General features: G+C 43.7%; 1 protein-coding gene across 3 annotated transcripts; it reads right to left on the reverse strand.

Annotated features, from left to right (window-relative positions):
- Window positions 1–42,173: 42,173 nt before the first annotated feature.
- PCSK5 (proprotein convertase subtilisin/kexin type 5) lies at window positions 42,174–790,338 on the reverse strand. 3 transcript variants are annotated; one of them, XM_069763164.1, is made up of 37 exons: window positions 789,531–790,060; window positions 696,248–696,352; window positions 641,817–641,930; window positions 586,584–586,727; window positions 568,760–568,836; window positions 522,424–522,512; window positions 520,444–520,616; window positions 479,447–479,659; window positions 450,712–450,812; window positions 407,929–408,032; window positions 370,276–370,393; window positions 367,839–368,027; window positions 355,222–355,358; window positions 330,249–330,392; window positions 329,828–329,930; window positions 327,938–328,131; window positions 323,987–324,071; window positions 319,923–320,026; window positions 316,877–317,006; window positions 313,155–313,270; window positions 223,341–223,443; window positions 176,892–177,028; window positions 161,622–161,819; window positions 158,783–158,851; window positions 147,568–147,610; window positions 136,932–137,074; window positions 125,768–125,977; window positions 107,295–107,378; window positions 102,701–102,881; window positions 92,155–92,372; window positions 88,673–88,909; window positions 88,355–88,582; window positions 86,099–86,276; window positions 72,937–73,154; window positions 60,703–60,803; window positions 44,377–44,560; window positions 42,174–42,936 (listed from the first exon to the last, which is right to left on the reverse strand). In XM_069763164.1, exons 1-37 carry the CDS (start codon window positions 789,693–789,695, stop codon window positions 42,524–42,526), a joined length of 5,550 nt encoding a protein of 1,849 aa, XP_069619265.1. In that variant the 5' UTR covers window positions 789,696–790,060; the 3' UTR covers window positions 42,174–42,523. The 3 variants fall into 3 exon arrangements, with proteins under 3 accessions (XP_069619265.1, XP_069619273.1, XP_069619283.1); XM_069763172.1 differs by lacking the exons at window positions 42,174–42,936; window positions 44,377–44,560; window positions 60,703–60,803; ... (12 more) ...; window positions 176,892–177,028; window positions 223,341–223,443 and adding an exon at window positions 303,147–303,701 and having other exon boundaries at window positions 789,531–790,338; XM_069763182.1 differs by lacking the exons at window positions 42,174–42,936; window positions 44,377–44,560; window positions 60,703–60,803; ... (12 more) ...; window positions 176,892–177,028; window positions 223,341–223,443 and adding an exon at window positions 303,441–303,692.
- Window positions 790,339–1,153,433: the final 363,095 nt, after the last annotated feature.

Here is a 1,153,433-nt window from a genome sequence, read left to right on the forward strand (position 1 = left end):
GATAATGGAGCCTTCCAGAATAATCACCACTGATGCTAGCTCCTCGGGATGGGGTGCCCACACGGGGGATAATCTAGCACAGGATCACTGAAGTCCTGCAGAATCACTCTATTCTTCCAATTGGAAAGAGTTAAAAGCAGTTGATCATGCTTTAAATCATTTTCTTCCACAGATTCAGGGGACACATGTAAGAATCTTGTCGGACAATTCCACCACAGTGGCATATGTGAACCATCAAGGTGGAACACGATCGGAGAGTCTAATGTCGATAGCAGCAGATATTTTTCAATTGGCAGAAACCCATCTTTCATCCCTAACAGCCCTTCATATCAAAGGAGTAGAAAACCCAAGAGCAGTCTTTCTCAGTCGAAACATGCTGCTCCAGGGAGAGTGGACTCTCAACACCCATATATTAAAAAAAATAGTAAAATTATGGGGTACTCCACAAATAGATCTATTCACCACCACGGAGAACAGACAAGTACAAAGGTTGGCTTCCCTAAAGAAAAAAGACCATCCCGACATGTTGGACTCTCTTCAGTTTCCCTGGAAGTTCGATCTAGCATATGCCTTTCCTCCGATGACGTTAATTCCGCTGGTGCTCAGGAAGATCAGAAGGGAAAAAGCAAGGGTGATCCGTATCGCACCCTTTTGGCCAAAGAGACCATGGTTCTCTTCTCGCCGAGCCATGTCACTATGCGACCCTTGGATTCTTCCATCAGATCCGAAGCTGCTATCTCAAGGCCCGTTCTTCAACCCTCAGGTGAAAAGACTACACTTGATGGCGTGGAATTTGAGAGGCAGCTATTAAAGGAAACCTGTCACCCCCCTCAGGCGTTTGTAACTAAAAGAGCCACCTTGTGCAGCACAAATGGTGCATTCTGACAAGGTGGCTCTTTTAGTTATGATGCCTGCACATGCTGTAATAAATGTTTATAAAATGTGCCCCCTCATACCCTGAAACTGTCCCGGGGGCGTGACTCTCCTTCTTAATCAGACCCAGCACAGCCGTCACTCCGGGCCTGTGCGCGCTGGGCGCCGCCTCCTCTTGCTACATTATCGTCCCCGGCAGCTGTGCTGTAAGTACAAAGGGCAGCGCAACTGCACATGCCCGAAAAAAAACTTAATGCGAAGGCGCCAGGGACGATAATGCTGCAAGAGGAGGCGGCACCCGGCGCGCACAGGCCCCGAGTGACGGCTGTGCTGTGTCTGATTAGGAAGGAGAGTCCCGCCCCCGGGACAGTTTCAGGGTATGAGGAGGCACATTTTATAAACGTTTATTTCAGCGTGTGCAGGCATCATAACTAAAAGAGCCACATTGTCAGAATGCAGCATTTGTGCTGCACAAGGTGGCTGTTTTAGTTACTAATGCCTGAGGGGGGTGACAGGTTCCCTTTAAGTTCAAGAGGTTTCTCTGATGACCTTGCAAATACTCTGTTATTAAGTAGAAAAAAAATCTACAATGTTAATATATAGCAGGGTGTGGAGAAAATTTCTAAACTTTCATACAGAACCTTTTACTAGGCCATCCTAGAATTTTTACAGAAAGGTCGAGAACTGGGGTTATCAGTAAGCACCTTAAAAGTCCAGGTTTCAGCCTTGGGGACCCTGTATGGGTGCAATATAGCAGGAGACAGATGGATCGCAAGATTCATTGGGGCATGTGAGTGAAATAACCGGTCCACATTCCACGTTTACCACCATGGGATTTGAACCTAGTCCTCGATGTCTTAACTAGTTCCCCGTTTGAGCCACTAGAATCTATCCCCTTAAATATCATGTCATATAAGGTAGCTCTACTGGTAGCTTTAACATCAGCCAGAAGGGTCAGTGACATCCAGGCTCTCTCCATAGACCCACCTTTCTTGTTAGTATTCCAAGACCGGAAAATCCTTAAACCAGACCCCTCATACCTTCCTAAGGTCGCATCTAGCTATCATAGGTCACAGGAGATATTTCTTCCTTCCTTATTTGATACTCCATTAAGTCCAGAAGAAGAAAATTTTCATACCTTAGATGTTAAAAGAGCCATCTTGACCCATATGCACAGAAATCAGGCCTGGAAGCAGAGTAGGGCTCTGTTTGTGTCCTTTCAGGACCACAGGAAAGGACGTGGGGTCACAAAAGCTACCTTATCCCGATGGATCAGAGAAGCTATCTGCTTGGCTTATTCGTCAAAAGGCGAAGTTCCTTCGGAAGGCATAAAAGCACATTCTGCACGGGCCATGGCATCCTCCTGGGTGGAAAAAGCAGAAGTGCCAATTGATTTAATATATAAGGCCGCAACTTGGTCAACACCTTCCACTTTCTACAACCATTATAGACTCAATTTATCCACATCTTCTGACTTGGCTTTTGGTAGAGTTGTCCTTAGCACAGTAATCCCACCCAGGTGATGGATCTCTGAAAGTCTCTCATGTGGGTGCTGCCGTGGCGAAGGGTAAAAAGCCAGATTACTTACCGGTAATGCTCTTTTAGAGAGTCCATGACAGCACCCACTCACTACCCTCCCTAGTCATATATGGTTTCTTCCTTTTAACCCTTGTCAGGCTGCATAATTTTACAACCTTAACAGGCTGCATAGGTACAATTGTACCTTCACATATACCTCCACTGTGGGAAGACTTTACTTGGTTTCAGAAACTAAAGTTCATTCAGCTACAAATGTTATGCTGATATCTATTGTTCAGTGTTGTTACTGGTCACTTATGTTGCTGTCAATTAAGTTAATTCAAACTGGGAGTGGCTTCTACTTGTCTTCCTGCCTCCCTCCTCTCATTAGCCATTTTGCTGTTCATCTCATTGCTGTGAGCACACATTTCTAGGCTTGTGAAGTCTTCAATTTCTTGGAAACGAAGGTAGGAAAGTCTCACAGCATCTAACAGCCAGTTATACCTTTATTCTCATTATGTGGGGACAGAACAGTCAAATTGTCTTTCAGCCTGGACTTGGCTTACATATATTTTGTATGAAACTTATCACTATAGGTATAATTTTTATACGAAAAATGGATAATAATTAGTATCTACATATTGTTTTACGATGTTTTATTTATATTCAGCACAAAATACGAAGCCAAAATTCATCTAGCAAGTCATCATGAGTGATAGTAATGCTGGATCTAGTTTCCGCCATAATCCAAGAAAACGTGTTTGCAGGTTAGTATAATTTTGTGAAAAGCCAATAATGTAGTATTTCGGAAAATTATTTATTTTACATTTTTTCATATTTACAGATTTACGTCTGACGAAATAATGCGAATGCTAGAAGAATCTGATTCTGAGCATGAGGATGAACCATATGTTCCATCTGATGATGAAAACTATGTACCACAAGTGGATGTTACTGAAGAAGATTCAGACATTGAACAAGAAATGGTCATAGAGCATGAAAATGAATACGAATCAGACGAAAGTGTTGAGGATGATTCTGTGCCTCAAAGTGCAGGCGACATTTGGACTGCTAAGGATGAAACTCAATGGTGCAGTAATCCACTGCCAAATGCACAAACAAAATCTCGTAATGTCCTACGACAAAGAGGTGGCCCTGCAGCAATCAGCAACCTATATACAGCAAAAGAGCTATTCAAGTCCATCATGACTCCCGAGATGTGTGACATCATATTACGGGAAACGAATCGAAAGGCCAAGAGAGTTTGTGATGCTTACAACAACGAACTGGTACAACGTTTTCCTGATTCTTCCAAACGGCCACCACAAAAAACATTCAAGCAATTTACTGAAACTGAACTTCATGCATTTTTGGGCATACTGATTGCTGCTGGTGTGCACAGAGCCAACAAAGAGAATCTGGAGGAAATGTGGAATGTTGCTGCTCTGCCTCTTATACGTGCAGCCATGTCTCGTGATCGCTTCAAGATGATACTCAGATTTATCAGGTTTGACAACGAAAATACACGTGCAGAACGTGTGCAAACAGATAAAGCTGCACCAATACGGGACATCTGGACAATGCTGAACAGTAATCTGGAGAGAGCCTACAAGCCATATCATTGTATCACCGTCGACGAGCAATTATTTCCATTTAGAGGTCATACTAAATTTACCCAGTATATACCTTCAAAACCAGCTAAATATGGCATAAAGATTTTCTGGGCTTGTGACTCATCAAATGCCTACCCTTTACAAGGTCAGCTCTACACTGGGAAACCAACTGATGGTCCTCGACAAGTAAACATTGGAGAACGAACAGTATTGGACCTAGTGAGCTCGTATAAAGGCTCTGGAAGAAATGTCACCACCGATAACTTCTTTACAACCATGGAACTAGCTAAGGTATTGAACTCCTGGAACATGACACTAGTTGGTACAGTGAGAAAAAACAAAAGGTTCCTACCTAACAACATGCAGCCTGCCAAAGAAAGGCCTGTATACTCGACAAATTTTGCCTACAATCATGATGCAACAGTCTGTTCATATGTACCAAAGAAGAACAAATCAGTCGTGCTTCTATCATCTATGCACATGACGGGAGAAGTTGAAGAGACACTAGCAGCCAAGCCAGAGATAATAAAATACTACAACATAACAAAAGGTGGCGTTGATGTTATGGATAAAATGTTGGGAGAGTACACTGTGAAACGACGAACATCACGTTGGACTTTGGCATTTTTCTACAATATGATTGATGTCAGTGGGTTAGCATCCTACATCATCTACAGAGAACACAATCCAAGCTTCAGGGCAAAGGATCAACGAAGAAAGTTCCTGAAAGATCTCGCAAATCAGCTGTGTATGATTGCAATTGAAGATCGTAGTACAAACAAAATGATAATGAGAAACTATTTTCTTCGAGGTGCAGTAGAAATGGTGCTTGGACGATGCATTGTGGTAGCATCGCAGCCAGCAGCTGGCCCCAAAATACCTCATGGTAGTCGTGGACCCTCCCCTGTTGTTGGTAGTTGCTATGTCTGCAGAGACCTGAGGCAAAAACAACGCAAGACTAGAAAGTCTTGTGTGGTTTGTGTGAAACCCATTTGCGATGAACACTCTGTAGCAAAGCCAACATGCATTACTTGCAAAGAAAATCAATAAAAAAAAGTTTCTTACATTTTCTTTTATAATGTAAATGAACAGTTTTTTACTTGTTTATAATAGTTAAATAGCATTATCATTAAAAAAAAATTTATGCTTTTTCCCTTGCATTATCTTCATTCAAAATATATGAGGTACATTTGTACCTATGCAGCTTGTTATGGATGCAAAAAGATCTCGACCCCTTATCTCGGAAGCGGGTGGAGATATTTTATTGAAATTTGGCCAATATATTCTGGACCAAAAATGTAGAGATGTCACGAAATTTCAGCCCTCTACGTCTTTTCAAAAAAAAGTTATTGCAATTTTAAAACGGAATAGTTACAATTGTACCTATTCAGCCGGATAAGGGTTAAACTGACAAATGGATTGCTGTATAGAGTATTTTAAGGCATTAACATTACCTGATATGAATTGAACTAAATCCTCGCAGTTCCTCTCGTACTCCGAAAACTAAACTGAGGAGGGGGGGAACCACCTCCTTTTATTGTGTAGGTTTCCTGTTCCTATGGGCGTATCCTCTCTCTCATGAGGGTGCTGTCGTGGACTCTCTAAAAGAGCATTACCAGTAAGTAATCCGGCTTTTCTCCCACATTGCTTTCTCGTGGCACACCTGAAGGGTTAATAAACTTCTTGAATGTGGTTTTGCGCACCTTGAGGGGTGCAGTTTTTAGAATGTGAGGTGGTCCCTTAAAAATGGTATTGTAAATTTTGTTGTAAAAATGAGAAATCTCTGGTCAACTTGTAACCCTTATAACATCCTAACAAAAAATTGTTTGCAAAATTGTGCTGATGTAAAGAAGACATGTGGGAAATGTTATTTATTAACTATTTTGTGTGACACCACTCTCTGATTTGAGGACACAAAAATTAAGTTTGAAAATTGCTAAATTTTCAAAATATTTGCCAAATTTCAGTTTTTTTCATAAATAAACGCAAGTTATATAGAAGAAATGTTAACACTATCATGAAGTCCTCTTCTTGTACCGGCATTTTCTGCAAACGTACTGCCCTCTGTAACCATGTCCATACCACATTGAAAGAAATAAAGGACAAAGGTTTTTTAACTATACGGAAAGTTGGAGTGGTGCGGCTTTTTTTCTTTTTTCTTTGGATCTATCATGAAGTGCAATGTGTCATGAAAAAAGCAATCTCAGAATCAGTTGGATCCGTTGAAGCGTTCCAGAGTTATAACCTCATAAATTGACAGTGGTCAGAATTGTAAAAATAGGCTTGGTCATGAAGTACCAAATTGGCTCTATCACTTAGGAGTTAATTAAACCATACTGGCATCATCACCCATTCTTCAGCAGAAGGGGAAAGAGATGAGGGCTCCTACGAATCAGTCCCCTCATCCTCTTTGTCAGAAGGAGACTCTGGCCGTTTCTGTCTGCCCCTGGATTGGGTAGATAAGCTAGTAAAATCATTCAGAGGAATGATGGGCATAGCGAAACATAAACCATAGCTATCCAAACAAGAGATGATGTTCAGTGAGCTGAATCAAAGGAAACGTAGGTCTTTCCCATTGAACGAAAAAATCCAGGAGCTAATTTTCCGGGAATGGAAAAAAACTGAAAAAAAGGGTTCTTTACCACCAGAGCTTAAGCGCAGATACCCCTTCGATGATCTGGCAGTTAACACCTGGGACAAGGCCCCTAAATTGGATGCTGCAGTGGCTGAAGCATCAAGGAAGGCCTCACTACCATTTGAGGATATGGGGACCCTTAAAGATCCCCTTGATAGGAAGGCAGACACCTTCCTTAAGGGTACCTGGGAAATGGCAGCCGGCTCCAAAAGACCAGCGGTAGCAGCAACTTGTATGGCCAGATCCATGATGGTCTGGCTGGATCAGTTGGAGTCCCAGCTAAAAGAAGGGGCTTCCAGAGATATAATTATGAGTGCCTTACCAGTGATTCACGAGGCTGCTGCCTTCCTATCTGATGCTTGAGTTGACTCGGTTAGAATGGTGGCCAGAGCAGCAGGACTCTCTAAGGCTACGTTCACATTTGCGGCTTTGGACGCAGCGTCGTGGACGCAACGCACGACGTACGAAAGACGCAAGTAGAACGCAAGCATTTTTGACGCATGCGTTCAAAACCTTTTTTAATATATAGGGTCTTTTCATTTTCTCTATTTTTAAAGTAAAGAACGCATGCGTCCTACAACGCACAACAACGCAAGCACTTGCGTCTTCTGCGTTGCCAATACACTTCAATGGAGGTTTTGAAGTTTCGGCGACGCAAATACAACGCAAGTGCGACGCAAGCGTTTTTTTAAAATTTTGGACGCAGAAAAAATGCAACATGTTGCGTTTGCAACGCACTGCCAGGTGCGTCGAAAGGATGCATGCGTCGCAAAACGCACCGAAATGCATGAAAACGAACGCACATGCGTCCCCAATGTTAAAGATAGGGAAGCATGACGCGTGCGTTGTTTTGCGGCGACGCCGCTGCGTCCAAAGCCGCAAATGTGAACGTACCCTAATGTGGCTCCTAGAGCCCTGTGGTTGAAATGCTGGTCGGGGGACATCCAAAAGAGGTCAAAACTCTGCGCTATTCCATGCAAAGGGGAGTTTCTGTTTGGTCTGGACCTGGATGAGTTGCTGGAGAAAGCAGGTGGATAAGAAGAGATTCCGTAACTTATCATCCGTGTCCTACCGTCGTCCCTTCAACAGGAAGAGATTTGGTCAGGGAAGAAAGTGCATATTGTCACCCACTAGAGATGGTTTTAGATGGGAGGATAAATGTAGAAGAGGAACGGGCTTTATATTCCGTCTTTCCTCAGGAGAGCGTAGAAAACCAGACCAATGACTAGCGATCCCTGTGGGGGGAGATTGTCGGCCTTCTTTCCAGCATGGTCAAAAATCACAAGTAGTGATTGGGTGCTGAGCATAATATCAGATGGACTCAGACTTGAGTCTAGTCACATTCCACGAGATAATTTTAAATTGACTCCCTTGCACTCTTTTCCCTTTGAACAAACGGCATTGGAAGCAGAAGTTGTGAGCTTGTGTCTTAAAAAAGTCCTTATTGAGGTTCTGGAATCTGAGAGAGGTGAGGATTCTACTCTCCTTTATTCCTTATTCAGAAACCAGACAAGTCATTTAGAACCATTATAAACCTTAAGTCCCTTAATGAGTTTCTGGTCAATCGAACCTTCAAAATGGAATCAATCAGGTCGACAATAAAGATGCTGTTTGAAAACTGTTTCATGGTAGTCGTAGATTTAAAAGACACGTATAATCATGTACCTATCCATGCAGATTTCCAGCAATTCCTAAGGGTGGTGTTTTTTATGGGAGGAGTAGATCACCATTTTCAGTTTAGGGCGCTTTCCTTCGGTCTATCAGCTCCCCAAGGGTATTCACGAAATTAGTTGCCGAGGTCATGGCACATTTACGGGAATCCAATATTCTTATTGTTCCCTATTTAGATGACTTTCTCATAGTGGGGAATTCATCAGATCATTGCCTATCACAAGTAGGAACGGCTGGGGCCAGGCTAGAACACCTAGGCTGGATAATAAATTATGAAAAATCACGGTTACAGCCCCTGAAAGTTCAGAGATTTCTAGGTCTACTGTTAGATTCTGAAGCCCAGCAGTGTAGTCTTCCACCAGACAAGTTAATACACATCCAACAACAGGCATTAAGGACAATTGATAGACTCTCCATGACCCTTAGACAGGCTATGTCCCTGTTAGGGTCTCTGACATCATGTATCCCAGCTGTCAGGTGGGCTCATTTTCACACTAGACCTTTACAGAGAGATGTTCTAGTTAAGGATAGAGCCTTGGGAGGGTCCCTGCAGGGTCAGATAGTATTAAGTCCGTTAACCTTTATGCCTCTTAGATGGTGGCTAAGACAACTTATCTTCAGGAGTTCCCTGGGTAACATACATAACTCGTAATAACCACGGATGCCAGCCCCTCAGGGTGGAGGGTCCATATGAGTGACATCGTGGTTCAGGGAAAATGGGACTCCCAGGTGGGCGCCATATCCAACCAGAGTGAGTTGATGGCAATTGAATTATTGATTAAAAAACTCCTCATATATCTACAGGGTCACCATGTCAAGATCCTTTCAGACAACCAGGTGGCAGTGGCTTATGTCAATCACAAAGGTGGAACACGTTCCGTGGCTCTGATGCAAGTGGCAGATCGCCTATTCCAAACAGCACTTCATATCAGAGGGAAGGAAAATGTAAAGGCAGACATTCTAAGCCGCAATACTCTAAGGGTACCGTCTCACAGTGGCACTTTGGTCGCTACGACGGCACGATCCGTGACGTTCCAGCGATATACTTACGATCTCGCTGTGTCTGACACGCTACTTCGATCAGGGACCCCGCTGAGAATCGTACGTTGTAGCAGATCATTTGAAACTTTCTTTCGTCAAGTGTCGCGCTGTGGCGGCATGATCGCATCGTGTAACAAAGGTGTGCACGATATTGTATACAATGTAATGGGTGGAGGAGCTTGATACGTAGGAGCGCCAAATTCTCCACCTCCTGTGTGCTGATTGGGCGGTACAATACTGTGCGCTCATTCGACAGACGTGGTACTATTGTTCCCGGCCGATAAAACGCGGCTCTTGAGCGCTGTATTCTTTTCTCTCTGGAGCACGTGCTTGAACCAGAACTACATTCCCTGGACTTTAAACTATACAATAACCAATAGCGCTCAGGTGACAATTTTTCCAACCAATGCGCGCACAGTAACCAACGGCCAATCAGCACATTACAGGTGTAGTTAGCTAGCAGCACAACATGCCCCTCGTGAACAACGTCACGCATAGATTATGCAAAATGTGCTCTGAATTGTGAGAGCACCTCCTGTGTGACATGCCCGTACGACTGTCCCGTACGACTTCAACATTGCAAATACGTCATGAAATTATTGCTCCAGCGCCGTGCATTGCAAAGTGTGACCGTAGTCTACGACGCTGGAGCGATAATAGAGCGACGCTGGAGCGTCACGGAGCGTGCCGTCGTAGCAACCAAAGTGCCACTGTGAGACGGTACCCTAAGGCAAGGAGAGTGGTCTCTGGACATAGACATCTTCAGATCAGATTGCCTGCAAATGGGGTCAACCAGAGGTGGACCTCTTTGCCACCAGAGAAAACAGAAAAGCGAGAAAATTCTGTTCCCTAAATCCCAGAGAAAATCCTCTGGTAGTGGACACCTTCTTGATAAAATGGGATTTCTCCTTAGCTTACGCATTCCCACCATTGACCCTGTTACCTCTGGAAGTGAGGAAAATCAGGGAAGATTGGGCAAGAGTCATACTTTTTGCCCCATTTTGGCCCAGGAGGACCTGGTTCGCGTGGCTCAGAACTATGTCGGTATGCGATCCCTGGTTGTTTCCAGACCTTTCGGACCTGCTCTGCCAGGTGCCGATCAACCATCCACAAGTGATGGGACTTCATTTAATGGCATGGAGTTTAAGAGGTCATTGTTGAAAGACAGAGGCTTCTCCCCAAATTTAGTTGATACCCTTCTGAAGAGTAGAAAACAAATTACAACAAAAATCGACTCTAGAACCTGGAGGTAGTTCCTGGCCTCTTCAGATTTTAATATCAAAGAGGGGGTTCCGATACAAAAGATCCTAGAATTTCTGCAGAAGAGTTTGGAGTTAAGTCTTTCCACAAGTACTCTAAAGGTACTGGTCTCAGCCTTGGGTGCCCTGTGCTCTTGTAATATTGCCGATAACTATTGGGTTTCTAGGTTTATTAAGGCTGCTGGTAGAGCTAGACCCATATACAAAAGTAAAAGCATACCATGGGATCCCAACCTAGTCCTTTCTGCTATGACAGAGGCCCCATTTGAACCCCTACAGTCAGCTTCAATAAAAATGCTATCCCTTAACCCCTTAGTGACAAAGCCAATTTGGTACTTCATGACCGAGCCAATTTTTACAATTCTGACAACTGTCACTTTATGAGGTTAAAACTCTGGAACGCTTTAACGGATCCCGCTGATTCTGAGACGGTTTTTTCGGAACATATTGTACTTCATGTTAGTGGTAACATTTCTTCGATATTACTTGCGATTATTTATGAAAAAAACGGAAATATGGTGAAAATTTTTAAAATTTTGCAATTTTCAAACTTTGTATTTTCATGCCCTTAAATCACAGAGATATGTCACGAAAAATAGTTAATAAATAACATTTCCCACATGTCCACTTTACATCAGCACAATTTTGGAAACAACATTTTTTTTGTTAGGGAGTTATAAGGGTTAAAAGTTGACCAGCAATTTCTCATTTTTACAACACCATTTTTTTTTAGGGAGCACATCACATTTGAAGTCATTTTGAGGGGTCTATATGATAGAAAATAACGAAGTGTGACACCATTCTAAAAACTACACCCCTCAAGGTTCTCAAAACCACATTCAAGAAGTTTATTAACCCTTTACGTGCTTCACAGGAACTGAAAAAATGTGGAAGGAAAAAATCAACATTTAACTTTTTTTTGCAAACATCTTAATTCAGAACCATTTTTTTATTTTCACATGTGTAAAAACAGAAATGTAACCATAAATTTTATTATGCAATTTCTCCTGAATACGCCAACACCCCATATGTGGGGGTAAACCACTGTTTGGGCGCACCGCAGAGCTTGGAAGGGAAGGAGTGCCGTTTTACTTTTTCAATGTAGAATTGTCTGGAATTGAGATCGGACGCCATGTTGCGTTTGCAGAGCCCCTGGTGTGCCTAAACAGTGGAAACCCCCACAAGTGACATCATTTTGGAAACTAGACCCCTTAAGGAACTTATCTACATAGTAACATAGTAACATAGTAACATAGTTAGTAAGGCCGAAAAAAGACATTTGTCCATCCAGTTCAGCCTATATTCCATCATAATAAATCCCCAGATCTACGTCCTTCTACAGAACCTAATAATTGTATGATACAATATTGTTCTGCTCCAGGAAGACATCCAGGCCTCTCTTGAACCCCTCGACTGAGTTCGCCATCACCACCTCCTCAGGCAAGCAATTCCAGATTCTCACTGCCCTAACAGTAAAGAATCCTCTTCTATGTTGGTGGAAAAACCTTCTCTCCTCCAGACGCAAAGAATGCCCCCTTGTGCCCGTCACCTTCCTTGGTATAAACAGATCCTCAGCGAGATATTTGTATTGTCCCCTTATATACTTATACATGGTTATTAGATCGCCCCTCAGTCGTCTTTTTTCTAGACTAAATAATCCTAATTTCGCTAATCTATCTGGGTATTGTAGTTCTCCCATCCCCTTTATTAATTTTGTTGCCCTCCTTTGTACTCTCTCTAGTTCCATTATATCCTTCCTGAGCACCGGTGCCCAAAACTGGACACAGTACTCCATGTGCGGTCTAACTAGGGATTTGTACAGAGGCAGTATAATGCTCTCATCATGTGTATCCAGACCTCTTTTAATGCACCCCATGATCCTGTTTGCCTTGGCAGCTGCTGCCTGGCACTGGCTGCTCCAGGTAAGTTTATCATTAACTAGGATCCCCAAGTCCTTCTCCCTGTCAGATTTACCCAGTGGTTTCCCGTTCAGTGTGTAATGGTGATATTGATTCCCTCTTCCCATGTGTATAACCTTACATTTATCATTGTTAAACCTCATCTGCCACCTTTCAGCCCAAGTTTCCAACTTATCCAGATCCATCTGTAGCAGAATACTATCTTCTCTTGTATTAACTGCTTTACATAGTTTTGTATCATCTGCAAATATCGATATTTTACTGTGTAAACCTTCTACCAGATCATTAATGAATATGTTGAAGAGAACAGGTCCCAATACTGACCCCTGCGGTACCCCACTGGTCACAGCGACCCAGTTAGAGACTATACCATTTATAACCACCCTCTGCTTTATATCACTAAGCCAGTTACTAACCCATTTACACACATTTTCCCCCAGACCAAGCATTCTCATTTTGTGTACCAACCTCTTGTGCGGCACGGTATCAAACGCTTTGGAAAAATCGAGATATACCACGTCCAATGACTCACCGTGGTCCAGTCTATAGCTTACCTCTTCATAAAAACTGATTAGATTGGTTTGACAGGAGCGATTTCTCATAAACCCATGCTGATATGGAGTTAAACAGTTATTCTCATTGAGATAATCCAGAATAACATCCCTCAGAAACCCTTCAAATATTTTACCAACAATAGAGGTTAGACTTACTGGCCTATAATTTCCAGGTTCACTTTTAGAGCCCTTTTTGAATATTGGCACCACATTTGCTATGCGCCAGTCCTGCGGAACAGACCCTGTCGCTATAGAGTCACTAAAAATAAGAAATAATGGTTTATCTATTACATTACTTAGTTCTCTTAGTACTCGTGGGTGTATGCCATCCGGACCCGGAGATTTATCTATTTTAATCTTATTTAGCCGGTTTCGCACCTCTTCTTGGGTTAGATTGGTGACTCTTAATATAGGGTTTTCATTGTTTCTTGGGATTTCACCTAGCATTTCATTTTCCACCGTGAATACCGTGGAGAAGAAGGTGTTTAATATGTTAGCTTTTTCCTCGTCATCTACAACCATTCTTTCCTCACTATTTTTTAAGGGGCCTACATTTTCAGTTTTTATTCTTTTACTATTGATATAGTTGAAGAACAGTTTGGGATTAGTTTTACTCTCCTTAGCAATGTGCTTCTCTGTTTCCTTTTTGGCAGCTTTAATTAGTTTTTTAGATAAAGTATTTTTCTCCCTATAGTTTTTTAGAGCTTCAATGGTGCCATCCTGCTTTAGTAGTGCAAATGCTTTCTTTTTACTGTTAATTGCCTGTCTTACTTCTTTGTTTAGCCACATTGGGTTTTTCCTATTTCTAGTCCTTTTATTCCCACAAGGTATAAACCGCTTACACTGCCTATTTAGGATGTTCTTAAACATTTCCCATTTATTATCTGTATTCTCATTTCTGAGGATATTGTCCCAGTCTACCAGATTAAGGGCATCTCTAAGCTGTTCAAACTTTGCCTTCCTAAAGTTCAATGTTTTTGTGACTCCCTGACAAGTCCCCCTAGTGAAAGACAGGTGAAACTGCACAATATTGTGGTCGCTATTTCCTAAATGCCCAACCACCTGCAGATTTGTTATTCTGTCAGGTCTATTAGATAGTATTAGGTCTAAAAGTGCTGCTCCTCTGGTTGGATTCTGCACCAATTGTGAAAGATAATTTTTCTTGGTTATTAGCAGAAACCTATCTAGATGTGTGGTGAGCACTTTGAACCCCCATGTGCTTCACAGACGTTTATAACGTAGAGCCGTGAAAAAAAAATCGCATTTTTTCTACAAAAATGATCTTTTTGCCCCCAAATTTTTATTTTCACAAGGGTAGCAGGAGAAATTAGACCACAAAAGTTGTTGTGCGATTTCTCCTGAGTACGTTGATACCCAATATGTGGGGGTAAACCACTGTTTGGGCGCACCGCAGAGCTTGGTAGAAAAGGAGTGCCGTTTTACTTTTTCAATGTAGAATTGTCTGGAATTGAGATCGGACGCCATGTCGCGTTTGGAGAGCCCCTGATGTGCCTAAACAGTAGAAATCCCCCACAAGTGACCCCATTTTGGAAACTAGACCCCCCATGGAACTTATCTAGATGTGTGGTGAGAACTTTGAATGCCCAAGTGCTTCACAGAAGTTTAGAATGCAGAGTCGTGAAAATAAAAAATATTTTTTTTTTCCACAAAAAAGATTTTTAGCCCCCAAGTTTTTATTTTCACAAGGGTAACAAGAGAAATTGGACCCCAAAAGTTGTTGTCCAATTTGTTCCGAGTATGCTGGTACCCCATATGTGGGGGTAAACCACTGTTGGGCGCACGGCAGAGCTCGGAAGGGAAGGAGCGCCATTTGACTTTTCAATGCAAAATTGACTGGAATTGAGATGGGACGCCATGTTGCGTTTGGAGAGCCACTGATGTGCCTAAACAGTAGAAATCCCCCACAAGTGACCCCATTTTGGAAACTAGACCCCCCAAGGAACTTATCTAGATGTGTGGTGAGAACTTTGAATGCCCAAGTGCTTCACAGAAGTTTAGAATGCAGAGTCGTGAAAATAAAAAATATTTTTTTTTCCACAAAAAAGATATTGTAGCCCCCAAGTTTTTATTTTCACAAGGGCAACAGGAGAAATTGGACCACTAAAGTTGTTGTTCAATTTATCCTGAGTACGCTGATGCCCCATATGTGGGGGTAACCCACTGTTTGGGCGCACGGCAGAGCTCAGAAGGGAGGGAGCACCATTTGACTTTTTGAGCGCAAAATTGGCTGTTGTGTTTGGAGGCCCCCTGATGTACCTAAACAGTGGAAACCCCCCAATTCTAACTCCAACCCTAACCCCAACACACCCCTAACCCTAATCCCAACCCGATCCATAATCCTAATCACTAACCCTAACGATAATCACAACCCTTACCCCAAAACAACCCTAATGTCAACCCTAACCATAACCCTAATCAAAACCAAAAATCCAACACAACCCTAATCCTAATCTCAACCCTAACCTCAAACCTAACCCTAATCCCAATAAACCCCTAATCACAACCCTAACCTTAACCCTAATCCCAAACCTAACCCTAATCCGAAGCGTAACCCTAATGCCAACCCTAACCCTAATCCAAACCTTAACCCTAATCCCAACTCTAACCCTAACTTTAGCCCCAACCCTAGCCCTAACTTTAGCGCCAACCCTAACCCTAGCCCTAAGGCTACTTTCACACTTGCGTCGTTTGGCATCCGTCGCAATCCGTCGTTTTGGACAAGAAACGGATCCTGCAAATGTACCCGCAGGATGCGTTTTTTGCCCATAGACTTGTTTTGCCGACGGATCGTGCGGATGGCCACACGTCGCGTCCGTCGTGCACTGGATCAGTGTTTTGGCGGACCGTCAGCACAAAAAAAGTTCAATGTAACGTTTTTTTGTACATCGCATCCGCCATTTCTAACCGCGCATGCGTGGCCGTAACTCCGCCCCCTCCTCCCCAGGACATAGATTGGGCAGCGGATGCGTTGAAAAACGACATCCGCTGCCCACGTTGTGCACAATTTTCACAATGTGCGTCGGTATGTCGGGCCGATGCATTGTGACGGCCCCGTACCGACGTAAGTGTGAAAGAAGCCTAACCCTAAATTTAGCGCCAACCCTAACCCTAAATTTAGCCCCAACTCTAACCGTAAATTTAGCCCTAACCCTAATCCTAGCCCTAACCCTAGCCCTAACCCTAACTCTAACCCTAGCCCTAACCCTAACCCTAGCCCTAACCCTAACCCTAGCCCTAACCCTAGCCCTAACCCTAACCCTAGCCCTAACCCTAACCCTAGCCCTAGCCCTAACCCTAACCCTAATTTTAGCCCCAACTGCTCTTCTCCTGCCGGCCGGCAGATGGAGACAGATGGCGGGCGCACTGCGCATGTGCCCGCCATTTTCTTTTCCCCGGCGGCCAAGAGGAGCAGCAGGAGGACCCAGGGACACCGGTGAGTATGATATGGTCCCCGAATCCCCCTATTTCTCTGTCCTCTGATGTGCGATCACATCAGAGGACAGAGAATTACACTTTGCTTTTTTTTTTTTTGTGCTGTCGCCGGTAAACAGTTAATTACCGGCGATCGCAAAACAGGGGTCGGTTAAACCGACCCCGATCATGCTCAAAGATTCTCCCGGGGCCGGCCGACGGGCGCACTGCGTATGCGCCCGCCATTTTGAAGATGGCGGCGCCCATCGGGAGCCACGAGGAGCACTGGGGGAGACAGGTGAGTATCGGGGGGGCGATCGGGGACCCCTTTTCTCTGTCCTCTGATGTGCGATTACATCGGAGGACAGAGAAATTAAAAAGAAATCGCGTTTTTTTTTTGCGATCGCCGGTAAACGGTTAATTACCGGCGATCACAAATGCGAGGTCGGTAAAAAAAACCCCGAATCATGTTCTCTGGGGTCTCGGCTACCCCAGGCAGCCGAGACCCCGGAGAAAATCCGACTCTGGGGGGCGCTATTTACGGCGCTGTGGTTTAAGTACCCTTAGCGGCTGCCGTTAAAAGGCGTATCGGCGCTCGCTAAGGGGTTAAAATGGCTTTCCTCGTAGCGATAACATCTGCTCATAGGAGATATCCAGGCACTTTCCAGAATTCCACCTTATACAGAATTCTTGCAGGACAGGGTAGTCCTGAAACCGGACCCAGCCTACTTACCTAAAGTAGCATCCCACTTCCACAGGTCGCAGGAAATAGTCTTGCCATCCTTTCTTCCTAACCCTTCTAACCCTAAGGGAGAAAAACTCTATACATTAGATTTTAAAAGATGCCTTCTAGAATGCATCTCAGCTACTAATACTTGGAAGAAGAGTAATGCATTATTGTTATCCTTTCAAGGTCCTAGGAAAGGGCTTAGAGTATCTAAATGCACGCTAGCCAAATGGATTAGGGAGGCTATCTCTCTGGCAACAGGTGGGGGTCCGGCTCCGCAGAATCTGAGGGCGCATTCCACCCGGGCCATGGCATCGCCCTGGGCAGAAAGATCGGGAGTGTCAATCAACCAGATATGTAAGGCGGCCACATGGTCATCCCCTTCCACCTTTTTCAAACACTATCGGTTGGACTTGGGGTTCTCCTCGGATCTCACCTTCGGGTTAAGGATGCTACAGGCTATAGTCCCTCCCTAAGGTAGCTTACATCTCTGTAAATCGCTCGTGGTGCTGTAATGGGAGTCCGAATAAAGTATTAAGTTGCTTAGCGGTAACAGTGTCTTTCGGAGGCCCATGACGGCACCCTTAGTTCCCTGTTGTGAATTCCGCTCTTGGGCTCCCTCCGGTGGTTGTAAGTGGCACTTTTGTGAGTTCTGCTCTTGGGCTCCCTCTTTTGGTTTCTAGTGGTATGGCTGCTCCTTGGAGTTAGCTGTCAGCAGCTGCCTCCACTGATCGTCTTTTCTGCTCGGCTATTTATGCCTGGCTCTTTCCTTCAGCCAGTGCCACTTGTAAATGGTTCCTGGTTGGATTCACATCTCTTTGGATTTCCCTGTTATCCTGACCAGTTCAGCAAAGCTAAGTTCTTGCTTGCTCTTTTCTGTTCACAGATTGTGGACTTTTCCGTTCTGTGCTTTCTATGTTTGTCCAGTTTATCAGTATGAATTAATTCTGTCTTGCTGGAAGCTCTGGGAAGCAGATTTACCCTCCACACCTCTAGTCAGGTGTGGAGATTTTTTGTAAACTCTGCGTGGATTTTTGTAGTGTTTTATACTGACCGCACAGTATTCCATCCTGTCCTATCTATCAAACTAGACTGGCCACCTGTGCTCATCCTGGTTTCATTCTGTGTATGTCTTTTCCCTCTCCATTCACAGTCATTATTTGTGGGGGGCTAATCTATCCTTTGGGGATTTTCTCTGAGGCAAGATAGTCTTCCTGCTTCTATCTTTAGGGGTAGTTAGCTCTTAGGCTGTGACGAGGTGCCTAGGGAGAGTTAGGAGCATCCCACGGCTACTTCTAGTGTTGTGTTGAGCTTAGGGACTGCAGTCAGTACAGTTACCACTTCCTTCAGAGCTCGTTCCATGTTGCTCCTAAACCACCGCATCATAACAGTACAAGTGGCCGAAAATGAATTAAATGCATCTCAAAAGAAGGAAAAGAAAGTTCTGAACTATTTTTTTTTCTGTGCTCTGGTTTGTCTTTTTTTTCCTCTTGATATCTAGGTGGTTCAGGATATATGCTTTGGCATGGATGTTCAGGGTTTGTTTTCTCGTGTGGATCAACTTGCTGCAAGAGTACACAGTATCCAGGACTATTTTGTCCAGACTCCGGCTTTAGAGCCTAGAATTCCTACCTCCTTTTTGGGGACAGATCCAAGTTTTTGAACTTTAAAAATAACTGCAAATTGTTTTTTGCTTTGAAACCCCGTTCTTCTGGTGATCCCATTCAGCAAGTAAAAATCATCATATCCTTGCTGCGTGGTGACCCTCAAGACTGGGCTTTTTCTCTTGAAACAAGGGATCCGGCATTATTGAATGTAGATGCATTTTTTCAAGCGCTCAGATTGTTGTATGACGAACCTAATTCTGTGGATCATGCAGAAAAAACCCTGTTGGCTTTGTGTCAAGGTCAGGAAGCGGCAGAGTTATACTGCCAGAAATTTAGAAAATGGTCTGTGCTCACTAAATGGAATGAGGAGGCTCTGGCTGCTATTTTCAGAAAAGGTCTTTCTGAAGCCCTTAAAGATGTTATGGTGGGCTTTCCTACGCCTACCGGTTTGAGCGAATCTATGTCTCTAGCCATTCAGATTGATCGGCGTCTGCGCCAGCGCAAAGCTGTGCACCATATGGCAGTGTCCTCTGAGCAAAGTCCTGAACCTATGCAATGTGATAGGATTTTGACTAGAACAGAACGGCAGGAATTCAGACGTCAGAATAGGCTGTGTTTTTACTGTGGTGATTCTGTTCATGTTATCTCTGATTGCCCTAAGCGTACTAAGAGGGTCGCTAGGTCTGTTACCATTAGTACTATACAGCCTAAATTTCTCTTATCTGTGACCCTGATTTGCTCATTGTCATCCTTTTCTGTCATGGCATTTGTGGATTCAGGCGCTGCCCTGAACTTAATGGACTTGGAATTCGCCAGGCGCTGTGGTTTTTCCTTGCAGCCTTTGGAGAGCCCTATTCCTTTGAGGGGTATTGATGCTACACCCTTGGCCAAGGATAAACCTCAGTACTGGACGCAGATGACTATGTACATGGCTCCAGCACATCAGGAAGATTGCTGTTTTCTGGTGTTGCATAACCTGCATGATGTTGTTGTACTGGGTTTTCCATGGTTACAGGAACATAATCCGGTGCTGGATTGGAAAACTATGTCTGTGACTAGTTGGGGTTGTCAAGGGGTACATAGTGACGTTCCTTTGATGTCAATTTCCTCTTCCCCCTCTTCTGGGGTCCCTGAGTTTTTGTCGGATTTCCAGGATGTATTTGATGAGCCCAAGTCCAGTTCCCTTCCTCCACATAGGGACTGTGATTGTGCTATTAACTTGATTCCTGGTTGCAAGTTCCCTAAGGGCCGACTTTTCAATCTGTCTGTGCAAGAGCATGCCGCCATGCGGAGTTATGTTAAGGAGTCTTTGGAGAAGGGGCATATTTGGCCCTCTTCGTCACCATTAGGAGCGGGTTTCTTTTTTGTTGCTAAGAAGGATGGCTCCTTGAGACCCTGTATTGATTATCGTCTTCTTAAAAAGATCACGGTCAAATTCCAATACCCCTTGCCTTTGCTTACTGATTTGTTTGCTCAGATTAAGGGGGCTAGTTGGTTTACTAAGATTGACCTCCGAGGGGCATATAATCTTGTTCGTATTAAACAGGGTGACGAATGGAAAACTGCATTTAATACGCCCGAAGGCCATTTTGAATACCTTGTGATGCCATTTGGGCTCTCTAATGCTCCATCTGTGTTCCAGTCTTTCATGCATGATATTTTCCGCAATTATCTCGATAAATTCATGGTCATATATTTGGATGATATTTTGATTTTTTCCGATGATTGGGAGTCTCATGTGAAGCAGGTCAGGATTGTGTTCCAGATCCTTCGTGATAATGCTTTGTTTGTGAAGGGGTCTAAGTGCCAATTCGGAGTTCAGAAGGTCTCTTTTTTGGGTTTTATTTTTTTCTCCTTCGTCTATAGAAATGGATCCTGTTAAGGTCCAAGCTATTCATGACTGGATGCAACCCACATCTGTGATGGGCCTTCAAAAATTTTTGGGCTTTGCTAATTTCTATCGCCGTTTCATTGCCAACTTTTCCAGTGTGGTTAAGCCCCTTACTGATTTGACGAAGAAAGGCGCTGATGTGACGAATTGGTCCTCTGTGGCTGTTGAGGCCTTTCAGGAGCTTAAACGCCGATTTACTTCTGCCCCTGTGTTGCGTCAGCCGGATGTTTCTCTTCCTTTTCAGGTTGAGGTCGACGCTTCTGAAATTGGGGCAGGGGCCGTTTTGTCTCAGAGGGAGTCTGATGGTTCTTTGATGAAACTGTGTGCTTTTTTTTCCAGAAAGTTTTCGCCTGCAGAACGCAATTATGATGTCGGCAATCGGGAGTTGTTGGCTATGAAGTGGGCGTTTGAGGAGTGGCGACATTGGCTTTAGGTAGCTAAACACCGCGTTGTGGTCCTGACCGATCATAAGAATCTGATTTACCTCGAGTCGGCCAAGCGGCTGAATCCTAGACAGGCTCGATGGTCCCTGTTTTTCTCCCGTTTTGATTTTGTGGTCTCGTATCTTCCGGGATCTAAGAATGTTAAGGCTGATGCCCTCTCTAGGAGTTTTTCGCCTGATTCTCCTGGAGTCCTTGAGCCGGTTGGCATTCTTAAGGAGGGGGTGATTCTTTCTGCTATCTCCCCTGATTTGCGGCGGGTGCTTCAGGAATTTCAGGCTGATAGGCCTGACCGCTATCCAGTGGGGAAGCTGTTTGTTCCTGATAGATGGACAAGTAAGGTAATTTCTGAGGTTCATTGTTCAGTGTTGGCTGGTCATCCTGGGATTTTTGGTACCAGAGACTTGGTTGACAGGTCCTTTTGGTGGCCTTCCTTGTCGCGCGATGTGCGTGCTTTTGTGCAGTCCTGTGGGACTTGCGCCTGGGCCAAGCCTTGCTGTTCCCGCGCTAGTGGGTTGCTTTTGCCTTTGCCGATCCCTGAGAGGCCCTGGACGCATATTTCCATGGATTTTATTTCGGATCTTCCTGTTTCCCAGAAGATGTCTGTTATCTGGGTTGTTTGTGACCGGTTCTCTAAAATGGTCCTTCTGGTACCTTTGCCTAAGTTGCCTTCCTCCTCAGATCTGGTCCCATTATTTTTTCAGCATGTGGTTCGTTTGCATGGCATTCCGGAGAATATTGTATCTGACAGAGGTTCTCAGTTTGTCTCTAGATTTTGGCGGGCCTTTTGTGCTAGGATGGGCATTGATTTGTCTTTTTCTTCGGCGTTTCATCCTCAGACTAATGGCCAAACTGAGCGAACCTATCAGACCTTGGAGACCTATTTGAGATGCTTTGTGTCTGCTGATCAGGATGATTGGGTGTCTTTCTTGCCATTGGCCGAGTTTGCCCTTAATAATCGGGCTAGTTCGGCTACTTTGGTTTCACCTTTCTTTTGTAATTTTGGTTTTCATCCTCGTTTTTCTTCTGGGCAGGTTGTCTTCTGATTGTCCTGGTGTTGATTCTGTGGTGGACAGGCTGCAGCAGATTTGGACTCATGTGGTGGACAATTTGACGTTGTTTCAGGAAAGGGCTCAACATTTTGCTAACCGCCGTCGGTGTGTTGGTCCCCGGCTTCGTGTGGGGGATTTGGTTTGGTTGTCTTCTCGTCATGTTCCTATGAAGGTTTCTTCCCCTAAGTTTAAGCCTCGGTTTATTGGTCCTTATAAAATTTCTGAAATTATTAATCCGGTGTCTTTTCGGTTGGCTCTTCCAGCCTCTTTTGCCATTCATAATGTTTTCCATAGATCTTTGTTGCGGAGATATGTGGTGCCCGTTGTTCCCTCGGTTGACCCTCCTGCCCCGGTGTTGGTTGAGGGAGAGTTGGAATATGAGGTTGAGAAGATTTTGGATTCTCGTTTTTCGAGGCGGAGGCTTCAGTATCTTGTCAAGTGGAAGGGTTATGGCCAGGAGGATAATTCTTGGGTTGTTGCCTCCGATGTCCATGCCACCGATTTGGTTCATGCTTTTCATTTGGCTCGTCCTGATCGGCCTGGGGGCTCTGGTGAGGATTCGGTGACCCCTCCTCAAGGGGGGGGGGGTACTGTTGTGAATTCTGCTCTTGGGCTCCCTCTTGTGGTTTCAAGTGGTATGGCTGCTCCTTGGAGTTAGCTGTCATCAGCTGCCTCCACTTATCGTCTCTTCTGATCGGCTCTTTAAGCCTGGCTCTTTCTTCAGCCAGTGCAACTTGTAAATTGTTCCTGGTTGGATTCACATCTCTTTGGATTACCCTGTTATCCTGACCAGTTCTGCAAAGCTACGTTTTTGCTTGCGCTTTTTTGTTCACAGATTGTGGACTTATCCGTTCAGTGCTTTCTATGTTTGTCCAGCGTTATCAGTATGAATTAATTCTGTCTTGCTGGAAGCTCTGGGAAGCAGATTTACCCTCCACACCTTTAGTCAGGTGTGGAGATTTTTTTGTAAACTCTGCGTGGATTTTTGTAGTGTTTTATACTGACCGCACAGTATTCCATCCTGTCCTATCTATCAAGCTAGACTGGCCTCCTGTGCTCATCCTGGTTTCATTCTGTGTATGTCTTATCCCTCTCCACTCACAGTCATTATTTGTGGGGGGCTAATCTATCCTTTGGGGATTTTCTCTGAGGCAAGATAGTTTTCCTGCTTCTGTCTTTAGGGGTAGTTAGCTCTTAGGCTGTGACGAGATGCCTAGGGAGAGTTAGGAGCATTCCACGGCTACTTCTAGTGTTGTGTTGAGCTTAGGGACTGCGGTCAGTACAGTTACCACTTCCTTCAGAGCTCGTTCCATGTTGCTCCTAGACCACCGCATCATAACATACTTCTAGTGTTGTGTTGAGCTTAGGGACTGCGGTCAGTACAGTTACCACTTCCTTCAGAGCTCGTTCCATGTTGCTCCTAAACCACCGCATCATAACAGTTCCCTTCCTTTTCATGTGGGCAGCTGTACTTCCTAAAAAAAAAAAAGAGAGATTTTTTCACGTGTGATAACTTGTTTACAGTTAAAATAGGATATTTGTATATAATTGTATATAATGTTTATATATGTGTGCCATTAGTGCTCTCAGGCTCTGAAATACAACTGATATGTGGGAGAAGTGCTGCCCTTTTTGTATCTGTAGGTTTCCTGTTCCTGAAGGGTGGATCCACTCTCGTGCTGTCATGGGCCTCCAAAAAACGCTGTTACCGGTAAGAAACTTAATGCTCTTGTATATAACATGGTGGCTTACACCTAGAAATGGTGAGGTAACTTTTCAGTCGCTTCATGGCTTCTGAAGCTGTTAAAGGGAATCTGTCACCTACTTTTTCATATATATGCTGCGGCCACCGCCTTTAGGGGCTTATCTACAGCATTCTGTAATGTTGTAGATAAGCCCCCAATGTAACCTGAAAGATAAGAAAAACAAGTTATATTATACTCACACAGGGGCGGTCCGGTCCGATGGGCGTCACTTTGCGGGTTCGGCGCCTCCCATCTCCATGTGATGACGTCCTCTTCTTTGCTTCCTGTTGCGGTTCCTGCACAGGTGTACTTTATCTGCCCTGTTGATGGCAGCGCAAAGTACTGCAGTGCGCAGGCGCTGGGCTTCTTGGACTTTTCTCGGCACCTGCGCACTGCAGTACTTTGCTCTGCCCTCAACAGGGCAGATAAAGTACGCCTGCGCAGAATCAGCAACAGGAAGCAAGGAAGAGGACGTCATCGCATGAAGATGGGAGGCGCCGGACCATGACGCCCATCGGACCCAGACCGCCCGAGGGTGAGTATAATATAACTTGTTTTTCTTATCTTTCAGGTTACATCGGGGGCTTATCTACAGCATTACAGAATGCTGTAGATAAGCCCCTAATGGCGGTGGCCGCAAAAGTAGGTGACAGATTCCCTTTAAAAGAAGTTACAAAATACAGAAAATATTATGTTCATTCTTTGTGGTGTTTTTCTTAGTGCTGTTCCCGGTGGATTACACCTGAATAAGACATTGGTCAGGATTCAACAAAGTCCAAGAATCCAACACTCAATTTGGTGAATTTATTTACAATGTTAAAATAGTGTACAAAACGTTTTGGTCATTAGTCCTCTTCTTATTTCAAGCATATGTTTGCACCTATGTTTGTGAGCCTATGGCAGCCCATGATGTTGTGACTCCTGTCGCTGCAGTGACTTGTCGGGCGTTAGCCCGCTCAGTACCGTGGTGCACTCCCTGTAGAGGCACTTCTATGGTACTTGAATACTCAGCCACCGGAGATTGTAAGTTTACTCCTGGTTCATTTTCTTTCCCACTCAAGAGCAGCATCAGCATGCCATTCTTCCTCTTTTTCTAAAGCTCCCTTTTTGTAGGACCTTGATACTTCTGTTTGAGGGTCCGGCCTCAGTATATTCTTCTGTTTCAGAGGAGCAAGGTCGAAGCATATACCGATGCAACATCTGAGGTGCTGCGGCGTCATCTCCCTCAGGTCTAACCCCGTAGACAGTGTTATCCAGGTGGATCTTTCTCACTACTCAGTAGGGTACCGCCTCAGAACAGTGACACAGCTTGTTCCACGGTCATTTGGCCTGCACTAGCACATGGTCCTCTGGCTGGAGTTTTCTACCTGACATTGGGGACCGACTTGAATGCTGCACTTCCCAAAACTTCCGTACAACCAACTTCCTTACTGTCTGAAGTTTGTGTCGGTGTTCTCGGATCCAGGCACAAGGACTACTGCTCACACGGGTCCTCCGAATCTATCTCCAGTTCAGTGATCTCTTGTCCGCTTCTCCCAGACAGTAGCATGTAAGGTGTGTAACCGGTAGTCGTATGAACTTGATTGTTATAAACCCATACCAACTCAGACACAAATTTGGGCCAACTCATCTTTTTGACCTTCAGGGTCCTCAACATGTGTAACAGGGTCTGGTTGAAGCGGTCACAGGCCCTTTTACCTTGTGGATCATACAGCATGGTTCGGGACTTATTGATTCCGTAGACATGATACAGCTTGTCCATCAATCGCCCCAGGAAGCAGGCCCCTTGGTCTGAGTGAATTTGCTGCAGGCACCCATATATGTGGCTATGGCTGCAGCTTTGGCTGTCTAATCCTGAGTGGGAGTCACTACTGCAAACTTGGTGAAGTGATCAGTGATTACCAAGCTATACTCATCGCCGTTGTGGGAAGTTCCAATCATCAGTCGATCATCAGTACTTCTAAGGGTGCAGAGGTTCCGGTATCCTAATATTCTGAATAGGAGCTCTTTATTCCGGGAGTTTGTTCAGCTCAAACTAGTGACATCTTTGGCAAACACCTTCAACCTCCTGTCGCAATTGAAGCCAGAAAAGCAGTCAGTGTAACCACATAAAGGCCTTCTCTACACCAAAGTGGAAACCTTTCTTATGGACTTTGTTGAGCCAGCTGCACTACCAGCGCTTCTGGAACCAATACCAACCAGGTGATGTCGAACTCTCGAGGAAGGTGAATCCTTTGACACAGCAGGTCATCTTTCAGGAAAAGCGCCTTTCCCATTGGCCCAGGATCTGCACGCTACTTGGGGGGCTCGGGTTGGTGGGCGTGGGCCACTTCTGCACTGCAGCCACTTTCTCTACGGTGGGATAAACTTCCGCACTAGACATAGTGTGTCCCAGGTATTCAATTTCCCACTTGAATAGATGACACTTAACTTTTAACCAGTGTCTTTGAAGTCGCTCCAGTACTTGCTCCATTTCAGTTAAGGTGATCTTCAAACGTGGTGGAATAAAGGATTATGCCATCTAGATATATCAAAGTGGCTTCGAAATTCAGATAGCCCAAGCATCTTTTCACAAAACGCTGGAATGTATTGGTGCATTTATCAATCCGAAATTCTTCAGGTTGAACTCAAACAGGCCCATAGGGAAGACAAAGGCTATCTTCAGGCGATCTTTCACAGCCACCAGGACTTACCAGTAGCCACTGGCCAAATCGAGGGAGGAGAAATATTTAGCTTTTCTAAATGCAGATAGGGATTCTAGGCAAAGGATAGGAGTACCGTACATTGCACGCATTCAGCATTCGGTAGTGCACACAGAACTTCAGGGTGTCGTCTTTTTTCCAAACTAACTTGATGAGTCACGCTCAGTGACTCTGGCTCTCATGAATCATGCCATAGCCCCAGCATGTGAGCCAGCAGTTCTTTCACTTCCAGGTACATCTGAGTGGGATCAGCCAATACCTCTCTCGAGTGGGAGCAGTAGTTCCTGTAGGGATCTTGTGTTTTCCTGGGTGCACCCAAAGTTGTCATGTCATGGAAACATGCCTACACATATTACTGCAATAATTGTTCAATCTGCCCAATCTTGCCCTGCTTGCCTTGAGGAGAACTCTGTGAGTTTGGCCTCTAATTGTTCCAAGAGGTTATGTTCAGCCAGTGGTTCATTTCTGCCCTCCTGGTGATCAGGTGACACTGTGAAGGTCCATGGATCTTGTTGGGGCATCAAATGTAAACTCAAGATTTTACAATGCATAGGCACTCCATCTTGTCGCATTATGGCCAGGATGCGGGCAACCATTAATCCGGAGATCATTTGTTCTCCCTCTATCGGCTCAATCTGTATGATTGCCCTCTAAGGATACATGGTACATACATAGTGAGTACAGTCGGTCCCACCGGCAGTGTTATCGTGTCTTCGGGTGGTATCAACACTTTGCCAAGATGTTGGGAGACAGCAGGTAACTTCTGAATTTGGCTGACCTGCATGAATTGCTGAAATACTTTCTTACTGGTCGGATCATGAGTGGCATGGGTTCAATTGTTTTTTTCTGGGCCCTCAGCCAGGAATTGTCCCACTTATTTTTGCACGTCAATGCACAGGGTTACAATGGGTTCTCCTCCTCCTGATCCCTTTGTAAGCACATTTCCCTTTTGGCTCAGGTCTCATCCATACACCCAGACAGACAGCCATACTACTCCCACTACTGGGATAAGTAGTTGATTAGCCGCCACCCGTCAGATGGTGTGTTCTTTCCAGAGCGAGCGACCTCGGGAAAGTGACTCTGGAAATGCACATCCGTCATGGTGGTCATCCTGTGTCCATTAAACAGCAGATGCATTGCCCATTGAATTAAGCCAAGATAATCGGTCTCTCAGAGACAAGATCCTCAGAGTTCTCTCTTCTGCCCTCTGAGGCTCGAAACCCCATGGTATGCTCCATGACCATGGGGCGCTTCAGTTTAACGGGCACCCCCATCTCCTCCTTTCTCGACTCAGGGTGTCTCTTGATATATGCCCCCTTCCACCGCAGGTCCAACACTCTAGCTCTGGCTCTCATTCAACTGATGGGCTACGTATGCCACATAGTGGGGCTCAGAAGAAACGACTTTCCCACTCTGACCTTTCACGTGGGGCCATGTGATTAGCTGGAGGGATGGCAGCAGACGTCCCCTTGATACTACACAGCTCACCTCAAATGTCCATTATCTCTTGACGTATGTCCCATACCCAGTTGGGCTTAACATGGGTTGTCTCATGGGTGATCACTTCCTGACTACGGATAGCGCCAGTCAGGTCAGGGGCCTCTCTCTCCAGGACTCTTGCTTTGGCCCCAACCTCAAGAAAGCCCAGGTGGGGATTCAGGCATAGGCAGACCTGCTTTAGAGAGGGATCCCTCAATCCAGCAACTAGTTGGTCCAGCAGCACTTCATCAAATAGACCCAGTCATCGGTGCCCATCTTGGGTCTGCTTTGTGATATGGTTCCTCACTTCATGCAATGCATTAATATACTGAGCTATGGTCTCACTTCCCCCTTGGACCCGCTGGAACAACCACATACGGAGATGCTTTAGGTCCGTGGTGTCACCGTGCATGTCTTCCAAGACTTTTATCACTTTATCTACGGTGTCTCGTCGCTAGGTGGGCAGTACATAACCATCTGCCGGGCCTCCCTATCAAGGGTCAGGAGGGCTAACCCAGCCTGAACAGATGTGATCAGGAGATACATGCATAGCATGCTTATGTCATCTCCCAATATATTAGTATGATTTGAGATACAGTAACAGCTTGGTTGCCTATGACATATTATGTTACCTTCTGTCCCAGACAACAGAAGCTGTTTTGTTTAATAACTGACTTTTTGGCTAGTTGTAGCTATGGGAACACTTGGTTGTGGTTCCTGATTCCTCCTCCCTCCCACTGGATGAGCATATGTGCTGCAGGTTTTGCTCCGGAAACAAGGAGCAATCCTGCGGTACAACAAAATTGGAATATGCGTTCCAAAGGCGGAAGTTATAGACACTCCACACAAAACGTGGGTGTATACACCTTTGGATTCTTGGAGCATGCGTCGGAATGTACAGAAATGAAACACATATAGGCGGTTTGGTATATTGCGTTTGTGCTTTCGCCTTTCCCTCTCATCCCGGTACTGTATATTATCAATGTTTGTAGATTTGCTATCGTATGTTGGTACTGCTACACAATTTGGTGTATTACCACTGTCATGCAATGGTACCGCTACACACTGTTAGGTGTATTACCGTGACTTGTTAAAAAAAATAAATAAATAAATATATATATATATATATATGTATATATATATATATATACAGTACAGACCAAAAGTTTGGACACACCTTCTCATTTAAAGATTTTTCTGTATTTTCATGACTATGAAAGTTGTAAATTCACACTGAAGGCATCAAATCAAAACTATGAATTAACACATGTGGAATTATATACTTAACAAAAAAGTGTGAGACAACTGAAAATATGTCTTATATTCTAGGTTCTTCAAAGTAGCCACCTTTTGCTTTGATGACTGCTTTGCACACTCGTGGCATTCTCTTGATGAGCTTCAAGAGGTAGTCACCGGAAATGGTCTTCCAACAATCTTGAAGGAGTTCCCAGAGATGCTTAGCACTTGTTGGCCCTTTTGCCTTCACTCTACGGTCCAGCTCACCCCAAACCATCAGGTCATTTGGCGTAGCACCCCATCACTCTCCTTCTTGGTCAAATAGCCCTTACACAGCCTGGAGGTGTGTTTGGGGTCATTGTCCTGTTGAAAAATAAATGATGGTTCAATTAAACGCAAACCGGATGGAATAGCATGCCGCTGCAAGATGCTGTGGTAGCCACTATGGTTCAGTATGCCTTCAATTTTGAATAAATCCCCAACAGTGTCACCAGCAAAGCACCCCCACACCATCACACCTCCTCCTCCATGCTTCACGGTGGGAACCAGGCATGTAGAATCCATCCGTTCACCTTTTCTGCGTCGCCCAAAGTCACAGTGGTTGGAACCAAAGATCTCAAATTTGAACTCATCAGACCAAAGCACAGATTTCCACTGGTTTATTGTCCATTCCTTGTGTTCTTTAGCCCAAACAAGTCTCTGCTGCTTGTTGCCTGTCCTTAGCAGTGGTTTCCTAGCAGCTATTTTATCATGAAGGCCTGCTGCACAAAGTGTTCTCTTAACAGTTGTTGTAGAGATGTGTCTGCTGCTAGAACTCTGTGTGGCATTGACCTGGTCTCTAATCTGAGCTGCTGTTAACCTTCAATTTCTGAGGCTGGTGATTCAGATAAACTTATCCTCAGAAGCAGAGGTGACTCTTGGTCTTCCTTTCCTGGGGCGGTCCTCATGTGAGCCAGGTTCTTTGTAGTGCTTGATGGTTTTTGCAACTGCACTTGGGGACACTTTCAAAGTTTTCCGAATTTTTTGGACTGACTGACCTTCATTTCTTAAAGTAATGATGGCCACTCATTTTTCTTTACTTAGCTGCTTTTTTCTTGCCATAATGCAAATTCTACCAGTCTATTCAGAAGGACTATCAGCTGCGTATCCACCAGAGTTCTGCTCAACACAACTGATGGTCCCAACCCCATTTATAAGGCAAGAAATCCTACTTATTAAACCTGACAGGGCACACCTGTGAAGTGAAAACCATGTCTGGTGACTACCTCTTGAAGCTCATCAAGAGAATGCCAAGAGTGTGCAAAGCAGTCATCAAAGCAAAAGGTGGCTACTTTGAAGAACCTAGAATTTAAGACATATTTTCAGTTGTTTCACACTTTTTTGTTAAGCATATAATTCCACATGTGTTATTTCATAGTTTTGATGCCTTCAGTGTGAATTTACAATTTTCATAGTCATGAAAATACGGAAAAATCTTTAAATGAGAAGGTGTGTCCTAACTTTTGGTCTGTACTGTATATATACACTGCTCAAAAATAAAGGGAACACTTAAATCCCACATCCTAGATATCACTGAATAAAATATCCCAGTTGTAAATCTTTATTCATTTTATAGTGGAATGTGTTGAGAACAATAAAACCTAAAAATGATCAATGGAAATCACAACTAATATCCCACGAAGGTCTGGAGTTGGAATGATGCTCAAAATCAAAGTGGAAAATGAAGTTACAGGCTGATCCAACTTCAATGGAAATGCCTCAAGACAAGGAAATGATGCTCAGTAGCGTTTGTGGCCTCCACGTGCTTGTATGACCTCCCTACAATGCCTGGGCATGTTCCTGATGAAGCAGCGAATGGTCTCCTGAGGGATCTCCTCCCAGACCTGGACTAAAGCATCTGCCAACTTCTGGACTGTCTGTGGTGCAACGTGATGTTGGTGAATGGTGGGAGACATGATGTCCCAGATGTGTTCAATCGGACTCAGATCAGGGGAATGGGCAGGCCAGTCCATAGCTTCAATGCCTTCATCTTGCAGGAACTGCTGACACACTCCAGCCACATGAGGTCTGGCATTGTCCAGCATTAGGAGGAACCCAGGGCCAACCGCACCAGCATATTGTCTCACAAGGGGTCTGACGATTTCATCTCGGTACCTTATGGCAGTCAGGCTACCTCTGGCGAGCACATTGAGGGCTGTGCAGCCCTCCAAAGAAATGCCACCCCACACCATTACTGACCCACTGCCAAACCGGTCATGCTGAAGGATGTTGCAGGCAGCAGATCGATCTCCACGGCGTCTCCAGACTCTGTCACATCTGTCAAATGTGCTCAGTGTGAACCTGCTTTCATCTGTGAAGAGCACAGGGCGCCAGTGGCGAATTTGCCAATCCTGGTGTTCTGTGGCAAATGCCAAGTGTCCTGCACGGTGTGAGCACAATCTGTGGATGTCGGGCACTCAAACCATCCTCATGGAGTCGGTTTCTATCCGTTTGTGCAGACATATGCACATTTGTGGCCTGCTGAAGGTTATTTTACAGGGCTCTGGCAGTGCTCTTCCTTTTCCTCCTTGCACAAAGGCTGAGGTAGCGGTCCTGCTTCTGGGTTGTTGCCCTCCTATGGCCCCCTCCATGTCTCCTGGTGTACTGGCATGTCTCCTGCTAGCGTCTCCAGCCTCTGGACACTACGCTGACAGACACAGCAAACCTTCTTGCCACAGCTCGCATTGATGTGCCATCCTGGATGAGCTGCACTACCTGAGCCACTTGTGTGGGTTGTAGAGTCCGTCACATGCTACCACGAGTGTGAAAGCACAACTAACATTCAAAAGTGATCAAAACATCAGTCAGAAAGCATTGGTGCTGAGATGTGGTCTGTGGTCCACACCTGCAGAACCACTCCTATATTGAGTGTGTCTTGATAATTGCCAATAATTTCCATCTGTTGTCTATTACATTTGCACAACAGCATGTTACATTTGATTGTCAAACAGTGCAAACAGTGTTGCTTCCTAAATGGACAGTTTGATTTTACAGAAGTTTGATTTACTTGGAGTTATATTCTGTTGTTTAAGTGTTCCCTTTATGTTTTTGAGCAGTATATATATATATATATATATATATATATATATATACACATATATATCCATCTCTATGTTTTTCAATGGGAAGAGGGTCATGTAACACATCAAACTTATTGAGAATTTTACAAGAAAAACAATGATGTGCTTGGTTTTATCGTAGCTTTATTCTTTCATTAGTTAGTTACAGGTTTATGACCACATATAATATATATTCAAAGTGCTGCCCATTTTGTTGGATTATCAGTGCAACCCTCTTATCCCACTCTTGACACACTGATAGCAACACCGCAAAATAAATGCTAGCACAGGCTTCCAGTATCCATTGTTTCAGATGATGGACATCTCGTATCTTCACAGCATAGACAATTGTCTTCAGATAACCCCAAAGATAAAAGTCTAAGGGGGTCAGATCAGGAGACCTTGGTGGGGCACTATAGTATTTATAGTGTAGTATATGGTTAACTGTAGGAGGGGCTGCTGTGTGGTAAGCTGGGAACTTTTCCCTTAGGGAGTCAAAAGGGCCTAAGCGCCGGAAGCATCCACACGGGCTCTAGGCCCAGGACACTGCAGCAGCCACATAATGTTTCAAGTTTTGAACATAGCCACTCAGTGTCCTATAGGGACAGAAGGACAGTGTACAGCAGCAGAGTTAAAGCAGCTTGGAGTGGGAGAAAGGAAGCAGTCCGGGAAAGTACAGAGTGCAGATGGTTCAAGATGTGGCAGATCATTGCATGGGCAGATACTCTCAAATCTGGTGCGAAACACATGAGGGAAACTGCAGAAATAGTGAGTATGGCCAAGGAGAACGCTGCGGTACTCCCTAAGGCGTTATTACCCCGTAATGTACTGAGGGACTGAGTGCAGGGAAGATGCAAGATGTGTACTGTATGGAGCCTGATGTTTATGCTGATTCTGACAAGAATGTGCGGCAAAGTGTATCAAGTAAAGTTCTTCGTTTTGCATTTGAACCGGACTGTGTCTCAATTCTTGTAAAGTCGATTACAGAAATTCTACAGCACCGCAGAAGAGTCCCTGATGGTATGATGACAAAAGACACAGGTTTGCTGGTGAAAGAATGTTATTTTTCTGTGAGGGGAGGCCAGGAAACAAAGGCCCCGATGTCCTCGGCCATGACTACGGTCCTGGCTGATGTCTAAGATGCTGGATATGGAATTCTTGCATTCTAAGGGGAGTAAGTAGTTTGGATGTCACACCTCCCGGCACACAATTCAAGCGCTAGCCGCTATATGTTTGGAGCATGCGCCTTAATAAGCGGAAATGACGTGCATGGCGTCTGGGACCCAGGCATTTCTTCATAATTTAAAAGGAGCCCCCGAATTAGGTCATACCCAGGAGATGAATGTATGGACCTCCTTTATTAGACTTCCCTAATGAATCCCAGTGAGGGAAGAAACATGTCAGGCGGTGGTCTTTTGTCTTGCTAAGATCTCCTACATTACCTTTAAAAATGGATGCGTAATAGAGACATACATCTGCCTCTGCATCCTGATGGGCCTTGTAAAGGAATACCTTTTAGTTTGGACTCTAACTAAACCTTGGACGAGAAAGATACGTTATTTATGTATATGACTAATTGAATACATACATACAGACAGTGTGAAAATATGGGGCATTATACTCACCTTTAGTTTTATAGTAGCTGCATACCCAATAGTGTTTGATGTAATAGCTACTCATATGGTGCATATCACTCACCTGTTGTTCTTTGATACCTAAACTTGCACACAGCCATAACCTGTATAACTATCCTGGCTCCTTGTGGTCCAATAGATAAATAGTGGGTATCTTTATGGTTCCTTCTCAATGCCTCCTTGGCTGTAGTCACTGTATCAAGCAAGTAACCTTGTTTTAACCACCTGATTCTTGACTTTCGGGTTTGTTATATGTTGTGTGTCTAGTTGTTTAACTTTTACTTTAATTAGCACATTATTTCTATATCTATTTCCTTCCACATTCCATTAATTGATGTAAAGCGCCTGAAGGGTTAATAAACATCATGAATGTGGTCTTGAGCACCTTAATGGTGCAGTTTTTAGAATGGTGTCACTTTTGGGTATTTTCTTTCATATAGACCCCTCAAAGTGACTTCAAATGGGATGTGATCCGTAAAAAAAGGGTTTGTTAATTTTGTGTAAAAATGAGAAATCGCTGATCAACTTTTAACCCTTTAACTTCGTTAACAAAAAAAATTATGTTTCAAAAATTGTGCTGATGTAAAGTATAAAGTGGAAGGCGTGTACAATGTTATTTATCAACTATTTTGTGTGACATAACTCTTTGGTTTAACCCCTTCATGACCCAGCCTATTTTGACCTTAATGACCTGGCCGTTTTTTGCAATTCTGACCAGTGTCCCTTTATGAGGTAATAACTCAGGAACGCTTCAACGGATCCTAGCGGTTCTGAGATTGTTTTTTCGTGAAATATTGGGCTTCATGTTAGTGGTAAATTTAGGTCAATAAATTCTGTGTTTATTTGTGCTAAAAATGGAAATTTGGCGAAAATTTTGAAAATTTCGCAATTTTCGCATTTTGAATTTTTATTCTGTTAAAACCAGAGAGTTATGTGACACAAAATAGATAATAAATAACATTTCCCACATGTATACTTTACATCAGCACAATTTTGGAAACAAAAATTTTTTTTTTGCTAGGAAGTTATAAGGGTTAAAATTTGACCAGCGATTTCTCATTTTTACAACGAAATTTACAAAACCATTTTTTTTAGGGACCACCTCACATTTGAAGTCAGTTTGAGGGGTCTATATGGCTGAAAGTACCCAAAAGTGACACCATTCTAAAAAATGCACCCCTCAAGGTGCTCAAAACCACATTCAAGAAGTTTATTAACCCTTCAGGTGCTTCACAGCAGCAGAAGCAACATGGAAGGAAAAAATGAACATTTAACTTTTTAGTCACAAAAATTATCTTTTAGCAACAATTTTTTTATTTTCCCAATGGTAAAAGGTGAAACTGAACCACGAAAGTTGTTGTCCAATTTGTCCTGAGTACGCTGATACCTCATATGTGGGGGTAAACCACTGTTTGGGCGCACGGCAGGGCTTGGAAGGGAAGGAGCGCCATTTGACTTTTTGAATGAAAAATTGGCTCCACTCTTTAGCGGACACCATGTCACGTTTGCAGAGCCCCCATGTGCCTAAAAATTGGAGCTCCCCCACAAGTGACCACATTTTGGAAACTAGACACCCCAAGGAACTTATCTAAATGCATAGTGAGCACTTTGAACCCCCAGGTGCTTCACAAATTGATCCATAAAAATGAAAAAGTACTTTTTTTTCACAAAAAAATTCTTTTAGCCTCAATTTTTTCATTTTCACATGGGCAACAGGATAAAATGGATCCTAAAATTTGTTGGGCAATTTCTCCTGAGTACACTGATACCTCACATGTGGGGGTAAATCACTGTTTGGGCACATGGTAAGGCTCGGAAGGGAAGGAGCGCCATTTGACTTTTTGAATGAAAAATTATCTCCATCGTTAGCGGACACCATGTCGTGTTTGGAGAGCCCCTGTGTGCCTAAACATTGGAGCTCCCCCACAAGTGACCCCATTTTGGAAACTAGACCCCCCAAGGAACTTATCTAGATGCCTAGTGAGCACTTTAAACCCTCAGGTGCTTCACAAATTGATCTGTAAAAATGAAAAAGTACTTTTTTTTCACAAAAAATTTATTTTCGCCTCAATTTTTATATTTTCACATGGGCAATAGGATAAAATGGATCCTACAATTTGTTGGGCAATTTCTTCCGAGTACGCCGATACCTCATATGTGGGGGTAAACCACTGTTTGGGTGCACGGCAGGGCTTGGAACAGAAGGAGCGCTATTTGACTTTTTGAATGAAAAATTTGCTCCAATCGTTAGCGGACACCATGTCACGTTTGGAGAGCCCCTGTGTGCCTAAACATTGGAGCTCCCCCACAAGTGACCCCATTTTGGAAACTAGACCCCCCAAGAAACTTATCTAGATGCATATTGAGCACTTTAAACCCCCAGGTGCTTCACAGAAGTTTATAACGCAGAGCCATGAAAATAAAAAATCATTTTTCTTTCCTCAAAAATGATATTTTAGCCTGGAATTTCCTATTTTGCCAAGGGCAATAGGAGAAATTGGACCCCAAATGTTGTTGTCCAGTTTGTCCTGACTACGCTGATACCCCATATGTGGGGGTAAACCACTGTTTGGGCGCACGGCAGGGCTCGGAAGGGAAGGCACGCCATTTGGCTTTTTAAATGGAAAATTAGCTCCAATCATTGGCGGACACCATGTCACGTTTGGAGAGCCCCTGTGTGCCTAAACATTGGAGATCCCCCACAAATGACACCATTTTGGAAACTAGACCCCTAAAGGAACTAATCTAGATGTGTGGTGAGGACTTTGAACCCCCACGTGCTTCACAGAAGTTTATAACGCAGAGCCATGAAAATAAAAAAAAAAATTATTTTCTCAAAAATGATTTTTAGCCTGCAATTTTTTATTTTCCCAAGGGTAACAGGAGAAATTTGACCCCAAAAGTTGTTGTCCTTTTTCTCCTGAGTACGCTGTTACCCCATATGTGGGGGTAAAGCACTGTTTGGGCACATGCCGGGGCTCGGAAGTGAAGTAGTGACGTTTTGAAATGCAGACTTTGATGGAATGCTCTGCGGGCATCACGTTGCGTTTGCAGAGCCCCTGATGTGGCTAAACAGTAGAAACCCCCCACAAGTGACCCCATTTTGGAAACTAGACCCCGAAAGGAACTTATCTAGATATGTGGTGAGCACTTTGAACCCCCAAGTGCTTCACAGAAGTTTATAATGCAGAGCCGTGAAAATAATAAATACGTTTCCTTTCCTCAAAAATAATTATTTAGCCCAGAATTTTTTATTTTCCCAAGGGTTACAGGAGAAATTTGACCCCCAAAATTGTTGTCCAGTTTCTCCTGAGTACGCTGATACCCCATGTGTGGGGGTAAACCACTGTTTGGGCACACGTTGGGGCTCAGAAGGGAAGTAGTGACTTTTGAAATGCAGACTTTGATGGAATGGTCTGCTGGCGTCACGTTGCGTTTGCAGAGCCCCTGGTGTGCCTAAACAGTAGAAACCCCCCACAAGTGACCCCATTTTGGAATCTAGACCCCCCAAGGAACTTATCTAGATATGTGGTGAGCACTTTGAACCCCGAAGTGCTTCACAGACGTTTACAACGCAGAGCCGTGAAAATAAAAAATCATTTTTCTTTCCTCAAACATGATGTTTTAGCAAGCATTTTTTTATTTTCACAAGGGTAAAAGGAGAAATTGGACCCCAGTAATTGTTGCGCAGTTTGTCCTGAGTATGCTGGTACCCCATATGTGGGGGTAAACCACTGTTTGGGTGCACGTCGAGGCTCGGAAGTGAGGGAGCACCATTTGACTTTTTGAATACAAGATTGGCTGGAATCAATGGTGGCGCCATGTTGCGTTTGGAGACCCCTGATGTGCCTAAACAGTGGAAACACCTCAATTCTAACTCCAACACTAACCCCCCCACACTCCTAACCCTAATCCCAACTGTAGCCATATCACAACCCTAACCACAACCCTAATTCCAACCCTAACCCTAAGGCTATGTGCCCACGTTGCGGATTCGTGTGAGATTTTTCAGCATCATTTTTGAAAAATCCGCGGGTAATTGGCACTGCGTTTTACCTGCGGATTTACCGCGGATTTCCTGTTTTTTCTGCGGATTTCACCTGCGGATTCCTATTGAGGAACAGGTGTAAAACGCTGCGGAATCCGCACAAAGAATTGACATGCTGCGGAAAATACAACGCAACGTTCCCGCGCGGTATTTTCCGCACCATGGGCATAGCGGATTTGGTTTTCCATAGGTTTACATGATACTGTAAACCTGATGGAACACTGCTGCGAATCCGCAGCGGCCAATCCGCTGCGGATCCGCAGCCAAATCCGCACCGTGTGCACATAGACTAATTCTAAAGGTATGTGCACATGCTGCGGAAAATGCTGCGGATCCGCAGCAGTTTCCCATGAGTTTACAGTTCAATGTAAACCTATGGGAAACAAAAATTGTTGTACACATGCTGCAGAAAAACTGCACGGAAACGCAGGGGTTTACATTCCGCAGCATGTCACTTCTTTCTGCGGATTCCGCAGCGGTTTTACAACTGCTCCAATAGAAAATCGCAGTTGTAAAACTGCAGTGAAATGTGCAGAAAAACCGTGGTAAATCCGCCATAAATCCGCAGTGGTTTAGCACTGCGGATTTATGAAATCCGCAGCGAAAAAAATCAGCAGAGGACCAGAATACGTGTGCACATACCGAAACCCTAATCCTAACCCTAACCCTCGTTCTAACTCCAATTCTTTATTTTTTTATTGCCCCTACCTATTGGGGTGACAAAGGGGGGAGGTCATTTACTATTTTTTTTATTTTGATCACTGTGATAGGTTATATCTCAGTGATCAAAATGCACTTTGGAACGAATCTGCCGGCCGGCAGATTCGGTGGGCGCACTGCGCATGCGCCCGCCATTTTGGAAGATGGCGGCGCCCAGGGAGAAGACGGACGGACCCCGGGAAGAACGGTAAGTATGATGGGGTGGCGGGGAGCATGGAGGGGGGATCGGAGCATGGGGAGGTGGATCGGAGCACGGGGGGGTGGATCGGGCACAGGGGGGTGGATCGGAGCACGGGGGGTGGATTGGAGCACGGGGGGTGGATCGGAGTGCAGGGGGGTTGGATCAGAGCAAAGGGGGGTGATTGGAGCACGGGGGGAGCGGAGCACAGGACGGAGGGGAGCCGGTGCAGTGTACCGGACAGATCGGTGGCTTGGGGGGGCTCATTACTGTTTCCAGCCATGGCCGATGATATTGCAGCATCGGCCATGGCTGGATTGTAATATTTCACCAGTTTTAATAGGTGAAATATTACAAATCGCTCTGATTGGCAGTTTCACTTTCAACAGCCAATCAGAGCGATCGTAGCCACGGGGGGTGAAGCCACTCCCCCTGGGCTAAACTACCACTCCCCCTGTCCCTGCAGATCGGGTGAAATTGGAGTTAACCCTTTCACCCGATCTGCAGGGACGCGATCTTTCCATGATGCCACATAGGCGTCATGGGTCGGATTGGCACCGACTTTCATGACGCCTACGTGGCGTCAAAGGTCGGGCAGGGGTTAAGGGCATAAAAATATAAATTTTTAAAATTGCTAAATTTTCACCAAATTTACAATATTTTCAGAAAGAAATGCAAGTTATATTAAACTAATTTTACCAGTAACATAAAATACAATATGTCATGAATAAACAATCTCAGAATCAGTGGGATACGTTGTAGCGTTCCAGAGTTACTACCTCATAAAGTGACTTTGGTCAGAATTGAAAAAATTGGCCTGGCCACGAAGGTGAAAAAGGCTCTGGCGTGAAAGGGTTAAAGTAGAATCACTAGCCTTCTTGCAAGTTTCTAGTTAGAATCATAGTAGGACTTGGAAAAATAAGTCATATTATATTTTGCTTTTTTAGAATTTTTAACTTGAAAATGTGAACCTGTATACATGGGGAACAGTAAATCTTGCCAGTGCTAGAAGAAGCCAACATGTGGTGGGAATTTTGGCTTCAATTGTATAGGGTGGCAGTAGTCTAGTGTCACTGTGTCTCCTAAAATGGGTGCTGTTTTCACAAGTATGCTGTTTTATTATTCTGTTTTGAGGTTCCAGAGATAAGAGCCTATTTATTTAGACCTAATTTTTATCTTATTTACCATTGAGGAGATGCTCGCAGGGTAATAATGCAGAGCAGCTTAAAGACACAACCCCAGAAAATCCTGTAAACAAAGCAAAACGGTCCGCATTTCTACAACCATATGGCGGAGTTTAAAAAAAACCAGACTATTCGGGAGCAGCAAGAGTAAAATATGAGCAAAAAAACTGGTCACTTTGACCCAATGACAGGTCCTCTTTAATTGGTGTTTATCACTGTTGTATGACCTTTTTTGTTGTAGATAAAAAGAATACAGATCATTGGACTATTTTTTTTATATTACTTTACACTCTGTAACGTGGAGATGTGCCATATGCATTTCACTAATTCAACAAAACCAACAGTTACTTTTTTTCATTTTTCAGAGAGGATTTTTTTCCCAAAATAACCAAGGAATGTTCAAAGAAAATACCACGTGTTTGAAGTCAGAAGTTTACAGAACTTGTCCCATTCTAATAAAGATGGCGTATTACAATAGTTTACATACAAAGCAGCTGTATTTTGCAGACTTCTCCAATCTGAAGAACAAATCTCATTACATAGAGGATTTTACTGGGAAAAAACAAGAAAAAACAAAAAACATACCAAGGACATTTCACATGAGCATAATACAGGCCCAACTGCAGGTCTGATTACTCCACCTAGCAATATCATGTGGATCTATCATGGTATTAGTGTAGGACATAAGACCTATGGCCAGGATCTGCAGCCATTAGTTTAGGACATAAGACCTATGGCCAGGATCTGCAGCCATTAGTTTAGGACATAAGACCTGTGGCCAGGATCTGCAGCCATTAGTTTAGGACATAAGACCTATGGCCAGGATCTGCAGCCATTAGTTTAGGACATAAGACCTATGGCCAGGATCTGCTGCCATTAGTTTAGTACATAAGACCTATGGCCAGGATCTGCAGTCATTAGTTTAGGACATAAGACCTATGGCCAGGATCTGCGGCTATTAGTTTAGGACATAAGACCTATGGCCAGGATCTGCAGTCATTAGTTTAGGACATAAGACCTATGGCCAGGATCTGCAGTCATTAGTTTAGGACATAAGACCTATGGCCAGGATCTGCTGCCATTAGTTTAGGACATAAGACCTATGGCCAGGATCTGTGGCCATTAGTTTAGAACATAAGACATATGGCCAGGATCTGCAGCCATTAGTTTAGGACATAAGACCTATGGCCAGGATCTGCAGCCATTAGTTTAGGACATAAGACCTATGGCCAGGATCTGCAGCCATTAGTTTAGGACATAAGACCTATGGCCAGGATCTGCTGCCATTAGTTTAGTACATAAGACCTATGGCCAGGATCTGCAGTCATTAGTTTAGGACATAAGACCTATGGCCAGGATCTGCGGCTATTAGTTTAGGACATAAGACCTATGGCCAGGATCTGCAGTCATTAGTTTAGGACATAAGACCTATGGCCAGGATCTGCAGTCATTAGTTTAGGACATAAGACCTATGGCCAGGATCTGCTGCCATTAGTTTAGGACATAAGACCTATGGCCAGGATCTGTGGCCATTAGTTTAGAACATAAGACATATGGCCAGGATCTGCAGCCATTAGTTTAGGACATAAGACCTATGGCCAGGATCTGCAGTCATTAGTTTAGGACACAAGACCTATGGCCAGGATCTGTGGCCATTAGTTTAGGACATAAGACCCAGAGCCAGGAATTTGCTTGGGCTATAAGATCCATGGCCGGCCAGGATTTGTGGTTGTACCATTAGAACACAAAATGTGATTGTACTGCGCTCATGTAAAAAGCAGCAGAACAAGAGATATATCTCGCCACTTTGAGATCATGTTTACACAGAGTTTTTTTTGGGGGGGTACTGGCAAAATCTTCTGTTGTTTTCAAGAGAGATCCAAGTCAGTTACATTTTTTTACAAGCTTTTCATTTTTGGGGAGCATTTTTTTTTTTACATTTTTTAATGTAGTCTTTTGACTTCAATGTTAAGTTTGGTGTAGATTCCATGTGTAATCCAAATCAATAAAGTAACGTCTACTCTGTTTGAACAGCAAGATGGATTTCCCATTGAAAGAGGAAATACATTCATTCAAAGAGTATTCAAAGGAGTTTTTAATGGAGATCCTCTATAAAATTGGCATAAAAAGCCTCTGTGTGAACATGCCCTAAGGGAGCAACAAAAATGAATTTAGTTTAATTTGTAATCCAAAGGTATTATATATACCACAATGGAAAATGACTATAATCCCAATTAACATTATTTCAGTGCTAATGCATACATTAATTATCTAAAGGAATAACTTTCATCGTCATATTCTAAATCCTCCTCATCATCATCCTCTAGTAGTCCGTATTTAAATTTCCTGTACACTGTGCCATCCTGACCCATGTAAACAATATCTTCATCGTCATCGTCGTCTTCTTCCTCCTCACGATCATGGTATTCAACCACGTGGTCATGCTGGAAGCTGGAGGTGCTTTCTCGAGTGCTTTTGAATGACTGGAAGGATTTTGTTTGGTCTGGCAGCTTTTCATACCCTCCTTTGTTGACCGGCGAAGCTTTTGCACGGGCACGTCGCCAAAGGAAAATTACAGCTACGGCAGTAAGCACCAGCAGAATTGATATGGCCACAGCCAATGCTGCCCTTTTATGTCCAGATTTTTCTTCCAAAAATCCTGTTATCAGGATACATTCTTCTAAAATATGAGCAGATATGAGAGTGGAATCAAATGACATGAATATTAGGATACGACGTCTGCAATGTAAATTATTGTACAATTAATGCTAGTTATTTTTTGTATTTTCTGAATTTGCAGCCCACATTATTCCTGAAATACAATGTGCACCATATTGCAAAACTGTATTCACAAATCTGAAAATTTCAGAGCTGAATTCTGCTAGGATTACTTGTTGTCTCAATGCTGTGTATTACTCATGTAATATGTATTTTGGAAAGTGTAACATTAACAACAGGCACAGTAAAGTAACTTGTTGGGATAAACAAGCACCATCCAAGTAGGTTTTTACTAGCTTCCCCCCCAGTAAAATAATAAAATAATAACATCTAAACTCTCCACCGATGCCGGTGCCATTCCAACAATTTCAACACTGGCACTCCCGAGGCTCACGTGACAATCGGGGCTGGCTCCACTCTCCTCTCCTTTGGATGGAATTAACATCTGGAGGAGGTGAGAGTTTCGGCTGATGTCTGATAACAATGTCACGCGAGACTCGGAAGAGCCAGTGCCGAAACTGTTGGAACACCGGCACCGGAGTGGAGTATAGCTGTTATTGTTTTACTTGGGCAAAACATAGTGATTGAGAAGGGGTTATCCAAGTAGTAGACAACCCCTTTACTGTTATATGATTCTATAGGTTTAGTGTCCAATTAGATAATTATATGCACTACATCAGTTTATTGACCTGACTGTGGCAGCATTCTCAAGCAATTACATATTGGATTCACTATATTACAATACGCTGTAATGATGCTGACATCTTTTCTTGTGGGGCTCATCATTATTATTTTTCAGGATTTTGTATGACTTAATAATGACTATATTCATATTTACTATTCCAATTCAGATATACTATCCCAAATCAGCCTGAATTATAGCATGTAAACCATTTATTAAGTATTTCAGACAGGTTTAGGATGGCCAAAACTTTACATATTATAGCGCAGGGTTTGAATAGAGTGTGTCTTTATTTAATATTTGCATCACAGAATTCAGTTTTTGTGATTTGATATGTTTTGTTTTTCATATTTTTGGATGGCTTCTTTACAATACATACAGGAAAAATTGCTATGGATAAAAAATGTATAGTAGAGGGTAGTTTCAAAGAATTTTTTCATGTGTTGAAAATACCAAACTCAGCATTTATTCATCCTTTCCCTCCCCCAGCACTGCCTCTCTGATACATTACCGCTGATGCTAGTGATTGGTAGCAGCATTCACACGCACTTTGCTTTTGATGTTATCCCTCCAGCCTCTCAACAAAGAATACAGCCGCAGCTGAGAGGCAGGAGTGGAGTTTGTTATTTTCAACACAAAATATGTATTCACAGGAAAACCCCTTTAAATAAGCAAACAAGAATATATGTAGATTTCACTTTTATTTTGATGAGTTCTCACCCAGCATTTCAGTGCAGTCACAGCATTCCCCTGCACCCTCTGGTTTGGCACTGCAGCAATGCACACACCTTCCTTCATCTACATAAAGTAAGGAGCTTGCTTGACACCCAGTACAATTATGGGGTCCGGGCCCCTTACATTCTACACAGCTTTCATGGCATTTCTCACATATTGCATCAGGATCCTTGAAGAGACAAAACAGAATAAAAATGCACACACACATTAAGGTAGTGAGACATAATGTGACATATTTTCTACAGTAGTGTGCTAATAGTTGAGTGGTATGCTACTATGTATCTTTAGGACTCATTCAGACGTCAGTTTTTCACGTACATTTTCTCTGTTTTTCATAGATAGCACACGTACCCATAGTCTATGTTGCTTCTTGCAGAGTGTTTGTAGAAAAAACTCAAACAACTCAGACACGTTCATTTTTGATTTGTGTCTTGAATCAAACTTGCCAAACGTCTGTGAAAAATTCGGACAGCACTTATTAAGGAAGCTATGGATTTCAAGCAAAACGGGAAAGAAAAAGGATCTCTCTGCTGCCAAAAAGCATCAAGTAGTGCAATACCTTGGGCAAGGATTGAAAACAGTAGATATTTCATGAAAACTTAAATGTGATCATCATACTGTGAAGAGATTTGTGGCTGATACAAAGCACAGATTAGTTTGTGCGGCTAAAGGTATAATAAGGAAGTTTTCTGCCAGACAAATTCATTGGATTAAGAGAGCAGCTGCTAAAATACCATTACAAAGCAGAAAACAAATATTTGAAGTTGCTGGTGCCTCTGAAGTTCAGCTAACCTCAAAGTATAGGATCCTCCAGAGGCTTGCAGTTTTGCATAAAACTACTATTCGTCCATCCCTAAACCGTGCTCACACACAGAAATGGTTACAGTGGGCCCAGACATACATGAAGACTGATTTTAAAACACTATTTATTGATGAGTGCCATGCAACCCTGGATGCTCCTAATGGATGAAGTTGTGGATGGTTGATGGATGGAAACCATTTTCCAACAAGGCTGCAACGTCAGCAAGAAGGTGGCAGAGACATGTTTTGGGCCGTAATCATGGGGAAATAACTGGTAGGCCCTTTTAGGACCCCTGAAGGTGTGAAAATGAGCTTGGCAAAATATCTACTGTAGAGTTTCTCACTGACCAGCTTTCGTGGTATAAAAAGAAGAACCCTGCCATATGTAGCAAAATTATTTTCATGCATGACAAGGCACCATCTCATGCACAAGGAATACATCTGAGCAATTGACTGCTATCAGCATAAAAGGAGAGAAACTCATGGTGTTGCCATCATCCTCCCCTGACCTCAACCCTATTGAGAACCTTTGGAATATACTCAAGAAAAAGATCTACATCCCCTGGCAAAAATTATGGAATCAGCGGCCTTGGAGGATGTTCATTCAGTTGTTTAATTTTGTAGGAAAAAAGCAGATCACAGACATGGCACAAAACTAAAGTCATTTCAAATGGCAACTTTCTGACTTTAAGAAACACTAAAAGAAATCAAGAACAAAAAATGTGGTAGTCAGTAATGGTTACCTTTTTAACCAAGCATAGGGAAAAAATAATGGAATCACTCAATTCTGAGTTGCCATTTGAAATGACTTTAGTTTTGTGCCATGTCTGTGATCTGCTTTTTCTCTACAAAATTAATCAATTGCATGAACATCCTCCAAGGCCGGTGATTCCATAATTTTTGCCAGGGGTTGTATGAGGGTGGGAGGCAGTTCACATCAAAACACCAGCTCTGGGATTATATTCTGATATCAGTAAATTCAATCAGAAATCAGATGACAATGTGTGCAAAATTGTAAAGCACTGCAGAATATGTTAGCACTATATAAAAATAAAGATTATTATTATAGAAAGTATCCAAAAACACAGAAGGGTGATGGATGCAAGAATTGTGAAGGTGATATCAAAGAAGAGGTCCTGTATTAACATATAAATTGGTGTGTAAAGATGTTTTTGATTGAAAAAGCTCTGGATTTCAGTAAATATGACCTCTTAATGCTGCAAATTCAACAATTTTTTTTTCAGTTCTTTACAACCTATGAAATGTTTGGAAACTCTCTTGCACATAATCATTTGGAACTGTCAATTTTTTAGTTTTGAAAAAAAAATACTGTTATCAGAGGGAGGTTTGTCGAATAAAATGTGATTTATACTCGAACATCAAACATGCAAATCAGAGAAAAATAGCATTTCCATAACAATATGGAATGAAGCATATTTGTTTGCCTGGTTCTTAGTGCATGCCAAGTAAAGGTATTTGGGTTAGATCTTAGAACTGTAGCTCCTGATTAGAGTTGAGCAAATTTGTTCGGATTCGGTCGCTGAGTCTGAATTTGCCATATGTGTGCCATTTTGGTACCCTATTCGCGCCGAATATATGTTTGATGATCGGTTCCGAACATATTCGGAAATTTCTGCTCCCATTGACTCTAATGACGTTCGTCTGTGTTTGACTAATGTTGCAAAAACAATATTCGATACCTATCATATTCGGACCCAAATCCGAACAAATTCGCTCATCTCTACTCCTGTAATGAGGCTGTATTGTTCTCTTCTTTTCCTGAAGCATCTTTTGCTGGAAAAACTCAGTGATCATGCCATAGTCAAAAAGAGGCCATGTGCACATAACTTAAGTTATGCGTGCACTTTTTTCGGGTGAGTTTTGGGAGGTGCTGTTTTTGTTTCCTGCAGCATTTTTTGAAGCGGTTTTGAAGAGTTTTTTTGTTTCTGTAATATTTTTTTCAATCTTTTCTCTAGTTTAGAGAAAAATCCATTTGGCTTCTGCTGCAAGTGCTAGGACCCCGGTCATTACTGCCAATCTCACCTCTTTAACCCCTCATATTGCTGTTTTAAGTAGTGAGTTATAGGAAAATGGCGTGCACTCAGTGGAATAATTAGGTAGGTGCTGGCTGAACGTGGAGGTGATACAGTCAAAGTCATGAATCTAAGAAAACAGCCGTACTTAGATATAGGATTTTTGAATGCATAACAAGAGCAAAAAGTTTATTAGAGTCACCACAGTGCATACAAGGACTATATACAAAGGAAACATAATAATGCAAATCAGCCCAAACAGATTTGTTGAAATAGCGTTAGAGTATGGACTAATAATATAGCAAAATACATTTAATATTACGAGAAGGCGAACAGGGGGGCTGGCACCGAACATAAATTCAAAAGGCTGTATGGTAGATGTAAACCAAAGGAATTGGGGAGTGTATATATGACTAACCTTAAAGGAGATGGAGGTAGAAAGACGGAGCTGCAGTGGAGAAGTCTGAAAAATTTCCCAGTAGGGGCTGTAGGAGAGGGCAGTGAAGTAAATGAGAGAAAAAAAAAGACATATATAAGCTCCACAACATGGGGAAGGAAAAGGGAGAACATACCAAAACTGAATACGAATTGGGGTCCGGTACACCACGTAAATAGTATGTCCCTGGGACTGCTGTAGATAACAAGGGTGAGAAAAGGGGGGGGGAGAAAGTTGAAGTGGAGATATAAGAAAAGTGTGGGTAAAACAATGGGCTGGCAAAACTGCGGGGACATACCTGGGAAGGATGTAATGGTACCTGGTGGTGACGTGTGTACACATTGGTAGTCAGTGGATTAATAAAGGCATGGTGCGGGAGTGGGGGAAGGCGTGCGCATGCTATGAGAGGGAGGCTTGGAGCGCTCTCGTCTGCGCGATGTATGGAAGGAGGGAACAACAGTAGCACAGTGGAGGCGGGCGCCTGCGCAGTACATGGATGGAGAAGCACAATATGTGAGAGGAAGCAGCGGTAATGGCCAAATGGTGGCAGGCGCCTGCGCAATGGATAGAGGGGCCGGCGTGTGCGCAATGTATAGGAAGAAGCGATCGTAATGGCCTAATGGCGGCGGGCGCCTGCGCGATGGCCTATTAACTTTTTTTTTCTCTCATTTACTTCACTGTCCTCTCCTACAGACCCTACTGGGAAATTTTTCAGACTTCTCCACTGCAGCTCCGTGCTTCTACCTCCATCTCCTTTAAGGTTAGTCATGTATACACTCCCCAATTCCTTTGGTTTATATCTACCATACAGTCTTTTGAATTTATGTTCGGTGCCAGCCCCCCTGTTCGTCTTCTCGTAATATTAAAGGGAACCTGTCACCTGAATTTGGCGGGACTGGTTTTGGGTCATATGGGCGGAGTTTTCGGGTGTTTGATTCACCCTTTCCTTACCCGCTGGCTGCATGCTGGCTGCAATATTGGATTGAAGTTCATTCTCTGTCCTCCATAGTACACGCCTGCACAAGGCAAGATTGCTTTGCGCAGGCATGTACTATGGAGGACAGAGAATGAACTTCAATCCAATATTGCAGCCAGCATGCAGCCAGCGGGTAAGGAAAGGGTGAATCAAACACCCGAAAACTCCGCCCATATGACCCAAAACCAGTCCCGCCAAATTCAGGTGACAGAATCCCTTTAAATGTCTATTGCTATATTATTAGTCCATACTCTGTAACACTATTTCAACGTATCCGTTTGGGCTGATTTGCATTATTATGTTTCCTTTGTATATAGTCCTTGTATATATTGTATATATTGTCTACATATGTCACAACCCCCACCAAAAAATTTATTTTGTTTTGTCTTTATCTCATCACCCCCATCGCTGGGAGGTGTAAAGCATTTTTTCTGTCTTTTGCACTTACTTTTCCCCTTACTTTGCCTCTAATTGTGTGTATATTTGTCTTCTAGTGAGGTTTGGTAAAGACCCATTTCGTGGTCGAAACGTTACCTACGCCAAAAAAAACTTACTACGAAGATCTTCACTATATTGCTCTAACACTGTGGTGACTCGAATAAACTTTTTGCTCTTGTTATGCATTCAAAAATCCTATATCTGAGTGCGGCTGTTTTCTTAGATTTAAGTAACGACAGTGGCATGTGAGGAATCTGATAAAGAGATCGCTCCCTTCGTCATCCCGTTGGCACCCTACAGCACAATTGCGAGCTGCCAATGGTGGCTATGATGGCAACAGTGGGGCCTGACAAAGGCTTCCCTAGCTGCCATATCTCTCATCCAATCAAATCCTGCTGAGGGCAGGGCATGACTAGCTGTCAATCAAAGACTGACAAGGAAGATAGGCTCTGTAGCACATAAGTACTACAGTGTATTGTCAATGTGATCAAAGGATCGCAGGTCCCCTTATGGTACTAGCAAGTATTGAAAAAGAAAAGTTTTTAAGTGCTGCTGCAAAAAATGTTAAAATAAATCACAGTTTTAATAATTAACATAGTGTATCTGTAAAACAAAACTCAACACTCCGACCGGCTCACACATAAATATCACTTATTTGGTGTCATCACGATCGTAAGAATCATACTAGTAAAATTTTCATCCTATATGATGAAAGCTTTGAAAAAAATTGAAGAACTTTGCTATAGTTACCATATTTGTTAATCTTGTTTCAAAAAAATAAATAAAAAATTATCAAAAAGTCATATGTATCCCAAAATGATAACCATAAAAAAATAGCTCACTTTGCAAAAAACAAGCCCAAATCCAATTTTCTAAAAAGAAAAATGAAATACAAAATATAGCATAATAACAATATAATAACTAAAAAGTATTTTTTTATGTGAAAAAGTATTAAAACATAAAAAGTTATAAATTGGATATCAACGTAATCATATCGGCACCGCAGAATAACATTAGTATGTCAGTCAAATATTAAAAACATATCTAGATTTCATGCTTTTTGTTAATACTACAGCAGAAAAAAGATAAATTAACGTTGTAATTAAAAAGTAGCATGTACTAAAAAATGGTACCAGTAAAAACTACAGCCAGAATTTCTTATTTTTAAAGTAATTTCTTATGCAAAAGTAGCAAAGTATAAAAAATCTTATATTAATTTGGTATTTCCATAATCATAGCAAGCCACAGAATAAACATAACATGATAATTATACCGAATGTTGAATAATGTTTTTAAAAAATTGGCAATTTCTTTGTTTTTTTTGCCTCCCAAAGAGCTAATAAAAAGTCACATGTACCTCAAAATTCCACTAAGGCCAGTCTCACACGTCCAGATAATTCCGGTACCGGAAAAATCGGTACCGGAATTATCTGTGACCGTGTGCCGGTGCGTTTCTGTGGCACATCAGTGTGGCACACGTGGTGCACACGTGTGCCGCCCGTGTGCCCACTGGGTACCACACGCACCGTGCCGGAGACAGCGCTAAAGTTTAGCGCTGTCCCCGGCATCATCCAGGTCCAGGTCATCATCCCCCTCCCACCCCCTGTGCGGCCCCCCCCCCCCCCGCTGTGATTAAAATACTCACCTAGCTTCCGGATCCCTCGCAGCGTCCTGTCCTGGCCGCACCTTGTACTGTATGAGCGGTCACGTGGGGCCGCTCATTTACAGTAATGAATAAGCGGCTCCACCCCTATGGGAGGTGGAGCCGCATATTCATGATTGCAATCGGTGGCCCCACGTGACCGCATACAGGAGAAGACGCGGCCAGGAGAGGAAGCAGCGCCGGCGAGGGAGCGAGCCGGGTGAGTATTTTCAGAACAGCGGGGGGGGGGGGGGCACATAGATCGGTATTTTAAACACACTTATTCATATCTTCTCTACAGCAAACGCTGCTGCAGGGAAGATATGAGTCGCGGCTTCAGCACCAGTGGGGGGGACAGCGCTTAATGTAGCGCTGTCCCCTGCACGGCACACGGACTGCACACGGACAATGTGGGTCCGTGTAATACGTGCGCTCCCACGAACACTAACATGTCTCCGTGTATGGCACACGGAGACACGGTCCACAAAAAATCAATGACATCTGAACAGATGCAGTGATTTTTTTGTGTCTACGCGTGTCAGTGGCTCCGGTACGTGAGGAAACTGTCACCTCACGTACCGGAGCCACTGACGTGTGAAACCGGCCTAACAAAAACTACATATTATCCTGCAAAAATGAGACTTTATACATTTCTGCTGATAGAAAATTGTGAAACTAATGGTTCTCAGAATATGGCAACCCTAAAACAAAGGGTATATTCCTTGTACAAAATTAATAAAAAATTAAACTATATAGTTTCGGCATTGCCATATTCATACTGACCAACAGAATAAAAATAACATTTTATTTATGCAGCAGGGAGAATAGTGTAACATTTTTCAAGTAAAAGAATAGTTGAAGAACTGTTGTTTTATTTATGGTCCTTCCCTTAAATAAATAATAAAAGTTTGTTATTAAGGCTACTTTCACACTAGCGTTTTCTGCAATCTGTCACAATGCGTCGTTTTGCAGAAAAAACGCATCCTGCAAAAGTGCTTGCAGGATGCGTTTTTTCCCCATAGACTTGCATTGACGACGCATTTGCGACGGATTGCCACACGTCGCATCCGTCTAGTGACGGATGCGTCGTGCTTTTGCGGACCGTCGGGAGAAAAAAACGCTACATGTAACGTTTTTTTTTCCTGACGGACCGCTTTTTCCGACTGCGCATGCGCGGCCGGAACTCCGCCCCCACCTCCCTGCACCTTACAATGGGGCAGCGGATGCGCCGGAAAAATGCATCCGCTGCACCCATTGTGCAATGCAGCAAACGCTAGCGTCGGAATCTCTCCCCGACGCATTGCGACGGGGAGATTCCGACGCTAGTGTGAAAGAAGCCTAAGTGCTATGAACCCCCAAATAATAAAATTACGCCACTGAGAAATAAAACTCAACCGAAAAAAAAGTAGGCTGTCGACAATATGACTATGTCGGCAAACATAAAAAAGTTATGGCTCCTGGAACGTGACAATAGAAAAGTGGAAAAAAAGGTTAGACATACAGTAGGGGAAATAAGTATTTGATCCTTTGCTGACTTTGTAAGTTTGCCCACCAGGCATGGACTGGGAGTGAAATTCAGCTCTGGCATTTGAAAGCAGATACGCTCATGTTGATTCTCCCCCTGATGCTACATCTCAACAGCACCTTGAGGATGCTGATACTGTTAACAGCATAGCAGACAATGCGGCCCACAACTGGACCAGCCCATCTGGCATTTGCCAGAATTGCCATACGGCCAGTCCAGCCCTGTTGCCCACTGACAAAGACATGAACAGTCTATAATTTTAACATTGAGAGAATATAAAAGACTCTTGTCCACAGACTCAGTCAGACTTTATACAATGTGATTTTCTGGACAGGCGTCTTTTATAAAGGTGACTATGTAAGATAGCTGTTTTAATGCACATAACGAGTTGATTAGGAGCGTTTAACTGGTCTGTAGGAACCAGAGCGCTTAATGGTTGGTAGGGGATCAAATACTTATTTCTCACTGCAAAATGCAAATAAATGTATATACCGTATATACTCGAGCATAAGCCTAGATTTTCAGCCCATTTTTTTAGGCTCAAAGTGCCCCTCTCAGCTTATACTCAAGTCATTGTCCCAAAGGGTCGGCGGGGGAGCTGCAGCTGTCACATCATACTCACCTGCTCCAGGCGCGTCTCTATATGTCCCTGCTTCTCCATCGCCCACAGCTCTTCCCGTGTTCAGCGGTCACTGGTACTGCTCATTAAAGAAATGAATATGGATGCGACTCCAATCCCATAGGGGTGGAGCAGCATATTCATTACTTTAATGAGCAGTACCAGTGACCGCTGAACACAGGAACAGGCTGCCGACGCCTCAGGCTGTGACGTGTCGTGACGTGTTTAGTGTGCGCGCTGCCCTCTGCCTGAACAGTCACTGCAGAGAGACGAAAGACAGAGCAGCACGCAGCGGTGGAACAGGGACAGGTGAATATCGCAAGAGCCGGTGTCCCTGCCTGCTCAGGACAAGAGGTGAGTGTGGAGAAACGGGGTCAGTGGGTGCTCTCGTCCGCTGGCCTGGCTGTCTTTAGCAAGACTGCATGGACCACGGCTCATACCATTGTACGCCCGCTCTATCTCCCAGTGGGCAATACACTACACAGACAACACAGGGATAAGGTAAAACAGTAATACTTTATTGAACCACAACACACAATAGAAAACAGAACAATCCCACCATGGCTGGAATGGCTTGGCTGCATGGGCGCATATAAAAGATCACGGTGTCTCCACGTATTTCCAGTATGACATGATGTCAGAGCTCCCAGGGTCGCTACTTCATCTGTGGATGCACGCTCAGAGAAGAGGTAATGACGAGCATAGGGAGATGACCAAGAACTGTCCATAGAGTCCATACAAGGTCCAAAGCCAGTTGACACGAGAGTCACCACCTGGCTTATCTGACCATCTCCATGGACCCAGGCGACCAGTGGGTCCCAAACCTGGCTTTCTCCAAACATATCCATGGTTCAGAGATGGTCACTGGGTCAGATCTGTGTCCTTCCAACCGGAGCCGAAAACCCCTAGGTTGTTTCCTATAGAATCATAGATCAGTGTCCCTCGTGATGATGCCATGATGAATTGGCTGCAGTCCTTTCTCTTGTCTGTTGGATGGTTTGAAGAATGTCTGGCTGGTAGCTCTGTGTTATTTCAGTCTCCCGGGATGTGATCTCTGAGTCTTTTATACCCAAGGCATGTAAGCTATTTTTTGAATTACCCAGGGTCCTTCAGTCCAACATCAAGATAAGGTAAACAATGGTGATGGGATTAAGTAGCACTATTAGCATATAAGCACACATCAATAAACAAAGCTTAACACACTCAATGTACAATCACTATTACAGACTTAAGGTACCTTCCCACATAACGATATCGTTAACAATATTGTTGCTTTTTGTGACGTAGCAACGATATCGTTAAGGAAATCGTTATGTGTGACAGCGACCAACGATCAGGCCCCTGCTGGGAGATCGTTGGTCGCTGAACAAAGTCCAGAACTTTATTTCGTCGCTGGATCTCCCGTGGACATTGCTGGATCGGCGTGTGTGACACCGATCCAGCGATGTCTTCACTGGTAACCAGGGTAAACATCGGGTAACTAAGCGCAGGGCTGCGCTTAGTAACCCGATGTTTACCCTGGTTACCAGCGTAAAAGTAAAAAAAACAAACACTACATACTTACCTACCGCTGTCTGTCCCCGGCGCTGTGCTCTGCACTCCTCCTGTACTGGCTGTGAGCGTCGGTCAGCCGGAAAGCAGAGCGGTGACGTCATTTTTACATGGAGCGAGAACGATAAGTGAGTCGCCGTTACGTCACTGGATCGCTCCTGCATTGTTCTGGAGTTGCTGTGTTTGACATCTCTACAGCGACCTAAACAGCGACTCTCCAGCGATCTAGTTTAGGTCGGATCGTTGTCTAGATCGCTGCAGCGTCGCTGAGTGTGACGGTACCTTTACACAGTATGTTAGATAGTATATCAGTGGGCAAGGCTGTCTTCTTGACCCACCAGACATAAACACTTAAATTCACAAGCCAATATACAGATAAAACGCCAGTTCTTTTGGTTTTGCAAAAACATGGTTGTCTGGGATATTAAGATACAATCTGGTTTCTTCACAGTGACTATGTCATTTTTTTTTAATCGCAGCAGCAACATATTTGGCAAATGTTTCTATGGAGCATCTTATGGGGCCATAATCAACCTTTATGCAGCATCATATGGGGCACATTTTCTATGGAGCATCTTATGGGGCCATAATCAACCTTTATGCAGCGTTGTATAGGGCAAATGTATCTATGGAGCATCTTATGGGGCCATAATAAACCTTTGTGCAGCATTATGTGGGGCAAATGTTTCTATGGAGCATCTTATGGGGCCATAATCAACCTTTATGCTGCATTATATGGGGCACATTTTCTATGGAGCATCTTATGGGGCCAAAATCAACCTTTATGCATCATTTTATGGGGCAAATGTTTCTATGGAACATTTTATGGGGCCATAATCAACCTTTGTGCAGCATTATATGGGGCATATTTTTGTATGAAGCATCTTATGGGGCCCATCATAAACTTTATGGAGCATTATATGGAGCATATTTTATTATGGAGCATCTTAAGAGGCCCATCATGAACTTTATGGAGCATTACATGGGGCGCATTTTGTGTGGAGCATCTTAAGGGGCCCATCATGAACTTTATGGAGCATTATATGGGGCTCCTGATTCTAACCCAAGAAGAGGTGCGAAACCGGCTAAATAAGATTAAAATAGATAAATCTCCGGGTCCGGATGGCATACACCCACGAGTACTAAGAGAACTAAGTAATGTAATAGATAAACCATTATTTCTTATTTTTAGGGACTTTATAGCGACGGGGTCTGTTCCACAGGACTGGCGCATAGCAAATGTGGTGCCAATATTCAAAAAGGGCTCTAAAAGTGAACCTGGAAATTATAGGCCAGTAAGTCTAACCTCTATTGTTGGTAAAATATTTGAAGGGTTTCTGAGGGATGTTATTCTGGATTATCTCAATGAGAATAACTGTTTAACTCCATATCAGCATGGGTTTATGAGAAATCGCTCCTGTCAAACCAATCTAATCAGTTTTTATGAAGAGGTAAGCTATAGGCTGGACCACGGTGAGTCATTGGACGTGGTATATCTCGATTTTTCCAAAGCGTTTGATACCGTGCCGCACAAGAGGTTGGTACACAAAATGAGAATGCTTGGTCTGGGGGAAAATGTGTGTAAATGGGTTAGTAACTGGTTTAGTGATAGAAAGCAGAGGGTGGTTATAAATGGTATAGTCTCTAACTGGGTTGCTGTGACCAGTGGGGTACCGCAGGGGTCGGTATTGGGACCTGTTCTCTTCAACATATTCATTAATGATCTGGTAGAAGGTTTACACAGTAAAATATCGATATTTGCAGATGATACAAAACTATGTAAAGCAGTTAATACAGTACAAGAGAAGATAGTATTCTGCTACAGATGGATCTGGATAAGTTGGAAACTTGGGCTGAAAGGTGGCAGATGAGGTTTAACAATGATAAATGTAAGGTTATACACATGGGAAGAAGGAATCAATATCACCATTACACACTGAACGGGAAACCACTGGGTAAATCTGACAGGGAGAAGGACTTGGGGATCCTAGTTAATGATAAACTTACCTGGAGCAGCCAGTGCCAGGCAGCAGCTGCCAAGGCAAACAGGATCATGGGGTGCATTAAAAGAGGTCTGGATACACATGATGAGAGCATTATACTGCCTCTGTACAAATCCCTAGTTAGACCGCACATGGAGTACTGTGTCCAGTTTTGGGCACCGGTGCTCAGGAAGGATATAATGGAACTAGAGAGAGTACAAAGGAGGGCAACAAAATTAATAAAGGGGATGGGAGAACTACAATACCCAGATAGATTAGCGAAATTAGGATTATTTAGTCTAGAAAAAAGACAACTGAGGGGCGATCTAATAACCATGTATAAGTATATAAGGGGACAATACAAATATCTCGCTGAGGATCTGTTTATACCAAGGAAGGTGACGGGCACAAGGGGGCATTCTTTGAGTCTGGAGGAGAGAAGGTTTTTCCACCAACATAGAAGAGGATTCTTTACTGTTAGGGCAGTGAGAATCTGGAATTGCTTGCCTGAGGAGGTGGTGATGGCGAACTCAGTCGAGGGGTTCAAGAGAGGCCTGGATGTCTTCCTGGAGCAGAACAATATTGTATCATACAATTATTAGGTTCTGTAGAAGGACGTAGATCTGGGGATTTATTATGATGGAATATAGGCTGAACTGGATGGACAAATGTCTTTTTTCGGCCTTACTAACTATGTTACTATGTTAATATGGATATTCAAAAACACTTAACCTACTGATGTCTCAATTAATTTTACTTTGATTGGCATCTATTTGTATTTTTGACATCTACCAGTAGCTGCTGCATTTCCCACCCTAGGCTTATACTCGAGTCATTAAGTTTTCCAAGTTTTTTGTGGCAAAATTAGGGGTCTCGGCTTATACTCGAGTATATACGGTAATTTATACAATTGTGATTTTCTGGATTTTATTTTTGATATTCTATCTCTCAATATTAAAAGTATAGACTGTTCATGTCTTTGTCAGTGGGCAAACTTACAAAATCAGCAAGGGATCAAATACTTATTTCCCCTACTGTAAAGGCAAAAACTGGCTATAATGTCAAAGAGATAATACACCAATTTCATTTTTTATTAGAACCCAGATAAGATCTAATGTCAACCTCAGGTATACAGGTGTAGGCCTATACACACTCGTCATCATTCAGCCAACTGATATCTCTCCCAATTCCACTATATAGCCAAGAGCTGAGAGCTCCTGTGATTTCCATGAGAGAGTCACTGCCTGACTCCTACGACAGCAGTTTATTTCTAGAAAGAACAAAAGGTTCGGACATTGAAATTCCTTCCAACATCATCTGTCAGGTGAGAGTCAGGAGGCCTCCATTCACATTAGACTGTCAACCATTCCCACAAATGCAGACCCAGCTGACTTTAGTCTAATGATGTGTATAAGTTCTTGTGTATGTATTTCTAATATGAAAATGTGTATCGTAATGGCACGGATGTCTGTTTCTCACACATTGAGACTATTGTTTTCAGCATGTGGATAATGCAGAACGGCAGCACACTTCTTCGGCAATATAGTCTGAGGATTGCAGTATTAAAGGGACTCTGTCACCTGAATTTGGAGGGAACAATTTTCAGCCATAGGGGCGGGGTTTTCGGGTGTTTGATTCACCCTTTCCTTACCCACTGGCTGCATGCTGGCTGCAATATTGGATTGAAGTTTATTCTCTGACCTCCGTAGTACATGCCTGCACAAGGCAATCTTGCCTTGCGCATGCGTGTACTATGGAGGACAGAGAATGAACTTCAATCCAATATTGCAGCCAGCGGGTAAGGAAAGGGTGAATCAAACACCCGAAAACCCCGCCCCTATGGCTGAAAATTGTTCCCTCCAAATTCAGGTGACAGAGTCCCTTTAAGGCTGCCTCCCTCTTCTCAGATCTCCTCCCTTTTAGTAGAATAGGAGGTAGCAAGCTCAGATTAAACTTTCCACCTCTATTCTCCAAAGTATGATGTATACTCCTACTGTTCCAGCTGGGGACAGCAGCGCTATAGAAGATAAAATACAAAAATATACATTAAAAAAGACAGCAAATATAAAATGTAATAAGTATTTTTAATTAATACTTTTAGAAAATAGTGACCTATTTCCTTTAATTGGATATTCACTGTGCTATGAGACGATATCAAAGGGAAGGCTGAACTTTATTTTGCAGACCAGTATTTCAGAGAAACTCTTTAATCCATTATGGGTATTTTGGTAACTGTACATTCATCGAGAATAATGTTTTAGAATTTCTATCAGGGTTTTTTTTTTAGGAAACACTTCTTTTATGGGGTTTTTTTTTTCTCTTTCCCTGAAGTGTTTCCTGAATAGGTTTTGGAAGATATTTTATTCCTGAAGTGTTCTTTGCAGCCTAGTTTGAAGAGATTTAAAGAAATAACTTGTACTATATTTTCCATAAAGCATTTATAAAACTTTCCAGGAAAAAAGCTAAAAAAAATTTTCAACATAAGAACAGCAAAGTGGATTCCCCCAAGAAATCAGAAGAGTTTTTAAACTGTATTTGAGAAGGATAGAGACAGTCTGCTAAAATAAAAACTCCTAAAAAAACTCTGTCAACATAGCCTAAATCATATACTGTATGAGTGTAGGTGTGGGCTACTTGATTGGCTAAAGAGCTAGACAATCTGTGCCTACAGTAAAGATGGGTTGTTCGAAACTCTTCCACCACAAAGAGCTGGTTTCCTTGGGATGGAAGCTGACACATTAGTGAAATTTGCAATTTCTGAATAGCTCCCATTGAGGGTAAAATGATGGTGTTCGGCTTCCGATATGACTGCTTTCGACAGTAGTGAATTTACCTAAGGCTGGGGTCACACTTTCGAGTGTGATGTGAGAAACTCGCGCGAGTCTCTCGCATCAATCCCCAGCACTGCCGCCGGCACTCAATCTTACTTACCCTTCCGGGCCATGCTGTGAGTTCTGCCCTCTGCCTGCTTCATGCTGTGAACCTCATGTCCCCTGCCTGCTGTTTGCTTACTTCCTGGCTGTGTGCTTAGGGGGCTGCACCGGCACTCCTTGATTCATATAGAGACAATGTGCACCTTCCTAAGGTGTCCCCAGCCAATTGCCAAAAGGCATCAGGTTCTTAAGGCATCTCCACCCTTAGGGAGATGCCTGAGTTGCCAGGTCCTGTCCTCTTTTCTCTGGGGGCTGCATACCCAAACCCAATTCTGAGTGTCTTGTTTTCCGCCTCTCTGGGGGCTGCATACCCAGACCCGATTCTGAGTGTCTTGTTTTCTGCCTCCCTGGGGGCTGCATACCCAAGCCTGAATCCTTTGTCCACTACTTGTTCCCGTGTCCATCCTTATCTGTACTAGTCTGTTTCTTGTACCTGTTTGTATTCTTGTTGGTTTCCTTCCCTCCTCAGCTGTGTGTAGTCTTGTGTCTGCTCTGCTCTCTGCATCCTGTGGCTCTGCTCTTCGCATCCTGCAGCTCTGCTCTGCGCAACCTGCAGCTCTGCTCTGCTCCCTGCATCCTGTGCCTTTGCTCTGCTCCGCTCTCCGCATCCTGCTGCTCTGCTCTCCACATCCAGTGGCTCTGGTCTCCATGTCCTGCGGCTCTGCTCTCCGTGTCCTGCGGTTATGCTCTGCTCTCCGCATCCTGCGGTTTTGCTCTGCTCTCAGCATCATGCAGTTTTGCTCTGCTCTCGCCCCGCACCCATGGCTCTTTGTCCCTCTAATCTGTACTGGTTCCTATCTGTTCCCTTTTCCTACTCGTACCGGCTTGTGTTCCTGCCCTACCTGTTACAGTCCCGATTCCTCCAGTCTGTTCTATGTGCGCCTTCCTGCCAGAGTACTAGCCATGCCTGCCTGCCTGCCAGGGTGCCAGCCATGCCTGCCAGAGTGCCAGCCGTGCCCGCCTGCCTACCAGAGTGCCAGCCAAGCCCACCAGAGTACTAGTCGTGCCCATCTGTACTTGCACACCTGTCCCTAGTGTTGCGTCCCCCAGTGGGATCAGCTGCTACAGCCAGACACCGCTCTGGAGTGGTACCTGTTAGCTACCTGCGGCACAAGCCTGACCAAACCACTAGAGGCTCCAGTGAACACCAAGGTAACTGCTTAGTCATGCCGCTCCAGGGTAGTCTGGTTTGTGGCACAGTGAGGCCACAATCCTCGCTCACGCCACTCAGTCAGGGCACGAGCGTTACAGTGTGCTAACACTTATTTAATAGGGATCTGTTTGGTGAGCAGAGCCAAGTGATCCCAGGTCAACCAAAATAGCCAGACTACCCATCACAAACCAACAGCATTAACAGAAATTTCACTAATCTTACCTGTGTGCGTTTGTACTCTCCAGCCAAACACTCCGAGTGACAGATGCTTCCTGAGAGTTGGTAACTGGCTACACAGGATGTGCAGAAAAGAGCTCCCGATCCTTAATGCAAGTATCAAATATATATATTTGAAATATCAAAGAGACAAACAAATACCAATATTGCTTTGACTATATAATTATTTTGTATAAGAATAATAGAAGTAAGAAAATATATAGTCATTAAACTTATGTATGAAAGAGTAACTACATTTTCTTCCTGATTTTTCATATTTAACGTCACTTGAATTGCTTGAAGAATGGTGAGGCTCCAGATCTTCAAACCTCCACCAGTCATGCGATAAACCCCGAGAGCATGCAGCCCAGCACACAGGAACACACTGTTCCTGTCTGAGTGCACATACAGGCCAGAATAGGTTTTCAATAAAAAGCATAGTCTACAAAGCCTGTTCATTCAATTGAATCTGTGCTAAGATCTGCTTCCACGCTTTGGCAACAACTGTGCTCTCCTGACTGCTGAGAAGCACTCTTCAGGCAGGTCTATTTTCAAGCCTATGTTTTCTATAGAAAACCTGCTCAAGCCTATGTGTGTTATAGAATAAATTACTTGGCACTCAAGAGATAGTCTTTGCAAGATAAAACGTGAACAATTCGTTTATTAGGTGCATCCAGTTCCACATAAATTGAACGTTTTCGGTCTAATCATAAGACCTTCATCAGAAAGGTTATTGAGTACTGGATGATGTGAACAATCTGATAGGGCCCATAAGGTGCCAGCATCAGAGCAGTCCTGGGAGAGGGAGGGCGCCTGTCAGAGGGTATAGAAGGCGAGCGCTGTGGGAGGCGAACTAATCGCAGGAGCAGAAGCGCTGTAACGCCGGAGGACGCCGGCACCGTGCTGTGGAGGCTGCGAGACTCCCAGGGCTGGGAATGGCAGACCAAGATGGCGGGTGAACGCTGAACACACGCGGGTTAACCGTCACCCGGTGTGTACTGTGACGAGCTCTGTTACTTCACAGAACTCCTGTACCACAGTATATAGATATTGCACCCTGTTGGCTGTCACAGGGCACAGTGGAATTTTCGCAAGTGAGGTCACAAGACTCAGCCCCTAGGATGCGGGGGTATGAGTCTATCTAGACCCACTGCGCGCGTGTCGTTGCACTCGCAATGCCTAAACAAAGTGAGTAAATTAGCGCACTGACGGTATGCAGCGTCGCACTTGTGAACGCCACTAACCAAACACTAGTGAATTTAGCGCACAGAGTGCGCGCGGCATCGCACTGGTGTATGCCACTAACAGATGCTGGCTATTGTGTACAGTGCTGGCAATGCACTACTTGGCGCTGTGTTTTGCTCCAATCACCCAGACTCAATCACAACATGAGGGAAGGGGATAATTAGGAGCTTACACCAGATAAAAACATGCTTGCACACACACCACGATTAGGATCCTTTTATAGCCGCAGTATTCTGGGACCTTGCCAAAGGACCAATCCGAGCTGCTTGAGGACCTGGGCATGTGACCTCCGACCACCAATGAGTGGTCATCCCACGGGCATGCTCAGAAGGCAAAAAGCAGGACTTAGTCCGAGGAGTGTCTGCTCGCTGCTGACTAATGCTGGTTGCTATAGCTGGACCTGGTGAGGCAGTAGCAACCAGACGCACAGCATTAGCCTGAGCAAGAGGCTGGGACTGATGTCTCTGCTGAGCAGGATCCTCTGCAGCTGAGGAAGAATGGGTGACCGCAAAAGAGATGGCTTGAGATTCCCCCCTGTGCAGTGGCGGGAACTTGACGCCTAACAGTGTGTGCTCTTGCGTGCTGAGCTGTGCACTCCTGTTTGCAGAGCTGTGGCCTTCTCAGGGATCTATGGCATGATTGGTGGGGTCTGGGTGCAGAGAGCTCCAGGCAATTCAAGTACTTGCTAAATATGAAAAATCATGAAGACACTTTAGTTACTTGTTAGAGTGGACCTGTCACCAGAAAAAAATGCTACTAACCTGCAGATATGGGGTAATCTGCAGGTTAATATTCTTACTTACCTGCCCGGCGCCTGCTCGTAACTGAAGGCTGCAGGGATAAAATTAACTTTATTCCACCTGGCAGCATTCGGTTTCTGTCACGGGGAGCTCTGGTTCAGTCATTGCTTTGATAAATACAGAGCGGCGGTTGTAGCCATGCCCCCAGTCCTGACTGACACTGGCTCTGCATTAGGGTTGGCTGTCAGTCAGGGCTGAGGGTGCGGTTACAGCTACAGCTCTGTATAGTCAGAGTGGTGACTGAATCAGTGCTGGCGCCTCCCCCATGACTGAAATCGAATGCTGCCGGGAAGAATAAACTTAATTTTCTCCCTGCAGCATGCAGGCGTAAGGGGGTGACCAGGACAGTAGAGGAAGGTATCGGTTTACAAGCACACAGCTATAATATAGCTCTGAGATTAAGTTGATCACAGGGATTTTATTCAAGCTTCTTTTCATCACACAGAATCAATTCTCTTCATTCAATGCTCCATCAACATATATGAAAGTCTCTTTAGAGATAAATTCTCTTCACACACAGTGTCTTAACCTAAGCAAAACTGTACCTTGCTCATGCAGTGAGGCGGGGGAGGGGATGAGTCCAATGCTGTAGCTCTCTCACTTCTATCTTGAGGTAATAAAGATGCTCCTGACTGTCCTGAACGCTTCTATGATTACAGCAATCGCTTCCCAGGAAGATCTGGTCTGTACAACTTGTTTGATTTCAGTCTGACAGGAGACTCGCTAACACACACCTTCCTCTTGGATGTCCAGGACATAATAACAACGTTCCCAGTATCCCCGGGGCTGAGCTAACCATTCCCTGTCTGCCAGGGAACCTGTTGTGAATTCCGTTCTTGGGCTCCCTCCGGTGGTTGTAAATGGCACTTTTGTGAATTCTGCCCTTGGGCTCCCTCTGGTGGTTTTGAGTGGAACTGCCGCTCCTTGGGTTTAGCTTTAGCAGCTGCTTTCACTAATCGTCTCTCCTGGCTCTGCTATTTAACCTTGCTCTAGTCTTCAGCCTATGCCACTTGTCAATGTTCTCTGGCTGGATTCACATCTCTGCTTGGATTCTCCTGGTTTCCTGACCAGTTCTGCAAAGATAAGTTCTGGCTTTGCTCATTTCAGTCCACATGTTGTGGACTTATTGTTCTGTGCATTCTATTTTTGTCCAGCTTGTCATTATGGATCTTTTCTGTTAGATGGAAGCTCTGGGAAGCAGATTTAACCTCCACACCTTTAGTCAGGTGTGGAGATTTTGTAAACTCTGTGTGGATTGTTTTGTAGTTTTTATACTGACCGCACAGTATCCTTTCCTGTCCTATCTATCAAGCTAGACTGGCCTCCTATGCTAAAATCTGATTTCATCTCTGCGTATGTTATTTTCCCCTCCTCTCACCGTCAATATTTGTGGGGGGCTATCTTTCCTTTGGGGATTTTCTCTGAGGCAAGATAGGTTTCCTGTTTCCATCTTTAGGGGAAGTTAGATCTTAGGCTGTGCCGAGGGGTCTAGGGAGCGTCAGGTACCCCCCACGGCTATTTCTAGTTGCGCTGCTAGGTTCAGGGTCTGCGGTCAGTAGAGATACCATCTCCTTCAGAGCTTGTCTCATGTTGTTCCTAAACCACCAGATCATAACAGTACAAGTGGCCAAAAATGAATTAAATGTATCTCAAAAGAAGGAAAAGAAAGTTCTGAACCATTTTTTTTTCTGTGCTCTGGTTTGCCTCTTTTTTCCTCTTGATATCTGGGTGGTGCAGGATATATGCTCTGGCATGGATGTTCAGGGTTTGTTTTCTGGTGTGGATCAACTGGCTGCAAGAGTACAGAGTATCCAGGACTATGTTGTCCAGACTCCGGCTTTAGAGCCCAGAATTCCTACTCCAGATTTGTTCTTTGGGGACAGATCCAAGTTTTTGAACTTTAAAAATAACTGCAAATTGTTTTTTGCTTTGAAACCCCGTTCTTCAGGTGATCCCATTCAGCAGGTGAAAATCATCATATCCTTGCTGCGTGGTGATCCGCAAGACTGGGCTTTTTCTCTTGAAACAGGGAATCCGGCATTATTGAATGTAGACGCATTTTTTCAAGCGCTCGGATTATTGTATGACGAACCTAACTCTGTAGAGCATGCTGAGAAAACACTGTTGGCCCTGTGTCAAGGTCAGGAAGCGGCAGAGTTATACTGCCAGAAATTTAGAAAATAGTCTGTGCTCACTAAATGGAATGAAGAGGCTCTGGCTGCTATTTTCAGAAAAGGTCTTTCTGAAACCCTTAAAGATGTTATGGTGGGCTTTCCTACGTCTGCCGGTTTGAACGAATCTATGTCTCTAGCCATTCAGATTGATCGGCGTCTGCGCGAGCGCAAAGCTGTGCACCATATGGCAGTATCCTCTGAGCATAGTCCTGAACCTATGCAATGTGATGGGATTTTGACTAGAATAGAACGGCAGGAATTCAGACGTCAGAATAGGCTGTGTTTTTACTGTGGTGACTCGGCTCATGTTATCTCTGATTGCCCTAAGCGTACTAAAGGCCCCTTCACATTAAGCGACGCTGCAGCGATACCGACAACGATCCGGATCGCTGCAGCGTCGCTGTTTGGTCGCTGGAGAGCTGTCACACAGACCGCTCTCCAGCGACCAACGATGCCGGTAACCAGGGTAAACATCGGGTAACTAAGCGCAGGGCCGCGCTTAGTAACCCGATGTTTACCCTGGTTACCATCCTAAAAGTAAAAAAAAAAAACAGTACATACTTACCTACTGCTGTCTGTCCTCCAGCGCTGTGCTCTGCACTCCTCCTGTACTGTCTGTGAGCACAGCGGCCGGAAAGCAGAGCGGTGACGTCACCGCTCTGCTTTCCGGCTGACCGACGCTCACAGCCAGTACAGGAGGAGAGCAGAGCACAGCGCTGGAGGACAGACAGCGGTAGGTAAGTATGTAGTGTTTGTTTTTTTTACTTTTAGGATGGTAACCAGGGTAAACATCGGGTTACTAAGCGCGGCCCTGCGCTTAGTTACCCGATGTTTACCCTAGTTACCAGTGAAGACATCGCTGGATCGGTGTCACACACGCCGATCCAGCGATGTCAGCAGGAGTCCAGCGACGAAATAAAGTTCTGGACTTTCCTCAGCGACCAACGATCTCCCAGCAGGGGCCTGATCGTTGGTCGCTGTCACACATAACGATTTCATTAACGATATCGTTGCTACGTCACAAAAAGCAACGATATCGTTAACAATATCGTTATGTGTGAAGGTACCTTTAGAGAGTCGCTAGGTCTGTTACCATTAGTACGATACAGCCTAAATTTCTCTTATCTGTGACCCTGATTTGCTCATTGTCGTCCTTTTCTGTCATGGCATTTGTGGATTCAGGCGCTGCCCTGAACTTAATGGACTTAGAATTCGTCAGGCGCTGTGGTTTTTCCTTGCAGCCTTTGCAGAGCCCTATTCCTTTGAGGGGCATTGATGCTACACCCTTGGCTAAGGATAAACCTCAGTACTGGACACAGATGACTATGTACATGGCTCCTGCACATCAGGAAGATTGCCGTTTTCTGGTGTTGCATAACCTGCATGATGTTGTTGTGCTGGGATTTCCATGGTTACAGGAACATAATCCAGTGCTGGATTGGAAAACTATGTCTGTGACTAGTTGGGGTTGTCAAGGGGTACATAGTGACGTTCCTTTGATGTCAATTTCCTCTTCCCCCTCTTCTGAGGTCCCTGAGTTTTTGTCAGATTTCCAGGATGTATTTGATGAGCCCAAGTCCAGTTCCCTTCCTCCACATAGGGACTGTGATTGTGCTATTAACTTGATTCCTGGTTGTAAGTTCCCTAAGGGCCGACTTTTCAATCTGTCTGTGCCAGAGCATGCCGCCATGCGGAGCTATGTTAAGGAATCTTTGGAGAAAGGGCATATTCGGCCCTCTTCGTCACCATTGGGAGCGGGTTTCTTTTTTGTTGCTAAGAAGGATGGCTCCTTGAGACCCTGTATTGATTATCGTCTTCTTAATAAGATCACGGTCAAATTCCAATACCCCTTGCCTTTGCTTACTGATTTGTTTGCTCAGATTAAGGGGGCTAGTTGGTTTACTAAGATTGACCTCCGAGGGGCATATAATCTTGTTCGTATTAAACAGGGTGACGAATGGAAAACTGCATTTAATACGCCCGAAGGCCATTTTGAATACCTTGTGATGCCATTTGGGCTCTCTAATGCTCCATCTGTGTTCCAGTCTTTCATGCATGATATTTTCCGCAATTATCTTGATAAATTCATGGTCGTATATTTGGATGATATTTTGATTTTTTCCAATGATTGGGAGTCTCATGTGAAGCAGGTCAGGATGGTGTTCCAGATCCTTCGTGATAATGCTTTATTTGTGAAAGGGTCTAAGTGCCTATTCGGAGTTCAGAAGGTCTCTTTTTTGGGTTTTGTTTTTTCTCCCTCGTCTATAGAGATGGATCCTGTTAAGGTCCAAGCTATTCATGACTGGATCCAACCCACATCTGTGAAGGGTCTTCAAAAATTTTTGGGCTTTGCTAATTTCTATCGCCGTTTCATTGCCAACTTTTCCAGTGTGGTTAAGCCCCTTACTGATTTGCCGAAGAAGGGCGCTGATGTGACGAATTGGTCCTCTGAGGCTGTTGAGGCCTTTCAAGAGCTTAAACGCCGATTTACTTCTGCCCCTGTGTTGCGTCAACCGGATGTTTCTCTTACTTTTCAGGTTGAGGTCGACGCTTCTGAGATTGGGGCAGGGGCCGTCTTGTCTCAGAGGGAGTCTGATGGTTCTTTGATGAAACCGTGTGCTTTTTTTTCCAGAAAGTTTTCGCCTGCGGAACGCAATTATGATGTCGGCAATCGGGAGTTGTTGGCTATGAAGTGGGCATTTGAGGAGTGGTGACATTGGCTTGAGGGAGCTAAACACCGTGTTGTGGTCCTGACCGATCATAAGAATCTGATTTACCTCGAGTCGGCCAAGCGGCTGAATCCTAGACAGGCTCGATGTTCCCTGTTTTTCTCCCGTTTTGATTTTGTGGTCTCGTATCTTCCGGGATCTAAGAATGTTAAGGCTGATGCCCTCTCTAGGAGTTTTTCGCCTGATTCTCCTGGAGTCCTTGAGCCGGTTGGCATTCTTAAGGAGGGGGTGATTCTTTCTGCTATCTCCCCTGATTTGCGCCGTGTGCTTCAGGAATTTCAGGCTGATAGGCCTGACCGCTGTCCTGTGGGGAAGCTGTTTGTTCCTGATAGATGGACAAGTAAGGTAATTTCTGAGGTTCATTGTTCAGTGTTGGCCGGTCATCCTGGGATTTTTGGTACCAGAGATTTGCTTGCTAGGTCCTTTTGATGGCTTGGATTTTATTTCGGATCTTCCTGTTTCCCAGAAGATGTCTGTTATCTGGGTTGTTTGTGACCGGTTCTCTAAAATGGTCCATTTGGTACCTTTGCCTAAGTTGCCTTCCTCCTCAGATCTGGTTCCATTGTTTTTTCAGCATGTGGTTCGTTTGCATGGCATTCCAGAGAATATTGTGTCTGACAGAGGTTCTCAGTTTGTCTCTAGATTTTGGCGGGCCTTTTGTGCTAGGATGGGCATTGATTTGTCTTTTTCTTCGGCGTTTCATCCTCAGACTAATGGACAAACTGAGCGAACTAATCAGACCTTGGAGACCTATTTGAGATGCTTTGTGTCTGCTGATCAGGATGATTGGGTGTCTTTCTTGCCGTTGGCCGAGTTTGCCCTTAATAATCGGGCTAGTTCGGCTACTTTGGTTTCACCTTTCTTTTGTAATTTTGGTTTTCATCCTCGTTTTTCTTCTGGGCAGGTTGAGCCTTCTGATTGTCCTGGTGTTGATTCTGTGGTAGACAGGCTGCAGCAGATTTGGACTCATGTGGTGGACAATTTGACGTTGTCTCAGGAAAGGGCTCAACGTTTTGCTAACCGCCGTCGGCGTGTTGGTCCCTGGCTTCGTGTGGGGGATTTGGTTTGGTTGTCTTCTCGTCATGTTCCTATGAAGGTTTCTTCTCCTAAGTTTAAGCCTCGGTTTATTGGTCCTTATAAAATTTCTGAAATTATTAATCCGGTCTCTTTTCGTTTGGCTCTTCCAGCCTCTTTTGCCATTCATAATGTTTTCCATAGATCTTTGTTGCGGAGATATGTGGTGCCCGTTGTTCCCTCGGTTGACCCTCCTGCCCCGGTGTTGGTTGAGGGAGAGTTGGAATATGAGGTTGAGAAGATTTTGGATTCTCGTTTTTCGAGGCGGAGGCTCCAGTATCTTGTCAAGTGGAAGGGTTATGGCCAGGAGGATAATTCTTGGGTTGTTGCCTCCGATGTCCATGCTACCGATTTGGTTCGTGCTTTTCACTTGGCTCATCCTGATCGGCCTGGGCGCTCTGGTGAGGGTTCGGTGACCCCTCCTCAAGGGGGGGTAATGTTGTGAATTCCGTTCTTGGGCTCCCTCCGGTGGTTGTAAATGGCACTTTTGTGAATTCTGCCCTTGGGCTCCCTCTGGTGGTTTTGAGTGGAACTGCCGCTCCTTGGGTTTAGCTTTAGCAGCTGCTTTCACTAATCGTCTCTCCTGGCTCTGCTATTTAATCTGGCTCTAGTCTTCAGCCTATGCCACTTGTCAATGCTCTCTGGCTGGATTCACATCTCTGCTTGGATTCTCCTGGTTTTTTGACCAGTTCTGCAAAGATAAGTTCTGGCTTTGCTCATTTCAGCCCACATGTTGTGGACTTATTGTTCTGTGCATTCTATTTTTGTCCAGCTTGTCATTATGGATTTTTTCTGTTAGCTGGAAGCTCTGGGAAGCAGATTTACCCTCCACACCTTTAGTCAGGTGTGGAGATTTTGTAAACTCTGTGTGGATTGTTTTGTAGTTTTTATACTGACCGCACAGTATCCTTTCCTGACCTATCTATCAAGCTAGACTGGCCTCCTATGCTAAAATCTGATTTCATCTCTGCGTATGTTATTTTCCCCTCCTCTCACCGTCAATATTTGTGGGGGGCTATCTTTCCTTTGGGGATTTTCTCTGAGGCAAGATAGGTTTCCTGTTTCCATCTTTAGGGGAAGTTAGATCTTAGGCTGTGCCGAGGGGTCTAGGGAGCGTCAGGTACCCCCCATGGCTATTTCTAGTTGCGCTGCTAGGTTCAGGGTCTGCGGTCAGTACAGATACCCCCTCCTTCAGAGCTTGTCTCATGTTGTTCCTAAACCACCAGATCATAACAGGAACCCCTGTAGTTGCTGTCTACACCAGACACAAGTACATATCGTTCTTGCGGCATGAGGATACACCAGAAGTCTTGCAGAGATCACTGTGAGGTGCGGGGCCTGTGGCCCGGAATGGGCATTGGAACGTTTGTACCATTCTCCTCACTGCGGAAGAGGTCTGACTGGAAAAGGCGAGAGGGAACAGTGATGAGTGTTGGAGAAGTTGCATTGTCGGATGGGGAGTCCCTAGGACCAGCAGAGTGTGTTGTGATAGGGACAGTCCGAGTGGGACAGAGACTGTGTCTCAATATGTTCTGTGTGAACGGAAACACAATTGCAGGCTGCTGTGCCATGTACCGTATAATGCATATTACTACTGTATCTGAACTGACCAGAAAAATGAACTTTGTTGAAAATAATCAAGTGTCTCCTGATGTATGTGTGTGACTGATCCCGGACCCATGGACCTGGAGTTCTTAGGCCTGAACATGAGTACACAGCACAACATAGAGGGAAAGAGGCACTGTATGTTAGTGGGGTGTCAGGGTGAAGATAAGCAGCAGCAGGCCCACAGCACCATCCCTGAGCCTTGCTTCACAGGTGCCGGGCAGGTTATTAACCTCATATCTGCAGGTCAATAGCGTTTTTTCTGGTGACAGGTTCTCTAAGCATTTTTACGATATTTCAAAGGTTATAAATAAGTAAACACGCAAAACATAGATTTATGGGGTTTGTTCAGCCTTAGGGTACAAGTCTGCATTCTAATGTGACTGCAGACTTGTGAATCTTCACAGCATGCACACTGCTCCCTGTTAGGATTCTCCGGTGCTGGCTCTTGGAGGTGACCAAAAGTGTGCGATGTGCATTCATGCGGTCACATGCTGATTAGACAAGCGCAGCCTCGATCAATGCAAGTGTATTGAATGTGGCCAGAAGTAGTTAGATTGTGGCCGGAAGTTTGAAAATTGGTTCTGGCACCAGAGAATCCTCACAGTGCACAGTGAGTGCGCTGTGAGGATTCACTAGTCTGCAGTCACATACAGTGACTGCAGACTTTTACTGACTGCATATTTGTAATGCCATACAACCCCAATAAGCAAAAACGACTCAAGCTGCTCTGGTCCAACATTCAGTCTGGACCTATGATGATAGATGCCATGGAGGAATGGACAGGGTGCCAGTCCAGTGCGGCTGAAATCTTTTTACTTAACCCTGGTAATAAACAGCACATGGAAAATAGTCAAGTGGCTGTCCTGTACTAAATAATTGATGACCTAACCATAGTATTGCTGTCATCTGCAGATTATCTAATACTCACTTGATACCTATTTAGTAGCTGACTTAAAGGGGTATTTCAGTAACAAGAAGTAAATACTTACACACAGGTCCAAAGAGACGCCACCAATTGCTTGAACAGGATAAACACAGAAGCGTGTGAATACACCCTTGTGAGCTAACTTGACTATCTCCGGCATTTGTATAGAAAATGGATGGAGTGGCAGTCAAATATGCGCATTGCTGGTTAGGGAATAGTAGTTCCCAGTTCTGGCAATCAGTGGGTGTCTCAGCGGTCGGACGCCCACTGATATAGAAATTATTATTACTCATCCATTTCTTGCTACCGAAATACCCATTTAAGGACTTGGCTTAGGACTTCATCCATGAGATGATACATTTAGGGATCACTCACACGAGCTTTTTCATCAGACGAGTGCTATCCAATGTTTTATCTAATAGCACTCAGCCCAATGTTATACTATGATCAGTGCAGATCTGCAGGTTTATCTCATACCAATTTAGCATGAGAATGAAATTGCATCACGCTGCGAGTGGCTCTGCAAATTGGACCACGCGCACCCATACAAGTCTATGGGTGCGTGTAAAACATCAGACTGCACTCAGAAGTGCAGTCCAATTTACGTGGACAAAGACAATGGCGAAGATGTAGAAACTAAAGGGAATCTGTCAGCAGATTTGTGTTACCTCATCTGAGAGCATCATGATGTAGGCAAAGAGACCCTGAATCCAATGATGTTTCACTTAGATTACTCGGTGCAACAGTTCTGGCACAATCAGAGTTTTTAGATTTAGTATGAAGCAGAGCTGAAAAAGTTAACCCTGCCCACACTAGGCTCCGTGTATACAATGTCTATAGACAGTAAGCTGCCTATCACAGGAGGGGGAGTGTCGGTCCGGGAAACACCTGCTGCTGTGTCCAAGCAATGATAATCTCCTGGTGCTAAAACACTCACGGCAAGTGAGGACAGGACAGAGGTTGATAAGAGAGGCATCACTTCCGACAAGCCTACAGCCTGCAGTGATCCTCAACCTACTGAACAGCCGCACAGCCAGCTCTTCCCTCTCCTAGTGTATCCTCACCCACCCCCTGCAGACTGTGAGCCCTCGCGGGCAGGGTCCTCCCTCCTTATGTACTCGTGTGCCTTGTTATCTGCTCATGTTTAATGTATTTGTCTATATTTGCCCCGTATTCACATGTAAAGCGCCATGGAATAAATGGCGCTATAAAAATGTATAATAATAATAATAATAAAATAATAATAATAAAATCTGTGTTTTAAGCATGCTGTCTTCAGATTACATAGCAAAATCTGCAGATTCCTTTTAAGTTCTCTGTCTCCTTCTTACCTGTGATACGATTCTTCATGTGAGAGAATCGGATTACAGTAAACTGACACTTTTTCGAACTCTGACCCCAGCCTTAGGCCAGGGTCACACTTGCTCCAGTCCTGAGTGCCGGCGGCAGTGCCGGTCATTGATGCGAGAGACTCGTGCAAGTTTCTCACATCACACTCGCAAGTGTGACCCCGGCCTTAGCGTGAGGAAGAGTGGTGAAACAGTAAATGAGCTCCTCTCTTGATAGATTCGGGTGGGTTACTGTACCGGAGCCTGCCTCTTGGATTCTCACCCAGTGGGCAATACATTTTCCAATTTCCATTTTCCCATGTGAAATCTGAGAATGGGGTTATTGTTATTACTTACGACTGCAGGTCCTGCAGGTTGGATGGCATCGTCCACATTCTCGTTTTACATGGTCCTCATAGTAGAATTCAGGACAGGAGCTAAAACACTGTTTTTTAGCTCTCATAAGGAAAAAGTTGTTGTGGCAGGAGAGACAATCAGAGAAGTTGGGACCGTCACATTCCCTGCACGTCTTGTGACATTTCTGACATGACATAGTGGAGTTATCAGCAAAATATCTGGAAGATAAACACGAAAAATAAAAAGTTACTCCCTACGGCCACAGAAATTAGGTACGTGATGGCAAAGCTTTGCAATTATGGTGCTAAAAATGTAGGTAGATGGTGAATGGAGTATATGCGATTGGTCTTACATTACATTGGGTGGACAACAACCACAATTGTCCATCATAGCTAAGCGATCAGACTCAAAATATGGCATTTACAGAAAAAAAACTCAAAACATTAGTAAATGAGTTGCCATCATTGGCCACATGAAAACGCAAGAATCTAGAAGCAAAACCAAATAGAACTAAGGAAAAAAGTATCAACCCTTTAGTGGCCACCAGCGTACCTGTCACTATGTGGAGCGGGATCAGAAACTGAAGCTGCTACGTGCCGCTTGAAAAGCAATTTTGTTACGTAGCCACCACCCGACAGTAAGTGATGCAATTGCAGCTAGCCACTTACATGCCGCTGATAAGTGTGACAGTGGCACTTAAATTCTTCAAGATAGCAGAATACATTTCCGACTGTTATCAGCCAGTTATTTTGCCATGGTATTACACCTAGAAACCTTGCTGGGATTTATTGGAAATAGTGTACTGTATTGGTGATCAAGAGATCGCCGATTCAAGACTACTAAGGTAACTCATTTAGTAAAATAATATATACCGGTACTTTTTTTTTTTTTTTACAAATTTCCAAATTTATTTACAACACTTAAATAGAAAAAGAAGAGAACAAAAAAGCAGTTTCGTACCAACGCAATCATAATGACAATGTTTCCAGGTGAATTTTACTGCAAAATGAATACCATAAAAAAAAACACACAATCACAGAATTTTTTCTATTCTTTCAGTACAGTACATGGTAAAATGAATGGTATCATTCAGAACTGTAACTTGTCCTGGAAAAAAGGGAGTGAGCAACTGAAAACCAAAGCAGACATGGAGCTTAACCCCTCTGTGACCTTAGACGTACTATCCCGTCGAGGTGCCCTGGGCTTATCTGACCCTGGACGGGATAGTACGTCATAGCCGATCGGCCGCGCTCCCGGGGGGAGCGCGGCCGATCGCGGCCGGGTGTCAGCTGCTTATCGCAGCTGACATCCGGCACTATGTGCCAGGAGCGGTCACGGACCGCCCCCGGCACATTAACCCCTGGCACACCGCGATCAAAGATGATCGCGATGTGCCGGCGGTGCAGGGAAGCACCGCGCAGGGAGGGGGCTCCCTGCGGGCTTCCCTGAGCCCCCCGCAGCAACGCGATGTGATCGCGTTGCTGCGAGGGTCTCCTCACCTCCCTCCCTGCTCGAGCCCCGGATCCAAGATGGCCGCGGATCCGGGTCCTGCAGGGAGGGAGGTGGCTTCACAGAGCCTGCTCAGAGCAGGCACTGTGAAGCCTGCAGCGCTGCATGTCAGATCAGTGATCTGACAGAGTGCTGTGCAAACTGTCAGATCACTGATCTGTGATGTCCCCCCCTGGGACAAAGTAAAAAAGTAAAAAAAAAATTTTCCAAATGTGTAAAAAAAATAAAAAAAAATATTCCAAAATAATGAAAAAAAAAAAAATATTATTCCCATAAATACATTTCTTCATCTAAATAAAAAAAAAAAACCAATAAAAGTACACATATTTAGTATCGCCGCGTCCGTAACGACCCGACCTATAAAACTGTCCCACTAGTTAACCCCTTCAGTAAACACCGTAAGAAAAAAAAAAAAAAACGAGGCAAAAAACAACGCTTTATTATCATACCGCCGAACAAAAAGTGGAATAACACGCGATCAAAAGGACAGATATAAATAACCATGGTACCGCTGAAAGCGTCATATTGTCCCGCAAAAAAAGAGCCGCCATACAGCATCATCAGCAAAAAAATAAAAAAGTTATAGTCCTGAGAATAAAGCGATGCAAAAATAATTATTTTTTCTGTAAAATAGTTTTTATCGTATAAAAGCACCAAACCATAAAAAAATGATATAAATGAGGTATCGCTGTAATCGTACTGACCCGAAGAATAAAACTGCTTTATCAATTTTACCAAACGCGGAACGGTATAAACGCCTCCCCCAATAGAAATTCATGAATAGCTGGCTTTTGGTCATTCTTCCTCACAAAAATCGGAATAAAAAGCGATAAAAAAATGTCACGTGCCCAAAAATGTTTTCAATAAAAACGTCAACTCGTCCCGCAAAAAACAAGACCTCACATGACTCTGTGGACCAAAATATGGAAAAATTATAGCTCTCAAAATGTGGTATTGCAAAAAATATTTTTTGCAATAAAAAGGGTCTTTCAGTGTGTGACGGCTGCCAATCATAAAAATCCGCTAAAAAACTCGCTATAAAAGTAAATCAAACCCCCCTTCATCACCCCCTTAGTTAGGGAAAAATAAAAAAAAATGTATTTATTTCCATTTTCCCATTAGGGCTAGGGTTAGGGCTAGGGTTAGGGCTAGGGCTAGGGTTAGGGCTAGGGTTAGGGCTAGGGTTAGGGCTAGGGCTAGGGCTAGGGTTAGGGCTAGGGTTAGGGCTAGGGTTAGGGCTAGGGTTAGGGCTAGGGCTAGGGTTAGGGCTAGGGTTAGGGCTAGGGTTAGGGCTAGGGTTAGGGTTAGGGTTAGGGCTAGGGTTAGGGCTAGGGTTAGGGTTAGGGCTAGGGTTAGGGTTAGGGCTAGGGTTAGGGCTAGGGTTAGGGCTAGGGTTAGGGTTGGGGCTACAGTTAGGGTTGGGGCTAAAGTTAGGGTTAGGGTTTAGATTACATTTACAGTTGGGAATAGGGTTGGGATTAGGGTTAGGGGTGTGTCAGGGTTAGAGGTGTGGTTAGGGTTACCGTTGGAATTAGGGTTAGGGGTGTGTTTAGATTAGGGTTTCAGTTATAATTGGGGGGTTTCCACTGTTTCGGCACATCAGGGGCTCTCCAAACACGACATGGCGTCCGATCTCAATTCCAGCCAATTCTGCGTTGAAAAAGTAAAACAGTGCTCCTTCCCTTCCGAGCTCTCCTGTGTGCCCAAACAGGGGTTTACCCCAACATATGGGGTATCAGCGTACTCAGGACAAATTGGACAACAACTTTTGTGGACCAATTTCTCCTGTTACCCTTGGGAAAATACAAAACTGGGGGCTAAAAAATAATTTTTGTGGGAAAACAAAAAGATTTTTTATTTTCACGGCTCTGCGTTATAAACTGTAGTGAAACACTTGGGGGTTCAAAGTTCTCACAACACATCTAGATAAGTTCATTGAGGGGTCTAGTTTCCAATATGGGGTCACTTGTGGGGGGTTTCTACTGTTTAGGTACATTAGGGGCTCTGCAAACGCAATGTGACGCCTGCAGACCAATCCATCTAAGTCTGCATTCCAAATGATGCTCCTTCCCTTCCGAGCCCTCCCATGCGCCCAAACGGTGGTTCCCCCCCACATATCGGGTATCAGCGTACTCAGGACAAATTGGACAACAACATTTAGGGTCCAATTTCTCCTGCTAACCTTGGAAAAATACAAAACTGGGGGCTAAAATATAATTTTTGTGGAAAAAAAAATATTTTTTATTTGCATGGCTCTGCGTTATAAACTGTAGTGAAATACTTGGGGGTTCAAAGCTCTCACAACACATCAAGATGAGTTCCTTAGGGGGTCTACTTTCCAAAATGGTGTCACTTGTGGGGGGTTTCTACTGTTTAGGTACATTAGGGGCTCTGCAAACGCAATGTGACGCCTGCAGACCATTCCATCTAAGTCTGCATTCCAAATGGCGCTCCTTCCCTTCCGAACCCTCCCATGCGCCCAAACGGTGGTTCCCCCCCACATATGGGGTATCAGCGTACTCAGGACAAATTGGACAACAACTTTTGGGGTCCAATTTCTCCTGTTACCCTAGGGAAAATACAAAACTGGGGGCTAAAAAATAATTTTTGTGGGAAAAAAATTTTGTTTTATTTTTATGGCTCTGCATTATAAACTTCTGTGAAGCCCTTGGTGGGTCAAAGTGCTCACCACACATCCAGATAAGTTCCTTAGGGGGTCTACTTTCCAAAATGGTGTCACTTGTGGGGGGTTTCAATGTTTAGGCACATCAGTGGCTCTCCAAACGCAACATGGCGTCCCATCTCAATTCCTGTCAATTTTGCATTGAAAAGTCAAACGGCGCTCCTTCCCTTCCGAGCTCTCCCATGCGCCCAAACAGTGGTTTACTGCCACATATGGGGTATCAGCGTACTCGGGACAAATTGGACAACAACTTTTGAGGTCCAATTTCTTCTCTTACCCTTGGAAAAATAAAAAATTGGGGGCAAAAATATAATTTTTGTGAAAAAATATGATTTTTTATTTTTACGGTTCTGCATTATAAACTTCTGTGAAGCACTTGGTGGGTCAAAGTGCTCACCACACCTCTAGATAAGTTCCTTAGGGGGTCTACTTTCCAAAATGGTGTCACTTGTGGGGGGTTTCAATGTTTAGGCACATCAGTGGCTCTCCAAACGCAACATGGCGTCCCATCTCAATTTCTGTCAATTTTGCATTGAAAAGTCAAACTGCGCTCCTTCCTTTCCGAGCTCTCCCATGCGCCCAAACAGTGGTTCACTGCCACATATGGGGTATCAGCGTACTCAGGACAAATTGGACAACAGCTTTTGAGGTCCAATTTCTTCTCTTACCCTTGGAAAAATAAAAAATTGGGGGCAAAAATATAATTTTTGTGAAAAAATATGATTTTTTATTTTTACGGTTCTGCATTATAAACTTCTGTGAAGCACTTGGTGGGTCAAAGTGCTCACCACACCTCTAGATAAGTTCCTTAGGGGGTCTACTTTCCAAAATGGTGTCACTTGTGGGGGGTTTCAATGTTTAGGCACATCAGTGGCTCTCCAAACGCAACATGGCGTCCCATCTCAATTCCTGTCAATTTTGCATTGAAAAGTCAAATAGCGCTCCTTCCCTTCCGAGCTCTCCCATGCGCCCAAACAGTGGTTTACTGCCACATATGGGGTATCAGCGTACTCAGGACAAATTGGACAACAACTTTTTGGGTCCAATTTCTCCTGTTACCCTTGGTAAAATAAAACAAATTGGAGCTGAAGTAAATTTTTTGTGTAAAAAAGTTAAATGTTCATTTTTATTTAAACATTCCAAAAATTCCTATTAAACACCTGAAGGGTTAATAAACTTCTTGAATGTGGTTTTGAGCACCTTGAGGGGTGCAGTTTTTAGAATGGTGTCACACTTGGGCATTTTCTATCATATAGACCCCTCAAAATGACTTCAAATGAGACGTGGTCCCTAAAAAAAAATGGTGTTGTAAAAATGAGAAATTGCTGGTCAACTTTTAACCCTTATAACTCCCTAACAAAAAAAAAAATTGGTTCCAAAATTATGCTGATGTAAAGGAGACATGTGGGAAATGTTACTTATTAAGTATTTTGTGTGACATATCTCTGTGATTTAATTGCATAAAAATTCAAAGTTTGAAAATTGCGAAATTTTCAAAATTTTCGCCAAATTTCCGTTTTTTTCACAAATAAACGCAGGTACTATCAAAGAAATTTTACCACTATCATGAAGTACAATATGTCACGAGAAAACAATGTCAGAATCACCAGGATCCGTTGAAGCGTTTCGGAGTTATAACCTCATAAAGGGACAGTGGTCAGAATTGTAAAAATTGGCCTGGTCATTAACGTGCAAACCACCCTTGGGGGTAAAGGGGTTAAAGGGATGCTGCGGAGTCAAACTAAATTTCATTAATTCTAAATCCTTCTCTATTTAGTGCCGTAATTTAAGCTATCTTCTAATATACTTGCGTTTAAAAAATTCCTAACTACACTATCTAACTGCTATTCTATTTTTTTCCTATTTCCTGTGTTATGGCGCTTTGTTTGAGAATCCCCAGCGGGATACTCAAACCATAATGAGAGCAGAGGGTAGAGGCCAGTGTCACTATTACACCCCCTGCCCCCTTCCCAAAATGAAGCATTATCAGTGACGCTCCTCTCAGGGTCTCTGTTCATCCCTGCTGTGTCTTCCCTGCGAGCTGTACACTGTGTGCTCTGCACAGTGTCAGCGTACTCTTTGTTGTTGGCAAAAATCAGTAGTAATCAGCCGGCAAAAGAGTGGTGGCAAAATTGGTCACTCAGGTTTCATGCCTGTAGAAGTCACATAATTAGTAAATTGAGTCCACCTGTGTGTAAGTTATTCTCAGTATAACTACAGCTGTTCGTAAAAGGCCACAGAGGATTGTTTTAGAACATTTGGAATCAAACAGTATCACAGAAAATACCAAACATATCAGCAATTAAGTTGTTGAGAAGAGCATGGTTAGGTTATAAAAAAAAATAGCCCAAGCTCTGAACATCTCACGAAGCACTGTTCAATCCATCATCCAAAAATGGAAGGAGCATGGCAACTCTGCAAACCTACTAAGACATGACCATCCACCTAAACTGACATCCCAAGCAAGAAGAGCACTAAGTAAAGATGCAGTTAAAAGGCTCATGGTCACACTGATGAGGTGCAGAGATCCACAGCTCAGATGGAGAGAATCTGCCCACAAGACAACTATTAGTCGTATACGCCACAAATCTGGCATTTATGGAAGAGTGGTAAAAAGAAAGCTATTTTTGAAAATAAGCCATAAGAAGTCCCGTTTGCAGTTTTTAAAAAGCCATAAAGGGACAAAGCATGTGGGAGACGGTGCTCTAGTCAGGTAAGACCAAACTAAGACTTTTTGGACTAAACCCAAAACACTATGTGTGGCAGAATACTAACACGACACATCACCCTGAAAACAACATCCCCTCCGTCAAACATGATGGTGGCAGCATCATGCTGTGGGGATACTTTTCTTCAGCAAGGACAGGAAAACTAGTCAGAGTTGATGGGAATATAGATGAGCTAAATACAGGGCTATTCTGTAAGAAAACTTGTTAGAGGCTGTAAAAGATTTGAGAATAAGTTCGCCTTCTAACAGGACAACGACCCTAAACATACTGCCAGAGCTACAATGGAATTAGTTAGATCAGAGCATATTCATGAGTTTTAATGACCTGGTCAAAGTCCAGACCTAAATCCTATTGAGAATCTGTGGCAAGACTTGAAAATTGCTGTTCACAGACGCCTCAATCCAATCTCACCGAGCTGGAACTGGTTTGCAAAGAAGAATAGGCAAAAAATTCAACTTCTAGATGTGAAAAACTGATAAAGACATATCTTAACAGACTTGCAGCATTAATTGCAGCAAAAGGTGGTCCTACAAAGTATTAACTCAGGGGGTCTGAATACAGATGCACGTCACATATTATGCACGTCTTATATTATTTAAATATTTAGAAAACCATGTATCATTTCTTTTATACGTCACAAATACTTGCTGCTTTGTGTTGGTATATCACATAAAATTAAAATGAAAAACATTTAAGTTTGTGGATGTAACAAGGAAAAATTCATGGGGTATGAAAACTTTTTTAAGACACTGTATATTATTCAATTACAAAATACAGTCCCTCCACTTTAACTCCCTATTAATATACTACCTGTCAGGCGCTAGTGCCTAAGTGCAACATGCTGCCGCTAGTTACAATACTTATCTAGGCATGCTAAAAATTGCATAAGAAAAATGTAATATAATTGTCTTCTCTTTATATCAAGGGACTAACGTTAGCGAAGCTCATCAATATCAGTGCAAAATACATCACTCCCACCACTTAGCTGTACTTGGTGCAAGCGGCAAATGACTGTGCTCAGTTCCGAAGTAAAACTACCCAGCTCAGTCAACTGTATATTGGCAGCAGCAGTGACCTGTAGATCCATGTCTAGTCATTTGACTAGTGGTGCATCTGTAGTACCTCACTGTGGCCACAATACATAGTTTTGCAACACAACTGAGCACCGCCAGCACCAAGAACAGCTGATTGGTGGAGATGCCGGGTGTCACACCACAACTGATCTGATATTGACTTATCTTAAGGATAAGCCATCAATATAAAGTATAGGACAGCCCCATTTAATTCCATCTGCTTATGTGTTTTGACAAAGTGCAAAGTATAATGGGGCAGGTTAACCAGTAAAATACGCAATACTCAACTTCCACCTAATAATGGAGTAAGGTTTTATGTTAGGATGACATGTCTGCTATAAGTCCTCTTCAGTGAATTACAGTAGTATGTGCTGTTCTAAAAGAATTGAACACACAGGAGATATCTATATATATAAAAACGAGTGTATGTGTGAATGTGTGTGTGTGTCGATGATGATGTCATAATGGTTGTCATGGTGACGATGATATCATAAAGGTTGCCATGGCGAAGATGATGTCATAATGGTTGCAATGGTGACGGTGATGTCATAAAGGTTGCCATGGTGACAATGATGTCATAATAGGTTGTAATGGTGACGGTTATGTCATAATGGTTGCCATGGTGACGATGATGTCATAATAAGTTGCCATGGCGACGATTATGTCCGAATGGTTTCCATGGCGAAGATGGTGTCATAATGGGTATATGGGCACGGAACTATGGGATGGAGGATGTGTGATAGGTATATGGGCATGGGACTATGGGATGGAGGATGTGTATGATGGGTATATGGGCATGGGACTATGGGATGGAGGATGTGTATGATGGGTATATGGGCACGGGACTATGGGATGGAGGATGTGTATGATGGGTGTATGGGCACGGGACTATTGGATGGAGGATAATCATTATAATTTGTTATAACTAACCACAGTTAGTTGCTATGCCTGGGCAACGTCGGGCTCTTCAGCTAGTATGGGCCATAAAGTTATGGAAGACATTTCAGACACATAATGAAGATGTTTTGTAACACTTATAAGAATATTTTCTCTCTTAGAATGGGGTCAACTTGTGCAAATGCAGAAGAAATAATTAGAATTTCCAGAAATGTAATGTTGTAGCTATCTCCTTACAAAATAAGTGGTGAACTACTCTCTATGACATCTGTTTTGTAAGGACTTGATATGTGTGAGACAAATGAAAACCCCGTGTACAGATACCGATGTCGCAGACATTAGTCTGACACCTAACGTATGATGCAAATGACAAATTTTCAATGGCCTTGTAGGGTGTTGAATGGTAAATTAAAGGGTTTGGACGCTTTGTTTATTTTAACAGATATGTTTGGGACATGAATTTGTGGCAGTTACTAATGTATACATATTACAGGTTCTCCTCCTCAACTTGTTAATACAGACTTCATAACACTCTGCACGGTGCTCCTCAAATTTCTGCTGGTGGAGGAACAGGTGAGGAGGATGATGGACAAGCCTGGTCACATGCGCCTCCATCAGCAGCCGCTTTGTTGAGAACAGAAGAGCACCTCCGTTGAGGTTTGCTGAGTCATGGTATCATGTATCAAGTCAACATTTTGCAAACCTGTATAACAGTAGGACACCATTTTCTCATTGTTTGCATTTGTGGATTAAGATGAAGTAAAATAGAAGAGCACATTTCACTAAGCTGGCAGAAGAAATACTAGGATCATTTACTGATCTGGATCCTACAGCACAGTGATCACAGTAGTGCGAATAATTCATAACGTTTTTAACGATCAAGCCATATATATTTAAAAGGGCTTTGCCAAAATTGACATTTGTCACGAATCAACATGGCAGGCAATAAATGTCTGATAACTGGGACCGGCTTCACTACAGTAAGACTGGGGTTCCAAGCACCCATTCCTTCTTACCGAATGACCACAGTGAGGATGAGTGACTGGGAGGGCGGTAGAGCATGCGCTCAATCCGTAGCTTTCAATTATCAAGTATATTACTCTGGGTACAACACTCGCTTGAATTTGAGCATGAGGAGACCACACTGATTAATCAGGCCGGCGTGAAACGGCCGTCGTTCAAGCTATCACATTCCTTTGTACATACACCCCCGTGCCGTGAAGATTGTTATGCAATTAAGAAATACCTGCTCTGACGATTGGTGAGTGCTGCTGCTTTTCTTCTTTGGTATGATCGATGTCAGCATTTCTTTCCTGGTTCCCGGATCAAGCACCCGAGATCAGCGGGCCAGCTGAAGCCGATTAGCCGGTGTGTTCACAGAGTGCTAGTTTGGTGGTGCGGTCAGCTTTTTTCTATTTTACTTACCATACTGATTAATCTTTGCCTACATGTTTCTGCACAAGAGCATTTATTGCAGCATGCACTAATCTTGTCTTTTTTACATCCCTGGTTCTACAATATGGCAGCTTTCATTTATAGCTGAAAAACCACTTCACCGTGCTCCACAGGCAGCATAATACTTTGTCAGCACTCATGGAAGTGATTTCTCAAAATTGCTATTTACCAGAAAACTACCGTTACTGGATAACCATATAATTGAAAAGCTAAAAAGTGACTAGTAGAGTACTCAGACCAAGCAATTCCTAACATTCTCCTCTTTAACCTTATGAATTAGGAACTATAGTCTCTGGAGAAATGTGGGGGACAACATCAGCCCTAAAAAGAGGAGTGTAACGGGCACTGTTTCAGGGGCATAATTGGGTGGGCTACCACGCAATGTGTTTCAAGTGCTTTATATAAAAGTAGGCCCCAACTATCCACTTTGCCTGAGCTTATAAAATACAGGGTAAGTGCAGTACATTGAATTTTGCCTACGCTGAAAAATAGCCTAGCTGTGGCTTTGTTTTAGGGATACAAATGTCCATTTGTTAAAGCATTGATGACAATATAGGAGAGGTAACAGAAAAATGGTACACCTGATTGTTATTTTATTGTGAATATATGTATTTACTAAAACTGACATGTCAAGAGTTGCTAATAGGTCCATCTTTCATAACTATCAACTTTTGAAAGTTGCTCCAAGTCCTCTATATATGACCACACAGAAATATTGCTCCTAGTGCAGCCAATTAGAGTTTTCACACAGTATGATGGCCACACAGCTTCTCTCTCACAGAATGATAGCCCCAATGTACATTAACCCCCACAGAGTAATGTCCCCACAATACATTTCCCCCAACGCAGCATAAAGCTCTCCAAGACATCTGCACAGTATGCCCCCCACAGCACCCTCAACCCCCAAAACAGTATGATAATCCCAGAGCTCCAACCCAGCATTTTGCTCACACAGCCCCATACATAAAAAATGATGACCCCACAGCCTCCAACACAATTGACTGTGGCAATTTTTATTTTATTCTAAGCCACCTCCCTAACTGCATTTATTTCTTTATATGTGTCTATAAAGAAATATTGCTCCTAGTATAGCCCATTAGTGTTCCCACACAGTACAATATCCTTTCCATGGCTTTTACAGTGCACAACACAGAGTATGATGCCACCTCAGTGCCCATCCCACACGTTGATGCCCCCACAGTGCCCATCACACAAAGTATGATGTCCCCACAGACACCCACACACATCATGTTGTCCCTAGAGATCCGCACACAGTATGATGCCCCTGCATTCCCCTAAAAACAGTATACTCCCCTCACAGATTCCCTACACAGTATGAAGTCCCCTGCAGACCAATCACATGCAGTATGATGCCATAGCATAGTATAATGCCCCACAGCCCGCTGAACCCTTGGAGAATTATGCTTTCTGAGCTCCCCAATACAGTATGATATCTTCACAGTCATCCATTCGCACTATGATGCCTCCACAGCCCCTCATACACTATATTACCTCACTGTTCCCCTACATACAGCATAATACCCTCATAGCCTTCCACATAATGTGATGCCACCCACAGCTTTCCACACACAGTATGATGTCCCAAGACACACTCCCCCGGATAGTATGATGCACCTACAGCCCCTCATACAGTATGATGTCACAGCTTTCCACATACAGTAGGATGCCCCATAGTACACTCACACCATAGAGTGACGCCAGTGTCCCCCAAATACAATATGCAGTAATTCCTGCACACAGGAATAGTATGAAGCATCATATTTGCCTGCATACCTGCTCTTCAGTGACATGTGACCTGAGACTGTTACCTGATGTGAAGGTCCTTCAGTCTCTTCATGGATAAAATGCTGTAGCATGAACCTGAGGGCTCTTAGCTCAACACCTGTGTTCAACTGTGACTGTACAGTGGAAATAGAGACATATCCCCAACCTACCACAGCAATTTTCCAAATTTGGGACTATCTCGCTGAATCTGAGACGGTTGGTAGGTATAATATATGCATCTTGGCTTTATACCCCCTGCCTCTCATCATTTAGGATAGACTTGAATATATTCCTTAGATTTCTCTATCTGGATTATGATGAAAGGGAAATTACACCGAATATTGATAACAAAAGTCACATGTTGGGCAGCATGGTGGCTCAGCAGTAAGCACTGGGGTCATGGGTTACATATCCCACCAAGAACAACATCTGCAAGGCGTTTGTATGTTCTCCCCATGTTTGTGTGGGTTTCCTCCGGGTTCTCCGGTTTCCTCCTTCACTCCATACTGATGGTGAAATTAGATTGTGAGCCCCAATGGGGACAGTGATGATAATGTCTATAAAGTGCTGTGGAATTAACGACGCCATATAAGTGAGAAAAATAAATAACAGACCAGACATCCTGGCAGCTAAAAATGCCAATTTATGGCAACCCATGTAATAATCTGGTAATTCCGTTGAGAAAATATCACAGTGTAGCAGTGGCTCCTGAGTCTGACTGAGATATTTTTGTACAAATAATTTGAAATCATTTATTTTATTCTAGGGCCAAGAATAGTTCTTAGACAAGTCACGTGACTAAAAACCTTTGTACGACTTATCTACGACTTGCATGCCACCATTTTAGACTTTAGATCTGGCTGTAAAAATCAGTCAAAAAGTCAGGCAGTGTTGTATTTTTCAAAATGACAGTGCTAGGTTTAGGATTGCAACACGACTCCATTAACAATCATTAGATGTGATATTACATGAAGTTGCCAACATCTTCATGTTGCCAAGTGGTGGTCCTCACTTATTTCTTGATTTCTTACCCAGTCACACAATGTTGTACACAGCTGTGATGCTGCACATAGGACCCCTCTTTACAAGTCAGGCAGTCCATACTATGCCTCCCGGTGCAAGTCATGCAGCTCCTGTGGCAGAGTTCACAACGCCTTTCATCTTTTTCTGCATAATATCCATCAGGACATGTTTTCACACATGTGGAATCTGAGGAAATGAAAAAAATCGAGACATCAGATCAGGTTTCCAGAATACGTTATCCTATTTAGCTTTAAGCCTGAGGAAATTAAAATAAACCGTTATCGATCTTTTATATTCCTTTGAATATTTTGGGATCATCGTTACATCACTGTCAATAAACTGTTATATAATTCATGTGAATGTTCACAGTGCTGTACCTTCCATAAAAAGCTGGCATGCAATTGTAAAGGGGTCCTCGGTAAGGGCTTATTCACACGTCAGTATTTTTCATCAGTATTTGGAAGCCAAAATAAGGCATGGAACTTACAGAGAAAAACTTTAATTGAAAGACTGACACCTGTTTTGTGTTTTGGAGACTCCAGGTTCGGTTCACACTTGCGTTTGGATAGAGTGCGTAGGGCTGCGTACTTCCTCCCTTAAGCTCCGCCTACTTATGCACTTCTTCCCTTAAGCTCCGCCTACATCTGCATGCATCCTGCGCACCTATCTTTAACATTGGGTACTCAGGGACATGCGTTGTAGTGTAATTGTAAGGGAGTGAAGGATGATCTTCCCTTTTACTTTTCCTCCTTAACAGGTCCGGACGTTGAATATATTACTAAAATGTACATATGTTATTATATTATGGTGCTGCAACACTTATAGTGTATTACCACTGTCTATTCAATTGGTACTGCTACATCACTTGGTGCAATACCATTAGTGTTAAATGTATATTGTTATACACTATATAAGTATAGGGAAAGAGTTGTGTGTAGGATTGGCCACTAGATGGGGGGCATCCTTGTACACACAAATCACAGTTAGTGGATAGAGTTAGCATAGGGTTAATTACGCAGGAGGGGCTGCTGCTTGGTAAGCTAGGGAATAGTTTCTAGAATAAAGTAGTAGGGCGGGAGCGCCCAAAGGGTCCACACAGGCTATAGGCCCAGGAAACATCAGCAGTTCTGTAATGTTGAAAGTGAAGCCTAGACATCTACAGCAGTAGGAAGAGAATACAGCAGGCCTGTACAGCAAAGAACCCTAGGAAGCATCAAGATGGGGCAGCTCTTTGCATGGGCGGACACTCTAAGGACCAAGGCGAAATGGTCGAAGCACTCCGCCAAAGCAGTGAGTACAGATAGAAGAAACTGGGCACCTACACGTAGCGCAGCACAGAAGGGCAGTTTACTCTGCCAGTGGCAACCGTCTCCGGTAATTAATGAACTTGACTCTGGGGCAAAACAGACCGAGGGATGCTTAACCATAGCGGACCTGTACAGAGAGTATTCAGAAAAACCATCAGGGATGGTCCGACCCGGACCTGTGCTATGTAATCGTGAGAGAGGTGCAGGGAAAGACAAGGAGCAATGCACTTTGAAGCCTGTTGTAAATGCTGTAAAGACTCGGATGTGCTAAGTACAGTATCTAGTAAAGATGTTTTCATTCAAATTTCTTTGGACTGTGTCTCAATCAATTCAAGCCCGCGTGCTGAAGGTCTCTCAAAGCAAGGGGAGAGCCCTGAAGGAAGCGGACCTGTAGGCACAGGTATGTTGACTGGCCGGTGTAACTTTCCTGTGAGGGGATGCCAGGACACAGAAGCACAGGTGTCCTCGGCCACGACTACAGTCTTGTCTTACCCCTTCATAATCAGTGTGGCCAGTGCCTGTGTAGGGACACACGCCACCTGTAAGACCATGTTCACACAATCACTATTTGGTATCTGTAAGCCAAAACCAGGAGTGGGTGATAAATACAGAAGTGGTGATATGTTTCTATTATACTTTTCCTCTGACTGCTCCACTCCTGGTTTGGGCTTACAAATACTGAGGTAAAATTTTGACCAAATACTCATTCTGTGACCGTGGCCTACGAGGAATAGTATCACCCGGTGTGAAAGCATTCATTAACTACAAAGGAACAGCACACAGAATGATCCAGAATTGTATTATCATGGGCATACACATCTTTACTAAAGATGTCAAGAGGTTTGAGAAAAATGTTCAATTCCCCTATTAGTGATAGAAATTGTAAAATAAAAAGAAACTGGGCAGGACTCAACCCCCCACCCCGATTCACGAGACTTTTACTGTCCTCAGACTTACTCAGCAGGAAGGAGGTCTCCTTGCAGCTCAGACAGTGTTGTTCTGTGGCCCCCGTGCACCCCGAACATTTCTTATGACACGGCACACAGTCCCCGTAATCGTCGGGATATTCCTGAAGCGTACACACCATGTATGGGACACAGTTGCCCTGTCTGTTTTTAGAAAAACCTTCTTTACATTCATCGCAAATGTCTGAGGTATGACAAGTCTTACAGTAGTTGTCACAGTCTGAAAATATTAAAAGGAGGAAAGGAAAGCAAATCAATAACACAGCATGCCAAAGCCAAACACCGGAGATAGAATTTACATCTGCTGTACCTTGGCAATGTACTTCTCCTGTTGCACTGAAGGTTCCTTGTGGGCATCTACCCAGACATTCACCTTTATAAAGGAAAAACTTAGGACTGGCACATTTCTCACAGTCATCTCTTTCAGGTCCGCTGCATTTTGCACACATGGAATGACAGGTCACACAACTGTCATCTTCCTCATAATATCCATCAGGGCATGAGCTCAGACATTTGTCTTCATGGAGGAAATAAGAAGGCAAGCATGCTGACAAGAGACAAAAGCCAAATGTATTGTTTCTTAGTGTTCTCTTTCCATGTTATTATTCCTATTATTATTTTTTTTACTCTTTACACTCATGCAAACAATAATATCCATGTGTGTGTAGGTGTAGGGGGCATCAATTCAGATAAATAGAGGCTGTATCCAAATGTGTACAGAAGAGAGAGGTGGTAACAGTCTGCTGATATTTTTACTGTTCGGTGTGTGCGGAATAGAAGAACAATGTACTATACTAAAAAAAATAAGAAGAGCACAGTGGTAGCACTTGTTAATTAGAGCTATATATACTGACATTTCCATTACATTACAAGCTTGCTTTGTGAGGTTGCTATTACCAGTAAGCAGAAAGGAGGTAATGTGGTCATCTAGTACAGTTTCCCCTTACAACCGAGGAAGGGTCTCTGGAAAATAAACTGACTAATAGTGTTTCCCTATGCGGATTCACAGCATTCAGATTTAATCTGTAGGAAAACTGCTTCGGAGTCCTTCTACTATCTGCTCGAAGAATACTACAGCAGAGACCTTATCAGTGGCTGCAAGGGGCAGTATATTGTACTTGTACTGCGCTCCCAAAGCCGCTAATACAAGTGCATGTAGCTGCATATGGATTTTGCCCCTGTCTCATGATGCAAAAGGACGCACACCGTTAAGGTGTCTTCGTAAGTCGAGGAACAAGTACAAAGAGAAAAAAAGAGCACAGAATAAACTCCTCCTAGTAGGAAGAACAAAGCAAAAAAAGACAGCAGAGAATAAACTCCTCCTAGTAGGAAGAACAAAGCAAAAAAAGACAGCAGAGAATAAACTCCTCCTAGTAGGAAGAACAAAGCAAAAAAAAGGCAGCAGAGAATAAACTCCTCCTTGTAGGAAGAACAAAGCAAAAAAAAGGCAACAGAGAATAAAGTCCTCCTAGTAGGAAGAACAAAGCAAAAAAAAAGACAACAGAGAATAAACTCCCCCTAGTAGGAAGAATAAAGCTAAAAAGCAGAGAATAAACTCCTCCTAGTAGGAGGAACAAAGCAAAAAAAAAGAGAATAAGGCTAGTTTCACGCTAGCGTTCCCCTGATGTGCGGCGGGCTGTGGACTTCCTCCGTGAAGCCTCGCCCTCAGCCGCACCTCCGCTGCTAGGTCCGCCTACATCCGCATGCGGCCTGCGTACGTATATTTAACATTAGGTATGCAGGTCGTGCGGCTGTATGCGGATGGTGCCGCATGCGTCGTTTTGACGATGCGGAAAAAAAATGCTACATGGCTGCGTCTCCACTGGTCGCCGCATCGTCAAAACGACGCATGCGGCACCATCCACATACAGCCGCACGCCCTGCGTACCTAATGTTAAATATAGGTACGCAGGCCGCATGCGGGCTGCATGCAGATGTAGGCGGAGCTAGCAGCAGAGGTGCGGCTGAGGGCGGGGCTTCACGGAGGAAGTCCGCAGCCTGTCGCACATCAGGGAAACGCTAGTGTGAAACTAGCCTTAATCCAAATAGTAGGAAAAGAAAAGCAAAAAAAGACAGCAAGGAATAAACTCCTCCGAGTAGGAAGAACAAAGCAAAAAGACAGCAAACAATAAACTCCTAGGAGGAAGAACAAAGCAAAAAAGCAGAGAATAAACTCCCCCCACTAGGAGGAACAAAGCAAAAAAAAAAAGACAGGAGAGAATAAATCCTAAAAGTAGGAAGAACAAAGCAAAAATAGACAGCAAGGAATAAACTCCTCCGAGTAGGAAGAACAAAGCAAGAAAGACAGCAAAGAATAAACTCCTGCTAGGAGGAAGAACAAAGCAAAAAAGCAGAGAATAAACTCCCCCTAGTAGGAGGAACAAAGCAAAAAAAAAAAAAAGACAGCAGAGGATAAATCCTAAAAGTAGGAAGAACAAAGCAAAAAAAGACAGCAGAGAATAAACTCCTCCTAGTAGGAAGAACAAAGCAAAAAATATAGCAGAGAATAAACTCCTCCGAGTAGGAAGAACAAAGCAAAAAAGACAGCAGAGAATAAACTCCTCCTAGGAGGAAGAACAAAGCAAAAAGGACAGCAGAGAATAAACTCCTCCTAGTTGGAAGAACAAAGCAAAAAAAGACAGCAGTGAATAAACTCCTCCTAGTAGGAAGAACAAAGCAAAAAAAGACAGCAGAGAATAAACTCCTCCGAGTAGGAGGAACAAAGCAAAAAAGACAGCAGAGAATAAACTCCTAGTAGGAAAAACAAATCAAAAAAGACAGCAGAGAATAAACTCCTCCTAGTAGGAAGAACAAAGCAAAAAAAGACAGCAGAGAATAAACTCCTCCTAGGAGGAAGAACAAAGCAAAAAAAGACAGCAGAGAATAAACTCCTCCTAGTAGGAAGACCAAAGCAAAAAAAGACAGCAGAGAATAAACTCCTCCTAGGAGGAAGAACAAAGCAAAAAAAGACAGCAAAGAATAAACTCCTCCGAGTAGGAAGAGCAAAGCAAAAAAGAAAGCAGAGAATAAACTCCAAGTAGGAGGAACAAAGCAAAAAAAAAAAGACAGCAGAGAATAAAATCCTCATAGTAAGATTTTTGAAGAGAGAAGTTAATTAGTTTGTCATTGAATATTTGAGATGGGCAAAAAATAGTGGGGAAATTGGAATATCTCTTCAAATTGCCTTCATAAGCATAGAATTAAAGGGAGTCTGTCACCAATTGTATGCCTCACAAAACTAAGGACTACATAAAATAGGCTTTAAAGAAGCACTTCCATCAACATTTTTCTCCTCTTAATATATTGCAATCATCACATTATATAGCACTGTGTGCTTACAATTGCTCATTTTGCCTTTTTACCCAGATAATTCTTAATGTTTTCCATTAGGTCTATGACATCACGTGATAACAAACTGAATTCTTTTAAGCCCTTTATAGAAAAATGAGGTCAATTTTCTCTGTATGAGTTATAACTCACTGCAAAATTCCCTGGCAGGGGTTGATGAGGGAGGGGGGAGCAGCTGGGTCTGGAAGTGAAGAGGGGGATGATAAATGCAGGGACAAGAGACTTCCTGTTTCAAGATAGAGCAGAGAAAAAAGAAAAATTAGCTGGGTAGAAAGGCAAAATAATCAATTGTAAGTACACAGTGCTACATAATATGATGACTGCAATATATTAAGAGGACAAAAACTTTGATAGGACTTCTTTAATTTAGGAAGAATAAGGTGTCGTTTGTGTCTAGCAACATATTTTTCATAAAACAGAGGAAGCACAATTCATCTTGAGTACCTGTACAAGTTTCTTCAGCCACGCATGACATACAGTTAGATGGACAGTGTTTGCAGATGCCACCAATGTCTATGAACTTATCAGGGCAGGTTATCATACATGTGGCTTGTTGTAGTACTTTAGGAGCGAGGCATGATAAGCAGTAATCTGCTGTCTTGTCACATGTTCTGCAGTTCTCATCACATTCTGTGCATCCCTGTCCCTGGCCAAAGAAACCTCTGTGTCAAGCATGAAATAAATAAAAAAAATTAAAATCATAGATAAAAAACAGTAATACAATTTATTTTATGTAGTTTACAAAGAGATCCTACATAACTTAATAGTGTAATTGCAATAGGGGAACATTAAAGAATGACATGCAGGGTGTAGACAGCAAGAAGATGCTAAAGTCTACTTGAAGAGTACGGTAATTTTTAATTACTTTTGATGGAATTGTTTCTTGCATTTTGTAAGTCACATGTGACCTGTTTACAGTTAGGCTACTCCTTTACAGCCAAATCACAGCTCTAAAAGTAGTCACAGAACAGCAAATTACAACAATTTGGTTATGAGACTTGTCTGAGAGTTGCCATCGTGTGAAGCCCTACATATACCTGTCAAATCAGGGATGTCAAACTCAAATATACAGAGGGCAAAAATTAAAAGCTTGGACAAAGTTGCTAGCCAACCTTCATATTTATAAAAAAAATGTCAACAATTGAGGAAGGTTTTAATTATAAAATATAACTGTAAACTTTTTCATATGAAAACATAACTAAAGGGGTTGTTCCACGAACAAAGTACTGGTACATTTTAATGAATATATCTTAGAACTAAGTATTGGAAAAATATAATATGTTATGTAAGAGCAGTAAAAAGCATATGGCCCTATGGCCTAATTTACATATGTAATAACAAAGGATAAAAAGCCTTGATTGATACAGATAATAAATATTGATGGAATCAAAAGTGCCCCCCAAACACAGTATAATCCCCCCACAGTGAACTTCACATGCACAGTATGATGATCCTACTGTACCCCTCCTTCATTCCCCCAAAAAAGCATGGGGACCCCATCACAGTTTGATTCTCCAACTGTAATCCCCACACAGCCCTTCATACAGTATAATGGCCACAAGAAGTGCTCCATACAGAATAATTGGTCCCACATAGTACTCCATATGGTATAATGGCCCCACATATTGATATTAGTGAACTTGTTCAGAAAACATTCGCCAATCTCAAATTCGGCACGAATGTAGCACATTCGGATTCGTGTTCGGTTCAACAAAATTCGGTCACAGTCGGTAAATGATCGATTTACTACTAATGCTTTTGTTAGGACTTTGGCTAGGACAGTGCTTCTGTATGATGAGCAACGGGGAAATGTTTTATAAGGGGAAGGTGTTTGTGTATAGGTCAGGCTAGGTTATTTTTTTAATTAACCTAATGTGTGTACATTTCGGCAGCCAGTCAGGGTGCAGAAACCATCCACAATGTCCAGACACAATGGCATCTGTCATTGACTGCCGAAGTCACATGTCCCTCTCCATATAAAAAGCGGATATGTTGTGTTGCTGGCGCCATTTTGTTAGTTGCTGCTGCAAGTCGTCATATAGTTAGATAGGATCCTGTCCTGTGTGAAATCGACCTTCCAGCATCTAACTAGTTTGTGCTAATAGTGTTGTGCGAGCAGAAGTCCAGCTAGGGTAAGCTGATGGGACTACGGTTCCCATCAGCCAACGCCTGCTGCCACTAATAACAATGAGAGCAGGAGTGAATGATGGGAGTATTCATCAGCCAGCTCCTGTGCTATAAAAAAATCTAAAAACAACTGTGTGGGTTCCCCTGTATTTTTAATAACCAGCCAGGCAAAACTCACGGCCGGGGGCTGCAACCCTCAGCTGTCAGCTTCAACAAGGCTGGTTATGAACCAGCCTTGCTCAAGCAGACAGCTTTGGGCTGGTGTCCCTCGGCTGTTAAGGGGCCAGCAGTTCAAATTTATCACAGTAAAATTCTCCCAGCGAACTGCTGTGAACTCACCTTTACACCTTGAGACTTTCTCACGGTGCTAGCGGGAATCTCACCGAGATCACCGCAGTTCAGTCTCGCAGGGAATGCAGCATCAGTGACTGGAGGTAACATCAATGATGTCACCGTTGGTGGCTTCTGCTGCACTCGCGGCAGCTCATTCATCAGTGGTTCTCAGCCTGGATGGTCGCATCTTGGCACCGTCCATGTTGAAAGCTATTAATCCCCAGACATGGATTATGGCGTGTCACAGTACGACGGACAGTTGAGGGATATTGTTGTTTTTTATTTCTATTTTATTACAGGAGACGAGAGATTCAGTGGAATTAGGCGTTAGGTGAGTAAAACTGTGTTTGTTATTTTTAAATAAAAAAGGAAAAGTGTGTTTTGCTTTTATTTCAAATAAGACTTTATTCTGGCTGTGTCTTTATTTACAACTACCTTAGCTGTACCCGGCTACGCGTTGCTGTGGCTCTGTCTGGTTAAATGGAAAAAAAAGAAAAGAGAAAGTGCACATTTCTAACATGTTTAATTTTACAGTGCTTGTGGGTATACAACATTTTTTGTTGTTCCAGTGTCTGTGTAGATATAGAGATTGTCTGGTTTTCTGAATCTAGAACATGCAACATATAATTGTCCATGTAAGAAGCAATCTGTGTCTACTTCTAAGGGCTCCTTTCCACTTGCGAGAAACACGTCCGTGTCTCGCATGTGAAAACCCAGCTCTGGTGCCGGCACTTGGGAGCAGAGCGCGCAGCTCCATGTGTTGCTGTGCGGCCGCACGCTCCGCTCTGGAGTGCCGGCACCAGAGCTTGGTTTTCACATGCGAGACACGGACGTGTTTCTCGCAAGTGGAAAGGCGCCCTCAACCTCAGAATTCTAAAGATTGGCCCTGAGCTTTGTTGATGGTGATTGCAAACGCCAATCGAATTGGGAATTGCAATTTCTTAAATTGAAATGGCATATCCGTTGGAATCATAGGAATGCGAGGAATAAGGACATCTTGACCTCTGAAAGGTCCTGTCAAAATCATTGCTTCTAAGACGTTGCTCATTTTTTTTTACTGCGGGCCGTTGCAAACCTTTAGCTGGTTGATATTTCGCAACATGATAATTGGCATGCCGATTTTCAATTGCAGTACTTGTGGTGGCATCTGCGGCGCCCCAGGGTCCTGGTCGTCACAGTGGTATTGCTTTCCTCTTGAGGAGAGTGATGCTACGTTTGGAGGCAAAGAAGGATAACTGCATCCAGGCATCACACACATGCAACACATTTCACCCTCAAGGCCACAAGGGGGAGCTTCTGTTCCTATTTATTAGGTCACTCCCTATATATATATATAAATATATATATATATATATAAAACTGGTAGTCTGTAGGGAAAGTTGTTGAGTTCCAGACCAGAGTCTGAGGAGGATGGAAGCTTAAACGAGCTGTATATGACCTGAGAGCTGCAGCTCCCAGAAAGAGACAATGAAAGGCAGAATTGTATTGCAGCAAGCGTGAAGGAAGTCGAAGCAAAGGAGAGGATACCAGAAAGGGACCAGCCCTGCTCAAGCAGTCTCCTTCTGAGGCGCAACATCCCGGTAGCTGGAACACCGAGGGAGTAAGGACCTCTACGCCTTATTTCAGAGACCGGCAGGACAGCTAATTGCAGGTTACCTGTCCGCACTTACACCCAGGAGGTACGGTGACACCTACAGAGCCAGGTTATCTAAGAGACCCTATAAATAGGCTCAAGTCACCAGTCATACGGGTATTGTCCTATCCTATATGGGAGACAGAAAGAGTGAAACATATCATTTGTGAGACCCTTATGTGAAGCCATAGGCAGTAAGGGACTACACCACTACAGCGCAAGGGAAGCCTACTGATTTCCACCTGGATAAGGGAACTCTGGACTTGCCTCCAAACCAGCCGGACTCTGCCTGCCCTGTGATCTGGTGCTCTGGACTGTGGATGCTGAAGTCTTCAGTAAAGGTAAAGATACTGCACCCTTGTGTCCTCGTTCTTCACTGTGCCATTCATCATTCACCATCTTCACACCCAGAAGCCCTGGGGACATACTTCACCTGTGGGAAGGTATACCATCTAGCTGCCATAACATCACCCCAGCGGACCCCTTAAAGCAGCGTCGGTCACCTTGACCGAATACCACAGGTGGCATCACAAACATTCCCCTTAAAGACCTTTCCCTTTTACAATGACGTCCCAGGGTCACGGGTCGGGTCAGCCACCGTGACATCCCCTGTGAACTGCAGGACCCGGTACTGAGTATTCCACTGCCCTTGGGGGGCGATCCACATCCCTGGCAGATCGCGTGAATTCCTACATTCTGATGGATAATTAACCACTTCATCTGCTTCCACAATAGTGTCGACGGGCTTGTATTCAAGTGAATGAGGTTCGGGTTCGGATCCGGGTGCTGTTCTGGTACAAACATCCAGGTGTCCGCCCATCTCTAATAACAATGTTTCTGTTCTGGTACAAACATCCAGGTGTCCGCCCATCTCTAATAACAATGTTTCTAAGTTCCGGACTGTCATTGCACAGGCAGGTGCTACGGGAGGGTGGATTACAGCGATCAAGGGGGACTCATGGTACCAGAAAAACTATTACTGAAGGTGCAGGAGCTGATAAAGAAATTGAGGACAAAGAGGAAGGGCATGCAACAGTCAGGAGATGAAGAGGATAATGATCCCCTCTCTGTTGTCCATGGATGGTGGGAAGGGATGGAGGGAGCAACTTTCAGTGTTACTCTGCCACAACACACCATGGACTTGAACTTCATTGAAGCGCCCGACACATGAGCACCTTCTTGCTGCACTATTTGCAACACGATGCCCGCATTGTTAGGTTTAGAAATAGTGCTAACTACTGAGTTGCCACTCTGAGTCAATTTTGCCAGATACCTCCCCTGGAAAAGGACGTGCACATGCTGGAGTATCAAAACACAGGTTTTCCCCAAGACAGCAGTGAGGCACACAGCGTGCCTCGAAGTTGTAGAATTACATCCCTGGGAACGTCCACACAATTTTTAGACCAGCCCGTGCAACAGCACAGCTGAGTACAAGTATGACATATTGTGAACTACTGGAGAGGATGGTGCAGGAGTATCTGGAGCTCAATATCAATGCCATTAGGAGGGAGTTGGACCCTTTTGCATATTGGTCTTCAAAAATAGAAGAATGGCCTGAGCACTTCATTCCATATAATGGCCTGAGCTTGCCTGTCACGCCGTGGAGGTTTTGTCATGCCTGTCAGCCAGCGTTCTCTCAGAACGTGTCTTCACCCCTGCTGGTGGTGTCCTGACGGATAAGCACATTCAGCAGTCCCCTGAAACTGTAGACCACCTAACTTTCATCAAGATGAACAAGTCATAGATCTCCAGTGACTTTTGCACGCCAGTCCCAGACTGGGCAGACTAAGCCATGGTGTTGCTTTTGTCATGCATTGATCTCGCGTTATTGAAGTCTGTGACACCTTTGTCATGGATTCTGTGTCTGCTGTTGCTACTGCTTTAGATCTTACAAAATTTTTGGGAAATGTGGAGACTCCATGTTTTTGGGTTGCCTGTAGTGGAAGGGGTGTCAGAGGCCCATTATACTATTTGTACTCTGGGAAAATTGTTGCTACTGTAGTGGTGATATAGAATGGGAGCTGAGCTGAACTCAGAAAGAGTATGGGAGAATAAGGATAAATCGTATATACCAAGATCCCTGCTCCCAATCATGGCGCAAGCAACACAAGATGCCTTCTGGATCGCTCCTGGTTTCAGTTACGCAGCCGCAAAGCTCGTACAGTCATGCCTCATCTGTGCACAGCACAACCCAGGTAAAATAGTAAAAATCCCTAAGAAAGCGACACCCAGGCCTCTCTACCCGTTTCAGAGACTGCAGACTGGCTACATACAGCTACCCAAGGTAGGAGTGTGTGAAAAATATCCTAGTATGTGTAGATCTCTTCTCTGGTTGGCTGGAAGCCTATCTGGTAAAATGTGCAAATACTAAAGCGACTGCAGACAAACTGATGAAAGAACTGATCTGCAGGGTATGGTGTCCTAGAAACCATAGAGAGCGATAGGGGTACACACTTCACGGGATAAATAATAAGGCAAGCCATGCAGGCCCTGGGAGTACAGCAAGCATATCATGCACCATATAGACCACAAAGTAGTGGGAAAGTGGAGAGACTAAACGGGACACTTAAACTGAAAAATCAAAGGCCACGGCAGACACAGGAAAGAGCGGGGTAGAGTGCTTGTCTCTTGCACTCATGTCAGTCAGACACACTCCAAATAGAAAGACAGGCTTGTGTCCTTTTGAAGTCCTGTTTAGTAGTTTGCCAGAGGCTGGTCTGTACTTCCCACAGGTGCTACAAAAGCAACACGGTGCTATGACAGCCCATGTCCAGGCCTTACAGAAAAGACTTAATGTGGTGCATAAACATGTGTTTTCATCCATTCCAGATACTAATGCCAGTGCAGACGTACATCAGCTGAATCCAGGTGATTGGTGGTCATACACAGACACGTGAGAAGGAGCCTAGATCCACGGTTTGACGGCCCATTCTAAAGTCCAGCTGACCACATTCACCTCAGGGAAACTTGAGGGAAAGCCCACCTGGATCCATGCCAGTCACTGCAAAAAGATCTTTTCACCAGCAGAATGACTGTTGTCCTAATCACCTTGCTGGCAGTGGTAGGATGTCTGCACCTTACAGAGACACTGGATAAACAAACTTATTCAACATCTTGCTTTTCTTATAAAAGACGCAGAAGGACAAAAACTGTTGGACTGTTGGATCCGTATACACAGCCCAGTATCTGCAAGGACTATGCTGTACTTAGCCTTTACCCCTGGAGCCAAGGAAGGTATTAACACCACACTGCATACACAATGAGACTTGGACTCAGATTTTCTTGGTTCCTTAAGGCTCTTAATGAGACTAATACAATATAGAGACTCCTTTTTAAATCCAGCCAATTGGCTTGGCGGCCTAGCGGGATGGATTATTTTTGGTATTTTACAGACTTGTATGCAAATTTTGTTGCTTTGCTTATTGTTTTATGTAGCCGTAAAAGCGCTAATATATATATTACCTAAGCTATGGAATAATGTAGGTGTAGAAAAAAATCTAAGGCTGAACCTACTGTAGTGTATCATAGGCCCCGTGTAGCCACTGCTGACGGGGGAGGTGAGTCTCCACACTGAGGGTGGATGGGCGAAGGAGGTAGGAAGTCCCCTTGTGGGTACTAGACCCATGAGACAGTAGCTCCTTTGTGGACATCAGTTGACCCCGTAGCAGAGGTTATACCATTTACAAAAGGGGGAAATTGATATAGAAGGGTTAATAGTTTGCCTTTAAGTGCCTTTTGCCTTTAATTGTTAGAATTACTAGAATCTGTTGACGCAGTAGTCTGATGGCCTCCTTTCAAGGAGACCATACTTCTTATCAATGTATGTTCTCAATAGTCAGTCACAACATGCTCCGGGTACGTGAGAGAATAAAGGTCAGTATGACCCTGGGTGATGGTGGGGGCTACATGAATTGCATTAAGAGTTACATTTGTTGTAAATGGTATAAAATATTGCCTCTTGCTCTATTACTTCAGATAAAAGTGACTTGCTCACAGGATATGTGTGAGGTGTCTTTTTGTCTCCAAGCGCGCTTGTAAAATGACGGGCGTAACTCCACAATTTGGTCTCACTGGTGATCTGTCAGCTGACATTGGTCAGAACGAAAACAGCTACGACAGTGGTGTGTGGCAATAATTTTTAGAAATGTTTGCACTCCAAGTTGGGTCTCCTTCATGTGTGTTGCCTGTAGCAGTAGGGCTCCCTGACAGGCAGGCCTGCACTTTCAGTCATCTACTCATGTTATTATCCTCAATTTTTTTTTATAACTTTTGTGGTCTACCAAGCTGCTATTTGTGCCACCTGAGTGTGGCTGAGCAAAAAAGCAGTTTTAGCTGTTGTATGAGGAAATGGAGCTCCCAGCAAAGCAGGCCTACACAAGTCCCTCACCCACCTCTACTGTGGGTCAATTGATGCCACTTTTCCTCAGGTCTGCTCCAAATATTTGGACTCCAAATTGAGTCTCCTTCATGTGTGTTGCCTGAATTTGGCAGACCTCTCAGAGCACCAGGCTTACACATATTACTCATCCACCTATTACTGATCAATGTTTCAGCTTTCCAAGACCTGTTCCAGGCCCCGTCCTATCCATCCATGCTGCACAATTATACTATTTGTAGGCTAAGTCAATTGATGCCACTTTTCCTGGTGTCTGCCCCTAATATGAGCTGTTTGGGAAGCTTTTTGGCCTCCCTTAAGGTGTTGTCTATGCATTTGGTTTGCCTCCCATTGAATTCAATAGGGTTCGGGTATGTTCGACGTACCGTTAACCGTAACATTTGCTGATTCGAAGCTTGAAAGGTTCACTCATCTCAATCCACATAGTGGTCCATACAGTATAATCGGTCCACCTAGTGCTCCATACAGTATAATAGGTCCCACATAAAAGAAAAAGAAATACTCACCTCTACTCTTTCCCCCTCTGCTCCAGTCTCTTCATGGTGTCTTCAGATCCTCTGTACATCTTGGTACAGAGGGTGTGAAGTAAGGACGTTATCGCCCCGATTCGCTGAGACATCAGATGTAGAGGGGGGGAATGATGGGAGAGGGAATGTTAGCTGACGCTCAATACTCCATCATTGCTTTCAACTGTATCTCTGATATAGTTGAAAGTGCGATCCTGGGCGTCACTGGCCAAGTATACTCGGGGAACTCGCCCAGTGACACAGAGCAAATATACTCACTCTGTGGGCCAAAGTTTGACATATGTCTGTCAAATAGTCATCCTGCAGGTCTTCTGTGCTACTGCTATTCAGGTATAAACATCTGGGCAGTCCACTTTACTCTGCAGTTACAGTCTAAAACGTTGCTGCATACTAAGTATGTAGAGGGATTTATTTGCAGCTGTGAAAGACAGGCATGGGCTGTCAGACACAGCCAGACTCCTCACAGAGATAGCAATCATGATTTATTATCATGCCTTTCTGTTTGCTGTATATACAACATCACTGTATACAGATTAGAATGCACTGACAGTGCTTCCACCTCCAGACCCAGTGGTCATGTGATTGCTCTGTTGCAGGTCCTGATCTGGATAAAATCAGACAATAATGAATGTACAGATTTGAGCAAAACCATTTGCAGGACCCTGGTCTAGCTGCCAGATCTGGCAGCCGGACTAGAGCACTTTGAACTTTCTACTACCTACCAGCATATTCTGCGGCTCTTCTAATTAGCAGTTCCTGTAATGTCATGATGTCACAGCTTGATGCACGTCATAACATCATGATGCAGGAGAAAATGGCCTGGTTGCCATGGAGTAATGATGTGGTCAATGGACCAGAGTCCAGTGATTCGATTTGCTCAACTCTTAATTTTTTCTCTGCCATTATGTTAGTTACCTTTTTTTTTTTAAGAAAGATTAAATAGATTCATCCATTCTCAACCAGTGTCCCAATAAGTTGTGATCCAATAGATCTGCAAATTTGTTTTTTACAGACACCCTAGTTAACTCATCAGTATTTTGCACCTGTGTTGCCGCCATCTTTACTACATGGGTTTGTTGCTTCTTGAGAGTGCATTAGTATGGGCGTCACTAATAGGGTGTAAGCCAGATACTGTGCATTACCGGTGTGTGACCATTTCTCTATACATGCCTCTTTTGTGCAATGTAATACTAAGCAATCATCCCCTCCATGGACTGGTAGGTTGTGAGTGGTTGTCTCATCAGTATTTTGCACCTCTGTTGCTGCCATCTTTACTACATGGGTTTGTTGCATCCTGAGAGTTCTGAGACCTGGGCAGGTAAATACTGCTGCCCCTTTTTTGGCTGCATTAATTCTTTAATTTTTGAAAGATTTTTAGTCCACTTTTTGTGTGTTTTGCTATTTCATTTAACCTTACAAAATTCCCTGCACCTGCAGACATTCCTGCAACTTCTGGAGTTCGATGATCGATACAGGTGCTATGGAGAGCACCTCAACCACTTCAGTACAGAGGAATAAGGATGTAGAAGCACATGTGGGATAGGTATCAAATAGAGGGAGTACTGTGGATCTGGACTGGAAATCCCTGGGACTGATAGGATCAGTGAGCATAAGGATAGCCCAGGTTGAAAGAAAGGAAAAACTGGAAGTGTACTGCATTATGGATACAGGAAACGGAAAGTTCTGTGCCCTATACTACGTATTTCAATTTGAAGCATACGGAATGTTAAGTAAATGTCTTTGTCATGAATTGAGTTGGGTGTACCCTGATTCATGTGAGCTGGCTCCTGAAACAGAAGACGTGAAGATGGCTGAGGCCTGTGGCCTGCATGTGAGCGTGATGCAACCCACACATGACAGCACACTGGGTCTGGGACACAAATTTCCTGTGGGGTGCTAGGGTGACATGGAGCAGCAGCTCGACCCTGGCTACCACCCTCTGGCACATTACACTAGCAAAAGTAATGATCTTACTCTGGGCATTTCTTGTAACATCTCCCATTATGTAGGTAGTCGCGTGCACACTTGAGACATTCATTGTTTTCAGTGCACATTTCACAATCTTCTGTGCACTTTTCACATCTCCTATCCATTGCATTGCTGAACGTTCCTGTAGGACATGAAGATATGCAATCTTCTTCATGAAGATATGTGCCTGTGTGAATAGGAAGGTATAACAAACAACAAAAAAAGACATAAGTGTTTTTAGTGAAAAGAAAAGAATCAGAAAATGTCATCCTGCTGCTTGATATTCCTTATCCTTCATACAATCATGGCCAAATGTGTTGTCACCCTTAAAATTGTGTGGAGAGATCATAAAATTGCTGTTGGGAGAAGTCACCCTTCAAATATGAGAGACCTGGAGCAGTTTGCAAAAGAAGAGTGGTCCAAACTTTTAGTTCAGAGTGGTAACAAGCTTGTTGATGGTTATAGGAAGCAATCGATTACAGTTATTTATTCCAAAGGGTGTGAAACCAAATATTAAGTTGAGGGTGACAACAATTTTGTTTGGCTAATTTTGAGGTTTAGTTTGAAATGTTGTCCAATTGGCCCTTTTCTCTGTTTTTTTGTGTTGTTGTAATAAACACAAAGGAAATAAATGTGTACAATAAAACTTGTGTAATTGCAATAATTTTCTGGAACAATTCATGGGTGCAAACACTTTCATCCACGACTGTATGTATGTATATATGTATCCATTTATCTGTAGGCTCAGAGCCCAAGAGTGGAATGAACAGTATGATAGGACCCATCAGAGAGATGTCACCTTGTCGTGGTTGATGGGCACACATGAATTGGCCAATTTATGCGCTAAGAACCTTCATTTTTTGTAAGTACATTTTACTGACTACTAACATACTGTAGTTTAAATTTAATGTTTCCAGTGTTTACATATATCTTGGCTCCTACGGAGTCCTGCTGTATTTCTTTTCTACATATAATGCAGTCATTGCAGCTGGCACCTGTTCACAGTTAAGAGGTGCTGGTCATGTTTTCCTTTATATCCATCTATCTAGTCTGAGGACGCTGCAATCTATATGTTTATAATGTTCAACATACTACCTTTCCATGGCAGCTATATTGTGTTAGTGAAAAGTTCAGCTGCTCTTGCTATACTGTATATCTAAATCTAGCAAACGTATACTAAGGACAGTAAAGACAATGCATCACCAGTGCCATTTGTACAAGGTGTTATACACCAGACTTGATCCAAGGCCCACTGGAGTAAAAAGCTCCAAAATCTTTAAGAGGCTGGCACCTTTTAATGAGTTTGATGCATCCTTCTATTCCCCGTGAGCCAGCGTCATAGAATATACTCTTGCCATGGACCGGAGTATAGAACATTTCTGATACAAGTTACTCCACTTTTGTGGCAGACTGCTGCAGACCACGTTCCTCCCCCTAAGCTTCATCCACTAATAAAAATTTTGCAAAGCTGACGTAAAAATGACAAAAGTTGCAAAAATTGGCTACTTTTCAATGACAGAGGGCTTGATGAATTTCCTCCAAATATTGTTTCTTTGTTCCTCTGTAAAAGTTTGGGATTTGCTAGATATTTGTAATTGTATAATAAAAGCATAAGATTCAAACTCTGATAGGAATTTTCAAGGACTAGAAAAACCTGCAAGCTTTTTCCAAAAACAATAGTATAAAAGTTTACCCCGTGCTCCACATAATGTATCAGAAAACCCACCCCTCTATATCACTGTTCCAATGATATCCCAAAAAACAATATCACATGGACATTTTTTTGGTCTATCCTGACCTCTGCAGTTTTCCCGTGACACCTGAGGAAAGTCGGATGCAGCTTTGTGGTTTTAATGCATTTTTGATTATTTTTTCATCATTCTTGGCGATCTAACCACTTTTTTCCTTGGGAACGCCAGTCACCTGCATCTTCTCACCTAATCACGCTCATCCGGAACGCTCCCTGGAGGATTATCCCACAACAACCAGGTTGGCTGCACCTCTTAGGTGTATATGGAGTTATGCACTAGAGGCCTTTTCTTTAATGGTCATATGGTCATATTTTTACTTACAGTGGGGCAAAAAAGTATTTAGTCAGTCAGCAATAGTGCAAGTTCCACCACTTAAAAAGATGAGAGGCGTCTGTAATTTACATCATAGGTAGACCTCAACTATTGGAGACAAACTGAGAAAAAAAAAATCCAGAAAATCACATTGTTTGTTTTTTTATCATTTTATTTGCATATTATGGTGGAAAATAAGTATTTGGTCAGAAACAAACAATCAAGATTTCTGGCTCTCACAGACCTGTAACTTCTTCTTTAAGAGTCTCCTCTTTCCTCCACTCATTACCTGTAGTAATGGCACCTGTTTAAACTTGTTATCAGTATAAAAAGACACCTGTGCACACCCTCAAACAGTCTGACTCCAAACTCCACTATGGTGAAGACCAAAGAGCTGTCAAAGGACACCAGAAACAAAATTGTAGCCCTGCACCAGGCTGGGAAGACTGAATCTGCAATAGCCAACCAGCTTGGAGTGAAGAAATCAACAGTGGGAGCAATAATTAGAAAATGGAAGACATACAAGACCACTGATAATCTCCCTCGATCTGGGGCTCCACACAAAATCCCACCCCGTGGGGTCAGAATGATCACAAGAACTGTGAGCAAAAATCCCAGAACCACGCGGGGGGACCTAGTGAATGAACTGCAGAGAGCTGGGACCAATGTAACAAGGCCTACCATAAGTAACACACTACGCCACCATGGACTCAGATCCTGCAGTGCCAGACGTGTCCCACTGCTTAAGCCAGTACATGTCCGGGCCCGTCTGAAGTTTGCTAGAGAGCATTTGGATGATCCAGAGGAGTTTTGGGAGAATGTCCTATGGTCTAATGAAACCAAACTGGAACTGTTTGGTAGAAACACAACTTGTCGTGTTTGGAGGAAAAAGAATACTGAGTTGCATCCATCAAACACCATACCTACTGTAAAGCATGGTGGTGGAAACCTCATGCTTTGGGGCTGTTTCTCTGCAAATGGGCCAGGACGACTGATCCGGGTATATGAAAGAATGAATGGGGCCATGTATCGTGAGATTTTGAGTGCACACCTCCTTCCATCAGCAAGGGCATTGAAGATGAAACGTGGCTGGGTCTTTCAACATGACAATGATCCAAAGCACACCGCCAGGGCAACGAAGGAGTGGCTTCGTAAGAAGCATTTCAAGGTCCTGGAGTGGCCTAGCCAGTCTCCAGATCTCAACCCTATAGAAAACCTTTGGAGGGAGTTGAAAGTCCGTGTTGCCAAGCGAAAAGCCAAAAACATCACTGCCCTAGAGGAGATCTGCATGGAGGAATGGGCCAACATACCAACATCAGCGTGTGGCAACCTTGTGAAGACTTACAGAAAACGTTTGACCTCTGTCATTGCCAACAAAGGATATATTACAAAGTATTGAGATGAAATTTTGTTTCTGACCAAATACTTATTTTCCACCATAATATGCAAATAAAATGTTAAAAAAACAGACAATGTGATTTTCTGGATTTTTTTTTCTCAGTTTGTCTCCAATAGTTGAGGTCTACCTATGATGTAAATTACAGACACCTCTCATCTTTTTAAGTGGTGGAACTTGCACTATTGCTGACTGACTAAATACTTTTTTGCCCCACTGTATTTACAATGCTCAGAAAAGTGCTATTCTCTCTTTTTTACCGTAAGGGAAAATCCAGTATATATCAGTGAGGCATCAAGAACATTTGTTTGAGGCACGCTGCCGGCTGGGTCGTTCTTACTGCTTGATCTCATCACCGTATTTAACCACCCTCTACCACCTCCGGATTACTTCACCACGACTGACGGACCTCTCTTTTGTGGACTGTGCGCGGGTGTACAGGTTAGTCTAGCAGTACTCTATATGCTGTAGCACTACTAACCCATATATGTTTTCTTGGGATATCACTGGAGCAGTGACATTAATGGGTTGATTACCTGATACATTATGTAGAATGCGAGGCACACACTGCGTCAGTGTAACCTATTGCACTATTGATATTACTTGTTGGGTGAGCAGATACACACTAATTGCTCGCTGCCACCTGGGAGAGTGAGGATTCCTATCACACACTCATACCCAGTATTTCTATTTTTACTAAAAGCACTGGTGTTTTTTATTTTAATTCAATTTTTACAAAAACAGCACCCCTCCTACGCATAGGTTGTATGTGGTATTACATCTCATTCCATTTGCTTAAAGTAATGCAATCCTGTACAACGCCTTTAAACTAAATTAGTTCTAATTCTGTTACTGGCAGCTGATATTAGGCTAAAACTGAATTCACCCTGAATTTACATGTATCCAATAAAGAACAATGGTGTCCTTTTGGCCTCAATATATTTATATACCTTTTTTTCAACTGTATGTAATTCAGTTGACTACTACGCTATTCCATATAAAACTGTACAATAACAAAAAGTTTATCACACGGGGTATACTTTGGGAGGTCTTTTTGTTAAAAGCAGTATGTGTAGAAACCCTAAAAATTATAAATATAAGAAAATCACTAGGAATTCTCTAAGATTCTGTAAGACCATACCTGGATGACACGAAGTGCAGGTAATAGATGATGTATTGCAGGTTTGACAACTGTCATCACAGCGCTCATAGACTCTATTAACTTCTGTAAAAAAATAATATATATATTAATAATGTATGTTTTATATACAATAATAGATATGGATCTCACTAAGGCTAGAGCCAAATGACTGTATTTGCTCTTATGCAACAGAATCGGGCCGATTCTTATGAAAGAGTTTGATCAAAGTGTGACCAATTTTCTGGAATGAGAAAAAGATGGGAAAAAAGTCTCCATCTTCTCCATTTTGTTAGTCTGTGAAAATAGGTCTGGTTTTTCCCACAGACCCATTGACTTGCATGACCAATTGTGATTCAAATATTGGATGCAAATTGTGCAACCTGCAATTTTTTTTCCTCAGACAGAATTTGTCTGAGGAAAACCTTGGAGATGTGCACAGCCCCATAGAATAAGATTGACTAGAGTGAAATCCAATGTTTTGTCAAATTGCACTTGGACCTAAAATATGGTCGGCTGCATGAGCCCTTATACAGAACGAGTAACGAGAAATCAAGCTAGCAAAGTTATCTACAGAGAAACAAATCACCAACAACATTAAAATAAATCCCAACATTTTTTATAAATACATTAATGCCAAAAAGAAAAAAAACAGATGGTATCGCTCCCTTAAAAGATGATAGTAACATCTGCCCACCACTGCCCCCTCTGAGTTCCCTAATCTCTGCCGAGGACTTTGCCATGCACTTCAAAAATAAGATAGACCTAACAAGGCAAGTCTTTGTTGACAAACCATCACAACTCCTTTGTATACCAGACCAATGCCCTAACCCGATAACATCCCTCTCCAAAATGACTGAAGAGGAGCTTGCTCATCTTCTCTCCAAATCACACCTCACCACTTGTGCACTTAACCCATCCCATCCCATCTCCTCCTCAACCTCACCACCACACTAATCCCATCTCTAACCCATGTCTTCAACTTATCACTAACTTCTGGTACCTTCCCCTCTGCTTTCAAACATGCCACAATTACACCTATCCTCAAAAAGCCATCCCTTGACCCAAGCGCTATGCCCAGCTATCACCCCATATCTTTGCTCCCATATGGTTCCAAACTCCTTGAGCAGCACGTCCATGCTGAACTTTCCTCTCACTTTGCATCTAACTCTCTCTTCGACAACCTACAATCTGGCTTCCGTCCCCACCATTCCACTGAGACTGCCTTGACCAAAATTACTAATGACCTACTTACAGCCAAAGCTAACAGACAATTTTCTATACTCCTCCTTCTAGATCTGTCCTCTACCTTCGACACAGTTGACCACTGCCTCCTACTACAGATCCTCTCTTCCTTTGGTGTCAAAGACTTTGCCCTATCTTGGATCTCCTCATACCTTACCAACTGCACATTTAGCGTTTCCTACTCCCATACTACCTCTTCATCTAGCCCCCTCTCTGTTGGTGTCCCTCAAGGCTCTGTCCTAGGACCATTAATCTTCTCAATCTATACATTTGGCCTGGGACAACTCATAAAGTCCTATGGCTTCCAGTACCATTTATATGCTGATAACACTCAGATCTACCTCTCTGGCCCAGATGTCACCTCTCTGCTCTCCACAATCCCAGAGTGTCTATCAGCCATATCCTCCTTCTTCTCCTCTCACTTCCTCAAGCTCAATGTGGATAAATCTGAACTAATTATCTTTCCTCCATCACGCATATCTTCCCTACCTGATCTATCTATCAAAATAAATGAAATTACACTTTCCCCTGTCCCCAAAATCCGCTGCCCCGGGGTAACCCTTGACTCTGCCCTGTCCTTCAAACCGCACATCCAAGCTCTCGCCACCTCCTGTCACCTCCAGCTCAAAAATATTTCCAGAATCCGTCTTTTCCTCAGCCCTCACTCTACCAAAATGCTTGTGCATGCCCTAATCATCTCCGATCTCGACTACTGCAACATCCTCCTCTGTGGCCTACCTTCTAACACTCTCGCACCCCTCCAGTCCATCCTTAACTCTGCTGCCCGACTAATTAATCTCTCTCCTCGCTGCACTCCTGCTTCCCCTCTTTGCAAATCCCTTCACTGGCTCCCAAATTCCCAGAGTATCCAGTTTAAACTACTAACACTGACCTACAAAGCCATCTGTATCCTTTCTCCTCCGTATATTTACAAACTAATCTTTCAATATCTTCCCTCACGTAATCTCCAGTCCTCCCAAGACCTCCTCCTCTCCTCCACGCTTATTTGCTCCTCACCCAATCGCCTCCAAGACTTCTCCCGGATATCCCCCATCCTCTGGAATTCTGTGCCCCAACAAGTCCGGTTACCCATCACAATTGGATCCTTCAAATAAACCTAAAAAAAACACCTCTTCAAGAAAGCTTACAACCTGAAATGACTACACGGCCACCTCAACACCATCGGAGCTACTGCAACCCCCGACCTACTATCTCCTTCCCCATAATCCTGTATAATGTAAGCCTGCAAGGGCAGGGTCCTCTTCCCTCTGTATCAGTCTGTCATTGTTAGTTTGTTTACTGTAAGTGATATTTGTATTTTGATGTAACCCCTTCTCATGTACAACACCATGGAATTCATGGTGCTATATAAATAATAATAATTATAATAACGGGCAGCACGGTGGCACAGTGGTTAGCACAGCAGCCTTGCAGCGCTGGAGTCCTGGGTTCTAATCCCACCCAGAACAACATCTGCAAAGAGTTTGTATGTTCTCTCCGTGTTTGCGTGGGTTTTCTCCAGGCACTCCGGTTTCCTCCCACATTCCCAAGACATACTGATAGGGAATTTACATTGTGAGCCCCATCGGGGACAGCGATGATAATGTGTGCAAACTGTAAAGCGCTGCGGAATATGTTAGCGCTATATAAAAATAAAGATTATTATTATTATTATTATTATAATAATAATAATAATTATAGCGGACAAAAAAAAGGCTGAGATATTAAACAGGCCGTTTTCATCCATGTTCATCCATGAACTCTCTGTTACAGGGATCATTCATCAAGGCAAAAATCAAAGTTCACAACCTGATATAACTACGGTAGTTTAGCACAAAAAGTACATCTACGTCTGAGCAATTTAAACATTGACAAATCCCCCGACCCAGATGGCATTCATCCACAGATACTGAGGGAATTGAGCTCAATAATTGACAGACCACTGTATCTCATATTCTTAGACTCTCTTGTAACAGGGGTGGTGCCACAGGATTGGAATGTGGCTGACATGGTACCAATATTTAAGAAAGATAAGAAGGTGGATCAAGGAAACTACTGTCTGGTAAGTCTGACATCAGTAGTGTGCAAATTTTTTTAGGGCATTATAAGAGATGGCCTGCAGAAATATATTGTAGATAATAATATAATAACTGACAACCAGCATGAATTCATGTAGAATAAGTCATGTCTAACTAACATGTTGGGTTTATATGAGGAGGTAAGTGGAGATACGGGTGTACGTAATGCAGCTGATGTGATTTATCTGGACTTAGCAAAGGCATTAGATACTGTACCACATAACGCCTTATACTAAAGCTACAAAGCAAGAACTGGGGGAAACTATATGCAGATGGGTAAGGAATTGGCTAAATGACCGGAAACAAAGAGTCGTTCTATGTGTACATACTCTAAATGGGAAACAGTCAGTAGTGGGGTACCGCAGGGATCTGTGCTAGGACCAATTCTTTTTAACCTCTTTATTAATGACCTTGTGGATGGGATTCAGAGTAAAATGTCAGTCTTTGCTGACGACACCAAACAATGTAGAATATTAAAATCTGACCTTGACATTACAATATTGCAAAACGATCTGAATAAGATGACTGAATGGGCAAACACATAGCAAATGAGATTTAATGTAGATAAATGTAAAGTAATGCACCTAGGACGGAGTAATCCTCTCGCTGCATATATATTAAACTAGATGGTGGCCAGATTCTAACGTATTGGGTATTCTAGAGTATGTATGTAGTTTATTCATGAAGTTTTCAGAATAATGCAATTTACACACAGGATTCGGCTGGCCACGACCAATTAGCGAAGCGTGGTTCAAATTCTGCGCCAATTCACGGGCGGACTGCGCCTGTCGCTGCTTGTTCGCGGCCGGGTGTGACCAATCAGTAAAGCCAGGGCCGGCTCCAGGTTTTTGAGGGCCCCGGGCAAAAGAGTCTCAGTGGGCCCCCCTCTTTAACACATACCACAATTCATGATGCACAGATACAGCAGAGAAATATAGCACAGCCAAGTAGCGTATAACACAGCCCACGTAGTATATAACACAGCCCATGTAGTATATAGCACAGCCACATAGTATATAGCACAGCCATGTAGTATATAACACAGCAACATAGTATATTACCCAGCCACATAGTATATAGCATAGCCCACATAGTAAATAGCACAGCCACGTAGTATATTGCCCAGCCACGTAGTATATTGCTCAGCCACGTAGTATACAGTTAGGGCCAGAAATATTTGGACAGTGACACAATTTTCGCGAGTTGGGCTCTGCATGCCACCACATTGGATTTGAAATGAAACCTCTACAACAGAATTCAAGTGCAGATTGTAACGTTTAATTTGAAGGGTTGAACAAAAATATCTGATAGAAAATGTAGGAATTGTACACATTTCTTTACAAACACTCCACATTTTAGGAGGTCAAAAGTAATTGGACAAATAAACATAACCCAAACAAAATATTTTTATTTTCAATATTTTGTTGCAAATCCTTTGGAGGCAATCACTGCCTTAAGTCTGGAACCCATGGACATCACCAAACGCTGGGTTTCCTCCTTCTTAATGCTTTGCCAGGCCTTTACAGCCGCAGCCTTCAGGTCTTGCTTGTTTGTGGGTCTTTCCGTCTTAAGTCTGGATTTGAGCAAGTGAAATGCATGCTCAATTGGGTTTAGATCTGGAGATTGACTTGGCCATTGCAGAATGTTCCACTTTTTGGCACTCATGAACCCCTGGGTAGCTTTGGCTGTATGCTTGGGGTCATTGTCCATCTGTACTATGAAGCGCCGTCCAATCAACTTTGCAGCATTTGGCTGAATCTGGGCTGAAAGTATATCCCGGTACACTTCAGAATTCATCCGGCTACTCTTGTCTGCTCTTATGTCATCAATAAACACAAGTGACCCAGTGCCATTGAAAGCCATGCATGCCCATGCCATCACGTTGCCTCCACCATGTTTTACAGAGGATGTGGTGTGCCTTGGATCATGTGCCATTCCCTTTCTTCTCCAAACTTTTTTCTTCCCATCATTCTGGTACAGGTTGATCTTTGTCTCATCTGTCCATAGAATACTTTTCCAGAACTGAGCTGGCTTCTTGAGGTGTTTTTCTGCAAATTTAACTCTGGCCTGTCTATTTTTGATATTGATGAATGGTTTGCATCTAGATGTGAACCCTTTGTATTTACTGTCATGGAGTCTTCTCTTTACTGTTGACTTAGAGACAGATACACCTACTTCACTGAGAGTGTTCTGGACTTCAGTTGATGTTGTGAACGGGTTCTTCTTCACCAAATTAAGTATGCGGCGATCATCCACCACTGTTGTCATCCATGGACGCCCAGGCCTTTTTGAGTTCCCAAGCTCACCAGTCAATTCCTTTTTTCTCAGAATGTACCCAACTGTTGATTTTGCTACTCCAAGCATGTCTGCTATCTCTCTGATGGATTTTTTCTTTTTTTTCAGCCTCAGGATGTTCTGCTTCACCTCAATTGAGAGTTCCTTTGACCGCATGTTGTCTGCTCACAGCAACAGCTTCCAAATGCAAAACCACACACCTGAAATCCACCCCTGACCTTTTAACTACTTAATTGATTACAGGTTAACGAGGGAGACGCCTTCAGAGTTAATTGCAGCCCTTAGAGTCCATTGTCCAATTACTTTTGGTCCCTTGAAAAAGAGGACGCTATGCATTACAGAGCTATGATTCCTAAACCCTTTCTCCGATTTGGATGTGGAAACTATCATATTGCAGCTGGGAGTGTGCACTTTCAGCCCATATTATATATATAATTGTATTTCTGAACATGTTTTTGTAAACAGCTAAAATAACAAAACTTGTGTCACTGTCCAAATATTTCTGGCCCTAACTGTATTACCCAGCCACGTAGTATATTGCTCAGCCACATAGTATATTGCCCAGCCACGTAGTATATTGCTCAGCCACGTAGTATATTGCTGAGCCACGTAATATATTGCACAGCCACGTAATATATTGCACAGCCACGTAGTATTTGGCACAGCCACGTAGTATATAGCACAGTCCATGCAGTATATAACACAGGCCACGTAGTATAGAGCACAGCGATGTAGTATATTGCCCAGCCACGTAATATATACCACAGCCACGTAGTATGTAGCACAGAGACGTAGTATATAATCAATGTCAAGCAGCAGCTGCAAAAGCAACCAAGATTTTAGGATGTATAAAAGCAGAGATAAAATTCTGCGAGTCCAATGTATTTTTATCCCTTTATAAATCACTGGTGAGGTCACATCTAGAATATGAGATCCAGTTTTGGGCTCCACATTTTTAATAGGATACTCAGAAGTTAGAATCAGTTCAAAGACGGGCAACTAGATTATTACAAGGGATTCGTCACATTACAGTGATGAATATGCGGCTCCACCTCCCATAGGGGTGGAGCCACATATTCATCACTGTAATAAGCGGCACCACGTGACCGCTCATACAGGAAGAGCTGCGACGCTGAGAGGATGGAAGCGCCGAGGGAGCTGGGTAAGTATTTTAATGCCAGCGGGCGGGCGCACAGGGGGTGGGAGGGGGGAGATTACCGGGAACTTTATTTTAACAACAAAAATTTAAAAAAAAAAATGATTTTTAATTCCTTCTTTCCAGCGAACGCTCCTGGGAAGAAGGAATGAATTCTGGATTCAGCACCCAAAGCAGGGGACAGCGCTTAACTCTAGCGCTGTCTCCTGCACTGTGCGTGTGGTACCCAGTCGGCACACGGACGGCACATGGCTGCCGCACGTGTGCCACACTGATGTGCCACGTAAGCACACGGACACACGGACACGGAAAACTCCGGTACCGATTTTTCCGGTACCAGAATTATCTGGACGTGTGGGACAGGCCTAAGTAAAACAGGTTACTGCATTTTTCAAAACTAGGCAGTGTAAAAAAACTGACCAAAAACTCATTGTGGGAGCATAGCCTTAGGGTATGCTCACACGTGTTTTTATGCAAATTCTCAGCTGCGTTTTACAGTATTAGCAAAGTCGATGAGATTTTAGAAATCTCAGGAACACACCTTGTTTTTTTTGTCCTCAGTATTTTGTGCTTTGCTTGTTTTTTGCAGAATGTAGCATGCCACTTATTTCGGTGAAAAAAATGCTTAAAAAAACGCAGAAAAAAGCATGTATCAGGTTTCGCTCATTTTTTTGAGCCAAAACCTTATGAGGTAGAATATGATTTTTTTAAAGTCACTAAACATACAGCATACACAAGAAACAAATGTAGCATGACAAAAACCCAGCAAAAATGAACATAACCTTAGCATTCCAGAATTTCTGCACCTATTTGTTATATTAGGTTACTTGTATTTTGTATTGCACATTTTGCCTCTTCTTTGTCATTATTTAACCAAAACAGGTTTGGTTTTGATACTTCCTGGCCTTTGACGTTGACAAATGAATAGTCATGTGTGGATTACATGCAGTTTCCGTGCCTTTCTGCCACAGAAACTCACTAAAAACTCGTGCATTTTTCACGTGTGGATTTTCCACATCTAAGGGCCCCTTTCCATTTGTGAGGAAAACGGACGAGTGCAATCCGATAAAAAATCGGATTGCACTCGGACCAATGTTAATCAATATGTGACACTCCATTTGCGAATTTTTTCCCAGCCGAAATCGGACTGAGAAAAATCTGTGTCGGCTGAGAAAAAAATCGCAGCATGCTGCGTATTGCTGAGATTCTCGGACGAGACTCGCCAATGCAAGTCAATGGGTGCGAGAAAAAAAACGCACAGCACTCGCACCATGCGAGTGCTGTCCGATTTTTATGCACCCGTGTCCTTAGAAAAGCCGGCAATTCAGCGCAGAGTACAGTAAAATCACACTGACAGGTTAGATGAGAGTAGATATATACACATAGAATAGGTATATATACATATATATATGTCAGGGAGACACCTATATATATATATTTATATTTAATGCAGCGTGAGATAGCTTTAAAGCTGGTAATTCAATTACCGGCTTTTGCTTTCTCCTTCACAAACCCGACATGATATGAGACCTGGTTTACATACAGTAAACCATCTCATATCACCATTTTTTTTGCATATTCTACACTACTAATGTTAGTAGTGTGTATATGCAAAATTTGGGCGTTCTAGCTATTATATTTAAGGGTTAAATGGCGGAAAAAATTGGCGTGGGCTCCCGCACAATTTTCTCCGCCAGAGTAGTAAAGCCAGTGACTGAGGGCAGATATTAATAGCCTGGAGAGGGTCCATGGTTATTGGCCCCCCCCTGGCTAAAAATATCTGCCCCCAGCCACCCCAGAAAAGGCACATCTGGAAGATGCGCCTATTCTGGCACTTGGCCACTCTCTTCCCATTCCCGTGTAGCGGTGGGATATGGGGTAATGAAGGGTTAATGGCACCTTGCAATTGTAAGGTGACATTAAGCCTAATTAATAATGGAGAGGCGTCAATTATGACACCTATCCATTATTAATCCAATTGAATGAAAGGGTTAAATAAAACACAAACACATTATTTAAAATTATTTTAATGAAATAAAAACAATGGTTGTTGGAGTATTTTATTCTATGCCCAATCCAATCACTGAAGACCCTCGTTCTGTGAAAGAAAAAACATAATAAACCAACAATATACTTACCCTCCGCAGATCTGTAACGTCCAACGATGTAAATCCTTCTGAAGGGGTTAAAACATTTTGCAGCAAGGAGGTTTGCTAATGCAGGCTGCTCCTCGCTGCAAAACCCCTGGGAATGAGTCTAAATATAGATCAATGAGCTATATTTAGCTTCATTTGCGGTGAGGCGCCCTCTGCTGGCTGTTTATAGATCGTGGGAACTTGCCTAGAAAGCCTGGGAGCTTTCTAGGAAATTTCCCACGATCTATGAACAGCCAGCAGAGGGCGCCTCACCGCAAATGAAGCTAAATATAGCTCATTGATCTATATTTAGACTCATTCCCAGGGGTTTTGCAGCGAGGAGTAGCATTGCGTTAGCAAAGCTCCTGGCTGCAAAATGTTTTAACCCCTTCAGAAGGATTTACATCGTTGGACTTTACAGATCTGTGGAAGGTAAGTATATTGTTGGTTTATTATTTTTTTTTTGTCACAGAACGAGGGTCTTCACTGAGTGGATTTGGCGTTAAATAAAAAATTACAACAACCTTTGTTTTTATTTCATTAAAATAATTTTTAATAATGTGTGTGTGTTTTTTTTTAACCCTTTCTTTCAATTGGATTAATAATGGATAGGTGTCATAATTGACGCCTCTCCATTATTAATTAGGCTTAATGTCACCTTACAATTGCAAGGTGCCATTAACCCTTCATTACCCCATATCCCACCGCTACACGGGAATGGGAAGAGAGTGGCCAAGTGCCAGAATAGGCGCATCTTCCAGATGTGCCTTTTCTGGGGTGGCTGGGGGCAGGTGTTTTTAGCCAGGGGGGGGCCAATAACCGTGGACCCTCTCCAGGCTATTAATGTCTGCCCTCAGTCACTGGCTTTACTACTCTGGCGGATAAAATTGTGCGGGAGCCCACGCCAATTTTTTCCGCCATTTAACCCTTAAATATAATAGCTAGAAAGCCCAAATTTTGCATATACACACTACTAACATTAGTAGTGTGGAATATGCAAAAAGAATGGTGATATGAGATGGTTTACTGTATGTAAACCAGGTCTCATATCATGTCGGGTTTGTGAAGGAGAAAGCAAAAGCCGGTAATTGAATTACCAGCTTTAAAGCTATCTAGCGCTGCATTAAATATAAATATATATATATAGGTGTCTCCCTGACATATATATATGTATATATACCTATTCTATGTGTATATATCTACTCTAATCTAACCTGTCACTGTGATTTTACTGTACTCTGCGCTGAATTACCGGCTTTTCAAAGGAGACCCGTGCGTAAAAATCGGACAGCAATACGGATGTCATACGGATGTTGCGATAAAAAAATCGCATGACACTCGCATGACACTCGCATGGCACTCGCATGGCACTCGCAGACGTTACATCAGTTTTTTCGGTCCGTAAATCGGACCGTTTTTTTCTCACACAAGTGGAAAGGGGCCCTTATGCAAGCAAAACTCAGCGTACTCACAAGGAAAAATTGCCATGTTACTTTTTTATGTGCTGATTTTTTCGTAGCGGAAAAGCATCAAAAACAAACATTTTCCGCTCATGACTGACCATAGCAATTCCTTTTTTTTCAAAGCCAAATACCAAGAAACATAGAAAACAAATCAGCTTTGTTTAATACATGACATAAAGACAAAAAAGGCAGCATCAAAAATATGACAAAAACGCATGTAAAAAAAAGTACTCAAAAACGCAACAAAAAACACAATTAACCTAATTTACTTAATGAGTGCAGAAATTTGGCAACATCAAAAACTCAGCAAATAATCCTCATGGGAACATAGCCTAATGCTCCTCTCCCTACAATTAGGGGTGAATCCAATCCTGTGACTGTGGACTGCTACACCTCATTCATTTCATAGACTACAATGGCTAATTAGTAACTAAATTAAGTTTTTATGCAGTTTTGAATTTCACTTTCATAAGTCATTTCAGCACTTAATTAATAAGCCATCTCTTTATATCAATGAACTGATTGTTGCTGAAAGATCATCATTTAATATTTTCTTGTTTTATTTGGACCGTGCGCAAACACAAGAAATAGAAACATCAAAAGCACAAAAACTGTCAGTGCAACTACTTGTCGGGACACTAGATGGCAGCACAAGATCATATAAAATAAAAGATACGGAATCGATAATCTTGTGTATTTGGCTTCCGGTTTTTAATGCTGATATCAGAAATCTAATTTGTTTCATTATGAAGATTTATGAATATGCAAGAAAAAATAAAATGAAAATAATTAATGGCATTGAATCCTTGAGCCTGAAATTGATGATAATATTAAGTGGAACGTAGCTAAGGCATATAATAGAATAAGCCATGTCTATATCCTCAGGATCAAAATGGGATTAGCTGTGGAGGATATCCACTATATAAAACATAACCTTTAATCAATGTAATTAAAATACTCGGATCCTAACAAACAAATATACAAACACTAAACAACGTGCTCAGGTGCAACAGTGCTCAAGATAAAAAATTGGAACGGTCTTACCAATCAGACGAACATATAGAAGAAATCAATCAAAGTCCGTAAGGGAGGTGGTTCCAAAAATAGTATTCGGGCCGAAGGGTAGGGAAATAATATGGCACCACTGTCTTCCCTGTAAACCCTCCAAAGAGCTCCTGTCCTGACAAGGACAGGCCCCAAGTAGGTCCTGCTATGGACACCCACCAACCAAAAAATGACAAAAAATGTCTCTTTTCTCCCAACGCGTTTCAACTCCGATGGGGGAGAATCATCAGGGGAGTTGTATAAATTGCAAGTAGCGACCAATGGGTCTATTTAGTAGTCCAGAAAAATTCAGTCCATATAGGTACATGTAAGTCCGTGCAGATATGGGTCCTGCAGTGGCAGGGAATCCCAACACAAAGTCCACAGATATCGACTGTGTCCGCAACTTAGAGTAGGTCCCTGCATACTGATCAAAGTACCCTCTTTTTATAACCCCCTGCTTGTCAGCTGTATAGAATAGTCCCCCAATTAAGGGGCTGGCGCTACATACCGGGTCCTAGGTTGCGTCCATTGCATCGCCGGGCAGGGGAATAGTTTCGGCCCCTGAGATGCTCGTTACCGGAAGTTTTGACGCCATATTGAAGGCGTCACTTCTGCCCACCATATTATTGGAGCCCAGCGTTCTCACTGATTGGAGGAAAAACCTCCGTATAATATCCATACTGGTTACTATTGTTACCGGTGGTGGCCCTAGATACCGGATATGGATGTAATAATGCCTAGATACCGCCATATATAGATAGATAGAGACATGCGCCATTTTGTGTGTGTTTATTGTATAGATGGCAAGAACCTGTGGTGTGTAGCCATTATACGTGCGTCAATGTAACCCATAATCGGAGTATCCCCAGATTGTCATTTTGTCCATCATGTTGTCCAGACTCCGCGCGCCCAAAACCCCACTGAGTACCAGTGTGGATATATGTTTTCCACCCACAATTGCACCGGGCCTAATTCAAATAAAAGTGGGGCATTTGCGCAATTGATAAATACATACTAGACAGTGAGGACATCCTGTGTATAGCAGCGCCATTTATATATATAACAACCATTCATAGTAAAAGCCCCCTTATGTACACCCCAAAATAATGGAAAACGGGGAGGGGGGGGGAAGAGGGAAGAAAAATACCCTCTGCAGATATAATTGCCAGATATAGCCCGAATGTGTGCGTCAATAAATCCGCTGCACCCAGGATCTCTGGGCAGACTAATCAGTCATTATCAGACTTATGATGGTCATCGGTAGAGAAAGGGGGACAGACAAACATAGAGGGGTCAGTTTGCAGGGCACACCAAGTAACATAAAAGTTAGGTCCTAAAAGAAAAGACCATTTCAGGGCTTAGATGGGAAGGAAAATCCCTGCTGGGATCCCCATTACATATGGCCACTGAGAGTCATCATAGAAAGGAACAGTGGTTCCATTACTATATAATTGTGGCACCCCTAGGGGTATTTGCCACAAAAATAGTTACTGACACTAAATACAAGTACTAAGATAGCAAAACTGCACTACCACCTCCGGCCAGAAGGGGGAGCTCCAGAGACTCCCCTTGATCCATTCTGGTCTGAGAGAAGAAATGGCAGTTGGGCTAAGGAGCTGAAAGTGAGAGGTCATACAGCTGAATTTCTAACAGCCCTGTGACTGTTTCCAGGCCTAAATCACTGGCCTGAGGAGAAGAGGGACAGAGAAAAAGGACATATGGATATTATACGGAGGTTTTTCCTCCAATCAGTGAGAACGCTGGGCTCCAATAATATGGTGGGTGGAAGTGACGCCTTCAATATGGCGTTGAAACTTCTGGTAATGAGCGTCTCAGCGGCCGGAACTATTCCACCGCCCGGCGATGCAATGGACGCAACCTAGGACCCGGTATGTAGCGCCAGCCCCTTAATTGGGGGACTATTCTATACAGCTGACAAGCAGGGGGTTATAAAAAGAGGGTACTTTGATCAGTATGCAGGGACCTACTCTAAGTTGCGGACACAGTCGATATCTGTGGACTTTGTGTTGGGATTCCCTGCCACTGCAGGACCCATATCTGCACGGACTTACATGTACCTATATGGACTGAATTTTTCTGGACTACTAAATAGACCCATTGGTCGCTACTTGCAATTTATACAACTCCCCTGAAGATTCTCCCCCATCGGAGTTGAAACGCGTTGGGAGAAAAGAGACATTTTTTGTCATTTTTTGGTTGGTGGGTGTCCATAGCAGGACCTACTTGGGGCCTGTCCTTGTCAGGACAGGAGCTCTTTGGAGGGTTTACAGGGAAGACAGTGGTGCCATATTATTTCCCTACCCTTCGGCCCGAATACTATTTTTGGAACCACCTCCCTTACGGAATTTGATTGATATTAAGTGGGTTGCAGCTTTACCTGTTAAGCGGATGTCATATACATTTGTATTTCCACTGGTTTATGAGTCACATAATTCCCACCGCTGAATCAGTGACACATTTTTGCAACTTTGGCATGATGTGGAATAGTATTGCAAAAATCACTTTCCTATATCTGCATGTGGATCAAGACAGTGTTTTTGGAAGAAAGCCATCATGTTTTTATACCTGCAAAACCCCTTTAAGGATTTTTAGGGCGTAGTTATAGATTAGATTTTAACAGAGTCCGTCATTGGACGCCTCCCCCAGTTTGGTGCTGGCTCCGGCGATGAGCACGCACCTTTTTTGGCACATGACAGCTGATCTGATCAGCTGACATGTGCCCGGGACAGCCGCGGGTCGACTCAAGATCCACCAGTGGCTGTTAACATGTTTTAATGCTGCTGTCAAATGCTGACAGCGGCATTTAACATGCACGCGCAGAAAGCATGTCATTACCCTCTCCCATCGGCGGACGTGTCACATGACCGCGAGTCGCCGATGGGTTGGCATGACAACACGGGGTCAGTAGGAGACCCCTATGGTTGTCATAGCCGGATAGCTATGAGCGCCACCCTGTGGTCTAGCTCATAGCAAGAGAGGTATTCTGCTACATGCAGGCGATCTGATAATCGCCTGGATGTAGCAGAGGCGATCACATATTTGGCATCGCCGCATTCACAATCGCCCGATCTATCAATATATAAAAATAATTAATCAAATCGGTAAACAAGAAAAAAATCAAAATGCCAGAAAGACGCTACAGGTCTCGGAAAATGGAAACTTTTTTTTTTTTTTTACAAACTTGGAATTTTTTTTCACCACTTAAATAAAAAAGAACCTAGACATGTTTGGTATCTGTGAACTCGTAATAACCTGGAGAAACATAATATCAGGTCAGATTTAGCATTTAGTGAACCTAGCAAAAAAGCCAAACAAAAAACAAGTTTGGAATAGCACTTTTTTTGCAATGTCACCGCATTTGGATTTTTTTTCCTGTTTCACAGTACATGATATGGTAAAATCAATGGTGCTATTCAAAAGTACAACTCGTTCTACAAAAAACAAGCCGTCATATGGCCATATTGATGGAAAAATAAAAAAGTTATGGCTCTGGGAAGGAGGGGAGTAAAAAATGGAAACGGAAAAATGAAAATAATAATAATATCTTTATTTTTATATAGCGCTAACATATTCCGCAGCGCTTTACAGTTTGCACACATTATCATCGCTGTCCCCGATGGGGCTCACAATCTAGAATCCCTATCAGTATGTCTTTGGAGTGTGGGAGGAAACCGGAGTGCCCGGAGGAAACCCAGGCAAACATGGAGAGAACATACAAACTCTTTGCAGATGTTGTGCAAGGTGGGATTAGAACCCAGGACCCAGCGCTGCAAGGCTGCAGTGCTAACCACCGCGCCACTGGTCTATAAGGGGTTAAAAATGAAAAGTTTGAACAATTTTTCATTTTTAATTTTTTTTGTCAAATATCCAATATTTGCACAAATAATTGCAAACCATATTGAACATTATTTAGCACTAATATGAAGTACAATATGTCACGAGAAAACAATCTCAGAATCACCAGGATCCGTTGAAGCGTTCCAGAGTTATAACCTCATAAAGTGACAGTGGTCAGAATTGTAAAAATTAGCCCTGTCATTAAGGTGAAAACAGGTATGGGGATAAAGGGGTTAATGTAAGGGCAGACCAGTGGTATTGGTGACTTGAAGTAAATGTCTACATTTAGTGACTAGTGAAGCCAGAAACACACATTGCTGTAAAGCTAGTCTGCTTTACTATTTAATTAGATGAGTTCACAATCCAATAAAAAAGTCCTACAGAAATTCTTTAATGGGAATCTGTCATCTTGTGTCTGCCAGCTAGTCTGAAAGAAGCTTTATGTAGAGAAAGAGACACTGATTCCAGTGATCTGTCACTTACTGGGCTGCTTGCTATAATTTTGAAAAAATAAATCACTGTTTTATCAGTAGAAAATTATCACTAGAGGATTAGTAAACCTGCTGCCATAGGGGCAAGCACATTCATGAGCGCTGTATAACTCCGCCATTACAAATACTGATTGGCATTTTCTGCCTATACACAGTGTATACAGAAACCTGTCAGTGGTGTGGTTGGGGTTATACAGAGCTCAAAATTCAGCTAGATCAGTAGCAGATAAAACAGTGATTTTATCAAAACTTCAGCAACCAGCCCAATAAGTGATACATAACTGGAATCAGGGTCTCTGCCCCTACATCATGGGGTAGCAAAAATCTGGTAACAAATTACCCTACATACTCAGTGCTTGCCACCTACATAAACAGTACCAGCATACAGGTCCACAAACAATACAAATCTGCCATTGAAGTCAATGAGAGACGTGTAAACACAGATGCTGAAAGCTCTTCCTATTCAGACATATACTCTCTATGCAGAGAAAAACATATCTGTGCATTACATGGTCTGATAAATGGAGAGTAATGCAAGATGAATGTAGCATTCTACCTCTACTTCAGTAGAATTGCAGGTAAAGTGCCAGGTTAGAAGATAAAATACGCTACTTTAAGATCAATTTATCACTACCAGACAAGAGTGGGTTAAACACATTTACTGCTCATAGAAGCCAGACTTCTAACAAATGGCAAAATGTCATCCGAAGAGTTGGCAATTTAGCGAGGAATGATAATTGTGATGGAGCATAAGCTTTATAGATGGACTCGAATGTAGGCGTCTAAGACCTTACAGACAACGCCGGGATCTGACGCTTTCTGAGATATCGTTTTCTGAGCTGTATCTGAGCAGGCGGATGATTTTTATGAACTTTTTTTTCTAGGATACATAAGGTAACAGTGATAGAAATGTCTCTTGGACCATGTCAGGGGATTATTCTGTTTGGGATTATTAATTGTTTAGTAACCTAGAACCGTAGAATATGCATAAACATTATTTATATATATGTTGTAAGATGGCCGCCAGACCAGTCCTTGAGGGGAGATATGTGTCATTGCGGCTATTAGCTGCGGTGATGTGAGCTCGGAAGCATGTTCCCGCACATATAGTGCTGAGAGAGTTATTCAGGCCATTCCAGGGCCAAGTTATAAGAGATGGGTGGGAATATCCCAACCCCAGGGTCGTGGTTTGGCAGATAAAATGGAGGCAGCGTATCTGATTCAGTGTCTGGAGATGTGTGGATCTCCATTGTGTTGGTCCATGATAAGGCCTAAAGATCCGGACATTATCCTGAGCGGGCGGACCGCTGTGTGTGTTGTGTGGACTTTTACCTTCTGTTTTCACTTTGTGCTGGGCTGTGTTTTTTGTTTTGCCACCCGGAGCGCTTTATGAACTTTGAATAAACTTGCCTGGACGTTGCAGCAATGCCGCCTCCTGTGCCTGCCTCAACTGCAGCTGAGTACAAATATATAGAGAATAACAAGGAAGGATAGAAAAAAGAAAAGCAGTAACCCATCTAACCCCCAAAATCCTAAATAGTTCACTAACATGATAACTACCAGAGCTGGAACATAAATTGCTAACGGACTACCTTTAATGGAAGCTGTAGCATCATTGTGCCCTCATATGCTGCCGCCAATACTGTAACGGTCATGTATTGGTCATCCTTGACATTTGTCTATAGAGCTAGATGCCCCAGTAAATCCCTGGCTTGTAGTCTTGTGGTTGGTACTGGACGTTGGCTCAGTCACAATCCTCCAGACAATAGTCAGGCCTGCTGTAGCGTGAATGATGGACTGAACTGCTTTATTTCACCACCTTCTCCAAGGAAATGCCACACCTGCACACTGGCAGCCAACCTCCCAGGCAAAGCAGACGAGCTGAAAGCTGCTATCAAAGCAACCTGGGCTTCCATAACCCCTCAGCAGTGCCATATGCTGATCTCCTCCATGCCACGCCGCATTGATGCAGTAATTGATGCAAAAGGAGCCCTGACCAAGTATTGACTGCATTTACTGAACATACATTTCAGTAGGCCAACATTTCAGATTTTAAAATCATTTTTCAAGCTGGTGTTATAAAGTGTTCTAATTTACTGAGATAATGACTTTTGGGTTTTTATTGGCTGTAATTCATAATCAACATTAACAGAAATAAACACTTGAAACAGATCACTCTGTAATGACTATATAATATATGAGTTTCACTTTTTGTATTGAAGAACTGAAATAAATTAATTTTTTGATGATATTCTAATTTGTGAGATGCACCTGTATGTCCCAGGCTCAGTTTTGATATGCACATGCTGGAGAAGCTGCTGGTACGCTCTGCGGCTTCCTGCATGCTGTGAGTGAGCAAAGCTATATGAGTGGCGCTCGGTCATGGCATGTAGAAACAGCTAGATTTCCCGCCCTCCGCAGGTCCAGCAATGTCTCGCTACTTCACCTCCCATCTTTGTTGACAGCCAACTACTGGTGATTGGGTGAAGCAGTCATTAGTACTGTAGTCATAACGTCAGCAAAGGCCAGGGGCGGTGGTGGGGAGTCATCGTTGGACCTGCGGAAGGTCAGTCAACTTAGTCTTTACACTGGGGAAAAGTTGTAGTTGATAAAATGCATCCCAGAAAACCCCTTTAAGTGCCAGATAAGGGAAGGCATTAAAGGGAACCTGTCACCAGTTTTTAGTGTGTATTCTTTGCCGGCCTTACCATTCCAGTATGTTCCTGGGAGCATTTCTTCTTTCTCCCCTGATGGATTCACGCATTTTCCACTCTGTAATTGTAGCTTTGGTTTGCAGGTTGCACATTCATCATAGCCTGGTCCGGTACATGTCTCGCATGCTCTATAGCAGGCATCGCATTCTCTCTCCACATCATCAGAATAGAAGCCGAGACCACAGTCACTGACGCACGCCCCCTCTGAAAATGCAGAAGAAAGAAAACATGTAAACCATCTTCCCCATACAGGGTTATCTCATGGCTGCATTTACCCAATTCATCTTAATGATTTTAAGAGGGTGTAAGGTCAGCTCAGCACGGACCTAAGGGTATTGCTACTACGACCACTAAAACTAGAGAAACGGGTCCCCGAGTGTGGACAGCTGTTCTAGGCGCTTTTAGATTATCTCCATGGTGGCCACAAGTGGGTGGATGGTATGTGGTGACCTTGACAATATGCGATCAATCACGCAGACCAGAATCCAATGTAATTCCTTAATAAACTTATAGGAATTTATAGCAGCCACAATACTTTTCAAATATCTCTTCTGTATCATAAACAGACATTGCATCATTACGTGGGTTATGGAGTACTTTCCGAGCTAGCCTGCTCTGGCCTTCACTTCATTATCCACCGCTGTAGCCAGAGGCATATCTAGAGGGGACAGGTGACTCATCCTAATACGGCTCCCCCGGCCGCTGCATTTTACTGCCCCCTAGACTGAGCGTCGGACGTTCTCCGAGCCGGCAGCCAGCTCAGGGAAGGTGCAGCGCTCTGACCACCAGGTCAGTTCGACGTCAGCAATGTTATCAGGTCATGGGATAACGCTGCTTACTTCAGGGCCGGCTCCAGGTTTTAATGGGCCCTGGGCAAAGGAATCTCAGTGGGCCCCTTTTACATACCATAATTCATGATGCACAGATAAGAAATATAGGTATAGTACAATGCCAAAGATTTCATCTACCTCTTACATTACATGAGTGATATCTATTGTAAATTCTACAATAGCTCAGAAATCTGCGAATCCTAGCAGTGCACATTTTAGACCAGACAGTATAGTCCTCTATACACTATTATGGGCACCATATATTGCTCCATATACTATTATGGGCCTCATATATTGTTCCATACAGTATAGTATGTCCCATATATTGCTCTATATAGTATATAATTGCCCCATATAAAGCTCCATATAGTATATAATGGCCTCATTTATTGTTCCATACAGTATAATGGCCCCATATAATGCTCCATATAGTATAGAATGGCCCCATATATTGCTCCATGCAGTATAATGGCCCTATATGATGCTCTATACAGTATAATGGGCTCCATACATAAAAAAATCAAAAACACACTTCTTCTTGTACCCCACAGTCCAGGTCTCTTCAGTGTCTTCTGACTCTCTGCACTACTCAGCAGAGGGCACGCTGTAGTGACGTCATCATGCCCTCTGCCCTAAGACATCACAGAGAGTCAGATGACGCTGAAGATACCAGGGCTGCAAGGAACAAGGAGAGGTGAGTATTTGAGGAGGGCCAGTGCCAGAGCTAGCACCAGGCTCCCCCGATCCACGGGTCCCATAGCGTGTCAGTGTCCCTGATGGTAAGTGGATCCCCCATTCATCCAGGACCCCAGCACTTGCCCAGGGGCGCCGAGTGGTGACGCCAGCCCTGGCTGACATCACTCGCCGGCGCTGCAGAGGCATGAAGGACATTGGTGAAAAGTGCTCCAGTGGAGCTGAAGACACTGAAAGTTTAGTGTAACAGGGGGAGATGTAGTGTGGGGGGGAGAGAAAGGCCATGTGCACACGTTCAGTATTTTTCGCTTTTTTTCACGTTTTTTCGCTATAAAAACGTGATAAAAACGCGAAAAAAACGCTTACATATGCCTCCTATTATTTAAAGTGTATTCTGCATTTCTTGTGTAAATGTTGCTTTTTTTTCCGCGAAAAAATCGCATTGCGGAAAAAAAAGCAACATGTTCATTAAATTTGCGGAATTGCGGGGATTCCACACACCTAGGAATGCATTGATCTGCTTACTTTCCGCATGGGGCTGTGCACACCATGCGGGAAGTAAGCAGATTATGTGCGGTTGGTACCCAGGGTGGAAGAGAGGAGACTCTCCTACACGGACTGGGCACCATATAATTGGTAAAAAAAAAGAATTAAAATAAAAAATCATGATATGCTCACCTTCGATGGCCCCGGAGTCTTCCCGCCTCTCAGCGGTGCACGCTGCCGCTTCCGTTCCTATAGATGGTGTATGTGAAGGAAGGACCTGCGATGACGTTGCCATCTTGTGATTGGTCGCGTGACCGCTCGTGTGACCGCTCACATGACCGCGACGTCATCGAAGGTCCTGCACACACACATCATCTATAGGAACGGACGCCGCTGAGGAGATCGGCTGTTTGCAGGTGAGTATAACCATTTTTTTTTATTTTTTTTATTATTTTTAAACATTCTACCTTTTACTATTGATGCTGCATAGGCAGCATCTATAGTAATAAGTTGGTCACACTTGTCAAACACTATGTTTGACAAGTGTGACCAACCTGTCAGTTTTCCAAGCGATGCTACAGATCGCTTGGAAAACTTTAGCATTCTGCAAGCTAAGTTCACTTGAAAAATGCTAAAAAAAACGCGAAAAAACAGGAAAAAAACGCAAAAAAAAAAATGCGGATTTCTTGCCGAAAATTTCCGGTTTTCTTCAGGAAATTTCTGCAAGAAATCCTGATGTGTGCACATACCCTTAGTGTAATGGTGGGTGGGGATGGGGAAGATTTAATTTAAGGGGGATAATTAGTGTGGGGGTGGGGAAGATTATAGGACACAGTTTAGGAAGCAATGAAGGGAAAGGTATGGACACAATATGGGGAGCGGGATACATTTGAAGACAGTATGAGGAGCAAGGGTTGAGAAGGGGGCTCGTGTGAGGAAACAGCACAGGGGATGAGTGCAGACACAGCATGGTTGATGGGCGTGATGGATGTAGACACACTATAATGAGTGGGGGGATTGGTGATACACAGTATGAGGAGCGAGGGGGGAATGTATGAGGGGGATGGGTGCTGACACAGTATATGAGTGGGGAGATGGGTGCAGACACAGTATGGTGAGTGGGGAGATGGTGCAGACACAGTATGAGAAGCAAGGGTGGAATGTATGAGGAGAGGATGGGTACAGTATGAGGAGCGAGGGTGATGGGATGGGTGTGAACACAGTGTGGGGAGTCGGGAGATGTGTGAAGAGGCAGTATGGAGAACGAGAGGGTAAATATGTGAGGATGCAGTATGGTTTGTAGGGAGGATGTTAAAGGAAACAGTATGAGGAGGGAGGTGGAAATGTGTAAGGAGAATATTGAAGGGAATCATGTGAGTGGGCACAGAATAGAGACTGAATAGTGTGGGGGGTAGAATGGATGGATAGTGTAAGGGCACAGCCAGGAAGGTACAGTATGCCAAAGAGGGGAGTTTGTTGAGGGGGTACAGTATAGAGGCTGTGCTCTATAGGGGGGACACAAAGTGAGAGCACAGTGTGAAGAGTGGGTCCAATATGGAAAGGAGAGGGCAGTGTGGAGGGCATCTACCATAACAGAGACAGTGTATGTGTCATATTTTGTGCAGGGAATATAGTGTGGGGCTATTATTTATTCAGGGACTCAGCTTGGGCAGATACTTTTATTCAGGAGCATTATAATGACATTGCTATTTTTAAGGGTACCGTGTGAGGATGTGCTGCAGAAGACCTGTGGAGATGGGAGTTTGCAGAGGTAAGCTGTGGATGAGAAAAGTCATCATGGAGTCTGGACAAGATGAAAAGGAAAAGAAAGAGAACGACTCCAATCAGAGACAATGTCCTCTATCAGGTATCTGGATGTAAAAAAAAATTGTGACACTGACTATTTGTTATATTTTTATATATGTTAGGCTCATTAAAGGGGTTGTCCAAGTTTGTGATGAGTCTGCACACTGTCAGAATTCTTTGATGCTGCCGATTTGCATACTGCACATGCGGTCACGTACCACCTAGACATGCGTGGCCTCACTCAATGAAAATGAATTGAGCAAGACCGGACACATCTATTCGATATGTGGCCAGAAGTATAAAAATCGCATACTTGTGCTAACATTACCATCCACACTTGGCACCGGCAAGGGAGAATCCTAAGAGTATGCAGTGTATACGCTTTGAGAATTCAGAAGTCTGCAGTGACATAGAGTGACTGCAGACTTTCATCTCAAACCTTTAATTATAAAATGAAGCACTGTAGCAATCCAACAGCATGTAATGTACTCACTGTCAGGATTCCGCTCTGCTTGCAGGTTCCATCAGTCATCACATGGCCACTTCACTCATATGCAATTTTCATACTGACGGTCACGTGACAACTAGCTTTTCTTCCTGCTTCTCTCAGTTTTTCACTAAACATTCATAAAATTTCGGGAGTGCAGCTGGACAGCACGTGACTAAGTGTGCAAATTGCATATATACTTGAGGAGGGGGGCACCAAACTAAATTCTTGCCCCGGGTGTCAGAAAATCTAGATACACCTCTGGCTGTAGTGGTCCCTTGCATCCCCTCCTGGTCAGAATGGGATTAGTCCAATCTTCCAGGGCCAGCTAACACGGTGCCCTGTAGCCCTCTCCTTAGGCCGGGATCACACATGTGAGAAACACGTTCGTGTGTCGCATGTGAAATCCAAGCTCTGGCGCCGGCACTGTGGAGCGGAGCGTGCGGCTCCATGTGTTGCTATGCGGCCGCACGCTCCGCTCCACAGTGCCGGCGCCAGAGCTTGGATTTCACATGCGAGACACGGACGTGTTTCTCGCATGTGTGATCCCGGCCTTACTATCTGCCTTGGGTTCTCTCTTCCTACAGCTTTATTTGCTTCTGGCCGTACTCACTTCACCTGGCAGATTTCTTTTTAGTATTCATTTGATCTCTGTACTGCGGCCGTAAGAGAGACAGTTGCTGACAAATTACTTTGGTCTCGATCTTGCTGTCTTTAATTTCTCTGGAATAATCATACCCTCCATTTGTGGCCTTTTTCTCAAGAGCATTACCCCCCTAATCCTAGAATCTAAAATGTAGAAAAACAGGAACTGAATTCCTAACACCAATTTAACTCCTTCAACCGTGGTTTGGCCCAATAGTTAACACTGTCTGTCGGCTAACTAACTGCCGCAGGACCCAAAGTAGATCAAAGAATATAAAGTGGGGAAAATAATATTTGATACACTGCCGCTTTTGCACATGTTCAGACCTATGAGGGTACGTGCCCGCGATCAGGAAATAGCAGCGCTTTGGACGCAGCATATTTTCGCTTTATCCAAAACGCTATGTTCAGTCATGCAGTTAAATCCATATGTGTTCATTGAACAATGCAGATTTACCCCATTAAATACGTTCTATTGTGGAATTTTCTGTTGCGGAGACTAGTCTCCACAACAGAAATTGACATACTGCGGCTTGTAAACCCGCACCACTGGTGAGTTTGTGCAGCATCAAATAGAAGCACAGTGGGCATGAGATTTGTATAAATCCCATCCACCATATTTGTATTGTAGAACATAAGTGACGCAGGTGAACTCCGTCCAAAACGCTGCTATTCGGGATCATGGGCACATACCCTGAGAGGTCAGTAATTTTTATCATAGGTACACTTCCACTGTGATAGACAGAATCTAAAAATAAAAAAACAGAAAATCACACTGAATGATTTTTAAATAATTAAATTGCATTTTATTTCATGAAATAAGTATTTTATCACATACCAACCAGCAAGAATACTGGATCTCACAGACCTGTTTTTCTTTAAGAAGCCCTCCTACTCTGCACTCATTACCTATATTAATTGCATCTGTTTGAACTCATTACCTGTATAAAAGACGGCACGGTGGCGCAGTGGTTAGCACAGCAGCCTTGCAGCGCTGGAGTCCTGGGTTCTAATCCCACCAAGGACAACATCTGCAAAGAGTTTGTATGTTCTCTCCGTGTTTGCATGGGTTTCCTCCGGGCACTCCGGTTTCCTCCCACATTACAAAGACATACTGATAGGGAATTTAGATTGTGAGCCCCATCGGGGACAGTGATGATAATGTGTGCAAAATGTAAAGCGCTGCGGAATATGTTAGCGCTATATAAAAATAAAGATTATTATTATTATTATTATCAAAAGACACCTGTCCACACAATCAATCACACTCCAACCTCTACACCATGGCCAAGACCAAAGAGTAGTCTAAGAACACCAGGGACAACATTGTAGACCTGCACAAGGCTGGGATGGGCTACAGGACAATAGGCAAGCAGCTTGGTGAGAAGACAACAACTGTTGGAGCAATTATTAGAAAATGGATGAAACACAAGATGACTGTCAATCTTCCTCAGTCTTGGGCTCCGTGCAAAATCTCGACTTGTGGAGTAAGGATGATTCTGAGAAAGGACAAGAATCATACCAGAACTATATGGGAGGACCTGGTCAATGACCTAGTACACTATGCCGTCATGGACTAAAATGCTGCTGGGCGCGCAAGGCCCCCTGTTCATGCCAGCACAGGTCCAGGCCTGTTTGAAGTTCAATAGACCATGCTCCAAGCATAAACCGAACCAATGGAAAGATGACAAGGAATATTTAAAAATATATATGTTTTATTTAATAGCAATAGAGAAAACCATTAAAATATACAAAAATAAAATCATGTAAATATGTATATGTATATTCTACATGTGCACATATCAAGAGAAATATAATGTAATATCCAATTACATATTCCCCCTGATGAAGGAACTGTGATTCCAAAACGCGCGTCGGGGTGCACATTATCAAGCATTTGGCGTCCTGGAACATTCTCCGCTATTTTCATAATAAAGTGGCTTTTTGATAGCATCTGCATATAGCACTTTTTCCTATGCACAATATGCACAGTATGCATCCTTAGAAGCAAGTGGCCTTTGAGAATATTGCACTTAGCACTTTTTGCACTTTTTGCACGTTTCATTGTGTATTTTTGGTATGATATATGTAATTTATTTTATATTTTATACACATGCTTTTTATGGTTTCTTTAACTTCATCACTTTTTATAACATATGCAATACATGGTCCCCCTTCTTTTGATATTTGTTTTGCCTATTGGGGTATATAGTATATAACAGAAATTGACCTGCCTTATGTAATTAGATATTACATTATGAAAAAAACGAAAAGGACACCGCGCTAGCTAGATATGGTAGCAATCAATGGGGACATATAGTCAGAGAAGTGTCCAACGTAAAGAATGGCCGCAGCCATCAGCAGTAATGACAAATAGCACAATAAAGATATGTCAATGGACAAAAAGGTAAATGCTCATAGAGCCAGCAAAGAGTACCTCCTGTAGCCGAAATGAGAGAAATCTGACAAGGGAGATATAAGTGTGTGGCAGGGATAAAATAAAAATGAAATGACCGCACACTTACTAATATGAATGTACCTTCGGCGGAGGTGCTGGCGCTGTCCTGTGGTGAGTGGGAGCGGGATCACCAGTAGCCCGGGGATCCGGAAGTGTGGAGTCCAGGAGCCAAAACAGCGCGGGGCGGCAGAGACACCAGATGGTATAGGGAGCGTCCTCCCTAGTGGGTGCTCAGCCGCCGCGCGCCAGGAGCGCTGGTGACCGGCACACGTGGGCCGGAAGGAAGCCGCTGCAGAGAGCGGTGAAAAAAGGGGGCGTGGTCTGGGTGACGTCACCTAGAAGAGAGGGTAAGGAGCAAAGGACGGGTGCCGCACAGGACCAATTTGCCTACGCGTTTCGAAGGTCTCCGGACCTTCTTCGTCAGGGCTAAAGGTCCCGGCAGTCTCATGCTCCTTATATAGCTCCTGATGCCCCAAAAACCACACACAGGGACCGCGCCTCCATTTTGAGAACTGCGATACTAATGAAAGATGCATAAAGAAAGTGCTTGGGCGTACAAAGTAAAATAAAATAAAACATGCGGAATATGAGCAAAAAATGTGTAAAGGATGTGCCCCTAATTAAAAAACTTTATTGAAATATATTAAAATTATATATAACAACACATAAAAAACATGTAAGAACCGCCGTACATGTTGGGGAATAAAGGAAGGGGGGTGTAAACAAACAGTATAAAATATACAATAATATACACTAATATATAAAGAATGCGTCCCATGCGGACCTTTTTTTTAATTTTTTTTTTATTTTTATTTTTTAAAAGGGGCTAACTAAACAAGGGGTAGGGGCGGGGGAAGAAAAAAAGGGGGGAAGAGAGGGGGGGAAAGGGGGAGAGGAGAGGGGGGGAAGGGAAGAGAAGACAAAAGAGAAAAAAAAAAAAGAGGGAAAAAAGGAAAAAAAGGAAAAAAGGGGGATATAAAAATACTAAAATAAAGAGGGAGCTGTTAAAGGGCATGATCAGAAATTATAAGCCAAAATTTAACTAAAGGCATATAGCTCAACCTCGTGATTCAAGCCTCTAGGGGCTAAACTATCTAACATAAAAATCCACTTGGATTCAGTGCGTGACATTAGTTTGATATAATTGCCTCCCCTCCAGTTACTCTGCACCCCCTGAATACCACAAAAGGTCAATCCTCTCGTTGACCTCCCATGGTGTTCTTTAAAATGTCTTGACAGAGGATGGCCTACGAAGCCTTTTTCTATGTTGTTAAAATGTTCCTTAAGTCGGTCCATGAGTCTACGTTTAGTCCGGCCTACGTAGATTTTATCACAGGGACATTTAATTAAGTAGATAACTCCCGATGACCAGCCCGCGCTGTTTTGACTCCTTGACTCCACACTTCCGGATCCCCGGGCTACTGGTGATCCCGCTCCCACTCACCACAGGACAGCGCCAGCACCTCCGCCGAAGGTACATTCATATTAGTAAGTGTGCGGTCATTTCATTTTTATTTTATCCCTGCCACACACTTATATCTCCCTTGTCAGATTTCTCTCATTTCGGCTACAGGAGGTACTCTTTGCTGGCTCTATGAGCATTTACCTTTTTGTCCATTGACATATCTTTATTGTGCTATTTGTCATTACTGCTGATGGCTGCGGCCATTCTTTACGTTGGACACTCCTCTGACTATATGTCCCCATTGATTGCTACCATATCTAGCTAGCGCGGTGTCCTTTACGTTTTTTTCATTTTTCCTGCTACCACTTGACAGTCTTAGCACAGTAGCTGTCTAGGCACCTGCAGCTTTCTAGTATACCTCCCCCCCCCCCCCCCCCCGGGAGCGCCGGTGTGTTTCTATCTTTTTGTGCTTTCCTGTCTTTTCTGTGCATATACACCTGGGCAGCCCCGATGGCCATTAGGGCACTTAGACACGATAGGGACCATCGTTTGACCTTGATCACTGAGCTGCTGACCTTTAACATCCCTTCTCCCCCTGTGGATGAACAGGTTAGACACTTACTAAGAACACTAGAGAAATTTCTAATCGCTGAGATTAGAGATGTGTGGGAGGTGACCTCACTGGAGAAATATGTACAGGCTAACATCATACCAAAAGGGCTAGTTATCTATAAAACCCTTGCTTGTGACTTTGGGGACCCCCAGGTCCAACAAGAATGGGATGATATGTTCAACAGTTTTTCTAAGAAAACCCTCCAATTCATCATAGATAAACGTAGGGCCAAACTCCCCTGGGAGCGCCGGTGTGTTTCTATCTTTTTGAGATATTACATTATATTTCTCTTGATATGTGCACATGTAGAATATACATATACATATTTACATGATTTTATTTTTGTATATTTTAATGGTTTTCTCTATTGCTATTAAATAAAACATATATATTTTAAAATATTCCTTGTCATCTTTCCATTGGTCCGGTTTATGCTTGGAGCATGGTCTCTTGTTCTCTTTAGTGGTCTCACTATACCTCTGACACATGTGGTGACTCTGGGATTATTAATGGGATTGAATTATAATAACGTTTGGAATAAGTATTGAAGATTCTGTATATATAGTGTCCGGGTGTCATTACTGTGTTCATTTGATTAACATAAATACCGTTTGAAGTTCGCCAATGACATCTGGATGATCCAGAGGAGGCATTTGAGAAGTTCCTGTGGTCAGATGAGACCAAAATAGAACTTTTCGGTGTCAACTCCACTTGCTGTGTTTGGAGGAAGAAGGATGAATACAACCCCAAGAACACCGTCCCAATCATGTGGGACACATCACACTTTGGGGGTGCTTTTCTGCAAAAGGGACAAGACAACTGCACCGTATTGAAGGGGGGGGATTGATGGGGTCATGTATCACAAGATAGATTATTGAAGATGGGTCATGGCTGGGTTTTCCAGCATGACAATGATTCAAAACACACAGCCAAGTCAACTAAGGAGTTGTCTTTGTAAGAGTGGCTTTGTAAGAAGCATTTCAAGGTACTGGAGTGGCCTAGACAGTCCCCAGACCTGAATCCAATAGAAAATCTTTGGAGGGAGCTGAAATTCAATGTTGCCCAATGACAGTCCCGAAACCTGAAAGATCTGGAGGAGATCTGTATGAAGGAGTGGGACAAAATCCGTGCTGCAGTATGTGCAAAGTTGGTGAAGAACTTAAGGAAATGTCTGACCTCTGAAACTGCAAACAAAGGTTTCTGTACCAAATATTAAATTCTGTTTTTCTATTGTATAAAATACTTATTTCATGCGATAAAATGCAAAATAATTATGTAAAAATCGTACAATGTGATTTTCTGAATTTCTTTTACATTCTGTCTTCAACGGTTGAAATGTACCTACGATAAAAATTACAGACCTCTCCGTTCTTTGTAGGTGGGAAAACTTGCAAAATTAGCAGTTTAACAAATACTTTTTTTTCACACTGTGTATAACCAGGTCAATGCATCACATCAATACAAAGGTTTTCAGAAGGGATGCCAACAGCTCTTCCACTCCTTCACAAGGGTTTCATGGTAATTTTATATTGTCTCAAAACTGAGAATCAGGAATTGATTTGCTTGGTGGCTAAAGTTAATACTTTTGCCTTGCAGTCCAGCCTAGGGGAGCTTCTGCATGGAGTTTGTGTGTTGTCCATGTGTTTGTGTGGGCCTCCCTGACATAACTTCCCTATCGGGGACTAGTGACAATCTCTGTACAGAACTGAATATGTAGGTTGTGGTAATTGGTTACCTGTCAGATAGAAACCTTCCTCACAATATATGCACTCATTTTCAGTACAACTGAAGCATGACGGATCACATGGGAAGCATCTCATTATTGAGTCGTTGCTGTATGTGTTATCTGGACAGTTCGAATAACAGAAATTCTGAAACCTGCGAAGAAACATAATGTGGTTATCCATAAAAGAGGTGTACAACAATATTACTCAAGTTCCGTTAAAAAGATTAAATATCTGACAATTTTGTCTGGAAATGTGCTGATAATACCAAGTGCAAAAATGGGAGTTGTTAGCACAAAAAGACTAATGCTGGGCATTGCTGAGCAGTTCAGTACACCTTTCCACCATCTCATTCTTCATCCACTTCTACTCTTCCTTGGCCCCTATAAGGCCTGAGCTGTCAATCAAGGAAGATAGGGGCAAAGATAGATACAAAACAAGTAGATGGGGAGGTGACTGCATGGTTTGGTAACTTAGTGTGCCCCGAGCGCCTGTGCTTGGTTTGAACTGCCATTTTGTGCTGATAGAGTACCTATATAAATGAAAATAAATGTGTCGGCTCATTCACAGATTAGAAAAGTTCTATAATTGGTAATATATTAAAATATGGTAGGGGAAAATTATCGTAACTGAAAACAAAAAGTAGAGCAGTTGTCCTAAGTGACCAATCAGGATCAAGCTTACATTTTTAAAACAGCTGGTGAATAGTGAAAACTTTAAGCCGATTGGTTGTTAAGGACAGCTCCTTCAATTGTTTTCTGCATAAGTCCTGATGAAAGTAGACAGATCTCTTATGAAGTGATTAGCACTAGGGAATCTAACCCAAATTCCACAAGTACGTATGGAGTTAAAGGAGTTGTTCAGGTTTCGAAAAACATGGCTGCCTGCTTGTAAAACTATTAGGCTGGAGTCACACTAAATGTATGAAAAATCAGTCCAAGTCTCCCTACCGAGAGTCACACGAGTGTAATGCGATTACAATCTGATTTTTCACACCTAGCAGCCGATTTACATCCAAATGAAGAGTAATTTTCTAAGTCATTTACACATAGATCTCAAAGGAAAAATTCTTCAAAACACACACACACACACACATATATATATACATATATATATATATATATATATATACCCGTATATACTCGAGTATAAGCTGACCCGAGTATAGGCCGAGACCCCTAATTTTGACACAAAAAAACTGGGAAAACTTAATGACTCGAGTATAAGCCTGGGTAGGAAATGCAGCAGCTACCGGTAAATTTCAAAAATAAAAATAGATACCAATAAAAGTAAAATTCATTGAGACATCAGTTGAATAAATGTTTTTGAATATCCATATTGAATCAGGAGCCCCATATAATACTCCATACAGTATATGATGGGCCCCATAATATGCTCCATACAAAATACGCCCCATATAATTCTCCATAAAGTTTATGATGGGCCCCATAAGATGCTCCATACAAAATATGCCCCATATAATGCTTCATACAGTTTATAATGGGCCCCATAAGATGCTCTATAATAAAATATGCCCCATATAATGCTGCACAAAGGTTAATAATGGCCCCATAAGATGCTCCATAGAAACATTTGCCCCATACAATGCTGCATAAAGGTTAATAATGGCCCATAAGATGCTCCATAGAAACATTTGTCCCATACAATGCTGCATAAAGGCTGATTATGGCCCCATAAGATGCTCCATAGAAACATTTGCCCCATATAATGCTGCATAAAGGTTAATAATGGAACCATAAGATGCTCCATAGAAACATTTGCCCCATATAATGCTGCATAAAGGTTAATAATGGCCCAATAAGATGCTCCATAGAAACATTTGTCCCATACAATGCTGCATAAAGGCTGATTATGGCCCCATAAGATGCTCCATAGAAACATTTGCCCCATATAATGCTGCATAAAGGTTAATAATGGCCCCATAAGATGCTCCATAGAAACATTTGCCCCATATAATGCTGCATAAAGGCTGATTATGGCCCCATAAGATGCTCCACAGAAACATTTGCCCCATACAATGCTGCATAAAGGCTGATTATGGCCCCATAATATGCTCCATAGAAACATTTGCCCCATACAATGCTGCATAAAGGTTAATAATGGCCCTATAAGATGCTCTATAGAAAAATGTGCCCCATACAATGCTGCATAAAGGTTGATTATGGCCCCATAACATGCTCCATGGAAACATTTGCCCCATATAATGCTGCATTAAGGTTGATTATGGCCCCATAAGATGCTCCATAGAAACATTTGCCCCATATAATGCTGCATAAAGGTTTATTATGACCCAATAAGATGCTCCATAGAAACATGTGCCCCATATAATGCGGCATAAATGTTGATTATGGCCCCATAAGATGCTCCATAGAAACATGTGCCCCATATAATGCTGCATAAAGGATGATTATGGCCCCATAAGATGCTCCATAGAAACATGTGCCCCATATAATGCTGCATAAAGGTTGATTAAAAAAAATGGCATACTTACCTCTCGATGCTCAGGCCCCCGACACTTGCGATATTCACCTGTCCCCGTTCCACCGCCGGGCGCCGCTCCGTCTTCTGGGTCTCTCTGCTGTGACTGTTCAGGCAGAGGCCGCCCACTAATCATTTCATCGCGCCCTCTGACCTGAACGTCACGGCCAGAGGACGCAGAAGATGGAGCGGCATCCGGCGGTGCAACAGGGACAGGTGAATATCGCACAATGCTCACCCTCCCCATTATACTCACCTGCTCCCGGCGTGGTCCCTGCTTCTCACTGACAGATGGTCTCGGCGCCGGCAGCTTGTTCCGGTGTTCAGAGTACTGGTACCGCTCATTAAAGTAATGAATATGCGTCCATCACATGACCGCTGAACACAGGTAGAGATGCCGGCACCCGGAGACCATCGGAGATACAGGGAACGCGCCAGGAGCAGGTGAGTATGTGACAGCTGCCGCTCCCCCACGACCCCCTGGGACAATGACTCGAGTATAAGCCAAGAGGTGCACTTTCAGCCTAAAAAAATGTGCTGAAATTCTCGGCTTATACTCGAGTATATACGGTAGATAGAATAAAAGCCGGCAATTCATGTAAAATCACAGTGACAGGTTAGAATAGAATAGATATACCGTATACACATAGAAAACATAGATATATAGATGTCAGTGACACATATATATATACAGCTCTGGCAAAAATTAAGAGACCACTGCAAAATGTTCAGTTTGTCTGATTTTTCTCTTTATAGGTATATTTTTGAGTAAAATGTAAATTGTTCTTTTAGTCTATAAACTTCTGACAACATGTCTCCGAAGTTCCAAGCAGTAAATTTTGTATTTTTTTTTCTGAAACGGAGAAATTTTCAAAAAAACAAACAAACAGTGCTTTCAGACTTCAAATAATGCAAAGAAAACAAGTTCATAATCATTTAGAAACAACAATACTAATGTTTTATCTCAGGAAGAGTTCACAAATCAATATTTTGTGGAATAACCATGATTTTTAATCACAGCTTTTATGCGTCTTGGCATGTTTTCCACCAGACTTTCACACGGCTTCTGGTGCAAACATTTAAGCAGTTCGTCTTTGTTTGATGGCTTGTATCCATCTTCCTCTTGATTACATTCCAGAGGTTTTCAATGGGGTTCAGGTCTGGAGATTGGGCTGCCCATGACAGGGTTTTGATGTGGTGGGCTCTTAATTTTTGCCAGAGCTGTATATACTGTATATATATATATATAAACATTACCGTTCAAAAGTTTAGGGTCACCCAGACAATTTAGTGTTTTCCATGAAACCTCATACTTTTATTAATAAAATGAGTTGCCAAATGAATTGAAGATCTAGTCCAGACATTGACAAGGTTCGAAAAAAAGATTTTTATTTGAAATAATAATTTTCTCCTTCAAACTTTGCTTTCATCAAAAAAGAATGCTCCCATTGCAGCAATTGCAGCATTGCAGACCTTTGGCATTCTAGCAGTTAATTTGCTGAGGTAATCTGGAGAAATGTCACCCAATGATTCCATAAGCCCCTCCCACAAGTTGGTTTGGCTTGATGGGCATTTTTTGCGTACCATACGGTCAAGCTGCTCCCACAACAGGTCAATGGGGTTGAGATCTGGTGACTGCGCTGGGTTATCTATTACAGATAGAATACCAGCTGCCTGCTTCTTCCTAAATAGTCAGTGCATAATTTAGAGGTGTGCTTTGGGTCATTGTCCTGTTGTAGGATGAAATTGTCTCCAATCAAGCTCTGTCCACAGGGTATGGCATGGCGTTGCAAAATGGAGTGATAGACTTCCTTATTCAAAATCCCTTTCACCTTGTACAAATCTCCTACTTTACCAGCACCAAAGAAACCCCAGACCATCACATTACCTCCTCCATGCTTGACAGATGGCGTCAGGCACTCTTCCAGAATCTTTTCAGTTGTTCTGCGTTTTACAAATGTTCTTTTGTGTGATCCAAACACCTCAAACTTGGATTTGTCTCTCCATAACACTTTTTTCCAATCTTCCTCTGTCCAATGTCTGTGTTCTTTTGTCCATATTAATCTTTTCCTTTTATTAGCCAGTCTCAGACATGGCTTTTTCTTTGCCTCTCTGCCCTGAAGGCCAGCATCCTGGAGTCGCCTCTTCACTGTAGACGTTGTCACTGGCGTTTTGCTTGTACTATTTAATGAAGCTTCCAGTTCAAGACCTGTGAGGCGTCGATTTCTCAAACTACAGACTCTAATGTACTTGTCTTGTTGCTCAGTTGTGCAGCGAGGCCTCCCACTTCTCTTTCTCCTCTGGTTAGAACCTGTTTGTGCTCTCCTTTGAATGGATTAGTACACACCATTGTAGGAAATCTTCAGTTTCTTGTCAATTTCTCACATAGAATAGCCTTCATTTCTAAGAACAAGAATAAACTGTCGAGTTTCACATGAAAGTTATTTTTTTCTGGACATTTTGAGAGTTTAATGGAAGCAACAAATGTAATGCTCCAGATTCTCAACTAGCTCAAAGGAAAGTCAGGAAAGCTCAAAGGAAAGTCAGCCAAAGTGTTTTCAGCTGTCCTAACATACTTGCACAAGGGTTTTCAAGGGTATTCTAACCATTCATTAGCCTTCACTGAACACTGAAGTGATGGTTGTTAGAAATGGGCCTCTATACACCTATGAAGATATTGCATTACAAACCAGATGTTTGCAGCTAGAATAGTCATTTACCACCTTAACAATGTATAGAGTGTATTTCTGAATCATTTAATGTTAGCTCTATTGAAAAAACTGCTTTTCTTTCAAAAATAAGAACATTTCTAAGTGACCCTAAACTTTTGAATGGTAGTGTATATACAGTATATATGTGTATATATATATATATATATATATATATATATGTATAATAAACTTTATTTTTATATAGTGCTAACATATTCTGCAGCGCTTTGCACACATTATCATCACTGTCCCCGTTGGGGCTCACAATCTAAATTCCCTATCAGTATGTCTTTGGAATGTGGGAGGAAACCGGAGTACCCGGAGGAAACCCATGCAAACACGGAGAGAACATACAAACTCTTTGCAGATGTTGTCCTTGGTGGGGTTTGAACCCAGGACTCCAGCGCTGCAAGGCTGCTGTGCTAACCACTGCGCCACCGTAATATATATATACTGCTCAAAAAAATAAAGGGAAGACTAAAATACCACATCCTAGATATCTCTGAATGAAATATTCCAGTTTCAAATTTTTATTCATTGCATAGTGGAATGTGTTCAGAACAATAAAACATAACAATTATCAATGTAAAGCAAAATTAATGTCCCATGGAGGTCTGGATTTGGAATGATACTCAAAATCAAAGTGGAAAATCAAATTACAGGCTGACCCAACTTCAGTGGAAATGCCTAATGACAAGGAAAAGATGCTCAGTATTGTGTGTGGCCTCCACATGACTGTATGACCTCCCTACTGTACAACGCCTGGGTATGCTCCTGATGAGGCGGCAGATGTTCTCCTGAGGGATCTCCTTCCAGACCTGGACGAAAGCATCCTCCAACTCCTGGACAGTCTGTGGTGCAACATGACGTTGGTGGATGGAGCGAGACATGATGTCCCAGATGTGCTCAATCGGATTAAGGTCTGGGGAACGGGCGGGCCAGTCCATAGCTTCAATGCCTTCATCTTGCAGGATCTGCTGACACACTCCAGCCACATGAGGTCTGGCATTGTCCTGCATTAGGATGAATCCAGGGCAAACTGCACCAGCATATGGTCTCACAAGGGGTCTGAGGATCTCATCTCAGTACCTAATGGCAGTCAGGCTACCTCTGGCAAGCACATGGAGGGCTGTGCGGCCCTCCAAAGAAATTTCACCCCACACCATTACTGACCCACTGCCCAACCGGTCATGCTGAAGGATGTTGCAGGCAGCAGATCGCTCTCCACGGCATCTCCAGACTCTGTCACATCTGTCACATGTGCTCAGTGTGAACTTTCTTTTGTCTGTGAAGAGCACAGGACGCCAGTGGCGAATTTGGCAATCCTGGTGTTCTGTGACAAATGCCAAGCAACCTGCATGGTGTTGGGCTGTGAGCACAACCCCCATCTGTGGACGTCGGGCAATCAGACCATCCTCATGGAGTCGGTTTCTAACCATTTGTGCAGACACATGCACATTTGTGGTCTGCTGGAGGTCATTTTGCAGGGCTCTGGCAGTGCTCCTCCTGTTCCTCCTTGCACAAAGGCGGAGGTAGCGGTCCTGCTGCTGGGTTGTTGCCCTCCTACGGCCCCCTCCACATTTCCTGGTAGCGCCTCCAGCCTCTGGACACTATGCTGACAGACAGAGCAAACCTTCTTGCCACATCTTACATTGATGTGCCATCCTGGATGAGCTGCAATACCTGAGCCACTTGTGTGGGTTGTAGAGTCCGTCTTATGCTACCACGAGTGTGAAAGCACAACCAACATTCAAAAGTGACCAAAACATCAGTCAGAAAGCTTTGGTACTGAGATGCAGTCTGTGGTCCCCACCTGTAGAACCACTCCTTTATTGAGGGTGTCTTGATAATTGCCAATAATTTCTGTCATCTATTCCATTTGCACAACAGCATGTGAAATTGATCGTCAATCACTGTTGCTTCCTAAGTGAACAGTTTGATTTCACAGAAGTTTGATTTACTTGGAGTTATATTCTGTTGTTTAAGTGTTCCCTTTATTTTTTTGAGCAGTGTGTGTGTATATATATATATATATATATATATATATATATTTATATAGAAAGTGAAAAAGCAGCAACCAAATAGTTACAGGGCATAGAGGCTTCCCAGGCATGTACCAATCCTAGTAAATATAGCCACAAAAAATGGAAGCAGCACACCATAGTAGAGTCAATTCATGTGCAGCTTAATTGCCCATCTGGTGACGCTTTGGTCCCCCCCAAAAAATGGACCCTTTTCAAGCTTCAAAATGTCCATTTTTTTGGGACCAAAGCGTCGCCAGATGGGCAATTAAACTGCACGTGAATTGACTACTATGGTGTGCTGCTTCCATTTTTTGTGGATACATATAATATAGATAAATAAATAGAAGAAAAGCTGGCAATTCAGAAGCTGTGTACTGTAAAATCACAGCAGGAGCCGACAGGATAGAAGAGATGGATTACATACAGTAAATACAAATAGAATAGATAGATATACAGATGTCAGTGACAAATACAATTAGTACAGTGTGTGGCAGCTTACTGTACATGTATTTAATTAATAAAAGATGAAAAATGGCGTGGGCTCCAGCATAATTTTCTTATCCAACAGAGTGGAAGCCGATGGCTGGGGGCCGATGTTTATAGCCTAGGAAGGGGGTAGTACCCATGGAGCTTCCCAAGCAATTAATATCAGCTCACAACTGTATACTTAGCCTTTACTGGGGGACCCTAAAAAAAATGATGTAGGGTACCCCTATAATTAATAACCAGCAAAGGCTATGCAGACAGCTGTGGGCTGATATTAATAGCCTAGGAAGGGGTCATGAATACTGGCCCCCCGAGCTAAAAACATCAGCTCTCAGCTGCCACAGAATAGGTGCATCTCTAAGGTGTGCCAATTCTGGCACTTAGCCTTGCTCTCCCCACTTGCCCTGTAGCGATGGCAAGTGGGGTGATAGTGGGGGTTGTGTCACCTTTGTATTGTCAGGTGACATCAATAATAATAATAATTATAATATTGTATAGAAACACAGACACCCAGAATAAAGTCCCTTAATTGAAAGAATGACTCCTTTAATAAATCTTAATTTAACCATACTTACAATCTCGCCCATTCCAGCAACGTCATTGTCATCTGTAAAAGAGTTAAAAAAACACAAGCAACGATATTCCTTACTTTTCCACAGAGATGATGATAATCCATTTGTCCGATGATGGGTCTAGCTCTGCTACATCTAAATCGCAGGCTGCATGGTTGCATGATGCGACCATACAGCCTGTCATCCAGCAGAGACACTGAGCAGCGTGTGCTGAGTGTTTCCCTGTGAACTCCTATTCCTTGTCTGAGGGCACCGCGAGCATGAGAATGTTCTCCTGCTCGCGGTGCCGTCGGTCAGGTTCTGGGAGTTCACAGCCAATGAACTCACTTCACCTATGTGACGTTAGCATGAGCGCAGTTGGACTAACCTCTCCAACATTCACTTCAGCCAGGAGTAAAAATGTCCTGCATCCAGCACTTTGACCCACATAAGATTTTGTTACCAATATTGCAATTCAGATTGGGCCTTATGAAAAACTTTATAAAGGCAACTGATAAAAATGCAAAAGCATTCAAGTATTTAATTGATACATTCTCAAGGTTCAGTGAAGCAAAGATAAAGGAAGGAGTCTTTATTGGACCTCAGATTCGTAAGCTTCTTCAAGACGAGTAGCTTCTCCTTTTGTCGCAAGGCAAGGAAAAGGCTGCATGGGTAGCAATCGCATTAATGGTAAGCAGTTTTTTGGTAAATTCAAGCGCAGATAACTTTGAAGTGTTGGTGGAAAATTTCCTCAAAACATACAGTGGGGAAAAAAAGTATTTAGCCAGCCAACGATTGTGCAAGTTCTCCCACTTTATAAGATGAGCGAGGCCTGTAGTTGACATCATAAGTAGACCACAACTATGAGAGTCAAAATGAGAAAACAAATCCAGAATATCATCTTGTCTGATTTGGCAAGATTTATTTAGCAATTTATGGTGGAAAATAAGTATTTGGTCATTAACAAAAGTTCATCTCAATATTTTGTTATATTTCACCAAATATTGTGGCTATGGAAACAAGATATCAAGGAAAATGGAATCCATCATTGCTAGCAGATTACTGTTGGACAATTGTAAGGGATGATCCAATGCAGGAGTACAAGAGACAAGCAAAAAAGGATTTGTCACTGAATGTAGAGTACATTTTGTAGTGCAATTGCTGTATCTGTTTATAATTCGCAATAGTGTTTAGACATGTTTCAGTTATTTGAACTGTTGCTAAGTTTCCTCTAAATAAATATTAGAAAATTGTCATAACAAAATATTCTGCATTTTTATATTTGCAAAAATAATAATGTTTCAAAGTGCTGAAACTTTTATGCATTAATTATATTTAGCAATAAAAGGCTTTGATATCATAGAAAGAAGAGCCAACTAAAAATTTTTATTGTCAAATTTGAATTCGGGAGGTCAAAATCATTCAGAAATGGCTAATTTCATAACTGAATCTCACAACTTGTGAAAATATGTAGAATGGTGAAACCGGTCACCTGATTTATCATAGCCAGACCAAGGGCAGCAAGAATCAGAGCTTATCAGGGCATGACTGCATGAATTATATATTTTTCTCTGAAACGCTAAGGCATTTAAAGATCCCAGTGCTTCTGCTGGTCATTGACAGGTCTGTCCCTCATGTTACATATGGAGAGCTATGAAAGGCGTTGACCCATTTTTTAAAATAAATTCTTATGTAGATATTACCTGCCTTTTTGAGACGCACACAGCAGCGCTTTATCACCCCCTTTTTTATAACACTTTTTTTTACATTTTTTTTTGTTTATGTGACTTCCGCCTCAATACTAAAGCATGGGGAGAGTTTGCTAATCTGAAGAGCGGTAATGTCACTCAGAAGAGGAGCAGAACAGCGCTGTATCCCAGAAAAGGGGGCAGTAGGTGAGTTTATTAACACTAGTGATGAGCGAATATACTCGTTACTCGAGATTTCACGAGCACGCTCGGGTGTCCTCCGAGTACTTTTTTAGTGCTTTAGCCAGCATAAGTACATGTGGGGGTTGCCTGGTTGCTAGAGAATCCCCACATGTACTTATACTGGCTAACAGATGTAAATCATTCAGCTGAGGTGATGAAAACTAAATCTCCGAACACTAAAAAATACTCGGAGGACACCCAAACGTGCTCGGGAAATCTCTAGTAACGAGTATATTCGCTCATCACTAATTAACACACATATGCACAGATTTAGTAAAAAAAAAAATCTGAAAAAAACAAACAAGGCAATCCTGTACAGCTCCTTTAAATCTATGCACTCTTGTGAGCTGGTATAATTTAATGTGTGGCCCTAATTTATGTAATACATGTATTTTTGCCTTTACATAAATGAATATGCACTTTATTAATTAAAGGGTAAACTTACATATAATAACGGGTAAAGCAGGAAGAACACAGATCAGGATCATCTAGAATAAAGAGATACATTATTATAACATTTCTGAAGATTCATTACCTAATAGCAGCTAATTGGAAGAGTGTTAGGAAATGCAGATTATGAATTGAGATTAATGTCGGTGCGTTATCATTCCATTTTAACACACTAATGGTAGTTAAAGAAAAGACATAAACTGGATGTGTAGGACAGGTGAAGGCCAATGTCCGCTGCATACTGTGTAAAATAAATGATCGCAGCAGTCTATCCACTCTCATCTGTGGACTTCCAGACATGGACCAAATTAAAGTGATTTATCCATGATTGTTATGGCACAAAGCCCTGCCTATAAATGCCACATTATCAATCAAATGGGACTAATGCACAGAGGTTAAAGGGAAAGTATCATCACTAGTGATGAGCGAGTGTACTAGTCGCTCGGGTATTCCCGAGCACTCTCTCGGGTGATCTCCGAGTATTTGTTAGTGTTTGGAGATTAAGTTTTCATCGCCGCAACTGAATGATTTACAGCTAGTAGCCAGGCTACATGTGGGGGTTGCCTGGTTGCTAGGGAATCCCCACATGTAATCAAGCTGGCTAATAGCTGTAAATCATTCAGCTGTGGCTATGAAAACTTCGAACACTAACAAATACTCGGAGATCACCCGAGCGTGCTTGGGAAAACCCGAGCAACGAGTATACTCGCTCATCACTAATCATCACAAAATGACCTACTGTTTAAATCAGTTTTTGTGTATTTTTAAATAATTTTTGGCATTTTTTGCGATCTTCATTAAAATAATACATTAAATTACTAATCTTGCATTTTTTATTCTCGTCATTGTCATTGTTTGTTTTAGCATCATACTTCATATCCTTTCGAAATTAGTTTTCAGGAGTTTTCTTATGAGAGGCAGGATCACAATGATTGACAAGACAACACCTCAAACCAGCTGATAACAAAGAATCCATCAATCACAATCGAAATACCAGAATTGCTGTTTTATAATTGCTGCAACTTCCACAAAAAATGCAATAAAAGTAATCAAAAGATTGCATGTACCCCAAAATGGTATCAATAAAAATATCAGCTCGCCACACAATTTATGTGTCCTCATTCAGCTCCATCGATGGAAAGTGTTATGCACAATGGTGGATTTGTAGACCCACTGTGCCACTGGGCCAACCTGCCCACCGGGCCAGCCTGTGCAGCTAAGTGGCTTTCTGGTGTTCACTAGAGCTCCTGATGGTGGAGACAGACTGGGATACACGTAGCCACCAGGTACAACTCCTCTGCAAAACCCGGCACTGCAGCTGCTGACCCCAGGGGCAGGTTCGGTGGTACTGTTTAGGGCTTGGTCTCTGTTCAGACTAATAAGTTCTGGCACATCGACAGAACGGTTACTGACACAGATTCGGGCTCGGTTCAGACATGTCTCTAGGATACTAAATCAGGGTTGGACTGCATATGGACCTGGGGACAATGTTCAGGTATTCACTGCACTTGGACCAGGGGACAAGTTTCAGGCACTGACCGCTTCTGGACCAGGGGATGAGGTTCAGGCATGGCCACTCTGGGACCAGAGGATGAGGTTCAGGCACTGGCCGCTCCAGGACAGGGGACGAGGTTCAGGCACTGGCCGCTCTGGGACCAGGAGACGAGGTTCAGGCACTGGCAACTTCGGGACCAGGAGACAAGGTTCAGGCACTGGCCGCTCTGGGACCAGAGGACGAGGTTCAGGTACTGGCCGCTCCGGGACCAGGAGACGAGGTTCAGGCACTGGCCGCTCTGGGACCAGAGGACGAGGTTCAGGTACTGGCCGCTCCAGGACCAGGAGACGAGGTTCAGGCACTGGCCACTTCGGGACCAGGAGACAAGGTTCAGGCACTGGCCACTCCGGGACCAGGAGACGAGGTTCAGACACTGACCACTTCGGGACCAGGGGACAAAGTTCAGGCACTGGTCGCTCCAGGACCAATGTACTTCAGGAACAGGACAGGCTGCTCCGGGACCAGGGGACTATGGATACAGGACTGGCCACACCGGGACCAGGGGACTTCAGGTAAAGGACTGGTCACACCAGGACCAGGGATACAGGTTCAGGACACTGGCTGCACCAGGACCAGGGACCTCACAACTCACTAATAGTGCACCTTACTCACTAATGAATCTACACATTGCTTGGCAAGTCCCTAAGGGAGAGGGAGTCTTTTATATAAGATGCCTACCAGCTATTGACTGGGTGCCATCTTGCAGATGCACTAAATTATACTAAATGCCTCTCATCCACAAGCTGAAGGCATTTACTATATGTGCGCTACCACTTTAAGAGCACACAGAGCAGGAGGCAGGAAGCACATCGGGGACTGCACCGAGGGCTGAGGCGGTGAGTAAGCCAGCGTCCCTGCATGGAGGGAGAAGGAGACACTATGCAGGAACGCTGGACAGATACAAAAGTTGTCATGCTGCTCGTTTTTACCACACAATGAACCAAAAATAAAACCCAAAAATGTCGGAATTGCATCTTTTTGCCATTTCACCGCACTTGGAATTTTTTTTCCCCATTTTCCATTCCATTATTTAGTAAAATAAGCGGTGTAGTTCAAAAGTACAACTTGCCCTGCAATAAACGTGCCTTTATTATAGCTATGTCAATGAAAAAAATAGTGCTGCCAATCACCCACCAGACTATATAGTGGTTATCCTGATGAAGAAGTGTTGTATGCTTCGAAACACGTTGACAGCTAAAAACCGCTTCCAAATACCTTTCACTGTCCTCTCATCGTCTGGTGGGAGATTGGCAGTGCAATTTCAGATCCATCTTTCCATTTGTCCACATTTTATCTGTCTGGATGATCCGGAGTTGTGACTGTCACAACCCCATAAGGTGAGTATAATCCGTTTTTCTGTTTTCTCTCTTTTATACTGGATAAGACCATATTTGCTCTTCATTGTCTCCCCAGCCTATTTTTAATGGAAGTGTGGCTATTGCAGGAAGGGGTTAAATATCTTGTATCTCTAACATTTGCATCTGACCCATAGGTAACCTGTAGAATTTTTCTATCATTGTAATCTTAGTGGCCTTTGGCTCCATAGTTTGGTTTCTCAGAAGCATTTTCGTGTTATTACATGGATTTGACTGGGATTAACAAGGCCATTAGTTTAATGAAGACCCTTGTGACAAAATGACAGTTGTGTCACTCTAACGTTGAAGTGTTGCACATGCCTGGAAATTTAGAACCAAGTAAGCTGAATACAGTCGGCATTATCCTGTTTACTACTTCCCTTAAATGGAAAATTTCGACAGAAAATGACCTATTGATTGTATCAGGTTTTTGCATTAAGTGTATTTTTTTTAATTATTTTTTCATTTATATTTACATAGCACAATCTGTAAAAAAATACAAATTAGTAATCTTGCCATTTTTTACACTGGCCTCTGTTTTTTTTTTTAGACTAATTTAATATTGTTTCAGGAAACAACACATGTACTTAGAATGGTCAGACCTAGCCCTATCTTATATGTTGAAATGAGCCTGTGCAAAGGTCATTGTGAAGGAAGTGGTCGCAGGGTTACCCCTGCTGAATTTAATGACAATCTGTCAGCTCTCCTGACGTGTCTGTTTTAGTAAATAATTTTATTGCCCATGAAGTAACTATTCTGAAACATATTTTCTTAGTCCGGTATTTTTTGCCATTTGGTTTTTTTTTTCCTGGAAATTAAAGAATAAATTGTCAATTGGGTATTAAGATTCTCTTTTTAAAGGATGGTGTCCCTATATAGCCAGGGAATGATTGGATAATGGCAGACTATGCAGGGACAGCTCCCCAACTTTCTAAGACCCAGATGTCAATTTTTGCATATTTTACAGGGGAAAAATACAGAAACAAACAATGTAAAGTTCTAAGAAAAGATGATCCAGAATTGTTATTTATAAGAATAAGGAATAAACATAATTCATAAAAGTAACGTCAGGAAAGCTGGCCATTTCTCTTTGAGCATCCTGTTTAAGCTTCTTGTCTCTTGTGCATGCTGATAAAGTTTAGTGTTCAAAAAAAATTCCTATTCTATAGAATCAGGTTTTGGCGCAAAAAAAGCAGCAAAACCGGATACCTGCGTTTTTCGTGCTTTTGTTTCACCACCCATATTCATTTCAATGGGTGAAAAACATTGAAAGTAGTGGCATGGTCTATGTAAAAAAAAACATGCTTTTTGTAACCCCACCTCCCACCACTGATTTACACATTTCTGTCAATGTCCGGTGTACACAGAAAGCTGCCAATCAATTTTGTGGGCGGGGTTATACAGAGCTCAGCATTCATAGCACTGCTACATCTGCAGCAGAGAAAACCGTGATTGCATCAAAATGACAGCAAGCAGCCTAGTAAGTGATGCATCACTGGAATCAATGTCTCAGCTCCTACATCATGCTGCTCTCAGATCAACCTGCTGACAGTTTTCCTAATGCTCTTTGCTGGCAAGGATAAAGTTTGGGTTCCTATCAATCACAATTGGCCCACACAAAGACAATTTTTTGTTCAGACAAGTTACCTCAATACTGCACGCAGACAACCTGTGAGTTAGGGCAGAGACAGACTGCCTTATAACTCGTGCTAGAATCGCATCACACTGCACGGACTGGCCGGGCACCTCTCCTGACTTGAGCAGGACAGCGTGATGGCTTACTATGCAGCTGTCAAGTCAGGAGAGCCGAAAGCCAGTACCAGGTTTACGATGCGATTCTTGCACGAGAAATATGGCAGTCTGTCTCTGCCCTTACAGAGAGTGTGGCCAGGAGTGCAGTTTGTAAGGCGAAATGAAGGAGACTCTACCAAGCCCTGTGAATTAACCCCTTCATGACCCAGCCTATTTTGACCTTAAAGACCTTGCCGTTTTTTGCAATTCTGACCAGTGTCCCTTTATGAGGTAATAACTCAGGAACGTTTCAACGGATCCTAGCGGTTCTGAGATTGTTTTTTCGTGACATATTGGGCTTCATGTTAGTGGTAAATTTAGGTCAATAAATTCTGCGTTTATTTGTGATAAAAACGGAAATTTGGCGAAAATTTTGAAAATTTTGCAATTTTCACATTTTGAATTTTTATTCTGTTAAACCAGAGAGTTATGTGACACAAAGTAGTTAATAAATAACATTTCCCACATGTTTACTTTACATCAGCACAATTTTGGAAACAAAATTTTTTTTTGCTAGGAAGTTATAAGGGTTAAAATTTGACCAGCGATTTATCATTTTTACAACGAAATTTACAAAACCATTTTTTTTAGGGACCACCTCACATTTGAAGTCAGTTTGAGGGGTCTATATGGCTGAAAATACCCAAAAGTGACACCATTCTAAAAAATGCACCCCTAAAGGTACTCAAAACCACATTCAAGAAGTTTATTAACCCTTCAGGTACTTCACAGCAGCAGAAGCAACATGGAAGGAAAAAATGAACATTTAACTTTTTAGTCACAAAAATTATCTTTTAGCAACAATTTTTTTATTTTCCCAATGGTAAAAGGAGAAACTGAACCATGAAAGTTGTTGTCCAATTTGTCCTGAGTACGCTGATACCTCATATGTAGGGGTAAACCACTGTTTGGGCGCACGGCAGGGCTTGTGTTGTGAATTCTGTGGCAGAGTTCACTCCTGTGGTCACAAGTGGTACTTCGGCTGATTCTCTCTGGGATCTTCCGTTTGTGGAGGAAAGTGGTACTGCAGCTTCTGAGTTTCCTCCCTCAGGTGATCTGGTGAGCTCGTTAGCTTCTTCTCTACTTAACTCCACCTGATGCTTTGATCTATGCTTCCTGTCAATGTTTCAGTGTGGGACTTGTTTTTTTCCCTGGATCATTCCTGTGGCCTGCTGCTCTGCAAAGCTAAGTTTTGCTTATGTTATTTTGTTGCTATTTTTCTGTCCAGCTTGCTTTATTGGAGCTGGAAGCTCTGAGACGCAGAGGGACCACCTCCGTACCGTTAGTCGGTGCGGAGGGTCTTTTTGTCCCCTCTGCGTGGTTTTTTATAGGTTTTTGTGCTGACCGCAAAGTTATCTTCCCTATCCTCGTTCTGTTCAGCTAGTCGGGCCTCACTTTGCTAATTCTGTTTCATTTCTATGTTTGTGTTTTCATCTTACTCACAGTCATTATATGTGGGGGGCTGCCTTTTCCTTTGGGGAATTTCTCTGAGGCAAGGTAGGCTTATTATTCTATCTTCAGGATTAGCTAGTTTCTCAGGCTGTGATGAGGCGCCTAGGTTCTGGTCAGGAGCGCTCCACGGCTACCTTTAGTGTGGTTTGATAGGCTTAGGGATTGCGGTCTGCAGAGTTCCCACGTCTCAGAGCTCGTTCTATTATTTTGGGTTACTGTCAGTTCACTGTATGTGCTCTGACCTCCATGTCCATTGTGATTCTGAATTGCCTTTCACTTCAGGCTTGGAAGGAAAGGAGCGCCATTTGACTTTTTGAATGAAAAATTGGCTCCACTCTTTAGCGGACACCATGTCACGTTTGGAGAGCCCCCGTGTGCCTAAAAATTGGAGCTCCCCCACTAGTGACCCCATTTTGGAAACTAGACGCCCCAAGGAACTTATCTAGATGCATAGTGAGCACTTTGAACCCCCAGGTGCTTCACAAATTGATCCGTAAAAATGAAAAAGTACTTTTTTTTCACAAAAAATTTTTTAGCCTCAATTTTTTCATTTTCACATGGGCAACAGGATAAAATGGATCATAAAATTTGTTGGGCAATTTCTCCTGAGTACACCGATACCTCACATGTGGAGGTAAACCACTGTTTGGGCACATGGTAAGGCTCGGAAGGGAAGGAGCGCCATTTGACTTTTTGAATGAAAAATTATCTCCATCGTTAGCGGACACCATGTCGCGTTTGGAGAGCCCCTGTGTGCCTAAGCATTGGAGCTCCCCCACAAGTGACCCCATTTTGGAAACTAGACCCCCCAAGGAACTTATCTAGATGCCTAGTGAGCACTTTAAACCCTCAGGTGCTTCACAAATTGATCTGTAAAAATGAAAAAGTACTTTTTTTTTCACAAAAAAATTCTTTTCGCCTCAATTTTTTCATTTTCACATGGGCAATAGGATAAAATGGATCCTAAAATTTGTTGGGCAATTTCTCCCGAGTACGCCGATACCTCATATGTGGGGGAAAACCACTGTTTGGGCACACGGCAGGGCTCGGAAGGGAAGGCGCGCCATTTGACTTTTTGAATGGAAAATTAGCTCCAATTGTTAGCGGACACCATGTCGCGTTTGGAGAGCCCCTGTGTGCCTAAACATTGGAGCTCCCCCACAAGTGACCCCATTTTGGAAACTAGACCCCCCAAGGAACTTATCTAGATGCATATTGAGCACTTTAAACCCCCAGGTGCTTCACAGAAGTTTATAACGCAGAGCCATGAAATAAAAAATAATTTTTCTTTCCTCAAAAATGATTTTTTAGCCTGGAATTTCCTATTTTGCCAAGGGTAATAGGAGAAATTGGACCCCAAATTTTGTTGTCCAGTTTGTCCTGAGTACGCTGATACCCCATATGTGGGGGTAAACTACTGTTTGGGCACACGGCAGGGCTCGGAAGGGAAGGCACGTCATTTGGCTTTTTAAATGGAAAATTAGCTCCAATCATTAGCGGACACCATGACGCGTTTGGAGAGCCCCTGTGTGCCTAAACATTGGAGATCCCCCATAAATGACCCAATTTTGGAAACTAGACCCCCAAAGGAACTAATCTAGAAGTGTGGTGAGGACTTTGAACCCCCAAGTGCTTCACAGAAGTTTATAACGCAGAGCCATGAAAATAAAAAAAAAAAATTATTTTCTCAAAAATGATCTTTTAGCCTGCAATTTTTTATTTTCCCAAGGGTAACAGGAGAAATTTGACCCCAAAAGTTGTTGTCCAGTTTCTCCTGAATACGCTGATACCCCATATGTGGGGGTAAACCACTGTTTGGGCACATGCCGGGGCTCGGAAGTGAAGTAGTGACGTTTTGAAATGCAGACTTTGATGGAATGCTCTGCGGGCGTCACGTTGCGTTTGCAGAGCCCCTGATGTGGCTAAACAGTAGATACCCCCCACAAGTGACCCCATTTTGGAAACTAGACCCCCAAAGCAACTAATCTAGATGTGTGGTGAGGACTTTGAACCCCCAAGTGCTTCACAGAAGTTTATAACGCAGAGCCATGAAAATAAAAATAAAAATTTATTTTCTCAAAAATGATCTTTTAGCCTGCAATTTTTTATTTTCCCAAGGGTTACAGGAGAAATTTGACCCCAAAAGTTGTTGTCCAGTTTCTCCTGAGTACGCTGATACCCCATATGTGGGGGTAAACCACTGTTTGGGCACATGCCGGGGCTCGGAAGTGAAGTAGTGACGTTTTGAAATGCAGACTTTGATGGAATGCTCTGCGGGCGTTACGATGCGTTTGCAGAGCCCCTGATGTGGCTAAACAGTAGAAACCCCCCACAAGTGACCCCATTTTGGAAACTAGACACCGAAAGAAACTTATCTAGATGTGTGGTGAGCACTTTGAACCCCCAAGTGCTTCACAGAAGTTTATAATGCAGAGCCGTGAAAATAATAAATACGTTTTCTTTCCTCAAAAATAATTATTTAGCCCAGAATTTTTTATTTTCCCAAGGGTTACAGGAGAAATTGGACCCCAAAAGTTGTTGTCCAGTTTCTCCTGAGTACGATGATACCCCATGTGTGGGGGTAAACCACTGTTTGGGTACACGTCGGGGCTCAGAAGGGAAGTAGTGACTTTTGAAATGCAGACTTTGATGGAATGGTCTGCGGGCGTCGCGTTGCGTTTGCAGAGCCCCTGGTGTGCCTAAACAGTAGAAACCCCCCATAAGTGACCCCATTTTAGAAACTAGACCCCCCAAGAAACTTTTCTAGATATGTGGTGAGCACTTTGAACCCCCAAGTGCTTCACAGACGTTTACAACGCAGAGCCGTGAAAATAAAAAATCATTTTTCTTTCCTCAAAAATGATGTTTTAGCAAGCATTTTTTTATTTTCACAAGGGTAACAGGAGAAATTAGACCCCAGTAATTGTTGCCCAGTTTGTCCTGAGTATGCTGGTACCCCATATGAGGGGGTAAACCACTGTTTGGGCGCACGTCGGGGCTCGGAAGTGAGGGAGCACCATTTGACTTTTTGAATACAAGATTGGCTGGAATCAATGGTGGCGCCATGTTGCGTTTGGAGACCCCTGATGTGCCTAAACAGTGGAAACCCCTCAATTCTACCTCCAACACTAACCCCCCCACACCCCTAACCCTAATCCCAACTGTAGCCATAACCCTAATCACAACCCTAACCACAACCCTAATTCCAACCCTAACCCTAAGGCTATGTGCCCACGTTGCGGATTCGTGTGAGATTTTTCAGCATCATTTTTGAAAAATCCGCGGGTAAAAGGCACTGCGTTTTACCTGCGGATTTACCGCGGATTTCCAGTGTTTTTTGTGCGGATTTCACCTGTGGATTCCTATTGAGGAACAGGTGTAAAACGCTGCGGAATCCGCACAAAGAATTGACATGCTGCGGAAAATACAACGTAGCGTTTCCGCGCGGTATTTTCCGCACCATGGGCACAGCGGATTTGGTTTTCCATAGGTTTACATGGTACTGTAAACCTGATGGAACACTGCTGCGAATCCGCAGCGGCCAATCCGCTGCGGATCCGCAGCCAAATCCGCACTGTGTGCACATAGCCTAATTCTAAAGGTATGTGCACACACTGCGGAAAACGCTGCGGATCCACAGCAGTCTCCCATGAGTTTACAGTTCAATGTAAACCTATGGGAAACAAAAATCGTTGTACACATGCTGCAGAAAAACTGCACGGAAACGCAGCGGTTTACATTCTGCAGCATGTCACTTGTTTCTGCGGATTCCGCAGCGGTTTTACAACTGCTCCAATAGAAAATCGCAGTTGTAAAACCGCAGTGAAATGCGCAGAAAAACCACGGTAAATCCGCCATAAATCCGCAGCGGTTTAACACTGCGGATTTATCAAATCCGCAGCGGAAAAATCCGTAGAGGAACAGAATACGTGTGCACATACTGAAACCCTAACCCTAGCCCTAACCCTAACCCTAACCCTAGCCCTAACCCTAACCCTAACCCTAAACCTTAGTGGAAAAAAAAAATTCTTTATTTTTTTATTGTCCCTACCTATGGGGGTGACAAAGGGGGGGGGGGTCATTTATTATTTTTTTAATTTTGATCACTGTGATAGATTATATCTCAGTGATCAAAATGCACTTTGGAACGAATCTGCCGGCCGGCAGATTCGGCGGGCGCACTGCGCATGCGCCCGCCATTTTGGAAGATGGCAGCGCCCAGGGAGAAGACGGACGGACTCCGGCAGGATGGGTAAGTATGATGGGGTGGGGGGGAGCACGGGGGGGGGGATCGGAGCATGGGGGGTGGGATCGGAGCGCGGGGGGGTGGAACGGAGCACGGGGGGTGGAACGGAGCACGGGGGGGATCGGAGCACGGGGGGGGTGGATGATGGACGGGGGGTGGATCGGAGTGCAGGGGGGTTGGATCGGAGCACGGGGGGTGATTGGAGCATGGGGGGAGTGGACAAGAGCACGGGGGGAGCGGAGTACAGGACGGAGGGGAGCCGGAGCAGTGTACCGGACAGATCAGTGGCTTGGGGGGGCGATCGGTGGGGTGGGGTGGGGGCACATTAGTGTTTCCAGCCATGGCCGATGATATTGCAGCATCGACCATGGCTGGATTGTAATATTTCACCAGTTTTAATAGGTGAAATATTACAAATCGCTCTGATTGGCAGTTTCACTTTCAACAGCCAATCAGAGCGATCGTAGCCACGGGGGGGCTAAACTACCACTCCCCCTGTCCCTGCAGATCGGGTGAAATGGGAGTTAACCCTTTCACCCGATCTGCAGGGACGCGATCTTTCCATGACGCCACATAGGCGTCACAGGTCGGATTGGCACCGACTTTCATGACGCCTACGTGGCGTCAAAGGTCGGGAAGGGGTTAAATATCCCTTCTTGAGCCTCAATTGAGAATATTAATGGGGAGTTTTTATTTAAAGGGGTGTTTCATTTAACTTAAAAATGTGACATTTTATCTACATTTCAATTTGTCAACTGGGTACAACAAATGCTAAATCTATGATGTTGCTTAATTACTTATATGAACCTACCTAAGGAGCATTCCTTGCATCCGTCTGCACAAGGCACACATTCTTCACTGTCTGGATCTTCAACTTCTCCTGCACGGGAAAAATGTTCAAGGTATATTGTGAGATGTAGAAGTTTGATAACACCAGATTATACCTGAGAGAACACTTTGGAGCAGTAACCATATTGTTTGTGGCAAGTTTTATGAACCCTATAAATATGTGTCCCTTTAAGTTTAGCTTCATATTTGTTTCTTTATCATGAAAAAATGTCTTGTTCCTGGAAGAATTCATACTTTATAATCAATGTTACATGACCAGATATATAATATTTCCAATATTATTATATGCACTGCTAAAAAAAATAAAGGGAACACTAAAACCCTACATCCTAGATATCACTGAATGAAATATTCCAGTTGTAAATCTTTATTCATTACATAGTGGAATGTGTTGAGAACAATAAAACCTAAAAATGACCAACGTAAATCATAACTAATATCCCACGGAGGTCTGAAGTTGGAATGATGCTCAAAATCAAAGTGGAAAATGAAGTTACAGGCTGATCCAACTTCAGTGAAATGCCTCAAGACAAGGAAATGATGCTCAGTAGTGCGTGTGACCTCCACGTGCCTCTATGATCTCCCTACAATGCTTGGGCTTGCTCCTGATAAGGTGGTAGATGGTCTCCTGAGGGATCTCCTCCCAGACTTGGACTAAAGCATCCGCCAACTCCTGGACAGTCTCTGGTGCAACGTAACATTGGTGGATGGTGCAAGACTTGATGTCCCAGATGAGTTCAATCAGATTCAGGTCTGGGGAACGGGTGGGCCAGTCCATAGCTTCAATGCCTTCATCTTGGAGGAATTGCAGACACAATCTAGCCACATGAGGTCTCGCATTGTCCTGCATTAGGAGGAACCAAGGGCCAACAGCACCAGCATATGGTCTCACATGGGGTCTGAGGATCTCATCTCGGTACCTAATGGCAGTATAGCTACCTCTGGTGAGCACATGGAGGGCTGTGGGGCCCTCTAAAGAAATGCCACCCCGCACTATTACTGACCCACTGCCAAACCAGTCATACTGAAGGGTGTTGCAGGCAGCAGATCGCTCTCCACGGCGTCTCCAGACTGCCCCGTCTGTCACATGTGCTCAGTGTGCACCTGCTTTCATCTGTGAAGAGCACAGGGCCCCAGTGGCAAATTTGCCAATCCTGGTGTTCTGTGGCAAATACCAAGCATCCTGCACGGTGTTGGGCTGTGAGCACAACCCCCAACTGTGGACGTCGGGCACTCAGACCATCATCATGGAATCGGTTTCTAACCGTTTGTGCAGATACATGCACATTTGTTGCCTGCTGGACGTCATTTTGCAGGGCTCTGGCAGTGCTCCTCCTGTTCCTCCTTGCACAAAGGTGGGGGTCCTGCTGCTGGGTTGTTGGCCTCCTTCGGCCCCCTCCACATCTCCTGGTGTACCGTCCTATCTCCTGGTAGCGCCTCCAACCTCTTTACACTATGCTAACAGACACAGCAAACCTTCTTGCCACAGCTCGCATTGATGTGCCATCCTGGATGAGCTGCACTACCTGAGCCACTTGTGTGGGTTGTAGAGTCCGTCTCATGCTACCACGAGTGTGAAACCACAACCAGCATTCAAAGGTGACCAAAACATCAGCCAGAAAGCATTGGTACTGAGATGTGGTCTGTGGTCCCCACCTGCAGAGCCACTCCTTTATTGAGTGTGTCTTGATAATTGCCAATAATTTCCATCTGTTGTCTATTCCATTTGCACAACAGCATGTGAAATTGATTGTCAATCAGTGTTGCTTCCTAAGTGGACAGTTTGATTTCACAGAAATTTGTTTTACTTGGAGTTATATTCTGTTGTTTAAGTGTTCCCTTTATATTTTTGAGCAGTGTATTTATCCTACAATACTTATTCTGCATATTCTCCATAACTATTTCTTCTTGAATTAAGAATAATCTCATTCCTTGGATTCCTGACTGTTTGCCTTTTCATGCTGAATGCTACAGTGTCTTTTCTTACAATTTTGTGTTGTTCCTCCTGGAAATATATGAATAAATTGACAACTTGGTGTTACCTGTTACCAGTTTCGGCGGGACAAGCAATGTCAGGAAAGACCTGGACAAGCATGTTAAATTTCAATACCAGTTTCTTTTTTTTTTCTCCTAGGACTAGGAAGAAGACACCACCAGTGGTGTCTGGCAGCAGCTTTAAGATGTGAAAAGTCATCTGAATTTATTTCAGTGGCTCAGAAGATTATTTCATTTTTATGGTGGTCCCCCAAATCTCCCCTGACAGATACTGTTGGAATTTCAAAGGCCAATCCTTTTATACTGGGAAAATAGACTTCAGCCAGAAATGGACGGCAGCATGGCTTTATCATGTGTGCTGCCAGCTTCACAAGGGAGAGATATCTGCTGGCAAATAAGTGTTCAACCACCTGCTATCTAAGGCATATGGGCAACTTAAAAAAAAAGTCAAGAGATCTGACTATTTTCTTTTTTTGCAGTTTTTTATTATTTTTATGCATACTTTAATTCTAGGTCTAACAAGTATGATCCTTCAACAGCTGTTTTGCTCAATGGATATTTGCAACACAAACAGTTTTATCCTTTCTTTGGGCGAGGGGTTGATTTGTACTTTGCAGATGTACAGGATTAATACATAACCCATAGATAATCATAAGGACAGATGAAAACTATACAGGAAAGAAAGTTGGCCGAAAAGCAAACCACGTAACATAGTAGGTGCCAGTGTAGGAACAGCTCAGTCTTAACTTCAGAGAGCTAAAAATTCGGAGTGAAGAAAGGGTAAGGGTGAAAACCCTTCTACAAACCTTCGGCACATGTGAGCTCCTGGCAGACCCCATCCACAGAATGGTAACCTTCCAAACATTTGACACATTGCGTGCTGCCTTTACAGGATTGACAGTTTTGAGGGCATGGTGCACATCTGTTGTCCTCAATGTAAAACGCCTCTGGGCAGCTTTCCCTGCATTCCCCTTTATACAGATAGCGTGTTCTTCCAGTGATATCTTTTAAAAGAAAATGAATGATAAAAATCTGCTGTTACCATCTGTCCAAGGTATTTTTTATGTTTCTTTATGTATACAGTGGCTTGCAAAAGTATTCACCCACTTTTACCTATTTTGTCACATTACAACCTGTGTTTAAATATTTTTGTAATCCCATCTGTGTGTGATACATCAGCACTGAATAGGCTAAGTTGGTGAAGTAAAGTGAGAAAAATATAAGCATAAATTAAATTTATGGGCTCAAATAACTAAAAATTGGCATGTACATATGTATTCGTCCCTTTTGCTAGGAAGCTACTAAACATTTCTGGTGCAAGCAATTACCTTCATAAGTTACATATTTAATGAAAGGAAGTCCACCTGTGTGCAATCTAAGAGTCACATGGTCTGTCAGTATATACACACCTTTTCTGAAAGGCCTTAGAGGCCATTAACACCACCATGAAGACCAAGGAGATCTCCAAACAAGTCAGGGGCAAAGTTCTTTAAGTACAAGTCTGGGTTGGGTTATAAAAAATATCTCAATTTCTGATGATCCCCTGGAGCACCATCAAAGACATTTTGATCAAATGGAAAGAACATGATGTTAAGGCTGGCGGAACGCACCGAGTAAATATATGAGTTGTTATAGGTGCGTTCGCAGCCTGGGGTCCACCGTGCAGGAGAGAAGCCTGCTGCTAGAGAAATGGCGGCCCTATATGGCAGTACAATGTCAGATTAGACGCAAGTTCTGTCACTCGGTCAGTATCAGCACGAACCCTGTTGCTGGATGTACCGTTGTAGACACTGATTGTCCGCCATTTACTAGCCAGACCCTGGCGCTAGTATTCTGTTACTGTTGGCGGAAAACACTGAATAAATATATGAGTGCAGCCCGGGGTCCACCGTGCAGGAGAGAGGCCTGCTGCTAGAGAATTGGTGGCCCTATATGGCGGTACAATGTCAGATTAGACGCGAGTTCCGTCACTCGGTCAGTATCAGCATGAACCCTGTTGCTTCACAGAGTCGTGAAATAATTAGTGGGACTAAAACCCTAACTAGGGTTGTGCTTGCTCTGAAACTCTTCTGTGCTAACCGCACACATGAAGGAACCAGATGCTAAGCCAAGCGACTAATTGCCCCCTCTGACGCTAGCTGCCTGCCTATGTGATTTCCCACGGCTAACGGACACTCTTCACGTGTAGCCTGAGTAGCAGAGTATTACTGGTGACAAGCACAAAACACAAATGATACTAGTGCATGGCCGCACAATCCTTTTATAGCTGCAGCAACTTCAGGACCTTCCCAGAGGAACAATGGGAGCTGCTACAGGACCTGAACATGTGACCCCCGACCTCCAATGAGAGGTCCTCCCTTGGGCATGCTCAGAAGGGGAAAAGCAGGACGTCCCAGAGACGTCTGCCCGCCGCTGACCAGTACTGGCTACAATGGCTGAACCTGGAAGAGCAGCAGTAACCAAGTGCAGAGTATCTGCCCTAGCCAGACGCTGGGACCGACGTCTAATAATAATAATAATAATAATCTTTATTTATATAGCGCCAACATATTCCGCAGCGCTTTACATTTTAACAGTTTCACAACACAACAGTCTCCGCTGAGCACACTCCACTGCGGCTGGAGAAGAATGGGGAACCGCAGCGGTGGTGGTTCGAGATTCCCCCTGTGCAGCGGCGGGAACTCAATACCTAACACATGGTACCACAACAAACCTGCCATGAGAGGGTCACCCACCAAACCACTCAGCCCGGGCCAGGAAGGCATTAATCAGAGTGGCAGCAAAGAGACCAATGGTAACCCTGAAGGAGCTGCAGAGTTCACAAGCAAAGACTTGGAGTATCTGTCCATACGACCACAATAAGTCGTACACTCCATAGAGGTTGCTTTAAAAGAAGAGTGGGCAGAAAAAAAGCCTTTGTTTATACACAAAAAATTGGAAGGCTCATTTTGAGTTTGCCAAAAGACATCTGGGAGACTCCACAAATGTATGGAATGTGCTATGGTCAGATGAGATCAAAATTTAACTTTTTAACCACCAAGGTAAAAAGGTAAACACTGTGTCCGGCGCCAAACCAACACAGCCCAAGAACACCATCCCCACAGTGAAACATGGTGGTGGCAGAATCATGCTGTGGTGATGTTTTTTGGCAGCAGACACAGGGAAAATTATCCGAGTAAAGGGGAAGATTGATGGTGCGAAATACAGGATATTCTTGAGCAAAACCTGTTGGGCTGTCAATGATTTGAGACTGAGAGGGAAGACAATGACTAAAAGCATACTGCTAAAGCAACACAGTGGTTTAAGGGGAAATGTGAAAATGTTTTGGAGTGGCCTAGTCAAAGCCCAGACTGTAATCCAATTAAGAATCTGTGGTCAGACTTGATGATTGCTGTTCACCAGACTAAACCATGTAACTTGAAGGTGCTGGAGCAGTTTTGCCTTGAGGAATGGACAAAACTTTCCCAGTGAAAAGATGTGGAAAGCTCATAGAAACTTATCCAAAGTGACTTTCAGCTGTAATTTAATGTAAAAGGAGGCTTGACAAAATACTAATGTTAGGGGGGTGAATAGTTATGCACACTGAGGTTTTCAGTTATTTTGTCCTATTTGTTGTTTGCTTTACAATAAAAGGAAAACAAATGTTCACAATTGTAGGCATGTTCTTTACAGGAGCTGAGGTAGCAAAATACAGAAACTGCCTGAGTGGGGTGGGAGTGAATACTTTTGCAAGCCACTGTATATAAAAAATAATTTGCTTATATTAAGTCACGTCTGGTAAATATCACTGCTTTGGTATAACAATACTAATTAGGTCAATATGTTTACATGTCTCTATTATTATCATCATCTTCTTCATCATCAAAGATCTGCTTTACCAATAAAAGACAGGGCAAAATGACTCATCTAAGAACCGCAAGTAGTAGAATCGTTACCCAAAATACTTATTTCATTCCTGATTGGCAGCATGGTGGCTGACCACCCATAGCTGAAAGAATATTGTACATGTTCTCTACGTGAAAAGAATTCTGTCTCTTTAATTACGTGTCTGTGTGGTCTGTTTCTTTCTTATATAAGATTTCAAGGGTCACATATGGTCCTTATGGCACTAGCTCAACTTCTATAAGGAGCCAACTATTTGTATTATTTTGTGAATTTCTTTTAAACAATTATTTGATACCTGGAACCTTGAAAGATGTATTCAGATGTCATGAAATGTCACTGTTTTTAATGTAGATTCTGCAGTACAATATGTGTGAATGAGGTTTTCACAAATAGTGGTAAAAAAAAATCTATGTAGACAAAAGAGCAGGGCAGAGATCCACAGTTATCTAATATCTACTAAAATTGGAAACTTTGTTTTCTATTCTGTAGTTACACCACAGTCCAGATGGTGGCGCTGTTGTAGCATTACTTACCCAGTAAGCTGCAGATCTGAAAATGCAGTGATAAACTCATTCTACCCTTGTTCCAGCATCCTGTAGGTGCACCAGACCTCCCGGCTCTATATACGTATATCTACGGTATATGCTCTATAATCAGAAGCTAAGTTCTCCTCGTTAATTGTATGGACAAACATCAAAATAATATTAAAGAACCTTTTTTTGCTGTTTTCTTTTCAGTTTACTAAATGAATCCACAAGAATGAGAAAACTTTTTGCACAAGTGTTGCCAATTTCACTTCGGCAGTAACAGAACATTTATCATCTAACGTGCCAGGTTTCTGAACACGAAAAAAACACGACCGTCAGGCTGAGAACTATACTGTGAGATGGAAGACTTTTACATTCCATCTCGTCGATAGATTGTAGTTTACAGCAGCAAAGAAGGAAAGATGTATAGATCCATTGTGTAACATAATGATATGGTGAATGCTGGAAAAGGTTTCTATTAATTACCAATTCACCTTCTCACTTGGTTACTATTGATGCGGTCCACTATATTATGAAGACTTTACTACAAAATCAATTTTCATTGGAAGCATAGTTCGGTCTTCTTGGCTATAGAGATTGCAAGGGCTGCTCTAAACTGTTTGAATCACTGGGTCCAACCACCTTCAGTGCCCTTGCTCCATGCTAAGGTGAAGCTGCCTCTGCTTGAGCATCAGTGAGCACATAGTCTGGACCAATGGCTCTACCGTGCCGCTGGAGTCAACTGTCAGTCATCGGGAGCACACTACTCTCAACAAGCACAATACCAGGAGGCACAGGAGCAGTGTGCTCCTGCAGCTACTACAACCCCTATAAAGGGAGACTGTCTGAACCCATCCACATGTGTGTGTTTACACACTGGAGCTGACTGACTGGACCTAGCACATAATCACTGATGGTATGTGCACAGAATGCGGGGGTTCTCTCGGTGGACACCACTCACTACACCCGGGAATTTGGTGAGCGGTGTCCGCAGAGAGGAGCCAAGGAATAAAATACACCTGGCAGTGTCAGTGTGCATGGGTACACATGATGGCTAAGTTCAGACAGTGCTCCCTCTGGGAAATGAGCAGGGTCAATCAGAATTAGATGAAGGCCCTCAACATGGAAAATGAATAGGCGTCATGGTGGACCGAACTCTTGACCATACCAAGTGTGCACCGAAATTAAAAGTGTTTATCTTATGCCAACAAGGGCTTGTTCACATGTAATGTAGAAAAAATGCAGTATTTTAAAGCAGCAGCAAAATGTATGAGATTTTTTTTCCTTTCATTTTTTTTCATCTTGGGTGCGCTTTTTTTTTTTAGCTGCAGCGTGACAAATCTTTCAGCAAATTTTGATTTGTTTTTTTTACCCATCCAATTTAATGCATAAAAAGTGCATAAAAAAACTGCATTAAAAATGCACATTTTGTATTGTTTTTCACAGCATTTTTCATAGGGAAAAAAACTGCAAAAAAAGCACTGTGCGAACTTCCCCCTAACAAGTATGGTATGGTTTTTATAGGCGCTACTTCCCCTAAACCGCTGTATAAATAATTTAATATTGATTTTGTGGGTGATAGACTCCTTTTAAACTGTCACAATTACAATTAGCACAATTACCTCACTAGGGCCTAGGCCAGTCTCAGAACCCATGTGATATCAGTAGTAGAATTACATCTCAGGAGTATCACCTTAAGCGCCACCCAATAAGTGGGCCACACATACGGCGTCAAGAGGACCATCTGCTGACTACTTGATGATTCTGGAATTCTAGGCTCATGAAATATTCCATTCCAGGCTTTCACAAAAACATTGGTTAGTTAGAAGAATGGATCTGAATATTATTCCAAAGTCAAATCAATGTATGCATCAAAGACCAAAAGACCTCACATTTCATTGAATAATGGATGTTTTTTAATTAATTTCTAGTAAATCTTTTCATAGCAATAAGCTGCTTTTTAATCCTAGTTTGTATATTGTCCTTAGAGTCACTGCTGATCTAACACCTTGCAGTGTTGAACAATAATCAGGGAGGGTTCACATATATTCGCTGGATCAGACTAGCTTAATTATAACTCACCAGGTTACAACTGATGGCAAAACCGATGCAAAAATACCATCAAGCTTTTTTCACCATTTACTCGAGTCCCAGGTATTGATTCTGGGTCGGTTCCCAATATTACATAAAGTGTGATTAGGCTACTGGACTAGTGGCTGCTGCAGTTCAGCAAAAAACTGATGAGCCAGACAGGTGGGAAGGATCTCACTGTTATCAATGGGATTAGTTCCTCCATCAGTTTCCATAAAAAGTTTTTTGCGTTTGTTAAAAGCTGGATGGAAACAATGACGCAGCACTTTCTCAAATGAAAACTCAGCCTTAGTCCAAATTAACATAATACATAGCAACTCACAATGCTTATACTCCCACAATTAAACACATACCAGCCTAATCAATGTTTTGTTAGGATAAGCAATAAATAATTGAATATTGCCTTCTAGCCCAATCATTTTCAATAATCAGGCCACTGGGTGGGTCAGTTTGGCATGCACTTCACATATTTCATGGAAGCGCTCACATGCTTATGACATTAATCATCATGAAAGTACATTAATATTTATATTGAATTTGACAGTATGTCCTGGAGCTATCAGGATATTATGGTAATTAACCAATAAGGTGTGCTTTTCCATGCAAACAACAAGTAAAAGGTCTTCAAAAAATGATTTTAGGGTACAGATCTGTATATATAAAGGTGTTAATCCTTATTGGTGTTTTCTATCTATCATTCAGATGTTTTAGGAGGTCAGATTGGTGCAGGTTCAGGAGCTGGCCCTCCATCAATGTCCTTATGAAAGGGGTACTTTTACTTTTCTAAAGCATCATTAACATCTGTCAGAATGTCGCTTAGATTAGGGTCTGAGAGCTGGTCAGTCCACTAAAAACTGAAAGAAAAGTTCTCTCGACTTTTTTAATACATTGTTTATACTTGTTAGAGGGATACATTAGTGTACGGAGGAGCTGGCATATCCAAAAAAAATCTTCTAAAAAAAGATTTGGGCACGTTTGTAATTCAGAATTCAGACCTGAAGCTGACATTGTCAGAAGCTCTAATTGTAGATCTTGCAGTACCTCCACTAATGTCATAAATGAAGAGGTCCTGGCACTTTTCTAACTTGACAAACAAATTAGCAGAGGCAAAAATAGGAGGGGAAAATTGGACAATTGGCAGGAGTCTTGTCAGGATCCCAAGTGCTCGACCTTTGGTCTTTTGCTCCAGAAAAAGGATAATGCCACCTTTAACTGTTTCCGCTATTATGGTTTTTTCCAGCTATTCTCTTGTCCAAAGGCTGCAGTAGGCCTAAGACCTTTAAGATGTTAGGATTTCACAGAAGCAATGACCTCACTCCATTGTCCACTCATCATGGAATCTGGGTACAATGAGTTGTATTATTGGGGGAGAAAAAGAGCCACTATCTGGTATTAGTGGACATTCTTTGCTATTAGGAACAACTATTCTCTATTCAATGGTCTAGAGGTCGACATTTTTAAAGTGTGGAAGAACAAAGTATGTTGTTTTTAGCTTTTTGGGGGTCAGAAACATTTTTATCTTTTTAACAATAATATTTCCTTTGTGCCTGTAAACAGTGCTAACAACCCTGTTGTGAATTCTGTGGCAGAGTTCACTCCTGTGGTCACAAGTGGTACTTCGGCTGATTCTCTCTGGGAGCTTCCGTTTGAGGAGGAAAGTGGTACTGCAGCTTCTGAGTTTCCTCCCTCAGGTGATCTGGTGAGGTCGTTAGCTGCTTCTCTACTTAACTCCACCTGATGCTTTGATCCATGCTTCCTGTCAATGTTCCAGTGTTGGACTTGTGTTTCTCTGGATCATTCCTGTGGCCTGCTGCTCTGCATAGCTAAGTGCTTCTTTGCTATTTGTTGCTATTTTTTCTGTCCAGCTTGTCTATTTGTTTTGCTGGAAGCTCTGGGACGCAAAGGGTGTACCTCCGTGCCGTTAGTTCGGTACGTAGGGTCTTTTTGCCCCCTTTGCGTGGTTTTCTTTAGGGTTTTGTGTAGACCGCAAAGTTATCTTTCCTATCCTCGTTCTGTCTAGAATATCGGGCCTCACTTTGCTGAATCTATTTCATCCCTACGTTTGTCTTTTCATCTTACTCACAGTCATTATATGTGGGGGGCTGCCTTTTCCTTTGGGGTATTTCTCTGAGGCAAGGTAGGCTTATTTTTCTATCTTCAGGCTAGTTAGTTTCTCAGGCTGTGCCGAGTTGTATAGGGAGCGTTAGGCGCAATCTACAGCTGCCTCTAGTTGTGTTTGGAGAGGATCAGGAATTGAGGTTTACAGAGTTTCCACGTCTCAGAGCTCGTTCTATTATTTTTGGGTTATTGTCAGATCACTGTATGTGCTCTGATCGCTATGTACATTGTGTTACTGAATTGTCTATCACAACAGTACAGGAAGCCAAAGTACTAATGATTCTCAATAGAGGGAAAAAGAAGTTCTGAGACCATTTTTTTTCCTTTGCACTGTGATTTGTCTTTTTTTTCCCCTAGACATTTGGGTGGTTCAGGACACAGGTGTTACAATGGACATTAAAGGTCTGTCTTCATGTGTAGATCAGCTCACGGCAAGAGTTCAAGATATTCAAAATTTTGTGGTTCAGAATTCTTTGTTAGAACCTAGAATTCCTATTCCAGATTTGTTTTTTGGAGATAGAACTACATTTCTGAGTTTCAAGAATAATTGTAAACTGTTTCTGGCTTTGAAACCTCGCTCCTCTGGTGACCCAGCGCAACAGGTTTGGATCGTCATTTTTTTTTTGCGCGGCGACCCTCAGGACTGGGCGTTTTCTCTTGCGTCAGGAGATCCTGCATTGAGTGATATCGATGCGTTTTTCCTGGCGCTTGGATTGCTGTACGATGAGCCTAATTCAGTAGATCAGGCAGAAAAGAATTTGCTGGCTCTTTGTCAGGCTCAGGATGAGATAGAGCTATATTGCCAGAAATTTAGAAAATGGTCCGTGCTCACTCAATGGAATGAATCTGCGCTTGCAGCCATTTTCAGAAAGGGTCTCTCTGAAGCCATTAAGGATGTCATGGTGGGATTTCCTATGCCCGCTGGTTTGAATGAGTCTATGTCTTTGGCCATTCAGATCGGTCGACGCTTGCGTGAGCGTAAATCTGTGCACCATTTGGCGGTATTACCTGATATTAAACCTGAGCCTATGCAGTGCGATAGGACTATGACCAGAGTTGAACGGCAAGAACACAGACGTCTGAATGGGCTGTGTTTCTACTGTGGTGATTCCACTCATGCTATCTCTGATTGTCCTAAGCGCACTAAGCGGTTCGCTAGGTCTGCCACCATTGGTACTGTACAGTCAAAATTTCTTCTGTCCGTTATCTTGATATGCTCCTTGTCGTCGTATTCTGTCATGGCGTTTGTGGATTCAGGCGCTGCCCTGAATTTGATGGACTTGGATTATGCTAAACGTTGTGGGTTTTTATTGGAGCCCTTGCAGTGTCCTATTCCATTGAGAGGAATTGATGCTACACCTTTGGCCAAGAATAAGCCTCAATACTGGACCCAGCTGACCATGTGCATGGCTCCTGCACATCAGGAGGTTATTCGCTTTCTGGTGTTGCATAATCTGCATGATGTGGTCGTGTTGGGGTTGCCATGGCTACAAGCCCATAATCCAGTATTGGATTGGAATTCCATGTTGGTGTCCAGCTGGGGTTGTTAGGGGGTACATGGTGATGTTCCATTTCTGTCAATTTCGTCATCCACCCCTTCTGAGGTTCCAGAGTTCTTATCTGATTACCGGGATGTATTTGATGAGCCCAAGTCCGATGCCCTGCCTCCGCATAGGGATTGTGATTGTGCTATCAATTTGATTCCTGGTAGTAAATTCCCAAAAGGTCGACTGTTTAATTTATCCGTGCCTGAGCACACCGCTATGCGCAGTTATGTGAAGGAATCCCTGGAGAAGGGGCATATTCACCCGTCATCGTCGCCATTAGGAGCAGGGTTCTTTTTTGTAGCCAAGAAGGATGGTTCGCTGAGACCGTGTATAGATTACCGGCTTCTTAATAAGATCACTGTTAAATTTCAGTACCCCTTGCCATTGTTATCTGATTTGTTTGCTCGGATTCAGGGGGGCTAGTTGGTTCACTAAGATAGATCTTCGTGGTGCGTATAATCTGGTGAGAATCAGGCAAGGCGATGAATGGAAAACTGCATTTAATACGCCCGAGGGTTATTTTGAGTATCTAGTGATGCCGTTCGGACTTGCCAATGCTCCATCAGTGTTTCAATCCTTTATGCATGACATCTTCCGTGAGTACCTGGATAAATTCCTGATTGTGTACTTGGATGACATTTTGATCTTCTCGGATGATTGGGAGTCTCATGTGAAGCAGGTCAGAACGGTTTTTCAGGTCCTGCGTGCTAATTCTTTGTTTGTGAAGGGATCAAAGTGTCTCTTTGGTGTGCAGAAGGTTTCATTTTTGGGGTTCATCTTTTCCCCTTCTACTATCGAGATGGATCCGGTTAAGGTCCAAGCCATCCATGATTGGACTCAGCCGACATCTCTGAAAAGTCTGCAAAAGTTCCTGGGCTTTGCTAATTTTTATCGTCGCTTCATCTGCAATTTTTCTAGTGTTGCCAAACCATTGACCGATTTGACCAAGAAGGGTGCTGATTTGGTCAATTGGTCTTCTGCTGCTGTGGAATCTTTTCAAGAGTTGAAGCGTCGTTTTTCTTCTGCCCCTGTGTTGTGTCAACCAGATGTTTCTCTTCCGTTCCAGGTCGAGGTTGATGCTTCTGAGATTGGAGCAGGTGCTGTTTTGTCACAGAGAGGTTCTGGTTGCTCAGTGATGAAACCATGCGCTTTCTTTTCCAGGAAGTTTTCGCCTGCTGAGCGAAATTATGATGTGGGCAACCGAGAGTTGCTGGCCATGAAGTGGGCATTTGAGGAGTGGCGTCATTGGCTTGAAGGAGCTAAGCATCGCGTGGTGGTATTGACTGATCATAAGAACTTGACTTATCTCGAGTCTGCCAAGCGCTTGAATCCTAGACAAGCTCGTTGGTCGTTGTTTTTTGCCCGTTTTGACTTTGTGATTTCGTACCTTCCGGGCTCTAAAAATGTGAAGGCGGATGCTCTGTCTAGGAGTTTTGTGCCCGACTCTCCGGGTTTATCTGAGCCGGCGGGTATCCTCAAGGAAGGAGTAATTGTGTCTGCCATCTCCCCTGATTTGCGGCGGGTGCTGCAAAAATTTCAGGCTAATAAACCTGATCGTTGCCCAGCGGAGAAACTGTTTGTCCCTGATAGGTGGACGAATAGAGTTATCTCTGAACTTCATTGTTCGGTGTTGGCTGGTCATCCTGGAATCTTTGGTACCAGAGAGTTAGTGGCTAGATCCTTTTGGTGGCCCTCTCTGTCGCGGGATGTGCGTACTTTTGTGCAGTCCTGTGGGATTTGTGCTCGGGCTAAGCCCTGCTGTTCTCGTGCCAGTGGGTTGCTTTTGCCCTTGCCGGTCCCGAAGAGGCCTTGGACACATATCTCTATGGATTTTATTTCTGACCTTCCCGTTTCTCAAAAGATGTCAGTCATTTGGGTGGTCTGTGATCGCTTTTCTAAGATGGTCCATCTGGTACCCTTGTCTAAATTGCCTTCCTCCTCTGATTTGGTGCCTTTGTTCTTCCAGCATGTGGTTCGTTTGCATGGCATTCCAGAGAATATTGTTTCTGACAGAGGTTCCCAGTTTGTTTCGAGGTTTTGGCGAGCCTTTTGTGGTAGGATGGGCATTGACTTATCTTTTTCCTCGGCTTTCCATCCTCAGACTAATGGCCAGACCGAACGAACCAATCAGACCTTGGAAACATATCTGAGATGCTTTGTTTGTGCTGATCAGGATGACTGGGTGTCCTTTTTGCCTTTGGCTGAGTTCGCCCTTAATAATCGGGCCAGCTCGGCTACCTTGGTTTCGCCGTTTTTCTGCAATTCTGGGTTCCATCCTCGTTTTTCTTCAGGACAGGTTGAGTCTTCGGACTGTCCTGGTGTGGATACTGTGGTGGACAGGTTGCAGCAGATTTGGACTCAGGTAGTGGACAATTTGACCTTGTCCCAGGAGAAGGCTCAACTTTTCGCTAATCGCAGACGCCGTGTGGGTCCCCGTCCTCGTGTTGGGGATCTGGTTTGGTTATCTTCTCGTCATATTCCTATGAAGGTTTCCTCTCCTAAGTTTAAACCTCATTTTATTGGTCCGTATAGGATTTCTGAGGTTCTTAATCCTGTGTCTTTTCGTCTGACCCTTCCAGATTCTTTATCCATACATAACGTATTCCATAGGTCATTGTTGCGGAGATACGTGGCACCTATGGTCCCATCTGTTGAGCCTCCTGCCCCGGTTTTGGTGGAGGGGGAATTGGAGTATATTGTGGAGAAGATTTTGGATTCTCGTGTTTCAAGACGGAAACTCCAGTATCTGGTTAAATGGAAGGGTTATGCTCAGGAAGATAATTCCTGGGTTTTTGCCTCTGATGTCCATGCTCCCGATCTTGTTCGTGCCTTTCATGTGGCTCATCCTGGTCGGCCTGGGGGCTCTGGTGAGGGTTCGGTGACCCCTCCTCAAGGGGGGGGTACTGTTGTGAATTCTGTGGCAGAGTTCACTCCTGTGGTCACAAGTGGTACTTCGGCTGATTCTCTCTGGGAGCTTCTGTTTGTGGAGGAAAGTGGTACTGCAGCTTCTGAGTTTCCTCCCTCAGGTGATCTGGTGAGGTCGTTAGCTGCTTCTCTACTTAACTCCACCTGATGCTTTGATCCATGCTTCCTGTCAATGTTCCAGTGTTGGACTTGTGTTTCTCTGGATCATTCCTGTGGCCTGCTGCTCTGCATAGCTAAGTGCTTCTTTGCTATTTGTTGCTATTTTTTCTGTCCAGCTTGTCTATTTGTTTTGCTGGAAGCTCTGGGACGCAAAGGGTGTACCTCCGTGCCGTTAGTTCGGTACGGAGGGTCTTTTTGCCCCCTTTGCGTGGTTTTCTTTAGAGTTTTGTGTAGACCGCAAAGTTATATTTCCTATCCTCGTTCTGTCTAGAATATCGGGCCTCACTTTGCTGAATCTATTTCATCCCTACGTTTGTCTTTTCATCTTACTCACAGTCATTATATGTGGGGGGCTGCCTTTTCCTTTGGGGTATTTCTCTGAGGCAAGGTAGGCTTATTTTTCTATCTTCAGGCTAGTTAGTTTCTCAGGCTGTGCCGAGTTGCATAGGGAGCGTTAGGCGCAATCCACAGCTGCCTCTAGTTGTGTTTGGAGAGGATCAGGAATTGAGGTTTACAGAGTTTCCACGTCTCAGAGCTCGTTCTATTATTTTGGGGTTATTGTCAGATCACTGTATGTGCTCTGATCGCTATGTACATTGTGTTACTGAATTGTCTATCACAACACAACCCCACACAATAAAAATGTCAACCTTTATTATTTTTATGAGAGAATTGGGAGAACTATTAATTTGTTTGGTTCCCCAAAGGGTAGTTTTACTATTTAAGTGCACAAATATGTTCATTGTTACTCTGTGGGGCAGAGCACTGAATGGAGTACTAATACTGTATGGAGTCTAGAATGAACAATATTACTGTTTTAGGATATAAAGGTAGGGAATCGATAGGCACCAGCATGCTAACTTCTGTTATTTGCCAGAAACAGCTGATAAGTAAACTTTTTTTCACTTGCGGTGCAATAGCCAACAGTAATCATGTGCAGTCATATGGAAAGTAGAAAGGCAGCACTCACCATTTCCTTGGTGGTTAAAAAGTCCTTTATTTCCACTCAAATTGACATCCATAAAGCGGTATGGCAGCACGTGTGAGGAGACGTGTGGGGAGAAGAAGTGGACGATGGCTGTTTCGCGCTCAGGTGGCGCTTCTGTGGGTCCATTCCAATCGTGTCAATCCTGGATTGGACCCGTATAAGCGTCACCTGAGCACAAAATGGCCATTGTCCACTTCTTCTCCCCACACGTCTCACACCACACGCTGCCATATCGCTTTATTGATGCCCATATGAGTGGAAATAAAGGACTTTTTAACCACCAAGGAAACAGTGATTGCTGTCTTTCTACTTTCCATAGGACTGCATATTTTAGGCAATTGAGGAGCCTAGTGTTACTGTTTGTGGGTATTATTATGTTGTGGGGTGCAAATAAAGACATTACTTTGTGGGGCACAGAAGGGGTACCTTTATTTTACGGTTAACTCTTACCAACTGGGACACCATATGATCACTATATGTTTTGCACTATTGTACTGCAAAATTGAGGATGCAAAGACATCTAGCTACAGAAATTTTCATGACAGTCTTTGCCAAACGGAAAAGATAGTAAAAATAAAACAACTCAAATCAGTGTAGGAACTGTAAAAATAGCATATAGTGTGATGGAAATATATATCATATAGATCTCACTTGTGTATATACTCCTATATAATTATATATACTCATGTATACTCATATATCCACAGCTAATATATACACTATAATCAATGGCTGACATAAACTGATATAAGCCAGACAGACTGTTCGGGGATTTCCAGCCAAAAGCGGAACAGCACCAGATGTAGTGATGATCAGATGTCTCAACTTTGTCCTAGATGCAGACAGCTACACTTTAGTTGCTTAATCAGCATTCATATGTGCATTAATCACAATATTTCATATATATATTTAGATAACCAATAACAGAGGAGATTGACAATATGGTAATTAACTAACCACCCCTAACCACCCCTTTCTATATGCAATTATAAACCCATGTATGTACAATAAATCATCAGTATTGGTGGAATATTATTGTAACAATGGTGTACAGTCTCATTCTTGATGAGCGCTCAAAATACTCTCATTGAGAACGGCCGCAGCACACACAGGGATAGATATACCCAAACCAAATTTCCATAACAACAGTATATAACATCATTTGGAGCCCTACTGTCAATGGATTAAATTGGTAAAGCATGTATTATAGCTGGCATATCAACAAATTTCTTAGGCAATGAGGTTCCAGCAATTTTTAAACCTTCAAAACCGTCAGGAGGTTTTAAGACCTTGAAAGACCATTAAAACCCTCAGAGGTCCGTGAGCCATCACTTCAACCATTGTCCCAAAGCAAGAGGTTGTGGCACCTATGTCAGTAGAAAGATGGATGCATTGTATTGTTACAATATCCACTGTAACATGTTCTGACAATATATTACTGCTCTAACACGTCAGCTCCATTGGGAAGGTCTGAGTAATGGCCTGTATTTCACACTGACAATTCTATTTCATGTGGTTTTAAAGAAAAAAAATCAATACTCCAATTTTACTTCACCAGTCAAGTAGTGCATTGGTGACTTTTTATGTCAACAGCAAAATCTCCCGCTCTGTATTTTTGTGCAGTTTATTTCACTAGCACAATCCCATTGCCCTATAGAGCTTGTAATTCTCCACTGAAGCCAAGACTCAGAAAGCTGATATCATTTGTCTGGAGTCACGAAAGGCTGACATGAAAATTGAAATTCATATTTGGCCCAAGCCATGCTGAAACCTCTCTATTGGGACTTAATTGCTTGTGAAGACGTTTACAATCCTGTTGTGTCCTAGATGCCTTACCAATGCCACAGGATATACAGGTGTCAGGCTCGCTTCCATCACACTCTAGACACGTATGATGACACATATGACATTGTCTGTTGAATTCATATTTGCTGACAGGGCAGGTTAATACACAGTGTCCATCATCCAAGAACCTGGGACAAAAATAAAGAGAAGTTAATGATACCCTTCCTAGGAAATTGTCTTGTAGTAAAGCTTGTATCTATCTATCTATCTATCTATCTATCTATCTATCTATCTATCTATCTAAAAAAGAAAAGATGGAGGCAGCACACCGTTTGTAGTGAAAAAGAGCTTATTTAATCAGCCCTATCTATCTATCTATCTATCTATCTATCTATCTATCTATCTATCTATCTATCTATCTATCTATCCATATCAATCTATTTATCTATCTATCTCAAAAAAACTTTATCTATCTTGATTGAAGCTAGAATTCATAAGGTAGAACAGTAAAATCAGGAATTTGCCACTACATTAAAGGAGTTTTTCCTTTTAATCTGTTTTCTTGGCATTGCCTTCAAAGTGTCTGATTGTTACAATGACTCTTCTCCTTTCGTAGCCCAGTTGCCCTGACACCACCTAGGAACCAACAGTTCTCTGACTTCTACTTGTTTATCTCATACCTCTCCATGTTCATGTTGGAAATGACACCTTTCCAGTGATATTCCGCCTAGATGTGATGAACTACACCTCCATTCAGGTCTTGCTCTCTTCTATTCCACAGGAGCCTCCTCCAGGCTGTATACATTGAAATACAATGTCATTCATGCCAAGGAGAGGCACATCAATGCTGACCTTTCATTAACAGGGTAGTGCTTTTGAGGCACTGCACTATGTGACCTGTCAATGTGACATCAGCAAATTAGGATTGGGAGTCATTTGACTACCAGTCACAGTGGGGGAACCAGAAAATGCCGTTTACAAAGTCACCTGGCCTGCTGATTACAAGGCAGTCAGAGAGATAAAAAGGTGAAAGGGGACAACCCCTTTAAGGATGACCTGAATATATGATGGTACTGACCATATGTAAAATCCTTTTGGATGCAGGTAAAAGCCTTAATTTCAAGGGTTGAGGGAAGGTCTATCCAGTGTAGTCCTAAAGTCTTGTTATTAGGGGATAGACCAGTGGGATCTCCAGTAAAACTTTCTGTCTTATACACTTTATTGTTATGGCAGCTAGAATTCACATAGCTTCAAAGTGCAAATCTATAACTTTCTCAATACAAGTGGTCAAAGATAGAAATCAATAAGATAATGTTATATGAACGGGTTGATGCTACCAAAATTGATCAAATCTTTTTTTGAGTGTATGGAGATCATGGATGGACACACAGCATGACCAAAATTTAAATCAGGCCTTACTTATATCTCCATGATGATTAAAATACCAGGTTATTCTGTTTGTACACTTACCAACTTATTCTAATTCGATAATAATTGGTTATCAGTACTGTTATGACCTGGTGGTAAGGACAATAATGGACCTGGTGGTTAAGAGCACACGGAATGACCTGATAGTTACTAATAATATAGGACGAGCTCTGAGACGTGGGAACTCTGCTGACCGCAATCCCTAATCCTATCACACACACTAGAAATAGCCGTGGATTGCTCCTAACGCTCCCTATGCAACTCGACACAGCCTAAGAAACTAGCTAGCCCTAGAGATAGAAAAATAAAGCCTACCTTGCCTCAGAGAAATTCCCCAAAGGAAAAGGCAGCCCCCCACATATAATGACCGTGAGTAAAGATGAAAATTACAAACACAGAGATGAAATAGATTTAGCAAAGTGAGGCCCGACTTACTGAACAGACAGAGGATAGGAAAGGTAACTTTGCGGTCAGCACAAAAAACTACAAAAAGACCACGCAGAGAGCGCAAAAAGACCCTCCGCACCGACTCACGGTGCGGAGGCGCTCCCTCTGCGTCCCAGAGCTTCCAGCAAGCAAGACAAAAAATCAAAATAGCAAGCTGGACAGAAAAATAGCAAACCAGAGAAAAACAAGCAGGAACTTAGCTTCAGCTGGGAAGACAGGTCACAAGAACGATCCAGGAGAGAACTAGACCAATACTGGAACATTGACAGGTGGCATGGAGCAAAGATCTAAGTGGAGTTAAATAGAGCAGCCAGCTAACGAATTAACCTCGTCACCTGTGGAAGGAAACTCAGAAGCCGCAGCTCCACTCACAACCACCAGAGGAAGCCCATGGACAGAACCAGCCGAAGTACCATTCATGACCACAGGAGGGAGCTTGACAACAGAATTCACAACACAGTACGCTTTTTGTCCCTAACACCGTATGTGCTACATTTGTGTATTCTTACAACATTGCTCATCTTATATTATAATCTATCTTATTTACTTCTTTATTTTGTAACTCGCAACAAAATAAAAATGTACATATTATATTTAGAGCAATATAGTTTGATCTCCTGTGAGGGGATTATATGTTGTTAAATTGTTGAGTTCTTCTTTTCTTTTTTTTTCTCTTTGTGAAAATTAATAAAACATTTTTGAAACTAAAGAAGACCTGAATCTGGCATTTTTTTACTTTTTGTTCCTGCACCTCTCCATTCCTGAGATATGGCCTATTATTGCCTGTATATAACTCACCTTTTTCCAATTGGACATAGTCCTCAAAAAGTCTCCCATGGAGAATGGTCGAGGACCACACCCACTTGGCTATGATCACTGGATTTGTATTTAGAAAAGAGGGAGCTACATTTCAGGAGCCACCAGGTGCAGGTTCAAAAGTAAAACAATGCCAGATTCAGGTGAACAGCAACATTTACACCAGTTAAGATTGCACATTTATGGCAATTGATAGGTCCTCTTCAGAAGGAACGTATCAGGTAAATTATCATGTTTGTAGTCCTACACTATTATTGCCTTCCTTCTGAAACTGGGGGTCCTTTCATCAAGGAAATATGCATGAGACAACACGACTTCCTGTCTTTGGTCGAGAAAAGTGTGGTTGTGTGCACCAGAAAGGGGCTCCATACCTATTTTTGCTTTCTTCATTTAACACAAGTCTACACCTAATGGATTTTGCTACTGCAAATCTATAGAGGATTTTGCTATGTATAATCATCTTTTCCTGAAGATTTCAGCCCGCGTTGTATTAACTTGTGGTGGCATCATAATTACAAAGCCTAATCAGAAACTGACATGCTGCAGATTTCAAAATCAATACCATATATCTTCGTCATGTGGTGAGGCTTGTAAAATCTCAATCAACTAGCCTGGTATGGTAATCTGCTACAAATTCAAAATTTTACAAATCTGCAGGTAAAATCCACAGTAATGCTGTCCCATGTGTACATACCCAAAATGATTGAAAATATGTTTAGACAAGAAGGAGATTTAGGGCTCATGTACATGGCCGTGCTTTCAGCCCGACTGCGATCCCACTAAACATGGGATAGCGCCCTTACCAATTTTATTCAATGGAGCCGTGCACAACTGACGTTTCAAAATCAAAAATTTCTGTGTCTGCAAGTCAAAGGATGAGTGGGAAACATCGGACTGCGCTCGGCATGACATCTTAGTGCAGTCGGATTTCCAAAGATTGACAGAATGGAGAAAATATTTTCTTCATCTTGTCCTCATCAGAGAGAAATGTAGCACACTATGCTCACACTCTGATCAAACTCTGATTAGTGTGATTTGCAAGATCGACCCAATTCTCTTGGACGAGAGTGTGCATGGTCGTCAGCAACAAGATAAATAAATTTATTTATCTCAGGACATCATCTTTGAGAATCCAAAAAGGCATGCAAAATTGTGCAGCAGCATTTGTGGGTTCCTCATGTTATCTTCCCCATTCCCCTACTTGATCACCTAATTCGAGATCCACAAAAATGTTATCCCTTTCCGAAAAAGCTAATACTCTTGCTCTAGAGTAAATCTGCATAACATCATATGAATTAATCCATCCATTTATTTTCTCAATCAGCAGTAGAATAGGGGAAGTTTTAAAAAAACTTTAGTTTGTCAGATCCAAAAATTCCAGTTCAGAGTTAATTCTCCTCGATTTCATTTGGAGCCTGAGAAAAAGGTGTTTCTGGCAGTCTGTAGGACGTGGGCGCTCAGTCATACACCCTATTTCTTTACCCAGGCAACTCTTGTAAAATAAAAACAAAAAACAAAGTGTAACGGAAAAGAATGTGAAATTGATTCTTCCTAGCTCCTGGTAGCTACTGTTTTTTTGTGGTTGATCCTGTATTCCTAGCAGACTCTTGAAGTGTTTGTAGAAGCCAGGTTATATATGGGCACATACATTAACAAGGAAAAAAATGTCATGTAGGTACAGTACGTTTGTTTGTTTTGTTCTCATAGCGGCTGGGAAACCTGGGCCCAGGGATTCTGTGGTTAGGTAGCCGCTTTGATCATATTGACTGGCACCTTTCTGTAAAGGCACGCGTCTGGAGGCAAGAACAAGGGCTCTTGCTCATGGTTTAGGCAATGTTATTGAATCTGAGTGGAAGAAAATACCAACTAATGAAGAGACACATTTTTTTTCATATTGATGGAGCAATGATTAATTAGCTAAAGTTTAACCCCTTCAAGACCCAGCCTATTTTGACCTTAAAGACCTTGCCGTTTTTTGCAATTCTGACCAGTGTCCCTTTATGAGGTAATAACTCAGGAACGCTTCAACGGATCCTAGCGGTTCTGAGATTGTTTTTTCGTGACATATTGGGCTTCATGTTAGTGGTAAATTTAGGTCAATAAATTCTGCATTTATTTGTGATAAACACGGAAATTTGGCGAAAATTTTGAAAATTTCGCAATTTTCACATTTTGAATTTTTATTCTGTTAAACCAGAGAGATATGTGACACAAAATAGTTAATAAATAACATTTCCCACATGTTTACTTTACATCAGCACAATTTTGGAAACAAAATTTTTTTTTGTTAGGAAGTTATAAGGGTTAAAATTCGACCAGCGATTTGTCATTTTTACAACGAAATTTACAAAACCATTTTTTTTAGGGACCACCTCACATTTGAAGTCAGTTTGAGGGGTCTATATGGCTGAAAATACCCAAAAGTGACACCATTCTAAAAACTGCACCCCTCAAGGTACTCAAAACCACATTCAAGAAGTTTATTAACCCTTCAGGTGCTTCACAGCAGCAGAAGCAACATGGAAGGAAAAAATGAACATTTAACTTTTTAGTCACAAAAATTATCTTTTAGCAACAATTTTTTTATTTTCCCAATGGTAAAAGGAGAAACTGAACCACGAACGTTGTTGTCCAATTTGTCCTGAGTACGCTGATACCTCATATGTGGGGGTAAACCACTGTTTTGGCGCACGGCAGGGCTTGGAAGGGAAGGAGCGCCATTTGACTTTTTGAATCAAAAATTGGCTCCACTCTTTAGCGGACACCATGTCACGTTTGGAGAGCCCCCGTGTGCCTAAAAATTGGAGCTCCCCCACAAGTGACCCCATTTTGGAAACTAGACGCCCCAAGGAACTTATCTAGATGCATAGTGAGCACTTTGAACCCCCAGGTGCTTCACAAATTGATCCGTAAAAATGAAAAAGTACTTTTTTTTCACAAAAAAATTCTTTTAGCCTCAATTTTTTCATTTTCACATGGGCAACAGGATAAAATGGATCCTAAAATGTGTTGGGCAATTTCTCCTGAGTACACCAATACCTCACATGTGGAGGTAAACCACTGTTTGGGCACATGGTAAGGCTCGGAAGGGAAGGAGCGCCATTTGACTTTTTGAATGAAAAATTATTTCCATCGTTAGCGGACACCATGTCGCGTTTGGATAGCTCCTGTGTGCCTAAACATTGGCGCTCCCCCACAAGTGACCCCATTTTGGAAACTAGACCCCCCAAGGAACTAATTTAGATGCCTAATGAGCACTTTAAACCCTCAGGTGCTTCACAAATTGATCTGTAAAAATGAAAAAGTAATTTTTTTTCACAAAAAAATTCTTTTCGCCTCAATTTTTTCATTTTCACATGGGCAGTAGGATAAAATGGATCATAAAATTTGTTGGGCAATTTCTCCCGAGTACGCCGATACCTCATAGGTGGGGGTAAAGCACTGTTTGGGCACTCGGCAGGGCTCGGAAGAGAAGGCGCGCCATTTGACTTTTTGAATGGAAAATTAGCTCCAATTGTTAGCGGACACCATGTCGCGTTTGGAGAGCCCCTGTGTGCCTATGCATTGGAGCTCCCCCACAAGTGACCCCATTTTGGAAACTAGACCCCCCAAGGAACTTATCTAGATGCATATTGAGCACTTTAAACCCCCAGGTGCTTCACAGAAGTTTATAACGCAGAGCCATGAAAATAAAAAATAATTTTTCTTTCCTCAAAAATGATTTTTTAGCCTGGAATTTCCTATTTTGCCAAGGATAATAGGAGAAATTGGACCCCAAATATTGTTGTCCAGTTTGTCCTGAGTACGCTGATACCCCATATGTGGGGGTAAACCACTGTTTGGGCGCACGGCAGGGCTCGGAAGGGATGGCACGCCATTTGGCTTTTTAAATGGAAAATTAGCTCCAATCATTAGCGGACACCATGTCACGTTTGGAGAGCCCCTGTGTGCCTAAACATTGGAGATCCCCCAGAAATGACACCATTTTAGAAACTAGACCCCCAAAGGAACTAATCTAGATGTGTGGTGAGGACTTTGAACCCCCAAGTGCTTCACAGAAGTTTATAACGCAGAGCCATGAAAATAAAAAAAAAAATTATTTTCTCAAAAATGATCTTTTAGCCTGCAATTTTTTATTTTCCCAAGGGTAACAGGAGAAATTTGACCCCAAAAGTTGTTGTCCAGTTTCTCCTGAGTACGCTGATACCCCATATGTGGGGGTAAATCACTGTTTGGGCACATGCCGGGGCTCGGAAGTGAAGTAGTGACGTTTTGAAATGCAGACTTTGATGGAATGCTCTGTGGGCGTCACGTTGCGTTTGCAGAGCCCCTGATGTGGCTTAACAGTAGAAACCCCCCACAAGTGACCCCATTTTGGAAACTAGACCCCCAAAGGAACTTATCTAGATGTGTGGTGAGCACTTTGAACCCCCAAGTGCTTCATAGAAGTTTATAATGCAGAGCCGTGAAAATAATAAATACGTTTTCTTTCCTCAAAAATAATTATTTAGCCCAGAATTTTTTATTTTCCCAAGGGTTACAGGAGAAATTGGACCCCAAAAGTTGTTGTCCAGTTTCTCCTGAGTACGCTGATACCCCATATGTGGGGGTAAACCACTGTTTGGGCACACGTCGGGGCTCAGAAGGGAAGTAGTGACTTTTGAAATGCAGACTTTGATGGAATGGTCTGCGGGTGTCACGTTGCGTTTGCAGAGCCCCTGGTGTGCCTAAACAGTAGAAACCCACCACAAGTGACCCCATTTTAGAAACTAGACCCCCCAAGGAACTTATCTAGATATGTGGTGAGCACTTTGAACCCCCAAGTGCTTCACAGACGTTTACAACGCAGAGCCGTGAAAATAAAAAATCATTTTTCTTTCCTCAAAAATTATGTTTTAGCAAGCATTTTTTTAGATTCACAAGGGTAACAGGAGAAATTGGACCCCAGTAATTGTTGCGCAGTTTGTCCTGAGTATGCTGGTACCCCATATGTGGGGGTAAACCACTGTTTGGGCACACGTCAGGGCTCGGAAGTGAGGGAGCACCATTTGACTTTTTGAATACGAGATTGGCTGGAATCAATGGTGGCGCCATGTTGCGTTTGGAGACCCCTGATGTGCCTAAACAGTGGTAACCCCTCAATTCTAACTCCAACACTAACCCCAACACACCCCTAACCCTAATCCCAACTGTAGCCATAATCCTAATCACAACCCTAACCCCAACACACCCCTAACCACAACACTAACCCCAACACACCCCTAACCCTAACCACAACCCTAATTCCAACCCTAACCCTAAGGCTATGTGCCCACGTTGCGGATTCGTGTGAGATATTTCCGCACCATTTTTTAAAAATCTGCGGGTAAAAGGCACTGTGTTTTACCTGCGGATTTTCCGCGGATTTCCAGTGTTTTTTGTGCGGATTTCACCTGCGGATTCCTATTGAGGAACAGGTGTAAAACGCTGCGGAATCCGCACAAAGAATTGACATGCTGCGGAAAATACAACGCAGCGTTCCCGCGCGGTATTTTCCGCACCATGGGCACAGCGGATTTGGTTTTTCATATGTTTACATGGTACTGTAAACCTGATGGAACACTGCTGCGAATCCGCAGCCAAATCCGCACCGTGTGCACATAGCCTAATTCTAAAGGTATGTGCACACGCTGCGGAAAACGCTGCGGATCCGCAGCAGTTTCCCATGAGTGTACAGTTCAATGTAAACCTATGGGAAACAAAAATCGCTGTACACATGCTGCGGAAAAACTGCACGGAAACGCAGCGGTTTACATTCAGCAGCATGTCACTTCTTTGTGCGGATTCCGCAGCGGTTTTACAACTGCTCCAATAGAAAATCGCAATTGTAAAACCGCAGTGAAATGCGCAGAAAAAAACGCGGTAAATCCGCCATAAATCCGCAGCGGTTTAGCACTGCGGATTTATCAAATCCGCAGCGGAAAAATCCGCAGAGGACCAGAATACGTGTGCACATTCCTAACCCTAACCCTAGCCCTAACCCTAGCCCTAACCCTAGCCCTAACCCTAGCCCTAACCCTAACCCTAACCCTACCCCTAGCCCTACCCCTAACCCTACCCCTAACCCTAACCCTACCCCTAACCCTAACCCTATTCTAACATTAGTGGAAAAAAAAAAATTTCTTTATTTTTTTATTGTCCCTACCTATGGGGGTGACAAAGGGGGGGGGGTCATTTATTATTTTTTTTATTTTGATCACTGAGATAGATTATATCTCAGTGATCAAAATGCACTTTGGAATGAATCTGCCGGCCGGCAGATTCGGCGGGCGCACTGCGCATGCGCCCGCCATTTTGGAAGATGGCGGCGCCCGGGAGAAGACGGACGGGACCACGGCTGGATCGGTAAGTATGATAGGGTGGGGGGGGACTACGGGGGGGGGATCGGAGCACGGGGGGGGGAATCGGAGCGCGGGAGGGGTGGAACGGAGCGCGGGGGGCGTGGAACGGAGCACGGGGGGGCTGGAACGGAGCACGGGGGGGTGGAACGGAGCACGGGGGGGTGGATCGGAGTGCAGGGGGGGGTGATTGGAGCACGGGGGGTGATTGGAGCACGGGGGGAGCGGACACGAGCACGGGGGGGAGCGGAGCAGTGGACGGAGGGGAGCCGGAGCAGTGTACCGGCCAGATCGGGGGGGTGGGGGGGCGATCGGAGGGGTGGGGTGGGGGCACACTAGTATTTCCAGCCATGGCCGATGATATTTCAGCATCGGCCATGGCTGGATTGTAATATTTCACCCGTTATAATGGGTGAAATATTACAAATCGCTCTGATTGGCAGTTTCACTTTCAACAGCCAATCAGAGCGATCGTAGCCACGAGGGGGTGAAGCCACCCCCCCTGGGCTAAACTACCACTCCCCCTGTCCCTGCAGATCGGGTGAAATGGGAGTTAACCCTTTCACCCGATCTGCAGGGACGCGATCTTTCCATGACGCCGCATAGGCGTCATGGGTCGGAATGGCACCGACTTTCATGACGCCTACGTGGCGTCATGGGTCGGGAAAGGGTTAAAAAGCAACAACTTAGAGTTGGTCATTTCTGTATAGATTTGGCAATTTATGTTTTACTCCTGCAGTAAATTTGGATTTTTTAAAATAATTTTTGAGACCTATGGAATTATTTGATAAATTCGTGTTTAATTCTTTGTAAAACGAAAATAAATTACTTAAAATGTAAAAAATCCGTTTTGTAATTGACGTAAACTGTAACATTCTTTTACGATTTGTAATAAAAAGATCGCTTTGCCCCATGTGAAAAGACTTTTACTGTTAAAGACTTACGTTAGTTGAGGGCCCTGTTGGAGATTTTGTATTGGGGCCCACAATCTTCAAATTACACCACTATTTTTGGCATATTCTTCATAATATCTACAACTTTTTACTTACATTTTTAGTCATTGCATTTATTCTGCCCTCTAAACTAGAATTATGCAGGGGCATTTCATGCATTTATGGGTCACAACAAAAAGATTGAAATTTTCTTCCGAGTTGCTTGTCAAACAGAGCTATGAAAAACTATTTGTGAGCAGTTCCGGCTCGTCTTCACTATTTCTTGGTTAACATTGACCTGGAGTTAAAAGAAAATGTAATACAAGGGGCACCGGGGTGGTAGTCCGGACCGAGCTCACCCACTAAACACAGTCTGTAGACACCCGGGCCCCTTGTACATGCAGTATGGGATGGATTAGGCTGTTCAACCAAATGAATTTACCTTCTCTCCATTTGTCACAGCAGTTCAGGTGATTAAAAGTCCAGAGATGTGGCTGTGTTCCAACAGGAAAAACATAACTTTTATTGATAACAGGTAGTGAAGAATCGACATCACAGACAATCCAAAACACTGGATTTCCTGTTCTTTCCTTGATATGAGCTGAAGTCACACCCACTACGGCTGCAGCAGCCGAGAATCCCAGTCGCCCAACCCACTGGTGTTTAGGTGCCTGAGACTCCTTCTGCGGAGGCCCCTCTATAGTCCAGAGAGCCTGTATGGATGTCCTCTTTATTCCGTGGCCTTCTTTAGCTCGAAGTAACAGACCTCATCCATCTGGGGGGTCTGGCAGTGCCCGTCTGTCTGACACATCTGCACCTGTCAACGATCCAGACTGAACTGCTTTCTCTGCTGCTGATGACCCAACCCCTCACATTAACCATTTCTTGCCCTAACTCTAATGCATTTAAGGGGAAACAACACAATACATTACATTATAATACAGATAAATTGCAGGGCATAGTACACATATAAGACAGTACAGGAACATAACTTTTGTACATAAGTAGTGCACAGGGGATGACACGACAGAAGGAGAGGGTGCAACTGAGAGGACCGGCCACCTCGTTACACTCCCCCCTCCTTAAACATGGCCATCCCCAGCCATGGCAACCTTTGTATAACACACAAAAACACAGGTTATAAAACACACAGAGTCTTTTATTGGCTGGTCATCCCTTTAAAACGGGCAGCTGCAGTCTTTGAAATGAGCCTCTTTCAGACCTAACAGTCCTTCTCGCTGTAGGGATACACATGACTCTAGTCCTTCTGATGACAATCTCCCCCTCCTTGCGGCTGATCACGGGCCCCTTTTGACAGTGGTGGGCTGCGTTTAAACATGTGGCCAGTCCAAGGGTAAGAATGGGGACAAAGTTCAGGAGCAGGCAGTCTGACAGCCACATCAGGAGTCCATTAACCCAAATGGGGACTTGGTCTCGTAATCCAATAAGGCAGGCACCAATAGGTGCAAGCAAAATTGGGAGGAGGGGAAAACAAATAATTGGGGCCGCATCACGCACCATTGTCCTCCATGTGCTATGCAGGGCTAACTGCCCTCTCGGGGATGCAGAACAGTCCCTTAGAACAGCTGGGGTGCAACTGGCACCTATTAACATCACTTCATTAAAGGGACCACATCAGTCTTGACACGCTGCTGTGTGGCATAGTGGGCCGCATAGGGATCCTGCACCACCACATACACTTGAGATGAGGATCAACTAGAGGAGAGTCTCTGCTATTTATCCAGCTTCGCACTCCCTCCAGTGGTGGTCCTGTGGCCCCTTGAGTCTCTGGCTCTATGGATGCACTTGCGGCAGCTTCTCTGCTCCAAGGCACTGCTTGCTCCTGTGCGTCCGGGGCAACTGCGGCCGCAGTAGCTGTCCATTCCACTGCTGTGGACTGGTTTCAAATTCAGAAGCCATTCTTATGGCCACTGCGTAGGGCACCCAGGGTCCTTCCTTGATGAAGGATATGTAGTATCCCTCCCGGAAAGGACCGCAAAACCTGAGGGACACGACATTCAGGTACACTTTGGCCCCAGTCCCCAGCTCCTGCAGGAAACCATAGCCTCGGTGTCGGTCTAAGTACCGGACAAGGCCACAGGTAATCCAGTCCGCAGTGGTTTCTCCCCCAGGGCGCTGCAGTCCCCCAAGAATGTGGCGCTCCTGCCGCCTTTTCTCCCAGATCACTTTGTAAATCCACTCAACTTCTGAAGGTACACGGGGCTAGTGTGCAGGAGCTGGCTCGGCCAGGGAATGCAGTGGAGTCGGCAGCTGAGACACCTCCGGAGATGACGGCGGAGCCACAAGAGGTGAGTAGGCCAAGGGCAGTGTAGTTGGATGGCTGAACAAAGCTCTTTTACTCCCTGCCGCAGCCATCAGTAGTTCTCTTGCATGGCACCCGATCTCAGCCTTCGCGGCCACCACAATGCTTCGCAGGGCCACCTCCAGGATCTTTTTCTAGCATGTGGCATCTCGTTGGGGTGTCGCCGGTCCTCCATCCTCTGCCGATCATTGGCCTTGGCGCCAACATGGGTGTCGACACTCCAGTTCTTCCGACCACCAGGCCTCGAACCTCAGACCCACCTCCGCGCGAACCTTGGAGTGCCTCCAATCCTGGTGGCCCATACCACCAGGGTAGGACATGCTGTGTCTCTCTTGATCAACAGATAATGGCGCCTCGTCCAACGCCAGGTAGTCTGTCTTTTCTGGGTTCCACCCATTCATAGGTGGGGTCACCCTTTGCGGCTCCATCCGTTTCTCTGAGTTGAGCTGTGGGGGCAGGAGCTCTGTCTTCGCCCGCACCCATTTAAGGATGGCCTACTCGGCTACAGGGTGGTGACTTCTCTCTTCTTGCACCAAATTCTCTGTATGATGCCCATGAAAGGCGTAAATTTCCTGATTTTTCACGCCCACGGCCAGCATCTTCTTCTCCATAGTGGTTGGCGCCATTTGTAAATCACTAACATCCGCCATCTTTACTTCTTTTGCAGCGATCCACTACTCAAAGTCTCTATCATCGGCTTGCAATGCTGTAATGGCGGGCAGCAAAGCACAAGTCCCAAATTCACAGTCATAAATCTCCAAATCACTGTCAGCCAACAGCTCCATTTTTTCCAGCTCAGGCAGCACATCACACATTTCAGATTCACAGTCCCGGTCAGCTGCCATCTCTATTTCCTTTATGACAGACTCTTCAAAATCATGGTCGGCTGCCATCTTTAATTCTATCCCAGCGGACCGCATTTCACAATCACAAGTTTTATATCTTCCATCCATCAGCAAAGTTGCAAGACTGCGGGGGTCCATCCTGCCTTGTCTATGCCAAGTGTAATACAAGGGGCACCGGAGTGGTAGTCCGGACCGAGCTCACCCACTAAACACAGTCTGTAGACACCCTGACACCTTGTACATTCAATATGGGATGGTTTAGACTGTTCCCCCAAATTAAGTTACCTTCTCTCCTTTTGTCACAGCAGTCCAGGTGATTAAAAGTCCAGAGATGTGGCTATGTTCCAATGGGGAAAACATAACTTTTATTGAAAACAGGTAGTGATGAATGGACATTAACGACAATCCCAAACATTGGATTTCCTGTTCTTTCCCTGACAAGAGCAGTTGTTTACAAAAACAAGAGAAAGTCCATATTTCACCTTCAATAACCATAGCAAATTTCTAAGGGCCATTCTCAGATTTTTATGCTATCCATTGGACTTGCACCTCTTGAGAGAAAGGGGCCTTGTCTTGCGTGGCTGTGAATGGAGTGTAGGCTGTGCATCCATGGCACTTTGTTGACATTTTGTGGGAGTTTTCTTAATAGCTGATCTTGCATTGCTAAGCTATTTTCTCATAAATGTGAACAAAGAGAACAAATGGAGTAATGCACACATTTCCACTCCTTTCACAGCCACACAAGACAGGCCCAGGCATTCAAGAAGGTGTGGATCCAAGCTATAGAACATGTGTTATCCACGGAGTATGCCATAAATGTATGAGATGGGAATACCCCATTGGGGGAATTATAATTTGAAATCTGACAAAATGGCCAAAATTGTATTTAAATGTTTACTTTTTTTCCAGAATATTTTTTCCACGCTAGAGTTCATATGAGGTTATGCCAGCAGGGGATGCAGCACTGTAAGTCTAGGTAGCTATGTTCCCCTGCATTCCATTCATTCCCCAGTTTTTACAGGCAGGGGAAGCTGCATTAGCAGGCTCCTGGTTGTAAAATTATTTAACCCCTTTAGATGGATTTACATCGTGGGACATGACTGTACGGTGGATAGGTATGGGATATTGTTGTTTTTTTTATTTCATATTTTTTTCAGAAGACAAGGGTCATCATTTGGATTGAGCGTATAATAAAGCTATTACAACACCATGTGTATTTATTTCATTAAAATACTTTTTTCCTAACGTGTGTGTGTTTTTTTTAACCCTTTATTAATATTGGATTAATAACACTGGGGAACACAATTTTTTAGGAGTTAGGTCAGACAACTGTTCTTAACTAATTTTTGGATGCTGAATCCAGAAATGATCTCAGTTTTTCTCTATCACGTCAAGTTTTTGAGCTATAGGATTTTTGTCTTCTCAAAAATATGTAAACTACTCTACCTAAAAAGTGTTTTTTTTTTAAAAATAGTACAAATAGGCATTTACGACGAGAGGAAGAAGGAGCAGACATGATCTGAAACAAAGGAAATATGTACATATGTAAATAAAACACTGAGATGGAAAGTTACAAGCTTTGAAAACTAACAAAGAAAAAAATCATAAAAGATATATAAATTACAACTAAGCGCCCAATGTAAAGAGAAAAGCTATCACAAATCCTATTTTTTCCTACTATGATAAATTTTTTGTGTAAAGATATTGATAATTATGACGTATTGGGAGCTGCACACACCTCTCACCACACCGTCTCAGTTGTGACTACTCTTACAAGTTGCCACGTAGCTCTATATGAGTCGAATTGTAATCAGATAACAAGTCTTATTACAGATATCAGTGCAATTGTGCTTCTCTGGCAGGTAAGTTGTGGAGGAAAAACTTGACGTGCTAGAAAAAAACTGACTACATTTTTGGAATCAGCATGCCAATTTTAGTATAAATCAGCTCAAAAACCTAACTCAACAGAAACATTTTTTCAAATTGTTCCCCAGTGTAATGGATAGGTATTTTATTTTATTGACAGCTTTCCATTATTAGCCAGGCTTAATGTCACCTTACATTAGCAAGGTGACATTAACCCTTTATTACCCCATATCCCACCGCTACTCGGGATTGGGAAGAGAGAGGCTAAGTGCCAGAATAGGCGCATCTTACAGATGTTCCTTTTCTGGGGTGGCTGGGAGCAGATGTTTTTAGCCAGGTGGGGCCAATAACCCCGGTCGCTCTCTAGGCTATTAATATCTGCCCTCAATCACTGTCTTTCCAACTCTGGCGGAGAAAATTGCGTAGGAGCCCACACCAGTTTTTTCCGTGATTTAACCCTTTATTTTAACACCCAGAGCTCCCAAATTTTACCCACACTACTAACATTGTTAGTGAGGAATATGTATGTAAACCATGTCTCATATCCTGTCAGGTTTGATAAGGAGTAAACGAGAAGCACGACAAATCTCAGCATAATACAGTCATATACGTAATACAACATACCAGATGATGGTACCGATTATATGCTGAGCCCAAAACAAGGGGAGAACTATAACAACAGCAGGATGCCTGCTGGGTCGCGCGTCCGCCGCCTGGCGCCACAGGGCCCTGTGGTAGCCGGGTGGACGGCGCGGTACATGGCGGGCTCCTTGTGGACCGATCATTATGATCGCTGCTGCTCACTTGCCGGCTGATTCTGCACCTTTTGTTTGCGGGGGAAGCAGTGTGTGTGGCCGTTGCCACGGTTACCGGAACTGGTTTCCGGTGTTACCGTGGTCACTTCCGGGTGGATGGACTATTTAAACTTGGGCCTGGCATCTTCCCACTAAGCTCCCTGAAGAAGGTGTGTTGCCGAAACGCGCGTTGGGGAGGGCGCACGGTCCCGGCGGAGGCTACTCTGCTGTGTACACCTGAGGTAAGCGCCGCACCATGGCCTCTATACGTATACTGTCTTAGTTGCGGTGCTGATATCTGGCTAACAGAGTTCTAGTGTATATGCTAGTTTGAGGAGCGTACTAATTCTTCATATGATCTCTGTTTATCCTTAGCACTGTGTGGCATTATTATTAGTAATATGAGCCGTATATGGTTGCGGTAGTCTCCAGCTTTGCTGTAGTTACTGTTTTACACCTAAATGCATATGCTTCCCTTCCCTGGTGCCGTGTGCCTGTGGTGGTTCACGCATCGGTGTAGCGGATGTGTACACCATGCGGTACTCGCCTCCACCTGTCTCTTTGATTGTCCTATACTTTTACTATCTGAATATTAATAAAGTCTTTCTACGTTTATTTATATTGACTGTTTGGTCGTTTTTTCTTAGTCCTTGTGGACCATCTTGCTTGATAAGGAGTTAGCAAAAGCCGGCAATTGAATTACCGGCTTTTCTTCTATCTAGCTCTGTATTAAACATAAATATATATGTATATATATATATATATATATATATATGTGTGTGTGTGTCTCACTGACATACAGTATATATATATATACAGTGGGGCAAAAAAGTATTTAGTCAGTCAGCAATAGTGCAAGTTCCGCCACTTAAAAAGATGAGAAGCGTCTGTAATTTACATCATAGGTAGACCTCAACTATGGGAGACAAACTGAGAAAAAAAAATCCAGAAAATCACATTGTCTGTTTTTTTAACATTTTATTTGCATATTATGGTGGAAAATAAGTATTTGGTCAGAAACAAAATTTCATCTCAATACTTTGTAATATATCCTTTGTTGGCAATGACAGAGGTCAAACATTTTCTGTAAGTCTTCACAAGGTTGCCACACACTGTTGTTGGTATGGTGGCCCATTCCTCCATGCAGATCTCCTCTAGAGCAGTGATGTTTTTGGCTTTTCGCTTGGCAACACGGACTTTCAACTCCCTCCAAAGGTTTTCTATAGGGTTGAGATCTGGAGACTGGCTAGGCCACTCCAGGACCTTGAAATGCTTCTTACGAAGCCACTCCTTCGTTGCCCTGGCGGTGTGCTTTGGATCATTGTCATGTTGAAAGACCCAGCCACGTTTCATCTTCAATGCCCTTGCTGATGGAAGGAGGTTTGCACTCAAAATCTCACGATACATGGCCCCATTCATTCTTTCATGTACCCGAATCAGTCGTCCTGGCCCCTTTGCAGAGAAACAGCCCCAAAGCATGATGTTTCCACCACCATGCTTTACAGTAGGTATGGTGTTTGATGGATGCAACTCAGTATTCTTTTTCCTCCAAACACGACAAGTTGTGTTTCTACCAAACAGTTCCAGTTTGGTTTCATCAGACCATAGGACATTCTCCCAAAACTCCTCTGGATCATCCAAATGCTCTCTAGCAAACTTCAGACGGGCCCGGACATGTACTGGCTTAAGCAGTGGGACATGTCTGGCACTGCAGGATCTGAGTCCATGGTGGCGTAGTGTGTTACTTATGGTAGGCCTTGTTACATTGGTCCCAGCTCTCTGCAGTTCATTCACTAGGTCCCCCCGCGTGGTTCTGGGATTTTTGCTCACCGTTCTTGTGATCATTCTGACCCCACGGGGTGGGATTTTGCATGGAGCCCCAGATCGAGGGAGATTATCAGTGGTCTTGTATGTCTTCCATTTTCTAATTATTGCTCCCACTGTTGATTTCTTCACTCCAAGCTGGTTGGCTATTGCAGATTCAGTCTTCCCAGCCTGGTGCAGGGCTACAATTTTGTTTCTGGTGTCTTTTGACAGCTCTTTGGTCTTCACCATAGTGGAGTTTGGAGTCAGACTGTTTGAGGGTGTGCACAGGTGTCTTTTTATACTGATAACAAGTTTAAACAGGTGCCATTACTACAGGTAATGAGTGGAGGAAAGAGGAGACTCTTAAAGAAGAAGTTACAGGTCTGTGAGAGCCAGAAATCTTGATTGTTTGTTTCTGACCAAATACTTATTTTCCACCATAATATGCAAATAAAATGATAAAAAAACAGACAATGTGATTTTCTGGATTTTTTTTTCTCAGTTTGTCTCCCATAGTTGAGGTCTACCTATGATGTAAATTACAGACGCCTCTCATCTTTTTAAGTGGTGGAACTTGCACTATTGCTGACTGACTAAATACTTTTTTGCCCCACTGTATATATATATATATATATATATATATATATATATATTGTATGTATATATATATATATATATATATATATATATATATCTATACTATGTGTAGACATTTATTTTATCTATTCTATTCTAACCTGTCAGTGTGATTTTACTGTACACCGCACTGAATTCCCGGCTTTTCTATAGAACACCGCTGCGTATTTCTCGCAAGTCACATGCATGGTCCATGTGTAATCCGTATTTTTCTCGCCCCCAGAGACTTTCATTGGTGGATTTTTTGCGCAGTACGCTGACAAACGCAGCATGCTGCGATTTTCTCAGCCCGTAAAATACGGCCGAGAAATATACGGATGATGGAAGCTGCCCCACAGAGAAACATTGGTCAGTGTGCAATGCGTTTATTTTGCGCCCGTATTCCTCTCTAGTGCGACCCCGGCCTTATTCTGTATTTTTCTATACAACCCTTTAGCTACTTAATGCACCACTGTATTATCCAGTATTTGTTATACATAAGAGGATTGGATTTATACTTGTCCTTGTTTTTATTACTGTGATTGCATGATCATATAAAATTACATACCATCCTGCAGTTCTGCGATAACACATGCACATGATAGTGATACTAAAGCCAGTGAATTGTCTTTTATTATATAATTATAGAAATTAATGACTCGTAACTTTCTTGTTAACTCTTCTTTTACCTAACGTCCCTCCTGTACTGTGCATTAGTTGTCATCTATTTGCAACTTTCACTGTCTGGCAACATGCAGACCGTAGTGTTCTCCTTTTGATGACTGATAGCTGTGGACTTTAGTCTTAGTGCTCCATTGGTGATATCTCACCTAGACCCTTCATCTCTTGAGCTGTGCTGTTCCATCTCTACCTACTCTATAAATCACCTTACCCATCTCAGCTGGCCTTTTCTGAACTTATTAATATTACATTGTGAGTACTCCTTAGAACAGAAAGTTCTCTGTGTTAGGAAAAATATTTTACCTAACAGAATTTGAGGTTTCTTAAAAAATTATTGAGTAAGCTAGGCATCTTGAAGGGAATCAGCCAGTAGGACCAACCCTCTCAAGCCATCTATATGGGCATGCAGGTTAAAGGAAGCTGGATACAATTATACCTTGATACCTGCAATACAATGTCTTATTCCAAAGAAATCCACCTTTTTCTTATATGGAAATGAGCTTTTCCCGCATATGGGCCTGGAACTGATCTGCATGAGAATCTGCCTCCAGAGGTTATTTTACATAAAAGGGGACGTTACCAGGGTGATATGTAACTAATACAGGACAGTATAACTGAACTTTGTCATCTTACAAACACATTTGCTGCAGCTCTCACAGCTTTGCTGTATTGCAACCCTGTCTGCCTGTGAGAAGGAAGCTGAAGCTGAGAGGAACCTGCAGATGTGTCAGGTATAATCACACACAGCTCTGCATTGAGATCAGGAGAGCAGAGAACAGCCATTACATATCAGTGGTTACACCTTTTCTATATAGAATAATCTCTGGAGGCAGTTTCTCATGCAGATCAGTGTCCGACCCATACCCTGGAACAGCTCATTCACAGATAAGAAAAAAACGTGGATGGAATAAGACAGTGGATCACAGATAACAAGGTATCATTTTATTCAGCTTCCTCTGACCTGCATACCCACGTACACACGTTGGGAGGGTTGACTCTTCTCACAGATTCCCTTTAAGATACATTATGCAGATGCTTCGAAGCTAAGCATAGATCATTAATGCAAGAGAACTGAAATATGTTATATTACACATATTACAAATCTTAATGATATGGAGAACAGGATGCTATATGTTGAATATTTCTAAAGCTAGGGGACAGTTTCCTTTTTTTGCACAGGGCTTTGTGCTGCCTATATCCACCACATTTCTGAATGTTCAATAGATATATAATGTAGTCGGTATTTTGCAGAGTTTCTTTTTTTACTCCTCTTTTTAGAACACTCAGCCTAATTGATTCACAATCGTACAGATATTGGATAGCAATAGTTTCTACTTTTATACTTGTCCCATAAGTGCTACTGTTAGTCCCTTCATGTACCATCAAAAACAATGACCTGTTGGCTCTAAATACTGTATACATGGAACAATGGTGAGAGATGTCAAGTTTTGCAAAAAAGAAAGTTCTGCCGGGCTCTGTTTGTTATATGTGTCTGTGTGAGACTCAGAAACTGCGGTCATTAGTAAAATGTATAGAAACCTCAGTAATTGTCCCCACTCTTGTGTTAATTATAATATAGTTGTACAATATTTTTCCAGATGGAAATATTTTCTCTTGTTTCCCACAATATCCCTTTTAGTAGGATATAATTCTTGAAGATATTTTTTTTTTGTGGTGGTGGCGAGGACTGAATACAGTGATGTTCAGTAAAAGGAAGTTTAGATTCTACTGGAATTTTAAAGAGTTACAACACATTTCAAGAGCTCTGGTTGGGACAGTAGCACACAGTAGGGCAACACCGCAAGAGAAACAAGAGAGAGTGAAAATGATGGTAGTGCTCACCTTGGGTGGTTGTGTATTAACACAACACCTATTGGAGCCTAAGAATCCGTGACTGCATTCTTCCAGATAGCAATTCACTTTAGTGTAGATATCAAGGGACCTAGTTGCACATGCGGAAACAAAGAATCCTCGATGGTATAAAATTAAAGTTTTTATTACAACATCACATTTCAGCATCAGACTGGCACCTTTTTCAAGAGGAGAAAACAAAACCAGTCTTTATTTTATAGCATCGAGGATTATTCATTTCCGCAGGAGAAGCCCAGGTACTGTGATATCTGCACTAAAGTGAACACATTACATGAAGCATTGTCACAAGTAGATCACATTCTCCTGGGAGAACTGGGGTTTGAAAATCACTATATATTGTGAATTGCAGATCTTCCAATTAGCCAATTTGTTTGTATTTCATATTAAATGGATTGCTTCCTTTAGTGCTGAAGAGTTTAATGACCCTTTCTATGCTGGTTAGAACTTGCAGCTCCATATCACAGCTGTTCCTGACCTGGTCATTTCCTTTCTCTATGAAATCTGGCCAGACCTTCTCTTCCTTGTCAGTGAAAGTTTTCTTCCTAGCTACTTGGAGTCACTGTGCTGATTTGGAGATCGTTGTTGCTGCTGGAGGCTGTAGCATGCTATTTTTGGGTGTATGCTTTCCTCATTGTCCTATTCCCATTTGGTTGTACATTCCTACCCTTTCCTATATACAGAAATTCTAGTGTATAAACACGTAAGACAAACAGGGATAAGAAAAAGCAACTAACATACAAAACACTCACCAAAGGTGTTTGGTGAGTGTTTTGTATGTTAGTTGTATTTTGCTATCCCTGTTTGTCTTACATGTTTATTCACGTGTTTATATACTAGCATTTCTGTCCCAGGCCTCCTGGGGGAGGGGACAGCTTTGGGTACAACAGGAGAACAGTAAGGCTGGTGGCCCAAACCACCTCACTTTTAGAGGTACCTTTGGGAGCAGAGATAGTTAGAGTCCCAGCCCTAGGAACAGTGCACAGCTCTTTTCACCTATTTACGTACAGTCACAGTGTGACAGGCATGGTATTAATATTATTAAACATAATTATGTTCAATGAGATTTTTTTACTTGGTTTATTTGAAAAAAATAAAAATAAAATAAGTTAAACTCATTGATGTGCTCCCTACAATCTAATACTCACCTGCAGCACTGTACAATGCTTGCTTGGTCACCACTGGTCTCTACTTCCTAGTTCCGTCTTGACACATACGGAAATGCCTGCTCAGCCAATCACTGGCTGTAGCTGTGACCCACCATAGGCAGTGATTGGCTAAGCTTGCATTTCCAGCCATTTTCTGATATGTTGAGATGAGCCTAGGAAATAGAGTCTAATGGGAAAAGCATTGAAATGTGAGCTGTAGGTGATTAGTGAGGGCAAGCACTACCTCTTTTAATCTTTCAACTAATGTAAAACCTTTTGAAAATATTTTTTTTCTCTCCTGTAAAATAACTTTAATGCTATTGTTAACTAACTATTGATAAATATATTGTTCAAAGTAATGTGCCCCAGAGTAAGGGTTCATTTACATGAGCAGATAATCTTTTAATCATCTCATCTGATCTGATAAGTGATACTATTTATTTTGAAAAATATTTAGACGTGAGAGTCCTCAGTGGTTGATACCTTTTAATAGCTAACTGAAAAGATGGTAACAAATTGCAAGCTTATTTTGAATACATTAATTCATAAAGTATTGTCCAAACATTTCTGGTGATAATGTACAAAATAAAATATAATCAAATTAGCTCTAAAATGTTCTAATTCACGGTTTTGTACCAACAGTTGCATTTTCATCAATAATAAAGATACTCTTGCAATCACCACAGACACCACAGTACAATCTGCACGTGACCATAGTATCTGAGTCTCATCACTCCATCCCCGGGGGTTAACGTCTGGTGACGAGGGTCTGGATTCTGCGCGGACCCTTCTGCGTCTGGCCCTGGATCCAACATAAAAAAATGTTGGGCATCAGTGCAGATGCTTTCCTCCTCTAGATTCTGGGAATCTTTGGAGCAGACCTCTGAGGCCCATGAAATAGAACTAGATTTCTCCCGGAGATCCCCTCTACTCTGGAACTGTGTACCCCAATATATCATATTCTACCATGGGAACCTTCAAAAGGAACCTGAAGAAATACCTCTTCCGACAAGCCTACAACCCACACTAATTATCACTCTGCCATACTACTGCATAAGCAGCTCTACCCTCGCCTATTGTATCTTCATCCATCCCTTGTAGACTGTGATTCCTTATGGGCAGGGTCCTCTCTCCCCCAGTAGCTGTCAGTGACTTGTATTGTTTAAGATTATTGTACTTGCTTTTATTATCTATAACCCTTTTCACATAAATGGCACTATAAAAATAAATAATAATAATAATACTGCGGTGCGCCTGACAAAGAAAGGGAGTCAAGGAGACGTACAGTAACTGAAGTTTTCAAAAAACTGCGGAATTATAATATTTCTACTCTGTGAAATTGATGACACTTTAGTGGCGTGTGTCAATAATTTTGGGAAATATTTGTACTCCAAGCTGGGTCTCCTTCATGTGGGTTGCCTGAAGCAGTAGGGCTCACAGACTGACAGGCCTGAAATTACTTTCAGTCAACTACCTGTATTACTATCCTTACATTTCTATCACATTTGTGGTATACCAAGCTGATATATGTGCCACCTGAGTGTGGCTGATCAAAATCACATTTAAGCTGTTGCATGGGGTATCAGGGCTCTAAGCACAGGAGGCTTACATCAGTCCGTCACCCACCTCATATTAATTTAAATTTAAATTCAAAGCTGTAAATGCTGGCCCAGAGCCTGATACCTCATGCATGGCCCATGGCTGACTGTTGCTGTGCAATTATCAAATTTGTACTGTGGGTCAATTGATGCCACTTTTCCGGGCATCTGCCCCTAATTGCACTTTTTGAGCAGCTTTTTGCCCCCCCCAAAGGTGTTGTCTATTTGTTTGGTTTTGCCTCCCATTGAATTCAATGAGGTTCAGATATGTTGGACCAACTGTTCGTCGAACACCGGTCCACGTTTGAAAGGTTCGCTCATCTCTACTCCTGATTTCTCACTACAACACAGTTTTATCACAAACGATTTGGATTAGCAAATAGGCTCTCCTGGCTGAACCTCTGTATTAGGCTTAACGATTATTAAGAGGAAATCTGGCCTTCTGATTCCTTACTGCAACACAGTTTTTCCTAAACGATTTTGAATAGCAAATAGGGCTGCCTGTCACTGTAACACAGTTTTAGCAAAATCTGGTTAGATGCTGGAAGGTCGATTTTACACAGGACAGGATCCTATCTAGCTAACTGACGAGTTCACTTTCAGCATCAGCACTGGCAGGAGTGGCTTCTCTGCCCGTGACACTGAGAAAATGATGACAGCAAAACAAAATGTCTGCTTTTTATATGGACAGGGACATGTGACTTCGGCAGCCAATCACAGAAGACCTTGTGTCATGACGTTGTGGATGGTTTCTGTGCCCTTATTGGCTGCCACAATGTAAACACATTAAGTAAAGGAAAAAAAATCATACTCTGCAGCTCCTCTGACCTAGAAATCGCCCATTCCCTCACAAAACATGTCCCCCCGCTCATCATACAGCACCACTATGTTAGACAAAGTAATAACAAAAGCATTGGTGGAGACGCGATCATTTACCGAACTGTGACCGACTTTTGCAGACTTAAAAATGCTTTGGAGATTGAACATAAATCTGAATGTGCTACGTTCATGCTGAATTTGAGATTGATGAACTTTTTCTGAACAAGATCTCTCATCTCAAATCGTTAGTGCTAGAATCTTACGGATTATCGCCCAGTGTAAATGGGCCACCAATTGATTTAGCGGGTTCAAATATATAGCGAGGGTTATCTGGAAGGAGATTGTGTATATACTCTGTAGAAGGTGTCGTACCAATCCTCGTTACAGCTTTATCTACATTTCTGGTGATATATTATGTATGCATGTACACATATATAGCGAAATAATAGAGCATACTTGCCAAGCTAAGTATGGAAGACAGAAGTCATGGTATTACAATGTGTATACTATAGTCTTTTGTAATCTGTTTTATGAAATCTCAGCTTTAGGAAATTGTGACTCTGTGATATAAGTATTGTTATAAAAGTAAGGTCTCTCAGCAAACTATAGAATTTCTAGAAAAGACATCTGAATGCCGGCTGAGTACCTCTGAAGAACTGTCACTCTAGTGAATAGACTGTATATTTGTGATGGTGATGGAGTGGGATGAACTTCTCCATACTTACAAAGGGACAAAGACCACCAGCTTGTTTCACAATGCTCTTTCAATGGCTTTGAGATAACATCATCTTTCAGTCAATACAGGGTTCAGTGTGAGGAAGGGACCCTTGGCCAGAGAGGCCTCCAGCACTATGCCTGTCCAATGAGCCATGACATTTAGAGCAAAAGGGGGCACATTGGAGAGAAAGGAATAGAAAGCAATACAATGGAGAAGAATTGGCGTAATCAGTGGACAGGAACTGAAAATGTGCTGAAAACAATAATGTACTATGACCTTTTACCTGTTGATAAACAACCTTATTATCAGTATTAGTGAATAAAAGTATGCCTGCCTACAATGTAAAACTGTTTATTTTCAGTGATTCTTCTAGATATAAAGGAGAGATACATATAAAAATGCAATATATATATATATATATATATATATACATATATATATGTATATATATATATATATATATATATATACTGCTCAAAAAAATAAAGGGAACACTAAAATGCCACATCCTAGGTGTCACTGAATTAAATATTCCAGTTGTAAATCTTTATTCATTTCATTAAATGTTTGGGACAAGGAATTGATCACACACAAATTATTAAAATCAATATTTTTATTCAAGCCAAAAAGGACAATAAACTTTTTTTTTTAGCAAAAAAAGCCATTCAAAAATACCCAATACCTATTCTACATCTTCATATAATGTGACCAGACTCGATATCTCCAAATGGAGGATTATATTAACACTAATAATCCTGTGTTATATTTAACAAACAGGAAAAATGAGGCATATCCTTATAAATCACTACATAGTCTCCATAAATGCAAGCCAATAACCTTCCCTGGTACACAGTATTCATTGAAGGTGGCATAGTAAAAAATGAAGATTGATAATTACCCAGTATGTGGATAGTTCAGGCGTCCCCTCACCCCGACGCCCTTTTCCCCGCCAGCTTCTTTTTTTGCTAAAAAAAGTTCCTTTATAATTATGTGTTAACAGCAATATACACTTACAAACTGTTTGATAATAAGGCAATTTTGCTTTGGACTATTGTTTATGTGCGGGGAATTTTCTGATTAATATTCTGGCGTCTCCTAGACGGCGTTTTGCTTTTTATTGTTGTTTATTGTCCTTTTTGGCTTGAATGAAATTATTGATTTTAATAATTTGTGTGGGATCTCTTCCTTGTCCCAAACATTTAATGATGTGGGATTTTGTGGTTGCATTTGGATGAAGTGCCCCTAAGTGCCTTTTGGACATATGTTGATTTGAATCTTTATTCATTACATAGTGGAATGTGTGGAGAACAATAAAACCTAAAAATTATAAATGTAAATCACAACGAATATCCCAAGGAGGTCTGGAATTGGAATGATGCTCAAAATCAAAGTGTAAAATGAAGTTACAGGCTGATCCAATTTCAGTGGAAATGCCTCAAGACAAGGAAATGATGCTCAGTAGTGTGTGTCCGCCACGTGCCTGTATGACCTCCCTACAATGCCTGGGCATGCTCCTGATGAGGTGGCGGATGGTCTCCTGAGGGATCTCCTCCCAGACCTGGGCTAAAGCATTCGCCAACTCCTGGACAGTCTGTGGTGCAACATGACGTTGGTGGATGGTGCAAGACATGATGCCCCAGATGTGTTCAATTGGATTCAGGTCTGGGGAACGGATGGGCCAGACCATAGCTTTAATGCCTTCATCTTGCAGGAACTGCTGACACACTCTAGCCACATGAGGTGTGGCATTGTCCTGCATTAGGAGGAACCCAGGGCCAACTGCACCAGCATATGGTCTCACAAGGGGTCTGAGGATCTGATCTCGGTACCTAATGGCAGTCTGGCTACCTCTGGCGAGCACATGGAGGGCTGTATGGCCCTCCAAAGAAATGCCACCCCACACCATTACTGACCCACTGCCAAATCAGTCTTGCTGAAGGATGTTGCAGGCAGCAGATCGCTCTCCATAGCGCCTCCAGACTCTGTCACATCTGTCACGTGTGCTTTCATTTGTGAAGAGCACAGAGTGCCAGTGGCAAATTTGTCAATCCTGGTGTTCTGTGGCAAATGCCAAGTGTCCTGCATGGTATTGGGCTGTGAGTACAACCCTCATCTGTGGATGTCGGGCACTCAGACCATCTTCATGGAGTCGGTTTCTAACCATTTGGGCAGACACATGCACATTTGTGGCCTGCTGGAGGTCATTTTGCAGGGCTCTGGCAGTGCTCCGCCTGTTCCTCCTTACACAAAGGCTGAGGTAGCGGTCCTGCTGCTGGGTTGTTGCCCTCCTATGGCCCCCTCCATGTCTCCTGGTGTACTGGTCTGTCTCCTGGTAGCGCCTTCAGCCTCTGGATACTATGCTGACAGACACAGCAAACCTTCTTGCCACAGCTCGCATTGATGTGCCATCCTGGTTGAGCTGCACTACCTGAGCCACTCGTGTGGGTTGTAGAGTCCGTCTCATGCTACCATGAGTGTGAAAGCACACCAGCATTCAAAACTGACCAAAACATCAGCCAGAAAGCATTGGTACTGAGATGTGGTCTGTGGTTCCCACCTACAGAACCACTCCTTCATTGAGTGTGCCTTGATAATTGCCAATAATTTCCATCTGTTGTCTATTCCATTTGCACAACAGCATGTGAAATTGATTGTCAAACAGTGCTGCCTCCTAAGTGGACAGTTTGATTTCACAGAAGTTTGATATATATATATATATATATATATATATATATATATATATATACACAGCTCTGGCAAAAATTAAGAGACCACTACATCAAAACCCTGTCATGGGCAGCCCAATTTCCCCAATTTCCAGACCCAAACCGCATTGAAAACCTCTGGAATGTAATCAAGGATGGATAGTCACAAGTCATCAAACAAAGTAGAACTGCTTAAATTTTTGCTCTAGAAAGAGAAATCTGCCGAAACGTTGTTGCTAATGGATCAGTAAAGTGTTGTGAGTTCTGTTGTCGGGCTCCCTCCTGTGGTCATGAATGGTACTTCGGCTGGTTCTGTCCATGGACTTTCTCTGGTGGCTGTGGGTGTTTCTGAGTTTCCTTCCTCAGGTGACGAGGTTGATTCGTTAGCTGGCTGCTCTATTTAACTCCACTTAGATCTTTGCTCCAGGCCACCTGTCAATGTTCCAGTATTGGTCTAGTTCACTCCTGGATCGTTCTTGTGACCTGTCTTCCCAGCAGAAGCTAAGTGACTGCTTGTTTTTCTCTGGTTTGCTATTTTTCTGTCCAGCTTGCTATTTCGATTGTTCTTGCTTGCTGGAAGCTCTGGGACGCAGAGGGAGCGCCTCCGCACCGTGAGTCGGTGCGGAGGGTCTTTTTGCGCCCTCTGCGTGGTCTTTTTGTATGTTTTTGTGCTGACCACAAAGTTACCTTTCCTATCCTCGGTCTGTTCAGTAAGTCGGGCCTCACTTTGCTAAATCTATTTCATCTCTGTGTTTGTATTTTCATCTTTACTCACAGTCATTATATGTGGGGGGCTGCCTTTTCCTTTGGGGAATTTCTCTGAGGCAAGGTAGGCTTTATTTTTCTATCTTCAGGGCTAGCTAGTTTCTTAGGCTGTGCCGAGTTGCATAGGGAGCGTTAGGCGCAATCCACGGCTATTTCTAGTGTGGTTGATAGGATTAGGGATTGTGGTCAGCAGAGTTCCCACGTTCCAGAGCTCGTCCTATATTATTAGTAACTATCAGGTCATTCCGTGTGCTCTTAACCACCAGGTCCATTATTGTCCTGACCACCAGGTCATAACAGTACAGGTGGCCCAAAGTACTAATGCATCTCAATAGAGGGATAAGAGAAGTTCTGAGACCATTTTTTTTTCTTTGTAGTGTGTTTTGTCTCTTTTTTCCCCTTTACATCTGGGTGGTTCAGAACACAGGTGTAGACATGGACATTCAAGGTCTGTCCTCTTTGATGGATAATCTCACTATAAGTGTACAAAACATTCAAGATTTTGTGGTTCAGAATCCGATGTCAGAGCCTAGGATTCCAATTCCTGATTTGTTTTTTGGTGATAGATCTAAGTTCAAAAATAATTGTAAATTGTTTCTTGCCTTGAAACCTCGCTCCTCAGGTGACCCTGTTCAACAAGTAAAGATCATTATTTCTTTGTTACGCGGTGACCCTCAAGACTGGGCATTTTCCCTTGCGCCAGGAGATCCGGCATTGCGTGATGTTGATGCGTTTTTCCTGGCGCTTGGATTGCTTTATGACGAACCTAATTCAGTGGATCAGGCAGAGAAAATCTTGCTGGCTCTGTGTCAGGGTCAGGATGAAGCGGAGATATATTGTCAGAAGTTTAGAAAGTGGTCTGTGCTCACTCAGTGGAATGAATGTGCCCTGGCAGCAATCTTCAGAAAGGGTCTCTCTGAAGCCCTTAAGGATGTCATGGTGGGATTTCCCATGCCTGCTGGTCTGAATGAGTCTATGTCTTTGGCCATTCAGATCGATCGATGCTTGCGTGAGCGTAAAGCTGTGCACCATTTGGCGGTACTATCTGAGCATGGACCTGAGCCTATGCAATGTGATAGGACTTTGACCAGAGCTGAACGGCAAGAACACAGACGTCGGAATGGGCTATGTTTTTACTGTGGTGATGCCCTCATGCTATCTCCAATTGTCCTAAGCGCACTAAGCGGTTCGCTAGGTCTGACACCATTGGTACTGTACAGTCTAAATTTCTATTGTCCGTTACTCTGATTTGTTCTTTGTCATCCTATTCTGTTATGGCATTTGTGGATTCAGGCGCTGCCCTGAATTTGATGGACTTGGAGTATGCTAGGCGCTGTGGTTTTTTCTTGGAGCCCTTGCAGTATCCTATTCCATTGAGAGGAAATGATGCTACGCCTTTGGCCAAGAATAAGCCTCAGTACTGGACCCAATTGACCATGTGCATGGCTCCTGCACATCAGGAGGATATCCGCTTTCTGGTGTTGCATAATCTGCATGATGTAGTCGTTTTGGGGTTGCCATGGCTACAGGTTCATAATCCAGTATTGGACTGGAAATCTATGTCTGTGTCCAGCTGGGGTTGCCAGGGGGTACATGGTGATGTTCCATTTTTGTCTATTTCGTTTTCCACTCCTTCTGAAGTTCCAGAGTTTTTGTCGGATTATCGGGATGTATTTGAGGAGCCCAAAGCCAGTGCCCTACCTCCTCATAGGGATTGCGATTGTGCAATTAATTTGATTCCTGGTAGTAAGTTTCCTAAGGGCCGATTGTTCAATTTATCTGTGCCAGAACACGCCGCTATGCGGAGTTATATAAAGGAATCCTTGGAGAAGGGTCATATTCGCCCGTCGTCGTCACCATTGGGAGCAGGGTTCTTTTTTGTGGCCAAGAAGGATGGTTCTTTGAGACCTTGTATTGATTACCGCCTTCTCAATAAAATTACAGTCAAATTTCAGTATCCTTTGCCGTTGCTGTCTGATTTGTTTGCTCGTATTAAAGGGGCTAGTTGGTTCACCAAGATAGATCTTCGAGGGGCGTATAATCTTGTGCGTATTAAACAAGGCGATGAATGGAAAACAGCATTTAATACGCCCGAGGGCCATTTTGAGTACCTGGTTATGCCATTCGGGCTTTCCAATGCTCCATCAGTATTTCAGTCCTTTATGCATGACATCTTCCGAGAGTACCTGGATAAATTCCTGATTGTATATTTGGATGACATTTTGGTCTTTTCGGATGATTGGGAGTCTCATGTGAAGCAGGTCAGAATGGTGTTCCAGGTCCTTCGTGCAAATTCCTTGTTTGTGAAGGGGTCAAAGTGTCTCTTTGGAGTTCAGAAGGTTTCATTTTTGGGGTTCATTTTTTCCCCTTCTACTATCGAGATGGACCCTGTTAAAGTCCAAGCCATTTACGATTGGACTCAGCCGACATCTGTGAAGAGCCTGCAAAAGTTCCTGGGCTTTGCTAATTTTTATCGGCGCTTCATTGCTAATTTTTCTAGTGTTGCTAAACCGTTGACTGATTTGACCAAGAAGGGTGCTGATGTGGTCAATTGGTCTTCTGCAGCTGTAGAGGCTTTTCAGGAGTTGAAGCGTCGTTTTTCTTCTGCCCCTGTGCTGTGCCAGCCAGATTTTTCGATCCCGTTTCAGGTTGAGGTTGATGCTTCTGAGATTGGAGCTGGGGCTGTTTTGTCGCAAAGAAGTTCTGATGGCTCGGTGATGAAGCCATGTGCTTTCTTTTCTAGAAAGTTTTCGCCTGCTGAGCGCAATTATGATGTTGGTAATCGAGAGTTGTTGGCCATGAAGTGGGCATTCGAGGAGTGGCGTCATTGGCTTGAAGGAGCCAAGCATCGCGTGGTGGTCTTGACAGATCACAAGAATTTGACTTATCTTGAGTCTGCCAAACGGTTGAATCCGAGACAGGCTCGATGGTCGTTATTTTTCTCCCGTTCTGATTTTGTGGTTTCGTACCTTCCGGGCTCTAAGAATGTGAAGGCTGATGCCCTGTCAAGGAGTTTTGTGCCGGACTCTCCGGGTGTTCCTGAGCCGGCGGGTATTCTCAAAGAGGGGGTAATTTTGTCTGCCATCTCCCCTGATTTGCGGCGGGTGCTGCAAAAATTTCAGGCTGATAGACCTGACCGTTGCCCAGCAGAGAAACTGTTTGTCCCTGATAGATGGACTAGTAGAGTTATCTCTGAGATTCATTGTTCAGTGTTGGCTGGGCATCCTGGAATCTTTGGTACCAGAGATTTGGTGGCTAGATCCTTTTGGTGGCCGTCTTTGTCACGGGATGTGCGTTCTTTTGTGCAGTCCTGTGGGACTTGTGCTCGGGCTAAGCCCTGCTGTTCTCGTGCCAGTGGGTTGCTTTTGCCCTTGACGGTCCCAAAGAGGCCCTGGACGCATATTTCTATGGATTTTATTTCGGATCTCCCCGTCTCTCAAAAGATGTCGGTCATTTGGGTGGTTTGTGATCGCTTTTCTAAGATGGTCCATTTGGTACCCTTGTCTAAATTGCCTTCCTCCTCTGATTTGGTGCCACTATTTTTCCAGCATGTGGTTCATTTACATGGTATCCCGGAGAACATCGTTTCTGACAGAGGTTCCCAGTTTGTTTCGAGGTTTTGGTGATCTCTTTGTGCTAGGATGGGCATTGATTTGTCTTTTTCCTCGGCTTTCCATCCTCAGACAAATGGCCAAACAGAACGAACTAATCAGACTTTGGAAACATATCTGAGATGCTTTGTTTCTGCTGATCAGGATGATTGGGTGTCCTTTTTGCCGTTGGCTGAGTTCGCCCTTAATAATCAGGCCAGCTCGGCAACTTTGGTTTCGCCGTTTTTCTGCAATTCTGGTTTCCATTCGCGTTTCTCTTCAGGGCAGGTTGAGTCTTCGGACTGTCCTGGAGTAGATACTGTAGTGGATAGGTTGCAGCAGATTTGGACTCATGTGGTGGACAATTTGACATTGTCCCAGGAGAAGGCTCAACGTTTCGCTAACCGCCGGCGTTGTGTGGGTCCCCGACTTCGTGTTGGGGATTTGGTTTGGTTGTCGTCTCGTTATGCTCCTATGAAGGTTTCCTCTCCCAAGTTTAAGCCTCGTTTCATTGGTCCGTATAAGATTTCTGAGGTTATCAATCCTGTGTCATTTCGTTTGGCCCTTCCTGCTTCTTTTGCCATCCATAATGTGTTCCATAGGTCATTGTTGCGGAGATACGTGGCGCCTGTGGTTCCATCCGTTGATCCTCCTGCCCCAGTGTTGGTTGAGGGGGAGTTGGAGTATGTGGTGGAGAAGATTTTGGATTCTCGTATTTCGAGACGGAAACTCCAGTACCTGGTCAGGTGGAAGGGTTATGGTCAGGAAGATAATTCCTGGGTTTTTGCCTCTGATGTTCATGCTGCCGATCTGGTTCGTGCCTTTCATTTGGCTCGTCCTGGTCGGCCTGGGGGCTCTGGTGAGGGTTCGGTGACCCCTCCTCAAGGGGGGGTACTGTTGTGAGTTCTGTTGTCGGGCTCCCTCCTGTGGTCATGAGTGGTACTTCGGCTGGTTCTGTCCATGGACTTTCTCTGGTGGCTGTGGGTGTTTCTGAGTTTCCTTCCTCAGGTGACGAGGTTGATTTGTTAGCTGGCTGCTCTATTTAACTCCACTTAGATCTTTGCTCCAGGCCACCTGTCAATGTTCCAGTATTGGTCTAGTTCACTCCTGGATCGTTCTTGTGACCTGTCTTCCCAGCAGAAGCTAAGTGACTGCTTGTTTTTCTCTAGCTTGCTATTTTTCTGTCCAGCTTGCTATTTCGATTGTTCTTGCTTGCTGGAAGCTCTGGGACGCAGAGGGAGCGCCTCTGCACTGTGAGTCGGTGCGGAGGGTCTTTTTGCGCCCTCTGCGTGGTCTTTTTGTATGTTTTTGTGCTGACCGCAAAGTTACCTTTCCTATCCTCGGTCTGTTCAGTAAGTCGGGCCTCACTTTGCTAAATCTATTTCATCTCTGTGTTTGTATTTTCATCTTTACTCACAGTCATTATATGTGGGGGGCTGCCTTTTCCTTTGGGGAATTTCTCTGAGGCAAGGTAGGCTTTATTTTTCTATCTTCAGGGCTAGCTAGTTTCTTAGGCTGTGCCGAGTTGCATAGGGAGCGTTAGGCGTAATCCACGGCTATTTCTAGTGTGGTTGATAGGATTAGGGATTGCGGTCAGCAGAGTTCCCACGTCCCAGAGCTCGTCCTATATTATTAGTAACTATCAGGTCATTCCGTGTGCTCTTATCCACCAGGTCCATTATTGTCCTGACCACCACGTCATAACAGTAAAGCCATGGTTTTTCACTTTGATTTTCGGAGTGCTGCCTGCTTTTTTCTGATTTTATATTTGTATATAAATACATCCCCATCCACCTCACCTCCTCCTCAAAACTGTTCCTTAACATACAATCCTCTGTCTCCAAACATAGACAGCCCCCTCCTGCCCTCTCTTGCTCCAACCTGCTAACACTTTCTCTGCTCCTTCTCACTGCTGGTGACATCTCTCCAAATCCTGGTCCTCCTCACCACATTCCCACAGTCATTTCTACCTTCAATCCACGCTCTATCACAACCTTCTGTAACATCTCTAACCTTATACCCATTCACTCAACCCCCGCTTCCCCAGTCCCATTAACAGGAGCTCTTTGGAACGCTCGCTCTGTCTGCAACAAGCTTTCCTACATCCATGATCTTTTTGTTACTACCAAACTTTCCTTCCTCGCCATCACTGAAACCAGCTCACCCCTTCGGACACAGCCTCTCCTGCTGCACTTTCGTATGGTGGCTTCCACCTTTCTCACACCCCCCGCCCCAGCAGCAAACATGGCGGAGGAGTTGGTTTTCTCACGTCAGATACCTGCTCCTTCACCCCAATCCCACTGCCACCCTCTGTTACCCTCCCTTCCTTTGAGGTGCACTCGGTGCGCATCTACTCCCCCTCCAACCTCCAACTGGCTGTCATCTACTGCCCCCCAGGGCCAGCCACCACCTTCTTTGACCACTTCACCACCTGGCTACGTAATTTTCTTTCTGCGGACATCCCTACTATCATCATGGGCAACTTCAACATCCCCATTGACACTTCCCTCTCAGCTGCCACTAAACTTCTAGCTCTCACTTCCTCCTTCAGCCTCACTCAATGGTCTTCTACAGCCACCTACAAAGATGGCCACACACTGGACCTCATCTTCACCCACCTCTGCTCCCTGTCTAATCTCTCTAACTCACCTCTTCCTCTCTCTGACCACAACCTTCTCACATTCTCTTCCCTCTCCACTCCATGTCTACAATCCCCACCCCACAAACTTTCACACCCTTGCAGAAATCTTAAACACCTTGACCTACACTCATTCTCTGAATCCTTCCTCCCTCTCACAGATATAAGTTCCTTACACAATGCGGATGACGCTGCCGCTCTATATAACACCACAATAGCTGTAGCTTTGGAATCTGCTGCCCCACTTACACATACCAAAGCTCGCAAAATCAACAGACAGCCCTGGCACACCAGCCTGACCAAAGAACTGAGGCGAGCATCCAGGGCTGCTGAGCACAGTTGGAAAAGATCCCACTCCAACGAGCACTTCATCGCATTCAAACAGTCCCTTACTACTTTCAAGACCACACTCGCTACAGATAAACAAACCTATTTCTCATCTCTCATATCCTCCCTGTCTCACAACCCTAAACAGTTATTCAACACCTTCAATTCTCTCCTCCGTCCCTCAGCACCTCCTCCCTCCCCACTCATATCAGCTGAAGACTTTGCCTCATTTTTCAAGCAGAAGATTGATAACATCAGAGACAGTTTTGGTCAACAACCCCCAGAGCCCTTCCTCCCGACTTCCCAGCCCTCCACCTCCAAAACCAACTTCTCAACCATTACAGAAGATCGACTCTCAACTCTACTCTCAAGATCACATCTCACCACCTGTGCACTTGACCCGATTCCATCCCACTTCATCCCAAACCTCACCACAGTCTTCATCCCAACCCTAACCCATCTCTTCAACCTATCACTAACAACTGGTGTTTTCCACTCAAGCTTTAAACATGCCTCCATCACACCTATCCTGAAAAAGCCCTCTCTTGACCCATCCTCTGTATCTAGCTATCGCCCTATATCACTTCTCCCCTATGCCTCCAAGCTACTGGAACAACACGTCTACCTTGAACTGTCCTCCCATCTCTCTTCTTGCTCCCTCTTCGACCGCTTACAATCTGGCTTCCGGTCACACCACTCCACTGAAACTGCCCTAACTATGGTCACCAATGACCTCCTAACCGCCAAGAGCAAGCGACACTACTCTGTCCTCCTCCTCCTGGACCTGTCGGCTGCCTTTGACACAGTGGGCCATTCCCTATTATTAAAGACCCTCTCATCCCTTGGCATCACAGACTTGGCCCTATCCTGGATCTCATCATACCTAACAGACCAGACATTCAGCATCTCCCACTCACACTCCTCCTCCTCACCTCGCCCCCTATCTGTCGGAGTCCCACAAGGTTCAGTCCTAGGGCCCCTGCTCTTCTCCATTTACACCTTTGGCATGGGACAGCTCATAGAATCTCATGGCTTTCAGTATCATCTCTATGCTGATGACACACATGATATAGAAGGGTTAATAGTTTGCCTTTAAGTGCCTTTTGCCTTTAATAGTTAGAATTACTAGAATCTGTTGACGCAGTAGTTTTCAAGGAGACTACATTTCTTATCATGTATGTTCTCAATAGTCAGTCACAACATGCTCTGGGTGCGATAGAGAATAAAGGTCAGTATGACCCTGGGTGATGGTGGGGGCTACATGAATTGCATTACATTTGTTGTAAATGGTATAAAATATTGCCTCTTGCTCTATTACTTCAGATAAAAGTGACTTGCTCACAGGATATGTGTGAGGTGTCTTTTTGTCTCCAAGCGCGCTTGTAAAATGTAAAATCCCCATAGTTTGTAAGCTTGCGAGCAGGGCCCTCACTCCTCCTGGTATCTGTTTTGAACTGTATTTCTGTTATGCTGTAATGTCTATTGTCTGTACAAGTCCCCTCTATAATTTGTAAAGCGCTGCGGAATATGTTGGCGCTATATAAATAAAAATTATTATTATTATTATTATTAATTTGGCCCTCACTGGTGATCTGTCAGCTGACATTGGTCAGAACGAAAACAGCTACGACACACAGATCTACATCTCTGGACCAGATATCACCTCCCTACTAACCAGAATCCCTCAATGTCTGTCCACTATTTCATCCTTCTTCTCCACTAGATTTCTGAAACTTAACATGGACAAAACAGAATTCATCATCTTTCCCCCATCTCACGTGACCCCCCCAACGAACCTATCCATTACAGTAAATGGCTGCCCACTCTCCCCAGTCCCACAAGCTCGCTGCCTCGGAGTAATCGTTGACGCTGATCTCTCCTTCAAACCACATATCCAAGCCCTTTCCACTTCCTGCCAACTTCAACCCAAAAATATTTCACAAATCCTTTCATTCCTCAACCAAGAATCTGCAAAAACCCTAGTCCATGCCCTCATCATCTCTCGCCTTGACTACTGCAACCTCCTACTCTGTGGCCTCCCCTCGAACACTCTCGCACCCCTCCAATCTATTCTAAACTCTGCTGCCCAACTAATCCACCTGTCCCCCCGCTATTCCCTAGCTTCTCCCCTCTGCCAATCCCTTCACTGGCTCCCCATTGCCCAGAGACTCCAGTACAAAACCCTAACCATGACGTACAAAGCCATCCACAACCTGTCTCCTACATATATCTGTGACCTCGCCTCCCGGTACTTTCCTGCACGCAACCTCCAATCCTCACAAGACCTCCTTCTCTACTCCCCTCTTATCTCCTCTTCCCATAATCGTATACAAGATTTCTCTCGCGCATCACCCCTACTCTGGAACTCTCTACCACAACACATCAGACTCTCGCCTACCAGCGAAATCTTCAAAAAGAGCCTGAAGACCTACCTCTTCCGACAAGCCTACAACCTGCAGTAATCACTGATCGACCAAACCACTGCATGACCAGCTCCACCCTCACCTACTGTATTCTCACCAATCCCTTGTAGATTGTGAGCCTACGCGGGCAGGGTCCTCTTTCCTCCTGTACCAGTTATGACCTGTATTGTTTAAGATTATTGTACTTGTTTTTATTATGTATACCTCTCCTTACATGTAAAGCGCCATGGAATAAATGGCGCTATAACAATAAATAATAATAATAGTAATATATATATATATATATATATATATATATAACACATATACAGTATATATATATATATATATATATATATATATATATATATATATATATATATATATATATATGTGTATATATATCATACATCATTCACCACAACAGAGAGTTCTCGGAATTATGCTAGGGTAATTCAGTGCTAATTCTTGTGCAAGGATAAGGCTAGGGCTTCACAACAACATGTACCATCATTTGAAATATAATGTGTGATGTCCCCTTTAGTAAATTTAAAAAAAAACAGAAATGTGTTTTTATCCACATTTGTTGCACAATTTACCAACATATATTAACCCCTTAACGACCGCCGATACGCCTTTTAACGGCGGCCGCTAAGGGTACTTAAACCACAGCGTCGTTAATTAACGGCGCTGTGGAAAAAGTAAATAGCGCCCCCCAGAGTCGGATTTTCTTCGGGGGTCTCGGCTGCCGGGGGTAGCCAAGACCACAGAGAACATGATTCGGGGTTTTTTTTACCGACCCCGCATTTGCGATCGCCGGTAATTAACCGTTTACCGGCGATCGCAAAAAAAAAACGCGATTTCTTTTTAATTTCTCTGTCCTCCGATGTGATCGCACATCAGAGGACAGAGAAATGGGGTCCCAGGTAGCCCCCCAATACTTACCTGTCTCCCCCAGTGCTCCTCGTGGCTCCCGATGGGCGCCGCCATCTTCAAATCGGCGGGCGCATGCGCAGTGCGCCCGCCAGAAGGCACCGGGAGGATCTTTGGGGTCTCAGCTGCCTGGGGTAGCCGAGACCCCAAAGAACATGATCGGGGTCGGTTTTACCGACCCCTGTTTTGCGATCGCCGGTAATTAACTGTTTACCGGCGACCGCAAAAAAAAAAAAAAAAGCAAAGTGTAATTCTCTGTCCTCTGATGTGATTGCACATCAGAGGACAGAGAAATAGGGGGATTCGGGGACCCTATCATACTCACCAGTGTCCCTGGGTCCTCCTGCTGCTCCTCCTGGCTGCCAGGGAAAAGGGCTAGGGTTGGGGCTAAAGTTAGGGCGAGGGTTGGGGCTAAAGTTAGGGTTAGAGTTGGGATTAGGGTTAGGGTTTGGATTAGGGTTGGTATTAGGGTTAGGGTTGGCATTAGGGTTACGCTTGGGATTAGGGTTAGGTTTGGGATTAGGGTTAAGGTTAGGGTTGTGATTAGGGGTGTATTGGGATTAGGGTTAGGTTTGAGGTTAGGGTTGAGATTAGGATTAGGGGTGTGTTGGATTTAGCGTTTTGATTAGGGTTATGGTTAGGGTTGACATTAAGGTTGTTTTGGGGTAAGGGTTGTGATTATCGTTAGGGTTAGTGATAAGGATTATGGATCGGGTTAGGATTAGGGTTAGGGTTGTGTTGGGGTTAGGGTTGGAGCTAGAATTGGGGGGTTTCCACTGTTTAGGTACATCAGGGGGTCTCCAAACACGACAGCCAATTTTGCGCTCAAAAAGTCAAATGGTGCTCCCTCCCTTCTGAGCTCTGCCGTGCGCCCAAACACTGAGTTACCCCCACATATGGGGCATCAGCGTACTTGGGATAAATTGGACAACAACTTTTGGGGTCCAATTTCTCCTGTTACCCTTGTGAAAATAAAAACTTGGGCTACAAAATCTTTTTTGTGGAAAAAAAAATATTTTTTTATTTTCACGACTCTGCATTCTAAACTTCTGTGAAGCACTTGGGCATTCAAAGTTCTCACCACACATCTAGATAAGTTCCTTGGGGGGTCTAGTTTCCAAAATGGGGTCACTTGTGGGGGGTTGCTACTGTTTAGGTACATCAGGGGCTCTGCAAACGCAACATAACGCCCACAGACCATTCTATCTAAGTCTGCATTCCATAACGGCGCTCCTTCCCTTCCGAGCTCTGCCGTGCGCCCAAACAGTGGTTTACCCCCACATATGGGGAATCAGCGTACTCGGGATAAATTTGTCAACAACTTTAGTGGTCCAATTTCTCTTGTTACTCTTGTAAAAATAAAAACTTGGGGATACAAAATCTTTTTTGTGGAAAAAAAAACATTTTTTTATTTTCACGACTCTGCATTCTAAACTTCTGTGAAGCACTTGGGCATTCAAAGTTCTCACCACACATCTAGATAAGTTCCTTGGGGGGTCTATTTTCCAAAATGGGGTCACTTGTAGGGGGTTACTACTGTTTAGGTACATCAGGGGATCTGCAATCGCAACATAACGCCCACAGACTATTCTATCAAAGTCTGCATTCCAAAACGGCGCTCCTTCCCTTCCGAGCTCTGCCGTGCATCCAAACAGTGGTTTACCCCCACATATGGCACATCAGTGTACTCGGGATAAATTGGACAACAACTATTGCAGTCCAATTTCTCCTGTTACCCTTGTGAAAATAAAAACTTGGGGGCTACAATATCTTTTTTGTGGAAAAAAAAATATTTTTTATTTTCATGACTCTGCATTCTAAACTTCTGTGAAGCACTTGGGCATTCAAAGTTCTCACCACACATCTAGATAAGTTCCTTGGGGGGTCTAGTTTCCAAAATGGGGTCACTTGTAGAGTGTTTCTACTGTTTAGGTACACCAGGGGCTCTGCAAACGCAACATAACGCCAGCAGACCATTCTATCAAAGTCTGCATTCCAAAACGGCGCTCCTTCCTTCCGAGCTCTGCCGTGCGCCCAAACAGTGGTTTACCCCCACATATGGGATACCAGCATACTCAGGACAAATTGGACAACAACTTTTGGGGTCCGATTTCTCTTGTTACCCTTGTGAAAATAAAAACTTGGGGGCTACAAAATCTTTTTTGTGGAAAAAAAATATTTTTTTATTTTCACGACTCTGCATTCTAAACTTCTGTGAAGCACTTGGGCATTCAAAGTTCTCACCACACATCTAGATAAGTTCCTTGGGGGGTCTATTTTCCAAAATGGGGTCACTTGTAGGGGGTTACTACTGTTTAGGTACATCAGGGGCTCTGCAATCGCAACATAACGCCAACAGACTATTCTATCAAAGTCTGTATTCCAAAACGGCGCTCCTTCCCCTCCGAGCTCTGCCGTGCATCCAAACAGTGGTTTACCCCCACATATGGCACATCAGTGTACTCGGGATAAATTGGACAACAACTATTGCAGTCCAATTTCTTCTGTTACTCTTGTGAAAATAAAAACTTGGGGGCTACAATATCTTTTTTGTGGAAAAAAAATATTTTTTATTTTCATGACTCTGCATTCTAAACTTCTGTGAAGCACTTGGGCATTCAAAGTTCTCACCACACATCTAGATAAGTTCCTTGGGGGGTCTAGTTTCCAAAATGGGGTCACTTGTAGAGTGTTTCTACTGTTTAGGTACATCAGGGGCTCTGCAAACGCAACATAACGCCCGCAGACCATTCTATCAAAGTCTGCATTCCAAAACGGTGCTCCTTCCTTCCGAGCTCTGCCGTGCGCCCAAACAGTGGTTTACCCCCACATATGGGATACCAGCATACTCAGGACAAATTGGACAACAACTTTTGGTGTCCGATTTCTCTTGTTACCCTTGTGAAAATAAAAACTTGGGGGCTAAAATATCTTTTTTGTGGAAAAAAAAATATTTTTTATTTTCACGACTCTGCATTCTAAACTTCTGTGAAGCACTTGGGCATCCAAAGTTCTCACCAAACATCTAGATAAGTTCCATGGGGGGGTCTAGTTTCCAAAATGGGGTCACTTGTGGGGGGTTTCCACTGTTTAGGCACATCAGGGGCTCTCCAAACACGACATGGCGTCCGATCTCAATTCCAGACAATTCTACATTGAAAAAGTAAAATGGCACTCCTCTTCCAAGCTCTGCGGTGTGCCCAAGCAGTGGTTTAGCCCCACATATTGGGTATCGACGTACTCAAAAGAAATTGCACTACAACTTTTGTGGTCTAATTTCTCCTGATAGCCTTGTAAAAATAAAAATTTGGGGGCAAAAAGATCATTTTTGTAGAAAAAATGCGATTTTTTATTTTCACGGCTCTACGTTATAAACTTCTGTGAAGCTCTTGGGGGTTCAAAGTGCTCACCACACATCTAGATAAGTTCCTTAAGGGGTCTAGTTTTGTCACTTGTGGGGGGTTTCCACTGTTTAGGCACATCAGGGGCTCTCTAAACGTGACATGGCGTCCGATCTCAATTCCAGCCAATTCTGCATTGAAAAAGTCAAACGGCGCTCCTTCACTTCCAAGTTCTGCGGTGCGCCCAAACAGTGATTTACCCCCACATATGGGGTATTGGCGTATTCAGGAGAAATTGCATAACAAAATTTATGGTTACATTTCTGTTTTTACACTTGTGAAAATAAAAAAAATGGTTCTGAATTAAAATGTTTGCAAAAAAAAGTTAAATGTTCATTTTTTCCTTCCACATTGTTTCAGTTCCTGTGAAGTACGTAAAGGGTTAGTAAACTTCTTGAATGTGATTTTGAGAAGCTTGAGGGGTGTAGTTTTTAGAATGGTGTCACACTTGGTTATTTTCTATCATATAGACCCCTCAAAATGACTTCAAATGTGATGTGGTCCCTAAAAAAAAAAGGTGTTGTAAAAATGAGAAATTGCTGGTCAACTTTTAACCCTTATAACTCCCTAACAAAAAAAAAATTTGTTTCCAAAATTGTGCTGATGTAAAGTAGACATGTGGGAAATGTTGTTTATTAACTATTTTTCATGACATATCTCTCTGATTTAAGGGCATAAAAATATAAAGTTTGAAAATTGCAAAATTTTAAAAATGTTCGCCATATTTCCATTTTTTTCATAAATAATCGCAAGTAATATCGAAGAAATGTTACCACTAACATGAAGTACAATATGTCACGAAAAAACAATCTCAGAATCAGCGGGATCCGTTGAAGCGTTCCAGAGTTATAACCTCATAAAGTGACAGTGGTCAGAATTGCAAAAATTGGCTCGGTCATTAAGTACCAAATTGGCTCTGTCACATAGGCCGGCGTCACACTTGCGAGTTTTACGGACGTAAGAGCGCAGAAACTACGTCCGTAAAACTCGCAAAAAATACGGCACAATTATTCTCTATGCCCCTGCTCCTATCTGCCGTATTAAACTGATCAGTATTATACGGCTTTCTACGGCCGTAGAAAATCGCAGCATGCTGCGTTTGTCACCGTATTGCGCAAATAAAATGTCAATGAAAGTCTATGGAAGCCACAAAAATACGGATTACACACGGACCAGCAGTGTGACTTGCGAGGAATACGCAGCGCTGTTTGAGAGAAAAGCCGGCAATTTAGTGCGGTGTACAGTAAAATCACACTGACAGCTTACAGTAGAATAGGTAGAATAAATGTGTACACATAGAATAGGTATATATATATATGTCATTGAGACACATATATGTATATATATTAATATTTCATCCAGCGCGATATAGCAGAAAGCCGGTAATTCAATTACCGGCTTTTGCTTTCTCCTTCCTAAAACCGACATGATATGAGACATGGTTACATACAGTAAACCATCTCATATCACCATTTTTTTTGCATATTCCACACTACTAATGTTAGTAGTGTGTATATGCAAAATTTGGCCGTTCTAGCTAGTAAATTAAGGGGTTAAATGGCGGAAAATATTGGTGTGGGCTCCCGCACAATTTTCTCCGCCAGAGTGGTAAAGCCAGTGACTGAGGGCAGATATTAATAGCCTGGAGAGGGTCCATGGTTATTGCCCCCCCCTGGCTAAAAACATCTGCCCCCAGCCACCCCAGAAAAGGCACATGTGGAAGATGCGCCTATTCTGGCACTTGGCCACTCTCTTCCCATTCCCGTGTAGCGGTGGGATATGGGGTAATGAAGGGTTAATGCCACCTTGCTATTGTAAGGTGACATTAAGCCAAATTAATAATGGAGAGGCGTCAATTATGACACCTATCCATTATTAATCCAATACTAGTAAAGGGTTAAACAAAAAACACACACACATTATTAAAAATTAATTTAATGAAAAAAACACAAAGGTTGTTGTATTAATTTATTCTACTCTCAATCCACTCACTGAAGACCCTCGATCTGTAAATAAAAAAAAAATAATAAACCAAGAATATACATACCTTCCGAGGATCTGTAAGGTCCAACGATGTAAATCCATCTGAAGGGGTTAAAATATTTTGCAGGCAGGAGTTCTGTTAATGCAGCGCTACTCCTGCCTGCAAAACCCCAGGGAATGAAGGTAAAGTAGGTCAATGACCTATATTTAGCTTCATTTGCGGTGAGGCGCCCTCTGCTGGCTGTTCCTAGATCGTGGGAACTTTCCTAGAAAGCATTACGGCTGCCATACGGATTACATACGGAGGATGCCATGCGCAAAAAACGGTGACACACCCTGCCTACGGAGGAGCTACGGACCACTATTTTCGGGACTTTTCAGCGTATTACGGCCGTAATATACGGACCGTATTTTCATACGCTGTGTGTGACGCCGGCCTAAGGGGTTAATCCATTCTGATCTGATTATATGAAATATATTAATTAAAAGGTTTCAGAAGTTTTATTTAAATACACGTTTATCTGAAGTTGATGTTCCGTTAAACTTAACCGTAATTGGCACACTTAAACCTTTCATGAGCACCTACTTTAAATCAAACATTCAAAGGCAAGAACTAAAGTAATATTCTGACTATTCTAAATTCTCAGGCCTTTGTGGTATTTAATGACTTGTGGTCATTTCTAGGCTAAACATACTTTGACTAGTGTCACTTTGATGTTTGCTGAGGGTAAAGGTGAATAATTTAGGAAGAAATAAGGTGATATGTTGGCTATAAGTGGATTCATAAAATTGGTTTCTTTTTTATTTTTCTTCAGATTATTAGGAAAAATTCTCAAAGTTTAAGTTGGCAAAGAATATCACATTGAACTGTGTTAAAATGATGGAAGAACTATTTTTCCATGGGGCCCCTTTACCTTAAATCTACTTTAGACTCTGCGGCCTCTATCTACAAAGTCTAAATTGAAAAACGTCCCAAATGTGCAAAGTCACTCAGTGAAGGGATTATTTCACCAAACAAATCAAATATGCATACAGTATTTCATGTGCTTTACCTCTATAAATAGAGGTTTTGATCTACGAGGGATGACAGAATATGAAACGTCACTGTGACATACTCGTATATACATAGTTCCAGAGCCTGAAAAATTTCAAAGGTCCTTCAATGGGTTTTCTGCTTATTTTTTTTACATTTCATATAAAAATGTTTTTATATTTTCATGTTTTTTTTGACATGTTAGAATGGTTCATGAACCATCACCAGGATCGCATGTGGCCATCAATTTTCAGGTTCTGTAACAGCCATTAATTTTAATAGATTGATGCAGCGGTGTAACAATTGCAGTTGCAGAGGATGTAATCACAATTGGGTGCGTGCAGAAAGGGGGACCACTGACACCAGCAGCTATTTCAGCTGGAACTGCATCAGAGGATGCACATTCAGCTGAAATAAATTGCGATGCAGAGACCTGCTGGCTCCCTGCACTGCAATATAAACTGCTGGCCAATCAGAGGCTGGCAGCTGACATTGGCATGCTGGACATGGGCGGCGCATGACAGTGACATCATGTGCTGTCCTTTTCTTATACGCTGAAGTGATTTGCCGGCTCCTACGCTGGCTATAGAAGAGGATGTAGAAGAGGTAACAGAACGCAGAGGAGTGGAGGAATATAAGAAGAATATTTTTTTTTATATTTGTTCGAGAACAGACGCAGAACAGGGACATTGTTACTGGAAAGATGGAGTACATTATATCACGATGGGGAATTTTGACCAGGAAGGAGCCCAGGATGAAGAAGGGATCAGAATTGAGGACATTATTACAGGATGGGTAACATTATTACATGGGGGATAAACACTGTTATGATGGTAACTCACATGTGTTTCTGCCGCCGTGCTACTTACTGTGTTTGCCGCTCTGTGTGGCCTTTGCTGAGTCCATGCAGCACCCTCCTCACCTCTGCCCGAGCTTAGGTTGCAGTTTGCTGCTTGCATCTAGTTCCTGCCAAGGTGTTCTTTTGTTTATAACTCCCATTACTGACCCGGCTTGTGTTGTCTTCCTGTCTGTATTCTCCACTCCTAACCTCGGTTTCGTATCCTGAACCTGTGCTGCCTGCCTCGCCCCGAACCATCAGACTACTCTTCTGTCTTGCCTCTCTGTACCTCACATATCTGCTTTGACCCGTGAGTCAGCTTCTACAAGCCATTGCCCTGGAGTGGCACCTGGTGGCTTTCCTGCAACCCAAGCCTTACCTCATCATCACAGGTGCTACTGAACACCAGGTAGCCCCTTAGTCATGGCCCTCCAGGGTAAATCTGGCCCAGTGGTTCAGTGGGTCCACACCCACCAGCATTACAAACACATATGTCTTTACAGGATGTGAAATTCTACAAGGGCCCATACATTTGACAAAACATGCAGGTGGGAGCCTAGGTCCAAATTTTGGACTCTAGTTACGCTACTGGAGTTGTGGTTGCAGATAGCCAGATAGCTCTCCATGAAAGATGTTGGTGAAAAAAAAATCAATTCAAGTCATTTGCAGTAGACCAGTCAGATGACTGTGATAAAACTCCATAGAAGAGATGATATTTTGTGCCAAGAACAGGATTGGACATTGTAAGGACAAAGCCGAGAAAACTTTTTTTTTTTTAATAAAAGCTCATGAAAAGGTCTTACCTGGTAATAGAGCAGCCAATGCATTTATGCCTACCAGGACCAGTGCACCTATCGCAAGAGGCATCACACGGCATGCAGTGTCCAGCTTTTTCAATGTATTCACCTAAAAAGAAGAAAGGTTAAAGTGTACCCTGCACACACTAACAATTCAGTATTGCAAATCAAATCAAAAGGAGACATAAAGAATTTCAGCAACAGATATTTAGTGAATGCTTAATGGATATCAAGAGTGTTGGTGGCAAACAGAAGCTGCGAAAGGAAAAAGTGTGACAAATTAAGAAAATATTTTACATACTATTCCTTAAAGGGTTATTCCATGTTCACCTTTAATCCTTGGAATGCTGTAGTTCCACCTCTGGTGGTCCAAAACTGAACAGAGTCATGAAATACTGAAAAATTGAATAATTATTTTTTTATTTTAGTTTACATCAATTTGGGGTTAGTTTGGTAATCATACTTACTATTGCTCCAGTCCTGCCTTGCTGAAAATTGGATGTACTTATCAGCTATCTTTGGTACAAATGTTGGCATGATTCTACTACGTCCTCTTTAATGTCTCGATTTCCTGGCATGTGCAGGATTGATATTCACCCCTTTCATGGCATATGATGTACATTTATGTAATATCTCGTGTTCCTGCTTCCGAGCCTGCATCTTTACCGGCAGATGATTGCTGATTTAATCAGCCATCATGTGCCTTTAACAGCTGCTGATGGAGCAGAGCTCTCCCTCCATAGCTGTTAACCCGTTAAATGCCGATGTTAATCTCGGACAGTGGCCTTTAACACGTGCCGGCAGGGGAGCGCCTCAGTCCATGTGCCCATCGGTGTGCCCGTGATGTAATCGCAGGGCGCTGATGGGTTGCCATTACAGAAGGATGTCTGTTGAAAACCTTTGTGCTTTTCATGACAATTCTCCTATGAAAGCCAGGTGGTATTCATAGGAGATCATGACTTTAGCTACAGTGCCTTGCGAAAGTATTCGGCTCCCTGGAACTTTTCAACCTTTTCCCACATATCATGCTTCAAACATAAAGATACCAAATGTAAATTTTTGGTGAAGAATCAACGACAAGTGGAACACAATTGTGAAGTTGAATGAAATTTATTGGTTATTTTAAATTTTTGTGGAAATTCAAAAACTGAAAAGTGGGGCGTGCAATATTATATTATATACTAGCTATTGAACCCGTTCTACGCCCGGGTGGCGAGCATTTATATTGGTATATTGTCTCCATCATGGTATGTGCTGCTCCATCCTGCGTCCCCATCCTGTCATGCGCTGCTCCATCCTGCGTCCCCATCCTGTCATGTGCTGCTCCATCCTGCATCCCCATCCTGTCATGCGCTGCTCCATCCTGCGTCCCCATCCTGTCATGTGCTGATCCATCCTGCGTTCCCTTTCCTGTCATGCGCTGCTCCCATCCTGCGTCCCCATCCTGTCATGCGCTGCTCCCATCCTGCGTCCCCATCCTGTGATGCGCTGCTCCCATCCTGTGATGCGCTGCTCCCATCCTGCGTCCCCATCCTGTCATGCGCTGCTCCATCCTGCGTCCCCATCCTGTCATGCGCTGCTCCATCATGCGTCCCCATCCTGTCATGCGCTGCTCCATCCTGCGTCCCCATCCTTATGTGCTGCTGCATCCTGCGTCCCCATCCTTATGTGCTGCTGCATCCTGCGTCCCCATCCTTATGTGCTGCTGCATCCTGCGTCCCCATCCTTATGTGCTGCTCCATCCTGCGTCCCCATCCTTATGTGCTGCTACCATCCTGCGTCCCCATCCTTATGTGCTGCTCCATCCTGCGTCCCCATCCTTATGTGCTGCTGCATCCTGCGTCCCCATCCTTATGTGCTGCTGCATCCTGCGTCCCCATCCTTATGTGCTGCTGCATCCTGCGTCCCCATCCTTATGTGCTGCTGCATCCTGCGTCCCCATCCTTATGTGCTGCTCCATCCTGCGTCCCCATCCTTATGTACTGCTGCATCCTGCGTCCCCATCCTTATGTGCTGCTGCATCCTGCGTCCCCATCCTTATGTTCATGCTGCATCCTGCGTCCCCATCCTTATGTGCTGCTGCATCCTGCGTCCCCATCCTTATGTGCTGCTGCATCCTGCGTCCCCATCCTTATGTGCTGCTCCATCCTGCGTCCCCATCCTTATGTGCTGCTGCATCCTGCGTCCCCATCCTTATGTACTGCTGCCTCCTGCGTCCCCATCCTTATGTGCTGCTGCATCCTGCGTCCCCATCCTTATGTTCATGCTGCATCCTGCGTCCCCATCCTTATGTGCTGCTCCATCCTGCGTCCCCATCCTTATGTGCTGCTCCATCCTGCGTCCCCATCCTTATGTGCTGCTCCATCCTGCGTCCCCATCCTTATGTGCTGCTCCCATCCTGCGTCCCCATCCTTATGTTCATGCTGCATCCTGCGTCCCCATCCTTATGTGCTGCTGCATCCTGCGTCCCCATCCTTATGTGCTGCTCCCATCCTGCGTCCCCATCCTTATGTTCATGCTGCATCCTGCCTCCCCATCCTTATGTGCTGCTGCATCCTGCGTCCCCATCCTTATGTTCATGCTGCATCCTGCGTCCCCATCCTTATGTTCATGCTGCATCCTGCGTCCCCATCCTTATGTTCATGCTGCATCCTGCGTCCCCATCCTTATGTGCTGCTCCATCCTGCGTCCCCATCCTTATGTGCTGCTCCATCCTGCATCCCCATCCTTATGTACTGCTCCCATCCTGCGTCCCCATCCTTATGTGCTGCTCCATCCTGCGTCCCCATCCTGTTATGTGCTGCTCCATCCTGCGTCCCCATCCTTATGTGCGGCTGCATCCTGCGTCCCCATCCTTATGTGCTGCTCCATCCTGCGTCCCCATCCTTATGTGCTGCTCCATCCTGCGTCCCCATACTGTTATGTGCTGCTCCATCCTGCGTCCCCATCCTTATGTGCTGCTGCATCCTGCGTCCCCATCCTTATGTGCTGCTCCATCCTGCGTCCCCATCCTTATGTGCTGCTCCATCCTGCGTCCCCATCCTTATGTGCAGCTCCATCCTGCGTCCCCATCCTGCCATGTGCTGCTCCATCCTGCATCCCCATCCTGTCATGTGCTGCTCCCATCCTGCGTCCCCATCCTTATGTGCTGCTCCATCCTGCGTCCCCATCCTTATGTGCTGCATCCTGCGTCCCCATCCTGTCATGCGCTGTTCCATCCTGCGTCCCCATCCTTATGTGCTGCTGCATCCTGCGTCCCCATACTGTTATGTGCTGCTCCATCCTGCGTCCCCATCCTTATGTGCTGCTGCATCCTGCGTCCCCATCCTTATGTGCTGCTCCATCCTGCGTCCCCATCCTTATGTGCTGCTCCATCCTGCGTCCCCATCCTTATGTGCTGCTCCATCCTGCGTCCCCATCCTTATGTGCTGCTCCATCCTGCGTCCCCATCCTTATGTGCTGCTCCATCCTGCGTCCCCATCCTTATGTGCTGCTCCATCCTACGTCCCCATCCTTATGTGCTGCTCCATCCTGCGTCCCCATCCTTATGTGCTGCTCCATCCTGCGTCCCCATACTGTTATGTGCTGCTCCATCCTGCGTCCCCATCCTTATGTGCTGCTCCATCCTGCGTCCCCATCCTTATGTGATGCTCCATCCTGCGTCCCCATCCTTATGTGCTGCTCCATCCTGCGTCCCCATACTGTTATGTGCTGCTCCATCCTGCGTCCCCATCCTTATGTGCTGCTCCATCCTGCGTCCCCATCCTTATGTGCTGCTCCATCCTCCGTCCCCATACTGCCTCTGACCCGCTCGGCGCCGAGTGCTGGGGGGCCTGAGCAGGCGGGGACACCGGCGCGCTGTGGGGGTCAGGTGCCGGTATCGCCGCCAGCTCAGGCCCCCCCAGCACTTATTATACTCACCTGTCCGCCGTTCCATCGCTGAGCGCCGCCATCTTCCCGGTCTCCTGGCCGTGACTGTTCACTCAGAGGGCGGCGCCGGCGCGCATTAAGCGCGTCATCGCGCCCTCTGAACTGAAGGCCACAGACCGAAGACCGGGAAGATGGCGCCGCTCAGCGATGGAACGGGGACAGGTGAATATAGGCCGATACTCACCCTCCTGGCGGTCCCTGCTTCTGCGGTGGAGATCGCGGTGTGTGTTCAGTGTGAACGCACACCGCGATCTCCCGGGAGCGTCGCTCTGTGAGGCCCAGACAGCGCCGGCGCTTGCGCTTGCGCAGTCTATAGAGGCTTCGGACAGAGTGACGCTCCCAGCGTTATATTATAGATATAGCAGTGCTGTAGAACTGCTATGTAGAGTACAAGCAATCAGATGATCGCAGCTTCAAGTACTTTAAGGAGACTATTAAATACTGTAAAAAGTTACAAAAAAGTATTAAAAAACATAAAAAAAATAAAAACACAAATTCAAATCATCCTCTTTTTGTCTTATTGAAAATAAAACAATTTGAAGAAAATATATGCAGCGCCCCAGAGATCTGGTCGTTGCAGTATGACACTCTGCCACTAAGGGGAGTGATGGTACGTCTGATGGCACTGAAGGAATTCTACTGACCAGGTATCACCAGCACACATTACACTTCACATTCCGGCCACTAGGGGGAGCAAAAGGCTTTATTTATTGGGCCCCTCCTCACACTGGTAAAACTAGGGGTTGGATAGAAAGTTAGTCAGAAGCTGACTGGGTTGGATTTAGGCAACATCCCGTGACAGGGGGTGTTGTAGGGAGAAGACACAGGGGGGTCCCTGTCAGGCGTGGGAATCTGGCAGGCACCTAGCGACCAGAATAGAACGTTACGGAACCATGCCTGCACACCCCGCAGCGGTATCCTAAGAAAGAGACACGAAGCGAAGGATATTGTGAGACAGTGAGAAATGAGATAAAGCACAAAGGAGAGCCAGTAGGAGTCGTGCCGTGAGACCGAGGCAACATCCTACTGAGGCGCGTAGCCGGTGGCCGGAACACCGAGGGAGTAACTGACTCTACGCCTTACTTCAAACTCTGCAGGACAGTTAATTATAGGTTGGCTGTCTCACCTAAACACCTACGAAGACATAGGGGGCAACAGTGGGAGAGGGGCGTCTCTAGGGTCCCGGAAGACCTCCAGGCCTTCCCGTCATACGGGTGCGTCCTAGCCATAATATACCTGGGGGACATTGAACCAGAAACATCTGGAACACATTAGAAAGAACGAATGAACGAGAACAGAAGTTGTGAGGACTATTCCGAATGCTCAGCAGGGTAGCACTACAACACACAGGCGCTATTGGTAGGCAACGATTTCCACCTGCAAAGGGAACTCTGGAAGTGCCCATCGGATCGGCCCGTCTCAGATAGCCCTGTTAGCATGCTCTGGATTGAGGATCCTGAAGTCTTCAGTAAAGAGGTAAAGAGACTGCAACCTTGTGTCCTCGTTATTGCCCGCACCTCACACCATCACCATCCACCTTACTGGGAAGCCCTGGGGACATACTTCACCTGTGGGAAGGTATACCATCCAGCTGCTATTCCATCGCCCCAGCGGACCCCACAGCAGCGTCGGTCACCCTGACTGAACACCACAGGTGGCATCACGAATCCCTGACAGACTGTACCACCTTTATTGGACGCCCCCTTAGCAGGGTCGCGGACCGGGTCTAGCCACCGTGACAGCATCAGAACCGAACCAGAGAGGCCCGGTACCGAGAACGCGTGGCCCTGTGTCTGGGGGCGCTCCATATAGATATTTGGAATCTGTTCATTTGTAAAAGTCCAATCTATCAAAATATAAAGGTGATCAAAACATCGTATCTACCCCAAATTGATATCGATAAAAACGTTAGCTCAAGGCAAAAAAAATAAGCCATGTCACAGTGCTATATTCCAAAAAGCATGTCTCGGAAAATGGCGACACAAGTACACATTTGGTATCTATCTGTGTAATTGTACTGACCCGGAGAATCACATTGCCAGGTCCATTTTACCCTGGCAATATGATTTCCCGCTTTCCAGTGCATCACATGATAAAATGAATGGTGTCATTCAAAAGTACGCTGTTAGATAGCCTCAACATATGGGGGATTTCTTGTTTGTTACCCAATCCCCACATGTGTTCAGTCTGTATAAATCATGCAGCCGCAGGGACTTGAACATAATATACGAGCTCATCCAGATGCTCAGATAACACCCCAGCACGCTCCGATAGGACCTTATCCCAGCTCGTTCGCTCATCACTAGTAGGTACACATTGCACTTATACTAACAAGAATGTTGGCCCGTGGCTTCAGTTTTACATTAGAGACATGCGAATGTGCATTTTAATAATAGGTCTTTCATGATTAAAATAATATTACACTAATAATTCACTGTTATGATTTAAGGAACTACAACTTTTAGAAAAATATGTATTCTCATGTATAATCCCAATCAAACAGCTGTATTAACAAAATAGCTGGAACACCACTTTGCAAATAAACTGTACAGCTCCGGTTAATCCATTCCTCCTGCTTATCACCAAAACGTGTCTAATTTTACTGGTAAAAATCGTTTACAACATAATGAGATTCACGTTACAATGGAAACAAGAAGACCAAGTATTTCATTTTTGAGCTGTAATAAAAAAACAAAATCAATGTCATTAAATCATGTTCAGGATACTGAGCGCTGAGCAACCTTTGTGGGATTAGTAAGTGTTTCAATGGTTTTCTTATCAGAAAGACACCGAGTTGGCAAATTACAATTGATCGACCTTAAATGAAGTCAAGCCGACCCACACATCGAACAGGAGGGAACGAGAGGAGAGTGTGACCTGGACACAATCAGATGACTATGGGCGCCATAAATTATTTCTCACTTTATATTTCTCTGCCACGATTTGGTCAAAGGTTTATTTCCTTCACTGAGTGTGCATTAAAAAATGACTTAATATATTTGATGGGGTTATTTACGACCGGCAGCGCAATGAGATTCAGAAATGAAGATCAGCCAATGTTTTATTTCCATGGAAATTGCAGAGTTATTGATTTTATTGCCCCATTAAATAAACTTTGTGACAATTAAGCTTTGAGTTGTGTCAGCTGAGGCCCCGAAGTGTTATTCATCATAGTAACAGGTCTTAGCTCCGTTAGAATAGTTCATTTTATGCCTACGTAGAGAATTATGCTGTTTAAATGTTTCACTTTATATGTGTATCTTCACACATATTTGTTCTTGAGTTACTTACAATACATTCTCTTCGCCGTTTACAGCCAAAGCTAAATTCAGACTTCTGCTTCTACCACTGAATCCATATATATAGTGGGCAGTTTCATAGCTTTTCACCTCCCAGCTGTAATCGTCATGGTCAATATGAAACACGAGTGCTGGTTTTGGGGGTTGCAAGATAGGTAATTACCCAAGGACCCCATTTTCTAAGGATCTCCCTGGAAATGAAAATGTCAGGAGCAACCTCCCAGTATTATTGTATGATAGCAATATTTGGAAAGTAATATGCAGGGACTGTTGAGGTATGCAACAGCTTCAGGCTTATGCTGTAGAGCCATTGTGTTTAGCAAACAGTAGAAGGCACAATGTGTCTGCAAAAAAAACCCATAGAGACATGTTCATTTTTGAGCATTTTGGATCAAAATTACCTATATGAGTCTGTGGAAACGTAAAACTCACGGACAACGCGCAGATGGCAATCTGTGTGCTATCCATAATTCACATTGTAATGAACAGAAGAAGCTCTGTAATTTATTTATATATTTTTTCACCAGTGAAAAACACTGATAAAACACTAATGGTAAATACTGACCAAACACTGATGAAAATTAGATGAAAAACACTGATGGCACCCAAACTAATTTTTTTTTCATACGTGAGAAATCACTGACGTATGAATGAAGTCTCACAGCAAAGATGTCAAACTCAGACTTCAGGGATAAATCTGGCCCACAGTATAATTCTAGTTGGCCTGCGAGAAAATACCAAATGTCTACCAGAGCTGGCCCGCCGGTAGACAGCGCATGTGCTAATACTAAAAAGCAAGTGTTTTCGGTTCGTCACGCTCCCTGGCTACTAGAGGCTGTTTACATGAAGCTCTGTGGTAACGTGCTCCCCAGCGGTGACACAATTCCTGACCGGAATTCACCCGGGACAGAAATGCCCTCCTCTTCTGCCTACATCAGCACACACACTCCTTGTGCTCTCCCATACATCTCAGAAGACGTAGCGCCTACTGACCTTTATCTCCACCACAAGTTGGCCACAGGTACTGTATTGATCTGGTGTGCTTATGCCATGATTTATTTTATTGATCTGTTTGGTCTTTTTTTGTACATTGTTATCCTTTTCCCATGTATTGAGCTCATAGGCTTTTTGTTTACTCCCAATCTTCCCATTTTTGACTCTGCGAATATGACTGTTTCAGTGCTGTTTATGTACTTCCTTGTATTTCCTTCTGTATGTGAGTCACTACACCCTTTGCCTTCCCCTATATACTGCTATCTACTAGTGATGAGCGAATATACTCGTTACTCGAGATTTCCCGAGCATGTTCGGGGGTCCTCCGAGTATTTTTTAGTGCTCGGAAATTTAGTTTTTCTTGCCACAGCTGAATGATTTACATCTGTTAGCCAGCATAAGTACATGTGGGAGTGGCCTGGTTGCTAGGAAATCCTCACATGTACTTGTTGTTGTAAATCATTCAGCTGCGGCAAGAAAAACTAAATTTCCGAGCACTAAAAAATACTTGGAGGACCCCCGAGCATGCTCGAGAAATCTCGAGTAACGAGTATATTCGCTCATCACTACTATCTACCATCCCTACAACTTTTCCTACATTATTGGGGTTCTCCTTACTTTACTGTGGTGATTAATATTATTCCTCTACATGTCTTCATCACATTTTCTGGAACTTCTCCATGTTTATAGTATTAAGCTTAACCTTTTCCAGATTCAATGTTCAACCAAAAGTTTGTATCCATATGAAAAGGTTCATCATTATATTTGATGAGAAGGAAAAACTTCCCAATTTTTTCAATAAATATGAAGGTCAACCTGCGACTTTATCTATGTATTTAATTTTGCCCCTCTGTGTTTGAGTTTGACATCCCTGCCTTAGAGTGACAAATATATATATATATATATATATATATATATATATATATATATATTTTAGGAGTCACAAGCCAGCTGGTCATCCCTGTAGCGTACACACACCAAGCCAAATTATTTTACTTACTGAATATTTTTTACTGGACTCATCTGAATGGCAGGAAGCATGTGGTATCTTCGTATCTGCAGTCCTGATGCCTATGAGAACTTCGTAATGTGGAATATAATCCAAACAAATGTGTAACATTTTAAAGGTAAAAAAAAACTATCCTATAATGTAAATCAGATTTTTGTACAGTGATCCTTATGAACCGCCATTGGGCTTCAATCAAATTTTTTTTTTGGCATTTATCATTTCTTTTTTCTCTGTATACCAAAATAAAATAGGAGCGCTTGTAATGAGCAATAAAACACGGAATAATTAAAACAATATTCTTGGAAGCTCTTCTTAAGAAATGATGTCATCATTTGAAATCCAAGCAAAGAGAGGATAAGATATAATAGCAGAGTAATGGTACATATGGGTTGTAAAACCTCTCAGATTGAGATTTATGGGAGACTTTTTAGGCAAACCCAAGACTTCTTTGACTTTGCAGAGTGGTCTTCAAGCAAGCATATTGTTGTAGACATTTTGTATGTTCTTTATTGTCCTCTAATTTAACAAGTGCTTCATTTTTATCATTGTATAAGCAGGAAAATTAGACATAAAATTAAACCATTTATTCACAAACATTGAAACAGATATGCATAAAGGTCAGTATTTACATTGCATAGTGGACAGGTTAATGGGAATCTGACAGCAGCATTAAATTGGTGTCGTGGAGAGAACCTGATTCCAGTGATGTGTCACTTGCTAATTTGCATGCTGTCATTCGCATACAATCACTGTTTTCTCTGCTGCAGATCTGACAGAGCTCAGAATGCTGAGCCCTGTATAATCTCACCCACAACACTGATTGGCAGCTTTCTGAATGGTGGGGGTGTGGTTACAAAGCAGGAGGACTAGGAGGCACAAGACACCAAGTCCTGTAGTAATATTCTCCTGCTGATAAACATTGATTTTAGGGAAACAGCAACAGTTTAGTAAGTGACACATCACTGGAATCAGTGTCTCTGCCCCTACATCACACTGATCTCAGAATATATAACAAACACCTGCTGACAGATTCCCTTTAATGCAAAATTTGCTAATTATTTTAAAGTTTTACATAATTTAAATGAGGGTCCTGCTGGTCCCAGGACTTAACATGTGGTTGGCTTTCATACTTTGGATAATTTGGGAAGGATCATTGTAAAAATCAAGGGTGAACATAGTAGTTGTTTGTAGTGATAAAGGCTGAAACCCAACTAGTCAAGCAAAAAAAAAAACCTTTGAGGTGGATTATAATACAATTACAATACACAAACTATATAAGCAATGTATGTATGCTTGTAACATATAGCAGTACCATAGCTTTGTGCTGCATTAGTGGCATTATGCAATATAGTTTGCCCACTGACAAAGACAGGAACAGTCTATAATTTTAAGGGTAGGTTAATTTTAACATTGAGAGTGTGCTGTTAGCTAATCTTTTGCAAAGACTTTCAGCCATTACAGGACCATATATTGCACTAGCTATTGAACCCGTTCTACGCCCGGGTGGCGAGCATCTATATTGGTATATGGTATCCATCCTGCGTCCCCATCCTGTCATGTGCTGCTCCATCCTGCGTCCCCATCCTGTCATGTGCTGCTCCATCCTGCGTCCCCATCCTGTCATGTGCTGCACCCATCCTGCACCCCCATTCTGACATGTGCTGCTCCAATCCTGCACCCCCATTCTGACGTGTGCTGCTCCATCCTGTGTCCCCATCCTGTCACGTGCTGCACCCATCCTGCGCCCCCATCCTGCCATGTGTTGCACCCATCTTGCGCCCCCATTCTGTCATGTGTTGCACCCATCCTGCGCCCCCATTCTGTCATATGCTGCTCCCATCCTGCGCCCCCATTGTGACATGTGCTGCTCCCATCCTGCGCCCCCATTCTGACATGTGCTGCACCCATCCTGCGCCTCCATTCTGTCAATTGCTGCTCCCATCCTGCGTCCCCATCCTGTCATGTGCTGCTCCCATCTTGTGCCCCCGTTCTGTCATGTGCTGCTCCCATCCTGCGCCCGTTCTGTCATGTGCTGCTTCCATCCTGCACCCCCATTCTGTCATGTGCTGCCCTATTGTGTCATGTGCTGCTCCCATCCTGTGCCCCGTTCTGTCATGTGCTGCTCCCATCCTGCGCCCCTGATCTGTCATGTGCTGCTTCCATCCTGTGCCCCTGTTCTGTCATGTGCTGCTCCCATCCTGCGCCCGTTCTGTCATGTGCTGCTCCCATCCTGCGCCCCCGTTCTGTCATGTGCTGCCCTATTCTGTCATGTGCTGCTCCCATCCTGTGCCCCTGTTCTGTCATGTGCTGCTCCCATCCTGCGCCCCCGTTCTGTCATGTGCTGCTCCCATCCTGCGCCCCCGTTCTGTCATGTGCTGCCCTATTCTGTCATGTGCTGCTCCCATCTTGCACCCCCGTTCTGTCATGTGCTGCTCCCATCCTGTGCCACCATTCTTTAATTTGCTTCTCCCATCCATATGCCCCATAAGCTGCTCCATTTTGGTTGATGGCCCCCATAAGATGCTCCATAGCATATGCCCCGTACACTGCTCCATTATGGTTTATGGCCCCCATAAGATGCTCCATAGTGTATGCCCCCCGTACACTGCTCCATAAAAGTTTATGGCCCCCATAAGATGCTCCATAGTGTATGCCCCCCGTATACTACTCCATAAAGGTTGATGGCCCCCATAAGATGCTCCAGTGTGTATGCCCTGTACACTGCTCCATAAAGGTTTATGGCCCCCATAAGACACTCCAGTGTGTATGCCCCCGTACACTGCTCCATAAAGGTTTATGGCCCCCATAAGACACTCCAGTGTGTATGCCCCCGTACACTGCTCCATAAAGGTTTATGGCCCCCATAAGACACTCCAGTGTGTATGCCCCCCGTACACTACTCCATAAAGGTTTATGGCCCCCATAAGATGCTCCATAATTTATGCCCCCGTACACTGCTCCATTATGGTTGATGGCCCCATAAGATGCTCCATTGTATTATATGCCCCCCACAAGATGCTCCATTGTATTATATGCCCCCATAAGATGCTCCATAGTGTTATATGCCCCCCATAAGATGCTCCATAGTGTATGCCCCATATGCTGCTGCCATATATAAAAAAAATAATACCATACTCACCTATAGTCGCTGGGCGCCGAGTGCTGGGGGGCCTAAGCAGGCGGGGACACTGGCACGCTGTGGGGGTCAGGTGCCGGTATCACCGCTAGCTCAGGCCCCCAGCACTTGCTATACTCACCTGTCTGTCCCGTTCCACCGCTGCGCGCCGCCATCTTCCGGCTCCTCTGGCTGTGACTGGTCAGTCAGAGGGCGGCACTGGCGCGCATTAAGCGCGTCATTGCGCCCTCTGAACTGTGAACGTCACAGCAGAGGACCCGGGAATTGGAGCCGCATGCAGCGCTGGAACGGGGAACAGGTGAATATACTCACCCTCCTGGCGGTCCCTGCTATCCGGTGGAGATCGCGGTGTGCGTTCAGTGCTTACGCATACCGCGATCTCCTTGGAGCGTCACTCTGTGGGGGCCAGACTGTGCCGGCGCTTGCGCTTGCGCAGTCTATAATGGCTTCGGACAGAGTGACGCTCCCAGCGTTATATTATAGATTTGTTGTACTTTGCTGCCATCTACTGGTCGTTGTTATTTTAAGTTGTAAATTTACTATTACTGTACTTTACCCATTATACCTTTCTTTCTACAACTCCTCCTCTCTTTATCTCATTTCCTTCTTGTGATCAGTGCCATCTTGGACAACACATGCTTCAGGACTCGAGAAAGGATTCTCTTGTTTCCTCCAACTTCATGCTTCTAATACCAGTTCTAACCTGCAGTAGTAACTTCTACCTCATCTTTATCTCTTCATCTTACCTGATATCTCACCTCATCTCATCAAGGTACTGTGAATAAAACCTGTTGAAATCATCAGTGCATCATTCTTCTAGACTACTCACGTGCAGCTCATCAGGAATAGAGGCAGAAGTTGTCGAGTAACGCTACCTGCCATTGCTTTTACAGAGAACCATGTTCACATCCCTCAGAGACATCTCACCCACATACATCAGTGGCAGAATAGAGAGATAGAATATCAAAAATAAAATTCAGAAAATCATATTGTATAAGTTGTATAAATGTATTTGCATTTTGCAGTGAGAAATAAGTATTTGATCACTCTGGCAAACAAGACTTAATACTTGGTGGAAAAACCCTTGTTGGCAAGCACAGCAGTCAGACTTTTTTTGTAGTTGATGATGAGGTTTGCGCACATGTCAGGAGGAAGTTTGGTCCACTCCTCTTTGCAGATCATCTCAATCATTAAGATTTTGAGGCTGTTGCTTGGCAACTCAGAGCTTCAACTTCCTCCATACGTTTTCTATGGGATTAAGGTCTAGAGACTGGCTGGTCCACTCCATGACCTTAATGTGCTTCTTTTAGTGCCACTCCTGTATTGTCTTGGTTGTATATTTTGGGTCATAGTCTTGCTGGAAACCCCAGCCAATACCCATTTTTAATGTCCTGCCAGAGGGAAGGAGGTTGTCATGCAGGATTCTATGGCACATGGCTTCATCCATTCTCCCATTGATGCGGTGAAGTAGTCCTGCTCCATTAACAGAGAAACACTGAAAATTATGTTTCCACCTCCATGCTTGACAGTGGGGATGTTGTTCTTTGGGTCATAGGCAACATTTCGCTTCCTCCAAACACTGCGAGTTGAGTTAATACATAGTAACATAGTAACATAGTTAGTAAGGCCGAAAAAAGACATTTGTCCATCCAGTTCAGCCTATATTCCATCATAATAAATACCCAGATCTACGTCCTTCTACAGAACCTAATAATTGTATGATACAATATTGTTCTGCTCCAGGAAGACATCCAGGCCTCTCTTGAACCCCTCGACTGAGTTCGCCATCACCACCTCCTCAGGCAAGCAATTCCAGATTCTCACTGCCCTAACAGTAAAGAATCCTCTTCTATGTTGGTGGAAAAACCTTCTCTCCTCCAGACGCAAAGAATGCCCCCTTGTGCCCGTCACCTTCCTTGGTATAAACAGATCCTCAGCGAGATATTTGTATTGTCCCCTTATATACTTATACATGGTTATTAGATCGCCCCTCAGTCGTCTTTTTTCTAGACTAAATAATCCTAATTTCGCTAATCTATCTGGGTATTGTAGTTCTCCCATCCCCTTTATTAATTTTGTTGCCCTCCTTTGTACTCTCTCTAGTTCCATTATATCCTTCCTGAGCACCGGTGCCCAAAACTGGACACAGTACTCCATGTGCGGTCTAACTAGGGATTTGTACAGAGGCAGTATAATGCTCTCATCATGTGTATCCAGACCTCTTTTAATGCACCCCATGATCCTGTTTGCCTTGGCAGCTGCTGCCTGGCACTGGCTGCTCCAGGTAAGTTTATCATTAACTAGGATCCCCAAGTCCTTCTCCCTGTCAGATTTACCCAGTGGTTTCCCGTTCAGTGTGTAATGGTGATATTGATTCCCTCTTCCCATGTGTATAACCTTACATTTATCATTGTTAAACCTCATCTGCCACCTTTCAGCCCAAGTTTCCAACTTATCCAGATCCATCTGTAGCAGAATACTATCTTCTCTTGTATTAACTGCTTTACATAGTTTTGTATCATCTGCAAATATCGATATTTTACTGTGTAAACCTTCTACCAGATCATTAATGAATATGTTGAAGAGAACAGGTCCCAATACTGACCCCTGCGGTACCCCACTGGTCACAGCGACCCAGTTAGAGACTATACCATTTATAACCACCCTCTGCTTTCTATCACTAAGCCAGTTACTAACCCATTTACACACATTTTCCCCCAGACCAAGCATTCTCATTTTGTGTACCAACCTCTTGTGCGGCACGGTATCAAACGCTTTGGAAAAATCGAGATATACCACGTCCAATGACTCACCGTGGTCCAGTCTATAGCTTACCTCTTCATAAAAACTGATTAGATTGGTTTGACAGGAGCGATTTCTCATAAACCCATGCTGATATGGAGTTAAACAGTTATTCTCATTGAGATAATCCAGAATAACATCCCTCAGAAACCCTTCAAATATTTTACCAACAATAGAGGTTAGACTTACTGGCCTATAATTTCCAGGTTCACTTTTAGAGCCCTTTTTGAATATTGGCACCACATTTGCTATGCGCCAGTCCTGCGGAACAGATCCTGTCGCTATAGAGTCCCTAAAAATAAGAAATAATGGTTTATCTATTACATTACTTAGTTCCCTTAGTACTCGTGGGTGTATGCCATCCGGACCCGGAGATTTATCTATTTTAATCTTATTTAGCCGATTTCGCACCTCTTCTTGGGTTAGATTGGTGACCCTTAATATAGGGTTTTCATTGTTTCTTGGGATTTCACCTAGCATTTCATTTTCCACCGTGAATACCGTGGAGAAGAAGGTGTTTAATATGTTAGCTTTTTCCTCGTCATCTACAACCATTCTTTCCTCACTATTTTTTAAGGGGCCTACATTTTCAGTTTTTATTCTTTTACTATTGATATAGTTGAAGAACAGTTTGGGATTAGTTTTACTCTCCTTAGCAATGTGCTTCTCTGTTTCCTTTTTGGCAGCTTTAATTAGTTTTTTAGATAAAGTATTTTTCTCCCTATAGTTTTTTAGAGCTTCAATGGTGCCATCCTGCTTTAGTAGTGCAAATGCTTTCTTTTTACTGTTAATTGCCTGTCTTACTTCTTTGTTTAGCCACATTGGGTTTTTCCTATTTCTAGTCCTTTTATTCCCACAAGGTATAAACCGCTTACACTGCCTATTTAGGATGTTCTTAAACATTTCCCATTTATTATCTGTATTCTCATTTCTGAGGATATTGTCCCAGTCTACCAGATTAAGGGCATCTCTAAGCTGTTCAAACTTTGCCTTCCTAAAGTTCAATGTTTTTGTGACTCCCTGACAAGTCCCCCTAGTGAAAGACAGGTGAAACTGCACAATATTGTGGTCGCTATTTCCTAAATGCCCAACCACCTGCAGATTTGTTATTCTGTCAGGTCTATTAGATAGTATTAGGTCTAAAAGTGCTGCTCCTCTGGTTGGATTCTGCACCAATTGTGAAAGATAATTTGTCTTGGTTATTAGCAGAAACCTGTTGCCTTTATGGGTTTCACAGGTTTCTGTTTCCCAGTTAATATCCGGGTAGTTAAAGTCCCCCATAACCAGGACCTCATTATGGGTTGCAGCTTCATCTATCTGCTTTAGAAGTAGACTTTCCATGCTTTCTGTTATATTTGGGGGTTTGTAACAGACCCCAATGAGAATTTTGTTACCATTTTTCCCTCCATGAATTTCAACCCATATGGACTCGACATCCTCATTCCCTTCGCTAATATCCTCCCTTAAAGTGGACTTTAGACAAGACTTTACATAGAGACAAACCCCATAAACATAGAGTTAATGCTAAAGACCTCAATTTTTGTCTCATTTGACCACAGCACCTTCTCCCAATCACTCACAGAATCATCCAGGTGTTAATTGGCAAACTTCAGACCTGCACCTTGCGGGCACTGACAGGTTTTAAACCTTTACGGTGTAATGTGATACCAGTGGTTTTCTTGGTGACTGTGGTCCCAGCTGCCTTAAGATCATTAACAAGTTCCCCCGTGTAGTTTTGTGCTGATCTCTCACCTTCCACATGATCAAGGATACCCCACGAGGTGAGATTTTGCATGGTGCCCCAGATCGATGTCGATTGACAGTCATTTTGTATTTCTTCTATTTTCTTACTATTGCACCAACAATTGTCTCCTTTTCACCCAGCGTCTTACTTTTGGTTTTGTAGCCCATTCCAGCTTTGTGCAAGTCTATGATCTTGTCCCTGACATCCTTAGAAAGCTCTTTGGTCTTGCCCATGTTGTAGAGGTTAGAGTCTGACTGATTAGTTGAGTCTGTGGACAGGAGACTTTTATAAAGGTCACTATGTATGTCAGATGTCATTAATTCAGGTACCAAGTTGATTAGGAGCGTCTAACTGATCTGTAGGAGCCAGAATCTTAATGGTTGGTAGGGGATCAAATACTTATTTCTCACTGCAAAATGCAAATAAATGTACATCATTTATACAATATGATTTTCTGGATTTTATTTTTGATATTCTATCTCTCAATATTAAAAATAGCCTACCCTTAAAATTATAGACTGTTCATGTCTTTGTCAGCAAACTTACAAAATCAGCAAGGGATTAAATATTTATTTCCCCCATGTATATATATACTAGCTATTGAACCCATTCTACACCCGAGTGGCGAGCATTTATATTGGTATATGGTCTCCATCCTGTCATGTGCTGCTCCATCCTGCCTCCCCATACTGTCATGTGCTGCTCCATCCTGCGTCCCCATCCTGTCATGTGCTGCTCCATCCTGCGCCCCCATTCTGTCATGTGCTGCTCCATCTTGCATCCCCATCCTGTCATGTGCTGCTCCCATCCTGCGTCCCGTTCTGTCATGTGCTGCTCCCATCCTGCGCCCCTGTTCTGTCATGTGCTGCTCCCATCCTGCGCCCCCGTTCTGTCATGTGCTGCTCCCATCCTGCGCCTCCATTCTGTCATTTGCTGCTCCCATCCTGTCATGTGCTGCTCCCATCCTGCGCCCCCGTTCTGTCATGTGCTGCTCCCATCCTGCGCCCCCGTTCTGTCATGTGCTGCTCCCATCCTGCGCCCCCTTTCTGTCATGTGCTGCTCCCATCCTGCGCCCCCTTTCTGTCATGTGCTGCTCCCATCCTGCGCCCCCGTTCTGTCATGTGCTGCTCCCATCCTGCGCCCCCATTCTGTCATGTGCTGCTCCCATCCTGCGCCCCCGTTCTGTCATGTGCTGCTCCCATCCTGCGCCCCCGTTCTGTCATGTGCTGCTCCCATCCTGCGCCCCCGTTCTGTCATGTGCTGCTCCCATCCTGCGCCCCCGTTCTGTCATGAGCTGCTCCCATTCTGCGGCACCGTTCTTTAATTTGCTGCTCCCATCCATATGCTCCATACGCTGCTCCATAAGATGCTCCATAGTATATGCCCCGTATCAGGTGGCGTAAGTAACAAATAGCTGTGGCATGAAGTGCCACAGCCTCATGCCACAGCAATTTGTTACTTGCGCCACCTGATTCCTGTCTGCCGCCATTTTCTTGGTCCTCCTGCTGGCGGAATCGGCGCCTGCGCAGTCCGCGCTTTCCGGCGCCATTTTCTTGAAGACACACTGCAGTGTGTCTTAAAGAAAAAGGCGCCAGAAAGCGCGGACTGCGCAGGCGGCGATTCCGGCAGCAGGACCAAGAAAATGGCGGTGGAAAGGAATCAGGTGGCGTAAATAACAAATTGCTGTGGCATGAAGTGCCTCAGCTTCATGCCACAGCAATTTGTTACTTACGCCATTCCTTTCCGCCCATTTTCTTCGTCCTCCTGCTGCCGGAATCGGCACCTGCGCAGTCCGCGCTTTGCGGCACCATTTTCTTGAAGACACACCTGCAGTGTGTCTTCAAGAAAATGGCGCCGGAAAGCGCGGACTGCACAGGCCCCGATTCCGGCAGCAGGAATCGGCACCTGCGCAGTCCGCGCTTTCCGGCGCCATTTTCTTGAAGACACACTCCGGCTCCTCTGCCTGTGACTGGTAAGTCAGAGGGCGGCGCCGGCGCGCATTAAGCGCGTCATCGCGCCCTCTGAACTGTCACAGCAGAGGACCCGGGAGATGGAGCCGCACGCAGTGCTGGAACGGGGAAAGGTGAATATACTTACCCTCCTGGCGGTCCCTGACTCTCCGGTGGAGATCGCGGTATGCGTTCAGTGCTTACGCATACCGTGATCTCCTGGGAGCGTCACTCTGTGGGGGCCAGACTGCGCCGGCGCTTGCGCTTGCGCAGTCTATAAAGGCTTCAGACAGAGTGACGCTCCCAGCGTTATATTATAGATATGAGAGATAGATACAGAAAGATAGATATAAATATTTGAGTGAGATGTGTAATCAGAGCTTTGTATGTGTAGCTTACTGCACATGTATTTTATTACTAAATAAATTCACTTGGCATGGAAAGTCTACTTCTAAAGCAGATAGATGAAACTGCAACCCATAATGAGGTCCTGGTTATGGGGGACTTTAACTACCCGGATATTAACTGGGAAACAGAAACCTGTGAAACCCATAAAGGCAACAGGTTTCTGCTAATAACCAAGAAAAATTATCTTTCACAATTGGTGCAGAATCCAACCAGAGGAGCAGCACTTTTAGACCTAATACTATCTAATAGACCTGACAGAATAACAAATCTGCAGGTGGTTGGGCATTTAGGAAATAGCGACCACAATATTGTGCAGTTTCACCTGTCTTTCACTAGGGGGACTTGTCAGGGAGTCACAAAAACACTGAACTTTAGGAAGGCAAAGTTTGAACAGCTTAGAGATGCCCTTAATCTGGTAGACTGGGACAATATCCTCAGAAATGAGAATACAGATAATAAATGGGAAATGTTTAAGAACATCCTAAATAGGCAGTGTAAGCAGTTTATACCTTGTGGGAATAAAAGGACTAGAAATAGGAAAAACCCAATGTGGCTAAACAAAGAAGTAAGACAGGCAATTAACAGTAAAAAGAAAGCATTTGCACTACTAAAGCAGGATGGCACCATTGAAGCTCTAAAAAACTATAGGGAGAAAAATACTTTATCTAAAAAACTAATTAAAGCTGCCAAAAAGGAAACAGAGAAGCACATTGCTAAGGAGAGTAAAACTAATCCCAAACTGTTCTTCAACTATATCAATAGTAAAAGAATAAAAACTGAAAATGTAGGCCCCTTAAAAAATAGTGAGGAAAGAATGGTTGTAGATGACGAGGAAAAAGCTAACATATTAAACACCTTCTTCTCCACGGTATTCACGGTGGAAAATGAAATGCTAGGTGAAATCCCAAGAAACAATGAAAACCCTATATTAAGGGTCACCAATCTAACCCAAGAAGAGGTGCGAAACCGGCTAAATAAGATTAACCCCTTTACCCCCAAGGGTGGTTTGCACGTTAATGACCGGGCCAATTTTTACAATTCTGACCACTGTCCCTTTATGAGGTTATAACTCTGGAACGCTTCAACGGATCCCAGTGAATCTGACATTGTTTTCTCGTGACATATTGTACTTCATGACAATGGTAAAAATTCTTTGATAGTACCTGCGTTTATTTGTGAAAAAAACGGAAATTTGGCGAAAATTATGAAAATTTCGCAATTTTCCAACTTTGAATTTTTATGCAATTAAATCACAGATATATGTCACACAAAATACTTAATAAGTAACATTTCCCACATGTCTACTTTACATCAGCACAATTTTGGAACCAAAATTTTTTTTTCTTAGGGAGTTATAAGGGTGAAAATTTGACCAGCAATTTCTCATTTCTACAACACCATTTTTTTTAGGGACCACATCTCATTTGAAGTCATTTTGAGGGGTCTATATGATAGAAAATACCCAAGTGTGACACCATTCTAAAAACTACACCCCTCAAGGTGCTTAAAACCACATTCAAGAAGTTTATTAACCCTTCTGGTGCTTCACAGGAATTTTTTGAATGTTTAAATAAAAATGAACATTTAACTTTTTTTCACAAAAAATTTAATTCAGCTCCAATTTGTTTTATTTTACCAAGGGTAACAGGAGAAAATGGACTGCAATCATTGTTGTACAATTTGTCCTGAGTACGCCAATACCCCACATGTGGGGGTAAACCACTGTTTGGGCGCATGGCACAGCTCGGAAGCGAAGGAGCGCCATTTGACTTTTCAATGCAAAATTGACAGGAATTGAGATGGGACACCATGTTTCGTTTGGAGAGCCCCTGATGTGCCTAAACATTGAAACCCCCCACAAGTGACAACATTTTGGAAAGTAGACCCCCTAAGGAACTTATATAGAGGTGTGGTGAGCTCTTTCACCCACCAAGTGCTTCACAGAAGTTTATAATGTAGAACCGTAAAAATAAAAAATCATATTTTTTCACACAAATTATCTTTTCGCCCCCAATTTTTTATTTTTCCAAGGGTAAGAGAAGAAATTGGACCCCAATAGTTGTTGTACAATTTGTCCTGAGTAAGCTGATATCCCATATGTGGGGGTAAACCACTGTTTGGGCGGATGGGAGAGCTCGGAAGGGAAGGAGCGCCGTTTGACTTTTCAATGCAAAATTGACAGGAATTGAGATGGGATGCCATGTTGCGTTTGGAAAGCCACTGATGTGCCTAAACATTGAAACCCCCCACAAGTGACACCATTTTGGAAAGTAGACCCCCTAAGGAACTTATCTAGAGGTGTGGTGAGCACTTTGACCCACCCAGTGCTTCACAGAAGTTTATAATGCAGAACCGTAAAAATAAAAAAATCATATTTTTTCACAAAAATTATCTTTTCGCCCCCAATTTTTTATTTTTCCAAGGGTAAGAGAAGAAATTGGACCCCAATAGTTGTTGTACAATTTGTCCTGAGTGCGCTGATACCCCATATGTGGGGGTAAACCACTGTTTGGGCGGATGGGAGAGCTCGGAAAGGAAGGAGCGCCGTTTGACTTTTCAATGCAAAATTAACAGGAATTGAGATGAGACGCCATGTTGCGTTTGCAGAGCCCCTAATGTACCTAAATAGTAGAAACCACTCACAAGTGACACCATTTTGGAAAGTAGACCCCCTAAGGAACTTATCTAGATGTGTGGTGAGCGCTTTGACCCACCAAGGGCTTCACAGAGGTTTATAATGGAGAGCCGTAAAAATAAAACAAAAATTTTTTCCCACAAAAATTATTTTTTAGCCCCCAGTTTTGTATTTTCCCGAGGGTAACAGGAGAAATTGGACCCAAAAATGTGTTGTCCAATTTGTCCTGAGTGCGCTGATACCCCATATGTGGGGGGAAACCACTGTTTGGGCGCATGGGAGGGCTCGGAAGGGAAGGAGTGCCATTTGAATGCAGACTTAGATGGAATGGTCTGCAGGCGTCACATTGCGTTTGCAGAGCCCCTAATGTACCTAAACAGTAGAAACCCCCCACAAGTGACACCATTTTGGAAAGTAGACCCCCTAAGGAACTTATCTAGATGTGTGGTGAGCGCTTTGACCCACCAAGGGCTTCACAGAGGTTTATAATGGAGAGCCGTAAAAATAAAACAAAATTTTTTTCCCACAAAAATTATTTTTTAGCCCCCAGTTTTGTATTTTCCCGAGGGTAACAGGAGAAATTGGACCCAAAAATGTGTTGTCCAATTTGTCCTGAGTGCGCTGATACCCCATATGTGGGGGGAAACCACTGTTTGGGCGCATGGGAGGGCTCGGAAGGGAAGGAGTGCCATTTGAATGCAGACTTAGATGGAATGGTCTGCAGGCGTCACATTGCGTTTGCAGAGCCCCTAATGTACCTAAACAGTAGAAACCCCCCACAAGTGACCCCATATTGGAAACTAGACCCCCCCGGGAACTTATCTAGATGTGTTGTGAGAACTTTGAACCCCAAGTGTTTCACTACAGTTTATAACGCAGAGCCGTAAAAATAAAAAATCTTTTTTTTCCCACAAAAATTATTTTTTAGCCCCCAGTTTTGTATTTTCCCAAGGGTAACAGGAGAAATTGGACCCCAACAGTTGTTGTCCTATTTGTCCTGAGTACGCTGATACCCCATATGTTGGGGTAAACCCCTGTTTGGGCACACGGGTGAGCTCGGAAGGAAAGAAGCACTGTTTTACTTTTTCAACGCAGAATTGGCTGGAATTGAGATCGGACGCCATGTCGCTTTTGGAGAGCCCCTGATGTGCCTAAACAGTGGAAACCCCCCAATTATAACTGAAACCCTAATCCAAACACTCCCCTAACCCTAATTCCAACGGTAACCCTAACCACACCTCTAACCCTGACACACCCCTAACCCTAATCCCAACCCTATTCCCAACTGTAAATGTAATCTAAACCCTAACTGTAACTTTAGCCCCAACCCTAACTGTAGCCCTAACCCTAGCCCTAACCCTAGCCCTAACCCTAGCCCCAACCCTAACCCTAGCCCTAACCCTAGCCCTAACCCTAGCCCTAACCCTAGCCCTAACCCTAGCCCTAACCCTAACCCTAGCCCTAACCCTAGCCCTAACCCTAACCCTAGCCCTAACCCTAACCCTAGCCCTAGCCCTAGCCCTAACCCTAGCCCTAACCCTAGCCCTAACCCTAACACTAGCCCTAACCCTAGCCCTAACCCTAGCCCTAACCCTAGCCCTAATGGGAAAATGGAAATAAATACATTTTTTTATTTTTCCCTAACTAAGGGGGTGATGAAGGGGGGTTTGATTTACTTTTATAGCGGGTTTTTTAGCGGATTTTTATGATTGGCAGCCGTCACACACTGAAAGACGCTTTTTATTGCAAAAAATATTTTTTGCGTTACCACATTTTGAGAGCTATAATTTTTCCATATTTTGGTCCACACAGTCATGTGAGGTCTTGTTTTTTACGCGACGAGTTGACGTTTTTATTGGTAACATTTTTGGGCACGTGACATTTTTTGATCGCTTTTTATTCCGATTTTTGTGAGACAGAATGACCAAAAACCAGCTATTCATGAATTTCTTTTGGGGGAGGCGTTTATACCGTTCCGCGTTTGGTAAAATTGATAAAGCAGTTTTATTCTTCGGGTCAGTATGATTACAGCGACATCTCATTTATATCATTTTTTTATGTTTTGGCGCTTTTATACGATAAAAACTATTTTATAGAAAAAATAATTATTTTGGCATCGCTTTATTCTCAGGACTATAACTTTTTCATTTTTTTGCTGATGATGCTGTATGGTGGCTCGTTTTTTGCGGGACAAGATGACGCTTTCAGCGGTACCATGGTTGTTTATATCTGTCTTTTTGATCACGTGTTATTCCACTTTTTGTTCGGCGGTATGATAATAAAGCGTCGTTTTTTGCCTCGTTTTTTTTTTTTTTTCTTACGGTGTTTACTGAAGGGGTTAACTAGTGTGCCAGTTTTATAGGGCGAGTCGATACGGACGCGGCGATACTAAATATGTGTACTTTTATTGTTTTTTTTTTTTTTTATTTAGATGAAGAAATGTATTTATGGGAATATTTTTTTTTTTTTTTCATTATTTAGGAATATTTTTTTTTAATTTTTTTTACACATTTGGAAAATTTTTTTTTTACTTTTTTACTTTGTCCCAGGGAGGGACATCACAGATCAGTGATCTGACAGTTTGCACAGCACTCTGTCAGATCACTGATCTGACATGCAGCAGTGCAGGCTTCACAGTGCCTGCTCTGAGCAGGCTCTGTGAAGCCACCTCCCTCCCTGCAGGACCCGGATCCGCGGCCATCTTGGATCCGGGACCTGGAGCAGGGAGGGAGGGCGGCAAGACCCTCGCAGCAACGCGATTACATCGCGTTGCTGCGGGGGTCTCAGGGAAGCCCGCAGGGAGCCCCCTCCCTGCGCGGTGCTTCCCAGCACCGCCGGCACATCGCGATCATCTTTGATCGCGGTGTGCCGGGGGTTAATGTGCCGGGGGCGGTCCGTGACCGCTCCTGGCACATAGTGCCGGATGTCAGCTGCGATAGGCAGCTGACACCCGGCCGCGATCGGCGCCGCTCCCCCCGTGAGCGCTGCCGATCGCATATGACGTACTATTGCGTCCTTGGGAAGTAGGGCCCACCCCCCATGGACGCAATAGTACGTCTGATGGCAGAAAGGGGTTAAAATAGATAAATCTCCGGGTCCGGATGGCATACACCCACGAGTACTAAGAGAACTAAGTAATGTAATAGATAAACCATTATTTCTTATTTTTAGTGACTCTATAGCGACAGGGTCTGTTCCGCAGGACTGGCGCATAGCAAATGTGGTGCCAATATTCAAAAAGGGCTCTAAAAGTGAACCTGGAAATTATAGGCCAGTAAGTCTAACCTCTATTGTTGGTAAAATATTTGAAGGGTTTCTGAGGGATGTTATTCTGGATTATCTCAATGAGAATAACTGTTTAACTCCATATCAGCATGGGTTTATGAGAAATCGCTCCTGTCAAACCAATCTAATCAGTTTTTATGAAGAGGTAAGCTATAGACTGGACCACGGTGAGTCATTGGACGTGGTATATCTCGATTTTTCCAAAGCGTTTGATACCGTGCCGCACAAGAGGTTGGTACACAAAATGAGAATGCTTGGTCTGGGGGAAAATGTGTGTAAATGGGTTAGTAACTGGCTTAGTGATAGAAAGCAGAGGGTGGTTATAAATGGTATAGTCTCTAACTGGGTCGCTGTGACCAGTGGGGTACCGCAGGGGTCAGTATTGGGACCTGTTCTCTTCAACATATTCATTAATGATCTGGTAGAAGGTTTACACAGTAAAATATCGATATTTGCAGATGATACAAAACTATGTAAAGCAGTTAATACAAGAGAAGATAGTATTTTGCTACAGATGGATCTGGATAAGTTGGAAACTTGGGCTGAAAGGTGGCAGATGAGGTTTAACAATGATAAATGTAAGGTTATACACATGGGAAGAGGGAATCAATATCACCATTACACACTGAACGGGAAACCACTGGGTAAATCTGACAGGGAGAAGGACTTGGGGATCCTAGTTAATGATAAACTTACCTGGAGCAGCCAGTGCCAGGCAGCAGCTGCCAAGGCAAACAGGATCATGGGGTGCATTAAAAGAGGTCTGGATACACATGATGAGAGCATTATACTGCCTCTGTACAAATCCCTAGTTAGACCGCACATGGAGTACTGTGTCCAGTTTTGGGCACCGGTGCTCAGGAAGGATATAATGGAACTAGAGAGAGTACAAAGGAGGGCAACAAAATTAATAAAGGGGATGGGAGAACTACAATACCCAGATAGATTAGCGAAATTAGGATTATTTAGTCTAGAAAAAAGACGACTGAGGGGCGATCTAATAACCATGTATAAGTATATAAGGGGACAATACAAATATCTCGCTGAGGATCTGTTTATACCAAGGAAGGTGACGGGCACAAGGGGGCATTCTTTGCGTCTGGAGGAGAGAAGGTTTTTCCACCAACATAGAAGAGGATTCTTTACTGTTAGGGCAGTGAGAATCTGGAATTGCTTGCCTGAGGAGGTGGTGATGGCGAACTCAGTCGAGGGGTTCAAGAGAGGCCTGGATGTCTTCCTGGAGCAGAACAATATTGTATCATACAATTATTAGGTTCTGTAGAAGGACGTAGATCTAGGGATTTATTATGATGGAATATAGGCTGAACTGGATGGACAAATGTCTTTTTTCGGCCTTACTAACTATGTTACTATGTTACTATGTTACACTTCAGAAAAAAACTGTGGGGTCCCTTGAAATGTTATTAACCTCTTTACCCCCGAAAGTGGTTTGCATGTTCATGACCAGGCCAATTTTTACAATTCCGACCACTGTCAATTTATGTGGTCACAACTCTAGAACGCTTCAATGAATCCCGGTGATTCTGAGATTCTTTTTTTTTTTTTATAAATTGTACTTCATGATAGCGGTAACATTTCTTTGATATGACTTGTGTTTACTTGTGAAAAAAATAGAAATTTGGCAAAAAAGTTTTAAATTTAGCAATTTTCTAATTTTGAATTTTCATAGATATATCACACAAAATAGTTAATAAGTAACATTTCCCACATGTCTACTTTACGTCGGCACAATTTTGGAACAAAAATTTTATTTGTTAGGAAGGAATAAGGGTTAAAAGTTGACCACCGATTTCTCATTTATACAACAAAATTTACAAAACCATTTTTTTTTAGAGACCACATCACATTTGTAGTCACTTTGAGGTGTCAATATGATAGAAGATACCCCAAAGTGACAACATTCTAAAAACTGCACCCCTCAAGGTGCTCAAAACCACATTCAATAAGTTTATTAACTCTTAAAGTGCTTTACAGGAATTTTTGGAATGTGGAAAAAAAAAATGAACATTTAACTTTTTTTCACAAAAAATTACTTCAGATCCAAATTTTTTCATTTTGACAATGGTAACAGGAAAATATGGACCCCAAAATTTGTTGAGTAATTTCTCCTGAGTATGCCAAACCCCATATGAGGGAGAAAACCACTGTTTGGGCGCACGGAAGAGCTCGGAAGGGAAGGAGCGCCATTTGACTTTTTGAATGTAAAATTTTCTGGAACAATTGGGAGCGCCATGACGCATTTGGAGAGCCTCTGTGGTGCCTAAACACTGAAAATACTCTACAAGTGCCACCATTGGAAACTAGACCCCTCAGGGACCTGATCTAGATGTCTGGTGAGCACATTGAACCCCCAGGTGCTTCACAGAAGTTTATAAAATTGAGCCATAAAAATAAAAAAGATCACATTTTCCCCACAAATACTTTTTTAGCACTAAATATTGCATGTCCATAAGGGTAACAGGAGAAATTGCACCATACAATTTGTTGTGCAATTTCTCCCGAGTACGCCGATACCCTACATGAGGGAGAAAACTACTGTTTGGGCACATGGCAGGGCTCGGAAGGGAAGGTTTGTCATTTGACTTTTTGATTGTAAAACATTGAGCTGTGAAAATAATAAAAACACATTTTCTTTGCAAAATGTTATTGTAGTCCAAAATTTTGTATTTTCATAAGGGTAATAGAAGAAATTGCAGTGTACAATTTGTACACTGATACCCAATATGAGGGATAAAGCTACTGTTTGGGTGCTCAGAAGGGAAGGAGCATCATTTGACTTTTTGAATGTAAGGCTTCCTGGAATCATTAGCTGACGTCATGTCCCATTTTCCTAGAACAGTTTGCAGATTAATTATACAGAGCCTCTAATTGCTAGAAGAGCAGAATTCCCCTTCAAGTGACCCCATTTTGGAAACTATACCACTTTGGAAATGTATGTACAGGTGGAGTGCCGATTTTGACCCCATTGGTGTTTTCCAGAAACAAGCAGCAGTTAATGTTGTTGAATGAAAATTCCAAACTGCCATTGTAGTGACCAGTACCTTGCAGTCACCAGTACGTTGCAGTCACCAGGACCTTATGCTTAGCCCGTGCTTCTGGAAATGCAATTATAAGTTAGGCGGGCTCTCATCACTTTAGGAATGCCAAAAGTAGACGATAAATGTGGTTTAGGTACACTGTGGGGCTCAGAAAGGAGAAGGGCGTTTGGATCTGGGAGCGCAGAATTTGCGGAATTTCTTTTGGCAGGTGAGGAGCCATTTCGCTTTACAAGAGCCTTTGTGCTACCAGTCAGATGACATCCACAGTGACTCCATCTGCCTCATTATAGGGAATCTTCTGCCAAGGTGCAAGCGCTCAGCACAAAGAGCAGAATAAATGTGCACAGAGCCTTACTGTGAATTAAAAAATCAACAGCAGGTTAAGAATTTGTTTTATTTATTTTTTTACGCCATTCCTTGTGCGGTTAAAGTGATTAGGCGACTTTGTTTTTCGGGTCGGTGCGATTACAGCGATACCAGATTTATGCCTGGTTTTTATTTTTGGCTTCTGTCACACACTAAAAGACGCTTATTATTGCAAAAAATAGTTTTTGCATCATATTTTGAGAGCCATAATTTTTCCATATTTTGGTCCAGAGTCATGTGAGAGCTTGTTTTTTGCAAGACGAGTTGATGTTTTTATTGGTACAATTTTTAGGCACGTGACATTTTTTGATTGCTCTCTATTCCAATTTTTGGGAGGCAGAAAGAACAAAAAACAGCAATTCAGGAATTTTTTTTGTGGAGGGGTTTATGCCATTCAGTGTGTGGTAAAAATGATAAGCCAGTTTTATTCTTCGGGTCAGTACGATTACAGCGATACCTCATTTATATAGTTTTTTTTATGTTTTGGTGCTTTTACACAATAAAAATTATTTTATAGAAAAAATAATTGTTTTTGCATTTTTTTTATTCTGAGAGCTATACCTTTTTTTATTTTCCCACTGATGGAGTTGTATGTCAGCTTGTATTTTGCAGGACAAGATGATGTTTTCAGCGGTTTCATGTTTATTTTTATGCATCGTTTTGATCGCGTTTTATTCCACTTTTTGTTCAGCGGTATGATGATAAAACATTGTTTTTGTCTTGTTTTTTTATTTTTTATTGTGTTCATTAAAGGGTTTAACAAGTGGAACAGTTTTATAGGTCGGTTCTTGGGGACACCAAACGTGTAGTTATATTGTTTGTATATTTTTTTCATACAAATATTTATTTTTAGATACAATATCTTTTGATTTTATTTGTATTATTTTTTTATATGTTTTAAATATTTTTACAATTATTAAAAAAAATGTTTTAACATTTTTTTTAACTTTTTACTTTGTCCCACTGTTGTGGTGTTATAGAAAGCGGCAGCAGCATCGGCATCGTGTAAGGAACCTATGTCTGCAAGAGAGAGAAGAGACTCAAAATGTGAGTGCAAATCAAGGTGTGTGAGATTTCTGTGAGGTTGTTCACGTTTGTGGAGTGGGATAGGTAAGAGGATGTTAGTAGGTTGTGGTCAAACAGGGGGAGAGTTGAGTTAGAGAGGTTAGATAGGGAACAGAGGTGGGTGATGACGAGGTCCAGTGTTTGGCCATCTTTGTGAGTGGCTGCAGAGGACCATTGAGTGAGACCAAAGGAGGAAGTGAGTGTTAGAAACTTGAAGACAGTTGAGTGGTAAGTGTCAATGTTGATGTTAAAGTCACCCATGATGATAGTGGGGATGTCAGAGGAAAGGAAATTAAGTTGTCAGCTGGTGAAGTGGTCAACAAAAAGTGTTGGCTGACCCTGGGGGGGCGGTAAATGGCAGCCAGTTGGAGCAGGAGTAGATATGGAAAGAGTGCACTTCAAAAGAAGGTAGAGTAATGGAGGGTGGTAGTGGAATTGGGATGAAAGAACAGTTATCTGACAGGAGAAAACCAACTCCTCCACCATGCTTGTTGCTGAGGTGGGTGGGTATGAGAAAGATGGAAATCTACCATAAGAAAGATCAGCTGGAGAGGCTGTGTCAGAGGGGGTGAGACAGGTTTTAGTGATGCAGAGAAAAGAAAGTTTGTTAGTGATGAAAAGAAGATTAAGGCTGCATGAAAGTTTGTTGCAGATAAAGTGAGTGATCCATAGAGCTTCTATTAGAGGGACTGGGGAAATGGGGGCTGGGTGAATGGGTATAAGGTTAGAAAGGTTGCAGAAATTCATGATAGATTGTGGATAGGAGTTAGAAGTGACTGTGGGGAAGTGGTGAGGTGGGCCAGGATTTGGAGAGATATCACAGGCAGTAAGGAGCAGAGACAGTGTTAGATGGGAGCAGGAGAGGGCATGAGGTCGCTGTTTGTGTTTGGACACAAAGGATTTTATGTTAAGGAAACAGATCTGAGGAGGTGGTGAAATGGATGGGGAGGATGGAGGGAGAGAGTGCATTACTAATTGTTGGATGAGGGGGTTAGTAGGAAAAGGAAGACTTTGGGGGTGATAGTGGAAAGAAACAGAAACATTGTTTACAGTGATTATTTATCTAGTTACCTTCAATTCCCTTCTGGTTCAATTCTGGTCTAATTCATTATAGTTCACTTATCACTTATACGATGCACTTAGATAATGCACGAGCAAACTAAAGTCTATGCAGACTTGTTGCTAATAGTGATGAGCGAGTATACTCATTGCTCGGGTTTTCCTGAGCATGTACGGGTGGTCTCCGAGTATTTGTGCTCAGAGATTTAGTTTTTGTTGACACAGCTGCATGATTTGTGGCTGCTAGACAGCTTGAATACATGTGGGGATTCCCTAGCAACCACAGCAACTACCACATGTACTCAGGCTGTCTAGCAGCAGTAAATTATGCAGGTGCTTAGACAAAAACTAAATCTCCGAGCACTCACAAATACTTGGAGACCACCCGAGTGTGCTTGGGGAAAACTCGAGCAACAAGTATACTTGCTCATCACTAGTTGCTAATAATATATTTGCTTAGAAATGCATTCAGGTGTGAAAATGATGGGAGGCACCTGTACTCATCTTAATCAGTTACTCAAAACACCTATGGAGAATTCTGAAGAGACAAGTTGAGCATCACTTTCCATCCAGCATACAGGCTCTAAAAGAGGTCGTTCTTGAAGAATGAAAAATGATAGATGTTGAAATATGTCACCAACTTGTTCATTCCATACCTAGTAGTCTTGGTGGTGTCCTTAAAAATCATTGAGGTATTACAAAATACTACATGTAATAGCTTTTGATGTGGGGTGTATTAATTTTTTGCATCAGCTAATTTGAGTAAAACTGAAGAATTTGTAATGAAACTTAAGTTATATTGTATGGGTTAAAAAATGTTCTTTGGAACTCAGTCTTGTCAAAATTTTTAACATTTATTCTGAGCACTCTATACTGTAATCTCATCAATTTGAGGTTGTCTGGGGCCCAACACCTGACACCCCCACCGATCAGCTGAAAACAGCTCAGGCAACCAATGGACGTAAATACAATGAACAGACAGCTCTGTTTAATGTGTAATGGATGCTGCTGAGTATTGCAGATTAGCACCTACCCCTTTGTACAGATGTACAATGTACTATGCATTTAGATCCAACCAAAGTCGCCATGCTACACCAGCCTACATTTAGCAATGTGGCCCACATCCTAACAGGATTTTTCCAAGTGGCCCTGCACTCCATTTTAGTTTGAGACCCTTGATCTAAATCTTAAATCTTCCTTATATTTCGGAAACAAAAATGAAGTTAAACATTATACAATGTCTGGGTGTGTTTTGTGCTCTAAATAATATTTGCTCAGATTACAAAAACTGTTTAAGAAAACTAAATTTTCCCTAACAAACATGTCAGTCAAAAGGCCAGTAGCAATTTAGGCATTTAGCAATAGTTAAAAGCTTCAAAGTCCATGCAAGATCTATTTCTACAGAAGCTTTTCATTGTAATTAGAACAATTTTCTATGACAAGCTGGGTCTTCTGACACCACGGGTAAGAAAAGATTTTCTGTAATTGTAATGAAAGCCAAAGATGAATACAAAAACATGACACCAAAGCGTAATTAATTTGTACTTTGAAGAAGATAGGAAGTATTGAACTCATTTATAGTTTAGCATTAAGAAAAAATGAAACTCAGCAAACTGGAGATTCAGCGATATCAGTATAAAGAAGCCTCCATTTTTCTTGCTGATCTGCTTCACTTGCCTCTTTGTTGATTGAACGTTATGGCTATTTTCTAAAAGAAGCCAAAAAAGTTAATTATTAAAAAGTCCTATAACTCCTTCCCAATGGGGCCAGTTTCCATTTTTGTGTTTCCGTTTTTCCCCCCTTTTTTTTCCAGAGCCATGACTTATTTAGTTTTCTGTCCACATAGACATATGAGCACTTGTTCTTTGTGGGACGAGTTGCATTTCTGAATAATACCATTAATTTTACCACATAATGTACTGGAAAATGGAAAAAAAATCCAAATGTTGTGAAATAGTGAAAAAAACACAATTCTGACATTGTTTTTTGGGAACTGTTTTTACAGCATACATTATGTGGTAAAAATGACCTTGTAATATGATTCTGCTCATCAGTACAATTAAAGTGATACCAAACATATCCAGTTATTTATTATTTTAGTGATGAAAAAAATTTGACGTTTTCTGAGACCTGCAACATTTTTATTTTTCACTAAACTGAGTTGTGTGATGGCTTATTTTTTGCGGGGCGAGACAATGGTTTTTATTGATTCATTTCGGGATTGATATGACTTTTTGATCGCTTGTTACAGCATTTTATGTTAAATTTAAGTTAACAAAAACAAGTAATTTTGGTGTTTTTGGTTGTTAGTTTACGGTGTTTACCCGATCACATCAGGGGCTCGCCGATGGCCAAACAGAATGAAGCACCCCCATGCTAGCGACTGTGAAATGCCGCTGTCATTTGAGTTTGACAGCGGCATTTAACAGGGGGCAGTTGTTACACACAGTCATGACTTGCAGAGTATTGGATGGGCTCACTCCATACACTCGCTCCTGACTTGTGCCGTAGATGTATGGCGCATGTCGTGAAGGGGTTAAGGACTAGCTCAGTTTTGGATTTTAAGGCAGATTATCCTGTTTTCTCATCGACACATTCCAGGAGCCATAATATATTATATATATATGTGTCCTGTTGTATCTGTCATTTTTGGACACTAATAACTTATCTAACAATTATTAACTCTTTATGGAGAGAGAAAAAAACAGCAATTTTGCTGCTTTTTTTATATTTTACATTTTACAACATTGCTGCACTAATAATATGTTAGGTTTATTCTGTGGTTCAAAATCAGCGATGCGGGATTTCCGTGACAGACAGACAAACAGACAGACAGACAGACAAACAGACGGAAGTGCCCCTTAGACGAGTTTATATAGATTATGTCAAATGGTATTAAGGGCAAAGGTACTGTACCTATATACATTAGGCCTCTTTCACACTTCAGTCTTTTGGCGTCAGTTTGAATCTGCCATTTTCATCAAATAGCGGATCTGCCATTTTTTTGGGCGGATCCGCTATTTTCCCATAGACTTGCATTAGCAAAAGATTGTGGCGGATGGTCGTCTGTTCCATCCGCCATGTGATGGATCCGTTGAAATTTGGCGGACGTCATCTAGACATTGACAGACATTGCAACGTTTTTTGTCTGCGCCGAAATGGCGGCTCGTGACGGATCCGTCACGTCCGCCATTTCCTAGAATGGCCGACTATGGGCGACGGATCCGTCACGACCGTCATTTGGCGGATCCGTCACCCCAATCCGCTTTTTCAATTGAGCGTGCTCCAAAAAGTAGATACTTTTCCCATATAAACGGATGCGTCAAGAACTGGATCCGTTAGAACCGTTTTCTCAACAATTGTGACAGATCCGTCGATCCGTCACGATGTCGGAGCAGACTGATGCCAAACAACTGAAGTGTGAAAGAAGCCTTAGACAGCGATCTTCTTTATTAGCATAATGCTTAGAGGAGAACGATCTTTCCAGACACCTAAGCAGTGGCTTACATCCAATGGGAACGAAAAGGTCAATCTTTGAAATTCACCAGGTGTTATCCTACTTTTGTCTAACATGATCTGCTGTGGAAGAGTCTGTAAGTCCCAATACGTATGAAAACCATGAGTGATTTGGCCCCTTTGATATTGTTCAATCACTTAATCCCTAACAGAGTGATCTATGTCAAGTGTTTATTTCTGTTAATGTTGCATGTTCTTCCCTTTTTTGTGGGGGTTTCCTCTGGGTTCTCCAGTTTCTTCCCACACTCCAAAGACATACTGATAAGGAATTGAGATTGCGAGTCTCCATGGGGAGAGTGATGAAAATGTCTGTAAAACTGCTGTGGAATTATTGGCGCTATATATAGCAGTTAAAATAAGTATTGAACACATCACCAATTTTCTAAGTAAATATATTTCTATAAAGGTGCCATTGATATGAAATTCTCCCCAGATGTCAGTAATAACCCATCCAATCCACACAGGCAAAGAAATCAAACCATACATGTTCATAAATTAAGTTATGTGTAATAATGAGAAATTAAGCAGGGAAAAGGTATTGAATACATGAAGAAATAGGCGCAAAAAGCCATGGAAAGTCATGACACCAGCTGAAATCGATCAGTAATTAGAAAACAACCATGCCACTCAGTGAAAAATAATATCAGCTGGTAACTGATGGCCTATAAAAAAGGTGTCTCATTACCAACCTTATTGTTGCAAATCATACGGATGGCATTGGTTACAGAAGAATTTGTAAGCTACTGAGGGTTCCTAGGAGCACTGTTGGGGTGAGACATTCTTGATAAAAATCTGCTGCCATCTACCATGATGATGATGATGAGACAAGGTGGACATTTCAGGAAGACCATGATCCCAAACATACAGCCAAGAAAACTCTAAATTAGCTTCAGAAACAAAACATAAAGCTGCTAGAACGGCCCAGCCAAACTCATGACCGGAAATCAGTAGAAAATGTATGGAATTAACTAAAACTCAGAGTTCATAGAAGGAGCCAATGGAATCTTCAGTATTTGAAGAGTGTTTGTGAGAAAGCAATGGTCAAAATGACACCTAAGGAAAGCATGGAGCTAGTTTCTCCATACAGGAGGTGTCTTGGAGATAGTTTTGAGAGGTGCCAGCAGCTCCTCAGTGTGATTGATCAGTGATGTACTCAAGTATGTCTTAGACCTTGTCATGCTGCTTGTGAATTATACTTTTGTTTTACTCTTCAATCGCAAGAAATAAAAGAAGCCAGTTGAAGACCAGTACTAGTCAGAAAAAAATGTATATGTTTGTGACAAGCGATAAGCGACTGTTCTGAGCTTTTGCAATTCTTGTGAAAATTATCAAGAACAGAGACATTTCTATGCCACTGTCTACTGCACAAAGTAAACATACTACACAAGTTCGTTTTATTTTTGCACACTTGTTTTACCAGTTAATTTTGACAGCCACACATGCCACACTTATATAGTACAGTGTTGCAGATGCTAGTATTTTGGAAACGTATCTATCCAGCATTTCTTGCTATTTTTCTTTTAGGATAGGTGCTGAATTTTGTTAGAAAAAAATGAGAAAAAAATATATTACATGTTTAACATTTTGCTTACCTGTTAAACTAGTCCATTTTGACAACAATACATGCCACAACATTATGGTGGGCTGTGGTTGCATTGGGTTTTTTGGACGTCACATGTATCTAACTAGCACTAATTGTTCTGTCCTTTTTTCTTAAAAGTTTAATAACTGTAGTTGAACATTTTGTAAACGTTAATTACTTGTATACTTGTGTACAAAATGCATGGTAAAAGAAAAAGTTGCTGGTGTTATCTGTCCGGGCGGTAATACTATCAAATTCATTCAGAATTGCCTCTGACAAACATATTACTAGAGAAGAAATAGAGGATGGAATGCAATAAAGTATATGGTTTATCACTCGTCTCCGTTACAGCAGAATGATGTTACCTCTGACAGCAACACCGTCAATTTAAATGATTGCTCTGCACAGTTCAATTTTTTTTGCCATTGTAACAGTTAATCTTTTACATTGCAGACTTTCAATTCCTTTAATGAAACCTGTATTTGTTCTGCCTCTTAGTTCTCTAAGCTACAGCACTCTGGAGACTAAGGAAGACTTTTACAAATACTTGTTCCATTTAATTTATTGAATGAGATGAACAGTCAGCCTTTGTACTTGGATGACATGAGGACAAAAAAAATCGAAGACACGATTCAAATTCCTTGCAGTGTTGCTGGCTCTGTAAGTCTTGGTGCTAGTGGCACTGGCAGCCAAGGTTGTAGTGGCACTCTTTGTCATGGCAAATCTAGAGGTGGGAATCAGTTGGAATGGCAAGGAGCTCGGGACATTTTTGACACTAAGAAAACTATCCACAAAGTCAGAGAGGATGGTGATGATTGTGTTGACCTGGGAACCAGATCAGGGTGCTGAGGAGACAATGTCATCAGAGGAGGGTAAAAGAACAAAGTTGATATCTGTCCAACACATCATCTAGAGGCAGATCTGTTTCTCCTGGTTTCAGCTGAGTAAATGGCAACATTTTTGCAACATTCAGACTCTGCAAGAGGAGAATAAGTCATTGACATTGAGGCAGTAAAGAGCAAAACAGATGTCCTTCCAAAAGGTCTTCGTGAGGCTTATCTGTACATTCTCTGGTCAGCTCAGCAGTCACAAGTGCTGATAGTGGAGAAAGCACAATTGTGCCCGAAAGCTCAGGTTGTGTTCATGCTGGTGGTTACTCTATAACTTCAGGCATCTTTGGATATCTAACCACCATAAATTCTTGAAGAAAACCATCTGTGCATTATATTGTCACATAAGACAATAAACATGGATAGCGCAGCATGAGAAGCACCAAGGTGGTTTGATTGGGATGTTGCAATGGAAGGGAATGGGGGGATTAGCCTCTCAGTGAACCCCTGCACAACTTCGGTAGCGAACGTCTCTGTGCAATCCTGCTCTGTTGCTCCGGTACTGCTCCTGTGCTGTGCTTCCTGGTCTGGTCATGAGGGCCCAAAATCCAGTCACGTGATGGTTCACAGGTTGTGACTTCACTTCAGGTCCTGTTGCCTGGAGATGAACTCTATGACCCCAAGCTGCTCCAGCCACAATCCCTCAAGGGGAATGTAAACGTTTTCTGGGAAGAAATGTGGTCAATATAAGGAGCGCTATGGCTATAGAGCACACTGCAATAGATTAGTGGTGAACAAACCTTTCATTGAACCACTACGCGATTTGGCAGTGGACTGCTACCTTCCTCCACCTGAGGAAGGTAGCAGTCCGCTCCAGAAATGCGTACTAGTTCAATAAAAGGTTTGTTCACCACTAATCTATTGCAGTGTGCTCTATAGCCATAGCGCTCCTTATATTGACCACATTTTTTCCCACAAAACGTTTATATTGTCACATGACAGAGACTGTGGGCTGCTCCTCAGAATTGACATTGTGCTGTAAGGTACACTCCATTGTCTGCAGCATTTATTATGATTGGATTTTACAAGTCTTTCATGGCTTATTAAGTCAATGATTTGAATGATGGCAATTTACTACTGGCGTACCTATGCTCTTCTCCATGTGCATCTACCTGCCACCAAGAGCAGTAGGGCAGAACTTTGTTTAAAATGTCACACTGGATGGCCCTTCGTCAAATACAGTTGGGTCACATAGTAAATGACAGTGCCAGAAACATCATTGTTGTGCTGCATCTAGCAAAATAACATGTTTGCTGCATGGCACATGTCCTCATAGCCTCATTTTCAAAATGATGGTGTATTTTTCTTGGTGTAAAATCGCCTGGTGGAAACCTGTGCAGGATTGGGTCCCTGTGTTGGTCTTTGTGGGAACATAAATGCTGTTGTAGTGTTATTTTTCATCAGTAATTCACATGGTTGGAGAGGGTAATAAAATGACAAGTTGAACCCCAACTCTATATTTCCTGTGGTCTGGTCACCATAGGAACATAAAGATAGGCACAGAAAAACATACAAAGGACACACTGTCACAAGAAACATTGATTATCATAAAATCCAGGATCTTGTGTGCATCATTTATGCAATGCAAAGTCAATCAGGTTTGGCACGGACCACATGCCTAGGCAGGTGATTTCTTCGTAGGCCACCACAGAGGAAAGTTCATTAGTTCTCCTGGACTTACAGGCAGCATCAGAATTGTATGCCTGATTACAAAGAGGTTAAGGGGGTAATTGTTTTTTTTGTGCACCTCAGAAGTTGTGCAATATTATTGCGACTAGGCTTGAGCGAAACGGATCGGACAAATTCAAAAGTCGACGACTTTTGGCAAAGTCGGGTTTCATGAAACCCGACCCGATCCTAGTGTGGGATCGGCCATGCGGTCGGCGATCTTCGCGCCAAAGTCGCGTTTTCGTAAAAAAGTTAGATTTCCCATTGACTTTGCATTGGGTTTCGTGTTTCGGTCGATCCCCGACTTTTCACCATAATCGGCCGATTTCACTCGACTCGACTTTTGAGATAGTCGGGTTTCGCGAAACCCGACTCGACCCTAAAAAAGTAAAAGTCGCTCAACCCTAATTGCGACGTTTTGCTTTTACACGGCTGCCCCGGCCAGCTATGCCAATACAAGTGTAGCATGAGCGGTATTGAGCGTGGCTACGCCTGCCCATCAAATTCATAGTAAGTTTACTGGTGTAACTTACTCCGGAAATGGTATTAGGCGCATTGTATACCAGCAAGACCTTTAAATAGGATTGGCATGCAAAATGCAAGTCTTAAGAAATCGGTCTCTAGGAGGGATAATTCTTCGGCTGTTTATTAAATTTAAAGAGCATGAAAAGTCTGTGCTGTTATAGAACAGGCTATTGGCTACTATTTATTGTTATGGTAAGGTCATGCTAATCTTTATAAAGCTGTGTTTGCATTAAGAAAAAGCTCAGATACAGTGCTAGAAAACCTCAACGTGTTCCTCACATATTTTCAGGGCAGTTGGAGACCTTGCAATATTTGTAATATGCAGTAAAAAGATTCAAATTTTTGGAAATTTGTATTTCAGTAGGTTTGATCATCTCTACTTATATGTGTTACCTAGCATGAATAGAAGATTAGAGGGCTCCAAGCCCTGAAATCCCACTAGTCTTTGAGACTTGTACACAAAGTGGAGTACGGGCTTATAAGACTTGAGTCGGCTCACTTCACTGTGACTGGGCTCACAGCGTGCTGTAGAACAGAACCTGAAACCCCATATTTAATATATTTTTTAAACAATTGGTACTTTTAAACTTTAACACATGTCAAGAGAGTTTCCTCTGAGTGGTGTAAGTGACAACCAAGAAAGATTTTCATGAGAGTGCTGTACATCTCTTTATACTCTACTGTAATCTGTATCAATGCTGATGATGGCAGCACTCTTCAATTACTTCTACTCTCATCACCTGCATAACAAGTATTGGAGCCTTTGTTCTCAATGGGGTAATGATCGCTAACAGGCTATGGACTATGACCACAACCAGGCGTGGATAAAAGAGGGCTTGTCAAGATCCCAAGACAAACACCACTTTCAACGGTATCTGCTTCCTCCAATACAGTTATGAATGTTTTTTTTTTCCAGTTAAAGTAACTCTAACCAAAATTAATCAGTTCCCTTCTTTGCTATTTCCTCTTTGGTATTCCTAAAGGCTAGTTTTAATGGTTGTCTGTTCATTATAATAGCATACTTTACCTGCATTTATTTTATTTTTATATAGTGAAATCCAGCCTACAGCGCTGTCCTTTATTTGTGAAGAGTCATACCTCTTTGTCTATCATCATTGGTCAAGTTGTGATCTCCATAAGCTGCCAAAGGTTCTTTTAAGATCTATTTATACTGCAAGATTATTGTGAGCCCTCGTTCCTAGGAGCCCTCGTTTCACGATAATGGTGTAGTCTAACTAGACTGCTGATCACCCGATACTGATTAAATAGATACCTATATTTTGGGTACTTAGATTTAGGTGCAGAGGGGTGGGATCATGAGTAGGGTCTTTGGCTCTTGTGCTGGCCCCTACGCCTGCCTCTGGTGTCTGTATTACAGGTCACTGCTTTGTGAGTGACCTGTCTCCTGTTTGAAATTTGCAGTGGCGCTGTATCTGCCGTAGGCGGCAACAGTGCAGACTGATCTCTGGCATTGTTCAATAAACTGGTGTCATGGCAGGGCTTGTGTGATTGACCTCATGGTCTTCAGTAAAATGACACCTGTGGCACATGCGCAGACTGATCTCCGGCATTCTTCAATAAACTGGTGCCATGGCTGGGCTTGTGTGATTGACCTCATGGTCTTCAGTAAAATGACGCCTGTGGCACATGCGCAGACTGATCTCCGGCATTCTTCAATAAACTGGTGCCATGGCTGGGCTTGTGTGCTTGACCTCATGGTCTTCAGTACAATGACGCCTGTGGCACATGCGCAGACTGATCTCTGGTGTTCTTCAATAAAATGGTGCCATGGCAGGGCTTGTGTGATTGACCTCGTGATCTTCAGTAAAATGATGCCTGTGGCACATGCACAGACTGATCTCCATTGTTCTTCAATAAAATGGCGCTGTGGCAGCACTTGCGCAGATTGACTTTCTTCAGGAAAATGGCACCTGTGGTGGCGCATGAGCAGATTGAGATCTCAGCTCAACGACAGTCTTAAGAGCTTTAATTGAGCCAAGATCTCAATCTACGCATTCGTCATCACTGTTTTATTGAAGACCGCAGGAGATCAATCTGTGGCACGTAGCAAAGATGGCGCCTCTACAAATTTTCAAACAGGAGACCTGCCATTCACTCATAAGGCAGTGACCTGTCTCACAGACACCAAAGGCAGGCGGAGGAGCCAGGGCATGAGCTAAATACCCTACCCACAATCATGTCCCAATGGACATAAATCTAATTACGGTACTTCAAATGCAAGAACAACCACAAAGTGGATTTTTTTCACTAATGGTACCAATTTAATCAGTATAACATTGCCATTATAGTCATGTCTTCTAAATCTTGCTGACAGGTTCTATTTACTGCTGTACATCCCACAATGATCCCAGAAATGAACCCCATTACGCTTTTCTTATGCCCTCACTTCTCTTAATTCCCGTTACCATTTCTGCCCTTACACTCTTATTTTCTTCCATTTGTATATGTCCTCATCCAATTCACCAACCTCCAATATTTAAGTGTATTTTTCCCATTAACTATTTATTGTCTTACTTTTTCAATATTTCCTACCTTGCAATGTTCTTTCTACTGCAGGAACGTGGTTTCATCCTGAGATCACAGATCTTCTACTTACCTCCCTTTTCTACCTTGTCTCAATTATAAATGTAGGTGTTGGAATTGTTTATTGTGTGATAAGCCCCATGCTAGCAATTGACATTCTCACTATATGCAAATCTTCTTTTGCATAAAAACGAGGAAAGAATATGGAGAACTCTAGAGGACAATGCCTAAAACAGAAAACTGTTTTAATTACAAACAGTTCAGGAATAATAAAAATGTGACTTTAGAGCTGCTTAGAAATTAATGAATAGAGACCAAAAAGCTGTTATCCACTGCTCTCTATGCCAGAAACATCACAACACGTTAGCTGATATTTCATATACTTTCACTCAACGGAAGTGGAGATGAATAGAAAAATCATAAAGCAGGGCCCATCACTGTTATCTGGTGCCTGCAATACATGACAATTTTGTGATTGATATTATGATGGTGATTCTCTTGGTAGCCATTGATGCCTTTGTATTATTTCACATATTTAATTCATGTTGATATTTATTTTCTCATATTTTTGTTAGTCAAAAATTTACCAAAATTTGAAAATTGTTTTTTTTCCTTGTTCTGTTTGTACCCTAATGCAGTTGGACCAACCAAGAGTAATTATGGTAACGCTACTCTTCATATCCTAAAAAGTGATGACAAATATGTGCACTTTTCCCAACATGTGAAATAACTAGTGTCCAGAAGCAAAAAAGGAAATTTATCGAGACTGGCATTTCATATCTCAGTCATGAAGCTGTAACCGACCGGATTATGGAGCACCAAATTTATTAAAAGCTGCATGTGTTTTAATAGAGTTGATTAAAAAATGAGCTATTGTAGATTTCAGATACAATGTAAATTTGATTGAAAGCCCCCTTTTGTTATGCACTAAATTCTTAAGAAAAGTTTTCGGTCCAGCATAAAAGGATGAAAAGTTGCAAATTCGGGGGGAAATGCTACATGTGCCAAATTTTGAACCTTATTGAATGAAGAAAACTGGCATAACTGGGTGAGATATTTTCCTCAGATTCTCCCAGTTTAGAGGATTTTGTCTTCTTAAAGAGATCCTGTCAGCAGAATTTAGCCCTATAAACTAAAGGTATGGCCATAATGGCAGTGATGCTGATTAATCTGATACCTGATGTGAAGTGGCTGATGAATACTCACCTTGAGAAGTTTTCATAAATCAAGTCTTGTATACCGGTACTTTGGGGCAAGACATGGGGACAGGGCCTTCTTCTTGTTCTCCGCCTCCTCACCAGCCTCCTTTGCTTCTTGTACAGATCACTGATTATTCAGTTATCTGCCTCTTTTTTAAAATTAAAAGAAGTGCCCCTTTTGACTATAGTGATGATTGCCAAGGCTCATGAGTCACCAGTAGCTCTGGGATTTCCTGTACTTAAACCAGCATGTACCAGGGTCCCAAAGTACCAAGTGACATCTAGAATTCTGGTCCCTCCTTACTGTACATTATTATGTGCCCTTCGACCCATTCAGGCACCACTGTCTTGGTGTAAATGCTACTTTCTAGATCCTGGCATTAGGGGCAGACAGACAAGGCATCTGCCAACGGCATCCACTAGCCTAGGGGCCCCAGCCAGTGGCATGCTTTTAACAGGGGCACAACAGGCGGCCTCTATGGGGCCCGTGTGTCAGGAAGGCCCGGTGCCAGAGACCCCCCGCATCACACATTCAACTTATCAGCATTAAATATGACGATACTGTTGAAAGCAATGATGGAGGAGAGAATATCAGATGACTGTTTCCCATCACTCTCCCTCTGATTCTGACGCAGTGGACACGTGATGATATCACTTCATTGGGCGCCATGCTGTGTCAGCAGTGAAGCTGACGATACACAATGCAGAAGCCAGAGCAGAGGGGGAACAAGGAGGAGAGAAAAGTATTGTATCTATTTATTATTTTGTAACTGCAGGATTGTGCGGCAGCATTATACTGAGTGTGTGGACTCTGTGTGTGTGGCCGCATTATACTCTGTGTGTGGGGGCTGCATTATACTGTGTGTCTGCATTATACTGTATGTGTGTGTACTTTTGTGGGGGCTGCATTGCACTCTGTGCATGTGTGTCTGTGTGGTGGCTGCATTATACTTTGTGGGTTGGCTGCAATATACTTTGAGGGGGCTGCATTATGCTTTGAGAGGACTGCATTATACTCTATTGAGGACTATGGGGTGCATTATACTATACGTACTATATGGTGGCTGCATTATACTCTGTCAAGGAGTATGGGGAGTGAATTATACTGTATCAAGGACCATAGGGATTGCAGTATACTATGTGAAGGACTATGGAGAGATTTATACTATGAGGAGTGATTTGTACTATATGGAGGACTATGAGATGCATTATACTATATTGAGGACTATAGGGAGGATATGAGGAGCTTATTATATGGAGGACTATGGGGAGTGTATTATACTTTATGGAGGACTATGGGGAGTGTATTCAAGTATATGGAGGGATATGGGGCACACTATACGATATGAAGGACTATTGGGTATGCATTATACAATATGGAGGATTATGAGGTGCATTATACTGTGTGGAGGACTATTGGGTATATTATACTATGTGGAGGCCTACAGAGTATACTCGCTTATCTTCTGATGTATATGCACAGTTAAACGTCAAAATAGAAGATCATTGCCATTGGATTAAAGGGAATCTGTCACAAAGTTTTTGCTTCTCTATATAAGAGCAGCATGATGTAGAAGCAGAGATGCTGATTCCAGTGATTTGTCACTTACTGTGCTGCTTGCTGTCATTTTGATAAAATCTCTTTTCTATGCTGCAGATCTAGCAGTTCTCTGAATACTCACCTCTGAAAAACACCGCCCACACCACTGATTGGCAGCTTTCTGCCTATGTGCAGTGCTCACTTCTGGTAAGATTCTATGTAGATAGAAAGGAGAGGAGGGAGGAGCTCTGTCTCTAGCTCCTCCCTCCTATCAAAATAGAATCTTATCAGTAGCAGCCGCCACATCTGAGCTCAGTAATGCGAAAGAGTCTGCACTGAATACAAATTTTACCTCAGAATTTAGACTTTTATGAATGAAAGATCTGTCACAGGGGAGAAAAAAGCAGATATCTCTGATAAGATATATTACAAAGTTGCTTGTTTTCATGTGTATTATTGTTTTATGAAATAAAAATTTAAAAGACAGTTACACTTTAAGTACTAATTTCTTTTCCAACACCATGAGGCTCTATTCAAACCACATTTGTGGTGAACATTCTGTGTATAGGAAGGGAAAATCTCTTACAAAAGTATCCATGTGCATGCATATACAGGATCATTACTTGGCATATATGATAAACTTATACCACTACCATGTAGTATGAAAATTACCTTGAAAGTTAATAACATTCCTACAATTGTGATCATAGATTGTAATGTGCTGCTACAGACAAGGGCAGACTTTTACTGGAAGAACAGTATATGCTTGTGGTACTAACTAAAATAGAATAAAGGTGACACTAGTTCATACTGATCGGTGTTAAATCAAAACCTGTTAATGCATGCACTGATAGCAGGCTACCTGCTCGAAACAAAGGCTTATAGTGCTCTGTACGGTGTACACAGCAAAGCAATGCTGTATACTCAGTTACATAATATCTACCCACAACCCAGTTTCCTTAATTTACTGTATAACATCAAATCAGTCTCTCTCCCCTCTCTTCCTCTCTCCTCCCTCTTTCTCTTCTATTCCTCTCCCCTTTCTCCTATCTTCCTTTCCTCTCTCTTCCCTCTTTCTCCTGTTCCTCTCTTCCCTCTTCCTTTCTCCTCTCCCTTCCCTCTTTCTCCTCTCCCTTCCCTCTTTCTCCTCTCCTCTTTCCTCTCTTCCCTTTCTCCTATCTTCCTATCTCCCCTCTCTTCCCCTCTTTCTTTTCTCTTCCTCTCTCCTCTTTTCCTCTCGCTCTTCTCTCGTCCTCCCCCTCTTCCCGTCTTGCATTCATATAATCTTATTTTAGGCAAATATGTTTGCTGATGACGTACAGTTGCACTCAGGATAATTCAACCCCCAGTTTCAAAACAAATGAGAGAGACAATACAGTTCGCTAGTCCCTCCACAACATAAGGCTGCAGTTATTGCATACTCCAACAAATACAACTAATGTAACTAGTGGTTTCTCCAAATACATCACAAAATGTCACTGTTAATGATTACTACAGAGTCAATATTATTTTATGCCTTTATGACAAGTATCTTTAGTACTTAGCAGAATATACTGTCTGATGTGACTTATTGTAAATGTGATGCATAGCCAAACACCAGCTTTTGGAAGTGCTCCTGAGGAATCTTAGACAATTCTTAATGGGCAATGGCACTTCAGAACCTTTTAGAACTTTTTCTGAAACCAAGCCTTGGTGGACTTAAATGTGTATTTTTGATTACTACCGTATAATAAGTTTCCATGACATCCAATCTTCAGCTTCCTCTAAGATGTCATTCTCCGAGGATTTCCTGATACTTAATTGAATCCATCTTGCTGTTTACACTTTTGATTTCTTGTGCCAGTGGAAACAATCAGCTCCATAGCATTAGTGAGCCACTGCCATGCTTTACTGTAGGCGGGGTATTCTTTTTAGCATTTGCTTCATTGTTCCTCCTCAAGACATACCCCTGATCCAGAGGCCCCAAAAGTTACAGTTTTGTCTCACTTCACAGAACAGAATAACAAAATTTCTGTGGGTTATTTATATGCTATTGAGCAAATTGGAACCAACATTTCTTGTGGTCTTGGGTTAGTAGAGGTGTACACCTTGGAGATCAAGCATTTAGCATGCATCTTACTAATGAAACTGAAACATGAATACTCTGCAGCCACTCGATGGCTTTTGACCTCCTCCTCAGGAACCTAGTGGAAGCTGGTGATGGCTTCTTCATTCTGCCACATCTAAGTAATGTTGCCTTTATTATTTAACTTTGAACTCATGACCTATGCTTCCAAGTGTACCTCCAGGAACATTCAATGTATTATGCTAATTTACCTAATTTACAATATGGATTAAATAAATATGATTCCAACTGTACCTTATCATCAGGGTCGGACTGGCATGGCGGGGTACTGGTTAAATTTCTGGTGGGCCCAGAAAGAGAGAGAAGAAAAAATAGTGGCATGGACCCTTTAAAAGCCCATGATAAGTGCTCGAACATGCTCTGATTCTCACCACTTCTTGTCCACACTAACACTTCTGCACAGCTATCCAGGAATGCACCACCTCCAAAACGGCAGCAAAGGTCCTACAAACCCTTGCACCACCCAGCACCATAGAAATAGAACGCTAGAAGCCAGATATTCAATTCACATCTGTATGTGCTTCAGCCCCTTGTCTTAAAAGGAAGTGATTTGAGTTAAACTTCAAATATTCCACCTTCTCTGCTCCCCACTGGCACCATTCCACAGCAGGGTTCTGCAAAACCAAGCGCTACATGTTTGCTCTTATGGTCTGTCTCTCTGCATAATCTATGGTAAGATCCTTTCCTGTAAGTTCCCATCCTATGTGTTTCCCTGACGAAGTCAACAAGCCGAAACGTGCGTTGGGTTGGTACGCCATTCTGGTGTGAAAGGGACTGCACTACTCCTGTAAGCACTTCTTTGATCTTTGTTCTATTATTATTTAATACATTATTCTTATTGTTATTGCGTCCCGATCCTCTCATTATACAGATTTGCCTCCTTCATTATATTAATACACTCTTGACTTTTGCTCAGCAACATGGTTTTGTTGAGGTTTTGTCACAATTAGTAACACATGTTCTTTTGTGGTGCACAAAAAAAGATTTGTTTTTTTCTTTGCAGTATTTATGTGAAACACACTTTGATATCACATTTTCACAACTATTTAATTATTATTATTGTTTTTTTATTCATTTGTTTCACTGTCACATAATTTACATATATCATGAAAGGCAATTTTTCTATATATTCAGTATTGTAATGGATGTGCTGCCTTACAAATTTTCTATTACACTCATTGTCCTTTTTGGCTCCTATTGTTGTTTTTAATATTGTTAGTATTATTTAATAAAGTATTTATTTTCTATTTTTTGCTTTTTGGTCGGTTGGTTCTGTGGTCTACTAGTCCTTATGATATCATTACATAACATACTCTGCTGATTACTTGCTCTGCTAACTGAAAAGATGGTAATAAATTGCAAGCTTTCGAGACTACTTATATTGTGCATAAATATGCGATTCTCCAGAATTTCCTTTAGTCTATGCCTGATGAAGAGACCTGAGTAGTCTCGAAAGCTTGCAATTTGTTACCATCTTTTCAGTTAGCCATTAAAAGGTATCAACCACTGAGGACTCTCAATTCTAAATATTTTTCTATCACTGTTGCTGCACTGCGTGCTGGTGTCTTGTTAACCTGATGTGTTCATCAGCACTGTCACTAACGCTGATACTGCCTAAGTCACCATAAAAGAGCGCCATTGGTCCTGGAAACTCTGTGCTCAGCTTGATGCCGTTAATGTCCTGAGCACCCACACCGGCCACACCGTAGGAAGACTGCTGAACACCACTTCAGAAGAGAAGCTGTGTTCATCACTCTGTGGTAAGCACTCTTTTGTGGTGACGTATCAGGTTAACAAGACACCAGCACACAGTGCAGCAGTGGTGACAGTGCGTGTTGGTGTAGATTCATTACTAAACAGCTGGGATAGGCAGCAGGTGTCAGAAGGGCATTTGCCCTCAGGCCACTCCCTCAGAAGCTGTGCAGGGCCATAAGACTGGCTGCATCCTCTTCGTCCTGGACAGCAATGCACCTTGAAATCTTGTTTGTGTGATGGGTCCATCACAGCTATGGTCCTGTGCGCGTCTGTGTCTGCTAAAGTGACGAGATGCAGTGTGGACTGCACTAACACCTTCCTGCTGGAGAGGAGCTTCAAAGGAGCATGTGGGCCAGACGGGAGTGAAGTTGGGGATGGTTAAAAAAAAACTCCTCTAAAATGTGTATATATATATATATATATATATATATATATATATATATATATATATCTACTATATAAAGCTGAATGTGTGTGTGTGTGTGTGTGTGTATGTCCGGGATTGGCATTTGCACCGTCGCAGCTACAGCCACAAAATTTTGCACAGTCACACGTCTGGACCCCGAGAGCGTCATTGGCTATGTTGTGAGGTGAAATTTTAACTCCGCGCGTTCCAATTCACCAAACAATTTTGCATTGAACGGGCTGCTTTAACGCAGTATGAACCTGGCCAAAAAGATGCTTTTTATTGCAAAAAATAGATTTTCCATCCCACATTTTGAGAGCTTTAATTTTTCCATATTTTGGCCCACAGAGTCATGTGAGGTCTTGTTTTTTGTAGGACAAGTTGATCTTTTTATTGGTACCATTTTCAGGTACATGACATTTTTTGATCGCTTTTTATTACGATTTTTGGGAGGCAGAATGAACAAAAACCAGCAATTCATTAATTTCTTTTGGATGGGGCGTTTATACAGTTCCGTGTGTGGTAAAATTGATAAGGCAGTATTATTCTTCGGGTCAGATTACAGCGATACCTCATTTATATCATTTTTTTTATGTTTTGGCACTTTTATACAATAAAAACTATTTTATATAAAAAATAATTGTTTTTGCATGGCTTTATTCTGAGAGCTATAACTTTTTTATTTTTTCGCTGGTGATGCTATATTGCAGCTCGTTTTTTGCGGGACAAGACGACGTTTTCAGCGGTACCATGGTTATTTATATCCATCTCTTTGATTGCGTGTTATTCCACTTTTTATTCAGCAGTATGATGATAAAGCATTGTTTTTTCTTTGTTTTTTTTTTAAATTTTTTACGGTGTTCACTAAAGGGGTTAACTCGTGGGACAGTTTTATAGGTCGGGTTGTTATGGACATGGCGATACTAAATATGTGTACTTTTATTGTTTTTTATTGCTCAGCACTGTGTTAGATCAGCGATCTGATAGGTAGTGTAGGGGGCTCTCAGCAGGCACCGAGAAGCCACCTCCCTGCAGGACACGAAAGGACCCCAAGGCCATGTTGGATCCGGGGGCCCTTGGAACAATGCAATCACATCGCATTGTTCTGAGGGTCTCAGGGAAGCATGCAGGGAGCCTCCTCACTGCTTGATGCTTCTCTATCGCAGTGTTACAGGGGTTAAAGTGCCGGGAGCAGTCCGTGACTGCTCCTGGCACATAGTACCGGGTGTCACAGCGGACACCTGGCCGCGATCAGTGGCGCTTCCCCCATGAGCGCGGCTGATCGCACGTGACGTACTATTCCGTCCATGGGAATTAAGTCCCAGGTCACTTGGATGGAATAGTACGTCCAATGCCAGAAAGGGGTTAAAGCAGTTTGTCTCTTTCTTTCAATTAAAGGACTTTTTCTGGGTGTGTGTATTTTCTTACAATGGGACTATGGGGTTAGTAATAGGGGCATCTTATTGACGCCTCTCCATTACTAACCTCGAGGCTTGATGTCACCTGACAATACAAAGGTGACATCAACTGCTACAGGGCAAGTGGGGAGAGCGAGGCCAAGTGCCAGAATTGGCGCATCTTAGAGATGCGCCTTTTCTGGGGTGGCTGAGAGCTGATGTTTCAGCTTGCAGGGGGCAGTATCCATGGCCCCTTCCTAGGCTATTAATATTAGCCCACAGCTGTCTGCATAGCCTTTGCTGGTTATTAATTATAGGGGACCCCACATCATTTTTTTGGGGGTCCCCCATTTTAATAGTTAGTAAAGGCTAATTATACAGCTGTGAGCTGATACTAATAGCCAGAGGAGCTCCATGGTTATTACCCCTTTCCCAGGCTATAAACATCGGCCCCCAGCCGTCGTCTTTCCCTCTTCCGGTTACAAAAATTGTGATGGAGCTCATGCCATTTTTTCCTGAAAAATAATCTTAATTAAATACATGTACAGTAAGCTGCACACACTGCACTAATTGTACAGTCATGGCCAAAATTTTTGAGAATGACACCAAAATTCTATTTTAATAGTAATAATAATAATCTTTATTTATATAGCGCCAACATATTCCGCAGCGCTTTACAGTTTAACAGTTTCAAACAAAAAAGTCATAAGTAACAACATTAACAATACAATAATTAAAGCAAAATAAGACGACCCTGCTCGTGAGAGCTTACAATCTACAATGAGGTGGGGGAGATACAAAGCACAGGTGTGTATTTACAATGATGTATTTACAATGATGGTCCAGCCATCTTCAGGGGTTGGGGAATAGATGGGGATAGTGAATGGGCTACACACACACACAAACATGACATAGCTTTGATTAGTGAACGTGATAGGCCGCTCTGAACAAATGTGTTTTGAGCGAGCGCCTAAAACTATGCAAATTATGGATGGTCCTAATATCTTGGGGTAGAGCATTCCAGAGGATTGGCGCAGCACGGGAGAAGTCTTGGAGTCGGGAGTGGGAGGTACGGATTAGTGCAGAGGTTAATCGAAAGTCATTTGCAGAGCGCAGTGGTCTGTTAGGCTGATAGACAGAAATGAGGGAGGAGATGTAAGGGGGTGCCGCACTGTGGAGAGCTTATTAGCTTATTTTCACATGATCTGCTGCCCTCTGGTTTATATTAGTGTTTGTCTGATGTTTATATCACATACAGAAATATAATTGCAATCATATTATGAGTACCAATAGGTTATATTGACAGTTAGAATGAGTTAATGCAGCAAGTCAATATTTGCAGTGTTGACCCTTCTTCTTCAAGACCTCTGCAATTCTGCCTGGCATGCTCTCAATCAACTTCTGGACCAAATCCTGACTGATAGCAGTCCATTCTTGCACAATCAATGCTTGCATTTTGCCAGAATTTGTTGGTTTTTGTTTGTCCACCCGTCTCTTGATGTTTGACCACAAGTTCTCAATGGGATTAAGATCTGGGGAGTTTCCAGGCCATGGACCCAAAATCTCTATGTTTTGTTCCATGAGCCATTTAGTTATCACCTTTGCTTTATGGCAAGGTGCTCCATCATGCTGGAAAAGGCATTGTTGGGCGCCAAACTGCTCTTGGACGGTTGGGAGAAGTTGCTCTTGGAGGACATTCTGGTACCATTCTTTATTCATGGCTGTGTTTTTAGGCAAGACTGTGAGTGAGCCGATTCCCTTGGCTGAGAAGCAACCCCACACATGAATGGTTTCAGGATGCTTTACAGTTGGCATGAGACAAGACTGGTGGTATCGCTCACCTCTTCTTCTCCGAATAAGCTGTTTTCCAGATGTCCCAAACAATCGAAAAGGGGATTCATCAGAGAAAATGACTTTGCCCCAGTCCTCAGCAGTCCACTCCCTGTACCTTTTGCAGAATATCAGTCGGCCCCTGATGTTTTTTCTGGAGAGAAGTGGCTTCTTTGCTGCCCTCCTTGAAACCAGGCCTTGCTCAAAGAGTCTCCGCCTCACAGTGCGTGCAGAAGTACTCACACCAGCCTGCTGCCATTCCTGAGCAAGCTCGGCACTGCTGGTAGTCCGATCCCGCAGCTGAAACAGTTTGAAGATACGGTCCTGGCGCTTGCTGGTCTTTCCTGGGCGCCCTGGAGCCTTTTTGACAACAATGGAAGCTCTCTCCTTGAAGTTCTTGATGATGCGATAGATTGTTGACTGAGGTGCAATCTTTGTAGCTGCGATACTCTTCCCTGTTAGGCCATTTTTGTGCAGTGCAATGATGGCTGCACGTGTTTCTTTAGAGATAACCATGGTTAACTGAAGAGAAACAATGATACCAAGCACCAGCCTCCTTTTAAAGTGTCCAGTGATGTCATTCTTACTTAATCATGACTGATTGATCGCCAGCCCTGTCCTCATCAACACCCACACCTGTGTTAATGGATCAATCACTAAAACGATGTTAGCTGCTCCTTTTAAGGCAGGACTGCAATGATGTTGAAATGTGTTTTGGGGGTTAAAGTTCATTTTCTGGGCAAATATTGACTTTGCAAGTACAGTAATTGCTGTTAAGGTACTGTCACACTAGACGATATCGCTAGCGATCCGTGACGTTGCAGCGTCCTCGCTAGCGATATCGTCCAGTGTGACAGGCAGCAGCGATCAGGCCCCTGCTGGGAGATCGCTGGTCGGGGAAGAAAGTCCAGAACTTTATTTTGTCGCTGGACTCCCCGCAGACATCGCTGAATCGGCGTGTGTGACACCGATTCAGCGATGTCTTCACTGGTAACCAGGGTAAACATCGGGTAACTAAGCGCAGGGCCGCGCTTAGTAACCCGCTGTTTACCCTGGTTACCAGCGTAAAAAAACAAACAGTACATACTTACATTCAGCTGTCTGTCCCTTGCCGTCTGGTTCCTGCCTTGACTGCTGGCCGTAGTGAAAGCAGAGCACAGCCACAGCGGTGAGTCACCGCTGTGTGACTCACCGCTGTGCTGTGCTTTCACTTTCACTTTACGGCCAGCAGTCAGTGCAGGAACCAGACGGCAAGGGACAGACAGCTGAATGTAAGTATGTACTGTTTGTTTTTTTACGCTGGTAACCAGGGTAAACATCGGGTTACTAAGCGCGGCCCTGCGCTTAGTTACCCGATGTTTACCTTGGTTACCGGGGACCTCGGGATCGTTGGTCGCTGGAGAGCTGTCTGTGTGACAGCTCTCCAGCGACCAAACAGCGACGCTGCAGCGATCCGGATCGTTGTCGGTATCGCTGCAGCGTCGCTAAGTGTGACGGTACCTTTAAGCTGATCACTCTGACATTCAGGAGTATATGCAAATTGCCATTAGAAAAAATGAAGCAGTAGACTTTGGAAAAATTAATATTTGTCTCATTCTCAAAATTTTTGTCCATGACTGTATTTGTCATTAACATCTATATACCTACCTATTGTATTTGTATTTACTGTATGTAATCCATCTCTTCTATCCTGCAGTGATTTTACTGTACATGGCAGATAAATTGCCGTCTTTCCTTGTATCTATCTATGCAATAAATACATATATATATATATATATATATGTATATGTGTCACTGACATCTACAGTATATAGCTATGTATTCTATGTTTATATATCTATTCTATCTATTCTAACCTGTCATTGTGATTTTACTGTGTGCGGCACATTAATTGGTGGCTTTGCAAAGGACACTGGTGCGTAAAAATCGGACAGCACTTGCATGGTCCGAGTGCTGTGTGATTTTTTTCTCGCATTTATAGGCTTGTATTGACGAGTCTCGGACGATATACGCATATAATCGCAGCATATTGTGATTTTACACACATGCTGAATACGCCTGAGAAAATAAATGGTGATGTGAGCTGCCCCATAGATTAACACTGGGCCGAGTGCTATGCGATGTTTTCTCGCATAGCACTTGCCTGTATTCTACAGTAGTGTGACGCCGGCCTTAGAGAGAGTCTGGCCATAGATTTATATTTAATTATGAGGTCTGGTGTCTGTATTTGCATTTGTTTAATGAGTCTTATCTGGTATCTATTAATTTAAGGAGTCTATGTTAATTTTAGGCTGTGATGTGAAGTGTTTTATGCATTTTTTGAAATTCAATGACCAAAAAACATAGCAAAACAGCACTTTATATGTCCCACTTCAGAATTTTCCCATACTGTCTCAAACGTTACTAAGTATGATTATACGCAGTTCCATTGAAGTGAATTATATGAGCTAATATGCCTGCAAGTATCCTGTGGACTCTTCATTGTTCTAATAAGGGTCCCTGACCAGAATCAAACATGCTTGTCCTGTCCCAAATGTTTAGGTCCCAAAGAACTATTTAACCCATTCTTGCAAATGAACATACTATAGCGTCTTGAAGGGAACCTGTTACCAGGATATTTAACGTCTAGTTGAAGATATGTGTAAAGGCCCTTTATTGCTTGTTAAATCCTAATGTTACTTGTAGCATTTTGTTTGGAAATTGTAGAGAAATCCAGTCTTGAAGTTTTAATTGCAAATACAGGGGGTGACACTGCATTTCCAGCTCTCCTGCCTGCCTTATCAATTTCTTCACCTGTTAGCAGCTCTCAGTCTTTAATAGACTTGTCACTCTTCTATAAGTGACTTGCCTTCCCTGCCCCTCCATTTTTGTGGTGCCAGCTCAATGGCTCTTGTATTTTGCCTTAAGGTACCTTCACACATAACGATATCGTTAACGATATCGTTGCTTTTTGTGACGTAGCAACGATATTGTTAAGGAAATCGTTATGTGTGACAGCGACCAACGATCAGGCCCCTGCTGGGAGATCGTTGGTCGCTGAACAAAGTCCAGAACTTTATTTCGTCGCTGGATCTCCCGTGGACATCGCTGGATCGGCGTGTGTGACACCGATCCAGCGATGTCTTCACTGGTAACCAGGGTAAACATCGGGTTACTAAGCGCAGGGCCGCGCTTAGTAACCCGATGTTTACCCTGATTACCAGCGTAAAAGTAAAAAAAACCCAAACACTACATACTTACCTACCGCTGTCTGTCCCCGGCGCTGTGCTCTGCACTCCTCCTGTACTGGCTGTGAGCGTCGGTCAGCCGGAAAGCAGAGCGGTGACGTCACCGCTCTGCTTTCCGGCCGCTGTGCTCACAGCCAGTACAGGAGGAGTGCAGAGCACAGCGCCGGGGACAGACAGCGGTAGGTAAGTATGTAGTGTTTTTTTTTTTTTACTTTTACGCTGGTAACCAGGGTAAACATCGGGTTACTAAGCGCGGCCCTGCGCTTAGTAACCCGATGTTTACCCTGGTTACTGGCATCGTTGGTCGCTGGAGAGCTGTCTGTGTGACAGCTCTCCAGCGACCAAACAGCGACGCTGCAGCGATCCGGATCGTTGTCGGTATCGCTGCAGCGTCGCTTAATGTGAAGGGGCCTTTAGACTCTCTGCAGGCCCCATGATTATCCTGGGTTGTCTCATCAGTGGGTACAGTGATTGTGCAGTAAGCTCCTGATCACATTACGACAGATGGACTATCAATCTTACTGTGCACTTCTCCCTCTTATGAGATTAGCCCGGGCAATGATGGCACCTAGCACCGAATCTCGGGCAGGGGAGACAAATCATTGGAAGAACAGCGACCGAAGGCCATCAGTGGGCAAGGAAATAGGGAGAGAGGCTGGAGATCTGGAAGTTAAGTGTCCAACCCTTGTACTTGACCTTAAGCTTCAAGGCCAGATTTCTCTATAATTTCCAGAAGTGGTACTCCAAACAAGGTATGGATTTAATATGTATTAATGGGTCTTTACCCGCATGCCTGTAATTAGTGGTCTAATATATTGCTGACAGGACAAGATGTTCAGCTGCCAGATACAATTTAGAGAACTGAGAGGTGCAAAGATGGCTTATGTGAGGTTTCTTCTCTGCTACATTAACTGTTCTACTGATGAACAAGTTATATAAAGCATCATCTAAGGCTAGGAAACTCTTCAAAATGTGAGGTTTCATACACAGAAAATCCTTGCAGGATAGACGTAGAATCCACAGCGTTCCTCTGTCCAGGGGCCACATCAGAGGCTGAAAGATGTTTTTTTATTAAATGAAATAACCAAAATCAGCCACAATTCTTTCCTAACTTAGTCACATTTATGTATACCTCTTTTCACATTATCCATTGACTATAGTCCTGAAATTCCCTAATTTCCTGGGCACATGTTTAACCCCTTTCTGCCATTGGACGTACTATTCCGTCCATGTGGGGTGGGCCTTAATTCCCAAGGGCGGAATAGTACGTCATAGGCGATCCGCCGCGCTCACGGGGGGAGCGCGGCTGATCGCGGCCGGGTGGCAGCTGCTTATCGCAGCTGACATCCGGCACTATGTGCCAGGAGCGGTCACGGACCGCCCCCAGCACATTAACCCCTGGCACACCGCGATCAAACATGATCGCAATGTGCTGGCGGTGCAGGGAAGCATCGCGCAGGGAGGGGCTCCCTGCGGGCTTCCCTGAGACCCCCGCAGCAACGCGATGTGATCGCGTTGCTGCGAGGGTCTCCTACCTTCCTCCCTGCAGCAAGGCCCGGATCCAATATGGCCGCGGCATCCGGGTCCTGCAGGGAGGGAGGTGGCTTACCAAGTGCCTGCTCAGAGCAGGCACTTGGTAACGCTGCAGCGCTGTTTGACAGATCATAAATAATGAAAAAAAAAATATTATTCCCATAAATACATTTCTTTATCTAAATAAAAAAAACAAACAATAAAAGTACACATATTTAGTATCGCCGCGTCCGTAACGACCCGACCTATAAAGCTGTCCCACTAGTTAACCCCTTCAGTAAACAACGTAAGAAAAAAAAAAAACGAGGCAAAAAACAACGCTTTATTATCATACCACCGAACAAAAAGTGGAATAACACGCGATCAAAAAGACGGATATAAATAACCATGGTACCGCTGAAAGCGTCATCTTGTCCCGCAAAAAACGAGCCGCCATACAGCAACATCAGCAAAAAAATGAAAAAGTTATAGTCCTCAGAACAAAGCGATGCAAAAATAATTATTTTTTCTATAAAATAGTTTTTATCGTATAAAAGTGCCAAAACATAAAAAAATAATATAAATGAGGTGTTGCTCAATTTTACCAAACGCGGAACGGTATAAAAGCCTCCCCCAAAAGAAATTCATGAATAGCTGGTTTTTGGTCATTCTGCCTCACAAAAATCAGAATAAAAAGCGATCAAAAAATGTCACGTTCCCGAAAATGTTACCAATAAATACGTCAACTCGTCCCGCAAAAAACAAGACCTCACATGACTCTGTGGACTCAAATATGGAAAAATTATAGCTCTCAAAATGTGGTAAAGCCAAAAATATTTTTTTGCAATAAAAAGCGTCTTTCAGTGTGTGACGGCTGCCCATCATAAAAATCCGCTAAAAAACCCACTATAAAAGTAAATCAAACCCCCCTTCATCACCCCCTTAGTTAGGGAAAAATTAAAAAATTAAAAAAATGTATTTATTTCCATTTTCCCATTAGGGTTAGGGCTAGAGTTAGGGCTAGGGTTAGGGCTAGGGTTAGGGCTAGGGTTAGGGCTAGGGCTAGGGTTGGGGCTAGTGCTAGGGTTGGGGCTAGGGTTAGGGTTGGGGTTAAGGCTACAGTTAGGGTTGGGGCTAAAGTTAGGGTTAGGGTTTGGATTATATTTGCGGTTGGGATTAGGATTAGGGGTGTGTCTGGGTTAGAGGTGTGGTTAGGGTTACCGTTGGGATTAGGGTTAGGGGTGTGTTTGGATTAGGGTTTCAGTTATAATTGGGGGGTTTCCACTGTTTAGACACATCAGGGGCTCTCCAAACGCGACATGGCGTCCGATCTCAATTCCAGACAATTCTGCGTTGAAAAAGTAAAACAGTGCTCCTTCCCTTCCGAGCTCTCCCGTGTGCCCAAACAGGGGTTTACCCCAACATATGGGGTATCAGCGTACTCAGGACAAATTGGACAACAACTTTTGGGGTCCAATTTCTCCTGTTACCCTTGGGAAAATACAAAACTGGGGGCTAAAAAATAATTTTTGTGGGAAAAAAAGAGATTTTTTATTTTCACGGCTCTGCGTTATAAACTGTAGTGAAACAGTTGGGGGCTCAAAGTTCTCACAACACATCTAGATAAGTTCCTTAGGGGGTCTACTTTTCAAAATGGTGTCACTTGTGGGGGGTTTCAATGTTTAGGCACATCAGTGGCTCTCCAAATGCAACATAGCGTCCCATCTCAATTCCTGTCAATTTTGCATTGAAAGGTCAAACGGCGCTCCTTCCCTTCCGAGCTCTCCCATGCGCCCAAACAGTGGTTTACCCCCATATATGGGGTATCAGAGTACTCAGGACAAATTGTACAACAACTTTTTTGTTCCAATTTCTTCTCTTACCATTGGGAAAATAAAAAATTGGGGGCGAAAAGATAATTTTTGTGAAAAAAAATGATTTTTTATTTTTACGGTTCTGCATTATAAACTTCTGTGAAGCACTTGGTGGATCAAAGTGCTCACCACACCTCTAGATAAGTTCCTTAGGGGGTCTACTTTCCAAAATGGTGTCACTTGTGGGGGGTTTCAATGTTTAGGCACATCAGTGGCTCTCCAAACGCAACATGGCGTCCCATCTCAATTCCTGTAAATTTTGCATTGAAAGGTCAAACGGCGCTCCTTCCCTTCCGAGCTCTCCCATGCGCCCAAACAGTGGTTTACCCCCACAAATAGGGTATCAGAGTAGGGTTGAGCGACCTTGACCTTTTTAGAGTCGAGTCGTGTTTCGCGAAACCCGACTATCTTAGAAGTCGAGTCGAGTGGAATCGGCCGATTATGGCGAAAAGTCGGGTATCGCCCGAAACACGAAACCCAATGCAAGTCAATGGGGGAGCATAGTCGGCAGTGAGTGGAGGCCAAGAAAACACCTACACTGCCCATTTTAATGGCAAAAACATCCATTCTTGTTACAGAAGCCTGTCAATCGTAATTTAGCTTATAATAATTGGAAGGCATTTGAAATTGGGGGTCATTTGGCTAAAGTTGTGGGGGGTAGGGCTGGTTCAAGTAATTAGTGGGCCCAGTAAATCTAGACCACGTCACGGCAGTGGAGCAGGGAGAGGTAAGTATTTCAACTTTGCAAGTGCTGTGATCCTGAGCAAGCAGGGGGGGCCCACTCGTTGGCATTGGCACTGGCACAGGGCCCCTCAAAGTACAGCGGTGTGTTTGCACGGCGGGGGCGCCTCCCACCGGCAGCAACACTTTTGCGTACTATGAGAGGCCCTGTGCCAGTGACGTCGCCAACTAGTATTCCTCCCCCCACCTGATGAAGGAACCTGCACTTTCATCTGCACCTTCCTCTTTGTCCTCGTGTAAGGTGGTATGGTATGCGGGAAGAGGAACCTGACTTTCAGCAGGGTCACAATCTTGCTATGTAGCGTGCACGGGGAATTTTGCGTTATGGGTCAATGTACCAGCAGACTCATCTATCACTGGCTGGGCAATGGGCAGGATGTGGAGGAAACACAGATATAGGCCCAAAGAATAAAGTTGGCTAAAAGCAGTTCAAAATTGGTAACACAGGACTAACCAGGGGGCATTGCAGTGGAGGACAACTGGAATGAGAGGCTGACACAGAGAGTAGGCCCAAATCAGTAAGTAGTCGACATGCAGTTCAAAATTGGCAACCGTAGTAAACAGGCGGCACAGCTTTGTTCAGTGGAGGAGAACAGCAAGGAGTGGCAGACACCGTTAGTAGGCCCCAAACCAACTAGTACGCCAAATGCAGTTGTTCCATTTAACCACAATTTAATGAGAGCCTGAAGATAGAAGCTCAGGAAAGGCAACCTGGAGAACACCTTGGAGTGTAACACACCATCTCTCTACACCCCATACCCAATTTGTAGGCCTAATGCAGTGTAGTTTTCAACAACTACTAAACGAGAGTCGGAAGATCGAAGCAATGTGGACGAAACCTGGGGAACACCTTGGAGTGTAACACACCGTCTCTCTACACCCCATACCCAATTTGTAGGCCTAATGCAGTGTAGTTTCCAACAACTACTAAACGAGAGCATTAAGATCGCAGCAATGGCGAGAAAACCTGGGGAACACCTTGGAGTGGAACACACCATCTCTCTACACCCCATACCCAATTTGTAGGCCTAATGCAGTGTAGTTTCCAACAACTACTAAACGAGAGCATGAAGATCGAAGCAATGGAGAGGAAACCTGGGGAACACCTTGGAGTGGAACACACCATCTCTCTACACCCCATACCCAATTTGTAGGCCTAATGCAGTGTAGTTTCCAACAACTACTAAACGAGAGCATGAAGATCGAAGCAATGGAGAGGAAACCTGGGGAACACCTTGGAGTGGAACACACCATCTCTCTACACCCCATACCCAATTTGTAGGCCTAATGCAGTGTAGTTTCCAACAACTACTAAACGAGAGCATGAAGATCGAAGCAATGGAGAGGAAACCTGGGGAACACCTTTGAGTGGAACACACCATCTCTCTACACCCCATACCCAATTTGTAGGCCTAATGCAGCGTAGTTTCCAACAACTACTAAACGAGAGCCAGAAGATCGAAGCTCAGGAAAGGCAACCTGGAGAACACCTTGGAGTGGAACACACCAACTCTCTACACCCCATACCCAATTTGTAGGCCTAATGCAGTGTAGTTTTCAACAACTACTAAACGAGAGCATTAAGATCGAAGCAATGGCGAGGAAACCTGGGGCACACCTTGGGGAGGCAGACACCGTTAGTAGGCCCTACCAAAGTTGTACCCCCAATGCAGTTTTAAAATTCCTAGAGGCTGAAAACAAGACTATTGACGCTCAGCTTTTTTCAAAGGAACACAGCTGAATTGAGTGGCGCAGACTGACACAGGTAGTAGGACTTAAACCAAAAATGTGGCTCACTGCAGCTTAAAAAAGTTACAGGGGTACACAAGCAGCAGTGCTCTGGGCAGTGGAGGACAATTTCAATAGTGGACCGCAGACAGACTTTGTACGCCTACTATTAAAAAAAGGATGCTCTATGCAATTAAAAATCGGTTCCAGGGGTCCACGGGCAGCAGTGGTGTGGTCAGTGGACGAGTATTGGAAGGAGGGACCGCAGACAGGCGTAGTAGGCCTAACATAACAAAATTAGGCTGTAGACACTGTAAAATTGGTTCCAGAGGTACATGGGCAGCAGTGGTGTGGTCAGCGGAGGAAAATTGGAATTAGGGACTGCAGACAGACTTTGTAGGCTGTCCCCTGTGGACCATGCATCCAACACATTAACCCAGTGCGCCGTAATGGACATGTAACTTTTTGTGGACATGCCTACTGGTCCATGCGTCTCTTGTCAGGTGCACCTTTCTACTGTTTGATTGCCTGAGTGCTATGACAATGCAGACTTTTTCATGCCGCTGGAGGGCTGGGATGGCTTTTCTCGCAAAAGAAATGTCGACTGGGTAGCTTGAACCGTTGCACAGCGTAGTTCATCTGGGCTTTCTAAATATAAAACAAAGAAAAAAAGGAGGCTACATGCACTTTCAGCTGGGTTCCAGGGGTACACAGCCAGCATTGGTCTGGTCAGTGGAGAACTATTGGAAGGAAGGACCGCAGACAGGCTTCGAAGGCCTAACATAATAACAGATGGCTGTAGGCAATTTTAAATTGGTTCCAGGGGTACACGGGCAGCAGTGGTGTGGTCAGTGGAGGCCTAGTGGAAGGAGTGACCGCAGACAGGCATCGAAGGCCTAACATAATAACACATGGCTGTAGGCAATTTTAAATTGGTTCCAGGGGAACACGGGCAGCAGTGGCCTGGTCAGTGTAGTAGTAGTAGAAAGAACGGACCGCAGACAGGCATCGAAGGCCTAAAATAAAAAAATTGGGCTGGCTGTAGGCAATTTTAAATTGGTTCCAGGGGTACACAGGCAGAAGTGGTGTGGTCAGTGGAGGCCTAGTGGAAGGAGGGACCGCAGACAGGCTTCGAAGGCCTAACATAAAAAAAATAGGGCTGTTGGCAATTTAAAATTGGTTCCAGGGGTACACGGGCAGCAGTACAATGGTCAGTGGAGGCCTAGTGGAAGGAGGGACCGCAGACAGGCTTCGAAGGCCTAACATAACAAAAATGTCAATACAATGGTATTGTCAGTGCCAGGCATTGAAGGATGTCAGCGCATAGACTAAACATTGGTGGAGCTGTGAGAGATAATTTTGCAAGTGGTAGAGCACTGTTTGAGCTGGGGGGGGGGAACTGTCTTGTGGCCGGCGGTACAGGCCCAGGGCCCCTCATATTACAACGATGTGTCTGACGTTGGGTGCGCACCACCACCGCCAGAGACACTTTATTGTACTATGAGGGACCCAGTGGCAGTGCCATCGGCCAAAAGCGGGCACACCCACCTCTTCAGACAAACAGCACTCTCACGGGTGCTGGCGCCAAGTGGCGATACCACGGCCCCGTGTGGGGAGTTTGGCCATTTAGGGAGGTGTAAACATGTCGTATGCTGGACAATCAGGTGCAGAAAATTACGAGATTGGAAAAGTCATTCAGAATAGTCCACAGGCAAGACCTTTTCATAGGAAAGCTAGGTGTCAGCCGGGCAAGGTGGGGCAAAAGATTTCGAAATCCAGTTGTGGTTCATTTTAATGAAGGTTAGATCATCTACATTTTGGGTAGCCAGACGAGTCCTTTTTTCTGTTAGTATTGAACCTGCAGCACTGAATACTCTTTCTGATAGGACACTAGCTGCCGGGCAAGCAAGTTCCTGCAATGCATATTCTGCCAATTCTGGCCAGGTGTCTAATTTGGATGCCCAGTAATCAAATGGGAATGACGGTTGAGGGAGAACGTCGATAAGGGATGAAAAATAGTTTGTAACCATACTGGACAAATGTTGTCTCCTGTCACTTTGAATTGATGCTGCAGTACCTATCCTGTCTGCGGTCATAGCAAAATCACTCCACAACCTGGTCAGAAAACCCCTCTGGCCAACGCCACTTCTGATTTCTGCCCCTCTAACACCTCTGGTCTGCTGGCCCCTGCAGCTCGTGTGAGAACGATCACGGGCGCTGTGTGCAGGGAATGCCAGAAGCAAACGGTCAACAAGAGTTGATTGTTTGGTTGCTAATATTATTTCCAAGTTGTCATGTGGCATTATATTTTGCAATTTGCCTTTATAGCGAGGATCAAGGAGGCAGGCCAACCAGTAATCATCATCGTTCATAGTAACATAGTAACATAGTAACATAGTTAGTAAGGCCGAAAAAAGACATTTGTCCATCCAGTTCAGCCTATATTCCGTCATAATAAATCCCCAGATCTACGTCCTTTTACAGAACCTAATAATTGTATGATACAATATTGTTCTGCTCCAGGAAGACATCCAGGCCTCTCTTGAACCCCTCGACTGAGTTCGCCATCACCACCTCCTCAGGCAAGCAATTCCAGATTCTCACTGCCCTAACAGTAAAGAATCCTCTTCTATGTTGGTGGAAAAACCTTCTCTCCTCCAGACGCAAAGAATGCCCCCTTGTGCCCGTCACCTTCCTTGGTATAAACAGATCCTCAGCGAGATATTTGTATTGTCCCCTTATATACTTATACATGGTTATTAGATCGCCCCTCAGTCGTCTTTTTTCTAGACTAAATAATCCTAATTTCGCTAATCTATCTGGGTATTGTAGTTCTCCCATCCCCTTTATTAATTTTGTTGCCCTCCTTTGTACTCTCTCTAGTTCCATTATATCCTTCCTGAGCACCGGTGCCCAAAACTGGACACAGTACTCCATGTGCGGTCTAACTAGGGATTTGTACAGAGGCAGTATAATGCTCTCATCATGTGTATCCAGACCTCTTTTAATGCACCCCATGATCCTGTTTGCCTTGGCAGCTGCTGCCTGGCACTGGCTGCTCCAGGTAAGTTTATCATTAACTAGGATCCCCAAGTCCTTCTCCCTGTCAGATTTACCCAGTGGTTTCCCGTTCAGTGTGTAATGGTGATATTGATTCCCTCTTCCCATGTGTATAACCTTACATTTATCATTGTTAAACCTCATCTGCCACCTTTCAGCCCAAGTTTCCAACTTATCCAGATCCATCTGTAGCAGAATACTATCTTCTCTTGTATTAACTGCTTTACATAGTTTTGTATCATCTGCAAATATCGATATTTTACTGTGTAAACCTTCTACCAGATCATTAATGAATATGTTGAACTGAACAGGTCCCAATACTGACCCCTGCGGTACCCCACTGGTCACAGCGACCCAGTTAGAGACTATACCATTTATAACCACCCTCTGCTTTCTATCACTAAGCCAGTTACTAACCCATTTACACACATTTTCCCCCAGACCAAGCATTCTCATTTTGTGTACCAACCTCTTGTGCGGTACGGTATCAAACGCTTTGGAAAAATCGAGATATACCATGTCCAATGACTCACCGTGGTCCAGTCTATAGCTTACCTCTTCATAAAAACTGATTAGATTGGTTTGACAGGAGCGATTTCTCATAAACCCATGCTGATATGGAGTTAAACAGTTATTCTCATTGAGATAATCCAGAATAACATCCCTCAGAAACCCTTCAAATATTTTACCAACAATAGAGGTTAGACTTACTGGCCTATAATTTCCAGGTTCACTTTTAGAGCCCTTTTTGAATATTGGCACCACATTTGCTATGCGCCAGTCCTGCGGAACAGACCCTGTCGCTATAGAGTCACTAAAAATAAGAAATAATGGTTTATCTATTACATTACTTAGTTCTCTTAGTACTCGTGGGTGTATGCCATCCGGACCCGGAGATTTATCTATTTTAATCTTATTTAGCCGGTTTCGCACCTCTTCTTGGGTTAGATTGGTGACCCTTAATATAGGGTTTTCATTGTTTCTTGGGATTTCACCTAGCATTTCATTTTCCACCGTGAATACCGTGGAGAAGAAGGTGTTTAATATGTTAGCTTTTTCCTCGTCATCTACAACCATTCTTTCCTCACTATTTTTTAAGGGGCCTACATTTTCAGTTTTTATTCTTTTACTATTGATATAGTTGAAGAACAGTTTGGGATTAGTTTTACTCTCCTTAGCAATGTGCTTCTCTGTTTCCTTTTTGGCAGCTTTAATTAGTTTTTTAGATAAAGTATTTTTCTCCCTATAGTTTTTTAGAGCTTCAATGGTGCCATCCTGCTTTAGTAGTGCAAATGCTTTCTTTTTACTGTTAATTGCCTGTCTTACTTCTTTGTTTAGCCACATTGGGTTTTTCCTATTTCTAGTCCTTTTATTCCCACAAGGTATAAACCGCTTACACTGCCTATTTAGGATGTTCTTAAACATTTCCCATTTATTATCTGTATTCTCATTTCTGAGGATATTGTCCCAGTCTACCAGATTAAGGGCATCTCTAAGCTGGTCAAACTTTGCCTTCCTAAAGTTCAGTGTTTTTGTGACTCCCTGACAAGTCCCCCTAGTGAAAGACAGGTGAAACTGTACAATATTGTGGTCGCTATTTCCTAAATGCCCAACCACCTGCAGATTTGTTATTCTGTCAGGTCTATTAGATAGTATTAGGTCTAAAAGTGCTGCTCCTCTGGTTGGATTCTGCACCAATTGTGAAAGATAATTTTTCTTGGTTATTAGCAGAAACCTGTTGCCTTTATGGGTTTCACAGGTTTCTGTTTCCCAGTTAATATCCGGGTAGTTAAAGTCCCCCATAACCAGGACCTCATTATGGGTTGCAGCTTCATCTATCTGCTTTAGAAGTAGACTTTCCATGCTTTCTGTTATATTTGGGGGTTTGTAACAGACCCCAATGAGAATTTTGTTACCATTTTTCCCTCCATGAATTTCAACCCATATGGACTCGACATCTTCATTCCCTTCGCTAATATCCTCCCTTAAAGTGGACTTTAGACGAGACTTTACATAGAGACAAACCCCTCCTCCTCTCCGATTTTTACGATCCTTTCTAAACAGACTGTAACCCTGTAAGTTAACTGCCCAGTCATAGCTTTCATCTAACCATGTCTCGGTTATTCCCACTATGTCAAAGTTACCTGTAGATATTTCTGCTTCTAGTTCTTCCATCTTGTTTGTCAGGCTTCTGGCATTTGCGAGCATGCAGTTTAGAGGATTTTGTTTTGTTCCAATCTCCTCACTGTGGATTGTTTTAGAAATGTTCTTACCTCCCTTCTGAGTATGTTTTCCTGGGTCGTCTTTGTTCGAGTCTAATGTTTTTCTTCCCGTCCCCTCTTCTTCTAGTTTAACGCCCTCCTGATGAGTGTAGCGAGTCTTCTGGCGAATGTGTGTTTCCCAGGTTTGTTGAGGTGTAGTCCGTCTCTGGCGAGGAGTCCATCATACCAGTAATTCACACCGTGGTCCAGGAATCCAAATCCTTGTTGTCTGCACCATCGTCTTAGCCAGTTGTTTGCATCAAGGATCCTGTTCCATCTCCTGGTGCCATGCCCGTCTACTGGAAGGATAGAAGAAAAAACTACCTGTGCATCCAGTTCCTTTACTTTCTTCCCCAACTCTTCAAAGTCCTTGCAGATTGTCGGTAGGTCCTTCCTTGCCGTGTCATTGGTGCCAACATGTATCAGAAGAAATGGGTGGACGTCCTTGGAGCTGAAGAGCTTTGGTATCCTATCGGTCACATCCTTGATCATCGCACCTGGAAGGCAGCATACTTCTCTTGCAGTTATGTCCGGTCTGCAGATGGCTGCTTCTGTGCCTCTCAGTAGTGAGTCTCCCACCACCACCACTCTTCGTTGCTTCTTGGCTGTACTTTTTGCTGTCACTTGTTGCTGTGTGCCCTTTTCTTTTTTGCTTGCTGGTATTGCTTCATTCTTAGGTGTGCCATCTTCATCCTCTACAAAGATTTGATATCGGTTCTTCAGTTGTGTGGTTGGTGATTTCTCCATGGTCTTCTTGCTTCTTTTGGTCACATGCTTCCACTCATCTGCTTTTGGAGGTTCTCTGACACTTTTTGCACCTTCTGTGACCAGTAGAGATGCTTCTGTTCTGTCTAGAAAGTCTTCATTCTCTTTGATGAGTTTCAAAGTTGCTAATCTTTCTTCCAGACCCCGCACCTTTTCTTCTAAAAGGGCCACTAGTCTACACTTCTGACAGGTGAAATTGGATTCTTCTTCTGGTCGATCTGTGAACATGTAGCACATGCTGCAGCTCACCATGTAGGTTGTCACATCTGCCATGTTGCTCCTAGATCCTGCTGACTTGCTGTGTGTTTTCCTTCTTGTGTAATCTACTCAGCCAAGCTCTCTTGCAATAATGTCCTACAGGCAAAAATTCGCGCGCCGTAAGGCTTAGGGAGACTTCGCTTCTCCCAGAAGGCACCTGGAATATGCAAATTAGCCTCCTGAAGCTTGAATCCCTGGTTTTTCATCATTTTAGTAATGCGTGTGTCCCTTTTGAGGATACGTAAGGCATAATCCGCCATGTGGGCCAAAGTTCCAGTTCTCAAATCTGCGGTTGTGCTTGGTTGAGGGGCAGTTTCAGGCAAATCCATGTCACTTGTGTCCCTCCAAAAACCAGAACCCGGCCTTGCCGCGCCAACAATTTCCAGTGGCCCCGGAAAAGCTTCCTCATTAAAAATATAATCATCCCCATCATCCTCCTCGTCCTCCTTCTCCTCTTCGCCCGCTACCTCGTCCTGTACACTGCCCTGGTCAGATAATGGCTGACTGTCATCAAGGCTTTCCTCTTCCTCAGCTGCAGACACCTGATCCTTTATGTGCGTCAAACTTTGCATCAGCAGACGCATTAGGGGGATGCTCATGCTTATTATGGCGTTGTCTGCACTAACCAGCCGTGTGCATTCCTCAAAACACTGAAGGACTTGACACATGTCTTGAATCTTCGACCACTGCACACCTGAAAACTCCATGTCTGCCATCCTACTGCCTGCCCGTGTATGTGTATCCTCCCACAAAAGCATAACAGCCCGCCTCTGTTCGCACAGTCTCTGAAGCATGTGCAGTGTTGAGTTCCACCTTGTTGCAACGTCTATGATTAGGCGATGCTGGGGAAGGTTCAAAGAACGCTGATAGGTCTGCATACGGCTGGAGTGTATGGGCGAACGGTGGATATGTGAGCAAAGTCCACGCACTTTGAGGAGCAGGTCGGATAACCCCGGATAACTTTTCAGGAAACACTGCACCACCAGGTTTAAGGTGTGAGCCAGGCAAGGAATGTGTTTCAGTTGGGAAAGGGAGATGGCAGCCATGAAATTCCTTCCGTTATCACTCACTACCTTGCCTGCCTCAAGATCTACAGTGCCCAGCCACGACTGCGTTTCTTTCTGCAAGAACTCGGACAGAACTTCCGCGGTGTGTCTGTTGTCGCCCAAACACTTCATAGCCAATACAGCCTGCTGACGTTTGCCAGTAGCTGCCCCATAATGGGAGACCTGGTGTGCAACAGTGGCAGCTGCGGATGGAGTGGTTGTGCGACTGCGGTCTGTGGACGAGCTCTCGCTTCTGCAGGAGGACGAGGAGGAGGAGGAGGGGGTGCGAACGGCTACAGCCAACTGTTTCCTAGACCGTGGGCTAGGCAGAACTGTCCCAAAATTGCTGTCCCCTGTGGACCCTGCATCCACAACATTCACCCAGTGTGCCGTGATGGACACGTAATGTCCCTGGCCATGCCTACTGGTCCATGCATCTGTTGTCAGGTGCACCTTTGTGCTCACAGATTGCCTGAGTGCATGGACGATGCGCTCTTTAACATGCTGGTGGAGGGCTGGGATGGCTTTTCTGGAAAAAAAGTGTCGACTGGGTAGCTCGTAGCTTGGTACAGCGTAGTCCATCAGGGCTTTGAAAGCTTCGCTTTCAACTAACCGGTAGGGCATCATCTCTAACGAGATTAGTCTAGCTATGTGGGCGTTCAAACCCTGTGTACGCGGATGCAAGGCTAAGTACTTCCTTTTTCTAACCATAGTCTCATGTAGGGTGAGCTGGACTGGAGAGCTGGAGATCGTGGAACTAGCGGGGGTGCCGGTGGACATGGCAGACTGAGAGACGGTGGGAGATGGTATTGTTGCCGCCGGTGTCCTAGATGCAGTGTTTCCTACTACGAAACTGGTGATTCCCTGACCCTGACTGCTTTGGCCTGGCAAAGAAACCTGCACAGATACTGCAGGTGGTGCGGAAAATGGTGGCCCTACACTGCCGGAAGGGATATTGCGTTGATGACTAGCTTCATTGGCCGAGGGTGCTACAACCTTAAGGGACGTTTGGTAGTTAGTCCAAGCTTGCAAATGCATGGTGGTTAAATGTCTATGCATGCAACTTGTATTGAGACTTTTCAGATTCTGCCCTCTGCTTAAGGTAGTTGAACATTTTTGAAAGATGACTTTGCGCTGATCAATTGGATGTTGTTTAAAAAAATGCCAGACTGCACTCTTTCTAGCATCGGATACCTTTTCAGGCATTGCAGACTGAGCTTTAACCGGATGGCCACGCTGTCCTCCAACAGGTTTTGGCTTTGCCACGCGTTTTGGGCAAGATACGGGCCCGGCAGATGGAACCTGTTGCGATGTTGATGCCTGCTGCGGCCCCTCCTCCTCCGCTTCAGAACTGCTGCTGCCTGTACCCTGTTCCCCCAATGGCTGCCAATCGGGGTCAAGAACTGGGTCATCTATTACCTCTTCTTGTAGCTCGTGTGCAACTTCGTCAGTGTCACCGTGTCGGTCGGTGGTATAGCGTTCGTGATGGGGCAACATAGTCTCATCAGGGTCTGATTCTTGATCATTACCCTGCGAGGGCAATGTTGTGGTCTGAGTCAAAGGACCAGCATAGTAGTCTGGCTGTGGCTGTGCATCAGTGCACTCCATGTCAGATTCAACTTGTAATGGGCATGGACTGTTAACTGCTTCACTTTCTAAGCCAGGGACGGTATGTGTAAAGAGCTCCATGGAGTAACCCGTTGTGTCGCCTGCTGCATTCTTCTCTGTTGTTGTTTTTGCTGAAGAGGACAAGGAAGCGACTTGTCCCTGACCGTGAACATCCACTAACGACGCGCTGCTTTTACATTTACCAGTTTCACGAGAGGAGGCAAAAGAGCTAGAGGCTGAGTCAGCAAGATAAGCCAAAACTTGCTCTTGCTGCTCCGGCTTTAAAAGCGGTTTTCCTACTCCCAGAAAAGGGAGCGTTCGAGGCCTTGTGTAGACAGACGACGAACCTGGCTCCACAGCTCCAGACTTAGGTGCAATATTTTTTTTCCCACGACTACCACTACCCTCATTACCAGCTGACAATGAACGCCCCCGGCCACGACCTCTTCCACCAGACTTCCTCATTGTTTTAAAAACGTAACCAAACTAACGGTATTTGTTGCTGTCACACAACTTACACGGTGAGCTATAACTTCAGTATGATTTAGCTACCCCTTTACAGGTGGGTGAGACCACAACGAAAATCAGGCACAATGTTACACACTCTGTTTTTGGTGGCACCAAATGAGAGAGATGCCACACACGCAGGACTGTCACTGAAGCACAAATGTAAATATTAATCTCCCACTGTTTTTTTTTATTTTATTTTTTTTTTTCAGGGAGACTATAGAAACAAAATAAAATAAAATGATTTTTTTCAGGAAGAATTTAGAAACCAAATAACATAAAATGATTTCTTCAGGGAGAATTTAGAAAACAAATAAAACAAAAAATAGGCTTTCTATGGCCCACTGAGTGAGAGATGACGCACACAGGAGTCAGGAGTGGCACACAAGCCCAGAGGCCAATATTTATCTCCCACTGATTGATTTAGTGATTTTTTCAGGTAGATTTTGGAACCCAAATCAAGCAAAAAAAATAATAGGCTTTCTATGGCCCACAATTGGAGAGAGAGAGAGAGATGGCACACCCAGGAGTCAAGACTGGCACACAAGCAGAAAGGGCAATATTAATCTCCCACTGATTTTTTTTTTGTTTTTCAGGGAGACTTTAGAAAAAAAAATAATAGAATAAAATGATTTTTTCAAGAAGAATTTAGAAACCAAATAAAATAAAATGATTTCTTCAGGGAGCATTTAGAAAACAAATAAAACAAAAAATAGGCTTTCTATGGCCCACTGAGTGAGAGATGACGCACACAGGAGTCAGGAGTGGCACACAAGCCCAGAGGCCAATATTTATCTCCCACTCATTGATTTAGTGATTTTTTCAGGTAGATTTTGGAACCCAAATCAAGCAAAAAAAATAATAGGCTTTCTATGGCCCACAATTGGAGAGAGAGAGAGAGATGGCACACCCAGGAGTCAAGACTGGCACACAAGCAGAAAGGGCAATATTAATCTCCCACTGATTTTTTTTTTTTTTTTCAGGGAGACTTTAGAAAAAAAAAATAATAGAATAAAATGATTTTTTCAGGAAGAATTTAGAAACCAAATAAAATAAAATGATTTCTTCAGGGAGAATTTAGAAAACAAATAAAACAAAAAATAGGCTTTCTATGGCCCACTGAGTGAGAGATGACGCACACAGGAGTCAGGAGTGGCACACAAGCCCAGAGGCCAATATTTATCTCCCACTGATTGATTTAGTGATTTTTTCAGGTAGATTTTGGAACCCAAATCAAGCAAAAAAAATAATAGGCTTTCTATGGCCCACAATTGGAGAGAGAGAGAGAGATGGCACACCCAGGAGTCAAGACTGGCACACAAGCAGAAAGGGCAATATTAATCTCCCACTGATTTTTTTTTTTTTTTTCAGGGAGACTTTAGAAAAAAAAAATAATAGAATAAAATGATTTTTTCAGGAAGAATTTAGAAACCAAATAAAATAAAATGATTTCTTCAGGGAGAATTTAGAAAACAAATAAAACAAAAAATAGGCTTTCTATGGCCCACTGAGTGAGAGATGACGCACACAGGAGTCAGGAGTGGCACACAAGCCCAGAGGCCAATATTTATCTCCCACTGATTGATTTAGTGATTTTTTCAGGTAGATTTTGGAACCCAAATCAAGCAAAAAAAATAATAGGCTTTCTATGGCCCACAATTGGAGAGAGAGAGAGAGATGGCACACCCAGGAGTCAAGACTGGCACACAAGCAGAAAGGGCAATATCAATCTCCCACTGATTTTTTTTTTTCAGGGAGACTTTAGAAAAAAAAAATAATAGAATAAAATGATTTTTTCAGGAAGAATTTAGAAACCAAATAAAATAAAATGATTTCTTCAGGGAGAATTTAGAAAACAAATAAAACAAAAAATAGGCTTTCTATGGCCCACTGAGTGAGAGATGACGCACACAGGAGTCAGGAGTGGCACACAAGCCCAGAGGCCAATATTTATCTCCCACTGATTGATTTAGTGATTTTTTCAGGTAGATTTTGGAACCCAAATCAAGCAAAAAAAATAATAGGCTTTCTATAGCCCACAATTGGAGAGAGAGAGAGAGATGGCACACCCAGGAGTCAAGACTGGCACACAAGCAGAAAGGGCAATATTAATCTCCCACTGATTTTTATTTTTTTTTTCAGGGAGACTTTACAAAAAAAAAATAATAGAATAAAATGATTTTTTCAGGAAGAATTTAGAAACCAAATAAAATAAAATGATTTCTTCAGGGAGAATTTAGAAAACAAATAAAACAAAAAATAGGCTTTCTATGGCCCACTGAGTGAGAGATGACGCACACAGGAGTCAGGAGTGGCACACAAGCCCAGAGGCCAATATTTATCTCCCACTGATTGATTTATTGATTTTTTCAGGTAGAATTTAGAACCCAAATCAACCAAAAAAATAAATAGGCTTTCTATGGCCCACTATTTGTGAGAGAGATGGCACGCTCAGGACTGGCACACAATCCCAGAGGCCAATATTAATCTCCCACTTTTTTTTTTTCAGGGAAAATTTATAAACCCAATAAAAAAAATAATAAATAGGCTTTCTATGGCCCACTATCTGAGAGAGAGAGATGGCACGCTTAGGACTGGCACACAAGCCCAAAGGCCAATATTAATGTCCCTTTTTTTTTTCAGGGAGAATTTATAAAAAAAATAAAAAAAAATAAATAGGCTTTCTATGGCCCACTATTTGTGAGAGAGATGGCACGCTTAGGACTGGCACACAAGCCCAAAGGCCAATATTAATCTCCCACTGATTGATTTATTGATTTTTTCTGGTAGAATTTAGAACCCAAATAAAGCAAAAAAAAAAAAATAGGCTTTCTATGGCCCACTGAGTGAGTGATGATGCACACAGGAGTCAGGAGTGGCCCACAAGCCCTGAGGCCAATATTTTTCTCCCACTGATTGATGTAGTGATTTTTTCAGGTAGATTTTGGAACCCAAATCAAGCAAAAAAATAAATAGGCTTTCTATGGCCCACTGACTGATAGATGGCACACACAGGAGTCAGGAGTGGCACACAAGCCCTGAGGCCAATATTTTTCTCCCACTGATTGATGTAGTGATTTTTTCAGGTAGATTTTAGAACCCAAATCAAGCAAAAAAATAAATAGGCTTTCTATGGCCCACTGAGTGAGAGATGGCACAGACAGGGATGGCACTCTAGCAGAAATGCCAATCTTAATCTCCCACAAAAAAAAAAAAAAAAAAGGAACTGTCCCTCAATTACTATCTCCCTGCAGTAATCTCAGCCAGGTATGGCAGGCAGCAATAAGGAGTGGACTGATGCACAAATTAAATAAAAAGTATGGACAAACAAACAAGATAGCTGTGCAGAAAGGAAGGAACAAGAGGATTTGTGCTTTGAAAAAAGCAGTTGGTTTGCACAGCAGCATACACACAGCAATGCAGCTATCAGGGAGCCTTCTAGGGCAGCCCAATGAGCTACAGCGCTGAGGAAAAAAAAAATGTAGCTTCCACTGTCCCTGCACACCGAAGGTGGTGTTGGACAGTGCAAATCGCTACAGCACAAGCGGTTTGGTGGTTAATGGACCCTGCCTAACGCTATCCCTGCTTCTGACGAAGCGGCAGCAACCTCTCCCTAAGCTCAGATCAGCAGCAGTAAGATGGCGGTCGGCGGGAACGCCCCTTTATAGCCCCTGTGACGCCGCAGACAGCAAGCCAATCACTGCAATGCCCTTCTCTAAGATGGTGGGGACCAGGACCTATGTCATCACGCTGCCCACACTCTGCGTTTACCTTCATTGGCTGAGAAATGGCGCTTTTCGCGTCATTGAAACGCGACTTTGGCACGAAAGTCGCATACCGCATGGCCGACCCCGCACAGGGGTCGGATCGGGTTTCATGAAACCCGACTTTGCCAAAAGTCGGCGACTTTTGAAAATGAACGACCCGTTTCGCTCAACCCTATATCAGAGTACTCAGGACAAATTGTGCAACAACTTTTGTGGTCCAATTTCTTCTCTTACCATTGGGAAAATAAAAAATTGGGGGCGAAAAGATAATTTTTGTGAAAAAAAATGAATTTTTATTTTTACGGTTCTGCATTATAAACTTCTGTGAAGCACTTGGTGGGTCAAAGTGCTCACCACACCTCTAGATAAGTTCCTTAGGGGGTCTACTTTCCAAAATGGTGTCACTTGTGGGGGGTTTCAATGTTTAGGCACATCAGTGGCTCTCCAAACGCAACATGGCGTCCCATCTCAATTCCAGTCAATTTTGCGTTGAAAAGTCAAATGGCGCTCCTTCCCTTCCGAGCTCTGCCATGCGCCCAAACTGTGGTTAACCCCCACATACGGGGTATTGACGTACTCAGGACAAATTGTACAACAACGTTTGGGGTCCATTTTCTCCTGTAACCCTTGGTAAAATAAAACAAATTGGAGCTGAATTAAATTCTTTGTGAAAAAAAGTAAAATGTTAATTTTTATTTAAACATTCCAAAAATTCGTGTGAAGCACCTGAAGGGTTAATAAACTTCTTGAATGTGGTTTTGAGAACCTTGAGGGGTGCAGTTTTTAGAATGGTGTCACACTTGGGTATTTTCTATCATATAGACCCCTCAAAATGACTTCAAATGAGATGTGGTTCCTAAAATAAAATGGTGTTGTAAAAATGAGAAATTGCTGGTCAACTTTTAACCCTTATAACTCCCTAACAAAAAAAAAATTTTGGTTCCAAAGTTGTGCTGATGTAAAGTAGACATGTGGGAAATGTTACTTATTAAGTATTTTATGTGACATATCTCTGTGATTTAATTGCATAAAAATTCAAAGTTGGAAAATTGCGAAATTTTCAAAATTTTCGCCAAATTTCCATTTTTTTCACAAATAAACGCAGGTAATATCAAAGAAATTTTACCACTATCATGAAGTACGATATGTCACGAGAAAACAATGTCAGAATCACCAGGATCCGTTGAAGCGTTCCAGAGTTATAACCTCATAAAGGGACAGTGGTCAGAATTGTAAAAATTGGCCCGGTCCATAATGTGCAAACCACCCTTGGGGGTAAAGGGGTTAACTATTCCATGTAAGTTGTAAATTGTGGACCTCTTATAAACTGTCTGACTGCTATGGGTTCAGGCATAACCTGAAGCTCATGGTCCTCAATGTTAAACGTATATATATCTAAGATCTAACTGGTTACAGCTTTTCCTTTCTTATTGCATGTTATTACAATGTATTGAATAGGAATTATATATCATATTAAAATCCATTATTTGTTTGTATAATTCATTTTCTTGAGTTCTCGTTGAGTAGGGTCAAAATGACAAATTGTATCACTGCTTCCACTATAGCAATGGCACTGGCTATGATCATGGCCCAAATGTGACACCAACAACGCAAAACGTTTATCATTTTTTGAGCTGACTATTCCTTCTGTAATATAACAGTAGGTTTCAAACACATTGTTCACACTGTACAGCACAGAAGGTTACATAGTATTGTAGATAACACCATGGAAAAAAAAAGTATTTTGTAGCAGATGTGTGCCACATGTTCTTCCCTCACATCTAATACATTATTTATGCCACTTTCCGCTTAACAGTTATTTATCCAATACCAAAGGGGAAAGATGCCAGAAAGCAGAATGTGCAACATACTTTTTACACTACGTAACTCTATCATAGCTCTTATGGATGTCTATTAAAGTGACATCTGTTGCTGAGCTATTACATTAGTCTATCTACATTGTATAAAATCTAGTTGAGTACTATATGGAAACAGAAAGATTAATGTACAGATAAAATAACGGATATCCAAGTCCAATCATAACCAAAATGTGGAAAAAATATATTACACAAATATAGGTAAAAAGTAAAAAATGTTAGAAAAAGACTAATACAGGTCTTCAATGAGACGTATTTGTCCGCAAAGGGCATGTGTGCCATATAGACAACCCACACAAATGCTATGGGGTCCTTTATGAGAAGCACCTCAGACCTGCTTCATCACATCCCTTAAAGGGAACCTGTCACCAGAAATAACGCTGTTAACCTGCAGATATGGGGTTATTCTGCAGAGTTATGATGCTGTCTGGCGCCTGCACGCAGCGGGGAGAAAATGCTCTTTATTCTCCTGGCCATTCTCGGTATTCAGTCATGGGGCAGTGCCGGCGCTGGTTCAGTCATTAATCTCTAACCGTGCCCCCGACCCTGACTGACAGTCAGCCGCTGGACAGCATGATAACGCTGTTAACCTGCAGTTTCACCCTATATCTGCAGGTAAACAGTGTAATTTCTGGTGACAAGTTCGCTTTAAGCATGACTCCCTTCTTTAGGTGCTATACACAAATGGGTGAAAAAAATATCGGAGCCACGCGAGTGAATGAATGGGGGGCCAACAACAGACCCTTCTGTCCCAGGGCACAAAACTGGGCACCACAATGGGAGACATTTAAGTTTTTTGCTACATGACCTCACCTCTTTGAAATATGTCCTTAGATTCAGTCTAAAAAAATGACCTATTTTTATGTTTGCTGATATCTTTTGCACAATATAGGACCAAATATTGTTGAACGTCTTCATCCAAACCATCATAAAGAGGTAAGGCACAGCCGTGTATTCAGATTATTTAGTGTACCAAGTATTTCTGGGTTACAATCATATGCTATAGAAATATACTAGCATTGTGTCCTGAAGAAAACTTGTTAGCAGGAATTCACACCCCAAACTATTTATATATGCACGTAGCTCTTGCAAAGACAAGTCCAGCAATATGTTTACATGGCCAGTCTGTACCTCCATTACTGACAAAAACGTGTTTTAATTGATATGCAAATGAGGCAGAAGGACTACCTATAGATTTGAAGCCTCTGTCACTCCAGCTCTATTCTCCTCCCAGCACTGCCTCTTCCTGCTTGACTTGACTGCTCCTTTGCCTAAAGTCACTCATTATAAAGGCTGTCAGTTAAGCATGAGGAGGTGGTGCTGTGTGAGGAATAGAGCTGGAGTGACAGAGGCTTCAGATCTACAAAAAGTTTGTCAGCCTCATTTGCTTATCATTTCAAACGCTAATTTCTCAGTAATGGAGGAATTGACTGATAATGTAAAGGTATTGCTGGATTTGTCTTTGAAAGAGTTACATAGGCATATAAACAGTTTAGGGGGTGAAATCCTGCTGACAGATTGCCTTTAAGACATTGAATGTGTCTAACAAAAGACAGCGCACAATGCACTGTGTGGAAATATTCATGTTGACAACTCATATCTTTGTAATCACCCAAATAATCAGTATAATGCATCAGTAAGCAAGTTCAGGCTCTGCAAATGTTTTACATTTCAGTCTTGAACACATCCCATATCATTAAGAAAAAGATTTTTCTAAAGTTCAAGGGCAACAATTTAAAAACAGATATAATTAATAACAATAATAATAATAAACACTACTGTATGTACAGTGAAAGAAGCAATCAGCAAAGATGGAACATATAAAAAAAAGAAAATACATTGTTTTTACTCTTTTTTTTTGTTTCTATAGCATCCAGCATCCAGGCATTTTTTCCACATTTTCTACTGGGCTGTTCTGGAGTAATGACTGTGCATCGTCTTCATAAATTTACTAGTAACTAGTGTCGCTCTGCTGATAAAATGGATCTGTTCACAAAACACACAGACCTATGTTGCACCATATGTACGGTAGTTAGATTCTGGGTAGGACCAGCACAGCAAATGCAAAAGGACTGGAGAAACCGCTATGATGGCTTCACCAACAGGAACATTCAGGTGCAGTCCCCCAAAAAGGAACCAATATTAGACCAGACTAAACAATGAGTGATCAATGAGTGGAACAGGCTGCCACGAGAGGTGGTGAGTTTTCCTTCAATGGAAGTCTTCAAACAGAGGCTGGACAGATACGGTATCTGTCAGAGATGATTTAGTGAATCCTGCATTGAGCAGGGGGTTGGACACGATGACCCTGGAGGTCCCTTCCAACTCTACCATTCTATGGTTCTATGACCAGGCCATGAACTTTCCTACAGAAAACAATTGTGAATCCTCTTGAAAATGTATAAATGGATCTCCTTAACCAGGATGAAAACATAAATAGTTAAAACTTAAAAAGTTAATGCATACCTTCACTTTGCTTGTACTATTAGCTCGGAGATGCATTCACAATTCTGCTATATGTCACTGGAAATAGCTGACGAGTCTGTTACAAGACACATCCCATATAATGTGTACATCAGATTACGACAGGGCATACTATAAAATTAATATTAACCTGGGAGGAAGTGACCAGATAAGAATCCTGGGAGATTACAGCTCTGTAGTTTGCAGAAGTGTTGGTGAAAGCAATTTTTTTCACAAAGTTGCTTACTTTTCATATAAATTAATTATTTTGTATTTATAGTGTACTCAAAGATGAACATAAGCATTAAAGGGAACCTGTCACCCCCAAAATCGAAGGTGAGCTAAGCCAACCAGCATCAGGGGCTTATATACAGCATTCTGTAATGCTGTAGATAAGCCCCCCATGTATCCTAAAAGATGAGCAAAAGAGGTTAGATTATACTCAAAATATTGAGTGACCATTGCCTAAGCCTACCAACAACTATATAATTCTACAGACAGTATAAATTGAGTGGCGGGATACAAACACGTCTGACATTTGCATTGAATTATATAATTGCATCCTTTCTGAAATGTGTTTATTTATGTATCAAATCAGTAAAACTAACATAAAAGTAGTGAGTTTACGAGAAGACGTACGGTACATATAAATCTTGAAATATGTTGTACCACCTTTGTCTTGTGTAAGCAATAAGCAGATTTTTAAAAAATAAAATAAAAAAACAATATATATATTTTACAGTCAGATAGAACTTTTACAATAACTAAATGATCTGATTTTTTTTATTACAACAGTAATTTGAATGCGGATATATATATATATTCTCTGAAATAAATATTGCTAAAAATAATATGCAAGACTCTTAGCCTTTTTTCTTTCATAATAACTTACAATAGTTTTTATGGTTTCAAACAAGCTAATTCATAATATTAATATAATTATGATCAATGTTAGGTATTTGAAGCAATTCTGACCTTTATAAATTGTACACAGTATGACAAGTGCTTGGTATTTCAAGCACATAAGGTCTAATCTGGCTTTTATATATCTCTGTCTGAAACATGATCAGGTATGAAAATCTGAGAACCTATACAAGTGCTGCCCTTGACACCGGAGCTTCATTTAATTTACGTTGAAGGTTCCCTAAGTGTCCTTCACGATCAAGCCTTGAGTTCTTATTTTCATTGTTATTTCTTTTGATCCATTGGCTGAATACATGAATGTTTTACATCTCGATAAACCCTGAGAATTTTTTCTTGCAGATCTCTACAAGTGTACAACACATAAACACCACTTATAGTAAATATGCCCTGGTGTCATAGTGTCATCAGGTTTGTTCTTCAAAAAGCGATATCCAAGCGAATTTATCAACAGAAAACAAATGAACAAATGAAATAAAAATGTGGATAAATATTTTTTATATTTCACAGAAAAACAAGACATAAATCACTGTATCCCTTCATTAAATGGCAGGTCATCTCAATACTAAATGAGTTAAAACGCATTGTAGCCCATCCTGCCTTGGGGAGGCCAAACAATAAACAAGAAAAAGCAATACCTTGAAGCTGACATCACATCATTAGCTGACTCTTTATTTTGGCATCAATGCTTTGGTCACACAATACTGACTGTGGATCCAGGTGCTTGAAAGTAAACACCCGGTGATAGAAGGTAGGTCTGTTGTAGTTTGTTTGTTTCTTTGAAGTTCCAACAAAACAGTTCACCGATCCCCCCCACCAAAAGGGGGGTGAGGGCAATAGAGAGTGAGAGAAATAAGTGGCTTTTTTATTATATGAAAAATCTAGAAGTCTAATAAGTGGAAGCTTCTGCAGCAGTTCAATCACACCTTGAGTGTACATGTTCTGCAGCAGAGTTGCTGAAGTACTTTCCTTATGCACAGATTGTTCTTTTTAACTAGCATACAGAAGCCACCCTCAGCCCACGCTTCTTCCGTTGCTTTCCCGAGGTTGACAGTAGGAAGGAGCAGAAATGTCAAGATTTTCAAGACGGACATGGAGGAAGGTTTGATTGGTAAGAACAGGAAGATTGGATGGGAGAAACCATTCAGCAGCAGGAAAACATGGCAATTTGGTCCATCAGAGTTAAAATTTCATTCAACACGGTTTCAACAGGTAGGAATATAGGGTCCGTGGATAGTGAGTGATTGACATCCATTGATAAAAGAGAGAAAAATAGAAAAAACAGTAGAAAATTAGAATTTAACATCAAGAAATTATGATAAATATAGCAAAGAATGTCATATTCAATAAAATCATAGAGAAGGAATCAGGTGGCAGGAAACAATGTTTATACAAAATGCATTTAAAGAGGACCTTTTACTAGTTTGGAAAGAAAGAACCTGGCACTCAACTTAATGCTCGTGAGAATAGTTTTAATCGTAGTACCAAAACGTTTCGGTCCTATGTCAGGACCTTCATCAGTTACGTACTAGTCGTGAGTTTATTTATTTATCTCTAATAAACTCACGACTAGTATATAACTGATGAAGGTCCTGACATAGGACCGAAACGTTTTGGTACTACGATTAAAACTATTCTCACGAGCTTTAAGTTGAGTGCCAGGTTCTTTCTTTCTGAGTTTCACATGGTGTGGGAACCTACCTGGGCACCATTCATAAGTAGTGCACACGTCTCTACCTTCCTTTTACTAGTATGAGCATGTTAAACTGCCCACAACATGGAATAGTGGCTGCATTGCCGAATAAAATGTAGCTTTTATGTTTTTAATTTTTCATCTCCATTGTGGAGACATTTATACTATAATTTATGCTTTTATGCTGGTTCTTCTCTGGGGATGTGTACTTTGTCCCCAGTATGAAGCTGTCCTATCATAAGCAAGAGGTGTCATGTAGGAAAAAAGAACATGTCTTCTTCCCAGACTTAATCTCTGCAGCTAATATGTAGCATATATTACAGTTGAGTGTGATGACAAATATTGCCAGATCTCCACTCAAGGTAGTCATTGTGGTGTAGGAGAATATAGTAGAGCTGAGTGTCATTACAAACAGCCTGCAATTAGAGCTCTGTCTCGCAGCTCTTCCTCTTCCCCCTCACTGATATTGTCTTGAGATTGAGATCAGGGAATTGTTGGTAATCATACTCAGCTCTGCTATTTTCTCCCTCCCCGAACACTGTTTTCCTTGAGATAGAATCTAGAAATGTCTGTAACCAGACTCAGCTCTCCTTTATACTACACAGTAGCTGAAGAGATAAGGGCTGAGAGCAGGGCTGTTGGTCATTACATCTTGCAGGAGGAAGCATATTCTTCTGACCTTCTGGGTTGTGTTCTTTTTTCCTCCTGCAAGATGCCTCCTTCTTATGATTGGTCAATATGAAGCAAGAGACAAAGTACATGCCCCCAAGAAAAGAATTTCTGGTAGAGCCCAGTTGGACTTATAATAAATTATAATCACAACTTTACATCGCATATCTCCGCATTGGAAATGAAAAAATAAAAACGACATGTTATTCAGCCATGCAGCCACTATTCCATGATGTGACCAGTATTATATGTTCTAATTGTTGAAAGGTCCTCTTTAAAGTGTCATCCCAATTTGAGTTTACCTGGAAGGTACAGTAAGAGATAGTCAACATGAAAATTGCTATTATCAAGAAAATTGCTAAAAACAAGAAAATTATATATAATTGGAAAATCATGGATATTCTTGACATGCATCATGATTGATAGCCATAGGTAAACAAGCAAATATTTTTATGTAACATATTCCTTTATTATTTAAATCATCTGCAAATGTCACTAACAAATAATGGGAATTTAGCCTTTGAGGCCCACATGCAATCTGAACTGCTAAGAGGGATGTAGGCGCTTACCTGTACTATTACTCACACTGCAACATTATTATTATTATTATTTATATAGCACCATTGAATCCATGGTGCTGTACATGAGAATAGGTTACATACAAATTACAGATATCGCTTACAGTAAGCAAACTAACAATTACAGACTGATACAGAGGGGCGAGGACCCTGCCTTTGCGGGCTTTCATTCTAGAGGATGGTAGGGATGGAGACAATAGGTTGAGGGTTGCAGGAGCTCCGGTGTTGGTGAGGTGGTAGCTTTGGTAGTGGTGAGGGGGCAGCAGTGAATTACATTCAGTAATAAAACTAGTTACCGGTATATGTGGATCGCCTTGCGGATCTAAACTTGAGATCCTAACTTCTAAATACCTGGAAGAGCTGATTTTCCGCAGAATCCCAAAGTGGCTGTCTATTTTAAACACATTTTATACATTTCATTTGACTTGGGAAAGGGTGTTTGTTTTTAATCCTTCTAAATCCTAATCTTTTGGCCAGAGCAGACAGCAGCTTTTTAAAGGAATTTGTCATGCTGAAAATGTACATGTCCCATACATAAAGGGATTGTCCAGGCTTAGGACAGAAATCTGCTTTTTGTGCTCTGTGCAAATAAGGGTTTGACTTCCCTTTTCTCTGAGCTGGACATTACATTCATATAGTTCCCTACGACTGGGTGTCCATTAGCCGAGTCTCAGTCCTTCTCGGCCCTTATTCACATTACATCACTTGACATATGGTAAGGTTTTAATACTAGAGGTTAGGACCGTTCAAAATAGGGTCACCTTGACATGGTGGGATGGCTTTTATTTTTTTTAATCAAAAATTTGTCAACTAAGTAATGTATATTATTTTCATGCACTATTACTGTTTATTTATTTACTGAAGGGCATTTGCTTATTTTGTTTTTATCTTGGGATTTGTCTGTTTAGTGGCCAGTGTAAACATGCACCTACACACTGCATGGACACCAACTTATATTCCAGTTCATCTCTTTAGGTTTTTGTGTTGGGACAGAAGTCTGAAGTTGCTCTATGTGACTGGAGACTGCCAAATCGTAACAGCGTATGCTGTCACTACTCCCCAGTATTTCCGGTGAAAGGGTGTTCATGTGAATGTATGTGAGTGATTTGCATACTTGGGGACACGTGCCGACTAGTCTCATCTGGCTTATTTAAATTCTTTTCTATAGAGAGAACCCGGCACAAGTATGCCAATCACATACATGTAGCCATTAACGGTCCAGTTGCTGGGAACAAAGCGGAATCATGACTGCGTGCAACCCACACATCATCACATAAAGTGACTGCAGACTTTTGTCCCAAGCCTGGACAAATCCTTTAACCGCAAAATAATCTGAGCAGATTTATATGTATTTTTTGTGGGAAAATATTTGAATATTAGAAAATAGTAGAAATAGTAACTTACTCATTTAAATCCTTTCTGATTTCGCGCTTAAGACTATAAAGAGCAGCGCTACTGATGATTGACAGCTATCTGTGTATGCACATTCACAGAGAAGACTGTCAATTATTGAATAAGACAACCCACTGGACTCCTAAGCCCAGAATTAACAGGAATTTCAGTTAATAGAATTCAGCATATACTGAATCTTTTTCCAAAAATACATATCCAGTCAACTCCTCTTGTTCAATACTCAGTATTGCACAAAAATGTTGCAAAGTAATAACTTTTCAAAGTAATTCAAGGCAGAATTCTGGCGTAATCGCTTTAATGATTCTGGGCCTTAGTGCCAGGTGTCCTACAAATTAAAGAGGTGCCCCTTTCTGATCAGCGTACTGATTGGAGATGTTGCTTATATGAACCAGACAACCACTTTAATCACTGTACAATCAAAAGTGATGTATAGTAGCTTTCTAATACCCTTGTCATTTTCTATTACTATATTTAAGATCTCTGCTTGCTGTCATTAAGTGGATATTTTTGTGTTTGCATCCAAAGGTTATTATCTCATGTATGCTGAATACTTCTCAGTTTTTAACCTTTTCATGGCATACATTTAATTCATATGTTTGATGCAAGCTCACACGATGAGCCCGCATCTTTCCTGGCAGATGGTGGTTGATTTAATTCACCATCATGTGCCTTTAACTACCATGCGTAGAGCCGAGCTCCACCCATGGCTGCTAACCTGTTAAATGCCACTGCCAATCTCTGACAAAGGAATTTAAAACGCGCCAGAAGGGGGTGCATCATGCCACGTGCCCATCCAGCTCACATATTTATATATATTTTGACCTGCCTGTAGCACTATATACTGTACTTATATGTCTTTTATGTGCACGTAAGAAAAATATTCTTTGATATAGTTTATACATATACATAGTAATTTTATCTTTATATTTTACTGATCTCTGGCTGTTGCTATACAATAATAAAAGTAATATATTTAAATATTCCCTGTCATCCTTTTCCTTTTTGGTCTAATTCATGTTCGGTGAATGCTTTTTTTTTTTTATAGTACAAGCGATCAAACGAAAGAAGCTTCAAGTCCTCTAAGGAGACTATTAAATACAGTGAAAACTTATATGTTTTTAAAAACATAGAAAAAAAAAACGAAAGTTCAAATCACCCCCAATACAAATAAAACAAATGAACCCCCCCCCACATATTTGGTATCTCTGCATTCATAAAAGTCCTATTTATCAAAATATGAAGTACATTTATCTGATTGGTATATGGCGTAATGAGAAAAAAAAATAGAAATTCCAGATTTACGTTTTTAGCTGACACAACATTGCAGTTAAGAGATGATCAAAACATAGTATCTTCTGAATTTTCCGGCATATAAGACGACTGGGAGTATAAGATGACCCCCAACTTTGTCAGTTAAAATATAAAATCTTCTCAAAAGTTGGGGGTTGTCTTTTACGCCGGGTGTCATCTTATAAGGTGGGTGCAAAGCCATCTGTGGTCGCCACATATGGCGGGGGAAGCGGTCCCGATGACGAGGTAAGGGGGCGCCTCACCAGGAAGGTGTAAATGAAGAAAACTGCAGGCATCCAGGATGCCCAGGGTATGGAAAAAAGAGAGAGAGCGGCGCTGTGCCCAGAAAAACACGCCTCTTTCACCCGTCTGGCCCGCCCTTGTATCATATCACCTCCTTCTCTGCCTCTCAGATCTCGCACATGTGCGCCTGCACCGCTTCGCTGCAGTCCTGGGGGAAATGTATGGCTTTTGAAAGGAGGGGAGGAAAAATCAAAAATGAAAAAAAACAGAACATGCCCCATGAAGGGGTTAACATAACTGCAGAAAAATATAATCGTTCTTCCCTGTACACCTGCTGTCTGCCTTGGTCTCATCAAGCGCCACAAGTGGGAATTACAAGAATGAAAGTCTTTAAACTGTGTCTAGGAAAATTCGAGCATCTACATAAATGACTCTGACAATTACATCTAACACTATCAAGAAAGACAAATGTGACTTTTACACTCTATAAATAAGGCTGGTGTGAAGAGGTTTATGCTGTGAGATGTCTTTCTCCTCTAGCTGTCAATAGACTGAAAACATTTCAAGGAAATTCTGTCATTGGGATAAAAAGGAAAGAAAATCAAATGTGAACTAGAGATGTGAAATGATTGCTCGCTGGGAAAAAACATCTAAACCAAACAATCAAGAAGTATTTCTGAAGATAAGAATAAAAAGATATTGATGTGAGTCAAGCGCAAGCATTAATCTCCAAGCACATGAATATTGCTTTCTGCACCACACGCACGGAAGACAGACACACATAACCTTGGTCAACATATCTGGCCAGAGCTCGAGAAAACATTATGTAGTGGCCTCTGACTTCATAATATCGTCAGAACAACACTTCACGTACAGCCCTCCAAAGGAATATATCACTAGCAGAAACTCAACAGAATCATGACAAGCTAGTGTCCTTTCTGTGACACGCTACAGTGTCCTTTCTGTGAAGCGCTATAGTATCCTTTCTGTGACACGCTACAGTGTCCTTTCTGTGAAGCGGTACAGTGTCCTTTCTGTGACACACTACTGTGTCCTTTCTGTGAAGCGGTACAGTGTCCTTTCTGTGAAGCAGTACAGTGTTCTTTCTGTGAAGCAGTACAGTGTCCTTTCTGTGAAGCAGTACAGTGTTCTTTCTGTGACACACTACAGTGTCCTTTCTGTGAAGCAGTACAGTGTCCTTTCTGTGACACGCTATAGTGTCCTTTCTGTGACACACTACAGTGTCCTTTCTGTGAAGCATTACAGTGTCCTTTCTGTGACGCATTAGTGTCCTTTCTGTGACACACTACAGTGTCCTTTCTGTGAAGCGCTATAGTGTCCTTTCTGTGACACGCTACAGTGTCCTTTCTGTGACACGCTATAGTGTCCTTTCTGTGACACACTACAGTGTCCTTTCTGTGAAGCAGTACAGTGTCCTTTCTGTGACACACTAGTGTCCTTTCTGTGACACACTACAGTGTCCTTTCTGTGAAGCGCTACAGTGTCCTTTCTGTGACACGCTACAGTGACCTTTCTGTGACACGCTACAGTTTCCTTTCTGTGACAAACTACAGTGTCCTTTCTGTGATATGCTACAGTGTCCTTTCTGTGACATGCTACAGTTTCCTTTCTGTGATACGCTACAGTGTCCTTTCTGTGACAAGCTACAGGGTCCTTTCTGTGATGCGCTACAGTGTCCTTTCTGTGACAAGCTACAGGGTCCTTTCTGTGATGCGCTACAGTGTCCTTTCTGCGACAATCTATATTATCCTTTCTGCGATGTGCTACAGTGTAATTTCTGTGAGTTTCCTTTCTGTGGCAAGCTAGTGACCTTTCTGTGACAAGCTACAGTGTCCTATCTGTGACAAACTACAGTGTCCGTTCTGTGACACACTACAGTATCCTTTCTGTGACACGCTAGAGTGTCCTTTCTATGACAAGCTACAGTGTCCTTTCTATGACAAGCTACAGTGTCCTTTCTATGACAAGCTACAGTGTCCTTTCTATGACAAGCTACAGTGTCCTTTCTATGACAAGTTACAGTGTCCTTTCTGTGACACGCTACAGTGTCCGTTCTGTGACACACTACAGTATTCTTTCTGTGACACACTAGAGTGTCCTTTCTGTGACAAGCTAGAGTGTCCTTTATATCACAACCTACAGTGTCCTTTCTGTGACAAGTTACAGTGTCTTTTCTGTGACATGCTACAGTGTCCTTTCTGTGAAACACTACAGTGTCCTTTGTGACACGCTACAGTGTCCTTTCTGTGATAAGCTACTGTGTCATTTCTGTGACATGCTATAGTGTCCTTTCTGTGACAAGCAACAGTGTCATTTCTGTGACATGCTACCGAGTCCTTTCTGTGGCAAGAAACAGTGTCCTTTCTGTGACAAGCTATTGTATCATTTCTATAACATGCTATAGTGTCCTTTCTGTGACACGCTACAGTGTCCTTACTGCGACAAGAAACAGTGTCCTTTCTGTGACACGCTACACTGTACTTTCTGTGACAAGTTACAGTGTCATTTCTATGACAAGCTACAGTGTCCTTTCTGTGACAATTTGTCTTTTAAAGGAAATATGTCATAAGGCTTCTGTTACCCAATCTGAAAGCAGGGGGAAACCCATAAGAAAGCTCTGTTCACAGGAAATGTGAATAATACAGCTTCCCCATACAGATGTTAGCAAGCGTCAAAGCAAAAGTAGTTGGTAAGGTTCATAGCAACAGCCATTAATAAGTCCCATAGCAACAGCCATTTGGTAAGCTTCAAACTAACAGTATTTGGCACAGTCCATAGAAACAGCCATTGATAAGCTTGAAAGCAACAGTGGTTAGTAAAGTCTATAGAAACAGACATTGGTAAGCCCCAAAGTAACAGCCATAGGTTAGCCCTTTAGCAACGGCCATTAGTAAGCCCCATCAGCCATTGGGTAAGCTTTGTAGCAACAGAGATGAACAGTTGACATAGATAGTTGCTCTGGCATTCTCAACCACACATGGTGGTAACTGAAGCTCATCAGGACCAGGCAATGAAAGGGTTTTCATGCAAAGGTTAAGAACTACATTCTCACTTGACCTAAAATAGCCATTACTTGTCTGAACCTTTTCCCATAATAGCTGACCATGTAAAACATGAATGGCTCAGCGTCTATCAGAGCAAAATATATTTATTGTGAGTGATTATCCTCTCCAAAATTAAAAGGGGGTCTCAAGCGGCAGACCCACCTATTACACATCTAAATGCCCTGATAGGGCTTTTGAATGAAGCTGCCTTAATGAGAGACCTCATTAAACCTTAGTTACCCAAAGTGGAATCGGCCATTCATTAACCTTCATGTCAATTGTATAGTATATGGGATCAAGTACCCTTGTCTTTACAAGGCCAGGAAAAATGTATATGCCCACGTAAGAGCTGGTAATTTCCTTAATTTTAATTTAGAAAGTGAGGCAGACATTCAGTCTCACTTGTAGATCGTAATATAGTTGCATTTGCCGTGCATTCCCGATTCCGGCCATAAGTTACCAATCATGCACTATTTGTGGGTTTCCCTAATGGCGGTGGACTGCCAGACGGCATCTATTTATTTGTCTAATTCTTGAAAAACTATCAGGACACATAGAAGGGTAATGATTTAGCAAAGACATTTTACCTTAATAGGTTTTTCATCAAAACACAATAAAGTAATTGGTTATGCTTTATCGCTGGATATCAGTCAACGATCTAGTTAGAGCTGCTTCATTATATTCTCCTCTGTTGCAGATAGGACCAGATGTGAGTGTGGAAAGCCTATACTCTGCTTAGCGTATGTCATCATGGAGACAGCACAGCGAGCAGTACATGGAGAAGATGAAGTCATCGCTTTCAGTATTACCATAAAGTAGTGTAGTCTATGGCATTAACCCGTGAGGCGCCAATCCTGGATAGCATACATGGCAGTTCTGCATGCCTGTTGACAAATGGGTCATGTACATTTCACACAAGCGTGACACCGCTCATCTTATTTCTGATATGTGCTCTATAGTATGAGCTCGGCGGCTTCTGTGGTCGAGTCTATGACATTGCTGGGTGTGTATCGGCCCTAATGTGTTTGGCATTGTAAAACATTAAGGTTTACTGAACCTCTGCCTGTTCGGTGCTCGGTGCTTGTCTATACAAAACAAAAACCTGCTGCTTGTAATGAAAACATTCACTGCGTCAAGTCCCCAGTGCTATGTGCTCAACCTACATTAACATTGAGGTTCTTCATAAGGCTGGCATGAGTGGCTGTAAAAATAAATTGATGTCGGACACTGCAATTTATCTGAAGGGCACAGTGTTTATAAAGGTTGGGTATTCACAGATAAATAAATAGACACCGCAGACTACAATCCACGTCTGAGCAATCCTTCATTCATCCTCCCGTTAGACATGCATTCAGCCCGTTATCAAAGTGCTTATCATAATACGGCGCCACAACCGGAATAGCTAATGGAAACACACTTCTCTACAAAATATTGCTTTTTTTTTTTTACAACAGGTTAAGCCAATAACCTTCACATGTTCTTACCTCCATACTATATAAAAGACTGAATGTATATATCACACTGACGCATGGACTCACCATCTTTACAGACCGTTCCCACCAAACAGGTGCTGCCTTCTAGTAGATAGCCATCCGGACAACTAGTACAGTTCCTGTCTCCGGGCCCAGAACATGATAAACAGCTGCCGTCACATCTGTAATACATCAGTAACATGTTCCATGTAATCTACAGCCGTTATTAAAAGTGCCTGTATATGACAAGTTGGCGCCGGAAAATAATACTTAAAGGGAACCTGTCATGTTGATGCAGGCAGCATATAATAGAAACAGCTATGTAGATTGCTATACACTTTTGTGGGAAAAGTTTCAGTAAAACGTCCATGCCATTCATTGAAATCTCTGGTGTTTGAATGCTTATGAGTCCCGTGGGCGGTCCTTTTCAGCAACTGACTGACTGTGCATGCAGAGATAGCTGTCAGTCACAGAGTAGGACCGCCCACTGGACTCATACAGGTGCAGCAGCTCAGCCCTGTTTAAAAAGGAATTCTCATCTCTAAGGTCCTATCACAATATGCAGTATGTGTAGTAATAATATTAGCAAATACCGCCAATGAGAAATTTAGTATAGTTTTTCTGTGTCGCTATATCTCTTTCCTCATGCGCAGGCATTGCAGGATCTTAGGTATCCATGGTTACAACCACTGATATAGTGATAGCTAGCTAGCTGCTAGTGGTCATAACCATGGATACCTAAGGTCTTGCAATGCCTGCACATGAGGAAAGAGACATAGCAAATCAGAAGAACTATACTGCATTTCTAATTGAAGGTATTTGCTAATATTATTATTACACCTACTACAAATTGGGATAGGATCTTGAAGATGGGAATATCCATTTAAATCAATGCGGCTACGCTGCAATACCAAACACAGCATATGGACAAGAGTGGCACTGTTTCTGGAAAATAAAGCAGCCATATTTTCTATTTTCATACAGTTGGGTGCTTACAGAATGGTATAGATCTAAAGGGTGAAAATATCTAGAGTACTGCACTTACATCCCTGTACAGCAATATAAGCCATTTTTAGAATGCATTGGCATTAATTTAGTATTCATATAATTTCCAGCTAGTTTTAAAATAAATTGGTATATTATATGAAGGACTCGGGTACTGAGGATGTGAACACAATAATGAATTTCTAAAATTGGAAGGAATTTTTTCGAATTATTTTGTTGACAGATAAATCATCTGATATTCAGTAACTAGGTATACAATTACATTTCTTCATTGGTATGCTGGCGATAGCGGCCAGTGACTGACACAGAAGGCGGCAGATTAGGACTTTTCGGCTTCAGGTTAGTATTGAGGACCTCTGATGGAGCAGATAGTATATCTTTGAGTCAGAAGCTGAATGTGTTGACACTTTTTACACCTTGCCAAGAATGATTCCATTCTAATAACACGTATTGCATCTCCATTAATCCCATTTGGAATGAGAACGCACTCACTGGCCACATATCCTTCCACTACGAGCAGCACAGCTGCTCTCATTTTCCGCTATAAAATCAAGTGTCCGTCCTGACTATCAGCACTGAAGCCTTCTGACGCTATGTAATGGGCATTAATGTGCGGAATTGAAAGCAGAATTCCCTGCTTGCACTTGATGTAATTAGCTGTGACAGCCTCTCGCTGTTTTAATCTGATGTGTACGGGGGGCTGAGGGGTTTCATTAGACTGGGAAATCTACATTAATCGCCACATTTTTTGTTCATACATTAAGAAAATCCCCCGCCATAGCTGTCAGTTCCAAACACCGAGCCTTGGGTCTGCTGCTTGTTATTCTGCAGCACAAACACTACAACTCGCTGCTACTTTAACCAGTCACATCACAAGTAGGCTTATTTATTTTCTTCATTTCATAGAGAATATCAGTATGCGTATCCCCTCCCAGGAGATACAACTAAAAGAATCTATGCACCCTTCCCCCACCCATCGGCGAATAATGACATCTTCATCCTAACACAGCAGCTCTCCAAATTATCCATTTATGTTCTTTTCCAGCAGGAGAATCCAATATGCTGCATGCGTCCATGTGTTGGAAAATAGGAACACAGATTCCAGTTTTTAGATCGTTCTAGTCTTAGTATCCATCTCAGAGGTGTTCTGGTTTAAATAAAGGGATGAAATGAAAGTGACACAACTTTCTCATTTACTTTTGTGCTTCAATTCCGCACCATTTCAACGTTTAAAGCTACGTTGAATTGAGGTAGGTTCAATTGAGAATGAAAATCGATCACATAAGTGACACCTACAATGCCTGACAAGCCCCACTGACTACAATGCCTGACAAGCCACCATCAAGTTCCAAAATCGTGTCCATAGTTTTGAAAGTAAAAATAGCTCTGTTTGCTGTGCTCTTCTTGCATCGTATAAGACGGAATTTGCTACTGTTGCTCCAAGCGTCTACCGCAAATGTGAATAGGACCCTCGTTGGCCATCAGTGAATCATTCGTCCGACAGCCATCTCAGCTGACTCTCCCATGCAGAGGAGCGCTCCCGTGTCATTGCTCTCCTGGCAGCTTATCTCCGGGAGAACAGGGCGATCAGCAGTCCGAAATCAGACATGCAGGTTAGACATCTCTCCTGCCCATGAGTTGGTCAGCATCCCTCTACATATTAGATCATCGTCTGAACACTTCGATATCAGCAGGCTTGGCCGACATTAGTGTAACGTGTATGGGGTCTTTAGACCAGCTCTCAGCTGAGGAGCGGAAACAACTGCATCCTAATAATGCATTTAGACCTGACGATTTTGGTCCATATAGTTAATAAGTCGATCTGCCCTCATTTACTGGCCTGTTTTAACATGGATGATGAATAATGACAGCGATAGCATGATCCCTAATATAATTGTTCTCTCCCCGTACAGTAGCATGCTATCAGCAGCAGATCGCCCAGTGTGCTGCTTAGAACAAAGGTGTATGAGGACAGAATAATAATATTAGGGATCATTCTGCCGCTATCATTGTTCATCACCTGTATAAAGCAGCCATTAAACGTGCGCAGAACAACTTGTTATATACCATAGGTTGCTACGAAGCTTTGATGAGGCACATCTACATGCACCATTAATTTGCTACACGTAAGAGTCTGCACTCCAGACTGTTGAGATTACAATTTTGCCAACATAAATGATCCAATGGACCTATGCATGAGCGTTTGGCTTGTTCGTTGGGTGATCGGTAGCATATATACACGAGCTGATACTCGCAAATGAGAGTTGGCTTGTCCGAAAGGACCATAAGGCTGTGTTCACATCTCCTTTTTTGCTTCCATCGGAAAAAAACTTTGAGTATTCCCAATGTATACCTCCAATTGGAATTGAAACTGGCCATAGACTCCCTTTGTAAGAAAAATATTGCCACTCATCATTTATGTATCATACAGTATGTGCAGTTTTGCTCATATGTGGGAAATTACTAAAAAGGACTGAAAATTCACTACAAGATGAGCATGTCTTCTGGTTATATCATATTATAGATATTCTGCAGCTGCATATCCTGTGATATTTCAGGAATGTTTTTCTCTCTGGACTATTTATAGTTGTATATGTTCACTACGCCTTCTGTATCATGTTCTATACATTATTAATGTCACACTTCTAGTTATTCGATCATTATTGCCTGAGGACATACGCTAATGCCGCAATCTAATACTGATGTATTGCATCTAACATCTCACCCTCCAAACAGATTTTCTTCTTCTTAAAGGCACATTCCTGTACATCAGTACTGCTTACCTTTTACAGGTTTTAAACCCATTTGCTTTGGGGGGTGCCATATAAAACTGGGAGCCACATGACATGACGCAACGTCCATCTTCAAAGAACATTTCTTTTGCACAATTTAAACAATTATCTATTCCAGGACCTAGATAAATAAGATATAAGCAAAATATGTAGATTTACATACAATATCCTTACCTACATATGAAAGGTTTAGAATTGACTAGTACGTACATATGATATAGGCAATAATCAGGTCTGCTGAACCAATAATCCACTGGAACTCCGAGTCCTGACCATGGGTCTCCTGACCTAAACTCCACCATCACACAAGCATGTATGAGGCTGTGGAGTTCAGGTCAGGAGACCCATTGTTGGACTGGATATACAGGTCCTTCTCAAAAAATTAGCATATAGTGTTAAATTTCATTATTTACCATAATGTAATGATTACAATTAAACTTTCATATATTATAGATTCATTATCCACCAACTGAAATTTGTCAGGTCTTTTATTGTTTTAATACTGATGATTTTGGCATACAACTCCTGATAACCCAAAAAACCTGTCTCAATAAATTAGCATATTTCACCCATCCAATCAAATAAAAGTGTTTTTTAATAACAAACAAAAAAACCATTAAATAATAATGTTCAGTTATGCACTCAATACTTGGTCGGGAATCCTTTGGCAGAAATGACTGCTTCAATGCGGCTGGCATGGAGGCAATCAGCCTGTGACACTGCTGAGATGTTATGGAGGCCCAGGATGCTTCAATAGCGGCCTTAAGCTCATCCAGAGTGTTGGGTCTTGCGTCTCTCAACTTTCTCTTCACAATATCCCACAGATTCTCTATGGGGTTCAGGTCAGGAGAGTTGGCAGGCCAATTGAGCACAGTAATACCATGGTCAGTAAACCATTTACCAGTGGTTTTGGCACTGTGAGCAGGTGCCAGGTCGTGCTGAAAAATGAAATCTTCATCTCCATAAAGCATTTCAGCCGATGGAAGCATGAAGTGCTCCAAAATCTCCTGATAGCTAGCTGCATTGACCCTGCCCTTGATGAAACACAGTAGACCAACACCAGCAGCTGACATGGCACCCCACACCATCACTGACTGTGGGTACTTGACACTGGACTTCAGGCATTTTGGCATTTCCTTCTCCCCAGTCTTCCTCCAGACTCTGGCACCTTGATTTCCGAATGACATGCAAAATTTGCTTTCATCAGAAAAAAGTACAGCCTCTGCCGCTGTTTATGGTTCAAAAGTGGCTTTACCTGGGGAATGCGGCACCTGTAGCCCATTTCCTGCACACGCCTGTGCACGGTGGCTCTGGATGTTTCCACACCAGACTCAGTCCACTGCTTCCTCAGGTTCCCCAAGGTCTGGAATCGGTCCTTCTCCACAATCTTCCTCAGGGTCCGGTCTCCTCTTCTCGTTGTACAGCGTTTTCTGCCACATTGTTTCCTTCCAACAGACTTACCATTGAGGTGCCTTGATACAGCACTCTGGGAACAGCCTATTTGTTGAGAAATTTCTTTCTGGGTCTTACCCTCTTGCTTGAGGGTGTCAATGATGGCCTTCTTGACATCTGTCAGGTCGCTAGTCTTACCCATGATGGGGGTTTTGAGTAATGAACCAGGCAGGGAGTTTTTAAAAGCCTCAGGTATCTTTTGCATGTGTTTAGAGTTAATTCGTTGATTCAGAAGATTAGGGTAATAGGTCGTTTAGAGAACCTTTTCTTGATATGCTAATTTATTGAGACAGGTTTTTTGGGTTATCAGGAGTTGTATGCCAAAATCATCAGTATTAAAACAATAAAAGACCTGACAAATTTCAGTTGGTGGATAATGAATCTATAATATATGAAAGTTTAATTGTAATCATTACATTATGGTAAATAATGAAATTTAACACTATATGCTAATTTTTTGAGAAGGACCTGTATCTGTCCATAGTCGAGAAGTGAACATAGGACATGTGAAAGGTTATGACATTCCTAGTCTAAATTATAGTGTACGGTAGTGTAACCAGAGTGATGTGGAGTTGGGGAATCTGTAACAGGATCAATCTTCCTAAGCCATCTATATCAACATGTAGGTCATAGGAAGATGAAGAAAATGATTCCTTGCAGCTGCGATCTAATATATTATTCCAGAGAAATCCAAGTTTTACTTATATGTAAATTAGCTGTTAAGATCTATGGACCGGACACTGATAATTAGAATAATCTCTAGAGGCAGATTCTCATACAGATCAGTGTCTGGCCACAAGATCCTGAACAGCTCATTTACATATAAGAAAAACATGGATTTCTCTAGAAAAATATATCAGATTTCAGATATCAAGGTATCATTTTATTCAGCTTCTGATAACAGACACTGATAATTAGAATAATCTCTAGAGGCAGATTCTCATACAGATCAGTGTCTGGCCACAAGATCCTGAACAGCTTATTAACATATAAGAAAAACATGGATTTCTCTAGAAAAATATATCAGATTTCAGATATCAAGGTATCATTTTATTCAGCTTCCTATGACCTACATGTCCATATAAACGGATTAGGAACGTTCATCGGACTGACAGATTCCCTTTAACTATGGGAGAGTTGTGAGAGCATCAGCATTATGAGGACATTTTTCAAGGAAGGAGGGGCAAAACTTGACACGCATGCTATACAGAGATTTTTTTGGTAGTGTTTTTTTATTTACTTATAAAAGACACCAATAATTTTTTTTCATGCATTTGCCTGTCCTATATAAAAAAAACAAAACAAGCCCCATAAAAACAGGAGTGTGCTACTTTTTTAATGAAAAAAATAAGGCTTAAGCCTTTTGAAATCTCCCTTCCAGATATTAAATAAAAGGGATATTACAATCAAAATGTTTTTGGGATACACAAAGTAAATGTAAATTTAGGTCCTTGTTTTATGTAGCTCAATTGACATTCGGACTTATTTTGGTTCTACGAGAATATGATAATTGTTATATAAGCTAACGAGAAAAATTATTGATATATATACAGTAAATATATGTGTGTAATAAGGTGTACTTTACCTGAGCATGTGGCGCAGGATCTGTGACACGGGTCACACTCCTTCTTCATGATGCTGTAGTATTTCCCTTCATCACAACTGATGAGACACCGGGATCCCTGCAAACTAGAGAACAAACATCTCTCAAGGACAGATAAATCAGCACAGTAAGCTGTTTTTTTCTTGGAGCCTTAAACCAGTTTATTTGGTTTATGATCTCATTTACGCCAGATGGTTTGCCGCATGTCTTCGATTCTGACTCTAAATTTTACTTAATCTTATATGTAAACCAGAAGTGGATATTTTTCAATGAGCCTTAATGCATAGGAAAACCGACTTTCGGTCCACAGAGAAGACACTGTATGATTCTGAAAGTGAGAGTGTGGGACATTGGACGAAAATAGAGCAGATAATCAGGCATGATGCCAAATAATCAGCCAAAATAAACAAAAAAACAGTCATTTGAGTGAAGGCTTGTCTGCGTTTAGACTAATAATTCTTACTTAAATACATGTAGTTGGGGATAAAAATAATTTGTACAATTTTGGGGCCTTTACTCTTTCATCCGCAATCACTGTTTGGTTGCAGCAGTCACGTGACATAACAATAATATCCAGCGCTAAAATTGCTGGAATGGTGCTGGAGCTGGAGGTGTGCATAAGCTTCTCTTATCATTCTAGAGGTTTCAGACATTTAAGAAGGGGTTGTCCAAGTAGTGAAAAATCATTTTAAAGAAGTTGGATGATATTAGGAAAAATAGGCTGCTTTTTTATAGAGACCATGCAATTTTTGGCCACGGGGGTATCATTCACATGGCTGTGTTTAAATACCTACATAAAAAAGGGTAGCGGTGTCACAAGTGTTTTGCATCAGTGCACCAGCAGTGTGTCTGTTTTTACCATGAGTGTTTTTGGATCAGTGTGTCATCAATGGTCATCCATGTGTCCATTTTTTACCATCCGTGTCTGATTAGTGGTTTTCACAGATGGATAAAGAAATAAATAAATCACAAAGCTTCTCCTACACTGTGCAATATTAACCACAGACAGCACACGGATGCCATTAATGCCTGTATGTTTTTCACGAACATATAGATTTGTATTGGCCCTTGTCATCCTTGCTACCGGAAAAAAACGGACATGTCTACATATGTGTATGGACGCTCGGTCTGTGAAAAACACAATAAAAGAAAACCCTATAGTGGTGCTTTAAATGAACTGTCAGCATATAATGACTGTTCAAGCTAAGTACAGGGGCTCAGTGCATCATGGCGGGGCCAATACTTCCCACACTTTCCCACCTGCTTGTTTTCCGCATCTAATACAAGTTGGGGAAAATCCGCACATAAAACTCAATGTACCTAAAAAAGAAAATTACATGTTGCGGATTTCAATCACTTATCGCAGGTCAGTTTAAGCTGCGCAAAAAAAAGGCACAGTGGGCGTGAGATTTATATAAATTCCATCCACTTTGCAGGAACTATAATATGCTGCGTTTTTGATGCAGCAAAAACTCAACGTGGGCACACAGCCTAAGGCCCCCTTCACACGTCTAGTTTTTATTCTGTATGCAGCCAGTGTTTTAACAACATCAAAAATGGACATACGCACACCCATTGTATTCAATGGTGTTGCGCACATGTCAGGTTTTTCACACGGACACACAGACATGTCCTCTTTTTGTGCAGCACAGATAAAATGCATGCGGTACAAGTGCACACTGATGACACACGAATGACATCCATGTGTCATCAGTGTGATACATATCGGCGCCTGAGAAAAGCTGTACAGTTTGCACTTTTCCCAGGCGCCGGGTGCTGAAGGCAGCTCTCGTCATTAACGCCTCGTCTCCCTGAGATTAGTGTGACCAGGCGACAATGATGGAAGTTGTATTCAGCACCCGCTGTGAACATCATGTCTAACATTAAGAATTAAATGAAAAAAAGATATTGGATTCTTTTATCACCTGGACTGGATGCTGTTCCTTTTACTTTGAAGACTGCTTATTTCCAATTGGGTCGTTGGACTGGAGCGTGCATCCCACTATCGATGTGCTGTCGGCTGCCTTCCTTTTTTATCATTAAATTAAAAAATTGGCGTGGGCTCCCGCATAATTTTGATAACCAGCAGAGGGAAAACTGATTGCTGGGGGCTGATAATAATTTGGAAAAGGGGACAATATCCCAAAAGGTTCCCAGGCTATTAATAACAGCTCACAGCTGTTTGCTTAGCCTTTACTGGTTAGTTTACAGGAGACCCCAGAAAAAATGAAGTAGGGTAACTCCTATATATTCTAATCAGCAAAGGCTAAACAGATTGCAGTGGGTTGATATTAAAAGCCAGCAAAGGGGCCATGGATACTGGCCCCCTCCCAGGCTTCCAACATCAGCCCTCAGCTAAGTCAGAAATGGCACATCCATAAGATGTGCCAAATCTGGCACTTAGCCTTACCCTTCCCACTTGCCCTGATGCATATCTTTAATACCTAACACTCTTTAATTTATTTTCTGCATTTCATTCCATACATTTCAAACTAACATCACACGGACACGAACAACAGACGCACACACGGATGCCACACAGACGTGACACATGGGCGTAGACAGCAAACGGATACACAGATGTCAGATGGATATCACATACCTACACACAGATGGCACACAAACACGGACCTCACCAGTACTGTTTTTTGCAGTACAGGAATCACCAAGACGTGTGAAGGGGGCAGTCAGATGGCTGTATAAAGCATACCAAGATCTGATCGCAATTCTCAGACTGGCTTTTGAGTTTCCTCTGGTATGTGTGCTTAAAAATTGGGAGGCATATGCATGGTCTGTGTGACGTCTAATTTTTTTTCTCTATCCCATAGACTTGCATTGCCGAGTCTCATCCGATATAAGCAGTCTATCACAGTATGCAATTTTTTCCTCTGTCTGATTACATTGCAGATCAGCACTGACTCCTTTAATAATATTGGTCAGAGTGCAATGCAATGTTTTCTTACATTGCACCCATTAGGTGAATTAGGATACGTGCGTTTTTTTCATTCTGTTTTTGAATACGTTTTTCTTACATGCGTGTTTATTGTGTTTTCTTGTCTCTTGTTGATATGTTATGTGTTCAGTAAAGCTGTTTTGATTTTGATACTTTCTGGTATTTGGCTTTGCCAAAACTTCATGTGCGGATTACATGTTTTTAGTGCAATGCGGAAACGCTCTAAAAACGCATGTGCAATTTTTACCTGCAGATTTTCCGCATCTAACGCAATTCTATTGCAAAAACTTGCATGCAAGACTCAACTCTATAGGGAAAATGGGCTTATAAATCTCAGCGTACAAACAAGAGAAATTCACATGTTGCAGATTTGAAAACACACATCGTAAGTCAGTTTACATTGAGTAAAAAAAATATCACAGTGGGCTTGAGATATCTATAAATCCCAACCACTTTGCTGGAACTATAAGACATTTTGATGCAGCAAAACTATGCAATGTAAAAAATTTACCAAAAACTTATCGTGTTCACAGACGCAGCCAGACGACCGTAAAAGTCAAATGGAGATCGGACCACAAGGCTCGGACTGGACACGTTCTCCTGACCAGAGTTGACAGCTGCATAGAAATGCATGAAGCTGTTACGCTCTGGTTGGGAGAGCTGTGTCCAGTCCGAGCACTGTGGTCCGATCTCCGTCCGATTTATACACCCTGGTAAAATATCTGCTCCCTCCCCATTTGTGAGTTTAGCAGACCATAGATCTAATATTTATGAGACGCTTCTGTTTTATTGACGGAATCTATATGACATTTAATGAAACAGCCTGAGCTTAAAGATCTTACGAGTCATCTGAGGTTGGGAAGCGTGTACTCAGCGGCACATCGCATTAGGATTTCATCACTGCCCTGAGTCTCTTTAAGCATTTATGTTACTATAGAAATTTCACACCTCCTGCTTCACGGAGCTCTTTCATTCACTCCAAATTTTACGACACAAAGAGTGGGACACACTCAGGACCTCCGACACCGCTGATGGTAATATGACTTTGATGTGTGGTTCTGTGGTTAGCTACAGTAATGTAATGATTTCATACCTCAGGCCATGTCTGCATTCCGTACAATTGTCAGCAGAAGTGCACGTCTTACAGTTCTCGTGGCATTTTCGACAGAGGTTTTTATCTGTAAAGGATATTGTGTATTAAATATTTGGCATGTAACAACACAACAATTAAAGGCATAGATGGGATTCTCATCTGAATGTTGGTCCAGTCCGATCACCCCTTGGGCTCAGGAAGGGAATTCTTCCATTTTAATGCAGAGGAGCCCATGCCTCTGGATCAATAAGGAGATGCACATTTCTAGAATAAGGCCGGGGTCATACTAGCGTAGAATATGGACGAGTGCTATGAGAGAAAACATTGCATAGCACTCGGACAAGTGATAATCTATGGGGCAGCTCACATCACCGTATTTTTTCTCAGGCGTATTCAGAGTGCGTGTAAAATCGCAGCATGCTGAGATTGTACGCGTATATCATCCAAGACTCGTCAATGCAAGTCTATGGGTGCGAGAAAAACTTGGACGCCACAAGGACCATTTGTCTAGCTTGCGACAAATATGCACACATTTTCTTCAATTCAGCCCATTGAGCATTTTAATTAAATGGGGAAAATCAGTGAGGAATGTAAAGCCATGCGCATGTCATACGGATGTCATACGGATACGTGGGTGGGAGAAAATCGCATCATTGCATTGCAAACGCATTACACACAGATGACCATATGGAGAACACTCGTGCGACTCTCTGCAGGGAGACTCGGACCTATTTTCCATACGTTTGGTGTGATGCCGACCTTAACCCTTCCCTCTCTTTTATCCTTTCCCTTGTATTTAAAAAATGCCAATACCACCTACGTAAATCTGTACACTGGATTAACCAATGAATATCAGAATTCTCAACTGGATCCTGACAGCTGCAACCTGCTGCCCAATCCATAGCAAGCATATATCACACACTAGGTGCACTATTTCAGCGAGGTATATTTGTGTCAGAAATGCTGTGCCACCGGGGACCGAGACACAGAACACTAATCGGACAGGCAGGTCTATCAGCGGCTTATCCCCACCTGCTCCCCATGGGTGACAGGTTCCCAGCGTGCATGTATGGGATGGGACTTGTCATTCCTGCGGAGCGGGTGGGAAGAAACAACCAGGGACCCGCCTGTCCAACTAGCCAACTTGATTTTTTTTTTCTGAACAGTTTTTAAAAAATCACAGAGAGACAATATTTTTTATGGACACGTTGTAAAAGCATTATAAATCACTACAGCGCTGCCTAATGGAACATTGCAGGGCATAAAATGATATATCTGAGAGCAATGCAAGAGATTGATGGCAAACATTTCAATGTCATCTTTGATATGGCTTTAGGGAATAAGTAAATTAGCAAGGAATAATGTGTGATAAATGACCGTGACTACTGGATGATTGATCAGAATGCACCTGCTATTGCAGCTTACCTTAGATAATTTGGTTTTAGGGTTTATTGTTGACTTTTATAAGACTTTTATTTATATCTTGGAAAATAAATAAAAAAGTAGCAGCAGTACACAATGATTTGACATTTAATTTTCGGCTAGTATTATTCAGTGGCATTTTCAAGCTATAAGCAACCTCATGACACCTTATGAAGAGTTGGGCATAGTGTGGCATAGGTCACACTTGAAGGAACCAGACTTATGACTTTTGCTTTTTTGCAGGATTTGTGACCATTTGATTTTGCAATGGATTGAACTGACCCATAATGGGTCTGTCACACTTCCGCCTTCATTTTTTTTAGCATATTAGACTATCTTGTAGTTTACCAAAAACCAATGAAATCAATAGAGACTTAACCCTTGACTTGTATGAAATATATGCGATCCACGATGTGCTACAAGGAAAGATTGTATACATACTTGTATACAGTATTATGATCTGCTAAGTTACCAACCTCCAAATACATTGATTACTTATTCTTATATGAATGTATTTGGGGCTACACAAAATTCATTCTTTGCAATTGGGTTTCATTAAAAATGTTGCACCTGCTGCCTCTTACAAACTCTCTTGCTTCTCTGCACATTCAGCTTTGATGTGGTCTGTGCTTGTAAATAAGTTGAGAGAAGATCAGACAAAGACATTTAATACATTTCCAAACGCTCTCATTAGACCAGATCACTGACAGATTCTCACATAACTCAAATCAGCAGCCAGAAATAACGTAAGGCCGGGATCACATACGCGAGATACGGCCGAGTCTCGCAGGTGAAAACCAAGCTCTGGCGCCGAAACTCCAGAGCGGAGCGTGTGGCTCCATGTATTGCGGTGCGGCCACACGCTCCGCTCCAAAGTGTCAGCGCCAGAGCTGGGTTTTCACCTGCTAGACTCGGCCATATCTCGCGTATGTGTGATCCCGGCCTAATACAGAGGCTAAAAAATTGCAATATTTTTGTTGAAATCCAATTGGAAATATATTCAATTAGGAAAAAAAAAATACAAGGACGTGTTGTTTTCATGTAAATAGCTATTCTACAAAAAATAAAATTGACTCAGGGGTTAATAGGTATAGGGTAACATAAAGAAACCCCCTATAAAAACATATTTTATTAGGTATGCATTTAAACCATTGGACTACCCAAAATGTGTATAAATACAGGAAGAAACGTAGGGCTAGGAATCCCTGACTTCTGTCCTTAATACCTGATCCTGCCTAGCCTCGGAGGTTGGCACCCTAATATGTAGTGATAATGCTGCCCCCGGTGCTCGACGGCTGCCCCTAATGTTCCCTAAGTAACCCTGACAGCTTAGATCAGTAAAGAATGCATGTTATATAACACCATGCACACTGAGGTTCACAGTACAAAAGGATAAATATAACCAAATAGTACAAATAAAGGGTTAAAATGAGAGACAAATATAATCAGATAGTACAAAAACAGGGCAGAGTAGGGCAAGAATAAAGATAAATACTGATCAGAGCATATCCTTAGAAACAGCCTCGGTGCCACGTTTCACCAAATAGTTAATCAGGAGGGCGATATAAAGTCATGGTAGCAGGATGCCCAATATGATATGTCTGACTAAAGGAAAATGTTTAAATAGTCCACCTTTACTCTTTAGGCACTCCCACAGAAATGATTGATAGACCCTAAGTGTGATAATGGGTATTGAATGTGCCAGACCTGTCTACATATATTGCACATGCCCCTATATTGCGTATGCGCCTGCCTTTGCAAATCCCCTAGAGATAGCCAGTAGTACCCTCACCGGTGCTGACAATACTGCGCACTCTTAAAGCTTCATGTGTGCATAGCTGAAAGAGGAGTGCGTTCCATTCCAGAACGCACTGCAGATGAGCCGCAGCCATATTCCGCATATCTGGAAGACATGTCTGCGTGCCACAAAGCTGATGCGCCTCATCATATGAGGCAACGCTATCTCCATGATGCGGATCCAGGGTATGTATCTCAATGCTTGGGCGCACAAAGAGGGCTGGTTCAAAAAGAAAATTATACTGACTCATTCTTATTTCAAGGAAGGGGAAAAGGACAAAATGTTTAAAGCAATGTGGGGCAAATAAACTGATGAATTAAAACTTTAGTTAATGACACAAGTAATGCATAATTCTAAGTTCCCTACAAGGCAATGTAAAGGTGGGTAATAAAGGATTCCTATATACAGGAACCCCAGTGGCAAGGCAAGTATCGATAAAGGTAGTGTAGTAGGACCAGGAATGTCATAAAACACAGGCAAAGGAAAGATGCTCTTATCCCCTTATTTATGTAGGCAAAACCAAGAGGGAATTCGGAAAACGGGTCAGTGAGCACATGGGTGACATCCGCCATGGTCGACACACTCCACCAGCCAGGTACATAAATACTGTTCACAGACGCAAGTCTAAAGACATCTCTTTTTGTGTTATTGAAGTAGTGAAACCAAAAATGTGAAAGTGGTAATTTCCTTCTCTGTAAAAACCGACCGGTGGTGATGAGAGGAGAACATACTTTCATTCAAGTAGAAGCCATCTGGGCAGTTGCTGATGCAGCTGTTGGTCTCGTCATTTAAGTAGTAGCCCGGTTTACATGCTGTGCACTGGTCGCTACGACTTCCGACACATGTATCACAGTTTGGAAAACATTTTTTACACCTCTTCTTTTCGGCAAAATAGTGCCCTGGGGGGCATTCCGATACACAAATCCTGTAAGCAAACAGACATGCGTAAATGCTTGAAGGCCACCATTATACATGGCAATTATTACAGGATTTAAAGCTGACAAGAAAATGTCTCTGAATTGGAAGTTTGCTAATCTCCAGGCAAATATCACCGTGAACTTGAGAGACAAGAGGGATCCATTAAAAGCTCTATTAGTTTCATGCCTTACATTATGCATTGACTTGCTGGAGAAAACATGCTTTTATATGGCTAAAGCACAATATCATACTTTACTTAATGACCTAGAATAAGTCTTGGCTTTTATTTGTTCAGCCTTTGAAGGCCCATGAATTACATATGTTCACACTAATACGTGAAGTAACATTTTCTACTGCATTCATTATGGAGGAGTTCTGGCCTCAGTTGTTTCTAGCTGTAATTTGGAGCACACAGTCATTGTCAATTCTTTTCAAAGAATTTTGTGATAATTAATTTTTCAGATACTTGTAGCTATATAGTGGCTTTAGATGCGCTCTTTCTTTACCTCTAATTTTTTTCCTTCTTTTTTTAGATCTGTTCCTATCAAACATTTATGGAACAGTAACAACTTTAAAAAAAATATATACTATTAATGGCATATAATACCAGCCACAGCAGGTAATAGGGTGCTTTGAAAGTAAACGAGAGCAATATCTTTCAAGAGAACCTGTCAGTAGTGCTTATGAGGACATATAGGTTGTGATGCATAGGTCACTATTCAAAAATTAAAACTAAAAAAGTATATTGTCCCGATCTGTTACTTTATTGTAGAGAAATCCGTATTTTTATCCACATGTAATTTACACTGAAAGTGCACTTGGTGTTGTAAATGTACTTGCAGTCCATAGCTGTTCTACAGTTCTCCCAGCCTAGCACTGACCCCACCTGCTTGACTGGAGAGAGAGGCTCTTGTCTATAGATAACATCACAGACAACAGCCTCTGTTTCCATTGTCAGTCAAGCAACTGGGGCCACTGCCAGGTAGGGAGAACTGAAAAGCAGTCATGGCCTGCAAGTTCACATGCAATGCCCAGTGCACTTGCATTGAAATTTACATATGGATAAAAGTGAATGTTTCTCTACAATGAACCAATGGATATGGACAATACAGCCACCATTTTAATTATTTAACAGTAACCTACACAATACTACCTCTGCTTGGTCCTATAAAATGCCACTGACAGGTTATAACTGACACGTAGACCAACCTCCCCTAATTATCGAATTTTGCTTTAGACTGTGCAGAGTAACTGATTATATCCTCTTAATATGCTACATTGATAAAGGGTAGACAATAAAACAAGGTGAGGAAAATGAAGAAAGGTGAGGAGAAATGTATATTTAGCTTTTTTTTATGGGGAGAGGTGTAACTTAAAAGGGAAGTTAAATCTTTGGGATTTGAAAAAGGAATTTATATCTGACCATCCATGTTATCTTCATTTGTTCTAAATCTTGGCAAATTTCCTAACATGTTGTATTACCAACAGGAAGTGACAAAAATGTTGCCAATGCAGACAGTTGGTGGTGGTTTTGGTTTGAAGTTTTGTATAGTTTTTACAGAAAACGGTCTTGAATAAGAACTTTAATGCTAACAGTCGCAGGATCATCTGACCTTAGTCATTTTAGTTTATTTTATAAAAAAAGAATTGCATAGTTCTAACCTACATCACGTAGAACTAGAGATAAGATGTAATCGGTTTACCTTGTGTTGTTTTTTGCCTTATAATAATAGTGGAGGCAGTCAGTGCAATGATGAGGTCCTGGACCATCACAGCCCACTTCACTACATTCGGCATCGCATGGGCCTAGAGTAAGATAAAGTTTATATAGTTATTTATATGTGTCATACAAAACATATAACAAGACTACAAATTCAATTCAGCCCGGGAGCATTTTAAAAAGTTGACAGCAATGCCCTAATGTAATGGTGCCAATGGCATTACAAGTAATGGCAGTGTAGCAAACTATGACATTTTCAATATCGCTTCATGTATATAGAGTCTTCACATTAGTAACTTATCAATGGCTTTTTATTGTGTGACGGAATCATAAATACAAGGGGACCCATGCAAATTATAGTAATCATCAATGAAGCAGATGTGTCCATCACCGCTATGTCTCACCTGTGTAGTCATCAATATTGTACTCCTCTGATGGCTCCTCAACAGGGCTGGAGCGTACCCTCTCCACTTTAGGAAGATCATTTCTAGGGGAGTATGGCTGAATAGAGGTACCGTATAATACCAAAGACCATTCCTTCAATTTTCCTTGGAGATAGAAACAACATATTGGCTTGCTATTAATAAATATAATTGTAAGTAGAAGAAAAAAAAGAGAAGTCACACAACCTAACCAACTTCACTCTGTATGAGGAACGTATATAAGAAAATAACGACAAGGTGAGCTGTAGTATCCAGAAGTGTTCAGTGCACCATTCTATATATGACCAAACAAGTAATCCAGGGCGTAGCTGCAGTTACGAGTCTCGACATATCTGATTCACGAGACATACAGTTTGGTTGTAAATGTACAAAATTAATCATTACAATAGTTTTTTTCTAGAAAATATACTTGAAAAACCTAAGTTACCTTTGGAAACTACCTGATGAGAATGAAATGTAAGTACTTGATCAACGAAATTCAGATAATCCGCCCCTTAAACATCCCCCATTTTTAGTTTCTTATTGAAAGTTGTTTCCAAAGTTTTAATTTTAGATTTTTTTCCAGTAATCTATACAATCTAATTCTATCCTACTTCAATATAAGGCAACTCTGTTTCCAATCACATTCTAGCCCAAACTAATAAAAAATGGTTAAATAGTTCAAGATTAAAGGGTATCTCTCCGAAAAAAAGGAATTGAGCAATAGATCCTATCATGCTGTTTATATATCTGGCATACAAACCTATGCTTCTTTATGGGTAGGTTCACAAGGCTGTCTGAAAAATTGTTTGTTTCATCCAGAAACCTTGGCCGTTTTTTTATCACCTGTGATCGGTATGTAGTCTATATATAATCCTCATGCAATGTGTTTTTATAAATAATTTACAAGACCATTTACGGCTTCCAATGTTAAAGAATTGCAATGTATCTGTAAAAATTGGACGCTATATGTATGGCATCCATTTTTTGTGAGTACCCATAGACTTAGATGGATGAGTTTCATTCCATTCATGGAAGAAACTAGTGTGGGCTGCATTTATTCCACAAGCAGAATTGGTCGTGAAAAATTGCATAACACTGGTACAAGTGAGGTCTGTATTTTTCTTTACAGAACTTGGACTGAAAAAAGTTTGTGTAAAGGAGCGCTTAGAGGCAACAAATAACTTCTGCATGCTTCCATTACCAACTACTTCTTGGTGAAATACTGACTATATGTAGGTAATAACTTGGAACACATGGAAGGAAACATGACTGCAGGTAAGTGTAGAGTCACTTGCAGTTTTTCATTTGGCAGTTCTTGGCCTACACAGAATGGGCCTGCTTATAGTTTCATTCGGGTCATTGTAAAACCTGTTATACCTGATAATACTGTCCACACAATCAGGGGATACTGCGTACCTTGCCAGGTAAGGACCTGTTATGGTGGGCCAGCATCACTTGGCACATCTGTCCCTCTTATATTGATTGCTTGGGCTATGTTGTGCAACCACTCCCTTTAAAAATGTTTTTAAAAAAGTTACGCTACTAGGATCAGAATAATTACATTATTTCCTGATACTGAAACTGCTTTTCAAATTGACAATGAACCCATAGATGAATTCTTTCAGGGGTCTACATATTTAAATGGGGTCATTTCTGGGTGTGTTTCATTCCTTTGCTAGGTAAAATTATTCAAGCTGAATTTGTGGACTAAAAAGCCACATAAGTCTTCTTTCTTTTTGAGCCCCACTGTTTGCTCAAGCTACAGATTAGGGAATAAACGGGGATATTTTTGAGGACATGAGAAGTAGCGCTATAAATGTTGGGGTCCATTTCCTCACTTATGTATGAAGAATGAGTCAAAGAATTACACTTTATGTGGAGAACAAAATACATTTTTTCACACTAATTTTGATTTAAATCCTTTAGTAAAATGTGGCCACAATAGACTCATATCACCCACAAATTAGCTCTGTAAAGTGTGCGTTTTAAAAAAATCTGGGGTCCCCTTGTTGAGCAGTACATTATTCTGCGTGCTCATAATCTTTGCAGAAGTGAAGAGGTCCTATAAATCCTTCAAGGTAAATTGATGGCCTAAGAAGCCATACGGTGCTCCTTATCTTTTGTGAACCATTGTTGAACTAGATGATGATGGCCTAAACTGGGGCATTTCTGGGCACGGAGAAAAAGCGCTATCAATGTTGGGGTATGTAGTCTCATATGCATGTGTCTTGCATGAAAAATGTCCAATAATGAAATAATTGTGACAAAAAAATATCAAAATGAAATTTTTTGGACCAATTTTACATTAATTACTAAAAAATGGCGGACCAAAATACTCACTACACCCGCTTTTTAATACATTGAGAGGCATAGTTTTCAAAATTGGGTAATTTAAGGGGGGTCTGAATCAAAATTTACTTAAAATAACTTCTAAATTTGCAAATAAAATTGTAAGCTATGTTAAATATTTACAAATATAAAAAAGTAGACATGGAAATATAAATTTGCGTGTGTGATGTGTGTGATTTTTTTAATACATTCGAGCTGAAATATGAAAACAAAATGAATTACCCGAAGCAGGCTTTGTCTCTAAAGGGTAAAATAAAATGCGTCCAAAAAGTCTTTGCTAATAAGGGCGCCAAGGATACACTTGGCTTTGCTGATATTTTAACCTCATCTCTACAGACATTGGCAGGCAAAGGCCAAATGATACATAATATTCATGTTTTTTCATTTCAGCTAGGGGCCATCTATTGGATAATAATAATAATTTCTTATTTTCCTCATACAGTTACAGCATTAGAATACAGTTGATGGTAGGATATGTATAACCCTACAGTAATGAGGGTAGAGGTTACTTCATGGAGTGAGGCTTGGAGGTCACCACTAGCACATTTCCTACATGATAAGCCGGAAACCAACCTTCCAGTAGCAAGTGGTTTAATTAAAAGAGAAATTAAAATGTCAAAATGAATAATTTGCAAAGCTAGAAACTCTAGTTCAACAATGAGTTTACAAGTTAATTGTATTAGATTAATAAGGATCGGCACTAACTTTAATCTAATCTATGAAAAAAAAAGATTTTGCCTAAAGACAATAGCTTTCCAAGTGGAGGTGAAATGTTCTTTCTAAAGTCAAGTGTGAAGTTATAATGGCATTAAAAGTATACTTGCAAGATAATAAATGCTACCCTCGATTGACTCTTAAAGGAGATTAAATTATCTCTTTCCAACTTCTTGCTCCTTCTTTACCAGTTCTCATGGTGACCTCAGAAGTCTGTGTATAAGTTTCTTCATACTGAGTAATAATAAAGTGACAATCGAAGGTCTGTTTATTTTGTTATTATAATTACGGTATGTCAAATCTCAAAATGAAATATTTATCTGTAAATGTTTGAAAGTTTTACGATTTCTTATTACTTTACACGTTATGTCACTTTCACGCTTTTCGGCTTAATGTGGTTCCGAACTTTCACTCAAAGGTAAACTTGGATCACAAACTTTGGCTCTTTGTGATACAGGGTCTTATTTTGGGAGTCTGTTGCTTTTACATTGGGAGTTGTTTCATTCTATTTCTATTGTGCTTTTATATATTCTTATGAATATAACTAGATGGTGGCCCGATTCTAACGCATCAGGTATTCTACAATATGTATTTATGTATGTATGTATATAGCAGCCACATAGTATATAGCACAGGCCACGTAGTATATAGGAGCCATGTAGTATATAGCAGACAAATACTACGTGGCCTGTGCTATATACATACATATTGTAGAATACCCGATGCGTTAATACAGGCCACACAATATATAACAGTGGCCATGCAGTATATAACACAGCCACGTACTATATAACACAGCCCACGCAGTATATAGCAGCCACGCAGTATATAACACAGGCGACGTAGTATATAACACAGGCCACACAGTATATAACACTGGCCATGTAATATATAGCACAGCCCACGCAGTATATAGCAGCCACGTAGTATATAACACTGCCCACGCAGTATATATCAGCCACGTAGTATATAAGAGCCCACGCAGTATATAGCAGCCACGTAGTATATAACACTGCCCACGCAGTATATAGCAGCCACGTAGTATATAACACAGCCCACGCAGTATATAGCAGTCACGTAGCATATAACACTGCCCACGCAGTATATAGCAGCCACGTAGTATATAACACGGCCCACGCAGTATATAGCAGCCACGTAGTATATAACACAGCCCACGCAGTATATAGCAGCCACGTAGTATATAACACAGCCCATGCAGTATATAGCAGCCACGTAGTATATAACACTGCCCACGCAGTATATAGCAGCCACGTAGTATATAACACTGCCCACGCAGTATATAGCAGCCACGCAGTATATAGCACAGCCCACGCAGTATAGAACACAGCCCACATAGTATATAACACTGCCTATGTAGTATATAGCAGACACGCGGTATCTAACAGCCCACGTACTATACAGCAGTGTGGGCACCATATCCCTGTTAAAAAAATAATTAAAATAAAAAATAGTTATATAGTCACCCCTGGGATCCAGCGAAGCTCCGGCGATATGCGCACGGCTGCCGCCATCTTCCGTTACCAGGATGCATTGTGAAATTACCCAGATGACTTAGCGGTCTCGCCAGACCACTAAGTCTTCTGGGTAATTTCGCAATGCATCGCCGGGAACGGAAGATGGCGGCCGGCTCGGCGGACAACGGAGGGTGAGTATAGCAGGTTTTTTGTTTTTTTATTATTTTTAACATTACATTTTTTTACTATTGATGCCGCATAGGCAGCATCAATAGTAAAAAGTTGGAGACACACAGGGTTAATTGCAGCGGTAACGTTACCCGCGGCATAACGCGGTCCGTTACCACCGGCATTAACCCTGTGTGAGCGGTGACAGGTGGGGAGTATGCGGGCGCCGGGCACTGACTGCGGGAAGTAAGGAGCGGCCATTTTCTTCTGGACTCTGCCCGTCGCTGATTGGTCGTGGCTGTTTTGCCGCGACCAATCAGTGACTTGGATTTCCATGACAGACAGAAGCTGCGACCAATGAATATCCATGACAGAAAGACAGACAGACAGAAAGACAGACAGATGGATGTGACCCATAGACAATTATATAGTAGATGTGAATCGCGATAGTCTCAATAATGATTGTCGTTCTGATAAATTTACTAAATCTTTCTGAAGTGTTTTTTTGCATAGTCAATAACATTCAGCTCCTCTGATTACGTGTTAAGTAAATTTACAATTATACGCCATATCTCTGAATTGTCACATGCAGTTTTTGTGACAGTTTTCTTTTCACATAGTGAAAAACAAAAGAGAGAGAAGCCATGAGTCTTTTTGCGGTTGAATCTATTCCTGCCTTTTAGGCCACGGTCACACTATCAATATTTGGTCAGTATTTCACATCCATATATGTAAGCCAAAACCAGCTGAAGAACAATCAGAGAAAAAGTATAATAGAAACACGTGCACCAATTTCGCATTTATGACCTACTCCTAGTTTTGGCTTACAGATACTTACAAATATTGAGGGAAAATACTGTTGAAATACTGATAGTGTGACCATGGCATAACTCAATACACTTTTACAAAAAATTGAATGTGTGATTGATTCCAGCTTGAGACTCTCAAATTGTCGAATTTTGATTGGTATTTTGCATCAAAAGTTGAAGATCCAAGAGAACTGAAGATATCAAGAACTACTTTTTGTGTTGTTGGCTATATCTGTTTCAATACATATTGTCTATACAGAGAAGTTGCACATATAAGATGTATAAATTAACTTGTATCTAATTTATTTAACTTTTTGATGATCACGCATGGTAGAAATATATACACTATTCCCCTAAAACTCATTATTACGCAGCTGTCCTGGGTATCCCAGGCTCAACTTCTTTCTCCTGGGTTCACTGCCTACTATTGTGCTCCACATCGAGTTTGCAAATTGCCTGGTGTGGATAGATGATGCCCTCTGCCAAGGTCTATTTATGGCTATCTAAGACACACCTGTGTCTTAGGATTAATACTTATGTGTTCAGTTTGTTTGGTGTGCGCCACCTTCAGTTCCTACTGGATTCACGTCGCCAGACCCTGAATTGTCTCTTCCTTGTTGGTCGATCCTCTGCAGTACTTTCCCTGGATTCGCCCCTTGGTTTCAGTAAGCTATTGTGCTGTTGCTGAACACTGATCACATTAAACCTTTGATCCTTTGCTATGCTTGAGATTCCTCTGTCTTATGTGATTGCTACTTCTGACTTGCCTGCATCCTCTCTGTCGCTGTGGTCTCCAGGAGGTGACGGTTCTTCCTCAACATGTGCCTTCCTGCCTGCTGTACTAATGCCCGATGCCCATGTGCCCACCCGGACCTGAGACTTAGGCTCACCTGGTGAGGTGGATCTGCTGACCCTCAGCATGCATAGCAAGAGAAGAAATTGAGCGCAGACATGTCTAACATGTTGAACATGACATTACATTCTGCCCTAATGTGCATGCAGTAGCATGTAAAAATTTGGGCACCCCTAGTCAAAATTAGTGTTATTGTGAACAGTTAAGCAAGTTGAAGATGAAGTGATCTCTAAGAGACCTAAAGTTAAAGATGACACATTTCTTTGTATTTTAGGCAAAAAAAAAAAAAAATATATATATATATATATATATATATATATTCATTTTTTACATTTTAAAAATTATAAAAAGAAAAGTGGGTTGATGCAAAAGTTTGAGCACCTTGCATGGTTAGTACCTAGTAGCACCCCCTTTTGAAAGTATCACAGCTTGTAAATGCCTTTTGCAGCCAGCCATGAATCTTTCAATTCTTGTTTGAGGGATTTTCATCCATTCTTCCTTGGAAAATTCTTCCAGTTCTGTGAGATTCTTGAGTCATCTTGCATACACTGCTATTTTGAGGTCTAGCCACAGATTATCAATGATATTCAGATCAGCGGACTGTGAGGGTCATTGTAAAACCTTCATCTTGAACCTTTTGAGGTAGTCATGAAGGGGTTAATCCATTCTACCCTCTACCCGTGAAATGTTCCCCCATGCCATTGGCTGCAACACAACCCCAAAACACGATTCATCCACGCCCATGCTTAATGGTAGGTGAGATGGTCTTTTCCTGAAATTATGTGCCCTTTTTTCTCCTCACATACCTTTGATCATAGTGGTAAAAGAGTTCTATTTTAACTTACTTGGTCCACAGGACTTGTTTCCAAAATGCATCTTTGTTGTTTTTAGTTCTTTTGCATACTCGTGATGATAAATTTTATGGTGAAGATGAAGGAGAGGTTTTCTTCTGATGACTCTTCCATGAAGACCATATTTGTGCAGGTATCTCTGAACAGTAGAACAATGTACTACAACTCCAGAGTCTGCTAAGTCTTTCTGAAGGTTTTTGTGCAGTCAAACGTGGGTTCTGATTTGCCTCTCTTGCAGTCCTATGAGCAACTCTCACTGAAACTTTGATTGGTCTTCCAAACCTTATCTTGATCTCCACTGTTACTATTAACTTCCATTTCTTAAGTACAATTCAAACTGAAGAAAGGGCAATTATCTTCTTATAGCTTTCTGCTTTGTGGTCCTCCACCTTTTTCATTTTCAGAGTGACAGGCAGCTGCTTACAAGAAACCATGGCTGCTCTTTTCTGGCACAAGGTATGGCTGTATGGTCACATCATGCAACCATGCAGCCTGCCATCTAGATGTAGCAGAGCTAGACCCATCATGGGACAAAAGGATTATCATAGTCTCTGTGGAAAGGTGAGGAATATTGTAGTTTTTAATTTTAACTGAACCCCTTTAATCTTCATTCTTGGTACACCGAAAGCTTGGCATTAAATTTATCTGGTCATGACTGCAGTTATCAACATGACACATAAGGCCGTAAGTTGCTCCTGCTGCTGTGAGCATCCTCAATGACCTAAACACGCAACCATGACCTGCAGTAATTCCGGACCTGTGTCCCATTGTGCACATCTGGATTGTTGTTTGTCAGCAATTGTCAGCAATGGATTTTGATGATTTGTGTGCCCATGAACATTCAGCAGAGTATTCCTCAAGACAACCATTAATAACCTCACTGAGAGAAGCCAAAGTGTGCGTGTTTTTCTACATTTGTTTTGAAAAATCTGTTTCCATTTTTTCATCATTTGCATATCATTAATGTGTATAGATCCTGTGATATCCATAACTCAATTACTCATCCTTCTTGGTGTTGCATTTTCAATGCTGAGGAATATATAGTAGGAAACACACATGCCTGTCTATATCTTACAATTATATGTAGATTTTTCAACTTCAATTAACAGAGGTTTATGTAGTCATGATGAGATCAGAGGACAGGATGTAGAGACTGCCAAATAAATACCGCAGCTTACACAGATAATACTAACTTCATAGCACCCGATTGTACCAAGCTAAATGTTATCCAAACAGTACATATACAAATATAACCTCTCCTCTGGAGACAAAAATGGTTGTAAAAATATTTTATTTTCAGATACTATCAGCCCCAGCTGAATTAGACCTTGTGTATGTAACAATAAAGTATACCAGAAATAAGTAATGAGGCTACATGTGCCCCCGGCCCAGGGGATATTATAATACAGTTCATGTTCAAAATTTATTAGAACAATATCTGTGAACTTTCGGATGCCAAACTGTACATTTTAATAGGACTTTCCATTTACATGATTAGATGAGCTTGGCTGCTACAGAAGACAGTATGTGCATCATATGTAAATAACATGAAATTACTGACGGAAAATAGCTATTAAAGGGAACCTGATAGCTGATACATGCTGTCAGATCCACAGGCAGCATATACCATGCACTGACTGTATGATCTCAGCCAAGCATGTTTAACTCTGAGACGCTGGGGAATTTCAGAGAAAAACACTATAAAAGCTGCTGGGAACTGAGCAGCACAGTTGTTCCCGCCTTCTGCCCTGGAGTGACAGGTCTCCCCTATATGCACACATAGGGAATGACCTATCAATCCAGTGCAATGGGCAGTGAGAAGCCACCGGGCACTCGCCTGTCTGTCTAATTACCAGCGCGACTCGGTCCCCATCGACTTTTACATAAAGTAAGTTTTTCTTTGAAACACCGCTGTGATTCAGAGTCAAGCTTACCTGGCTGAGATCATACAGTCAGTGTCAGATTCATGCTGTCTGTGGATCAAGCTGCATGTATCAGCTGTCAGGGTCTCTTTGTTAGTTATTTTCCATCATATTTCAAGTAAGTACATGCTATTTCCATATTATTATTATTTTAATTGCTATGAGGGGTGCAATTTTTACAATGGGGTGATTTGTCTTGTGCTTCTAATATATTGGCCCTTAAAGGCACAGTGGCTCAGTGGTTAGCACTAGGGTTGAGCGAAACGGGTCGAACATTTTCAAAAGTCGCCGACTTTTGGCTAAGTCGGGGTTTCATGAAACCCGATCCGACCCCTGTGCGGGGTCGGCCATGCGGTACGCGACTTTCGCGCCAAAGTCGCGTTTCAATGACGCGAAAAGCGCCATTTCTCAGCCAATGAAGGTAAACGCAGAGTGTGGGCAGCGTGATGACATAGGTCCTGGTCCCCACCATCTTAGAGAAGGGCATTGCAGTGATTGGCTTGCTGTCTGCGACGTCACAGGGGCTATAAAGAGGCGTTCCCGCCGACCGCCATCTTACTGCTGCTGATCTGAGCTTAGGGAGAGGTTGCTGCCGCTTTGTCAGAAGCAGGGATAGCGTTAGGCAGGGTCCATTAACCACAAAACCGCTTGTGCTGCAGCGATTTGCACTGTCCAACACCACCCTCGGTGTGCAGGGACAGTGGAAGTTTTTTTTTTTTTTTTTTCCCCCTCAGCGCTGTAGCTCATTGGGCTGCCCTAGAAGGCTCCCTGATAGCTGCATTGCTGTGTGTACGCCGCTGTGCAAACCAACTGCTTTTTTCAAAGCACAAATCCTCTTGTTCCTTCCTTTCTGCACAGCTATCTTTTTTGTTTGTCCACACTTTTTATTTCATTTGTGCATCAGTCCACTCCTTATTGCTGCCTGCCATACCTGGCTGAGATTACTGCAGGCAGGGAGATAGTAGCTGCCTGCCATACCTGGCTGAGATTACTGCAGGCAGGGAGATAGTAATTGTAGGACATTCCCTGTTTTTTTTTTTTTTTTTTTTTTGGTGGGAGATTAAGATTGGCAATTTGGCATTTCTGCTAGAGTGCCATCCCTGTGTGTGCCATCTCTCTCACATAGTGGGCCATAGAAAGCCTTTTCATTTTTCTGTATTTTTTTTTGTGGGGTGTATAAATTCTCCCTGATAAAAATACAGTGGGAGATTAATATTGGCCTTTGGGCTTGTGTGCCAGTCCTGAGTGTGCCATCTCTCTCACAAATAGTGGGCCATAGAAAGCCTATTTTATTTTTTTTTGGGTTTTATAAATTCTCCCTGAAAAAAAGGGAGATTAATATTGGCCTCTGGGCTTGTGTGCCAGTCCTGAGCGTGCCATCTGTGCCAGCCCTGAGCGTGCCATCTCTCTCACAAATAGTGGGCCATAGAAAGCCTATTTAATTTTTTTTTTTGTTTTATAAATTCTCCCTGAAAAAAAGGGAGATTAATATTGGCCTCTGGGCTTGTGTGCCAGTTGTGAGCGTGCCATCTGTGCCAGTCCTGAGCGTGCCATCTCTCTCACAAATAGTGGGCCATAGAAAGCCTATTTAATTTTTTTTTTTGTTTTATAAATTTTCCCTGAAAAAAGGGAGATTAATATTGGCCTCTGGGCTTGTGTGCCAGTTGTGAGCGTGCCATCTGTGCCAGTCCTGAGCGTGCCATCTCTCTCACAAATAGTGGGCCATAGAAAGCCTATTTAATTTTTTTTTTGGTTTTATAAATTTTCCCTGAAAAAAGGGAGATTAATATTGGCCTCTGGGCTTGTGTGCCAGTTGTGAGCGTGCCATCTGTGCCAGTCCTGAGCGTGCCATCTCTCTCACAAATAGTGGGCCATAGAAAGCCTATTTAAATATTTTTTTGGTTTTATAAATTCTCCCAGAAAAAAAGGGAGATTAATATTGGCCTCTGGGCTTCTGTGCCAGTCCTGAGCGTGCCATCTGTGCCAGTCCTGAGCGTCCCATCTCTCTCACAAATAGTGGGCCATAGAAAGCCTATTTTTTTTTTTTTTTGGGTTTTAGAAATTCTCCCTGGAAAAAAAAAGGGAGATTAATATTGCCCTTTGGGCTTGTGTGCCAGTACTAAGCGTTCCATCTCTCTCTCTCTCTCAGTCAGTGGGCCATAGAACGCCTATTTTTGGTTTTATTTGTTTTCTAAATTCTCCCTGAAAAAATCATTTTATTTTATTTGGTTTCTAAATTCTTCCTGATAAAATCATATTTTTTTTATTATTTTTTTTTCTAAAGTCTCCCTGAAAAAAAAAAAAAAAAACAAAAAACAGTGGGAGATTAATATTGGCCTTTCCGCTTGTGTGCCAGTCTTGACTCCTGGGTGCGTCATCTCTCAGTCAGTGGGCCATAGAACGCCTATTTTTGTTTTTATTTGTTTTATAAATTCTCCCTGAAAAAATCATTTTATTTTATTTGGTTTCTAAATTCTTCCTGATAAAATCATATTTTTTTTATTATTTTTTTTTCTAAAGTCTCCCTGAAAAAAAAAAAAAAAAAACAACCAAAAAAAACAGTGGGAGATTAATATTGGCCTTTCTGCTTGTGTGCCAGTCTTGACTCCTGGGTGTGCCATCTCTCTCTCTCTCTCTCTCTCTCTCTCTCTCTCCAATTGTGGTCCATAGAAAGCCTATATTTTTTTTCCTTGATTTGGGTTCTAAAATCTACCAGAGAAAATAACTACATCAATCATTGGTAGAAAAATATTGGCCTCTGGGCTTGTGTGCCACTCCTGACTCCTGTGTGCATCATCTCTCAGTCAGTGGGCCATAGAACGCCTATTTTTGTTTTTATTTGTTTTATAAATTCTCCCTGAAAAAATCATTTTATTTTATTTGGTTTCTAAATTCTTCCTGAAAAAATCATTTTATTCTATTATTTTTTTTTCCTAAAGTCTCCCTGAAAAAAAAACAAAAAACAAATCAGTGGGAGATTAATATTGCCCTTTCTGCTTGTGTGCCAGTCTTGACTCCTGGGTGTGCCATCTCTCTCTCTCTCTCCAATTGTGGGCCATAGAAAGCCTATTATTTTTTTAGCTTGATTTGGGTTCCAAAATCTACCTGAAAAAATCACTACATCAATCAGTGGGAGATAAATATTGGCCTCTGGGCTTGTGTGCCACTCCTGACTCCTGTGTGCGTCATCTCTCAGTCAGTGGGCCATAGAACGCCTATTTTTGTTTTTATTTTTTTTATAAATTCTCCCTGAAAAAATCATTTTATTTTATTTGGTTTCTAAATTCTTCCTGATAAAATCATATTTTTTTTATTATTTTTTTTTCTAAAGTCTCCCTGAAAAAAAAAAAAAAAAAACAAACAAAAAAAACAGTGGGAGATTAATATTGGCCTTTCTGCTTGTGTGCCAGTCTTGACTCCTGGGTGTGCCATCTCTCTCTCTCTCTCTCTCTCTCTCTCCAATTGTGGTCCATAGAAAGCCTATATTTTTTTTCCTTGATTTGGGTTCCAAAATCTACCAGAGAAAATAACTCCATCAATCATTGGTAGAAAAATATTGGCCTCTGGGCTTGTGTGCCACTCCTGATTCCTGTGTGCGTCATCTCTCACTCAGTGGCCCATAGAAAGCATATAGTTTGTTACATTTGTTTTCTACATTCTCCCTGCAAAAATCTATTTTTTTTTTTTTTGGGGGTTTCTAAAGTGTTCCTGAAAAAAATAAAAATAAAAAAAAAATAATAGTGTGACATTAATATTAACATTTGTGCTTCAGTGACAGTCCTGCGTGTGGGGCATCTCTCTAATTTGCAGCCACCAAAAAAAGAGTGTGTAACATTGGGCCTGATTTTCGCTGTGGTCTCACCAACCTGTAAAGGGGTAGCTAAATCATACTGAAGTTATAGCTCACCGTGTAAGTTGTGTGACTGCAACAAATAACGTTAGTTTGGTTACGTTTTTAAAACAATGAGGAAGTCTAGTGGAAGAGGTCGTGGCCGGGGGCGTTCATTGTCAGCTGGTAATGAGGGTAGTGGTAGTGGTGGAGCATCAGGTGGTCGTGGGGAAAAAAATATTGCACCTAAGTCTGGAGCTGTGGAGCCAGGTTCGTCGTCCGGCTACACAAGGCCTCGAACGCTCCCTTTTCTGGGATTAGGAAAACCGCTTTTAAAGCCGGAGCAGCAAGAGCAAGTTTTGGCTTATCTTGCTGACTCAGCCTCTAGCTCTTTTGCCTCCTCTCGTGAAACTGGTAAAAGTAAAAGCAGCGCGTCGTTAGTGGATGTTCACGGTCAGGGACAAGTCACTTCCTTGTCCTCTTCAGCAAAAACAACAACAGAGAAGAATGCAGCAGGCGACACAACGGGTTACTCCATGGAGCTCTTTACACATACCGTCCCTGGCTTAGAAAGTGAAGCAGTTAACAGTCCATGCCCATTACAAATTGAATCTGACATGGAGTGCACTGACGCACAGCCACAGCCAGACTACTATGCTGGTCCTTTGACTCAGACCACAACATTGCCCTCGCAGGGTGCTGATCAAGAATCAGACCCTGATGAGACTATGTTGCCCCATCACGAACGCTATACCACCGAACGACACGGTGACACAGACGAAGTTGCGCAGGAGGTACAAGAAGAGTTATTAGATGACCCAGTTCTTGACCCCGATTGGCAGCCATTGGGGGAACAGGGTGCAGGCGGCAGCAGTTCTGAAGCAGAGGAGGAGGAGGGGCCGCAGCAGGCATCAACATCGCCACAGGTTCCATCTGCCGGGCCCGTATCTTGCCCAAAACGCGTGGCAAAGCCAAAACCTGGTGGAGGACAGCGTGGCCATCCGGTTAAAGCTCAGTCTGCAATGCCTGAAAAGGTATCCGATGCTAGAAAGAGTGCAGTCTGGCATTTTTTTAAACAACATCCAATTGATCAGCGCAAAGTCATCTGTCAAAAATGTTCTACTTCCTTAAGCAGAGGTCAGAATCTGAAAAGTCTCAATACTAGTTGCATGCATAGACATTTAACCACCATGCATTTGAAAGCTTGGACTAACTACCAAACGTCCCTTAAGGTTGTTGCACCCTCGGCCAATGAAGCTAGTCATCAACGCAACATCCCTTCCGGCAGTGTAGGACCACCATTTAGCGCACCACCTGCTGTATCTGTGCAGGTATCTTTGCCAGGCCAAAGCAGTCAGGGTCAGGGAATCACCAGTTTCGTAGTAGGAAACACTGCATCTAGGGCACCGGCGGCAACAATACCATCTCCCACCGTCTCTCAGTCTGCCATGTCCACCGGCACCCCCGCTAGTTCCACGATCTCCAGCTCTCCAGTCCAGCTCACCCTACATGAGACTATGGTTAGAAAAAGGAAATACTTAGCCTCGCATCCGCGTACACAGGGTTTGAACGCCCACATAGCTAGACTAATCTCGTTAGAGATGATGCCCTACCGGTTAGTTGAAAGCGAAGCTTTCAAAGACCTGATGGACTACGCTGTACCACGCTACGAGCTACCCAGTCGACACTTTTTTTCCAGAAAAGCCATCCCAGCCCTCCACCAGCATGTTAAAGAGCGCATCGTCCATGCACTCAGGCAATCTGTGAGCACAAAGGTGCACCTGACAACAGATGCATGGACCAGTAGGCATGGCCAGGGACGTTACGTGTCCATCACGGCACACTGGGTAAATGTGGTGGATTCAGGGTCCACAGGGGACAGCAAGTTTGGGACAGTTCTGCCTAGCCCACGGTCTAGTAAACAGTTGTCTGTAGCCGTTCGCACCCCCTCCTCCTCCTCCTCCTCCTCGTCCTCCTGCAGAAGCAAGAGCTCGTCCACAGACCGCAGTCGCACAAACACTCCATCCGCACCTGCCACTGTTGCACACCAGGTCTCCCATTATGGGGCAGCTACTGGCATACGTCAGCAGGCTGTATTGGCTATGAAGTGTTTGGGCGACAATAGACACACCGCGGAAGTTCTGTCCGAGTTCTTGCAGCAAGAAACGCAGTCGTGGCTGGGCACTGTAGATCTTGAGGCAGGCAAGGTAGTGAGTGATAACGGAAGGAATTTCATGGCTGCCATCTCCCTTTCCCAACTGAAACACATTCCTTGCCTGGCTCACACCTTAAACCTGGTGGTGCAGTGCTTCCTGAAAAGTTATCCGGGGTTATCCGACCTGCTCCTCAAAGTGCGTGGACTTTGCGCACATATCCGCCGTTCGCCTGTACACTCCAGCCGTATGCAGACCTATCAGCGTTCTTTGAACCTTCCCCAGCATCGCCTAATCATAGACGTTGCAACAAGGTGGAACTCAACACTGCACATGCTTCAGAGACTGTGCGAACAGAGGCGGGCTGTTATGTTTTTGTGGGAGGATACACATACACGGGCAGGCAGTAGGATGGCAGACATGGAGTTGTCAGGTGTGCAGTGGTCGAAGATTCAAGACATGTGTCAAGTCCTTCAGTGTTTTGAGGAATGCACACGGCTGGTTAGTGCAGACAACGCCATAATAAGCATGAGCATCCCCCTAATGCGTCTGCTGATGCAAAGTTTGACGCACATAAAGGATCAGGCGTCTGCACCAGAGGAAGAGGAAAGCCTTGATGACAGTCAGCGATTGTCTGGTCAGGGCAGTGTACATGACGAGGTACCGGGCGAAGAGGAGGTGGAGGATGAGGAGGATGATGGGGATGAGTATATTTTTAATGAGGAAGCTTTCCCGGGGGCACGGGAAATTGGTGGCGTGGCAAGGCCGGGTTCTGGTTTTTTGAGGGACACAAGTGACGTAGATTTGCCTGCAACTGCCCCTCAACCAAGCACAACCGCAGATTTGACAACGGGAACTTTGGCCCACATGGCGGATTATGCCTTGCGTATCCTCAAAAGGGACACACGCATTACAAAAATGATGAACGATGACGATTACTGGTTGGCCTGCCTCCTTGATCCTCGCTATAAAGGCAAATTGCAAAATATTATGCCACATGAGAACTTGGAACTAATATTAGCAACAAAACAATCAACTCTTGTTGACCGTTTGCTTCTGGCATTCCCTGCACACAGCGCCCGTGATCGTTCTCACACGAGCTCCAGGGGCCAGCAGACCAGAGGTGTTAGAGGGGCAGAAATCAGAAGTGGCGTTGGCCAGAGGGGTTTTCTGACCAGGTTGTGGAGTGATTTTTCTATGACCGCAGACAGGACAGGTACTGCAGCATCAATTCAAAGTGACAGGAGACAACATTTGTCCAGTATGGTTACAAACTATTTTTCATCCCTTATCGACGTTCTCCCTCAACCGTCATTCCCATTTGATTACTGGGCATCCAAATTAGACACCTGGCCAGAATTGGCAGAATATGCATTGCAGGAGCTTGCTTGCCCGGCAGCTAGTGTCCTATCAGAAAGAGTATTCAGTGCTGCAGGTTCAATACTAACAGAAAAAAGGACTCGTCTGGCTACCCAAAATGTAGATGATCTAACCTTCATTAAAATGAACCACAACTGGATTTCAAAATCTTTTGCCCCACCCTGCCCGGCTGACACCTAGCTTTCCTATGAAAAGGTCTTGCCTGTGGACTATTCTGAATGACTTTTCCAATCTCGTAATTTTCTTCACCTGATTGTCCAGCATACGACATGTTTCCACCTCACGAAATGGCCAAACTCCCCACACGGGGCCGTGCTATCGCCACTTTGCGCTTGGACCCTTGAGAGTGCTGTTTGTCTGAAGAGGTGGGTGTGGCCGCTTTTGGTCGACGGCACTGCCACTGGGTCCCTCATAGTACAATAAAGTGTCTCTGGCGGTGGTGGTGCGCACCCAACGTCAAACACACCGTTGTAATATGAGGGGCCCTGTGCCTGTACCGCCGGCCACAAGACAGTTCCCCCCCCCAGCTCAAACAGTGCTCTACCACTAGCAAAATTATCTCTCACAGCTTCACCAATGTGTAGTCTAGGCGCTGACATCCTTCAATGCCTGGCACTGACAATACCATTGTTTTGACATTTTTGTTATGTTAGGCCTTCGAAGCCTGTCTGCGGTCCCTTCTTTCTACAACTACTACACTGACCAGGCCACTGCTGGCCGTGTTACCCTGGAACCAATTTAAAAGTGCCTACAGTCAGCCCAATTTTGTTATGTTAGGCCTTCGAAGACTGTCTGCCGTCACTCCTTCCACTAGACTTCCACTGACCATACACTGCTGCCCATGTACCCCTGGAACCAATTTAAAGTGCCTACAGCCAGCCCAATTTTGTTATGTTAGGCCTTCGAAGCCTGTCTGCGGTCACTCCTTCCACTAGACTTCCACTGACCAGACCACTGCTGCCCGTGTACCCCTGCAACCAATTTAAAAGTGCCTACAGCCAGCCCAAGTTTGTTATGTTAGGCCTTCGAAGCCTGTCTGCGGTCACTCCTTCCACTAGACTTCCACTGACCAGACCACTGCTGCCCGTGTACCCCTGGAACCAATTTAAAAGTGCCTACAGCCCGCCCAAGTTTGTTATGTTAGGCCTTCGAAGCCTGTCTGCGGTCACTCCTTCCACTAGACTTCCACAGACCAGACCACTGCTGCCCGTGTACCCCTGGAACCAATTTAAAAGTGCCTACAGCCAGCCCAAGTTTGTTATGTTAGGCCTTGGAAGCCTGTCTGCGGTCACTCCTTCCACTAGACTTCCACTGACCAGACCACTGCTGCCCGTGTACCCCTGGAACCAATTTAAAAGTGCCTACAGCCAGCCCAAGTTTGTTATGTTAGGCCTTCGAAGCCTGTCTGCGGTCACTCCTTCCACTAGACTTCCACAGACTAGACCACTGCTGCCCGTGTACCCCTGGAACCAATTTAAAAGTGCCTACAGCCAGCCCAAGTTTGTTATGTTAGGCCTTGGAAGCCTGTCTGCGGTCACTCCTTCCACTAGACTTCCACTGACCAGACCACTGCTGCCCGTGTACCCCTGGAACCAATTTAAAAGTGCCTACAGCCAGCCCAAGTTTGTTATGTTAGGCCTTGGAAGCCTGTCTGCGGTCACTCCTTCCACTAGACTTCCACTGACCAGACCACTGCTGCCCGTGTACCCCTGGAACCAATTTAAAAGTGCCTACAGCCAGCCCAAGTTTGTTATGTTAGGCCTTCGAAGCCTGTCTGCGGTCACTCCTTCCACTAGACTTCCACAGACCAGACCACTGCTGCCCGTGTACCCCTGGAACCAATTTAAAAGTGCCTACAGCCAGCCCAAGTTTGTTATGTTAGGCCTTGGAAGCCTGTCTGCGGTCACTCCTTCCACTAGACTTCCACTGACCAGACCACTGCTGCCCGTGTACCCCTGGAACCAATTTAAAAGTGCCTACAGCCAGCCCAAGTTTGTTATGTTAGGCCTTGGAAGCCTGTCTGCGGTCACTCCTTCCACTAGACTTCCACTGACCAGACCACTGCTGCCCGTGTACCCCTGGAACCAATTTAAAAGTGCCTACAGCCAGCCCAAGTTTGTTATGTTAGGCCTTGGAAGCCTGTCTGCGGTCACTCCTTCCACTAGACTTCCACAGACCAGACCACTGCTGCCCGTGTACCCCTGGAACCAATTTAAAAGTGCCTACAGCCAGCCCAAGTTTGTTATGTTAGGCCTTGGAAGCCTGTCTGCGGTCACTCCTTCCACTAGACTTCCACTGACCAGACCACTGCTGCCCGTGTACCCCTGGAACCAATTTAAAAGTGCCTACAGCCAGCCCAAGTTTGTTATGTTAGGCCTTGGAAGCCTGTCTGCGGTCACTCCTTCCACTAGACTTCCACTGACCATACACTGCTGCCCATGTACCCCTGGAACAAATTTAAAAGTGCCTACAGCCAGCCCAAGTTTGTTATGTTAGGCCTTCGAAGCCTGTCTGCGTCCCGTTCTTTCAACTACAACTACACTGACCAGGCCACTGATGGCCGTGTTCCCTTGGAACCAATTTTAACTTGCCTACAGCCAGCCCTATGTTATTATGTTAGGCCTTCGAAGCCTGTCTGCGTCCCGTTCTTTCAACTACAACTACACTGACCAGGCCACTGATGGCCGTGTTCCCCTGGAACCAATTTTAACTTGCCTACAGCCAGCCCAATGTTAGGCCTTTGATGCCTGTCTGCCGTCACTCCTTCCACTAGGCCTCCACTGACCTGTCTATTGCTGCCCGTGTACCCCTTGAACCAACATCATTAAATATAAAAAAAATTAATTTGATTATAAAAAATAAGATCGTGTTGAGATCTCAAATGCAGACATTTTAACAATCAAAACAAACACACAACAAATATCTGGAACTGTACTACAAAGGTCCAACAGCTACAATTTCTTTCTCCTGCAAGAAGTTAACTGAAAGTTTTTTGGAGTTGTTAACACAGATATGGCATCCACCGAGTGTTGTCCTGTCGCGTCTCCTTTAAATTATTTCCAATAAGATGTTAAACTATTAATTTAATAAAATCAATAATTAAAAAAATAATTGAGTAAGTCAAAAGCACATTGCAAATAAACATTAATTACAAATCAAGAAGCATGGCGCGTCCGAGGGTGAGTAGATACCGAATAAGAATATAATCACCCTCGGACGCGCAATGCTTATTTACAACAGCCTTCCTTCCTAAGAATCAGCCCTTCCGTGGTGTAGAGAGAGGTTGTGTTACACTCCAAGGTGTTCCCCAGGTTGCCTTTCCTGAGCTTCGATCTTCCGGCTCTCGTTTAGTAGCTGTTGGAAACTACGCTGCATTAGGCCTACTAATTGTGTATGGGTGAAACAGTGGCGCATCTGCGGTCCCTCCTTCCACTAGGCCTCCACTGACCTGTCTACTGCGGCCCGTGTACCCCTTGAACCAACCTAATAAAATATTTAAAAAATTAATTTGATTATAAAAAATAAGATCGTGTTGAGATCTCAAATGCAGACATTTTAACAATCAAAACAAACACACAACAAATATCTGGAACTGTACTACAAAGGTCCAACAGCTACAATTTCTTTCTCCTGCAAGAAGTTAACTGAAAGTTTTTTGGAGTTGTTAACACAGATATGGCATCCACCGAGTGTTGTCCTGTCGCGTCTCCTTTAAATTATTTCCAATAAGATGTTAAACTATTAATTTAATAAAATCAATAATTAAAAAAATAATTGAGTAAGTCAAAAGCACATTGCAAATAAACATTAATTACAAATCAAGAAGCATGGCGCGTCCGAGGGTGAGTAGATACCGAATAAGAATATAATCACCCTCGGACGCGCAATGCTTATTTACAACAGCCTTCCTTCCTAAGAATCAGCCCTTTCGTGGTGTAGAGAGAGGTTGTGTTACACTCCAAGGTGTTCCCCGGGTTGCCTTTCATGAGCTTCGATCTTCCGGCTCTCGTTTAGTAGTTGGTGGAAACTACGCTGCATTAGGCCTACTAATTGTGTATGGGTGAAACAGTGGCGCATCTGCGGTCCCTCCTTCCACTAGGCCTCCACTGACCTGTCTACTGCGGCCCGTGTACCCCTTGAACCAACCTAATAAAATATTTAAAAAATTAATTTGATTATAAAAAATAAGATCGTGTTGAGATCTCAAATGCAGACATTTTAACAATCAAAACAAACACACAACAAATATCTGGAACTGTACTACAAAGGTCCAACAGCTACAATTTCTTTCTCCTGCAAGAAGTTAACTGAAAGTTTTTTGGAGTTGTTAACACAGATATGGCATCCACCGAGTGTTGTCCTGTCGCGTCTCCTTTAAATTATTTCCAATAAGATGTTAAACTATTAATTTAATAAAATCAATAATTAAAAAAATAATTGAGTAAGTCAAAAGCACATTGCAAATAAACATTAATTACAAATCAAGAAGCATGGCGCGTCCGAGGGTGAGTAGATACCGAATAAGAATATAATCACCCTCGGACGCGCAATGCTTATTTACAACAGCCTTCCTTCCTAAGAATCAGCCCTTTCGTGGTGTAGAGAGAGGTTGTGTTACACTCCAAGGTGTTCCCCGGGTTGCCTTTCATGAGCTTCGATCTTCCGGCTCTCGTTTAGTAGTTGGTGGAAACTACGCTGCATTAGGCCTACAAATTTGGTATGGGGTGTAGAGACAGGTTGTGTTACACTCCAAGGTTTTCACCAGGTTGCCTTTCCTGAGCTTCGATCTTCATGCTCTCGTTTAGTAGGTGTCGGAAAGTAGGCTGCATTAGGCCTACAAATTGGGTATGGGGTGGAGAGAGATGGTGTGTTACACTCCAAGGTGTTCCCCAGGTTTCCTTGCCATTGCTTCGGTCTTCCGACTCTCGTTTAGTAGTTGTAGAAAAGTACACAGCATTAGGCCTACAAAATGGGTATGGGGTGGAGAGAGATGGTGTGTTACACTCCAAGGTGTTCCCCAGGTTGCCTTTCCTGAGCTTCGATCTTCATGCTCTCGTTTAGTAGGTGTCGGAAAGTAGGCTGCATTAGGCCTACAAATTGGGTATGGGGTGGAGAGAGATGGTGTGTTACACTCCAAGGTGTTCCCCAGGTTTCCTTGCCATTGCTTCGGTCTTCCGACTCTCGTTTAGTAGTTGTAGAAAAGTACACAGCATTAGGCCTACAAAATGGGTATGGGGTGGAGAGAGATGGTGTGTTACACTCCAAGGTGTTCCCCAGGTTGCCTTTCCTGAGCTTCGATCTTCATGCTCTCGTTTAGTAGGTGTCGGAAAGTAGGCTGCATTAGGCCTAAAAAATGGGGAATGGGGTGGAGAGAGATGGTGTGTTACACTCCAAGGTGTTCCCCAGGTTTCCTTGCCATTGCTTCGGTCTTCCGACTCTCGTTTAGTAGTTGTAGAAAAGTACACTGCATTAGGCCTAAAAAATGGGTATGGGGTGGAGAGAGATGGTGTGTTACACTCCAAGGTGTTCCCCAGGTTGCCTTTCCTGAGCTTCGATCTTCATGCTCTCGTTTAGTAGGTGTCGGAAAGTAGGCTGCATTAGGCCTACAAATTGGGTATGGGGTGGAGAGAGATGGTGTGTTACACTCCAAGGTGTTCCCCAGGTTTCCTTGCCATTGCTTCGGTCTTCCGACTCTCGTTTAGTAGTTGTAGAAAAGTACACAGCATTAGGCCTACAAAATGGGTATGGGGTGGAGAGAGATGGTGTGTTACACTCCAAGGTGTTCCCCAGGTTGCCTTTCCTGAGCTTCTATCTTCAGGCTCTCATTAAATTGTGGTTAAATGGAACAACTGCATTTGGCGTACTAGTTGGTTTGGGGCCTACTATCGGTGTCTGCCACTCCTTGCTGTTCTCCTGGTTTCCTGTCCTGAAATACCATTTTCAGCCTCTCGTTAAGTAGTTGTTAATGTTAGACTGCATTTGGCCTACTAGTTGGGTTGGGGCCTACTATCGGTGTCTGCCACTCCTTGCTGTTCTCCTCCACTGAACAAAGCTGTGCCGCCTGTTTACTACGGTTGCCAATTTTGAACTGCATTTCGACTACTTACTGATTTGGCCCTACTCTCTGTGTCAGCCTCTCATTCCAGTTGTCCTCCACTGCAATGCCCCCTGGTTATTCCTGTGTTACCAATTTTGAACTGCATTTAGCCCACTTTCTTCTTTGGGCCTATATCTGTGTTTCCACTTCATCGTGCCCATTGCCCAGCCAGTGATAGATGAGTCTGCTGGTACATTGACCCATAACGCAACATTCCCCGTGCACGCTACACAACAACATTGTGACCCTGCTGAAAGTCAGGTTGCTCTTCCCGCATACCATACCACCTTACACGGGGACAAAGAGGAAGGTGCAGATGAAAGTGCAGGTTCCTTCATCAGGTGGGGGGAGGAATACTAGTTGGCGACGTCACTGGCACAGGGCCTCTCATAGTACGCAAAAGTGTTGCTGCCGGTGGGAGGCGCCCCCGCCGTGAAAACACACCGCTGTACTTTGAGGGGCCCTGTGCCAGTGCCAATGCCAACGAGTGGGCCCCCCCTGCTTGCTCAGGTTCACAGCACTTGCAAAGTTGAAATACTTACCTCTCCCTGCTCCACTGCCGTGACGTGGTCCAGATTTCCTGGGCCCACTAATTACTTGAACCAGCCCTACCCCCCACAACTTTAGCCAAATGACCCCCAATTTCAAATGCCTTCCAATTATTATAAGGTAAATTACGCTTGACAAGCTTCATTAAGAAGAATGGATGGTTTTGACATTAAAATGGCCACTCTAGGTGTTTTCCTGGCCCCCACTCACTGCCGACTATGCTGCCCCATTGACTTGCATTGGGTTTCGTGTTTCGGTCGATCCCGACTTTACGTCATAATCGGCCGATTTCACTCGACCCGACTTTGGACATAGTCGGGTTTCGCAAAACCCGGCTCGACTCTAAAAAGGTCAAGGTCGCTCAACTCTAGTTAGCACTGTTGTTTTGCAGCGCTGGGGTCCTGGGTTGAAATCCCACCAAGGACAACATCTGCAAGGAGTTTGTATGTTCTCCCCGTGTTTGTGCAGATTTCCTCCTGGTTCTCCAGTTTCCTCCCACATTCCAAAGAAATACTGATAGGGAATTTAGATTGTGAGCCCCAATGGAGACAGCAATGATAATGTGTGTTAAGCACTATGGAATATGATAGCGTTATATAAGCAACCCATAATAATTAAATAACGGAATCGACTTTCCCCCACAAAAAAATTCTGAAAGTCTTTTTACATTTAAAAAATTCCTGTTAAACATTTAAGTCTAATGTTCCCAAAAAATAAATGGAAGTATTAAAAAATTATGGCATTGTAAAATAGACATATAGGAAATTTTAATTATTAACTATAATCTGTGGTAAGACTGTTTTAATGACAGGTACATTAAGCACTATGGGACACAGACAGAAGAGGCCTCCATGCAGGAACAATATATGGGCCCTTTGCAGTCAAACAGCTCCTCATAATGCACAATTCCATCTGCTTTGGAAGTTGAGCCTCTTGAGCCCCTGTGTGGTTGCACAGGTTGCACAGTATTTTACCTCAGTATTGTGTAAACCAAAACTAGGAGTGGAACAGTCAGAGGAAAAGTATAATAGAAACATATGCACCACTTCTGCATTTATCACCCACTCCTGGTTTTGGCTTACAAATACTGATGTTAAATACTGACCAAATACTGACCGTGTGAATGTGGCCTTACATTAAGTGTTAGAGACTGGTTCCGGCTATGTAATAGAGTTGGTTTTGTTTTTGTACATAATAAATATTGGACAGGAAATAATTTTTAAGGATAATTTCATTTTGGTGATGTAAAAGTAAAAAGTCTGAGTATATGTAGTAAGAGAAAAAATGAAATGTATAAAAGCAATCTAGACTTGGAACTTCGTCAGAGTTGGTGTGTTCTGCCTCGCAGACCAGAAGCAGACATCTTGGAAACAATAAGGCGCTGAAAAAATGCAATATATCAGAAATATGCATCACTTTTAATTATACAATGATTAGGCCTTAGTGTCATAAACAGAAAAAAAATCCTGATGTAGTCAAATGGTTTAACTATTGTGTAGTACAATGTTGTGAACGAAAACTTTTTCTTTGGTTGCTGCCTATATCTCACACTATAAATGAGGAGAAGAGCAAGTGAGCAGGAATGACTCAAACAATCAAATCTAACAACCTAAAATAATCCAAAGCTTAACCTGGAAAATTCTAGGGCATATTACCAAGGTATTGCTAAATATAAAACTGTATAAAATGCCTCAAACCTCTAGACATACGCAGAGATGGCATGGTGTCAGTCTGACATTTTATAGTAAAATATTATGTTTCTTTTGTATCTCCAGAGCTAGTTTTTACACCTAAAGATCTTACCTGGTGTCTTGAAGTTTCTCAGTTGGGATGGGGTATCATAGATCTCCAGTATCCAATCTCCGGAAGCTTTTTCACCCCAACAATGTGTTGTCATAAACTCCCAATTCTTAAATCCTTCCATGGAATGGTCAAATAGCCTAAGGATTATTACAAGAAAATGGTTACTGCTGTACATGTAAAAGTGATTACGTGCAGCACAAGTCAAGAGACAAGCTCCATCATTTCAAATATAAATGTGTGTAGGTACAGGAAGAGACTCGGCAGTAAAGCAATGCCAAGCATGGAAAGCCCGACGCAACTCTTCCCCCGTAACCAGTCCGCATAGACACCTTGTTCTCTTCTCGCTGTTCAAATTATGCTTTCTCTGAAATGCTAATAATTATCAGAGCAAAACATGGATATTTGCAATGATGGAGCCTGCTCCTGATTCATAGTTGCCTTTAAGGCCACGCTCACACGTTCAGTATGTGATCAGTATCTGTAAGCCAAAACCAGGAGTGGAACAATCAGAGGAAAAGTATAATAGAAACATATGCCCCACTTCTGCATTTATCACCCACTCTTGGTTTTGGGTTACAGATACTAATGAATGTGAATGAGGCCTAAAAATTTTTTTTCATATTTATTCTGATGTTCTTATTTCCCAAATCATAAAATCCTACTTATCAGTGATCACTATATATTTAGGTTGTGCTATCTAACACAGAGGTCCCCAACTCCAGTCCTCAAGGCCCACCAACAGGTCATGTTTTCAGGATTTCCTTTGCATTGCACAGGTGATGCAATTATTACCTGGGCAAGACTAAGGAAATCCTGAAAACATGACCTGTTGGTGGGCCTTGAGGACTGGAGTTGGGGACCTCTGATCTAACACACAGAGGAGATCTATTAGTTTGCTTTGCAACAGATTTCCCTGTTCTGCACAACATATTTTACTTTGTTTGATTTTGTGCCTTTCCCATCAACCACAGCACAAGAATTTTACTATAAATTACACCTGAAATTGTTACACTATATGGCTGAAGTCTAAATTTTGCAAGTGACAGAGAGGCCTGCATGCTCACTCAGGCACCAGGACCCCATTGCAACTTGGGCTTGATGGCTCATTTTTAAGTGAGAACTGAATTTTCATTTTTTGCTGGGAGCCCTCAATTAAACTGTAAACTAGGTTTCAGAAACTGCTTACATATCAAATAATTAAATTTGCAATTCCATTTAGCAATAATGCATTTGTTTTTTCAGATATATATTCCCCGGTCTCAATTAAAATTGAGTTTTATATCTCCACTCAGCAGGAGTTTTACTCTAAAGAACAGTGCATGACAAGTAAGATAAATGCCAGAATGCACAATAGATTAACAAAAATTAAATGAATACTCATTTTGTATAAATTACAATGAAGTTTAAGAAAAATTCTAAAACCGCATAAATGCAAAAAAGTATGCTTCCTACACAATAGTGGACATGGGCACTAGGTTCCTTCTACTGTTAATACCATTTCTTATGTGTATCCAGGTAGTAGATCTGGACTCAATGTAGACCCTTTGTATTCAGATTCCTATTAGTTGATAGCTGCAGATACGGCTTGCCCGCGAGTATAACTCTGCGTCATAATCTCAAAATGCGTTGGTCATGTTGGATTTTTTCAGTCAATGATGAAGTCAGTGTTTCCAACATATCCAACTGACCTTCCAATGATAAAAAACATTAATCATCCAATAGTCCAGGCAGTCCTGGACAGCATCCTGTGCCCACCAGTCCAACTAGTCCACAGGCATATGGCCCAATCGGCTGTGGGCACATGGTGGATCATAATTAGGGTCTCAAAGCTTTGCAGATGTTCATCAACCTCTGTGTCGGAATCATTAAAACACTGGCACATCTTTGTAGTGGAAATGATTTCCTTGGGGGTGGGCTATCATGAAGGTAGAGTCCAACGCTGGCAGTAGGGGTATTGGAACTCCCAAAACTCATTCCATAACACAAGCTCTCTCCCCGCTTGAGGCTCACTCAGATGACACTCAAATATCACTCTGATAGAGTTTGATCTGAGTGTCATTAGCATAATTGGCCTAATTCTCTTGCATAAGAGAATATATACCAGTTTGAGCAAACCCTAAGAGAGAAAGTAGTTTGCATTGATTACTGGCCAGTCAGAGCTGCGGTGGAGAAGGACCGGAGTGGCGCTATAAACAGTTGATGGTGTGGTGACCGGTTAGTATTTTACCATATAATCAGAACATATATTACTACTACCTAACCAGTGCTAAAATAAAAATAAAAAAAACACTGTTTCATTAAATTAGGTTTTTGTGTTCTATGTATGTTTTTTTTTAAATTGGCAATGTTTTCAGCAAAGCTTTTTATAATCAAAAACAGGATTACATTGGTAGGTAACACAGGTGACAACACAGGATCCATCAATCACAATATGTGATTTCAAACTGACCTGCTCCCCTTCCCTTCACAATAAACTTGAAGGCTTGTGCAGAGGACAAAACTTCAGATCACTCTGTAACCAATGTTAGACTTTGGGCTGTGCGCATGTCCAATTTTTTTCCTTGGACGTTGGTCCCAGCGTCTTGCTCAGGCTCGTGGTATACGTTTGCTTACTGCTGGCTCTTCAGCCAAGTCTATGGTAATCAGTGATATGCAGGTGCAGCCTTGCGCTCTGGAGTCTAAGTCCAGAGATCACCTTACTGAGCATGTCTCTGATGTAGCATTTTCTTATTGGTGGTCGGACATTAGCTGCGCTGGTGATGTGGCAGCTCCGGATTGGCCAGCGAGCGATGTCTTGACCGACTGGGCATGAGTGTTTGGGGTGGAGCCTAGAGTATAAAAGGCTCTCAGCGACGCATGCGCTAGCATCATTTATGTTTTGGTGAGTGGGTGGTTACTCTACCACTCTGTCTGCATGTTTGTGTGTGCCTGTCTATGCTCAAAGACTGCACACGTTGGCAGGCAGGTAGCACACTTATGCAGTTTCATCCCCATGGCTCTACGCCTGAGTCTCTAGTCTGCTACATGCTAAGGGTGCCGGTCAGGCATAAGTTCGGTAGCGTCAGTACTGGGGTAACTAGCTGCTTGGCTTAGCATCTGTTTCATTCATGTGTGCGATTAGCACAGTTCAATTACAGAGCAAGCTCAACCCTTATGCTTCCTCTTAGTAAAGGTGACAGGGTATTGTACCTAGCGTCATAAGAGTTCCTACTCTTGGCACAGCATCTGCTTCATTCATTTGTGCGGTTAGCACAGCTTAGTTGCAGCAAGCTCACGTGCTAACATCCCTGTGACGTTAACAGGGTATAGTACTTATCATTCTTGATGCAGTACCTCTCTGTGAAGTAACTGAGCTTGGTACTCAGAACGGAGAATTTTTTTCTCCATCTTCTCCTCATCCAAGAGAATTGAATCACACTATAATCACATTTTGATCAGGCTGTGAGCAGAGTTTGATCAGAGTGTGATTTGCATAATCGACCTAATTTTCTCAGATGAGAGAATATTTGGTCGTGTGACCCTAGCCATACACATGATTATTAGACATTTCAATATAAAACCTAGGATTGGGGCCTACCATTTTGGCTCTGTATACTCTGTACATGTGTTGTTTCTTGTTTCTTGAAACTACTGGATATTAAGTGATTAAAAGCTCCAGTGGCCAGAGTGATAATATCAAAATTTCTATTTTTAATTTTTAATACAGTTATATTAAAAAATGCGAAAACACATTTAGCTCAAAAACCAGATTTAAACACTAGATCATTTTCTTACGAAAGCTCCCTTTTAAAAGATTGATTGCCTTTAAATGAATATATAAGTGCTTACTTTGACGTAAAAATATGTATTTCTGTTCTAATAAAATTAATGTATCTGCACTTTGTCCAGGTCATGAATAAGCCCCGGTGAGTATTGCATTTAGCACGCTCCTCACATGCATTGAATTTCAAGCTACTCCACAGGGCATTAGCCTGGAGGCTATGGGAGCCATAATATCAGATCTGCATTTAGCCTGCGTTAGGAACGTGTTTTTGAAAGCACAATTCTGGGCACTACAGATATGGAGTTGCATTAAAAAAATGGTATCAAAAGGGAATAATTAACATGTGAAGCCCGCAGGCAGCTTGATGACGCTTTCACAGAACTACTAATAACACAGGAAAAAAATACTAGCTTCAGAAGAATAAACTTATTTGAGAAGTGCCAGAAAATAGGCACTTGCAACATGATTGATCTCCTTCTGCCAGAATACTTCTGTGCAAATAATGGTTTCCAGCCCATAAAATGAGTGCTCTGTTACATAAGTGGTCTATACACGGGGGTAATGAAAGGAGAGACTTGCACAGGTTATTAACACTACATTTTAATTTGCATTTATAGTTATTGGCTAATCTTGTTTCAATTCCCCTTAACAGCTGTTTTCCTCTGGGCCTCTACTGTGATTCTCTTTAGCTGCTCCAGGTATGTAAGCTCTGTTCTATTGCCTTATATTATATTCTGGAGGATACTAGATTCACTGATGGGCATACGGCTTTATTCAACCCTTGTGCTAGAAAAATGCACACTGGTGAGACTGGTAGCAAAAGAAGTTATAGACATTCCTGGCATCATAATTGTGTTATTTCCCATATTATTATTATAAGAATTAAGCTCATTTTAACTCTTGGTCTTCCCACGTGATGGACCCTACATGAGCACATGGCACTCATACTCGATACTGAATAATTTGAGATGTTTAGAAAATTTTGTTTGCTTTTTTATCATTAGTATATTATTAACATTCCTATCAATTCTGCGATTGCCATAATTTCATGACTTTTCCTTCTTGGTGTTTCAATTTCAATGTTGAGGAGTCTATATAATATGTTCAAAGATCCACTTATTTTCCAATGTCTTTGTTAATATCTTTCAAGATAATTTCTACATGTTTTGTCTTCTTTGGCATTCTATATTGAGTATTCTTGCTCATTCTCACATAATTCTGTACTCCATTTACATCTTCTGCTGATTTGACAATTCCAGTAGATTCATTCTGACTAGTCCTCCAGACTTCAATTGACATGTAGACTCAGGTTGGTTGCATGTTTTTGTTTTTTCAGTGAGAAAAAGGAAATACACGTCTGCCAAACAACCGTATGCCTATTTTGGTATATTGAAATCTAAAACGCCTGAACCTTCTTAGTCTACTTACTGCACATCTAATGCAGCCCAAACACCTTAGCCAGATCTCATGTGAGCACATACAAAAGGATTGGTGGTCTAAACATTCACGTGTTCTCTATGGGTAGAGCAGAATAAGCCATTGAAAGAATCCTCTAGCAACGACTGTTCAACCTACAGAACAATGCAAACTGCATGCTCTATTTCACCAACATAATCTGTGGGGGAGTTGGGAGTCCCCACATATGCCTTAGAAGGTTAGTGGTCCTTCTTCATTCGTCCGTTTCAGCAGACCTTAATCTATAAAAAGCCTCAAGATTATAATGGATGGTAACAGTTTCCAGATGAATTTTGACAGCTGCCACTAATGAAAAAAGTATATGCAAATTTGCTTAATGTTTCATGGAGATTTGAGCTGTGTATTATTTCTAAAATCAGAATTTGAATTTAATGGGAAAGGAAAGGTAAGCACAAAGCAGAAACGGGCATTAGAGGAAGTCCAAACTGAGCAGCTGTTACATGGTCAATGTAACCAAAATCTGCCAAAACTGCAATGCCTCAATCTCTTGAAAAAATAAAAACGAAAAAAAAAAAAAACTTGGTTGCTATAAGCAGTCAGACAGTTTTGTGGGTAAAACAGCTATCCCCAATATATTGCTTGTTATATAATCGTCCACTTCATTTGGCTTTTTTATATGTTGTGCTGCATTTTTTTCTGTACGTTTTTGCCATAGAGATAAAATGCAGCGTTTTACAGCACCAGCAAAGTGAATGAGAATACTAAAATCTCATGCATATGCTACTTCATTTTTTCCTTGCATATTTGAACCTTCAAAGCGTTTTTTCAGATCTGCAACATGTCGATTCGTCTAGCATTTTTGCAGCATTTTTCACCTAATCAAGTGAAATAAAAAAAAAACACAAAGAAGTGACAAAAACGCTTACTTTTGCTAATGAAAAACCTGCTTGTGTAATGTATGCACATACCCCTTCTCTAAACATTATGTCAAATGTAATGTAGAGATCAATTACCGTAATTACAATTTTTCAAACTTTAAAATCATGTATAATTCTATGATTGTAGATTTATTTTAGATGTTTAGTGTAGAGGAACACATGTAAGATAACAAGTAATATGACACTAAAGCTGCCCAAATAAAAGAGGATGTTAAATATAGCACCAAATCACATTTTATGTATGATTCAACTTTAGTTGACAAAACAGATGCTTCTTTTTGATGTAGATGGGATTGGGCAAGGACTGTGAAGATGAACTAATGACTGGTGAACTAATGACTCTTGTTTTCTCCTACATGTAAACATTCCTGAGCTCCAAGGCTAGCGAGTTACAGCACACGCAACACAGAAAATATAGAAATGCAGAACGTTCCCTCAAAAATAGGTATAAAACCCGAGAAGGGCAATTGTGAGAGTTCTGTGCAACAATGGATATTACTGCCGCCAGTAATTTTTTCACTGTGTGACGTAGCATCTGATGGTGTTTGCATATTGCCGGTGGGTACATCTGACAGTCCCATCATAATGAAGAACATATCACAGCTTGCCATGATATGTGGAAATATCTCGTAAAAGGAGTATTATGTCACATGAAGAAACGTAAAGATTATACGGTATGTGCGCTAGTAGCTAATAATAGGGGCACTGGGGAATCCTCACCAGTTAACAGCTCCTGAATGTACAGGAACTCACATTGGTGGAAGACTATTCTTAGACAAACCATATTCGAAGACGTCGATTTTGGCATGGATTCTGCACCAAAAACCACATCAAAACCACTCAAAATATACTTAAAGGGAATCTATCACCCCAAAAATGGCCTCTGGCATCAGGGGCTTAAGGTACCGTCACACTAAGCGACGCTGCAGCAATACCGACAACGATGTTGATCGCTGCAGCGTCGCTGTTTGGTCGCTGGAGAGCTGTCACAAAGACAGCTCTCCAGCGACCAACGATCCCGAGGTCCCCGGTAACCAGGGTAAACATGGGGTTACTAAGCGTAGGGCCGCGCTTAGTAACCCGATGTTTACCCTGGTTACCAGCGTAAACGTTAAAAAAACAAACACTACATACTTACCTTCCGCTGTCTGTCCTCCGGCGCTCTGCTTTCCTCTGCACTGTCAGCGCCGGTCAGCCGGAAAGCAGAGCGGTGACGTCACCGCTGTGCTGTCCGGCTGGCTGGCGCTGACACAGGATGCAGGAGGAGTGCAGAGAAGCAGAGCGCCGGGGACAGACAGCTGAAGGTAAGTATGTAGTGTTTTTTTTTAACGTTTACGCTGGTAACCAGGGTAAACATCGGGTTACTAAGCGCGGCCCTGCGCTCAGTAACCCGATGTTTACCCTGGTTACCAGTGAAGACATCGCTGGATCGGTGTCACACACGCCGATCCAGCGATGTCAGCGGGAAGTCCAGCGATGAAATAAAGTTCTGGACTTTCCTCAGCGACCAACGATCTCCCAGCAGGGGCCTGATCGTTGGTCGCTGTCACACAACGATTTCCTTAACGATATCGTTGCTACGTCACAAAAAGCAACGATATCGTTAACGATATCTTTATGTGTGACGGTACCTTTAGCTACAACATTTTGTAATGCCGTAGATAAGCCCCCGATGAATCCTGAAAGATAAAAACAGGTTAGATTATACTCACCCAGGGGCGGTCCCATCCGATGGGCGTCATGGTCCGGGTCCAGCGCCTCCCATCTTCATACGATGACGTCCTCTTCTTGTCTTCTTGCTGCGGCTCATGCACAGGCGTACTTTGTCTGCCCTGCTGAGGGCAGAGCAAAGTACTGCAGTGCGCAGGCGCAGGGAAAGGTCAGAGAGGTCCAGTGCCTGCGCACTGCAGTACTTTGCTCTGCCCTCAACAGGGCAGATAAAGTACACCTGCGCAGGAAGTAAAGAAGAGGACGTCATCCTACGAAGATTGTAGGCGCTGGACCCGGACCGCAACGGCCATCGGACCCGAACCGCATCGGGACCGCTCCTGGGTGAGTATAATCTAACCTGTTTTTCTTATCTTTCAGGATACATTGGGGGATTATCTGCAGCACTACAGAATGCTGTAGATAAGCCCCTGATTCCGGAGGCCTTAGTTTATAGGCCATTTTTGGGGTGACAGATTCCCTTTAAGCACCAAACTGATTTCAATGGGAATTTGCCTGTAGTGTGCATGGCACATTTATTCAATGTTTTATTTTGTCTAAAGAAAACAGATATCATGTTGATTTGTTTTCTGCATGGAGAGTGCTCCATATATGGCCACTGAATCACTTGAAAGCAAACAAAAAAATGCCTCAGATTTTTCTGCCAAAATATCCTCAATACACAACTCTCTGTGTGAACATGGCATTATAAAAAAAAGCTTTAGAAAACCTCTTAATTAGCAACTTACTGGTCCGAGGGTGTGTTTTTGAGGTTTTTTTTACTCGCAGAATTGGTCCAAAAATGCTAGGGAATCCTTATGCCAGCAAAGTCAATAAGAATCCTGAAGTGTTGTGTAAATGATCAGTATTTTTCCGTTCAGGATTTGCTGTAAGTTTAAATCCGCATAATGTCAATTCTTTGTGTGTTTTTGCTGTGTTTTTCACCAATTGACTTCGGTTGAGTCAGTCAAGTCCGCAATAAAACTGCAGGTATAAAGATGTTTGCGTATTTGCTGAGTTTTTGCTTGCATTCTTACGGACTTGATATTGGGTGTTTCCCACTCTGTCATCCGTGTGACGGTGCGTGAAACACCGGTGCGGCTTTTCTGCTCAGCAGTAACATTACCGCCGGTAAGATCATGACCCTGAAAATGTGACTGACCCACGGTAAAAAGCTTACCACAGGGCATCAGCGTTGGCTGATGAGAGACTACTACTCCCATCATTGTAAAAAAAAAACCAAAAACTGTGGAACTGCACTTTCGTTGCAATTTCACTGCACTTGGAATTTTTCTCCCGTTTTCCAGTACACGATATGTTAAAACCAATGGGGTCGTTCAAAAGTGCAACTTGTCCCACAAAAAACAAGCCCTGGCCATATTGACAGAAAAATAAAAATGTTATGGCTCTTGGAACAAAGGGAGAAAAAAAATGAAAACGTAAAAACGGAAAATGGTCCGGGGGTTAATGTGTGATTGGAAAAGAAACTAAAAATTGTTACTGATGGTAAATTAACTTTCCAGATAACTTGCTGTACAAAATGAACTTCACATCACATGCTGGAGGGTTAAATGGGGTATTCCAGTTGCAAGAAGTCCTCAATTTTAGATGTGTGGGAGTCAGACCGCTGAGACCCCCACGATTGCTGAGCAATGCCCTCGAATATTTCCGGCAGTTCTACTGGAATGGAAGGAGAGGCATACGGGCATGCATACTGACACTCCATTCAGATGGGGGACAACACTAATTATGGTAACCAGAATGCCCCTTAAAATAGTGCAAAGGCATACAATTTTGTAACAATCTTTGTGCATGTTAATTTATTTTACGCATATTTATTTTTCCCAGCCCTTTACATACATCATCGCTGTCCCCACTGGAGCGCACAATCCAGATCCCTATCAGGATTTTTTTCCATAGACAGCACTCAGACGAAAAATATGGTAGTGTGAATGTAGCCTTTGGGTTCTGTAGAAGAATCTTCCAAATTTCTACTACACGTTGATTCCCCCTCCCTTTGCCGGCTTCATCTTAAACCTTACTGCACAGCTGCCTGACAAGAGCGAGCTAATTATTTCCAAGCAGATAACTTCTTGCATCTGTCCACCTTTCCTGAATACCAATCATTCGTAAAACTGAGCTGAATAAGGCACATTTATTAATTCCAGAAAGCCTTTTACCAGCAACCATGTTTGGGAGTTTATTTTTTGTTATGCTTGTTTTCAGTAGGATTGTTAGCATCAAAGGTCCAGATCTTTGGCTTTATTTCTTTTATAAGTAAAGGCACTCAGGTGGAAAGTTTTAGTGTTGAAGGTTGCATTATTAGTTTTGAAGGGAGTACACAGTGGGCATATTAAGTATTGATGGGGTGAGACATCAAAACTAAAAATGAAATTCAAAACTTGTGAAGGGAGTATTTATGGGGTACAAAGAAGGAGGCATTCATAGTTTTGAAGAGGGTACTCACAGGGCATTAATATTATCAAAGTGGGCACTGAAAGAACATTATAGAATTTGAAGGGGACACTCTGTGTATTGTTAGTTTTGAAAGCGACACTCATGGTCAAAGGAGTACATGGTAGATCATTACTTTTAAGGTGTTTATTACTGAGTGCAAAAAGGGGGTCTTATTTCTTTTTTGGTAGCACAGTGAGATAGCATTGCTTTCTTAGGGACATATAGGTGTAATTAATACTGTTTAAGATACACAAAGGGCACTATTACTTTGTGGGGGCACAAAGTGGGTACTATTACTGTGTGGGGGCACAAAAGGGGTACTATTAGTGTGTGAGGCACAAAGGGGGTACTATTACTGTGTGGGGCACAAATGGGGTACTATTACTGTGTAGGGGTACAAAGGGGGTACTATTACTGTGTGGAGCACAAAGGGGGTACTATTACTGTGTGGGGGCACAAAGGGGGTACTATTACTGTGTGGGAGTACAAAAGGGGGTACTATTACTGTGTAGGGGCACAAAAGGGGTACTATTACTGTGTGGGGGCACAAAAGGGGTACTATTACTGTGTGGGGGCACAAAGGGGTACTATTACTGTGTGGGGGCACAAAGGGGTACTATTACTGTGTGGGGGCACAAAGGGCACTATTACTGTGTGGAGGCATAAAGGGGTATTATTACTGTGCAGGGGCATAAAGGGGGTACTATTACTGTGTGGGGGCACAAAGGGGGTACTATTACTGTGTAGGGGCACAAAGGGGGTACTATTACTGTGATGGGTACAAAGGGGGTACTATTACTGTGTGGAGCACAAAGGGGGTACTATTACTGTGTAGGGGCACAAAAGGGGTACTATTACTATGTGGGGGCACAAAAGGGGCACTATTACTGTGTGGGGCACAAAGGGGGTACTATTACTGTGTGGGGGCACAAAGGGCACTATTACTGTGTGGGGGCATAAAGGGGTACTATTACTGTGTAGGGGCATAAACAGGGTACTATTACTGTGTGGGGGCACAAAGGGGGTACTATTACTGTGTGGGGACACAAAGGGGATACCATTCGTGTTTGGGGGCACAAAGGGGGTACTATTACTGTGTAGGGGCATAAAGGGGGTACTATTACTGTGTAGGGGCATAAAGGGGGTACTATTACTGTGTGGGGACACAAAGGGGATACTATTCGTGTTTGGGGGCACAAAGGGGGTACTATTACTGTGTAGGGGCATAAAGGGGATACTATTACTGTGTAGGGGCACAAAGGGGGTACTATTACTGTGTAGGAGCACAAAGGGCACTATTACTGTGTGGGGGCACAAAGGGGGTAGTATTAGTGTGTGGGGGCACACTGTGTGGGGGAGATAAACAAAATTACTATTATTGGGTGGGGCGCAAAAGATGACACTTACTCGTTAGGGTACAAAAGTTGGCACTTATTGTGTGTTGCACTATTACCATCTGCTTGGCACTATTACTAATAGTGGTGCTATCTATCTGGCACTATTATTGTCAGGTGCACTGTCTGTGGCATTTTATTGGGGTGATAGAGTATTGAGGTCACTGGGCCACGTAGTAGGTGCAGGCACAGAATTGAGGGTAGCGGCAGGATGTAAAGTTTGGAATAAGTGGGAATTGTGATGGAAATGTGAAAAGTCAAATATGTCTGTGATGTATACTCTGCAGGTAAAATCTGGAAAAGGTCGTCACGCTGGTCTAGATGAGATGGAAAAGACGTGAAAACTGGACAGAAAGAAACATCAGTTATTTCATATACAGTAATTGTATGTTAATCATTTAAATCATTGTCAGAACTGGAATCTACCACTATTTGGTCACTGTATGGTGGTAATATCAGTCTTTTTAATAGTATTTTTTTTTTAATTCAACAACAAGTTTCTAGTGGTGTAGTTTTCTCCTTATGTAATGACAGGTGTTTACTGGCATTGTCGGTAATATTGGTCTTTGAGCAGTGTGTTTTACTCTACAGTGGTCATGGAGTGGCAGTGTTATTTGAGATTTGTATGGTCACAGTGTTGGTCATATTGGTCATTGTGTAGAGTCAGCAGTGTATCAAATACTTATTTTCCCCACTATATTTCTGTTACGGTAGTTGTTTCTGTGGACAAACCTCTTTCATATGCTCTAAAATTAGAAATATATGAATTTTACTTGCTGACTCTTTCCATAAGCAACCACCAGAATTATGAATGCAGCTCTAGTCTACAATACCGACTGTAGCTCCGGACAAGGTAAGTGATACAATACAGTTAGAATCTTATTATTGCAATACTTGAAATATGGTTAATGCATGCATTTAACTATGATGGTAAGTGCTTACCTGTTAGCTAACAGCTGGGATCTGGTGCCTGAAGGAGAAGTTAGGTAGATAGCCAGGTCTCCTCTGCGTGGGTGCGTAATTGTGATTCTTACCACCACATGTTCCAGATAAATGGCATGGTGGTTGACGTTGTCGGCACATCCTGTTGCTTTATACACGGAGCGTACAACATTATCTGGACGTATGGTCCTATGTAAGATGAAGAATTACAGAAGAGCATGAATATATCACTCAGGCAGCTGTCAAGCATCAAGCGTTAGTGCAGCAGCATGTAGCATCTTTATTTCAGCTGTAAATCTATGTTCCCACGATGAGTATTTGATGAGTTTTTGATGTTGAAGATTTTCTGCACCTATTAAAGGGAACCTGTCACACCCAAAATCGAAGGTGAGCTAAGCCCTCCGGCATCAGGGGCTTATCTACAGCATTCTGGAATGCTGTAGATAAGCCCCCTATGTAACCTGAAAGATGAGAAAAAGGTTAGATTATATTCACCTGGGCGGGCAGTCCGATCCGATGGCCTCTCTGACCTTTCCCGGCGCCTGCACACTGCAGTACTTTGCTTCTGCCCTCAACAGGGCAGACAAAGTACGCCTGCGCCGGTGTCACAGCGTGAAGTCAAGAAGAGGACGTCATCGTAAAAAGAAAAGAGGCCCCGGAATGGACCGTGACGCCCATCGTACCGGGACCGCCCCTGGGTGAGTATAAAATAACCTCTTTTTCTTATCTTTCAGGATACATCGGGGGCTTATCAAAACAGAATGCTGTAGATAAGCCCCTGATGCCGGTGGGCTTAGCTCACCTTCGATTTTGGGGGTGACAGGTTTCTTTTAAGTAAATTAGGTTACTTGCCTTTTTCATTGCGTCATTGAGTGCATTTTTTACACTGTGTTTTTGTATCTTTTAGGTGTTTTATGCTTATAAAGCTGCATTTTTATACTTCCTGGTATTTGGCTTTGACAAAACTTTATTGATGCAGTCACGTGCAAATTACATGCGTTTTGGATGTGTTTCTGGCGTGGAAACACAGTAAAAATGCATGTATGAGTTTACCTGCACATTTTCCATATCGAATTCACGCATAAAACTCATTGTACCCACAAGAGAAATTGACATGTTGCGGATTTGAAATACGCACCACAGGGCAATTTACATTGAGTAAAAAAGAAGTACAGTGGGACTGAGATTTCTAGAAATCCCATCCATTTTGCTGGAACTGTAAGATGCTGCGTCTTTTAAGCAGCAAGTATACATGGCGTCAAAAACTCTCTCATAGTGGGCACACAGCCTTAATGGGATTTTTCATGTTACAAAGCAATAGCATATTGTTAGAATTTATGATTGGTGGGGGTCCGACCTTTGAGAGGTAAACTGATCACAGTGCTACTTGCCCTTTACAGTTTCCCATTACAATTGCGCTCTCACCTATCCATACATGAAATACAGTAGGTCCCATTTCCTTTAGAAGTGCCATGCTGCTGTCCCTGCACAGGTGACTGGAGCGCTGCTATGCTGGAGACAACCGTAATGGGATGCAGTGACAAATAAGTGCTGAAGCCCCTTTACTCCTAACATCAGGGGAGATCCTAGAGTACAGACACCCACAATTATAAAGTGATGGCATATCCTACCGCGGTTGTCAGGTGTTTGATTCAAACTATACATCTGATGCACGTCTTCGGGGAAAAAAACCTACTATTCAGTGTAAAATTGTACAATATAAGTTAAAGGGTTAAATCTGTATGGGGCATATATGACATATACTATACAGATGAGTTAAAATAGTGATAAAAAGAGAATGAAAGCAGCTGAGGATACAATGTATTAATTGGGCGTGCTCAGGATATTTTGTATATATATTTATTTGAGACTTTTACTGTCTACTTAGGATATACCGTAACCAGTATACAGATTGTTTTGTATGCACAGTGATTAACATACTGTACACGCAACAGCGTAACAGCTACACAACAGAAAATGTGTATACCATAGCAATGGTAATATAAAAAGATATAACATTACGCTCAGTGAGTAGTTGAGCAATCATTGCCTACCGATACTGCCCATTCTTTGATCAGCTTGTGTATTCACTGCTGTCACTCACGAGCATTGGAGAGGACACGTCCATTTACTGCCATCATAGCCATCTAATTTACAACAATTTACAGCACTTTCTTCAAAGGATGATGATAGCCTTGTCAAACAGTTTATATCCAGCATCTACATGTCTCTGTCTCACATCTGACATGTTGATTGTACTATACATGGTGACAAGAGCTATAAACACAGTCACATTGGCTGTAATTGAATTATACATCTGTTGGTTGGGAAACTAAATGGTGGTCAGAATAAAATGTTTTGTACAATACAGAGGGTGTAGATGAAAGCTGTCATGTTCACTCTTTAGTAAAGGAATACATAAAATACGACATATTACTTGATCTGGCGGTCTGTGTTTTCGACACAAATGTGTTGTGCAGGGACCGTCGTCCATTTCTCTGCTTCGATCACCATGGCTTCAGCATCCATCAAGCCAAATCCATATAGGTGGCTCACTATTGAGTAGAAGAAGAATGTGGTGTTAATTTGTAAGAATCAAAGTATTACCCCCTCACCCCCAGATATTGCAATGTAATAATACTTTAATATTTGGGAACTGTTAATCGCAAAACAGTATAAACAAAGGCTTTTCGTTGCTCCATCTTAATGTTTTTATAAATGAGAATCAGTTGCCACATAGGGGTTATCCAGTTTTAGAAAATCATTCTACCCTAGTTGTAGTTTATTTTAAAGCTTGTTTCTTCTGGTCCATCGCTGAGTGTCTGCTATGCCACCCAGTGCCTGCTATAGTCTGCAGTACTGACGTCACATCGCCAGCACTAAATACTCTGAGCAGCCTGTGCCATCAACTTGTGCAGAGCTGCTGAGCTAAGTTATTGGTTACTTTGCCATTGATGTGACCTCCGCACAGCAGGCACTACCAGACAGGAGCAGCAGCGAAGACTCTGGCCCCGGGGATGATGGAAAAAGCACAGTTTGTTAGTTTTAAAGATGCACCAATAATATGTCCGCTCCTACCAACCAAAACTACCGCAAATAAGCGGAGTTTTCCAGGACTAAACAGATTATGAGATGTTTGCCATTAACCAAAATAAATCTGGATACAGGACACACTGAGCAAACTTAGACTAGAAAGAGCAACATTAGACTAGACAGTGTGAAAATGCTGAATGATAAATTTGCTCAATCTTAAAGACACTTCTGTCTAACTTTACACCAACTGTTGAGTGATTTACTTTGCAACACATTTATAGTCCATTTTTCTTCCACACCTTTTCTTTTGGAACCATACATTACACCCATTTGCCAAACAAGTGGTTAAATCAAATGTTAAATAGGTCTAAGACTTATTTTGACTTTATGCCCCAAATTTTGCACAGTTTTGCCTCCGTCTGGGCTCAAACACATTAGTAAATCTGCCCCACAGACTTCAAATAATAGCATTGATCTTGGACCTTAACTTATTTTAACAATGAAAATTCTTTCACACAGCTCATAGCGCATCATCTAAGCAAAGAAACAAATGTTTTTTTTTTCTATAGTGTTTAGTCAGATTTTGGATCAGTCGATGTTGGTTCTACATCATAGCACTCCCCTTTGTGATGTACTCACATGCATCTATGACATATGAAAGATCATTTTTCCTTAACAGCCATTAAAATGAGCTGCCATCTGCACACACTTTACTACTATTCCTGAGAGGCCATGTTGTGCTTCATGATGTCAATCAAGATACTAAACCACAAGACATGCACAGAGAGGATTATGCAGCTCACCTCCACCAGTGTCACAGATCAGACACTCTCATAAATACAGAAGAAGACACAATGTATGAAGCAGTACCAAAGTTCTTGGAAGAAAACTTCTTTCTTTTTTCGGAACTTCTATAAAATCCCAAAACGACACCAGCCACCATAAAATAGCACGATTAAGAAGTGTTATCTCATTCAGGTACACGTAAACTAAAGCTTGTTTTTTCATACTGCATGTAATAATCGTGTGCTGTTTTATGGTGTCACTTTTGGATTTTCTTGAAGATTTGCAGAACCAAAGAAGTTTTTTTAATTGGGGCTGGATAACACTGTGTGTACTTGTATTAAAATTTACCATCTCATTTGTATATCATATCCTCATTGAATGCGTAAAAGACAATAATGTATTTGCATTTCAATATTGAGAAAAAATGACCATAATAAACCATTACATGCATTTTAGAATAAACAAGATAAATGTGCAAGCTATTTCCAATCCCAGTAATAAAAATCATGCTAGTATAATTATTTATTCTTATAGTATTAATAGCAATAATGAGTGTTCAAGATGTCTGATCATCCTAATTTAATATTGTCAAAGAAAGAATAGACAAGAGAACAATCTACACAATGAAGAAATCATTTTCTTAAAATATAGACACAAAAAGGTAAAGCACAATACTTCAAGAACAATATAAGAAAAAAAATCATAAAGGATGTCCAGACATGTGCCTACATTACTTCTTAAAAGCTCTGGCCTGCATGCTGAGGTGTGCAGCTGCAGGTATTTAAAGATTGAGACCACCTCAGAGAACAAAAATGTAAAGTGTGCAGCAGTGGGAAGGTGAAAATGACCTTGTAGCATACTTTCATCACTATGTAGACAAAACACTTCCGATGCCCCATGGTCTCAAAGAACTACACTCACACGGCACACATTCTGCCCAAGCTCTGGACACATTATCAGCATCTTTCACAAGAAACAGACAGAAAACCCAAAAGCCAAGAGAAAAATTATCCATAACCATGTTTATTTTTTTATACAGGTGCTTCTCACAAAATTAGAATATTGTGGCACCCCTAGGGGTATTTGCCACAAAAACAGTTACTGACACTAAATACAAATACTAAAATAGCAAGACTGCACTACCACCTCCGGCCAGAAGGGGGAGCTCCAGAGACTCCCCTTGATCCATTCTGGTCTGAGAGAAGAACTGGCAGTTGGGCTAAGGAGCTGAAAGTGAGAGGTCATACAACTGAATTTCTAACAGTCCTATGACGGTTTCCAGGCCCAAATCACCGGCCTGAGGAGAAAAGGGACGGAGAAAAAGGACATTGTGAGAACCGGGTAGCATTAATCACTACCCAGAACAGGCGCAAAGACGGATACCGGATCCGTGGCTGTATTCATTATATATAATACAGCAACCGGAAAAACGTGAGGTGATATCAGCTTCACTAGGGCCGGACGCAGCAACAGACACAGAGTTCAGCGGTACTCCTGGAGGGGGTAAGCCGATAAAAGGACTCGGGTTGCCCGTCGAACCAGGACCCGGAGGGGACAGATTGGGCCGGCAGCCAGTTCACATACAGCAGCAGGGCCACACAGAAACTGCGTACAATAATAGGCGAAGACCCCGGCAGGGTCAAAGTAACTCAGAGTTCCCATACAGACTCCGGTGACAGGACTGGTTGTAAATCCCTTTATGTTGAAGTAAACTGGTTAAACGTTTCAGTGCCTCAGACTTTCATTTGGACAATAGCTATCTATCCAGGATCGGGATCATCACCGCTGAGAGAACCTGCTGCTGATCAAGTAAGTGCCTGTTCCCTCATGATACCCCTTACACTGTGCATTGCCTGAGGCCACAGCACCGGGTCAAGCCACCTGTGACATCCCCCTCAAGAGACAGACCCCATTGGTCCGGTGCTGGGTACCCCGGTCTCCTGGGCGTCACAATATCATCAAAAAGTTGATTTATTTCAGTTCTTCAATACAAAAAGTGAAACTCATGTATTAGATAGTCATTACAGAGTGATCCATATCAAGTGTTTATTTCTGTTAATCTTGATGATTATGGCTTACATCCAATGAAGACCCAAAGTCATTATCTCAGTAAATTGGAATACTTTATAATACCAGCTTGAAAAATTATTTTAAAATCCGAAATGTTGGCCTACTGAAATGTATGTTCAGTAAATGCACTCAATACTTAGTTGGGGCTCCTATTGCTTCAATTACTACATCAATGCGGCGTAGCATGGAGGTGATCAGCCTGTGGCACTGCTGAGATGTTATGGAAGCCCAGGTTGATTTGATAGCAGCCTTCAGCTCACCTGCATTGTTGGGTCTGGTGTCCCTCATCTTCCTCGTGACAATACCCCATAGATTCTCTTTGGGGTTAAGGCCAGGTGAGTTTGATGGCCAATCAAGCACAGTGATACTGTTGTTTTTAAACCAGATATTGGTACTTTGGGCAGTGTGGACAGGTGCCAAGTCCTGCTGGAAAATGAAATTTCCATCTTCAAAAAGCTTGTCGGCAGAAGGAAGTATGAAGTGCCCTAAAATTTTCTGGTAGATGGCTGCGCTGACTTTGGTCTTGATAAAACACAGTGGACCTACACCAGCAGATGACATGGCTCACCAAACCATCACTAATTGTGGAAACTTCACACTAGACCTCAAGCAGCTTGGATTGTGGCCTCTACACTCTTCCTCCAGACCCTGGTACCTTGATTTCCAAATAAAATTCAAAATGTACTTTCATCTGAAAACAACACCTTGGACCACTGAGCAACAGTCCAGTTATTTTTCTTCTTGGCCCTGGTAAGATGCTTCTGGCGTTATCTATTGGTCATGAGTGGCTTGACACAAGGAATACGACACTTGTAGCCCATGTCCTGGATACATCTGTGTGTGATGGCTCTTTCAGCAATGACTCCAGCAGCAGTCCACTGCTTGTGAATCTCCCCAAAATTTTTGAGTGGCCTTTTCTTAACAATCCTTTCAAGGCTGCGGTTATCTCAGTTGCTTATGCACACTTTTTCCTTCCACTCAACTTTCCATTAATATGCTTGGATACGGGACTCTGTGAACAGCCAGCTTCTTTAGCAATGACCTTTTGCGGCTTACCCTCCTTGTGGAGTGTGTTAATGACTGCCTTCTGGACATCTCTCAAGTCAGCAGTCTTCCCTATGATTGTGGAGCCTACTGAAACAGACTAAGGGACCATTTTAAATGCTTAGGAAGCCTTTGCAGGTGTTTTTTGTTAATTATTCTAATTTATTGAGATAATGACTTTTGGGATGTCATTGTCTGTAAGCCATAATCATCAACATTAACAGAAATAAACACTTGAAATAGATCACACTGTTTGCAATGACTCTACATAATATATGAGTTTCACTTTTTGTATTGAAGAAGTGAAATAAATTAACTTTTTGATGATATTTTAGCTTTGTGTGAAGCAACTGTATATCGATTAAAAACCATAATGGACAAAAATGGTTTTGAGAAGGATGCGGCATATCCATATCAGTGGGGGAAAACCACATCCCCTCAAATATCACCAATCATTTAGCGTTTTAACAGGGTTAGTATAAGGTATGGACAGCATATGTAATCAGAGTGGTACACTAATATATTAAAGCTCAATCGACCCCAATATTGCTAGTTAGGAGCACCCAAACAGTCAGTTTAAATAGCATTTGGGCCATGGACTTTAGGAAGGCTCAAAAGTTCCTTTTAGACCTGTGATAATTGGGGATTCTGTTGGAGATTTTGCATTGAGGCTGTTGATCTTCAAGTTATGCCAATGGCTTTGCTCTCAATGGATGTATAGCTGTACAGCAGGACTCCCGAAGCATTTCATGTAATCTGCTTCCTCTTGAAGTCTATTCTATAATTACCTGTGGCACCCATTGGATAATCTGTTATTACTGATATTCCTTGCCTAGTAGCTGGTTTTCTAGCAATTATTGCGGGGGGTCCTTTGTCCGTTATTGCTTACCAAAGCATTACACAGATAAGTTTAACGGTGGGCCAGAGCATAGGATCTGACAAGATACTATTGAGTACAGATTATTAATGCCTTGCAATATGGCATTACAAATCATTGGTTTGTACTCAGCAAAGAACAGAAGACATGCTCTATTTTAATCTTTTATGTTAATGAATAGAATAACATAAGAATTCATACTTGCCTGATATTAAGGTTTAATGATTATAATTATTCACTGACTCAGTGTAACAAACCAATACAGAATTTTTTGCAAATTCTAAAATTTCATGCTCTTCTTTATCACAACCAGGCATTAAAAATGAACAAACATTTTGCATTAAAATCATTAACATTGTTCATTAAAAGGGCTATCATCCAATTTTTCTTTTTGTAATTTTTAAAATGTAAAAGTTGACAATATATGTACTGTATTTTGCCTAACCCTCTAATTTTCTAATATACCGGTACTTGAATTAAAAATTTCTCTATCCTTCCCTAACTACACTAACTTCTTTTTTATTTTTATTTTTCATTTGCAGTAATGAGCCAGCAGCAGAATGCATTGTCAGAATACTCAGCATGCAGAGACCAATGCATCTCCCTCAAGTGATGTCACCCTGCGCGCCAGGTATACTGACAACGTGCAGGGTTCCTGGCTCATTACTGCTGATCTGGGCTAGTCAGAAAGCGCGCTGTCATTGTATACATCACACAATGCACATCGCGCTGGGACTAGACCAGCCCCTGAAACCAGAGTCACTGATGACTCTTTGTTTCAGGGTAGGTGCACACGGTCAGGAATCGGCAGTGCTTTGGATGCAGCACATGTCCGTTGCGTCCAAAGCGCTGCCGGCTATTGAACGCAGGTGATTCTGCATGTGTTCACTGAACTATGCGGAATCACCGTGTCCAATGCATTGTACGGGTGACATTTAAAATTGTGGAGACTCGCTTCTCTGCAAGATAAATAGACCTGCTGAGGTCTGGAAAGACGCGCCACATGTCTGCCTCCGCAGGGAAGCCGCAGGCATCTCTGCACGCATAGTGGAGAAGGGATTTCTTGAAATCTCATCCACTGTGCTGTATTATCTGGGTGCTGCAGGTTGGATGTTGCGGAAATACGCAGCATCCAACCCGCAGTGTTTACTGACTGTGTGCACGTGCCCTTACACTTTGACTATTTCAGCATGCACTGGGGATTCTCAAACAAAGCGCCATCAAAAATCAAGTGAAAAAAAAACACAGTTAAAAAGTGTATTTAGGGATTATTACTATTATTATTATTAATAAGGATAAAGAGTTTTTAATTCAAATAAATTAAAAAATAGTTTATATTATGACACTAAATAGATAGGGCTTTAGGAGGAAAATTACTTTGAACTTTGCACTCCCCGAACAATCAATTGTCTAGGGCTTCCATACACATTAGAATGTCCGAATCCCCATCATTATGGATGAGTTTGGCTGACATTGGTCTAATGCATATGGTGGGGGGGGCTTCAGGATAGGCTATCAATTTTAAAGAACTACATAACCCTTTTTAATGATTGCAATATTAATTGTACCAATCTCCCTGGTTTTGAGCTATGGTAATCTGTACCGTCAACGCCCTTTAGTTTATCAAATTTATTGAATATGCTCCCGGTAGGCACTGATAGCATACATACAACTAGAGTTGAGCGACCTTGACCTTTTTAGAGTCGAGCCGGGTTTTGCGAAACCCGACTATGTCCAAAGTCGGGTCGAGTGAAATCGGCCGATTATGACGTAAAGTCGGGATCGACCGAAACACGAAACCCAATGCAAGTCAATGGGGCAGCATAGTCGGCAGTGAGTGGGGGCCAGGAAAACACCTAGAGTGGCCATTTTAATGTCAAAACCATCCATTCTTCTTAATGAAGCTTGTCAAGCGTAATTTACCTTATAATAATTGGAAGGCATTTGAAATTGGGGGTCATTTGGCTAAAGTTGTGGGGGGTAGGGCTGGTTCAAGTAATTAGTGGGCCCAGGAAATCTGGACCACGTCACGGCAGTGGAGCAGGGAGAGGTAAGTATTTCAACTTTGCAAGTGCTGTGAACCTGAGCAAGCAGGGGGGGCCCACTCGTTGGCATTGGCACTGGCACAGGGCCCCTCAAAGTACAGCGGTGTGTTTGCACGGCGGGGGCGCCTCCCACCGGCAGCAACACTTTTGCGTACTATGAGAGGCCCTGTGCCAGTGACGTCGCCAACTAGTATTCCTCCCCCCACCTGATGAAGGAACCTGCACTTTCATCTGCACCTTCCTCTTTGTCCCCGTGTAAGGTGGTATGGTATGCGGGAAGAGCAACCTGACTTTCAGCAGGGTCACAATGTTGTTGTGTAGCGTGCACGGGGAATGTTGCGTTATGGGTCAATGTACCAGCAGACTCATCTATCACTGGCTGGGCAATGGGCACGATGAAGTGGAAACACAGATATAGGCCCAAAGAAGAAAGTGGGCTAAATGCAGTTCAAAATTGGTAACACAGGAATAACCAGGGGGCATTGCAGTGGAGGACAACTGGAATGAGAGGCTGACACAGAGAGTAGGGCCAAATCAGTAAGTAGTCGAAATGCAGTTCAAAATTGGCAACCGTAGTAAACAGGCGGCACAGCTTTGTTCAGTAGAGGAGAACAGCAAGGAGTGGCAGACACCGATAGTAGGCCCCAACCCAACTAGTAGGCCAAATGCAGTCTAACATTAACAACTACTTAACGAGAGGCTGAAAATGGTATTTCAGGACAGGAAACCAGGAGAACAGCAAGGAGTGGCAGACACCGATAGTAGGCCCCAAACCAACTAGTACGCCAAATGCAGTTGTTCCATTTAACCACAATTTAATGAGAGCCTGAAGATAGAAGCTCAGGAAAGGCAACCTGGGGAACACCTTGGAGTGTAACACACCATCTCTCTCCACCCCATACCCATTTTGTAGGCCTAATGCTGTGTACTTTTCTACAACTACTAAACGAGAGTCGGAAGACCGAAGCAATGGCAAGGAAACCTGGGGAACACCTTGGAGTGTAACACACCATCTCTCTCCACCCCATACCCAATTTGTAGGCCTAATGCAGCCTACTTTCCGACACCTACTAAACGAGAGCATGAAGATTGAAGCTCAGGAAAGGCAACCTGGGGAACACCTTGGAGTGTAACACACCATCTCTCTCCACCCCATACCCATTTTTTAGGCCTAATGCAGTGTACTTTTCTAGAACTGCTAAACGAGAGTCGGAAGACCGAAGCAATGGCAAGGAAACCTGGGGAACACCTTGGAGTGTAACACACCATCTCTCTCCACCCCATTCCCCATTTTTTAGGCCTAATGCAGCCTACTTTCCGACACCTACTAAACGAGAGCATGAAGATCGAAGCTCAGGAAAGGCAACCTGGGGAACACCTTGGAGTGTAACACACCATCTCTCTCCACCCCATACCCATTTTGTAGGCCTAATGCTGTGTACTTTTCTACAACTACTAAACGAGAGTCGGAAGACCGAAGCAATGGCAAGGAAACCTGGGGAACACCTTGGAGTGTAACACACCATCTCTCTCCACCCCATACCCAATTTGTAGGCCTAATGCAGCCTACTTTCCGACACCTACTAAACGAGAGCATGAAGATCGAAGCTCAGGAAAGGCAACCTGGGGAACACCTTGGAGTGTAACACACCATCTCTCTCCACCCCATACCCATTTTGTAGGCCTAATGCTGTGTACTTTTCTACAACTACTAAACGAGAGTCGGAAGACCGAAGCAATGGCAAGGAAACCTGGGGAACACCTTGGAGTGTAACACACCATCTCTCTCCACCCCATACCCAATTTGTAGGCCTAATGCAGCCTACTTTCCGACACCTACTAAACGAGAGCATGAAGATCGAAGCTCAGGAAAGGCAACCTGGTGAAAACCTTGGAGTGTAACACAACCTGTCTCTACACCCCATACCAAATTTGTAGGCCTAATGCAGCGTAGTTTCCACCAACTACTAAACGAGAGCCGGAAGATCGAAGCTCATGAAAGGCAACCCGGGGAACACCTTGGAGTGTAACACAACCTCTCTCTACACCACGAAAGGGCTGATTCTTAGGAAGGAAGGCTGTTGTAAATAAGCATTGCGCGTCCGAGGGTGATTATATTCTTATTCGGTATCTACTCACCCTCGGACGCGCCATGCTTCTTGATTTGTAATTAATGTTTATTTGCAATGTGCTTTTGACTTACTCAATTATTTTTTTAATTATTGATTTTATTAAATTAATAGTTTAACATCTTATTGGAAATAATTTAAAGGAGACGCGACAGGACAACACTCGGTGGATGCCATATCTGTGTTAACAACTCCAAAAAACTTTCAGTTAACTTCTTGCAGGAGAAAGAAATTGTAGCTGTTGGACCTTTGTAGTACAGTTCCAGATATTTGTTGTGTGTTTGTTTTGATTGTTAAAATGTCTGCATTTGAGATCTCAACACGATCTTATTTTTTATAATCAAATTAATTTTTTAAATATTTTATTAGGTTGGTTCAAGGGGTACACGGGCCGCAGTAGACAGGTCAGTGGAGGCCTAGTGGAAGGAGGGACCGCAGATGCGCCACTGTTTCACCCATACACAATTAGTAGGCCTAATGCAGCGTAGTTTCCAACAGCTACTAAACGAGAGCCGGAAGATCGAAGCTCAGGAAAGGCAACCTGGGGAACACCTTGGAGTGTAACACAACCTCTCTCTACACCACGGAAGGGCTGATTCTTAGGAAGGAAGGCTGTTGTAAATAAGCATTGCGCGTCCGAGGGTGATTATATTCTTATTCGGTATCTACTCACCCTCGGACGCGCCATGCTTCTTGATTTGTAATTAATGTTTATTTGCAATGTGCTTTTGACTTACTCAATTATTTTTTTAATTATTGATTTTATTAAATTAATAGTTTAACATCTTATTGGAAATAATTTAAAGGAGACGCGACAGGACAACACTCGGTGGATGCCATATCTGTGTTAACAACTCCAAAAAACTTTCAGTTAACTTCTTGCAGGAGAAAGAAATTGTAGCTGTTGGACCTTTGTAGTACAGTTCCAGATATTTGTTGTGTGTTTGTTTTGATTGTTAAAATGTCTGCATTTGAGATCTCAACACGATCTTATTTTTTATAATCAAATTAATTTTTTTTATATTTAATGATGTTGGTTCAAGGGGTACACGGGCAGCAATAGACAGGTCAGTGGAGGCCTAGTGGAAGGAGTGACGGCAGACAGGCATCAAAGGCCTAACATTGGGCTGGCTGTAGGCAAGTTAAAATTGGTTCCAGGGGAACACGGCCATCAGTGGCCTGGTCAGTGTAGTTGTAGTTGAAAGAACGGGACGCAGACAGGCTTCGAAGGCCTAACATAATAACATAGGGCTGGCTGTAGGCAAGTTAAAATTGGTTCCAAGGGAACACGGCCATCAGTGGCCTGGTCAGTGTAGTTGTAGTTGAAAGAACGGGACGCAGACAGGCTTCGAAGGCCTAACATAACAAACTTGGGCTGGCTGTAGGCACTTTTAAATTTGTTCCAGGGGTACATGGGCAGCAGTGTATGGTCAGTGGAAGTCTAGTGGAAGGAGTGACCGCAGACAGGCTTCCAAGGCCTAACATAACAAACTTGGGCTGGCTGTAGGCACTTTTAAATTGGTTCCAGGGGTACACGGGCAGCAGTGGTCTGGTCAGTGGAAGTCTAGTGGAAGGAGTGACCGCAGACAGGCTTCCAAGGCCTAACATAACAAACTTGGGCTGGCTGTAGGCACTTTTAAATTGGTTCCAGGGGTACACGGGCAGCAGTGGTCTGGTCTGTGGAAGTCTAGTGGAAGGAGTGACCGCAGACAGGCTTCGAAGGCCTAACATAACAAACTTGGGCTGGCTGTAGGCACTTTTAAATTGGTTCCAGGGGTACACGGGCAGCAGTGGTCTGGTCAGTGGAAGTCTAGTGGAAGGAGTGACCGCAGACAGGCTTCCAAGGCCTAACATAACAAACTTGGGCTGGCTGTAGGCACTTTTAAATTGGTTCCAGGGGTACACGGGCAGCAGTGGTCTGGTCAGTGGAAGTCTAGTGGAAGGAGTGACCGCAGACAGGCTTCCAAGGCCTAACATAACAAACTTGGGCTGGCTGTAGGCACTTTTAAATTGGTTCCAGGGGTACACGGGCAGCAGTGGTCTGGTCTGTGGAAGTCTAGTGGAAGGAGTGACCGCAGACAGGCTTCGAAGGCCTAACATAACAAACTTGGGCTGGCTGTAGGCACTTTTAAATTGGTTCCAGGGGTACACGGGCAGCAGTGGTCTGGTCAGTGGAAGTCTAGTGGAAGGAGTGACCGCAGACAGGCTTCCAAGGCCTAACATAACAAACTTGGGCTGGCTGTAGGCACTTTTAAATTGGTTCCAGGGGTACACGGGCAGCAGTGGTCTGGTCAGTGGAAGTCTAGTGGAAGGAGTGACCGCAGACAGGCTTCCAAGGCCTAACATAACAAACTTGGGCTGGCTGTAGGCACTTTTAAATTGGTTCCAGGGGTACACGGGCAGCAGTGGTCTGGTCTGTGGTAGTCTAGTGGAAGGAGTGACCGCAGACAGGCTTCGAAGGCCTAACATAACAAACTTGGGCTGGCTGTAGGCACTTTTAAATTGGTTCCAGGGGTACACGGGCAGCAGTGGTCTGGTCAGTGGAAGTCTAGTGGAAGGAGTGACCGCAGACAGGCTTCCAAGGCCTAACATAACAAACTTGGGCTGGCTGTAGGCACTTTTAAATTGGTTCCAGGGGTACACGGGCAGCAGTGGTCTGGTCTGTGGAAGTCTAGTGGAAGGAGTGACCGCAGACAGGCTTCGAAGGCCTAACATAACAAACTTGGGCTGGCTGTAGGCACTTTTAAATTGGTTCCAGGGGTACACGGGCAGCAGTGGTCTGGTCAGTGGAAGTCTAGTGGAAGGAGTGACCGCAGACAGGCTTCGAAGGCCTAACATAACAAACTTGGGCTGGCTGTAGGCACTTTTAAATTGGTTGCAGGGGTACACGGGCAGCAGTGGTCTGGTCAGTGGAAGTCTAGTGGAAGGAGTGACCGCAGACAGGCTTCGAAGGCCTAACATAACAAAATTGGGCTGGCTGTAGGCACTTTAAATTGGTTCCAGGGGTACATGGGCAGCAGTGTATGGTCAGTGGAAGTCTAGTGGAAGGAGTGACGGCAGACAGTCTTCGAAGGCCTAACATAACAAAATTGGGCTGACTGTAGGCACTTTTAAATTGGTTCCAGGGTAACACGGCCAGCAGTGGCCTGGTCAGTGTAGTAGTTGTAGAAAGAAGGGACCGCAGACAGGCTTCGAAGGCCTAACATAACAAAAATGTCAAAACAATGGTATTGTCAGTGCCAGGCATTGAAGGATGTCAGCGCCTAGACTACACATTGGTGAAGCTGTGAGAGATAATTTTGCTAGTGGTAGAGCACTGTTTGAGCTGGGGGGGGGAACTGTCTTGTGGCCGGCGGTACAGGCACAGGGCCCCTCATATTACAACGGTGTGTTTGACGTTGGGTGCGCACCACCACCGCCAGAGACACTTTATTGTACTATGAGGGACCCAGTGGCAGTGCCGTCGACCAAAAGCGGCCACACCCACCTCTTCAGACAAACAGCACTCTCAAGGGTCCAAGCGCAAAGTGGCGATAGCACGGCCCCGTGTGGGGAGTTTGGCCATTTCGTGAGGTGGAAACATGTCGTATGCTGGACAATCAGGTGAAGAAAATTACGAGATTGGAAAAGTCATTCAGAATAGTCCACAGGCAAGACCTTTTCATAGGAAAGCTAGGTGTCAGCCGGGCAGGGTGGGGCAAAAGATTTTGAAATCCAGTTGTGGTTCATTTTAATGAAGGTTAGATCATCTACATTTTGGGTAGCCAGACGAGTCCTTTTTTCTGTTAGTATTGAACCTGCAGCACTGAATACTCTTTCTGATAGGACACTAGCTGCCGGGCAAGCAAGCTCCTGCAATGCATATTCTGCCAATTCTGGCCAGGTGTCTAATTTGGATGCCCAGTAATCAAATGGGAATGACGGTTGAGGGAGAACGTCGATAAGGGATGAAAAATAGTTTGTAACCATACTGGACAAATGTTGTCTCCTGTCACTTTGAATTGATGCTGCAGTACCTGTCCTGTCTGCGGTCATAGAAAAATCACTCCACAACCTGGTCAGAAAACCCCTCTGGCCAACGCCACTTCTGATTTCTGCCCCTCTAACACCTCTGGTCTGCTGGCCCCTGGAGCTCGTGTGAGAACGATCACGGGCGCTGTGTGCAGGGAATGCCAGAAGCAAACGGTCAACAAGAGTTGATTGTTTTGTTGCTAATATTAGTTCCAAGTTCTCATGTGGCATAATATTTTGCAATTTGCCTTTATAGCGAGGATCAAGGAGGCAGGCCAACCAGTAATCGTCATCGTTCATCATTTTTGTAATGCGTGTGTCCCTTTTGAGGATACGCAAGGCATAATCCGCCATGTGGGCCAAAGTTCCCGTTGTCAAATCTGCGGTTGTGCTTGGTTGAGGGGCAGTTGCAGGCAAATCTACGTCACTTGTGTCCCTCAAAAAACCAGAACCCGGCCTTGCCACGCCACCAATTTCCCGTGCCCCCGGGAAAGCTTCCTCATTAAAAATATACTCATCCCCATCATCCTCCTCATCCTCCACCTCCTCTTCGCCCGGTACCTCGTCATGTACACTGCCCTGACCAGACAATCGCTGACTGTCATCAAGGCTTTCCTCTTCCTCTGATGCAGACGCCTGATCCTTTATGTGCGTCAAACTTTGCATCAGCAGACGCATTAGGGGGATGCTCATGCTTATTATGGCGTTGTCTGCACTAACCAGCCGTGTGCATTCCTCAAAACACTGAAGGACTTGACACATGTCTTGAATCTTCGACCACTGCACACCTGACAACTCCATGTCTGCCATCCTACTGCCTGCCCGTGTATGTGTATCCTCCCACAAAAACATAACAGCCCGCCTCTGTTCGCACAGTCTCTGAAGCATGTGCAGTGTTGAGTTCCACCTTGTTGCAACGTCTATGATTAGGCGATGCTGGGGAAGGTTCAAAGAACGCTGATAGGTCTGCATACGGCTGGAGTGTACAGGCGAACGGCGGATATGTGCGCAAAGTCCACGCACTTTGAGGAGCAGGTCGGATAACCCCGGATAACTTTTCAGGAAGCACTGCACCACCAGGTTTAAGGTGTGAGCCAGGCAAGGAATGTGTTTCAGTTGGGAAAGGGAGATGGCAGCCATGAAATTCCTTCCGTTATCACTCACTACCTTGCCTGCCTCAAGATCTACAGTGCCCAGCCACAACTGCGTTTCTTGCTGCAAGAACTCGGACAGAACTTCCGCGGTGTGTCTATTGTCGCCCAAACACTTCATAGCCAATACAGCCTGCTGACGTATGCCAGTAGCTGCCCCATAATGGGAGACCTGGTGTGCAACAGTGGCAGGTGCGGATGGAGTGTTTGTGCGACTGCGGTCTGTGGACGAGCTCTTGCTTCTGCAGGAGGACGAGGAGGAGGAGGAGGAGGGGGTGCGAACGGCTACAGACAACTGTTTACTAGACCGTGGGCTAGGCAGAACTGTCCCAAACTTGCTGTCCCCTGTGGACCCTGAATCCACCACATTTACCCAGTGTGCCGTGATGGACACGTAACGTCCCTGGCCATGCCTACTGGTCCATGCATCTGTTGTCAGGTGCACCTTTGTGCTCACAGATTGCCTGAGTGCATGGACGATGCGCTCTTTAACATGCTGGTGGAGGGCTGGGATGGCTTTTCTGGAAAAAAAGTGTCGACTGGGTAGCTCGTAGCGTGGTACAGCGTAGTCCATCAGGTCTTTGAAAGCTTCGCTTTCAACTAACCGGTAGGGCATCATCTCTAACGAGATTAGTCTAGCTATGTGGGCGTTCAAACCCTGTGTACGCGGATGCGAGGCTAAGTATTTCCTTTTTCTAACCATAGTCTCATGTAGGGTGAGCTGGACTGGAGAGCTGGAGATCGTGGAACTAGCGGGGGTGCCGGTGGACATGGCAGACTGAGAGACGGTGGGAGATGGTATTGTTGCCGCCGGTGCCCTAGATGCAGTGTTTCCTACTACGAAACTGGTGATTCCCTGACCCTGACTGCTTTGGCCTGGCAAAGATACCTGCACAGATACAGCAGGTGGTGCGCTAAATGGTGGTCCTACACTGCCGGAAGGGATGTTGCGTTGATGACTAGCTTCATTGGCCGAGGGTGCAACAACCTTAAGGGACGTTTGGTAGTTAGTCCAAGCTTTCAAATGCATGGTGGTTAAATGTCTATGCATGCAACTAGTATTGAGACTTTTCAGATTCTGACCTCTGCTTAAGGAAGTAGAACATTTTTGACAGATGACTTTGCGCTGATCAATTGGATGTTGTTTAAAAAAATGCCAGACTGCACTCTTTCTAGCATCGGATACCTTTTCAGGCATTGCAGACTGAGCTTTAACCGGATGGCCACGCTGTCCTCCACCAGGTTTTGGCTTTGCCACGCGTTTTGGGCAAGATACGGGCCCGGCAGATGGAACCTGTGGCGATGTTGATGCCTGCTGCGGCCCCTCCTCCTCCTCTGCTTCAGAACTGCTGCCGCCTGCACCCTGTTCCCCCAATGGCTGCCAATCGGGGTCAAGAACTGGGTCATCTAATAACTCTTCTTGTACCTCCTGCGCAACTTCGTCTGTGTCACCGTGTCGTTCGGTGGTATAGCGTTCGTGATGGGGCAACATAGTCTCATCAGGGTCTGATTCTTGATCAGCACCCTGCGAGGGCAATGTTGTGGTCTGAGTCAAAGGACCAGCATAGTAGTCTGGCTGTGGCTGTGCGTCAGTGCACTCCATGTCAGATTCAATTTGTAATGGGCATGGACTGTTAACTGCTTCACTTTCTAAGCCAGGGACGGTATGTGTAAAGAGCTCCATGGAGTAACCCGTTGTGTCGCCTGCTGCATTCTTCTCTGTTGTTGTTTTTGCTGAAGAGGACAAGGAAGTGACTTGTCCCTGACCGTGAACATCCACTAACGACGCGCTGCTTTTACTTTTACCAGTTTCACGAGAGGAGGCAAAAGAGCTAGAGGCTGAGTCAGCAAGATAAGCCAAAACTTGCTCTTGCTGCTCCGGCTTTAAAAGCGGTTTTCCTAATCCCAGAAAAGGGAGCGTTCGAGGCCTTGTGTAGCCGGACGACGAACCTGGCTCCACAGCTCCAGACTTAGGTGCAATATTTTTTTCCCCACGACCACCTGATGCTCCACCACTACCACTACCCTCATTACCAGCTGACAATGAACGCCCCCGGCCACGACCTCTTCCACTAGACTTCCTCATTGTTTTAAAAACGTAACCAAACTAACGTTATTTGTTGCAGTCACACAACTTACACGGTGAGCTATAACTTCAGTATGATTTAGCTACCCCTTTACAGGTTGGTGAGACCACAGCGAAAATCAGGCCCAATGTTACACACTCTTTTTTTGGTGGCTGCAAATTAGAGAGATGCCCCACACGCAGGACTGTCACTGAAGCACAAATGTTAATATTAATGTCACACTATTATTTTTTTTTTATTTTTATTTTTTTCAGGAACACTTTAGAAACCCCCCCAAAAAAAAAAAATAGATTTTTGCAGGGAGAATTTAGAAAACAAATGTAACAAACTATATGCTTTCTATGGGCCACTGAGTGAGAGATGACGCACACAGGAATCAGGAGTGGCACACAAGCCCAGAGGCCAATATTTTTCTACCAATGATTGATGGAGTTATTTTCTCTGGTAGATTTTGGAACCCAAATCAAGGAAAAAAAATATAGGCTTTCTATGGACCACAATTGGAGAGAGAGAGAGAGAGAGAGAGAGAGAGAGAGATGGCACACCCAGGAGTCAAGACTGGCACACAAGCAGAAAGGCCAATATTAATCTCCCACTGTTTTTTTTGTTTGTTTGTTTTTTTTTTTTTTCAGGGAGACTTTAGAAAAAAAAATAATAAAAAAAATATGATTTTATCAGGAAGAATTTAGAAACCAAATAAAATAAAATGATTTTTTCAGGGAGAATTTATAAAAAAAATAAAAACAAAAATAGGCGTTCTATGGCCCACTGACTGAGAGATGACGCACACAGGAGTCAGGAGTGGCACACAAGCCCAGAGGCCAATATTTTTCTACCAATGATTGATGTAGTTATTTTCTCTGGTAGATTTTGGAACCCAAATCAAGGAAAAAAAATATAGGCTTTCTATGGACCACAATTGGAGAGAGAGAGAGAGAGAGATGGCACACCCAGGAGTCAAGACTGGCACACAAGCAGAAAGGCCAATATTAATCTCCCACTGTTTTTTTTGTTTGTTTTTTTTTTTTTTTTTTCAGGGAGACTTTAGAAAAAAAAATAATACAAAAAATATGATTTTATCAGGAAGAATTTAGAAACCAAATAAAATAAAATGATTTTTTCAGGGAGAATTTATAAAACAAATAAAAACAAAAATAGGCGTTCTATGGCCCACTGACTGAGAGATGACGCACACAGGAGTCAGGAGTGGCACACAAGCCCAGAGGCCAATATTTTTCTACCAATGATTGATGTAGTTATTTTCTCTGGTAGATTTTAGAACCCAAATCAAGGAAAAAAAATATAGGCTTTCTATGGACCACAATTGGAGAGAGAGAGAGAGAGAGAGAGACAGAGAGAGATGGCACACCCAGGAGTCAAGACTGGCACACAAGCAGAAAGGCCAATATTAATCTCCCACTGTTTTTTTTTGTTGTTTTTTTTTTTTTTTTTCAGGGAGACTTTAGAAAAAAAAATAATAAAAAAAATATGATTTTATCAGGAAGAATTTAGAAACCAAATAAAATAAAATGATTTTTTCAGGGAGAATTTATAAAACAAATAAAAACAAAAATAGGCGTTCTATGGCCCACTGACTGAGAGATGACGCACCCAGGAGTCAAGACTGGCACACAAGCAGAAAGGCCAATATTAATCTCCCACTGTTTTTTTTTTTTTTTTTTTTTTTTTCAGGGAGACTTTAGAAAAAAAAATAATAAAAAAAATATGATTTTATCAGGAAGAATTTAGAAACCAAATAAAATAAAATGATTTTTTCAGGGAGAATTTAGAAAACAAATAAAACCAAAAATAGGCGTTCTATGGCCCACTGACTGAGAGAGAGAGAGAGATGGAACGCTTAGTACTGGCACACAAGCCCAAAGGGCAATATTAATCTCCCTTTTTTTTTCCAGGGAGAATTTCTAAAACCCCAAAAAAAAAAAAAATAGGCTTTCTATGGCCCACTATTTGTGAGAGAGATGGGACGCTCAGGACTGGCACAGATGGCACGCTCAGGACTGGCACAGAAGCCCAGAGGCCAATATTAATCTCCCTTTTTTTCTGGGAGAATTTATAAAACCAAAAAAATATTTAAATAGGCTTTCTATGGCCCACTATTTGTGAGAGAGATGGCACGCTCAGGACTGGCACAGATGGCACGCTCACAACTGGCACACAAGCCCAGAGGCCAATATTAATCTCCCTTTTTTCAGGGAAAATTTATAAAACCCAAAAAAAAATTAAATAGGCTTTCTATGGCCCACTATTTGTGAGAGAGATGGCACGCTCAGGACTGGCACAGATGGCACGCTCACAACTGGCACACAAGCCCAGAGGCCAATATTAATCTCCCTTTTTTCAGGGAAAATTTATAAAACAAAAAAAAAAATTAAATAGGCTTTCTATGGCCCACTATTTGTGAGAGAGATGGCACGCTCAGGACTGGCACAGATGGCACGCTCACAACTGGCACACAAGCCCAGAGGCCAATATTAATCTCCCTTTTTTCAGGGAGAATTTATAAAACCAAAAAAAAAATTAAATAGGCTTTCTATGGCCCACTATTTGTGAGAGAGATGGCACGCTCAGGGCTGGCACAGATGGCACGCTCAGGACTGGCACACAAGCCCAGAGGCCAATATTAATCTCCCTTTTTTTCAGGGAGAATTTATAAAACCCAAAAAAAAATAAAATAGGCTTTCTATGGCCCACTATTTGTGAGAGAGATGGCACACTCAGGACTGGCACACAAGCCCAAAGGCCAATATTAATCTCCCACTGTATTTTTATCAGGGAGAATTTATACACCCCACAAAAAAAAATACAGAAAAATGAAAAGGCTTTCTATGGCCCACTATGTGAGAGAGATGGCACACACAGGGATGGCACTCTAGCAGAAATGCCAAATTGCCAATCTTAATCTCCCACCAAAAAAAAAAAAAAAAAAAAAACAGGGAATGTCCTACAATTACTATCTCCCTGCCTGCAGTAATCTCAGCCAGGTATGGCAGGCAGCTACTATCTCCCTGCCTGCAGTAATCTCAGCCAGGTATGGCAGGCAGCAATAAGGAGTGGACTGATGCACAAATGAAATAAAAAGTGTGGACAAACAAAAAAGATAGCTGTGCAGAAAGGAAGGAACAAGAGGATTTGTGCTTTGAAAAAAGCAGTTGGTTTGCACAGCGGCGTACACACAGCAATGCAGCTATCAGGGAGCCTTCTAGGGCAGCCCAATGAGCTACAGCACTGAGGGGAAAAAAAAAAAAAAAAAAACTTCCACTGTCCCTGCACACCGAGGGTGGTGTTGGACAGTGCAAATCGCTGCAGCACAAGCGGTTTTGTGGTTAATGGACCCTGCCTAACGCTATCCCTGCTTCTGACAAAGCGGCAGCAACCTCTCCCTAAGCTCAGATCAGCAGCAGTAAGATGGCGGTCGGCGGGAACGCCTCTTTATAGCCCCTGTGACGTCGCAGACAGCAAGCCAATCACTGCAATGCCCTTCTCTAAGATGGTGGGGACCAGGACCTATGTCATCACGCTGCCCACACTCTGCGTTTACCTTCATTGGCTGAGAAATGGCACTTTTCGCGTCATTGAAACGCGACTTTGGCGCGAAAGTCGCGTAGCGCATGGCCGACCCCGCACAGGGGTCGGATCGGGTTTCATGAAACCCCGACTTAGCCAAAAGTCGGCGACTTTTGAAAATGTTCGACCCGTTTCGCTCAACCCTACATACAACTGTCATCTGAGCATTTATCACTGAAATACATGTTGTCTGACAGTTCTTGCATTTAGTAATAATGAGATATACATCTGTGTGCATAGATCGCCTTATAAACAAGCCAGCAAATCAATCTAAAACATAGTAAAATCGACAGGCAGGCTGAGAATAACTAGCTCCTACTAACTTCACTCACAATGGTCCAGCCGCCATAAACCTCCAACCTTCAGAAATCTATTGATGTCATTTCCATCATGATGCCGTGCTCTGGCAGGGAAAGACAAGCCTGGAACCCTGTAGCCTCATGTTTAATCTTTGCAGTGTTCTTATGATGTACATGACATACGGCAAAACCTTTTTGATTCTTGAGATGTGAGTTTTCGGTTTCCCTGGCAACTGTGAACTTTAATGTTTTTTATCAATATGAAACTATTCATATTTCTTACAAAAGTCTTCTATTTGTAGAGGGTTAGGCATAAATCTCTGAATTAAATAGTGGTAATAGTCAGGTTGTGACCCATTAATGGGCTGCAGACCGCAATATAATACAATGCTATATGTAATTCATGTCAGCAAGAACGCAATAATGTGATTACCATTATATTCACTAAAACTACATTCACATCATGTCACAGCCCTTGCTGTAGATTAAAATGTGGGGACAAAATCATAGTGTATGGTATCGCAGATCTCATTTATATGTATAAATATATGTGTGGTCAATACATTGGACTGACACGTGACTTATTCCTTCCAAGGACCTTACAAGGGACAGGGGAGATTAATTTTGTGTGGAGGAATAACGATTCTGGCAGCTAAATAGGAAAGGATTCTTTACAGTTAGAGCAGTCAGACTGTAGAATGCGTGACCACAAGAGGTAGTAATGGCAGACACTACATCTGAATTTAAAAAAAGGTCTGAATGTTTCTCACAACAAATGGCATTGGAGGATATAGATAACACAGACTGTACAACTGGTGGCGAAAGCTTGAACTTCATGAACATGTGTCTTTTTTCAACCTACATAACTATATACAGTATGTCAAATGTGTCCACCGACCTTATTTTGGACTGTCAGGAGAGTATATATCAGTATACCCAAGGGTGCTGAGGATGCAGTCGCACCCGGACCTTGCAACCTTGTAGGTCATAGTCTTCACTCTGACATGTACACCTCTGCCTTAGATACAATCACAGCCTTCACCTACGATATTTAGAAAACGCTATGCCCATTTTTTCTCTTTAAGCTTTAAAAACAATGACATAATTAGCTCTAACGTTGTACATTATTTTGTGTTGTGTCACCATACATTGCCTTTCCATGGTAGTGTTTTCTAGACTTAGGCAAAACTATGACTCTGGCAGCAATGTCATATGAGGGCAACGAGAGAGTGACTGCCAAACAAAACTGTAACTAGACATTTGCAGTGGTACGTAGCGTTCAATCCGCTTTTCTTTATTTCCCAAGCTTTTGCAAAATGATTTAGTAAGTGGAAAAAAATCTTTTAAATGTGTGTAGAGACCTCACTCAGGGGTCCCTACCCTAGACCAAGGGTGTCAAACTGCATTCCTCGAGGGCTGCAAACAGGTCATGTTTTCAGGATTTCCTTGTACTGCACAGGTGATAATTTAATCACCTAAACAAATAATGAGTTGGTGATTAAATTATCACCTATGCAGTACAAGGAAATCCTGAAAACATGACCTGTTTGCAGCCCTCGAGGAATGCAGTTTGACACCCTGCCCTAGACCATGTCTACGTGTATGAGGGACAGTACAGTCATATAGTTAATGCGCTGGCAAACTTACTGAGTAAACCATTTTTTTCTTTTTAACTAAACAGGAGATAAAAATTAATTTTGTAATATATCCGGTTAGAGAAAACTGCTCCTTTCTCCCCCTGGACTGAACTTTCAGTCTCAAAATTCTTATTTCACAGGTAAAATCTGTCTTCAGTGAATAAAGATTCTCGAGATGAGGTTGGTGCTCATAAAGTTCTATGGAGAACTATACCTGTCGTTTAGGGTGAACTTGCAGGAAAAAGTCTGATTCTGCCTCCAGCTCCTACTGGCCATAAAATGTTAAAAGCAGCAACTCTCGTCTCCTGTCTCAAAAATGTTAAAACCTGTTGTCACTGAATACATTTTGCAGATTTACATGCACGATGACGCTTTATATTCTACGGCAGTGCTTCTCAAACTGTGAAGCTGGCCTTATCCGTGAGGTACCCCCTAGTTGCTGATGTGGTAAAGCTAAACAATCCTTTCTATGGCTGCGACAATTTCTTGTTTTACAACATAATAGATTTATAATAATAATACATACCGTAGTCAATTATTATTTTATTGAGCTCAGAAGACAAAAGAAGGAACATGAGATATTTTTCATTTTAGTTTGGACTCTTACAACACATGGTGAGGCCCAGACATCATTTTTGTCTGTCATTTTTGTTGGAGTTGCAAAAATAACTGAGTACACTTGGAAATAACATAATTGTAATGAAGTTTCTATACTTTTCAAATCCTTGTACCCTTTTCTAGACAGTCCTCATGTATAGTCACCCTACTTAGTACCCTCTGCTTACCTCTTGCGCTATCGTTCACTCAAATTATCATTCCTTTCCTCCTGCTTCCAAGATGGCATTGGTAGGGGATTGTTGTAGTAATAAGTAGAGGTGGTGGCAGCAGGAGGAAAATGGTGGACACCAGGAATAATAAGTATACATGAGAAATGTTTAGACACTTTTAAGTCCCATTGGAGAGGGTCAAGGACGCCCGTGTCGCCCTTAAGAGACACTTTCTATAGATGTCCACCATCCATATGCAAATCATGCCGAAACAGTAACAGAACAAAAATGTATAATTAATTCCCAAGTATCTCTATGGCTACATAGTTTTTCTCTGGGGAACCACAGGGATAATGTCTGCTTTATGTTTCAAGCATAGGCTTCAAAAACAATGCTGCTGGGTGAAGAAACCCAAGGCTAGGAAAGTTAAGATGTTGCCTTCATCACAGGGGGTATGATAGCGCCTCTTACTCATTTCCTGTAGATATGCCTGTGAGGCACAATTCGATGGTATGATAGATACAGACTGCTCCTTTATAGCTTCATACCTTTCGTGAACGTTATCAAGCAGAAATATTGCCTATGGCAGTCACTGCATGACATTACTTCACGTGAGGAAGAAGTCATAAATAATACCTTAATCATAAACACTTTGCACCAGCTAAGAGAAAACCCCTGTGTGTAGGCATCAATCATGCAACAAATATAATTATTTTAGTTGTTTCATTTGAAAACTATGCAGGCATTTATTGAAAATATATTTTAGTGACTATTTGGACCACAGTGCAAAATTCTAGCTGGGCTCCAAACTCTTTGTTTTGACCCCATACCAACATTGAACTCATACTGATGTGTTCTTCCTTTATCTTATTTGATCCACAGCTGTTTCCTTTATTGTATTGTGTATTCGCTTTATATTTTTTTTTACATTTCTTGGGCTATATATTTGTTTCACTATGTGCAATAATTTAACATTGGCCACTATATCCAGGTGCAAAAATAACATTGATGCAACCTATGCAGCCGCACAGGAGCTCAAAAGATAAGGGGGGCCATTACTAACTCTAAAGCAGGTGGAATTGTGCATTACTATTAGTGATGAGCAAGTATGCTCGATACTCAGATTTCTCCGAGCATGCTCGGGTGGTGTCCGAGTATTTCGGCGTGCTCGGAAATTTAGTTTATGTTGACGCAGCTGCATGATTTGCGGCTACTAGACAGCTTAACCCCTTAGCGACCGCCGATACGCCTTTTAACGGCGGCCGCTAAGGGTAGTTAAACCACAGCGCCGTTAATTAACGGCGCTGTGGAAAAAGTCCATAGCGCCCCCCAGAGGCCGATTTTCTCCGGGGTCTCGGCTGCCGAGGGTAGCCGAGACCCCAGAGAACATGATTCGGGGGTTTTTAACCCACCCAGCATTTGCGATCGCCGGTAATTAACCGTTTACCGGCGATCGCAAAAAAAAAACAAAAAACGCGATCTCTTTTTAATTTCTCTGTCCTCCGATGTGATCGCACATCGGAGGACAGAGAAAAGGGGTCCCAGGTGGCCCCCCAATACTCACCTAGCTCCCCCGATGCTCCTCGTATCTCCCGGTGGGCGCCGCCATCTTCAAAATGGCGGGCGCATGCGCAGTGCGCCCGCCGGCCGGCACCGGGAGAATCTTTGGGGTCTCGGCTGCCGGGGGTAGCCGAGACCCCAAAGAGCATGATCGGGGTCGGTATTACCGACCCCTGTTTTGCGATCGCCGGTAATTAACTGTTTACCGGCGACCGCAAAAAAAAAAAAAAAAGTAAAGTGTAATTCTCTGTCCTCTGATGTGATCGTACATCAGAGGACAGAGAAATAGGGGGATTCGGGGACCCTAGCATACTCACCTAGGTCCCTGGATCCTCTTGCTGCTCCTCCTGGCCGCCGGCAGAAGAACATGGCGGACGCATGCCCAGTGCGCCCGCCATCTGTCTCCATCTGCCGGCCGGCAGGAGAACAGCAGTTGGGGCTAAAATTAGGGTTAGGGTTAGGGGTAGGGTTAGGGTTAGGGGCAGGGTTAGGGGTAGGGTTAGGGGTAGGGTTAGGGGTAGCGTTAGGGTTAGGGGTAGGGTTAGGGTTAGGGGTAGGGTTAGGGGTAGGGTTAGGGGTAGGGTTAGGGCTAGGGTTAGGGCTAGGGTTGGGGCTAAATTTAGGGTTAGGGTTGGGGCTAAATTTAGGGTTAGGGTTGGGGCTAAACTTAGGGTTAGGCTTCTTTCACACTTACGTCGGTACGGGGCCGTCGCAATGCGTCGGCCCGACATACCGACGCACGTTGTGAAAATTGTGCACAACGTGGGCAGCAGCTGTAGTTTTTCAATGCATCCGCTGCCCAATCTATGTCCTGGGGAGGAGGGGGCGGAGTTACGGCCACGCATGCGCGGTCAGAAATGGCGGATGCGACGTACAAAAAAACGTTTCATTGAACGTTTTTTTGTGCCGACGCTCCGCCAAAACACAACTGATCCAGTGCACGACGGACGCGACGTGTGGCCATCCGTCACGATCCGTCGGCAATACAAGTCTATGGGCAAAAAACGCATCCTGCGGGCACATTTGCAGGATCCGTTTCTTGTCCAAAACGACGGATTGCGACGGAATGCCAAACGATGCAAGTGTGAAAGTAGCCTTAGGGCTAGGGTTAGGGTTGGGGCTAAAGTTAGGGCTAGGGTTGGTGCTAAAGTTAGGGTTAGAGCTGGGATTAGGGTTAGGGTTTGGATTAGGGTTGGTATTAGGGTTAGGGTTGGCATTAGGGTTAGGGTTTGGATTAGGGTTGGTATTAGGGTTAGGGTTGGCATTAGGGTTACGCTTGGGATTAGGGTTAGGTTTGGGATTAGGGTTAAGGTTAGGGTTGTGATTAGGGGTGTATTGGGATTAGGGTTAGGTTTGAGGTTAGGGTTGAGATTAGGATTAGGGGTGTGTTGGATTTAGGGTTTTGATTAGGGTTATGGTTAGGGTTGACACTAGGGTTGTTTTGGGGTAAGGGTTGTGATTATGGTTAGGGTTAGTGATTAGGATTATGGATCAGGTTGGGATTAGGGTTAGGGGTGTGTTGGGGTTAGGGTTGGAGCTAGAATTGGGGGGTTTCCACTGTTTAGGTACATCAGGGGGTCTCCAAACACGACAGCCAATTTTGCGCTCAAAAAGTCAAATGGTGCTCCCTCCCTTCTGAGCTCTGCCGTGCGCCCAAACAGTGGGTTACCCCCACATATGGGGCATCAGCGTACTCGGGATAAATTGGACAACAACTTTTGGGGTCCAATTTCTCTTGTTACCCTTGTGAAAATAAAAACTTGGGGGCTACAAATCTTTTTTGTGAAAAAAAAAAATATTTTTTATTTTCACGACTCTGCATTCTAAACTTCTGTGAAGCACTTGGGCATTCAAAGTTCTCACCACACATCTAGATAAGTTCCTTGGGGGATCTAGTTTCCAAAATGGGGTCACTTGTGGGGGGTTACTACAGTTTAGGTACATCAGGGGCTCTGCAATCGCAACATAATGCCCACAGACCATTCTATCAAAGTCTGCATTCCAAAAAGGCGCTCCTTCCCTTCCGAGCTCTGCCGTGCGCCCAAACAGTGGTTTACCCCCACATATGGCGCATCAGCGTACTCGGGATAAATTGGACAACAACTATTGCAGTCCAATTTCTCCTGTTACCCTTGTGAAAATAAAAACTTGGGGGCTACAATATCTTTTTTGTGGAAAAAAAAAATATTTTTTATTTTCACGACTCTGCATTCTAAACTTCTGTGAAGCACTTGGGCATTCAAAGTTCTCACCACACATCTAGATAAGTTCCTTGGGGGGTCTAGTTTCCAAAATGGGGTCACTTGTGGAGGGTTTCTACTGGTTAGGTACATCAGGGGCTCTGCAAACGCAACATAATACCCGCAGACCATTCTATCAAAGTCTGCATTCCAAAACGGCGCTCCTTCCTTCCGAGCTCTGCCGTGCGCCCAAACAGTGGTTTACCCCCACATATGGGGTACCAGCATACTCAGGACAAATTGGACAACAACTTTTGTGGTCCAATTTCTCTTGTTACTCTTGTGAAAATAAAAACTTTGGGGCTAAAAAATCTTTTTTGTGGAAAAAAAAAATATTTTTTATTTTCACGGCTCTGCATTATAAACTTCTGTGAAGCACTTGGGCATTCAAGGTTCTCACCACACATCTAGATAAGTTCCATGGGGGGTCTAGTTTCCAAAATGGGGTCACTTGTGGGGGATTTCTACTGTTTAGGCACATCAGGGGCTCTCCAAACGCGACATGGCGTCCAATCTCAATTCCAGCCAATTCTACATTGAAAAAGTAAAACGGCACTCCTTCTCTTCCAAGCTCTGCGGTGCGCCCTAACAGTTGTTTACCCCCACATATTGGGTATCAGCGTACTCAGGAGAAATTGCACAACAACTTTTGTGGTCTAATTTCTCCTGTTACCCTTGTGAAAATAAAAATTTGTGGGCAAAAAGATCATTTTTGTAGAAAAAATGCAATTTTTTTTTTCACGGCTCTACGTTATAACCTTCTGTGAAGCACATGGGGGTTCAAAGTGCTCGCCACACATCTAGATAAGTTCCTTAAGGGGTCTAGTTTCCAAAATGGTGTCACTTGTGGGGGGTTTCCACTGTTTAGGTACATCAGGGGCTCTCCAAACGCGACATGGCATCCAATCTCAATTCCAGCCAATTCAACATTGAAAAAGTAAAACGGCGCTCCTTCACTTCCAAGCTTTGCGGTGCGCCCAAACAGTGGTTTACCCTCACATATGGGGTATCGACGTATTCAGGAGAAATCGCACAACAACTTTAGTGGTCTAATTTCTCCTGTTACCCTTGTGAAAATAAGAATTTGTGGGCGAAAAGATCATTTTTGTGTAAACAAAAGCGATTTTTTATTTTCACGGCTATACGTTATAAACTTCTGTGAAGCACTTGGGGGTTCAAAGTGCTCACCACACATCTAGATAAGTTCCTTAAGGGGTCTAGTTTCCAAAATGGTGTCACTTGTGGGGAGTTTCCACTGTTTAGGCACATCAGGGGCTCTCTAAACGTGACATGGCGTCCGATCTCAATTCCAGCCAATTCTGCATTGAAAAAGTTAAACGGCGCTCCTTCACTTCTAAGTTCTGCGGTGCGCCCTAACAGTGGTTTACCCCCACATATGGGGTATTGGCGTATTCAGGAGAAATTGCATAACAAAATTTATGGTTACATTTCTGTTTTTACACTTGTGAAAATAAAAAAAATGGTTCTGAATTAAGATGTTTGCAAAAAAAAGTTAAATGTTCATTTTTTCCTTCCACATTGTTTCAGTTCCTGTGAAGCACGTAAAGGGTTAATAAACTTCTTGAATGTGGTTTTGAGAACCTTGAGGGGTGTAGTTTTTAGAATGGTGTCACACTTCATTATTTTCTATCATATAGACCCCTCAAAATGACTTCAAATGTGATGTGGTCCCTAAAAAAAAATGGTGTTATAAAAATGAGAAATTGCTGGTCAACTTTTAACCCTTATAACTCCTTAACAAAAAAAAATTTTGTTTCCAAAATTGTGCTGATGTAAAGTAGACATGTGGGAAATGTTATTTATTAACTATTTTTCGTGACATATCTCTCTGATTTAAGGGCATAAAAATACAAAGTTTGAAAATTGCAAAATTTTAAAAATTTTCGCCATATTTCCGTTTTTTTCATAATTAATCGCAAGTAATATCGAAGAAATGTTACCACTAACATGAAGTACAATATGTCATGAAAAAACAATCTCAGAATCAGCGGGATCCGTTGAAGCGTTCCAGAGTTATAACCTCATAAAGTGACAGTGGTCAGAATTGCAAAAATTGGCTCGGTCATTAAGTACCAAATTGGCTCTGTCACTAAGGGGTTAAATACATGTGGGGATTGACTGTTTGTTAAGCAACCCCCACATGTTTTCAAGCTGTGATTATGGTGACTTACTGCGTATAAACTGACTACATTTGTAAAACGTAATGATGGAAATATAAACTATCTTTAAAAAAAAGATATGATGTGTTTTATGTAGTTTTTGTGCAATTGGTGACTTACATACAACATACATTATTACTGTTAAAAGTCCAAAATGTACTAGGGCAGAAACAAACAATAGCAAAGTAGACCAGGACAACCTTCTATAGCCTATCATGTGAAAAGGCCTTCATATACATTAGACTAGAATCGGCCAAACCTGCCGGCCAAAGTTATATTAACTTTGATCTTGTGAATGCGTATGGGACCCTCCCAACTCTCCCCTGACAGATAAGGCATATAGGCATGTCAGAGATAAAAGGGCTGATCCTTTTGCTCCGACAGCCCTGTCATGCAGAACACAGGAACACTTTCCCGAGCTGAGCATTCCGGGTTACAGTTATATGTAAGATTTAGGAGAGATAGCTGCCACCCAAGCGGTTGTTTGACTGACAGCTCTCTGATGTGTGTGGAGGACCAATATCTTCACTCCTTTTGTGCGCCAATTTTCATTTTGTAAGTTTCTAGTTTTCTTTAGAAAATATATTGGTCTTATGTAGTTTAGGGTTGTTATTCTGATACTAAATAATATTGACTAGACATATACTGGCCAATAAATGTCATCCTGGAAAATACGAGCACACGGTGCCAGCTTGCGTCATTACAATGGACATGTCACTACTATGTAAGGTCTAACTGCCACAAGCTCGTTCTCACACAATATATATTCAGCAATTCAAGATGTTATATTTTATTTGATAAAAAAAAATCTTTAGAGCACAATAAAGATAATATTGTTTTACATCTCCCCAGCTAAAATTATATTGAAGATGCAATAAAAACTTTGCTTTTTTATGTGTGTGCAATCAAAGAAAACATAAAACTGCATGACATTTATAATGATAGTTAAAGAATTCATTTGCTTACAGCATTGTTGGGACATAAACTACTTTACTTAACAAAGTTTTATCCATTTTAGAAGAAAAGCTGTTTAGTCATAAAAAAGGCATTATTATGTTCAGGGATATGTACTGTACGTATCTGTACTGCTTTTACTGCATGACATAGATTAGTGCTTCTGAATGTTTCTAACATTTCACCCCAATGATCATGAATACACACTGGCTGGTATCTATTCCCACATTCACACCATCAGTATTTGGTTAGTATTTTACCTCAGTATCTGTAAGCCAAAACCAGGAGTGGGTGATAAATACAGAAGTGGTGCATATGTTTCTATTATACAAAATCATATGAAAAAACCTCAGTCTAAAAAGGTATAATTTTATTAGTAAAAACAAGGCAGACAGACACGCCTACAAAACCCAACACAAAAATATAACCAAAAAACGTGAACAAAAGTGCAACAAATAAATAAAAAACTAATGGGAAATCTAGATCACCCTACCTATGCCACTAGCATGCCCCTGTCTATCTGCGGAGGTAGGCACCCTAGGGGAGAGCGTTATGGCGCCCCCGCTCCTCGATGACTGTCCCTAGGAGCCCTATAAGACCCTACGGCCACTAGTGTACGCCACTACCCACACACTAAAGGGTCCTCTAGCGCTAGACAGAGAGATCCTCTTCTAGGGATGACCTAGTTCCCACTAGTAAAACACTATATACATACACATATATGGCAATCTATAATGGTATAGTAATACACAGCGGCCTCAAGATATTAAACACAGTGTAAATACACTTAAGGATAAATGCAGACAGAACCTCTAGGCATATCAAAATACTGTATTCTCATGAGCTGACATTTCTATAGATGTGGGTGAAGATCATACTAGCCACAATTGGCTCAATGTCATGCATGGGTAGTATCCCTGCTACCTCACTCCAGAATCCCACACTATTTAGACAATGCTAACAGTAGCCCATGCATAGCCCCAAGACAAGGCTATGAATACTCATCTGAGCCGCTGTGTGCCACCGAACGCCATATGAACAGCACGCCTCAACGCGTTTCGCCTCTGCAGGCTCATCAGGAGGCCTGATAACCCGATATGTTGTGTCACATCAAAATTGTGGATAGCTGAATTTTGATGTGACACAACATATCGGGTTATCAGGCCTCCTGATGAGCCTGCAGAGGCGAAACGCGTTGAGGCATGCTGTTCATATGGCGTTCGGTGGCACACAGCGGCTCAGATGAGTATTCATAGCCTTGTCTTGGGGCTATGCATGGGCTACTGTTAGCATTGTCTAAATAGTGTGGGATTCTGGAGTGAGGTAGCAGGGATACTACCCATGCATGACATTGAGCCAATTGTGGCTAGTATGATCTTCACCCACATCTATAGAAATGTCAGCTCATGAGAATATAGTATTTTGATATGCCTAGAGGTTCTGGCTGCATTTATCCTTAAGTGTATTTACACTGTGTTTAATATTTTGAGGCCGCTGTGAATTACTATGCATCTATCTTTAAGTGTATCTACACTGTGTTTAATATCTTGAGGCCGCTGTGTATTACTATACCATTATAGATTGCCATATATGTGTATGTATATAGTGTTTTACTAGTGGGAACTAGGTCATCCCTAGAAGAGGATCTCTCTGTCTAGCGCTAGAGGACCCTTTAGTGTGTGGGTAGTGGCGTACACTAGTGGCCGTAGGGTCTTATAGGGCTCCTAGGGACAGTCATCGAGGAGCGGGGGCGCCATAACGCTCTCCCCTAGGGTGCCTACCTCCGCAGATAGGCAGGGGCATGCTAGTGGCATAGGTAGGGTGATCTAGATTTCCCATTAGTTTTTTATTTATTTGTTGCACTTTTGTTCACGTTTTTTGGTTATATTTTTGTGTTGGGTTTTGTAGGCGTGTCTGTCTGCCTTGTTTTTACTAATAAAATTATACCTTTTTAGACTGAGGTTTCTTCATATGATTTTGAGTATTTCTACCTCGAGCTTTCTGGATCATTTTTTGAGAATTATGTTTCTATTATACTTTTCCTCTGAATGTTCTACTCCTGGTTTTTACTTATAAATACTGAGGTAAAAACTGACCAAATACTGAAAGTGTGAATGTGGCCTAAAACATAAACACTGAACAGAGGCCAGAGTAAATCTGCTGCCTCATTACAGTGAATGGATCCATCGGGGGTTTCATCTGTCATGTCGCTCAGAGATTTAGAAGGAAACCCCGATGTAAGTGCTCAGCGTTGAGTGCCAGATAAATGTGATCATAAATGTTATGTAAAATGCTCCCAATAAAAGCTTCAACTCAGTCCACAAAAAAAGCCATCCCTGGATCAGGTCCGTCATCTGTCAGTGGAAATATAGGGGGCTTCCACATTATGGTAGCACAAAGGCTCTGGAAAAGCTAAATAGCTCCTCGCTCCCAAAAATCAAATTTTTCACTCCCAAATCCAAATGCCCCCCTACATTCTGAGCCTCAGTGTGCCTAAACCACGTTTAACGCCCACATGTTTGGCATTTCTGTAGTGATGAGAGCTCGCCTAATTTATAGGTGCGTGTCTCCAGAAGCATGAGCTGGGCACAATGTACTGCTCACTATAAAAGCAGTTTGCAATTTTCACTCAGCAACATCCATTACTGCTACTTGTTTCTGGAAAACACCCATGGAGTCAAAATCGTCACAACACCTGTAGATAAATTCCCAAAGGGGTATAATTTCCAAAATGGGGTCACTTGAGGTGGGATTCTGCTTTTCTAGCACTTATGGGCTCTGTATATGGAGTTTGCAAGCTGTTGAAGGAAACTCTGCACTCCAGGAGGCAAATAGCGCTCCATCCCTCCCAAGTCTCTCCATATGTGTGGCCTATTTATAATAAAAAAAAAAAAAGGTTCCTCGCATCATGTTCTCATACACTTTATGCAGTATTAGCCCTCTGTGTCTGTACTGCTACATACTTAGGCAGATAACTGGTTCATGCAGCTTTACATGAACACCTGAGCCTTACACTATAGCTGGTCCGAATAACTAAAGCAATTGTTACCATCCACCTCTCGTGTCTCCCCTTTTCCCCATAGTTTGTAAGCTTGCGAGCAGGGCCCTCACTCCTCCTGGTATCTGTTTTGAACTGTATTTCTGTTATGCTGTAATGTCTATTGTCTGTACAAGTCCCCTCTATAATTTGTAAAGCGCTGCGGAATATGTTGGCGCTATATAAATAAAAATTATTATTATTATTATTATTATATGGCTAAGCAGTTCTGTACAGCCACATATGGGGTATAACTACATTCAACAGATATTGTAAGACAATTTTTGGTGTAATTTTTACCATTTTCCCAGTATAAAATGTAAAATCTGGGGCTAACACAATTTTGGTGGTAAAAATGTAAATTATTTTTTCTTCACTGCCCAATGGTATAAACACCTGTGGTGTCAATATGATCACTGCACCCCTAGATGAATTCATTGAGAGGTTTAGTTTGTAAAATGGGGTCACTTGTGGGGGTTCTTCTGTTCTGGAACCTTAGGGGCTCTACCAATGTGACATGGCATCTTCAAATCAATACAGGAAAAACAAAATCCAGCTCACCATACCATCCTTCTCTTTCATCTTCAAATCAATGCAGCAAAATCTGCACTGTAATATGGCACTACTTCCCTACTGAGCTTTGCACTCTGCCTCAAAAGTAGTTTTTTTTACCACGTTTGGGGTATCCGTGAACTCAGGAGAAATTGCAAAACAATTTTTGGGGTTAATTTTCTCCTGTTACCCTTGTGAAAATACAAAATTTGGAGCTAAAAAGATTTTTTTATTTTCATGGCTTAACTTTACAAACTTTTGTGAACCGCTTGGGGGTTCAAGGTGTTCATTACACATATAGATAAGTTCTCACAGGAACCTAGTTTCCAAAATGGTGTCACTTGTGATGGGTTTCCACTGTGTAGGCACATCAGGGGCTCTTCAAACGCAACATGGCATCCGCTAACTACTCCAGCAAATTTTGCATTCAAAAAGTCAAATGGCGCTCCTTCTCTTCTAAGCCCTGATGTGCGCTCAAACAGTGTTTTCCTACACATATTGGGCATATGTGCACTCAGAATAATGGAGCAATTTCCCTTGTTACCCTTATGAAAATGCAAAATTTTGAGTTAAAAAGATTTTTGCGGGAAAATGTGATTTTTTTTTTTAATGTTCACGGCTTAACTTTATAAACTTCTGTGAAGCACCTGGGGGGTTCAAGGTGTTCAAAACACATCTAGATACGTTCCCAAAGGGGTCTAGTTTCCAAAATGGTGTCACTTGAGGGGAATTTCTACAGTTTAGGCACATCAGGGGCTCTGCAAGCGCAACATGGCATCTGCCAATTATTCCAGCAAATTTTACATGCAAAAAGTCACATGGCGCACCTTCCCTTCCAAGCCCTGCCGTGTGCCCAAACAGTAGATTTCCCCCACATATGGGGTATCGACATGATCAGGAGAAATTGCACAACAAATTGTGTGGTCCATTTTCTCCTGTTACTCTTGCAAAAGTAAAAAAAATTAGGTCTAAAGGAAAATTTCCTTCCATATTCCAGAAATTCCTGTGAAGCACCTGAAGGGTTAATAAACTTCTTGAATGTGGTTTTGAGTATCTTGAGGAGTGCAGTTTTTAGAATGGTGTCACTTTTGGGTATTTTGGGTATAGTCCCCTTAAAATCACTTCAAATGTGAGGTGGTCCCTAAAAAAATGGTTTTGCTAATTTTGTTGTGAAAATGAGAAATCGATGGTCAACTTTTAACCCTCATAACTTCCTAACAAAAAAAAAATGTTTCAAAAATTGTGCTGATGTAAAGTAGACATGTGGGAAATGTTATTTTTTAACTATTTTGTGTGTTATGGCTCTCTGATTTAAGGGCATACAAATTAAAAGTTTTAAAATTGTGAACATTTTGTAAAATTTCCGTTTTTTCTTTTCACAAATAAACACAAGTCATACCAAATAAATTTTACCACTATCATAAAGTACAATATGTCATGAGAAGACAGTCTCAGAATCAGTGGAATCCAATTAAGTGTTTCAGAGTTATGACCTCAAAGTGACAGTGATCAGAATTGTAAAAATTGGCCTGGTCAGGAAGGTGAAAACAGGCTTTGGGGTGAAGGGGTTAACATTTTTATACATTTCCATAGGCAAAGCATGCAGTGTAGCACAGTGCCCTTGGCACTTAGCAAGGACCTGTCATCAGGTCAAAAGTGGCCAGTTTTTTCTTTTTTTTTTTTGTTTCCGTTCCTCCCCTGAGGATTCAATTCTTATTTCAATTTATTTTTTTAAGCGCGCCATACTGTTGCAGAGATATGGGCCTTTGTATTTAGTGCTAATTACTATGGTTTTTACAAAGAGGGCACTTCTCACAAGATGCTCTGGGGATGGGTCTTCAGACTGCTTTGCATAATTACAATGTGAGAACCGTCCCTTTGGTAAAACCTCTAAGAATTAGCACTAAAAAGGGTCCATATCTCTGGAACAGATTTAAAAGAAAAAAAAAAAAAACAATACCCAGGGGATCAATAGGAATTAAATAAGAGCAAAAACTAGCCACTTATGGCCTGGTGACAGGTCTACATGAAGGTCATAGATGGTTAAAATGATAGACATTGCAGTTGTGCAGGGGATCTCCTAATACAACACGGCAATGATACAAGCTATTTACTTTATCTGACTATAACAGTTTTTATTTCTTTAGGTGTTGACAGATGTGTGTGATTTTCCAGGAGAGCTGTGATAATCATAGTAAAAGATCGGATAGAATGGGGATACACAGCGTCTGGTACCAATTTGTGAGAATTGAGCTTGTCAGATTGATCTGTGACTGCTTTAATGGGAATGTTGTCATATGGTTTATCTTTTTGGGCAGTATACCTGGATGATTCCAGAAGTGGTGCATATCATGCTCTGCCATTTTTTTACAACCATGAATTGAATTTCTAAAAGTTGCACTGTGTTTGGTTATCCGACGTGCTTCTCATACACAAAAGAAATTTTTAATGACCGTGTCACCTGTTATGAGATTTGTTGTATTTCCTCAAGATTTCAGTTCATAGATGTCATTATATACAATCATGATTCTTGGTAAGTATATTTATTATTTTATTATTTTTGCTCACTTATATAGCGCCATTAATTCCATAACTGACATTATTGGAACTGCCCCCATTGGAGCTCATAATTTACATTCTCTATATACCAGTACCAATATTTATGGACATAAGTGTTTATCACTCATGGTAATTCTGCTTCATGTCATCTGTCTTATCCATGTTTCTTTTCCTGTGATGTGCTGTGCATAAATATGTGAGTCTCCAGAATTTGTTTTAGTCTATGCCTGATGAAGAGACCTGAGTAGTCTCGAAAGCTTGCAGTTTGTTACCATCTTTTCAGTTAGCCATTAAAATGTATCAAACACTGAGGACTCTCAATTCTAAATATTTTTCATTCTCTATCAGTAAAGGCCCCGTCACACATAGCGAGATCGCTAGCGAGATCGCTGCTGAGTCACAAGTTTTGTGACGCAACAGCGATCTCAGTAGCGATCTCGCTATGTGTGACACGTACCAGCGATCAGGCCCCTGCTGTGAGATCGCTGGTCGTGTCGGAATGGCCTGGGCCATTTTTTGATCGTTGAGGTCCCGCTGACATCGCTGAATCGGCGTGTGTGACGCCGATTCAGCGATGTCTTCGCTGGTAACCAGGGTAAACATCGGGTTACTAAGCGCAGGGCCGCGCTTAGTAACCCGATGTTTACCCTGGTTACCATCGTTAAAGTAAAAAAAACAAACGCTACATACTTACCTACCGCTGTCTGTCCTCGGCGCTCTGCTTCTCTGGTCTGGCTGTGAGCACAGCGGCCGGAAAGCAGAGCGGTGACGTCACCTCTCTGCTTTCCGGCTGCCTGCCGCTCACAGCCAGAGCAGAGAAGCAGAGGGCCGGGGACAGACAGCGGTAGGTAAGTATGTAGCGTTTGTTTTTCTTACTTTAACGATGGTAACCAGGGTAAACATCGGGTTACTAAGCGCGGCCCTACGCTTAGTAACCCGATGTTTACCCTGGTTAGCGGGGACCTCGGGATCGTTGGTCACTGGAGAGCTGTCTGTGTGACAGCTCTCCAGCGACCAAACAGCAACGCTGCAGCGATCCGGATCGTTGTTGGTATCGCTGCAGCGTCGCTAAAGTGTGACGGTACCTTAAGTCTATAGAGTGTGGGAGGAAACCGGAGAACCTGGAGGAAACCCACGCAAACTTGGGGAGAACATACCCAATTGTGTCCTTGGTGGGATTTGATCCGAGGACCCCAGTGCTAACCACTGAGCTCTGGTCACCGCTTTCAAACTATTTTTTCCTTATCTCATCACTTTGATGATGCGTCATCATCACAACTCACGCTGGAATTATGTGAAAACTACAAAGTACAGCGCTAATTGTGGTTTGATAAAGCTGAACAGCATGCATTTTGATTGAAAAACATGGTGGGTGTAGGTCTTGTGCACAGAACATGTGCCATAGGAATTTTTAATTGCTTGACCTTTATAGATTCATGTTTTTTTTCATGATTTTGATTTTATATGTGGAAATATCATTAACTTACCTTTGTGGCCTGCAGCATTTGTTTTCCAATCAGGTGCATTTAGGTGTCTTTGGCGAGACGTCCGGACAATTATATGCTGTACATCTCTCCAAGTTAAGAATGGACTGTAAGAAAAAATCACATCAGATACCAATTTAGTAAAAGAAAACTACAGAAATACTAAAATACAACTGATAGTGCAGAACCACATGAAAGGAGTTGTCCAATGTTAGAAATATAGGTTCCCACTGAGGCCCATTGAAATGAGCTGCAATAAGGAACATTGATACACTTTCTGGAAAATAGTATCCGTCATTCAAACATCATAAACCCTTTTTGGTACATGGGAAAAAAAGGTTACAAATAAAAGCAACAAAGTTTTGAAAAGTGCTAGAGAAGTTTTACAATGATGTCAATCGTCTGGGTATAAACCTTTGGATTGTTTCTTAGCTTAGTGATGATGTTCAGAACATTATCACTGATGATGCTGGTACATAGGCCCAAACTAATCAAGACCACCATGAATAACACTGGTCCTGATGACGAGGTGTCAGATGTTCCTTATTCATAAGGGGGCACACAACAGTTAATGAATCAGGGGTGTTTGATGAGTGCCAAATGCCTCCACGTGCCAAGTACTGGAGTAGGATTTCTATCATAAGGAATCCAATAGCTCATCACGAATTAGGTGATCTGTGGCATGAAGCCCCCATTCTGGTAAAGCTGGGCAAATTAGAAAATGCAAAATGATGCAAGATGTTTTGACTTTTCAAACAATTTGTGCCAGAATTCTGATGTAATCACTTTGATGAATCACCACCAATATGGCTAATTGTCAACAGCTAAGGGGCCATACAAAAAAATTTGTTGGACCAACATAGAAATATTGACCAACAGAGCCCTAATATATCACTACAGATAAACCTACAAAAATGATCATGTGGATACAAATAATCTACATTGTGATTCATTATAATTCTAATAATTACAATCTAGTGTTCATACACGTGTAGCCAACGTATACACTGTTAATAAGTAATGAGATACCTCCAGTCACATAACACATGGCATAATTAATCAGAGGGAGAGAATGATTTATATGTTTATAGAAACAAACCATTACTAAATCACCTGATCTATGGGCACGCAGAACTGCTAATGTCTCAAACTGAAATGATTAACTGGATTTTGATAGCTTCCTTATGAAACAGGAAAAGTTAAAAGTTTAGCTTAAAAAGATTAATAGATTGCTGCTCCATCAGCCAGTTCATGTCATTAATCTAGACTGGACTGCACTTTTAATTCACAGTAAGACCTGTTCTGTATAAGTAAATAACTTCCACATGGAAACCTTGGCGGTTCTCTGCTGTCTGGTTGAAAATTGTAGGACAGCAGGTCTTGTAGTTGTTCTTAGCGTTTATGCCTGATATAGTGTTGAAGAACAAGTGTGTGTTATATAAAAATGGTAGTTACATGTGTAATGCAAACATGGCAGTGTTCTTAAACCAGAATTAAAAGACTGACGAGGGATAGTCAACTAGGAGCTTTCTGTTAACATTTTACTGTAGTCTGTTTTACTATAAAACTAAAGTCATATCATACTGCAGTACCTATCATGTTTTATTAAAGCTAATGTCCTTTTTTTAGATATCATTTACATAAAATATAACAGCAATAATTCAAGAAGAAATTGGAAAATTAGCGATATATAACACTTTCAAAAGTATAAAACAGTATATTTTTCTAATGATCATCAGTATAGTACTATCACATGTTCTTCCTCCATTGAAAAACTCTATAAATAATACATGAACTAACTGAAACAATCCCACCCCCATATTTTTTGTCTGTCTGCATTATGACATTTCATTACTTTACAGCAGCGCATAGAATTATCCATCCAGGGCTTATCAGAAAACTCATATCAATCTGAGCAATTAAGCTAGAAAACATTGAACTAGCCAAACAAATTTCTTCTAGTAGAGACCACCCTGAAAGCGTTTAACCATGTCCACGATCTTCTCGATATCCTTTTCTGGCACTTTCAAGCTAACACTCTTACACCCTTATAATCATCAACTGCTCATTGCCTTCAATGGCTACCCTTTGTCAATCAAATACAATATCAATTCTGCTAATGATAAAGAAGGCAGCCCAGAATCTGCTTCCCCATATATTTGTGCTCCTATCTCCTAAAACTTCAGATGCCCCTATATTTTCAATAGCTATTGGCCAAATGTTCAGCACCATCTTTGTTTCCCCAACATCATTTGAAAGAGTCAGGAGGCCCCCATACACATAAGATAAGCTTACTTCTATAAAACCATCAGATTTGGCCAACTTTGCAGTAATGTGAATGGTGTCCTTTCCTTGCTATAATGTAATTTCCAGCCTGTTTTCTTCTTTCAATCATTTCTCAAGATTTCTCCCATACAACCCTATACTCTGGAACTCATTAGCACAACACAGTGTTCCTCAAGTCCGGTCCTCAAGAGCCACCAACAGGTCATGTTTTCAGTATTTCCTTAGTATTGCACAGGAGATAATTGCATCACCTGCACAGGCAATAATTCCATCACCTGTGCAATACTAAGGAAATCCTGAAAACATGACCTGTTGGTGGCTCTTGAGGACCGGAGTTTGGGAACACTGGCCCCAACACATCAGTCTCTCAACAGCCAAACCTTTAAAAGTATCCTGAAAACATAGCTCTTCAAAACAGTTTACACCTTAAAATTGCTAACCTCAATTACTGTCTTTTCTGTGACAGAGTCTAAACTTTCATGGGCAGAATCCTATGTCCATCCTATATACATCTATACCAGTCTATCACTCGGTGTACTAAGCTTAACCACCTTAGTGACCACCAACAATTAGCATTTTTGTTGACCTGAGGAATGAGAGAATAGTGCCCCTTGATGACTGAAAGTGCAGAGAATGCCCGCTACAGTATATGCCATAACTGGTATCCTACTGCATCGGTCAGGATCAATTTTAGCATTGATTGTGGGTGTTTAACCCCTTAGATGTTGCTGTAATTAAAGACAGCGAGGTCTAGTTAGCTAACAGAGGGAAAGGGCTCCCACTTTAACCCTATCACCACCGATCAAGAATGTGTGGGACCCATGGCAATCTGAGGCCAAGTAGTAGCCTGTTAGGATGTTGGCAACAAAAGAGAAAATCTAACTTTTCATTCCATTTAGTCCACATGAATTCCTGTGACGTGAAGGGCTAACATACAGTACAGACCAAAAGTTTGGACACACCTTCTCATTTAAAGATTTTTCTGTATTTTCTTGACTGAGAATTGTACATTCACATTGAAGGCATCAAAACTATGAATTAACACATGTGGAATTATATACTTAACAGAAAAATGTGAAACAACTGAAAATATGCCTTATATTCTAGGTTCTTCAAAGTAGCCACCTTTTGCTTTGATGACTGCTTTGCACACTATTGGCATTCTCTTGATGAGCTTCAAGAGGTAGTAAAAGGAAATGCTCAGCCCAAACCATCACGATTGGGTTCAGGTCTGGTAACTATGGAGGCCAAGTCATATGGCGTAGCACCCCATTACTCTCCTTCTTGGTCAAATAGCCCTTACACAGCCTGAAGGTGTTTTTGGGGTCATTGTCCTGTTGAAAAATAAATGAAGGTACAACTAAACGCAAACCGGATGGAATAGCATGCCGCTGCAAGATGCTGTGGTAGCCATGCTGGTTCAGTATGCCTTCAATTTTGAATAAATCCCCAACAGTGTCACCATGAAAGCACCCCCACACCATCACACCTCCTCCTCCATGCTTCACGGTGGGAACCAGGCATGTAGAGTCCATCCGTTCACCTTTTCTGCATCGCACAAAGACACGGTGGTTGGAACCAAAGATCTCCAATTTGGACTCATCAGACCAAAGCACAGATTTCCACTGGTCTAATGTCCATTCCTTGTGTTCTTTAGCTCAAACAAGTCTCTTCTGCTTGTTGCCTGTCCTTAGCAGTGGTTTCCTAGCAGCTATTTTACCATGAAGGCCTGCTGCACAAAGCCTCCTCTTAACAGTTGTTGTAGCGATGTGTCTGCTGTTAGAACTCTGTGTGGCATTGACCTGGTCTCTAATCTGAGCTGCTGTTAACCTGTGATTTCTGAGGCTGGTGACTATGATAAACTTATCCTCAGAAGCAGAGGTGACTCTTGGTCTTCCTTTCCTGGGGCGGTCCTAATGTGAGCCAGTTTCTTTGTAGTGCTTGATGGTTTTTGCAACTGCACTTGGGGACACTTTCAAAGTTTTCCCAATTTTTCAGACTGACTGACCTTCATTTCTTAAAGTAATGATGGCCCCTTGTTTTTCTTTACTTAGCTGCTTTTTTCTTGCCATAATACAATTTCTAACAATCTATTCAGTAGGACTATCAGCTTTGTATCCACCAAACTTCTGCACAACACAACTGATGGTCCCAAACCCATTTATAAGGCAAGAAATCCCACTTATTAAACCTGACAGGGCACACCTGTGAAGTGAAAACCATTGCCGGTGACTACCACTTGCAGCTCATCAAGAGAATGCCAAGAGTGTGCAAAGCAGTCATCAAAGTAAAAGGTGGTTACTTTGAAGAACCTAGAATATAAGACATATTTTCAGTTGTTTTGATGCCTTCAGTGTGAATGTACAATTTTCATAGTCATGAAAATACAGAAAAATATTTAAATGAGAAGGTGTGTCCAAACTTTTGGTCTGTACTGTACTTCTTAACATCAGTTTTGAATTCCTTAAAGTGTGCTGCTATAAAATAATTTTATTTGTTTTGGTAGGAGGAAGGGGGCTAATCTCCAGTACATAGGACCTCTCAAAATCACTTGAAAAATACAGGTCCTTCTCAAAAAATTAGCATATAGTGTTAAATTTCATTATTTACCATAATGTAATGATTACAATTAAACTTTCATATATTATAGATTCATTATCCACCAACTGAAATTTGTCAGGTCTTTTATTGTTTTAATACTGATGATTTTGGCATACAACTCCTGATAACCCAAAAAACCTGTCTCAATAAATTAGCATATTTCACCCATCCAATCAAATAAAAGTGTTTTTTATAAACAAACAAAAAAACCATCAAATAATAATGTTCAGTTATGCACTCAATACTTGGTCGGGAATCCTTTGGCAGAAATGACTGCTTCAATGCGGCGTGGCATGGAGGCAATCAGCCTGTGACACTGCTGAGATGTTATGGAGGCCCAGGATGCTTCAATAGCGGCCTTAAGCTCATCCAGAGTGTTGGGTCTTGCGTCTCTCAACTTTCTCTTCACAATATCCCACAGATTCTCTATGGGGTTCAGGTCAGGAGAGTTGGCAGGCCAATTGAGCACAGTAATACCATGGTCAGTAAACCATTTACCAGTGGTTTTGGCACTGTGAGCAGGTGCCAGGTCGTGCTGAAAAATGAAATCTTCATCTCCATAAAGCATTTCAGCCGATGGAAGCATGAAGTGCTCCAAAATCTCCTGATAGCTAGCTGCATTGACCCTGCCCTTGATGAAACACAGTGGACCAACACCAGCAGCTGACATGGCACCCCACACCATCACTGACTGTGGGTACTTGACACTGGACTTCAGGCATTTTGGCATTTCCTTCTCCCCAGTCTTCCTCCAGACTCTGGCACCTTGATTTCCGAATGACATGCAAAATTTGCTTTCATCAGAAAAAAGTACTTGGGACCACTTAGCAACAGTCCAGTGCTGCTTCTCTGTAGCCCAGGTCAGGCGCCTCTGCCGCTGTTTATGGTTCAAAAGTGGCTTTACCTGGGGAATGCGGCACCTGTAGCCCATTTCCTGCACACGCCTGTGCACGGTGGCTCTGGATGTTTCCACTTCTCCACAATCTTCCTCAGGGTCCGGTCTCCTCTTCTCGTTGTACAGCGTTTTCTGCCACATTGTTTCCTTCCAACAGACTTACCATTGAGGTGCCTTGATACAGCACTCTGGGAACAGCCTATTTGTTGAGAAATTTCTTTCTGGGTCTTACCCTCTTGCTTGAGGGTGTCAATGATGGCCTTCTTGACATCTGTCAGGTCGCTAGTCTTACCCATGATGGGGGTTTTGAGTAATGAACCAGGCAGGGAGTTTATAAAAGCCTCAGGTATCTTTTGCATGTGTTTAGAGTTAATTAGTTGATTCAGAAGATTAGGGTAATAGGTCGTTTAGAGAACCTTTTCTTGATATGCTAATTTATTGAGACAGGTTTTTTGGGTTATTAGGAGTTGTATGCCAAAATCATCAGTATTAAAACAATAAAAGACCTGACAAATTTCAGTTGGTGGATAATGAATCTATAATATATGAAAGTTTAATTGTAATCATTACATTATGGTAAATAATGAAATTTAACACTATATGCTAATTTTTTGAGAAGGACCTGTAAATAGGTCTTCCAAAAAATAAGTTTTGTGAATTTCCTTGAAAAATTCCTTCAAATTTTTTAACCCTTCTAACATCATATCAAAACAAATGGACATTTGAAAAATGATGCTGATTTAAATTAGACATGTGGTAAATGTTATATATTAACTACTTTCTGTGGTATAACTATGCATAAACAGTGAAAATTGTAATATTGCAAATTTTTCATCAAATTTCCTTTTTTTTTTATAATTAAACCGAAAACATATCAAACTAAATTTACCATAAAGTACAATGTGCCATGAAAAACAATCTCAGAATCACTGGGTTATGTTGAAACATTCCAGAGTTATTAACTCTTTCACTAAGTGGTTAAAAAGAACTGAAGTGCTCACAATCTACAATCACAATGTCACCGTCTTGAATTTGATGCCCACTTGGTCGGATCAGAATCCCTGTAGACCCTCCGTATACATTATTCAAATGATTTACAATAATTTTTCTGTTTTCCCAAAGCTAGGAAGCTCTGCAAATATTCTTGTGAAGCGCATGATATTATACTTCTATTTCAGCTGTAATATATATAACATTTCCTAATTTACATATAAATACATGTTTTTGTAGTAATAGTTTTGCTATAATAGAAATGCAATACACATGAGAAGTAAGATCTATTCCCATTGTGACTTGCTCAAGTAAATATTCATAGCAAATGGTGGATTAGCCAATAAAGCTTGTGATATTATAATTATATCACCATCCCTGCATATGGCCCAATGTGGACTAGTCTGCAAATTGAAGATAATGGGCAGAGAATTATTTATATTATTCACAGTTTTCAACCTCTACAAAATCTATTAATTTCCATGCAGAATCCTAAGACATTCAATGCAAGTCACGACTCGCAGTCCTAGTACACTGACACCCGTAGTCAAGAATGCTGCTCAGCCAGAGGGAATCAAAATCTGTTTTTATGTCCAATTGCTCAAACCAGGCATTTGCCTTTAGGAACAATTAGAAACGACAAGTCACATAAAAGCCTGTTTTATCCAGTAGCACTTTTCAGAACATAATTTATATAGGCAAAATAGTGAATGGTGTCGAGCTAATATATAAAACAACAGGAGCTAATGTGAAGAAAGATTAATCCTATTACTAAAACAGGTTAACCCAAATTTTACACCAATTTCTAGTTTGATTAAAGGATTTGGTCACAACGTTTTTACTGATGGCCTATCCCCATCAATATCTGAATGGTGGGGGTGCGGCACCTGGCACCCCCCTAGATCAGCTGTTCCTCTCACCAGCAAGACGTTTTTGGATGCAGCCAGAAAACAGTAACTCCATCATTCTTATAGTGGCCATTGGCGGGAACTGCAGGTCAACCCCTATACAAATGAATAGAGTGGGTCTGCAGTACCCGGCTTCAACCACTGCAGTTTTGACTGAGCTACTGTGTTTCGGCTGCATCAGTGTTTTGGCACCCAGCAGATATTGATGCCGTATTCTAATGATGGGCCATCAACAGAAATGTTGTGGCCAAACAACAGCATTCTGGAATGCTGTAGATAAGCCCCCGATGTATCCTGAAAGATGAGAAAAAGAGGTTAGATTATACTCACCCATGGGCGGTCCCGCTGCGGTTCTGGTCCGATGGGCGTCGTGGTCTGGGGCCTCCCATATTCATAGGATGACATCCTCTTCTTGTCTTCACGCTGTGGCTCCGGCGCAGGTGTACTTTGCCCTGTTGAGGGCACAGCAAAGTACTGCAGTGCGCAGGTGACGGGAAAGGTCAGAGAGGCCCGGCACCAGCGCCGCAGTGTGAAGACATCATCCTATGATCCGCCCACCCAGGTGAGTATAATCTAACCTCTTTTTCTCATCTTTCAGGATACATCGGGGCTTATCTACAGCATTACAGAATGCTGTAGATTAGCCCCTGATGCCGGTGGGCTTAGCTCACCTTCGATTTTGGGGGTGACAGGTTCCCTTTAACATTTATATATATATGTATATATATATATATATATTAAACTTTAACTTTATAATCAGACTAGCTGAAGAGCCCGGCGTTGCCTGGGCATAGTAAATATCTGTGGTTAGTTATAGCACCTCACTTCTCATATTTTCTCATCACGCCTCTCATTTTCCCCCTCACATCTCTCATTTTCCCCCTTACATCTCTCATTTTCTCACTTACACCTCTTATTTTCCCCCTCACTCCTCTCATTCCCCCCTAACACTTATCATTTCGACCTCACATCTGTCATTTTCCGATCACTCCACTATTTTCCCTCACTCCTCTCATTTTGCACTCACACCTTTTCATTTTCACCTCACACCCCTCATTTTCACCTCATACCTCTCATTTTCCCCTCAGTATATACATGTTTGTCAACTCCCTTATATATAGTATACATCTGTATGTCATCCCCTGTATATAGTATATACCTGTATGTCATCTCCTCCTGTATATAGTATACACCTGTGTGTCATCTCCTGCTGTATATAGTAAATACCTGTGTGTCATCTCCTCCTGTATATAGTATACACCTGTGTGTCATCTCTCCTGTATATAGTATATACCTGTGTGTCATCTCCCCTGTATATAGTATGTACCTGTATGTCATCTCCCCTGCATAGTATATACCAGTGTGTGATCTCCTCCTGTATATAGTATATACCTGTGTGTCATCTACCCTGCATATAGTATATATGTGTGTGTCATCTCCTCCTGTACATAGTATATACCTGTATATCATCTCCTCCTGTATATAGTATATACCTGTGTGTCATCTCCCCTGTATATAGTATATATGTGTGTGTGTCATCTCCCCTGTATATAGTATATACCTGTGTGTCATCTCCTCCTGTATATAGTATATACCTGTGTGTCATCTCCCCTATATATAGTATATACCTGTGTGTCATCTCCCCTGTATATATTATATACCTGTGTGTCATCTCCTCTGTATATAGTATGTACCTGTATGTCGTCTCCCCTGTATATAGTATATACCAGTGTGTCATCTCCTCCTGTATATAGTATATACCTGTATGTCATCTCCTCCTGTATATAGTATATAACTGTGTGTCATCTCCCCTGTATATAGTGTGTGTGTCATCTCCTCCTGTATATAGTATATACCTGTGTGTCATCTCCTCCTGTATATAGTATACACCTGTGTGTCATCTCTCCTGTATATAGTATGTACCTGTATGTCATCTCCTCCTGTATTAGACCACGTTCACACGTTATTTGGTCTGTATTTTTACCTCAGTATTTGTAAGCTAAATTGGCAGCCTGATAAATCCGCAGCCTAAATTTGCATGTGGCGAGTTTTGAGCAGCGACTTTTGTGTTTCGACTTTTATGTGGCGAGGTTGGTGTATGTGTGGTGAAATGTGTGCTGAGGGTGGTATATGTGTTCAAGCACGTGGTAGTGTGTGGCGCATTTTTGTGTGTGTTCATATCCCTTAGCAACTGTACGGTATATACTCTTTGGCGCCATCGCTCTCACTCTTTAAGTCCCCCTTGTTCACATCTGGCAGCTGTCAATTTGCCTCCAACAGTTTTCCTTTCCCCATTATGTAGATAGGGGCAAAATTGTTTGGTGAATTGGAACGCGCAGGGTTAAAATTTCACCTCACAACATAGCCTATGACGCTCTCGGGGTCCAGACGTGTGACTGTGCAAAATTTTGTGGCTGTAGCTGCGACGGTGCAGATGCCAATCCCGGACATACACACATACACACACACACACATTCAGCTTTATATATTAGATGTATACTCGCTCCATGTTACAAGATACATACCACATCCTTAAAGGGAATCTGTCACCAGGATTTTGCTACCATGTCGTAGAGCAGCAAGACCCTGATTTCAGTGATGTATCGCTTACTGGGCTGCTTGCTGTCATGTTGATAAAATCACTGTTTGATCTCTGAAAGCTGAACTCTGTATAACTTCACCCACACCACTGATTGGCATCTCTCTGTGTACCATGTACACAGAAAGCTGCCAATAATTTGTTGTAGGGGCGGGGTTATACAGAGCTTATGAATATGGAAAACTACCTCGCAGCAGGTTTACTAGTCCTCTCATTTTTTCAAAACTATACTAAGAAGCCCAGTAAGTGACAGATCACTGGAATCAGGGTCTTTTTCTCTACGTTATCCTGCTCTCAGATAAGGTGGCAAAAACCTGGTGACAGATTCCTAAATCAAGTGATACTAAATAATGTCCATCCTAAAAACTAAAAGTGGGTAAAGGTGATAAGGACGTATAATATATCATACCTTGGATCTGAAATACTAGTAGAATGAAAACGAGTAATGAGCAGTATAGGGAAACTACATCGTATTGTTAAGAGGTGAGCAAGCTTTTATTTCTATGCAGGCTCAATAAAACATAGTCTTTCCTTATTCTTTTTTTAAAGAAATCCAGTTGCTCCCCCAGTGTATTATTTCATTCACCTATTAATTTGAGAGAAGGGCACTATATCTGTACAGTAGTTAATTCAATTTCGAAGAGCAGAGTTGACAGGATTTAGCAATGGGTTTTGTGGTGTTTTTCCCAGATATTTTTTGGTTTTAAAAGTCTATAATGAAATGATTACATGTCAAAGCTTGGTTTGCGGCGCTTTGTAGCATTTTGGAGGTCAGCAGCATTTCATCAAAACACAGCATGCTCTAGGTATTTCATTTTTAGGTGTATTCCTACAAAGACTTCTATATAGGACATAAAAAAATCGCAGGAAAATGCATGTACCAAAAAACACATTCAAAAATCCCATTAAAAAGTTCTAGTGCCGTTGTCTACATGCATTTACAAAACAGTGTTAAAAACAAGTATGACCTCCTCAACCACTTACATTGTCATGTAGCTCTCTGTAAAGTAATCCAATCTGTACCTTTATTTGAAAACCCTGTCGCTCCGTAATCGAAAAAAAAATCCATAATTTAATCCATGAACATATGAGGCTAAAGTGCTCTGGGTGTGATTGGAGCACTTCTTAAACCTTTGTGTTCCTGGCTGTATTTCCTATCTAGCTCCATCTTCTTCTATTTGATTGTCAGCTCAATGACTTGGCTACACAGCCCTGGGATTTGTCAGTACAGCAGAGGTAAGTTTTGCAAGTGGAGCAATATAGCCATAGAGGAAGAGGTCTCGGAAGTGCTCCGATTACGCCCAGAGCACGTCAGCCTCATTTGCATATCAATTCCAACATGGACTTTTCAACTATGGAGCAGTGAAAATAAAAAAGGCAACAACACGTAATATACTGTATACTACATCTGTGAGAATGCTGAAGCTCTAGTTCACAATTTATCAGTGTGCTTTGCAGATGTAAAGCGGTTAAAGGGATCCTGTCCTGTTGAAAATGCAGAAGCATATTATAGAGCAGGGCCAGCTGTGTAGACATAATTGGATATACGGTACATATTTGTAGGAAAAGAATGAGTATTTTTTTATTTAAACCTTTCCTCTTTCTATATTTAGAGGTCTAGTTGGTGAGTGCCACCAGTCTCTGTATGCATGCTTATACAGGGTGGAGCGCGGTAATTTGCTGATTTGGGAATGAAATAAAAAAATTATGATCATTAGAAAAATTTATTTTATATTTTAATTATACTGAACAGTAATGGAATTTTTAAATTACATGGTTTTAAATAGTGTTTTCTGAAGTTTTCATGAACTCTAACAAGCATGTCCACTGGTATTCTGCCAATTTCAGCTTCAATATTGTTCCTTAGGTCTTCCAAGGTGTTGGGACGGTTGATATACACCTTAGACTTCAGGTAACCCCAAAGGAAAAAATCGCATGGGGCTAAATCTGGTGAGCGTGCTGGCCAGTTCACATCTCCCCTCAAAGAGATAAGCCGTCCAGGAAACATTTGCCTCAAACAATTCATGGTAACCCTCGCTGTGTGTGCAGTGGCACCATCCTGTTGGAACCATGTATCCTCTAGTTCCATTGCCTCAAGAGCCAGCTGAAAATAATCCTGTATCATAGACAAGTACCGTTCGGAGTTCACAGTTATGGCACGACCATTATCCTGAAAAAAATAAGGACCAATGATGCCTACTCGTGATATGGCGCACCACACAGAGACGCGGTCCGAATGCAGAGGTCTCTTGTGAACTTCTCTGGGGTTTGCTTCACTCCAGTAACGCATATTTTGTTTGTTTACACACCCACTGAGGTGAAAATGTGCCTCATCAGAAAAAAACACAATTGCGTCACGGGGTATCGTTGCTAACATGTCTTCACAAGAGGTCCGCCGTGTCAAATAGTCCCATGCTGACAAATGTTGGACCACGCACATTTTATACGGGTGAAAATTCAGTTCATCATGAAGAATCCGGTGGAGAGAACGTCTTGAAATGCCAAGAGCAAATGATTGCTTCCGAGCAGAGCGTTTCGGAGATTGCAGTACTGCTGCTCTAACTCTCTCGATGTTTTGTGGTGTTGTAATCCTTCTCTCAGGTCCCCTTCGTACACATGACACATTCCCTGCTGTTCTGAATGCATTCACCCAATTTACAATTGATTGCCGTCCAGGAACACGTCCGCGTGGAGGAACAGCGAATTGTAAACGAAAAGCACGCTGCACTGCAATGATCGAGTGGGCATTTGAAAAATACGCTTCAACACAAAATGACCTCTCCTCACGTGTCCACTGCATGATGGCAACTGAAAGGCAGAGGAATACAAATCTCCCATCAGCCACTGTAAGCCGCACCCACTCTCCCCTCTCTTCGACCGACAGTGCCGCCACAGCATGCAGTGCAAAAAAGCAAATTACCGCGCTCCACCCTATAAGGAGGGCTGTAATCGCTTAGCAAGATGGCCTACTTCACTCATAAACCTAGAATAAGTGGGGGTTTAAATGAAAAATCTACAAGCTCCTGTGCTTAATTTTGCGGACAGACTCCATTTAAAACCACTTGCAAGTGTACAGTCACATACATTTGGTTTATGCACAAGGATAGCTCCCAACTTTCACCTAAAGTGGCTTTTCATATGTGGGCTACGTTTTATTAACATGGGAGCCTATGGGCAACATAGGCGGTTGTACATCTTCCCAATGGCATACATAAGAGATGGGTGAATAATATATTCACGTGTAATTGAATTCTACTCACATTTTTTAAATATCCGCATTCACCAAAATTCTGATATTTGTAATTCTCTTCCACGCAGATTCAGCAAAAATCGAGGCCACTGTCCATATTTTTCTAAATTGTAAAGGGCCTTTAAAAGGTTTAAAAATAAAAATAATTCTCACCCTTATCTTACTGCTCATATCTGGCCCCTCTGCTCCTCACTGTCACTTGTCCGTCCATTCCTTGCTGGAAAGGCTAAGACTTTTGGCTCTTATGAGATCCAGGACAGTTTTGCGCATACGCCTAAGGTCATGGTGCGCGCCGTTACATCATGACCTTTTGCACACTTTTGCAGGACCTTCCTGGGCCTCACCAGAGCTGGAAGGGATTTCAGCGCAAGAGGCAGCCATCAGAAGATGCTGTGAAAACCATACGGGTGAGGTTCGGAGGGGCTGGAGGTGAATATAAGGATTTTTTTTAAATTCACATCTTACATTTATTATGCACTGGGGTTTGGATAGACAATATATTTTTCCTAGGAAAATCCGTGTGAACAGGCAATCCCAAATTTTGCCTGATTTTTTTTAAATACTATTAAAGGGAACTTGTACATTGACCCGACCTAAGTATAGGAAATAATATATAATATATATCTGCAGTTTAAGTAGTTAAAACTTCACATTTATTCGATTATGCTTATAAAGCGAGTAGAAGTAACAAACATTGTATTCACAGAAGGCACCTGCTCCATGCATTAACAACCCATACAGGCTTCCTAATCACCACACTACAAAGTTTAAGAAGTCAAGTATATGCCGATACTATACAAATACATAGAGTAGCAACAAAATATGTGTATTGCAAGTTATAAAAGGTGTTTATGTTGTAAAAGTCAATATAAATACATAGAATCATTTCTGAATAAATGTATCTTTGTACTGTGTCTGCCAGTATATAGAAAAATACGGTAATAAAAATTGAGAGTTCTCAGCAGAGATGGGTGGACACCTGGATGTTCAGATCCAGCGGGTTCGGCCGAACAGTTAAAAAAAGGTTCACGTTGGGGTACCAGAACAGTACCCGAATCACTTGAATGGGGGGCCCAAGCATCGAGAGTCCATGACAGCGCGGCAAACACCGCTTCTGATCAGTGATAAAATCATTACCGATAGTCTGAGAGCCGCGGTTCCCAAGCTCAAATGATAGCTGTGATCGAAAGTTTAAAGTTTACCTCCGGTCACTGGCATGGGCGGATGGGACTACTGCTCCCATCAGCCTATGGACAGTAACACGGACTTCCTGGTGAAGTCCATGTTCGGTGTCCATGCCTGAACAGTAGGTGTTCGTTACGGACGCCGAACTTTACTGGTCAGGTTCGCTCATCTCTAGTCCTCAGTGGTTGATTCATTTTAATGGCTAACTGAAAAGATGATAACTAGTGATGATGAGCGAATATACTCATTACTCTAGATTTTCCATGCACGCTCGGGGGTCCTCCGAGTATTTTTTAGTGCTCGGAGATTTAGTTTTCAATCACCGCAGCTGAATGATTTACATCTCTTAGCCAGCTTGATTACACATGGAAATCATTCAGCTGCGGCGATGAAAACTAAATCTCCGAGCTCTAAAAAATACTCGGAGGTCACTGAGTCTTGAAAGTTTGCTTAATGCTAACATATTTTCAGTTAGTCATTAAAAAGGTATCAACCACTGTGGACTCTGAACTTTAAGACTTTTTATGAAATTCAGACCTTTTAGAGTGCGAGTATCCAGTATGCAAGTCCTAAAATCCAGTCACCTCCGCTAAGAGAACAGCTGACTATTTCATAGCCATACACAGTTAGCTGAGAGCTATTTTTCTTGCGTCGCTCATGAAAATAATGAGATACACCAATAATTTTGTAAGTGATGAAAACGTGGAAACAATAATTTTCTAAATATTGATTAATGTAGTATGCACCACACATAGAAATACACACACTAACACACATCAGTATGATATCAATATAAATGATTGAAGAATGTTCTGTTAATTGAGTGGGAGGAATGGGGCATTGAGCCCTTGGTCACTCCAAGGGTGCACTAAGAACCTTTAATTAGCATATGTAATAAAACTGTTTTTATGTAAAGGTAAAATAGTGAAATCTACACAACAGGTATGAATTTTTTAGCAGCTAAGTCCCACATAGGACTTTATAAGAGGTTTAGTTTGAGTTGTGGGGGTGACAGACTCTTCACAACAACCTTTCATAGACAGCCAATTGAAAGCAGGTTGATCGCTGCTACTGAAGAAGATGGGAGACAGAAGGTTACCTAGGGTCAAAGCTCTGCTTGCAGTGCACCTCACCAGGGGTCAGTATATTAGGCAGAACCTGTGTTCTGCTTAATTTTAGGGGCAAAGCAATTGTCGCCATGATGTACAGTAGCAGAGAGTATTTTGTGCTCTGTTAGGATGCCATTAATGTAACCCTGGGATCTAAGTCTATATTACTAGTAAAAGTACACTCACTGTTGTAGGATGATTAATCACAACATACACAACGACCTCAGTAGAGGAGGTCACCAGAAAATTAGTTGTTGTTTCTTGGAAAAATGATGCTTAATGGTAAGTTATCTCAGGCATTTGCAACATCCTTTAAAGTACTGAATATTAGGGTTGAGCGAAACGGGTCGAACATTTTCAAAAGTCGCCGACTTTTGGCTAAGTCGGGGTTTCATGAAACCCGATCCGACCCCTGTGCGGGGTCGGCCATGCGGTACGCGACTTTCGCGCCAAAGTCGCGTTTCAATGATGCGAAAAGCGCCATTTCTCAGCCAATGAAGGTAAACGCAGAGTGTGGGCAGCGTGATGACATAGGTCCTGGTCCCCACCATCTTAGAGAAGGGCATTGCAGTGATTGGCTTGCTGTCTGCGACGTCACAGGGGCTATAAAGAGGCGTTCCCGCCGACCGCCATCTTACTGCTGCTGATCTGAGCTTAGGGAGAGGTTGCTGCCGCTTTGTCAGAAGCAGGGATAGCGTTAGGCAGGGTCCATTAACCACAAAACCGCTTGTGCTGCAGCGATTTGCACTGTCCAACACCACCCTCGGTGTGCAGGGACAGTGGAAGTTTTTTTTTTTTTTTTTTTTCCCTCAGCGCTGTAGCTCATTGGGCTGCCCTAGAAGGCTCCCTGATAGCTGCATTGCTGTGTGTACGCCGCTGTGCAAACCAACTGCTTTTTTCAAAGCACAAATCCTCTTGTTCCTTCCTTTCTGCACAGCTATCTTTTTTGTTTGTCCACACTTTTTATTTCATTTGTGCATCAGTCCACTCCTTATTGCTGCCTGCCATACCTGGCTGAGATTACTGCAGGCAGGGAGATAGTAGCTGCCTGCCATACCTGGCTGAGATTACTGCAGGCAGGGAGATAGTAATTGTAGGACATTCCCTGTTTTTTTTTTTGGTGGGAGATTAAGATTGGCAATTTGGCATTTCTGCTAGAGTGCCATCCCTGTGTGTGCCATCTCTCTCACATAGTGGGCCATAGAAAGCCTTTTCATTTTTCTGTATTTTTTTTTGTGGGGTGTATAAATTCTCCCTGATAAAAATACAGTGGGAGATTAATATTGGCCTTTGGGCTTGTGTGCCAGTCCTGAGTGTGCCATCTCTCTCACAAATAGTGGGCCATAGAAAGCCTATTTTATTTTTTTTGGGGTTTTATAAATTCTCCCTGAAAAAAAGGGAGATTAATATTGGCCTCTGGGCTTGTGTGCCAGTCCTGAGCGTGCCATCTGTGCCAGCCCTGAGCGTGCCATCTCTCTCACAAATAGTGGGCCATAGAAAGCCTATTTAATTTTTTTTTTGGTTTTATAAATTCTCCCTGAAAAAAAGGGAGATTAATATTGGCCTCTGGGCTTGTGTGCCAGTTGTGAGCGTGCCATCTGTGCCAGTCCTGAGCGTGCCATCTCTCTCACAAATAGTGGGCCATAGAAAGCCTATTTAATTTTTTTTTTTGTTTTATAAATTTTCCCTGAAAAAAGGGAGATTAATATTGGCCTCTGGGCTTGTGTGCCAGTTGTGAGCGTGCCATCTGTGCCAGTCCTGAGCGTGCCATCTCTCTCACAAATAGTGGGCCATAGAAAGCCTATTTAATTTTTTTTTTGGTTTTATAAATTTTCCCTGAAAAAAGGGAGATTAATATTGGCCTCTGGGCTTGTGTGCCAGTTGTGAGCGTGCCATCTGTGCCAGTCCTGAGCGTGCCATCTCTCTCACAAATAGTGGGCCATAGAAAGCCTATTTAAATATTTTTTTGGTTTTATAAATTCTCCCAGAATAAAAGGGAGATTAATATTGGCCTCTGGGCTTCTGTGCCAGTCCTGAGCGTGCCATCTGTGCCAGTCCTGAGCGTCCCATCTCTCTCACAAATAGTGGGCCATAGAAAGCCTATTTTTTTTTTTTTTTGGGTTTTAGAAATTCTCCCTGGAAAAAAAAAGGGAGATTAATATTGCCCTTTGGGCTTGTGTGCCAGTACTAAGCGTTCCATCTCTCTCTCTCTCTCAGTCAGTGGGCCATAGAACGCCTATTTTTGGTTTTATTTGTTTTCTAAATTCTCCCTGAAAAAATCATTTTATTTTATTTGGTTTCTAAATTCTCCCTGATAAAATCATATTTTTTTTATTATTTTTTTTTCTAAAGTCTCCCTGAAAAAAAAAAAAAAAAAAAAAAAAACAGTGGGAGATTAATATTGGCCTTTCTGCTTGTGTGCCAGTCTTGACTCCTGGGTGCGTCATCTCTCAGTCAGTGCGCCATAGAACGCCTATTTTTGGTTATATTTGTTTTATAAATTCTCCCTGAAAAAATCAGTTTATTTTATTTGGTTTCTAAATTCTTCCTGATAAAATCATATTTTTTTTATTATTTTTTTTTCTAAAGTCTCCCTGAAAAAAAAAAAAAAAAACAACCAAAAAAAACAGTGGGAGATTAATATTGGCCTTTCTGCTTGTGTGCCAGTCTTGACTCCTGGGTGTGCCATCTCTCTCTCTCTCTCTCTCTCTCTCTCTCCAATTGTGGTCCATAGAAAGCCTATATTTTTTTTCCTTGATTTGGGTTCCAAAATCTACCAGAGAAAATAACTACATCAATCATTGGTAGAAAAATATTGGCCTCTGGGCTTGTGTGCCACTCCTGACTCCTGTGTGCGTCATCTCTCAGTCAGTGGGCCATAGAACGCCTATTTTTGTTTTTATTTGTTTTATAAATTCTCCCTGAAAAAATCATTTTATTTTATTTGGTTTCTAAATTCTTCCTGATAAAATCATATTTTTTTTATTATTTTTTTTTCTAAAGTCTCCCTGAAAAAAAAAAAAAAAAAACAACCAAAAAAAACAGTGGGAGATTAATATTGGCCTTTCTGCTTGTGTGCCAGTCTTGACTCCTGGGTGTGCCATCTCTCTCTCTCTCTCTCTCTCTCTCTCTCTCCAATTGTGGTCCATAGAAAGCCTATATTTTTTTCCTTGATTTGGGTTCCAAAATCTACCAGAGAAAATAACTACATCAATCATTGGTAGAAAAATATTGGCCTCTGGGCTTGTGTGCCACTCCTGACTCCTGTGTGCGTCATCTCTCAGTCAGTGGGCCATAGAACGCCTATTTTTGTTTTTATTTTTTTTATAAATTCGCCCTGAAAAAATCATTTTATTTTATTTGGTTTCTAAATTCTTCCTGATAAAATCATATTTTTTTTATTATTTTTTTTTCTAAAGTCTCCCTGAAAAAAAAAAAAAAAAAACAAACAAAAAAAACAGTGGGAGATTAATATTGGCCTTTCTGCTTGTGTGCCAGTCTTGACTCCTGGGTGTGCCCTCTCTCTCTCTCTCTCTCTCTCTCTCCAATTGTGGTCCATAGAAAGCCTATATTTTTTTTCCTTAATTTGGGTTCCAAAATCTACCAGAGAAAATAACTACATCAATCATTGGTAGAAAAATATTGGCCTCTGGGCTTGTGTGCCACTCCTGACTCCTGTGTGCGTCATCTCTCAGTCAGTGGGCCATAGAACGCCTATTTTTGTTTTTATTTGTTTTATAAATTCTCCCTGAAAAAATCATTTTATTTTATTTGGTTTCTAAATTCTTCCTGATAAAATCATATTTTTTTTATTATTTTTTTTTCTAAAGTCTCCCTGAAAAAAAAAAAAAAAAAACAAACAAAAAAAACAGTGGGAGATTAATATTGGCCTTTCTGCTTGTGTGCCAGTCTTGACTCCTGGGTGTGCCCTCTCTCTCTCTCTCTCTCTCTCTCTCTCTCCAATTGTGGTCCATAGAAAGCCTATATTTTTTTTCCTTGATTTGGGTTCCAAAATCTACCAGAGAAAATAACTACATCAATCATTGGTAGAAAAATATTGGCCTCTGGGCTTGTGTGCCACTCCTGACTCCTGTGTGCGTCATCTCTCAGTCAGTGGGCCATAGAACGCCTATTTTTGTTTTTATTTGTTTTATAAATTCTCCCTGAAAAAATAATTTTATTTTATTTGGTTTCTAAATTCTTCCTGATAAAATCATATTTTTTTATTATTTTTTTTTCTAAAGTCTCCCTGAAAAAAAAAAAAAAAAAAAAAAAAAAAACAAACCCCCCAAAAAAATGGGAGATTAATATTGGCCTTTCTGCTTGTGTGCCAGTCTTGACTCCTGGGTGTGCCATCTCTCTCTCTCTCTCTCTCTCTCTCTCTCCAATTGTGGTCCATAGAAAGCCTATATTTTTTTTCCTTGATTTGGGTTCCAAAATCTACCAGAGAAAATAACTCCATCAATCATTGGTAGAAAAATATTGGCCTCTGGGCTTGTGTGCCACTCCTGATTCCTGTGTGCGTCATCTCTCACTCAGTGGCCCATAGAAAGCATATAGTTTGTTACATTTGTTTTCTAAATTCTCCCTGCAAAAATCTATTTTTTTTTTTTTGGGGGGTTTCTAAAGTGTTCCTGAAAAAAATAAAAATAAAAAAAAAATAATAGTGTGACATTAATATTAACATTTGTGCTTCAGTGACAGTCCTGCGTGTGGGGCATCTCTCTAATTTGCAGCCACCAAAAAAAGAGTGTGTAACATTGGGCCTGATTTTCGCTGTGGTCTCACCCACCTGTAAAGGGGTAGCTAAATCATACTGAAGTTATAGCTCACCGTGTAAGTTGTGTGACTGCAACAAATAACGTTAGTTTGGTTACGTTTTTAAAACAATGAGGAAGTCTAGTGGAAGAGGTCGTGGCCGGGGGCGTTCATTGTCAGCTGGTAATGAGGGTAGTGGTAGTGGTGAAGCATCAGGTGGTCGTGGGGAAAAAAATATTGCACCTAAGTCTGGAGCTGTGGAGCCAGGTTCATCGTCCGGCTAAACAAGGCCTCGAACGCTCCCTTTTCTGGGATTAGGAAAACCGCTTTTAAAGCCGGAGCAGCAAGAGCAAGTTTTGGCTTATCTTGCTGACTCAGCCTCTAGCTCTTTTGCCTCCTCTCGTGAAACTGGTAAAAGTAAAAGCAGCGCGTCGTTAGTGGATGTTCACGGTCAGGGACAAGTCACTTCCTTGTCCTCTTCAGCAAAAACAACAACAGAGAAGAATGCAGCAGGCGACACAACGGGTTACTCCATGGAGCTCTTTACACATACCGTCCCTGGCTTAGAAAGTGAAGCAGTTAACAGTCCATGCCCATTACAAATTGAATCTGACATGGAGTGCACTGACGCACAGCCACAGCCAGACTACTATGCTGGTCCTTTGACTCAGACCACAACATTGCCCTCGCAGGGTGCTGATCAAGAATCAGACCCTGATGAGACTATGTTGCCCCATCACGAACGCTATACCACCGAACGACACGGTGACACAGACGAAGTTGCGCAGGAGGTACAAGAAGAGTTATTAGATGACCCAGTTCTTGACCCCGATTGGCAGCCATTGGGGGAACAGGGTGCAGGCGGCAGCAGTTCTGAAGCAGAGGAGGAGGAGGGGCCGCAGCAGGCATCAACATCGCCACAGGTTCCATCTGCCGGGCCCGTATCTTGCCCAAAACGCGTGGCAAAGCCAAAACCTGGTGGAGGACAGCGTGGCCATCCGGTTAAAGCTCAGTCTGCAATGCCTGAAAAGGTATCCGATGCTAGAAAGAGTGCAGTCTGGCATTTTTTTAAACAACATCCAATTGATCAGCGCAAAGTCATCTGTCAAAAATGTTCTACTTCCTTAAGCAGAGGTCAGAATCTGAAAAGTCTCAATACTAGTTGCATGCATAGACATTTAACCACCATGCATTTGAAAGCTTGGACTAACTACCAAACGTCCCTTAAGGTTGTTGCACCCTCGGCCAATGAAGCTAGTCATCAACGCAACATCCCTTCCGGCAGTGTAGGACCACCATTTAGCGCACCACCTGCTGTATCTGTGCAGGTATCTTTGCCAGGCCAAAGCAGTCAGGGTCAGGGAATCACCAGTTTCGTAGTAGGAAACACTGCATCTAGGGCACCGGCGGCAACAATACCATCTCCCACCGTCTCTCAGTCTGCCATGTCCACCGGCACCCCCGCTAGTTCCACGATCTCCATCTCTCCAGTCCAGCTCACCCTACATGAGACTATGGTTAGAAAAAGGAAATACTTAGCCTCGCATCCGCGTACACAGGGTTTGAACGCCCACATAGCTAGACTAATCTCGTTAGAGATGATGCCCTACCGGTTAGTTGAAAGCGAAGCTTTCAAAGACCTGATGGACTACGCTGTACCACGCTACGAGCTACCCAGTCGACACTTTTTTTCCAGAAAAGCCATCCCAGCCCTCCACCAGCATGTTAAAGAGCGCATCGTCCATGCACTCAGGCAATCTGTGAGCACAAAGGTGCACCTGACAACAGATGCATGGACCAGTAGGCATGGCCAGGGACGTTACGTGTCCATCACGGCACACTGGGTAAATGTGGTGGATTCAGGGTCCACAGGGGACAGCAAGTTTGGGACAGTTCTGCCTAGCCCACGGTCTAGTAAACAGTTGTCTGTAGCCGTTCGCACCCCCTCCTCCTCCTCCTCCTCCTCGTCCTCCTGCAGAAGCAAGAGCTCGTCCACAGACCGCAGTCGCACAAACACTCCATCCGCACCTGCCACTGTTGCACACCAGGTCTCCCATTATGGGGCAGCTACTGGCATACGTCAGCAGGCTGTATTGGCTATGAAGTGTTTGGGCGACAATAGACACACCGCGGAAGTTCTGTCCGAGTTCTTGCAGCAAGAAACGCAGTCGTGGCTGGGCACTGTAGATCTTGAGGCAGGCAAGGTAGTGAGTGATAACGGAAGGAATTTCATGGCTGCCATCTCCCTTTCCCAACTGAAACACATTCCTTGCCTGGCTCACACCTTAAACCTGGTGGTGCAGTGCTTCCTGAAAAGTTATCCGGGGTTATCCGACCTGCTCCTCAAAGTGCGTGGACTTTGCGCACATATCCGCCGTTCGCCTGTACACTCCAGCCGTATGCAGACCTATCAGCGTTCTTTGAACCTTCCCCAGCATCGCCTAATCATAGACGTTGCAACAAGGTGGAACTCAACACTGCACATGCTTCAGAGACTGTGCGAACAGAGGCGGGCTGTTATGTTTTTGTGGGAGGATACACATACACGGGCAGGCAGTAGGATGGCAGACATGGAGTTGTCAGGTGTGCAGTGGTCGAAGATTCAAGACATGTGTCAAGTCCTTCAGTGTTTTGAGGAATGCACACGGCTGGTTAGTGCAGACAACGCCATAATAAGCATGAGCATCCCCCTAATGCGTCTGCTGATGCAAAGTTTGACGCACATAAAGGATCAGGCGTCTGCACCAGAGGAAGAGGAAAGCCTTGATGACAGTCAGCGATTGTCTGGTCAGGGCAGTGTACATGACGAGGTACCGGGCGAAGAGGAGGTGGAGGATGAGGAGGATGATGGGGATGAGTATATTTTTAATGAGGAAGCTTTCCCGGGGGCACGGGAAATTGGTGGCGTGGCAAGGCCGGGTTCTGGTTTTTTGAGGGACACAAGTGACGTAGATTTGCCTGCAACTGCCCCTCAACCAAGCACAACCGCAGATTTGACAACGGGAACTTTGGCCCACATGGCGGATTATGCCTTGCGTATCCTCAAAAGGGACACACGCATTACAAAAATGATGAACGATGACGATTACTGGTTGGCCTGCCTCCTTGATCCTCGCTATAAAGGCAAATTGCAAAATATTATGCCACATGAGAACTTGGAACTAATATTAGCAACAAAACAATCAACTCTTGTTGACCGTTTGCTTCTGGCATTCCCTGCACACAGCGCCCGTGATCGTTCTCACACGAGCTCCAGGGGCCAGCAGACCAGAGGTGTTAGAGGGGCAGAAATCAGAAGTGGCGTTGGCCAGAGGGGTTTTCTGACCAGGTTGTGGAGTGATTTTTCTATGACCGCAGACAGGACAGGTACTGCAGCATCAATTCAAAGTGACAGGAGACAACATTTGTCCAGTATGGTTACAAACTATTTTTCATCCCTTATCGACGTTCTCCCTCAACCGTCATTCCCATTTGATTACTGGGCATCCAAATTAGACACCTGGCCAGAATTGGCAGAATATGCATTGCAGGAGCTTGCTTGCCCGGCAGCTAGTGTCCTATCAGAAAGAGTATTCAGTGCTGCAGGTTCAATACTAACAGAAAAAAGGACTCGTCTGGCTACCCAAAATGTAGATGATCTAACCTTCATTAAAATGAACCACAACTGGATTTCAAAATCTTTTGCCCCACCCTGCCCGGCTGACACCTAGCTTTCCTATGAAAAGGTCTTGCCTGTGGACTATTCTGAATGACTTTTCCAATCTCGTAATTTTCTTCACCTGATTGTCCAGCATACGACATGTTTCCACCTCACGAAATGGCCAAACTCCCCACACGGGGCCGTGCTATCGCCACTTTGCGCTTGGACCCTTGAGAGTGCTGTTTGTCTGAAGAGGTGGGTGTGGCCGCTTTTGGTCGACGGCACTGCCACTGGGTCCCTCATAGTACAATAAAGTGTCTCTGGCGGTGGTGGTGCGCACCCAACGTCAGACACACCGTTGTAATATGAGGGGCCCTGTGCCTGTACCGCCGGCCACAAGACAGTTCCCCCCCCCAGCTCAAACAGTGCTCTACCACTAGCAAAATTATCTCTCACAGCTTCACCAATGTGTAGTCTAGGCGCTGACATCCTTCAATGCCTGGCACTGACAATACCATTGTTTTGACATTTTTGTTATGTTAGGCCTTCGAAGCCTGTCTGCGGTCCCTTCTTTCTACAACTACTACACTGACCAGGCCACTGCTGGCCGTGTTACCCTGGAACCAATTTAAAAGTGCCTACAGTCAGCCCAATTTTGTTATGTTAGGCCTTCGAAGACTGTCTGCCGTCACTCCTTCCACTAGACTTCCACTGACCATACACTGCTGCCCATGTACCCCTGGAACCAATTTAAAGTGCCTACAGCCAGCCCAATTTTGTTATGTTAGGCCTTGGAAGCCTGTCTGCGGTCACTCCTTCCACTAGACTTCCACTGACCAGACCACTGCTGCCCGTGTACCCCTGGAACCAATTTAAAAGTGCCTACAGCCAGCCCAAGTTTGTTATGTTAGGCCTTCGAAGCCTGTCTGCGGTCACTCCTTCCACTAGACTTCCACAGACCAGACCACTGCTGCCCGTGTACCCCTGGAACCAATTTAAAAGTGCCTACAGCCAGCCCAAGTTTGTTATGTTAGGCCTTGGAAGCCTGTCTGCGGTCACTCCTTCCACTAGACTTCCACTGACCAGACCACTGCTGCCCGTGTACCCCTGGAACCAATTTAAAAGTGCCTACAGCCAGCCCAAGTTTGTTATGTTAGGCCTTGGAAGCCTGTCTGCGGTCACTCCTTCCACTAGACTTCCACTGACCAGACCACTGCTGCCCGTGTACCCCTGGAACCAATTTAAAAGTGCCTACAGCCAGCCCAAGTTTGTTATGTTAGGCCTTCGAAGCCTGTCTGCGGTCACTCCTTCCACTAGACTTCCACTGACCATACACTGCTGCCCATGTACCCCTGGAACAAATTTAAAAGTGCCTACAGCCAGCCCAAGTTTGTTATGTTAGGCCTTCGAAGCCTGTCTGCGTCCCGTTCTTTCAACTACAACTACACTGACCAGGCCACTGATGGCCGTGTTCCCTTGGAACCAATTTTAACTTGCCTACAGCCAGCCCTATGTTATTATGTTAGGCCTTCGAAGCCTGTCTGCGGTCACTCCTTCCACTAGACTTCCACAGACCAGACCACTGCTGCCCGTGTACCCCTGGAACCAATTTAAAAGTGCCTACAGCCAGCCCAAGTTTGTTATGTTAGGCCTTGGAAGCCTGTCTGCGGTCACTCCTTCCACTAGACTTCCACTGACCAGACCACTGCTGCCCGTGTACCCCTGGAACCAATTTAAAAGTGCCTACAGCCAGCCCAAGTTTGTTATGTTAGGCCTTGGAAGCCTGTCTGCGGTCACTCCTTCCACTAGACTTCCACTGACCAGACCACTGCTGCCCGTGTACCCCTGGAACCAATTTAAAAGTGCCTACAGCCAGCCCAAGTTTGTTATGTTAGGCCTTGGAAGCCTGTCTGCGGTCACTCCTTCCACTAGACTTCCACTGACCAGACCACTGCTGCCCGTGTACCCCTGGAACCAATTTAAAAGTGCCTACAGCCAGCCCAAGTTTGTTATGTTAGGCCTTCGAAGCCTGTCTGCGGTCACTCCTTCCACTAGACTTCCACTGACCATACACTGCTGCCCATGTACCCCTGGAACAAATTTAAAAGTGCCTACAGCCAGCCCAAGTTTGTTATGTTAGGCCTTCGAAGCCTGTCTGCGTCCCGTTCTTTCAACTACAACTACACTGACCAGGCCACTGATGGCCGTGTTCCCTTGGAACCAATTTTAACTTGCCTACAGCCAGCCCTATGTTATTATGTTAGGCCTTCGAAGCCTGTCTGCGGTCACTCCTTCCACTAGACTTCCACAGACCAGACCACTGCTGCCCGTGTACCCCTGGAACCAATTTAAAAGTGCCTACAGCCAGCCCAAGTTTGTTATGTTAGGCCTTGGAAGCCTGTCTGCGGTCACTCCTTCCACTAGACTTCCACTGACCAGACCACTGCTGCCCGTGTACCCCTGGAACCAATTTAAAAGTGCCTACAGCCAGCCCAAGTTTGTTATGTTAGGCCTTGGAAGCCTGTCTGCGGTCACTCCTTCCACTAGACTTCCACTGACCAGACCACTGCTGCCCGTGTACCCCTGGAACAAATTTAAAAGTGCCTACAGCCAGCCCAAGTTTGTTATGTTAGGCCTTCGAAGCCTGTCTGCGTCCCGTTCTTTCAACTACAACTACACTGACCAGGCCACTGATGGCCGTGTTCCCTTGGAACCAATTTTAACTTGCCTACAGCCAGCCCTATGTTATTATGTTAGGCCTTCGAAGCCTGTCTGCGTCCCGTTCTTTCAACTACAACTACACTGACCAGGCCACTGATGGCCGTGTTCCCCTGGAACCAATTTTAACTTGCCTACAGCCAGCCCAATGTTAGGCCTTTGATGCCTGTCTGCCGTCACTCCTTCCACTAGGCCTCCACTGACCTGTCTATTGCTGCCCGTGTACCCCTTGAACCAACATCATTAAATATAAAAAAAATTAATTTGATTATAAAAAATAAGATCGTGTTGAGATCTCAAATGCAGACATTTTAACAATCAAAACAAACACACAACAAATATCTGGAACTGTACTACAAAGGTCCAACAGCTACAATTTCTTTCTCCTGCAAGAAGTTAACTGAAAGTTTTTTGGAGTTGTTAACACAGATATGGCATCCACCGAGTGTTGTCCTGTCGCGTCTCCTTTAAATTATTTCCAATAAGATGTTAAACTATTAATTTAATAAAATCAATAATTAAAAAAATAATTGAGTAAGTCAAAAGCACATTGCAAATAAACATTAATTACAAATCAAGAAGCATGGCGCGTCCGAGGGTGAGTAGATACCGAATAAGAATATAATCACCCTCGGACGCGCAATGCTTATTTACAACAGCCTTCCTTCCTAAGAATCAGCCCTTCCGTGGTGTAGAGAGAGGTTGTGTTACACTCCAAGGTGTTCCCCAGGTTGCCTTTCCTGAGCTTCGATCTTCCGGCTCTCGTTTAGTAGCTGTTGGAAACTACGCTGCATTAGGCCTACTAATTGTGTATGGGTGAAACAGTGGCGCATCTGCGGTCCCTCCTTCCACTAGGCCTCCACTGACCTGTCTACTGCGGCCCGTGTACCCCTTGAACCAACCTAATAAAATATTTAAAAAATTAATTTGATTATAAAAAATAAGATCGTGTTGAGATCTCAAATGCAGACATTTTAACAATCAAAACAAACACACAACAAATATCTGGAACTGTACTACAAAGGTCCAACAGCTAGTAACATAGTAACATAGTTAGTAAGGCCGAAAAAAGACATTTGTCCATCCAGTTCAGCCTATATTCCATCATAATAAATACCCAGATCTACGTCCTTCTACAGAACCTAATAATTGTATGATACAATATTGTTCTGCTCCAGGAAGACATCCAGGCCTCTCTTGAACCCCTCGACTGAGTTCGCCATCACCACCTCCTCAGGCAAGCAATTCCAGATTCTCACTGCCCTAACAGTAAAGAATCCTCTTCTATGTTGGTGGAAAAACCTTCTCTCCTCCAGACGCAAAGAATGCCCCCTTGTGCCCGTCACCTTCCTTGGTATAAACAGATCCTCAGCGAGATATTTGTATTGTCCCCTTATATACTTATACATGGTTATTAGATCGCCCCTCAGTCGTCTTTTTTCTAGACTAAATAATCCTAATTTCGCTAATCTATCTGGGTATTGTAGTTCTCCCATCCCCTTTATTAATTTTGTTGCCCTCCTTTGTACTCTCTCTAGTTCCATTATATCCTTCCTGAGCACCGGTGCCCAAAACTGGACACAGTACTCCATGTGCGGTCTAACTAGGGATTTGTACAGAGGCAGTATAATGCTCTCATCATGTGTATCCAGACCTCTTTTAATGCACCCCATGATCCTGTTTGCCTTGGCAGCTGCTGCCTGGCACTGGCTGCTCCAGGTAAGTTTATCATTAACTAGGATCCCCAAGTCCTTCTCCCTGTCAGATTTACCCAGTGGTTTCCCGTTCAGTGTGTAATGGTGATATTGATTCCCTCTTCCCATGTGTATAACCTTACATTTATCATTGTTAAACCTCATCTGCCACCTTTCAGCCCAAGTTTCCAACTTATCCAGATCCATCTGTAGCAGAATACTATCTTCTCTTGTATTAACTGCTTTACATAGTTTTGTATCATCTGCAAATATCGATATTTTACTGTGTAAACCTTCTACCAGATCATTAATGAATATGTTGAAGAGAACAGGTCCCAATACTGACCCCTGCGGTACCCCACTGGTCACAGCGACCCAGTTAGAGACTATACCATTTATAACCACCCTCTGCTTTCTATCACTAAGCCAGTTACTAACCCATTTACACACATTTTCCCCCAGACCAAGCATTCTCATTTTGTGTACCAACCTCTTGTGCGGCAAGGTATCAAACGCTTTGGAAAAATCGAGATATACCACGTCCAATGACTCACCGTGGTCCAGTCTATAGCTTACCTCTTCATAAAAACTGATTAGATTGGTTTGACAGGAGCGATTTCTCATAAACCCATGCTGATATGGAGTTAAACAGTTATTCTCATTGAGATAATCCAGAATAACATCCCTCAGAAACCCTTCAAATATTTTACCAACAATAGAGGTTAGACTTACTGGCCTATAATTTCCAGGTTCACTTTTAGAGCCCTTTTTGAATATTGGCACCACATTTGCTATGCGCCAGTCCTGCGGAACAGACCCTGTCGCTATAGAGTCACTAAAAATAAGAAATAATGGTTTATCTATTACATTACTTAGTTCTCTTAGTACTCGTGGGTGTATGCCATCCGGACCCGGAGATTTATCTATTTTAATCTTATTTAGCCGGTTTCGCACCTCTTCTTGGGTTAGATTGGTGACCCTTAATATAGGGTTTTCATTGTTTCTTGGGATTTCACCTAGCATTTCATTTTCCACCGTGAATACTGTGGAGAAGAAGGTGTTTAATATGTTAGCTTTTTCCTCGTCATCTACAACCATTCTTTCCTCACTATTTTTTAAGGGGCCTACATTTTCAGTTTTTATTCTTTTACTATTGATATAGTTGAAGAACAGTTTGGGATTAGTTTTACTCTCCTTAGCAATGTGCTTCTCTGTTTCCTTTTTGGCAGCTTTAATTAGTTTTTTAGATAAAGTATTTTTCTCCCTATAGTTTTTTAGAGCTTCAATGGTGCCATCCTGCTTTAGTAGTGCAAATGCTTTCTTTTTACTGTTAATTGCCTGTCTTACTTCTTTGTTTAGCCACATTGGGTTTTTCCTATTTCTAGTCCTTTTATTCCCACAAGGTATAAACCGCTTACACTGCCTATTTAGGATGTTCTTAAACATTTCCCATTTATTATCTGTATTCTCATTTCTGAGGATATTGTCCCAGTCTACCAGATTAAGGGCATCTCTAAGCTGTTCAAACTTTGCCTTCCTAAAGTTCAATGTTTTTGTGACTCCCTGACAAGTCCCCCTAGTGAAAGACAGGTGAAACTGCACAATATTGTGGTCGCTATTTCCTAAATGCCCAACCACCTGCAGATTTGTTATTCTGTCAGGTCTATTAGATAGTATTAGGTCTAAAAGTGCTGCTCCTCTGGTTGGATTCTGCACCAATTGTGAAAGATAATTTTTCTTGGTTATTAGCAGAAACCTGTTGCCTTTATGGGTTTCACAGGTTTCTGTTTCCCAGTTAATATCCGGGTAGTTAAAGTCCCCCATAACCAGGACCTCATTATGGGTTGCAGCTTCATCTATCTGCTTTAGAAGTAGACTTTCCATGCTTTCTGTTATATTTGGGGGTTTGTAACAGACCCCAATGAGAATTTTGTTACCATTTTTCCCTCCATGAATTTCAACCCATATGGACTCGACATCCTCATTCCCTTCGCTAATATCCTCCCTTAAAGTGGACTTTAGACAAGACTTTACATAGAGACAAACCCCTCCTCCTCTCCGATTTTTACGATCCTTTCTAAACAGACTGTAACCCTGTAAGTTAACTGCCCAGTCATAGCTTTCATCTAACCATGTCTCGGTTATTCCCACTATGTCAAAGTTACCTGTAGATATTTCTGCTTCTAGTTCTTCCATCTTGTTTGTCAGGCTTCTGGCGTTTGCGAGCATGCAGTTTAGAGGATTTTGTTTTGTTCCAATCTCCTCACTGTGGATTGTTTTAGAAATGTTCTTACCTCCCTTCTGAGTATGTTTTCCTGGGTCGTCTTTGTTCGAGTCTAATGTTTTTCTTCCCGTCCCCTCTTCTTCTAGTTTAACGCCCTCCTGATGAGTGTAGCGAGTCTTCTGGCGAATGTGTGTTTCCCAGGTTTGTTGAGGTGTAGTCCGTCTCTGGCGAGGAGTCCATCATACCAGTAATTCACACCGTGGTCCAGGAATCCAAATCCTTGTTGTCTGCACCATCGTCTTAGCCAGTTGTTTGCATCAAGGATCCTGTTCCATCTCCTGGTGCCATGCCCGTCTACTGGAAGGATAGAAGAAAAAACTACCTGTGCATCCAGTTCCTTTACTTTCTTCCCCAACTCTTCAAAGTCCTTGCAGATTGTCGGTAGGTCCTTCCTTGCCGTGTCATTGGTGCCAACATGTATCAGAAGAAATGGGTGGACGTCCTTGGAGCTGAAGAGCTTTGGTATCCTATCGGTCACATCCTTGATCATCGCACCTGGAAGGCAGCATACTTCTCTTGCAGTTATGTCCGGTCTGCAGATGGCTGCTTCGGTGCTCTCTCAGTAGTGAGTCTCCCACCACCACCACTCTTCGTTGCTTCTTGGCTGTACTTTTTGCTGTCACTTGTTGCTGTGTGCCCTTTTCTTTTTTGCTTGCTGGTATTGCTTCATTCTTAGGTGTGCCATCTTCATCCTCTACAAAGATTTGATATCGGTTCTTCAGTTGTGTGGTTGGTGATTTCCCCATGGTCTTCTTGCTTCTTTTGGTCACATGCTTCCACTCATCTGCTTTTGGAGGTTCTCTGACACTTTTTGCACCTTCTGTGACCAGTAGAGATGCTTCTGTTCTGTCTAGAAAGTCTTCATTCTCTTTGATGAGTTTCAAAGTTGCTATTCTTTCTTCCAGACCCCGCACCTTTTCTTCTAAAAGGGCCACTAGTCTACACTTCTGACAGGTGAAATTGGATTCTTCTTCTGGTCGATCTGTGAACATGTAGCACATGCTGCAGCTCACCATGTAGGTTGTCACATCTGCCATGTTGCTCCTAGATCCTGCTGACTTGCTGTGTGTTTTCCTTCTTGTGTAATCTACTCAGCCAAGCTCTCTTGCAATAATGTCCTACAGGCAAAAATTTGGTGATGCTTTCGAAGCAGCTGGTCCCGGCTGTACCCAACGATCTTCTAGCTTAGGGAGACTTCGCTTCTCCCAGAAGGCACCTGGAATATGCAAATTAGCCTCCTGAAGCTTGAATCCCTGGTTTGGTGATGCTTTCGAAGCAGCTGGTCCCGGCTGTACCCAACGATCTTCTAGCTTAGGGAGACTTCGCTTCTCCCAGAAGGCACCTGGAATATGCAAATTAGCCTCCTGAAGCTTGAATCCCTGGTTTGGTGATGCTTTCGAAGCAGCTGGTCCCGGCTGTACCCAACGATCTTCTAGCTTAGGGAGACTTCGCTTCTCCCAGAAGGCACCTGGAATATGCAAATTAGCCTCCTGAAGCTTGAATCCCTGGTTAGCTACAATTTCTTTCTCCTGCAAGAAGTTAACTGAAAGTTTTTTGGAGTTGTTAACACAGATATGGCATCCACCGAGTGTTGTCCTGTCGCGTCTCCTTTAAATTATTTCCAATAAGATGTTAAACTATTAATTTAATAAAATCAATAATTAAAAAAATAATTGAGTAAGTCAAAAGCACATTGCAAATAAACATTAATTACAAATCAAGAAGCATGGCGCGTCCGAGGGTGAGTAGATACCGAATAAGAATATAATCACCCTCGGACGCGCAATGCTTATTTACAACAGCCTTCCTTCCTAAGAATCAGCCCTTTCGTGGTGTAGAGAGAGGTTGTGTTACACTCCAAGGTGTTCCCCGGGTTGCCTTTCATGAGCTTCGATCTTCCGGCTCTCGTTTAGTAGTTGGTGGAAACTACGCTGCATTAGGCCTACAAATTTGGTATGGGGTGTAGAGACAGGTTGTGTTACACTCCAAGGTTTTCACCAGGTTGCCTTTCCTGAGCTTCGATCTTCATGCTCTCGTTTAGTAGGTGTCGGAAAGTAGGCTGCATTAGGCCTACAAATTGGGTATGGGGTGGAGAGAGATGGTGTGTTACACTCCAAGGTGTTCCCCAGGTTTCCTTGCCATTGCTTCGGTCTTCCGACTCTCGTTTAGTAGTTGTAGAAAAGTACACAGCATTAGGCCTACAAAATGGGTATGGGGTGGAGAGAGATGGTGTGTTACACTCCAAGGTGTTCCCCAGGTTGCCTTTCCTGAGCTTCGATCTTCATGCTCTCGTTTAGTAGGTGTCGGAAAGTAGGCTGCATTAGGCCTAAAAAATGGGGAATGGGGTGGAGAGAGATGGTGTGTTACACTCCAAGGTGTTCCCCAGGTTTCCTTGCCATTGCTTCGGTCTTCCGACTCTCGTTTAGTAGTTGTAGAAAAGTACACAGCATTAGGCCTACAAAATGGGTATGGGGTGGAGAGAGATGGTGTGTTACACTCCAAGGTGTTCCCCAGGTTGCCTTTCCTGAGCTTCGATCTTCATGCTCTCGTTTAGTAGGTGTCGGAAAGTAGGCTGCATTAGGCCTAAAAAATGGGGAATGGGGTGGAGAGAGATGGTGTGTTACACTCCAAGGTGTTCCCCAGGTTTCCTTGCCATTGCTTCGGTCTTCCGACTCTCGTTTAGTAGTTGTAGAAAAGTACACTGCATTAGGCCTAAAAAATGGGTATGGGGTGGAGAGAGATGGTGTGTTACACTCCAAGGTGTTCCCCAGGTTGCCTTTCCTGAGCTTCGATCTTCATGCTCTCGTTTAGTAGGTGTCGGAAAGTAGGCTGCATTAGGCCTACAAATTGGGTATGGGGTGGAGAGAGATGGTGTGTTACACTCCAAGGTGTTCCCCAGGTTTCCTTGCCATTGCTTCGGTCTTCCGACTCTCGTTTAGTAGTTGTAGAAAAGTACACTGCATTAGGCCTAAAAAATGGGTATGGGGTGGAGAGAGATGGTGTGTTACACTCCAAGGTGTTCCCCAGGTTGCCTTTCCTGAGCTTCGATCTTCATGCTCTCGTTTAGTAGGTGTCGGAAAGTAGGCTGCATTAGGCCTAAAAAATGGGGAATGGGGTGGAGAGAGATGGTGTGTTACACTCCAAGGTGTTCCCCAGGTTTCCTTGCCATTGCTTCGGTCTTCCGACTCTCGTTTAGTAGTTGTAGAAAAGTACACAGCATTAGGCCTACAAAATGGGTATGGGGTGGAGAGAGATGGTGTGTTACACTCCAAGGTGTTCCCCAGGTTGCCTTTCCTGAGCTTCGATCTTCATGCTCTCGTTTAGTAGGTGTCGGAAAGTAGGCTGCATTAGGCCTAAAAAATGGGGAATGGGGTGGAGAGAGATGGTGTGTTACACTCCAAGGTGTTCCCCAGGTTTCCTTGCCATTGCTTCGGTCTTCCGACTCTCGTTTAGTAGTTGTAGAAAAGTACACTGCATTAGGCCTAAAAAATGGGTATGGGGTGGAGAGAGATGGTGTGTTACACTCCAAGGTGTTCCCCAGGTTGCCTTTCCTGAGCTTCGATCTTCATGCTCTCGTTTAGTAGGTGTCGGAAAGTAGGCTACATTAGGCCTACAAATTGGGTATGGGGTGGAGAGAGATGGTGTGTTACACTCCAAGGTGTTCCCCAGGTTTCCTTGCCATTGCTTCGGTCTTCCGACTCTCGTTTAGTAGTTGTAGAAAAGTACACTGCATTAGGCCTAAAAAATGGGTATGGGGTGGAGAGAGATGGTGTGTTACACTCCAAGGTGTTCCCCAGGTTGCCTTTCCTGAGCTTCGATCTTCATGCTCTCGTTTAGTAGGTGTCGGAAAGTAGGCTGCATTAGGCCTACAAATTGGGTATGGGGTGGAGAGAGATGGTGTGTTACACTCCAAGGTGTTCCCCAGGTTTCCTTGCCATTGCTTCGGTCTTCCGACTCTCGTTTAGTAGTTGTAGAAAAGTACACAGCATTAGGCCTACAAAATGGGTATGGGGTGGAGAGAGATGGTGTGTTACACTCCAAGGTGTTCCCCAGGTTGCCTTTCCTGAGCTTCTATCTTCAGGCTCTCATTAAATTGTGGTTAAATGGAACAACTGCATTTGGCGTACTAGTTGGTTTGGGGCCTACTATCGGTGTCTGCCACTCCTTGCTGTTCTCCTCCACTGAACAAAGCTGTGCCGCCTGTTTACTACGGTTGCCAATTTTGAACTGCATTTCGACTACTTACTGATTTGGCCCTACTCTCTGTGTCAGCCTCTCATTCCAGTTGTCCTCCACTGCAATGCCCCCTGGTTATTCCTGTGTTACCAATTTTGAACTGCATTTAGCCCACTTTCTTCTTTGGGCCTATATCTGTGTTTCCACTTCATCGTGCCCATTGCCCAGCCAGTGATAGATGAGTCTGCTGGTACATTGACCCATAACGCAACATTCCCCGTGCACGCTACACAACAACATTGTGACCCTGCTGAAAGTCAGGTTGCTCTTCCCGCATACCATACCACCTTACACGGGGACAAAGAGGAAGGTGCAGATGAAAGTGCAGGTTCCTTCATCAGGTGGGGGGAGGAATACTAGTTGGCGACGTCACTGGCACAGGGCCTCTCATAGTACGCAAAAGTGTTGCTGCCGGTGGGAGGCGCCCCCGCCGTGCAAACACACCGCTGTACTTTGAGGGGCCCTGTGCCAGTGCCAATGCCAACGAGTGGGCCCCCCCTGCTTGCTCAGGTTCACAGCACTTGCAAAGTTGAAATACTTACCTCTCCCTGCTCCACTGCCGTGACGTGGTCCAGATTTCCTGGGCCCACTAATTACTTGAACCAGCCCTACCCCCCACAACTTTAGCCAAATGACCCCCAATTTCAAATGCCTTCCAATTATTATAAGGTAAATTACGCTTGACAAGCTTCATTAAGAAGAATGGATGGTTTTGACATTAAAATGGGCACTCTAGGTGTTTTCCTGGCCCCCACTCACTGCCGACTATGCTGCCCCATTGACTTGCATTGGGTTTCGTGTTTCGGTCGATCCCGACTTTACTTCATAATCGGCCGATTTCACTCGACCCGACTTTGGACATAGTCGGGTTTCGCAAAACCCGGCTCGACTCTAAAAAGGTCAAGGTCGCTCAACTCTACTGAATATGTTTGCTCATACAGTCAGAAAATAAATTAAACCTCTTTCTAAAACTTTATATTTTGCAGTGTTAATTATTGTGGTAGAAATATTAACCACTGTCAGATTTTATGAAGCATTGGAATTTGCTGTCAGAACAGTTGAAGTGTCACTGTTCACATTATAAGGCATCACCTGTGTTTTGCATCTAATAAATCCAACTTCTGATTGTGTTTTCTGCTTGGTTGGAACCAAAATCATTTTTTGGCAAGCTGGATGTACCTGTCACAGTTCTATCAGATGGACTTGCAAGATGGTTCTAGGAAGGCCTCCTTTTTTCCCCACAATTGAAGCACCTTAAGAGCCTGCATATTTACATAGTAACATAGTAACATAGTTAGTAAGGCCGAAAAAAGACATTTGTCCATCCAGTTCAGCCTATATTCCATTATAATAAATACCCAGATCTACGTCCTTCTACAGAACCTAATAATTGTATGATACAATATTGTTCTGCTCCAGGAAGACATCCAGGCCTCTCTTGAACCCCTCGACTGAGTTCGCCATCACCACCTCCTCAGGCAAGCAATTCCAGATTCTCACTGCCCTAACAGTAAAGAATCCTCTTCTATGTTGGTGGAAAAACCTTCTCTCCTCCAGACGCAAAGAATGCCCCCTTGTGCCCGTCACCTTCCTTGGTATAAACAGATCCTCAGCGAGATATTTGTATTGTCCCCTTATATACTTATACATGGTTATTAGATCGCCCCTCAGTCGTCTTTTTTCTAGACTAAATAATCCTAATTTCGCTAATCTATCTGGGTATTGTAGTTCTCCCATCCCCTTTATTAATTTTGTTGCCCTCCTTTGTACTCTCTCTAGTTCCATTATATCCTTCCTGAGCACCGGTGCCCAAAACTGGACACAGTACTCCATGTGCGGTCTAACTAGGGATTTGTACAGAGGCAGTATAATGCTCTCATCATGTGTATCCAGACCTCTTTTAATGCACCCCATGATCCTGTTTGCCTTGGCAGCTGCTGCCTGGCACTGGCTGCTCCAGGTAAGTTTATCATTAACTAGGATCCCCAAGTCCTTCTCCCTGTCAGATTTACCCAGTGGTTTCCCGTTCAGTGTGTAATGGTGATATTGATTCCCTCTTCCCATGTGTATAACCTTACATTTATCATTGTTAAACCTCATCTGCCACCTTTCAGCCCAAGTTTCCAACTTATCCAAATCCATCTGTAGCAGAATACTATCTTCTCTTGTATTAACTGCTTTACATAGTTTTGTATCATCTGCAAATATCGATATTTTACTGTGTAAACCTTCTACCAGATCATTAATGAATATGTTGAAGAGAACAGGTCCCAATACTGACCCCTGCGGTACCCCACTGGTCACAGCGACCCAGTTAGAGACTATACCATTTATAACCACCCTCTGCTTTCTATCACTAAGCCAGTTACTAACCCATTTACACACATTTTCCCCCAGACCAAGCATTCTCATTTTGTGTACCAACCTCTTGTGCGGCACGGTATCAAACGCTTTGGAAAAATCGAGATATACCACGTCCAATGACTCACCGTGGTCCAGCCTATAGCTTACCTCTTCATAAAAACTGATTAGATTGGTTTGACAGGAGCGATTTCTCATAAACCCATGCTGATATGGAGTTAAACAGTTATTCTCATTGAGATAATCCAGAATAACATCCCTCAGAAACCCTTCAAATATTTTACCAACAATAGAGGTTAGACTTACTGGCCTATAATTTCCAGGTTCACTTTTAGAGCCCTTTTTGAATATTGGCACCACATTTGCTATGCGCCAGTCCTGCGGAACAGACCCTGTCGCTATAGAGTCACTAAAAATAAGAAATAATGGTTTATCTATTACATTACTTAGTTCTCTTAGTACTCGTGGGTGTATGCCATCCGGACCCGGAGATTTATCTATTTTAATCTTATTTAGCCGGTTTCGCACCTCTTCTTGGGTTAGATTGGTGACCCTTAATATAGGGTTTTCATTGTTTCTTGGGATTTCACCTAGCATTTCATTTTCCACCGTGAATACCGTGGAGAAGAAGGTGTTTAATATGTTAGCTTTTTCCTCGTCATCTACAACCATTCTTTCCTCACTATTTTTTAAGGGGCCTACATTTTCAGTTTTTATTCTTTTACTATTGATATAGTTGAAGAACAGTTTGGGATTAGTTTTACTCTCCTTAGCAATGTGCTTCTCTGTTTCCTTTTTGGCAGCTTTAATTAGTTTTTTAGATAAAGTATTTTTCTCCCTATAGTTTTTTAGAGCTTCAATGGTGCCATCCTGCTTTAGTAGTGCAAATGCTTTCTTTTTACTGTTAATTGCCTGTCTTACTTCTTTGTTTAGCCACATTGGGTTTTTCCTATTTCTAGTCCTTTTATTCCCACAAGGTATAAACCGCTTACACTGCCTATTTAGGATGTTCTTAAACATTTCCCATTTATTATCTGTATTCTCATTTCTGAGGATATTGTCCCAGTCTACCAGATTAAGGGCATCTCTAAGCTGTTCAAACTTTGCCTTCCTAAAGTTCAATGTTTTTGTGACTCCCTGGCAGAATCAATGCACCTATCTGTTATATTACAATCTAAAGAACTGAAGCTGACAGGCATTTGCATTTTTTTCTTGTCTATTACTGACATTTTGTGTTTTCAATACAAGTTTAGGACAGAGCATCTTTTTCTCTTTAGGCCAGGTGTAGATCATGTTGTTCTCTATTATGTCTCATTGTTTCTGGAATTGTCTCTATGCCTGAACTTGTATTTCCTTGGCTGGATGACTTTCGCAAGTCTTTGGTGTTTTGTACACCTAGCTATATTCATGACACTAAACAATCGCTACAAATTATGGTTAACCTTACCTTATTTTATATGGGTCACTACTGATGGTGTTTTGATACAGTGGGGGAAATAAGTATTTGATCCCTTGCTGATTTTGTAAGTTTGCCCACTGACAAAGACATGAACAGACTATAATTTTAAGGGTTAATATTAACATTGAGAGATAGAATATCAAAAATAAAATCCAGAAAATAACATTGTAAAAATTATATACATTTGCATTTGCAGAGAGAAATAAGTATTTGATCCCTCTGTCAAACAAGACTTAATACTTGATGGCAAAATCCTTGTTGGCAAGCACAGCAGTCAGACATTTTTTTGTAGTTAATGATGAGGTTTGCGCACATGTGAGGAGGAATTTTGGGCCACTCCTCTTTGAAGATCATCTCTAGATCATTAAGATTTTGAGGCTGTCGCCTGGCAACTCGGAGCTTCAACTCCCTCCATAAGTTTTCTATGGGATTAAGGTATGGAGACTGGCTAGGCCACTCCATTACCTTAATGTGCTTCTTTTTGAGCCACTGCTTTATTGCCTAGACTGTGTGTTTTGGTCATTGTCATGCTGGAAGACACAGCCACGACCCATTTTTAATGTCCTAGTCGAGGGATTTTACGGTACAGGGCTCCATCCATTCTACCATTGATGCAGTGAAGTAGTTCTGTGCCCTTAGCAGAGAAACACCCCAAAACATAATGTTTCCACCACCATGCTTGACAGTGGGGATGGTGTTCTTTGGGTAATAGTCAGCATTTCTCTTCCTCCAAACACGACGCGTTGAGTTAATGCCAAAGACCTCAATTTTTTATCTCATCTGACCACAGCACCTTCTCAGAATCATCCAGGTGTTCTTTGGCAGACTTCAGACAGGCCTGCACATGTGCCTTCTTGAGTAGGGGGACCTTACGGGCACTGCAGGATTTTCAACCTTTACAGCGTAATGTGTTACCAATGGTTTTTTTGGTGACTGTGGTCCCAGCTGCCTTGAGGTCATTAACAAGTTCCCCTTGTGTAGTTTGAGGCTGATCTTTCACCTTCTTTATTATCAAGGTTACCTCACGAGGTGAGATTTTGCATGGTGCCCCAGATCGATGTAGATTGACAGTCATTTTTTATTTCTTCCATTTTCTTACTATTGCACCTAATGTCTCCTTCTCACTCAGCGTCTTACTTATGGTATTGTAGCCCATTCCAGCTTTGTGCAGGTCTATGATCTTGTCCATGACATCCTTAGAAAGCACTTTGGTCTTGCCCATGTTGTAGAAGTTACAGTCTGACTCATTAATTGGGTCTGTGGACAGGAGCCTTTTATAAAGATGACTATGTAAGACAGCTGTCTTTAATGCAGGTAAGGAGTTGATTAGGAGCATCTAACTGGTCTGTAGGAGCCAGAACTCTTAATGGTTGGTAGGGGTTCAAATACTTATTTCTCACTGCAAAATGCAAACAAATTTATAAAATTTATACAATGTGATTTTATGGATTTTATTTTTGATATTCTATCTCTTAATGTTATAATAAACCGGCCACTCCAGCTCAGATGCTAAAGTCCGGAAGTGGACGGCAAAATGGCTGACCAAGGATGAGCCCTGTGTCAGTGCCAGCAGTTGGAGAGCTGTATCATGGGTGACTTGAGGTCCCAAAAAGACCTGTTTCAGAGCACTCAGGAACCATGGAGCACTCTGCACCATATGATTGTCATGCTCTCACAGCGGCGTGGCCCACTCCAACGCCCTGTCCAACAGGAGGGATATAATGAATCTCACCTTGGCCTGCTCTGAGGGGAAAAGTGCAGCCAAGAGATCAAGGTGTATAGCACACTGGCTCACAAATCCCCTACATGACTTGCTATCACCAGATAACTTATCTAGCAGCGGGAGGCGGGATAAGTTCGGAACAGGGGTTACAGTGGACAAACTAGCTGCAGCTACACTAGCAGCCTGAACAGCTACTGCAGTAACATCCACAGCTGAGGTTGTGCGTTCGAGAGCCGCCAACCTGCCCTCCAGCTGCTGGATGTACCACTGCAGTCACTGTTCATCCGCCATTACTAGCCAGACCCTGGCACTAGTATAATGTTAGGGGTGGCAGAAAGCACCAAATAATATAAAAGAGGATATAAGGTGAGTTTGCAGTCCGGAGTCCACTGTGCAGATATGACACCTGCTGCTTAGTAATGACGGACAGTATATGGCGGTATAACATAAACACATGCGGGTTAACTTCACCCGGTATGTAGGAGGCGAACCCAGTTGCGTCACCACAGTGCGGCAATAACACAGACTGAACGCTAGTGTTTTGGCCCCAAGGACACGGGGTTCGATTCCCTCTAGACCCACTAGTGGTCACTGCCACAACTGCGGTGCCAGGGAATAACTAACTAAAGATTTATCGCACTATGTGTGTACAGCGACGCTCTGGCGGGAGCCACTAACCACCCTAAGCTTGGGTCAGGAAAGCACACTATTTGCACACGGCGCCGCTCTGACAGACGCTGCTGTAGAAGCAGTACTGTTCTGCCTTGTGCTGAATTGCACAATCTGGCACTAGTTATCTCTAATCACCCACACTCAGTCAACAATGCTAGGGAAGGGGATAATTTAGGAGCTTTCATCAGACTGCATACACACATCCACGATTCTGGATTTACACTAGCGCATGGCAACCTTTTATAGTTGTGTCCTTCCGGGACCTTCCCCGTGGTCCAATCAGGACCGCTTCAATGAGAGGTCGTCCCAAGAGCATGCTCGGCTGACAAAAACAGGACTTATTACCTGGAGCATCTGCTCGCCGCTGATTAATGCTGGTTACAATAGCTGAACCTGGGACGTCAGCAGTAACCAGACACTCAGCATCAGCTTGAGCAAGACGTTGGGACTGACATCTCTGCTGACCAGGCTCCTCTGTGGCTGGGAAAGCATGGTAGACTGCAGAGGACATGATTCGAGATTCCCCCTGTGCAGCGGCGGGAACTCGGCACCTAACACATGGGGACACAATTGCTGTGAACTTTCCTTGGAAACTTACGGGTCTCACTATTCATTTTTACACCATTAAAAAAAAAGTTTTCATATACAGTATTTACTATAAACTGTAATAGTTGTGTAACTGACTGTCACAAGTGTGTCACGCAAACCTGGGAGATCTAGAGGTAGAATATCACTGCATATTGTGAATCACAGATCTTCCATTTAGCCTATGTGTTTGGATCCCATATTAATGTGGTTTCCTTTGGAGCGGAAGAGGTTAGCAACCGTTTCTATGTGGAACAGAAAGACGCAGCTGCTTCTGATCTGGTCATTAACTCTTCCTATAAAACCTGGCCAGACCCTCTCTGTCTTGTCATTGAAATCTCTGCTTCCATGCTCTTAGGATGCTGTGCTCAATAGGCATTCATTATTGCTATTGGAGATTCGTCTTCCTGTGCTGGGTGCTTAAGCTAAATGTTTTGGAGAGAAGTCGTTGTAGAGGTGTTCTGTAGTACGTGTGTCTTTATCTCGTGGTCCCTGTTCCCGTTTAGTTTATTCCTCCCTATTCAGCTTCCTATTGTTGGTTGGTGCTTTTGGATGATAGAGAGTTTCTGTTATCCCTGTTTAGTCTTTTGTGACTTGTTCACATTATATTTCTTTTCCAGGCTCCATGGGGTGTGAGAGGGGACAGTCCAGGGATTAACAGGAGTACAGTGAGTCGGGTCTCTCTACCATTAAGAGTAGCCCAAGGACAGGGATAGTGTCCCAGCTCCAGGGACAGTTTAATGCCCCCTTCCCCATCTCAGGCCATTACAGAGATTGTGAGATTGACATTGTGAGAGTGAGATTGACCCCCAAATTTGGTATCTTATACTTACTTTGCTTCTAGTGCAAGGGCTATTATTCCAGCAGCCATAGGTGCTGATGCCGAGGTTCCAGTGTGACTGTCTGTGCAACGCTGTCGAAGATCTGTAGTGATCTGAAATAAAATGGTACATTATTTATATTACACAAAAAATAAGCTATCATACAGCTCCATTGGAGGAAAAATTTAAATTTTACGGCTCTAGGAAAATAGAAAAACAACAGCAAAATTTTTTTTTTTACAAATTTCTGATTTTTTTTACACCACTAAAATAATGAAAAATCTGGACATGTTTGGTATCGCCATAATCGTATTGATGAGGAAAATTGTATTTCATGGTCATTGTAACACGAAAAAATTATTTCCAAAAAACAAAGTCAGAATTGAGTTGTTTTTTTCACAACTTCACCACACTTGGAATTATCCTCCCATTTTCAAATACACTATGTGGTAAAATGAATGGTGTCATTCAATAGGTCAATTCGTCCCACAAAAAGCAAGCCCTCATATGTCTATGTATACGGAAAAATAAAAGAGTTATGGCTCTGGGAAGAAAGGGAGGAAAAATGGAAACTAAGAAACAAAAATAGGCTGCGGTGTGAAGGGGTTAAAAGATATTTTAGACTTGGAGGAACATGATTAATTTGTACAAGTAAATCAATGGCTCATACAAAAAGTATGGTCAAAAGCTGTTAAATGGAAAACTCACTCAAAAATAAGGGTGTACCCCCTCCAGAACTATTTATTTATCATATAGACCCCCCCAAGAGTTGGACACAGGGGGGAATCGTCAATGGTTTAAAAGATGTAAATAATAAAATACTAATATAAATGTATAAAAAAAATGTTTTATGTTGAAACAGTCAAATCAGCAACTAGGATCAGGTAGGGAAACACTTGCTCTTTAAGGGAAAATTATCTCATACATTATGGTTTTACCGATACTCCTTTCCTTTATCATCTCCTACCCTGAGTTGATTTTGATGAACAAGTGTCTTTTTTCAACCGTACTAACAAGGTACAGTGGGGGAAATAAATATAAGATCCCTTGCTCATTTTGTAAGTTTGCCAAATGACAAAAACTTGAACAGTCTATAATTTTAAGGTAGGTTAATTTTAACATTGATAGACAGAACATCAAAAATAAAATCAAGAAAATCACATTGTATAAATTATATAAATTTATTTGCATTTTGCAGTGAGAAATAAGTATTTGATCCCTATGGCAAACAAGAATCAATGCTTGATGGCAAAACCCTTGTTGGCAAGCACAGCAGTCAGACATTATTTGTAGTTGATGATGAGGTTTGCGCACATGTCAGGAGGAATTTTGGTCCACTCCTTTTTGAAGATCATCTCTAAATCATTAAGATTTTGAGGCTGTCATTTGGCAACCTGGAGCTTCATCTCCCCCCATAAGTTTTCTATGGGATTAAGGTCTGGAGACTGGCTAGGCCACACCATGACCTTAATGTGCTTCTTTTTGAGCCACTCCTTTGTTGCCTTGGATGTATGTTTTGGGTCATTGTCTTGCTGGAAGTCCCAGCCACGACCCATTTTTAATGTCCTGGCAGAGGGAAGGAGGTTGTCACTCAGGGTTTTACGGTATATGGCTCGATCCATTCTCCCATGGATGTGGTGAAGTAGTCCTGTGTCCTTAGCAGAAAAACTCCCCCAAAACATAATGTTTCCACCTCTATGCTTAATAGTAGGAAGTTGTTCTTTGGGTCAATGGCAGCATTTCCCTTCCTCCAAACACAGTGAGTTGAGTTAATGCTAAAGACCTAAATTTTTGTCTCATCTGACCACAGCACCATCTCCTAATCACTCACAGAATCATCCAGGTGTTCACTGGCAAACTTCAGAGAGGCCTGAGCATGTGGCTTCTTTAACAAGGGGACATTGCGGACACTGCAGGATTTTAAACTTTTTACGGCGCAATGTATTACCAATGGGTTACTTGGTGACTGAGGTTCTAGCTGCCTTGAGATCATTAACAAGTTCCCCTTGTGTAGTTTTAGGCTGATCTCTCACCGTCCTCCATGATCAAGGATACCCCACGAGGTGAGATTTTGCATGGTGCCCCAGATCAATGTCGACTGACAGTCATTTTTTATTTCTTCCATTTTCTTACTATTGCACCAACAGTTGTCTCTTTCTCACTCAGCGTCTTAATTATGGTTTTGTAGCCCATTCCAGCTTTGTGCAGGTCTATGATCTTGTCCCTGACATCCTTTAAAGCTCTTTGGTCTTGCCTATGTTGTAGAGGTTAGAGTCTGACTGATTAATTGAGTCTGTGGACAGGAGTCTTTAATTAAGGTGACTATGTAAGACAGCGTTCTTTAATGCAGGTAACGAGTTGATTATCTAACTGGTCTGTAGAGATGGTCTGCAAAGAGGAGTGGACCAAAATTCCTCCTGACATGTGCGCAAACCTCATCATCAACTACAAAAAACATCTGACTGCTGTGCTTGCCAACAAGGGTTTTGCCATCAAGTATTAAGTCTTGTTTGCCAGTGGGATCAAATACTTATTTCTCACTGTAAAACGCAAATAAATTTATATAATTATACAATGTGATTTTCTGGAATTTATTTTTGATATTCTATCTCTCAATGTTAAAATTAACCTACCATTAAAACTACAGACTGTTCAAGTCGTTGTCAGTGGGCAAACTTACAAAATGAGCAAGGGATCAAATACTAATTTCCCCCACTATATCTATCTAATTTATTACAGAAAAAACCTTAGATTAGAATTGGAAGTAACAGCATTATTATTTGTAGTTAGGAATAGTAGTAGTCACGTCATTTCCGAGTAGATAGAACAGGATACTCATTCTGAGTTCTCTAGCGTTCAGCACTGGAAATAATGTGTACTAATGACATATTGTATTACCTCACTGTATATACTGACAGTGTCAAGGAGTTTATCTAAAGACAATAAAATGGTCTCATTCATTGTCTAATTCCTGCAACATTAATTTAAGGTGTCTATCTGTTTAGTTCTTTTTCTATTATTCCATTTTTCATGTATGATATATAGCACAACATTGCTATGTAAAACAAAAGGATCAACTCCCCATCCTCAGTGTCATATCCTTTATTTGGATCCACTAAATCATTTTGAAAGATTACTGTAAAGACTTCTTGAGGATTAAATGGTTTATTTTAAACATTTCATTCTGATATATTCAGATTTCCTGTTAGTGCCAGAACATCTGTATTCAGATAACAGACAACTTTGTACAATCCAATACTAATGCATTTGGAAAAACACATCCATAATTTTATTTTTCATCTGATAAACATGGTAAGAATGTCTGAAAACCCGCTGGCGTCGCATGGGGGCAAAAGTCCCATTTTCATGTAACTGTGTAACTTATTAAACATTTTTCCACACCAAGAATATGCTGTATATATATATATATATATATATATATATATATATATATATATGTGTGTGTGTGTGTGTATACATATAGATATAGATAGACAGATAGATAGATAGATAGATAGATAGATAGATAGATAGATAGATAGATAGATAGATAGATAGACGCACACACAGTGCCTTGCAAAAGTATTCGGCTCCCTGGAACTTTTCAACCTTTTCCCACATATTATGTTTCAAACATAAAGATACCAAATGTAAATTTTTGTTGAAGAGTCAACAACAAGTGGAGCACAATTGTAAAGTTGAACAAAATTTATTGGTTATTTTACATTTTTTGGAAATTCAAAAACTGAAAAGTGGGGCGTGCAATATTATTCGGCCCCTTTACTTTCAGTGCAGCAAACTCACTCCAGAAGTTCATTGTGAATCTCTGAATGATCCAATGTTGTCCTAAATGCCTAATGATGATAAATATCATCCACCTGTGTGTAATCAAGTCTCCGTATGAATGCACCTGCTCTGTGATAGTCTCAGGGTTCTGTTTGAAGCACAGAGAGCATCATGAAGACCAAGGAACACAACAGGCAGGTCCGTGATACTGTTGTGGAGAAGTTGGATTCCTGAAGCTCGCCGCGAGGTAATCTCCCAGGAAGTGAAGGGAATGTTGAGCTTGAGTGTCATTGAGGCGTCAAAGAGCTGCTGATCCAGCCCTACTGTCCTGTTGCCGAAGCCAAATGGAGAGTGGCGGTACTGTAACGATTACAGGAAGCTCAATGATGTGTCCAAATTCAACGGGTATCCAATGCCCTGGTCGATGAGCTTATTGAGAGGCTAGGGTCAGTCAGGTACATCACCACCCTGGACCTAATGTAAGGGTCCTGGCAAATTCTCCTGTCTCCAAGTGGCAAGGAGAAAACTGCCTACTCTACACCTAACAGGGGCTTTCTGTATACCCGGATGGCGTTCAGATTACAAGAAGCCCCAGCTATCTTACAAAGGGCTATGAACAGGATACTAGTCCCACACAAGAAGTATGCTGCTGCTTACTTGGACGACATCATGATCTTCAGCCTGGATTGAGGAGGTCACCTGTATAAGGTCCACGCGGTACTCGATGCACTAAGGAAATAGGGTTTACCAGAAACCCAAAGAAGTGCGCCCTCGGGAAAAAGGAGGCAAAATACTTGGGTTATATCATTGGAAGAGGCGAAATAAAGCCGCAAGTAGACAAAGTGGAGGCAATCCAGAAGTGGCCACAGCCGATCTACAAAAAGCAGGTCAGGGCATTCCTCGGAATTGTAGGATATTATCGGCGATTTATCCTAAACTTCACCAAGATATGTTCCTTCCTGACTGATCTTCTCAAAGGCACAAAGTTGATGATGGTAAAATGGTCTTCTGAAGTACAGATGGCATTCCAGGAGTTAAAGCTTGTCCTGTGCAGACAGACAGTCTTAGTCTCAGGCTTGCCATAAGCAATTGAGCATGCAGGCTGCCAACACAAGTGTTGCAATCAGGCAATGATCATGCAGCCAAATGTGACTCAGCCACAATGTTCCACGCAGTATCACAATCACATGATTACAACCCCTGGCAAAAATTATGGAATCACCGGCCTTGGAGGATGTTCGTTCAGTTGTTTAAATTTGTAGAAAAAAAGCAGATTACAGACATGGCACAAAACTAAAGTAATTTCAAATGGCTACTTTCTGGCTTTAAGAAACACTAAAAGAAATCAAAAACAAAAATGTGGTAGTCAGTAATGGTTACTTTTTTTTTAACCAAGCATAGGGAAAAATTATGGAATCACTCAATTCTGAGGAAAAAATTATGGAATCACCCTGTAAGTTCTCATACCCAAAACTAACACCTGCATCAAATTAGATCTGCTCGTTAGTCTGCATCTCAAAAGGAGTGATCACACCTTGGAGAGCTGTTGCACCAAGTGGACTGACATGAATCATGGCTCCAACATGAGAAATGTTAATTGAAACAAAGATTATCAAACTCTTAAAAGAGGGTAAATCATCACGCAATGTTGCTAAAGATGTTGGTTGTTCACAGTCAGCTGTGTCTAAAATCTGGACCAAATACAAACAACATGGGAAGGTTGTTAAAGGCAAACATACTGGTAGACCAAGGAAGACATCAAAGCGTCAAGACCAGAAACTTAAAGCAATATGTCTCCAAAACAGGAAATGCACAACAAAACAAATAAGGATCGAATGGGTGGAAATTGGAGTCAACGTCTGTGACCAGACTGTAAGAAACCGCCTAAAGGAAATGGGATTTACATACAGAAAAGCTAAAGGAAAGCCATCATTAACACCTAAACAGAAAAAAACAAAGTTACAATGGGCTAAGGAAAAGCAATCGTCGACTGTGGATGACTTCATGAAAGTCATATTCAGTGATGAATCGCGAACCTGCATTGGGCAAGGTGATGATGCTGGAACTTGTTTGGTGCCGTTCCAATGAGATTTATAAAGATGACTGCCTGAAGAGAACATGCAAATTTCCAGTCATTGATGATATGGGGCTGCATGTCAGGTAAAGGCACTGGGGAGATGGCTGTCATTACATCTTCAATAAATGCACAAGTTTATGTTGATATTTTGGACACCTTTATTTTCCTATCAATTGAAAGGATGTTTGGGGATGATGAAATCACTAGCTGTTTCCAGCCAGCTAACGCTCGGCACGCTCATTGCTATCTAATTAACGCTGCTGGTGATTAAGCTAAAGTAAATAATGACGACATTCAATAGCGCTTACGCAGGTGGTAAATTAACCCTCCGTCACATACAACTGATCTGACAGGCGCTTCTCTTTTACTTTCATTTCTCCTTCCTCACCAGATTGTGAGGAAACCCCCTCCCTCCAGGTAGTCTCCTGTCTCTTGAAGGTCTGTGAAACCTGATATCACAGTTGGATTTCAGAGCTTCAGGGGAGAGGATATAGCTGCACAGATCTCTCAGGCTCATTGTATGTGAATACGTCACATTCAGTAAGGTTGGTATTTTATGTTTTTATTCATCACAATAGTATATTTAGCTTGTTTTATGAATGTATAGCACAAAATGTGAGGATATTTCATAGAAATAAGGGAGATTTTATAAAAGAAAGTGTGCTGCTCAGGCATATACAGTAGTTCCCTAACATATTCCTTCTCTTGCTTCAGATTATCTGCTGAAATGGAGAGGAAAATGTACAATTTATCCAAACAACTTGATGTTGAGGAAGTAACAAACATGCTGTTAGATGATAGAGACCTCACACTGAATGAGGATTTAGGAGAGGAAAGTGAGATTGATTCTCATGATGAGGTGGAAGAATGTGTCCTGGATTCTGAAACAGAGCAAGATGGTGACAGTGGTGAGGATGAAGAAGTTGGATCATATTATATTGGAAAAGATAAAAATACTAAATGGAACAAGAAGCCATTCCAGAAAAAACGTAGGGAACCTTTAAACATTATTACTCACCTTCCTGCAGTAATAGGAACTGCACGTAATGCAAAAACTGCAGTTGAATGCTGGAACAGTATATTTACAGATGACATTCTGGACTCTATTGTCACATATACCAACCAATATATAGACATTATAAAGGACAAGTACATCTGCAACAGAACCATCAAGCCCACAGATGAAATAGAACTGCGTGCTTTTTCTGGATTACTGTACCTTGCAGGAGCTTATAGGGCAAATAGACAAAGTTTGGAGGAACTTTGGGGTAAAGATGGGGATGGAGTTGAAAAATTTAGCCTTGTTATGTCCATAAACAGATTCAAGATTCTAATTCGTTGCCTTCGGTTTGACGACAGAACTACCCGAACCGAACGCAAAACACATGACCGACTTGCTCCAATTCGTGATATATTTCAAAGATTTGTTGTAAACTGTAAACAAAGTTATTACCCTGGAGAGAATCTCACTATTGACGAAATGCTCCCTGGTTTTCGTGGTAGATGTGCCTTTCGTCAATATATTCCATCAAAGCCAAACAAATATGGAATAAAAATGTATGCCCTTGTTGATGCCAGTAAGACCTACACTTACAACCTGGAAGTTTATGCAGGAAAACAAGCAGAAGGTCCTTACTGTGTGAGCAACAAACCCATTGATGTTGTAAAAAGACTGGCTGAACCCTTATTTGGATCGGGTCGCAATATTACAGCTGACAATTGGTTTACAAGTTGTGATCTGATTGATTATCTGAAAATTCAGAAGCTGTCATATGTGGGAACTGTAAGAAAAAACAAAAGGGAATTGCCGCCACAGTTTGTAAGTGTGAAAGAGAGACAACAGTACAGCAGTATGTTTGCATTCCATAATGGAAAGGCTTTAGTTTCCTATGTACCACTTGCCAAAAAAATCGTACTTCTTCTATCAACACTTCATGATGATGCTGCCATCGATCCTGGGACTGGGGCAGAAAAAAACCCGGAGATAATTACATTTTACAATGCCACCAAAGGGGGTGTGGATACAGCAGATCAGATGTGCTCCACTTTCAACGTCAGCAGAAACATCAAACGCTGGCCAATGGTCATATTTTTTGCTATGTTGAATTTGGGTGGTATAAATTCACAAGTAATTTATCTTGAAAACAAGCTTGAACCACTCCGTAGACGATTGTATCTGAAAAAATTGGCCCATGAACTAGTACTTGGAGAGCTACGCAGGAGAAGCGTGAAAACAATCGGTATCCCCTCTCGCCTTCAAGTTCAGCTCAAAAGGTTCCGCCCAGAAGATGATGGTGAAAAGTCACCATCTGCACCACCTCACAAAAGAAGGAGATGCACCACCTGCCAAACGGAAAGCGGAACCAGAAGGCTTTCAAATTATGAATGTCTCAAATGTCATAAAGCAATTTGCCTGACACATGCAAAAATGGTGTGTAATTCTTGCTATTTGCTCTGCTAGTGTGACTTTTCTGGGGAAACCTCAGCATCTACTTCTGATTGAATATGTTTTTAATAGTACTTAAGGTACCTTAAAATTAAGTTTGTGTTCAAAAATTTTCTTTGTTCATTTTTTTGAGAGAGTCGAACTGGGGACTATTTGGCGGGAGTTTTGAAAAGTTTGTATTTCATAGTTATTAGTTTTATGTTAAGTAAATGTTTTTTTTTGCAACTGATTATGTGTAGTCTCTTTTATTACATCCCTATGAAGGTCACTGATCACTTTTGGAGCACTGAAATTGCAAACATTAGATATTATAGGTATTTTTCCAGCAGGCGCCTGACAGGCACATTGTATGTGAACTCGTTAGTCCGAATATTGTATGTGACGGAGGGTTAACTTAATGAGGTTAATAACAATAATAATCATTAAAAATCTGAATAATACTAATAATACATTTTATTCACAGTGTAAAATCAAAAACAAACTGGATTCAGTAAGATGTGCGATTCTTATTCATTCCAGCATCTAAACAAATTTCATAACGAAACATAAATTAAGTTACAATTTCTCTGTAAACACAATCACATGTGTGAGGACGGAGCCTCGTGTGGTAATGTGTGGGGACGGAGCCTCGTGTGGTAATGTGTGAGGACGGAAACTCGTGTGGTAATGTGGGGGGTGAAGCCTCGTATGGTAATGTGTGGGGACGGAGCCTCGTGTGGTAATGTGTGGAGACGGAGCCTCGTGTGGTAATGTGTGGGGACGAAGCCTCGTGTGGTAATGTGTGGGGACGGAGCCTCGTGTGGTAATGTGTGAGGATGGAGCCTCGTGTGGTAATGTGGGGGGACGAAGCCTCGTGTGGTAATGTGTGGGGATGGAGCCTCATGTGGTAATGTGTGGGGGCAGAGCCTCGTGTGGTAATGTGTGGGGACGGTGCCTCATGTGGTAATGTGGGGGGACGGAGCATTGTGTGGTAATTTGTGGGGACGGAGCCTCGTGTGGTAATGTGTGGTGACGGAGCCTCGTGTGGTAATGTGTGGGGACGGAGCTTCGTGTGGTAATGTGTGGGGACGGAGCCTCATGTGGTAATGTGTGGGGACGGAGCCTCATGTGGTAAAGTGGGGGGGACGGAGCATTGTGTGGTAATGTGTAGGGATGGAGCCTCGTGTGGTAATGTGTGGGGACGGAGCCTCATGTGGTAATGTGTGGGGATGGAGCCTCGTGTGGTAATGCATGGGGACGGAGCCTCGTGTGGTAATGTGGGGGGACGGAGCATTGTGTGGTAATGCGGGGGGATGGAGCCTCGTGTGGTAATGTGTGGAGACGAAGCCTCGTGTGGTAATGTGTGGGGATGGAGCCTCGTGTGGTAATGTGTGGGGACGGAGCCTCATGTGGTAATATGTGGGGACGGAGCTTCATGTGGTAATGTGTGGGGACGGAGCCTCATGTGGTAATGTGGGGGGGACGGAGCATTGTGTTGTAATGTGTAGGGATGGAGCCTCGTGTGGTAATGTGTGGGGACGGAGCCTCATGTGGTAATGTGTGGGGATGGAGCCTCGTGTGGTAATGTGTGGGAACGGAGCCTCATGTGGTAATATGTGGGGATGGAGCTTCGTGTGGTAATGTGTGGGGACGGAGCCTCATGTGGTAATGGGGGGACGGAGCATTGTGTTGTAATGTGTAGGGATGGAGCCTCGTGTGGTAATGTGTGGGGACGGAGCCTCATGTGGTAATGTGTGGGGATGGAGCCTCGTGTGGTAATGTGTGGGGACGGAGCCTCGTGTGGTAATGTGGGGGGACGGAGCATTGTGTGGTAATGCGGGGGGATGGAGCCTCGTGTGGTAATGTGTGGAGATGAAGCCTCGTGTGGTAATGTGTGGGGATGGAGCCTCGTGTGGTAATGTGGGGGGACGGAGCATTGTGTGGTAATGCGGGGGGATGGAGCCTCGTGTGGTAATGTGTGGAGACGAAGCCTCGTGTGGTAATGTGTGGGGATGGAGCCTCGTGTGGTAATGTGGGGGGGCGGGATTGTGTGGTAATGTGGTGGGGGGGATTATGTGCGGTAATGTGGTGGGGACGGGATTGTGTGTGGTAATGGGGTGGGGGCGGGATTGTGTGTGATGATGTGGTGAGGGGCAGAGCTACTGTGCAGGGGGCCTCTTATATATATAGATTTTTCAACATGATAATGCATCCTGCCATAGAGCAAAAACTGTGAAAACATTCCTTGAAAAAAGACAAATAAGGTCAATGTCATGGCCTGCAAATAGTCCGGATCTCAATCCAATTGAAAATCTTTGGTGGAAGTTGAAGAAAATGATCCATGACAAAGCTCCAACCGCAAAGCTGATCTGGTAACAGCAATCAGAAAAAGTTGGAGCCAGACTGATGAAGAGTAGTGGACACTCATTAAGTCCATGCCTCAGAGACTGCAAGCTTTTATAAAAGCCAGAGGTGCTGCAACAAAATACTAGTGATGTGTTGGAGTGTTTTTTTGTTTGTCTGTTTTTCATGATTCCATAATTTTTTCCTCAGAATTGAGTGATTCCATAATTTTTCCCATATGCTTGGTTAAAAGAAGTAACCATTACTGACTACCACATTTTTTGTTCTTGATTTCTTTTAGTGTTTCTTAAAGCCAGAAAGTTGCCATTTGAAATGACTTTAGTTTTGTGCCATGTCTGTGAGCTGCTTTTTTTCTACAAAATTAAACAACTGAATGAACATCCTCCAAGGCCGGTGATTCCATAATTTTTGCCAGGGGTTGTATATATGACCTTAATCAGATCTACTATATTTAATAGATCAATGGGATCGCATTCTTTATCTTTAGGTAATCGTTATAGACACTGCACAATTGATTTCAGTGGCAAAATAATCAAGAATTGGGTAATAACTTCCTTTCAAAACAGAGGCTCACCGATCCCAACTGAAGGTATCTGCTATTAAAAAAACCCTTTAATGTGTTGGCAATCTCTGTACACCACTGCAAAATATAAGCTACAGAAATACATAAATTATGATTACATTTTTCACTGGCTTCTAAAAGTGTAATAAGAAGTAAAGATAAACTTATTCTGCCTTTTTTCCCTCTAAATATTGTAAAGACTTGATATAGGAAATTAGGAGAATGCCTCCACCAGACTGACTGACATAAGAGATAACTATTTATTAGACTTTGGAGCAGACCAGTAAAACATCTGTGCTGAGCTTTATACTTTTTCTTTCTTGGCTACTGGAGATCAAGTGGATAATACCTAAAGAAAGCTCCCTGACTGAAAAAATCCATCAGGACTCTTTCAAAGGAAAGCTGTTGACAGGAATTGGGGTGTTTAAGCATAATTACCAGAGCTAAATAAAACAAGGCTTTTAGTTATAAAGCATTCACGTTCGCAGAGGACTTCCATCTATCTTAAGAAGCAAATAAGAAGGGCATAAGACCACCAACAGGCAGGAAAACTTCAATAGCTGACATGATGTTCCAAACTCAATACCATGCTGGGACAGGCTCATTAATCACAACATGCTAGAAGGATTGTCGGTATTAGGAAGCTAACATGTGCAGGGCAAGTAATATGCATTACGGCTTGTCAAAAGCTGATATTTACCTTCAGCTCATAAATACAAATCCTACATATATACTCAAGTGATACTTTAAGCTTGCAACCAGAAAAATATAAACAGCCCACGTTACTAGACCGCTTCTGGGATATGTTACATTTCATGATATAAACATGACCTTAGAAACTCGGATATTTTTGTTAAGCCTCATTTATATCACAAGCTGGGTATGTTTCTGCATGAGGAAAGCCTGTTGCCTGATAGTTTGTCACACATTCTCCAGACAATTTGCTATAACAAACTCAGCAAGAAGTTTTCCCTTAAACATTTATCACTAAGGCTATGTGCCCACGTTGCAAAAATGCTGCGGAAATGTCCGCAGCATTTCCGCAACTCCCTGCCGCAGGGTGAAACGCATGTGGAAATCGCATGCATTTTCCCGCAAAACACCAGCGTTTTGCAAGCATTTTTAGCTTGCAGAATGCTTGCGTTTTCTACCCGATTTGAAGCATCACTTGGAAAAGTGATTGACAGGTTGGTCACCCAGGCATAGTGATTGACAAGTGTGACCAACTTTTTACTATTGATGCTGCCTATGCAGCTTCAATAGTAAAAGATAGAATGTTAAAAATAAAAAATATGGTTATTCTCACCTTCCGACGGCCCCCGATCTTCAAAGCGGCGCTCCCGTTACATTCCGTTCCCAAAGATGCTTTGCGCGAAGGACCATTGTGACGTCACGGTCGCGTGACTGCGATGTCATCCCAGGTGATTCACGCAATGCATCCATGGGAACGGAAGCCGCCGCGTGCACCGCTGATAGGCGGGAGGACTCCAGGGGCCATCACAAGTTAAGTATATCCATATTTTTTATTTTCATTATTTTTTTACAGAAATATGGTTCCCAAGGGCCCTCTTCTCCAGACCCGGGTACCATCCGCACATGAAGCGCTCATTTTGCACATGGTGGGCATAGCTAAATGCATAAAGTGAGCGTTTCAATGCAATCCTATGGCTGCGTAATAGCCGCGATTCCGCAGAAATATTGAACATGCTGCGGATTTTACCGCTATGCGGTTCCACAGCGTAAAGATCCGCAGCATGGGCACAGTAACTGCGGAATCCCATAGGATTGCATGGGAATGCGGTTTTTAAGCGTTTTTATGCGTTTCCGTTGCGGCAAGAAAAGCATAAAAAACGCAACGTGGGCACACAACTTATCCATCTATCTATGGGAGTCAGGCTAACAGCAAAGTGAGTGTGTTTTCTGTTGACATAACCTATCTTGTCACTGAAGTCATCTTGAGGAATGGGATCTCAGTAATCAATGTTAGTCACAGAGATGGACCACATATCCTGGATATTTAATAACTTTATTGTTAGATTCAGCTTTAAAGAGTTATTCTGATGCTGCCCACTTCTGCATTTGGAGGTGAGTGGTGATGACGACACATGTACATGTAACTTGCCAGATGGTGTGCACAATTGGCAGATATCGCTCATGTGTAACCGAAGATGAAATAAAGTTATACATTTTGATCTATTGTTCGACTTCCTTGGAACTGGATCTTACATTTCAATTTTGCCTCTATTGCGGTTTGTGGGACCTGACACATGGACCCCTACACCAAGTATATTCAATAATGCATGACCACCAACTTACTATTGGAATGGTAAGCTGATTTTTTCTTTCTGTTTTTTGCTAATTGGTTTGTACATCATCTTTTTGTTTCACGCAATCTTGCGTTGGATGTGAAGTGGGGAGAGGTACTGCTGTATGTTTGCAGAGACAACTGTTCAAAACTTAGCAAGTATCATGTATGAGCCTTACTAATTCTAAAAGGTGAAGTGTAGAATTCTTGCTGGATATCAGACTGCTATGAAGGGGTGGACATATAGCTGGTACAAGGTCCAGAAGGAGGGGGGGCCTCTCAACAAGAAAAGGACCATGCGTTTTGTATATGTCCGGAGGTCTGAATAGCTCACTGGAAGCTGCTGAAGATCCCGATGGACCCTGGAACCAGTCAAAAAGCTCACCTGCAGCTCTGCAATAAGATCCACCCCTCCCCCTGTATGAGCGCAGGGGAGAAGATGGCCGGGGCTCTTTGCTCAGGAGAAGATGGAGGCTGCAGCATCTGCAGCCAATGATAACAACAGGCCTGTAGGATAGGAGGGAAGGGAGAGTGGAGCTGAAGGGACAGCAGGAAGATGGAGGTCCTCCAGCTCCACATCCAGTCCACTGCTCCTGACCAAACAGGACACAGCAGAAGAGGAAGTACAGGGCAAATTTAAGGGGGTCTGCTGTAACGTATGAGGAAACAGAGAGGTAATTATACTAGCGGAATATATTTCCAACGGATGAGAGCGGATCTTGGTGCAATTAACTGGGACGATATCCTGAGACACAAAAATACACAAAGAAAATGGGAGACATTTATTAGCATCCTGGATAGGACCTGTGCACAGTATATACCGTATGGGAATAAACATACTAGAATTAGGAGGAAACCAATATGGCTAAATAGAGATGTAAGGGGCGCAATAAGTGACAAAAAGAAAGCATTTAGAGAATTAAAGGAAGTAGGTAGTGATGAGGCATTAAATAAATACAGAAAATTAAATAAATTCTGTAAAAAGCAAATCAAGGCAGCAAAGATTGAGACAGAGAGACTCATTGCCAGAGAGAGTAAAAATAATCCTAAAATAATCTTTAACTACATAAATAGTAAGAAATTAAAAAATGATAGTGTTGGCCCCCTTAAAAATAGTCTGGGTGAAATGGTGGATGAGGATGAGGAAAAAGCCAATATGCTAAATGACTTTTTTTCATCAGTATTTACACAAGAAAATCCCATGGCAGACAAAATGACTAGTGATAAAAATTCCCAATTAAATGTCACCTGCTTAACCCAGCAGGAAGTGCGGCGGCGTCTAAAAATCACTAAAATTGACAAATCTCCGGGCCCGGATGGGATACACCCTTGAGTACTGCAGGAATTAAGTACAGTCATTAATAGACCATTATTTTTAATCTTTAAAGACTCCATAATAACAGGGTCTGTACCACAGGACTGGCGTATAGCAAATGTGGTGCCAATGTTCAAAAAGGGGACAAAAACTGAACTCGGAAATTATAGGCCAGTAAGCTTAACCTCTACTGTGGGTAAAATCCTGGAGGGCATTCTAAGGGATGCTATGCTGGAGTATCTGAAGAGGAATAACCTCATGACCCAGTATCAGCACGGGTTTACTAGGGACCGTTCATGTCAGACTAATTTGATCAGTTTCTATGAAAAGGTAAGTTCCGGATTGGACCAAGGGAACCCAGTGGATGTAGTGTATATGGACTTTTCAAAAGCTTTTGATATGGTGCCACACAAAAGGTTGATACATAAAATGAGAATAATGGGGATAGGGGAAAATATGTGCAAGTGGGTTGAGAGCTGGCTCAGGGATAGGAAACAAAGGGTGTTTATTAATGGAGCACACTCGGACTGGGTAGCGGTTAGCAGTGGGGTACCACAGGGGTCAGTATTGGGCCCTCTTCTTTTTAACATATTTATTAATGACCTTGTAGGGGGCATTCAGAGTAGAATTTCAATATTTGCAGATGACACTAAACTCTGCAGGGTAATCAATACAGAGGAGGACAATTTTATATTACAGGATGATTTATGTAAACTAGAAGCTTGGGCTGATAAATGGCAAATGAGCTTTAATGGGGATAAATGTAAGGTCATGCACTTGGGTAGAAGTAATAAGATGTATAATTATGTGCTTAATTCTAAAACTCTGGGCAAAACCGTCAATGAAAAAGACCTGGGTGTATGGGTGGATGACAAACTCATGTTCAGTGGCCAGTGTCAGGCAGCTGCTACAAAGGCAAATAAAATAATGGGATGCATTAAAAGAGGCATAGATGCTCATGAGGAGAACATAATTTTACCTCTATACAAGTCACTTGTTCGACCACACTTAGAATACTGTGCACAGTTCTGGTCTCCGGTGTATAAGAAAGACATAGCTGAACTAGAGCGGGTGCAGAGAAGAGCGACCAAAGTTATTAGAAGACTGGGGGGTCTGCAATACCAAGATAGGTTATTACACTTGGGGCTATTTAGTTTGGAAAAACGAAGACTAAGGGGTGATCTTATTTTAATGTATAAATATATGAGGGGATAGTACAAAGACCTTTCTGATGATCCTTTTAATCATAGACCTGAAACCGGGACAAGGGGGCATCCTCTGCGTTTGGAGGAAAAAAGGTTTAAGCATAATAACAGACGCGGATTCTTTACTGTAAGAGCAGTGAGACTATTGAACTCTCTGCCGTATGATGTTGTAATGAGTGATTCATTACTTAAATTTAAGAGGGGACTGGATACCTTTCTGGAAAAGTATAATGTTACAGGGTATATACACTAGATTCCTTGATAGGGCGTTGATCCAGGGAACTAGTCTGATTGCCGTATGTGGAGTCGGGAAGGAATTTTTTTCCCCAATGTGGAGCTTACTCTTTGCCACATGGGTTTTTTTTTGCCTTCCTCTGGATCAACATGTTAGGGCATGTTGGGTTAGGCTATGGGTTGAACTAGATGGACTTATAGTCTTCCTTCAACCTTAATAACTATGTAACTATATATTTCTTTTTACATTCAGCCTGTGCTGCTTCTATTGTATATACAGTGAAGAGCAAAAGGGTAAAAATATTTTGAACTTTTAACTTTCAGGCTCCATAATTCACTGTTCACTTCTGCTTTGAACTTGAGTCTGCCATCACGTTATAGACAATCATCTTGGATATCTCATACTTAAATTTGACTTGCAACTATTTAGCATATGATTAGTTATACAGATTCTTGTCATGTCACTGCATTGGAACTGTTTTGCTCCTAAAAATCTAAATTTAAATTTTTATTATCTTGTTAGTATTTTGCAAATCCACCTTTGGCTTTCAACACTGCCTGAATCCTTCTGGGTATGCTCTCAATCAGATTCAAACATGCGTGGATGTAAATTTGATCTCAAGTCTCTTCTACATGTTCCCAAAGTTATTGCATACTGGTGGACTCACTTGGGTATGCTTAGTTTTTTTTCTTAAATTCTACACAAAAGTGTTTGATTGAGGACTGTGGGGACCATTCCACCACCTTTGCTTCATTGTCATTGAACCATTTCTTCACCAATCTCGATGCATGCTTCGTGTTGTTGTCCTGTTGGAACAGTATGTCGTCCTTTTCATACCCATAGTACTTGAGTATACAAAGTAACTCATCTTGTAGGATACTCACATATAGCTCAGCATTGAGACCACCATCGATTCTGGACACGTATCCAATGCCTTTGGCTGTGAAACAACCTCATATCATCATGCTTCCTCCACCGAACTTGACATTTCCTTCAATTTCTCAAGCTATTATCCTCTTTTTTCCTAGTTTCTCTCAGTCCCATTTCCGCCTTTCAGAGCCTAGACTATTGACTTTTGTGTCATCACTCCAAATCAAATTTACGTATGAGATAGCCAAGATGATTGTCTATAACATCATGGTAGTCTCATGATCAAAGCATTAGTAGATGATGAGATATGGAGCCTGAAAGTCAAAAGTTCAAAAAGCTGTTACCCTTTTGCTCTTCACTGTATGTGTATACTGTATGTGCATATGCTCATTTGTCTATATACAGTAATATGTTTGCGTCTGTGTATATGTAGTATGTGATGTGTGCCTGTGTATATGTGCTTGTGCATATATATGTATATATATATACACACCGTGTTCCAAATTATTATGCAAATTGGATTTAAGTGTCATAAAGATTTAATTCTTTTGTTTTTCAAATAAACTCATGGATGTATTGTGTCTCAGGGCTCAATGGATCACTGAAATCAATGTTAAAGACATGTGATAATTAGTTTCCCAGGTGATTCTAATTAAGGGAAAACTACTTAAAAATGATGTTCCACATTATTAAGCAGGCCACAGTTTTCAAGTAACATGGGAAAGAAAAAGGAACTCTCTGCAGCCAAAACGCATCAAATAGTGCAATACCTTGGTCAAGGGATGAAAACATTAGATATTTCCCGACAACTTAAGTGTGATCATCGTACTGTTAAGAGATTTGTGGCTGCGTCTGAGCACAGATGTGTTTGTGCTGATAAAGGCATAATGAAGGTTTCTCCCAGGCAAGTTCATCGGATTAAGAGAGCAGCTGCTAAAAAGCCATTACAAACCAGCAAACAGATATTTGAAGCTACTGGTGCCTCTGGAGTCCCTCGAGCATCAAGGTGTAGGATCCTTCAAAGGCTTGCTTTGGTTCATAAACCTACTATACAGCCACCCATAAACAGTGTTCACAAGCAGAAACGGTTGCAGTGGGCCCAGACATACATGAAGACTAATTTTCAAACAGTCTTGTTTTCTGATGAGTGTGGAGCAACCGTGGATGGTCCAGATGGATGGAGCAGTGGATGGTTGGTGGATGGCCACCATGTCCCAACAAGGCTGCAACGTCAGCAAGGAGGTGGAGGAGTCATGTTTTGGTCCGGAATCATGGGGAAACAGCTAGTAGAGCCCTTTAAGGTTCCCGAAGGTGTAAAAATGACCTCTGCAAAGTATATAGAGTTTCTGACTGACAAGTTTCTTCCATGGTATAAAAAGCAGAAACGTGCCTTCAGGAGCAAAATCATCTTCACGAAAAAGTTTGGGCACCCCTATTAATCTTAAGCTTAATGTTTTATAAAAATTGTTTTTTTGCAACAGCTATTTCAGTTTCATATATCTAATAACTGTTGGACACAGTAATGTTTCTGCCTTGAAATGAGGTTTATTGTACTAACAGAAAATGTGCAATCTGCATTCAAACAAAATTATAAGCCGAGACATCTAATTTTGCCACACAAAAAACTGGGAAAACGTATTGACTCGAGTATAAGCCTAGGGTAGGAAATGCAGTGCAGCGCCCCAGAGATCTGGTCTTTGCAGTATGACACTCTGCCACTAAGGGGAGTGATGGTACGTCTGATGGCACTGAAGGAATTCTACTGACCAGGTATCACCAGCACACATTACACTTCACACTCCGGCCACTAGGGGGAGAAAAAGGCTTTATTTATTCGGCCACTCCTCACACTGGTAAAACTAGGGGTTGGATAGAAAGTTAGTCAGAAGCTGACTGGGTTGGATTCAGGCAACATTCCGTGGCAGGGGGTGTTGCAGGGAGAAAACACAGGGGGGTCCCTGTCAGGCGTGGGAACCTGGCAGGTGCCTAGCGAACAGAGCAGAACGTAACGGAACCGCGCCAGCACATCCCGCGGCGGTATCCTAAGAGAGAGACACGAAGGGAAGGATATTGTGGAACAGTGAGAAACGAGATCAAGCACAAAGGAGAACCAGTAGGAGTCGTGCCGTGACACCGAGGCAACATTCTACTGAGGCGCGTAGCCGGTGGCCAGAACAACGCGGGAGTAACTGACTCTAGGCCTTACTTTGAACTCCGCAGGACAGTTAATTATAGGTTGGCTGTCTACCTTAAATTTCCTACGAAGACATATAGGGCAACGCGTGGAGAGGGGCGTCTCTAGAGCTATTCCGAATGCTCAGCAGGGTAGCACTACAACACACAGGCGCTAGTGGTAGGCACTGATTTCCACCTGCAAAGGGAACTCTGGATGTGCCCATCGGACCAGCCGGTCTCAGATAGCCCTGTTAAGCGTGCTCTGGATTGAGGATCCTGAAGTCTTCAGTAAAGAGGTAAAGAGACTGCAACCTTGTGTCCACGTTATTGACTGCACCTCACACCATCACCTTCCACCTTACTGGGTAGTCCTGGGGACATACTTCACCTGTGGGAAGGTATACCATCCAGCTGCCTTTCCATCACCCCAGCGGACCCCACAGGAGCGTCGGTCACCCTGACCGAACACCACAGGTGGCGTCACAAAATCTTGACAGACTCCTATCACCTTTTATTGGACGCCCCTTAGCAGGGTCACGGACCGAGTCTAGCCACCGTGACATCCTCAGAACCGAACCAGAGAGGCCCGGTACCGAGAACTCGTGGCCCTGTGTCTGGGGGCGCTCCAGCAGCATCTGCTGGTAAATTTCAAAAATAAAATAGATACCAATAAAAGTAAAATTAATTGAGACATCAGTAGGTTAAGTGTTTTTGAATATCCATATTGAATCAGGAGCCCCATATAATGCTCCATACAGTTTATGATGGGCCCCATAAGATGCTCCATATTAAAATATGCCCCCTATAATGCTGCATAAAAGGTTAATGATGGCCCCATAAGATGCTCCATAGAATATTATACCCCATATAACGCTGCACAAAGGTTGATGGCCCCATAAGATGCTCCATAGGATATTATGCCCCATATAATGCTGCACAAAGGTTGATGGACCCATAAGATGCTATGTATAAAGCAGGATATAATCCAAGAAAATAGAATAGTTAATTAGCAATGGACCTAAAACTTAACTTTTATTAACTCCAAAAATAAAAAAACAACATAAAGTGCTACAACTAAAACCACCAATGTGAAGGACAAAAAAAGTACAATTACAAGACACAAAAGGAAAGGTTAAAAAATAGAGCTGGTCTTAATATGGTCCTATAAAGGGACCTATTAGTATCAGATGGCTTATATCTGTCTGTGCATGTGTATTTAGTTCCACATCTCAGAACCTAGCCTCAAGAAGAGGTGGTAATAGGCTAAATGTATTGGGAATAGCCCCACACTATGCTCAGCTTATTTAAGTCACTACTATGTCAAATAACAATCAGAGATACTCAATAAAGTGCCATCTGTCCCATATATGCAAAATGCCACCAGGGCATCACTCACGTGTATGTATCTTTCAAGTACTGACAAGCATATTATGCCCCAATTGGTATAGCATCCTTTAATTGCATAGGTAGATTTTGATACTAATATATACCAGCATTTAAATATTTGCAGCATAAAGAACAAGAGGCCCGAAACAGGGATAAATCAAGCCGACAAAACCACCAAGTCGCCTTTTGAGGGAAAAAATTATCTATTCCTCCCTATTCATTTGTTTATAGGAAGACCGGCATACTTATTAGGCTGAACATCCCAATCGTGACAGTTATTTTAGCATTTATCCCCGATATTGCGATGATTGTTATTTGACATACTAGTGACTTAAATAAGCTGAGCATAGTGTGGGGCTATTCCCAATACATTTAGCCTATTACCACCTCTTCTTGAGGCTAGGTTCTGAGATCTGGAACTAAATGCACATGCACAGACAGATATAAGCCATCTGATACTAATAGGTCCCTTTATAGGACCATATTGAGACCAGCTCTATTTTTTAACCTTTCCTTTTGTGTCTTCTAATTGTACTTTTTTGTCCTTCATATTGGTGGTTTTAGTTGTAGCACTTTATGTTGTTTTTTTCATTTTTGGAGTTAATAAAAGTTAAGTTTTAGGTCCATTGCTATTTAACTAACCCCATAAGATGCTCCATAGAATAATATGTCCCATATGCTGCTACTGCGATTAAAAAACAAAATAAATTACATACTCCCCTCTCATCACTGGGGGTCTAGTGCCAGTGTCCTGAGCAGGCGGGCACACCAGCACGCTATGGGAGCCAGGTGCGGGAGTCGCCGCTGACTCAAGACACCAGCACTTGCAATATTCACCTGTGCCCATTTGCACCGCTGGGTCATCCGGGTCTCTGCAGTGACTGTTCAAGCACAGGGCACACACTAACCACATCATCGCGGCCTCTGACCTGAATGTCACAGACAACGGATGCGGAAGACAGAGCCTGGCAGTGGAACGGGGACAGGTGAATATCGCATGGTTCACCCTCCCCCATCATACTCACCCCCTCCTGGCATGGTCTCTGCTTCTTAGATGGTCTCCGGCGACGGCAGCTTGTTCCTGTGTTCAGCGGTCACATGGTACCGCTCATTAAAGTAATGAATAAGCGCTCCACGCCTATGAGAGAGAGCTGCAGGTGCCTGAGACCATTGGAGAAGCAAGCAGGGACCGCGCCGGGAGCAGGTGAGTATGATGTGACAGCCGCCACTCCTGCCGCTCGCCCTCCCCCGGCGACCCCCTGTGACAATGACATGAGTAAAAGCCGAGAGGGGCACTTTTAGCCTAAAAAAAGGGCTGAAAATCTTGGCTTATACTCGAGTACATATAGTAAATACTTATTTTCCCCCTGTATGTGGTGTGTGTATGTGCCTGTGACAAATATTCTTAGCAGTGTATCTTATTTATGACGTAGTTTGTGCAGTAATTTTTGTGTACATGTTGTGTGGATTTGTGCTTGTCTGATGTATGTATTCATTGTGTATCCTGCACTCGTGTGATGTTTATGATATGTGCACTTTATGAGATGTGTGTGCTGTGCTTGTGTAACGTATAGAATGTGTGCGCTGTGCTGATGTGACGTGTGTGCAGTGCTCTTTTTACTTACCGTATATGACATGATTTTTTTTGTGTCAAATAATGTTACTTAAAGGGGTTTTCAGTATTAATTCTTTTAATGCCCTAAAGTTTACCATAGGGAAAAATAAAATCAGGGATAGTCATCCACCTTGGGGCCAGCAATTCCTCTTTTCTTCTGCACTTGATTTCAGGTTGCAGCCATGATATCATGCCTCAAACATGTGAGTACTGGAGCTAATCACCAAGCTCAGCAGACATGCCAAAGTACACGGAACAATTTGCTGAGCCCTGTGACTGGCTAAAGTGGCCATGTGTGACATTACCACTGCAACCTATAAACGTAGATGGAGCAGTAGCTATCACTGGAGGAGGTGAAAATGAGTCACTTTAACTTCATTATGTCTTCTTTATTGAAAGCTGATGAGCACAAAAAAAAATTAAAATGGAAGACCCCTTTAATAGGAGGGGCCACATACACAATTCCTGCACAGGGGCCCTTGGCTCTCAGTGTCTGCCCCTACCGCTATGGAAACATAGCAGCATCTTTCTATGCCCATGACATGCTGGCCTGAGCAGTGTGGCATTACACATCTCCTTGAAGATTCCATAGAGAAAAAGAGCAAGAAACGGTGATCGCTCTCCGAGACAACTGACCAAAATTGCATTAAAAATCTGTCTAGGAAATCTGGTCTGGATAAAGAGTGGTCTTTTCAACAAGGCTGTCTTTTTAGGGAGTTTTCAATTTGTGCTGTTTTCTGATGATAAAGGCCAATCGGACAAAATAAATCTAGGTATCTAGGTGTCTAGGTATGAGTTGGCTATTTCTTAAAACTCCTTCTGAAGTATATTGAGCTAAATTAACCTTGCAAGAGAATACTCTTTCTTCTGGATGAATTTAATATGTGTATATTAAACTGAAATATGACCACATAATTTAATGTAATTATAAATTGAGGTGAGTACATTTATTATTATTTCATGCTAAAAATCCATTAAATATGTTGACATATTCACAGAATTTGAGACTGCAGTGGGTAACATAATTAGACTGGAATTATGCCTGCAGATTTTCAATGAGTTTTCAAGTCATACACAAGAGCGGATCAACAATCACCCCCACCCTTCCTTACAAAAAAGTCCTTCATGCCTAAAAATAAATCTAAAACCTACCTTTGTGTACAAACAAATATTTTGCTAAAGGCTAAGCAAAACTAACAAAAGTAAATCCAGAAACTAAATTTTATTAATTTCATTGAAGTAAATTATATTATGTCGTTGTTAGACTATTTGGACTCATTTTTCTGGTGAAATAAATGTGTTTAAAGATAACTGTGGCAAATAATAGGGTGACAGTAGAATAACATTAAGCAGTGCTAATTCCAAATGCAATAAAACTTCAATATAGTTTAATGTTATTAATATTATAAATACACTTCAAATAGGATCTGCCAGGAATCCCAAAATGTCTGTTTTAGAAAGTACCGTACTTACATTCTCTATTTCATAACAATTGTGAATCCAAACTCAGTGTTTTACCGTGTTATTCCTCCTAGACAGCTTTCCATTCCTCGTCAAAGGGGTGGCCCACTCTGACACTGCCAGTACTAATTGCACAATGCCAGACTGTACAGGGAAACACCCCCAAATTGGAAACACCCATTCTTTGATATTAAGAACAGCACATCATTAATAAAGCTGACATATCGGGGATGACACGCCATTTTCAAAGTGTTTGACAATACCATTTCTTAGTATATGCCTTATTGCTTTGTAAATTCACCAACAAAAACCAAATGACTAGCTACAATTACACTTATAAAACAAAAATGTGATGCTTCATAATATGACTGTGGCAAGGGAGTACATAAAAATCATGGGGCTCCATGGCAGAAGTGCTAATTGTGCTACTCCATACAGTATGGTGGCTTTAACAACCCTCCACATTGTATAATGGCCTGCACACATTATAATGGCGCTCACTAGCCTTCCAAATAATATAATAGCCACTGACACAGCCCTTCAAACAGTATAACTGGCCCCAACACAATCTTCCAGACAGTATAATGGCTTCAACACAACTCTCCATACTGTATAATGGCCCCCACAAAAACTCCAAACAGTATAATGGCCTACCATACAGCTCTTCAAACAATATAACTCCCCCCATAGCCCTCCAACAGAATAACAGGCCCCATACAGCAATCCAAACAGTATACATGTACCCCCACAGCAATCTAAATAGTATAATGGCCCCACACTGGTTCCAAACAGTATAAATAGCACAGGAACAGTCCATCAAACAGTATAACTGGCCCCCCACACAGCCCTCCAAACAGTATAAGTGGCCCCCACACACAGCCCTCCAATCAATGTAACTTGCCCTCACATAGCTCTCAAAACAGTATAACTGGCCCACACACAGCTGTTATGTTTGCTAATGACAGGTGTTATGAAGGCAATCCAGAAACACAGTGTGCATAGCGATCAGAGCGCACACAGTGATCTGACAAATACCCAAAAATACAAGAACGAGCTCTGAGACGTGGAAACTCTGTAGACTGCACACCTGATCCTATCCTAAACACAACTAAAAGCGGCTGTGGATTGCGCCTAACAACTACCTAGGCAACTCGGCACAGCCTAAGAAACTAGCTAGCCTGAAGATAGAAAAATAGGCCTGACTTGCCCCAGAGAAATTCCCCAAAGGAAAAGGCAGCCCCCCACATATAATGACTGTGAGTAAGATGAAAAGACAAAACGTAGGGATGAAATAGATTCAGCAAAGTGGGGCCCGATATTCTAGGACAGAGCGAGGACAGTAAAGCGAACTTTGCAGTCTACAAAAAACCCTAAAGCAAAACCACGCAAAGGGGGCAAAAAAAACCCACCGTGCCGAACTAACGGCACGGCGGTACACCCTTTGCGTCTCAGAGCTTCCAGCAAAACAAAAGACAAGCTGGACAGAAAAAAAGCAACAAAAAAGCAAAAAGCACTTAGCTATACAGAGCAGCAGGTCACAGGAACAATCAGGAGAAGCTCAGATCCAACACTGAAACATTGACAAGGAGCAAGGATAGCAGCATCAGGCGGAGTTAAGTAATGAAGCAGTTAACGAGCTCACCAGAACACCTGAGGAAGGAAGCTCAGAAGCTGCAGTACCACTTGTGACCACAGGAGTGAATTCAGCCACAGAATTCACAACACACAGCCATCCAAACAGAATAACTGGCCCCTACCCAGCACAGATAACCGGCCTCTATGCTGTCCTACAAATAATATGATGGCCCCCAAATAGCCCTCCAAATAGTAGGATGGTTTAAGTGTGTGGTCTGATCCTCTGCACTGCCAGGCAAAGTGGGCGCGATGTAGTGACATCAACCTTGTATAAAGATGAAAGTGCAAATTCTGAGTAGGTGGGCCTTCCCCGACTCATGGGAACCATAGCAGCCATATGGTCTGCAACTGGACTGTGCTCTAAAATAAAACTGCTTTTATGTGATGGAATCACTGACTGGGTGGATCAGGGAAATGTGGTAGATTTAGTATATCTCAACTTCAGCAAAGCAATTGATAAAGCATCTAATACAATTCTTATTGAAAAAAAGACAAAGTATGTGTTAGGTGTCGAGTTCTCGCCACTGCACAGGGGTAATCTCAAACCATCTCTGCTGCAGTCTCCCATTCTCCTCCAGCCACAGTGGAGCCTGTTCAGCAGAGACGTCGGTCCCAGCGTCTGGCTCAGGCTGATATTGTGCGGCTGGTTACTGCTGTTCTTCCAGGCTCAGCCATTGTAACCAGTACTGATCAGCGGCGAGCAGGCGTCCCTGGGACTAAGTCCTGCTTTTCTTCTTCTGAGAATGCCCAAGGGACGACCTCTCATTAGAGGTCGGGAGTCACATGCTCAGGTCCTGTAGCAGCTCCTATTGGACAACTAGGAAGGTCCTGGAGAGCTTCCTCTATAAAAGGTTCGCATGGCCATGCGCTAGTATAAACTTCTTAACGTGTGTGTGTGGATGTGTAGCTGTTGATGGATGAAAGCTCCAAATCATTCCCATCCCTATTGTTGCTGACTGTTCGCGAATGGTGGAAGCTACCTAGCGCCTGACAGTGCTATTCCGCACAGCTAGCACACGGTAGAGCGTCTTAATGCAGTGACCGCCAGTGCGGCGCCGTGCGCTAATAGAGTGCTTTTCTGGCCCAAGTCTGGGTGGTTAGTGGTGTTGGCCAGAGTGGCACTGCATGCACTCTTGTGCATTAAATTATTATTTCTGTTAATCTCTGACACCCCAGTAGTAGTGTTGAGTGCAAGAGGTCTGAGTCTTGGGACAGAGTTCTGTGACTGCTTGCGCTCTTTGTGCGGTACCGTGGCCCTGTGACGCAACAGGGTTCGCTTCCTTCATACTGGGTGAAACTATCCCATGTGTGTATCCAAATTATACCGTCATATAGTCCGTCATTACTCAGCAGCAGGTTCCATCTCTGCACAGTAGACTCCGGGCTGCGAATGCACCTTATACCATCCCTCTAATTATTTGGTGCGTTCCGCTAGCCCTAACAGTATGTGACTGGCAAGGCTCCAGTTAGGTGGAGTCATAACTGGCTCAGTGATCGTACTCAAAGAGTGGTAATAAATGATTGCACATTGAATTGGAAAAGTGTTCCAAGTGGGGTACCACAAGGCTTTGTCCTGGCCCCAGTGTTGTTCAACATTTTTATTATTATTATACATTTATATAGCGCCATTTATTCCATGGCGCTTTACATGTGAAAGGGGCAAATATGGACAAGCACAATAAACATGAGCAAAACAAGGCACACACAAGTACAGAAGGAGAGAGGATTTTTATGATAATAAATGATCTAGTTAAGGGAACTGAAGGTAAAGTGATCAAATTTCCAGATGATGCAAAGCTAGGGGGGATAGCTAACACTAAAGACGACCAAGAAATGATTAATAATGATCTAGATAAGGTATTTAAAAGAGAGAAATGCAAGATTCTACATTTAGGCAAGAAAAATAAAAATAACATCTACAGAATGGGAGGAATAAAACTACACATGTGAAAAAGACTTTGGTGCACTAATAGAACACAGACTGCTCATGAGTCAATCGTGTGATGCAGCAACAAAAAAGGCAAACACAGTTCTGGGATGTATTAATAGAAGCATAGAGTCTAGATGAAGTGAAGTAATTATTCCTCTGTATGCCTCCTTTGTCAGGTCTTATCTGAAATATTGTGCATAATTCTGGGCACCACATTTTAAAAAAGACATTGAAAAAATAGTGTCAGAATCCATTTTTCTATGTGTGGCAGCTCTTGTTCCACTATGATTTAAATGTAGCTTTTTTCCTTTCAGGCCAGCAGGGGTTAATGTCAGTTTCCCTTGCTGGTTGTGTAGTGCAATTGCAGAGTTGCAAGGTCAGCTGATGTGGGTGATGACCACTCCCACATCCTTTAAATAGTCACCTGATGCATCAGCTCACTGATAGAGCAATCTATGTTGACCAAGCGCCTACAGTAAGGAGTTTCGTGGAGTTCATGGTCTGGTTGCCTTTCTTCTGTTGTGTGGTGCCTTACAGCAGAGAAGGCTTTTAAGCTAAGTTTGATGTTTTTTCCTCGTCTGACTCATTTTGTCACTGTCCCCTGTGTTGTTCCATCTGCAGTGGTGAGGCTAGTGCCTTTGCTGGCCAGTGCACTAGCAAGAGCAGTGATAGGTGACAGTAAAGGACATTGTTCCTGATGGCGATGGGGGGAAGAACCCACTTAGGGCATTAGGGGAGTGCCGGGACAGGCTCAGGTTGGAAAGGAAGTGTCCATCCCTCATTCCCTATTGGTAGGGCCTTCCTCTCCCCATTTCCATCCTATTGTGTGTGTGTCATGCCATCCACTAACCGAACCCCTGCTGGGTCGGTACATATCATGACAACTAAAGCAAGTTCAAAGAAGAGCTACCAGGATGGTGAGCGGACTGCAAAGTATGTCCTATGAGGAACGATTCAAGAACTGGGAATGTTTAGCTTGTAAAAGAAGGATTAAGAGGAGACTTAATAGCTATATACAAATATCTGAAGGGATGTCACATGTAGAAGGATCATCCTTATTCTTATATGCACATGGAAACAAGAGAAATAATAGAATGAAACTGAAAGGGAGAAGATACAGATTAGATATTAGAAAAAAATTGGTGGTGGGGAGATCTCCTTTCAGGGAAGTCTTCGGATATCTGTCTGAGATAGTTTAGTGAATCCTGCATTGAGCAGGGTGTTGGACACAATGATCCTGAAGATCCCTTCCAACTCTAACATTCTATGATTATATTAGAGACATTAATACCAAAGCTGTACAAAAGGACAGTACTGGTCATATAAGTCTTGCCCAGCTGTGTTCAGAATAATAAGACTCCCCTTAGTCACATCTGTAGCTATAAAGAAGAAGTTACATACCACTTTTCGGTCATATGATTCTCCGCTGCTATATGTTGTAGCCAATGTTGAGGCACATTCTTCTAGATACCATGGCTTCTTGCCACTCTCCGTCGTACTGCTGATTGAGATTGTATAGATACTATTAGTATATCCATCGCATGAACAATGATCTCGACTTCTACCACCATTGCCAGAAGCCCAGACAAAAATCGAGCCATAACCTCTTCTCCCCTAAAAAGAGAAATGCAACAAAATAAAAGATGAAGAAAACACAAAAAGTGATAAATATATGTATATATTTATATGTTTCTTTATTTTTTATATTATTTACAGCATTAATTTTATTTCTTTTTGGAAGTATTAACCCCTTAGTGACAGAACCAAATTGGTACTTACAATTCTGACCACTGTCACTTTATGAGGTTATAGTTCTATAACGCTTCAACGTATCCCACTGATTCTGAGAATGTTTTTCATGACATATTGTACTTTATGTTAGAGGCAAAATTTATTTGATATAACTTGTGTTTATTTATGAAAAAAATGGAAATTTGCAAAATTTGAAAAATTTTGCAATTTTCAAACTTTTAACTTTTGTACCCTTAAATCAAAGCATGGTATCACACAAAATAGTTAATAAATAACATTTTACAAATGTCTACTTTACATCAGCACAATTTTGGAAACATAGTTTTTTTTTTGTTAGGACGTTATAAGATTTAAAAGATGACCAGCGATTTCTCATTTTTCCAACAAAATTTACAAAACCATTTTTTTAGGGACCACCTCACATATGAAGTGAGCTTGAGGGGTCAATATAACAGAAAATACCCAAAAGTGACACCATTCTAAAAACTGCAGCCCTTAAGGTGCGCAAAATCACATTCAAAAAGTTTATTAACTCTTCAGGTGTTTCACGAGAACTAAAGCACTATGGAAGGAAAAAATTAACATTTTACTTTTTTCACAAAAATATACTTTGGAACCAATTTTTTTTTATTTTCCCAAAAGTATCAGGAGAAAATGGACCATAAAATTTGTTGTGTAATTTATCCTTAGTACGCTGATACCCCATATATGGGGGAAAGCCACTGTTTGGGTGCATGGCAGGGCTCAGAAGGGAGGGAGCACCATTAGACTTTTTGAATGTAAAATTGGCTGGAATCAATGGTAGTGCCATGTCGCGTTTGGAGACCCCCGATATACTTAAACAGTGGAACCCCCCTAATTCTAACTCCAACCCTAACCCCAACACACCCCTAACGCTAATCCCAACCCTAACCATAACCCTAACCACCTTAAACAACACACCCCTAACCCTAATCCCAACCATAACCCTAACCATAAACCTAACCCCAACACACCCCTAACCCTAACCCAACCTTAACCATAATCGCAACCATAACCAAAACCCTAACTTTAGCCCAACCCTAACCCCAACCCTAACCCTAGCCCAATCATAACCCTAGCTCAACCCTAACCATAGCCCTACCCTAACTCTAGCCCAACCCTAACCCTAACCTTAGCCCAATTCCAACTTTAGCCCAACTGTAACCCTAATGGAGAAATGAAAATAAATAAAAAAAAATAATTTTATTATTTTTTACCTAAGCGGGTGATAAAGAGGGGTTTGATTTACAATTTTTTTATTTTGATCACTGTGATAGGATCTATCACAGTGATCAAAATGAACCAATAGGAAAAATTTCCTATTGTTGCCGGGTGCTGGCCAGCAGACTTAGCCTGCCATTTTCTCCCAGAAGAAGATGCTGGCGGCCAGGGAGACTTCACTGGGGGTTGAAGGGACTCCAGAGGTACCAGGGTGGGGGATCCTGGGACCCCATCTTTCTCTCTTCTGATGTGCGATCACATCAGAGGAGAGAAATTAAATGGGAAATCTGACTTTTTTTGTTTGGTCGCCGTCATACTGTTAATAACGGCAATCGCAGCACTGGATTTGGTAAAAACCAACCCGAATCATGCTCTCTGGGGTCTCAGCTAAGGGGTAGCAGAGACCCCAGAGAAATTCCGAACCTGGGGGCGCTATACACTTAATTCTCAGCGTCGTTAAAAAGAGGTGCTGAGGCATAAGTATTCTTAACTGTCGTTGTTAAAAGGCGTATCGGTGGTTGTTAAGGGGTTAAAGTTTAAATGAAGCAGTCAGCTGTTAATAAGAAATGACATTCAAAAACATCGGAGCTTTGTTTGACAGAAATTCCATTATGGATGTGATACAAATACAATATATATTGTATATTTGAACTTTTTATGGGAATTGAACTGTATTCTTTTATGCCATTCTTAGCTCACAGCAAAAAATAATGGACACATCAATGATTTGTGAATTGTTAATGCTCAGCTATTTATCTGAAGCCAGCTGCTGAAATCTACTGATGTACATAGAACAGAAGAGATTATCTAAACAGGATACTGAGAAGTGAAAATGAATGAAAGAGAAAGGTGCCAAAAGCAAAATTGGATGGTTTTAATAGCTCAGTGATTAACTTTTTCATTGACTACAACATAGTGGAATTTTCTACTATTAATACAACTGTGTTAAAGGGAATATGTTAGCACAAGCCACCCAATTCCCCCCAAAATGCCGATGTGGGAATGTATCAATTCATTACTGAAAAAAAAAATGTTTTACTCTATATTTAAATTAGACTTAAGTGCTCTGGATGTGACTTGGGCACTTTACAAGCCCCTGCCTCTCCAGCTATATTTCCTGACCCAGCGCTACCTTCTTCTTTGACTCTCTAGGTGTCACTAGGCAGGGAATAGAGCCAAGGAGGTACTGGCTCTGGAAGTGCTCTGACCATGGCTAGAGCTCTTAGAAACCAGAACATTTAAACAGATTCAGCCTTTCAGCCAGTCAGTAGATCTCTGACACATTTAGCTAAACATGCCACTTTTATGTTTATAGATGTAGATACCATCTTGGAGCAACAGAAGGGTTCAGTGAAAAGCTAATGGGATGGGCAGCATACGATATCCACCCTCCTTTACTGAACTAATAGTGTACATATTGTGAGGGGTTGACACGTTTAGCTGCTTCTTCAGGTTGACACAGGAACACTTGGATAGTGAAACACCTGCCGGTTTATTAAAGTCAGCATAGACCAAGGCAGGGTCCACAAAAACAAAAGCAGAGCCTTTCTGGCTTAACGGAAAAACAAAACAAAGTGCACAAGAGTCCTTGCTCTGCAGGTTTCACCTGCAGATACCTAGCAATGATCTCCACTCCTCCTGGAGCCACATGGGAGTGTTCCCTCTCCCAACACACGTGCAGACTGTCTCTCATATCCAGGTATTTAACCAGGACCATGTGATGATCACATGATTATGACATCACCGCAGGTCTTGCTAGTACACATGCCAGTGTCAGCTCTGCAAGAGGGGATACGGTGAGAACCCTCCCACTCCCTCTATGGGTGATTATATGCATAAGAAAAGCAACTGGCAATCAAAAAAATCCTAAAAAAAATGTTTTAAAGATTTTTTTGTTCAGGCAGAAAAGCCTCTAGAATTTGCAAATTGCTCGATTTATCAGGTTGAAAATAACTACGGTAAAATAAACACATAGGTTTTTTGAAGCATTTCCCTATGTTGAAACTGGAACAGAATCCACTCCAAATTCTACATCAAAACACTCAGTGTGAACATACCTTAAAGACAATGGAGGAAATTGTAAGTGTTAACGTAAATTAATTAAATTAACTTGCACAAGTGACACACGGGGCATTTGGGGCATTATATATATATATGTATATATATATATATATACAGTACAGACCAAAAGTTTGGACACATCTCCTCGTTTAAAGATGTTTCTGTATTTTCATGACTATGAAATTTGTACATTCACACTGAAGGAATCAAAACTATGAATAACACATGTGGAAAAATACACTTAACAAAAAAGTGTGAAACAACTGAAATTATGTTTTATGTTTTAGGTTCTTCAAAGTAGCCACCTTTTGCTTTGATGACTGCTTTGCACACTCTTGGCATTCTCTTGATGAGCTTCATGAGGTAGTCACCGGAAATGGTCTTCCAACAATCTTGAAGAAGTTCCCAGAGATGCTTAGCACTTGTTGGCCTTTTTGCCTTCACTCTGCGGTCCAGCTCACCCCAAACCATCTCGATTGGGTTCAGGTCTGGTGACTGTGGAGGCCAGGTCATCTGGCGTAGCACCCCATCACTCTCCTTCTTGGTCAAATAGCCCTTACACAGCCTGGAGGTGTGTTTGGGGTCATTGTCCTGTTGAAAAATAAATGATGGTCCAACTAAACGCAAACCGGATGGAATAGCATGCCGCTGCAAGATGCTGTGGTAGCCATGCTGGTTCAGTATGCCTTCAATTTTGAATAAATCCCTAACAGTGTCACCAGTTAAAGCACCCCCACACCATCACACCTCTTCCTCCATGCTTCACGGTGGGAACCAGGCATGTAGAGTCCATTCGTTCACCTTTTCCTGCGTCGCACAAAGACACGGTGGTTGGAACCAAAGATCTCAAATTTGGACACATCAGACCAAAGCACAGATTTCCACTGGTCTAATGTCCATTCCTTGTGTTCTTTAGCCCAAACAAAGTCTCTTCTGTTGTTGCCTGTCCTTAGCAGTGGTTTCCTAGCAGCTATTTTACCATGAAGGCCTGCTGCACAAAGTCTCCTCTGAACAGATGTTGTAGAGATGTGTCTGCTGCTAGAACTGTGTGTGGCATTGACCTGGTCTCTAATCTGAGCTGCTGTTAACTTGCGATTTCTGAGGCTGGTGACTCAGATAAACTTCTCCTCAGAAGCAGAGGTGACTCTTGGTCTTCCTTTCCTGGGGCGGTCCTCATGTGAGCCAGTTTCTTTGTAGCGCTTGATGGTTTTTGCAACTGCACTTGGGGACACTTTCAAAGTTTTCCCAATTTTTCGGACTGACTGACCTTCATTTCTTAAAGTAATGATGGCCACTCGTTTTTCTTTACTTAGCTGCTTTTTTCTTGCCATAATACAAATTCTAACAGTCTATTCAGTAGGACTATCAGCTGTGTATCCACCAGACTTCTGCACAACACAACTGATGATCCCAACCCCATTTATAAGACAAGAAATCCCACTTATTAAACCTGACAGAGCACACCTGTGAAATGAAAACCATTTCCGGTGACTACCTCTTGAAGCTCATCAAGAGAATGCCAAGAGTGTGCAAAGCAGTCATCAAAGCAAAAGTGGCTTCTTTGAATAACCTAGAATATAAGACATATTTTCAGTTGTTTCACACTTTTTTGCTAAGTATATCACTCCACATGTGTTAATTCATAGTTTTGATGCCTTCAGTGTGAATTTACAATTTTCATAGTCATGAAACTACAGAAAAATCTTTAAATGAGAAGGTGTGTCCAAACGAAACTTTTGGTCTATACTGTGTGTATGTATATATATATATATATATATATATATATATATATATATATATATATATAGTATAGCAAAAAAGGGGTTATAAACCACTCAAAATGAAAAATGGGTGCCCAAAAAAATATAAATACAAAAATAGCAAAGGGAAACCTAAAATATAACGTTTAATAAATACTAATTAAAAAACTATACAACACAACACATAATGACAAACTCGTGCATTGACCACACAGGTCAATCGGACAAGGAACTGATAAACAGTCCAAAGAGGAAAAGTCAGTAGTCAACTTGGTGCCCTACACAGCCTTCAGGGCTTATTATCACAATGTACACCCTGTCAAGTAAAGCAGAGGAACCAAAATTACAAATGTATGCTACTGTCCGACTAACCTCATAGCGGTGAGTCATTGACATGCACACCTTGCACCGGAGCTGTAAACCTTGGATCTGTACTAAGCCACAGTGAGATCCACGCCCCCTTCCCATGTGTATCCCAGGCGTATGGCTGTGACTCACTTTGTTGAGTCATATGTGCGCGCCCAGGCAGAAATGTGTTCGCCGTCACTTGCATTCCAGGCGCTGGGTAGTGACCCACTACGTCGAGTCAGATGCGCACGCTCAGACAGCCTCAACGCCGCTTGCGTTCCAGAGTCTCTGCGCATGTCAATGACTCACCACTATGAGTCAGAGGTGCGCGCTCGTCACTAAAGAACGGAAGTGTACCTGACACATACCTCCGTTGATGTGTATCCCACGTGGAACTCAGGTCGCCGCCATTAACCCTGATTCACCAATGAGGTTAGTCGGACCCCTGAGTGTTGGCTGTAAGCCCAGGACTGATTGGCTGAATCTCAGCTGTTCTGGATGAATAGGCATTACCCCTGATAGGAGTACCATATAAAAGAGACGCCATTCTTTGGTGGATTGATGAGAGGCTCCCTGGAGATTTTTTGTCTCGGTTGAGCACTCCTTCAAATCCTGACCACATACTGACTGCCTTGTCCCCTGATGATTCTTCCCTGAGATGAAACGCGTAGGGAGGTGGTCTTTAACACAGGAGGTGGTCTTGGAGTTCAACGGATCCTAGATGGACGGAATTTGATCCATAGGACTCTTATCCTGACATGGGGAACACATTTCAGTATGCTGCAGCATCACATTTGGGTGAGATTGTTCCAATAGCTCTATGTGTGCCCCCGTGTATTTGAGGCTTCTTATTGGTGATAAATAGTGGTGCTGTCTCTTCACCTTATAGAGAGCCTTAAGTAATACTTCTTTAACAGTAGCATACATTTGTAATTTTGGTTCCTCTGCTTTACTTGACAGGGTGTACATTGTGATAATAAGCCCTGAAGGCTGTGTAGGGCACCAAGTTGACTACTGACTTTTCCTCTTTGGACTGTTTATCAGTTCCTTGTCCGATTGACCTGTGTGGTCAATGCACGAGTTTGTCATTATGTGTTGTGTCGTATAGTTTTTTAATTAGTATTTATTAAACATTATATTTTAGGTTTCCCTATATATATATATATATATATATATATATATATATATATATATACGTATTACAGAAAAATATTAAAGATCGAGAGTCCTCAGTGGCTAATATCTTTTAATGGCTAACTGGAAATATGGTAATAATTAGCAAACTTATGTGGTTACTCAGGTCTCTTCATCACAAATTGTATATTTATGTCTGATGAAGAAACCGGAGTAGTCTTGAACACTTAGTTATCATCTTTTTAGTTAGCAATTAAAATATACAGTATTTATACAGTAAATATATAACTGTATGTAACTCTGAGAACTCTCACTTTTTTCTATCTACTGGCTATCACAGTGAAAGATATATTTTCCTGAAACATATATACAATATACTGTATATTTCCTACATCAAGCATTATTCTTGAAGTAACTGCATGTGCAGCAGCTCATTTCTATCACTATGTCAGGAATAGATCTTAAAGGAATCTCTTTTTTATATGAAATCTTTGTCTTGGTTACAAGATAAGCTGGGGATTAACGCAAGAAATATTTCCGTAAAAGAACCATTCAAGCCCCTCTCCACCATTGAATATCCAAAATAAAATAATACTTTTAATAAATTCAATTGGACGGACAGAGCTGTAAACTATGCTTGAATTGGTGGCATTGGTTAAACAGTACATTCCCTTTTTTGCTCTGAAGAAGAGAAAACCCCAACTGCTAACAGCACTACAGTTTTATTGAAATAAAATATTCTTTGGTAGATCTGAGAACATTTTCAACTATCACTTATTCAGAATAAGCAACTCATTTGGCAATTAAGAGCTCATTAGGTGAATTAATCTAGTTTTGAATATTTTAGAGAATAATAGTCAAATAATTCATTCTTCCGTAGCATCATATGGACTCCATATGCATTCATCGCTAGGCTTTAGTAAACAATTACTAAATTCTACTAGGCTGCATTGACAAAAAAGTGGTTTGACTATGCTCATGTCTAAATATTGCTACATATTGTAACTCACTAAATATTATTAACTTAATTAAATGTTTTATGTCAAAAGATAACCACTCATGAACATGGAGAATATGTAGGGTCAATAAATAAAACGTTGTCAATATTGGATCAAATACAAAACACATGGCATACCATAGTTTGGACCATAAGTCCAAAGAAGTGGCAAGCAATCTATAGATTTATCTTTTTTTTTATTTAGAAGAAATCTTTTCACTAATTTATCCAATGTATGTGTTAAATATACTAATTGAATTAATTGTAGGAAATGTTAAATCTGCTGATAAATTTATTTATTGGAATGCCATATTGAGACTATAGTCCGTGTTAGGAGAGAACACTGGTGATCCAGGTGCACATTCCCGTGACAGTCTAAATATTTATGTAGGGTTATAGTAGTTAATCAATGTTGTGTCTTACTTTTACTGCAGTGAACGTGCTTTATTGTGCCTATTACCACTGTATTTTTGTGCATTTTGGCCATTTTTCTATGACATTGAAAGATTTAAGAATCAATAGGTCATTAAGCAAAATTGGCATTATTAAAAATATATGGCGCCATTCTGTATTACAGAGGAAAAGTTTTGTGCTTTTTAGAAAAATTATTTATTAATATTTTGAATGAACACATGATGCAGGTCACGTATCAGATGTTTTAAGTTTTTCTATTTGGCTATGAAATATCAATATAAATTTACTTCCCATAACAATTTACTTTTAGCCTTAGCATATATAAACAGTTCTACATTTTTCACGTTGGAGTTAAAAACAAAAAGAAAAGCAAATCATTTTTTTTAAATTCGTTGTTCAAAATTGGTTGATAACTGTGGGTCTGGTTGTTAAAAAGCTGGACATACATGAGATAGCTGTTGGGCAAATTTTCATTCAGCAGAAAGTTATCCCTTCTATTCCCCGAACTCTAGGCTCGGTGTTGTATAAATGTGCTTTCAAAGGCTAAAGTGGAGAAAAGAATGGCCACAGAAGTATCTGGCAGTGGCTTATCTCCTTTGAAAACAAAATGATCAGGCATTGAAAATCCAATCGCCCGATCCTTCTCTCCTCCGACATCATCTTTCAGGTGAGAATCAGGAGGGCTCCAAACACATCAGATGGTCAACAAATCCTTGCAAAATTGGCAGGTTTGGACAACTATCATCCGATTACTAAGGAGGCCGTAATGCCTAGTGATCCACTACTATCACCAAGGAATTATATTCAACTGCTCATTGATGCATCCAGTCTTCTATATTGAGAGCTGCTCTTAAAATCAATCCTCTGTTCTACTTCATAGATGGTGATCTCCTCCTACCTAAAGTATAGTCAGGAAACGTTGAGAGCAGTACTGCTCAAATAGTAAAAACAGTAAGCATATATTTTCCAGGACATTCGAGACAACATAAATCATCATGACAAAATGTATACAACAGAGCATATGACAGTTCACATGGTCAGTTTTAGCCAATTGGCAAAGAAATAAATGAAAACAAATATATCTGTTGTCTGCACCTTTAATGTTGCATGGATAACATTTTCAAGAAACAATTCATTTTTATATTGGCTCATTCAATCAATGCCAACACAATGTATAAGGAAAAGAAAAGCTTTTTTTGTGTTGAAGAAAAATATTAAATTCATGTGTTCAAGAAAAGATGAATGGGTCAGCAAAAACTGAATTTTAAGCAGACCAGAAAAGAGCTGAAACAGATATCATACTGTCAGTAGGACTATTCTAAAATCTGTGTCCACTGGAAATGTAACAAGACGCTTTAGGACAAATAAACTGGTAGTTGTTAATTGAGTGATTTCAGGTCTTCAAGGACTATTTCAGATTTTGGAAGGGACACAGGAACAGATCTCATAGCAATTGTGCCGTCATTCTGTGCCAAATTTATTATTAATCTGGTTAAAATCTTTATTTTACTAACATACATAGAGTCAATTATTTCCACAACACTTTACATAGATCCTCAAGATATTGGTCTAAAGTAAGCCAACCAATGTGATAAGTGGTAGAAAAAACTCTAACATGCCTTATAGCTAAAGTTATCACACAGGATGAGCAGCCACTGTGACAAAGTTCTTCCTCCTGCCTGCTCTAGTATTTAAAATGTAATGAGCCTGTTTTTTTTCACCAAAGTACCTGCTTGTGGACTAAAAACCTCAACTGGATTTCTTCTACAGTCTTTGTGTAGGAAAGCACATAGACTGCAGAATAAATTAGCAGTGAATCTGTCAGTGAGTGGAGGGTCTGTAGCATTTTCTCTTTTCCTAAGCGATCTTCAAAGATACATTTTAAAAAAAACAAATTAAAGTTCCACTTTCATCTGGTCATAAATCAGGTTAGAATATTGTTGAGGAGAAAAGAGGTAAGAGCCTCAGACACTGTTATCAGACAAACTCATTGACAGAATTCACTGTTAAAGGGTTGTCCACTACTAGGACAACTCCTACTGATTCTTTATGTTTCCACCCATTAAAATAATAACACTGAAAGCCACCTCTGGTGTCTGCACAGGCTCTCATGACATTGTTATGTTAGGCAATCCCTGTGGCCAACCAGTACTGCCTTCACTCTCCTCTCCTACAACTCTCCGACATCAGCTCTCGCTTCCTCTGGATGTTTTTATTTGTCCGAAGGAGGGGAGAGTGAAGCCACCACTGATTGACCACAGGGATCGCGTGACAATGTCACGGGGCCCAGGGAAAGCCCCTGCCTACCCAACTGGAACGGCGGCTGCATTGGAGTGGAGAATAAGTGCTATTATTTTACTGGGGAGGGAAATATAGGGATTGATAAAGGGTTGTCCGATTAGGGGACGACCCCGTTAACTGTAACTGTCTACAATCATACAAAAAGGCTGTCCTGGAAAAATTCTATTTAGCCCAAGTTTCATCCACTCAGGTAAATTGTCTATACCCTTGAAGCTGTGACATTTTCCATTAGAGCACAGTACTGTATGTACACTATATTGTGCTGCTATGTCCATGTAGCCGTGCACTGATTCCTCTAATAATGCTCTGCTCTAAATAAATATGAAACCGTAATGAAGTCCAGTAATTCCAGGGTGAAGCAAAAGAGCATGGAGTAATTATTCTGGACATAAACAGTGATAGACACAGGTGGAAGGGTCGAATCCCAATACACAAATTAATATAGATAAGAAAATGATTGATTTTTTTATTACTCTTCAAGATATTATATGCAGCCTCTAGGTCAAACAGACGACATTCCAGCATACGACTAGATCAATGAAGGAAAATTGCAAGACTACAGATTTTTAATAACTCTGCCAAAGAAAAATATTTGGCACCTGCAATGAAGAACAGGTTACGACTGTGATAATATGAGTCACATTAATGAAATTCAGAAACACAGCTTTGCCCACAGTATACGTGTGTCAACTGTTATCAATACTGCACACCCATGCTACTACTTTAAGCTCACATCAGCATCCTAAAAAAATTGTTCGATTTTCATGTGTATTGTCATCCATATGCAATCAGTATGGCATCCGTTTTTATACATCAGACGTTATTAAAGTCTCCAAGCCCAAAAACCCTTTCTTAAAAAATTCCAATGTATTAGTAAAGATCGCATATTATACAGTTGATGATACGTATGGAATCCGTTTTATATCTTGCCCATCCACAGACGTGTATGGGCAAGTCTCTTCCGAAATGCAGAAGATTATAGTAAGCTAGGATTTTTTTCAAAAACAGCCCTATTGAAAAACATAGGTCTGAGAGCGGTCAGATTTTTTGGGACGGATAGCATTGGGGACAGAAAATACGGTAATGTGAACCTTGTCTAAGCCCTCATTCACATGTCTGTGTTTAATCACGTATTTGAAAAAATGCTACCGGTGCCAATAAGTGTTGCGCATCAGTGCGCCGATAGTGTGTCCATTTCTACATTTAGTGTGTCATCAGTGTTTTTCATGGATGGATAAAATTAAATAAATGACAAAGCTTCTCCTATCTTTTTCATGGTTAAACGCATACAGCACACGGTTGACACACAGATGCCATCCGTGTGCTGTATGTCTTTTTCAAGGACCCACAGACTTGTATTGATCCTTGACATTAGTGCTGCCGGAAAAAAATGGACATGTCTGTGTGTGTTTTGCACAGACACGCGTTCTGAGGAAGAACAAGGACATGCGAATAGCACCTTAGATTATAACGGGTGCGTGCTGAAAAACAGGTACAAAACGTACCTGCAACACGGACATCTGAATGAGGCCTAAAGTGGTTCTCCTCAATTTGATTTTGTAATTTAAATGTTATTGTTTTAACTTCACCTCTAAATATTTGACTATAACAATAACCTAAGAAACAGTGCGTCCACCACATAAGAAGGACACATTTATATTTCCTGGAAGGAAACAGTGAAGGGTCCTAATGAATTACAGCAGAGAGGTAAGCAAACCTGAACTTAAAAGTTCGTTGTTCGCATAGGACAGTTACGGTCCAGTGCTAAACACCGAACACAAACTTCTCCTGAAAGTCCCTTGCAAAGTCGGGAGATCAGAGAGAGAGAGAATTTTTCGGCTCAAAAGTCTGTGTCGCATTGGGTTCTGGTTCAAGTTCGGGTCCAGTTCTGGTACCCAAATCGAATTTTAGAATAAAGTTTGGGCCAGGTACCAGAACCCAAACTTCCACGGGTCAGCCCATCCCTATTCCAGAAAACTAAAAGAAATGAATGCAAATGTGTATTAGAAAGTTGGATATGTTTTCTTTACATAAAAAAGGCTACTGAAATATCTCATCTTCTTACATGGGTAAAATTGTAAAGTGCTTGTAAATACGAGCTATTTTGCAATTTATCTCTCCTATCAATTCTCAGGAACCAAAGGAATATTTACATTTATAGTTTCCTGCTCATTGCCTCATTTCCCCCGGCCACCTTTGCAGTCTCTCAGCAGTGGCTGATCTCCTAGACATAGAGCGCAGCGCTTGCAAGCACAGCTGTGCTCCTCTGATGCTGCAGGGGATAAGCTGCTTCTGCTTGTACTATCAAAGAATACCCTGCGAGACTGCTGGTCCAAACTATCAATCATCAGGACTGCACTACCAGCCTGCAAGGTAGAATTTAGGAGATTGGGGAGTGGTGCACTTCTGAACATACAAGATAATAATAATAATCTCTATATACATAGCGCCAACATATGCCACAGCACTTTACAGACATTATCATCGCTGTTCTCATTGGGGCTCACAATCTAAATTCCCAATTAGTATGTCTTTGGAATGTGGGAGGAAACCAGAGAACCCGGAGGAAACCCACGCAAAAACGGAGAGAACATACAAACTCCTTGCAGATGTTATCCTTGATGGGATTTGAACCCAGGACTCCAGCGCTGCAAGGCTGCTGTGCTAACCACTGAGCCACCGTGCTACAAGATGCAGCAATCCCTTTAAATCTTAGCAAGTTTCCCTCCCTAGTCTCTGTCCTCATTTAATGAGGTTTACTTTATATAAAGTGTTTTGATCCTATGACTAAATAATAAACTTGGGGCATATATTGTTGAGAGATAAATTGCTATGGAACTGAGCTGTTGTGAATTCTGTGGCCAAGCTCCCTCCTGTGGTCGAGAGTGGTACTTCGGCTGGTTCTGTCTATGAGCTTCCTTTGGTGGATGAGAGTGGTACTGCGGCTTCTGAGTTTCCTTCCTCAGGTGATGAGGTTAAGTCGTTAGGTGCTGCTCTATTTAACTCCACTTGGTGCTTTGATCCTGGCCTCCAGTCAATGTTCTAGTATTGGTCTTGCTTCCTCCTGGATCGTTCCTGTGGCCTGTCTATCCTGCATAAGCTAAGTTTTGCTTGTGTTATTTTTGTTTGCTATTTTTTCTGTCCAGCTTGCTATATTGGTTTTTCTTGCTTGCTGGAAGCTCTGAGACGCAGAGGGAGCACCTCCGTACCGTTAGTCGGTGCGGAGGGTCTTTTTGCCCCTCTGCGTGGTTGTTTGTAGGTTTTTGTGTTGACCGCAAAGCTATCTTTCCTATCCTCGGTCTATTCAGTAAGTCGGGCCTCACTTTGCTAAATCTATTTCATCTCTATGTTTGTATTTTCATCTTACTCACAGTGATTATATGTGGGGGGCTGCCTTTTCCTTTGGGGAATTTCTCTGAGGCAAGGTAAGCTTATTTTTCTATCTTCAGGGCTAGTTAGTTTCTCAGGCTGTGCCGAGTTGCATAGGGAGCGTTAGGCGCAATCCACGGCTACCTCTAGTGTTGTGTGTTAGGATTAGGGATTGCGGTCAGCAGAGTTCCCACGTCTCAGAGCTCGTCCTTGTTTTTGGTAATTGTCAGGTCACTTTGTGTGCTCTGAACTTCTATGTCCATTTTGATTCTGAATTACCTGTTCATAACAGTACTGGAGGCCCAAAGTACTAATGCTTCTCAATAGAGGGAAAAGAGAAGTTCTGAGACCATTTTTTTTCTTTGCACTGTGTTCTGTCTTTCTTTTCCCCTTTACATCAGGGTGGTTCAGAACACAGGTGTGGACATGGACATTCAAGGTCTGTTCTCTTTGATGGATAATCTCGCTATAAATGTACAGAATATTCAAGATTTAGTGGTTCAGAATCCTATGTTAGAACCTAAAAATTCCTATTCCTGAGTTGTTTTCTGGAGATAGAGCTAAGTTTTTGAATTTTAAAAATAATTGTAAACTATTTCTGGCTTTGAAACCCCGCTCCTCTGGTGACCCAGTTCAACAAGTTAAGATCATTATTTCTTTATTACGTGGCGACCCTCAAGACTGGGCATTTTCCCTTGCGCCAGGAGATCCTGCATTATGTAATATTGATGCGTTTTTTCTGGCGCTCGGATTGCTGTACGACGAACCAAATTCAGTGGATCAGGCAGAGAAAAATTTGCTGGCTCTGTGTCAGGGTCAGGATGAGATAGAGATTTATTGTCAGAAGTTTAGAAAGTGGTCCGTGCTCACTCAATGGAATGAATGTGCGCTGGCAGCTATTTTCAGAAAGGGTCTCTCTGAAGCCCTTAAGGATGTCATGGTGGGATTTCCTATGCCTGCTGGTCTGAATGAGTCTATGTCTTTGGCCATTCAGATCGGTCGACGCTTGCGCGATCGTAAATCTGTGCACCATTTGGCGGTATTATCTGAGCATGAACCTGAGCCTATGCAGTGCGATAGGACTTTGACCAGAGCTGAAAGGCAAGAACACAGACGTCAGAATGGGCTGTGTTTCTACTGTGGTGATTCCACTCATGCTATCTCCGATTGTCCTAAGCGCACTAAGCGGTTCGCTAGGTCTGCCACCATTGGTACGGTACAGTCAAAATTTCTTTTGTCCATTACTTTGATCTGCTCTTTGTCTTCCTATTCTGTCATGGCATTTGTGGATTCAGGCGCTGCCCTGAATTTGATGGACTTGGAGTTTGCTAGGCGCTGTGGGTTTGTCTTGGAGCCCTTGCAGTGTCCTATTCCATTGAGAGGAATTGATGCTACGCCTTTGGCCAAGAATAAGCCTCAGTATTGGACCCAGCTGACCATGTGCATGGCTCCTGCGCACCAGGAGGATATTCGCTTTCTGGTGTTGCATAATCTGCATGATGTGGTCGTGTTGGGGTTGCCATGGCTACAAGTCCATAACCCAGTATTAGATTGGAAATCAATGTCTGTGTCCGGTTGGGGTTGTCAGGGGGTACATGGTGATGTTCCATTTCTGTCTATCTCATCATCCACCCCTTCTGAGGTCCCAGAGTTCTTGTCTGATTACCGGGATGTATTCGATGAGCCCAAGTCCAATGCCCTACCTCCGCATAGGGATTGTGATTGTGCTATCGATTTGATTCCTGGTAGTAAGTTTCCTAAGGGTCGACTGTTTATCTGTACCTGAGCACGCCGCTATGCGGAGTTACGTGAAGGAGTCTTTGGAGAAGGGTCATATTCGCCCGTCATCGTCGCCATTGGGAGCGGGGTTCTTTTTTGTGGCCAAGAAGGATGGTTCGCTGAGACCTTGTATTGATTACTGCCTTCTAAATAAAATTACGGTCAAATTTCAGTACCCCTTGCCGCTGCTGTCTGATTTGTTTGCTCGGATTAAGGGGGCTAGTTGGTTCACCAAGATAGATCTTCGTGGTGCGTATAATCTTTTGCGTATTAAACGGGGCGATGAATGGAAAACAGCATTTAATATGCCCGAAGGCCATTTTGAGTACCTGGTTATGCCATTCGGACTTTCTAATGCTACATCAGTGTTTCAGTCCTTTATGCATGACATCTTCCGAGAGTACCTGGATAAATTCCTGATTGTATACTTGGATGATATTTTGGTCTTCTCGGATGATTGGGAGTCTCATGTGAAGCAGGTCAGAATGGTGTTCCAGGTCCTGCGTGCTAATTCTTTATTTGTGAAGGGGTCAAAGTGTCTCTTTGGTGTTCAGAAGATTTCATTTTTGGGGTTCATTTTTTCTCCTTCTACTATCGAGATGGACCCTGTTAAAGTTCAGGCCATTTATGATTGGACTCAGCCAACATCTCTGAAGAGTCTGCAGAAGTTCCTGGGCTTTGCTAATTTTTATCGTCGCTTCATCGCTAATTTTTCTAGCATTGCTAAACCGTTGACTGATTTAACCAAGAAGGGTGCTGATATGGTCAATTGGTCTTCTGCTGCTGTGGAAGCTTTTCAGGAGTTGAAGCGTCGTTTTTCTTCTGCCCCTGTGTTGTGCCAACCAGATGTTTCGCTTCTGTTCCAGGTCGAGGTTGATGCTTCCGAAATTGGAGCAGGGGCTGTTTTGTCGCAGAGAAGTTCTGATTGCTCGGTGATGAAACCATGCGCCTTCTTTTCCAGGAAATTTTCGCCTGCTGAGCGAAATTATGATGTTGGCAATCGAGAGTTGCTAGCCATGAAGTGGGCATTCGAGGAGTGGTGTCATTGGCTTGAAGGAGCTAAGCATCGCGTGGTGGTCTTGACTGATCACAAAAACTTGACTTATCTCGAGTCTGCCAAACGGTTGAATCCTAGACAGGCTCGTTGGTCGCTGTTTTTCTCCCGTTTTGACTTTGTGGTTTCGTACCTTCCGGGCTCTAAAAATGTGAAGGCGGATGCCCTGTCTAGGAGTTTTGTGCCCGATTCTCCGGGTTTGCCTGAGCCGACGGGTATTCTCAAAGAGGGGGTAATTTTGTCTGCCATCTCCCCTGATTTGCAGCGAGTGCTGCAAAAATTTCAGGCTAATAGACCTGACCGTTGCCCAGCTGAGAAACTGTTTGTCCCTGATAGGTGGACGAATAAAGTTATCTCTGAGGTTCATTGTTCGGTGTTGGCTGGTCATCCTGGAATCTTTGGTACCAGAGATTTGGTGGCTAGATCCTTTTGGTGGCCGTCTCTGTCGCGGGATGTGCGTTCTTTTGTGCAGTCCTGTGGGATTTGTGCTCGGGCTAAGCCCTGCTGTTCTCGTGCCAGTGGGTTGCTTTTGCCCTTGCCGGTCCCGAAGAGGCCTTGGACACATATCTCTATGGATTTTATTTCGGATCTTCCGTCTCTCAAAGAATGTCGGTCATTTGGGTGGTTTGTGATCGCTTCTCTAAGATGGTCCATTTGGTGCCCTTGTCTAAATTGCCTTCCTCCTCTGATTTGGTGCCGTTGTTTTTCCAGCATGTGGTTCGTTTACATGGCATTCCAGAGAACATCGTTTCTGACAGAGGTTCTCAGTTTGTTTCGAGGTTTTGGCGAGCCTTTTGAGCTAGGATGGGCATTGATTTGTCTTTTTCCTCGGCTTTCCATCCTCAGACAAATGGCCAGACTGAACGAACCAATCAGACCTTGGAAACATATCTGAGATGTTTTGTTTCTGCTGATCAGGATGATTGGGTGTCCTTTTTGCCGTTGGCTGAGTTCGCCCTTAATAATCGGGCCAGCTCGGCTACTTTGGTTTCGCCGTTTTTCTGCAATTCTGGGTTCCATCCTCGTTTCTCTTCAGGGCAGGTTGAGTCTTCGGACTGTCCTGGTGTGGATACTGTGGTGGATAGGTTGCAGCAGATTTGGACTCATGTAGTGGACAATCTGACTTTGTCCCAGGAGAAGGCTCAACGTTTCGCTAACCGCAGGCGCTGTGTGGGTCCCCGACTTCGTGTTGGGGATTTGGTTTGGTTGTCATCTCGTTATATTCCTATGAAGGTTTCCTCTCCTAAATTTAAGCCTCGTTTCATTGGTCCATATAGGATTTCTGAGGTTCTCTATCCTGTGTCTTTTCGTTTGACTCTTCCAGCTTCTTTTTCCATCCATAACGTGTTCCATAGGTCATTGTTGCGGAGATACGTGGCACCTGTGGCTTCATCTATTGATCCTCCTGCTCCGGTTTTGGTTGAAGGGGAATTGGAGTATATAGTGGAGAAGATTTTGGATTCTCGTGTTTCGAGACGGAAACTCCAGTATCTGGTTAAGTGGAAAGGTTATGGTCAGGAAGATAATTCCTGGGTCTTTGCCTCTGATGTCCATGCTGCCGATCTGGTTCGTGCCTTTCATGTGGCTCATCCTGGTCGGCCTGGGGGCTCTGGTGAGGGTTCGGTGACCCCTCCTCAAGGGGGGGGTACTGTTGTGAATTCTGTGGCCAAGCTCCCTCCTGTGGTCGAGAGTGGTACTTCGGCTGGTTCTGTCTATGAGCTTCCTTTGGTGGATGAGAGTGGTACTGCGGCTTCTGAGTTTCCTTCCTCAGGTGATGAGGTTAAGTCGTTAGGTGCTGCTCTATTTAACTCCACCTGGTGCTTTGATCCTGGCCTCCAGTCAATGTTCTAGTATTGGTCTTGCTTCCTCCTGGATCGTTCCTGTGTCCTGTCTATCCTGCATAAGCTAAGTTTTGCTTGTGTTATTTTTGTTTGCTATTTTTTCTGTCCAGCTTGCTATATTGGTTTTTCTTGCTTGCTGGAAGCTCTGAGACGCAGAGGGAGCACCTCCGTACCGTTAGTCGGTGCGGAGGGTCTTTTTGCCCCTCTGCGTGGTTGTTTGTAGGTTTTTGTGTTGACCGCAAAGCTATCTTTCCTATCCTCGGTCTATTCAGTAAGTCGGGCCTCACTTTGCTAAATCTATTTCATCTCTATGTTTGTATTTTTATCTTACTCACAGTCATTATATGTGAGGGGCTGCCTTTTCCTTTGGGGAATTTCTCTGAGGCAAGGTAGGCTTATTCTTCTATCTTCAGGGCTAGTTAGTTTCTCAGGCTGTGCCGAGTTGCATAGGGAGCGTTAGGCGCAATCCACGGCTACCTCTAGTCTTGTGTGTTAGGATTAGGGATTGCGGTCAGCAGAGTTCCCACGTCTCAGAGCTCGTCCTTGTTTTTGGTAATTGTCAGGTCACTTTGTGTGCTCTGAACTTCTATGTCCATTGTGATTCTGAATTACCTGTTCATAACACTGAGCTGCCCTAGGCTGTACCTAATGTATCTCACTTCCATCATGGGACTTACTACTCTATAGTAATTTTGAAAGTTTTCCTCACTGTTTGTTTCACAGAATGTTATTCTTTATTTGCCTTGTTAGTATATAAATATGTGCACATAGATAAAAAGGCAGGACTGCAGTTGGAATAGATGAGAGAATAGTTTAGAAAAAACGTACAGAATGGTCAGAAAATGGCAGGTGAAAAAAGAAACAAAATAATAATGAAAATAAAATAAATAATAAAAATAATAGTAAAATGTAAATTTACCACAACACAAATCATGCCTTCCTTCTAAGCACATGTGATTTCCTGACAAAGGAAGTCCTGACATATTTTAATAATTGGCTAATAAGATCATAGATTTCCATAGTAACCTCTTTATTGTAAAGCCTTAAAGTGAAGCTATAATTTAATATTCTATAATAGAACATAATATAATTTAATAGATATGCAACATAATGCATTTCCCTTTACAAGAAGCAGCAATTCATATAATACACCTCCAGGGCTGTAGGTAATTGGGTAAAATACCATAATAATATTGTATTAAGACGTTTATCACAAAATAATTCCTTCGAATTTAAAGTATACTTTACTTTGCAGTGTTCCTCTGTTTGTAAGTGACTCTGAATTTTTTTTGTGTTGTTCCCTTGATTAGTGAATTATTTTGGTGCTAAACCCCAATGAATAGAAATATGACAGCCAGAGTTACTTTAGAAAGAGAGAAGAAAAGGGGCTGCCGCGATAGAGGGGAAGTTTCCAGCCGAGTTTGCCCGAAAATGCCTAGCAGCATCACATCTCATCATTAATGTCCATCAAATGCATTGGGATTGGGCAGTCATCCAGTCCTCTACACACAATGGTGCAATGGGAAAAGGATGAAGCCCACCAAGTCCTGTAGAAAGATGTGTTGGCACAGGGCTGCTACATCGGAAGAATTAGTTTTCACTATGTGTCCTGTCCTGATGAAGAAAACGTGCTGTGCTGCTATAAGTCGATATAGAAATGACGCAGGCCAAGCGGCTAGCACATGCCAAGGCTTCTACCATTCATTTTATTTATTTTTTTCAGAAAATCATAAGGCCCAAAAATGTGTAAATGTTCCTGTGACTTTACCAGCTTGATACAACAATGTACATGAAAAGTTACCAGGCCTCTCGCTAGCAAACACTGCATAAGGAGTGAGCGGCACAACACTGTAGACTCTCCATTCCCAGCCATTGGAGAAAGAACCCTAGAACTGTAACATCAGCCATGATGTTGTAGTGGACCACTGGACTTACTGTAGACACAGCTTTAACCCCTTAAGCCCCGAGGGTGGTTTGCACGTTAATGACCAGGCCAATTTTTACATTTCTGACCACTGTCCCTTTATGCGGTTATAACTCTGGAACGCTTCAACGGATCCCGGTGATTCTGACATTGTTTTCTCGAGTCATATTGTACTTCATGGTAGTGGTAACATTTCTTTGATATTACCTGCGTTTATTTGAGAAAAAAATGGAAATTTGGCGAAAATGTAGAAAATTTTGCAATTTTCCAACTTTGAATTTTTATGCAATTAAATCACAGAGATATGTCACACAAAATACTTAATAAGTAACATTTCCCACATGTCTACTTTACATCAGCACAGTTTTGAAACCAACATTTTGTTTGTTAGGGAGTTATAAGGGTTAAAAGTTGACCAGCAATTTCTCATTGTTACAACACCATTTTTTTTTAGGGACCACATCTCATTTGAAGTCATTTTGAGGAGTCTATATGATAGAAAATAACTAAGTGTGACACCATTCTAAAAACTGCACCCCCCAAGGTGCTCAAAAACACATTCAAGAAGTTTATTAATCCTTCAGGTGTTTCACAGGAATTTTTGGAATGTTTAAATAAAAGTGAACATTTAACTTTTCTTTCACAAAAAAATTAATTCAGCTTCGATTTGTTTTATTTTACCAAGGGTAAAAGGAGAAAATGGACCGCAAAAGTTATTGTACATTTTGTCCTGAGTACGCCAATACCCCATATGTGGGGGTAAACCACTGTTTGGGCGCATGGCAGAGCTCGGCAGCGAAGGAGCGCCATTTGACTTTTCAATGGAAAATTGACTGGAATTGAGATGGGAAGCCATGTTGCGTTTGGAGAGCCCGTGATGTGCCTAAACATTGAAACCCCCCACAAGTGACACCATTCTGGAAAGTAGACGCCCTAAGGAACTTATCTAGATGTGTGGTGAGCACTTTGACCCATTAAGTGATTCACAGAAGTTTATAATGCAGAGCCGTAAAAATAAAAAATCATATTTTTTCACAAAAATGATCTTTTCGCCCCCAATTTTTTATTTTCCCAAGGGTAAGAAAAGAAATTGGACCGCAAAAGTTGTTGTACAAATTGTCTTGAGTACGCTGATACCCCATATGTGGGGGTAAACCACTGTTTGGGCGCATGGCAGAGCTCGGAAGGGAAGGAGCGCCATTTGACTATTCAATGCAAAATTTACTGGATTTGAGATGGGACGCCATGTTGCGTTTAGAGAGCCACTGATGTGCCTAAACATTGAACCCCGCCACAAGTGACACCATTTTGGAAAGTAGACCCCCTAAGGAACTCATCTACATGTGTTGAGAGCTTTGAACCCCCAAGTGTTTCACTACAGTTTATAATGCAGAGCAGTGAAAATAAAAATTCTTTTTTTCCCACAAAAATTATTTTTTAGCCCCCAGTTTTATATTTTCCCAAGAGTAACAGGAGAAATTGGACCCAAAAGTTGTTGTCCAATTTGTCCTGTGTACGCTGATACCCCATATGTGGGGGGGGGGACCAAAGTTTGGATGCATGGGAGGGCTCAGAAGGGAAGGAGCACCATTTGGAATGCAGACTTAGATGGAATGGTCTGCAGGCGTCACATTGCGTCTGCAGGCGTCACATTGCGTTTGCAGAGCCCTTAATGTACCTAAACAGTAGAAATCCCCCACAAGTGACCCCATATTGGAAACTAGACCCCCCAAGGAACTTATCTAGATGTGTTGTGAGAATTTTAAACCCCCAAATGTTTCACTACAGTTTATAACGCAGAGCCGTGAAAATAAAAAATCTTTTTTTTTTCCCACAAAAATCATTTTTTACCCCCCAGTGTTAGGGCTAGCGGAACAGACCAAATAATAAGAAAGATAGAGTAAGGTGCGTTCGCAGCCCAGGGTCCACCGTGCAGAGATGGAACCTGCTGCCAAGTAATGACGGACTATATGGCGGTACAATGTGGATACACACACGGGTTAACTTCACCTGTGTGAAGGAAGTGAACCCTGTTGCGTCACAGGGCCGGGGTACCGCACCAAGAGCGCAAGCAAGGAGTCTCAGAACTCAATCCCAAGACACAGGATTTGAGTTCATATAGACCTCTTGCGCTCGACACCACAACTGGGGTGTCAGAGTGACAGAAATAATAATAATAAAGATGCACGAGTGTGCATGCGGTGCCGCACTGGCGGACGCCACTAGCCACCCAGGCTTGGGTCAGGAAAGCGCTGTGAAAGTGCACGGCGCAGCACTGGCGGTCACAGCAATTAGACACTGTTTTGTGTGTTACGTGCTGATAGCTAAGTCGGGTGCTAGGTAGCAATCATCCACCTTACGCGAGCAGTCATACCAAGGGAGGGGATAATTAATGAACGATTTTCACACATCAACACACACACGATTACAAGTTTACACTAGCGCATGGCCGTGCGGTCATACAAACCTTTTATAGGTGCAGCATGTACAGGACCTTCCCAGAAGCACCAATGGGAGGCTGCCACAGAAGTTGAGCACCTTCAGGACCTTCCTGGAGGACCAATGGGATCTGCTGCAGTAACTGAGCATGTGACACTCGATCTCCAACGGGAGATCTTGCCCTGGGCATGCTCAGAAGGGGAAAAGCTGGACTTAGTCCCAAAAGCGTCTGCTCGCCGCTGCCCAACACTGGCTTTAATGGCAGAACCTGGAAAAGCAGCAGTAACCCTATGCACAGAGTTAGACTGAGCAAGACGTTGGGACCGATGTCTCCGCTGAGCAAACTCCACTGCGGCTGGAAAAGAATGGGAGACCACAGCGGAGATGGTTTGAGATTCCCCCTGTGCAGAGGCGGGAACTCGACACCTAACACCCAGTTTTGTATTTTCCCAAGTGTAACAGGAGAAATTGGACCCAAAAGTTGTTGTCCAATGTGTCCTGAGTACGCTGATACCCCATATGTTGGGGTAAACCCCTGTTTGGGCGCACGGGAGAGCTCGGAAGGGAAGGAGCACTGTTTTACTTTTTCAACGCAGAAATGGCTAGAATTGAGATCGGACGCCATGTCGCGTTTGGAGAGCCCCTGATGTGCCTAAACAGTGGAAACCCCCCAAATATAACTGAAACCCTAATCCAAACACACCCCTAACCCTAATCCCAATGGTAACCCTAACCACACTCCTAACCCTGATACACCTCTATCCCTAATCCCAACCCTATTCCCAACCGTAAATGTAATCCAAACCCTAACCCTAACTTTAGCCCCAACCCTAACTCTAACTTTAGCCCCAACCCTAACTGTAGCCTTAACCCTAGCCCCAACCCTAACCCTAGCCCTAACCCTAGCCCTAACCCTAATGGGATAATGGAAATAAATACATTTTTTTAATTTTTTAATTTTTCCCTAACTAAGGGGGTGATGAAGGGGGGTTTGATTTACTTTTGTAGCATTTTTTTAGCGGATTTTTATGATTGGCAGCCGTCACACACTGAAAAACGTTTTTTATTGCAAAATATATTTTTTGCGTTACCACATTTTGAGAGCTATAATTTTTTCATATTTGGATCCATAGAGTCATGTGAGGTCTTGTTTTTTGCAGAACAAGTTGATATTTTTATTGGTAACATTTTCGGGCACATGACATTTTTTGATCGCTTTTTATTCTGATTTTTGTGAGGCAGAATGACCAAAAACCAGCTATTCATGAATTTCTTTTGGGGGATGCGTTTATACCGTTCCATTTTTGGTAAAATGGATAAAGCAGTTTTATTCTTCAGGTCAGTACGATTACAGCGACACCTCATTTATATCATTTTTTTATGTTTTGGCGCTTTTATACGATAAAAACTATTTTATAGAAAAAATATTTATTTTTGCATCGCTTTATTCTGAGGACTATAACTTTTTTCTTTTTTCTTTGATGACCCTGTATGGCAGCTCGTTTTTTGCGGGAAAAGATGACGTTTTCAGCGGTACCATGGTTATTTATATCCATCTTTTTGATCGCGTGTTATTCTACTTTTTGTTTGGTGGTATGATAATAAAGCGTTGTTTTTTTGCCTCTTTTTTTTTTACGGTGTTCACTGAAGGGGATAACTAGTGGAACACTTTTATAGGTTGGGTCGTTACGGACGCGGCGATACTAAATATGTGTACTTTTATTGTTTTTTTATTTAGATAAATAGATGTATTTATAGGAACAATATATATATTTTTTTTTATTTAGGATTTTTTTTCAATTTTTTTTACACATGTGAATATTTTTTTTTTTTTACACTATAACATTGCCCCAGGGGGGCATCATGTTATAGTGTAAGATCGCTGATCTGACACTTTGCTGTGCACTGTGTCAGATCAGCGATTTGACGTGCACTCCTGGAGGCTTTCCGGCGCCTGCTCTGAGCAGGCGCTGTGAAGCCACCTCCCTGCAGGACCCGGATGCAGCTCCTCGGCCATTTTGGATTTGGGCCTGCTGCAGGGAGGAGGAGGTAAGAGATTGTGTTGCTCCGGGGGTTTCAGGGAAGCACGCAGGAAGCCCCCTCCCTGCGCGATGCTTCCCTATACCGCCGAAACACTGCGATCATGTTTGATCGCAGTGTGCCGGGGGTTAATGTGCAGGAGGCGGTCCATGACAGCTCCTGGCACATAGTGCCGGATGTCAGCTGCGATAGTCAGTTGACACCCGGCCGCGATCGGCCGCGCTCCCCCCGTGAGCGCAGCTGATCGCACTGGACGTACTATCCTGTCACTGGGAATTAAGTCCCAGGTCACCTTGACGGGATAGTACGTCCAATGGGATTAAGGGGTTAAAGGGGTTTTGCCCTTCTTGAAAAATATGGCTATAATCAGCTGTAAGAAGCTATAACAAAACAAAACTGAGCATCACTTAGGCTAGGTTCACATTGCGTTAGGGCAGTCCATTTATCGCATAGCAGCGTTCGCGGTCCGTCACTCAAATGACGGCACATCGCTAGCGCACGCCCAATGTGGGTGTGCGCTAGCGATGCGTTCGCCATTACTAGCAATGGCGGCGTTAACGGACTACGTTACACCGCGTTATGCCACGGTGTAATGTAGTCCGTTAAACGGGTTCACATAACGTAATTTGAACCTAGCCTTATTCTCCTTGTTGCTCTCCACCTCTGTCCCTCTCTCTGTTGTTGGCCTGCAGCGCTGAAATCACATTGACAGCGCTGTAGCCAATCGCTGAGCTCAGCTGTTCTGCCCACGGAGACAGCACAATGCACTGAATTCATTGATTAGCTGCAGGGTTACCGACATGACGCAATCGGTGCAGACGACCTTCAGAGACTAGGTGGAAATGGAGGGCCGGCAGATTATAGTCTATAGTTTTCTGAAAGGAGACAACCCATTTAATAGAAAAAAGTCTTAATATGTGGCAGATATTAACAAGTCATTCACATGCACTGATTAATTTTACTTTATGTATTTTTTTTATTGGTGGGGGGGACAAAAAATTGAGCACCATGGTGGCTAAGTGGTTAGCAATGATAATTTGCTGTGTGGGGGTCCTAAATTTAACATGATCTATGGCATCTGTATACAGGCACAGAATAATATTTGCAGCCAGTACCATTATTAAGTAACTGCAGTCGCACATTGATAGGGCAGGGAGGATAACCTTATTATCTCTGGCTTCTTAATCATGTTAATAAGTCTGATGTCTATGAAACACAGTTTGAGAGCGGACCATGATATATAGACTGACCATCAGCTTCCTAACTCAAATGCAACAGCCTCTTAGGCATATCTGAGATATCTGAGCCCCGCGGTCAGTACTCGAAACGTGTTTCACTGACGTCTGAATTCTACCTAGGTACCTATACTAACTACAGTACATCATATGCTTTTAGGAATCATTTTAAAATGCCCACAATAATAGCCGTAAACTTTTTTATACTTAATTGAAATAACTAGTTGCACCAATCGACATTGACTTTGAACTAAACATTAACCCATTACTTGCCAAATTAGCAATTTTTTTTCTTTTTTTTATGACAGATTTTTAACCCCTCTGTGACCTTAGATGTACTATCCCGTCCAGGTGCCCTGGGCCTATCTGACCCTGGACGGGATAGTACATCATAGCGATCGGCAGCGCTCACGGGGGGAGCGCCGCCGATCGCGGCCGGGTGTCAGCTGCTTATCGCAGCTGACATCCGGCACTATGTGCCAGGAGCAGTCACGGACCGCCCCTGGCACATTAACCCCCGGCACACCGCGATCAAAGATGATCGCGATGTGCTGGCGGTGCAGGGAAGCACCGCGCAGGGAGGGGGCCCCCGGCACGCTTCCGTGAGCCCCCCGCAGCAACGCAATGTGATCGCGTTGCTGCGAAGGTCTTACCTCCCTCCCTCCCTGCTCCAGGCCCGGATCCAAGATGGCTGCAGATCCGGGTCCTGCAGGGAGGGACGTGGCTTCACAGAGCCTGCTCAGAGCAGGCACTGTGAAGCCTGCACTGCTCTAAGTGAAATCAGTGATCTGACAGAGTGCTGTGCAAACTGTCAGATCACTGATCTGTGATGTCCCCCCCTGGGACAAAGTAAAAAAGTAAAAAAAAAAATTTCCAAATGTGTAAAAAAAAAATAAAAAAAAATATTCCTAAATAATGAAAAAAATAAAAATATTATTCCCATAAATACATTTCTTCATCTAAATAAAAAAACAAAAACAATAAAAGTACACATATTTAGTATCGCCGCGTCCGTAACGACCCGACCTATAAAACTCTCCCACTAGTTAACCCCTTCAGTAAACACCGTAAGGAAAAAAAAAAAAAAACGAGGCAAAAAACAACGCTTTATTATCATACCGCCGAACAAAAAGTGGAATAACACGCGATCAAAAAGACACATATAAATACCCATGGTACCGCTGAAAACGTCATCTTGTCCCGCAAAAAACGAACTGCCATACAGCATCATTAGCAAAAAAATTAAAAAGTTATAGTCCTGAGAATAAAGCGATGCAAAAATAATTATTTTTTCTGTAAAATAGTTTTTATCGTATAAAAGCGCCAAAACATAAAAAAATGATATAAATGAGGTGTCGCTGTAATCGTACTGACCCGAAGAATAAAACTGCTTTATCAATTTTACCAAACGCGGAACGGTATAAACGCCTCCCCCAAAAGAAATTCATGAATAGCTGGTTTTTGGTCATTCTTCCTCACAAAAATCGGAATAAAAAGCGATCAAAAAATGTCACGTGCCCGAAAATGTTACCAATAAAAACGACAACTCGTCCCACAAAAAACAAGACCTCACATGACTCTGTGGACCAAAATATGGAAAAATTATAGCTCTCAAAATTTGGTAACGCAAAAAATATTTTTTGCAATAAAAAGCGTCTTTCAGTGTGTGACGGCTGCCAATCATAAAAATCCGCTAAAAAACTCGCTATAAAAGTAAATCAAACCCCCCTTCATCACCCGCTTAGTTAGAGGAAAATTAAAAAAATGTATTTATTTCCATTTTCCCATTAGGGCTAGGGTTAGGGCTAGGGTTAGGATTAGGGTTAGGGTTAGGGCTAGGGTTAGGGTTAGGGCTAGGATTAGGGCTAGGGTTAGGGCTAGGGTTAGGATTAGGGCTAGGGTTAGGGCTAGGGTTAGGGCTAGGATTAGGGCTAGGGTTAGGGCTAGGGTTAGGGTTAGGATTAGGGTTAGGGCTAGGGTTAGGGTTAGGATTAGGGCTAGGGTTAGGGCTAGGGTTAGGGCTAGAGTTAGGGCTAGGATTAGGGTTAGGGCTAGGGTTAGGGTTGGGGCTACAGTTAGGGTTAGGGCTAAAGTTAGGGTTAGGGTTTAGATTACATTTACAGTTGGGAATAGGGTTGGGATTAGGGTTAGGGGTGTGTCAGGGTTAGAGGTGTGGTTAGGGTTACCGTTGGGATTAGGGTTAGGGGTGTGTTTGGATTAGGGTTTCAGTTATAATTGGGGGTTTTCCACTGTTTAGGCACATCAGGGGCTCTCCAAACACCACATGGCGTTCGATCTCAATTCCAGCCAATTCTGCGTTGAAAAAGTAAAAAAGTGCTCCTTCCCTTCCGAGCTCTCCCGTGTGCCCAAACAGGGGTTTACCCCAACATATGGGGTATCAGCGTACTCAGGACAAATAGGACAACAACTTTTGGGGTCCAATTTCTCCTGTTACCCTTGGGAAAATACAAAACTGGGGGCTAAAAAATAATTTTTGTGGGAAAACAAAAAGATTTTTTATTTTCACGGCTCTGCGTTATAAACTGTAGTGAAACACTTGGGGGTTCAAAGTTCTCACAACACATCTAGATAAGTTCATTGAGGGGTCTAGTTTCCAATATGGGGTCACTTGTGGGGGGTTTCTACTGTTTAGGTGCATTAGGGGCTCTGCAAAAGCAATGTGACGCCTGCAGACCAATCCATCTAAGTCTGCATTCCAAATGATGCTCCTTCCCTTCCGAGCCCTCCCATGCGCCCAAACGGTGGTTCCCCCCCACATATCGGGTATCAGCGTACTCAGGACAAATTGGACAACAACTTTTGGGGTCCAATTTCTCCTGTTACCCTTGGAAAAATACAAAACTGGGGGCTAAAATATAATTTTTGTGGAAAAAAAATATTTTTTATTTGCACGGCTCTGCGTTATAAACTGTAGTGAAATACTTGGGGGTTCAAAGCTCTCACAACACATCTAGATGAGTTCCTTAGGGGGTCTACTTTCCAAAATGGTGTCACTTGTGGGGGGTTTCTACTGTTTAGGTACATTAGGGGCTCTGCAAACGCAATGTGACGCCTGCAGACCATTCCATCTAAGTCTGCATTCCAAATGGCGCTCTTTCCCTTCCGAGCCCTCCCATGCGCCCAAACGGTGGTTCCCCCCCACATATGGGGTATCAGTGTACTCAGGACAAATTGGACAACAACTTTTGGGGTCCAATTTCTCCTGTTACCCTATGGAAAATACAAAACTGGGGGCTAAAAAATAATTTTTGTGGGAAAAAAATTTTGTTTTATTTTTATGGCTCTGCATTATAAACTTCTGTGAAGCCCTTGGTGGGTCAAAGTGCTCACCATACATCCAGATAAGTTCCTTAGGGGGTCTACTTTCCAAAATGGTGTCACTTGTGCGGGGTTTCAATGTTTAGGCACATCAGTGGCTCCCCAAATGCAACATGGTGTCCCATCTCAATTCCTGTCAATTTTGGCATGAAAAGTCAAACGGTGCTCCTTCCCTTCCGAGCTCTACCATGTGCCCAAACAGTGGTTTACCCCCACATATGGGGTATCAGCGTACTCAGGACAAATTGTACAACAACTTTTGAGGTCCAATTTCTTCTCTTACCCTTGGAAAAATAAAAAATTGGGGGCAAAAATATAATTTTTGTGAAAAAATATGATTTTTTATTTTTACGGTTCTGCATTATAAACTTCTGTGAAGCACTTGGTGGGTCAAAGTGCTCACCACACCTCTAGATAAGTTCCTTATGGGGTCTACTTTCCAAAATGGTGTCACTTGTGGGGGGTTTCAATGTTTAGGCACATCAGTGGCTCTCCAAACGCAACATGGCGTCCCATCTCAATTCCTGTCAATTTTGCATTGAAAAGTCAAACGGCGCTCCTTCCCTTCCGAGCTCTCCCATGCGCCGAAACAGTGGTTTACCGCCACATATGGGGTATCAGCGTACTCAGGACAAATTGGACAACAACTTATGGGGTCCAATTTCTTCTTTTACCCTTCGGAAAATAAAAAATTGGGGGCAAAAAGATAATTTTTGTGAAAAAATATGATTTTTTATTTTTACGGTTCTGCATTATAAACTTCTGTGATGCAATTGGTGGGTCAAAGTGCTCACCACACCTCTAGATAAGTTCCTTAGGGGGTCTACTTTCCAAAATGGTGTCACTTGTGGGGGGTTTCAATGTTTAGGCACATCAGTGGCTCTCCAAACGCAACATGGCGTCCCATCTCAATTCCTGTCAATTTTGCATTGAAAAGTCAAATTGCCCTCCTTCGCTTCCAAGCTCTGTCATGCGCCCAAACTGTGGTTTACCCCCACATATGGGGTATCTGCGTACTCAGGACAAATTGTAGAACAACTTTTGGGGTCCATTTTCTCCTGTTACCCTTGGTAAAATAAAACAAATTGGAGCTGAAGTAAATTTTTTGTGAAAAAAAGTTAAATGTTCATTTTTATTTAAACATTCCAAAAATTCCTATTAAACACCTGAAGGGTTAATAAACTTCTTGAATGTGGTTTTGAGCACCTTGAGATGTGCAGTTTTTAGAATGGTGTCACACTTCGGTATTTTCTATCATATAGACCCCTCAAAATGACTTCAAATGAGATGTGGTCCCTAAAAAAAAAATGGTGTTGTAAAAATGAGAAATTGCTGGTCAACTTTTAACCCTTATAACTCCCTAACAAAAAAAAATTTTCGTTCCAAAATTATGCTGATGTAAAGTAGACATGTGGGAAATGTTACTTATTAAGTATTTTGTGTGACATATCTCTGTGATTTAATTGCATAAAAATTCAAAGTTTGAAAATTGCGAAATTTTCAAAATTTTCGCCAAATTACCGTTTTTTTTCACAAATAAACGCAGGCACTATTAAAGAAATTTTACCACTGTCATGAAGTACAATATGTCACGAGAAAACAGTGTCAGAATCACCAGGATCCGTTGAAGCGTTCCAGAGTTATAAACTCATAAAGGGACAGTGGTCAGAATTGTAAAAAGTGGCCTGGTCATTGACGTGCAAACCACCCTTGGGGGTAAAGGGGTTAATGATTTGGGTCCTAATGAATCAGAAACATAATTAGCAAAATTTTTTCAAGTATGGATTTTTCAGAAAAGGGCATCCCAATATTCAATTAAAAATGACAATGACATGATTTCCTATTTTGAAAACATTCATTTTACAAACACAACACAAAAAATTGGACCTAATTATAAAAATTATAAAATCATAGCTGCTAGTAGCTAAAGATTAGGCGTTCCAAGAAAAGGACATTGGTAGATAATGGGTTAAATTGAATCTGTCAGCATTTTTTGCTTTGGAATCTGATAGCAACATAAGGTAGAGGCAGAGAGCTTGATTCCAGCATTGTATCACTTACTGGACTACTTACACTACCTACACTATGAACTGTCAGCAAGCTGCTAATTAGTGAGGGGGTTGGGTTACATGATTAGTTTTATTTGCCAGTAGTCAGGTCATGATAATCTCCTGCTGATAAAACACTGATTGTACAACAAACAGCCTAATAAGTGACAAGTCCCCGTAATCAAGCTCTCAGCCTTTACATCATGCTGTTCTCAGATTAAATAGCAAAAAATTCTTGAAAGATTCCCTTTGAAGTTCGAAGCCCAATTTGCTAGTAATATGCTTTTGTTCCTCCAGCCAAGATTTTGTAACACCACCTGTTATTATAATATAATAGAAAAATAACCTCTAGCACTCAAAAGTAATTCAACACTTATTTCTTTCTTGAGAAAAATATTATTTATTAATTAATCTTCAATATTCAGCCGATTTTGACATAGACATCAGAAATATCCAACATTTCGGCACATTAGTGCCTTTCTCAAGGAAGTCTACAATATTAGAAAACAACAATGTAAATAGTGGCATATATGATAATCAACAACATAGGTTGAGAGGGGAAAAAGAAAGTAAAAGTCCACCGAGGACGTGAAGAAAAAATAAAAGAAGAAGAAAGGAAAAACAGGTGTATGATAAATGAGAACCCAAAGGACCAAGAGTCCTGATAATACTTATAGAGATAACCGGTGCAAAGAGAAACGTAATCTACACCAACTCAAGCAAGACCCCATCTTATAAACAGCCAGGCGGTGCATCATGTTAGAAAATGTGACTGCGAGGAAACCACATGCAAAACCATGTCATAACCACAACAATGCAGCGGAAAAGCCATATCTACCTATTCCACAGGGATAAGTTGCCAAAAGGAACCACGGAGCCGTCAGGCTCATATATATACTGGCACTACATGGAAGAATAAGGCACCTGTTATTAGTCATGTGATTCTTGAGGCTTAGATATTGATGATTCTGCACTCAGCGCTATAAGGTGAACATGTGTACACAATACAGCTATCTGTTTTGAAGTGGTGCTACAAGGAATCCATATATTCACTGCTTACCAGTATTGTAGATATTGTATAGGGCAGTTATAAGATTCCTTTATGGTTATTAAAGAGGCTGTCCACTACTTGGACAACTTCTTGTCATACCCTTCGCCTTTCCCCAATAATATAATAAAGCCTATACTCCCTTCCCGTGCTTGCGCCGTTCCCGTGATGTCGGCAGACTCTCTCCCGGGCTCCCATGCTGCTGTGACGCCGGCACCCAATCAGCTTACACTCACTTCCTATGCCGTCATTCGCTCTCCACAAGACTCTTGTTCGGTGTTGTGCCCAATCAGCCCTGGTGTTACTGTTCCCGAACAAATCAAACATGAAGAGGAAGTCCGAGATCAGCTGCAGCCTGTTCATGTTTGATTTTTGCAAAGGCAGGGACAGTGACGCCAGTGCTGATTGGGGGCCGGTGTCACGTATCACAACACTAAATGAGAGCCCCGGGGAGAGTGAGTGCCGGCATAGAAGGTTAGTATAAGCTTTATTATTTTATGGGGGGCCAAACATTTTTATCAAGAAGGGGTTGTTCTAGTAGTTAACAACCCTTTAAATCTGGCACTGTGTGGTATTGCGTGGAACTGCTACTAAAAGGGAACCTGTCACCCACCCAGGACCTATTAAGGTAAAAGAGTCACCTTCTGTAGCACCAAGGCTGCATTCTGTGAAGGTGGCTGTTATGTTTTTGATCCCTAATAATGCTGAAATATTCACTTTTATAAATTGCACGCACAGCGCATGCTCGAAAAATGAGAGCACAGCGCAGGCGCCGGTGACATGAGGAAACACAGAGGAGGCGGCGCACAGTGCACTGAGGAGATGATGGACGGCTGCGAGGCGGCTGAGTAAGGGGAAGAAAACGCACCTCCCTGACTCAATACAGGTATGGCGTGCAATTTATAAAAGTGAATATTTCAGCGTTATTAGGAATCAAAAACCTAAGAACCGCCTTCACAAAATGCTGCCTTAGTGCTGCAGAAGGTGGCTATTTTACCTTAAAAGGCCCTTGGGGGCAGGTTCCCTTTAAACACTGCACAATATAATGTTTTTACAGTCTATGGTGGCATCTACACTGAACAAGATTATAATATAGTCAACTGTATAGATGTGTTTGCTTTTTTATTTGGGCACTATACTATATGACCATGTTAATTATCCATTATGTGGTTGAGATATTACGATCTCCAGGTCTCAATCTAACACCCAGCATTTCACGACAACATTGTATGAACATTGGTTTACGGCACCTGTACATTATTCTATATGGAAGCCGGGGACTGACATAACATTTCATCCATGTGCATACAACATAGGAAAATGCATCGGTCACGATTCTCCAGAATGAAGGGACACGGCATTGTCTGACGTGGAACACCTGACTGGCCAGCCAGGTAAAAGATTTGTTTTACCTCCTGCCTTTTTGTCCGACGCGCAGGGTAGGGGTTCAAGTTGGCACCTGGCCCAGCTGTTATTAGGTGGTACTGATTGGGCAGGGGGAGGTCAGGTGGGAACTGAAGACTTCCGGGTAATATAAAAGGGGTTGCCTGAGGCATTTTGGCCTCTTTGAATGGGGATTCACGGAGCTGCCCTCCCTCCCTCCTGTGTGGCTTCCAATTATAATAGTTGCTTATTGGTTGAGTTTGGTATTTGGTTGAAAAGGTTGATAAAAGTTGCAGCGGTTGGCAGAAGAACAAGACGGGTAACATGTGCCAGGAGTCCGGCGGCATATCCCCACAACTTCCAAGTGATTAACTTCCAAGTTATTAACTGAAAGAGAGCTGCGACCTTACCCCTCCAAAGAAAGAAGGGTTGTTATAAAAGAAGAGAATGTACGTTAGATTCTCCAATAAATTTACATGTTTGACTATAATTTAGTCTTATTCTTTGTGTCGGGGAAAAAGGCGAAGGGGGGTTGTGTGTATGGTCTGGGCAGTCTATGACCTCTACGATTAAATGAGAAACTCATCTGCTCTATATTTTTCTGCTACATTTTTAAATTACTTTAATCATTTAATTATGTGCAAAGAAATTAGATCAAATTGATCATAAACATTACAGTAGTGACAGCGGATTGTGATCTAGTAGATGTCAGTGACAAAGGACAGATAATATGCCCAAATTATTAAATCTAAAAGAAAGACCTCTGAATAAAAACTTAGATTTTATTTCATCCTTAAAAAAGCACAGAAACGTTTCGGCCATATCCAGCCCAAATGAAACGAGATAAATACATCCAAAACAGATAGTAATAACATACAGTATTACGACCTCCCTGCTGATTTTTTTTTTTCAAAACTGTAACTGTACCTAGAAGAATTTGATAAAATGCTGTTCTGAAGTCAACAGGTGGTCACAGGAAGTATTTATTTGATTTAGGTTTTTCTTTTGCTCATTCACTTTGCATTTTGTTAAAAGATAAAAATAAACAATACAACTTCTATTGTTGAAAGCATTCTTACTTTACATCATTTTCCCACATCTGTCTAAAACTTTTTCATAGACAGATGATCTGCTAGCAATCAAAGTCGAAGTAAACTTCTTTTATATTTAACCATACATGCAGGACTTTACAATCTTTGATTGTGCAAAAGTGGACTAAATTGTTGGTTCCCTTCAGTAGGAAAAACCCACAATGGTCACTGAAATAACTTGAAACTAACAAAATTAATTTTCAATTTAAATTTAAAGAATATCAACTAATGAAAATCATTGCTTTTGAACTGTGATTCAAAATTTAAAATAACAAACTAATAAAAAATGGCGTGGACAAAAATGATGGTACCCTTAACCTAATATTTTGCTTCATAAACTTTTAAAGCAATCATTGCAAAAAAAACAATTTCTATAACACTCAATGGGACTTCTGCACCTGGGCCACTCTTCATGAGAAAACGGCTCCAGATGTCTCAGATATGAAGGTACCTTCTCCAGACGGCATGTTTCATGTCCCTCCATAGATGCTCAATAGGATTTAGATCAGGGAACATAGAAGATCACTTCAGAATAGTCCAATACTTTGCTCTTAGCTATTCTTGGATGCTTTAGCTTTGTTTTGTGTTATTATCCTATTGGAGGACCCATGACCTGTGACTGAGACCAAGCTTTCTGACACTGGGCAGCACATTTTGCTTCAAAATGTGTTGATGGTCTTGAGATGTCATTATACCCTGTACTGACTCAATAAATATTGTGCCATATGCAGCAGAGCAGCCCCAAAACCTAACAAAGCCTCTTCTACGTTTCACAGTAAGTACAATGTTCTTTTCTTTGTATGCTTCCTTTTTTCGAACATAGAGCTGATGTGCCTTGCCAAAAAGCTCAAATGTTGTCTCATCTGTTCAAAGGGCTTTCTCCCAGAAGCTTTGTACATTGTCAATATGCATTTTGGCAAATTCCCTGTCCCACTTTTTTATGATTGGTTTGCTTCTCTATCGTCTTCCACGAAGTCCACTTTAACCAAGACAGCGACAGATGGACAGAATTGGCAGAATCTGACACTCATCTACCTTTACCATGGAGTTCATCTCTAATCACTTTTGAAGTTGTTCTGTGCTCTTTGGTTAACATGCGCATTAGCCATCTCTTCAACTTGTCATACATTTTCTTGCGGCCATGACCAGTGAGGTTGGTATTGTCCCACAGACCGTAAACTTCTAAATAATATGTGAAACTGTAGTAACCAGAACATCGAGCTTCTTGTAGATGGTCCATAATTTTCTTTCTCTCCTGAGACAACTCTAAATTTATCTTTCTTTGGTATATGTTCAGTGTGGTACACACCATGATACCTAACAGCACAGTAACTGTTTTTCAGACAGACTTAATACAAGTTTATAAACATCTGTGATGGTAATGACATGACACACCTTAATTTAACATGTCCCAATAGAAAAATTATTTTGTTTTTTTACTAGGGGTACCATCAATTTTATCTAGTGCCTTTTCATTAGTTTTATTTAACTTTTCTGCTAAACTACAATTCAAAAGCAATGTCTTATTTTCATTAGTTGATATTCAAGAAATTTAAATTGAAAATTGCATTTGTAAATTTCAAGTTATTTCAATAACCATTGTGGTTGTTTCTTATTTTAGGAAAAGGATACTAATAATTTTGATCACTTTTATGAATATTTTGTCCACTTGTATGTATGCATGTCTGTATTTCCAATACACACAAAGAAAATAAACATGTGTATAACAAAACATGTGTAATTGCAAAATCGGCGAAATACTTCATTTTCTGGAACACTATGTAAATAATTATTAGGCAATTTGCATTTTTTATATTTTATTACGACTACAGTGCTGTCAGTCAAATTTAAAAGGTTAATAAACCTTGTACTTCTGGGCACTCCAGGGAGATTGTTGTTCTGTAATATGACCACACAGGAGGATAAAGGGATCCTGGTCACTTCATGTTTGAATTGTCTCAAATTTTTGCCAGTTAATGTGCATCTTTTTCTCTCAACACATTTTTTGTGACCCTGTGGACTATTTGCAGCAAAACTTTTAGTAGTTTCATGATCACATTCCAATATTTTAGCAATTTCAAAAGTGCTGCATCCCTCGGTAAGATTTAACACTTTTTCACTTTTCAGTCAGTTAAATCTCTTTTTTGGCTGATTTTTACAGAGGAAAACAAGCTGCCTAATAATTCTGCACACCTTGACAAAGGGTGTTGATATCCCTAGGCCACACCGTCCCGCATTATACAAGCACACTCTACCTCATCTGCTTCACCCAATCCTGCATTCATTCTTGGAGTTAGAATGTATACATTAGAATTATGATATTCTCAAAATTCTCACTTGTCAAATAATTGTGCACACAGTGTATGTTTGTATATATACAGTATATATGACTAATGACTATTTCAAACTACATATGACAATGGTGATCATTATGACCTGTTTGGTATAAATGGTTAATGATACACCAGGGTGCATTCCAACAAAATCCCTGACTTTGCGCAAGTTTACTTTGAAGAATTGAAGGCAAAGTGTGGTCCGACAAAATAATGATTTGATTTTGATTTTGTTCTTTCACTTTGCAGTTTGTTAATTAATAAGGATAAACTACTATTAACACTTCTATTTTTTAAAGAATTCTTACTTTTCAGTGCATGCTGTAATGCACTTTGTGAAACCCAAAACAAATGCCTAAATGTAAAATAGGGATTTAAATCCCCTCAGTTCCTGTTTTATACTGTGTTTATAAACCAGCCAGGGAGTTTGGTAGAAGGGAAATGTGCATTTTTCCACCCCATTTAGTCACTCCAGTTTTTGCAGTTAAAGTGGGTAATCTAATCACATGCAAATCCTCAAGTATGGAATAAAAATCAGAGAGTCCACAAGCTGGACTCTCTTCCCTTATTACACATAACTTAATTTATGGTCATCTATGGCATGAGTTCTTTGCCTGTGTGGATTGGATGGGTTGTTACCGACATCTGGTGAGAATTCCATTTCAATAGCACATTTAGAAATATATATTTACTTAAAAAATTGGTTACGTGATCAATACTTATTTCACATGTTGAATATATATATTGTGGAAGGTCGGCTCACTCAGCTCCTCCTCGAGGTAGACACAGGCACACATGAGGAAAGTTTCTGGTTGTTTTTTTGCATGATAAACCAAAAATCCAAAATGGTAACAGAAAAACAGCCTGTCTGGCTCAAAAAAAGTAAACAGTTCATACAAAGTCCAGCCCAGTACTTCTGGGACAACACATTTGGCAGCTCTCTGAGAAGCATCAGTATGGAGAATTCCTTGCCTCCACACAACACAGACAGAGGAAAAAAAACTGTTTGGACATTTATTTCCCCAGCTACATCCTTGAGCTGGAGATATGGTGAGTAGGCATCCGGCCCATCTCTTACCTACTCACCTAAAAACCCACCCATAAAATGGCTGCTAAATTCCTTCAGCACATAGCATGCTGAAAAGAAACTTATTGGTTTCTAGATCACAGAAGAAAGCAATCTCTGTGACACATATCTCCCCTCACATACAGTGCCAGTGACCCTGTCACAATATATGCTAAGACTCTTACTGTCACTCTTATTCATTCCCGTCTGGACTACTGCAACTCTCTTCTGATTGGTCTCCCTCTTACCAAACTTTCTCCTCTCCAATCCATCTTGAATGCGGCAGCCAGGGTCATATTTCTGTCCAGCCGCTTCACCGATGCCTCCATCTTGTGCCAGTCATTACACTGGCTATCCATTCGCTACAGGGTCCAGTATAAACTCATCTCTCTCACCCACAAAGCTCTCCACAGTTCTGCACCGCCTTATATCTCCTCTCTCATCTCTGTCTATCGCCCTACACGTGCCCTCCGTTCTACAAATGACCTAAGACTAATATCCCCTGTAATCCGAACCTCACACCTCCGTCTCCAAGACTTCTCTGGTGCTGCACCAGCTCTCTGGAATGCACTTCCCCAGATGATCAGACTGATACCTAGCCCCGACCTTTTCAAGCGTGCTTTGAAAACCCATCTCTTCAAACAAGCCTACCACATCAACTACTCCGTAAACTAACTTTGTCCTGTTCCCTTCTTCCAAATATTATTCTGAATCTGCACCCTACTATTCATCTGTCTCCACACCCTCCATGCACATGATAACTGCACTTGATACTTGACTATTGCACTTAAACACACGGGCTGATGATCGGATCATGCAGCTTTGTAAGAAAATCCCTATTTATTATAATTGCCAGACCTGAAATAACAAGCACTTTTCACCTATTGTGTCCCCCAATTTCCTTGTAGATTGTAAGCTTGCGAGCAGGGACCTCACCCCTAATGTCACTGTTTAAATTGTCTTAACTCGTACCGAATTTATTGTTTGTACATGTCCCCGATAAATTATAAAGTGCTGCTGTGAAAGACTGGTGGAAAGCATGCCAAGACGCATGAAAGCTGTGATTAAAAATCATGGTTATTCCACAAAATATTGATTTCTGAACTCTTCCTGGGTTAAGACATTAGTATTGTTGTTTCTAAATGATTATGAATTTGTTTTCTTTGCATTATTTGAGGTCTGAAAGCACTGTTTTTTTTATTTTGACCATTTTTCTATGTCAGAAAAAAAAATACTAAATTTTTAGCTTGGAAATTCAGAAACATGTTGTCAGAAGTTTATAAAATAAATAAATAATAAAATAAAAAAATTCTATTTTACTCAAAAATATACCTATAAAGAGAAAAATCACAACAAACTGAACTGCATTGTGTGAATGAGACTTGTTAAAATGTCATCTGTTTTGCTGCTTCTGTAGTAGACCACAGATTATCTGTGAGAAAATCCCGATGGAAAGTCTACAATATATCTGCCACGTGTGAACATGTAAAGATATGGTATCTTATAAAGAACCCAGAGCACAGAACTTGGACCATTACACCTAACATCTCTTTTTTCTCTCTAACAAAAGTCTATGATTGCAAACACATAGGAAGCATTATGGGTCACTTCCTTCTGCGTGCACCACAGGCCACAATCTTCAAGCACCTCAGAAGAAAGGACATCCATGGTATTTTGACCTTTAGCATCAAGATGACCATAATCTGTCACTATCTATTCTGCATCATCAGACCTTAATGAGGGATAATACCAGTGCCACTAACACTTGGTAATCTCCCATAGAGAGACCTATCTGTTCCCACGCACTCATGGCAGATGTGATTTCTGTTGTCTTTGGTCATTATGGACAATACAGGAACTTCCCCCGCTGTGTCAGAGCACAGTGAGATGTCAATGGATGTTACTTTTTTACGTGTTTTTTTCCGATTCCATCATCCTTTGACAATTATAAATGTTACCAACTACTTAAAAAAATAGCATCCATATAAGATTAAGAAATCTCTGTACTGCACCTTTGGTATATCATGTAAAATAATGCAGGTTGTAATAATATAACAAAACATTGCTGATACATGCAGTACATTGAGATGCGTAGTCAGTGTTAGCATTGTTACAGGTTGTGAACATGATACTAACCCAACACTACTCTGAGAACCCTTGTAAATTATGCACGTCTCTCAGCGCACGTGTACACAAACCCTTTATTCATTCCCATTATTAACAACTGATGAAGGGACATATGGAAAGCGGAACAGTGTATTGTACTTATGCTATCAGCTCCATTCCAATGACACAAAGGAGCATCAGATTTCATACAACTACTCAGAAATATGGTCTACAACACTATCTACCCAATATCTATAAACATAGCCTTAGGGTCCTACCTCTATGCACACTTACTGTTCTGATGCCATTCTCAAAGGCATCACGGGCAAGAGGTGCTGGTCCATCCACGGTTTTGCCGTCATCATCTGGACCCCAGCTTGCACTGTAGATATGTACATGCTGTGGATTTAGACTGAGGGATTTAGCTTCTACCATATCTGTTACATCTCCATCCAACATGCGCACACCTGTAGGTACACAAAAAAAGTATAATGTCTCTGATGACATTAACTAATTAAAATCTTTAGTGTTAAAGGGAACCTGTTACCAGAAAAAATGCTATTAACCTGCAGATTTATGGTGTTAATCTGCAGGTTAAAGGGAACCTACACAGTGTCAGGTTGGTGCTGTTATACTGAATAAAATGCTACCTGGGGTGATGAAATCCGTCTCGTGGTTGTTGTTTAATCTTTTATTTTAATAATGTGAGTAACCTGTCCAACGTCCGCACTTACCCGAAAGCTGCAGGGAGAAAATTAACTTTATTACCCCCAGCAGCGTTCTGGTATCAGTCACGGGGGTTGCAGATTAACCCATATCAGGCAAATAGCGTTTTTTCTGGTGACAGGATCCCTATAAATAAAAATATAATACTGACTTAATGTAGAGAATTCAGGGAATACTGGTAAAAGCCTGATATTTTCTACACTACACAGCCACTTATAGAGAAATTCCAATGTAATGTGTATTATTAATGCATTATCTGAAATAAAATTAAATACATCAATCACCTAATCAATAATTAGAAATACCTTAAAATGTTCAAATTTGACTAAATCTAAGTGAACAACTAACTTTATGGCTTGTTTCCTCAATATGTTACAAAAAGCACCTATGGACTTCATGTGTAGTCTTACTACAACACAACAACATGCATTGATATAATTATTGTAAATACATATATTGTAGCAAAGCCAGGCTAAAGCCAGTCTTAAATCTTAGAACTGCAGGTCTTGATTTGACTAAGAACAAGGGCCTGTTTTCACTAGGTGTGTGTCAATGTGCTGGATGAAGCAGAGTTGAATGTGCTGTTGATGAGTGACCAGCGAAAATGTGAGCTAGAGCTGAGAGAGAGGCATGGCAGGGTATCTCTCTGAGTGGAGACTGCATATGTCAGCTAGGAAAGCTGAGCGGCTTATGTTGGAGCTGCAGAGAACTGTGTGGAAGCTGAAGCTAGTGGGATTATGACTCTTCTGTGTATCAAGTTTGCTCTGGGAGAAAGAACTATAATCTGCTAAATGATCTGTTTATTTGCTGTGATAAATTTGCGCACAGAAGAGGCTGTTTTTGGTTATGATTCATTAGTTTTATGATATATATGTATATATATATATATATATATATATATATATATACTCACATGTAAAGCGCCATGGAATAAATGGCGCTATAACAATAAATAATAATATATATATATATATATATACACTGTATATATATTTAATAAATAATAATATTTATATATATATATATATATATATATATATATATATATATATATTTATAAGGCACTCCAAAACAAAAGAAGTGCAGGTGCTTAAGCAAGGGTTCCACCCACTTCAATAAGAAATACTGTGCAGGGAAATAGTCGGCACTCCAAAATAAAAGATGTATATGTTATGAGGCAATCCAAAAAAGGGGTCGGTGATGTTTCAGCTCCAAGACATGGGCCTTTATCAAACACAGATTGTTGATTAAATCTAATAGTCTCCCAGATAACAGCGCTATGAAGAGGCAAACAAGGTTGTGTGGTCACGGTTGCTGGGTGCCCAGCACCACTCAACCTTTTTTCTTACCTTTCTACAGCGCTGTTATCCAAGAGACTTCAGATCTCTTTTTTGGATTGCCTAATAAAATATACATCACGTATTTTGGAGTTACGAGTATCTCACTACACATACAATACAATACACTATATTATATATATATATATATATATATATATATATATATATATATATATATATATATATAATGAGGGGGAAAAACATGTACCTCCAATCCTGGCATTGAAGGCTATTCCAACAGTACAGTGGGAATTATTTGCAGTGGCAGCAACTTCTCCAGCACAGCGAGTTCCATGTCTGAAGACAGTATGAAAACAAAAACTTTAATTTACAAAGGAAAGAAAAGGACAAAAAAAGTGCAAAGCACAACACAATTACAAGAAATTATTATTATCCTATTATTATTACTCTGTTGTCTTGTGTGCAATTCTTCATTATATAGTACCCTTCATGCACATTTTCAGTGTTTTTATTGCTTTAAAAAAATGCCATAAATGTCAAGTGGTTTTTTTTACAAGCATTTACGTTTTTTTTCTTGTTTCAATTTTTACATGCATTTTTACTGGTGTATTTTTTCCAAGTCCTTTGGGTGAGCTTTTGGGTAAAACAGCAAAAAATTTGACTAATCCTAAAAGTGCACCAAAAAAAATCAGAATGCTAAAAACAAACAGAAAAGGCCTTAAAAATTTTGCATTTTTTAAATAAATATGTGTGAACCCAGCCTACATCTCATGAGGCTTTTAAATGAAAGAAAAAGAATGAGTACAGAATGAAAGGACACCCCATACAATATTCATTTGGTTAACAAGTAAAAAAATTGACATCAAAGTCAACAAATGCACAGATTGATGTGAGAAATCAGGATTCATTCTCTCTTGTTTGTCCCCATTTTATGCTATAAATCTATCACTCAACACTTTTACACTGAAACCTCCCTACACATTCCCCGTCCCTGAGATTATGGATCGAATCAGACACTGAGACACAACTATCTCTGAATCTCACAAATCACCAGACTGTGTCACACAAATACTAAATTACCGTAGATTCACTTATCATCCTCAGCATAATATGCAAAATTGATATGACTGCACCCTGGGGTGGTATTCACACATGTCAGTTTGGTTGCATTTTTGGCCAAAATTTTATATTTCATGGCTAGGGATGAGCAAATTTATTCGTGTGGAATTTAATTCTCCTGAATACTTTTTTTTGCATTTTGCTTGGTGCTTATTCAGTAGAATTGCAGCAAGCTGCGGCCATCATTTTACAGAACCATAGAGGGCCAGGCAAACTGTTAAAATAATAAAATAATAATAATACTCACTTCACCGCTTTCCTGTCCTGCCGCCCGCCTTTCGGTCTTCTGTACTTCTTTTTTTCTCATTCCCCCTCCTCTTCAGCCGCTTCACTTCAAGTACTGGCTTCCATCATTAACTATGCCTCTGATGACACTGCCTCTCATGACTCATGTCGTGATAAATTATGACTTTATGATGTGCATTTCCCAAGGCCTAGCCAACGTAGTGAGATCAAAGGTCTAGTCACACTGGAAGCCATGGAATAGAGTGAAGCGGCCAAAGAGGATATGTGCGACAAGGAAAAGTAAAAGAAGAGGAGCATAGGACTCAACAACAGGCTGGGATGATGGACTATGGGGACAGCATGACAGGTGAACAGAGAGATACTCTTTTTTTTTTTACATTCTACTTTGACATAATGAAGAACATTTAAGTTGCAGAGAATAACTTTGCTGCAAATCAAATTTCCCCGTAAAATCTATGTGATTTGCTTTCCACTTGATTTGCAGAATTTGAATCTTTGCAGATTTTCATGGCTAATTTGAAAAAAGAAAATGCAGTAAGTGCTGTCTACATACAATTTTAATTTAAGGACTCATACTGGGTCAGACCATACAACTGTATGTGTATAACAAGAGTGACACATTGAAGTTTCTCCATGTCTGGAAGATCTTCATCATTTTATCGGTTTAGTAATTGCCAATTGTCCTACGCTGTCTTCAGTTGTCCCACGTGTGTACATAGAACAATGGCTTCATGTTTTCCTGCCTTCACATCTATGTATAATGTGCTCGTAAAACATGAAAAAAGCAAAGTGCCTTTACCAAGCGCTAAAACCTCTTAAAAATATCAGCTGTGCTCTGTAAAAGTACAGCTAAAAGATGTCCAAATGTCACCAGTCCCTGACATTTTCCATGAGATGAACATACCCATCATATTGGTGTCCATCACTCAATGGGGGTCAAACACAAAATGAGCCAAAATGTATTTAAAGAAATGTCAAACGGATAATAAACATGTCATCTTTATTTCTTATAGAAGCTACTCATTGTGGAATTTTTCTAACATTTGTACCCGTACATTGTATTTGTTAATAAAAGGATTGTCCATTACTTGGTCAACTTATATTAATGTGCCCAGGGCGGTGCGGTGAAAGAAATGTAAAAAATTGATACTCGTCTTCTGGACCACTGCCATTCCTCAATACTCAGCACTTGTCCCTGTGGTCTACTGGCATCAACATCTGTATGGATTACCATGTGAGTGCTGCAGCTAATGAAAGGCCGATAATTGGCTGCAATGTTCACATTTTATCTGAGTCGGAAGAACATATTTTCCACATGTGTTTTTCACAAAAACATGCATTGTTTATCTAATAGCTATAAGTATAATTTTTCATATAATTTATAGAAGTCCCTTCCAAAAAAACCTAAGGATAGTGCTGGGATTTTGAGCAAAACATAGGTCATGTGGCCAAAGATTGCTATTTGCTGCTGCAGCTACATCACACCAAAAAATACACCCTAAGGGTATGTTTCCACGGGCCGGATTACATCCGGATTAGCTGCGGATTGAATGCTGCATACAGCCGCAGTGTTCAATTCGCAGCGTCCAGATGTTACAGCATAGTGGAGGGGATTTTATGAAATCCCGTCTCCACTATGCATGCGAACACGCATCCGGCAGCCCTGCGTTTAGGGACATGCGGCGTGTCTTTTTAGAACGCAGCATGTCTGTTTACCTTGCGGCGATGCTCCGTCGCCGAAAGGTAAATCACAGTGCCCTATGTATGGGGTGCGGAGATTCCGGATGTGTGCAATGAACACATCCAGAATCACTGTGCGTACAGAAGGGGGGGAGCTTTGGGCGGAGCGGGTATTCTGCTTCGTCCAAAGTGCCGTCATTACGGCCCGTGGACACGCACCCTTATGGTACAGTGACTGCAATAAGCAAATTGTAAAATATCCAACTGGGTATAATTTTTTTCAACTTCCTTGTTACAGCCGCCGAGGGGTCACAATGCCAACCCCATTAACCTGCATTACATTGTAATGTAACACCATCGCACAGTGATCTTTGTCCATGCGACCTGTTTCACGGCCAAAGTCACTGCATTGCCCCACTCTTGCAGAAAGCCATTTTGTATGTTCTTGAAAGTAAAACAGATGAGACCAACGATTTCAGAGAGTTATATGTCTTTCATCAGTGGCGCCTGCAGACTACACAGATTTTATATGAAACTCTATGTGCGGGATACCACTAGCTCTGTGATTTTTCTGAACAGGTGAACATACACATGAAAATTTTCAAGCAGTAAAAGAAGATATCACTGAAAGGTAATTGACTTCCCAACTCCACTCAGAATTCCAGCAGCGTTTAACTCTGCGTGAGCTGTGGCATTTTGAGTAGACTGTTGTTCTTAAATGTCATAGGTCCCCGGAGATGATTGAAAAGTGTCCAGCATACCGCTTTCTAATGAAAAGGTGCATTTTAACGCCACTTCTTATCTTCCATGGCTAAATCCATTTGCAGATAGATAATGATCACAGCAACTTTGCTTTTATGTCTGCATGCGATGACAGTTAGCGATAGGTGGCTATCTAAAATGATCATGATATTGCAGAATACAAAGTTGTCGCTTTCAGATAATCTGTAGTATTGAACTCAATACAAAAAGTGTAATTGCATGGGGAAAGTTAGGGATCATTAACACATCAGTTTTTATGTACTACAAAAATTAACTGAGTTTTAACAATGATTTCATCAGAGTTTCATCAAAAAGTGTGGTCAGAGTTTCATGAGGTTTTTTTCGTGGATGATAAAAAAAAAGTTTCTCCACATTCTATCAATCAGTCAGTGAAAAGCGCACAGCACTTAGATGGCATCTAAATGCTGTCTGATCTTTAAACATTGCCGATTCTGATCCGACGCTCAAATCAATATTAGACGTCTGAATGATTTTGCACAGACCACTCGGGTTGAGGAAAAAATCTAACATGGGATCTGCCTCATAGCGTATCACAGACACAAGGGCTATCAGTGAACATGATGGATCGCTCTCATACATGAAAAACTGAAGTGTGAGTAAGCCCTATCACTTGGCATATTCAGATCATTATTGTGAAGACAAAGACTTAGGATATTTTAGTGCTTGTCAACAAGCAGCAATGGCAGAAGGTATATCAGACGCTTAATAATAAGCCTGTACAGGTGGAAATGAGCACTTATGTTCGTACTCCTGGCCAGTAAAATGCCTGGAAAGGCTTATAGGCTATCATCTTTATATAGTGCACTCACTCTTTCCACCTTAGCAAAAAAATATGATAAATGCCTTAGAATAAAAAACTGTCATTGACCAGGTCCCAGCAAATAATGACTAAAGCTTTTATTAAAAAAAATAGTATTATTCTTTTGGTACAATTTTCCTTCCAAAGCTTTAGCATCAATTTACAGTGGATCAGTGATTAACACTGCAGCTTTGCATTGCTGGGGTCTTGGGTTCAAATACCACCAAGGACAACATATGCAAGTAGTGTTCATGTTCTCCCTGGGTTTGCGAGGGTTTCCTCTGGGTACTCTAGTTTCCTCCCAAACTCAAAAAACATACCGTGGCATGTAAAAGTTTGGGCACCCCGGGTCAAAATTACTGTTCTTGTTAATGGTTAAGCAAATTTAAGATGAAATAATCTCTAAAAGGCCTAAAGTTAAAGATGACACTTTGCCTTTGTATTTTAGGCAAAAACAAAAAAATATATGATTGTCATTTTTTTTCCATTTTAAAAATTACAAAAAGGAAAATGGGCAGATGCAAAAGTTTAGGTTTGCTTGGAGATTTGCGTGCTCACATAACTTTCACCAAGGTTTCAGAATTTAATTAGCCTGTTTGGGTTATGGCTTGTTCATTATCATCGTTAGGAAAAGCCAGGTGATGCAAATTTCCCAGCTTTATAAAACCCAGCCTCCTCTAACCTACTGTGAAAAAACAGCAGCCATGGGTTCTTCTAAGGAGATGCCTAGTAGCTATGAGGGAATATACTCGTTACTCGAGATTTCCCAAGCACGCTCGGGTGTCCTCGAGTATTTTTTAGTGCTCGGAGATTTAGTTTTTATTGCTGCAGCTGAATGATTTACATCTGTTAGCCAGCATAAGTACATGTGGGGGTTGCCTGGTTTCTAGGGAATCCCCACATGTACTTATGCTGGCTAACAGATGTAAATCATTTAGCTGCGACAATAAAAACTAAATCTCCAAGAACTAAAAAATACTCGGAGGTCACCCGAGCATGCTTGGGAAATCTCGAGTAATGAGTATATTCGCTCATCACTATTGCCTAGCACTCTGAAAATTAAAATGGTGGAGACGCACAAAGCAGGAGATGGCTATAAGAAGATAGCAAAGCATTTTCAAGTTGTCCTTTCCTCAGTTTAATACTTAATTAAGAAATGTAATTTAGCAGAAACAGTGGAGGACAAGATAAGGTCTGGAAAACCAAGCTAAAATTTCAGTGGGAGCTGATCGTAGGTTTGCTAACAAGACAATTCAGAACCCCTGCTTGACTGCAAAAGACCTTCAGATAGATTTAGTAGACACTGGAGTTGTGGTACATTGTTCTACTATTCAGAGACACCTGCAGAAATATGGCTTTTGTGGAAAAGTCACCAGAAGAAAACATGTCCTCATCCTCACCATTAAATTCAGAGTCAGAAGTATGCAAAAGAACATCTAAGCCTGACGCATTTTGGAAACAAGTCCTATGGACCGATGAGGTTAAATTAGAATTCTTTGGCCACAAAGATCAAAGTTACGTGTGAAGGAAAAAGGGCACAGGATTTCAGGAAAAGAACATCTCGCCAACCATTAAGCATGGGGGTGGATCAATCATGCTTTGGTGTTGTGTTGCAGCCAATGCCATGGGGAACATTTCATGGGTAGAGGGAAGAATGGATTCAATTAAATTTCAACAAATTCAAAAAATTCAGCGAACATAACACCATATGTAAAAAAGCTGAAGTTGAAAAGAGGATGGCTTCTACAAATGGATAATGATCTTTAAACAAGTGTTAAAATCCACAATAGATTACCTCAAAAGGTGCAAGCTGAAGGCTTTACAATGGCCTTCACAGTCCCTTGATCTGAACATCACTGAAAATGCATGCAAGATGACCCAGGAATCTCACAGAACTGGAAGAATTTTCCAAAGAAAAATGGATGAAAATTCTTCAAACAAGAATTAAAAGAATCTTGGCTGGCTACAAAAAGCATTTACAAGCTGCAATACTTTAAAAAGGGAGTGCTACTAGATACTAACCATGCAGGGTGTCCAAACATTTGCATAGGCCCATTTTCCTTTTTGTAACTTTTAAAATGTACAAAATGACTATATATATATACTAGGCGTGGGGATTCTCCCACTGCACGGGATAGATCCCAAGCCTTATCTGGTACTGTGGACTCCCATTCAAGTCTGGCCGCTGGGATTGCTGCTCAGCACAGAAGTCAGACCCAGCATCTTGCTCAGGCTTGTGGTATACACTTAGGTAGTGCTAGCTCTTCAGCCAAGTCTATGGTAACCAGTGATATGCAGGTGCAGCCTTGCGCTCTGGAGTCTAAGTTCAGAGATCACCTTACTGAGCATGTCTGTGATATGGCGTATTCTCATTGGTGGTTGGGCATTAGCTGCTCTGGTGATGTGGCAGCTCCAGATTGGCCTGAGTGTTTGGGGTGGAGCCTAGCATTTAAAAGGCTCTCAGCGGTGCACGCGCTAGTATAATTTATGTTTGAAGTGTGTGGTTGGCTACTGTACCAGTCTGTCTGTACGTGTGTGTGTCTTTGCTCAGAGACTGTATACGTTGGCAGGCAGGTAACACATTTATGTGGTTTCATACCCTTGGCTCTACACCTGAGTCTCTAGTCTGCAACATGCTAAGGGTGCCGGTCAGGCACAGGTTCAGTAGTGTCAAGACTGGGGTAAGTAGCCGCTTGACTTAGCATCTGTTTCGTACATGTGCATGATTAGCACAGTTTAGTTACAGAGCAAGTTCAACCCTTCTGCTATACTTCTCTACAAAAGCTACAGGGTTTTGTACATAGGGTCATATAAGTTTGCTCTCTTGGCTTAGCATCTGATTCATTCATGTGTGCGGTTAGCACAGTTTAGTTGCAGAATAAGCTCTCTTCACGTGCTATCTTCCCTGTGACATTTAACAGGGTTCAATACTTAGCAAACTCAGAGCTCTACCTCTCTGTGAAGTTAACAGAGCTAGGTATTTTGCGCCCTGTGTGTTTAAGGTAACGCTCCCTGTTTTGTGCCATCATTGTTCACACTAGCAGCACTTTTACATTTCTGCACAGTGGACCCTTGGTTGCGATTACACTTTAAAGGGAACCTGTCACCCCATTTTTTGAGATTGAGATATAAATACTGTTAAATAGGGCCTGCGCTGTGCGTTACTATAGTGTATGTAGTGTACCCTGATTCCCCATGTATGCCGAGAAATACATTACCAAAGTCGGCGTTTTCGCCTGTCAATCAGGCTGGTCTGGTCAGGTGGGCGTGTTCACAGCGTTCTTTTCTTCCCCAGGTTTCCGTTGGTGGCGTAGTGGTGTGCGCATGTCCAAGGTCCGGATTCCCTGTGCCCACGTGAAGACACAGCGCGCGATCTGCGCTGTCATTCCTTTCATTGGTGCGGGCGGCCATCTTCCTGGGGCCGCGCGTGCGCAGATGTAGTGCTCTGCTGCATGGGGCTTCAGGAAAATGGCCGCGGGATGCCGCGCGTGCGCAGAAGAGATCGCGGCGGCCATTTTCCCAAAGCCGAGTTTGCATCTCGGCTTTGGGAAAATGGCCGCCGCGATCTCTTCTGCGCACGCGCGGCATCCCGCGGCCATTTTCCTGAAGCCCCGTGCAGCAGAGCACTACATCTGCGCACGCGCGGCCCCAGGAAGATGGCCGCCCGCACCGATGAAAGGAATGACAGCGCAGATCACGCGCTGTGTCTTCACGTGGGCACAGGGAATCCGGACCTTGGACATGCGCACACCACTACGCCACCAACGGAAACCTGGGGAAGAAAAGAACGCTGTGAACACGCCCACCTGACCAGACCAGCCTGATTGACAGGCGAAAACGCCGACTTTGGTAATGTATTTCTCGGCATACATGGGGAATCAGGGTACACTACATACACCATAGTAACGCACAGCACAGGCCCTATTTAACAGTATTTATATCTCAATCTCAAAAAACGGGGTGACAGGTTCCCTTTAATTTATATTTTATTTAGTGCAATCTGCCAACCCTAACAATATGTATATACAGTATAACCCCTGGCAAAAATTATGCAATCACCAGCCTTGGAGGATGTTCATTCAGTTGCTTAATTTTGTAGAAAAAAAGCAGATCGCAGACATGGCACAAAACTAAAGTCATTTCAAATGGCAACTTTCTGGCTTTAAGAAACACTATAAAAAATCAAGAACAAAAAATGTGGTAGTCAGTAATGGTTACTTTTTTTAACCAAGCATAGGGTAAAAATTATGGAGTCACTCAATTATGAGGGGAAAAAATTATGGAATCATGAAAAACAAACAAAAAAACACTCCAATGCATCACTAGTATTTTATTGCACCACCTCTGGCTTTTATAACAGCTTGCAGTCTCTGAGGCATGGACTTATTGAGTGTCAAACAGTACTCTTCATCAATCTGGCTCTAATTTTCTCTGATTGCTGTTGCCAGATCAGCTTTGCAGGTTGGAGCCTTGTCATGGATGATTTTCTTCAACTTCCACCAAAGATTTTCAATTGGATTGAGATCCGGACTATTTGCAGGCCATGACATTGACCTTATGTGTCTTTTATCAAGGAATGTTTTCACAGTTTTTGCTCTTTGGCAGGATGCATTATCATCTTGAAAAATGATTTCATCATCCCCAAACATCCTTTCAACTGATGGGATAAGAAAAGTGTCCAAAATATGAACATAAACTTGCGCATTTATTGAAGATGTAATGACAGCCATCTCCCCTGTGCCTTTACCTGACATGCAGCCCCATATCATCAATGACTGTGGAAATCTGCATGTTCTCTTCAGGCAGTCATCTTTATAAATCCCATTGGAATGGCACCAAACAAAAGTTCCAGCATCATCATCTTGCCCAATGCAGATTCGCGATTCATCAGTGAATATGACTTTCATGAAGTCATCCACAGTCGACGATTGCTTTTCCTTAGCCCATTGTAACCTTGTTTTTTCCTGTTTAGGTGTTAATGATAGCTTTCGTTTAGCTTTTCTGTATGTAAATCCCATTCCCTTTAGGCGGTTTCTTACAGTTCGGTCACAGACGTTGACTTCAGTTTCTACCCATTCGTTCCTCATTTGTTTTGCTGTGCATTTCCTGTTTTGGAGACATATTGCTTTAAGTTTCCAGTCTTGACGCTTTGATGACTTCCTTGGTCTACCAGTATGTTTGCCTTTAACAACCTTCCCATGTTGTTTGTATTTGGTCCAGATTTTAGACACAGCTGACTGTGAACAACCAACATCCTTGCAACATTGCGTGATGATTTACCCTCTTTTAAGAGTTTGATAATCCTCTCCTTTGTTTCAATTGACATCTCTCTTGTTGAAGCAATGATTCATGTCAGTCCACTTGGTGCAACAGCTGACCAAGGTGTAATCACTACTTTTTAGATGCAGACTAACGATCAGATCTAATTTGATACAAGTGTTAATTTTGGAAATGAAAATTTACAGGGTGATTCCATTATTTTTTCCCTCATAATTGAGTGACTACATAATTTTTACCCTATGCTTGGTTAAAAGTAACCATTACCAACTACCACATTTTTTATTCTTGATTTCTTTTAGTGTTTCATAAAGCCAGAAAGTTGCCATTTGAAATTACTTTAATTTTGTAGAAAAAAAGGGAGATCACAGACATGGCACAAAACTAAAGTCATTTCAAATGGCAACTTTCTGAAACTGAATGGGTTACTTATGTTGCAACAAAGTTTGTCTCCATTCCAGATTCTGTACCTGCCCATTACACTGAGGTATTGGAAGTATTTCCTGCCACTGTCCTGCAGGAAGCCAGAAGAAGAGCAGCAGGATAGAGAGTGCCTAGGATTCACCTGTCTGTGATCCAGCGCTGTGCGGAGTTCTTTGAAACTCAGAAACGCGTCGAATAAAGACCACTTTTAATAATACCTTTGGACTACAAGATTCAACAGCGCAGAATTTGACCAGGTTCTCCTACATTGTATTGTTACTACAGTTGCACATATTATTCAGAAATTTAAGATCCATCGGACTGTAGACAACCTCCCTGGACGTGGCCGCAAGAGGAAAATTGATGACAAATCAAAGAGACGGATAACACGAATGGTACCAAAAGAGCTCAGAAAAACTTCTAAACAGATTAAAGGTGAACTTCAAGCTCAAGGAACATCAGTATCAGATTGCACCATCCGTCGTTGTATGAGCCAAACTGGACTTGATGGGAGACAACGAAGGAGGACACCATTGTTGAAAAAAATCATAAAAACCCAGACTGGAATTTGCCAAAATACATGTTGACAAGCCACAAAGCTTCTGGGAGAATGTCCTTTGGACATAGGAGACAAAATTAATTTTCTGACAAGGCACATCAGCTCTATGTTCACAGACAGAAAAATGAAGCATATCAAGAAAAGAACACTGCCCCTACTGTGAAACATGGAGGAGGTTCTGTTATGTTATGGGGCTGCTTTGCTGAATCTGGCACAGGGTGTCTATAATCTGTGCATTGTACAATGAAATCTCAAGACTATCAAGGGATTCTAGAGAGAAATGTGCTGCCTAGTGTCTCTGGCTCGCTTTTCTTATCTGCATCTCAAAAACATTTCTAGAATTCGCCCTTTTCTTACTTTCGACTCTGCAAAAACTCTTACTGTTTCACTTATTCATTCTCGTCTGGACTATTGTAACTCTCTACTAATCGGCCTCCCTCTTACCAAACTCTCCCCGCTCCAATCTGTCCTGAATGCTGCTGCCAGGATCATATTCCTCACCAACCGTTACTCCAATGCCTCTACCTTGTGCAAGTCATTACACTGGTTACCCATCCACTCAAGAATCCAGTACAAAACTACTACCCTCATCCACAAAGCACTCCATGGCTCAGCACCACCCTACATCTCCTCCCCTGGTCTCAGTCTACCACCCTACCCGTGCCCTCCGCTCCGCTAATGACCTCAGGTTAGCATCCTCAATAATCAGAACCTCCCATTCCCGTCTCCAATCTTTACACGTGCTGTGCCGATTCTTTGGAATGCACTACCTAGGTTACTACGATTAATCCCCAATCCCAACAGTTTTAAGCGTGCCCTAAAAATTCATGTGTTCAGATTGGCCTACCACATCAATGCATTAACCTAACGATCCCTGTGTGGCCCATTAAAAAAAAAAAAACATAATCAGGTTCCTCGCAACATGTTCTCATACACTTTATGCAGTTAATAGCCCTCTGTGTCTGTACTGCTACATACTTAGGCTGATAACCGGTTCATGATGCAGCTTTACATGAACACCTGAGCAATACACAATGGCTGGTCCGAATAACTAAAGCAATTGTTACCATCCACCTCTCGTGTCTCCCCTTTTCCTCATAGATTGTAAGCTTGCGAGCAGGGCCCTCATTCCTCTTGGTATCTATTTTGAACTGTGATTTCTGTTATGCTGTAATGTCTATTGTCTGTACAAGTCCCCTCTATAATTTGAAAAGCGCTGCGGAATATGTTGGCGCTATATAAATAAAATTATTATTATTATTAGTGTCAGAAAGCTTGGATTCAGTCACAGGTCATGGGTCTTGTAACAGTATAATGACCCAAAACACACAGTTAAAAACACTCAAGAATGGCTAAGAGGAAAACATTGGACTATTCTGAAGTGACCTTCAATGAGCCCTGACCTAAATCCTATTGAACCTACAAGAGAAAAAAATGAGCAAACACCCTGCTGTAAATAAGTAAAAAGCAAAAAGTGTATCTAAATAACAGAGTTTTTAGTAATACTGTTTTTGATCAAAAATAGCATAAAAGCCATCCATGGTTGGTTACCTTACTATTGAGCATCTTTGGAAAGAGATGAAGCATGCCGTCTGAACAAGGCAACCTTCAAATACTGGAGCAGTTTGCTCTTGAGGAGTGGGCCAAAATACCTGTCGAGAGGTGCAGAAGTCTCATTGACAGTTACAGGAATCATTTGATTGCAATAATTGCCTCAAAAGGTTGTGCAACAAAATATTAAGTTAAGGGTACCATCATTTGTATCCAGGCCTATTTCATGAGTTTTTTTTTTTTTTTTTAATTCTGTGGAAGCATGGTTGAAAAGCAATGTCTGACTTTCATTTGTTCATTCTCATAGATCTTTTATTTATTAATTTTGTCAGATTCAAGTTATTTCTGTGACCATTGTGGGTTTTTCTGTCATTGAACGAGGGATACCAACAATTTTGACCACATGTGTATAACCTGCAGATGTCATAATAGGGTATTACTAGAAAGGGATGTCCTATTGAGATATGACTTTATTATTTCAATAGGATGATGAGGATTAACAGCGATCAGACATCTTTGGTGCTGCTTATCTTTGGGGTAATTGAAGGATTTGACAAGGAAAAGATCCAACCTGGCATTTTTTTCTTTCGTTTGATGACGCACATCAGTGGATTGTATGGAGGTCTATACTGATGTTAGTTTGCTGTCAGATCTAGCCTTTATGGTCAACCACATTCTTCATTAAAATCCTATGTGTTGCCAGCAGCAAATCTTACAACTGTGGATTAAGACATTATAGCCAAAAGCCATAAAATAGTGCAAAATTCCAGAAGAGGTTGTCACCTCTTCTTGAACCTTAAAATGTGTCGGGTGCTGAGGTGCGTGTGTGAAGGGAGCAGTCTCAACACCTGTCACAAATGTTATATCTGAGCATCTTTTCTTCTTTATGGGCCAATTCAATGTACAAAGGGAAGTTATAAATAAATCAAAAAGCTACTGCAAGGTGGTCGAACCTCGAGAGGAAACATGTTTAAACAACATAAAGAGCCTTTGCCTGAGAAACTCCAAATCGGAGAGCGCGTGCTTGATTTCACTGAAGTTCCTTTATTGTTTATAATGGAGAGGAACAAGTTCCCAGGCTTTTTAAATTACAGTCTAAAGAGACACAGGGCTAAAAGGTTGTGCATTTGTTCTTTGTGTTACTGTCAGGATGATAAAGTAGGCTGAAAGACTGCAGGAAACCTTGGTTACACAAAATGGTGCATTATTACGAAAAGCTTGATGGGCATGCTTATACCTGGGGGAAAATGTATTTTTTGCAATATTGGAAAACCCCAATAGATTGATTCACAAGTGTCCCATCCCATATGTAATAGTACAGAACCAGTAATACTAAGCATTCATAAAAAATATATGCATGGCTACTTGATTAATTTGGGTATTATGCAATGATATCATTTACACATCCGAATTTTGATATGTTGGTTACATTTCCTAATTAGTAAGGTCTTAGGTTGGATTCACATATGGCCTTTGCTGTGTCTTCATTTCCATCCAGTGTTTAAAGGGAACCTGTCACCCCCTTTTTTTCAGTACGAGATAAGGATACTGTTAAATAGGGCCTGAGCTGTGCGTTACTATAGTGTATTTTGTGTACCCTGATTCCCCACCTATGCTGCCGAAATAACTTACCAAAGTTGCTGTTTTCGCCTGTCAATCAGGCTGGTCAGGTCAGATGGGCGTGGCGACATCGCTGTTTCTACCCCCAGATCTTGCATATTTTTCCGTTGGTGGCATAGTGGTTTGCGCATGCCCATCTTCTGAATCCACTGGGCAGGAGAAGAAAAAACGCGTGATCTGCGTTATTTCCCTGGTGATCTGTGGGGGCGGCCATCTTCCTGAGGCCGCGCGTGCGCATATGGAGTCCTCTGCTGCCCTGGGCTTCAGGAAAATGGCCGCGGGATGCCGCGCGTGCGCAGATGGAGATCGTGGTGGCCATTTTCCTGAAGCAGAGTTCGCATCTCGGCTTCAGGAAAATGGCCGCCGCGATCTCCATCTGCGCACGCGCGGCATCCCGTGGCCATTTTCCTGAAGCCCCGGGCAGCAGAGGACTCCATATGCGCACGCGCGGCCTCAGGAAGATGGCCGCCCTCACGGATCACCAGGGAAATAGCGCAGATCGCGCGTTTTTTCTTCTCCTGCCCAGTGGATTCAGAAGTTGGGCATGCGTAAACCACTACGCCACCAACGGAAAGATATGCAAGATCTGGGGGAAGAAACAGCGATGTCGCCACGCCCATCTGACCTGACCAGCCTGATTGACAGGCGAAAACGGCGACTCTGGTAAGTTATTTCGGCAGCATAGGTGGGGAATCAGGGTACACAAAATACACTATAGGCCCTATTTAACAGTATTCTTATCTCGTACTGAAAAAACGGGGTGACAGGTTCCCTTTAACAAAAATGCTGGATGGAAACTGATGGAGGAACTGATCCCATTGTTTTCAATGGCATCACTTCCACCTGTCTGGTGCATGAATTTTTGCTCTGGGCACCTGCAGGTCGACAGAGGAACTTCTTTTCAGGCAATCTTAACTATTTAGTTACTTTTAGGAGCTGTCAAACTTGGACCACACTTCCATGTAGCCTGATAGGCACTCCCTTATACTCTGTGCGCAAAAGGTTATTAAATCTGAAACCTGAATATTTAAGAAAGTAAGATTGAGATATTGTAAAAAAATGTATAAAAAAGCTAAAATTTTTCATATATAACTGAAGCCCCTGACCCCTTAAAAAACATGATTTGTATGTGATGCATTTAAAGGGAACCTGTCACCCCGTTTTTTGAGATTGAGCTATAAATACTGTTAAATAGGGCCTGCGCTGTGTGTTCCTATAGTGTATGTAGTGTACCCCGATTCCCCATGTATGCTGAGAAATAACTTACCAAAGTCGCCGTTTTCGCCTGTCAATCAGGCTGGTCAGGTCGGGAGGGCGTGGTGACATCGCTGGTTCTTCCTCAGCTTTACGTTGGTGGCGTAGTGGCGTAGTGGTGAAGACACAGCGCGCGATCTGCGCTGTCATCCCTTTCGTCGGTGGGGGCGGCCATCTTCCTGGGGCCGCGCGTGCGCAGATCGAGTGCTCTGCTGCACGGGGCTTCAGGAAAATGGCCGCGGGATGCCGCGCGTGCGCATTAGAGATCGCGGCGGCCATTTTCCCAAAGCCGAGTTTGCATCGTTTTGCGACGCGTGCGTCGTTTTTTGACGAAATCGGACGCAAGAAAAATGCAACTTGTAGCGTTTTCTTGCGTCCGACGCTAGCGTCTAAAACGACGCACGTGTCAGAAAACGCGTGCAAAAAGACGCACGCGTCCCCTATGTTAAACATAGGGGCGCGTCGCCGCTGCGTCGCCGCTGCGTCGCCGACGCAACAGCGACGCGACGCTAATGTGAACGTAGCCTATGCTCTTTGCACATTAAAATCTGTAATAGATTATCACCCGCTGTTGGATTTTCCAAAGACATCCGTTTCACAATACTTAAATTGCTTACACTACACCTCCCGCAAAAATAAAACTTCACAGTTCATCTAAAATGAGCGTTATTTTTCAGTTGTAAGTGCAATTTGATGAGCTTAACACTTTTCCTGCCTTTACTGTAGCAGGTAGCTGCCATGGGGCAAATGTCAGTCAGCCAAGCACAGAGCTGTGTTCCTTATCATTCCTGGTCTCTCGTGTCAAAAGACGCTAAGGCCACATTCACACGTTCTGTATTTGGTCAGTATTTTACCTCAGTATTTGTAGCCAAAACCAGGAGTGGAACAATCAGAGGAAAAGTATAATAAAAACATATGCATCACTTCTCTATTTATCACCCACTCCTGGTTTTGGGTCACAGATACTGAGGTAAAATACTGACCAAATACTGAACATGTGAATATGGCCTTACAATCAGTATCTTTGACCCAAAACCAGGAGTGGAACAATCAGAGGAAAAGTATAACAGAAACACGTCACCCCTTCTGTATTTATCACCCACTCCTGGTTTTGGTTTACAGATACTGATGTAAAATTTGACTGATAAGTGATATCTTTGCACCACCTTTGTACTGTGTTATCCGGTAGATCAGACCTGGGCAAGATGCGGCCCGCGGGCCGCATCCGGCCCGCCTGACGGTTGTAAACGGCCCGCCGCCCGCCGCCCCAGGCACCGCTCGGCTCCCCTTCCCTTGCCGCCCGCCGCCCCAGGCACCGCTCGGCTCCCCTTCCCTTGCCGCCCGCCGCCCCAGGCACCGCTCGGCTCCCCTTCCCTTGCCGCCCGAGGCACCGCTCGGCTCCCCTTCCCTTCAGCCACGCCTGCGCCTGTGCGCCCTGCATTCAAACTCCTGTCCGCTGAGAGGCGCTGACCGCCGCTGGCACTTCCGCATCAGGGAAGCGCCAGCAGCAGGTGACGTCCCTCAGCGTGACACATGCTGCTGCTCTGCTCCGTTGCGCCGGTGTTCTGTGTGGCACTGCAGCGCTGTACTGAGGTCACTTGTGGAGTCGGACGGTGCCGGTGGTCGGTGGTAAGGGCTCTGGGTTATCTGCTCCTCAGTACTTGCGCACTGGGTCATCTGCTCCGCTGTACTTGGGCTCTGGGTTATCTGCTCCTCAGTACTTGTGCTCTGGGTTATCTGCTCCTCTGTACTTGTGCTCTGGGTTATCTGCTCCTCTGTACTTGTGCTCTGAGTTATCTGCTCCTCTGTACTTGTGCTCTGGGTTATTATCTGCTCCTCTATACTTGTGCTCTGGGTTATCTGCTCCTCTATACTTGTGCACTGGGTTATTATCTGCACTAATGAAATCTGGACATTATGGGGGCACAAATGAAATCTGGACATTATGGGGGCACAAATGAAATCTGGACATTATGGGGCCTGGATAATCTCTGCATTGTTTAACATACTGTTTGTTCATGAAAATATAGCATATGTATACTACAGTATTGGGAAAAAATTAGTTAATTATATTAGTCCGGCCCTCTAAAACCATCCAAATTTCTCATGCGGCCCCATGGCAAAATTAATTGCCCACCCCTGCGGTAGATAGACAGATAGTATATATACAAATATGTATGTACACACTTTATGGACATTTAAACATATTAAAATATTGATAATTGAAATTAGATTTTCCATTTAGTCTCATTAACACAGATGTATAAAATACGACATGTAGTCAGCCCGTACAAACATCTGAGAAAGAACGGCATTGCCACAATGAGAAAAAGGATTGGGCAGATAGAAGGCAGCACTGAATGGCACTGTAATTGACTTTAGGATTGTCATCGAAAATGTCAGTTTGAGTGAATGTCTTCTTTAGCGTTTCCAGTGGCAAACTTATGCAAAATTATTTGTGATATTCTAGTGATTTTGGATATTAAACAAGTGTACACAGTTAGATTCCTGGATTCCCAGGAGAAACACATCTATGTTGGATACAATTAATTTTGACACGAGGTAAATCCGGCAGTGAACAAATAAAATCAATGTGTGGCTGATGCACGGTAAGACTATAGTAAAGGACAGGACATTTCTTACAGCAATTGCGAGTGTATTCTGTCGTTCCCTATTAAGATTACACATTCATTGTGATGTGCAGTGTCTGGGCGCTGAACGGCAGAGCAGAGCTTATGTCACTTCTCCATGGCTTTTGGATCAATCTAGCCTGACGCGTGGTTCATTCTATAATCAGATCCCTGTGTTTAAGTGGGATGCAAGAAAAACATGTCGAAAACAGAAAAGAAACCTAATAATAATGTCTAAAAAAGAATTCTAACCCTAAAGGTACTTTCACAAGTGACGTTTCTAATTTGACATGGTGTTCCATGCTGATATTGTACCAAAATCTGCATCAAACATTGACTCTATACAATTGCATACATGTGATTGGGGTTTCCTCAAGCACAATACAAGAAAAACTTTCCGGTCAGGTTTTTGGAATAGCCACAAAAAAAGATGAAGTTTTCCCAAAAAGTATGGAGGCTACATTTTTTGTGAAGGAAAGCCAATTTAATGATAATAGGACTAATTTGCATATGGATCTGCTGCACAATGTGGTCGACTCACATTTCGGCTGTGCATACTAAACTGAGTTGCACTGTGTAAGTCCAATATGTGCTAATGTGCCCTAAAATTATGGAGATAGAGGATTTAGTGGATTTAGTCCACGCTGACGATAATGATAAAAAGTCAAGGTGTTCAAATAAAAGTGGTTTAATTCAACGTGTTTCAAGGCTGAAAAGACCTCTTCCTCAGGACATAACCACAAGATATGATTTTATCCTGAGGAAGAGGTCATTTGAACCTTGAAACACATTAAATGAAACCACTTTTATTTGAACACCTTGACATTTTATCATTATCGGCAGCGCGGACTAAATCTACAAAATCCTCTATCTTGCCATATTGATATGGTCTTCTGCGGACCCATGGATCTGCTGCAGCTGGAATCCTCATTGAGATCTATATGCCTTACCAATAGATCTATCAGGTTAGTGCAATTTGAATTAAATGAAATTTGTGTCCATCGGATAAGACCCTATTGCGCTGATCTCTCCTACAGTATTCCTAAAATTATGGAGGAAATAGAGCACATTTCTATAACAAAACATATTACTTTTAAGTGGGTACTATACTGTCTATGCAAGATTAGACTGTACTGGCCATTACTGAGGTAGATCAGTTCTGATCTAAAATACCGAATCACAGCACTTATTTTTTCAGAGCAATATTAATATTATTATTATAATCATTTATATAGCACCATTTATTCCACAGCACTTTACAGACATCACTGTTCCCATTGGGACTCACAATGTAAATTCCCTATGAGTATGTCCATGGAGAGTGGAAAGAAACCGAAGAAATAGGAGGAAATCCATGAAAACATACAAACTCTTGCAGATGTTGACCTTGGTGGGATTTGAACTCAGGACCCCAGTGCTGCAAGCTTACAGTGGTGATCACTGAGCCACAACAGTAATATTTCAAGTGGGCAATGCCCCAACCCTGTACCAGTGTATGCTTCGTATGAAAGAACAGGGAGGGTTTTTGAAGTTGAATTCCACGCTAAATGGAGGTATGCTCCATCAAATGCGATATAAACACAGAAATTAATTCCTTTATTTCTAACCGTTGTAGTCAGCATCCACTGTCTGTGTATAACGCGCATTAAACAAATATTATTTTTTTAAATGGCGTGGGGAACACCTTAATTTTCCAAACCAGCTGAGGGAAAGCAGAGACAGCCATAAAGGTTCCCAACCTATTAATACCAGCTCACAGCTAGCAATGTATCACCTCCTAGGCTTATTAGTGTAGTTTTAATAAAATAAGTGTTTTATCAGAAGGAGATTATCAATAGAGGACTAGTAAGCCTACTGCTGTGTATTCCACCATATTCATGACCTCTGCATAATCCCGCCCCCACCACCAATTGGCAGCTTTCAATGTACATTGCCAAAAACCTGTCACTCATAGAATCATAGGATGTTAGAGTTGGAAGGAGAACTCACCACCTTTTTTTCTAATATGTAATTTGCATGTTCTCCCTTTCAGTTTAATTACATTGCTTCTCATGTTTCCATGTGCAAATGTGAATACACTATGACATCTCTTCAGATATTTGTAGACAGCTAGTAAGTCTCCTCTTTTTTGCAAGCTAAAAAGCTAAACTTTCCCAGATCCTTTAACTGTTCCTTGCAGGACATACTTTGCAGTCCGCTCACCATCTTGGTAGCTCTTCTCTGAACTTGCTCCAGTTTTTCAATGTCTTTTTTAAAATGTGGTGCCCAGAACTGGACACAATATTCCACATATGACCTGACCAAAGAGGAGTAGAGGGAGATAATTATGTCACGTGATCTAGACGCCATGCTTCTCTGTTTGCCTTTTTGCTGCTGCGTCACATTGTTGACTTATATGCTTATGTAGATCCATCTGAATCCTTTGTCTTCTCTAGTGTTATCTATCCCTCATAGCTTTGCACCATCTGCAAATATGATTAGTTTACCTTCAGTTCCCTTATCTAGATCATTTTATAAAAATGTTGAACAACACTGGGGCCAGGACAAAGCCTTGTGGAACCCCACTTGAAACACTTTTCCAATTAGATGTGCAATCATTTATTACTAGTCTTTCAGTATGATCACTGAGCCAGTTATGAATCCACCTAACTGTAGCCTTGTCAACCCCATACTTGGTCATTTTTTCAATAAGGATAGAATGAGATACTTTATCAAATGCTTTGCTGAGGTCAAGATATACTATAGCTACTGCATTTCACTAATCCACCTAGTCAGTGATTCCATCATAGAAGGAAATTAGATTAGTCTGGCATTACTAGTTCGCTATAAACCAATGCTAGCTCTGGTTAATTACTGTATTCTTATCGAAGTACTTACATACATTATAGTTAATAATTTGTTTAACGATCTTTCCTTGTACAGAAGTAAGGCTCACTAGCCTGCAATTTCCTAGCTCCATATTATTTCCTTTTTTGAACATAGGGACAACATTTGCCCTTTTCCAATTTTCTGGGACTTCTCCTGTTCTCTAGGAGTTTTCAAAGATTCTGGCTAGTGGTGTGGCTGGGGTTATACAGAGTTCAGCATTCAGGTAACTACTAAATCTGCAGCATCTACAACAGTGATTTTATCAAAATGACAGCAAGCAGCCCAGCCACATCATTGGATTCAGGGTCTCTTCCTCTATATTATGTTGCTCTCAGATGGGGCAGCAAGAACCTGGTGGCAGATTCTTTATAAGGACAAAATAAGGCCAGTCCTTTAGGGGATAAAGAGACCTCCATCAGATTAAAATGAACAAACAGCAAGTTACTTATTTTAAATGAATGCTCAGGAATTAATTAAAATAGCAAATGTGTAATATGTGAATATACAATTTCTGTGTAGATGGAATGTAAGTTCACAGCATAGTGTTTTTTTTATGTTGGGCCCATGGTACCCCTGATAATATCCAATACTGCCATCACAGCAAGCACACTTGTCCTGTCAGCCAAAACCAATGCTAATATTTTAGAATTTCTGGTAAAAACTGTCAGCATGACAATCCAAAGAATTATAATTGAGATTTAGCTTAATCTTAACACAAACTACTGAAGTGCACCCCATTTATCCTTTTAAACGTCTAGAACGTTTGCTGATGCTGTCTCCATTCTATTCACGTTGCTAAAATTCCAAAACTATTAGCGGCATGACAAGCAAGGGATAGAGAAATGAAACAGTCAGCATAAGACATCGGCAAATGATATCCTCTACTGAAAGAATATATTGGAGTTCCTGATGGCAGCTCGGAATTAGTAAGACACATGTGCGCTCACTTGGGTTGATATCATTTAGAGCTATACATGATTATTGAGGAAAATTAATGTTAACCCCGCAAAGTACATTCCAGATAAAAGAGAAAAGTAATGAGACCCACCATTAAGTACTAATTATGTCAGAAGAATACTGGAATTAAGCAATATAAAACTATACATTCAAATCAGCGTAAGTTCACTTTTGTTGCAAAACCCCCATTACTTTTCATTAGCCGTCCTTTATACAGCCACATAATGGTTCCATACATCCTCAGCTACATATGGTGGCCTCACTCCAATTTCTTAGAGATACATAATCTATTTCAGTTGTACTTTGTTCCATGATATATTATATACAGATTCTTTCCTAGAAGTACTGCTGAAAGGAGGAATTTCCCCATAATAAGCTGCCACATGAAGGCATCGGACGGTGGCATACAGAGTAAGGAGCATCAAAGATTCCATGTTCTTCCTAGAAGACTACTCAAGGCCTTGTTCAGACGCTACATTTTTGCCAGAATTTTTTTTTATTATTATTTTCAAGGTTAAAAACGATGGACTTCACAGCACCGGGAAAGTGAATGCGATTTCTGAACTCTCATGCACATGCTGCTTATTTTTTCCATGCCTATTTGAACCATCAAGCCTTTTTTTTTTTAAATCAGAAAGCGTGTAATTTCGTTCAGAGTTTATGCAGCATTTTTCACGCATTCAAATGAATGAGACAAAAACGCAAATAAAAACACATCAAATGCACACATAAAAACATGCATGTTTTACGCAGTGTTTTCCTTACAACATTATGGAATTTGGAGCAGAAAAATTTGCTGTAAATACTCAACATGTGCACACAGCCTGAGATAAATAGCTTTTTTCCTTGACTAGCGTATACTATATACATTTAGAGCCACTTTTTAATTACATAAGTTGTAAAAGAGATTGTCATGGGCTAATGATGTCCTATACTCTGGGGATAAGTCATCAATATCAGATCTGTGGGGGTTTGATACCTGGCATCCCCAGGATAAACTGATACCTGGGGCGGCAGATACAGTTTTTAAAGCAAGAACACCCTAGCTCCATACACTGTAGTGGCTGTTTTCATGCACTGCAACTGAGATCATATTTATTTCAATAGCAACTGAGTACCTAAGAATGGACACTACACAGTGTTAGGTGTCGAGTTCCCACCGCTGCACAGGGGGAATCTCGAGTCATGTCCTCTGAGGTCTCCCATTCTTCTTCAGCCACAGAGGATCATGCTCAACAGAGACATCAGTCACAGTGGCTTGCTCAGGCTAATGCTGTATGTCTGGTTGATGCTGCCGTCCCAGGTTCAGCTATAGCAACCAGCATTAGTCAGCGGCGAGCAGACGCTCCTGGGACTAAGTACTGCTTTTCTCCATCTGAGCATGCCCATGAGACGACCGCTCATTGGTGGTCAGAGGTCACATGCTCAGGTCCTCAAGCAGCTCAGATTGGGCCATCAGCAAGGTCTCGAAAGACTGCAGCTATAAAAGGATTGCATGGTCGTGCGCTAGTATATCCTATAATCGTGGTGTGTGTGCAAGCGTGTATGTCTCTGGTGAAAGCTCCTAATGATCCCCTACCCTCTGGTTGTGTATGTGAATAGGGTGATTGGAGTTGGGAGAGCGCCAAGTAGTGGCATTGCCTATGCGCCACACTTCACGATAGTTAGCGTCGGTTTATGGCGTACGCCAGTGCGACGCCGTGTGCACTCAGTGGGCTAAATCCTTCAGTTGGTGTTTGTTTGGTGGCATTTCCCAGTGCGGTGCTGTGCACGATCTGTGCGCTAAATTTATCTAACTTCTTTAGGCACCGCAGATGCGATGCTGAGCACATAGTGGGTCTAGATAGACTCCTACCACGCGTGCTAGGGGCTGAGTCTTGTGACCTCATTTGCGCTAATCCTGCTGTGCCCTGTGACTGCCAACAGGGTGCGTTATCTGAATACTGTGGCACAGAGGTTCTGTGGAGTAACAGAGCCCGTCGCAGTAAACACCCGGTGACGGTTAACCCGTGTGTGTTCGGCGTTCACCCGCCATCTTGTTCCGTCATTACTGAACAGCAGTTAACATCTCTGCATGGTGGACCCCAGGCTGCGAACGTACCTTATTACTATCCTTATATTAATTTGGTGCTTTCAGCCAACCCTAACAAACAGTCCCTTTTATTTTCATGATGTATTTGTTTCCGTTTTGTGCCAAACTCTTCAAATGGTGCACGCATTTTGTGAATTTTGCATCAAGTTGAATATGGCCTACATTATTGCCTTCAACCTTTTCAGCGACTTTTTAAACCAAAAAAATGTGTGAAAAACTGATGCATATAAAATCACTTCAGAGGGGACTGGAGTACATTTGTAAAAAATGTGTAACATTTCAAAAAGCTGCAACTGACATGAGGCAAAAACATCTATAAATCCTAAACTCTGGCCAAAGTAGCAAAATAAAAAAGGAGAAAAAATTAAAGCCAACCTAAAAAATAATCGCAAATGCAAAGATGAATAATGAACAACCAAAAAATGCACAAAACACTACAAACGTGACAAAATAATTTTTCTATCTGCAATAATGAATTGGGCCCCATGTGCTGCAGCAGTATTAGCCATCAGATGATTGGTGGGAGTGCTCGGAGTTGGACCCACCGGTTTGATATTGATGACCTATCCTAAGGGGAAATTTTTAAAGGGAATCTGTCACCACATTTGACCTATCTGATCGATTAATATGGCATACGGGTTATAGACTGCAGAAAACAGTCCTCCCTATGTGTCTCATATCAGCTGTGTTGTTGCTGAGAAATCATCTTTTATCACCTTATATAAGTGACCTCTTCCGGGCTCTGGGGCGGATGGTGCCTGGAGATAACTCTGCCTCCAGAGCTTATATTACATATTACCAGTGAGACAAGTAACCAACACAGAACTGGAGAAATAAAATTGGTCTTCTACTCTTCTTGCAAACACATTTTTGATTCTCTATCAGCTCTGCTGTATTGTAACAATATTCCAGCCTTGACTGCCTCTGAGATGGAAACTGAAGCTGAGAGGAACCTGCAGATGTGTCAGGTATAATCACACACAGCTCTGCAGTGAGATCAGGATAGCAGAGAGCGGCCATTACACATCACACTGGTAACCATTACACATCACACTGGTAACAATTATACATCACACTAGTAACTCCCCTTCATGTAAAATAAGCTCTGGAGGAAGAGTTACCTACAGGCACCATCTGCCCCGGAGCCTGTAAGAGGTCATTTTTCATAGTCCACATTTACCCCTTTTTTATATTATCAAATTAGTTATTCATTAATTTTTTAATATTCAAAATATTCAAATCTCTAATTTAGTGGGTATGTTTATTTTGTCCCTTGTGATGTGTCCTATTTTTTCTGGTATTCCCCACCTTTATCGCACTGGTTTATCCTATAATAAAGTCTATTATTCACTTTAATTGCTGGACTTTCGTTTTGTTTTTTTGTTGCTATGTTTACCGATCATGTCCAATGATTGTGTCCATGTAAGCACGTAGCATATTTATATGCCTATAGTGGTTTTAATTTATTTATGATTTACGGCTATGTACCACATGTGCTTTGTACCTTTTAGGTTTTCTTTAAATATATGTTTGTTGAGTCGTTCACCACTGATTATAATAAATGGAGATGGTTCTTGTGCATATGGTAGTGCTTACTACTGGGTGAGATAAATGTATAATCATGGCCCACAATTAATGTGCTTCCTATTATTGGGTGCCGTATATCTTCTTTTGCTTTTTTACTTTACCTTCAGAGAATGTATTTTTAAGAGTTTGGTTCCGTTCAAGGAAATTCACTTAAACTGAAAACTTATTCTAATACCATAATGATTACAGAGTTTCTCAGCGAGCGCTCACCGCTCTCACATATAATGGAAAACTCGGATACTGGAGGGCAAATCTGAACAGTTGTTAAATTCATAGATGATAAGACATGAGAAATGATCCTATCTAAAGGATCAAATCTATGTGACGTGTTATCACATAACTTAGATGAATACAGGAAGAATCTAAGAATGATGTGCAGACAATCTTCCAAGATTTCAGATATTGAAAGTGCTTCCCTGCCCTGAAGTGTTATGGAGCTAACTGTTTTATGTAGACAATTGAATTAGGAAAAGGATCTCCAGAAACAGACCCTCTGGCATTAAGCTGCACACAAATTCACATAAATAGTGTAAAGCTGCAATTGCAGTCACTGTCAATGGATAAAAGTGGTGCGGTTTTTGGAAATAAAAGCAAACCACTTAATTTCTCTTCCCAAACATCCCTTTAAGGATAACAAAGATAATCGTTTTAAGTGGTTTTCTCATCTTTTTAAAAGCTTAAAATTGCAGAATGTTAAGGACCGGCGGAACGCACCAAGTATAGATGGTATGAAACTAGGTGCGTTCGCAGTCCGAGGTCCACCGTGCAGGTAAGGACCCTGCTGCTAGTAAGATGGACTATATGGCGGTACTAAGTATACACACATGGGTTAACCTCACCCTGCGTGAAGGAAGCGATCCTGTTGCGTCACAGGACCGCAGTACCGCACATAGAGCGCGAGCAAGAAGTCAGCGAACTCAACCCCTACTCAGGATTGAAGTCCGCTTAGACACTTGCTGGCACAACACCGCAACTGGGTGTGTAAGGAAACCAATAAATAGAATATATAGGCACGAGAGTGCGTGCGGTGCCGCACTGACGGACGCCACTAACCACCCAGGCTTGGGTAAGGAAAGCGCAGAGGAAGCGCACGGCGCCGTACTGGCGGACACAGCAGCTGGACGCTGTAATGTGTGTTACGTGCAGATGGCTAGTCGGGCGCTAGATAGCTGCCATCATCCGCGAGCAGTCAACAACACTAGGGAGGGATACTTAGGAGCTTTCATCCATCGACATACATCCATCTACACACACACATTATCAAGACAATACTAGCGCATGGCCGTGCGGTCATGCGCAGTTTATATAGTTGCAGCACAGGAAGCTGCTACAGAAGTTTTGCCCTTTCAGGACCTGCCAGGAGGACCAATGGGCTGTGCTGCAGTACCTGAGCATGTGACCCTCGATCTCCAACGGGAGATCTTGCCCTGGGCATGCTCAGTGTGTGCAAATAACGACTTAGTCCCAGAGAAGCTCGCTCGCCGCAGATCAGTGCAGGGTACAACAGGAGAGCCAGAAAAGGCAGCAGTAACCCTCTGCACAGAATCAGTCTCAGCGAGACGCTGGGAACGACGCCTCCGCTGAGCAGAGCCCACTGCGGTCAAAGCAGAATGGGAGACCACAGCAGACACGGATCGAGATTCCCCCTGTGCAGCAGAGGAAACTCGACTCCTAACATTACCCCCCCTCCTAGGGCCCCCCCCTCCTTGGGCCTCGCTACGTTCGAAGGCAGCAATAAGCTGCGGAGCCCGAATGTGCTCAGCAGGCTCCCAGGACCTATCCTCAGGGCCGTAACCCTTCCAGTCCACCCAAAAAAATTTTTGCCACGTACCACCTTGCACCCCAAGATAGCGTTCACCTCGAAATCGTCCGTAGACGAACCCGATGTCCCAGCAGATGACTCAGAAAACCGGGACATGTATACGGGCTTAAGGAGGGACACATGAAAGGTGTCGGTGATACCAAGGCGTGGAGGAAGGGCCAGACGGTAGACCACAGGATTAACCTGTTCAAGGACCTTGAAGGGACCCAAGTAGCGAGGAGCAAATTTAGTGGACTCAACTCGCGGCCTGATGTTACGGGCGGAGAGCCACACCAAGTCGCCAGGAGCAAAGGTCGGGGCGGGGCGCTGATGAGCATCGGCGGAGGACCTCATTCTCTCCTTAGAGGCCCGAATGGCATCCTGAGTGCGGTCCCAAATATCCCGTGCCTCCACAGCCCAGTCTGCCACCCTGGAGTCTGCGGAAGACACGGGCATAGGCACAGGTACCCGTGGATGCTGACCATAGTTGAGGAGGAATGGAGTTTGTCCAGTGGAGTCGGCTACGGCATTGTTCAGCGCAAACTCTGCCCATGATAGCAAGGATGCCCAGTCATCCTGCCTGGCTGAAACAAAATGTCACAGGTATGTGACCAAGGTCTGGTTGGCCCTCTCTACCAACCCATTCGTCTCGGGATGATAAGCGGAAGAGAGATTCAACTCAATACTGAGAAGATGACACAGCTCTCTCCAGAACCGAGACGCAAACTGGGGACCCCGGTCACTGACAATTTTGTCAGGCATACCATGTAGGCGGAAGATGTGCTTAATGAACAACGCAGCCAAGGCCCGTGCAGAAGGTAACCGTGGTAGTGGCACCAAATGCACCATTTTCGAGAAATGATCGGTGATGATCCAAATGATGGTACAGCCGCGAGACTTGGGCAAACCCACGACAAAGTCCATCCCGACCATCTCCCAGGGCCTATCTGCCACCAGCAAGGGATAGAGCAACCCAGCTGGCCTTTGACGCGGAGATTTATTTTTGGCGCAGGAGACACACGCCAGAATATAATCCCTGACATCCCGGACCATATGTGGCCACCAGTACGTCCTCGCTAGTAGCTCAGATGTCCTCTTTGTCCCAAAGTGTCCACCCACCCTGGACGAATGAGCCCAAGAGAGAACCTCCGGTTGCAAATTAATGGGCACAAAAATCTTGCCCGGAGGCACAGACTCCAGCGAAACCGGCACTACGATTCTCAGGCTCTCAGAAGGGACAATAAGCCGAGGCTCCTCTTCCTCCTCTTCAGTTGACATAAGGGAGCGAGAGAGAGCGTCAGCATGAATATTCTTCTCCCCGGCGAGAAAATGAAGAGAAAAGTGGAACCGGGAAAAGAACAAGGACCATCTGGCTTGGCGAGAATTTAGCCGCTGGGCTGTTTGTAAGTAGACCAAATTTTTGTGGTCCGTGTAAACCTGGAAGGGAAACCGCGCACCTTCCAGAAGATGTCTCCACTCTGAAAAGGCCAACTTCATTGCTTAGCAGCTCCCTATCCCCGATGGAGTAGTTTCTCTCCGCTGGTGAGAAGGTCTTAGAGAAGAAGAAGCATGGATGCTTCCGACCTTGAGCATCCTTCTGATAGAGGACTGCTCCAGCACCAACGGATGAGGCATCCACCTCCATTAGGAACGGCTTATCCACATCGGGACGATGTAAGATGGGAGCACTAGCAAAGTGGGACTTAATAGAAGTGAAGGCCTTGGAGATCTCTTCCGACCACAATTTAGGATTCGCTCCCTTCTTGGTGAGGGCCACCAAGGGAGCTACCAGAGTTGAGAAGTAGGGAATGAACTGGCGGTAATAGTTAATGAACCCCATAAAGCGCTGCACCGCTTTAAGAGAATGGGGCTCTTGCCAGTCCATCACAGCCTGTAGTTTGGCAGGATCCATAGCCAATCCCTGGGTGGAGATGATATAGCCCAGGAACGGTAAAGACTCCTGCTCAAACATACACTTCTCCAACTTAGCGTAAAGAGAGTTTGCCCGTAGGAGGTCGAAGACTCTGCCAACATCTCTCCGGTTGGAGTCAATATCTGGAGAAAAGATGAGAATATCATCCAGATAGACTACAACCGAGGTGGAAAGCATATCCCGGAAGATGTCGTTGACAAAATCTTGAAAAACGGCTGGGGCATTACAGAGCCCGAAGGGCATCACCAGATACTCATAGTGCCCATCTCTGGTGTTAAACGCCGTTTTCCATTCGTCCCCCTCACGGATGCGAATCAAGTTGTAAGCACCCCGCAGATCTAGTTTAGTAAACACTCTAGCTCCCCGAAGCCTATCGAAGAGCTCGGATATCAAGGGCAAAGGATACTTGTTCTTAACGGTGATAGCGTTAAGACCCCTGTAGTCTATGCATGGACGTAGTTCCCCATTCTTCTTCTGCACGAAGAAGAACCCTGCCCCAGCAGGTGACACTGACTTCCTGATAAACCCTCTTGCCAGATTCTCTTGAATGTACTGAGACATGGCCTCCGTCTCCGGGAGAGATAATGGATAAACTCGACCCCGGGGAGGCTCCGCACCAGGCAAGAGATCGATAGGACAGTCATAGGGGCGATGGGGCGGAAGGGTCTCCGCCGCCTTTTTGGAGAACACGTCTGCGTAAGACCAATATTGCTTGGGGAGAGAGGATAGATCTGCGGGTACCTCAGTAGTAGCAACCTGAACGCACTCTCGGTGACACCTACCCCCACATGATTCACCCCATCCCAGAATTCTGCCTGAGGACCACTCGATGTGAGGAGAGTGGTACCGTAGCCAAGGTATCCCCAACAGGACCTCATCAATACCCTCAGGAATGATGAGCAGAGAAATAATCTCCTGATGGGATGGCGACATGGACAGAGTAAAAGGGATGGTCTGATGTGTTATCTGTGCGGGGAGTGTCGACCCATTCACCACTCGTACCGTTACTGGTTGAGGTAGAATAACCAGGGGTATTGCGTGACGTTGGGCGAAGGCAGAAGACATAAAATTGCCCTCCGCCCCAGAATCCACGCAGAGGTCTACCGAGTGGGAGGATGAGCCAAAGGTAATTGTCCCCTTAAAGGACAATTTGGAGGCAAACGTCGCAGTGTCTAGTGCACCTCCACCTACTACCACTAGACGCTGATGTTTCCTCGACCGCTGATGACATCTGGTGGCAAGATGTCCTGACTGTTGGCATACATGGCAAACCTGGAGTGCACGAGCGGTCTGGGACTTAGATCCTGCTCGTGACACCACCTTAGGTTCATGGAACTCAGGAGCCTGGACTGGAGATTCCAAAGGTTTGGCGAAGGTGGGAGCCAGCCGAAACCTCTGCCTACACTGGGCTCGCTCTGACCTCCGCTCGTGAAAACGGAGGTCAATGCGAGTAGATACTGTTATTAACTCTTCCAGTGTGGCGGGAATCTCCCTACTGGCCAGAGCATCCTTAACGTGGTCAGCCAGCCCCCTCCAAAATATAGGGATAAGGGCTTTATCCGACCACTCCAGCTCAGATGCTAGAGTGCGGAAGTGGACGGCAAAAAGGCTGACAAAGGACGAGCCCTGAGTCAGTGCCAACAGTTGGAGCGCCGTATCATGGGTGACACGAGGTCCTAGAAAGACCTGTTTCAGAGTGCTCAAGAATAACGGAGCACTCTGCACCACATGATCGCCACGCTCCCACAGCGGCGTATCCCACTGCAACGCCCTGTCCGACAATAAGGAAATTATAAAGCCCACCTTAGCCCGCTCTGTAGGGAAACGAGAGGCCAGAAGCTCGAGATGTATTGAGCACTGACTCACGAAACCCCTACAGGACTTACTGTCACCAGAAAATTTCTCTGGTAGCGGGAGGCGAGATAGCGTCGGTACAGGGGCGGCAGTGGACAAGGTAGCTGCAGCCACACTTGCAGCCTGAACAGCGACAGTAGTAACATCCACAGCTGAGGTTGAACGCTCTAGAGCCGCCAACCTTCCCTCCAGCTGCTGGATGTACCGCTGTAGACGCTGATCGTCCGTCATTACTAGCCAGACCTTGGCGCTAGTATTATGTTAAGGACCGGCGGAACGCACCAAGTATAGATGGTATGAAACTAGGTGCGTTCGCAGTCCGAGGTCCACCGTGCAGGTAAGGACCCTGCTGCTAGTAAGACGGACTATATGGCGGTACTAAGTATACACACATGGGTTAACCTCACCCTGCCTGAAGGAAGCGATCCTGTTGCGTCACAGGACCGCAGTACCGCACATAGAGCGCGAGCAAGAAGTCAGCGAACTCAACCCCTACTCAGGATTGAAGTCCGATTAGACACTTGCTGGCACAACACCGCAACTGGGTGTGTAAGGAAACCAATAAATAGAATATAAAGGCACGAGAGTGCGTGCGGTGCCGCACTGACGGACGCCACTAACCACCCAGGCTTGGGTAAGGAAAGCGCAGAGGAAGCGCACGGCGCCGTACTGGCGGACACAGCAACTGGACGCTGTAATGTGTGTTACGTGCAGATGGCTAGTCGGGCGCTAGATAGCTGCCATCATCCGCGAGCAGTCAACAACACTAGGGAGGGATACTTAGGAGCTTTCATCCATCGACATACATCCATCTACACACACACATTATCAAGACAATACTAGCGCATGGCCGTGCGGTCATGCGCAGTTTATATAGTTGCAGCACAGGAAGCTGCTACAGAAGTTTTGCCCTTTCAGGACCTGCCAGGAGGACCAATGGGCTGTGCTGCAGTACCTGAGCATGTGACCCTCGATCTCCAACGGTAGATCTTGCCCTGGGCATGCTCAGTGTGTGCAAATAAGGACTTAGTCCCAGAGAAGCTCGCTCGCCGCAGATCAGTGCAGGGTACAACAGGAGAGCCAGAAAAGGCAGCAGTAACCCTCTGCACAGAATCAGTCTCAGCGAGACGCTGGGAACGACGCCTCCGCTGAGCAGAGCCCACTGCGGCCAAAGCAGAATGGGAGACCACAGCAGACACGGATCGAGATTCCCCCTGTGCAGCAGAGGAAACTCGACTCCTAACACAGAATGCCTGTAAAAACAAGAAACTGTGCAATTTCTTGTTAAAAATCCTCTGCGTTCTCAGGAATTAATTCTGTGTACAAATCATTGCCAAGGTGACCGACCACCTCAGAAAAGAATGGTCTCCTAGTCAAAGAGCACACACTTACAAACTGCGCTGATTGACAGATCTGGCAGATTCAGTGCCCCTGCTCTTCTTCCTTGCTGACAGAGGCAATGTTGCCTCTGTCAGCAGCATGGGAGAACGCACAGTTCGAGACAGTGGTTCAGCCATGAACAATCTGCCAATCTTCAGGAGCGAACAACTACCTGCCAAGCAGGAAGGCAGGAGATAGGGGAGCACAGTGCTCCTGTAGATAGAAACATGAGACGACAACCCCTTCATAACATCATGGAAGCAATGGTATGCCAAAAAGAAATAATAATAGTAAGTATCTAATGTTTTGTTATGTGAAGTGGATGAAGGACAATGATTTTTAAATGGGAAGCAGATTACGGTCTACACCCAACACACAAGGAAGCTGGGGGCTATGGTAAGCCACCAAATTGTCCTGCTGTAAATTCTGATCTCTACCAACAGGAACAAATCTGCTAATTCAGCCACGGTTGTGTTCCGTGTGTCTGCATGTACTGTGTAGGGAATTGTCGTATATGCAGTTTCTTTATAAGTCGTGTAGACGTAATAGAATGAATTTATTTAAGCCTGCACATAAATGTGCTGTCTCCCACTCCATAATCTAAGTATGTACCCCAGGAATCACTGTGTGTAGCTCGGCAAAATGTGTTCAGTTTTACAAGATGTTTTGCCTAAATAATTAAAAGTACAACAAGACCAGCAGAAAATGTATGGCATATTGATTGGCTATGCAATGACTTTATTATTATTGAGATCTTCATCAATCCTGAGGAAGAAAACACTTCATGAACTGGGCTGATGGAATACTCCTTCATAGAAGTTGCAGCAAAAATATTAGTCTGCACATGTTGCACCAATGATACGTCCATCCCTGGTCCTAGGGGTACTGTATATATGAATTATTTGACCACTAATTTACATTAAGGATAATAGAAAAAATTGGAGTCTGGCTCAACAGGACTGGATTTTCCTTTTCTTTTTCTTTTTCAAAAGAAATTATAGTACATACAAAAGAAAAATGTACATGGGCGTCATAAGTAAGACTGCTTAGTGCAGTCGAAACGCATCGACTGGGTCATGTTGACCATGTACATTTTCCTTTTGTATGCACTATAATTTGTTTTGAAAAAGAAAAGGAAAATCCAGTCCTGTTGAGCCGGACTCCAATTTGTTCTATTTTCCTTGATGTGAGACCAGGGCGACGCCGATATCTGAGCGCCAGGTGTATGAGCATAGAGCAACTGGGTGAGCTGGCATAAAGTTTTTATAAATACTAATTTACATTATCTGATCTCTTGGGTCAGCCATGTAAGCAGCATTGAATGTACGGAGCACAAAATCCCAGCGCAGTATAGCAGCAGTTATATTTCGTGCAGCCAACTAATTGGATGCACAATCATGTCTCCCTATGTGCGCACAAGTGGTGAGACCTCCGTAAGGCCCCTATTACCATCTACACACTAAAAAAGTCAACAAGAGATATTACTTCCATGCTCAGATACGTCACAGTTTTGTGATTGATAAAAAACAAGTTTCACATTTTCAATAAAAACATCTTACAGGATGAATGTTTCGCGTTGCCGACCTGTATTGTGCCATACCATTTTACTACATTACTACTTACAACCTCTGAGTCATTTCTGCAGAATGAAATATTCATCTAATGGCCCAGATGATGTTACAGATCGAGCAGGCCCTTCTCCTTTAGCATGCCAAGATATAATGTGTATTCTTGCCATCTGTGCATTCCACACATCTATAGCTAATATGATGAAAACACTTTGTGAGAAAGAAAAAATAAAGACAAAACAAACAGCAATCGAAACATTACACCACAATAGATAACAGTTGTTGCGAAATTCAAGAGGGAATGATTTGTGCTTAAAGGCAGATAAAAAAAAAAGAAACCACATGAAGAAGTTCAGGAAACTCAGCTAGGGTCAATTCCAGAAAACTCTGCCTTCCATATGTGATGTGAAATACTAGCGTTAATGAGAAGCAGAGGTTTCACAAAAAGCGCACTTTACTGGCCCTGCCAAAACCACAAATAAGGGATTACTAGCCATGGTCAGCCTTACATATCGAGCAGCACAAAGGCTAAATGCTTCACATAGCAGGGATGACTTCATCCACAGCTGACTGCTGTCTCCAGTCGAGGAGAGTAAAATTCCAGTATTTGCCTGTACCACTGACAAGGGCTGCGCTTCTGCCAAGTTGTAGGAAATTAGAGTAAACTTTTGGCTTTGCAGTGAAATACCGTAGTAGAAATCATTGTCACACCCAGGATTAGAGCACATGTCCCAGAGTGACTTACTGCTGGTAGAGAACACTATTCTAGGAACACTTTTATCCCGCAGGTTTCGTTTGCGTACATCAATAAGCAACAATATATTTACATCCACATTAATAACGGCAATCAATCAATTCAAAGGGTATATTTTTATTCACATTCTTCTACAGAAAACTCTGTGCAACTGGGACCTCCGATAACTGTCAGAATTAAAGGTCTCTTCCATGTGCCATGCTCCTTTTGCACATAGGTTGGAAAGTTCTGAATCGCACAGCTAGCTTGGACTCTATGAAGTTTAAAGGGAATCTGTCAGTAGGATCAACCCTCCTAAGCCGTCCGCATAGGCATGCAGGTCATAAGAAGCTGAATCAAGTGATACCTTGAAATCTGTAATCTAACGTCTCATTCCAGAGATATTCTTTTTCTTAATATGTAAATGAGCTGTTAAGATCCAAGCACGCAGTGTCCAGATGTTACAGCATACTGGAGGGGATTTCATGAAATCCCGTCTCCACTATGCGGTAAAACACGCAGTCGGCAGACCCGCGTAAACGGACATGCGGCGTGTCTTTTCAGAACACAGTTTGTTTACAAAGCGGTGACGCTTCGTCGCCACCCCGTAAATTTACCATAGACTATCATTAGATGCGTCAAAAACACAATAAAAACGCAGGTGACCTGCCAGTGACCTCAGGTGCAGATTTGGTGCAGCTTTTACCTGCATCAAATCCTGATGCAATCCTGAACGTGGACACATACTCTTATAGTCTGAAAAATACGGTACATGTTTATTTTTTCTTTAGGGAAAATTCACAGATAAAATTCAGCGTAATCACAAGAGAAATTGATATATTGCCAAGTTCCAACATACACCGCAGATCCGTTTACAGTGAGTAAAAAAAAATAAGCACAGTGGGCATGAGATTTCTATAAATCCCATCCACTTTGCTGGAACTGTAAGGCACAGCCAGAATTTTCAGCATCAAAAACTCACCAAACGTTAATCACGGAATCTTAACCTCGTGGATAAATTTTGCACACATGGCCAAAAATCTAACTTCTGGAATTCTTTATAAAGTGAAGTTAAATAATAGGCAGGTCAGTCTTCCATGCAGGCCACTAAGGCCAGGTTCTCATATATCCAGGCCATCCGTATCAATTTGTTTGTGTCTCAACTGACGATAACTGATGTCAAAATGCTTTTGCACAAGTTTTTACTGTACACGGATGAGTTAGATGAAATAGATGCAACATGTAGCACTTTCTGATACGGATCTTTGAAGGGGCCAGCACATCAACAGATGCTTCAGCCAAATGTGATGTGTTCTTGTATCAGTTTCATTGTCACACGAGATAGAAAAAAAAGCAGGATGGCCAGACATGTGGAAACCCAAACTAAGCCATGGACAAGCTGTAGTTTACAGAAGAGGTGCATTTCACGATCCAACGGGACATCTCTGATGTGCAAGGACCAGTAAATATCGCTATGGTTATCTTTGCGAAAATAGTGTCGTAAAGCCATACGTTGTAGCCTTGCAATGCAAATGGTGAACTCCATAGGTCATCAGCAGATACATTTGACATGCTGCATGTTTTACATTTGCAAAACTGCTCAATATTCTCGGCAGCATGTGCATGAGATGTTTTAAAACACGTAGACATGTTTTTGATCTGAGCCATGTAACAAACTCGCCAATGAACTCTGATGCCATCTGCGTGTTGTCCATTTTTCACGGACTGTTTGATAGGAGAAGCCTGAGAAACCACCATCAGTTTTTTCTTTCACACAAGAAAAACTGATGAAACTGATGGTAAAAACTGACCATATGCTGATAAAATTCTGACTCAAAACAGTGATGAAAATCAATACAAGAAAAAATACTGAAAGCAACACTCCAGCTTTTTTTGTTTTCATTTTACTGCTGGAGTGGGCCTACTAATGTAAGCTCCATGCCCCTAGTCTTATGCTTACCATCCCTTGTCGTCTGCTGTTATCCGCGCTGCTCCAGTCGGTCTTCAGCACTTTGTGACCTGCCAGATTGCTTCAGTGTTTCCTGGAGCAAGCCGGAGGTCATTTTTCAGTACATGTCTATAGACTTACACTGTAAGCTTGTGACCGTTACTATTGACCAGTCTGTCATGAGCTGTGGTCAGAAGATGGTGGCGCAGGGCCGCTGCAACCCAGGAAGAGCTGAAGACGGTGGACGGTGAGTAAAGCATTAGGTGCAGGGATTTCATGTTAGTGGCACCACTTCAGCGCTACAATTAAAAAGACGCCGGAGTGGTCTGACTGAGCCCTAAGGCCAAGCAAAGGCATGTTGTAGCTATCTTCTTTTAGCCAGAGCACATGTTCAGTGTGCTGCCCCTAGATCTGAATATCAATACCATAACAAATCAAAGTGGTTTGTTGGAGCCTACCCAGTACAAAGTATTTGGGCCATATGCCTCAGGAGCCCCCTATTCTCCCCAGCTACACCCTTGGATTTACTTGACTAGATTTGTAACTACATTTTGGAATGAAGACAAGTGACATATTGGTTGTGCAGCTAATTTTGACCAGGTTTATTGCCTATATGTTCTGGGAACACATCACTAATGTCCCACATCATTAGGCAAGCACGACATTCAATATATAAGCTAACTTTACATTAGCAGGTGGCCAGTTCCTAAATAATAAGGACGACAGCGATGCATAATTGAGTGTTTATAGGTCACATGAGGCTGAGGACATTTATATGTGGATTAATGGTATAGAGCAAGAGACGTGCCATAACTAACACAGCCTCTTACAAAATTCACAATTATGTTTACAATAAATGGATAGATGTAAAGAAAGAAAAAACAGACAATAGTGTTTTTTTGCCATAACACATATAACAAAGTATAAATTCCTTATGCAATGCAATATTTTAATATATGTCTGCCCTCACACTACCTTGATCACAATGACAGAAAAATACTGCATACATCACAATAAATTAAATTGAAAGCTGTGGCTTGCTGCTGACTTCCTCTTCCTTACTTATATGTCTGAAGACAGTGAACGTGACGCCAGAGCTGATTGGGTGAGGGGTTCACGCATCATAACAAACATTCTAGAACCCCGGGAACTCAGGTGTCGACACCGTTGGAACAGCGCTGGTACAGGAGTTGAGTATAAGTGTTTTTATTTTAACGGGGGAAAATATTCAGATTGACAATTGGTTGTCCTACACTCCCTAACAGAAGTTATGTCGCTTATCCATGTTAGGCCGGGATCACACATGCGAGAAACACGTCCGTGTCTCGCATGTGAAATCCAAGCTCTGGCGCCGGCACTCCAGAGCACAGCGTGCGGCTCCATGGGTTGCTATGCGGCCGAACGCTCCGCTCTGGAGTGCCAGCGCCAGAGCTCGGATTTCACGTGCGAGACACGGACGTGTTTCTCGCATGTGTGATCCCGGCCTTATGTAAATAAAAGCTTATAACCTGAAATTAAATTCATCCGTTGGTTGTATAAATTATTCTGTGTCCATTAACTGATCAATATTTCTGCATTGATGCCAATTTATTTTCTTAACCTAAACCGCATTTTGGAGGGTTTCAGTTTTCAAAAGAATAATAATAATAACTTCTGTCAGGGAGTGTAGTAGTGGATATTTAATTTCCAAAAATGTGTATAACACAAACAAAATATCAAAAAGCAAATATTTGACAGGTGGTTTATGCTGTGGTTATAGACAGTCATGCAATTTTTTACATATAATACTAAAATTATAGAAAGAATCGACAAATGTGAACATGACCTAACGGTGCTGGGCACGTCCTCGCACAATACATAGCAGACCATTAACTATATTCTAAAATATCGCCTCTCCACTTCTTAGGAGGAGGGATTGACCTGTGCAAGGGAATGGATCAATTCTCTGTAACCTAAATTACTAGTCTTATTTCTAAAGCCTAAAACCTTTGAGGATTTATCAAGAACACATTTCCAGCACTGTATTGACTTTGCTGGTTAAAAACATATTTCAAATACATTTTTCAGGGTGTTCATCACATAGCGGCATTAGAGACTGGTGATCAAACCCAGACAGATTGTTTTGATTTTGCTGATAATAACATAGGAAGGCAGCATGAATCATTATGAGAAAGACCACGTTTGACACTTCAAAGCTCCTGGAAATTAACATTGTCTCACAGGCACACAGCCATAAGTACAATTAAAGACTCACGCTGTCTGATGTTCAAATAAAAAATAAACTTGATGCGATTGATGAATACGTTTAATGTCTGCACAACAGAATTAAAACCCAATTCTAAACATTAACACTTGGCTCACAATTACTTGCCAAAAGGGGGAATTTACTATTTATTACCACTTACCGTACATAAGTAACCTGTAAATTACAATCCTTTCCACTGTCCTCTTATAAAAGTAGTTTACCGCTGCGTTCTCGACACGTGCCATTTTTTTTTGTGTTTTTAAGCTGTGAATTGATGATGACCCAGTAACTCTATTCAGTCATTTCATCCACATATCTGTTTGTGACAAGCACCAAAGCCATCATTAGAGCTTCTATGAAGGATGTCACACAGTAGTTTTACTCCTCAATAAAAAAAATATCTGCAGTAATGAAGAACCTGCAGATAGCTTCTTCATAGAGAAATAGTGCCACCTTTTTTTCATTTAGTTTCTCAAGATGGCCTCTAAAGGGACATGCACACGAATACTTGGAGCTTCAACAAACGCCTTAAAATAATGCTTGAAAGACTTATACAATTAATTTTGAATGTAAAACCACGTTGTTATTCTTGTCTTCAGTGTTTTGAGCATTTTGTCCACTTCAGGTTTTAAAAAAACACTTGGTTGGAAAAATGGGGCAGCACGGTGACTCAGTGGTTAGCACCACATATGGTGGCTCAGTGGTTAGCATTGCAGCTCTGGGGTGCTGGGATCAAATCCCACCAAGGACAACATCTGCAAGGAATTTGCATGTGCTGTGTTTGCGAGGGTTGTGAGTCAAATAACAGAAAAAGCGTGTTACTTCTTTGAAGCAGCTTCTAATGAAATTCACTCCAAATTAGGCCCTGTCCAATCAGTAGGATGCAAATAACTCTTAAAAAATGCTTCAGAAAATAAAAACCTCTATCAAAAAGTGGTTTACAGTAGAAAACTCACTGTTTTTCAACGTCTCAAAAAAACTCGACCCATACTCTGAGGGAGCAATCATACACTATGTCATGGATACTCAATATTTTTGAAAAGAATTTTAAAGCGTTTCCACTCAACTTTCGTTCCACCATGAGGGTATTTTCACAATGTCATATTCTATCATTTTTTGAGCTTTTCTACTCTAAGAAAAAAAAAAAACCACACCGGAAAAAGTGTTCACAAAATGCTCAACTGTCCTAATCATTTCTATGAAAAAAATTACTTGTGTTCAAGCTTTTCAGTATCCTTTTTATTTCTAGGTTTTTCAGGCGACTTTCGAGGCGAGAGCATTCTGAAAAAGATCTTGTGTCCACACAGCCATCAAAACCAAAATTGAAAGCCGATAAAAAAAATTCAAAAGAATGAACATATACATCTCTATGTAAAAACAACTTCCTGTGTATATTTTAGGCATTTTGAACATCTTATAACCAGGTTTAAAGTGGTTAAAAGAAGTGACATGTCCTTTCTTTTGTTGTTTTCTGTTAGGCCGGAGTCACAATAGAGAGGAATACGGACGAGTGCTACACAAGAAAAAACATCTCATAGCACTCGGACCAAAGTTATTCTATGGGGCATTCTATGGGGGTGAAGCATCACCATTTTTTTTTCTCGGCCGTATTATACATGCGGGTGAAATCGCAACCATGCTGCGATTTGCACAGTATATCGGTCGAGACTCGCCAATGCAAGCTAATGGGACCGTCCCGGCTGTAAACTACTGGGGAATGAATGAGAAGCTGCCAGCACCAGTGACGCCAGCGCAGTCTCCCAGCCGGACCCGAGGTGAACTCTTGAGCTGGCGCAGAAAATTGCGCGGGAGCCCACGTCAGTTTTTTCAGTGAAAACATTCTTTTAGTAAATACATACAGGTCCCAAATTTTACACACATAAAACTAACAGTATTAGCGAGGAACATATAAAAATCTAACTGTTCTGCGATGGTATACTCTCTGTAAACCACGTGTCATATCCTGTAAGGTGCTGCAATTATTTCACAGAAGCCGACAAATGAATTACTGGCTATTCTGCTATCTAGCTCTCTATGAAATATAAATATATAAATGGGGTCAGCCAGTATTACCTAAGCTGCGAAACAATTATATGTGTTGTTTCCTAGTCCTGCTATGCGCACAGATATTTGCTGTTTTTACTTTGCCATCAATATTCAATAAAGGCATCTTATAATCTATTCCTGTGTGTTGCTTCCCTGGTAATCCACAGATTGGTTGTTTGAGCTGTTTCTCCTGGTTTTGTGTTTTTAACACACATATATAAATATATATGTTTATATATATGTTATATATATATAACTTTCCAGGAAAGTTCCCACGCTCGAGGTCATATTAGGACATCCAGGAGAGGGCGCATCACCGCGAATGAAGGTAACTATAGGATATTGACCTACATTACCTTCATTCCCCGGGGTTTACAGGCACGAACACAGCTGCATTATAGCAGAGCTCCTGCCTGTAAAATATTTTAACCCCTTCAGATGGATTTACATCGTGTGACGTTACAGATCAACGGAAGATATGTATATTGTTGGTTTATTATTTTTCCTTTGTTACAGAGCGAGGGTCTTCAGGTGGATTGAGAGAGAAATAAAATATTAAAACAACCTGTGTGTTTATTTCATTAAAATACTTTTTAATAATGTGTGTGTGTTTTTAACCCTTTCATACAATTCGATTAATAATGGATAGGTGTCAGAATTCACGCCTCTCCATTATTAATCTGGCTTAATGTCACCTTACAATAGCAAGGTGACATTAACCCTTCATTACCCCATATCCCACTGCTACACAGGAATGGGAAGAGAGTGGCCAAGTGCCAGAATAGGCACATCTTACAGATGTGCCTTTTCTGGGGTGGCTGGGGGCAGATGTTTTTAGCCGGGGGGGGGGGGGGCAATAACCATGGACCCTCTCCAGGCTATTAATATCTGCCCTCTGTCACTGGCTTTACTACTCTGGCGGAGAAAATTGCACGGGAGCCCACGCCAATTTTTTCCGCCATTTAACCCTTTAATTTAATAGCTTGAGTGCCCAAATTTTGCACATACACACTACTAACATTAGTAGTGTGGAATATGCAAAAAAAATGGGGATAGGAGATGGTTTACTGTATGTTAACCATGTCTCATATCATGTCGGGTTTAGGAAGGAGAAAGCAAAAGCCGGCAATTGAATTACCGGCTTTAAAGCTATCTAACGCTGTATGAAATATTAATATATATACATATATGTGTCTCAATGACATACATATACAGTGGGGCAAAAAAGTATTTAGTCAGTCAGCAATAGTGCAAGTTCCACCACTTAAAAAGATGAGAGGCGTCTGTAATTTACATCATAGGTAGACCTCAACTATGGGAGACAAACTGAGAAAAAAAAATCCAGAAAATCACATTGTCTGTTTTTTTAACATTTTATTTGCATATTATGGTGGAAAATAAGTATTTGGTCAGAAACAAAATTTCATCTCAATACTTTGTAATATATCCTTTGTTGGCAATGACAGAGGTCAAACGTTTTCTGTAAGTCTTCACAAGGTTGCCACACACTGTTGTTGGTATGTTGGCCCATTCATCCATGCAGATCTCCTCTAGAGCAGTGATGTTTTTGGCTTTTCGCTTGGCAACACGGACTTTCAACTCCCTCCAAAGGTTTTCTATAGGGTTGAGATCTGGAGACTGGCTAGGCCACTCCAGGACCTTGAAATGCTTCTTACGAAGCCACTCCTTCGTTGCCCTGTCGGTGTGCTTTGGATCATTGTCATGTTGAAAGACCCAGCCACGTTTCATCTTCAATGCCCTTGCTGATGGAAGGAGGTTTGCACTCAAAATCTCACGATACATGGCCCCATTCATTCTTTCATGTACCCGGATCAGTCGTCCTGGCCCCTTTGCAGAGAAACAGCCCCAAAGCATGATGTTTCCACCACCATGCTTTACAATAGGTATGGTGTTTGATGGATGCAACTCAGTATTCTTTTTCCTCCAAACACGACAAGTTGTGTTTCTACCAAACAGTTCCAGTTTGGTTTCATCAGACCATAGGACATTCTCCCAAAACTCCTCTGGATCATCCAAATGCTCTCTAGCAAACTTCAGACGGGCCCGGACATGTACTGGCTTAAGCATTGGGACACGTCTGGCACTGCAGGATCTGAGTCCATGGTGGCGTAGTGTGTTACTTATGGTAGGCCTTGTTACATTGGTCCCAGCTCTCTGCAGTTCATTCACTAGGTCCCCCCGCGTGGTTCTGGGATTTTTGCTCACCGTTCTTGTGATCATTCTGACCCCACGGGGTGGGATTTTGCGTGGAGCCCCAGATCGAGGGAGATTATCAGTGGTCTTGTATGTCTTCCATTTTCTAATTATTGCTCCCACTGTTGATTTCTTCACTCCAAGCTGGTTGGCTATTGCAGATTCAGTCTTCCCAGCCTGGTGCAGGGCTACAATTTTGTTTCTGGTGTCCTTTGACAGCTCTTTGGTCTTCACCATAGTGGAGTTTGGAGTCAGACTGTTTGAGGGTGTGCACAGGTGTCTTTTTATACTGATAACAAGTTTAAACAGGTGCCATTACTACAGGTAATGAGTGGAGGAAAGAGGAGACTCTTAAAGAAGAAGTTACAGGTCTGTGAGAGCCAGAAATCTTGATTGTTTGTTTCTGACCAAATACTTATTTTCCACCATAATATGCAAAAAAAATTATAAAAAAACAGACAATGTGATTTTCTGGATTTTTTTTCTCAGTTTGTCTCCCATAGTTGAGGTCTACCTATGATGTAAATTACAGACGCCTCTCATCTTTTTAAGTGGTGGAACTTGCACTATTGCTGACTGACTAAATACTTTTTTGCCCCACTGTATATATATATATGTATATATATATATATACCTATTCTATGTGTACACATTTACTCTATTGTAAGCTGTCAGTGTGATTTTACTGTACACCGCGCTGAATTGCCGGCTTTTCTCTCTAACACCGCTGCGTATTTTTCTTGCCCTCATAGACTTTCATTGGCGGATTTTTTGCGCAATACGGTGACAATCGCAGCATGCTGCGATTTTCTACGGCCGTAGAAGACCGTATAATACGGATCAGTAAAATACGGCAGATAGGAGCTGGGGCATAGAGAAGCATTGTACCGTATGCAATCCGTATTCTCAGCACCTCTCTTAGGTCACACGGTAGTGTGAGGCCGGCCTTATATTGTAAAGTACAGAATATCTTCCTAATGCTGGAGTCACACTTACCGTATAAAAAATCAGTCCAAGAATCGCACAAATGTTCCCTGAACAGTGATCTGTATGTAATTCGTTTGCAGTGTGAGGATGCAATATCCTCGCATCTAGTAACAGTGTGACATCCGTATGGCATCCGTATGCAATGCGATTTTAACATGAGCTTTTACATACAGCAGTTCTCTCCATGTAAAAGCTCATGTTATAGTGACCAGTATGTTGTAGTGCCCGTACGTTGCGCCCAGCTCATGCACCTGTAAATTAGGCGGGCTTACATTACTACAGAAATGCCAAACATGTGGATGCTATATGTAGTTCAGGCACACTGGGGCTCAGAAGGGAGGGTGGAATTAGGATTTGGGAGCATAGAATTTGCTGAATTTCTTCTTTTTTTTGGGGGGGGGGGGAGAGGTAGCCATTTTGCTTTTCCAGAGTCTTTGTGCTCTGGAAAACTCCCTATATTTTAGTTAACAAATGACAGTGGGAACATTTTACATAACAATTTTGATCACATTTATCCCACGTGCTCTATGATGAGCACTTACATCGGGGTTTCCCTTTAAATCTTCGAGTGACGTGATTCAGATCAAACTCCCGAGGGTGGCACTCACTATAATGAGGCAGCAGAATTACTCTGGACTCCGTCTGGCCTCTATTTAGTGGTGTCCTACTTTTCACAGGTGCAGAGAACTGTGGAAAGGGTATTTTTCTGCACTCCTAATAAAAATACGGACAACGCCGGACCACAGACCAGACGACGTCCACAATGCCTCCATCTGCCTCACTGTAGGGAATCTTCCACCGTGGGGTTCCATCTGAATCACGTATTTCAGAGATTTTCACGGAAACCCCGGTGTAAGCATTCAGCACAGAATGAATGTGCGCTGAGCCTTACTGCGATATTTGGGAGGCAGAATAAAAAAATCGAAAGCAGGTGAAGAATTGATTTTATTTATTTTTTACGCCATTCCTCGTGCAGTAAAGTGATTAGGTGACTTCGGCGATCACCAGCGTACAGCGCTCTGTGCGTGGGCAATCGCCATGACGTACATGTACTGCATTGGTCGGGAAGCTCTTCCCAATCATGATGTACATGTACCATAAATGTCAGGAAGGAGTTAATGTTTGTACTAAGCCTCCTTCACATGTCCATTTTTGTGTCCATATGCGGTCCATTTTTTAAGGACTACAAATACGGACAGGACACAGGCACACCCATTGTATCTAATGGTGGTGCGCACACGTTAGGTCCGTGTGAAAAACCAGCAGACATGTCCTTTTTTTGCGCAGCACGGACAAAATGTGTGCGGCGCACGTGCACACTGATGACACACGGATAACATCTGTGTTTCATCCGTGTGACACATACTGGCGCCTCGGAAAAAGCGGTACAATTTACGTTGATCCCAGGCGCCGGGTGATGAAGGCAGGTGTCATCTTCACCTGGTCTCCCTGAGATCATTTCGACAATGATGGGAGTTGTATTCAGCACCCTCTGTGTACATCGTGTGTAAATTTAAGAATTAAATGAAAGAAATGGCATGGGCTCCTGCATAATTTCCATACCCAGCAGAGAAAAAGCCCATGACTGGGGGACTGATATTACTAATTTAGGAAAACGGACAATATCCCACAGGGTTCCCAGGCTATTAATAACAGCTTATTTGCTTAGCCTGTACTTGTGAGTTTATGGGGGACATCAGAAAAAGAATTACGTAGGTTTCCCCTACAAATTCTAACCAGCAAAGGCTTGTGAGGCAGTGACTGGTGTTACATGTGAGGGTCACTGTATGTTTCCCCCAGGATGCACACATATGGCGTATTGAGGCCATGAGAGTGCATTGCAGCCACAGGCGTAGCTGTGGTTTCAATGCAGACTAAAGTGAGTATAGGTCTTGAAAATGCTGGTTTTCCAAGGCAGATTTAGGGAAAACCTGCTCTGGGCTTTTGTGTTGAAACAGACTACAGGATGGTAGTGGTGCAGTCCGTTTCATTCCTGGTCAGGTTTTCCATGTGGCTGAAGGACACAGATTTAAGTTAAAAACCCATGACAGCAAACGAATACATGGATGTCACATACAGATGGATGGCACACAAACACGGACCACGGATCTCACCAGTACTGGTTTTTCCAGTACATGAATCTCCTGTGTGAAGGGGGCCTTATGGATACAACTCCAAGACCCCTCTTGATCCTGCTAAGTTTAGTGTTCAATGGTACTCTTCTGTTCAGTAAATCTGTAGGTGATGGTGCTGGGGGTTGTTGTGGCTCATCATAGCTGTCTGAAACTGTCCTAATGCAATTTTAGCTGTGACGGAGATGAGAGGATTAATATAGACTTGATACCTAGTAACAATATTTTTCTCCACTACACATATGATTCCATAGGATAAGGCAAGAAATGGACTAAGTGGTGGTTGTCAATTCTTACTTGTTTTCATTGCTTGCATCATAGCGAGGCATAGGATCATAGTCATTGCCATTGATATCAGTGCTGGCCAAAGGATCCTACATCCAAAAAAAGAAAAAAGTATGAATAAGTCATGGGATCATTATTAAGCTGTCATCTCACTTGGCTCATACATATATAATAAGGCTCCACTGGGCATGTAATTAGGTTAGTGACTGTCCCTGTGCAGTAATGACAATTCCATGGCTTGGCTTGTAGGTGATTATGTACAGAAGATAAGGATGATATAGTTAGTTCCTATGAAATGTAATCTATGAAAGAAATGAGCGAACATGATTCTAATTCAGTTTCTGCATCATTCTGCAGGAGTCAACTAAAATATATACTTTGTGTTACTGCCCTGTGTGCAAGGTGTTTTACCTCTGTAGTTAATCAAGACTAGGATAATGGGCGTGCTATAATATTGCATGGAAAAGCTGCTGATTAGCCCCATTGAATGACAATGGGACTTATGCTCATATGGTCAGCATCAGATAGTTACTGTGGATTGCTTGACAGATACATGTCAGATCTGCTGTGTGAACAGAGCCTGAATCTGCCCACAGGTTCGAGCATCTTACAAATGTTCATGTCAATGTAATGGGAGAGACCACTGATGTCAGGGGGAAAAGAATAGTTCTGTACTAGTATTTCCAATAGAGAATGCATAACGTGCATTTTCAGCCAAGCTAAGCCCTTATGTTAATAGCAGAGTGGTAACTATCTAAAGTCTATAGTCAGATTATCCCTATGATATACTCCTGGCATCATTATCGATCCATTCAGACTTATCAGGCTGACCAGACATGGAGTTTCACTTCCAGTCTTCAGCATATTTTGGTACATATTTTCGAGTTCTAGTTACTAAGTCAGTGATAACTCCTGGATGATTCTTCTATGCTTCCTCCATCATACCTATTCTAGATTTACGGTAGCTAATGCCTTCTGTATGAGGCATTTTTCATCCTGTGATATGAGCAGCTTGTGAAAATACCTCATAGTAATAAAAGCAAAGTAAGAACACAATTTATAAGATTTAATTATAATAGTTCCACAGCTGGAGTCTCTGGGTACCTGTCAATGCTGCACCATTGCTGATTATGTATTTAGTGGACGTACTAATACATAGCACAAGACAAGTATGTTAGGGCCCCAAAAAAGGGTATATGAAAGAGCTAATAACAAGCCAGAGGGTACACCTGCACCTTGTGGTCAAGTCTTCCTGAAGTCTTTGGCTAAGGTCACATGATCATTTTTCTCTCATCCCAGAAAATTGAGACAATTATGCTATTCACACTCTAGTCAGAGTTTGATCAGAGGGTGATCTGATTTTATTGGAGGTGGAAAAAAAAGTTTATCCACCTTCCGAATCATTCAGTCTACCCATGAAAATTGGATTGCAGTTGGAGCACTGAAAAAAGCATGATCCTTGTTTTTCTTACATGTTTGCTTGAAGGTCCAGTCCATTCATAGATTGATACAGCTCCTGAATACACCTGAACAGAAGCCACAATTTACTGGACCTCAATTGTTCGCCTGACAGCTATCTCAACTGACTCCAACATACACAGGAACACTCGTCATGGTCGAACAAAATCACCACCTGCTGAAGTTCAAGAGGCCGGATCTTCTCTCCCAACATCATCTGTCAGGAGACAAATTGGGAAGCCCAAATCCTGCTGAAATGGGTGGGTTTAGATGACTTTTATTCAAAGTTTATGGGGCCTTAGGACTTTTACAGGTATGTTTCTGAAGGAACTGTTGAATAATGCTACACAGTAAAGAAAGAAATGTTACCAGGATAAAGAAGTAGAAAGCACAATGGGCCTGATTCAGTATTGCATTTGCGTCTATTTTATTGAGTTTTTTTTGTTCATCTTTTTATTTGAGCCTTTTTTGAAGTTTATTTTATATGTGTTTATTTTTTTTAGCTCACCACTGAGGGTGGAGTTGAGGGTTTCCAGCTTTTGTCACCTGATTCATCATTTGCCACTCTTCAAAAAGTGACAACTGTTGCCACAATTAAACTCCAGTTCTCCCCTCCTGGAGTGATTTTATGCACACCAGATATTTTGAACCAATGTTTGCACCCTTTTGTGAAGTGTTCAATATTTTAACCTAAATAGTTGAAAAAAGAGTTAAAGCCAAAAATATGGGCATTTTTTACCTTGCACAAAATTAATTGAACACATGCACAATTTTGAAAAATTGAGCACTAAATGTTAGGGCTAGCGGAACGCACCAAATAATAAGACTGATAGTGTACGGTGCGTTCGTAGCCCGGGGTTCACCGTGCAGAGATGGAACCTGCTGCTGAGTAATGACAGACTATATGGCGGTACTCATAAGTATACTCGCGTGGGTTAAACTTCACCCAACGTGAAGGAAGCGATCCTGTTGCGTCACAGGATCGCGGTACCGCACATAGAAGGCGAGCAAGCAGTCAGCGAACTTAACCCCAACTAGGATTGAAGTCCGATTAGACCACTTGCTGACACAACACCGCAACAGGGTGTGTTAGGCAACTCTTATAATTAGAGCACCGAAGTGCGAACTGTGCCGTGCTGGCAGGCACCACTAAGCACCCAGACGTGGGTCAGGAAGCGCACTACTGGCGCGTGGCGCCGCACTGGCGGTCACAGCAATAGACGCTGATACGTGTGTGACACGTTGAGTGATTTGTCGGGCGCTAGATAGCAGCCATACTCCATACGCGAACAGTCATACAAAAGGGTAGGGGTATTTAATGAACGACTTGCACTCACAACAAACACGTATTCAATTGTACACTAGCGCATGGCCGTGCGGTCATGCGCAGTTTATATAATTGCAGGACAGGAAGTGGCCACAGAAACTTTGCCCTTCCAGGGCCTGCCAAGAGGACCAATGGAATGCGGTGCAGAGCCAGAGCACATGACCCTCGATCTCCAACGGGAGATCTTGCTCTGGGCATGCTCAGTGTGTGCAAACAAGGACTTAGTCCCAGGGAAGTCCGCTCGCCGCTGACCAGCACTGACTTTAATGGCAGGAGCTGAAGAAGCAGCAGTAACTCTCTGTACAGAGTGAGAGCGAGCAAAACACTGGGAGCGACGTCCCTGCTGAGCAGACTCCACTGCGGCTGGAGTAGAATGGGAGACCGCAGCGGAGACGGATCGAGATTCCCCCTGTGCAGCAGAGGAAACTCGACTCCTAACATTACCCCCCCTCCTAGGGCCCCCCCCTCCTTGGGCCTCGCTACACTCGAAGGCAGCAATGAGCTGTGGGGCCCGAATGTTTTCAGCAGGCTCCCAAGACCTGTCCTCTGGACCATAACCCTTCCAATCCACCAAATAAAACTTTTTGCCGCGTACCACCTTGCACCCCAAAATAGCGTTCACCTCGTAATCGTCCGTAGACGAACCCGATGTCCCGGCAGATGACTCGGAAAACCGGGACATGTATGCGGGTTTAAAGAGGGACACATGAAAGGTGTCGGTGATACCCAAGCGTGGAGGAAGAGCCAGGCGGTAGACCACAGGATTAACCTGTTCGAGAACCTTGAAGGGACCCAAGTAGCGAGGAGCAAACTTAGTGGACTCAACTCGCAGCCTGATGTTACGGGCGGAGAGCCACACTAAGTCGCCAGGGGCAAAAGTCAGAGCGGGGCGCCGATGAACATCGGCGGAGGACCTCATTCTCTCCTTGGAGGCCCGAACGGTATCCTGCGTGCGATCCCAAATGTCCCGTGCCTCCACAGCCCAGTCTGCCACCCTGGGATCAGCGGAAGACACAGGCATGGGCACAGGAACACGCGGATGCTGGCCGTAATTTAAGAGGAATGGAGTCTGACCGGTAGAGTCGGCTACGGCATTGTTAAGTGCAAACTCTGCCCACGGTAGCAAGGATGCCCAGTCATCCTGTCTGGCAGAAACAAAATGTCGCAGATATGTGACCAAGGTCTGGTTGGCCCTTTCTACCAACCCATTCGTCTCGGGATGATATGCCGAAGAGAGATTTAACTCAATACTGAGTAGACGACATAGCTCCCTCCAGAATCGAGACGCAAACTGGGGACCCCGGTCACTAACAATTTTGTCTGGCATACCGTGTAAGCGAAAGATATGCTTGATAAACAAGACAGCCAATGCCCGTGCAGATGGTAGCCGTGGAAGAGGCACCAAATGCACCATTTTGGAAAAATGATCGGTGATCACCCAGATAATGGTGCAATTACGAGACTTGGGTAAGCCAACCACAAAGTCCATCCCGACCATCTCCCAGGGCCTGTCAGCCACGGGCAGAGGATAAAGCAACCCAGCTGGCCGTTGCCGAGGAGTCTTGTTCCTGGCGCAAGAGACACACGCCCGAACGTACTCCGCGACATCACGAGCCATATGCGGCCACCAGTATGTCCTCGCCAGTAACTCTGATGTCCTTTTAGTACCAAAATGTCCACCCACCCTGGACGAGTGCGCCCAAGAGAGAACCTCCGGTCGCAAACTAGATGGAACAAAAGTCTTGCCCGGGGGCACAGACTCCAGCGAAACTGGGGCCACGGTTCTCAAACTCTCGGTGGGGACAATAAGCCGAGGCTCCTCCTCCTCCTCCGCAGATGACACAACGGAGCGAGAGAGAGCGTCGGCCCGAATGTTCTCCTCCCCAGAAAGGAAATGGAGGGTGAAATGAAACCGGGAGAAGAACAAGGACCATCTGGCCTGGCGAGAATTCAACCGCTGAGCTGTCTGCAGATACACCAAATTTTTGTGATCTGTGAAGACTTGGAAGGGAAAACGTGCTCCCTCCAAGAGATGTCTCCACTCCGAGAAAGCCAACTTCATGGCTAGCAACTCCCTGTCCCCGATGGAATAATTCCTCTCTGCTGGTGCGAAGGTCTTGGAGAAAAAGAAGCAAGGATGCTTCCGACCTTGAGCATCCTTTTGGAAGAGGACTGCTCCAGCACCAACAGAAGAGGCATCCACCTCCATGATAAATGGCTTATCAACATCGGGGCGATGAAGAATGGGAGCGCTAGCGAAGTGTGACTTTATAGAGATAAAAGCCTTGGAGACCTCCTCAGACCACAATTTGGGATTCGCCCCCTTCTTGGTGAGGGCAACCAAGGGAGCTACCAAAGTTGAGAAATGCGGGATGAACTGGCGATAATAATTGATGAACCCCATAAAGCGCTGCACCGCTTTAAGAGAATGGGGTTCCTGCCAGTCCATCACAGCCTGTAGTTTGGCAGGATCCATAGCCAATCCCTGGGCTGAGATGATGTAGCCTAGGAAAGGTAAGGACTCCTGCTCAAACATACACTTCTCCAACTTGGCATAGAGGGAGTTTGCCCGTAGGAGGTCGAAGACTTTGCAAACATCTCTCCGGTGGGAGTCAATATCTGGAGAGTAGATGAGAATATCATCCAGATAGACTACGACCGAGATGGAAAGCATATCCCGGAAGATATCGTTCACAAAGTCTTGGAAAACGGCTGGGGCATTACAGAGCCCAAAGGGCATCACCAGATATTCATAGTGCCCATCCCTGGTGTTAAAAGCCGTCTTCCATTCGTCCCCCTCACGGATGCGAATCAGGTTGTAAGCACCCCGCAGATCTAATTTAGTAAATACCCTTGCTCCCCGAAGCCTATCGAACAGTTCAGATATCAAAGGCAAAGGGTATTTATTCTTAACGGTGATGGCGTTAAGACCCCTGTAGTCGATGCATGGACGCAATTCCCCACTCTTCTTCTGCACGAAGAAGAACCCTGCCCCAGCAGGTGACACTGACTTCCTGATGAACCCTCTTGCCAGATTTTCCTGGATGTACTGTGACATTGCCTCTGTCTCCGGGAGAGATAGCGGATAGACTCGACCCCGGAGAGGCTCAGCACCAGGCAAGAGGTCAATAGGACAGTCATAGGGGCGATGGGGCGATGGGGCGATGGGGCGGAAGGGTCTCCGCCGCCTTTTTGGAGAATACGTCTGCATACGACCAATACTGCTTGGGGAGAGAGGAAAGATCTGCGGGTACCTCAGTTGTAGCTACCTGAACGCACTCCCTCTGACACCTACCCCCACAAGATTCACCCCATCCCAGAATTCTGCCTGAGGACCACTCATACATAGTAACATAGTAACATAGTTAGTAAGGCCGAAAAAGACATTTGTCCATCCAGTTCAGCCTATATTCCATCATAATAAATCCCCAGATCTACATCCTTCTACAGAACCTAATAATTGTATGATACAATATTGTTCTGCTCCAGGAAGACATCAAGGCCTCTCTTGAACCCCTCGACTGAGTTCGCCATCACCACCTCCTCAGGCAAGCAATTCCAGATTCTCACTGCCCTAACAGTAAAGAATCCTCTTCTATGTTGGTGGAAAAACCTTCTCTCCTCCAGACGCAAAGAATGCCCCCTTGTGCCCGTCACCTTCCTTGGTATAAACAGATCCTCAGCGAGATATTTGTATTGTCCCCTTATATACTTATACATGGTTATTAGATCGCCCCTCAGTCGTCTTTTTTCTAGACTAAATAATCCTAATTTCGCTAATCTATCTGGGTATTGTAGTTCTCCCATCCCCTTTATTAATTTTGTTGCCCTCCTTTGTACTCTCTCGAGTTCCATTATATCCTTCATGAGCACCGGTGCCCAAAACTGGACACAGTACTCCATGTGCGGTCTAACTAGGGATTTGTACAGAGGCAGTATAATGCTCTCATCATGTGTATCCAGACCTCTTTTAATGCACCCCATGATCCTGTTTGCCTTGGCAGCTGCTGCCTGGCACTGGCTGCTCCAGGTAAGTTTATCATTAACTAGGATCCCCAAGTCCTTCTCCCTGTCAGATTTACCCAGTGGTTTCCCATTCAGTGTGTAATGGTGATATTGATTCCTTCTTCCCATGTGTATAACCTTACATTTATCATTGTTAAACCTCATCTGCCACCTTTCAGCCCAAGTTTCCAACTTATCCAGATCCATCTGTAGCAGAATACTATCTTCTCTTGTATTAACTGCTTTACATAGTTTTGTATCATCTGCAAATATCGATATTTTACTGTGTAAACCTTCTACCAGATCATTAATGAATATGTTGAAGAGAACAGGTCCCAATACTGACCCCTGCGGTACCCCACTGGTCACAGCGACCCAGTTAGAGACTATACCATTTATAACCACCCTCTGCTTTCTATCACTAAGCCAGTTACTAACCCATTTACACACATTTTCCCCCAGACCAAGCATTCTCATTTTGTGTACCAACCTCTTGTGCGGCACAGTATCAAACGCTTTGGAAAAATCGAGATATACCACGTCCAATGACTCACCGTGGTCCAGCCTATAGCTTACCTCTTCATAAAAACTGATTAGATTGGTTTGACAGGAGCGATTTCTCATAAACCCATGCTGATATGGAGTTAAACAGTTATTCTCATTGAGATAATCCAGAATAACATCCCTCAGAAACCCTTCAAATATTTTACCAACAATAGAGGTTAGACTTACTGGCCTATAATTTCCAGGTTCACTTTTAGAGCCCTTTTTGAATATTGGCACCACATTTGCTATGCGCCAGTCCTGCGGAACAGATCCTGTCGCTATAGAGTCCCTAAAAATAAGAAATAATGGTTTATCTATTACATTACTTAGTTCCCTTAGCACTCGTGGGTGTATGCCATCCGGACCAGGAGATTTATCTATTTTAATCTTATTTAGCCGATTTCGCACCTCTTCTTGGGTTAGATTGGTGACCCTTAACCCCTTTACCCCCAAGGGTGGTTTGCACGTCAATGACCAGGCCAATTTTTACAATTCTGACCACTGTCCCTTTATGAGGTTATAACTCTGAAACGCTTCAACGGATCCTGGTGATTCTGACATTGTTTTCTCGTGACATATTGTACTTCATGATAGTGGTAAAATTTCTTTGATAGTACCTGCGTTTATTTGTGAAAAAAACGGAAATTTGGCGAAAATTTTGAAAATTTCGCAATTTTCAAACTTTGAATTTTTATGCAATTAAATCACAGAGATATGTCACACAAAATACTTAATAAGTAACATTTCCCACATGTCTCCTTTACATCAGCATAATTTTGGAACCAATTTTTTTTTTTGTTAGGGAGTTATAAGGGTTAAAAGTTGACCAGCAATTTCTCATTTTTACAACACCATTTTTTTTTAGGGACCACGTCTCATTTGAAGTCATTTTGAGGGGTCTATATGATAGAAAATGCCCAAGTGTGACACCATTCTAAAAACTGCACCCCTCAAGGTGCTCAAAACCACATTCAAGAAGTTTATTAACCCTTCAGGTGTTTAATAGGAATTTTTGGAATGTTTAAATAAAAATGAACATTTAACTTTTTTACACAAAAAATTTACTTCAGCTCCAATTTGTTTTATTTTACCAAGGGTAACAGGAGAAATTGGACCCAAAACGTTGTTGTCCAATTTGTCCTGAGTACGCTGATACCCCATATGTGGCAGTAAACCACTGTTTGGGCGCATGGGAGAGCTCGGAAGGGAAGGAGCGCTATTTGACTTTTCAATGCAAAATTGACAGGAATTGAGATGGGACGCCATGTTGCGTTTGGAGAGCCACTGATGTGCCTAAACATTGAAACCCCCCACAAGTGACACCATTTTGGAAAGTAGACCCCCTAAGGAACTTATCTAGATGTGTGGTGAGCACTTTGACCCACCAAGTGCTTCACAGAAGTTTATAATGCAGAACCGTAAAAATAAAAAATCATATTTTTTCACAAAAATTATATTTTTGCCCCCAATTTTTTATTTTTCCAAGGGTAAGAGAAGAAATTGGACCTCAAAAGTTGTTGTCCAATTTGTCCTGAGTACGCTGATACCCCATATGTGGCAGTAAACCACTGTTTGGGCGCATGGGAGAGCTCGGAAGGGAAGGAGCGCCGTTTGACTTTTCAATGCAAAATTGACAGGAATTGAGATGGGACGCCATGTTGCGTTTGGAGAGCCACTGATGTGCCTAAACATTGAAACCCCCCACAAGTGACACCATTTTGGAAAGTAGACCCCCTAAGGAACTTATCTAGAGGTGTGGTGAGCACTTTGACCCACCAAGTGCTTCACAGAAGTTTATAATGCAGAACCGTAAAAATAAAAAATCATATTTTTTCACAAAAATTATATTTTTGCCCCAATTTTTTATTTTTCCAAGGGTAAGAGAAGAAATTGGACCTCAAAAGTTGTTGTCCAATTTGTCCTGAGTACGCTGATACCCCATATGTGGCAGTAAACCACTGTTTGGGCGCATGGGAGAGCTCGGAAGGGAAGGAGCGCCGTTTGACTTTTCAATGCAAAATTGACAGGAATTGAGATGGGACGCCATGTTGCGTTTGGAGAGCCACTGATGTGCCTAAACATTGAAACCCCCCACAAGTGACACCATTTTGGAAAGTAGACCCCCTAAGGAACTTATCTGGATGTGTGGTGAGCACTTTGACCCACCAAGGGCTTCACAGAAGTTTATAATGCAGAGCCATAAAAATAAAACAAAATTTTTTTCCCACAAAAATTATTTTTTAGCCCCCAGTTTTGTATTTTCCCTAGGGTAACAGGAGAAATTGGACCCCAAAAGTTGTTGTCCAATTTGTCCTGAGTACGCTGATACCCCATATGTGGGGGGGAACCACCGTTTGGGCGCATGGGAGGGCTCGGAATGGAAGGAGAACCATTTGGAATGCAGACTTAGATGGAATGGTCTGCAGGCGTCACATTGCGTTTGCAGAGCCCCTAATGTACCTAAACAGTAGAAACCCCCCACAAATGACACCATTTTGGAAAGTAGACCCCCTAAGGAACTCATCTTGATGTGTTGTGAGAGCTTTGAACCCCCAAGTATTTCACTACAGTTTATAACGCAGAGCCATGCAAATAAAAAATATTTTTTTTCCACAAAAATTATATTTTAGCCCCCAGTTTTGTATTTTTCCAAGGTTAGCAGGAGAAATTGGACCCTAAATGTTGTTGTCCAATTTGTCCTGAGTACGCTGATACCCGATATGTGGGGGGGAACCACCGTTTGGGCGCATGGGAGGGCTCGGAAGGGATGGAGCATCATTTGGAATGCAGACTTAGATGGATTGGTCTGCAGGCGTCACATTGCGTTTGCAGAGCCCCTAATGTACCTAAACAGTAGAAACCCCCCACAAGTGACCCCATATTGGAAACTAGACCCCTCAATGAACTTATCTAGATGTGTTGTGAGAACTTTGAACCCCCAAGTGTTTCACTACAGTTTATAACGCAGAGCCGTGAAAATAAAAAATCTTTTTGTTTTCCCACAAAAATTATTTTTTAGCCCCCAGTTTTGTATTTTCCCAAGGGTAACAGGAGAAATTGGTCCACAAAAGTTGTTGTCCAATTTGTCCTGAGTACGCTGATACCCCATATGTTGGGGTAAACCCCTGTTTGGGCACACAGGAGAGCTCGGAAGGGAAGGAGCACTGTTTTACTTTTTCAACGCAGAATTGGCTGGAATTGAGATTGGACGCCATGTCGTGTTTGGAGAGCCCCTGATGTGCCGAAACAGTAGAAACCCCCCAATTATAACTGAAACCCTAATCTAAACACACCCCTAACCCTAATTCCAACGGTAACCCTAACCACACCTCTAACCCTGACACACCCCTAACCCTAATCCCAACCCTATTCCCAACTGTAAATGTAATCTAAACCCTAACCCTAACTGTAGCCCCAACCCTAACCCTAACCCTAGCCCTAACCCTAGCCCTAAACCTAGCCCTAACCCTAACCCTAGCCCTAACCCTAGCCCTAACCCTAACCCTAACCCTAGCCCTAACCCTAACCCTAGCCCTAACCCTAACCCTAACCCTAGCCCTAGCCCTAGCCCTAACCCTAGCCCTAACCCTAGCCCTAGCCCTAGCCCTAACCCTAGCCCTAACCCTAGCCCTAACCCTAGCCCTAACCCTAGCCCTAATGGGAAAATGGAAATAAATACTTTTTTTTTTATTTTTCCCTAACTAAGGGGGTGATGAAGGGGGGTTTGATTTACTTTTATAGCGAGTTTTTTAGCGGATTTTTATGATTGGCAGCCGTCACACACTGAAAGACCCTTTTTATTGCAAAAAATATTTTTTGCAATACCACATTTTGAGAGCTATAATTTTTCCATATTTTGGTCCACAGAGTCATGTGGGGTCTTGTTTTTTGCGGGACGAGTTGACGTTTTTATTGAAAACATTTTTGGGCACGTGACATTTTTTGATCGCTTTTTATTCCGATTTTTGTGAGGAAGAATGACCAAAAGCCAGCTATTCATGAATTTCTATTGGGGGAGGCGTTTATACCGTTCCGCGTTTGGTAAAATTGATAAATCAGTTTTATTCTTCGGGTCAGTACGATTACAGCGATACCTCATTTATATCATTTTTTTATGGTTTGGCGCTTTTATACGATAAAAACTATTTTACAGAAAAAATAATTATTTTTGCATCGCTTTATTCTCAGGACTATAACTTTTTTATTTTTTTGCTGATGATGCTGTATGGCGGCTCTTTTTTTGCGGGACAATATGACGCTTTCAGCGGTACTATGGTTATTTATATCTGTCATTTTGATCGCGTGTTATTCCACTTTTTGTTCGGCAGTATGATAATAAAGCGTTGTTTTTTGCCTCGTTTTTTTTTTTTTTCTTACGGTGTTTACTGAAGGGGTTAACTAGTGGGACAGTTTTATAGGTCGGGTCGTTACGGATGCGGCGATACTAAATATGTGTACTTTTATTGGGTTTTTTTTTTATTTAGATGAAGAAATGTATTTATGGGAATAATATATATATTTTTTTTTCATTATTTTGGAATATTTTTTTTACACATTTGGAAAATTTTTTTTTTACTTTTTTACTTTGTCCCGGGGGGGACATCACAGATCAGTGATCTGACAGTTTGCACAGCACTCTGTCAGATCACTGATCTGATATGCAGCGCTGCAGGCTTCACAGTGCCTACTCTGAGCAGGCTCTGTGAAGCCACCTCCCTCCCTGCAGGACCCGGATCCGCGGCCATCTTGGATCCGGGCCTGGAGGGAGCAGGGAGGGAGGTGAGACCCTCGCAGCAATGCGATCACATCGCGTTGCTCCGGGGGTCTCAGGGAAGCCCGCAGGGAGCCCCCTCCCTGCGCGGTGCTTCCCTGCACCGCCGGCACATCGCGATCATCTTTGATCGCGGTGTGCCAGGGGTTAATGTGCCGGGGGCGGTCCGTGACCGCTCCTGGCACATAGTGCCGGATGTCAGCTGCGATAAGCAGCTGACACCCGGCCGCGATCGGCCGCGCTCCCCCCGTGAGCGCGGCCGATCGGCTATGACGTACTATCCCGTCCAGGGTCAGATAAGCCCAGGGCACCTCGACGGGATAGTACGTCTAAGGTCACAGAGGGGTTAATATAGGGTTTTCATTGTTTCTTGGGATTTCACCTAGCATTTCATTTTCCACCGTGAATACCGTGGAGAAGAAGGTGTTTAATATGTTAGCTTTTTCCTCGTCATCTACAACCATTCTTTCCTCACTATTTTTTAAGGGGCCTACATTTTCAGTTTTTATTCTTTTACTATTGATATAGTTGAAGAACAGTTTGGGATTAGTTTTACTCTCCTTAGCAATGTGCTTCTCTGTTTCCTTTTTGGCAGCTTTAATTAGTTTTTTAGATAAAGTATTTTTCTCCCTATAGTTTTTTAGAGCTTCAATGGTGCCATCCTGCTTTAGTAGTGCAAATGCTTTCTTTTTACTGTTAATTGCCTGTCTTTCTTCTTTGTTTAGCCACATTGGGTTTTTCCTATTTCTAGTCCTTTTATTCCCACAAGGTATAAACCGCTTACACTGCCTATTTAGGATGTTCTTAAACATTTCCCATTTATTATCTGTATTCTTATTTCTGAGGATATTGTCCCAGTCTACCAGATTAAGGGCATCTCTAAGCTGGTCAAACTTTGCCTTCCTAAAGTTCAGTGTTTTTGTGACTCCCTGACAAGTGCCCCTAGTGAAAGACAGGTGAAACTGTACAATATTATGGTCGCTATTTCCTAGATGCCCAACCACCTGCAGATTTGTTATTCTGTCAGGTCTATTAGATAGTATTAGGTCTAAAAGTGCTGCTCCTCTGGTTGGATTCTGCACCAATTGTGAAAGATAATTTTTCTTGGTTATTAGCAGAAACCTGTTGCCTTTATGGGTTTCACAGGTTTCACTTTCCCAGTTAATATCCGGGTAGTTAAAGTCCCCCATAACCAGGACCTCATTATGGGTTGCAGCTTCATCTATCTGCTTTAGAAGTAGACTTTCCATGGTTTCTGTTATATTTGGGGGTTTGTAACAGACCCCAATGAGAATTTTGTTACCATTTTTCCCTCCATGAATTTCGACCCATATGGACTCGACTGAGGATATGAGGAGATATGAGGAGAGTGGTACCGTAGCCAAGGTATTCCCAACAGGACTTCATCAATTCCCTCTGGAATGACGAGCAGAGAAATAATCTCCTGATGAGATGGCGACATGGACAGAGTAAAAGGGATGGTCTGGTGAGTTATCTGTGAGGGCAGAGTCGACCCATTCACCACTCGTACCGTTACAGGTTGAGCTAGCATAACCAGAGGTATTGCGTGGCGTTGGGCGAAGGCAGAAGACATAAAATTGCCCTCCGCCTCAGAATCCACGCAGAGCTCTACCGAGTGGGAGAATGAGCCTATAGTAATTGTCCCCTTAAAGGACAATTTAGAGGCAAACGTCGCCGTGTCTAGTGTACCTCCACCTACGACCACTAGACGCTGACGTTTCCTCGACCGCTGAGGACATCTGGTCGCTAAATGTCCAGACTGCTGGCAAACATGACAGACCCTGAGTGCACAAGCGGTCCGGGACTTAGGTCCCGCTTGTGACACTTCCCTGGCCTCATGTGACTCAGGAACCAGGATCGGAGATTCCAGAGGTTTGGCGAAAGTAGGAGCCAGCCGAAACCTCTGCCTACACTGGGCTCGCTCTAACCTCCGCTCGTTAAAACGGAGGTCAATTCGAGTGGAGACTGTTATTAACTCCTCCAGTGTGGCAGGAATCTCCCTAGTGGCCAGAGCGTCTTTTACATGGTCAGCCAAGCCCCTCCAAAATATGGGGATAAGAGCTTTATCCGACCATTCCAGCTCAGATGCTAAAGTGCGGAATTGGACGGCAAAATGACTGACCAAGGACTCACCCTGAGTTAATGCCAGCAGTTGGAGCGCAGTGTTATGGGTGACTTGAGGTCCTAAAAAGACCTGTTTTAAAGTGCTCAAAAATAGAGGAGCACTCTGCACCACATGATCGCCACGCTCCCACAGCGGCGTAGCCCATTCCAACGCCCTGTCCGACAATAGAGACACAATAAATCCCACCTTAGCCCGCTCCGTGGGGAAACGTGCAGCCAGAAGCTCGAGATGAATAGAGCACTGACTCACGAATCCCCTACAAAATTTGCTATTACCAGAAAATTTTTCTGGCAGCGGGAGGCGAGAAAATGTCGGAACAGGGGTGGCAATGGACAAAGTTGCTGCAGCCACGCTGGCAGCCTGTACAGCAACTGCGGTAACATCCACATCTGAGGTTGCGCTCTCGAGAGCCGCCAACCTACCCTCCAGCTGCTGTATATACCGCAGGGATTGCTGTTTGTCCGTCATCACTAGCCAGACCCTGGCGCTAGTGTAATGTTAGGGCTAGCGGAACGCACCAAATAATAAGACTGATAGTGTACGGTGCGTTCGTAGCCCGGGGTCCACCGTGCAGAGATGGAACCTGCTGCTGAGTAATGATGGACTATATGGCGGTACTCATAAGTATACTCGCGTGGGTTAAACTTCACCCAACGTGAAGGAAGCGATCCTGTTGCGTCACAGGATCGCGGTACCGCACATAGAAGGCGAGCAAGCAGTCAGCGAACTTAACGCCAACTAGGATTGAAGTCCGATTAGACCACTTGCTGACACAACACCGCAACAGGGTGTGTTAGGCAACTCTTATAATTAGAGCACCGAAGTGCGAACTGTGCCGTGCTGGCAGGCACCACTAAGCACCCAGACGTGGGTCAGGAAGCGCACTACTGGCGCGTGGCGCCGCACTGGCGGTCACAGCAATAGACGCTGATACGTGTGTGACACGTTGAGTGATTTGTCGGGCGCTAGATAGCAGCCATACTCCATACGCGAACAGTCATACAAAAGGGTAGGGGTATTTAATGAACGACTTGCACTCACAACAAACACACGTATTCAATTGTACACTAGCGCATGGCCGTGCGGTCATGCGCAGTTTATATAATTGCAGGACAGGAAGTGGCCACAGAAACTTTGCCCTTCCAGGTCCTGCCAAGAGGACCAATGGAATGCGGTGCAGAGCCAGAGCACATGACCCTCAATCTCCAATGGGAGATCTTGCTCTGGGCATGCTCAGTGTGCGCAAACAAGGACTTAGTCCCAGGGAAGTCCGCTCGCCGCTGACCAGCACTGACTTTAATGACAGGAGCTGAAGAAGCAGCAGTAACTCTCTGTACAGAGTGAGAGCGATCAAGACACTGGGAGCGACGTCCCTGCTGAGCTGACTCCACTGCGGCTGGAGGAGAATGGGAGACCGCAGCGGAGACGGATCGAGATTCCCCCTGTGCAGCAGAGGAAACTCGACTCCTAACACTAAAAGCATCAACGACTGCCATGGGACAAAAAATAAAAGAACAGTGACTAAAAAAAATGCAAATGATGAATCAGGCCCAATTTGTTAGTACTGTCTCTTTCTCTCAGTCAGATATATCATTAAATCCAGCATATAGTTTTCTTTTATCCATACGGAAATGTAAATACTGAACATTTCAGAAGAATGAAAAATGCCCTTTAATACATTTTAAGTGGGTCACTCAAATACAACAAATTAGATATGTCTGTATAGATTTATAGAACTTAACAATTTCCCAAATCTGTGAATTATTCTAATCCTGTATTCATATTTCCACAGCATTTTGCCACCCGAAGTTGACACAGTTCATTTGCAAGTCAAGCCAAAATTGTTCCGTAATTACTCACAATCTCTCTATTCCCATATGGATGTGAGCTCAAATGAAATAATTCTCCCTCATGTTAAAGCAGCATTCTCAATTACAAGGCAACTTTCCGGAGAAGTGCGTAGAAAATAGCTGACACATTTACTGCGGCCAACATCTGCATAGCTTCATAGGAAATCTCACAAGGGCAATCCATCCCAGGTTCACTGAAGTGGAAGCACTTTCTCATCAGAAATGATACCTGAGATTTTTTTTATTTTCTAACCTTATGCGACTGTGGTTGTATAGTTAACAGTAGTCGTCGGCAATTTGACCAAACATTCTACATGCTTAGATATATCGAAAAGAAACCCTGTCATATTTTACAACTAATATTGGATAAAAAACGTTTGTACCTAATGCCCAATTGTATCATTCTCTACCTCTATTGAGGGCACTCATGAATTTGATCCCATTATGGCATGTTGACCTCAGATTATTCTTTAAAATATCAACTATTTTTCCCTCAAAGACAACCACTATAGCCCTCATACACATTTGGCTAATGTTGGCCAGACCCTCTTATCTATGGGTTCAGCCGACAGTCTATAATGTATGAGAGCCTTGTACAACTTATTATCAAGGAAATTATTGATCTAGCATGTCTCCCAGAGACATACCACTGCCAGACATGTTCTCTCATAGAGAACACAGGAGCATTTAGCCAAACAAGAGCTCTTGTATATGGGAGAGTCAGCTGAGATGGTTGTCGGCTGAATGATAGACTGAACCATCATTCGTCCAACAGACATCTTATGTCTTTGGTGGCATTATGATGGACAAGATGGAAGACCTCAGGAGGGTAGATCTAAAGGGTAATAAGCCAGAGGTTATGTTCCAAACACCTGCATTGGAATTCATATGATGGACTGAAAGTCAAACTTAGTAAATGATCTAATGTTGTATACCATGTTGGGACTGGCCCACCAGAAGACCATGATATTCTTTGGAGTTTTGAGATGACAGTGTGATTTGACACGTGTAGAGATTTGGTCCTTTTTTGTAGCCTGACTTTAATGTGGTCGCTGGCATCTTTAGACCTGCATCTTCTGGGCGTCTCTGTAGCTTCTTAAGACGTGCATCATTATGATATGAGGTCTAGTCAAAGTTCTAGGAAGCGACAAAGGAGTCCAAGGGAAGCCAGCCACAGAAGTGATCTCCAGCTGCAACAGAGGACTGGACCATAGGTTGGAACTGGGTACTGTGAATATTATTGCTCATTTGGAGAGCTAAAGCCATGTGTATGGTGACAAAATCACAGTATAGTATATGATTATAAGAAGACATGCACTTGTTCTTTATAGTTGGGCTATGGACCATCAGAATAGCTTCTTCACGTGGGCATGATACTGTTCAAGGCCATAATGTGTTTATATTCAATTGGCTGGTGATGATATAGACATGAAACTTCATGTGCTAATGTATACAGAAGAGGTCTTCTTCGTGATAATACCACTTCTGATAACTTTGGAGATTTTCCTGGGGACTGTTGCAGTATATGGATATGAATGTGCAAATTCACACATTCTGTATCTGTAGCTTCTTATGATATCAATCATATAAGCATTAAACATAGACATTATTATGGCTGGACAATCACCTGCTACATCCACATCACTGCTTATGACAAGTGGACGGCACAGATTTTTCTTGCAATTATTTTTCTGCCACATGTTTTCTGGGTAAAATCATATTTATGAACTTACATAATTCTGCATCAGGTCAGGATGATTTCTTTCAATGCCATCATCTAGAATAGTCACTACAACATTTTTTCCAGTGTATCCTCGTTTCCAAGCTCCTACGATGTTCATGTCTGATTGACAATGGTGAGCATTCTCGCTGCAGTGCTGCGGGGAAAACATGAACAGCTTGTCACAATATTACCAGCTACACGTAAGACTGCAAACATATTATTTCAGTCTACAATGAAATCTATTCAGACGTAGAGCATAACAGATATATGTTACAAAGCAAATTTGAAACTGTAGAATGGGATGGTAACTACACAGAAAAAAAAATGAGAAGCTGTATCTTTTATGTCATGAAATCTGCTAGATATATCCAAAAACATAAAAGCTTTGTTACATATCTGGCTTTTAGGAAAGGACACAATACATAAGCACAATGGATGAAGACAAACAATAATATATTACTATAATCCAGTTATGTAAAAAAAACCATATATATTGGAACAATGCTATTCGCTTGGGAGCGATGTGAGGTATCACAGGAACCATTTTTATTTAAAAGTCCGAATGATTTATTTCAGTCCTCATAAACCACCTCACAGGAAACATAAATACAGCCCTTGCCGGCTCAGAGTGCAATATAAAGTAAAACGTCCATACAATAGTGCTGGTTAACTCACCCGGCTTAGAGTCCAGCTTTTTAGTGCTTTGGCAAAGGCACTCAATCCAGGAGATCTCAACACCTCGAAACACACGACAAGTGTGAGACAAACAGGTCTCAATTTACAAAGTGAACCACACGCAGGGGTGGAGATATGGTGAGCAGCCATCTCTCCCAGCTCTTCTGCTGCTCACAATCAAACAGTCATGGCCGATTAACTCCCTTTTATTAATTACATGTCATTTTGTTACATGTAAAAATATATTAAATCGGTGTCCTCATCAGACAAACTCTTTAATATGTTAGCAACTGAAAGATAGCCAAGAATCATCTTACATTGCAAATGGTGTTACTTCTACAGAGCAAAAGCTGGCCATACACATAAGGCCATGTACACATGTTCAGTACTTTTGCCAGTGTTTCACATCAGTATCTGTAAGCCAAAACCACGAGTGGTGAAAAATGCAGAAGTGGTGACGTGTTTCTATTATACTTTTCCTCTGATTCTTCCATTTCCGATTTTGGCTTACAAATACTGATGTAAAATTCTGAACATGTGAAAGTGGTCTTAGATGGATGTCGATCGAACATTGTTTCAGGCAATCATATGGCGGACAGCCATCTCAGCTGAATCTCTCATATGCAGGGATGCTCATTTAGTCAAGCGGTCCTGTGTTCTCTATGAGATATTGGCCGATGGCTTATTTCTGGGAGAACAAAGCGTTCAGCAGTCCGAAACTGGATACGCACAATCGCCATTTCTCCCAACCATCAATTGGCTGGCGCTCCACACACATTGGACCATTGGCCAAACCCGTTGATATTGGCGAGTTCTGCCGACATTATAGACTAATAATATGGGGGCATTTACTTTGACTCATGCAAAGCTTATTTGGTCATCTCTTTTTTTTCTGAAACGCTACTTAAGTTTTGAGAATACTGAAGAAAAATCAAACTATGGAAATAGGATATAAAGTAGAAAAACTTTCATACACAGATATATACTACATCTTTATAACTATACAGTACAATAACATACATAAAAAGAAATAGACATTTTCTGCTATAAGTCTGAGATGAAACAGGCAATTTAAGGTATCTTTAACATAGTTGGTTGTATAATATTAGTGAGTAGTTATGGATATCCTTATTCAGATGTTATACTTTTCCTAGACCTGTGTTGCAGATTGATTAATGTGTTTACCCTAGTTTTCAAATGGAAATACTGTGATAAGTGACAAATTATTTTTCCAACTGTGCTTGATTAAAATAATTTTGTATCATTTGCCCTCTATAGCCTCTTTGTTGCACTGGTTGTAGAGTGGGCTGAATGGGTTGTTTGGAAAAAACAAAACAAATTATTACTTATACACAGGATAAGTGATCATTTATTGATCAGTGGTGGTCCAAAAGCTGAGAATCGTACTTTTTGGCAGAATGGGACACTTTTGTACACGTTAGAATTTAGTGACACTGAACATGCCCAACCATTGCTCCATTAACTATGGGGCTGACAAGCACTGCACTTTTTCCAGCAGCCCCATAGAGAATGAATGGAAGGCGGTTGGGCATCCAACCTGCAGCTCCATTGTAACTGGGTTAAAGGTGCCCTATTGAGAATAAAAAGTTTTGTTGATCAGTGTGTCCCTTCTATCAACAATGTATCACCTATCTGGAGCGAACTTGTTTTCACTGGACAACCCCTTTAACTAATAATCCACCTGTCTGCATGTTCTTGCAAAGTTTGTAACACTCTTTTCTTTTTTTACTGAGATTCTATCAACTGATTTATGATCACATAAAAGTCCAGCTCTCTTATAATGTGATTTGTGTCCATTGATCAGCTGAGAAGAGATAAAAGAGCTACACACTCCTCATCAAAAGGAGCTCGCTTAAGGGTTCTTAGTTAAAGGGTTTGTTTGGGCTTGGGACAAATGTCTGCACTCATTCTTATGTGACTGCAGACTGATGAATCACATGCCATCACCATTCCTTGGTATTCACGGTACAAACGAGTGGTCAGTCAGTCTGACAGCATGTATGTGATTTGCTGCCTGCAGACACATCCACGTAGACTCGTTCAACTTTCGAAACATGACTGCAAGTATCCAAATCACATATGTTGTCACATGAGTACCCCCTCACAGGGGGAATACTGGGAATCACGAAAGCATGCACACCCCATGTTGCCACGATGCATCAGTCTATAGTCACATAGAGTGCGCACTTTTGTCTCAATATTAAATAACCCCTTTAATCTAATTCTGCAGCCAGTAACGTGCAGGGAAACACACAGCCTTAAAAGCCAAATGGTGCAAAATGTTTCATGGCACCCAATAGTAAAAATTATTCTTAGCACAAAATACTTGCATTTAAGTGCCCTGAAAGTGTCCATATCCTTTAAATCCTTGCCGTATTCACCAAAATAGGATGTGCCTTGTTGAGAAAACCATAACAAATCTAATCCAAACTGCTACAGTTGTTCGTTCTAAATTCTCTCAGTCTTAAAGAAACAAAAACTAAACAGTTTTCACGATCACCATTGTCTTTCCCTTCTGAATCAAATTTACAAATGAATGTACTTGAGATATTTTTACTCTAGAAATAATCTTATAAAGAGGCTTAGTACATCCCATGGCCATAATTCACCCTTGTTCTGGCAATGTTTTATGCTTCTGCGTTATGTATTTCTCACGCCAGCAAAGTCATTTGTCCAGCACTGAGTAAGCATCATTAAGCTCAGTATCATAAAGGCCGATCAGAGTACCAGAGAATGTTGATGGACTTGATGGGCTCATGAGGTTCTACAGAAGGTCCTACTCTACCTACACATTTATACCTGCCGACCGTGGCCGTTAAATGAAAACCAATCCGCTACATATAAGCTGGTCTGCAGTTGTTTTAAGATCTTTTAAGATATGTCAATTATGTTCTTTGCACATAGCATGATTGTTAATATGATTACAGCAAGCAGTTGGCAGTGTACTGCTAGTAATAATTATTTTATTAGTGGCATGAATGATCCAATTTCTTGATGATCCTGCATTTTGCTTGTTCGACGGATGATAACTGTTGTGTTGACACAGGCTGATAATTGTCTCGTCTAAATGGGCTTTAAATCTGTCTGTGGTCAATCTGAAGCAGGTCATAATCTGCTATAGTCTATGCTTTCACTGTATCATCTACATCCTTTTAGACTCTAATGATGACATAGCCTCTGTGTGCTATAGCAGAATTATTCATCATGTACATGGAGATGCAAATATTATCTATTGTTGTAGGATGGGAATCATTTTTCTGACAACTTAAGTTCTTCCCACAGCTATTTCTCCTGATTCCACTATTCCGCTTGGTTTGTCTGACAGCTACTTTTCCTAAAAAAAAAAAATTAAAACAACAACCTAGGTGAGACAAGCTCACTATAATGTAACAACATTAATTTAGAATATTCACAGAAAGCAATAATGAACCTACTCAAAAAAGTTTATAGACCAAAAGGAAACAAAAATAAAATATATAAAGTTTTAGTGAATCATATTATTACAAACATGTAAAATAGGGGGAGACCAGAAAACAGCATCAAAAACCATAGTACAGGGTCAATCATTAGTGGGAATACTAAACAAATAACATGACTGAATATAATAAGAATCCCATATAAATAAACTAAATAGTGCAAAAATCTATTATACAAACACGTCTAGAAGTAAAGTGCATAAAAAACATAAAGAAAAAGGGCTATAATAGATTAATATCTACCAGTAGTCAGTAACTCATGGCTCCTGTAACTCCAAAGCTACTTTTCCTAACCTAAGAACCTAAGCATAGGGATACACACTCAATTCACCCGATTGTCCATGTAATTGCAATGGGGAATGGGGAGTAGTCACGGCCAAACGCTTGTATGGTGGCTTATCACCAACCGAGAACAAATGACTATCTAAAGGCCCCATACACATTATAAGCAGGAATTGCTGAGACTGACCGACAGTCAAAAGTGTATAGTGGCTTCCCAATTGTCCCCAAAAGATGATATCTGGGGAGATAAGGATCCTGTATGTCTGACTTTTGCTATTCTACAGATAAATTGCTGTCATAGGAATCTCATAGAGAACACAGGAGCACTCGTCTGAGTGCTCTTGTGCACGGGAGGCTCAGGAGCGATAGCTGTCAGCCAACATTGTACAGGGGCCTTTAGGCCAAAGGACATTTGCTTAAGACAGCCAACTACAATTTGTGCTGGGAAAAGAGGCAGAATAAATACAAGCTTGTTTTATCCACATCTATTCTTGAACAACCCATCTAAACATTACTCAACAAGTACGTTGTATAGACTTTACGGTAATAATTGCTTTCACTTACTAAACTGCTCCAATGTCTTTGCCTGATGAAGAGACCTGTGTAGTCTCAAAAGCTTGCAATTTGTTACCATCTTTTCAGTTAGCCATTAAAAGGTCTCAACCACTGAGGACTCTCAATTCTAAATATTTTTCTATCTACTGACTAACACGGTACCAAGATATATTTCTTTCCTGTATTAAACTGCTCCATAAATTTACTAGACATTGCTGTGAGCTAAACCATCACTTCATTAGGTTCTCTCTTTACTCCCTGTACATATAAAATATGAGACTTTTTATAAAGGCAATCGTCTCATTATCACATAAACAGGAAATGATAAATCTTGTGCACTAAGCTCAACTACTCCGCTATGCTCTTACATGGAGACAAATACATTCAATTTAGTACATTTTCTTCGAATGGTCTATGTCGCAATGACGCAATTTAAACCAATGCAAACAAAGTGCTTGGATTTTATCTAGGTATATTTATTTCTTCTACTTTGTGCTTGCCAATTGTATCCACGGCAGAAACATGTTGCTTGCTTCATTTCTCTTGTCAATGTAAAAAAGTGACCATAAAGAATTCACCTTAGAGATGTACATGAGCATAAATAAGTGCACTGCTTTTATTTGTGTCTCCAATATGGACTCTTTATAAAACTAAATGGACATACTGGTAAATCTATAGCTATGGCAGAATTGGCTGGTCCTTTCTGTACAATTTTAAGAGCCACAACATTTATTTCCTATGGAAAACTGTTACAGAAATTAAATGAAATCTGTCCACAAATTGTTACAGTATCTAATGTTACAATGTTCTTCTGTAAAAAGAGGTACAGTTGAGTGTATGGAACTTCATCACCTACAAGTATCTTACTGGTGAATTAGGACACCTTCCTTTCATTATGCCACCCTGATCCACCCCTTCCGTGTTGGCAGCAGTTCAGATAACTTCTTAGTTCTTAGTCACCATAAAAGAAAACATAGGAAAGAGGCATATATTCAGCAGCAGTTTCTCTGAGTGATACTGGGAGACAGCATGAGGAGTGACAGCTGATGGATTATATACGGTTGTGTGAAAAAGTGTTTGCCCCTTCCGGATTTCCTATTCTTTTGAATGTTTGTCACACTAACATGCTTCAGATCATCAAACAAAATTAAATATTAACCCCTTCATGACCCAGCCTATTTTGACCTTAAAGACCTTGCTGTTTTTTGCAATTCTGACCAGTGTCCCTTTATGAGGTAATAACTCAGGAACGCTTCAACGGATCCTAGCGGTTCTGAGATTGTTTTTTCGTGACATATTGGGCTTCATGTTAGTGGTAAATTTAGTGTTAAGGACCGGCGGAACGCACCAAGTATAGATGATATGACACTAGGTGCGTTCGCAGTCCGAGGTCCACCGTGCAGGTAAAAGACCCTGCTGCTTGTAAGATGGACTATATGGCGGTACCAAGAATACACACATGGGTTAACTTCACCCTGCGTGAAGGAAGCGATCCTGTTGCGTCACAGGAGCGCAGTACCGCACATAGAGCGCGAGCAAGAAGTCAGCGGACTCAACCCCTACACAGGATTGAAGTCCGATTAGACACTTGCTGGCACAACACCGCAACTGGGTGTGTAAGGAAACTTATAAAATAGAATCAATAGGCACGAGAGTGCGTGCGGTGCCGCACTGACGGACGCCACTAACCACCCAGGCTTGGGTAAGGAAAGCGCAGAGGAAGCGCACGGCGCCGTACTGGCGGACACAGCAACAGGACGCTGTGATGTGTGTTACGTGCAGATGGTTAGTCGGGCGCTAGATAGCTACCATCATCCGCGAGCAGTCAACAACTCTAGGGAGGGATACTTAGGAGCTTTCATCCATCGACATACATCCATCTACACACACACATAATATCAAGACAATACTAGCGCATGGCCGTGCGGTCATGCGCAGTTTATATAGTTGCAGCACAGGAAGCTGCTACTGAAGTTTTTGCCCTTTCAGGACCTTCCAGAAGGACCAATGGAAAGTGCTGCAGTACCTGAGCATGTTTTGCCCTTTCAGGACCTTCCAGAAGGACCAATGGAATGTACTGCAGCACCTGAGCATGTGAGCGAACATGTGGCCCTCGACCTCCAATGGGAGACCCTGCCCTGGGCATGCTCAGACAGAGAAAAGCAGGACTTAGATCCAGAAACATCCACTCGCCGCTGCCCAGCACTGGCTTCAATGGCAGAAGCAGGAGAAGCAGCAGTAACTCTTCGCACAGAGTCAGACTGAGCGAGACGCTGGGATCGACGTCCCTGCTGAGCAGACTCCACTGCGGCTGGAGAAGAATGGGAGACCGCAGCGGAGACAGGTCGAGATTCCCCCTGTGCAGCAGAGGAAACTCGACTCCTAACATTACCCCCCCTCCTTGGGCCTCGCTACGTTCGAAGGCAGCAATGAGCTGCGGGGCCCGAATGTGCTCAACAGGCTCCCAGGACCTGTCCTCGGGGCCATAACCCTTCCAGTCTACCAAATAAAATTTTTTGCCACGTACCACCTTGAACCCCAAAATAGCGTTCACCTCATAATCGTCCGTAGACGAACCCGATGTCCCAGCAGATGACTCGGAAAATCGGGACATATACCCATTCGTCTCGGGATGATATGCGGAAGAGAGATTTAACTCAATGCTGAGAAGACGACAAAGCTCTCTCCAAAACCGAGACGCAAACTGGGGACCCCGGTCACTGACAATTTTGTCTGGCATGCCGTGTAGGCGGAAGACGTGTCTTATGAACAACGCTGCCAAGGCCCGTGCAGAAGGTAACCGTGGGAGCGGCACCAAATGCACCATTTTCGAGAAATGATCGGTAACGACCCAAATGACGGTACAGCCGCGAGACTTGGGCAAACCCACCACAAAGTCCATCCCGACCATCTCCCAGGGCCTGTCTGCGACGGCAAGGGATAGAGTAACCCAGAACGTAATCTCTGACATCTCGGAGCATATGCGGCCACCAGTACGTCCTCACCAGCAGCTCAGATGTCCTTTTTGTCCCAAAGTGTCCACCCACCCTGGAGGAATGAGCCCAAGAGAGAACCTCCGGTCGCAAATTTATGGGCACAAAGGTCTTGCCCGGAGGCACAGACTCAAGCGACACCGGAGCCACGGTTCTCAAGCTCTCAGAAGGAACAATAAGCCGAGGCTCTCCTTCCTCCTCCTCAGATGACACAACAGAGCGAGAAAGAGCATCAGCTCGAAAGTTCTTCTCCCCAGCGAGATAATGGAGGGTGAAGTGGAATCGGGAGAAGAATAAGGACCATCTGGCCTGGCGAGAATTTAGCCGCTGGGCTGTTTGCAAATATAGCAAATTTTTGTGGTCTGTAAAAACTTGAAAGGGAAAACGAGCCCCCTCCAAGAGATGTCTCCACTCTGAGAAAGCCAATTTCATCGCTAGCAACTCCCTGTCCCCGATGGAATAATTCCTCTCCGCTGGTGTGAAGGTCTTGGAGAAGAAGAAGCACGGATGCTTCCGACCTTGAGCATCCTTTTGGAAGAGGACTGCTCCAGCACCAACGGAAGAGGCATCCACCTCCATTATAAACGGCTTATCGACATCGGGACGATGTAGGATGGGAGCGCTAGCAAAATGAGACTTAGTAGAAGAAAAGGCCCTGGAGACCTCTTCAGACCACACTTTGGGATTTGCTCCCTTCTTGGTGAGGGCTACCAAGGGAGCTACCAAAGTTGAGAAATGGGGAATGAACTGGCGGTAATAATTAATGAACCCCATAAAGCGCTGCACCGCTTTAAGTGAATGGGGTTCTTGCCAGTCCATCACAGCCTGTAGTTTGACAGGATCCATAGCCAATCCCTGGGCAGAGATGATATAGCCCAGGAAAGGTAAAGACTCCTGCTCAAACACACACTTCTCCAACTTTGCGTAAAGAGAGTTTGCCCGTAAGAGGTCGAAGACTCTGCCAACATCTCTCCGGTGGGAGTCAATATCTGGAGAGAAGATGAGAATATCATCCAGATAGACTACAACCGAGGTGGAAAGCATATCCCGGAAGATGTCGTTGACAAAGTCTTGGAAAACGGCTGGGGCATTACAGAGCCCGAAGGGCATCACCAGATACTCATAGTGCCCATCTCTGGTGTTAAACGCCGTCTTCCATTCGTCCCCCTCACGGATGCGAATCAGGTTATAAGCTCCCCGCAGGTCTAATTTGGTAAATACCTTAGCTCCCCGTAGCCTATCTAAAAGCTCAGAAATCAGGGGCAGCGGGTACTTATTCTTAACGGTGATGGCGTTAAGACCCCTGTAGTCTATGCAAGGACGCAACTCTCCATTCTTCTTCTGTACGAAGAAGAACCCTGCCCCTGCTGGTGACACTGACTTCCTAATAAACCCTCTTGCCAAATTCTCCTGGATGTACTGGGACATAGCCTCCGTTTCCGGGAGAGAGAGGGGATAGACACGTCCCCGAGGAGGTTCTGCTCCAGGCAAGAGATCTATAGGACAGTCATAGGGACGGTGAGGCGGAAGGGTTTCCGCGGCCTTTTTGGAGAAGACGTCTGCATAAGACCAATAGTATTTGGGGAGAGTAGAGAGATATGCGGGCATCTCAGTGGTGGAAACCTGAACGCACTCTTTCACACATCTGCCCTTACAGGATTCACTCCAACCCAATATCCTCCCAGAGGTCCACTCAATATGTGGGGAGTGGAAACGGAGCCAGGGTATTCCCAGCAGAATCTCATCCATTCCCTCGGGAAGGACAAGAAGGGAAATAATCTCCTGGTGGGATGGGCACATGGCTAACGTGAAAGGGACAGTCTGATGTGTTATCTGTAACGGAAGTGTCGACCCATTCACCACTCTAACGGTTACTGGTTTGGCAAGCATAACCAGAGGTATTGCGTGGCGCAGAGCAAAAGCAGAAGACATAAAATTTTCTTCTGCTCCTGAATCCACACAAAGCTCTACTGTAAGAGTGGATGTGCCTAACAGGATTGTCCCTTTAAAGGACAATTTGGAGGAAAATGCCGCTGTGTCCAGTGAACCTCCTCCAATGGACACTGGACGCGACCGTTTTCCCGACCGCCGTGGACACTTATTAGCGTAATGTCCCGGTTGCTGGCAATTTTTACACACCACAGGTACTCGAGCGGTCTGAGACCTAGGTCCCGCTCGAGAAACCTCCAAGGCCTCAAGGGAGTCGGACGCCATTACAGGAGATTCTAGAGGTTTGGCAAAGGTGGGAGCCAGCCGAAACCTCTGCCTACACTGGGTCCGCTCCAACCTCCGTTCGTTAAAACGGAGATCGATGCGGGTAGCAATAGTAATAAGCTCCTCCAGTGTGGCGGGAATCTCCCTGGTGGCCAAGGCGTCCTTTACATGATCTGCCAGTCCTTTCCAGAACACCGGAATAAGAACTTTATCCGGCCATTCCAGCTCAGAAGCTAGAGTCCGGAATAGGATGGCGAACTGGCTGACCATGGACGAAGCCTGAGTAATTGCCAACAATTGGAGCGCGGTATCGTGGGTGACACGGGGTCCCAAAAAGACCTGCCTCAGAGCGTCCAGGAAGATAGGAGCACTCTGTACCACACGATCACCACGTTCCCAAAGCGGCGTTGCCCACTCCAACGCCCTGCCCGACAAAAGAGATAAAATGAATCCCACTTTCGCCCGTTCCGTAGGAAAACGTGCAGCCAGCAGCTCGAGATGTATGGAGCACTGGCTCACGAATCCCCGACATAGCTTACTGTCACCAGCAAACTTGTCTGGAAGCGGGAGATGGGATAAGGTCGGAGCAGGGGTGGCAGTGGACAAACTGGCTGCAGCTGCACTAGCAGCCTGAACAGCGACAGCAGTAACGTCCACAGCTGACGTTGCACGCTCTAGAGCCGCCAACCTACCCTCCAACTGCTGGATGTACCGCTGTAGATGCTGACCGTCCGCCATTTACAAGCCAGACCTTGGCGCTAGTATTATGTTAAGGACCGGCGGAACGCACCAAGTATAGATGATATGACACTAGGTGCGTTCGCAGTCCGAGGTCCACCGTGCAGGTAAAAGACCCTGCTGCTTGTAAGACGGACTATATGGCGGTACCAAGAATACACACATGGGTTAACTTCACCCTGCGTGAAGGAAGCGATCCTGTTGCGTCACAGGAGCACAGTACCGCACATAGAGCGCGAGCAAGAAGTCAGCGGACTCAACCCCTACACAGGATTGAAGTCCGATTAGACACTTGCTGGCACAACACCGCAACTGGGTGTGTAAGGAAACTTATAAAATAGAATCAATAGGCACGAGAGTGCGTGCGGTGCCGCACTGACGGACGCCACTAACCACCCAGGCTTGGGTAAGGAAAGCGCAGAGGAAGCGCACGGCGCCGTACTGGCGGACACAGCAACAGGACGCTGTGATGTGTGTTACGTGCAGATGGTTAGTCGGGCGCTAGATAGCTACCATCATCCGCGAGCAGTCAACAACTCTAGGGAGGGATACTTAGGAGCTTTCATCCATCGACATACATCCATCTACACACACACATAATATCAAGACAATACTAGCGCATGGCCGTGCGGTCATGCGCAGTTTATATAGTTGCAGCACAGGAAGCTGCTACTGAAGTTTTTGCCCTTTCAGGACCTTCCAGAAGGACCAATGGAAAGTGCTGCAGTACCTGAGCATGTTTTGCCCTTTCAGGACCTTCCAGAAGGACCAATGGAATGTACTGCAGCACCTGAGCATGTGAGCGAACATGTGGCCCTCGACCTCCAATGGGAGACCCTGCCCTGGGCATGCTCAGACAGAGAAAAGCAGGACTTAGATCCAGAAATGTCCACTCGCCGCTGCCCAGCACTGGCTTCAATGGCAGAAGCAGGAGAAGCAGCAGTAACTCTTCGCACAGAGTCAGACTGAGCGAGACGCTGGGATCAACGTCCCTGCTGAGCAGACTCCACTGCGGCTGGAGAAGAATGGGAGACTGCAGCGGAGACAGATCGAGATTCCCCCTGTGCAGCAGAGGAAACTCGACTCCTAACATTTAGGTCAATAAATTATGAGTTTATTTGTGATGAAAATTTTGAAAATTTCGCAATTTTCACATTTTGAATTTTTATTCTGTTAAAGCAGAGAGTTATGTGACACAAAATAGTTAATAAATAAGATTTCCCACATGTTTACTTTACATCAGCACAATTTTGGAAACAAAATTTTTTTTTGCTACGAAGTTATAAGGGTTAAAATTTGACCAGCGATTTCTCATTTTTACAACGAAATTTACAAAACCATTTTTTTAGGGACCACCTCACATTTGAAGTCAGTTTGAGGGGTCTATATGGCTGAAAATACCCAAAAGTGACACCATTCTAAAAACTGCACCCCTCAAGGTACTCAAAACCACATTCCAGAAGTTTATTAACCCTTCAGGTGCTTCACAGCAGCAGAAGCAACATGGAAGGAAAAAATGAACATTTAACTTTTTAGTCACAAAAATTATCTTTTAGCAACAATTTTTTTATTTTCCCAATGGTAAAAGGAGAAACTGAACCACGTAAGTTGTTGTCCAATTTGTCCTGAGTACGCTGATACCTCATATGTGGGGGTAAACCACTGTTTGGGCGCACGGCAGGGCTTGGAAGGGAAGGAGCGCCATTTGACTTTTTGAATCAAAAATTGGCTCCACTCTTTAGCGGACACCATGTCACGTTTGGAGAGCCCCCGTGTGCCTAAAAATTGGAGCTCCCCCACAAGTGACCCCATTTTGGAAACTAGACGACCCAGGGAACTTATCTAGATGCATAGTGAGCACTTTGAACCCCCAGGTGCTTCACAAATTGATCCGTAAAAATGAAAAAGTACTTTTTTTTTTCACAAAAAAATTCTTTAGCCTCAATTTTTTCATTTTCACATGGGCAACAGGATAAAATGGATCCTAAACTTTGTTGGGCAATTTGTCCTGAGTACACCAATACCTCACATGTGGGGGTAAACCACTGTTTGGGCACATGGTAAGGCTCGGAAGGGAAGGAGCGCCATTTGACTTTTTGAATGAAAAATTATCTCCATCGTTAGCGGACACCATGTCGCGTTTGGAAAGCTCCTGTGTGCCTAAACATTGGCACTCCCCCACAAGTGACCCCATTTTGGAAACTAGACCCCCCAAGGAACTTATTTAGATGCCTAGTGAGCACTTTAAACCCTCAGGTGCTTCACAAATTGATCTGTAAAAATGATAAAGTACTTTTTTTTCACAAAAAAATTCTTTTCGCCTCAATTTTTTCATTATCACATGGGCAATAGGATAAAATGGATCATAAAATTTGTTGGGCAATTTCTCCCGAGTACGCCGATACCTTATATGTGGGGGTAAACCACTGTTTGGGCACTCGGCAGGGCTCGGAAGGGAAGGCGCACCATTTGACTTTTTGAATGGAAAATTAGCTCCAATTGTTAGCGGACACCATGTCGCGTTTGGAGAGCCCCTGTGTGCCTAAACATTGGAGCTCCCCCACAAGTGACCCCGTTTTGGAAACTAGACCCCCCAAGGAACTTATCTAGATGCATATTGAGCACTTTAAACCCCCAGGTGCTTCACAGAAGTTTATAACGCAGAGCCATGAAAATAAAAAATAATTTTTCTTTCCTCAAAAATGATTTTTTTAGCCTGGAATTTCCTATTTTGCCAAGGGTAATAGGAGAAATTGGACCCCAAATGTTGTTGTCCAGTTTGTCCTGAGTACGCTGATACCCCATATGTGGGGGTAAACCACTGTTTGGGCGCACGGCAGGGCTCGGAAGGGAAGGCACACCATTTGGCTTTTTAAATGGAAAATTAGCTCCAATCATTAGCGGACACCATGTCACGTTTGGAGAGCCCCTGTGTGCCTAAACATTGGAGATCCCCCAGAAATGACCCCATTTTGGAAACTAGTCCACCAAAGGAACTAATCTAGATGTGTGGTGAGGACTTTGAACCCCCAAGTGCTTCACAGAAGTTTATAACGCAGAGCCATGAAAATAAAAAATAAAAATTATTTTCTCAAAAATGATCTTTTAGCCTGCAATTTTTTATTTTCCCAAGGGTATCAGGAGAAATTTGACCCCAAAATTTGTTGTCCAGTTTCTCCTGAGTACGCTGATACCCCATATGTGGGGGTAAACCACTGTTTGGGCACATGCCGGGGCTCGGAAGTGAAGTAGTGATGTTTTGAAATGCAGACTTTGATGGAATGCTCTGTGGGCGTCACGTTGCGTTTGCAGAGCCCCTGATGTGGCTTAACAGTAGAAACCCCCCCACAAGTGACCCCATTTTGGAAACTAGACCCCGAAAGGAACTTATCTAGATGTGTGGTGAGCACTTTGAACCCCCAAGTGCTTCACAGAAGTTTATAATGCAGAGCCGTGAAAATAATAAATACGTTTTCTTTCCTCAAAAATAATCATTTAGCCCAGAATTTTTTAATTTTCCCAAGGGTAACAGGAGAAATTTGACCCCAATATTGGTTGTCCAGTTTCTCCTGAGTACGGTGATACCCCATATGTGGGGGTAAACTACTGTTTGGGCACATGCCGGGGCTCGGAATTGAAGTAGTGATGTTTTGAAATGCAGACTTTGATGGAATGCTCTGCGGGCGTCACGTTGCGTTTGCAGAGCCCCTGATGTGGCTAAACAGTAGTAACCCCCCACAAGTGACCCCATTTTGGAAACTAGACCCCGAAAGGAACTTATCTAGATGTGTGGTGAGCACTTTGAACCCCCAAGTGCTTCATAGAAGTATATAATGCAGAGCCGTGAAAATAATAAATACGTTTTCTTTCCTCAAAAATAATTATTTAGCCCAGAATTTTTTATTTTCCCAAGGGTTACAGGAGAAATTGGACCCCAAAAGTTGTTGTTCAGTTTCTCCTGAGTACGCTGATACCCCATGTGTGGAGGTAAACCACTGTTTGGGCACACGTCGGGGCTCAGAAGGGAAGTAGTGACTTTTGAAATGCAGACTTTGATGGAATGGTCTGCGGGCGTCTCGTTGCGTTTGCAGAGCCCCTGGTGTGCCTAAACAGTAGAAGCCCCCCACAAGTGACCCCATTTTAGAAACTAGACCCCCCAAGGAACTTATCTAGATATGTGGTGAGCACTTTGAACCCCCAAGTGCTTCACAGACGTTTACAACGTAGAGCCGTGAAAATAATAAATCATTTTTCTTTCCTCAAAAATGATGTTTTAGCAAGCATTTTTTTATTTTCACAAGGGTAACAGGAGAAATTGGACCCCAGCAATTGATGCGCAGTTTATCCTGAGTATGCTGGTACCCCATATGTGGGGGTAAACCACTGTTTGGGCGCACTTCGGGGCTCGGAAGTGAGGGAGCACCATTTGACTTTTTGAATACGAGATTGGCTGGAATCAATGGTGGCGCCATGTTGCGTTTGGAGACCCCTGATGTGCCTAAACAGTGGTAACCCCTCAATTCTACCTCCAACACTAACCCCAACACACCCCTAACCCTAATCCCAACTGTAGCCATAACCCTAATCACAACCCTAACCCCAACACACCCCTAACCACAACCCTAACCCCAACACACCCCTAACCCTAACCACAACCCTAATTCCAACCCTAACCCTAACCCTAACCAAAACCCTAATTCCAACTGTAGCCATAACCCTAATCACAGCCCTAACCCTAACCCCAACACATCCCTAACCCTAATCCCAACTGTAGCCATAACCCTAATCACAGCCCTAACCCTAACCCCAACACACCCCTAACCCTAATCCTAACTGTAGCCATAACCCTAATCACAACCCTAACCACAACCCTAATTCCAACCCTAACCCTAAGGTTATGTGCCCACGTTGCGGATTCGTGTGAGATTTTTCAGCATCATTTTTTAAAAATCCGCAGGTAAAAGGCACTGCGTTTTACCTGCGGATTTTCCGCGGATTTCCAGTGTTTTTTGTGCGGATTTCACCTGCGGATTCCTATTGAGGAACAGGTGTAAAACGCTGCGGAATCCGCACAAAGAATTGACATGCTGCGGAAAATACAACGCAGCGTTTCCGCGCGGTATTTTCCGCACCATGGGCACAGCGGATTTGGTTTCCATATGTTTACATGGTACTGTACACCTGATGGAACACTGCTGCGAATCCGCAGCGGCCAATCCACTGCGGATCCGCAGCCAAATCCGCACCGTGTGCACATGGCATAATTCTAAAGGTATGTGCACACGCTGCGGAAAACGCTGCGGATCCGCAGCAGTTTCCCATGAGTTTACAGTTCAATGTAAACCTATGGGAAACAAAAATCGCTGTACACACGCTGCGGAAAAACTGCACGGAAACGCAGCGGTTTACATTCCGCAGCATGTCACTTCATTGTGCGGATTCCGCAGCGGTTTTACAACTGCTCAAATAGAAAATCGCAGTTGTAAAACCGCAGTGTAATGCGCAGAAAAAACGCGGTAAATCCGCCATAAATCCGCAGCGGTTTAGCACTGCGGATTTATCAAATCTGCAGCGGAAAAATCCGCAGAGGACCAGAATACGTGTGCACATACCGAAACCCTAACCCTAACCCTACCCCTACCCCTAACCCTACCCCTAACCCTACCCCTACCCCTAACCCTACCCCTAACCCTAGCCCTAACCCTAGCCCTAACCATAGCCCTAACCCTACCCCTAACCCTACCCCTAACCCTAACCCTACCCCTAACCCTACCCCTAACCCTACCCCTAACCCTAACCCTACCCCTAACCCTACCCCTCACCCTAACCCTATTCTAACATTAGTGGAAAAAAAAAATTCTTTATTTTTTTTATTGTCCCTACCTATGGGGGTGACAAAGGGGGGGGGGGGGTCATTTATTATTTTTTTTATTTTGATCACTGAGATAGATTATATCTCAGTGATCAAAATGCACTTTGGAACGAATCTGCCGGCCGGCAGATTCGGCGGGCGCACTGCGCATGCGCCCGCCATTTTGGAAGATGGCAGCGCCCGGGGAGAAGACTGACGGACCCCGGCAGGATCGGTAAGTATGATAGGGTGGGGGGGAGCACGGGGGGGGGATCGGAGCATGGGGGGTGAATCGGAGCGCGGGAGGGGTGGAACAGAGCACGGGGGGGTAGAACGGAGCACAGGGGGGGTGGAACGGAGCACGGGGGGTGGAACGGAGCACGGAGGGGGGTGGATCGGAGTGCAGGGGGGGTGATCGGAGCACGGGGGGGTGATTGAAGCACGGGGGGAGCGGACAAGAGCACGGGGGGGAGCGGAGCACAGGACAGAGGGGAGCCGGAGCAGTGTACCGGACAGATCGGGGGGCTGGGGGGGCGATCGGTGGGGTGGGGTGGGGGCACATTAGTATTTCCAGCCATGGCCGATGATATTGCAGCATCGGCCATGGCTGGATTGTAATATTTCACCCGTTATAATAGGTGAAATATTACAAATCGCTCTGATTGGCAGTTTCACTTTCAACAGCCAATCAGAGCGATCGTAGCCACGAGGGGGTGAAGCCACCCCCCCTGGGCTAAACTACCACTCCCCCTGTCCCTGCAGATCGGGTGAAATGGGAGTTAACCCTTTCACCCGATCTGCAGGGACGCGATCTTTCCATGACGCCACATAGGCGTCATGGGTCGGATTGGCACCGACTTTCATGACGCCTACGTGGCGTCAAAGGTCGGGAAGGGGTTAAACAAAGATAACACTAGTAAACACAAAAAGCAGTTTTTATATGAAGGTCTTTATCCATCAGTCTGCCACCAATATATGTTACCGTTGGTATGATGTTCCTTTTCTGAAATGCTGTGTTACTTCTATGCCAGATATAATGGAACATACACCTTCCAAAAAGTTCAACTTTTGTCTTGTTAGTCCACAAAGTAATCTCCCAAAAGTCTTGGGGATCATAAAGATGTTTTCTGGGAAAACTGAGATGAGCCATTATGTCCTTATTGGTTTTCATCTTGGAACTCTGCCATGCTGGACTTTTTTGCCCAGTCTCTTTCTCATGGTGGAGTCATGAACATCGGCCTTAATAGAAGCAAAAGAGACTTGCAGATCTTTGGATGTTGTTATGGGGTCTTTTGTGACCTCTTGGATGAGTCATCGCTGCGCTCTTGGGGTAATTTTGGTGGGACAATCACTACTGGGAAGGTTCACCACTGTTCCATGTTTTTGCCATTTGGGGATAATGGTTCTCACTGTGACTTTCTGGAGTACAAAAACTTAAGAAATGGCTTTATAACCTTTTCCAGACTGAAATATCTTAATTACTTTGTTTCTCATTTGTTCCAGAATTTCTTTGGATTGCAGCATGATGATTAGCTTTTGATTATCTTTTGGTCTACTTCCCTTTGTCAGACAGGTCCTAATAAGTGATTTCTTGATTGGTAACAGGTGTGGCAGTAATCAGGCCTGGGTGTGTCTCGGGAATCTGAACTCATCTTCCCAAACATGTGATAAACCACAGTTAATTTATGTTTTACGTTGAATAGGGGGCAATGACTTTTTCACACACGGCCCTGTAGATTTGGATTGCTTTTCCCTTAATAATTAAGACCTTCATTTAAAAACTGCATTTTGTTCTTACGTATGTTATCTTTATCTAATATTTAAATTTGTTTGTGATCTGAAACATTTAAGTGTGACAAACTTGCAAAAGAATAGTAAATCAGGAAGAGGGAAAATAGTTTTTCACACAACTGTAGCTCAGCTCTTAACATGATCCAGTAAGCTGGTATATGCTGCCCAATCTAAGGACAGCATGTATCAGGCACTAGATGCACAATCTCAGCCAGGCATGTTTGTCTCTGAAATGCTGCGGTGTTTCAGAGACAAAAATACTTTAATAGCTGATGGGGACAGAGACTGCACTATAGGCTTGTTGGACAGGTGGGCCTCTGGTGGCTACACTACACCTGCTGCCCTGGATTGACAGGTCTCTGCCTACGTCCATGTATAGGCAGAGACCTGTCAATCCAGGGCAGGACATGGAGATATGCAGCTAGAAACCCAACCATCCCACTAGTCTACAGTGCAGCCAAATCCCTGGAGGCTTTTAAGCCCTTCCTGACCTATGATGTATAAGTACATAGGTCACCTCCACCTGTTTCATGCGGACTCCAGGACTCAGCCTGCATGTTTTTAGGCAGATGAGAAAAATAACCACCAGATGTAAATATGAAATTCCATTTGCAGATTTTGCAAAAGATGAGGAATTAAATAATAATATAATTTGTAAAAAAGAAAGACTTTATACCATGACTAAATTATATTAACATAAAACAAGTACATTTAATCTGATCAGCTGTCATGTGCCCCACGGCTGTTAACATGTTCAAAGCAGTTGTCAATCTCTGACAGCGGCATTTAACTGGAAGTGCGTAACTAGCTCAGCCCATCAGTGCTCCATCACATGATCATGGGGCACCGATGGGTTGGCATGACAACCCGAGGTTTGAAGGAGACCGCTGTGGTTGTCATAGCTGATCTGCTATGAGCACTGCCCTGTGGCGAGCGTTCATAGCAGATGAATTTCTGTACACATAGCAGGCTATGTGTAGCACAAGCGATCAGAAGATTGCAGCTTCAAGTCTCCTATGGAGACTAATGAAGCAAGTAAAAAGTTTTCAAATATATAAACAAATAAAAAGCTTAAATCACCCCCCTTTTGCCCTATTCAAAATAAAATAAAAAACATATACACTGCTCAAAAAAATAAAGGGAACACTAAAATCCCACATCCTAGATATCACTGAATTAAATATTCCAATTGCAAATCTGTATTCATTACATAGTGGAATGCGTTAAGAAGAATAAAACATAACAATTATCAATGAAATCAAAATTAATATCCCATGGAGGTCTAAATTTGGAATGATACTCAAAATCAAAGTGGAAAATCAAATTACAGGGTGATCCAACTTCAGTGGAAAATGCCTCAAGACAAGGAAATGATGCTCAGTAGTATGTGTGGCCTCCCTACAATGCCTGAAGAGGCGGCGGATGGTCTCCTGAGGGATCTCCTTCTCTGCCAACTCCTGGACAGTCTGTGGTGCAATGTGACATTGGTGGATGGTGCGAGACATGATGTCCCAGATGTGTTCAATCAGATTCAGGATTGGGGAATGGGCAGGCCAGTCCATAGCTTCAATGCCTTCATCTTGCAGGAACTGCTGACACACTCCAGCCACATGAGGTCTCGCATTGTCCTGCATTAGGGGAAACCCAGGGCCAACCACACCATCATATGGTCCACAAGGGGTCTGAGGATCTCATTTCAGTACCTAATGGCAGTCAAGCTACCTATGGCAAGCACATGAAGGGCTGTGCGGCCCTCCAAAGAAATGCCACCCCACACCCATTACTGACGCACTGCCAAACCGGTCATGCTGAAGGATGTTGCAGGCAGCAGATCGCTCTCCATGGCGTCTCCAGATTCAGTCACGTCTGTCACATGTGCTCAGTGTGAACCTGCTTTCATCTGTGAAGAGCACAGGGCACCAGTGGTGAATTTGCCAATCCTGGTGTTCTGTGGCAAATGGCTAGCATCCTGCACGGAGTTGCGCTGTGAGCACAACCCCCACCTGTGGACGTTGAGTACTCAGACCATCCTCATGGAGTCGGTTTCTAACCATTTGTGCAGACACATGCACATTGTTGGCCTGCTGGAGGTCATTTTGCAGGGCTCTGGCAGTGCTACTCCTGTTCCTCTTTGCACAAAGGCTGAGGTAGTGGTCCTGCTGCTGGGTTGTTGCCCTTCTATGGCCCCCTTCACGTCTCCTGGTGCACTGGCCTGTCTCCTGGTAGCAACTCTAGCCTCTGGACACTACGATGACATACACAGCAAACCTTCTTGCCACAGCTTGCATTTATGTGCCATCCTGGATGAGCTGCACTACCTGAGCCACTTGTGTGGGTTGTAGAGTCCGTCTCATGTTATTACGAGTGTGAAAGCACAACCAATATTCAAAAGTGACCAAAACATCAGACAGAAAGCATTGGTACTGAGATGTGGTCTGTGGTCCCCACCTGCAGAACCACTCCTTTATTGAGTGTATCTTGATAATTGCCAATAAGTTCCATCTGTTCACTATTCCATTTGCACAACAGCATGTGAAATTGATTGACAAACAGTGTTGCTTCCTAAGTGGACAGTTTGATTTCACAGAAGTTTGATTTACTTGGAGTTATATGCTGTTGTTTAAGTGTTCCCTTTATTTTTTTGAGCAGTGTATATACATATTTGATATCGCCGAGTTCAGAAACACCCGATCTATCAAACTATAAAAAGAATTAATCAGATCGGTAAACGGCGTAATGAGGAAAAATGAGGAAAAATGACATCAAGGTATACCTTGATGATTGGTGGAGCAGCTTAGTATACATATTTTTGCATAAAAAGTATCAACTAAGTACCCAGTTTTTTTCCATCTTTTGACTAGCACTTGCTTATTACTGTGATTTTTTTACAACAGAGTTTTTTTTACCTCACTGTGCTCTTTAGTGTCTTCATGTGGGGAATGTTATTTATTAACTATTTTGATTGACGTAAAGCTCCGATTTAAGGGTATAATAATTAAACGTTTGAAAATTGTGATATTTTGAAAATTTTGGTCAAATTTTCGTTTTTTTTTTCACAAATAAACGTGTCATATTGAAGAAATTTTATCACTATCATGAAGTACAATATGTCGCGAAAAAACAGTCTCAGAATCAGTGGGACACGTTGAGGTCTTCCAGAATTATAACCTAATAAGTGACACTGATGAGAAAAAGGAGATGTGTTCCAGCTTCTTTAAATCCAAACATTTATTAGAAAATGCTTCTTAAAAACAATGGCAATGGAAAAGTTCACAAGGCAAGATATAGTTATGCGTTTCAAACGCTCAAGGCGTCCTTTATCTGGCCATGTGAATATTGCCATTGCCATGTTTTTTTTTAAGAAGCATTTTCTAATAAATTTTTGGATTCAAAGGACCTCCTTTTTCTCATTAGTACTACACGGGTGACCGCACGAGTTCCGTGCTTCAGCAAGCCGTATGACGCTGTGGCTGAGCTGGTTCATTCTTTTTTCTTTGTTTCACTATAAAGTGACACTGGTCAGAATTCTAAAATTTGGCTTGGTCATTAAGGGGCTAAAATACTCTTGACTTCCCTGTTATTGTATTATAACAATGCATTTATACAATATCTTAAATGTACTTGTTTTATGTTAATATAATATAATCATGGTATAAAGCCTTTTTTTTTTACAAATTGTAAAATTATTCAATTCCTCATCTTTTGCAAAATCTTCAAATGGAATTTCATGTTTACATCTGGTGGTTATTTTTCTCACAGCTCAGAGGAGAATAATCCTGTGTGCTAAACAGTCAGGTCTCAAGGATTATACAATTGGCTTTCACTGACATACAGTATTGTTACAAACTATCCTGAAAAAGATGAGTGACTAGAAAACGGAATATCAGAAATTAGAAGCTTTTGTTATAGCATTATTATGCTTTATTTAGATTAAATGGTATACCCCTTTCTTATATCGTATATAGTTAGTTTTCGGTATAACTAAGCATCATAGTAATCTTATGATAAGAAGTAGAATCTCAAAATCCAACATACAGGGTGTGGGCAAGATGTATATACACAAGACTATTCATTAATGAATAAAAAGCAAATTCTTCAGAGAGATGGAAGGGAAGTGTGAAAGGCTAGCGTGAAGGCATGTGGACAAAGTACTGCTGTGAGATGTTTCAATAAAGCCAAATAATTCCTAATTTACTATTAGAAGGCTAAGGTACAGAGAGCGTAGCATTCAGGAGCCCATTAGGAAGTAACAGGCAGTGCTTTGTTTTGTCTCTATGTACAGGCCACTTACACATCGGGCTAGACTTTCTTTCTGAGCAGCACAAAAAGCCTGTATAGTCATTTCAAAGCATCCAGGTTAACAATGTGGCAATGCTGAATAAGCAGCATACGGTTGTGCAAACATTCTATTAGACATGGTAACGCTACATGGAGTGTAGCAAAGTCTTGTTACCCATGTCATTGGGAGCGTATTGCAGGGAAACAAACATTTTTAAGATACGTTGAAAGAATCTGGATTTTTTTTTAAAAATAAAACCATTTTCTGCAGAATACTGTAAAGAAATACAAGACTGTGGTCTGATGTATTCTGAAAGCTTGGGATGCTAGCTAACTATTCCAAAGCAGATGAGAGAATGTAGCTACTGGCTCCAGAATTCTGTGCTTTGCACTTTTATGTAATTACATTGCCTGGAACGTTGTTTTTTTTTTCTGCAACAAGGTCCAATGCCGATTCCTCACATACACAGCCATAGGGTTAAAGGGTAATTGCCATCTTGCTCATTAATGGGATAGCTAGAGGATAGATGGAATTCACACTGCTGGAACCCAAATTCTGAATCCATCTTGAAAACAAGCTCCTATTCTTCGCCCCGGTCATTTGAGAGGTGGCTCATAACAATGGCCTGTGGGGACTGCATGGAAGCTAAAGTACCGGCTCTTCTTTTGATCAGCTGGCCTGGCATGACATCATCGTTGCAGGGTGACTCACATGTGATGTTGCACCAGGCCAGCTAATCAAAAGAAGAGCGGCGGATGTTAGCAGGTAATGGCTGTACTCCTGCTCCCACAGTTGTGACCAATAGAGATGGATGTGAGAATCGATTCGCACCAACACTAGTAGATATATCATATGTACAAGGTGGAAATAACTAAACTCTGCGTTCACTTTCAGAAAACTTCACATGTGACTTGGAGAGATTTCAGAACTTTTATTGGTTAGGGGAAATCTGGGTCAAGACTAAAACACATTGTCCTCCCTGGCAAGGAAGAGTTAAAGTTATACAATAGACTATAATGCAAACCTAATGGAGGATTTCAGCTTTCTAGAGTATAGCAAGCAGAATCTAACAGTGGTCACACTTCATATGAGCATATAATAAGTCATGACACAGACCCGGTATAGCCAGTGGGTCAATGCACGTGGTTGATTTTACGCATGGACCAATGGTCAACATGCAAAAATATCACAGCATGCAATATTCTGGTTTGTTTTGAACCAGAATAATAAATGCAGCTGAGAAATGTAGTTCTTTAAAGGGAACCTGTCACCTGAATTTGGCGGGACTGGTTTTCGGTCATATGGGCGGAGTTTTTGGGTTTGATTCATCCTTTCCTTACCCGCAATCTTGCCTTGCGCAGGCGTGTACTACGGAGGACATAGAATGAACTTCAATCCAATATTGCGGCCAGCATGCAGCCAGCGGGTAAGGAAAGGGTGAATCAAACACCCGAAAACTCCGCCCATATGACCGAAAATCGGTCCCGCCAAATTCAGGTGACAGGTTCACTTTAACAAACAAAACAAAATGCCTGGTGGTTATGCCCAAATGCTCCGAGTACAAGTTTGTGCCTCGTATATATAATTAAACTCATTTGTCCCAAGAAGGAGATCTCGGAGAATCATATAAATTCAGAAAATGTAATATTCGGTTCAACTAACTTTATTCAGAGATAAAAACTCACTTTAAAAAGGGTTAGACTTTCCTAAGTATTAGTTCACACGTTCAGTATTTGGTCAGTAATTGACCTCAGTATTTGTAAGCCAAAATCAGGAGTGGGTGAAAAGCTCACACAAGCGTATAACTCGAAATCTATGTTTTATCGGAAATCACTTGGACCAATGTTACATTATGGGGCAGTGCAGATCTGCGTTTTTTGTTCCTCACGCCAATTCGGTCTGTAGAAAAAAATTGCACCATGATGCAAGTGTTTCCTCGAATCGGATGTCATCCAAGTGCAGTGCAATTACCGTGGACACAGGTAATGGAGGAAATGGAGCAATTAAGTTCTCTGTCTTCTCCTCACCTGTGATACAATTCTTCATGTGAGAGAATTTGATCATAGCAAACTGACACTCAGCGCCAAGTGTCATTGCCTTAGACTATCAGATTCTCTTGGAAGAGAGAATCATTACTCATGTGATCTAGGCCTAATTCATAAAATGGCTACTATCTTATTACACTGATAGAACCCTGTACAGCAGTGTTCCCCAAGTCCGGTCCTCAAGAGCCACCAACAGGTCATGTTTTCAGGATTTCCTTAGTATTGCACAGGTGATTGAATGCTTGCCTGTCCAGGTGATGCAATTATCACCTGTGCAATACTAAGGAAATGCTGAAAACATGGCCTGTTGGTGGCTCTTGAGGACCGGACTTGGGGAACACTGCTGTACAGCAATGGCACTAGAACAGGTGTTGGTCAAAAATGTTTCCCTGGCTGAGGGCATTCTATGTAGTTTATGTAGCTGGCTCACTCATCTGCATATGACACGATAATAAATGGACATAAAATTGAGTTCCCTAGTATGTGACCAGTCATGAACAGACCACCCAGGGTCGGAGTAGTTACTATTTACTGCTGGTAAACCTACACTATTTTCCAGCACATAAGATGTAATCACTGGCGGTTACACTGCCGTGTTATTAAGTAGCTGTTGTCCACACAAAGGTCAATCTGGAGAGGAGACAGAGATAAGCTATCAGCTCCCGCGCCATAATTTCACCACACACTGCTGTATGAAGGATGGGGCATGAGAGGAGAAGAAATAAGCAGCAATCAGTCTTCAGATCTAATCAGACATTTAATGGTGTACATAAACACAAAACTCCATCTGCATGAAAACAGCTCATCCCTGTATGACAAACACTTCACAGTATGGGGAGGTCCTGTGCCAGCGCTAGTGTTTGCTTGGCACAAATTGTCTTGATTATCTCCCTTTACATAGATATAATCTAAGCGGGGCCTCCTGTAGTTTCTATTTTCTAATAATGTTATTTGCATCTTGCCATGAAATCTTAAAACGAGCAATGTCTGTGAATTCTTTTGTGTGTTTCATGATGATTTTTGAGCAGAGAGACTAAAGAGTAGGATAGTCTACTTTTAGAAAGTAACTGTATTTGGAAAAATATCTTTTGCCATATTATAGAGGAATCAGATGTTTTGATTGGTGAGGAACCGGATGTGCAGAACCTCAACAATGACTAAATGAGGGAGCTGAGCAATGCTGTTCTCCAACACTGAGGACAAACTCCATTGACTTTTTCATAGAACCCGAGTTCAGTGTAGAAGGACAACATGGAAAGCTGTAGCTCCTTCATTTTAGCGATCCCTTGAGCCGCACAAGACTTCTATCATTAGTATGGCATATCAACATTTTTTTTTCTTAAAGAACTGTTACACTTTAAGGCCGGTTTCACACGTCTGTTTGTTTCCGGTACCAAAGATGACAGTGTCCGTGTGTGAAATACTTGCGGAACACATATGGCAACCGTGTGCTGCATCAGTACTACACGGACAAGCGCCAGGGAAGCAGCGGTACAGTAAGCGCTGTTTTCCTGTGCTGGGTGCTGAAGAAGCATCTCATCATTCTCCCCTGCTCTGCCAATCATTGCGAGCAGGGGAGAATGATGAGAGTTATATTCAAGTGTGAGCAATGACAGCAGATGGCAGCTGATGGGACTATTACTCCCATCAGCCTACACCTGCTGCCGCTAATAACAGTGACAGCAGGAGCAGCTGATGGGAGTCTTCATCAGACGGCTCCTGCACTTTAAATAAATAAATGAAAAAACTGCTTTTGTTCCCCTGTATTTTCTATAACCAGCCAGGCAAAACTCACAGCTGGGCGCTGCAACCCTTTGTTAGATTTTTTTCATGGTGATCTGCTGTGAAGACACTGAACTTGACCTGCGGTGACCTCATCACTGACTTTTTCCCACGATACTGAGGTCACTGCAGTTTAGCCCAGCTGAGAATACAGACTCACTGACCGGCGGTAACCACGATGAGGTCACTGCTCGTCAATGATTCTGTGCCCACAGCAGCTCATTCACCAGTGGTTCTCAGCCTTGATGGTCACATCTTGGCTCCGTCCAGGTTGAAAACTATTAATCCCCAGACATGGATTATGGCGTGGGACAGAGCGTCAGACAGGTGAGAGACATTGTTGTTTTTTTATTTTAGTTTTTATTTATTTTAGTTTTATTACAGGAGAACGAGGGCTTGTTATTTTTAAATAAAAATGAAAATTGTGTTTTGCTTTATTTCTAATAACATAGTTTATTCTGGCTGTGTCTTTACTCACCACATACCTATAGGATTAGTAATGGAGAGGTGTCTTATAGATGCTTCTCCATTACTAAGCCGTGGGCTTGATGTCACTAGGCAATACAAGGGTGACATTATCCCCACAATATGAACCCCACTTGTCACCACTACAGGGCAAGTGGGAAGAGCCGGGCAAAGCACCAGAATTGGTGCATCTAATACATGTGCCTTTTCTGGGCAGCTGCGGGCTGCTATTTTTAGGCTGAGGGGGCTTATGTCAATGGACCTTTACCAGCCTGAGAATACCAGCCCCCAACTGTCAGCTTCAGCAAGGTTGGTTATCAAAAATGGGGGGACCCCACATCATTTTTTAAATTATTGATTTAAATAATTACAAAAACAGCGGGGGGACCCCTCTATTCTTGATAACCAGTGTTGCTGAAGCTGACAGCTGAGGGTTGCAGCCCCCAGCTGTGAGTTATGCCTGGTTGGTTATAGAAAATACAGGGGAACCCACGACATTTTTCAAATTAGTTATTTACAGAGCAGGAGCTGGCTGATGAATACCCTCAACAGCCGCTCCAGCTGTTACTGTTATTAGCAGCAGCAGCTGTAGTTTTAGAGTTTGAATATAACTATTATCATTCTCCCCAGGTCGCACTGATCGATGGCAAAGCAGGGGAGCCGACTTCAGCACCCGGCACCAGGGAACAACACTTATTGTACCGCTGCTTCTCAGGCGCCAGGACGTGTCACATGGATGACATCCCAGTGTATCATCCGTGTGCAAATCTGCTGACATTTTTCGGCCCGTGCTGCCGGTAAAAAATGGACTACATGTGAGTCACATGGACAAAGTCCGTAGAAACACACTGACGTGCACAGCAACATAGATTTCAATGTGTCTATGTGTGCCAGTGTCTCAGGTATGTGTGAAAACTGTCAACACATGTACTGGAGACATGGATGTGTGAAAGAGCCCTTAAGCACATTTTTATCTTGCTATTATTTAAACCCTTCACGCCATGGCAATTTTCCATTTTTTTTCCTCCCCTTTTCCAAATGCTATAAGTTTTTTATTTTTCCATCAATATAGCAGAATGAGGGCTTGTTTATTGCGAGATGAGTTTTACTTTTGAATGACTCTATTGCTTTTACCGTAGAGTGTAAAAAAATTCCAAGTGCGGTGAAACTGCAAAAAAGTGCAATTCCACAATTGACTTTTGCTTGTTTTTTATTTATTATGCTCACTATATAGTCAAACTGACCTGGCCGTTTGATTCTCCATGTCAGTACGAGTACGCAGACATCAAACTTGTATAGTTTATTTTTTATTTAAGTTTGTGAAAAAAATTCGGAAATTTGCATGAAAAAGTTTTTGCGTTTGTTGCGATTTTCCATTTTTTTGGATCTCGGGCTGGGTGAGGGCTTATTTTTTGCACCCCTAAGCTGTCGCTTATACTGATACCATTTTGTGGTAGTTACGATGTGATGATAACCTGTTATTGCAATGTTGCAGTGGCCGGAAAATGTAATTCTGAATTTTTTTTCTCATTACTCTATTTACGGACCAAATTATCGTAATTATTTTGATAGATCAGACATTTCTGAATGCAGCGATACCAAATATGTGTATTTTCTTTTTATTGTTTGAATTTCAATGGGGCAAAAGAAGGGTGATTTGAACTTTTGTGGGTTTTTTATATTTTTAAAAACTTTTTTTTCACTTTTGACTGCATTTTAAAGTCCCATTAGGAGACTTGAATCTGTAACCGTCCGATCACCTGTGCTATACATTCTGGTAATACAAGTGCTTCGTACTAAATTAGAATATCATCAAACAGTTAATTTATTTCAGTTCAATTCAAAAAGTGAAACTCATATGTTAGGCCGGTGTCACACGTCAGTGGCTCCGGTACGTGAGGTGACAGTTTCCTCACGTACCAGAGCCACTGACACACGTAGACACATTAAAATCAATGCATCTGTGCAGATGTCATTGATTTTTTGCGGACCGTGTCTCCGTGTGCCAAACACGGAGACATGTCAGTGTTCGTGGGAGCGCACGGATTACACGGACCCATTAAAGTCAATGGGTCCGTGTAAAACACGTACCGCACACGGACGTTGTCCGTGTGCAGTCCGTGTGCCGTGCAGGAGACAGTGCTACATTGAGCGCTGTCCCCCCCACTAGTGCTGAAGCCACCAGTCATATCTTCTCTCCAGCAGCGTTTGCTGTAGAGAAGATATGAATATTAGTGTGAAATAAGGAATTTCCAGGTCATCAGCCCCATCCCACCCCTTGTGCGCCCCCCCCCCCCCCCGCTGTGATTAAAATACTCACCTAGCTTCCGGATCCCTCGCAGCGTCCTGTCCTGGCCGCACCATGTACTGTATGAGCGGTCACGTGGGGCCGCCGATTACAATCATGAATATGCGGCTCCACCTCCCAAAGGGGTGGAGCCGCATATTCATTACTGTAAATGAGCGGCCCCACGTGACCACTCATACAGTACATGGTGCGGCCAGGACAGGACGCTGCGAGGGATCCGGAAGCTAGGTGAGTATTTTAATCACAGCGGGGGGGGGGGCGCACAGGGGGTGGGAGGGGGCTGATGACCTGGATCTGCATTTTACACACTAATATTCATATCTTCTCTACAGCAAACGCTGCTGCAGGGAAGATATGAATGGGGCTTCAGCACGATGCCGGGGACAGTGCTAAACTTTAGCGCTGTCTCCGGCACGGTGCGTGTGGTACCCAGTGGGCACACGGGCGGCCCACATGTGCCGCACGTGTGCCACACTGATGTGCCACAGAAACGCACCAGCACACGGATAATTCCGGTACCGATTTTTCCGGTACCGGAATTATCTGGATGTGTGAGACTGGCCTAATATAGAGTCATTACAAACAGAGTGATCTATTTCAAGTGTTTATGTCTGTTAATGTTGATGATTATGGCTTACAGCCAATTAAAACCCAAAAGTAATTATCTCAGTAAATTAGAATACTTTATAACACCAGCTTGAGAAATGATTTTAAAATCTGAAATGTTGGCCTACTGAAATTTATGTTCAGTAAATGCACTCAATAATTAGTTGAGGCTCCTTTTGCATCAATCACTGCATCAATGCAGCGTGGCATGGAGGCGATCAGCCTGTGGCACTACTGAGATGTTATGGAAGCCCAGCTTGCTTTGATGGCAGCCTTTAGGTAGTCTGCATTGTTGGGGCTGGTGTCTATCATCTTCCTCTTGACATAGATTCTCTATAAGGTTAAGTTCAGGTGAGATTGCTGGCCAATCAAGCACAGTGATACTGTTGTTTTTACACCAGCTATTTGTACTTTTGGGAGTATGGAGAGGTGCCAAGTCCTGCTAGAGAATGAAATTTCCATCTCCAAAAAGCTTGTCGGCAGAGGGAAACATGAAGTGCTAAAATTTCCTGGTAGATGGCTGCGCTGACTTTGGACTTGATAAAACACAGTGGACCTACACCAGTAGATGACATGGCTCCACAATCCATCACTGATTGTGGAAACTTCACACTAGACCTCAAGCAGCTTGGATTGTGGCCTCTCCACTCTTCCTCCAGACTCTGGGACTTTGATTTCCAAATGAAATGCAAAATTTACTTTCTTCTGAAAACAACACCTTGGACCACTGAGCAGCAGTCCAGTTCTTTGTCTCCTTGGCCCAGGTAAGACGCTTCTGGCGTTATCTATTGGTCATAAGTGACTTGACACAAAGAATGCGACACCTGTAGCCCATGTCCTGGATACGTCTGTGTGTGGTGTTTCTTGAAACAATGACTCCAGCAGCAGTACACTCCTTGTGAATCTCCCCCAAATTTTTCCTTCCACTCAACTTTCCATCAATATGCTTGGATACAGCACTCTGTGAACAGCCAGATTCTTTAGCAATGACTTTTTGTGGCTTACCTTCCTTGTGGAGTGTATCAATAACTGCCTTCTGGACATCTGTCAAATCAGCAGTCTTTCCCCATGATTGTGGAGCCTACTGAAACAGACTAAGGGACCATTTAAACGCTTAGGAAGCCTTTGCATGTGTTTTTTGTTAATCTAATGTACTGAGATAATTACGTTTGGGTTTTCATAGGCTGTAAGCCATAATCAACATTAACAGAAATAAACACTTGAAATAGATAACTCTGTTTGTAATGACTCTGTATAATATAAGAGTTTCACTTTTTGTATTGAAGAACTGAAATAAATTAACTTTTTGATGATATTCCAATTTAGTGAGAAGCACTTGTACATGGACATCTATAGTTTATTGTATTTGTCTATTTGTAGATGTATTTGCCTATGTAAATTGGAAGGGTTGTTACTGACATCTGGTGAAAATTTCACGTCAAAAGCAGCTTTAGAAATATATTTACTTAGAAAATTGGTGGCGTGTTCAATAGATATTACATCTGCTGTATATGAGGACTTTGCAGATCTGTATATGAGGACTTGGCAGATGTGGGCTGTCACATAAGTGCAATTAAAGGGGTTGTCTAATGAAGAGATATACTAGGTTCTATGCTTTGGACCCTCCTCTATGAGCCAGAACACCGAGTCTCTATGCGACTCTCATTCTGGTGATGTCAAGTTGTTCTTCATTCATCTGAATGGCAGCCATGGTATACTACATATTCCTAGCAAAAGTATCTGAATGGACAATGACTGATTGGCTAAGGCATTCCCTGGGAAAATCAGGCAGAAGTGCAATGTGAGGCCATGGGGGTCCCTGGGCTCCTTGTAAAAGAGACAAACCCATTTACACATACAATTTAATTGTGAGTCAAACATTTGGAGGCCAAGTTGGCTGGTGATTGCTGATTCATGCTCCTATCAGCTTCCTTTGAAAATGCCATATGTGCCAGTTATAAAACTTCAGCTATTTATGAAACTGGTGGTTCAGGCTGTACAGTGCCATATATCCAGTCAAAAGAGGAAACATTTAGTATGATGCAGCCAAGCATGGAAATACTGGACAAATTTAAATGCCAAAATATATATCTTTGTAATATAATGTGCAATTTCAATCAGTAAGAAATGTCACAATGGCTGTACTCTGGAGGGCATTTCAGTACGTTGTAAAGTCTCGTTTACTCTGATTGTCAATATCAACGTTTACACATCAGCACTGATGGAATAGGGGTCATGTGTACCTGATGCATTTAAAGGTGCTGCCCATTTTGACTCAGAATGGTACAATCAGATCTTTGCATATTGCATCCCGTATATGGTATGTTCTCAGAATAATATAAGAATGACGCAAATTTGTGTTTGCCAGGGAATTGGGGGAGCAATGAGGCCAAACTGTTGCCAATCCAGTGATGCATAAATAAAGAATAAGCTTCAGCTCTACAGACATTTCTAATTTAGCATATATTTGTATTGCCGGTGGCATGGTACATTTGTAGAGCTTCTTATAGCACCAATCTTCCATTATTCTTCCTGGAAATCTTTCAAAAAATGATAGACAAAATATTGATCTGCATCATGATAAATGCACTGGTTATTCATATTAATGCTAGCTAGAGATCATGTCTGCAGAATTTTCTGGATGTCAATGGCAACAGCATGGTCGGTTACTTGGTGTAAAGTCTATTACCCGGATGATCATGTGCGGTAGTTATCATAATATTCCCATTAGTGCCAAACATACGATTACAAAGTTCATCCCTCTGTTTTTGTTTAAGTCACTCCAGACTAAAATATTTCTGCTGTAAACTTCGTGTTCACATCCAAACAGTAGCATCAACTTGCCTGAGCGCAAAACCAAACGTTGAGATAAAAGTCTCAAGATTCGGAACGTATTTTCAACGAATCCTCCTACAAGACAAATTCCATTTTACATCCCAGATTTGGGTATAGAAGGAGGTGGGATAGAAGAAACAGAAATGGGTTTTTTTTCAACTTTTTTTTTATAGTACACATGAAAATAAGAATCGTATTTCCATATGTAATCCACTTGTTTCTCCTCCTGGGCTTAGACTTCATTCTCAGTCCTCTCAATTCCTCTCCTAGGAAGTGTCTGCTGTCTGCTACCATCTACACAGTTATGTGCCAGGACCTACCTATTTTGTGACATATTTTGTGGCACTCACTTTAGTGACCTGTATGAGACACTATACTGTATATCTCTACCATCACTTTTTCTCTTTCAGATCCCTGTTACCCAATGTATATATGCAGTGTCTTCACTGAATACAGGTTTCACTTATTCCATATTGTAACATTTACTTACTGATTAAAAGTGCACAATTTAAAAAATATATCTATTTTGCCATTTAAATTCTTCTAGTTCCTAACTACCTGCCTGTTCGTCTTCCAGTCTGCTCTCTAAACATGGTGTCACTGCCGATGTCATGCTGATTGAAAGTCAACTCACCATAGTTAGCAGAGAGCCTGCCGTCAATCAGCATGACATCGGCGGTGACGCCTCGTTTACAGAGCAGAGTGGAAGAGAAAAAGCTGTGTAGACATGACGTCACAGGAAGCTGCAGAATCGCCGGCAGAAGCAGTTCATCCGTAGAGATCATTGCCATGCAGAACAAGCAGGTAATAAGAAACTGCCTGCCAGTAAGTTCTTAGCCCCATAAGGAAAAATAAGCAAAGTCACAGAGAACCCAATAAACTATGAAATGAGAGTGAAAGTCCAATTCAGAAGGAGAGAGAAGAAAAGTTATTTTATAATAAATATTACAAACTTGCTAATTTTCATGTGTACTATTGATTTATTCAATAAAAATGAAATTGACGGTCACTCTTTATGTTATCCTACTGCTGCTTTGGTCTTTTATGAACTGGAATGATATTTTTTAACATTTCATTTTAAACATTTTGCATGTATGCACTATTTGCAGTAATGGGTGGAGTCTTCTTTTTTTAAGGGGTTATTTTCTGTTTCATAATAGATGTGATAGGCCACTAGTATGAGATTGGTTGGGGCCTAACTAGGCATTCCCATAATCATCTATTTGGAGGGGCACAGCTTTACTCTCAGTAGTGATGGTGCACATGTTTGCAGCGCTGTCCCATTCACTCGAATGCCTTACATACAGCCATCTTAAGTGGGCACAGCATGTACAGTCTATAGCACGGACCTCAGAAATATGATGTCACAATGGAAAAAGCTGCATTTAAAGCCCAGCTGTTACACACATTCCCAGGAACGCTGTCTATACTATACTATACTGTCACTGGCTTCAGTACTAAATGCCTTGAAATCAGCCTTTTACAACTTGTCATAAGTCATAGAGTAAACTTGAAATGGTGCTGCTGGTTGTGGGCCAAATATAAAACTGTGACTAAATTACGGGGTCATTCCTTCCCATGCAAATTTATTAACAGAGCAAAGTTATACGTGGGAATATACCATTTATATATAGAAAACAATATTCTTATGTCGGCACCTCTTGCTAGGGCAGGCTTTATACAGTACATAGGTACAGTATTTTAAAAGTAGTTTGTCACCTCAAAAACACTAACTACACGGTCAAATAGTGGACTTAGTTGATACAAAAACCATTTCTTTGGTGCATTAAACATTACCTTTCATGTGCATTTAAAGGTTTGTCTCATATGAAAAGCAGTGTGTTTGGTGGCCCTTGGTGTGGCCACAAGCGCTCAGTGGGCTATCACGCCTCTCAATTACCCTGGTGTGGACTGACAGCGCTCACTTTGAAACAGTGAGTGTTCTCTGAAAACAGAGTTACTGAAGCAGCGAGTGCAGCACTTTCTCATCTCTTTGTCACGGCTGCTTGCTACTCTGACTAGCGCAATGTTTATTACACTAAAGGCATGATTTTTGTAGGGGCTAAGTGCCCTATATGACTGTGTAGTTCGTTTAAATAGTAATTGTGGGATGACACTCCCTTTAAGGATAGGAGCAGCCTATTCTCCAGACGGTACCTTTTCCATTGCTTGAGAGAACAAAGATTACTGTGATCATACCTTACCTTGTCTTTTAGTATTCAAATATTCAATTGTTCCCAGGATAATATAATTATAAATTACAAATTCTTAATAAGTTCAAAAAGGTATTTATTTTACCAACATAAACTGGGTCCAGTACAGCTATAACCACAACAGTACTCCTAATAGATACAGGCAGATCTGTCCCCAGGTCTCTAGGCACCATAGATATCCAGGCTAGCTATGAAAAATGGGCATCTGCTCATAAATACATGTGAAAATGTAACAGTTGCCATTAAGAGCCTTACAATATGCATACTGTGTGCAGACTGTCAGTAATTTGCCTTTCAGCACTGGACAGTGCCTCTGGGTAGTCCGATTGCACTTTACAATGTTCTTTGCTCTAAGGTGCTGAAAGTCTTAACTTTATGTTGTGTTTGTATTCTTGCCTGAAGAAGGAGCTTCTGTGCTCTGAAAGCTTGCAAACATAATTCTTCTGGTTAGCCAATAAAGGTATCACTAATAGAATATTTTTGTCATTTTTGGGCATAAAAGTATGTCCATAATACAAAATCTAGCCAGCCACCTGAAATCAACTTAAAGCTGACATCACAGATGAAGATTTGCGGTTGGAAAAAAAATTGCACCTGATTACCGCAGAGGGCACTAGCAGAAATTGCCTGGAAATTCCCTAAATTGACTAGGCCATGATAAGAGGGATTATATAGCTACTAGATGGTGGCCCGATTCTAACGCATCGGGTATTCTAGAATATGCATGTCCACGTAGTATATTGCCCAGCCACATAGTATATTGCCCAGGCACGTACTATATTGCCCAGTCACATAGTATATTGCCCAGCCACGTAGTATTTTGCACAGTCACGTACTATATTGCCCAGTCACGTACTATATTGCCCATCCACATAGTATATTGCCCAGCCACGTAGTATATTGCCCAGTCACGTAGTATAGTGCCCAGCCACATAGTATATTGCACAGCCCGTGTAGTATATTGCCCAGCCCGCGTAGTATATTGCCCAGTCCGCGTAGTATATTGCCCAGCCCGCGTAGTATATTGCACAGCCCGCGTAGTATATTGCACAGCCCACGTAGTATATGGCACAGCCCACGTAGTATATTGCCCAGCCCGCGTAATATATTGCCCAGCCCGCGTAGTATATTGCACAGCCCGCGTAGTATATTGCACAGCCCACGTAGTATATTTCACAGCCCACGTAGTATATTGCACAGCCCATGTAGTATATTGCCCAGCCCGTGTAGTATATTGCCCAGCCCGCGTAGTATATTGCACAGCCCACGTAGTATATTGCACAGCCCGCGTAGTATATTGCCCAGCCCGCGTAGTATATTGCCCAGCCCGCGTAGTGTATTACACAGCCCACGTAGTATATTGCACAGCCCACGTAGTATGTTGCACAGCCCGCGTAGTATATTGCCCAGCCCACGTAGTATATTGCCCAGCCCGCGTAGTATATTGCTCAGCCTACGTAGTATATTACACAGCCCACGTAGTATATAGCAATGTGGGCATCATATCCCTGTTAAAAAAATAAATAAAATAAAAAATAGTTATATACTCACCTTCCGTTGGCCCCTGGATCCAGGAAGCGTTTACCGTCTCTCCTCGCGCACTCCGGTCTCAAGAGTGCATTGCGGTCTTGCGAGATGATGACATAGCGATCTCGCAAGACTGCTATGTCATCATCGCGTGATATCGCAATGCATGGACTGGTCAACGAAGCATCGCGAGGAGCGGGATAGGCGCCGGAAGGTGAGTATATGATGACTTTTTATTTTTTTATTATTTTTACCATTAGATCTTTTTACTATTGATGCTGCATACACTGCATCAATAGTAAAAAAGTTGGTCACACAGGGTTAATAGCAGCGTTAATGGAGTGCGTTACACCGCGGCATAATGCGGTCCGTTAGTGCTGCGATTAACCCTGTGTAATCGCTGACTGGAGGGGAGTATGGAGCGGGCACTGACTGCGGGAGGAAGGAGCGGCCATGTTGCCGCCGGACTGCGCCCGTCGCTGATTGGTCGTGGCAATGGTCGTGGGCGTTTTGCCACGACCAATCAGCGACTTGGATTTCCATGACAGACAGAGGCCGCGACCAATGAATATCCGTGACAGAAAGACAGACAGACGGACAGAAAGACGGAAGTGACCCTTAGACAATTATATAGAAGATGTAGTATAAATAACATAGATATGGGCTCATTCAAACTTCTGTTATTTTCATGTGCAAGAAAAACGATCCTAGTTTCGTCAGTGATTTTGTTCAGATTTTTATTAGATTCATCCGAGTTTCATCTGAGTTTGGGCCAAGTTTTATCAGTTATTCTTGGATGAGAAAAAAAGCTGTTTCTCTTCCTTCTCCTATGTAGCAGTCCTTCAAACATATGCGACAACAAGCTGTGATGAAGGAAACTGATTTTTGTGTTATGATGGTGTCCATTCATTCTTGCTCTGACTGATTGTGTTGTGCGGCCAACATATTGGGAGGCTGCAGATTTCACTTGTGGGTTTTCAAAAGTTGTCTCCAAAAATTCATCTCCGGGCATCTACAAATATGGATCCAGGAATTGCTACACATGCAACATCTTACATCATCTAGTACGAGTGAGGTCTTTGAGATTAAGCAACATCTGTCTTGCAACAGCGACTATGTTGTTTACGTAATCACGTGTTGCTGCAGCCTAAAATATGTTGGCCGCACAACACAAACAGTAAGAGCAAGAATGAATGGACTCCGTCATAACACAAAAATCTGTTTCCTTCAGCACAGCTTATCACAACACATGTTACTGTAACATAATAAAAAATTCCAAATAACAGTTACACCAGTAGAAACTATACCTTCTCGAGTGTTGAATCGCAATCAAATATTAAACATGAAGGAATCTTTTGGGATGTTTCAGTTACAAACCCTGTACCCGAATGGTTTGAACGATATGATCGAGAAGGTTTAGAGATATTATACCTATTAACATAGCGATCAGGTTTATTGTATTTTATGGGAAAAAAAAAAAACTTCGAAAAAATTTTAAGAACGGAAAAAAAAGAAAGTCATTTTTTTTTTCTCTTTATAATATATGATTATCTTTCACTAGAGTATAACTTTTAAAGATATGTGGGTCACATTTACATATAAATTCTTTTTGCCTCTTAGCAAATTATATCTTTTATCCACCTGTGCTAAAGAGTTAAACTAACTAAGAGGAGGAAGCAAATAAAGTGGAGCATTGGTGCTAGCAACAAACACCCCTCCCTCTTCACTTTGTAAAAAGGGTTCATAAAGACACAGTGTTATTGTTCCTGTATGGATGTATATTTTACCTGATGAAGGCTTTTTTCAAGCCGAAACGCGTTGTTTTTACTTGATACATTTAGAATAAAAACATTTTTTAAATGAGCCTATCACATGTTACCATTTTCAGGATCGCCGGCAACAGACTGGATTTCTGTTTCTTTTCACATTTCAACTGCGGAGGATTGAGGATCGCCTCATTGACCAGGAACCGTGCAGCAGACCGAGCAACTAGGATCTTGGTTGGGATAATCCCCCAGGATCAATACGTTGTTCCTCCAACCTCAGTTTGGTGAGTGCATCAGCTCTGCACTTTTTAGATCCTGCGCGGTGCTCTCCCTTTTATATTCCCTATCCTCAGGGTACTATATGAAAGCTGTGTTTGATGTTAGAGGGGGCAATACATGGTATTAAGAAATGGGGTATGTGAACTTTTGATCAGGGTCCTTTGGATGTTTTGGGTTGTCATTATGATTTAAAAACAGAAAACACAGTAGTTTGACAATAAATGGCTTCACCCAACCATTAACCATGAGTGGAGAAAAAGTTTTGGTGTTATCATTCATATTCTCTGAAGATTGGCCAAGAAAGCAAAATTCTGCCGGGAATGTAAACTTTTGAGCACAACTGTAATATTGTTATTTTTTTAGGAAAGACATTTCCTTTTAGAATTTCTCCCATGACGCAGTGGTAAAATAAATTAGCCACTTTAGTGAAGATGAAACATTTAGCAGGAAGAACAACTTCATATCCATAATTCGAATGTTCTGCAAAGTGAAAAAAATCATGAAGGAATATTTTTAGAAGAACAACAAACATCCATCCATCCACCTAAATATTGCCTGAAATGAAGCTGGTTTTCACATAAAGTCCCTCATAGGACAGAAACTACTCTTTTATGTGACATGATCAAAAAAGCATTTGATGTGAAGCTACAAATTAAAAAGAGAGATTTGCAAATCTTTAATTGGCTGAGAAAACGCTGATTTTGAGTATTATCACCGTAAATTATGCTATGTGTACGCATCTACCATAGTATAGGAATTACATCACACTGGGCTCCAAAGACAACATGCACCATTTATTAGCTGGAGGGGAGAGCGGCAACACACAACCTCGCTCTCTGGAGGTCCTAGTATGCCAATGATTATGGAAATAGCTATTTAATTTCAATGAATATTATCTGATACTACATTTTCCCAATGTTAATACTACCGGAGAACAGAATACTTGCTGCCTGTTTTCCCGATGTAACAGATCGAGAGGGGTGCCTGCTCTCACACAACCTATGATGGACTCATAGACAAGGAACACTTCTGGTAAAAAAGTGAATGTAAAGGGGAACAATACCCTTTAAGCTGGTCTATTCATTCTGTCAACATTCGGCAATCTAATCTAATCTAATACTATTTTTCCATATAGTAAATGGTGCCACTGCTAGCTATTAAAATGGATTAAGAACTGGAAAAGGAAATAGTCAAAACTTCAGATATATTTACTATTGCAAATCTATTAAATTTCCCCAATACTGGCCTCCTGGGTCCCCTATCACTCTTCTATGGAATGACAACATCAGATTCATGGTGACACTGCATCGGAGTAGCACTACAACAGGCTATGGATGTTGTGAGACAAGACCCCAATATGAAGGAAGCATTGTTATAACCGTTAGCTAATGGTCACTGACAGGTCATCCCTCCAGAACCTAAATACCAATTCCAGGGGGGATCAAATGAGAGCCGCAACCAGAAACCAAAGCAGAGTTTCTTACGATAGGTACAGGTGATGTTTAATTGGTGATCTAAATATTGTCAGTGACTCCAAAATTGTCACACATGTACTCCATAAGACACTCTTAAATTCAAACCCAGGGGTTTTCAAGGGTTGGCGCCATGAAACGTATTGAAAAATACCTTTATTTTTATTTATTTAATTATTTTACTCATTTATATAGCGCCATTAATTCCACAGCGCTTTACAGACATTATCATCAGTGTCCCCGTTGGGGCTAACAATCTAAATTCCCTATCAGTATGTCTTTGGAGTGTGGAAGGAAACCGGAGAACCCAGAGGAAACCCACGCAAACACGGGGAGAACATACAAACTCCTTGCAGATATTGTCCTTTGTGGGATTTGAACCCTGGACCCCAGTGCTGCAAAGTTGCAGTGCTAACCACTGAGCCACCGTGCTTTAAAGGGATATTTGTTTTACCATTATGATTTGTAGTAGTTCAAACTATGTGATGTTTGTCAATCAGGAGAAAAAAGGGATTGAGGTCAGATAAGCAGATTGCATAGATAGCGCCCATCCAGTCTACTTGGTGTGTAGAAAATGAGAAAATTGCAATACAGCCCCACTCAAGTTCTTGGACCTATGTTGTAGAGGGTATCTGGTCAAGGAGTTATCGATAAGGATCAGCAGCTCTTAAAAGGGGTAGCCAAGATAAAAAATACATATTTTTTGTAGGCATAAGATGTTATAAAATAAGAATCCAGCACAGGTTTCTACACTGGTTGGCTTTGGAAGCTGAGCAGTAAAGTGACTGGAACAGCATGTAATTTTAAGTTTCTCTGAAGATGTGCTGTTCACGTCATTTGACAGCAGTAACCAATCACAGAGGTCCTGTGACATATGGTGACACAGTCATCAATCTGCTGCTGACATGACCCCCAGAATGGCCTGTGCAGGACAGGAGATGAGTAGACCTCAGCACGGTGGCTCAGTGGATAGCACTGCAGCCTTGCAGCGCTGGAGTCCTGGGTTCTAATCCCACCTTGGAAGCCATCTGCAAGGAGTTTGTATGTTCTCCCCGTGTTTGCGTGGGTTTCCTCCGGGCACTCCGAGTTCCTCCCACGTTCCAAAGACATACTGATAGGGAATTTAGATTGTGAGCCCCATCAGGGACAGTGATGATAATGTGCGCAAAACTGTAACTGTAAAGGTTAGCGCTATATAAAAATAAAGATTATTATTATGTGTTATTTTATAACATCTTTGGCCTTAAAAACAAGGGGTTTTTTTAGCTACAAACAGCCCCTTTAACTAGCAATGTGGCTACTATTTACAAAGATATATTACACGTGGCAGTAGTCAGACACCAGCAGTCAGTAAGAGTGGTAACAAAGTGGAAACATGCTAGCTTTACTATATCTACATCATTTGGCAAGTTGTCTTTCTCGCAATTTGGCCACTATATATAACACTTCACATACTCTTTGTATATGTCTTCCCTTTGTATGTATGTTGCACAGAAAATATAAAAAATGACATTGTGACAATTCCAGTGTTTGCTGCTGTGTCAGTTCTTGAGATTCATCCAGCTTTGCATTCCAGATGGAGACAGAACTGATGATTTATGTGTGCGTGGCGCTCAATCCAAACAGTATTTACACGTTTCTGCCATAGGGTATTTTTCAACTAGACATTTTACTGAAAACTAGAATGTCCCATTAATCATAAGGAACCCCTACCAATATTAGGTTAATGACTACAGCATTTGATAGATACATCAATGTTAGCACTGTAACTGCAGGTAACTGCACATTTTCTTACGACAGCGGACTGACGTTGCATGCTTGTTTATTGCACGAAGATCAGATTAAGCACTTGCTTATCCCCAACCAGACCGGTAAAACACGACACTGGTTTAAAGGAACTTAAATGACAAGGTAATCAAAATTATTTACCCTGAGGAAATTGTTTCAATTATTCTACATATTAAAAAAACAGCTGATGAAATGGTATATTACGCTCTCTTTCTATATATATTTTAGTTTAATTTGTAATTTAAGCTTACAGTTGTGCTCAAATGTTTACATATCCCTTTAGAATGTTTGCTTTCTTTGCCTTTTATCAGAGAATAAGAATGATAACACCAAAACTTTTTCTCTACTCATGGTTAGTGGTTGGGTGAAAGTCCTGTTGGTCTACCTGACCGTGGTTTTGTTTTGACAGAGCCCCTGATTTTCCATTTGTTAATCACAGGTTGACCGCTGCTGACTGGAATTATCAATTCCTTGGATTTCCTTTTTGTTTTACTTTCCTGTTTTATACAGTTCAACTACCTTTTCCCATAGATTCGTTGACAATTCTTTTGCTTTCCCCATGACTCACAATCCAGAAATGTCAGTGGCTGGATGACAGATGCAATAGACTGTCTGGATCCCAGAAACTCACTCAGCTTTTATGCATACACACTGATTACAAGCAAACAGGTCACAGGTGAGGATGTTACCTTTAGTAACCATTCAAACCCATTTGTGTCAACTTCTGTGCATGTTATCAGACCAAAATCACCAGGGTATGTGAACTTTTGATCAGGGTCATTTGGATATTTTGGGTTGTCATTATAATTTAAAAAGAGAAAACACAGTAGTTTGACAATAAATGGCTTCACCCAACCACTAACCATGAGTGGAGGAAAAGTTTTGTTGTTATCATTTATATTCTCTGAAAAAGGTCAAGAAAGCAAGAATTCTGCCGGGGTATGTAAATTTTTGAGCACAACTGTATTTTGGGCTTCTATGTCTAATGGGTGGAGTATTTCTGTCTGCAAACTGATAGAGAGAAGGCTGTACATTGTGAGTAAGAGCATCCACCAGACGGCCCTGTGTATGTAAATAATTACCAAAATCATATTTCACAAACTGCTCAGCTCCTCCTATTCTTTAACATGCTACCTGCAAATCAGACTTCTAGTTTAAGGTGACAGGGTCCATTCCATGATATTTGACAAACTGACCTTTTATTTGTCTTTATATCTATGGAATAGATGCTCAATATTTTATGGTGTAGAAAATTTGTGCTATAATTTTACACTTTTTATGCCCCAGAAATGTTGAATATGTGGTCAGGTTTAGGAAGGGGCAGGTGTCCTAACGACCGATAGATTTACCATTTCAATTTAAGACTGACCAATAAAAAAAATGTTCACTATTAAACTGATTTTTTGCCATTTAAGATAACAGTATGAAACAAAAAAAGCCTTGCCTTTTACATGGATAAATGTGCAATATTACGTGTAAATATAACAAACCAGCACATTCATTGTCAATGGTCAAATATCTAAAAGTACAGCACATAAGGCAAATATTTCATGTGTGATTCATGCAGCACTGATAACAGGATTTAGGTGACTATATACTGTATATCAAGGAAGCAATATTTCTAAGTAGTGAGTAATAATTCAAACAATTATTAACAAACTAAACACATGACATTATCCTAAAGTAAAAAAGAAATAATGAGTGGAAAAGGGGAAAAAGAGAGGGGATGGGTACAGGGATATAGAGGCATCCCCACACACCTCCCCACAACTCCAGGCATGAAAGTCAAACATTTTTATGATACCCACTGTGGGATTTTTCCAATCGTTTTAAATTGTGGCTAGTCCAGAAACAATGACCAACTGACCCTGGCATTAGAAAACTGATAGAAAAAGTCGTGGTCAGTTGCCACTTCCCGAGTACAATTTCTGACATTTAAACACTCTATAAACTCACGTTTGGAAGGAATTATGGATTTCCAAAGTTCCCTCAACTTCTAGAATTAACATACCCAATTTAACCAACATTTTCTAGATTTAGTAATACTACAGTTGTTAAGCTACAGCCGAGGTTGGACTTCGGGGTCATACAGTTTCATAATCATGTTAAGAGAGTAGGACTCAAATATGTAAAGGCGAACTTTTCTGGGGCAGGTTCATAGCAATATATCAAATATGAATACATAGTAGTTATTAACTATCACTGATTACACCACAAATCAAGGTCCAATTATGGATCTAATAAATGGAATAAAAAGCATTGCAGAGATCAGAGGCTGGACAGACATCTGTCTGAGATGGTTTAGTGAATCCTGCATTGAGCAGGGGGTTGGACACGATGACCCTGGAGGTCCCTTCAAACTCTAACATTCTATGATCTATTATACTACTACCTCATGGTTATGAAATAATATATGTTAGATCAAAGTTTGTGGCGATACATGCCCAAAAATGAACCTGGGAACCTCAAAAAAGTAAATGAGGAACATTTTATTAAGGTACTGCCATCTGTGTATTTTATTCATATGTTCTGGAAAACAGCTCCAAACCTAAACAGATGCCTTATGTATTATGTAGCTGACATCTACCTCTATTAGTGGGGCTTCCATCGATCATTCCTGTTAACCTCTTAAGTTCCGCCACCAATCACTGACAGTGGCAGTAAAGCGCCGCTATCCAGCCCAAACATTAGTTGCAGGGAACTGATGAGTTACTAATAGCCGGGGAACTGGTTGAATGTTCTCTTGCCTGGCTCTTGTGGCTCTTTGGCGATCTCTTGTGGCTCATGTGGCTAGACGTCATAGAAAACTCTGATTTTCACTATAGATGATAATCACAGGTTCAAGTGCCTTAAGGAGACTTAGGTCTAAGGGGTAACGTTTCTCTTATGGAGAGTGACATACCAGCTGGCTTGTCAAGGTAAGGAGGCTTATTCGCCGTGCAAAGCTCCTCTGGGAAATTAAATAAGCAAATTGCTTCTCATGAGAAAAAGAGGACCTAAGTCATATTACTCGACTCGTTAAAGGGTTGGTTGTGATTTGTAATATCGCTACTTCCAACAGGTGGCGCTATAGAGTTTAAGTCCTCTTTTTCTCATAAGAGGCAATTTGCATTAAGGAGACTTAGAAATTAATTAAAAATAGAAAAAAAATTAAAATAAAGAAAGAAAATGTACATAAATGTATAATAATAGTAAAGCAAATGTAATAAAACAATTAGGCATCATGCTCAAAAAGTCTGACCTACGAAAATTAATTAAACCGATTGGTAAACGAGAAAAGGAATCAAAATGATTCTGTAACTACAATAACACTAAAAAATTGCAGTGAAAAATGATCAAAGCATAAAATACGCTCCAAAATTGCATAAATTAAAACATTAGCTTGCAATGCAAAAAAAAAACAAGCTCCCATATAGATTAATAAGCTATTTTTTTATACATTTTTTTTTAAATCCAATAAATAGTAAAGAAAAAAGTGTTATTATTTGGTAACTTTAATTTTATTGAACTGCAGAACAATTTTTTTAGGTCATTTTTGCTATATAATTAACACCATAAAAATAAAACCCAAAAAGCGCACTTGGAATTTTATTGCCACTTTCCCTTAATCTATATGCTAATATGAATGGTGTCTTTGGAAACTACTACCCGTTCTGCCCAAATCAAGCCATCATATGTCTATGTGCAAAAAAATAGCTATGGCTTTTTAAATAGGGAGAGGAAAAAATAAAAATGCATAAATCTAATTGGCTGAGGAGGGAAATAGTTAATACTAAGATTTTATCATATTTCACATTATGAAGAGAATTATCTTAATTAGAGAACCTATTGCACTGGCTACAACTACTGACATGGAGTCTTGATTCACAAGAAAAAATATTCCTGCCCTATGAAGTTCCCACTATACAGCAATGGATAAAAGATTTTTTTTTTTTGTTACTGGTTAAAATGCCAGAAAAGTTAATAAGTGAATACTGAATGACTAAACAAATCGTATTTCCCAAAGTATATGCTGTGGACGTGTGAGAATGAGACATGATGGCACAATGTATCAGTTGTAAAATTCTCTATAGTATTGAAGTGTGTACTATTTGTCCACCTGTGAAAACCTATCAAGATAACAGTATGAAACCCCGAATGAAGGATGAAAGAAACCACTGAAGGGGAAAGATTCTTCTTCCTACATGCTGCAAAAATCATTTAAAGAAACAATGCTTTACAACGGATTATTTTAACAAAATCCTTCCTATCACTCAATGTGGCTCAACTGTGTACCATTAGAGACTGTCACTAGCCATAACATGCTGATCACTAGTCAAAAGCAATCCCGACACACTAACTCTAAAGAATATATTCTACTAATTGCCCATCATTCCGCACTGCACAGTGATCACACAAAGGTCCGTAAAAAATATGATGGCGCTATACAAACATTATTAAGTGGTTGTGTGATATATTGAAGAATACTAACTTCTAACAAGTTAGTAACATTGCAGGTCTGTAAGACTGCTCTACCAGAGATGTGTAAAAAAGACGGGAAGCCACATGTGTTCACACTTATTGATACACTGCTCAAAAAAATAAAGGGAACACTAAAATCCCACATCCTAGATATCACCGAATGAAATATTCCAGTTGTAAATCTTTATTCATTACATAGTGGAATGTGTTGAGAACAATAAAACCTAAAAATTATCAATGTAAATCACAACTAATATCCCACGGAGGTCTGGAGTTGGAATGATGCTCAAAATCAAAGTGGAAAATGAAGTTACAGGCTGATCCAACTTCAGTGGAAATGCCTCAAGACAAGGAAATGATGCTCAGTAGTGTGTGTGACCTCCACATGCCTGTATGATCTCCCTACAATGCCTGGGCATGCTCCTGATGAGGCGACAGATGGTCTCCTGAGGGATCTCCGCCCAGAACTGGACTAAAGCATCCGTCAACTCCTGGACAGTCTGAGGTGCAATGTGCCATTGGTGGATGGTGCGAGACATGGTGTCACAGATGTGTTCAATTGGATTCAGGTCTGGTGAATGGGCGGGACAGTCCATAGCTTCAATGCCTTCATCTTGCAGGAACTGCTGAGGCTTTCCAGCCACACGAGGTCTGGCATTGTCCTGCATTAGGAAGAACCCAGAGCCAACCGCACCAGCATATGATCTCACAAGGGGTCTGAGGATCTCATCTCAGTACCTAATGACAGCCAGGCTACCTCTGGCGAGCACATGGAGGGCTGTGCGGCCCTTCAAAGAAATGCCACCCACACCATTACTGACCCACTGCCAAACCGGTCATGCTAAAGGATGTTGCAGGCAGCAGATCGCTCTCCACGGCATCTCCAGACTCTGTCATGTCTGTCACATATGCTTAGTGTGAACCTGCTTTCATCTATGAAGAGCACAGGGCACTAGTGGCGAGTTTGCCAATCCTGGTGTTCTGTGGCAAATGCCAAGCGTCATGCAGGGTGTTGTGCTGTGAGCACAACCCCCATCTGTGGACGTCGGGCACTCAGACCATCCTCATGGAGACGGTTTCTAACCGATTGTGCAGACACATGCACATTTGTGGCCTGCTGGAGGTCATTTTGCAGGGCTCTGGCAGTGCTCCTCCTGTTCCTCCTTGCTCTAAGGCTGAGGTAGTGGTCCTGCTGCTGGGTTGTTGACCTCCTACGGCCCCCTCCATGTCTCCTGGTGTACTGGCCTGTCTCTTGGTAGCACCTCCAGCCTCTGGACACTATGCTGACAGACACAGCAAACCTTCTTGCCAAAGCTCACATTCATGTGCCATCCTGGATGAACTGCACTACCTGAGCCACTTGTGTTAGTTGTAGAGTCCGTCTCATGCTACAACGAGTGAGAAAGCACAACCAACATTCAAAAGTGACCAAAACATCAGCCAGAAAGCATTGGTACTGAGATGTGGTCTGTGGTCCCCACCTGCAGAACCACTCCTTTATTGAGTGTCTTGATAATTGCCAATAATTTCCATCTGTTGTCTATTCCATTTGCACAACAGCATGTGAAATTGATTGTCAATCACTGTTGCTTCTTAAGTGGACAGTTTGATTTCACAGAAGTTTGATTTATTTGGAGTCATATTCTGTTGTTTAAGTGTTCCCTTTATTTTTTCGAGAAGTGTATATTAAATGGAACCTATGATGTCCCGAAACACTATTAACCTGCAGATATGGGGTTAATCTCCAGGTTAATGGTCTTTTAAGCTGTGCAGATGGAGCTCTGAAAGCCCGGCAACTGAGAGAAAATGAACGTTATTTCTTTTGGCAGCCTCTGGCTTTCAGTTTTAGAGGCGCGGCTTTAGTCACTGCTCAGTACATAGTGAGCGACAGCTGTAACCATGCCCCAGCACTAACTGACAGCCGGCTCAGTTGTATGGGTTGATGCTATTTGCTGATTTTTTATGGTTATTTTTAGAAAGTGTATTTAAATGGGCTTTCCAGGTTTTTGACAAATTTATAGTCATTATGAGTATATATATACTCTTCAGATTCCACTGTATTCTCAGCATGATTGGGTGATCACATGACCACGTATAATTTGCATAATTGTGGTCACATGACAACTAGATTCTCATCCATTTTTGTCAACAGCACATTGAGAAACCTGGATGAGAATCTTGTCGGGACTTAATCACAAATATTCAGATTACATACTTAGGGTACCGTCACACAGTGCAATTTTGATCGCTACGACGGCACGATTCGTGACGTTCGAGCGATATAGTTACGAGAGCGCAGTGTCTGACACGCTCCTGCGATCAGGGACCCCGCTGAGAATCGTACGTCGTAGCAGATCGTTTGAAACTTTCTTTCGTCGTCTAGTGTCCCGCTGTGGCGGCATGATTGCATGGTGTAACATATATCGTATACGATGTGCGCATAGTAACCAACGGCTTCTACATCGCACATACGTCATGAAATTATCGCTCCAGCGTCGTAGATTGCAAAGTGTGACAGCAGTCTACGACGCTGGAGCGATATTGTTACGACGCTGGAGCGTCACGGATCGTACCGTCGTAGCGATGAAAATTGCACTGTGTGACGGTACCCTAACAGTCACGTGACCTCCTACTCGCACAGGGAATGCAATGAAATCATGACAGAGTGCACATAGAGTGACTGCAAATATTTGTCCAAAGCCTAAAAAACTCCTTTAAAATGTGATTATTGTAATTGTTTTTCAGTTTTTCTGTTTAGAGAAAAACGGCATTTCTGATTATGATTTTGCTCCTAATGTACAGGTGTATATGGATGTACCAGTATATAGAGATACATCTCTGTATATTAATACATTATAGCTGTAATGTAGAAGAATATCATTCAGAGCTCTAGGGCTCGCACTCATCGTAAATAAAATCACTCTGATTTTGAGCCACAAAAGTAGGCTACTTAAGGCTCCCTTCTAAGTCTACCATGCTGGAGGTTCCTTTTTGATTTCAATGGAAGACCACACTTCAAGAAATGCAAATTCCTTATTAACTAGATATAAAGGCATCTAATTAGCAGAGACATATTCTGGTGGCCCTTTTCCCAACATCCTGAGCTGTCAGTGGAGAGAGGGCCCATGCACCAATGTCACGAGTTGAAGAAGGAAAGAAGATAAAACACACTGGACCCCTGTCCCCCATGGGTCCCCGTGAAGCTAAATAGGCTGCACATGCGCTATGTCTACCCCTGCTCTGGGCAGTACTTTTCCTCCTTTGGAAACTTTGACATCATACATGCTCATTCAGAGGGATGAGTCAATAACTGTGTGTTGGCAGGGAAAGTAAAACTCCATTCTCATTAAAACTGAAAATATAGCAACGTTTCCCATAAGCAATGACATGCTTTTGTAAAAGTCTAGAAATATATTTTTTCACATCTATCAGATGCAAAACCTTTTCTGTGCTCCTTCATAGATTTCAGAATACAACTTGTCATGGACCCACACCTTTTACAACTCTATAAAACTTTCACATAATGGGAGAATGCTAATGTAAGACAATGCACACAGTGAAATGTGCTGGAAGAGGAAATCATTTAACGCCTGCCTGCTGATCCTCTCGACATTTGTCATGCGCTACGATAAACGATATGTCTACCTTTTGTTCAATAGCGTTACATCTGTATTTATTCATTCCAAAGCAATCGACTGCCATAGTCCTGTGATAGTCTGGCCCGAGATACAAAGCACAGCGTCTCTATTGTCACAGAAATGTCTCTCCTCTCAGACTAGATTGCACCGTCCTGACATCTCTGATAGAATTCATCAAGGTTAGTAAAAAAACTCGAATTGTGAAACCGATGTGTGACAGCGTAACACCAAGTGATCACTGTCTAATGCATGCAGACATGCCATTTATATGAAAATGTAAAATACACTTCTGTGTCTGCTTCAGTTCTACTTGCTGATTGAAAGCTGAGATAGGAATATGACAAGGGCACCGCAGTCTTTCTACCTTCCAGAAATGACTGACGCCATGATGTTCTGGCTGCTTACAGATTATACGCGCCAATCACGTTTTATCTTCTATGTGCCCCCATTGGCTCCAAGCTTAAATTAATGAATTCATATAGATTCACAATGTCAACCATTTCTCTATGTCAGACATTTTTCTATAACTTACAATATGACACTTTTCAACAATGAAATTTAAATTAAATATTGCTTTACAAAGTATTTTTTTACCAGAGTAGAAATTGGCAAATACTAATATATGATAAGAACGCATCCAGAGTCAGCGTTACTGCTAAATAATTCTACACACCGTGCAACGTTCCTAAGGAATATATCATGCTTCTTGTGATAAGTGAGAAGGTCCTGTGCTCCGTAGTCACAATTAAGCAAGTAACTTTGGAAAGAGCACTAAAGTTTAACTGTAAAAACTTTTATTAATCACAGTTCACAATTATGAATGACAAATTAATCTGTAACTGGAGACTGCATGTAGAGAGAAAAATAGAGGAGGTAGTAGCCAAATAGTTCCAGTTTCTAATGAAACTCAATGGTAAAAAACTAGTTTTAGCTAAATAAATAACTAAACAAATTGCCAGCAAAGATGTTCATATCCTTTACAGGGAAGCTAGCATCTGAAAAATCAGAAAATTACCTATTGTGTAATTCAGGTTTTGATTTTACACATATTTTTAAATAATTTTTGTTGTTGTTTTTTTATAACATCATGTTTATAAAAAAACAAAAAAAACAAATAGTAGTTTTCCAATTTTCACACTGACCACAGGGGCATTTTTAGACCCATAATTCCTGTGGTTTCAGAAAGAATTTTCAGCAAAGATCCATAACATCGGAGATAATATATCAATGACAGGTAACACTTCTATACACTGACTATAACACATAATCCACCAATCACAGTGGATGATTTTTGTTATGGTCTGGTGATTATGGAGCGACATGAGACTAGCTCTGAGCAGGTGGTATCTATACTGACCGCAGACCCTAAGCTCAACACACAACTAGAAGCAGCCGTAGATTGCTCCTAACGCTCCCTAGGCAACTCGTCACAGCCTAAGAGCTAACTACCCCTAAAGATAGAAGCAGGAAAACTATCTTGCCTCAGAGAAAATCCCCAAAGGAAAGACAGCCCCCCACATGTAATGACTGTGAGAGGAGAAGGAAATGACATACGTAGTATGAAACAAGATTGAGCACAGGAGGCCACTTCTAGCTAAAAAGGAAAGTACAGAAAAGAGCTCTAAAACTAGAAAAAGTCCACCGCAGAGAAATGCAAAAATCTCCACACCTACTAAAGGTGTGGAGGGCAAACTCTGCTGCCCAGAGCTTCCAGTTTAGCTAAATAGATCCATACTGATAAACTGGACAAATGAGCAAAAAACAAGACAGTACAAAACAACAAGTCCACAATAAGTGAACTGCAAAGGACATGGAAAGACTTAGCTTTGCAGAACTTGGTCAGAGTGTCAGGACAATCCAAAGAGCAATGACTCCAGGCAGAGACAATTGACAACTGGCATTGAATGAGGGCTAAGGCCAGACTAATATAGCCGAGCCCAAAAGACAATCAAAGGAAACAGCTGACAAGCTAAATCCAAGAAGCAGTCATACCACTAAAGACCACAGGAGGAGCCCAAGAGCAGAACTCACAAAAATACTACTTACAACCAAGAACGGAATTCACAACAGATTTTGGAGTTTCACCCTGCTCCCCCTCCCTTCACAATAACCTTTGCATGGGCTCATAAGCCAGCTCAACAAAAAAGATAGTGATGAATGTACATGCGTTGTTTCCTGAAACAACAGGAAGTTAGAGTTTAAAAAGCCCCAAAGGCCAATGTGTAAATTGCAAGATTAATATATTTTTTATTTTTAATACAGATTGTGATGTTAAAAAAAGACAAAAAATGTTAACTACTTTCAGACTTCCCATAGACTTTAAACTTCTGCAACTCAGCAGTGATGTTCTAAAATGGCATTGCATAGTAGAGCCTACACAACATCTTGCAGCAGCGGGAGTGTGCGGTCAGCTGTCAAACACGGCTGAGCTCCCATAGGAAAGTCAGGGACTGCTTACTAGCCTCTTTGCCTTTACAATTGCTGCACTGTATACACTGTGCTGAACACGCACTTTGAATTTTGTAATAGGAAGTACTAATCACACTTCCTTTCCTGACACAGCAATCATCTGATCACTTGGCCTAGGGACAGAGCAAGAGCTGCCGGGTCCTTGGAAAAAAAAAAAATAAAAAATACAGTATGTAAAAAAAAAGCCACTGCCAATCCAAATTGTTGTTACTAGCTGTGCCCCCATAGAAAAAAATGTACTGATATATAAAAATAATTGTTACAGAAAGGGGAAGAAATTTCATAATGTATTTTTATGGTTCTTTATCATTATAAAAAAATGTAAAATCTAATTAACAGACACACATTACTATTATTTTCCCACTGATAGTCAAAATAAATAAAAAGAGTATAAAAATAATCTAAAAATGAAGTGTTAGGTCTCGAGTTCCCGCTTCTGCACAGGGGGAATCTCGAGCCATCTCCGCTGCGGTCTCCCATTCTTATCTAGCCGCAGTGGAGTCTGCTCAGCAGGGACGTCGGTCCCAGCGTCTTGCTCAGGCTCACTCTGTACAGAGAGTTACTGCTGCTTCTTCAGCTTCTGCCATTAAAGCCAGTGCTGGTCAGCAGCGAGCGGACTTCTCTGGGACTAAGTCCTTGTCTGCACACACTGAGCATGCCCAGGGCAAGATCTCCCGTTGGAGATCGAGGGTCATGTGCTCAGGCCCTGCAGCACATTCCATTGGTCCTCTTGGCAGGTCTTGGAAGGGCAAAGTTTCTGTGGCCACTTCCTGTGCTGCAACTATATAAACTGCGCATGACCGCACGGCCATGCACTAGTGTACATTTGCATATGTGTGTTTGTTGTGAGTGCAAGTCGTCCTTGGATACCCCTACCCTATTGAATGTCTGTTCTCGGAAGGTGTATGGTTGCTATCTAGCGCCCGACTTATCCTACAGCACGAATCACACATTTCAGCGTCCAGTTGCTGTGACCGCCAGTACGGCGCCGTGCATTTCCTCTGTGCTTTCCTTACCCAAGCCTGGGTGGTTAGTTGCGTTCGTCAGTGCGGCACCGCATTCACTCTTGTGCCCTAATATTGTTATTCAGCTTCCTTACACACCCAGTTGCGGTGTTGTGCCAGCAAGGGTCTAATCGGACTTCAATCCTAGTTGGGGTTGAGTTTGCTGACTACTTGCTCGCGCTCTATGTGCGGTACCGCGATCCTGTGACGCAACAGGATCGCTTTCTTCACGCTGGGTGAAGTTTAACCCACGTGTGTATACTTATGAGTACCGCCATATAGTCCGTCATTACTTGGCAGCAGTTTCCATCTCTGCACGGTGGACCCCGGGCTGCGAACGCACCATACTCTATCTGTCTTTGTATTTGGTGCGTTCCGCTAGCCCTAACATGAAGCCCAATGCATCATGAAATAAAAGTAAAAAATATTATTTTAATTCTGAGCGACAAAAAAAAATATATCTCTTTAGACAGAATACATGGAAAAACACAAATAATTGTCTGGTCAGGAATGGAAGTAAATGGCCCAGTTTTGAACTGGTTAAAAGTTTAAGTTTAAAAGTTTAAAATAAAAACCTTAATTTAAATAATGGGCCATTTTCTGATGATACCTTCCCTTTAAAACACAAAATGTGCTTGCGAGTATCAGCAACGAGGATTATTTATTACGGTTATACAGACTATTTTTTTCTTTAAGTCATATTTTTTTGCATGACGAAAGATGCTACAGAAAGAAAAGGCAAAGAGTGAAGCATATGTTGAAACCTTTTCCTAATCATTTTTTTTTAATTAAGACACAAATATGGCAGTTTAGCACTTTTTTTTACAGCTCCGTCACGGTGTTGCTTTTTTAAGGTATTATCATACTTTAACCAGAAATACGTTTAAAGGGAACCTGTTACCCCGAAAATCGCGGGTGAGGTAAGCCCACCGGCATCAGGGGCTTATCTACAGCATTCTGTAATGCTGTAGATAAGCCCCCGATGTTAACTGAAACAGGAGAAAAAGACGTTATATTATACTCACCCAGAGGCGGTCCCGCTGCTGGTCAGGTCGGATGGGTGTCTCTGGTCCACTGCGGCGCCTCCCATCTTCATTCCAAGATGTCCTCTGCTGATCTTCAGCCACGGCTTCGGCGCAGGCGTACTTGGTCTGCCCTGTTGAGGGCAGAGCAAAGTAGTGCAGTGCGCAGGCGCTGGAAAGGTCAGAGAGGCCCGGCGCCTGCGCACTGCAGTACTTTGCTCTGCCCTCAACAGGGCACAAAAAGTATGCCTGCACCAGAGCCGTGGCTGAAGATCAGAAGAGGACGTCTTGGAATGAAGATGGGAGGCGCCGCAGCGGACCAGAGACACCCATCCGACCGGACCAGCAGCGGGACCGCCCATGGGTGAGTATAATCTAACGTCTTTTTCTCCTCTTTCAGGTAACATCGGGGGCTTATCTACAGCATTACAGAATGCTGTAGATAAGCCCCTGATGTTGGTGGGCTTACCTCACCCGCGATTTTCGGGGTGACAGGTTTCCTTTAACTTCAGGAATTTCCAAGAGATAAATTTGCAGGCCAATCACTCATTTTTATGCTTAGCAGCAAATTAATAAAGCATAATATTACTACATAAAATACGTGTTTCTGTAAATTCTCACAGCAGTAATTAGCAGTGTCATACATTTTATATTAAGAAAGGTAATTTTTTTTTCCTGAAATACTTACAATGTACCACATGCTTGGCCACTTGGGATCGTTGAAATAGGCAGAATGAATATTACTAACTTTATAATCCCTTTTCGTCCTTCGTTTAACAATCTGCTGTTCTATCCACTCCACCTGCCAAGAAAAGAGAGCCATTCATTTAATCTAAAGAAATTGTGCATAAAATAGTGAATATTGCACTCCATGTTGGATTCATTCATTCATTCATTCATTTATGGTAGTTAGTTTAATACTTTTAACTACATATAACATTACTAAGTTGACCCTTTACAGCAAGGACACTACAAGCCCTCTGAAGGAGTCCTGTGGTATCTAGCACCAAGACGTTAGCAGTAAATCCTTTAAATTCTATAAGATGTGAAATAGGGCTTCCATAGCTAAGACTTATTTTAACAGTACAATCTATAGGGGCTTATTTAAATTCAGATCTGGGGAATATGGAAGTGAAGGTCAGCACCTTGAATTCTTTGTATTCTTTGAACTCTTTTTCACGTTCCTCAAACCATTCTTGAACAATTTGTGCAGCGCTAGGTTGCTAGGTTATCCTATTGAAAAATGCCACTGCCATTAGAGATTAAAATTGCAATGAAATGAGTGGTTTAATAGATCTCATACTATCTTTAGGTAGGTGGTACCCGAAAGTATCATCCAAATAAAAGCCATGACCAATGGTTTCCCAGCATATTGCCCAGAGTAACATCATGCCCCAAAAGTTGTTGTCCAATTTGTCCTGAGTATGATGATACCCCATATGTGGGGGTAAACCACTGTTTGGGTGCACAGCAGAGCTCGGAAGGGAAGGAGCACCATTTTACTTTTTCAATGCAGAATTGTATGAATTGAGATTGGACATCATGTTGCGTTTGCAGAGCCCCTGGTGTGCCTAAACAGTGGAAACCTCCCAATTCTAACTCCAACCCTAACCTCAACACACTCCTAACCCTAATCCCAACCCTAACCACACCCCTAACCTGAACACACCCCTAACCCTAATCCCAACCCCAACACACCCCTATCCTTATTCCCAACCCTAACCATACCCCTAACCCTGACACACCCCTAATCCAACCGTAAACGTAATCCAAACCCTAACCCCAACTCTAGCCCCAACCCTAACTTTAGCCCCAACCCTAACCCTAACTTTAGCCTCAACACTAACCCTAACTTTAGCCCCAACCCTAACTTTAGCCCCAACCCTAACCCTAATGAGAAAATGGAAATAAATACATTTTTTTATTTTATTATTTTTCTCTAACTAAGGCGGTGATAAAGGGGGGGTTGATTTACTATTCATAGCGGGTTTTTATGTTTGCCAGCTGTCACACACTAAAAGACACTTTTTATTGCAAAAAAATATTTTTTTGCATTACCACATTCTGAGAGCTATAATTTTTCCATATTTTGGTCCACAGAGTCATGTGAGGTCTTGTTTTTTGCAGGACGGGTTGACGTTTTTCTTGGTACCATTTTCGGGCACATTAAATTTTATTATCGCTTTTTATTCCGATTTTTGTTAGGCAGAATGAACAAAAACCAGCAATTCGTGAATTTCTTTTGGGGGGGTTTATACCGTTCAGCGTTGGGTAAAATTGATAAAGCAGTTTTATTCTTCGGTTCAGTACGATTACAGCGATACCTCATTTATATCTTTTTTATGTTTTGGCGCTTTTATACAATAAAACTATTTTATAGAAAAAATAATTATTTTTGCATCGCTTTATTTTGATTACTATAACTTTTTAATTTTTTTGCTGATGATGCTGTGTGGTGGCTTGTTTTTTGATGGACAAGATTACATTTTAGGCGGTACCATGTTTATTCATATCTGTCTTTTTAATCGCGTGTTATTCCACTTTTTGTTCGGCGGTATGATGATAAAGCATTGTTTTTCGCCTTGTTTTTTATTTTCATTTTTTACGGTCTTCACTGAAGGGGTTATCTAGTGGGACACTTATAGGTCGGGTCGTAATGGACACAGCGATACTAAATGTGTGTACTTTTATTGTTTTTTTATGTACATAAAGAAATGTATTTATTGGAGCAATATATACATTTTTTTTTTATTTATGATTTTTTTTTTTTACACATGTACAGTAAATATTTTCTTTTTTTACTTTTTTTATTTTGTCCCAGGGTGGGACATCATGCTATAGTCTCAGATCGCTGATCTGACACTTTGCACAGCACTGTGTCAGATCAGCGATCTGACAGGAAGTGCTGCAGGCTTGCAAGCCACCTCCCTGCAGGATCCGGAAGGAGCCCCACGGCCATTTTGGATCTGGGGCCTGCAGGGAGGAGATGCTCGGAACAACAAGAGCACATTGCGTTGTTCCGAGAGTCTCAGGGAAGCCTGCAGGGAGCCCCGTCCTTGCGCGATGCTTCCCTATGCTGCCGGAACGCTGCAATCATGTTTGATCGCAGTGTTCCGGGGGTTAATGTGCCCGGAGCGGTCCGTGACCTCTCCTGGCACATAGTGCCAGATGTCAGCTGACACCCGGCCGCGATCGACCGCGCTCCCCCCAAGAGCGCGGCTGATTGGTTATGACGTACTACCCTGTCAGTGGTCATAGGGGCCAAGACGACCTTGATGGGATAGTACATCCAAAAGTCAGAAAGGGGTTAAGGGGAAGAAGTTTTCAGTTATTTTGTCCTATTTGTTACTTGCTTCAAAATAAAAAATAAAACCAAATGTCCAGGGCTGCAGTCATGTTCTTTACATGAACCTTTAAAAAAACATTAAAATTTCATTTTGTGAGGTAACCTGAAAATGCCAAGGGGGTGAATACTTTTGCAAGCATCTGTAAATTTGTAAATGCCACATCAATACAGTACCTTGTTGCAGGTACCGTACTAATTTTTTGAACATGTATCTACCTAGCATATCTTATGTTATTTTCAGGAAGGACGTTGAATTTTGTTAACAAAACAAAATAAAAATGTTTAAAAAAATGTAGACATTTAAGTTTACATATCTGTTTTGCACACCTATTTTACTAGTCCAATTTGACAAATGTACACACCACACCTATACTGTGGCCTACTGCCACATTTTGCTCTCTTTATGTGCAACAACCTAGCATTTGGTACATACTATTTGGCAAATCGATAGTAAAAAAAAAAAAGTGAATCCAGCTTTGAAAATCCCATGTAAAATGTAGAAAAAGTATTGAAATAGTATTAAAAGAGAATTGAACAACAGCTGTTATTCAATTCTTTTTTAATATTATTTCAATACATTTTCTACATTTTACATGGGATGTCTGAAGCTGGATTCACTTTTTTCTACTATCGATTAGTTTTCTTCCTGCGGCACTGCTGGTCTCTCGTTCTCCGGACTCCTTAATGGGTGAACTGACACAACCTTTCTTTTTTATTCATTTATACGATTTGACAAGGCTTCACATTGACCTCTGCACTTGCTCATTGAATGCTTCAATACAAAAAAATAGGGTCTGAGTTGGTCTATTACTGCTAATATTCATGTGAATTTCCTAGACGAACAGGAAATAGAAGTCTAAAAAAAAATTGCCAAAAATTAAAAAAAAAAAAAAAAAGAATAAATTATTCACTAATACTTTGATTTAAACAAACGGTCATTATTTAAGAGATTTTAAGTCAAAATATTGCATTAAGCACTTTATACTGCTGATACTGGGGAGTCAAGGAGCAAATAACTTTAAAGATGAGAACACAGATTAAAGGGTTTTTTCAATAAATATATATTTTATAGCTATGTGATAGATGCATGATTGCTGGGGATCTGACCACTGGGCCCCCATTATCCTGAAGAATGCAGGTGGCCTCTCCACTCCTCCATACACTTCTATAGGACTAATGAAGCTAGAGAAACTGTTGCTCCCATAGACGTCAATGGAGATGTGGCCACTTTATTCACACAGGGAACTTTTCAGCAATGGTTGTCTTCAAGTGGGGTCAAACCCCCAGTGATCATACATTATTACCAATTCTGTAGATAGGTAATAATTACAGTATATGTAATAGGAAAACCTCTTCAATAAAATAAAGCAGTTCTGCAATAATCCAAAAAATAGCAAATATGTATTCATCTGTAGAATAACTGGTAGCTGCTATCTCAGGGAAATAGTTAACTCTCTGTCACAGCCTGAAACTAATTTCAAAGAGCAAATTCACAGAGGACAGACCAAAAGGAAACATAATAATTCAAAGCCGTGTGATTATTTGTCATGATTCACTCAATTAAGCTTTCAGACACAGCATTGTCAGAATAAAAGTATTTTTCAGAGCATAAAGAGCATGCACACCAGGGTACAGAACTCCAAGCTAATGTCTTTAAAGAAGTCTACAATAATGGAAACGCTAAATCTATAGGTCAAACGCACTTCTGAAAACGTGTTTCTGCTCAAGGACTCAATTAGCAATGTGTACAGGCAAAGAAAAATACAAGCTCCAACCCCAGTTCACATGACCTCTCTCCTTCATAAAACATATCATTATTCCATTCAAGAGGCTTTGTTGCAGTCACTTATTTAGTCACTTTTTGTAAAGAAACCAGCAGCTAATATTGAAGCAAATTACATACAGGCCCAAGGAGATAAATGTAAATGTTGTAATCGGTATGTTCAGTCAACAGTTTATTTTAGGGACTATTTTCCTAACCTCCCAACTCCCACACCAGTGTATAAAAAGGTTATTTTTAATTAAATATATTATACTGTTTATTAAATATATTTAATTATATATATATTAATTAAATAAACTGGCTATAAATGACAAAAAAAATAATGCTCAAAAAAATCTTTATACTATGATTGAAACAGCTCTCTTTTCCCAACGTGCCCAACATGAGATTTTCACACAAGTCCTAAAAGTAGAGAAAGAGAACCAAATCAAACAATTAGTCAAAAATGTTAGACTGTTATTTTTTTAAATAAAGAAAATGATCCAATATCACATGACTATGTTTGGCAAAAGTATAGAAACTTTTAGGATTACAGGTAATTTGAAGGTGAAATTAGAGTGTTGTGTTTTCACTCAATGGGATGACAAAGGCTGCCTCGGGCAGATTTGGCACAAGCCACTCCGTCTTGCAGGCTCCAGAGAAATCCTAATACCCTTTAAACCCTGTAAAGATATTTGGTTTTACAATAGGACCCAGGGGAATGCTACCATGGAAGGGCTGCTTTCCAGAGGTAGGAATGATCGCCAGACAGGATCAGAGTCGAAAGGTCAGGTCAAGGACAAAATCAGGATCAGTAAGAATAGTCAAAAACAAGACAGGGTCAAAACAAGAATATACCCGAGCAACGAGTATACTCGCTCATCATTAGTGGAGATGTGACAGTGGGTGACCTGTTTCATTTAATGAACAGGGTTGTATTGAAGGCTTGTGGAAGTGTATCATGGTATACACAAAAGAGATTTCTGAGAACCTCAAAAGAAGAGTTGTTGATGCTGCTCATCATTATAGTATATTCAGAGAAGAGAAAACACTGCATTACAGCATACAAAAACTAATGCAATTTGTAAGCACAGTGGTGGTAGAGTAGGATTATATTTTGGGTGGCTTGGGCCTGTTTTGCTACATCTGGGATAGGACACCTTACCATCACTGATAGAACAGTTAGTTCTGAATGATACCAGCAAATTCTAAAGGAGAATGTCAGGACATCTGTCCATGAGATGAATCTCAAGAGAACATGGATCATGCAGTATGACAACGATGAAAAGCACGAGTCATTCTAAAAAAGAATGATTAAAGAAGAGTAAGTTAAAGTTCTGAAATGGCCAAGTCGAAGTCTTGGCCTAAATATCTTAAGCACCGAGCCACTTCGCATGTTAATGACGAGCCGCATTTTTTAAATCTGACTTGCATCACTTTTTGTGTAATAACTCTGGAACACTACAACATATCCCAGAGATTCCGAGACTGTTTGGGTCGTAATTATTCGTGGTTATCTAGGAAAATATCAAACATTTTCCCCAAAATTTGAAAATTTAGTAATTTTCAAACTTTAAATTTTTATGTCCTTAAATCAGATAGTTATACCACACAAAATTGTTAACATTTCCTATATATCTACTTCATCTACTTCACATTAGCATTATTTTTGAAACAATTTTTTTGCTAGGACGTTAGAAGGGTTAAAAGTTTAACAGCAATCTTCCATCAAAATTTACAAAACCAATTTAGACCACAGTACAGTTGAAGTAAATTTGAGGGGCTATGTGACAGATAATATCCAATAATGCCACCATTTTAAAAACTAAACCCTCAAGGTGCTCAAAACCACATTCAAGACGTTTATTTAGCGTTTAGATGCCTCAATGTGGAAGGAAAAAAATGAACGTTTTACTTGTTCCAAAAAAAAAGTTGCATTAGCTCTAAATTTTTCATTTTCACAAGGGTAACACGATGAAGTGGACCATACAATTTGTTGACCAATGTCTCCTGAGTACATCGATACCTAATGTGGTGAAAACTACTGTTTGGGCACACGGCAGAGGTCGGAAGGGAAGGGGCACAATTTAACTTTTGGAGCGCAAAATTGGCTGGAATAGATAGCGGACCCCATGTTGCGATTGGAGAGCCCCTAATGCGCCTAAACAATGGAAACTACCCTCAAGAAATGTATCTAGAGGTGTGGTGAGCACCTTGAACCCACAAATATGGTGGAGGTTCAAAGATGTTTTGGGATTGTTTTGCTGCCTCTGGCACGGGTGTTTTGACTTTGTGCAAGACATCATAAAATCTGATGATTACCAAAGGACTTTGGGTCACAATTTAGTGCCCAGTGTAAAAAAGCTGGGTTTGTATCCTAGGTCATGGGTCTTCCAGCAGGACAATGACCTCAAACATACTTCAAGAAGCACCTAGAAATGTTAAGAAACAACGCGCTGGAGAGTTCTGAAGTGGCCAGCAATTAATCTGGATCTAAATACCATTATAATAATAATTTTATTTATATAGCGCCAACAAATTCCGCAGCACTTTACAATTAAGCGTGTGGAGAGATCTTAAAATTGCTTTTGGGAGAAGGCACCCTTCAAATATGAGAGACCTGGAGCAGTTAGCAAAAGAAGAGTGGTCCAATTTCCAGTTGAGATGTGTAAGAAGCAACCCTTGACGGGGGTTGCAAGTTCGAATACTTTGGCCAAAATATCGACTAATACCTTACATATTTTTATGTGTATTTTTCTGCACTTTAATTTCAGGATGCAGCTAGGCCCATTTGGTCTTGTAAACTGTTGTGCCTGTTCACATGGGATGCAATTGAATAGCGCTGGGCAGCCCGCCTGATCTATTAGTATGGGTGGCACTTAATAGGCTGTTAACCTGGATGCTGTGCATTACCATTGTGTGAACAGTGAAGCATACAAGTCTTCATTGTGCAATAACATACTAAGCAGCTACCCCCTCCATGGATTGGTAGGTTGTGAGTGGTTGCTTCATCAGTATCTTTGCACCTGTGTTACCGCCATCTTAACTATGTGGTCCTGCTGCACCCAGAGAGTGCATTTATCTGGAGGCCTAGGCAGGCAAAACATCACTGCTTTCTTTCTGCTGTTTTTTTTATTTTTGTAGGATTTTTAATCCTCTTTTTGTTGCTGTTTAGTGATGGTTATAGGAAGTCTTTGATTGCAGTTATTTATTCCAAAGGGTGTGCAAATATTAAGTTGAGGGTGCCAACAATTTTGTCCTGTCCATTTTTGAGGTTTTGTGTGAAATGATGTCCTTATTGATGAGCCCATCCAGTGCTATTATGCAATATGTTTTAGGATTTCTATACATTGTGAAATAACAAATAACTGTTATATACAATAAGAAAGCTCTGTGTTATGTAACCACAGCATTGTGAAATTGGCAGAAAAAATCATTAGATTTCCATTCGGCCTTATATTGCAGTGTTTTTAGGTAAGAGGGAGCCTGTAGGTCACTAGGATGTATGGGTGCTATGTGTATGGTCATGTAGCTGAAAATTATGCCTTTGTATGTGCTGGATTATATTTTCAGTGTACATACATAGATATGAGAGGTATCAGTGGTCAATTGGTTGCATGGCGCTTCAACACAGTTTGTGACTTGGGAAGATGCCATTGTAACTTTCCATCGTTTGACTATTATAATTCAGATTAATAAGGTTTTGGTTGCAATTTCTCTAGATAATTCCAAAATGAAGCCTGACATTCAAAACCACCAAACCAGAAGTAATAAATGAAACATTTAAATACAATGTTAATTATTTCATGCCACTGGGAGGTCCAAATTTGTTCAGCTGGGAAATGTCCATAAACCGTTGTCCATTACACTTTTATTTTTCATAAATGGCCTCCGGCAACACAATACTGGTATAAGATAATGCTCTGAAAGGCATTTGTAAGAATTGTGAATGAAGTTGAAAAAAAATACCCTGATTGCCCTGTTAGTAAAACCAGATCATTCAAATATATGATGGAGAAACAAACACGCACTGTCGTATTTGACGTTATTAGTAACCTCTTTACTAGAAATATGCTTCTGTATAGAGACAGATCAGAGTTAACAAATATGGAAATATACAAAAAACTCTGATAAGAATAAGTGTCCCAGTCACACAGTCGCTCAGGAAAGGAAAGGACACATTTACTTCTGACACAGAACTATGAACTATGACCGCTACTGAAATATGCATTACGGACTATAATGTGTCAGGGTAAATACGTCAATTAGTATCATTGGACAGGCTAATGCTGTGTTTACTAGGAAACATATTACCCTGAACTAACTGACTCCATCTATCTGCATTATCAGCACACTGAATAGAAGATAAATGAGCTCTCGGGTATTTGGGACTCACTGATACATAAATGATTAAACGAATTGTGTTAAATGACCAAATCCCTTCCCTAGTAATGAAAAAAACAAATGTGCCATTAACACCATAAACACAAGTGCCTGCTCACCGAGTCAGGATTTCGTAGACCTTCCTTTCTGCCAGGTCCCAATAAAACAAGGCGGGGGAAGAGGCATTGGAGTGAAAAATGTTTTATTGATGGATGTTAAGAGCTATTGAAATGCTACAGGAAAAATAACGCTGACTCAAAACATAGTTTTTGTTTAAATGGGAATCTGTCACCAAGTTTTTGCTATGTAATCCGAGAGCAGAAGGGTGTTAGGGCACAGACCCCGATTCCAGTGATGTGTCACTTATCGGGCTGCCTGCTGAAGTTTTCATTAAATCACGCTGCAGAGATAGCAGTTCTCTGAATGCTGAGCTCTGTGTCACACCACTGATTGGCAGATTTCTGTCACTGTGCAGTGTACACAGAAAACTGTGAAAAAGTAATACACAGAAGGAGGACTATATGGCATGAGACATCTAGTCCTGAAGTAATAATCCCATGCTGATAAAACAGAGATTTTATTGAAACTGCAGTACTCAGGAAAGTGATACACCAATACAATTATGGTCTCTGCCCCTACATCATGTTGCTCTCAGATTAAATAGCAAAAACCTGCTGACAGGTTCGATTTAAACCCAACAAGCGCTATCATCTTAGCTTGGTCAAAAATTTTCAAGACATGGATATACCTGTTCTTCTGCTTACCACATTGGCAATATCAACATACAGACTCCAATTTGTAAGCATTAAGATATTACTGAGGCAGTCACATAATATGTTCAGAAATGGGTAGAAAAGATAATAATATTTATATAGCGCTAACATATTCCGCAGCGCTTTACAGGTTGCACACATTATCATCGCTGTCCCCGATGGGGCTCACAATCTACATTCCCTATCAGTATGTCTTTGGAATGTGGGAGGAAACCGGAGTACCCGGAGGAAACCCACGCAAACACGGAGAGAACATACAAACTCCTTGCAGATGTTGTCCTTGGTGGGATTGAACCCAGGACCCAGCGCTGCAAGGCTATCCACTGAGCCACCAAGCTGCCCAAGATCAAATGAGACCATTTTCTTTCGATAAATAGAATGCGTAGTTATGTAATCAGCAAACAGTGACCAGGAGTGGACTTCATGAACCAGAGTGATGCAAAGTTCAAAAACACTTTTTATTTCCGAAGCACAGCATTCTTTTCTGTTACTGTAGCAGTGGTGGGGGCTGATGGATTGTTCCCTGACCCTCCAAGGGTTAAATGCATTTGATGTTCATGTATGTTGTGAAAGGATGATAACTACTGGGGCTGCAGTTAGCTGAAACAGGGTTAGCTGTAATGGCCGACCCAATTTGGGAGGGGGAGCTGAGAGTTTATAGCAGGTCCAGGAAGCGACAGGCCCAGTCAGTGTGTGGAGAGCAGTGTGAGAAGCAGCAGGTCTAGGTCAGAGGCTGCTAGGGACAGCGTGACCCTAATACTAGGGGCAGTAGATTGCCGATAATACCCGTGTGATTCCGTCTAATGACCTGGGGTAACCACGAGATGGACGCCTGTGAAGCTACAGGGAAAGATGGACTCAGAGTACATGGGGCGGAAGGTGTTGCAATTTGAATATACAGCTAGTGGTGGAGAAGACTCCCTAGGACTAGGAAAGCCAGTGAGAGGGACATTCTACTGATATTGAGAACCAGGGCTGAAGTTGTATCTGGTACCTGTGGGAAAGATGAAAACCCGTTGGGCCTTATCCTGTATATCTGCCTGTAGATACTGCTATTCACCAAATAAACCTTGGGTTGTTTTTTAATCCTGGATTATTTGCTGCCCTGGTTCCAGAAGAGGGATTCCTGGACTCAGAAGAGGAGACCTGCAGCCCTAAAGTAAGTGTGATGCTCCTCGCACAAAGCAGGACATGAGATGTTTGTATAATGGGAACAAAAGCTTGCCCACGACTACCTCGCTTGGGCTTCTTAAATTTTGCACAGCCGGCAGGATGCATGTGTGTCACATTAAGAAAGCCGGGAAGATATCGCTCATGGCGCAGACGGAAGAGCGCCTGAATACATGAGGCCCAAGATGGCAGACTTGCAGCTTGGTTTTTCCAGGATGAAATGTAAATTTCAATGAGACCATTCATTTCATGTCAAAATTCTGAATTCGGAGGTAAAATCTGTATACAGTGCAGACACTTTCCCATTACTGAGATAGATGACAGTTGCTTTGTAGGAGGAAGGAGCTAGAGACAAAGCTCCTTCCTCCTCTCCTTTCTATATACATAGAATTGTATCCATAGAAGCCGCCACTTCCGATCTCAGCAATGGGAAAGTCTGTCTGCACTGAAAACAGATTTTACCTCACAATTGAGAATTTTGATAACGACTGATCCATTTTGGCAGAGAAAGAAGCAGATTTTTCTGATAAGATATATTACAGAGTTGCTTATTTTCATATGTACTATTGATTTATGAAATAAAAATTTAAATTACTGTTACGCTTTAAAACGGTAGAAAAAAATCCAAATGGCGTGATATAGAGAAAAATGTAATTGTTTTCTGTTTCATTTTTTAGCATACATACTGCAGCAAAAATTGCCTGGTAACATGATTCCTCAGCTCAGTATGATTATAACTATAGCAAATTTGCTTAGTTTTGTTCTTATGTTACTGGATCAAAAATGTAATTTGTTTGTGTTGCCATTGTAACTTTTTATGTTCCTATTGATGGACCTGTAAGAGATTGGATTTTGCGTGCCCAACTGATATTTTTATTTATACAATTTTGAGGTAATCAGAATAGTGTGATTGTCTTTATTGCTTTTTTAGGGGGAGGTGCATCAACCAAAAAAATTGGAAATTATGTTTTCATTTTTTTCTCCTTAACCCTTTCATGACCCCAGCTTTTTTCGGTTTTCATTTTTCACTCCTCTCCTTCCCAGAGCCATAACTTTTTTATTTTTCCGTCAATATGGCCATGTGAGGGCTAATTTTTTGCGGGACAAGTTGTACTTTTGAATGACATCATTGGTTTTAGCATGTCTTGTACTAGAAAATGTGAAAAAAATTCCAAGTTTGGTGAAATTGCAAAAAAAGTGCAATCTCACACTTGTTTTTTATTTGGCTTTTTCGCTAGGTTCACTAAATGCTAAAACTGACCAGCCATTTTGATTCTCCAGGTTATTACGAGTTCCTAGACACCATGTCTAGGTTATTTTTTATCTAAGTGGTAAAAAAAAATTCCAAACATTGCTAAAAAGAAAAAAAAAATATGCAATTTTCCTATACCCGTAGCGTCTCCATTTTTCGTGATCTGGGGTTTGGTGAGGGCTTATTTTTGCATGCCGAGCTGATGTTTTTAATGATATCATTTTGGTGCAGATATGTTCTTTTAATCGCTCGTTATTGCATATTAATGCAATGTCGAGGCGACCAAAAAAATTGTAATTCTGGCGTTTCAAATTTTTTTCTCGCTACGGCATTTAGCGATCAGGTTAATCCTTTTTCTATTGATAGTTTGGGCGATTCTGAAAGCGGCGATACCAATGTGTGTACGTTTGATTTTTGATTTTTATTTTGAATGGGGCGAAAGGGGGGTGATTTAAACTTACATTTTTTTATTTTCTTCATATTTTTAAAAACATTTTTTTTTTACTTTTGTCATGCTTCAATAGCCTTCATGGGATCCTAGAAGTTGGCACAACTCGATCGGCTCTGCTACATTGGAGCGATGCATAGATCGCTACTATGTAGTAGATTTACTTCATTGCTATGAGCGCAGACCACAGGGTGGTGCTTATAGAAATCCGGCATCAACAACCATAGAGGTCTCAAGGAGACTTCTGGTTGTCATGCTGACGCATCGCTGACCCCCGATCACGTGACGGGGTCAGCGATGCTCTCATTTCCGGCCCGATGGCCTGAAGCACTAGTTAAGTGCCGCTGTCAGTGTTTGACAGCGGCATTTAACTAGTTAATAGCAGCAGGTGGATAGCAATTCCACCCGCCGCTATTTCGGGCACATGTCAGCTGTACAAAACAACTGACATGTCCCGGCTTTGATGCGGGCTCACCGCTGGAGCCCGCATCAAAGCGGGGGTTCTGACCTTGGACGTACTTTCCCTTCCGAGGTCAGACAGGGGAAAAAGGGTTGTCCACTACTAGCACAACCCCTTCTTAATGAAAATGTTTGTCCTCGATAAAATAAAAAAGCATATACTCACTTCCCATGCCGATGCTGTTTCCGTGGTGTCTGCACTCGCTCTCCCTGGGGCTCTCATGCGGTGTTGTGACACCGGCTGCCCAATCAGTGCTGACGTCACTGTCTCCGCCTTCTGTTGAGTTGAACATGAAGAGGAAGTCCGGGCTGCAGTTGAACTCTGACTTCCTCTTCCTGCTCAATTCATACAAAGGCGGGTACAGTGACATCAGTGCTGATTGGGTGCTGGGCTCACGTGTCACAGCAACACCACAGAAGCCCTGAGGAGAGCGACTGCTGACACCACGAGAATGGCGCCAGCCAGGTAGTGGACAACGTCTAATGTGTTAAATATTTGTATAGATTGGTTTATATTTTTTTTAGATTTGACCCTATATAGTGTCTTATATAGCTTCTATAGAGCTCAGCCATAGTGCCTAGGGCTGAGTCTTCACAGTAGTTACATGGAAGGTGTTACGCCCGCAGGTAACGCATGTGGTTTGTGGATCCACTGCGCCACAGGGCCGGACTTGCCTATGAGGAGCATAGATAAGTGGCTACCTAGTGTTCTCTGGTTATCCTGATGGTACAGTCATGCTTGAGCTGCAGGTAGCAGCCAGGTACCTCTCCTAGGCAGTTCCCGGTACTGTAGCTGCTGACCCCAGGGGTTAGGTATAGAGACACGGATAGGACTCAGGCACCGTTCAGACTACTAGGTTCAGGATCCTCTGCAAAAGATTACTGACACTGAGTCTCAGACAGGGCTGATTTGGAGACTGATAGGATAGTCCGGATAAGCAGAACACTCGGATAGCAAACATTCAGACACACGGGTCTCTAATACTGATTCAGGTACTAGCCATACAGTGACCGGGGAACGAGACTAAGGCACTGACTGCACACAGACCAAGAGACAAGATTCAGGCACTGGCCACATATGGACCAGGGGACAAGGTTCACTGGCCGCACTAGGACCAGGGACTACAGGTTCAGGACACTGACCACATCATGACCAGAGGATCTAACAACTCACTAGTTGCACTACTAACAAACAAATGAAACTCATTGCTTTGGCACCTACTAATTGGTGAGAGTGTTTTTAATCAAGTTGCCTCACAGCTATTGGCTGAGGGCATGTTAGCAGGTGAGTGAGCTGGTCTATTAAGAACAGGGCAGTGAGTGCACTGGGCATGCTGCCGAGAAACCAGAGAACCAGGAAGAAGGCAGCATGCAGGGGCAGGGGCGCCGGCATTAATGTTCCAGCAGGAGATAAGTTAACTCCTAAATTCTCAGTCAAAATCCAATATTTTTGCTTTTTTATTTCTGTATTTTTGAACTGGGAAAAAAGATTTTTTTTTCAAACTAATTTTTTAAAATATAATTTTATATTTTCACTATATTTTTGAGTAAGTGTCTTAGGGACTTGAACCTTTTATCGTTTGATAAATTGTTCTATTTACTGCGATACAACAGTAATGCAGAATATAGTGAATACTATGATCATTTATGAATCTCAGCCTTTGCGGTGACAAGAGCAACCTGTAGGCACATGGCTGCCATGGCAACCCATTGACACCCCATGATCACACTGTGCGAGGGGCAAATGGGCGCTGTAATGGTTCCATGATTTCATAGTTCTATAGAAATGCTGCTATCAGCAGAACTTAAAGCAAACCTGCCCTTATAGCACCACATAAAGCCCTACCCACAGGCCCACCCTGAAGCGCGAGAATCTTATTAACTAAAAACTACAAATACTTATTAAACAACAACCAAAAGATGAATTTCATCAACCAAGATATTATTTTAATCAGTGTAACGGCGCCGACCTGACACTGTGTGTAGTTCACAATCCTGCTGACAGGTTCGCTCTAAGGACTTATTTTCAGATTGTCTGTTGAACAGCTCACAACATTACTTCCTAGTTTCTGGTGGGGCAGACACTTCTCTTTGAGTGACAGCTTTGTTGCATAGCAGAACTATAATATTAATTAATATTAATAGAACTATACAGCAAAGCTTAGCACAAGTTTTGCTGTAACACATTCAGCTATCAATGATAGCGCTGCAGGCTATTGAACCGTGCGGATTCACCGTATACAATACATTGTATGGGTGAAATTTATCTTGTGGAGGCTCGCATCTACGCAAGATAAATAGACATGCTGCGGTCTGGAAAGACACGCCGCATGTCCGTCTTCACGGGCTATATGCAGGTTTTGGTACACGCATAGTGGACATGGGATTTTTTGAAATCCTATTCACCATGCTGTAACATCTGGATGCTTGGACGCATGGGTAAGTACACAGTGTCTAACCTGCAGTGTTTACTGACCATGTGCACATGCCCATAAAGGTTAACCCCTTAGGCTACGTTCACATTTGCGTTGCGTCGGGCGCAGGTTCGGCGACGCATAGCGACGCATGCATCATGCGCCCCTATATTTAACATGGGGGCGCATGGACATGCGTTGTCTTGCGTTTTGTGACGCATGCGTCATTTTTGGCGCAAGCGTCAGGGCGCAGAGGACGCAGCAAGTTGCATTTTTTTTGTGTCCAAAATCATGCCAAAAAAGGACGCATGCGTCACAAAACAATGCGTTTTGCATGCGTTCTTGTTTGTGTTGTGCGTTGCGTCGCCGACACAGCGGCAAACTACTAAGAAGAGGGCACCATCCAATATTTTAGTAGTAGTGCTCAACCTGCTGCATGTTTAAACACAAGACACATGAACCAAATGAAAAGAAACATGCAAATACGCAGGGATCACAAAGATATAACAAAGTTTATTGATAACAAGTCCTAGACCACATATATAAATTTAAAAGCATTTAAAAAAATAAACACAAACACAGATACAAAAATACAAGTTAACCCAAGAAAAACCACAAAGGATTGCCAGCCCCCACCTCCCTCCCCCCCTAGTGCAAAAGTCCTCTCTGCTGATAATGGAGCGAAAAATACCACCAAGCACTGTCTGACCCTAATATACCTATAGCCACTGATCATATATTTATCCACAAATACACAGATGGACAAAACCCTCCAATATACAGAGGGATACTAATAGGGCAAATGGAGACAAAGCTGATACAAAGAAAGAGCCAAAAGGGGAATATAGATGCCGCAATACAAGATACTAAATCCCAATGATTATAATACACCCTTAATGGACAGGCTCATATTCAATGGTCAGTCTTCAACCATACCGCTCAGGAGGAAATGCAAGAAGGAGGGAGCCGGTTCCCATGTGGTCAACCCGACGCGTGTCGTCACAACAGTGACTTCATCAGGGGTAACAAGGATAATGTGGCTAGCATATCCTGGATTATATAGTACTTACTCGATTATTGATCACATACAGCTGCAGGAAGATTGCTCCAAAGCATCCGACATCCCCACTCGGTCTCAAGCAGACAGCGTCCCAGAAATCCTAACTGCGCATGTCCGGCGGTCACCTAGGTAACGTGACAACACCGTACAAAACGCACATATGAACCCAACACCATAGAAATCTATCTCCCAAATATGCAACAATATCTATCATATTCCTTTGTCCGGAACCCCCGCGCCACTACAACTGTGCCGCCCCCGAGTGTTACCAGTCGAAAAAACCCGGGCATACATTTCCATTGCGCATGACCGGAAGTGGCCCAAGTCCCCGTAGTGAAGGGGAATGGTTCCCTTGGTAACACATCAACAAACCGCTAGTGCGCACACTGCAGCCCGACAACGCAGACCCAGCGCCCCAGCTCACGGCATGCAAGTATATAGAAAAGGGAACAAACGCCGGGACGATGCGCCGCTGCCGACGGGCCCCATCGCGCATGCGCACCGCCCACAATTAGTCCAAATTCACATACTGCAACTGTATAAACATCGCTGGATTCAAGTAGCATAGGCTCCTCCTATCGGACTCTTTAAGCCCCCAAACAATGGCAAGTATACGTCCCAAAAACAAAATAAATTAAAGGTGGATCAAAATGAGCAAACAATGAATCACAACTCCTGTAATCCCTTTTTAATGTTCTTCCAACAACCAGAGAGTAAATATGGATAGATGTTCAAAGGTCCATCATACTTGGTTCAATTGCCTCACTACATCCCCATAATCGACCGGACCTAGCTGTCATAAAGTGTAGATGCCGGTCCTTAAAGGAGAAGACCCTGCATGATAAAGTATACGCAGCAAAACCCACAGAGTTATTTTACTTTTGTACAGCCTACCGGACAGGGGTGCCAGAAAACCGATATACTATCACATATTACTGGCTAATCCGCTCAAATACAAAATAATATCTAGGCGGCAGAAGATGAAATTAACATAAATTCCTTCCCCAGCTATATCATTTACCATGAGTTTTTACTGCAATACATCCATGCCCAACCATGTCATACAGGGTTTTGTCGCGATACTGCTGTTCACACCGAATCTTAAACGTCAAACAGTACATACATGAAGTGACAGTGCGAAGGAGACAAATACATCTTAAAGTTGTTTGTAGAATCCCGTAAATAAAAGTTCCTCATTAAGTCCTCTCGGTGCGAGACTCTTCAATCTGTAGATCCATTTAGATTCCCCCAGCGCCCCAGCTCACGGCATGCAAGATTTGATGGTTCCGGAGGGTACCCTGTTGGTCGGTTTGGATGTTGAATCCTTGTATACGAGCATAGCCCACGATCTTGGCATTCAAGCAGTCTCGTTCTATCTGAATAAACATCATGGGAACGGTGAGCATAATTTCTTTCTATTGGAATTGTTGCACTTTGTCCTGGATAAGAACTACTTCATCTTTGATAGAAAATATTATAGACAAATTTCCGGGACCGCGATGGGGGCGCGGTGTGCGCCCTCTTATGCGAACCTCTTTTTGGGGTGGTGGGAGGAGACTGTGGTGTACCAACATGTAATGTTTTCGAGCAATATTGCCACCTGGCGACGTTATATAGATGACGTGGTGTTTTTGTGGACAGGGCCACAATCTGCATGTGAGGAGTTTATTCAGGATCTTAACTCCAATATGCTCAATATTAAACTGACGTCTGTTATCTCCCCACGCACCATAGACTTTTTGGACATCAAGCTCACCATAGAAGGAAACCGTGTCTCCTCCTGCCTATATCGGAAATCAACAGCTACAAATAACCTTCTTCATTATTCCAGCTTTCATCCGATACATCTGAAGAATGGCATACCAAAAGGTCAGTTTTTGAGACTCCGCAGGAACTGTAGTTCAACTGATGACTTTTTAAGACTGGCGGGAGACCTAACCACACGTTTTACCAGCAGGCAATATCCGCAGAAAATTGTATCTCGGGGCTTCCAGGCGGCAAAACAAAGAGACAGGTCCAGCCTCTTTGGTCGACAGGAGCGTGAACCAACTCAACCACTGTGTTTGATCACCACTTATAACAACCAGTGGTCTGATGTATATAGAGTTTTGAATAAAAACTGGAATATCCTCCTTAGTGAGCCTAAATTGGCATCACACATTGCACCGTCCCCTAAAATAGTGGCAAGAAGAGCCACTAATTTGAAAGATCAATTGTGCCATAGTCACTATCAACGCCCCAAGAGTAGATTAAAGATGGGTCAGAAAATTAGGGGCACTTTTCCTTGTGGGGGGTGCAATGTGTGCCAGTTCATGATTGCACGAGAGGAAATCTCGATTGATGTATTACCATCTCCGCTTAAGTGTAACTTTTATTTCAACTGCAGGTCGACCAATCTCGTGTACGTGCTAATATGTGATTGCCCTAAACTCTATGTGGGCCAGACATCCCAACAATTGAGGAGAAGGTGTCAGCAGCACATCTCAAATATCAATATGGGCAGACAGGACCTCTTAAAGGGGAAGAAACTGACATCAGTGGCGAGACATTTTTTGGAAGTACACGGTGGTAACTTTAGAGGCCTCAAAGTGATGGGACTTGAGAACGTTAATGCCACTATTAGAGGAGGTAATCTGACCAACAAATTGTTACAATGCGAATCTAAATGGATCTACAGATTGAAGAGTCTCGCACCGAGAGGACTTAATGAGGAACTTTTATTTACGGGATTCTACAAACAACTTTAAGATGTATTTGTCTCCTTCGCACTGTCACTTCATGTATGTACTGTTTGACGTTTAAGATTCGGTTTGAACAGCAGTATCGCGACAAAACCCTGTATGACATGGTTGGGCATGGATGTATTGCAGTAAAAACTCATGGTAAATGATATAGCTGGGGAAGGAATTTATGTTAATTTCATCTTCTGCCGCCTAGATATTATTTTGTATTTGAGCGGATTAGCCAGTAATATGTGATAGTATATCGGTTTTCTGGCACCCCTGTCCGGTAGGCTGTACAAAAGTAAAATAACTCTGTGGGTTTTGCTGCGTATACTTTATCATGCAGGGTCTCCTCCTTTAACCCCTCTGTGACCTTAGACGTACTATCCCGTCGAGGTGCCCTGGGCTTATCTGACCCTGGACGGGATAGTATGTCATAGCCGATCGGCCGCGCTCACGGGGGGAGCGCGGCCGATCGCGGCCGGGTGTCAGCTGCTTATCGCAGCTGACATCCGGCACTATGTGCCAGGAGCGGTCACGGACCGCCCCCGGCACATTAACCCCTGGCACACCGCGATCAAAGATGATCGCGATGTGCCGGCGGTGCAGGGAAGCACCGCGCAGGGAGGGGGCTCCCTGCGGGCTTCCCTGAGCCCCCCGCAGCAACGCGATGTGATCGCGTTGCTGCGAGGGTCTCACCTCCCTCCCTGCTCCCTCCAGCCCCGGATCCAAGATGGCCGCGGATCCGGGTCCTGCAGGGAGGGAGGTGGCTTCACAGAGCCTGCTCAGAGCAGGCACTGTGAAGCCTGCAGCGCTGCATGTCAGATCAGTGATCTGACAGAGTGCTGTGCAAACTGTCAGATCACTGATCTGTGATGTCCCCCCCTGGGACAAAGTAAAAAAGTAAAAAAAAAATTTTCCAAATGTGTAAAAAAAATAAAAAAAAATATTCCAAAATAATGAAAAAAAAAAAAAAATATTATTCCCATAAATACATTTCTTCATCTAAATAAAAAAAATAAAAAAATAAAAGTACACATATTTAGTATCGCCGCGTCCGTAACGACCCGACCTATAAAACTGTCCCACTAGTTAACCCCTTCAGTAAACACCGTAAGAAAAAAAAAAAAAAACGAGGCAAAAAACAACGCTTTATTATCATACCGCCGAACAAAAAGTGGAATAACACGCGATCAAAAGGACAGATATAAATAACCATGGTACCACTGAAAGCGTCATATTGTCCTGCAAAAAAAGAGCCACCATACAGCATCATCAGCAAAAAAATAAAAAAGTTATAGTCCTGAGAATAAAGCGATGCAAAAATAATTATTTTTTCTGTAAAATAGTTTTTATCGTATAAAAGCGCCAAACCATAAAAAAATGATATAAATGAGGTATCGCTGTAATCGTACTGACACGAAGAATAAAACTGATTTATCAATTTTACCAAACGCGGAACGGTATAAACGCCTCCCCCAATAAAAATTCATGAATAGCTGGCTTTTGGTCATTCTTCCTCACAAAAATCGGAATAAAAAGCGATCAAAAAATGTCACGTGCCCAAAAATGTTTTCAATAAAAACGTCAACTCGTCCCGCAAAAAACAAGACCTCACATGACTCTGTGGACCAAAATATGGAAAAATTATAGCTCTCAAAATGTGGTATTGCAAAAAATATTTTTTGCAATAAAAAGGGTCTTTCAGTGTGTGACGGCTGCCAATCATAAAAATCCGCTAAAAAACTCGCTATAAAAGTAAATCAAACTCCCCTTCATCACCCCCTTAGTTAGGGAAAAATAAAAAAAAATGTATTTATTTCCATTTTCCCATTAGGGCTAGGGTTAGGGCTAGGGTTAGGGCTAGGGCTAGGGTTAGGGCTAGGGTTAAGGCTAGGGCTAGGGTTAGGGTTAGGGCTAGGGTTAGGGCTAGGGTTAGGGCTAGGGCTAGGGTTAGGGTTAGGGCTAGGGTTAGGGCTAGGGTTAGGGCTAGGGTTAGGGCTAGGGTTAGGGTTAGGGCTAGGGTTAGGGCTAGGGTTAGGGCTAGGGTTAGGGTTAGGGTTAGGGTTGGGGCTACAGTTAGGGTTGGGGCTAAAGTTAGGGTTAGGGTTTAGATTACATTTACAGTTGGGAATAGGGTTGGGATTAGGGTTAGGGGTGTGTCAGGGTTAGAGGTGTGGTTAGGGTTACCGTTGGAATTAGGGTTAGGGGTGTGTTTAGATTAGGGTTTCAGTTATAATTGGGGGGTTTCCACTGTTTCGGCACATCAGGGGCTCTCCAAACACGACATGGCGTCCGATCTCAATTCCAGCCAATTCTGCGTTGAAAAAGTAAAACAGTGCTCCTTCCCTTCCGAGCTCTCCTGTGTGCCCAAACAGGGGTTTACCCCAACATATGGGGTATCAGCGTACTCAGGACAAATTGGACAACAACTTTTGTGGACCAATTTCTCCTGTTACCCTTGGGAAAATACAAAACTGGGGGCTAAAAAATAATTTTTGTGGGAAAACAAAAAGATTTTTTATTTTCACGGCTCTGCGTTATAAACTGTAGTGAAACACTTGGGGGTTTAAAGTTCTCACAACACATCTAGATAAGTTCATTGAGGGGTCTAGTTTCCAATATGGGGTCACTTGTGGGGGGTTTCTACTGTTTAGGTACATTAGGGGCTCTGCAAACGCAATGTGACGCCTGCAGACCAATCCATCTAAGTCTGCATTCCAAATGATGCTCCTTCCCTTCCGAGCCCTCCCATGCGCCCAAACGGTGGTTCCCCCCCACATATCGGGTATCAGCGTACTCAGGACAAATTGGACAACAACATTTAGGGTCCAATTTCTCCTGTTACCCTTGGGAAAATACAAAACTGGGGGCTAAAAAATAATTTTTGTGGGAAAACAAAAAGATTTTTTATTTTCACGGCTCTGCGTTATAAACTGTAGTGAAACACTTGGGGGTTTAAAGTTCTCACAACACATCTAGATAAGTTCATTGAGGGGTCTAGTTTCCAATATGGGGTCACTTGTGGGGGGTTTCTACTGTTTAGGTACATTAGGGGCTCTGCAAACACAATGTGACGCCTGCAGACCAATCCATCTAAGTCTGCATTCCAAATGATGCTCCTTCCCTTCCGAGCCCTCCCATGCGCCCAAACGGTGGTTCCCCCCCACATATCGGGTATCAGCGTACTCAGGACAAATTGGACAACAACATTTAGGGTCCAATTTCTCCTGCTAACCTTGGAAAAATACAAAACTGGGGGCTAAAATATAATTTTTGTGGAAAAAAAAAATATTTTTTATTTGCATGGCTCTGCGTTATAAACTGTAGTGAAATACTTGGGGGTTCAAAGCTCTCACAACACATCAAGATGAGTTCCTTAGGGGGTCTACTTTCCAAAATGGTGTCAATTGTGGGGGGTTTCTACTGTTTAGGTACATTAGGGGCTCTGCAAACGCAATGTGACGCCTGCAGACCATTCCATCTAAGTCTGCTTTCCAAATGGCGCTCCTTCCCTTCCGAGCCCTCCCATGCGCCCAAACGGTGGTTCCCCCCCACATATGGGGTATCAGCGTACTCAGGACAAATTGGACAACAACTTTTGGGGTCCAATTTCTCCTGTTACCCTAGGGAAAATACAAAACTGGGGGCTAAAAATAATTTTTGTGGGAAAAAAATTTTGTTTTATTTTTATGGCTCTGCATTATAAACTTCTGTGAAGCCCTTGGTGGGTCAAAGTGCTCACCACACATCCAGATAAGTTCCTTAGGGGGTCTACATTCCAAAATGGTGTCACTTGTGGGGGGTTTCAATGTTTAGGCACATCAGTGGCTCTCCAAACGCAACATGGCGTCCCATCTCAATTCCTGTCAATTTTGCATTGAAAAGTCAAACGGCGCTCCTTCCCTTCCGAGCTCTCCCATGCGCCCAAACAGTGGTTTACTGCCACATATGGGGTATCAGCATACTCGGGACAAATTGGACAACAACTTTTGAGGTCCAATTTCTTCTCTTACCCTTGGAAAAATAAAAAATTGGGGGCAAAAATATAATTTTTGTGAAAAAATATGATTTTTTATTTTTACGGTTCTGCATTATAAACTTCTGTGAAGCACTTTATTGGGTCAAAGTGCTCACCACACCTCTAGATAAGTTCCTTAGGGGGTCTACTTTCCAAAATGGTGTCACTTGTGGGGGGTTTCAATGTTTAGGCACATCAGTGGCTCTCCAAACGCAACATGGCGTCCCATCTCAATTTCTGTCAATTTTGCATTGAAAAGTCAAACTGCGCTCCTTCCCTTCCGAGCTCTCCCATGCGCCCAAACAGTGGTTTACTGCCACATATGGGGTATCAGCGTACTCAGGACAAATTGGACAACAACTTTTGAGGTCCAATTTCTTCTCTTACCCTTGGAAAAATAAAAAATTGGGGGCAAAAATATAATTTTTGTGAAAAAATATGATTTTTTATTTTTACGGTTCTGCATTATAAACTTCTGTGAAGCACTTAGTGGGTCAAAGTGCTCACCACACATCCAGATAAGTTCCTTAGGGGGTCTACTTTCCAAAATGGTGTCACTTGTGGGGGGTTTCAATGTTTAGGCACATCAGTGGCTCTCCAAACGCAACATGGCGTCCCATCTCAATTCCTGTCAATTTTGCATTGAAAAGTCAAATAGCGCTCCTTCCCTTCCGAGCTCTCCCATGCGCCCAAACAGTGGTTTACTGCCACATATGGGGTATCAGCGTACTCAGGACAAATTGGACAACAACTTTTTGGGTCCAATTTCTCCTGTTACCCTTGATAAAATAAAACAAATTGGAGCTGAAGTAAATTTTTTGTGTAAAAAAGTTAAATGTTCATTTTTATTTAAACATTCCAAAAATTCCTATTAAACACCTGAAGGGTTAATAAACATCTTGAATGTGGTTTTGAGCACCTTGAGGGGTGCAGTTTTTAGAATGGTGTCACACTTGGGCATTTTCTATCATATAGACCCCTCAAAATGACTTCAAATGAGACGTGGTCCCTAAAAAAAAATGGTGTTGTAAAAATGAGAAATTGCTGGTCAACTTTTAACCCTTATAACTCCCTAACAAAAAAAAAATTGGTTCCAAAATTATGCTGATGTAAAGGAGACATGTGGGAAATGTTACTTATTAAGTATTTTGTGTGACATATCTCTGTGATTTAATTGCATAAGAATTCAAAGTTTGAAAATTGCGAAATTTTCAAAATTTTCGCCAAATTTCCGTTTTTTTCACAAATAAACGCAGGTACTATCAAAGAAATTTTACCACTATCATGAAGTACAATATGTCACGAGAAAACAATGTCAGAATCACCAGGATCCGTTGAAGCGTTTCGGAGTTATAACCTCATAAAGGGACAGTGGTCAGAATTGTAAAAATTGGCCTGGTCATTGACGTGCAAACCACCCTTGGGGGTAAAGGGGTTAAGGACCGGCATCTACACTTTATGACAGCTAGGTCCGGTCGATTATGGGGATGTAGTGAGGCAATTGAACCAAGAATGATGGACCTTTGAACATCTATCCATATTTACTCTCTGGTTGTTGGAAGAACATTAAAAAGGGATTACAGGAGTTGTGATTCATTGTTTGCTCATTTTGATCCACCTTTAATTTATTTTGTTTTTGGGACGTATACTTGCCATTGTTTGGGGGCTTAAAGAGTCTGATAGGAGGAGCCTATGCTACTTGAATCCAGCGATGTTTATACAGTTGCAGTATGTGAATTTGGACTAATTGTGGGCGGTGCGCATGCGCGATGGGGCCCGTCGCAGCGGCGCATCGTCCCGGTGTTTGTTCCCTTTTCTATATACTTGCATGCCGTGAGCTGGGGTGCTGGGTCTGCGTTGTCGGGCTGCAGTGTGCGCACTAGCGGTTTGTTGATGTGTTACCAAGGGAACCATTCCCCTTCACTACGGGGACTTGGGCCACTTCCGGTCATGCGCAATGGAAATGTATGCCCGGGTTTTTTCGACTGGTAACACTCGGGGGCGGCACAGTTGTAGTGGCGCGGGGGTTCCGGACAAAGGAATATGATAGATATTGTTGCATATTTGGGAGATAGTTTTCTATGGTGTTGGGTTCATATGTGCGTTTTGTACGGTGTTGTCACGTTACCTAGGTGACCGCCGGACATGCGCAGTTAGGATTTCCGGGATGCTGTCTGCTTGAGACCGAGTGGGGATGTCGGGTGCTTTGGAGCAATCTTCCTGCAGCTGTATGTGATCAATAATCGAGTAAGTACTATATAATCCAGGATATGCTAGCCACATTATCCTTGTTACCCCTGATGAAGTCACTGTTGTGACGACACGCGTCGGGTTGACCACATGGGAATCGGCTCCCTCCTTCTTGCATTTCCTCCTGAGCGGTATGGTTGAAGACTGACCATTGAATATGAGCCTGTCCATTAAGGGTGTATTATAATCATTGGGATTTAGTATCTTGTATTGCGGCATCTATATTCCCCTTTTGGCTCTTTCTTTGTATCAGCTTTGTCTCCATTTGCTCTATTAGTATCCCTCTGTATATTGGAGGGTTTTGTCCATCTGTGTATTTGTGGATAAATATATGATCAGTGGCTATAGGTATATTAGGGTCAGACAGTGCTTGGTGGTATTTTTCGCTCCATTATCAGCAGAGAGGACTTTTGCACTAGGGGGGGAGGGAGGTGGGGGCTGGCAATCCTTTGTGGTTTTTCTTGGGTTAACTTGTATTTTTGTATCTGTGTTTGTGTTTATTTTTTTAAATGCTTTTAAATTTATATATGTGGTCTAGGACTTGTTATCAATAAACTTTGTTATATCTTTGTGATCCTGCGTATTTGCATGTTTCTTTTCTTTTGGTTCATGTGTCTTGTGTTTAAACATGCAGCAGGTTGAGCACTACTACTAAAATATTGGATGGTGCCCTCTTCTTAGTAGTTTGCCAGTGTATCGTTTTGGGGTGGTTTTTGTGACCCCCGTTTCTTGAGTGTTGGCACATCCGTACTATACTATTTGTGTAGCTATTGTTATTAAATAGAACTATAAGATGGATCTGACAGCTAGGGAGGATGCTTGGGGCCAGCAGGCACATGGTATTTTCTCAGCACCCAGTGATGGGGTGATGGCGTCTAGCAGTAACCCAGGTTTTCAAACGGTTTCTATGGAGATTACTAATCTGCATAAGACTTTGACCCGTGTATGGTGGAATGTGAGGAGCCTCAGTGAATATAAGAAAACAGGTCTAGTACCGAGGGGATTGCGGGTGCAGATCTTTCTGGCCTGGGAGGTTACGGGGTCTTTTAAAAAGGTCTGGGAGACAGGGCTTTTGCAGTGTTCTGGGATCTTAATGGACATGCTCATTGAACATGATCAAATGCTCCTTACAAAAATAAAGGAGGATATAAAAATTAGTGAAAGTAAGCTTGAAGCTTTTGATAAGGAAACGCTGGTCAACCCCTTCCTTGCAAAATTGAAGAAAACACTAGATGAGTTTGAGAAAAATATTATCAATGGGAAGAGAAATAAATTCCATAGGGATAAAATGGACTTTAGCAAAAATCAAGCTTTCAAGTGGGTACATCATGGTAACAGACGGTACACCACCAGGACCCAAATGGGCCCTGGTGGTAATGTATCTATGCAACCGCCCAGATGTGAATTGTCTTCCAGTGATTTTTTGTCCTCGGACATGAGCGACCCGGAGGGAGCCGTAGGCGGCGTAGGAGGAGGAGAGGGAGACGGAGGTCAAGGACCCATACGACAAAAAGGCAAGAATCGTCGCAATTGGTCGCCAATACACAAGAGAGAGACGAGATTCAATCGGAGGCGGTAGCCTTGGAAAATACATCAAGTTATTCAAAGTCTGAAGAACTACAAATTATCAATCTCTCTTCTTATGTTTTGTCGGACGTAGAAAAATCTGTGTTGATGAAAGGTCTATCGTTTTCACCTACGAATCCCTTGGATAAATTCACGCTAGTAAAAGACTTGTATATGTTTTGTCGGAAGATGACGTTTAAACTTTTGTACCATAAACCTTCTCTGGTGAACTCACTTCCTGAAGATGAGAGACAGATCTTTAGGGATCTCCTGGAACTGCTACAGGAGAATGAGAGCACACCAGACCGGACCAGGTTTACCAGAAGGTCTCCGTCACAGGCGACACCATCGCTCTCACTCTTTCCAGCTGTACAGATTTTCTTTGAGAGTGTCTGCAGAGACATTGAAGACCTAAAACTGGACAACTTTAAACATAACAACTTAAGTGCCGGAGAAAGGAGAGCCTTGAAGGAGCTGTGTAACAACACAGAATTCCTGGTACGTGAAGCAGATAAGGGAGGGAATGTTGTTCTTTGGCCTCACGAAATGTATTCTACTGAAGTATTGCGTCAATTGAACAATACTAGCAATTATCATGTCCTTCCCTCAGACCCTACGTGGGTATTTAAGGGCAAATTGGATCATCTCATAAAAGAGGCCACTAGAGAAGGTATTTTGAATAAAAAGGAAGCGGATTTTCTTGTCACTCATCATCCGGTGGTTCCCACGTTTTACGTATTGCCGAAAGTGCACAAGTCACTAGACAGGCCTCCGGGGAGACCGATAGTATCCGGCATTGGTGGCATTATGGAAAGACCCTGTATTTACCTAGACCACTTCCTGCAACCTCTGTCCCTCTCCTTGGACTCTTATATAAGGGACTCAGCACACCTAATGACACATCTTGAAGATTTGATGGTTCCGGAGGGTACCCTGTTGGTCGGTTTGGATGTTGAATCCTTGTATACGAGCATAGCCCACGATCTTGGCATTCAAGCAGTCTCGTTCTATCTGAATAAACATCATGGGAACGGTGAGCATAATTTCTTTCTATTGGAATTGTTGCACTTTGTCCTGGATAAGAACTACTTCATCTTTGATAGAAAATATTAGAGACAAATTTCCGGGACCACGATGGGGGCGCGGTGTGCGCCCTCTTATGCGAACCTCTTTTTGGGGTGGTGGGAGGAGACTGTGGTGTACCAACATGTAATGTTTTCGAGCAATATTGCCACCTGGCGACGTTATATAGATGACGTGGTGTTTTTGTGGACAGGGCCACAATCTGCATGTGAGGAGTTTATTCAGGATCTTAACTCCAATATGCTCAATATTAAACTGACGTCTGTTATCTCCCCACGCACCATAGACTTTTTGGACATCAAGCTCACCATAGAAGGAAACCGTGTCTCCTCCTGCCTATATCGGAAATCAACAGCTACAAATAACCTTCTTCATTATTCCAGCTTTCATCCGATACATCTGAAGAATGGCATCCCAAAAGGTCAGTTTTTGAGACTCCGCAGGAACTGTAGTTCAACTGATGACTTTTTAAGACTGGCGGGAGACCTAACCACACGTTTTACCAGCAGGCAATATCCGCGGAAAATTGTATCTCGGGGCTTCCAGGCGGCAAAACAAAGAGACAGGTCCAGCCTCTTTGGTCGACAGGAGCGTGAACCAACTCAACCACTGTGTTTGATCACCACTTATAACAACCAGTGGTCTGATGTATATAGAGTTTTGAATAAAAACTGGAATATCCTCCTTAGTGAGCCTAAATTGGCATCACACATTGCACCGTCCCCTAAAATAGTGGCAAGAAGAGCCACTAATTTGAAAGATCAATTGTGCCATAGTCACTATCAACGCCCCAAGAGTAGATTAAAGATGGGTCAGAAAATTAGGGGCACTTTTCCTTGTGGGGGGTGCAATGTGTGCCAGTTCATGATTGCACGAGAGGAAATCTCGATTGATGTATTACCATCTCCGCTTAAGTGTAACTTTTATTTCAACTGCAGGTCGACCAATCTCGTGTACGTGCTAATATGTGATTGCCCTAAACTCTATGTGGGCCAGACATCCCAACAATTGAGGAGGAGGTGTCAGCAGCACATCTCAAATATCAATATGGCCAGACAGGACCTCTTAAAGGGGAAGAAACTGACATCAGTGGCGAGACATTTTTTGGAAGTACACGGTGGTAACTTTAGAGGCCTCAAAGTGATGGGACTTGAGAACGTTAATGCCACTATTAGAGGAGGTAATCTGACCAACAAATTGTTACAATGCGAATCTAAATGGATCTACAGATTGAAGAGTCTCGCACCGAGAGGACTTAATGAGGAACTTTTATTTACGGGATTCTACAAACAACTTTAAGATGTATTTGTCTCCTTCGCACTGTCACTTCATGTATGTACTGTTTGACGTTTAAGATTCGGTTTGAACAGCAGTATCGCGACAAAACCCTGTATGACATGGTTGGGCATGGATGTATTGCAGTAAAAACTCATGGTAAATGATATAGCTGGGGAAGGAATTTATGTTAATTTCATCTTCTGCCGCCTAGATATTATTTTGTATTTGAGCGGATTAGCCAGTAATATGTGATAGTATATCGGTTTTCTGGCACCCCTGTCCGGTAGGCTGTACAAAAGTAAAATAACTCTGTGGGTTTTGCTGCGTATACTTTATCATGCAGGGTCTCCTCCTTTAAGGACCGGCATCTACACTTTATGACAGCTAGGTCCGGTCGATTATGGGGATGTAGTGAGGCAATTGAACCAAGTATGATGGACCTTTGAACATCTATCCATATTTACTCTCTGGTTATTGGAAGAACATTAAAAAGGGATTACAGGAGTTGTGATTCATTGTTTGCTCATTTTGATCCACCTTTAATTTATTTTGTTTTTGGGAAGTATACTTGCCATTGTTTGGGGGCTTAAAGAGTCTGATAGGAGGAGCCTATGCTACTTGAATCCAGCGATGTTTATACAGTTGCAGTATGTGAATTTGGACTAATTGTGGGCGGTGCGCATGCGCGATGGGGCCCGTCGCAGCGGCGCATCGTCCCGGCGTTTGTTCCCTTTTCTATATACTTGCATGCCGTGAGCTGGGGCGCTGGGTCTGCGTTGTCGGGCTGCAGTGTGCGCACCAGCGGTTTGTTGATGTGTTACCAAGGGAACCATTCCCCTTCACTACGGGGACTTGGGCCACTTCCGGTCATGCGCAATGGAAATGTATGCCCGGGTTTTTTCGACTGGTAACACTCGGGGGCGGCACAGTTGTAGTGGCGTGGGGGTTCCGGACAAAGGAATATGATAGATATTGTTGCATATTTGGGAGATAGATTTCTATGGTGTTGGGTTCATATGTGCGTTTTGTACGGTGTTGTCACGTTACCTAGGTGACCGCCGGACATGCGCAGTTAGGATTTCCGGGACGCTGTCTGCTTGAGACCGAGTGGGGATGTCGGGTGCTTTGGAGCAATCTTCCTGCAGCTGTATGTGATCAATAATCGAGTAAGTACTATATAATCCAGGATATGCTAGCCACATTATCCTTGTTACCCCTGATGAAGTCACTGTTGTGACGACACGCGTCGGGTTGACCACATGGGAACCGGCTCCCTCCTTCTTGCATTTCCTCCTGAGCGGTATGATTGAAGACTGACCATTGAATATGAGCCTGTCCATTAAGGGTGTATTATAATCATTGGGATTTAGTATCTTGTATTGCGGCATCTATATTCCCCTTTTGGCTCTTTCTTTGTATCAGCTTTGTCTCCATTTGCCCTATTAGTATCCCTCTGTATATTGGAGGGTTTTGTATATCTGTGTATTTGTGGATAATTATATGATCAGTGGCTATAGGTATATTAGGGTCAGACAGTGCTTGGTGGTATTTTTCGCTCCATTATCAGCAGAGAGGACTTTTGCACTAGGGGGGGAGGGAAGTGGGGGCTGGCAATCCTTTGTGGTTTTTCTTGGGTTAACTTGTATTTTTGTATCTGTGTTTGTGTTTATTTTTTTAAATGCTTTTAAATTTATATATGTGGTCTAGGACTTGTTATCAATAAACTTTGTTATATCTTTGTGATCCCTGCGTATTTGCATGTTTCTTTTCTTTTGGATCATGCGTCGCCGACACAGCACCGCACAACGCAAATGTGAACGTAGCCTTAATGACCGCCAATACATTTTTTTTACTGACCCGAGATGTAAGAGAATAGCATCCTCTTACAGGTGACAATCTAGCAGCTATCGGATGTACACTATAGCTGTCAACTTGCTGTATCAGCCACGATCAGTGTTGGCATTGTCTATATCTGTTTAACCCCTTAGATGCTGCTGTCAATAGTGACTACATCATTTAAATGGCTACCAGAGTGTGGGGGCTCCCTCTTTAACCCCATCGGCACCCTGAGATCATGATTCTGTGGTCCTGACATTTGCCATGGCAAGTCACAGCCAAATAACGGCCTTAAGGTACCGTTACACTAAATGACTTACCAACGATCACGACCAGCGATACGGCCCGGCCGTGATCGTTGGTAAGTCGTTGTGTGGTCACTGGAGAGCTGACACACAGACAGTTCTCTCCAGCGACCAACGATCAGGGGAACGACTTCGGCATCGTTGAAACTGTTTTCAACTATGCCGAAGTCCCCGGGTAACCAGGGTAAACATCGGGTTACTAAGTGCAGGGCCGCGCTTAGTAACCCGATATTTACCCTGGTTACCATTTTAAAAGTAAAAAAAAAAACACTACATACTCACATTCCAATGTCTGTCACGTCCCCCGCCGTCAGCTTACCACACTGACTGTGTCAGCGCCGGCCGTAAAGCAGAGCACAGCGGTGACGTCACCGCTGTGCTCTGCTTTACGGCCGGCGCTGACAGTCAGTGCAGGGAAGCTGACGGCGGGGGACGTGACAGACATCGGAATGTGAGTATGTACTGGTTTTTTTTAACTTTTACAATGATAACCAGGGTAAATATTGGGTTGCTAAGCGCGGCCCTGCGCTTAGTAACCCGATATTTACCCTGGTTACAAGTGAACACATCGCTGGATCGGCGTCACACACGCCGATCCAGCGATGACAGCGGGTGATCAGCGACCAAAAAAAGGTCCTGATCATTCCCCAGTGACCCACGATCTCCCAGCAGGGGCCTGATCGTTGGTCGCTGTCACACATAACGAGATCGTTAGCGGGATCGTTGCTATGTAACAAAAAGCATGACGTTGCAACAATATCGTTAAGGAAATCGTTATGTGTGTGAAGGTACCTTTAGAGTCTGCCGGCTACAGTGACCTGTTCAGAAGTCCGCAAGATTTATAGTGGGGGAAAAAGTATTTAGTCAGCGGCCAATTGTGCAAGTTCTCCCACTTAAAAACATGAGAGGCCTGTAATTGACATCGTAGGTAGACAACAACTATGAGAGTCAAAATGAGAAAATAAATCCAGAAAATCACCTTGTCTGATTTGGCAAGATTTATTTTGCAAATTATGGTGGACAATCAGTATTTGGTTATTAACAAAAGTTCATCTCAATATTTTGTTATATATCCTTTGTTGGCAATGATAGTGGTCAAACGTTTTCTGTAAGTGTTCACAAAGTTGGAAAACACTGTTGGTGGTATTTTGGCACATTCCTCCAAGGAGATCTCCTCTAGAGCAGTGATGTTTTGGGTCTGTCGCTGGGCAACACGGACTTTCATCTCCCTCCAAAGGTTTTCTATGGGGTTGAGATCTGGTGGGTGTTTCTATGCGTTTCTAAGGTTCTATGGGGTGCCGTAATTCACTCGACAACTTTTGCTTCATTTGCTGTTGTTTTGTAACAAACAAACAAAAAAGGAACATTACTGGCTTCCTTAGAAAAGTATTATTCATACTCTGGCGTAAAACTAGGTGATCAGGACAAGCTGTGGGCTCCACATGTAGTGTGTTCTGTTTGTGTAGAAGAACTACAACAGTGGTCTAAAGGGAAGAATGAGAGCTTTCATTTGGCGTGCCTATGATCTGGAGGAAACTGCAAAATCATAGCTATGGCTGCCAGTTTTGTACGTGCAATGTGGAGGAATTCAACCTTAAGAATAATAAGGAAATTATATAACCGGACCTCCCGTCAGCGAATTGCCCTGTGCCTCAAGGTCCAGGAATACATGTTCCTTCACCTCTGGAGAAACTTGAAGGTACACCTGATTCAGAAAATTCAGAACAAGAAGCGCTAGATTCTAATGAAGACTTTCATGCCAGTACCAAAGAGCCACAGCTTTTTTCACAGCTAAAGGAAAAGAGCCTAGTAGCTCCTGGTACCTGTTTTTCATGGTACACATGCAGAGAAAATGAATTCCTTCCTTCCATACTTTTCTCATGCTCTAGTGTATTGCAGTGATGTTCCTTGGACTTATGGAAAAATGGAACACAGAGTTCGATGTGATGGAGTGGAGACTCTTTATTGATTCATCAAACAAAAAGTCTGAAAGCTGAGCTACTGCACAATGGCAGCAAGTATGCTTCAATGCATGTAGTGCATTCTGTGGACTTGGAGGAAAGCTATGAGAATTTAGACTTTATTCCCAGAAAACTTAACTACGAGGATCAAGAATGGTCAATATGTGGTGATCTGAAAGTTCTCACTTTGCTCTTTGGGCAGTAAGGAGGATATACGAATGACTCATGCTTTTTGTGTGAATAGAACAGTCAAGGCTCATCACTGGAACCAAAAAAGTTGACGAACAGGAATATCTTTACAACTTGGACTCAAGAATATAGTTGCGGAAAGTTTACTTGATCCCACTAAAGTTCTCCTGCCACCACTCCACAGTAAGATTGGACTGATGAAGCAGTTTGTGAAAGCTCTACCTAAAAAAGGAGACTTTTAAGTAGGCGTGTTCCAAGTTTCAGAGACTATCCAAAGCAAAATTGAAGGAAGGCGTTTTTATGGGTCCAAATATTAGTAAATTCATGAAGGGCGTTTACGAAATAAAAATAAAAGCTCTAGAGAAAAGGGCTTGGGATTCTTTGAAAGAAGTCATGAATACATTTCTAGTTAACAACAAAGATCCAAAATTTATGTCCATTGTGTTAAACACAATCGACGCAAACTTAAACGTTTCAAAGCCTTGGGTTGTCTCATGAATTTGAGGTTACATTTTTTACATTCCCATCTGGACTACTCTCCTGAAAACCCTGGTGCTGTTAGCAAAGAGAAAGGAGAAAGATTTCATCAGGACATCAAGGAGATGATTGACAATACCAAGGTAGATGGAAAGTGAATACAATAGGAGACTACTGCTGGATGCTTCACAAAGAATATCGGCAGGCCTTCTACAGTAGGGGAAATAAGTATTTGATCCCTTGTTGATTTTAAAAGTTTGCCCACTGACAAAGACCTGAACAGTCTATAATTTTAAGGGCAGGTTAATTTTAACCTTGAGAGATACAGTGCCTACAAGTAGTATTCAACCCCCTGCAGATTTAGCAGGTTTACACATTTGGAATTAACTTGGCATTGTGACATTTGGACTGTAGATCAGCCTGGAAGTGTGAAATGCACTGCAGCAAAAAAGAATGTTATTTCTTTGTTAATTTTTTTTTTAAATTGTGAAAAGTCTTTTCAGAGGGTCATTTATTATTCAACCCCTCAACCCACCAGAATTCAGTTTGGTTCCCCTAAAGTATTAAGAAGTAGTTCAGGCACAAAGAACAATGAGCTTCACATGTTTGGATTAATTATCTCTTTTTCCAGCCTTTTCTGACTATTTAAGACCCTCCCCAAACTTGTGAACAGCACTCATACATGGTCAACATGGGAAAGACAAAGGAGCATTCCAAGGCCATCAGAGACAAGATCGTGGAGGGTCACAAGGCTGGCAAGGGGTACAAAACCCTTTCCAAGGAGTTGGGCCTACCTGTCTCCACTGTTGGGAGCATCATCCGGAAGAGGAAGGCTTATGGAACTACTGTTAGCCTTCCATGGCCTGGACAGCCTTTGAAAGTTTCCTCCCGTGCCGAGGCCAGGCTTGTCCGAAGAGTCAAGGCTAACCCAAGGATAACAAGGAAGGAGCTCCGGGAAGATCTCATGGCAGTGGGGACATTGGTTTCAGTCAATACTATAAGTAACGTACTCCACAGCAATGGTCTCCGTTCCAGACGAGCCCGTAAGGTACCTTTACTTTCAAAGCGTCATGTCAAGGCTCGTCTACAGTTTGCTCATGATCACTTGGAGGACTCTGAGACTGACTGGTTCAAGGTTCTCTGGTCTGATGAGACCAAGATCGAGATCTTTGGTGCCAACCACACACGTGACGTTTGGAGACTGGATGGCACTGCATACGACCCCAAGAATACCATCCCTACAGTCAAGCATGGTGGTGGCAGCATCATGCTGTGGGGCTGTTTCTCAGCCAAGGGGCCTGGCCATCTGGTCCGCATCCATGGGAAGATGGATAGCACGGCCTACCTGGGGATTTTGGCCAAGAACCTCCGCTCTTCCATCAAGGATCTTAAGATGGGTCATCATTTCATCTTCCAACAAGACAACGACCCAAAGCACACAGCCAAGAAAACCAAGGCCTGGTTCAAGAGGCAAAAAATCAAGGTGTTGCAGTGGCCTAGTCAGTCTCCTGACCTTAATCCAATTGAAAACTTGTGGAAGGAGCTCAAGATTAAAGTCCACATGAGACACCCAAGGAACCTAGATAACTTGGAGAAGATCTGCATGGAGGAGTGGGCCAAGATAACTCCAGAGACCTGTGCCGGCCTGATCAGGTCTTATAAAAGACGATTATTAGCTGTAATTGCAAACAAAGGTTATTCCACAAAATATTAAACCTAGGGGTTGAATAATAATTGACCCACACTTTTATGTTTAAAATTTATAAAAATTTAACTGAGCAACAAAACTTTTTGGTTTGTAAGATTTATGCATCTGTTAATAAATCCTGCTCTTGTTTGAAGTTTGAAGGCTCTAACTTATTTGCATCTTATTAAACCTGCTAAATCTGCAGGGAGTTGAATACTACTTGTAGGCACTGTAGAATATCAAAAATAAAATCCAGATAATCACATTGTATAAATTATATAAATTTATTTGCATTTTTCAGTGAGAAATAAGTATTTGATCCCCTAACAACCATTAAGAGTTCTGGCTCCTACAGACCAGCTAGACATTCCTAATCAACTCGTTACCTACATTAAAGACAGCTGTCTTGCTTACCTTTATAAAAGACTCCTGTCCACAGAATCAGTCAGACTCTAACCTCAACAACAAGGGCAAGATCAAAGAGCTTAATGAGGATGTCAGAGACAAGATCATAGACCTTCACAAAGCTGGAATGGGCTACAAAACTATAAGTAAGACGCTGGGTGAGAAGGATACAACTGTTGGTGCAATAGTAAGAAAATGGATGAAATATAAAATGACAGTCAATCGACATCGATCTGGGGCACCATGCAAAATCTCACCTTGTGGGCTATCCTTGATCATGAGGAAGGTGAGAGATAAGCCTAAAACTACACGGGGAAGGAGGGGGGGGACTTGTTAATGATCTGAAGGCAGCTGGGACTACAGTCACCAAGAAAACCATTGGTAACACATTATGCCATAAAGGTTTAAAATCCTGCTCAAGAAGGCACATGTGCAGGCCCATCTGAAGTTTGACAATGAATATTCAACTGGCCGTGTTTGGAGGAAGATAAATGCTGCCTATGACCCAAAGAACACGGTCCCCACTGTCAAGCATGGAGGTGGAAACATTATGTGTTGGGAGTGTTTTTCTGAAAAGAGCACAGAACTACTTCACCGTATCAATGAGAAAATGGATGGAGCCATGTACGGTAAAATCCTGAGTGACAACCTCATACCCTCTGCCAGAACATTAAAAATGGGTCGTGGCTGGGTCTTCCAGCAAGACAATGACCCAAAACATACAGCCAAGGCAACAAAGGAGTGGCTCAAAAAGAAGCACATTAAAGTCATGGAGAGGTCTAACCAGTCTCCAGACCTGGAGGGAGTTGAAGCTCCAAGTTGCCAAGCGACAGCCTCAAAATCTTAATGATTTGGAGATGATCTGCAAAGAAAAGTGGACCAAAATTCCTCCTGACATGTGCGCAAACCTCCTCATCAACTACAAAAAAGTCTGACTGCTGTGCTTGCCAACAAGGGTTTTGCCACCAAGTATTACGGTAAGTCTTGTTTGCCAGAGGGATCAAATAATTATTTCTCAATGCAAAATGCAAATAAATTTATACAATGTGATTTTCTGGATTTTTATTTTTTATACTCTATCTCTGTGTTTAAAATTAACCTACCCTTAAAGTTATAAACTGTTCATGTCTTTGTCAGTGGGCAAAGTTACAAAATCAGCAAGGGAACAAATACTTATTTGCCAACTATATAAAGCTAGGTTCACATTGCGTTAACAGCAGCCCGTTTATCACATGCTTTAACGGGCTGCTGTTAACGCAAGTGCCGACATTCCGTCGCACTAGCGCAGATAGAGCTAGCAGATGCTCTATCTGCGCTAGCGGTGACTACCCGGAAACGCTGCAGCCCGCGTCCCAGGGTCCGTCACTCAATGACGGCACATGACTAGCACACGCCCATTGTGGTGCGCTAGTGATGGGTCCGACATAGGGCATAATGGCGGCGTTAACGGACTGTTACACCGCGTTATGCCGCGGTCTAACGTAGTCCATCTAACGGATGCCACAGACGCAGTGTGAACCCAGCCTAAGAGAAAAAGTATAATGAGAAGCTTTGAAGAAAAAAAATGCGCATGAATTAATTTCCAATAAAGTTGTAGTTCAATACAGTTTTGTATATATTGTGTTTTATTTCTTTAATCAGGGCATAACAAAACATAGCAAACCAAATTTTGCATACCTGTGAATTATTTCTAGTGCTTACAAACTCTTCTTAACATGTGTAAGGAGTTAAAGGAAATATTAGCAGGGAAACTTGCAATGCAGTGTCCCATCTACAGAATTTTCTCAGATGGGAACCTTTCTAAACACTATGGTCCATATGTAATTTGGTGTATATCTACCGTTGGTGCCTTAGTACAGGCTGGGGATCTATTGACTCTAACATTGTGGATATACAATGTCAGCAGCATAAAGATATATGGAAGGAATATATACAGTGGGGCAAAAAAGTATTTAGTCAGTCAGCAATAGTGCAAGTTCCACCACTTAAAAAGATGAGAGGCGTCTGTAATTTACATCATAGGTAGACCTCAACTATGGGAGACAAACTGAGAAAAAAAAATCCAGAAAATCACATTGTCTGTTTTTTTAACATTTTATTTGCATATTATGGTGGAAAATAAGTATTTGGTCAGAAACAAAATTTCATCTCAATACTTTGTAATATATCCTTTGTTGGCAATGACAGAGGTCAAACGTTTTCTGTAAGTCTTCACAAGGTTGCCACACACTGTTGTTGGTATGTTGGCCCATTCCTCCATGCAGATCTCCTCTAGAGCAGTGATGCTTTTGGCTTTTCGCTTGGCAACACGGACTTTCAACTCCCTCCAAAGGTTTTCTATAGGGTTGAGATCTGGAGACTGGCTAGGCCACTCCAGGACCTTGAAATGCTTCTTACGAAGCCACTCCTTCGTTGCCCTGGCGGTGTGCTTTGGATCATTGTCATGTTGAAAGACCCAGCCACGTTTCATCTTCAATGCCCTTGCTGATGGAAGGAGGTTTGCACTCAAAATCTCACGATACATGGCCCCATTCATTCTTTCATGTACCCGGATCAGTCGTCTTGGCCCCTTTGCAGAGAAACAGCCCCAAAGCATGATGTTTCCACCACCATGCCTTACAGTAGGTATGGTGTTTGATGGATGCAACTCAGTATTCTTTTTCCTCCAAACACGACAAGTTGTGTTTCTACCAAACAGTTCCAGTTTGGTTTCATCAGACCATAGGACATTCTCCCAAAACTCCTCTGGATCATCCAAATGCTCTCTAGCAAACTTCAGACGGGCCCGGACATGTACTGGCTTAAGCAGTGGGACACGTCTGGCACTGCAGGATCTGAGTCCATGGTGGCGTAGTGTGTTACTTATGGTAGGCCTTGTTACATTGGTCCCAGCTCTCTGCAGTTCATTCACTAGGTCCCTCCGCGTGGTTCTGGGATTTTTGCTCACCGTTCTTGTGATCATTCTGACCCCAGGGGGTGGGATTTTGCGTGGAGCCCCAGATCGAGGGAGATTATCAGTGGTCTTGTATGTCTTCCATTTTCTAATTATTGCTCCCACTGTTGATTTCTTCACTCCAAGCTGGTTGGCTCTTGCAGATTCAGTCTTCCCAGCCTGGTGCAGGGCTACAATTTTGTTTCTGGTGTCCTTTGACAGCTCTTTGGTCTTCACCATAGTGGAGTTTGGAGTCAGACTGTTTGAGGGTGTGCACAGGTGTCTTTTTATACTGATAACAAGTTTAAACAGGTGCCATTACTACAGGTAATGAGTGGAGGAAAGAGGAGACTCTTAAAGAAGAAGTTACAGGTCTGTGAGAGCCAGAAATCTTGATTGTTTGTTTCTGACCAAATACTTATTTTCCACCATAATATGCAAAAAGAATGATAAAAAAACAGACAATGTGATTTTCTGGATTTTTTTTTCTCAGTTTGTCTCCCATAGTTGAGGTCTACCTATGATGTAAATTACAGACGCCTCTCATCTTTTTAAGTGGTGGAACTTGCACTATTGCTGACTGACTAAATACTTTTTTGCCCCACTGTATATATATATATTGTATTCACCTGAGGAAAACAACACATGACACAGACGGTGTTTTATTGATATTACTGTGCTTTTATTTTACTGTAAGGTAAAGGCGTTGTGCAGTACAAAAAAAACTTAAATGTGCATAAAAACAAGTTATACAACTTACTAATATGCTTTAGTTAACAAAGTTGTCCAGATCTAAAAATATTCCCTTTAGTTATGGTGAGTCTGTTTCCAGTTTCTACTTGATATAGAATAGTTCCTATTTCAGCACCTCATCAGTGCCATGTGTGAAGGGGGCTGGATGAATTGTTTCAGAAGTTGCAGTGGCATTTAAAAGTTTGGGAACCCTTGGTGAAAGTTACTCTTATTGTGAACAGTTAAGCAAGTTGTAGGTGAAATGATCTATAAAGAGACTAAAATTAAAGATACTAGATCAAAGGAAAAAGTGTCTGAATCTGCGCTGCTGAAGAATCCTGGATAATGACTCTATCTTGAAAAGTTTCATTTGTTTTAAAAGTCAACGCGTTTCAAATTCACAAAGGACCTCTTCCTCAGGACAAAACCCAATGTATGTTATATCAGATCCATCTGACACACATTGGGTTTTGTCCTGAGGAAGAGGTCCTGTGTGACTGCCAAACAAGTTGACTTTTAACCCCTTTCCGACATCGGGTGTATATTTATGCCGATGTCGGACTCCCTCCCTTTGATGTGGACTCTGGTGCTGAGCCCACATTTTTCCCAGTACATGTTAGATGTTTTGAACAGCTGACATGTGCCTCTAACAGCTGCAGGTGGAAGCGCGATTCACTCGCAGCTATTAACCCGTGAAATGCCATTGTCAAACGCTGACAGCGACATTTAAAATGCATTTCCAGCAATAGTGCAGGAAATCCACCCATTGGTGACCCCCGTCAAGTGATAGGTTGGCATGACAACATGAAAACATACACATATTTGGTATCGCCGCATTCAGAATCGCCCGATCTATCAATAAAAAAAGGATTAACCTGATCATTAAATGGTGTATCGAGAAAAAAAGTCAAAACGCCATAATTACGTTTAATGGTGTCATTAAAAATGTCAGCTCGGCACGCAAAAAATAAGCCCTCATCCAACCTGAGATCACGAAAAATGGAGAATTTTTTTAAACAAATTTTTTTATAAAAAAGAACCTAGACATGTTTGGTGCCTATGAACTCGGGATGGGGGCAGTGTTCTGGAATCACTGCGTTGAGAAACACGTGATGGTGTCTCCGAGGTGTTGGATGTTTTGGTCTCCCCGAGGCCAATCATCTGTGCCTTTATGAACTCGTAATGACCTGGAGAATCATAGTGGCAGGTCAGTTTTAGGGAACCTAGTAAAAAGGCAAAACAAAAAACAAGTGTGGGATTGCACTTTTTCTGGCAATTTAACCGCACTTGGAATTTTTTTCCGTTTTTGCGTGCATGATATAGTAAAATCAATGATGTCGTTCAAAAGTACAACTCGTCATGCAAAAAACAAGGCCGCACATGGCCATTTTGACCAAAAAATAAAAAAGTTATGACTCTGGGAAGAAGGGGAATAAAAAATTAAAATGCAGAAACAAAAATACCTCTGGTCGTTAAGGGGTTAAAATCCATCTCAAATAACATTTTTCAAGATACAGTTGTTATCCTGGATTCTTCAACAGCGCATATTCAACATTTTTTTCCTTTGATCAAGTATCCTCTCTGGTCTGCTGACTCCTGTGCTGCTGCTGCATCTGGTTTAAAGGTACCTTCACACTAAACGACGCTGCAGCGATCCAGACAACGATCCGGATCGCTGCAGCGTCGCTGTTTGGTCGCTGGAGAGCTGTCACATAGACAGCTCTCCAGCGACCAACGATGCCGGTAACCAGGGTTACCAGGGCCGCGCTTAGTAACCCAATGTTTACCCTGGTTACCAGCGTAAACGTAAAAAAAAACACACTACATACTTACATTCCGGTGTCTGTCCCCCAGCGCTGTGCTTCTCTGCACTGACTGTGAGCGCCAGCTGGAAAGCACAGCGGTGACGTCACCGCTGTTCTCTGCTTTCCAGCCGGTGCTTACACAGTGCAGAGAAGCACAGCGCCGGGGGACAGACACCGGAATGTAAGTATGTAGTGTCTTTTTTTTTTACGTTTACGCTGGAAACCAGGATAAAAATTGGGTTACTAAGCACGGCCCTGCGCTTAGTAACCCGATGTTTACCCTGGTTACCAGTTAAGACATCGCTGAATCGGCGTCACACACCCCAGCGACGAAATAAAGTTCTGGACTTTCTGTGCCGACCAACGATGGCACAGCAGGATCCTGATAGCTGCTGCCTGTAAAACTCAACGATATCGCTAGCCAGGACGCTGCAACGTCACGGATCGCTAGCGATATCATTCAGTGTGAAGGTACCTTTAGTGCTGGAATTGGTGCATCTTCTACCATGCATATATCTAAGCACTAGGCTATCTTCGGCTGAAGATAAGGGCTTTTTTTTTTTTTTTTCTCCCTGCAGCTATATATGTTTTTGTGCCTTGCCATTTTTGTGTATTTACACATCTGTGTCTGATCATTATCAGGCTGGGATTTAATATTAGGGCTTCCCAGGGCCAGTCGTCGCTGAGTGGGGGCGCCATTCCGCTGACCAGTAGGGTGCCAACCTCCACAGCTAGGCAGGCTGCACAGCAGTAGGGTACAGAGGTAGCGAGGCCTAGTTTTAATACACGAGCACTTTTTTGTTATGCACATTGTTGGTCTTTAGTCCGTGTATCTCACCCTGTCACAAACCTAGTTTATATATATGATTATTCATAAATATATATATATACAATCAGCCAGTTAGTCTGCCTATCTTTTTCCTGCCTAGTGTAAGTGCTGGTCTGTATGTGACACCTATATTAGGATCCATACTAGGAGACATAGGGACAGCCGACGGTGAGTGGGGGCGCCAATCTCGTATCTGTGTTTAGGGTGCCAACCTCCACTGATAGGTAGGCAGTACTAAGAGGTATTGTTTGGCAGGGTTATCCCAGAGTGCACGGTTGTGTGTTTTATGTGTTTATCTGGTTGTATTTGTGGCATGGTTTTAATTGGTATATTAATTAAAAGCTATATTTTATCTGTGTTATCTTTAGTACATAAAGGGTTCCTATTGGTATAATATAGATTGTCGTTGACCTTTTAGTAGCTGCTAAGACAGCTCCAAGTGGTGTTGATTTTTAATAAACATTTCTGCTACTTTTTATTTTGCAATGGTATTTTCTCAGAATATTGGCAGTGCCTCGCTTTTGGTCTTTATTTTATTATTTACATCAACCAATTGAGTTTGAAGGTTTCCATAAATGAAAAGCTTGTGGCTGAGATTTATTCCTTGCATTTCCCATTTCATTTTTTTTATCTCCACAAACTAAATGACCAATAAACAAATGAAGAACAGATTGGGACCCAGGAATTCAATGACAATGAATGCCTGGCTTCATTTAAAGTCTCTGTCTAAGTTGCTTTCTTGAATTCTTGCAACACATTTGACCTCTGTAAAGATACGATAACCAAATGTATTTACATTTATGCAAATGGCTTCATTTGTGACTTCACAGATTGCAATTTATGATAAAGTCTGTGACTGTGAAGCCAGCTAACAGTCTGTAATGGAAAACGTTAAAACATATTTGGCGAAATATTGTGTTTGATGGACGCAAATTAAAAGTGAATGATATGGTGTCCTTTAAAATCCTCTAGCATTAGCCCTGTGAAAGTCGGGAATTGCAATAGCTATAACCTTAATATATTCAAAATTGTTCTCGCACACCCCACAACACAGAAAATCTAAATGACAAGTATATAATCTACTCACACATGACAGCCCACATTCAGAGCCAGTAACTGAAACTCTACCTAGGACTTGCATTTTGTTTCAATGGAAGCAGTAATCAGTCAAAAACAGCTGATGTATAATGACACAGTAAGAACCCCAATTCTTTAACCCCTTCCCGACCTTTGACGCCACGTAGGCGTCATGAAAGTCGGTGCCAATCCGACCCATGACGCCTATGCGGCGTCATGGAAAGATCGCGTCCCTGCAGATCGGGTGAAAGGGTTAACTCCCATTTCACCCGATCTGCAGGGACAGGGGGAGTGGTAGTTTAGCCCAGGGGGGGTGGCTTCACCCCCTCGTGGCTACGATCGCTCTGATTGGCTGTTGAAAGTGAAACTGCCAATCAGAGCGATTTGTAATATTTCACCCATTATAACGGGTGAAATATTACAATCCAGCCATGGCCGATGCTGAAATATCATCGGCCATGGCTGGAAATACTAGTGTGCCCCCACCCCACCCCTCCGATCGCCCCCCCACCCCCCCGATCTGGCCGGTACACTGCTCCGGCTCCCCTCCGCCCTGTGCTCCGCTCCCCCCCGTGCTCGTGTCCGCTCCCCCCGTGCTCCAATCACCCCCCCGTGCTCCAATCACCCCCCCTGCACTCCGATCCACCCCCCCCGTGCTCCGTTCCACCCCCCCGTGCTCCATTCCAGCCCCCCCGTGCTCCGTTCCACGCCCCCCGCGCTCCGTTCCACCCCTCCCGCGCTCCGATTCCCCCCCCCGTGCTCCGATCCCCCCCCCCGTGCTCCGATCCCCCCCCCCGTGGTCCCCCCCCACCCTATCATACTTACCGATCCAGCCGTGGTCCCGTCCGTCTTCTCCCGGGCGCCGCCATCTTCCAAAATGGCGGGCGCATGTGCAGTGCGCCCGCCGAATCTGCCGGCCGGCAGATTCGTTCCAAAGTGCATTTTGATCACTGAGATATAATCTATCTCAGTGATCAAAATAAAAAAAATAATAAATGACCCCCCCCCTTTGTCACCCCCATAGGTAGGGACAATAAAAAAATAAAGAAATTTTTTTTTTTCCACTAATGTTAGAATAGGGTTAGGGTTAGGGTTAGGGTTAGGGTTAGGGGTAGGGTTAGGGGTAGGGTTAGGGTTAGGGGTAGGGTTAGGGGTAGGGGTAGGGTTAGGGGTAGGGTTAGGGTTAGGGCTAGGGTTAGGGGTAGGGTTAGGGGTAGGGTTAGGGTTAGGAATGTGCACACGTATTCTGGTCCTCTGCGGATTTTTCCGCTGCGGATTTGATAAATCCGCAGTGCTAAACCGCTGCGGATTTATGGCGGATTTACCGCGTTTTTTTCTGCGCATTTCACTGCGGTTTTACAATTGCGATTTTCTATTGGAGCAGTTGTAAAACCGCTGCGGAATCCGCACAAAGAAGTGACATGCTGCGGAATGTAAACCGCTGCGTTTCCGTGCAGTTTTTCCGCAGCATGTGTACAGCGATTTTTGTTTCCCATAGGTTTACATTGAACTGTACACTCATGGGAAACTGCTGCGGATCCGCAGCGTTTTCCGCAGCGTGTGCACATACCTTTAGAATTAGGCTATGTGCACACGGTGCGGATTTGGCTGCGGATTCGCAGCAGTGTTCCATCAGGTTTACAGTACCATGTAAACATATGAAAAACCAAATCCGCTGTGCCCGTGATGCGGAAAATACCGCGCGGGAACGCTGCGTTGTATTTTCCGCAGCATGTGAATTCTTTGTGCGGATTCCGCAGCGTTTTACACCTGTTCCTCAATAGGAATCCGCAGGTGAAATCCGCACAAAAAACACTGGAAATCCGCGGAAAATCCGCAGGTAAAACACAGTGCCTTTTACCCGCAGATTTTTCAAAAATGGTGCGGAAATATCTCACACGAATCCGCAACGTGGGCACATAGCCTTAGGGTTAGGGTTGGAATTAGTGTTGTGGTTAGGGGTGTGTTGGGGTTAGGGTTGTGATTAGGATTATGGCTACAGTTGGGATTAGGGTTAGGGGTGTGTTGGGGTTAGTGTTGGAGTTAGAATTGAGGGGTTACCACTGTTTAGGCACATCAGGGGTCTCCAAACGCAACATGGCGCCACCATTGATTCCAGCCAATCTCGTATTCAAAAAGTCAAATGGTGCTCCCTCACTTCCGAGCCCTGACGTGTGCCCAAACAGTGGTTTACCCCCACATATGGGGTACCAGCATACTCAGGACAAACTGCGCAACAATTACTGGGGTCCAATTTCTCCTGTTACCCTTGTGAATCTAAAAAAATGCTTGCTAAAACATAATTTTTGAGGAAAGAAAAATGATTTTTTATTTTCACGGATCTGTGTTGTAAACGTCTGTGAAGCACTTGGGGGTTCAAAGTGCTCACCACATATCTAGATAAGTTCCTTGGGGGGTCTAGTTTCTAAAATGGGGTCACTTGTGGGGGGTTTCTACTGTTTAGGCACACCAGGGGCTCTGCAAACGCAACGTGACACCCGCAGACCATTCCATCAAAGTCTGCATTTCAAAAGTCACTACTTCCCTTCTGAGCCCCGACGTGTGCCCAAACAGTGGTTTACCCCCACATATGGGGTATCAGCGTACTCAGGAGAAACTGGACAACAACTTTTGGGGTCCAATTTCTCCTGTAACCCTTGGGAAAATAAAAAATTCTGGGCTAAATAATTATTTTTGAGGAAAGAAAACGTATTTATTATTTTCACGGCTCTGCATTATAAACTTCTATGAAGCACTTGGGGGTTCAAAGTGCTCACCACACATCTAGATAAGTTCCTTTCAGGGTCTAGTTTCCAAAATGGGGTCACTTGTGGGGGGTTTCTACTGTTTAGGCACATCAGGGGCTCTGCAAACGCAACGTGACGCCCGCAGAGCATTCCATCAAAGTCTGCATTTCAAAACGTCACTACTTCAATTCCAAGCCCCGGCATGTGCCCAAACAGTAGTTTACCCCCACATATGGGGTATCACCGTACTCCGGAGAAACTGGACAACAAATATTGGGGTCAAATTTCTCCTGTTACCCTTGGGAAAAATAAAAAACTCTGGGCTAAATAATTATTTTTGAGGAAAGAAAACGTATTTATTATTTTCACGGCTCTGCATTATAAACTTCTATGAAGCACTTGGGGGTTCAAAGTGCTCACCACACATCTAGATAAGTTCCTTTGGGGGTCTAGTTTCCAAAATGGGGTCACTTGTGGGGGGTTTCTACTGTTAAGCCACATCAGGGGCTCTGCAAACGCAACGTGACGCCCACAGAGCATTCCATCAAAGTCTGCATTTCAAAACGTCACTACTTCACTTCCGAGCCCCGGCATGTGCCCAAACAGTGATTTACCCCCACATATGGGGTATCAGCGTACTCAGGAGAAACTGGACAACAACTTTTGGGGTCAAATTTCTCCTGTTACCCTTGGGAAAATAAAAAATTGCAGGCTAAAAGATCATTTTTGAGAAAATAATTTTTTTTTTTTTTCATGGCTCTGCGTTATAAACTTCTGTGAAGCACTTGGGGGTTCAAAGTCCTCACCACACATCTAGATTAGTTCCTTTGGGGGTCTAGTTTCTAAAATGGTGTCATTTCTGGGGGATCTCCAATGTTTAGGCACACAGGGGCTCTCCAAACGTGACATGGTGTCCGCTAATGATTGGAGCTAATTTTCCATTTAAAAAGCCAAATGGCGTGCCATCCCTTCCGAGCCCTGCCGTGCGCCCAAACAGTGGTTTACCCCCACATATGGGGTATCAGCGTACTCAGGACAAACTGGACAACAATATTTGGGGTCCAATTTCTCCTATTATCCTTGGCAAAATAGGAAATTCCAGGCTAAAAAATCATTTTTGAGGAAAGAAAAATTATTTTTTATTTTCATGGCTCTGCGTTATAAACTTCTGTGAAGCACCTGGGGGTTTAAAGTGCTCAATATGCATCTAGATAAGTTCCTTGGGGGGTCTAGTTTCCAAAATGGGGTCACTTGTGCGGGAGCTCCAATGTTTAGGCACACAGGGGCTCTCCAAACGCGACATGGTGTCCGCTAACAATTGGAGCTAATTTTCCATTCAAAAAGTCAAATGGCGCGCCTTCTCTTCCGAGCCCTGCCGAGTGCCCAAACAGTGGTTTACCCCCACATATGAGGTATCGGCGTACTCGGGAGAAATTGCCCAACAAATTTTATGATCCATTTTATCCTACTGCCCATGTGAAAATGAAAAAATTGAGGCGAAAAGAATTTTTTTGTGAAAAAAAAGTACTTTTTCATTTTTACAGATCAATTTGTGAAGCACCTGAGGGTTTAAAGTGCTCACTAGGCATCTAAATTAGTTCCTTGGGGGGTCTAGTTTCCAAAATGGGGTCACTTGTGGGGGAGCGCCAATGTTTAGGCACACAGGAGCTATCCAAACGCGACATGGTGTCCGCTAACGATGGAAATAATTTTTCATTCAAAAAGTCAAATGGCGCTCCTTCCCTTCCGAGCCTTACCATGTGCCCAAACAGTGGTTTACCTCCACATGTGAGGTATTGGTGTACTCAGGAGAAATTGCCCAACACATTTTAGGATCCATTTTATCCTGTTGCCCATGTGAAAATGAAAAAATTGAGGCTAAAAGAATTTTTTTGTGAAAAAAAAGTACTTTTTCATTTTTACGGATCAATTTGTGAAGCACCTGGGGGTTCAAAGTGCTCACTATGCATCTAGATAAGTTCCTTGGGGCGTCTAGTTTCCAAAATGGGGTCACTTGTGGGGGAGCTCCAATTTTTAGGCACACGGGGGCTCTCCAAACGTGACATGGTGTCCGCTAAAGAGTGGAGCCAATTTTTGATTCAAAAAGTCAAATGGCGCTCCTTCCCTTCCAAGCCCTGCCGTGCGCCAAAACAGTGGTTTACCCCCACATATGAGGTATCAGCGTACTCAGGACAAATTGGACAACAACTTTCGTGGTTCAGTTTCTCCTTTTACCATTGGGAAAATAAAAAAATTGTTGCTAAAAGATAATTTTTGTGACTAAAAAGTTAAATGTTCATTTTTTCCTTCCATGTTGCTTCTGCTGCTGTGAAGCACCTGAAGGGTTAATAAACTTCTTGAATGTGGTTTTGAGTACCTTGAGGGGTGCAGTTTTTAGAATGGTGTCACTTTTGGGTATTTTCAGCCATATAGACCCCTCAAACTGACTTCAAATGTGAGGTGGTCCCTAAAAAAAATGGTTTTGTAAATTTCGTTGTAAAAATGACAAATCGCTGGTCGAATTTTAACCCTTATAACTTCCTAACAAAAAAAAATTTTGTTTCCAAAATTGTGCTGATGTAAAGTAAACATGTGGGAAATGTTATTTATTAACTATTTTGTGTCACATATCTCTCTGGTTTAACAGAATAAAAATTCAAAATGTGAAAATTGCGAAATTTTCAAAATTTTCGCCAAATTTCCGTGTTTATCACAAATAAATGCAGAATTTATTGACCTAAATTTACCACTAACATGAAGCCCAATATGTCACGAAAAAACAATCTCAGAACCGCTAGGATCCGTTGAAGCGTTCCTGAGTTATTACCTCATAAAGGGACACTGGTCAGAATTGCAAAAAACGGCAAGGTCTTTAAGGTCAAAATAGGCTGGGTCTTGAAGGGGTTAAAAAAAGTGCCAAAAAATATTTGGAATTGCTCTTTGTAATATTAGCTAAAAAAGTGAAGTAATGAAAAATGAGCCTACATAAATCTAGGAAAATGTAAGTGTATACCTTTAATATAGATACACAGAATATAAACATAAGCACAAAATCTACACAATTTATGCAACTTAAGAGAAAATTTAAATTTTTACATCGTTTTGCCCAGCATTGAAAGTTATGAAACTTTTCAAGTCAAATTATTAACTTTATCTACTTTTTGACTAGTGGCCCGCTGACAAACTGATTAACTAGTGTCCTGCTGCTAGCAATTATTTTCATTTCACCACAGGGTCACACCATTTTCCACAGAAATTAATGCACAGTAAACAAGGTCTTCTTACATGTAAGACGCACTTTCTACAGTCTTTTCATACTGTTTAATAAATGAGGCTCCTAAAAGGTACATCCACCTCTATTAATTCAGAATTCTTTAATATTACCTTTGGTATTTGGGTTTTCTAAACCAGACAGCATCTTTTAAGCGGGTTTCTCTGGGACTTGTCCATACACATTAGATACAGTACGTCCATATAGTTTGTATGGGGGTGTTATGACTTTTCCCTGATGGCAGGTGGTGGGGGGAAGAATTGGACATGTCAAATTTTACCATGCACTATCCTTAGTTTCTATGGGAGACAAGCTGCTTGCAGATTGATCTACTCTCTCTCCATTGACATAAACATGCATGCTCAGTCAAGCTTGCCTGTTTTTGGTGTCAGAAGAGTGTGGAGAAACAGCTGTTGGTCCCACAAGCAGTTATTTGATGAATATGACCAGTGTTAGATTTCCTTGAAATAGGCCATTAATGACTGATTTCTGTGACTTAGACATTGCGATGTATAAAAACAAGGTAACTATCAGGGGTGTAACTACAACAGGTGCAGGGGTTGCAATCGCACCAGGGCCCTGGAGCCTAGGGGGCCCTAAAAGTCCCTTTGGTCTATAGAAAAAGACTATTGCTATTAAAGATTTAAAATATTTGGGGGCCCCGTTGGAGCTTTCGCATCGGGGCCCATGGGTTTCAAGTCACGCCACTGGTAACAATGCCTTATTAAGTGTAACATACAAATACAATTCTTGTGATCCCATTTCCCCCTTTGTATTTACCTACTTGTTCACTTCGCAAATGTTTCCTTAAATAATACCTTCACTATTTTTGACAATTGAGATTAGAGCTCATATAAGTTACAGTAGACTAAGTCATCCATGAAATTTGGTATGGAGGATAAAGCTAATATATGCATGGATTCCGGTCCACATTCACATTGTATTCATATTTCATTTATCTTGTCTGTTTCATTCTTGTACAATGTCCTGCGTGATAGAGCATCCAGTGAGTTTGGTGGCATGGCACATGGGTTTCATTAATTTAGAAGATATGAATCTGCTCCAACAAAGCAAGCATGTTTTATTCCAAAAGAAAAGATTTTATCCCCACTCAAGATCTTTGCAGATAGTTAAGGTCATGCTTATGTGTTTTAATAATCTTTTACATTATTTCTCTCTGCCATTTTGCTGCATGTACACAGCGTTCCAAATTATTAATCAAATTGGATTTAGGGGTCATAAAGCTGTTATGTTTTTCAAAACTCTCATGGTATTCCAAGGCTCTTTGGATCAATAATATCAATCTCAAGCACCTGTGATGATTAGTTTGCCAGGTGAGCCCAATTAAAGGAAAACTACTTAAGGAGGATATTCCACATTATTAAGCAGGGCAAAGATTTCAGGCATTATGGGAAAGAAAAAGGATCTTTGCTGCTGAAAAGGGTCAAATAGTGCAATGCCTTGAACAAGGTATTAAAACATTAGATATTTCATAAAAACTTAAATCATCGTACAGTGAAGAGATTTGTGGCTTTTACAGAGCACAGATAGGTTTGTGCAGATGAAGGCATAATGAGGATGGTTTCAGCCAGACAAACTCAGAAACAGTTGCAGTGGGCCCAGACATACATGAAGAATAATTTTAAAAGTCTGGTTTACTGATGAGTGTTGTGTAACCCTGGATAGTCATGGTGAATTGAGTAGCAGATGGCCATCATGTTCCAACAAGACTGTGACATCAGCAAAGAGGTCACGGATTCATGTTTTGGGCCGAAATGATAGGAAGAAATCTGGTAGGCCGCTTTAGATTCCCTAAAGGTGTGATCAGTACCTCAGCAAACTGTATATAGAGTTTCTGACCGATCATTTTGTTTCATGCTCCTAAAAAAAAAACGTGCCATCCGTAGCAAAATCATCTTCATGCATGACAATGCATGCTACAAAGAATACCTCTGAGTTATTGGCTGCTATGGGCATAAAACTAGAGAAACTCGTGGAGTGGTCACCATCCTCCCCTTACCTGAACCCTATTGGAAAGTTGGATTTTACACAAAAAAAAGATCTATGAGGGTGGGAGGCAGTTCACATCAAAACAGGAGCTCTGGGAAGATATTCTGACATCCTGTAAAGAAATTCAAGCACAAACTCTCCAAAAACTCACAAGTTAGTGGATGCAAGAACTGTGAAGGTGATATCAAAGAAGGATTCATATGTTAACATGTATTTTGGCCTCTTAAGATGTTTTTTGACTGGAAAAGCTTTAGATTTCAGTAAGTGTGACCTCTTAATGCTGTAAATTCAACAAATGTTCTTTTTCAGTTATTTACAACCCTCAAAATGTTTGGAAACTCTGTTGTGCATAATCATTTGGAACCTTACATTGTGAGTTTTTGTTTAGTTTTGAAAAACATAATGTTATCATAGGGAGGTTTGTCCAATAAAATGTGATTTCTACTCTAACGGTTCATAATTTGAATATTTTACTGACTCATTCGCATCGACCATTTAGGAAAATCAGCGAAAAATAGCATTTCCATAATAATTTGGAACGCGGTGTATATTTGCCTTTTCAGATTTAGCAAAGCGGCATGGCATTATTCAGTATTTCTACGTCCATATATAACAATATATGAAATGTAGAACCGGTGCAGCAATTTTTGAGGTTGCAATTTGGCACAACCAATGTGTTATGAGAAGCTTTGCCATAGGAGTGCCAGTAGCCCAACTCTTTGACTTATCACCTTATACTAAACTCTGTTCTATTTGTACCTGGGCATGGACAATTACAATATATGTCATTAACCTATGTAGATTAAGTTCTGGTCTATTTGCCACTACTTTTTCAGCAGTTCTCCATTCCACATAGTGTTTGTCCGGCGGTAGTCATAATTTCCAGTCTACCACCTCCCTCCAGTGGCAGCATGGGATAGTGGTAGTACAATACTTTCAGGACTCATGCACGGAGACCTTTTTTCCAGATTTTTTTTTACTTGTCTAAAAGCACCATAAATGACCGGTATTTTTTAATTGCGTTTTTAGAAGTGTTTTGCTTGCAGTTTTTACATTTATTATATTTGTTAGCTACCTCTTATTTTTAGTGCTTTTATGTCCTGGAAAGATACATATTACAAAATATTGCAAGTAAAAATGCCATACTGATAGAGTATACATAAAAAATGGGGCAATTTCTCCCCATTATGAATCATTTAATAAAACTGCCTAAAAGAAAACATTCTTACTCCCATAGCAAGCAATACAAGTGCATCTTTATTTTTGTTTAAAGTTTGGCAAAATAAAACCTCTGCTGTGTTTAGTTGCAAAAGATAACAAAAGCAGCTTTCCTTTTAGTTTTTCCTTTAGATTCTTAAACATCTGCCCCAACTTGGGCAAAACCCTTGGTGTGGATTCACATGTAGTAGATTTGCTGCAGAAATATCTGTGACAATCGGTCTCATTCATTCTCAGTAAGGCTTGCATATGCCTGTCGTCAGAACTCTTGGGCATCGATTCATCAATGCGATTATGCGTAAAGCACTTTATAAAGTCTTTAATTTTTTGGTCGATTTTTGGCATCTTCAAACCAGTTTTCTCAGCTCTGCCAAAATGCACAATTCGGTGAGGGAAAGGGGCATGCTGGGGTGTGACGCCACTGTTTGCCTAATTCATGACGACCAGAAATCTTACTCCAATCACAGCCTGAAGCAGGATTTATCAGGCGGTGCTTAGAGGAGCTTGCTACTTGTTAGACACTTCTTATTTTATATAAAATTGCCCACACTGAGTCAAACTGCTTGGACACAGAACTAAACTTATTAGTACAAATGCATGAAGGAAGAACTGAATGCTCATAGAGTCTAATCCTAAAAAATGTAACTTTATTATAACATTTTTAAAAATTAATGGTTAAAATACAGAGGCTGCTGAGCTCCATTGGGGGACCTGACAGACTGACTAAATAAATTGAAAAGTGCATAACAGGATATTAATTTGTGCAAAGTATCACAATAACTCTGTCATACAAAATACTTGGAACAAACCAAGAGCAAGAAAAACACACTATGAATACAAAGCAGGAACACAAGTGCAAGAAAATATCACCATATATCCAGGCTTGACAACAAAGAGGTTGACTAAAGCCAAAGGTGTAGTATGTGATGAATAACAACACTTATAGCTATAGCCATAGCTTTTAAAGAAGTAGAGCAGTATTGCACATATATATGGAGAGGAGCTGCCTCCTGATGAAGTAGCAACGAAACGTGCGTTGGGGCGCCGGGGTTCATACTGACTGACATTAATCTGTAAGTATTTTATATACTCTCCATATACTGTATATATATATATATGCGCAATACTGCTCTACTTTATTAAAAGCTATAGCAGACTAAGTGTTGTTATTCACCACAGACTACAACCACAGAATATGAGGAAAATACATAATCTTAATGACTTTATGTACTGGAAGTCTCTGACACACATATGCACCTTTATAAACATAGTGTTGTGTGCCTGCAGTACGTTATTTGTCCTCAAATGTGTCCTGAAAGTCGTGTGACTGCGGCAGACGACCACCAATTAGTTTTATGTGCTATTTAATAGACATGAACATAATAAAACAGGCTGCTATTTTTCCCTTATATTACTTCCCATTAAACACACGATTATCCGTTGCTTACTTTAGCCAAGGTTACAATGTCTCCTAAAGTAAGCAACCATTCATTGCACATTCCCGCTTTGTCTGGCTTTTGACAGGCATTGACGGAGGTGATGTATCAGTTCCACAGTACTCAAATGGCTTGTGAGCATCTTTTTCTGGTGTGACATTACCAATTAATAATGCAAGACCCTTGGCTGTAGACATGGAGGGGATCTGCTTACCTTTGGTTCCATTGAGATGAAATTGTGTGCTCCTTGGCTTGATAAAACCGACCTCTTGATCGTTTTACTGTGATAAAAGTGATAGTAGTCCAGGAGTGACCCAATCTGTAGTGGGGAAAAATAGAAATTGTAAGTTTTATGATGAAAAAAATTATAAAATGTATTTTTTTTGTTTCGGCAAATAGTATAAATGTATAAATTATGCAAGCTGCCGCTGTGCTAAAATGTTACTTGAGCCCAATGATCATCTTTCAAAAGGAGGATATGTGATACGAAATGGATGTGGGTGTCCTTCAGGCACTAACCGCATAAGCAAAGATTATAATTGAGCTGCTAAGACAGACCGTGTCTACCTTTTAATGTTTAATTTATATGCAGCGTTTTATATCAATGCACGTCCACACTGACACATTACAAACTGCTTAGAAAAAGCTGGGCCAAATGACTGGCACCATTAAAAAGCATTGTGTTGAGTTTGCTACAAGAAACACAGTTTAGAATGGGCATTGGCTCTTTTAAAATTTTGAAAGTCTTTTGGAACCTTGTCCATTTACTACATATAATGTCTGTGAGGCCTCACTCAGATGCACATTTTTCCCATACATCGTTGATCCATCTTTTCTTACTCACAGATACAAAATGGACCTATAGTCTACGGATATGTTCACATGTTCATGTTTTTTTGGGGACCCTAAATCCACAAAGACAAAACAAAACCAAACTGTTTGATTCAATCTCGCCAATGTAAGATAATAAATCCAAGTACAGTTTTTAGTATTTAATAAGTAAAAGAAGTTTGGGATTTTTTGTTACACTTTTTATTGCATAAGGGCAAAACAGAAGCCACACTGATGGTTAATATTAACACGGGCCAAAAATTGATGAAAATCAAATCCAAAACACTGATAAAAAAAACACCTTTGTTCTCACATGCACTAAAAACAGAAAATTAAGCCTTCTTTAATTATCTGACAAGGGGACGGTTTTCCTATCTGGTCAAATTTGGGAACCTTTTCTTAGATCTTAATATGCTCAAATGAGGATATCACAATTCATTGCTGCAAACGGAAGACTCCTCCATCTTTGGTACCTTCATTTACTTTTCTTTTCCTTCTGATTGATGGGAAGATTTTGTTACATACCCTTTATGGATTGTCCTTTAGTTAAATGGATGATGTAAAAGTGCAGAAAAGCAGCAACCCAAGAGAAGTTCGAAATAAGGTGCAGGTGCAAACCCCCCCTGAAGAAGTAGGTAAAACTCAGATCCTCTTAGGCTACTTTCACACTAGCGTCGGAATCTCCCCGTCGCAATGCGTCGGGCAGAGATTCCGACGCTAGCGTTTAACGCACTGCACAATGGAGGCAGTGGATGCATTTCTCCGGCGCATCCGCTGCCCCATTGTGAGGTGCGGGGAGGTGGGGGCGGAGTTCCGGCCGCACATGCGCGGTCGGAAAAAGCGGTCCGTCAGGAGCAAAAAACGTTACATGTAGCGTTTTTTGCTCCTGACGGTCCGCCAAAGCACGACGCATGCGTCGCACGACGGATGCGACGTGTGGCAATCCGTCGCAATGCGTTGTCAATACAAGTCTATGGGGAAAAAACGCATTATGCAAGCACTTTTGCAGGATGCGTTTTTTCTGCAAAACGACGCATTGTGACGGATTGCAGTTAACGCTAGTGTGAAAGTAGCCTTAGCTGGCTTTTACACAAACGTTACAGAGAGCATCCGCTTGGCAAGCTTGCATTTACTATGGCATTTTCGTTGGGTAAAAAATGGTTCCTAAACTAATCAACTCATCAGTCCGAGAGGATTTACGGATACCTAGGGCCCAGACACTGATGTATGTAATATGCAGGACATTAGTAAAAAATAATATTGAAACCTGTGCATTCAATACTGCATAGAAAACGGTATCTTTTATGATGGAAATGTAACTTTTACAAGGACACTGTGACTGCTCCGAGAGGTCACTGTGGCTGACACTATTATGATAGTTGTGCAATAATGGAGGCAGCGTCACTGTCATGAGGCCACTATTATAAGTGTATGCTCACTGTCACCTTGACTTTTGCAACATGGTGACTATCTCTTTTTTTTGTTATAGTAGCTGTCTTTGTTATTGTCATTATTATGGGCTGACGTATTTACAAATGTCTTGTACAACTTTATGCCAATAATCTAATAATTGCAGGTTCAAGTCCCCTGATGGGATGAAATAAAAAGCTAAAGAATGTTATTATTTTACTCACTTATATAGCCCTATTAATTCAATAGCTCTTTACAGCTTACAGACATTATCACCACTTCTCCCCATTGGGGTTCACAATCTACATTCCCTATCAGTATGTCTATGGAATGTGGGAGGAAACTAGAGAACCCGTAGGAAACCCACACAATCATGGGAAGAATATACAAACTCCTTGCACATGTTGTCCTTGGTGGGATGTCAACTCAGGACCCCAGCAATGCAAAGCAACAGTGCTAACCACTGAGCCATTTTCAAAATATTAAACATGCCTCAAACCATAACAATGTACAGATTTTACCATTTTTCTTATATATCCAAACAATCAAAAATGAACAGATTTGGTTTCACCAAATTCGTAAACTTCTTAACAATTAAATGCATGGTAAATGCTTTACAACAATTAAATAAAAATGCCAGATTGACTGATTTTTGGTGATCTTGATTCCCAAAACAGGAATAAAAAATGATCAAAAAGTCATATGTATACCAAAATGGAGGAATTCAAATCTACAGCTTTTCCTTCAAAAACAAGCCTTCATGCTGGTCCATGAGGTAAGTATTATTATTATTATTATTTATTGTTATAGCGCCATTTATTCCATGGTGCTTTACATGTAAGGAGGGGTATACATAATAAAAACAAGTACAATAATCTTAAACAATACAAGTCACAACTGGTACAGGAGGAGAGAGGACCCTGCCCGCGAAGGCTCACAATCTACAAGGGATGGGTGAGAATACAGTAGGTGAGGATAGAGCTGGTCATGCAGCGGTTTGGTCGATCAGTGGTTACTGCAGGTTATAGGCTTGCCGGAAGAGGTAGGTCTTCAGGCTCTTTTTGAAGGTTTCGATGGTAGGCGAGAGTCTGATGTGTTGTGGTAGAGGGTTCCAGAGTAGGGGTGATACGCGAGAGAAATCTTGTATACGATTGTGGGAAGAGGAGACAAGAGGGGAGTAGGGGAGTAGAGAAGGAGATCTTGTGAGGATTGGAGGTTGTGTGTAGGTAAGTACCGGGAGACGAGGTCACAGATGTATGGAGGAGACAGGTTGTGGATGGCTTTGTACGTCATGGTTAGGGTTTTGTACTGGAGTCTCTGGGCAATGGGGAGTCAGTGAAGGGATTGACAGAGGGGAGAAGCTGGGGAATAGCGGGGGGACAGGTGGATTAGTCGGGCAGCAGAGTTTAGAATAGATTGGAGGGGTGTGAGAGTGTTCAAGGGGAGGCCACAGAGCAGGAGGTTGCAGTACTCAAGGCGAGAGATGATGAGGGCATGGACTAGGGTTTTTGCAGATTCTTGGTTGAGGAATGAACGGATTTGTGAAATACTTTGTATGAAGTGTTTTGATTTTATGATGGGCAGTTATTAAGTTATTAGGAAGAGTGTGGCTCAGTACTAAAAAACTGAAACCTGCTTTACTAAATATACTATTTTATTTCTATTAAAAACAAAATTTTGTTTCTTAAAGTCTTGGTCAGTGAATAAGAAAATAAAGTCCCTGCACTTACAGAAGAGACTGCACACTTATCTGCTGTCATCTTCTCTGAGCATGCTTTACTTCGACCAATAGAATATATGACGGAAATGTGAGAGCAGCAGTAGTCATCAGAACGATTTGTTATCCACTGTCAACTTCAATAAAGTCAAGGAAAATAATATAGCTTTTGTCCATATTTGTCATCTTTATCTCCTCTCTGATGCCGCTGTTTTATTGCATTTCTCAAGCGTTTTCCAGAATCTGGCAATCCCAACCTATGCTACGAACAAGATATGCGCACAGTTCACTACGTACCATAATACAAGTTCATTCACATTTAGGAGATCATATCATTTTGATAAAACAAAAATGAGAAATCCATTTTCCATAAGTTTCTGATCACTGAGATCTAATGTTTATTTTAATATATAAAATGTCCATGTTTGTATTTTGGGGTTTGTTTTATTTTTACTTTATACATTTTCAGCCAGTTGGGTCTGAAAGTTGTGTATAAAACTATCAGCAGTGTGATACTTGGTAGGCACTGCTGCCCTGTGTCTTCTTAAGACCCCCATAGGCATCAGACTACCACTGTCCAAACCTGCCAATTTGAGCGGGATTAGCTGACATCGTAAGCTGTATGGGTGCATCTTGACTCTTCCCCTGACAGATGACATATTAGGAGAGAAAAGGATCTATTATGATCCATCTGTTCTCGGCAAGATAAGCTGCCAAAGGAGTCTGACAGCGACTCTCAAATAGAAAATAGAAGTGTTCAATAGAGCAAGTACTCCTGTGTACAGGAAAGACTCAGAAGAGACAGCTGCTGGCCAAATGATTAGCTGAACCATCGTTCAACAGTTATTGTGTATAAGGTTCTTCAAACCCAGTAACTTTTCATTCATAATGGAATCCCAATCATTTTGGGCAAAAATATCAGAAAAATAATGCAGGAAGCCACAACTTAGGCTACCTTTTTAACTATTTGATAGAGGAGGTAACAATTTATGTATATACAGCTCTGACAAAAATTAAGAGACCACCACATCAAAACCCTGTCATGGGCAGCCCAATCTCCAGACCTGAACCCCATTGAAAACCTCTGGAATGTAACCAAGAGGATGATGGATAGTCACAAGCCATCAAACAAAGAAGAACTGCTTACATTTTTGCACCAGAAGCAGTGTGAAAGACTGGTGGAAAGCATGCCAAGACATATGAAAGCTGTGATTAAAAATCATGGTTATGCCAAAATATATTGATTTCTGAACTCTTCCTGAGTTAATACATTAGTATTGTTGTTTCTAAATGATTATGAACTTGTTTTCTTTGCATTATTTGAAGTCTGAAAGCACTGGGTTTTTTTTTTATTTTGACCATTTCTCCTTTTCAGAAAAAAAAAATATAAAATTTATTGCTTGGAACTTTGGAGACCTAAAAGTGGACGACCATGGAAAACTTCCTCCAAATTTGAATACATTATTAATAAAAAGTCAGTATCTGATGTCCATAAAGTGCTGTACAGGTTTTGCACAAAAAGAATTAAGAATAACGGGTCAAAGTGAGTCGGTGCGATGGTTAAGAGCAGTAGGGTTTGAATGCACAAGTTCCAGTCAAGAAGTCTTTTATCTTTGGAAAGAACCAGAAGGTCTGACTTGAGTTTGCCAATGGAAAAAGTCAGATTAGTCTAAGGTGTTGTGGTTGGATGAATCCAAGTTCAATGTCATGGTTAGGGGCTGCTTCTCTGCATCTAGCATTGTCTCTCTGCATAGAATGGATGGAAATTTGAATGCTGTCATGTACAAGGATATAATGGAGAGTGCAATGCTGCCACATGGTAAAACCAAAGTAGGCAGGGACTAGAAATTTCAGCAAGACAATGATCCTAAGCACACATCCAATTTAGTAAAAAATTGGTAAGCAAACAAAAATGTTCACCTGTTGCAATGGCCAAGTTAATCACCTGATTTAAACCCTATAGAGCACCTTTGGGATGAGTTAAGGAGACGAGTTGGGGTCTGTACCCATAGCAATAAAGAAGTACTGTTTGCAGATTTGCAAATGGAATGGAGCAACATCCCTCAGGATGTCTTGAATACCAAAGTGGCTTCAATGCCAAATGTTTTGCAGTAATTAACCCCTTAGTGACAGAGCCAATTTGGTACTTAATGACCGAGCCAATTTTTGCAATTCTGACCACTGTCACTTTATGAGGTTATAACTCTGGAACGCTTCAACGGATCCCGCTGATTCTGAGACTGTTTTTTCGTGACATATTGTACTTCATGTTAGTGGTAACATTTCTTCGATATTACTTGCGATTATTTATGAAAAAAACGGAAATATGGCGAAAATTTTTAAAATTTTGCAATTTTCAAACTTTGTATTTTTATGCCCTTAAATCAGAGAGATATGTCACGAAAAATAGTTAATAAATAACATTTCCCACATGTCTACTTTACATCAGCACAATTTTGGAAACAAAATTTTTTTTTGTTAGGGAGTTATAAGGGTTAAAAGCTGACCAGCAATTTCTCATTTTTACAACACCATTTTTTTTAGGGACCACATCACATTTGAAGTCATTTTGAGGGGTCTATATGATAGAAAATAATGAAGTGTGACACCATTCTAAAAACTACACCCCTCAAGGTTCTCAAAACCACATTCAAGAAGTTTATTAACCCTTTACGTGCTTCACAGGAACTGAAACAATGTGGAAGGAAAAAATGAACATTTAACTTTTTTTTGCAAACATCTTAATTCAGAACCATTTTTTTATTTTCACAAGTGTAAAAACAGAAATGTAACCATAAATTTTGTTATGCAATTTCTCCTGAATATGCCAATACCCCACATGTGGAGGTAAACCACTTTTTGGGCGCACCGCAGAACTTAGAAGTGAAGGAGCGCCGTTTGACTTTTTCAATGCAGAATTGGCTGGAATTGAGATCGGACACCATGTCACTTTTAGAGAGCCCCTGATGTGCCTAGACAGTTGAAACTCCCCACAAGTGACACCATTTTAGAAACTAGACACCTTAAGGAACTTATCTAGATGTGTGGTGAGCACTTTGAACCCCCAAGTGCTTCACAGAAGTTTATAACGTAGAGCCGTGAAAATAAAAAATCGCTTTTGTTTACACAAAAATGATCTTTTCGCCCACAAATTCTTATTTTCACAAGGGTAACAGGAGAAATTAGACCACAAAAGTTGTTGTGCGATTTCTCCTGAATACGTCGATACCCCATATGTGAGGGTAAACCACTGTTTGGGCGCACCGCAGAGCTTGGAAGTGAAGGAGCGCCGTTTTACTTTTTCAATGTAGAATTGGCTGGAATTGAGATTGGACGCCATGTCGCGTTTGGAGAGCCTCTGATGTGCCTAAACAGTGGAAACCCCCCACAAGTGACCCCATTTTGGAAACTAGACCCCTTAAGGAACATAGCTAGATGTGTGGTGAGCACTTTGAACCCCCATGTGCTTCACAAAAGTTTATAATGTAGAGCCGTGAAAAAAAAAATCGCATTTTTTCTACAAAAATGATCTTTTTGCCCACAAATTTTTATTTTCACAAGAGTAACAGGAGAAATTAGACCACTAAAGTTGTTGTGCAATTTCTCCTGAGTACGTCGATACCCAATATGTGGGGGTAAACCACTGTTTGGGCGCACCGCAGAGCTTGGAAGAGAAAGAGTGCCGTTTTACTTTTTCAATGTAGAATTGGCTGGAATTGAGATCGGACGCCATGTCGCGTTTGGAGAGCCCCTGATGTGCCTAAACAGTAGAAATCCCCCACAAGTGACCCCATTTTGGAAACTAGACCCCCCATGGAACTTATCTAGATGTGTGGTGAGAACCTTGAATGCCCAAGTGCTTCACAGAAGTTTATAATGCAGAGCCGTGAAAATAAAAAATATTTTTTTTTCCACAAAAAAGATTTTTTAGCCCCCAAGTTTTTATTTTCACAAGGGTAACAAGAGAAATTGGACCCCAAAAGTTGTTGTCCAATTTGTCCTGAGTATGCTGGTACCCCATATGTGGGGGTAAACCACTGTTTGGGCGCACGGCAGAGCTCGGAAGGAAGGAGCGCCGTTTTGGAATGCAGACTTTGATAGAATGGTCTGCAGGTATTATGTTGCGTTTGCAGAGCCCCTGATGTACCTAACCAGTAGAAACCCTCCACAAGTGACCCCATTTTGGAAACTAGACCCCCCAAGGAAATTATCTAGATGTGTGGTGAGAACTTTGAATGCCCAAGTGCTTCACAGAAGTTTAGAATGCAGAGTCGTGAAAATAAAAAATATTTTTTTTTTCACAAAAAAGATATTGTAGCCCCCAAGTTTTTATTTTCACAAGGGTAACAAGAGAAATTGGACCCCAAAAGTTGTTGTCCAATTTATCCCGAGTACGCTGATGCCCCATATGTGGGGGTAACCCACTGTTTGGGCGCACGGCAGAGCTCAGAAGGGAGGGAGCACCATTTGACTTTTTGAGCGCAAAATTGGCTGTCGTGTTTGGAGACCCCCTGATGTACCTAAACAGTGGAAATCCCCCAATTCTAGCTCCAACCCTAACCCCAACACACCCCTAACCCTAATCCCAACCTGATCCATAATCCTAATCACTAACCCTAACCATAATCACAACCCTTACCCCAAAACAACCCTAATGTCAACCCTAACCATAACCCTAATCAAAACCCTAAATCCAACACACCCCTAATCCTAATCTCAACCCTAACCTCAAACCTAACCCTAATCCCAATACACCCCTAATCACAACCCTAACCTTAACCCTAATCCCAAACCTAACCCTAATCCCAAGCGTAACCCTAATGCCAACCCTAACCCTAATACCAACCCTAATCCAAACCCTAACCCTAATCCCAGCTCTAACCCTAACTTTAGCCCCAACCCTAGCCCTAACTTTAGCCCCAACCCTAACCCTAGCCCTAAGGCTACTTTCACACTTGCGTCGTTTGGCATCCGTTGCAATCCGTCGTTTTGGACAAGAAACGGATCCTGCAAATGTGCCCGCAGGATTCGTTTTTTGCCCATAGACTTGTATTGCCGACGGATCGTGACGGATGGCCACACGTCGCGTCCGTCGTGCACTGGATCAGTTGTGTTTTGGTGGACCGTCGGCACAAAAAAAGTTCAATGAAACGTTTTTTTGTACGTCGCATCCGCCATTTCTGACCGCGCATGCGTGGCCGTAACTCCGCCCCCTCCTCCCCAGGACATAGATTGGGCAGCGGATGCGTTGAAAAACTACAGCTGCTGCCCACGTTGTGCACAATTTTCACAACGTGCGTCGGTATGTCGGGCCGACGCATTGCGACGGCCCCGTACCGACGTAAGTGTGAAAGAAGCCTAACCCTAAATTTAGCCCCAACCCTAACCCTAAATTTAGCCCCAACCCTAACCCTAAATTTAGCCCCAACCCTAGCCCTAGCCCTAACCCTAGCCCTAACCCTAACCCTAGCCCTACCCCTAACCCTACCCCTAACCCTAACCCTACCCCTAACTCAACCCCTACCCCTAACCCTACCCCTACCCCTAACCCTAATCCTACCCCTAACCCTAACCCTACCCCTAACCCTACCCCTAACCCTACCCCTAACCCTAACCCTAATTTTAGCCCCAACTGCTCTTCTCCTGCCGGCCGGCAGATGGAGACAGATGGCGGGCGCACTGCGCATGCGCCCGCCATTTTCTTCTGCCGGCGGCCAGGAGGAGCAGCAAGAGGATCCAGGGACACAGGTGAGTATTGTAGGGTCCCCGAATCCCCCTATTTCTCTGTCCTCTGATGTGCGATCACATCAGAGGACAGAGAATTACACTTTACTTTTTTTTTTTTTTTGCGGTCGCCGGTAAACAGATAATTACCGGCGATCGCAAAACAGGGGTCGGTAAAACCGACCCCGATCATGCTCTTTGGGGTCTCGGCTACCCCCGGCAGTCAAGACCCCAAAGATTCTCGCGGGGCCGGCCGGCGGGCGCACTGCGCATGCGCCCGCCATTTTGAGGATGGCGGCGCCCACCGGGAGACACGAGGAGCATCGGGGGAGATAGGTGAGTATTGGGGGGCCACCTGGGACCCCTTTTCTCTGTCCTCCGATGTGCGATCACATCGGACGACAGAGAAATTAAAAAGAGATTGCGTTTTTTTTTTTTTTTTTTGCGATCGCCGGTAAACGGTTAATTACCGGCAATCGCAAATGCGGGGTGGGTTAAAAAACCCCCGAATCATGTTCTCTGGGGTCTCGGCTACCCCCGGCAGCCGAGACCCCGGAGAAAATCGGCCTCTGGGGGGCGCTATTCACTTTTTCCACAGCGCCGTTAATTAACGGCGCTGTGGTTTAAGTACCCTTAGCGGCCGCCGTTAAAAGGCGTATCAGCGGTCGCTAAGGGGTTAAAGCAAGAGGTTATGCCACAAAATATCAAGTTATGGCATTGTAAACAATGATTTACACTCTATGTTGTTGTGAGCAATAAATAGTATATGCAAAACTTTTAGCACTTAGCTTTCTTTCAATAAATGACCATACCTATATTCTAAAGCATTTTGGTAAAAATTAAGGTCTTGCATGATGAAAACTTCACGCACTTTCAATTCATCACCAGGAAAATGTCATCACAACAATCAGACAAAAGTAATCACACTTTTAAGAAAAAGTTACACTTTTGGCCGCTTCTGTATGTTCATATATTTATAGGTTTCATGTTATCTTCTGTGTAGTAAAAAAGACAGATAACAAGAATCACCACAATTTCCCAATAGCCAATGTAATAATCTCTTGACTAATGACTACGGGGAAATCCTGGACTGTTTCCTAGGGTCGATTTTCATGTACTTTGTGCCTGGATCTTCAATCAGCATTTTAGTTTTTATAGAATTCAGGAAAATCAAAGAAAATTTGTTTAGCTGTGTAATCATTTAGCTTTTTAGCTGCACAACCATTCCATCTATGGTTAAAATATCAGAGAGTGTGTGGTAAAGTTGTGTCACGTATTTCTCAAAGTAATGATTCACCTATAGTGGTGTGTGACTAGCTGGTTATTTGAATTAATCAATACCTCTCATGCTAAGGTCTTATTCACACATTCAGTATTTGGTCAGTATTTTACATCAGTATTAATAAGCCAAAACCAGGAGTGGAACAATTAGAGGAAAAGTATAATGGAAACACATCGCGACTTCTTAATTTTTCACCCACTCCTACTTACAAATACTGAGCCCATGAACATGGCCTAAAGGTACCGTCACATTAAGCGACGCTGCAGCGATAAAGACAACGATGCCGATCGCTGCAGCGTCGCTGTGTGGTCGCTGGAGAGCTGTCACACAGACAGCTCTCCAGCGACCAACGATGCCGAAGTCCCCTGGTAACCAGGATAAACATCGGGTTACTAAGCGCAGGGCCGCGCTTAGTAACCCGATGTTTACCCTGGTTACCATTGTAAATGTAAAAAAAAAAAAAAACACTACATACTTGCATTCCAGTGTCTGTCGCGTCCCTTTCCTGCACTGTGTAAGCGCCAGCCGTAAAGCAGAGCGGTGACGTCATCGCTGTGCTCTGTTTTACGGCCAGCCGACGCTGACAGTGCAGGGAAGCAGAACGCCGGGGGACGCGACAGACATCGGAATGTAAGTATGTAGTGTTTGGTTTTTTTTACATTTACACTGGTAACCAGGGTAAACATCGGGTTACTAAGCGCGGCCCTGCGCTTAGTAACCCGATGTTTACCCTGGTTACCAGTGAAGACATCGCTGAATCGGCGTCACACACGCCGATTCAGCGATGACAGCGGGTGATCCAGCGACGAAATAAAGTTCTGGCCTTCTAGCTCCGACCAACGATATCACAGCAGGATCCTGATCGCTGCTGCGTGTCAAACACAATGATATCGCTATCCAGGACGCTGCAACGTCACGGATCGTTATCGTTCTAAAGTCGCTCAGTGTGAAGGTACCTTAAGTGGCGGAAAATCTGCATGTAAAAAACACAAGTAGCTTACGGTACTTTAGTTAATCGGTGCAGAAATGGTTCAGATAATTTGCAACAGCAAAAATTCACCAAAAGCCCATTGTGGGACAGTAGCCTAGAAAGACAGCAGTAATATTAATGGCACCAGATGAATGCAGACCCTGTAGGGTACTGGAAGCTTCAACTTATAAATCTAATGGAGGGAAACTTTAGATGTCAATTACCGGTATTTCCATGGGGTACAAACTGTTAGGGGTCGAGTTCCCACCTCTGCACAGGGGGAAACTCGAGCCATCTCCTCTGCGGTCTCCCATTCCTCTCCAGCCGCAGTGGAGCCTGCTCAGCGGAGACATCGGTCCCAGCATCTGGCTCAGCCTGATACTGTGCGGATGGTTTCCGCTGCTTTCCCAGGCTCAGCCATTGTACCCAGTACTGGTCAGCGGTGAGCAGACATCTCTGGGACGAAGTCCTGCTTTTTCCCTTCAGAGCATGCCCAAGGTAAGACCTCTCATTGCAGGTCAGGGGTCACATGCTCAGGTGCTGCTGCAGCTCCCATTGGTCCTCTAGGAAGGTCCTGAAGTTGCTCTGGTATTGTGGCAGCTTCCATTGGTCCTCTAGGAAGGTCCTGAAGCTGCTGCAGCTATAAAAGGTTTGCATGGCCGCACGTATCACTTCATGTTATGAGCATGCTAATTGTGGTCATGCCTGTATGATTGTATTCAGGGACCTGGCTGAAATAAGCCCCTAGAATACCAGCACCTCCGGTGAGGAGTTTTTGTGTGCTTCTCTGTGTGCGTGACCACTGACTGCCATCAGCTCATCAGTTAGCTGTGTTCCCCTGTAACGCTAACAGGGCACAGCATGTTCTTTTCTGTGTGACTGAGTTTACTTATACCGCCATATAGTACCGTCATTTTGTAGTAGCAGGTTGTCTCCTGCACGGTGAACCCCAGGCTGCGAATGCACCAATTATAACATCCATATTAACTCGGTACTTTCCGCCAGTCTTCACACAAACTATGCAACAATGCACAAGTGTACAACATTTTGTATTGAATCTGTTAACGTTCAACAAATCTGTCTTAGAGTACTGAAAATACAATATAGACCAAAAAGCAGAAAGTGGAGTAAGTCATCACTTTATATATTAGTCACCCTATCGGTTTGGATCTCTTGAGCAAAAAATAGAAATATCATACAGGAAAAATGGAAGTCCAAACTTAGCATGTGAATACCAGACAGGTAGTACATCTAAGATAATGCTGACAAAGGAGAGAGGTGTGCTACAAATCAAATACTATTCTAGAAGGAAAGTATCTCATTTTTCAAACTACATTTTCTAGGTTACATGTCCTGCGAAAGATTATCTCTATTTGTACTGCTCTTCAGTGTTAAAGGTAATGTTCGGTTTTCCAGAACATCACTTCATTATGTCAGTCAGGTTCTCATGCAGTTCAGGGCCATTTTGTAATCAGCAGCTCAGTTTTCCCATATGACGCTGAGAATGCTGCAAACATGCATCATTTCTAAAAAAGTAGACAAAACAGCTATTTCAAGGTTGTAGAGGAAAACCTGCCAAACCTATTGTGGTAAAAATTGACAGATCTGTGGGCTGGCATCTGTCCCACTAGGCTTCTGTGCATACAGTAGAGAATCTTGTGAACGTATACAGTGAATATTATACTGTACAGTAGCTGAAATTTTTACTAATTCTGTATAAAGTGCCTAAGGGAACAAGCAAACATTCCATGTTACACACAGGACTGAATTCTTCCACATACAGTAATTGCACAGACTGTGTCCAAAAGTTTTAACTTGTAAAACGTATTTATGAATATCAGCCAATTTTCGCCTATTAATCCAAAATTGTATCCTGAAAGCTCCAATTTAAATTGGTAAAGTGACACCCCCTCTTCCCCATCGCCTTAGCAGAGATGAGGGGAAAAAAAAACCATTTAACACTGGCCATTTTTGCCAAGAACTATAAGGCTCTGTTCACACTGGCACGATGGATATGTTATAATCAAATAATGGATACTTTATCAACTATACTGTAATGGATCCATACCAATTACTGTGGAGGCGGCCTTTACAAATCATTGAATTTAGATTTTCATTCAACCCCATTACCACGGATGTATAAAATCCAGCATCTAGCCATGAAGTCTGCCCGTACAAATATTGGAGAAAGAATGGGTCATTCTAAAGAGATCACTGAATTTGAGCATGGTCCTGTAATAAGGTGTTGCAATAAGTCAGTTTATTATATTTTTCTTCTATTATATTATCTACGATCAATTGTGAGTAGAATTATTACGATTAAAAGCATTCTGCAAACTATAAATGACAGCGGAGAAGGAGCGGAGAAATGCTCTGGGGTTGAATTTCAAGGGTTGGCTTTGCCTACTTAGATCCAGTGAGGAAAAATCAAGATATTTGAGACAATTGTATGCTTTTAGTTTTGTGAGCACAGTTTGTGGATGGCTCTTTTCTTGATGTGGAAGAAACTACATTTTTATCATACCAAAAAGTACCGCAAGCTATGGAATATTTTGATATTTACTATGACAGAAATACGTAAAACTCATTACAATCAATGGGGTTTGTCAATATCGGAAAAAACAGGATTCCTAATGTGAATAGAGCCATATACAGTCAACCAATATTTGCATGTTGACCTGTTGACTAATCCATCAACGTACATTTTATGTATAAAATGGGATTTTTGTTTCATTAATGCACTGTCTCATTTCCTACTATTCCATAATAGTACTATTCTTAATACTATTCTACTATTCCGGATTTTCGAAATCAGCTCTATCATGAATTTCCTTGGTGATGTATGATTAGTTGAGAGACATTTCTAATGACTAGTGATAAGAGAGCAGTGAACTGCCCGAGTGCTCAGTACTCCAATTGAGTGCTTTGCAATGCTTGGGTGCTCGATTCAAGTGCTGAGTATAATGTGCATCAATGAAGAAGTCAAGTATTTTTACCGCAGACCCTTACTCGATGGCCAAGGGGTCGGAGGAGAGAGAGGTTTTCCCGGCCTCAGTGCTGCGCGGGTAAGGGACCCGAGCACTCGATCACCATGTGATACTCGGCACTGCTCAGTACTCAATCAACCACCCAAATGCTACATTGAGTATCGAACAGTGGCGAGCACACTTGCCAATCACTAATAATAACGTTTTCAATCCAACTATCATTACAAAATTGCTGTACAGATATGTACCGCAAGTATTTTGCCTGTTATGGCCATGAATATAGCACACTTCCATTATGATTCCGCCTCAAATAAAACATAATAAGTACATGTCACTTGCACAAATTACTGTACTAAAATAGTTACCAAGAGGAGACAAACAGTAGAAAACAGCTTTTATTTAAATTTAATGGGGTATTTCTTAAAGGGAATCTGTCAGTAGGTCAACCCTCCTAATTCATCTATATGGGTAAGCAAGTTATAGGAAGCTGAATAACATAATACCTTGATATCTAAATTTGATACTGCATTCCAGAGAAATATATGTTTTTCTTATATGTAAATGAGCTGCTAAGAACCCTGGGTCGGACACTGATCTACCTCCAAATGAAAGTGCGTTACCAATGTGAAACATGTAACTAATACAGAACAGGAGAACTGAATTTTGTCTCCCTAGGCTATGTGCACACATTCAGTATAAGGCTAGCGTCTCCGCAAGATAAATTGACATGCTGCACTCTGGAAAGACACGCCGCACATTCGTCTCCACAGGGAAGCCGGTGCACGCATAGTTGCCATGGGATTTTTTAAAATCCTATTCACTATGCTGTAATATCTGACCGCTGTGGGATGAATGTTGCAGATGTATGCACCGTCCAACCCGCAGTGTTTACTGACCGTGGGAATATAGCCTTGCTGCAGCTCTCACAGCTCTGCTGTATTGCAACACAGGCTGACTCCATCTAATAACTCCAACCTCCGAACCTGCCTAGTTTTTCAAGGCAAAGACACTTCAGGGTATGCCAGTTTTTTTTATGATGAGCCTTTTTTAAGCATTTATTGCTCATTTCCTGAGTGTTTTATCAATGTTTTTGACAGTTAGCAAATTTTTTAGCATTTTTAAACTTTTTGTGGCATAATTTTTTCTGGTGTTTTCTGGTGATACTTGGCTATGTACCTAAGGAAGTGGACAGGACGTCCACGAAACATGTAGTTTTATAGCCCAGAATAAAGTATGCAACTCTTCTGAACTCTGTGATTCCCTTGCCTCATTTTGGAGGAGCACGGAATTGTTGGCATCTTGAATATCCTATCCAGAATTTCTGGTGATATTTGTAACTCCATTTAGCAATAAGGAATCCACTGTGAGTTTTTGAAGCAAAAACGTTGAAAAACCCTTAAAGAGATGCCCAGGTGTCTTCCTATTGTCATTTGAGCCTTTCCATTGACTTTTATTATAAAAAATAGACTATCTCCATAGTGGAAAATGTCAGTCCACTTCTTTTAACTGCTTAATGATTTTGGAAACCTGAAGCACATAAAAGCCACTCAAACTGAACAGCAAGTCATTTTTACACAGAATTGCATATATTCATTAGTTTGAGTGTTTAGTTTGAGCTTTTTCAGGCAGATTTCAGATCTGGAATACTCCTGAAAAAGATGTCATGTGCACAAACCTAAATTACGGAGGCTGTAGAGAGTAGTTGAGCTATGCTGTTTCTGAAAGTCCCATAAAAATGAATCAAAGTTCTGGAAACACGATAGTTCACTTTGCTGCACTATTTCTGCGATGACCACTAATTTTTTGGGAGTTATGGAAGCATTTCTTAGCAATATCCATAGCGCCACCTCCAGTGTTTAGAGACTGGGCAGTGTAATTACTATTTCAGCCACAGAAGGCAGTGCAAGGGCAAATCTAAACTCTCAGGATAGGTTAAGGAATCCTGCCGTCCTATGACATTACTTATTCTGGAGAAGAAAAAACCCACTAAAAATGTTAGGTGCAGGTAGTAGATCTGTTGGCTACTTCTGTTATGTATTCTGGCAATTTTTTATTATCTTAGTCATCATCACTTCCAACTCCCAAGGAACATTCCTTGGTACTTGTCATCAAAAAGTATACTATCTAACACAACCAGAATTCAAAAGATTTATAAAGTGGATACATGAAATCCCAATGGTTTAAAGTGGTTGTCAACTACTCAGGCGACTGCTTCTTAATTACTATATTCCCCCTTATAAAATAACAACAACCTCTACTCACCTCCAGTGCTGATACATTACAGCATTGAGAGCACTGGCTCTGCCAGGGCCTGTGTGACGTTGTTATGTTAGGCGAGTCCTGCAGGAAACCATTGTCTGCTTCACTCTCACTTGGAAGAAGTAAGAGCTGCTGCTGTTCTCCGACTTTCACCAAATGTCAGCTACGGCAGAATGAAGTGAGAATGAAGCGGCCGCTGATTGGCTGCAGGGCTCATATGACATAGTAAGGCCACGCTAGCCCAAGGAGAACCAGTGCCCTCATCGCTGGAAGGCATCAGCACTGGAAGCAAGCATAGGATGTTATTTTATTAGGGGGACTTTAGCAATTGAGAAGGGGTGGTCCAAGTAGTGGACAACTCCATTAAGCTTGCAATACACTAGTGATTCTAGATGACCACATGCTTATGGACAAGCCAGGTTAGTCAATAAAGGTGCATAATAAACATTATGTGAAAGTCATCTGACATTGATAATTTTGTCAGGAGAGTATATATTTGGAAGCCATAACAAGACTAAACACTTTTTTGTTCCCCAAAACTGGCCCCAGATATCTAAGATGTATAGCTACCTCATATTGGATGACAACTCTAAAAATTCTAATGATGAAACACCTCAGACAGGCAGAACAATATCTGCTTTGACACTTTTGTTCTAAGAGTATTTAATTGACACCACCTTTCCCATTACTTGATGACTAGACCTCCCTCGGCCATGACACAGCCAGTGCTGTGATGAACATCTATCGATCATCACAAACAACTTAGGCTGGTTTCACATTTGCGGTTGTGTCCGCAGCATTTCTACCGCATATATCCGCATGCGTTGTGTATTCCTATATTTAACCTTAGGGACGCATGCGTTTTTAATTGTTCGTGTTTTGCCGCGTTTGACGTCGCATGCATCGTTTCGTTGTTTGCGGCTTGGCGCGGAATTGCAACATGTAGTAATTTTTAGAGGCGTCAATTTGCTGCCTGAAAACTCATGCGGTATATTGCGCAAGGTTTGCGACAAAAAAACGCATTGCTGTCTATATGAACGCATGCATTCACAAGCACATGCGTTTGGTTGCGTTCGTGAACGCCTGCGTTTCAATTGAAAAAAACATGTCTAGACATTGATAAGCCACCCCCCCACAAAGTAGGTGATAAAGGGAGGTAGTGGACATTTGCAGGTCACTACTCAGCAGACACTGAAGCAGACGAGACACAGGCTACATATTGGAGGAAAACAAGACACTGAACAATGTGAGTATATCCTAGCCAATGCCTTTATTTTCTATTTTCTGTCTCTACATGTCCTAATTTCTTGCATTTCTTTCTTTCTACATGCATCAGAATGTCTTTTTCTTCTGATGAGGAGCAACGCCCTGGCATGGCCTTCCGTACCACCACCACGATGCAGCAGGACCCTGGCATGGCATTCCGTACCGCCACCACCACGATGCAGCAGGACCCTGGCATGGCCTTCCGTACCGCCACCACCACGATGCAGCAGGACCCTGGCATGGCCTTCCTTTCTATGAGCGCTATGGACTCTGGCATGGCTGCCCAATCTACGAGCACAATGGACCCTGGCATGGCCTTCCGCTTTATGAGCACTATGGACTGTGATATGGCTGCCCGCTCTATGGGCACAATGGACCCTGGCATGGCCTTCTGCTCTACAAGCACTATGGACTCTGGCATGGCTGCATGCTCTACAAGCGCTATGGACTCTGGCATGGCTGCACACTCTACGAGCACTATGGACTCTGGCATGGCTGCACGCTCTACAAGCACTATGGACTCTGGCATGGCTGCACGCTCTACGAGCGCTATGGAATCTGGCATGGCTGCACACTCTATGAGCACAATGGACCCTGGCATGGCCTTCTGCTCTACAAGCACTATGGACTGTGATATGGCTGCCCGCTCTATGAGCACAATGGACCCTGGCATGGCCTTCCGCTCTACAAGCACTATGGACTCTGGCATGGCTGCACACTCTACAAGCGCTATGGACTCTGGCATGGCTGCAAACTCTATGAGCACTATGGACTCTGGCATGGCTGCACGCTCTACGAGCGCTATGGACTCTGGCATGGCTACCCACTCTATGAGCACAATGGACCCTGGCATGGCCTTCCGCTTTACGAGCACTATGGACTGTGATATGGCTGCCCACTCTATGAGCACAATGGACCCTGGCATAGCCTTCCACTCTACAAGCACTATGGACTCTGGCATGGCTGTACACTCTACGAGCACTATGGACTCTGGCATGGCTGCACGCTCTACAAGCACTATGGACTCTGGCATGGCTGCACGCTCTACGAGCGCTATGGAATCTGGCATGGCTGCACACTCTATGAGCACAATGGACCCTGGTATGGCCTTCCGCTCTACAAACACTATGGACTGTGATATGGCTGCCCGCTCTATGAGCACAATGGACCCTGGCATGGCCTTCCGCTCTACAAGCACTATGGACTCTGGCATGGCTGCACGCTCTACAAGCGCTATGGACTCTGGCATGGCTGCACACTCTATGAGCACTATGGACTCTGGCATGGCTGCACGCTCTATGAGCGCTATGGACTCTGGCATGGCTGCACACTCTACGAGCACTATGGACTCTGGCATGACTGCACGCTTTACGAGCGCTATGGAATCTGGCATGGCTGCACACTCTACGAGCACTATGGACTCTGGCATGGCTGCACGCTCTACGAGCACTATGGACTCTGGCATGGCTGCACACTCTACGAGCACTATGGACTCTGGCATGGCTGCACGCTCTACGAGCACTATGGACTGACACAGTGCAGCCGGATCCTGACAGGTCACCCACCACCATGCCATATGAGCCCACCAAGGCTTCCCAAAACACGGCAAACCCCCCCACCCAAAAAAAACTGAGGACTCTTAGTATTCCTCCCCCTTCACCTCCCAATGTGTCTGTAATGTCAGGTTTGTCTCACCCTCCCAGTGCGTCTCAAGCCTCTCATGTGTCAAGCCCCATCCCCGAACTTCCAGGCCCCACTAGTTTCATTGCCCCTTCTCCTGTCACCTCTGTGTCGTCCACGGTTAGCCAGGCCTCAGTGCTTCACACCCTCCGTTTACATCACTCTACCCCAAGCCGGCGCAGTTAAATACATTTTTTGGTTGTTAAAAAATAAATACAATTTGATTTGCCCCAATTATGTTTGGTTTATTGTGTCTATCGCCGCCGGCAACACACACCGTGCGCCAAATAAGAAACTTCGTCACACACTTAATTTTTGGCCACATCATATCTCCAGTAGTTATAAAAAAAAGACTGCAGCTTTGTGTGTCTGAAGTATAAAGATATGAGGTGGCCCAAAAAATAATAGATGTATTATCTCCATAATCTCTTCTTTCTGCTTAGTCTGTGACTAGTGTTGCAGTCTGAAGAGAAAATGGTGGAAATACAGTGCAGAACTCTACTGAACAGGTCAGGTGTCAAAAAACTCATTAGTTAGGACACCTGACCTGGTGAGTAGAGAACTGCCTTGTATAACCTCCATTTTCTCTTCTGTGTATATAATCTATTACACACAAATTGAAGGGACGATGGTGGTCACACACGGCATATCTATGCTCACCTGCACAGGTGTAAGAAATAGTGAATTCATGAGGTTGTTATATGTGCATCATGAATTCATTATTTCTGACACGCTTAAATCCAGGTTGAAATAAAAGCTCTCCATGCGAAGATCCATCATGACACAGGATACAGGAGCAAAATCTGAAGATTACAGCTGTTCAGGGGTCTATATAAAGAAATACCATAATACACGCCCTCTGTAGTCCCATTGGCGGTGTCTGGTTATCTTGATTTTTCTCTTGTGAAATTTCTCATCATGCACACCAAAAACGCAAACGCAGAAAAAACGCATACAAAGCGTATAGACGCGGCGTTTTTTAAACCGCATGCGTTACCACATGTGTCTAAAAAAACGCAGCGTTTGTACGCGTTTATATGCGTTTTTTCCACCACTTGCGGATGTGGATTAAACGCTGCGGTTTTAAACGCAAATGTGAAACTAGCCTTATCTATTATATCAATAACTGGTCTTTATGGACATCCAAAATCACTTAAATAAAACAACTTTAGGCTGGTGTTCTTTAAAAAATGTTTTTGTATATATTGTAGTCATAATTATGATGTATAATAAAATCTTTGGACATTATAACAATTTGAACTGAATACAAGCCATATTATTTTCTCATTAACATGCATATACTGTATATATGTTGGCACACACAAATAATCATTTTGGTAAAAGTAGAGCTTTATTTTAGTACAAGAGGAACATTTATTAATCTAAAATTATTTCCAATCTATTTCCAAATAGTAACAAATCAGGATAATGATTTCAGTGTGACCAAAATTCTGAATGTATACAGGTCTACATTAGGAAAGGATTAATACTAGTGATTAGCGAATATACTCGTTACTCGAGATTTCTTGAGCATGCTCAGGGGTCCTCCGAGTATTTTTTAGTGCTCGGAGATTTAGTTTTTCTTGCCGCAGCTGAATGATTTACATCTGTTAGCCAGCATAAGTACATGTGGAGGTTGCCTGGTTGCTAGCGAATCCCCACATGTTCTTATGCTGGCTAACAGATGTAAATCATGCAGCTGCGGCAAGAAAAACTAAATCTCCGAGCACTAAAATATACTCGGAGGACCCCCGAGCGTGCTCGAGAAATCTCGAGTAACGAGTATATATTCGCTCATCACTAATTAATACAAGGCATCTAGACAACAGGATAAAATTGCTTGCTTCATGTTTTCTGAACACTTGGGTGAACTAGCTATAAACCGCCGTGGTTATTTCGTCAACTGAAAGGTCAAGAGCCCACAGTACATGACTTCAAATGCTACGTTTAGAAAACAGAGAAAAATATTTACCCGTGTCTAGGTGTTACATTAAATGTACAATACTTTGGACTTTTCCAGCACATACGTCAATATCATTGAATTATGATGTATATGATTCCACATTCAGATCCAAGAAGTATCATTTCTCCTTGCGGAGAGTGACATGATAAGCATGTCGAGGTGAAGAGACTTAAAGCTGCAATGCTCCTCTGGGAAATTTCCCAGAGGAGCATTGCGCCTTTAAAGGGACACTGTCACCTGAATTTGGAGGGAACAATCTTCAGCCATGGAGGCGGGGTTTTGGGGTTTTTGATTCACCCTTTCCTTACCCGCTGGCTGCATGCTGGCTGCAATATTGGATTGAAGTTCATTCTCTGTTCTCCGTAGTACACGCCTGCGCAAGGTAATCTTGCCTTGCGCAGGCGTGTACTATGGAGGACAGAGAATGAACTTCAATCCAATATTGCAGCCAGCATGCAGCCAGCGGGTAAGGAAAGGGGGAATCAAAAACCCCAAAACCCCGCCTCCATGGCTGAAGATTGTTCCCTCCAAATTCAGGTGACATTGTCCCTTTAAGTCTCCCCACCTCGACATGCTTATCATGTCACTCTCCGCAAGGAGAAACGATACTTCTTGGATCCCAGTCAGACGCCTCTCAATCAGCCAGGCCAGATCTCCACTTTGCATTGACGAGGGGCAGTACCCTGAAACACAGTGTCTGCAAATTGAGATTCTGGTTTGGCTATTATCCCAAGTCATGTGACAAGGCTCATTAAAGAGTCGACATTGACTGTTAGGATTGCTACTTCCAATAGGTGGCACTAGAGTTCTAGTCCTCTTCCTCTCTGAAGAGACAATTTCCACATTCAGAGAAACTGAAAAAGGTAGCTTGTGAATTCAAAGAATAATCTTTATAGGACGTGTTAGAAGCTAAATCATATGGAAATGATTAGTAAATGGTATATGGAGAGGTTGACAATGAACGTAGATCTAAAGGACAAAGGTAAATAACCATAGAATGCTCAATATGGCATTTACAATAAATCCTGTATTGTACCCGAGCATAAGAACACTAGGAAAGGAAAACAAAAAGTTAAACCGTAACCTAATTTTAGACACCTTTGACTGTGGAAGTATTTAACTATTACCATGTGTATTGTAGTATGAAGAAAACAAAAGTTGACTGTCTACATGGGTGCTGCCATGTGCTTTACACTGAGTGCAGAATTATTAGGCAAGCTGTTTTTTGGATCACATGATACTTTTTAAACATGTTGTCCTACTCCAAGCTGTTCAGGCTTGAGAGCCAACTACCAATTAAGTAAATCATGTGATGTGCATCTCTGTAATGAGGGGTGTTGTCTAATGACATCAACACCCTATATAAGGTGTGCGTAATTAGGCAACTTCCTTCTCTTTGGCAAAATAGGTCAGAAGAGAGATTTGACGGGCTCTGAAAAGTCCAAAATTATGAGCTGTCTTGCAGAGGGATGCAGCAGTGTTGAAATTGCCAAACATTTGAAGCGCAATCACCGAACAATCAAGCGTTTCAAGGCAAATAGCCAACAGGATCGCAAGAAGCGTGTTGGGCAAAAAAGGCGCAAAATAACTGCCCATGAATTGAGGAAAATCAAGCGTGAAGCTGCCATGATGCCATTTGCCACCAGTTTTGCCATATTTCAGAGCTGCAACGTTACTGGAGTAACAAAAAGCACAAGGTGTGCAATACTCGGGGACATGACCAAGGTAAGGAAGGCTGAAAAATGACCAGCTTAGAACAAGAAACATAAAACGTCAAGACTGGGCCAAGAAATATCTTAAGACTGACTTTTCAAAGGTTTTATGGCCTGATGAAATGAGAGTGACTCTTGATGGGCCAGATGGATGGGCCAGAGGCTGGATCAGTTAAGGGCAGAGAGCTCTACTCCGACTCAAGCAAGGTGGAGGTGGGGTACTGGTATTGGCTGGTATCATCAAAGATGAACGTGTGGGACCTTTTCGGGTTGAGGATGGAGTGAAGCTCAACTCCCAGACCTACTGCCAGTTTCTGGAAGACAATTTCTTCAAGCAGTGGTACAGGAAGAAGTTGGTATCATTCAAGAAAAACATGATTTTCATGCAGGACAATGCTCCATCACATGCCTCCAACTACTCCACAGCGTGGCTGGCCAGTCTCAAAGAAGAAAACATAATGACATGGCCCCCTTGTTCACCTGATCTGAGCCCCATAGAGAACCTGTGGTCCCTCATAAAATGTGAGATCTACAGGGAGTGAAAACAGTACACCTCTCGGAACAGTGTCTGGGAGGCTGTGGTGGCTGCTGCACGCAATGTTGATTGTAAACAGATCAAGCAACTGACAGAATCTATGGATGGAAGGCTGCTGAGTGTCATCATAAAGAAAGGTGGCTATATCGGTCACTATTTTGGGGGGGTTTTGTTTTTGCATGTCAGAAATGTTTATTTCTAAATTTTGTGCAGTTATATTGGTTTACCTGGTGAAAATAAACAAGTGAGATGAGATTATATTTGGTTTTAATTAAGTGGCCTAATAATTCTGCACAGTAATAGTTACCTGCACAAACAGATATCCTCCTAAGATAGCCAAATAAAAAAAAACCCACTCCAACTTCCAAAAATATTAAGCTTTGATATTTCTGAGTCTTTTGGGTTGATTGAGAATATAGTTGTTGATCAATAATAAAAATAATCCTCTAACATACAACTTGCCTAATAATTCTGTACACAGTGTATAGAGGTTGGTATTCTATTTAGGTCCACTGCACCTAAATTGGAGTTTTTTTCAAATTTACATTTTTTGAGGATCAAATAAATACATTCTTGTGATGTTGAAAACTAAATTGGATAAAGCCACAGCCACAATATAGCAAGAGGTCAATGCTGGCAGCTGATGCTTACAGCTTGCTACACAGTAAATCTGAAAGCAAATAATGTTATTTTATGTATTTTTTTTACTGAAAAGAAAACCTTACTTTGACACGATCTCTTGCTTTCTTTAATAGCTCTAAGCATTGTATATTTCAAGTATTTTTTCAGAATAAGCTGCCCTGTGTGTGTACATGAAAAAAAGACTATTTCTTTTCCCCTGCTGTGTACTGTGTAATGACCATACAAGAGCATGGTCCGACGATACCACATACCTGTCCGTATATTCCCTCACCCATCCAGAAGCTGTGACCATTTTCCTGGATGGTCAGACACAGCCATTACACAGTACACAGCAGGGGCACATTTACAAGATTATCTCAGCGCAAGAATATTTTATTTACACACATCCAATTGTGGAAATTATTATTATTTCAAGATCTATTGATTAAAATGTACTTTGTTCATGGGAAAACCCCTCTAAGGGATCGTTCTCACTTGCGATGTAAACTGACGAGTGCAATCCAATAAAAAAATCGGATTGTACTTGGCTGAATTTTATCCTATGGGGCATCTCATATCGCAGACCTGTGATGTGAGCTGCCCCATAGGTTAACATTCATCCGAGTGCAATCTTATGTTTTTATTGGATTGCACTTGTTGGATTACATGGCAAAGTGGGAACGAGCACTAAGTGTGATTTTAAAAGCTTCAAAAATACTGTGGGTACAATTCACCAATATCTCCTGTGAAGAAACTATAGGATTTGCCTTTACATGTGATTTTCTGGTATTTTTACAAAGTCAAAATTGTAGTTACAATCATCATTTTGTATTGTATTGTATGGTTTTGGCTGGCCAGAGACTTCTATTTACAAGATCGAGTCATTGCATTTACACATTTATGATAAAACATGTTCACCCTACTGAAGAGATGCGATCCGCTGCTCGACTACCTCAATTACTTCCCTGATAGCATCATAATCAACTGGTGCAATTAGCGAGAAGACGCTTCTTCCTTCCAGAGTCACCAATGTCTGTGACATTTCTAAGATATCGAACCTATTCGTGAGTAAAGGGAATGCTGGTCCGAATACTTGCAGAATCATATAAATCACACTGTGATATCATCTGGTGTTTTTGCATTGGTCATTAAAGACACCAACTCATGTTACAGGAAATTTCTATGACTGGTTTAAAGGATCACGACACATCTAAATAAAAGATTAAAAATGTATCAGTAAACCACTTACTTGCTGACCATGCTCATTTGAGGCCTGATTTATTAAAAGTATGTGCTCTCATTAAGTATTTGCTGTGATTTTGTCACATATCATGAAATAAAATGAATAAGATTCCTGAAGTCTCACGCATGTTTCTTATTTTTTCCTAGCAGATTTGAAGCAGTTTCAAATCTGCAGTGTTTCAATTATTTCAGCATTTTTGCAGCATTTTTCCCTTATTCTAATGAATGTGGAAAAAACGCCTACAAAATTAATGAAAAAACCTCGTCAGAAATGTTGTGTTTTTCCTGCCAACACTTAGGGTACGTGCACACGGTCAGAAAACATTGCAGGTTTGACGCTGCGTACATCCGCAGCATCCAGATCTTACAGCATAGTGGATGGGATTTCAAGAGATCCCATGTCCACTATGTGTGCAGAGATGCCTGCAATCACCGGCAGAGACGGACATGTGGCGCGTCTTTCCAGACCGCAGCATATCTATTTATCTTGTGGAGACACGAGTCTTTGCAAGAGAAATCTCACCTGTACAATGTATTGGATACAGTGATTCCGCATGGTGCAATGAACACATGCGAAATCACCTGCGTTAAAAATCTGGCAGCACTTTGGACTCAGCGGACAGGTTCTGCGTCCAAAGCACTGCCAATTACTGACCGTGTGTAGCTACCCATAAAGAAGCACTTCTCCCATCAAACTTTTTTCATCTTAATACTGTATATTGCAATCATCATATTATATAGTATTATGCACTTACAATTGCTCATTTTGATCTTCTACCCAGTTAATTATTCTGTTTTCTCTATGTAGAAACAGGAATTCTTTTGTCCCTGCATTTTTCGTCCCACTCTTCAACTCCCTGGTACAGCTTCACATTGCGAAAAAATTTAGCAAAATCTGTAGTAAATAATTAAATGTATTGGACCATTTGGTGTCTGAAAACTGCACGACGATATAAGCAAGATGGGAAAAGCCTCAGAAATCTCTATCGTTTTATTTAATAAAAATCTTCCTGTAAAGGCCGAAGAGCAGTAAAGGATCCCCACAGAGGTAACGTCAACAAACACAATGTAAGTAAAAAAAAAAAAGTGAAAACATGAGTCCAGATGTCGTTGGCTGAAACCTTTTATCTGATAAACCTATACGTTAGTGTATATGCTATATTGTTCTCTTACTTGGGTAACAGATGCAGCGTGACAACTACTAATAGAAGTCATTTTGACCAGAAAGAAGAATCAATAAAAAAGCAGAATGCTGTGCTATTTTTCCCTGCTCTCTCCAGTTTTCTAAATCTTCCAGCTCAGAAAAAATGTTGGACCATTTGAAACTATAGCTAGATGTGGAGCTTTTCCTGAGATGTTTTGCCCCATTACAGTCAATGTATGAAACATTGCACACAAGAGATAACCTTGGTGACATAGCTAATTTGGTACTTAATGACGAGGCCAATTTTTACAATTCTGACCACTGTCATTTTATGAGGTTATAACTCTAGAACGCTTCAACGGATCCCACTGATTCTGAGAATGTTTTTTCATGACATATTGTACTTCATGTTAGTGGTAACATTTCTTCTATATATCTTACGTTTATTTATGAAAAAAATGGAAATTTAGCCAAAATTTTGAAAATTTTTCAATTTTCAAACTTTCAATTTTTGTACCCATAAATCAGAGAGATATGTCACAAAAATAGATAATAAATAACATTTCCCACATGTATACTAGTGATGAGCGAATATACTCGTTACTCGAGATTTCTCGAGCACGCTCGGGGGTCCTCCGAGTATTTTTTAGTGCTCAGAGATTTAGCTTTCATCGCCGCAGCTGAATGATTTATATCTGTTAGCCACCATAAGTACATGTGGGAGTGGCCTGGTTGCTAGGGAATACCCACATGTAATCAAGCTGGCTAAGAGATGTAAATCATTCAGCTGAGGTGAGGAAAACTAAATCTCTGAGCACTAAAAAATACTCGGAGCATGCTCGAGAAATCTCGAGTAACGAGTATATTCGCTCATCACTAATGTATACTTTACATCAGAACAATTTTGGAAACATAATTTTTTTTTGTTAAGATGTTATAAGGGTTAAAAGTTGACCCGCAATTTCTCATTTTTCCAACAAAATTTACAAAATCATTTTTTGGGGACAACATCACATTTGAAGCTAGCGTGTGGGGATCAATATAACAGAAAATATCCAAAAGTGACACCATTCTAAAAAACTGCACCCCGCAAGGTACTCAAAACCACATTCAAGACGTTTATCAACCCTTCAGGTGCTTCACGAGAACTAAAGCAATGTGGAAGGAAAAAATGAACATTTTTACTTTTTTCACAAAAAATTACTTTCGAAACAATTTTTTTTATTTTCACAAGGGTATCAGGGGAAAATAAGAAGTTTATAACACTGAGCTGTGAAAATAAAAAAAATCAAATTTTTCCACAAAAATGTATTTTAGCCCCAATTCTAAAAAAACTGCACCCCTCAAGGTACTCAAAACCACATTCAAGACGTTTATCAACCCTTCAGGTGCTTCACGAGAACTAAAGCAATGTGGAAGGAAAAAATGAACATTTTTACTTTTTTCACAAAAAATTACTTTCGAAACAATTTTTTTTATTTTCACAAGGGTATCAGGGGAAAATAAGAAGTTTATAACACTGAGCTGTGAAAATAAAAAAAATCAAATTTTTCCACAAAAATGTATTTTAGCCCCAATTCTAAAAAACTGCACCCCTCAAGGTACTCAAAACCACATTCAAGACGTTTATCAACCCTTCAGGTGCTTCACGAGAACTAAAGCAATGTGGAAGGAAAAAATGAACATTTTTACTTTTTTCACAAAAAATTACTTTCGAAACAATTTTTTTTATTTTCACAAGGGTATCAGGGGAAAATAAGAAGTTTATAACACTGAGCTGTGAAAATAAAAAAATCAAATTTTTCCACAAAAATGTATTTTAGCCCCAATTCTAAAAAACTGCACTCCTCAAGGTACTCAAAACCACATTCAAGACGTTTATCAACCCTTCAGGTGCTTCACGAGAACTAAAGCAATGTGGAAGGAAAAAATGAACATTTTTACTTTTTTCACAAAAAATTACTTTCGAAACAATTTTTTTTATTTTCACAAGGGTATCAGGGGAAAATAAGAAGTTTATAACACTGAGCTGTGAAAATAAAAAGAATCAAATTTTTCCACAAAAATGTATTTTAGCCCCAATTTTTGCATTTTCACAAGGATAACATTAGAGATTGACCCATACAATTTGTTGTGCAATTTCTCCTGAGTACGCCGATACCCAGTATGTGGGGGAAAGCCACTGTTTGGGCACATGGCAGGGCTCAGAAGGGAGGGAGCACCATTTGACTTTTTGAACGCAAAATTGGCTGGAATCAATGGTGTGCGCCATGTCGTGTTTGGACACCCCCTGATGTACCTCAACAGTGGAACTTCCTCAAATTCTAACTCCAACCCTAATCCCAACTCACGCCTAGCCCTAATCCCAACCCTAACCATAACCCTAATCACAACCCTAACCCCAACACACCCCTAACCCTAGGCAAACCTAACCCTAGCTCTAGCCCCAACCCTAACCCTAGCCCCAACCCTAGCCCTTGCCCTAGCCCAACCCTAAACCTAATGGAAAAATGGAAATAAATACAATTTTTTATTTTATTATTTTTACCTAAGGGGGTGATAAAGGGAGGGGGGGTGATTTACTCTTTTTTTAAATTTTTATTGTGATCACTGTGATAGGGTCTATCACAGTGATCAAAATGAACCAATAGGAAAAATGTCCTATTGTTGCCGGGTGTCGGCTGGCAGATCTCGGCGGGTGCACTGCGCATGCTCCCACCATTTTCTTCCAGGAAGAAGATGCTGACGGCCGGGGGACAGGACTGGGGGATGCAGAAGGGTCCAGGGACACCGGAAGTACAGGGGGGCTCGGGGGACCTCATTTCTCTCTCCACTGATGAGTTAGATCATATCAGAGGAGAGAGACTTTAAATAAAATGGGAAATCAGACTTTTTTTTTTGCGGCCACCATTATTTAGTGAATAATGGTGATTGCAACACTGGGGTCGGAAGAAACTGACCCGAATCATGTTTTCCGGGGTCTCAGCTACCCCCGGTAGCTGAGACCCCGGAGAATTGCTGACGCTGAGGGACGCTATAACCTTATTTCTCAGTGCCGTTAAAAAGCAGTGCTGAGGAATTGGCGGTCATTAAGGGGTTAAAGTAGATCTATCACCAGATTCCACAATACATCCTGCTCAGAGTATTAAATAGATATTTATGACCCCATAAAGCTGGTGTTATTACTTTTTAAAATCCATGTCAGAGTTGCTTTATAATTTTGGTATTGAGATAAGCATTTTAATATTAAGTAAAAAAAATCTTTCAAAAAGGATTTTACATCCATGCAAGCATGTATTATCATAGTAATTACACCAGTCTCATTAAGTCAACATTTTTTTAATAATATATGACATTTATATTTTGAAATTTGGTGACAGATCCTCTTTAATCAATCATTCAATTTGAAAAATGTGACTATAGTATTGCATTTTTTTACTACATGAATAAATTGCTAAAACAATCAAAACCCATTGGATCCACTGAGTGCAGATTATTTTCATTAGGCCAGGTTCACATGACTATATAAAAAAATAGTCTGAGTTTTCAAACAGAAAATTTGGAAATTATTCTCACTTCTCATCCGTGTGTAGTCCGTAAACAATCCTTTTTTCTACAGCACCAGTTATAAATAATTTATAAGACCATTTACAGTTTCTAATGTTACAGAATTGCAATGTATCCGTAGTATCGGATGCTACATGTATGGCAGCCAATATTTTTAGCACACCCACAGACTTGAATGGGTGAGTCTCAGATTTACAGAAGAAACTAGCGCATGCTGCAATTATTTTCACAAAAATCACTCATCTGCACTGCCCCATTGAATAACATTGGTCTGAGTCCTGTCCGCTTTTTACAGACAGCACTTAGACTGAAAATATGGCCATGTGAACGAGCCTTAAGAGAGTATATCAGGGATGTGAAAAACCGTGCCACGTCTGTGCATAGTAAGAGCTGATATGCAACCAGACACAACCCCTGAATAAGTTTTGCTAAGCGTAGGATCACCAGAGACTGTGGACACAGACGGTCATCTCCAGCGTGGGTTACCTAGCCACTGCAGGCCCCACAATTTAGACGGACTTACATCTCTGTGCCCGTTGGCACTTTTTTCCATATGACTCCCCTGATGATTCTCCATGACCGGAGTTGAAACGCGTAGGGAGGAAGATTCTACGTTTCAAGAGGTTTTGGGACTCTGCCTTTACACATATTGGGTGGGCTGGTCCCTTAGAGCAAGGTCCATTTGGGGCCTGTCCTTGTCAGGACAGGAGTTACAGAGGGGTTACAGGGTAGACATACTACTTCAGCCCTGCCCCTCCTCATCTAATTGGATCTCTACTGTGTCGTACGGAAGTATACAGTGTCCGGCAGCTTGGGTGAGATCCAACCATTCTTTTTTATTGAGCACTGGTTCACCTGAGCACTTTGTATGTTTTTTTCGTTTGTGTCCTGTTGGATGTGCAGTTTTTAGCATTTAATATTAAAAGTTATGTTTTATTAGTGGATATCCTCCACAGCTGATTCTGTCTTGAGCCAGGGGGTATATATATGGTGTGTTTTTTGCACACTATTGCTTTTTAAGCGTAGGATCACACCACCGTTTTCTACACATCCGAGAAAAAGAAACTGATTACTCTGGTCAGAACTTGGTCGGAGTGGCATCAGTTTATCTCAGACAAGAGGAGAACAAACAAAAGTTTCTTCACCCTTTCCATTCTGTCAATTTGTAAAAATTGATCTGCATTCGATCCACTTTTTTTCAAGGACCCAGATTTGCATTATCGATTTTAATTTGACACTCGGATCAAAATCAGATACGTCTCCTATTTTTCCCTTGGACCATTCTGTCTGAAGAAAATATTGTGCACAGGCCTATAGAATATCGTAGTGTTATCTGTGAAAACTATAGATTACACTCGCACGAGAAAATCAATCATGTGCACAAGCCCTAATCGTGGAAAAACCACACAAGGTGCCCACACCTAGAGGCAGGACAGTTCCTTCTCCATGTCTATGCCATATTATATTATAATTCAGCTGATAATAGAGGTTCCTTAGTGAATCTTGCTTCTTTCCTAAAGGCCCAGGAATTTTGATCATATACATACAAGATGTAAATCCGGAACTTAGGGCCAGAGCTTTAACAAGGTAAGAATTCGAAGGATAGGCCTTCTAAACAATGTGTTGACGGGAGATCATATGAAAAAAACATTCTCATTCTGACATGTAGCAGCCACAGCTCTCTTCATTGTACGTATGGAATCTATAAGACCTGCACAACATTCCCTATGGCTTCTATATAGACAGAGTTGAGGTCATACATTAGAACCATCTTAGCCGTGTGCTGATTAAGTGCACTGTTTGATCTTCAAACACATAACATACTAGGACCATGTGCTTTTCAAAGATAACCATGACTACGTTTTCCAAGTGTTTCATTATTAGCTGGCCAACCATTCAAAGGAATTGTGTGGGCAATCATCAGATGTTTGACTAAGCCTGCTGTGTTTGTTCCGAAATGAGGTAATGAAGGAGCAGGCATTCACTCTGTGTCCACTCAAGGTAATAGGAGGCACACGTAGTGAATGATGGCAGTAGCATGTCTTGCAATTATTTCTTCTCCCAAGAGTGTTTATTCAGGTAGTGCAGGTGCCCCGATGCACACGCCAATATTACATCGTGTCTCTCAACACCAGACAGATTTCATTATACTGCACAACAAAGAGAGATACATGAGATGTTCCTCACTAGAAAAACAAAAGTAGGTTATGAAACAACCAACTACGATGTCAAAGAAATGAAGGATCAAAAGGAATATTCAGCCTTCCATCCATGTGGAGACGGAGCAGAATTACATTGGGCATACTCCAATCTTGGTAGCAAATTATTGTTTTCACAAATAATTGGGACATTTCAAAGTCAACTTTTTGCAGCTCAGATACACTTGATACACAATGCTGTATAATGTACTTTTATTAAAAAAAATATTATCAGTGGATGTCTATATACAGTATTACCTTCAGACTTAGGGTACCGTCACACAGTGCCATTTTGACGGCAAGGGACTGACACCGGAATGTAAGTATGTAGTGTTTGGTTTTTTTTACGCTGGTAACCAGGGTAAACATCGGGTTACTAAGCGCGGCCCTGCGCTTAGTAACCCGATGTTTACCCTGGTTACCCGGGGACCTCGGCATCGTTGGTCGCTGGAGAGCTGTCTGTGTGGCAGCTCTCCAGCGACCACACAACGACTTACCAACGATCACGGCCAGGTCGTATCGCTGGTCGTGATCGTTGGTAAATCGCATAGTGTAACGGTACCCTTGAAGTTACTGTACATTAAAGGGGTTATCATATGGGGAGAAAAGTTAAACAATCACCTTCTTGAGATACTTGAATGTCAAACATGGGGGCTAATTTGATCTAATTTAAAGGGGCTTCAGCATTGTCCAAGCATATTAGATTAATGACCTATGCACAGTGTATGTGATCAATATCACAGTTGCTAAGTGGTTAGCACTGTCGCTTTACAGCAAGGGTCCTGGGCAAGCTGCATGTTGTAGGAACATGTTCTAAAGCAGTGCTCCCCAACTCCGGTCCTCAAGAGCAACGAACAGGTCATGTATTCAGGATTTCCTTAGTATGGCACAGGTGATGGAATTCTTGACTTTCCAGGTAATGCAATGATCACCTGGGCAATACTAAGGAAATCCTGAAAACATGACCTGTTGGTGGCTCTTCAGGACCGGAGTTGGGGAGCACTGTTCTAGAGCATGGTGCATGCTTGTATGCTCTCCATATGTTTGCATGGGATTCTTGTGGGTACTTTGGTTTCCTCCAGGTTCTCCCTTTTCCTCCCACGCTTTAAAGACATACTAATAGGGATTCTAGATTGTGAGCCCCAATGGGGACAGTGATGATAACGTCTTTAAAGTGCTGTGAAATATGTTGGCTTTACAGCTCTGCCAAAATGAAGAGAGCACCACATCAAAACCCTGTCATGGGCAGCCCAATATCCAGACCTGAACCCCATTGAAAACCTCTGGAATGTAATCAAGAGGATGATGGATAGTCACAAGCCATCAAACAGAGAAGAACTGCTTACATTTTTGCGCCAGAAGCAGTGTGAAAGACTGGTGGAAAGCATGCCAAGACGTATGAAAGCTGTGATTAAAAATCATGGTTATTCCACAAAATATTGATTTGTGAACTCTTCCAGAGTTAAAACATTAGTATTGTTGTTAATAAATGATTATGAACTTGTTTCCTTTGCATTATTTGAGGTCTGAAAGCAATGGAGTTTTTTTTAAATTTTGACCATTTTTCTTTGTCAGAAAAAAATACAAAATGTAATGCTTGGAAATTCGGAGACATGTTGTCAGAAGTTTATAGAATAAAAGAACAATTTATATTGTACTCAAAAATATACCTATAAAGAGAAAAATCAGACAAACTGAACATTTTGCAGTGGTCTCTTAATTTTTGCCAGAGCTGTATATGAGCAAGCATAATAAATATCAGATCAGTGAAGGTCTGACACCCCACACTTCCACTGATCAGCTTTTATAACTTCTGCCAGGGAGGGGGATGTAAACATTTTGAATAGAGCAGTGCAGCTCTATTTTATGTGTAATGGCTGCACAGAGACAGCAGCACAGCTCCTATTTGAATATAAAATGGCAAACAACCCCTTTAAAGCCCTGTGCTTAAATACAGAGAAGTGAGGCGGACCACAGGCTTACTTGAATTCAATGCATATATTTTTAATCAGCACATGGTGTTTTCCATAAAGAGCTACATGAGTGTAGCAATGTTTTGTTGTCCTTCACCAGTTAGACTAACTCAAAGGATCACATTGTGAATCTATGCATGGTTGTTTGAGCAGTATGGGGTAGAACTAAGTAATTATTCATGAGCATTTGAATGACACGTATGCGAATAATAATGATAGAATCATGTCACAGGTGTGTAAACATTTCATTAAATATCACAATAGTGATACAAGTCTATGCAAACTAACCAGTTCATTGTAGCAAATGGGAGGAGATCCAGAATAACAAATGAATAGAGAAGAGTGATGGATCTTCAGTTTAATACAAGAGTTTCTTTTGGATAAAATGTCCACAGACGATGAGGTTGCACCACTAGATTCAGTCACTCACAATTCATTTTAACATCTTTTCTCAGTTTTTATTCCTCCTATCATATAAGGTCTCTGTACTACATTTAGCAAAACTTAGTGTTTTGCATTGATGCCGTAATTAAGGGGACCGACTCACTGATAAGCTAAAAGGTCTTTAGGTGCACTTATTGTTAGACCATAAGCAGAAAAGCGTTGGTGGTTCTTATGGACAATTTGTGGATGTGATATTCTGGCTACGCCTTGTTTTTTAATGATTTTCAAATAAACACTGAAGATTTTAACCTCCTTGTTAGCTGATATACTCTTTTGGATTCCTTAGGGTACGTTCCCACGTTCAGGAATTGATGCGGTTTTGACGCTGTGTATTTATGCAGCATCAAAACCACAGAGGACAGATGTCACAGCATAGTGAATGACATTTCTAGAAATCCCAAGTCCACTATGCAACTATGTTCACCTGTGGAAAATGACATGCGGACTTTCAGGACTGCAGCATGTCAACTTCTTTTGCGGAGATACTAGTCTCCGCAACAGAAATGTAAACAATAGAATGTGTTGAACATGGTAAATCCGCATGGTTCAGTGAACATATCAGGATTTACCCTCGATCAATAGAAGTCAGCATTTCGGACGTAGCGAAAATACTCTGCGCCCAAAGAGCAGCTCATTCTGGATCATGGGAACGTAGCCTTTCAGTTTCACCAATGACAATGGTGAGCTGGTTTCTTTTCGAAAGGGTGATTCACTCACTACTTTACACAGAAAATTTTTTGTAGCTTCTAAAAGAGCAGGTCAACCGTACTGAAATTTTGACTGTACATACTTTGGTTCATGAGAAGAGTACAATGAACTTCAGCGATAGTGATGAGAAACACCCTCGCGCTGAGTTATTTCACCTACTTGTCGCTCCGACGGTCTTCTCCACTACGATAGTCTTGCTACATGCCTTTCTGCGTATCGGTAGTTTATGTGTGGTGCTTGCATTTTACTCATGCTGAATCCTTCTTCATTTATTAACAATGTACAAATACAGTTTGGAGGAGTATATTTTCATTGTGACAACTTACTGGAAAACTGAGTCCTTAAGGAGGTGTCAAAGTGAGTGTCTAAAAAAGTTTGAAGATCGAAGTCCGTCATCCAAACCGTGTATTGAATCCTTCGTTGATAACAGAGTAATCTCCAAGTAATCTCCAAGGGACTATGGCCACCAAAATCGCCTGATTTAACACTGCTGGATTTTGAAGGGTCAGGTGTACAGTAACAAGCAGCGAAATTTGCAGGCACTCCAAGAGAACATACAGCGAGAAATTCAGGCTATGGCCCCACATATCCTGCGGAATACTTTCAACAATATGGAATGGCGTGTGCAGGTGTGCTTGGATGTGAATGTTGTACATTTTCAACAACTGTTTTATAACATCACTTTCTCATGAACCAATGTATGTACAGTCCAAATTTAAGTACGATAGATCGTCACTTTTAGAAGTTACAGTAAACACACAGCACTTCAGTGAAATTCGACCATCACAGTGTATCGGTGCCCTATGCTTGATTTCTGATGTTCCCCATTCTTACAGTATGAGCACACGTTCAGTATTTGAAGAAAAAAAGCCTGTTGCAAATCTGCTGCAAATACTGGAAAGTTGGCAAGAAAATACTGTCTAAAATACACTCGTTTTGCGTGCTTTTGATGCATTTTTTTCCATTCATTTGAATTGGAGAAAAAGGCTACAAAAACACTGAAATAATTGACATGCTACACAATTGATACTGGTTCAAATCTGAATGGAAAAAATAAGGAGAATGTGTATGAGATTTCAGAAATCACATTCACTTTGGTGGGACAGTAAAACGTTCCTTTTTTCCGTAGCAAAAATGTGTGAAAAAATGCAGGTAAAAATGAAACGTGTGAACATACTCTTAAGACTCCTTCCTAGATGTTTCTAAATCTGCTGCACACATATAAGCCAACTTTAGGGGCTTTATGGTCTGCCAAGTTAAATTTATTGCATAATGGCCATATCCTCATTGCTTTTATTCCAAACTTGCAAAAATGCCAGCTCACTCAATAGAAGTTTTCAAAAGAGCAGCAGTGTTTTGCTAATTCTGCAAAGCTTAATAAGCATTTATTGAGAAAACAAGATTATAATTTCATCATCCAAAAACACTTGTTGACCTTACAGTTTCCAGAGCTAATGCAATTGTACTAAGACTCTACTGTAAAGCAATAAGAAGCAGCTGTATGATTTGCTGCTTATGCCACTTCTACCCACTGACTGAATATATCAAGGGTTACCCACTCTTCTGCCTATAACGGTTTACTTTATAGATATAAACCTTGGTATTAGCCAATGCATAAAATCAAATATGAGTTACCAAGTAGTTTAGAATATACAGTACATTCATTCTACAGCATCCATGAGCTACAGTATATACTTAAGTTAGGTAAAGGCTGTGATCCTGAGAGATCCTCTACTAAAACCTTGGTTCTAAGTGTCAGCCTGCAGCACATAACATACTTATGAGACATAACATACTTATCATTTCCATCATAAGGGTATGTTCCCACAGTCAGTAAAACGCTGTGGGTTGGATGCTGCTTACATCCGCAGCGGCCAGATGTTACAGCATAGTGGATGGGATTTCAAGAAATCCCATGTGCACTATGCGAGCATCGTCGGCACCCGCGGCTTCCCTGCGGAGACTGACATGCGGTGCATCTTTCCAGACTGCAGCATGTCTATTTATCTTGCAGAGAATCGAGTCTCCGCAAGATAAATGTCACCTGTACAATGCATTGGGAATGGTGATTCCGCACAGTTCAATGAACACATGCGTATTTACCTGCGTTCAAAAGCCAGCAGCGCTTTGGATGCTGCGGACATGTGCTGCGTCCAAAGCGCTGCCTAATACTGAATGTGTGGATATACCCTAAAAGCTATTTGGACTGGTCAATAACAAAAACTTTACACTGGTACACTTCTGACACCAGATGACAGTGAGAGAATTGATTATACTAAATCTCTATTTCTAGAAAGAAATAGTTTGTATAGCATAGAAGGGGTGCACAATTCACTGCATATTATACAAGCCACTTCGTCTACTCCAGAAGAAGCCATGATGGACATGACATGTCTGTTATCATTATCAACTGTTATAATGGTAATTCATGTTTCCATTTCATTTACTGCACAAAAAGAACATGTCACGTCATTTGATGAGTACTAGAGTATGCTATAAATTGCGGTTAATGCATAGGAATGTTCTTTTAGGACAGAAAACCCAACCTATCACCTAGTGCCAAACTAACTATGTGTAAGCATAACTAATAATAATAATTTTATTTATATAGGGCTAACATATTCCGCAGCACTCTACAATTAATTGAGGACATATACAGACAATAAAGACACTATAAAGTAACACATACTGTATATACTCATCTGTAAGGTAACAATCACATTAGCGTTTCCCGACGCAGCATCGGGAAACGCTGCGGCGACGCATGCGTCATGCGCCCCTATATTTAACATGGGGGACGCATGGACATGCGTTGTGCTGTGTTGTGCGACGCATGCGTTTTTTTGCCGCAAGCGTTGGGCGCAGAAACTGCAACAAGTTGCATTTTTTTTGCGTCCAAATTTCGGCAAAAAAGGATGCATGCGTTGCAAAACGCAGCGTTTTTGCGTGCGTTTTGGTGCGTTTTTATTTGCGTTGTGCGTTGCGTCGCCGACGCAGCGGCGCACAACGCAAAAGTGAACGTAGCCTAAGCTGAGTTTTTCAACGCATTTTTTATGTTAAAAAAGCCCTCCTCAGCTTATACTCGAGTTAGAGTCCCACTTACAGTATTTTCGGACTATAACATAGAGGGAGAGCTGCAGCAGAGGGTCACAGGAGGCAAGAGCCGACTGCTTTGCTAACACCTGTGCCCGCTGCTAAAGTGAAATGAATATTCACTGCTCTGCAAGCCCATGGGAGTGGAGAGCAGTGAATATTAATTTCTTTAATAGCGGACACACTGTTAGCTGCAGCAGCTGGCTTCCAGCAGCTACTGGGCTCTGAAGTGTGCACACTACTTAAGGGAATGAATATTCACTGCTCTCCACTCCTATGGATGTGGAGAGCAGTGAATATTCATTCCCTTTAGTAGTGGGCACACGTGATCACCCGGCCGCTGCAGCAAGCCAGCAGCTGAGGTTACTGTGCCCACTATGAAAGATCAATGAATATTTACTGCTTCACATGCTCATAATCACAGCATGGAGAGCAGTGAGTATTCAGGCAGCTGTATTCAGGCACCACTGTCATGGTGCTGCTTCCAAGCATAAATCAGCTACTGGCATCATAACAAGACGCTGCGAGGAAGCACATGGAAGGTAAGTAGGATGGTTTGTTTTTAAATGCTTTTCTGATGGGGTGCCATGCATACCAGGATAGGGATGAAGGATCCATGCATACCAGGATGGGGATGAGGCCATGCATACCAGGATCGGGATGAGGAGGCCATGCCTACCAAGCAATGATTGGGTGGTGGGGAGAGTGCAATGCTAGAGATGGTGGAGTGGGCAATGATGGAGGTGGTGGTGGAGAAGGCAATGATGGGGTGGTGGGGGAGATGACAATGATGGAGGTGGTGGGGGAGAGGGCAATGATGGAGGTGGTGAGGGGAGGGCAATGAAGGGGTGGTGGGGGAGAGGGCAATGATGAGGGTGGTGGTGGAGAGGGCAATTGATCGAGATGTTGGACAGGGCAATAATGGAGGTGGTTTTCGAGGGCAATATTGGATGTGGTGGGGGAGAGGGCAATGATGGAGATGGTGGAGAGGGCAATGATGGGGGTGGTGGGGGAGAGAGTACTGATGATGGTGATGGCAGAGCGCAATGATGAGGATGGTGATGGAGAGGGCAATGATGGAGATGTTGAAGAAGGCAATGTTTAGGATGGTGGAGAGGGCAATGATCGAGGTGGTGAGGGAGAGGGCAATGATGGAGGTAGTGAGGGACAGGGCAATGATGGAGATGGTGGAGAGCAATAATTAAGGTTGTGATGGAGAGGGTAATGATGGAGGTGGTAGGGGAGAGAGCAATGATGAGAGTGGTGTGGAAGAAGGCAATGATGGCGGTGTGGTGGAAAGGGCAATGATTGAGTTGGTGGTGTGGGTCATGATTGACTTGGTGGAGAGGGCAATGATAGAGATGGTGGGTGAGAGGGCAATGATTGGGATGGTGAAGGAGAAATGATTGAGGTGGTGGAGAGAGCAATAATAGAGGTGGTAGGGGATAGGGCAATGATGGAGATGGTGGAGAGGGCAATGACAAAGGTGGTGCAGAGAGCAATGATGGAGGTGGTGAGGAAGAGGGCAATGATGGAGGTGGTGGGGAAGAAGGCAATAATGCGGGTGGTGGAAAGGGCAATGATTGGGATGGTGTAGAGGGCAATGATTGAGGTGGTGGAGTGTCATGATCCCAATGGCAGGGGATCACAAAAGGACAAGCACAAAAAACAAAACAAGCTCTAGGGTGATGGAAACTGAGCTGACCGCGATCCTGAACCTCAACACACAACTAGCTGTAGCCGGGGAACGTGCCTACGATGATTCTAGACGTCTCGCGCCAGCTGAAGAACTAACTTTCCCTATTAGAAGAAACACAGACCTCTCTTGCCTCCAGAGAAACACCCCACAGAAATAGCAGCCCCCCACATGTAATGACGGTGAAATGAGAGGAAAGCACATACGTAGTTATGAAAACAGATTCAGCAAAATGAGGCCCGCTAAAGCTAGATAGCAGAGGATACAAAAGTGAACTGCGCGGTCAGCGAAAAACCCTACAAAAAACCATCCTGAAATTACTTGAACTCATGTTCCAACTCATGGAACATGAGGAGTAATATCAGCCCACTAGAGCAACCAGCAAAAAGGAATCACATATCTGCAAGCTGGACTAAGACAAAAATTAAGCAAAACGTGGAACAGGAAAATCAAAAACTTAGCTTGTCCTGAAGAATACAGAAGCGGGAAGCAGAGGTAACAAGACACACTGATTACATTGATAGCCGGCGAGGAAATGACAAGAAAGCCAGGTTAAATAGGAAACTCCCATATCCTGATAGAACAGGTGGACACCAGAGACTGCAGAGAACACAAGTCACCCAGTACCATCTGTAACCACCAGAGGGAGCCCAAAAACAGAATCCACAACAGTACCCCCCCTTGAGGAGGGGTCACCGAACCCTCACGAGAACCACCAGGGCGACCAGGATGAGCCCTATGAAATGCACGGACCAAATCAGCAGCATGAACATCAGAGGCAACCACCCAAGAATTATCCTCCTGACCATAACCCTTTCACTTGACCAAATATTGGAGTTTCCGTCTGGAAACACGAGAATCCAAGATCTTCTCCACAACATACTCCAATTCTCCCTCCACCAGCACCGGAGCAGGAGGCTGTTGTGAATTCTGTGGCTGAATTCACTCCTGTGGTCACAAGTGGTACTGCAGCTTCTGAGCTTCCTTCCTCAGGTGTTCTGGTGAGCTCATTAGCTGCTTCGTTACTTAACTCCACCTGATGCTGCTATCCTTGCTCCTAGTCAATGTTCCAGTGTTGGATCTGAGCTTCTCCTGATTGTTCCTGTGACCTGCTGCTCTGTATAGCTAAGTGCTTTTTTGCTATTTTGTTGCCTTTTTTCTGTCCAGCTTGTCTTTTGTTTTGCTGGAAGCTCTGAGACGCAAAGGGTGTACCGCCGTGCCGTTAGTCCGGCATGGTGGGTCTTTTTTGCCCCTTTGCGTGGGTTTTGCTTTAGGGTTTTTTGTAGACTGCAAAGTTCACTTTACTGTCCTCGCTCTGTTTAAGAATATCGGGCCCCACTTTGCTGAATCTATTTCATCCCTACGTTTTGCCTTTTCATCTTACTCACAGTCATTATATGTGGGGGGCTGCCTTTTCCTTTGCGGTATTTCTCTGGGGGCAAGTCAGGCCTATTTTTCTATCTTCAGGCTAGCTAGTTTCTTAGGCTGTGCCGAGTTGCATAGGTAGTGGTTAGGCGCAATCCACAGCCACTTTTAGTTGTGTTTAGGATAGGATCAGGTGTGCAGTCTACAGAGTTTCCACGTCTCGAGCTCGTTCTTTTGTTTTTGGGTATTTGTCAGATCACTGTGTGCGCTCTGATCGCTAGGCACACTGTGTCTCTGGATTGCCTTCATTACACCTTTCATTAGCAGACATAACAGTACTAGGAGCCAACTAATGATTCTCAATAGAGGGAAAGAAAAAGTTCTGACATCATTTTTTTTTTTTTTCCCCTAGACATTTGGGTGTTTCTGGACACAGGTGTGGACATGCATTTTCAGGGTCTGTGCTCTTCAATGGATAATCTCGTTATAAATGTACAAAAGATTCAAGATACTATTGATCAGAAATCTATGTTAGAACCAAGAATTCCTATTCCTGATTTGTTTTTTGGAGATAGAACTAAGTTTCCAAGTTTCAAAAATAATTGTAAGCTATTTCTGGCCTTGAAACCTCATTCTTCTGGTAATCCTATTCAACAGGTTTTGATTATTATTTCTTTTTTGCGCGGCGACCCTCAAGACTGGGCATTTTCTCTTGCGCCAGGAGACCCTGCATTGAGTAGTGTCGATGCGTTTTTCCTGGCACTCGGATTACTGTACGATGAGCCTAATTCAGTGGATCAGGCTGAGAAAAATTTGCTGGCTTTGTGCCAGGGTCAGGATGATATAGAACTATATTGTCAGAAATTTAGGAAATGGTCAGTACTCACTCAGTGGAATGAATCTGCGCTGGCAGCTTTGTTCAGAAAGGGTCTCTCTGAGGCTCTTAAGGATGTCATGGTGGGATTTCCTATGCCTGCTGGTTTGAATGAGTCTTTGTCTTTAGCCATTCAGATCGGTAGATGCTTGCGCGAGCGTAAATCTGTGCACCATTTGGCGGTATTGCCTGAGGTTAAACCTGAGCCTATGCAGTGCGATAGGACTATGACCAGAGTGGAACGGCAGGAATACAGACGTCTGAATGGGCTATGTTTCTACTGTGGTGATTCCACTCATGCTATTTCTGATTGTCCTAAGCGCACTAAGCGGTCCGCTAGGTCTGCCGTCATTGGTACTGTACAGTCCAAATTCCTTCTGTCCATTACCTTGATATGCTCTTTGTCGTCGTTTTCTGTCATGGCGTTTGTGGATTCAGGCGCTGCCCTAAATCTGATGGATTTGGATTATGCTAAACGTTGTGGGTTTTTCTTGGAGCCTTTGCGGTGTCCTATTCCATTGAGAGGAATTGATGCTACACCTTTGGCCAAGAATAAACCTCAGTACTGGGCCCAGCTGACCATGCGCATGGCTCCTGCACATCAGGAAGTTATTCGCTTTCTGGTGTTGCATAATCTGCATCATGTGGTCGTGTTGGGGTTGCCATGGCTACAAACCCATAATCCAGTATTGGATTGGAATTCCATGTTGGTATCCAGCTGGGGTTGTCAGGGGGTATATGGTGATGTTCCATTTTTGTCGATTTCGTCATCCATCCCTTCTGAGGTCCCAGAGTTCTTGTCTGATTATCAGGATGTATTTGAAGAGCCCAAGTCCGATGCCCTACCTCCGCACAGGGATTGTGATTGTGCTATCAATTTGATTCCTGGTAGTAAATTCCCTGAAGGTCGATTATTTAATTTATCCGTGCCCGAACACGCCGCTATGCGCAGTTATGTGAAGGAATCCCTAGAGAAGGGACATATTCGCCCATCGTCATCACCACTGGGAGCAGGGTTCTTCTTTGTAGCTAAGAAGGATGGTTCGCTGAGACCGTGTATTGATTACCGCCTTCTTAATAAGATCACTGTTAAATTTCAGTATCCCTTGCCATTGTTATCTGACTTGTTTGCTCGGATTAAGGGGGCTAGTTGGTTCACTAAGATAGATCTTCGTGGTGCGTATAATCTGGTGAGAATCAGGCAAGGAGATGAATGGAAAACTGCATTCAATACGCCAGAGGGTTATTTTGAGTATCTAGTGATGCCGTTCGGACTTGCCAATGCTCCATCAGTGTTTCAATCCTTTATGCATGACATCTTCCGTGAGTACCTGGATAAATTCCTGATTGTTTACTTGGATGACATTTTGATCTTCTCAGATGATTGGGAGTCTCATGTGAAGCAGGTCAGAATGGTTTTTCAGGTCCTGCGTGCTAACTCTTTGTTTGTGAAGGGATCAAAGTGTCTCTTTGGTGTGCAGAAAGTTTCATTTTTGGGATTCATCTTTTCCCCTTCTACTATCGAGATGGATCCAGTTAAGGTCCAAGCCATCCAGGATTGGATTCAGCCGACATCTCTGAAAAGTCTGCAAAAGTTCCTGGGCTTTGCTAATTTTTATCGTCGCTTCATCTGTAATTTTTCTAGCATTGCCAAACCATTGACCGATTTGACCAAGAAGGGTGCTGATTTGGTCAATTGGTCTTCTGCTGCTGTGGAAGCTTTTCAGGAGTTGAAGCGTCGTTTTTGTTCTGCCCCTGTGTTGTGTCAGCCAGATGTTTCTCTTCCGTTCCAGGTCGAGGTTGATGCTTCTGAGATTGGAGCAGGGGCGGTTTTGTCACAGAGAGGTTCTGATTGCTCAGTGATGAAACCATGTGCTTTCTTTTCCAGGAAGTTTTCGCCCGCTGAGCGTAATTATGATGTGGGCAACCGAGAGTTGCTGGCCATGAAGTGGGCATTCGAGGAGTGGCGTCATTGGCTTGAAGGAGCTAAGCATCGCGTGGTGGTATTGACTGATCATAAGAACTTGACTTATCTCGAGTCTGCCAAGCGCTTGAATCCTAGACAGGCCCGTTGGTCGTTATTTTTTGCCCGCTTCGACTTTGTGATTTCGTACCTTCCGGGCTCTAAAAATGTGAAGGCGGATGCTCTGTCTAGGAGTTTTGTGCCCGACTCTCCGGGTTTATCTGAGCCAGCGGGTATCCTCAAGGAAGGAGTCATTGTGTCTGCCATCTCCCCTGATTTGCGGCGGGTGCTGCAAAAATTTCAGGCGAATAAACCTGATCGTTGTCCAGCGGAGAAACTGTTCGTCCCTGATAGGTGGACTAATAAACTTATCTCTGAACTTCATTGTTCGGTGTTGGCTGGTCATCCTGGAATCTTTGGTACCAGAGAGTTAGTGGCTAGATCCTTCTGGTGGCCATCTCTGTCACGGGATGTACGTACTTTTGTGCAGTCCTGTGGGATTTGTGCTAGGGCTAAGCCCTCCTGTTCTCGTGCCAGTGGGTTGCTTTTGCCCTTGCCGGTCCCAAAGAGGCCTTGGACACATATTTCGATGGATTTCATTTCTGACCTTCCCGTTTCTCAAAAGATGTCAGCCATTTGGGTGGTCTGTGATCGCTTTTCTAAAATGGTCCATCTGGTGCCCTTGGCTAAATTGCCTTCCTCCTCTGATTTGGTACCTTTGTTCTTTCAGCATGTGGTTCGGTTGCATGGCATTCCTGAGAATATTGTTTCTGACAGAGGTTCCCAGTTTGTTTCAAGGTTCTGGCGAGCCTTTTGTGGTAGGATGGGCATTGACCTATCCTTTTCCTCGGCTTTCCATCCTCAGACTAATGGCCAGACCGAACGAACCAATCAGACCTTGGAAACATATCTGAGATGTTTTGTTTCTGCAGACCAGGATGATTGGGTGTCCTTTTTGCCGTTGGCTGAGTTCGCCCTTAATAATCGGGCCAGCTCGGCTACCTTGGTTTCTCCATTTTTCTGCAATTCTGGGTTCCATCCTCGTTTCTCTTCAGGACAGGTTGAGTCTTTGGACTGTCCTGGTGTGGATTCTGTGGTGGACAGGTTGCAGCAGATCTGGACTCAGGTAGTGGACAATTTGACCTTGTCCCAGGAGAAGGCTCAACTTTTCGCTAATCGCAGACGCCGTGTGGGTCCCCGACTTCGTGTTGGGAATCTGGTTTGGTTATCTTCTCGCCATATTCCTATGAAGGTTTCCTCTCCTAAATTTAAACCTCGTTTTATTGGTCCGTATAGGATTTCTGAGGTTCTCAATCCTGTGTCTTTTCGTCTGACCCTCCCAGACTCCTTTTCCATACATAATGTATTCCATAGGTCATTGTTGCGGAGATACGTGGCACCTATGGTTCCATCTGTTGAGCCTCCTGCCCCGGTTTTGGTGGAGGGGGAATTGGAGTATATTGTGGAGAAGATTTTGGATTCTCGTGTTTCTAGACGGAAACTCCAGTATCTGGTTAAATGGAAGGGTTATGCTCAGGAAGATAATTCCTGGGTTTTTGCCTCTGATGTTCATGCTCCCGATCTTGTTCGTGCCTTTCATGCGGCTCATCCTGGTAGGCCTGGGGGCTCTGGTGAGGGTTCGGTGACCCCTCCTCAAGGGGGGGGTACTGTTGTGAATTCTGTGGCTGAATTCACTCCTGTGGTCACAAGTGGTACTGCAGCTTCTGAGCTTCCTTCCTCAGGTGTTCTGGTGAGCTCATTAGCTGCTTCGTTACTTAACTCCACCTGATGCTGCTATCCTTGCTCCTAGTCAATGTTCCAGTGTTGGATCTGAGCTTCTCCTGATTGTTCCTGTGACCTGCTGCTCTGTATAGCTAAGTGCTTTTTTGCTATTTTGTTGCCTTTTTTCTGTCCAGCTTGTCTTTTGTTTTGCTGGAAGCTCTGAGACGCAAAGGGTGTACCGCCGTGCCGTTAGTCCGGCACGGTGGGTCTTTTTTGCCCCTTTGCGTGGGTTTTGCTTTAGGGTTTTTTGTAGACTGCAAAGTTCGCTTTACTGTCCTCGCTCTGTCTAAGAATATAGGGCCCCACTTTGCTGAATCTATTTCATCCCTACGTTTTGTCCTTTCATCTTACTCACAGTCATTATATGTGGGGGGCTGCCTTTTCCTTTGGGGTATTTCTCTGGGGGCAAGTCAGGCCTATTTTTCTATCTTCAGGCTAGCTAGTTTCTTAGGCTGTGCCGAGTTGCATAGGTAGTGGTTAGGCGCAATCCACAGCCACTTTTAGTTGTGTTTAGGATAGGATCAGGTGTGCAGTCTACAGAGTTTCCACGTCTCAGAGCTCGTTCTTTTGTTTTTGGGTATTTGTCAGATCACTGTGTGCGCTCTGATCGCTAGGCACACTGTGTCTCTGGATTGCCTTCATTACACCTTTCATTAGCAGACATAACAGGAGGCTCAAGCGAAGGAACAACAGTTACCTTATACTTCCGCAACAAGGACCGATGGAACACATTATGAATAGCAAACGATGCCGGGAGATCCAAACGAAACGACACAGGGTTAAGAATTTCCAAGATCCTATAGGAACCGATGAACCGAGGCTTGAACTTAGGAGAAGAGACCTTCATAGGAACAAAACGAGAAGACAACCACACCAAGTCCCCAACACGAAGTCGAAGACCCACGCGGCGACGGCGATTAGCAAACTGCTGAGCCCTCTCCTGGGACAACTTCAAATTGTCCACCACATGACTCCAAATCTGATGCAACCTATCCACCACCATGTCCACTCCAGGACAATCAGAAGGCTCCACCTGACCAGAGGAAAAACGAGGATGAAACCCCGAATTACAAAAGAAAGGAGAAACCAAGGTAGCAGAACTAGCCCGATTATTAAGGGCAAATTCGGCAAGCGGCAAAAAGGTAACCCAGTTATCTTGATCAGCAGAAACAAAACACCTTAAATAAGTTTCCAAGGTCTGATTAGTTCGTTCCGTCTGGCCATTCGTCTGAGGATGGAATGCAGACGAAAAGGACAAATCAATGCCCATCTTAGCACAGAACGTCCGCCAAAATCTAGACACAAACTGGGATCCCCTGTCAGAAACGATGTTCTCCGGAATCCCATGCAAACGAACCACGTTCTGAAAAAACAGAGGGACCAACTCAGAGGAGGAAGGCAACTTAGGCAAGGGTACCAGATGAACCATCTTAGAAAAGCGGTCACACACAACCCAGATGACGGACATTTTTTGAGAGACAGGGAGATCCGAAATAAAGTCCATGGAAATGTGCGTCCAAGTCCTCTTCGGAATAGGCAAAGGTGACAACAATCCACTGGCCCGAGAACAGCAAGGCTTAGCCCAAGCGCAAACTTCACAAGACTGCACAAAAGAACGCACATCCCTCGACAAGGAAGGCCACCAAAAAGACCTGGCCACCAAGTCTCTAGTACCAAATATTCCAGGATGACCTGCCAACGCAGAAGAATGGACCTCGGAGATGACTCTACTGGTCCAATTATCCGGAACAAACAGTCTTTCAGGCGGACAACGATCAGGTTTATCCGCCTGAAACTCCTGCAAAGCACGTCGCAAGTCTGGGGAGACAGCCGACAAAATCACCCCATCCCTAAGGATACCAGTGGGCTCAGAATTTCCAGGGGAGTCAGGCACAAAACTCCTAGAAAGAGCATCCGCCTTCACATTCTTTGAACCTGGCAGGTATGAAACCACTAAATCGAAACGGGAGAAAAACAGTGACCAACGAGCCTGTCTAGGATTCAGACGCTTGGCAGACTCAAGGTAAATCAGATTTTTGTGATCAGTCAAGACCACCACACGATGTCTAGCACCCTCAAGCCAATGACGCCACTCCTCAAATGCCCACTTCATGGCCAAAAGCTCCCGATTACCAACATCATAATTCCGCTCAGTGGGCAAAAACTTTCTAGAAAAGAACGCACATGGCTTCATCACTGAGCAATCGGAGCTTCTCTGTGACAAAACCGCCCCCGCTCCAATCTCGGAAGCATCAACCTCAACCTGAAAAGGAAGCGATACATCTGGCTGACGCAACACAGGAGCAGAAGAAAACCGGCGCTTAAGTTCCTGAAAGGCTTCCACAGCCGCAGGAGACCAATCAGCAACATCAGCACCCTTCTTAGTCAAATCCGTCAAAGGCTTAACAACACTAGAAAAATTAGTTATGAAACGACGATAAAAATTAGCAAAGCCCAAGAACTTCTGTAGACTCTTAAGAGATGTAGGCTGCGTCCAGTCACAAATAGCCTGAACCTTGACGGGATCCATCTCAATAGTAGATGGGGAAAAAATATACCCCAAAAAAGAAATCTTCTGAACTCCAAAGAGTCACTTTGAACCTTTTACAAACAAAGAATTGGCCCGCAGGACCTGAAACACCTTCCTGACCTGCTGAACATGGGACTCCCAGTCATCCGAAAAAACCAAAACATCATCCAAATACACAATCATAAATTTATCCAGATATTCACGGAAAATATCGTGCATAAAGGACTGGAAGACAGAAGGAGCATTAGAAAGTCCAAAAGGCATCACCAAATACTCAAAATGGCCCTCAGGCGTATTAAATGCGGTTTTCCACTCATCACCCTGCTTTATCCGCACAAGATTATACGCACCCCGAAGATCAATCTTAGTGAACCATTTAGCCCCCTTAATGCGAGCGAACAAATCAGTCAACAATGGCAAAGGATACTGATATTTAACTGTAATCTTATTCAAAAGACGGTAATCTATACAAGGCCTCAAGGAACCATCTTTTTTGGCCACAAAGAAAAAACCTGATGGACGGATATGTCCCTTTTCCAAGGACTCCTTAACATAATCCCGCATAGCAGTATGCTCTGGCACTGACAGATTGAACAAACGACCTTTAGGAAATTTACTGCCAGGAATCAAATCTATAGCACAATCGCAATCCCTGTGAGGAGGAAGCGAATTGAGCTTAGGCTCCTCAAAAACATCCCGATAATCAGACAAAAATACCGGAACCTCAGAAGGAGTAGATGAAGCGATAGAAATCGGAGGTGCATCATCATGAACCCCCTGACATCCCCAGCTTAACACAGACATCGTTTTCCAGTCCAAGACTGGGTTATGAGTTTGTAACCATGGCAGACCAAGCACTAAGACATCATGTAAATTATACAGTACCAGGAAGCGAATCACCTCCTGATGAACGGGAGTCATACGCATGGTCACTTGTGTCCAGTACTGAGGTTTATTCATAGCCAAAGGTGTAGAGTCAATTCCTTTCAAAGGAATAGGGACTTCCAGAGGCTCCGGAATAAACCCACAGCGGTTGGCAAATGACCAATCCATAAGACTCAGGGCAGCGCCTGAATCCACATAGGCATCGACGGAAATGGCTGATAATGAACAAATCAGAGTCACAGACAGAATGAACTTAGACTGTAAAGTACTAATGGCAACAGACTTATCAACCTTTTTTGTGCGTTTAGAGCATGCTGATATAACATGAGCTGAATCACCACAATAAAAACACAACCCATTTTTCCGCCTATAGTTTTGCCGTTCACTTCTGGACTGAATTCTATCACATTGCATTGTCTCAAGTGCCTGTTCAGAAGACACCGCCAAATGGTGCACAGGTTTGCGCTCCCGTAAACGCCGATCAATCTGAATAGCCATAGTCATAGACTCATTCAGACCTGTAGGCGCAGGGAACCCCACCATGACATCTTTAATGGCCTCAGAAAGGCCATCTCTGAATCTTGCAGCCAGGGCGCACTCATTCCACTGAGTAAGCACCGACCATTTCCGAAATTTCTGACAATATATTTCTGCTTCATCTTGCCCCTGAGAGAGAGCCAATAAAGCTTTTTCAGCCTGAATCTCTAGGTTAGGTTCCTCATAGAGCAAACCCAATGCCAGAAAAAACGCATCCACATTGAGCAACGCAGGATCCCCTGGTGCCAATGCAAATGCCCAATTCTGAGGGTCACTCCGCAGGAAAGATATAACAATCTTGACTTGCTGAGCAGGGTCTCCAGAAGAGCGAGATTTCAAAGAAAGAAACAACTTGCAATTGTTCCTAAAATTCAGAAAACTAGATCTATCTCCAGAAAAAAACTCTGGGATAGGAATTCTAGGTTCAGACATAGGAGCATGTACAACAAAATCTTGTATATTTTGAACCTTAGCAGCAAGATTATTCAGGCTGGAAGCCAAACTCTGGACGTCCATGATAAACAGCTGAGGTCAGAGCCATTCAAGGATTAAGAGGAGGTAAGACGCAGCCAGGCTGCAATTAAGGCTATGCAGCAAACTCTGAGGGGAAAAAAACAAAAAAAAACTTCCTCAGACTACTTTTCCACCTACTTCAGCCAATACGATTACCACTTTTTGGCCGGCTATACTGTCATGATCCCAATGGCAGGGGATCACAAAAGGACAAGCACAAAAAACAAAACAAGCTCTAGGGTGATGGAAACTGAGCTGACCGCGATCCTGAACCTCAACACACAACTAGCTGTAGCCGGGGAACGTGCCTACGATGATTCTAGACGTCTCGCGCCAGCCGAAGAACTAACTTTCCCTATTAGAAGAAACACAGACCTCTCTTGCCTCCAGAGAAACACCCCACAGAAATAGCAGCCCCCCACATGTAATGACGGTGAAATGAGAGGAAAGCACATACGTAGTTATGAAAACAGATTCAGCAAAATGAGGCCCGCTAAAGCTAGATAGCAGAGGATACAAAAGTGAACTGCGCGGTCAGCGAAAAACCCTACAAAAAACCATCCTGAAATTACTTGAACTCATGTTCCAACTCATGGAACATGAGGAGTAATATCAGCCCACTAGAGCAACCAGCAAAAAGGAATCACATATCTGCAAGCTGGACTAAGACAAAAATTAAGCAAAACGTGGAACAGGAAAATCAAAAACTTAGCTTGTCCTGAAGAATACAGAAGCGGGAAGCAGAGGTAACAAGACACACTGATTACATTGATAGCCGGCGAGGAAATGACAAGAAAGCCAGGTTAAATAGGAAACTCCCATATCCTGATAGAACAGGTGGACACCAGAGACCGCAGAGAACACAAGTCACCCAGTACCATCTGTAACCACCAGAGGGAGCCCAAAAACAGAATCCACAACAGTGGAGAGGGCAATGATGGAGATGGTGGAGAGAGCAATGACAAAGGTGGTGGAGAGGGCAATGATTGGGATGTGAAAGAGAAATGATTGGGTTGGTGGAGAGGGCAATGATGGAGATGGTGGGTGAGAGGGCAATGATTGGGATGGTGAAGGAGCAATGATTGAGGTGGTGGAGAGGGCAATGATGGAGGTGATGGGGATAAGGCAATGATGGAGGTGGTGGGGGAGAGGGCAATGATGGGGTGGTGGAAAGGGCAATGATGGAGATGTTGGAGAGGGCAATAATGAAGGTGGAGGTGGAGAGGGCAATGATGAAGGTGGTTGGAGAGAGGGCAATGATGGAGATGGCAATGACGGGGTGGAGATGGCAATGATAGAGAAGGTGGTGAAGAGGGCAATGATGGGGGTGGCGGTGGAGGGGGCAATGATGGAGATGGTGGAGGGGGCAATGATGGAGATGGTGGAGAGAGCAATGAGGAAAGTGGTGGTGGAGAGAGCAATGATGGAGGTGGTGAGGGAGAGGGCAATGATGGAGGTAGTGAGGGACAGGGCAATGATGGAGATGGTGGAGAGAGCAATAATTAAGGTGGTAAAGGAGAGGGCAATGATGGAGGTGGTAGGGGAGAGGGCAATGATGAGAGTGGTGTGGGAGAAGGCAATGATGGTGGTGTGGTGAAGAGGGCAATGATTGGGATGGTGGAAGGGGCAATGATTGAGTTGGTGGTGAGGGTCATGATTGAGTTGGTGGAGAGGGCAATGATTGGGATGGTGAAGGAGCAATGATTGAGGTGGTGGAGAGGGCAATGATGGAGGTGATGGGGACAGGGCAATGATGGAGATGGTGGAGAGGGCAATGACAAAGGCGGTGGAGAGGGCAATGATGGAGGTGGTGAGGGAGAGGGCAATGATAGTGGTGGTGGGGAAGAAGGCAATAATGCGGGTGATGGAATGGGAAATGATTGGGATGGTGTAGAGGGCAATGAGTGAGGTGGTGGAGAGGACAATGATGGGGTGGGGGAGTGGACAATGATGGGATGTGGGGGGAGGACAATTAGAGGTTGTGGGGGATTGGGATGGAAGGTAGGGGGGCTTATAATGGACTTATGAACAGGGGAGGGGAGGAGGACATTATATATGGATGTAAAACAAATTGGGTGGTGGAAGAGGGTGCTAAGCCTCTGATAGTGTACTCCTCTATCTCACAATTCATTGTGATGCTATTGGGGGCTTAAAATTTATTGGGGATTGGGAGAGGAGGTGGTAAGCTGCAAACAACACTATATAATGAACTGAAAGGTGGGAGAAGTTGCTGTCAGGGACTTGTAATGAATTGGGAGGTGGAGGATGCTCAGTACCTGATAATGTCTTCCCCACCCCAAATTCATTATGATGCTATCAAGTACTTATAGTGAATGGGGGAGGGGGGAAACAAGACAGGGACTAAGGCTAAGTACACACGCTCAGGATTTAAAGGAGAAAATTCTGCCGCATGTCCTAATATGTTGGCAGAAAGAACGCAGCGTAAAACACATTTATTTTTTTGCAATGCTTTTGACATGGTTTTGTTATTTCCCCCACTCATTAGCCTTGGTGAAATATGCTGCAAGAACTGACATTATGCAAATTTTAAACTCCTGCAAATCTGCAAGGAAAAAATAAGCAACGTGTGCATGAGACTTCAGGGATCTCATTTACTGTATGTCTGCTGTTAAACCTTGCACATTTTCCAGTGGCACATAGACTTACAGTTAATTGGGGAGAGTCACAAGACGGAATAATTTATATTATTGGGCGGTAGAAAATATAGTTAATGTTGGGCAGAGTGCTGCTTATAACTTTATATTTTTAATGGTGGGGTACGTATCTGTATTTGGAGGAGAGACACAAGTATGTATACAATATACAGTACCTTGCGAAAGTATTTGGCTCCCTGGAACTTTTCAACCTTTCCCCACATCTCATGCTTCAAACATAAAGTTCCCAAATGTAAATTTTTGGTGAAGAATCAACAACAAGTGGAACACAATTGTGAAGTTGAACAAAATGTATTGGTTATTTCAAATTTTTGTGGAAAATCAAAAACTGAAAAGTGGGGCGTGCAATATTATTCGGCCCCTTTACTTTCAGTGCAGCAAACTCACTCCAGAAGTTCATTATGGATCTTTGAATGATCCAATGTTGTCCTAAATGCCTAATGATCCACCTGTGTGTAATCAAGTCTCCGTATAAATACACCTGCTCTGTGATAGTCTCAGGGTTCTGTTTGAAGCACAGAGAGCATCATGAAGACCAAGGAACACAACAGGCAGGTCTGTGATACTATTGTGGAAAAGTTTAAAGCCAGATTATGAGCATTTTTGAGTAAAATGTAAACTGTTCTTTTATTCTATAAACTTCTAACAACATGTCTCCGAATTTCCAAGCAATAAATTTTGTATTTTTTTCTGAAAAGGAGAAATTGTCAAATTTAAAAAGAAAACCCAGTGCTTTCAGACCTCAAATAATGCAAATAAAACAAATTAATAATCATTTAGAAACAACAATACTAATGTTTTAACTCAGAAAGAGTTCAGAAATCAATATTTTGTGGAATAACCATGATTTTTAATCACAGCTTTCATGCATCTTGGCATGCTTTCCACCAGTCTTTCACACTGCGTCTGGTGCAAAAATGTAAGCAGTTCTTGTTTGATGGATTGTGATTATCCATCATCCCCTTGATTACATTCCAGAGGTTTTCAATGGGGTTCAGGTCTGGAGATTGGGTTGCCCATGACAGGGTTTGATGTGGTGGTCTCTCAATTTTTCCAGAGCTGTATATATATTGTACCCTTAAATAAATATTTTTGTGGAAAATAAGACAAAAAAAAGAACTGTCCCGCCAGTTAACTCCTTCAGGAAACACCACAAAAAATGAGGCAAAAAATGATGCTTTATCATCATACAGCCGAACAAAAAGTGTAATAAAACGCGATCAAAAAGATGAGTGTAAATAAAAATAGTATAGCTGAAAAGATCTTGTCACCCAAAAAACAAGCTGCCATACAGCTCCATTAGTGGAAAAACAAAATAGTTATAGCTCTCAGGATAAAGCGATGCAAGAATAATATTTTTTTCTATAAACTAGTTTTTATTGTGTAAAAGCCACCAAACATAAAAAAATAAATGTGGTATCGCTGTAATCGTACTGACCCAAAGAATAAAGAAGCCTTATGAGTTTTACTATATGCGAAACGGAAAAATTCTTAAAAACAATTCCTGCATTGCTGGGGTTTGTTCATTCTGCCTTCCAAAAATTTAAATAGAAAGCAATTAAAAAATGTCATGTGCCGAAAATTATATCAATAAAAATGTCAACTCGTCCTGCAAAAAATCAAGCCGTTACATGACTGTCGGTAGAAATGTGGAAAAATTATAGCTCTCAAAACTTGTTTTTGCAAAAAAAAGTGTCCTTTAGAGGTGACAGCAGCCAAACATAAACAACCAATATAAATCTGGTATTGCTGTAATCACACTGACCCGAAGAATAAAGTCGTCTAATCACTTATACCGCACGAGGAACAACGTAAAAAATAAATAAAACCAATTCTTCACCTGCGGCTGATTTGTTCATTCCGTCTCCCACAGATCGCAGTAAGACTTGGCTCACATTTATCCTGCGCTATATGCTGAGCACTTACACCGAGGTGTCTATGTAAATGCCTAAAATACAGGATTCAGATGGAACCCCAGGCAGAAGAACCCCTATAATGAGGCAGATGGAGGCACTGTGTACACCATCTGGCCTACGATCCAGTGGTGTCCATCTTGGGGTTGTTTTGCTGCTTCTGGCCCTGTGTGCCTTGACTGTGTGCGAGGCATCATTAAAGGGAACCTGTCACCCAGAAAATCGCGGGTGAGGTAAGCCCACCGGCATCAGGGGCTTATCTACAGCATTCTGCAATTCTGTAGATAAGCCCCCGATGTTACCTGAAAGAGGAGAAAAAGATGTTAGATTATACTCACCCAGGGGTGGTCCCGCTGCTGGTCCGGTGGGATGGGTGTCTCTGGTCCGCTGCGGCGCCTCCCATCTTCATTCCAAGACGTCCTCTTCTGATCTTCAGCCACGGCTCCGGCGCAGGCGTACTTTGTCTGCCCTGTTGAGGGCAGAGCAAAGTACTGCAATGCGCAGGCGCCGGGCCTCTCTGTCCTTTCTGGCGCCTGCGCACTGCAGTACTTTGTTCTGCCCTCAACAGGGTTTTTCGGGGTGACAGGTTCCCTTTAAATCTGAATATTACTAAAGGATTTTGGGTCACAGTGTAGTGTCCAGTGTCAGAAAGCTGGGTTTATGTCCCAGTTCATGGGTCTTCCAGCAGGACAAGACCCCAAACACACTTCAAAAAGCACACAGAAATAGATGGAAACAAAGCATTGTATCCCATTGAACACCTGTGTAGAGATTGTAAAATTGATGTTGGAAGAAGGCACCCTTCAAATATGAGACCTGGAGCAGTTTTCAAGAGAAAAGTCACCCAAAATACTAGTTGAGAGGTGTAAGAAGCTTGTTAATGGTTATAGGGAATGACTGATTGACTGTAAATTATGAAGCGAGTGGTGGACGGGGACTGCAAGTGATGAAGTGAGGGGAGGAGGACTGCAAATGATGAAGTAGGGGGAGAGGGATTGCAAATGATGAAGTGAGTGGGGGAAGGGGACTTCAAATAATGAAGTGAGGTGGACTGCAAATGATGAAGTGAGTGGGAGGACGGGGACTTCCAATTGATGAAGCTCATGGGGGGAGGGGGGACTGCAAATGAAGAAATGAACAGGGAGGGTACTTCAAATGATGAAGTGGGGACAGCAAATGATGATGAATTGGGGATGAGGCAGCAAATAATGATAAATTGAGGGTGGGGAACAGTAAATGATGTATTGAATGCAGTGGAGAGATGTTGATAATGAATAATGGGTAGGGGTGGGAGAGAGAGGACATGGCATAATAAATTGGGGCGAAAGGGGCAAGAAAATGTAATAAATCAGGGGGAGGTACATAGTTGGGCATTGAGGATGCAGACTGGTACTGAATTGGGAGAAAGAGTACAGGTGCTAATTAATTTATATATTTATTAGGTGGGGAAAGTAGCTATTTATAGTTGGGGGCACAGTGGTGGATTACAATTTATCTTTGGAACAGTGTGCTGCATAATAACTAATCATGTATTAATGATGGATGCACGTCTGTATTCAGCTGCGCAGTGTAGAAGAAAGTGAAAATATGGGTAATGTGCTCTGGAAGCAGTGCTTTAAGTAACTATGTGTTATTTTATGCAGAGACGAGCCCTGGCTGGAAGAAGCAATGGCGGTCTTTGCTGGATGAAAAAGAGAAGCAAAGATGAAGGACTTCAGCTAGAGATGTCACTGGTGAGCCAGTGTGTTACCTGTACACTATACACTGTAAACTATGTACAGATCTTCTGTGTATAATGTGACTGGTGATCACTGTATTACCTTCACACTGACACTATATACAGGCTCCTATGTATAATGTCACCGGTGATCACTGCATTACCTGTACACTGACACTATATACAGAGCTCTATGTATAATGTCACCGGTGATCACTATATTATCTGTACACTGACACTATATACAGAGCTCCTGTGTATAATGTCACCGGTGATCACTGTATTATACACTGACACTATATGGAGCTTCTGTGTATAATGTCACTGGTGATCACTGTATTATACACTGATACTATATACAGAGCTCCTATGTATAATGGAACTGGTGGTAATATGTGGTCTGGTCATGGCGTGGCAGTATTTGTCCCTTGTATGTGGTATTATGCTGTCAATATGTGGTGGTAATATGTGGTCTTGTCAAGGTGTGGCGGTATTTTTCCTTCGTATATGGTATTAATGGTCATTTAAAAAAATGTATGTGACTCATTCCCTTAAAGAAAAAGAAAAATATACCTAAAAAGAGTTTTAGGTATTTAAGACAAAATGTTCAATAGATTAGAGTAGAGTAGGGCCCGACCAAAAGACTCTACCTTTTTGTGGTAGCAGCTTAAAAATCTTTTGGGAAAAACAAAAGCTGCTGGTTATAAGTGTGATCTGGTGTTCGATGAGAACTATTAATGTGTGATTGGTGAGAACATGGTGCAGAAGTGGAGTTTTTCCAAGAGTGGGTGGCGGGACTATGGAAGGTTTGTGAGGTGGAGGCGGAGCTGGGGTGGAGCCTAGGCGGAGTCTCAAGAGGGCCTGAAAATTTTTCCTGCATGGGGCCCTGAAATTCCTAGTGGCAGCCCTGCAAGTGAATATCATAAACAGTCCTTCCTTCAGCCAAGATGAAACAAAGTAAGTATAGCAACCTCACCAATCTTGGTATTCCAGGCAGTAGTAGCTCTAGCAGTTTAAACGCATATATCTGACAAACTCACCTCCAGCCCAAACTCCACGCTGCTGAGCTAAAACAGCTGCTTTAATTAGGTATGAAAGCAGGCTGGATTATAAGAACAAATTTTTCCACCAAGACTCTTTTGGTTGCACCTAAATCCTGGACCCAAAATCTAGTCAAATTAAAACTCTGTAGCCTAGTGTTACTGGTAAAGACATTACAATACCGAGGCCAACCACCTCAGTGATGCATATCTGTCATTCAGGACCATACCTCCTGCTTTCTTACAGCAGCTGTATCAGTGGCAACGTATTACAGTACAGGATCCATGTATTTAAATATAAAAATATAAAATGTCTTCCATTTGCTTCATTTTCAGCTGCTATCCATTATGTCTGTTAATGGATCAGATTTTTAGCACTGCACATGACCAGAACACTAGTCGTATACAGAGATACCACTAATAAAAATGAATCATTTATTATTATTATTATTTATTGTTATAGCGCCATTTATTCCATGGCACTTTATATGTGAGGAGGGGTATACATAATAAAAAAGTACAATAATCTTAAACAATACAAGTCACAACTGGTACAGGAGGAGAGCGGACCCTGCCCGCGAGGGCTCACAATCTACAAGGGATGGGTGAGAATACAGTAGGTGAGGGTAGAACTGGTCGTGCAGCGGTTTGGTCGATCGGTGGTTACTGCAGGTTGTAGGCTTGTCTGAAGAGGTGGGTCTTCAGGTTCTTTTTGAAGGTTTCGATGGTAGGCGAGAGTCTGATGTGTTGTGGTAGAGGGTTCCAGAGTAGGGGTGATACGCGAGAGAAATCTTGTCCATTTGAAAATGGACTAAATACAAATGAAAAATGGAAACCAAGATGTCAATATAAACAGATTCCTTTTTCTTTTTACAGGTTCCAGTTTTCATCAGTTTTTGCTCCATTTGTAACAGACCCAGTTGATTTTTAATATGGAGTCCATTACAAACGGATGGCAACTGGGCATGTGAACAGAGCCTAAATCTGGTGAGTGAAACACCAGAGACATCCTGCTAACCACCAGTCTTGATAACGAAAGAAGTTTATTTTAAGTTTATTCTCTTTCCTTACTATATCACATATTTATTACTACTGGTAATGAACACACACCGACACGTTGTCTCTATAAAATAAATGACGGGTTATGGATCTCTTACTCTTTCAGCTCTTTCCCTTGTTACATTGCTAGGGAAACTGAAATTTGGTGTCATGCTGTGTCGGTAATTGCTGAAAGGCACTTGCATTATTTTGTTCCCTACAGAAATATTGCATTTATAAATAATGAAATTGAGTCCTGGTAATATTTAATTACAACCAATGCTGTGTGGCTGAAGTGCTGTGGATGATACGTTAGTGCGAAGCTTTACTCTTCCGTATAAGCAATTTATAAAAACAATATTTATATGAAGAGAACGTTCAGCTTTTATATAGAAAACGTGGAGCGGCAACATTCCCTCCTATAGGATTCCACACAATTTAGCATGAATGCATTTACCACACTCATGAATGAATATAGTTTGTGACGATTTGTAACGTTTTTGTAATGCTGGAAAGAGTGAACTCTCTATTTACATAAATCAGGTGACTATAAGAGCCTGTATAGAACTCTCTAACCCAGGGGTCTCCAACTCCAGGCCTCCAGGCCAGTATTGCATCGGTGGTAATGTGATCATCTGCACAGGTGATGATTCCAACCTCTGTGCAATACTAAGGAAATCCTGAAAACCTGCACTGTTGGCGGCCCTCGAGGCCTGGAGTTGGGGACCACTGCTCTAACCCATCTTAGGCCCCATTCAGACATTATGCGGTTTTGGGTACCGGAAAACCAGTACTGCTTTCACCGCTCATCACAGCCTCCAAATGTAGCCAAACCGAGGATCGTCGCGAGACACCAATCTGGATTACGGCATACCTGTGGGGGTGTTTTTTGGGAAAAGAGTAAAAAAGGGTGTCTAAATTTTATTTTATAATAAAGGACTCTTCTGCTTGTGTGTTTAATGATTTTTACTTAGAGGGATAGTGATATGATTGTCTGACTGACATCTCTCCATTAGTAACCTCAGGGCTTGATGGCAGCTGTGATTTTGGTCAAATCACATCAGTCATCAAACCTATACAGTGGAATGTAAAAGTTTGGGCACCCCTGGTCAAAGTTATTGTTATTTTGAACAGTTAGGCTATGTGCACATGTTGCAGAATTGCTAACGCAATTCTGCAACTCCCTGCCATGGGTATAACGCATGCAGAATTGGCGTGCGTTTTCCCGCTAAACACTAGCGTTTCACAAGCGTAATTAGCTTGCAGAATGCTAGCGTTTTCCAAGCGATCTGTAGCATCGCTTGGAAAACTGATTGACAGGTTGGTCACACTTATCAAGCATAGTGCTTGACAAATGTGATCAACTTTTTACTATTGATGCTGCCTATTGCTAGCGTTTTCCAAGCGATCTGTAGCATCGCTTGGAAAACTGATTGACAGGTTGGTCACACTTATCAAGCATAGTGCTTGACAAATGTGATCAACTTTTTACTATTGATGCTGCCTATTGCTAGCGTTTTCCAAGCGATCTGTAGCATCGCTTGGAAAACTGATTGACAGGTTGGTCACACTTATCAAGCATAGTGCTTGACAAATGTGATCAACTTTTTACTATTGATGCTGCCTATGCAACATCAATAGTAAAAGATAGAATGTTAAAAATAATTTTTAAAAAATTTAAAAAAATGGTTATTCTCACCTTCCGACGGCCCCCGATCTCCTCAGCGGCGCTCCCGGCTTCTTCCATTCCCAGGGATGCATTGCGCGAAGGACCGTTGTGACGTCACGGAAACGTGACCGCGACATCATCCCAGGTCCTTCACGCAATGCATCTCTGGGAACGGAAGCCGCCGCGTGCATCGTTGAGAGGTGGGAGGACTCCAGGGGCCATCCAGGGTAAGTATATCAATATTTTTTTTATTTTAATTCTTTTTTTTTTTAAACAGAAATATGGTTCCCAAGAGCCTGGAGGAGAGTCTCCTCTCCTCCACACCCGGGTACCACCGCACATGATCCTCTTACATCCCGCATGGTGGGCATAGCCCCATGCGAGAAGTAAGCAGATCAATGCATTCCTACGTGTGCGGAATTGCCATGATTCCGCACAAAGAATGAGCATGCTGCGTATTTTTCCACGATGCGATTCCGCCACGGAAAAATGCGCAGCATTAGCACAGCATTACGGAATCCCATTGAATTCAATGGGCGGTGTTGTGTATGCATTTTTGCATATTCAGTATTTGGTCAGCTAAGCTAAACCCAGGAGTGGGTGATAAATACAGAAGTGGTGACGTGTTTGTATTATACTTTTCCTCCGATTGTTCCACTCCTGTTTTTTTCTCACAAATACTGAGGTAAAAACTTCATCAAATTCTCAGGCTATGTTCACACCTAGGAAGGGGGCTACGGGTTCTCCCGAGGGTTTTCCCGCAGCGGATTTGATAAATCTGCAGGGCAAACCCGCTGCGGTTATCCCTGCAGATTTATCGCGGTTTGTGTTGCGGGTTCCGCTGCGGGATTTACTATTGATGCTGCACATGCAGCAATATGCAGCATCAATAGTAATGTTAAAAATAATAAAAATGATATATTCACCCTCTGACGTCCCGATCTCCTCGGCGCTGCAGGCGGCGGTCCGGTTCCAAAGATGCTGTGCGAGAAGGACCTTCTTGACGTCACGGTCATGTGACTGTGACGTCACCGCAGGTCCTGGTCGCATAGCAAACCTGAGACCGGACGGCCGCGTGCAGCGCTGAGAATAGCATTATTTTTTATTTTAATTCTTTTTTTTTACCCACAAATATGGTTCCCTGGGCCTGGAGGAGAGTCTCCTCTCCTCCACCCCGGGTACCACCCGCACATTATCCGCTTACTTCCCGCATGGTAGGCACAGCATGCATTCCTATGGGTGCAGAATCGCTGCGATTCTGCACAAAGAAGTGACATGCTGCGGGTTGTAAACCGCTGCGTTCCCGCGCGTTTTTTCCCGCAGCATGTGCACAGCGGTTTGCGGTTTCCATAGGGTTTACAGGTTACTGTAAACGCTATGGAAACTGCTGCAGACCCGCAGCTGCAAAATCGCCGCGGTAAAAACCGCAAAGTGTGATCTTGGTCTCAATGTTAGCATGTAGCTTTAAAGTTTTGGTCCTTTACCAAAAACAGTTAGGTGGAGCTCTTGTGTGTTCTAGCTTTGTCTTTGAAGCTGCAGTTCTGGCTGTTATGTTATTTTTTTTAGACTTTAAGTGTATTTTTAAAATTAGCATGGCAGATGAATGCAGCAATTGTTTGGAAAAGATGACGATTATGGCATGTAAAGAATTTGTATAATGACAATATAATAATAACTACACTATAGACAGGGAAAGCTGACATTAAAGGGAACCTGTCACCCCCAAAATCGAAGGTGAGCTAAGCCCACCGGCATCAGGGGCTTATCTACAGCATTCTGTAATGCTGTAGATAAGCCCCCGATGTATCCTAAAAGATGAGAAAAAGAGGTTAGATTATACTCACCAAGGGGCGGTCCCGGTACGATGGGCGTCGCGGTCCGGTCCGGGGCCTCCCATCATCCTATGATGACGTCCTTTTCTTGTCTTCACGCTGCGGCTCCAGCGCAGGCGTACTTTGTCTGCCCAGTTTGAGCAAAGTACTGCAGTGAGCAGGCGCCGGGAAAGGTCAGAGAGGCCCGGCACCTGCGCACTGCAGTACTGTGCTCTGCCCTCATCAGGGCAGACAAAGTACGCCTGCGCCGGAGCCATAGCGTGAAGACAAGAAGAGGACGTCATCTGATGAAGATGGCGAAGCCCTGGACCGGACCGCTACACCCATCGGACTGGACTGGGAACGCCCCTGGGTGAGTATAATCTAACCTCTTTTTCTCATCTTTCAGGTGACATCGGGGGCTTATCTACAGCATTACAGAATGCTGTAGATAAGCCCCTGATGCCGGTGGGCTAAGCTCATCTTCAATTTTGGGGGTGACAGATTCCCTTTAACATGTCCTCAGTAAACCTCAAAGTGACACTGACCCCAACACACAGTCTCAGCATTTTTTGGGTGATCAGAAACAGTTTTTCTTAATTGTGTGGTTCAAAAGGCGAATTATTACTTTGTGGGCACTACAGAGTAGTACACGTTAAAGGTGTCACTTATTACTTCTCAGAATCATTATAATAACATTGTATTACAGACTAGAAATGATCGTTTTCTGGTAAAGTCTTAAGTTCTAAAATAATATATTTAGCAGATGAAACTTTTTAAAATCTTAATACACAGCCATGAACTGGATTGAACATCTATTATCATTATTAATCGATCGCTCTCTAAAAAAAAAGTCCTACCAATGGGACCCCCAGAGATCGCAATATCTGCGCTCTGCAGTGCCCCGTCTTGAATGGAGTGGAGTTGTACATGCTTGGTATCTACTGCATTCATTCTCTATAGGCCTGCCAGTGAAAGCTGAGTACAGTGCTCACCACTTCCATCAGTCCCAGAGTATGCCTACCTCTGCTCCATTCAAAATGTGGAAGAACAGCCCCCTTCTCAAGTTTGCAGAGCCTAAATCTTAAAATCCCTGGAGGTCCCAGTAATCAGAAAGTTATTCCCTGTCCTATGGATAGTGGTTATCCTATTTTGGGAACATATAAATATATAACGTATAAAGGGGCCTATGTGGTGTGCCTATTAGTATCTAGTCATTACACTGTTTATTTGCACTTTGCCTTTTATAATAGTACAGAAAAGTCTAGCATTCCCATCCTCAGCTTCCGTTGAATACATCGCATACAGTTTACTGAAATGCATTTAATCATCAGTGTGTCCAATATAAATGTATGGACCTGTCAGACAAGACAACTCCCTCAACACTTACAATTATCCATAAAAATGAATGCCGACTATGGGCTAATGCCCACACATGGCAGATGCTGTTAATTCTGAGTCTTCTTTCATTTCTGTGTGTCACTAAGCAAGTCATTAACCCTGAATTTATTGTCCCATTGATTATCCAAGAAGGAGGTAATATATGAAGAAATGACAAAAGAGGATCAATAATTCTATGAACTGCCAAAAAGAACAAGTTCTCAGGAGATGTCATAGATCACTTTCAATTACAATCATTTATAGATATCTGTGTTGCTAGGGCTACGAATGGGGTGCTACATCTTCACAACTTCACACCCTGTTGTACGGCATAAGTTGTCTGGCATTATCCAAGAAACACATTTGTCATAGAAAACACCTCTGGCCAGGTCCGACAACTTTAGAGGCTCATGTACAGTACAGAACAAAAGTTTGGACACACCTTCTCATTTAAAGATTTTTCTGTATTTTCATGACTATGAAAATCGTACATTCACACTGAAGGCATCAAAAGTATGACTTAACACATGTGGAATTATATACTTAACAAAAAAGTGTGAAACGACTGAAAATATGTCTTATATTCTAGGCTCTTCAAAGTAGCCACCTTTTGCGCTGATGACTGCTTTGCACACTCTTGGCATTCTCTTGATGAGCTTCAAGAGGTAGTCACCGGAAATGGTTTTCACTTCCCAGGTGTGCCCTGTCAGGTTTAATAAGTGAGATTTCTTGCCTTATAAATGGGGTTGGGACCATCAGTTGTGTTGAGCAGAAGTCTGGTGGATACACAGCTGATAGTCCTACTGAATAGACTGTTAGAATTTGTATTATGGCAAGAAAAAAGCAGCTAAGTAAAGAGAAACAAGTGGCCATCATTACTTTAAGAAATGAAGGTCAGTCAGTCTGAAAAATTGGGAAAACTTTGAAAGCGTCCCAAGTGCAGTTGCAAAAATCATCAAGCACTACAAAGAAACTGGCTCACATGAGGACTGCCCCAGGAAAGGAAGACCAAGAGTCACCTCTGCTTCTGAGGATAAGTTTATCCGAGTCACCAGCCTCAGAAATCGCAGGTTAACAGCAGCTCAGATTAGAGACCAGGTCAATGCCACACAGAGATCTAGCAGCAGTCACATCTCTACAACAACTGTTAAGAGGAGACTTTGTGCAGCAGGCCTTCATGGTAAAATAGATGCTAGGAAACCACTGCTAAGGACAGGCAACAAGCAGAAGAGACTTGTTTGGGCTAAAAAACACAAGGAATGGACATTAGACCTGTGGAAATCTGTGCTTTGGTCTGATGAGTCCAAATTTGAGATTTTGGTTCCAACCACCATGTCTTTGTGCGATGCAGAAAAGGTGAACGGATGGACTCTACATGCCTGGTTCCCACCGTGAAGCATGGAGGAGGAGGTGTGATGGTGTGGGGGTGCTTTGCTGGTGACACTGTTGGGGATTTATTCAAAAATTGAAGGCATACTGAACCAGCATGGCTACCAGAGCATCTTGCAGCGGCATGCTATTCCATCCGGTTTGCGTTTTGTTGAACCATCATTTATTTTTCAACAGGACAATGACCCCAAACACACCTCCAAGCTGTGTAAGGGCTATTTGACCAAGAAGGAGAGTGATGGGGTGCTACGCCAGATGACCTGGCCTCCACAGTCACCAGACCTGAACCCAATCGAGATGATTTGGGGTGAGCTGGACCGCAGAGTGAAGGCAAAAGGGCCAACAAGTGCTAAGCATCTCTGGGAACTCCTTCAAGAACATTGGAAGACCATTTCCGGTGACTACCTCTTGAAGCTCAAGAGAATGCCAAGAGTGTGCAAAGCAGTCATTAAAGCAAAAGGTGGCTACTTTAAAGAACCTAGAATATAAGACACATTTTCAGTTGTTTCACACTTTTTTGTTTAGTATATGATTCCACATGTGTTAATTCATAGTTTTGATGCCTTCAGTGTGAATTTACAATTTTCATAGTCATGAAAATACAGAAAAATCTTTAAATGAGAAGGTGTGCCCAAACTTTTGGTCTGTACTGTATGTGTATTATGTCCCACTGTTCTACAGCTTGGTAAGATAGCGCCCACACGGCGATCGATTCTCTCATGCCAGAGAATCTGGAAAATTATGCTAATGACACTTGGTTCAAACTCTGTCAGAGTGTCATCTTAAACTATATGTACATGTTGCAGATTGTATGTGTTTTTGCCACTTTTTTTCGCCATGAAAACGCATACACAAAACAACCCATTGAATTCAAAAGGATTCTGCAATGCTGTGCTAATGCTGCGTATTTTTCCGCGGCGAAATTGCATCGCAGAAATATATGCATGTTCATTCTTTGTGTGGAATCGCAGTGATTCCGCACACATAGGAATGCTTTGATCCGCTTACTTCCCGCATGGGGCTATGCCCACCATGCGGGAAGTAAGCGGATCATCTGCTGATGGTACCCGAGTGGAGGAGAGGAGACTCTCCTCCAGGCCCTGGGTACCATATTGTTCAAAAAAAGAATTAAAATACAAAATAGTTATATTCTCACCTTACGGCGGCCCCCGCAGCCTTCCCACTCCTCGAGACGCTCCTGTTCCCAATAATGCATTGCGAGAATGACCTGTGATAACGTGCGGTCTCGCGTGATGTTACATCATCTGGGGTCATTGTCGCAAAGCATCACTGGGAACAGGAGCATCACAAGGGGCGGGAACGCTGTGGGGGACACTGGAAGGTGAGAAACTCATGATTTTTTATTTTTTAAATTATTTTTAACATTATATCTTTTAACTATTGATGCTGCATAGGCAGGATCAATAGTAAAAAGTTGGTCACACTTGTCAAACACTATGTTTGACAAGTATGACCAACCTGTCAATCAGTTTTCCAAGCGATGCTACAGATCGCTTGGAAAGCGCTAGCATTCTGCAAGCTAATTACACTTGTAAAACGCTAGTGTTTAGCGGGAAAACGCATGCCAATTCTGCATGCGTTATACCCGCGGCAGGGAGTTGCAGAATTTCCACGGATATTTCCGCAGTAATTCTGCAACGTGTGCACATCGCCTTACAGTCATCTTACTGTGCTGCGATTCTCTCGCATGAGAACCGCAGCATAGGTGTGAGAACTTAATTTTTCCGTCTTCTCCATTGTCTCTGTGTCATCCGAGCGGAGTCTGACATGTCACACACTCACAGATTTGAATGGGTGAGTGCGATCCAATTATCGGATGCACTCGCAGCATGTTACAATTGTTTTCTCATAACAATTAGGCATAAGAAAAAAATCACGGCTCTGCACTGCCCCATAGTATAACATCGGGCCAAGTGCTATCTGATAAAATATTGGATGGAACTCGGACATATTATACGCTCGTGTGAGCTAGCCCTACTACTGAGGCCCCATACTGCACTCTGATATGGCTTCAAATTGATATGAGTCAGGTAGATCCGACTGCGCCATCTTCTATGACATGCTGTATCACCGAGATAAAGAATTTCATCTAGGGAAGACATGCTGCCTTATGTACATATATTCACTATGTAAACTAGGGGAGAGGTTACTGAGGGATTAGTGACCTATCAGCAGTCTGCATTATGAATAGCTAATCAGCGCACCACATGAACACCCCCACCTCCAGGCCCTTCCCGGAGCATGGGTACATCATTAACTGAAAACTGAAAATAAGGATTAAAAAACAACCATAAGACGGATTTCATCAACCAAGGTATCTTTGTAATCAGTATAACGGCGCCGACCTGACACTGTGCGTAGGTTACTGTGCCCAATCCTGATGACAGGTTCCCTTTAAGCACATCTCACCAAGGTGAGCAGTTCAGCTTACTTTTTACCCAATACGTCTACATTACGGAGCACCACTTTTCTGTCTTTTTCTTTTAGATTCAGAATCTCAAATCTTTACAAGATACATGCTTAACAATAAAATGGATGACTGAAGCTACAATCTTATCTACTAGTTGTAAGCCATCTTTCACAAGTGGATATCAATGAGAAATAACATTAGAATTTTACCATGTGGACTGTAGACACTTGTAATATTAGGGGATTATTTTGAATCTAATGATATTCATATGATTTTACAGCCAAGAAACTGGAACCTAGAGATCATTACTGAAGACAGAGAACAATGATAAATACATGAAGGTAAGAATAATATCAGCTAACATGTTTGTAGCAAATAAGAATGAGATGTTACCTGATCCTGCAGATAGTTGGGATATTTGATAAATTGTGTATTTGAGTTTTGTCCATTTCTTTAATCCAAATACAAATAATAAATCCAATTCTTTACAGTGTGAATTACTTGATATTGCAAGAAACTGTAATGAATCATTTACCAAGGTATTAAAATAACTTTTCCTGGTAAATAACAGTTAATGGCTGATCCGAAAGTACAGCCCACTTACGGTATTTACAGGTCACTTACACATAGGCACATATGACGCTACTAGATGGTGGCCCGATTCTAACGCATCGGGTATTCTAGAATATGCATGTCCACGTAGTAAATTGCCCAGCCACGTAGTAAATTGCCCAGCCACGTAGTAAATTGCCCAGCCACGTAGTAAATTGCCCAGCGACATAGTATATTGCCCAGTGACGTAGTATATAGCACAGAGCCACGTAGTATATTGCCCAGTTACATAGTATACAGCACAGAGCCACGTAGTATATTGCCCAGCTACATAGTATATTGCCCAGCCACGTATGTCACAGGTTAAAAAATAAAAAATAAACATATACTCACCTTCCGATCCGAGGGCCCCTTGTAGTTCTGTCGCCTGTGTGCAGTGCACACGGCAGCTTCCGGTCCCAGGGTGTGATGACGTCACGGTCACATTACCGTGACGTCATGGCAGGTCCTTCTCGCGCAGGCGCACAGGAGCTGTGATGACATCGTGGTCACATGACCGTGACGTCATGGCAGGTCCTTCTCGCACAGGCGCGCAGGAGCTGTGATGACGTCGCGGTCACATGACCATGACATCATGGCAGGTCCTTGTCGCATACCATCCTTAGCACCGGAACCTGCCGCTTGCATGGAGGGGTCACCGGAGCGTCGCAAAAGGTGAGTATATAATGATTTTTAATTTTTTTTATTATTTTTAACATTAGATCTTTTTACTATTGACGCTGCATAAGCAGCATCAATAGTAAAAATTTGGTCACACAGGGTAATAGCGGCGGTAAAGGAGTGAGTTACCCGCGGCATAACACTGTCCGTTACCGCTGGCATTAACCCTGTGTGAGCCGTGACTGCGGGGAGTATGGAGCGGCGCCGGGCACTGACTGCAGGGGAGTAGGGAGGGACTAATCGGACTGTGGCCATCGCTGATTGGTTGCGGCAGCCATGACAGGCAGCTGGCGAGACCAATCAGCGACATGGATTCCATGACAGACAGAGGCCGCGACCAATGAATATCCGTAACAGAAGAACAGACAGACAGAAAGACGGAAGTGGCCTTTAGACTATTATATAGTAGATAAGTTCAGGTCGGTAGGCCCCGTGGTCAGGCCGGGAATTGCAGACAGTAAACAGGCTGTGAAATACGCCCATCTGAACCCAGACTGAGTGTTAGGGAAATAAATAGCTGTAAATGAGGAGACATAGTTAATACCCTCATGTGGTCATGAAATCAGCTGCATATTATGAAATCTACAAGCAATGGGGAAAACATTTTACGGGGGAATGAGGTATTTTACCTCATCTTGTGAATGCATTTATGACTTATTAAAATACATTATTACAGTGTGGTATTAATGTCAAACTAACACATTTTTCACTAGTGTAGTATATTTCTTCATGAAAGTGTTGAAAATCTTAGGCCTCAGAGACTACAGACCTCGACTGGCTACCATTATTTACTCTCATCTAGAGAATAGTATTAATCAATGAGTTGTACATGTTCCCTGTGTACAAAGTGTATCCATGCACATTTACATACCGGTAGACATAAGCACAAGTCTTGACTGCAGTCACTATGTAAAAGAGAGAGCCCCCACTAGATTCTTCTGGCTGCAGCTTATCTCTGCCTTGAAAACAAAGGAAGTCATTGAAACTGTACAGACTGGATCCTTCTGTCCCCTCACCTCATTTGTCAAAGGTGAGTGAGTCGGGAGACCTACAAAACATATCAGACTGTTGAATGATCTAGAGGGGTGTTCCCCAATTCCAGTCCTCAAGAGCCACCAACAGGTCATGTTTCCAGGATTTCCTTCGTATTGACCAGGTGATGGAATTCTTGCCTGTCCGGTTGATGCAAATATTACCTGGGCAATACGAAGAAAATCCTGAAAACATGACTTGTTGGTGACTCTCAAGGACTGAAATTGGGGAACACTGTTCCAGATATCTGCAGGTTCGGACAACATTAATGTGTTTGGGGTCCACAACGTCCTCTTCATAGCATAGTAATGGCCTCCATGGTAGAGGTGTACAGCTTATCAGCTTATCCTACCATACATTCAGTAAGATAAGTTACCCATAATGCTTAATTGCAAAAAAAATACAGTATTCAGGAAACATGTTTAACCTGTAGAATGTAAGCCTGCAAGGGCAGGGTCCTCTTCCCTCTGTACCAGTCTGTAACTATTAGTTTGCTTTCTGTAAGTGATATCTGTATTTTGATGTAACCCCTTCTCATGTACAGCACCATGGAATTAATGGTGCTATATAAATAATAATAATAACTTGAAACTGTTGGATGGAATAGTGTTGTCCTCCACACTAATCCACGCCTTTTGAGTGGTATAGTAGCATATACCAACCTAACAGTGGACATAAGGACACTATTTTGGCCACTTTAGGTACACAGTACCCAATAGGAAAACTATGTCCTTAGCTTTTCCCAGAAAACACTAAAGACCATTAACATTATGTGAACACTGTCTGATCTAGGAATTTGTTTCTTAATTTGTGGCATGTATGGCTTACAACCTAAACAGCACAGGTCTAGGTGGTATATGTTATGCCCTAAAGATATGCTTCTCTCGAAAATGTTTTCCTACTGCTGCTGAAAGGTTCTTGTATGGTGCATAGCACAAGCATAGTACCTTATCTAGTAACACTGATATAGGCAATACTTGTGTATTATGAATTTATAGTGCTCACGCAGGCTTTTCCTAAAGGTGGCCTACCCAGTTGGGTGGTCTTTGTTCACATGACATTAAACCCTGTATATAAAGCAAAAAAATAAATAAGTAAGGGATTCTTGCCAACCTCTTCTGCTGCTACTTCCTCCTGGAGCAAAGCAGACACATTAGTATAGAGGATCTGCTGACAGCATATTTGTATTACAGCTGTAGAGTCCCTTTAAGCGGACGAATACTGTGCCATAGAAACCTACTGAGAAAAATGTCTTAAGCAAAACAAATACTCCTCTGCTCTTGGAAATCACAAGTCCTGATTTGCCTTTAATAGAAGATAACGTAAGGTGATCTCAGCATACCTATTTCACAAGTAAGCTCCTTATCCATGAGCAATATACATGGATTGCTATCCGTCATAGTGGAATAGTGATAAGCAGACACTGAACTTATACGATGTTATGAAGCAAGGCTGTTTATAGACTTTGATCTAGGTTAAAGTCTGAGAGCGTCATTCGGAAATGTTTAATGATGCTGCGTTGGCACTGGGCGATCAGATTAACGTGCAATGTAGTTGAGAGGAGATACATGCTTCGTCATGTCTCCAAGCATGACTGGGACATTACAGATCCTGAACATAATGTCCTGATGTAAGTCACACACAAACTCAGAAATGTTGCAATCTGACCTGGCAAATGCTTCAAATCATCCTTCTATTGGTTTATTCTGTAATGATACTTTAATGAATTGTCTAGGACTTATATATTGATGACCTATTTTCAGGATAGGTCATCAATATGAGATTGATGGGGATCCGACACAACGTTAATATCAGATCCAGTAGCGGCTGCATGTAAACAATTTTAGGAAATCACCGAGAAATGAAATTTATTTGAAAAACAATGGAATAGGAGATAAATGGGAGTTTTCAGCAGTGGGTACTTGAATGGAAGATAAAGTAAAGCAGTCACATGAATATACTGATTTGTGGTGTCTTGACTTTGTACATTGCCTACATGCTGCTGCTGTTGCAGCAGAAATTATATGATCGTTAGGGGTACTGGGCGATGGATCCCCACAAACTCATTTTGATGACATATCCTACAGGTATTCATAACCTATCATACAGAGATGATGTCAATATGTTAGTCCTGGACACTGGCATCTATATTACAAAAGAAACATAGGGGACTGGTGTCTTACTGCAGTAGAAGGCGTCAAATTGATTGACGTACCTGTCCAGAATTGAAACTGCAGTCAGTGTTATCACTTTTGAAGAATTTGACGGACGAGTGTGGCCATGCCCTCATCCCACCCCGGCACCTCCCTAGTGGATTGAAACTGACGTGAAAACGCCAAAAGGTGCACAATTTTTACCCAACTCCCCAATGCGCAACAACAAAAAAAAGCTTTTCCAAATTTTTATGCTAGTTTTTTTTGGAGTAAAAGTTTTGATGAAATGACCCCATTGGGTATATTTTGAATCCAGTTAGGTCAAATCGATCACAAAGCAGACACTTGTGCATCTAACCATCCTATTTTTGTTATGATCAATTTTCAGAATACTAACCTGCTAACCAAATGATACTGGCACTTAAAATGAAAGGGTTGTTCCGCCCAAAACAAGTTATTCCCTGCCTTTGAGGTGCAATCAAACCCATTTTGATTGTTGATATAGGATACTCTGTCCTTTATGAAATATCTCTGCAAAGTTTCAGAGAATTATTTGGAGCCTGGTAACTTAGTATATGCTTTCTATTTATAATTTCTCAAATTTTAGATTCGATGATATGTGTCTGTTCCAGATTTTTAACTCATTAATGTTATTCTCATTTGAGGAGATCCCATATTATTATCTTTCTAGAGTTTCCATAAATATATATCAACAGTTTTATGTCAACATGTTGGCAATGAAAAAGCTAAAGCTATACAACAGACCTGCTATGTTTTTACCATATCTGTTATATTATTTGAACTGTGACTGTAATACGCAGAAAAATACAAAAAATGTGCTGAAAAGTGCCAGGGTGAAATTGTGAATCCAGGCAGGAGTATATGGGTGTGGGTCATCTTAAAGGGAGTCTGTCAGCAGTTTTGAGGGCCCTATTTCCATTAGCCTTACAGTTCTAGCAGAGTGGATGGGATTTATTGCACATGCCCACTGTGCTTCTTTTTAATGTTGGATAATCTTACCCTGCGGTGGGTTTTTCAAATCCAAAGTATTGTTAATTTCTCTTTCGGGTATGCTGAGCTTTCTGTGAGGACCTTCCCCATAGATTTACATTAGATGTGGAAAATTTGAAGTAAAAAACGTACAAGCGTTTTTAGTGCGTTTCCCTTGCGGGAACGCATAAAAACCGCATGTAATTCACACCTAAAAATATTAGGGAACGGAGCCTAAAGTGACACACGTTGAGTATTTGGTCAGTTTTTTACCTCAATATTTGTAAGTCAAAACCAGGAGTGGGTGATAAACGCAGAAGTGGTGCATATGTTTCTATTATACTTTTCCTCTATTTGTTCCACTCCTGGCTTTGACTTACAAATACTGATGTAGAAAACTCACCAAATACTCGTATGCACATGGCCTTTAATCTTCATGACATTGCTAGACAGAAGGTATAGAGGATCTCACACATACTTGTTTCCAGGACCCATCGGGTCTGTGCACGGTAATATATGCTGACCTTGGGCGCATGTCAGTGACATAATGAGCTCTCGTCGCTTGCAGCTACTGGCTTCAGCAGAGGACGCCACAGGGCGGGGAGTGGATGGGAGGTGAGTTTTTTTTATTTAATCAGTGAGTACACTATGGGCTGTGCATTATACTACAGTACATGGATGGCTATGGGCTGTGCATTATACTACGTGGATGACTATGGGCTGCGCATTATACTACATGGGTGATTATGGGCTGTGCATTATACTACATGGATGACTATGGGCTGTGCATTATACTATAGGAAGGACTATGGGCTGAGCAATATACTACATGGATGACTATGGGCTGTGCATTATACTACATGGGTGATTATAGGCTGTGCATTATACTACATGGATGACTATGAGCTGTGTGTTATACTATAGGAAGGAATATGGGCTGATCATTATACTACATGGATGACTATGGGGTGGACATTATATATGGAGGTGGATTATATTACATGAAGGATTATGGGTCATGCATTATACGGTATTATATGAAGGATATGGGCTGTGTATTATACTAATTTCGAGGACTATAGGCTGTGCATTATATACAGAAAACTGGGCTGTGCATTATACTATATGAAGGAGAATGGGCTGTGCATTATATTTTATGGAAAAATATGGAGGACTATGAGGGGTGCATTATATTATATGGAGGACTATGGGCTGTGCACTATACTACATGGATGACTATGGGCTGTGCATTATACTATAAGGAGGACTATGGAATGCATTATACTATAGGTATGGTATTGTAGAGTTTACAATAGATATCACTAATGTAATGTAAGACATAAGTGAAATCTTTCGCATTGTACTATAACTATATTTCTCTGCTGTATCTGTGCATCATGAATCGTGCTATGTGTTAAAGGGGTCAAAAGACTCTTTCGCTTGGGGCCCACGAAAACCTGGAGCCGTTTCTGCATATTTGTACTGTTTTACCTGCAACCTGAATGATGTGTGCAGGTCCCAAAAATGCTCTTTAAGTGCTGAAATACTGTCTGGGTTATGGAACTCACAACCGTTCCAACTATATGCCCATTAAAGCCATTAATCAAGAGAGTTGGGGAGTGGTTGTGGAAACCTTATTGAGCGAGCCACAGTACTAAGGGACTGCCTTAAGAGCACTTGAGCTATTAAAACATGCCAAATAAGACTTCCATTTTGCACTTACTGTATTTTCCAGATAAAACAGTACAAACAGGGATGGTTAATCACCCCTACACCACTCATATCCAGACCTTTCTCATCAAACAGGTTTGCAAAAGTTGTATGAGAAAGATGCAGCACGCTGTGGCAAATAGGAGGCTCTCTATGCCCTTGGTTCTTCTGCAGTAATAAGTACAATGCTATTATGTAATTATCAGGGAACAAGGAGGATCTGCCAGAGTGAGAGTTGGCAAGGGGCAAGGAAGTGCATACAGTCCTGATTTGCTGCCACTATATAAGCCAAAAAATTAATTCGGAAAGAGATGATTCCCTTTTCCAACACTTGAAAACTAAATACCCAGATCATTAACTTCAGTTTGACCTGATGATCAGACAGATTTAACCTTCTGGTTTTTATATTCTCCCAGATTCTGTCCATTAAATGTTGGAGGAAAGCCTGAAACCGGGAATCACCTCTGAATACACAGCTTTGTGCAGCATGTTCTTTCATGGGATTACTCTGCCTGTGTTAAACCAAAACACACCAACGCTAAAGACGAAACTCCTATCAACATATTGTACCTACACAAAGGCTGTAAGATTTGGTTTTACTTTTAGAATATGCTATATCATTGTCCTGGTATCTTTTCCCATTATAATTGTGTTAAAGAAAGTCCATCAGAGTCCCGCAATGGGACCATATGTAGCAACAAATGCACAAGTGCACTAATGATATTTGTGTGTTTGCGAAATGGAGGACAATGGACAAGCTTCTTTAATAACTACCACACCATGCCTTTGAGGAGAGCGAGTATTGCATAAAGTCAGGTATTTTTGCTGTTTGCATATCACCCGATTCATTAAACAGATTAGATCAGAATTCTGGCTTAAATTGATTTGAAGTGTTGCAAAATTTTTGCATAACACGGAGATGTGCAAAAGTGTTGCAGCTTTTGATGTTTCCATGCCAGTTTTATCGAGCTCTGACAAAATGGGCACAGTATAGGCAGGACGCGGCATGACGCCACAGCTAATCTCATTAATGATGTGCTGTGGTGTTCCTTACTCCAGTAATGTTACTCCAGTCACTGACTAGAGTAAGGCTGGTCTTACATTTTTGTTGGGCAGAGATGCGGAGGGCTGCGTACTTCCTCCGTTAAGCCCCGCCCACTGCTGCACCTCTTCCATTCAGCTCCACCTACCTCTGCATGCGTCCTGCGTACTTATCTTTAACATTGGGTACGCAGGCCATGATGCGCTGAACTGCGTCGAACGCAACATGTTGGATTTTGTTGTGGTCGATGTAGCGTCAATACGAATCATGCGGACACATCAGCATAGATCCGCATGGCCTTCTTACCCAATGTTAAAGATAGGTACGCAGGACGCATGCAGACGTAAACGGAGCAGAATGGAAGAGGTGTGGCAGTGGGCGGGGCTTAATGGAGGAAGTACGCAGCCCTCCGAAGCTCTGCCCAATCCAAATGTGAAACCAGCCTAAGAATCAGGAGTGTCTGATTCCAACACGCCATCTTATCAGGACTGATATGAACATCTTTCCTCTTGTTGAATTGGTGCCAAAGAGCTTTAGCAAGTTGGTATCTCAATCGCTATATACACCCTAATTAAATAAAAACAGCTTATACTCCGCTCCAAAGCCGCTGCCATTCCATGCCATGTCTGCATCTGGTCTCCTGAGGCTGGATTGATGTTGTTATGCCAGATGATCCCAGTAGCCAAGCAGCAACATTTGCTTCTGTTTTTGATTTATAAGGGGGAACCTAGTGATTGAGAATGGGTTATTTTGAGTTGTGGACATCCCCTTTAAGATTTGCAGTCGTCATATTAAATTACAAGTTGATAATTTTATGAAAGATTATCATAGATAAAAAGATATTGCATCTTTGAATATTCAGTACCAGTTTACCGCTGGAGTTGTATCACTGATGTTCACTGCCACTAGTTATATGCCCACGAGCCACGATTTTCCTCTGTTCTTGATGCCGCTGCGGTCAGTCTTCTACAGGTTGCGACCTGCTGGATTTCTCCATTGTTGCCAGAAGACTGTCATAGACTTACATTGGGAGTTTGTGAGCATTAGCTGTGACTCCTGGTCAGTCAGAAGCTGTGGTCACAATAATGCAGATCGGAAACAGAGCGGTGTTGGAAACAGTTGAAGACGGCGGCTGGTGGGTATAAGGCTAGGGTCAGGGAACATGGAATAGTGCTACTACTCCAGCACTGATATAAAAAAACCCTCTGGAGTGGCGCTTTAAACTTGCAAGCTATGCAGTGTAACAGCACCCTAGTGTCTTGTTCAGGCATCCATTTTCACGTGTACCTGAAAAAAAGACGGATTTTCATCAGAGTTTTGAATGAGATTTTCATCAGTGCTTGGTCTGTGTCTAAGTTTTTACCATCAGTGTTTCATCAGTATTTTTGACATATGTGTACTGTCTATGTCTTTTAAGGACCCTCACATTTGTATGGGTAATTTTGATCCATAACAAAATTGGACTTAAAGTGAACCTGTCACCAGTTTGGCCGATAAGAGATACGGCCATCACATTTCAGGGTTTATCTACAGCATTCTATATTCTGTATATAAGCCCCCAACCAGACCTGTAAGAGAAGAAAAACATATTTTAATATACTCACCTGCGCGGTGGTCCGATGGGCATCGCTGGTCTTGGTCCTGCGCCTCCCATCTTCTTATGAGCCCCGTCCTCCTGCTTGCTTCAACACACTCTTCACGGCACAGAGCTCCTGTGCAGGCGTACTTCTCTGCCCTGTCGAGGGCAGAGCAAAGTACTGCAGTGCACAAGCGCAGGGGCTCTTTGACCTTTCCTGGCACCTGCGCACTGCTGTACTTTGCTCTGCCCTCAACAGGGCAGAAAAGTGCATGTGTAAAGGAGCGCAGTGCAGCTTCCCTGCACTGACTGTCAGCGCCGGCAGTAACAGCGGTGACGTCACCGCTGTGCTCTGCTTGACGGCCGGCACTGACAGTCAGTGCAGGAAAGTTCTCGGCCGGAGCGCGTGCATTAGCAGCGCTCCTGCCGAAAGCAGTTTTAACCCTGTGGACGCCGGGGGACGTGACAGACATCAGAATGTGAGTATGTACAGTTTTTTTTTTTTACTTTTACAATGGTAACCAGGGTAAATATCGGGTTACTAAGCGCGGCCCTGCGCTTAGTAACCCGATATTTACCCTGGTTACAAGTGAACACATCACTGGATCGGCATCACACACGCCGATCCAGCGATGACACCGGGTGATCAGCAACCAAAAAAGGTCCTGATCATTCCCCAGCGACCAACGATCTCCCAGCAGGGGCCTGATCGTTGGTCGCTGTCACACATAACGAGATCTGTTATGATCAGGTGGCCTTGCAGCAGCATGAAATGACCTTCGCTGGAGCAGTGGTAACTTTACTCACCGCAAACCCTGATCCTATCACCGCAACTAGAAGTAGCCGTGGGGTGTGCCTAACCAGACCTAGACACCTCGACACAGCCGGAGAACTAAATATCCCTAAAGATGGAAATAGGAAAACTCTCTTGCCTCAGAGTAGACCCCCAAAGGATAGGTAGCCCCCCACAAATAATGACTGTGAGTAGGAGAGGAAAAGACACACGCAGACAGAAAACAGGGATAAGCAAAGGAGGCCACTTCTACCTAGATAGGAAAGGATAGTACAGGATACTATGCGGTCAGCATTAAACACTACAAAATATCCACAGCAGAAAAATACAAAAACTCCACCACCTAACTAAAGATGTGGAGAGTATATCTGCGACTCCAGCGAATCCAACTAGACTGAGAAAAACATCAGGCACAGTCTAGCAGGAACAAAATAGAAACAAGATCAGCACAGAAAATAAACACACAGCAGTGTGTGTAAAAAAAATGAAGCCAGACACTTATCTTTGCTGAATTGGCAGCAAGCAGGAGAGGCCAGGCAGAGGACCAACACTTCCAAAGGAACATTGACTACTGGCAAGGACTAATGAGTCCTGCACAGCTAAATACCCCAGTCAGAATTGCAATTAGCAGAAACACCTGTCCAAGACTGCTGCTCAGGAATAACTGCATTACCATCAACAACCACCGGAGGAAGCCCAAGAGCAGAATTCACAACAGAGATCGTTAGCGGGATCGTTGCTACGGCCCTAAAAAGCGTGACGTTGCAACGATATCCTTAACGATATCGTTATGTGTGAAGTTACCTTAAGGGTAAAGTAATCAAGTGCATTGACTCCTACTGTGATTGACTTAATCCTGTGATTTAAATAAAGCTGTGGCCATTTTGACAATTTTGTGTATTTTTTTCCAGTGCTTAGGTTCACTATAGTTATGGTTGTTTTAAGATTGAGTGGGGCTCCATCCCATATCCAAAAGTCATGAGTAAGTACATGAAGTGCAGCACAGATTCATCTCAATTAAAAGCCTAGATGCTTAGATCAGGAATAGAATAGAAATTTATAGGACATTTCATAACTTTCCCAAATTATTGAGAAAAAATTTACAGCACATCCTGCATTGTACTACTGTACCTAAATTATTATCTATCTTAAGAGACGGAGTCTGTCCATTTTATACCGACTCCACTCTTACGCCACCAAAATGGATACCAATTCCACAACTCCGCCGACTCCACGGCCCTGAGCAAAACTGGGGCAAAAAATAGACATAATGCACAGGAATGTCAAAATGACATTGCTGTGCACATATTCTGGCTTATGTCACTTCTTTTAAGCACTTCATAGTTCAGAAATCCTGGAGATGGTAAAAGAAGTAACTTGTTTATACTGTTCACTATTAAAATATAGGAAGAAGTGGTGGCTGTGGAGCCGCGACGAAAACAACCCCAAAATTGCCGGTGGAGCCGTCTCAGAAAAAAGGCTTATTCCTGAATCATCTTTAGGATTGAAAACTCCAGCAAATCAACCGTTGTATTACAAACATCCACATATGCTCAAGTATGTAATCTTGGACTTCAAATCAGTATTCCCATCTCAGTGAGGCCTCACTCAGACATCTGTGATTTTTCTTTCTTGTAAAAAATGGCTAGAATATCATTTCATCAGTGTGTTTGATCAGATTTTCATCATTTTTTTTTTTTGTCAGTGTCAGTTTTTACTATGAGTTTCATCAGTTTAGGCCATCAATATGTTCATGAAAAACGGTTGCCATACAAATGGCATCCGAGTGCTGCCTGATTTTTTCAAGGAATGATAGACTTTCATTTTCGACATTGAGCCAAGAGTCAGGTGGATATGACTCTGATTTGTGTGAGCCACTAGGTTTGCAATGTGAACAGCCCCATAGACTACATGTTCTGTCCATTAAAAACATGAATAGAGCTTATAAGAGAAGCACTGACATCTGAATGAGGCCTTAGTGATTCCCACTCACCAATCAAGTCAATTTGGCCAACTGCTATGCAGTGAAAAACTGTAAACCGAAAATATCTGTGCCCCCATCATTCTCAGTATTGCTGGAGGATTTGTAGTTCGGATCTCCAATGATTATTAATGCTATGTTCCCATAATGAGTATTAATGAGTTTGATGAGGTTTTTTATGTTGCAGATTTTCTGCAGCATTTTGGCACCTATTAGATTACTTTTGGTGGGTTTTTCAGTGCGATTTTGAATGCGGTTTTTGCATGCCTTTTTATTGTGGAAGAGTTTTTAAATGCATTTTTAAATGCATATATTCCACATTTAATACAAATTTATTGGAAACATCAGCCCCTAAAACGGCATACTCACAAGAGAAATTGACATGTTGCAGATTTTAAACGCTGAGTAAAAAAAATGAAGCACAGTGGGCATGAGATTTCTATAAATCCCATCAATCTCCTGGAATTGTAAGAAGCTGCGTTTTTGATGCAGTGAATATATGCAATGTCAAAAAATTAATCATAAGCACAGAACCTAAGGTAGGTGGGGAACCACAGGCCCGTGGGCCATTTACGGCCCTGAATTACATTTTCTACAGCCCCGGGTAGATTCCTGGAGATCACAGTGCTTGGGCTGGCAGCTGTGTTTTGATGGCCACTGGCCTTTCAGTTTCTTCTTGATCTGTGAGTATGTGCACGTAGTGATCACTAATGAACGCTAAGGTACGTGCAATGAAAGATTATGTCCAGACACCAGTGCCAGGCTCATGATGTACTTTGTGACTAGAGCTAGTGCATGATTTATACGACCCTCAATAGATGGTATAAATATCAAAATGGCCCTTGGCGGAAAAAATGTTCCTCACCCTTGACCTAAGGGCTCACTCACACTGGTACAGATTCTTTCATGCGAGAGAATCAGGCCGACTATGCTGATGTCACTCACTCACTCATCTCACTCCGAGTGTCATCAAAGTGTGGTCCGATTTTCTTGCATCACAGAATTGCATCACAAGTGCGGAGAAGATGGAAAATGTAATTTCTTCATCTCCATTTTTCTGTGTGTGTACATTGGACTGCACTCTGATGAGTCTGGAAACGGCTTATGTCAGGGACAACATAAGGATTGTCAGTCCAAAATCAAACATGTTTGATCCTTTACTCCCCCACCAATCATCATTAAGCTGGCGTCACACACTTGCGAGTGCAATCACACACTTACGAGTGCAATGCGATAAACTTGCACGAGTCTCTCGCATCAATAATCGGTACGGCCGCTGGCACTCGGGACCGGAGTGTGCGGCTGTGTGTAGTTCTATGCTGCTGAACGCTCTGTCTCGAGTGCCGGCGGCAGTGCGGGTATTGATGCGCAAGTGTGACCCCGGCCTTAGACTGTTAACTAAACTTGTAGATATTGCTGGTTCAGATAACATTAGTCTAATATATATGGGGGCCTTTAGTTATTTTGAAATTTGCTTTGTGCTACTTAAAATGCTGTCCAATGTTCTTCCCATATAAGGATACTAAGGATCTGACAGTGTTCAACCTTTCACACATCAGGTTTTTTTGTCAGGCAGGATTTGTTAAATTTGTAAAAGGAGGATACGCTGCAAATTGTGAAAAACTGAGCGGATCCATTTTTTTTGCTGGATACGTTTTTTTGTTTTTTTTTTAAATGAACCCGGGGATAGAGTTTGGACTTCCTGTTCCGCGGAAAAGGAGAGAGAGAGACCCCAGAACGGAAATTTTGCATGATTGTATGGAGAATGCAGGGAAAACCGGAATCGGAGGCCGGATTCATCATTTCACGTGTCAGTTTCATCCGTTTATCGCTGGAACCGTCGCTTGGCGTTTTTGTTTTTTTTTGCTGGACAGAAAAAAATGTTCCTATGAACGTTTTCTCCAGCCGCCGGAAAACTAATTCCGCCAAAAAACAGATGAAACATATGGCTATCAGGTGCAATCCGGCGCTAATACAACTCTATGAGAAAAAAACGGATCCGGTGGAAAAAAAACGGATCCATTTTTTTCAAAACTCGCCGGATTGTGCCTGACGGCAAAAACCTGATGTGTGAAAGTAGCCTAAGCCATCTATATGTGCATGCAGGTCACAGAAAGTTGGAATACAAAAATACCTTGATATCTGCATATCTGGTGTCTTATTCCAGAGAAACCAACGTTCTTAATAAGTAAATGTTAAAATCTATGGGCAAGACCTATATATCCCGGAGAATCTTCCTCTAGAGATAATTTTAAAAGAAAGAGGGCTCTGCAGTGAAATAAGGAGAGTGGACTGTCAGTCATTACATGTCTCACACTGGTACCGATTAGTGATGAGCGAGTGTGCTCGTTACTTGAGTTTTCCGAGCATGCTCGAGTCTCAACCGAGTAATGCCGGTGCTCGGATGCGATGTTCGGATCCCTGCCCCGCGTGTTTCGTGGCTGTAATACAGCCAATAAACATGGTTACAGCTTAACTGTGTATGGCAAGCAGTCCCTGCATCTTTCTTTAAGCCACTCAACATGTGGGGCGGGGATCTGAGCATCGCATTCGGGCACGGCAAAACTTGGTTCAGACTCGAGGCTTGCTTAGATAACTCGAGTAACGAGCACACTCGCTCATCACTAGTACCGACCCTCTCATTTAAGATAAGCTCTGGAGGCAGTTTGTCAGGCAGCTCAGTGTCCGACCCATAGATCTTAACAGCTCATTTACATAGTTAGAAAAACGTGAATTTTTCTGTAATAAAACATCGGATTACAGGTATCAAAATATCACGTTATTCAGCTTTCTGTGTCACACATACCCATATACAAGGCTTAGGAAAGTTGATCTGACTGACAGATTCCCTTTAAATGGTGTGATAAGAATGAAGACTGATTCCATTCTTTGCAAAGACTGCATAGCTCAGCATTAGACAAAATGATGCCATGCTCCATCTGTTTTGGAACAAGTACCCCAGGCCTCCCAGGCTGCAGGATCTTGCAGCTGACTATTGTAACAATATGGCACACAGAGCTCAGAGACTGAGGTTATAATGAGAGATGCAACATGACTGGAATGTTGGAGGAGAAGTTCTTGCTACATGCAACACTTACATCATTAGTAGAACAAAAGGTACTCTGGGCTTTGTATTGATTATTAAAAACATATTTTGCTGGCGGATTCAGATATGTTACTGATTTTCACATTACATCTCAGTATCTGAGTGCAAAACATTGTAAACATAATCAACATTAAGATAACCATTAAGAGAACCAGAGCACACAAAAACATACACAGGGAACACCCAGAAAACCATTCCTAATCTATCGGATACATTTTGAGCCATGTCAGTGCATATATATGTAAATGACAATGATTTCTGTGAGCGAATTTTAGACAGAATCTGAAAGTCTGGAAAAAGTAAGCTTCATTCAGAGGTGTTACAGAAGAGTCCGCAGACCTGTAAGACTCTGGATTATTATGATGATGATAAACTGAAATATACTTATGAACTAAAGAAAAGTCCCAAAACATTTACCAATACTGTAAATCGCTGATAAAGCAAATTATTCTACATGCAATATGACAGAATGCAACAGTTATCTGTGCATCACGGCATACAATATTAGTAACCTGAATATCAGTAGATACACTGGTAATAACCTGGATATCACTATAAGTAATAACAGTAGCCTGGAGACCGGCAAATACACTGACAATAACCTGGATGTCAGCACATACACTAATATAACCTGGCTATCAGTATATACACTAATGACCTGGTTATCACGTACGCATGTAATATTACTAAGCTGGAGATCAGCACATACGCTGAATAATAACCTGGCTATCATTGCATAGAATCATAGAATGGTAGAGTTGGAAGGGACCTCCATGGTCCTCTTGTTCATCCACTTGCTCAATGTAGGATTCACTAAACCATCCCAGACAGATGTCTGACCAGTCTGTTTGAAGACTTCCATGGAAGGAGAACTCACCACCTCTCCTGGCAGCCAACAACAGTATCTTCTATATCATTATGTATGTAATAATAGTAGCATTAATACCATCACATACACTAATAATGACCTAGACATCAGTACATAAACTATTAATAACTTGGATATCAAGGCATTTAATAACAATGACCTGGAGATCAGCACATAAACTAGTAATAACTTTTATAGTAGCAAATAAAATGTCACTGGATATCACAGCATGTAATAACAGTAACCTGGAGATTCGCACATACGCTGATTATAACATGGATATCACTGCATATCATAATAGTAAACTGTAGATCAGCAGCTACATTGATAATAACCTTTAAATTAATACATACACTAATAATAACCTGGATATCCCTGCAAGTAATAATAGTAATCTGGTGATCGGCACATACGAGTACAATGCTAATAACCTGGATATCACTGCAGCTAATAACAATAACCTGGATATCAGCGCATAGTTTAATGATAATCTCGATATCACTGCAAGTAATAATAGTAACCTGGATATCAGAACATGCACAAATAATAACCTGTATATCACTGCATACAATAATAATAACTTGGAGATCAGCACATACACTAATAATAACCTGGATAAGAGTACTTAAACTATTAAGAACCCGGATATCAAGGCATTAAATAACAATAACCTAGAGATGAGCACATATACTAATAAGTTCCGGTATATCACTGCATGTAATAACAGTATCCTGAATGTAAGCACATACCCTGATAATGGTCTCGATATGACTGCATGTATTAATAGTAACCTTGAGATTGGGACATGCACTGATAACCTGGATATCATTGCATGTAATAAAAGTGACCTTCAGATCGGGACATACACTGATAATAATCCGGATATCACTGCATGTAATAATAGTAACTTAAGATCGGCACATACACTGATAGCCTGGATATCACTGCATATAATAATAGTAACCTAATATCACTGTATGTAATAACAGTAACCTGGATATCACTGTATGTAATAATAGTGACCTGGATATTACTGCTTATAATAAAAGTAACATTGATATCACTGCATGTAATAACAGTAACCTGGATATCACTGCATGTAATAATATTAACCTGGATATCGCTGCATACAATAACAGTAACCTGGATATCACTGCATGTAATAACAGTAACCTGGATATGACCACACATAATAACAGTAACCTTGATATCACTGCATATAATACAGTAACCTGGATAGCACTGCATGTAATAACAGTAACCTAAATATCACTGTGTACAATAATAGTAACCTTGATATCGCTGCATACAATAACAGTAACCTGGATATCACTGCATGTAATAAAAGTCACCTGGATATCACCGCATAAAATAACAGTAACCTTGATATCATTGCATGTAATACAGTAACCTGGATATCACTGCATGTAATAACAGTAACCTGGATATCTGTATAATAATAGTAACCTTGACAGTAACCTGGATATCTGCACAATAATAGTAACCTTGTTATCACTGCATACAATAACAGTAACCTGGATATCACTGTATGTATTAATAGTGACCTGGATATCACTGCATGTAATAATAGTCACCTGGATATCACTGCATATAATAACAGTAATTTTGATATCACTGAATGTAACAGTAACCTGGATATCACTGCATGTAATAAAAGTAACATTGATATCACTGCATATAATAATAGTAACCTGGATACCACTGCATATAATAACAGTAACCTTGATATCACTGCATGTAATAACAGTAACCTTGATATCACTTCACGTAATAACAGTAACCTGGATATCACTGCATACAATAACAGTAACCTTGATATCACTGCATGTAATAACAGTAACCTTGATATCACTTCACGTAATAACAGTAACCTGGATATCACTGCATACAATAATAGTAACCTGAATATCACTGCATGTAATAATAGTAACTTGGATATTACTGCATACAACAACAGTAACCTTGATATCACTACATGTAATAACAGTAACCTGGATATCACTTAATGTAATAACAGTAACCCGGCTATCACTGCATACAATAAAAGTAACCTGGATATCACTGCATGTAATAATAGTAACCTGGATATCACTGCATACAATAACAGTAACCTTGATATCACTGCATGTAATAACAGTAACCTTGATATCACTTCACGTAATAACAGTAACCTGGATATCACTGCATACAATAATAGTAACCTGGATAGCACTGCATGTAATAATAGTCACTTGGATATCACTGCATATAATAACAGTAATCTTGATATCACTGCATGTAACAGTAAGCTGGACATCACTGTATGTAATAATAGTGACCTCGATATCACAGCATATAATAACAGTAACCTTGATATCACTGTATGTAATAACAGTAACCTGGATATGACTGCATATAATAACAGTAACCTGGATATCACTGTATGTAATAATAGTGACCTGGATATTACTGCATGTAATAATAGTAACCTGGATATCACTGTATGTTATAATAGTAACCTGGATATCACTGCATATAATAACAATAACCTTGATATCGCTGCATGTAACAGTAAGCTGGACATCACTGTTCGTAATAATAGTGACCTCGATATCATGGCATATAAAAGTAACCTTGATATCACTGAATGTAATAACAGTAACCTGGATATGACTGCATATAATAACAGTAACCTGGATATCACTGTATGTAATAATAGTGACCTGGATATCACTGCATGTAATAATAGTAACCTGGATATCACTGTATGTTATAATAGTAACCTGGATATCACTGCATACAATAACAGTAACCTTGATATCACTATATGCACGTACGGACTGGGGCTGAAATTCACCCCTGGCATTTGAAATCACACAGGTCCATGCCGACCCTGCCCACAAGCACTAGGTGGGATACATTACTAATATTACTCTGGATTGAGGAAAGCAAGATTTTCTACAAGACCAATATTTCTAATGATACCCGTGGCCTGCTGGGGTAAGTGATGGAGTCAGCGACTTTGTGGTCCATTACAACTCTTAAAGGGAACCTGTCACCCCCAAAAATCGATGGTGAGGTAAGCTCACCGTCATCAGGGGCTTATCTACAGCATTCTGTAATGCTGTAGATAAGCCCATGTTGTAACCTGAAAGAGGAGAAAAAGAGGTTAGATTATACTCACCCAGGGGCGGTCCCGCTGCTGTCCAGTCAAATGGGTGACTCAGGTCCGCTCTGGCGCCTCCTATCTTCATTCTATGACGTCCTCTTCTGGTCTTCACGCCGCGGGCGTCTCTGACCTTTCCGGCGCCTGCGCACTGCAGTACTTTGCTCTGCCCTCAACAGGGCAGACAAAATACGCCTGCGCCGGAGCCACGGCATGAAGACCAGAAGAGGACTTCATGGAATGAAGATAGGAGGCGCTGTTCGGGACCTGAGACACCCATCGGAGCAGGACCCTGGGTGAGTATAATCTAACCTCTTTTTCTCCTCTTTCAGGTAACATCGGCGGCTTATCTACAGCATTGCAGAATGCTGTAGATAAGCCCCTGATGACGGTGAGCTTACCTCACCATCGATTTTGGGGGTGACAGGTTCCCTTTAACTAGTGATGAGCGAGTATGCTCGTTACTCAACTTTTCCCGAGCATGCTCGGGTGTTCACCGAGTGTTTGGGCGTGCTCAGAGATTTCGTTTTTATTGCCGTAGCTGCAAGATTTGCGGCTGCAAGACAGCCTGAACACATGCAGGGATTGCCTGTTTGTTAGGGAATCCTCACATGTATTCAGGCTGTCTAGCAGCAGCAAATCATGCAGCTAGGGCTACTAAAACTAAATTTCTGAGCACGCCCAAATACTCAGAGACCACCAGAGCAAGCTTGGGAAAACTCAAGTAACGAGCATACTCGCTCATCACTACTCTTAACAGTATGAGTGTCTTGAGAACACCGATTCTGTTAACAAAGTAGCAGCCATGGCAGCCCACAACCAGACAGGCCCTTCTGGCATTTGCCAGAATTGCCAGATGGCAAGTCTGGCCCTGACTACATGTAATAGCGGTTCACTGTGCAAGTAGCCCATGTATTTTTGGTTATGTAATAGCAGTAACCTGGATATCAATGCATGTAATAACAGTAACCTATCACTACATAAAATAATAGTAGGAATACAAGGGTAGACGTTCCAGCTCCTAAAGGCTTTGACAAAGATCCATTGTAAGATCGAAACGCGTTGCTGGACTGTCAGTGCCTGCTGTGCACATTCACATCCACTGGGGATTCTGCCTATCACCATGTTTAAGGCTGTGCACACACAAAACGCGAAAAAACGCATACATTATGCATCTCATCATTTAAAATGCATTCTGCAATTTTTGTGCACATGATGCGTTTTTTTCCGCGAAAAAAATGCATTGCGGTAAAAAACGCAGCATGTTCATTAATTTTGCAGTTTTTTTGCAGATATCCCACTATATTATTGCGTTGGGAACCTCCGGAAAAATCCGCAAAAAAAATGCACCAAAAACTCGGTAAAAACGCATGCGGATTTCTTGCAGAAAATGTCCTGTTTTGCTCAGGAAATTTCTGCAAGAAATCCTGAACGTGTGCACATAGCCTTAATCGCTGAAGAATTTGTTTTAGAAGCTGGAACGACTACCATTGTATTCCTGTTGATTCACGTCATGTCCTGACGGAGTTCTGAGCACCTGTGGCAGTTGGTGAGCTGGCTAGGGCTTATAGCCCACATTTTCTCTCTATACAATAATTGTAACCTGGGTATCACTGCATACAATATTAGTAACTTGGATATCGCTGCATACACTAACAGTAATCTTGATATCACTGCATATAATAACAGTAATCTAGATATCATTGCATACTACTGCATAAGGCTATGGTAACACATTGCGTTTTTGCTGCTTTTTGTTTGCAAATTTTAAGCTTTTAAGATTTTAGACATCTCATGCACACACAATGGTTCTATTTTCCTGACTGTTTTGGAAAACTGCTGCATTTTTTTTAAAACTGCAGCGTGTCACTTCTTTCAGCATTTTTGCAGCATTATTTCATCCATTGGAAACAATGGATAAGTGCAAAAACGCAGGTATCAGGTTTTGCTACATTATTGATGCAAAAACCTTAAGGAAGTTGCATCATGATTTTATGGGGGGGCACCAAGCAACCTGAGACATCATTACGTGCAATGGTGGTAACATGGACATCACTTAACTACATAATAGTAACTTCTATCGCTGCTAGACACTGCTGCATACAAATATGATTCCATAATACTGTTCAATAAAGGGGTTGTCCACTCCTGGACTATTATTTCTTTAATGATAAAGTGGCCCCTATAAAAAAAAAAAAAAATCATAAACTCATCACCCAAATGGGGGTCGTAACAGTGATGTTAATTCCTTTTCTCCAGACAGTCATGTGACATTGACATTATGTCATGTGAGTACTGCAGCCAATCAGTAGCCGCAGATTGTCTTAGGCCGGCGTCACACTGGCGTTTTAAACGGCCGAGTGCAATGCGATAAAAAATTGCATTGCACTCAGACCAATGTTAAGCTATGGGGCAGCTCCCACCAGTCGACTTTTTGTCGACCGTTTTCCTTGGTCCGAGACAATTGCAGCGTGCTGGGATTGTCTCGGACCGAGGAAAACTCTCGGCTCACTCGCACCCATATAAGCCTATGGGTGCGAGTGAGACAGCGCACACCACTCGGATAGTGATGTGCGCTATAAGCGGACCCCAGCAATGGAGGACATGGAGAAATTAATTTCTCCACCTCCTCCGCAGCTGTGCTCCGATCCATCCTGTGCAAGAGAATCGGAGCACAGACGCATGACACTCGACTCCTGCTCTGCTGCGAGCAAGAGCCGAGTGTCATTAGCATATCGCATCTGATGCTCTCGCATCGGATGCAATACGCCAGTGTGACGCCGGCCTTAAGGTACCTTCACACTGAACAACTTAACAACGATATCGTTAGCGATCCGTGACGTTGCAGCGTCCTGGCTAGCAATATCGTTGTGTTTGACACGCAGCAGCGATGAGGATCCTGCTGTGACATCATTGGTCGGAGCAGAAAGGCCAGAACTTTATTTCGTCGTTGGCTCTCCCGCAGACATCGCTGAATCGGCGTGTGTGACGCCGATTCAGCGATGTCTTCACTGGTAACCAGGGTAAACATCGGGTTACTAAGCGCAGGGCCGCGCTTAGTAACCCGATGTTTACCCTGGTTACCAGTGTAAATGTAAAAAAAACAAACACCACATACTTACATTCCGGTGTCTGTCGCGTCCCCCAGCGTTCTGCTTCCCTGCACTCTGTCAGCGCCGGCTGGTCGTAAAGCACAGCGGTGACGTCACCGCTCTGCTTTACGGCCGGCCCTCACAGTCAGTGCGGGAAGCTGACGCCGGGGGACGCGACAGACACCGGAATGTAAGTATGTAGTGTTTGTTTGTTTTTTACATTTACACTGGTAGCCAGGGTAAACATCGGGTTACTAAGCGCGGCCCTGCGCTTAGTAACCCGATGTTTACCTTGGTTACCCGGAGACTTCAGCATCGTTGGTCGCTGGAGAGCTGTCTGTGTGACAGCTCCCCAGCGACCACACAGCGACGCTGAAACGATCGGCATCATTGTCTAGATCGCTGCAGCATCGCTAAATGTGACGGTGCCTTTAAGCCTTCGCACTTCCGTAAAACATAACTGCTCTGCTTGATGAAAGTGTGAAGGTTTCAGCTAATCAGATCTCCCTGATAGGCTGCAGTGCTCACGTGACATAATATATCACATATCCACCAGGCGACACAGCGCCCATATCGTTAGAATGGCACAGGTTCAGGATGTGAGTACCGTATATGTTTTTCTATTTTGATGGGGTCACATTTGCACATAAATAGGGTTCTTCTTCTTCATACAGAACAGCGACTGAGATAAAATGACCCAATCTGCTTCCATGGCGTATTCTTGGATTCCGCCACTGTCACTTGCTTCTGATTCAGTCCACGAGATCATTAGGGATTTGTCGTTTATGCAATTTCTTAAAATGAACTGTCAGCTTCTTCTATATTTTGAAATGTTAACACTTCCTCCCCTATTTTCATGTATGAAGCACAAAAGTTTATCACTTGATTAAAGTTTGCTGAAATGAGATTTTTCCCTCTACAATCACTAACATCCCTCACCACAGAGTGTGACATACTGAAACGTGTCAGGTTCCAGCTGGGAAGTCTAAAAAAATGACCACAAAAATAGCAATCAATTGTGCAGGAATAGCGGATCTTGGTAGATGGTTCATTACAAATCTACAGTAACATCTGGAAAGTCATCATCAATAATTGAATCTATTCCATACTGTACAGCTTCAGTAAAAGAAAATCCTGGTGTTTACGAAACGAGCATATATAAGGAAACATTGTACTGATTTGTTTATCATTTGTAACCAAACTTGTGTTCAGAAGAATTTCTCAGATGACCCTCTTGTTTTCCCCTAAACGCCCACCCTCCCCCTTCAAGTACAAGGCTGAAAGGGTTAGCTTTTATCACAGAGGTATCAAAGTCCACACTGAGCTCTCTCATTGCCTGCACTGAAGCTAAGCAAACTTCCCAGAGAATGTCCACCTAGGGAATCTGTCATGTACTAGACACAATCCTGCACATTTCTCAGTGGAGGGCTGCGCTTCATAATGAAAAGAAGCTTGGCTTTCAATGCTATGCACTAAATAAAGCCAAACTAGTGTATTAGGACCTAATGTGGGAACCTGTCACAGACTCTTGGAGCACCAGGAAAGTGTCACCACCACCTGCAGTCCATGCCTCTGGTGCTAGACACTACCTCTCCTGCAGCCACTACTTTATAGTGATGTACAATGTATATGCTTCTTGTATTTCCATACCATTATTATATATGGACACAGAATTACCTGTCTGCAACTATGGCGGCTGATACCTTGTACCCAAGACAGGTAATATCACAAGTTTCACCACCATTATGAATAAGGTGAAATTCCCCAACACTCTCAGCTCCACTATACACAAACTCATGAACTAAGTTGTGCAGAGTATTATTGCTCCAGACATTATCAGTGCAGGGTGGGATGCCACATCCATGTGTTGACCCCACATGTTCAGCTTGCATTGTAATCTATATTGGGGTACAGGCAGGATCCCCTGATAAGCTTATGACTACTCATTATGCCAGCTGTGGTAGAGGAGATGCTGAGACTTCTAGTTCTGCAATCATTACAACATGACTAGCTGGTCCAGATGGCCAAACCTCTGTGTAACCTGTGGCTCGTCCTGCTCAGCACAGAACATGGGGGCCTTGCACAGTAATGACCCCCCAGACAGCATATTACATCACAGGGTCAGCCCCACATGGGGGTAGAAAAGTTCTGGGAATGCAGATGAAACAAGCAGTGACATTACCTCTCCCATGTTGATGTAGCCATACTTGCTAGCTATCCTGTCGGCTTCCTGAGCTCCCCCTTTTATCCTCACAGCCCAGTGGTTGGTGTATATACGAGCCCAGCATGTAGGTACAAGAATCCCCAGCAGCACAGTCAGGACGAAGAGCAGCAATTGACAAGCCATGATCTGCCCTGCTGTCCCTGCTCCTCAGAGAGGGGCGAACACTCAGGACAGGTGAGGGCGCACTCCAGCACTGCACACTCCAGGATCAGCCCAGCAGATAGTGGAGAAAAGTTCCCAGGCACTTGGATGGCCCCCTGCTCGTCTCCTCACTTTGGGATTACCCTGCACTGGGACTCTGGGCTCCTGCTGCCAAGTGCTAATCTGGATGGCCTCCTTCTTGAGAGCTTCCTTTCCAGTGCTGGGGCTACACTATGCCAGGGTGCCAATTCAGTGCCCTCCTCGCACGCTCCTGGCACCTTAGCTGTGACTGTGGGCTATGAGTGTAGACAGCAGTTCTCTCCGTCTCTCTCACTGCATAAATGACTGCCCCCCTTCTGCTCTCCTCCCGTCCGAAACCAACAGTACCCAGATGGAAGGGAGAGGCGGAGGCTGCAGGCTCAGTGTCCCTCCTACTCCTACTATCCCACCCTCCCCTGCCACTCAGTGCACGGAGATGCCCTCACCTAGCTGTGAGGTACAAGGGGCACTGAGGGTGGTTATTACCTCACAGGCACAGTGTCCCTCCTACTCCTACTATCCCACCCTCCCCTGCCACTCAGTGCACGGAGATGCCCTCACCTAGCTGTGAGGTACAAGGGGCACTGAGGGTGGTTACCTCACAGGCACAGTGTCCCTCCTACTCCTACTATCCCACCCTCCCCTGCCACTCAGTGCACGGAGATGCCCTCACCTAGCTGTGAGGTACAAGGGGCACTGAGGGTGGTTACCTCACAGGCTCAGTGTCCCTCCTACTCCTACTATCCCACCCTCCCCTGCCACTCAGTGCACGGTGATGCCCTCACCTAGCTGTGAGGTACAAGGGGCACTGAGGGTGGTTATTACCTCACAGGCACAGTGTCCCTCCTACTCCTACTATCCCACCCTCCCCTGCCACTCAGTGCACGGAGATGCCCTCACCTAGCTGTGAGGTACAAGGGGCACTGAGGGTGGTTACCTCACAGGCACAGTGTCCCTCCTACTCCTACTATCCCACCCTCCCCTGCCACTCAGTGCACGGAGAGCCCTCACCTAGCTGTGAGGTACAAGGGGCACTGAGGGTGGTTATTACCTCACAGGCTCAGTGTCGCTCCTATTCCTACTATCCCACCCACCCCTGCCACTCACACTCAGTGCACGGAGATGCCCTCACCTAGCTGTGAGGTACAAGGGGCACTAAGGGTGATTATTACCTCACAGGCTCAGTGTCCCTCCTACTCCTACTATCCCATCCTCCCCTGCCACTCACACTCAGTGCACGTAGATGCCCTCACCTAGCTGTGAGGTACAAGGGGCACTAAGGGTGGTTATTACCTCACAGGCTCAGTGTCCCTCCTACTCCTTCTAGCCCACCCACCCCTGCCACTCACACAGTGCACGGAGATGCCCTCACCTAGCTGTGAGGTACAAGGGGCACTGAGGGTGGTTATTACCTCACAGGCTCAGTGTCCCTCCTATTCCTACTATCCCACCCACCCCTGCCACTCACACTCAGTGCACGGAGATGCCCTCACCTAGCTGTGAGGTACAAGGGGCACTAAGGGTGATTATTACCTCACAGGCTCAGTGTCCCTCCTACTCCTACTATCCCATCCTCCCCTGCCACTTACAGTGCACGGAGATGCCCTCACCTAGCTGTGAGGTACAAGGGGCACTAAGGGTGATTATTACCTCACAGGCTCAATGTCCCTCCTACTCCTACTATCCCACCCTCCCCTGCCACTCACAGTGCACGGAGATGCCCTCACCTAGCTGTGAGGTACAAGGGGCACTAAGGGTGATTATTACCTCACAGGCTCAATGTCCCTCCTACTCCTACTATCCCACCCTCCCCTGCCACTCACAGTGCACGGAGATGCCCTCACCTAGCTGTGAGGTACAAGGGGCACTGAGGGTGGTTACCTCACAGGCACAGTGTCCCTCCCACTCCTACTATCCCACCCACCCCTGCCACTCAGTGCACGGAGATGCCCTCACCTAGCTGTGAGGTACAAGGGGCACTGAGGGTGGTTATTACCTCACAGGCTCAGTGTCCCTCCTACTCCTTCTAGCCCACCCACCCCTGCCACTCACACAGTGCACGGAGATGCCCTCACCTAGCTGTGAGGTACAAGGGGCACTGAGGGTGGTTATTACCTCACAGGCTCAGTGTCGCTCCTATTCCTACTATCCCACCCACCCCTGCCACTCACACTCAGTGCACGGAGATGCCCTCACCTAGCTGTGAGGTACAAGGGGCACTAAGGGTGATTATTACCTCACAGGCTCAGTGTCCCTCCTACTCCTACTATCCCATCCTCCCCTGCCACTCACACTCAGTGCACGTAGATGCCCTCACCTAGCTGTGAGGTACAAGGGGCACTAAGGGTGATTATTACCTCACAGGCTCAGTGTCCCTCCTACTCCTTCTAGCCCACCCACCCCTGCCACTCACACAGTGCACGGAGATGCCCTCACCTAGCTGTGAGGTACAAGGGGCACTGAGGGTGGTTATTACCTCACAGGCTCAGTGTCCCTCCTATTCCTACTATCCCACCCACCCCTGCCACTCACACTCAGTGCACGGAGATGCCCTCACCTAGCTGTGAGGTACAAGGGGCACTAAGGGTGATTATTACCTCACAGGCTCAGTGTCCCTCCTACTCCTACTATCCCATCCTCCCCTGCCACTTACAGTGCACGGAGATGCCCTCACCTAGCTGTGAGGTACAAGGGGCACTAAGGGTGATTATTACCTCACAGGCTCAATGTCCCTCCTACTCCTACTATCCCACCCTCCCCTGCCACTCACAGTGCACGGAGATGCCCTCACCTAGCTGTGAGGTACAAGGGGCACTGAGGGTGGTTATTACCTCACATGCACAGTGTCCCTCCTACTCCTTCTAGCCCACCCTCCCCTGCCACTCATACTCAGTGCACGGAGATGCCCTCACCTAGCTGTGAGGTACAAGGGGCACTGAGGGTGGTTATTACCTCACAGGCTCAGTGTCCCTCCTATTCCTACTATCCCACCCACCCCTGCCACTCACACTCAGTGCACGGAGATGCCCTCACCTAGCTGTGAGGTACAAGGGGCACTAAGGGTGATTATTACCTCACAGGCTCAGTGTCCCTCCTACTCCTACTATCCCATCCTCCCCTGCCACTTACAGTGCACGGAGATGCCCTCACCTAGCTGTGAGGTACAAGGGGCACTGAGGGTGGTTATTACCTCACAGGCACAGTGTCCCTCCTATTCCTACTATCCCACCCACCCCTGCCACTCACACTCAGTGCACGGAGATGCCCTCACCTAGCTGTGAGGTACAAGGGGCACTAAGGGTGATTATTACCTCACAGGCTCAGTGTCCCTCCTACTCCTACTATCCCACCCTCCCCTGCCACTCACAGTGCACGGAGATGCCCTCACCTAGCTGTGAGGTACAAGGGGCACTGAGGGTGGTTACCTCACAGGCACAGTGTCCCTCCTACTCCTACTATCCCACCCTCCCCTGCCACTCAGTGCACGGAGATGCCCTCACCTAGCTGTGAGGTACAAGGGGCACTGAGGGTGGTTACCTCACAGGCACAGTGTCCCTCCCACTCCTACTATCCCACCCACCCCTGCCACTCAGTGCACGGAGATGCCCTCACCTAGCTGTGAGGTACAAGGGGCACTGAGGGTGGTTATTACCTCACAGGCTCAGTGTCCCTCCTACTCCTTCTAGCCCACCCACCCCTGCCACTCACACTCAGTGCACGGAGATGCCCTCACCTAGCTGTGAGGTACAAGGGGCACTGAGGGTGGTTATTACCTCACAGGCTCAGTGTCGCTCCTATTCCTACTATCCCACCCACCCCTGCCACTCACACTCAGTGCACGGAGATGCCCTCACCTAGCTGTGAGGTACAAGGGGCACTAAGGGTGATTATTACCTCACAGGCTCAGTGTCCCTCCTACTCCTACTATCCCATCCTCCCCTGCCACTCACACTCAGTGCACGTAGATGCCCTCACCTAGCTGTGAGGTACAAGGGGCACTAAGGGTGATTATTACCTCACAGGCTCAGTGTCCCTCCTACTCCTTCTAGCCCACCCACCCCTGCCACTCACACAGTGCACGGAGATGCCCTCACCTAGCTGTGAGGTACAAGGGGCACTGAGGGTGGTTATTACCTCACAGGCTCAGTGTCCCTCCTATTCCTACTATCCCACCCACCCCTGCCACTCACACTCAGTGCACGGAGATGCCCTCACCTAGCTGTGAGGTACAAGGGGCACTAAGGGTGATTATTACCTCACAGGCTCAGTGTCCCTCCTACTCCTACTATCCCATCCTCCCCTGCCACTTACAGTGCACGGAGATGCCCTCACCTAGCTGTGAGGTACAAGGGGCACTAAGGGTGATTATTACCTCACAGGCTCAATGTCCCTCCTACTCCTACTATCCCACCCTCCCCTGCCACTCACAGTGCACGGAGATGCCCTCACCTAGCTGTGAGGTACAAGGGGCACTAAGGGTGATTATTACCTCACAGGCTCAATGTCCCTCCTACTCCTACTATCCCACCCTCCCCTGCCACTCACAGTGCACGGAGATGCCCTCACCTAGCTGTGAGGTACAAGGGGCACTGAGGGTGGTTACCTCACAGGCACAGTGTCCCTCCCACTCCTACTATCCCACCCACCCCTGCCACTCAGTGCACGGAGGTGCCCTCACCTAGCTGTGAGGTACAAGGGGCACTGATTGTGGTTATTACCTCACAGGCTCAGTGTCCCTCCTACTCCTTCTAGCCCACCCACCCCTGCCACTCACACAGTGCACGGAGATGCCCTCACCTAGCTGTGAGGTACAAGGGGCACTGAGGGTGGTTATTACCTCACAGGCTCAGTGTCGCTCCTATTCCTACTATCCCACCCACCCCTGCCACTCACACTCAGTGCACGGAGATGCCCTCACCTAGCTGTGAGGTACAAGGGGCACTAAGGGTGATTATTACCTCACAGGCTCAGTGTCCCTCCTACTCCTACTATCCCATCCTCCCCTGCCACTCACACTCAGTGCACGTAGATGCCCTCACCTAGCTGTGAGGTACAAGGGGCACTAAGGGTGATTATTACCTCACAGGCTCAGTGTCCCTCCTACTCCTTCTAGCCCACCCACCCCTGCCACTCACACAGTGCACGGAGATGCCCTCACCTAGCTGTGAGGTACAAGGGGCACTGAGGGTGGTTATTACCTCACAGGCTCAGTGTCCCTCCTATTCCTACTATCCCACCCACCCCTGCCACTCACACTCAGTGCACGGAGATGCCCTCACCTAGCTGTGAGGTACAAGGGGCACTAAGGGTGATTATTACCTCACAGGCTCAGTGTCCCTCCTACTCCTACTATCCCATCCTCCCCTGCCACTTACAGTGCACGGAGATGCCCTCACCTAGCTGTGAGGTACAAGGGGCACTAAGGGTGATTATTACCTCACAGGCTCAATGTCCCTCCTACTCCTACTATCCCACCCTCCCCTGCCACTCACAGTGCACGGAGATGCCCTCACCTAGCTGTGAGGTACAAGGGGCACTGAGGGTGGTTATTACCTCACATGCACAGTGTCCCTCCTACTCCTTCTAGCCCACCCTCCCCTGCCACTCATACTCAGTGCACGGAGATGCCCTCACCTAGCTGTGAGGTACAAGGGGCACTGAGGGTGGTTATTACCTCACAGGCTCAGTGTCCCTCCTATTCCTACTATCCCACCCACCCCTGCCACTCACACTCAGTGCACGGAGATGCCCTCACCTAGCTGTGAGGTACAAGGGGCACTAAGGGTGATTATTACCTCACAGGCTCAGTGTCCCTCCTACTCCTACTATCCCATCCTCCCCTGCCACTTACAGTGCACGGAGATGCCCTCACCTAGCTGTGAGGTACAAGGGGCACTGAGGGTGGTTATTACCTCACAGGCACAGTGTCCCTCCTATTCCTACTATCCCACCCACCCCTGCCACTCACACTCAGTGCACGGAGATGCCCTCACCTAGCTGTGAGGTACAAGGGGCACTAAGGGTGATTATTACCTCACAGGCTCAGTGTCCCTCCTACTCCTACTATCCCACCCTCCCCTGCCACTCACAGTGCACGGAGATGCCCTCACCTAGCTGTGAGGTACAAGGGGCACTGAGGGTGGTTACCTCACAGGCACAGTGTCCCTCCTACTCCTACTATCCCACCCACCCCTGCCACTCACACAGTGCACGGAGATGCCCTCACCTAGCTGTGAGGTACAAGGGGCACTGAGGGTGGTTATTACCTCACAGGCACAGTGTCCCTCCTACTCCTTCTAGCCCACCCTCCCCTGCCACTCATACTCAGTGCACGGAGATGCCCTCACCTAGCTGTGAGGTACAAGGGGCACTGAGGGTGGTTATTACCTCACAGGCTCAGTGTCCCTCCTATTCCTACTATCCCACCCACCCCTGCCACTCACACTCAGTGCACGGAGATGCCCTCACCTAGCTGTGAGGTACAAGGGGCACTAAGGGTGATTATTACCTCACAGGCTCAGTGTCCCTCCTACTCCTACTATCCCATCCTCCCCTGCCACTTACAGTGCACGGAGATGCCCTCACCTAGCTGTGAGGTACAAGGGGCACTGAGGGTGGTTATTACCTCACAGGCACAGTGTCCCTCCTATTCCTACTATCCCACCCACCCCTGCCACTCACACTCAGTGCACGGAGATGCCCTCACCTAGCTGTGAGGTACAAGGGGCACTAAGGGTGATTATTACCTCACAGGCTCAGTGTCCCTCCTACTCCTACTATCCCACCCTCCCCTGCCACTCACAGTGCACGGAGATGCCCTCACCTAGCTGTGAGGTACAAGGGGCACTGAGGGTGGTTACCTCACAGGCACAGTGTCCCTCCTACTCCTACTATCCCACCCACCCCTGCCACTCACACAGTGCACGGAGATGCCCTCACCTAGCTGTGAGGTACAAGGGGCACTGAGGGTGGTTATTACCTCACAGGCACAGTGTCCCTCCTACTCCTTCTAGCCCACCCTCCCCTGCCACTCATACTCAGTGCACGGAGATGCCCTCACCTAGCTGTGAGGTACAAGGGGCACTGAGGGTGGTTATTACCTCACAGGCTCAGTGTCCCTCCTATTCCTACTATCCCACCCACCCCTGCCACTCACACTCAGTGCACGGAGATGCCCTCACCTAGCTGTGAGGTACAAGGGGCACTAAGGGTGATTATTACCTCACAGGCTCAGTGTCCCTCCTACTCCTACTATCCCATCCTCCCCTGCCACTTACAGTGCACGGAGATGCCCTCACCTAGCTGTGAGGTACAAGGGGCACTGAGGGTGGTTATTACCTCACAGGCACAGTGTCCCTCCTATTCCTACTATCCCACCCACCCCTGCCACTCACACTCAGTGCACGGAGATGCCCTCACCTAGCTGTGAGGTACAAGGGGCACTAAGGGTGATTATTACCTCACAGGCTCAGTGTCCCTCCTACTCCTACTATCCTACCCTCCCCTGCCACTCACAGTGCACGGAGATGCCCTCACCTAGCTGTGAGGTACAAGGGGCACTGAGGGTGGTTACCTCACAGGCACAGTGTCCCTCCTACTCCTACTATCCCACCCACCCCTGCCACTCACACAGTGCACGGAGATGCCCTCACCTAGCTGTGAGGTACAAGGGGCACTGAGGGTGGTTATTACCTCACAGGCACAGTGTCCCTCCTACTCCTTCTAGCCCACCCTCCCCTGCCACTCTTACTCAGTGCACGGAGATGCCCTCACCTAGCTGTGAGGTACAAGGGGCACTGAGGGTGGTTATTACCTCACAGGCTCAGTGTCCCTCCTACTCCTACTATCCCATCCTCCCCTGCCACTTACAGTGCACGGAGATGCCCTCACCTAGCTGTGAGGTACAAGGGGCACTGAGGGTGGTTATTACCTCACAGGCACAGTGTCCCTCCTATTCCTACTATCCCACCCTCCCCTGCCACTCACACTCAGTGCACGGAGATGCCCTCACCTAGCTGTGAGGTACAAGGGGCACTGAGGGTGGTTATTACCTCACAGGCTCAGTGTCCCTCCTACTCCTACTATCCCACCCACCCCTGCCACTCACACTCGGTGCACGGAGATGCCCTCACCTAGCTGTGAGGTACAAGGGGCACTAAGGGTGATTATTACCTCACAGGCTCAGTGTCCCTCCTACTCCTACTATCCCATCCTCCCCTGCCACTTACAGTGCACGGAGATGCCCTCACCTAGCTGTGAGGTACAAGGGGCACTGAGGGTGGTTATTACCTCACAGGCACAGTGTCCCTCCTATTCCTACTATCCCACCCACCCCTGCCACTCACACTCAGTGCACGGAGATGCCCTCACCTAGCTGTGAGGTACAAGGGGCACTAAGGGTGATTATTACCTCACAGGCTCAGTGTCCCTCCTACTCCTACTATCCCACCCTCCCCTGCCACTCACAGTGCACGGAGATGCCCTCACCTAGCTGTGAGGTACAAGGGGCACTGAGGGTGGTTACCTCACAGGCACAGTGTCCCTCCTACTCCTACTATCCCACCCACCCCTGCCACTCACACAGTGCACGGAGATGCCCTCACCTAGCTGTGAGGTACAAGGGGCACTGAGGGTGGTTATTACCTCACAGGCACAGTGTCCCTCCTATTCCTACTATCCCACCCACCCCTGCCACTCACACTCGGTGCACGGAGATGCCCTCACCTAGCTGTGAGGTACAAGGGGCACTAAGGGTGATTATTACCTCACAGGCACAGTGTCCCTCCTATTCCTACTATCCCACCCACCCCTGCCACTCACACTCGGTGCACGGAGATGCCCTCACCTAGCTGTGAGGTACAAGGGGCACTAAGGGTGATTATTACCTCACAGGCACAGTGTCCCTCCTATTCCTACTATCCCACCCACCCCTGCCACTCACACTCGGTGCACGGAGATGCCCTCACCTAGCTGTGAGGTACAAGGGGCACTAAGGGTGATTATTACCTCACAGGCTCAGTGTCCCTCCTACTCCTACTATCCCACCCTCCCCTGCCACTCACTCAGTGCACGGAAATGCCCTCACCTAGCTGTGAGGTACAAGGAGCACTGAGGGTGGTTATTACCTCACAGGCTCAGTGTCCCTCCTACTCCTACTATCCCACCCTCCCCTGCCACTCACTCAGTGCACGGAGATGCCCTCACCTAGCTGTGAGGTACAAGTGGCACTGAGGGTGATTACCTCACAGGCACAGTGTCCCTCCTACTCCTACTATGCCACCCTCCCCTGCCACTCACAGTGCACGGAGATGCCCTCACCTAGCAGTGAGGTACAAGGGGCACTGAGGGTGGTTACCTCACAGGCACAGTGTCCCTCCTACTCCTACTATCCCACCCTCCCCTGCCACTCACAGTGCACAGAGATGCCCTCACCTAGCTGTGAGGTACAAGGGGCACTGAGGGTGGTTATTACCTCACAGGCACAGCGTCCCTCCTACTCCTACTATCCCACCCACCCCTGCCACTCACACAGTGCACGGAGACGCCCTCACCTAGCTGTGAGGTACAAGGGGCACTGAGGGTGGTTATTACCTCACAGGCACAGTGTCCCTCCTACTCCTTCTAGCCCACCCTCCCCTGCCACTCACACTCAGTGCACGGAGATGCCCTCACCTAGCTGTGAGGTACAAGGGGCACTGAGGGTGGTTATTACCTCACAGGCTCAGTGTCGCTCCTATTCCTACTATCCCACCCACCCCTGCCACTCACACTCAGTGCACGGAGATGCCCTCACCTAGCTGTGAGGTACAAGGGGCACTAAGGGTGATTATTACCTCACAGGCTCAGTGTCCCTCCTACTCCTACTATCCCATCCTCCCCTGCCACTCACACTCAGTGCACGTAGATGCCCTCACCTAGCTGTGAGGTACAAGGGGCACTAAGGGTGATTATTACCTCACAGGCTCAGTGTCCCTCCTACTCCTACTATCCCATCCTCCCCTGCCACTCACAGTGCACGGAGATGCCCTCACCTAGCTGTGAGGTACAAGGGGCACTGAGGGTGGTTATTACCTCACAGGCACAGTGTCCCTCCTATTCCTACTATCCCACCCTCCCCTGCCACTCACACTCAGTGCACGGAGATGCCCTCACCTAGCTGTGAGGTACAAGGGTCACTAAGGGTGATTATTACCTCACAGGCACAGTGTCCCTCCTATTCCTACTATCCCACCCACCCCTGCCACTCACACTCGGTGCACGGAGATGCCCTCACCTAGCTGTGAGGTACAAGGGGCACTAAGGGTGATTATTACCTCACAGGCTCAGTGTCCCTCCTACTCCTACTATCCCACCCTCCCTTGCCACTCACACAGTGCACGGAGATGCCCTCACCTAGATGTGAGTTACAAGGGGCACTGAGGGTGGTTATTACCTCACAGGCACAGTGTCCCTCCTACTCCTTCTAGCCCACCCTCCCCTGCCACTCACACTCAGTGCACGGAGATGCCCTCACCTAGCTGTGAGGTACAAGGGGCACTGAGGGTGGTTATTACCTCACAGGCTCAGTGTCCCTCCTACTCCTACTATCCCATCCTCCCCTGCCACTCACAGTGCACGGAGATGCCCTCACCTAGCTGTGAGGTACAAGGGGCACTGAGGGTGGTTATTACCTCACAGGCACAGTGTCCCTCCTATTCCTACTATCCCACCCTCCCCTGCCACTCACACTCAGTGCACGGAGATGCCCTCACCTAGCTGTGAGGTACAAGGGTCACTAAGGGTGATTATTACTTCACAGGCACAGTGTCCCTCCTATTCCTACTATCCCACCCACCGCTGCCACTCACACTCGGTGCACGGAGATGCCCTCACCTAGCTGTGAGGTACAAGGGGCACTGAGGGTGATTATTACCTCACAGGGTCAGTGTCCCTCCTACTCCTACTATCCCACCCTCCCTTGCCACTCACTCAGTGCACGGAGATGCCCTCACCTAGCTGTGAGGTACAAGGGGCACTGAGGGTGGTTATTACCTCACAGGCTCAGTGTCCCTCCTACTCCTACTATCCCACCCACCCCTGCCACTCACACAGTGCACGAAGATGCCCTCACCTAGCTGTGAGGTACAAGGGGCACTGAGGGTGGTTATTACCTCACAGGCACAGTGTCCCTCCTACTCCTTCTAGCCCACCCTCCCCTGCCACTCACACTCAGTGCACGGAGATGCCCTCACCTAGCTGTGAGGTACAAGGGGCACTGAGGGTGGTTATTACCTCACAGGCTCAGTGTCCCTCCTACTCCTACTATCCCATCCTCCCCTGCCACTCACAGTGCACGGAGATGCCCTCACCTAGCTGTGAGGTACAAGGGGCACTGAGGGTGGTTATTACCTCACAGGCTCAGTGTCCCTCCTATTCCTACTATCCCACCCTCCCCTGCCACTCACACTCAGTGCACGGAGATGCCCTCACCTAGCTGTGAGGTACAAGAGTCACTAAGGGTGATTATTACCTCACAGGCACAGTGTCCCTCCTATTCCTACTATCCCACCCACCCCTGCCACTCACACTCGGTGCACGGAGATGCCCTCACCTAGCTGTGAGGTACTAGGGGCACTAAGGGTGATTATTACCTCACAGGCACAGTGTCCCTCCTATTCCTACTATCCCACCCACCCCTGCCACTCACACTCAGTGCACGGAGATGCCCTCACCTAGCTGTGAGGTACAAGGGGCACTAAGGGCGATTATTACCTCACAGGCTCAGTGTCCCTCCTACTCCTACTATCCCACCCTCCCATGCCACTCACTCAGTGCACGGAGATGCCCTCACCTAGCTGTGAGGTACAAGGAGCACTGAGGGTGGTTATTACCTCACAGGCTCAGTGTCCCTCCTACTCCTACTATCCCACCCTCCCCTGCCACTCACTCAGTGCACGGAGATGCCCTCACCTAGCTGTGAGGTACAAGGGGCACTGAGGGTGGTTACCTCACAGGCACAGTGTCCCTCCTACTCCTACTATCCCACCCACCCCTGCCACTCACACAGTGCACGGAGATGCCCTCACCTAGCTGTGAGGTACAAGGGGCACTGAGGGTGGTTATTACCTCACAGGCTCAGTGTCCCTCCTATTCCTACTATCCCACCCACCCCTGCCACTCACACTCAGTGCACGGAGATGCCCTCACCTAGCTGTGAGGTACAAGGGGCACTAAGGGTGATTATTACCTCACAGGCACAGTGTCCCTCCTACTCCTTCTAGCCCACCCTCCCCTGCCACTCACACTCAGTGCACGGAGATGCCCTCACCTAGCTGTGAGGTACAAGGGGCACTGAGGGTGGTTATTACCTCACAGGCTCAGTGTCCCTCCTACTCCTACTATCCCATCCTCCCCTGCCACTCACAGTGCACGGAGATGCCCTCACCTAGCTGTGAGGTACAAGGGGCACTGAGGGTGGTTACCTCACAGGCACAGTGTCCCTCCTACTCCTACTATCCCACCCACCCCTGCCACTCACACAGTGCACGGAGATGCCCTCACCTAGCTGTGAGGTACAAGGGGCACTGAGGGTGGTTATTACCTCACAGGCACAGTGTCCCTCCTACTCCTTCTAGCCCACCCTCCCCTGCCACTCACACTCAGTGCACGGAGATGCCCTCACCTAGCTGTGAGGTACAAGGGGCACTGAGGGTGGTTATTACCTCACAGGCTCAGTGTCCCTCCTACTCCTACTATCCCATCCTCCCCTGCCACTCACAGTGCACGGAGATGCCCTCACCTAGCTGTGAGGTACAAGGGGCACTGAGGGTGGTTATTACCTCACAGGCTCAGTGTCCCTCCTATTCCTACTATCCCACCCTCCCCTGCCACTCACACTCAGTGCACGGAGATGCCCTCACCTAGCTGTGAGGTACAAGGGTCACTAAGGGTGATTATTACCTCACAGGCACAGTGTCCCTCCTATTCCTACTATCCCACCCACCCCTGCCACTCACACTCGGTGCACGGAGATGCCCTCACCTAGCTGTGAGGTACTAGGGGCACTAAGGGTGATTATTACCTCACAGGCACAGTGTCCCTCCTATTCCTACTATCCCACCCACCCCTGCCACTCACACTCAGTGCACGGAGATGCCCTCACCTAGCTGTGAGGTACAAGGGGCACTAAGGGTGATTATTACCTCACAGGCTCAGTGTCCCTCCTACTCCTACTATCCCACCCTCCCATGCCACTCACTCAGTGCACGGAGATGCCCTCACCTAGCTGTGAGGTACAAGGAGCACTGAGGGTGGTTATTACCTCACAGGCTCAGTGTCCCTCCTACTCCTACTATCCCACCCTCCCCTGCCACTCACTCAGTGCACGGAGATGCCCTCACCTAGCTGTGAGGTACAAGGGGCACTGAGGGTGATTACCTCACAGGCACAGTGTCCCTCCTACTCCTACTATCCCACCCTCCCCTGCCACTCACAGTGCACGGAGATGCCCTCACCTAGCTGTGAGGTACAAAGGGCACTAAGGGTGATTATTACCTCACAGGCACAGTGTCCCTCCTATTCCTACTATCCCACCCACCCCTGTCACTCACACTCGGTGCACGGAGATGCCCTCACCTAGCTGTGAGGTACAAGGGGCACTAAGGGTGATTATTACCTCACAGGCACAGTGTCCCTCCTATTCCTACTATCCCACCCACCCCTGCCACTCACACTCAGTGCACGTAGATGCCCTCACCCAGCGTCGGACTGGAGCACCTTGGGCCCACCAGAGAAAATCATTCTTGGGGCCCACTATGTAGCTACATAGAAATAGATACAAGACCACCAATTGTGCGGTAAAAAGCGCTAATATCAGGGTATAATATAAGGTAGTTCACGTCTTATTAATGTAGCAAGGGTTGGGGTAGCCCCCTCACAGAATATAATGTAGCCCCCTCATAAAATATAATGCAGTCCCTTCTCATAGAATATAATGCAGCACCCCACAAAATATAATGCAACCCTCTCAGGTATGACGCAGTCCCCACCATAGAATATAATGTAGCACCCCATAGGGTATAATGCAGCCCCCTCATATAGTATCATGCCACCCACCACAGAATATAATGTAGTCCCCTGAGAGAATGCAGTTCCACCACAGAATATAATGCAGCCCCCCCCATAGAGTATACTGTAGCCCACTCATATAGTATGATGTAGACCCCATAATATTATGTAGTCCCCTGAGAGAATAATGCAGCCCCACCACAGAATATAATGCAGCCCCCCATAGAGTATACTGTAACCCCTCATATAGTATGATGTAGCCCCCCATAATATAATATAGTACCTTGAGTATAATGCAGTCCCCCCACAGAATATAATGTAGCCCCCCAGGGCCGTATTTAGAGTTTCTGCTGCCCTAGGCACTTTTAGCGCTGCCTCCCCTTTTGGTGAGTATGACACTATCTGCAGTGACTTTGGCAAGAATCGCTGATGTGAAAGTTGCCTTTTGCAGCAGATCCGGCAGTTTTTCTGCATCTGCCGTGTAACGGATCACTTACAGCAACATTGCATTCGGCCTCATTCATTCCCTATGGGATTTGCGGCACTTGCCGTGATCTGGCAGATGCGGTACCGTACGTTAAGTTTGCGGCGCGCGTAGTGAGCCGCGGCAAAATTTAGGCCACGCCTCTGACCAGACCCATTTCACAACTAGTCACACCCATATCCACGTCCCAACCGCAGCCATTTAGCGCTGCTGATCACACTGTTTTATATACAATAATTCTAAGCAAACAAAAATATGGCCACACAGTGCTCCATACTGTATAATGGCCACACACGATGCTCAATACTGTATAATGACCCCCCTCCTGTATGCATGGCTCATCTCCCTCCTATCCCATATACATAGCTCATATCCCCCCCCCCTGTATGCATGGCTCATATCCCCCCCCCCCTGTATGCATGGCTTATATTCCCCCCTGTATGCATGGCTCATATTCCGCCCCTGTATGCATGGCTCATATTCCCCCCTGCATGGCTTATATTCCCCCCTGTATGCAGGCTTATCTCTCTGCACCCGCACCCGCTCCTGCTCGGCGAGCCGGCTTATGTCCTCCTTCATCCCCCCCGTTCCCCCGTCCCTCATACTCACCTGTCCCACTGCACGGCCGTGCCGACATCCCTCGCGCTCTGTCCCGACTCCAGGCGGCGGCGCCGGCGCAGCACCTTCTTCCTGCTTGAGCGGTCATGTGACACCGTTCATTAAGATCATGAATATGCGCATATTCATGATCTTAATGAGCGGTGTCACGTGACAGCTCGTTCAGGACGAGCTGCAGTGCAGACGCCGAGACCATCGCTGGAGCAGGCAGGGTGAGTATTCAAGGCGGGCGGGGGGGGGAGGGGGCCCTGGAGCGGGGGGAGGCCCTGCCAGCAGGTGTCAGTGCCAGGGCCCACCGGAGGATCCTCCGGTTCCCCGGTGGGCCAGTCCGAGCCTGCCCTCACCTAGCTGTGAGGTACAAGGGGCACTGAGGGTGGATATTACCTCACAGGCACAGTGTCCCTCCTATTCCTACTATCCCACCCACCCCTGCCACTCACACTCGGTGCACGGAGATGCCCTCACCTAGCTGTGAGGTACAAGGGGCACTGAGGGTGATTATTACCTCACAGGCACAGTGTCCCTCCTATTCCTACTATCCCACCCTCCCCTGCCACTCACAGTGCACGGAGATGCCCTCACCTAGCTGTGAGGTACAAGGAGCACTGAGGGTGGTTATCTCACAGGCACAGTGTCCCTCCTATTCGTACTATCCCACCCTATCCACTCACACTCAGTGCAGGGAGATGCCCTTGGAACGCCCTACCAGGGCCGTGGGTTACTCGGTACCGGGTCCGGTACTTAAAGGGGATGTCACGGTGGCTGCGACCCGGTCCATGGCCCTGGGCTCCCAATTAAAGGGAAAGGTCTTTAAGGGGATTTGTAATGTCTATGTTCATGACGCCACCAGTGGTTTTCGGTCAGTAGGGACCGACACTGCTTAAAGGGGTCCTCTGGGGTGATATTAATCAGCAAGATGGTGACGCTTCCCACAGGTGAAGCAGGGTCCCCAGGACTCCCAAGGTATAAGGCACAGATGGTGTGGTGGATGGTATAGTAAGGAACCAGGATACAGGTTTGCAGTGTTTACCTGGTTTACTGATGGTAGCAGTCAGCCTCAGTCCAGGGTACCAAGTGCAGGGGTAGCTGTGGTCCAGCCGGCTGGGAGGCAATAGAGGGTCCCTCTCTCAGGTGAGGTCCGTAAGCCTTTCCTATTTGCGCTAGTTGGCGAGGTCCCTGCTGGTTGTAGCTGGCTGGCAAGGTCCCCTCTCTCCTGTCCTGAGACAGATGTCTGTACGATAGGCAGTGCGAGCCCTTTTATAGGGTCTCTATCATTACCCGGCTCTCAGGTTACTGCTTCACCTCAGACTTGGTGTGGGCAATTAACATACAGTCCTATGCCCTCCGTTTCTGCCGTGCGTCCTGGAGAACAACACGACCTCAGGCTCCCGGTACCTGGTTTCTGCGCTCTGGCTCTGAGGGTGTCCAGCTACCGTTCCCCTCTGAGCCCCTTCTCTTCCACTGTGCTCCTTTCCTCTCAAGCTCCTCTGCATTCCAGCCCTTCAGGTTTACTTCATTCCCTGGAGCTGCAGCTCAGTCCTGGCTGCCAGCTCCGCTGTCTGCTCTCTGACTTCCTTCTCTCTTCAGTGTCTCTCAACAACTGCCTAGCTCCTCCTCCATACCAGAAAACATATAGCTGGGGGACGCTCCCCTGAATCCGGGTTCAGAACTCCCCCTTCTGGCCTGGATTTGGAATGTGTTGCATGCAGGTGCTTACCAGGTAAAGAGAATCCTCCTTGCCTCCAAGCATGATATCACCCTCCCCGAAAGGAAGGCAATATCACTGTAACAACCGGTTACCTGGGGTGTTACACCCTCACCTAGCTGTGAGGTACAAGGGGCACTGAGGGTGGTTACCTCACAAACACAATGTCCCTCCTATTCCTACTATCCCACCCTCCCCTGCCACTCACACAGTGCACGGAGATGCCCTCACCTAGCTGTGAGGTACAAGGGGCACTGAGGGTGGTTATTACCTCACAGGCACAGTGTCCCTCCTATTCCTACTATCCCACCCACCCCTTCCACTCACACTCAGTGCACAGAGATGCCCTCACCTAGCTGTGAGGTACAAGGGGCACTGAGGGTGGTTACCTCACAAGCTCAGTGTCCCTCCTACTCCTACTATCCCACCCTCCCCTGCCACTTACACTCAGTGCACGGAGATGCCCTCACCTAGCTGTGAGGTGCAAGGGGCACTGAGGGTGGTTACCTCACAAGCTCAGTGTCCCTCCTACTCCTACCCTCCCCTGCCACTCACACTCAGTGCACGGAGATGCTCTCACCTAGCTGTGAGGTATAAGGAGCACTGAGAGTGGTTACCTCACAGGCACAGTGTCCCTCCTATTCCTACTATCCCACCCTCCCCTGCCACTCACACTCAGTGCACGGAGATGCCCTCACCTAGCTGTGAGGTATAAGGAGCACTGAGGGTGGTTACCTCACAGGCACAGTGTCCCTCCTATTCCTGCTATCCCACCCTCCCCTGCCACTCACACTCAGTGCACGGAGATGCCCTCACCTAGCAGTGAGGTACAAGGGGCACTGAGGGTGGTCATTACCTCACAGGCACAGTGTTCCTCATATTCCTACTATCCCACCCTCCCCTGCCACTCACACTCAGTGCACGGAGATGCCCTCACCTAGCTGTGAGGTGCAAGGGGCACTGAGGGTGGTTACCTCACAAGCTCAGTGTCCCTCCTACTCCTACCCTCCCCTGCCACTCACACTCAGTGCACGGAGATGCCCTCACCTAGCTGTGAGGTATAAGGAGCACTGAGGGTGGTTACCTCACAGGCACAGTGTCCCTCCTATTCCTACTATCCCACCCTCCCCTGCCACTCACACTCAGTGCACGGAGATGCCCTCACCTAGCTGTGAGGTACAAGGGGCACTGAGGGTCGTTATTACCTCACAGGCTCAGGCTACTACAAAATGACAATTCTGCACTCAGCGTCAAGATATATATATATATTTCTAAAGCCGCTATTGATCTGAAATTCTCACAAGATATCGGTAACAACCCTTTTAACCCCTTCCCGACCTTTGACGCATACGCTGCGTCATGAAAGTCGGTGCCATTCCGACCCATGACGCAGCATATGCGTCATGGAAAGATCGCGTCCCTGCAGGCCGGGTGAAAGGGTTAACTCCCATTTCACCCGATCTGCAGGGACAGGGGGAGTGGTAGTTTAGCCCAGGGGGGGTGGCTTCACCCCCTCGTGGCTACGATCGCTCTGATTGGCTGTTGAAAGTGAAACTGCCAATCAGAGCGATTTGTAATATTTCACCTAAAAAACTGGTGAAATATTACAATCCAGCCATGGCCGATGCTGCAGTATCATCGGCCATGGCTGGAAACACTTATGTGCACCCACCCCACTCCTCCGATCGCCCCCCCAGCCCCCCGATCTGTGGTCCGCTCCCCTCCGTCCTGTGCTCCGCTCCCCCGTCCTCCTGTCCGCTTCCCCGTGCACCAATCACACCCCCTGTGCTGCAATCAAACCCCCCCGCACTCCGATCCCCCCCCCGCACACAGCGACCCCCCCCCCCGTGCTCCGATCCACCCCCCCCGCACAGCGATCCCTCACCCCGTGCTCCAATCCTTCCCCGTGCTCCAATCCTCCCTCCCGTGTTCCGATCCACCCCCCCCCATGATCCGATCCACCCCCCCGTGCTCCGACGCCCCCCCCGTGCCCTGATCTCCCCCCCCTTATACTTACCTGGCCGCCCGAGGTCCGTCCGTCTTCTTTCCTGGGCGCCGCCATCTTCCAAAATGGCGGGCGCATGTGCAGTGCGCCCGCCGAATCTGCCGGCCGGCAGATTCGTTCCAGAGTGAATTTTGATCACTGAGATATATCCTATCTCAGTGATCAAAATAAAAAAAATAGTAAATGCCCCCCCCCTTTGTCACCCCCATAGATAGGGACAATAAAAAAAATAAAGAATTTTTTTTTTTTTCACTAAGGTTGGGGTAAGAACTAGGGTTAGGGTTAGGGGTAGGGTTAGGGGTAGGGTTAGGGGTAGGGTTAGGGTTAGGGGTAGGGTTAGGGGTAGGGTTAGGGGTAGGGGTAGGGTTAGGGCTAGGGGTAGGGGTAGGGTTAGGGCTAGGGTTAGGGTTAGGGGTAGGGTTAGGGCTAGGGTTAGGGTTTCGGTATGTGCACACGTATTCTGGTCCTATGCGGATTTTTCCGCAGCGGATTTGAAAAATCCACAGTGCTAAACCGCTGCCGATTTATCGTGGATTTACCGCGGTTTTTCTGCGCATTTCACTGCGGTTTTACAACTGCGATTTTCTATTGGAGCAGTTCTAAAACCGCTGCGGAATCCGCAGAAAGAAGTGACATGCTGCGGAATGTAAACCGCTGCGTTTCCGTGCAGTTTTTCCGCAGCATGTGTACAGCGATTTTTGGTTCCCATAGGTTCACATTGAACTGTACACTCATGGGAAACTGCTGCGGATCCGCAGCGTTTTCCGCAGCGTGTGCACATACCTTTAGAATTAGGCTATGTGCACACGGTGCGGATTGGCCGCTGCGGATCCGCAGCAGTGTTCCATCGGGTTTACAGTACCATGTAAACATATGGAAAACCAAATCCGCTGTGCCCATGGTGCAGAAAATACCGCGCGGGAACGCTGCGTTGTATTTTCCGCAGCATGCCAATTCTTTGTGCGGATTCCGCAGCGTTTTACACCTGTTCCTCAATAGGAATCCACAGGTGAAATCCGCACAAAAAACACTGGAAATCCACGGTAAATCCACAGGTAAAACGCAGTGCCTTTTACCCGCGGATTTTTCAAAAATGATGCTGAAAAATCTCATACGAATCCGCAACGTTGGCACATAGCCTTAGAGTTGGGTTGGAATTAGGGTTGTGGTTAGGGTTAGGGGTGTGTTGGGGTTAGGGTTGTGGTTAGGGGTGTGTTGGGGTTAGGGTTGTGATTAGGGTTACGGCTACAGTTGGGATAAGGGTTAGGGGTGTGTTGGAGGTAGAATTGAGGGGTTTCCACTGTTTAGGCACTTCAGGGGGTCTCCAAACGCAACATGGCGCCACCATTGATTCCAGCCAATCTTGTATTCAAAAATTCAAATGGTGCTCCCTCACTTCCGAACCCCGACGTGTGCCCAAACAGTGGTTTACCCCCACATATGGGGTACCAGCATACTCAGGACAAACTGCGCAACAATTACTGGGGTCCAATTTCTTCTGTTACCCTTGAGAAAATAAAAAATTGCTTGCTAAAACATCATTTTTGAGGAAAGAAAAATGATTTTTTATTTTCACGGCTCTGCGTTGTAAACGTCTGTGAAGCACTTGGGGGTTCAAAGTGCTCACCACATATCTAGATAAGTTCCTTGGGGGGTCTAGTTTCCAAAATGGGGTCACTTGTGGGGGGTTTCTACTGTTTAGGCACACCAGGGGCTCTGCAAACGCAACGTGACGCCCGCAGACCATTCCATCAAAGTCTGCATTTCAAAAGTCACTACTTCCCTTCTGAGCCCCCACGTGTGCCCAAACAGTGGTTTACCCCCACACATGGGGCATCAGCGTACTCAGGAGAAACTGGACAACAACTTTTGTGGTCCAATTTCTCCTGTAACCCTTGGGAAAATAAAAAATTCTGGGCTAAAAAATTATTTTTGAGGAAAGAAAACGTATTTATTATTTTCACGGCTCTGCGTTATAAACTTCTGTAAAGCACTTGGGGGTTGAAAGTGCTCACCACACATCTAGATAAGTTCCTTTGGGGGTCTAGTTTCCAAAATGGGGTCACTTGTGGGGGGTTTCTACTGTTTAGGCACACCAGGGGCTCTGCAAACGCAATGTGACGCCCGCAGACCATTCCATCAAAGTCTGCATTTCAAAAGTCACTACTTCCCTTCTGAGCCCCCACGTGTGCCCAAACAGTGGTTTACCCCCACACATGGGGTATCAGCGTACTCAGGAGAAACTGGACAACAACTTTTGTGGTCCAATTTCTCCTGTAACCCTTGGGAAAATAAAAAATTCTGGGCTAAAAAATTATTTTTGAGGAAAGAAAACGTATTTATTATTTTCACTGCTCTGTGTTATGAACTTCTGTGAAGCACTTGGGGGTTCAAAGTGCTCACCTCACATCTAGATAAGTTCCTTTCGGGGTCTAGTTTCCAAAATGGGGTCACTTGTGGGGGGTTTCTACTGTTTAGCCACATCAGGGGCTCTGCAAACGCAACGTGACGCCCGCAGAGCATTCCATCAAAGTCTGCATTTCAAAACGTCACTACTTCACTTCCGAGCCCCAGCATGTGCCTAAACAGTGGTTTACCCCCACATATGGGGTATCAGCGTACTCAGGAGAAACTGGACAACAACTTTTGGGGTCAAATTTCTCCTGTTACCCTTGGGAAAATAAAAAATTGCGGGCTAAAATTCATTTTTGAGAAAATAATTTTTTTTTTTTATTTTCATGGCTCTGCGTTATAAACTTCTGTGAAGCACTTGAGGGTTCAAAGTGCTCACTACACATCTAGATTAGTTCCTTTGGGGGTCTAGTTTCCAAAATGGGGTAATTTGTGGGGGATCTCCAATGTTTAGGCACACAGGGGCTCTCCAAACGCGACATGGTGTCCGCTAATGATTGGAGATAATTTTCCATTTAAAAAGCCAAATGGCGTGCCTTCCCTTCTGAGCCCTGCCGTGCGCCCAAACAGTGGTTTACCCCCACATATGGGGTATCTGCATACTCAGGACAAACTGGACAACAACATTTGTGGTCCAATTTCTCCTATTACCATTGGCAAAATAGGAAATTCCAGGCTAAAAAATCATTTTTGAGAAAAGAAAAATTATTTTTTATTTTCATGGCTCTGCATTATAAACTTCTGTGAAGCACCTGGGGGTTTAAAGTGCTCAGTATGCATCTAGATAAGTTCCTTGGGGGGTCTAGTTTCCAAAATGGGGTCACTTGTGGGGGAGCTCCATTGCATAGGCACACAGGGGCTCTCCAAATGCGACATGGTGTCCGCTAACAATTGGAGCTAATTTTCCATTCAAAAAGTTAAAAGGCGCGCCTTCCCTTCCGAGCCCTGCCGTGTGCCCAAACAGTGGTTTACCCCCACATATGAGGTATCGGCGTACTCGGGAGAAATTGCTCAACAAATTTTAGGATCCATTTTATCCTATTGCCCATGTGAAAATGAAAAAATTGAGGCGAAAATAAATTTTTTGTGAAAAAAAAGTACTTTTTCATTTTTACGGATCAATTTGTGAAGCACCTGAGGGTTTAAAGTGCTCACTAGGCATCTAGATAAGTTCCTTGGGGGGTCCAGTTTCCAAAATGGGGTCACTTGTGGGGGAGCTCCAATGTTTAAGCACACAGGGTCTCTCCAAACGCGACATGGTGTCCGCTATCGATGGAGATAATTTTTCATTCAAAAAGTCAAATGGCGCTCCTTCCCTTCCGAGCCTTACCATGTGCCCAAACAGTGGTTTACCCCCACATGTGAAGTATCGGTGTACTCAGGAGAAATTGCCAAACAAATTTTAGGATCCATTTTATCCTGTTGTCCATGTGAAAATGAAAAAATTGAGGCTAAAAGAATTTTTTTGTGAAAAAAAAGGACTTTTTCATTTTTACGGATCAATTTGTGAAGCACCTGGGGGTTTAAAGGGCTCACTATGCATCTAGATAAGTTCCTTGGGGCGTCTAGTTTCCAAAATGGGGTCACTTGTGGGGGAGCTCCAATTTTTAGGCACACGGGGGCTCTCCAAATGTGACATGGTGTCCGCTAAAGAGTGCAGCCAATTTTTCATTCAAAAAGTCAAATGGCGCTCCTTCCCTTCCAAGCCCTGCCGTGCGCCCAAACAGTGGTTTACCCCCACATATGAGGTATCAGCGTACTCAGGACAAATTGGACAACAACGTACGTGGTTCAGTTTCTCCTTTTACCATTGGGAAAATAAAAAAATTGTTGCTGAAAAATCATTTTTGTGACTAAAAAGTTAAATGTTCATTTTTTCCTTCCATGTTGCTTCTGCTGCTGTGAAGCACCTGAAGGGTTAATAAACTTCTTGAATGTGGTTTTGTGCACCTTGAGGGGTGCAGTTTTTAGAATGGTGTCACTTTTGGGTATTTTCAGCCATATAGACCCCTCAAACTGACTTCAAATGTGAGGTGGTCCCTAAAAAAAATGGTTTTGTAAATTTCGTTGTAAAAATGAGAAATCGCTGGTCAAATTTTAACCCTTATAACTTCCTAGCAAAAAAAAATTTTGTTTCCAAAATTGTGCTGATGTAAAGTAGACGTGTGGGAAATGTTATTTATTAACTATTTTGTGTCACATAACTCTCTGGTTTAACAGAATAAAAATTCAAAATGTGAAAATTGCGAAATTTTCAAAATTTTCGCCAAATTTCCGTTTTTATCACAAATAAACACAGAATTTATTGACCTAAATTTACCACTAACATGAAGCCCAATATGTCACGAAAAAACAATCTCAGAACCGCTAGGATCCATTGAAGCGTTCCTGAGTTATTACCTCATGAAGGGACACTGGTCAGAATTGCAAAAAACGGCAAGGTCTTTAAGGTCAAAATAGGCTGGGTCATGAAGGGGTTAATACACACAGGTAAAGAAATCAAACCATAGTTGTCCATCAATTAATAAATTATGTGTAATAATAAGAAATAACACAGGGTAAATGTATTGAACACGTGAAGAAAGGTGCATTACCAAGGTGCCACGCAAGAAACATCTCATGATGGGTAAAACCAGTGAGATGACTGAAGATCTCCGCAGCCTTACTGTTGCAAAACAAACTGATGGAATTGGTTACAGAAGAATTTCTAAACTACTGAAGGTTCCAGTGAGCACTGTTGGAGCTATTACCTGGAATTGGAATCCAAGAAGTGTCGTTTCTCCTTGCGGAGATCGACATGCTAAGCATGTCAAGATGAGGAGACTTAAAGCCGCAATGCTCCTCTGGTAATATGCTAATTATGCAAATTGTCTCTTCAGAGAGGAAGAGAACTAGAACTCTAGTGTCACCTATTGGAAGGTAGCAATCCTACAAGTCAATGTTGACCGTTTAACGAGCCTTGTCACATGAGTTAGGATAATAACCAAACCAGAATCTCAATTTGGAGACACTGTGTTTCGGGATACTGCCCCTCATCAGTGCAAAGCGGAGATATGGTTTGGCTGTGTGAGAGGCTTCAGACCGTTGTCCAAGAAGTGTTGTTTCTCCTTGCGGAAATCGACATGCTAAGCATGCCGAGATGAGGAGACTTAAAGCTGCAATGCTCCTCTGGGTAATATGCTAATTATGCAAATTGTCTCTTCAGAAAGGAAGAGAGCTTGAACTCTAGTGCCACCTATTGGAAGGTAGCAATCCTACAAGTCAATTTTGACGCTGGAAGTGGAAAGAACATAATTTCACCAAAAACCACCACAAACGTTGTTCCCTGCAAGATTTAAGACAGGGGAGTGAAAACAATTAGCAGAAGACTTGTCCAAGAGCCAAGGACTACCTGTGGACAGCTGCAGAAAGACCTGAAATCATCAGGTACAATTGTTTCAAAGAACACAATAAGGAATGCACTCAACCTCTAAGACCTGTATGTACACTCGCCATGCTAAACTCCATTCCTGAACTAAAAGCACATTCAAGCGTGTTTAAAGTTTGCTCAACAACATTTAGACAAGCTTGTGAAATGCTGTAAGAATATTTTCTAATCAGATGAGACCAAAATTTGGTTGCCACAACACACCCCATGTTTGGAGGCCATATCTCCCCAAACACACAATACTAAGAGTTTAAGTTTGGAGCTGGAAACATCATGATGTGGGGCTGTTTTTCAGCATAACGCACTGACAAACTTAATATCATTGATGGAAGGATGAATGGACAAATGTACCGAGACATTCTAGATTAAAACCTACTGCCATCTACAGCGATGATGAAGATGAAACAAGGGTGGACAATTCAGCTAGGCATTGATCCTAAGCACACAGCCAAGGAAACTCTCAATTGGTTTCTGAGAAAGCAAATATAGTTGCTAGAATGGCCCAGCCAATCACCTGACCTGAATTCAAGAGAAGATATATGGAAGAAACTAAAGCTCAGAGTCCATAGAAGAAACCCACAGAACCTTCAGAATTTGAAGAATGTGTGAAAGATTGGGCCAAAATCACACCTGAGCAATGCACTTAACTAGTTTTTCCATACAGGAGGTGTTTTGAGGTTGTCATCACCAGCAGAGGCTTTTGTACAGAGTATTAAATAAATTTCAGTAAGGCCTCTTTCACACGTGCGTCGGTACGGGTCCGTCGCTATGCATCGGGCCGACGTACCGACGCATGTTGTGAAATTACTGCAGTCCTGGGAGGAGGGAGCGGCGTTTCGTCCGCGCATGCGCGGTAGAAAATTGCGGACACGGCGCACAAAAAAACGTTACATTGAACTTTTTGTGACGACGGTCCGCCAAAACACGACGGATCTGTCGCACGACGGACGCGATGTGTGGCCATCCGTCGCAATCCGTCGCTAATAAAAGTCTATGAGCAAAAAACGCATCCTGCGAGCACATTTGCAGGATCTGTTTTTTGCCCAAAACGACGGATTGCAACGGAGGCCCCACGACGGAAGTGTGAAAGAGGCCTAAGCGTGTCCAATACTTTTCCCTGTGTCACTTCTCATTATTACACATAACTTAAAGAAGTTGTCCACTATTATAACTTTTTTTTCTTTCATAAATCTTGCTATTATGTGCCACTGAAAACATCCACTGTGTTTATTTTAGCAATATTACCTTTTATCATGCTGTAGCAGCACATCTTTAGTGCTGGATCCAGCTCTCATGGGGGTAATCGCCAACTTCCTTTCTCCTGACTTATTGTGCTCTAATACTACAAGTTCCATGATGCTTTGCACTGCCTCTAAGCCCGAACCTAACACACCCACTCCAAAACACACCCAAACCCCTCTCTCCTCTCCCTCCTCTATCTTCAAAAAGATTTGTGATGTAATTTATGTCCAACCTCCTCTTTTACATTTGTCCAACCCACACTCCATTACACACAGATAGATAGATAGATAGATAGATAGATAGATAGATAGATAGATAGATATGGGATGGATAGATAGATACATACAGATCTACTATATAATTGTCTAAGGGTCACTTCCGTCTGTCTGTCTTTCTGTCTGTCACGGATATTCATTGGTCGCGGCCTCTGTCATGGAAATGCAAGTCGCTGATTGGTCTCGCCAGCTGCCTGTCATCGCTGCCGCGACCAATCAGCGACGGCCACAGTCTGATTAGTCCCTCCCTACTCCCCTGCAGTCAGTGCCCGGTACCCGCTCCATACTCCCCACAGTCAATGCCCGCTTCATACTTCCCTCCAGTCACCGCTCACAGTGGGTTAATGCCAGTGGTAACGGACCTCATTATGCCGCGGGTAACTCATTCCGTTACCGCCGCTTTTAACCCTGTGTGACCAAGTTTTTACTATTGATGCTGCCTATGCAGCATCAATAGTAAAAAGAGCTAATGTTAAAAATAATTAAAATAAACAAAAAACCTGCTATTCTCACCTCCCGTAGTCCGACGATGCGCTCGCGCCTGCCGCCAGCTTCCATTCCCAGAGATGCATTGTGAAATTACCCAGAAAACTTAGCGGTCTCGCGAGACCGCTAAGTGATCTGGGTAATTTCGCAATGCATCCTGGGAACGAAAGATGGCGGCAGCCTCGTGCGCATCGCCAGAGGTTCGCTGGATCTACGCTGGATCCCGGCGGGTGAGTATATAACTACGGTATTTTTTATTTAAATTTTTTTTTTTTAACAGGGATATGGTGCCCACACTGCTTAATACTACGTGGGCTGTGTTAGATACCGCGCAGCTGCTATATACTACCTGGCCAGTGTTAGATACTATACTGCGTGGGCTGCGTTATATACTACATGGCTGCTATATACTACATGGGCAGTGTTATACGTGGCTGTGTTCTATACTGCGTGCTATATACTACATGGCCACTATTAGATACTATGTGGGCTGTGCTATATATTACATGGGCTGTGTTATATATTACGTGGCCAGTGTTACATACTACGTGGGCTGTGTTATATACTGCGTGGCTGCTATATACTGCGTGGCTCCTATATACTGTGTGGGCTGTGTTATATACTACGTCGGCTGTGTTATTTACTGCGTGGCCTATATTAACGCATCGGGTATTCTAGAATATGTATGTATGCATATAGCAGCCACATGGTATATACCACAGGCCACGTAGTACTCCTATATACTACGTGGCCTGTGCTATATACTATGTGGCTGCTACATACATACATACATATTCTAGAATACCCGATGCGTTAGAATCGGACCAACATCTAATATATCTATATATCTATGTCTATTTCCATAGATATGTCCATATCCATGTTTCTAAACCCCTTCACTCCTGGAGCTTTTTTCGTTTTCGTTTATCGCTCCCCTTCTTTCCAGAGCCATAATTTTTCCATGTGAGGGCTTATATTTTGCGGGACAAGTTCTACTTTTGAACGACACCATTGGTTTTAGCATGTCGTGTAACAGAAAATGTGAAAAAAATTCAAAGTGCGATGAAATTGCAAAAAAGTGCAATCCCACACTTGTTTTTTGCTTGGCTTTTTTGCTAGGTTCACTAAATTGCTAAGGCTGTGTGCACACGTTGCGGATTTGATTACAGATCCGCAGCTTTTTTGCTGCACGGAATTGCATCAAATCCGCAGTGTAGTGCACAACCAATGTAAGACTTTGGGAGCCGCAGACTTGTTGTGCACATGCTGCAGAAAAGGCCGCACCGAAGCGCAGCTTTTTTTTCCACAGCATGTCACTTTTTTTGTGCGGAACTGCAGCGTTTCTGCACCCATAGACTTGCATTGATTCGGGCACATCCGCAGCAAAGCTGCAGATGTAAAAAAGATCTGCAGTTTTGCTGCGGATGTGGGTCCGAGAAACGCTGCAGTTTGGGAGGAGGGAATTGTGTGGGCGGTGACTGTGTGGGTGTATGTGTGTGCAGGACTGTTTGGGCGTGTGCGTGGCTGTCAGTGTGTTTGCGGGACTGTTCGGGTGTGTGCGGGGCTGTCAGGGTGTGTGCGGGTCTGTGCTGGGGGTCTTTGGAGGGGTGTGCGTGTGTGCAGGCATCATCCGATGGGACTACAAGTACGCAGCATCCAATCTGCAGCTAATCCAGATGTAATCCGGACAGTGGACGCGCACCCTACACTATCCATACATCTATCAATTGATATATCTATCCATAGATATATCTATCCAGATATGTCTATAGATAGATATATGAATAGATAGATGTATGCATCTATAGATCTATCTATATGTAGATCTATCTATATATCTCATCCATCTATCTATCTGTGTGTGTAATGGAGTGTGGGGACAAATGTAAAAGAGGATGTTGGACAATAATGACATCACAAATCTTTTTTTTTGTTCAATAATACATCTTCATTTAGCTTTCAAAAACGCATACAAAAAAGCATTCAAAAACGCATAAAAACCGCACCAAAAACTGCATCAAAACTGCACCAAAAAAATGAATAAAAAACTGCACCAAAAACGCATCAAAACCGCCAAAAAACTGCATCAAAAATGCATCAAAACTGCACCAAAAGCTGAATTAAAAACCCATCAAAACTGCACCAAAAACTGCATAAAAACCGCACCAAAAACTGCATCAAAAAACGAATCTAAACCGCCAAAAAACTGCATCAAAAACGCATCAAAACTGCACCAAAAGCTGAAACACATCAAAACTGAATCAAAACCGCACCAAAAAATCAGTAATCAGTAACCCTTTAAATAACATTGGTCCCAGCGCTATCCAATAAAAAATGGGATAGCACTCATCTGATGTATGCCGTGGTGTGATCGAGCCCATAATCTGTACAATTCAATTGGAAAACAAACTGAAATCTTTTCAGGTAGAAAAAGATAAATAAAGAACGAAAATAATGTGGTTGCATAAATATACAGACCCTTAAACTAATGCTTTGTTAAAGTACCCTGTGAATTTATGACTTAATTCAGTATTTTTGGGTAGGATTGCATCAGCAGATTTAGAGTTAGCATCCTTTCCCCACTCTTTCACGCAATAGTGCTCCAAATAGCAGAGGCCCGAAGAGTTTGCTGCAAAATTGACTAACAGTTGGAGCTGTTCATAATTCCCTCCACCATGACTATATTTATATGCTCTCAGGGGTGCTAAAAGGCTATTAATATTTGTGGAGGGCTCAGGTAGCTTCATTACTTTTAATGGGGCATTAACAATGTTCAGGGGGCATTATTACTTTCTATGGGGCATTGAAGGAACATGATTATTCTTTGGAGCACTAGGGCATTATTAATTGATACCAAATTATTATTTTGTTGGGTACCCGTACCATCCAAACACCCACAAATGTGGCATTATTACTATGTGGGTACAAAGAGGAGTACTGTTGCCGCATAAAAAAGTAGATGCAGCGCTATGGAGAAAACATTGCAGCAACAGGCTCAGCAATGGGTATCAGCAAGATGGAGAGTTTATGTAGGTTGGGAATAGGTAGGGATAGTGCTGGAAATGTGAGAAGTGAAATAAGTCTGTTTTCTAAAACTCTCCAGCAGGGCTGATTTTAGACAGGAGACAAAAGTTTAAAGTGGGACCCAAAATGCTAACATTTTTCACCATCACAAAGAAACATTTGGTTGCATTTATATGCGCTGAGTTCAGACTGTTAAATGAGCTTGATCGGCAATATTAAAATGATTCGGCGCTTGTTCCAGCCTCTTTAAGCCGGTTTCACATTAGCGCTACGGACGGCTGCAGACTTCCTCCGTGAAGCCCCGCCCACGGCCGCACCTCCACCGCTAGCTCCGCCTACTTCTGCATGCGGCCTGCGTACCTATCTTTAACATTAGGTACGCAGGTCGTGCTGATGTATGCGGATGCTTCCACATGCGTCGTTTTGACGATGTGGCGACCAGAGTAGGACGCAGCTTGTAGCAATTTTTTTTCTCCGCATCGTCAAAACGACGCATGTGGAAGCATCCACATACAGCGGCACGACCTGCGTACCTAATGTTAAAGATAGGTATGCAGGCCGCATGCACGCCGCATGCAGAAGTAGGTGGAGCTAGCGGCGGAGGTGCGGCCGAGGACGGGGCTTCACGGAGGAAGTCCGCAGCCCTCCGCAGCTCCTCAAAACGCTAGTGTGAAACTAGCCTTACACAGTCTGACAAAGAATAATGGGCACAGAACTATCACTAGTAAATCAATCTGTCCCCAGGTATCATGTTATCAGCAGCACATCTGCAGTTTACTCCAGGTGATATGCTGCTGAGAGCAATGATTTTTGTTCCAGTGAGAACAATCTAATCAACTAATGAATAAGCAGCATTTTGCTCTTTTGTTGGGTGATGTTTACGCCTATGATGAACTCTCATCTACACTGACAAGATTTATGAATGTATATACTACATACACATTATGTGACACAAACTTATGTTACACATACACATATGTAGATACCTATAGCACACATACATAGTGAATATATACATACAGTCACATGCACACACAAACAGATACATGCATATACGCAGCCAGGGTCGCCATCAGGGCATTACTGCCCTTACTGGTGTATGGGGCCCAGCTTCAGTAACTGATCACGCGCCTTCAGAAGCACGTTCAGTTAAAATCTGTTGCCATGCGGGAGTCCTTCTGCACAGCAACAGTTAACAGCCGCCAGCCAATCATGGGCTGGCAGCTGACGTCAGCACGCACGTCGCCGGCGTATGACGTCACTGTCATATGCCGGAACGAAGGTCCATGCCTCAGATGAATCTTAGTAGAGGACACGGCTGGACCTCGGCCTGGTAAGGAGAAACTTTTTTTTGTAGGCTATGTGCACATGTTGCTGAATTGCTGCAGAAATTTCCGTGGCAATTCCGCAACTCCATTCAGCGGGTAAAATGCATGCGGAATTGGCATGCATTTTCCCGCTAAACACTAGTGTTTTGCAAGCGTAATTAGCTTGCAAAGCGCTAGGGTTTTCCAAGCAATCTGTAGCATAGCTTGGAAAACTGGTTGACAGGTTGGTCACACTTGTAAAACATAGTGTTTGACAAGTGTGACCAACTTTTTACTATTGATGCTGCCTATGCAGCATCAATAGTAAAAAGATATAATCTTATAAATAATTTAAAAAAATAAAAAATCGTGATATTCTCACCTTCCAGCGGCCCCCCACCCTTCCCAATCCTCGCGATGCTCCCGGCAACTCCCGTTCCCAGTGATGCCTCGAGACAATGACCCCAGATGATGTAGCATTACGCGAGACTGCTACGTCATCACTAGTGTTGAGCGATACCTTCCGATATCGGAAAGTATCGGTATCGGATAGGATCGGCCGATATTCAAAAAATATCGGATATCGCCGATACCGATACCCGATCCCAATGCAAGTCAATGGGACCAAAATATCGGAATTAAAATAAACCCTTTCTTGCCTTGTAGGTTCATTCTACATGAAGGAAAACAACTAAGAATAATGCCGGATGTATTTGGGGAGGTGGCGGAGACATTAAAGTCATAGAGGTTTATCCCAATCAAATAGAATAGCATGTTTTTTGTTTTTTTTTAAGACGTTCGGAGTGACAAAGATATTGACTATGTAAATTTTTTTTTTATTTTGTCAGATATTGATGTTTCACTATTCCACGCCCTTCCCCTTCTTTTTTTTCTTTTTTTTTTTTTCTTTTCCCACACTTTCATCTTCATCATCATCAGCATCTTTGACATCAACTTCTTCTTCACCTTATTCATCTTCTTCTTCATCCTTTACCTTTTTTTTTTTTTTTTATTACATTCTTCATATTCATTTTATTCAACTATTATTATTCTTCCTATTCTACATATTCTTTTCATTCCACTGTTATTATTCTTCCTATTCTACTTCTTCATCATATTCTCATTTGTGACAGGCATTCCCGTAGTTGTTATCTATAAAAGTTGGAAGATTACACCTTCCGTTCTGCCAGTCACAAAAGTTACATTTGTCCGCGTTCAGTTTGGCCTGCAGCATCAGGCTTTATCCAGGGGCACCACGAGGAGGAACGGACTCACCCCCATACACTGCTTAGTCTTCTTCTGCATATAATTTAGATAATATCTTTTGCTCTGATATTAAGCCTTATGCTTAATGTTCTTCTGCTCTTTGTTCTGCAGCCTCTTGTTCTTCTGCTTCTCGGTCTTCCATGTCGTCGTCTCCAGGGTCGTCGTCTCCAGTGTCGTCATCTCCGCCGTCGTCGTCTCAGCCGTCGTCGTCTCCGCCGTCGTCGTCTCCGCCGTCATCGTCGTCGTCATCGGGGTGGTCTTCCGGGTCGTCGTCGTCGTCATCGGGGTGGTCTTCCGGGTCGTCGACTTTAGGGTCTTCAACTTGGAAATGTAGCAGAAGGTACAAGAAGGCTGAGAAAATGCCAAGAACCAGCTGATGGAACTGGAACTCGGATGGCTACCCGAAGGTTCAAGAGCCTATGGAACTACCGAGGACCAGCTGACGTTACTGGAACCCGGTTACTAAGCAGGAGGTACCCGTGCTAAAAAGCACTACCAAGGACCGCCTGACGTTGGCGGAACTCGGATACCCAGAAGGAGGCACCTAAGCCAAAGGCTCTGCCCGGAACCAGCTGACGGTACTGGAACCAGGATGGGGAGCAGAAGGTACAAGAGCAAAAGACACTGCCGAGAACCAGCTGACGGTACTGGAACCCGGATGGGTAGCCGAAGGTCCAAGAGCCAATGGAACTACCGAGGACCAGCTGACGTTACTGGAACCCGGTTACTAAGCAGGAGGTACCCGTGCCCGAAAGCACTACCAAGGACCACCTGACGTTGGTGGAACTTGGATACCCAGAAGGAGGCACCTAAGCCAAAGGCTCTGCCCGGAACCAGCTGACGGTACTGGAACCAGGATGGGGAGCAGAAGGTACAAGAGCAAAAGACACTGCCGAGAACCAGCTGACGGTGCTGGAACCAGGTGGTGGACCTGAAGGTCCACAGGAGAGGAGAGAACAGCTAGGCCGCGAGGCAGCCGCAGTTACCGAACCCCAACAGTCCTACAGGGGGAGCTGGGCCTACTGGCACTACAGAACCAGCCTTGACTACCAGTTCACGCAGCCCACATAGGAAGCTCCTAAACTGGAGGCACCCTGGAGTTGGCTAACCCGACCGCACCACGACGGGGCAAGCATAGGTGTCTCAGTGAGCTTGACACAACCCGGAAACAGCTGACGGTGCTGAAACCTGGCTTGGCACGAGGGAGTACCTGTGTCAAGAGCACTGCCGAGAACCAGCTGGCGGTGCTGGAACCCAGATGCGTTGCCCCAGTGTGCAAGAGCCAATGGCACGACCGAGGACCAGCTGGCGGTGCTGGAACCCGGTTACTAAGCTGTAGGTGCCCGCGCTTAAAAGCACTACTAAGGACCGCCTGACGTTGGCGGAACTCGGATACCCAGGAGGAGGCACCTAAGCCAAAGGCTCGGCCTGGAACCAGCTGACGGTGCTGGAACCAGGTGGTGGACCCCAAGGCCCACAGGAGAGGAGAGAACAGCTAGGCCGCGAGGCAGCCGCAGTTACCGAACCCCAACAGTCCTACAGGGGGAGCTGGGCCTACTGGCACTACAGAACCAGCCTTGACTGCCAGTTCACGCAGCCCACATAGGAAGCACCTAAATTGGAGGCACCCTGGAGTTGGCTAACCCGACCGCACCACGACGGGGCAAGCATAGGCGTCTCAGTGAGCTTGACACAACCCGGAAACAGCTGGCGGTGCTGAAACCAGGCTTGGCACGAGGGAGTACCTGTGTCAAGAACACTGCCGAGAACCAGCTGGCGGTGCTGGAACCCAGATGCGTTGCCCCAGTGTGCAAGAGCCAATGGCACGACCGAGGACCAGCTGGCGGTGCTGGAACCCGGTTACTAAGCTGTAGGTGCCCGCGCTTAAAAGCACTACCAAGGACCGCCTGACGTTGGCGGAACTCGGATACCCAGGAGGAGGCACCTAAGCCAAAGGCTCGGCCTGGAACCAGCTGAAGGTGCTGGAACCAGGTGGTGGACCCCAAGGCCCACAGGAGAGGAGAGAACAGCTAGGCCGCGAGGCAGCCGCAGTTACCGAACCCCAACAGTCCTACAGGGGGAGCTGGGCCTACTGGCACTACAGAACCAGCCTTGACTACCAGTTCACGCAGCCCACATAGGAAGCTCCTAAACTGGAGGCACCCTGGAGTTGGCTAACCCGACCGCACCACGACGGGGCAAGCATAGGCGTCTCAGTGAGCTTGACACAACCCGGAAACAGCTGACGGTGCTGAAACCAGGCATGGCACGAGGGAGTACCTGTGTCAAGAACACTGCCGAGAACCAGCTGGCGGTGCTGGAACCCAGATGCGTTGCCCCAGTGTGCAAGAGCCAATGGCACGACCGAGGACCAGCTGGCGGTGCTGGAACCCGGTTACTAAGCTGTAGGTGCCCGCGCTTAAAAGCACTACCAAGGACCGCCTGACGTTGGCGGAACTCGGATACCCAGGAGGAGGCACCTAAGCCAAAGGCTCGGCCTGGAACCAGCTGACGGTGCTGGAACCAAGTGGTGGATCCCCAAGGCCCACAGGAGAGGAGAGAAAAGCTAGGCCGCGAGGCAGCCGCAGTTACCGAACCCCAACAGTCCTACAGGGGGAGCTGGGCCTACTGGCACTACAGAACCAGCCTTGACTACCAGTTCACGCAGCCCACATAGGAAGCTCCTAAACTGGAGGCACCCTGGAGTTGGCTAACCCGACCGCACCACGATGGGGCAAGCATAGGAGTCTCAGTGAGCTTGACACAACCCGGAAACAGCTGACGGTGCTGAAACCAGGCTTGGCACGAGGGAGTACCTGTGTCAAGAACACTGCCGAGAACCAGCTGGCGGTGTTGGAACCCAGATGCGTTGCCCCAGTGTGCAAGAGCCAATGGCACGACCGAGGACCAGCTGGCGGTGCTGGAACCCGGTTACTAAGCTGTAGGTGCCCGCGCTTAAAAGCACTACCAAGGACCGCCTGACGTTGGCGGAACTCGGATACCCAGGAGGAGGCACCTAAGCCAAAGGCTCGGCCTGGAACCAGCTGACGGTGCTGGAACCAGGTGGTGGACCCGAAGGCCCACAGGAGAGGAGAGAACAGCTAGGCAGCGAGGCAGCCGCAGTTACCGGACCCCAACAGTCCTACAGGGGGAGCTGGGCCTACTGGCACTACAGAACCAGCCTTGACTGCCAGTTCATGCAGCCCACATAGGAAGCTCCTAAACTGGAGGCACCCTGGAGTTGGCTAACCCGACCGCACCACGACGGGGCAAGCATAGGCGTCTCAGTGAGCTTGACACAACCCGGAAACAGCTGGCGGTGCTGAAACCAGGCTTGGCACGAGGGAGTACCTGTGTCAAGAACACTGCCGAGAACCAGCTGGCGGTGCTGGAACCCAGATGCGTTGCCCCAGTGTGCAAGAGCCAATGGCACGACCGAGGACCAGCTGGCGGTGCTGGAACCCGGTTACTAAGCTGTAGGTGCCCGCGCTTAAAAGCACTACCAAGAACCGCCTGACGTTGGCGGAACTCGGATACCCAGGAGGAGGCACCTAAGCCAAAGGCTCGGCCTGGAACCAGCTGACGGTGCTGGAACCAGGTGGTGGACCCCAAGGCCCACAGGAGAGGAGAGAACAGCTAGGCCGCGAGGCAGCCACAGTTACCGAACCGCAACAGTCCTACAGGGGGAGCTGGGCCTACTGGCACTACAGAACCAGCCTTGACTGCCAGTTCACGCAGCCCACATAGGAAGCTCCTAAACTGGAGGCACCCTGGAGTTGGCTAACCCGACCGCACCACGACGGGGCAAGCATAGGCGTCTCAGTGAGCTTGACACAACCCGGAAACAGCTGACGGTGCTGAAACCAGGCTTGGCACGAGGGAGTACCTGTGTCAAGAACACTGCCGAGAACCAGCTGGCGGTGCTGGAACCCAGATGCGTTGCCCCAGTGTGCAAGAGCCAATGGCACGACCGAGGACCACTGGCGGTGCTGGAACCCGGTTACTAAGCTGTAGGTGCCCGCGCTTAAAAGCACTACCAAGGACCGCCTGACGTTGGCGGAACTCGGATACCCAGGAGGAGGCACCTAAGCCAAAGGCTCGGCCTGGAACCAGCTGACGGTGCTGGAACCAGGTGGTGGACCCGAAGGCCCACAGGAGAGGAGAGAACAGCTAGGCCGCGAGGCAGCCGCAGTTACCGAACCCCAACAGTCCTACAGGGGGAGCTGGGCCTACTGGCACTACAGAACCAGCCTTGACTACCAATTCATGCAGCCCACATAGGAAGCTCCTAAACTGGAGGCACCCTGGAGTTGGCTAACCCGACCGCAACACGACGGGGCAAGCATAGGCGTCTCAGCGAGTTTGACACAACCCGGAAACAGCTGACGGTGCTGAAACCAGGTTTGGCACGAGGGAGTACCTGTGACAAAAACACTGCCGAGAACCAGCTGGCGGTGCTGGAACCCAGATGCGTTGCCTATTAAAGATTGTCTTCCTAGAGCCCCAACTAGCGGTGCTGGAGCAAAGGGTAAGCAGGGGGAGCAGAGTGTAGGCCGAAGCCTGCACTGGAGGCAGCTTTGTGTCAGCGTTGCGTTTGCAGGACACTTTGCCGGCTACACAGTGTGGGAACAGCTGGCGTTGCTGAACCCCACTAACACAATGGCGGGTGTTTTTCTCTGTGCAGCTAGCACTTGCGGGCAAAAACTAGCGATGTTAGAGCCCGTGGTGAAGCAGGAGGAGGAGGAGAGGAGCAGAGTGTAGGCCGAAGCCTAGTTGAACCAATTTCAAAGGAAACCTTTAAAATTTCAGGTGTTACAAAGTACAAGAGACACACCTTGTGCAGTATTAATGCTGCACAAGTGAAAGGTTGCTCTATTAATTTGTCTACTTGCACACGCTGAATGAAAGACGTACACAATTTAGCCCATTCTACAGTCAAACTGTAGTGGATGCGTGACTTGGCTTTTTAAGGAGACGCAGCACAGGTGTCCCAAATAACGCCTTGGTGCTTGGCGCAGCTTCCTGAGCGTTGTTATTTGCTGTACAGGAGTCTGCACTCTTGTGTTATCCCTTGGCAATGCCCTGTTAGAGCTGCCCGTCTTATGACCTCATTTCATGTTGGCCGGTGCGGTTAACGATGGCCATAAATCCCAGACCCACAGTGCCTTTTCATAAAGTCACACTGCGGTGCTGGGATTCTTGGCCTTGAGCAGTAAATATTTTGGCCGCTCACACACGTCCTTACACCTGCTTCAGACTGGGCGGCCTCTGCTGATCCCTTCTCGCATGCCGCGGCCATGAGGCTGCACAGTCTGAAGAAGGCGGAAGGAGATGAGTTAAGACAGGCGAAGATATGCACTGCTCGTGCCCATCAATCACACCCTCGCAGTCAAAATAAGTAAGACAACGAGGAGCATTGTTTCAGGCAGGGCGGACGCACAGGCGCAACAAGCCAACCAATGATGTCAGAAGACGGGAAGCGCTACCAAGGGGGGTGCTGCATATCATTAGAAAGGAAAGTCACACCTCAGGGACAGTGGAATGGTCTCAATGAGACACATTTTGTACGTGTTGAGTTCCACGTGGGCAAGGAGAAAAAGTCAGCCACCTTGTACAAATGCAACAGTACTGCTGTACAAGGTGGCTGTTATACATAGAAACACCTGGGGGTGGGGGGCAGGCTCACTTCAATTTCAGTTCATGTGCCTGCGTGGCGTTTGCAGGTCACGTTGCCGGCTACACAGCAGGGGAACAGCTGGCGGTGCTGAACCTCACTAACACATTGGCTGGTGTTTTTCTCTGTGCAGCTAGCAATTCCGGGCAAAAACTAGCGTTGTTAGAGCCCAGGGTCAGCAGGAGGAGGAGAGGAGCAGAGTGTAGGCCGAAGCCAGCACTGGTGGCAGCTTTTGGTCAGTTGTGCCAGCGTGGCTTGTGCTGGACACGATGCAGGCTACACAGCAGGGGAACAGCTGGCGGTGCTGAACCCCACTAACACATTGGCTGGTGTTTTTCTCTGTGCAGCTAGCACTTCCGGGCAGAAACTGGAGGTGTTTGAGCCCAGGGTCAGCAGGAGGAGGAGAGGAGCAGAGTGTAGGCCGAAGCCTGCACTGGTGGCAGCTTTTGGTCAGTTGTGCCAGCGTGGCTTGTGCTGGACACGATGCCGGCTACACAGCGGGGGAACAGCCGGCGGTGCTGAACCCCACTGACACAATGGTGGGTGTTTTTCTCTGTGCAGCTAGCATGTCCGGGCAGAAACTGGCGGTGTTTGAGCCCAGGGTCAGCAGGAGGAGGAGAGGAGCAGAGTGTAGGCCGAAGCCTGCACTGGAGGCAGCTTTGTGTCAGCGTTGCGTTTGCAGGACACTTTGCCGGCTACACAGTGTGCTGAACCCCACTAACACATTGGCTGGTGTTTTTCTCTGTGCAGCTAGCACTTCCAGGCTACAACTGGCGGTGTTATAGCCCAGGGTCAGCAGGAGGAGGAGAGGAGCAGAGTGTAGGCCGAAGCCTAGTTGAACCAATTTCAAAGGTAACCTTTAACCCCCCCTCAGGTGTTGCAAGGTACAAGAGCCACACCTTGAACTGCATTAATGATGCACAAGTCAAAGGTTGCTCTCTTAATTTTGCTCCTTGCACACGCTGAATAAAACACGTACACTATTTAGCCCATTATACTGTCAAACAGTAGTGGAGGCGTGACTTGTCTTTTTAAGGAGACGCAGCACAGGTGTACAAATTTACACCTAGGTGCTGGGCGCAGATTCCTTACCGTTGTTATTTGCAGTACAGGAAACTGCGCTCTTGTGTTATCCCTTGGCAATACCCTGTTAGTGCAGGCCGTCTCATGACCTCATTTCATGTTGGCCGGTGCGGTTAACGATGGCCATAAATCCCAGACCCACAGTGCCTTTTCCTAAAGTCACACTGCGGTGCTGGGATTCGTGGCCTTGTGCAGTAAATATGTTCGCCGCTCACACATGTCCTTACACCTGCTTCAGACTGGGCGGCCTCAGCTGATCCCTTATCGCATGCCGCGGCCATGAGGCCGCACAGTCAGAAGAAGGCGGAAGGAGGGGAGTGAAGACAGGGGAACATATGCACTGCTCGTGCCCATCAATCACACCCTCGCAGTCAAAATATATGAGGTAACGAGGGGCGTTGTGTCGGGCAGGGCGGACGCACAGGCACAGCCAGCCAACCAATGATGTCAGAAGACGGGCAGCGCTAACAATGGGGGTGCTGCGTGTCATTAGAAAGGAAAGTCACACCTCAGGGACAGTGGAATGGTCTCTAATGAGACACATTTTGTACGTGTTGAGTTCCACGTGGGCAAGGAGAAAAAGTCAGCCACCTTGTACAAATGCAGCAGTACTGCTGTACAAGGTGGCTGTTATACATAGAAACACCTGGGGGTGGGGGGCAGGCTCCCTTCAATTTCAGTTCATGTGCCTGCGTGGCGTTTGCAGGACACGTTGCCGGCTACACAGCAGGGGAACAGCTGGCGGTGCTGAACCCCACTAACACATTGGCTGGTGTTTTTCTCTGTGCAGCTAGCACTTCCGGGCAGAAACTGGAGGTGTTTGAGCCCAGGGTCAGCAGGAGGAGGAGAGGAGCAGAGTGTAGGCCGAAGCCTGCACTGGTGGCAGCTTTTGGTCAGTTGTGCCAGCGTGGCTTGTGCTGGACACGATGCCGGCTACACAGCGGGGGAACAGCTGGCGGTGCTGAACCCCACTGACACAATGGTGGGTGTTTTTCTCTGTGCAGCTAGCATGTCCGGGCAGAAACTGGCGGTGTTTGAGCCCAGGGTCAGCAGGAGGAGGAGAGGAGCAGAGTGTAGGCCGAAGCCTGCACTGGTGGCAGCTTTTGGTCAGTTGTGCCAGCGTGGCTTGTGCTGGACACGATGCCGACTACACAGCAGGGGAACAGCTGGCGGTGCTGAACCCCACTAACACATTGACTGGTGTTTTTCTCTGTGCAGCTAGCAGTTCCGGGCAAAAACTAGCGGTGTTTGAGCCCAGGGTCAGCAGGAGAGGAGCAGAGTGTAGGCCGAAGCCTAGCTGAACCAATTTCAAAGGTTACCTTTAACCCCCCCTCAGGTGTTGCAAGGTACAAGAGCCACACCTTGTGCAGCATTAATGCTGCACAAGTAAAAGGTTGCTCTATTTAATTTGCTCCTTGCACACGCTGAATAAAACACGTACACTATTTAGCCCACTATACTGTCAAACAGTAGTGGAGGCGTGACTTGTCTTTTTAAGGAGATGTAGCACAGGTGTCAAAATTTACACCTAGGTGCTGGGCACAGATTCCTGAGCGTTGTTATTTGCTGTACAGGAGTCTGCGCTATTGTGATCCCTTGGTCATGCGCTGTGAGCGCTTCCTGTCTTCTGACCTCATTTCATGTCGGCCGTTGCGGTTAGCGATGGACATGAATCCCAGACCCACAGTGTGTTTTCAAAAAATCACACTGCGTGGCTGGGATTCGTGGCCTTGTGCAGTAAATATGTTTGACACTCACACATGTCCTTACACCTGCTTCAGACTGGGCGGCCTCATCTGATCCCTTATCGCCTGCCGTGGCCATAAGGACACCCAGTCTGAAGAAGGCGGAAGGAGATGAGTGAACACAGGCAAACATATGCACTGCACATGCCCATCAATCACACCCTCGCTGTCCAAAAAAATAAGACACCGAGGGGCGTTGTTTCGAGCAGGGCAGACGCACAGGCGCAGCTAGCTAACCAATGATGTCAAAAGACGGGCAGCGCTAACAAGGGTGGTGCTGCGTATCATTAGAAAGGAAAGTCACACCTCAGGGACAGTGGAATGGTCTCTAATGAGACACATTTTGTACGTGTTGAGTTCCACGTGGGCAAGGAGAAAAAGTCAGCCACCTTGTACAAATGCAGCAGTACTGCTGTACAAGGTGGCTGTTATACATAGAAACACCTGGGGGTGGGGGGCAGGCTCACTTCAATTTCAGTTCATGTGCCTGCGTGGCGTTTGCAGGTCACGTTACAAGCTACACAGCAGGGGAACAGCTGGCGTTGCTGAACCCCACTGACACATTGACTGGTGTTTTTCTCTGTGCAGCTCGCATGTCCGGGCAAAAACTGGCGATGTTAGAGCCCAGGGTCAGCAGGAGGAGGAGAGGAGCAATGTGTAGGCCGAAGCCTGCACTGGTGGAAGCTTTTGGTCGGTTGTGCCAGCGTGGCTTGTGCTGGACACGATGCAAGCTACACAGCAGGGGAACAGCTGGCGTTGCTGAACCCCACTGACACATTGACTGGTGTTTTTCTCTGTGCAGCTCGCATGTCCGGGCAAAGACTGGCGGCGTTAGAGCCCAGGGTCAGCAGGAGGAGGAGAGGAGCAATGTGTAGGCCGAAGCCTGCACTGGTGGCAGCTTTTGGTCGGTTGTGCCAGCGTGGCTTGTGCTGGACACGATGCAAGCTACACAGCAGGGGAACAGCTGGCGTTGCTGAACCCCACTGACACATTGACTGGTGTTTTTCTCTGTGCAGATCGCATGTCCGGGCAAAAACTGGCGGTGTTAGAGCCCAGGGTCAGCAGGAGGAGGAGAGGAGCAGAGTGTAGGCCGAAGCCTAGTTGAACCAATTTCAAAGGTTACCTTTAACCCCCCCTCAGGTGTTGCAAGGTACAAGAGCCACACCTTGTGCAGCATTAATGCTGCACAAGTAAAAGGTTGCTCTATTTAGTTTGCTCCTTGCACACGCTGAATAAAACACGTGCACTATTTAGCCCATTATACTGTCAAACAGTTGTGGAGGCGTGACTTGTCTTTTTAAGGAGACGCAGCACAGGTGTCAAAATTTGCACCTAGGTACTGGGCGCAGATTCCTGAGCATTGTTATTTGCTGTACAGGAGTCTGCGCTATTGTGATCCCTTGGCCATGCGCTGTGAGCGCTTCCTGTCTTCTGACCTCATTTCATGTCGGCCGTTGCGGTTAGCGATGGACATGAATCCCAGACCCACAGTGTTTTCAAAAAATCGCACTGCGTGGCTGGGATTCATGGCCTTGTGCAGTAAATAGGTTTGCCGCTCACACATGTCCTTACACATGCTTCAGACTGGGCGGCCTCAGCTGATCCCTTATCGCCTACCACGGCCAGGAGGCCGCACAGTCTGAAGAAGGCGGAAGGAGATGAGTTAAGACAGGCGAACATATGCACTGCTCGTGCCCATAAACCACACCCTCGATGACAAAATAAATATGACAACGAGGGGCGTTGTTTCTAGCAGGGCGGATGCACAGGCGCAGCCAGCTAACCATGATGACAAAAGACGGGAAACGCTACCAAGGGGGGTGCTGCGTATCATTAGAAAGGAAAGTCACACCTCAGGGACAGTGGAATGGTCTCAATGAGACACATTTTGTACGTGTTGAGTTCCACGTGGGCAAGGACAAAAAGTCAGCCACCTTGTACAAATGCAGCAGTACTGCTGTACTAGGTGGCTGTTATACATAGAAACACCTGGGGGGGTGAGGCCAGGTTCCCTTTAATTTCAGTTCATGTGCCTGCGTGGCGTTTGCAGGTCACGTTGCCGGCTACACAGCAGGGGAACAGCTGGCGTTGCTGAACCCCACTAACACATTGGCTGGTGTTTTTCTCTGTGCAGCTAGCACTTCCGGGCAGAAACTGGAGGTGTTTGAGCCCAGGGTCAGCAGGAGGAGGAGAGGAGCAGAGTGTAGGCCGAAGCCTGCACTGGTGGCAGGTTTTGTTCTGTTGTGCCAGCGTGGCTTGTGCTGGACACGTTGCCGACTACACAGCAGGGGAACAGCTGGCGGTGCTGAACCCCACTGACACATCACCTAGTGTTTTTTCTGTGTAGACAACACTTCCAGGTGGCAACTGACAGTGTTGAAACCCAGGGAATCAAAGAGGAGCAGAGTGTAGGCCGAAGCCTGCAGTGGAGCAAGTTGAAAGGGAACCTTTAACCCCCCCCCCCAGGCATTTGTTGCTGAAAGAGCCATCTTGTACAGCAGTAATACTGCACATGGAAAATGGTGGCTCCGAAAATTATGCTCCTTGCAAACGCTGAAGTACACACTCATATAATGTGTCCCCTCACACCGTCAAACCATCCCGGAAGTGGGACTTTCCTTTGTAATGTGACACAGCACAGCCGTCATTCCAACCCCCTTGGTGCCGGGCGCCACCTCCTCAACATTGTTTGGTTCTGTCACGGAGCCTGCGCTGTAATGTTATCCCTTGGCCATGCACAGTTAGCGGTGCCCGTCTTCTGACATCATGTAGGTGTCAGGCTGGCAGTGCCTGTGCGTCCAAGCTGCCCGAGATCCAACCTTGCAGTGTCATCTAATGTAGTCCCACTGCGGGCCAGGGATCCATGGGCATGCGCAGTGCATATCATCGCCTCTCACTCACCTCCTTCCTGCATCTTCAGACTGTGCGGCGTCACGGCCGTGGCATGCTATTAGGGATCAGCTGACGCCGCCTAGTCTGAAGAAGCGTGAAGAAGGGGAGTGAGAGGCTAGTATATGCACTGCGCATGGCCATGGATACCAGGCCCACTGTGGGATCACATTAGACGACACTTCGAGGTGTGATTTCGGGCAGCGTGGACGCACAGGCGCAGCCAGGACGACAACAAATGATGTCAGAGGACGGGCAGCGCAAACTGTGCATGGCCAAGGGATAACATAACAGCGCAGGGTCCATGACGGAATCAAACAACGCTAAGGAGGCAGCGCACGGTGCCAAGGGGGTAGCAATGATGGCTGTGCTGCGTCACATTACAAAGGAAAGTCCCACCTCCGGGACGGTTGGACGGTGTGAGGGGACACATTACATGAGTGTGTAGTTCAGCGTTTGCAAGGAGCATAATTTCAAGAGCGACCTTTCCCTTGTGCAGTATTAGTGCTGCACATGGTGGCTCTTTCAGTAACAAACGCCTGGGGGGGGGGGGGGACAGGTCCCCTTACATTTTAGTTGTGCCAGCGTGGCGGTCGCATGACACGTTGCCGGATACACAGCTGGGGATCAGCTGACGTTACTGAACCCCAATAACAGAGGAGCGACTGTTGACTGTGCACACAGCACTTCCAGGCACCAACTTGCGGTGTTAGAGCCCAGGGACAGCAGGAGGAGCAGATTGGAGGTATTGCCGCACACACAGCTGGGGATCAGCTGACGTTACTGAACCCCAATAACAGAGGAGCGACTGTTGACTGTGCAGACAGCACTTCCAGGCACCAACTGTCGGTGTTAGAGCCCAGGGACAGCAGGAGGAGCAGATTGGAGGTATTGCCGCACACACAGCTGGGGATCAGCTGACGTTACTGAACCCCAATAACAGAGGAGCGACTGTTGACTGTGCACACAGCACTTCCAGGCACCAACTGGCGGTGTTAGAGCCCAGGGACAGCAGGAGGAGCAGATTGGAGGTATTGCCGCACACACAGCTGGGGATCAGCTGACGTTACTGAACCCCAATAACAGAGGAGCGACTGTTGACTGTGCAGACAGCACTTCCAGGCACCAACTGGCGGTGTTAGAGCCCAGGGACAGCAGGAGGAGCAGAGGAACAGAGTGTAGGCCGAAGCCTGATTGGAGCAAGTTGAAAGGGAACCTTTAACCTCCCCCCCAAGACGTTTGTAGCTGAAAGAGCCATCTTGTGCAGCCCTAACGATGCAAAAGGAAAAGGTGGTTCTTTTAATTATGCTCCTTGCAAACACCGAAGTAAACACTAAAAATGTGTCCCCTTATACCGTTAAACCGTCCCGGAGGTGCGAATTTCCTTCGTAAAGGGACACAGCACAGCTGTCATTCCTATCCCCTTGGTGCCGTGCGCTGCCTACTCAGCGTTGTTTTAAGCTGTCACGGAGCCTGCGCTGTTCTGTTAGCCCTTGGCCATGCCCAATTAGCGCTGCCTGTCTTCTGACATAATTTGGTGTCAGGCTGTCACTGCCTGTGCGTCCACGCTGCTCCAGATCCCACCTCGCAGTCTCGTCCAACGTAATCCCACTGCGGGCCTTGGAACCATGGACATGCACAGTGCATATCCTTGACTCTCACTCCCCTCCTTCCCTCTTCTTCAGACTGTGCGGTGTCACGGCCGTGGCATGCTATTAGGGATCAGCTGACGGCGCACAGTCTAAAGAAGGCGGAGGGAAATGAGCGAGAGCCCGAGGGGAAGATATGCACTGCGCATGCCCATGGATCCCAGGCCCGCAGTGTGACTCAATCAGAAGACACAGCGAGGCGGGATCTCGGGCAGCGCGGCCGCACAGGCGCAGCCAGCCTGACACCAAATTATGTCAGAAGACAGGCAGCGCAAATAGGGCATGCCCAAGGGATAACAGAACAGCGCAGGCTCCGTGACAGCTTAAAACAACGCTGAGGAGGCAGCGCATGGCACCAAGGGGGTAGGAATGACGGCTGTGCTGCGTCACATTGCGAAGGAAAGTCCCAGCTCCGGGACAGTATAACGGTATCAGTGAACACATTTTATAAGTGTTAAGTTCTGCGTGTGCAAGGAGCTAAAAAAAAAGAGCTACCTTTTCCTTGTGCAGCATTACTGCTGCACAAGATGGCTCTTTCAGTAACAAACGACGGGGGGGGGGAGACAGGTTCCCTTACATTTAGGTTGTTGTGCCAGCGTGGCGGTCGCAGGACACATTGCCGGCTACACAGCTGGGGATCAGCTGACGTTACTGAAACCCAATAACACTGGGTCGTATGTTTTTACTGTGCAGCCTGCACTTCTGAGCCGCAACTGGCGGTGTTGGAGCCCAGGAATAGCAGTTCAGGTGGTAGAAAGATGAACACAGCAGGAGACCTGGATGACACCCAATTACTTAATCAGGCAGAGGAGTGGCAAATTCCTGCGAGATCCAGGCATGGTTCATTTTCAGGAAAGTAAGCCGGTCAACGTTATCGGAGGATAGTCGCATGCGACGGTCTGTTAGTACACCACCTGCGGCACTAAAGACACGTTCCGATAAGACACTAGCCGCAGGGCAAGCCAGCACCTCCAATGCATACTGGCTTAGCTCTAGCCATGTATCCAGCTTAGAGACCCAAAACTTGAACGGGGAAGAGCCGTCTGGGAGTACAGTAAGAGGGCAAGCCATGTAGTCTGTCACCATCTGACGGAACCGTTGCCTCCTGCTGACTGGAGCCGCCGGTGATGGTGTAGACATTTGGGGCGGGCACACAAAAGTGTGCCAGAGTTGTGCCATACTGGGCTTGCCTTGGGCAGAGGCACTGCTTCTGCTCCCTCTTTGGGCAGAGCCTCCCCCACTGCCTCGACGCACTGAGCTGCTTTGTAAAGCACTAGCAGCACTCCTCTCAGTTGGACAGGAGAAGATGATGGAATTCACCAGTGTGTCGTGGTACTCCCGCAATTTACGCTCCCGGGTCAACGCAGGGATGAGGTTTTGGACGTTGTCCCGGTAGCGAGGATCGAGGAGGGTGAACACCCAATAATCAGGCATGTTGAGAATGTGGTCGATGCGGCGGTCGTTTCTCAGGCACTGCAGCATGAAATCCACCATGTGCTGCAGAGTGCCAACTGGCCCAGAAACGCTGTCCCCTGCTTGAGACATGATCTCTGCCCGCTCGTCATCACCCCACCCTCGCTGTACACACTGACCACTGGACAATTGTGTCGCTCCCTCCTCTGGACGGAGCTCTTCCTCCTCCATTGACTCCTCCTCATCCTCCTCACAAATTGGCCCCTGCGTACCCCTTTGTGAGGAACCACGTGGCGCTGACTCTCCAGATGCTGATGGAAAAGGTGACTCCTCATCCTCCACCTCTTCCACAACATCATCCCTTAACCCTTGCAAAGTTTGCTGAAGCAGGCAGATAAGGGGGACAGTCATGCTGACTAGTGCATCATCTGCACTTGCCATCCGCGTGGAATAATCAAAAGGACGCAAAACCTGGCAGACGTCCTTCATAGTGGCCCACTCTGTGGTTGTGAAGTCTGATCGGCGCTGACTGCGACTTCTTTGCGCCTGATGCAGCTGGTACTCCATAACTGCTTGCTGCTGCTCACACAACGGCTCCAACATATGTAACGTGGAATTCCACCGGGTAGGTAGGTCACATATGATGCGGTGTTCCGGAAGGCGGAATCGGCGCTGCAGAGCAGCAATGCGGGATCTGGCCAAGCTGGAACGCCGCAAGTGAGCACACTCTAGGCGGACCTTGTGCAGCAGGGCATCAAGATCCGGATAGTCCCTCAGAAAACTCTGCACAACCAAATTGAGCACATGTGCCAGACATGGGATGTGAGTGAGGTTGCCAAGGGCCAAAGCTGCCACCAGATTTCGGCCATTGTCACACACTACCATGCCTGGCTGGAGATTCGCTGGCAGTAACCACACATCGCTCTCCTGCTTGATGGCATTCCAGAGCTCCTGCGCTGTGTGGCTTCGATGCCCCAATGAAACTAGTTTCAAGACGGCCTGCTGACGTTTGGCCACGGCTGTGCTCATGTCGGTCATAGGTAAACGTTCACGGGTCCATGTGGAGGTGGACTGTGACGGATCCTGCAGAGAGGAATCTGAGGAACTGGTGTAAGAGGAGGAGTCGATGTGTACAGACTGGATTCCTGCAATCCTTGGAGTGGGCAGGACACGTCCTGCGCCACTCGCACGATCTGTACCTGGCTCAACAACATTAACCCAATGGACAGTGAGGGAAACATATCGCCCCTGTCCATGCTGACTGGTCCACGCATCGGTGGTGAGGTGGACCTTGCTACTGACGGCGTTCAGTAGCGCATGTTTTATGTTTGCCTCAACATGCCTGTGCAGGGCAGGGACAGCCTGCCTGCTGAAGTAAAAGCGGCTGGGCACCTTGTACTGTGGGACTGCCAATGCCATCAAGTCACGGAAGCTGTCAGTCTCCACCAGCCTGAACGAGAGCATTTCCAGGGACAACAGTTTGGCAATGCCTGCATTCAGAGCCTGTGCTCGGGGGTGGTTGGCCGAGAATGCCCGCCTTTTCTCCCATGCCTGTACTACCGATGGCTGTAGAGTAGACTGGGAGTGTGAGGATGACTGGGAAGGTGGTGCTGTGGGTGGAATTACACTAGGTCTCTGGACAACAGTGGAGGAAGAGGCAACACGAGATGAAGAGGTGGTAGCTGCCGCTGTTGGTTGGCCTACGTCTTCACTGTGTTTCTGTAACTCCACCGCGTGCCTGGTCCGCACATGTTTCCACATATTTGTGGTATTGAGGTTGCTGACACTTTTACCTCTTTTTACTTTCTGATGACACAGCTTGCATTTGACAAAACAAATGTCATCTGCAACTGTGTCAAAAAAGGACCAGGCACTGCAAGTCTTGGGAGCGCCCTTTTTGGCTTTGGAAAGAGACAGGCTCCTAACGGGTGCCAAAGTGGAGGCTACAGGCTCCGCAGTCTTCCCCCTCCCTCTCCCTCTTTGGCCCGTAAGGGGAAGCTCTTCCTCAGAGCTGCTCCCACCACCTTCCTGTTCCTCACGCCACGATGGGTCAAGGACCTCATCATCTCCACTACCCTCTGCCACCAACTGCTCCTCCTGGGTAGTCTCGGCAGCACAGTACGCATCAGAAAGCGGCACCTGAGTTTCATCATCAGATGCGTACTGCGCTGTGGTCACCGGAGGCACTGGCCCACCTGCCTCTTCAGAGTCAGAGAGAAAAAGCTGTTGGGCATCACTGCACACTGCCTCTTCTTCCCTTTCTCCAATTCTGCTTGGCTGGCCCCCTGTTTCCAAGCCAAGAGATTCAGAGAACAGAAGTAGAGACGGCTCCTGTCCTGGGCTCTCTGACTGCCTGGCCAATTTGGCAGGTGGTGAAGAGACAGATGGCTGCTCTCCAGTGCTCTGTGCCTGAGAGGATGTGGCACTAACTGAAGTCGATGCCGAGGCGTTAGCTGCCATCCACCCGACAACGGCTTCAATTTGGTCTTCATGCAGCAGCGGTGCACGGCGCTCTCCAACAAAGCTGCGCATGAAGGACTGTTCCCTGCTGAAACTGAGTGACGACGAGTCACCGGCGCCCGCAGCAGGCACAGAATCACCACGTCCTCTCCCTGCTCCTCTCCCTGCTCCGCGCCCACGCCCACGTGCCTTACTCCCTGCCCTCTTCATCTTGGTTGACAGATAAAGATAAGCAGAAAAGTACTAGGGCCTTAGCGTGCTTATTCCTGAAATGCTCCTCCTAACAGGTGTAAGAAACACTAATGTTGTAAAGTGTGGACTAAACTTTATTATTTTTCAAATGTGGCCTACACAAGTGTTAAGTTGTGTTTGGTGAACTTTACTTTTTTTTTGTGCAGATCGGGCTACAGAGCTAGTTTAACCCCTTACCGGCATCGGACGTACTATACCGTCCGATGCCGGCTCCCCTGCTTTGATGCAGGGCTCCGCGGTGAGCCCGCACCAAAGCCGGGACATGTCAGCTGTTTTGAACAGCTGACATGTGCCCGTAATAGGCGCGGGCAGAATCGCGATCTGCCCGCACCTATTAACTAGTTAAATGCCGCTGTCAAACGCAGACAGCGGCATTTAACTACCGCTTCCGGCCGGGCGGCCGGAAATGACGTCATCGCCGACCCCCGTCACATGTCCGGGGGTCGGCGATGCGTCTCCATTGTAGCCATAGAGGTCCTTGAGACCTCTATGGTTACTGATTGCCCGTCGCTGTGAGCGCCACCCTGTGGTCGGCGCTCACAGCACACGTGCAATTCTGCTACATAGCAGCGATCAGCAGATCGCTGCTATGTAGCAGAGCCGATCGTGCTGTCCCTGCTTCTAGCCTCCCATGGAGGCTATTGAAGCATGGCAAAAGTTTAAAAAAAAAGTTTAAAAAAATGTGAAAAAAATAAAAAAAACATAAAAGTTTAAATCACCCCCCTTTCGCCCCAATCAAAATAAATCAATAAAAAAAATATCAAATCTACGCATATTTGGTATCGCCGCGCTCAGAATTGCCCGATCTATCAAATAAAAAAAAGTATTAACCTGATCGCTAAACAGCGTAGCGGGAAAAAAACTCGAAACGCCAGAATTACGTTTCTTTGGTCGCCGCGACATTGCATTAAAATGCAATAACGGGCGATCAAAAGAACGTATCTGCACCGAAATGCTATCATTAAAAACGTCATCTCGGCACGCAAAAAATAAGCCCTCAACCGACCCCAGATCACGAAAAATGGAGACGCTACGAGTATCGGAAAATGGCGCAATTTTTTTTTTTTTTTTTTAGCAAAGTTTGGAATTTTTTTTCACCACTTAGATAAAAAATAACCTAGTCATGTTTGGTGTCTATGAACTCGTAATGACCTGGAGAATCATAATGGCAGGTCATTTTTAGCATTTAGTGAACCTAGCAAAAAAGCCAAACAAAAAACCAATGTGGGATTGCACTTTTTTTGCAATTTCACCGCACTTGGAATTTTTTTCCCGTTTTCTAGTACACGACATGCTAAAACCAATGATGTCGTTCAAAAGTACAACTCGTCCCGCAAAAAATAAGCCCTCACATGGCCAAATTGACGGAAAAATAAAAAAGTTATGGCTCTGGGAAGGAGGGGAGCGAAAAACGAACACGGAAAAACGAAAAATCCCCTGGTCATGAAGGGGTTAAATCACACGGAGACCGTGCAGACAGCCGTAAACGGCGCTGCAAGGCCAAAAAACCCTCCTCTAGGTTATCCTATGTAGTGTTTTTCCACTATTTAGCTGGAGACGGGTGGAAAGACACTAATAGGAATTTTTTTTTTTAAATTTTAAACAGGCTGCACTATTTGAAAAAAAGGAAATTGTTTTTCAAGGTATGAGGCAGTAACGCACCCTGAGCTGAATCCAACCGGCTATAGCTGCACACAGACTACAGGGCGAGCTGCGCTCACACAGAGACCGTGCAGACAGGCGTAAACGGCACTGCAAGGCCAAAAAACCCTCCTCTAGGTTATCCTATGTAGTGTTTTTCCACTATTTAGCTGGAGACGGGTGGAAAGACACTAATAGGAATTTTTTTTAAAAATTTTTAAACAGGCTGCACTATTTGAAAAAAAGGAAATTGTTTTTCAAGGTATGAGGCAGTAACGCACCCTGAGCTGAATCCAACCGGCTATAGCTGCACACAGACTACAGGGCGAGCTGCGCTCACACAGAGACCGTGCAGACAGCCGTAAACGGCGCTGCAAGGCCCAATAAACCCCCTCTAGGTTATCCTATGTAGTGTTTTTCCACTATTTAGCTGGAGACGGGTGGAAAAACACTAATAGGGAATTTTATTAAAATTTTTTAAACAGGCTGCACTATTTGAAAAAAAGGAAAATTTTTCTCAAGGTATGAGCCAGTAACGAACCCTGAGCTGAATCCAACCGGCTATGGCTGCACACAGACTACAGGGCGAGCTGGGCTCACACGGAGACCGTGCAGACAGCCGTAAACGGCGCTGCAAGGCCCAAAAACCCCCCTCTAGGTTATCCTATGTAGTGTTTTTCCACAATTTAGCTGGAGACGGGTGGAAAAACACTAATAGGGAATTTTTTTTTAAATTTTTAAACAGGCTGCACTATTTGAAAGAAAGGAAAATTTTTCTCAAGGTATGAGCCAGTAACGAACCCTGAGCTGAATCCAACCGGCTATGGCTGCACACAGACTACAGGGCGAGCTGGGCTCACACGGAGACCGTGCAGACAGCCGTAAACGGCGCTGCAAGGCCCAAAAACCCCCCTCTAGGTTATCCTATGTAGTGTTTTTCCACAATTTAGCTGGAGACGGGTGGAAAAACACTAATAGGGAATTTTTTTTAAAATTTTTAAACAGGCTGCACTATTTGAAAGAAAGGAAAATTTTTCTCAAGGTATGAGCCAGTAACGAACCCTGAGCTGAATCCAACCGGCTATGGCTGCACACAGACTACAGGGCGAGCTGGGCTCACACGGAGACCGTGCAGACAGCCGTAAACGGCGCTGCAAGGCCCAAAAACCCCCCTCTAGGTTATCCTATGTAGTGTTTTTCCACAATTTAGCTGGAGACGGGTGGAAAAACACTAATAGGAAATTTGAGAAAAAATGTGCAGCAGGCTGCACTATGAGCAAAAAAGGACAACTGTGTGAGGCAGTGTGAACCCCCCCTGAGCTGAATACAACCGGGTATATGGCTGCACACAGACTACAGAGTGAGCTGCACACACACACACACACACAGAGACCTTGCAGAACGCTGTTAAAACAGCGCTGCAAGGCAAGAGCAAGGTGAACAGTGAAGAACACACAGCGTTTTGCTAAATTAGCCTTTGGAAAGGAAAATAAAGCAATTAGCTAGCTCAACTGGCCCTCAGTTAGAACACAGCGTCCTGTCCCTAACTGAAATCACAGCAGAGTGAGCGCAAAATGGTGGCAGCGTTTTTTATAGTGCAGAGTGACATCATTTCAGCAGCCAATCACAGCCTTGCCAGTACTTACATGCCCACCATGCTAAACAGGATGTGCCCACACTTTCAATCATTCCTCATTGGCTGCTGCGTTCTGTTTGAATTCTGGGAACTTCCGATTCCGGTATACGATACGCGGGAAGTATCGGAATTCGGTATCGGAATTCCGATACCGCAAATATCGGCCGATACCCGATACTTGCGGTATCAGAATGCTCAACACTAGTCATCACAGGTCATTGTCGCAAGGCATCACTGAGAACGGGAGCTGCCGGGAGGCCTGGACTGGTTCCGGGGGCCGCCATAAGGTGAATATATAACTATTTTTTTTTTTTATTTTTTTTTAACAGGGTATGGTACCCAGGGCCTGGATGAGAGTCTCTTCTCCTCCACACCCGGGTACTATCCGCACATCCGCTCTTACTTTGCGCATGGTGGGCATAGCCCCATGTGGGAAGTAAGCGGATCAATGCATTCCTATGTGTGCTTAATCGCCGCGATTCCGCACAAAGAATGAGCATGCTGCGTATTTTTCCGCGATGCGATTCCGCTGCGGAAAAATGTGCAGCAATAACACAGCATTGCGGAATCCCATTGAATTCAATGGGCTGTGTTGTGCATGCGTTTTTGCAGTGTTTTCGCCGCGATTTCACGGGGAAAAACCACGGCAAAAACGCATACAATCCACAACGTGTGCACATAGCTGTAAATCCGCAGTATGGGGTGCATAATACTACTATGGGGGTGCATTATACAACTATGTGGGGGTGTTATACTACTATGTGGTGCATTATACTACTATGGGGATGCATTATACTGCTATAGGGGTGCATTATACTGCTATGGGGGTTAATATACTGCTATGGGGGTGCATTATACTACTAAGGGGTGCATTATACTATGGGGGTGCATTATATTGCTATGGGGTGCATTATACTACTATGGGGTGCATTATACTATATATGACTATGGGGTGCATTATAATACTATGGGGGTACAATGCACAATTATATATGACTATGGGGGTGCATTATACTACTATATATGACTATGGGACTCATTATACTATTATGGATAACTATGAGGGCAATATGGAGAGTCATGAGGCAGAATGGGAGGACACATGGGGTTCAGAATGGGAAGACACGTGGGGTCCAGAATGTGGATATTATTACTAAAGGGGCTAATTAAAGGATATTAATTTTGAGTATACTGTTTTCAGTGTGGGGAGGGGAGGTCCTTTTACTGTGCAGGGCGACATGGTCACTTTTTTTCTTCATCTTTCATAGTGCAGAGGTTGGGGAAAAATTGGTGTATGTGCTCCAGATAACTGTGCTATTTTCTGCAGAGACGAGTCCTGGCTGGAAGAAGTGATGGTAGTGTGCGCTGGATGAAGATGAACAGCGAAGATGAAGGACTTCAACTAAAGATGTCATCGGTGAATCAGTATGTTTCCTGTACACTGACACTGTACACTGTATACTATATACAGAGCTCCTGTGTATAATGTGACCAGTGAACACTGTATTATCTGTGCAGTGACACAATATACAGAGCTCCTGTGTATAATGTCACTGGTGATCACTGTATACTACCTGTACATCAACACTATATAAAGAGCTCCTATGTATAATGTCACTTGTGATTGCTGTATTACCTGTACACTGACACTATATACAGAGCTCCTGTGTATAATGTCATTGGTGATCACTGTATTATCTGTACACTGACACTATATGCAGAGTTCCTGTGTATAATGACACTGGTGATCACTGTATTACCTGTACACTGACAATATATACAGAGCTCCTGTGTATAATGTCACTGGTGATCTCTGTATTACGTGTACATTGACACTACACTGTCCATCCATATACAGGGGGCATTCATTAAAGATTTCCCCTGCACATGTGTAATGATATTTCTCTATAGGTTACGTGCCAATTTGCAACTCAGAAGTGATAACGGTCTTGATTTTACAGGTACTGAAGTGGTGTGAGGTTTGGTAATGGACCCAGTGGAATACAGAGCAGTCATCAAGTTTCTTTACTTGAAAAGCCGCACACCAAAGGAGACGTTCGATGAGATGCAAGAAGATAATGATGATGATTCCCCATCATATGATGTAGTCAAGAACTGGCATCGTCAATTCAAATGTGGTCGGACTTCGGTGCAAACAGCTCCAATTCCAGGGTGACCCCACACTACTATTGATGAACACACCATCCAGCAAGTGGAGGTTGCCATTTTGGAAAATCGCCGCATAACCATTCGCCACCTAGCCAAAAATGTCAAGATTATTGTGGGGTCCGTGGAAAAAAATCATCCAAGACCATCTTCACATGCATAAGGTATCCACTCGCTGGGTTCCCCGGCTGTTCACATCTTTCCAGAAGCAGGAACGAGTCCATGGATGCCAGGAGGACGTTTTCAACAGATTGATCACACAGGATGAAAGCTGGCTCCATCACTATGATCCTGACACTAAAGTCCACTCGATGCAATGGAAGCATCATAACTCACTGCCTCCAAAGAAGGCACATGCCCAACCGTCAGCAGGCAAGGTCATGCTCACAATATTTTGTGACCAGCACAGAGTAGTATTGATGGATTTACTAGCAAAGGGTACCATGGTCACTGGGGCATACTATGCTTCACTGCTGCGGAAATTGCGGGAGGCCATCAAAACCAAGAGACGTGGCATGCTCACCAAAGTTGTCCGGCTTCTGGAAGACAATGCAGCAGTTCACAACTCACATGTTGCCCAAATGGAAGCATGCTTCTATGGCTTTGAAATTTTACCGCATCCCCCTTATTCACCCGACCTCGCACCATCGGACTTCCACGTCTTTCCAACAATGAAGTTATTTTTGAAGGGCAAGCATTTTCCAGATGATGAGACTCTGATTTCTGAAGTCACAACATGGCTTTTGGAGCAACCTTCAACAAGGGAGTTACAGTTGCTTAAACAGATAAGAGAAGTGTGTGTCCCTAGGTGGCACCTATGTAGCGAAGGACTAATAACTGTGCCAAGTTTCATTGCTCTCAGTCCACAGGAAGTGGGTCAGGGGAAATCTTTAATGAACGCACCTTGTACAGTGCGTGCAACAAAATGGCATCACTCCAGGCATAGAATAGTGAAAATAACATACCAATGTATGTGTGAGGAATCAGCTCTTCAAACTGAGAGCCTTTCTCAAATATATATATATATATATATATATATATATATATAATTGGAGCGCCCCCAGACACAGGGCCACAGGTTACTCGGTACCGGTCCTCTCTGTCTCAGTTCTGGGGTTGTCACAGTGGCTGGACCCGGTCCGTGACCCTGCTAAGGAGCGTTCAATAAAAGGGGTGATGATAGTTTGTCAAGGTTTCGTGACGCCACCTGTGGTATTCGGTCAGGGTGACCGACGCTGCTTGGGGTCCGCTGGGGTGATGTGATGGCAGCTAGATGGTGAACCTTCCCACAGGTGAAGTATGTCCCCAGGGCTTCCCAGTAAGGTGGATGGTGATGGTGAGAGGTGCAGATAATAACGAGGACTGAGTTGCAGTCTCTTTACCTCTTTACTGAAGACTTCAGGATCCTCAATCCAGAGCACGGTTAACAGGGCTGTCTGAGACCGGCTGGTCCGATGGCACATCCAGAGTTCCCTTTGCAGGTGGAAATCGTCGCCTACCAATAGCGCCTGTGTGTTGTAGTGCTACTCTGCTGAGCATTCAGAATAGTCCTCACAACTTCTGTTCTCGTTTGTTCATTCTTTCTAGTTCTTTCTAATTCTTTCTCTTTCGTTCCAGATGTTTCTAGTTTCTCGTCCCCCAGGTATGTTATGGCTAGGACGCACCCGTATGACGGGAAGGCTCGGAGCTCTTCCGGGACCCTAGAGACGCCCTTCTCCACGCGTTGCCCCCTATGTCTGCATAGGAAATTTAAGGTAGACAACCAACCTATAATTAACTGTCATGCGGAGTTTGAAGTAAGGCATAGAGTCAGTTACTTCCTCGGTGTTCCGGCCACCGGCTACGCGCCTCAGTAGGATGTTGCCGTTCTCGGGGCACGACTCCTACTGGCTCTCCTTTGTGCTTGATCTTGTTTCTCACTGTTCCACAATATCCTTCACTTCGTGTCTCTTTTTTAGGATACCGCCACGGGGTGTGCAGGCGCGGTTCCGTAACGTTCTGTTCGCTAGGTACCTGCCAGGTTCCCACGCCTGACAGGGACCCCCCTGAATCTTCTCCCTGCAACACCCCCTGCCACGTGATGTTGCCTGAATCGAACCCAGTCAGCTTCTGACTAACTTCCTATCCAACCCCTAGTTTTACCAGTGTGAGGAGTGGCCCAATAAATAAAGCCTTTTTCTCTCCCTAGTGGCCGGAGTGTGAAGTGTAATGTGTGCTGGTGATACCTGGTCAGAAGAAGTCCTTTAGTGCCATCAGACGTACCATCACTCCCCAGCAGAGCGTCATACTGCAACGACCAGGTCTCTGGGGCGCTGCACTATGACTGCAGAATTCATTGATAAGTCAGGATATAAAGAGCATTCTAGCATTCTATAGGTAAAAATCATGTATTGGATTGTCATTACTCACAAAGTAAACTGCATTGTAGTTAATAAAGGAGAATATGATTGATCATGGCACTCTTAGTAGCATGAACGCACTACTGATTCGAATATAACCCATGTGCTTTGGTCCTTAGAAAATTCTGACCTGTTGATCCTTCTGCTACATTAATATGCCCCCTGCATAAACACATTGGTGGCAATTACTCTGATTAAATCTTTTGCTTTACTTGGAGGTTGTCACTTTGTTTTCAGATTTCAGATAAGCAAGCATGTAGCATCAGCCTTATTGTATTTAGATTCCTCACTATTTTCCTATAGAGATGGCATGCGTCATAAGTATACAAGCCCTGGGGAATGCTACTAGCATTTATTCTATTGAAAATGCCCTTATTAGAATTCCATCTCTGTGCTTTTATTCCACTGAATTGTCTAAGAAATGTGCCTGACACCTTATGTGCAGCCAGCTGTGAGGCCTTGTCCCCAGCTTATCATTAGTGGATACCGTCCTTCCCTCATATATGAGAAAAAGCAAAACACTGTTCTAATTGCATGAAGACTTTCCAACAAGTTTCTGCCACACATATAGACAAATTCTTGTGCGATTTCTAGATAAAAAAAACAAGAAATGTCAAACATTACATTGATTATTGATGTAGAGTAATCTGTCTTGCTCCATACAGACTCATTTATATCCTGTAGAGCAAAGGGTGGGCAATTGTTTTTATCATGGGGCCCTTCTAGAGTCTGACTGTTATGGAGGGCCGAATCAACCAGTCAAACTTAATTCTGCTCATTATTATTATTATTTTATATTAATTGTTATCATTTAATTGAGCAGAATTAAACCTGAGGACTAGTTGCTGCTGCTAACCCTGCTGTTTTGTTTGCATTTACTATACACTTGTAGTGTTCCGGGTGACTATGACCCGGCTTATTAAACCTTGATTTTAGACACTCTAACTCCTTTTTTTTTTTTAATACTTTTTGCTTACTAGACTGTTTGTGAACATGTTTGGTAGTAAAAAAAAAAGAAAAATGAACTAGAAATCTTTTTTTTGTTGTTTTTATTCTGAAAAAAACAGATCCATCCAATGAGCAAAACGAAAATAGAAAACTACACATATTTTGTAAAAAAAAAACAAAAAAACAATCAAATCAAACGTTTTGTGATAAAAAAAAATAAAGATAATAAACATTACAATGTGAATATATTTACATGATCATATAAATTTACGGATTCTTGCATGAAAAACAATACACATGATTTTTGCCTAGAAATGTTTTACAGCCAGAACATGTTATACTCGTCTTGTTGTCACAAGTAGAAGGGCAATAGCTGCATCTTTTTCTTTTGATGCCGGAAGAGGCCATGGGGGTAGAAGCACACAGCTGCTCTCCAAAGAAATTGAAAGGTAACATGTCTGGGCTAGCATATGTGTACTGATAAGAGCAGAGAAGATAAGAACCCTTCTGAAAACAAGCAGATAAGCCAGGAAGACAGACTTACTTAGCAAAAAAAAATTATTTGCAAGACTTTACAGCTCAGCTTTACAAAAAAGAAACCTCTTAGACAGCGCGTTCTGAGCAGTCCGTGCTGCGCATAATATACACGTGTAGTGCACACCTAGTGATCTCTCCGGATGTACTCTACATTTTAGAATAGACTGCGCACCAAAAAGAATCAATATAAAGCCATTTTTATGGTGCGCAGATCTCAATGCATACCCCCGGTAGAGCGCGTGTACGACCCCATTGAAATAATTTAGGAAATAAATCAATTGATATACAATAGTAGATGCAATAAATAGACCCAACTGAGGTTATAACTCCTTTATTTCACTGAAAATATGGCCTCACAGCTGTAAAAAACGATGTCGGGTCACTATGACCCGAACACAACAAGTGTAACTTTTTGTGTGTAGCAAAAAGTAAACGAAAAAAAACAAAAAACAAAATACTCATAGGTAGGTCCCCCCAAATGAGGAAAAGTCAAGGAGTCTCAAGTTTTAGAGACTTACAGAAAAAAATCTACAGGGCCGCAAAAAGTCTGTTCGGGTCACTATGACCCGAACAGAACAGCAGGGTTAATACTTTACATGTTAGGGCAGGGCTTATTGTAAGATGTATTCTTACATGTAGCAGCTAATTAACACCATGTCATTTACTGATTTTATAAAGTTTATAAAAAACAGTAAATCAAATTACTCTTGTTATTAAGCCATTGAACCTTGATTAGAAGCTCCCAACACAATATTATGCCCCCACAGTCCCTAACCCTACACATAGTATGATGTCTCCAAACAGCCTCTCAAACAGTATGATGTCCCCTCAAAAAATTGTCACAGAGCCCCCCACATAAATAATGTCCCCATACAGCCCCCTTGCACAGTATTATGTCCCTACACAACCCCATCACATAGTATCTTCACACAGCCCTCCATAAAAATATCTTTAAATAGCCCCTCACACCGTATGCAACCCCTTCGAACAGTAAGTTTGCCCCTCATACAGCCCCCCTTGCAGAGTATTATGTCCCCACACATTCCCTTGCACAGTATTATATCTCAACACATCCCCCCTTTAGGCAGATTTGACGCTGCGGATCTGCTGCAGTTTTCCATGAGTTTACAGTACCATGTAAACCTATGGAAAACGAAATCCGCAGTGCACATGCGGAAAAAAAACTCACGGAAATGCAGCAGTTTATATTCCGCAGTATGTCAATTCTTTTTGCGGATTCCGCAGCGGTTTACACCTGCTCCTCAATAGGAATCCGCAGGTGTTAAACCGCAGGTGGAATCCGCACAAAAAACGTGGTAAATCTGGTAATTCTGTGGTAAATCCGCAGTCAGTTTACCTGTGGATTTACCAAATCAGTGCGGAAAAATCTGCACACCAATTCGCAGCGCGTGCATGAAGTGATGGCCGGGGGACCACCACGGTGCAGGAGACTACTGTACACAAAATGAGGTGCGAACAGCAAAAGGTGGATTTAGAAGGCAAGGAATGAAGTGGATGAGGAAGATGCAAACAGGGGTATGCAATGGCAAAAGATAATTTACAAGAGTTATAATCTTTAGCTTGTCCATAAAATAGCACGGTGCTCCAACTGTTACAGACTCAATATATGTTACACAAGTAAATGCAAACAATAAACAAAGAATTATGCTACTCTAAGTATAACCTCCCTGGCCTTTACGGCTGCCGTGTTCTGACTATTGAAGCCTACACTAGGCCCTGACATGTGCACAAAATAGGAACAAACTCACAATGATGTTGGGGACTCAGATCCAGTCCCGGGGGGCCCCAGCAGTCTAGTATGGTGGTACGCACGGCTCTCTGCCAGCTCCGTGAAACGTGGTCTTCTCCTTGCTTCTGGGTCCTGGAGGTGCTCCTGGAAACTGTAAATCCCTTTCTCGGTATCTTCGTGGCTCCTCGAACTAACACAGGACAACCACCCTCTCTGCACCTGGAAATGTCTGTCAAATCTCACAAGCCCACTCCGTTACAGGCTTGGGGTTCTCTCTTGCAGCTATATCAGGACACAGTTCTCCTCTCTTGCAGCTATCAGCACAAAGTCCTCTCTGCAGCAGCCTCAGCTCACACACACAGTTCAGGCTCCAACCCTGCCATCTGCACAGTCCACTCCATTCATACAGTCTATTGCAGGGGAGAAGCAGAACATTCCATCATGCCATTCAAGGGGGTGCAGTCTCTTAAAGTGACAGCGTGTTCCTTACTGTCCATAACAGCACCACCCTCTTAAATGCACATACCCTTACACAGTACTATATCCCCACACAGCCCTCAATGCAGAATTATTTCACCACGTAGCTGCCTTTCACAGTATTACAGCATTATTTTTCCACACAACCCCCTTGCACAGTGTTCTTCCCCACACAGCTCCTTTGCACATTATTAGGTCCCCCCCAATCAGAATGATGCCCCCACACAGCCCCTTAGATATTATTTTATCTCCACAAAACCTCCAAGCAGAATGATTTCCCCACAAAGCCCCTTTGCACAGTAACATGTGTTCACACTACCCCCTTTCACAGTATTATGCCCCCACACAGCCCCTTTGCACAGTATTATGTTCCCACATAACGCCCTTACATAGTATTATATCCCCACACAGCTTTCCATGCAGTATGTCTCCTCACAAAGCTTGTTTTTGCACATTATTATACCCCCACATAGCCCCTTACCTAGTATTATATTTATACACAGCCCCCCACTTACAATGATGTCTCCACATAGCCCCCCATGCAGTATGCTGTCTCAACACAGCCCCACAAACAGTACTATGTCCCCTCACATAGCCCCCTTGCACAGTGTTATGTCCACATACAGCCCCCTTGCACAATATTATGTTCCAAAACAGTCCACTTTTAGAGTATTATGTTTTCCACAATGAACTGTCAATTAAAATTAAACTAAAGCTACCCCCCCTTCCACCACTTTTCTGGTCCGTGCTGTGTATTGAGGCATAGCTAGCTCAATGTAATGCCTGCTGCACTCTTAGACGCGCAGGCTCAAAGAAAGAAGAGGGCCTGTTCTATCATTGTATTCACCAGATAATGAAAATCCAGGTGAAAGTGAGACACTAGGCGCAAGAGGTAGATATTATGGTAAGGATGCAAAAAATGGAACCTTTAAATTGCTATTTATGATATGCACTAGCTAGTAAGGATGTCTAAGCATGGACCAATATCAGGCAAACTCAACAATATTGATGATGCAAAAACTATCAATGGTCGCTAGGTGATCAGAAGGATCAGGCATGTTGTATTTCAATATATTATCAGTTTCTTTTTGGGGGATTAGCTGAGCTGTGGCGTCACGCCCTTGTAACACATCAGCTCTACCCATTTCAGGCCGAGCTGGGCAAAAATTCCAAAACTCGCAACTATTTTGTGCAACTTCAATTGCTAAAAAAATATGATTTTTTTTCAAAGCTTTTTATGCAAATTTTCAAGCATAAAAGCTTTGATGGATCCGGGCAGTAGGTTTTTTTTTTATGTATGGAATGTGTTCACCAAACAAGTATGGTATTTAGCCAACAGTTATTGAAGGTATACGAACACCTTGAATAGAATGTATCATCCATTTTTTATTTTACTAATTAAAACCAGATAGTGTTCATTATTTTTTTCAAATCTGATTTTTTTACTCTATTCTGTAAATGATTGTGGGGGCAGCTTTCATGCCTGAGCTGCTGTTGACAGCATTTAGAGATTTGCATTACAGAAGGCACATTGGCATAGGATGCTGTAGTCAGATTCTGACTTACTGACTCCTTTTGGATAGTTTCCTTTTCTAGACATGCTCTGTGACCTGTATGGAGGCCTTTGTGCAGGGTGAAGGGGGGATCTCGTGTCCATCACTTATTGTATGTCGTGGATCTTGGGTTATCAGTCTGTATATGGCCATGTTCACATGCTCAGTATTTGGTCAATATTTTACCTCAGTATTTGTAAGCCAAAACCAGGAGTGAGTGATATATACAGAAGTGGTGCATATGTTTCTATTATACTTTTCCTCTAATTGTTCCACTCCTGGTTTTGGCTTACAAATGCTGATGTAAAATACTGACGAAATACTGCTAGTGTGAATGTGGCCATAGTATAGATGATAGATTTCAGTGCAATCCTGCCTGTGGCAATAACAAGATGTTTTCTGAAACATGATTTCTACGGACTCATGATGTCACAGTACACAGTTTGAGAGAAAAAAATATAAATATTAATATACATGAAAGTGTGGATCTTTTGATGTGTCTTATTTTTCCTTGTCGTATAGGATATACAATTAGGCCTAAAGTGTATGCAGTCTATGTATAAATGATTGAAAATGTAACAAGGGCTGATAATGCCCTTAGAATGCAAATGGGCTGATAATTGTTGAACAAATGTTCATTGTAATGCTTATTTCTGACTACCAGCTTGTCTAACAAGGCAAACACCCGACAAATTAGCAAGACATTCATTTGTCTAATGTGATGGTATTTAAGCAGGCTTAAAAATCACTGTTCTCTGCGGTACATTTCCCCAAGTAAAGGTACCGTCACATTTAGCGACGCTGCAGCGATCTAGACAACGATCCCGATCGCTGCAGCGTCGCTGTGTGGTCGCTGGAGAGCTGTCACACAGAAAGCTCTCCAGCGACCAACTATGCAAAGTCCCCAGGTAACCAGGGTAAACATCGGGTTACTAAGCGCAGGGCCATGCTTAGTAACCCGATGTGTACCCTGGTTACCAGCGTTAACGTTAAAAAAAAAAAACACTATATACTTACATTCCGGTGTCTGTTTCCCGGCGCTGTGCTTCTCTGCACTGACTCTGAGCGCCAGCCGCTGTGCTCTGCTTTCCAGCTGGCGCTTACACAGTGCAGAGAAGCACAGCGCCGGGGGACAGACACCGGAATGTAAGTATGTAGTTTTTTTTTTACGTTAATGCTGGTAACCAGGGTAAACATCGGGTTACTAAGCGCGGCCCTGTTTACCCTGATGTTTTCTCCTGTTACCCTTGGTAAAATAAAACAAATTGGAGCTGAAGTAAAAAATTTTTGAAAAAAAGTTAAATGTTCATTTTTATTTAAACATTCCAAAAATTCCTGTGAAACACCTGAAGGGTTAATAAACTTCTTGAATGTGGTTTTGAGCACCATGAGGGGTGCAGTTTTTAGAATGGTGTCACACTTGGGTATATTCTGTCATATAGACCCCTCAAAATGACTTCAAATGAGATGTGGTCCCTAAATAAAAATGGTGTTGTAAAAATGAGAAATTGCTGGTCAACTTTTAACCCTTATAACTCCCTAACAAAAAAAAATTTGGTTCCAAAATTGTGCTGATGTAAAGTAGACATGTGGGAAATGTTACTTATTAAGTATTTTGTGTGAAATATCTCTGTGATTTAATTGCATAAAAATTCAAATTTGGAAAATTGTGAAATTTTCATAATTTTCGCCAAATTTCCGTTTTTTTCACAAACAAACGCAGGTAATATCAAAGAAATGTTACCACTTTCATGAAGTACAATATGTCATGAGAAAACAATGTCAGAATCACTGGGATCCGTTGAAGCGTTCCAGAGTTATAACCTCATAAAGGGACAGTGGTCAGAATTGTAAAAATTGGCCTGGTCATTAACGTGCAAACCACCCTTGGGGGTAAGGGGGTTAAAGCATGACATACCGAAAAGAGACAAAACCGAAGGGTCAAAAATGGGATAAAAGCACATGATAAAAAACTGCACACAATAGCACATTAAAAAGACGCAAGTAACCTAATTTAAATAATAGATGCTGAAATGGTGCAGAAATTCTGCAACATCAAAAACTCCACAAAATCTCATCTTGGGAATGTAGTCTAAGTAGTGTTGAGCGATACCGTCCGATATTTGAAAGTATCGGTATCGGATGGTATCGGCCGATATCCGAAAAATAACAAGTCAATGGGACACAAATATCGGAAGGTATCCTGTAATGGATCCCAGGGTCTGAAGGAGAGGAAACTCTCCTTCAGGCCCTGGGATCCATATTCATGTGTAAAATAAAGAATAAAAATAAAAAATATTGATATACTCACCCTCTGACGCGCCCTGGTCATCACCGCTGCAACCGCCTTGCTTTCGTTCCGAAGAATGAGCGTGTTAAGGGCCTTCGATGACGTCGCGGCTTGTGATTGGTCACTGAGCAGTCATGTCTTAGGAATGAGCGCGTTAATGACATTCGATGACCGCTCAGCGACCAATCACAAGCCGCGACGTCATCGAAGGCCCTTAACGCGCTCATTCTTCGGAACGAAAGCAAGGCGGTTGCAGCGGTGACGACCAGGGCGCGTCAGAGGGTGAGTATATCAATATTTTTTATTTTTATTCTTTATTTTACACATTAATCTTAATCCCGATACCGATTCCCGATATCACAAAAATATCGGAACTCGGTATCGGAATTCCGATATCGCAAATATCGGCCGATACCCGATACTTGCGGTATCGGAAAGCTCAACACTAAGTCTAAGCGGATTTTTCCACTCAGTTTTTGACAAATCCGCAGGTAAAAAGGAACTGCATTTTACCTGCGGATTACCCACAAATTTACCGCGTTTTTTTGTTCGGATTTCACCTGCGTTTTAACACCTGCGGATTCCTATTAATTTCCTTGCGGTATTTTCCGCAGCATGTGCACTGTGGATTTTGTTTTCCATAGGTTTACATGGTACTGTAAACCGGATGGAAGACTGCTGAGAATCCGCAGCGTCAAATCGGCTGCGGATTCGCAGGAAAATCCGTAACGTGTGCACAGACCCTGAGGGTATGTGCCCACTATCAGGAACAGCAGTGTTTTGGAAGCAGCACACTTGCGCTGCGTCCAAACCGCTGTGTTCTATGATACAAGCACAGTGGATGGGATTTATAGAAATCCCTTGCCTATTATGCTTCTATTTGACGCATTGTAAACTCACCCGCGCTGCGGGTTTACATGCTGCAGCAGGAATTTCTACAATAGATATGTGTCGGATGCAGTAAATCCGCATTGTTCAGTGAACAGATGCGGATTTACCTGCGTGATTAGAGCGCAGCGCTTTGGACGCAGTGAAAATATGTAGTCTAATAGATTGTTCTGTGCGCCTAGATTATCAGAACAATGGTCTTTTAGGCAAACCAAAAGATAATTTCTCCTGCCGAATGAGCTTTTTGCTTTTGATCGCAGCCTGTTTACACTGAATGATTATAGGAAACAAGGGTTCCTAGGAATGTACTTTCCTCATAATCCTGCAGTGTGACTACAATTTAAGGATTGTATTTAAGGATTCATGTAGCAGACTATATACAGAGCCTCCAGCCGGATTTCCCTCATAAGTTTGCTGACAATTACATGGTTTTTTTTTTAAAATTAAATGGAGACCTATTAAAATCAAATAGCTATCCTCCCTCATTGGATTCATAGGAGCTACAAGGTAGCCAATATACCGTAGTTTATATGGCCCTTTGAAAAAATAACATTGACATGGCAAACAAAAGCTGTTATCAGTTCACGTGATTATTAACAACCCATCTAATTATACACATACAGTTATCTGTTGTTAATCAGTGTGACAATAGAATTTGTACAATTGACCTCTGCTACATCCCGAGTAATTTGCCCTTTATTCTATTCTTTATCTCTTTTCTTTTCACTATTCATCTATTGCAAATCTTTATTTTGTTTAAATCTATCTGGAAACCTTATTTCCGGAAAGAAAGTTTTTTTGTTTGCTCCAGAATTAGTGTAGCCACATGACCTTCAGGGTTTATATGAATTAATCAATAGGTTTGCATATTGCCTGAGATTGAACCGAGGCTCTGATTTATCATTTGCCTGTTTTTTCAAGTCACTTTTCTTTTTTGGTCTTGAGGTAATGGCTGATATTTATTATTTATTCATCAAAATGGTGCACTCGGTTCATGAATATGGTGCAAACTCAAAAAAGAGCTTCTTACCTGTCATTAAACAGTTTTGAGCAAAACGTTGCATCTTTTTGAAAAATGTTGCAAAAGATGCAACTCTGTAACATCCGGTAAACTCTGCCCACAAAGTTGAAAAAAACAAGCAAACATTTTCCAAATTGACTTATAAAAGACGCAAATAGAATTGGATGTATCACGACTCTGTTGTCGGGTGTTGTGGGATCAGGGGCTTTTTCCCTGTCCCTAACGAAATAGGCACCCTAGCTCACCCTGTTCCCCTGATTACTTCTGATGGTGAAGACCCCAGAGCCGTGCGCCTTGTCTTAGCTCCTGAATCGGCCCTCAGTCAGTACCCTTCCCCCACTCAGGGAAGAGGGGAGTAGTATACCATAGTACACCAAACCAGACTAACAAGGTAGTACAAACAGGGATAACGAAAAATACCAAACATACAAATATTCTCACTCATATGACAGAAGAATGCACCGGGGAGTTAAACCAAAGCAGGAGATGTAAGGGAATTATCACAAACACAAAACCTAGCAACAGTCTCAAATAAATCCACCAAATGCCTTCTCAAACAACAACCACAAACCACCATCTCCTAACCATGCAGCATAAGGCTAGCTCTGGCAATGAGTGTGAGTCGCCCGCCAGGGACGTGGGGTACCCGATACTGGGTCCGGTGTTCACAGGGGGATGTCACAGTGGCGACCCAATCCGTGGCCCTGTGTGCCCATGTAAAAGGGAAATGAAATAAAGTTTGTTTGTGACGCCAAATGTGATATTCAGTCAGTGGGGACCGACGCTGCTTTAAGGGGTCCTCTGGGGTGATGTTATGGCAGCTAGATGGTATAACGTCCCACAGGTGAAGTGTATCCCCAGGGCTTCCGGTGTGTAGATGGAAGATGGTGAATGGTGCAGTAAAGAAGGAGGACACAGGTTTGCAGTCTCTTTTCCTGGTTTACTGAAGACTTCAGGCAGCCACAGTCCAGGGCACCAGATCATAGGACAGGCAGGGTCGGTCCGTCTTGGAAGCGAATCCAGACTCCCCTTTAGCAGGTGGAATTAAAAGCCTTCCTCAAAGCGCGATGGTGTTGTAGTTCCTTACTGCCTATGGCTTCTGATAAGGTCCTCACAATTCTCTCTGTCCTCCATAAAGGTGGGACATAAACCCGTATGGCAGGTGACTTGAGCCTTTTTACAGGATCTCTATCATGACCAGGGCTCTATGTGTCACTGTGCCTCCTGGGTATTAGGGTGGACAGGTGATGTGTAATCCAGCTGTCCTGCCGGCTTCTGCTGTCAGTCTTAGAGTCCCTCACAACCTCGGTGTTCCGGCTACCGGTAATCTGCGCCAGCCAGGGAGGTAGCTAATTCACTGCTCTGCTCCACTGGTATTACTCTTCTGTGTTTCGCTCTCCCATATGCTCACTGCAATCTGTTCGGCTTTCAGTATTATCTCTTTCCAGAAGCTGCAGCACTTTCTTGTGGCTGCACGACTCCTCATACATTCTTCCTGCCTCAGACTGCTCCAGTCTGCTCTCCGGCACTATCTGACTAACTTTACCTCCAAACCACAATATATCTCTGTATGCAGGGGACTCACGTAGAAAAAGGATCAAAAGCTCCCCCTTGTGGCCTGGAGTGTGAACATGTTGCATGTTTGTGTTAGCTGGTGAGAGTTATTCTTCATCGCTTCCAAGCGTGACATCACTCTCCCCGTGAGGAAAGCAATGCCACTGTGACGACCAGGACCCTGGGGCATCACAAGTGCTTGCGAGAGCCCAGATTATATAAGACATGGGAGTGGCTAACAGTGCACAGCTGAGAGCCTTAATGCAGGAAAGCTTCCAAGAACTCTCAACTGAGCAGATTAACCCCTGCACTGCTAAAAGAAACCTGCACCTTTTAATATGAAGGTAAAGTGTTTCTAATTAGACATGAGCGAATATCGTTGGATCCCTTCTTACTCAGCTCGCTAATAGAGCTTACCAAATAGCTGCAGCGGGAACCCGGATACCTGGAGCGCTCCTGATAATCAGGTGTCCGGCATTACAGCTGCATGTGTTGTAGCTGTGTAACAGTTACAGCACATGCATGGAGAGCCTGTGGTGTTGTGAATGTCATACAGCCGCGACACATGCAGCTGTGATGCCGGACACCTGATTATCAGGAGCGCTCCAGGTATCCGGGTTCCCGCTGCAGCTATTCGGTAAGCTCTATTAGCGATCTGAATAAGGAGGGAGCCTACGATATTTGCTTATGTCTATTTCTAACCAGTGAAGTAGTAGGAGAAATCAGACACTGCGGTCTTCTGGCTCCTCTTTGTCACGGTAAACCCGTGACAGGATGCAAATTAAAAAAGGTGCAAAACACCCAAAACTGGACAAAGGCAAAGGCGATAATGAATTGGGGCCCAAGTGTTAAGGTACCATCACACATAACGATTTCTTTAACGATATCGTTGCTTTTTGTGATGTAGCAACGATATCATTAACTAAATCGTTATGTGTGACAGCGACCAACGATCAGGCCCCTGCTGGGAGATTGTTGGTCGCTGGGAGTGATCAGGACCTTTTTTTTGGTCGCTGATCACCCGCTGTCATCGCTGAATCGGCGTGTGTGACGCCGATCCAGCGATGTGTTCACTAGTAACCAGGGTAAATATCGGGTTACTAAGCGCAGGGCCGTGCTGGCGCTCACAGTCAGTGCAGGAAGCTGATGGCGAGGGACGTGACAGACACCGGAATGTGAGTATGTAGTGGTTTTTTTTTTTTACATTTACAATGGTAACCAGGGTAAACATCGGGTTACTAAGCGCGGCCCTGCGCTTAGTAACCCGATGTTTGCCCTGGTTACCCGGGGACTTCGGCATCGTTGGTCGCTGGAGAGCTGTCTGTGTGACAGCTCTCCAGCGACCACACAACGACTTACCAACGATCACGGCCAGGTCGTATCGCTGGTCGTGATCGTTGGTAAATCGTTAAGTGTAACGGTACCTTTAGACGCACTTACTATGGCCAATAACAAGGAACGTTTGCTTCCCAATAATCGGTCTGTCTAAACATGCTGCCAGTCACCCAATGAATGAGCAAGACACTTGTTAATGGGTGAAATGATTTATAAGGCTTATTTATACCGGCCATTAAACACTACATGATCAGTGGTCCTTTAATAGTCTTGTTAGACTTCCAAAGTGCACAGAACAACTGTTAATAGATCATTCTGTGCGTATAGACTGTCATTGTTCTCAGCAGCACATATTTGCACAGGTTAAAGTCCTGCCGACAACAGTGGTTTTTTTTAGCAATCTTAAAAATCATTTTGTTTTACAAGCAAGCATTTTGCTCATTCTTTTGGGTGATTGGCGGTCTTTTTTACAATACTTGATAATCGAAAAAACCTTCATCCACAATAACCGGCCAATGTAAATGCACCCTTAAAGAGTGCACATTCTAGAAAGGATCCAGCTTCGGTAAAAAAAGTTTTACTTCTTTATTAGAGTCATTAAAATGAAGGCAATAGTTGTGACATCTTAGTAGTACAGTGGGGTACGGAAGGTGCGAGTGAGAAAACTGGACGCATTTCGAACTCTTGGAGTGTTTTAAGGGTGCGTGTCCACAGTCCGTAATGATGGTGCTTTGGACGGAGTGGAAGATCAGCTCCACCCAAAGCGCCGCCCCCTTCTGTACATGCGGTGATTCCGGATCTGTTCATTGCACACATCCGGGATCTTCGCACCCCATACATAGGGCCCTGTGATTTACCTTGCAGTGTTCAATCCGCAGCTAATCCGGATGTAATCTGGCCCATGGAAACATACCTTTAAACTCAGTTTGGGAAGTGGGGAACATAGGAAAGGAGAAATTAAAGGGTTTGAAACAATAATTTGCATAATAGCATGATTATGCTGCAGGTCTATGAACACATTAAAACCAACACATGTTAAGTAAAAAGAGAAAAAAACAGAAGCTGGATCCTTTCTACCACATGCACCTTGCTCCTACGTCTGGCAGAGACGTGATCCTATGCTTCCTCCCGTGGAATCCAATTGGGAATTACCAAGGGTGAGCTGAAAAACCTTTATTAAAAGGCTGATAATTAATCTAAAGAAAAGCAATCATATAATAAATTTACAGTTTTTACAGGACAGGATAAAATAGACATAGACTCCGGCAGTCTGTGACCTGCTGGATCACTCCAATGTTTCATGGAATGAGACGCTCACAACTCAATACTTCTCTGAGACCCTCATTCTGGCCCCTTTCTGGATCTCATAGACTTGCATTGAGCGATTGTGACATAACTTCTGACTTCCGGCCACTCAGAAGTTGTGTTCACAAGATAGCGTCACGGGACCGGAGCGGCACCCAAAAAAGGTGAAGACGCCAGAGGGTGAGTATAAGGCCGGGGGCTGGGACCTTACATTAGAAGCACCACTGCAGCCCTGAAAAAACCAACAGCTCTGGAGTGGGGCTTTAACCCCTTCATGACCTTGGGATTATTCGTTTTTCCGTGTTCGTTTTTCACACCCCTCCTTCCCAGAGCCATATCTTTTTAATTTTTCCATCAATTTGGCCATGTGAGGGCTTATTTTTTGCGGGACGAGTTGTACTTTTGAACGACATCATTGGTTTTAGCATGTCATGTACTAGAAAATGGGAAAAAAATTCCAAGTGCGGTGAAATTGCAAAAAAAGTGCAGTCCCACACTTGTTTTTTGTTTGGCTTTTTTGCTAGGTTCACTAAATGCTAAAACTGACCTGACATTATGATTTTCCAGGTCAGTACAAGTTCATAGACTCCTAACATGACTAGATTATTTTTTACCTAAGTGGTGAAAAAAAATTCCAAACTTTGCTAAAAAAAAAAAAAATTGCGCCATTTTCCGATACTCGTAGCGTCTCCATTTTTCATGATCTGGGGTCATTTGAGGGCTTATTTTTTGTGTGCCGAGCTGGCGTTTTTAATGATAGCATTTTGGTGCAGACACGTTCTTTTGATCGCCCGTTATTGCATTTTAATTCAATGTTACGGCAACCAAAAGATTGTAATTCTGGCATTTCGAATTTTTTTCTCGCTACGCCGTTTAGCGATCAGGTTAATGCTTTTTTTTAATTGATAGAGTGTGCGATTCTGAATGCGGCGATACCAAATATGTGTAGATTTGATTTTTTTTTATTGATTTATTTTGATTGGGGTGAAAGGGGGGTGATTTAAACTTTTATTTTTTTTTTATTTTTTTCACATTTTTTCAACTTTCTTTTTTTACTTTTGCCATGCTTCAATAGCCTCCATGGGAGGCTAGAAGCAGGCACAGCACGATCGGCTCTGCTACATAGCAGCGATCTGCTGATCGCTGCTATGTAGCAGAAATGGAGGTGTGCTGTGAGCGCCGACCACAGGGTGGCGCTCACAGCCACCGGTCATCAGTAACCATAGAGGTCTCAAGGACCTCCATGGTTACAATGTACAAGCATCGCCGACCTCCGATCATGTGACGGGAGTCGGCGATGCCGTCATTTTCGGCCGCCCGGCCAGATGCGGTAGTTAAATGCCGCTGTCTGTGTTTGACAGCGGCATTTAACTAGTTAATAGGTGCGGGCAGATCGCGATTCTGCCCGCGCCTATTACGGGCACATGTCAGCTGTTCAAAACAGACATGTCCCGGCTTTGATGCGGGCTCACCGCCGGAGCCCACATCAAAGCGGGGCTTCTGACCTCGGACGTACTATCCCGTCCGAGGTCAGAAAGGGGTTAATCATTGTTCAGTGTGAAGGGAAGTGTGGTTGCCTGGTCTTAACAGACTATAAAACGACTGCTGATTGGCTTCCATGTAGCCGATCGCTCGGCATTTACCTACTGCGACCGAGCTGCTAAAGTGCAGCCTTATTCCTGTAAATTTTCAGATTCAGCTCAGCATTAATAAGTGTGATGTATAAATCTACAATCTTCAACGTTGAAATTGCAATACCAAGAAGGAAAAGTCGTAATTTAGAAAAATCACAGGATTGATAGACATGTTAAATGTATGCAAATGGCAAAAAATAGGCACCAAAATCATCAAAATCCTCTGCTATCAGCTCTATTTATATTTAAAGACCAATGATGTCCCAGATTAGATCGAATGGACACAAGTCCGGAGATGCTGTAGGCCATGGTATCATGTTTAAGCCACGCAGGCTGCTCATAGGAATATGAGCACCATGCGTTCTCTTGAAAAATAATGCAGTCATTTACAAATCTGTACATCAAGTTTTCCTCAAATGCAAAAAAATATTATATTACATGATGCGTTTCTGCTACATCTGTCACTTTTTCAAGCATGATAGAGATCTAAAAATCTGTATCAAGTTTTAAAAGCCCCAGGTAGAGCCAAAACGCGTCACATTATATATATTTTTTATTTGAATAAGATATCCATAGTTTTGAAGAGTAAGTACCAGTCATCTTTTTATTTTTTATACTTGAGGGATATGTGTGTCCCTAGACACGAGCACCACAAGACTTCGCGTGTCAACTGATTTCTTCATTATGGTCAGTCTCTGTGTTCACCATGTAAGACATAGTAATGTGCACTCAATGAGAAAGATACTGAACAGGGGACAAGTGTTATTTGGGCAGTCGGTTTTTGTGTCTCTGTTACTTATTCCTCCTTCCCAGGATAGTATGCGTTTCCTTTGGCAAATTTTGAACACATCTCTTTTGTCAGTGGACACCTCATGCTAACACACTTTGTTTAGTTTTCACAAGTGTAGCCATCTATTGGCAATGAATGAAGTTTGGAGAATAATGGACCCAGAGCTCCAAGGCGTATTCAGCCTATGACTGTGCTCAGTGGCTTGTGGCCAGAAGACCTTATTTCATATGAATGCTGCTTAACTCATTGTACGTGAAGAATGTAAATGCCTGGTGAATATGTATACGTGCCTTAAAGTGGCACATACATATGTAATGAAGTACTTTGTTTATCTAACCATGGAATATGCAAATCTTAGGTTAAGGCAAAATGGAATGGCAATTTAAGCCATAGGCACATCTATAAACATATTTTTGGGGAAGAAAATGGATTTATCTAATGGGATATGAATCTGACCTGTATGCATATTAATCTATATATCTTAATTGAGGATCAAAATAATTATATTAGCTTCATAATGAAATGTTATAAACATAATTGGAGTTCCTGTGTAAATACAGGATATTATTCTTACATCAATTACTAACTTAGAATTAAACTATAATTATTTGGAGACACTCAGTGAATAATTTTCATTATTTGCATTATATCTTCATCATTTCAATAACAGTTTTATATTCTCGATATGTTCTTGTCTTCAATAGATAAGGAGAATTGTTATTATTCTGTGGTTAGCATCAATGGTCATTATTGCTTTTATTGATGAACGTCCTCAAAAAAACTTACTGATAGGTAATTGGGTTTCAGAGAAATTGGCCTTAAAGTGCATGTATTTAAAAGATATGGGAGTTAGGTTACAAGGCCAAGGTATACTGATAGATATTACAGTCTGTGTACAGCACTGTTGAATGTGTCGGAGCTATCCCGGCTATACTATTAGATAGTTTTATACTTTCTTTCAAAAGTTGAGTAGAGCATGCTATATCATGCCTTCAGCCAGGAGACACTAATAGAATAGCACCACCTAGTGGCCAATACTCATTGAAGGCGCATGTATTTGATTTGCACACTTGCGGTGACCTATTGACTAGATGCGTTCGAGATTTTTCAATACAACTGAATTTAGAGAAGCCAGATGAGTCTATTTGGATACCACAAGTGTTAAAATAGCATACATGCAGTCTCGTGACTGTCAACTAGCATGGATAATACCAGGGAATCGTGTCAGCATTGAGATGGGTCTGTCCGCTTTCATTGTAATTGTAAAATGTGTATATATATACAGCTCTGACGCAATCTCCAGACCTGAACCCCATTGTAAACCTCTGGAATGTAATGAAGAGGATGACGGATAATCACAAGCCATCAAACACAGGAGAACTGCTTACAGTTAGGTCCATATATATTTGGACAGAGACAACATTTTTCTAATTTTGGTTATAGACATTACCACAATGAATTTTAAACAAAACAATTCAGATGCAGTTGAAGTTCAGACTTTCAGCTTTCATTTGAGGGTATCCACATTAAAATTGGATGAAGGGTTTAGGAGTTTCAGCTCCTTAACATGTGCCACCCTGTTTTTAAAGGGACCAAAAGTAATTGGACAGATTCGATAATTTTAAATAAAATGTTCATTTTTAGTACTTGGTTGAAAACCCTTTGTTGGCAATGACTGCCTGAAGTCTTGAACTCATGGACATCTCCAGACGCTGTGTTTCCTCCTTTTTGATGCTCTGCCAGGCCTTCACTGTGGTGGTTTTCAGTTGCTGTTTGTTTGTGGGCCTTTCTGTCTGAAGTTTAGTCTTTAACAAGTGAAATGCATGCTCAATGTGGTTGAGATCAGGTGAATGACTTGGCCTTTCAAGAATATTCCACTACTTTGCTTTAATAAACTCCTGGGTTGCTTTGGCGTTATGTTTTGGGTCATTGTCCATCTGTAGTATGAAACGACGACCAATCAGTTTGGCTGCATTTGGCTGGATCTGAGCACACAGTATGGCTCTGAATACCTCAGAATTCATTTGGCTGCTTCTGTCCTGTGTCACATCATCAATAAACACTAGTGACCCAGTGCCATTGGCAGCCATGCATGCCCAAGCCATCACACTGCCTCCGCCGTGTTTTACAGATGATGTGGTATGCTTTGGATCATGAGCTGCACCACGCCTTTGCCATACTTTTCTCTTTCCATCATTCTGGTAGAGGTTGATCTTGGTTTCATCTGTCCAAAGAATGTTCTTCCAGAACTGTGCTGGCTTTTTTAGATGTTTATTAGCAAAGTCCAGTCTCGCCTTTTTATTCTTGATGCTTATGAGTAACTTGCACCGTGCAGTGAACCCTCTGTATTTACTTTCATGCAGTCTTCTCTTTATGGTAGATTTGGATATTGATACGCCGACCTCCTGGAGAGTGTTGTTCACTTGGTTGGCTGTTGTGAAGGGGTTTCTCTTCACCATGGAGATTATTCTGCAATCATCCACCACTGTTGTCTTCCGTGGGTGCCTAGGTCTTTTTGCATTGATGAGTTCACCAGGGCTTTCTTTCTTTCTTTCTCAGGATGTACCAAACTGTAGATTTTGCCACTCCTAATATTGTAACAATTTCTCGGATGGGCTTTTTCTGTTTTCGCAGCTTAAGGATGGCTTGTTTCACCTGCATGGAGAGCTCCTTTGACCGCATGTTTACTTCACAGCAAAACCTTCCGAATGCAAGCACCACACCTCAAATCAACTCCAGGCCTTTTATCTGCTTAATTGAGAATGACATAATGAAGGGATTGCCCACACCTGTCCATAAAATAGCCTTGGAGTCAATTGTCCAATTACTTTTTTTCCCTTTCTAAAACAGGGTGGCACATGTTAAGGAGCTGAAACTCCTAAACCCTTCATCCAATTTTAATGTGGATACCCTCAAATGAAAGCTGAAAGTCTGAACTTCAACTGCATCTGAATTGTTTTGCTTAAAATTCATTGTGGTAATGTCTATAACCAAAATTAGAAAAATGTTATCTCTGTCCAAATATATATGGACCTAACTGTACAGTTTTGTGCCAGAAGCACTGTGAAAGACTGGTGGAAAGCATGCCAAGACACATGAAAGCTGTGACTAAAAATCATGGTTATTCCACAAAATATCGATTTCTGAACCCTTCCTGAGTTAAAACATTAGTATTGTTGTTTCTAAATGATTCTGAACTTGTTTTCTTTGCATTATTTGAGGTCTGAAAGTACCGTTTTTTTTGTTTTTTTTTAATTTTGACCATTTTTCTTTGTCAGAAAAAAAAATAAAAAAATTATTGCTTGGAAATCCGGAGACATGTTGTCAGAAGTTTATAGAATAAAAGAACAATTTACATTTTACTCAAAAATATACCTATAAAGAGAAAAATATATATTTATATATATTTATACACATATACAGTATTGAGATATATATATATAGAGAGAGAGAGAGAAATAAAAAAAGGAAAGCAGCACAAAAATAAAAGAAAAACGGGCTTTAATGCCTGAACGGCGTGGCAACGTTTCGGATATAGTATCCTTTCTCAAGCTTGAGAAAGGATACTATATCCGAAATGTTGCCACGCCATTCAGGCATTAAAGCCCGTTTTTCTTTAATTTTTGTGCTGTTTTCCTTTTTTTATTTCTATTATTGGAAGCCATTTGAACATTGGTTGGGAAAGTGCTGCACGACAATTGCGGTAATACGTGATGCTGTTACAATTTTGACTCATATATATATATATCTACTAGCTAATTGTCTAAGGGTTACTTCCATCTTTCTGCATGTCTGTCTTTCTGTCTGTCTTTCTGTCTGTCACGGAAATCCCGTCGCTGATTGGTCGCAGCAAAACAGCCACAACCAATCAGCGACGGGCACAGTCCGGTGGAAAAATGGCCGCTCCTTCCTCCCCGCAGTCAGTGCTCCCTCCATACTCCAGTCCCCTCCAGTCATCGCTCACACAGGGTTAATGGCAGCATTATGGGACCGCATTATGCCGCGGTGTAACACACTTCATTAACGCTGCTATTTTACCCCGTGTGACCAACTTTTTACTATTGATGCTGCCTATGCGGCATCAATAGTAAAAAGATATAATGTTAAAAATAATTAAAAAAAAATAAAAAATCATTATATACTCACCTTCCTGATCCAGCCCAGGCCTTTCCCGCTCCTCGCAACGCTTCGGTGACCGGTCCATGCATTGCGGTCTTGCGAGATGATGATGCAGCAGCCTCACGAGACCACAAGTCAACATCTCGCGAGACCGCAATGCACTCTTGGGAGCGACGGGCCACAGTCTGGCCGCTCCCTACTCCCCTGCAGTCAGTGCCCCCTCTATACTACTCCCCCAGACATTTAAATCCCGCTTCGCTGATTGGTTGCGCCCAGCCGGCATGAACAATCAGCGACATTGACATGGGATTTAAATCCTGCGCGACCAATCAGTGACATTGGCGCAGGATTTAAATCCCGCTTCGCTGATCGCTCGCGCCCAGCCGGCGCGACCAATCAGCGACATTGGTGCGGGATTTAAATCCCGCTTCTTAATAAAAAGAGAAAAAAACGTGGACGCACTCACCAAATGCAGTAAACAAGTATCCTTTATTTCAGTGCCAGCCGGCACATTCTTCACGGCACGAGGGAGAGGGTAACATACAGGGAGAGTGCAACAGGTGAGACGACTGCCGTTTCGCGCTACGCAAGAGCGCTTCTACGGGTCCCGTCGTCTCACCTGTTGCACTCTCCCTGTATGTTACCCTCTCCCCCGTGCCGTGAAGAATGTGCCGGCTGGCACTGAAATAAAGGATACTTGTTTACTGCATTTGGTGAGTGCGTCCACGTTTTTTTCTCTTTTTATTAAGACTTTTTGGACTGTTTTCCTGCGGACAGCACCACCATTTCCATGTTATAGACTGCAATACACAGTATTTGTGTGCCACCTGATTTCCTGGATTATAAGAGCTGTGCCACTCTCTTTTTTCTGCTGCTTTTTTAAATCCTGCTTCGCTGATTGCTCACGCCCAGCCGGCGCGACCAATCAGCCAAATTGGATTTAATGCTAAAAATAATAGAAAATCATTATATACTCACCTTCCGGATCCAGCCCAGGCCTTTCCCACTCCTCGCGACACTCCAGTGGCTGGTCCATGCATTGCGGTCTTGCGAGATGATGACGTAGCGGTCTCGCAAGACTGCGATGTCATCATCTCACGAGACCACCACGTCATCATCTCGCGAGACCGCAATGCACTCTTGAGACCGGAGCGTGCAAGGAGCATCGGTAAACGCTTCGCTTGGATCCAGGGGCCGACGGAAGGGGAGTATATAACTATTTTTTATTTTAATTCTTTTTTTTTAACAGTGATATGATGCCCACATTGCTATATACTACCTGGGCTGTGCAATATACTGCGTGGGCTGTGCAATATACTACGTGGGCTGTGCTATATACTACATGGGCTGTGCTATAAACTGCGTGGGCTGTGCTATATACTGCGTGGGCTGTGCAATATACTATGTGGACTGTGCTATATACTGCGTGGGCTGTGCAATATACTACATGGCTGTGCTATTTACTATGTGGGCTGTTATATACTACGTGGCTGTGCTATATACTACGTGGCCGGCCACAAACAATCAGCGACAGGTGCAGTCCGGCCGCGAATTGGCACAGGATTATTATTATTATTATTATTTATTGTTATAGCGCCATTTATTCCATGGCGCTGTACATGTGAGGAGGGGTATACATAAAAACAAGTACAATAATCTTAAACAATACAAGTCATAACTGGTACAGGAGGAATGAGGACCCTGCCCGCGAAGGCTCACAATCTACAAGGGATGGGTGAGAATACAGTAGGTGAGGGTAGAGATGGTCAGGCAGCGGTTTGGTCGATCGGTGGTTACTGCAGGTTGTAGGCTTGTCGGAAGAGGTGGGTCATCAGGTTCTTTTTGAAGGTTTCAATGGTAGGCGAGAGTCTGATGTGCTGTGGTAGAGGGTTCCAGAGTAGGGGTGATACGCGAGAGAAATCTTGTATACGATTGTGGGAAGAGGAGATAAGAGGGGAGTAGAGTAGGGAGTAGGATTTGAACCACGCTTCGCTAATTGGTCGCGGCCAGACGAATCCTGTGTATTCAATGTATTATTCTAAAATCTTCATAAATAAACTACATACATATTGTAGAATACCCGATGCGTTAGAATCGGGCCACCATCTAGTATATATATACTGTATAATCTTTTGTAATATTGGCAGAAGCAAAAGAGTGAGATGTCCGCAGTTCCTGCTGCAGGAGCTATGTTGCAATCCATCTATTCTGCTAACAGCCCTGGTCATAATTCATGTGGATCACAAAGGTCTATCATTCACTTATGAAATATCAAAGCAATTCTATTAGGACTCATGCTGCTGACAGTGCGACAGCACACGGAGTCCGTCGCTGTATAGTTCTGTAATGCTTCTAGGTGAGAATATCTCAAAGCATCCTTTATAACATGCCACTATGGGGTTAGAGCACAGGAGTGCTGGCCTATCTACATCTATGGGTAATGACCGCTACTTTTGATGCATATATGTATGTGTTTACCAACTCTCACTAGAATATTTACTGTTGTTACTATATGCTGTGGCAGACATTGTCCCATCTCTTTTGGTGTGGACATCAACATAAGTGTGCAGTAGCAGTTGAAGTCATATTTATATTACTACTGTACAGTCCATTCTTGAATAACACACTTGAACGATATGCATACTATTATTCTAGATTATTAAAGAGACAGTTACAATATTCTCTGTGCGGACATTACTCTATGGGCTATTTATGCATATAGCACTCCTTGCCCTATTCACTTTGGTTCTAGTGTCACTGGTCTCACCTCTTGTTACTTTTTTTGCTCCATTTTCTATGTGTATGTGTTTATTTTGTTTTCTGCTTTTAACATTTTTCTAATAAAATGTAAACAATTTTATTACTATAGCACGTACTTGTTCTCGCTATGTTTAATACTCCTTATACTGTAGGTCTCCACATTTCCTGCAGTCTGCAATTCCTATGCTGTTGTGTGAAATTAACTCCTTGGTTAGTGATCTCTATGTTAGTTTCCCTGACATACAAATGTTGCCATGTTAGATTAATTTCAGTTGCAACCGCAAAGATTAGGTCATAATGACGGTTTCAGATTATTTTCACATTGCAATTATAGCAAAATGTGGCCAGAATTAATAAAATACATGCAAAATAATAGCCTGTAAACCCAGGCTTATTAATTCAAATGTTTCTGTGCATTTTTTGTCATAGCAGAATTATTGGAGCAAATAAATCAAGAGTGCTGGTTTAATGTATGTGTGAATTCTTTATCCACTCTTAGCTCCTTTTCTAAGAGAACCAAACAGAATTTTTTAACAAAATTCCAGGGATTCATTAATCCACAACCATTTGACTTACTTATGCTGCATTTGTTGGATTCCTAGAAAAACGTTTTTGTAACGGGATAACTATTGCAAGTTTCTAAAACTATAGTTCTATGTGATGTGAAATCATTGGTTGTCTTTCTATGATAAAATTGTGTTTACTGTTGTAACTGCTGATAAATTCGTTTTTTTCTATAATCCTGTCCTTCTTCGCTTCTGACAAAATTATTTAAGTTCCTTAAGTATCATACATCAGGGACTTTTAAGGATTAGTCAGATGCATGAGTAACCAATTACACCAACAGATGATAATCAGAGCCATATGGAGGGGGCTAAGTATGGAAAGGAGGCAGCATAAAGTACAGGGGGGGGGGGGGGGGGGCACAGTATGGATAGTGATTCTGTTGCTACATTCATGTACAGATTAAGGTTCTGATGGTATACTCATGTACTGATGATGGTTCTGGTGCTGTGTTCATGTATTGATGGTGGTTCTGGTGCTATATTTATGTATTGATGGTGGTTGTATGCATGTACTCATGGTGGTTATGATGATGTATTCATTTACAGATAATGGTACTGTTTTGTATTCCTGTTCTGATGGTGGCCCTGGTGCTGTATTAGTGTAGATGTGGTAATCCTCAATTCGTCAGACTTGACAATAGATCATTATAAGGTCAGTGTGCTGTCAATTGCACACATAGTTCACACAATACAGCTTCATGAACGAGGCCTTTTATGTTAGTCAAACCAGGGTATGACCAAAGCCCCCATACACTTTAGATAGCTGTTGGACACAAGATGGTTCGGTTGATCATTTAACCAGCAACTCTTTTGCCCAACACTACTATACACAGAAGCACTTTCTCTGTCAAGCACTCCTCTGTTCTCTATGAGAGATCTACTGCCAGACATCTATGGTGTTTAACTTTTACAGAAGAAAAGGATATCCGGGCCAAAATTGGATTTGCCAGATACTTATCTTCATCAACAATCATCTGTCAGGGGATCCAGCACACAGTTGACTGTCCGTTGAACCCATCAATATCTGCATGTTTGTATGACTTTACTCTAAAGGTACCGTCACATTAAGCGACACTGCAGAGATATAGACAGCAAGCCGATCTCTGCAGCATCGCTGTTTAGGTCGCTAGGAGACGTCAAACACCGGCAACAGCTGAGCGATGCAGGAGCGATCCAGTGACGTACTTATCGTTCTCGCTGGTTGTTCGCTCCATGAAAAACCATTGCAGGCATTGTTGCTTTTGCTGTCAAACATGACGAATCACGCCGACCTGACGACCAAATAATGTTCCGGACTTCTAGCTACGACCAGCGATGTCACAGCAGGATCCTGATCGCTGCTACATGTCAAGCACAACGAGATCGCTAACCAGGACGCTGCAATGTCACGGATCGCTGTCGTTCTCGTTGGAAAGTTGCTCAGTGTGAAGGTACCTTTAGCGTATGGGCTCTTTTAGTCTATCTTAATAATAGGGGGTGTAACCACTTAGACTGTGGTGATAATGATCATCATTTTCATATGTATATATAGTTACATAGTTACATAGTTATTAAGGTTGAAGGAAGACAATATGTCCATCTAGTTCAACCCATAGCCTAACCTAACATGTTGATCCAGAGGAAGGCAAAAAAAACCCATGTGCAAAGAGTAAGCTCCACATTGGGGAAAAAAATTCCTTCCCGACTCCACATACGGCAATCAGACTAGTTCCCTGGATCAACGCCCTATCAAGGAATCTAGTGTATATACCCTGTAACATTATACTTTTCCAGAAAGGTATCCAGTCCCCTCTTAAATTTAAGTAATGAATCCCTCATTACAACATCATACGGCAGAGAGTTCCATAGTCTCACTGCTCTTACAGTAAAGAATCCGCGTCTGTTATTATGCTTAAACCTTTTTTCCTCCAACCGCAGAGGATGCCCCCTTGTCCCTGTTTCAGGTCTATGATTAAAAAGATCATCAGAAAGGTCTTTGTACTGTCCCCTCATATATTTATACATTAAAATAAGATCACCCCTTAGTCTTCGTTTTTCCAAACTAAATAGCCCCAAGTGTAATAACCTATCTTGGTATTGCAGACCCCCCAGTCCTCTAATAACCTTGGTCGCTCTTCTCTGCACCCGCTCTAGTTCAGCTATGTCTTTCTTAAACACCGGAGACCAGAACTGTGCACAGTATTCTAAGTGTGGTCGAACTAGTGACTTGTATAGAGGTAAAATTATGTTCTCCTCATGAGCATCTATGCCTCTTTTAATGCATCCCATTATTTTATTTGCCTTTGTAGCAGCTGCCTGACACTGGCCACTGAATTTAAGTTTGTCATCCACCCATACACCCAGGTCTTTTTCATTGACGGTTTTGCCCAGAGTTTTAGAATTAAGCACATAATTATACATCTTATTACTTCTACCCAAGTGCATGACCTTACATTTATCCCCATTAAAGCTCATTTGCCATTTATCAGCCCAAGCTTCTAGTTTACATAAATCATCCTGTAATATAAAATTGTCCTCCTCTGTATTGATTACCCTGCAGAGTTTAGTGTCATCTGCAAATATTGAAATTCTACTCTGAATACCCCCTACAAGGTCATTAATAAATATGTTAACCCTTATCCGGCTGAATAGGTACAATTGTAACTATTCCGTTTTAAAATTGCAATAACTTTTTTTTGAAAAGACGTAGAGGGCTGAAATTTCGTGACATCTCTACATTTTTGGTCCAGAATATATTGGCCAAATTTCAATAAAATATCTCCACCCGCTTCCGAGATAAGGGGTCGAGATCTTTTTGCATCCATAACAAGCTGCATAGGTACAAATGTACCTCATATATTTTGAATGAAGATAATGCAAGGGAAAAAGCATAAATTTTTTTTTAATGATAATGCTATTTAACTATTATAAACAAGTAAAAAACTGTTCATTTACATTATAAAAGAAAATGTAAGAAACTTTTTTTTATTGATTTTCTTTGCAAGTAATGCATGTTGGCTTTGCTACAGAGTGTTCATCGCAAATGGGTTTCACACAAACCACACAAGACTTTCTAGTCTTGCGTTGTTTTCGCCTCAGGTCTCTGCAGACATAGCAACTACCAACAACAGGGGAGGGTCCACGACTACCATGAGGTATTTTGGGGCCAGCTGCTGGCTGCGATGCTACCACAATGCATCGTCCAAGCACCATTTCTACTGCACCTCGAAGAAAATGGTTTCTCATTATCATTTTGTTTGTACTACGATCTTCAATTGCAATCATACACAGCTGATTTGCGAGATCTTTCAGGAACTTTCTTCGTTGATCCTTTGCCCTGAAGCTTGGATTGTGTTCTCTGTAGATGATGTAGGATGCTAACCCACTGACATCAATCATATTGTAGAAAAATGCCAAAGTCCAACGTGATGTTCGTCGTTTCACAGTGTACTCTCCCAACATTTTATCCATAACATCAACGCCACCTTTTGTTATGTTGTAGTATTTTATTATCTCTGGCTTGGCTGCTAGTGTCTCTTCAACTTCTCCCGTCATGTGCATAGATGATAGAAGCACGACTGATTTGTTCTTCTTTGGTACATATGAACAGACTGTTGCATCATGATTGTAGGCAAAATTTGTCGAGTATACAGGCCTTTCTTTGGCAGGCTGCATGTTGTTAGGTAGGAACCTTTTGTTTTTTCTCACTGTACCAACTAGTGTCATGTTCCAGGAGTTCAATACCTTAGCTAGTTCCATGGTTGTAAAGAAGTTATCGGTGGTGACATTTCTTCCAGAGCCTTTATACGAGCTCACTAGGTCCAATACTGTTCGTTCTCCAATGTTTACTTGTCGAGGACCATCAGTTGGTTTCCCAGTGTAGAGCTGACCTTGTAAAGGGTAGGCATTTGATGAGTCACAAGCCCAGAAAATCTTTATGCCATATTTAGCTGGTTTTGAAGGTATATACTGGGTAAATTTAGTATGACCTCTAAATGGAAATAATTGCTCGTCGACGGTGATACAATGATATGGCTTGTAGGCTCTCTCCAGATAACTGTTCAGCATTGTCCAGATGTCCCGTATTGGTGCAGCTTTATCTGTTTGCACACGTTCTGCACGTGTATTTTCGTTGTCAAACCTGATAAATCTGAGTATCATCTTGAAGCGGTCACGAGACATGGCTGCACGTATAAGAGGCAGAGCAGCAACATTCCACATTTCCTCCAGATTCTCTTTGTTGGCTCTGTGCACACCAGCAGCAATCAGTATGCCCAAAAATGCATGAAGTTCAGTTTCAGTAAATTGCTTGAATGTTTTTTGTGGTGGCCGTTTGGAAGAATCAGGAAAACGTTGTACCAGTTCGTTGTTGTAAGCATCACAAACTCTCTTGGCCTTTCGATTCGTTTCCCGTAATATGATGTCACACATCTCGGGAGTCATGATGGACTTGAATAGCTCTTTTGCTGTATATAGGTTGCTGATTGCTGCAGGGCCACCTCTTTGTCGTAGGACATTACGAGATTTTGTTTGTGCATTTGGCAGTGGATTACTGCACCATTGAGTTTCATCCTTAGCAGTCCAAATGTCGCCTGCACTTTGAGGCACAGAATCATCCTCAACACTTTCGTCTGATTCGTATTCATTTTCATGCTCTATGACCATTTCTTGTTCAATGTCTGAATCTTCTTCATTAACATCCACTTGTGGTACATAGTTTTCATCATCAGATGGAACATATGGTTCATCCTCATGCTCAGAATCAGATTCTTCTAGCATTCGCATTATTTCGTCAGACGTAAATCTGTAAATATGAAAAAATGTAAAATAAATAATTTTCCGAAATACTACATTATTGGCTTTTCACAAAATTATACTAACCTGCAAACACGTTTTCTTGGATTATGGCGGAAACTAGATCCAGCATTACTATCACTCATGATGACTTGCTAGATGAATTTTGGCTTCGTATTTTGTGCTGAATATAAATAAAACATCGTAAAACAATATGTAGATACTAATTATTATCCATTTTTCGTATAAAAATTATACCTATAGTGATAAGTTTCATACAAAATATATGTAAGCCAAGTCCAGGCTGAAAGACAATTTGACTGTTCTGTCCCCACATAATGAGAATAAAGGTATAACTGGCTGTTAGATGCTGTGAGACTTTCCTACCTTCGTTTCCAAGAAATTGAAGACTTCACAAGCCTAGAAATGTGTGCTCACAGCAATGAGATGAACAGCAAAATGGCTAATGAGAGGAGGGAGGCAGGAAGACAAGTAGAAGCCACTCCCAGTTTGAATTAACTTAATTGACAGCAACATAAGTGACCAGTAACAACACTGAACAATAGATATCAGCATAACATTTGTAGCTGAATGAACTTTAGTTTCTGAAACCAAGTAAAGTCTTCCCACAGTGGAGGTATATGTGAAGGTACAATTGTACCTATGCAGCCTGTTAAGGTTGTAAAATTATGCAGCCTGACAAGGGTTAAAAAGAAGAGGGCCCAATACTGACCCCTGTGGTACCCCACTGCTAACCGCTACCCAGTCCGAGTGTGCTCCATTAATAACCACCCTTTGTTTCCTATCCCTGAGCCAGCTCTCAACCCACTTGCACATATTTTCCCCTATCCCCATTATTCTCATTTTATGTATCAACCTTTTGTGTGGCACCGTATCAAAAGCTTTTGAAAAGTCCATATACACTACATCCACTGGGTTCCCTTGGTCCAATCTGGAACTTACCTCTTCATAGAAACTGATCAAATTAGTCTGACATGAACGGTCCCTAGTAAACCCGTGCTGATACTGGGTCATGAGGTTATTCCTCTTCAGATACTCCAGTATAGCATCCCTTAGAATGCCCTCCAGTATTTTACCCACAGTAGAGGTTAAGCTTACTGGCCTATAATTTCCGAGTTCAGTTTTTGTCCCCTTTTTGAATATTGGCACCACATTTGCTATACGCCAGTCCTGTGGCACAGACCCTGTTATTATGGAGTCTTTAAAGATTAAAAGTAATGGTCTATCAATGACTGTACTTAATTCCTGCAGTACTCGAGGGTGTATCCCATCCGGGCATATGTATATTGAAATACATTCATTAACTGAACCAGAAACAACTTTGTAGCTTGCATAAAACTGGGTGAGGATAAACAAATTTTTCTACTAAGATGAGGTTATGGAAGACAGTTTCATGTCACAGGCAGGGGTGAACCTAGCCTCCGTGCTGCCTGAGGCGAAGTGCAGAACGGCACCCCCCCACATAGTAAATTTGTTTAAATTGGTAGGAATAAATCTGGTTCATACATATTTATATTTATACTGTGAAAATGAGGACAATAGTGAACATTTTAATTTAGAGAAATAGAAAAAAGATGTCCAAACAGATCACGCCTCCAATCACAAGCGCCGCACACGGGGCTGTACGGAGCTAATAGCAGGGGCTTTCCTATTGGGTTGAGTAAGGGATGTGAGAGTGGGAAGGGTAGCGAGCACAACCGACGCTCAGGAGAAACATGGCTGAATGCCTGTATGTACCGAGGGGCAGCATTGGACATGGTGTGTAAGTTATGGGCCATCAGTCCTCCAGCAGAGATGTTTGTGAAAAGGACAATGTATCCTGCACCAGGGCGTACAAAGAGATCATTGGGCCCCAAACCACAAGCTCTTATTGCTCCCCCATCCCCCCCAAAAAAAGAATTTGTCTGGATCACATAGGTACATACATATCTCACAACTTTGCTGCCGTTATAAAGTAATTTTCCTCCTATTGAAGCCCCCAGATTCCTCTTTCATTGCCCCATAAAGTATGATGCCAACACAGGTGCCCCGCAAACACTATGATCCCCCACAATGATTCCTCCACACGCACAGTATGATAACCTTACTGTACCCCCTCAACTATCCCGCCACAGTATGATCCCCAGCTGTGAGCCCCATACAGCCCTCCATAATGTATAAAGGAACTACATACAGTATAATCGTCCCCAAAACAGCCCTCCATAAAGTATAAAGGCTTCCTCATAGCCCGTCAAGTACTATCATGCCCCCACACAGAGCCCTCCAAATATTATAAATACTTCCATATATATAATTGGCTTCATATAGTCCTCCATATATTATAATACACCATCTATCGTCTTCTATATAGTATAATGCCCCCATAGTCTTCCATATAGTAAAATGCGCCCCATAGTCCTCCATATAGTATAATGCACCCCCCATATGCCTACATATAGTATAATGCACCCCCCATAGTCCTCCATATAGTATAATGCACCCCATAGTTATCAATATATTATAATGCATCCCCCATAGTCCTCCACATATTATATTGCCAGTGTGCGAGATTGTATCAAAGGCAAGGATACAACCTTTGACGTATATGAACTTCAAAGGTGGTGAAGGGGTTAAATTACATTATATACAGCACACATGTACTGGACAACACATGCTCATTACATACACATCATACAGTCACAGACACACACATCATACATGTCCTTAGTACACACATGCTAACAGATGCACAGCAGGTACACATCATATACACAGAACATGCATGCAGGACAAGTGTATATACATACACACCTCAGTATTCTCACAAGATATCTAAACACACAAACATACACAGCCCCCCCCACACACACAGAGATACAACACATACACACGCAGACACAACCCACAGTCAACACAGAGACAAAACCCACACTGACACACAACAGACACACCACATAGACAGACACAACCCACACACCATAGAGACACAATCCACACACACAGGCAAACACACCACAGACACAACCCACAAACAGAAACAACCCACACACCACAGAGACACAAACTACACACACACAGACACACGCAACCCACACACACGCAGACACACATAGACACACACAGACACAACACACAGAAAGACAGAGACACAACCGACACGCAGCCCACACACAGACACGCAACCCACACACCACAAAGAAAGACACAACCTACACACAAACAACCCACACAGACACACAACCCACACAAGCAGACACCCAACCCACACACAGACACACACAGAGATGCAACCCATACACAGACAAGCAACCCACACAGACCACACACACACGCAGACACACACATAGACGCAACCCACACACCACAGAGACACGACCTACAGACACGCAACCCACACAGACACACGCAACCCACATACACAGACACACAGACACGCAACCCACACAGACATGCAATCCACACAGACACATGCATACAAACACAGACACACACACGCAACCCCAGACAGATCATACACAGACACAACCCACACACACACGCAACCCACACAAAGACACGCAAACCGCAGACAGACCATACACAGACACACACAACCCACACACCACACAGAAATATACAACCCACACACACAGACACTACTCACGCACCACACAGAAAGACACAACGACAGAGAGACAACCCACACACGACACAATCACCCACCCCACACACACACTCTCCTTTGTGCTAAGCGGTGGGGGCTGGTGTACATGTGCAGCTTCCCCTGCTCACAGCAGCTGAGCCCCACACCCACTCTCTCTGCCGGGATTGCCCAGCAGAGGATCTGTCACCTTGTGGATTGGAGCTGCTTCTCCTGTATCTTCAAGCACAGGTGGCTCCTCTCTGATCTTATTTCCTGGTTCTCAGTTCTTCCCTTCAAAGACGTGCCATGCAGGAGGACAGGAACACTGGCCAATCCGCTCTTCCTGTCAGTGATGTGAGAGCTTACATTGGCCAGTGTTCTTCTCCTGTAGGACGCCTCCCCTCTCTAAGTTGCTGAACCCAGAGCGTAAAAGCCACCCCACACCAAAGTGCATATTCCCCCAGTATGAAGCAGGAGATAACAGGATGTCAGGGAGACAAGAGCAGCCAAATGCAGGCACAAGCCGGCATCTGAAAGAACGCTCCCCGCAGATGCCGCCCCCCTTTTTATCAGCAGGTGGCGCCGCCTGAAGCAACCAACTCAAGTGGCCTCATGATAGCGACGCCCCTGGTCACAGGCCATATACCATGGCAAAATTAAGCACTGCAACAAGACACAAGGTAAATATACTGCATTAGCAAGGTCTCTCCAAGGCAAAGATTACAAGGCAGACTGGAGTTTCAAAATGTGCCGTTCAAGCTCTTTTGAAACACAACCAAAAAATTGACAATGTTGAGGACCGTTGACGTAGTAGTCAGCCAAGAATCTTAGTTCAGATCATGCTTACTTTTCTTCAAAATCAGAACATGCCCGGCTCAGAACTGCCTCAACCAGTGAAACCCTATAACAACCATCTGCTGTTTTCAAAAGTTTGTCATGGAAGAATTGCGGGTAAAAATCCATACCTCTGACATGGAAACAACTTCAAGCGAATCGTTAAGAACAATAACATTGAAAGTGGTGTGCAGAAAAATGGCACCAGGTACTTTGGGATGATGAGTCAAAATTAGACATATGGTGGCACGTAAAAGTTTGAGCACTCATTGTCAAGATTGTGAACAGACACACTCAATAAAGGAGTGGTGCTGCAGGTGGGGACCACAGACCATGTCTTAGTACCAATCAGGGGTGGATTAAGGGTAGCCAAGGCCCCGGGCTGTTCAGACACTGTGGGCCCCCCCCGGTCATGTGACGGGGGTCATGTGACGGGGGTCATGTGACAGGGGTCATGTGACGGGGGTCATGTGACGGGGGTCATGTGACGGGGGTCATGATATACCCGAACCAGATTCTTCCAGAAAAATGGCCGGGCCCTACTCTACTGTAACCTATTAAATATTTGGTAGAATCTGCAATACAATTTAGGTATATTTTGAAAAATAATATCACATACAAGGAACAAATACCACCGCAACATGACCAGACCACAAATTACAACCACAGTGATCGAATAATATCACATACAAGGAACAAATACCACCGCACCATGTCAAGACCACATATTACCACCACTTGGTGACCAAATATCACATACAAGGGACAAATACCACAACACCATTTCCAGACCAAATATTACCACCACATAGTGACTGAATACTACAATACTGATCAGTAAAAAACAACAACACAATACTATCACCATAAGTGCCAGTATTCACAGGAGATCTGTACTTAGTATGCAGTGTCTGTGTAGAGGTAATACAGAGATCACTGGTGACATTATACACAGGACCTCTATATAGTATACAGTGTATAGTGTCAGTGTATAGGTAACACTAACTCACCAGTGACGTCTCTAGGTGAAGTCCTTCATCTTTCATCCAGCACAGACCGCCATCATTTCTTCCAGCCAGGACTCGTTTCTGCAGGAAATAACACAGTTATCTCGAGCTCCGCTTGTAGAACACATTACTTAATTTTTCACAACTTCTACATTACACCACATGAAGAAAAAAAGGCGATATAGTGTCACTCTGCACAGTAACAGGACCGACCCCCATTTAAAACAGTATACTCAAAAAATAAAATAAATACATCACTGCAGTAATAATATCCCTTAATTAGCCCCTATGGTAATAATATTCCACATCCTGGCCCCGTGTGTCTCATTCCTGGCTCCAGCCATATGTTCTCGCATCCTGCCCTCATGAGTATCCATTCTACCCCATATGATCTCCACATCCTGCCCCATATGTCTCCATCGTATCCATCCTGCCCCATGATCCAATCCTGCCCCATGTCTTTCATTCTGCCCCGTGTCTCCAATCATGCCCCGTGTCTACATTCTGCCCATGCCTCCAGTCCTGCCCCCAGTGTGTCCAGCAATCTGCCCCAGTATGTCCAGCATATTGCCCCAGTGTCCAGCAATCTGCCCCAGTGTCTCCAGCATATTGCCCCCAGTGTGTCCAGCATTGCCCCAGACAGTGTGTCCAGCAATCTGCCCCAGTGTGTCCAGCAATCTGCCCCAGTATGTCCAGCATAGTGCCCCAGTGTGTCCAGCATATTGCCTCCAGACAGTGTGTCCAGCAATCTGCCCTAGTGCGTCCAGCATTGCCCCCAGACAGTGTGTCCAGAATATTACCAACCGTGTGTCCAGCAATCTGCCCCAGTATGTCCAGCATTTCCCCCAGTGTCTCCAGCATTGCCCCAGTGTCTCCAGCAATCTGCCCCAGTGTCTCCAGCAATCTGCCCCAGTGTCCTCCAGCCATCTGCCCCAGTGTCCTCCAGCCATCTGCCCCAGTGTCCTCCAGCCATCTGCCCCAGTGTCCTCCAGCAATCTGCCCCAGTGTCCTCCAGCATTGCCCCAGTGTCCTCCAGCATTGCCCCAGTGTCCTCCAGCATTGCCCCAGTGTCATCCAGCATTGCTCCAGTGTCCTCCAGCAATCTGCCCCAGTGTCCTCCAGCAATCTGCCCCAGTGTCCTCCAGCAATCTGCCCCAGTGTCCTCCAGCATTGCTCGTGTCCTCCAGCAATCTGCCCCAGTGTCCTCCAGCAATCTGCCCCAGTGTCCTCCAGCCATCTGCCCCAGTGTCCTCCAGCAATCTGCCCCAGTGTCCTCCAGCAATCTGCCCCAGTGTCCTCCAGCAATCTGCCCCAGTGTCCTCCAGCAATCTGCCTCAGTGTCCTCCAGCAATCTGCCCCAGTGTCCTCCAGCAATCTGCCCCAGTGTCCTCCAGCATTGCCCCAGTGTCCTCCAGCCATCTGCCCCAGTGTCCTCCAGCCATCTGCCCCAGTGTCCTCCAGCCATCTGCCCCAGTGTCCTCCAGCCATCTGCCCTAGTGTCCTCCAGCCATCTGCCCCAGTGTCCTCCAGCCATCTGCCCCAGTGTCCTCCAGCAATCTGCCCCAGTGTCCTCCAGCAATCTGCCCCAGTGTCCTCCAGCAATCTGCCTCAGTGTCCTCCAGCAATCTGCCCCAGTGTCCTCCAGCAATCTGCCCCAGTGTCCTCCAGCATTGCCCCAGTGTCCTCCAGCCATCTGCCCCAGTGTCCTCCAGCCATCTGCCCCAGTGTCCTCCAGCCATCTGCCCCAGTGTCCTCCAGCCATCTGCCCCAGTGTCCTCCAGCCATCTGCCCCAGTGTCCTCCAGCCATCTGCCCCAGTGTCCTCCAGCAATCTGCCCCAGTGTCCTCCAGCAATCTGCCCCAGTGTCCTCCAGCAATCTGCCCCAGTGTCCTCCAGCATTGCCCCAGTGTCCTCCAGCCATCTGCCCCAGTGTCCTCCAGCCATCTGCCCCAGTGTCCTCCAGCATTGCCCCAGTGTCCTCCAGCATTGCCCTCAGTGTGTCCACCGTTATAAAAAAAAACAAAAAAAACAAAAAAACAAGCAGTCTCCTCACCTGTCCGCGCTCGAGGCGGCGAGCTCCCTGCAGCAGAGCACACTCGCCGGCGACTGACAATGACGTCAGACGCCGGCGACGTGTGCGCCTGCGGCCGACATCAGCCGCCAGCCTCCAACTGGCTGGCGGCTGTTGTTAACTATTGACGTGCGGGAGGGCGCCCGCACATCAATAGGAAACCGCCACAGCGCTGCAAGGGGCCCGGTGAGCAGATGAGAAGGGGCCCGATGCGGGCCCCCTCTCTCTGCCCACCGGTTACGGCGGGGGGGGGCACATAAATGCCGGCGGCGGCCGCCGGCATTCACAGATGATTATCAGAGGGTCAATCTGTGCGGTAGCCCAGGGCCCCCCCAGACCACTGGGCCCTGGGCTACCGCCAATATTGACCCTCTGATAATCCGCCCCTGGTACCAATGGTTTCTGGCTAATGTTTTGGTCACTTTTGAATGTTGGTTGTGCTTTCACACTGGTGGTAGCATGAGACGGACTCTACAACCCACATAAGTGGCTCAGGTAGTGCAGCTCATCCAGGATAGCACATCAATGCGAGCTGTGGCAAGAAGGTTTGCTGTGTCTGTCAGCGTGGTGTCCAGAGGCTGGAGGCTCTACCAGGAGACAGGCCAGAACACCAGGAGACGTGTAGGGGGCTGTAGGAGGGCAACAACCCAGCAGCAGGACCGCTACCTCAGCCTTTGTGCAAGGTGGAACAGGAGGAGCACTGCCAGAGCCCTGCAAAATGACCTCCAGCAGGCCACAAATGTGCATGTGTCTGCACAAACGGTTACAAACCGACTCCATAAGGATGGTCTGGGTGCCCGACATCCACAGATGGGGGTTGTGCTCACAACCCAACACCGTGGAGGTCTATTGGCATTTGCCACAGAACACCAGGATTGGCAAATTCGCCACTGGCGCCCTATGCTCTTTACAGATGAAAGCAGGTCCACACTGAGCACATGTGACAGACGTGACAGAGACTGGAGACACCCTAGAGAGCAATCTGCTGCCTGCAACATTTTTCATCATGACCGGTTTGGCTGTGGGTCAGTAATGGTGTGGAGTGGCATTTCTTTGGAGGGCCACACAGCCCTCCATGTGCTCGCCAGAGGTAGCCTGACTGCCATTAGGTACCCAGATGAGATCCTCAGACCCCTTGTGAGACCATATGCTGGTGTGGTTAGCCATGGGTTCCTCCTAATGCAGGACAATGCCAGACCTCATGAGGCTGGAGTGTGTCAGCAGTTCCTGCAAGATGAAGGCATTGAAGCTATGGACTAGCCCGCCCATTCCCAGACCTGAATCAGATTGAACACATCTGGGACATCATGTCTCGCACCATCCACAAACGTCACGTTGCACCACAGACTGTACAGGAGTTAACGGATGCTGAAATATTTCATTCAGTGATATCTAGGATGTGGTATTTTAGTGTTCCCTTTATTTTTTTGAGCAGTGTATATTCATCTTTTACATTTTAAAAATTACAGAAAGTAAAATTGGATGATGCAAATGTTTGGGCACCCCCTATGGTTAGTACCTAGTAGCACCCTCTTTAGAAAGTATCACAGCTTGTTAACACCTTTTGCAGCCAGGCAAGAGTCGGTCAATTCATGTTTGAGGGATTTTCATCCATTCTTCCTTGGAAAATTCTTCCAGTTCTAGGAGAGTCCAGGGTCACCTTGCATAGTAACATAGTAACATAGTAACATAGTTAGTAAGGCCGAAAAAAGACATTTGTCCATCCAGTTCAGCCTATATTCCATCATAATAAATAAATACCCAAATCTACGTCCTTCTACAGAACCTAATAATTGTATGATACAATATTGTTCTGCTCCAGGAAGACATCCAGGCCTCTCTTGAACCCCTCGACTGAGTTCACCATCACCACCTCCTCAGGCAAGCAATTCCAGATTCTCACTGCCCTAACAGTAAAGAATCCTCTTCTATGTTGGTGGAAAAACCTTCTCTCCTCCAGACGCAAAGAATGCCCCCTTGTGCCCGTCACCTTCCTTGGTATAAACAGATCCTCAGCGAGATATTTGTATTGTCCCCTTATATACTTATGCACTGCATGCACTGCTATTGGAGGTCTAGCCACAGATTTTCAATAATGTGCAGATCAGAGGACTGTGAGGGCCATTGATAAACCTTCACCTTGAGCTTTTTGAGGTAGTCCATGGTGGATGGTTTAGGATCATTGTGCATTTGAAGAAGCCATCCTCTTTTCAACGTCAGCTTTTTTACAAATGGTGTTATGTTTGCGTCAAGACTTTGTTGAAATTTCATTTAATCCATTATTCCTTCAACAAGTGAAATGTTTCCCGTGCCATTGGCTGCAACACAACCCTAAAGCATGATGAAACCACCTCCATGCTTAACCCCTTTACCCCCAAGGGTGGTTTGCATGTTAATGACCAGGCCAATTTTTACAATTCTGACCACTGTCTTTTATGAGATTATAACTCTGGAACGCTTCAACGGATCCTGGTAATTTTGACAATGTTTTCTCATGACATATTGTACTTCATGAGAGTGGTAAAAATTTCTTTGATATGACTTGGGTTTATTTGTGAAAAAAATGGAACTTTGGCAGAAATTTTTTAAAATTTTGCAATTTTTCCAAATTTGATTTTTCATGCCCTTAAATCACATAGATATGTCACACAAAATACTTAATAAGTATAATTTCCCGCATGTCTACTTTACATCAGCACAATTTTGGAACCAATTTTTTTTGCTAGGGAATTATGAGGCTGTGTGCACACGTTGCGTTTTTTTCGCGTTTTTTCCCGATAAAAATGCTATAAAACCGCAAAAAAACCGCATACAATAAGCATCCCATCATTTAGAATGAATTCCGCATGTTTTGTGCACATGATGCGTTTTTTTCCGCGAAAAAAACGCATCGTGGCAAAAAACGCAGCATGTTCATTAATTTTCCGTTCCGTTCCCAAAATGCATTGGGAAGTGTCCGGAAAAAAACGCGTCAAAAACGCGTCAAAACCGCGTCAAAATCGCGGCAAAAACGCATGCGGTTTTCTTGCGGATTTCTTGCAGAAAATGTCCGGAATTCTCAGGAATTTTCTGCAAGAAATCCTGAACGTGTGCACATAGCCTAAGGGTTAAAATTTGACCAGCGATTTCTCATTTTTGCAACACCATTTTTTTAAAGACCACATCACATTTGAAGTCACTTTTAGGGTATGTGCACACGTCAGGATTTTTGGCGTTTTTTTTGCGGAATTTCGCTATAAAAACGCTATAATTCCGCATTAAAAACGCTAAAATTATGCATCCTATCATTTAGAATGCATTCCGGATTTTTTGTGCAGATGTAAGCGTTTTTTTCCGCAAAAAAAAAACGCTTACCGCTAACAATCCGGACATGCTCTATCTTTTTCCGGAATTTTTGCGGATTTCTAAGCCAAAATGACATCCCGGAAAAAAAAAAAAAATCTGCAAAAATTCCGCAAAAAACGCGCAATTTCCGCAAGAAATCCGCGCAAAAAAAAAACGCGGATTTCTGGCAGAAATCTTAGGATTTTGTCAGGAAAAAATCCTGACGTGTGCACATACCCTTAGGGGTCTATATGATAGAAAATACCCAAAAGTGACACCATTCTAAAATCTGCACCCCTCAAGGTGCTCAAAACCACATTCAAGAAGTTTGTTAACCCTTCAGGTGCTTCACAGGAATTTTTGGAATTTTTTAAAAAAATTAACATTTACCTTTTTTTCACAAACAATTTACTTCAGATCCAATTTGTTTTATTTTACCAAAGTTAACAGGAGAAATTGGACCGCAAACGTTGTTGTGCAATTTGTCCTAAGTACGCTGATAGCCCATATTTGGAGGTATACCACTGTTTGGGCGCATGGCAGAGCTCGGAAAGGAAGGAGCGTCGTTTGACTTTTCAATGCAAAATTGGCTCGAATTGAGATCATACGCCATGTCGCGTTTGGAGAGCCCCTGATGTGCCTAAACAGTGGAAACACTCCACAAGTGACACCATTTTGGAAAGTAGACCCCTTAAGGAACTTATCTAGATGTATGGTGAGGACTTTGAACCCCCCAAGTGCTTCACAGAAGTTTAAAATGTAGAGACATAAAAATAAAAAGTCATATTTTTTTCACAAAAACGATTTTTTCACCCCCTATTTTTTATTTTCCCAAGGGTAACAGGAGAAAGTGGAACCCAAAAGTTATTGTGCAATTTGTCCTGAGTAGGCTGAGATCCCATATGTTGGGGTAAACCACTGTTTGGGCGCATGGCAGAGCTCGGCAGGGCCGCCATCAGGGCATTACAGCCGTGACTGGCGTATGGGGCCCGGTGAGCAGAGGGGGCCCACATTGGGCCCCGTCTTATCTGCTCACCGGGCCCCTACCGGCAGCCGCAGGCTGAACCGGGCCCTTAGCGGCGGCCGGCGCTGCAGCTGTTTAACGCTATTGACGTGCGGGCCCGCGCCCGCACGGCAATAGTTAACAGCCGCCAGGCAATCTGAGGCTGGCAGCTGACGTCAGCTGCAGAGTGCACGCTTCAGCTGCGTGGAGAGAGCAGGAGAGCGGCAGGTAAGCAGAACTTGTTTTTTTTTATTGAGAGCGGCGATCCGGGGGGGCCCAGGGCAGTAAAGCTGGACACAGGGAGGGCAGAAAGCTGGACACGGGGGGGGGGGGCAGTAAAGCTGGACACAGGGAGGGCAGAAAGCTGGACACGGGGGGGGGGGGGGCAGAAAGCTGGACACAGGGGGGGGCAGAAAGCTGGGCACAGGGGTGGCAGAAAGCTGGGCACAGGGGGGGCAGAAAGCTGGGCACAGGGGCAGAAAGCTGGACACGGGCAGAACGCTGGACACGGGCAGAAAGCTGGACACAGGGGCAGAAAGCTGGGCACAGGGGCAGAAAGCTGGGCACAGGGGCAGAAAGCTGGGCACAGGGGCAGATTGCTGGGCACAGGGGCAAATTGCTGGACAGGGGCAGATTGCTGGACACAGAGGCAGATTGCTGGACACAGGGGCAGAATGGAGAAACGGGGCATGATTGGAGACACGGGGCAGGATGACAGACATGGCGGCATGACTGGAGACACTGGGGCATGACTGGAGGCAGATGGGGCAGGATTGGAAACAGATGGAGCAGAATTGAGACACAGGGGGCATGATTGGAGAAGGGGCAGAATGGTGATACGGGCATGATTGGAGACACTGGAGGCAGGATTGGAGACAGATGGGGCAGGATCATGGGGCAGGATGGATACGATGGAGACAGATGGGGCAGGATGGGGAGATCATATGGGGCAGGATGGATACTCATTAGGGCAGGATGGGAGAACATATGGCTGACACCAGGAATGAGACACACGGGGGCTAGGATGGTGAATATTATTACCATAGGGGCTAATTAAGGTATATTATTACTGCAGTGATGTATTTATTTTATTTTTTGAGTATACTGTTCTAAATGGGGGGGGGGTGGTCCTATTACTGTGTAGAGTGATACTATGTTGCCTTCTTCATGTGGTGTAATGTAGAAGTTGGGAAAATTAAGTAATGTGTTCTGCAAGTGGAACTCGAGATGACGGTGTTATTTCCTGCAGAGATGAGTCCTGGCTGGATGAAGTGATGGCGGTCTGTGCTGGATGAAAGATAAAGGACTTCACCTAGAGATGTCACTGGTGAGTCAGTGTGTTACCTATACACTGACACTATACACTGTATACTATATGCAGAGGTCCTGTGTATAATGTCACCAGTGATCACTGGATTACCTATACACTATATACAGAGCTCCTGTGTATAATGTCACTGGTGATCACTGTATTACCTGTACACAGACACTGCATACTAAGTACAGATCTTGTGTGTATAATGGCACTGATGGTGATAGTATTGTGTTTTTTTTTTATTATTGATCAGTATTGTAGTATTCAGTCACTATGTGGTGGTAATATGTGGTCTGGTCATGATGTTGTGGTATTTGTTCCTTGTATTTGATATTATTCGATCACTGTGGTGGTAATATGTCATCTGTTCATGGTGTGGTGGTATTTGTGCCTTGTAGATAGTATTAAAGGTCACTGTGGTGATATGGTGTCTGGTCATGGTGCTGTGGTATTTGTTCCTTGTATGTGGTATTATAGGTCATTTTAAAAATTGAAAAATAAATAAAAATATACCTAAATTGTATTGCATATTTTAACAAATATTTAATAGGTTACAGTAGAGTAGGGCCTGGCCAAAAGTGTCTACCTTGTCATTTTGGTGGCTTAAAAAATCTTTTGGCCAAAACAAAAGCTGCAAGCTATATGTGTGATCTGGTGATGGGAACTGTTAATGTGTGATAGGTGAGAAGTGGAGTTTTTCCAAGAAAGAGTGGTGGGACTGTGGACAGTTTGAGGGGTGGAGCGTGGAGGCGGGGCTCGGGTTGAGCCTGGGCGGAGTCTCAAGGGGGCCCCGGAAATTTTGCCAGTATGGGGCCCTGAAATTTCTAGTGGCAGCCTTGGAGCTCGGAAAGGAAGGAGCGCCGTTTGACTTTTAAATGAAAAATTGGCTCGAATTGAGATCGGACACCATGTTGCGTTTGGAGAGCTCCTGGTGTGCCTAAATAGTGGAAACCCCCCCACAAGTGACACCATTTTGGAAAGTAGACCCCCTAAGGAACTTATCTAGATGTGTGGTGAGCACTTTGAACACCCAAGTGCTTCACAGAAGTATATAATGTAGAGCTGTAAAAATAAAAAATCATATTTTTTTTCACAAAAATGATCTTTTTGCCCCCAATTTTTAATTTTCCCAAAGATAACATGAGAAATTGGACCACAAAAGTTGTTGTGCAATTTGTCCTGAGTATGACGATACCCCATATGTTGGAGTAAACCACTGGGAGCATGGCAGAGCTCGGAAAGGGAAGGAGCACCTTTTGACTTTTTCAGCGCAGAATTGGCTGGAATTGAGATCAGACGCCATATCACGTGTGGAGAGCCCCTGATGTGCCTAAACAGTGGAAACCCCCCCACAAGTGACCCCATTTTCGAAACTAGACCACCAAAGGAACTTATCTACATGTGAGTACTTTGAACCCCCAATTGTTTCACAGAAGTATATAGAGCCTTGAAAATAAAAAAATATTATTTTTCCACAAAAATCTTTTAGCCCACAATTTTTTATTTTCCCAAGGGTAACAGGAGAAATTGGATACCAAAAGTTGATGTGCAATTTGTCCTGAGTATGCTGATACCCCATATGTGGGAGAAAACTACTGTTTGGGCACACGTCGTGGCTCGGAAGGGAGTATTGACGTTTTGGAATGCAGACTTTCATGGAATGATCTGCGGGAGTCATGTAGCGTTTGCAGAGGCACTGATGTGCCTAAACAGTAGAAACCCTCCCCAAGTGACATCATTTTGGAAACTAGACCCCCCAAGTAACTTATCTAGATGTGTTGTGAGAACTTTAAACCCCCAAGTAACATATAGTAACATAGCTAGTAAGGCCGAAAAAAGACATTTGTCCATCCAGTTCAGCCTATATTCCATCATAATAAATCCCCAGATCTACGTCCTTCTACAGAACCTAATAATTGTATGATACAATATTGTTCTGCTCCAGGAAGACATCCAGGCCTCTCTTGAACCCCTCGACTGAGTTCGCCATCACCACCTCCTCAGGCAAGCAATTCCAGATTCTCACTGCCCTAACAGTAAAGAATCCTCTTCTATGTTGGTGGAAAAACCTTCTCTCCTCCAGACGCAAAGAATGCCCCCTTGTGCCCGTCACCTTCCTTGGTATAAACAGATCCTCAGCGAGATATTTGTATTGTCCCCTTATATACTTATACATGGTTATTAGATCGCCCCTCAGTCGTCTTTTTTCTAGACTAAATAATCCTAATTTCGCTAATCTATCTGGGTATTGTAGTTCTCCCATCCCCTTTATTAATTTTGTTGCCCTCCTTTGTACTCTCTCTAGTTCCATTATATCCTTCCTGAGCACCGGTGCCCAAAACTGGACACAGTACTCCATGTGCGGTCTAACTAGGGATTTGTACAGAGGCAGTATAATGCTCTCATCATGTGTATCCAGACCTCTTTCAATGCACCCCATGATCCTGTTTGCCTTGGCAGCTGCTGCCTGGCACTGGCGGCTCCATGTAAGTTTATCATTAACTAGGATCCCCAAGTCCTTCTCCCTGTCAGATTTACCCAGTGGTTTCCCATTCAGTGTGTAATGGTGATATTGATTCCTTCTTCCCATGTGTATAACCTTACATTTATCATTGTTAAACCTCATCTGCCACCTTTCAGCCCAAGTTTCCAACTTATCCAGATCCATCTGTAGCAGAATACTATCTTCTCTTGTATTAACTGCTTTACATAGTTTTGTATCATCTGCAAATATCGATATTTTACTGTGTAAACCTTCTACCAGATCATTAATGAATATGTTGAAGAGAACAGGTCCCAATACTGACCCCTGCGGTACCCCACTGGTCACAGCGACCCAGTTAGAGACTATACCATTTATAACCACCCTCTGCTTTCTATCACTAAGCCAGTTACTAACCCATTTACACACATTTTCCCCCAGACCAAGCATTCTCATTTTGTGTACCAACCTCTTGTGCGGCACGGTATCAAACGCTTTGGAAAAATCGAGATATACCACGTTTAGTGTTTCACTAAATTTATAACGCAGAGCCTTGAAAATAAAAAATAATTTTTTCCCCACAAAAATGATTTTTTAGCCCCCTCAAAACTTTTATTTTCACAAGGGTAACAAGAGAAATTGGACCACAAAAGTTGTTGTCCAATTCGTCCTGAGTACGCTGATACCCCATATGTGGGGGTAAACCACTCTTTGGGCGCATGGCAGAGCTCGGAAGGGAAGGAGCACCGTTTGACTTTTTCAATGCAGAATTGGCTGGAATTGAGCTTGGACACCATGTTGCATTTGGAGAGCCCCTGATGTGCCTAAACAGAAACCTCCCAATTATAACTCCAACCATAACCCCAACATACCACTAACCCTAATCCCAACCCTAGCCATAACCATACCCCTAACCCGAACACCCCTCTAACCCCAATCACGACCCTATCCACAACCTTAAGCCCAACACACCCCTAACCCCAACACACCCCTAACCCTAATCCCAACCCTAACCATAACCCTAACCACAGCCCTAACCCTGACACACCCCTAACCTTAGTCCCAACCCTAACCCTAGTCCCAACCGTAAACGTAATCCCAACTCTAACCCTAATCCAAACCCTAACTTTAGCCCCAACCCTAACCCTAACTTTAGCCCCAACCCTAACCCTAACTTTAGCCCCAACCCTATCCATAAGGTTAGCCCCAACCCTAACTTTAGCCCCAACCATAACCCTAACTTTAGCCTAACCCTAATGGGAAAATGGAAATAAATACATTTTTTTAATTTTATTATTTTTTGCTAACTAAGGGTTGATAAAGGGGGTTTGATTTACTATTTATAGTGGGTTTTTATATTGGGCTTTTATGTTTGGCAGCTATCACACACTAAAAGACGATTTTTATTGCAAAAAATAGTTTTTGCATCACCAAATTTTGAGAGCTATAATTTTTCCATATTTTGGCCCACAGAGTTATGTGAGGTCTTGTTTTTTGCGGGACAGTTTGACATTTTTATTGGTACAATTTTCGGGCACATGACATTTTTTGATCGCTTTTTATTCAGATTTTTGTTAGGCAGAATGAACAAAAACCAGCAATTCATGAATTTCTTTTGGGGGGTGTCTATACCGTTCTACGTTTTGTAAAATTGATAAGCCAGTTTTATTCTTCGGGTCAGTACGATGACAGCGATACCTTATTTATAAAATTTTGTTTATGTTTTGGCGCATTTATACAATAAAAACTTTTACATAAAAAAATTATTGTTTTTGCATCGCTTTATTCTGAGAGCTATGACTTTTTTATTTTTCTCTGATGACGCTGTTTGGCAGCTCATTTTTTGCAGGACAAGATGATGTTTTCAGCGGTACCATGTTTATATGTCTTTGTGATCGCGTGTTATTCTACTTTTTGTTCGGCAGTATGATGATAAAGCATTGTTTTTTGCGTTTTTTTACAGTGTTTACTGAATGGGTTAACTAGTGGGACAGTTTTATAGGTCAGGTCATTGCGGATGTGGCGATACTAAATATGTGTACTTTTATTTTTTTTTTATTTACATAAAGAAATGTATTTATTGGAACAATATTTATTTTTTTCTTTATTTAGGAATTAATATATATATATTTTTACACAGTATAATATTTTTTTTAAACTTTTTTACATTGTCCCAGTGTGGGACATCACTGTATAAAATCAGATAGCTGATCTGACACTTTGCACAGCATTGTGTCAGATCAACAATCTCACAGGCAGGAGGCTTCTCATGTCCTGCTCTCAGCAGGCACTGAGAGGCCACCTCCCTGCAGGACCTGGAAGGACCCTGCAGCCATCTTGGATCTGGGGGTCAGCAGGTTGGGAGAACCTCAGAACGTGATCACATCGCGTTGTTCTGAGGGTCTGAGGGAAGCACGTAGGGAGCCCACTCCCTGCACGATGCTTCTCTATGCCACCGGAACGCAGTGATCTTATTTGATCGCAGTGTTGCGGGGGGTTACAGTCCCGGGAGCAGTCTGTGACCACTTCTGGCACTTACTGCCGAGTGTTAGCTGTGAGAATCAGCTGACACCCGGCCCAGATCGGCCGCACACACCCCGTGTGCGCGGCCGATTGGCTTCGATGTACTATCCCATCCATGGTCATATGGGCCCAGCCCACATGGACGGGTTAGTAGGTCGGATGTCAGAAACTGGTTAATGGTTGGCAAGATGTTATTTTCCTGACATTCTGTGCCATTTTTTCTCCATACATGCCTTTGATCATTGTGGCCAAAGAGTTTTATTTTAACCTCATCAGTCCACAGAACTTGTTTCCAAAACGCATCAGTCTTGTTTAGATGTTATTTTGCATACCGCTGATGTATAATTTTATGGTGAGGACGCAGGAGAGGTTTTCTTCTGATGACTCTTCCAGGAAGGCCATATTTGTTCAGGTGTCTCTGAACAGTAGAACAATGTACCACAACTCTAGAGTCTGCTAAATCTTTCTGAAGATCTTTTGCAGTCAAATGTTGGTTCTGATTTCCCACTCTAGCAATCCTATGAGCAGTTCTCACTGAAATTTTTCTTGGTCTTTCACCATTTTTATTTTTAGAGTCCTAGGCAGCTGCTTAGAAGAACTCATGGTTGCTGTTTTTGGCACTAGGTTAGAGGAGGCTTGGTTTTTAAAAAGCTGGGAAACTTGCATCACCTGGCCTTTCCTAACGATGATAGTGAACAAGCGATAACCTTAACAGGCTAATTAAGGTCTGAAACCTTGGTCAAAGTTATCAGAGTATGCAAATCTTCAAGAGTGCACAAACATTTGCATCAGCCCATTTTCATTTCGGTCATTTTTAAAATGAAAATAGAAAAACAACAATATATTTGTTTTTGCATTTCAAAATGGAGTTAGAAATTTGGTCAGGATTAATGGTGTCCGCAATACTAAGAAATACAAGGAGATACTTATCTATCGTGCATCTGATAGGCTGTAATGTATCAAGCAGAACTATATTCAGTGTAAGGTATAACAAGGAATCCTTTCAAAAGTACTGAAAGTGATATGGAGCCAACAGAGACCTGATCTCAATATCATCAAATCTCCCTGGGATTTCATGAAGACATAGAAGGATTTGCACAAGCCTACATACACAGAAGATCTGGGGTTAGTGCTTCAAGATGTTTTGAACAACCTCCCTCCAAAATTCTTTTAAAAACTGTGTGCAAATATACCAAGAGAAATTAATGCTTTAATGTTATTTTTAAGGCAAATGGCAGTCACACGAAATATTGATTTGATTTAGATCTCTCTTTTGTTCATTTACTTTGCATATTGTTAATTGATAAAAATAAACTAATAAACTATTTAGGGTACCGTCACACAGTGGCACTTTGATGGCTAGGACGGCACGATCCGTGACGTTCCAGCGATATCGTTACGATCTCGCTGTGTCTGACACGCTTCTGCGATCAGGGACCCCGCTGAGAATCGTACGTCGTAGCAGATCGTCTGAAACTTTATTTCGTCGCTGGATCTCCCGCTGACATCGCTGAATCGGCGTGTGTGACGCCGATTCAGCGATGTCTTCACTGGTAACCAGGGTAAACATCGGGTTACTAAGCGCAGGGCCACGCTTAGTAACCCGATGTTTACCCTGGTTACCAGCGTAAACGTAAAAAACAAACACTACATACTTACCTTCAGCTGTCTGTCCCCGGCGCTCTGCTTCTCTGCACTCCTCCTGCATCCTGTGTCAGTGCCGGTCAGCCGGAAAGCACAGCGGTGACGTCACCGCTCTGCTTTACGGCTGACCGGCGCTGACAGTGCAGAGGAGAGCACAGCGCCGGAGGACAGACACGGAATGTAAGTATGTAATGTTTGTTTTTTTACGTTTATGCTGCGCTTACTAACCCGATGTTTACCCTGGTTACCGGGGACTTCGGGATCGTTGGTCGCTGGAGAGCTGTCTGTGTGACAGCTCAACAGCGACCAAACAGCGACGCTGCAGCGATCGACATCGTTGTCGTATCGCTGCAGCGTCGTTTCAGTGTGACGGTACCCTAACACTCCTACTTTAAAAGCATTCTTCCTCTGCAGCATTTGTTTTTCGTCACCTAAAATGTTTTCACAGTACCGTGGATCTTTTATATGTACTGTGTGTATATATATATAGTAATGTTCACATCATTCTCCATATTTTTTAACAGGTTACCTTTTATTAACAGCCCTCCCAAGGCAGCAGGGGAGAAGTGAGCGAAAGAAGTTGTCAGGCATTGTCATCATACCTTCTCTAGTGTTGGCCGGAGTGAATGCTGGGATATTGCGAGATGGAATGAAAATGTAAAAATTACCACCAAAAACTTGGGACACAATGTTATCCTAATAATGACAAAAAATGATTAAACACTCATCACAACAGTATAGTAACAAAATGCTTTATTTGACTATTCAATTTAATGATATACAGTAGATAGAAAAAATACATGAAAAAGAACATGGAGAAACTAGAACATGAAAACTATCAGTCAGCCATGGCGACACTCACATCTCTTATCAGATCATTCTACAACATATAAGCAATGAATAATACAGGTAGCGAGAAATATGAAGATAGAAAAAAATCCACCGTGTGATAGAAAAACAAAAGCCAGGGACAGCATAATCCAATAACTATATATAAAGCGCAGGGATCAGTCACATGAAATGTTACCAATATAAAGTGCTAAGGGCATCAAGATCACAGAGCTACAAAACTATAGTAAAGTAGCGATGTGAAAACATACCATTGGCCAAAGCCCCTCACCCCTCCATCTGTTATCATTGTCTAGCCTATCCATTGTATACAAAAAAATAATTATAATAAAAAAGTACAAAGTGGAATCCTTATACATATTGCAGATGATTGTATAGCCTGTGGTACCATGTTTCACCCCTGCCAGCAACAAATATTCTCCCCAGATTCCAGTCCGACATCAACCTCTTCTGATGAAGCTGAAGAGTAACTTGGTCTTCTGAGAAGAAAAACCCTTTTTAAAATATTTTAGCCATATAGTTTATGTACATAGACTGCCATAACATAGGATTATCTATCTCTTGAAATGAATCTATATAGAAAAGTGTGTAGCTCTGTTCTGCGTCAATCATTAAATAGGAGTTCATTTATGATAATAGGTGTTGTAGTAGTGTTGGTTAATGTGGATTGCACTGACTAATGGAAAAGCAGCAGAAAAGACAGATACGCCCTCTAGTGACCATATTGTTATGCCAGTCAGTAAATGGAAATATAGTGTTCAAAATTGGAAAAGAAACACAAAAGCCCATTTATAAACTTCAGGAGCAGTTGAGAGAATAAGGAAAAAGAGATGATGAAGCATGGATTATGGGCAGATATGAGATATATTCTTATTTCAAAAAGCTTTACACTATATAGACTGTGAGCCCCACAGCCCCCACTGGGGATAATGCCTGTAAAGCGCTGCAGAATTAAAGGCACTACACAAGGTTTCACATTTGCGGTTGTGTCCGCAGCGTTTCATCCGCATGCGTCTTGATTTCATATCTTTTACACTATGGATGCAGGTACATGCATTTGCATTCGTTCGCCTGCTTCAGCTTACGCATGCATCATTTTGCGATGTGCGGTGGGGCGGGGCTAACGTACCATGTTGCAATTTTTTAGGTGGCAAGTTTCCGTCAAATATGCGCAGGCATGCGCATGCATATGAGTGCTTTAAAAAACACATTACTGTCTATAGGAAAGCATGCATACGCAAGGACACACATACGATGGCGTTTTTATGAGTAAACATGTCCAGGAACTGGTTTTAATCCACCCCCTAAACAAAGCTTTTAAAAGAGGGTACTCGCCAGACTGTCTGCAAATGGAAGCAAGCTGATTCTGAGGGAAGACTCTGCTATTCTTAACAAAATGTGAGTATACACGCTAATGTCTGACTTTTTTTGTTTCTCCAAGCAGTCTGTACTCATTTCTGTCTCTTTCTTGCAGCATTCATCGTATCACCATGTACTCAAGTCCAGAGCACAGCGAACACACTGGACAGGAGAGTGAAGTAAGTACATTTGGTAGTGATTGGTAAGTATTCACTTCACTATATGTGGCAAAATCATATATTTTCTTTTACAGAACACTTCAACAAGTGCAGAGGAGCAGAAGCAGCAGATTTGGGCCCAAGTTGCGGTCGCAAGACGGCATGTAAGTATTCTTGACTGTTTGTATTTATTCTTGACTGTTTTCTTCTTGACTGTCTTTTGTTTCTCTTTTTTTCATTTTTTTTTTAAATGTTTTATCTTTCTTTCATTTCTAGGTTCCCAACGGGATGGAGATGTCATCGACAATGAACTACTCATACCGTTGGTGCAAGAGAGAGTTCCGTTGTGGGACAACCGGGATCAGCAGCACTCTGTGGTGCTCTGTGGTGGACACTGTGGTGATTCGGCGGCTGTGTAATGAGGTGGTCCAAGCGCTCATGGATGACTGGCACAACGCCACGCCACGAGTCAGAAAGGAATTTCGAAAGTATTGCAATGTGGTCTGATGTGGCAGTGATCACACAACCGTGTGATGCGATAAACTCCTGCAAGTTTCTCGCATCACACACGGTTGTGTGATCCTGGCCTAAAGTGCATTGTTTAACAATTTTTTTTATCCCTATTCACAGTGATCAAAGTCAAAACCCATTGACGTTCGATTAAAGATCACTTCAACAAGGACCTGAGACAGGAGATCCAAGTTCGCAGTGGTGCTGCAGCAAGGATCTGGAAATACAGTATAAATACCACCAGGTGCTGGATTTCCTGAGGCCAGTCCTTGCTCAGAGAACGTAAGTATTTTTGTGTTGTATTCCATTGTGTTGTATTCCCTAATCTGAATTTTTCTATTCCACAGAAGTTGGCACTTTTACAATTCTTATTTTTTGGTAGTAATGTTTTACTTTTCTTTTCACAGAACCTGGAGCAGCACCCTCGAACCTGGATCGTCCTCTGGAGCGGTTCTTCATCGAACAGCCACGGACCAGTCCCAGCCATCCACCAGCGAAGCAGCAAGTGGGCCGTCGTCACAGTCTGGAGAACAGGCAGCTGATCCTTCAGGTGTTCCCCTGTCCCAGTCCTCTCCCTCTTTTTGGGGGGGCTCTTCCCGCCAGCGGTAGAAGGCCTGGAACAGGTCACTTATGCCCGAGTTTCTTCACTTGAGCTCGGTCTTCCAGAATGGCCTGAAAGCACTGGGAGATAGACTGGAAAGTGGTCTGACCCATATTAACACACTTTTCTAGGATGTCAACCAACGCCTTATCTGTCTGGAAGCCGACCTCCAGAGACCAGCACACCATTTTTTAAATTAAATTAGATAGAGCGGGGCATGTTGGAACACCTTACGCCTGAACTCCAGCTCAATGTGCTGCAGGCCTGCAATGCTGCTTACGTTCAGGCTATGCAGCAGACTCGGTACTTAAAGCAACCACAGGTGGTATTTCCACCTGTGCCACCAATTACACACTTTACCTCAATACTGAGTTGTGCAGCATGCCACTGTACGGCCACCACCATGCCCAGTCCTGCCACACACCACTACAGCGCCACCACCATGCCAGGTCCAGATCCTGCACGGCTGTCCACCACCACCACCAATAGGCTGGCTCCAGATCCTGCATGGCTGTCCACCACCACCAACAGGCCACCTCCAGATCCTGCACGGCTGACCACCACCACCACAAGGCCGCGTCCAGATCCTGCATGCCCTGCTGACCCCACCACTCCCACCTTCCCAAGGAGACACAAAAAAAGAAGGCAGCCGCCTAAGATGGGACAGAAATCTAAAAAGAGTCGTGCACCAAAACTGTCCAAAGACATCCACCTTCACCTCCCATTGTGTCTGTGTTGTCTAGTTTGTCTCTCCCTTCCAATGTGTCTCTCCCGTCACCTGCTTCCACTCCTAATGTGTCCACTTCCATCCTTGACCTCCCAGACCCCACACGTTTAGTAAGCTCTTCACCTGGAACCCCTTAATCATCCACACCTAGCCAATCCTCCCACCTGCACACCCCCCATGTTCATATTATCATTGTCTCATCAAAAATAATTATTTTTTGTTAAATAAATTTGTGTTGTTTTTCCCCTATCACTGCTTGTTCTTTGTCTCTTTCATCGCCGCCAACACACACCGTGCACCGTCAACACTACACACACTGTGTTTTTACCACCTCATATCTCCATGACGCACAATCTGCTGCCCCACTTCTTTATTTGCTTTACACTGCAGCTTTGCTTCTTGTGTCTATGATGGATCTATGAGGTGGCACAAACACAAAGAGGACTGAAAATCCTCCAAAAATATATATTAATACAGCACAAAGGGTCAGGGGTCAGCAATGCTCACCTGCCCAGGTGTCAGCACTAGTGCACTCAGGATGCTGGGTTTTCTGCATCCTGGGTGCACTAGTTCTGACACACAGGCAGGTGAGTAAAGAAATGAGGTGGATTAGCTTCATCATCTCTTCAGTCTGCATTAGTCTATTGGACTATAGAAATGCAGACTGAAGGGATGATGGAGCTAATCCAAGGTCACCTACCATAGCACTGACCTCAGAGAAAATAGGTATAGTGTAAAGCATGGGTGCCATAATCCAATTTGTTTATAATCTAATCCCTGTCTCATGCAATCTGTATGAGACAGGGAGTGGAATTTATAAAGACTGTAGTTGTCAACTGGTGATCACCTTATTAAACTTTTTTTTTTAAATATTGTAATATTGAGGGCACTTGGAACAGGTGTTTCAATAGAGGTGTTTTATTGTCAGCAAACATTAAAGGTACATTGTAATAATTCCAAGTACATAACATTACAAAAACAATTTACTAAACCATTTAATCTTGCCAGGACACACATTCACTCTCAGAAACAAAGTAGGATGCAAATGTATCCCTCATTTGGGCAACTTCAACGGTTTTCCTGAGAGGGTGATGATGGTAATCTGGCAATGGGTTACAAACAGGTTCATCAAGTTCAACGTTGGGTCGTTCTTTAGCCATTATGTAGTTGTGCAGAACCACACATGCCTTGACCACCTCATTGACAGTCTCAAATTTTGAGATTAATGGCTGTCCCTAAAATGTGCCATTTCAAGACAAGCATACCAAAAGGCACACTCAACTGTTCTTCGTGCCCTGGTCAGTCGGAAATTAAAAATCCTTTGTGTATGTCAAGTCCTGAATGGAGTATGGTTTAAGGAGGTTTCCACACTTATGAAAGTCCTCATCCCCAACCACAACAAATGGCATTGGCTGGCCTTGAGTGTTGGGAAGAGGTTATGGCAGGGGGAAATTGAAATGATTGCCATACAACTGTTGGCCCCTGTCTGAGTTTTTAAATATCTGGGAGTCATTACCCCGGCCCAAAGATCCAATGTCCACAGCGACAAAGCTAGTCCACAGCTGCAATTGCCATGAGCACTATGGAAAAATATTTTTTTATAATTAAAGTACTCGGATCCAGTTCCAGCCGATTTGGTAATTCTAATACGTTTTCCATCCACTGCTCCCAAACTGTTAGGGAAATTACAAACTTCCAAGAATTTCACTGCAGTTTCCTGCCAGATTTCTGTGGCGGGTAGGGGGATAAATTCCTCGCGGATAACATCCCACAAAGCCCAGCAGGTGTCTGCAACAATCCCAGATAGTGTGGAAATTCCAATCCGGAACTGGAAATGGAGCGATGATAGGCTCTCTACGGTAGACAGGAATCTGCCGAACAGAGAAAGAAAAAAAATTCAGAACAATAATATTTATGACTGGTTTTGCAAAACAGAGAAAGAAAAAAAAAGGACAAAGACATAGCTTTTAGAACAATAATATTTAGGACAGTTGTTTAGCAAAACAGAAAAAGGAAAAAAAATAAGTACATTGCAGAACAATAATAATTATGACAGGCGTTTATTTTTAAATATTACGTACCTTAGTGTCAGCAGCAGATGTTCCTCAGCAGGAATCGCTCTACGGAGTTGGGTGTCCTGTCTGCTGATGGCTCCTTGTACACAGACCAGCAATTCCATGAAGTTGTCTTGAGACATCCTCGTGTACTCAAAATATTTCTCCGGGTTTTCACAGAGCTCACTGAATAAGGAGTGGTTGCCTCCACGGCTCTGTCGGAGTTCAACCTGGGGGTGTTGCCAAAATCTCCAACGCCGTCTTCTCTGTCTTTCTCTTTTCTATTTTTGCTCACAAGCAAATGCAAAGGCAAGTAACAAGTTGACATCCAAATCTAGATTCCGATAGAAACTCTCCATGCGAAGATCCAACTTGATGCAGGATACAGGAGCAAAATCTGAGGATTTCATCTGTACAAGGGTTTATAAACTGTAGGGATTGGCTCAGGTGAGCAGTGGTAGGGCCGCAGTAATGAGGCAACACACAGGCTTCCAGTCCAAACTTCAGTGGTTTATTGACACTTTAAACAGTCCGTGACAGAAAGTAAGAGAAAAAAAACAAACATACTCCAGCTTGGAGAACCACTGGTCTCAGACTCACCCTTACATGGAACAGGCTTAACTAAGCGGCTGCCAGGCCAGCGGCTTCCGCCAGGTGCCATTCCCAGGGTTGCTAACAGTTATGTCACCAACCTTTGTGACATGTGTGGCAGAGAAAACAGTTCAGGCTCATTCCAGCCTAGCTCCAAACCCAGAATAACATGTGCCAAACAAAAGAAACTCCATTACATAGTCTATAGCCACACCCACAGGTGAGGCACCCATCACATGGGCTGATCACATGATCGTGACATCAGTGCAGGTCCTCAAACTTAGGAAAATAACAGGCCAAAACTTTTCCTGCTGGGAGAAATATATCTTTCATCCAGCACTACACCTTTTACTGCACCACAATACATACAGAAATCCCATGAGACACGTCCATTTGGCGTGGTTTTTGTCAAGGAAATTCTCCTGGAAAATCTTTTTCCTATCAAACGCATGCGCATAAAAACCGCAAACGCATGCAAAAATGCTTGCAAACGCATTCAAACGCAGTGTGGTTTTTTTCATGCGGAAGCGGATTGCGGCTAAAATACGCTTTGTTAGCATGCTTTTGCGGTTGCGGACGAAACACTGCGGACTCAACTGCAAATGTGAAACTAGCCTAAGTAATGCATGGACAGAGTGGATCCGACTAAGCAGGATGCACTTTTTGTTAGGAGCTCTTTACCCTGGCTAATACAGTGGCTTACAAGTGATAGACACTCTTCTCTGATATCCATTTGTCCTAAATGTACAAAGAAATGTATTGTCTTCAAATTGGAAGGGAAAATGTTTACATAAAGTTTTCATTTTCATATTTTCCACAAAGTTCGTGTTTTGTTTTATTTACTTTTCCATATTACTATCTATACTTTAAAAAAATCCTAAAATGTTGCATTTTTTTTACTCTGGCCATTAAGCTCAATATTAGGCTCATACTTCCTATACATATCACTTCTCAGTAACCATCTCAATATTATCGAAGACAATATTACAACATTTATTTATAGATATTATAGGAATTTGAGCATATATTATTGAAGTGGATGCATTTTTTTTAACCCCAGCAAGAGACGGGCCTTGTAAAGTTACAGAGCGAGTTGGCAATGCTCAACTGACTCAGTAATTGACTCAACAATTGCAGCGTTACAAACCTCTCGTGGCATTTACATAAGCAAAATACTGTGTACTGAATCTTCATCCTTCATGTCATTGATTATTGCTGGCTGAACAACTGCGTGCAAGCCTTACATCACCAAGCACAATACTAAGCTTCACACACACACTGTTCTAAAGATCACTGACCTTAAAGCTATAGAAACATAATCTGTGGAGAGACAAATCACTGTAATCTATCAGCCAGGCTGATAATAACCAAGTTTAGGCTTGGTAATTGCGAGTAAAGGTAACGTTACACTAAACGACTTACCAACGATCACGACCAGCGATACGACCTGGCCGTGATCGTTGGTAAGTCGTTGTGTGGTCACTGGGGAGCTGTCACACAGACAGCTCTCTCCAGCGACCAACGATCAGGGGAATGACCTCGGCATCGTTGAAACTGTCTTCAATGATGCCGAAGTCCCCGGGTAACCAGGGTAAACATCGGGTTACTAAGTGCAGGGCCGTGCTTAGTAACCCGATATTTACCCTGGTTACCATTGTAAAAGTAAAAAAAAAAAAACACACATTCCGATGTCTGTCACGTCCCCCGCCGTCAGCTTCCCGCACTTTCTGTGTCAGCGCTGGCAGTAACAGCGGTGACGTCACCGCTGTGCTCTGCTTTACGGCCGGCGCTGACACATCAGTGCAGGGAAGCTGATGGCGGGGGACGTGACAGACATCAGAATGTGAGTATGTAGTGTTTTTTTTTTACTTTTACAATGGTAACCAGGGTAAATATCGGGTTACTAAGCCCGGCCCTGCACTTAGTAACCCGATATTTACCCTGGTTACAAGTGAACACATCGCTGGATCAGCGTCACACACGCCGATCCAGCGATGACAGCGGGTGATCAGCGACCAAAAAAAGGTCCTGATCATTCCCCAACGACCAACGATCTCCCAGCAGGGGCCTTATCGTTGGTCGCTGTCACACATAACGAGATCGTTAGCGGGATCATTGCTATGTCACAAAAAGCATGACGTTGCAACGATATCGTTAACAATATCGTCATGTGTGAAGGTACCTTAACCCCTTAGCGACCGCCGATACGCCTTTTAACGGCGGCAGCTAAGGGTACTTAAACAAAAGCGCCGTTAATTAACGGCGCTGTGGAAAAAGTAAATAGCGCCCCCCAGAGCCGGATTTTCTCCGGGGTCTCGGCTGCCGGGGGTAGCCGAGACCCCAGAGAACATGATTCGGGGGGTTTTTAACCCACCCCGCATTTGTGATCGCCGGTAATTAACCGTTTACCGGCGATCGCAAAAAAAAACAAAAACGCGATCTCTTTTTAATTTCTCTGTCCTCCGATGTGATCGCACATCGGAGGACAGAGAAAGGGGGTCCCAGGTAGCCCCCCAATACTCACCTATCTCCCCCGATGCTCCTCGTGTCTCCCGGTGGGCGCCGCCATCTTCAAAATGGCGGGCGCATGCGCAGTGCGCCCGCCAGCCGGCCCCGCGAGAATCTTTGGGGTCTCGGCTGCCGGGGGTAGCCGAGACCCCAAAGAGCATGATCGGGGTCGGTTTTACCGACCCCTGTTTTGCGATCGCCGGTAATTAACTGTTTACCGGCGACCGCAAAAAAAAAAAAAAGTCAAAGTGTAATTCTCTGTCCTCTGATGTGATCGCACATCAGAGGACAGAGAAATAGGGGGATTCGGGGACCCTATCATACTCACCTATGTCCCTGGGTCCTCCTGCTGCTCTTCCTGGCCGCCGGCAAAAGAAAATGGCGGGCGCATGCGCAGTGCGCCCGCCATCTGTCTCCATCTGCCGGCGGGCAGGAGAAGAGCAGTTGGGGCTAAAATTAGGGTTAGGGTTAGTGTTAGGGGTAGGGTTAGGGGTAGGGTTAGGGGTAGGGTTAGGGGTAGGGTTAGGGTTAGGGGTAGGGTTAGGGCTAGGGTTAGGGCTAGGGTTAGGGCTAGGGTTAGGGTTAGGGCTAGGGGTAGGGTTAGGGGTAGGGTTAGGGGTAGGGTTAGGTGTAGGGTTAGGGTTAGGGGTAGGGTTAGGGGTAGGGCTACGGTTAGGGGTAGGGTTAGGGCTAGGGGTAGGGTTAGGGCTAGGGTTAGGGTTAGGGCTAGGGTTAGGGCTAGGGGTAGGGTTAGGGGTAGGGTTAGGGCTAGGATTAGGGTTAGGGTTAGGGCTAAATTTAGGGTTAGGGTTGGGGCTAAATTTAGGGTTAGGGTTGGGGCTAAATTTAGAGTTAGGGTTGGGGCTAAATTTAGGGTTAGGCTTCTTTCACACTTACGTCGGTACGGGGCCGTCGCAATGCATCGGCCCGACATACCGACGCACGTTGTGAAAATTGTGCACAACGTGGGCAGCGGATGTTGTTTTTCAACGCATCCGCTGCCCAATCTATGTCCTGGGGAGGAGGGGGCGGAGTTACCGCCACGCATGTGCGGTCAGAAATGGCGGATGCGACGTACAAAAAAACGTTACATTGAACGTTTTTTGTGCCGACGGTCCGCCAAAACACTGATCCAGTGCACGACGGACGCGACGTGTGGCCATCCGTCACGATCCGTCGGCAATACAAGTCTATGGGCAAAAAACGCATCCTGCAGGCACATTTGCAAGATCCGTTTCTTGTCCAAAACGACGGATTGCGACGGATGCCAAACAACGCAAGTGTGAAAGTAGCCTTAGGGCTAGGGTTAGGGTTGGGGCTAAAGTTAGGGCTAGGGTTGAGGCTAAAGTTAGGGTTAGAGTTGGGATTAGGGTTAGGGTTTGGATTAGGGTTGGTATTAGGGTTAGGGTTGGCATTAGGGTTACGCTTGGGATTAGGGTTAGGTTTGGGATTAGGTTTAAGGTTAGGGTTGTGATTAGGGGTGTATTGGGATTAGGGTTAGGTTTGAGGTTAGGGTTGAGATTAGGATTAGGGGTATGTTGGATTTAGGGTTTTGATTAGGGTTATGGTTAGGGTTGTTTTGGCGTAAGGGTTGTGATTATGGTTAGGGTTAGTGATTAGGATTATGGATTGGGTTGGGATTAGGGTTAGGGGTGTGTTGGGGTTAGGATTCGAGCTAGAATTAGGGGGTTTCCACTGATTAGGTACATAAGGTGGTCTCCAAACACGATAGCCAATTTTGCGCTCAAAAAGTCAAATGGTGCTCCCTCTCTTCTGAGCTCTGCCGTGCGCCCAAACAGTGGGTTACCCCCACATATGGGGCATCAGCATACTCGGGATAAATTGGACAACAACTTCTGGGGTCCAATTTCTCTTGTTACCCTTGTGAAAATAAAAACTTGGGGGCTACAAAATCCTTTTTGTGGAAAAATATATATATATATATTTTTTTTATGACTCTGCATTATAAACTTCTGTGAAGTTTGGTGAGAACTTGGGCATTCAAAGTTCTCACCAAACATCTATATAAGTTCCTTGTGGTGTCTAGTTTCCAAAATGGGGTCACTTGTGGGGGGTTACTACAGTTTAGGTACATCAGGGGCTCTGCAATCGCAACATAATGCCCACAGACCATTCTATCAAAGTCTGCATTCCAAAAAGGCGCTCCTTCCCTTCCGAGCTCTGCCGTGCGCCCAAACAGTGGTTTACCCCCACATATGGCACATCAGCGTACTCGGGATAAATTGGACAACAACTATTGCAGTCCAATTTCTCCTGTTCCCCTTGTGAAAATAAAAACTTGGGGGCTACAATATCTTTTCTGTGAAAAAAAAATATTTTTTATTTTCACGACTCTGCATTCTAAACTTCTGTGAAGCACTTGGGCATTAAAAGTTCTCACCACACATCTAGATAAGTTCCTTGGGGGGTCTAGTTTCCAAAATGGGGTCACTTGTGGGGGGTTACTACAGTTTAGGTACATCAGGGGCTCTGCAATCGCAACATAATGCCCACAGACCATTCTATCAAAGTCTGCATTCCAAAAAGGCGCTCCTTCCCTTCCGAGCTCTGCCGTGCGCCCAAACAGTGGTTTATCCCCACATATGGCGCATCAGCATACTCGGGACAAATTTTACAACAACTTTTGGGGTCCAATTTCTCTTTTTACCCTTGTGAAAATAAAAGCTTGGGGGCTAAAAAATCTTTTTTGTGAAAAAAAAAAATATTTTTTATTTTCACGACTCTGCATTATAAACTTCTGTGAAGCACTTGGGCATTCAAAGTTCTCACCACACATCTAGATAAGTTCCATGAGGGGTCTAGTTTCCAAAATGGGGTCACTTGTGGGGGATTTCTACTGTTTAGGCACATCAGGGGCTCTCCAAACGCGACATGGCGTCCGATCTCAATTCCAGCCAATTCTACTTTTAAAAAGTAAAACGGCGCTCCTTCACTTCCAAGCTCTGCGGTGCGCCCAAACAGTGGTTTACCCTCACATATGGGGTATCGACGTATTCAAGAGAAATCGCACAACAACTTTTGTGGTCTAATTTCTCCTATTACCCTTGTGAAAATAAGAATTTGTGGGCGAAAAGATCATTTTTGTGTAAACAAAAGCGATTTTTTTATTTTCACGGCTCTACGTTATAAACTTCTGTGAAGCACTTGGGGGTTCAAAGTGCTCACCACACATCTAGATAAGTTCCTTAATGGGTCTAGTTTCCATAATGGTGTCACTTGTGGGGAGTTTCCACTGTTTAGGCACATCAGGGGCTCTCTAAACGTGACATGGCGTCCGATCTCAATTCCAGCCAATTCTGCATTGAAAAAGTCAAACGGCGCTCCTTCACTTCTAAGTTCTGCGGTGCGCCCAAAAAGTGGTTTACCCCCACATATGGGGTATTGGCGTATTCAGGAGAAATTGCATAACAAAATTTATGGTTACATTTCTGTTTTTACTCTTGTGAAAATAAAAAAAATGGTTCTGAATTAAGATGTTTGCAAAAAAAAGTTAAATGTTCATTTTTTCCTTCCACATTGTTTCAGTTCCTGTGAAGCACGTAAAGGTTTAATAAACTTCTTGAATGTGGTTTTGAGAACCTTGAGGGGTGTAGTTTTTAGAATGGTGTCACACTTCATTATTTTCTATCATATAGACCCTTCAAAATGACTTCAAATGTGATGTGGTCCCTAAAAAAAAATGGTGTTGTAAAAATGAGAAATTGCTGGTCAACTTTTAACCCTTATAACTCCCTAACAAAAAAAAATTTTGGTTCCAAAATTGTGCTGATGTAAAGTAGACATGTGGGAAATGTTATTTATTAACTATTTTTTATGACACATCTCTCTGATTTAAGGGCATAAAAATACAAAGATTGAAAATTGCAAAATTTTAAAAATTTTCGCCATATTTTCGTTTTTTCATAAATAATCGCAAGTAATATCGAAGAAATGTTACCACTAACATGAAGTACAATATGTCACGAAAAAACAATCTCAGAATCAGCGGGATCCGTTGAAGCGTTCCAGAGTTATAACCTCATAAAGTGACAGTGGTCAGAGTTGCAAAAATTGGCTCGGTCATTAAGTACCAAATTGGCTCTGTCACTAAGGGGTTAAAACTTTACATGCCTGCAATGGTGTAACTAAAGTAAGAAAGGCCCCAGAGCAAAATTTCGACCTAAGGCCCCCAACCTGCATCTTCATCAGCTGTATAGGCCTTGTAGTATTCCAGATCCTGTTAAGACATATGTATTTGTCCCATTATGTATTAATATTCCCTGTCCTCTAATAATGTCCCTGATCCTAGCCCCTTCCTGAAATGAGGGCTTCCATCCTGGGCCCCTTTTTGTGATAATTCCCCCCATCCTGGATCCTTTCTGTAATAAAGTCCTACACCCTGGCCTCTCCCTGCAATAATGTTTCCCTCCTGGGCCCCTTTTAGTACTAATTTCCCACATTCTAGGCCCCTTCCAGGTATAGTGTCTCCCATGCTTGGCCTCTTTCTAGTATAATATTCCCATTCTGGCCCTTTTCCTTGTATAATGTTCCCCATACTGGGCCCCTTCCAGTAATAATGTAACATATCCTGGCCCCTTTCAAGTAATAGTGTCCCCTATCATCTTAGTATAATGTCCTACATCCTGAGATCCTTTATGGTTTAAAGTATCCCTTTCCTGGTATAATGTCCCACACCCTGGTATAATGTCCTCCGTTCTGAGGCTCTTTTTTAACAAATGTAAAAAAAAAAATATATTCTTACCTTCCTTCACTCCCATGACGTGCCGTGTCCTCTTCTATACTTGGTTCGGACGCCATCAAATTACTTTAGCGTGGAAGTGACAGGCAGAGCATGACGTCACTGCCATGCGGCACCCGTGACTAGCTGAAATAGCCGTTGACAAAGTCTGGCCCAATCGTGGTTGCACCCTTTGTGACCATGATCTTTACACCCCTGCCTGCGTGATTGCATTATGCCAACTGTAAAGTTTGCTGAAGGAGCAATAATGCTATAGGGCTTTTTTGGAGGGTTGGCTTGAGCCTCTTGTTCCAGTGAAGAGAAATCTTATTGTTTCAGAATACCAAGAAACCTTCAACAATGGAATCCTTCCAATTTTGCAGGAGCAGGTTAGTGAAGACCCTTTTTGTTGGCAGTCTCACTGTTCCCCAGTGCATAGAGCAAGGTCCATAAATGCATGGCTGGGGAGTTTGGTGTGCAAAAACACTCACAACCAATCCCTTGTATAACACTTGTGGCACTAGAGTCGGCATTGAACATGTACCAAGGTATGTATCTAACTGAATAAGAATAAAATTTGCAATAACACATGGCTTGCAGCACACATCAGTGACAACTAAGTATAATAAATCACATCGAGGAACATATAACAGCACATTTGAGTATTGTATGACATCCACACTGCAATAAGGCACCTTAAGTAACCATGTAGTGTCTCCATCCAACTCAACATGCTCAACGTCAAACCAGCAAGTGATAATACAATCCCGGATAATTCTGAACAGTTAGCATATAGCAGTGGGATGCAGGTGACAAAAGTTCTCAATAATTGTAAGATCGTCAATAATTGTAAGATCGAGGCATATGTATGTTCAACCTTCTTTCCATCCCAACAGCAGTTACTATATTATGTCACTTTAAGCATTAGAGAGAAAGCAATTCTATATCTTACAATGTTACAAAGCTATTATAAAACAAATTGCAGAAAAATTTATTGCTGTCTATAATAAAAATCAGGGCTGTGGAGCCGGTAAGCCAAACCTCCGACTCCAACTCCTCAATTTCCATGACACTGACTCTGACTCCACCAAAATGGGCTCCAACTCCGACTCCACAACTTCACAGCCCTGATGGAAATGCGTCAGAAGAACACAGTCCACTGTGGCTTGCTGTATATTGGAGCTAGAGACCAGTGACAGTGCCATTTCCAGTGCCTAAACTAATGACAATGGTCATGTGAACATCACAACTGGACCCTAGAGAGAAGGAAGAAGGTGAACTGGTCTAATGAATGATGCTTTATTTGGCATCATACAGACAGCCACATGCATGTGGACCATTTACATGAGGAAAAAATGGTGCAATGATTTACAAAGGAACAGAATGGAATACAGAATACTGGCAAAAGCAGTGTGCTGCCTCTGGGTCTTGGCATTCATATGGATGAAACTTTGACCAATTCCACCTAACTGAACATTGTACAGACAAAGTACATCTCTTCACGGCAATTGTATTCCCCAATGACAGTGACCGCTTGATGTGACTGAGCCCTAACACTTACACAGGGATGAACAAACCAGGGAAGAAGTTAAAACGTGCACACCACAGATTATTATACAGACTAGGTCATCCCTAAAGTGCTCCGGATTTGTCCCTGCTTGACCGTGGCACCTGGCACCCAACGTCGGCTATCCCTGAGTGTCTTTAACTGCACCCTCAACTATACCTAAAACCAAACAACAGAAAGCAGTGCCCACAGACAGAGGGTGAGACACAGGGCTAAAAACGTGTTCACACTGTCAAAAATGAAAGACAGAAGGGAAAGAAAGGAATTGAAAAAGACCTTTGTGAAAAACCCCAGACCCTGAATGTAATAAAATGGGAAAAGAGCTGAGAGGGAGAATATGCAAACAAACAGCAGAAGACGCAATAGAGGAAACCTCAGCAAGATAATTCTTCACTGAGGAGCTGGGACTCCAAACATCCATCTGACTTGGAATATAGCCAGCAAAGACTGCATGTGCCAGGAGAGTATAGACCCAAGAAGTGATAGGACAAACCAAAACCAAGAAGTGAAAACACCTGCATAGAAGCAACACAGCAAAGCAAAGTCAAGAGCGCTATCAGCAGCTGGACACAGACAACACAGGCTGGGTACAAACACAGAGGGAAACCGACCTACAGCCTGATGTCACAGGATCGACTCCCGGAGTCGAGCCATAACACACTTTCACAGAATAATGTTTCTCGCTGCATTGCAAAAATGTCCAAGAATGGTTTGAGGAACATTACATTGTTCAAATTATTCATTTGGATTCTTTAACCCCCCCTAGATTTCAGTCTGATCAAGCATCTGTGTATTGCACTGGAAAAAAGTTTTCTGCTAAGGCTACTTTCACACTAGCGTCGTACGACGCACGTCGCAATGCGTCGTTTTGGAGAAAAAAAAGCATCCTGCAAAGTTGTCTGCAGGATACGTTTTTTCCCCGTAGACTAACATTAGCGACGCCGGAACTCCACCCCCTCCTTCCCGCAACTCACAATGGGGCAGTGGATGCGTTGTAAAACTGCATCCGCTGCCCCCGTTGTGCTGCGTTGTCACAGGATGCATCGGTATGTCGGCCCGACGCACTGCGACAGGCCGATGCTAGTGTGAAAGTAGCCTAAGAACTTGGTGCCAGATTCCATGGGACACAGTGGTCTTGTAGAGTCGCAGAGTTATGTCTTGGTAGGTAACAACTTTTTTGGTAGCACAAGAGGACATAAATAATATATTAAATGTTACATCTGATCACTGTAATTGTGATATTTATGTAATATTTTTTAGCAGGTTTGGACTGGCCCATAAGGGAACAGGTGAATCCCTTGGTGAGCCTCTGTGCAGAAGTGGGACCCCACATGAGCAATGTTTGGCACAGTTCGCTTAATGCATTATTTACAGACCGCAGCAGCATCTCATCCTTCATTTAACAAAACTATCTAATTTATTGTATAGAAGTGGAAAAGTGACATGGCCAGTTTATGAAGAGGGTCAGGTAATATTGTATGTAGCTGAACAGAATCAATGTTACCATTGTGCTGCTGGCATCCCAGTCTGACACTGTACCTTGATCTTTATATAGTCAGTAGATTCCATATCATAAACATTAGGGCACCCGCATACCACAAATATACATACAACACAGACTACATTTGGGGGAAATAAGTATTTGATCCCTTGCTGATTTTGTAAGTTTGCCCACTGACAAAGACATGAACAGTCTATAATTTTAAAGGTAGGTATTTTTAACATTGAGAGATAGAATATCAAAAATAAAATCCTGAAAATCACATTGTATACATTACATAAATTTATTTGCATTTTGCAGTGAGAAATAAGTATTTGGTCCCCTACCAACCATTAAGAGTTCTGGCTCCTACAGACCAGGTAGATGTTTCTAATCAACTCGTTATCTGCATTAAAGACAGTTGTCTTACGTTTATAAAAGACTCTTGCCCACAGACTCAATGAATCAGTCAGACTCTAACCTCTAGAACATGGGCAAAACCAAAGAAATTTATAAGGATGTCAGGTACAAGATCATAGACCTGCACAAAAAGCTGGAATGGGCTACAAAACCATAAATAAGATGCTGGGTGATAAGGAAACAACTGTTGGTGCAATAATAAGAAAATGGAATAAATGCAAAATGACTGTCAATCAACATCAATCAGGGGTACCATGCAAAATGCTGCCTATAACCCAAAGAACATCTTCCCCACTGTCAAGCACGGAGGTGGAAACATTATGTTTTTGGGGTTTTTCTCTGCTAAGGGCACAGGACTACTTCACCGCATCAATGGGAGAAAGGATGGACAGTAAAATCTTGAGTGACAACCTCCTTCCCTCTGCCAGGACATTAAAAATGGGTCATGGCTGGGTCTTCCAGCAAGACAATGACCCAAAACATACAGCCAAGGCAACAAAGGAGTGTCTCAAAAAGAAGCACATTCAGGTCATGGAATGGCCTAGCCAGTCTCCTGACCTTAATCCCATAGAAAACTAATGGAGGGAGACTGGAGCTCTGAGTAGCCAAGCGACAGCCTCAAAATGTTAATGATTTAGAGCTGATCTGCAAAGAGGAGTGGACCAAAATTCCTCCTAACATGTGCGCAAACCTCATCATCAACTAGGTTTTGCCACCAAGTATTAAGTCTTGTTTACAAGAGGGATCAAATACTTATTTCTCACTGCGAAATGGAAATAAATTTATATAATTTATACAATGTGATTTTCTGGATTTTATTTTTGATATTCTATCAATGTTAAAATTAAACTACCCTTAAAATTATAGACTTTTCATGTCTTTGTCAGTGGCCAAACCTACAAAATCAGCAAGGGATCAAATACTTATTTCTTCCACTGTATGTGGTGGGCCATACTGTATATAGAGGGATGTCAGCATACTTACTGTAATTTTGCTCAATATTAAGTCACCATTATTAACCCCTTCACCCTGAAGCCTGTTTTCACCTTCCTGACCAGGCCAATTTTTACAATTCTGACCATTGATTCTGTGAATGTTTTCTAATGACATATTGTACTTCATGACAGGGGTAAACTTTCTTTGACATGACTTGCGTTTGATTGTGAAAAAAACGGAAATTGGTGAAAATTTTGAAAATTTCGGAATTTTCAAGCTTTTAATTTGTATGCCCTTAAATCAGAGAGTCATATTCCCAATATAATAAATAAATAACATTTCCCACATGTCTACTTTATGTCAACAACATTTTTTTTTAACAACATTTTTTGTTAGGAAGTTATAAGGGTTAACAAATTTTGCAAAACCTTTTTTTATGGATGACCTCACATTTTAAGTGACTTTGAGGGGCCTATATGACAGAAAATACCCAAAAGTGACACTATTCTAAAAACTGCACCCCTCAAGGTACTCAAAATCACATTCAAGAATTTTATTGTCCCTTCAGGTGCTTCACAGGAATTTTTGGAATGTGGCAGGAAAAAATAAACATTTACTTTTCTTGCAGAATTATTTTCCTTTAGACCTAGTTTTTTTTACTTTCTCAAGGGAAACAGGAGAAAATGGACCATTCAATTTGTTGTGCAATTTCTCCTGAGCATGCCGATACCCCATATGTGGGGGAAATCTACTGTTTGGGCACACGGCAGGGCTGGGATAGAAAGAAGCGCCATTTAACTTTTTGAATGTACAATAAAATTTGCTGGCATAATTAGCGGATGCCATGTCATGTTTGGAAAGCCCCTGATGTGCCTAAACAGTGGAAACCCCAACAAATGACAACATTTTGGAAACTAGACCCTTTAGCGAACTTATCAAGATGTACATTGGGCACCTTGAATCCACAGATGCTTCACAGAAGTTTATAACATAGAGACGTGAAAATAAAAAAACACATTTTTCCCAGATCTTTTTTAGCTCCAAATTTTGCACTTTCATAAGTGTAACAGGAGAAATTGCTCAATACAGGTTGTTGGGCAATTTCTCCTGAGTACGCCGATACTCAATATGTGGAGAACAACACCTGATTGGGTGCACGGCAAGGCTTGGAAGGAAATGAGTCAATTTGACTTTTTGAATGCAAAATTTGCTTGAATAATTAGCTAATACCATGTCACGTTTGAAGAGTTCCTGATGTGCCTAAACAGTGGAAAACCACAAGTGACAACATTTTAGAAATTATACCCCTTAGGAAACTTATAGAATCATAGAATGGTAGAGTTGGAAAGGACCTCTTTGGTCATCTGGTCCAACCCCCTGCTCAAAGCAGGATTCACTAAATCATCCCAGACAGATGTCTGTCTAGCCTCTGTTTGAAGACTTCCATGGAAGGAGAACTCACCACCTCTGGTGGCAGCCTGTTCCACTCATTGATCACCTTAACTGTCAAAAAGATTTTTCTAATATCTAACCTGTTTCTCCTCCCATTCAGTTTCATTCCATTATCTAGATGTACATTGAACACCAAGATGCTCCACATAAGTTTATAACGTTAAGCTGTGAAAATAAAAAAATAACATTTTTTCCGCAAAAATCTTTTTTAGCTCCAAATTTTGTCTTTTCACAAGGGTAAGAGGAGAAAATGGATCCCAAAATTTGTTGTGCAACTTCTCCTGAGTTTACCGATACCCTGAATGTCTTCATAAACTACTTTGAGGAACAGTAAAAAGCTCAGAAGTGAAGAAACTCCATACTGTAGTGCAGATTTTTCTGCACTTGTTTGAGCGTGCCATGTTACATTAGCAGAGCCTCTGAAATGGCAACACAGCAGAACCTCCCATAAGTGACCCCATTTTACAAACTAAACCTCTCTCAATGAATTAATCTATGGGTGCAGTGATTATATTAACATGACAGGTGTGTCACAGATTTTTATACCAATCGGCAGTGAAGATAAAATTATTTTTGCCACCAAGATTGTGTGTTAGCCCAAAGTTTTACATTTTCATACTGGGAAATGGGTAAAAATGGCACCAAAATTTGGATGTTTTCCAGAAACAAGCAGCAGTGGATGTTATAGATACTTGATTCCAGCTCACCCAGTTGCTCTATGCTCATCCACCTGGGGCTCAGACACCGGTCTCTCCCTGGTCTCACATCAAGGAAAATAGAAAAAATTGAAGTCCGGCTCAACAGGACTGGATTTTCCTTTTCTTTTTATTTTTCAAAGGAAAATATAGTGCAAGCAAAAAAAAATTTACATGGTCGACATGACCCAGTTGATGCGTTTCGACTGCACTAGGCAGTCTTACTCATGACTCATGAGTAAGACTGCCTAGTGCAGTCGAAACGCGTCGACTGGGTCATGTTTGCCATGTAAATTTTTTATTTTGCTTGCACTATATTTTCTTTTGAAAAAGAAAAAGAAAAGGAAAGTCCAGTCCTGCTGAGCAGTGGATGTTGCTGAGTGAAAATTGCAAACTGCCATTGTAGTGACCAGTACATTATGTCCAGCTCATGTTTCTGGAAACACGCACCAGTAAATTAGGCGGGCTCTAATCACTACAGAAATGCCTGACATGTGGGTGCTAAATGTTGTTTAGGATAGTCCAAAGAAAAGTAGATATCACTCACCGGTCTTTTGTAGAAATTCCGCTCTTTATTTGTAGTAAAAATCATATTGGCCAGGGGAGTGAGGACGGGAGTGGGCAGAAGCTTGACGGCGGCTGTTTCGTGCCTACTAGCGCTTCCGCGGGTCAATGTGGTTTAGGTACACTGTGGGGCTGAGAAGGGAGGGGGGCATTTGGATTTGGGAGTGGAGAATGTGCTGAATTTCTTTTGGGGGGCTAGGAGCCACTTTGCTTTTCCAGAGCTACCAGTAACGTGGAAACCCTCTATATTGACGTTAACAGATGACAGACCTGAGAGCTTGCTTTTTTTGTGGATTGAGTTGAAGCTTTTATTGGGAACATTTTACATAACATTTATGATCACATTTATCCGGCGCTCTACGCTGAGCACTTACATCGGGGTTTCCATCTAAATCTCTGAGTGATGTGACAGATGAAACCCCTGATGGATCCATTCACTATAATGAGGCAGCAGAGCTGGATTCCATCTGGTCTCTGTTCAGTGGTGTCCTACTTTTCAGAAGTGCACAAAACTGAGGTTGACTTCACTTTTATGAAATCCTAGAAAGACGGACACCGCCGGATCACAGGTCCTATGGCATCAACAGTGCCTCCATCTGCCTCATTATAGGGAATCTTCCTACAGTGTTTCTGTCTGAATCACGTAATTCAGAGATTTACATGGAAACCTGGGGTAAGCACTCAGCGTAGAGCGCAAGATAAATATGCACCGAGCCTTACTTTGATCTTTGGGAGGCAGAATGAAAAAATCAACAGCATGTGAAGAATTGGTTTTATTTATTTTTTACGCCATTTCTCATGCGGTATAAGTGATAAGGCAACTTTATTCTTCGGGTCGGTGCGATTACAGCGATGCCAGATTTATATCGGATTTTTAATTATGTTTAGCTGCTGTCACACAAAGACGCTTTTTATTGTGAAAACTAGTCTTGGCATCACCACATTTTGAGAGCTATAATTTTTCCATGTTTCAGCCAACAGAGTTATGTTATGGCTTATTTTTTGCTGGACGAGCTGACATTTTTATTGGTACGATTTTTGGGCACATGACATTTTTTGATCGCTTTCTATTTCGATGTTTGGGAGACAGAATGAACAAAAACCAGCAATTCAGGGATTTTTTTTTTATACCATTCTGTGTGTGGTAAAATTGATACCCAAATTGCAGTTTATTTTTTTTATGTTTTGGTGCTTTTACACAATAAAAACTATTTTATAGAAAAAATAATTATTTTTGCATCGCTTTATTGTGAGAGCTATAACTTTTTTATTTTTCTGCTGATGGAGCTGTGTAGTGGCTTTTTTTTGCAGGACGAGATGATGTTTTCAGTGGTACCATTTTTTTTATTATCTTTTTTTATCACATTTTATTGCACTTTTTGTTCGGCGCTATGATGACAGAGCATTGTTTTTTCCTAATTTTTTTACGGTGTTCACTGGAGGGTTTAACTAGTGGGACAGTTTTATACAAGGGGACGTTACGGATGCAGCAATACCAAATATGTGTACTTTTTAAATCTTTTTTACATTGTCCCAAGCTGGGACATGATTGTATAGCATCATATCGCTGCTCAGATACTCTGCAATGCTTCTGCATTGCAGAGCATCAGAGCAGCATCTGACAGGAAGGGAAAGAGGCATGTCAGCGCCTGCTATCACCTTCCCTGCAGGACTCTGAAGGACCCCACGGCCATTTTGCGACCGGAGGTCTCCATGGAGACCAACAGGACAACACGATCACATCTATGTCGCTGTCACTACTGACAGCGGCATCAGAGGAGTTAAATGCCTGCAATTGGTGCTAGCACCGATTGTGGCGTTGCTGCGGGGTGTTAGCTTTCACACAGAGCTGATACCCGCACCCGATCCCCGCGGCACAGTGTGAGGCTGCCCAATCGTGCCACCATTCATATACTGCTGTTTGCAGGAACGCAGCTCCCGCAGAGTCGTATATGTGTGGCGCATGTCAGGAAGGTGTTGATAATAATTTTTTTTATATTATATTAATATTGAGCAGAATTAATTTCAGCCTATTGGTTCGGCCTCCACAATAGTCACAGTCTGTCATGTTTCTTGGGAAAATTAATCTCCCACCCCTGCTCTATTTTGTATAGTGCTATATTACTTGTAGTGATGTGCATAAGGGAAAAATTTTCTTGGCGTTTTCTAACGTTTTCCGTTTGTGGATGTACCCCTGTGTCTTACTCACGTGACCTATTGGGGGATGATTCGGATCCACCCCTACTTGGCACTCATAATGTGAGAAAATAATTATAATTGCAATCCACAGTGGAATCTCACTGCAGGTATGGCGCCTATGCAAGTCAGGCTGACTTACATAGGCGCCATGCCTGCAGTGAGATTCTGCTACTACCTCTCGTTGTACTTTATACAAGTTTTCAGCATCTTATTGTGTCACCTACTCTATGGGTAATCTGTTAGTTTGAAGAAGGTCTACAACCGACCGAAACTTCATATATTTTACAGTGGATTGCAATTAAAATTAAAATTATTCTCTCGCATTATGCTTGAATGTCAAGTTCTTCATATTTTGGATTACGGATTTGGCCTCTACTGGTACACCTTATTTCAGGAGTGCCTTGTTCTACAATACATGTAGATTAAAAGCTGACTGCCCGCTGCCTAACCACACTTTATAATTAAAAGCACAAAAGGTTCAATTTCATATTCCTTACCGATAACACTGGTCAACACAAAAAAATCATCAGCAAAGGTAATATGTCTGTTTTATGGAGTTTGATGTGCTGATTCAAAAAATATGCTTAGTTTTGCTCTATCACATAAAGTTTCTGAGATAGATGTATGTTTGTTATTACTTTATTTCTGCATTTTCAATGTATGTGGTTTTTCCTATGTAATATTTCTTATTTTCTATTTCTTTGCTTGTCTTACTTAATTGTGAATTTTCTTACAGGGACACCAGTAAAGGTTTTAATGAGTTTTATGGGAAGGAGTATAGACAGTGCAGTCAACCAATGACTGCTTTTCGGAAAGACACATGTTATGTGGAGGAGCTAACTGTAAGATTTGAGTCAGTCAGAAAAGGATGGTGATGGCAGCAAGGACTGGTATGTGAGACTCTGACAGGAGACAGGCCTCTATACGGATTTTAGCCCTGCCACAGAGAGATAGAAGGGAAAGTAGCAGACAGCTGCCATTGTGAGAGGATTTTCACTGCATTTCTGGGAGGGCAAGTCACCTCAGAGGAAAGAAAACAGCTCAGCCACTGAGGTGTAATTGAGTGAAGGTCTCCACAGAGAGAGAACCTGAATGCAGCCAATATCACACTAAGAAACTGCCTGTCTGCAAATGTTCATCTGTAAGGAATAGGCTGGCCTGTTTACCTCACAACTGTTTATACGTAGATATCTACCAGATTACCTCCAGTAAAATCAGTTCTAAATACAAGGTGTCTCTGTCATCTCTGGGGAAATATCTACATATAGTCGGTCGGCTCATCACATTTTTTTTTAGTTTGTCACCACCATTAAACTGAACTTACTCTACTGTTTCATCTGACTTAAAGTAGAAAAAATGCCCTGACAGTGTATAAATCATTTAAACAGATTCTGTATGTGTGCGGTTCTTTTACACTAAAAGGTCAAGTATGTTCAATCAGTCATGATAATATAAAGATGTACCTTAAGTGTCCACTTGGTGATCAATACAAAAGCTGGGCCCCTCATATGATATGCTCAAGTTGTTCAAATGGTCTTGGTGACTGGTTGAATATGAGAAAAGTGGCTATGCCATTTGCTGCTCCCATGATTTGGAGAGAACCCAAAAATCATAGTGATGACTGCTACTTTTGTTTTGTCAAACTGAAGGGCTTTTCTCCAAAGAACAAACATAAGATTAATTACCCTGAACTTGAATCTGAGATTAGGCCAGTTCCACATGATGGTACCTTGCCAGTTCCTGTACCACTGTTGTCTGGACTGGATGAAAGATAAGTAGAATATGAAGACTATGGAGCAGAAGCTACTGGCGAAGACATGGAGACTTCAAGTCAAGATGAGTATGTACCTGGTGGAGCAGCCTAGCAGCCAGAATGCTTTACTCAACATGAATTAAATGATCTCATCAGAGACCTTTCATTGATTGTCAAAAGAAAAATCTGAACTTGCATCTCGGTTAAAACAGAAGAATCTTCTTCATGATGATGTCAAAGTGTGTTTGGCAGTGCAGCATCCCGCATACGCACAGTATAATGCAGCCCCCCACTCACAGTATAATGCAGCCCCCACACACATAGTATAATGCAGAGACACACAGACTATAATGCAGACACACACACAGTGTAGTGTAGCCCACACAGTACACACATATACAGACACACAAACGATACTCACCTCTCCTCCTTGTTCCCCGTGCTGCTGGAGGCTCAGCTCCAGTCTCAGCAGCTCCACTCTTGGCACAGTGTGGCACACGATGATGTGACGTCATCGCGCTCCCGCTGAGTCACAAGCAGAGCAGGAGTGATGGAAGAGGAAGCATCATCTGACGCTCTCTCCTCCATCACTGCTTCCAACTGTATCGACTTCTATCATGCCGATAAGTTGAATGTACAATGGGGGTGGCACCGGGCCCCTCTTATGGGCCCCATAATGGCCACATGGTGTGCGCCTATGTGCTGTCACCACCTGCCTCCCAGATAGCTACTCTGAAAAGTTGGCAAGCATTAAGCAGTATTATGAATACTAGAGACTCATCCTTAAATGGATATTGTTGGGAAGTTGAAGCTTGACTAATGTATTTTGTATTTCTGATTATATTTTGTCATACACACATACAATGACATTACATACACAATCTACATGCATATTTCAGCTAATTTTACTGCATCGCATGAGTTTGGAAAGCCCTAAGCCAATTATCTAGTAATTAATGTTTGGACGAAGTCTACTGAGGTTTTTAAACATCTGTTAGACAAACTCTGACCTTGAAGGCTGAATGAATATTTTATATCCTTGTGTTATATGTATAAGTATTTTCAAGATCAATTTAAAAATACCCTTTTGTAAAACTTTTTAAATTAGCTAAGTCCCTTGTGAGACAAGGTTTGTGAACTATGTTACAATGTGACATGTTTATTAAGACCTATGAATAAGAACTAATATTAATTGAAAGCTATTTATCTAAGGGCCCATGTACAACTTTGCCATATGTTTGGCACCGTAAGACATTGTAAAGAGGGCCTACAGATCTCAATTAAAAAAAACATTGGTTCTTCACCCATTCTGCTGCTGAGAGGAACTTTTTTTCTATAGTTAAATAAGCACCCCCATCAAAGTGAGTCCTAATATATTGCAATCATCATATTATAGAACACTCTGTACTTACAATTGCTCACTTTGCCTTTCTACCCAGCTAGTTTGTCTCTTTTTTTGCTCTATGTAGAAATATAGTCTCTTGTCCCTGCATTTATCATCCTCCTGTTTCTACATAGAGCTTAGGAGAATTCAACTGGTCAGTTTTTAATCATGTGATGTCATAGACTTAATGGAACATAGAAAAATCATCTGGGTAGAAAGGCAAAATGAGCAATTGTAAGTGCTGTATAATATGATGATTGTGATATACAGTATTAAGAGGATAACAAATTTGATTGGGAATGCTTCTCTAATGATTCTAATACAGAATAATACATTTTACGTGTGAACCAGTTACCATTGGAAAAGGTGCCAAGACCAATAGATAGGGCTTCTTAACTGGTTAATCCATGTCACGAGGATGTTTTCTCAATCATCACCAACTGTCATGGCATCGTCAGGATCTGTGGATTCCACAGATTCTTGCATTCCTCCTTTTAAGGCCATGTTCACGCATTTAGTATTTGGTCAGTATTGCATATCAGTATTTGAAAGCCAAAACCAGGAGTAGATGATATATGCAGAAGTGGTGATGTGTTTCTATTATACTTTTCCTCTGATTGTTCCACTCCTGATTTTGGCTTTCAAATACTGATGAAAAACACTGACCAAATACTAAACGTGTGAACGTAGCCTAACTCCATTGATAGCAATGACTCAGCCTAGACAGTGTAACACAAGTTAATCTTTGCTGTGCTGAGGTTGATTGATTGTTTTTGGTCAAATGCTGCATAAGAACCAGTCATGTCTGCGCTTTCCCTATTTAAGCTGGCTTTGCTTTGCAGGTTATGCCAGCAATAATTTCTCTATCCTAGTTTGGAGAGTTAGACACATCCTGGTTATTAGTGGTTATAATCAAAGTTGTTGGGAGTGGTGTTTGAGTATCCCTTTCCTTTTTTCCAAGGTGTCTCTATAGTATTTTGTTGACTCTCAGGCTTTACACTTTATATTCCTTTGTGTATTTCCCTTAGAAAGTGCTGAGTGATTGTGCTTGTGTTTTACCTTGCCTGTCTAGTTTGTATTCCCTCCATACACTGAACAGACTAGTGCTACTTAGGACTAGAGATGAGCGAACCTTTCAAGGTTTGGTTTGGTTCAGTTCGATCCACCGTACGTTTACACGTTCGCCAAACATGTTCGACGAACGTACCCGAACGCCATTAGGTTCAATGGAAGGCCAACACAAACGCATATACAACACCTTAAGGGGTGACAAAAGACTTCCCAAAGAGCTAAAATTAGGGGCAGACACCAAGAAAAGTGGCATCAATTGACCCACAGTAGAAATTTGAAAATGGCTCAGCATTTACAGCTTGGAATTGAAGTTTCAATGAGGACCTGGTGGTTAAAGTAACGGTGTAAGCCTTAGCTGGGAGACCTGATACCTCATGCAACACCTCCAATTTATTTTTATTATTATTCCAGCCACACTCAGATGGCACAAACATCATTTTCATTCAGTAATATTGGAATAAAAATATAAGGAATGTAACACAGGTAGTTGATAGAAGGTAACTGCAGGCCTGTCTGTCTGAGAGCCCTACTTACACAGGCAACCCACTACATGGAGACCCAACTTGGAATCTCCACCTTTTAAAATATAATTGTCACAAACCACTAAATTGGCATCAATTTCCACAGAGTAGAAACAGTGTAATAGGCCTCCGAGATATCTTCCACCACAAGCAACCCATCAGATGGAAACCCAACTTGGAGTCTCCACATTTCAAAAAAAAAATTGTCACACACCACTAAAGTGGCATCAATTTCTACAGAGTAGAAACAGTATAATAGGCCTCTGACACACCTTCTACTACAGGCAACCCATGAGATTGAGACCCAACTTGGATTCTCCACATTTCAAAAAATAATTGTCACATGCCACTAAAGTGGCATCAATTTCCACAAAGTAGAAACTGCATAATAGGCCTCTGACACACCTTTCACCAAAGCAACCCACCAGATGGAGACCCAACTTGGAGTCTTCACATTTCAAAAAATAATTGTCATACACCACTAATGTGGCATAAATTTCCACAAAATAGAAACAGTATAAAAGGCCTCTGACACATCGTCCACCACAGGCAACCCATCAGATGGAGGCCCAACTTGGAGTCGCCGCATTTCAAAGAATATTTGTCATACTCCTCTTAAGTGGCATCAATTTCCACCGAGTATAGGCCTCTGACACAGTTTCTACTACAGGCAACCTACCAGATGGAGGCTCAACTTGGAGTCTCCAAATCTAAAAAAATTATTTGTAACATCAGCAGCAGTAGCAACAGCAGTCACAGAAGAAACCACAGAGATGGCACAGATTGCAATAACGCGAGATCAATGCATGACACTAAAAATGACACCATCGCCTAGTGTGTCCAGTCTGCAACTGGGGTGCAAAAGTAATTAGAAATCCATGACTTGTTCATTTTCATGAAAGTTAGGTGATTTACACTTTCAGGGGACAGCCGCATGTGTTTATCCATTAGGATACCACCACCAGCAGCGCTGAAGACACGTTCTGAGAGTGTTGTGAATTCTGTGGCTGAGTTCACTTCTGTGGTCACAAGTGGTATTGCAGTCTCTGGGCTTCCTCCCTCAGGTGTTTTGGTGAGCTCGTTGGCTGCCTTGCTATTTAGCTCCACCTGAGTCTGTCTTCCTTGCTCCTTGTCAATGTTCCAGTGTTGGATCTGAGCTACTGCATCTTTCCTTGGGCCTGCTGCTCTGCTAGATAAGTGCTTCTAGTTTGTTTTCTGTTTTTTCTGTCCAGCTTGCTATTAACTTTTGCTGGAAGCTCTGAGAAGCAAAGGGGTGCACCGCCGTGCTGTTAGTTCGGCACGGTGGGTCTTTTTGCCCCTTTGCGTGGTTTTCGTTTTAGGGTTTTTTGTAGACTGCATAGTTCTCTTTGCTATCCTCGCTCTGTCTAGAATATCGGGCCTCACTTTGCTGAATCTATTTCATTCCTACGTTTGTCTTTTCATCTTGCTAACAGTCATTATATGTGGGGGGCTGCCTATTCCTTTGGGGTATTTCTCTGAGGTAAGTCAGGCTTGTATTTCTATCTTCAGGCTAGTCAGCTCCTCAGGCAGTGCCGAGTTGCATAGGTAGTTGTTAGGCGCAATCCACTGCTGCTTACAGTTGTGTGAGGATAGTTCAGGTACTGCAGTCTACAGAGATTCCACGTCTCAGAGCTCGTCCTATTGTTTTTGGTTATTGCCAGATCTCTGTATGTGCGCTGATTACTGCACGCTGTGTTGCCTGATTGCCGGCCATAACAGTACAAGGAGCCAACCAATGATTTCCAATAGAGGGAAAAAAGAAATCCTGACATCATTTTTTTTTCTTAGCTCTGTCTTCAGTCTTTTTTTTCCCCTAGACATTAGAGTGCTTCAGGACACAGCTGTGGACATGGATATTCAGGCTCTGTGCTCCTCAATGGATAATCTCGTTGTAAATGTACAAAAGATTCAAGATACTATTGATCAGAAATCGATGCCAGAACCAAGAATTCCGATTCCTGATTTGTTTTTTGGTGACAGAACTAAGTTCCTGAGCTTCAGAAATAATTGTAAGCTATTTTTGGCCTTGAAACCTCATTCTTCTGGTAATCCTATTCAACAGGTTTTGATTATTATTTCTTTTTTGCGCGGCGACCCACAGGACTGGGCGTTTTCTCTTGCACCAGGAGATTCTGCATTGAGTAATGTTGATGCATTTTTCCAGGCGCTGGGATTGCTTTACGATGAGCCTAATTCAGTGGATCAAGCTGAGAAAAATCTGCTGGCTTTATGCCAGGGTCAGGATGATGTAGAAGTATATTGCCAGAAATTTAGGAAATGGTCAGTACTCACTCTGTGGAATGAATCTGCACTAGCGGCTTTGTTCAGAAAGGGTCTCTCTGAAGCTCTTAAGGATGTAATGGTGGGATTTCCTATGCCTGCTGGTTTGAATGAGTCTATGTCCTTGGCCATTCAGATCGGTCGTCGCTTGCGCGAGCGTAAATCTGTGCACCATCTGGCGGTATTGTCTGAGAGTAAGCCTGAGCCTATGCAGTGCGACAGGACTATGACTAAAGTAGAACGGCACGAACACAGACGTCTGAACAGACTGTGTTTCTATTGTGGTGATTCTACTCATGCTATTTCTAATTGTCCTAAACGCACTAGGCGGTTCGATAGCTCTGCCGTTATTGGTACTGTACAGTCCAAATTCCTTTTGTCCATTACCTTAATGTGCTCTTTGTCATCATATTCTGTCATGGCGTTTGTGGATTCAGGCGCTGCCCTGAATCTGATGGATTTGGATTATGCTAAACGTTGTGGATTTTTCTTGGAGCCTTTGCGGTGTCCTATTCCGTTGAGAGGAATTGATGCTACACCTTTGGCCAAGAATAAGCCTCAGTACTGGGCCCAGCTGACCATGTGCATGGCTCCTGCACATCAGGAAGTTATTCGCTTTTTGGTACTGCATAATTTGCATGATGTGGTCGTGTTGGGGTTGCCATGGCTACAAACCCATAATCCAGTATTGGATTGGAACTCTATGTCGGTAACCAGCTGGGGTTGTCAGGGAGTACATGGTGATGTTCCATTTTTGTCTATTTCGTCATCCATTCCTTCTGACATCCCAGAGTTCTTGTCGGACTTTCAGGATGTATTTGAAGAGTCCAAGTCTGATGCCCTACCTCCGCATAGGAATTGTGATTGTGCTATCGATTTGATTCCTGGTAGTAAATTCCCTAAGGGTCGTTTATTTAATTTGTCCGTACCTGAACACACCGCTATGCGCAGTTATGTGAAGGAGTCCCTGGAGAAGGGACATATTCGCCCATCGTCGTCACCATTGGGAGCAGGGTTCTTTTTTGTAGCCAAGAAGGATGGTTCGCTAAGACCGTGTATTGATTACCGCCTTCTTAATAAGATCACTGTTAAGTTTCAGTATCCCTTGCCATTGATTTCTGACTTGTTTGCTCGGATTAAGGGGGCTAGTTGGTTTACTAAGATTGATCTTCGTGGTGCGTATAATCTGGTGAGAATCAGGCAGGGAGATGAATGGAAAACGGCATTTAATACGCCCGAGGGTCATTTTGAGTATCTGGTGATGCCGTTCGGACTTGCCAATGCTCCATCTGTTTTTCAGTCTTTTATGCATGACATTTTCCGTGAGTATCTGGATAAATTCTTGATTGTTTACTTGGATGACATTTTGATCTTCTCAGATGATTGGGAGTCTCATGTGAAGCAAGTCAGAATGGTTTTCCAGGTACTGCGTGCTAATTCCTTGTTCGTGAAGGGATCAAAGTGTCTCTTCGGTGTGCAGAAAGTTTCATTTTTGGGGTTCATCTTTTCCCCTTCTACTATCAAGATGGATCCGGTTAAGGTTCAGGCCATCCAGGATTGGACTCAGCCGACATCTCTAAAAAGTTTGCAGAAATTCCTGGGCTTTGCTAATTTTTATCGTCGCTTCATCTGTAATTTTTCTAGCATTGCCAGACCATTGACCGATTTGACCAAGAAGGGTGCTGATTTGGTTAATTGGTCTTCTGCTGCCGTGGAAGCTTTTCAGGAGTTGAAGCGTCGTTTTTGCTGTGCCCCTGTGTTGTGTCAACCTGATGTTTCTCTTCCGTTCCAGGTCGAGGTTGATGCTTCTGAGATTGGTGCAGGGGCGGTTTTGTCACAGAGAGGTTCTGGTTGCTCAGTGTTCAAACCATGTGCTTTCTTTTCCAGGAAATTTTCTGCTGCTGAGCGTAATTATGATATGGGCAACCGAGAGTTGCTGGCCATGAAGTGGGCATTCGAGGAGTGGCGTCATTGGCTTGAGGGTGCTAAGCATCGCGTGGTGGTTTTGACTGATCATAAGAACCTTACTTATCTTGAGTCTGCCAAGCGCTTGAAACCTAGACAGGCCCGTTGGTCGTTATTTTTTGCTCGTTTTGATTTTGTGATTTCATACCTTCCGGGCTCTAAAAATGTGAAGGCGGATGCTCTGTCTAGGAGTTTTGTGCCCGACTCTCCGGGGTTATCTGAGCCGGCGAGTATCCTCAAGGAAGGAGTCATTGTGTCTGCCATCTCCCCTGATTTGCGGAGAGTGTTGCAGAAATTTCAGGCTAATAAACCTGATCGTTGTCCGGCCGAGAAACTGTTCGTCCCTGATAGGTGGACTAGTAGAGTTATCTCTGAACTTCATTGTTCGGTGCTGGCCGGTCATCCAGGAATCTTTGGTACCAGGGAGTTGGTTGCTAGATCCTTCTGGTGGCCATCTCTGTCACGGGATGTGCGTGCTTTTGTGCAGTCCTGTGGAATTTGTGCTAGGGCTAAGCCCTGCTGTTCACGTGCCAGTGGGTTGCTTTTGCCCTTGCCGGTCCCGAAGAGGCCTTGGACACATATTTCGATGGATTTCATTTCTGACCTTCCCGTTTCTCAAAAAATGTCGGTCATTTGGGTCGTCTGTGATCGCTTTTCTAAAATGGTCCATCTGGTGCCCTTGGTTAAATTGCCTTCCTCCTCTGATTTGGTGCCTTTGTTCTTCCAGCATGTGGTTCGTTTACATGGCATTCCTGAGAATATTGTTTCTGACAGAGGTTCCCAGTTTGTCTCGAGGTTCTGGCGAGCCTTTTGTGGTAGGATGGGCATTGACCTATCTTTTTCCTCGGCCTTCCATCCTCAGACTAATGGCCAGACCGAACGAACCAATCAGACCTTGGAAACATATCTGAGATGTTTTGTTTCCGCTGACCAGGATGATTGGGTGTCATTTTTGCCGTTGGCTGAGTTCGCCCTTAATAATCGGGCCAGCTCGGCTACCTTGGTCTCTCCATTTTTCTGCAATTCTGGGTTCCATCCTCGTTTCTCTTCAGGACAGGTTGAGTCTTCGGACTGTCCTGGTGTGGATTATGTGGTGGACAGGTTGCAGCAGATCTGGACTCAGGTAGTGGACAATTTGACCTTGTCCCAGGAGAAGGCTCAGCTTTTCGCTAATCGCAGACGCCGTGTGGGACCCCGACTTCGTGTTGGGGATCTGGTTTGGTTATCTTCTCGTCATATACCTATGAAGGTTTCCTCTCCTAAATTTAAACCTCGTTTTATTGGTCCGTATAGGATTTCTGAGATTCTCAATCCGGTGTCTTTTCGTCTGACCCTCCCAGACTCCTTTTCCATACATAATGTATTCCATAGGTCGTTGTTGAGGAGATACGTGGCACCTATGGTTCCATCTGTGGAGCCTCCTGCCCCTGTTTTGGTGGAGGGGGAGTTGGAGTATATTGTGGAGAAGATTTTGGATTCTCGTGTCTCTAGACGGAAACTCCAGTATCTGGTCAAATGGAAGGGTTATGCTCAGGAAGATAATTCCTGGGTTTTTGCCTCTGATGTCCATGCCCCAGATCTTGTTCGTGCCTTTCATGTGGCTCATCCTGGTCGGCCTGGGGGTTCTGGTGAGGGTTCGGTGACCCCTCCTCAAGGGGGGGGTACTGTTGTGAATTCTGTGGCTGAGTTCACTTCTGTGGTCACAAGTGGTATTGCAGTCTCTGGGCTTCCTCCCTCAGGTGTTTTGGTGAGCTCGTTGGCTGCCTTGCTATTTAGCTCCACCTGAGTCTGTCTTCCTTGCTCCTTGTCAATGTTCCAGTGTTGGATCTGAGCTACTGCATCTTTCCTTGGGCCTGCTGCTCTGCTAGATAAGTGCTTCTAGTTTGTTTTCTGTTTTTTCTGTCCAGCTTGCTATTAACTTTTGCTGGAAGCTCTGAGAAGCAAAGGGGTGCACCGCCGTGCTGTTAGTTCGGCACGGTGGGTCTTTTTGCCCCTTTGCGTGGTTTTCGTTTTAGGGTTTTTTGTAGACTGCATAGTTCTCTTTGCTATCCTCGCTCTGTCTAGAATATCGGGCCTCACTTTGCTGAATCTATTTCATTCCTACGTTTGTCTTTTCATCTTGCTAACAGTCATTATATGTGGGGGGCTGCCTATTCCTTTGGGGTATTTCTCTGAGGTAAGTCAGGCTTGTATTTCTATCTTCAGGCTAGTCAGCTCCTCAGGCAGTGCCGAGTTGCATAGGTAGTTGTTAGGCGCAATCCACTGCTGCTTACAGTTGTGTGAGGATAGTTCAGGTACTGCAGTCTACAGAGATTCCACGTCTCAGAGCTCGTCCTATTGTTTTTGGTTATTGCCAGATCTCTGTATGTGCGCTGATTACTGCACGCTGTGTTGCCTGATTGCCGGCCATAACAGAGAGAAAGCGGGCTGCCAAGCATGACAAAACCTCCAAGGCGTGACAGGCAAGCTCAGGCCACTCTTCCATTTTTGAAGACAAAAATACAAAAGGGTCCAACTACCCCTGATGGCATTGATATTGAGCTCCAGATACTCCTGCACCTTCTGTGCTCACTCAGCAAGCATGCTTTGCATCACGTCCAGACTGCATTGGCCCAGGCTATGCAAAAGGATATACTGTACCATGGCAGGTCGCTGGTGCCACAGTTGCTGCAACATGTGCAATGTGGAATTCCGCTCTGTCAGCACATGGCAAATCAAACAGTTAACCAGTAGGCCGAAAGACCCCTGGCAAGGCCTCTTGCAAGTTGATGGCCTGTGGGGTGCGATTGTCAGAAGTGAGCACAGAGTGACCGTGCTTTCTGTAGCAACGCATCCATGCTGGGATAGAGGTATAGAAATTGCTGTTGAGGATGTGAGCAATGCAAGGCATAGGGCTGCCACATGGTTTGCATCTTTATCACATATGGTTTGCATCTTTATCACATATGGCTTTCCCTGGCTCCTGGTTCAGTGGAGAAAGGCATCCCTCTAACTTGGCCTGGATAGCTGTTCACAACTCTTGAGCTGTGTGACTGCGATCCTCAAGGCATATTAATTGAATGCTGCCTTATTGCGTTGAACTATGACTGTGCAGTATGGAGTTGGGGGTATTCTATCTGCAATGTGGGAATATATGTCGGATTAAGGGAGAGGTTGAGGGCACAGGTGGAGGCCCTAGAGGAGGTGGAGGAGCTAGAAGCAGTGGAGGAACTGTTAGATACAGAGGTTTGTCCCATAAGCCTTGGAAATTCAAAGATTTGTGGAGAAGCCCCTTGACTGCCTGCCCCCACAGCCACAAGAGTCATCCAGTGCCCAGTCAGTAAGAGTTAATGCCCTTTGCCCATGTTTGCTCATCCAAGTGTTAGTGGTGAAATGCACCCTGGTAGACATAGATTTTTTCAGGGAAAGAGTGATGTTGTCGGTGACATGCTCATGTAGCACAGATCCAGCTTTCTTAGAAAAGAAATAGCAACTGGGCATCTATTACTGGGGGACTGTGACGGCCATCAACTTTCTGAAACCATCTGTATCCACCAGGAGGAAAAGCAGCATTATAAGGGCCAGCAGATTGGAGATGATGGATTGAATCTCATAGTTTTGGCATGTGTAGGAGGAAACATTCTTTTACATGACCACAACTGCAGAACCGAGGGATGGCTGCTGAGAGAGGGTGGAGTACTGTGAACAAGACAAACTGCTTGACTGTGAGTGAAGTGCAGGTGGAAATATTATGGTAGTTTAGCACTAGAGGCTCTATTTACCACTGAATACGGTTGAGCCCTCCACACTGGCTACTTGACTACCACTGGGGGATCCAACTGTAGGATATGCTGATCCACAACACTCTGAGATGACTCAACCTGAACATTGGATGTCTGTCTAATGTTACATTTGTCAGCGTCTCGGCGAGATCACTGTAATACATTTCTTGCTTTACTGAAATTTTTCTTTGATATGTATTAATATGCAATGGTCTCAATAGTCCCAGCTTGATTATCACTAGGTGCTGATAAGACTGTTTATCAGTGTATTCCTAGTGCACTCTATTATTTGGCATAAAACATTTATATTGTCTGGCCTGTATTGTTTAAGAGGCTATTGTTGTCCTTTTTATTGTTTTGTATCCTTTTATCTAGCAATTTTACCATATTACGGTAATAAATGCTAAGTTTTAACATCCCTAATTTGCTTATATCACAGTATGGAGGCTCATACTGTGTATAGGGAGTTATGTGGGGGATCATATTGTGTATAGCAGGCCATGTGTGGGCTCATACTGTACATAGGAGACATTGGGAGGGCTCATGCTGTATATAGGAGGCTATATGGGGCTCATATTATATATAGGAGGCTATGTGTTGTATTTGTCTATATTTGCCCCGTATTCACATGTAAAGCGCCATGGAATAAATGGCGCTATAAAAATGTATAATAATAATGTGGAGGCACATAGGCTAATAATTTATATATAGGGAGCTATGTGAGGGGTCATACTGTATATAGGAGGCTATGTGAGGGCTATATCACTACATTAATGCGGCGTGGCATGGAGGCGATCATCCTGTGGCACTGGTGAGGTATTATGAAAGCCCAGGTTGCGATGATAGCAGCCTCCAGCTCATCTGCATTATTGCATCTGGTGTCTCTCATCTTCCTATTGACAATAAGGAAGAGTCAGGTGAGTTTGCTGACCAATCAAGCATGGTGATGCTGTAGCAGGTATTGGTACTTTTGGCAGTGTGTACAGGTGCCAAGTCCTGCTGGAGAATGAAATTTCCATCTCCAAAAAGCTTGTCGGCAGAGGGAAGTATGAAATGCTCTAAAATTTTCTGGTAGATGGCTGCACTAAGTTTGGTCTTGATAAAATACAGTGGACCTACACCAGCAGATGACATTGCTCCCCAACCATCACTGATTGTGGAAACTTCACACTAGACCTCAAACAGCTTGGATTGTGTGCCTCTCCTCTCTTCCTCCAGACTCTGGGACTTTGATTTTCAAATGAAATGCAAAATTTATTTTAATTTGAAAACAACACCTTGGCCACTGAGCAACAGTCCAGTTCTTTTTCTTCTTGGCCCAGGTAAGACGCTTATGGCATTGTCTATTTGTCAGGAGTGGCTTGACACAAGGAATGCGACACTTCTAGCCCATGTTCTGTACACGTCTGTGTGTGGCTCTTGAAGCTATGACTCCAGCCGTGGTCCACTCCTTGTGAATCTCCCCTAAATTTTTGAATGGCCTTTTCTTAACAATCCTTTCAAGGCTGCGGTTATCCTGCTTGCTTGTGCACCTTTTCTACCACACTTTTTCCTTCCACTCAACTTTCCATTAATATGCTTGGATACAGCAATCTGTGAACAGCCAGCTTCTTTAGTAATGACCTTTTGTGGCTTACCCTCCTTGTGGGGTGTGTCAATGACTGCCTTCTGGACATCTGACAAGTCAGCAGTCTTCCCCATGATTGTGGAGCCTACTGAAACAGACTAAGGAACCTTTTTAAATCCTTAAGAAGCCTTTGCAGGTGTTTTTGTTAATTATTCTAATTTACTGAGATAATGACTTTTGGGTTTTCATTGACTGTAAGCCATAATCATCAACAGTAACAGAAATAAACACTTGAAATAGATCACTCTGTTTGTATTGAGGAACTGAAATTAATTAACTTTTTGATGATATTCTAATTTTTTGAGATGCACCTGTAGGTAATCAATGTCCATAGAAACGTGACTATGATGTCTACGGGTTTTTAAACTAACTAAATAAAGAGAGAATTTATTAAGGGTTTTTCTTCTTATTGTTTACATGTATGTTTGTTTATTGAGGAGGCTATGTGGGGGCTCATATTGTATGTAGAGGGCTATGTGGTGTCTCATACTGTATATAGGGGGATGTCAACATACTTAATTCTTCTCAATATTAAGTCATACAATTAATATAAAAAAATTTAATATATTAATTTTAATATTGAGTAGAATTAATTTCATCCTATTGGAGCGGCCTCCACAACCATCACGTCTCTCATGTGGCCCTTTGGTAAAATCAATCTTCCACATCTGCTGTATTATGAGGCACTATGTTATGAATAGTGCTGTGTATAAGGGAAAATTTTGCTCAGCAGTCAGATATCTCTGTCATTTTCCATCTACAGATATCAGAGGACCTGTGTGTTACTTCCATGACCTATCACATGATCTATCAAAGGGGTTCATGTAACATGTCTTGTGATACATTGGGTTCCTCGGGGGGCGCACACCTTCTTTACTGCCCGGGATCCTGGCTACTCTAATTCAGCCCTTGAAGCTGTCAATCACTGCACAGACAGCTCAGCACTGAGCAGTGAAATCGTTACATCAGCTGTCTTCCAGGAGGCAGCATTTTGTTGCCGCTCAGAGTGGGATTTGTCCTTTCTCTGACCTGGCTATTAAACCGATAGCTGGCTTGGACAACTTGCTTTTAATTGTACTCATATCTCTCAGACATGAGTACAATTGAAGCTCTGACTGCTGTACTTTTGGGGTCAAGGCAATGTACAACAGTGTGATCAAATCAAGATAGGTGACTATAACCTCAGATGAACAGCGACATATGACAAATTACAACATGTCATCATTTATTCAATTAAAGCATTGCTGCTTGCATAGAAATTAAGAGGGTAAGAAATCTCATGCCTTAGATCAATTGTTTATCAGCAAGTATGACCACCTCTAGAAAACCATACGTTTAGGCACATTGGTGGTCTGGAACATTCAGCTGTATGTTAACACAATATCAAGAAGGAAATTCGTCAGCAATAACATTAGAGAAGTACATGTTGCTGCACGTCAATCTGTGATTGCAGATAAGGCCATATTAAAAGAATTTGGAATCCATCATTCTACAGTGAGAAACATTATACACAAATGGAAAACATTCAAAATAGTTGTCAATTTTCCCAGGAGTGGATGATCTTGCAAATCTGCAGATCTTGCAAAGGGAAGCAATCTGTTTAGAAAATGGTGCTGTCCTTACAGTACGCTGTATCTTCCAGCACGGAACATGGGTTCTAGGCCAAAACCTGCTTTTATCAAGTTCCAGTCACTACCACCTATCTCCCTTGGTAACTGCAGATAGGAGTTAGAAAATCAGATTCCAAAATATTAATACCAACGCTTTTCTGCACCGTACCCCCGCCTTTATCAAGGAATAAAAACCTTGGTCTTGGTTCTTATACCTTGAGAAAGGGGCCATAGCGGTGCAGAAACACGTTGGTATTACTGCAAAAGTTTTGAAATTCCAAGGCTCCTAATTCCTTATGTTTATACCCCTAGTGACATAGCTCGCATGCAGAAGCGCTGAGCCTCCATACCGACAAGCAGCGCATACCTTTGGCGACTACCTGTCGCACCCCACGGACACACAGTCCAATTATACAAACGGAACCTGAGCACGAGGCACCTTAATTCTCACTCTGAGGCATCAGTTTGAGGAGATACAATCAACAGTACTGAACCAGATTGTTCTGATGAAGGTCCGGTTTGGACCGAAAACGTTCAACAAGATTTTTATTGTATGGATGCATATTAAATGAACAAACCATTTTCAAAATAGTCTTTGAGTGCCAAGTCATTTTAAACATTTGATACAACGGGCTGGACACCCTACTTGGGCACCTATATTTGTACAACACAGATGCCCAATACCCATTTGGACCAGGCTAACGGGACCTGGTTTTCATGCGGTGTATCACTATCTGTGTATTCTACGTGTGAGATCAGTGGCCCAAAGTCATTTAACCCCTTAAAAACATCAGTTACTTATTCAAATCTGTGAAAATGGGCTGTTTGCACACTTTGATGCCAGTTCTGATGCCCAGAACCCAGTTGGGTCAGGGTGGAGGGACCTGGGTTTGATACAGGGCATCACTCTCTATGTATTCCTAGTGTGAAATCAGTGCCCCAAAGTCATTTAACCCCTTAAAAACATCAGTTACTTATTCAAATCTGTGAAAATGGGCTGTTTGCACACTTTGATGCCAGTTCTGATGCCCATAACCCATTTGGGTCAGGCTATAGGGACCTGGGTTTGATGTGGGGCATCACTATCTGTGTATTATTAGTGTGAGATCAGTGGCTCAAAGTCATTTAACCCCTTAAAAACATCAGTTACTTATTCAAATCTGTGAAAATGGGCTGTTTGCCCACTTTGATGCCAGTTCTGATGCCCAGAACCCATTTGAGCCAGGCTAACGGGACCTGGGTTTGATGCAGGGCATCACTATCTGTGTATTATTAGTGTGAGATTAGTGGCCCAAAGTCATTTAACTCCTTAAAAAGGTCAGTAACTTATTCAAATCTGTGAAAATGGGCTGTTTGCCCAATTTGATGCCAGTTCTGATGCCCATAATTGCCCATAATTGTCCCAGGCTGAAGAGACCTGGATTTGATGTGTGCACTTCTATATGTCTGCACTGTGCTATCAGTGGACCAACGTCATTTAACCCCTTAACAACATCAGTTACTTATTCAAATCTGTGAAAATGGGCTGTTTGCCCACTTTGATGCCAACTCTGAGGCACAGAACCCATTTAGGCCAGGCTAACGGGACCTGGGTTTGATTTAGGGCATCACTATCTGTGAATTGTGTGTATCTTAGTGTGAGATCAATGGCCCAAAGTCATTTGACCCCTTAAAAACATCAGTTTCTGATGCCCAGAACCCATTTGGGCCAGGCTGGAGGGATATGTTTTTGATGCGAGGCATCACTATCTGTGTATTCTTAGTGTGAGATCAGTGGCACAAAGTCATTTAACCCCTTAAAAATGCCTGTTACTTATTCAAATGGCCAAAATCGACTGTCTGCCCACTTTGATGCCAGTTCTGATGCCCAGAACCCATTTGGGCCAGGCTGGAGGGATATGGTTTTGATGCAAGGCATCACTATCTGTGTATTCTAAGTATGAGATCAGTGGCCCAAAGTCATTTAACCCCTTAAAACAGTTACTTATTAAAATCTGTGAAAATGGGCTGTTTCCTAACTTTGATGCCAATTCTGATGCCCAGAACCAATTTGGGGCAGGCTAGAGGGACCTGGATTTGTTGCAGGGCCTTTCAGCCACAGGTGTTTTTAATCCCAACAGGACCACTACCCCTCCACAGAGGTCTAGAGTTTAATCTAACAGAGGATTTATGTTCCCAATGTGACACAACAGTCTGGGATCGCCTTTGCTGGGGTCAAAGGCCACGTGGTTTGTGCATTGAATCTGAGGCGTACAGCAGGTTTCTGAGCAAGCTGACCTCAGGTCAGATTTATTAACGTGAAAGCAACATAGAAAAACAAAACATAAAAATAAATCCTAGCCTGTCCGGCGCTAACTAAACCAACACGTTGCTATCTCAACAGCTGAGGGGGCTTCTCCCACCCAGCTAACATTACACAATTCTTGAACATAGCTCTCACTCACGTTTGTCTCACACAGGCAGGCAATCTGTGTGCCCCAGGCTGACGCTGGAAACCCCCAGCTGGTCATCTTTTATTCCTGCACTTATTAACCCATTAGCACCCTGAAGATACTGAGTGGCCTAATTCACATAGGACAAACACCTGGGCGAGATATACCTGCCTCCAACTACCACACCAGCATGAGTCTTACACCATACAGATGAAGACTTTATTCTAAGCGAGGAAAGGCATTGCAAGGTCCTTTAAACGAGACATGCCTTAACATGGCCTCCAGGTACACATGAATTGGCCAATTTATTCAAAAAGTGTCAGACTTGTACTCTGTTCTGCTGGTGCACGTACTGATCTGACAAATGTGTGAAATTACTCACAGAAGTTGCTTATGCCACTTACACTGCTGCTGCTAATTTATTTGCGATGACGCTTTGACATTCCTGGGGTTGGAAGTCTAGAACTGTGATGCACCCTGCGTGACTCACTGCTGTCTTGGAGAAAACCACTCTTAAGATTGTTCACAAGTGTGTTTCAATACTCCAGCATGCGCACGTCCCTTTCCAGGGAGGGAAGCATCTTGCAAAATGTACTCTTGTACCGTGGATTTAAATTAGTGGCAACCAAGTAATCATAACTATTTCTAACCCTAAGAATAAAGGCATCATGCTGAAGATAGTGCAGCAAGAAGGCAGTCATGTGTGGGGTGCATCCATGAGGTCCAATTCCATGGTGTGTTGATGGCGGGGTAACACTCAAGCTTGCTTCCTCCATCTCCTCCCGCCAACCATGGACAACAGAGAGGGGATCATTATTGTCACGCCGTTAACGGCGATAAAGGGGCAGGACAGTGTACTGGGACCCGCACCTGTCCCTGCCACTGTAATGGGACTCTGGCTTTCCCTTATCTCAGGGGTACCTATGATGGTTAGGAGACCTGAGCCGCCAGCATATTCCTGTCTCCTGCGCAGACCCTATCAGTGGCCCCCTCTCTCCCCAAGGGAGGATGACTGCACCAGTGTATAAATACAACAACTAACAGGGTATACAGACAAGGTAATTAAAAGTCTCAAACTCACCAAATGCTCACACAACCACAGAGGAAACACAGAGAAGGGAAGAGAAGGAAAAAACTAGGAAGGAAAACAGGTTTAACATGCAACCAAAACAGCAGACACCAATCTCTATAAATAAACCTCCAACTCCAACACTACGCTCCTTCAACCTCCAAGCCAGGCAGTAGAACTGATCACTGACAATAGCTGAAGTCAGGACTGGGTCTATATAGAGGATCAGATTACAAAATCCACTTCAGCTGAGAGACCCAGCTCTCAACAACTCAGCAATAAGGTTAACTCCTGCACTGCTGGCACAAAGCAGCCAGGTCAAAATACAGGAGAAGAGCTTCTGTTCACTGTGTGTGAACGAGGCACAGAGCGCTGCGGTTCTCTGGAACCTCTCTGTCGCGGTAGCCCCGTGACAATTATCATCTTCATCTCCTGACTGTTGCGCGCCCATCACCTCTTCCTCCTCATCTTCCTCCATTTGTTCCTCAGCTCCTGCACCTTCACTAACAGTTTGTCTCATGCTATAACCTCCCCTTGATTGCTGTAATCCACCTTCCCATGGCGCCCACCTGTGCGACGACAGTCCTTAAATTAGAGATATTGTTAACCCTTCTGCGTACTTCCCTGCTTTTCACCTCTTCCTCTGGGACCTCCGCCTACTCCTGCAGACTATTCAAAGTATGATCTAGCATGTAGATGACTGTAATAGTGATGCTGTTGAGATCATCATCAGTGCTAACTATCTTAGTAGCCATTTCAAAACTGTGCGGAAGGGTGCAGAGATCCTTCATCTTTGCTAACTCCGCAAGCGTGATTTGCACCACATCTGTAATACATTGACCCAAGCTATCAAAAAGAGCATACAGCACCAGGGCTCATTGCTTCTGCAACAGTCACTGAAACATGTTCAGAATGGAATTCCACCATGTTGGTACATCACATATCAAATGGTTAACTGGTAGACCTAAAGACCTCTATAGCAATGCAAGTCGATGACCTGTGGGGTGTAATCTGTGAACGTGAGCACACAGCGATCATGCTTTCTGCAGCAGCACATCCAGGCTGGGATAGTGGCGCAGAAATTGCGTTACCACCTGGTTGAGGATGTGCGCAATGCAAGGCACATATGTGCGGTTGCCCCGATGTAGAGCCGCCACCAGGTTCGCTCTGTTATTGCACACAGCCTTCCCCGGCTCCAGGTTAAGTGGGTAGACAGTAACTGCTCTAACTTGGCCTGGATAGCTGTCCACAACTCTTGAGCTGTGTGACTACGATCACCAAGTTATATTCATTTAAACACTGCCTGATTGCGGTGAGCACTGGCTGTACAGTATGGAGGTGGGTGGGATTCTCTCTGCACTGTTGGAACACACAGTGAGAGTTTGAGGATGCAGATGGAGGCCCTAGAAGAGATGGAGGAGCCAGAAGCAGTGGAGGAAATGTTAGAATCAGAGTTTTGTCCTATAAGCCTTGGGAATTCCAAGACTTGTGGAGCAGTCCCTTGACTGCCTCCCCCCACAGCCACCAGAGTCACCCAGTGTCCAGTCAGTGAGATGTAACATTCCTGCATAGATTTTTTCAGCGAACGGATGATGTTCTTTGCGACATGCTGGTGTAACGCAGGCGCAGCTTTCTTGGAAACGTTATGGCGACTGGGCAACTGGCACTGGTCAGAAACAGTCTCTATCCACCAGGTGGAAAGGCAACATTTCTGTGGCCAACAAATGGTGGAGTTCAAACTCTTAGCTTTGGCAAGTGTAGTAGGAAACATTCTTTTATGTGACCACAATGGTGGGACCAAAGGCTGGCTGCTGTGCTGAGAGGGTAGAGTATGGTGAACATGACAAACTGCTGGACTGTGAGTGAGGTGCAGGTGGAGATATTATGATGGATTGAGAAAGATGTGTTGAAACAAAAACAGCAGGCATCTCCACTTCCGTAGCAGCTGACAGGCTGTCACTCACCCAGATTGTACGTGGTAAATAAGTGGAGGTTCTGCTGATGGAGACCTGGGTGAGAACACTTGGCATGGTGATGAAGGAGAAAGAAGCAGCAGATGCGGTTGATGGGATGGTCGGTGGTTGGAGAGACCTGCTAGTCTGCATTTTAGCACAGTGTGATTTCCAGACTATGACATGTTGATTGCCACCCCAGCGAACTGCAGACTTGCGACCGGTGCTGGCCAGAGTCACAATTGTGGCTGAGAATGCAGTGTTTGTCACAGTTGCATGACTCTTTGTCATAGCCTCATCTTCCTCCCCCTTCCACCTCCTTTGCTGAGCTACTCAGATGTGTGCCTCTGGGTACACTCCAAGTGGGATGTACAACCTCATTGTCATCCTCTCTGTTCTCCCACTCCTCACATTGAGAGTTCACACCCTTTTTTTCCTGCACTGACAGCACAATACAGTTCGATTGCACCTCTGGTATGTGAGTCTCATCAGTGTCACCTCCACCCCTGGGGTTAACATCTGGTGAGGAGGGTCTGGATTCTGCTTGGACTCTACTTCTTCCGGCCCTGGATTCAACAGGAAAAAAATTTAGGCATCGGAGCAGATGCTTTCTGCCTCTGAATTCTGTGATTCTTCGGAGCAGACCACTGATGCCCATGGAATAGAATGTGTGAACAGATCTTCAGAATGGCTCGTCTGTGGTCCCCCACAGTCAGTTGGGAATCTGTAAATTTTTGACTCAGGGAAACAAGGTGATTGCGATGCCACCTCTGAGGATTGTACTGTGTGTGGAGGAAGAGGGCGAGAGGCCAATTGATGCAGCGCTTGCTATCCACTGGAGCACATGATCTTTCTGTGCCTCATCTACAGGGCATACTGCTGTGCGGCTGTCAAAGAAAGGAAGTCAAATAGCCCATCCAGCAACAGATGTTGTCAGTTGTCTTTGGATAGGACGAGACGGTGTTTGTTCAGTTCAGCTTTCAGTAACATTAAAACCTAACCCACATTCCCGATGAACATCAAGCCTATTCCCCTTTTCACCACAACCTCGCTTTTTCTCACTCATGTACCCTTCCCCTCTTTTAACCAGTTGCTTCACAACCTTAGATCCAGACCTGTTTGTCACCTGTCACTAAATGAATAATCACTATTTATCTCCTTAGACAGTGTGCCTAAATAACAACATTAGCCCTAACAATTTTAAATAACAGATGGAGCCTCCTGGCTGAACTCCAATATTAGGCCTAACGATTTTATTAGCAAATAGGGCCTCCTGATTCCTGACTGACATTCCTGACAATTTTGAGTAGGAAATGTGGACTCTTGCCTACATAACACTATTAGATGGTGGAAGATCGATTTCGCACAGGACAGGATCCTATCGAACTAAATAACAAGTTCAGCAGCAACAGGAGGGTCTTCTCTGAGCTGTTACACTGAGAAAATGGTGCCAGCAAAACAAGATGTCCACTTTTTATATGGAAAAGGACCAGTGACTTCGGCAGCCAATTACAGAAGCCCTTGTGCCATGACGTTGTGAAAGGTTTCTGTGCCCTGATTGGTTGATGGAATGTACACACATTAAGTTATTAAATAAAATTACACTCCATCGCTCCTCTGGCCTAGACATACCTCCTCTGCTCCTAAAACACATACTCCCCTGCTTATCATGCAGCACCACTATCCTAGACAAGCTAAAAACAAAACCATTAGTGGAAATGCTATCATTTACCAACTTTTGATGAAATTTTGACAACTTTGAGGAAAAATGCTCGGGAAATTGAACACGAATCCGACTGTGCTACTTTCGTGCTGAATTTGAGATTGGCAGACGTTTTACAAACAAGTTTGCTCACTTCTAATGAAAAGTAAAACCGTACAGTGGAAAGAGAGTGTACTTAGTTTTTGTCATGACTTTATATGCCTATGTATATACTGTATATTTGTAGAATGATGATTTTTTTGTGCATCTTTAACTATAATCATAAGAAAAAATAGAAATAAACATGTAAGAAAAAATATGTGGCTGAATCAGCAGTAAAACAGAGATAGGGCATTATGATAGAGCTCATCCATGTACTCATCACTAGTGTTGAGCGATACCGTCCGATACTTGAAAGTATCGGTATCGGATAGTATCGGCCGATACCCGAAAAATATCGGATATCGCCGATACCGATATCCGATACCAATACAAGTCAATGGGACATCAAGTATCGGAAGGTATTCTCATGGTTCCCAGGGTCTGAAGGAGAGGAAACTCTCCTTCAGGCCCTGGGATCCATAGGGATGTGTAAAATAAAGAATTCAAATAAAAAATATTGATATATTTACCTCTCCGGCGGCCCCTGAACTCAGCGCGGGTAACCGGCAGGCTTCTTTGTTCAAAATCAGCGCTTTTAGGACCTGAGAATCACGTCCCGGCTTCTGATTGGTCGCGGGCCGCCCATGTGACCGCCACGCGACCAATCCAGTCCAGGGGCCGCCGGAGAGGTAAATATATCAATATTTTTTATTTTAATTCTTTATTTTACACATCTCTATGTATCTGATACCGATACCCGATACCACAAAAGTATCGGATCTCGGTATCGGAATTCCGATACCGCAAGTATCGGCCGATACCCGATACTTGCGGTATCGGAATGCTCAACACTACTCATCACACTAATCTCAGAATTATACCAAAACAGATTTTATTTGCAGATATACAGTAACCATGCAACCCCATGCCAAAGTGTTCTGAAATATACACAGTGCTCTTTGACATGAAAACTCCAGAAGATTTTTTGCAAGTGTTTTAATAATAATGTACAAACAAAAAAGAAAAAAATAGACGGCATTGCTGCACATTTGTGACCATAAGCCGATACAGTCCACGGGTGATACAATCAACCTGAACTGTTGAATGCTATACCAAAAGATCACGGCTGCTCTTGGAATCAACAGCTCCTGTTTTCACTCTCCCGGCCATGAATTTTTTAAAGAAGTTTCAATAAAGCAAAATATTTAGAATTGAGAGTCCTCAGTGGTTGATACCTATTAATGGCTAACTGAAAAGATGGTAACAAATTGCAAGTTTTCGAGACTACACAGGTCTTTTCATCAGGCAAAGACTAAAACAAATTCTGAAGAATCACATATTTATGCACAAAATGGCATAGAAAAAAAGAAAAGAAAAAAGGAAAAAACATGGATAAGACAGGTGACATGAAGCAGAATTACCATGGGTGATATACAGTTACGTCCATATATATTGGGCCAATTCTTAGATAAGGATTGTTTTATTGTCCTGTGATTAGGGTCTCTGTTGTGATGACCCCACATGGTCTGAGGTGCAAGTTCCTTAGTTGATGTAAAAAGACATAAATCCATGCGACACATTCATTCCTGCAGTGTGAGTGTCAAAGGTCGTCATCAGTTTAAATTCCCAGACTCTTCTGTCTCTCTGGGATTTGAAGCTACCCTTTAACACAAGTAATTTCATGTCCATAATGTTATGATTTGGGAGACAGAAATGTGTAGCTTCAAATCCCAGAGAGACAGAAGAGTCTGGGAATATAAACTGATGACGACCTTTGACACTCACACTGCAGGAATGAATGTGTCGCATGGATTCATGTCTTTTTACATCAACTAAGGAACTTGCCCCTCAGACCATGTGGGGTCATCACAGCAGAGACCCTAATCACAGGACAATAAAACAATCCTTATCTAAGAATTGGCCCAATATTTATGGACGTAACTGTTTATCACCCATGGTAATTCTGCTTCATGTCACCTGGCTTATCCATGGTTTTTCCTTTTTTTTTTTTCTATGCCATGTTGTGCATAAATATGTGATTCTTCAGAATTTGTTTTAGTCTTTGCCTGATGAAGAGACCTGTGTAGTCTCGAAAGCTTGCAATTTGTTACCATCTTTTCAGTTAGCCATTAAAAGGTATCAACCACTGAGGACTCTCAATTCTACATATTTTTCTATCAATTGGCTAACACGGTACCAAGATATATTTCTTTCCTGTATCAATAAAGCAAGAAAGTTTTAGATCGGTGAGTGCCTTCCTCTTTTTTCTTATGCAAGTGTTTTAATAATAATCTTTATTTTTATATAGCGCTAACATATTCCGCAGCGCTTTACAGTTTTGCACACATTATCATCACTGTCCCCGATGGAGCTCACAATCTAAATTCCCTATCAGTATGTCTTGGAATGTAGGAGGAAACCGGAGTGCCCGGAGGAAACCCACGCAAACACGGGGAGAACATACAAACTCCTTGCAGATGTTGTCCAAGGTGGGAAGAGAACTCAGGACTCCAGCGCTGCAAGGCTGCAGTGCTAACCACTGAGCCACCGTGCTGTCCGCCTGCCTGTTTTCACTAGAGCAGCATATTTAATGAAGAATGTGGACCAAAGACCAACAAAAGCCTAAATAAGATCAAGAGCGGTTTATTTTAGTGCAAGTTCTAATTAACATTAAAGATAAATTAGTAAATCTGCCACAGAAATGTGTCACATCTCCACCTGAGCCTACTCCAGCAATTTGTGGTTCTGTCTTCAGGCACCGCTGTCTTCACTCTGATGGCAGCGCTGTTGATAGAGGATATGTCAAAACTAGAAGCTCTGGATGGCGTGCTCTGTCCAGCCACTAAGGTTAGAGTGGCTGGGATCTGCAGTGCTGTACAATCTGGCAGTATGAGTGTGTGCTTCCAGCTGAAGTTATCAGCTCCCTGCTCCAGCCAATTGGAGAATGTGATGGTGTGATATGCTATATGGGTATCATTTTTGTGTATATTTCTATTTTACATACTTTCATGGTGTTCTCTTGTAGAAGGAGTTATTTGCTAATTGATGAATGGCTGCTGCTACCATCTGATATCAGCCCCCACAGCACTGTGTTGTTTGCTTATATGCTAATGACATGTTGACCTAGCTTGTTGAAACAATGAGCCCCTGAGACCTTCCCCATCCTGACCTGTGAATGAGGAGGGAGAATTAAAATATGAGGGAGTTGAGACACAAGTCAGTCCTGTGTGGAATTATGATGTGTTCACAGCACCTCAGAGAGAAAGAAGAGTATATGGACTATGATATCCTCTGTCTGCTGGACTGTTAGAGTTTTATCCTGTTACTGAACTGCACTCATGTTCTGGACTATTTTATCCTTTGTGTGGTGGATCGTATATGGACATTTCGTATTTTTGCCTAAATAAAGGTCTTGGGATTGTTCACTCTTCGCTGGACTTTGTTGATTGTGTGGTACCAGAGAAAGACCCCATGAAAACTGGTGGCAAGCAGCGGGATCAACAGAGTGTAACCTAAGGGAGAACCACACACAGAATGAGTACAGAAATTGGACTGTATCCAGTTTACAGGAGAGAGCCAGAGACCTGGGCCTGAACTACCAGGGACTGACTAAAGAGGCCTTAATTGACCTACTGGTGGGTGCTACCCAGACCACCTACTCCCATATGTCTGAAGGACAAGCCCAGAAGACGAGGACCCCCACCCCAAAAAGCCAGTGGGTGGTGTGGAACAAAGAATAGATGGCGGTTCTGGGCCCAGGCGTCTCTCAGGAGTACAAGGAGGAGGCTGCCTGCCGGGCACAGCAGAGACAAGAAGCAACGGAGCTTGAAAGAGGGAGTAACGCAATGTGGAATGTAAACCCAACGATCCGGGAGCCTGTACGGATCTCCCGGACAGAGTTTAAGCCATTTGATGAGGCTTCTGGAGATGTGGAGGGGCTCTTCAAGGACTTTGAGAAGCAGTGTGCTGTGATGGAGGCGCTCCACTCTGGCTGGATGCGTTTGTTAGTGGGACTCCTGAATGGTAGCCTGGCAGAGGCTTACCAAACCATTGACTCACAGCGGAATCGGGATTATAACATTGTAAAGCAGACTATCCTGGATTACCATGCTATCACCCCAGACTCATATAGGGCCAAGTTCTGAGACCTCCTATGCACTACGGGGGGATCATTTAGGATGTATGCACATAAGATGTCCCAGGCATGTCGGAGATGGCTGGAAGCAGAAAACGCCTTTACTGTGGAAGATGTTAAACAGGCATTCCTTATACAACAATTTCTTGCCAAGTGCCCCGCAGAGGTGCGGGAATGGATTATTTTCATGGTGTTCTCTTGTAGAAGGAGTTATTTGCTAATTGATGAATGGCTGTTGCTGCCATCTGATATCGGCCCCACAAAACTGTATTGTTTGCTAATATGCTAATGACATGTTGACCTAGCTTGTTGAAACATTGAGCCCCTGAGACCTTCCCCCTCTTGACCTGTGAATGAGGAGGGAGACTTAAAATATCAGGGATGTGAGAGACAGATCAGTCCTGTGAGGAATGATGATGTGTTCACAGCACCTCAGAGAGAAAGAAAAGTATATGGACTATGTTATCCCCTGTCTGCTGGATTGTTGGACTTTTATCCTGTTACTGAACTACATTCATGTTCTGGACTATTTTATCCTCTGTGTGGTGGATCGTATATGGACCTTTCATATTTTTGACTAAATAAAGGTCTTGGGATTGTTCACTCTTCGCTGGCTCTGTTGATTGTGTGGTACCGGAGAAGGGTCCCGTGACAGAGAGCATTGCACCCTACTAAAGCTTTCAACTGGAAGCTGCCAGATATAGCTTTGTACTTCCCTGGTTAGGTGTGTGTCTCCCGCTCCTGTTTAGTTTTAGCATTTTCACTGCCTGGTTTGAAGAAGACTCAGCTCCTGACACTGCTTCATATTTTGCTAAGCGACTTATGATGAAAATGTACACATAGGTAACCAGTTAATCATACTTCTTACAGTAACATGCATAGTAATGCAGTCCACAGCAAATATTAAAGCATAAAAACAATACAGATCTAAACCTAAAGAGTACTTGTCACCAAGTAAAAAGTGGCCAGTTATTGCTCTTAAATTGTTCCCATCTCTCACATGAGTATTCTGTTTCCTGTTATCATTTTTTAATTTTAAATTTGTCATAAGGTTCCAGAGATATGGGTTATTATGAAATATTATTTAGTGCTGCTTTTTATGGTCTTTACCAACTGAACACTGCTCATAGGCTGATAATACAGAGCAGCCTAAAGACACGATAGAAGAGTATGCTGAGAGCAATGCCCTCTTGGTAAAGTCTAAAGACTAAGACTAAAGAATAGAACTAAATGAAAAAGCTCATATCTCTGGAACCATATGACAGATTTAAAAAATATTTCATACTATAAAGTTTGCGCTAGAAATACCCTTTCAAGCAATAGAAAAGAGAGACATACTTATTAGAAGTACAATTAACCCCTTACCGGCATCGGACGTACTATACCGTCCGATGCCGGCTCCCCTGCTTTGATGCAGGGCTCCGCGGTGAGCCCGCACCAAAGCCGGGACATGTCAGCTGTTTTGAACAGCTTACATGTGCCCGTAATAGGCGCGGGCAGAATCGCGATCTGCCCGCACCTATTAACTAGTTAAATGCCGCTGTCAAACGCAGACAGCGGCATTTAACTACCGCTTCCGGCCGGGCGGCCGGAAATGACGTCATCGCCGACCCCCGTCACATGTCCGGGGGTCGGCGATGCGTCTCCATTGTAGCCATAGAGGTCCTTGAGACCTCTATGGTTACTGATTGCCCGTCGCTGTGAGCGCCACCCTGTGGTCGGCGCTCACAGCACACGTGCAATTCTGCTACATAGCAGCGATCAGCAGATCGCTGCTATGTAGCAGAGCCGATCGTGCTGTCCCTGCTTCTAGCCTCCCATGGAGGCTATTGAAGCATGGCAAAAGTTAAAAAAAAAAGTTTAAAAAAATGTGAAAAAAATAAAAAAAACATAAAAGTTTAAATCACCCCCCTTTCGCCCCAATCAAAATAAATCAATAAAAAAAATATCAAATCTACGCATATTTGGTATCGCCGCGCTCAGAATTGCCCGATCTATCAAATAAAAAAAAGTATTAACCTGATCGCTAAACAGCGTAGCGGGAAAAAAACTCGAAACGCCAGAATTACGTTTTTTTGGTCGCCGCGACATTGCATTAAAATGCAATAACGGGCGATCAAAAGAACGTATCTGCACCGAAATGCTATCATTAAAAACGTCATCTCGGCACGCAAAAAATAAGCCCTCAAACGACCCCAGATCACGAAAAATGGAGACGCTACGAGTATCGGAAAATGGCGCAATTTTTTTTTTTTTTTTTTTAGCAAAGTTTGGAATTTTTTTTCACCACTTAGATAAAAAATAACCTAGTCATGTTTGGTGTCCATGAACTCGTAATGACCTGGAGAATCATAATGGCAGGTCATTTTTAGCATTTAGTGAACCTAGCAAAAAAGCCAAACAAAAAACCAATGTGGGATTGCACTTTTTTTGCAATTTCACCGCACTTGGAATTTTTTTCCCGTTTTCTAGTACACGACATGCTAAAACCAATGATGTCGTTCAAAAGTACAACTCGTCCCGCAAAAAATAAGCCCTCACATGGCCAAATTGACGGAAAAATAAAAAAGTTATGGCTCTGGGAAGGAGGGGAGCGAAAAACGAACACGGAAAAACGAAAAATCCCCTGGTCATGAAGGGGTTAAAATCTATATCCAATCGATCAATTGTTCTAAGATATCAAGATAAAATATATGAAATCAAATTACCGTATATACTCGAGTATAAGCCGACCCGAGTATAAGCCGACCCCCCTAATTTTGCCACAAAAAACTGGGAAAACTTATTGACTCGAGTATAAGCCTAGGGTAGAAAATGCAGCATTTACCGGTGAATTTCAAAAATAAAAATAGATGCTCTATACCGTTCATTATTGCCCCAAAGGAGGTTCCATATAAAGCTGTGCCATATATAATGCTCCATACCATTGATTATTGCCCCATAGATGCTCCATATAAAGCTGTGCCATATAGAATGCTCTGCACCGTTCATTATGGCCCTTTAGATGCTCCTTATAAAGCTGTGCCATATATAATGCTCTGCACTGTTCATTATGGCCCCATAGATGCTCCATATAAAGCTGTGCCATATAGAATGCTCTGCACCGTTCATTATGGCCCCATAGATGCTCCTTATAAAGCTGTGCCATATATAATGCTCTGCACCGTTCATTATGGCCCCATAGATGCTCCATATAAAGCTGTGCCATATAGAATGCTCTGCACCGTTCATTATGGCCCCATAGATGCTCCATATAAAGCTGTGCCACATATATAATGCTCTGCACCGTTCATTATTGCCCCATAGATGCTCCATATACAACTGTGCTATATAGAATGCTCTGCACCGTTGATTATGGCCCCATAGGTGCTCCTTATAATGCTGTGCCATATATGCTCTGCACCTTTGATTATGGCCCCATAAATGCTCCTTATAATGCTGTGCCCCATATATGCTCTGCACCTTTATGGCCCCATAGGTGCTCCTTATAATGCTGTGCCCCATATATGCTCTGCACCTTTATGGCCCCATAGGTGCTCCTTATAATGCTGTGCCCCATATATGCTCTGCACCTTTATGGCCCCATAGGTGCTCCTTATAATGCTGTGCCCCTTATATGCTCTGCACCTTTATGGCCCCATAGATGCTCCTTAGAATGCTGCTGGTGCTGCCATAAAAAAAAAAAAAAATCACATACTCACCTCTCTTCTGAGGACGCCAGCGCTTTCAATAATTACCTGCTCCTCTGCGGCTCCGTCTCCAGCACTGACGCTCAGCAGAGGGCGCGCACTGACTACGTCACAGCGCCCTCTAACCTGAGCGTCATTGCTAGAGGACGCTGCAGACGGAGCTGGAGCGAGGAGCAGGTAATTATAGCGCTGCGCTCCCCTTACCTGCTGCGGCGCGGTCCCTGCAGTCCCTGGCTTCTCCGGCGCTGCAGCTTCTTCCTGTAATTGAGCGGTCACATGGCATCGATCATTTACAGCAATGAATATGCGGCTCCTCCCCTATGGGGGTGGAGCTGCCTATTCATTTCTGTAATGAGCGGTGCCATGTGACCGCTCAGTGCAGGAAGAATCTGCAGCGCCGGAGAAGCCAGGGACTGCAGGGACCGCGCTGGGAGCAGGTAAGTATGATTACACAGCCCCCGCTCCCCCTCCCCTGCTGACACCCGGGTATATGACTCGAGTATAAGCCGAGAAGGGGACTTTCAGCCCCAAAAAATGGGCTGAAAATCTCGGCTTATACTCGAGTATATACGGTAGTCCAAATATTGTCCTGAATACACAGTTAATTTAGTCCAGACTAGACCAGAGCAGAGCCTGAAGCAGCAATGAGGAGAGGTAAGTAGTTTGTGTGCGTCTGGATTAATATGTGTATGAGGGGATGCATTATACTGTGTGTGTAGTGGGGAGCTGCATTATAGTATATATATGTGGTGGGGGGCTGCCTTATACTGTGTTTGGGGGAGGATGCATTATACTGTGTCTGTGTGGGGGGCTGCATTATACTGTGTGTGTGTGACAGGCTGCATTATACTGTGTGTGTGGAGGGCTGCAGTATACTGTGTGTGTGGGGGCTGCATTATACTGTGTGTGGGGGTGGATGCATTATACTGTGTGTGTTTGTGATGGGGGCTGCATTATACTGTGTGTGTAGTGGGGGTGGCTGCATTATACTGTATGTGTATATGTGATGGGGCTGCATTATGCTGTGTGTGTGTGGGGGGCTGCATTATACTGTATGTGTAGTGGGGGCTGCATTATAGTGTATGTGTGTGGTGGGGGGCTGCATTATACCGTGTGTGTGTGTGTGGGTAGCTGCATTATACTGTGTGTGTATGTGGTGTGGGGCTGCATTATACTGTGTGCGTGGTGAGAGGCTGCATTATATTGTGTGTCTGTGGGGGTGGATGCATTACACCATGTTCCAAATTATTAAGCAAATTACATTTTTCTCGGATTTTCCTAAATGGTCGGTGCAAATGACAGTCATTCTAATAAGGTTCTCTATAGGGTTGAGGTCAGGGGAATATGGTGGCCACACCATGAGTTTATCTCCTTTTATGCCCATAGCAGCCAATGACTCAAAAGTATTCTTTGCAGCATGAGATGGTGCATTGTCATGCATAAAGATGATTTTGCTCCTAAAGGCACGTTTCTACTTTTTATATCATGGAAGAAAGTTGTCAGTCAGAAACTCTATATACTTTGAAGAGATCATTTTCACACCTTCAGGAACCTTAAAGGGCCCTACCAGCTATTTCCCCATGATTCCGGCTCAAAACATGACTCCTCCACCTCTTTGCTGACGTCGCAGCCTTGTTGGGACATGGTGGCCATCCACCAATCTTCCACTACTCCATCCATCTGGACCATACAGGGTTGCTCGACACTCATCAGTAAACAAGACAGTTTGAAAATTAGTCTTCATGTATGTCTAGGACCACTGCAACCGTTTCTGCTTGTGAACACTGTTTAGGGGTGGCCGAATAGTAAGTTTATGCACCACAGCAAGTCTTTGAAGGATCCTACACCTTGAGGTTCGAGGGACTCCAGAGGTACCAGCAGCTTCAAATAACTGTTTGCTGCTTTGTAATGTTATTTTGGCAGCTGCTCTCTTAATCCAATGAATTTGTCTGGCAGAAACCTTCCTCTTTATGCCTTTATCTGTATGAACTCTGTCTGTGCTCTGTTTCAGTCACAAATATCTTCACAGTATGATGATCACTGTTAAGTTTTCGTGAAATATTTAACCCCATTCTGACATTAGACATACTATCCCATCGAGGTGGGGTGGGCCTGTATGCCCACCGACGGGATAGTACATCATTTGCGATCGGCCACACTCACGGGGGAAGCGCGGCCGATCACGGCCAGGTGTCAGCTGACTATCGCAGCTGACATCCGACACTATGTGCCAGGAGCGGTCAGGGACCACCCCCCGACACATTAACCCCTGGCACACTGCGATCAAACATGATCACAGTGTTCCGGTGGTATAGGGAAGCATCCCTGCGTGCTTCCCTGAGATCCCCAGAGCAACGGGATGTGATCGTGTTGCTGCGAGGGTCTCTTACCTCCTCCCTGCAGCAGGCCCGGATCCAAAATAGCCATGGGCCTGAATCCGGGTCCTGCAGGGAGGTGGCTTACCAGCGCCTGCTCAGAGCAAGCGCTGGTAAGCCTGAAGGAGTGCACGTCAGATTGCTGATCTGACACAGTGCACAGCAAAGTGTCAGATCAGCGAGATCTTACACTATAACATGATGCCCCCCCCCCCCCCGGGGCAATGTTATAGTGTAAAAAAAAAAATTTTAACATGTGTAAGATTTTTTTTTTTTAATTCCTAATATATATATATATATATATATATATTTAAATATATATATATATTGTTCCTATAAATACACTTCTTTATCTAAATTAAAAAAAACAATAAAAGTACACATATTTAGTATCGCCGCATCCGTAACGACCCAACCTATAAAACTGTCCTACTAGTTAACCCCTTCAGTGAACACCGTAAAAAAAAAAACGAGGCAAAAAACAACGCTTTATTATCATACCGCCTAACATACATTGGAATAACACGCGATCTAAAAGATGGATATAAATAACCATGGTTCCGCTGAAAACATCATCTTGTCCCGCAAAAAACGAGCTGCAATACAGCGTCATCAAAGAAAAAATAAAAAAGTTATAGTCCTCAGAATAAAGCGATGGAAAAATAATTATTTTTTCTATAAAATAGTTTTTATCGTATAAAAGTGCCAAAACATAAAAAAATGATATAAATGAGGTATCACTGTAATCGTACTGACCCAAAGAATAAAACTGCTTTATCCATTTTACCAAACGGGGAACAGTATAAACGCCTCCACCAAAAGAAATTCTTGAATAGCTTGTTTTTGGTCATTCTGCCTCACCAAAATCGGAATAAAAAGCGATCAAAAAATGTCACGTGCCCGAAAATGTTATCAATATGTTACATCAACTCGTCCCGCAAAAAACAAGAACTCACATGACTCTGTGGACCCAAATATGGACAAATTATAGCTCTCAAAATGTTGTAACGCAATAAATATTTTTTGCAATAAAAAGCATCTATAAGTGTGTGACAGCTGCCAATCATAAAAATCCGCTAAACAACCCGCTATAAAAGTAAATCAAACCCCCTTTCATCACCCCCTTAGTTAGGGAAAAATTAAAAAAATTAATAAAAGTATTTATTTCCATTTTCCCATTAGGGCTAGGGTTAGGGCTAAGGTTAGGGCTCGGGTTAGGGTTAGGGCTAGTGTTAGAGTGAGGGCTAGGGTTAGGGCTAAGGTTATGGTTAGGGCTAGGGTTAGGGTTAGGGTTAAGGCTACAGTTAGGGTTGGGGATAAAGTCAGGGTTTGGTTTGGGGCTAAATTTATGGTTAGGGTTTGGATTACATTTACGTTTGGGAATAGGGTTGAGATTAGGGCTAGGGGTGTGTCAGGGTTAGGGGTGTGGTTAGGGTTACCGTTGGGATTAGGGTTAGGGGTGTGTTTGGATTAGGGTTTCAGTTATAATTAGGGGGTTTCCAGTCTTTAGGCACATCAGGGGCTCTCCAAACGTGACATGGTGTCCGATCTCAATTCCAGCCAATTCTGCGTTGAAAAGTAAAACAGTGCTCCTTCCCTTCCGAGCTCTCCCTGATGCCCAAACAGGGGTTTACCCCAACATACGGGGTATCAGCATACTCAGGACACATTGGACAACAATTTTTCGGGTCCAATTTCAACGGTTTCCCTTGGAAAAATACAAAACTGGGGGTTAAAAAATAATTTTTGTGGAAAAAAAAAGATTTTTTATTTTCCCGGCACTGCATTATAAACTGTAGTGAAACACTTGGGGGTTCAAAGTTCTCACAACACATCTAGATAAGTTCCTTGGGGGGCCTAGATTTAAATATGGAGTCACTTGTGGGGGGTTTCCATTGTTTAGGCACATCAGGGGCTCTCCAAACGCGACATGGTGTCCGATCTCAATTCCTGTCAATTTTGCATTGAAGTCAAATGGCGCTCCTTCCCTTCTGAGCTCTCCCATGCGCCCAAACAGTGGTTTACCCCCACATATGGGGTATCAGCGTACTCACGACAAATTGTACTACTTTTGGGGTCCAATATCTTTTTTACCCATGGGAAAATAAAAAATTGGGGGCAAAAAGATCATTTTTGTGAAAAAAATATGATTATTTATTTTTAACGGCTCTGCATTATAAACGTCTGTGAATCACTTAATGGGTCAAAGTGCTCACCACACATCTAGATAAGTTCTTTAGGGGGTCTACTTTCCAAAATGGTGTCACTTGTGGGGGAGTTTCAATGTTTAGGCACATCAGGGGCTCTCCAAACGCAACATGTTGTCCCATCTCAATTCCAGTCAATTTTGCATTGAAAAATCAAATGGCGCTCCTTCGCTTCCGAGCTCTGCCATGCACCCAAACAGTGGTTTACCCCCACATATTGGGTATCGGCAAACTCAGGACAAATTGTACAACAACTTTTGGGGTCCATTTTCTCCTGTTACCCTTGGTAAAATAAAACAATTTGGAGCTGAAGTAAATTTTTTGTGAAAAAAAATTAAATGTTAATTTTTTTAAACATTCCAAAAATTCCTGTGAAACACCTGAAGGGTTAATAAACTTCTTAAATGTGGTTTTGAGCACCTTGAGGGGTGCAGTTTTTAGAATGGTGTCACACTTGGTTATTTTCTATCATATAGACCCCTCAAAATGACTTCAAATGAGATGTGGTCCCTAAAAAAAATGGTGTTGTAAAAATGAGAAATTGCTGGTCAACTTTTAACCCTTATAACTCCCTAACAAAAAAAAAATTTTGGTTCCAAAATTGTGCTGATGTAAAGTAGACATATGGGAAATGTTACTTATTAAGTATTTTGTGTGACATATCTCTGTGATTTAATTGCATAAAAATTCAAAGTTGGAAAATTGCTAAATGTTTTCATCCTTTGACCAAGGCATTGCACTATTTGATGCCTTTCGGCAGCAGAGAGATCCTTTTTATTTCCCATATTGCTTGAATCTTTCTGCCTGCTTAATAATGTGGAACATCATTTTTAAGTAGTTTTCCTTTTATTAGATTCACCTGGAAAACTAATTATCACATGTGTTTAAGATTGAGTTCAGAGATCCATTGAGCCCTGAGACACAATACCATTCACAAGTTTATTTGAAAAACAAAACAATTAAATCTTTATGACACTTAAATCCAAGTTGCATAATAATTTGGAACACAGTGTATACTGTGTGCGGGTGCCAGGTGGATGCATTATACTGTGTGTATTTGTGGTAGGTGACTGCATTATACTGTGTGTGTAGTGGGGGGCTGTATTATACTGTGTGTGGGGGAGGATGCATTATACTGTGTCTGTGTGGGAGGCTGCATTATACTGTGTGTGTGGCAGGCTGCATTATACTGTGTGTGGGGGGCTGCATTATACTGTGTGTGTGGGGTTGCATTATACTGTGTTGGGGCTGCATTGTACTGTGTGGGGGTAGGGGGCTGCATTGTACTCTTAGGGGGCTGCATTATACTCTGGGGGATGCATTATACTGTGTGTGTGGGGGGGCAGCATTACACTCTGAGGGGGCTGCATTATACTCTGAGGGGGCTGCATTATACTCTGAGGTGTCAGCATTATACTCTGAGGGGGCTGCATTATAGCCTGAGTGGCAGCATTATATTCTGGGGGGCTGCATTATACTGTGTGTGTGGGGTATTCATTGTATACTGAGGGGGCTGCACTATACTCTGGGGGGCTGCATTGTACTCTAAGGGGGCGGTATTATACTCTGAGGTGGCTGCATTATGCTTTAGTAGAGGACTATATTATACTCTATGAGGGTGCTGCATTATACTCTACGAGGGGGCTGCATTACACTCTATGGGGGCTGCATTATACTCTGAGGGGGCTAGAGTATACTCTGAAGGGTTCCTGCAGTATACTCTGAGGGGGGTTGCAGTATACTCTATCAAGGACCATGGGGAGTGCATTATCTATATGTACTATATGGGACCTGCATTATATTGTATCGAGGACTATCTCTCCCCATCATTCTTCCTCAGCCAGTGTAAAGAAACTCAGGAACAAGCGTTGAACGTCTTCAGTATTGTTGATCACGTTCATTTAAAGGGCCACTGTCACCCCCCTCCAGCCGTTATAAACTAAAAGAGCCACCTTGTGCAGCAGTAATGCTGCATTCTAACAAGGTGGCTCTTTTAGTTTTAGGTTCATGTATACCCCAAATAAAGCGTTTTTATACTTAGCCACAATTCCTGTCTCTAGCCAGGGAGGCAGGTCCTCACTCCCCAGCTCTAACCGCTCCTCTGCCGTCACTCCAATCTTCCTGCGCTTTCGGTGCCGCCCCCTCAGCGCTGTGTACGTTTCAAAACCGGCACCTGCGCTGTGTACTACTGTGCTGCGCAGACGCAGTAAGCTCTAGCCGTCTGACGTCCCAGCTAGGCTTGCAGACTGCGCCTGCGCGGGCATTGCGGCTAGCCACCTTTGGAATCCCCGCCCCGCACTGTGTTATGCATTATGCACAGTGCGGGGCGGGGATTCCAAAGGTGGCTGGCCGCAATGCCAGCGCAGGCGCAGTCTGCAAGCCTGGCTGGGACGTCAGACGGCCAGAGCTTACTGCGTCTGCGCAGCACAGTAGTACACAGCGCAGGCGCCGGTTTTGAAATGTATACAGCGCTGATGGGGCAGAAGATTGGAGTGACGGCAGAGGAGCGGTTAGAGCTGGGGAGTGAGGACCCGCCTCCCTGGCTAGAGACAGGAATTGTGGCTAAGTATGAAAACGCTTTATTTGGGGTATACTTGAACCTAAAACTAAAAGAGCCACCTTGTTAGAATGCAGCATTACTGCTGCACAAGGTGGCTCTTTTAGTTTATAACGGCTGGAGGGGGGTGACCGTGGCCCTTTAACAGTCTGAAATCAGCGCGTGTAAATGCAAACAAAATGTTTTTGTGTGATGGTGCAATATGTAAGCATTTGGGACCCCACTTTAAACTTTTGCACAGGGCCCCACTTTGTTTAAAACCAGCTCTGCAAAGGAGTATTGTTGAAATAATAAGAGCAAAAATTGTCGATATTTGCCCTAGTGATTGGTCTTTATTTGCTCATCTGAATTGTATATACAAAGGCATTTTTAAAACTGCTCATATTAGGTGAGTTTCTCTCCTACAAGAATATCTTAACAATCTACAATGAGACTGCATGCATAGCAATATACAGTACATGGTGCCCTTATAGCGGTGTGCGAAGTCCCAATGTTTCGGTATTAGAGGAATTTTATATGCCTCTGCGCGGCACCACATTAAAGCATGGAAATGGGCATGCCACAATTCATACTGAAAAAATCCACCTGTAAAAAAACCTCTATGCCTCTAAGTAAAATCAGAGGCATGCAAAAGTACAATTTGGCGTTATATATTATTAGACGTGCTGTGTTACTGCTCTGTACAACATGGAGGTGGAATCGAGTCTTAATGCAGATTTATTACTGGCATTTTTACAGTTGAAAACCCATTTCATACACATAAATGGACTTGTTTCTGCATCACGTGCATTTTTTGCTAGTTCAAAATTAATGTCACAGTCTCAGAAATTCCTTTAACATATCTATCATGTGTGACTGTATCCTGGTGACTCTCTTGGCACCCTTCATGTAAATGAAGCCAATAGAATTTGTTTAACATATATGACTATAGTTTATCAGTCAAAGCTCAGATGCAATATGCACTGAGCCTAAGAAATACATAGCATTGAATATTACTTTGGCCTTTTGAAATATGTATGTCTTGTACCTGTAAGGCTAGGTTCATATTGCGTTAGTGCAACCCGTTTAGTGCTAGCGGGTTGCGCTAACGCAATGTTTTTAATGGGGCCGCGTCCCGGGGTTGCGGTAACGTCCCCGCTCTCGCAGATCCCCGATCTGCGAGAGCGGGGAACGGACCGCGGGCGCGCCTCGGACGCTGCAAGCAGCGTCCGCGGCGCGCCAGGAAACACCTGCGCGTCGCATAGCGCGTGCCGAACATGGCACGCGCTAGTGCTGCGCGTTCCCATTGCTGTGAATGGGCGCGCTAACAGACGCATTGCACGGCGTTAATTTCGCCGTGCAACGCTGTCCGTTAGCGCTTTCCCATTAACGCAATGTGAACCCAGCCTAAGGGAGCAGAATGGATGTCACTGTGCCCTATGTAGTAAGTACCGAGAATGCACTGGCTCCCTGACAAAAAAAACAAACATATAGGAAGAGTCAGAATGGCTTTACATTCATCCAGTCTGGAGGTACTTGTATTAATAATAATAATTTTATTTATATAGCGCCAACATATTCCGCAGTGTTTTACAAATTATAGTGGGGACTTGTACAGACAATAGACATTACAGCATAACAGAAATCACAGTTCACTATAGATTCCAGGAGGAATGAGGGCCCTGCTCGCAAGCTTACAAACTATGAGGAAAAGGGGAGACACGAGAGGTGGAACATTTAATATTTCAAGGCAGCAGAATGAGTGGCATTTCATCCTCCCCTGTCCAGTGTATCAATTTCTGCAGTTTCTGAAGATGCAGCTATAGTTCACATCTTCCGTGCCCCGTCACGCTACATTAAAAATGGGGGTCCTTCAAACCTTCAGATTCAACTCTGCCACAATATGAGTGACTCCGGACACCCCTTTAACCCCTCTGTGACCTTAGACGTACTATCCCGTCGAGGTGCCCTGGGCTTATCTGACCCTGGACGGGATAGTACGTTATAGCCGATCGGCCGCGCTCACGGGGGGAGCGCGGCCGATCGCGGCCGGGTGTCAGCTGCTTATCGCAGCTGACATCCGGCACTATGTGCCAGGAGCGGTCACGGACCGCCCCCGGCACATTAACCCCTGGCACACCGCGATCAAAGATGATCGCGATGTGCCGGCGGTGCAGGGAAGCACCGCGCAGGGAGGGGGCTCCCTGCGGGCTTCCCTGAGCCCCCCGCAGCAACGCGATGTGATCGCGTTGCTGCGAGGGTCTCACCTCCCTCCCTGCTCCCTCCAGCCCCGGATCCAAGATGGCCGCGGATCCGGGTCCTGCAGGGAGGGAGGTGGCTTCACAGAGCCTGCTCAGAGCAGGCACTGTGAAGCCTGCACTGCTCTAAGTGAGATCAGTGATCTGACAGAGTGCTGTGCAAACTGTCAGATCACTGATCTGTGATGTCCCCCCCTGGGACAAAGTAAAAAATTAAAAAATAAATTTTCCAAATGTGTAAAAAAAATAAAAAAAAATATTCCAAAATAATGAAAAAAAAAAAAATATTATTCCCATAAATACATTTCTTCATCTAAATAAAAAAAAAAACCAATAAAAGTACACATATTTAGTATCGCCGCGTCCGTAACGACCCGACCTATAAAACTGTCCCACTAGTTAACCCCTTCAGTAAACACCGTAAGAAAAAAAAAAACGAGGCAAAAAACAACGCTTTATTATCATACCGCCGAACAAAAAGTGGAATAACACGCGATCAAAAGGACAGATATAAATAACCATGGTACCGCTGAAAGCGTCATATTGTCCCGCAAGAAAAGAGCCGCCATACAGCATCATCAGCAAAAAAATAAAAAAGTTATAGTCCTGAGAATAAAGCGATGCAAAAATAATTATTTTTTCTGTAAAATAGTTTTTATCGTATAAAAGCGCCAAACCATAAAAAAATGATATAAATGAGGTATCGCTGTAATCGTACTGACCCGAAGAATAAAACTGATTTATCAATTTTACCAAACGCGGAACGGTATAAACGCCTCCCCCAATAGAAATTCATGAATAGCTGGCTTTTGGTCATTCTTCCTCACAAAAATCGGAATAAAAAGCGATCAAAAAATGTCACGTGCCCAAAAATGTTTTCAATAAAAACGTCAACTCGTCCCGCAAAAAACAAGACCTCACATGACTCTGTGGACCAAAATATGGAAAAATTATAGCTCTCAAAATGTGGTATTGCAAAAAATATTTTTTGCAATAAAAAGGGTTTCAGTGTGTGACGGCTGCCAATCATAAAAATCCGCTAAAAAACTCGCTATAAAAGTAAATCAAACCCCCCTTCATCACCCCCTTAGTTAGGGAAAAATAAAAAAAAATGTATTTATTTCCATTTTCCCATTAGGGCTAGGGTTAGGGCTAGGGTTAGGGTTCGGGCTAGGGTTAGGGCTAGGGTTAGGGCTAGGGTTAGGGCTAGGGCTAGGGTTAGGGCTAGGGTTAGGGCTAGGGCTAGGGTTAGGGCTAGGGTTAGGGCTAGGGTTAGGGCTAGGGCTAGGGTTAGGGCTAGGGTTAGGGTTAGGCTTAGGGCTAGGGTTAGGGTTAGGGTTAGGGCTAGGGTTAGGGCTAGGGTTAGGGTTAGGGCTAGGGTTAGGGCTAGGGTTAGGGCTAGGGTTAGGGTTAGGGTTGGGGCTACAGTTAGGGTTGGGGCTAAAGTTAGGGTTAGGGTTTATATTACATTTACAGTTGGGAATAGGGTTGGGATTAGGGTTAGGGGTGTGTCAGGGTTAGAGGTGTGGTTAGGGTTACCGTTGGAATTAGGGTTAGGGGTGTGTTTAGATTAGGGTTTCAGTTATAATTGGGGGGCTTCCACTGTTTCGGCACATCAGGGGCTCTCCAAACACGACATGGCGTCCGATCTCAATTCCAGCCAATTCTGCGTTGAAAAAGTAAAACAGTGCTCCTTCCCTTCCGAGCTCTCCTGTGTGCCCAAACAGGGGTTTACCCCAACATATGGGGTATCAGCGTACTCAGGACAAATTGGACAACAACTTTTGTGGACCAATTTCTCCTGTTACCCTTGGGAAAATACAAAACTGGGGGCTAAAAAATAATTTTTGTGGGAAAACAAAAAGATTTTTTATTTTCACGGCTCTGCGTTATAAACTGTAGTGAAACACTTGGGGGTTCAAAGTTCTCACAACACATCTAGATAAGTTCATTGAGGGGTCTAGTTTCCAATATGGGGTCACTTGTGGGGGGTTTCTACTGTTTAGGTACATTAGGGGCTCTGCAAACGCAATGTGACGCCTGCAGACCAATCCATCTAAGTCTGCATTCCAAATGATGCTCCTTCCCTTCCGAGCCCTCCCATGCGCCCAAACGGTGGTTCCCCCCCACATATCGGGTATCAGCGTACTCAGGACAAATTGGACAACAACATTTAGGGTCCAATTTCTCCTGCTAACCTTGGAAAAATACAAAACTGGGGGCTAAAATATAATTTTTGTGGAAAAAAAAATATTTTTTATTTGCATGGCTCTGCGTTATAAACTGTAGTGAAATACTTGGGGGTTCAAAGCTCTCACAACACATCAAGATGAGTTCCTTAGGGGGTCTACTTTCCAAAATGGTGTCACTTGTGGGGGGTTTCTACTGTTTAGGTACATTAGGGGCTCTGCAAACGCAATGTGACGCCTGCAGACCATTCCATCTAAGTCTGCATTCCAAATGGCGCTCATTCCCTTCCGAGCCCTCCCATGCGCCCAAACGGTGGTTCCCCCCCACATATGGGGTATCAGCGTACTCAGGACAAATTGGACAACAACTTTTGGGGTCCAATTTCTCCTGTTACCCTAGGGAAAATACAAAACTGGGGGCTAAAAAATAATTTTTGTGGGAAAAAAATTTTGTTTTATTTTTATGGCTCTGCATTATAAACTTCTGTGAAGCCCTTGGTGGGTCAAAGTGCTCACCACACATCCAGATAAGTTCCTTAGGGGGTCTACTTTCCAAAATGGTGTCACTTGTGGGGGGTTTCAATGTTTAGGCACATCAGTGGCTCTCCAAACGCAACATGGCGTCCCATCTCAATTCCTGTCAATTTTGCATTGAAAAGTCAAACGGCGCTCCTTCCCTTCCAAGCTCTCCCATGCGCCCAAACAGTGGTTTACTGCCACATATTGGGTATCAGCATACTCGGGACAAATTGGACAACAACTTTTGAGGTCCAATTTCTTCTCTTACCCTTGGAAAAATAAAAAATTGGGGGCAAAAATATAATTTTTGTGAAAAAATATGATTTTTTATTTTTACGGTTCTGCATTATAAACTTCTGTGAAGCACTTGGTGGGTCAAAGTGCTCACCACACCTCTAGATAAGTTCCTTAGGGGGTCTACTTTCCAAAATGGTGTCACTTGTGGGGGGTTTCAATGTTTAGGCACATCAGTGGCTCTCCAAACGCAACATGGCGTCCCATCTCAATTTCTGTCAATTTTGCATTGAAAAGTCAAACTGCGCTCCTTCCCTTCCGAGCTCTCCCATGCGCCCAAACAGTGGTTTACTGCCACATATGGGGTATCAGCGTACTCAGGACAAATTGGACAACAACTTTTGAGGTCCAATTTCTTCTCTTACCCTTGGAAAAATAAAAAATTGGGGGCAAAAATATAATTTTTGTGAAAAAATATGATTTTTTATTTTTACGGTTCTGCATTATAAACTTCTGTGAAGCACTTGGTGGGTCAAAGTGCTCACCACACATCCAGATAAGTTCCTTAGGGGGTCTACTTTCCAAAATGGTGTCACTTGTGGGGGGTTTCAATGTTTAGGCACATCAGTGGCTCTCCAAACGCAACATGGCGTCCCATCTCAATTCCTGTCAATTTTGCATTGAAAAGTCAAATAGCGCTCCTTCCCTTCCGAGCTCTCCCATGCGCCCAAACAGTGGTTTACTGCCACATATGGGGTATCAGCGTACTCAGGACAAATTGGACAACAACTTTTTGGGTCTAATTTCTCCTGTTACCCTTGGTAAAATAAAACAAATTGGAGCTGAAGAAAATTTTTTGTGTAAAAAAGTTAAATGTTCATTTTTATTTAAACATTCCAAAAATTCCTATTAAACACCTGAAGGGTTAATAAACTTCTTGAATTTGGTTTTGAGCACCTTGAGGGGTGCAGTTTTTAGAATGGTGTCACACTTGGGCATTTTCTATCATATAGACCCCTCAAAATGACTTCAAATGAGACGTGGTCCCTAAAAAAAAAATGGTGTTGTAAAAATGAGAAATTGCTGGTCAACTTTTAACCCTTATAACTCCCTAACAAAAAAAAAAATTGGTTCCAAAATTATGCTGATGTAAAGGAGACATGTGGGAAATGTTACTTATTAAGTATTTTGTGTGACATATCTCTGTGATTTAATTGCATAAAAATTCAAAGTTTGAAAATTGCGAAATTTTCAAAATTTTCGCCAAATTTCCGTTTTTTTCACAAATAAACGCAGGTACTATCAAAGAAATTTTACCACTATCATGAAGTACAATATGTCACGAGAAAACAATGTCAGAATCACCAGGATCCGTTGAAGCATTTCGGAGTTATAACCTCATAAAGGGACAGTGGTCAGAATTGTAAAAATTGGCCTGGTCATTGACGTGCAAACCACCCTTGGGGGTAAAGGGGTTAAACCCACATTAAAGTTTGTAAAAATTTAGTCCTTTTTACTGGCAATACAAATTATGTACAGAGGGTAATAAGAATAAAGCTTGCTGTGTACTTCTGCAAAATGCACAATAATTATGTTGAACGTTACAGATAAACAGCAGGGCAAATTGGGTAACTCCATCTTCCTGGAACAGGGAAACATGGGTCAATGTGTTTCCTGTGACCACTGCACCCTAGCTGGCTCTGACAAAACAGTGCAGGGAAGCTCTCACTAGCTACCACCTTGCTAACCTGCCACCGAATGGCTGACTCTGCCATCCTTCACAGCTGATCCCCAAGGCTGGATAACACCCCTTATTCCTTTATCTTTTTCAGTGCTTAAGTGCCCCAGACTTGCCTGCTATGGGAAACTGCCACCACTGTGGAATTCTTGCTGAGACTTGTTCCCTTTCCTAGTCTTGGCTGCCACACACACCCAGTGATGATAACCTTCCTCTGAGGGTGTCCTTCCTTGTCTCTTGCTCACTAATTACTCACTCCAAAACAGGCACTAACACACAGATCCCAATTACTGCTCCTCCCCCAACTATGGGCTGACCCTACAGTTAAACCGGTCACCCCTGACAAACAGGAACTTCAACCTCAGGAGGATAAAACATACAATATAGGACATTTTCATATATTTAAAACAACAAGGGTCTTCAGAAAGGTGTTATCTTATGCCATCATATTCACCTTCGCAAACATAATGGTGGAATAGAGTGCCATTGGCTCTCAGGTCCATCAGTCAGCCTGTGAGTCTGATTCTCAGCTCATCAGGGGTTGTCTAAGCTCAGACCACCTCTTTAACTCTTAAACTGCTGCAGCATTAGCTTGACTCCTTGTAAACAGGTACGCAGATGCAACAGCATAGAGGATGAGGGCACAGTGATAACTGTTATAACAGAGATTGTCCCTCTGAACCCAACAGAAGAAACGAAAGCACAAATTACCTAAATCGGTCATACAGTTAGGTCCATATATATTTGGACAGAGACAACATTTTTCTAATTTTGGTTGTAGACATTACCACAATGAATTTTAAACAAAACAATTCAGATGCAGTTGAAGTTCAGACTTTCAGCTTTCATTTGAGGGTATCCACATTAAAATTGGAAGAAGGGTTTAGGAGTTTTTAAAGGGACCAAAAGTAATTGGACAATTGACTCCAAGGCTATTTCATGGACAAGTGTGGGCAATCCCTTCATTATGTCATTCTCAATTAAGCAGGTCAAAGGCCTGGAGTTGATTTGAGGTGTGGTGCTTGCATTTGGAAGGTTTTGCTGTGAAGTAAGCATGCGGTCAAAGGAGCTCTCCATGCAGGTGAAACAAGCCATCCTTAAGCTGCGAAAACAGAAAAAACCCATCCGAGAAATTGCTACAATATTAGGAGTGGCAAAATCTACAGTTTGGTACATCCTGAGAAAGAAAGAAAGCACTGGTGAACTCATCAATGCAAAAAGACCTGGGCGCCCATGGAAGACAACAGTGGTGGATGATCGGAGAATAATGTCCATGGTGAAGAGAAACCCCTTCACAACAGACAACCAAGTGACCAACACTCTCCAGGAGGTCGGCGTATCAATATCCAAATCTACCATAAAGAGAAGACTGCATGAAAGTAAATACAGAAGGTTCACTGCACGGTGCAAGCCACTCATAAGCATCAAGAAGGAAAAGGCTAGACTGGACTTGGCTAAAAACATCTAAAAAAGCCAGCACAGTTCTGGAAGAACATTCTTTGGACAGATGAAACCAAGATCAACCTCTACCAGAATGATGGAAAGAGAAAAGTATGGGGAAGGCGTGGTACAGCTCATGATCCAAAGCATACCACATCATCTGTAAAACACGGCGGAGGCAGTGTGATGGCTTGGGCATGCATAGCTGCCAGTGGCACTGGGTCACTAGTGTTTATTGATGATGTGACACAGGACAGAAGCAGCCGAATGAATTCTGAGGTATTCAGAGCCATACTGTGTGCTCAGATCCAGCCAAATGCAGCCAAACTGATTGGTCGTCATTTCATACTACAGATGGACAATGACCCAAAGCATAAAGCCAAAGCAACCCAGGAGTTTATTAAAGCAAAGAAGTGGAATATTCGTGAATGGCCAAGTCAGTCACCTGATCTCAACCCAATTGAGCAGCATTTCACTTGTTAAAGACTAAACTTCAGACAGAAAGGCCCACAAACAAACAGCAACTGAAAACCACCGCAGTGAAGGCCTGGCAGAGCATCAAAAAGGAGGAAACCCAGGGTCTGGTGATGTCCATGAGTTCAAGACTTCAGGCAGTCATTGTCAACAAAGTGTTTTCAACCAAGTACTAAAAATGAACATTTTATTTAAAATTATTGAATCTGTCCAATTACTTTTGGTCCCTTTAAAAACAGGGTGGCACATGTTAAGGAGCTGAAACTCCTAAACCCTTCATCCAATTTTAATGTGGATACCCTCAAATGAAAGCTGAAAGTCTGAACTTCAACTGCATCTGAATTGTTTTGTTTAAAATTCATTGTGGTAACGTCTAACCAAAATTAGAAAAATGTTGTCTCTGTCCAAATATATATGGACCTAACTGTATATCTTTGCATGTCCTCTGGAATCTTGATAACTTTATCTACAGTATCACAGTCTCTTGGCTATGTGAACATGACTGTCTGTAGGGTTTCTCCGTCGAAGGTCAGCTAGGCTATTTCTGTAGGGCGGGCATCATAGGGTGTATTCGTAACATACTCTTTAGATATTTAGCCCAGTCACACATCAGTAAATTGTCACCGGTAAACTTTGAAATGTTGTTGAGCATAGCTCTGAGGGGAAGGCTGCCCCCTGTGGTCTCAGTTACCAAGTTAACCACCATCTCTGTGCTTGAGTATTGCACCTTGCCGACAAAGCTAAATGTAAACAGGCACACGGATGCAACAGCACAGAGCACAGAGGACACAGTGATAACTTAACCAACAGATATTTATTTGATTAACACAAATATAAGTGATGCCTAGGACACAATATGAAGAGTGGAGCAAACAGTGGAAGCATTGTGAGTTATTGTAAAATAGAATACAAAATATTGTCGTCAGTGATGTCTTGGTAGCAATTTCTTAACTTGAGGTGTGTCACCATCACTATAGGGCTTGTTACCTCCGCCTCTGTGTCACTCTAGGCAAGTCCCTTATCGATAAGTCACTTTACACACCCATTATGCTGGCTGCTTTTGTTGCCTGAAGCATGGCTCTGGTCCTCTGTGTACAGTACATCTACACCGGAAGTTACAGCTAACATAAACGTCCCTCTTCAATGGCCTGGTTGTCTCTCTCGGCTCTGGCTCTAATCCCTCAGCTCTGATCTCTTAGCTTTGGTCTCAGGTAAGTGTCTGTTAGGCTGGAAACCAGCTTGTCCCTTAATATTTCATCTCTCTCTGATGATCCCTCTGCCACTCTCTAGGCAATACAGGCTGTAATATAGGCCCTCATGGAGTCATGTGATATCACACCTTAAGGCAGCAAGTCTTTTATTGATGAGTCACTTTGCACACCTGTTACACTAGCCGCTTTCATCCCCTGGATCATGGACCTGGTCTCCTGTGCACAGTATGTCTACACCGGAGGTTACAGCTAACATGAACATACTTTTTCAATGGCCTTGTCGTCTCTCTCTCAGCTCTGGTCCTGCTCCATTACCTCAGATCTCTACCTCTGGTGTCTCATCTCCAGTTCTGGCTACCCAGCTTTGGTGTCTTGACCCCGATTTTGGTTACTCACTTCTTCTCTTGGTTTGGGTGCTGATTTGGTCACTCGGTTTCTCACTTGGATCTGGTCACTCGATTCCTCACTAAAGTCTGGTCACTCAATTCTTCATCCCAGTCTGATCACTCAATTACTCGCTCAGGTCACTCATAATAGCAGCTATAAGCCAACCTCACTTCACTGTACGTTCGTCCTGTTACAGGCTCAAGCACTGACTCCTCACCTTCAATGCTTTGCCCTGGGCCTTTTATCTCCTCAGATCTCTTCCCCTCAGGAATCTGGAGCTTCCTTATGCAGTTCCTGCTGATGCAACTTTTTATTGTCCTACAACTTTTGGCCAGTAGATGGCGTCACTGACCTGTGGGCATCCTGTTATACATCAGTACTTTGCTTCAATATTTGCAAGTCAAGATCAGGAGTGGGACAATCAAAGGAAAAGTATAACCTCTTTACCCCCTAAGCCTGTTTGCGCCTTCATGACTAGGTCAAAATTTACAATTCTAACCAATGTCAATTTATGAGGTAATAACTCTGGTACGCTTCACCGGATCCCACTGATACTGAGAAAGTTTTTTCGTCACACATTGTACTCATGATAGGAGTACAATTTCTTTGACATGTCTTTGCCTTTATTTGTGAAAAAATGTGAATTTGGAAAAAATGTTGAAAATTTTGCAATTTTCAAACTTTTAATTTTTATGCCCTTAAATCAGAGAATTAGGTCACACAATATATTGCCTAAATAACATTTCCCACATGTCTAGTTTACAACCGCACAATTTTTGAAACATAATTTTTTTGTTAGGAAATTATAAGGGTTAAAAGTTGATCAGCGATTTCTCATTTTTTCACCAAAAATTTTCAACGCCATTTTTTTTTACATTTGCAGTGACTTTGAGGGCCTATATGACAGGAAATACCCAAAAGTGACACCATTCTAAACTTCTTAGGCCGGCGTCACACTAGGCGTATGAAAATACGGTCCATTTTTTATGGCAGAAATAATCCAGAAATAGTGTTCCGTATGTAATCTGTTGGCAAGGTGTGGCCGCGTATTTTGCGCATGTAATGTTGAGTATGTAATCCATATGACATCCATACTGCGTTTTTTCCACGCAACCTGACAAAATGGACATTTAACGGTTTTGTAGCCTGAAATTAATTTAAATCAGCATCAGCAACCCTATTTAAGGCATATACAACAGGTGGCACCCTCCCATATGGCCATTTTGTGGTTGTGCATCTGTTTGTGTGTTGTGGTAACGTTTGCACCATGTCTGACCTACTGCACTTCACCCCAACTCAGCGGGTCTTATTTAACTGGGTCTTGTCGCGTCGGTTTGGGCAGCCATACCCTGTGATTGTTGATCCGCGAAGGAGGAGAAGAAGATTGTGAGTGCATCCTCTTTTGACCCAACGCCTCACTAAAGGCCATTTTCAGAGGCTCTATACAGCTCTGCGTGCACATCCTGATAAGTTCTACCTATACTGTGGAATGACAATACCAACATTTGGTATCTTGTTGGAGACAGTACGTCCAGGACTCACGTATCAGGAGACCAGGATGCGAAAAAGCATATCCGCAGAGGAGCGTCTTCTCCTTACCTTACGGTATGTATTCAACATCTTCACATACTGTTTGTTGATGATGTTTTTTTAAGGGTTGTTTGCTAGCAGCTATTTTAAAATATCTGTGTAAATTATGGCAAAAGCACATTCAAAATATGTATTTGTAATGTTCTACTTATGTACCTAGGTAAATATAGATTAATTTCATTGATATTCCTGTGTTTTTGAATCTACAACATACTTGTGCTTTTTCATGTTTTGTGTAAACTATTGTTACCTACCTAATATTATTTTTTCTGTCCTTTCAGCTTCCTGTCAACTTGATTGTCTTATGCAGGACTACACCTGGAGTTTCTCATTGGGCGGTCCACGATTTCTGGCATTGTGCGCTCAACATGTAGTGAAATATGGGCTAAACTCCAGGAACTTTACATGCCTAGGCCAAAACTGGATGATTGGCTCAAAATAGCCCGTGGATTCAATGACACTTGTGACTTCCCACACTGCATTGGAGTCCTGGATGGGAAACATATCAGGGTGCGTAAGCCGCCGAACTCTGGCTTCCAATTCTACAATTATAAGCAGTTTTTCTCTGTAGTTCTGTTAGCTGTAGTTGGCAGTAACTACAGGTTTATAATTGTAGACATTGGGGCCTATGGGCGAACAGGAGACTCAAGGGTCTTCAATTCGTCCATTATGGGTTGGCGGCTACGTAGACCTCCCACCACCACAACAACTCCTAGGCTAAAATGCTGAAGCCGTGCCATATGTTCTTGTGGGAGATGAGGCCTTCCAATTGACAAGGCATGTCATGACTCATGAGGCCTTATCCCAGGCGCAACCTGGACCACCGGTGGCGTGTATTTAATTTGAGGCTTTCCAGGGCGCGTAGACTGGTGGAGTGTGCCTTTGGGATTCTGTGTGCCAAATGGCGTGTCCTCCAGTCTGCCATTCAGCTGAGTGAGGCTACTATTAATGAAGTAATTAATTTTACTAGACTTCATGATTGCTCCTCAGCTGCTATTGGTGAAGAAATGTTGCCCAATGTGAGTAGGCCTACACCACATGGCCCTCCTCCACGCCGTCCCGTTTCTGGACGAAAAGTGAGAGATATTTTCACAAATTATTTTGTTTCTCCTCAGGGTGCTACTCCCTGGCAAGATTATGCTGTTTCTCAGTTGTGATTTCTTAACTTTATAACTATATTATCTGCAAAAAAAATTTAATTTTTCTTTAAATACTGAACTCTGTGTGTTGTATTTACTTAATTACCAGATGGTTATGAACAGATCATATGTGTGTGATATATAAATGATTGTCCCACAAACGTCAATTGGCTTTTGACTATATATTTTAAATATAGCAAAAGCCTTTTGTTGTTAACGTTAAACCATATTTTTTTCATATGGCTTTTTATCCCCCAATTTTTTTTTTTGGGGGGGGGGTTTATGAACAACATAACAAAGTGCTATTTTAGCACAAAGTAAACAAAAAGATGGTTATGCAGCAAAAAGCCAAACACAATAAAAGAGTTTTTACAGATTTCTGTATGTTGGTGGAGGTGATGGCGGAAGCTCAGGGTCCTGCTCAGGTGGCCTTTGTTGGGCCAATTGTCCTTCACCCTGTGTGGATGCTGTGTGTGGTGGATCAAAATACAGGCCTTAATCATATTGGCCAGTTGGATATTGCCCATAAGGGATTTGACTCTGGCCCTCATGCTTCTGTAAATATGGCCTAGACTCATAGCCACCCCCAATATGGCCATGTCGTCCAAACCCAGGTTGGGACCAGCCTTCAGCACTGGGTCTGGAAAAGTGGCCATATTGGGAAGGTTGATGGTAGGCTGGTATATGGTACTGAGGTTGCCTTGGTGGGTTTTGGGTGGGAAGGGGTTGAGGGGTAGGCACATGTGGAGAAGGTGCTTCAAATCCTTGTTGAGCATGCATCTGTTGAGATCTTGACAGCCACAGGACGTTATGTGATGAGAGCTGCCACCTCTCAATAAACTCACACAACACATATGGGTAGGGGACGTAGGTACTGGGCCAGGCTCCTTTCAAATGACTCCTCCCCCTCATCCTGAGCAGCCTTTGCAAGATAGTTAAGGACCCCAGCATCCACATTCCTCTGACTTTCTTGGAGATCTCTCCTTGGGCGGCCACGCCTTGAAATGACAGCAGCCTGTGGGGAGGTCTCCAGTGGCACAGTAGGGCTGCTGCTGTTTCCAGGATCATCCTGGCTTCCTTGTCCTGCTGCTGTGGGTGGTGGGGCCTCATCTTGGGCAGTTGCTACTGCAGCTTGATGGCCAGATGAAGAGGATCCTGGAGGGATGGACCTTGAAGGAGCAGAAGATGGGCCAGCCACCTGTTCTCCTTCCCCAACTGGATCAATCTCAGAGTCTGATCCTGTCTTCCTCTCAGTGAGGTTGGACTGTGTTCTGTTATGAAAGTATGGGAAGTAAAAAAAAATTAATGTCTGACCATTGAAAACATATGTGTAATGTGTTGTGAGTAGTGTTGAGCATTCCGATACCGCAAGTATCGGGTATCGGCCAATATTTGCGGTATCGGAATTCCGATACTGAATTCCGATACTTCCCGCGTATCGGATACCGGAATCGGAAGTTCCCAGAATTCAAATTGAACGCAGCAGCCAATGAGGAATGAATGAAAGTGTGGGCACATCCTGTTTAGCATGGTGGGCATGTAAGTACTGGCAAGGCTTGGATTGGCTGCTGAAATGATGTCACTCTGCACTATAAAAAAGCGCTGCCGCCATTTTGCGCTCACTCTGCTGTGATTTCAGTTAGGGACAGGACGCTGTGTTCTAACTGAGGGCCAGTTGAGCTAGCTAATTGCTTTATTTTCCTTTCCAAAGGCTAATTTAGCAAAACGCTGTGTGTTCTTCACTGTTCACCTTGCTCTTGCCTTGCAGCGCTGTTTTAACAGCGTTCTGCAAGGTCTCTGTGTGTGTGTGTGTGTGTGTGCAGCTCACTCTGTAGTCTGTGTGCAGCCATATACCCGGTTGTATTCAGCTCAGGGGGGGTTCACACTGCCTCACACAGTTGTTCTTTTTTGCTCTTAGTGCAGCCTGCTGCACATTTTTTCTCAAATTTCCTATTAGTGTTTTTCCACCAGTCTCCAGCTCTATTGTGGAAAAACACTACATAGGATAACCTAGAGGGGGGTTTTTGGGCCTTGCAGCGCCGTTTACGGCTGTCTGCACGGTCTCCGTGTGAGCCCAGCTCGCCCTGTAGTCTGTGTGCAGCCATAGCCGGTTGGATTCAGCTCAGGGTTCGTTACTGGCTCATACCTTGAGAAAAATTTTCCTTTTTTTCAAATAGTGCAGCCTGTTTAAAATTTGAAAAAAAAAATTCCTATTAGTGTCTTTCCACTCGTATCCAGCTAAATAGTGGAAAAACACTATATAGGATAACCTAGAGGAGGGTTTTTTGGCCTTGCAGCGCCGTTTACGGCTGTCTGCACGGTCTCTGTGTGAGCGCAGCTCGCCCTGTAGTCTGTGTGCAGCCATAGCCGGTTGGATTCAGCTCAGGGTGCGTTACTGCCTCATACCTTGAAAAACAATTTCCTTTTTTTCAAATAGGTCAGCCAGTTTAAAATTTGAAAAAAAAAATTCCTATTAGTGTCTTTCCACTTGTATCCAGCTAAATAGTGGAAAAACACTATATAGGATAACCTAGAGGAGGGTTTCTTGGCCTTGCAGCGCCGTTTACGGCTGTCTGCACGGTCTCCGTGTGATTTAAACTAGCTCTGTAGCCCGATCTGCACCAAAAAAAAGGTTAAGTTCACCAAACACAACTTACACTTGTGTAGGCCACATTTGAAAAATAATAAAGTTTAGTCCACAATTTACAACATTAGTGTTTCTTACACCTGTTAGGAGGAGCATTACAGGAATAAGCACACTAAGGCCTTAGTACTTTTCTGCTTATCTTTATCTGTCAACCAAGATGAAGAGGGCAGGGAGTAAGGCACGTGGGCGTGGGCGCAGAGCAGGGAGAGGAGCAGGGAGAGGACGTGGTGATTCTGTGCCTGCTGCGGGCGCCGGTGACTCGTCGTCACTCAGTTTCAGCAGGGAACAGTCCTTCATGCGCAGCTTTGTCGGAGAGCGCCGTGCACCGCTGCTGCGTGAAGACCAAATTGAAGCCGTTGTCGGGTGGATGGCAGCTAACGCCTCGGCATCGACTTCAGTTAGTGCCACATCCTCTCAGGCACAGAGCACTGGAGAGCAGCCATCTGTCTCTTCACCACCTGCCAAATTGGCCAGGCAGTCAGAGAGCCCAGGACAGGAGCCGTCTCTACTTCTGTTCTCTGAATCTCTTGGCTTGGAAACAGGGGGCCAGCCAAGCAGCATTGGAGAAATGGAAGAAGAGGCAGTGTGCAGTGATGCCCAACACCTTTTTCTCTCTGACTCTGAAGAGGCAGGTGGGCCAGTGCCTCCGGTGACCACAGCGCAGTACGCATCTGATGATGAAACTCAGGTGCCGCTTTCTCGTGCGTACTGTGCTGCTGAGACTACCCAGGAGGAGCAGTTGGTGGCAGAGGGTAGTGGAGATGATGAGGTCCTTGACCCATCGTGGCGTGAGGAACAGGAAGGTGGTGGGAGCAGCTCAGAGGAAGAGCTTCCTCTTACGGGCCAAAGAGGGAGAGGGAGGGGGAAGACTGCGGAGCCTGTAGCCTCCACTTTGGCACCCGTTAGGAGCCTGTCTCTTTCCAAAGCCAAAAAGGGCGCTCCCAAGACTTGCAGTGCCTGGTCCTTTTTTGACACAGTTGCAGATGACATTTGTTTTGTCAAATGCAAGCTGTGTCATCATAAAGTAAAAAGAGGGAAAAATGTCAGCAACCTCAATACCACAAATATGTGGAAACATGTGCGGACCAGGCACGCGGTGGAGTTACAGAAACACACTGAAGATGTAGGCCAACCAACAGCGGCAGCTACCACCTCTTCAGCTCGTGTTGCCTCTTCCTCCAGCTCACGCACAGCTGGTTTGGCTTCCTCCCAGAGACCTTGTGTAATTCCACCCACAGCACCACCTTCCCAGTCATCCTCACACTCCCAGTCTACTCTACAGCCATCGGTAGTACAGGCATGGGAGAAAAGGCGGGCATTCTCGGCCAACCACCCCCGAGCACAGGCTCTGAATGCAGGCATTGCCAAACTGTTGTCCCTGGAAATGCTCTCGTTCAGGCTGGTGGAGACTGACAGCTTCCGTGACTTGATGGCATTGGCAGTCCCACAGTACAAGGTGCCCAGCCGCTTTTACTTCAGCAGGCAGGCTGTCCCTGCCCTGCACAGGCATGTTGAGGCAAACATAAAACATGCGCTACTGAACGCCGTCAGTAGCAAGGTCCACCTCACCACCGATGCGTGGACCAGTCAGCATGGACAGGGGCGATATGTTTCCCTCACTGCCCATTGGGTTAATGTTGTTGAGCCAGGTACAGATCGTGCGAGTGGCGCAGGACGTGTCCTGCCCACTCCAAGGATTGCAGGAATCCAGTCTGTACGCATCGACTCCTCCTCTTACACCAGTTCCTCTGATTCCTCTCTGCAGGATCCGTCACAGTCCACCCCCACATGGACCCGTGAACGTTTACCTATGACCGACATGAGCACAGCCGTGGCCAAACGTCAGCAGGCCGTCTTGAAACTAGTTTCATTGGGGCATCGAAGCCACACAGCGCAGGAGCTCTGGAATGCCATAAAGCAGGAGAGCGATGTGTGGTTACTGCCAGCGAATCTCCAGCCAGGCATGGTAGTGTGTGACAATGGCCGAAATCTGGTGGCAGCTTTGGCCCTTGGCAACCTCACTCACATCCCATGTCTGGCACATGTGCTCAATTTGGTTGTGCAGAGTTTTCTGAGGGACTATCCGGATCTTGATGCCCTGCTGCACAAGGTCCGCCTAGAGTGTGCTCACTTGCGGCGTTCCAGCTTGGCCAGATCCCGCATTGCTGCTCTGCAGCGCCGATTCCGCCTTCCGGAACACCGCATCATATGTGACCTACCTACCCGGTGGAATTCCACGTTACATATGTTGGAGCGGTTGTGTGAGCAGCAGCAAGCAGTTATGGAGTACCAGCTGCATCAGGCGCAAAGAAGTCGCAGTCAGCGCCGATCAGACTTCACAACCACAGAGTGGGCCACTATGAAGGACGTCTGCCAGGTTTTGCGTCCTTTTGATTATTCCACGCGGATGGCAAGTGCAGATGATGCACTAGTCAGCATGACTGTCCCCCTTATCTGCCTGCTTCAGCAAACTTTGCAAGGGTTAAGGGATGATGTGGTGGAAGAGGTGGAGGATGAGGAGTCACCTTTTCCATCAGCTTCTGGAGAGTCAGCGCCACGTGGTTCCTCACAAAGGGGTACGCAGGGGCCAATTTGTGAGGAGGATGAGGAGGAGTCAATGGAGGAGGAAGAGCTCCGTCCAGAGGAGGGAGCGACACAATTGTCCAGTGGTCAGTGTGTACAGCGAGGGTGGGGTGATGACGAGCGGGCAGAGATCATGTCTCAAGCAGGGGACAGCGTTTCTGGGCCGGTTGGCACTCTGCAGCACATGGTGGATTTCATGCTGCAGTGCCTGAGAAACGACCGCCGCATCGACCACATTCTCAACATGCCTGATTATTGGGTGTTCACCCTCCTCGATCCTCGCTACCGGGACAACGTCCAAAACCTCATCCCTGCGTTGACCCGGGAGCGTAAATTGCGGGAGTACCACGACACACTGGTGAATTCCATCATCTTCTCCTGTCCAACTGAGAGGAGTGCTGCTAGTGCTTTACAAAGCAGCTCAGTGCGTCGAGGCAGTGGGGGAGGCTCTGCCCAAAGAGGGAGCAGAAGCAGTGCCTCTGCCCAAGGCAAGCCCAGTATGGCACAACTCTGGCACACTTTTGTGTGCCCGCCCCAAATGTCTACACCATCACCGGCGGCTCCAGTCAGCAGGAGGCAACGGTTCCGTCAGATGGTGACAGACTACATGGCTTGCCCTCTTACTGTACTCCCAGACGGCTCTTCCCCGTTCAAGTTTTGGGTCTCTAAGCTGGATACATGGCCAGAGCTAAGCCAGTATGCATTGGAGGTGCTGGCTTGCCCTGCGGCTAGTGTCTTATCGGAACGTGTCTTTAGTGCCGCAGGTGGTGTACTAACAGACCGTCGCATGCGACTATCCTCCGATAACGTTGACCGGCTTACTTTCCTGAAAATGAACCAGGCCTGGATCTCGCAGGAATTTGCCACTCCTCTGCCTGATTAAGTAATTGGGTGTCATCCAGGTCTCCTGCTGTGTTCATCTTTCTACCACCTGAACTGCTATTCCTGGGCTCCAACACCGCCAGTTGCGGCTCAGAAGTGCAGGCTGCACAGTAAAAACATACGACCCAGTGTTATTGGGTTTCAGTAACGTCAGCTGATCCCCAGCTGTGTAGCCGGCAATGTGTCCTGCGACCGCCACGCTGGCACAACAACCTAAATGTAAGGGAACCTGTCCCCCCCCCCCCCCCCCGTCGTTTGTTACTGAAAGAGCCATCTTGTGCAGCAGTAATGCTGCACAAGGAAAAGGTAGCTCTTTTTTTTTAGCTCTTTGCACACGCAGAACTTAACACTTATAAAATGTGTTCACTGATACCGTTATACCGTCCCGGAGCTGGGACTTTCCTTCGTAATGTGACGCAGCACAGCCGTCATTCCTACCCCCTTGGTGCCATGCGCTGCCTCCTCAGCGTTGTTTTAAGCTGTCACGGAGCCTGCGCTGTTCTGTTATCCCTTGGGCATGCCCTATTTGCGCTGCCTGTCTTCTGACATAATTTGGTGTCAGGCTGGCTGCGCCTGTGCGGCCGCGGTGCCCGAGATCCCGCCTCGCAGTGTCTTCTGATTGAGTCACACTGCGGGCCTGGGATCCATGGGCATGCGCAGTGCATATCTTCCCCTCGGGCTCTCGCTCATTTCCCTCCGCCTTCTTTAGACTGTGCGCCGTCAGCTGATCCCTAGCATGCCACGGCCGTGACACCGCACAGTCTGAAGAAGAGGGAAGGAGGGGAGTGAGAGTCGAGGTTATGCACTGTGCATGCCCATGGTTCCAAGGCCCGCAGTGGGATTACGTTAGATGAGACTGCGAGGTGGGATCTGGAGCAGCGTGGACGCACAGGCACTGACAGCCTGACACCAAATTATGTCAGAAGACAGGCAGCGCTAATTGGGCATGGCCAAGGGCTAACAGAACAGCGCAGGCTCCGTGGCAGCTTAAAACAACGCTGAGGAGGCAGCGCACGGCATCAAGGGGATAGGAATGACAGCTGTGCTGTGTCCCATTACGAAGGAAATTCGCACCTCCGGAACGGTTTAACGGTATAAAGGGACACATTTTTAGTGTTTACTTCGGTGTTTGCAAGGAGCATAATTAAAAGAGCAACCTTTTCCTTTTGCATCCTTAGTGCTGCACAACATGGCTCTTTCAGCTACAAACGTCTTGGGGGGGGGGGTTAAAGGTTTCCTTTCAACTTGCTCCAATCAGGCTTCGGCCTACACTCTGTTCCTCTGCTCCTCCTGCTGTCCCTGGGCTCTAACACCGCCAGTTGGTGCCTGGAAGTGCTGTGTGCACAGTCAACAGTCGCTCCTCTGTTATTGGGGTTCAGTAACGTCAGCTGATCCCCAGCTGTGTGTGCGGCAATACCTCCAATCTGCTCCTCCTGCTGTCCCTGGGCTCTAACACCGCCAGTTGGTGCCTGGAAGTGCTGTGTGCACAGTCAACAGTCGCTCCTCTGTTATTGGGGTTCAGTAACGTCAGCTGATCCCCAGCTGTGTGTGCGGCAATACCTCCAATCTGCTCCTCCTGCTGTCCCTGGGCTCTAACACCGCCAGTTGGTGCCTGGAAGTGCTGTGTGCACAGTCAACAGTCGCTCCTCTGTTATTGGGGTTCAGTAACGTCAGCTGATCCCCAGCTGTGTATCCGGCAACGTGTCATGCGACCGCCACGCTGGCACAACTAAAATGTAAGGGGACCTGTCCCCCCCCCCCCCTAGGCGTTTGTTACTGAAAGAGCCACCATGTGCAGCACTAATACTGCACAAGGGAAAGGTCGCTCTTGAAATTATGCTCCTTGCAAACGCTGAACTACACACTCATGTAATGTGTCCCCTCACACCGTCCAACCGTCCCGGAGGTGGGACTTTCCTTTGTAATGTGACGCAGCACAGCCGTCATTGCTACCCCCTTGGCACCGTGCGCTGCCTCCTTAGCGTTGTTTGATTCCGTCATGGACCCTGCGCTGTTATGTTATCCCTTGGCCATGCACAGTTTGCGCTGCCCGTCCTCTGACATCATTTGTTGTCGTCCTGGCTGCGCCTGTGCGTCCACGCTGCCCGAAATCACACCTCGCAGTGTCGTCTAATGTGATCCCACAGTGGGCCTGGTATCCATGGCCATGCGCAGTGCATATACTAGCCTCTCACTCCCCTTCTTCACGCTTCTTCAGACTAGGCGGCGTCAGCTGATCCCTAATAGCATGCCACGGCCGTGACGCCGCACAGTCTGAAGAAGCAGGAAGGAGGTGAGTGAGAGGCGATGATATGCACTGCGCATGCCCATGGATCCCTGGCCCGCAGTGGGACTACATTAGATTACACTGCAAGGTTGGATCTCGGGCAGCTTGGACGCACAGGCACTGCCAGCCTGACACCTACATGATGTCAGAAGACGGGCACCGCTAACTGTGCATGGCCAAGGGATAACATTACAGTGCGGGCTCCGTGACAGAACCAAACAACGTTGAGGAGGTGGTGCCCGGCACCAAGGGGGTTGGAATGACGGCTGTGCTGTGTCACATTACAAAGGAAAGTCCCACTTCCGGGATGGTTTGACGGTGTGAGGGGACACATTATATGAGTGTGTACTTCAGCGTTTGCAAGGAGCATAATTTTCGGAGCCACCATTTTCCATGTGCAGTATTACTGCTGTACAAGATGGCTCTTTCAGCAACAAATGCCTGGGGGGGGGGTTAAAGGTTCCCTTTCAACTTGCTCCACTGCAGGCTTCGGCCTACACTCTGCTCCTCTTTGATTCCCTGGGTTTCAACACTGTCAGTTGCCACCTGGAAGTGTTGTCTACACAGAAAAAAACACTAGGTGATGTGTCAGTGGGGTTCAGCACCGCCAGCTGTTCCCCTGCTGTGTAGTCGGCAACGTGTCCAGCACAAGCCACGCTGGCACAACAGAACAAAAGCTGCCACCAGTGCAGGCTTCGGCCTACACTCTGCTCCTCTCCTCCTCCTGCTGACCCTGGGCTCAAACACCGCTAGTTTTTGCCCGGAAGTGCTAGCTGCACAGAGAAAAACACCAGCCAATGTGTTAGTGGGGTTCAGCAACGCCAGCTGTTCCCCTGCTGTGTAGCCGGCAACGTGACCTGCAAACGCCATGCAGGCACAGGAACTGAAATTAAAAGGGAACCTGGCCCCACCCCCCCAGGTGTTTCTATGTATAACAGCCACCTAGTACAGCAGTACTGCTGCATTTGTACAAGGTGGCTGACTTTTTCTCCTTGCCCACGTGGAACTCAACACGTACAAAATGTGTCTCATTGAGACCATTCCACTGTCCCTGAGGTGTGACTTTCCTTTGTAATGATACGCAGCACCCCCCTTGGTAGCGTTTCCCGTCTTTTGTCATCATGGTTAGCTGGCTGCGCCTGTGCATCCGCCCTGCTAGAAACAACGCCCCTCGTTGTCATATTTATTTTGTCAGCGAGGGTGTGGTTTATGGGCACGAGCAGTGCATATGTTCGCCTGTCTTAACTCATCTCCTTCCGCCTTCTTCAGACTGTGCGGCCTCCTGGCCGTGGTAGGCGATAAGGGATCAGCTGAGGCCGCCCAGTCTGGAGCAGGTGTAAGGACATGTGTAAGCGGCAAACCTATTTACTGCACAAGGCCACGAATCCCAGCCACGCAGTGTGATTTTTTGAAAACACACTGTGGGTCTGGGATTCATGTCCATCGCTAACCGCAACGGCCGACATGAAATGAGGTCAGAAGACAGGAAGCGCTCACAGCGCATGGCCAAGGGATCACAATAGCGCAGACTCCTGTACAGCAAATAACAACGCTCAGGAATCTGCGCCCAGTACCTAGGTGCAAATTTTGACACCTGTGCTGCGTCTCGTTAAAAAGACAAGTCACGCCTCCACAACTGTTTGACAGTATAATGGGGTAAATAGTGTACGTGTTTTAGTCAGCGTGTGCAAGGAGCAAAACAAATAGAGCAACCTTTTACTTGTGCAGCATTAATGCTGCACAAGGTGTGGCTCTTGTACCTTGCAACACCTGAGGGGGGGGTTAAAGGTAACCTTTGAAATTGGTTCAACTAGGCTTCGGCCTACACTCTGCTCCTCTACTCCTCCTGCTGACCCTGGGCTCATACACCGCTAGTTTTTGCCCGGAAATGCTAGCTGCACAGAGAAAAACACCAGCCAATGTGTTAGTGGGGTTCAGCACCGCCAGCTGTTCCCCTGCTGTGTAGTCGGCAACGTGTCCAGCACAAGCCACGCTGGCACAACAGAACAAAAGCTGCCACCAGTGCAGGCTTCGGCCTACACTTTGCTCCTCTCCTCCTCCTGCTGACCCTGGGCTCAAACAACGCCAGTTTCTGCCCGGACATGCTAGCTGCACAGAGAAAAACACCAGCCAATGTGTTAGTGGGGTTCAGCACCGCCTGCTGTTCCCCCGCTGTGTAGCCGGCATCGTGTCCAGCACAAGCCACGCTGGCACAACCGACCAAAAGCTGCCACCAGTGCAGGCTTCGGCCTACACTTTGCTCCTCTCCTCCTCCTCCTGCTGACCCTGGGCTCTAACACCGCTAGTTTTTTCCCGGACATGCAATCTGCACAGAGAAAAACACCAGTCAATGTGTCAGTGGGGTTCAGCAACGCCAGCTGTTCCCCTGCTGTGTAGCATGCAACGTGACCTGCAAACGCCACGCAGGCACATGAACTGAAATTGAAGGGAGCCTGCCCCCCACCCCCCCAGGTGTTTCTATGTATAACAGCCACCTTGTACAGCAGTACTGCTGCATTTGTACAAGGTGGCTGACTTTTTCTCCTTGCACACGTGGAACTCAACAAGTACAAAATGTGTCTCATTACAGACCATTACAATGTCCCTGAGGTGTGACTTTCCTTTTTAATGACACGCAGCACCCCCATTGTTAGCGCTGCCCGTCTCCTGACATCATTGGTTGGCTGGCTGTGCCTGTGCGTCCCCCCTGCCCGACACAACGCCCCCCGTTGTCTCATATATTTTGACTGCGAGGGTGTGATTGATGGGCACGAGCAGTGCATATGTTCCCCTGTTTTCACTCCCCTCCTTCCGCCTTCTTCTGACTGTGCGGCCTCATGGCCGCGGCATGCGATAAGGGATCAGCTGAGGCCGCCCACTCTGAAGCAGGTGTAAGGACATGTGTGAGCGGCGAACATATTTACTGCACAAGGCCACGAATCCCAGCACCGCAGTGTGACTTTAGGAAAAGCCACTGTGGGTCTGGGATTTATGGCCATCGTTAACCGCACCGGCCAACATGAAATGAGGTCATGAGACGGCCTGCACTAACAGGGTATTGCCAAGGGATAACACAAGAGCGCAGTTTCCTGTACTGCAAATAACAACGGTAAGGAATCTGCGCACAGCACCTAGGTGTAAATTTGTACACCTGTGCTGCGTCTCCTTAAAAAGACTAGTAGTCACGCCTCCACTACTGTTTGACAGTATAATGGGCTAAATAGTGTACGTGTTTAATTCAGCGTGTGCAAGGAGCAAAATTAAATAGAGCAACCTTTGACTTGTGCATCATTAATGCTGTTCAAGGTGTGGCTCTTGTACCTTGCAACACCTGAGGGGGGGGTTAAAGGTAACCTTTGAAATTGGTTCAACTAGGCTTCGGCCTACACTCTGCTCCTCTACTCCTCCTGCTGACCCTGGGCTCAAACACCGCTAGTTTTTGCCCGGAAATGCTAGCTGCACAGAGAAAAACACCAGCCAATGTGTTAGTGGGGTTCAGCACCGCCAGCTGTTCCCCTGCTGTGTAGTCGGCAACGTGTCCAGCACAAGCCACGCTGGCACAACAGAACAAAAGCTGCCACCAGTGCAGGCTTCGGCCTACACTTTGCTCCTCTCCTCCTCCTGCTGACCCTGGGCTCAAACAACGCCAGTTTCTGCCCGGACATGCTAGCTGCACAGAGAAAAACACCAGCCAATGTGTTAGTGGGGTTCAGCACCGCCTGCTGTTCCCCCGCTGTGTAGCCGGCATCGTGTCCAGCACAAGCCACGCTGGCACAACCGACCAAAAGCTGCCACCAGTGCAGGCTTCGTCCTACACTTTGCTCCTCTCCTCCTCCTCCTGCTGACCCTGGGCTCTAACACCGCTAGTTTTTGCCCGGACATGCAATCTGCACAGAGAAAAACACCAGTCAATGTGTCAGTGGGGTTCAGCAACGCCAGCTGTTCCCCTGCTGTGTAGCTTGCAACGTGACCTGCAAACGCCACGCAGGCACATGAACTGAAATTGAAGGGAGCCTGCCCCCCACCCCCCCAGGTGTTTCTATGTATAACAGCCACCTTGTACAGCAGTACTGCTGCATTTGTACAAGGTGGCTGACTTTTTCTCCTTGCACACGTGGAACTCAACAAGTACAAAATGTGTCTCATTACAGACCATTACAATGTCCCTGAGGTGTGACTTTCCTTTTTAATGACACGCAGCACCCCCATTGTTAGCGCTGCCCGTCTCCTGACATCATTGGTTGGCTGGCTGTGCCTGTGCGTCCCCCCTGCCCGACACAACGCCCCCCGTTGTCTCATATATTTTGACTGCGAGGGTGTGATTGATGGGCACGAGCAGTGCATATGTTCCCCTGTTTTCACTCCCCTCCTTCCGCCTTCTTCTGACTGTGCGGCCTCATGGCCGCGGCATGCGATAAGGGATCAGCTGAGGCCGCCCAGTCTGAAGCAGGTGTAAGGACATGTGTGAGCGGCGAACATATTTACTGCACAAGGCCACGAATCCCAGCACCGCAGTGTGACTTTAGGAAAAGCCACTGTGGGTCTGGGATTTATGGCCATCGTTAACCGCACCGGCCAACATGAAATGAGGTCATGAGACGGCCTGCACTAACAGGGTATTGCCAAGGGATAACACAAGAGCGCAGTTTCCTGTACTGCAAATAACAACGGTAAGGAATCTGCGCACAGCACCTAGGTGTAAATTTGTACACCTGTGCTGCGTCTCCTTAAAAAGACTAGTAGTCACGCCTCCACTACTGTTTGACAGTATAATGGGCTAAATAGTGTACGTGTTTAATTCAGCGTGTGCAAGGAGCAAAATTAAATAGAGCAACCTTTGACTTGTGCATCATTAATGCTGTTCAAGGTGTGGCTCTTGTACCTTGCAACACCTGAGGGGGGGGTTAAAGGTAACCTTTGAAATTGGTTCAACTAGGCTTCGGCCTACACTCTGCTCCTCTACTCCTCCTGCTGACCCTGGGCTCAAACACCGCTAGTTTTTGCCCGGAAATGCTAGCTGCACAGAGAAAAACACCAGCCAATGTGTTAGTGGGGTTCAGCACCGCCAGCTGTTCCCCTGCTGTGTAGTCGGCAACGTGTCCAGCACAAGCCACGCTGGCACAACAGAACAAAAGCTGCCACCAGTGCAGGCTTCGGCCTACACTTTGCTCCTCTCCTCCTCCTGCTGACCCTGGGCTCAAACAACGCCAGTTTCTGCCCGGACATGCTAGCTGCACAGAGAAAAACACCAGCCAATGTGTTAGTGGGGTTCAGCACCGCCTGCTGTTCCCCCGCTGTGTAGCCGGCATCGTGTCCAGCACAAGCCACGCTGGCACAACCGACCAAAAGCTGCCACCAGTGCAGGCTTCGGCCTACACTTTGCTCCTCTCCTCCTCCTTCTGCTGACCCTGGGCTCTAACACCGCTAGTTTTTGCCCGGACATGCAATCTGCACAGAGAAAAACACCAGTCAATGTGTCAGTGGGGTTCAGCAACGCCAGCTGTTCCCCTGCTGTGTAGCTTGCAACGTGACCTGCAAACGCCACGCAGGCACATGAACTGAAATTGAAGGGAGCCTGCCCCCCACCCCCCCAGGTGTTTCTATGTATAACAGCCACCTTGTACAGCAGTACTGCTGCATTTGTACAAGGTGGCTGACTTTTTCTCCTTGCACACGTGGAACTCAACAAGTACAAAATGTGTCTCATTACAGACCATTACAATGTCCCTGAGGTGTGACTTTCCTTTTTAATGACACGCAGCACCCCCATTGTTAGCGCTGCCCGTCTCCTGACATCATTGGTTGGCTGGCTGTGCCTGTGCGTCCCCCCTGCCCGACACAACGCCCCCCGTTGTCTCATATATTTTGACTGCGAGGGTGTGATTGATGGGCACGAGCAGTGCATATGTTCCCCTGTTTTCACTCCCCTCCTTCCGCCTTCTTCTGACTGTGCGGCCTCATGGCCGCGGCATGCGATAAGGGATCAGCTGAGGCCGCCCAGTCTGAAGCAGGTGTAAGGACATGTGTGAGCGGCGAACATATTTACTGCACAAGGCCACGAATCCCAGCACCGCAGTGTGACTTTAGGAAAAGCCACTGTGGGTCTGGGATTTATGGCCATCGTTAACCGCACCGGCCAACATGAAATGAGGTCATGAGACGGCCTGCACTAACAGGGTATTGCCAAGGGATAACACAAGAGCGCAGTTTCCTGTACTGCAAATAACAACGGTAAGGAATCTGCGCACAGCACCTAGGTGTAAATTTGTACACCTGTGCTGCGTCTCCTTAAAAAGACTAGTAGTCACGCCTCCACTACTGTTTGACAGTATAATGGGCTAAATAGTGTACGTGTTTAATTCAGCGTGTGCAAGGAGCAAAATTAAATAGAGCAACCTTTGACTTGTGCATCATTAATGCTGTTCAAGGTGTGGCTCTTGTACCTTGCAACACCTGAGGGGGGGGTTAAAGGTAACCTTTGAAATTGGTTCAACTAGGCTTCGGCCTACACTCTGCTCCTCTACTCCTCCTGCTGACCCTGGGCTCAAACACCGCTAGTTTTTGCCCGGAAATGCTAGCTGCACAGAGAAAAACACCAGCCAATGTGTTAGTGGGGTTCAGCACCGCCAGCTGTTCCCCTGCTGTGTAGTCGGCAACGTGTCCAGCACAAGCCACGCTGGCACAACAGAACAAAAGCTGCCACCAGTGCAGGCTTCGGCCTACACTTTGCTCCTCTCCTCCTCCTGCTGACCCTGGGCTCAAACAACGCCAGTTTCTGCCCGGACATGCTAGCTGCACAGAGAAAAACACCAGCCAATGTGTTAGTGGGGTTCAGCACCGCCTGCTGTTCCCCCGCTGTGTAGCCGGCATCGTGTCCAGCACAAGCCACGCTGGCACAACCGACCAAAAGCTGCCACCAGTGCAGGCTTCGTCCTACACTTTGCTCCTCTCCTCCTCCTCCTGCTGACCCTGGGCTCTAACACCGCTAGTTTTTGCCCGGACATGCAATCTGCACAGAGAAAAACACCAGTCAATGTGTCAGTGGGGTTCAGCAACGCCAGCTGTTCCCCTGCTGTGTAGCTTGCAACGTGACCTGCAAACGCCACGCAGGCACATGAACTGAAATTGAAGGGAGCCTGCCCCCCACCCCCCCAGGTGTTTCTATGTATAACAGCCACCTTGTACAGCAGTACTGCTGCATTTGTACAAGGTGGCTGACTTTTTCTCCTTGCACACGTGGAACTCAACAAGTACAAAATGTGTCTCATTACAGACCATTACAATGTCCCTGAGGTGTGACTTTCCTTTTTAATGACACGCAGCACCCCCATTGTTAGCGCTGCCCGTCTCCTGACATCATTGGTTGGCTGGCTGTGCCTGTGCGTCCCCCCTGCCCGACACAACGCCCCCCGTTGTCTCATATATTTTGACTGCGAGGGTGTGATTGATGGGCACGAGCAGTGCATATGTTCCCCTGTTTTCACTCCCCTCCTTCCGCCTTCTTCTGACTGTGCGGCCTCATGGCCGCGGCATGCGATAAGGGATCAGCTGAGGCCGCCCAGTCTGAAGCAGGTGTAAGGACATGTGTGAGCGGCGAACATATTTACTGCACAAGGCCACGAATCCCAGCACCGCAGTGTGACTTTAGGAAAAGCCACTGTGGGTCTGGGATTTATGGCCATCGTTAACCGCACCGGCCAACATGAAATGAGGTCATGAGACGGCCTGCACTAACAGGGTATTGCCAAGGGATAACACAAGAGCGCAGTTTCCTGTACTGCAAATAACAACGGTAAGGAATCTGCGCACAGCACCTAGGTGTAAATTTGTACACCTGTGCTGCGTCTCCTTAAAAAGACTAGTAGTCACGCCTCCACTACTGTTTGACAGTATAATGGGCTAAATAGTGTACGTGTTTAATTCAGCGTGTGCAAGGAGCAAAATTAAATAGAGCAACCTTTGACTTGTGCATCATTAATGCTGTTCAAGGTGTGGCTCTTGTACCTTGCAACACCTGAGGGGGGGGTTAAAGGTAACCTTTGAAATTGGTTCAACTAGGCTTCGGCCTACACTCTGCTCCTCTACTCCTCCTGCTGACCCTGGGCTCAAACACCGCTAGTTTTTGCCCGGAAATGCTAGCTGCACAGAGAAAAACACCAGCCAATGTGTTAGTGGGGTTCAGCACCGCCAGCTGTTCCCCTGCTGTGTAGTCGGCAACGTGTCCAGCACAAGCCACGCTGGCACAACAGAACAAAAGCTGCCACCAGTGCAGGCTTCGGCCTACACTTTGCTCCTCTCCTCCTCCTGCTGACCCTGGGCTCAAACAACGCCAGTTTCTGCCCGGACATGCTAGCTGCACAGAGAAAAACACCAGCCAATGTGTTAGTGGGGTTCAGCACCGCCTGCTGTTCCCCTGCTGTGCAGCTTGCAACGTGACCTGCAAACGCCACGCAGGCACATGAACTGAAATTGAAGGGAGCCTGGCCCCCACCCCCAGGTGTTTCTATGTATAACAGCCACCTTGTACAGCAGTACTGCTGCATTTGTACAAGGTGGCTGATGTTTTCTCCTTGCCCACGTGGAACTCAACACGTACAAAATGTGTCTCTTTGAGACCATTCCACTGTCCCTGAGGTGTGACTTTCCTTTCTAATGATACGCAGCACCCCCCTTGGTAGCGCTTCCTGTCTTCTGACATCATTGGTTGGCTACTTGCGCCTGTTCGTCCGCCCTGCCTGAATAAAATGCTCCTCGTTGTCTTAATTATTTTGACTGCGAGGGTGTGATTGATGGGCACGAGCAGTGCATATCTTCGCCTGTCTTAACTCATCTCCTTCCGCCTTCTTCAGACTGTGCAGCCTCATGGCCGCGGCATGCGAGAAGGGATCAGCAGAGGCCGCCCAGTCTGAAGCAGGTGGAAGGACGTGTGTGAGCGGCCAAAATATTTACTGCTCAAGGCCACGAATCCCAGCACCGCAGTGTGGCTTTATGAAAAGACACTGTGGGTCTGGGATTTATGGCCATCGTTAACCGCACCGGCCAACATGAAATGAGGTCATAAGATGGGCAGCGCTAACAGGGCATTGCCAAGGGATAACACAAGAGCGCAGACTCCTGTACAGCAAATAACAACGCTCAGGAAGCTGCGCCAAGCACCAAGGCGTTATTTTGGACACCTGTGCTGCGTCTCATCAAAAAACCAAGTCACGCATCCACTACAGTTTGACTGTAGAATGGGGTAAATTGTGTATGTCTTTCATTCAGCGTGTGCAAGTAGACAAATTAATAGAGCAACCTTTCACTTGTGCAGCATTAATACTGCACAAGGTGTGTCTCTTGTACTTTGTAACACCTGAGGGGGGGGTTAAAGGTTTCCTTTGAAATTGGTTCAACTAGGCTTCGGCCTACACTCTGCTCCTCTCCTCCTCCTCCTGCTTCAACACGGGCTCTAACATCGCTAGTTTTTGCCCGCAAGTGCTAGCTGCACAGATAAAAACACACGCCATTGTGTTAGTGGGGTTCAGCAACGCCAGCTGTTCCCCCAGTGTGTAGCCGGCAAAGTGTCCTGCAAACGCAACGCAGACACAAAGCTGCCTCCAGTGCAGGCTTCGGCCTACACTCATCTCCCCCTGCTTACCCTTTGCTCCAACACCGCTAGTTGGGGCTCTAGGAAGACAATCTTTAATAGGCAAGGCAACGCATCCGGGTTCCAGCACCGCCAGCTGGTTCTCGGCAGTGTTCTTGTCACAGGTACTCCCTCGTGCCAAGCCTGGTTTCAGCACCGTCAGCTGTTTCCGGGTTGTGTCAACTTCACTGAGACGCCTATGCTTGCCCCGTCGTGGGGCGGTCGAGTTAGCCAACTCCAGGGTGCCTCCAGTTTAGGAGCTTCCTATGTGGGCTGCGTGAACTGGTAGTCAAGGCTGGTTCTGTAGTGCCAGTAGGCCCAGCTCCCCCTGTAGGACTGTTGGGGTTCGGTAACTGCGGCTGCCTCGCGGCCTAGCTGTTCTCTCCTCTCCTGTGGGCCTTGGGGTCCACCACCTGGTTCCAGCACCGTCAGCTGGTTCCGGGCCGAGCCTTTGGCTTAGGTGCCTCCTCCTGGGTATCCGAGTTCCGCCAACGCCAGGCGGTCCTTGGTAGTGCTTTTAAGCGCGGGCACCTACAGCTTAGCAACCGGGTTCCAGCACCGTCAGCTGGTCCTCGGTCGTGCCATTGGCTCTTGCACACTGGGGCAACGCATCCGGGTTCCAGCACCGCCAGCTGGTTCTCGGCAGTGTTCTTGTCACAGGTACTCCCTCGTGCCAAGCCCGGTTTCAGCACCGTCAGCTGTTTCCGGGTTGTGTCAACTTCACTGAGACGCCTATGCTTGCCCCGTCGTGGGGCGGTCGACTTAGCCAACTCCAGGGTGCCTCCAGTTTAGGAGCTTCCTATGTGGGCTGCGTGAACTGGTAGTCAAGGCTGGTTCTGTAGTGCCAGTAGGCCCAGCTCCCCCTGTAGGACTGTTGGGGTTCGGTAACTGCGGCTGCCTCGCGGCCTAGCTGTTCTCTCCTCTCCTGTGGGCCTTGGGGTCCACCACCTGGTTCCAGCACCGTCAGCTGGTTCCGGGCCGAGCCTTTGGCTTAGGTGCCTCCTCCTGGGTATCCGAGTTCCGCCAACGCCAGGCGGTCCTTGGTAGTGCTTTTAAGCGCGGGCACCTACAGCTTAGCAACCGGGTTCCAGCACCGTCAGCTGGTCCTCGGTCGTGCCATTGGCTCTTGCACACTGGGGCAACGCATCCGGGTTCCAGCACCGCCAGCTGGTTCTCGGCAGTGTTCTTGTCACAGGTACTCCCTCGTGCCAAGCCTGGTTTCAGCACCGTCAGCTGTTTCCGGGTTGTGTCAACTTCACTGAGACGCCTATGCTTGCCCCGTCGTGGGGCGGTCGAGTTAGCCAACTCCAGGGTGCCTCCAGTTTAGGAGCTTCCTATGTGGGCTGCGTGAACTGGTAGTCAAGGCTGGTTCTGTAGTGCCAGTAGGCCCAGCTCCCCCTGTAGGACTGTTGGGGTTCGGTAACTGCGGCTGCCTCGCGGCCTAGCTGTTCTCTCCTCTCCTGTGGGCCTTGGGGTCCACCACCTGGTTCCAGCACCGTCAGCTGGTTCCGGGCCGAGCCTTTGGCTTAGGTGCCTCCTCCTGGGTATCCGTGTTCCGCCAACGCCAGGCGGTCCTTGGTAGTGCTTTTAAGCGCGGGCACCTACAGCTTAGCAACCGGGTTCCAGCACCGTCAGCTGGTCCTCGGTCGTGCCATTGGCTCTTGCACACTGGGGCAACGCATCCGGGTTCCAGCACCGCCAGCTGGTTCTCGGCAGTGTTCTTGTCACAGGTACTCCCTCGTGCCAAGCCTGGTTTCAGCACCGTCAGCTGTTTCCGGGTTGTGTCAACTTCACTGAGACGCCTATGCTTGCCCCGTCGTGGGGCGGTCGAGTTAGCCAACTCCAGGGTGCCTCCAGTTTAGGAGCTTCCTATGTGGGCTGCGTGAACTGGTAGTCAAGGCTGGTTCTGTAGTGCCAGTAGGCCCAGCTCCCCCTGTAGGACTGTTGGGGTTCGGTAACTGCGGCTGCCTCGCGGCCTAGCTGTTCTCTCCTCTCCTGTGGGCCTTGGGGTCCACCACCTGGTTCCAGCACCGTCAGCTGGTTCCGGGCCGAGCCTTTGGCTTAGGTGCCTCCTCCTGGGTATCCGAGTTCCGCCAACGCCAGGCGGTCCTTGGTAGTGCTTTTAAGCGCGGGCACCTACAGCTTAGTAACCGGGTTCCAGCACCGTCAGCTGGTCCTCGGTCGTGCCATTGGCTCTTGCACACTGGGGCAACGCATCCGGGTTCCAGCACCGCCAGCTGGTTCTCGGCAGTGTTCTTGTCACAGGTACTCCCTCGTGCCAAGCCTGGTTTCAGCACCGTCAGCTGTTTCCGGGTTGTGTCAACTTCACTGAGACGCCTATGCTTGCCCCGTCGTGGGGCGGTCGAGTTAGCCAACTCCAGGGTGCCTCCAGTTTAGGAGCTTCCTATGTGGGCTGCGTGAACTGGTAGTCAAGGCTGGTTCTGTAGTGCCAGTAGGCCCAGCTCCCCCTGTAGGACTGTTGGGGTTCGGTAACTGCGGCTGCCTCGCGGCCTAGCTGTTCTCTCCTCTCCTGTGGGCCTTGGGGTCCACCACCTGGTTCCAGCACCGTCAGCTGGTTCCGGGCCGAGCCTTTGGCTTAGGTGCCTCCTCCTGGGTATCCGTGTTCCGCCAACGCCAGGCGGTCCTTGGTAGTGCTTTTAAGCGCGGGCACCTACAGCTTAGCAACCGGGTTCCAGCACCGTCAGCTGGTCCTCGGTCGTGCCATTGGCTCTTGCACACTGGGGCAACGCATCCGGGTTCCAGCACCGCCAGCTGGTTCTCGGCAGTGTTCTTGTCACAGGTACTCCCTCGTGCCAAGCCTGGTTTCAGCACCGTCAGCTGTTTCCGGGTTGTGTCAACTTCACTGAGACGCCTATGCTTGCCCCGTCGTGGGGCGGTCGAGTTAGCCAACTCCAAGGTGCCTCCAGTTTAGGAGCTTCCTATGTGGGCTGCGTGAACTGGTAGTCAAGGCTGGTTCTGTAGTGCCAGTAGGCCCAGCTCCCCCTGTAGGACTGTTGGGGTTCGGTAACTGCGGCTGCCTCGCGGCCTAGCTGTTCTCTCCTCTCCTGTGGGCCTTGGGGTCCACCACCTGGTTCCAGCACCGTCAGCTGGTTCCGGGCCGAGCCTTTGGCTTAGGTGCCTCCTCCTGGGTATCCGTGTTCCGCCAACGCCAGGCGGTCCTTGGTAGTGCTTTTAAGCGCGGGCACCTACAGCTTAGCAACCGGGTTCCAGCACCGTCAGCTGGTCCTCGGTCGTGCCATTGGCTCTTGCACACTGGGGCAACGCATCCGGGTTCCAGCACCGCCAGCTGGTTCTCGGCAGTGTTCTTGTCACAGGTACTCCCTCGTGCCAAGCCTGGTTTCAGCACCGTCAGCTGTTTCCGGGTTGTGTCAACTTCACTGAGACGCCTATGCTTGCCCCGTCGTGGGGCGGTCGAGTTAGCCAACTCCAGGGTGCCTCCAGTTTAGGAGCTTCCTATGTGGGCTGCGTGAACTGGTAGTCAAGGCTGGTTCTGTAGTGCCAGTAGGCCCAGCTCCCCCTGTAGGACTGTTGGGGTTCGGTAACTGCGGCTGCCTCGCGGCCTAGCTGTTCTCTCCTCTCCTGTGGGCCTTGGGGTCCACCACCTGGTTCCAGCACCGTCAGCTGGTTCCGGGCCGAGCCTTTGGCTTAGGTGCCTCCTCCTGGGTATCCGAGTTCCGCCAACGCCAGGCGGTCCTTGGTAGTGCTTTTAAGCGCGGGCACCTACAGCTTAGTAACCGGGTTCCAGCACCGTCAGCTGGTCCTCGGTCGTGCCATTGGCTCTTGCACACTGGGGCAACGCATCCGGGTTCCAGCACCGCCAGCTGGTTCTCGGCAGTGTTCTTGTCACAGGTACTCCCTCGTGCCAAGCCTGGTTTCAGCACCGTCAGCTGTTTCCGGGTTGTGTCAACTTCACTGAGACGCCTATGCTTGCCCCGTCGTGGGGCGGTCGAGTTAGCCAACTCCAGGGTGCCTCCAGTTTAGGAGCTTCCTATGTGGGCTGCGTGAACTGGTAGTCAAGGCTGGTTCTGTAGTGCCAGTAGGCCCAGCTCCCCCTGTAGGACTGTTGGGGTTCGGTAACTGCGGCTGCCTCGCGGCCTAGCTGTTCTCTCCTCTCCTGTGGGCCTTGGGGTCCACCACCTGGTTCCAGCACCGTCAGCTGGTTCCGGGCCGAGCCTTTGGCTTAGGTGCCTCCTCCTGGGTATCCGTGTTCCGCCAACGCCAGGCGGTCCTTGGTAGTGCTTTTAAGCGCGGGCACCTACAGCTTAGCAACCGGGTTCCAGCACCGTCAGCTGGTCCTCGGTCGTGCCATTGGCTCTTGCACACTGGGGCAACGCATCCGGGTTCCAGCACCGCCAGCTGGTTCTCGGCAGTGTTCTTGTCACAGGTACTCCCTCGTGCCAAGCCTGGTTTCAGCACCGTCAGCTGTTTCCGGGTTGTGTCAACTTCACTGAGACGCCTATGCTTGCCCCGTCGTGGGGCGGTCGAGTTAGCCAACTCCAGGGTGCCTCCAGTTTAGGAGCTTCCTATGTGGGCTGCGTGAACTGGTAGTCAAGGCTGGTTCTGTAGTGCCAGTAGGCCCAGCTCCCCCTGTAGGACTGTTGGGGTTCGGTAACTGCGGCTGCCTCGCGGCCTAGCTGTTCTCTCCTCTCCTGTGGGCCTTGGGGTCCACCACCTGGTTCCAGCACCGTCAGCTGGTTCCGGGCCGAGCCTTTGGCTTAGGTGCCTCCTCCTGGGTATCCGAGTTCCGCCAACGCCAGGCGGTCCTTGGTAGTGCTTTTAAGCGCGGGCACCTACAGCTTAGTAACCGGGTTCCAGCACCGTCAGCTGGTCCTCGGTCGTGCCATTGGCTCTTGCACACTGGGGCAACGCATCCGGGTTCCAGCACCGCCAGCTGGTTCTCGGCAGTGTTCTTGTCACAGGTACTCCCTCGTGCCAAGCCTGGTTTCAGCACCGTCAGCTGTTTCCGGGTTGTGTCAACTTCACTGAGACGCCTATGCTTGCCCCGTCGTGGGGCGGTCGAGTTAGCCAACTCCAGGGTGCCTCCAGTTTAGGAGCTTCCTATGTGGGCTGCGTGAACTGGTAGTCAAGGCTGGTTCTGTAGTGCCAGTAGGCCCAGCTCCCCCTGTAGGACTGTTGGGGTTCGGTAACTGCGGCTGCCTCGCGGCCTAGCTGTTCTCTCCTCTCCTGTGGGCCTTGGGGTCCACCACCTGGTTCCAGCACCGTCAGCTGGTTCTCGGCAGTGTCTTTTGCTCTTGTACCTTCTGCTCCCCATCCTGGTTCCAGTACCGTCAGCTGGTTCCGGGCAGAGCCTTTGGCTTAGGTGCCTCCTTCTGGGTATCCAAGTTCCACCAATGTCAGGTGGTCCTTGGTAGTGCTTTCAGGCACGGGTACCTCCTGCTTAGTAACCGGGTTCCAGTAACGTCAGCTGGTCCTTGGTAGTTCCATTGGCTCTTGGACATTCGGCTACCCATCCGGGTTCCAGTACCGTCAGCTGGTTCTCGGCAGTGTCTTTTGCTCTTGTACCTTCTGCTCCCCATCCTGGTTCCAGTAACGTCATCTGGTTCCGGGCAGAGCCTTTGGCTTAGGTGCCTCCTTCTGGGTATCCGAGTTCCGCCAACGTCAGGCGGTCCTTGGTAGTGCTTTTTAGCACGGGTACCTCCTGCTTAGTAACCGGGTTCCAGTAACGTCAGCTGGTCCTCGGTAGTTCCATAGGCTCTTGAACCTTCGGGTAGCCATCCGAGTTCCAGTTCCATCAGCTGGTTCTTGGCATTTTCTCAGCCTTCTTGTACCTTCTGCTACATTTCCAAGTTGAAGACCCTAACGTCGACAACCCGGAAGACCACCCCGATGACGACGACCCGGAAGACCACCCCGATGACGACGACGACGACGACGGCGGAGACGACGACGGCTGAGACGACGACGGCGGAGATGACGACACTGGAGACGAAGACCCTGGAGACGACAACATGGAAGACCGAGAAGCAGAAGAACAAGAGGCTGCAGAACAAAGAGCAGAAGAACATTAAGCATAAGACTTAATATCAGAGCAAAAGATATTATCTAAATTATATGCAGAAGAAGACTAAGCAGTGTATGGGGGTGAGTCCGTTCCTCCTCGTGGTGCCCCTGGATAAAGCCTGATGCTGCAGGCCAAACTGAACGCGGACAAATGTAACTTTTGTGACTGGCAGAACGGAAGGTGTAATCTTCCAACTTTTATAGATAACAACTACGGGAATGCCTGTCACAAATGAGAATATGATGAAGAAGTAGAATAGGAAGAATAATAACAGTGGAATAAAAAGAATATGTAGAATAGGAAGAATAATAATAGTTGAAGAAAATGAATATGAAGAATGTAATAAAAAAAAAAAATAGGTAGAAGATGAAGAAGAAGATGAATAAGGTGAAGAAGTTGATGTCAAGGATGCTGATGATGATGAAGATGAAAGTGTGGGAAAAGAAAAAAAAAAAAGAAAAAAAAGAAGGGGAAGGGCGTGGAATAGTGAAACATCAATATCTGACAAAATAAAAAAAATTTACATACTCAATATCTTTTTCAATCCGAACGTCTTTAAAAAAAAAAAAAAAACATGCTATTCTATTTGATTGGACTAATCCTCATTGCCTTTAATGTCTCCGCCACCTCCCCCATACATCCTACATTATTCTTAGTTGTTTTCCTTCAGGTAGAATGAACCTACAAGGAAAGAAAGGGTTTATTTTAATTCCGATATTTTGGTCCCATTGACTTGCATTGGGATCGGGTATCGGTATCGGCGATATCCGATATTTTTTGAATATCGGCCGATCCAAACCGATACCGATACTTTCCGATATCGGAAGGTATCGCTCAACACTAGTTGTGAGGTGTGTACTTACGGTCTGAGATCCATACTGGGATCCAAAAACGAGAGTCTGTCATAATATATATATTTTTTGTTTTTTTGGCCGGAGCTGCTGCCCCACTCCTAGCCCGCTGCTGCCTTTCCCTCCTATACTGATCTCTTATGCTCCGCCATCTTGTCATAACATCTTCCACTGCAAGGAAAGAGAGTACAATAATGTATTAGGCCATTGTGCACAGTGTTAACACAAGGTGTAATTGCTGACACAGATTGTAGTGTGGCTTAGGAAGCTGCATTTGTGTAATCTAAACGCTGAAAAACTAACAACAAGGGGATCATCAGAGAATGCAAGGCCACAAGGACAGAGTCCTCTCCCCTCTATACCAGTATGACATTTTTCAGTTGTTTACTGTTAGGGACATCTATAATAACCCTGTATGTAACCCGTTTCTCATGGCCAGCACCATGGAATTAATGGTGCTATATAAATAAATAACTAGAATAATAAACAACATATTTAAATGTGATAAAAATTACTTAGGTAATGCAGTTTCACATAAAAATTAATGTAGAAACATGAGTGTAGTTACTTATTTGCCTCTGGACCTCACAAGGCCGCTGATCACAATTTGGGAATAGGGACCCACAATTGCTCCTCCATGCAGCCTCTTTTCTTGCCCAGTTAGCATAGTTTGCATACCTTTGGTCCCAAATTTAGGGCCTTTCCTGGACCAGGATGATAAGCATGTCCACATTTATGATGTGTGCCATGCTGCTTCAGACTCTGTGAAGGCATGCGGCAGACTTCCGGGATGTCTGTCTGGCTTTTTCAGCTAATTAGCATGTCTAAGCTTCCTGATTGAGGCCATGGCACATTTCCTGTCACCTGCCAAAGTCTAGCGTATTACTCGCAAGTCACACGCATGTTCAGTGTGCATTCCGTATTTTTATCGCCCCCATTGACTTTCATTGGCGTATTTTTTTGCACAATACGCTGACAAACGCAGCATGCTGTGATTTTCTATGGTCGTACAATACCGTATAATACGGATGCGTAAAATATGGCAGATAGGAGCTGCCTCTTAGAAAATCATTGGTCCGTGTGCAATGCGTATTTTCTGCGCCTCTCAGACGTCCGTAAAACTCGCTAGTGTGACGCTGGCCTCAAGGTGCTCAAAAACACATTCAAGAAGTTTTTTTATTTTCACAGCGGTAACAGGAAAAAATGGACCCCATTATTTGTTGTGCAATTTTTCCTGACTGAGCATGCTGATACCCCATTTGAGGGAGAAAACCACTGTTTGGGTGAATGGCATGGCTCAGAAGGGAAGGAGCGCCATTTGAAGCTGTCACATACAGCTGACACCCGCACGTGATTGCCGTGGTGCTCACAGTGAGACCGCACGATCGTGCCGCCGCACTAGTATTGCGGTTTGATGGAACGCAGTTCCCGCAGAGCAGTACTAGTACGGGGCATGTCAGGAAGGGGTTAACACCTAATCACCTTAAGCCATTGTCTTCTGTAAACAAACAAAAATAAAAAATAACAATATTCCTCACCTGAAAATGTACCTCCGGTCACATGCATCGGCTGATGGGACTATTAGGCTGCCGTCACACGTTCAGTATTTGGTCAGTATTTTACATCAGTATTTGTAAGCCAAAACCAGGAGTGGGTGATAATACAGAAGTGGTGACTAGGGTTGAGCGACCTTGACCTTTTTAGAGTCGAGCCGTGTTTCGCGAAACCCGACTATCTTAGAAGTCGAGTCGAGTGGAATCGGCCGATTATCGCGAAAAGTCGGGTATCGAAACCCAATGCAAGTCAATGGGGGAGCATAGTCGGCAGTGAGTGGAGGCAAGGAAAACACCTACACTGCCCATTTTAATGGCAAAAACATCCATTCTTGTTAAAGAAGCTTGTCAATCGTAATTTACCTTATAATAATTGGAAGGCATTTGAAATTGGGGGTCATTTGGCTAAAGTTGTGGGGGGTAGGGCTGGTTCAAGAAATTAGTGGGCCCAGTAAATCTGGACCACGTCACGGCAGTGGAGCAGGGAGAGGTAAGTATTTAAACTTTGCAAGTGCTGTGATCCTGAGCAAGCAGGGGGGGCCCACTAGTTGGCATTGGCACTGGCACAGGGCCCCTCAAAGTACAGCGGTGTGTTTGCATGGCGGGGGCGCCTCCCACCGGCAGCAACACTTTTGCGTACTATGAGAAGCCCTGTGCCAGTGACGTCGCCAACTAGTATTCCTCCCCCCACCTGATGAAGGAACCTGCACTTTCATCTGCACCTTCCTCTTTGTCCCCGTGTAAGGTGGTATGGTATACGGGAAGAGGAACCTGACCTTCAGCAGGGTCACAATCTTGCTGTGTAGCGTGCACGGGGAATTTTGCGTTATGGGTCAATGTACCAGCAGACTCATCTATCACTGGCTGGGCAATGGGCAGGATGAGGAGGAAACACAGATATAGGCCCAAAGAATAAAGTGGGCTAAATGCAGTTCAAAATTGGTAACACAGGACTAACCAGGGGGCATTGCAGTGGAGGACAACTGGAATGAGAGGCTGACACAGAGAGTAGGCCCAAATCAGTAAGTAGTCGACATGCAGTTCAAAATTGGCAACCGTAGTAAACAGGCGGCCCAGCTTTGTTCAGTTGAGGAGAACAGCAAGGAGTGGCAGACACCGATAGTAGGCCCCAACCCAACTAGTAGGCCAAATGCAGTCTAACATTAACAACTACTGAACAAGAGCCTGAAAATGGAATTTCAGGACAGGAAACCAGGAGAACAGCAAGGAGTGGCAGACACCGATAGTAGGCCCCAAACCAACTAGTACGCCAAATGCAGTTGTTCCATTTAACTACAATTTAATGAGAGCCTGAAGATAGAAGTTCAGGAAAGGCAACCTGGAGAACACCTTGGAGTGGAACACACCATCTCTCTACACCCCATACCCAATTTGTAGGCCTAATGCAGTGTAGTTTTCAACAACTACTAAACGAGAGTCGGAAGATCGAAGCAATGTGGACGAAACCTGGGGAACACCTTGGAGTGTAACACACCGTCTCTCTACACCCCATACCCAATTTGTAGGCCTAATGCAGTGTAGTTTTCTACAACTACTAAACGAGAGTCGGAAGACCGAAGCAATGTGGACGAAACCTGGGGAACACCTTGGAGTGGAACACACCATCTCTCTACACCCCATACCCAATTTGTAGGCCTAATGCAGTGTAGTTTTCTACAACTACTAAACGAGAGCATGAAGATCGAAGCAATGGAGAGGAAACCTGGGGAACACCTTGGAGTGGAACACACCATCTCTCTACACCCCATACCCAATTTGTAGGCCTAATGCAGCGTAGTTTCCAACAACTACTAAACGAGAGCATGAAGATCGAAGCTCAGGAAAGGCAACCTGGAGAACACCTTGGAGTGGAACACACCATCTCTCTACACCCCATACCCAATTTGTAGGCCGAATGCAGCGTAGTTTCCAACAACTACTAAACGAGAGCATGAAGATTGAAGCTCAGGAAAGGCAACCTGGAGAACACCTTGGAGTGGAACACACCATCTCTCTACACCCCATACCCAATTTGTAGGCATAATGCAGCGTAGTTTCCAACAACTACTAAACGAGAGCATGAAGATTGAAGCTCAGGAAAGGCAACCTGGAGAACACCTTGGAGTGGAACACACCATCTCTCTACACCCCATACCCAATTTGTAGGCCTAATGCAGCGTAGTTTCCAACAACTACTAAACGAGAGCATGAAGATCGAAGCAATGGAGAGGAAACCTGGGGAACACCTTGGAGTGGAACACACCATCTCTCTACACCCCATACCCAATTTGTAGGCCTAATGCAGCGTAGTTTCCAACAACTACTAAACGAGAGCATGAAGATCGAAGCAATGGCGATGAAACCTGGGGAACACCTTGGAGTGGAACACACCATCTCTCTACACCCCATACCCAATTTGTAGGCCTAATGCAGCGTAGTTTCCAACAACTACTAAACGAGAGCATGAAGATTGAAGCTCAGGAAAGGCAACCTGGAGAACACCTTGGAGTGGAACACACCATCTCTCTACACCCCATACCCAATTTGTAGGCCTAATGCAGCGTAGTTTCCAACAACTACTAAACGAGAGCATGAAGATTGAAGCTCAGGAAAGGCAACCTGGAGAACACCTTGGAGTGGAACACACCATCTCTCTACACCCCATACCCAATTTGTAGGCCTAATGCAGCGTAGTTTCCAACAACTACTAAATGAGAGCATGAAGATCGAAGCAATGGAGAGGAAACCTGGGGAACACCTTGGAGTGGAACATACCATCTCTCTACACCCCATACCCAATTTGTAGGCCTAATGCAGCGTAGTTTCCAACAACTACTAAACGAGAGCATGAAGATCGAACCAATGGCGATGAAACCTGGGGAACACCTTGGAGTGGAACACACCATCTCTCTACACCCCATACCCAATTTGTAGGCCTAATGCAGCGTAGTTTCCAACAACTACTAAACGAGAGCATGAAGATCGAACCAATGGCGATGAAACCTGGGGAACACCTTGGAGTGGAACACACCATCTCTCTACACCCCATACCCAATTTGTAGGCCTAATGCAGCGTAGCTTCCAACAACTACTAAACGAGAGCATGAAGATTGAAGCTCAGGAAAGGCAACCTGGAGAACACCTTGGAGTGGAACACACCATCTCTCTCCACCCCATACCCAATTTGTAGGCCTAATGCAGCGTAGTTTCCAACAACTACTAAACGAGAGCATGAAGATTGAAGCAATGGAGAGGAAACCTGGGGAACACCTTGGGGAGGCAGACACCGTTAGTAGGCCCTACCAAAGTTGTACACCCAATGCAGTTTTAAAATTCCTAGAGGCTGAAAACAAGACTATTGACGCTCAGCTTTTTTCAAAGGAACACAGCTGAATTGAGTGGCGCAGACAGACACAGGTAGTAGGACTCAAACCAAAAATGTGGCTCACTGCAGCAGAAAAAAGTTACAGGGGTACACAAGCTGCAGTGCTCTGGGCAGTGGAGGACAATTTCAATAGTGAACCGCAGACAGACTTTGTACGCCTACTATTAAAAAAAGGATGCTCTATGCAATTATAAATAGGTTCCAGGGGTACACGGGCAGCAGTGGTGTGGTCAGTGGAGGCCTAGTGGAAGGAGTGACCGCAGACAGGCATCGAAGGCCTAAAATAATAACACATGGCTGTAGGCAATTTTAAATTGGTTCCAGGGGTACACGGGCAGCAGTGGCCTGGTCAGTGTAGTAGTAGTAGAAAGAACGGACCGCAGACAGGCATCGAAGGCCTAAAATAAAAAAATTGGGCTGGCTGTAGGCAATTTTAAATTGGTTCCAGGGGTACACGGGCAGCAGTGATGTGGTCAGTGGAGGCCTAGTGGAAGGAGTGACCGCAGACAGGCATCGAAGGCCTAAAATAAAAAAATTGGGCTGGCTGTAGGCAATTTTAAATTGGTTCCAGGGGTACACGGGCAGCAGTGGTGTGGTCAGTGGAGGCCTAGTGGAAGGAGTGACCGCAGACAGGCATCGAAGGCCTAAAATAATAACACATGGCTGTAGGCAATTTTAAATTGGTTCCAGGGGTACACGGGCAGCAGTGGCCTGGTCAGTGTAGTAGTAGTAGAAAGAACGGACCGCAGACAGGCATCGAAGGCCTAAAATAAAAAAATTGGGCTGGCTGTAGGCAATTTTAAATTGGTTCCAGGGGTACACGGGCAGCAGTGGTGTGGTCAGTGGAGGCATATTGTAAGGAGTGACCGCAGACAGGCATCGAAGGCCTAAAATAATAACAAATGGCTGTAGGCAATTTTAAATTGGTTCCAGGGGTACACGGGCAGCAGTGGTGTGGTCAGTGGAGGCCTAGTGGAAGGAGTGACCGCAGACAGGCATCGAAGGCCTAAAATAAAAAAATTGGGCTGGCTGTAGGCAATTTTAAATTGGTTCCAGGGGTACACGGGCAGCAGTGGTGTGGTCAGTGGAGGCATAGTGGAAGGAGTGACCGCAGACAGGCTTCGAAGGCCTAACATAACAAAAATGTCAATACAATGGTATTGTCAGTGGCAGGCATTGAAGGATGTCAGCGCATAGACTAAACATTGGTGGAGCTGTGAGATAATTTTGCAAGTGGTAGAGCACTGTTTGAGCTGGGGGGGGAACTGTCTTGTGGCCGGCGGTACAGGCCCAGGGCCCCTCATATTACAACGGTGTGTCTGACGTTGGGTGCGCACCACCACCGCCAGAGACACTTTATTGTACTAGGAGGGACCCAGTGGCAGTGCCGTCGACCAAAAGCGGGCACACCCACCTCTTCAGACAAACAGCACTCTCACGGGTGCTGTCGCCAAGTGTCGATACCACGGCCCCGTGTGGGGAGTTTGGCCATTTAGTGAGGTGTAAATATGTCGTATGCTGGACAATCAGGTGCAGAAAATTACGAGATTGGAAAAGGCATTCAGAATAGTCCACAGGCAAGACCTTTTCATAGGAAAGCTAGGTGTCAGCCGGGCAAGGTGGGGCAAAAGATTTCGAAATCCAGTTGTGGTTCATTTTAATGAAGGTTAGATCATCTACATTTTGGGTAGCCAGACGAGTCCTTTTTTCTGTTAGTATTGAACCTGCAGCACTGAATACTCTTTCTGATAGGACACTAGCTGCCGGGCAAGCAAGCTCCTGCAATGCATATTCTGCCAATTCTGGCCAGGTGTCTAATTTTGATGCCCAGTAATCAAATGGGAATGACGGTTGAGGGAGAACATCGATAAGGGATGAAAAATAGTTTGTAACCATACTGGACAAATGTTGTCTCCTGTCACTTTGAATTGATGCTGCAGTACCTGTCCTGTCTGCGGTCATAGCAAAATCACTCCACAACCTGGTCAGAAAACCCCTCTGGCCAACGCCACTTCTGATTTCTGCCCCTCTAACTCCTCTGGTCTGCTGGCCCCTGCAGCTCGTGTGAGAACGATCACGGGCGCTGTGTGCAGGGAATGCCAGAAGCAAACGGTCAACAAGAGTTGATTGTTTGGTTGCTAATATTAGTTCCAAGTTCTCATGTGGCATTATATTTTGCAATTCGTCTTTATAGCGAGGATCAAGGAGCAGGCCAACCAGTAATCGTCATCGTTCATCATTTTAGTTATGCGTGTGTCCCTTTTGAGGATACGTAAGGCATAATCCGCCATGTGGGCCAAAGTTCCAGTTCTCAAATCTGCGGTTGTGCTTGGTTGAGGGGCAGTTTCAGGCAAATCCACGTCACTTGTGTCCCTCCAAAAACCAGAACCCGGCCTTGCCGCGCCACCAATTTTCAGTGGCCCCGGAAAAGCTTCCTCATTAAAAATATAATCATCCCCATCATCCTCCTCATCCTCCTCCTCCTCTTCGCCCGCTAACTCGTCCTGTACACTGCCCTGGCCAGACAATGGCTGACTGTCATCAAGGCTTTCCTCTTCCTCAGCTGCAGACGCCTGATCCTTTATGTGCGTCAAACTTTGCATCAGCAGACGCATTAGGGGGATGCTCATGCTTATTATGGCGTTGTCTGCACTAACCAGCCGTGTGCATTCCTCAAAACACTGAAGGACTTGACACATGTCTTGAATCTTCGACCACTGCACACCTGACAACTCCATGTCTGCCATCCTACTGCCTGCCCGTGTATGTGTATCCTCCCACAAAAACATAACAGCCCGCCTCTGTTTGCACAGTCTCTGAAGCATGTGCAGTGTTGAGTTCCACCTTGTTGCAACGTCTATGATTAGGCGATGCTGGGGAAGGTTCAAAGAACGCTGATAGGTCTGCATACGGCTGGAGTGTACAGGCGAACGGCGGATATGTGAGCAAAGTCCACGCACTTTGAGGAGCAGGTCGGATAACCCCGGATAACTTTTCAGGAAGCACTGCACCACCAGGTTTAAGGTGTGAGCCAGGCAAGGAATGTGTTTCAGTTGGGAAAGGGAGATGGCAGCCATGAAATTCCTTCCGTTATCACTCACTACCTTGCCTGCCTCAAGATCTACAGTGCCCAGCCACGACTGCGTTTCTTTCTGCAAGAACTCGGACAGAACTTCCGCGGTGTGTCTGTTGTCGCCCAAACACTTCATAGCCAATACAGCCTGCTGACGCTTGCCAGTAGCTGGCCCATAATGGGAGACCTGGTGTGCAACAGTGGCAGCTGCGGATGGAGTGGTTGTGCGACTGCGGTCTGTGGACGAGCTCTCGCTTCTGCAGGAGGACGAAGAGGAGGAGGAGGGGGTGCGAACGGCTACAGCCAACTGTTTCCTAGACCGTGGGCTAGGCAGAACTGTCCCAAACTTGCTGTCCCCTGTGGACCCTGCATCCACAACATTCACCCAGTGTGCCGTGATGGACACGTAACGTCCCTGGCCATGCCTACTGGTCCATGCATCTGTTGTCAGGTGCACCTTTGTGCTCACAGATTGCCTGAGTGCATGGACGATGCGCTCTTTAACATGCTGGTGGAGGGCTGGGATGGCTTTTCTGGAAAAAAGTGTCGACTGGGTAGCTCGTAGCGTGGTACAGCGTAGTCCATCAGGGCTTTGAAAGCTTTGCTTTCAACTAACCGGTAGGGCATCATCTCTAACGAGATTAGTCTAGCTATGTGGGCGTTCAAACCCTGTGTACGCGGATGCGAGGCTAAGTACTTCCTTTTTCTAACCATAGTGTCATGTAGGGTGAGCTGGACTGGAGAGCTGGAGATCGTGGAACTAGCGGGGGTGCCGGTGGACATGGCAGACTGAGAGACGGTGGGAGATGGTATTGTTGCCGCCGGTGCCCTAGATGCAGTGTTTCCTACTACGAAACTGGTGATTCCCTGACCCTGACTGCTTTGGCTTGGCAAAGAAACCTGCACAGATACTGCAGGTGGTGCGGAAAATGGTGGCCCTACACTGCCAGAAGGGATGTTGCGTTGCTGACTAGCTTCATTGGCCGAGGGTGCTACAACCTTAAGGGACGTTTGGTAGTTAGTCCAGGCTTGCAAATGCATGGTGGTTAAATGTCTATGCATGCAACTTGTATTGAGACTTTTCAGATTCTGTCCTCTGCTTAAGGTAGTTGAACATTTTTGACAGATGACTTTGCGCTGATCAATTGGATGTTGTTTAAAAAAATGCCACACTGCACTCTTTCTAGCATCGGATACCTTTTCAGGCATTGCAGACTGAGCTTTAACCGGATGGCCACGCTGTCCTCCAACAGGTTTTGGCTTTGCCACGCGTTTTGGGCAAGATACGGGCCCGGCAGATGGAACCTGTTGCGATGTTGATGCCTGCTGCGGCCCCTCCTCCTCCGCTTCAGAACTGCTGCCGCCTGCACCCTGTTCCCCCAATGGCTGCCAATCGGGGTCAAGAACTGGGTCATCTATTACCTCTTCTTGTAGCTCGTGTGCAACTTCGTCTGTGTCACCGTGTCGGTCGGTGGTATAGCGTTCGTGATGGGGCAACATAGTCTCATCAGGGTCTGATTCTTGATCATTACCCTGCGAGGGCAATGTTGTGGTCTGAGTCAAAGGACCAGCATAGTAGTCTGGCTGTGGCTTTGCATCAGTGCACTCCATGTCAGATTCAACTTGTAATGGGCATGGACTGTTAACTGCTTCACTTTCTAAGCCAGGGACGGTATGTGTAAAGAGCTCCATGGAGTAACCCGTTGTGTCGCCTGCTGCATTCTTCTCTGTTGTTGTTTTTGCTGAAGAGGACAAGGAAGCAACTTGTCCCTGACCGTGAACATCCACTAACGACGCGCTGCTTTGACATTTACCAGTTTCACGAGAGGAGGCAATAGAGCTAGAGGCTGAGTCAGCAAGATAAGCCAAAACTTGCTCTTGCTGCTCCGGCTTTAAAAGCGGTTTTCCTACTCCCAGAAAAGGGAGCGTTCGAGGCCTTGTGTAGCCAGACGACGAACCTGGCTCCACAGCTCCAGACTTAGGTGCAATATTTTTTTTCCCACGACCAGCTGATGCTCCACCACTACCACTACCCTCATTACCAGCTGACAATGAACGCCCCTGGCCACGACCTCTTCCACCAGACTTCCTCATTGTTTTAAAAACGTAACCAAACTAACGGTATTTGTTGCTGTCACACAACTTACACGGTGAGCTATAACTTCAGTATGATTTAGCTACCCCTTTACAGGTGAGTGAGACCACAACGAAAATCAGGCACAATGTTACACACTCTGTTGTTGGTGGCAACAAATGAGAGAGATGCCACACACGCAGGACTGTCACTGAAGCACAAATGTAAATATTAATCTCCCACTGATTTGATTTTTTTTTTTTTTTCAGGGAGACTTTAGGAAAAAAAAAAAAAAGAATAAAATGATTTTTTCAGGAAGAATTTAGAAACCAAATAAAATAAAATGATTTTTTCAGGGAGAATTTAGAAAACAAATAAAACAAAAAAAGGTTTTCTATGGCCCACTGAGTGAGAGATGACGCACACAGGAGTCAGGAGTGGCACACAAGCCCAGAGGCCAATATTTATCTCCCACTGATTGATGTAGTGATTTTTTCAGGTAGATTTTGGAACCCAAATCAAGCTAAAAAAATAATAGGCTTTCTATGGCCCACAATTGGAGAGAGAGAGATAGATGGCACACCCAGGAGTCAAGACTGGCACACAAGCAGAAAGGGCAATATTAATCTCCCACTGATTTGATTTTTTTTTTTTTTTTCAGGGAGACTTTAGGAAAAAAAAATAATAGAATAAAATGATTTTTTCAGGAAGAATTTAGAAACCAAATAAAATAAAATGATTTTTTCAGGGAGAATTTAGAAAACAAATAAAACAAAAAAAGGCTTTCTATGGCCCACTGAGTGAGAGATGACGCACACAGGAGTCAGGAGTGGCACACAAGCCCAGAGGCCAATATTTATCTCCCACTGATTGATGTAGTGATTTTTTCAGGTAGATTTTGGAACCCAAATCAAGCTAAAAAAATAATAGGCTTTCTATGGCCCACAATTGGAGAGAGAGAGAGAGATGGCACACCCAGGAGTCAAGACTGGCACACAAGCAGAAAGGGCAATATTAATCTCCCACTGATTTGATTTTTTTTTTTTTTCAGGGAGACTTTAGGAAAAAAAAATAATAGAATAAAATGATTTTTTCAGGAAGAATTTAGAAACCAAATAAAATAAAATGATTTTTTCAGGGAGAATTTAGAAAACAAATAAAACAAAAAAAGGCTTTCTATGGCCCACTGAGTGAGAGATGACGCACACAGGAGTCAGGAGTGGCACACAAGCCCAGAGGCCAATATTTACCTCCCACTGATTGATGTAGTGATTTTTTCAGGTAGATTTTGGAACCCAAATCAAGCTAAAAAAAATAATAGGCTTTCTATGGCCCACAATTGGAGAGAGAGAGAGAGATGGCACACCCAGGAGTCAAGACTGGCACACAAGCAGAAAGGGCAATATTAATCTCCCACTGATTTGATTTTTTTTTTTTTTTCAGGGAGACTTTAGGAAAAAAAATAATAGAATAAAATGATTTTTTCAGGAAGAATTTAGAAACCAAATAAAATAAAATGATTTTTTCAGGGAGAATTTAGAAAACAAATAAAAGAAAAAATAGGCTTTCTATGGCCCACGGAGTGACAGATGACGCACACAGGAGTCAGGAGTGGCACACAAGCCCAGAGGCCAATATTGTTCTCCCAATGATTGATGTAGTGATTTTTTCAGGTAGATTTTGGAACCTAAATCAAGCTAAAAAAATAATAGGCTTTCTATGGCCCACAATTGGAGAGAGAGAGAAAGAGATGGCACACCCAGGATTCAAGACTGGCACACAAGCAGAAAGGGCAATATTAATCTCCCACTGATTTGATTTTTTTTTTTTTTTCCAGGGAGACTTTAGAAAAAAAAAATAATAAAAAAAAAAATGATTTTTTCAGGAAGAATTCAGAAACCAAATAAAATAAAAATGATTTTTTCAGGGAGAATTTATAAAACAAATAAAACAAAAAATAGGCTTTCTATGGCCCACTGAGTGAGAGATGACGCACACAGGAGTCAGGAGTGGCACACAAGCCCAGAGGCCAATATTTATCTCCCACTGATTGATTTATTGATTTTTTCAGGTAGAATTTAGAACCCAAATCAACCAAAAAAATAAATAGGCTTTCTATGGCCCACTATTTGTGAGAGAGATGGCACGCTCAGGACTGGCACACAAGCCCAGAGGCCAATATTAATCTCCCACTTTTTTTTTTTTTTCAGGGAAAATTTATAAACCCAATAAAAAAAATAATAAATAGGCTTTCTATGGCCCACTATCTGAGAGAGAGAGATGGCACGCTTAGGACTGGCACACAAGCCCAAAGGCCAATATTAATCTCCCTTTTTTTTTTCAGGGAGAATTTATAAAACCAAAAAAAATAAATAAATAGGCTTTCTATGGCCCACTATTTGTGAGAGAGATGGCACGCTCAGGACTGGCACACAAGCCCAGAGGCCAATATTAATCTCCCACTTTTTTTTTTTTGTTCCAGGGAAAATTTATAAACCCAATAAAAAAAATAATAAATAGGCTTTCTATGGCCCACTATCTGAGAGAGAGAGATGGCACGCTTAGGACTGGCACACAAGCCCAAAGGCCAATATTAATCTCCCACTGATTGATTTATTGATGTTTTCAGGTAGAATTTAGAACCCAAATAAAGCAAAAAAAAAAAAAATAGGCTTTCTATGGCCCACTGAGTGAGTGATGATGCACACAGGAGTTAGGAGTGGCACACAAGCCCTGAGGCCAATATTTTTCTCCCACTGATTGATGTAGTGATTTTTTCAGGTAGATTTTAGAACCCAAATCAAGCAAAAAAATAAATAGGCTTTCTATGGCCCACTGACTGAGAGATGGCACACACAGGAGTCAAGAGTGGCACACAAGCCCTGAGGCCAATATTTTTCTCCCACTGATTGATGTAGTGATTTTTTCAGGTAGATTTTATAACCCAAATCAAGCAAAAAAATAAATAGGCTTTCTATGGCCCACTGAGTGAGAGATGGCACAGACAGGGATGGCACTCTAGCAGAAATGTCAATCTTAATCTCCCACAAAAAAAAAAAAACAAAAAAAAAAAAAACAGGGAGTGTCCAACAATTACTATCTCCCTGCAGTAATCTCAGCCAGGTATGGCAGGCAGCAATAAGGAGTGGACTGATGCACAAATTAAATAAAAAGTGTGGACAAACAAAAAAGATAGCTGTGCAGAAAGGAAGGAACAAGAGGATTTGTGCTTTGAAAAAAGCAGTTGGTTTGCACAGCGGCGTACACACAGCAATGCAGCTATCAGGGAGCCTTCTAGGGCAGCCCAATGAGCTACAGCGCTGAGGGGAAAAAAAAAAAATGTAGCTTCCACTGTCCCTGCACACCGAAGGTGGTGTTGGGCAGTGGAAATCGCTACAGCACAAGCGGTTTGGTGGTTAATGGACCCTGCCTAACGCTATCCCTGCTTCTGACGAAGCGGCAGCAACCTCTCCCTAAGCTCAGATCAGCAGCAGTAACATGGCGGTCGGCGGGAACGCCCCTTTATAGCCCCTGTGACGCCGCAGACAGCAAGCCAATCACTGCAATGCCCTTCTCTAAGATGGTGGGGACCAGGACCTATGTCATCACGCTGCCCACACTCTGCGTTTACCTTCATTGGCTGAGAAATGGCGCTTTTCGCGTCATTGAAACGCGACTTTGGCGCGAAAGTCGCGTACCGCATGGCCGACCCCGCACAGGGGTCGGATCGGGTTTCATGACTTTGCCAAAAGTCGGCGACTTTTGAAAATGAACGACCCGTTTCGCTCAACCCTAGTGGTGACGTGTTTCTATTATACTTTTCCTCTAATTGTTCCACTCCTGGTTTTGGTTTACAAATACTGATGTAAAATACTGACCAAATACTGCTAGTGTGACGGCAGCCTTACTTCCATCTGCCTACACCTGCTGTTGCTGATAAGAGCAAGAGTAGGCGGCGGCTGACAGGAGTATTCATCAGCCGACGAGTGTGTTATAAATAAAGAAAGAAAGAAAAAAATGACATTGGTTCCCCTGTATTTTTGCTAACCAGCCACGCAAAACTGACAGCTTCAGGCTGCACCCTCAGCTGTGAGCTTTAGCAAGGCTGGTTATCAAAAATAGAGGGTTCCCCATTCTTTTTTTAAAATTTATTTAAATAAGTAATGTAAAAAAAGAGCTTGGGGTCTCCCCATTTTTGACAGCCAGACAAAAAATTCTCATGGTGAACTGCGGTAAACTCACTGAACTCAGCGCTGCGCTGTAAGACTTTTTGAGGTCACGGCAGTTCATCGCGAGGCTCAATCTCACTTCAGCGAGTCATTCTCCTCAGCTCTTCAGCGTGAGCGGTCGCTGCTCATGCTGATGAGGAAATATCACGCAGAAGGATTACGGCGTGGGACACTATGGATTCTTTCAACTTCGGAAGGATGAGGGATATTGTTTTTTAGTTTTGTTTGTTTACAGGGGACTTCAGGGTATTAGGTGTTAAGGTGAGTATAATGTGATTTTTTACTTTAGGCTGCCGTCACACGTTCAGTATTTGGTCAGTATGTTACATCAGTATTTGTAAGCCAAAACCAGGAGTGGAACAATCAGCGGAAACGTATAATAGAAACACGTTACCACTTCTGCATTTATCACCCACTCCTGGTTTTGGCTTACAAATACTGATGTAAAATACTGACCAAATACTGCTAGTCTGACGGCAGCCTCATGCTGATTACAGGCAGAGCAGGGGACAATGATGAGAGCTATCCTCAGCAACTGGCATCTGAGAACAGCGAGAACTGTGCCTGCTTTTTTCAGGCACCGGTACGTGTGATACTGATGTGCCACATGGGTGTGCAAATGGCTGCCACACATATGCCACATGTATGAAACACATGTACACATGGACACATGGACACACAGACACCGATATCTCCGGTACTGTTTTTTTCAGTACACGGAAATATCAGGACATGTGAAAGAGCCCTCATAGTTTATGGGGCATCAAAACTTATTATTATTAGAGCTCAAAATATAGATGGCTGTACACATATAGGCACTCACTGGACATAGAACTGTCGCCGTGCTGATACTGAACATACTAATGCTAAAATAATATTGTCAATTAAAGAAAAAATCTTGGGTTTGTTTCAATTAATTTTACAAAGACTGAAGATCTGGTTGTTCCTGCTAACTGAATTTTTTTTTACTTGTCCCTAAACTGAAGAAAACATCACTGACCTATAAATTATCAGCGTTTTATGAGTAAACTGTCAGAGCACAGCCAAGAACACAAACTACACAGATGTGATAAGGCAGTCAATCAAGGACATTATGCTGCTAAACATATAATGGTCTGCACTTCAGCTTGGTGGAATTATGCCTTTTGAGCCACAATTGATACTTAGTTTTTTAAGCAAGATCGCTAGCAACATAATTACCAGCAAGCCAAGTTATAACGAAAAGGTGCTAAGCTTTATTGATAACACTGAACAATGTTCTTTGATTGTACTTTGTCTATAAATATTTTCAAGTCTTCATAAAATTTTCACTTTTGTTATGAAAGTGTGTTAAAGCAAATTCAACGATATCTACAATAAATATGTTGTAATATCTTTGGTATACTTAGGGCAGTCCCACACGTCCAGATAATTCCGGTACCGGAAAAATCGGTACCGGAATTATCCGTGTCCGTGTGCCCCTGCGTTTGTGGCACATCAGTGTGGCACACGAGCGGCACATGTGTGCCGCCCGTGTGCCCACTGGGTACCACACGCACCGTGCAGGAGACAGCGCTAAAGTTTAGCACTGTCCCCTGCATCGTGCTGAAGCCGCGATTCATATCTTCTGTGCAGCAGCGTTTGCTGTAAAGAAGATATGAATAATCCATTTTTTGTGGTTTTTCGTGTATAAAATAAAGGTCCATGTCCCCACCTCCTGTGCGCCCCCCCCCCCCCCGCTGTTCTGAAAATACTCACCCAGCTCCCTCGTTGGCTGTCGCTGCTTCCTGTCCTGGCCGCACCTTCTCCTGTATGCGGTCACGTGGGGCCGCTCATTTACAGTAATGAATATGTGCCTCCACCCCTATGGGAGGTGGAGCTGCATATTCATGACTGTAATCGGTGGCCCCACGTGACCGCATACAGAAGAAGGTGCGGCCAGGACAGGAAGCAGCGACAGCCAACGAGGGAGCTGGGTGAGTATTTTCAGAACAGCGGGGGGGGGCGCACAGGGGGTGGGGACATGGACCTTTATTTTATACATGAAAAACCACAAAAAAATGGATTATTCATATCTTCTTTACAGCAAACGCTGCTGCACAGAAGATATGAATCGCGGCTTCAGCACCAGTGGGGGGGACAGCGCTTACTGGAGCGCTATCTCCTGCACGGCACACGGTCTACACACGGACAACGTCCGTGTGCGGTACGTGTTTTACACGGACCCATTGACTTTAATGGGTCTGTGTAATACGTGCGCTCCCACGAACACTGACATGTCTCCGTGTTTGGCACACGGAGACACGGTCCGCAAAAAATCAATGACATCTGCACAGATGCATTGATTTTAATGCGGCTATGTGTGTCAGTGGCTCCGGTACGTGAGGAAACTGTCACCTCACGTACCGGAGCCACTAACGTGTGAAACCGGCCTTAAAGAGGTTTCTCCCTATATTAACCAAATCATAGCCTTGCAGTTTTCCATTTTTGCTCTTTATTTTTTTCCTCCCCTTATTCCAAGAGCCATAACTTTTTTCTCCATAGCTATATGAGGGCTTGTTTTTTTTGCGGGATGAGCTGTATTTTTGAATGGCACCATTCAATTTATCATGACTGCGTATTCCAAGATGGGACCTCCGAGATACCAGGCCTCTCTTACCACATTGATCCTTATACCCCCCAGAACTAATTAATGCCCCTTAAATTAAAACACAACAATTAATTTCTTTTGGATAATTTGGCCACAGCGGCCAATTTATTAAATAACAAACATAACAACCATTTATACATTTGTATAAAACTTGAGGGGAGGGTTCTTGGAGCTAATAAATCTGGCACCTAATAGGCAAAGCCCAAAACCAACATGGAAAACCCCTTCTTTACCCTCAGCCGTACCCACCAGCTCGAGGGCACCATGTAACCCGTTTACCGGGCAAACCAACCCCAAAGCTCCCGAGGTCAAATCCCCGTCCAGAGCCAGTAAACCAAAGCCAGATCAGCCCCATGAAACCAACTCCAAGAACCCCGCCCCCGCCAACCAGCCACTGTGACAACAATGCAATATCAACCCTTACAAAAAACAAATTTAACACCTAAATCCCCAACTATTCCCTCATTACGGACCAAAACAAGGGAGGGTGGGTGGGCTTCTCAGGTCAGATATTCCAGCAGTAATGGCCCCTTTCCCGCACTTTTCCCATGACCTGCCCCCCCCACTAGACCACCCCTCTACTCCTCCCCATCCCCTGATCCATTCCCTTCTCCCTGCATTAATATTTAAAAATTGCTCCCCTGTGTTCCCTTGGCAACGCAGTCATGGGGGGCTTACCTTAACTCCGTTCCTACAGCCCCCTTCTTGACTGCGTATTCCAAGATGGGACCTCCGAGATACCAGGCCTCTCTTACCACATTGATCCTTATACCCCCCAGAACTAATTAATGCCCCTTAAATTAAAACACAACAATTAATTTCTTTTGGATAATTTGGCCACAGCGGCCATTTTATTAAATAACAAACATAACAACCATTTACACATTTGTATAAAACTTGAGGGGAGGGTTCTTGGAGCTAATAAATCTGGCACCTAATAGGCAAAGCCCAAAACCAACATGGAAAACCCCTTCTTTACCCTCAGCCGTAACCACCAGCTCGAGGGCACCATGTAACCCGTTTACTGGGCAAACCAACCCCAAAGCTCCCGAGGTCAAATCCCCGTCCAGAGCCAGTAAACCAAAGCCAGATCAGCCCCATGAAACCAACTCCAAGAACCCCGCCCCCCGCCAACCACGAGCAGCACTGAACACCTCAGGCTCGCGAGTGCCCCACCACCGCCATGGCCCTTTCCACCCCTTCTTGTATTGCCAACATCCACAAATCCAAACCAATATCGTTCAAATAAACGCCATCGCTCCTCCAGTAATTTCCAACACCAGCTTCCAACTCAAAGTGGCGAACCGCCATCCCCCCGTTACGAGAAACAAAACTCGCCACAGCCCTATTTAGCTTAACCCGGGCCCTATTGATACCCTTCATAGAGCGAGCTGCCCTCCACGTTTTCCTGGGCACAATGTCGGACCACACCGTAACCATCCCTGGAAAGGATACCCACAATCGCAAAAGATCATACCGTATATCTCGAATTAATTCTCTCACCGGCTTAGACCCCAAATCGTTACCACCCAAATGTACAACAACGATATCCGGGGAACGATCCAAACTAACCGATCGGGAAAATTCGGTCAAAAACCCGCGCCATGACATGCCCCGAAAACCCAACCAACGGACCACCACCGCCTCCCTCTGAAATCCCAATTGCCTACCATCTTGTCTAACATCGGCACGAATCGCCCCCCAATGCACGAAAGAATGTCCGAAAATCCACGCCAGAAGTGGGGTCCGTCCTGCAAAATACAATGATGATTAATACCCCCACTAAACAAGTAACAAATCAATTACGCACATAAGATAAATAACGATTCGACGACCACCTGCCAATACGACGAATAACCTCCGGACCCAGCCCCAAACCAGCAGCCTCAGATGCTGCCCCAATTCGAAATGAATGCGTCCCAAATGACAACGGATCCAGGCCTAAAATTGTCAACGCTTGTCTCAAAACTGCCGTGAACTGGAACCGCGATAAAAATTCACCCTGACGGTGCCGCAAAAGTGGGCCAGACCTATCTGGATCCAAACCCCAATAATCTTCCAAACACATATGAGGGCACATCGCCCCCTCAATCACTTTTCCTAAAACCACACGCCTTCCTTTTCCCAACTGATCAGTCTTCGACCGCCGAATCCAAAAAGCAACCCCACCTGACCAAAATTCAATATCCTCCGCCAACAAACCCCCAGCTGTGAACCTGCTAGGGGAAACCAGCTCCCCTATTCTCAAGGCCCCGAAAAAGGCTAGCGAAAACACCAGTCGAAACAGAACAGCCTCATAATCAGAACTACAAACTTCCCCCAAAGCTACCCCCAAACGCTCCAACATCCCGAAAGATATGGGCCGCCGAGTATCGCAAGTTGAAAAACCCCTTCTAAAACCTTTTAATGCCTGCCGAATCAAGAAATCCTTAGTAACATCAACAGAACCCTGGAGCTTAAAACCAAAAGCAACACCAGCTATAAATTTATTCAATTTCGACACGGACCAACCCCATTCCTCCGCCGATCCAATTAAAAGCAACAACGCCATCACCCTGTCACCATCCGATTCGACTGAACCCAACTGTTCCAACCACCCTTTCCACAAATGCCATGACGCCTCATAACCTGACCACGTCCTTCCAGACACTGATGACTGTATCAGCAGACCTCCTCGTCCGCAACAATCTGCCACAAATGAAAAGGGCATGTCGTTCCTGCATCTTCCGCTTCTGGAGCCAACTCCCGAAAACGTTCCCACTGAAAACGAGACAGAGCATCGGCTATAGAGTTTTGCACGCCGGGAACATGTACAGCTGAAATCCATGTATTCAACTCCAAGCACCGCAAAACTAACTCCCGAACCAATTTAATTACCGGAGGGGATGAAGAAGACAGACTATTGATCACCGACACCACACTCGAATTGTCGCAATGGAAACGTATCCGCCTATCCTTAAAAGTACTGCCCCAAATGAACACCGAAACCACAATTGGAAACAACTCCAACAACGCTAAATTTTTTGTAAACCCCGCTTCGCGCCACCAATCCGGCCAACCCCGAACGCTCCACTTTCCAGCACAATAAGCCCCGTATCCAACACTACCAGCCGCGTCCATAAAAATTTCACAATCAAAATCGTTCAAATCCTCCTGTTGGATCAGGGCCCTACCATTATAGTTGTCCAAAAAACGCCTCCAAACCGCCAAATCCTCCCTGTGTTCTTTGTTCAAGCATACAAAATGATGCGCAGACCGCACTCCGGCCGTCGCTCTCGACAATCTCCTACAAAATATTCTGCCCATCGGCATAATACGGCACGCAAAGTTCAACCGCCCCAACAGTGACTGAAGCTCTTTCAACATAACCTTGCGCAGCTTCTCGCATCTCATTACCTCTTGCCATAAGGCCAAGAGCTTCTCCTCAGGCAAGCGACACTCCATCTTCTCTGAATCTATGAGAATTCCTAAAAAACTCAACACCGTGACAGGTCCCTCCGTTTTATCACGCGCTAAGGGTACCCCAAACTGACCTGCTACCCACTCCATCGTAGCCAACAAATTACCACACAACAAAGAATCCGGGGGGCCAACAAACAAAAAATCGTCTAAGTAATGAATAACCGACGGAACCTGAGAAACATCCCGAACGACCCACTCCAGAAAAGTACTAAAGGCTTCAAACAGCGAGCAGGAAATCGAACAACCCATCGGCAAACACCTATCCAAATAGAACCCCCCATTCCAAAAACGTCCCAATAGCGGGATACTATCGGGGTGAACCGGAAGCAGACGAAAAGCCGATTCAACATCTGTCTTAGGCATTAGCGCACCTGTGCCATACCTACGCACCCATTGCACCGCAGCATCAAAAGAGGTATAAACCACAGAGCAGAGATCATCCGCTATCCCGTCATTAACTGACTGGCCCTTCGGATAAGACAAATGCTGAATAAGGCGAAACTTGTTGGGCTCTTTTTTAGGGACAACCCCAAGCGGCGAAACAACCACCCCCTCTACAGGTAAATCACTAAACGGCCCCGCCATGCGCCCCAGCTCAACCTCCTTTGCCAATTTTGCCGTAACCACATCCGGCTGCAGGTTAGCCGACCTCAGGTTCTTTTTTGAAAAGGGGATAGCATGAGCCGGATGAGGAATTCTAAAACCCTCAGAAAAACCATCCCACAACAACCTAGCCTTTTCCCTATCCGGATACCTACTTAGATAAGGGGCCATCCTTAGAACCTTCACCGGTGTCACCCCCATGACCGCCTCCCACTCCTGGTTTACCCCTCGCTTCTTTAAAACACTTGGCAACTCCATGTGAGGCCCCTCCACAGTGGGAACAGACATGCTTGAACTTGCATGTGCTGCCATATTTGCATTGGCCATCATTGAACTGCCAACACGTCCCTGTTTTGTCCTTAGCCCCTTGTGACCCCTGTCCTCCACTTCCTTGTCCTGACTGCTGACCGCTACTCCCTCCACCCCCAAGAAAGGACTGCCCAAACCTCGTCGGAGCCATCACCTTCAACCACAAACCTATGTCTTTTTGTTCCCACTTTATCTCGGGTCTAATCGCCTTCCTTTGCCGAAACTGCTCGTCATAGCGTAACCACGCCTGGCCCCTATACGCCCTGTATGCTTCCCCTATCGCATCGACATAGCAGAACAAACCTGTACAGTTCTCCGGAAACTTCTCGCCTATAACTCCTGCCAAAATAAAAAACGCCTGTTGCCAATTCGCAAACGTCTGCGGTATCAATCGCCAACGCCTCTTCTCCTCCTCCTCCTTTTTACTATCCTCTTTCTTACCCTTATCCAGATTAAACTTCTCCAGGGGCAACAGGGAAAAAATCTCTACATATTCGTCCTTCCATATTTTTTCCTTAACCTCTTTCTTTAAATGAGCCCCCAACGGCCCCTCAAAACACACATAAACCTCCCCTTTGCTCTATCATCCAACTTGATTCTATCCCCTTTTTCCTTGTCAGTCTGTACCGACACCGACACCCCCGCCGATGACGCCTGTTCAACACCACTCGCCCTACCGGACCCGACTCCCACTCCCGAACCCGTACCAGAAACCGGCAACCAAGCCCCTAACGGAGACGACCACACACTATCCCGGCCCTCCCCATCCAATCTCCTCAAAATCTGGGACATACCCGCCAAAAGCACTCTGACCCCCGGGACCCCCGCGGTGCTGGGCCCCCCACTCCCCGCCAAATCGACCCCACCATACCAACTATCCCCAACCCGAGCACCCCTATCCCACCCCGCAACAGAATCATTTTCATACTCACCAAGCTGCGCGGGTGCTGTGTCCCCGCCAGCCGTGCGATCACCGAACTCCCGCGGGTCGCTCCTGGAACCGGAATCCTCTGCGCCACTGTTTTGCTCCAGGCCCACGCCCCTGGCCTCCACGTCACCAGGGGGGACCGGAGCAGGAGAACTGGAACTTTCCCTGGACCTTCTGGGTGACCTGGACCTGGCCGCCGCCAGCCCGACTCCGGACCTGTCTTCTTGCTGGGCTCTCCCACGAGCCCCAGCAGCTGCCAACGTTCTTCCCCGCCGTGCTGGGCCAGGCTGTGGGGTTGAGGTGCGCCTGCCCGTCGCTCTGCCTCTTGCCGCGCCGCCTCTGCCAGGCACCCGGGGTGATCCAAACCCCGAGGTACCCGCCGCCACTCCACTGCTGCTCACTTGTTCCACCGCTCCCTGCGTTCTGCTCCTCGTCGCCGGTGACGTCGCCGGCGCCGCAGACACCGCCGCTGCTCGCCGGGTACCGCTCCTGCTGGGCGCCGCCATATTGGAGCCGCGACCCGGAAGTCCTCCAGGCACTTCCGGTGCGGCCTGTGCTCCTCTCTGGGCCTGCGACGCCGCTGCTCCCGACCGCCGTCCAGCGCCCGCAACGCCGGCCTGTGGATGCCTGCTGGAGGACGGGCCGGAGGAAGTAGGTGACCGCCGGCCCGCACGCTCCGCAGGGTCCCGAGATGAGCTCCGTGGCCGGCGGTTGCCACGCCCTCCGATCTCCGGCGACAGTCGCTCTGGAGGACGGGTCCTCCTGGATCTGGTCCCCTGGGCTCCCGGACTGCCCAGCAACGACGCCAGCTGGTCCTCCAGCCAGCCTCCCCGCCGCGACCTCGCCATCTCCCGCAGCTGCCCCAGGATTTCGTCGACGGAGGCCATCCTGCACGTCTTCTCAGGTCAGATATTCCAGCAGTAATGGCCCCTTTCCCGCACTTTTCCCATGACCCGCCCCCCCCACTAGACCACCCCTCTACTCCTCCCCATCCCCTGAACCAATCCCTTCTCCCTGCATTAATATTTAAAAATTGCTCCCCTGCGTTCCCTTGGCAACGCAGTCATGGGGGGCTTTCCTTAACTCCGTTCCTACAGCCCCCTTCTTGTGATGCACTGGACAGCGGGAAAAAAATCTGAGTGTATTGAAATGATAAAAAAGTGCAATTCCACAATAGTTTCTCTTTTTTTTATTTACCATGTTCACTATATGGTAAAGCTGACTGGGTGATATGATCCTCCAGGTCAGTATGGGTATGCAGATAAAAACATGTATAGTTTAAGAGGTGTAAAAAAAGTCTGAAATTTGTAAGACTTTTTTTCTTACGTTGCCATTTTCCAAGACCCATAATGTTTTCATTTTTCGGGATCTGGGGCTGGGTGAGGGCTTAATTTTTGTGCCCTGAGGTGATGTTTTTATTGGTATTATTTTGGGGTAGATACAATGTTTTGATAATCTCTCATTGCATTTTATTGCAACATTACAGCTGCCAAAAAATGTAATTCTAGCGTTTTGATTTTCTTCTGGTTAAGCTGTTTACCCATCAGATTAAATTATTTTATATTTTGATAGATTGGACCTTTAGAAATGCAGCAAAAGGGGGCTGATTTGAACTTGTGTTTTTTTATTTTTTTCATATTTTTGAAAACTTTTTTCTCACTTTTTACTGTATTGAATAGTCTCTTTAGGGGAGCTGAAGCTGTAATCCTCTGATCACTTGTGCTATATATTGAAGTGCATCAGCACTGCTATGTATTGTAGAAATCAAGATATCCTATGAACGCCGGCCACATGACTTGTGCACCGATGGATGAATGACGCTTTTCTGAATGGCGTGTGTTTAATCCCATTGTCAGTAATTGACAGAGGGATTTAACTTTTTAATTGCTGTGGGCAGAGCACCGCTCCACTCATGGCTGTTAAAGGCACATGATGGATGATTAAATTAGCCATCATGTGCTGGGAAAGATATGGGCTCTATGTGTGAGCCCAGATTAAAAGCAGGGACACGATCTTTGACGTCAAAATACATCAAAGGTCGTGAAGGGGTTAAAAACTAATAGAAATGGGCAAAGGTAGGGTAATAAATAAAAATACTGAAACTTCCCTACCAGATCAGCACCTCTCCTCTTTGCTCCTCATCAGGCCATCCAGTGTCTACAACCATTTAGCAGTTGCTGATCAGGTGCAGCCATCACAATATGTCCAAATGGAAGAAGCTCTATAGAAAAAGAAGGCCACATAGCATATTTGTAAATGTCAATATTCCTCATCCACATGTACATGTATGTTACTGTAATACTCTGTGGATATTACCTACATAAATCTACAGGCAAAATCCACTGCAATTTTGGTATGTGTACACTTTACTCTTTCAATGTATGAATCAATATCTAAGCTAAGTTTCATTGCTCCACGAAGAGCTATTCTACTCCTACATTGTTATATTTTATAAAGCAGTAGATGCCACAGAATTCCTAAATGAGGGCAATATGTGATGAAAGGTTCTTAGGTACTATTAGACTGGTAGTGTCGAATTATCAGTTTTGAAGTATATTTGCAGACGGCGAGGCGGGGTCAGAGATCAGGCCGAGTCATACACTGTAGGGAACGGGTCGAATACAAATAAGGGAAGTCAGAGGCAGAAGGAACACCAGGGTATATGGGTCAGCTGCGCTAGCCAGGAAGCATGAACTATCACTGACGCCGACCAGCAGACTACAGAGGACTTAAAAAGCCCAGCCAGCTCCAAAATGAGGCTGAGGGGCTCCTGCATGACCAGTCCAGAGAGGGAACAGCAGACAACAAACTCCGAACTGAATAATGACACAAGATACAAGGAGGATTATGGAACAGAGCAAAGGGATTAAACTGGTGGATGGTCAGAATGAGGTCCAAGGTAAGGCAGCCATAGAGCAATAAGAAAAATACAAGGCACAGAGTAAACAAACCACACTTTGCTGAAGCTACGGCTGACAGCAATCTGGGACTGCCAGCTCCGTTAAATAGCTGAGACATAATGGGAACAGGGAGCACCTGAGGAGAGCTCAGCCTAGCACCTCCCAGTCTCAGATTGGACAAACGATCTGGCAATGAAAACACAGACAGTTCAGCACGCCCCTGCACCAGACCTGCCAACTGAGCTGTCAATCAAAACACAGACAGCTCAGCATGCCCCTGGCCAACTGACCTGTCAATCACTGCACAGACAGCTCAGCACTGAGGGGTGGAATCGCTACAGGGGTTGTTAACACTGCCAGGCATGAAGAGGTTCACAGGCATTGATCGTCTTGGTTGCTGAACCTTGTCCTGCACATCTTTTTGCTGAACTCCACTGTAGATACATTAACCACATAGGCACATTACACACATTCCTGCATATTACACAAATATTTAGAATATTTAGAATTGAGAGTCCTCAGTGGTTGATAACTTTTAATGGCTAACTGAAAAGATGGTAACAAATTGCAAGCTTTTGAGACTACTCAGGTCCCTTCATTGGGCAGCCTGATGAAGAGACCTGAGTAGTCTCGAAAGCTTGCAATTTGTTACCATCTTTTTAGTTAGACTACTTTCACACTAGCGTCGGATTCGGCCCGTCGCATTGCGTCGGGCCGAGATTCCGACGCTAGCGTTTGATGCGCCGCACAACGGGTGCAGCAGATGCATTTCTCCGGCACATCCGCTGCCCCATTGTGAGGTGCGGGGAGGTGGGGGCGGAGTTTGACCGCGCATGCGTGGTCGGAAAAAGCAGTCCGTCGGCAGCAAAAAACATTACGTTTAACATTTTTTGCTCCCGGCGGTCTGCCACAACACGGCGCAACTGTCGGTAATGTTACTCTATGGGGCAAAAACGCATCCTGCAAACAACTTTGCAGGATGCGTTTTTTCCCCTAAATGACGCATTGCGACGTATTCAAAGAAACGCCAGTGTGAAAGTAGCCTTAGCCATTAAAAGGTATCAACCACTGACGACTCTCAATTCTAAATATTTTTCTATCTACTAGCTAACACAGTACCAAGATATACATTTTTTCTATATGCATATTACACATACACAGATACACATTGCACACAGACATGCATTAGATAACCAGGGGCGTAGCTAGAGCTTTTGCCGCCCGGGGCTGCTCCCGAGTTTGGCGCCCCCCCCTCGGCTCAATACACACAAAGGTTACCAAAAATAGGGCAACACACATGATAGGGTCTGCAAAAAAAAAAAACAAGTTCTGCTTACCTGACCGCGCTCCTGCTCTCTCCACGCAGCTGAAGCGTGCACTCGCCGGCGACTGACAATGACGTCAGAAGCCGTCGACGTGTGCGCTGCGGCCGACTTCAGCTGCCAGCCTCCAAATGGCTGGTGGCTGTTGTTAACTATTGACGTACGGGCGCGGGCCCGCACGTCAATAGCGTTAAACAGCTGCAGCGCCGGCCGCGGTTTTAGAGGGCCCCGGGCGAAAGAGTCTCAGTGGGCCCCCCCTTTAACACATAGCATGATTCATGATGCAGATACAGCAGAGAAATATAGCATAGCCACATAGCATATAACACAGCCCACGTAGCATATAGCACAGCCACGTAGTGTATAACACAGCCCACGCAGTATATAGCACAGCCCACATAGCGTATAGCACAGCCACGTAGTATATAACACAGCCACGTAGTATATAACACAGCCATGTAGTATATTGCACAGCCCACGTAGCATATTGCCCAGCCACGTAGTATATAACACAGCCATGTAGTATATTGCCCAGCCACGTAGTATATTGCCCAGCCACGTAGTATATTGCCCAGTCACGTAGTATATTGCCCAGCCACGTAGTATATTGCCCAGTGATGGAGTATACAGCACAGAGCCATGTAGTATACAGACTTAAAATAAAAAATAAACATATACTCACCCTCCGATGAATTCTGGCCCTGTATCGCACGAGGCAGCTTCCAGTCCCAGGGTTGGTATGAGCGCAGGACCTGTGATGACGTTGCGGTCACATGACCGTGACGTCATAGCAGGTCCTTCTCACATACCATCCTTGGCACCGGAAGCTGCCGCTTGCATGGAGCGGGCACTGGAGCGTTGCGAGGAGCGGGAAAGGTGATGGAGGGTGAGTATAGCAGGTTTTTTCATTTTTTTATTATTTTTAACATGACATATTTTTACTATTGATGCTGCATAGGCAGCATCAATAGTAAATAGTTGGGGACACACAGGGTTAATAGCAGCGGTAACGGAGTGCGTTACACCGCGGCCCGTTACCGCTGCTATTAACCCTGTGTGAGTGGTGACTGGAGGGGATTATGGAGCGGGCGCTGATTGTGGGGAGTATAGAGCAGGCGCCGGGCACTGACTGCAGCGGAGGGACTAATCGGACTGTGCCCGTCGCTGATTGGTCGCGGCAGCCATGACAGGCAGCTGCCGAGACCAATCAGCGACGACAGACAGAGGCCGCGACCAATGAATATCCGTGAAAGAAAGAAAGACAGAAGGACAGACAGAAAGACGGAAGTATGACCCTTAGACAATGATGTAATATATATATATATATATATACATATATACTTCTCACCTGTGTCTTGCCTCTCTGTTATTTTCTGTCTCTGTTCTCACATCTTTTCTGTCTCCCGCTCTGATTTTCATATTTCCTTCTGCCTCTTCTTCCTGCTTGTCCGTGGCTCCGCCCCTGACATTTAGCCCCGCCCCTCCATGGCTCTTCACATTGTGAGAGCTGTGACGCTGCTGGAGGGGCGGGATCGGAGCTTCTGCTGCTGACTGCAGGTGCGGGGGTGAGTCACAGCGTGTGTGACTGTGTGCCCCTGCTACACTGCAGCCAGCAACTCTGCACGGCCACACGCACTGCCAGCGCTCTGCTCCAGTCCTCATAATGCTGGGAGGAAGGAGCAGAGAATGAGTGCGCGCAGCCGTGCTGATAGCCGCCCCCACATTGTGCCGCCCGGGGCGGCCCGCCCCCCCCCGCACCCCCCTTCCTACGCCACTGTAGATAACTGTATACATTACACAGATATATACACTTTCTCACTATACAACCAAGAGCCAAGTGTGATTGAAGCCTGATCCCCTCTTTTGTTACAATCATCATGGATTGTTTTGCTATGGTTTTAAAGTTTTTTGACATATAATGCTACATGGCTAATTTGAAAAAAATAAATCTTATTCTTGGCTACAATTTTAAGATTTCATATATGTCAGGAAACAGAAATTATATATTATTAGCCAAAATGGAAGTATTATTCCTAATATTAAGCCTTGTGCGCATGAGCTATCCATATGTTATTTTCTCATTACCACATGGTTCTGTATTATGGAGCCAGGTTCTCTCGAATAGAAGCAATGCTTCTAGGTTTTACAACCATAATGTTGAAATACAATTTTCATCAGCCATACAGAGATTTACTATGGACCCATATATTTCTCCGAGCATTATCTGTGCTATGAATGTGTGCACAAGGGCTTGAATTGACAAAAACCCAACTGAGTGCTCTCTACATTGCACAATTTACATTTTCTACTATTCCTTTCTCACACTTATTTGATGACGGTAGATAATTGGCATACAATCACATTTCCAGAATAAAATGAAACATCTCCACTTCCTGCTTACATCGCTCTGCTGAAACGCTCTGTGCTGTATTCTGTGTCTGATCAGTTGGACTTGGACCTGAAAACATGATAAATATAAAATAATAATAAAAAAGACTGCTCATAAAAGAGACGTATTTTCATTAGTAAGGCTACTTTCACACTAGCGTCGGAATCTCCCCGTCGCAATGCGTCGAGCAGAGATTCCGACGCTAGCGTTTAACGCACTGCACAACGGAGGCAGCGGATGCATTTCTCCCGCGCACCCGCTGCCCCATTGTGAGGTGCGGGGAGGTGGGGGCGGAGTTCCGGCCACGCATGCGCGGTCGGAAAAAGCGGTCCGTCAGGAGCAAAAAACGTTACATGTAGCGTTTTTTGCTCCCGACGGTCCGCCAAAGCACGACGCATCCGTTGCACGACGGATGCGAAGTGTGGCAATTCGTCGCAATGCGTCGTCAATACAAGTCTATGGGGAAAAAACGCATCCTGCAAGCACTTTTGCAGGATGCGTTTTTTCTGCAAAACGACGCATTGTGACGGATTGCAGTTAACGCTAGTGTGAAAGTAGCCTAATTGGCTCATTTGAACGCCAGTCTCTCCACAAAGACAAAGTTACAATATTAATAAAAAATGCAAATACATCATTGCAATAAAAGAACATTTTGAATGCTGCAAAGAATAGCGCAGTCATCTCTTTATACAACTATTGTAGAACAGTTGTGGTCTGCGGTAGATGAAGAAAACATGAGCTAGTCAGGCCATTAAATGGAGTCATGCTGTGCTGGTTTCCACGTGAACACAGTCACACGCCACAACAGCATGGAGACTTATACTTGCAGGCTGATTGGGTAAAAATCCGAAAAGAAGACCAAGATAATTATTGTAAATATAAGTATTAAAAAAAAAAACATTTTCCGGAAATTCACTGTTCAATTTATAACTAAACACATTTTATGAGGTTTGGAAATAACAACAGAAAACTGGGCTGGAGTTCAATAAACACTCAGTCAGCCGTGTCGTCTGCTATTTCCATTTGCAGCCTTACAATTCTGTTACGTTGGTTTCTTTATTTAATCTAATGCCCTTTATTATGAGCAGAATTTCTATGGTATTTGAAGTTAATTTGATTTCAAGACCAACAAGGTAAAACAGTAGGATCTATATATTTGATATGTGCCTACACTGACTATTGTGTAGTTTAAATCATTACTATTTTTTTAACTGTTCACTGTTCAGACTTCACGTGTAACATGTTACATGCCATATAATTATTATTATTATTAGGATTTTATTCTATTGCTATTAACTTCTGGTAAGAGCAGGGTTCCAACCTAATATTGTATACAGTACATTATAAGGCCAAAAAGACAGTATAACAGCATTATTTTGCGGTAACAGATAAGAGAAGACCCTATTTAGCCAGTAATGTCTGAACACTGTCATATACTCCAAAGTCTCATGTTTATCTATATGTCCATGAAAGAAAGAACAACCTAGCTAGCAACATCAAGTATTGAAACATATAACATTCTGAATAATAAACTTCACGTTCTTCACATATACCAGAACGACAATCACAGTAATCAGCCACTATCCCATACTCGTGTTTGCAGTTGCAGTGCTAAACTTATACTTAAAGAGTACTTGTCACATTGTACATGCAGCCTGATTTCCAAGATCATATCCCAGTATAGAGTAGGGGTAATAATAATAATAATATTAGCAAATACCTCCAATTTAGAAATGTAGTATAGTTCTTCTGATTCGCTTTGTCTCTTTTCTGATGTGCAGGCATTGAAGGACCTCAGGTATCCATGGTTACAATCACTAGCGACTAGCTAACTAATTGTCACTATATCAGTGGTGGTAATCAGTGGCCCTGCAATGCCTGCACATGAGGAAAGAGACATAGTGACTCAGAAAAACTATACTGCATTTCTAATTGGAAATATTTGCTAATATTATTATTATTATTATTATTACACCTACTACATATTGGTATAGGCGTATAGGATCTTTAACCCCTTTCCGACATATTTACGCTGATGTCGGACTCCCTCCCTTTGATGGGCTCCGGCGGTAAACAGCTGACATGTGCCGGGAACAGTCATGGGTGGAATTGCGATCCACCTTCAGCTATTAACCTGTTAAATGCTGCTGCCAAACACTGACAGCAGCATTTAACAAGCGCTTCTGGCAATCGCGCCGGCAATCCGGCCACTGGTGACCCCCATCACGTGATCGCGGGTCACCAGTGGGTTGGCATGACAACCTGAGGTTTCCTGGAGATCTCTACGGTTGTCACTGCCAGCTTGCTGTGAGCGCCGCCCAGTGGTCGGTGCTCATAGCAAGTGAGTAATTCAGCTGATTGGGTTTTGGAAGCTTCTAGTCTCCCATGGAGACTATTGAAGCATCACAAAAGTTTAAAAAAAAATGTTTTTAAAAATATAAAAAAATGTCTAATATATAAAGCTGAATGTGTGTGTGTGTGTGTCCAGGATTGGCATCTGCACCGTCGCAGCTACAGCCACAAAATTTTGCACAGTCTCACTTCTGGACCCCGAGAGCGTCATAGGCTATGTTGTGAGGCGAAATTTTAACCCCACACATTCCAATTCACCAAACAATTTTGCCTCTATCTACATAATGGGGAAAAAGTGAAAGGAAAAGTGTTGGAGGCAAATTGACAGCTGCCAGATGTGAACAAGGGGGACTTTAAAGAAAGAGAGCGATGGCGCCAAAGAGTATATACCGCACAGTTGCTAAGGTGGGGCCCCAACATGGGATACTCACCACACACGAGGATATGAACACACGCACAAAATGCGCCACACACTACCACGTGCTTGAACACATATACCACCCTCAGCATACATTTCACCACACATATACCAACCTTGCCACATAAAAGTTGAAACACAAAAGTTGCCATTCAAAACTCGCCACGCGCAAAATTTGCCACATGCAAAACTTTCCACATGCAAAACTAGGCTCACGCAAAACTAGCCACATGTGCAAAACTCACCTCATGGAAAACTCGCCACACGCAAAACTTGCACACGCGGAAAAATTGCCACATGCACAAAAGTTGCAACACATGCAAAAGTTGCCTCACACAAAACTTGCTCATACTCAAAACGCAATGCACATAAAACTCGCCACACGCAAAACTCTCCATGCGCAAAACTTGCTGCACACAACTTGCTACACTAGCCTGTCACATGCAACTTGACACACAAAAGTTGCTACACGCATGTCGCCACACAAAACTCATCTCACAAAAATCGCTACATGCATGTCACCACACGCAACTCAACATATACAACTTGACACATGAAACTCACTCTAAAGCACACACGAGTCTGGTATTATCCTTCAAAAATAAAAATCTGATTAATAAGCAGACAAACTACAAGAGCCACAAATGTACCATATAGGAAATACGGCAGCTGTCAGTCACAGGACCTGTCTATTATATGTATGTGTGAGCTAATATATACTGCCAGGGGGAGGGCTTCTTGTTGGCTGGGGATTTATCAGGCTGCCAATAGCAACCAATCACAGCTCAGCTTCTATTTTGCTACAGTTAATTAATTTGAGCTTTGATTAGTTAATATAGGCAACAAAGGACATTCTCAGTATAACACAGCTAATATATGTTGTGAAATGCTTCTATTAGCTTAGATTTTGCCTTTTAATCATTACATTTCGATCTATTTGTTTTGTAGCTTTCGTGTGCAGAATAAATTTTTGTTAACACATTCTATTTTGCTAACAGCAGTTATTAACCCGGGCAAAGCCGGGTAGTACAGCTAGTATATATATTAAAATTCAAATCACTCCCTTTTGCCCCATTCAAAATAAAACAATAAAAGAACTCAAACATACACATATTTGGCATCGCTGAATTTATAATCGCCTGATCTATCAATATAAAAGAAGGATTAACCTGATCGCTAAACGGCGTAGTGAGAAAAAAGTAAAAACACCAGAATTAAGTTTTTTTAGTCATCGCGACAGTGCATTAAAATGCAATAACGGCAGATCAAAAGATCGTATTTTCACCAAAATATCATTAAAAACGTCAGCTCTGCGTGCAAAAAATAAGCTCTCACCCAACCCCAGATCACGAAAAAGGAGACGCAACGGGTATCGGAAAAAGGCACAATTTTTATTTTAACAAAGTTGGGAATTTTTTTTCACTACTTAGATAAAAAAGAACTTAGACATGTTTCGTGTAAATGAACTCAATGATCTGGAGAATCATAATCGCAGGTCAGTTTTATCATTTAGTGAACCTAGCAAAAAAGCCAAGCAAAAAACAAGAGTGGGATTGCACTTATTTTGCAATTTCACCGCACTTGGAATGTTTTTCCCATTTTCTAGTAGACGACATGGTAAAACCAATGATGTCGTTCAAAAAAACAACTCGTCTTGCAAAATACAAGCCCTCACATGGCCATATTGATGGAAAAATAAAAAAGTTATGGGTCTGGCAAGAGAAGAAGGGGAGTGAAAAATGAAAACACAAAAATGAAAATGCCTCCGGGGTTAAGGGGTTAAAGCCATATGGAACTCTTACTCAATGCTTGAGTATTGTGTCTAGCCCTTAGTCTAGTTCCAGTCTCCAGCTCCTAAGAACTGTCTTACCCATACTGTTCCCACTCCTCTCTGGATTGTTCATACTATTCCTATCGCTACTTCAAAGGACTCTAACTACCACTTCCTTTTACCTGCTCGTGTTCCTCCGGAAACTGAATTCCAGCCATGTTCCACCATTCTCACAACAATTAATAACAAGTATTTTATTAATTGAAATCCCTGTTGTTTGTCTGCATACAGGTCCAATGGACAGTTCTACTAATGATCGACACTAGAAGACTGTCAATCACTGAGCAGGACCACCCTCTGGACTTATATGTATTCAAACACCAGGGTTTTCAATTAATAGGATACAAGTTTGACTGAAACTTTAATCACGGAAATGTCTATAAAAAAATTGATCAGCTCCTCCTGCTCTATAAAATCCTACCTGTAGATCAGATAAAATTTCCAGTATGAGATTCCTTCTAAAGTGGACCAATCTTTATTGTTTGTCTATTCTAGTAGTTAATTGTATGCCCTATGAAATAACTATTCCAAAACATATTGTGATATGCTGTTCCTCTGTTATTCCTCGCAGAAATGTATGAATAAATTGTCAATTGGGAGTTTGCAAGTTCCTTTGTCAAAGGGGCGTATACCTACAGAGTCAGCAGTGATTGGACACCCTCCCAACTGGAAAAACATAGGTTCCAATTTTCTCCAGACATTTTTACTAGAAAATACAGAGGTGCCTCATCATTTTTATAATATAGGGTATACAATTGTTTGTTTCTGAAACACTTACTGTATGAGAGGAGAAGAGAAAAGTCCTCTATAATACTTGAGGTAAAATATACACCATTTGTGTAGTAAAATACAGTACAGACCAAAAGTTTGGACACACCTTCTCATTTAAAGATTTTTCTGTATTTTCATGACTATGAAAATTCTAAATTCACACTGAAGGCATCAAAACTATGAATTAACACATATGGAATTATATACTTAACAAAAAAGTGTGAAACAACTGAAAATATGTCTTATATTCTAGGTTCTTCAAAGTAGCCACCTTTTGCTTTGATGACTGCTTTGTACACTCTTGGCTTTCTCTTGATGAGCTTCAAGAGGTAGTCACCGGAAATGGTTTTCACTTCACAGTTGTGCCCTGTCAGGTTTAATAAGTGGGATTTCTTGCCTTTTAAATGGGGTTGGGACCATCAGTTGTGTTGAGCAGAAGTCTGGTGGATACACAGCTGACAGTCTTACTGAATAGACTATTAGAATTTGTATTATGGCAAGAAAAAAGCAGCTAAGTAAAGAAAAGCGAATGGCCATCATTACTTTAATAAATGAAGGTCAGTCAGTCTGAAAAATTGGGAAAAGTTTGAAAGTGTCCCCAAGTGCAGTTGCAAAAACCATCAAGCGCTACAAAGAAACTGGCTCACATGAGGACCGCCCCAGGAAAGGAAGACCAAGAGTCACCTCTGCTTCTGAGGATAAGTTTATCCAAGTCACCAGCCTCAGAAATCGCAGGTTAACAGCAGCTCAGATTAGAGACCAGGTCAATGCCACACAGAGTTCTAGCAGCAGACACAACAACTGTTAACCCTGCTGTTCTGTTAGGTCTGGGGAGACCTATTTTGAACTTTGGTATTTTTTGGGGTGTTCAAGATGCGGTTCTGAAACTTGTGGTTGATTGACTTAAATGAGGATGGGTCGGTCGACCACGGGTTTCAGAGTCGCATCTTGAATATTTTAAAGAATATTGAAGTTCAAAGTCGGTCATTTTTGACCAACAGAACAGCAGGGTTAAGAGGAGACTTTGTGCAGCAGGCCTTCATGGTAAAATAGCTGATAGGAAACCACTGCTAAGGACAGGCAACAAGCAGAAGAGCCTTGTTTGGGCTAAAGAAGACAAGGAATGGACATTAGACCAGTGGAAATCTGTGCTTTGGTCTGATGAGTCCAAATGTGAGATCTTTGGTTCCAACCACCGTGTCTTTGTGTGATGCAGAAAAGGTGAACGGATGGACTCTACATGCCTGGTTCCCACCGTGAAGCATGGAGGAGGAGGTGTGATGGTGTGGGGGTGCTTTACTGGTGACACTGTTGGGAATTTATTCAAAATTGAAGGCATACTGAACCAGCATGGCTACCACAGCATCTTGCAGCGGCATGCTATTCCATCCGGTTTGTGCTTAGTTGGACCATCATTTATTTTTCAACAGGATAATGACTCCAAACACACCTCCAGGCTGTGTAAGGGCTATTTGACAAAGAAGGAGAGTGATGGGGTGCTATGCCTGATGACCTGTCCTCCACAGTCACCAAACCTGAACCCAATCGAGATGGTTTGGGGTGAGCTGGACTGCAGAGTGAAGGCAAAAAGGCCAACAAGTGCTGAGCATCTCTGGGATCTCCTTCAAGATTGTTGGAAGAACATTTCTGGGGACTACCTCTTGAAGCTCATGAAGAGAATGCCAAGAGTGTGCAAAGCAGTCATTAAAGCAAAAGGTGGCTACTTTGAAGAACTTAGAATATAAGACATATTTTCAGTTGTTTCACACTTTTTTGTTAAGTATATAATTCCACATGTGTTAATTCATAGTTTTGATGCCTTCAGTGTCAATTTACAATTTTCATAGTCATGAAAATACAGAAAAATCTTTAAATGAGAAGGTGTGTCCAAACTTTTTGTCTGTACTGTATATGTTTTTTCTTTGGAAACCCCTAATTTCTAGCAGTTACAGTCTAATTTATCCTAGGTAGTCTTGCAAGTAGTTGATACTGTCCTCTTCACTCTTTCCACATATGTATTTCTGTTGCTGTGTCAATAATTCAATGGCCAATCAAGACCTCTGGCCAGCTTCCATCTCTGTGTCTCCATTGGTTTACTTTAGCCACGACACGTGCAGAGCTGTGTGCATTGTGATGTTTCTGCCATCTAGCAGTTTTTTTCTACTTAGACAGCTGTTTCGACATCTGCCTTCTATCTTATGACTCGGCTTGTTTTAGAATTTTGTGCAGAAGTAGAATGGGGCTGATGTCAAGCTGGACATGAGCTGTTGATTTCCTTCCAGTTAGCTGAAAACATTTCCCATTTGTATCTTGATACAACATACTCATTTAGTTCCAAGAAACATGAAGCCATTACCCATACTGTATTACTTCCTTATGAAACCTGATATAATCTACATCTTCAGATTTTGAGGCTTGTCATCCCACCAGTTGTCTTGTTTTTGGAAATCTGAATTTTTAGCTCTAAAATTAAGTTTATTTTAAGATACTATGATAGATCGGCTCACTCGACTGCACACAGAGGTAGACAGAGGTAAAATAAAACACAACAAATGGCACAGTCCATGTTGCTGTTGGGATTCCCCCTCTCAGGAAACAAACACAGGGTTCAGATTTCTTTAACAAGAGCACAGCTCTGGAGATCTCATCTCTAGAGACACTGTACACTGAAGGGGCAAAAAGGCTGTGTATTTATCCTTTGGACTCCACCTTGGGGTGGAGATATTGTGAACAGCCTCCCACCCACTCTCCAGCTGTTCACTAAACTTATCCCTAAACATGGCCGATCAACTAGCGTGCTGGAGCATTTTCCTAGGTTCATATCACTGAAGCTAACAGTCTCAGTGATACATATCTCCCCTCCAGTACTTTTCCAGTGACTTTGTTAGAATGAATACAAGAAACAAGATGTGTTTACCATGATTGTTTTCCTGTTTTGTATACATACTTGTTATATAGACATAAAGATTATTTATGAGACTAATATATGTTAGCTATAAGCCCAGAACAGAAGTAAGGGATTGTGACTGCAGCATCAAACAATTTATGGTTTGTTTGTAGTCTGTAACCATAGAGGCACATAAAAATGCAAAGACACTGTAAACATTGATACATTTTATTTAACCCCTTTACGACATGCCATACATGTACTGCGGTTAAAAGAGAGAAAATAGCATATGGACGGCACTGCCCCAACTAAATCCATAATCTTCAGGAAAACCGGTACTAGAAAGCTATATCATGTCAGCAACAGCCATGGCAAAAAAGATATCGGGTGCAAAACCATGAAATAACATATGTGTCCCAGGTAGCAAAAGAAAAAAGCAGGATGCACTCACCAATCTTCAAAGTAGCAAATTTTATTGAGTCTTCACAATTAAAACTTCATGGCCGGGGGAGAAGAAAAGGAGCTCGTGCGAGCAGGGGAGACGACGGCCGTTTCGCGCGGTCCTTGCGCTTCAACGGGTCTGCAGACCCGTTGAAGCGCAAGGACCGCGCGAAACGGCAGTCGTCTCCCCTGCTCGCACGAGCTCCTTTTCTTCTCCCCCGGCCATGAAGTTTTAATTGTGAAGACTCAATAAAATTTGCTACTTTGAAGATTGGTGAGTGCATCCTGCTTTTTTCTTTTGCTACCATGTACTGCGGTTGTTAGCTTGTTAAATGCCACTGTCAATCTATGACAGTGGCATTTAATGTGATCGCGCTGGAAGCACGTTACTAGAACTGCCCATCGGCGCACGTGTCACATGACTGCGGGTCACCAATGGGTTGACATGAAAACCTGGGGTCTGCAGCAGACCCTTGTGGTTGTCATTGCCGGATTGCTATCCAGTGGTCGGAGCTCATATCAGGTAAGCATTTCTGCTACACACAGGTGATCTGATTGGTAAATGGCATAGCGAGAAAAAAAAGTCTAACGACAGAAATTGTTTTTTTTTTGTCTCAAAGAAGGTATCCACACCAAAATAGTATCAATAAAAATGTCAGCTCGGCACACAAAAGATAAAGGCCTCACCCACCCCAGATCATGAATAATGGAGTCGCTACAGGCCTCGGAAAATGATGTAATTTTTTTAACGAATCTTGGATATTTTTTCACCCCTTAAATAACAAAGAATCTATACATGTTTGGTACCTACTAACTCATAATGGCCTGGAGAATCATAATGGCAGGTCAGTTTTAGCATTTGATGAACATGGTATAAAAAATTCAAAAAACAGTTGTGGAATTGCACTTTTTTTGCAATTTCACAGCACATGGAATTTTTTTTCCCATTTTCCAGTACATGACATGGTAAAATCAATGGCGTTGTTCAAAAGTACAACTCATCCAGCAAAAAACAAGCCCTCACACGGACATATCGATGGAAAAATAAAAAAGTTATGGCTCTGGGAAGAAGGGGAGCGAAAAACAATCGCAAAAATAAAAAAGGGCTGTGGAGGGAAGGGGTTGAACACTCGTTGCAAAATTGCTTAAGAAATGGAGCATTACAGAAAAATGGTTACAAAGGTGACCTTACTATTAAAGTCCTTTAGACTAGGCTCTGTTAAACCTGTCATCTGATTCAAATGCGGGCAGAAATAATCACAGCCTAGCTGAATGATTGCTCCAGCTTATCAAGGAAAATATGTGTTAAAGATTTGGCCAGGGGCCAAACAAATAGACAAGAGTTGTCTGGCTTGCCCACAGCTGGCTTCTCTTCACACTGCTCCAGGTGAATGACAGATCTCTCCTTATGTGTACACAAGGGAGACCTGTCAATCACCTCTGCAGTTGCTGGGATCTTTAAACCCTTAAGCCCCAAGGGTGGTTTGCACATTAATGACCGGGCCAATTTTTACAATTCTGACCACTGTCCCTTTATGAGGTTATAACTCTGGAACGCTTCAACAGAGCTTGGCGATTCTGACACTGTTTTCTCTTGACATATTGTACCACATGATATTGGTAACATTTATTAGATATAACTTGCGTTTATTTGTGAAAAAAATGGAAATTTGGCAAAAATTTAGAAAATTTTTCAATTTTCCAACTTTGAATTTTTATGCCCTTAAATCACAGAGATATGTCACACAAAATAATTAATAAGTAACATTTCCCACATGTCTACTTTACATCAGCACAATTTTGGAACCAAATTTTTTTTTGTTAGGGAGTTATAAGGGTTAAAACTTGACCAGCAATTTCTCATTGTAACAACACCAATATTTTTTAGGGACCACATCACATTTGAAGTCATTTTGAGGGGTCTATATGATAGAAAATAACTAATTGTGACACCATTCTAAAAACTGCACCCCTAAAGGTGCTCAAAACCACATTCAAGAAGTTTATTAACCCTTCAGGTGTTTTACAGGAATTTTTGGAATGTTTAAAAAAATGAACATTTAACTCTTTTTCACAAAAAATTTACTTCAGCTCCAATTTGTTTTATTTTACCAAGGGTAACAGGAGAAAATGGACCCCAAAAGATGTTGTACAATTTGTTCTGAGTATGCTGATACCCCATATGTGGGGGTAAACCACTGTTTGGGTGCATGGCAGAGCTCGGAAGGGAAGGAGCGCCGTTTGACTTTTCAATGTAAAATTTACTGAAATTGAGATGGGACGCCATGTTGCGTTTGGAGAGCCCCTGATGTGCCTAAACATTGAAACCCCCCACAAGTGACACCATTTTTGAAAGTAGACCCCCTAAGGAACTTATCTAGATGTGTGGTGAGCACTTTGACCTACCAAGTGCTTCACAGAAGTTTATAATGCAGAGCCGTCAAAATAAAAAATCATATTTTTTCACAAATATGATCTTTTTGCCCCTAATTTTTTATTTTCCCAAGAGTAAGAGAAGAAATTGGACCCCAAAAGTTGCTGTGCCATTTGTTCTGAGTATGCCGATACCCTATATGTGAGGGTAAACCACTGTTTGGGCCCATGGCAGAGCTCGGAAGGGAAGGAGCGCCATTCGACTTTTCAATGCAAAATTGACTGGAATTGAGATGGGACGCCGTGTTGCGTTTGGAGAGCCCCTGATGTGCCTAAACATTGAAACCCCCCACAAGTGACACCATTTTGGAAAGTAGACTCCCTAAGGAACTTATCTAGATGTTATTTGACAGCTTTGAAGCCCCAAGTGTTTCACTACAGTTTATAACGCAGAGCCGTGAAAATAAAAATTATTTTTTTTTTACAAAAATTATTTTTTAGCCCCCAGTTTTGTATTTTTCCCAAGGGTAACAGGAGAAATTCGACCATAAAAGTTGTTATCCAATTTGTCTTGACTACGCTGATACCCCATATGTGGGGGGAACCACCGTTTGGGCGCATGGCAGAGCTCGGAAGGGAAGGAGTGCCATTTGGAATGCAGACTTAGAAGGATTGGTCTGCAGGCGTCACGTTGCATTTGCAGAGCCCCTGATGCACCTAAACAGTAGAAACCCCCCACAAGTGACACCATTTTGGAAACTATACCCCCCAAGGAACTTATCTAGATGTGTTGTGAGAACTTTGAACCCTCAAGTGTTTCACTACAGTTTATAACGCAGAGCCGTGAAAATAAAAAATCATTTTTTTTCCACAAAAATTATTTTTTAGCCCCCTGTTTTGTATTTTTCCAAGGGTAACAGGAGAAATTGGACCCCAAAAGTTGTTGTCCAATTTGTCCTGAGTACGCTGATACCCCATATGTGGGGGGGAACCAACGTTTGGGCGCATGGCAAGCTTTAGCCCCAGCCCTAACTTTAGCACCAACCCTAACTGTAGCCCTATCCTAACTGTAGCCCTAACCCTAGCCCTAACCCTAACCCTAGCCCTAACCTTAGCCCTAACCCTAACCCTAGCCCCAACCCTAAACCTAACCCTAACCCTAGCCCTAACCCTAACCCTAACCCTAGCCTGAACCCTAATGGGAAATTGGAAATAAATACATTTTTTAAATTTTTTATGTTTCCCTAACTAAGGGGGTGATGAAGAGGGGGTTTAATTTACTTTTCTAGCGGGTTTTTTAGCGGATTTTTGTGATTGGCAGCTGTCACACTCTAAAAGACGCCTTTTATTGCAAAAAATATTTTTTGCATTACCACATTTTGAGACTTATAATTTTTCCATATTTTGGTCCACAGAGTCATGTGAGGTCTTGTTTTTTGCAGGACAAGTTGACGTTTTATTGGCACCATTTTTGGGCATGTGTCATTTTTTGATTGCTTTTTATTCCGATTTTTGTGAGGCAGAATGACCAAAAACCAGCTATTCATTAAATTCTTTTTTGCGTGGGGGGGTGGGGGGGGTGGGCACTTATACTGTTCCACATTTGGTAAAATGGATAAAGCAATTTTATTCTTTGGGTCAGTATGATTACAGTGATACCTCATTTAGATTTTTTTTATGTTTTGGCGCTTTTATACAATAAAAACTATTTTATAGAAAAAAATATTATTTTTGCATCTCTTTATTCTGAGGAGTATAACTTTTTGTTCTTTTGCTGATGATGCTGTATGTCGGCTCGTTTTTTGCGGGACAAGATAAAGTTTTCAGCGGTACCATGGTTATTTATATCCATCTTTTTGATCGCGTGTTATTCCACTTTTTTGTTCGATGGTATGATAATAAAGCGTTGTTTTTTGCCTCTTTTTTTACGGTGTTCACTGAAGGGGTTAACTAGTGGGCCACTTTCATAGTCGGGTCATTACGGACGCGGCAAAACTAAATATGTGTACTTTTATTGTTTTGTTTTTTTTAATTTAGATAAAGAAATGTATTTATGGGAACAATATATTTTTTTCTCTATTTAGGAATTTTTTTTTCTTTTTTTACACATTTAAAAAAATTACTTTTTTACTTTGTCCCAGGGGGGACATCACTGGATAGTGACAGATCGCTGATCTGACACTTTGCAGAGCAATGTGTCAGATCAGCGATCTGACGTGCACTGCTCCTGGCTTACCAGCGCCTGCTCTGAGCAGGCACTTGGTAAGCCATCTCCCTGCAGGACCCGGAAGTAGCCCCATGGCCATTTTGGATCCGGGGCCTGCAGGGAGCAGATGCTCGGTACAAGGTGAGCACATCGCCTTGTACCAGGGGCGTAGCTAGAGCTTTTGCCGCCCGGGGCTGCTCCCGAGTTTGGCGCCCCCCCACCTCGGCTCAATACACACAAAGGTTACCAAAAATAGGGCAACACACATGATAGGGTCTGCAAAAAAAAAAACAAGTTCTGCTTACCTGACCGCGCTCCTGCTCTCTCCACGCAGCTGAAGCGTGCACTCGCCGGCGACTGACAATGACGTCAGAAGCCGTCGACGTGTGCGCTGCGGCCAACTTCAGCTGCCAGCCTCCAAATGGCTGGTGGCTGTTGTTAACTATTGACGTACGGGCGCGGGCCCGCACGTCAATAGCGTTAAACAGCTGCAGCGCCGGCCGCGGTTTTAGAGGGCCCCGGGCGAAAGAGTCTCAGTGGGCCCCCCCTTTAACACATAGCATGATTCATGATGCAGATACAGCAGAGAAATATAGCATAGCCACATAGCATATAACACAGCCCACGTAGCATATAGCACAGCCACGTAGTGTATAACACAGCCCACGCAGTATATAGCACAGCCCACATAGCGTATAGCACAGCCACGTAGTATATAACACAGCCACGTAGTATATAACACAGCCATGTAGTATATTGCACAGCCCACGTAGCATATTGCCCAGCCACGTAGTATATAACACAGCCATGTAGTATATTGCCCAGTCACGTAGTATATTGCCCAGCCACGTAGTATATTGCCCAGTGATGGAATATACAGCACAGAGCCACGTAGTATACAGACTTAAAATAAAAAATAAACATATACTCACCCTCCGATGAATTCTGGCCCTGTATCGCACGAGGCAGCTTCCAGTCCCAGGGTTGGTATGAGCGCAGGACCTGTGATGACGTTGCGGTCACATGACCGTGACGTCATGGCAGGTCCTTCTCACATACCATCCTTGGCACCGGAAGCTGCCGCTTGCATGGAGCGGGCACTGGAGCGTTGCGAGGAGCGGGAAAGGCGATGGAGGGTGAGTATAGCAGGTTTTTTCATTTTTTTATTATTTTTAACATGACATATTTTTACTATTGATGCTGCATAGGCAGCATCAATAGTAAATAGTTGGGGACACACAGGGTTAATAGCAGCGGTAACGGAGTGCGTTACACCGCGGCCCGTTACCGCTGCTATTAACCCTGTGTGAGTGGTGACTGGAGGGGATTATGGAGCGGGCGCTGATTGTGGGGAGCATAGAGCAGGCGCCGGGCACTGACTGCAGCGGAGGGACTAATCGGACTGTGCCCGTCGCTGATTGGTCGCGGCAGCCATGACAGGCAGCTGCCGAGACCAATCAGCGACGACAGACAGAAGCCGCGACCAATGAATATCCGTGAAAGAAAGAAAGACAGAAGGACAGACAGAAAGACGGAAGTGTGACCCTTAGACAATGATGTAATATATATATATATATATATATATATATACATATATACTTCTCACCTGTGTCTTGCCTCTCTGTTGTTTTCTGTCTCTGTTCTCACATCTTTTCTGTCTCCCGCTCTGATTTTCATATTTCCTTCTGCCTCTTCTTCCTGCTTGTCCGTGGCTCCGCCCCCGACATTTAGCCCCGCCCCTCCATGGCTCTTCACATTGTGAGAGCTGTGACGCTGCTGGAGGGGCGGGATCGGAGCTTCTGCTGCTGACTGCAGGTGCGGGGGTGAGTCACAGCGTGTGTGACTGTGTGCCCCTGCTACACTGCAGCCAGCAACTCTGCACGGCCGCGCGCACTGCCAGCGCTCTGCTCCAGTCCTCATAATGCTGGGAGGAAGGAGCAGAGAATGAGTGCGCGCAGCCGTGCTGATAGCCGCCCCCACATTGTGCCGCCCGGGGCGGGCCGCCCCCCCCCGCACCCCCCTTCCTACGCCACTGCCTTGTACTGATCGTCTCAGGGAAGCACGCAGGGAGCCCCCTCCCTGTGCGATGCTTCCCTGTACTGCCAGAACACTGTAATCATGTTTGATCGCAGTGTGCCAGGGGTTAATGTGCCGGGAGCGGTCTGTGACCGCTCCTGGCACATAATGCCGGATGTCAGCTGCGATAGTCAGCTGACACCTGGCCGCGATCGGCCGCGCTCCCACCCGTGAGCACGGCCGATCGCATATGACGTACTATCCCATCACTGGGAATTAAGTCCCAGGTCACCTTGACGGGATAGTACGTCATATGGAATTAAGGGGTTAAAGAATATTTTTTTCTGAAATACTGGAGCACTTGTGCAACCAGTGTCTGAAAGGGAAAGTGAGTGTTTCAGAGAAAAACATAGCTGACTGCAATCATGCAGCCATGCTCTGATTCACTCTGCCCGTGGTTCGTACAGCATGTATCAGTTGACAGGTTCCCTTCAACAGAGAATATCTTTAATTCACGGGAATCATCGGCATGTGCCATGGTGACGAGGCCAAATTTTTCTAATCTAACGGGTCACTTTATATGGTAACTCTGGAAATGTTTCAACATATCCCAGTGATTTTGAGACTGCTTTCTCGTGACACATTATATTTTTTGATAATGGTTAATTTAGATCGTTATTAGTGATAAGCGAGTGTACTCGTTGCTCGGGTTTTCCCGAGCATGCTCGAGTGGTCTCCGAGTATTTGTAACTGCTCGGAGATTTAGTTTTTGCTGACGTAGCTGCATGATTTATGGCTGCTAGCCAGCCTGAGTACATGTGGGGTTGCCTGGTTGCTAGGGAATCCCTACATGTATTCAAGCTATCAGATGTAAATCATGCAGCTGAGGCAACGAAAACTAAATCTCCGAGCACTTACAAATACTCTGAGAGAACCCGAGCAAAGAGTATACTCGCTCATCACTAATCAATATGTTTTGCATTTGATAAAGTATCTCATACTATCCTTAATATAAAAAAATGACCACGTAAGGGATTGACAAGGCTACAGTTAGGTGGATTCATAACTGGCTCAGTGATCGTACTCAAAGAGTGGTAATAAATGGTTGCACATCCATTTGTAATAGTGTTTCAAGTGAGGTACCACAAGACTCTGTCCTAGCCTCAGTATTGTTCAATATTTTTAAAAATGATCTAGATAAGGGAACTGAAGGTAAACTAATCAAATTTGCAGATGCAAAGCTAGGAGTGATAGTTATCACTAGAGAAGAAAGAGAAAGGATTCTGAAGGATCTAGATAAGCTTGAACAATGGGCAGCAACTAATGGAATGGTATTTAATCCTTTATCTACTAATGTCCTTTTTTTAGGACGACTAATTTTTGCTTCTAGCAACTAAGATTTTATAATTTTTATAATTAGGTCCAATTTTTTGTGTTGTACTTGTAAAATGAATGTGTTCAAAACAGGAAATCATGTCATTGTCATTTTTAATTGAATATTGGGACGCCCTTTTCTGAAAAATCCGTACTTGTAAAAATTTGGCAAATTATGTTTCTGATTCTTTAGGACCCAAAATCATTAAAAATCTGTCATTTAAAAAAAATAAATAATGAAAATTGCTAATTTGGCAAGTAATGGGTTAACAGAGAGAAATGCAAGATTCTACATCTGGGCAGGAAAAATGAAAATTACACTATACTATAGAATGGGAGGAATGGAACTAAGCAACAGCATTTGTAAAAAAACTATTATACTAAGAGATCATAGACTGCACATGTATCAACAGCGTGATGTGGCAGCAAAAAAAAAGGCAAACACAGTCCTAGGATGTATTAAGAGAAGCATAGATTCTATATCACGTGAAGTAATTATCCCCCTTAATCCTTGGTCAGGCCTCAACTGTGATACTGTGTCCAGTTCTGGGCACCACATTTTAAAAAAGACATTGAAAAACTGGAGCAAGTTCAGAGAAGAGCTACCAGGTTGGTGAGCGGACGGCAAAGTATGTCCTACGAGGAATGGTGAGCGTGATCAGAGAGTGGAACAGGCTGCCATGAGAGGTGGTGAGTTGTCCTTCAATGGAGGTCTTTAAACAGAGGCTGGGCAGACATCTGTCTGAGATGTTGTAGTGAATCCTGCATAGAGTAGGGGTTTGGACCAGATGACCCAGGAGGTCCCTTCCAACTGTACCATTCTATGATTTTATGATTCTATGAAAAATATCAGAAATTTGACAAAAATTTCCAAAAATTTGCAATTTTCAAACTTTGAAATGTCTGCCTTACATTAGACATAATATTGTAGCAGTTAGTAACGCAAGTGTGGACTGACTTTCAGTCGGAAGCCGCAGAAGAGATCCAGATTTTTTAAAAAAGGTATTCTTTAAAATATCAACAAACATTACTTAAAACATATCCGAGTGCCCCAACTAGGAAGGACTCTGAAACTGGTTCAATAATATACCCTAGTGGTGATATAGAGCTACTGTGGAGCAAAAGGATCCTTCATATACAAACAAGCACAATATTCCATATATCTATAGGTATCTAAACAATAAGAAAGGCAGTGATGCACAATAAAGAATGTATTACTGTCAAGTGACTTTGCATAATTTTAAAGCAGGCCTAGCCAATACTATAAAAATCTTATTTGGTTATACATATATACATAAAGAATGAAGATCCTTTGTTATTACCCAATTTGTGAAGTGCTCCACAGACCCAGTGGGAGATAAGCGTCCCTCCTCACCCCGACGCACGTTTCGCATCCTCTTCTTCTTGCGGCTTCCCACTGAGAGTCAGTCTGTATTTGGGTTACTAATTGTTAAGGAAGTGCCAGTCTTCTTGGACTAAACTTAGTTATTCATAATATCACAGCAGTATTTTTTATTCTCGCTCTCTGTCTCTCTTGCCACTATATTTGGCATGAACTAGAGCCATTATTTGGCTGTGAATTGCCATGGCAGTCATCAAAACCACACAACCATGAAGAGGGAGCACTTTATTAACGCTTTAGATGCTGTAGTCACTATTGACAGCAGCATCTAAAAAGTTAAATGGAAATGGTTAATACCAACACTGATTGTGGCTGATGCAGCAAGTTGTCAGCTATAGTGTGCAGCTAATAACTGCTGGATTTTCAACTGTCAGGCGATGCTATTCTCTTATATCTCAGGTCAGTAAAAAGACGAATTTGTGGTCACTATGGGGTTCCTTGTCCTTTACCCTCAATATTATTGGAACTAGTGATGAGCGAGCATACTCAGGATTATTCGGCGGGAGCTCGGGTCCCTACCCTGCATGTTTGGCTCTCTGCGCACTGTAATGCCGCAGCCATGTTGGTTGTGGCATTACAGTGATTGGCTGGTCGCACAGCGTCATCAGGTTTATATCAGACCTGGTGCCGCCCTGCTCGGCACAGTCAGCTCTGGAATCACCAGTGTAGGGAGAGTTGCTGCAGCGATAGGGACAGAATAGGTGGGGTATACAGCTACTGTGGGTATACCATAATTGAATACACAAATCCAGCTAAACCAAACAGTCCTTTTAAGGACTGTTTCTGATGGAAAATATGGATTGCAGTGCAAGGTAGGCAAGGAGTGTATGTGGGTATATAGATATCAATAGCAGGCAGACATTGTATGTGGCATACTTCACTGCATACATCAAGAGGGTCCATTCCATTACTGTCTGCTGCTGCCTATTACATATATTGACCATATATGCATAGCCCCCAGTATCATGGGCCAGGAATTTTTTTTTTTTCATCTTAACCTTGTTTATTTAATTCCAAAGCAATCCAGAGCCCATCTTTTTTTTCTCCATTTGGTTGTTGGGACTGCAGAATACAGCCAGATCCTTCTTAAAGTACAGCGTGAAAATCCAGCTATTTTAAACGGGTTTGTCCATCCCAGCGGTCACATCTGAGTGCACATAAATTTCCGCCCTTTTTGTGGTACTGTAAAATTTTTTGGGAGTGTCTTATACAATTTCTTGACACCATTTTATTGCCAAAAAAATATTTAGCTGCCTAAAAAATATTAAGCTACAGGGCAGATATTTTACACTGGGTTTTGTCCCCACACAGATCGCATATCATTGCAGTCAAAATTGTGCCATTTCAGGCCTCCGTAGCATTGATTTTGTTGTGTCTTAGCCAACTTATTGACAAAATTTTGCTGGCCAAATAAAAAATAAAAATACAGTTCAGATATTTTATAGTGTGGTATCTCCATCACACGACTCATTTATCTGTGAGCTAAAAATTGTGGCATTACAGGCCTACAGTGAACTGTTTTTGGTGTGTGCTACCCTAGTTAGTGACACTATTTTCCTGTAAGAAAATAAAATTACAGGCCACATATTTTACAGTCTGGTATCTCCGTCACACGACTCATCTATCTGTGGGCTAAAAATTGTGGCATTTCAGGCCTACATTGAAGTGCTTTTGCTGTGTGTTGCCCTAGTCCTTGACAATATTTTCCTTTAAAAAAAAAATACAGGCCTCATATTTTACAATGTGATATTTCCATCACACGCCTCATCTATCTGTGGGCTAAAAATTGTGGCATTACAGGCCTACATTGAACTGTTTTTGCCTAGTTAGTGACACTATTTTGCTGTAAAAAAAATACAGTCTACATACTTTACAGTGTGGTATCTCCGTCACACGACTCAACTATCAATGCGTTACAAATTGTGGCATTTCAGGTCTACATTGAACTGTTTTTGTGGTGTGCTACCCTTGTTAGAGACACTATTTTGCTGTGAAAAAATAAAAATACAGGCCACATATTTTACAGTGTGGTATTCCCGTCACACGCCTCATCTAACTGTGGGCAAAAAATTGTGGAATTTCAGGTCTCCATTCAACTGTTTTTGCTGTGTGTTACCCTAGTTCTTGACACTATTTTCCTGTAAGAAAATAAAAATACAGGCCACATATTTTACAGTCTGGTATCTCGATCACACGACTCAGCTATCTGTGCGCTAAAAATTGTGGCATTTCAGGTCTACATTGAACTGTTTTTGCTGTGTGCTACCCTTGCTAGAGACACTATTTTGCTGTAAAAAAATAAAAATACAGGCCACAGATTTTACAGTGTGGTATCTCCATCACACGCCTCATCTAACTGTGGGATAAAAATTGTGGAATTTCAGGTCTCCATTCAACTGTTTTTGCTGTGTGTTACCCTAGTTCTTGACACTGTTTTCCTGTAAGAAAATAAAAATACATTCCACATATTTTACAGTCTGGTATCTCCGTCACATGCCTCATCTATCTGTGGGCTAAAAATTGTGGCATTTCAGGCCTTCATTCTACTGTTTTTGCTGTGTGTTACCCTAGTTCTTGACACTATTTTCCTGTAAGAAAATAAAATTACAGGCCACATATTTTACAGTCTGGTATCTTTGTCACACCACTCATCTATCTGTGGGCTAAAAATTGTGGCATTTCAGGCCTCCATTGAAGTGTTTTTGCTGTGTGTTACCCTAGTTCTTGACACTATTTTCCTGTAAAAAAAATAAAAATACAGGCCACATATTTTACAATGTGATATCTCCATCACATGCCTCATCTATCTGTGGGCTAAAAATTGTGGCATTACAGGCCTACATTGAACTGTTTTTGCTGTGTGTGCTACCCTAGTTAGTGACACTATTTTGCTGTAAAAAAAATACAGTCTACATATTTTACAGTGTGGTATCTCCGTTACACGACTCAGCTATCTGTGCGCTAAAAATTGTGGCAATTCAGGTCTACATTGAACTGTTTTTGCTGTGTGCTACCCTTGTTAGAGACACTTTTGCTGTAAAAAATTAAAAATACAGGCCACAGATTTTACAGTGTGGTATCTTCATCACACTCCGCATCTAACTGTGGGCTAAAAGTTGTGGAATTTAAGGTCTCCATTCAACTGTTTTTGCTGTGTGTAACCCTAGTTCTTGACACTATTTTCTTGTAAGAAAATAAAAATACAGGCCACATATTTTACAGTCTGGTATCTCTGTCACACACATTATCCATCTGTGGGCTTAAAAATTGTGGCATTGCAGGCCTCCATTCAATTGTTTTTCCTGTGTCTAGCCTAGTTATTGACACCAGTTTGCTGAAATAAAAAATTGTTAGATACAGGCCAGATAACTGAAGTTTTCCCGCACACGGATCACATATAAGTTCACTCCAAATTCAGCCATTTGTAGTGAACGTGGAAAATATTGTAGTCCATTTAAAATGCGCAAGGTGCGTGGCAAGGTATGGGGAAGTGGACGTGAAGGTGATGGTGCATGCAGAGACTGAGACCGAGGCCGTGGGCAAGCAGAAATTGTGCCACAACAAACACCCACATCTTCTCGCCCAACCTTTCTGTCCAAATTACTAGGGGACCACAGAACACCACTATTGAACCCAGAGCAGTGTCTAATGGTTGTTGGCTAGATAGCGGATAATGCTTCCTGTCACTTTGCCACCACCACCTTGTCTTCCATACGATCTAGTCTGGGTAGCCATGAGTCTGGACTGCATATTACTCGCTCTGATCGTTCTTCCTTCCACCATGCCGAGTGCTCAGAGACAACTGATCCTACACTTGGACACTCTGAAGAGCTGTTCACTTTTCCATGTATAGATTGAGGCTTCTAGCCCCGTCCACTTGAAGCGGAGCAAGATGAGATCGCATGTAGCGATGCCCAAATATTTGTGCAGCCATGGTCACACGAAGGCGATGGTGGGAACGTGTCACAAGAGGTGGACAATGATGAGACACAATTGCCAGAAAGTCAGGAGGAGGACCAGGATGTGGAAGTGGAAGACGAGGTGGTGGATAATATAGTAACTGACCCAACCTGGCAAGAGGACATGCAGAGCAAGGACAGCAGCACACAGGGGGATGGAGGCATAGCACCCCAAAAGGCAGGAAAATGCAGTGTGGTGGCCGCAGACAGAAGGCGGGCATCCGTTCCTCGTAACACCAACATGATGGAAGTTGTCAGCACAACTGTTAGGTCTCCCAAGTCTGGTTGTTTTTTAAAGACTCTGCAAATAACCTCAAACGGGCCATTTGCACCAACTGCCATACCTGCAAAGGCAGGAGAAGCAAAACTAACATGCTGACCACCACCAGCATGATCAGGCACATGGCAGCAAAGAACCCGACTTTGTGGGCAGAACCCCAGGGTCCAGGAACACTGTCTGTGGGTGACACCACTGCTTCTTCCGCTGTTGTGCGTGGAAGCCAATCCCCTGTCCATGGTGCCTGAAAAGATGCCTCCTGCCCTGCACCTGTCATTGCACACACTCAACTACCACAAGAAGCAAGCCCTTGTCCCAGCGCAGAATTCAGTTCAGCCGCCACTATTTCTCCCAGTGTGCTGTCCCAGCATTACACAAGCATGTGTCCCACAACATTAGCCTTGCCCTCAACAGTGCTGTTACTGGGAAAGACCATCTAATCACAGACACATGGACAAGTGCTTGTGGGCAGGGACTGTACATGTCGCTGACGGCACACTGGGTTAAAATAGTAGAAGCCGGGACCCAGTTGGACCTTGGGATGGAACACATCCTCCCGATGCCAAGGATTGCGGGCCCTAGTTCAATCAGGGTTGCCCCCTGTTGTGAATTCTGCTCTTGGGCTCCCTCCGGTGGTTAAGAGTGGTAGTGCTGCTGTCTTTGGATCGCAGCATTTATCAGGTGTGGTCACTTTTTGCAATTTGGACTCAGCTATTTAGTCCTGCTTGATCCTTTAGTCAGTGCCAGTTGTCCATTGTTTTTGGAGGATTCTCATCCCTTACTGGTCTCTCCTGTTTGCTGTGCTTTTCAACAAAGATAAGTCCTGGCTTTGTTTTTGCTGTCCACATGCTGTGGGCCTTATTGTTCAGTACATGTTCATGTTTTGTCTTGTCGAGCTTTGTCTGTGAAAGATTTTTTGCAGCCAAGCTGTGTCTCTGGAGATGCAGATATACCCTCCATGTCTTTAGTCAGATGTGGTGATTTGTATTTTCTGTGGTGGATATTTTCTAGTGTTTTAATACTGACCGCATAGTACTCTGTCCTATTCTTTCTTTTTAGCTAGTATGGCCTCCTATGCTAAATCCTGATTTCATGTCTGCGTATGTTATTTCCCTCTCCTCTCACAGTCAATATTTGTGGGGGGCTGTCTATCCTTTGGGGATTTTCTCTGAGGCAAGATAGTTTTCCCGTTTCTGTCTTTAGGGGAAGTTAGTTTTTAGGCTGTGTCGAGGGGTCTAGGGAGTGTTAGGTACCCCCCACGGCTACTTCTAGTTGCGCTGCTAAGTTCAGGGTTTGTGGTCAGTACAGGTACCACCTTCTCCAGAGTACGTCTCATGCTGCTCCTAGGCCACCAGATCATAACAGCCCCCACAGTCTGCAGCTCCTGCATCTCATCCTACTCCTCCCCTTCCTCGGCCTCCATCTCCAGAAGTAGCACATCAGTCACAAACTGGAAGCACTACAGTACTGCCCCAGCCAAGCGGCAACAGGCTTTGCTGAAGCTAATATGCTTAGGTGACAAACCACACAATGCTGAAGAGTTGTGGACAGTTCTGAAAGAGCAAGCAGATCTGAGGCTAACATCGCTGAACCTACAGCCAGGCATGGTCATGTATGACAATGGCTGGAACCTGGTGGCAGCTCTGAGGCGAGGCGAGCTCACACACATACCATGCCTGGCCCATGTTCTTAACTGTGGCTCAGCAGTTTCTCAAAACCTACCCAGAGCTGCCAGATCTGCTTGTCAAAGTACGTCGCCTGTGTGTTCATTTTAGAAAGTCAGCTACAGCTTCCGCCATCCTTGCCATGTTTCAGCAGCGTTTGCAGCTTCCGGGTAACAGACTGGTTTGTGATGTCCCCACACATTGGAACTCTACACTGCAGATGTTGGGAAGGATTTGTGAGCAGAAGAGGGCAGTTGTTGACTACCAGCATCAACAATGCTGTCGGTATTCAGTTCAGACTCCACACATAAGACCTCAGGAGTGGGCATTGATGTCAGATATATGTACCATCCTCCAAAAGTTTGAAGACTCCACCAAGATGGTGAGCGGCGATGATGCCGTAATTAGCATCACCATCCCGCTTCTCTGTCTTCTGAAACGCTCTCTGCTCACAATCAAAGATGATGCATTGCAGGCGGAGCACGAGGACATGGAGCAAGGAGCCATAAAGGGTGATTTCACAGAGCCCAGCCTCATCTCATCCCAACATGGATTGGGTGTCAATGAGGAAGAGGAGGAAGAACAGGAGCTAGTGTCATGCTCTATAGACGGTGATACCTGCACATCTGACATTCCGTCTGTTCAGCGTGGATGGCCTGAGGACAGGGAGGAGGAGGAGAGCATGGTCAGTCGTCCTCTTGGTGAGGACACGAAAGTCTTGCCTTTTAGCAGTTTGGCATGCATGGCTGAGTTTGTGTTACGCTACCTTGACCGTGACCCTCGCGTTCTCAAAATTTTGAGTGACAATCATTACTGGTTGGTGACACTTCTAGACCCATGGTACGAGGAGAACTTTCTATCTCTTATTCCCAAGGCAGACAGGTCTACTAAAATGGGGCAGTACCAGAAGGTCGTTTTTGTGGAATTATTAAAAAAATTCCCATCTGAAAATGCTGGTGGCAGAGGTCACAGATCAATGGACAACCAAGGAGTACAGGCGAGACAGACACAACTCCAATCCAGCAGAGGCAGGGGAACACTGTCAAAGTTCTGGGAGACTTTTCTCAGACCCTTCCATCACACAGGCCCTGTGCGTGGGGTTCTCTCACAAGGAGTGCAAAGTTTGAGAATATACTGAGGGAGTACCTTGCTGACCGTACCAGCATCCTCCATGATTCATGTGTGCCTTATAATTATTGGGTCTGAAAGCTGGATACATTGCATGAACTGGCTATCTATGTCTTCGAGGTCCTGGCCTGCTCTGCCGCTAGCGTTTTATCAGAGCGCGTTTTTAGTGCCGCTGGTGGAATTATAACTGATAAGCACATCCGCTTGTCAACTGAAAATGCTGACACACTGACTCTTATAAAAATGAACAAGGGCTGGATTGGGTCAGACTTCTCTACACCACCAAATGATAGCAGCGTAACATAAACTCAAATCCAGTGTCTTTTTTTGGAGGTCTATTCCCATTCACCTCTTTACACCCACACCTGGGTATACGCTTCCTGATTTTGGCTATTTTGCTGTTGTCCTTCTTTTCATCATCATCATCATCATCATCATCATCATCATCCACTACCACTAGATTTTTTGAAAGGGTGTTTATGATGCCCGTAACAATTTTTTTTTATACAGTATGTTAATATTATTATTATTTTTTATTATAGCGCCATTAAATCCATAGCACTTTACATGTGAGAAGGGATATACATAATAAAAAACAAGTACAATAATCTTAGTCAATACAAGTCATAACTGGTACATGAGGAGTGAGAACCCTGCCTGCGAGAGCTCACAATCTACAAGGTATGGGTGAGAATACAGTAGGCGATGGTAGAGCTGGTTGTGCAGCGGTTTGGTCTATCGGTGGTTACTACAGGTTGTAGGCTTATCGGAAGAGGTAGTTCTTCAGGTTCTTTTTGAAGGTTTCCTCGGTAGGTGAGAGTCTGATATCTTGTGGTAGAGAGTTCCAGAGTAGGGGGGATGCGTGGGAAAAATCTTGTATGTGATTGTGGGAAGAGGAGACAAGAGGGGAATATAGAAGAAGATCTTGTGAGGATCGGAGGTTGCATGCAGGTAAGTACCAGGAGATGAGGTCACAGATGCATGGAGGAGACAAGTTGTGGATGGCTTTGTATGCCATGGTTAGGGTTTTGAACTGGAGTCCTTAGGTAATGGGGAGCCAGTGCAGGGATTGACAGAGGGGAGAGGCTGTAGAATAGCGGGGGGACAGGTGGATTAGTCTGTCAGCAGAGTTTAGAATAGATTGGAGGGGTGCGAGAGTGTTAGAGGGGAGGCCACAGAGCAGGAGGTTGCAGTAGTTAAGGCGGGAGATGATGAGGGCATGGACTAGGGTTTTTGCAGATTCCTGGTTGAGATACGTATGGAAATATTTTTGAGTTGAAGTCGGCAGGAAGTGGAAAGGGCTTGGATATGTGGTTTGAAGGAGAGATCAGTGTCAAGGATTATACCGAGGCAGCAAGCTTGTGTGACTGGGGAGAGTGGGCAGCCATTTACTTTAATGGATAGATCTGTTGGGGGAGTCAAGTGAGGTGGGGGAAAGATGATGAATTCTATTTTGGCCATATTAAGTTTTAGAAATCTAGCAGAGAAGTAGGAAGAAATAGCAGACAGATATTGTGTTATTCTGGTTAGTAGGGTGGTGATATCTGGTCCAGAGATGTAGATCTGTGTGTCGTCAGCATAGAGATGATACTGAAAGCCGTGAGATTCAATGAGCTGTCCCAGGCCGAAGGTGTAAATGGAGAAGAGCAGGGGCCCTAGGACTGAACCTTGCGGGATTCTGACAGATAGTGGACGAGGTGAGGAGGTGGTGTGTGAGTGGGAGACGCTGAATGTCGGTCTGTTAGGTATGACAAGATACAGGATAGGGTCATATCTGTGAGTCCAAGGGATGAGAGGATCTGTAATAATAGGGAATGGTCCACTGTGTCATAGTAACATAGTAACATAGTTAGTAAGGCCGAAAAAAGACATTTGTCCATCCAGTTCAGCCTATATTCCATCATAATAAATCCCCAGATCTACGTCCTTCTACAGAACCTAATAATTGTATGTTACAATATTGTTCTGCTCCAGGAAGACATCCAGGCCTCTCTTGAACCCCTTGACTAAGTTCGCCATCACCACCTCCTCAGGCAAGCAATTCCAGATTCTCACTGCCCTAACAGTAAAGAATCCTCTTCTATGTTGGTGGAAAAACCTTCTCTCCTCCAGACGCAAAGAATGCCCCCTTGTGCCCGTCACCTTCCTTGGTATAAACAGATCCTCAGCGAGATATTTGTATTGTCCCCTTATATACTTATACATGGTTATTAGATCGCCCCTCAGTCGTCTTTTTTCTAGTCTATATAATCCTAATTTTGCTAATCTATCTGGGTATTGTAGTTCTCCCATCCCCTTTATTAATTTTGCTGCCCTCCTTTGTACTCTCTCTAGTTCCATTATATCCTTCCTGAGCACCAGTGCCCAAAACTGGACACAGTACTCCATGTGCGGTCTAACTAGGGATTTGTACAGAGGCAGTATAATGCCCTCATCATGTGTATCCAGACCTCTTTTAATGCACCCCATGATCCTGTTTGCCTTGGCAGCTGCTGCCTGGCACTGGCTGCTCCAGGTAAGTTTATCATTAAATAGGATCCCCAAGTCCTTCTCACTGTCAGATTTACCCAGTGGTTTCCCGTTCAGTGTGTAATGGTGATATTGATTCCTTCTTCCCATGTGTTTTAGAGGGCCCCGGGCGAAAGAGTCTCAGTGCGCCCCCCCTTTAACACATAGCATGATTCATGATGCAGATACAGCAGAGAAATATAGCATAGCCACATAGCATATAACACAGCCCACGTAGCATATAGCACAGCCACGTAGTGTATAACACAGCCCACGCAGTATATAGCACAGCCCACATAGCGTATAGCACAGCCACGTAGTATATAACACAGCCACGTAGTATATAACACAGCCATGTAGTATATTGCACAGCCCACGTAGCATATTGCCCAGCCACGTAGTATATAACACAGCCATGTAGTATATTGCCCAGTCACGTAGTATATTGCCCAGCCACGTAGTATATTGCCCAGTGATGGAGTATACAGCACAGAGCCACGTAGTATACAGACTTAAAATAAAAAATAAACATATACTCACCCTCCGATGAATTCTGGCCCTGTATCGCACGAGGCAGCTTCCAGTCCCAGGGTTGGTATGAGCGCAGGACCTGTGATGACGTTGCGGTCACATGACCGTGACGTCATGGCAGGTCCTTCTCACATACCATCCTTGGCACCGGAAGCTGCCGCTTGCATGGAGCGGGCACTGGAGCGTTGCGAGGAGCGGGAAAGGCGATGGAGGGTGAGTATAGCAGGTTTTTTCATTTTTTTATTATTTTTAACATGACATATTTTTACTATTGATGCTGCATAGGCAGCATCAATAGTAAATAGTTGGGGACACACAGGGTTAATAGCAGCGGTAACGGAGTGCGTTACACCGCGGCCCGTTACCGCTGCTATTAACCCTGTGTGAGTGGTGACTGGAGGGGATTATGGAGCGGGCGCTGATTGTGGGGAGTATAGAGCAGGCGCCGGGCACTGACTGCAGCGGAGGGACTAATCGGACTGTGCCCGTCGCTGATTGGTCGCGGCAGCCATGACAGGCAGCTGCCGAGACCAATCAGCGACGACAGACAGAGGCCGCGACCAATGAATATCCGTGAAAGAAAGAAAGACAGAAGGACAGACAGAAAGACGGAAGTGTGACCCTTAGACAATGATGTAATATATATATATATATATATATATACATATATACTTCTCACCTGTGTCTTGCCTCTCTGTTGTTTTCTGTCTCTGTTCTCACATCTTTTCTGTCTCCCGCTCTGATTTTCATATTTCCTTCTGCCTCTTCTTCCTGCTTGTCCGTGGCTCCGCCCCCGACATTTAGCCCCGCCCCTCCATGGCTCTTCACATTGTGAGAGCTGTGACGCTGCTGGAGGGGCGGGATCGGAGCTTCTGCTGCTGACTGCAGGTGCGGGGGTGAGTCACAGCGTGTGTGACTGTGTGCCCCTGCTACACTGCAGCCAGCAACTCTGCACGGCCGCGCGCACTGCCAGCGCTCTGCTCCAGTCCTCATAATGCTGGGAGGAATGAGCAGAGAATGAGTGCGCGCAGCCGTGCTGATAGCCGCCCCCACATTGTGCCGCCCGGGGCGGCCCGCCCCCCCCGCACCCCCCTTCCTACGCCACTGCCTTGTACTGATCGTCTCAGGGAAGCACGCAGGGAGCCCCCTCCCTGTGCGATGCTTCCCTGTACTGCCAGAACACTGTAATCATGTTTGATCGCAGTGTGCCAGGGGTTAATGTGCCGGGAGCGGTCTGTGACCGCTCCTGGCACATAATGCCGGATGTCAGCTGCGATAGTCAGCTGACACCTGGCCGCGATCGGCCGCGCTCCCACCCGTGAGCACGGCCGATCGCATATGACGTACTATCCCATCACTGGGAATTAAGTCCCAGGTCACCTTGACGGGATAGTACGTCATATGGAATTAAGGGGTTAAAGAATATTTTTTTCTGAAATACTGGAGCACTTGTGCAACCAGTGTCTGAAAGGGAAAGTGAGTGTTTCAGAGAAAAACATAGCTGACTGCAATCATGCAGCCATGCTCTGATTCACTCTGCCCGTGGTTCGTACAGCATGTATCAGTTGACAGGTTCCCTTCAACAGAGAATATCTTTAATTCACGGGAATCATCGGCATGTGCCATGGTGACGAGGCCAAATTTTTCTAATCTAACGGGTCACTTTATATGGTAACTCTGGAAATGTTTCAACATATCCCAGTGATTTTGAGACTGCTTTCTCGTGACACATTATATTTTTTGATAATGGTTAATTTAGATCGTTATTAGTGATAAGCGAGTGTACTCGTTGCTCGGGTTTTCCCGAGCATGCTCGAGTGGTCTCCGAGTATTTGTAACTGCTCGGAGATTTAGTTTTTGCTGACGTAGCTGCATGATTTATGGCTGCTAGCCAGCCTGAGTACATGTGGGGTTGCCTGGTTGCTAGGGAATCCCTACATGTATTCAAGCTATCAGATGTAAATCATGCAGCTGAGGCAACGAAAACTAAATCTCCGAGCACTTACAAATACTCTGAGAGAACCCGAGCAAAGAGTATACTCGCTCATCACTAATCAATATGTTTTGCATTTGATAAAGTATCTCATACTATCCTTAATATAAAAAAATGACCACGTAAGGGATTGACAAGGCTACAGTTAGGTGGATTCATAACTGGCTCAGTGATCGTACTCAAAGAGTGGTAATAAATGGTTGCACATCCATTTGTAATAGTGTTTCAAGTGAGGTACCACAAGACTCTGTCCTAGCCTCAGTATTGTTCAATATTTTTAAAAATGATCTAGATAAGGGAACTGAAGGTAAACTAATCAAATTTGCAGATGCAAAGCTAGGAGTGATAGTTATCACTAGAGAAGAAAGAGAAAGGATTCTGAAGGATCTAGATAAGCTTGAACAATGGGCAGCAACTAATGGAATGGTATTTAATCCTTTATCTACCAATGTCCTTTTTTAGGACGACTAATTTTTGCTTCTAGCAACTAAGATTTTATAATTTTTATAATTAGGTCCAATTTTTTGTGTTGTACTTGTAAAATGAATGTGTTCAAAACAGGAAATCATGTCATTGTCATTTTTAATTGAATATTGGGACGCCCTTTTCTGAAAAATCCGTACTTGTAAAAATTTGGCAAATTATGTTTCTGATTCTTTAGGACCCAAAATCATTAAAAATCTGTCATTTAAAAAAAATAAATAATGAAAATTGCTAATTTGGCAAGTAATGGGTTAACAGAGAGAAATGCAAGATTCTACATCTGGGCAGGAAAAATGAAAATTACACTATACTATAGAATGGGAGGAATGGAACTAAGCAACAGCATTTGTAAAAAAACTATTATACTAAGAGATCATAGACTGCACATGTATCAACAGCGTGATGTGGCAGCAAAAAAAAGGCAAACACAGTCCTAGGATGTATTAAGAGAAGCATAGATTCTATATCACGTGAAGTAATTATCCCCCTTAATCCTTGGTCAGGCCTCAACTGTGATACTGTGTCCAGTTCTGGGCACCACATTTTAAAAAAGACATTGAAAAACTGGAGCAAGTTCAGAGAAGAGCTACCAGGTTGGTGAGCGGACGGCAAAGTATGTCCTACGAGGAATGGTGAGCGTGATCAGAGAGTGGAACAGGCTGCCATGAGAGGTGGTGAGTTGTCCTTCAATGGAGGTCTTTAAACAGAGGCTGGGCAGACATCTGTCTGAGATGTTGTAGTGAATCCTGCATAGAGTAGGGGTTTGGACCAGATGACCCAGGAGGTCCCTTCCAACTGTACCATTCTATGATTTTATGATTCTATGAAAAATATCAGAAATTTGACAAAAATTTCCAAAAATTTGCAATTTTCAAACTTTGAAATGTCTGCCTTACATTAGACATAATATTGTAGCAGTTAGTAACGCAAGTGTGGACTGACTTTCAGTCGGAAGCCGCAGAAGAGATCCAGATTTTTTAAAAAAGGTATTCTTTAAAATATCAACAAACATTACTTAAAACATACCCGAGTGCCCCAACTAGGAAGGACTCTGAAACTGGTTCAATAATATACCCTAGTGGTGATATAGAGCTACTGTGGAGCAAAAGGATCCTTCATATACAAACAAGCACAATATTCCATATATCTATAGGTATCTAAACAATAAGAAAGGCAGTGATGCACAATAAAGAATGTATTACTGTCAAGTGACTTTGCATAATTTTAAAGCAGGCCTAGCCAATACTATAAAAATCTTATTTGGTTATACATATATACATAAAGAATGAAGATCCTTTGTTATTACCCAATTTGTGAAGTGCTCCACAGACCCAGTGGGAGATAAGCGTCCCTCCTCACCCCGACGCACGTTTCGCATCCTCTTCTTCTTGCGGCTTCCCACTGAGAGTCAGTCTGTATTTGGGTTACTAATTGTTAAGGAAGTGCCAGTCTTCTTGGACTAAACTTAGTTATTCATAATATCACAGCAGTATTTTTTATTCTCGCTCTCTGTCTCTCTTGCCACTATATTTGGCATGAACTAGAGCCATTATTTGGCTGTGAATTGCCATGGCAGTCATCAAAACCACACAACCATGAAGAGGGAGCACTTTATTAACGCTTTAGATGCTGTAGTCACTATTGACAGCAGCATCTAAAAAGTTAAATGGAAATGGTTAATACCAACACTGATTGTGGCTGATGCAGCAAGTTGTCAGCTATAGTGTGCAGCTAATAACTGCTGGATTTTCAACTGTCAGGCGATGCTATTCTCTTATATCTCAGGTCAGTAAAAAGACGAATTTGTGGTCACTATGGGGTTCCTTGTCCTTTACCCTCAATATTATTGGAACTAGTGATGAGCGAGCATACTCAGGATTATTCGGCGGGAGCTCGGGTCCCTACCCTGCATGTTTGGCTCTCTGCGCACTGTAATGCCGCAGCCATGTTGGTTGTGGCATTACAGTGATTGGCTGGTCGCACAGCGTCATCAGGTTTATATCAGACCTGGTGCCGCCCTGCTCGGCACAGTCAGCTCTGGAATCACCAGTGTAGGGAGAGTTGCTGCAGCGATAGGGACAGAATAGGTGGGGTATACAGCTACTGTGGGTATACCATAATTGAATACACAAATCCAGCTAAACCAAACAGTCCTTTTAAGGACTGTTTCTGATGGAAAATATGGATTGCAGTGCAAGGTAGGCAAGGAGTGTATGTGGGTATATAGATATCAATAGCAGGCAGACATTGTATGTGGCATACTTCACTGCATACATCAAGAGGGTCCATTCCATTACTGTCTGCTGCTGCCTATTACATATATTGACCATATATGCATAGCCCCCAGTATCATGGGCCAGGAATTTTTTTTTTTTCATCTTAACCTTGTTTATTTAATTCCAAAGCAATCCAGAGCCCATCTTTTTTTTCTCCATTTGGTTGTTGGGACTGCAGAATACAGCCAGATCCTTCTTAAAGTACAGCGTGAAAATCCAGCTATTTTAAACGGGTTTGTCCATCCCAGCGGTCACATCTGAGTGCACATAAATTTCCGCCCTTTTTGTGGTACTGTAAAATTTTTTGGGAGTGTCTTATACAATTTCTTGACACCATTTTATTGCCAAAAAAATATTTAGCTGCCTAAAAAATATTAAGCTACAGGGCAGATATTTTACACTGGGTTTTGTCCCCACACAGATCGCATATCATTGCAGTCAAAATTGTGCCATTTCAGGCCTCCGTAGCATTGATTTTGTTGTGTCTTAGCCAACTTATTGACAAAATTTTGCTGGCCAAATAAAAAATAAAAATACAGTTCAGATATTTTATAGTGTGGTATCTCCATCACACGACTCATTTATCTGTGAGCTAAAAATTGTGGCATTACAGGCCTACATTGAACTGTTTTTGGTGTGTGCTACCCTAGTTAGTGACACTATTTTCCTGTAAGAAAATAAAATTACAGGCCACATATTTTACAGTCTGGTATCTCCGTCACACGACTCATCTATCTGTGGGCTAAAAATTGTGGCATTTCAGGCCTACATTGAAGTGCTTTTGCTGTGTGTTGCCCTAGTCCTTGACAATATTTTCCTTTAAAAAAAAAATACAGGCCTCATATTTTACAATGTGATATTTCCATCACACGCCTCATCTATCTGTGGGCTAAAAATTGTGGCATTACAGGCCTACATTGAACTGTTTTTGCCTAGTTAGTGACACTATTTTGCTGTAAAAAAAATACAGTCTACATACTTTACAGTGTGGTATCTCCGTTACACGACTCAACTATCAATGCGTTACAAATTGTGGCATTTCAGGTCTACATTGAACTGTTTTTGTGGTGTGCTACCCTTGTTAGAGACACTATTTTGCTGTGAAAAAATAAAAATACAGGCCACATATTTTACAGTGTGGTATTCCCGTCACACGCCTCATCTAACTGTGGGCAAAAAATTGTGGAATTTCAGGTCTCCATTCAACTGTTTTTGCTGTGTGTTACCCTAGTTCTTGACACTATTTTCCTGTAAGAAAATAAAAATACAGGCCACATATTTTACAGTCTGGTATCTCGATCACACGACTCAGCTATCTGTGCGCTAAAAATTGTGGCATTTCAGGTCTACATTGAACTGTTTTTGCTGTGTGCTACCCTTGCTAGAGACACTATTTTGCTGTAAAAAAAAAAAAATACAGGCCACAGATTTTACAGTGTGGTATCTCCATCACACGCCTCATCTAACTGTGGGATAAAAATTGTGGAATTTCAGGTCTCCATTCAACTGTTTTTGCTGTGTGTTACCCTAGTTCTTGACACTGTTTTCCTGTAAGAAAATAAAAATACATTCCACATATTTTACAGTCTGGTATCTCCGTCACATGCCTCATCTATCTGTGGGCTAAAAATTGTGGCATTTCAGGCCTTCATTCTACTGTTTTTGCTGTGTGTTACCCTAGTTCTTGACACTATTTTCCTGTAAGAAAATAAAATTACAGGCCACATATTTTACAGTCTGGTATCTTTGTCACACCACTCATCTATCTGTGGGCTAAAAATTGTGGCATTTCAGGCCTCCATTGAAGTGTTTTTGCTGTGTGTTACCCTAGTTCTTGACACTATTTTCCTGTAAAAAAAATAAAAATACAGGCCACATATTTTACAATGTGATATCTCCATCACATGCCTCATCTATCTGTGGGCTAAAAATTGTGGCATTACAGGCCTACATTGAACTGTTTTTGCTGTGTGTGCTACCCTAGTTAGTGACACTATTTTGCTGTAAAAAAAATACAGTCTACATATTTTACAGTGTGGTATCTCCGTTACACGACTCAGCTATCTGTGCGCTAAAAATTGTGGCAATTCAGGTCTACATTGAACTGTTTTTGCTGTGTGCTACCCTTGTTAGAGACACTTTTGCTGTAAAAAATTAAAAATACAGGCCACAGATTTTACAGTGTGGTATCTTCATCACACGCCGCATCTAACTGTGTGCTAAAAGTTGTGGAATTTAAGGTCTCCATTCAACTGTTTTTGCTGTGTGTAACCCTAGTTCTTGACACTATTTTCTTGTAAGAAAATAAAAATACAGGCCACATATTTTACAGTCTGGTATCTCTGTCACACACCTTATCCATCTGTGGGCTTAAAAATTGTGGCATTTCAGGCCTCCATTCAATTGTTTTTCCTGTGTCTAGCCTAGTTATTGACACCAGTTTGCTGAAATAAAAAATTGTTAGATACAGGCCAGATAACTGAAGTTTTCCCGCACACGGATCACATATAAGTTCACTCCAAATTCAGCCATTTGTAGTGAACGTGGAAAATATTGTAGTCCATTTAAAATGCGCAAGGTGCGTGGCAAGGTATGGGGAAGTGGACGTGAAGGTGATGGTGCATGCAGAGACTGAGACCGAGGCCGTGGGCAAGCAGAAATTGTGCCACAACAAACACCCACATCTTCTCGCCCAACCTTTCTGTCCAAATTACTAGGGGACCACAGAACACCACTATTGAACCCAGAGCAGTGTCTAATGGTTGTTGGCTGGATAGCGGATAATGCTTCCTGTCACTTTGCCACCACCACCTTGTCTTCCATACGATCTAGTCTGGGTAGCCATGAGTCTGGACTGCATATTACTCGCTCTGATCGTTCTTCCTTCCACCATGCCGAGTGCTCAGAGACAACTGATCCTACACTTGGACACTCTGAAGAGCTGTTCACTTTTCCATGTATAGATTGAGGCTTCTAGCCCCGTCCACTTGAAGCGGAGCAAGATGAGATCGCATGTAGCGATGCCCAAATATTTGTGCAGCCATGGTCACACGAAGGCGATGGTGGGAACGTGTCACAAGAGGTGGACAATGATGAGACACAATTGCCAGAAAGTCAGGAGGAGGACCAGGATGTGGAAGTGGAAGACGAGGTGGTGGATAATATAGTAACTGACCCAACCTGGCAAGAGGACATGCAGAGCAAGGACAGCAGCACACAGGGGGATGGAGGCATAGCACCCCAAAAGGCAGGAAAATGCAGTGTGGTGGCCGCAGACAGAAGGCGGGCATCCGTTCCTCGTAACACCAACATGATGGAAGTTGTCAGCACAACTGTTAGGTCTCCCAAGTCTGGTTGTTTTTTAAAGACTCTGCAAATAACCTCAAACAGGCCATTTGCACCAACTGCCATACCTGCAAAGGCAGGAGAAGCAAAACTAACATGCTGACCACCACCAGCATGATCAGGCACATGGCAGCAAAGAACCCGACTTTGTGGGCAGAACCCCAGGGTCCAGGAACACTGTCTGTGGGTGACACCACTGCTTCTTCCGCTGTTGTGCGTGGAAGCCAATCCCCTGTCCATGGTGCCTGAAAAGATGCCTCCTGCCCTGCACCTGTCATTGCACACACTCAACTACCACAAGAAGCAAGCCCTTGTCCCAGCGCAGAATTCAGTTCAGCCGCCACTATTTCTCCCAGTGTGCTGTCCCAGCATTACACAAGCATGTGTCCCACAACATTAGCCTTGCCCTCAACAGTGCTGTTACTGGGAAAGACCATCTAATCACAGACACATGGACAAGTGCTTGTGGGCAGGGACTGTACATGTCGCTGACGGCACACTGGGTTAAAATAGTAGAAGCCGGGACCCAGTTGGACCTTGGGATGGAACACATCCTCCCGATGCCAAGGATTGCGGGCCCTAGTTCAATCAGGGTTGCCCCCTGTTGTGAATTCTGCTCTTGGGCTCCCTCCGGTGGTTAAGAGTGGTAGTGCTGCTGTCTTTGGATCGCAGCATTTATCAGGTGTGGTCACTTTTTGCAATTTGGACTCAGCTATTTAGTCCTGCTTGATCCTTTAGTCAGTGCCAGTTGTCCATTGTTTTTGGAGGATTCTCATCCCTTACTGGTCTCTCCTGTTTGCTGTGCTTTTCAACAAAGATAAGTCCTGGCTTTGTTTTTGCTGTCCACATGCTGTGGGCCTTATTGTTCAGTACATGTTCATGTTTTGTCTTGTCGAGCTTTGTCTGTGAAAGATTTTTTGCAGCCAAGCTGTGTCTCTGGAGATGCAGATATACCCTCCATGTCTTTAGTCAGATGTGGTGATTTGTATTTTCTGTGGTGGATATTTTCTAGTGTTTTAATACTGACCGCATAGTACTCTGTCCTATTCTTTCTTTTTAGCTAGTATGGCCTCCTATGCTAAATCCTGATTTCATGTCTGCGTATGTTATTTCCCTCTCCTCTCACAGTCAATATTTGTGGGGGGCTGTCTATCCTTTGGGGATTTTCTCTGAGGCAAGATAGTTTTCCCGTTTCTGTCTTTAGGGGAAGTTAGTTTTTAGGCTGTGTCGAGGGGTCTAGGGAGTGTTAGGTACCCCCCACGGCTACTTCTAGTTGCGCTGCTAAGTTCAGGGTTTGTGGTCAGTACAGGTACCACCTTCTCCAGAGTACGTCTCATGCTGCTCCTAGGCCACCAGATCATAACAGCCCCCACAGTCTGCAGCTCCTGCATCTCATCCTACTCCTCCCCTTCCTCGGCCTCCATCTCCAGAAGTAGCACATCAGTCACAAACTGGAAGCACTACAGTACTGCCCCAGCCAAGCGGCAACAGGCTTTGCTGAAGCTAATATGCTTAGGTGACAAACCACACAATGCTGAAGAGTTGTGGACAGTTCTGAAAGAGCAAGCAGATCTGAGGCTAACATCGCTGAACCTACAGCCAGGCATGGTCATGTATGACAATGGCTGGAACCTGGTGGCAGCTCTGAGGCGAGGCGAGCTCACACACATACCATGCCTGGCCCATGTTCTTAACTGTGGCTCAGCAGTTTCTCAAAACCTACCCAGAGCTGCCAGATCTGCTTGTCAAAGTACGTCGCCTGTGTGTTCATTTTAGAAAGTCAGCTACAGCTTCCGCCACCCTTGCCATGTTTCAGCAGCGTTTGCAGCTTCCGGGTAACAGACTGGTGTGTGATGTCCCCACACATTGGAACTCTACACTGCAGATGTTGGGAAGGATTTGTGAGCAGAAGAGGGCAGTTGTTGACTACCAGCATCAACAATGCTGTCGGTATTCAGTTCAGACTCCACACATAAGACCTCAGGAGTGGGCATTGATGTCAGATATATGTACCATCCTCCAAAAGTTTGAAGACTCCACCAAGATGGTGAGCGGCGATGATGCCGTAATTAGCATCACCATCCCGCTTCTCTGTCTTCTGAAACGCTCTCTGCTCACAATCAAAGATGATGCATTGCAGGCGGAGCACGAGGACATGGAGCAAGGAGCCATAAAGGGTGATTTCACAGAGCCCAGCCTCATCTCATCCCAACATGGATTGGGTGTCAATGAGGAAGAGGAGGAAGAACAGGAGCTAGTGTCATGCTCTATAGACGGTGATACCTGCACATCTGACATTCCGTCTGTTCAGCGTGGATGGCCTGAGGACAGGGAGGAGGAGGAGAGCATGGTCAGTCGTCCTCTTGGTGAGGACACGAAAGTCTTGCCTTTTAGCAGTTTGGCATGCATGGCTGAGTTTGTGTTACGCTACCTTGACCGTGACCCTCGCGTTCTCAAAATTTTGAGTGACAATCATTACTGGTTGGTGACACTTCTAGACCCATGGTACGAGGAGAACTTTCTATCTCTTATTCCCAAGGCAGACAGGTCTACTAAAATGGGGCAGTACCAGAAGGTCGTTTTTGTGGAATTATTAAAAAAATTCCCATCTGAAAATGCTGGTGGCAGAGGTCACAGATCAATGGACAACCAAGGAGTACAGGCGAGACAGACACAACTCCAATCCAGCAGAGGCAGGGGAACACTGTCAAAGTTCTGGGAGACTTTTCTCAGACCCTTCCATCACACAGGCCCTGTGCGTGGGGTTCTCTCACAAGGAGTGCAAAGTTTGAGAATATACTGAGGGAGTACCTTGCTGACCGTACCAGCATCCTCCATGATTCATGTGTGCCTTATAATTATTGGGTCTGAAAGCTGGATACATTGCATGAACTGGCTATCTATGTCTTCGAGGTCCTGGCCTGCTCTGCCGCTAGCGTTTTATCAGAGCGCGTTTTTAGTGCCGCTGGTGGAATTATAACTGATAAGCACATCCGCTTGTCAACTGAAAATGCTGACACACTGACTCTTATAAAAATGAACAAGGGCTGGATTGGGTCAGACTTCTCTACACCACCAAATGATAGCAGCGTAACATAAACTCAAATCCAGTGTCTTTTTTTGGAGGTCTATTCCCATTCACCTCTTTACACCCACACCTGGGTATACGCTTCCTGATTTTGGCTATTTTGCTGTTGTCCTTCTTTTCATCATCATCATCATCATCATCATCATCATCATCCACTACCACTAGATTTTTTGAAAGGGTGTTTATGATGCCCGTAACAATTTTTTTTTATACAGTATGTTAATATTATTATTATTTTTTATTATAGCGCCATTAAATCCATAGCACTTTACATGTGAGAAGGGATATACATAATAAAAAACAAGTACAATAATCTTAGTCAATACAAGTCATAACTGGTACATGAGGAGTGAGAACCCTGCCTGCGAGAGCTCACAATCTACAAGGTATGGGTGAGAATACAGTAGGCGATGGTAGAGCTGGTTGTGCAGCGGTTTGGTCTATCGGTGGTTACTACAGGTTGTAGGCTTATCGGAAGAGGTAGTTCTTCAGGTTCTTTTTGAAGGTTTCCTCGGTAGGTGAGAGTCTGATATCTTGTGGTAGAGAGTTCCAGAGTAGGGGGGATGCGTGGGAAAAATCTTGTATGTGATTGTGGGAAGAGGAGACAAGAGGGGAATATAGAAGAAGATCTTGTGAGGATCGGAGGTTGCATGCAGGTAAGTACCAGGAGATGAGGTCACAGATGCATGGAGGAGACAAGTTGTGGATGGCTTTGTATGCCATGGTTAGGGTTTTGAACTGGAGTCCTTAGGTAATGGGGAGCCAGTGCAGGGATTGACAGAGGGGAGAGGCTGTAGAATAGCGGGGGGACAGGTGGATTAGTCTGTCAGCAGAGTTTAGAATAGATTGGAGGGGTGCGAGAGTGTTAGAGGGGAGGCCACAGAGCAGGAGGTTGCAGTAGTTAAGGCGGGAGATGATGAGGGCATGGACTAGGGTTTTTGCAGATTCCTGGTTGAGATACGTATGGAAATATTTTTGAGTTGAAGTCGGCAGGAAGTGGAAAGGGCTTGGATATGTGGTTTGAAGGAGAGATCAGTGTCAAGGATTATACCGAGGCAGCAAGCTTGTGTGACTGGGGAGAGTGGGCAGCCATTTACTTTAATGGATAGATCTGTTGGGGGAGTCAAGTGAGGTGGGGGAAAGATGATGAATTCTATTTTGGCCATATTAAGTTTTAGAAATCTAGCAGAGAAGTAGGAAGAAATAGCAGACAGATATTGTGTTATTCTGGTTAGTAGGGTGGTGATATCTGGTCCAGAGATGTAGATCTGTGTGTCGTCAGCATAGAGATGATACTGAAAGCCGTGAGATTCAATGAGCTGTCCCAGGCCGAAGGTGTAAATGGAGAAGAGCAGGGGCCCTAGGACTGAACCTTGCGGGATTCTGACAGATAGTGGACGAGGTGAGGAGGTGGTGTGTGAGTGGGAGACGCTGAATGTCGGTCTGTTAGGTATGACAAGATACAGGATAGGGTCATATCTGTGATTCCAAGGGATGAGAGGATCTGTAATAATAGGGAATGGTCCACTGTGTCATAGTAACATAGTAACATAGTTAGTAAGGCCGAAAAAAGACATTTGTCCATCCAGTTCAGCCTATATTCCATCATAATAAATCCCCAGATCTACGTCCTTCTACAGAACCTAATAATTGTATGTTACAATATTGTTCTGCTCCAGGAAGACATCCAGGCCTCTCTTGAACCCCTTGACTAAGTTCGCCATCACCACCTCCTCAGGCAAGCAATTCCAGATTCTCACTGCCCTAACAGTAAAGAATCCTCTTCTATGTTGGTGGAAAAACCTTCTCTCCTCCAGACGCAAAGAATGCCCCCTTGTGCCCGTCACCTTCCTTGGTATAAACAGATCCTCAGCGAGATATTTGTATTGTCCCTTTATATACTTATACATGGTTATTAGATCGCCCCTCAGTCGTCTTTTTTCTAGTCTATATAATCCTAATTTTGCTAATCTATCTGGGTATTGTAGTTCTCCCATCCCCTTTATTAATTTTGCTGCCCTCCTTTGTACTCTCTCTAGTTCCATTATATCCTTCCTGAGCACCAGTGCCCAAAACTGGACACAGTACTCCATGTGCGGTCTAACTAGGGATTTGTACAGAGGCAGTATAATGCCCTCATCATGTGTATCCAGACCTCTTTTAATGCACCCCATGATCCTGTTTGCCTTGGCAGCTGCTGCCTGGCACTGGCTGCTCCAGGTAAGTTTATCATTAAATAGGATCCCCAAGTCCTTCTCACTGTCAGATTTACCCAGTGGTTTCCCGTTCAGTGTGTAATGGTGATATTGATTCCTTCTTCCCATGTGTATAACCTTACATTTATCATTGTTAAACCTCATCTGCCACCTTTCAGCCCAAGTTTCCAACTTATCCAGATCCATTTTCCATTTATTATCTGTATTCTTATTTCTGAGGATATTGTCCCAGTCTACCAGATTAAGGGCATCTCTAAGCTGGTCAAACTTTGCCTTCCTAAAGTTCAATGTTTTTGTGACTCCCTGAAAAGTCCCCCTAGTGAAAGACAGGTGAATCTGTACAATATTGTGGTCGCTATTTTCTAGATGCCCGACCACCTGCAGATTTGTTATTCTGTCAGGTCTATTAGATAGTATTAGGTCTAAAAGTGCTGCTCCTCTGGTTGGATTCTGCACCAATTGTGAAAGATAATTTTTCTTGGTTATTAGCAGAAACCTGTTGCCTTTATGGGTTTCACAGGTTTCTGTTTCCCAGTTAATATCCGGGTAGTTAAAGTCCCCCATAACCAGGACCTCATTATGGGTTGCAGCTTCATCTATCTGCTTTAGAAGTAGACTTTCCATGGTCTCTGTTATATTTGGGGGTTTGTAACAGACCCCAATGAGAATTTTGTTACCATTGGGGTCAAAGGCAGAGGACAGGTCCAGGAGGAGGAGGACAGAGTAATGTCGCTTGGCTTTGGCAGACAACACTGGTCAACTTTTTCTCGCAAAAGGATTTAAAACATATTTTAAGTCAATTTTGGCTGCTGATTACGAATATGAACTCCGTTTTTGGCTATCACTAGTGTTGAGCGATACCGTCCGATATTTGAAAGTATCGGTATCGGATGGTATCGGACAATATCCGAAAAATATCGGATATTGCCGATACCGATATCCGATACCAATACAAGTCAATGGGACACAAATATCGGAAGGTATCCTCTACGGTTCCCAGGGTCTGAAGGAGAGGAAACTCTCCTTCAGGCCCTGGGATCCATATTCATGTGTAAAATAAAGAATAAAAAAAAAATATATTGATATACTTACCCTCGGACGCGCCCTGGTTGTAACCGCTGCAACCGCCATGATTCCCTTCCTAAGAATGAGCGCGTAAAGGACCTTCGATGACGTCACGGCTTGTGATTGGTCGCGTGACTGCTCATGTGACCGCTCATGCGACCTATCACAAGCCGCGACGTCATCAAAGGTCCTTCACGCGCTCATTCTTAGCAACAGAAGCATGGCGGTTGCAGCGGTTACAACCAGGGCCCGTCCGAGGGTAAGTATATCAATATTTTTTATTTTTATTCTTTATTTTACACATCAATCTTCATCCCGATACCGATTCCCGATATCGCAAAAATATCGGAACTCGGTATCGGAATTCCGATACCGCAAATATCGGCCGATACCCGATACTTGCGGTATCAGAATGCTCAACACTAGCTATCACATCAGGATTTCGAGATATTTTCAATTTTTTATGAAAATTACTCCTAATGTTTTATGATAAAAACACATGATTTTTGGTACTACATTTTGTATATTTTTAATCAAGGAATAACAAAGATTACAAAGTCTATGTACAGCAAATCAAATATACTTACAGAATTAAGCTACAAAATATAAAAACACATATATATGGCACACAGATGAATGACAAATGGCAGTTATTTGAACTTTCTTTTCTTGGCTGATCTGTGATGTACAGCTTCTGAGTTGTCTCTCATCAAGCTCCAGCAATAGTCAGCCATCATATGTGAGTCCCACCGGCCTTGATACCGTTCTTCCATTGTTTTAATGTCCTGATGAAAACGCTCCCCTTGTTCCTTACTCACATCCCCAGGGTTCTCTGGAAAAAAGTCCAAATGGCTGTGTAAATAGTGAATCTTGATACTCATTCTACAGCCAAGATTTCGCAGACTCATTAGTAGCTCTTCCACAATCTCTTCAGAGTTGTCTGCTTTCCCTAGAAAATTCTGCACCACATTACAAAATGCATTCCAAGCTCTTTCTTCTGTCTCATTCATTGCTGTGAAAAAATGTGGGTCTCTCTTAAGTGTTCTTATTTGAGGTTCATCAAATATTCCAGCCTTTTTCTTCTCTTCACTAAGACCATGAAAAGTTGAACATATATAGTTAAAGCATTCTCCACTGTGATTGAGAGCTTTGACGAACTGCTTCATCAATCCAAGTTTTATGTGCAAGGGAGGAAAGACAATGTCCTTCCTATCCACTAGAGGATCATGGATGACATTCTTATCGCCAGATGCCAAACTCTGTCACTGAGGCCATTCAGTTTTCACCCAATGCTCTGCTGTAGCTCTACTGTCCCAGTAGCACAGAAAACAAGTGTGATATCATAACAAATGGGAATTATGCATGTTCAAAGAAAACAAAGATATTCTCACATTTATTGGGAGACTAAATGAAAACTAAATTAACCTTAGTGAACCGTATAAACCGGCACTTTTCATACACTACTTAAATTTATCATGGAATTCATGAAAATGGGCTATATACCTATAGCGCAAAAACGTGATGTCATAGAGAAATTATAAGATCAGATTTGAATTCAGCACCATCAAATTAGTCTAAAACTGTTCTTAAAGTCCATGCCAGAATTTTTTTTTTTTTAGTAGACCAGTATAATAGGTCATTAGTGACATTAGTTGGAGCAATTTCAGTGGAGTGGTATGACCGGAAGCCAGACTGTAAGCGGTCGAGGAGGAAGCAAGAAGAGTGGTGGGAGGACAGTTCAAGATGGACGTGTTGTTCCAGTAGTTTTGAGGCATAGAGGAGAAGTGATATAGGGCGATAGCTAGATACAGACGATGGGTCAAGAGAAGGCTTTTTGAGGATAGGTGTGATTGAGGCATGTTTAAAGCTTGATGGGAAGACACCAGTTGTTAGTGGTAGGTTGAAGAGATGGGTTAGGGTTGGGATGAAGACTGTGGTGAGGTTTCGGATGAAGTGGAATAGGATTGGGTCAAAAGCACAGGTGGTGAGATGCAATCTTGAGAGTAAAGTGGAGAGTCTATCTTCTGTAAGGGTGGAAAAGTTGGTTTTGGAGGACGAGGGCTGGGCAGTTAGGAGAAAGGGCTCTGAGATTGTTGACCAAAACTGTCTCTGATGTTATCAATCTTCTGCTTGAATAATGAGGCAAAGTCTTCAGCTGAGATGAGTGGAGAGTTAGAGGGTGCTGCTGGACAGAGGAGAGAATTGAAGGTGTTGAATAACTGTTTATTGTTGTGAGACAGGGAGGATATGAGAGATGAGAAGTAGGTTTGTTTTGCTGCAGCGAGTGAGGCCTTGAAAGTAGTGAGGGACTGTTTGAATGCGATGAAGTGCTCATTGGAGTGGGATCTTTTCCATCTCCGCTTAGCAGCCCTGGAAGCTCACCTCAGTTCTTTGGTCAGGCTGGTGTGCCAGGGCTGTCTGTTGATTTTGCGAGCTTTGTTATATGTGAGAGGGGCAACCGATTCCAGAGCTACAGCTATTGTAGTGTTATAAAAAGCAGCAGCGGCATCCGCATTGTGTAGTGAACTTATGCCTGTAAGAGGGGGAAGGGATTCAAACAGTGAGTGTAGATTGAGGTGTTTAAGATTTGTGCAAGGGTGTGCAAGTTTGTGGGGTGGGGATTGGGGACAAGGAGTGGAAAGGGAAGAGAATGTGAGTAGGTTGTGGTCAGAAAGAGGGAGAGGTGAGTTAGAGAGATTAGATAGGGAGCAGAGGCGGGTGAAGATGATGTCCAATGTGTGGCCATCTTTGTGATTGGCTGCAGAAGACCATTGAGCGAGGCCAAAGGAGGAAGTGAGAGATAGAAGCTTAGTGGCAGCTGAGAGGGAAGTGTCAAAGGGAATGTTGAAGTCGTCCATGATGATAGTGGGGATGTCCGCAGAAATGAAATTAAGTAGCCAGGTGGTAAAGTGGTCAAAAAAGGTGGTGGCTGACCATGGGGGGGTGGTAAGTGACAGACAGTTGGAGGTTGGAGAAGGAATAGGTGCGCACAGAGTGCACCTCAAAGAAAGGGAGGGTAACAGAGGGTGGAAGTGGGATTTGGGTGAAGGAGCAGTTACCTGACAGGATAAAACCAACTCCTCCACCATGCTTGTTGGGGTGGAGAGGTGGGAAACGTGGAATCGACCATGCGAGAGTGCAGCAGGAGAGGCTGTGTCAGAGGGGGTGAGCCAGGTTTCGGTGATGAAGAGAAAGGAAAGTTTGTGAGTAATGAAAAGATCATGGATGTAGGAAAGTTTGTTGCAGACCGAGAGAGCGTTCCATAGTGGTCCTGTTAGTGGGACTAGGGAAGCGGGGGCTGGGCGAATGGGTATAAGGTTTGAGAGGTTATGGAAAGTTGTGATAGAACATGGATGGGAGGTAGAAATGACTGTGGGAATGTGGTGAGGAGGACCAGGATTTGGAGCAATATCACCAGTAGTGAGGAGGAGCAGGGAAAGTGTTAGCAGGTGGGAGCAGGAGAGAGCATGAGGTGGCTATCTGTGTTTGGAGACAGAGGATTGTATGTTGAGGAACAGTTCAGAGGAGGAGGTGAGGTGGATGGGGAGGATTGAAGAAGAGATGACCAGTTCCTTACTAGGTGTAAAGATTAAGGGGGTAAGTAGAAAGTGAAGGATTATAGGAGTATTGGAGTGGCTCAAAATGTTTGCTAGCCCTTGCATTCACTACATAGGCAAACAGTATGGGAGACCCACTTCCTAATTTTATTGTTTTATGAGGCCCTCATCCACGTCTCTTCCAATGGATATTGTGGTGTGTCCAAATTTGTGGAATTTCTTGCATTCACTGCATAAGTAAACAGTATGGGCACCCACCCCTTTTTGGGCATCCAGCCCCTGTTGAGACACCCTGTATGGAGTGGGCTGCTTTCCCACAGAACCTTCCATCCCCTTTTATCTCTCGAGCAGTCCGACCACTTCATTGGCATTCTGCGGATCACCCTGGGAAACCCAAGTGTGCCCGGGCCTCTGCAGGGAGTGCACAAACCAGTCCATCGCCACCCAGCTGCATCCACTACTGGACTAGGTGCAACAGGTCAAATATTTGGGAGAGCAGTAGTTTGTCCTGATGGTATGCCCAACGGTGAACCCATTGTGCACTGATAGTGACTATTACTCCCAAGCATGCAAGAATCTCCGTTTTTAGCTTGCCATACACTTTAGTATCCTGCAAAGCTAAATCATAGTATGCTATCTAGGGATCCTCTGTCAATTATGGTACCAGTACCTCTGCCCACTGCTCTGGCGGGAGTTTCTCCCTCTCGGCGACCCTTTCAAACACCGTCTGGAAAGCCTCAACATTGCAATTCTCCATTGTAGAATCTTCAGCCTCAACAATGCAGTTCTCCACTGCACGTTGCTCAGCTTCAACAATGCAGTTCTCCACTGCAGGTTCTTCAGCTTCAATATTGCAATTATCCAGTGCAAGTTCTTCAGCCTCAACATTGCAATTCACTGCAGGTTCTTCAGCTTCAATATTGTAATTCTTCAGTGTAGGTTCTTCAGCCTCAAAACTGCAATATGCCAATGCTGGATCTTCAGCCTCAACACTGCAATTCACCAATGCCGGGTCTTCAGACTCAAAATTGTAATTCGCCAATGCCGGGTCTTCAGCCTCAAAATTGCAGTTCGCTAATGCCGAGTCTTCAGCCTCAAATCTGCAATTCTCCATTGTAGGTTCTTCAGCCTCAACACTGCAATTTGCCAATGCCGGGTCTTCAGACTCCAAATTGCAATTCGCCAATGCCGGGTTTTCAGCCTCAAAATTGCAGTTCGCCAATGCCGAATCTTCAGCCTCAAAACTGCAATTCTCCATTGTAGGTTTTTTAGCCTCAACACTACAATTCGCCAATAATAAATAATAATAATTTTATTTTATTATATTTATAGCGCCAACATATTCCACAGCGCTTTACAAATTATAGAGGGGACTTGTACAGACAATAGACATTACAGCATAACAGAAATCACAGTTCAAAATAGATACCAAGAGGAATAAGGGCCCTGCTCACAAGCTTACAAACTATGAGGAAAAGGGGAGACAAGGGGATTAACATAGTAACATAGTTATTAAGGTTGAAGGAAGACTTTAAGTCCATCTAGTTCAACCCATAGCTTAACCTAAAATACCCTAACATGTTGATCCAAAGGAAGGCAAAAAAAACCCATGTGGCAAAGAGTAAGCTCCACATTGGGGAAAAAAATCCCTTCCCGACTTCACATACGGCAATCAGACAAGTTCCCTGGATCAACGCACTATCAAGGAATCTAATATATATAACCTGTAACATTATACTTTTCAAGAAAGGCATCCAGTCCCCTCTTAAATTTAAGTAATGAATCACTCATTACAACATCATAACGGCAGAGAGTTCCTTAGTCTCACTGCTCTTACAGTAAAGAACACGCATCTGTTGTTATGCTTAAACCTTCTTTCCTCCAAACGTAGAGGATGCCCTATTGTCCCTGTCTCAGGTCTATGATTAAAAAGATCATCAGAAAGGTCTTTGTACTGTCCCCTCATATACTTATACATTAAAATAAGATCACCCCTTAGCCTTCGTTTTTCCAAACTAAATAGCCCCAAGTGTAATAACCTATCTTGGTATTGCAGACCCCCCAGTCCCCTAATAACCTTGGTCGCTCTTCTCTGCACCTGCTCTAGTTCAGCTATGTGTTTCTTATACACTGGAGACAAGCACTGTACACAGTATTCTAAGTGTGATCGAACTAGTGACTTGTATAGAGGTAAAATTATGTTCTCCTCATGAGCATCTATGCCTCTTTTAATGCATCCCATTATTTTATTTGCCTTTGCAGCAGCTGCCTTACAATGCCCACTAAATGTGAGTTTGTCATCCACCCATACTCCCAGGTCTTTTTCATTGACGGTTTTGCCCAGAGTTTTAGAATTAAGCACATAGTTATACATCTTATTACTTCTACCCAAGTGCATGACCTTACATTTATCCCCATTAAAGCTCATTTGCCATTTATCAGCCCAAGCTTCTAGTTTACATAAATCATCCTGTAATATGAAATTGTCCTCCTCTGTATTGATTGCCCTGCAGAGTTTAGCGTCATCTGCAAATATTCAAATTCCACTCTGTATGCCCCCTACAAGATCATTAATAAATATGTTAAAAAGAAGAGGGCCCAATACTGGCCCCTGTGGTACCCCACTGCTAACTGTGACCTAGTCCGAGTGTGCTCCATTAATAACCACCCTTTGTTTCCTATCCCTGAGCCAGCTCTTAACCCACTTACACATATTTTCCCCTATCCCCATTATTCTCACTTTATGTATCAACCTTTTGTGTGGCACCGCATCAAAAGCTTTTGAAAAGTCCATATACACTACATCCACTGGGTTCCCTTGGTCCAGTCCGGAACTTACCTCTTCATAGAAATTGATCAGATTAGTCTGACAGGAAAGGTCCCTAGTAAACCCATGCTGATATTGAGTCATGAGGTTATTCCTCTTCAGATACTCCAGCATAGCATCCCTTAGAATGCCCTCCAGGATTTTACCCACAGTAGAGGTTAAGCTTACTGGCCAATAATTTCCGAGTTCAGCTTTTGTCCCCTTTTTGAATATTGACACCACATTTGCTATATGCCAGTCCTGTGGTGCAAACCCTGTTATTATGGAGTCTTTAAAGATTAAAAATAATGGTCTATCAATGACTGTACTTAATTCCTGCAGTACTCGGGGGTGTATCCCATCCGGGCCCAGAGGTTTGTCAATTTTTGTGATTTTTAGATGCCGACGTACTTCCTGCTGGGTTAAGCAGGTGACATTTAATGGGGAATTTTTGTTATCACTGATCATATTGTCTGCCATGGAATTTTCTTGTGTAAATACTGATGGAAAAAAGTCATTTAGCATATTGGCTTTTTCTTCATCCTCATCCACCATTTCACCCAGACTATTTTTAAGGGGGCCAACACTATCATTTTTTACTTTCTTACTATTTACGTAGTTAAAGAATATTTTGGGATTATTTTTACTCTTTCTGGCAATGAGTCTCTCTGTCTCAATTTTTGCTGCTTTGATTTGCTTTTTACAGAATTTATTTAATTTTTTGTATTTATTTAATGCCTCATCACTACCTACTTCCTTTATTTCTCTAAATGCTTTATTTTTGTCACTTATTGCGCCCCTTACATCTCTATTTAGCCATATTGGTTTCCTTCTATTTCTAGTATGTTTATTCCCATACAGTATATAGTGTGCACACGTCCTATCCAGGATGCTAATAAACGTCTCCCATTTTCTTTGTGTATTTTTGTGTCTCAGGATATCGTCCCAGTTAATTGCACCAAGATAATCTCTCATCCATTGGAAATTTGCCCTCCTGAAGTTTAGTGTCCTTGTAACCCCTCTACTACACATCTTATTGAAGGATACATGAAAACTTATTATTTTGTGATCACTATTCCCCAAGTGACATCCAATCCTTATATTTGATATGCGGTCTAGCCTGTTGGTTAATATTAGGTCTAGCAGTGCCTCCCTTCTTTTAGGGTCCTGAATCAGTTATGAAAGGTAATTGTCTCTCATAGTTTTCAAAAACCGATTACCTTTGCTGGAGCTGCAGGTTTCTGTTCCCCAAACTATTTCAGGGTAGTTGAAGTCCCCCATAATAATGACTTCTTCTTGAGTCGCAGCTTCATCTATTTGCTTTATGAGGATATTCTCCATTGCTTTCATTATTTTTGGAGACTTATAACTAACCCCTATCAGTAATTTATTATTTTTTCCCCCTCCCCTTATCCGCACCCACAGGGACTCTACATTTTCATTAGATTCACCTGTATTATCACGTAGAATGGGTTTTAAGGATGATTTTACATATAGACACACACCTCCCCCTCGCTTATCCGTTCGGTCATTTCTGAACAGACTATAGCCCTGCAAGTTAACAGCCCAGTCATGGCTCTCATCCAGCCATGTTTCAGATATCCCCACCATGTCATAATTATGCTCCAACAACATTAATTCTAATTTGTCCATTTTGTTGGCGAGGCTTCTGGCATTAGTATGCATGCACTTTATGTATCTCTCTGTACCTCTATTCTTTCTTAAATTATTAATAGTTCTAACCCCACCCCCCATGCCACCGCCACCCCCAAGTTCCTTATTTGTGCCCAGGTCTTTATCTGCACTGTCTTCCCCTCCTATAAAATGAATACACTCTCCCCATTCCCTAGTTTAAACACTCCTCCAACCTTCTAGCCATTTTCTCCCCCAGCACAGCTGCACCTTCCCCATTGAGATGCAATGCCGAGTCTTCAGCCTCAAAACTGCAATTCGCCAATAATGGGTCTTCAGCCTCAACACTGCAATTCGCCACTGTCAGGTCTTCAGCCTCAACAATGCAATTCGCCAATGCCGGGTCTTCAGCCGCAGGTCCTACTTCCGGTGCGCGCATTTAAGGCACAGCAGCGCCGGTCACGCTACACACTGGCAGCAGGGCGTGGGAGCACCGCTCATTAGCTTGACCTTTAAGGTAATTTCTTCTCCCCTACTCTGCACAGGCCTTGCCACCGCCACTTGACACTTGGATGCCTCTATGAACTATAGGTCCCTTACCTCTCCATACCTTTACTTTTCCACAGACCCCACAACAGGGCAGTCTTTGTGATCTCACATGCACATCAACTTGGCACCTAAGGTACATTACATACCATCCTATCATTATCATCATATCCTCTATGTACCTCCTTTCACTTACGTACTTTTACCATCTTCTCTACAGTGTATGCCTTTATTTCCAAGGATATTTATCCTCACCTCTGTGCACAACAAAGGTAAAAATATTTCTACTGTTCCTTCCATGTAAGCAGTCATATGATCTGGCTCCCTGAGCCTTTGTTTATCCCTGCAATTATGCTTATATCTACGTTCCCCCCCCCCCCTTTTCTTTGCTGATATACGAGGTGTTTCATGTAAAACGCATATCATGATTGTATCACAGTTACTATGTTTTACTCCCTTTATTTTACCCTTTCCTTTGCCTTCTTCATCCAGGTTGGGAACTTTATTATTTGTATTTTTGTTCTATTCATCGATTTTGAATATTGTTTATTGTATATACTGTATACTTATATATTTTGTTTTTTATTTTTTCCATAGCGATTGTATGATAAAGGCTCTGGTAGGGCCGAAACGTCATAATTACCTCTGGTCTCTTTCATGTCACGCAGTTATTTTGTTAATAAATTCTTCACCATTCGCAAAATACATACAGAGTGTGCGGTGTACTATATTCTCTGGGTCTTCAGCCTCAACACTGCAATTTGCCACTGCTGGGTCTTCAGCCTCAACAATGCAATTCGCCATTGCTGGGTCTTCAGCCTCAACACCGCAATTTGCCACTGCCGGGTCTTCAGTCTCAACAATGCAATTCCCCACTGTTGGGTCTTCAGCCTCAACACTGCAATTCGCCACTGCTGGGTCTTCAGCCTCAACACTGCAATTCGCCAATGCCGAGTCTTCAGCCTCAACACTGCAATTCGCTAACGTCTGGTCTTCAGCCTCAAAACTGCAATTGGCCACTGCCGAGTATTTAGCCTCAACACTGCAATTGCCCACTGTTGGGTCTTCAGCCTCAAAAACTGCAATTCGCCAATGCCAGGTCTCCAGCCTCAACACTGCAATTCACCAATGCCGGGTCTTCAGCCTCAACACTGCAATTCAGTGCATAGGCAAACAGTATGGTAGTACCAACTTCCTAATAATGGGAACATTGCTTTCAGGGGGCCATCCTGTACGTCTGTTCAAAGGGTTATTGTGGAGAGTCTAAATTTGGGGCAGGGCAAGCATTGCATTCACTTCATGGTCAAACAGTATGGGAGTACCAACTTCCTAACAATGGGAAGTTTACTTTCAGGGGGCCATCCTGTACATCTGTTCAAAGGGTTATTGTGCTGTGTCCACATATGGGGCAGGTGTTGCATTCACTGTATAGGCAAACAGTGTGGGAGTTCCAACTTCCTAATAAAGGGAACATTGTTTTCAGGTGGCCACGCTGTATGTTTGTTCAAAGGGTTATTCTGGTGCATCTAAGTTTGTGGCAGGGCAGGCCTTGCATTCAGTTCAAGGGCAAACAGTTTGAGAGTACCAATTCCCTAATAATGGGAACATTACTTTCAGGGGGCCATCCTGTACGTCTGTTTAAAGGGTTATTGGAGGGCCTCTAAATTTGGGGCAGGGCAGGCCTTGCATTCCCTTCTTGGGCAAACAGTATGGGAATACCAACTTCCTAATAATGGGAACATTGCATTCAGGGTGCCATACTGTACGTCTGTTCAAAGGTTTATTGTGGTGCATCTAAATTTGGGGCAGGGCAGGCCTTGCATTCCCTTCATGGACAAACAGTGTGGGAGTACCAACTTCCTAATAATGGGAACATTGCTTTCAGGGTGCCATCCTGTACATCTGTTCAAAGGGTTATTGTGTTGTGTCTAAATTTTGGCAGGGCAGGCCTTGCATTCACTTCATGGGCAAACAGTATGGAAGTATCAACTTCTTAATAATGGGAACTTTGCTTTCAAGAGGCCCCCCTGTGAGCCTTTTAAAAGGGGTATTGGGGTGCTTCCAAATTTTAGGCAGCACCGCTACTCACTGCATACACAGTATGGGAGACCCACTATTTAGTAGTGGTAGCAACAAAGATTAGCCGGCTGATGGCTCTCTAAGAATAGTGAGGGCTGACTGCTGGCCCTTTAAGAATAGTAAAGGCCGCCTGATAGCCCTATAAAAAATAGGTCTTGTGACTTTCAGAGTCCCTCCTTCATAATTGAAACAGGATGTGTATGATGATGTGTCACACACTACATGGCCAGATAAGGTTGTAAAATAGTAAAATTACATTTCCCAGTGAATGCATTTGTCTTGGTTGAAAGCAATGCTAAAGTTCAAAAACGCATCCAAAATGCTATGTGTGAACATAGCCCAAGGTGTGGAGGATCATTTTTGTTTTTGGTTTTTTATGTTGCCTGTTATGACCTGGTGGTTAGGAACACCCGGAATGACCTGATAGTTAAACCTCATACAAGACGAGCTCTGGGATGTGGGAGCTCTGCTGACCGCAAGCCCTAATCCTATCACACACACTAGAAATAGCCGTGGAGCGCTCCTGACCAGACCTAGGCGCCTCGTCACAGCCTAAGAACTATCTAGCCCTAGAGATAGAAAATAAAGCCTACCTTGCCTCAGAGAAATTCCCCAAAGGTAAAGGAAGCCCCCCCACATATATTGACTGTGAGTAAAGATGAAAGTCACAAACGCAGAAATGAAACAGGTTTCAGCAAAGGGAGGCCAGACTTACTAAATAGACAGAGGATAGGAAAGGTAACTTTGCGATCAGCACAAAAACCTACAAAAGACTACGCAGAGTGTGCAAAAAAGACCTCCGCACTGACTCACGGTGCAGAGGGGCCACTCTGCATCCCAGAGCTTCCAGCTAGCAAGACAAAATCAAGAAAACCAGCTGGACAAGAAAACAATGAACAAATAATGACTATCAGGAACTTAGCTTCTGCAGGAGAAGGCAGGTCACCAGAGAGATCCAGGAGCGAACTGAACCAATGCAAAAACATTGACAGCTGGCATGGAGTAACGATCTGAGAGGAGTTAAATAGAGCAGTCAACCAAAGGGTAAACCACGTCACCTGTGTAAGGAACCTCAGAAGCAGCAGCTTCACTCACAGCCACCAGAGGGAGCCCATAGACAGAACTCGCCGAAGTACCATTCACGACCACAGGAGGGAGTTCGACAACAGAATTCACAACAGTACCCCCCCTTGAGGAGGGGTCACCGAACCCTCACCAGAGCCCCCAGTCCGATCAGGATGAGCCAAATGAAAGGCACGAACAAGATCGGCAGCATGAACATCAGAGGCAAAAACCCAGGAATTATCTTCCTGACCATAACCCTTCCACTTGACCAGTTACTGGAGTTTCCGTCTCGAAACACGAGAATCCAAAATCTTCTCCACCACATACTCCAACTCCCCCTCGACCAACATCGGGGCAGGAGGATCAACGGAGGGAACCATAGGCGCCACGTATCTCCGCAACAACGACCTATGGAACACATTATGGATGGCAAAAGAAGCTGGAAGATCCAAACGAAATGACACAGGATTAAGAACTTCAGAAATCTTATATGGTCCAATGAAACGAGGCTTAAACTTAGGAGAGGAAACCTTCATAGGAACGTGACGAGATGACAACCAAACCAAATCCCCAACACGAAGTCGGGGACCAACACAACGCCGGCGGTTAGCGAAACGTTGAGCCTTCTCCTGGGACAATGTCAAATTGTCCACCACATGAGTCCAAATCTGCTGCAACCTGTCCACCACCGCATCCACACCAGGACAGTCCGAAGGCTCAACCTGCCCTGAAGAGAAACGAGGATGGAAACCAGAATTACAGAAAAAAGGAGAAACTAAAGTAGCCGAGCTGGCCCGATTATTAAGGGCGAACTCAGCCAAAGGCAAGAAAGACACCCAATCATCCTGATCAGCAGAAACAAAGCATCTCAGATATGTCTCCAAAGTCTGATTAGTTCGTTCGGTTTGTCCATTAGTCTGAGAATGGAAAGCCGAAGAAAAAGACAAATCAATGCCCATCTTAGTGCAAAAGGACCGCCAAAACCTCGAAACAAACTGGGAACCTCTGTCCGAGACGATGTTCTCTGGAATGCCATGCAAACGAACCACATGCTGGAAAAACAATGGCACCAAATCAGAGGAGGAAGGCAGTTTAGATAAGGGTACCAAATGGACCATCTTGGAGAAGCGATCACAAACCACCCAAATGACCGACATCTTTTGAGAAACAGGGAGATCAGAAATAAAATCCATGGAAATATGCGTCCAGGGCCTCTTCGGGATCGGCAAGGGCAAAAGCAACCCACTAGCACGAGAACAGCAGGGCTTAGCCCAAGCACAAATCCCACAGGACTGCACAAAAGAACGCACATCCTGTGACAAAGAAGGCCACCAAAAGGATCTAGCCACCAAATCTCTGGTACCAAAGATTCCAGAATGACCAGCCAATACTGAACAATGAATCTCCGAGATAACTCTACTAGTCCATCTATCAGGGACAAACATTTTCTCAGTAGGACAACGGTCAGGTTTATCAGCCTGAAACTTTTGCAGCACACACCGCAAATCAGGGGAAATGGCAGACAAAATTACCCCTTCTTTAAGAATACCCGCCGGCTCCGGAACACCCGGAGAGTCAGGCACAAAACTCCTTGACAGGGCGTCAGCCTTCACATTCTTAGATCCCAGAAGGTATAAAACCACAAAATCAAAACGGGAGAAAAAGAGCGACCATCGAGCCTGTCTAGGATTCAACCGTTTGGCAGACTCGAGATAAGTTAAATTCTTGTGATCCGTCAAGACCACCACGCGATGTTTAGCTCCTTCAAGCCAATGTCTCCACTCCTCGAATGCCCACTTCATGGCCAACAACTCCCGATTGCCCACATCATAATTGCGCTCAGCAGGTGAGAATTTTCTAGAAAAGAAGGCACAAGGTTTCATCACCGAGCCATCAGAACTTCTTTGCGACAAAACAGCCCCTGCTCCAATTTCAGAAGCATCAACCTCCACCTGAAAAGGGAGCGAAACATCTGGCTGGCACAACACAGGGGCAGAAGCAAAACGACGCTTCAACTCCTGAAAAGCTTCTACAGCCGCAGAGGACCAATTGACCACATCAGCACCTTTCTTGGTCAAATCAGTCAACGGCTTAGCAACACTGGAAAAGTTAGCGATGAAGCGACGATAAAAATTAGCAAAGCCCAGGAACTTCTGCAAGCTCTTCACAGATGTCGGCTGAGTCCAATCGTAAATGGCCTGAACTTTTACAGGGTCCATCTCGATAGTAGAAGGGGAAAAAATGAAACCCAAAAATGAAACCTTCTGAACTCCAAAGAGACACTTAGACCCCTTCACAAACAAGGAATTCGCACGAAGGACCTGGAACACCATTCTGACCTGCTTCACATGAGATTCCCAATCATCAGAAAAGACCAAAATGTCATCCAAATATACAATCATGAATCTATCCAGGTACTCTCGGAAGATGTCATGCATAAAGGACTGAAACACAGATGGAGCATTAGAAAGCCCGAATGGCATAACCAGGTACTCAAAATGGCCCTCGGGCGTATTAAATGCCGTCTTCCATTCATCACCCTGTTTCATTCGCACAAGATTATACGCACCACGAAGATCTATCTTGGTGAACCAACTAGCCCCCTTAATCCGAGCAAATAAATCAGACAGCAGCGGCAAAGGATACTGAAATTTGACTGTGATCTTATTAAGAAGGCGGTAATCAATACAAGGTCTCAAAGAACCATCCTTCTTGGCCACAAAAAAGAACCCTGCTCCCAATGGTGATGATGACGGACGAATATGACCCTTCTCCAAGGATTCCTTTATATAACTCTGCATAGCGGCGTGCTCTGGCACAGATAAATTAAACAGACTGCCCTTAGGAAACTTACTACCAGGAATCAAATCAATAGCACAGTCGCAATCCCTATGAGGAGGTAGGGCACCAGATTTGGGCTCTTCAAATACATCCCGGTAATCTGATAAAAACTCAGGGACTTCAGAAGGAGTGGAAGGTCAAATTGAGAGCAATGGAACATCACCATGTACCCCCTGACAACCCCAGCTGGACACAGACATAGATTTCCAATCCAACACTGGATTATGGACCTGTAGCCATGGCAACCCCAAAACGACAACATCATGCAGATTATGCAACACCAAAAAGCGAATATCCTCCTGATGTGCAGGAGCCATGCACATGGTCAATTGAGTCCAGTACTGAGGCTTATTCTTGGCCAAAGGTGTAGCATCAATTCCTCTCAATGGAATAGGATACTGCAAGGGCTCCAAGAAAAAACCACAGCGCCTGGCAAACTCCAAGTCCATCAAATTCAGGGCAGCGCCTGAATCCACAAATGCCATTACAGAATAGGACGACAGAGAGCAAATCAGAGTAATGGACAAAAGAAATTTAGACTGTACCGTACCAATGGTGGCAGACCTAGCGAACCGCTTAGTGCGCTTAGGACAATCGGAGATAGCATGAGTGGATTCACCACAGTAAAAACACAGCCCATTCTGACGTCTGTGTTCTTGCCGTTCAGCTCTGGTGAAAGTCCTATCACACTGCCTATGCTCAGAGAATACCGCCAGATGGTGCACAGCTTTGCGCTCACGCATGCGCCCATCGATCTGAATGGCCAAAGACATAGACTCATTCAGACCAGCAGGCGTGGGAAATCCCACCATGGCATCCTTAAGGGCTTCAGAAAGACCCTTTCTGAAAATTGCCGCCAGGGCACATTCATTCCACTGAGTAAGCACAGACCACTTTCTAAACTTCTGACAGTACACCTCCGCTTCATCCTGACCCTGACACAAAGCCAGCAAGATTTTCTCTGCCTGATCCACTGAATTTGGTTCATCATAAAGCAATCCAAGCGCCAGAAAAAACACATCAACATCACGCAATGCTGGATCTCCTGGCGCAAGGGAAAATGCCCAGTCTTGAGGGTCACCACGCAACAAAGAAATAATGATTTTTACCTGTTGAACGGGGTCACCAGAGGAGCGGGGTTTCAAAGCTAGAAATAGTTTACAATTATTTTTGAAATTCAAGAACCTAGATCTATCCCCAGAAAATAAGTCAGGAATAGGAATTTTAGGCTCTAATATAGGATTCTGAACCAAAAAATCTTGAATGTTTTGTACCCTTGCATCCATACAAGAGGACAGACCTTGAATGTCCATATCTACACCTGTGTCCTGAACCACCCAAAGGTCTAGGGGAAAAGAAAGACAAAACACAGTGCAAAGAAAAAAAAATGGTCTCAGAAGTTCTCTTATCCCTCTATTGAGATGCATTAATACTTTGAGCCAGCTGTACTGTTATGACCTGGTGGTTAGGATCACCCGGAATGACCTGATAGTTAAACCTCATACAAGACGAACTCTGGGATGTGGGAGCTCTGCTGACCGCAAGCCCTAATCCTATCACACACACTAGAAATAGCCGTGGAGCGCTCCTGACCAGACCTAGGCGCCTCGTCACAGCCTAAGAACTATCTAGCCCTAGAGATAGAAAATAAAGCCTACCTTGCCTCAGAGAAATTCCCCAAAGGTAAAGGAAGCCCCCCACATATATTGACTGTGAGTAAAGATGAAAGTCACAAACGCAGAAATGAAACAGGTTTCAGCAAAGGGAGGCCAGACTTACTAAATAGACAGAGGATAGGAAAGGTAACTTTGCGATCAGCACAAAAACCTACAAAAGACCACGCTGAGTGTGCAAAAAAGACCTCCGCACCGACTCACGGTGCAGAGGGGCCACTCTGCATCCCAGAGCTTCCAGCTAGCAAGACAAAATCAAGAAAACCAGCTGGACAAGAAAACAATGAACAAATAATGACTATCAGGAACTTAGCTTCTGCAGGAGAAGGCAGGTCACCAGAGAGATCCAGGAGCGAACTGAACCAATGCAAAAACATTGACAGCTGGCATGGAGTAACGATCTGAGAGGAGTTAAATAGAGCAGTCAACCAAAGGGTAAACCACGTCACCTGTGTAAGGAACCTCAGAAGCAGCAGCTTCACTCACAGCCACCAGAGGGAGCCCATAGACAGAACTCGCCGAAGTACCATTCACGACCACAGGAGGGAGTTCGACAACAGAATTCACAACAGTTGCCTTATATACAAGTCATTACCCTGGAAAGGATGTTCCTTAACATAATTCCTAGGAAAATCCATTTGTTTTTTGTTTTTGTATTTTTTATTGTGAGTCTGAAAAAGTGGCGTAAGACTCTTGACAACATTGTTCACAGCAGTGACCTGGGAGTCAGAAATGCTTCCATGGGTTTTCCACATGCTGTTCCCATGTCAGTTGAGCACTGTTTCCATCTATTTCTGCAATTTCTAGTCCCTTTAAATACCCTCTGGGGGGAACCGCGGTAAAAATGCTCGAGTTTCCCATAGACTTACATTGGGCAAGTTGCTCGGGTCGAGTACCCGAGCATTACAATATGTTCGACTCGAGCAACAAGCACCCGAGCATTTTTGTGCTCGCCCATCACTAATTTCTATTAAAGGTTATGTTTTAATATTGCTATACCCTTATAATTCAACAGTGAATCGGTTAGTCATTTCATTTTGGTGGAATATTTTGGATTCAAATTTTAGTGAAGTTCTAACAATGAATAATAATCCAGCACCACAGAGATGCAAGGAAATATTCTCATTTTTTTCCGTCATCAGAGGATTATGCAAATACCATTTTATTTCCTTGTTGTGGAGACATGAGGGTCAGCGGGTGCTCTTCTCTGCTGGCCTGGCTGTCTTAAGAAAGACCGCATGGAACAGAGCTCATCCCACTGAATGCCTGCACGCCATTCCCATGGGCAGACAACACTCAGACAACACAGGGTGAGGGAAAAACAGTGTGGCAATAACTTATTGAACCACCAACAGACAATAACATATAGAACAGTCCCAGCAAATACCCAAGATGGTGCAAATTACAGAGTCTCACCTTTTCACTAGCTCCGTGGGATTAGAATATCTGTGACTGCAAGGCTTCCCGAGCCGACTACCCCACCAGTGGCATCCCGCTATTGTTGGCCACCCACAGAGATGAGGTAATGATAAGCTTAGGAAGCTGACCGAGTGCAGTGAGGTATATGGCCAGGTGACCTGATTTTCCCAACCTGGATTTTCCAAATGTCCTTGAGGGTTCAGTGGTGGTCAATGGAGCAGATCTTTATTCCTTCAGCTAGGGCCGTCCCGGTTGGACAGTTTCTGAGGATGCGGCGGATCTGCTCGACTGACCAAAAAATTTGAAACACAGGCCTCTGATTTGAAAAAAAGATTCGAATAGCGCGGCTATAGCCAGAGATGTATAAAATACGGCTATAACAAAGCTAAGTCAGCATCCCGGAACTCATTGTTATATCAGAAGAAAAATAAAAATAAAAAAGATGACAGCATACGTTTTATCTCGGTGTTCAATCACGAGTGGGACAACATGCGTGGCATATTGACCAAATATTGGCCTGTGATTAGTGCCGAACCCTCCCTGAGACCCTTTCTGACCGATAGACCTTTAATGACCCCGCGGCGATCTAAAAATTTGAGTGACCTACTAGTTAAGAGCCACTATGTGGCACCGAGTAGAAACTTTTTTGGTAACACGCAACCCAGAAAAGGATTCTTTAAATGTGGTCATTGTCTGGCATGCAATAATGCTTACAAAACATACACTTTTGCCTCGGTTGACCAAAAACAATTCCAGATTAGGGATTATATTTCTTGTGGGACGAAGAACGTAATCTATTACGCTACCTGTAGTTGCCCCCTTATATATGTAGGACTCACGTCAAGGGAATTGAGGATACGTATTAGGGAACACGTGCGAGACATCTGTGCTGCGGGGTCGATAGAGCACGTGTCATCCCTCAAAACAATACCTAGACATTTTCGAACAGTACACAACTGTAACCCTAAGGACTTCAAAATTAGGGGCATAGAGGTAGTACATGTCGGTATTAGAGGGAGAAATATAAAAAAGTTACTAGCACAACGAGAACTCAAATGGATAGTGACGCTTGGAACCATGAAACCAGCGGGTCTAAATGAATCTTTGAATTTTGCCCCATATTTGTGAAGTCATTTCTCCATATATACCATAAATAATCCCCGTTTTTTCTCCCTTTTTTTCTCCCTTTCCCCCCCCCCCTTCTCCTCTCCCATGCCATCCTGTGTTTTATCATATTTTATATCGTGTGTGTTTTGTGTTTGGTTTTAATTTATTTTTTCTTTGTATAATTTAGGCTTTGTTTCCATTGGGAAAGGGAATACGGCCACAGAGTCGGGGTCCGTTTTATGTGAAATAAGCAGGAATGGTGGACAAATGGTTAATACGGACTACAGAACGGATTCTGCTCATAGATATATGAACTTCTTTCCATCATGGAGCCCTTCACCGAGGAAACAGCCTTTATTGTTTATTTATGTTTTTCATTTCACTGTAAAGGACTGGTACATGTTACATTAAGGGAGTACAGATACCCCAGTCGTGGTGCGCATGCGTGGCCCTTCTCTCCGTGGTCGCCCACTCCCGTCTGGTGGCGTCCTTCTGTGGGTACGATCGGGACCAGCTGGTGCCTGCTCATGTGCATGGCCGGATATGTCCGGGCGGGGGTGGGGGGACTGGGACAGCGGGATGCGCATGCGCCGATAGATACGACACAGGGGCTGGTACTACCATGTGACGATCACATGGGGCGTTACCATGAAGACTTAAGGTCCTGCAAACCAGTCAGACCACACTTTCCCCTTGACAAAGCGAGGCTTACAAGCGGCGAAAGGCGCGTCGGGGTGCGTTCTGAAGGTTACCCTGCATCAGGTGAGACATGCTCGCCTAATGCCCCTACCACAGGACTTTTAGATCTGGCATTTGTATGGTTTAAAGTATACTGACATTAGTGACGGCACTGAACGCTGATGTTTTTCCTGTGATAGGCGGCCACATATTCAACGCCACATACAGGGCAGTATATACATCATGTTATTTCCCTGTTGGGACTGTATATAGGGTTTGGGCATGTCTGCATCGCAGTAATAGTTACTAGGGTTGAGCGAAACGGGTCGTTCATTTTCAAAAGTCGCCGACTTTTGGCAAAGTCGGAATTCATGAAACCCGATCCGACCCTTGTGCAGGGTCGGCCATGCGGTACGCGACTTTCACGCCAAAGTCGCGTTTCAATGACGCGAAAAGCGCCATTTCTCAGCCAATGAAGGTGAACGCAGAGTGTGGGCAGCGTGATGACATAGGTCCTGGTCCCCACCATCTTAGAGAAGGGCATTGCAGTGATTGGATTGCTGTCTGCGGCGTCACAGGGGCTATAAAGGGGCGTTCCCGTCGACCGCCATCTTACTGATGCTGATCTGAGCTTAGGGAGAGGTTGCTGCCGCTTCGTCAGAAGCAGGGATAGCGTTAGGCAGGGTCCATTAACCACCAAACCGCTTGTGCTGTAGCGATTTCCACTGTCCAACACCACCTTCGGTGTGCAGGGACAGTGGAAGCTACTTTTTTTTTTCTCAGCACTGTAGCTCATTGGGCTGCCCTAGAAGGCTCCCTGATAGCTGCATTGCTGTGTGTACGCCGCTGTGCAAACCAACTGCTTTTTTCAAAGCACAAATCCTGTTGTTCCTTCCGTTCTGCACAGCTATCTTTTTTGTTTGTCCACACTTTTTATTTAATTTGTGCATCAGTCCACTCCTTATTGCTGCCTGCCATACCTGGCTGAGATTACTGCAGGGAGATAGTAATTATAGGAAAGTCCCTGTTTTTATTTTTTTTTTGTGGGAGATTAAGATTGGCATTTCTGCTAGAGTGCCATCCCTGTGTGTGCCATCTCTCACTCAGTGGGCCATAGAAAGCCTATTTATTTTTTTGCTTGATTTGGGTTCTAAAATCTACCTGAAAAAATCACTACATCAATCAGTGGGAGAAAAATATTGGCCTCTGGGCTTGTGTGCCACTCCTGACTCCTGTGTGTGCCATCTCTCACTCAGTGGGCCATAAAAAGCCTATTTATTTTTTTGCTTGATTTGGGTTCTAAAATCTACCTGAAAAAATCACTACATCAATCAGTGGGAGAAAAATATTGGCCTCTGGGCTTGTGTGCCACTCTTGACTCCTGTGTGTGCCATCTCTCACTCAGTGGGCCATAGAAAGCCTATTTATTTTTTTGCTTGATTTGGGTTCTAAAATCTACCTGAAAAAATCACTACATCAATCAGTGGGAGAAAAATATTGGCCTCAGGACTTGTGTGCCACTCCTGACTCCTGTGTGTGCCATCTCTCACTCAGTGGGCCATAGAAAGCCTATTTACTTTTTTGCTTGATTTGGGTTCTAAAATCTACCTGAAAAAATCACTACATCAATCAGTGGGAGAAAAATATTGGCCTCTGGGCTTGTGTGCCACTCCTGACTCCTGTGTGTGCCATCTCTCACTCAGTGGGCCATAGAAAGCCTATTTATTTTTTTGCTTGATTTGGGTTCTAAAATCTACCTGAAAAAATCACTACATCAATCAGTGGGAGAAAAATATTGGCCTCAGGGCTTGTGTGCCACTCCTGACTCCTGTGTGTGCCATCTCTCACTCAGTGGGCCATAGAAAGCCTATTTATTTTTTTGCTTGATTTGGGTTCTAAAATCTACCTGAAAAAATCACTACATCAATCAGTGGGAGAAAAATATTGGCCTCAGGGCTTGTGTGCCACTCCTGACTCCTGTGTGTGCCATCTCTCACTCAGTGGGCCATAGAAAGCCTATTTATTTTTTTGCTTGATTTGGGTTCTAAAATCTACCTGAAAAAATCACTACATCAATCAGTGGGAGAAAAATATTGGCCTCTGGGCTTGTGTGCCACTCCTGACTCCTGTGTGTGCCATCTCTCACTCAGTGGGCCATAGAAAGCCTATTTATTTTTTTGCTTGATTTGGGTTCTAAATCCTACCTGAAAAAATCAATAAATCAATCAGTGGGAGAAAAATATTGGCCTCTGGGCCTGTGTGCCACTCCTGACTCCTGTGTGTGCCATCTCTCACTCAGTGGGCCATAGAAAGCCTTTTTTTTTATTTGGTTTCTAAATTGTCCCTGAAAAAATCATTTTATTTTATTTGGTTTCTAAATTCTTCCTGAAAAAATCATTTTATTTTATTTTGTTTCTAAAGTCTCCCTGAAAAAAAAAAAAAAACAGTGGGAGATTAATATTGCCCTTTCTGCTTGTGTGCCACTCTTGACTCCTGGGTGTGCCATCTCTCTCTCTCTCTCAAATTGTGGGCCATAGAAAGCCTATTTATTTTTTTGCTTGATTTGGGTTCCAAAATCTACCTGAAAAAATCACTACATCAATCAGTGGGAGAAAAATATTGGCCTCAGGGCTTGTGTGCCACTCCTGACTCCTGTGTGTGCCATCTCTCACTCAGTGGGCCATAGAAAGCCTATTTATTTTTTTGCTTGATTTGGGTTCTAAAATCTACCTGAAAAAATCACTACATCAATCAGTGGGAGAAAAATATTGGCCTCAGGGCTTGTGTGCCACTCCTGACTCCTGTGTGTGCCATCTCTCACTCAGTGGGCCATAGAAAGCCTATTTATTTTTTTGCTTGATTTGGGTTCTAAAATCTACCTGAAAAAATCACTACATCAATCAGTGGGAGAAAAATATTGGCCTCTGGGCTTGTGTGCCACTCCTGACTCCTGTGTGTGCCATCTCTCACTCAGTGGACCATAGAAAGCCTATTTATTTTTTTTGCTTGATTTGGGTTCTAAATCCTACCTGAAAAAATCAATAAATCAATCAGTGGGAGAAAAATATTGGCCTCTGGGCCTGTGTGCCACTCCTGACTCCTGTGTGTGCCATCTCTCACTCAGTGGGCCATAGAAAGCCTTTTTTTTTTTTTTTTTTTTGGTTTCTAAATTGTCCCTGAAAAAATCATTTTATTTTATTTTTGTTTCTAAATTCTTCCTGAAAAAAATCATTTTATTTTATTTTGTTTCTAAAGTCTCCCTGAAAAAAAAAACAAAAAAAACTGGGAGATTAATATTGCCCTTTCTGCTTGTGTGCCACTCTTGACTCCTGGGTGTGCCATCTCTCTCTCTCTCTCTCAAATTGTGGGCCATAGAAAGCCTATTTATTTTTTTGCTTGATTTGGGTTCCAAAATCTACCTGAAAAAATCACTACATCAATCAGTGGGAGAAAAATATTGGCCTCTGGGCTTGTGTGCCACTCCTGACTCCTGTGTGTGCCATCTCTCACTCAGTGGGCCATAGAAGGCTTTTGTTAGGACTGGCGGAACGCACCAAGTATAAGGTGTAATGGTACTAGGTGCGTTCGCCGTCCGAGGTCCACCGTGCAGGTAAAAGACCCTGCTGCTAGTAAGACGGACTATATGGCGGTACTAAGTATACACACATGGGTTAACTTCACCCTGCGTGAAGGAAGCGATCCTGTTGCGTCACAGGACCGCAGTACCGCATATAAAGCACGAGCAAGAAGTCAGCGGACTCAACCCCTACACAGGATTGAAGTCCGATTAGACACTTGCTGGCACAACACCGCAACTTGGTGTGTCAGAGGAACATAAATAGTAATATAAAGGCACAAGAGTGCGTGCGGTGCCGCACTGACGGACGCCACTAACCACCCAGGCTTGGGTCAGGAAAGCGCAGAGAAAGCGCACGGCGCCGTACTGGCGGACACAGCAACTGGTAGCTGTAATGTGTGTTTCATGCTGTTGGATAAGTCGGGCGCTAGATAGCAAACATACACCTTCCGCGAACAGACATTCAATAGGGAGGGTTATTTAAAGAGCGACTTTCACTCACAACACACACACATATTTACAAGACAATACTAGTGCATGGCCGTGCGGCCATGCGAGGCTTAAATAGCTACAGCATGTTTAGGACCTTCCAAAGAAGGACCAATGGAGTGCTGCAGCACCTGAGCATGTGACCCTGGATCTCCACTGAGAGATCTCGCCCTGGGCATGCTCAGAGTGCAAAGCAGGATTTAGTCTTAGCAGCTACAAGGACCTTAGCTGCAGTATCTGATCATGTGACCCTCGATCTCCACTGAGAGATCTTACTCTGGGCATGCTCAGAATGTAAAAAGCAGGACTTAGCCCCAGAAACGTCCGCTCGCCGCTGCCCAGCACTGACTTCAATGGGAGAAGCAGGAAACGCAGCAGTAACTCTAAGCACAGAGTCAGACTGAGCGAGATGCTGGGATCGACATTTTTGCTGAGCAAGCTCCACTGCGGCAGGAGAAGAATGGGAGACCGCAGCGGAGATGGCCCGAGATTTCCCCTGTACAGAGGCAGGAACTCGACCCCTAACAGCTTTTTTTTTTTTATTTGGTTTCTAAATTGTCCCTGAAAAAATCATTTTATTTTATTTGGTTTCTAAATTCTTCCTGAAAAAATCATTTTATTTTATTTTGTTTCTAAAGTCTCCCTGAAAAAAAAAAATAAAAAACAGTGGGAGATTAATATAGCCCTTTCTGCTTGTGTGCCACTCTTGACTCCTGGGTGTGCCATCTCTCTCTCTCTCTCTCTCTCAAATTGTGGGCCATAGAAAGCCTATTTATTTTTTTGCTTCATTTGGGTTCTAAATTCTACCTGAAAAAATCAATAAATCAATCAGTGGGAGATAAATATTGGCCTCTGGGCTTGTGTGCCACTCCTGACTCCTGTGTGTGCCATCTCTCACTCAGTGGGCCATAGAAAGCCTTTTTTTTTTTATTTGGTTTCTAAATTGTCCCTGAAAAAATCATTTTATTTTATTTGGTTTCTAAATTCTTCCTGAAAAAATCATTTTATTTTATTTTGTTTCTAAAGTCTCTCTGAAAAACAAAACAAAACAAAAACAGTGGGAGATTAATATTGCCCTTTCTGCTTGTGTGCCAGTCTTGACTCCTGGGTGTGCCATCTCTCTCTCTCTCTCTCTCTCTCAAATTGTGGGCCATAGAAAGCCTATTTATTTTTTTGCTTGATTTGGGTTCCAAAATCTACCTGAAAAAATCACTACATCAATCAGTGGGAGAAAAAAATAGGTGGGAGATTAATATTGACATTTGTGCTTGAGTGACAGTCCTGCGTGTGTGGCATCTCTGTGATTTGGTGCCACAGAAAACAGAGTGTGTAACATTGTGCCTGATTTTCCTTGTGGTCTCACCAACCTGTAAAGGGATATTGAAATCATACTGAAGTTATAGCTCACCGTGTAAGTTGTTTGACAGCAACAAATAAAGTTACTTTGGTTAAGTTTTTAAAACAATGAGAAAGTCTGGTGCAAGAGGTCGTGGCCGTGGGCGTTCATTGTCAGCTGGTAATGATGGTAGTGGTAGTGGAGCATCAGGTGGTCGTGGGAAAAAAAATATTCCACCTAAGTCTGGAGCTGTGGAGCCAGGTTCGTCGTCTGGCTACACAAGGCCTCGAACGCTCTCTTTTCTGGGAGTAGGAAAACCGCTTTTAAAGCCGGAGCAGCAACAGCAAGTTTTGGCTTACCTTGCAGACTCAGCCTCTAGCTCTTTTGCCTCCTCTTCTGAAACTGGTAAATGTCAAAGCAGCGCGTCGCTTGTGGATGTTCACGGTCAGGGACAAGTCGCTTCCTTGTCCTCTTCAGCAAAAACAACAACAAGAGAGAAGGATGCAGCAGGCGACACAACGGGTTACTCCATGGAGCTCTTTACACATACCGTCCCTGGCTTAGAAAGTGAAACACTTAACAGGCCATGCCCATTACAAGTAGATTCTGACATGGAGTGCACTGGTGCACAGCCATAGCCAGACTACTATGCTGGTCCTTTGACTCAGACCACAACATTGCCCTCTCAGGGTACTGATCCACAATCAGACCCTGATGAGACTATGTTGCCCCGTCACGAACGCTATACCACCGACCGACACGGTGACACAGACGAAGTTGCACACGAGCTAGAAGAGGAGGTAATAGATGACCCAGTTGTTGACCCCGATTGGCAGCCATTGGGGAAACAGGGTGCAGGCGGCAGTAGTTCAGAAGCGGAGGTGGAGGAGGGGCCGCAGCAGGCATCAACATCGCAACAGGTTCCATCTGCCGGGCCCGTATCTGGCCCAAAACGCGTGGCAAAGCCAAAACCTGTTGGAGGACAGCGTGGCCATCCGGTTAAAGCTCAGTCTGCAATCCCTGAAAAGGGATCCGATGCTAGGAAGAGTGCAGTCTGGCATTTTTTTAAACAACATCCAATTGATCAGCGCAAAGTCATCTGTCAAAAATGTTCAACTAGCTTAAGCAGAGGTCAGAATCTGAAAAGTCTCAATACAAGTTGCATGCATAGACATTTAACCACCATGCATTTTCAAGCCTGGACTAACTACCAAACGTCCCTTAAGGTTGTAGCACCCTCGGCCAATGAAGCTAGTCAGCAACGCAACATCCCTTCCGTCACTGTAAGGCCACCATTTTCCGCACCACCGGCAGTATCTGTGCAGGTTTCTTTGCCAGCCAAAAGCAGTCAGGGTCAGGGAATCACCTGTTTTGTAGGAGGAAATATTGCATCTAGGGCATCGGCGGAAACAATACCGTCTCCAACCGTCTCTCAGTCTGCCATGTCCACCGGCACAGCCGCTAGTTCCACGATCTCCAGCTCTCCAGTCCAGCTCACCCTACATGAGATTCTGGTTAGAAAAAGGAAGTACTTATCCTCGCATCCGCGTACACAGGGTTTTAATGCCCACATAGCTAGACTAATCTCGTTAGAGATGATGCCCTACCGGTTAGTTGAAAGCGAAGCTTTCAAAGCCCTGATGGAGTATGCTGAACCACGCTACGAGCTACCCAGTCGACACTTTTTTTTGCAGAAAAGCCATTCCAGCCCTGCACCAGCATGTTAAACAGCGCATCGTCCATGCACTCAGGCAATCTGTGAGTACAAAGGTGCACCTGACTACAGATGCATGGACCAGTAGGCATGGCCAGGGCCGTTACGTGTCCATCATGGCACACTGGGTGAATTTGGTGGATGCAGGGTCCACAGGGGACATCAATTTTGGGACAGTTGTGCCTAGCCCACGGTCTAGGAAACAGTTGGCTGTAGGCGTTCGCACCCCCTCCTCCTCCTCCTCGTCCTCCTGCAGAAGCGACAGCTCTTCCACAGACCACAGTTGGCCAACCACTCCATCGGCAGCTGACACTGTTGCACACCAGTTGTCCCATTATGGGCCAGCTACTGGCAAGCGTCAGCAGGCTGTATTGGCTATGAAGTGTTTGGGCGACAACAGACACACCGCGGAAGTTCTGTCCGAGTTCTTGCAACAAGAAACGCAGTCGTGGCTGGGCACAGTAGATCTTGAGGCAGGCAAGGTAGTGAGTGATAACGGAAGGAATTTCATGGCTGCCATCTCCCTTTCCCAACTGAAAAACATTCCTTGCCTGGCTCACACCTTAAACCTGGTGGTGCAGTGCTTATTGAAAACTTATCCTGGGTTCTCCGACCTGCTCCTCAAAGTGCGTGGACTTTGCTCACATATCCGACGTTCGCCTGTACACTCCAGCCGTATGCAGGCCTATCAGCGGTCTTTGAACCTTCCCCAGCATCGCCTAATCATAGACGTTGCAACAAGGTGGAACTCAACACTGCACATGCTTCAGAGACTGTGCCAACAGAGGCGGGCTGTTATGTTTTTGTGGGAGGATACACATACACGGGCAGGCAGTAGGATGGCAGACATGGAGTTGTCAGGTGTGCAGTGGTCGAAGATACAAGACATGTGTCAAGTCCTTCAGTGTTTTGAGGAATGCACATGGCTGGTTAGTGCAGACAATGCCATAATAAGCATGAGCATCCCCCTAATGTGTCTGCTGATGCAAAGTTTGACGCACATAAAGGATCAGGCGTCTGCACCAGAGGAAGAGGAAAGCCTTGATGACAGTCAGCCATTGTCTGGTCAGGGCAGTGTACAGGACGAGGTAGCAGGCGAAGAGGAGGTGGAGGACAAGGAGGATGATGGGGATGAGTATATTTTTAATGAGGAAGCTTTCCCGGGGGCACTGGAAATTGGTTGCGTGGCAAGGCCGGGTTCTGGTTTTTTGAGGGACACAAGTGACGTAGATTTGCCTGAAACTGCCCCTCAACCAATCACAACCGCAGATTTGACAACTGGAACCTTGGCCCACATGGCGGATTATGCCTTACGTATCCTCAAAAGGGACATACGCATTACTAAAATGATGAACGATGACGATTACTGGTTGGCCTGCCTCCTTGATCCACGCTATAAAGGCAAATTGCAAAAAAAAATGCCACATGAGAACTTGGAACTAATATTAGCAACCAAACAATCAACTCTTGTTGACCGTTTGCTTCAGGCATTCCCAGCACACAGCGCATGTGATCGTTCTCACACGAGCTCCAGGGGGCAGCAGACCAGGAGTGTTAGGGGTGCACACATCAGAAGTGGCGTTGGACAGAGGGGTTTTCTGACCAGGTTGTGGAGTGATTTTGCTATGACCGCAGACAGGACAGGTACTGCTGCATCAATTGAAAGTGACAGGAGACAACATTTGTCCAGTATGGTAACTAACTATTTTTCATCCCTTATCGATGTTCTACCTCAACCGTCATTCCCATTTGATTACTGGGCATCAAAATTAGACACCTGGCCAGAATTGGCAGAATATGCATTGCAGGACCTTGCTTGCCCGGCAGGTAGTGTCCTATCAGAAAGAGTATTCAGTGCTGCAGGTTCAATATTAACCGAAAAAAGGACTCGTCTGGATACCCAAAATGTTGATGATCTAACATTCATTAAAATGAACCACAACTGGATTTCGAATTCTTTTGCCCCACCTTGCCCGGCAGACACCAAGCTTTCTTATGAAAAGCTCTTGCCTGTGGACTACTGTGAATTACTTTTCTAATGTCTAATTTGCTGCAGCTGATTGTCCAGCATACAACATGTTTACACCTCCCTAAATGGCCAAACTCCCCACACGGGGCCGTGGTATCGCGACTTGGCGCAAGCACCCGTGAGAGTGCTGTTTGTATGAAGAGGTGGGTGTGCCCGCTTTTGGGCGACGGCACTGCCACTGGGTCCCTCATAGTACAATAAAGTGTCTCTGGCGGTGGTGGTGCGCACCCAACGTCAGACACACTGTTGTAACATGAGGGGCCCTGGGCCTGTACCGCCGGCCACAAGAGAGTTCACCCACCCCCAGGTCAAACATTGCTCTACCACTTCCACAGTTATCTCTCACACTTCCACCAATGTTTAGTCTATGCGCTGACATCCTTCCATTCCTGCCACTGACAATACCATTGTGTTGACATGTATGATGGTAGTTAACATAGTCAGGGGCAGTGTCCTCTATTTACCACAGTAAATACTTTGCGCTAAATTAGTAGGTCTGAAACTACGCAGAGGATCCCACCCCTGAACCTAATGATTGCACCCTTTAGTGTTTTCGTTTTGTTTTAATGCGAGACATTCACATTTATTTATTGTTTTGGACTACTAACTGGCAGACACTCATGAAAATCGGCCTCCGCTGACCAGACCACTGCTGCCCGTATACCCCTGGAACCAATTTTAAATTGCCTACAGCCTGTCCAATTTTATTATGTTAGGCCTTCGAAGCCTGTCTGCGGCCCGTTCTTTCAACTACTACTACACTGACCTGTCTACTGCTGCCCGTGTACCCCTGGAACCAATTTTAAATTGCCTACAGCCTTCCAATTTTATTATGTTAGGCCTTCGAAGCCTGTCTGCGGTCCCTCCTTCCACTAGGCCTCCACTGACCTGTCTACTGCTGCCCGTGTACCCCTGGAACCAATTTTAAATTGCCTACAGCCAGCCCATTTTATTATGTTAGGCCTTCGAAGCCTGTCTGCGGTCCCTCCTTCCACTAGGCCTCCACTGACCAGACCACTGCTGCCCGTGTACCCCTGGAACCAATTTTAAATTGCCTACAGCCAGCCCATTTTATTATGTTAGGCCTTCGAAGCCTGTCTGCTGTCCCTCCTTCCACTAGGCCTCCACTGACCAGACCACTGCTGCCCGTGTACCCCTGGAACCAATTTTAAATTGCCTACAGCCAGCCCATTTTATTATGTTAGGCCTTCGAAGCCTATCTGCGGTCCCTCCTTCCACTAGGCCTCCACTGACCTGCCTACTGCTGCCCATGTACCCCTGGAACCAATTTTAAATTGCCTACAGCCAGCCCATTTTATTATGTTAGGCCTTCGAAGCCTGTCTGCAGTCCCTCTTTCCACTAGGCCTCCACTGACCATTCTACTGATGCCCGTGTACTCCTGGAACCAATTATAAAGTGCCTACAGCCTGTCCAATTTTATTATGTTAGGCCTTCGAAGCCTGTCTGCGGTCCCTCCTTCCACTAGGCCTCCACTGACCTGTCTACTGCTGCCCGTGTACCCCTGGAACCAATTTTAAATTGCCTACAGCCAGCCCATTTTATTATGTTAGGCCTTCGAAGCCTGTCTGCGGTCCCTCCTTCCACTAGGCCTCCACTGATCTGTCTACTGCTGCCCGTGTACCCCTGGAACCAATTATAAAGTGCCTACAGCAAGCCCATTTTATTATGTTAGGCCTTCGAAGCCTGTCTGCGGTCCCTCCTTCCACTAGGCCTCCACTGACCTGTCTACTGCTGCCCGTGTACCCCTGGAACCAATTTTAAATTGCCTACAGCCAGCCCATTTTATTATGTTAGGCCTTCGAAACCTGTCTGCTCTCCCTCCTTCCACTAGGCCTCCACTGACCAGACCACTGCTGCCCGTGTACCCCTGGAACCAATTTTAAATTGCCTACAGCCAGCCCATTTTATTATGTTAGGCCTTCGAAGCCTGTCTGCGGTCCCTCCTTCCACTAGGCCTCCAGTGACCAGTCTACTGATGCCCGTGTACTCCTGGAACCAATTATAAAGTGCCTACAGCCTGTCCAATTTTATTATGTTAGGCCTTCGAAGCCTGTCTGCGGTCCCTCCTTCCACTAGGCCTCCACTGACCTGTCTACTGCTGCCCGTGTACCCCTGGAACCAATTTTAAATTGCCTACAGCCAGCCCATTTTATTATGTTAGGCCTTCGAAGCCTGTCTGCGGTCCCTCCTTCCACTAGGCCTCCACTGACCTGTCTACTGCTGCCCGTGTACCCCTGGAACCAATTATAAAGTGCCTACAGCCTTCCAATTTTATTATGTTAGGCCTTCGAAGCCTGTCTGCGGTCCCTCCTTCCACTAGGCCTCCACAGACCTGTCTACTGCTGCCCGTGTACTCCTGGAACCAATTATAAAGTGCCTACAGCCTGTCCAATTTTATTATGTTAGGCCTTCGAAGCCTGTCTGCGGTCCCTCCTTCCACAAGGCCTCCAATGACCTGTCTACTGCTGCCCGTGTACCCCTGGAACCAATTTTAAATTGCCTACAGCCAGCCCATTTTATTATGTTAGGCCTTCGAAGCCTGCCTGCGGTCCCTCCTTCCACTAGGCCTCCACTGACCTGTCTACTGCTGCCCGTGTACCCCTGGAACCAATTTTAAATTGCCTACAGCCAGCCCATTTTATTATGTTAGGCCTTCGAAGCCTGTCTGCGGTCCCTCCTTCCACTGGGCCTCCACTGACCTGTCTACTGCTGCCCGTGTACCCCTGGAACCAATTATAAAGTGCCTACAGCCTTCCAATTTTATTATGTTAGGCCTTCGAAGCCTGTCTGCGGTCCCTCCTTCCACTAGGCCTCCACTGACCTGTCTACTGCTGCCCGTGTATTCCTGGAACCAATTATAAAGTGCCTACAGCCAGCCCATTTTATTATGTTAGGCCTTCGAAGCCTGTCTGCGGTCCCTCCTTCCACTAGGCCTCCACTGACCAGACCACTGCTGCCCGTGTACCCCTGGAACCAATTTTAAATTGCCTACAGCCAGCCCATTTTATTATGTTAGGCCTTCGAAGCCTGTCTGCGGTCCCTCCTTCCACTAGGCCTCCAGTGACCAGTCTACTGATGCCCGTGTACTCCTGGAACCAATTATAAAGTGCCTACAGCCTGTCCAATTTTATTATGTTAGGCCTTCGAAGCCTGTCTGCGGTCCCTCCTTCCACTAGGCCTCCACTGACCTGTCTACTGCTGCCCGTGTACCCCTGGAACCAATTTTAAATTGCCTACAGCCAGCCCATTTTATTATGTTAGGCCTTCGAAGCCTGTCTGCGGTCCCTCCTTCCACTAGGCCTCCACTGACCTGTCTACTGCTGCCCGTGTACCCCTGGAACCAATTATAAAGTGCCTACAGCCTTCCAATTTTATTATGTTAGGCCTTCGAAGCCTGTCTGCGGTCCCTCCTTCCACTAGGCCTCCACAGACCTGTCTACTGCTGCCCGTGTACTCCTGGAACCAATTATAAAGTGCCTACAGCCTGTCCAATTTTATTATGTTAGGCCTTCGAAGCCTGTCTGCGGTCCCTCCTTCCACAAGGCCTCCAATGACCTGTCTACTGCTGCCCGTGTACCCCTGGAACCAATTTTAAATTGCCTACAGCCAGCCCATTTTATTATGTTAGGCCTTCGAAGCCTGCCTGCGGTCCCTCCTTCCACTAGGCCTCCACTGACCTGTCTACTGCTGCCCGTGTACCCCTGGAACCAATTTTAAATTGCCTACAGCCAGCCCATTTTATTATGTTAGGCCTTCGAAGCCTGTCTGCGGTCCCTCCTTCCACTGGGCCTCCACTGACCTGTCTACTGCTGCCCGTGTACCCCTGGAACCAATTATAAAGTGCCTACAGCCTTCCAATTTTATTATGTTAGGCCTTCGAAGCCTGTCTGCGGTCCCTCCTTCCACTAGGCCTCCACTGACCTGTCTACTGCTGCCCGTGTATTCCTGGAACCAATTATAAAGTGCCTACAGCCTGTCCAATTTTATTATGTTAGGCCTTCGAAGCCTGTCTGCGGTCCCTCCTTCCACAAGGCCTCCACTGACCTGTCTACTGCTGCCCGTGTACCCCTGGAACCAATTTTAAATTGCCTACAGCCAGCCCATTTTATTATGTTAGGCCTTCAAAGCCTGTCTGCGGTCCCTCCTTCCACTAGGCCTCCACTGACCTGTCTACTGCTGCCCGTGTACCCCTGGAACCAATTATAAAATGCCTACAGCCTTCCAATTTTATTATGTTAGGTGTTATGATAAGGTAATCAGGTACCACAATGGACATAGAGGTCAGAGCACATACAGTGACCTGACAATAACCCAAAAACATAGAACGAGCTCTGAGACGTGGGAACTCTGCTGACCGCAATCCCTAATCCTCTCCAACCACACTAGAGGCAGCCGTGGATTGCGTCTAACGCTCCCTATGCAACTCGGCGAGCCTGAGAAACTAGCAAGCCTGAAGATAGAAAATAAGCCTACCTTGCCTCAGAGAAATACCCCAAAGGAAAAGGCAGCCCCCACATATAATGACTGTGAGTTAAGATGAAAAGACAAACGTAGAGATGAAATAGATTTAGCAAAGTGAGGCCCGACTTTCTGAACAGAGCGAGGATAGGAAAGGTAACTTTGCGGTCAACACAAAACCCTACAAAAAACCACGCAAAGGGGGCAAAAAGACCCTCCGTACTGAACTAACGGCACGGAGGTACACCCTCTGCGTCCCAGAGCTTCCAGCAAGCAAGAAAAAACAAATAGACAAGCTGGACAGAAAAAAAACAGCAAACAAAATAGCAAAGCGTAACTTAGCTATGCAGAGCAGCAGGCCACAGGAACGATCCAGGAGGAAACAGGTCCAATACTAGAACATTGACTGGAGGCCAGGATCAGAGCACTAGGTGGAGTTAAATAGAGCAGCACCTAACGACTTCCCCACATCACCTGAAGAAGGAAACTCAGAAGCCGCAGTACCACTCTCCTCCACCAACGGAAGCTCACAGAGAGAATCAGCCGAAGTACCACTTGTGACCACAGGAGGGAGCTCTGCCACAGAATTCACAACAGTACCCCCCCCGTTGAGGAGGGGTCACCGAACCCTCACCAGAGCCCCCAGGACGACCAGGATGAGCTATATGAAAAGCACGAACAAGATCGGGAGCATGGACATCAGAGGCAAAGACCCAGGAATTATCTTCCTGAGCATAACCCTTCCACTTAACCAGATACTGGAGTTTCCGTCTTGAAACACGAGAATCCAAAATCTTCTCCACAATATACTCCAACTCCCCCTCCACCAAAACCGGGGCAGGAGGATCAACAGATGGAACCATAGGTGCCACGTATCTCCACAACAATGACCTATGGAATACGTTATGTATGGAAAAAGAATCTGGAAGGGTCAGACGAAAAGACACAGGATTAAGAACCTCAGAAATCCTATACGGATCAATGAAACGAGGTTTAAACTTAGGAGAGGAAACCTTCATAGGAATATGACGAGAAGATAACCAAACCAAATCCCCAACACGAAGTCGGGGACCCACACAGCGTCTGCGATTAGCGAAACGTTGAGCCTTCTCCTGGGACAAGGTCAAATTGTCCACTACATGAGTCCAAATCTGCTGCAACCTGTCCACCACAGTATCCACACCAGGACAGTCCGAAGACTCAACCTGCCCTGAAGAGAAACGAGGATGGAACCCAGAGTTGCAGAAAAACGGCGAAACCAAGGTAGCCGAACTGGCCCGATTATTAAGGGCGAACTCAGCCAAAGGCAAAAAGGACACCCAGTCATCCTGATCAGCAGAAACAAAGCATCTCAGATATGTTTCCAAGGTCTGATTGGTTCGTTCGGTCTGGCCATTAGTCTGAGGATGGAAAGCCGAGGAAAAAGACAAGTCAATGCCCATCCTACCACAAAAGGCTCGCCAAAACCTCGAAACAAACTGGGAACCTCTGTCAGAAACGATATTCTCTGGAATGCCATGTAAACGAACCACATGCTGGAAAAACAATGGCACCAAATCAGAGGAGGAAGGCAATTTAGACAAGGGTACCAAATGGACCATCTTAGAGAAGCGATCACAGACCACCCAAATGACTGACATCTTTTGAGAGACGGGAAGATCTGAAATAAAATCCATAGAGATATGTGTCCAAGGTCTCTTCGGGACCGGCAAGGGCAAAAGCAACCCACTGGCACGAGAACAGCAGGGCTTAGCCCGAGCACAAATCCCACAGGACTGCACAAAAGTACGCACATCCCGCGACAGAGATGGCCACCAAAAGGATCTAGCCACTAACTCTCTGGTACCAAAGATTCCAGGATGACCAGCCAACACCGAACAATGAACCTCAGAGATAACTTTATTCGTCCACCTATCAGGGACAAACAGTTTCTCCACTGGGCAACGATCAGGTTTATCAGCCTGAAATTTTTGTAGCACCCGCCGCAAATCAGGGGAGATAGCAGACACAATTACTCCCTCTTTGAGGATACCCACCGGCTCAGATACACCCGGAGAGTCGGGCACAAAACTCCTAGACAGAGCATCCGCCTTCACATTTTTAGAGCCCGGAAGATATGAAATCACAAAATCAAAACGGGCAAATAAACAACGACCAACGAGCTTGTCTAGGATTCAAGCGCTTGGCGGATTCGAGATAAGTCAAGTTCTTATGATCAGTCAAGACCACCATGCGATGCTTAGCTCCTTCAAGCTAATGACGCCACTCCTCGAATGCCCACTTCATGGCCAGCAACTCTCGATTGCCCACATCATAATTTCGCTCAGCAGGCGAAAACTTCCTGGAAAAGAAGGCGCATGATTTCATCACCGAGCAATCAGAACTTCTCTGCGACAAAACGGCCCCTGCTCCAATCTCAGAAGCATCAACCTCGACCTGGAACGGAAGCGAAACATCTGGTTGACACAACACAGGGGCAGAAGAAAAACGACGCTTCAACTCCTGAAAAGCTTCCACAGCAGCAGAAGACCAATTGACCACATCAGCACCTTTCTTGGTCAAATTGGTCAATGGTTTAGCAATACTAGAAAAATTGCAGATGAAGCGACGATAAAAATTAGCAAAGCCCAGGAACTTTTGCAGACTTTTCAGAGATGTCGGCTGAGTCCAATTATGGATGGCTTGGACCTTAACAGGGTCCATCTCGATAGTAGAAGGGGAAAAGATGAACCCCAAAAATGAAACCTTCTGGACACCAAAGAGACACTTTGATCCCTTCACAAACAAAGAATTAGCACGCAGGACCTGAAACACCGTTCTGACCTGCTTCACATGAGACTCCCAATCATCCGAGAAGATCAAAATGTCATCTAAGTACACAATCAGGAATTTATCCAGGTACTCTCGGAAGATGTCATGCATAAAGGACTGAAACACTGATGGAGCATTGGCAAGTCCGAATGGCATTACAAGATACTCAAAATGGCCCTCGGGCGTATTAAATGCAGTTTTCCACTCATCGCCTCGCTTAATACGCACAAGATTATACGCACCACGAAGATCTATCTTGGTGAACCAACTAGCCCCCTTAATGCGAGCAAACAAATCAGATAATAATGGCAAGGGGTACTGAAATTTAACCGTGATCTTATTTAGAAGGCGGTAATCAATACAAGGTCTCAGCGAACCATCCTTCTTGGCTACAAAAAAGAACCCTGCTCCTAATGGCGACGATGATGGGCGAATATGCCCCTTCTCCAAGGACTCCTTCACATAACTCCGCATAGCGGCGTGCTCTGGCACAGATAAATTAAACAGTCGGCCCTTTGGGAATTTACTACCAGGAATCAAATCGATAGCACAATCACAATCCCTATGCGGTGGTAGGGTATCGGATTTGGGCTCATCAAATACATCCCGGTAATCAGACAAGAACTCTGGAACCTCAGAAGGGGTGGATGACGAAATAGTCAGAAATGGGACATCACCATGTACCCCCTGACAACCCCAGCTGGACACAGACATGGATTTCCAATCTAATACTGGATTATGGACTTGTAGCCATGGCAACCCCAACACGACCACATCATGCAGATTATGCAACACCAGAAAGCGAATAACCTCCTGATGTGCAGGGGCCATGCACATGGTCAGCTGGGTCCAGTACTGAGGCTTATTCTTGGCCAAAGGCGTAGCATCAATTCCTCTCAATGGAATAGGACACTGCAAGGGCTCCAAGAAAAATCCACAACGCCTAGCATACTCCAAGTCCATCAAATTCAGGGCAGCGCCTGAATCCACAAATGCCATGACAGAAAACGATGACAAAGAGCAGATCAAGGTAACGGACAAAAGAAATTTTGACTGTACCGTACCAATGGTGGCAGACCTAGCGAACCGCTTAGTGCGCTTAGGACAATCAGAGATAGCATGAGTGGAATCACCACAGTAGAAACACAGCCCATTCAGACGTCTGTGTTCTTGCCGTTCAACTCTGGTCGAAGTCCTATCGCACTGCATAGGCTCAGGTTTAAGCTCAGGTAATACCGCCAAATGGTGCACAGATTTACGCTCACGCAAGCGTCGACCGATCTGAATGGCCAAAGACATAGACTCATTCAGACCAGCAGGCATAGGAAATCCCACCATGACATCCTTAAGGGCTTCAGAGAGACCCTTTCTGAAAATAGCTGCGAGCGCACCTTCATTCCATTGAGTGAGTATGGACCACTTTCTAAATTTCTGACAATATACCTCTATCTCATCCTGACCCTGACACAGAGCCAGCAAATTTTTCTCTGCCTGATCCACTGAATTAGGTTCATCATACAGCAATCCTAGCGCCAGGAAAAAAGCATCGATATTACTTAATGCAGGATCTCCTGACGCAAGAGAAAATGCCCAGTCCTGAGGGTCGCCACGTAAAAAAGAAATAATGATCCTAACTTGTTGAACTGGGTCACCAGAGGAGCGAGGTTTCAAAGCCAGAAATAGTTTACAATTATTTTTGAAACTCAGAAATTTAGTTCTATCTCCAAAAAACAAATCAGGAATAGGAATTCTCGGTTCTAACATAGAATTCTGAACCACAAAGTCTTGAATATTTTGTACTCTTGCCTTGAGCTGATCCACACATGAAGACAGACCTTTAATGTCCATCGCTACACCTGTGTCCTGAACCACCCAAATGTCTAGGGGAAAAAAAAGGCAAAACACAGTGCAGAGAAAAAAAAAATGGTCTCAGAACTTCTTTTTTCCCTCTATTGAGAATCATTAGTACTTTGGGCCTCCAGTACTGTTATGATAAGGTAATCAGGTACCACAATGGACATAGAGGTCAGAGCACATACAGTGACCTGACAATAACCCAAAAACATAGAACGAGCTCTGAGACGTGGGAACTCTGCTGACCGCAATCCCTAATCCTCTCCAACCACACTAGAGGCAGCCGTGGATTGCGCCTAACGCTCCCTATGCAACTCGACGAGCCTGAGAAACTAGCAAGCCTGAAGATAGAAAATAAGCCCACCTTGCCTCAGAGAAATACCCCAAAGGAAAAGGCAGCCCCCACATATAATGACTGTGAGTTAAGATGAAAAGACAAACGTAGAGATGAAATAGATTTAGCAAAGTGAGGCCCGACTTTCTGAACAGAGCGAGGATAGGAAGGGTAACTTTGCGGTCAACACAAAACCCTACCATAAACCACGCAAAGGGGGCAAAAAGACCCTCCGTACCGAACTAACGGCACGGAGGTACACCCTCTGCGTCCCAGAGCTTCCAGCAAGCAAGAAAAAACAAATAGACAAGCTGGACAGAAAAAAAAACAGCAAACAAAATAGCAAAGCGTAACTTAGCTATGCAGAGCAGCAGGCCACAGGAACGATCCAGGAGGAAACAGGTCCAATACTAGAACATTGACTGGAGGCCAGGATCAGAGCACTAGGTGGAGTTAAATAGAGCAGCACCTAACGACTTCCCCACATCACCTGAGGAAGGAAACCCAGAAGCCGCAGTACCACTCTCCTCCACCAACGGAAGCTCACAGAGAGAATCAGCCGAAGTACCACTTGTGACCACAGGAGGGAGCTCTGCCACAGAATTCACAACAGTTAGGCCTTCGAAGCCTGTCTGCGGTCCCTCCTTCCTCTAGGCCTCCACTGACCTGTCTACTGCTGCCTGTGTACCCCTGGAGCCAATTTTAAATTGCCTACAGCCAGCCCATTTTATTATGCTAAGCCTTTGAAGCCTGTCTGCTGTCCCTCCTTCCACTAGGCCTCCACTGACCAGACCACTGCTGCCCGTGTACCCCTGGAACCAATTTTAAATTGCCTACAGCCAACCCATTTTATTATATTAGGCCTTCGAAGCCTGTCTGCGGTCCCTCCTTCCACTAGGCCTCCACTGACCAGACCACTGCTGCCCATGTACCCCTGGAACCAATTTTAAATTGCCTACAGCCAGCCCATTTTATTATGTTAGGCCTTCGAAGCCTGTCTGCGGCCCGTTCTTTCTACTACTACTACACTGACCAGTCTACTGCTGCCTGTGTACCCCTGGAACCTATTTAAAAGTGCCTACAGCCCAATATTTTTTTATGTTAGGCCTTCGAAGCCTGTCTGCGGCCCGTTCTTTCTACCACTCATACACTGACCAGACCACTGCTGCCCATGTACCCCTGGAACCTATTTTTTATTGCATAGAGCATCCTTTTTTTAATAGTAGGCGTACAAAGTCTGTCTGCGGTCCACTATTGAAATTGTCCTCCGCTGCCCAGAGCAATGCTGCCTGTGTACCCCTGTAACCTTTTTTAAGCTGCAGTGAGCCACATTTTTGGTTTAAGGCCTACTACCTGTGTCTGTCTGCGCCACTCAATTCAGCTGTGTTCCTTTTAAAAAAGCTGAGCGTCAATAGTCTTGTTTTCAGCCTCTAGGAATTTTAAAACTGCATTGGGGGTACAACTTTGGTAGGGCCTATTAACGGTGTCTGCCGCCCCAAGGTGTGCCCCAGGTTTCGTCCACATTGCTTTGATCTTCCTACTCTCGTTTAGTAGTTGGTGAAAACTACACTGCATTAGGCCTACAAATTGGGTATGGGGTGTAGAGACGATGTGTTCCACTCCAAGGTGTTCTCCAGGTTGCCTTTCCTGAGCTTCTATCTTCAGGCTCTCGTTTAGTAGTTGTTGGAAACTACACTGCATTAGGCCTACAAATTGGGTATGGGGTGTAGAGAGATGGTGTGTTACACTCCAAGGTGTTCCCCAGGTTTCGTCCAGATTGCTTCGGTCTTCCGACTCTCGTTTAGTTTTTGTAGAAAACTACACTGCATTAGGCCTACAAATTGGGTATGGGGTGTAGAGACGGTGTGTTCCACTCCAAGGTGTTCCCCAGGTTTCCTCGCCATTGCTTCGATCTTCTGGCTCTCGTTTAGTAGTTGTTGGAAACTACACTGCATTAGGCCTACAAATTGGGTATGGGGTGTAGAGAGATGGTGTGTTACACTCCAAGGTGTTCCCCAGGTTTCCTCGCCATTGCTTCGATCTTAATGCTCTCGTTTAGTAGTTGTTGGAAACTACACTGCATTAGGCCTACAAATTGGGTATGGGGTGTAGAGACGGTGTGTTCCACTCCAAGGTGTTCTCCAGGTTGACTTTCCTGAGCTTCTATCTTCAGGCTCTCGTTTAGTAGTTGTTGGAAACTACACTGCATTAGGCCTACAAATTGGGTATGGGGTGTAGAGACGGTGTGTTCCACTCCAAGGTGTTCTCCAGGTTGCCTTTCCTGAGCTTCTATCTTCAGGCTCTCGTTTAGTAGTTGTTGGAAACTACACTGCATTAGGCCTACAAATTGGGTATGGGGTATAGAGAGATGGTGTGTTACACTCCAAGGTGTTCCCCAGGTTTCGTCCACATTGCTTCGGTCTTCCAACTCTCGTTTAGTAGTTGTAGAAAACTACACTGCATTAGGCCTACAAATTGGGTATGGGGTGTAGAGACGGTGTGTTCCACTCCAAGGTGTTCCCCAGGTTTCCTCGCCATTGTTTTGATCTTCTGGCTCTCGTTTAGTAGTTGTTGGAAACTACACTGCATTAGGCCTACAAATTGGGTATGGGGTGTAGAGAGATGGTGTGTTACACTCCAAGGTGTTCCCCAGGTTTCCTCGCCATTGCTTCGATCTTAATGCTCTCGTTTAGTAGTTGTTGGAAACTACACTGCATTAGGCCTACAAATTTTGTGTGGGGTGTAGAGACGGTGTGTTCCACTCCAAGGTGTTCTCCAGGTTGCCTTTCCTGAGCTTCTATCTTCAGGCTCTCGTTTAGTAGTTGTTGGAAACAACACTGCATTAGGCCTACAAATTGGGTATGGGGTGTAGATAGATGGTGTGTTCCACTCCAAGGTGTTCTCCAGGTTGCCTTTCCTGAGCTTCTATCTTCAGGCTCTCGTTTAGTAGTTGTTGGAAACTACACTGCATTAGGCCTACAAATTGGGTATGGGGTGTAGAGACGGTGTGTTCCACTCCAAGGTGTTCTCCAGGTTGCCTTTCCTGAGCTTCTATCTTCAGGCTCTCATTTAGTAGTTGTTGGAAACTATGTTGCAGATAGATGAAGCTGCAACCCATAATGAGGTCCTGGTTATGGGGGACTTTAACTACCCGGATATTAACTGGGAAACAGAAACCTGTGAAACCCATAAAGGCAACAGGTTTCTGCTAATAACCAAGAAAAATTATCTTTCACAATTGGTGCAGAATCCAACCAGAGGAGCAGCACTTTTAGACCTAATACTATCTAATAGACCTGACAGAATAACAAATCTGCAGGTGGTTGGGCATTTAGGAAATAGCGACCACAATATTGTGCAGTTTCACCTGTCTTTCACTAGGGGGACTTGTCAGGGAGTCACAAAAACATTGAACTTTAGGAAGGCAAAGTTTGAACAGCTTAGAGATGCCCTTAATCTGGTAGACTGGGACAATATCCTCAGAAATGAGAATACAGATAATAAATGGGAAATGTTTAAGAACATCCTAAATAGGCAGTGTAAGCGGTTTATACCTTGTGGGAATAAAAGGACTAGAAATAGGAAAAACCCAATGTGGCTAAACAAAGAAGTAAGACAGGCAATTAACAGTAAAAAGAAAGCATTTGCACTACTAAAGCAGGATGGCACCATTGAAGCTCTAAAAAACTACAGGGAGAAAAATACTTTATCTAAAAAACTAATTAAAGCTGCCAAAAAGGAAACAGAGAAGCACATTGCTAAGGAGAGTAAAACTAATCCCAAACTGTTCTTCAACTATATCAATAGTAAAAGAATAAAAACTGAAAATGTAGGCCCCTTAAAAAATAGTGAGGAAAGAATGGTTGTAGATGACGAGGAAAAAGCTAACATATTAAACACCTTCTTCTCCACGGTATTCACGGTGGAAAATGAAATGCTAGGTGAAATCCCAAGAAACAATGAAAACCCTATATTAAGGGTCACCAATCTAACCCAAGAAGAGGTGCGAAACCGGCTAAATAAGATTAAAATAGATAAATCTCCGGGTCCGGATGGCATACACCCACGAGTACTAAGAGAACTAAGTAATGTAATAGATAAACCATTATTTCTTATTTTTAGTGACTCTATAGCGACAGGGTCTGTTCCGCAGGACTGGCGCATAGCAAATGTGGTGCCAATATTCAAAAAGGGCTCTAAAAGTGAACCTGGAAATTATAGGCCAGTAAGTCTAACCTCTATTGTTGGTAAAATATTTGAAGGGTTTCTGAGGGATGTTATTCTGGATTATCTCAATGAGAATAACTGTTTAACTCCATATCAGCATGGGTTTATGAGAAATCGCTCCTGTCAAACCAATCTAATCAGTTTTTATGAAGAGGTAAGCTATAGACTGGACCACGGTGAGTCATTGGACGTGGTATATCTCGATTTTTCCAAAGCGTTTGATACCGTGCCGCACAAGAGGTTGGTACACAAAATGAGAATGCTTGGTCTGGGGGAAAATGTGTGTAAATGGGTTAGTAACTGGCTTAGTGATAGAAAGCAGAGGGTGGTTATAAATGGTATAGTCTCTAACTGGGTCGCTGTGACCAGTGGGGTACCGCAGGGGTCAGTATTGGGACCTGTTCTCTTCAACATATTCATTAATGATCTGGTAGAAGGTTTACACAGTAAAATATCGATATTTGCAGATGATACAAAACTATGTAAAGCAGTTAATACAAGAGAAGATAGTATTCTGCTACAGATGGATCTGGATAAGTTGGAAACTTGGGCTGAAAGGTGGCAGATGAGGTTTAACAATGATAAATGTAAGGTTATACACATGGGAAGAGGGAATCAATATCACCATTACACACTGAACGGGAAACCACTGGGTAAATCTGACAGGGAGAAGGACTTGGGGATCCTAGTTAATGATAAACTTACCTGGAGCAGCCAGTGCCAGGCAGCAGCTGCCAAGGCAAACAGGATCATGGGGTGCATTAAAAGAGGTCTGGATACACATGATGAGAGCATTATACTGCCTCTGTACAAATCCCTAGTTAGACCGCACATGGAGTACTGTGTCCAGTTTTGGGCACCGGTGCTCAGGAAGGATATAATGGAACTAGAGAGAGTACAAAGGAGGGCAACAAAATTAATAAAGGGGATGGGAGAACTACAATACCCAGATAGATTAGCGAAATTAGGATTATTTAGTCTAGAAAAAAGACGACTGAGGGGCGATCTAATAACCATGTATAAGTATATAAGGGGACAATACAAATATCTCGCTGAGGATCTGTTTATACCAAGGAAGGTGACGGGCACAAGGGGGCATTCTTTGCGTCTGGAGGAGAGAAGGTTTTTCCACCAACATAGAAGAGGATTCTTTACTGTTAGGGCAGTGAGAATCTGGAATTGCTTGCCTGAGGAGGTGGTGATGGCGAACTCAGTCGAGGGGTTCAAGAGAGGCCTGGATGTCTTCCTGGAGCAGAACAATATTGTATCATACAATTATTAGGTTCTGTAGAAGGACGTAGATCTGGGTATTTATTATGATGGAATATAGGCTGAACTGGATGGACAAATGTCTTTTTTCGGCCTTACTAACTATGTTACTATGTTACTATGTTACACTGCATTAGGCCTACAAATTGGGTATGGGGTGTAGATAGATGGTGTGTTACACTCCAAGGTGTTCCCCAGGTTTCGTCCACATTGCTTCGGTCTTCCGACTCTCGTTTAGTAGTTGTAGAAAACTACACTGCATTAGGCCTACAAATTGGGTATGGGGTGTAGAGACGGTGTGTTCCACTCCAAGGTGTTCCCCAGGTTTCCTCGCCATTGCTTCGATCTTCTGGCTCTCGTTTAGTAGTTGTTGGATACTACACTGCATTAGGCCTACAAATTGGGTATGGGGTGTAGAGAGATGGTGTGTTACACTCCAAGGTGTTCCCCAGGTTTCCTCGCCATTGCTTCGATCATAATGCTCTCGTTTAGTAGTTGTTGGAAACTACACTGCATTAGGCCTACAAATTGGGTATGGGGTGTAGAGACGGTGTGTTCCACTCCAAGGTGTTCTCCAGGTTGCCTTTCCTGAGCTTCTATCTTCAGGCTCTCGTTTAGTAGTTGTTGGAAACTACACTGCATTAGGCCTACAAATTGGGTATGGGGTGTAGAGACGGTGTGTTCCACTCCAAGGTGTTCTCCAGGTTGCCTTTCCTGAGCTTCTATCTTCAGGCTCTCGTTTAGTAGTTGTTGGAAACTACACTGCATTAGGCCTACAAATTGGGTATGGGGTATAGAGAGATGGTGTGTTACACTCCAAGGTGTTCCCCAGGTTTCGTCCACATTGCTTCGGTCTTCCAACTCTCGTTTAGTAGTTGTAGAAAACTACACTGCATTAGGCCTACAAATTGGGTATGGGGTGTAGAGACGGTGTGTTCCACTCCAAGGTGTTCCCCAGGTTTCCTCGCCATTGCTTTGATCTTCTGGCTCTCGTTTAGTAGTTGTTGGAAACTACACTGCATTAGGCCTACAAATTGGGTATGGGGTGTAGAGAGATGGTGTGTTACACTCCAAGGTGTTCTCCAGGTTTCCTCGCCATTGCTTCGATCTTAATGCTCTCGTTTAGTAGTTGTTGGAAACTACACTGCATTAGGCCTACAAATTGGGTATGGGGTGTAGAGACGGTGTGTTCCACTCCAAGATGTTCTCCAGGTTGCCTTTCCTGAGCTTCTATATTCAGGCTCTCGTTTAGTAGTTGTTGGATACTACACTGCATTAGGCCTACAAATTGGGTATGGGGTGTAGAGAGATGGTGTGTTACACTCCAAGGTGTTCCCCAGGTTTCGTCCACATTGCTTCGGTCTTCCGACTCTCGTTTAGTAGTTGTAGAAAACTACACTGCATTAGGCCTACAAATTTGGTAAGGGGTGTAGAGACGTTGTGCTCCACTCCAAGGTGTTCCCCAGGTTTCCTCGCCATTAGGGTTGAGCGAAACGGGTCGAACATTTTCAAAAGTCGCCGACTTTTGGCGAAGTCGAGTTTCATGAAACCCGATCCGACCCCTGTGCGTGGTCGGCCATGCGGTACGCGACTTTCGCGCCAAAGTCGCGTTTCAATGACGCGAAAAGCGCCATTTCTCAGCCAATGAAGGTAAACGCAGAGTGTGGGCAGCGTGATGACATAGGTCCTGGTCCCCACCATCTTAGAGAAGGGCATTGCAGTGATTGGTTGCTGTCTGCGGTGTCACAGGGGCTATAAAGGGGAGTTCCCGCCGACCGCCATGTTACTGCTGCTGATCTGAGCTTAGGGAGAGGTTGCTGCCGCTTCGTCAGAAGCAGGGATAGCGTTAGGCAGGGTCCATTAACCACAAAACCGCTTGTGCTGTAGCGATTTCCACTGCCCAACACCACCTTCGGTGTGCAGGGACAGTGGAAGCTCCTTTTTTTTTTTTTTTCCTCAGCGCTGTAGCTCATTGGGCTGCCCTAGAAGGCTCCCTGATAGCTGCATTGCTGTGTGTACGCCGCTGTGCAAACCAACTGCTTTTTTCAAAGCACAAATCCTCTTGTTCCTTCCTTTCTGCACAGCTATCTTGTTTGTTTGTCCACACTTTTTATTTAATTTGTGCATCAGTCCACTCCTTATTGCTGCCTGCCATACCTGGCTGAGATTACTGCAGGGAGATAGTAATTGAAGGACAGTTCCTTTTTTTTTTTCTTTTTTTTTTTTTGTGGGAGATTAAGATTGACATTTCTGCTAGAGTGCCATCTCTGTCTGTGTCATCTCTCACTCAGTGGGCCATAGAAAGCCTATTTATTTTTTTGCTTGATTTGGGTTCCAAAATCTACCAGAAAAAATCACAACATCAATCAGTGGGAGAAAAATATTGGCCTCAGGGCTTGTGTGCCACTCCTTACTCCTGTGTGTGCCATCTCTCACTCAGTGGGCCATAGAAAGCCTATTAATTTTTTTGCTTGATTTGGGTTCTAAATTCTACCTGAAAAAATCAATAAATCAATCAGTGGGAGATTAATATTGGCCTTTGGGCTTGTGTGCCAGTCCTAAGCGTGCCATCTCTCTCTCTCTCAGATAGTGGGCCATAGAAAGCCTATTTTTTTATTATTTTATTGGGTTTATAAATTTTCCCTGGAAAAAAAAAAAAGTGGGAGATTAACCCCTTTACCCCCAAGGGTGGTTTGCACGTTAATGACCAGGCCAATTTTTACAATTCTGACCACTGTCCCTTTATGAGGTTATAACTCCGAAACGCTTCAACGGATCCTGGTGATTCTGACATTGTTTTCTCGTGACATATTGTACTTCATGATAGTGGTAAAATTTCTTTGATAGTACCTGCGTTTATTTGTGAAAAAAACGGAAATTTGGCGAAAATTTTGAAAATTTCGCAATTTTCAAACTTTGAATTTTTATGCAATTAAATCACAGAGATATGTCACACAAAATACTTAATAAGTAACATTTCCCACATGTCTCCTTTACATCAGCATAATTTTGGAACCAATTTTTTTTTTTGTTAGGGAGTTATAAGGGTTAAAAGTTGACCAGCAATTTCTCATTTTTACAACACCATTTTTTTTTAGGGACCACGTCTCATTTGAAGTCATTTTGAGGGGTCTATATGATAGAAAATGCCCAAGTGTGACACCATTCTAAAAACTGCACCCCTCAAGGTGCTCAAAACCACATTCAAGAAGTTTATTAACCCTTCAGGTGTTTAATAGGAATTTTTGGAATGTTTAAATAAAAATGAACATTTAACTTTTTTACACAAAAAATTTACTTCAGCTCCAATTTGTTTTATTTTACCAAGGGTAACAGGAGAAATTGGACCCAAAAAGTTGTTGTCCAATTTGTCCTGAGTACGCTGATACCCCATATGTGGCAGTAAACCACTGTTTGGGCGCATGGGAGAGCTCGGAAGGGAAGGAGCGCTATTTGACTTTTCAATGCAAAATTGACAGGAATTGAGATGGGACGCCATGTTGCGTTTGGAGAGCCACTGATGTGCCTAAACATTGAAACCCCCCACAAGTGACACCATTTTGGAAAGTAGACCCCCTAAGGAACTTATCTGGATGTGTGGTGAGCACTTTGACCCACCAAGTGCTTCACAGAAGTTTATAATGCAGAACCGTAAAAATAAAAAATCATATTTTTTCACAAAAATTATATTTTTGCCCCCAATTTTTTATTTTTCCAAGGGTAAGAGAAGAAATTGGACCTCAAAAGTTGTTGTCCAATTTGTCCTGAGTACGCTGATACCCCATATGTGGCAGTAAACCACTGTTTGGGCGCATGGGAGAGCTCGGAAGGGAAGGAGCGCAGTTTGACTTTTCAATGCAAAATTGACAGAAATTGAGATGGGACGCCATGTTGCGTTTGGAGAGCCACTGATGTGCCTAAACATTGAAACCCCCCACAAGTGACACCATTTTGGAAAGTAGACCCCCTAAGGAACTTATCTAGATGTGTGGTGAGCACTTTGACCCACCAAGTGCTTCACAGAAGTTTATAATGCAGAACCGTAAAAATAAAAAATCATATTTTTTCACAAAAATTATATTTTTGCCCCCAATTTTTTATTTTTCCAAGGGTAAGAGAAGAAATTGGACCTCAAAAGTTGTTGTCCAATTTGTCCCGAGTACGCTGATACCCCATATGTGGCAGTAAACCACTGTTTGGGCGCATGGGAGAGCTCGGAAGGGAAGGAGCGCCGTTTGACTTTTCAATGCAAAATTGACAGGAATTGAGATGGGACGCCATGTTGCGTTTGGAGAGCCACTGATGTGCCTAAACATTGAAACCCCCCACAAGTGACACCATTTTGGAAAGTAGACCCCCTAAGGAACTTATCTGGATGTGTGGTGAGCACTTTGACCCACCAAGGGCTTCACAGAAGTTAATAATGCAGAGCCATAAAAATAAAACAAAATTTTTTTTCCACAAAAATTATATTTTAGCCCCCAGTTTTGTATTTTTCCAAGGTTAGCAGGAGAAATTGGACCCTAAATGTTGTTGTCCAATTTGTCCTGAGTACGCTGATACCCGATATGTGGGGGGGAACCACCGTTTGGGCGCATGGGAGGGCTCGGAAGGGAAGGAGCATCATTTGGAATGCAGACTTAGATGGATTGGTCTGCAGGCGTCACATTGCGTTTGCAGAGCCCCTAATGTACCTAAACAGTAGAAACCCCCCACAAGTGACCCCATATTGGAAACTAGACCCCTCAATGAACTTATCTAGATGTGTTGTGAGAACTTTGAACCCCCAAGTGTTTCACTACAGTTTATAACGCAGAGCCGTGAAAATAAAAAATCTTTTTGTTTTCCCACAAAAATTATTTTTTAGCCCCCAGTTTTGTATTTTCCCAAGGGTAACAGGAGAAATTGGTCCACAAAAGTTGTTGTCCAATTTGTCCTGAGTACGCTGATACCCCATATGTTGGGGTAAACCCCTGTTTGGGCACACAGGAGAGCTCGGAAGGGAAGGAGCACTGTTTTACTTTTTCAACGCAGAATTGGCTGGAATTGAGATCGGACGCCATGTCGTGTTTGGAGAGCCCCTGATGTGCCGAAACAGTGGAAACCCCCCAATTATAACTGAAACCCTAATCTAAACACACCCCTAACCCTAATTCCAACGGTAACCCTAACCACACCTCTAACCCTGACACACCCCTAACCCTAATCCCAACCCTATTCCCAACTGTAAATGTAATCTAAACCCTAACCCTAACTTTAGCCCCAACCCTAACTGTAGCCCCAACCCTAACCCTAACCCTAGCCCTAACCCTAGCCCTAACCCTAACCCTAACCCTAGCCCTATCCCTAACCCTAGCCCTAACCCTAGCCCTAACCCTAACCCTAACCCTAGCCCTAACCCTAACCCTAGCCCTAACCCTAACCCTAGCCCTAACCCTAGCCCTAACCCTAACCCTAACCCTAGCCCTAACCCTAGCCCTAACCCTAGCCCTAACCCTAACCCTAGCCCTAACCCTAGCCCTAACCCTAGCCCTAGCCCTAACCCTAGCCCTAACCCTATACCCTAACCCTAACCCTAATCCTAGCCCTAACCCTAGCCCTAATGGGAAAATGGAAATAAATACATTTTTTTTTATTTTTCCCTAACTAAGGGGGTGATGAAGGGGGGTTTGATTTACTTTTATAGCGAGTTTTTTAGCGGATTTTTATGATTGGCAGCCGTCACACACTGAAAGACCCTTTTTATTGCAAAAAATATTTTTTGCAATACCACATTTTGAGAGCTATAATTTTTCCATATTTTGGTCCACAGAGTCATGTGAGGTCTTGTTTTTTGCGGGACGAGTTGACGTTTTTATTGAAAACATTTTTGGGCACGTGACATTTTTTTATCGCTTTTTATTCCGATTTTTGTGAGGAAGAATGACCAAAAGCCAGCTATTCATGAATTTCTATTGGGGGAGGCGTTTATACCGTTCCGCGTTTGGTAAAATTGATAAATCAGTTTTATTCTTCGGGTCAGTACGATTACAGCGATACCTCATTTTTATCATTTTTTTATGGTTTGGTGCTTTTATACGATAAAAACTATTTTACAGAAAAAATAATTATTTTTGCATCGCTTTATTCTCAGGACTATAACTTTTTTATTTTTTTGCTGATGATGCTGTATGGCGGCTCTTTTTTTGCGGGACAATATGACGCTTTCAGTGGTACCATGGTTATTTATATCTGTCCTTTTGATCGCGTGTTATTCCACTTTTTGTTCGGCGGTATGATAATAAAGCGTTGTTTTTTGCCTCGTTTTTTTTTTTTTTTCTTACGGTGTTTACTGAAGGGGTTAACTAGTGGGACAGTTTTATAGGTCGGGTCGTTACGGACGCGGCGATACTAAATATGTGTACTTTTATTGTTTTTTTTTTTTTATTTAGATGAAGAAATGTATTTATGGGAATAATATTTTTTTTTTTTTTTCATTATTTTGGAATATTTTTTTTTATTTTTTTTACACATTTGGAAAATTTTTTTTTTACTTTTTTACTTTGTCCCAGGGGGGGACATCACAGATCAGTGATCTGACAGTTTGCACAGCACTCTGTCAGATCACTGATCTGACATGCAGCGCTGCAGCCTTCACAGTGCCTGCTCTGAGCAGGCTCTGTGAAGCCACCTCCCTCCCTGCAGGACCCGGATCCGCGGCCATCTTGGATCCGGGGCTCGAGCAGGGAGGGAGGTGAGGAGACCCTCGCAGCAACGCGATCACATCGCGTTGCTGCGGGGGGCTCAGGGAAGCCCGCAGGGAGCCCCCTCCCTGCGCGGTGCTTCCCTGCACCGCCGGCACATCGCGATCATCTTTGATCGCGGTGTGCCAGGGGTTAATGTGCCGGGGGCGGTCCGTGACCGCTCCTGGCACATAGTGCCGGATGTCAGCTGCGATAAGCAGCTGACACCCGGCCGCGATCGGCCGCGCTCCCCCCGTGAGCGCGGCCGATCGGCTATGACGTACTATCCCGTCCAGGGTCAGATAAGCCCAGGGCACCTCAACGGGATAGTACGTCTAAGGTCACAGAGGGGTTAATATTGGCCTCTGGGCTTGTGTGCCAGTCCTGAGCGTGCCATCTCTCTCACAAATAGTGGGCCATAGAAAGCCTATTTATTTTTTTGGTTGATTTGGGTTCATAATTCTACCTGAAAAAATCAATCAATCAATCAGTGGGAGATTAGTATTGGCCTTTGGGCTTGTGTGCCAGTCCTAAGCGTGCCATCTCTCTCTCTCAGATAGTGGGCCATAGAAAGCCTATTTATTATTATTTTTTTTATTGGGTTTATAAATTTTCCCTGGAAAAAAAAAAAAAGTGGGAGATTAATATTGGCCTCTGGGCTTGTGTGCCAGTCCTGAGCGTGCCATCTCTCTCACAAATAGTGGGCCATAGAAAGCCTATTAATTTTTTTGCTTGATTTGGGTTCCAAAATCTACCAAAAAAAATCACTAAATCAATCAGTGGGAGATTAATATTGGCCTCTGGGCTTGTGTGCCACTCCTGACTCCTGTGTGCATCATCTGTCACTCAGTGGGCCCTAGAAAGCCTATTTTTTGTTTTATTTGTTTTCTAAATTCTCCCTGAAACAATCATTTTATTTTCTTTGGTTTCTAAATATTCCTGAAAAAAATCATTTTTTTGGTATTTTTTTTTCTCTCAAGTCTCCCTGAAAAAAAAAAAAAAAAAAAAAAATCTGTGGGAGATTCATATTGCCCCTTCTGCTTGTGTGCCAGTCTTGACTCCTGGGTGTGCCATCTCTCTCTCTCTCCCCAATTGTGGGCCATAGAAAGCCTATTAATTTTTTTGCTTGATTTGGGTTCCAAAATCTACCAAAAAAAATAACTAAATCAATCGGTGGGAGATTAATATTGGCCTCTGGGCTTGTGTGCCACTCCTGACTCCTGTGTGCGTCCTCTCTCACTCAGTGGGCCCTACAAAGCCTTTTTTTTTTTTTTTTCCTAAATTCTCCCTGAAACAATCATTTCATTTTATTTGTTTTATAAATTCTTCTGTAAAAAATAATTTTTTTTTAATTTTTTTTTTTCTGAAGTCTCCCTTTTAAAAAAAACAAACACAAATCAGTGGGAGATAAATATTTACATTTGCGCTTCAGTGACAGTCCTGCGTGTGTGCCATCTCATTTGTTGCCAACAACAACAGAGTGTGTAACATTGTGGCTGATTTTCATTGTGGTCTCACCCACCTGTAAAGGGGTAGCTAAATCATACTGAAGTTATAGCTCACCGTGTAAGTTGTGTGACAGCAACAAATACCGTTCGTTTGGTAACGTTTTTAAAACAATGAGGAAGTCTGGTGGAAGAGGTCGTGGCCGGGGGCGTTCATTGTCAGCTGGTAATGAGGGTAGTGGTAGTGGTGGAGCATCAGCTGGTCGTGGGAAAAAAAATATTGCACCTAAGTCTGGAGCTGTGGAGCCAGGTTCGTCGTCTGGCTACACAAGGCCTCGAACGCTCCCTTTTCTGGGAGTAGAAAAACCGCTTTTAAAGCCGGAGCAGCAAGAGCAAGTTTTGGCTTATCTTGCTGACTCAGCCTCTAGCTCTTTTGCCTCCTCTCGTGAAACTGGTAAATGTCAAAGCAGCGCGTCGTTAGTGGATGTTCACGGTCAGGGACAAGTCGCTTCCTTGTCCTCTTCAGCAAAAACAACAACAGAGAAGAATGCAGCAGGCGACACAACGGGTTACTCCATGGAGCTCTTTACACATACCGTCCCTGGCTTAGAAAGTGAAGCAGTTAACAGTCCATGCCCATTACAAGTTGAATCTGACATGGAGTGCACTGATGCACAGCCACAGCCAGACTACTATCCTGGTCCTTTGACTCAGACCACAACATTGCCATCGCAGGGTGCTGATCAAGAATCAGACCCTGATGAGACTATGTTGCCCCATCACGAACGCTATACCACCGACCGACACGGTGACACAGACGAAGTTGCACACGAGCTACAAGAAGAGGTAATAGATGACCCAGTTCTTGACCCCGATTGGCAGCCATTGGGGGAACAGGGTGCAGGCGGCAGCAGTTCTGAAGCGGAGGAGGAGGGGCCGCAGCAGGCATCAACATCGCAACAGGTTCCATCTGCCGGGCCCGTATCTTGCCCAAAACGCGTGGCAAAGCTAAAACCTGTTGGAGGACAGCGTGGCCATCCGGTTAAAGCTCAGTCTGCAATCCCTGAAAAGGGATCCGATGCTAGAAAGAGTGCAGTCTGGCATTTTTTTAAACAACATCCAATTGATCAGCGCAAAGTCATCTGTCAAAAATGTTCAAATACCTTAAGCAGAGGACAGAATCTGAAAAGTCTCAATACAAGTTGCATGCATAGACATTTAACCACCATGCATTTGCAAGCCTGGACTAACTACCAAACGTCCCTTAAGGTTGTAGCACCCTCGGCCAATGAAGCTAGTCAGCAACGCAACATCCCTTCCGGCAGTGTAGGGCCACCATTTTCCGCACCACCTGCAGTATCTGTGCAGGTTTCTTTGCCAGGCCAAAGCCGTCAGGGTCAGGGAATCACCAGTTTCGTAGTAGGAAACACTGCATCTAGGGCACCGGTGGCAACAATACCATCTCCCACCGTCTCTCAGTCTGCCATGTCCACCGGCACCCCCGCTAGTTCCACGATCTCCAGCTCTCCAGTCCAGCTCACCCTACATGAGACTATGGTTAGAAAAAGGAAGTACTTAGCCTCGCATCCGCGTACACAGGGTTTGAACGCACACATAGCTAGACTAATCTCGTTAGAGATGATGCCCTACCGGTTAGTTGAAAGCGAAGCTTTCAAAGCCCTGATGGACTACGCTGTACCACGCTACGAGCTACCCAGTCGACACTTTTTTTCCAGAAAAGCCATCCCAGCCCTCCACCAGCATGTTAAAGAGCGCATCGTCCATGCACTCAGGCAATCTGTGAGCACAAAGGTGCACCTGACAACAGATGCATGGACCAGTAGGCATGGCCAGGGACGTTACGTGTCCATCACGGCACACTGGGTAAATGTGGTGGATGCAGGGTCCACAGGGGACAGCAAGTTTGGGACAGTTCTGCCTAGCCCACGGTCTAGGAAACAATTGGCTGTAGCCGTTCGCACCCCCTCCTCCTCCTCTTCGTCCTCCTACAGAAGCGAGAGCTCGTCCACAGACCGCAGTCGCACAACCACTCCATCCGCAGCTGCCACTGTTGCACACCAGGTCTCCCATTATGGGGCAGCTACTGGCAAACGTCAGCAGGCTGTATTGGCTATGAAGTGTTTGGGCGACAACAGACACACCGCGGAAGTTCTGTCCGAGTTCTTGCAGAAAGAAACGCAGTCGTGGCTGGGCACTGTAGATCTTGAGGCAGGCAAGGTAGTGAGTGATAACGGAAGGAATTTCATGGCTGCCATCTCCCTTTCCCAACTGAAACACATTCCTTGCCTGGCTCACACCTTAAACCTGGTGGTGCAGTGCTTCCTGAAAAGTTATCCGGGGTTATCCGACCTGCTCCTCAAAGTGCGTGGACTTTGCTCACATATCCGCCGTTCGCCCGTACACTCCAGCCGTATGCAGACCTATCAGCGTTCTTTGAACCTTCCCCAGCATCGCCTAATCATAGACGTTGCAACAAGGTGGAACTCAACACTGCACATGCTTCAGAGACTGTGTGAACAGAGGCGGGCTGTTATGTTTTTGTGGGAGGATACACATACACGGGCAGGCAGTAGGATGGCAGACATGGAGTTGTCAAGTGTGCAGTGGTCGAAGATTCAAGACATGTGTCAAGTCCTTCAGTGTTTTGAGGAATGCACACGGCTGGTTAGTGCAGACAACGCCATAATAAGCATGAGCATCCCCCTAATGCGTCTGCTGATGCAAAGTTTGACGCACATAAAGGATCAGGCGTCTGCAGCTGAGGAAGAGGAAAGCCTTGATGACAGTCAGCCATTGTCTGGCCAGGGCAGTGTACAGGACGAGGTAGCGGGCGAAGAGGAGGAGGAGGACGAGGAGGATGATGGGGATGATTATATTTTTAATGAGGAAGCTTTTCCGGGGCCACTGGAAATTGGTGGCGCGGCAAGGCCGGGTTCTGGTTTTTTGAGGGACACAAGTGACGTGGATTTGCCTGAAACTGCCCCTCAACCAAGCACAACCGCAGATTTGAGAACTGGAACTTTGGCCCACATGGCGGATTATGCCTTACGTATCCTCAAAAGGGACACACGCATAACTAAAATGATGAATGATGACGATTACTGGTTGGCCTGCCTCCTTGATCCTCGCTATAAAGGCAAATTGCAAAATATAATGCCACATGAGAACTTGGAACTAATATTAGCAACCAAACAATCAACTCTTGTTGACCGTTTGCTTCTGGCATTCCCTGCACACAGCGCCCGTGATCGTTCTCACACGAGCTGCAGGGGCCAGCAGACCAGAGGAGTTAGAGGGGCAGAAATCAGAAGTGGCGTTGGCCAGAGGGGTTTTCTGACCAGGTTGTGGAGTGATTTTGCTATGACCGCAGACAGGACAGGTACTGCAGCATCAATTCAAAGTGACAGGAGACAACATTTGTCCAGTATGGTTACAAACTATTTTTCATCCCTTATCGATGTTCTCCCTCAACCGTCATTCCCATTTGATTACTGGGCATCAAAATTAGACACCTGGCCAGAATTGGCAGAATATGCATTGCAGGAGCTTGCTTGCCCGGCAGCTAGTGTCCTATCAGAAAGAGTATTCAGTGCTGCAGGTTCAATACTAACAGAAAAAAGGACTCGTCTGGCTACCCAAAATGTAGATGATCTAACCTTCATTAAAATGAACCACAACTGGATTTCGAAATCTTTTGCCCCACCTTGCCCGGCTGACACCTAGCTTTCCTATGAAAAGGTCTTGCCTGTGGACTATTCTGAATGCCTTTTCCAATCTCGTAATTTTCTGCACCTGATTGTCCAGCATACGACATGTTTACACCTCACTAAATGGCCAAACTCCCCACACGGGGCCGTGGTATCGACACTTGGCGACAGCACCCGTGAGAGTGCAGTTTGTCTGAAGAGGTGGGTGAGCCCGCTTTTGGTCGACGGCACTGCCACTGGGCCCCTCCTAGTACAATAAAGTGTCTCTGGCGGTGGTGGTGTGCACCCAACGTCAGACACACCGTTGTAATATGAGGGGCCCTGGGCCTGTACCGCCGGCCACAAGACAGTTTCCCCCCACCCCAGCTCAAACAGTACTCTACCACTTGCAAAATTATCTCACAGCTCCACCAATGTTTAGTCTATGCGCTGACATCCTTCAATGCCTGCCACTGACAATACCATTGTATTGACATTTTTGTTATGTTAGGCCTTCGATGCCTGTCTGTGGTCACTCCTTCCACTAGGCCTCCACTGACCACACCACTGCTGCCCGTGTACCCCTGGAACCAATTTAAAATTGCCTACAGCCATGTGTTATTATTTTAGGCCTTCGATGCCTGTCTGCGGTCACTCCTTCCACTAGGCCTCTACTGACCACACCACTGCTGCCAGTGTACCCCTGGAACCAATTTAAAATTGCCTACAGCCAGCCCAATTTTTTTATTTTAGGCCTTCGATGCCTGTCTGCGGTCCATTCTTTCAACTACTACTACACTGACCAGGTCACTGCTGCCCGTGTACCCCTGGAACCAATTTAAAATTGCCTACAGCCATGTGTTATTATTTTAGGCCTTCGATGCCTGTCTGCGGTCACTCCTTCCACTAGGCCTCCACTGACCACACCACTGCTGCCCGTGTACCCCTGGAACCAATTTAAAATTGCCTACAGCCATGTGTTATTATTTTAGGCCTTCGATGCCTGTCTGCGGTCACTCCTTCCACTAGGCCTCCACTGACCACACCACTGCTGCCCGTGTACCCCTGGAACCAATTTAAAATTGCCTACAGCCATGTGTTATTATTTTAGGCCTTCGATGCCTGTCTGCGGTCACTCCTTCCACTAGGCCTCCACTGACCACACCACTGCTGCCCGTGTACCCCTGGAACCAATTTAAAATTGCCTACAGCCAGCCCAATTTTTTTATTTTAGGCCTTCGATGCCTGTCTGCGGTCCATTCTTTCAACTACTACTACACTGACCAGGGCACTGCTGCCCGTGTACCCCTGGAACCAACATCAGAAAATATAAAAATAAGTATTTTGCTTACAAAAAAGAAAATACTGGAGAGATATCAAATGCAGACATTTTAACATTAAAAACAAACACACAACTAAAATCTGGTACAGTACTAAAAATGGCCACCAGCTACAATTACTTTCTCCTGCAAGTAGTTAACTGAAAGGTTTTTTAAATTGAAAACACAGATATGGCATCCACCGAGTGTTGTCCTGTCGCGTCTTCTTTATATTATTGCCGAGAAGATGCAAAACAATGAAAATAATAAAATCATTAATTACCAAAATAATAGAGAAAGTCAACACCACATTGCAAATAAACATTCATTCCAAATAAAGAAGCAGGGCGCGTCCGAGGGTGAGTATATACCTAATAAGAATATAATCACCCTCGGACGCGCAATGCTTATTTCCAACAGCCTTCCTTCCTAAGAATCAGCCCTTCCGTGGTGTAGAGAGACGTTGTGTTACACTCCAAGGTGTTCCCCAGGTTGCCTTTCCTGAGCTTCGATCTTCCGGCTCTCATTTAGTAGTTGTTGGAAACTACGCTGCATTAGGCCTTCAAATTGGGTATGGGGTGTAGAGAGATGGTGTGTTCCACTCCAAGGTGTTCCCCAGGTTGCCTTTCCTGAGCTTCGATCTTCCGGCTCTCGTTTAGTAGTTCTTGGAAACTACACTGCATTAGGCCTTCAAATTGGGTATGGGGTGTAGAGAGAGGGTGTGTTACACTCCAAGGTGTTCCCCAGGTTGCCTTTCCTGAGCTTCGATCTTCATGCTCTCGTTTAGTAGTTGTCGGAAACTACGCTGCATTAGGCCTACAAATTGGGTATGGGGTGTAGAGAGAGGGTTTGTTACACTCCAAGGTGTTCCCCAGGTTGCCTTTCCTGAGCTTCGATCTTCCGGCTCTCGTTTAGTAGTTGTTGGAAACTACGCTGCATTAGGCCTTCAAATTGGGTATGGGGTGTAGAGAGAGGGTGTGTTACACTCCAATGTGTTCCCCAGGTTGCCTTTCCTGAGCTTCGATATTCCGGCTCTCGTTTAGTAGTTGTTGGAAACTACACTGCATTAGGCCTACAAATTTGGTATGGGGGAAACATTGGCGCATCTGCGGTCCCTCCTTCCTCTAGGCCTCCACTGACCTGTCTACTGCTGCCCGTGTTCCCCTGGAACCAATTTTAAATTGCCTACAGGCAGCCCAATTTATTATGTTAGGGCTTCGAAGCCTGTCTGCGGTCCCTCCTTCCACTAGGCCTCCACTGACCTGTCTACTGCTGCCCGTGTACCCCTTGAACCAACATCATAAAATAAAAAAAAAAGTATTTTGCTTATAAAAAAGAAAATACTGGTGAGATATCAAATGCAGACATTTTAACATTAAAAACAAACACACAACTAAAATCTGGTACAGTACTAAAAATGGCCACCAGCTACAATTACTTTCTCCTGCAAGTAGTTAACTGAAAGGTTTTTTAAATTGAAAACACACATATGGCATCCACCGAGTGTTGTCCTGTCGCGTCATCTTTATATTATTGCCGAGAAGATGCAAAACAATGAAAATAATAAAATCATTAATTACCAAAATAATAGAGAAAGTCAACACCACATTGCAAATAAACATTCATTCCAAATAAAGAAGCAGGGCGCGTCCGAGGGTGAGTATATACCTAATAAGAATATAATCACCCTCGGATGCGCAATGCTTATTTCCAACAGCCTTCCTTCCTAAGAATCAGCCCTTCCGTGGTGTAGAGAGACGTTGTGTTACACTCCAAGGTGTTCCCCAGGTTGCCTTTCCTGAGCTTCGATCTTCCGGCTCTCGTTTAGTAGCTGTTGGAAACTACGCTGCATTAGGCCTTCAAATTGGGTATGGGGTGTAGAGAGATGGTGTGTTCCACTCCAAGGTGTTCCCCAGGTTGCCTTTCCTGAGCTTCGATCTTCCGGCTCTCGTTTAGTAGTTCTTGGAAACTACACTGCATTAGGCCTTCAAATTGGGTATGGGGTGTAGAGAGAGGGTGTGTTACACTCCAAGGTGTTCCCCAGGTTGCCTTTCCTGAGCTTCGATCTTCATGCTCTCGTTTAGTAGTTGTCGGAAACTACGCTGCATTAGGCCTACAAATTGGGTATGGGGTGTAGAGAGAGGGTTTGTTACACTCCAAGGTGTTCCCCAGGTTGCCTTTCCTGAGCTTCGATCTTCCGGCTCTCGTTTAGTAGTTGTTGGAAACTACGCTGCATTAGGCCTTCAAATTGGGTATGGGGTGTAGCGAGAGGGTGTGTTACACTCCAAGGTGTTCCCCAGGTTGCCTTTCCTGAGCTTCGATCTTCCGGCTCTCGTTTAGTAGTTCTTGGAAACTACACTGCATTAGGCCTTCAAATTGGGTATGGGGTGTAGAGAGAGGGTGTGTTACACTCCAAGGTGTTCCTCAGGTTGCCTTTCCTGAGCTTCGATCTTCCGGCTCTCGTTTAGTAGTTCTTGGAAACTACACTGCATTAGGCCTACAAATTGGGTATGGGGTGGAGAGAGATGGTGTGTTACACTCCAAGGTGTTCCCCAGGTTTCCTTGCCATTGCTTCGGTCTTCCGACTCTCGTTTAGTAGTTGTAGAAAAGTACACTGCATTAGGCCTACAAAATGGGTATGGGGTGGAGAGAGATGGTGTGTTACACTCCAAGGTGTTCCCCAGGTTGCCTTTCCTGAGCTTCTATCTTCAGGCTCTCATTAAATTGTGGTTAAATGGAACAACTGCATTTGGCGTACTAGTCGGTTTGGGGCCTACTATCGGTGTCTGCCACTCCTTGCTGTTCTCCTGGTTTCCTGTCCTGAAATTCCATTTTCAGGCTCTCGTTAAGTAGTTGTTAATGTTAGACTGCATTTGGCCTACTAGTTGGGTTGGGGCCTACTATCGGTGTCTGCCACTCCTTGCTGTTCTCCTCCACTGAACAAAGCTGTGCCGCCTGTTTACTACGGTTGCCAATTTTGAACTGCATTTCGACTACTTACTGATTTGGCCCTACTCTCTGTGTCAGCCTCTCATTCCAGTTGTCCTCCACTGCAATGCCCCCTGGTTATTCCTGTGTTACCAATTTTGAACTGCATTTAGCCCACTTTATTCTTTGGGCCTATATCTGTGTTTCCACTTCATCGTGCCCATTGCCCAGCCAGTGATAGATGAGTCTGCTGGTACATTGACCCATAACGCAACATTCCCCGTGCATGCTACACAACAGCATTGTGACCCTGCTGTAAGTCAGGTTGCTCTTCCCGCATACCATACCACCTTACACGGGGACAAAGAGGAAGGTGCAGATGAAAGTGCAGGTTCCTTCATCAGGTGGGGGGAGGAATACTAGTTGGCGACGTCACTGGCACAGGGCCTCTCATAGTACGCAAAAGTGTTGCTGCCGGTGGGAGGCGCCCCCGCCGTGCAAACACACCGCTGTACTTTGAGGGGCCCTGTGCCAGTGCCAATGCCAACAAGTGGGCCCCCCCTGCTTGCTCAGGATCACAGCACTTGCAAAGTTGAAATACTTACCTCTCCCTGCTCCACTGCCGTGACGTGGTCCAGATTTCCTGGGCCCACTAATTACTTGAACCAGCCCTACCCCACACAACTTTAGCCAAATGACCCCCAATTTCAAATGCCTTCCAATTATTATAAGGTAAATTACGCTTGACAAGCTTCATTAAGAAGAATGGATGGTTTTGACATTAAAATGGGCACTCTAGGTGTTTTCCTGGCCCCCACTCACTGCCGACTATGCTGCCCCATTGACTTGCATTGGGTTTCGTGTTTCGGTCGATCCCGACTTTACGTCATAATCGGCCGATTTCACTCGACCCGACTTTTGAGATAGTCGGGTTTCGCGAAACCCGGCTCAACTCTAAAAAGGTCAAGGTCGCTCAACTCTACTCGCCATTGCTTCGATCTTCTGGCTCTCGTTTAGTAGTTGTTGGAAACTACACTGCATTAGGCCTACAAATTGGGTATGGGGTGTAGAGAGATGGTGTGTTACACTCCAAGGTGTTCCCCAGGTTTCCTCGCCATTGCTTCGATCTTAATGCTCTCGTTTAGTAGTTGTTGGAAACTACACTGCATTAGGCCTACAAATTGGGTGTGGGGTGTAGAGACGGTGTGTTCCACTCCAAGGTGTTCTCCAGGTTGCCTTTCCTGAGCTTCTATCTTCAGGCTCTCGTTTAGTAGTTGTTGGAAACTACACTGCATTAGGCCTACAAATTGGGTATGGGGTGTAGAGAGATGGTGTGTTACACTCCAAGGTGTTCTCCAGGTTGCCTTTCCTGAGCTTCTATCTTCAGGCTCTCGTTTAGTAGTTGTTGGAAACTACACTGCATTAGGCCTACAAATTGGGTATGGGGTGTAGATAGATGGTGTGTTACACTCCAAGGTGTTCCCCAGGTTTCGTCCACATTGCTTCGGTCTTCCGACTCTCGTTTAGTAGTTGTAGAAAACTACACTGCATTAGGCCTACAAATTGGGTATGGGGTGTAGAGACGGTGTGTTCCACTCCAAGGTGTTCCCAAGGTTTCCTCGCCATTGCTTCGATCTTCAGGCTCTCGTTTAGTAGTTGTTGGAAACTACACTGCATTAGGCCTACAAATTGGGTATGGGGTGTAGAGACGGTGTGTTCCACTCCAAGGTGTTCTCCAGGTTGCCTTTCCTGAGCTTCTATCTTCAGGCTCTCGTTTAGTAGTTGTTGGAAACTACACTGCATTAGGCCTACAAATTGGGTATGGGGTGTAGAGAGATGGTGTGTTACACTCCAAGGTGTTCTCCAGGTTGCCTTTCCTGAGCTTCTATCTTCAGGCTCTCGTTTAGTAGTTGTTGGAAACTACACTGCATTAGGCCTACAAATTGGGTATGGGGTGTAGATAGATGGTGTGTTACACTCCAAGGTGTTCCCCAGGTTTCGTCCACATTGCTTCGGTCTTCCGACTCTCGTTTAGTAGTTGTAGAAAACTACACTGCATTAGGCCTACAAATTGGGTATGGGGTGTAGAGACGGTGTGTTCCACTCCAAGGTGTTCCCCAGGTTTCCTCGCCATTGCTTCGATCTTCTGGCTCTCGTTTAGTAGTTGTTGGAAACTACACTGCATTAGGCCTACAAATTGGGTATGGGGTGTAGAGACGGTGTGTTCCACTCCAAGTTGTCCCCCAGGTTTCCTCGCCATTGCTTCGATCTTAATGCTCTCGTTTAGTAGTTGTTGGAAACTACACTGCATTAGGCCTACAAATTGGGTATGGGGTGTAGAGAGATGGTGTGTTACACTCCAAGGTGTTCCCCAGGTTTCGTCCACATTGCTTCAGTCTTCCGACTCTCGTTTAGTAGTTGTAGAAAACTACACTGCATTAGGCCTACAAATTGGGTATGGGGTGTAGAGACGGTGTGTTCCACTCCAAGGTGTTCCCCAGGTTTCCTCGCCATTGCTTCGATCTTCTGGCTCTCGTTTAGTAGTTGTTGGAAACTACACTGCATTAGGCCTACAAATTGGGTATGGGGTGTAGAGAGATGGTGTGTTACACTCCAAGGTGTTCCCCAGGTTTCCTCGCCATTGCTTCGATCTTAATGCTCTCGTTTAGTAGTTGTTGGAAACTACACTGCATTAGGCCTACAAATTGGGTATGGGGTGTAGAGACGGTGTGTTCCACTCCAAGGTGTTCTCCAGGTTGCCTTTCCTGAGCTTCTATCTTCAGGCTCTCGTTTAGTAGTTGTTGGAAACTACACTGCATTAGGCCTACAAATTGGGTATGGGGTGTAGAGACGATGTGTTCCACTCCAAGGTGTTCCCCAGGTTTCCTCGCCATTGCTTCGATCTTCTGGCTCTCGTTTAGTAGTTGTTGGAAACTACACTGCATTAGGCCTACAAATTGGGTATGGGGTGTAGAGACGGTGTGTTCCACTCCAAGGTGTTCCCCAGGTTTCCTCGCCATTGCTTCGATCTTAATGCTCTCGTTTAGTAGTTGTTGGAAACTACACTGCATTAGGCCTACAAATTGGGTATGGGGTGTAGAGAGATGGTGTGTTACACTCCAAGGTGTTCCCCAGGTTTCGTCCACATTGCTTCGATCTTCCGACTCTCGTTTAGTAGTTGTAGAAAACTACACTGCATTAGGCCTACAAATTGGGTATGGGGTATAGAGACGGTGTGTTCCACTCCAAGGTGTTCCCCAGGTTTCCTCGCCATTGCTTCGATCTTCTGGCTCTCGTTTAGTAGTTGTTGGAAACTACACTGCATTAGGCCTACAAATTGGGTATGGGGTGTAGAGAGATGGTGTGTTACACTCCAAGGTGTTCCCCAGGTTTCCTCGCCATTGCTTCGATCTTAGTGCTCTCGTTTAGTAGTTGTTGGAAACTACACTGCATTAGGCCTACAAATTGGGTATGGGGTGTAGAGACGGTGTGTTCCACTCCAAGGTGTTCTCCAGGTTGCCTTTCCTGAGCTTCTATCTTCAGGCTCTCGTTTAGTAGTTGTTGGAAACTACACTGCATTAGGCCTACAAATTGGGTATGGGGTGTAGAGACGGTGTGTTCCACTCCAAGGTGTTCTCCAGGTTGCCTTTCCTGAGCTTCTATCTTCAGGCTCTCGTTTAGTAGTTGTTGGAAACTACACTGCATTAGGCCTACAAATTGGGTATGGGGTATAGAGAGATGGTGTGTTACACTCCAAGGTGTTCCCCAGGTTTCGTCCACATTGCTTCGGTCTTCCAACTCTCGTTTAGTAGTTGTTGGAAACTGCACTGCATTAGGCCTACAAATTGGGTATGGGGTGTAGAGACGGTGTGTTCCACTCCAAGGTGGTCCCCAGGTTTCCTCGCCATTGCTTTGATCTTCTGGCTCTCGTTTAGTAGTTGTTGGAAACTACACTGCATTAGGCCTACAAATTGGGTATGGGGTGTAGAGAGATGGTGTGTTACACTCCAAGGTGTTCTCCACTTTGCCTTTCCTGAGCTTCTATCTTCAGGCTCTCGTTTAGTAGTTGTTGGACACTACACTGCATTAGGCCTACAAATTGGGTATGGGGTGTAGAGAGATGGTGTTTTACACTCCAAGGTGTTCCCCAGGTTTCGTCCACATTGCTTCGGTCTTCCAACTCTCGTTTAGTAGTTGTAGAAAACTACACTGCATTAGGCCTACAAATTGGGTATGGGGTGTAGAGACGGTGTGTTCCACTCCAAGGTGTTCCCCAGGTTTCCTCGCCATTGCTTCGATCTTCTGGCTCTCGTTTAGTAGTTGTTGGAAACTACACTGCATTAGGCCTACAAATTGTGTATGGGGTGTAGAGAGATGGTGTGTTACACTCCAAGGTGTTCCCCAGGTTTCCTCGCCATTGCTTCGATCTTAATGCTCTCGTTTAGTAGTTGTTGGAAACTACACTGCATTAGGCCTACAAATTTTGTGTCGGGTGTAGAGACGGTGTGTTCCACTCCAAGGTGTTCTCCAGGTTGCCTTTCCTGAGCTTCTATCTTCAGGCTCTCGTTTAGTAGTTGTTGGAAACTACACTGCATTAGGCCTACAAATTGGGTATGGGGTGTAGATAGATGGTGTGTTCCACTCCAAGGTGTTCTCCAGGTTGCCTTTCCTGAGCTTCTATCTTCAGGCTCTCGTTTAGTAGTTGTTGGAAACTACACTGCATTAGACCTACAAATTGGGTATGGGGTGTAGAGACGGTGTGTTCCACTCCAAGGTGTTCTCCAGGTTGCCTTTCCTGAGCTTCTATCTTCAGGCTCTCATTTAGTAGTTGTTGGAAACTACACTGCATTAGGCCTACAAATTGGGTATGGGGTGTAGATAGATGGTGTGTTACACTCCAAGGTGTTCCCCAGGTTTCGTCCACATTGCTTCGGTCTTCCGACTGTCGTTTAGTAGTTGTAGAAAACTACACTGCATTAGGCCTACAAATTGGGTATGGGGTGTAGAGACGGTGTGTTCCACTCCAAGGTGTTCCCCAGGTTTCCTCGCCATTGCTTCGATCTTCTGGCTCTCGTTTAGTAGTTGTTGGAAACTACACTGCATTAGGCCTACAAATTGGGTATGGGGTGTAGAGAGATGGTGTGTTACACTCCAAGGTGTTCCCCAGGTTTCCTCGCCATTGCTTCGATCTTAATGCTCTCGTTTAGTAGTTGTTGGAAACTACACTGCATTAGGCCTACAAATTGGTTATGGGGTGTAGAGACGGTGTGTTCCACTCCAAGGTGTTCTCCAGGTTGCCTTTCCTGAGCTTCTATCTTCAGGCTCTCGTTTAGTAGTTGTTGGAAACTACACTGCATTAGGCCTACAAATTGGGTATGGGGTGTAGAGACGGTGTGTTCCACTCCATGGTGTTCTCCACTTTGCCTTTCCTGAGCTTCTATCTTCAGGCTCTCGTTTAGTAGTTGTTGGAAACTACACTGCATTAGGCCTACAAATTGGGTATGGGGTGTAGAGACGGTGTGTTCCACTCTAAGGTGTTCTCCAGGTTGCCTTTCCTGAGCTTCTATCTTCAGGCTCTCATTTAGTAGTTGTTGGAAACTACACTGCATTAGGCCTACAAATTGGGTATGGGGTGTAGATAGATGGTGTGTTACACTCCAAGGTGTTCCCCAGGTTTCGTCCACATTGCTTCGGTCTTCCGGCTCTCGTTTAGTAGTTGTAGAAAACTACACTGCATTAGGCCTACAAATTGGGTATGGGGTGTAGAGACGGTGTGTTCCACTCCAAGGTGTTCCCCAGGTTTCCTCGCCATTGCTTCGATCTTCTGGCTCTCGTTTAGTAGTTGTTGGAAACTACACTGCATTAGGCCTACAAATTGGGTATGGGGTGTAGAGACGGTGTGTTCCACTCCAAGGTGTTCCCCAGGTTTCCTCGCCATTGCTTTGATCTTCTGGCTCTCGTTTAGTAGTTGTTGGAAACTACACTGCATTAGGCCTACAAATTGGGTATAGGGTGTAGAGACGGTGTGTTCCACTCCAAGGTGTTCCCCAGGTTTCCTCGCCATTGCTTCGATCTTAATGCTCTCGTTTAGTAGTTGTTGGAAACTACACTGCATTAGGCCTACAAATTGGGTATGGGGTGTAGAGAGATGGTGTGTTACACTCCAAGGTGTTCCCCAGGTTTCGTCCACATTGCTTCGGTCTTCCGACTCTCGTTTAGTAGTTGTAGAAAACTACACTGCATTGGGCCTCCAAATTGGGTATGGGGTGTAGAGACGGTGTGTTCCACTCCAAGGTGTTCCCCAGGTTTCCTCGCCATTGCTTCGATCTTCTGGCTCTCGTTTAGTAGTTGTTGGAAACTACACTGCATTAGGCCTACAAATTGGGTATGGGGTGTAGAGAGATGGTGTGTTCCACTCCAAGGTGTTCCCCAGGTTTCCTCTCCATTGCTTCAATCTTAATGCTCTCGTTTAGTTATTGTTGGAAACTACACTGCATTAGGCCTACAAATTGGGTATGGGGTGTAGAGACGGTATGTTCCACTCCAAGGTGTTCTCCAGGTAGCCTTTCCTGAGCTTCTATCTTCACGCTCTCGTTTAGTAGTTGTTGGAAACTACGCTGCATTAGGCCTACAAATTGGGTATGGGGTGTAGAGAGATGGTGTGTTATACTCCAAGGTGTTCCCCAGGTTTCCTCCACATTGCTTCGGTCTTTCGACTCTCGTTTAGTAGTTGTAGAAAACTACACTGCATTAGGCCTACAAATTGGGTATGGGGTGTAGAGACGGTGTGTTCCACTCCAAGGTGTTCCCCAGGTTTCCTCGCCATTGCTTCGATCTTAATGCTCTCGTTTAGTAGTTGTTGGAAACTACACTGCATTAGGCCTACAAATTGGGTATGGAGTGTAGAGACGGTGTGTTCCACTCCAAGGTGTTCCCCAGGTTTCCTCGCCATTGCTTCGATCTTAATGCTCTCGTTTAGTAGTTGTTGGAAACTACACTGCATTAGGCCTACAAATTGGATATGGGGTGTAGAGAGATGGTGTGTTACACTCCAAGGTGTTCCCCAGGTTTCGTCCACATTGCTTCGGTCTTCCGACTCTCGTTTAGTAGTTGTAGAAAACTACACTGCATTGGGCCTACAAATTGGGTATGGGGTGTAGAGACGGTGTGTTCCACTCCAAGGTGTTCCCCAGGTTTCCTCGCCATTGCTTCGATCTTCTGGCTCACGTTTAGTAGTTGTTGGAAACTACACTGCATTAGGCCTACAAATTGGGTATGGGGTGTAGAGAGATGGTGTGTTCCACTCCAAGGTGTTCCCCAGGTTTCCTCTCCATTGCTTCAATCTTAATGCTCTCGTTTAGTAGTTGTTGGAAACTACACTGCATTAGGCCTACAAATTGGGTATGGGGTGTAGAGACAGTGTGTTCCACTCCAAGGTGTTCTCCAGGTTGCCTTTCCTGAGCTTCTATCTTCAGGCTCTTGTTAAATAGTGGTTAAATGGAACAACTGCATTTGGTGTACTAGTTGGTTTGGGGCCTACTAACAGTGTCTGCCGCTCCTTGCTGTTCTCCTGGTTTTCAGTCCTGAAATTCCATTTTCAGGCTCTCGTTAAGTAGTTGTTAATTTTAGACTGCATTTGGCCTACTAGTTGGGTTGGGGCCTACTATCGGTGTCTGCCACTCCTTGCTGTTCTCCTCCACTGAACAAAGCTGTGCCGCCTGTTTACTACGGTTGCCAATTTTGAACTGCATTTCGACTAATTACTGATTTGGGCCTACTCTATTTGTCAGCCTCTCATTCCAGTTGTCCTCCACTGCAATGCCCCCTGGTTAGTCCTGTGTTACCAATTTTGAACTGCATTTAGCCAACTTTATTCTTTGGGCCTATATCTGTGTTTCCTCCTCATCCTGCCCATTGCCCAGCCAGTGATATATGAGTCTGCTGGTACATTGACCCATAACGCAAAATTCCCCGTGCACGCTACACAGCAAGATTGTGACCCTGCTGAAAGTCAGGTCCCCCTTCCCGCATACCATACCACCTTACACGGGGACAAAGAGGAAGGTGCAGATGAAAGTGCAGGTTCCTTCATCAGGTGGGGGGAGGAATACTAGTTGGCAAAAGTGTTGCTGCCGGTGGGAGGCGCCCCCGCCGTGCAAACACACCGCAGTACTTTGAGGGGCCCTGTGCCAGTGCCAATGCCAACTAGTGGGCCCCCCCTGCTTGCTCAGGATCACAGCACTTGCAAAGTTTAAATACTTACCTCTCCCTGCTCCACTGCCGTGACGTGTTCCAGATTTCCTGGGCCCACTAATTACTTGAACCAGCCCTATCCTTCACAACTTTAGCCAAATGACCCCCAATTTCAAATGCCTTCCAATTATTATAAGGTAAATTACGATTGACAAGCTTCTGTAACAAGAATGGATGTTTTTGCCATTAAAATGGGCAGTGTAGGTGTTTTCCTGGCCTCCACTCACTGCCGACTATGCTCCCCCATTGACTTGCATTGGGTTTCGTGTTTCGGGCGATACCCGACTTTTCGCGATAATCGGCCGATTCCACTCTACTCGACTTCTAAGATAGTCGGGTTTCGCGAAACACGGCTCGACTCTAAAAAGGTCAAGGTCGCTCAACCCTAATAGTTACATCTATATGTATATACAACTAATGGTTTATGCGGGGTACTTCATTAATTCTGGTGTCTTTTCTTGCACTTTTGCGTGATATGCATGGGCAGCACCATGTCATGTGCTTGCGCTTTTTACATGTTTTTACTGTGTGTTTTTGCTATAAATAAAAATTTACTAATTTTATAATGAAACTAAGCTTCCTTCGGTTCTCTGGATATAATATGGTATATTTAAGGGAGATAACAGTAATATTTTGTGACAAATGGGTGTCGCAATAATGATTCTGGAAATTGTGTTACTTACACTGCATTCTGTGTTTTTCACAGCGTGTTCCAGGTGTACAATTATGGACTTTAGAGCCCGCGACGGAGCATGGCTCTCACAATTGAACGATGTATTTAAAGACACCAGCGGTACAGGTGGTGAGGTGAAGGATAAGGGGCTAAGTGAGATGACATACAAGTTTAAAGATCTCAAAAGGAAAAGAACCAAAATATGGTGGAACCATGCGTTCTTAGACAAATATCTACAAAAGGGGTTAATCCCTAGGGGATTGAGAGTTCAGGTGTTCCCCTCATTTCCGGTAGAAAACCCGGAAATACGGGAGAAATGGGAAAATCACGCCAATGCATGCTCAGCCGGCTTTATGGAAATTCTAAAGGAGATGAATGCAGAGTCCTTGCAATCCATAGAAAAAGAAATGGATGAGCTACAGAACTGCATCAAAAAAGAGATGCCGGCTGAGGCCTTGAAAAAGTTTAATGCTGAAATACAGGAGGAAACACAAAAATGGGCTGAGGATATCCAGCAAACGAAATAAAAAAAATTCCAACAGGATATCAATGATAAGCAGCAAAACAAGATGTATAAGTGGAGAAATCCCAATGAAAGATCCCGTCCTTAATATAGGAATGAGTCCCAATCACGCTCAAGATCAGCATCTATTAGATCGTACAAAGGGGACACACAACAATTTAAGAAAAGTAATCGATCAGAAGTGGTAAATGAGGGAGCCTCCACAAGTGAGAACTACAGAAAAATAAATACTAGGCAAAATGCCAAAAAGAAAATTGAGGCAAAACAATTGGAGAATGGGTCTCAGGGAGGTCTTCAGGTAATTAATCTATCGGATCATGAGTTAACACATACTCAACTATAGGTACTAAGTAGGGGCCTTTCTTTCTCTCCCACTAACAATTATAATTATTTTACAGCGCTGAAAGATCTCCACTTATTCTGCATAGTAAAGGAGGGAATGATTTGGAGGGTTGGAGCGCTGCAGAGAGAGACACCATAAGGATATTGGAGGAACTATTGGAGGAACAGACCACGGATGTCGAAGGTGGGTTCCCTAAAAATCTTCTTCCCAGATCAACGAGGTTCCCCCCCTTGTCACTCTGTCCGGCGGTAGAAGTTTTTACCAGATTGGTATCAAACGAATTAAAAACCTTATCGACTAAACGCTGATACGATAATCTGACCCATACAGAAAGGGAAAGCATCCGCCAATTACAATCCATGGATGATGTTGTGTTCAAAGCAGCTGACAAGGGGGGGTGTTATGACCTGGTGGTCAGGACAATAATGGACCTGGTGGTTAAGAGCACACGGAATGACCTGATAGTTACTGATAATAAAGGACGAGCTCTGGGACATGGGAACTCTGCTGACTGCAATCCCTAATCCTATCAAACACACTAGAAATAGCCGTGGATTGCGCCTAACGCTCCCTATGCAACTCGGCACAGCCTAAGGAACTAGCTAGCCCTGAAGAAAGAAAAATAAAGCCTACCTTGCCTCAGAGAAATTCCCCAAAGGAAAAGGCAGCCCCCCACATATAATGACTGTGAGTAAAGATGAAAATACAAACACAGAGATGAAATAGATTTAGCAAAGTGAGGCCCAACTTACTGAACAGACCGAGGATAGGAAAGGTTACTTTGCAGTCAGCACAAAAACCTACAAAAAGACCACGCAGAGGGCGCAAAAAGACCCTCTGCACCGACTCACGGTGCGGAGGCGCTCTGTTGTGAATTCTGTGGCTGAATTCACTCCTGTGGTCACAAGTGGTACTGCAGCTTCTGAGCTTCCTCCCTCAGGTGTTCTGGTGAGCTCGTTAACTGCTTCATTACTTAACTCCGCCTGATGCTGCTATCCTTGCTCCTTGTCAATGTTTCAGTGTTGGATCTGAGCTTCTCCTGATTGTTCCTGTGACCTGCTGCTCTGTATAGCTAAGTGCTTTTTGCTTTTTTTTTGCTTTTTTTCTGTCCAGCTTGTCTTTTGTTTTGCTGGAAGCTCTGAGACGCAAAGGGTGTACCGCCGTGCCGTTAGTTCGGCATGGTGTTTTTTTTTTGCCCCCTTTGCGTGGTTTTGCTTTAGGGTTTTTTGTAGACTGCAAAGTTCGCTTTACTGTCCTCGCTCTGTCCTAGAATATCGGGCCCTACTTTGCTGAATCTATTTCATCCCTACGTTTTGTCTTTTCATCTTACTCACAGTCATTATATGTGGGGGGCTGCCTTTTCCTTTGGGGAATTTCTCTGGGGCAAGTCAGGCCTATTTTTCTATCTTCAGGCTAGCTAGTTTCTTAGGCTGTGCCGAGTTGCCTAGGTAGTTGTTAGGCGCAATCCACAGCCATTTTTAGTTGTGTTTAGGATAGGATCAGGTGTGCAGTCTACAGAGTTTCCACGTCTCAGAGCTCGTTCTTGTATTTTTGGGTATTTGTCAGATCACTGTGTGCGCTCTGATCGCTAAGCACACTGTGTTTCTGGATTGCCTTCATAACACCTGTCATTAGCAAACATAACAGTACAAGGAGCGCAACTAATGATTCTCAATAGAGGGAAAGAAAAAGTTCTGACATCATTTTTTTTTTTTTTTTTTTCTGCTCTGTGTTCACTTTTTTTTTTCCCCCTAGACATTTGGGTGATTCTGGACACAGGTGTGGACATGGATATTCAGGGTCTGTGCTCTTCAATGGATAATCTCGTTATAAATGTACAAAAAATTCAAGTTACTATTGATCAGAAATCTATGTTAGAACCAAGAATTCCTATTCCTGATTTGTTTTTTGGAGATAGAACTAAGTTTCTAAGTTTCAAAAATAATTGTAAGCTATTTCTGGCCTTGAAACCTCATTCTTCTGGTAATCCTATTCAACAGGTTTTGATTATTATTTCTTTTTTGCGCGGCGACCCTCAAGACTGGGCATTTTCTCTTGCGCCAGGAGACCCTGCATTGAGTAGTGTCGATGCGTTTTTCCTGGCGCTCGGATTGCTGTACGATGAGCCTAATTCAGTGGATCAGGCTGAGAAAAATTTGCTGGCTTTGTGCCAGGGTCAGGATGATATAGAAGTATATTGTCAGAAATTTAGGAAATGGTCAGTACTCACTCAGTGGAATGAATCTGCGCTGGCAGCTTTGTTCAGAAAGGGTCTCTCTGAGGCTCTTAAGGATGTCATGGTGGGATTTCCTATGCCTGCTGGTTTGAATGAGTCTTTGTCTTTGGCCATTCAGATCGGTCGACGCTTGCGCGAGCGTAAATCTGTGCACCATTTGGCGGTACTGCCTGAGGTTAAACCTGAGCCTATGCAGTGCGATAGGACTATGACTAGAGTTGAACGGCAGGAATACAGACGTCTGAATGGTCTGTGTTTCTACTGTGGTGATTCCACTCATGCTATTTCTGATTGTCCTAAGCGCACTAAGCGGTCCGCTAGGTCTGCCGTCATTGGTACTGTACAGTCCAAATTCCTTCTGTCCATTACCTTGATATGCTCTTTGTCGTCGTTTTCTGTCATGGCGTTTGTGGATTCGGGCGCTGCCCTGAATCTGATGGATTTGGATTATGCTAAACGTTGTGGGTTTTTCTTGGAGCCTTTGCGGTGTCCTATTCCATTGAGAGGAATTGATGCTACACCTTTGGCCAAGAATAAACCTCAATACTGGGCCCAGCTGACCATGTGCATGGCTCCTGCACATCAGGAAGTTATTCGCTTTCTGGTGTTGCATAATCTGCATGATGTGGTCGTGTTGGGGTTGCCATGGCTACAAACCCATAATCCAGTATTGGATTGGAATTCCATGTCGGTATCCAGCTGGGGTTGTCAGGGGGTACATGGTGATGTTCCATTTTTGTCGATTTCGTCATCCACCCCTTCTGAGGTCCCAGAGTTCTTGTCTGATTATCAGGATGTATTTGAAGAGCCCAAGTCCGATGCTCTACCTCCGCATAGGGATTGTGATTGTGCTATCAATTTGATTCCTGGTAGTAAATTCCCTAAAGGTCGATTATTTAATTTATCCGTGCCCGAACACGCCGCTATGCGCAGTTATGTGAAGGAATCCCTGGAGAAGGGACATATTCGCCCATCGTCATCACCACTGGGAGCAGGGTTCTTCTTTGTAGCCAAGAAGGATGGTTCGCTGAGACCGTGTATTGATTACCGCCTTCTTAATAAGATCACTGTTAAATTTCAGTATCCCTTGCCATTGTTATCTGACTTGTTTGCTCGGATTAAGGGGGCTAGTTGGTTCACTAAGATAGATCTTCGTGGTGCGTATAATCTGGTGAGAATCAGGCAAGGAGATGAATGGAAAACTGTATTCAATACGCCCGAGGGTCATTTTGAGTATCTAGTGATGCCGTTCGGACTTGCCAATGCTCCATCTGTGTTTCAGTTTTTTATGCATGACATCTTCCATGAGTATCTGGATAAATTCCTGATTGTTTACTTGGATGACATTTTGATCTTCTCAGATGATTGGGAGTCTCATGTGAAGCAGGTCAGAATGGTTTTTCAGGTCCTGCATGCTAACTCTTTGTTTGTGAAGGGATCAAAGTGTCTCTTCGGTGTGCAGAAAGTTTCATTTTTGGGGTTCATCTTTACCCATTCTACTATCGAGATGGATCCAGTTAAGGTCCAAGCCATCCAGGATTGGATTCAGCCGACATCTCTGAAAAGTCTGCAAAAGTTCCTGGGCTTTGCTAATTTTTATCGTCGCTTCATCTGTAATTTTTCTAGCATTGCCAAACCATTGACCGATTTGACCAAGAAGGGTGCTGATTTGGTTAATTGGTCTTCTGCTGCTGTGGAAGCTTTTCAGGAGTTGAAGCGTCGTTTTTGTTCTGCCCCTGTGTTGTGTCAGCCAGATGTTTCTCTTCCGTTCCAGGTCGAGGTTGATGCTTCTGAGATTGGAGCAGGGGCGGTTTTGTCACAGAGAGGTTCTGATTGCTCAGTGATGAAACCATGTGCTTTCTTTTCCAGGAAGTTTTCGCCAGCTGAGCGTAATTATGATGTGGGCAATCGAGAGTTGCTGGCCATGAAGTGGGCATTCGAGGAGTGGCGTCATTGGCTTGAAGGAGCTAAGCATCGCGTGGTGGTATTGACTGATCATAAGAACTTGACTTATCTCGAGTCTGCCAAGCGCTTGAATCCTAGACAGGCCCGTTGGTCGTTATTTTTTGCCCGCTTCGACTTTGTGATTTCGTACCTTCCGGGCTCTAAAAATGTGAAGGCGGATGCTCTGTCTAGGAGTTTTGTGCCCGACTCTCCGGGTTTATCTGAGCCAGCGGGTATCCTCAAGGAAGGAGTCATTGTGTCTGCCATCTCCCCTGATTTGCGGCGGGTGCTGCAAAAATTTCAGGCGAATAAACCTGATCGTTGTCCAGCAGAGAAACTGTTCGTCCCTGATAGGTGGACTAATAAACTTATCTCTGAACTTCATTGTTCGGTGTTGGCTGGTCATCCTGGAATCTTTGGTACCAGAGAGTTAGTGGCTAGATCCTTCTGGTGGCCATCTCTGTCACGGGATGTACGTACTTTTGTGCAGTCCTGTGGGATTTGTGCTAGGGCTAAGCCCTGCTGTTCTCGTGCCAGTGGGTTGCTTTTGCCCTTGCCGGTCCCAAAGAGGCCTTGGACACATATTTCGATGGATTTCATTTCTGAACTTCCCGTTTCTCAAAAGATGTCAGCCATTTGGGTGGTCTGTGATCGCTTTTCTAAAATGGTCCATCTGGTGCCCTTGGCTAAATTGCCTTCCTCCTTTGATTTGGTACCTTTGTTCTTTCAGCATGTGGTTCGGTTGCATGGCATTCCTGAGAATATTGTTTCTGACAGAGGTTCCCAGTTTGTTTCAAGGTTTTGGCGAGCCTTTTGTGGTAGGATGGGCATTGACCTATCCTTTTCCTCGGCTTTCCATCCTCAGACTAATGGCCAGACCGAACGAACCAATCAGACCTTGGAAACATATCTGAGATGTTTTGTTTCTGCAGACCAGGATGATTGGGTGTCCTTTTTGCCGTTGGCTGAGTTCGCCCTTAATAATCGGGCCAGCTCGGCTACCTTGGTTTCTCCATTTTTTTGCAATTCTGGGTTCCATCCTCGTTTCTCTTCAGGACAGGTTGAGTCTTCGGACTGTCTTGGTGTGGATTCTGTGGTGGATAGGTTGCAGCAGATCTGGACTCAGGTAGTGGACAATTTGATCTTGTCCCAGGAGAAAGCTCAACTTTTCGCTAATCGCAGACGCCGTGTGGGTCCCCGACTTCGTGTTGGGGATCTGGTTTGGTTATCTTCTCGTCATATTCCTATGAAGGTTTCCTCTCCTAAATTTAAACCTCGTTTTATTGGTCCGTATAGGATTTCTGAGGTTCTCAATCCTGTGTCTTTTCGTTTGACCCTCCCAGACTCCTTTTCCATACATAATGTATTCCATAGGTCGTTGTTGCGGAGATACGTGGCACCTATGGTTCCATCTGTTGAGCCTCCTGCCCCGGTTTTGGTGGAGGGGGAATTGGAGTATATTGTGGAGAAGATTTTGGATTCTCGTGTTTCTAGACGGAAACTCCAGTATCTGGTTAAATGGAAGGGTTATGCTCAGGAAGATAATTCCTGGGTTTTTGCCTCTGATGTTCATGCTTCCGATCTTGCTCGTGCCTTTCATGTGTCTCATCCTGGTCGGCCTGGGGGCTCTGGTGAGGGTTCGGTGACCCCTCCTCAAGGGGGGGGTACTGTTGTGAATTCTGTGGCTGAATTCACTCCTGTGGTCACAAGTGGTACTGCAGCTTCTGAGCTTCCTCCCTCAGGTGTTCTGGTGAGCTCGTTAACTGCTTCATTACTTAACTCCGCCTGATGCTGCTATCCTTGCTCCTTGTCAATGTTTCAGTGTTGGATCTGAGCTTCTCCTGATTGTTCCTGTGACCTGCTGCTCTGTATAGCTAAGTGCTTTTTGCTTTTTTGTTGCTTTTTTTCTGTCCAGCTTGTCTTTTGTTTTGCTGGAAGCTCTGAGATGCAAAGGGTGTACCGCCGTGCCGTTAGTTCGGCACGGTGGGTTTTTTTGCCCCCTTTGCGTGGTTTTGCTTTAGGGTTTTTTGTAGACTGCAAAGTTCGCTTTACTGTCCTCGCTCTGTTCTAGAATATCGGGCCCTACTTTGCTGAATCTATTTCATCCCTACGTTTTGTCTTTTCATCTTACTCACAGTCATTATATGTGGGGGGCTGCCTTTTCCTTTGGGGAATTTCTCTGGGGCAAGTCAGGCCTATTTTTCTATCTTCAGGCTAGCTAGTTTCTTAGGCTGTGCCGAGTTGCCTAGGTAGTTGTTAGGCGCAATCCACAGCCGCTTTTAGTTGTGTTTAGGATAGGATCAGGTGTGCAGTCTACAGAGTTTCCACGTCTCAGAGCTCGTTCTTGTATTTTTGGGTATTTGTCAGATCACTGTGTGCGCTCTGATCGCTAAGCACACTGTGTTTCTGGATTGCCTTCATAACACCTGTCATTAGCAAACATAACAGCGCTCCCTCTGCGTCCCAGAGCTTCCAGCAAGCAAGACAAAAATAAAAATAGCAAGCTGGACAGAAAAATAGCAAACCAAAGAAATACAAGCTGGAACTTAGCTTCTGCTGGGAAGACAGGTCACAAGAACGATCCAGGAGTGAACTAGACCAATACTGGAACATTGACAGGTGGCATGGAGCAGAGATCTAAGTGGAGTTAAATAGAGCAGCCTGCTAACGAATTAACCTCGTCACCTGTGGAAGTTAACTCAGAAACACCCACCAGAGGAAGTCCATGGACAGAACCAGCCGAAGTACCATTCATGACCACAGGAGGGAGCCCGACAACAGAATTCACAACAGTACCCCCCCTTGAGGAGGGGTCACCGAACCCTCACCAGAGCCCCCAGGCCGACCAGGATGAGCCAAATGAAAGGCACGAACCAGATCGGCAGCATGAACATCAGAGGCAAAAACCCAGGAATTATCTCCCTGACCATAACCCTTCCACTTGACCAGGTACTGGAGTTTCCGTCTCGAAACACGAGAATCCAAAATCTTCTCCACCACATACTCCAACTCCCCCTCAACCAACACCGGGGCAGGAGGATCAACGGATGGAACCACAGGCGCCACGTATCTCCGCAATAACGACCTATGGAACACATTATGGATGGCAAAAGAAGCAGGAAGGGCCAAACGAAATGACACAGGATTGATAACCTCAGAAATCTTATATGGACCAATGAAACGAGGCTTAAACTTAGGAGAGGAAACCTTCATAGGAACATAACGAGACGACAACCAAACCAAATCCCCAACACGAAGTCGGGGACCCACACAGTGCAGGCGATTAGCGAAACGTTGAGCCTTCTCCTGGGACAATGTCAAATTGTCCACCACATGAGTCCAAATCTGCTGAAACCTATTCACCACAGTATCTACACCAGGACAGTCCGAAGACTCAACCTGCCCTGAAGAGAAACGAGGATGGAAACCAGAATTTCAGAAAAATGGCGAAACCAAAGTAGCCGAGCTGGCCCGATTATTAAGGGCGAACTCAGCCAACGGCAAAAAGGACACCCAATCATCCTGATCAGCAGAAACAAAGCATCTCAGATATGTTTCCAAAGTTTGATTAGTTCGTTCGGCTTGGCCATTTGTCTGAGGATGGAAAGCCGAGGAAAAAGACAAATCAATGCCCATCCTAGCACAAAAGGATCGCCAAAACCTCGAAACAAACTGGGAACCTCTGTCAGAAACGATGTTCTCCGGGAGACCATGTAAACGAACCACATGCTGGAAAAATAATGGCACCAAATCAGAGGAGGAAGGCAATTTAGACAAAGGTACCAAATGGACCATCTTAGAAAAGCGATCACAAACCACCCAAATGACCGACATCTTTTGAGAGACGGGGAGATCCGAAATAAAATCCATAGAAATATGCGTCCAGGGCCTCTTCGGGACCGGCAAGGGCAAAAGCAACCCACTGGCACGAGAACAGCAGGGCTTAGCCTGAGCACAAGTCCCACAGGACTGCACAAAAGAACGCACATCCCGTGACAAAGATGGCCACCAAAAGGATCTAGCCACCAAATCTCTGGTACCAAAGTTTTCAGGATGCCCAGCCAACACTGAACAATGAATCTCAGAGATAACTCTACTAGTCCATCTATCAGGGACAAACAGTTTCTCCTCTGGGCAACGGTCAGGTCTATCAGCCTGAAATTTTTGCAGCACCCGCCGCAAATCTGGGGAGATGGCAGACAAAATTACCCCCTCTTTGAGAATACCCGCCGGCTCAGGAACATCCGGAGAGTCAGGCACAAAACTCCTTGACAGGTCATCAGCCTTCACATTCCTAGAGCCCGGAAGGTAAGAAACCACAAAATCAAAACGGGAGAAAAATAACGACCATCGAGCCTGTCTCGGATTCAACTGTTTGGCAGACTCAAGATAAGTCAAATTCTTGTGATCTGTCAAGACCACCACGCGATGCTTGGCTCCTTCAAGCCAATGACGCCACTCCTCGAATGCCCACTTCATGGCCAACAACTCACGATTACCAACATCATAATTACGCTCAGCAGGCGAAAACTTTCTAGAAAAGAAAGCACATGGCTTCATCACCGAGCCATCAGAACTTCTTTGCGACAAAACCGCCCCTGCTCCAATCTCAGAAGCATCAACCTCAACTTGAAACGGGAGCGAAACATCTGGCTGGCACAACACAGGGGCACAAGAAAAACAATGCTTCAACTCCTGAAAAGCCTCTACAGCTGCAGAAGACCAATTGACCACATCAGCACCCTTCTTAGTCAAATCAGTCAACGGTTTAGCAACAGTAGAAAAATTAGCGATGAAGCGCCAATAAAAATTAGCAAAGCCCAGGAACTTTTGCAGGCTCTTCACAGATGTCGGCTGAGTCCAATCGTAAATGGCCTGGACTTTAACAGGGTCCATCTCGATAGTAGAAGGGGAAAAATGAACCCCAAAAATGAAACCTTCTGAACTCCAAAGAGACACTTTGACCCCTTCACAAACAAGGAATTCGCACGAAGGACCTGGAACACCATTCTGACCTGCTTCACATGAGACTCCCAATCATCCGAAAAGACCAAAATATCATCCAAATACACAATCAGGAATTTATCCAGGTACTCTCGGAAGATGTCATGCATAAAGGACTGAAATACTGATGGAGCATTGGAAAGCCCGAATGGCATAACCAGGTACTCAAAATGGCCCTCGGGCGTATTAAATGCTGTTTTCCATTCATCGCCTTGTTTAATACGCACAAGATTATACGCCCCTCGAAGATCTATCTTGGTGAACCAACTAGCCCTTTTAATACGAGCAAACAAATCAGACAGTATCGGCAAAGGATACTGAAATTTGACTGTAATTTTATTAAGAAGGCGGTAATCAATACAAGGTCTCAAAGAACCATCCTTCTTGGCCACAAAAAAGAACCCTGCTCCTAACGGTGATGACGACGGGCGAATATGACCTTTCTCCAAGGATTCCTTTATATAACTCCGCATAGCGGCGTATTCTGGCACAGATAAATTGAACAATCGGCCCTTAGGAAACTTACTACCAGGAATCAAATTAATTGCACAATCGCAATCCCTATGAGGAGGTAGGGCACTGGCTTTGGGCTCATCAAATACATCCCGATAATCCGACAAAAACTCTGGAACTTCAGAAGTAGTGGAAGACGAAATAGACAAAAATGGAACATCACCATGTACCCCCTGGCAACCCCAGCTGGACACAGACATAGATTTCCAGTCCAATACTGGATTATGAACCTGTAGCCATGGCAACCCCAAAACGACCACATCATGCAGATTATGCAACACCAGAAAGCGGATATCCTCCTGATGTGCAGGAGCCATGCACATGGTCAATTGGGTCCAGTACTGAGGCTTATTCTTGGCCAAAGGCGTAGCATCAATTCCTCTCAATGGAATAGGATACTGCAAGGGCTCCAAGAAAAAACCACAGCGCCTAGCATACTCCAAGTCCATCAAATTCAGGGCAGCGCCTGAATCCACAAATGCCATAACAGAATAGGATGACAAAGAGCAAATCAGAGTAACGGACAATAGAAATTTAGACTGTACCGTACCAATGGTGGCAGACCTAGCGAACGGCTTAGTGCGCTTAGGACAATCGGAGATAGCATGAGTGGAATCACCACAGTAAAAACATAGCCCATTCCGACGTCTGTGTTCTTGCTGTTCAGCTCTGGTCAAAGTCCTATCACATTGCATAGGCTCAGGCCCATGCTCAGATAGTACCGCCAAATGGTGCACAGCTTTACGCTCACGCAAGCGTCGATCGATCTGAATGGCCAAGGACATAGACTCATTCAGACCAGCAGGCATGGGAAATCCCACCATGACATCCTTAAGGGCTTCAGAAAGACCCTTTCTGAAGACTGCTGCCAGGGCACATTCATTCCACTGAGTGAGCACAGACCACTTTCTAAACTTCTGACAATATATCTCCGCTTCATCCTGACCCTGACACAGAGCCAGCAAGATTTTCTCTGCCTGATCCACTGAATTAGGTTCGTCATAAAGCAATCCAAGAGCCAGAAAAAACACATCAACATCACGCAATGCCGGATCTCCTGGCGCAAGCGAAAATGCCCAATCTTGAGGGTCACCACGTAACAAGGAAATAAAGATCTTTACTTGTTGAACAGGGTCACCTGAGGAGCGAGGTTTCAAGGCAAGAAAAAATTTACAATTATTTTTGAAATTCAAGAACTTAGATCTATCACCAAAAAACAAATCAGGAATTGGAATCCTAGGCTCTGACATCGGATTCTGAACCACTAAATCTTGAATGTTTTGTACCCTTGTAGTGAGATTATCCATCCAAGAGGACAGACCTTGAATGTCCATGTTTACACCTGCGTCCTGAACCACCCAGAGGTAAAGGGGAAAAGAGAGACAAAACACAGTGCAAAGAAAAAAAAATGGTCTCAGAACTTCTCTTATCCCTCTATTGAGATGCATTAGTACTTTGGGCCACCTGTACTGTTATGACCTGGTGGTCAGGACAATAATGGACCTGGTGGTTAAGAGCACACGGAATGACCTGATAGTTACTGATAATAAAGGACGAGCTCTGGGATGTGGGAACTCTGCTGACCGCAATCCCTAATCCTATCAAACACACTAGAAATAGCCGTGGATTGCGCCTAACGCTCCCTATGCAACTCGGCACAGCCTAAGGAACTAGCTAGCCCTGAAGAAAGAAAAATAAAGCCTACCTTGCCTCAGAGAAATTCCCCAAAGGAAAAGGCAGCCCCCCACATATAATGACTGTGAGTAAAGATGAAAATACAAACACAGAGATGAAATAGATTTAGCAAAGTGAGGCCCGACTTACTGAACAGACCGAGGATAGGAAAGGTTACTTTGCAGTCAGCACAAAAACCTACAAAATGACCACGCAGAGGGCGCAAAAAGACCCTCCGCACCGACTCACGGTGCGGAGGCGCTCCCTCTGCGTCCCAGAGCTTCCAGCAAGCAAGACAAAAATAAAAATAGCAAGCTGGACAGAAAAATAGCAAACCAAAGAAATACAAGCTGGAACTTAGCTTCTGCTGGGAAGACAGGTCACAAGAACGATCCAGGAGTGAACTAGACCAATACTGGAACATTAACAGGTGGCATGGAGCAAAGATCTAAGTGGAGTTAAATAGAGCAGCCTGCTAACGAATTAACCTCATCACCTGTGGAAGGAAACTCAGAAACACCCACCAGAGGAAGTCCATGGACAGAACCAGCCGAAGTACCATTCATGACCACAGGAGGGAGCCCGACAACAGAATTCACAACAGGGGGGAACATCATGGTCTGGCCTATTGTCAAATATGAACATGAGGTTTTTTGACAGTTGCGAGACAGTGAGGTGTACACTAAATTAGGATATAATCCGGTGGTGTCCTTCTCTGCACGGCTCCAGAAAATTCTGAATAAAGCTTTTGATTTGGGGGTGATTAATAAGAAAATTCTGGATGGACTAACGGTAGAATTCCCCAAAGTACCTACGTTCTACCTACTTCCCAAAGTACACAAGGATGCCTTCAACCCTCCGGGATGTCCGATAGTGTCAGGGATTGGTGGCCTATGCGACCCCATTTACAAGTTTATTGATCATTATTTGAAGACAATTGTGGAAACACTACCCTCATATGTAAAGGACACGACGGACGTCCTTACGAGGGTTGACGGCGCCTTTGTGGATAGGGATATCATCTTGGTAACGGCAGACGTTGAAACGTTGTATACGTGCATTAATCATAAGGATGGTATTCGGGCGGTCCGCTTCTTTCTCGGGACCTCCAACCTGGACGGCCCTCTGTGTGAATTTATCCTGGAACTGCTGCACTTTGTCCTCACGCATAATTTCTTTACTTTTAAAGACCAGTTTTACCAACAAAGGCGTGGCGCAGCCATGGATGCGGCCTGTGCCTCCGCGTACGCCAACCTCTTCCTGGGATTTTGGGAGAGGTTGGTTTTTGGTGACACGGGGGCAGGGGCCGCCGACCATGTGCTGTGCTGGTTACGCTATATCGATGATGTTTTGATTTTTTGGCGGGGGGCGGAGCAGCAGTTGGATGAGTTCATGGCAGGTTTAAATGACAATAATCTTAATATCAGATTAACATATAGTTATGATAAAATCAAAATTGATTTTTTGGACATCAGTCTGGAGGTGGACTCATCCTCCACCATCCAGACTGATGTCTTCCGTAAAGAAACATCAGTAAATTCTTTGATCCATGCCACGACTGCGCATAACCAGTCCACTGTGAGGGCCATCCCGGTTGGACAGTTTCTGAGGATGCGGCGGATCTGCTCGACTGACCAAAAATTTGAAACACAGGCCTCTGATTTGAAAAGAAGATTCGAACAGCGCGGCTATAGCCAGAGATGTATAAAATACGGCTATAACAAAGCTAAGTCAGCATCCCGGAACTCATTGTTATATCAGAAGAAAAAATAAAAATGAAAAAGATGACAGCATACGTTTTATCTCGGTGTTCAATCACGAGTGGGACAACATTCCTCAGGAAGGATATTGTTGTGAATTCTGTGGCTGAGTTCACTTCTGTGGTCACAAGTGGTATTGCAGTCTCTGGGCTTCCTCCCTCAGGTGTTTTGGTGAGCTCGTTGGCTGCCTTGCTATTTAGCTCCACCTGAGTCTGTCTTCCTTGCTCCTTGTCAATGTTCCAGTGTTGGATCTGAGCTACTGCATCTTTCCTTGGGCCTGCTGCTCTGCTAGATAAGTGCTTCTAGTTTGTTTTCTGTTTTTTCTGTCCAGCTTGCTATTAACTTTTGCTGGAAGCTCTGAGAAGCAAAGGGGTGCACCGCCGTGCTGTTAGTTCGGCACGGTGGGTCTTTTTGCCCCTTTGCGTGGTTTTCGTTTTAGGGTTTTTTGTAGACTGCATAGTTCTCTTTGCTATCCTCGCTCTGTCTAGAATATCGGGCCTCACTTTGCTGAATCTATTTCATTCCTACGTTTGTCTTTTCATCTTGCTAACAGTCATTATATGTGGGGGGCTGCCTATTCCTTTGGGGTATTTCTCTGAGGTAAGTCAGGCTTGTATTTCTATCTGCAGGCTAGTCAGCTCCTCAGGCAGTGTCGAGTTGCATAGGTAGTTATAGGCGCAATCCACTGCTGCTTATAGTTGTGTGAGGATAGATCAGGTACTGCAGTCTACAGAGATTCCACGTCTCAGAGCTTGTCCTATTGTTTTTGGTTATTGCCAGATCTCTGTATGTGCGCTGATTACTGCACGCTGTGTTGCCTGATTGCCAGCCATAACAGTACAAGGAGCCAACCCAATGATTTCCAATAGAGGGAAAAAAAAAATCCTGACATCATTTTTTTTTCTTAGCTCTGTCTTCAGTCTTTTTTTTCCCCTAGACATTAGAGTGCTTCAGGACACAGCTGTGGACATGGATATTCAGGCTCTGTGCTCCTCAATGGATAATCTCGTTGTAAATGTACAAAAGATTCAAGATACTATTGATCAGAAATCGATGCTAGAACCAAGAATTCCGATTCCTGATTTGTTTTTTGGTGACAGAACTAAGTTCCTGAGCTTCAGAAATAATTGTAAGCTATTTTTGGCCTTGAAACCTCATTCTTCTGGTAATCCTATTCAACAGGTTTTGATTATTATTTCTTTTTTGCGCGGCGACCCACAGGACTGGGCGTTTTCTCTTGCACCAGGAGATTCTGCATTGAGTAATGTTGATGCATTTTTCCAGGCGCTGGGATTGCTTTACGATGAGCCTAATTCAGTGGATCAAGCTGAGAAAAATCTGCTGGCTTTATGCCAGGGTCAGGATGATGTAGAAGTATATTGTCAGAAATTTAGGAAATGGTCAGTACTCACTCTGTGGAATGAATCTGCACTAGCGGCTTTGTTCAGAAAGGGTCTCTCTGAAGCTCTTAAGGATGTAATGGTGGGATTTCCTATGCCTGCTGGTTTGAATGAGTCTATGTCCTTGGCCATTCAGATCGGTCGTCGCTTGCGCGAGCGTAAATCTGTGCACCATCTGGCGGTATTGTCTGAGAGTAAGCCTGAGCCTATGCAGTGCGACAGGACTATGACTAAAGTAGAACGGCACGAACACAGACGTCTGAACAGACTGTGTTTCTATTGTGGTGATTCTACTCATGCTATTTCTAATTGTCCTAAACGCACTAGGCGGTTCGATAGCTCTGCCGTTATTGGTACTGTACAGTCCAAATTCCTTTTGTCCATTACCTTAATGTGCTCTTTGTCATCATATTCTGTCATGGCGTTTGTGGATTCAGGCGCTGCCCTGAATCTGATGGATTTGGATTATGCTAAATGTTGTGGATTTTTCTTGGAGCCTTTGCGGTGTCCTATTCCGTTGAGAGGAATTGATGCTACACCTTTGGCCAAGAATAAGCCTCAGTACTGGGCCCAGCTGACCATGTGCATGGCTCCTGCACATCAGGAAGTTATTCGCTTTCTGGTACTGCATAATTTGCATGATGTGGTCGTGTTGGGGTTGCCATGGCTACAAACCCATAATCCAGTATTGGATTGGAACTCTATGTCGGTAACCAGCTGGGGTTGTCAGGGAGTACATGGTGATGTTCCATTTTTGTCTATTTCGTCATCCATTCCTTCTGACATCCCAGAGTTCTTGTCGGACTTTCAGGATGTATTTGAAGAGTCCAAGTCTGATGCCCTACCTCCGCATAGGAATTGTGATTGTGCTATCGATTTGATTCCTGGTAGTAAATTCCCTAAGGGTCGTTTATTTAATTTGTCCGTACCTGAACACGCCGCTATGCGCAGTTATGTGAAGGAGTCCCTGGAGAAGGGACATATTCGCCCATCGTCGTCACCATTGGGAGCAGGGTTCTTTTTTGTAGCCAAGAAGGATGGTTCGCTAAGACCGTGTGTTGATTACCGCCTTCTTAATAAGATCACTGTTAAGTTTCAGTATCCCTTGCCATTGATATCTGACTTGTTTGCTCGGATTGAGGGGGCTAGTTGGTTTACTAAGATTGATCTTCGTGGTGCGTATAATCTGGTGAGAATCAGGCAGGGAGATGAATGGAAAACGGCATTTAATACGCCCGAGGGTCATTTTGAGTATCTGGTGATGCCGTTCGGACTTGCCAATGCTCCATCTGTTTTTCAGTCTTTTATGCATGACATTTTCCGTGAGTATCTGGATAAATTCTTGATTGTTTACTTGGATGACATTTTGATCTTCTCAGATGATTGGGAGTCTCATGTGAAGCAAGTCAGAATGGTTTTCCAGGTACTGCGTGCTAATTCCTTGTTCGTGAAGGGATCAAAGTGTCTCTTCGGTGTGCAGAAAGTTTCATTTTTGGGGTTCATCTTTTCCCCTTCTACTATCGAGATGGATCCGGTTAAGGTTCAGGCCATCCAGGATTGGACTCAGCCGACATCTCTGAAAAGTCTGCAGAAATTCCTGGGCTTTGCTAATTTTTATCGTCGCTTCATCTGTAATTTTTCTAGCATTGCCAGACCATTGACCGATTTGACCAAGAAGGGTGCTGATTTGGTTAATTGGTCTTCTGCTGCCGTGGAAGCTTTTCAGGAGTTGAAGCGTCGTTTTTGCTGTGCCCCTGTGTTGTGTCAACCTGATGTTTCTCTTCCGTTCCAGGTCGAGGTTGATGCTTCTGAGATTGGTGCAGGGGCGGTTTTGTCACAGAGAGGTTCTGGTTGCTCAGTGTTCAAACCATGTGCTTTCTTTTCCAGGAAATTTTCTGCTGCTGAGCGTAATTATGATGTGGGCAACCGAGAGTTGCTGGCCATGAAGTGGGCATTCGAGGAGTGGCGTCATTGGCTTGAGGGTGCTAAGCATCGCGTGGTGGTTTTGACTGATCATAAGAACCTTACTTATCTTGAGTCTGCCAAGCGCTTGAATCCTAGACAGGCCCGTGGGTCGTTATTTTTTGCTCGTTTTGATTTTGTGATTTCATACCTTCCGGGCTCTAAAAATGTGAAGGCGGATGCTCTGTCTAGGAGTTTTGTGCCCGATTCTCCGGGGTTATCTGAGCCGGCGAGTATCCTCAAGGAAGGAGTCATTGTGTCTGCCATCTCCCCTGATTTGCGGAGAGTGTTGCAGAAATTTCAGGCTAATAAACCTGATCGTTGTCCGGCCGAGAAACTGTTCGTCCCTGATAGGTGGACTAGTAAAGTTATCTCTGAACTTCATTGTTCGGTGCTGGCCGGTCATCCAGGAATCTTTGGTACCAGGGAGTTGGTTGCTAGATCCTTCTGGTGGCCATCTCTGTCACGGGATGTGCGTGCTTTTGTGCAGTCCTGTGGAATTTGTGCTAGGGCTAAGCCCTGCTGTTCACGTGCCTGTGGGTTGCTTTTGCCCTTGCCGGTCCCGAAGAGGCCTTGGACACATATTTCGATGGATTTCATTTCTGACCTTCCCGTTTCTCAAAAAATGTCGGTCATTTGGGTGGTCTGTGATCGCTTTTCTAAAATGGTCCATCTGGTGCCCTTGGTTAAATTGCCTTCCTCCTCTGATTTGGTGCCTTTGTTCTTTCAGCATGTGGTTCGTTTACATGGCATTCCTGAGAATATTGTTTCTGACAGAGGTTCCCAGTTTGTCTCGAGGTTCTGGCGAGCCTTTTGTGGTAGGATGGGCATTGACCTATCTTTTTCCTCGGCCTTCCATCCTCAGACTAATGGCCAGACCGAACGAACCAATCAGACCTTGGAAACATATCTGAGATGTTTTGTTTCCGCTGACCAGGATGATTGGGTGTCATTTTTGCCGTTGGCTGAGTTCGCCCTTAATAATCGGGCCAGCTCGGCTACCTTGGTCTCTCCATTTTTCTGCAATTCTGGGTTCCATCCTCGTTTCTCTTCAGGACAGGTTGAGTCTTCGGACTGTCCTGGTGTGGATTCTGTGGTGGACAGGTTGCAGCAGATCTGGACTCAGGTAGTGGACAATTTGACCTTGTCCCAGGAGAAGGCTCAGC

This window comes from Ranitomeya imitator, chromosome 1, assembly GCF_032444005.1.
Source record: "Ranitomeya imitator isolate aRanImi1 chromosome 1, aRanImi1.pri, whole genome shotgun sequence".
NCBI classification, from domain to species: Eukaryota; Metazoa; Chordata; class Amphibia; order Anura; family Dendrobatidae; genus Ranitomeya; species Ranitomeya imitator.

What these genes read in the sequence shown, in the direction of transcription:
- PCSK5 (XM_069763164.1), bottom strand. Translation starts at nt 789,695, where the DNA reads ATGGCTTGTCAATTGCTGCTCTTCGTCCTGACTGTGCTGCTGGGGATT. An exon ending in GGCCAAGCATGTGGTACATT is followed by an intron (nt 586,728 to 641,816) that starts GTAAGTATTTCA and finishes TTTTCCCCGCAG; the next exon opens with CACTGCAGCGAGAATGCTCA. An exon ending in AATCATATGACCGAAAAGTG is followed by an intron (nt 450,813 to 479,446) that starts GTATGTAACTTC and finishes ATTTTATTTCAG; the next exon opens with ATCACTACAGATCTTCGACA.